The sequence below is a fragment of the Panthera onca genome, chromosome D2 (assembly GCF_046562875.1).
Source record: "Panthera onca isolate mPanOnc1 chromosome D2, mPanOnc1 haplotype 2, whole genome shotgun sequence".
In the NCBI taxonomy this organism is placed as follows: Eukaryota; Metazoa; Chordata; class Mammalia; order Carnivora; family Felidae; genus Panthera; species Panthera onca.
This window is the reverse complement of record NC_138349.1, coordinates 25,797,278-26,903,395: the sequence shown is the minus strand read 5'-3', so window position 1 is coordinate 26,903,395 and position 1,106,118 is coordinate 25,797,278. Positions and strand designations below refer to the sequence as shown.

Sequence of the window (1,106,118 nt, the reverse complement as noted above, 5' to 3'; positions counted from 1 at the left end):
GTGTGGGGTGGGTGGACCCTTCCTTCATTGCTTCCCCTTCCTCACTTTGGCAGGGAGCCAGAGCCAGGACAGGATGACAACAGCTGGCCTGCCCCCTTCTCTTCCCCTGCAGCCCAGGGGTGGAAGGATGCCTGGGGGCAGGTGCTGGTGGCCAGATAGACATTTAACTCCACTCACATCTGCTCCTGTCTCACTCTCCCTTTCTATAGTTGTCAGGGACCCTAGGACGCCCTCTGTGCCAAGGGTTAGGAGCCAAGGCAGAAAGCTGCCCAATTTCTTTCCCACTTGGCCTAGTTTCGTTTTAGCTGTTGGGAGGGGTCCTTCCTCTCTCCAGATACTTGGGTCAGACTGGGATATGGAGGGAAACTCTGGTGGGGGTGGGACGGCTTGAGCCCCACCAGGTCCCACCCCCCAACAATTACACACTTAAGCACACAGGCTGCAGGCAAAGCAGCCAGCTGCCAGTAGTCCAGCCTGGGGGTGCCTGGGCAGCCAGGGAAGCAGGGAGACACTAACCCCATCCAGCTGTCCCCAGCCACCCAGCTGTCCCCGGCTTTGTAGGAGCAGCTGTCACCCTCCTCCCAAAAGGGTCAGGGGCAGGGGAGGCCCAGAAAAGGCTGGAGCTGCCCCAAGACACAAGGCCTGCAGGGGAAGGTGTGAAGGGGGCCTTCCCCACCCTGCCCTGGCGTGCATACTCCCACACCTCTGGGCACCCACAGGCACACCCTGCGCCTCACACCGCGAACGACTCAGAGATACTGGCTCTCACACCCCAGGCGCTGCCCTCCCGCCTTCCCCTAGAGGCGGTCACTCCTCCCCTTTCCGGGAAGGGCTGGGTATCGGGAGCGCCTCTCCTCCACCCCACCGGTGGGGGGCGGCGGCTGCTGTGGCCCAGATGTGCGCAGCCAGCGGGGAGGCGACCGCCGGGGGCTTTCCTCCGCCCGCCACCCGCGCCGCCCGAGCCCTTTCAAGTCTCTGCCCTCCCGGTCCGAGCCCGGGCCAGCAGCTGTGCCCCGCTCCCCGCCCCCAGCCTCTCTCCCAGCTGTCTTTGGGGTGGGGCCGCGCAGCTGGGGAACAGCTGCAAAGCGTGGGGGGGGGAGGGTCGGGTGCCCCCGCAACAGCCGGAAACAGTCCTGGGGCCCGGGGCGGGGGGGGCGGGGAGCGGTGAAGCGGGGATGCAGGGGGGCGGGGAAGGCGTGGCGGGGGGTGGTCGGCTCCTCCGCCCCTCCCCCCAGCGCATCTGGCCGGGCCAGCTGAGAGAGGGGCAGACCCCAGATCAAAGCCCCCTCCGGGCTTCAAAGGGCACCCTGCGGGCGGGGCGGGCGGGGCGGCAGCCGGGAACACCCTGCAGGCGTCGCCGCTGAGTCAGCGCCTCAGGCCCCTCTCCTGAGCGAGACCCCACCTTCTAAGCTCACTTGCGGGTTCTTCCAGCCCTGTTCACACCCACCCACTCGGGCCCTGTCGTTGTCACCATGCCACTTCCTCAGCCACCGTCAGTTTCTCCCATCTGAGGGTGGGGGAGAACCGATGAACACTTTCAGGACCAAACCTGGCCCCTGGGGGATTCCCTACCCTACCTCTGTGTCCTGTAAATTCCGGGTGGGTGGATGGAGAGTCTAGGATATGTCCTTACCCAGCCTAGTGATCTAGGCCTAAAATGAAAGGGGAGGTGGGATGTGGATCCTCCTGGGGCTGCAAAGTAAAGGGAGGTAGAAAAAAAAAAAAAAATGATTCCTGGGTATCCCTGGACAGAACCCATCACATTTTAGCCCCTCTTCTACGGTGAGTGTCTCCCTGTGTGATTTTGGAAAACTCTCCCTTGGAGGAGCCTTAGAAGCAGTGGTCTCTAGAACCTGGGATCCTTATACTGGTTCTAGAACCCTGTGAGTTCTGTTTCTTTGAATTAAGGGGCAGGGAAGGAAATTAAGGACACTATTGGTTTGCCCCTTCCCTATATTCTGTGCAGAAGTGCCTGGCAAGGCCCTGGGATTCAGGGCTAAGATCTCATAAACGTCCATGGAGGCTGAAGGAAATGAGAGACAGACCGGGTGTGGGGCAGAGGCAGCCAGGACAGGCGGGTCATCAGGGGAGAGGTTCTAGACTGGGACCAGAAGGTGGGCTGGCCTCAAGAATATCATGATCTTCCTTCAGCCTCTCTCCTTCTTCCTCCCAACACTCTACCCTTTCCAAAAAACTTTCCTCCCTTCCCGAGCAAGCTGTAGTCACTCTGTGCTTGAATTCCTCAAGAAACTCCTTCTGCAGGGAAAGCTCTCACAGATAGAAATAGAAATCTGGTGGATAGAGCTTTGGTCTCTACCATATTCTCCATGGTATATGGGAATTACACCCACTGAGTGAGGGAAGCCTTCAAGAGCCCAGGGCTTCTTCTCTAAAATCCTCTGTCCTTGGCATTTATGACGCAGGGCCTTGACAATGGGCTTCCCCCTGAGTTCTGCACTGGAAGTCTGCATGTTTCCTCCATGGGCAACCCGCTTTCTTTAATTGCTGTGTCGTTAATTCCTCTCCACTGCAGCAAACCAGGATATTTATGACTCCCCCTTGCATTAGATCTTCAATAATTGGGTCTTTCTTAAGAAAGAACCCATCTGCTCAGTGCCATAGATTATTTTTCATTATTTACATGGAGGCAAGAAGAGGGTGGTGCACGGGGTGGTGTGTGGCATAGTTTTCAACAGCTTGTAGAATAGGGTGTTATTAGCGGCATTGGCAACATTGCAGAATTGCAGGTAAAAAGTGAAATGCAGGAGCAGGTGTCCAAGACCTAAGCACGAAGGATGGTGTGGACTCCTGGTCGACCTGGAAAAAAAATGGCCGTGCGTCATTTGACGTATGGATGTCCTGGCTGCCTGGTTGTGAATTGGATGTTGTCATCAGACGCTCTCCATGTCTGTGTCTGCTGCGGAGCACTGAGTAGGGAGGGGGTTCGGATGGAAATGGGCAGCAAGGCCTAACAGATAGGGACTCTCCAGCCACACTAAATGCCATCTCCAGGAGCTGCAGCTCCCCAAACTCCACCTGTCACATCCCAGGCTTAGAGTCAGTCCTCCAGCAGCCCGGGTGGTTCTGTGCCCCGGTGGTTCTGCTGAGGCTTCTGCCTGGATTGTATACCTAGACTCAGAGTTTTGCTTCCTCTGTGTACCCCTCCCTACCGTCTCCAGGAGGGTGTGAGGAAAACGTGAACTGATGCATGCTAAGTGCCCGGTCTGCTGCTGGCACCGTCCACTTTTGGGGCATCGATAGCTATCACAATGGTTACGTTCCTGTGGGCCAAACACACACCCATGCACTTAGGGCTCTCACATGGTATTCTAACTATTGTGGTTTACATGTCAGCTTACCAGCTGCATAGCTTACATGTCCATCTAGCCTGTGTGTCCCCGGAGGACATGAAATATTAGTCTTCTGTGATTTTTCAGAGCCTAGGACAGTGCCTGTTTCATTCATTCACTCGTTTATTTATTCAACAAATAATTATCGAGGTGCCTTCAGTTCTGGGCCCTGGTCCAGCGTTGAGGATATATCAGTTAACAGAATAGACAAATTCTCTGCCCTCTTGGAGCTGAGAATTTAGTGGGGAAGGGACAGATGACAAACCATAAATCAATACAGTGAGTTGGTGATACGCACTGTGAAGGTGAGTAAAGCAAGGTGAGGGGAGAGGACATGTCAGTAGGGGCAAGGGGGCATGGGAGTTTTTGTATAGGGAGATGGTTGAGGATGGCTTTACTGAGAAGGTGACACTGAGCACATATTTTGGAATGTGAGGAGGCAAAGTCTCAGGGTATCTGAAGCAACAGTATTCCAGGCAGAGGGAACAAGCACAAAGACCAGAGGCAGATGATGCTCGTTTCAGCAACAGCAAGGGGGAGTGTGAGTGGCTGGAAAGAGTGAGGGGCAGAGCAGTGAGCAGTGAAGTCAGAAAGGCATGAGGGAACAGAGCCAGGACATGAGACGTTATAAGTGCTTTGCCTCCGCTCAAGTGATAATTTGTTGAATGAATGAACCAATGAATGGATGGATAAACGGATGGATGGATGGATGGATGGTTGGATGAATGCATGCCAAATGCCTAGGCTTTCAGAGCTCATAGGGGAGCCTTGTGGACTAGAGGGTACTGAGCCATCTTCCTGGGCATATGGGAATTTAATCATGCCCTAAAAGAGGAGGAAGAAAAGCACAAAAGAGGGGGCAGACACTCCAGGGAGAAGGTGGGGACATAAAACTGGGGGGGATAGGTTGGGGGACAGCGAGGATCCTCATGTGAAGGTCAGGATATGTGTGAGAGTCCATGATTGACGGGCCTATAAAAAAGGTTTGGGGTCAGATCAGAGGGGTCTTGAATGACAGGATAAACAGTTTGGCCTCAAGTCCCAGTGCCGCAGGGCTCCTGAAGACATCTGAGCAGGGGAACTGTGTTTTAGGACAATGGCTCTGAGCCCTAAGGGGGTGAGGGCCAGGTAGCAGGGTAGAAGATGGCGAGCAAGGAGGCAGAGGGAGGCCCAAGTGAGAGAGGAGGTTGGGCTGCAGGGTGCAGGTTGGCCCCAGCCCAAGGACGGGAAGGGCCTCCAGGTCCTACTGCTCAGCCAAGGAATGGAAGGCCAGATCAGGCCTTCTCCTTCCCTGCCAGCGAGCCATGGGCCCTGGAGTCAGCAGAAAACCCCGGGCCCTGGGGAGGAGGCGGTGCAGAGCCAGAAGCTGCTGAGGGAGCACTGGCAGCAAGATGCCATTGTACGTCTGCAATCAAGATACTTCAGAGGAAATCAAAAGCACCAACTGGGGAAATGATGTGTGCACTCTCTCTCCCCCTCTCTCTCTTTCTCAAACACACACACAAACTTCTGCCTCCAAAATGGGTCAAGTGAAGGCTGTGGGCGTGGGCTGGGGAGGGAGGGCTGGAAGGAGAGGAGGCCCTGGTCCCTGGAGCAGCCTGGGTGCTCATGCCCACTCACCCTCCTGGCACAGGGGGCGGCAGCAGCTGCAGGGTGGGGTGGGACGTGAGGATAAATAAACACCTCCCCATGCATATGGATAATGCTCACAGCTGCCCTGCCTGCTTTGCGTTCATTAGGACCAACTGTTCCAGGAGTGGTGGCAGGCGGGCAGGAGGGGGCGATGTGCCCATTCACAGACTGGGGGCAGGGGGGGCCCTGCCTGCAGCTGTGCAGACGCCTCCCCCAGCCTGGAGCAGCAGCCCAGCCCCTGCATTCCCCTTCCTCCCTCTTTCTTCCTCCCAACCCACTGCTCTGGGAGATCTGGAGGTCTCAGGGTGGGAAAGGGGCCCAGGGAGTCAGGGTGAACCCCCAGGAGCTGGGGGAATGGAGGGGGAGAGCTGGGCTGGGCTCTGTCCCCACCCCCTGGCCGCAGGATGGGCCGTCGCTTACAAACCAAAGCTCCTTATCCTTTTCTCTCCCAAAGCCATCTGTAGCATCCAGGCAGGAAATGTGCTTTGGCCCTCTCATCTGGAGGCCTCAGAGGAGCCTTATTCATACCGAAAGCCCTAGATCAGGCTGCTGCGTGTGCCCCCAGACAGAATCCAAGGGGCGTGGGGGTGGCGTGCCAGCAGGATTTTGCAAGATTCCTCACTGTTGGCATCGAGGAAGGCTGAAGAAGGGGGGCTGCTGGGCTCCAACTCCCCAGAGCAGGTCAAGCAGGTGGGACCAGGTATCGGGTTAGGGGGCGAGAGCTAAAAGCCAGACCCAGGGAGGGGTCTGGCTGGTGTCATGGGCAGGGCCACTGAGTATGGCTGAGCAGCCTGTGCCCGAGGGACTGTCAGCTAGCTAGCGCCAAGCCTCACACCCTGATGTGGGGCATCCGCTCCCATATGAGTCAGCAGTGGCCCAGGTGATGGGCCTGTCCAGTCTCAGGAATATGCATTCTGCTAACAAGGCAAAGAAAGACCGTAGGCAGACAATGTCCCCGTGCATCTGTTTGCAGCCTGCCCTTCCCCCTTCCCTCTGGTGGTCTGAGGAGGGAGGGAGCGCTCCCTCTCTTCCATTTTGGGCCAGGACATAGGTTTGGACTAAGCCCCAGGTAAGAATGGAGGTGGCTGATGCCTGGGTGGGGCCCAAAGGGCTACAGCTCTCCCAGCCTCTTCCTTTGTTGTCGGGGTGGGGCCAGGCCCCCTTGCCCCCCCTGCCGGCGGTCTCCAGAGCAGCAGCCACCTCTGGGACTCCAGGAAGGGTCTCGTGCGTCCCGAAGGGGGGTGTGACAAAGAGGGAGGTAGGCCTCTCACCCACCTCCCTGTTTCCCGGAGCCTCACCCCCACCACGACCCTGTGTCAGCAGGTCACGGCCCTGTGTCTAGTCGAGAAGGCATCCTGGAGAAAAACGGGCTTTGCAGTCAGCCGGAAGCCCAGACAAGCCATTTCCTAGCCTTGTGATTGCAGGCAAGTGACTTACCTTTGAGAGCCTTGGTTTCCCCAGTGAGGGAACAGGAATGGGGATACTTATCTCGCAGGGCCACTCCACGGATCCAGTCAGCGACTGACTGACAGGGCTAGCAGTTTGCTTAGCGAAGCTGCCCCCAGCCCTTGCAGCTTTCAGCTTCAGGTATTCGAGTAAGTTCTCCCATAACCCTTGCCCCTCCTTGACTTAGCGTGATCTCTTCAATTCTGTCATGAATGTTTTATTTCTTAAGCAAAGGCTTTTTGTCCCTTGGACACTGTTATTCACCGTAGGGAAAAAAATCTCCCCGTGTTCCTTTGTGCAGGAGGCTTCCTTAGCTCCCTTTCGGAGCTTAGAAGCCAAAAGGTGAGAAGGGGCAGACTCCCCACCCACCCCCCCCCCCCACCCCCCCGCCGCTCCCCTGCCATCTGAAAGTAGAGCTTTCACACGAAACTTTTCACAAGCCGAAATGGTGTAGAGTACGCCCTGCTTTCCAAAAGCGCATGTTGCGCCACTTTGCTTTTATGCAAGACCTACATTAGTATCGTAGTGGCTTTTTTCGTTAAAGCGAAAATCCTCTGCAGATTTCTTTTGGTTAGTGAAAACAGGTACTAATGCAGGTCTTTCGCAAAAGTGAAGTGGCGAAACGTGGACTTTCGGAAAGCGACGAATACCTGTGTCATGGTACGCACTTGGGGCCCAGCAAACAGGCCCAGGTGCAAATCCGGATTCTGCCCCGCTGGTATGATCTTGAGCAAGCGATTCAAATTATGTGAGCCCCATCCCCAAACTGTGACAATACCTACAGTTAATAATGTTGCAAGGATTAAAGGATTAAATAAGATCGTAACTGTGAAGTCCCCAGTGTAAGGGGGTGTCCCCCTGACAGTTTGCCCTGGTCTGGCAGTAGGGGCCTGGCTGTTGGTCACATCTCCACACGTGCGTGTGTGTGGCTGGTCCTGGACACACACACACACGTGCACGCACATGCACGGGCGCGCGCGCACACACTGTCACAGTGCTGGACCAGCAGATTTCACTGCAGGGAGCAGGAACTCTCTTTCCCTCCTCCCTGCCCAACTCCTGGTGCTGCAGCTTCCCTGTGTTCTGCAGTGTTGGAAAAGGAAATTACTGAACAGATTGCAATTAAGAGGGGAGAGGGGGGAGAGAGAGACAGGGGCCCTAAAATGCAGCTTGACTGAGCGCTAAACTGTGTTTTTGCCTGGAGCCAATGAGGAGCCTCTGACAAGAGCCTGTTCCCACTTACAAATCTAATCGCAAGACGTGTGGCTGGGGTGGCCCTGGGAGCCCTGGAGAGGAGGGGGCTGCCGGCACCTTCAGGAGACTGTTGGCCGCTTGCTTGTCGCCTTGAGAGTTCCGGAAAGACATGGGAGGGGAGCTGGGGCGGCAGAGGTCTTGGGGGCCTGGGAAGGTCTGGACTCCAGAATTTCTGCCAGTTATTATAATAGCTGCCAATGATTTAGCACCTGCTATACACTGGACATGCATAGCTTCGTCCAGTCGTCTGGAGAACTAGCTGATGTTACCTCATTTTACACATAAGAAACCAAGGCACAGAGCGTCCCTGCTTTGTGCTAGCTGTTGCCCCAGGTCTAGGTACTTTATTTACATTATATCTTTTTTAAACCTCCCTACCATTTTAGTCCCATTTCATAGATGAAGAGGCAAGACTCCAAGAGAGTAACTTGCCCAAGATCACAGAGCTGATTTATGATGGGCAAGGATTAAACTCCGGGCCTCTCTGACTCCAGAGAACAGACTTTTTAATTGTACCTCACTGTCTCTTTATTGAGCAGGGTGTTCTGGATGGAGTTGCCAGATTTAGCAAAACAACACAAACAAAAAACCGAGAAGGCCAGTTAAATTTGAATTTCAGATAAACAATGAATATTTTTGAGTATTAGAAGTATGTCCCCGATATTGCACGGGATATACTTGTATTAAAAACAATTTCTTTGTTTATGTGAAATTCAAGTTAAACTGAATGTCCTGTCATGTATCTGGCAACCCTAGACCTCTCTCCTTCTGCCTCGAGCACCCCTCTTTTCTGCCAACAGCTTGCCTTTAAAGGCGGGCCCTTGGGACTAGCCATTCTGGTGAGTCGCTAGGCTGCCGAAGTGAGGCTGCCCAAGGGGAATAAATAGACGCTTTTCTGCTCTAGGGGCAGAACCCTGGACGGGTGCCTGCTCTGTCACCTACTGTGTGACTTTGGGCAAGTCTATTTCCCTCTCTGAACCCTCTCTTAAAGGAAGACACAGTTTTAGGCACTAGGTAATCGCAAGTGTTCTCGCCAGGCCGTTCCTGACACCTTTCCTGATACTTGATGTCTTCTCTTTCTCCCTGCCCGTGCAAAAAGATGGTACAAACTCTATGGTTGCCCTGGGGTGAGGACAGAGAGCACCCAGGGAGCACCGCTGGTGTGGACTTGGAAGGCCACAGCTTTGGGAACCAGGCTCCAGCCCTTTTCTGCCCTGAAGGTTCCGTGAAGTGGAGCCAACTCCTCAACCCAGGCCAGTACCTCAGTCTTCTCAACTGAAAAGTGGGACTACTGTTGCCCCTTACGGTATGTAAGGCTCACGCTGTGTAGGAGGGGCTCCGGAAAGCGTTGCTTTTATTGGTGGTGGTGCTGTTAGTATTTCACCCTTCTGAAAGAAGCACCTTGAGGAATGCTAACCTCTGAAAGGACAAACACATTCGAGGCCCTTTCCGAGCTTTGGCAAAGAACACAACACATTCCAGGCTGCCTTCCTTTCAGCTAAATTTCATTTGTCAGATTTTTGACAGACGTCTAAATTATACATTGAATTTTCCACATGACCAAATACCACGTCCCTTCCTTTGATTATCATTTTCAAAAGGGACTATAAAAAAAAAACCTTTCGATGGATCAGACTGAACCCTGAAACCACATGGAGTGCAGAGCTAAAAATAAAAGGAAGTAAGAACTGGCCCCTGAGAAGGAAAGAGAAATCAAAGCAAACTCTGACGGGAATCAAGGGACGAGTCCTGGCGAGGGTGACACGGTGTCACCCTCCAGGCCAGGCCGGATAAGGAGCGGCCGACAGTGAGGGTGGGGCACCGAGTGGCACAAAAATAGCCGCCCGCTTTAGCCCAGAGGGGAATAAAGAAATTTGTCAAAAGCTCGGAGAGAGAGAAGTGGAGTTGGAGGGAGGGAGGGGGCAGGACCGCGTCCTTCCAGCAGTTTCGGGAGCTGCGGACTTCTTCCGCCCCGGCACATTTCTACCCGCCGGCATAATCGCTGACTTTCAGCTGTGCGCCGACATGTTCCCCAGCTCAGCCCACATCAATGACACCCTTGTTTCCATAGTAACCGAGGGAGAGTGAAGGGGAAAGGGTGTGCGGCGCCGGGCGCGGGCGCCGGCCGGCGGGAGGCGCACCGGGGCGGCCGCAGGAGGGGAGGGGAGCCTGTCCCGCAGCTGCGCGAGCACGCGGCCCGCCCGCCGGTTCCCGCACGTCCCGAGGCCGCCCGCCGGGCGCGAGGCGTGCGGAGCACCCCCCACGGCGGGCGGGAGGGCGCGAGACCCGGTGTCCCCTTTTCGGCTTCAAATTCCGCCTTCTGGTCCTGGCCGCAGGGGTGGGGTGGGGCCCGGAGAGGAGAGAGGACTTTCAGGAGCGTTTTGTTTTTACAATGGGAGCTTTCAAGCTGCATTTTTCAGGCTCCGCTCCTCCAGCCCAGGAGCCCCCGGAGGGTTCAGTAGGGCTCAAAGGGAAGATGAAAGCTTGTGACATCCGCAATGGCTCTGTCTTTAGCTGCAAAGCAAATCTGAGTATTCACAGAGGCTGTTATCAGAGGACGGCCGGTGGCTTCTGCGGGCTGGCCAAGGCCTTGGGAGGGCTCTTTCAAACAGTTCCCTAAGTTGATGGTAAAAGAACAAAAATACTTCACAGGCGGTCCACTGCCAGAGTCAAAAGTTTCACGTCACAGTGTTCCAAATGGCAGAGCTCAAAGCAGGCATTTTGCCCCTCAGTTAACATCCCTGGTGCCCTATTTGGAGGGAAAAGCCATTTTCAAGTGCTAGACCCACGTTGCCAGCCTGACAGAAGAGGGATTGCTGGTTCCTTCTCATTCTGTTTTGCCTCTGTTCAAAGCCGAGAGAGGCACCTGGGTGAGACTGCGAAGCCAGAGGAGGAGGCTGCAGAGAGCAAGGAGCTCAGGGGTTTAAAAAAACCTCACCCGCTTTTGTTTTGCAAGTCCTTACTGGTCTGTCCACAGCCACCCCAGGGTACATTTTCATGTCTGGCGTTGTTAATGACTTTCACCCCAGACCATCTTGGAAGCTGATCCTGCTGCAGCCTCACCTGTACAACTTGGTCCAAAAAAAAAAAAGGCTGGGTACTGAGGCCCCGGGGCTGGAGTGGCCCCTTCGGTCTGCTCCCATGCCTCCGCGGGTTTGGGAAGGGCCACCTCCCAGGATGAGAAGGCAGCTGGCCTCCCGGGACCCACCAGCCACTGAACAGTCTCTTATTCACTCTCTGAAAACCCCCGAGCTCAGGCACCAGAACAGAGTTCAATTCAGGAGCCGAGTGTCGCCCTGGCCTGCTTTCCCGTGTCTGAAGCTGGGGATTTCTTAGGGCTCAGGGAAACAAGCTCTTTTTGCAACACAGGGCGGGAGAAGTCTCCTGCCCTCCTTCTCCACTCGACCCCCTCAGAGGCACATTTTGCTGAAGAGAGGCAGAGGACACCAGCGGCTGGGGTGACTCTGGCTCCCCTGGGCATGGCCTTGGCAATCACACACACCGTGTTCTTCCCAGCAGCAAACCCTCTCCACCCATGAGCATCCCACACCAAGTTGCCAGCACTGTAAAAATTGATCTTTTCTAAAAATCGATCTGCCAGCCTTTTCTCAGTGGAGCAGGTTCATGGTAAAGCTGCATTTATTTTTGAAATCTGATAGCAGCGGCCTATTGTGATCATTTAAACGGAATTCTTTGAGCTTTAGAAATCCCTTCTATAGGACGGCCACGGAGAAGCCGGCTAATCTCAGAGTCGGAGGCTCACTGCTTCACTGAGCTGGAGAAAGCCTGTTTACGCTAGCCTGAGCCCTCGATGTGAGGGCTTTTTAAGGACCTTGTAATTTTTCTGGAATTAAACCTCCCACCTCTCCTTACATTCCAGATGTCATTACAGTCAAAAGTCATAAGAATTTGCTTCCCTGTGTGGCTGGCTGGCGGGGAGGAGGTATGTTTCTGTGGTGACTTGTTTGCAAGAAAGGTTTTTTTTTCCCCTCTCTCTCCAAAGGGTGAGGATTACACACGCAGTCTCCTACCTGCAGGACGAGATGGTTTAATCATCTGCTATCCCTCCCCTCCCCCCCCAGCTCCTTCCCACCCCAGCTCAGTTAGTGATGGTAAAACTCACCGCCCAGCACCAGCAAACACCGTCTGTGGCTTCAGAACCATGGGGGGAGGGGGGAATGTAAGGGACAGGTCAGGAAATAAATGAATGCAGCATAAGCTGCTTCTTCCTCTTTTCCTTTCTTTCTTTTTTGAAAGAAAAAAAAAAAGCCCACTGGAATTGTCTAAACTGCAATGTAATCTCTTGCTCATTTAAAAGATCTCATTTTCTAATCATGTGCTTTGAGACATTTAATACTATTTCAATTATGCAGAGGAAATAATATAATTCCTTTATTTGAAAAATGATACTGAACCTCAGAGATCAGTTAAATCTACTGCTGGAATGGGGATTCTTTTTAAACTGTGTTGTTCCCTCTCTTCAAACAGCTGTAGCTGTACACAGATGGAAAAACATTTGGTCAGAAAGCAGCAAATTAGTGTTTTTCAGGACAGAATTCAGCTCCCGCAGCTCCCGCGTCTCCATTCGTCTAGATTTTATTTCTTCTTTGCATTGACATTTTTGCAGACCCAGTTCATGCCGTCCTTGAGGGAAATGGGCAGAGAAAGACAGTGTTAGTTGTAAGAAAGGCACAACACGCTCAAACCCCGGAAGGGAGTGGGGGGCGGGGGTGGGTGTCCTGGGTCCTCCCTCCCCTCCCCCTGAGCTCCAGGGAGTTTGGTGGTCCCAGGGGCCCACCTGGGTGACCGACCAGGCACAGTGGCCTCCTGGGGAGGAGAAGGGGGGGGGGGGGGCTCTGAGAGCCCAGGGGGAAGATGGGAGGGGGAGTGCCCAGTGTCTGAACTTGAGATGGATCCTCAGGAACTCCCTCTGAAAAAATAAACACATCTGCCTGGATCCAAGGCCTGATTGAAGAGCTATCAGAGATTCCAGCCATTTTTGGCTTTTTCTAAAAGCTGACCTTTGCTAGGGCATTTAATTCAATAAGTCACCCTTCTGGTGCCCCGGTGTGTTTACAGTGTGACAGTGTACACTTGGCTTAAATTAAATTTTTTTGGAAAAACAAGCCAACTGCAGTGTGTGTGTTACTAGACGCACACTGGGGCAATGTGCATTTCTCTCTCTTAGGGCAGCGCTACACAGAGGTTTAAAAGCACTGGCCTGATTCTTGCAGCTTTAAGCACTACCAAGCTGAGGGACTGGGGAGAAGGTTCCCTTAAAGGCACAGTGACCTTGAACGTGTCCTCTCTTAGAAGGCTGGAGAGGGACAGGGGTAAAAACCACACAATGCCTACAGCCACCTGGCAGGCAGCATGATTTCTCATGGATGCCAGGTCTGCCAGAGCTGACCTCCTTTTCAGCCCCCTCTGGAGCCATCCCTGAATGCTCTCCCTTTCCCCAGAGTCCCTCCGACCTTCAGGGGTGTATGGAGTTCCCTCAGAAGCCTCGCACAAAATCAAAGGAAGCTCCTGCAATGAGTCCCTTTCCTCTGCATCTGTAACACATACTCACTATGCTCCCAGTCACATTTGCACATCTCAGGGCACACATGACATGCAGAGCCCCGCATTTCCTGTGACCATGGAGCTAGTACTTGAACCTGAACAGCTGAGGCAGCTTAAAGTAATAAATATCAGCTGACACCCTTGGCCATTCGGAGCATTAATCCCATAAACAATACATCACTGCAAAACAACCAGCAGGCATCCTATCTCCTGGCTAATCTGACCATAACCTGAATTTACAGTGATTAAAACTCTGCCAGTTGCCATCAGAGCACTTGGGCAGGAGAACCAGATAATCCGTTGGCTGTCCCAGGGCAGACCTTAGGGTGTTTGCCAAGATGTGGCTGGCCATGGCCCAAAGCCCAAAGGTGGACAGCACCTGGCAACGGTGGGGGCAGGGGTGGGGGGATGCGGGGTGGGAGGAAGGTGGCTCCAAATGCATCTCCAGTTACAACTGGGTCAGCTACTTACTCTGAAAAGCTGATGCCAATTTTAAGACCATTTTATGAAAAGGATTAATTTAAAGAGAAGCATGTTTAATTTTAGTAGCTAATTGGTTTCCAGGAAAAAAAAAAAAAGATCACCTGCCAGGAGACAAAAAAGATTTTACAAATAAAAGAGCGATGAATAAGATAACCATCTTCTCTTTGCCTTCGAAGCTGAATAGCTCAGCACTTACGTAGCACTTTCCACCTTCAGGAACCCGTACGAACACTATCAAAAGGTGTGTACCTCAATATTTTCTCCTCTAGAGAGACTTGCAGATTTTATCAAATCTTCTCAGAGAAATCAAGAACCGTGTTCCCACACTACATGAATGGCACTTCCCCCCACCTCGTTTTATGGCTGATTACGGGGAGGGGAGGGTTCTTTTTATTATATGTAACAGAACATGAATGCAGTCAAAGAGATAGGAAAAATATTTACTCAGCTGCAGGAACGCAAAGCAGAATGTGGAGGGTGAGGGGCAGCTTTCCCCCAGTTATCTGTTATGGAGGCAGACGGGATTTAAACCAGGGAGCCCTGGGGGGGGGGGGGGGCAGTGTCTTCCAGATGTCTATGTGGGCCAGGGGTGGCAAAGCCCTTCCAACCACAGTCCTGCCAACAGAGGGCGCTCAGAGGTCAGCACCCACCGGCTGACCTGCTGGCCCCTAGGCCCGCACAGCTGCCGCCTGCAACCTGAAGGAGTGTGGGAAGCACGGGGAGAACGAATAAGGGCAAAGCCCTGTGGCTGCTCTCTCGGAGGAGGTTGTCCCGGTCTGAAAGCGGCTGGAGGTTGGGGAACTGTACCTTTCCTGTTCGTATCCAGTGGAGAACCTGAGCTGGAGGTAAGAGGTATTGGGGAGGCCACGGTTAACGGGTTAATAATGCCTCTTCAATCAAATCAGGGCAGGCTGTGCCAAGCTGCCCACGGGAAAGGAAAGACAGTGGTGTTGTCCAGGATCCCTGAGACAAGGGTCCATGTCAGACTGGCCCGAGGCGGTGTTCGCAGAACCTAGCGTGGTATCATGGTATCTGATCTACAGTAGACAATTAATTAGTTTTTTAAAAGTTTATTTACTTTTGGGGGGGAGGGGCAGGGAGGGAGAGAGAGAATCCCAAGCAGGCTCTGCATCCGGTCAGCAGGGAGCCGGATGTGGGGCTCGAACCATGAGACCGTGACCTGAGCTGAAACCAAGAGTCGGAGGCCTAACCGACTGAGCTACCCAGGTGCCCCAGTAGACGCTTAATTTATATCTTTTAAATTAATCCTTGTGACAACGCCCGAAGTAAGCACTATTATAATTTCCACAGGACGGTAAGGAAATGGGGGCACAGAATCACGTGAGGCAGAGGCGGGCTGTGAACCCAGGCAAGAGCTCCAGCACCCTCGCTCTTTAGCCAGTTACCATTTCTCAGTGAATGCCTCAAGCTTAGAGAGAAGGTGGGAATCGCCCTGAAGTTGGGAAAGAGGGCGATCCAGGGTCTTCTTTGTTATGACTTCCAGCTGATACAGGGTCATGAGACCGGAAGAGCCCCCAGCCAGGCACCCTGCTCGGTTTTGCTGCAGCTCAGGTGCCAGAGGCTGTTTTTGGCCACTTAACTCTCAGGATTCCCGGCTGCTGCTGCTGCGTGTGGAAGCCTGCATATTTACCTTGCGATTGTTAGCATATTAACTATGTGCCAGACCACTGCCTCCGGTGGCAAGTCCACGTTTAGAGGAAACTAAGAGGAAGGACCCTCTCTGCTCCTCGTGTTACCACACTGCTCGCGCCTCAGCGCCTCAACTCGGCAAGGCTTTGTTTTTTAAAAACCGATGACTGGGTAAAGGTGATCATCTACTTGAAGCAGGTTACTGCTTTGCCTCTAAAGAAGGAAATGAACTCATAGGTTTGTTTAATGGTTGAACTTTTATTGTTTAAAAACTGGTTTGACCAAATTTTTGCACATTTGATCTTCGTCACAGGACGACAATCTTATGGCACGGGTAGCCCTCCCCTCTCTTCCTCCACCACAACCTCCCTCTGACCAGCTTTGCTGAAACTGGATCTGAATTGATTAGCTTCAGTGCAATAATAGAGACTAAAGAGAGACCTCGACCCTCAAATACTGGGCTTTGTTTAGCATCATGGAAAGGAAAGGCATTTTACTATGTCATGATGTTACTCCCTATGATAAATGCTGGGAAACATACAAGGCTCCCCCTAACCACATGGGTGGAGGCCAAGGAGTCACACACAGATCCCTGCGTTCCAAGATTGGAGGTGCGATGCCCCTTTCTAGGGAAGAGTGGCCTCTGACTGCGCTGCTCCTTTGAGCTTGCTCTCTCTACAGTGCATCCATCACTGCCTGATGGTTGGAAGAGAGCAGTAGTAGCCGTGGTTGGGTGGGCCTGGCTTGTAATGCCATGAGGACTAGGCAGTCACATCAGTAATTGCTTTAAGACGACAAGGAGCTCAGAGCACTGCTGTCTATCCTGTTGTGCCACTGGGCCCCCAGGGTCAAGGAGCAGCTGGGTGCAGCGTACATAAAATATTGCTTGCTATTAATATTTTTTCTGGAGACAAAGGGTACTGTACCAGAGAGGTAGCAAAATCGCATGTCCCAAGTTTGTTTTCTTGGTCTACGGAGAGGTTTGAAAATTTAAAAATAAACCTGAGGTCTGACTTGTAGATAAGCAGTTCCACATACACTTGGAGTCAAAAATAACTGATGTCAGGCCTTAGAAAGAAGTGTTTTGTTTTTTTTTTAATACTGAAATTCTGTTGGCTGATTAAGGGAAAAATCCCCTAGATCAAGGAAAAAAGCAACAAAAACAAGAAACTTGGCCAGTGAATGTTTAACAGCCATCTGCAAAGCACTCTGAAGTGCAGCTCACACATCGGGGCTCAGACTGCTAGTGGTCTTTTCTACGTAGGTTAGATGGTTGTGAGCCAGATCGTTACTCCTGTTTGGAGAAGGAAGACAGGGAATGTGGGAGAGATGTGGGAAAGAAGGTGAGCACAAGGTGGAGGGCCCCGGAAAGCAATCCCCAGGGAAACCTTCTGCTAGCTCCAAACTACTGGTGTAGACAGACCTCGGTTATGACTGATGCTAGAGGCCAGGTTGAAACTGCTGATCTCTGTGCTGAAATGAAATGATAATCTGGTGTAATTTTAGTTAAATACACATTGGTGTTTTAGAGAGGGAGTATCTTCAAACAGCTGGAACTGTACAAGAGCAGAGGAGAGCTGTGGTTTGGGGTTCCAATTCAGGTTTGCAGGTGGAAGAGGGACGGACTTCACTACCTTCCTCTGGCTCTAAGCCAGATCCTTTGTTCACTATTTTCTAGGCGCCCAGGAACAGACGAGAGTCCTGGAGCCAGATGTCATGCACTGGGACAGGGCCGAGCCCCAAGGGCACAGAGGGAGGCTGCCCCCATGTCTGCAAGGCAGTCTGGCTGAGGGGGCTGCAGGTCTCCCATCCCAGACATTTTTCAGTTTCTCCTCTCTCTGCATTCAACTACTTGACATAACTGGGTCTTTTCTGTTCACTCCTCGGGATTATGCGCCTCTCAGCAGGACAGAGTTTCTAAGATTGATGTTCTCCTTCAGTTTCTAGTGCCCTTTACCTATGCTCTGCTTTTGACAGTTTCCCATGAAAACCTGCTTTAATCACATGATGGCCTGGCCTCCTCATCACCATCAATCAGGCAAAGAAAGACTTGTTCTGAACTCTCCCAAAGCCCTCAAAAGTCAATTTCCACACCCAGAGCAGGAGTTATTGAACAACACGTGGACCGCCTGTCCTTGTAAAGACCGCACATGTTTGCCTCCAGAATATCAGGTAGAAGAAGAACCTGAAATCCATCCCAGGAATCACTAACTTTCATAATCTCAAATTACGTGTCTAAACTACTCAGCTAAGGAGAAATGATACACCTGCCCCATCAGTCCGGAGGGTTTAGCTCAGATCTGTGGCTGCTCCTCCGTTCACCCACCTGAGGGTGTCACTTTTCTGGGAGGAGGCAGGTCTCACAAATGAATTTAGATTAAACATATACACTCAAGCACAATGTAAATAGGGACATTATCTTTGAACACCTGAAACTGTCACAGAAATTCCAGGTCTTTTTTAAAACCTTTGTACAATTTCTTTCAGGGTCATTAGAGCTGGGGTGCCAGATGTTACTTGACCCATTTAACGCCTGATCAAGCTTTGCCCATTACTGACCAGTTTTCAGGGGGCAGTGAGTGGAAAAGTGGGAGGGTAGAGTGGGAGGAGGAAACAGGAGTTTAGGGAATTTTAGTAATTATTACACAGCATCAATGCCTGAAAGTGATCTTATGGACATTTTTCTAGTGACGCCTTTCATTTTGAGGAATACTTAAAGCCTTAATGAATTAAGAATCATTAAAGTCTTGCACTTGAACTAAGCAATGCAGGAAAAGAATTCCATGTAAGTGACTCTTTTTAAAGTGAAAACCAAGATGGGGCGCCTGGGTGGCGCAGTCGGTTAAGCGTCCGACTTCAGCTCAGGTCACGATCTCACGGTCCGTGAGTTCGAGCCCCGCGTCGGGCTCTGGGCTGATGGCTCGGAGCCTGGAGCCTGCTTCCAATTCTGTGTCTCCTTCTCTCTCTGCCCCTCCCCCCTTCATGCTCTGTCTCTCTCTGTCTCAAAAATAAATAAAAACGTTAAAAAAAAAAAAAAATTTAAAGTGAAAACCAAGAAACTGGCTGAGTGGGCAAGAGAGGGAGTCAGAAGTATTACCTGAGGGAGGGACATGGTCAATCAGTGCCTCACAATGAAAAGCGACTCCACAGAAAACTCCCCGACCTTTCTCCAGTCCCGAAAGGTTACCATTAAAGGACAATAGACAGCAGATTCCCTTCTTAATTAACATTTTTATTAAATAACCCATTTCAAATAATGGTTAAATTCTCTAAATTTATATCATTCTATTAACCATAATCTAATCTCATTAACCTTGAAATCCCAGTCTTAACTACCCAATTCTATACACCATGGTACTATCTACTAAACTAATTAAGTGACCTTCAAACTATTTCTCCTCCATATAAAATCATTATTTTTTTGGTTCACAGTTCTTTGTTGTATCTCTCTTGATATCATTTCTTTTGAACCTGGTTGCTGAAGGTCCTGATCTGAGAAGAACTTTCTGAACAAAATCAAACCACACATGACTATTTCACTCGATTCAAACTGGTTGATTTTAAGGCCCTCCCCTTCCACCCCCACCCTCTGTCTAATAGCTCACTGCGTCTTTTTTGGCATAAAGATCCTGTGACTTAAAGGGAACTCCATTTCTAGAGTGGTGATGACACAGCCAGGAACACAGAGCTCTCTACCCTTGTAATCTCCACCTGACTGGAGAGGGGGAGCAGAGGCCAGGCAGACAATGACAAGGGCTCCCTCCCAACCTCCAGGCCCCTCTGAAGAAGCACCCTTGACTTGAATGCCACTACTCTAAATACTGATTCTAGATAACTCTAGGCCTCCTTCTGACATCCCTAAGGCTGGTTGAAGAAACAAGAGACTCACTGTTAATTCCAGCTTTGCTTTTTCTTCCTTTTGGCACTCTGGCCCAGTGAGGATTACAGTCAGTTCCCACTTTCTCAGGCGTATGCACACAAAATGTATTTATTTCCTCCAGTCCCACCTTTAGAGTCCCCATCTCAAGATATTCTTTTTTTTTTTTTTTTTCAAATCTATACCCAAAGTGGGGCTCGAACTCACAGTCCCAAGATCAAGAGTCCCATGCTCTACCAACTGAGCCAGCCAGGCATCCTTGTTCTCTACTTTCTATATTTGCATTCTAAACCATTTAGAGGCAGAATCCTCTTCCTGAAGTAGTTTGTGCAAACACAAGAAAGCTACTGTCTTTTCCTGGGCCTCCTCCTCCCCAAAATAACCTCAGGCTTCCTGAATAGCATTTTATGCACAATCCAGGTAACTGCCTTAGGCAAAACTTGGGTTTCTTTTTTTAAGTGAGAAGCTAAATAAAATGATTAAAGTTTACCTATCAAAACCATCCTGGGTTGTAGCATACTTGTTGGACCAGCTTGTAAATTAAGCTGAAAAATGCAGTTAATTTGAAACCTGATAGACCTATAATCACATAGGTGACTGCCATTTTATGGAGGAGACTCGAGAAGAAAAAACTATTAGTGGGATTAGTTCCTTTGTTGAGCAGGATTAGGGGAGAGTAAAGAACTTTTCAGTTTTTGGTTTTATATACTTGTATATGATTAACAATTACTTTTAATATATTACTTTTATAATCAGAGTCTAGAAAGGAAGGACAGAAATAAGAGTCCACACCTGCCCCCTCCCCAAACCTAAAACTCACAGAGACCCACAGAGCTCTGCCATCCATTCTGGGGACGCGGCGAAGGTAATGTCTGGCTACTTGAGAGCCCTGTAACGCGCACGCGCACGGAGCGTTTCCGAGGGTGCAGGTATTGAGGAGTGTGGAGGAGGAGGCGCCTGCCCTGTGCTGGCTGGTCTGCCCTCAGATCTGGAGGCCAAGCACGGGAGCAGGCTCTGGCTGTTTGTGTAACAAAAAGAAAAAATCCAAGGCAGCAAACAGATGGAACAACTGAGCTAATTCTTGGAAGTGATTATTTGCTTGAGATAAAAGCAGTCAGGCAGTTTTAAGACAAATCAATGTCAAATGTCTTAGGAGAGAGGGAGAAAGGGTATTAGAAGGGAAATGGAGAGAGGCTGCAGGACAAAAATTGAGAATCAAATCCCAACAAACCAAGCTGAGAGAAGAGCAAACCGGCCATGCTATTATGACACACGCCATATGGCAATGAGGGGAGATACCATTTCTTCAGATGTTGTTAAGCCCCCACAGCATCCTAGAGCAGTACTGCCTGGTTCTCACAGCACTGTGTCACTTCCCTGGCAGGTACACCAGATGTTTAAAATGAGGCATGGGGAACATGCTGGGGCTCCAGCATAAAGAAGTAGCCCTGAGTGTCAACTGGTTTGAGGCTGCCTGGTGGGAAGCATCAGAGCTGAAATGGTTTATCATTCTTTGAGGATACAGGCTCTCAGGTATCTGGGATACAACCATTTTCTGCCCTAAATTAATAACAAATGAGGGGGAGACTGCTCTTCTGGTATACGGTTCCTCAGTATAAAGCATGGGGCTTTCTGTCAGCAGAAGCCTCCCGGCGGGAAACCAACCTGAAGTAACAGGAAAGAGACACCAACCCCGCGGGCAGTGGAGATAGCCAACAGAAAAATCAAAACACTTCTAGGATAACTGGTGTGTGTATTGTTGATGGCTGTTACCGCGGGAACACAACTATTTAGCATCCATAATATTAGACACAACATAAACCCCCAACCCAATCATCAAAGAATCCTAGAGTTAGCATCTCCGAAGGTCTTCAGTTCTGACCTCCTACCCAGTGGGGTAGTTTGTCCTGTGTGTGGGTGGTTTATCTGTGGCTTTCCTGGAACAGTTAATGATTATCAGATTGGTTGCTAAGTAAAAAGAACCAAACTCCTCCATGCCCTTCACATCCTGGAGCGGTTCATCTACTAATCGAAAGCTATTTGTTTCAGATCTTTTTCTATCTAGATCAGCCCAACCAGTGAGACAGACCACGCTGGTTGGGTGCCACGTTGCCAGGTAACCAAGCCTTCTGGTAATCTCACCTGAACGCCCTCGCCTGTGAGAGCTGAGCAGGACTGGATCTGCCAGACTCGGTCTCGGATGGTGTGCAGATTCAGTCCTTCTGCAATTTCAGAGGCAGGGGCTGCCGTGAGCAAATCCTGCTTGTTAGCAAAGATGAGCACTGGCACACAACTTAGTTTTTCTTCCTCCAGTAATTCAGCTAGTTCCTGGATCATTTTGGGAATGGATGGGAAGGGAAGGATGAAAACGATGATATTTAACCATGTACTTCTAATTAGAAAAAAAATAAAAGTATTAAGCTGATCAACTAGCAACTTCCAAGGGCAGTGGTTCTCAAACTCGAGGCTGTGGAAAAATTCCCTGGTAGATTCCTGGGCCCAGCCCAGAGTAGGTGACTGTGGGATGTTTGAGGTAGGGCCTAGGAATATGCATTTCAATACACTCCCCAGGTGGCTCTGCTATAGGGGATTCAGAGATCATACTTTAAGAAATGCTGTTAAAAAGAAAACACAGGTTGTGGACGGAGATTTAAAATTTACTCAAGCCTATTTTCTGCAAATGACTTTCAATGCACACACACACACACATTTTAAACTGAAAATGACAATGACTTTATAGACTAATTCTGTTTCCTCAATCTCTACCTTCAAAACATGCGTGCATGTGCACCGCACTTCATCAAACCCACATCCTAAAATCCATTTGGCAACATCTCTGATGTTTTGGTTACTGGTTGGGGTCTACACGTATGTTGATTCTGTCTGCAATATGCATAGGAGAGGGTATGTATTTACCTAAGAGGACTCCCCTCTTCCCTATGAAACTCACATTTTAGCTACTTAAGATACTTAGGCTGTCAAAGGGAACTGGAGGGTTCAAGAGGCAGATCATTCTATAACACCCTTTACCCCTAAGCTCATGTTTAGCATTGCTTCACATGAGTGATGACAGAGAAACCATCAAGGTATGGAAAGGAGAGGGGTTGTCTCCAGGAGTCTGGAAAGTTCTCAAACTAATTTTCAGGAAAAAGGAACATAAACATGGGGAGTACTACCTTTGGAAGGCCACCTGTGGTAGTTGAGGACACAGGCCAAGGACTCTGCACAATTCTCTAAAGAGGTCATTCTTCTTCTTGCTCCTTATCAGTATATTCAGTCTCGGTAAAATGGTCTATGCCCGCTGCTTCTCCATTTAAAATTGTGTACACAAATTGCACCGTGTAATCATGTTGACATGTACTTTGCATTTGAAGCCATATTTGGGTTCAAAGCATATCTACTCTTGGCTTGGAAGCAAGGGCAGCTTAGTCTTGGCTTGCATATTTCCTAAGATCCCCTCAAATTTGTCAAAGGTACCCTTGGATCAATTAGGTTGGTATTGAAAACTGTACCCAGAAATGACAAATGAACTGTTCCTCGGGGTTCATTTCTCAGTGGCCTGGGAAGACACTGGAAGAGCTTTTGGGCATGGTGGTAAGGTCCATTTGCTTATATCTTGGTTTATTTAATTTGACTAAAACTCAAAGGCTGTAACCAAAAAATAGTTTAAAGGATTCTCAAGTAATTTCCTTATAGGAAACCTTTTTTTCCTGTTTTTTTTTGTTTTTTTTTTTTTTTTTTTTTTTTGCAACTGGTATTTTTGCCTGCTTGCCAGAAAGACTGCCTTGTTTAAACCTCAAAGGTTAAACAACAATACCTTCCTCACTCTCATATATTTACAAGGTAGATTAATGAATACCCAGTTATTTTAAAAATATCTCAACAGAAGAATTATTTACCTGACCCGTCTCTTCAAATCTTTTTCTGTCTGCGCTGTCAATTACATATATCTGTAAAGTAAAAGGAGAACGTTACTTTAATAAGGAGATATGGAAAAAGACGGGGCACTTTCTGCGGAAGGAGCAAAGAATCCCCAGTCAGTAGATTTCTCATTAGCACAGCATACAGAAACTGAACTGAAAACTCTTACCTCATCTATGCATGCAAAGTAAACTAACAAATTGATTGATTAAATGGGGGTATCCAAAAAATATGTCCAGCTAAGAGATGTCAGGAGAACCAAGCAGGACAAAAACAGCTATGTGTGTTGTGCACTCACTAAACATTCTTGCTTAGATTTACCCTGTTAATTCTTGTTATGACCCTATGAGATCAGTTTCATTATTCTCCCATTTTATACAAAGACAAACATGAGCCCAAAGAAGTTAAGTTCGTTGTTCAAGTTCTATCTGGTACTCAACAAGAGTGGGATTCAAACCCGGACCTACCCGACAGTGAAGTCCACAGGTGCTCTTAAGCACTCTGCTGTTCTGCTTCCCAAAATGTCAGAAAGGGATGGTGTTTTGAGGCATTTACAAGTGCTATAGTCCTGGAACATCATGGCTCTGAAAGGACATCCTGTTGCTGAGGTAGGAGACCCTCTGATCTCCATTCCATCCCCACCTTCTTAGGCTTGCCGGGAGGTTAAGATCAAGTACTGGAAATAGCAAGGGCTTTGTTGGAAGTAAGAGAAGTCTCAAGATTCTCTGTTAAAATGATAAATCCCAAGCTTTTTCTCCCATCACTGAATTTTATTAATTGCATAAATAACATCCTATAATAACAAGGGAAATGAAGACCAAAAAAGAAAAATCATCTATAGTTTTAGAACCCAAACACGTTAATTATTTTAATTTCTTATGAAAGTTCCCTTCTAATTCTTCTTTATCATTAAAAAAAATTAGAGATATAATTTTGTAGGCCTTTTTTTCATTAAATGACAAATGTTTTCCCAGTTGCTAATCTTAAAAATTATCAAATTTGCAAATCTTTTTATTTAAAAAGATGTTTATCTATTTATTTTTGAGGGAGGGAGAGAGGGAGGGGCAGAGAGAGAACCCCAAGCAGGCTCCACACTGTCAGCAGAGTCTGATGTGGGGCTTGAACTCATGAACCGGGAGATTATGACCTGAGCCAGAATCAAGAGTCAGGTGCTTAACTAACTAAGCCACCCAGGTGCCCCTGCAAAAGAATTGTTATTGGGAGCGCCTGGGTGGCTCAGTCAGTTAAACGCCCAACTCTTGGTTTCAGCTCAGGTCATGATCTCATGGTTTGTGAGTTTGAGCCCCATGTCTGGCTCTGTGCTGACAGCACGGAGCCTGCTTGGGGTTCTCTCTCTTCCTCTCTCTCTGCCGCTCCCTGGCTTGCTCTCTCTCTCTCTCTCTCTCTCTCTCTCCCTCTCTCTCTCCCCAAAAAAAATAGACATTTAAAAACATTAAAAAAGAATTGTTATTAAACTAATGGTATTAATGGAAACACTCTTTTAAAAGAGAATATTCACCAAAAAGCAACAATAAAAAAACCAATCTGCAAGTCTCACCTTTACCTCCCTTCAGTTACATAAACTGGTACACCGTGATGCACACAGGCGTTTCTGTATGCATGTCCGATTCTGTGCTATTCTAAAAATTCACTCTTTTGAAAGAAAAATTAAAATTCCTTTGCTTAATGCTCTCTCATTTAGAGTAACTAGTGCCAAATATTATAGTGGGAACCAAGTTTCAGCCTTTCCTCTGAAGAATACCCTATTTTTCTACCTATGTGTCTTTCATGGAGAATCACAGGAGAATGAAAGATGGATGTGTTTGGCCTTGGTATTTTTTTTTTTTTTTTTTGCAGCCTTATTGTTGTTGTTAATATTACTCTGACTCAATGTCAATATATGCATTAATGGGTTCCGCACACCACAGATACCCCAGATTTGATACTGACTGATAAGTAAGCATGTAGAACATGGTGGTAGCTTTGTTTTTCTCCTGGAGGGGTGGGCATTTTTAAAGTAGCAGGCGTTGAAGGGGCGCCTGGGTGGCTCAGTCAGTTAAGCGTCCGACTTTGGCTCAGGTCATGATCTTATGGCTCACTGAGTTCGAGCCTGCTTTGGATTCTGTGTCTCCCCATCTCTCTGCCCCTTCCCCCACCCCCACCCCCCAAATCACACTCTGTCTCTCCCTCTCTCAAAAATAAACATTTAAAAAATGTTTTTGAAAAGGAGGCATTGTATAAACATAGATGTGGAAAGAAGGAATGCAGTAGGAGAGTAAACCTCAATATAGAGTTGATTGGAGTTAGTTGGGGGTCTACAGGCGATTAGGATGGTCTTCACTCAGGCAACAGTGCCAGGGAGGGAAGAGGGGTCAGGTGATCGCTGGGAGGGGGTTTTGGGCTCAGAGGGCTGCCCAAAGGCAGGAAGCAGGTCATTGGGCAAGAAAGAAATTATAAAGTAGGAAAAACTCTGCTTGGGAGCAAAGGGTGTAAGAAGGTAAGAGTGGAAAGAGGAGGCTGAGACAAGGCTGAGAAGACAAAGACACAGTTAGGAAATTGATGTCTGACATGATGAAAAACAGGCAGTTGGAGAGAAGTGAGGACGGGAAAGGTGGTTTAAATCACACACAAGAAAGATTACCAAATACCAGAGTCTGAAGGTGAATGAGAAGGCATTTTTAACTTAAAATTGCTAAATTACTTGCTATTTATTGCTTTGACGTGAAATTTCACAGGAAACATTTTCATTAAACGATACAAAAGGAGGAGGCTCCTGGTGGGCTCAGTTGGTGGAGTCTGTGACTCCTGATCTCTCTCTGGGTCATGAGTTTGAGGCCTACGTTAGGGGTAGAGATTACTTAAAAAAAAATTCCAAAGGAAAATTTTACTCAACTACTCATAAATTCTATCATTTAGCATGTTTCCCACATAACTTACAAAATTTGAAAATTACTACACAGTAATTCCTGGAGTCTATAAAATAACTGCCGAATTTATTAAAAGGGCCAAGTAAAAAGTCATTAGCACAAGCCAGTTTTTGGTGATCCCACAAATCTGTTTTTCTGCAGTTCTCCCTGTCACCTCCCTTCCCCAGTGCTGTCCAGTTTCTTCATGCGAGTATCTGTTTTCTTCTGGTCAATAGCTAAGGATAAGGGTAGCCTTCTATCTTTTTTTTTTTTTTTTAAGTAGCTGTTAATCTAGTCATGTAAAAAAAAAGGTTTTAGAAACTTTTTAATCCAAAGGGTGCCTGGATGGCTCAGTCGGTTAAGTGTATGACTCTTGGTTTCACTTCAGGTCATGATCTCAGGGTTTGGGAGATTGAGCCCTGCATCGGGCTCAGTGCTGACAGCTCAGAGTCTGGGACTCTTTCTCTCTCTCTCTGCTCCTCCCCTGCTCACTCTCTCTCTCTCAAAATAAATAAATAGGGGCGCCTGGGTGGCTCAGTTGGTTAAGCGTCAAACTTTAGCTCCGGTCATGATCTCATAGTTTGTGGATTGGAGCCCGGCGTCCGGCTCTGTGCTGACAGCTCACAGCCTGGAGCCTGCTTTGGATTCTGTCTCCCTCTCTCTCTGTCCCTCCCCCACTCATGCTCTCTCTCTCTCTCTCTCAAAAATAAATAAACATTAATAAATAAATAAACCTTAAAAAAAAAGAAAGTTTTTAATCCCAAAACAAACTACTACTAAAAAAAAAAAATACTCTGAAAGTATCAGGGAAAGTTAAATGTTTATAGTGCTCCTGACTGATCTTAAAACCTTCAAAAGTCAAGTTTCATAAAGCTATTCTAAAATCAAGTTACTGGTATCATGGTACTCAGAATGATGCTTTAGGTAAAGCAAGGCCAATTCATATCTTCTTTGGCAATTGTTTTGAATTTTTTATTTGGTTGTGGGAGGAAGAGCTAGAGAAAAAGATTTTTTCTTTCTTTCTTTATTTTATTTATTTATTTATTTATTTTTTTAACGTTTATTTATTTTTGGGACAGAGAGAGACAGAGCATGAACGGGGGAGGGGCAGAGAGAGAGGGAGACACAGACCTGGAAGCAGGCTCCAGGCTCTGAGCCATCAGCCCAGAGCCCGACGCGGGGCTCCAACTCACGGACCGTGAGATCGTGACCTGAGCTGAAGTCGGACGCTCAACCGACTGAGCCACCCAGGCGCCCCGAAAAAGATTTTTTCTTGATGGAAGGTCAACCAACTCTATCCAGAGACTAGTTAGTTATCTAGCATGGGAAGGGAGAAGCTCTTTGTTTCTCCTCTTGCTTCTGGTCCTCCTCCCTCCTGCTGCCACCTCTTGGCCATTTTACTGGTCCTAAGTATTTCTCAAGAGGGGTAAGCAGAGATGAAGAGAGAGGACATTAACGAGTGGGATTTTTACGTTAGCTCCAGCAAAAGTCTAAGAGGAAGCTGAAATTGACAAGTAAGGTTTTTGGGTAATGCGGTTTTTGATTATTTGTGCTCTAGTAGTATGATTGATGCTCAGGTATGAGTGATATCATGGAAATAATGCAAGAGACCATTTGAGATCCATCTCACTTAATGCCTCTACTCTGGATATGGAAATGACGACACTTGCTTTGTTTATATTGTTACATTTGAACAAAAAACCGGTAATAAAGTAAATGGAGTTTAGTAGTAATAGTACCATATCTGAAAAAATTTGTGTATTTTCTAATCTGTCAAAAAGCTGTTATTTTCTGGCCCAAGAGAAATGGAAGACTTTCTATCCCCTCCCTTTTATGATCCCTCAAGTTTTTTTTCCTAGTCACTCTCCCTAAATTATTAAAGCTGAAGTCAGCTGTTGTCAATATCATTTTCCCTGAGAATAACTGGCATTTTTAGGAGTTTCCCTGACTCTTTCAAACCTCTAGAGAACCAATGAATGTTTAAAAGTGGGGTTTGTCAATCTTTTCCTACAAGAAGTCAGGTGGTAAATATTTTAGGCTTTGTGGCCTATACAATCTCTTTCATAAGTACTGAACTTTGTTATTGTAGTGTAGAAGCAACCATAAAAAAATCTAAACAAGTGGACGTGGTTGTGTCCCAATAGTACTTTATTTATGGACACTGAACTTGAAATTTCATATTATTTTCACGTGTTGTGAAATCTTCTTTTTTCAATTTTTTCCCCCAACCATTTAAAAATGTAAAAACCGGGGCGCCTGGGTGGCTCAGTTGGTTGAGCATCCGACTTCGGCTCAGGTCATGGTCTCACAGTTTGTGAGTTTGAGCCCTGCGTCGGGCTCTGTGCTGAGCATGGCTCAGAAGCCTGGAGCCTGCTTCAGATTCTGTGTCTCCCTCTCTCTCTGCCCCTTCCCCGCTCATGCTCTGTCTCTGTCTCTCAAAAATGAATAAACGTTAGAAAAAAAAATAAAAAATAAAATAAAAATAAAAAATAAAAATGTAAAAACTATTCTTTGCTCACAGGCTACATAACAATAGGAGGTAGTCTGGATCAGTTTGTCAGACACCTGCTCCAAAGTAAGAATTTCTTATTGCACTCTAGAGATAAAAGAATTAACCAGGCAACTAAATGTGTCAAGCTTCAACCCTGCTCTTCTAGGCAGTATGGAGGCTAGGGTAATAGGTCTTTTCAACTAACAATGAATAACTATTAAATACAGACAAACTAATATAACCCATCAACCACTGCCACTCCAAACTGCTTATGAAACTGGCAGACAGGGCTGAGTCACCGGCCTTAGACTCTAACCCTGGGGACTCAGCTGCTCCCCCAGACTTGTTTAATCTCAAACAGCACTGGAAAATAATGAAAGGTTAACTCGGAATCCAAAACACTGTCTGGAATTGGCAGTCTAAGGTGGCTGGAGAAAGCTCCTCTGGGGCAGCTCTGAACTGACTTTTACTGGATTGTACGATAATTCCTGGGCACTCTCAGCTAATAAGAAGTGTGGAATCCTGGGTCATGTTACAAATACCTTGCAGTCTACCCTCAAGGTGTTAGAGCTTGTGATTTAAAATTACCCTGATCTGTGGAGCAGAAAGTTTTAGGGGCCTCCTTATGGAGCCTCACGGTCATTAATGTCCTTATATATTGCTCTTATTTGGGTATTTCTTTCAAAGTACCTAATCTAGCAGATGAACAAACTGAACTGCTATTTTTCTCAGCCATCTGCTTTTTCCTAATAGCTCCCCCCACCACCAATTTTATTGAGGTATAACTGGCATAGAGCACTGTACAAGTTGAAGGTGTACAGCATAGTGATTTGACTTGAGGGGCGCCTGGGTGGCTCGGTTAAGCGTCCAACTTCAGCTCAGGTCACGATATAACGGTCCATGGATTCAAGCCCCACATCCGGCTCTGTGCTGACAGCTCACAGCCTGGAGCCTGCTTCGGATTTGTGTCTCCCTCTCTCTCTGCCCCTCCCCTGCTCATGCTCTGTCTCTCTCAAAAATAAATAAACATAAAAAAAATGATTCGACTTGAATCTACAGTTTCACTGATTCACTTTAATTTTTAAGCAGTTTTTATTTATAGTATTGGATACATGGCACGTACAGTTCCATGTACCCCACCTCACCTCAACTCCCTCCTCCAGCCTCCCCTAGTAACATCTTGCATTAGTGTGGCGGCACATTTGTCACAGTTCATGAACCAATATTGATATATCAGGTTCATTCTCTGTTTTAAAGTTCTATGGGTTTCAACTGACCCATAATAACATGTAAACACCTTACAGTTTCATAGAGAATAGTTATTCTAAAAACCCTCTGTATGTTGCCTACTCATCCATCCCTCCGCTCCCCCCTCCCCCCCCAGGGAGTTGGCAACCACTAATCTTTTACTTGTAGAGATTTTTACTAATTTCTATAGTTTGCCTTTTAAAAAATGTCATATCGTTGAAAACAGTATGTATCTTTTTCAGATTGACTTTCACTTAGCAGTATGCATTTAAGTTTCCTCCATGTCTTTTTGTGGCTTGATACGTTATCAAAATTTTTTTTTAAATAAATATTTTTTTCATTTCTTTTTATCAAGAAATAGCATCCTATTATATAGATGTACCACAGTTTGTTTATTCATTCACCTACCGCAGGACATCTCAGTTGCTTCCAATTTTTGGTAATTATGAATGAAGTAATAAATAAGTATTCATGTGCCAGATTTTGTGTGGATATAAGTTTTCATCTAATTAGTTAGATTCCTTGAAGAGTGACTGCTGGATCACAGAGTTTGGTAAGACTATATTTAGCTTTGTAAGAAACTGCAAACTGGCTTCCAAAGTGGTTATACCATTTTGCATTCCTACCAGCAATGAATAGGACTTCCTTCATCCTTGTCAGCATTTGGTATTGTCAGTTTTTTGGATTTTAGCCTTTCTAGTAGATATGTAGTGGCATTTCAACGTTTTAATTTTCAGGTCCCTAAGATGTTGAACATCTTTTCGTATGCTTATCTGTGTATCTTCCATGGTGAGGTGTCTGTTCAGATCTTTTGCCCATTTTTAATTCGGTTGTTTGTTTTCTTATTGTTGAGTTTTAAGAGTTCTTTTTGTATTTTAGATATAAGTACTTTATCAGATATGTGCTTTACAAATATTTTCCCTTAGCCTGTGGCTTGTCTCTTCATTTTCTTAACAGTGTCTTTCTTTTTTCTTTTATTTTCTTCTCTTTCTTTTCTTTTTTTAGAGAGAGAGAGAAAGAGGGCACAAGTGAGCAAGGGGCAGAGAGAGGATCTCAGGAAGGGGTGAGAGAGAAAGAAGCGGGGCTCACCCAAAGTTGGGCTCATATTCACCCGAAGCAGGGCTCGAGCTCACCCCACGTGGGACTCAAACTCACGAACTGTGAGATCATGACCTGAGCTGAAGTCAGATGTTTAATGAAAGAACCACCCAGGTACCCACAGTGTCTTTCTCAGAGCAGAAGTTTTAAATTCTAATAAAGTACATCTTACAAATTTTTGCTTCACGGATTGTGCTTTTGGTACTATACCTAAAACCTTATTACCAAACCCAGGCTATCTAGATTTTTCTCCTGTATTATCTTCTAGAAATATTTTAGATTTAGGTTTTATATTTAGGTCTAAGATCCATTTTGAGTTAATTTTTTAAAAAAATTTTTAACGTTTATTTATTTTTGAGAGACAGAGAGAGACAGTGTGAGCAGGGGAGGGGCAGAGAAAGAGGGACACAGAATCTGAAGCAGGCTCCAGGCTCTGAGCTGTCAGCACAGAGCCCGACATGGGGCTCGAACTCACGAACCATGAGATCATGCCCTGAGCCAAAGCCAGACGTTTAACTGACTGAGCCACCCAGGCGCCCCAATTTTTTTTAAGTTTATTTTTTGAGAGAGAGTGCGCGCGCACACACACACACACACACACACACACACGCGCGCGCGCGCGCAAGTGAGGGAGGGACAGAGAGAGAAGGAGACCAAGGATCTGAATTGGGCTCCATGCTGACAGCAGAGATAGTTTGTCATTCTAAAAATCCTTGAACCCGTGAACTGCGAGATCATGACCTGAGCCAAAATTAGATGCCTAAATGATTGAGCCACCCAAGCGCCCCTTGAGTTAATGGATGTCCCACTGTTCTAGTATCATTTGCTAAAAAGACTGTCCTTCCTTTGATGAATTGTCTTGCTCCTTTGCCAAAGATCAGTTGACAGTATTCCCGTGGGTTTATTTCTGAGCTCTCTATCCTGTTCTGTTGATCAATTTATTCTTTCTCTAATACATGCTGTCTTGATTACTGTAGCTTTATAGTAAGTCTTGAAACCAGGTAGTCAGTCCTCCAACTTCGTTCTTCTTTAGTATTGTATTCTTTTGCCTTTGCATATACACGTAATCAATTTGCCAAATCCACAAAATAGCTCACGTGGATTTTGCCTGAGATTGTGCTGAATCTATAGCTGATCTATCTAATCTATATAACAAATTGGGTGGATTTGACATTTTAGCAATATTGAGTCTTCCAGTCCATGAGCATGAAATATCTCCTTATTTGTTTATATCTTCCTTTTTTTTTTTTTAATATTTATTTTGAGAGAGAGAAAGAGACTGGCATGTGTGTGCACACATGAGTGCAACCAGGGGAGAGAGAGAGAGGGAGGGAGAGAGAGACAGAGAGAGAAAATCCCAAGTAGACTTCACACTTTCACACTATCAGTGCAGAGCCTGCTGCAGGACTCAATCTCATGAACCCTAAGATTTTTAAAAAAAAATTTTAATGTTTATTTATTTTAGAGAGAGACAGCGAGCATGACAGGAGGGGCAGAGAGAGAGGGAGACACAGAATTGGAAGCAGGCTCCAGGTTCTAAGCTGTCAGCACAGAGTCCAATGTGGGACTCAAACTCACTAACTGAGAGATCATGACCCAAGCCGAAGCTGGACGCCCAACCCACTGAGCCACCCAGGCACTCCTTTAACTTTTTTTTTTTTTTAACATTTATTTATTTTTGAGAGACAGAGGGACAGAGCACGAGTGGGGGAGGGGCAGAGAGAGAGAAAAACACATAATCCAAAGCAGACTCCAGGCTATAAGCTGTCAGCATGGAGCCTGATGTGGGCCTTGAACCCACAAACTGTGAGATCATGAACTGAGCCGAGGTTGGATGCTTAACCAACTGAGCCACTTCGGCACCCCCGAACCCTGGGATCTTGACCTGAGCCAAAATCAAGAGTCGGACACTAAACCGACTGAGCCACCCAGGTGCCCCTAGATCTTCTTTGATTTGTTAGTTTTGTAGTCTTCTTCATACAGATTCTGTATATATTTTGTTATATATAAGCCTAAGCATTTCTTTTTTGGGGGTGCTAATATAAATGGCATTTTTCTTTTCATTTCAAATGCCAATTGTTCAATGCTGGTATAAAGGAAAGCAATGGACTTTTGTGTATTAACCTTATATCCTGCAAACTGCAACTTATTTCAGGAGTTTCCTTGTTGATTTTGGGATTTGAAATACTTTCAATGATCAGTTTTTCTAACATGTAGCTGCATATCACAATTTAGAGACTGATCTTTTAAATTTATATTTCAAGTATTTGTGAGTAATATATGATGGCTTGGATTTGTTTTAAAACACTTAAAAAAGTAGGGGGAATTGGTGGAGGGGGAGATGAAACAAGATTGCCAAAAATGAAAGTAAGGAAGCTAGGTAATGGGTAGGCATACGATGGTTTGTTATACTATTTTCTTGACATTTGCATAAATTTGGAAATTTCTAAAATTAAAAAATTACATGTTAAGAATGGACACAGGGGACCTGGGTGGCTCAGTCAGTTAGGCGTCTGACTCTTTTTTTCTTCCTAAATGTTCATTTTTGAGAAAGAGAGCACGCAAGAGTGGGGGTGGGGTGGGCACAGAAAGAGAGGGGAACAGAGGATCTGAAGCAGGCCCTGTGCTGACAGCAGCAAGCCCGATGCGGGGCTTGAACTCGTGAGATCATGACCTGAGCCAAAGCCGGATGCTTAAATGACTGAGCCACCCAAGTGCCCCAAACTTCCGACTCTTGATTTCAGCTCACTTCAGAACAGAATCTCACAGTTCAGGGGACTGAGCCCCGAGTCGGGCTCTGAGCTGACAGTGCGGAGCTTGCTTGGGATTCTCTCTGCCCCTCCCCTGCGTGTTCTCTTTCTCTCTCTCAAAACAAATAAATAAACTTAAAAAAAAAAAAAAGAATGGGCACATTATTTGAGATTACAGGTTTCTTTCTATAATAAATGGAAATTTTTCCTTTTCTCACAATTCTCTTCTATTCTCCTAGAAGGTATATAATATATTTTGGAGGAATAACTGGATAGATGGATAAACAGATAGATGCATATATCTCATCTTTTTCTTCTCATCCATTTATTATTTTTTTATTTTTTAAAGGAATGAACAGTTGTTTTTTTAATTAAAAATTATTTTTTATTTATTAAAAAATATTTAAAAAATTTTAAAATATTTATTTTTGAGAGACACTGAGAGACACAGCACAAGTGGGGGAGGGGAAGAGAGAGAGCGGGAGACACAGAATCTGGAGCAGACTCCAGGCTCTGAGCTGTCAGCACAGCACAAACCATGAGATCATGACCTGAGCTGAAGGTGGACGCTTAACCAACTGAGCCACCAAAGCGCCCCTATTAAAAAATTTTAACTTTATATATTTTGAGAGAGACAGAGACAACATGAGTGGGGGGAGGGGCAGAGAGAGAAAGAGAGAGAATCCCAAGCAGGCTCCCTGCTGCCAGTGCAGAGCCTGATGTGGGGCTTGAACTCACAAAACTATGAGATCATGACCTGAGCCGAAATCAAGAGTCAGGTGCTTAACTGACAGAGCCACCCAGCCAACCCCCCCATTTTTTTTTTTTTTTTTAATTTTAGAGAGAGTGAGTGCGAGAGGGGGAGAGGGGCAAAGGGAAACAGAAAGAATCTTAAGCAAGCTCTATGCTCAGTGCAGAGCCGATGCAGGTTGGATCCCATGACCCTGGGATCACAACAACCTGAGCCAAAATTAAGAGTCAGACAGTCAACTGACTAAGCCACCCAGGCACCCCTTATTTATTTAATTTTTAAATATTTATTTTGAGAGAGCATGCATGGGCGTGGGAGGGGCAGAGAGAGAGGGAGAGATAGAATCCCAAGCAGGCTTCAAACTGTCAGTGCAGAGCCCGATAAGAAGCTCAATCTCATGACCCGTGAGATCGTGATCTGAGCTGAAATCGAGAGTCAGACACTTAACCGACTGAGCCACCCATGCACCCCTCTCCTCATCCATTTAAACCTCTAACCTGGCACTAGGTATATACTTGAACTTACCTTCCCTGAGGGCCAGAAATAAGAGAAGGCTGTGGGATGCCTATGTCAGTACCTCATGTGTTTATTGATTTGATGATAGCACAATTTTATATTTTGGTATTATTCTCCATTTAAGAATTGTGGGGAGTAAATGAATTCACTACTTCTCATAAACCCCTCCTGAAGTAAATGTTCTACCTATTTTATAGAAGGAATTAACAAGCCCTTGAACTTAACCACAATGATGCAGAATCAGAGAACCTCAGAGTTGGAAGTGAATTTAGAAGTTATATAATTCTATATTATACCTAATGTCAGAATCCATCTGTAACAGTTGTCCATTTCATTTGGCACTTTTCTAAGCACTTGGGATACAACAGTTTGGGAGGAAAAGCAAGGTCCCTGTCTTTGTGGACATTACGTTCCAGGAGGGAGAAGGGTAATAAATAAAAACATGTCTGATACTGATAGGTCTAATCGAAGAGAAAAAAAAAAAAGAGAAAAATTATAGTGCCAGAAGGGTAGGGATAGGAGTCATAATTTTAAATATAGTAATCAGAGAAAGTCTCAGTGGTAAAAGTGACATGTGAGCAGAGACTTGAAGGAGGTAAGGGAAGAAGCCATGAGGATATCTAAGGGGAAAGAATCCTAGCACTGCAAATAGCAATGATCAAGGCCCTGAGGTGGGAGTATGCCAGTGTTCCAGGAACAGCAAGCAGGCCTGTGTGGCTGGCACCAAGCTAGAGAGGGGAAAGATGAGACAGGTAAGACAAACCAGAAGGTAGGGGGCCTTGAAGGCCATTGTAAGGCCACTGGCTTTATTGTGACATTGGGAAGCTTATGTTTGAATGGGATCACTATAGATACAGCATTGAGAAGAGACTTGAGGGAGGAAAGGCAGAAGCAAGGAGACTAGTGGGGATGACACTGCAGTAATCAATGCATGGTAGCAGGGGGATGGAAAGGAGTGGCTGGATTCTAGAAATATTCTGAAGTAGAACTGACAGGACTGGCTGATAGGTCAGAGGTGGGGGGTGAGAAGAAAAGGAGCCAAGGATGACTCCAATGATTTTGGATGAACGGAATTGTCATTTACTGAGAAGACTGTAGAAGAAGCAGGTTTGGGGAGGGGTGGATGGAGATTGGAATTTGGTTTCGGACCTATTCAGGTTGAAGAGGCTTACTGGCCACTGAAGTGGAAATACCAAACAGGCAGCTGGCTACATATGAAACTGAGGTTCAAGCGAGAGTTTCCAGCTGGAGATAATACATTGGGATTCACCAGCTTGTCGGTGGTAACTAATACCTTAAATTGGATGAGATCACTTAAGCCACAACTTAGAGAAGAAAAGCAAAGGCTGAATTCTAGAGCCCTCCAACATTTGCAGGTTGGGAAACAAGGGGAAAAAAAGCAATGGAGACTGAGGAAGAGTAGCCAGTGAGACAGGAGGAAAATCCAAGATAGAATGGTTTTCTGGAAAACAGGGGAAGATAAAGTTTCAAGGACAGCATGACCGACTTCATTAACTGTGCAGATACATCAAGTAAGAGGAGGATGGAAAACCTTAGCAACGTGGATTCTTGGTGAGCTTGAATGGAGGGTTCAAGAGAGAATGGGAGGAGGAAGTGAGGACAGAGAACTCAAAAAACTCTTTTTTTTTTTTTTAAATTTTTTAAAAATGTTTATTTATTCTTGAGACAGAGAGAGACAGAGCATGAACGGGGGAGGGGCAGAGAGAGAGGGAGACACAGAATCGGAAGCAGGCTCCAGGCTCTGAGCCGTCAGCCCAGAGCCCGACGCGGGGCTCGAACTCACGGACCGCGAGATCGTGACCTGAGCTGAAGTCGGATGCTCGACCGACTGCACCACCCAGGCGCCCCTCAAAAAACTCTTTAACAGAGTTTTGTTTTAAAAAGAGGCTGAGGGGCACACCTGGGTGACTCAGACAGTTAAGTGTACAACTCTTGATCTCAGTTCAGGTCTTTTTTTTTTTTTAATGTGTTTTATGTATTTATTTCTGTTTGTTTATTTGGAGAGTGTGTGTGTGCAAGTGGGGGAGGGGAAGAGAGAGGGAGAGAGAGAATTCCAAGCTGGCTCTGCACTGTCAGCATGGAGCCTGATGTGGGGCTTGAGCTCATGAGCCAAGAGATCATGACCTGAGCCAAAGTTGGACGCTTAAGTGACTGAGCCACCCAGGTGCCCCAACTCAGGTCTTGATCTCAGGCTCATGAGTTCAAGCCTCACACTGGGCTCCACCCTGGGTGTGAAGCCTACTTGAAAAAGTAAATAAAAATAGAGGCTGAGGACTAGGACTAGGACTAGATGGGATACACGGTCAGGACAAGAGTTTTTGTTTCTAAACAAGAGAAACCACAGGCTGCGTGCATGCCAAAAGAATGATCCAGTAGAAAGGCACTTAGGAAGCAGAAGCAGAGAGTGAAGTTATTTGAGATGTGGGATGACGTCTATTGGTAATGAATGAACACACCAGCATGGCTGTTCCTTGTCTATAGGCAGAATTGTAGTAAATTCAAACTTTTCATTAGAGTTTAATGAAAAGAATGTGCAATTTATTTTCCTATGCAAGTTCACAAGACCCCGTTGTTTTAGGTTATGATCGTGACAGCGAGTAGCTGAGGTCGGGTGGGTGAGAAAATCCCTGAAGGGGAGGTGAAGGAACGGAGAAGCTGAGGTGTTGGAGAAATCAAGTATGTGGATAGTGAAATCTCCAGGATTCTGAAATGGTAGTCCTGTGGAACGTGACAGTGAGCTGGGAGCTAAAATCTCAGCCCCTTCCTGAATGCTGCCTGAGCCAGGAATCTCCAATGCATGAGTCAACTGCTTCTACTTCTGGACGGTTAGAATGATAGACTTTTTCCTTATTCTGAGTTAAACTCTACCACCTAATACTTCCCAAATTGCTCCTTACCCAGTCCTCTAGAACTATTCATGATGAAGCTAATCTCTCTGACTTGATAGCTCTTAAAGCAACTGAAAAAACAGTTCCAAGTTTCTTTTCTAGAAAGAACATCTGTCTTTCAACCATTCCGTATGCATCATTATTTCCAGGACTTCCACCATCTTGGTTGCCTCTTTGGGATACTCTTACTTGTTGATTTCTTTGGGATAGTGGAGTCAGTGGCACGATCTTCTGATTTCCCTTCTGCTCTTCAAATCACTATGGTAATTAACAAATATTTTGCCAAGGTGAATGTGGGTACAACGTTGTCACTGAGCAAAAACAAAACTCTTCTACAAGTTATACAAAGATGTTTCTTTTGGGATGCCTGGGTGACTCAGTCAGTTGAGCGTCTGACTTCAGCTCAGGTCATGATCTTGCAGATGGTGAGTTTGAGCCCCATGTCAGGCTATGTGCTGACGGCTCAGAGCCTGGAGCCTGCTTTGGATTCTGTGTCTCCCTCTCTCTCTGCCCCTCCCCTATTTGTGCTCTGTCTCTCTCTCTCAAAAATAAATAAACATTAAAACAACAACAACAAAAAAGATGTTTCTCTCTCACAATTTGCAGCCTCCTGCTAGTCCTAAATTCATAGTGACTAATGTTATGGCAATGGAAGTACTAACAAGAAAGAACATTAATATTATGTTAATATTAGCAATGTTAATATTCCTAACACACTGCAGAAAAGACTATGAATTAATGCCTCAGAAGGAGTACTTACAAGAATATCAGTATTTTCAAAATAATTCCTCCAGTATGGTCTGATTTTTCGCTGTCCACCAATGTCCCATACATTCAGTTTAAAACCTTGTGATTGTACACTTTTGATGTTAAAACCCTGAAACAGGCAAAAACACCAAGCTTTATTAAGCTTTGAGGTCATAATTCCAACAAAGTTACATTTAACAGCTATGTTATTTATTAATTATTATGTACTCTGGCAGATATGATACTGGTAATATTGAAAATAGTCTGTTATGATAAGGAAAAAAGAAATGTGTTTTTACATGCTTACTTCATTCAGGTTTTGGAGTCAGTATTAATGTCATGGCTAACGTGGCGCTTTCTCTAGTAAGTGCCCATAAATGTGCACACGCGCACAACACACACACCTGTGAGGACACCTGGGAATGAGAATAGCTTTGGTAATCAACACAGCCACACTTCCTGATGGATCCTCAAGATGGTAACATTTAATAGAACATTACATTTAACTACCAAAAAACAGAAGCTGAGTCTGAACACAGAACAGAACAGATTCTTAAAGTTTCAAAAAAGGCAAGAGTTGGGGCGCCTGGGTGGCTCAGTCGGCTGAACGTCTGACTTCAGCTCAGGCCATCACCTCGCGGTCCGTGAGTTCGAGTCCCACGTTGGGCTCTGTATTGACAGCTCAGAGTCTGGAGCCTGCTTCCGATTCTGTGTCTCCCTCGCTCTCTGTCCCTCCCCCACTCACACTCGGTCTCTCAAAAATGAATGTTAAAGAAAAAAAAAAGCAAGAGCTACAATCTGCAATTCAGGATTCTTTCAAAAATTTCCTCATATGGATTAATCAGAAAAAGGAAGGAACTGAAGTCAGAACACTATGGGAGAAGCTGGTTTGTGACTGGAGTATTAACTCAGCGAGGCAGGGATGGCCTGCTGGAACAGCATGTTCAGACTCTGAAGTGGAGCCCTCAGTTACAGGCAGTGATGAAAATAAACAAGCAGGCATTTGAAACTATTCTTTAATAAGCATCTCTGATGAACTCAAAAAGAAAGTATTCATTTTCAGGACAGTGACTCAAGGTGGAACTTTGAGGAAGGTGAGCAAATCAGAGGCAGGTGGAACTGTGAGCTGGGAGTTAGCGTGCGGAGAAACAAATTAACAAGACCTTTGGGGTTCGGAGAGAAGGCATTTCATGAGCAATAATTAAAAAATAAATCTTTGAGAATGATATAGTGAAATCAGGACTTAAAAAATCCAATCAACAGCTTGCTACCACAGAAGTGCCATTTCATCCAGGATAACTGGAGTCAAGTGGGCCTGGGGATGCCTCCATAAACATTTGCCTCATCTGGCAGCTTGCCAACACTACTGCCTAGCACAGAAGGACAAGGCACAGTGTGACAGCACAGGAACACTGCCACCCAGTTTCCACCGAGGATAAACAGTCACTAGAGGATACCTGGGAGGAGGCGGACTACAGCTCCTGTAAGAAGCCAAGGACCGAATAAATTAGAAGTTTAAGAACTCCAAAGGGAAGTGGCTTAAGCTTATTGTAAAAGGCAGCTTCATTCTCAACTCATTGATAAAGCCACTTTTGTGTACTTAAAAATTGGACACTTAACTACAATAGTAAGTGTCAAAGCCAGTAACGTGAAATCTTTCTGGAATGAAGCAGGCGATAAATAAGAGAAATTCCTGGAATCTGACCATATATATCAACTACCTTAACATTCTATAAGTTATCAAAAGAAAAAAAATTCTGTAAGTTGTCAGACCCAACAAGTCTACCAAGAAATTATTCTAAGGAAATAATAATGAATGGGTACAAACCTTTAGAGATGGGTATTACTAAGTATTTACATATATATCAACGTAGAAAGATGTTCAAGATGCATTATTCAGTGAAAATGATATGGTATATTCTCTATGAGTCATTTTATTTTTTATTCTGAGAATTTATTTTATTTTTTAAAGTTTATTTACTGTGAGAGGGAGAGAGAGAGAATCCCAAGCAGGCTCCACACTATCAGCCCAGAGCCTGATGTGGGGCTTGAACTCACCAACTGCAAGATCATGACCTGAGCCAAAGCTGGATGCTTAACTGACTAAGCCACCCAGGCGCCCCAAGATTTTATTCTTAAGTAATCTTTACACCCAACACGGGGCTCAAACCTGCAACCTTGAACTCAAGAGTCGTACACTCTACCGACCGAGCCAGTCAGGCACCCTATTTTTTATTTTAAATATACCCATCATAGGGGGCCTGGCTAGCTCAGTCAGTACACAGTGTAACTCTTGATCTCAGAGTTGTAAGTTCAAGCCCCATGTTGGGTGTAGAGATTACTTAGAAATAAAATCTTTATTTTTTATATTTTTTTTAATGTTTATTTTTGAGAGAGAGAGTGTATGTGTGTGTGAGCACAGGAGGGACAGAGAGAGAGAGGGAGACAGAGGATCCAAAGCTAACAGCAGGGAGCCCAGTGTGGGGCTTGACTCACAAACCATGAGATCATGACCTGAGCCACAGTCTGATACTTAACAAACTGAGCCACCCAGGTGCCCCCAAAATAAAATCTTTAAATACACCCATCACCTACATGCACAGAAAAAAAACCTGAATGGATACATTCCTAAATGTTAACAGTGGTTATGTCTGGGCATTGTAGATGATTTCTAGTTTCACAATTTTATTTACTTATCGTTTGTAAACTTACTATAATGAGCAGCTATTGCTTTTTCTGATATTAAACAAAAACACAACAAAAGCTTGTTTTTAAAGAATAAATATGAAACCTCGACATCATATAATAACAAAATCACCTATAACGCATCAAATAAAGCCTGAAAGTTAGAATTGGAACTTTTGAGGCCAATTCTAACTTAAGAGTTCATTTCCATGTTCACAGTGTGGACGTTCTCATTTTAGTGGTACTCTTAGGAGATACAGCCTACTTCTAATACTCAATTAAAAAGAAAAAACCCTAGACTTTTCTTTTTCTGGCAGAAATCCTGACACACTAATATGTGTTTTCAGCCCTTCTAGGCTAGACTACTGTAATTTGCTCCTCCTTAGGCTATACATTAAATTTGTTCAGAAGCTGTAAAATTGCTCATTTGGTAGCAATTGAAGTGACTTTTCTGCAAAAAGTTGCAGATCAGTAAGCCTCACAAGCTGTGAAGTACACACATTGGCACAGCCATTCAAAGCTGACACCAAACTCGTATCACAGTACAGTGATGGAAAATGCTAAAAAAAACCCTCTGGTTTTCCTAAAACCTCTAAGGCTCATGCACTTTAAAGTGACTAAGACCAACGGGGCTGTCCTCTAGTTAGGAAGCCCAAGGAGTTGGCCAAAGGTCAAGCTTTCTCATGATTTCCTACAGGGAAGGAGGTCTAAAGAAACAGCTCTAAAGAAGGAGGGCTGTTACACTTAGCATTTGTCTTTCAACTTCCACACTGGAAGCACCACTGTTGTATTTTGCTTGCTCAGCCTTAGGAAACAGGCTGGATTAAAAAATACAGGTAATTAAAAAAAATTTTTTTTTAATGTTTATTTTTGAGAGAGAAAGAGAGACAGAATGTGAATGGGGGAGGAGCATAGGGAGAGAGGGAGACACAGAATCTAAAATAGGCTCCAGGCTCTGAGCTGTCAGCACAGAGACCGACATGGGGCTTGAACTCAGGACCTAGATCATGACCTAGGCCAAAGTCGAACACTTAACCAACTGAGCCACCCAGGCATCCCCAGGTAATTTTTAAATTTATTTTCTTTTATACTCTCTCTGTATTTTCTACATGTATTAATTTCATAATCAGAAGATTAAGCTACTTTTTTTTAAAGTAATCACTTAGAGGGCTCCTGGACAGCTGAGTCAGTTAAGCATCCAACTTTGACTCAGGTCTTGATCTCATGGCTCCTGAGTTCAAGCCCTGCATCAGGCTCTATGCTGACAGCTCAGAGCCTGAAGCCTGTTTCAGATTCGGTGTCTCCCGTCTCCCTCCCTCTCTGCTCCTCCCCTACTTGCACCCTGTCTCTCTTTCAAAAAATAAGATAAACATTAAAAAAAATTAAATAAATAAATAACAGTAATCATTTAGAGCTGAGGGAATTGTGTCTTGATATATTTATGCTTATTTGAATGATTTATATAAAACTTGGTAAAGTATAAAATTTATCATTTTAACAATTGAAATTTTTTTTAATGTTTATTTATTTTTGAGAGGGGGGGAGGGGCAGAGAGAGAGAGGGAAACACAGAATCCAAAGCAGGGTCCAGGCTCTGAGCTGTTAGCATAGAGCCCTACACGAGGCTCAAACCCACAAACCACGAGATCATGACCTGAGCTAAAGTCGGATGCTTAACCGACTGAGCCACCCAGGTGCCCCTCATTTTAACCATTTTTAAATGCACAGTTCAGTGGCACCAAGTATCTTTACACCATCACCACCAACCATCCATAGAACCTTTTTCATCCTGCAACACTGACTCTCTGTGCCCATTAAACAATGACTCCCTCCATTCTTCCCTGTCTCTAGCCTCTGGTAACCACTATCCTACTTTCTGTCTTTAGGATTTTGACTACTCTAAGTACCTTATATCTATGGAACCTCTTGATAGATTTTTCAAATATTAGATTATTTTTAAATTGCACAGACTTTCTTCAGTAACAAAACTTGGGAGTGGACAAAATTCTATTTCCCATTTTGTCTTCCATATTGCTATGATCACCTTCCTTGTGTCACACAAGCACCCTGGGGCCAGGGCAGTGCTCACCTGTGTAGGTGTAATGTGGCTGATGTCTTCAGATGCAAGCTGCTTCAGAAGAGTGGTCTTGCCAGCATTATCCAAGCCCAGGAGAAGGATTCTCACCTCCTGGTCTGGTGCACTTTTCAATTTGCGCAAAATTGAGAGCAAGCCCTTAAACAACCATGAAGAAGACAGATTACTTATGGGGCACTGGCTTTGATATTACTGGATATCAGAATGTCTTCTCCTCCTTGAAAAACGTTCTTGGTTGTGGAGAGCTCATCGTATTATTTTCCAGTTGAAAGTGATTTATTCCATTTGCCGCCTCCTTCTAAGTTTTGGCAGAAATCTTTCAGTAAATTTTGCAATTTAGTAAGTACCATGGCTTATTCCTGCTCCTCCTATTAATCCATCTTAGCAATCACCCCAAATCTTCTGGGATTGTGAACTACTAATCTCATACTCCTAAAGCCCTTCCTGTGCACTCAGTAGAGCACACATCATATCAGACTACAGGGCATTGACTGCTGTATTTTTCTCCTTTACCAGAGTGAAGTTTCTTGTAGGTAAGGGCTATAGCTTCAGTCTCCCCAAATGCTTGGCACTTATAGATAGACACTAGATAATAGTTGTTGAATTAAATAAAATTATCCACCCAGTAAGTGAAAGATTTTAAGATGCTATACAAAAACAAAAACAAAGTTGTATAAAATTGTATCTGAGCTGTTTAAAACTTTATTTCAGTTTACATTTAAGACTTCATCATTCAAAATGCTCTACCATCAAAAAATATATATATCCTCATCTAAAAAAAACCCCACACAACCTCTATTATCTAATTTTCACAAGATCCTTATAGGTGCATGGTATAAATTATGTTTTTCAGATGAAAAATCTGATACAGCAGAGAAGTTAGAAAATTGTCAAAGTCAGTCACGAATAAAAAAAGTCAAAATTTAACCAGAGTATTTTTGACTAGTAATCTGATATCTGTTCCTTGTTTTTGTTATTTTTTTTAATGGCTGGAAATAAATCATGTTGGTTTTTAGCTACGAACATAAGAAAAATCATGTAAGATGGTTATTTGTTCTGTCCTGCAGCTGACAATCTTGTTCCAGTAAGGCATGAGTTACAACAAGAATCAAAGAATTCCAGAGTTTAAAGGGCATATAATCTAATCTCCCAGCCCAAACAGAAATTCCTTCAAGCTGAGTCTTAGAATTATATAAAAATGGTTATATACTTTTATCCCTATTGCACCAGGCAATAATTCAAACCAGTCTGTTCACTAAGAGCAAATAATAATTCTGTGAAATAATTCTCAACAATTGAGTCTTTGGACAATGATATACAAATATGCATAATTATTAAGAATTCCTTTCTGCCTCAGAGACTCGTTTACCACTTCCAGTATTCTGTATCTGCACTGACTTGCTAAGGATTACATTAACCTCTCTGTGCCTCAATTTTTTTCCAGCAATAAAATGGAAGATTTAGTTTAAAACAGAAAGACAAAATCTATGCCAAAAGATTTGGGAAAGAGTGATTGAACAGATTTCAAACAAACAGATAGGCAGGACTCTTTTTTTTTTTTTTTTTTCTTAAGGGCATGACGTTTTTCTTTTGTTTTTATCTTATCTGGCCTTGAATACTTTGACACCATTCCTTTTTTAAACTATATTTATGAGACGTCTCCCCGGCTTCTATTAGCTACATTGCAATCACTCATTTATAATACCACCTTTCAGAACAGTTAAAATTAGAATTCTGAGATCCTCAGGGGACTGGTAATATAAAAAGGCTAGAACAGGGAAAACACATTGTACTACTCATCCTGAGTTCTTGATTAGATGTCCTCATTACTTCTTCCAATAAAATTCTAAAATAACCAGAATTTATTACGTCAGTACATGAAATGACAGTACAGGTAAAAGTCTTCTCATGCATTATCTACGAGTGTAGAAATTATGAAAGATGTTTCCATGGACTATTTGCAAGGTTCAAAATGAACGTTTTAGGTTTTTTCTCATGTGTCTTTTAAAACAAATCAGTAAATAAAAACCCTGCTTTCTAAAAAAACCAAAAAACAAAAAACATGGCTTTCTGCAGGCTGAGACTTGTTACACATTGATTATATTTGAAATTGAAAAATGAAGAGAAAATAATTTCTTTTTGAAAAGGGAGAAGCAAAGCACAGAAGAGAAAACCATTCTAACTATACCTAAACTTTGTTAACTTAATGTATAAAAAAAATGATACTTCTATATTTCTAATGAGTAATTTTCCTTGAGAAACAATAACTTCATATGCTTTACCTTTAAGTGACATGACAGAGAAATGGAAAATTCAGCTACTATTTTCTTCTATCAAAGTGATAAATGGCATCTGAAGCATGGTCTAGGGAAGACAAATGCAAATAGGGTACCACATCGTATTAACCCAACTACTGAGGACAGGGGATCACAGGATTATCAGGGTTTGCTAAATAGGGAAGAGGATATTTATAGATATCAGAGTTCTGCCTGAAAGGTACAAAGTAAGCTGATTTAAGAGGCTGGAGGAAAGACAGAAGAATAAGTCTACCCTAGGTTTCTAAACACAAGGACCACACTTTATTTTAAATGTCGAATGAAGGGAGACAGCTATTGGAAGTTAATTTTATTGTGGGCCTGAGTTTTGCATACAAACATAAGGAAATGAATTTTTAAAGTGATTTTTGGTTAAAATATTCATTCATTCCTTCGTTCACATTAAACACCCACAATGTGCCCCAAGTGCAACGGGAGCAAAGCAGACATGATCTCCGTGTAGGATATGTCCTCCTCTGACACTGAATAAAGGCAATTTAAGAAATCAGAACTGTAGTTAATTGTATAAGGTCTGCTATCAGCATGTGTGCATACAAGTTATCTGCACCCTGGTGGACAGAAGTGGTCTGACTCAGCCACAAAACATTTAAACTTTCTACAGGCAAATTATGAATAGATGTGCTATTGACTACAGATATTTTATCTGCCTCAGAATCAGCTTCAACTCCACTACTGGCAGAGGCATGGTGCGCTGACCTAAAATGATGCAAACTAGGTCATTCAGAGAAACTGGAGTGGCGGAGGGGGAGAGAGGTGTGTGATGGTAGTGTGATGGAAAGTGTATGTGGCTGTGAGGAGCAGTTAAAATTTAAATATTAAAATTAGTAACCCAACTGTCAGGTATCTGCACTCCCCATAACTAGCTTTTTCTTTTTTTTTAATGTTTATTTTTGAGAGAGACAGTATAAGGAGGGGAGGGGCGGGGACAGAGGATTTGAAGCTGGCTCTGTGCTGACAGCGGAAGAGCCCGATGTGGGTCTCAAACCCACGAACCAGAAGATCGTGACCTGAGTCGAAGTCGGTTGCTCATCCCAGCACCCAGGTGCCCCTCCCCGCTCATAACTAGCCTGAATGAAACTGACTTCAATTTATTTTTACCTCTTTAACAACAACAACAAAAAAATACGCCGTTCACTGAGACCTTATTAACTTCCAGGAACTCCTATAGCTTTCATAGGGAGAAACTCACCCAAACTTGTCTACTTTCTCATTGCTCTACTAAATAAATACACTGTTTCCTGAGGAACAAAGTAGGGGCATTTCTCCAGGAGCAGTGGGTTCCCACCTCACCATAGTCCCAATCAAAACTTTATCGGTGAGGGGGGCACCTGGCTGGCTCAGTCAGTAGAGCATGTGATTCTTGATCTTGGGGTCATGAGTTCAAGCCCCACATGTGGGTAGAGATTACTAAAAATATATAAACTTCAACAACAACAACAACAACAACATTATTATGGGCTTTGGGATTTCATAGACTTGAATTCAACTTCCTTATATATATAATCCTGGGCATTTAGAAAACTGGAACAATACTCTTAAGAAAAATGCTATTAAGATGAAATGTGGTAATGTGTGTAAAGTATGGCGCATAGTAGGTATTCAAAGCAGTAGTTGTGGGTGTTTTTCTTTCATTTTTTTTTTCTACGTTTCACTGACCATTTTCTGGCCAGAAAATACAATCTTGGGAACGAACGTCAAATGTTGAAAATGCTTGATAGCTACCACTAGGTTCCTGTATGTAGAACGGACCCCATAAATAATTTCTGCGTGAAGAAGTCATCTATTAAATAACGATCACTCATGCGCTAAAATTGCTGCCGTCTTAGCATTTCACCAAAGACTCGATATCATAATGTGGGGATAAAATAGCTGACTAAATGTTCAGAGAAAACATTTGGGCTTTTAAATAAAAAATAAAATTTATTAGTCATAGCTGAAGGTTTAGAAAGCAAAAACAAAAACCTGGGGCTCAGTCTTCCGCTGTGCAGTTATTACAGGGATTCATGGGATACCAGATGTGACACATTTAATCACACCACTGATGGTTTAAGTTCTATGTTCCACTTTCGGTTCTAAGAATAGCTCACACTTTTGGAGATTAGAATCCAGAATGATTTGCCCTAATTTCATATTGTTCAATTTAGGAAAAAAGAAAAAGAAAAACAAAGTCTGTCTTGATCAATGAATGCAACAGTTGTACACAATAGTGTTGTCACACTGTCAATTTGCACCTGGAAACATGAGCAGTGGTTAATTTATGGTGTCCTGTAATTATAAATTAAACAATCATGAAATTACACAGTCCACTTAATTGATAAACAAACTGGGAAAAGTTAGCCAACTCTCATGCATTTCTCATGATGACATCTCATTCTCTGTTGGTTTGGCCTGACTTGTTCATTCCAATTCTAGTTATTTTCTGTGTAAATATTTATATTTGTATTCATTTGTTGAGAAAAACTTAGCCTTTAAAGGGACAACTCATGTATAAACGATTAATAATAAGAAAACATGTAAAAATCTGTTTAGCCTGGGGTTAATAAAACTGCAGTGTAGCAAGTGTGAAATGTGATTGGCAACTTCAGATCAAATAATTCTACTTTTTTAAAACAATCTGACAATGTAAAATCAATTTTTTTCCTATAAGAATTTACTCATTGGATAATCTGACCAAAGGTGCATGCATTTTTTTCCTTGCAGACATCTAGTTTTTTCTTCATAAATTAATGAACGTGGATCAATATTTTTAAAAGTCAAAAAGACAAGTAACTAAGTTTGAGTGCCCAGGTCTGTTCAGTTGGTAAGCCAACGAGCCTATTCTAAGTGCTTCAAAGTCAATTTTGCTTTGACTTGCTCTAAAACTACTCAGTTCCATTTTAATACCCTCCATCTAACCACACAGAAATAAAAAAGGAACAACGAGCGTGTCAACGGTCCAATCTGTCACACATCATAATTCACAATTAGAGAAAACTTTAATTAGGTCTGACAGGGAAAAGCCAATTGACACCCACTCCAGTTTTAATTTCCCATTCTTTTTAGTTTGGAGATCCCAAGATGAGACTAAGATCTTTGGTTCTGGTGTGGTCATATGCAAAACGTTGCAACAGGTTTGAAATGAAATACTAAGGACCGGGCAGCAAATTTGCCTGCATCAATATGGATTAAGAATTCACAGGAAAATCGGTCATCACCAACAAATAGCCTTTACTGAACCCTCAGCAAGTAAATAACTCGTTCCTGCAGAAGTGCGCCCGCCACGCAGCCACCAGGACCACGTAAAATCCACCAGGCATCCCTACCAAGCGGTACCTCTTTGTGTCCTGGGATTTACACCCCTCCCCCCAGAGGCCCGCACATCTCGAGGAAGAGGAGAGCTAGGCTACCATCTCTCCTGGTACCGCCAGGGCGACCTCAAAGGCAGTAGCTCTGGCCCTTCTCCCGGCTTCTGGCTGGGCCCCGGCGGACCCAGAGGCGCGGGCAAGTAGAATCCCTAGGAATATCGAAGCCTGCTTGCGGAGGCTGCTATCCGCAGTTACTCGGATCCGCCCTCATCTCCTTAGTAATGATGGAAACCCGGCTCTGTACCGGGATAGCCACACACCCTTCCAGCCCCGTCCCTTAGCTTCAGACCGGCTGCAAACCTCGCCTTCCTCCCCAGGCCCAGGTCTCCTTCTAAGGGCCCACCGTCGGGGCTCCCCGCTGCCCCCCGAAACCAATCCAGGACCCAGAAAGCAGGCTGAGCGCCGTCCCGTTCCCTCCTTGGCTTTAAACGTAGTGCCCCGACCTGGGCCTGAGGACAGGAGAGGGGTGACCGGTCAGCTCTGGAGGGGCCCGGGCCCCCACACTCACCATCCTCCCGCCGAATCCCTCCTCCTCCTCCTCCTCCTCCTCTGGCCTCCCCCGTTACCAGGGGCAACTGCTGCGGCACCGCCCCCGACGTCCCTCGCACGCACAGCGGAGGAGCAAAGCAGTCATACGGGGCGGGGTCCAGCTCCGCTTTCCCTAAAGTGCGCAAGCGTGCCAAAGTGCCCGCCCACTGCGCAGGCGGGCTGCTGGGTCCACGGGAGGCAGCGGCCCGCTGATGGAGACCCGGGGAATGGTTAAAGCTTGCCCACGTGGCTAGTGGGCGCTGCCCGGCCTGTGATTGGTCGGGAAGGAGGGGGGCGGGGGCGGGATGAGGGGCGGTTCCGGGCCTGGGCAGCAGGTTAGTACTGGCCAGGCTTCTAACGCAGGGTTCTTCTGTTGGCAGTTGTCTCAGTGCATTCTTTTCGGGGCCAGGTAAGGGGTCTTGGGAGGAGGCCGCCTACCACACCTTCCTTTAGACCCAACATCCCGGGAGGGAGCTTGGATTTCTGTCCTGACTGCTCGGGAGGGGCTGCTGCCGAAGCTGGGATTCCACCTGCGAAGCCACGTGGCGCGAATAGTAGCCTGGGGCTGCTCAGGGGCCTCTCCCTGTGGACCCCAGCTCCATAGCTGAGGGGTGGGGACATTATGAGATATGCATCTTTCTCCACACCTGTGTTAGGGTCCAGGATGGAGGAGTCCCGGTGGTGGGAGGCTGCCTGTCGGAGGGCAAGAGACAGCCTGGGAATTGGCCCTGAACGCTGAGGTGAGCCGATGGCAGCAGGGGTGAAAGAAAGGCGTTTTGGAATGGCCAGGTTTTGCTAAGAAGCGTTGGACCAGGCGGTGCACCGTTTGCAGTCCTGGAGGAGGCAAAAAACGGGCCTGCACTTACAGGCAAGCAAGAGCGAAAGGGATTCTGGGTGGGTTGAGAGGTGCTACCTCCCACCCCTTCCCCATGCTGACGTCAGAAAGAGGAATTAATCTCATATGTACCAGGTCCTGTTCTAGACTCTCGCGACACAGCAGGGGGACGAAATCTGCCTTCATGGAAATTACATCCTTCCTAGTGGAATGCTTTTCACATAAGATTTCATTTCATTTTCACGGCCCTAGAAATTGGTTGTTTTAAGCTATATAGAGTCGGGACTTGAACTCAGTTCTGACTCTTGAGGAAATGACTTTAACACTATTGTATTGTACAGGCAGGTGGAAAAGAACGACTTATATTTGTGATGTGAACTCAGAACTTTTTTTGAGTTGATAAAGTGTTGCGACTAATGACAAACCTGGACGTTTGCAGTCGTGTGTGTACCTCTTGCCTCCCTCACTGGTTTCTTGTGAGGATTATGTGAATTATTATGTGTCAAGTACATAAAATACTACCTGGCACATAGGAAGTGCTACATAGGTCTTAGCTATTATTGTTCCATCTAGGTTTTTGGGCTTTGCCCCTCTTCCTATAAGCAGGCTTTCCATTCTAGTTAAGATCACTGGAATGAAGGCAGATTTCCCCTGAATGGTCCTTAGCTGTTTATGCATTCAACTAAAGTGTGTTTTTATTTATTTATTTATTATTTTTTTTTTTCCAATGTTTTTTATTTATTTTTGGGACAGAGAGAGACAGAGCATGAACGGGGGAGGGGCAGAGAGAGAGAGGGAGACACAGAATCGGAAACAGGCCCCAGGCTCTGAGCCATCAGCCCAGAGCCTGACGCGGGGCTCGAACTCACGGACCTCACGGACCGCGAGATCGTGACCTGGCTGAAGTCGGACGCTTAACCGACTGCGCCACCCAGGCGCCCCTAAAGTGTGTTTTTAAACGTCTGCTGGCTGCATACTTGCTTCAGATCCTTGGAGAGAAAACTCAGTTCAGAACCTTGATTAAATAGGTGCAAGATGAATGGCTAATTCAGAGCCTGCACTCCTACCATCTACCCATCTCTAGCCTGTTGTTTCTTTTGTGAAAAAGTCGGGGCAGACTTCTCTTTCTGAATTGTCTGGTGTCTAACATCATGGTCTCCTTGGGGTCACAGCAGTGTACCTGGGCTTGCTTGTGTAATTATTAGCCTCATTCTTCCCACTTTCTCTAGGCAGCCTTGGCACCATCCCTCCCCCATCTCAAGTGGTCTTAGTGTTTGATCTTGAGTCTTTGGCTGCCTTGATCTTCCACTGATGCAAGTACCAGTGATGATGTTTTGTTTTTCTTCCTACGTGGGATACAAACAGGCAATCTTGAGTCCTTTCTCCACTTGCAAGAAGATACCTAGAGGGAGTTTGGAAGCCTGTTCCCTGAGCTGTGATACTGTTTGCCAGAGAAAATCAACTTTTTTTTTTTTTTTTTTTTTTTTTTTTTTTAACGTAAGCTGTATCTGTAACGTGGGGCTTGAACTCAGGAACCCAACATCAAGAGTCGCATGCTCTACCAACTGAGCCAGACAGGCACCCTGAAAATCAAATCTCTATAAGAAGGATGAGCATTACTTCAGGAGAGGTAATAAGTTGTTTCATTTTTCCCCTTTTCTCTCTTTTTTTCTCTCTCTCCTTCCTTCTTTCTCCTTTCCTTCCTCTCTCTCTCTCCCTCTCCCTCTCCCTGTAGTATGGAGAGGACCAATCTAACTGACCCTAAGCCTTGTGACCTTGGGAAAGTAGGCCCTAGCTATTGTCAGATAGTTGGATGAATGAACAGGATGGAAGCTGTTGACCACTATTGCTGTGGTTAGTGTAGGCTGTGTGTACCACGGATGTTCATCCTGCTGGTTCAATTGATGGGAACCTTTCTAAGCATCAGTTTCCTCTTCTGTAATTTGAGACCTTGGATCCCTTACGTATTTGAGCTGTGACATTCTCCAATCCTCAAAGGAAAGGGAATTATCAGTCAGTCACCTGTTTGATTTCCAGTTCTCCCCTTGTTCCCAGTAATAGAACCATATTCCTTCAGAATTGGGGCCACCCTGGACATGATTACGACTTCTTTAGGGAATACTAGATGCAGCTCATGTAGGAAGAGGGAGAATAACCGTTAGAGCAAACCTAGGGACCATGTACCCCCTCCATGTAGGAGGGGTAGGCCATCAGCAGCTTTGTGACAGAAAGCCTGCTCTTAATTCTGTAACCAAGACAGGTTCTGAGTTTGACTTGAAAGGGTGATGTCCTTGATGCCTAGAGAGCCCGGGAATAAGCTGAAATGCATTTCAGGCAGGCAGTAAATATTTTTAGAGGTCCCACGAGAGCTACATATGAACCTTGTAATCTGCCAGGGGAGGCTAACTTTACACAAATTACTGTACATGATAAGAAAGTGATGATTACAAAGCCAAGCATATTGCAAATGAAGATAGGATGCTGTGAGAGTATATGACAGAAGGGTTTGAGTATGCCCTGAAGGAGTCCTGGACCTGTGCCCATTGGGGGGCAGGCAGCAGATATTTGGGAAATGTTTTATTTATTATTATTTTTTAATGTTTATTCTTTTTTGAGAGGGAGAGAGAATCCCAAGCAGGCTCCATGCTATCATTGCAGAGCCTGATGCAGGGCTTGATCCCATGAACTGTGAGATCATGACCTGAGCTGAAATCAAGAGTCGGATGCTTAACTGACTGAGCCACCCACGTGCCCCGGGGGAAGTGTTTTAGACATAGAATTTAGGTGTGTGTGTGTGTGTGTTTTTTCCTTACGTTTTGTGTAATACAGGGGCTGAGCAACTCCTATTCTGACCTCAGTAATGAGGGCAAATTTTCTTGAATAATAGCACATGATTACCCCTTCATGATAGAAGTACTTCCGTTATGAAAGGCAGAGGACTTTCTAGTGTTGGGTTGAGGATGGAGAGAGATGTCCAAGGACAGGCTGTGTGTGTGTGTGTGTGTGTGTGTGTGTGTGTGTGGTGTGAAGAAGGAAGCGTAGCATGTTCTTTTGGGCTGTCTCCAGCAGGGGAGTGGGGCTGCAGCACGGGGCTCTATAAGCCAAGGCAGTGTGTGATCTGTTGGCCACTCCTTTTAGCCCCCTGTAGGGTCAGGGAAAGTAAACTCTTGCCTCTCTAGCATTCCTGGGTTCAGTTCTGACTGCATGAAATACCTTTGGTCTTTGAACCAACCTGCAGGAGGCCAAGTCAGCCTTTCCACAGAGGGCAAAGCCCAGAACTTTCCCTTGGGCTTTGTGGCGGAGTGAGAGAGGTAGGAGTCTGGCAGTGGACACTGGCTGGCTGGCTTCTCACTTCTCCAGAGGTGAGTGGTGGCCTCAGGGCCAGGTGAGGATACCATGGAAACTCCATGTTAGGTCTCCCCTTCTCTTCTGGCTCCTTTCTCCCAGGAAACGACTCACCCCCAGCATGTCAACTTGGTGAAGTCTCTCCCACCCCAACAAAAAAATCTAAACATTGGCCATCTCTCCCTTTATTGCATTTGTTGGCTACTCAGGCCTCCTACCTCTCTGGATGTTCTTTCTCATCTATTTGGGCTTCCTTTTTTTGGCTTGCCTCTTAAATGTAGTGGTTTTCAGGGCATGTCCTCAGCACTTTATCCTTCCCGTTCTGTGCATTCTTACTGGAAAACTTTATCTTTTTAAAAAAAATTTTTTTTTTTAATGTTTATTTATTTTTGAGACAGAGAGAGACAGAGCATGAATGGGGAAGGGGCAGAGAGAGAGGGAGACACAGAATCGGAAGCAGGCTCCAGACTCTGAGCCATCAGCCCAGAGCCTGACGCGGGGCTCGAACTCACTAACCGTGAGATCGTGACCTGAGCTGAAGTCGGACGCTCAACCGACTGAGCCACCCAGGCGCCCCTGGAAAACTTTATCTTAAACTGCCTCGATGCTGCTAACTCATCACTTTACTTTTTTTTTTTAATGTTTATTTATTTTTGAGACAGAGAGAGAGAGACAGACAGACAGACGGAGAGACAGAGCATGAGCAGGGGAGGGGCAAAGAGAGAGGGAGATGCAGAATCTAGAGCAGGCCCCAGGCCCTGAGCTGTCAGCACAGAGCCCAACTCGGGGCTTGAACTCACGAGCTGTGAGATCATGACCTGAGCTGGAGTTGGACACTTAACTGACTGAGCCATCCAGGCGCCTCTCATTGTTTTACTGCTAATTCAGACCTCCGTACTTTCTTTTAAGCCTTAATACCCAGTTGCTGAGAAACTTGACCTTTTATTCAGCATTTACTTGAATTCTTGAACTAGGTGCTAGGGTAGCAGAGTGAGCAAAATGGACATAATCCCTGGCTCCAAGGAGCTTATGGCCTAGAGGGGAAGGTAGGCATTAATAACACAGAGGGTCACCTGGGTGGCTCATTTGGTTGAGTGTCTGACTCTTGATTTTGGCTCAGGTCATGGTCTCATGGTTAGAGAGTTGGAGCCCCATGCCCCGAGTCCGGCTCTGCACTGATAGCCTGGAGCCTGCTTGGGATTCTCTCTCTCTCTCTCTCTCTCTCTCTCTCTCTCTCTCTCTCCCTCTCTCCCTCTCCCTCTCCCTCTTCCTCTCTCTCTCCCCTCCTTCTCCCTCTCTCTCTCCCTCTCCTTCTCCCTCTCCCTCTCCCTCTCCTCTCTTTCTGCCCCCCCCCCCCCATAAATAAACTTAAAAAAAATTTAAAAACTGAAACCACAGAGTGTTAAGGCAAACTGGTATGGCTCTGAAGAAAGAGCACAGAGCCAAGAGGGCTTACACAGAGCGCCTCATCTAGTTGCCAGGATAGAAGTGGTAAGGGTCCTTCAAAGGATTCCCTGAGGAAAGGTTTAAGCCAAGATCTAAAGGATGAGTAGGTGCTTCCTTGCAAGTAACTCTGGACTGTCCTGGAGAGCAAAAGGCTACTTTTTGAGGGAGAGGGTGGACCCTTGAAGTTATGTGCTAATACATCTGCTTTTCAGGCTGCTATTTATTCTGAGCTGGCTCTGCTGTGCCTTCCCTGGAAGCTATAGGGGTGCATGGGTCTTTAATGGGGTGGGAGTCTTGGGTAGAATTCTTCTTTTGTTTTACCTCTACTTAATATAAAACATTTATTTTTAACTAGTCCTATGGCTTCCACCAGCAATATGTTTCCTTTCCCTAATACTGTCAATACTGGCTTTGTTTGCTTAATTTTGTGAGTGCTTTTGGAGTTTGGTGAATGTATAACTCGAGATGACTTTAAATCTTGCTCAAACTGTGCCAATGAACTTGTTATGTAACGTATATAGAAAATCCTCAGTTAAGGTGATGGTTTTCTTTTTTTTCCCTAAGTTTATTTTGAGAGAGAGGGAGGGAGGGACAGGGGCAGAGGCAGAGAGAGGGAGAGAGAGAATCCCAAGCAGGCTCTGCACTGTCAGCGTAGAGCCCAATGTGGGGCTCGAACTCACAAACTGTGAGATCATGACCTGAGCTTAAGTCAGACACTTAACTGACTGAGCCACCCAGGCGCCCCAAGGTGTGTTTTTCAAGGAAAAATAAAAGACCTAGTCGTAGAAGATAGAGAGTTAAATCTGAAAATTATTCCTTAAAAAAAAAAAAAAAAAAAAAAAAAGGATGGGTAGGTGTTAGTGAAGAGGGGAAGGAAGAATATTCTGGGCAGGGAATGGCATTTGTAAAGGACCTGAGACAGGTGGCAGCCTACTGCATTTAAGAAAGTCTCATGGTACTTGGAACTCAACACATGGAAAATCCAACTACCTGTTTTGTCTTTTTAAAAAAAAATTTTTTTTAATGTTTTTATTTATTTTTGAGACAGAGCATGAGCAGGGGAGGGGCAGAGAGAGAGGGAGACGTGGAATCCAAAGCAGGCTCCAGGCTCCAAGCTGTCAGCACAGAGCCTGATGCAGGGTCGAACCCACGAGCTGTGAGATCATGACCTGAGCTGACGTCGGTTGCTTAACGGACTGAGCCACCCAGGCGCCTCTCCCTGTTTTCTCTTAAAGACTGTTTTTCTATATTCTTTGTCTCGTCACATTATGGTCCAAGTCAGAAATCCTGTATATCACTCTGGATACTTGTGATGTGTCAATTTATCTAGGTCAAACACCCTCCCCACCCCCCACCCCCCAGTCCCCCTCTCTGGTATGCTTCCAGTTTAGAGTGAGCTGGGAGGGAGAAACAGCTATTTTGTAGCGCACACACCTCCCAGTAATTCGATCAAACATGAATTTGGGTGCTGTGGTGAAGGGATTTTGCAAATGTAATTAAAGTCCTAATTGGTTAGCTTTGAGTTAATCTAAAGGGAGATTATCCTGGGTGGCCTGATTTAATCAGATGGAATCCCTTTAAAAGAGGGCTAGGCATCCCCTGGGGTCACAAACTGCAGCCATAGCTGGGCCTCCATTGCTCTCCTTCCCTCCCAGGATCATCCCTTGGTAACTGCTTGCAGCTGCTGGCTTCAGGCTTGCCTAGCAGAATTCCCACAATTACATAAGCCAGTTTGCTAATTCCTCATACTAAACCCATCTTTATATATTTATCAATATTAGGTGAGTATATATAAAGGATATATGTATCCTATTGATTCTGCACCTGTGCTCGAACCCTGACTAATAGACTATTTCTCCTGTAGCCAGTCATTCAGCAAATCCCAAGCTTCTGCTGCTTTAAAAGTTTCTGTCCTTTGGGTCCCTCCTCTCTGTTCCTGTGCATCTGGTTTCATATGAGCTCCACGTCTTCTTGCCTGGATCATTGAAGTTCCCTTTCAGCTGGTCTCTTTGTATCCTGTGAAGTCCTACCGCACTGAGTTTATTTTCATGTCATTGCCCAGAGTTTTCTTTCTTTTAACATTTATTTTTGAGAGCGCACAAGCGGGGGAGGGGCAGAGAGAGAAGGAGACACAGAATCCAAAGCAGGGTCCAGGCTCCGAGCTGTCAGTGCAGAACCTGATGCGGGGCTTGAGCCCGTGAACCGTGAGATCATGACCTGAGCTAAAGTTGGATGCTTAACCGACTGAGCCACGCAGGCACCCCTAATTTTTTTTAACATTTATTTATTTTTGAGAGACAGAGAGAGACAGAACACAGGTGGGGAACAGGGTTATCTTTCTAAATGACACATCTGATCTTGTCACTCTGCTTAAAATCTTGTAATGGCTTCCTGAAATTTCTCAGGCAAAAATTCAAAAGCTGTTTTTAAAAAAAGAAAAAAAGATTTTTGGGATGCCTGGATGGCTCAGCAGGTTAAGCATCCTACTCTTGATCTCGGCTCAGGTCATGATCTCAACAATTCATGGGTTGGAGCCCTGCATTGGGCTCCGTGCTGATGGTGTGGAGCCTGCTTGGGATTCTGTCTTTCCCTCTCTCTCTGCCTCTCCCTCGCTCATGCTCTCTCTCCCTTTCTTTATCTCTCTCTCTTAAAATAAATAAATAAACTTTAAAAAGATATTTTATTTTTAGGTCATCTCTACACCCAATGTGGGGCTTGAACTCACAACCTTGAGATCAAGAGTCACACATTCTACCAACTGAGCCAGCCAGGTGCCCTACAAGCCTTAGCTTTTTTCTATAACGTCATTTTCTTTCCTTAGCGTATCAATTTTACTTCCTTTGAAAAAAAAATGTTAGTGGTTCCCTAGAGTTTGCCATGTACATTTACAGCTAATCCAAGTCCACTTTCATTTTTTTTTTTTAAATTTTTTTTTTTTTAACGTTTATTTATTTTTGAGACAGAGAGAGACAGAGCATGAACGGGGGAGGGTCAGAGAGAGGGAGACACAGAATCCGAAGCAGGCTCCAGGCTCCGAGCTGTCAGCACAGAGCCTGACTCGGGGCTGGAACTCACGGACCGTGAGATCATGACCTGAGCCGAAGTCGGACGCTTAACCAACTGAGCCACCCAGGCCCCCCCCCCAAGTCCACTTTCAAATAACACTAAACCGCCTCGACCGTAGTGCCAGTAACTTATGCAAGTGTTCCTAGCTACTCCCTTCTGTTACAGCACTGCTGCTATTCATGTGGAGTATCCATAAGCTGTAATCATCGAATACATTGTTGCTGCTCTTATTTTGAACAAACTGTTATCTGTTAACTGTTAACAAGTAGAATAAGAAAAATAAAGGGGTGCCTGGCTGGCTTAGCTGGTAGAGCATGTGACTCTGGATCGCAGGGTTGTAAGTTTGAGCCCCACATCGGGTGTAGCTATTACTTAAACAAAACAAAAAAAAAAAGAAAAAGAATTTATTTTGCCTTCATTTATTCCTTCTGACACTCCTTTATGTAGGTCTGAATTTATGACCTGTATCATTTTTTTTTTTTCTCTCTGAAGAACTTCTCATATCTTGCAAGGCAGGTCTATTGGTGATAAATTCCCTCAATTTTGTTTTCTGGGAAAGCCCATATTTCTCCTTCACTTTAAAGGATAATTTTGGTGGTGTAGAATTCCAGGTTGGTGGGGTTTTTTTTTCTTTCAGTGCTTTAAATATTTCACTCTACTTTCCTTGCTTGCATGGTACCTGAGGAGAAATCCAATATAGTTCTTTGTTCTTCTGTAGGTAAGGTGTTTTCTTTTCCCTACCTCAGACTTCTTCCTTGACTTTCTTTGTCTTGATTTTCTGCAATTTGAAATATAATGTGACTAGGTGTAGTTTTTTTTTTTTTTAATTTTAATCCGAGTATAGTTAACATACAGTGTTATATTAGTTTCAGGTGTACAATGTATTACTCAGTACTCATCATAAGTGTACTTTTTTTAATGTTTATTTTTGGGAGAGAGAGAGTGAGTGAGCATGAGCAGGGTAGAGGCAGAAAGAGGGAGACAGAGGATCTGAAGCAGGCTCCACACTGTGAGTGCAAAGCCCAATTAGGGGCTTGAACTCATGACTGTGAGATCATGACCTAAGCCGAAATCAAGAGTCGGCCACTTAACCAACTGAGCCATGCAGGTGCCCCATGGTAAGTGTACTCTTAATCCACTTACCTGTTCCATCCATTCTTCTACCCACCTCTGCTCTGGTAACCATCAGTTTGTTCTCTATAGTTAAGAGTCTGTTTTTTTGTTATCTTTTTTCTTTGTTCATTTGTTTTGTTTTTAAATTCCACATATAAGTGGAGACGTATGGTATTGTTTTTCTCCGACTTATTTCACTTAGCATAATACTCTGTAGGTCCATCCATGTTGTTGCAAATGTCAAGATTTCATTTTTTTTTTTTATGGCTGAGTAATATTCCATTGTACACATATACCACATCTTTTTTTTTTTTATCCATTCATCTATCCATGGATACTTGGGCTGCTTCCGTAATTTGGCTATTGTAAATAATGCTGTAATAAACATAGGGGTGCACATATCTTCTCAAATTAGTGTTTCTATATTCTCTGAGTAAATACCCAGTAGTGGAATTTCTGGGTCATATGGTAATTCTATTTTTAATTTTTTGAGGAACTTCCATACTGTTTTTCATAGTGGCTATAACAGTTTGTATTCCTATCTAGGTGTAGTTTTGTTTTTTTTTCTTCAAAGTTTATTTATTTTTGAGAGGGAGGGAGAGAGAGAGAAGGGGGAAGGACAGAGAGAGAGAGAGAGAGAGAGAGAGAGTCCCAAGTATGCTCTGTGCTTTCAGTGCAGGGGCTGATGTAGGGCTCAAACTCCGCGAACTTCGAGTTCATGACCTAAGCTGAAATCCAGAGTCAGACGCCTAAGTGACTGAGCCACCCAGGCTCACCTAGATTTTTTTTTTTAAGATGTTTTTTAATCTTATTTTTTTTTAACGTTTATTTATTATTGAGAGACAGACAGACAGTTAGAGCATGAGCATGAGCAGGGGAGGGGCAGAGAGACGGGGATGCACAGAATCTGAAGCAGGCTCCAGGCTCTGAGCTGTCAGCACAGAGCCCAACGCGGGCTCGAACTCATGAACTGTGAGATCATGATCTGAGCTGAAGTCAGACACTCAACTGACTGAGCTACCCAGGTGTCCCTCTTTTTTTTTTTTTTAAAGTTTATTTATTTATTTTGAGAGAGACAGAGCATGCAAGTGGGGGAGGGGCAGAGAAAGGAGAGAGAGGAGAGAGAGAGAGAGAGAGAGAGAGAGTCCCAAGCAGGTTCTGCACTGTCAGCACAGAGCCCAACACAGGGCTTTAACTCAGAAACCTCAAGATCATGACCAGAGCGGAAACTAAGAGTCAGATGTTTAACTGACTGAGCCACCCAGGTGCCCCTAGATTTTTAAAAAATATTTATTTCTAAGTAATCTACACCCAATGTGGGGCTTGAACCCACCACCCCGAAATCAAGAGTCATATGCTCCATTGACTGAGCCAGCCAAGCACCCTTAGGTGTAGATTTTTTGGTAGTTATCCTTCTTGGTGTTTTCTGAGCCTCTTGGACTTGTGGTTTGATGTCTGTAATTCATTTTGGAAAATTCTCAGTCATTATTGCTGCAAATATTTCTTCTGTTCCCTCTCCTCTTCATCTTCTGCATTCCCATTACATGTATGTTACACCTTATGTAATTGCCCCAGCGTTCTTGGATTTTCTGTTCTGGTTTTTTCATTTTACTTTTTCTCTACTTTTCAGTTGGGGAGTTTTCTACTGACACATATTTAAGCTCACTGATTCTTTCCTTGGCCATGTCCAAGGTACCAATGAGCTTATGAAAGGAATTCTCAGGGGTGCCTGGCTAGTACAGTCAGTAGAGCATGTGACTCTCAGTCTCCCAGTCATGAGTTCAAACCCCACATTGGGCATGGAGCCTACTTTTTAAAACAAAAAGAGGGGCGGGGGACCCTTCGCTCAGTTGGTTAAGCATCCAATTCTTGATTTTGGTTCAGGTCATGATCTCATGGTTCGTGAGTTTGAGCCCTGCGTCAGGCTCCGCACTGACAGCACAGAGCATGCTTGGGGTTCTTTTTCTCTCTTCCCCTCCCATATGCTCTCCTTCTCAAAATAAATACATAAATTAAAAAGTATATATTAAAAATAAAAGGAGTTTGACACTCACCATATTAAATGGGGTGCTTGGCTTGCTTCGTTGGTAGACCATGCAACTCTTGATCTCAGGGTTGTGAGTTTGAGCCCCACGTTGGGTGTGGAGATCACTTAAAATCTTTTAAAAATAAAAAGGTGGGGCGCCTGGGTGGCTCAATCAATTAAGCATCTGACTTTGGTTCAGATCATGATCTTGTGATTCGTGAGTTCAAGCCCTGCTTTGGACCCTGTGGTGACAGTTTGGAGCCTGGAGCCCGCTTTGGATTCTGATTTGTAACATTTCCTTTTGATTCTTTCTTAGAGTTTCCATTCCTTTGCTTACATTGTCCATCTGTTCTTTGCATGTTGTCCACTTTCCCATTGGAGCCCTTAGCATATCAGTCATAGTTATTTAAATTCCTTTTTTTTTTTTTAATTTTAATGTTTTTTAAATTTTTATTTTTGAGAAAGAGAGAGAGGGCGTATGCGTGCGCGCAAGTCAGGGAGGGGCAGGGAGAGGGGGAGACACAGAATCCGAAGCAGAGTTCTAAAGTAAATCAGGCTGAGTTAAAATCCTGGCTCTGCCACTGGCTAATACTTGTGTGACTTGGCAAAGTTGCTTATCTGTGCCCTAGTTTTCTCATCCTTAACATGGGGTTAGATTAAAGGGTATTTATTTTATAGGGTTATTGTGAAGATAAATTCAGAAAATGCATGTCAAGCACCAAGCAAAGTGTCTAGCGTAGAGTCAAAGTTCAGTAAGTGTTAGCTGTGATAAATATCATCTGGTCCCCACATGCCCTGTGTGCGGTCAACGCTGGCTATTCTTTTTGCCTGGGACACCTCTCCTCTATCTTCTACCCATCCTTCAAAACATTATTTCTTGTTTTCACAAAGCATGTTCAGAATCCCTCATCTGTTTTATTTGTTTTTTAAAGTTTATTTATTCATTTTGAGAGAGAGAGAGTGCAAGTGGGGGAGAGGCAGAGAGAGGGAAAGAGAGAGAATCCCAAGCAGGCTCTGAAATGTCAGTGCAGAGCCTGATGTGGAGCTTGAACTCAAGAACCACGAGATCGTGACCTGAGTGGAAACCCAAGAGTTGGACCTTAACCGACTGAGCCACACAGACGCCGTATCCCTCGTCCATTTTAGATAAAGTGATCATATAATTTACTACCCCAAACAGGACACTTTTGAGAGTGGAAGGGGATGCTATTAACAATTGCCCCAGGACAATAATCCCAGGAAAACTGGGAGATAAGGTCGTCTCAATTTTAGATGCCTCTTCTCTGGTTTTCCATTGCCCTCAGTGTCCACAGCATTGTTCACACTGCTGTCCTTGTGGCTTTACTTGTCTTTTACCTCCCATTCTGTAACTCCTTGAGGGCAGGTGCATTACCTCAGTCAGAGCCATGGCCTGAGACCTCTTACAGGACCAGCATGCACCACACACGTACACAGAAGTGATGAGAGTGATCATGCCACATGTTCATTTTCCCCTTTGTAATTGTTTCTACCTTGAATGTGATCCATGCTTTAGGCCTCTTTCAGATCAATCTCTCTTCTTCTTCTTCTTCTTCTTCTTCTTCTTCTTCTTCTTCTTCTTCTTTAAAATTTTAATACTCTTATTTATTTTTGAGAGAGAGAAAGAGACAGAGCGCCAGCGGGTGAGGGCAGAGAGAGAGGGAGACACAGAATCCAAAGCAGTCTCCAGGCTCTGAGCCGTCAGCACAGAGCCCTATGCGGAGCTCAAACTCACGAACCACAAGATCATCACCTGAGCCAAAGTCGGATGCTTAACCAACTGAGCCATCCAGGCACCCCAGATCAATCTGTCTTCTGGGGTGCACATTCCAGCTCTTCTGGGAAGCCCCCTTTACTTACTTTGCTCCCCCATCTCTGCTTTTTCTCATCTCCTGTACGTACTGTTGCATATATATTATATCCTGTTCCTTGGGTGGGCTCTTGTTCCCCAGTAACACTCAGCTCCCCAAGGATAGGCACGGTGTTGCCCTTTTTTCCAGTGTCTCCCACAGTATGGTCAAGCACAGGGCTGGCTACCAGCAGGCACTCAGGAAACACATATTAGTGTCGGTTTCTCAGTCTGGGACCATTCACTGGGGCCTGCCCAAACTTAGTCAAACGATGCTAGTGGTGGGTGAAAGCAGGCATTCTACAACTGCGGGAGGGTTCAGGGCCTCCGGGGCAGACTGTAGTTTGGGGGACAATCCTCATTTCCCCTCTCTGTTCCTTAAGTCCCCAGTTTTGTGTGTGAACAAGATGGAGGCTGATCTGTCTGGCTTTAACATTGATGCTCCCCGTTGGGACCAGTGCACTTTCCTGGGGCGGGTGAAGCACTTCTTCAATATCACAGACCCTCGCACTGTCCTGGTACCGGAGAGGGAGCTGGACTGGGCCAAGGTGATGGTGGAGAAGAGCAGGTGAGCAGCTAGTGGGGAGGGGGCTGGAGGCACTGGGGCAACACTGATGGATCCCTGTGGAGAAGGTGGAAACTAAAGATATGGGAATAGGCAGAGCTCTCAGGAAGGGGGGAGCAGGATGACCTGGGGCAAGGGGCCTGAGAAGTAACTGTGTCCATTATCCTTGGGTGGCAGGATGGGTGTTGTGCCCCCAGGCACCCAAGTGGAGCAGCTGCTGTATGCCAAGAAGCTGTACGACTCAGCCTTCCATCCTGACACCGGGGACAAGATGAATGTCATCGGGCGGATGTCCTTCCAGGTCCCTGGTGGCATGATCATCACGGGCTTCATGCTCCAGTTCTACAGGTGGACCCTGGGAGCAAGGTGGTGGGCAGTGTGGCCACTTGGATCTGCTAGGCAGGGAGCCATATTATGATGACAATCACAGCCATCTTTATTGACCCCTTACCAAATACCAGGCACTGTGTGAAATTCTTTACGTATGTTACCTCACTTAATCTTCTCATCAGCCCTACAGAGAGGTGCTGTATAGATGAAGAACGGAGGTTCTAGAGAGGTGACGTAACTTGTGCAAGTCCACACACAGCCAGGAAATACGGGTGCCTCTCTAGAACTCTCGACGAATCAGCCATCCTACTTCCCTCTTTAGAAAGTACTTATTCAACAATGAAATATTAACGTATCTTTATAACGTAATGTCCCAGCAAAAAATATAGGAAGGTGACCCCCCCCCCGCCCCTCCTCCCCACCCCCAAAATTAGGAAGACCTATAGGAGAGAATAAACTTTCTCTGTAGCTGCTGGATATTTCACTCCTCTCCTTTCCCCTCTTCTTTCTGCCCCTTCTCCCCCATGTATCCATTTGTCCAGTTACTGAGCCAGGCCTTGGGCCAGGTGTTAGGCATATAAAAACTTTAGCCCCTGTCCTTAAAGAGCTTCTCCAGTTTTGTTGAGGAAGCCAACAAGTAAACAGTTATAGGTCAGCTTGCTAATAGGTTGTGGGGAGAACATGGGGTTGTGAGAACGGGGAGCATAGAATGACTCATTGTTCCAGGAAGGGCCGGGGAAGGGTCAGGAAGGTTTTGAAGAAGTGATGTCTCAACAAAGCAAGATTTAGCCATGTATGAAAGGGGTGTGTATGTGTGTGTGTGTGTGTGTGTGTGTGTGTGTGTGTGTGTGTGTGTTCCAGGCAGAGGAACTAGCCTGTGCAAAAGCCCAGGTGCATGAAACAGCATGGGAAGTTTGGGGAACAGCAGGTAATCTGGGGTATACACCAAGCCTTGCATTGACTCCCCTCTGCGTCTCTGGGCCTTCCTTATGGTAGGACGATGCCGGCTGTGATCTTCTGGCAGTGGGTGAACCAGTCCTTCAATGCCTTAGTCAACTATACCAACAGGAATGCAGCTTCCCCTACATCGGTCAGGTAGGAGACTTGAACCCCAGGCTGTCCACGTGGGTCAGGAGCAGGTAGCTGTCCTCGTGAGGGGAACAGCCCTTCTAAAGGGTTCTCGGGCTATCTTCTCCAGGCGGGGCTTATTCTGGGCAGGTGACCAAGTCCCTCTTTTTACGGTTTGCAAGTATTTTCTGAGGCTGATTAGGAGAGTATCTTCCTAGACTAGTTCAAAGTTCATTCATTCATTCATTCTCAAATATTTCTTGGGTAGGTGTTAAGTGCCAGGCATGGTTCTAAGGTCCCTGCTCTTATGGAATTTAAGGACTTGTAAGGAAGCAAGCACGATAATCTTAGATTGTAACTGCTGCCATTAAGGAAATAAACAGGTGACAAGATAACAAACAGCAGAGGGGCATCTGTGTAGATGGGCTGGTTGGGGGAAGTCTTTTCTGTGGAGCCCGTATTTCTGCGGATTTCTGAAGGATAAGGATTTAGCAACGTGGAGCCGACAGAAGAATTCCCCATATAGGGAGCGACAGCATGCAAGGGTTCTGAAGCAGAAATGAGTTTGCTCTTTGCTTAAAGTACTGAAGGTGGCCCAGGGGGCTGGAGCGTTGTGTGTGTTTAGGGGGGCATGTCATAAGACAGGATGGGGGATAGTTCACATGAGCTTCTCAGGCATGAAGCCTTGTGTCCAGACTTTCTCAATGAAGTCTTGGTCTTGCCCTCAGCCGGCAGGGCTTCCCACTCCCAAGCGTGTCTTTCCTCCACTAGGCAGATGGCCCTTTCCTACATCACAGCCACAACCACCGCGGTGGCCACTGCTGTGGGCATGAACATGTTGACAAAGGTATGGTCTGGGGCGGCTGTGGGCATGGTGGCCACTAGGGGGCAGCAAAGTCCTAGGGAAAACTTTGCCCAGGCCTGGCAGTACCCTTGTCTGGGTGAGTGGGGTATGGCCCAGAGCAAAGCCAACCAGTGGGAGAGGTAACCGAGCTAACCCCAGGTTGGTCTTTCTTGGGTCTTTGAGGGAATTTGGGTTCCTAGACCAAATGTCTGGATGAGTGGCAGAAGCAAGGTCTCATTTCTTGGTTTATAGTCCTTATTGTTCCTTTCCCCCAACAGAGAGCTCCACCCCTGGTGGGCCGCTGGGTGCCTTTTGCCGCTGTGGCTGCTGCTAACTGTGTCAACATCCCAATGATGCGACAGCAGTGAGTATGGGGCTCCCTTTGCCTCCCTGCAAACCCTAAGGTTAGTGGGGCCAGGGCAGGAAACCAAGGCAGTGGGTGGCTTTGGGGGCTGAGGTGGGTGTGGGGAGGGCTGCCGGGCTGCTCCAACAGTGATGGCCACAGGAGTGGCAGGTGACTTAGGTTTAGTCTGTGTTGAATGTTGTGGGAGTCATTTTTTGGATCGTGTGGGATGAGGGTGGGGGTAGGGTGGACTCTGGAGGTTTGTACGAGATCGTGTCCTTTCAACTGCAACTGCAATTTAAGTTGTGATCTCTGCCTACTTCCAAAGCCCTGGGCATGGCTTACAGAACGAAATGTAGCAAAGCGAGGCGTCCAAAGATAGAACAGAGCCAAGAAGCTTTGAAAGAAGCCAGAGGAGTAGACAGATGTTTTCCAGGCACCCGGCTCTAAGCTTCGCAGCAGGCAAGGTTAAAGGAGAAATCCGTGTGTCTTGTAGTTGTTTTCTGACTCGAGAAAGCATAGATGTTCCTCTGTTGTAAAACTTAATGACGTAATATACATAAAGCACTCACAGTAGCTCTTGGAAGGGATCAAGTGCTACCTAAGCATTAGCGATTATTGCTGCCGTTACCGTCACGGCCTTCATCACCATCACCGGTCTCTACTAGCCCTGTTTTCTTGGGACTGCTAGCAAGCGGGAATTCAGCACGATAGCGCTTGTGGAAAGAGTCCACGACGGGAAGAGTCACGCGTACACATTGTTCCTCTCTTTCCCTCCTCTATCCAGGTGCTCCTTCCCAACAAATGAATGAGCCCCAGCCACCTATCTGGTCTGGGGTCGAGTGCTGTCGAGAACTGGCCAGAGAATAATAGCCAGTGCAGCCACTATTTATGGAGCAGTCACTCTGTCAGGTGCCGGATTAAGTACTTTGCAGGCATTGGTCCCATTTAATCCTCACCATTCCTATGAAGCGAGTGCCAGGATTATCCCCATTTTGCAGATGAGGATAACTGAGTCTTTAGAAGGATTTGGGAACCTGCTCAAGATCAAAGACTTACTCAGCATTTTCAGGATCCAACCTAGGCAGTCTGAGCCCCAGCCTAGCTCTCTTAGCCACCGCCCTAGATCACTTCCAAGATGTCACTCACTGGAATACAGAAGGAAGATCAAAGGGCCAGACTGTAGGAGGTGGCTTCCTGGAGCTTGAGTGTGCTGGCCTTGGTTACCTGCTGTGTCACATTGCTGGCGAGCTTCCAGCACACCCTTCCCACGTTCAGCAGCTCCTGTCTGTGTTTAGGGAACTCATCCAGGGCATCTGCGTGAAGGACGGAAATCACAGTGAGATTGGTCATTCCCGGGTGAGCAGAGGCATCCCTTTGGAGTGGGAGGAGGGAATTCTCTTATACCCTGTTTTGTTGTTCGTGGTCAGAGCCGGCCCGGGTTCTGTTGCAGGGTCCCCCTGACTCCGTCCTCCTTCCCCTTGATTTCCATACATTTCTTGTTCAGAACAAGCTTGTCATGTCCTTTCTCCATCATTTCTGGTCCTGAAGCCATAAAAGTCTAGCTAGGTGAGAGAGGGCTGGGTGAGGATACAGCCCCTGACAGACCCATCCCTTCCCCTTTACCAACTCAGACCTGATCCTGACCCTTGACCCAGCCTGCTGGTGCAGTCCACGGATACTGGATGAGGTCATGCCTAACAACTTGCTCTTTTCTGCCCTCAGAGAGCTGCGGCCATAGGCATCACCCAAGTGGTCATTTCTCGGATCACCATGGCAGCCCCTGGCATGAGTAAGATAAAGAAGTCCTCCTGTCCTGGGGGACCCTGGAACACGTGATGGAGGCCTCAACCACACTCAGCTTTTGGGTGGGAGGTGGGGCCCCAGCTTCTATAGCCATGCTTCTCAAAAAACAAGTGATAGTTCTGGGATGTGGTAGAAATTGCAACTAAGGCTATGCTGGTGACCGTATTACATTGTATAAATCTATCAGATCCACGTGCTGTATACCTTACTCCTACATAGTGCTGGAGTGCAGAAGCCCACGGGAGACCACACTGTAGTTCCCAGAACATCAGTCAGAGATGTGGGGAAGAAAGTTCTTTTCATTCCACAGATACTCCTCAAGTACCTTCAATGTGCTGGGCACGGTGTGGGGTGCCAGGAAGACAGTGGTAAAGAAAATAAATCCCTTCCCCTGGTTTTGCTTTTAGCAGAGGCATGTTACAGAGTAGGATAGGAGATTTGTTTGCGTGAGCCTTCAAAGATTTAAGTTTTGAGAAGGATGCTTGGGGCCTGCGGTACATGTCCTGTCACAGGTGTGCAAGTGGAGAAGTTTGGGAAGCACCCTTCTCCTAGGACTTAGGGGACAGCTTGGGGGTGGCTGCACCTACACAGTCTTCAAGTATTTTCAGGAACGTCAGGGGAGGTGGAGGGAATCACCTGACTTTGGGAAGGGGTCTTGGAGAGAGTCTTATGGCCTTCCCCCGAGATTCTCCCTGGTCTCTTGCAGTCTTGCTGCCAGTCATCATGGAAAGGCTGGAGAAGCTGCGTTTCATGAAGGTGAGTGGGGTTCCCTTTTGCATCTTCTCTGCCCAGAGCCCCCCAGCCATACTTAGGAGCACCTGATCCTCGTCCTTCCCTCTAGCTGCTGGCCTTACCTCCTTCAGGGAGGGCCCATACCAGTCCCCGCTGGCTGCCCGCTTTAGATGCCATAGCTGGTTGCTTGACCTTGTCCGCAGAGAGCAAGAGGAACCCTGTTCTCCCTCCTTCATGGCTAGGCGTTTCATTCCTGTAGGTTTCTGGCTGACTGAGCAGGGGTAGGGCAGGCGTGGGTTTCACATTAAGATCCGTGAATCTTACGTGGATCTTTCTCTTTGTTTATTTTTTTTTTGTCCAGAAAGTCAAGGTCCTGCATGCCCCGTTGCAAGTTCTGCTGTCGGGGTGCTTGTGAGTAACGCGTTTTCTCGTTGTGGGTTCTGTGGCAGCTGGGTCACCCAAGCACTGTCTTCTTGTGTCGCCCATGTTGGAGAACGTGCTCTCTTTTACCTGACTTCCATAGTGCCTGAGCTCTGTATGTGGGCCACACCGAGAGCTCTCGCCCCATGTTTCTTGAAGGCATCAGGCTGGCTAGGCTCTATGCACACATCCGCATGGAGAGCGGAGTGCTTGGGTGCCCTCCTGTCCGGGGCCTCCTCTGACCTTCGGACTGGAGAAGAGAGGAAGACCACAATCCAGTCCCACTACAAAAAAGAAATGATAATTCTGTGACAGTGATAGAGGTGTCCGCTAATGCTGAGGTGGTAAGCGTATTGCAATGTCTCACCGTATCAAGTCAACATGCTCTACACCTTACATGGACACCGTGTTCTATGGCAACTATATCTCCGTATAAATCAATTAAGTAAATACACAGACCTGCTGAGACATAACAGTGATGGGACAGCCTGTGGCCGTCACGTGTCCCAACCTCGCACAAAATGAAAACACCATAGGCGCCTGGGTGGCTCTGTCGGTTAAGCGTCTGTCTCTTGATTTTGACTCAGCTCATGATTTCCTGGTTCGTGAGATCGAGCCCTGTGTTGTGCTCTGTGATTACGGCACAGCCTGCTTGGGATTCTTTCTTAATCCCTCTCTCTCTGGTCCTAGCCCGCTCACACTCTCTCCCCCCCCGCCCCCCAAATACACAAACATTTGAAAAGTAAGTAAATGGACTGCCTGGGTGGCTCAGTGGGTTAAGTGTCTTGGCTTTGGCTCAGGTTATGATCTCACAGTTCCTGAGTTCAAGCCCAGCGCTGGTCTCTGCACTGACAGCTCGGATTCTGTGTGTGTCCCTCTTTCTCTGCCCCTCCCCTGCTTGCGCACATGCGCACGCTCTCGCGCGCTCTCTCTCTCTCTCTCTCAAAAATAAATAAATAAGTAAGTAAGTAAGTAAGTAAGTAAATAAAACACAAGCCATGGCGGCATGCTTCGGTGCCTGCCCTTGACTGGCTGTGTCCTAGTGTCAGTTACACTTTACAAGGCCATGGGGCTAATGACAATAACAGGAATAACCAACACGTATTGAGTGTTTCCTGTGTGTCCCTGCTGTGCTCATGGTTCACATCTATAATTTCGCTGAATCTCCTCCGCCCTAGAAGTATAGATAGGGCCGTCATCTCCTTTTACAAATGAAGAAACCGGGGCTCAGAGAGATGGAGACACTCACCCAAGGCTCTGTAGCCCATAATTGCCGGAGTTGTGGTCGGATCCTCGGTAGTCTCCGAGGTGACTCTGCTTACTGAGTCACCAATGAGTGAGTGGTTCCCACGAGCTGAGTGCCACATGTGCACTTTTCATTTAATCCCCACGGAGGCCCTGCAGAGTAGGTATCCTTGTCTTCCCCCTGCTGGCTCAGGGGTAACTCGCCCAATATGACACAGCGAGGAAGTAGCAAAGCTGGAATATGAACCTTGGTCTGTTAGATTCCCAAGTCCTGTAAGACAAGACCCTGGAGCTGAAACATCTGAGAACCTTAGAAATGCTCTTAAGCCCTTCCCCAGACCTCCTGAGTCAGCATCGCTTTTTAACAAGCCCCATGAGTTACTTGCACGCACAGTGAAGTTTGAGAAGCTGCCCTGTTCTGGTCTCCACCAGCCCAGGTGTTCATGGCTGTGGGGGCAGGACCTCAGGTGTCATAACCCTCACTGCTCAGTGCTTGTGGTCTTTAGGGCTGCTAGTTATACTCCCAGTGCCTTCGTTATCTTCATCTGCTTGGACAACAGGTGGATGTGGGAGGTGGAGGGAGGCTGATTCCATCCCATCCCAGAATGAATATCCTGGCACTGAGAGACCAAGAGAAGAGTTGCAGGGAGAGGAGCCATGGGGTGGCGGGGAGGGCAGGCTGGGTGAGTGGGCATCTCCTCCTTCCTTTGGGGGACTCAGAGATAGGATGTGAGTAGGCCTGTGGGGAGATGCCCCTGACACTTTGTTTCTCCTTTCTTCCAGCCTCATCTTCATGGTGCCAGTGGCCTGTGGGCTCTTTCCACAGAAATGGTAACAGCTGTTCGTTCCTCACTTTGTTTTACTGAATGCCCTGTCCCTGCTCTCCCTGACCTGCCTGCTGTCCTGAGGGAGACAAGGAGGGGCAGGAAGGGCAGCATTTTTGTCTAAGGACAAGTGCCTATCAGCCTAAACTCTGGGCCTCTTAGCCCCGGGGGGAATGGTAAACCAAAACAGAGCTCCACGGGGTGGAGGCATGAGTGGCTTCCTCCCAGTGGAGCAAGGACTGCCTTGGAGGGAAGTGGGGGAACAACAAGAAACTTTCTGTCCCTGCTGGTTAGGTTATTAGATACATCCTCCCTGGCTAGATCTGGTCCTTGAAATTGAACAAAGGTACAGATACTTATTCTGGCTTGTGTTTGCTAGGGGGTGGATGACTTGGGCCTCTCTATTTCTCTTGCATGTCCTGGCAGGGAAGGGATGTGAAAAGGGATGATGGAAAGGGGAAACAAAGCATCAGATTGTGGGAGGGGAGAGGATTAGCTCCAGGAGACGAAGTGCAGCTTGGATGTATACCGAGAAGATACCAGGTTCCCCTGCTGTAGTATTCATATTTCAGTGTCGTGTGCTAGACTTCTGTGTTCCAAGCACACAGGAGACGTGCTTGTGCTTGTAATCTTGCAGAGAAGATGGAAGTTTGGCACCAAGGAGAATGAAGTCAGGCCCGAGTAGAAGTAAAAGCAATATATTATGTTGTATAGAGGCCATTCATTCTGATGGAAAAATCAGGGAGGGCTTCTTAGAGATGGCATTTGAGTTGGACTTTATCTGACGATAATTTGTTGCTTGTCCAGTTGGCACGCTCATAATCCCCTTCTGTCTTCTCAGTGAATTGCCAGTTTCTTATCTGGAACCAGAGCTCCAAGACGCCATTAGAGCCAAGTATGGAGAACTTGTGCCTTATGTCTACTTCAATAAGGGCCTCTAAATGCCCCACCCCAGTAAGGACCAGTCTGTGCCCATATTCACCAGCTCCTCAGCTGCTCTGTATACCTGTCCCCTCATTCCTCTGCCCACAGGGCCTGAAGGCCAGGGTGGATTTGGTAGGTGGGGAGCCTCGTGTTTTCACCCAGGCTTATTGGACTCCAGAGGATAAAAGTGAACAAGGGGAGCAAAAGCCAAGTCTTCTATCTGTTCCTCCCTTAACCACCATCCCCTGGAGACCAGGAGCTGAGACCCCCTGAGGGAGATACTCAGACCGTTTGGAAAAATTAGGAAACTTTGGGGATTCTAGTTCCAGCCAGGACTGGGGAAGAGCCCCTGGGACAAAAAGATGCTCTTACTCCTCTTCTCTTCCTCCTCGTCTTGTCTCATGCTATGAAACTTTTTACCCTTGCAATTCTAGCTAACTCAGGAAGGGAGGGGAAGAAGCCTTTGCCAACGTGGGGCTCTTCTCTGTTCTTTCTCATTCTCGTCCCCAGTGTCCCCTGGTCAGAAAGCATCTTTGGGAGTGCTGCTAAACTTGAGATAGGCCGTTTCATGAGGCAGCAAAGTTTCATGGTGCTTTAAGCCCTGTCTATTGACACTGACTTTGATCTCCTATGCTAAAATCATGTCTGATTTTGCTTCTCTGTGTTTGAAAAATAAGTCCACTAACTGTGAGTAAAAAGAATATATGTAGGCATTAACAGCACATTTTAATGGGTATATTTTCCTAGCTGCCTCCCTTCTCAGCCCATTGGGTTAAACACCAAAGACTAGTGTGTTCTGAATAGGAAAGAGAAGTTTTATTTGGATACCTCTGAGAAGTAACCAACCAGGACCAAAGAGCCTTAAAGGACACACAGCAAAGTGCAGCCATTTGCCCGTCCCATCTTGGCTGCTGTAGGTGACTTTTCAGGCTCGGGGTGGGGTGGGGGTGGAAGGAGACCATTGTGGCTTACGAGGGATCAATGTCTGTCTGAGTTTCATCTGGTAGAATTTCCTGACTGTTCAAAGGATATCACTGTGAATCAAATAAATTTCTTGAAAGAGTGTAATGAACTGTATGCAGACTGAATTAGTAAAGCCTGGATGGAAAGCAGGATCTGGTCTCACTTTGACCTTGGCATGCAAGAGGTTATCACAACTATAAGGGAACCTGTCTGATGCCTGGAGGTGATTGTTTATTTCCCTTATTACAGAGGAAAAATATGCTGGACGCTGCAGAATGGGAGCTTTGTTGTTCTAGAGCAGCAAACCGTGGCTCAAGGGCCTAAATCCACCTGCTACTTGTTTTTGTGTGCCTGGGAATTATATTTTAAAAGGCAAAAAAAGAAAAAGCCAAGAATATATGACAGAGATCCCCATGTATGTGGCATGCAAAGCATAAAATATTTGCTCTCTGGCCCTGTACACAAAATGTTTCCCCTACTCTGGAGCAATGGTTCTTAATATATTTCAGAGTCACCTGGATGGGTTGTTAAAATAGAAAGTGTGGGTCCAGATATATCTCTTGAGGCAAGGAAAACAAAAGCAAAAATAAACTATTGTTATTACATCAAAATAAAAAGCTACACAGCCGAAGAAACAGTCAACAAAACTAAAAGACAAGCTACTGAATGGGAGAAGATATTTGCAAATGACATAGCTGATACAGGGTTCTTATCCAAAATACATAAAGAACTTATACAACTCAACACACACAAAAACAAATAATCCAGTAAAAAAAAAAAAAAAATGGGCAGGAAAAGGCACCTGGCTGGCTCAGCTGGAAAAGCATGGACTCTTGATCTTGGGATTGTGGGTTCAAACCCCACGATGGGTGGAGAGTATTTAAATAAAATTAGTTTTGTAAAAAAAAATAGGCAGAAGACATGAACAGACATTTCTCTGAAGAAGACATACAGGGGTGTGTGGGTGGCTCTGTCGTTTAAAGTGTCCCGACTCTTGATTTCGTCTCAGGTCATGATCTCATGGTTCTTGGGTTTGAGCCCTGTGTTGGGCTCTGTGTTGGCAATGTGGAGCCTGCTTGGGATTCTCTCTGTTTATCCCCTGTGGCGCTCTCTCTCTCTCTCTCTCTCTCTCTCTCTCTCTCTCTCTCTCAAAATAAGTAAACATTAAAAAAATTTTAGGGGTGCCTGGGTGGCTCAGTCGCTTAAGCATCTGACTTGTTTTCAGCTTAGGTCATGAGTTCCCGGTTTTGTGGGTTCAAGCCCTATGTTGGGAGCCTGCTTGGGATTGATTGTCTTCTCTTTCTGCCCCTCCCCTGCTCACACTCTCTGTCTCTCTCAAAATAAGTAAAATTAAAACAAAACAGAACTCATAAATTCATCCTTTTAAAGTGTACAATTCTATGGGTTTTAGTACATCCAGAGTTGTAATCATTATCACTAATTTCAGAATATTTTTATTACTCCCCAAAGAAACTCTGTACCATTTGGCAGTCTCTGGATTCCCTTCATCCCGCACCCCCTTGGAACTCCTTATCTACTTTCTGCCTTTATGGATTGGCCTATTCTGGACTTCATATAAAGGAAATCATACAGTTCATGGCCTTCTGTGTCTGACCTCTTTCATTTAGCATGATATTTTCAAAGTTCATCCATTCCATAACATGTGCAATTTGACTTTAGCTAATTTCTGAGCAGAAAAGTCTGCGTCTCTGAGCCAGCTTCCTTAGGATAGGAGATCTGGCCTCCACTTTGCCCATTTCCAAAGGCAAATAGGAAAAACATTACCAGAGCAAGCCAGAGCTTGGAAGCAGTCCCACACTGATGTTCTTTCAAGAATTGACAACCTTCTCCTTTCCTTCCCAGCTCTTTAAACTTCCTAGCATTCCTCCTCCTTTTATAGACAATCTCTCTTTTGGAAAAGTCTGAAGTTTGTAGTGGCTACAGTTTAGAGGACTTTAGAGAGTGCTCCCTCAAACTGCACCTCAGCTCCATTTTGCAAGACCTCTCTGCTTCTCTTTGAGTTGGCACCTGTGGGATGTCAGAAGCGAGGTGATTAGGGTGATTCAAACACCTTCGTGTGAGAAGTGTTAATCCAGACAGGTAGGGTTTAGTGTTTGTCCCATGCAGCGGCTCAATTTAAGCTTTCAGGTAAAGAAAGGGAAGTTAGGACAAAAACCTCCTGTGTTTGCTAAATTGAAATTAGCATCCTGATGATGATACCTGGCTTTTACATAGGAAGGCTTCTAAAACCTTGAAGCCAGGACTGAGACCCTGTGCTGTGAAAATAATTTGGCCTGTGCCTAGTACTGAATCTTTATTTCTCCCCTAGGGAGCTTGATTGTAGTATGGATGAATTTCTAAGACATTTGAGATTGGCAAAAACACTTGTTACCTTTTGTAACACTTGGGAAAGTAGGATCAAGATAGAGGCAGAACCAATCTTTTCACTCTTATCTGTTTCCCACTTTGCCACCATTTAAGCCAAGAACAAACTCCCTGTGGGCTCAGCCATGGGCTAGACTAGGCCAGGCTACAAAATGCTTTGGCAGGATTTTGAGAGGAAATTGGCTGCTACAGGAATCTGGCCTCTCTGGCATGGTTCTTCACTTGTTCATTTATTTTACGAACATTGTTGGACTCATGGTTGGGCTTTGTACAAGATGTTGCAGGGATATCTTAAAAAAAAAAAAAAGAATAACACCCGGTGTGCCATACAAAAAGCTGTGAATTTAGTGGTAGGGGCCAGCCAGGCAGATACTACAATCAGATACAGTGTGTTTTAGTGTAATGGGAATCCAGAAGAAGAAACAAGGGAGGGGGTGGGAACTAGAAGTTCCCCAGCACACTGGGGCATCTCTTAAGAGTTTGGTGTAAGTGGAATGTGTGGGGAAATGTAGGGGCAGATGAGATAAAAAGAAGTAGGCAGGCATCAGGATACAAGAGAGAACCCTATTGAGTAGTTTGGACTATATATTCCGTAGGTAGTTGAAGTATTTCAAGAGGGAAAGCCGTAAGACAGTATGTCAAGAGCGCACTTGCTGTGGCGTGCGGCAGGCATTCGAGAGGGAAGAATTGGCAACTAGGGCCAGCAGGGAGAGCATTTGTGTTTAGCCGGAAGATGAGAACACGGACGGAAACAATGGGAGTGGATTTCAGAGCGATTTCTGAGGTAGAGTCAATAGAATGTTGTCCCTGGAACTTGGGGTGACACAGCACCGTGCCTCAGGTAAAGGTATTATTTCACAGAGAATTCACACGGACCTAACCTACCACTGGGCGATTTGAGCCAAGGTACCAGGGCTGTGCTTCAAAACAAAAGACGTCAAAAGATTTTTAGGCTGCAATTGTTTTCTTCGTTAGGAGTACCACAACTTATTTTCCAATACTCTTCAGAATTACCATACCCCTCTTCGCTGTCTTTGCAGAAGTGTAGAAATCTAGTACTTCCGCCACGCTTAAGATGGCTGCATCCGAATTAGACTTGCCGATGTTCGTGCCAGAGGGCCCCGCCCCCGGATCGGAGCTCCTTCCGCCACTCTCTGTGGCGTGGGGCGCGTTTACACCGCCATGCAGCACTCAAGATGGCCCGGCTTCCTCCTACTTTTCATTGGCTGGATCTCTCAGGTCTTCCGTCTCCATTGGGAGGGTGAAGGGGCGGAACTGCTACTTGATCGACAGCTATTTTGGTCAATGGACGAAGGGCAAGAGCCCGTGAACCGCTGGAACTGGAGAGCCTGCCCAGTGTGTGGGAGGGTGTTTGGGCTGGGGCGGGGTGGAGCAGAGCCGGAAGCGGGAGGGGAGAGTGAAACAGGAAAAGAAGGGAAGAAGGAAGAAGAGGGAAGAGGAGGAGAGGGAGGAGGAGGAGGGAGGTGGCGGCGCCGTGGCGGAGGAGCAGGAGCAGGAGGGGGATGGAGAGGAGAAGGCTCCTGGGTGGCATGGCGCTCCTGCTCCTCCAGGCGCTGCCCAGCCCCCTGTCAGCCAGGGCTGAACCCCCGCAGGTAAGGGGGAGGGGGCGTCCGGGCCAGCCTGGGGGCCTGGGGGTCGTCGAGGCCTGGCTGGAGGGGGCTGAAGACGGCGTCGCTGCCTGGCTGGAGGGGGCTGAAAGAGTGTCGTCGTCAAGAGTTGAGGGGGTCCCGAGAGTGGCTCCCGTGCCTGGAGTGGACAGGCTCTAAGGGGGCGTCGGTGTTTAGCTGAGGGACACCTGTTTTGGTGTCAGGGAAGTGGCACAGGCATGGTGCCCAGTGAGTGAGGGACCTTTGCGAGAGCTGTTAGGTCAGATGGGCTGGGATGACCGTGACTGGGTAGTGGGGCCCGGCTGAGGCGTGGGGGGCGCATTCGTGCCCCCGCGTGGAGCCGGTCTTCAAGGCAGTAATGCAGTGTGTACGTGTGTGCGGGTAGGGGTAAGTGGGTTATTGAGCTGGCCTGTGAGGGAAGAGGGGCTGAGAGGGTATTTATTTCATACTGGACAGGGAAAAGTTCTGAGCGTATCTTGGCTCCATTTTTAATGTGTTGGAGGCAAAGGGTTGGAGGCCGGGCTCTTGGAAGGCCTGTGGGATGGAGTAGATCAGGACCCTTCAGGAGGAGGGCACACTTGAGCTGTAACAAGCTCTTGCTGTTAGGCTGGCTGGCTTGGGAGAGCCAGCCACTGATGCTGATCTAGGCCAGTTCGGGGCTTTTGAGCAAAGGGTGGTGCTGATGCCAACATGGGCAGCGAATGGAGCACCCCAGCTTTTCTTGCTGGGTGGCTTGCTTTTTATCCAGGCAGAGAAGCTTGCTTGTGCCGATTCCAGCTCCGGCTGGCATTTCGAAACCCTAATGGGAGTGTTACTCCTGGTGCCAAGTTGGGTGGGGTGCAGTAGGGGGAATCACCCCTCCTTCCTTTGCATTTGGCAAGGCTTTACCATTCTATTTTCTTCACTTTCTGTTCTCTTCCCTGTCTTTTCAGAAGAGAATAGACACGCGCTCACTCTCACACATGGCATGATGGCAGAGTCTATCCAGCTTAGCACTTGAACTTTGCGTTGTGATCAAGAGTAGAAGCCGAGTGCCAGCAAAAATACTATCTTTGCCCTAGGAGTTTATGGGCTTCCTTTTTACATGTACATCTTGTTTTGCCCATTAGTGTCCCTTATTTTATTTTTTTATTAGTTTTTTTAAGTTTGTTTATTGAGAGAGAGAGAGAGAGAGAGCGAGTGAGCATGAGTGGGGGTAGGTGCAGAGAGAGAGGGGGAGAGAGAATTCCAGTCACACAGCGCAGAGCCCGACGTGGAGCTCAAACTCAGGAACCACTAGATCATGACCTGAGCTGAAATCAAAAGTCGGACTTAACCGACTTAACTACCCAGGCACCCCAGTATCCTTTATTTAAAAAATTAATTAGTTTTTAAAGTGAGGTGAAATTCACCTAACATAAACCATTTAAAACCATTTTACCATTTTAAAGTGAACAATTCAGTGGTGTTTAGTACATTCACAATGTTGTGCAACCACTACATCTAGTTCCAAAACATTTTCATCACTTGAAAAGAAAACCATCTACCCATTAAGCAGTTCCTCCCTGATTTCCCTTTCTCCCAGCTCCTGGCAACCACCAATCAGTTTCCTGTCTCCATGGATTTACCCTTTCGGGATATTGCAGAGAAACAGTTTGTGATATTTTGTGTCTGCTTTCCTTTAACATCATGTTTGTGAGGTTCATCATGTCACATGATTACATGTTACACATGGGTTACGTGTTATACATCGTAACATGTACCAGTACCTCAATCCTTTTTGTGGCTGAATGATACTCCATTGTATGGCTATACCACAATTTGTTATTCATTTATCTGTTCAAGTGTCTTCTGTCCCCGCCCTCCCCCCCCCCCCCCAGTCTATTTATGTACATTTGAAATAACATGTGAAAGGAATAGAGCTCCTTTTCTTGCCCAGTATATTCCCTTTTCTAGGGCTGGGACCTTTCCATTTTAGGGTTTGTTGCAGTTCTTCCTTGTCCTAGTTAAAATCATAAACTGGCAGGAGAGATATTTTCTTTGTTTACTGGAAAAGTTAGAACCCTCAGGACTGGTGAAGTTAAGAAGTATAGAAGTTGACACAACAAAATATACAGGAAACTGTTGCTTTGCCTTTGCGTCTATTTCTGTAAGTAAAGAAAGGTCATTCTCAATATCCAGTAAATAACATTGCTGGTGGAGGGTTGATTTAAGAACATTGCAGCCTTAGATGGGTGCCCTAGGCCTGTGGATGCTTCACCCGGCTGGAAGAGCAGTGGTGGGCCTCCTGAGTTGATGGTGGGAACCGGATGGATCCACTTCCTTGGCAGAGGATGGAAAGTGGAGGTTCCCACCAGGTCATGGAGGCCTGGGAGCTGGCGAGATGTGGGAGGGGAACTTCAGTATCATGCCAGTTTATCGATCACAGGCCGTTTTCTTGCCATTTCTCTGCCACTTCCAATACTTATTTTGGGGACAGGGTGGCTTTTGTACTTTGTTCCATTTGGGTGGATCTCGTGCTGACCAGCAGCTATTATGTGGTTACAGTTCCTGCAGAGAAGAGAAAGTTTTTTGTAATGAGTGGGCTCCCTCTTCCTGACCCTCCCCCCACCCAATACTCCCATCCCCACCTCATACCCTTGTCTCTTTCTGTCCATGAGTGCTAGATATCTATAGTGAGATTTGTGTTTTGAATTTTAACCTTTGGAATGGAAGTTACTATATAATTATTAACTCTGAATCCAGCACTGTTTAGTCAATTGGGTTTTTGTTTTGAGGTTTTTGTTGATTTTTGGCTTGTAGAAATCAGTAAAAAAAAAAAAAAAAAAAATCCGAGACCATTTTGGCATAGGACATACTTCAGGTACTCACTGTCCTTATTTCAACAAGTGGCTTCCAGCTAACTCTGAGTCAAGGAGGACTCAGCTGTACTCATTCCGTATTGAACATGGTGTGGGTATCTTATTACATTATTTTTCCCTTGAAATGCCACTATCAAATACAATCTTTTTTTTTTTTTTTTTTTTTACATATGTATCTAATATCAGAAATATAAAGGGGCGTCTGGGTGGCTCAGTCGGTTAAGCGGCCGACTTCGGCTCAGGTCATGATCTCGCGGTCCGTGAGTTCGAGCCCTGTGTCGGGCTCTGTGCTGACAGCTCAGAGCCTGGAGCCTGTTTCAGATTCTGTGTCTCCCTTTCTCTGACCCTCCCCTGTTCATGCTCTGTCTCTCCCTGTCTCAAAAATAAATAAAAAAACGTTAAAAAAAAAATTAAAAAAAAATATATGGCATTAAGGCAGCTTACTTTCCCTGTTACCAGCTCTCCACTGGAATTGTCATTTCTTGTCATCCTGGCCCAGGAAAGTTAACAGCCTAGCTTACTTCTGAGATTGGGAACTTGGACTTGACTCTCCTATAGGTTACTGTGACTCAGATGTCACTCCTTAAATCCGTAAAGAGTTAGGAAAAAAAAAAAAAAAAAAGCCGTGGAGTTGCCAGACTGAGACCTTGGCATTTGTCTCTTCTAGTTAAATAATGGTTGAGATACATAGAGTTCATTTCTTTCTATTGTTGGTTAGATTCAACTAGAACAATCTGACTATTACTTAAAATAAAGTTTGTGGTGCCTGGGTGGCTCAGTCTGTTGAGCGTCCGACTTTGGCTCAGGTCGTGATCTCATGGTTTGTGGGTTCGAGCCCCACGTCGGGCTCTGTGCTGACAGCTCAGATCCTGGAGCCTGCTTCGGATTCTGTGTCTCCCTCTCTCTCTGCCACCGCCCCCCCACCCCCCCGGCTCTGTCTCTCTCTCCTTCAAAAATAAACATTAAAAATTTTTTTAAATAAAGTTTTAGTAGAAATGTCTTTTTCCATAAAGCCCCCCAGCTAAGGGTCTGGGCACAAATCTCCAGAGACAATTCTTACCTTTCCTCTGCCATTTTTAAAACTTTGAGTTGGGGGTCCTAATTCCTGATTTTTTTTCTTACCTCACCTCTCCCCTGCCTCACCAACTTGGCCCCAGTTTTCAGTTCAGAAGGCTTAGTTCACTTTCTTTCTTAAAAACAGCATTTCAGTGTGATTACCATCATTTCTTCTTAGAGAATAATGGGAGATGGAACGTCCAGACCCTAATTCCCTGTCCCTCATTTTCTTAGTCTGTTTTATATACCAAAGTGAGCATTTGTCTCAAATCAACACCTTGAGTTTCTGTAATTCTACTTTCAGTAGAATTCAGCAACCATTTATTGAAATGTCTGCTCTGGGGGTGGGAACCCTTAGATGAGTAACTGAATACCAGTCCTCAAGGAGCTGGTAATCTTTTGGGAAAGACAGGTAACACACACAATGATTTGTAACCCGGAGGCATCAGTGCCCTAAAGGATGTGCACACAAAGGACGGTGGGAACAGTTGGTTCTGCTCCTGACAGGGGAAGGTGGGATTTAGGAAAATCTTCACAGAAGAGGCATTTGGACCAGGCCATAAAGGTTGATAAAGATACTTAGGATCTGAATGGACCAGGAAGGGGGAAAAGTCTATTCCAGCATGGAAAAGTGACAATGGAGAATGCGTCTGGAGGTGGCACATAGTCTGCGGTAGAAGCTTCCTTTATGTGGGTGTAGAGGAGGGTGACACTTGAAAGGTAGGCTGTGGTCATGTGGTAAGGAGGCCTTTTATCCATTCATCCAAGCAGTGTGGTCTAGAGAACTTTCTGTGATGGTAGAAATGATCTATATCTGTGCTGTCCATTTTGGTAGCCACTTAGCCACATGTGACTATTGGGTACTTGGAATGTGGCTAGGATAAATGAGCAACTGAATTTTTAATGACATTTAGTCTCTTATAACAACTGTATTGAGACATAATTAATATGCCACTAGATTTGCCCTTTTAAAGGCTTTTTAGTAAGTCATAGAATCGTGTGCCCATGTACTATCTAATTTAGAACATTTTCATTACTCCAAAAAGAAGCCCCATAAGCCATTAGCAGTCCCTCCCCATTCCATCCCTACCTCCCACAGTCCCTGGCAACCACTAATGTATTTTCTGTCTCTATGGACTTGCCTGTTCTGGACATTCCTTATAAATGGAATCATACACTATGTGGTCCATACACTGTTTGGCTTCTTTCACTTAGCATCATGTTTTCAAGATTTGCCTGTGTTAATATATCAGTATATCATTGCATGTATCAGTATTTCTTTCCTTTTTATAGCCAATTAATATTTAGCTATGTGAACGGGCCACATTTAATTTATCCATTCGTCAACTGATGGACATTTGGGCTGTTTCCACTTGTGGACTGCTTTGAATGATGTTGCTGTGAACATGCATGTGCAAGTTTTGGTGTGTGTGTAGACCTAAGTTTTCATTTCTCTTGGGTTTATACCTAACAGTGGAATTGCTGGGTCATATAGTAACTATATGTGTAACCTGTTGAAGAACTGCCAGCCTGTTTTCCAAGACTGGTATGATATTTAATTTTAAGTAATTTAAACTAAATAGCTACATGTGGCTACTGACTGCTTAATAGTCCAGATAGAACAGCTTTCCAGTGTGGGAGTGGTGAGGTATAGTCCAACACAGTGGTGAGATCATAGGCTCTGGGGGCAGACCACCTGAGATCCAAACCTGACTCTTACACTTACTATCCTTGAGCTAGTTCTTTAACTTCTCTGTGCCTCAGTGTCTTCACCTATAAAGTGGGACCAGTAATAGCACATACCTTATAGATTTGCTGTGAGGTGGACATAATGTATCAATACCAAGAATAATGATCACTACTATTATCATTTGTAGTCCCCAGGGTGCATTTGGTTGTTGGTAGGTTAGTATCAGCTCTCAAATTAAGTTCAGAAGCTGAGATTTGGGGAGTTTGAAAGTGACTTCCTTGATTCTGTTCTATATCTGAATTTAGTTTTGTCCCTATAGGAAACGTTCATGGTGAACCTGTATGTTTAGGGTAGTAGTTCTCAATTGGGGATAATTCTGCCCCTTCCTGAGAACATTTGCCAGTGTCTGGAAACATGTTTGGTTGTCAAAGCTTGGGAGTGCTGCTGGCAGCTAGTGGGTGAAGGCCAGGGATACTGCTTAACCTCCTGTAACAAAGGATAGCACCCCCCCCCCCCCGCCCCCCGCCCCTGCAACAGAATTGTCTGGTCCAAAATGTCAGTAGTGCCAAGGTGGCCAGGCGCCGGTTTTGTGGTACCTGCTATCCCCATATCAGCTCGTGCTCATTATCACAGGGTTTGAGGTCAGCCTTCCTATGAAAGAGAACACAGCTTTGTAAAGTGTATGAAATAACCTTGACAACAAATTTTAGGTGGGACAGTTGACAACTTTAATATCCTGAATCTTGATACTCTCAGATTTGTTAGCATGTTGCCAGTCGGCCCTGCTTTGTCAGAGAAGATCAAACATTTGGAGAAAAAAGATTTTTTTTTAGTTTGTGGTTCAGTAAGTGGGTGAGCCTCCCTTATTCACCCAGTCTTAAACTTTCTTTCCTCTTGCTTTGGTTTACCCTTGTGGTTTCATTTTAAGAACATGTTTGTTTTCACCCCAGTGATAGCCTGATGGCCAGTTCCTTTCTATTCTCAGTGTCCTCCATGGTTCCATAACCAATCTGGACGGAGTCATGTTCTTAGAACTTTTTCCTTTTCCCATTCCATGTATTGGTTTTACTCTCATTTCCGGCCCCATGAACACTGGTTTGTTGTCACACATTCAGCCTGCAGAAACCATTAGGTATTCTCAGGGTTGCCACATGCTGACAGTCCTGGACCTGAGGGTGACTGTGTGGCCTCAGGAGAAGCCTTCTCTTTCAAGCCCCCAGGATGCAGTTCGTCTGTGGGTTTGGGGCACTAGTTGGCAACACTGTATGCATACTGTGGGTGTCTCAGATAGCTTTGGATTAACAATTCCAACTAGCTTCCCTGCCTTAAGTTGTTGGAGCTTGAGAGACCATCAGGATCCAGGTGCAGTGGTGTGGGTTCATTCTTTGCCCTATAACCCCAGGTGTGGGCACCAATCCCATTATAACTGCACAGACACTAAGATTCCACTGAGTGACAGGGAGCAGTGACGGTGGGTCTTTGTGACCTGTCTGCTTGGTGGCATACAACAGACAGGTTGAGGTCTGACTTACGGGCACCTCCCTTTTGGACCATCCTTTCTATTTCCACCAGGTGGAGCAAAGTCTGGCCAAAAAACTGCATGCAATGTGGAAACCACAAACAAAGAAATATCAATAAATCCAGAACATTGCAACCTGGGAGGGAGGAAAGGGGAAACAAATTTCATCCTATTGAATTCTGTGGCTTGTTGATACAAATTTGGACTTTCCCAGTGTGGGAATTAAAGTAGGTCATGGTCTCAGACTTGTAGATCGCCAATCTTGCATGGACTGGGTTTTTGGGATACTCTCGCTTACTCAGCTACATTCCCATAGCTTAGATTTATTTACTTTTGGTTTTTTTCTTTCCATACTTTGTTTTGTGGGAAAATAGATGAGCTATGTATCGTCTGTTCCTGGTGCCATCATCGCCCTCAGAGTGCCTTGGCTAACTTTTGATTCATGATCTTAGGTGTTTTAAAGAATTTAATTTAAACTTGTTTTGGAAGAGGTAGAAGTGAATGTAAGACGTTGCAAGGATACTTGTGGCTTGGAAGGGTGGATCCTAGAGTAAAGCTATAAAAACATGTCTGTTTTGATTTTTAAATATCAAGCAAGACAGATCTTATGTTGTAACACTGTGTTATTACACATTCTTGTAGATCAGAGGCATGTGTTCATGGAGAAAGTATTCATGTTTTTCAAAATCCTACAGGCTGCTTTTTTGTTCACCATTTCCAAAATTATCTTCCTCATCTAAAATTCTACCTGGCCATTCACTCCAGTTATATTAAAATCCAACCAAACACAGAAACAACAGAAAAGCCACAATTTAGTTTATTGATCAGATCTAAATTATTTTTCCCTCTTAGTGATTTATTTGGGAGAGAAGGTTAATATTTGGCTTTCTACACTGAGATGGTGGAGCATTGTAGCTCTTTGGGATTTGACTATAGAATTGAACAGTGTGAGAAATTCTTCCTGTGTACTTCTTTCTTTTTATTTGGGTCCTTTGTCTTTAAATATGCAAATCTCCTTGCTGTGTTTGCAGGGATTTGGGGGAAAGCAGAAAACCTGTACCAGTCTGATTTGGCATAAGGACCACTATGGCTTTCTTTCCATTTTCCTTCTTTAGACCTGATTGCTGCTTTTCTTTGAGCTTTAGGGTGCCTTTTACGTTTTCACATCAGTTTTTAATTACACAAAAATAACACATACTCGTAACAATGGTATACTTACAGACAAAAATGCTTAGAGTAAAAAGTGAAAGTTTATGGTTTGGTGTGTGTTTTGGGTGGGTTTTATGCTTATGCTGAATGTTTATAGATATAGTAATAGTTCATATATATATGTAAATAACTTCTATATATAAACAAAATTATTAACGGTTGGTGTTCCTTATTTTTTCATTTGTTTTTATTTTTTTGTTTTATATATATATATTCTAATGTTTATTTTTGAGAGAGAGAGAGAGAGAGCGCAGCGCATGCATGCGTGTGTGCGCGTGAGAGTGGGGGAGGGACAGAGAGAGGGGGGCATAGAGGATCCAAAGCTGTCTCAGCGCTGACAGCAAAGAGCCCAATGCGGGGCTCAAACCCATGAACTCTTGAGATCATGATCTGAGCCGAAGTCGGATGCTTAACCGACTAAGCCACCCAGGCGCTCCTTCATTTGTTTTTAAAACAAAAATGGCATACTTTATGTGTGGTACTTTACAACATGCATTTTTTTTCATCCTTCATGGACTTCTTTCTATATTGCATATATACCTCTGACTTTTAAAAAAATACCTATATGTTAATTGCTTTAGACCATGATTTAGTTAATTACTCCTTCATAGATGAACATACATTGTATCCATTTTTATGATTTCACACAGTGTTATAGTGAACATCGTTATATATATATTTCTTCCTGCAGTTGTGCTAGATTCCTAGAAGTGGAATTGAGGATTGTGGGGTTGTAAGGTATGTACATTTGAAGTTTTGGGTCGATAGTGCCACATTGCTCTCCAGGGTGGTTGTATGAGTTTATAGCCCCATCAGTAGGGCTCATTTCCCCACACGTGTGTAAGCAGCATTTCTTCATCTGTGCCCTCTGCATATTCTAGAAGATGTGCCTTCTGACAACACAGGCACGTGGGGTACATTTCAGTTTTCTTTCTCGAAAGCCTTATATATAGGTCTCTGATTTGCTAAGCTTCCAGTCTCCTCCCTGTGTGCTGTGGAACAGAATTCACTCTAGAGCAGTGTACCTGGAGCTGGAGAAGCATAGCTATGCCTGCTCAGGTGCTGAAGGAAGTGGTTTATAGTCCCCTGGAAGATGTCAGGCAGGTGGCTTGGAACCGTTGGCCAGTTGCTGTGTGGCACACAAGTCTAACCAACCACCCTTTCGTGGTGGTCATCCTAGGAGAAGGGATACTTGGAAGTATCTTCACTGAGAGTGCAGACTCTGGAGCCACACTGCCTCCATATACCCTTAGGCTAGTTAATTGACTCAGTTTCCTCATCTGTAAAATGGGATAATAACACCTAGCTTATAGGGTTACTGTGCGGGTTAATTGAGTTATTGTACTTATAAATTGGGTTAGTACTTATAGAGCACTTAGAATAGTGCCTGTACATAGTAATTACTCGGTAAATATTAGCCTATATAATAATAATAATATTTAATTATTAGTATTATATATAATATATAATTTAATTTTTATTATTTAATAACTTAATTATTAAATTATTTAATTATTAAATTAATAATTTTATTATTATTATTATTATTATTATTTTTTTTTTTTTTTTTAAAGCTTTGGGAGGCGTTAAGGCTTCTTATCCCCTGACTGACCCAAGATCTGTTTCCAGTGGAGGAATTTAAGAGTATATTTTAGTAAGCCCCTAGTCCAAAAGGCATGTGACTTCCATATCACCAGCCTTGGCAGTCTGATGAGAGGTGTTTTTCCACCAATTGTTTTCTTTTTTTTTTTTTAATTTTTTTTTTTTTTAACGTTTATTTATTTTTGAGACAGAGAGAGACAGAGCATGAACGGGGGAGGGTCAGAGAGAGGGAGACACAGAATCTGAAACAGGCTCCAGGCTCTGAGCTGTCAGCACAGAGCCTGACACGGGGCTCGAACTCACGAACTGTGAGATCGTGACCTGAGCCGAAGTCGGACGCTTAACCAACTGAGCCACCCAGGCGCCCCCACCAATTGTTTTCTAATAATAAGTATGAAGTTGTTTATTCTTAGAGCAGGTAAGTTGGAATATACACTATTATCCTGTTTTGTACATCACTGTGCCCTCCTGAATGAGGAAGCGTGGGGTCACCACCAGCAAAGAAGTGTGCCTTGCCTTGGGTGTGGGAGTTGCAGTTGGACACCCGCTCTGACCGCAGTGCTAGACCACATGCAGGTCTGTATGCTCTCTGCACACAGCGTCCTGTCCTGAGGTGTACTGTACTTCCTGTTCTGAGGTGAGGATGGTTTCTGAGGCTTTAAAAAAAAATAATAACAGCTTTATTGAGCTACAATTCACATACTGTAAGGTTCACCCTCTTAGAGTGTATAATGCAGTGTTTTTTAGCATGTTCACAAGATTGGGCTGCTGTCACCACTATCTATTTCCGAACGTTTTCGGGGAGCCCGAGTGGCTCAGTCGGGTGAGTGTCAGACTCCTGATTTTGGCTCAGGTCATGATCCCAGAGTCATGGAATTGAGCCCTGTGTTGGGCCCGTGCTGAGCATAGAGCCTGCTTAGGAATCTCTCTCTCTCCTTCTGCCCCTTCTCTGCTCGTGTGCATGTGTGCACTCTCCCCCGCCAAAAACAAAACAAAACAAAACAAAACCCAAAAACAACCCAACAGAACATTTTCATCATCCCAAAAAGAAACCCTATATCAGTTAGTTCCCTTCCAAAGACCCCCCGAACCCCAGTCTACTACCCACTAATCTACTTTCTACCCCTGTGGATTGTCCCACTTTGGACATTTCTTGCAAATAGAATCTTAACACCAGGTAGTGTTTTGTGAATGGCTTCTTTCACTTGGCATAATGTTTTCAGGGTTCATCCATGTTGTACCATGGGTTAGTACTTTCTTCCTTACCATTAATATCCTGTTGTATGGGTGCAACACATTTTATTCATCCATTGGTCAACTCATAGACATTTGGGCTTTTTCCACTTTTGGGCTTTTATGAATAATGCTATGAACATTGGTATACAAGTTTTTGTGTTGACATATGTTTTCACTTTTCTTAGGATATACCTAGGAGTAGAATTGCTGGTCATGTGAGAACTCTGTGTCAGTTTTTTTCAAGAACTGCCAGACTATTTTCCAAAGTGGCTGTACCATGTTACATTCCCCACTAGCACTTATGAGGGTTCCAATTTTTCTACATTGTCTCCAACGCTTGTTATTGTCTGCCTTTTCTCATCATAACCATCCTAATGGGTGTGAAGCAGTATCTCATTTTGGTTTTGATTTGCATTTCCCTAATGACTAGTGATGTGGAACATCTTTTCATGTTCTTATTGACCATTTGTGCATTTTCTTTGGAGAAATGTCTGATTCATTCTTTGCCCATTTTAGAGTCCCTTTTCAGACTAAAGGGAAACAAGTCTTCGTATGGAATCCCAGTGAGTGACTGTTGAGGGGATTTTCCTTTAAATTAGCCTTTCCTGGGGCTCTGGCATTCTACCATGCTGTCACCTATTCTCATGACCCTGGACCAGTTGCTTAACTTCTCTGAGTTGGCTGCTTCCTCCTATCAGCATTGCCCAGAGAAGGCTTTGAGGCAGCCATTTGTGTGATAAGGGGCCCATGTGGCCAAAGAAGTCTGCCTTCTCTCTTGGAGAGTCACAATGAGTGTGCTTTTACAGTTAAGCCTCTGAGGAGTCTCACAGTTAAGAATCTATATGAGTCCCTTATCAGATAAATGATTAGCAAATATTTTTCCCATTCAGTAGTTTTTGTTTTGTTTTGTTTTGTTTTTCACTTTCTTGATTGTGTCCTTTGAAGCACAATTGTTTTTCATTTGGGGAAAGTCCAGTTTATCTATTTTTTTTCTTTCATCACTTGACCTTTTGGTATTCCTTAGTTCTTTCAATTGCTCTGTAAAGCTTAATGTTACTTTGGGTCAAGAGCAGACACTGTTTAGAATAGAATCCATTAGATACCTTTTTTATGGAAAGTGTTGAGCATGTACGAAAATAAAGAGAACGGTGTAATGAACCCCCATGTTCCCATCACCCAACTTCAGCCATTTCTTGTCGTGGCCTGTCTTGTTTTGTCTATATCTATTTTCACTTCCATTCATGCCCAGCGAAGTTATTTTGAAGAAGACTGCCGACTTCATATCATTTTGGCCATGAAGAGTTCCATTTGATTCTCTAAAAGATAAAAGAATTTTGTTGCTCAACATAACCGCCATACCATTTTACACCCTAAAAAATTGACAATAATTGCTTGGTGTTATAGGATGGACTCTTGCACGTGAGAATTTAAATTAGATCTGGGGGTAAAAATGCCACTTAGAAAATTCAGCTGATGTATGACAGTTCTTCAGTTTTCGTAAGTAACCAGTCCTCACAAAGCATTCCACTGCTTTAAAAAAAGTTGTTCCCCAAGAACACCCTTCAGTCCTGTGGGTGTCAGAGGTGTTCTTCCAGCTACAGCTTTCACTTGACCAGGTCTTGTGGTGGAGTTACGGTCATGGCAAACCCTTTCCCCCCCCCTTCAAAACTTCTTTGTCATCTTGTCACGGTGGATATCCGTTTCTAACCTCTCCCCAGTGTGTAAAGTGAAAGATTAACTTAGGACTTTTGCCCTCAATTTCTAGTGTAGGGAGAATTGGGGGAAAATCCTCCTCTTATCTGAGATTGCACAAATGTTCAGAGAAACTTGGGAAAATGAGGAGACCTGTCAGCTCATTTTCTCCTCTTTCACCTCTCCAGGGGCCTAAGCCGCATGTCCCTGCATGGCCTGGCTGACTATGCCTGCCCTCAAGGTACAGTACTGGGGGGTTCATAGCAGATGAGCAAAGCTGCTGAGGGAGAAATGGAACATAGGATTTGGAGGCTGACAGATACCATAGCGATAATGATGCTATGAACAGATGCTCAGTAAGAAAGAAAGGCTGTGCTGTTTGAAATGTAGGAGATTTCAGGTTGAACAATCTTCTTAACTGTGAGACTCCTCACAGGCTTAACTGTAAAGCCCATGCATCGTGAGTCTCCAAGAGAGATGGCAGCCTTCTTTGACCACATGGGCCCCTTATCGCAGAAATGGCTGCCTTGGAACCGTCTCTGGACAGTGCTGATCAAGGTAAGCAGCCATCTCAGAGAAGTTAAGCAATTGATCTAGGGTCAGGAGAATAGCTGGTAGCACAGGAGAATGCCAGAGCCCCAACAGAGTCTAGTTTAGAGGAAAATCTCCCCTTGGGTAGTGTTACTCACTGAGGTTCCATGGGAAGACCTCTGTCCCTTCAGTCAGAAACCCTAAGTCCGGGGGCGCCTGGGTGGCTCAGTCAGTTAAGTGTCTGACTCAATCTCAGCTCAGGTCATGATCTCAGGGTTGTGAGTTCAAGTCCACATTGGACTCCGCACTGGGTGTGGAGCTTGCTTTAAAAAAAAAAGAGAGGGGCGCCTGGGTGGCTCAGTCGGTTAAGTACCGGACTTCAGTTCAGGTCATGATCTCACAGTTCGTGGGTTCGAGTTCCATCTTGGGCTCTGTGCTGACAGCTCATTGCCTGGAGCCTGCTTTCGATTCTATGTCTCCCTCTCTCTCTGCCCCTCCCCTGATTGCACTCTGTCTCTCTGTCTCTCAAAAACAAGTAAATGTTAAAAAGAAAGAAAAAGAAAGAAAGAAGGAAGGAAGGAAACTTGAAGGCTGGTCTTAGGTCAGTGCACGTTTTCAGACATTCCCTGTATTGTCTGGCAAGTGGGGATAGTAAAAACTGTCTAGCCCTATTTTTTTTTTTTAATTTTTTTTTTATGTTTATTTTTGAGACAGAGAGAGACAGAGCATGAACGAGGGAGGGTGAGAGAGAGAGGGAGACACAGAATCTGAAGCAGGATCCAGGCTCTGAGCTGTCAGCACAGAGCCCGACGCGGGGCTCAAACTCACGGACCATGAGATCATGACCTGAGCCGAAGTTGGCCGCTTAACCGACTGAGCCACCCAGGCGCCCCTGTCTAGCCCTATTAACAACTGATGTAAGGAACAACTAAAATGGATGTGAAAGTAGTTTATAAACCTTGAATTCTACAAGGATGATGATTTATTGTGTCTTTCAGCGCTTAGCGCCACCTTTTCTTCAGTATTGAGAACACCTTGTCCGTAATGTGCATCTTGAATAAAGTGAAAGACTTTGGAACAATGGATATAAGTACAAAGATACAGGTGCCTGCTAATTTTTTTCAGGAAGGGCCTGTGGCTTGCACTGACTTTCCTTCTTGCCATGATGGGGGATGCTTTCTCAAAGGCACTTGTAGCTTTTCTCTTCCTAAGCTTTAGGGCTATATTGTAGCGTATCTCTGCCTACTTCCGCTTTGCTCTAGTGCTCCATGGTTTGGACCCTTGGGTCAAGGTGGTTTTGAAGTAGAGTCACTTACTGTTGTCATCCATGTTGCCTTACTCTCTGTGGCCTGGGAGTACCGGGTTCAGGTGTGGCCTGTGGTCAGGCATCATATGACGAAAGGACCAGCGGATTTATCTGCTGTGATACCCTCTCCAGTTTCACCACCCTTAGTCATCATTTTACTTGGGGCGTGGATATGTATGTTCCAGAAGCTTTTCCACCCCCCTGCAACTTATGGGAGGGATAAATTGTCTCAATGTTTTCTTCTGGTGCTTTTGACCATGAACTCTTAGACCTGGAGTAGATTGGTTATCAAATAGCCTAAGGAGAGAGGAGGTGATATGTAATTTACGTAAGATCCAGGAAATGAAGGAAGACATGTTGCCAGGAGCTGTGTTTCCAGCTAGACCTTAAGTTTCACAATCCTTTATGCAAAAAAAGGGCATCTTTTAGGTGTTGCTTAATGGAATTATCCGGTGAACCGGTGACAGAACCAGTGACAGAACCAGAAGCCGCTTCAGCCCAGTCCCCCTAATCGAAAAACTAATGGGGTTAGATCACGCCCCAGTTCTATCTTGAGTAAGGGAATTTTGCTTTTGAGATGGCTTAAATGCTTTGAATTCCTCAGCAGAGAAATTATAGATGTACAGATAATGAGACGAAGGGTTTCCCAATCCCCGTGTCCAACCTCATGAGTTTGCAGTCACATCCACATGCTCTCCCGATCTCTTAGCTGTTTATTGGGTTTCTGTGACCAGGAAAATGTCACCCGCGCTACTGTCTGGGGATTCAGCTGTATTAGCTTCATTGTTACAATCTTCTCTTTAGTCATATGTCTATTTATCCATGTACCAGTCTTTTTTGAGGGCCTACTTAGTGCAAGGCATCGCTTGGTATTCTGAGGGACACAGAAGTGAAAGACCTCTTGCCTTTAAGTTGCTTCTACTTTAGAGGAGGAGTTAGGCCTGAGAATAAATCATTTTGCTGAGCTTATGAGCACATAAAAGAGTGGGCAGATTTTCCACAACCAAGATGGTCTCTGTTTGGACAGTGCGAATAATCACTCTTACGACCTTGCATCTAGAGGGTCCGATGAGCTACTTCCAGGACTCAGAGTTGAGGTGCCTTTAATAAAAGGACTTTGCTGTTAGCCCTTTCTGTGGACCTGCCACCATTGCAGCCGTGTTCCTGCCTGAAGTGGATCCCATCTCTTTTTGTCTTGCTCAAAGTTGCAACAAAAGGGAAAGATGAAATCAGATTTAGTGGAGACCTTGATGACTAATTTTCCTAATGGAGTTACATCTGAGTGTGATCAGGTACTGGATGTGACCCTTGTCCCTCATTTTGTTCTTATTCCAATCTTCAGTTTAGAGAGCGGTTTGGGAAGAGACATGAAACGTGTTGGGGGGGGGGCGGTGGGGAGACAGCAGCGAGCCAGAGCGTGCTGATTTGCATGTAATTCTTGGTTCCTTGCTGGTTTAGTTTGGGTTGAACTGTTTTCAGGGCAGGAAAAACGAATCTGGCATTTCGGTACAAAAACAAACAAGGCTGCTGTTGTACTTGATAAAGCTGGAGTTGCAGATCCAGTGGCAGCCCATTAACTCAGTGACAGCGGTGAGTTTCAGAGACCCCTGCACTCTCCGGAGAAGGCAGTAAATGTCCATTTAGGAAGGCAATAAATATTTGTGGAGTGATTGATTGTCAACACAGTAGGATTTGCTTGTTGGGGGGGAGGAAAGCCAGAAACCTTAGGACGCTGTTGTTAAACTGGTTCAGCTTCTGCTACTTTCTCTCTTTCTTTTTTTTTCTCAGACAAGATAGCTGGGTCAGAACTTAACTACCTAGAGGAATTTTCCTGAGATTCCATCATCCCCTTCTGCTTCTTTTATTTCTCTCTCTCTATTTAATAGACCTTTGAAATAGGTATATTCCCTCCACCTCCTCCACCCCCAGAGGGAACAAGAGCAACTCCAAGATGTAAACAAGCAAAAAGAGAGCCTAAGATACTATGTAAACTAGAAATTCCTGTCCTTGCTATTCATGGCGCTACAGTAGTCATCAGAAAGAACAAATGTGCTGGTCAGAGGTACTCTGTGAAGACACAGCGTGTGTGGGGCCTCTACCTGCTCCCTCCAGCCACTCTCTGCCCCATCTTGTGCCTTTCTCAGATGCCCCATGTGTCCTTGTTTCCATGTTTTGGGCTATACTTGGCTCTGCTTACCATGCTCCTCTTCCTACCCCTACCGTACATGTTATTTTAGTACCCGAATCTCTGTCTCTCTCTTCTTTTTTCATGTTTATGTTTGAGAGAAAAAGAGCGTGAGCTGGGGAGGGGCGGAGAGCCCCTCTAGGGCCAGACGAGTTCAGCCAAGAGTGCATCCTCCTCATCCCGCTGCGACAGCCAGGGTGGCTGGATGTGACTGTGACTTTCTGGGTCACAAATGAGGTGCAGGTGATGACTACAATATCCAAATACCGTCACCATGCATGTTTAAGCCATTTTCGAGTAAAAAAGTCCTGGTCGAAGTGCTAGCTCCACTGCCTACGAGCTGTGTGTCCTTGAATGAGTTACCTAACTTCACTGAAGTTCCCGGTTTTCACCTGTAAGGAATGAGATAGCAACATACATTAGAGTACTCCCTCTCGGAAATGTATCATTTGATGTTTAGCAAGTGATTGGGTACTATAGTTAAGAGCTGTTTGCCCAGCTGTCTTCCTGGGAAGGCTCAATAGTGGGAAAGCAGCCATAGGTTTGTTTTGTTTTGTTTTGTTTTTTAATTTTTTTTTTTAAGTAGTGTTTATGGCCAGTGTGGGGCTCAAACTCAAGACCCTGAGATCAAGAGTCGCATGCTCTTCTGACTGAACCAGCCAGCCACCCCTACATCCATAGACACCCTACAAGGCACCCCTACAAGCCCTGTGACTTGTAGAACTCCTTGTCCTAGTCAGAAACCAGGAAAGGTGTGTTTTCTTGTCTCAGCAGGCCTGCTACACGTCGGCCTTTGTCCAGCCCCAGGACACAGATAAGCTAATGTTCTTGGTTTCTGGCAGCTAAGCAGTCCTTAGCATTTCTATTTGGCAAAGTTCTGCAAATCTTTGTTTTGGGTTTGGAATGCTTCCCATGGCATTCCCCAAAATAATTACTTCAGGATCCTTTTACTGATGCCCAGCCTCACATCCATGACATGCCTTGGTTGGACTTTTCTTGTGGCACTCACATTGGTTTAGGCTTGGAGCTTGTATCTGCTTCTGGGGGTTTTGTTGGTTTTGTGCTTTGTTTTGTTTTTTGTTGTTGTTGGGTTTTTGTTGTTGTTGTTGTTTTTGAGTCCAAACTGGAAGGCATTTAAACGTGCCTATGCCCAGCCTGAGAAAGATAAGAATGATCTCTCATCTTAGATGTTCTGTGTCTGCCTAGCAGCCTCTGCTCCAAAGCTCCTGGAAGTAAAAACGGCCTTAGGTCTGGAGATTATCTCCTATCCTAGAAACCTGGCAGTTGCTGTCCTGTTCTGACAAAACCCTTTCTTCACATTCCTTGATTGTGAAATTAGAAACCCCGCACTCTCAGCCCTAGTCTCCTTCAGCCTCATCCGGCCATGACACGGTGTGGGAACAGTTCCCCAGGCTACCTGAGATCCAAGGCACGAAAGGTCTTCTGTTCCAGCTTGCTCCTTGCGTGGAGCCCATTTGTGTCCTGGGAATGGAGGAGAACTTTAGGGCTTTCCCAGTCATTCACCTCCTAGAACTCTGGCTCCAAAGAGGGCCAGAATGGGTGACTGGGGCCTAAGGGCATTGTCCATGTTCCAGAATACTGAACTGGTGTGTCAGTCTTCTAAAACAAGGTTCTGGGGGTGGGAGGGGGCGGCGCTTGGGTGGCTCAACTTTGGCGTCCTGACTTTGCCTCAGGTCATGATCTGGCAGTTTGTGAGTTCAAGCCCCTTCCTGACAGCTGAGTGCCTGGAGCCTGCTGCGGATTCTGTGTCTCCCTCTTTCTCTGCCCCTCCCTCTCTCACCCTCGCCTTCTCTCTCTCTCTCACTCTCTCTCTCTGTCTCTCAAAAAAACAAATAAACATTAAAAAATTAAAAATAAAATAAAACAAGGTTCTGGGGCACTGACCAGGATCTGCATGTCTGCTCAGTGTTCAGCTGACCCTCAGTTCTGGTGTTTGCCCCATTGGTAACTTTTGGTCTAGTATCATGACTCCTTTATTATTGTCAAGGAAAGAGCCTTTGGAGCTAGAGACTTAATTCAAATCCTTACTCTCCCATGGCCAGCTGTGTGACCTGGGGCAAGGTGTCCATATGTCTCGGCTTCTGCAACGGAACAGGGGTAATACCTACATCATAAGTTTATTGTGGTTGTTAAGTGAGATGTGGGTTAAATGGAGTTCTTAGTACAGAGTCTGGCTCATTGTCAGTACTGAAAAAATAACTCTCCCCACCTCCATCCCAGAATTTAAAGATTATAAATGTATAGGCTGCCTAGAAAAACATTGCCGAAAGACTCCTAAATCAGCTGCAGTGAAAGGATGAATTCCATTAGCCATGCGTATATCCACTGTTGTAGTATGTCTTCTTAAATAATAAATTAATCAGAATCCAAAGGGTTTCAGCATTACTATCTTTGGGGGGGTTTCTAAATTGAGGAGGAGAATGTTGGTCAGTGGAAGGATGGCGGATGGCTCAGACATTGATTGCTTGGAGCCATAAACAGTTGTTAAACTGCAACATTTTGACAACATAATCCTGCTTAATTCTGGTTAGTGTGACTTCCTTTTTTTTTTTTTTTTTTTAAGCTGTTGAATTCAGCATTGAATTAGATTCTTCATTGTCAGGCAGATGACTAAAATTGTAGAAGGATTTGATTTACCTTTAGTCTATAATGTATGAGCCTGGGTCACTTACATAACAAAAGAACTCCTTTTGGGGCACCTGGGTGGTTCAGTCGTTTGAGTGGTTTGAGCGTCCGTTTGAGTGTCCGACTTCAGCTCAGGGCATGATCTCGCGGTTTGTGAGTTCGAGCCCCGCGTCCGGCTCTGTGCTGACAGCTCGGAGCCTGGAGCCTGCTTCGGATTCTGTGTCTCCTTTCTGTGCCCCTTCCCCGCTTGTGCGCGCATGCATGCGCACTCTCTCTCTCTCAAAAATAAATAAATGTAAAAAAAAAAAAGAACCCCTTTTTTCCCAGACTAGTAGAAATTGCTGATGATCATCTGGCTTCTGAAATCCAAAGGCTGACTACTTTGTCACTGAGTTGTGGTAACTTGGCAAAAGGTGAACTTGCCTTCCTGGGGATGCCCACATTTGTCAGTTCAATCTCTTTTTCTTCTCACCTCCCCCAAATCTCAGTGCTCAATGAGGATTAGTCAGCAAAGGGCAGGAGGCAAGGATTAGGAGATTAGTGAGAAAGAAGTCATGATCAGCAATCACTTTGTTGGAGTATGTGATACTGTGCTAGGTGTAATGCATTGAGTTTAATACTGCCTTATACACAGGATTTTATAATCTTACAAGAAGATAAAAGTAGACAGCTCCTGATTAGAAACACTGCTTTGGGTTACATCCATAAAAGGAAGATGATTCATTAGGGGAAAATCGGGAAGCCTATGATGCAATTTTGATAATTTAGATTGAACTTTTACAAAATTATTTTTGGATTTCTAGTAATTTTGCTGCAATTGCACTTATCCAGAGATCACTGCTGCTGAATATTATTTAGAAATGTGGAATGTTTCCATAGCCCATCAGACCAAGGGCCCTTGAGTATTTTGCTCCTGGTGGTGTCCCCAGCACCTAGAACAGTGCCTGGCACACTTGTGGGTGTTCAGTAGGCATGGGATGAATGAATAAGTACACTAACGCCATGGTACTCTTTCCAGAGAATTGAGGTGCCACACTATCTTACTAGGTTAAGTTCAGACCAGCATTACCCACGAAGGGCTGCGGATGCCCTTTCCTCCAGTTTGGCTAACAAAAGTCATAATGCTGCATGCGTTTTGTGGTGGTCAGTGGTTGCCAGGGAACTGAGGAAACGAAAGGAGGGTGTTGAAAGCTGTGCCTTGATACCCAGACCTGCCTGTCTCTTGTTCTCCTGTCTGCTGATTTGGCCTGTGTGTGAGGGTGGGAGCCAGGCACATGTGATAGCCTCTGTGGCTGTGTCTTGACAATACACGTTTGCTGAAGAATGGCTTCCTAGTCCCGAAACACCTGCAGCAGCAGAAGCCGCTTCTCTCCACACATCACTCCTCTTCTCTTGTCCGTAGCAACGAGGCTGCGATTCATTCTTTTTCCTGAGCCTCCAGGAAATGGCTCAGCTTGCCTGGCTCATTCATTTCCTTGTCAGGAAAGTCAGTGCAACCTTGACCATCAGTGGGAGACCTGCAGCAAGCACATCGTGTGTCCGGCTGGACTCACTAACGATCGAAAAGTACTTTTGGCAACACACCATGCTGTAAGTGTTGTGTACTGCCAATTTATTGTCCGAGGTGGGGGTGAGAGATGCTAATTTGTAAAGAGTCATTTCTGATGTACCTGGGTCGTGCCCAGCACAGTGCCACTCCTGTGGAGGCGTTCGGTGAATAGCACTGGAAGAAAACTGTTGCAGAAAATAAAAAGAAAGGTGAGATATACATGGTTTGAGTGATGGGAAATATAATTAATTTGCAGCCTAAGAAGTTATTAGAGAGTAACTTTGGATTTATAAAGTCCTCCAAAAGGAGTCATTTCTGCAAGTACAGATCCAAACATGAACCTTTTGTTCTTTGTTAGTGTTGTCTTTGCTAGAGGATTCAGGGCCAGAGAGAGCGGCTGTGACCTGCTGTGTAGGGAAGGTTGGCCAGATGAGAGCTGGCCTACACCACCGACTAGGAAAAGTCAGATCAGGACACCAGCCCCAGGGCCTTTGCTCCTTGTGCAAAGCTTGCTGTTAGCCATTTTCTCCATAAACTGAGCTTAGAGAAGAAAGCATGACAAACCTAGGGTGGTGAACTTTTCAGAAGCAAGAGTTGGTTTAAATATAGATGATCTGCTTTACTGGCAACTTGGAGGCTGCCGTGGGACTTGTTGTACCTTTTGTAAGACAAGTGAGGAAAGATGTTGGCACCTGTACATGCGCAGTTTGTTTATGAAATATAAACTCTCCTGTAGAAGTGAGGGCTCAAGAGGTCAGCGTCCGAGGTAGCATGTCCTACCTTAGTGGGGGGGAAAGTGCCTCACCAAGCCCTCCCTGACGATTGCCTCAATCTCTAGAGAAAGTCGGGACAGCCAGACCTAATGCACTGTTATTTATTGAGCACTGACTCTGGCGGGCGTGGCGGCAGGAAAGTTTCTGTGAAACTGAAAATCACTGGGCTTGATTTTCTTTCTCAAGGAGAGGAAACAATAGCTCAAGAGTTCTAGAGTCCAGTCCTTATTCAGTTTATTGGATTCAGATTGGATTTATATGCACCCTGGCCGAGGGGAGCTGATGGGAGCAGCCCCGTCCTCCTCTGGTCTCAGGCTCCAGTGCTAGGTGGGTCCAGGGCTGGCCATCGTGGGTTTGCAGCACATCCTTCTCAGTATTCCACAGCAGCTGTCTGGAGTTTTTTCTGCTGTGCCTGAACTGATGTCATTTCCCCCTTGGCAGACAGCTTGGGTTTTGCTGCGTCTGAGATATGTCACGAGAAGGTGGGGGTGGGTCGGAGCCAGGCAGGGGGAGTAGCGAGGACAGCAGGAGGGAGAGCGCCTGCCTGGTCCCAGGACTCTGTTTACTTTCTCTTCTTTGCTAAGGAAGGCCGGTTCACTGGGACCGCGGAGCACGCAGGCCCACCAGGGGAAATGCTCAGTCCAAGACCTTAACTTTTAAAAGCCCTTTGTTCCAAACGTTAGTGTGGACGATGCTCTTGCAGGATGCCTTTCCTTTTGGGTCTTAGACAGGTAACTGAACTGGTTATCCGTGGATCGGGTTTGGGCAGGGAAGAAGGGTGGGAGCTGGTTTGTTGTACTGCTGTTTGGGCGGAGGGAACCTTTGAGAAAATGTCTCGCAGCTAGAGCAGGCCAGCTCCCATGCAGAAATTTCTAGTCCTCCCTGCTTGTGTGCTAGTTGCTCCTTACTTCCAGAGCCACCGTATTCTTAACCCCCTGCATCCCTGAGGTCTCTCTGGGGCCAGCCATTCTGATTTTCCATTAGATACCGGAAAGCCGTTTCCAAAGCCTTCTAGAGGAAACAGCTGAGGGGAGAGGCTGGGGAGGAGGAGAGGCAGAGTAGATTCTTGATCCAAACTGCTTTTATCCCTTCTCCATTTTGATTTGGCTAGTTAGCAGAGATTTCTTCACAGTTTTGTCGTTCTAAAGGGATTCTGAGTGAGGGGAGGGGAATCTTCTGAAGGGAAGGGCTCGCAGAGGCTTTCTCCTTATAGGCATGTGGTCAGGGCTGTGTGGCTGAGGGACCTCCTGGATATCTCTGAGGGCTGGGGATGGGATTGGCCACATTTTGGCCCTCTTGACAGACTTTTTAAAGTCAACAGACCCCTGTGGCAGAGTCTTGATTGCTTTGTGAACTGCTGTTTGAAGGAGGGGCACTAAATTATAGCCCATAACCTAGTGTGGAATGAGAAAACAGTAGCAAGCGACCAACTGCTGTCTGCTGAGAACACAGCTGTTGCCAACTATTTGTTCCAGGGCTTCTGAGAGTTGGCCACCCCATCCCCCTTTGGTCAGAGAGGCTTGTCTGTATCGGAATGTGTAACTGTAACCATTGGCGGCTGTAAGAGGGGGTGGGGACAGACACACACCCTCTGCTGCCTGTTCCTGGGTGAGGAAAAGCCACAGATGAGATCAAACCAGAAGCCTTAGAGAGTCGCTGCTAGGGACTGCCTCATTAGTCTCACTGTTAGAAAAGTGCTGGGTGAGCAAATCTCCCTTGGGTTGCCCAAAATTCTTTAAGTGTCTCCGAAAAGCTCACTCCGTATATACCATCAGTGCTCTGTTCAGTGTCCCTTTGGTGCAGCTGGTGCAGAGGGGGCATTTGAGCACCCCCCTCTGCCCCCCAAGAAAGGCTGTCCTTTTAACCTATGGGCCCTGGTAGGGATTTTGAGCAGCATTGGAAATAGGATGGATGAAGCATCCCATGCACGCATGTCAGGTGTCAGGGGCAGAGGGGTGTTTCCACCCCTCATGATAGGGTAGAAGGAGCAGGACTGGGGAGCCAGAAAGGCCTGTGTCCATATCCTGGCTCCCCCAGGGTCTTGAGAAGGCCACTTAATAACTTTGAACCTCATCTTGGAAATTGTCGTCGTAAAACCTGCTGGAAGAGTTATTGAGAGGGTTTCACAAAATAGTATATTAAAAACATGAACACCTGGGCTGGCAGTGAGTAGGCATGCAGTAAAAATGTAACCATTATTTTTATGTTACTCATCCTGAGGAATGTGAGAGTGAGAGCGAGAGTGCAGGAGTACAGAAAACTAGAAGCCGGAGGACCAGAGGTGAAGGGTGTAGTGGACAGGCCTCCCAGCATGAGCGGACTGAGGGGTGGGAGGCCGTCACTTCCTATACCCGTGTGCGGTTAATCTTGGATGGATATTGAGGAGACAAGAAGAGGAGGGCCCCTGTCCCATCACCTCCACTCAGCTGAGTGAGAGGGTACAGTGGTAGGTCAAGTGAGGGGCTGGCTTGGTGGTCCTGGGGAGCATCTCAGAGGATCAGCAGCAGGTGAATCTTCAGCTCTTGTTTCTGAACAGATCCCTGGTGGAAGGCTGAACTAGAAGACCTCTTAAAGACCTTTTCTGCCCTTCTGTGACTCAAACCTTGCCTGTAAAAACTTTGACTGTTTTTGATTACATAATTTTGTATATTTCTAGCATTTCTGTGTCTGTCAGTGTAACTACATTCTTTATTGGAGCTGTGGAAAAGCTAGCTTTCTAAATATTACTTGGTGATAATTCTGTTTTTGAGAAATGACACAGGGGGTACCTGGGTAGCTCATTCGGTTAAGCATCCGACTTCGGCTCAGGTCACAATTTCACGGTTTGTGGGTTCAAGCCCCATGTCAAGCTCTGTGCTGACAGCCTGGAACCTGCTTCAAATTCTGCGTCTCCTTCTGTCTCTGCCCTTCCCCCCCCCCCCCCCCCAAAATAAAATAAATATAAAAAAATGTTTTTAAAATGAACAGAAGAATACATATGCTACTGGTCTTCATCATATATAGTATGTATGTACTTTCATACTTTTTTTTTTTCCTCAATCCACATAACAACCCTGTCTTATGTGGTAGTGTTCTTCTGTTTTTTCAGAAGTGCATACTAGGGCTTACAGAAGGTAAGCCATTTGCCTAGAGTTGCTCAGCTAGCTAGGGATATGGTAATTTAAGTTTTCTTTCTTCTTTTTAAACCCCGGTCTTCTGATTCCAAAGCCTGGAGTTTTTCTCACTACCTAGACTGCTTTGCCCAATGCCTGTGTGAGTAGAGTAGGATTATTGTATTGTTTTAGTTGAGGCATATTTTCTGAAGGTTGTTTCTGGGAGGCCCAGGTACTAGATAAGACACTGCTTGTGCCTATTTGCATCTTTCTCTATGGAATACTCTCCTGCACGCAACATCTGCTGAATAATGCCATTGCAAGTAGATTTGCACACTTAATGAATGCGGACCTGACACAAAGGATGCAAAGATAAATAAAGCACAACCCTTACTTCCTAGGAGCTCACACTCTAATGCAGTGGTTCTCAAAATGCATAGAAATCACCTGGGAGTGGGGCTTATTACAATGTAGATTTTGTAGGTCTGGGGCCAACCAGGAATATGCATTTCTATGAAGTTCCCCAGGTGGTTTTGACTCTGCTAGTTTCTGGCAATTTGAGAACGACCTCGCCGCCCGCCTCCGCGCCCCCCCCCCCCCCCCCTTAGGTTTAGTAGCATGGAAATAACCCCATGATAATGTGCTGAGACTATAACAGGAATGCCCAGGACCTAGGACAGCAGAGGGTGGGAAAGCATCTCATTCAAATGGCTGGAGGAGAGGGGTGTGCATGAAAGGCTTTCCTGAGAAGGTGATATCTGATCTGAGTCTTGAAGGGTGAGTAGGAGTCTACCAGACATGTGATCTGGGGAAAGAGCATTCCAGACAGATCAGGTTAGGAGTGTCGTTTTTGTTTTCTCCTGCAGATGAGAAGGGAAACTGTTGTCTATGAGTCTTAGTATTAAGTATGCCTGAGGCAAGACAAGGACTTTGGCTCACCAACTATTGGCATCCTTTGTGACTCAGAGAAGGAGGAAAGCATTCGGGCCCTTCAGTCTAATAATGAGAGTGGCATGAATTCAGTGTCTGTAAGGGGCAGAGAAGCTGTAGGCTGTATTAGTTCTTCCATGCAAGGGACAGTTAGGACAGTTCATTGGAAGCTAGCATCGACTAAAGAACAGTCTTTTTGTGCTTAGAGGAGCTCAAGTTCAGAAAAGAGTTACCTGTTGAACTTTCTGGATTTGGTACGACGTACCAGAGGGTAGATACACCACACAATTGAGCATGTTATCCCTTTATTAACCAGTGAGATCAGAAAATGAGTTTTCTGGTTAAGAGAGAATCCATCATGTAAACCTAACAGATGGATTACTGAATTTCAGAGAATAAGATTGTAACAGAACATTCTTAGTCTGCTAATTTGAATGAATGCTAGTTCATGTTTGATTCAGAAGGCATTGATTTCATAACGTGGGAGGATTCTTAGGACCGACATGCTCTATCTGAAAAGGACGGTGCATGTATTCCATTCAAAGCATGTTGTAGATTCAGAGAGACATGCACTCTATCCCTGCCCTCAACGGGCCTACGGTCAGGTAGGGGAAGTCGAGGCGCAGGTAATTGGAACACTTGGCGGGTGGTGGTGAGCGCCATTAGGGACAGCATACGGCAAGTTCACAGGTGTGTGGGGGGGTGGCTTTCTGTTGGTGGCCCTGTCTACAGTCCAGTAAGTAGTCTCAGTGGTTGTACTGCAGGTGTGTGGGAGGACCAGTTGATGGCAACTGCTGGCCGATGGAGTCCAGGCTAGATCTGTCAAGACGATAATTTGGGTTTTTTGTTTGGTTTTGTTTTTAAAGTTTATTTATTTTGAGAGAGAGGGTGCATGCGCAAGCTGGGCCGTGGGGGAAGAGGGACAGAGAGAATCCCAAGCAGGCTCCGTGCTGTCAGCGCAGAGCCGGACACGGGGCTCCATCTCAGGATCCGTGAGATCATGACCTGAGCTGAGATCAAGAATTGGATGCTTAACTGCTTCACCAACTGAGCCACCCAGGAGCCCCTCAAGATGATGATTTGTATCTTGCCCCACAGAGTGTTGCTTTCTCTGTGGGAGGGGCCCACTGTCCTCCAAATTGTCCTCACCGAAATGAGATGATCGCTGATACTGGAAATGAGTAGTCTGCAACCAGACTGGAGTGCTCTTGCCGGTGTTGGAACATGTCACGGACAAGAGGCTCCTGGCCCAAGGGGCTGTTTGTATTCCGGAAACTGGGAGCTGGTACCAGAGGCCCTCGATTGGTCTGATGCTGAATGTAACAGGGCAACCAAAATGTCGAAGCCCAGTTACTCCCTGGGCATAATATGAGATCTTAGGGTCTCATAAGGGCAACACTGAAAACCCCACGGTATACACCAGCCTAAAGCTGCAGGCTGGGAGCCATGACTCGGGAGAGGGAGGAGGGAATTTGCCAACTTCTAGTTTAACCCCCAAACTGCTGAATATTAGCCAACATTATGTCACACCTTTGTTATTTCATCATGACAGCCACCATGAGGTGGGAGGCTCCTTTCTGTTGCGAGGAAACTGAAACTTGAGGTTTTTATCTATTTAGTATCACACAGCTAGCTAATGTGTGGCCACGGTGGCACCGGCGGCCCGGTCTGAGAGAACAGTGTTGCCTCCCTCTTGCGTACTGCTCTGTATGGTACCTGTACCAAAATCTGCCAGACCTTCTCGCTGTGTGCCCTGTGCTCTGCAAAAGACTAAGTATTGAGTCCTGGTCACCATCAGCCTCTCGTGTGTGCTTTAGCCTCTCTCTACCAGGTTCAGGGCAAATTAAGCAAGACCCTGCTTGGAAAGGAACTGTCTGTATATAATGCAGGAGACACCAAGGTGAGGCTTGTCGTTTGTACTGCCAGAGGCTGAAGCCAAAATCCTTATTGGCACTGATGTGTAAAAATCTTGTGACAGCTCCATAGAGCACTTCAGTTCCCCCACTGTCGCTAAAGGTAAGAAAGGGTGATTCTCCTCTTGGCCCTTTCAGATGGATTTTTAAACCCCCAACCATCTCTGTTGCAAGAAGCTGCATTTGGAGAGCAGTGTGGCTTGTTTTTCATCACACTCCTGTTATCAAAGCAAAGAGAAACCAGTGGACTGGACAGTAACTTAGTGGAAAAGAAGAATGGATCTGCTGATTTTGAAACTTTTATCCGGGGTGGAGCCAAAGAAAACATTCACTTCCTCCAGTGATATCCCACGAGTTGGATCCACCCCCTCCCGCCCCTCTTCCTTGAAGAGGTAAATTTTAGTCCAGGAGAACAAGAATTTGGGGCTACTTAAAAAAACTGCTAGAAAATTCCTTTTTCTGCCCCAGTTCCCTAGCAGCCAGGTACCAAGTTTCTTAACTCTCCCTCCCTGGCCCTTCCTGACTCTGTTTGTTGCTAATTTATAGCAGCAGTGATTTGAAACAGCTCTTCACGTTGACTTGCTTTAGCCATTTCTGTGTTCCTTTGTAGCCATCGCTTCTCTGGGCAGGGGCTCAACTGGACTTGAATCCTGGACCTCGTAAGGGGCATCGGATGCTGGTTGCTGGAAATGGTGATTCAGTCCTAGGAGGCTACTTGCTTGACCTATCTTGCTCTTTTAACTGAGAGGGGAAGGGGTAGGGGAAAGCTGTATGCATTTCAGGAGAAAGAGACATGCTTTGAGAATGGCTGGAGTATAACGTGGTGACTTCTTTTCCTAAAAGTGGCTTCGGGTTTGCTGAGACTATGTTGTACATAAGGCATTGGTTCCCTTGGATCAAGGAGGCCAGAAAATTTTTATTGTTTGGTTCTCTTGCTTACCATACATATTCTCAAGTTCTTCCACTGAACCGTGACACATGGTTTCGTTCTTGGTTTCAGATACTGCCCATCTGCTCATGTGGCTTTCATCAAGGGTTTGGAAATTCCTGGTTGTGTACCAGGCAGTGGCGTGAATACCTGTGAACTCCCACTCCTCCGGGTGTGGCTCTGGCGTGTGGTGGGGAGGCCCAGGATAGGCCAGGGCAGGCTGCCAACAAAAATAGAAAGTGTTATCAATTCCCTGTCTCCAGGTGAGGTTCTGGATTTATGGGCCAAGCTCAGATTGTGCTGGGTTACTGTAAACCTGTCATAGCCAGAGAGCCAATGGGTAGGTCTCTCAGCAGTCATGCAAAAGCACATCACCACAGCCTTGGCCTTACCCCCGGAGAATCCCTTCATGCCACTGCTTGTACCGTTGTAGCTAAGAGGCACAGGGAGCACGGGGGAGGACTAGCCCCTGGGGTTCCTTGACTCTTAGCAGGATCAGCACTTTCTGAAGATTTTTGCATGTCTGATCCTTTGCTAAGGCAGGTGCACTTGTGAGATTGACATCACTCTTGCTCCTGGGGAATTTACAGGGTGGTTGGGGAGCCCATGAGGCAATCAGGCAAGAAGACCGGATAGAACACGATTCTGCCCTAAATGGTATGGTGCAGTTTGGCTGGAACAGTGGTTCTAAACTAGGGGCAATTTTCCACCTCTACCTAGGGGACATTTGGCAGTGTCTGGGTGTTGTTAGTTGTCACAACTGGGAGGTAGGGTGTTGCTACCAGCTTCTAGTGAATAGAGGCCAGGGTTGCTGTTAAACATCCTACAATGCGTGGGATGGTCTCTGCACAAAGAATTATCTGGCTCCAAGTGCCAGTACTGCCAAGGCAGAGAAACTCTGGGCTAGACATTACTGATGCGTAGTGCATCCACTTTGCTTAGGGAGCAGTCACAGAAGTCACAGGCCTTAGAGAAAATGGACTGAAATGTTTTAATACAGGGAAAATGTGTGTACTTCTCACTGCATTGCAAGCAATCTGTGTTAACTACCTGCCCAGAGATTAAGAATCTTGACATCTTGGTTGCCCCTAATCAGCAGGTGCTATGTCTTGTGAAGGACAGAAATAGAGTTAATTTTTTATGGTGAGTAGCTAAGATTAAGCCCTTCTGGCACTGGCATTTTATCTCTTACTCTGAATAATCTGGATAACCACTTTCAGAAGGATGGGATCTCAGTAGTGCCCAAATAATAACTTTATACAGTTTAAAGAATAATTAGGCTACCGTTATTTCAATAACAGGCCATATGTCAAACCAGGTGCCTGTTGCTGTGGCTTAGGCTTATTGTAATCTATCTCTGATAATGCAGTAAATTCCCCCTTTTCTAAGTCATCTGGCATCTCCTTTAATCTTTAAGTGTAAGGTCTTAGAGTTCAGCAAGTTCTTTAAAGTTATTCAGAGCCCTTTGGAGACATAGCCTCTGGATCCTAAAGATTGTTTTGTTTTGTTTTTTTAAATCTTGTATCTGCTTCCAGAGAGACCATTTTAATGTGACACTTTGTCCCAGGTAGAAGTCAATAGTTTCCTTGAACAATGTCAAATGTTTTTTATTGCCAGTAAATCTCTGGAACTGGTCTCGAGACAGACAGCAGACAAGACAGTCGCGTTATTATTTCTTTTGCTCCCAACAAAAGCCACTTTTGGGATGGAACTGCTGAGAAAAAAAATGGGATTAAATTTAGAATTTTGCTTAAAGTAAGGAATACCTCTGAGACACCACATGTGCTTCTCTGTCAAATGAAACTGTGATGAGTCTCTTTTAAAGCACACCAGTGATAAGTCAACTCGTACTTTCAATATTTCAAATACCTTTGAAAATGATACCTCTTTCTGGGCAAAGAAGTGAGTATTTTATTTGATCAAGAGCCATTTTTGGGGTGCCTGGGTGGCTCAGTCAGTTAAGCGTCCAACTTCGGCTCAGGTCATTACCTCGCAGCTTGCTAGTTCGAGCCCCGTGTCAGGCTCTGTGCTGACAGCTCAGAGCCTGCAGCCTGCTTTGGATTCTGTGTCTCCCTCTCTCACTACTTCTACCCCCCCACTCTCTCTCTCTCTCTCGCTCTCTCTTTCAAAAATAAATAAACATTAAAAAATTAAAAAAAAAAAGAGCCATTTTCAAGATTTAGCAAAGACTTTCATGAGCTGGAAGTTAGTCATAGAAAGAACACTGACCCAAAAGTAAGAAGACCAGGGTTTCCACAGCCCCGATTCTGTCATCTGTAGTCTTATTAGGCTAAGTGGCAGTTCCTTATCTCTGAGATAGGGTAGTAGCACTTCTGACCTCTTGCAGGGTGCTGGATGTTAATTTCAAATGGGAGGCTGGCTGTTAAAGAAGCTTGAAAACCTTGAAAGTCCTATATAAATGTGTATTTTGTATATATTAATTTTATATGTGTGTCTTGTGTATATATCATCCTTGCTCCAAATTAGGACCTGGAGGCTTTGCCACCTTATAAATCATTAAAAAAAGAATGAATCCTGCTGATTAGGTTGTACTTAATTAAGGTACACAATAAACCTGAATATTTCAGTAAGATTTTCAGCAATAAGAACTGAAATATCAACTTTTAATAAAAGAAAAAATTTTTTAATGATTATTTTTGAGAGAGACAGTGCACGAGCGGGGGAGGGGCAAAGAGAGAGAGAGACACAGAATCTGAAGCAGGCTGCAAGCTCCAGGCTGTCAGCACAGAGCCTGATGCAGAGCTTGAACTCACAAACTGCGAGATCATAACCTGAGCCGAAGTCAGAGGCTTAACTAACTGAGCCACCCAGGTGCCCCTCAACTGTTTTTTGTTTTTGTTTTTTTTTTTTAAACCTAGCAGTTTGGTTATTACAAAGTTCCTCAAAGGCAAAGTCCATATCTTATCTGTCGTTTTTGTACCTGTCAGCATCTAGCATGAAAGTTTGGGATAACCCCTAAGCATTAAAATTCTTTCCACTAAAATTTGGGCTTTAGATCCAGAAAACTTGTTCTAGCTGTGTGACTTTTCTCAGTTCCTATATGTAAAACATAGCATAGGTAACAATGCCCAGCTGAATACTTGATAAACAACACAGTCACTGGGAAGAATTTGGTTGAGTGTCCAACCTGTTGAGTGTCAGGAAGTTTTCCTGATTGTCCAGAGACACTTCCCTCGTACAGTGATGAGCGCCCTCCTCTTTGTCTAGGTCCCTGTTTTACATGTTGTGTGTAAGGTGTTGCTTGAGCCTCAGTGTGGAAAATTAATATGTCTGCTGTTTATGTTTGAGTCTCTGCGGCATGCCTTAACCTCAAGGTGAGGAGATGAACATCTATTACTGAACTTGAGAGCAGGAGGAGCTAATCAGATGCCCACACGGGCCAGGCAGTGACAGCTTGAGTTAAGCAGATGGGCTTCGTGGACAGCAGGGATTGTGGGGGAGGCTGAGGTGGAGCCAGAGCCCATGTACATCTGTGAGCCAACCTAATATGCTGCTAAGGGATTGTGGGCCCGGAATTTGCAAGAGAAGCTGGAAATCTGATTTCTGTATGACTCCTTTTCATTTGAAAATGTTGACAATTAGGGACTTGCCTATGGTTCCTGCCATAGCTTGCTTGTCTCAGATTGCAGTTCTCTCCTATTCTTGAGTAACCCTGTTTTTGCTGGTAAAAAAAAAAAAAAAAAAAATTGTCTGTTAATTCCATTTTTTAAAAAGTTGAAAAACAAAGTTACCATGTGGGCCTAGAACTCCTTAGTGGGCCCATTGTGGTCTGAGGGCCACCACTGGCAATCCTTGCTTTCAAGCAGGAAGCAGCCACACAGTATGGGAAGGAAAGAATCTGCCCTCATGGGATCAACTGTGGACACATACATGATAGGTGGCTGCATCGTCCTCCTGCCTGAGTGCCACCTGCTCCGTTGAGTGCTACCTGCCCCTCGCCCCTTAGCTCTGCATCAGCCCTTGCTAAAGATGCCACACTTCTCAGTGCATTTGTTCCGTGGTAGAAGAGGCCAGTGATGAGGGATTGCTGGGGATACCTCAAGGCAAGACTGCCTTTCCTTCTAAGTGTCCAGGGGTGAAAGAATTGCACAGTAACCCAATGTCCTGAGCTGATGCAGCCAGCAGACCCCCATGGGCTTGCATGTGCTGGGACATCGGCAAGTAGCCTTTAATAAAACCATGGAATATGTTGCAACTTCCGATCTGTGCTCTGGGATTTTCCTACCAGGGTCAAGTGGCTTTTTCTGAGTTTGTTATTCAGGTTCCTAATAGCAACACAGGAAATGGATTTTAATTTCTTTGTTGGCTGCTCTGTTTGGGGGCTATTTAATGAGGATCCACTTTGCAATGCAGCAGGACTGGTGTGGATACGAGTGTACCTGTTACTCTTGTAAAAAAATTTATGATCTATTATATATATATATTTATGGAGTGAGGCAAAACATGTGAATAATTTTATATGTCTTGATTCTGTATGTTGATTCATATACATTTATATGTCTTGGCTACCCTTGGGGGTAACTTTTGGGATGTGTTTGGGATTGTAGGAAAAGAATATTAGACCATTCCACTTTTAGAGGGCAAGAACCACGTATATTGTACTTTTTTATAAATCTAGAGCAATGGTTCTCAAACTTGAATATATATGAGGTGAGCCCTTAGAAGTTCTTAATCTCTGTTCTGAAATACCCCAGGCAGTTTTTGGGCCTGCAGACCACACTTTAGGAAATACGTCTCTGTTTTGTTGCGTGTTTTTATCTAAGTGTCTTCATTGCTACTTTGAGACAAATTCATTATTTGTGAGATGCCATGATTTGTTCTGATTCACTGTGTTGTCTTTCCTCAGATTCTTGGTGGTCCCCAGACAGAATTGTTCCAGGAGGCCCTCACAGGTTAAAGTAAATGCCTCCTTGTCCCTGCGACAGCAAGGGTTCCCCAGCACTGCCCTTCAACAGTATACACTTCAGCCGCATCTTGAAGCAGCAGCTGCCCACATTGGTTCTAGGCTTTTCTTAAGTGTTACGAGCTCCAGTCTTTGGCTTTACCCTTTATGGTACTTTGTAGCTAGAGGGTGGGGAGACTGGGTGCTCTCAAGCCTAGGGAACTGAAGGCTAGAGGCCTTAGGGGTGAAGCATACTATCAAATGTGAGGAATGAGGCTGAGTCTTACCAGATTAGATTTATTGGCTTGTTTAGGGGAACCTGCCCGGGCTATTTGTCCTTTTGGAAAATTACTGAACTCAACCAAATAGCCTAAAAATTCATTCCTAATACCTTAGTGCATACAAAGCAGAGCATTGGTTCTTGGCAATGGCTTACCCTTTTATCAGAAAGGATGAGACTGAGTTCTTTTAGGTAGTAAAGCTCAAAAGAGTAATTGTCATGTATAGTTTATATTGTGAAGGATACAAAAGTAGTATGTGACAAGGGAGCCTGGGTAGCTCAGTCGGTTAAGTGTCCAACTTCAGCTCAGGTCATGTTCTCACGGTTCATGAGTTCGAGCCCCACGTCGGGCTCTGTGGTGACAGCTCAGAGCCTGGGACCTTCTTCAGATTCTGTGTCTCCCTCTCTCTCTGCCCCTCCATGTCTCATTCTCTCTCTCTTTCTCTCAAAAAACCCCCAAAACATTAAAAAGTAGTCCGTGACAATCCCCGCCATCAAAAGGAGGTTAGACTAATATGTGGGAAACAGTGGGTCAGGACTCCTACTGGATCATTCCTCTGCCTGAGCTTCCTTTCCTTCATCCCCAACTCTTCTACAGCCTTCTTACATCCAATTCAAAATGTGTGTTCTTGGACGATTCTATTTCCCTCAGCTTTTCAAGCAGCCTTAAAACCATTGGTATTAGAGAAAAACTGATATTAACTTTCTTACTGTAAAAATAAAGGTGTAAATCCACAAAACTTTGTGGGTAGAGTGCTTTTTACGATCACCTACAAATCTTTTTTTAAGGACCTGGGCCTAAAAGTGCTGCATTTTCAGAATTTGAAAGTTCTATCTAAGGTAGAATAAAAATAACTGATTCTGTGTTAAAGTTGCTTGCTGTCTTTTCTCATTTAGCCATTTCAAATCTGTCTTATTTATGAAGACTTTGTTGTCCTTTGGTTACAGAGCATTACCAAAATCAGGTAGAACTTCAGTCTAGTAGATGTATAGTGCTAGAATTTGGTCTGTTCTCTGGAAAGCTATTTCTGGTTCAGGACTGGAAGGAAAGTTGATTTTGTTACTAATTATGTAGTAGCAGCCACAAGGCAGGGAGACCAAAAAAGGGGGAAAGGGCCCCCAGTTGGAAAGTAATTGTAAGAGTTGCAAAAATAGGGGTGCCTGGGTGGCACAGTTGGTGGAGTGCCTGACTTTAGCTCAGGTCACGATCTCACGGTTTTTGGGTTCAAGTCCGAGTCAGTCTCTGTCCTTACAGCTCAGAACCTGGAGCCTGTTTCTGATTCTGTGTTTCCCTTTCTCTCTGCCTCTCAAAAATAAATAAATGTTTAAAAATTTTTTAAAAAAAACTGTTGCAAAAATAGGGGTGCCTGTGTGGTGCAGTTGGTTAAGCATCTGAGTCTTGGTCTCTGCTCAGGTCATGATCTCACAGTTTGTCAGTTCGAGCCCTGCATCGGGCTCTGTGTTGATGGCTCTGAGCCTGCTTGGGATTCTGTCTCTCCTCTCTGCTTCTCCCCTGCTTGTGCGTGTGCATGCTCTCTCTCAAAATAAATAAACTTAAAAGCGTTGAAAAATATTTTGATATTGTTCAAATATCCCGCAACATTATAGCCAACAACGAATTTACCAGCTATGGTATTTTGGCTGTTATTTTAACTGTTGTGCAAGTCATATGAGGCATGGCCTCTTCCTGCATTCTCAGCTCTTCTTTTCACTCTATTCTGCCTGAGATTCACTGTACTCAGCCACACTAGCCTTCTTCCTTTTCCTTGAGTGCACCAAACTCATTCCTCCATTGGTGTCTTTGCCTGTACTTGACATTGCCTTTGCCTGGAACACTGTTCCCACAGGTCTCCTTACTCTGGACTCCTCATCATTCAAAGCTCATTCAACTCCTATGTTACCTGACTGCCCCATCAAAAACCTTTTGTCCTAGGGGTGCCTGGGTGGCTCAGTTGGTTAAGCATCCAACTCTTGATTTCAGCTCAGGTCATGATCTCATGGTTTCATGAGATCGAGCCCCATGTCAGTCTCTGTGCTAACAGAGAGGAGCCTGCTTGGGATTCTCTCTCTCTCTCTCTCTCTCTCTCTCTCTCTCTCTCTCTCTTCTTCTTCTCTCTGTGCCCCCTCCCACTCATGCTTTCTCTGTCTCTCTCAAAATAAATAAATAAAACTTTGAAAAAGCATCAGCAACATAAAAAACCCTTTTGTCCTATTCTGTTTTATATTCTCCTGGAGATTATTACTCTTTTAAATTGTAATTTCACTTGTTAATTTTCATTCTTCTCTGCTTGAACATATTTAGGATTTTTTTGTCTTTGTTGCTCTATAGTTTCAAACAGTGTGCCCAGGTATGAGTGTATTATTGTCTGAAAATTCCATTATCTTTTTCTTTAATTTTGTTTTTAACTTTAAATCCAAGTTAGATAACATATAGTATAATAGTGATTTCAGGAATTGAATTTATTGATACCTTTATCACTTACATATAACACCCAGTGCTCATCCCAGCAAGTGTCCTCTTTAATTGCCTTTTGCCCATTTAGCCCAACCCCCCACCCAAAACCCCTCCAGCAACCCTCAGTTTGTTCTCTGTATTTAAGAGTCTCTTATGGTTTGTCTTCCTCTCTGTTTTTATATTATTTTTGCTTCCATTCCCTTATGTTCATCTGTTTTGTGTCTTAAATTCCACATATGAGTGAAATCATGATATTTGTTTTTCTCTGATTTATTTCACTTAGCATCATATATTCTGGTTCTATCCACATTGTTACAAATGGCAAGATTTCATTCTTTTTGATCGCTGAGTAATACTCCATTGTGTATATATATCACATCTTCTTTATCCATTCATCAGTCGATGGACATTTGGGCACTTTCCATACTTTGACTATTGTCAATAGTGTTGCTATAAGCATTGGGGTGTATGTGCCCCTTTGAAATAGCACACCTATATCCTTTGGATAAATACTTAGTAGTGTAATTGCTGGGTCATAGGGTAGTTCTATTTTTAATTTTTTGAGGAATCTCCATACTGTTTTCCAGAGTGGCTGCACCAGTTTGCATTCCCACCAGCCGTGCAAAAGGGTTCCTCTTTCTCTGCATCCTTGCCAACATCTATTGTTACCTGAGTTGTTAATGTTAGCCATTCTCACAGGTGTGAGGTGCTATCTCATTGTGGTTTGGGTTTGTATTTCCCTGATGATGAGTGATGTTGAGCACTTTTTCATATGTCTGTTAGCCATCTGGATGTCTTCTTTGGAAAAGTGTCTATTCATGCCTTTTGCTCATTTCTTCACTAGATTATTTGTTTTTTGGGTGTTGATTTTGATAAGTTCCTTATAGATTTTGGATACTAACCTCTTGTCTGATGTCATATGCAAATATCTTCTCCCATTTCATCGGTTGCCTTTTAGTTTTGCTGATTGTTGAAAATTCCATTATTAGCACTGGGAATTTTTCAGTTCTTTCTTTCTTTCTTCCTTTCTCCCTTCCTTCCTTTCTTTCTTTCAAAAAATTTTTTTCACATTTATTTTATTTTCGAGACAGAGACAGAGCACAAATGGGGAATGAGCAGAGAGAGAGGGAGATACAGATTCCAAAGCAGGCTCCAGGCTCGGAGTTGTCAGCACAGAGCCTGACATGGGCCTCAAACTCACAGACCACGAGATCATGACCTGAGCTGAAGTCAGACCCTCAACCAACTGAGCCACCCAGGCACCCCCAGTTCTGTCTTTGAATATCACATCTCTGGAGCACCTGGGTGGCTTGGTTGAGCGTCTGACTCTTGATTTCGGCTTGGGTCATGATCTCATGGTTCGAGGGATTGAGTCCTGTGATGGGCTCTGCACTGGCAGTGCAAAACCTGCTTGGGATTCTCTCTCTCCTTCTCGCTGTCTGCCCCTTCCCTTCTCACACGTGCATGTGTGTGTATACTCTCTCTCAAAATAAATGAATAAACGTTAAAAAAAAAAAATCACACCTCCTTCACTTTCTTAATTTCCTTCTCATGCTTCTTATTCTCATTTTCATTTTTTATGGTATCTTTTAATTGGTATAAACCCTTTGCTGGGTAATTTTCTCAGATTTGTGTTCCAGCTAATTGATTCTCTCTTTAACTTGGTCTGATCTCTGTGCAAACTATTTGTTAAGGTTTTAAATTTCAGTAATGATTTTTCTGTGTTTCCCCCTCCCCCGTCCCCCACCCAAATTGGTTTGGTCACTGTCTGTTTTTTTCTCATGTTTTTCATTGTTTCCTTTTGACTTTAATAATTGGATATATGCTTATATATTATTGCTTCTCTGATCATTCCGTTAAGTTTTTTCAGAGTCTTATTCTACTATTTGGTGGATTTTCCAAGTCTTGTTTGTGATGGTTTCTTTGTGCATAAGCTTTTGTATTTTCTGTTGTGAGCTCATCTTCAACAGAGCTTTATTTGTGGGAATCATACTCTGATTAAGGGTAGGTCTCTTCAGAGTTTTGTATTTTTTCTGCCAAATGTTACACAGTTATTGCAAGCCTGACCACTTTTTGTGTGAAAGTTTTGCCATGGGGATTTTCAGACCATGTAGTAGTACAATTTAAGTCTAAAATTAGCTTATGGAAAGACCTATGGTTACAGATGATCATTTTTCCTCTTAATTCAGAGCTTTCGTATTGTTACTATGTGCCAACAGGCTAATTTTTTCCTAGTCTGCTCTGTCTTTTTGAGGGTCCTCACTTTAAATGGGGGCTCACTTTCAATTTCCTGTTTTCAGGTGGGCCCAGGGGGAATAAACAGCCCCCTTTTCCAGGGCAACTGAAAAGGCCTGACCTCATTTGCCACTGGACTTTCTAGTTCCCCCCAACATTTTTGGCCCTGGTGGATCTTCCTTGCTTTCTTGCAAGCTCAGCTGTGTAATTAAAAGGATATTGTTATATAGCCAATACTTCTAGGAGTTTTGGCATTAAAGTTACCTACCCGGCTCTGTCGCCATGAAAGCAGGATCTCTTCCCCCAGAATCTCTCACTCATGGCTGTAGCTGCAGCATCCAGCACAGCACCTGGCACATGGGGAAAGGCTGTCAATACAGACTTGTTATTTGACTTGTGGAATTGGACGTTTCAATTAGAAACTGTTCGTTCTCCCTGTAGGGAAAGCCAGAAGTGGTGCTCCAAATCCATTCATATCCAGCAGCCAAGGTGGTGTTCTGTGTTTTAACACCTGTGAACGATTTCAATTTTCCTGTTTTTTTTACTTTTAAATGTTAAAACTTCGGTGCTTTCCTAAGGACACGAAGATGCCATTGCCAGTTACCAGCAGAGTTTTCCAACCCCATAAATTGGCGAATTAAAACCATCCCTGGGGAACCATTATTGCCCAGTGTCTCTTTATGCTGGCACTTAGAAAGTTCTTATGCTGATTAAATTGACCTTTATAGTGGCTTAGCTGAGAATAGCAACTATAAGAGATGGAAATTGTTGAGGAAAGTGTTGTTAGTCCCACAGTTTCTGCTGCCACAGAAGAGGAGATGATTTTTTGCATATGTGCAAAACATACACTATTCATCCTTTTCCGTTGTAAAAATGTTCTTTCCAGTTCGGTGCTGTTCTTGCTTGCTTCTTCCCGGTGTCTGTGCTTTTTGTTTGCAGTGACCCTTTGTGCCCTGTATCAGAGCCAGTCCCTGTGATATCTGGGCTGAAGACACATACCAGTAACAGACGAAGATGCTAATGGTCATCTCCACAGTCATTCCAGAGATGAGAGGCCTCCAACATAAGGGCACATGTTATTCAGTTTCTTTGTGACAAGTTCTACATTTCTAGCATTTTTTGGCCGGGCAGTTTTGTGCAAATGAAAATATTGCTGGGAAGGAGCTGTCTTTAAAATGTAAATCTGAATTTGTCACTTCTGTGCACAGTCTGGTCCCCACTTACCTAACTTCCCTGCCTACTTCCTTAACCATCTCCTTCTAGTTAAAGGGCTTTGCTTGTACTGCCTCTTTTGCCTAGAATGTTCTCCCCATCCCTCTTCCCTCGGTTACTAACTTTCTAACCATCTTGGTGATCTCAGTTCAAGCTTACCTTCCTCACAGAAGCTGTCTGGACCTTCCCTACCAGCTCCTAGCTCTAATCTTTTGTAAGCTCTCACTATATCATGTATTTTTCTCTTTCTGGTTGCAGTTTAATCTGTGTGGTTACTTTATCATCTTTCATTAGACTGCAAGCTCCATGAAGACAGAGATCATGACCATTTTGGCCATTTGCCCATTGTGTTCCCCACCCTAGTTCAGTGCTGGTGCAGGGCAGGTACTCAATGTCGAAGGAAGGAATGAAGATCCTTACTGCACGCTGGGATGAAACACTGCTTTTCAGAAAGTCAGTGTGTGAAAGTACAACCTTTCAAGCAGGAAAGGGAGGAGCCCTGAGCAGGCTGTCCCTCCTCACTGCCAAGTAGAAGATGAAAGATCTGTACCCAAAGTCAAAGAGCTCTACAAGGGCAGGGTCCTTACCTTTTCCTCCAGAGACAAAATGTTGACTTTGTTTGGTTTGGGGCTTTCATTGGATTTTTTTAAGCCACTGAAGTATAAGAAGCAACTGGAGAAGTATCACCTCAACCAAGGAAACTAAAGGTCAATAGTAAGAGCTCAGGCTCTGGGGTCGGATGAAAGAGGTTTGAACGACTTTCTAGTCGTATGACCTTAGGTGAGTTGCGCAGCCTCTCACAGCCTCAATTGCCTGATACTACCTACTTCATAGGTTGCTTTCAAGTTGAGATGGAGGAATACGTGTAAGGCATTTAGAACAGTGCCTGGCACATGGCAAGTGCTCAGTATACATTAGCTATATTATTCACCCCAGGTTGCGTAGCTGTTGTTTCATTAAGCAAACCAAGTGCTGTGTTCATACTGGGGATGGGGGAGGGGGGATGAGGAGACAGAGCTCCTGCCTATAGGGCGAGCACAATTCATTCTTTGGTTCATTCCCTGGAGAAAGGGGGTGGGAGGGATATTTACTGCCCACTCTTCAAGACTTGGCCTGAGCAACATAATATGTATATAAAGTGCTTGGAGATGCTTAGAAGCAAGGCAAAGAGGAATCATAAAAGGTGCTGAGAACTTTTCATATTTGAACCTTATCCATTGCATTCTCTCTAGTTTCTTTTTCCATTCTTCCTGTGTCTGGAACAATCCACATTGCCAGTGAACTTCACTCTTCTGAAATCGTTTTGATTGAATGCAAAGCGCTATTTAGATGGGCTTTCCTGCCCAGCAATAATGGTTCGTTCACAGACTAATATTGATACTAAGAGGTCAGAGAAGTTAAGTCACTTACCCAAGGTCACATAGTTAATTAATAAGCGCAGTATAAGAGCTGGGCTTCAGACCCAGATCAACCTCTTAACCACTTCTGCCTCGCAGTGGATCTCGAGCCACCTGGAGGTGTTTGAGAGCTCTCCAGGTAATGCACGATTAGTCTCCTCGTACAGGGAAGGCTGGGAGAGTACCAGGCAGCATCCGTGCACTTCTGTTCTTTGCTGTCTCTTTGAATGAGAGGAGACAGATTTTAGCAGCTCTTGGGTTGACTCAAGGCTGCTGTGTGAGGGGATGGGAGGTGGGTAGGCTAATAAAGACTTCGGGTTGAAGGAGACACGAGAGAGCATCTTTGACTTCTCCTAGGGCTACTGAGTAACTTGTCCAGGTCCTGGTCCTCTGTGTTGAGGACCAAACCCAAGAAACCTAGAAACCCAGGGCTTTCCTTTCGCACCAGCAGGGTTCTGGAGGAGCTTACCTTTGGGACTCACATCTCAACTTACCCGCCTGGTCCTCCATTTCTTCCTTGCTAAAGGCCCATGAGCCCACTTCTTGTCTTCCTTAACTGTCCACCTGCTTTCCTTCATCCTGTAGCAGAAAGTGACAGTTTCCATCACCAGGGCCACCTCAGGCAGCCTGGGAGCTCTGTTGCGGGGCAGGGGAAGGAGAACAGGGATTGAGATTTACTGGGTAAAAAGCATTTGAGGAACCCTGGATTAGATGCTGCTGCTCCAGTTCTGCTCTCCCTGGAAAAGTGGAGGCAGAGCAGGAAAAAAGATCGAGGTCCTGTTTATACCGGGCTTCCTGTGGGGTGGGTGGGTGGGGAAGCCGAGAGAAAAGCTGACATCAGTAGGTCGTGAAGATTACCACTTGTTTAGATGTCAGATGCGTTCCACTCCATGCCTCACTTAGGAGCAGTTGACCGTCCAGTGTTCAGAGCCTGGACCTCGTCTGGTGAATTTTCCTGAGGCAGAAGTGTCACTGGATTCTTTCATGTGTTGGAGTGTAGGCAGCACGGCCTGTTTTAGAAACTACGCGGACACTTTGAACTGTGTGAGCCCGTGCCAGAAGAATGGCATTTCAGGGCCCGGTAAACTTGGGAGAAACTTTTTGATGTCCTTCTGAAAGCAATGTTTTCCTCTGAAGTCAAGGAGGGTGTGTTCTAGCAAAAGCAGCGAGGGAGCCCAGATCTGCTTTCTCCATGTGCACCAGGCCTCAGGGGAGACTCGTGACCAGACAGCCCCCGTCCAGGTGTTCCATTTTGCTTATGGTGGACGTGGGGAGGTGGGCCTGTTGACAGTGCTGTGAAACCCTCACTGTCAGAACTTACAAATGCCTTTCCCGTGTTTCCTTCTTCCCCCACCCCTTTACACAAGGCTGTGAGGCTCTTAGAGACCAGGAAACGCCTGAGCGTATGTGGTAGAGCCCTGCACCGAGCCTGGGATCTGGTCTTCAGCTGTGCCCTCTCCCACATCCTCGCCTGTGACACCAGGCACTTGCATGGTCCCGCCCGGCCTTAGTCCTGTAGACGGTTGCTGGAGTGCCTTGTTTATACCCCTGGCCAAGAAGACAGTGGAGTGTAAAGTGAGGCCCAGAGAGGAGGAACTGACCGTGTGACTTAAGTTTCCACTGGCAGGCGTCCGCCCGGATGTACACTGTGGGCAGGGTCAGCCTGAGTAGCAGCAAATACAATACTGTGGTTTTAGTTTCTTTGCCGAGCAGAGTTTTTTTCCAACCTCGAGTTTCTTGAGGATGAGGACAATGTCTTATTTATCTTTGTATCCCATGTACCCAACATGGTGCTTGGCACAAAGACAGTGTCCAGTAAGTGGACATGTTACTTCTTTAAAATAAAGAAACGTTGAAAGCCAGATGGAGTACATGACTTATGTGCTCCTGTGTCTCCCCATATGTGTTGGGGGTCCACAGTACATTTGGGGCTGAAGTTCAGGTTGGCTGGTCGGGTATCTCATACCTTAAATGTGAAATGTCAAAAAAACATTTTCACCTCCATCCTCTTCCAGAGCTGTGAATAGAACTTGGCACCCTGCGAGGTGGTTACTCAGCAGTGCCCATTCTGGAGCCGTCCCTGACAAGGCACAGTGTGAATCCTAGGTCCAGTCAAGATTATTAAGAGATCATTTGATAAGCAAAAAATTATCTAGCAAGTTGAAATTGGACAAGGTTACCTGAGCAGGTTACCCCTTTTCTTAAGGGCGAAAATTTTAGTGGCAAGTTATTTTAGCTCTCTTTGGAATCACACTGTATTTGACCTTGAACAGTGTGTTGTTTTGAAGGACGGAATGACTGACTAGATGCTAATTCTAGAATATGTACCGCGTTAATTGTTCCAGGAACTTTCACAGAAAAGCTGGTTTTATTTAAAACATACTGCTCATTACACGAGAACCATCATCCTTTTACTGGCTGAGTTCAGCCCTGGAACGTGAAGGTGAAGTGTTTCTGTTCGGACATAAAGAAAGTGAGGCATCCATTTCCTGTCTGAGGAGAACTTCGCTGTTTACCAGTCAGCTTTGTGTGCTGAATCCTCTTCCCCCTTTAATAAACCTTGGTTGTTTTTTCGTCAATCTGCTGCTGTTGTGTGGTTCTTTCTAATTTTTTTTTCCTTTGTGGAATGAACATTGGTATAGACCATCTTGATGGAAGGTGGGCAGACAACCAGGAGGAGGGTGATGAGAAGAAAAGTGACATTTGAAAACTATAATTTAATATGCCAAAATGTTTTTTCGATTTTTTTTTTTTCTTTAGGATAAGGAAACCTGTGTGGGTACCAACAATCAAAGCTACATCTGTGACACAGGACACTGCTGTGGACAGTCTCAGTGCTGCAACTACTACTATGAACTCTGGTGTAAGTCCTTGCCCCCTGGGGCATCTGTGGCACTCCAGGGTGCTCCTGGTCACGGTCTCTGCTCATTGGGAAATGGACTGGGCCATGTTTCTTACTCTCTTGGAGGAGGTGTTGCAAGTAGAAACTGTTGCTGGGTTCTAGATGCGATTCCTCTGTAGAGGACTGGTCCAGTGCCCTTTGGACACCATGGGCTAAAGACTAGAAAATGTGGTCAGAGTCTTCTGAAGAGGCCATGGGTACGAGGTCTGCTGCAGGAACTCCTGCCTGGGGTTCTCTCTGACGCCACCTCCAGTGTGTCCTGAGCAGTGGTAACAATACACCCTTCCACGAGCCAGCCCAGACGCCCAGGCTTTGCCATTTGCGAAGAGAGGTTGCAGCAGCCAACCTGTGAATGCCAGGCGAGGCTTTGTGGAGAGCTGTAGTGTTGTTTTCTTATCACAGCCTTAAGGACTTCCAGGATTCCTCATAGAGCATCAAGGAGCTGCCTCTGTTTCTGAGGGTCCCTGTCAAAGGGATCACCTTCTCCTAGGTCCCTGCCCATGGAGCCCTCTCAGGGTGAGGGAGTCTAGAGGTTTAGCCCCTTTGTTTCTTTCCCATTTCTCAAGCTGAAGTGTCTGGAGGCTTGCTTCTCCAGTGCACCTCCCCTGTTAACTCTCAGCTAATTGCCACGTGCAGACAGTCCTCTTCTTGCCACTGGTTTGTTTGAGGCCATGAACTTGCACCTTTCAGGCTTGCCCAAGGGTGGCGACATCACCGTGATCTTCAGGGAGCGAGCCAGGTTCGAGGAGTTCACTAACACACTTTGGATTCCAATCTTCTCAAAGCTTGGATGAGACCCTACAGGATGCTGGACAACGAATCGGGAGGACAGGAGAGTCCTTAGGGCAGGGTCCCCAGGTGACCGGCACTGCACCGGTTCTCACAACTGTCTGTAGAGAGGAGAAACAGTAGACTGTTTCCCCAGATAGTTCTAAGCTCCTGTCACTCCTTCTGTTTGGAAACAAACTGGGCTGGTTTGTCAAACTATGCCTTTGCTGCCAGTGTCACCCTGTCCTTTCTCCCCTTCCTCTGTCTGATCTCCCCACTCCCTCCACATCAGTGATGTGGTCGGAAAGCTACAAGTGCTATTGTTTAGTATGGAAAGGAAATTAGATTCTTGGCTGGTCAGTCTCTCCCTCTAAATGTAAACGTATTTTGTAGCCTGTGGGAGTGGTTCCTTCAAACAGGACCTCTCCTCACCCTTATACTTCCCTTTCAAGGACTGAGGACTGGCTTGTCCTTTCTGAGGAATCCCAGGGGCGGTCAAATGCATACTTCCTTCCCAAGGAGACGACAGGGCTCAGGATGTCCCCACCATTCCTCCGTGAATATAAGCGACAGCAAAGGAGGGCCCAGAACTGTTGCTATTTTAGAAGGGGTGGGGCCAAGGGACTTAGTAGAGGACACAAAGTGCCAAGCAGGTGAACAGACTGTGTTTAAATGTTTTAAAATGTAGATAACCACAGGGTTCAAATTCTCCCTCCCACCCCTTGTTAAAACAAAAGTCGAAGCTGGGCTGCCAAAAAGCCACAGAGCTGCAGTTTGTTTTTCCGGGGCCTGGCCCAGGCAGCATCGGTTGTGGAGAGGCATGGGCTTGCTGATGGCCTCGTCTCAGACTGACAGAGCCTCCTGGGACCTTGGCGGAGCAGGCTCCGTAGCCACCAGAATTGGGTCACTGTCGTCAGGGTTGCGGGGGGGTGGGCAGCGGGGACAGGGAGACCCAGATGGCAGGGAGGCAGCCTGGGAACCAGGCACCTCATCCCAAGGGCTTAAAGAAAGCCAGAGGAGGAGCTGCTAAGTGGCTGATTATCTCCAGTTATGGTCAGCGGGGGAAAGGAGGAGGCTAGAGACCAGAGTCCGGACAGGGAGAAAAGACTCGCCACTATATGAGTTGGTCCACGCTTTCTGAGTTCTGGAGGGATGGAGGTTATAAAAGCAAAACTGTCCTCATCAGTGCCCAAAAGTGACTTCTTAGTCAGGAGATGCCCAGTGAGTATTTGGCCTCCCTCAGAATTCTTTGGTTTTCTTCCTTATCGGGTCCTGGCCTCTGCCTGATGTGTGTATAGAGGGAAGTTGAGTGTTGGAATGAGCCCCTTCAATTCTTACCAAAGCTGCATTTTTGGGGTGCCTGGGTTGCTCGGTTGAACATCCGACTCTTGGTTTTGGCTCAGGTCATGATCCCAGGGTCTTGGGATCGAGCCTCGAGTTGGGCTCTGTGTTGTGTGGAGCCTGCTTAAGATTCTCCCCCTTCCCATTCTCCCTCTGCCCCTCTCACCTGCTCGTGCGCTGTCTCTCTCTCTAAAAAAAAAAAAAACAAAAAAAAACCACCACCACCAACAAAAAAAACCCCCTGCTTTTTGGTCGTTTTGAACCCCTTTCCTTCTGATTGCCTCTAAACTTTGTCCGAAATGCAAAAAGAACGGGCTTTGGGTTATTCTTTTTGTCTCTTTCCTTTGGAAGGAAAAAAAGTCTCAGCCAGGAAATCCTTGGCTGAATTTCTGTCAGACCGAGTACCTCTTTAACCACGGTTGCCTACAGGGAAGGCCTCAGGGAAAAAAGGGAAAAATGCCATTTCCACCAACCCTTTCATCTCTACTGAGCTGAATTTTCCTGTGTGCCGAAGTGTCATGCGTGTGTGCGCGCGCACACACACACACACACACACACACACGCACATACAGACCTTAGGCTTCATCAGCACCCTTTCTCCCTTTCAGTTGTAACCTAAGCCAGTAGTTATTACTGGGCCTGCATCAAATGGGAAGCGAAGGTCCTGTTTTAGCACTAAGGCTATAAGGGCTGGTCATCATCATTATTGTTACCCCATGCATTTTTATGGCACTTGTACTTTAATTCATTATTCAGTCATTTATTCATTCAGTAAACCCTTACTCCAATGGTTCTCAAAATTTGGCAAGCATCCAAATTTCCTGGAGGGCTTATTAAAACACAGAGCTCTCGGCCCTGCTCCCAGTTTTTTATTCAGTAGGTCTGAGGTGGACTTGAGAATTTGTGGTCCTAACAAACTCCTACTTGATGCTCTGACCTCTTCTGTGTTAGAAACTGTGGGGAGTCATACATAATCTTTGCTGTCAACAGGGAATCTCCTAGCAGAGAGAGGAGATAAGACACAGCCCCCCACTAGTAACACTGAGAGTGGAATGTATGTGGCAGGACCACTGTGAATGTTCAGGAGAGTTTGCTTTGGCTAGCCAAGATTCAGGCAGCCTTCGTGGAAGAGGTGGGATTTGAAGTGCACCCTAAAGGGTGGATAGGATTTAAACTCATGAAGAACATAGGGGCCCCTGGGTGGCTTAGTCGGTTAAGCATCTGACTTCAGCTCAGGTCATGATGTCTCACAGTTCATGGGTTTGAGCCCTGCATCGGGCTCTGTGCTGACAGCTCAAAGCCTAGAGGCGAAACAGCCTCTAGGAATCTGAAACAAGATTCTGTGTCTCCATCTCTCTCTCTGCCCCTCCCTCCTCACGCTCTCTCTCTCTCTCTCTCTCAAAAATAAAATAAACGTTAAAAATTAAACACATGAACATGAAGAAGGGTACAGTGGCTTTGCAGGCAGAGGAACAGCATAGGCCAGGACCCCATGGGAAAGAACATTGTACGCGTGATGTTGTTCACCCTTCCCCTGGGCCTGTGGGGCTTGTCTGGGAAGGAGCAGGAAGTGAGCTAATGTGCACAGAGCTCTGCTACATATGAGGCACCGGTAAGGTCTTCAATCACATCGTCTCCTTTCACCCTGAGAGCAACCCTGCTAGGTACGCATATCATCCCCATGTGTCCTGACCCAGGGGCGTTAAGTAACTGTTCATTTGGATGCAGATGACTGGTAGCGTCAGTGTGCCTCACTCCAAAGCCACCCCCTTCCAGAACTATGAGCCAGACTAGAAGGTGATGGGCCCAGGTCGTGGAAGGTCCGGAATGTGCGTGTTTAATTTCCACCTGAGGATGCCCTTCATGGCACAAGTAGAGCAAAGAGGAAAACCAAAGGTGAGAGAGGCCACCAACATGCTCAAGGCTAAAGATCCTGAACCTGGATCTCCCGATTCTCATCCTAGGGCTCTTTCCACTCACCAAGCTACATTGTCCAGGGAGAGGTCAGAGCTGGGAATTTCTGCTCCTGAGATAATTTGAGGGACCTTCACCCGGGTATCGTTTTCCCTTGTCTGGGCCTTAGTTAGGGAGAGGGGAGTGTTTCTGGGCAGTGGAATCCCTCTGAGGTGACATGAAATTCTGTTTAAGACTGCCCCGCTTGTTTTCCACCTGTTAAATTTTCCTTTTTAGTTATCTTAAGATGTCCATTGTTGGGCTGCTTGTAAGGAAGGCCCATGGCATTTGCCACCCTTAGCAGGGTGGAGAGTGGGAAGCTGGGGCCTTCTTCTAAGCCCCGATTGGACCCCTGCTCCTAGAGGTCCAGGCTTCTGGACAAAAGTAGGTTCATCAGTAGTACTTGGGCTAGCTTTCCAATGAATGTAGCCAAGAACAGAACCTAGAAGCAGACTTTGGGTTTGTTCCACTGTCGCTTTTTTATGGAGTATTTTTTGGGGGGAATAAAAGAGGAATGGAAAGAAAACCCTTCCCATAGGTGGTCATACCTGTGACAAGAATAGTAGTAACAATCTAAAGAACTTATTATATGCCAAGCATGGTTCTGAGGACTCTCCATATATCAACTTGTTTATTCCTCACAGTGACCGGTAAGGTAGAAACTGTTATTCTCCCATTTTACAGGTGAGGGAAGTGAAAACAAAATTACCAAGGTCACAAAGCTAGGAAGTAGTTTTGTGAGCTGTGATTTGAATCCAGGTCACTGCCTCTTCCCTTCTATAACTGCAGTCATGCTTATAGGAAGCTTGTCCAGTCTTTCAGATGAACTTGTAAGTCTTCTGAGGTCTTCTGTTCCCTAATTCAGGCCTTTTCCACAGAGGCAGTGGCAGGAGCTCCTGCTGAGAGCTTTAAGGGGCCAGGGAGGTCACCCACCATCCTATGGCGTAGAAGGAGAGCTAATTTACAGTATCCTTTGGCTTCCTAATGAGGAATTTCCTGCCCCGTTGGGGAGTGGTGTTTTCCCAAGTTTATAGTGAACTCTGGGGCACATGACTCAGTTCCTACATTGAACTGTGATTGTTTTTCAAAACTTGTTTTCTGTTTTGCTTAGCATGACAAATGCTCCCCACCATGAGATCACAGCTTTCAAAGTTGTCATTGGGGAATGTAGTCTCTGGGTAGATGTGTGTTTGGAAAGGAGGGCATGCTTCTGTCTTTCTCTGTGTGTCTCTTTCATTAGGTTTTTCTTTTGTAAACTTTCTTCCTTGTTTGTGAAATCTAGCAAAAAGATCAAAAGTTTGTACAACTCCGGAGGGACCAGTCTGGATATTCTCCCTTTTAAACTTGGTGGGACATTACTTTGACTCCAGTGACTCCCAAGAGAGTCCATTTTGTGAGGGCCAGACGAGAATGCCTTTTGCCTTCCCACATTAACCCCACCATTGGGACCAGCTCATTAAGGGTCTTTTCTGGACCTGTGCTAACACACCATCTTGCCACTAGTCGCAGTCTGCTTCCAAGTTAGATTTCCCTCCGGTTTGACCCACACACATAATCTTTTGTCATACTGTAGTAGAACTGAAGAGGGGTGTCTGGCTGGCTCAGTTGAAAGAGTATGCAACTCTTGATCTTGGGGTGGTGAGTTCAACCTCCATGTTGGGTGTAGAGATTACCTAAATAAATAAAAACTTAAAAAAAAGAAATGAACAAATTGGAACTCATTTTGAGACTCGTAACATAAATATAACATCACACAACTGGTACCTGGTAGGGAGACTTTTTCTACCTGTTATTCTACATGAAAAGAAGTAGGGTGGTGGAATTTCAATGGACGCATGAGTTGTCTGGTGCTGTCTTAGATATGACTAAGGCAGTTTTGCTAAGGGTGTGTGTTCTAGTTGTCTCATTTCTTCCCCCAGTCTCCTGCCCTGCCTAATTTTTCCTTTAAAAAAAAAAATCTGTTTTTCTGTTATACTCCTAGTTTGGTGGATCTCAGTCTTTTTTCTGGATGAAGGATTCCCTTAAGAATCTGATGAACATTGGGGCGCCTGGGTGACTCAGTTGGTTAAGCATCTGGCTCTTGGTTTTGGCTCAGGTCGTGATCTTGGTGGTTCGTGAGATCAAGCCCGGAGTGGGGCTCTGTGCTGACAGCGTGGGGCCTGCTTGGGATTCTCTCTCTCTCCCTCTCCCTCTTGCCCTCTCTCTCTCAAAATAAAAATACATAAGTATTTTTAAAAAAGAAAAACAAAAAACAAAACATTAAAAAATAAAATCATGTTTCTTATATAGTCTATAAAATGAGAAATACTGTCCCTGGATCATTTATATTGCAGCATAAAGGTTAAAAGTTGGTTTACCTTTTAGGTAAGAAACTACTGAAAAAAATGCCTTGGGAGGTAAAAACTAGTTGAGTTAGATGCTAATTATCTAATGAGAGAATGTACGTTAAGGGTATACCAAGAAATATAAAGGATTGTGAGACTATGCTGGGCAGGTGAGAGAAATATAGGTAATATGGATGAGTGGTTAGCCCAGAAACTCTTAGACTGGACTCTAAAATGCATTTGGAAACCAGACTCTTCAGCAGAATGCACTGTACTTTTTTGTGCCACCAACCCCCAGCCCTGAAAAGGGTCACAGATCCAGATGGCAGGGGCTGAGGATGTTACGGGACAGCATCAGGGAACCACTTCCCTCCCAGAGCTCTTCTCTGGCCTCAGCACCATTTCTGAGGGCTCTTGTGATGGTGTTTATCCAGTCCTCAGTCAACCAGCAGCAGGAGAGAAAAATATAAGTGAAATTAAGCAAAGGTCATTAGCGAGTCTGGGAAAGACCACAAGGGAGACTTCTTGACTTCAACTTATGTGTATGTTCTCTGCTTAGGAATGGGGTTTTTCAGGGCGCCTGGGTGGCTCTGTTGAGTGTCCAACTTCGGCTCAGGTCATGATCGTATGGTTTGTGAGTTTGAGCCCCACATTGGGCTCCGTGCTCATAGCTCAGAGCCTCGAGCCTGCTTTAGATTCTGTGTCTCCCTCTCTCTCTGCCCCAACCCACTCGCATTCTGTCTCTGTCTCTCTCAAAAATAAATAAACATTAAAAAAAAAATGGTAGGGGTGCCTGGGTGGCTCAGTTGGTTAAGCGTCCAACTTTAGCTCAGGTCATGATCTCATGGTTAGTGGGTTCCAGCCCCGCATCAGGCTCTGTGCTGACAGCTCAGAGCCTGGAGCCTGCTTCAGATTCTGTGTCTCCCTCTCTCTGCCCCTCCCCAGCTCATGCTCTGTCTTTCTCTGTCTCTCTCTGTCTCTAAAAAATAAATAAATGTTTAAAAAAAAAAAAAAAAAAGAAATGGGGTTTTTCTGTTTGCCGATGGGATAAAGGGAAAAAATCCTCAGCCCATTGTCCTCCACCTGTTCTCTGGTTGGGAGGCCTCAGGAGAAGGTTCCATTGAACACTGACATGTGCTGAAAGCAATTAGGTGTCATACATACAATGGTGTTGCCTGCCTGCCAGGGCCAGGCTGCTGTACCACTGTCCCGTTTCACTGTGGTGGCTTTGTGAGAAGATTCAGCAGGGACACCCCTGGGGGACAGAAAGAGCCATTGCCAGAAGCCACACCCTAAATGTCAGTGAGATCTTTTGGAATATTGTATTCTGGTACAAATGGGGAATAAAAGCAGGTTTATTCACATACAAGTTTGTTTGGGGGAAAGGAGGGCTTTTTTTTTTTTTTTAAGTAAGCTCTGTATCCAGCACAGGGCTCAAACTCACAACCCTGAGATCACACAGTCTACCGAATGAGCCAGCCAGGAATCCCAGGGCTTTTTTTTAGAATTTATTTTAAGTTATTTTTATTCTTAAAAAATTTTTTTCTTAGATGTTTATTTATTTTTGAGAGAGAGAGAGACAGAGCATGAGTGGTGGAGGGGTAGAGAGAGAGGGAGACACAGAATCCGAAGCAGGGTCCAGGTTCTGAGCTGTCAGCACAGAGCCTGATGTGGGGTCTGAAACTCACAAACCATGAGATCATAACCTGAGCTGAAGTCAGACACTTAACCGACTGAACCACCCGGGCGCACCCCCCCACTGCCCCACCTTTTTTTTCTTAATAATCTTAACTCATTCTGATAAGAGATTCATGTGAAAATACTTAAGTTCTAAACACAAATTTATCATCACAAAGCAGGTAATCAAAAATACAGGTAGCATTTGTAATAGAAAAAATTGAAATTAATCAGGTGTAGAGAACAAATGAACAGTAATCTGTTCTTAGTAACAACTCACCTTACAATTGTTCCTCAGATAAATTTTTTATTGAGAACTATATATATCCTTTTTATTTTTAAGAACTACATGTTCACCTTAGAGAAATTTGAAATGCAGATAAGCAAAAAACAGCAGATCTAATACCAGAAAATCTACTGTCCTGTCATCCAGGTCAAAGGTGGCTTCGCTTTTTTTTTTTTAATGTTTATTCATTTATTATTATTATTTTTTAATTTTTTTTTAACGTTTATTTATTTTTGAGACAGAGAGAGACAGAGCATGAACAGGGGAGGGTCAGAGAGAGAGGGAGACACAGAATCTGAAACAGGCTCCAGGCTCTGAGCGGTCAGCACAGAGCCCGACGTGGGGCTCGAACCCATGGACCGCGAGATCATGACCTGAGCCGAAGTCGGATGCTTAACCGACTGAGCCACCCAGGCGCCCCTATTTATTTATTTTTTGAGAGAGGGAGAGAGAGAATACCAAGCAGGCTCTGTGCTGAACATCACAGAGGGGCTCAAATTCACTAACCATGAGATCGTGACCTGAGCTGAGATCAAGGGTTGTATGCCTAACTGACTGAGCCACCCAGGTGCCCCAGGATCATATTTTATGCTGTTTTGTATTTTGCTTTTCTTTTCTTTTTTTTTTTTAATGTTTACTTACTTATTTTGAGAGAGAGCACACACGCGTACAAGTGGGGGAGGAACAGAGAGAGAATGAGGGAGAGAATCCCATGCAGGCTCTGCACTGCCAGCACAGATCCTGCTGTGGGACCCAAACCCACAAACTGAGATCACGACCAGAGCTGAAATCAAGAGGCACTTAACCGACTGAGCCACCCAGGTGCCCTGGTTTTTTCACTTAATGTTAGAAACATCTCTATATGTCAAAAGTACGATTCTATGAATATTTTTAAATGATTTATGTCATTTCATTGTGTGAATACATTACCAGAAGAACTTAAAAACCTATCTAGAAATTTATTATTATTATTTTTTAAGTAATTTCTCCTCCGAATGTGAGGCTTGAATTCACGACCCAAAAGAGGTCTATGCTCCACTTACTGAACCAGCCAGGCATCTTCCCCTCTTAATTTTTTAAAGAAAGGACAGCAAAAATATAAAATTGGTCACAGACATTTTTAAGTTTAATTTACTTTGTTTCCAGGTTTATAATTTTAAGGGCAAAATTGAAATTTCTTCTAATCCTACCACTTAAAAATAAGTCACTATTTTTGTGTTTTTCTTTCCAGTCTCTTCCCCTCCGTGTGTGTGTGTGTGTGTGTGTGTGTGTGTGTGTATTTTTTTCTTTTTTTTTTTTTAACAAAATTGCTCAAGGATTTTCTGCATACATTTGAAGATTGGAGAGGGGTCTTATATTGGGGTTTGCAAAGATTCTCTGAGTCTGACCCAAGAGAACACAGTGGGAAACAAGAAGAAATAATCGGCCTGGAGAAGGGGAGGCTGCTAATGGCCCTGAGTCTAATGTAATCACAGGCCAAAGGGAGGTGGGGGTGTTATTTGCAACTGTAGGGGATGGAATTGTACTGGATTATATCAAGAGCAGAGGAAGTCATTTACACTCTCTAGGGAAGAGATGGACCTGAGGCGATTAGAATTTTTCCAAGTATAACTTTAGTGACTTGTATTACACCAGTGTGCGTGGAAGAGAAAAAGCCCGTGATCTTTTTGGTGATATCAAGAGAATCCTAAGAATTCTCTTATCAGGCAGCCCCTCCAAGGCCCTTTGCAGTTGCTAATCCACTGGGATTTTGAGGGGCTCTTTGCTTTAGGTGAGTAGCCTCATATAGCAGCAGGAAGTGAGGCTGTGGACTGGCCATACGGTACTGAGCAGGGCTTGGAGGTGGGGGTGGGAGATGCGTAATAAGAAGGGCCGAAGCATTTGTGCCTGGGACAAAAAGAGGAGGAGTGTGCTGTCCTAAAAGGTGAGCATATTTCATGCCCACCAAACCTAACACGTAGGCCCAGTGGTGCCAGACAGGTGCCTGTCACCCTCTCCCACCCCATCTTTCACTCTGGCACAAGCACGTGTGAAAATTGAACACAGGTTCCAAATACGACTTCACTCGGTGAGGCCCGACAGTGCCAGCCTCGACCAGGTGGGCACTGTCTGGCCCCCCACCCCGGCTCAGAAAGCTGCCCCTCTGGCTGCTGTTCACCCGCTGCGTGTGCCTCTCTGCCTTCTCCCCCGCCCCCAGGGTTCTGGCTGGTGTGGACCATCATCATCATCCTGAGCTGCTGCTGTGTGTGCCACCACCGCCGAGCCAAGCATCGCCTTCAGGCCCAGCAGCGGCAGCATGAAATCAACCTGATCGCCTACCGAGAGGCCCACAATTACTCAGCGCTGCCATTTTATTTCAGTACGTACACGAAAAGCCGCCAACTCCCCCCCCCCCCCCCCCCCCCCCGCCGTCCCCAGGGAGGACACACACACACAGACTGTGGGCCCCAGTGGGCCCTCTTACCCAGCACAGCACAGAGTCTTGCAGCTGTGGGAATGAGGGGCACTCCCCTTCGGCACAGAGAAGCATGTGAAGCCGCTGGTCCGGTCCAAATCCACACCGGCCATGTTCTGACCAGGTTTCGGATCCTTTAGCAAATTATTTTTTTAAGGCAGATGGTCAGAGGATGTATGATGTGAGTAAATCAAGGTTTAGATTCCTGTGGCCTGAAATCCTTCCATTTTGCTAACTGCCCTGTGATATGCCTGAGCCAAGGCTGCCATAAAAGAGGCAGATGGTGGCTGTGGGGGGGGGGGGGTGGTGACACTGGGACTTCCTGAGAACCAAGAAACGTGGTGACTCACTGAAGGACACTCACGTGACTTCCCTGGGGGGGTTCTTCACACATGACCTCTCAAAAGGTCATTGGAGGCCCAGCTTGTCCAGAGCCATTCTACAGTGTGTTCTATAAAAGAAAGTGGCCACAGGTGTGGAATTACACATCCGGAAGCATTAAGTGCTTAGCACAGTGCCCGGCATATAGTAAGTGCTCAGTAAATGCTAGCAGTTATTGTTATAACCAGACCATCTGTGCCTTGAGACATTCAGCACATTCGAAAGATAATAAGCCTTGGTTGGCAGGACCCTCACCCTTCGCTGGTAACCCACCCGCTCCTGATCTGAGTCAGGATGAGGCTTGGTTTGTCTCTCTAGACCACCTCTAGCCACACTAGATTGAGGGACAACACAGATTTCTACCCTCCCAGAAAAAAGGACCCTTTACATCTGGAAAGGTGGTGGGGTGGGGAGGGGGGAAAAAAACGTTGTCAGGAAGTCTTAAATTAGGGCCCCTGACCCTGAGGCCTTATGGGACATAGATGGAGGACACAGTCTGAGCAAGAAACATGAGACTTGGGGGCATGTGGAAACAGATCCGTTCCTGGCAGGAACGATCTCTTGGCCATCCACCACACTTGCCTAACCTCTGCCTTAACTGCAGACAGGCAGAAGTCTTGCCTATGAAGCAGCTTTAGGGGCTCTCAGATTTCAAGAAGCTAGATTAGGTCACTCCCAGTCTGTCCCTCCTCCTCTGCACAGTTGTCCCATCCCCCTGCCCTGCCCACAAGCAGGAGCTGTAGCTGTCACTTCGCGGGTATGGGGGGTGGGGATGGGGAAGAGGCATATGTTTAGTGCAAGCTTTGCAGTCTGTCCTACAACAATTGCCAGTGCGGTAATTTCTCCTCCCTGCCTCCCCATTTTAGGGTTTTTGCCAAACTATTTACTACCTCCTTATGAGGAAGTGGTGAACCGACCTCCGACTCCTCCCCCACCGTATAGTGCCTTCCAGCTACAGCAGCAGCAGCAGCTGCCTGCGCAGTGTGGCCCCACAGGCGGCAGCCCCCCGGGCGCCGATCCCACCAGGGGCCCCCAGGGGGCGCAGAGCAGCCCCTTGTCGGGGCCCAGCAGAAGCAGCACGAGACCCCCGAGCATCGCTGACCCTGAGCCCTCCGACGTGCCAGCCAGCACAGCAGCCACCAAAGCCCCTGGGATGGAGCCCAGTGGCTCTGTGGCCGGCCTGGGAGAGCTGGACCCTGGGGCCTTCCTGGACAAAGATTCCGACTGTAAGGAGGAGCTGCTGAGAGATCACAGCTCCGAGCAAGGCAACGCCCTCCCCGATAGCAAAGACAAGACTCCTGGCCGACATCGCCGCTTCACGGGTGACTCGGGCATCGAGGTGTGTGTGTGCAACCGGGGCCACCATGACGACGACCTCAAAGAGTTCAACACGCTCATTGATGACGCTCTGGATGGGCCCCTGGACTTCTGTGACAGCTGCCACGTGCGGCCCCCCGGCAACGAGGAGGAAGGGCTCTGCCAGCCCTCCGAGGAGCAGGCCCGAGAGCCCGGGCACCCGCACCTGCCACGGCCGCCCGCGTGCCTGCTGCTGAACACCATCAATGAGCAGGACTCCCCAAACTCGCAGAGCAGCAGCTCCCCCAGCTAGAGCAGGCCCTGTCTGTGGCCTGAGAACTTGGCACAGCAACCAGGGTAGGGGGGAGCACCATGACAGAAGCATTAAGTGACTTTCAGAAAAAGTGGTACAGCCACTTCCGTTCTTTGCCCCCCGCCCCTTGCTCCTGCATTTTCCTACGTCTCCAGCTACAGCTGGGGGTGTGGATGCCTCTCTGCCCACAGGAGCACAGCGTTGTGGAGGGCTGAGAGGTTGGTTCGTTCTGTGACTCATTCCTCATATCCCACCCTGTCCCCCCTTTTCTCTTTTCAAGTCATATCTCAGTACCTGCTTGGGTCAGAGAGATGTGTGTTTCAGAAGCCCCAAGGAGGGGGCTGAGACTGTGCCCTGAGGTGACTTTGGTGGTGGAGTGGATTTATGCTCTGGTGTTCATTTAAGAGAACTTTGCTGTGTCTCAGCCTGGGAGAGGTGGCAGGTCTCAGTCCTGGGTGAATAAGGAAGGCCGCAGAGGCCCAGGGATTGTCACCCCTTGCTGCCAATGTCTGCAGAGCCAGAACTGGGCTCGTCCTGGGGGAAGAGGAGAGCTGATAGGCAGTTGTGTGGTAGGTTGGTGGCGGGCTTGCTGCTCTCAGATTCCAGGTGATCAGGTCAATGTACCACTGGGCATCCTTGAGGGGCCCTTCCCAGCAGGTTTTGGCTGGCCACAGGACTGGTTCAGTGTGGAACATCACATCACCTTCTTTTTGGTTTCTCTTTAAACAACAACAGAGCTGAAAACAAGAACTTTATCAGTGGGGGCAGGCCAGAAAAGGGAAGTCTGTGGCTCTATCCCAAGTTGACCTTTCAAGAGCCTGGCTGCCTTTGAGCCAGGAGGAGATGCTTCCTGGGCAGGCTTGGGGCTATCTTGAACTTCTGTGGAACCGTAGGAGGCCCTAAGCCGTGGCAGTGGATCTGGGTGCAACTCTCCGCATCTCTGTCCTTTGCTCTGTGCCTACGGGTGACCAGGGTCCTCCCCCACCCAAACACATAGTCTGCAGGCCTTCATGTCTCGCTGTTCTCTATGAACAAATGAGGAGGCTGTGGGTCCTCAGAAAGAGTGGTCCCATAGCCTGGCTTTTACACAGTATTTTCTCTTGATTCTGAATACGTTCTTCTGGGGTTTTTTTTGTTTTTATTTTTTTTAAACTGACCACTCGGAAAAAAAAAATGCCTTGGTTATCTGTGGTTTTCATGCCCTTTCCCAGTCCTTCCCCAGCCCCCTTTTTGAGTGGGGTAACTATTTTTGTAGCCTATGTAAAGAGCCTAAGTGGCCCCGGTAGGAGGGTGAAGGCAGTGGTCCAGAAGGCCTGCAGGATCCTTATTACTGTAGTTGAGCTTTGATAGGAATAACCTGAATGGAGAAAGCAAACAGCTAAAACTAACATTCCCTGTCCAGTGCTGTTCATATGAAGAGTTTGGTTCTTTCCCCCTCTCTTGAACGATGATATTCACATTAGGCATTGACGTTGCAGTAAGAAAGGAAATATATATATATATATATATATATATATATATATATATATATATATATTTGTACAAATATATATATATATTTGTACAAAAATAGACAAATCCAAGGCTGTGAGGTGAACGAGTGTCTGTGTTTGGAGTCCACAAAACCAAAATCCATGTTGAACAAAGTGAAGTCTGTGTACAATGACTTTTTGGATAACCTTTGTGTGTCTGTCCATTGTGTGTGAGCCCCCAGCCCTGTTTTCCTGTGAATATACTTTGAATGGCAGCCATTGTGCTCACGTCGACCACACGTTCGGAGCAGAAATGGCGCTCTCAAGGTAATTTATTTTACACATTTACTGTTTACTGAACAAACGTCTGACTGTGTACTCGGGTGTATCCAGCAGCATTGTCAATGGCAGGCCTCCCCCCACCCCCCCAGCCCCGCGTCTGCCAGAGACAACTGTGCTCGAAGTAGAGGCTTTCCTCTACCCATCACTGCAATTTGCACATCGCTCCGTGGACACTCGGAGGCCTGTGTTCTGTTCCCTGTAAATGGAAACGTGCTCTGAACCTGTCTGCCCCCCTTGGCGCCTCCTGGCCCTAGGTGTCAGCCCCCAGGAGGTGTTCAAAACCACTCAGCACAGAAGGCGAAGGCGGAACTTCAGACAGAAGCTTGATTGGATCTTCAGTGACAAGCTTGGACTAGCTGTGGCCCAGACGTCAGCCCTGTGCCCGGAATTGCCAGGAGAGTTTGGGAGACACCGCAGAGCCAAAGGGCTTACCTCTCTCTGCCGAGGTCCAGTGTCGTGCAAGCAAGCCCGTGTGTGGCAGGAGTGGGTGGGAGTGTGTCAGCAGCCCTCAGATGCCTTTCCTTCCACCGTTGTTGTTGTTGTTGTTGTTTTTTAAATAAAATCCCAAACAACTCACTGAAGGATTCACCAGAATGAATCCTTCTTCAGTTAACTGATCAAATGGATGAAGCCTGGCCCTCTCAAGTTTCCTTCCCCAGTTGGGAGTGGGGAACTGGCCTGCGTGTTAACTGTTGGGGTCACTGCAGCGTCCTGCCCTAAAGGCATGAGAAGAAGAAAATGGAGCTGCCGGAGCCGGGCTTGATTCCAGGGGTCACAGTCCGGCCCCTGCCAAGGGGGGGGCTCCCCTGCCAGGAGAGAGGTGGAAATAGGGAGCTGAAGGACTAGTCAGGGGGCCAGGGAGATTTGACTGAATCTGGTTTTCCAGGTGAACAAGAAGGAAGGGGTTGGTCTGGTCGAGGGTTTGGTGCTACAGTCAGAAGATTTGCAAATGCTAACACATTCCTGTGTGAGGCACATCACCATTTGTCAGTTCTTGTGAATATGTGTATTTTAAGCAATAAGATTCAGCTGGTCAGACTTTTCTGGGCAGTCTCGGTGACGCATTTCCTGTGCTGTGATTGTTCTGAAGACAGAGTGGCTCTAACCACTGTGAGAAGCCCAAATAAAATCGATCCCAAAAACGCGACTGTTCTTTTTTTCTTGCAGCACTTTGGGTTTTTGTTGTTGTTGTTGTTCCCCTTCCTCATACTTCAAGGCTCATCCTGCGAGATTCCTAGCTGCATTTTTCCCTGGTCCACACAGGGACCGAGAGAAGTCACAGAGCGGTTGAGGACAGGCCCCTGGCCCGAGCAGAGACCACGGGACCAAGGGCAGGCTGGGTAATGCTTCTGCTGAGGCCGCACTTTGTCCTAAGGAGTTTTCCCTAAACCCTCTCTCTGCCAAGGGTATATTTCTGATGTTTGGAATACTTTGTAAAGTTCCACAAGCAGGTTAGAATCAGACACAAAAAAAAGCAGAAACAAGTTTTCTCACATACTCGGAAGCTGAAATGACATTTGAAAGAGAGCAAGCACTCCATGAGATCTTTTAATGATGTGATAGGGGGATGCCTGGTGGGCTCAGCCGGTGGAGCGTGACTTGATCTCAGGTTTGTGTGTTCGAACCCCGCATTGGATTTAGAGATCACTTAAAAATAATAAAAATCTTGGGGGCACCTGGGTGGCTCAGTCGGTTGAGTGTCCGACTTCAGCTCAGGTTATGATCGTGCTGTGCTGTTTGTGGGTGTGAGCCACGTTTGACCTCTGTGCTGACAGCTCAGAGCCTGGAACCTGCTTCAGATTCTGTGTCTCCCTCTCTCTCGGCCCCACCCCCCGCTCATGCTCTGTCTCTCTCTCTGTGTCTCTCTCAAAAATAAATAAACCATTAAAAAAATTGTTTTAAGGGGCGCCTGGGTGGCTCAGTCAGTTGGGCGGCCAACTTCGGCTCAGGTCATGATCTCGCGGTCTGTGAGTTCGAGCCCCGCATCAGGCTTTGTGCTGACAGCTCAGAGCCCGGAGCCTGTTTCAGATTCTGTGTCTCCCTCTCTCTGACCCTCCCCCGTTCATGCTCTGCCTCTCTCTGTCTCAAAAATAAATAAACGTTAAAAAAAATTTTTTTTAAAACTTAAAAAAAAATTGTTTTAAATCTTTAGGAAAAAGGTGATATGATAGAAATGTGGACAGGCCCTGGAATTTGATAACACAAAGCATGTATTACTGAGTCTCCCACTTTGTGCCCAACACTGTGCTGGATGTGGAGGAGAATGCAAAAGAAATACATAAGACAAAACCTCTGCCCTCTAGAAGTTAAGTTCCAGTCAGGAAGATAAAACACCCGTGTAAAATAGTTAACAACAGGAGGTAGACTGAGATGAAGTCAACAGTACAGATTGAGGAAATCTTGAGGAATCGTGGGGGCTTGTTTGAAGTCTTGCCTACCAGGCAGGGACTTAAGAACTGATTTCTAGGCCATGGGAGAGCCACTGGTGTGCCAGCATCTGCCATCCTGGGCCAGTGATTCTTTCCTAAGAAAAGAATCACTTGTCATTTTCACTTGTCATTTTACCTCCTCCTTAGGACTATCCACCTAGAACTTAGAGTCACATGTAAGGAAGTCCCTGCCTTAAGGGAAGGACCAGGCTTCTGTCTCTGCCCAGGGAGGGGAACGCTACCGCCCAGCAGAACTTCTCCTTGTGTGGCCCGTAGGTGGGCGAAGCAATATGGTGTGCATCTTGGAACCCTCCTGGAGGGAGTTCCTGCCTCCCCAAGTGGAACGCTCCCTAACGGGCCCGCAGAGGATGCTGACAGCATGTGTCTTCCCCAGCCCCTGGGTTTACCTGCAGTTAGCACTATTGTCTAAGAGTCCAGTATAAGCTAGACAGGCCCCCGTGCCCATCTTTGACCCTGGGCCAGAGGTCGCTGTTCTGGCCCCTCAGTGACTCTAGTGGGATGGTTGTTGCCTAGTTCCTTTTAAACTGTTGGGCTCCTCCAAGTAAGCCCAGGGGAGCCATATTAGCATCTAGAGACAGTTCTGTTCTAGAAAGGATGGGGGGAGGACATCATTCCTGCCTTCATTAAACTAATGTCTGAGTGGCAAAAGAGGAGTACCACTCTCGCGGGCTGCGTGCTGGAGGCTGTGCGTGAACCCTTGATACCTAGGTCCGTGGAGGCCCCCTCACTGCACCCCGGGGTTCCTGGGTCACTGAGTTCCTCATTTCTCTAATGAGGTATAGCGTCGTCTGTCTCTATTGCCGCAGGTGACCAAGTTCAGGTGGAGACAATACCAATTCTCTGAAGCACGAAACAGAGGAGCTTTGATGAGCAAGAATTTCAAGAAACTCCCTGTTCTCCAGTTTCCTCTGTTTTCAGCCAGGGAGGAAAAACGGGGTTTGACCCAGGAGAAGTGGGGAGTGGGTTTGACTGTTGCCCGAACCTCCTGGAAACCTGCTTCTGCCTGAACCTAGTGGTAAGGGCAGTGGGTCCTAGGAGGTGTTTGGGTTGGGGTTCCCAGCCTGGCACTTACCATGTGCTGGGCATCGGGAATGCAAATATGCCTTAGACCAGGCTCCTGATCTTCAGAAGAGCTAAGGATCCCAAGGGGGAGAAAAGGCACGTAAACAGTTTTGGTAGCACATGGTAAGTACCATGAAGCATGTGTGCACAGCATGCTTTGGAAGAGAATGTCACCCACCTGGGGGTATACGGTGGCCTACCTGGAGCAGGGACCACTAAACTGAGTTTGCCAGGTAAAGAATGGTGTGAAGAGAATTCTAGGTAAATGTTTGTTTTGCAGATTTTTGAATGCCTACTATGTGCCAGGTGCCGAAAAGCACACAAAAGCATGGGAGGCTGAAATGTCTAAAGCTGCTAGCAATTTAATCTCTGTAGATAAATGCATTCTGGGAAGTGACAGGAGATGAATCTGGAGAGGTAAGCTGGTAATAAAGTAATTTGTCTTTATTATTCTGTTTATTGACTGCGCATTATCGGGTCTTGTGTAAGCATTTTACGTACTTTTTTTTTTTTTTTTTTTTTTTTCCATTTTAGCCTCCAAACAGCCATCTGAGGTATGGACTGCTTTCTTAACAGTGTTGAAGCATTCAGAGAAGTTGACTGACTTGTCCAAGACCACAAGCTAGTAAGCAGTAGAGCCGGGATTTGAACCCTGAAGAATTGGTTCTCACAAGGCACACGAAGAACTTTTGATTTCTTTTCAAAGGTCAGAGGGAGTCAGAGAAAGGTGGTGAGCAGGCAAGAAGCGTAGTGAAAGGTGAGCCAGACACTGTTTCCTCAGGAGCTACTTTATCCCCCTTGCTTGTCCCCCTGGCCTCATCAGAAGCCTCCAGAGGCCCCCACACCACGCCAGGCATCCCTGCCAGAGGCCCTCTGTGCTGAAATGGCCTCACACCTGGGATAGGTGGTACACATTAATAGTAACTTCCCCGGGGAGGGTGAAACATTGCAAAAATCTCAGGAGTTAGAGCCTTTGGGTGGCTTGGAGGGGAGAAGAGGATTTGTTTGATCCAAAGTTTCTCCTTGCTCTCAGCCTGCTCCCCACCAGTTTAACCTTCCATTGCATGCCTTCTCACCAAGAAGTGTCGAGAAACCCAATCCCACTAGAAAATGTTATAAAGCACCCTCTGTGTTGGGACCACGAGAAGTTGGTCTCTCGGTTCTCCATCTACTTCCCAGCTGCCAGCCTGCCCCTGGCTGGAGAGGGAGGGAGGAGCGGCAGGCAGGATCATCAAGGCCTGTGAGGGAGGGTTCCTTGAGGTCCTGTCCTAAAGATGGACCTGTCCGGACAACACCTACTTCATCATTAGAGAAGGACTCATTTCATGGATCTGGCTGTAGGCAGTGGCAGTAAAGCCAGTATTTATCGAAGGACTAAACGCATTGTGTAGGTCCATATTTGACCTTCAGCAACATTCTGAGGCGGGTGGTACTGTTTCTATGCACACCTCAGACCTCCATATTACAGTTGAGAAAACTGCCATTTAAAAGGCCGAGTAAGGTGCCCGTGGTCACTGAGTCTGTAAATGACAACACTGGGAGAACTTGCCTGCACAGCCTGACCTCTCAGTCTTCTGTAGCTTCCCTGCTTCCCTGGCCCTTTCTGCTCTTCACCCGCCCCAGAGCCTCAGATAATGGGCGACACAGGTGGTAAGTTACCCCACTCTCTAAATGAGGAAATGGGTTCAAGAACCTAGCAATGGGCCTAAGATCCAGGGCAAGGCACCTGGGGAGTCTGGGGACGAGAACCTGTGTCCTTCTCATCCAGTCCTTCCCGACCCTCTCACCTCCATGATTGGATTCCTTTCCTCCAGAGGTGGCTGTTTACACCAAGGCGTGTGACCAGAGAAAGGGCTTCTCATTTGTTTCAGGTTTTATGGCCACCAGAGGCACCAGAACACTCACACACTCACCCACCCCCCACTCCACACCAAGGGTGCCAAAGAAGGGGTTTTGTCCCCCTCAGAATGGAGACTCTGGGAGCTGCCCTTCTGAAAGACAAGGGCAGCCCATTTCTCCTGGGACAGCCAGCTGTTTTGGCTCACAAGAGCTGATTGTTAAATTTTCAGGAATTTTATGAGCTGTTTATTAAATAACCATTAAAAAATCAAACTATTTAAACCTACCAATGAGTACATTATAATAAAAACCAAGGTAGTAAATACTCAAAACTAACCATTTGCTGATTATTTTACCACATGTTACTTTCATCTATGCCCTTGAGGTTATTTACATGTGGTGGGAATACTATGTAATGGTATTTACTACATACATAGCATATAGCACTACCATGTATCTCTTCCCAACTCGGTGTTCAGTGACATCACATTGGTGGCTCGAAATTATTACTCATAGTGGGGAGTGTTTACATCATGGCAATTGGCAAACACTACAAATCAGGGCTATTCTCTTCCACTAGCATCAGGAAACTGTTTAGTGTTTACTTACCATCATACCACTGGATAAGGGCATTCTGAGGCTTAAAATGTGACTGTGGGGTCTTGGCAAAGCCCTTCTAGCTTTGCCAAAGATCTGGGCTTCCTTATGCATAAGGAGATAGTCTGTTTATCACTGGACCAATTAGCCAAGGGATTTAGAGCATTGGATTCAGTCCTGTTGTGTGTCTAACCTACTTGCCAGGTGTTGATGTGCAGGGTAAGGAACATGAGAAGATTCAGACTTCAGTCTTGAACTCTGGAGATACAGGGGCAGATAGTGGTCCCCGGGGGACGCTACACCCCTTTTGAACCCAAGCGGATGCTTAGGCGGGTGTGGGATTCAGTACAAGGAACAGAGCTGAAAAGGGGACAAGCCCTGGGGCTGGGAGTCATGAGATATGTCCTGGAATAAGGCTTGCCCTCTGAGACTCAGGATGGGACAAGTTAGGTCAGTAGGAAAAGACCTTCTTGGCAGGGGAAGGGCAGTTTGGGCAGGAGTCAGAGTTCATGAGGCCATTTTCTGAAAGGACCTTCAGGTTTGTACTCTCCCTGGCCAGACACCCTGAGCCCTTCTGCACGGACACCCAACAGGTGAGAAGGAAAACGTGTCTGGCTCTTCCTCCTGCATGATTGAAATCTTGGGTTCTAGTCCCAGCCCTCATGCTAAGCAGCCGTGTGACTTAGGGCAAGGCACCTCCCCTGCTCTTGCCCCCACTGGCCCTCAGTTTTGTCCTCTTCAAAATGAACGGTTAGTCTCTCATTTCCCTTCTGCTCAGTGATCTGATTCAATAGTTGGAGAGTAGAATACTTAACTCACCTCCAGCCCATCTACTCCCCTTTGCTTTAAGCCAAGGGTAGCTTGGCTCTAGACCAGCCACAAGCTGATGGGGGGAGAGGACCCTGGGAGAGGGAGAGGGCCACCTCCAGTTAAACCCTTTCCCATCAGCCCACTGTGGTGTCAGCATTTTTCCAGGCTGCTTATGATGGGAGCTGGTCAGCCACGGGTGCCCACAAATTCTTCTGTGCACTCTTTAGCAAGACCCTGAGGTTACTGGCCAGTAAAGGCCGGGACTGAGTTGGGGGAACAGTAAGGAATGGTCTCTTACCACCAGACTAACAAAGCTCTTTGAAGGAAGAAGGTGCTGCTGTAATGGAAAACTGTCCCTCCTCCTTGCAGGGGCTCCATTGATTTCTTCTTCTGAAAACATAGCCAGACAGGGTCTCAGCCTTGCCCCACTGGCCCTTCCAGAGCCCTCCTCCAGTCAGAAAAGAAGGAATGGGTTGATGATCTGACCCTGGCCCGGCTGGCGCCAGGGAGCTGGCGCTGGAGCCTCTCTTCTAGGCTAAAAGGCAAGGGTCAGTGTCTCCCGGGGCATCTCAGGACATCTCTCACTTGCAAACTGGCCAGTGGCCAAGGTTTGGATGCTGGTTTCAAGGTTTGAAGAAGTCTAGGAGTCATTTTCTAGTGAGGCCTTTACAGACTTCCTGGGGTTGTGGCGTGGGGAGCAGGGCATGGCCTGGGTGAGCAGAAGTCTGCTGCAGAACGCTTTCCTGGCAGTTTTTGCCCCAGGACAGGGTGAGGGAAAGGAGACCTGCTGGTCTTTGGGGACCGAGACAAGAGGGATGGGTAGTGGTGGCTTGAGTTTGTGGATTGCACATACTCCCCCAAAGCCAAACTTTGAGGTACACACAGTAATTCCTATCTGCATCAAACAAGATCTGCTCTACTTCCTAAATGTAAGCAATCCCACCATCTCTCACCATCTCCACTGCTGTGGCCAGGGACTAAGCCACCATTACCTCGTTCTCCTGGACCAGTACAACCATCTCCTCCTCCCTGCCCTTGCTCTCACCCTCTCAGACCAATCTCCACTCAGCAACTAGGGTGGTCTTAAAAATACAAACCAGGGGCGCCTGGGTTGCTCGGTTGAGCATCCAACTCTTGGTTTCAGCTCAGGTCATGATCTCATGGTTTGTGGGTTCGAGCCTCATGTTGGGCTCTGTGCAAAGCCTGCTTGGGATCCTCTCTGTCTGCTCCTCCCTTACTCGTGCACACTCTTTCTCTCTCTCAAAATAAATAAACTTTAAAAAAACAAACCAGACCTTCCCACTTACAGTATAACCCCCCCCTGCCCCCGCCCAACAGCAACTTCCTATCATACTTGGGGTAAACACCTAAATTCCTCCCTGCTACTTACAAAGGCTCCATGGGACCTAGCTCCTGCCTCTAATCTGACCCCATCATCAGGAACCGTTCTCCCCTTTCATTTGCTCTATCTCACCATGCTGACCTCTCCCACCTCGAGAACTTTCCACCTGCTGCTCCCTCAGCATGGGATGCTTTCCCCAGGTCTTTACATCTTCCCAGCTACTGGCTTGCAGTGGCCACCCTCCACTCTGCCATTCTCTTCTCACATCGCCAGCATCCAGTATAATTGACTTCAAAGAACTTAGGAGTCTCTGCAGTGCTTATTTGTCAGCCCTCACTGGAGTGTAAGCTTCACGAAACCAGGGAGCTTGAGTGTCCAGGGACAGTGAGTGGCACATAGTAGGCGCTCAATAAATATTTGTCGAAAGAATGAGTGAACAAATGAACAAATAAATGAACTGCTCAGGGACCGGGAAGAAAAACTGTTTTGTTTATGCATACAACTAGCAGGGATTGCAGACTGGAACAAAAGGCAGTGTGGGCCCCGGGGAGGGAGGAAAGGCAGGGGAAGGTGGAGTTGCACCTCTAATTCTGTGCTGTGGAGCCACACAGGGTGGAATCAGGGGATGCTAGGTCAGCCTCTAGGTGCTACCCTCATCCTGGGCTTCCCTCCAGGCCTGGCGTACCTTCACCTTCACTTTGAAAGGCTCAATCAAAAAGACCATCGTGGGGTTGCCTTCCAGGTGGGGTAGCTGCCCATCATCCGGGACCTCCAGGTCGAACCTCTGCAGCAACCAGGCCATGAAGAGGAAGACCTCCTGGCGGGCCAGGCTCTCACCTAGGCAGGAGCGGGGTCCTGCTCCAAAGGGCAAGTAACTTAATGATGGCGAGATGAGCTGACTCCTCGTGGGGTCCAAGAAGCGCTCTGTGGAATGGGGAGGTGTCAGCCAGGGTCAGTGTAGTAATGGCTCTGGCCTGACTGAGGGGGAGACGCGGCCTTCAGGGAGCCCCAGTCTGAGGAGGTGGATAGCCTGGCATGGGGGAACCCCATCCTGAGGAGAGACACGACCCAGCTCTCAGGTAGCCCTGAGAAATGCACAAAAGAAATGCAATATTCAGGAAGGGTGGAAAGGAGGCAGTATTAACAAATGAAAATGCCACCATCCAAGGGGAGAGGGGCTGACCTGTTGGGAGCCATATACCTAGAGAGCTTCCTAGAGGACATTTACAGCTGGTAGAAGGAGAAAATGAGAAACCTAGCTGTGAAGAGTTTGGGTAAGTCCAAGGTAGAATGGGGGCTGTCAACAGGTTCATGTAGCTGGAGCCAGGAGTTTTCTAGTAGCAAGCTGGGCAGAGGGAATGGCATGCTGGAATGATGGAGCTCGGAGGCTAGGTTGGCTGTGTGGCCCGGGAGCAAGACAGAAGGGGGACTCACCGGGCATGAACTGGTCGGGCCGGTACCACTCCTTCTCATTGTGATGCAGTGCCCACAAATTGATGATAACATTTGTGCCCTTGTCAACGGCAAACTCGCCGATGCTGTCCCAAAGAGGGAGAGGAAAGAGGAGTCTAAAATATTGTCCTTCCCAAACTGCTCAGCCCCCAGCTTCCACAGTCCCCCAGCCTGGGGGAAAAAGCCCTATACGTCCTTGTGCCCACTCCCTCATCTTTTCCCCAGCTTCTTCCAGATTCGGTATGAATCTAGCCTTTCTTTAGCCCTCTTCCTGACTAGCTCTTACGTGTTAATACTTGTATATGTGGACATTTATGTCTGTCAGGGCATGTGGGTGTGCATTTTGAGCTGATGCATGTGTGTGCATCTGTTGTGGCTACTGGATTGAGTAGGAGTAGAGAGCACCTGGTCTTTAATCCCAGACCACATGTCTCCAGGGCAGCAGGCAGCTTCTGAGGGAGGTTGGTTAGATCTGTGGATTAGTCACGGGTGTTAGGAGGTGGCCAATCAACCCTATATTGATCAGTAGGGTCATGGGTAGGATGATTGATGGCCAATGGTTGAGTATAGGTTGACTAGCAAGCTGAGGGGTGGGGTGGTGGAGGAGGGACCAAGTGGGCTGGCAAGCAGTATTGTGTTATTAGGAGGAAAGGCATACCTGGAATCCATGATAGCCTTGTGGGGGATGAGCGTAGGGGCCACAGGCCGGATGCGAAGCACCTCTCGGATGGTGGCCTCTAGCAAGATGAGTTGATTCCGGTCACTCATAGTTGGTGTGCGGCTGAAACCTATATTCTGGTCAATCTCCTCCTGGAGCTTCTTATACAACTGAGGGCCAGAGCAGGGTAGATGTGACCGACATGCCTAAGCCCAGGGGAAGCATGGGCTTAGAAGAATCCTATTGTCACATTCAGAAGAGCTGGCTCAGACTCTTCCCAGTGATGGCTTTGCAGCCTGGGCTTTGCTTCCAGAAGATGAGGAGCTCCACCCTAGGACCAAAGCCAACAACTGCTTGTGTAAGGAGTGGGGCAGCCCAGTCTTCTTGCATGGAAGGGCAGAGGGTATTACTTCTCCCTCCTTCTGGGGCCATAGGTGGATCTGGCTGGGGTGAAGAGTGGCTGGGAAGGCCAGAGTAGGGAGAAGCCCACCTGAGGATGGTGTAACAGGAAGGCCACAGTCCACCTCACCACGGATGTGGTGGTCTCCACACCAGCCCCAAAGATGTCCCCTATGGTGGTAAGGATGTGTTTATCCGAAAGCAGCTTCGAATCCTGGTCTGAGGCAGCACTGTTATTGTCTGAGTTCATCCTGGCTTGGATCAGTACATCCAGCATGTTGGTGATGGAGTCATTGCTGAAGTTCTCCTGGTTGGGTGGGGTTGGGAGACAGTGATAAGGAAGGAGCCCCATCTACAATACCCTGCCATACTTCCGTGCCACACTGGAGATACAAAGGCTCCTTCCACTTGGAAGTGAGGGAGGGGGGGTGAGGCCAGGCAGGACCTATGAGGTTGTGGGGTGGGAGGAAGCACTGGGCTCTCTTTAAATTTTGGGAGTGAGTGGGTCCCTTCTAAGATCCTCTGCAATTACTTACTTCCTCACCCCTATTCATTAGTTAAGTCATTTTTATTGAGGGCCTACTATATTCCCTACTCTCTGCTAGGTGCTAGAGATCCTACAGTGTCCAAAATGGACCTCAGCCCTGTTTTCATGACACTTCAACCTATCTCATGTCTCTTCTGCTTCATCTCCTACCTTATGTTTTTCAAGGATTTCACTCAGCAACTCATCTCGCTTTTTAACATAATTCTTCATTTTTTCCAAGGTTTTGTTGGGGAAAATCTGGAAAGTAGAAATAAAGGTCAGATCCATCCCTCTTCTATTTTGCTTCTCCAGCTACCAGAATCCCTCCTTGAGGCAGATCTTAGCTTTCTGTCTCTGGAGAGTGGGGGAGAAGGGAGAGAGAAAGAATCTTAAGCAGACTCCATGCTGAGTGTGGATGCAGGGCTCGATTCCATGGCCCTGGCATCATGACCTGAGCCAAAATTAAGAGTTGGACGCTCAACCAACTAAGCCACCCAGGCACTCCGTTGTTTTTTTTTTTTTTTTTTTTTTTTCCAGAATGGGATTATTAATGACAACTAGAACAACTCCAAACAAGGGAAAAGGGAGCATCTCCATTTCTCCCTCCCCATTCAATCAAACATCAGGCACTGATTGAGGGTCTACTAAGTAGACTCCACTGTGTGCCCAGCCCTTCGGAGTAAGAAAGACTTGAGTCTGAAGGCTGGGGCAAATTCTTTAACTTTTGAAGACCTCTGTTCTAATCTCTATGGAAACTGACCTTCCAGAGGAAGTACATGATTAACGCAAGTGGGGTGCTTAACACTGAGCACATAGCAATTGGTAAATAAATGAGAGCCATTATCATGAGTATTACAATGCATAGTTAAAAGCTAAACCTATTTCTGTAGAGAAGTGGCAAGGTCTTAAAGGGAGTCACAAGAAGTAGAGGTCACTGTAGCTGAGGCGGTCAGGAGAAAATTGGGTCTGGAGCTAGGCAGTAAGAAATGCAGACTGCAATCAGGGATTGCTGGGATCTGAAAGTGTGGCCTGGCCTCATCCTCACCTTCAACATGGGGAATATGTCTACCAAATTGTCCTTTCCCAAAGTATTCAAGATGCCTTCATTGTAATTCTGTATGATCTTCAGAGCAGGATCTCCGTTCTTGAAGGAGGAGTTGAAGCAGATCAAGCAGATGATGTTGGTCACCGCCAGGAAGAGAGACAAGTACAAATCTACGGACTGTCCATCCTGCGTGGCCAGGTCATCACACAATAAACTGATTTCCCGACAAACTGAGAGGAGAGAGGGGCATGATGGTGGGGAATTAAGCAGCAGCCTTTATCCCTCCCAGGTCCATCTTAGGCAGGGACATAGACCAGAAGGCCACTAGATGGCAGCAGCAGCCAAGAAAGCACTAGATTGAGCCGGCCCTTGCCCCCTTCCCAGCCCCTTTCCCCCCCTCCACCAGCCCCCAGCAGTCCCAGGGGCCAGCCGGCACTCACTGATCTTCTCTAGCCTTTGGTCGCCATCCTTGAACAGGGCAAAGGTGGCCAGTGCCAGCTTCCTGTGCGTCTGCCAGCTGGCACCATGGTCGGCAAAGGCAATGCCCTTTTGGTTGTCAGACAAGATATCCAGAGTCACCTTTGGAGAGCAGGAAAGGCTGTAGGAATCGGACAAGCCTGATGCTTTTTGAGGTCCCTCTGGGAAGAGGTGGCTTGGACTGCCCAGATCTCTGCCTTTCCCTGGGCCCCCTGGGGGGTGCTGAAGACACAGCAGCAGCTCATCTACTTTTTCTGCCCTCCCATTGCAAGGGTGTGTGCCCACCATAAGGCCCCAGCTGGAGAATGCAGTCTGGACTGAGCCAAGCCACCTCTTCCCAGAGGGACCTCAAAAAGCATCAGGCTTCAAAGCCCCTCCTCTTAAATCCTATGACCCCACAAGCCCCATCTGGCTAGCCTCCTCCTTCCTCTTTGCTCAGGAGAGTTGGGAGTGAGGCCGTTGGCCAGCAGACCTGGCTGACTGATCCAAGGAAAAATGAGTAAACCCTTGGCCTGATCAGAGATAAGTGGCTGTGAGGCAAGGGTGGAGGGGGCAGTGGGGGCTGCCTGGGCTGTTCAGGAGGGTACACAGCAGCAGGGTGTGAGGATGGGGCACTGGCAGTATTCCCAGATGGTCAGCTTCTCTCCTCCCCCAGGAGCATTTCAGAAGGTTCAGTAAGATAGATCATCAGCATCCTTGAAATGCTACCAGGTGTCAGCCTTATGTGAGCCAGAACAGCTGGGGACAGCCCCAAAGACACAGCAATCCCAGCCCTGCAAAAACCAGGCTACTTCTCCCTCACACTTTCCCATATAAGACAGTAATCATTTAAACCCCATTTTCCACGCGAAGAGTAGCATTCCTAAAGGGCTATTTATTGAGCACTTATTGCTCTGGGCACTGGGCTAAGTGCTTTGCATAAACGATCTCAGTTGATTAGGGAAATTGAGAGTCAGAGAGAACATCATCCAGTTCCAGGCGAGATGCCAGGAGTGGGGCTTCCGCCCCAACCCACCTCTTAGAAGTCCAGAAAAGGAGATATTCCTTTGATTCTCCCTGCCTGGTTTAGAGGCTGGGTGGAGTCTGAGGGGTTGATTCTCACCCACAGTCCTGCTAGTCTGTTTTGGGAAGAATTACAGAAGTCGGGAGGGTCATTCCAGGCTTGGTCTTGGCCAAAGAACTGCAGAACCCCAGGGACTGGTGAGAGAGGAGGGTTGGTGGGAACTGCTTACCACATGGGGCCGCCCAGAGAATTCCTTGCCCTTCTTGACAAGCACCTCCTTGGCCAGCTGGTGGTCGCCGACCATCACTGTAGTCTTGGTCCCCAGACGAAAGGAATAGATGGGGCCGTATTTTTTCTGCAGCTTGAAGAAGTTCATGTGCGGATGGCCACTTCTGGGGAGGAATAGCAGGCTGCCCACCAAGGGCAGGGATGGGAGGCTCTTGGGATACTTGGCACCAGGGCACTTTGCCTTGGGCCACAAGAAATAGGCTAGGGTGAACAGCAAGAAAACCAAGAGCTCCCACATGGTGGCCGGGTGCCTGCAAGCAAGACAGGCAGCTATGGAGTGGAAGAGCCGCAGCCAAATCTTGGGTGCGAGGAGGCCCTTTTAAGGCCTGCCCTGTTCTTCACCTTGGCTTTGTGTTATCTCTTGCCTTGTGGAAATTTATCCTGGAGCACAGCCAGGCCGGAGCCCTCTCCCAGAAAAGACAGAGGAAGGAGGAGTGGAGGCCTCCTCAAGGGCTGGCTCAACTCCAGGGCAAACCCCTAGGGGAGGAGCTAGGGAAGGGGGAAGACTATTGGGCCTCCCCCCCACCCGCCCCCACCCCGAGCTCCCCATTCATTAACGTCCACAGAGTGCACCAGAACCAAATGGTATCTGGGTCAGGAATCAAGGTGTGGGGCTTTCCATGTTGTAAGATCAAAATCAGTGGACAGATGTCAGGAGGCTGACAACCTGCAGGGACTGTCAAAGATATTTTATTCAGTCTTAGTTAACAGCCAAAGAATGTGATGCCTTCGAAGGTCAGGTTTGTAGAACGTCACACACGACAATGACGGCAAGAACCCAGATGTCCTAACTCCCGGTTTGCTGTTCTTTCCAGAGGTAGCCATACTCTCAGGTTGAGAGCATGGGCTTTAGAGTCAGATAGGTTTGGGTTCAAATTCTAGCTGGGCCGCCTTCTAGCTATATGACATGTTTTAGAAAGTTATTTTCATTATATCAAAATATACACAACATAAAAGTTACCATTTCAACCACGTGTGCAATTCAGTGTCATTAAGTATACTCACAGTGTTCTATGGCCATCATCACTCTCTACTCCCAAAACTTTGTCATCACTCAAAACAGAAACTGCCTACTAAGGAATAACTCCCCACTGGATACCCTCTCTCCTATTCGTTGCAACTTCTAATCTACTGTGTCTCTATGAATAAGCCTATTTCACATGAGTGACACCTTGCAACATTGTTTCCTGTGCATCTGGCTTATTTTACCTAGCATAATGTTTCTGAGATTCATCCACATTGTATCAGAACCCAATTGCTTTTTAGGACTGAATAATATTCCTTTATATGGATATACCTCATCTTGTTTATCCATTCAGCAGGTGAGGGATATTTAAGTTGTGTTTACCTTTTGGTTATTGTAAATAATGCTGCTATGAACGTGTGTGTGAGTCCCTGTTTTCAACTCTTTGGGGTATATATCTTGGAGTGGAATTACTAGGTCGTACGATAATTTTATGTTAAGTATATGTTAATGTATCAAGTTTCAATTTCCTCCCCTGTAAAACTGAAATAATAATGGAACCTACTTATCAGGGTAGTTGTGACTCAATGAGATTATGCACGTAAAAGTGCTGCCTGGCATGAAGTAAGTATGCATTCGATATTTGTTCTTTTCATCATTATACCAAAATGGGCTTCCTAGTTTTTCTGAGCTCTCATTAGTAGATCTTCCTGACAGACCAACTTCTCATCCTTTGCTGGAAACCTTCAGTGGCTCAACCAGTATTTATCAATGATTTGACATTTGCAGATGTCAAATCTGGGAATTTCCAGCCCCAGGGAGGTGAACATTCCTGGTGTCAATCATCATAGAAGACGTGGGTCCTCAGACAGGCAACCAGGCTCCACTGAGTGAGACTCACAACGGTGGGGGATGGAATTTCTGCCCATCTCTGGGGGTGGCCTGCCAGCATCTGCACTTTGAGGGGTACAGACTGGTGTGTGGGATGCTGGAATGAAGCAGGAAGGCAGCAGGTAGGGGACCTCATAGTGAAGGTGAACCTGCAAGGCCTTGAAGGCCAGACTGCCTGGTTGCTCATCACCCCAAATTTTCAAATGATGTCAGGAGGCTCACAACCCACCGGGACTGTCAAAGATATTTTATTCAGACTTTCAGGGCCGTTTGTGGTTGGAGGTATGAGCCAGGGTGGTCGGAGAAGGCTTCGTGAAAGAAAGGGGATTTGAGCTAGGCCTTGAAGGAGAGTTAGGACTACTGGTAGAGGCATGGGGAGTGGGGGAGGAAGGATACTGCTGGAAGGGAGAGCAGCAGAGGCTGGAAGGGATAGAATGTGTGGTGGGATGGTGATGATCCTACCTACAGACACGTAGGCGAGATGCTGGTCGGGCGCATCAAATCAGCCCTGAAACAAAAGGCTAGGGAGGACGAGGAATGACTGAAAGTTCTGCAGCAGGGGAGTGACAGGAGACACTGGCATTGTTGGAGAATGAATCTGGTATCTGCACCAGGGTAGGCTGGACCGAGGAGCTCTTGTGTGAAGCTTGACAGCCAGGCAAGAAGAGGCCTGAGTCCTGTGATCCAGGCCGGGGCCAAGTAGGATCATCTGGTCGGTAAAGAAATATGAATGGGTACTTTCTATTCCTAAAGTGAATGCCAAGGTGATTCTCTGATGTTTCACCCCAATCACAAACAAGAAATGGCAATTTTTTTAAAAGCGCTGCTTCGATGGCACCCAGGCACTAAACGTGGAACCTGCTTGGGATTCTCTCTCTCTCTGTCTCTCTCTCTCTCTCTCTCTCTCTCTCTGTCTCTCTCTCTCCCCCTCCCTCTGCCCCTTTCCCCTGATCCCTATAAAATAAGAAAGAAAGAAAGAAAGAAAGAAAGAAAGAAAGAAAGTATTGCTTCCTATCCTCATTACCATGTTATTAGAGTTACAAGTGATCATTGCAAAAAATCTGGATAATGCAGGTAGCTAAAAATAAATTTTGAAAAAAATTTTTTAAAGTTTATGTATTTTGAGAAAGAGAGAACACAACCAGGGTAGAGGCAGAGAGTGGGGAGAGAGAGAGTCCCAAGCAGGCTCCATGCTGTTGGTGCAGAGCCCAATGCAGAGCTCGAACCCACCAACCATGAGATCATGATCTGAGCTGATCAAGAGTCGGACACTTAACCTACTGAGACATGCAGGTGCACATGAAATGTGTTTTTAATCTAAATGAGACCATACTGCATTTTTTAGCATAGATATTTTTCTATTATTAAGGACTTTTCTATGACATTATTTTTAAAAGTTTATTTATTTTGAGGGAGGGAGGGGAGAGGAGGTGGGGAGAGAGAGAGAGGAGAGAGAGAATCCTAAGCAGACTCCACAGTCAGCACAGAGACCAACATGGACCTTGAACACACGAACTGTGAGATCATGACCTGAGCCAAAGTTGGATGCTTAACTGACTGAGCCATCCAGGTGTCCCCACTACAACATTATTTTTCATGACTGCATATCATTCCATTTTGTATATATCATACATATAGCATAGCTTATTTAACTGATCCCGTATTATAGTATTGGACATTCAGGTTGTTTCTGTTTTTGTCTTTGTTTTTCATACAAACAACACTAAGTAATAGCCTTGTAGTGAAACCTTTGTGCATAACAATTCATGTTTTCTTAGAGTAGAATACTCAGAGTGGCATTATTGTTTAAGGGACATGCATGCATATTTTCAAGACTTGTAACAAATACTTAATTATCAGATGCATTTTATAAATAGATTTCTTGGTGTCCAACCATTCCTAGATTAGTAATAACTTATTCAGAGCATCTTCTTTTAATACAGAATTGAATTCTCTTTGTATTACTTAGGATTTTATTCTTTTGCATCTCCACTCATGTGAAAAATTGGGTTGTGGTTTTCTTACTTATCACTGTCAAGTTTTGGTATTATGATTTTACTAGTTTTATAAAGTTATTGGAGAAACTTTTAATCTTTTTCTATATCCTTAAGCGGATTAAATGGCATGGGAATGATCTATCTATTCTTTGAACTTCTAAAGGAAGGTAATATGAGAGTGTCAGGTCTTAGTGCCTTTTTTGGAGAGATAACTCTTTAAAAAAACTTTTTTAACGTTTATTTATTATTGAGAGATAGAAAGAGACAGAGCATGAACATGGGAGGGGCAGAGAGAGGAGGAGACACAGAATTCGAATGAGGCTCCAGGCTCTGAGCTGTTAGCACAGAGCCTGATGCGGGGTTCGAACTCATAAACCTCAAGATCATGTCCTGAGCTGAAGTTGGACGCTCAACCAACTGAGCTACCCAGGCGCCCCTGGAGAGATAACTCTTTAACATAATTTTCCAATTTCTTCCATAGTTGTTGGTCTCCTCAACTCTTCTGAGTCTTCTTTTTTTTTTTTTTTTTTAATTTTTTTAATGTTTATTTATTATTGAGAGAGAGACAGACAGACAGACAGATAGAGCACGAGCAGGGAAAGGGCAGAGAGAGGAGGAGACACAGAATCTGAAACAGGCTCCAGGCTCCGGGCTGTCAGCACAGAGCCCGACGCGGGGCTCAAACTCACAAACCGCGAGATCATGACTTGAGCAGAAGTCGGGTGCTTAACCGACTGAGCCACCCAGGCGCCGCATCTTCCAAGTCTTCTTGCGTCAATTTTGGCAATTGATATTTCTTAAATTTTGCACTTTCTACTTTTCCTTAATTTGCCAGAAGTTTCATTAATCTTTTCAAAGAATCTCCCTTTGGATTTATTCATCAAGTCTTTGATGGTTGTCATTTTAATTCGGTTTCAGTGTTGATAAATGATCAGTGCAAAACGTCCTTTGTAACTTTATTCCAGAATTCAGACTGAAGGTTCGTGTGGCTTCCACTTCCTTACAATCCCTGTTTTCTTTGTTCCTCTTCTAAAACATAAGCCCCGGAGCGCCTGGGTGGCTCACTCAGGTCATGATCTTGCGGTTTGTGAGCTCAAACCCCATGTCGAGCTCTGTGCTCACAGCTCAGAGCCTGGAGCCTGCTTTGGATTCTGTGTCTCCCCCTCTCTCTGCCCCTCCCATGCTCATGCTCTGTCTCTCTGTCTCTTAATAATAAATAAACATTAAAAAATTAAAATAAAATAAAACATAAGCCCCATTATCTAGTACAACTGAGCTGATGACCTGGGAACTCCATTATTAGGTATTTAACCAACAGCATTTGTACATATGCGCACTAAAGGTACACTCAAAAGTATTCATAGCAGCACTAGGAAAAACCCAAGTATTTATCGGTTATTGGATAGATTGTCATGCATCACACGGTGGAATACTATGCAGAGATGAGAATGAACAAACTGCAGCTCCGTGAGCCAACATGGATGAAATGCACAAGCATAATACTGAGTGAAGAAACCAGACTCATAAGAATGCAGTGTATTATCTTATTTATACAGATTTCAGAAACAGATAAAACTAATCTAGGGTTCTAGAAGTCAGGTAATGATTACCCTGGCAGGTGGTTAGTGACTCAAAGAGGACTCAGGGCGGGGCTTCTGGGGAGCAGGTCATGTTCTCCTTTCTTGATCTGATGATTGGTAACACGGGTATATTCACTTTGAGCTGGACACCAATTATTTTCAATCAAAAGTTTACTTTTAAAAATTGGGTGGCTATGGAGTTTGGGACCTTGGGACCTTACTGAGATTGCACGCAAATTTTGCATGTATGTATAAATATATATTTTTGTGGAGAAAGGATCCGTAGCTTTCACCAGCTTCTCATAATAGTGGGTTCATCACTGGCTCAAGGTTCCCTCTATCGTCATGCTCACCCCCATCTTGCTTGATGATTCTTCTACTCTACCCTCCTCCAATCACATTCTTCCTCTTCTCCAAAACCTTTTCCCTGAGCTCTCTGGTATTGCCCCTTTATAAAATAAGCATACTTTTTTGTCTTCCTTATCTAGCTGTAGAATATTTTCTCTACCTCCTGCCTTTCTTAAGCTGGAGCCTTCTCTGAGGACAGCCCTCCCCCTGCTATTCTTTCGAATGAAGACACTAATGTTCAGGTAAGACAATGGAACTGATGTTTTCTTCACTCCCCACAGCCTCCAGACCACCATTTCTCCACCTTTAGGTACACGTTCTTACTCCTTTGCAGGTTCAGACCTTGGTTATTGCCATTACTTACAGACCTCATGTTGCTATTTTTTCATTTAAGATTTATTTTAAGATATGAGAATGAACAAACTGCAGCTCCGTGAGCCAACATGGATGAAATGCACAAGCATAATACTGAGTGAAGAAACCAGACTCATAAGAATGCAGTGTATTATCTTATTTATACAGATTTCAGAAACAGATAAAACTAATCTAGGGTTCTAGAAGTCAGGTAATGATTACCCTGGCAGGTGGTTAGTGACTCAAACCATGAGAATGAACAAACTGCAGCTCCGTGAGCCAACATGGATGAAATGCACAAGCATAATACATCCTTTCTCTCCAATCCTGTCATCATCCTGCATGACTTTAAAGTCCGTGGGAGGGGCGCCTGGGTGGCTCAGTCGGTTAAGCGTCCGACTTCGGCTCAGGTCATGATCTCACAGTCTGTGAGTTCAAGCCCCGCGTCAGGCTCTGTGCTGACAGCTCAGAGCCTGGAGCCTGTTTCAGATTCTGTGTCTCCCTCTCTCTCTGCCCCTCCCCTGTTCACGCTCTGTCTCTCTCTGTCTCGAAAATAAATAAACATTAAAGTCCGTGGGGGATCATCAGCCAACATCTCAACTTCATAGTCCCTTTATCTCCTCAAATCCAAAGACTTACTTCCACTTCAGTTACTCTTCCAGACTTCAAGCCCCATTCTCAACCCCACCCCTTTCATGCTTAGCAGATGACCTTAACTTTACTTAAGAAATCTGAGACCATAGGGACACCTGGCTGGCTCCGTTGGCAAAGCACGTGACACTTGATCTTGAGGTTGTAAATTTGAGCCCAATGTGGGGTATAGAGATTACTTTTAAAACATCTTAAAAAAATAAGTCTGAGGCCATTAAGCTCAATCTCCCTTGATTTCTACTTTATTGTTAGACGGTTAGAGGTAAAGAATCGCTATTCCTGTGTCTAATCAACCCTTCCAACAATTTGGCAAAATAATAACTTAATTGAACATTTGCCATGTATTACATGTACTATTTAACTTAATCCTTATAACAGCTCTATAAGATGCTATTACCGTCATCATCCCTATTTTACAGACGAGGAGACAGACACAAGGGCTTGCCTAAGGCCATCCAAGTAGTCAATGGCAAAGCTGGGATTTAAGCAGTCTAAAGTTGTCACACAGTTGAAATGTCACACAGTTCAATGCACAAAATGAATCATTTCAGCAGTGTTTATAATTGCCAGTAATACCCCCCCCCCCCCCCCCCCCCCATCAAGAGGAGATGAGAATACAGTGCAGTCAGGGAAAGGAGGAAACACTTTATGTGCTTATTATGGAAAGACTTCAAAAATATATTGTTAGGTAAAAGGAGCAGAAATAAGAATAGCATGTATTGAATGCTTCCATTTGTGTAAAAAAAGGAAGACTATATGACTGTTTTGCTTTATATGCATAAAGTATCTCTGGAAGTATACACTAGAATGTAAAATCAATAATATAAGTTTCCACCTTAGGACTAGGAAGGAAAAGCAGCATAAACCTAAAGCAAACAGAGGAAAATAAATAACAAAAATTACAACAGAAATAAATGAAATTTAAAACAGGAAAAGAATAGAGGAAAATAACAAAACCTAAAGCTGGTTCTTTTTTTTTTTTAATTTTTTTTTCAACGTTTTTTATTTATTTTTGGGACAGAGAGAGACAGAGCATGAACGGGGGAGGGGCAGAGAGAGAGGGAGACACAGAATCAGAAACAGGCTCCAGGCTCCGAGCCATCAGCCCAGAGCCTGACGCGGGGCTCGAACTCACAGACCGCGAGATCGTGACCTGGCTGAAGTCGGACGCTTAACCGACTGCGCCACCCAGGCGCCCCCAAGGCTGGTTCTTTAAAAGATCAATAAATTGATGAACCTCAAGCCAGGAACCTGGCTTTTTTTTTTTTTTTTTTAAGAGAGAAGATACAAATAGCTAATATCAGAAATGAAAGAGGGGCCATCACTACTGATCCCATGGACATTAAAAGAAGAGTAAGGAATACCATAGGCAACTCTATGTCCACAAATTTGATAGCCTAGATGAAATGGACCAATTCCTTGAAAACATAATCTGCCAAAACTCACACAAGATACTCTGAATCAGTCTATATCTTTTAAAGTACTTGAATTAATAATTAAAAATGCTTTAAAACAGTCCAGACAGCTTCATTGTTGAATTCTACCAAACATGTAAGGAAAAAAATTTTACCAATTCTCAACAATCTCTTAAAAAAATAGAAAAGCAGAGGGAACACTTCTTAACTGATTCTATGTGGCCAGCATTTCCCTATTACCAAAACCAGATAAAGACAATACAAGAAAGTAAGGTCACAGACCAGTATCTTTCATGAACATACATGCAAAAATCCTCCACAAAATATTAGCAACTTGAATCTGACGATATATAAAAAGAATTATGCATTAAGACCAAGTGGGATTTATCTCAGTTATTCAGGCTAGTTCAACATTAGAAAATTTGTTACTGTAATATATCACATCTACAGACTAAAAAAGAAAACTCATATCATATGTAGAAAAGTATTTCATAAAAGCCAACATCTATTCATGATAAAAACTCTCAGCAAACTAGGAATAGAGGGTAATTTACCCAAATTGATAAAGAACAACTACATGGGAATGCAAGCTGGTGCAGCCACTCTGGAAAGCAGTATGGAGGTTCCTCAAAAAACTAAAAATAGAACTACCCTACGACCCAGCAATTGTACTACTAGGCATTTATCCATGGGATACAGGTGTGCTGTTTCGAAGAGACACATACACCCCCGTGTTTATAGCAGCACTATCAACAATAGCCAAAGTATGGAAACAACCCAAATGTCCATCGATGGATGAATGGATAAAGAAGATGTGTTATATATATATATATATATATATATATATATATATATACACACACACACACACACACACACACACACACATACAATGGAGTATTACTCAGCGATCAAAAAGAATGAAATCTTGCCATTTGCAACTATGTGGATGGAACTGGATGGTATTATGCTAAGTGAAATTAGTCTGTCAGAGAAAGACAAAAGTCATATGACTTCACTCATATGAAGGCTTCAAGAGACAAACAGATGAACATATGGGAAGGGAAACAAAAATAATATAAAAACAGGAAGGGGGACAAAACAGAAGAGACTCATAAATATGGAGAACAAGCTGAGGGTTACTGGAGGGGTTGTGGGAAAGGGGATGGGCTAAATGGGTAAGGGGCACTAAGGAATCTACTCCTGAAATCATTGTTGCACTATATGCTAACTAATTTGGATGTAAATTTTAAAAAATAAAAAATAAAATTAAAAAAAAATCTTTAAAAGAAAGAACTAAAAAAGCTGTGTAGTTAATATCATATTTAATGATTGATTGATTTCCCCCTGAGGTTGGGAAGAAGGCAAGAATGTCCCTTCTCATCACTCCTTTTCAACATAGTACTGAAAGTCCTAGCTATGCAATAAAACAAAGAAAGTAAAAGGGATACAGATTGGGAAGGAAGAAATAAAACTGTCTTTGTTAGCAGATGACATGATTATGTAGAAAATCCCAAAGAATCAACAGTAACAACAACAAAAAACCCCAACAATTAACAAGGAATTATAACAAGGCTGCAGGATACAAGGTTAATATACAAAAGTCTATTGCTTTTCTATATATCAGCAGTGAAGAATTGGAATTTGAAATGTAAAACACAATGCAATTTATATTAACAAAAAATAAAGTAGTAATAAAATGTGGTATATACATGTAATAAAATATTATATTTTGTTGAGAAAAACTACAAAACTCTGATGAAAGAAATTTTAAAATATCAAAATAAATGGAAAGATATGCCATGTTTGTGTATAGAAACACTCAGTTTGTAAGATGTCAGTTTTTTCTAATTTGATTTATAGATTCTATGCAATCCTAATAAAAAATCCCAGCAAGTTATTTTGTGGATACTGAAAAACTAATCATCAAGTTTATACAGAAAGGCAAAAGTCCCAGAATTGCCAACACAATACAGAAGGACTGACACTACCTAATTCAAGACTTACTGTAAAGCTACAGTAATCAAGATTGTGTTACTGGTGAAAGAACAGACAAATAGATGAATGGAAAAGAATAGAGAGCCCAGAAATAGACACAAATAAAAATAATTAACTGATCTTTGACAAAGAAGCAAAGGCAATTGAATGGAGAAAGGGTAGTTTTCTCAATATATGATGCTGGAACAATGACATTCTTACATAAAAAAAAAAAAAAGGAAATAAAGAAAGAGAAAAAAAAATTAGACAGTAGACCTTATACCTTTCACAAAAGCTATTATCAAAAAATGGATCAGAGACCTAAATGAAAAACATAAAACTATAAAACTCCTAGAAGATAACATAAGAGAAAATTCAGGGACCTTCAGTTTGGTGATGACTTTTTAGGTACATACCATAAGTATAATCCATGAAAGAAATACATTGATAAGTTGGACTCCATTAAAATTTAAAAGTGCACTGTGAAGAAAATGAAGAAACAGGGGTGCCTGGGTGGCTCAGTCAGTTAAGCATCTGACTTTGGCTCAGGTCATGATCTTGTGGTTTGTGAGTTTGAGCTCCGTGTAGGGCTTTGTGCTGACAGCTCAGAGCCTGGAGACTGCTTTGGATTCTGTGTCTCCCTCTCTCTCTGCCTGTCCCCTGCTTTCTCTCTCTCTCAAAAATAAAATAAACATTAAAAAATAAATAAAAAGAGAAAGAAAATGAATAAACAAGCCACAGACTGGAAGACAATATTTGCAAAACACATATTTGGTAAAATATTAGTATCCAAAATATACAAAGAACTTTTAAACCCAAAATAAGAAAATAATCCAACTTAAAAATGGGCAACAGATCTGAACAGACATCTCACCATAGATGATATATAGATGACAAATAAGCATATGAAAAGACAATGTCATATGTTGTTAGGGAATTGCAAATTAAAACCATGAGATACCCACTACACATCTATTAGAATGGCTAAAATCCAAAAACCTGAAAAAATCAGATGCTGACCAATGTGGAGCAACAGGAACTCTTATTTGTTGCTGGTGAGAATGCAACCATTTTTTTTTTAATGTTTATTTATTTTGAGAGAGAGAGGAAGGAGCAGAGAGAGAGGGAGAGAGAGCATCCCAAGCAGGCTCCACACCAACAGCACAGAGCCTGATGTGGGGCTCAAACTCACAAGCCATGAGATCATGACCTGAGCCGAAATCAAGAATCATACTCAACCAATGGAGCCACCCAGGCACCCTGAGAATGCAACCACTTTGGAAGACAGTTTGGCAGTTTCTTACAAAACTACACATTCTTACCATTTTACACCCATTAGGATAGATATTATATAAAAACTAAACTAAAATAACAAATGTTGGTGAAAGTATGGAGAAATTGGAAACCTCATGCATTATGGTGGTTATGTAAAATGGTGCAGCTTCTGTGGAAACTTATGGTTGTTCCTCAAAATGTTAAACATAGAATTACCATCTATACCGTCTAGCAATTCTATAACTAAGTATGTGTCCAGAAGAATTGATAAGAGGACTCAAATAGATACTTGTACACCAATGTCCACAGCAGCATTATTCATAATAGCCCAAAAGTGGAATCAACCCAAGTGTCCATGAACAGATGAATGGATGAACAAAAGGTGTTATATACATACGATGAAATATTACTCAGCCATAAAAAGAATAAAGTTCTAATACATGCTATGACTTGAATTAACTTTGAATACCTTTTGCTAAATGAGACAAGCTAGACACAAAAGGACAAATATTGTATGATTCCATTTGCCACGATTATCTAGACTATGTAAATTCATAGTGACATAAATTAGAGTAGAGGTTACCAAGGGCCGGAAGTAATAGGAAGTAATTATTTAATGGGTACAGGGTTTTCTGTATGGCACAATGAAAAATTTGTGAAATAGATAGTGGCAGTGTTTGTATCAGTGCACTGTTAATGTACCTAATACCACTGAATTATACACTAAAATGGTTAAAATGGTAAATGTTATGTTATTTCTATTTTATCACCATAAAAAATGATGACCCAGCAATTGTGCTCCTAGGTATTTAAGAAAATCAGTAGAAAATTTATGTTCACACAAAACCTGCACACAAATGTCTATAGCCACTTTATTCATAATTGCAAAAAGCTGGAAGAAACCATTCGTTACTAGGTGAGTGGATAAGCATCTGTACTACGTGCATACAAAGGAATATTATTCAGGGGCTCCTGGTTGGCTCAGTGGGTTGCACATCCAACTTGATTTTGGCTTAGGTCATGATCTCATAGTTCATGAATTCAAGGCCCATGTCAGGGGCTCTGTCAGCACAGAGCCTGCTTGGGATTCTCTGTCTCCCTCCCTCTCTGCCTGCCCCCACCTCTCTCTCAAATATAAATAAATAAACACTAAGAAAAGGAATATTATCCAGTGATAAAAAGAAATGAACTATCAAACCACAGAAAGACATGGGGAAATTTAAATACATATTGTTTATTGAAAGAAGCCAGTCTGAAAAGGTTACATATGGTATGATTCCAATTAACTGACATTTTCAGAAAGACAAACTAGAGAGACAGTAAAATATCAGTGGTTGCTAGGGGCACAAGGGAAGGGGATGAAGGATAAAAAGGTGGAGTACAGGGGATTTTTAGGGCAGTAAAACTATTCTGTATGATACTGTAATGGTGGATATATGACATTTTGCATCTATCAAAACCCATAAAACCCAAACAACCCAGTAAGTCAAACCTAATGCAAACTATGAGCTTTCTTTAATAATAATGCATCAATATCGGTATATCAATGGTAACAAATATTCCACAGGAATGCAAAACGCTATTAACAGAGCAAATTGTGAGCCAAGGAGAAAGAAGAACCTCTTCCCAGAAATGGCTTTATTCTTTTGGATTCTGTAGAGATACAGTCTATGGAGGGTGCTGGGGAGTTATATCCTTGGAATAGCCCTGTGGAAGACTTAGCCTTGTGTCTGGGTTGGTACTAAAGAATCTAATTGCAACATATGAAACAGAACTCATAAGCTATACAAGAGATGTATCAACCTTGATGGAGCTGAAGTATAGTGTCTCCAGGTGTTGTGACAAATATTTATTGTATCTTGCACTTTTTCAAGTGTAAGGACTTTATGAAGGGTACCATTATTGGTATATTGGTTTTCAAATTGACTGTACGAGCAACAGCTTGGGAAAACTAAATTGTAATGTTAGTGTGATGGTCGTCTCTAGTAAAGCCTAGACTCAGGCAAGTTACTATTTTTTTAATGTTTATTTTTGAGAGAGAGAGACAGTGTGTGAGTGGGGGAGGGGCAGAGAGAGAGGGAGACACAGAATCTAAAGCAGGCTCCAGGCTCTGAGCTGTCAGCACAGAGCCCAGCATGGGGCTCGAACTCTGGAACTGCGAGATCATGACCTGAGCTGAACTCACAAACTGCGACATCATGACCTGAGCCAAAGTTGGACGCTCAAATGACTGAGCCACCCAGGCACCCCTCAGGCAAGTTATTGTTATTAGAAAGAGGAACATGATAAGTCATAAATATAGAACCTTACCTGAGTTTCTTTAAAGTATGAATAAACAAGAATATGAAGAGAGTGGCAGATGGTGGGGCCGTGTTCCAAGGGTTTGGGGTGGTAGCTACCTAGTTCATGTGGTTTTCAGCATCTTCTGAGGTCTTTGAACTACTTGCTTCAAAAGTTATGTGATGACTCAATTTAGGATCTCTGTTGGATGTCAACTTTACAGTTCTACTAAAATATCTTGTGTTTTTCCAGAGGATGGGGGAGTGATGAAGACAGAAAGACTTTTGAGTAAAGGCCAAGTCTTGCACAATTTAACTTTATAATTGTTTCAGTTAAATGTGCCACCTTATTACTGGATCAATCTGTTGGAATGTAGAAAACATAGGTAGAAATTCGGTACAATATATAAAGTATAATAGTATTTTAGCCTTTGTACTTGTGGCTTTTCACCATGGAAATGCTGCGATTCATTCAGAAAATAAATGGACTCCTATCAGTACATATAGAGGAAGTTAATTTACAAAATCCAGTTGGAGGTGTTAAGAATATCCTTTAGTCATGGTTTCAGTCCTTTACAATTTTTCAGTTTTTTACAATTTTACATTTACAATTTTTAAAATTAAGACTTTATTTTATTAAGGTTTACTTATTTATTCTGTATGTGAGAGACACACACACACACAGAGAGAGAGAGAGAGCACACTTGAACAGGGGAGAGACAGAGAGAGAGGGAGAGAGAGAATCCCAAGCAGGCTCTGCTTTGACACCGTGGGGCTTGGTCTCACAAAGTGTGAGATCATGATCTGAGCCGACATCCAGAGTCGAGCACTTAACGGACTGAGCCACCCAAGAATCCTAAGGCTATTTTTTAGAGCAGTTCAAAGTTGAGGGGAAGGTACAGAGAGTTCCCATGTACTCCCTGCCCCACACATGCATAGCCTTTCCTCACCAAAGTGGTACCTTTGTTACAAGTGATGAACCTACATTGACACATCACTATCACCACAAGTCCACAGTTAACATCAGGGTTCACTCTTGGTGTTGTGTACTCTATGGGTTTGGACAAATGTATAATGACATTTATCCATCATTATCATATCATTAGAACAGTTTCACTGCCCTACAAACCCTCTGTGCTCCACCTAGTAATCTCACTCCCCCTGACCTCTGGCAACCTCTGGTATAATCTTTTTCGTGCCTCTGTAGTTTTGACTTTTCCAGAATGTCATAGGGTTGGAATCATACCCTTACAAACTTTTGCAGATTAACTTAGTTATATATGAGTCATGGAAAGACCATATCCTGTGTCAGCCTAAACATTTTTTTCTTCTTTAAAAAACAATTTTTTTTTAACGTTTACTTATTTTTGAGAGACAGAGGGAGACAGAGCATGAATGGGTGAGGAGCAGAGAGAGAGTGAGACACAGAATCCAGAGCAGGCTCCAGGCTCTGAGCGGTCAGCACAGAGCCCCATTGCGGGGCTCAAACCCATGAACCAAGAGATCGTGACCTGAACCGAAGGTGAAGTCGGACACTTAACCAAATTAATCATTCAGGTGCCCCACTTCTTTTTTTTAATGTTTATTTATTTTTGAGAGAGAGAGTGTGAGCGGGGGAGGGGCAAAGAGAGAGGGGGACAGAGGATCCAAAGTGGGCTTTGGGCTGACAGCAGACAGCCTGATTTGGGGCTCAAACTCAGGAACCATGAGATCATGACCTGAGCCAGAGTTGGATGCTCGACCTACTGAGCCACCCAGGTGCCCCAGCCTAGAAAAAAATTTTCTCTTCCTTTTTTTTTTTTTAAGTTTGTTTATTTATTTTTGAGGGAGAGAGAGAGAGAGAGCGCAAGCTGGAGAGGGATAGAGAGAGAAAGAGAGAGGGAGACACAGAATCCAAAGCAGGCTCCAGGCTCTGAGCTATCAGTTCAGAGCCCGACTGGAGGCTTGAACCCATGAACTGTGTGAGATCATGACCTGAGCCAAAATCAAGAGTTGGACACTTAACGACTGAGCCACCCAGGCACCCCTAGCAAAAAAATTTCAATCAGTGCTCCATATTGTGGCCAATTTGTACCTACTGACATGAGGTGTTTCATGGGGAATTTAATCTAGTGTCCATTTGAGGTTTTATCTAGTGCTGTCAGGTGACGATGCTGGTTTTGAAAGATCTTACCTTTGTAGGTCTTAAACTCAATCGTTCCTTGTTTTGTTTTTCAGAATTTGGTAGGTCAGATTTTGTGTATTTATGATTGAATCCTTAACTTCTCCATGAATTTGTCATTATTTTTATTGTCTTATATGAGGCTCTTGGGTACAAACTTTTAATCACATCAACCTGTTTAACATGATTATCTTTAAAGTGTGTTTGGAATAGCCAAATTATGGAAAGAGCCTAAATGTCCATCAACCGACGAATGGATAAAGAAATTGTGTTTTATATACACAATGGAGTACTACGTGGCAATGAGAAAGAATGAAATCTGACCCTTTGCAGCAACGTGGATGGAACTGGAGAGTGTGATGCTAAGTGAAATAAGCCATACAGAGAAAGACAGATACCATATGGTTTCACTCTTATGTGGATCCTGAGAAACTTAACAGAAACCCATGGGGGAGGGGAAGGAAAAAAAATAAAAAGAGGTTAGAGTGGGAGAGAGCCAAAGCATAAGAGACTCTTAAAAACTGAGAACAAACTGAGGGCTGATGGGGGGTGGGAGGGAAGGGAGGGTGGGTGATGGGTATTGAGGAGGGCACCTTTTGGGATGAGCACTGGGTGTTGTATGGAAACCAATTTGACAATAAACTTCATATATTGAAAAAAAAATAAAAGTGAAGATAGCAAAAAAAAAAAAAAATAAAGTGTGTTTGGAGGTTTATCTCTTCTATAGTACTATCTTTAAGACCAATTATTTTAGGTAGTATCCAGTCATCAAGTAATTCACAGTTGTTGTTTACTTTAAAAAAGTTTATGAGAAAGTTAAAAAAAAACTAAAATAAAACTTTAGAAATAACATTTAAAGAAGTTAATTATTTTAACTTATTTTTATTAAATTTTTTTAATGTTTATTTATTCTTGAGAGAGGGGGAGGGGCAGAGAGAGAGGAGGAGACACAGAATCCAAAGCAGGCAGCAGGCTCCAGGCTCTGAGCTGGCAGCACAGAGCCCAATGTGGGGCTTGAACTCACAACTGTGAGATCATGACCTGAGCCGCAGTCGGACGGTTAACCAACTGAGCCATCCAGGCACCCTAACCTATTTTATTTTTATTTTTATTTGAAGTGTGCTCCTTGGGGCTTGAACTCATGACCCTGAGACCAAGAGTCACACGCTCTACCAACTGAGCTAGCCAGGCACCCCAAGAAGCTAATTATTTTAAAGGAATATCAGCTATTAGGTTACATTATCTACCCTTTTATTTGGGTAAGTTAATATGCCCTAGAAAGAGCCACAGTTTAGCTGTTTAGACAATTTGACTTCCAGTAAGGAATTGGATTTTACAAGAATAACTAGACTACTTAGATCAAACCTGGTGCTGTCACTTTTTATATTTGCTAAGAAGTCAATCAACAACCAACCTTGGGTCAAGATTTAGTATTAGCATGTCCAAAAGTTCTCTTCTGGTCATGGATGCTTCTTGAATTATAGAAACACAATCTAGGATTCTCCTTCATTGGGTAAAGGTTATAGTGTTTCTGGATTAAGAAAGTCCCATCAGAAGATGATAATATGAGAAAGAGAAAGTAACAATAATTCATAATTAGTTAGTGGAAAAGGACTGGGTGATTTCAGTTAGCAAAAGGGATGTAATAGCAGCTAGTCTCCAGTCTTAATAGACCTCAACCATTAAACCTCAAAGGCCAGCTTTGGGGCATCTGGGTGGCTCAGGTGGTTAAGCGTCCGACTTCAGCTCAGGTCATGATCTCGCAGTCCGTGAGTTCAAGCCCTGCGTCGGGCTCTGTGCTGACCACTCAGAGCTTGGAGCCTGTTTCAGATTCTGTGTCTCCCTCTCTCTCTGCCCCTCCCCTGTTGATGCTCTGTCTTTCTCTGTCTCAAAAATAAATAAACGTTAAAAAAAAATTTTTAAAACAAAACAAAACAAAACAAAAACCTCAAAGGCCAGCTTGAATTGGGTTGGAGACTATTGTGCCTATGATTCCATCGATTCTGTATGGAACACTCCCTTATACATTCAAAAGAAACCAGATAATCCTGGAAAAAAGCAAATTTCCTTGTGACATGGCTTTGTATATAGAGATAAATAATACCAAAAGCAAGGCAGGCAACAGAATTATCATGTTAATGGCAAAAATATTTATCAAACAATATACCACCAAACAAAAGGTCTAATAAACTTATATAAAGACGTAGATTTCATAACTAGATGGTACATCTCCAGACCCAAAGGCCTGATTACTTAATACAGAGATCCAGTCCTAGTAACCTTATGCAGGTCCAATAAGTGCACCTGTTGCTCTGAGGGTCTGGAATGCTGTAAAATGAGGGTCTTCAAAATGGTCTTTGTGGAATCTCTAGAATTGTCAAAAGATGGTAAGACTAGAGCTCAATAAAAATAGACAAAACTGAATTTGGTGTTTATTATAATAAAGGAGAGTAGGCAGTCTCTCTAAGCAGGATAGACTGCTGATCATAAGAGAGTTTTGGGGAAGCACAGACTTCAGCAACTGATGGACATCAGAAGGTTGATATTATCCTTTGTAGAAGTAACTTGGGTGAGACTATTGTCGATTGACTGGCACTCTGAGGGGTAATTGTTGGCATGGATCAGTTCCTGGATGACTGACTTTCAGAAGTGACCCTGATTGCTTGATTTGCAAAAGGGATCCACTCAGGTGAGTTGTCATGAACTGACTGAACAGATTTCAACCAAGTTCTGGTGGCATAATAGTTTTCTATTTCCGTATAAAAATATTACCAAAAACAGTGGCTTAAAACAATACACATTTATTATCTTATAGTTCCTGTGGGTGGGTCAGGAATCCGAGTACAACTTTTCTGGGCCATCTACTTAGGGTCTCACAAGGCTGCAATCAAGGTGTGAGACAGGGCTAGGTTCTTACCTGGAGGCTCAACTGGGTAAGGATCTATTCCCCATTTGTCTGATTCTTAGTACCATTCAGTTCTTTTAGGTTGTTTGACTGAGTGCTTCTTTTTCTTTCTTTCTTTTTTTTTCTGGTTCCCAGCTGGAGGCTCATTTCTCAGTGACTAGATGATGCTTGCAGTTTCTTGCCATGTGGAGTTCCCCAACATCCCATTTGCTTCCTCACAGCTGGCAAGGGGTAAAGAGATTTCAGCAAGATGGGTCTTATGGTCTTTGTAATCACATAATCATGTATGCACAATCATGTATCTCTCATCACCTGTGCATATTCTATTGGTTAGAAGCAAGCCACAGGTCCTGCCCCCATGTAAGAGAAGGGGATCACCAGGAGGTGGAGAGCATGGAAGCTACGTGTCAGTGGCCAGTCTGTCTGTCACAGGTGACTACTTGTTACCATGGCTACTTAACAGTCTTTTCCTAAATTTGTGGGTGTGGAGCAACTGGAATCCCCTACGCTGCTATTGGGAATGTAAAAGGGTAAAAACAAAAACAAAAACCCCAAAGCTTTGGGAAGTGGTTTGGCAGTTTCTTGAAAAGTTAAACACTTATATGACCCAGCCATTCTACTCCTAGACATTTTCCAAGATAAATGAAAACAACCTACATAAGGACTTGTATGTGACTGCCATAGCAGCTTTATTTATAATAGCCCCCAAATGGTAACAACCCACATGGCCATTAGCAGGTGAATGGATAAACAAAATGAGATAGATTCAAATGATGGAATATTTCTCAGCAATAAAAAGGAACAGACTAGTGATACACACCAATGTGGATGACTCTCAAAATCATTATGCTGAAAGAAGCCAGACAAAAAGAATACTTTCTGGATTACTCCAATTATATAACATTCTAGAAATGCAAATTAGTTTACAGCGCTGGAAGGCAGATCAGTTGTTGCCTAGAGTAAGGGATAAATGGACTGCAAAGAGAGACTTGTAAACTTTTGGGAGTGATAAAAATGTTCTGTATCTTGATAGTGGTGGTGGTTCATAGGTGTGTGCATCTGTCACACTAATCAAATTGTACAGTTTATTTTTTATTGTTTTAAATGTTTATTTCTGAGAGAGAGGGTGTGTGTGTTTGTAAGTAGGGGAAGGACAGAGAGAGAGGGAGACAGAGGATCTAAAGTAGGCTCTGTGCTGCCAGCACACCTGGGTCGACTGAGCCACCCAGGCACCCATAAATTGTACACTTTATTTTTTTTCAGCCACAGAATGGATTTTATTACCATATTTGCCTTGAGAACTTTTAATTACCAAGTCAGAAATCTCTCTTTCTTTTTTACCATTTTAATTATTTTTTTTTAATTTTTAATTAAAAAAAAAATTCAAATCCAAGTTAGTTAACATATAGTGTAGTAATGACTTCAGGACTAGAATGTAGTGATTCATTACTTACATATAACACCCAGTGCTCATCCCAACAAGTGTCCTCCTCAATGCCCATTGCCCATTTAGCTTATTCTCCACCCAACACCCTGCCAGCAACCCTCAGTTTGTTTTCTGTATTTAAGAGACTCTTATGGTTTGCCTCCCTCTCTGTTTTTATATTATTTTTGATTCCGTTCCCTTCCCTAATGTTCATCTGTTTTGTTTCTTAAATTTCACATATGAGTGAAATAATGATATGTGATTTCACATATGACATGATATTTGTCTTTCTCTGACTTATTTCGCTTAGCATAATACACTCTAGTTCCATCCATGTTGTTGCAAATGGTAAGGTTTCATTCTTTTTGGTCAGTGAATAATATTCCATTGTATATATATGCCATATCTTTTTTATTCTTTCATCGGTAAGTGGACATTTGGGCTCTTTCCATACTTTGGCTATTGTCAATAGTGCTGCTATAAACATGGGGGTGCATGTGCCCCTTTGCAAAAGCACTCCTGTATCCTTTGGATAAATACTTAGTAGTGTAATTGCTGGGTCATAGGGTAGCTTTATTTTTAATTTTTTGAGGAAGCTCCATACTCTTTTCCAGAGTGGCTGTACCAGTTTGCATTCCCACCAACAGTACAAAAGGGTTCCTCTCTCCCACATCCTCGCCAACATCTGTTGTTGTCTGAGCCATTAATTTTAGCCATTCTGACAGGCACAGGCATGAGGTGGTATCTCATTGTGTCTTTGATTTGTATTTCCCTGATGATGAGTGATATTGAGCATTTTTTCATATGTCTGGTAGTCATCTGGATGTCTTCTTTGAAAATTGTCTATTCATGTCTTTTGCCCATTTCTTCACAGGATTATTTGTTTTTGGGGTGTTGGGTTTGATAAGTTCTTTATAGATATTTATCTGATGTGTCATGTATAAAGATCTTCTCCCATTGCATTGTTTGCCTTTTAGTTTTGCTGACTGTTTCCTTCGCTGTTTTTATCTTGATGAGGTCACAACACTTCATTTTTGCTTTTGTTTCCCTTGCCTCCATAGACATGTCAAGTAAGAAGTTGCTGTGGCTGAGGTCAAAGAAGTTGTTGCCTGTTTTCTCTTCTAGGATTTTGATGACTTGTTGTCTTACGTTTAGGTCTGTCATCCATTTTGAGTTTATTTTTGTGTCTGTGGTAAGAAAGTGGTACAGGTTCATTCTTCTGCATGTCGCTATCCAGTTTTCCCAACACCATTTGCTGAAGAGACTGTCTTTTTTTCCCATTGGATATTCTTTCCTGCTTTGTCAAAGATTAGTTTACCATATGTTTGTGAGTCCATTTCTGGGTTCTCTGTTCTGTTCCATTGATCTATGTGTCTGTTCTTGTGCCAGTACCATGCTGGTCTTGATGATTACAACTTTGTAATACAGCTTGAAGTCTGGAATTGTGATGCCTCTAGGTTTGGTTTTCGTTTTCAGGATTGCTTTGGCTATTTGGCATCTTTTGTGGTTCCACACAAATTTTAGGATTGTTTGTTCTAACTCTGTGAAGAATACTGGTGTTATTTTGATAGGGGTTGCAAATTGTACACTTTAAAAAACATAGTTCTTGCACATAAATTAAACCTCAGTAAAATTAAGAACAAGAATTAAATGAAAGAGTCAACAGAGACATGAATCTAGACACTTGGAGGAGAAAGTAATGTTGATACTGAGTACAGGTTATTTTGAACGAAATTTGCAGTATAACACCATTTTCATCTTTCCTGCATTAGCTAATAAAGAAATAGAGCTACATGAAACATTTCAGTTATTCATTTCCAAGGTGATGATCAGTTTGCTTTTAATAGAACAAAGAGGTCATTTGTCATCAAAAATTACTAGTGATTTTGAGCACTTCCTTCATTTCTAAGCTGTTTACATGGCTCATCCCACAGCCTGGGAGCTCCTCAGAGACAAGGACTGGATCTTTTTTCTCTACCCTCAGCCTAGCACCCAATTTGATATTTAGTTCATGAAATTTTACTAAAGTTGAACTAAATGATCTTAATTCATTCTCATAACCCTTTGGAGACTTGAACATTGTTACTTTTTTCTTATTGATAAACACAAGACGCAAAGATTGAGTAATCTGCAGTCACACAGCTAAATGGCAGAAGTAGGCCTGTAATCCAGGGCTCCTGATTCTAACCTATGGATTTACTGAGATTGTCTTCCATCCCCTCCAGAGAGGTGCACCTGGGCCTTGTCTTCCTCAGGTTATCAACTGAGTAGTTTAAATGGATTTAAAGTTAGCTAAGGTCAACCTCCGCTAGGCGCATGCGTTCCTTCCTTTTCCCACGGGGTAAGAGACACCACCTCGCTTCCTTCCGCTTTGCGTTTCTTTTGGCCCCAGCGACTCGCCGTCGCTCGGGAGGAGGCGTTCACTAGATGAAGTGATGGCGACTGGGACGCCAGATTCTCAAGCGCGATTCGGTCAGTCTGTGAAGGGGCTCCTCACAGAGAAGGTGAACACCTGTGGTACGGACGTCATCGCGCTCACTAAGCAGGTGCTGAAGGGCTCCCGGAGCTCCGAGGTGAGCTGAGAGTGGACTTTCCGGCCCGATACCCCGGGGGCCCCGAGTCTTCCATAGCTGTGGGAAGAGGCGGGGGGGGGGGGGGGGGGGAGAGAGAGAGAGAGAGAGAGATCGCGTTTCCTCCTGGGAATTGTAGGCTGTGAACTGCTCTGCCGAGGAGTAGAGCTCGTTCGCGAAGGGCGCGTGTTGCATTCTGGGGTGTGTAGTCTCAGTGGGATTAGCGTTGTAGGGAGGGCAAGAAATGGGCCGGTGGGAATCCGCTGTAAAGTGGAGATTGCCACAGGGCAGCGGAAAAGGTAGTGGTCCCAGCCAGTTCCTAATTTGTTTCATGGGGTTGTTTCTAGGGAAGGAAGATCTTTCTCTTTCTGCCTGCCAAATTCAGCATGGTTTTGCCCTCAACATCTCACATTCTTTCCACACTTTTGTGCATCGTCTATGGATTTGTTCTTTTCTGATTTGTCTTTCTGGCCATATTCTTGGTTTTCTGTCTCTTAGATTAGCTTTCTCCTTTGCCCCGATTTCCCCTTCATCCTCTAGCTGTTTCCATGAATGGAGTCATATGATGACTTTTCACACCAGAAAGTTTTATGTATGTTCACTTTGTATCAAAAAAAAAAAAAAAAAAAAAAAAAAAAAAAAAAAAGACCTATTTATTGTACTCTTAGATATTCACCCATGAGAAATGAAAATATATGTCCACACAAAGACTTGTACATGTGCATAGTACCATTATACGTGATAGCTCCAAACTGGAAACAACCCAAATGTCCATTGATAAGTAAATGGACAAACAAAATGGTTCTGATGGCTCAGCCATTCCACTCCTAGGTTTTTATCCAAGAGAAATGATTACATGTTTCTCATTTTGTTATGCACATAACGTCTTATCTAAGTTCCTGTTTTGGTTTCTTTAAACTGGAACAACATCTTGAATACATCTGTGAAACAATCTGAGTACAAAGTCTTTAGATATTTGTGAATTTCTTCTATAGACCTTTACCATTGTCTTGCTCATAATTAACTCAATAGCAGTGTCTTAACTGCTCATCTTCAAGTATTGCTTATTTTCAACTTAGTTTTCATAATAATAGTAACTCTGTCTCTTTTAACTCCTATTTCATCAGTTTCTATATTGTTTTATTAAGTTATGTAATTGTAGTAACAAGCGTAATATGGCCAGAAGCTTTTGGACTTGCATATGAATATTCATAGCAGCTTTATTCGTATTAGTTTAGGGTCCAGTAGAACTGTCTTTACAGAATTACCTTTCATTTTATGTCCTTAGCTTTGATTGATAGAGACTACAAGAAACAACTGTATGAAGAAGCATTTACTAGAATACTATTATTGAAGTCACTGATTTGGTGATCCCGAGTATGTTTTGTGTGAGGTTACACGTTATATACTCATTTTAGGATTCAGTATCAGAGGAAAGTCTATACACACACACACACACACACACACACACACACAATTAGGTATAAATTGCCTTGAATCTTTTTGGAGGAGAAACAAGGTATAAATATATAAGTTTAAAAAATAGTGTTCATAGTTTTTTTTTTAATGTTTATTTTTGAGAGAGAGAGTGTGAGTGGGGGAGGGGCAGAGAGAGGGAGACAAAGAATCTGAAGCAGGCTCCAGGCTTGAGCTGTCAGCACAGAGCCTGACGCGGGACTCGAACCCACCAACTGTGACATCATGACCTGAGCTGAAGTTGGACGCTTAACTGACTGAGCCACCCAGGCGTCCCAATCGTGTTCATAGCTAGCCACCAGTATGTATTTGATGGCTTGAGCAAATGGCCAAGAAAGAATTCTTGAGATGTCTTTGGTGCAAAAAAAAAGTGATTTTATTAAAGCACGGGGTTAAAGCACGGGGACAGGATGCGTGGGCAGAAAGAGCTGCACTGGGGTTGTGAGGAGATGACTGATAATATACTTTTAAGTTAGTGGGGGTTGGGGATAGCATAAGTCTCCAAGGAATTTGAAAGCAAGGCTTTCAGGACCTTGAGGGGACAGCTGCTGTTAAGATAAGGTTACTTTTAGTCTTTAATAAAACAAAAACATTAAGCAAGTAAGGTAGCCATGAGTTCTTTGAGCAAGGTCATGCTCTGCATGTTTCAGGTGTCTTATCAGTGGGCTGCAAGCCGAAAGGAGATTTAATTTATGTTACTTTTCTCTTGGCTTGCCAACCACCAGTATGTATTGAACATCCATATTCATCATAATAAACTTAACCATGTGCTGGACATTGCTGTGTTTTATGTAGCTTAATTCATTAAATCTTTATTTACATAGAGGAGGTACTTTTCTTACATAGAGGATACAAAGAGGAATTTAATTTGACCAAGGTTACAGAGTAGCTAGGAAGGGGCAGAACTAGGCTGAAACCTAGGCAGACTGGTTCTAGGCCCGCAACGTTGGGCACCACTTCTCATGTGGTAGGAGGTGGTTAAGTGGCCAAAAAGCCATGGTGTCACCACTGACTACCCTAATGTCACTTGCTCCTTTCTGTTCCTCCTTGTGCGTTTTTCACATGAGATTCTTCCATAGTAGATTTAGAGTGGGTGCTTAGTGAGTGGTGTGAATTGAATTAAACTGAAATCAGTCCCTCTTTCTGTGAGGATTGACTCATCATCTGTCAATTCTCTGACTTTTGCCTTTTATTGGATCTCTTACATGGTACTTATCACATACCATATTGACTTTTCATATAGTTACTTACGTATTTTTGCCATTTCCTTTACTAGACTATAGATAATTTGGAGTATCTTATTGATTTTCTTTTTTTGTCTTTGGGTTTTTTTTTTTTTTTTTTTGTAGTATATATCAGTACTGTACTTTATTCCTTTTTAAGACTGAATAATATTGCATTGCATGTATATACCACATTTTGTTTATCCATTCATTTGGTGATGGAGATTTGTGTTATGTCTACCTTTTGACTTTGTGACTATGCTTCAGTAGACATGTGCATATAAATATCTATTTGAGACCCTGCTTCCAATTATCCAGGGTATTTACCTAGAATTATAATTGCTGGATCATATTCACATGGTAATTTTATGTTTAACTTTTTGAGGAACCACCATGCTGTTCAGCACAGTGTACCATTTTTATCTATCTATCTGTTTATTTTTAGAGAAAGAGAGATAGCACGAGCAGGGGAGAGGAGGGGCAGAGGGAGAGAGAGAGAGAGAGAGAGAAAGAGAGAGAGAATCTTAAGCAGGCTCCATGCTCAGTGTGGAGCTTGACGTGGGGCTCCATCCCATCACCCTGGGATCGAGGGTTAGAGGCTCAACTGACTGAGCCACCCAGGCACCCCTCATTTTTTATCATAGCCATCCTGATGGGTATAAAGTGGTGTTGATTTGCATTTCCCCAGGCTAGTGATGTTGAGCATGGTTCTTGTTCTTATTGGCCGTTTGTATGTCTTCTTTGGAGAAACGTCTATGAAGGTCCATTGTCCATTTCAACATTGGATTTTTTATTTGAGCTGTAGGAGTTCTTCATGTATTCTGAATGTTAATCCCTTATCAGATATTATTTGCATATGTTTTCTCCTATTCTGTGAGCTTCCTTTTCATTTTCTTGATAGTGTCTTGAGCTCAGTGAACTGAATCTCCTAGAGAAGCAATGTCTTAAGTGTTTACAGTTTATTTTCACAGAACAACCTCTGCCTCTGATTTTTTGGGGTCTAGTGGCAACTGCCTTCTCCAGGAGGGTACTCCTTTCTGTTCCTTAGACTTTCTTCTCCATCTCTTTGATTTGATATCATGTGGCCCAAATTGTTTCAAAACCACAGGGCACCTCCTTGGGGTCAGTCCTGAGGGAAAGGAAGCTCTTAGTCTCATTGTAGATATGCAGCTTGATTTTCAGTTTCAATCCTTCTTGGCCCTTAGGGCATTGCTTCTCTTTTCAACAGTCTCCATGTGGCTGTTTTGTTTGATTCGCTGACAATTTCCACGTGTAAAGCTCTCCTTCCACAGCATTCATGTAATCAATATTTATTGTCTGCTATGTGCCAGGAACTATTCTAGGCGTAAGGGAGAGAGTGGTACACAAAAGGAGCAGACCCTGTACTTAGGAAGCTTACATTTTAGTGAAGAGACAGATAAACAAATGAACCAAAAAATCAGGTGGTGGTAAATATTACGAAGGAAAACTAAACTGGGAGTAGAGGGTGATGAAAGGGTTTTCCTTAAATCGGGTGATCAGGGAAGGGCTCTCTGAGGAGGGGACATTTGAGCAGACACTGGAGTGAAGTCAGGGAGCAAGCCACGTGGACGGCTGGAGGCAGAGCGTTCCAAGTAGAATAAGTGGCAAATGCAAAGGTCTTGAGATGGGAATGTGTGCAGGGTGTGCAAGGAGGCCAGTGTGGCCGGAGCACCAAGTGGGGAAGAACGTGCCAGCCTGTGCCCTCAGCACAATGAATGCATATGACTCTGACGCTCCTTCTGTGTGTGCCTGCATGTGTCCTCCAGTCCAGTGGTGTGCTGAGTAAAGGGTCCGGTGTATTTATCCTAAACCTGTGTAAGGTGTATGCCTACTATTGTAACCACGTTATTTAATGCAATAATATGGAAAATGATTAACTAGAATGAAAAAAAAAGAGGGATGGTATTGCTATGAAAACTAAGCTGAAAAATCTTGTTGAAGACGAGGAGCTAACAAATAACTCAGTAACAATACTTGCTGAAGGTGAATAGCTAAGATTGCTGTTGAGTTACTTATGAACAAAACAATGGTAACAGCCTAGGGGGAAATACTCAGGACGTTGTTCCACTTTAAAGAAGCCCAAACCGGACATCTTCGATGGTGGGTTATGATGTGTTATGTGCGTGGTTGGTTTATGCAAGAAAATGATGCAGAATGCCCGTGGATGCATCTGTCATCAGAGAAGGGGCCTTGGCCCTGCATTGCAACAGCTCCTGCATTCCACAAATCGTGAGTCTCCTCAAGTCTATCTTCTAAATGATCGCTCCTCCCACCCCCTTTAACTGCCTCTTCCGTGGCTCAGGCTGCTTTCCTTGCTTGCCTAGACTATGGCAGCGTTCTTCCAACCAGTCTCTCTGCCTTCAGTCCCCACTCCACTCCATCCTGCTAGCAACACTTCAAACACAGTAAATCCGATGAGGCTGGACCTTTAGTCTCAGCTTAGAAGTCACTTCTTTTAGGAAGTCCTCCCTGAACTTCTGCCCCTGTAATGGGTCAGACACCCCACCCCCCCATGCTCTCAGGTCATCTGGTGTTTCCCCATAAGCAGTTACCACAAGGTATTGTAGTGCCTGTGTCTTCTTTGTAACACCACATTGTGAGCCCTGTGAGGACAGGGGCTGTGTCTCTCCCTGGTGGATCTGAGCACTTAATAAACATGCGGTGACTGAGTGAATGAATGAGGAAGATTCTGTTCGAACCTTGTCTTTCTGCCATCAGTTTGTCAGTCACTGTCTCCCATCTGTAGGACTTTGGAATTTGCCACTTAAAAGTGGTCATAGGGAGGGAACAGGCACTCTGATACATTGTAGATGGGGATGCAAAACGGTATAACCCTAATGGAGGGGAATTTGGCAGTGTGTAGCAAAACTAAAACCCTCTGATCCAGCAATCACAGTCATGATTCTGTGAGTCTGTCCCAAAGATACTATAGCAAAAAGACACCAAGATATATAAGATATTTTTTGTAACGCTGCTTATAATAGCAAAGACTGGAAATAGCTCCAAAGTCTACCCCAGACGACTAGTTGAATAATCTTACAGTGACATTTCTGTATTTCTTTCTTTATTTACTCACTCACTCACTGACATTTTAGAGAGAGAGCACACGAGCAGGGGAGAGGGGCAGGGGGGGAGAGGGAGAGAATCTCAAACAGGCTCCACGCTCAGTGCAGAGACTGACACTGGACTTGGTCCCATGATGCTGGGATCATGACCTGAGCCGAGATCAAGAGTTAGATGCTCAACTGACTGAGCCACCCAGGCTCCCGGCTTACAGGGACATCTGCGGAGTGGAGTACTCTGCAGCCGTAGAAGAACAATGCGCAGATGCGGTATATGTTGCTGCAGATCTGTCTCAACATATATTTTCAAGTGAAAATAGCAGGGCAGAGAAGAGTGCATGTAGAAGGTTACATTCTAAGTAAGGAGAGGAGATTATATACATATGTCCACTTTTAAAAAGAAACAATGGGAAGATAAACCCAAAACTAAAACACACACACACACACACACACACACACACATTTTTAAAAAATTGAGTAGGCTCCTTGCCCAGCATGGAACTTGAACTCACAACCCTGAGATCAAGAGTCACATGTTCCACCAACTGAGCCAGCCAGGTGTCCCTAAAAAAAATATTGATGCGTAGGGGAGAGAGAATGGAGAGGGGAAGGGACAGGGATGGAAGGTCTTACTTTACTGCTTTGACTTTAGAAGCACATAAAGGTTTATTAATTTTAAAACAAAAATGGAGATAAATAACAGTTGCTGTGGGGGAAATTATCTGGGAGCTGTAGCAGGGCTGGTGCTCCTGGTGAATTTGAGGTCATTGGTCCACTTTTCATCAGAATCTCTCTGACCCAAGGGAACAGGGACAGTCGGTAGGACACATAGTAGTAGCTCTTCTTATGTGGTTGGACTTAATGTCTTCCAGGAACAGGGTGCGACAATAGGCCAGAAAGTTCTGTCGATCTCCTCTTGGCTCTCAGTGCCCACTGAGTCACATCTTTGTAGCCACAGGCCACCCACCCAAATCAGAGCTCAGCTTTTGTGCTGTCAGGGCCCAGCTATCAGCTATGGGAACTCATCAAAATCTGCATCCACATTTATTTCCTTCCTTCCTTCCTTCCTTCCTTCCTTCCTTCCTTCCTCCCTCCCTCCCTCCCTCCCTCCTTCCCTTCCCTTCCCTTCCCTTCCCTTCCCTTCCCTTCCCTTCCCTTCCCTTCCCTTCCCTTCCCTTCCCTTCCCTTCCCCTCCCCTTCCCCTTCCTTTCTTCCCCTACCCTTCTTCTTCCTCCCTCCTTCCTTCCCTTCCTTCCTTCCTTCTTTCCTTCCTTCCTTCCTTCCTTCCGCTTTCTCTCTCTCCCTTCTAATTGAAATGTAGTTGACATACAATGTTACATTAGTTTCAAGTTTACAACACAGTGATTTGCAACTATGCCTATAGTTGTGCCCACCGTAAGTGTAGTTACATTTCTCCTTGTCTCTGCCTGGCCTGTCAGCCATCCTTCGTGGGATGCTTTCCCGTTTCAGCCCTGAGCTTCTTGTAAGGCCTTTTTTGTTCTGTCTCTCTCATTGCATTTCTAAACAGCTGTATTCTTACTATCCTTTTTAGCTCTACCCTAGTTGCTGCCCCCTCACTCCACCCCACATCTCAGATTTGTCTTTAAGAAACCAAAAGGTTAAGTTCTCACTGGGCCCGTGGAGCCAAAGTTTTCTTTGCAGATTTCTTTCGGCACTTGGCTAAGAAGGTACGTGAGGAGCTCTGCAGTTCTGGAGCTCTTGATCTCAGAGGTGGAAAAGAGGTGGAGCCCATGCCACAATGGCCAGAGTGACCGTGAAGTTGGATTTTCAACGCGAACAAATGGAAAATTATCCTCTGTTACATTTGGAGTTTTTGTAATTGTGGGGGGCGGGGAGGGGAGGAGAGAGGGCGGCGGTGTAACAGCTGCAGAAAGAAGATGACAGGAAGTTCGGAGATTTTGATTACCACTTTATTTTTGTCTTCCAGCTGCTAGGTCAGGCAGCTCGAAACATGGTACTACAGGAAGATGCCATCTTGCACTCAGAAGATGTAAGAAACACTTCCTTTTATGATTTGGGTTTGATATACATAATTTGTGTGGCTACAGGAAATGGAATGTATATATTTCTCTTTTTTGTGTGTGTTGTTGTTTTTTAATGCAGAGTTTAAGGAAAATGGCAATAATAACAACACATCTCCAATACCAGTGAGTATGCCCTCTCCAGTGACTACTTGCTACAAAATCATTATCCTCAGGCTGCCCCCTGTGGCCTTTGTTCTTCAGCACATTTTCCTGTGAAGGCAGGAGTAAAAGTGGGGTTAGTCAAGGATGAGCTCCTTCTGGAAAAGATGGCTGAGACTGCAGAAGAGGTTGGGGTGTGGGGTGAGATCAAGAACAGGAACTACATCTGGTGAGCCTCTCTGTATCTCTTTGAGGGCTCCTCAGAGGGAGAGACTGTAAGCCCCCTGAGGGCAGGGCCCACACCAGGACCACGTTAGCACAGTGCCTGGCACCCAATAGGCACCGAGTCGGTATTTGTTGATTCCCTGTGCCCAAGGTCTCTCCTGGGGAGTCTGCTCTTGCACTAGGGGATCAAGTGTAACTCTGACCTGTATCCCATAGTCTCACGTATGACCCAGCCCCGGCTACATATAAATGATCCCGGAGACTTTGAAATATAGAGAACCCCTTCTCTGTTGTAATTTTGGATAAAATTATAGTTAGCTTTTCGTCATATTTAATTTTGCTTTATATTTTATATAGTTGATATTATACTTATGTACCTACTGTACGGTTAAGAGTTCAACCCTTGATATTTAGGCAGCTAAATGTTCGTTCTTGGGGTGTGCGCATATCAGGTGTGTGACCACTAGGTTGTACATTGCGGACTGAACGTGAGCCATGCACGTGCATGGTTTTTGCACCACCTCCCTTGATCTGATAGGGTATCGTTACCTGTTTAGGTTTAGAATCCTTCTTTTTAGCAACCCTGCACTCAGATGTTGAACAGAGCTTCAAGAACACAGTCTTAGGCTAGAATGAACAGAAATCCAGAATGTGACAGAAGCTGGAGATTTATTCTGCCTGTGTATATCTAGCCAGAAGTTGCACTAGTCTTCTGAGATTTTTTATGTTTATTTTCCTCTTTCCTTTTCTGATTTAGGCAAGAAGCTATTCAGAAGAAGTAAGTAACCCCAAAGATAGGGGATTTGGGAGCAGGGAGCAGCAACTAAAGCAGGCTGCAGGGAATTCTACTTGCAGGCTGAGGATCATTGTGAAACTCTGGTTGACATATGCCCTTAAATTGACATATGCTCTGGGATAGCTTATTCGGGGTATAAAGAAGACAGTACAGTTGACCTTTGAACAATATAGGTTTGAATTACACAGTTCCACTTACACACAGATTTTTTTTTTTATAAATACAATATAGTATTGTAAATGTATTTTCTCTTATGATTTTCTTTTTTTTTTAAATATTATTTTTATTTTGTGTGTGAGAGAGAGAGAGCAAGTGTGCCAGCGGGGGGAAGTGCAGAGGGAGAGGGAGGGAGAGAATCTTAAGCAGGCTCTCCATGAACACAGAGCCTGACTCAGGGCTCGATCTCTGTCATGAGATCATGACCTGAGCTGAAACCAAGAGTCAGATGCTTAACCGACTGAGCCACCCAGGTGCCCTGTCTTCCTTATGATTTCCTTCCATTCCTTCCTTCCTTCCTTCCTTCCTTCCTTCCTTCCTTCCTTCCTTTTTCTCTTTCTTTCTTTCTTTCTTTCTTTCTTTCTTATTCTTCCTTCCTCTTCCTTCCGTCCTTTTCATTCATTCATTCATTCATTCATTCATTCATTCATTTTTGAGGGAGAGGCAGAGAGAGAAAAGAGAGAGTCCCAAGCAGGCTCTGCACTGTCAGCTCAGAACTCACGAGATGTGAGATCATGACCTGAGCTGAAATCAAGAGTCGGATGCTTAACTAACTGAGCCACCTACACATCCCCTTATGATTGTCTTAATAACATTTTTTCTCTAGCTTACTTTATTATAACAGTGTAGTATATAATACATATACAACATATGTGTTAATTGACTGTTTCTGTTACCAGTATGGCTTCTGGTCCACAATAGGCTATTAGTAGTTAAGTTTTGGGGGAGTCGGGTTATATACTGATTTTGACTGTGCAGGATATCAGCGCCTGTATATCCCCTATGTTGTTCAAGGGTCGACTGTATATTTCAAAGGTATACAGTAGGTCAATGCACTGCTAGTAAAGGCTTTCTAAAAATTACAACGTGTAGAAGCCACCATTAATGAATAGAAAACCTTCTACATTGATAATATTCATTAAGTAAATTAAATGTGCTGAAGTCAGTAAACAGTCTTGTTTTTTTGAGTGGATTAAATCTGTCCCTTATAACATCGGTTATCTCTAACTGGTTTTACAAACCCTTTTTTTTTTCTTTTCTTTTCTTTTTTTTTTTTTTTTTACAAACCTTTTTTTCATAGTTTAAATTTCTGGGACCCTAGAGGACCAATATAAATTTTGATTTAGCTTCGGGAGTACTTCTGTGTTAAAGTACAAACTGAAAAAGAGAGGTCTTTATTGCTCATTCCAGATAAACCTTTTTTCTCTTTTCTAATTTCTAGTGTTGAGCAGTCTTCTGATCTACAGGACCAGCTGAATCATCTGCTGAAATAGTGCAGCTTGTAAGAGGGCAAAAGCACTTCTGTGCCGACACTGAGAAGGAAATCTTTTACTTAACCACTGTGCTATGGGTTTGACTTTCCATTTTCTTCTCCAAAAGTTAAGTTAGAACAGATTTGTGATGGTGTATAATTCCTCCTGAAAGAAGCTAGGTGGTTGAATTTTGGAAGTACTTCTTGAAGCAGAGTAACCCATGGTCTTATTGAATTTTTTAATTGCTCTGTTTAGTTTGATGTTAAAGTAAAATTAAAAGAGGTCTTAGTTTTTCCCCTAGAACTTTTATATGTCAAAAGCCACATCAACTAAATATGATCCTTAAGCAAATACTGAATAATGTTTTAAATTCAGAATTAGGGATTCTATTGTGAAAACATAGGACTAATTAATATTCTTTTTTAAAGACTTTTTTTCTTTTAATCATACATTCAGAAATGGTAATAGGTAATACCTGTTCTTTCCCTTCCCTTCCCTTCCCTTCCCTTCCCTTCCCTTCCCTTCCCTTCCCACTCAGAGGAAATACTTATTTTATTCATTGTAGCAAATTCCTGAATGAAAGGTAGGCAAATGGTATCATATCTGGCCAGCTGCAGTCTCCTCCCTTGACTTGTATTCCTTAGAATTTCTTTGTTATTACTTTTGATTAATTGGCCTTGGGTTCATTTAAAAATTTTGCTAGTCATCAGCAAATTCACTTGTAGAACATTACTGCCAAATGCAAAGGCAGTTGAATTACTGGGAATGATTGCAGCATAGGGTTGTGCCATGGTGAAAACCTTATGTTTTCAGATACTTACCCATGTTTATTTAACTCATCTTACTAAAAGGTATTGCCTTTGAATGTCTTTGCTTTGTTTGAATTTTAAATGGGACTCTATCATGTTCTAGTTAGTTCTTCACTAAGGAATTGGGAGAAAGCTGACAGGAAACTGGTGTCTTCACTGAAAGAAAAAAAAAGCAAATAAGAGTCCAATTTAATTCATATTGTATATCGAGCCAGCTAATCATATTGGATTGTATTTATTTCTCATTTTACCTATACACATTAATTTAAAGTAAAAGAAAAAAACTAGATATGAAGGAATTCAGTTATGCTATTCATTCAGTAAACACTCATTACAATTATTAAATGTAAATGGGCTCAGTTCACCTTCAAAAAGAAGGGTCACAAATTTCCAGCAAATGTCATGTTAAGAGTAAAACATTTGAGGGGTGCCTGGGTGGCTCAGTTGGCTGAGCATCTGACTCTTGATTTTGGCCCAGGTTTAATCTCATGGTTCATGGAATAGAGCCAACACTGTGAGCCTGCTTGGAATTATCTGTCTCCCTCTCTCTCTGTCCCTGCCCTGTTCCCTCTCTCTTCCTCAAAAATAAATACATTTAAAAAAAAGAGTAAGACATTTGAAGCATTATTGGAGGATGTTACCAACACTGTTTCTATTCAACATTTTGCTGGAGGCCGTATCTAGTGCAGAAATTAAAAATAAATATGGGGCACCTGGGTGGCTCAGTTGGTTAAGCGTCAGACTTCGGCTCAGGCCATGATCTTGCGGTGAGTTTGAGCCCCGTGTCGGGCTCTGTGCTGACAGCTCAGAGCCTGGAGCCTGCTTCGGATTCTGTGTCTTCCTTCCTCTGTCCCTCGCCTGCTCACACACTGTCTCTCTCTGTCTCAAAAATAAACATTAAAAATTTATTTTATTTTATTTTATTAATTAATTTATTTTTCAATATATGAAATTTATTGTCAAATTGGTTTCCATACAACCAGTGCTCATCCCAAAAGGTGGCCTCCTCAATACCCATCACCCACCCTCGCCTCCCTCCCACCTCCCATCAACCCTCAGTTTGTTCTCAGTTTTTAAGAGTCTCTTATGCTTTGGCTCTCTCCCACTCTAACCTCTTTTTTTTTTTTTCCTTCCTCTCCCCCATGGGTTTCTGTTAAGTTTCTCAGGATCCACATAAGAATGAAACCATATGGTATCTGTCTTTCTCTGTATGGCTTATTTCACTTAGCATCACACTCTCCAGTTCCATCCACGTTGCTGCAAAGGGCCAGATTTCATTCTTTCTCATTGCCACGTAGTACTCCATTGTGTATATAAACCACAATTTCTTTATCCATTCATCAGTTGATGGACATTTAGGCTCTTTCCATCATTTGGCTATTGTTGAGAGTGCTGCTATAAACATTGGGGTACAAGTGCCCCTATGCATCAGTACTCCTGTATCCCTTGGGTAAAATCCTATATTTTTTTTATTTTTTAAGGTTTATTCATTTTTCAGAGACAGAGAGACAGAACGTGAGTGGGGGGAGGGACAGAGAGAGAGGGAGACACAGAATCCGAAACAGGCTCCAGGCACTGAGCTGTCAGCAGAGTCCGACCTGGCGCCCGAACTCACGGACGGCGAGATCATGACCTGAGCTGAAGTCAGATGCTTGACCGACTGAGCCACCCAGGCGCCCCCCACCCCCCGCCAAAATTTTTTTAAATCTCGGGTATAGAGAATATGTTGGAGGATAATATTTTTTAAATAGTGAAAACTCAAATTCTATGCAAGAAAATTTATGTGACGATACCTAAGCTGTGCTGTAAAGTAAAAAAATCATGCTTTATAGCTCTATTTTAGGGATAAGGGTGGAAATTTTTTTTTTTTTAAGAGGTTTGTGGTTAGAACTTAGGAAATCAAAATAGAATAAGAAAACCAAGCATGCATGATAAAAAATTTGAGAAATATATGTCATTAATTGATGCTTATAGATTAAATTGGTAAAGTATCAGGGCACCTGGCTGGCTCAGTGACTGGAGCATGCAACTCTTGATCTCGGGGTTGAAAGGTTGAGCCTTGGGTGTGGAGACTACTTAAAAATAAAATCTTAAAAAAAATTAAATTGGTAAAGTATCAGCTCAATCATAAAAGTACAAATTAGTAAATTTTTTATTGGATGGGAGGTACATAGAATACATCAATTAGATTGTAAACGCATGATTTATCAGCTTGATGCTAAAAATTTGAGTACTGGTATCAAAATGTCTGGTTCCTTATAAAGCTGTAATATTATAAAACTGACATTTAAAAGAGAATATGTCCGGGGGCACCTGGCTGGGTCAGTTGGCAGAGCATGCGACTCTTGATCTTGGGGTTGTGAGTCCGAGCCCCACACTGGGACCAGAGCTTACTTAAAACATTTTTAAAAAGAAAAAAAAGTCATTTGCTAGTGATAGCTTTCCTGAGACTTTTCCAAACTATCAAAGAACTTCCATATACTGCCAAAGTATAGAAAATGATAGTAAGATACTCAGTTCATTGGCTGAAGTAAATATGACTTTCATTTTTATGTTAATTTATTTTTAAAGGTTCTATTTTTAAGTAGTCTCTACACCCAGCATAAGGTTCCAACCTACAATCCTGAGATCAAGAGTCACATGCTCTATCAACTGAGGCAGCCAGGTGCCACTATGACTTTCAATTTTAAAAATTTAAGTAAAATAGGGGTGCCTGGGTGGCTCAGTCGGTTGAGCGTCCGACTTCGGCTCAGGTCACGATCTCTTGGTTTGTGAGTTTGAGCCCCGTGTTGGGCTCTGTGCTGACAGCTCAGAGCCTGGAGCCTGCTTCGGATTCTGTGTCTCCCTCTCTCTCTGCCCCTAACCCACTTGCATTCTGTCTCTGCCTCTCTCAAAAATAAATAAACATTAAGAAATTTAAAAAAAATAAAGTAAAATAAGAAAATTTGGGAGATTCTTATTCATGAACATTGATGCAAAAATCCTAATAATATCTCAGAAAAATTGAACAGAGAAATATTTTTGAAGAATTGCTAAGATAATTCCAGAATTATGAAGTTGATGTAACAGCTGCAAAACACATTACGTTAATAAGAAACATTAAATCGTATATCACTGTAATATACACCAGAAGGCATTGGAAAAAATTAACTTCTATTTCTAATTAAAACTATATACAATTTTTTTTCTCTCCAAAGAGTTCTTTCTAATGAACCAACATGTAATATTTGGTGAGAAGAATCATAGAACCCCAGAATCTTAGAGCTGTATAGGTCCTCAAAAGTGATTGAACTCAGCCCCAGGTTTTACAAACGAAAAACATGACCGGGGACAGGAAATGATTCACCCAAAGTCACTGAGTTTGGTGATAGGCCTTTTGAGTACTAGTCTAGCTCTATTATCTGCTACTTTCCTTATAAATAGAAACAAGGGTGCTACTTGTCATTTCTAGTATTTAACATAATACAAAGGAAAGCATGTTGGAAGTAATTTACCATTTACCTCTGCAGTTGCATTTCTAGCAAGTAAACATCCAATTTGGGGGAAGCCTTTACTGAGGGATGCTGGCCATTTTGAAAATCTGCCTCTCTGGACCATTCTGTAATTGTCAGACGAGTAACTTCCAAGGTGGGGTATGTGGACGTATGTGCAAGGCCGTCCTTGGAGGCAAGGGAAGAAAATACAAAAATGTCTATGTATGTTTACTTTTCATCTTAAGAAACTTAGCTTTTGCTAATATTTAAAATACGGCTTGATATGAGAGGTCTGATTTCATCTCCATAACATACTGATCTACACTAGGCCTGTTACTTAGCAGGGGTGATATTAAAAAACAAACAAAAAAGAACTGTGGCTGATGCCCTGACCAATCAGAATGAACTAGGGCTGCAAGCACTCTGGTCCCAAATCAGTGCTGCACTCTAGATACCTGAGGGGAAATTGGGAATAACCCAATTTAAGTTGATGGCGGTTTGCTTTCTTGTGATTTATCTGTGTGTGGTGAAGTGGATTAAGGTTTATCAGATGATTCTTGTAAATAACCATAAGTTGAAGATAATACATTAAAGTACCGTGAGTGAACAAGTGGAAAATGGTAAAGCCTTTCCTCAACTCCCATTAATCTGTTCCTTCAAGATAAAGATAGCATTTTAACAATGAGTGAGAAAGTGACCGCTTTCCCTAAAGGGGCTCATTTTATGGAGACCGTATATTGAAAACTATTATTTGAGTGTTTTTACCATTACATGATTGCCAAGAAACTGACACCTATAGAAACACTCATTTTTACACACTTAATAGTTGGAAATATTCTAAGCTATAAAAATATTCCAACAAGGATCGTTTTCACGGGTTTAATTTGTTAAAATGTCAAAATACAACACTTTCCTATTAATATTTAACAACAACTAATTGACATCAGGGAGACTGTTATTAGCAGATGAGATTGAAAAATGAGTATAACATGGTAAATGTTCAATTTAGATCTCCGTATCTCCTTACTATCCTAATGAATAGAAATGCTTGTTACAACCACAAAAGGAGGTAAGATAGATGAATACCTTGCACAACATGATGGTTGGGGTGCCGAGACCTGCACAGTAGAAAATCTGCATGTAACTTTTGACTCCCCAAAAACTTAACTACTAATAGCCTACTATTGACCAGAAGCCTTATCAATAATGTCAACAATTACCACGTATTTTATATGTTATATGTATTATATACTGTATTTACAATGAAGTAAGCTAGAGAAAAAAGAAAATGTTATTAAGAAAGTTACAAGAGAGTGGTGCCTGGGTGGCTTAATCAGTTAAGTGTCTGACTTCGGCTCAAGTCATGATCTCATGGTTCTTGACTTTGAGCCCTGCATCGGGCTCTCTGCTGTCGGCACAGAGCCTGCTTCGGATCCTTTGTCCCACTCTCTCTCTGCCCCTCCACCTGCTCTCAAAAATAAACATTAAAAAAAAAATTGCAAGAGAGAAAATACGTTTACATACTGTACTTACCAAGAAAATCTACATAGAGGTGGACCACGCAGTTCAAACTCATTGTTGTTCAATATAGGGGAGGAAGAAAAAACTTTCTTCAGGATGGAATAACAATACTGGGGAAACACAAGTGCATTGACTAAAAATGACTAGAGGTTAAAATGCACTTAGAAAAGTTGTTTTCCTAAATATAATACAAAACAGAACTGCTACGTACATGATGATTCCATGGCATTCTGGAAAAGGAGGGAGAAAACAATTGTGGTTGTTTAGGAGCTGGTGGGGAGAGGAGGGGATTTACTACAAAGGGGCACAAAGATATTTTGGGGGTGAGGGGTGCCTGGGTGTCTGTCTCGGTTAAGCATCTGACTCTTGTTTTCAGCTCAGGTCATGATCTCACAGCTCATGAGATCAAGCCCCTCGTCGGGCTCTGCGCTGAGAGCATGCAGCCTGCTCGGGATCCTCCCTCTTTGCCGCTCCCACACTTGCATATTCACACACACTCTCTCTCTCTCTCAAAATAAGTATTTTAAAAAAGTCTTTTGGGTGTGAGAGTCTTGATTGTCATGTGTATGTCAGAACTCACAGAACTGTATGCTAGAGAAAGTTGAATTTTACTGAATGTAAATTATATCTCAATAAACCTGACTTTCAAAATAGATTGAGAATAATCTGTGTAAAAAATGGGTAGAGTACCTGAACAGACGTTTCTCCAAAGAAAACATACAGATGGCCAACAGACACATGAAAAGGTGCTCATCCTGACGCATCATTAGGGAAATGCAAATCAAAACCAAAATGAGGGGCACCTGGGTGGCTCAGTCAGTTAAGCATCTGACTTCGACTCAGGTCGTGATCTCGTGGCTTGTGGGTTCAAGCCCCGCATCAGGCTCTGTGCTGACAGCTCAGAGCCTGGAACCTGCTTTGGATTCTGTGTCTCCCTCTCTCTCTGTCCCTCCCCTGCTCACACCATCTCTATCGCTCAAGAACAAATAAACATTAAAAAATATATACATAAAAAAACCAACACAAGGAGACACTATCTCACACCAGTCAGAATGACTAATATCAAAAGAACAAGAAATGACGAGTGCTGGCAAGGATGTGGAGAGAAGGAAACCCTCATGCAATGTTGATGGGAATGTAAATTGGTGCAGCCACTGTGGAAAATAGTATGGGAGTTCCTCAAAAAATTAAAAATAGAAATACCATGTAATCTAGTAATGCCACTGCTGGGTATTTACCCAAAGGAAATGAAAACTAATTTGAGAAGACGCGTGTACCCCTATGTTTACTGAAGCATTATGTATAATAGCCAAAGTATGGAAGCAATCTAAGGTCCATCAATGAATGGATGAAGAAAAGATAGACACATATGTATATGTGTATATATACATATATACGTGTGTATGTGTATATAATGAAATATGCAACCATAAAACGGATTGAGATCTTGCTATTTGCAACAACATGATGGGGACCCAGGGGGTATTATGCCAAGTGAAATAAGTCAGGCAGAGTAAGATAAATACCATATAATCCTTTTATATGGGGGATCTAAAAAAAAAATGGGCAAAATAGGTGAAGGGGATTAAGAGGTACAAACATTTTACAGCTGTAGAATGAGTAAGCCATGGGGATGAAAAGTACAGGATAGGGCAAACAGTCAATAGTATTTTAATAATTGGTGACAGATGTTGGCTACGCTTGTGGTGAGTAGTGTGTAACTTGGGGAATTGTGGGATCACTAAGTTGTACACTTGAAACTTACATAACATTGTACGTCAACTAGACTTAAGTTAAAAAAAAAAAAAAAGATTGAGAATAGGTGATTTCCATTCCCCACAGGGGCAAAAATCATGTGGGTGTTCATTTAAGTCTGCATAGGAGGTTTACAACACGAAAATCACAGCGGAGCAATAAAGGAAGATACTAGTTAACAGCAATCTCCTCTTTCCGGTTGGAAAGACTAACTGGGCCCAGAAGGGCCAGAACGCGAGGTGAGGTAGGGCGGTCAGCCTGTGCTGGAAGCTGCTGGAAGCGGCGGCAGGTTCCTGCCTCACGGGGTGGGCGGGCTGGTACCACCTACCTGCTCAAGCTCGGGAAGCCCGCCCCGCGGGAGGTCAGGCCTGCCTGTCGCGGGGGCGGGGCCTCAGGAGCCTGGGGCCCGGGGAGCTAGTTGCGGGAACGCAAGTCCCGGAGTCCAGAAGCCGAGGAGACAGTGAGTGTGCTGCCCTTCGCCTCCCCGTGCCCCCGTCCTCTGAATCACTACCCCCCGCCAATCACCACCGCCAGCGTGCCCCTTAACCACCCCTCTATCTTAGCGTGCCCCTTTCCCCTTGCAGGTGCTCAGCACCTTCGCCTTTCAGCTTCCTTCCCTCCCCCCCCCCCCCCCCCCCCCGCCCCGTTTCTGTCAGTGGCCGCCCCTCGAGACGCTGAGATCCGGAAGGATGTGCAGGTGCCAGCAAGAAGGACCTGTAATGGCCAAGAAGGAGCCTCGGCTGAGTGGGAGCGCTAGGCCTTTGGAAGCCCAGCCCGGCCTGTGCCCTTGCCGCCCCCCCCCCCCCCCCCCAACCCCAGGATCAGGGAGGGGCGAGGGGAGGGTGCAGGGCAGAGTCTGAGCTTAGAGCTTTGCAGGGAGCAAGCCTAGCCAGGCCTGAATGTGTGGAGATGGGGGTGGTGGGCATGGGAGCCGTTACCCTGCGCTCTCCAGCGCCGGCTTTTCTCTCTCCTCACCCCCACCCGCTCTTGCCCCCTGGTCAGACCTACTATGGGCAGGTGCTGAAGAAATCAGCGGACCTCCAGACTAATGCCTGTGTCACGGCAGCCAGGCCGGTCCCCAAGCACATCCGGGAAGCCTTGAATAATGTACATGAAGAAGTAGCCCTGAGGTAGAGTGCCCTGGGCTGCCCCCGCCCGCTAAAGACTTTAGACAGCAGCTTTTTCAAGAGAGTTGATACGGTCCCTAGGGAATTGATCCGTTTCCTCCAATCCATCCAGTTTGCCTTGTCTATCATAAAACTGGTAAAGTACAGCACTGATCATCTTACCAGCTCTAAGAAATTCCAATGACCCGCCCCCTTCACTCCCACCCACCTTTACTCAGGATACATTTATATTACATTTATATTATATTGGACCTGACATTCAAGGCTGTCAGGTTTGGCCCTCCCTTCCTAACCAACCCCATCCCTCTGATGCACGACACTGCTGTAGCCAGACCTTTCCCTTCCTCCTGCCCCACATGCCGTTGTTGATCTGGAATGCCTTCCTTCCCCTTTCTCCTTTCCGAATCCTGCCCTTCCAACACTTCACTGATGTCCTACCTACTTTGTGAAGCCTTCTCCAATCCTTGAGCCCCGTCTTCCCTAAACCACTAGAGCGCTTACTGCCTGTGCCACTCCATTTGTCAATAAATCATGGGAAATGTTTTCTGTGCTCATGTTTTACCTCCCCAGTTAAATACCCCTAGGGGACAGAAATCTTGTGTTACATTTCTTCTCCGTGCCTAGCCCAGTTCTGGACCTGTAGTAAATGTTCAGCGAATGCCTAACTAAATGTTTTTATTCCACAGTTACTGTAAATGGCTTATTTGTCTTGCCAGGTATCTGGTACATGCCTTGTCTTGTCTTGTACCTGGTACGGTGCCCGACAATATAATGGTAAACAAAGCAGAGAGAGTCCCAGTGTCCATGGAGCTTCCGGTTTAATGGGGGAAACTAAACACCTAAATAGAAATCCAGTGAATGATGAAGGAGGGACAGAAAGGAAGGACGGAGGTCAGAAGGATGTGGGGGGGATCTGTATGTAGTTTCTGTTTCCCAGGTATTATGGCTGTGGTCTGGTCATCCCCGAGCATCTGGAAAACTGCTGGATTTTGGACCTGGGCAGTGGAAGTGGCCGAGATTGCTATGCGCTTAGTCAGCTGGTTGGTGAGATGGGACATGTCACTGGAATAGACATGACAGAGAGTCAGGTGAGGCAGTGGTTTGGAGGACAAGGAGGAAAAACTTCTCACAGGCATTCTTTTAGAGATAGAGCTGTTTCCGTTGCGGCTCTTCAAGGATAATCTAAGAAGGCTGCTAAATGCGATGCTCATTTGTGCCAGTATGCCTCCTGCCCCGAAAGCTGAGAACTTTGACAATTAGGGGCTCTTCTGGGAGAACAGAGTCAGGGGTTTGACCTGATCTATGTATTTCCTGATGACCCAACAGAGTCCGATTTTTCCCTTCCTTCTACTATCTATCTTGAAAGATTTTGTTATTGAGTGAAGAGTTCGTTCAGTGCCTGGCTGGCTCAGTTGGTGAAGCATGTGACTCTTGATCTCAGGGTCATGAGTTCAAGCCCCATGTTGGGTGTGGAGCCTACTGAATTAAAGAAAAATCCATGTATTGAGCAGGGAGTTTGTGCTCTCTTGAGTTATCCCAGGCTGTAATATATACTACATGCCCAGAGAAGTATTGAACATTTCCCCAAAATAGTCTCGGGTAAGTATATTCCATGAGTAGCAGGAAACTTATAACAAAAAAGTAGTATATTTAAAAAAAATGATTATCAAATTCACATATGCTTTTTTGGGTTTTGTTTTATTAGGTAGAAGTGGCTAAAAAGTATATTGAATATCACATGGAAAAATATGGCTTCCAGACCCCCAACGTGACTTTTCATCGTGGCTACATAGAGAAGTTGGAGGAGACTGGAATCAAGAATGAGAGTTATGATATTGTTATGTGGGTCTCTACATAACTATAGCTTTTGTGACTATAGCTTATTTCCTACTGAACACAGATGTCATCACCTTTTGCTGAACTTCTCTCATTTAAGATGTTAAACTAAACGTAGCCTGACTTCACAAAGGGAGGGAGCTGCCCTCAGGCGTTTGTGGTCCACTGGCCTCAGAAGGCACTAGCCCAGGAGAGAACTGATTTTAAACTTAACCATGAACCCAATGAGTCCAAAAGACCAGCAGGACCACTGAGTCTGCTCATACAATACACATTGACCGGTTACCTTTAGCATTATCGTCACACCAAGGTGTAGGGATCTGCATTTCCCCTTTTCCTTTGAGGTTTTGTCAAATCATGCCCACGTGACACGCCTGGCCAAGCTGCTTTTGAGGAATTTCGCCTATTTCCACGTGGCATAAGGAACACATTGTGCAGCAGGCATCTGGTCCCAGGTTTCGTGCTGTTGCAAGGTGACCACGAGGGCAGAAACAAATCAGCGCGCCTGCCTTCTTTTCCTGCACACTCAAGTTTGCTAACAATTTACTGTGCTTTTAAACACTGCCTATCTCCTTTAACTTGGGGGGCAAAGTTGAGTGTGGGGAAGAGAGGAGGGAGGCAGGAAGAATGAGGTAGCTTTGAGAAAACAATGAAGGACATCTTCAGGGACTGAAGGATTTGAAGAGCTCTGGGTAGTGTGCAAATTTGCCTGACAGTCCATCTGTTCTTTTTTAGATCAAATTGTGTCATTAACCTTGTGCCTGATAAGCAGCAAGTGCTACAGGAGGTTCACCGAGTGCTGAAGGTGAGGGAAGGTCGGGACAAGTGGGCTTTACGTGCCAGTAAGAGCAGTGGGGCCTGTCCTATTCCTGCTCCCTTGAGCTGAGAGCTCAAACTCTTGTAATTTATTCCCTAAATCAAAAAGGGGGGGGGGGCGCCTGGGGTGGGTCAGTCAGTTAAGCGTCCGACTTCGGCTCAGGTCATGATCTCACGGTTCGTGAGTTCGAGCCCCGCATTGGGCTCTGTGCTGACAGCTCAGAGCCTGGAGCCTGCTTCAGATTCTGGGTCTCCCTCTGTCTCTGCCTCTCTCTTTCTCTTTCTCAAAAATAAATAAAATGTTAAAAAATTTTGCAAAAAGGGATGGCCAAAGGGGTGTGGCAAGAATACCCTAGACATGGATTCTTTTTCCTCTCACATTGTAAATGGTCATAAATCTGAGAGTCGTGGTAGTCATTGAACATGTTAAAATATTTGCCTTATTGCTGTCTCTCCTCCTGTTCTCTGCTGTACATGCTCCTGGGATGGCATCTGTAGAACCTGCAGGAACTTTGGGACTGACTACTAGAGGCTGCTATGAATATATTCTTCTAGCTTGTATAGTGTTTCTCACGACTGCTTATTTTGTCTCTGTCAGGATTCTAGATCTTCAGGAAGTTAAAGAAGGTAGAACTTTTAAATTAACTATTTCCTAAAAGGGGAACTTGCTGGAGCTCCGTACCTTCCGTATATATCATGAGACGTGTATCTTCATGATAGAAGATACGAGATTCTGAGATTTGGGGGTTCTAGGGCTGTCGGAGAGATCAAACAAGAATATCTATGTAAAAATGATTTAATAATGTCTTAATTGACATACCACCTTATAGACCAGCTTACTATCTTCAGCAAGATGTACTTCTAAAAGGTGGAGACATTACTGTTCAATCTAGACTCTAAGCCCTTGAGATTAGCTAAATACAATCTTAAAATTCCTGATCACTCATACGTCTGAGATTTTAAGGACAATATTTTAAAAATATAGTGTATTATTGGGGCACCTGGGTGGCTCAGTCAGTTAAGCATCCGACTTCAGCTCAGGTCATGACCTCGCGGTTCATGGGTTCCAGCCCCGCGTCGGGCTCTGTGCTGACAGTTCAGAGCCTGAAGCCTGCTTCGGATTCTGTGTCTCCCTCTCTCTCTGTTCCTCCCCCACTCACGCGCTCTCTCTCTCTCTCTCTCAAAAATCAACAAACATTTAAAAACATGAAAGAAATTTAAAAAAATATAGTGTATTATTACATCACAAAAGTTGTATAATTTTTAGAAGAATTTAGGAATACCATTTATTTCCACTAGTTATATACCTACTTGGGACTGCGTTTGGTTCAGACTGGCAAAGATTCTTAGTAACTTGAGTCTCTTTATTTAGGAGAGAAACACTCTTGGAAAGTCATTTTATTACCTGATGGGTAGGGCGCTGGAAAAAAATCTTGGCATGCGGTTACTGCTTGTGACTAGGGAGGCAGCTGTGATTTGTTAGTTCTGCTGGTTTTTAAAATTGATTTTATCTCCTCATTCCTTTCTTTGCTATCTGGGACTAATGTCATCTTTAACCTTGTTTGGACTAATACTGCTGTTTCAGCATGGAGGGGAGCTGTATTTCAGTGACGTCTATGCTAGCCTTGAATTGCCAGAAGAAATCAGGACACGCCGAGTTTTGTGGGGTAGGTGTTGCTTTGTTTTGTTTTACGGCAGATACTTGTTCAGGTACAGAGCTCCGGTCTGCTAATATCCAGGATGAGGCTTTGTGACATGGGGACACGTGGGATTAGGCTTATGTTATCTTCCACTTCTGCCATTCCAGAGTGGTATGGACACTCTGGACAATTTAATTAGTCTCTTGGAGTCATTGTTTTCCAAATTGTAAAATGTAGATAATAATATAATCTGCCTTATTGGGCTGTTATGAAGATTAAATGAGATAGTGGATATGAAAAGTACTTTCTTTTTAAAAAAAAATTTTTTTTTTAACGTTTATTTTTTTGAGACAGAGAGAGACAGAGCATGAATGGGGAAGGGTCAGAGAGAGAGGGAGACACAGAATCTGAAACAGGCTCCAGGCTCTGAGCGGTCAGCACAGAGCCCGACGCAGGGCTCGAACTCACGGACCGCGAGATCATGACCTGAGCTGAAGTCGGCTGCTTAACCGCTTAACCGACTGAGCCACCCATGCGCCCCTGAAAAGTACTTTCAAAACTGTAGCACGGAAATGAGGGCAACTGTTCTGGAACCGAAGCCCCCTCAATCGCCTTCTGTCCGCATCGTTATTGTGTTTTTTATTTCCTCACTGTCATTTTAACAGAGTCTCTGGAAGTTGAAGGAGATGAAGGCATGCGTGTGGTCAATCTGACTATGAAATCAAAAGTTCTTGCTTTTAGGGGAGCCTGGCTGGCTCAGTCGGTAGAGCCTTAGACTCTTGAGCTCCGGGGTTGTGAGTTCAAGCCCCACATCGGGCTCGCTGCTGTCAGCACAGAGCCCACTTTGGATCCTCTGTCCCCTTCTCTCTCTCTGCCCCTCCCCTCGACTCTCTCTCTCTTGAAACAGATAAACTTAAAACGATAAATTACGTTAACTTTTTTCTTGTCATAAAGTAATAAATGAATCTTGTTAAAACTTTGGAAAACACAAAAAGAAAAAGGAAAAAATACTACTTATGTAACTTAGTAATAACCTCTTTAACATTTTAGTATACATCCTTTTAGGACGTGTGTTTGTGTGTGTGTGTGTGTGTGTGTGTGTGTGTGTAATAAAATAAAATTGGGAACATGCTGTATATAGAATTTAGTATTATAATTTTATTTAGCATGTGTCCTAAGCCTAAGATTTTTAAAAATGTATTTTAAATGTTTGTATTATACAACTGTAGTATATAGCTGTACCGTACTTCATTTGACCATTTCTCTATGGGTAATCACTTGGGTTGTTTCTGATTTGTTGATGTAACAAATTTAAAAATTAGTATGAATATTAGTAGTAGTTATTGTTCTAGTAGCAGATCATTATGATAATCTGGAGCTAAAAGGCAATTTTGTAAATTATCTCTTATATGTTTTTTACTCACATAGATAGTGCTTTTCAGATTGTGACCTACTCAATCCCAAAATAGGATTGCAGCTGGGTGGAACTAGCCCATTAGTGACCGTCTTGAAGAATGGTTCCCAGAGGCCATTAGCTAGTATATTCCATTTTGATTGTGACTTTAAGATCTTGGGGGAACACTCAGGACCTTCTTCTATTTCTAGGCCCTATGTTTTTTTTTTTTTAAAATTTTTTTTTAACGTTTATTTATTTTTGAGACAGAGAGAGACAGAGCATGAACAGGGGAGGGTCAGAGAGAGAGGGAGACACAGAATCTGAAACAGGCTCCAGGCTCTGAGCTGTCAGCACAGAGCCCGACGCGGGGCTCGAACCCACGGACTGTGAGATCGTGACCTGAGCCGAAGTCGGCCACCCAACCGACTGAGCCACCCAGGCGCCCCTAGGCCCTATATTTTAACAAGCACCATATCCTCATCAGTTTGACAGAAGAGTAATTTCCTGAACACCTAGTCGTTTGGGTTGGTATGTGATTTTTCTTTGTTTTTAGGTGAGTGCCTGGGTGGTGCTTTGTACTGGAAGGACCTTGCCATCCTTGCCCAGAAAATTGGTTTCTGCCGCCCACGTTTGGTCAGTGCCAACCTCATTACAGTTCAAAACAAGGAACTAGAAAGAGTGATCGGTAAGAAAGAGCGGGGTGGGGGGGGGGTGGGGTGGGGTGGGAGGGGACGTTAAAACTGCTCCCTAAATGGTTCAGATGTGGTGATTAGAAGTGTGTAGTGAGTGAGCCCCATTGAGATAGACTTTGGATCATCCGGAAACCCCCATCTTGTCTTCTGCTTAACAGCAACCTCCAAAGTTTGGTATAAAGCACTTCGAAGTTATTCAGTAAATAAAGTGAACTCGCCAGAAAGATAACTCATGGCATGCAAAGAAGAAAATCGCCTTGATAATATATATGCTCTTCATCTGCTAAGCAAACCAATAGCCATTTGGGTGCTGGAGCTGAATCATGGGTAAATTCTGTTTCAGGTGACTGTCGTTTTGTTTCTGCAACATTTCGCCTCTTCAAACTCCGTAAGACAGGACCAGCCGAAAGATGCCAAGTTATTTACAATGGAGGAATCACAGGACACGAAAAAGAACTAATATTTGATGCAAATTTCACATTTAAGGTAAATAAAATTTTCTGTACTTTGGGTATTCTTTCTATTCTTACCCTTGATCCAGGTTCTTTTTCTTTCTTTTTTTTTATTAAAAAAATTTTTTTTTAGTTTATTTATTTATTTTGAGAAAGACAGAGACAGTACATTGGGGGAAGGGCAGCTAGGGAGGGAGAGAGAGAATCCCAAGCAGGCTCTGTGCTGGCAGCACAGAGCCCAATGTGGGGCTCGAACCCAAGAAGCTGTGAGATCATGACCTGAGCCAAAGTCAAGAATCGGACGCTGAACCCAGGTGCCTTGGGAATCCAGGTACTTTTCTTAACTTTGCATTGCTTCTCAGTTTTCTGGTATTGGGGTGTGTGTGTGTGTGTGTGTGTGTGTGTGTGTGTGTGTGTATGCTTTCACTGAACCATTAAAAGTAAGTTGCAGAGGCGCCTGGGTGGTTTGTCAGTTAAGCATCTAACTCATAATTTCAGCTCAGGTCATGGTCTCACTGTGGTGGGTCAAGCCCTGCATCGGGCTCCACGCTGACAGCCAGAACCTGCTTGGAATTTTCTCTCTCTCTCTCTCTCTCTCCAAATAAATAAACTTTAAAAAACAAAGTAAGCTGCAGACATTGTGACATTTTACCCTAAAATATTTCAGCATGCATCTCCCAAGAATAAAATATTCTCCTATATAACCACAGTATCGCTATCACACCTAAGAAAAGTCTTTTCTTAAATGGGAAAGGGATGGGAAGGATGGGAAGCATCCTTCAGACATCAGATTAATGGAATTATAGAGAAACAATGGAAAAGGATGGACAATTACAGAGAGAAGGATGGAAAAGAATAGGAGTTGCACAATAGTGCAACAATATTTCAGTTGTTCACTTGTCTCATAGAATCAAGGAACTGTTAGTATTTAATGACAACATGTTGATATTAATACTACTCTTTGGGGGCGCCTGGGTGGCTCAGTTGGTTGAGCGTCTGACTTCGGCTCAGGTCATGATCTCTCGGTCCGTGGGTTCGAGCCCTGCGTCAGGCTCTGTGCTGACAACTCGGAGCCTGGAGCCTGTTTCGGGTTCTGTGTCTCCCTCTCTCTGACCCTCCCCTGTTCATGCTCTGTCTCTCCCTGTCTCAAAAATAAATAAAACATTAAAAAAAAATTTAAAAAAACATTAAAAAAATACCACTCTTTGCAGAATAGGCTTTATTTCCTCAAAATGGAAAAGTATAGGCTTTGGAATCAGATACCTGGGTTCAAATTCTGGCTCTATTATTTATTACTTGGGTAAACTTGAATAAGTCCTTCTTTGAGATATAGTTGGCTCCACTGCAAGAGTGGTGGTAATAATACCTACTGTGTAGAATTTCTGTGAGAGTAACAATGATATAGGTGTGCCTGGCTGGCTCAGTCAGTAGAGCGTGCGATTCTTGATCTCGGGGTTGTAAGTTGATCCCCATGTTAGGTGTAGAGATTACTTAAAAAAAATAGAATCTTAAAACTCAGTAAAGACAAGATAGTTATTATTCATTCCAAAGGTAGAAGGGTTTACTGTTTTCCACCTCTATTTTTTTTTTTTTTTTTTTGGTCCAAAAAGATTTCTTAATTACCCGCTGGTACTTTGTCACCAATGCTTTCTCACCGATCCACTGCGCCTTAATGTACTGCCTGCTCCTTAGAGCCACAGAATCAAAGTGGGAAGGACCTTTGAACTCATCACTCTGATACAGTGCCTCTCAAAAAAAAAAAAAAAAGTTTTAATAGCAGAATTATTTTTTAAAGCTAAATCTTCTTTAAAACACCAATAGTTAACCATGCGTCAGACATTGCTTTATATAACCCCAGTATATGAAGGGGTAAAAGCAGAGTTTATCTGAAGGGAAGGGTTAGGTAACCCAGAATCTCCTGGTTCCCAAGGCATGAGCCCTTTATACACCTCCCGGGCGCCCTCAGACGCACAGAAAAACACATTAAGAACTATTTTTTAATTTAAAACTTTATTTTAATGATGAATAAGGTGAAGCTCAGATAAGAGTGGTTTTCTACATCTGTCTCTGGAGAGACTGGCAACTGGAGCAATGAGTGTCTTTTTTGTTTTTTGTTTTTGCTTTGCCACCAAACAAAAACTGGTTATGACACTGGTCAGTTCCATTTTGAAATAAGCATGAAACTCGCAGCAGGGTCTGAACATAAGAGAAAATCATATTATAAGGTATAGTATTTCATCCTAAAAGGCCACTCCTTAGTAAAACGTTTGCGTATTTTTTCTTTTATTGAGATTAAAGTGGCATATCTTAAAATGCGTTTTTTGAGGCACCTGGGTGGCTCAGTCGGTTGAGCGTACGACTTCGGCTCAGGTCATGATCTCGCAGTCCGTGAGTCCGAGCACCGCGTTGGGCTCTGTGCTGACCGCTCAGAGCCTGGAGCCTGTTTCAGATTCTGTGTCTCCCTCTCTCTTGGACCCTCCCCCGTTCATGCTCTGTCTCTCTCTGTCTCAAAAATAAATAAATGTTAAAAAAAAATGTGTTTTTTTTTCTGCTACCCTTCAGGAGGGTGAAATTGTTGAAGTGGATGAAGAAACAGCAGCTATCCTGAAGAATTCGCGATTTGCCCAAGATTTTCTGATCAGACCAATTGGAGAGAAGCTGTCAACATGTAGAGGGTGTTCTGCATTAGAATCAAAGGTTTGTTTGACTTGCAATCCCTACCCTCAAACGGAACAATTAAAAAAAACCATTATGCTTGCCACAGGCTACTGAAACAAGAAACAAATCATTATTCTTTTAGTTGGCCACTATAATGTTTATTTATTTTTGAGAGAGAGAGAGAGAGAGAGAGAGAGAGTGAGAGGGACAAAGCACGAGTGGGGGAGGGGCAGAGAGAGCAGGGAGACACAGAATCCCAAGCAGGCTTCAGGCTCTGAGCTGTCAGCACAGAGCCTGATGTGGGGCTCGAAACCACGAACGGTGAGATCGTGACCTGAGCCAAAGTCGGATGCTTAACCGACTAGCCACGCAGGTGCCCCTTAGTTGGCCACTATAAATCATTTCTAGCATATTTGTATCTACAAAATGATTTGAATTAATTTCATAACTTTATTTTTCCAATCCAGACAGTAAGTCAGAGACTCTTAACCCGGTGCCCCCATGAATGGACTTGAGGGCATCCATGAACCCCTTAAAATTATAGGCATGTATGTGTATTTTTCTCAGGAAAGGGTCTATTACTTTCATCAGATTCTCAAAGGAGTCCAGATACAAAAAAAGATTAAGAGCTACCTTGGAAAATATTATTCAAATATTCAAATATTTGTAAGTCTTCATGAGATAGTCAACATGCCCTACAGAAAGACTGTACCCGTCTACATGCCTACCTCCAATGCACGAGAATACCTTTTCCCTGCCCTCTTACTAATGTTAGGTATTTTTTTTTTAATCTTTGCTTGTCTGATGGGCAAAAAATAATTTGTTTTATTTTGCATATATTGAACCTTCTGGTATAGTTACTGGCCATTTATGTTTCATCCGTTGTGAACTTCCTCTGTAATTCCTTGAACCATCTGCTATTAGAGTGGTATTTTGCCTTTTCTTACTGTTCTGTAACAGACCATCTATTATATGCTGGAAATACTTTTTCTCAGCATGCCATTTATCTTTTTATTTGCTTATTTTTCCTGAACAGAGATTTTCAATTTTTTAAAAGTTTTATTTATTTTGAGAATAGAGCATGAGCAGGGAAAGAGCAGAGAGAGAGGGAGAGAGAGACAATCCCAAGCAGGGTTCACGCTGTCAGTACAGAGCCCGATGTGAGGCTCAAACTCATGAATGGTGAGATCATGACCTGAGCCTAAGTCAGATGTTGAACCAACTGAGCCACCCAGGCACCCGGCATTTTCAATTTTTATGTACTCATTTCCCTTATGATTTCTGTCTCTTATGTTATGCTTATAAAGACCTCCATGTGAATATTATAAATTTACCTATATTGTCTTTTATTTTTTTTAAAGTTTATTTATTTTGAGAGAGACAGAGACTGCGTGAATGGAGAAGGGGCAAAGAGAGAGGGACAGAGACAGGATCTCAAGCAGTCTCCCCACTGCCAGTGCAGAGCCTGATGCGGGGCTTAAACTCATCAAACTGCAAAATCATGACCTGAGCCGAAACCGATTTGGACGCTCAACCGACTGAGCCACCCAGACACCCCATTCTTTTCATTTTCATTTTAATGTTTAATTTTTAAAAATTTTATGTTTTTCAAGATTTTCTTTTTCAGTAATCTCCATACTTAATGTGGGGCTCGAACTTACAACCTCAAGATCAAGAGTCTCGTGCTCTACCAACTAAGACAGCCGGGACCCCACCTATATTTTCTTTTAGTACTGGAGAAATTTTGAGGAAAAATTCATATAACATAAAATTCACTATTTTGACCACTCTAACGGGTACAATTTAGTAACTTTTAGTACACTTACAAGGTTGTGCAGCCATGACAACTATCTAGTTCCGGAAAACTTTCATCACCCCAGAAAGAAATCCTATACCCATTAAGCAGTCATTCTGCAGTCTCCCCTCTTCCCAGCCTTCTGCAATAACTCGTCTGCTCTCTCTCTCTGGATTTGCCTATTGTAGACATCTTCTATTCATGGGATCATACTGTACGTGGCCTTTTGTGTCTAGATTCTTTAACATAACATAATTTTAAGGTTTCCTTCTTGCAAGGTTTGTCCATGTATCAGTACTTCATTCCTTTTTGTATCTGGATCATGTTTCATTGCATGGATATAACATATTTTATGTATCTATTCAGTTGATAGATGACTAGGTTGTCTCTGCTTTTGGCTATTATGAGTAGCGTTGCTGTGAACACGAATGGACATGTGCTTTGTGTACTTGTTGAAGTACTTGTTTTTGGGTCTATACCTAGTAGTGGGATTGTTGGGTTGTATGGTAGTTCCGCATTGAACGTTTTCAAGCCCCATGAAACTGTTTTCCACAGTGGCTACATCATTTTAAATTCCTACCAGCAACGTACAGGATCCCAGTTTCTCTACATCCTTGCCAGCACTTTGTTATTTTCTGTTTAGTTGGTTTTTTTTGTTTTTTTGTTTTTGAAGTAGGCTGCACACTCAGTATGGAGTCCAATGTGGGGCTTGAACTCTACAACCTTACGATCAAGACTCCAGCTGAGATAAAGAGAGAGACGCCTAAATGACTGAGCCACCCAGGCACCCTTGTTTAGTTTTGGTTGTAGTTGTCCTAGTCAATGTGAAATGGTAGTTCATTGTGGTTTGGATTTTCATTTCCCTAAGGACTAGTGGGGCTAAGCATCCTCTCTGGTTGTAGTTGTCCTAGTCAATGTGAAATGGTAGTTCATTGTGGTTTGGATTTTCATTTCCCTAAGGACTAGTGGGGCTAAGCATCCTCTCATGTGTTTGTTGACTATTTGTGCATTTTCTCGGGGGACATGTCTATTCAAATCCTTTTCCCATTTTTATTATTAAAATTTTTTTTTAAATTTAACTCCAAGTTAACATATAGTGTAATAATTATTTCAGGAGTCGAATTTAGTGATTCATCACTTACCTGTAACACCCAGTGCTTATGCCAACAAGTGTCCTCTTTAATGCCCATCACCCATTTAGCCCATCCCCCCTCCAACACCCTGCCAGCAACCCTCAGTTTGTTCTCTGTATTTAAGAGTCTCTCATAGTTTGCCTCCCTCTCAGTTTTTATCTTATTTTTACTGCCCTTCCCTTATGTTCATCTGTTTTGTTTCTTAAATTCCACATATGAGTGAAATGATATATTTGTCCTCCTCTGACTGACTTATTTCACTCAGCATAATACACTCTAGTTCCATCCACATTGTTGCAAATCCTTTGCCCATTTTTAAATTGGGTTGTTTTTTTATTGTAGAGTTGTAGGAGTTCTTTATCTCTTCTGGATACTAGACTCTTATCAGATATATTTTTGCAAAACTTTCTCACATTCTGTGTGTGTCCTTTCACTCTCTTGATAGTGTCCTTTGATGCACAAAAGTTTTTAATTTTGGTGAAGTCCAACTTTTCTTTTTTTTCTTTTTTGATTGCTTGTGCTTTGGGTGTCAGTGCTAAGAAGAATCCACTGCTTAATCCAAAGTCGTGAAGATTCTTCTAGTATTTTCATGGCTTTGCTTTTCACATTAAAAATTTTAAGCCACTGGAGATTATTTCAGCCTAAATATTGAGGTACAGTGTGGCTATTTTCCCAAATATTGACTAGTTCAAAATTTCCTATCCATTTCTTAAATCAATTCTCCTCTGTTTTGAAAAGCTAATTTTTATCATATCTCAATTTCTTGAATGTATATTTGAGCCAATATACCACTATTTTCTAAAATGACATTTTCTAAAATACTTTAGATTCATTTTTGGAATTATTCTAGTATCTGAAATATTGGTATAGTATTTTCTTTTTTTTAAATGTTTTTATTTATTTTTGAGAGAGAAAGTGACAGAGCAAGTGGGGGTGGGACAAAGAGAGAGGGGGACAGAGGATCTGAAGCAGGCTCTGAGTTGCCAGCACAGAGCTCAAACTCAAGAGTGGTGAGATCATGACCTGAGCCAAAGTCGGACGCTCAACCGACTAAGCCAACCAGGCACCCCTGATACAGCATTTTCTCAAGCATTTTATCAGTATTTATCTCATGTCATTTCTACAACTACCCTATGAAGAAGACACATAGGTAGTTATGATAGACAATAGCATCCCTTTTTGCCTTTCTCTTATATATTTAATCCTTTCCCCCATTCATGCTATCACAATTATTTTTAATATCAATTATTAATTTATAATATTGTATTGTTTAGAACAGGCTTTGTGATGGATTCCAAGTCTCTTTTTTTTTTTTATTGTTTATTTATTTTTGAGAGAGAGAGAGCCAGAATGTGAACCGGCGAGGGGCAGAGAGAGAGGGAGACACAGAATCCAAAGCAAGCTCCAGGCTCCGAGCTGTCAGCACAGAGCCCAACGCGGGGCTCAAACCCACAGACTGCGAGCTAAAGTTGGACGCTTAACCAACTGAACCACCCCAAGCCCCCTCAAGTCTCTTTTGGCTGATAGAACTTCTAACATTCACCAGAGTATTATCAGTGATGCATCTCAAGGCACTGAATGTTGGAATCCCAAAGAAATAAGATACTGATATTTATGCAAGGATAGTGGCAGAGCGCGGGGTGTAAGGACACAGGCCTTGGAGTCAGATAGATTAGGTTCAGACCTTGGCTCTGCCATGCATGTGTGATCTTGGGCATGTTACCAAACTTCCCTACACCTTCAGTTTTGTGTGTAATAGGAAGGCAATAATCACTTCTTTCCCTCAGGATGTGAGGCTCAATTGGAATGATATATGTAGAATGTTAGCCCGATGCCTGGCACATAATAAATACTCAAGAAATAGTTACAGATTTGTGCTAATTAAGATTCTCGGTCACTTCGAACTGTGTTCTAGGATTTATCATTCTCCCACAGACCCTTTCTCCCCTGGCCCAGAAATTTTTGAATCTTTTGCCATGAAATTTTACTCTCTTGCTTGTATTTTGTAGTAATTTTGGATACATTGAGCATACATTGATGCACGAGTAACTCATGTCTTTTTCTCCTCTTTTTGTTACACTGTAAGCAGTCTTTTAAAAAAATTTTTATTAAAATTTTTTTTTTCAATGTTTTATTTTATTTTATGAGAGACAGAGAATGAGTGGGGGAGGGGCAGAAGGAGAGGGAGACCCAGAATCCGAAGCAGGTTCCAGGCCCTAAGCTATCAGCACAGAGCCCAGGTGGGGATCGAACCCATGAACATGAGATCATGACCTGGGCTGAAGGCGGATGCTCAACCGACGGAGCCACCCAGGCGCCCCACATTATAAGCTGCCTTTAAGAGCAAAGCTTATTTAGAGATCACTCTCCAAAATGGTAAATTTGTCGTTGGGAAAGTTTAACTGAACCCAAGAGGCAGGAACCCGTGAGCCAAAAACCCTAATCTGTTCTCGTTTGGCCACAATTAGCAGCATGAATCAAGCCCCAGCTAAGTATAGAAGCCACCTCTAGAGCTGGAGAGTGATTTATAGTGTTTGCTTTATTGAATTCTTGAGTACTCTGCTATTGTTACTCTTCTGTTTTTCTAAGAAGATGCCTTTTTGGAAAGTAGAGAAATTTGACTTTGGACTTTTCAGTCCACGTAACCTTTCACAAATGTGTCATTGGTATCTTGAAATGCTTGGGAGCTCACCAATAACAAAACCTTGCTGGTGAGAATCAATATGTATTTTGAAATGTTTTCATCATTCTAATTCTCCTGGAACTTGGCTTCCTGAGTTCTAGCTGTAAAAGCTGTCAGAAGGTTACAGTTACAAGTAAAGGGAACGTTTCCTCCAACCACAGCATTTCCAGTGGACTCGGGCTGTAAAAAAACAAAAACCGAAAAGCAAACATGTAGTTAAGCAGGATGGTTTCCATAGAGACCCCTTTCTTCCAGCCTGGCTCTCCTTGACCCTCCTCCTCGTGGTGCACACAGGGCGGACAGGAGGCCTCCTGACCTCGGATACCAACCGGAAGGTGCCACGTACTTAAACTGGTTTATCCCAGCTGTCTCCTCTCTCATCTGCCTTATTTCTTTCAGCCTGCTGATGCGCCAAAGTCTTTAGATCACTGCCAAGGTTTTGAAATGGCAATAATTGACAGTGAGGGAAGATTTAAAGAATGAAACAGCTGTGCGTCCTAGAAATATAACCTTGTGCTCTTGGAGGAGGACGTTCATATCTTTTTTATGGAAGACCTTTCTGATAAAACCAGGAGCACAGCACAGGCAGGCCGTGCGTGGGCTGGTGGTACATGCATCTTCCCACCAGCTGCCTCCGTGGGGTAATGGAAGGCACGGCTCCCTACCGAGGATTGACTCAGTGATGACTGTTTCTGAGGGCCATTCTTCTTTTTCCTTCGTCCTCTTCCTCCTCTTCTCCTCTTTCCTCCTGCCCTTCCTCCCCCTCCCCCTCCCCCTTCTCTTCTCCTCCTCCTTCTCTTTCTTCTTCTTCTTCTTCTTCTTCTTCTCCTTCTCCTTCTCCTTCTCCTTCTCCTTCTCCTTCTCCTTCTCCTTCTCCTTCTCCTTCTTCGTTTTCAATCCCGGCAAGGAAAGTGTGTTTTGCTATGAACAGAATTACATTCGGCACACACACCGCAGTGTCTCAAATGATGCACGTAGGGTCTGTGCTCTGGACTGTCTCGTGGCAGTTAATGGCAGTGGTGGTAACAGCGCGGACAATGTAGGAATAACACAGAGGAGCTAGTCTTTATTGAACAGGTAACGTGTTCAGGGCACCGTGTCATTTTGTCCTCGCAACAACCCTTGGCATCCCCATTTTACAGACGAAGAAACAGACTCAGACAGATTAATGTACTAATCCAAGGTCTCATAGCTAGAAAGCGGTGAAGTTGAACCCACGCCCGATTCTAGAGCTGACGTTCTTACCCAGTATGCTGTCCTACCTCTCTCTATTTAGACTTTTCACAGAATCACAGGATGCTGGTTCTGGAAAGGACTGCTTAGCAAGGTGTCTCACCTTTTACTTCCTTTGAGTCTTGAGATCGTTTAGGGCTAGGAGCATGCATTAGGAAGTGATATGGATATCACTGTCTCTTATTAGTAGACAGGCTATAGGGTGGGAAGAAGAAGAGTGGAAACTCATTTCCCTGGGGGGAAAAGGAGGAGAGGTAACTCTTCCGACCAAGAATTCCAGTGCAGCAAGTGGACGTGAGGGACATAGCTTGCCTTCTCCCAGGGTTAGGGATCCCCTGCTGGATGCTGGCTTCCCTGGTAGGGAGCCCAGATCCAGGCAGGCCTCTTCATTCTAGAAAGGTGGAAACTGAGGGCCAGGGAGGCCGAGGCCCTTAGCAAGTTACTTCAGTAAAGGGAATGGCCCATAAGTCTGTCCTTCATGGATGTAGGGTCTGTGCCTCTCTTGTCCTGTCTCCTATTCACAGTGACCACCGAACAATAGTAAGAGTGTACATTTATGTTTTGTGAATGCATTCTTGTTATTTGAGGTGGCTTGTTCATGCTCTGGATTTCCTACCTTTGTGCCTGGTTTTTCTCTGGCCACACTGGTGCTGCTGTTGGAGGCATCTCATTTGGAGGTAAACAGAGCAGAAATAAAGACTTCCATCTTGTCTCCTGAAAATTCCACTCACTCTGCCCTGAGATCTTGCTGGCCGTTGTCGGGCAATCTCAACATCTGAACATCAACAATTGCTAACGGTGACCCTGGCATCTAGGACTTGCCTTCTTGTCTTGCACACGTTTCTGGAAATTACAGTGAGGGAAGGGAAGAAGTTTCAGCATTTCAGGATTCAGTTCCAGAAGGGTGAAAGGCACATACAAATGGGACTCCCATAAAACAAAATTAAGCAAGCGCGACTTTCCTGGTCCCGTAGGGACCACCTTTAAGAAGCTTGCGATGAAGCTTACCCTGAAAGGAGTAATAACTTGATCAGAAGCTTCAGGCCGAGACAGCCACCTTTATAGCTGAATGACTGTTGCTACCCCAAGGATCCCACGGAAGTATAAAATTTTATCTATCTTCTAGCTAAATCAACCTAAGTCAAACTGAAATATTAGTGTTTGGGTACCTCAAAACACCTTTAACTTGTCCTTTTGTTTTGGTTTGCCTTTTGACAGGATATAATCACAGATCCATTCAAGCTTGCAGAAGAGTCTGACTGTACGAAGTCCAGATGTCCCCCTGATGTTGCTGGAAGTTGCTGTGGTGCAATTTACAGCTGACCAGAAGACGAGGGCAGGAGGCTAAGGAATGAGTTACATATGTCTTTTAATCTCCTCTTTTCCATAGCACAGACCACAAGAAAGAATAAATGGCAAAAAGCCACTATATTCTAGATCACTGGTAAAAAATAACGGATTATTTTTAGAAGGTATTAATTGAAGGTTCGTAGCAAATGGCCTATAGGCTGGTTAAAGAGTTTTTCCTCTATCTTAGCTAATTCAAAGTTCTGGTGCCACTTAGTGGTCAGATATGGAACTGAGAAGCAGCCTGTAGTCCTGGCCAATGAGCAAGAAAGGCTTCAGAAATAACAGTTGGCAGAGGGTCTCAGGAAGAACATCTTCCTTCTGACCTGCATAGCACCTTTTGGACTTTTACCGTGTTTGCTCATAAAACAAAGCTCCTACTGACATCATGCTAATCACGCCAAAAAATTTGCCAAATCAAATTTGGTAGGAGCGCTCTTGAGATAATTGGTGTTTTGAATCAAACACTTTTTTTTTTTTTTTTTTTTTTGGCGCAATGGAATGAAGAAAATAAATGAATAATAAATCTCTTTGACCTCAGTTCATTCTTAAGAATACAAGATAGTGGTGACTATTGGTAATAAATCCTAACCAGATCAGGGAAAGAGTGATAATTAAACAAAAAAAAAGTTTATTTTGAGAGAGAGAGAGAGCACAAGCAGGGGAGGGACAAAGAGAGAGAAGGAGACACAGAATCTGAAGCAGGCTTCAGGCTCTGAGCTGTCAGCACGGAGCCCGACTCGGGGCTCGAACCCACAAACCATGAGTTCATGAGCTGAGCTGAAATCAGACACTCAACCAACTGAGCCACCCAGGCGCCCCAAGAGTGATAATTTTTATTTATTTATTAAAAAAAATTTTTTTTAACGTTTATTTATTTTTGAGACAGAGAGAGACACAGCATGAACGGGGGAGGGGCAGAGAGAGAGGGAAATACAGAATCGGAAGCAGGCTCCAGGCTCTGAGCCATCAGCCCAGAGCCCGACGCGGGGCTCGAACTCGCAGACCGCGAGATCGTGACCTGAGCTGAAGTCGGACGCTTAACCGACTGAGCCACCCAGTCGCCCCAAGAGTGATAATTTTTAAAAAGGGAGGTAGGAGATGTAAAAATGGTTGCTTTTTTCCCCTTTATAACTGTGCCCTGGTTAAATTCTTAGGAAAGTATAAGATTTAGATCTAGCTTCCATAGTTAAAGAATGAGATTGAGGAGTATTTCAGGATGATTTTATCATTAGAAATGAAGAACATTATTTAATTGAAGTGCAGTTGCACTTGAAGACTTTGTCAGGGGACACAGAAAGGTGTAAGTCATATATAAGCCATGGTCCTTGTCATCAGGAACTGATCAGTTTTTTAATAACAGCCTTCAAGCAATGAAGAATTTTAATGAGAAAATTTCAACCAGTTTCTCTGACCTCAGTGCAAAACAACCCCAAGGAGGTGGGGGGAGCTGGCATGACCCAAGAGGTTTTCTATTAAGGGTATGAGAATATTTAGGCCTTGTAAAACATTGGAATGGATTCTAGCATCCAGACCCCTCTTTCAATAAAGCTGTTAAAAATGGAGAAATTCTCAGATTTCTGAATGGGTTCGGCTGTAGGTCCTGATATACTACTACAGACTAAGGAGAGGACTGGATGGTATCTTTTAAGCTCCGTTCCTCTCTGTGACCTTGATTCTAAACAGTGCTTTCGTGGTTCTAGAGTTCAGCATTTACCCAGTCACCATACCACCTGCGTTAGTGACCGCATTAGTGAGAAAGGTATAGCTAGGATTAAGCATACTTCACCATCCATGAGCATGAGATGGTCCTACTAGAGGGGAAAAGGATGAAAAGAAAGGGTTTTCTGGTTATTTGGTTTATTAGACTTTTCCAAATTTAGAGGGAGGAGGTTTTAGTCTGTCATTTGTCATTCTGAATTCTCAGTTCTCTCAAAAGATGTTGAGGGAATGACTTTGAACTGGAACGGGGACATTCGCATTGTGTTTTCCTAAGAATAACATATTTTATACGTTACTCTCTAACAAAAATATACGTCGTAAGAATTGTATTTGTCCTAGAGTCTAGAAAAAATATTTATTAGATAATATCAAATTAAACACATTTTGTTCAGAAAAATGCCAGACACGGTTGTTTAAATATTCAAGATAGGTGAAATAGACAACTAGGAATGTATGGCCCTCGTCATAGAGGATACATCTCATTTAAGAGTGAGAGGCAGTGTGGAATGATGATTAGGAGCAAAAGCCTGACGCTGAGGTGCCTGGGTGGCTCCGTTGGTTGAGCATTTGACTCTTGATCTCGGCTCAGGTCATGATCCCAGGGTTGTGGGATCAAGCCCCATGTCAGGCTCCATGCCGGTATGAAGCCTGCTTAAGTTTCTCTCTCTCTTTCTTTCTTCTCTTTTTCCCTTTACCCCCCTTCCCTGCTCATACATACTCTTTCTCTCTCCCTAAAAAATAAAAAATAAATAAAGAAGCCGTAAAAAGAAAAAAAAGCTGGATGCCAAACTTGATAGTTTTTTTCCTTTCAACTCTGCCACTTGGCATTTTGGCCTTGAGAAAGTTATTTAACATCTCTGTGCCTTTGTTTCCTCATCTGCCTGTTTTTTTAAAGATCGGGTGGCACATAGTTTAGATTATTATTAGTTTATTTATTTTATTTATTTATTTTAAGTAGGCTCCATGTCCAACGTGGGGCTTGAACTCATGACCCCAAGATCAAGAGTTGCATGCTCTGGGACACCTGGGTGGCTTAGTCGGAGGAGTGTTCAACTCTTGATCTCGGGATGGTGAGTTCGAGCCCCACGCTGGGTGTAGACATTACTTAAATTAAAAAAAAAGAGTCACATGCTCTACTGACTGAGCCAGCCAGGCACCCCTAAATTATTACTGGTTTAGAGCTAGCAGCATATGAAGTCAGGACCAGCAGAAGACCAGCCCTTCTTTTGCTGCCAGAGGATGGTTTAGGAAGCTGTCCGTGGCTCTTTTGACAGCAGGCAACTTTCCCCCCAACATTGTATTATGACTGTTTTCAAATATAACAAAATGTTTAAATAATTGTAGTGACTACCTACCACCTAGGTAGTAATCACCTAGGTTACTTGTTAACCTTTGGAAATCATTTCATGCATTTTAACATTATGCTTACTAACAGCAAGGCCACCGAAACAGGTGCCTAATTCTTCTGTAGCTACAAACACTTGTCAAAAGGTATTGGACTGGGGCACCTGGGTGCATCAGTCAGTTAAGCATCCAACTCTTAGTTTCAGCTTAGGTCATGATCTCACAGTTCGTGAGTCTGAGCCCCACATGGGGATTTTCACTGAGGGTGCGGGGCCTGCTTGGGATTCTCTCTCCCTGCTGTGTGTGCGTGCGCGCACACACTCTCTCTCTCAATATAAATAAATAAAAACTTAAAATAAAAAGATATGGGACTAATGGGACACCTGGCTGGCTTAGTTGGTAGAGCATGCAACTCTTGATCTTGGGATTGTGAGTTCAAGCCCCACGTTGGGTCAGAGCTTACATTAAAAAAAAATAGTGGACTTCAAGGGTTTAAGGAGCAGATTTTCTCTTAATTGATTATTGTATCAAATACAGTATTTTCAGTCCTTCATCATCACAGGGAGAGGATTCATATTTAAGCCTCCAGAGGCTTTTCAGCTTACCTACTGGAGGAAACCCAGCAGTTTAAACAGGATCCCCACCCCACCCACCCCCTCCAGCCATACACTGCTGAAAAGGGCATGTCTCTGTGCCAAGACAGCAAGCAGAGCCTGCTTCTCTTACTGATTCTCAGCCTTTCCTTGGATGACACCTAGGAAGCAGCAAAGGAGTGCCTAATTTTTCCTTATTAGATTGGGAGGTCTGCTAAATGAGTCTGGAGAGGAATGTGAACCTATCCATCCAGTCTTTCATTTATTCAATATTATTAAGTACCTACTGTGTACCAAGCACCGTCCTACGCACAGATGGCTAACAATCCAATGTGATGAACTCAATGAGCCAGCCGGACAAAACCAGCTAAGCATATTTTCTAAACTTCGCTGCCACCTGTCCTAACTTGTGTGATTTGCCAAGTTTCTTCAACTGCACACACACAGCACGGTTTGGGTCTAAACAAGGGTTCTTTTGAAGACCCTGCCCAAAGAGTCAGTGGAGGAAGATCTCACTAGATAACAAAAACAAACTCTTTTGCAAATATGGAGCTGGAATTACACAGCCCTACTCATAACCTATGGCTTGAGCTTTACTGCCTCATTCCAGTCTCTCTTCAACTGCTGACCCTGTCATTCCTGCAAGCACAGCTCCCTGAGGTTAATGGGAGTGTTATGTGAATGTAAGTTCTGTACTTAATCTTCTCCTGCCGAGCGAGCCTTGCTTGTCTTGGACTGATGACCGCACCAATCCCCTCCCCCAATGGGAACATGCGGGCCCCTCCTTTCCTGGAGCAGAGCCATGCTCCAGGTGAGGGGAAAATCAACTTGGGACGCAAATGTTCTGCCCTGATGCCTCTCCGTTAATGCTTCAGATAATGGCACACTGCCTCACACACGCTGTCCAGAAGCCAGAGAGAGTAAAATAGTAGAACGGTAAATCGATACCGTGCCGGGCGCACTGTAAGCCAGACTTGGGCCTGCTAACTTTTACCCAGGCTTCGGCCATTAACTTTCTTCTCATTTGTGGAATGAGAAGTGAGGCAGGAGACAGGGAGTGGGCATTCTTTCTCCATCTGCCTCTGCACTGGCCCATAGGAAAATCACGTGTCCACTCTGGGGGTCACGTTCCCCGTCTGTAAACTAAGGGGGTGCTGAACTTGGTACACTCCATGTTCCCTTCCAGGCTTGGAAACCGATGTATGGATCTAGATTCTGGAGAGGTCACAGTGCTTTTAAAATCGTTTGAATTAGTTGCCCCACTTATGAACCAGAGGATTTTACATAAAATACGAATTTCTGGCTTCTCTTGAAAAATCGGAAGTGTTGGCATCATGACTCGTGCATTTGTGCACAGTTGCCGTGGCCAGAGTAACGGCTTCTCTTTCAGACAGAGTGTGTCCCATTACCCTGTTGGCCATCCCTGTCCAGTCAACCTTACTGACCCCTGTAGGCTTCTGACTTTGTGGGCTGTTTTAGGACTGGAATTAGCAGTTACAACAAAGTTACAAGTGAGGGGGTTTTCCCCCTATGATAGTTCAAGCGATGGCAGATTTATGGCCTAATCTAGGAATCTGACTTAGATATTTAATTCATTACAAGCCGAAGCCAAGAAGGGCATGTGCAGCTTTGCAGAGATGCTCGCAGGAGGGGACCAGAGCGTTGCAGCCGCTTATGGTAATTTGACATATAACTTAGGGCCTAATTGTGTCAGGTGAGGTGGCCTGGACTGTTTATTCTCTGTTCCCAGAGTTAACAAGCTTCCATCACATCACTTTCTTTGTGAATATTAAACGAACATCCTCTAGAAAGCAAAGCCTCAAAAATGTCAAGTTGCTAGGGAGGAAAGGTTTGCACAGCAAGTGCAGAAGGACTTGTGGGGCTTCTAGGCTTAGTGGTTAATCTTTTATTAACTGTCCTTATTCTCTTTTTCTTATTAACCTTATTATTGCTTTCAATTGGATCTAACCAGGGAAATGTTGTGAAGGAGGTCTTTTTATTTTTGCTTCTAAATAATGTAACAGGATGAACATAAGGGAAGGGAAGCAAAAATAATATAAAAACAGGGAGGGAGACAAAACATAAGAGACTCTTAAATATGGAGAATAACAGAGGGTTGCTGGGGGGGTGATGGGCTACATGGGTAAGGGGCATTAAGGAATCTACTCCTGAAATCATTGTTGCACTATATGCTAACTAACTTGGATGTAAATTAAACAATAAATTAATTAATTTTTAAAAAACAACAACAACAAAAATAACGTAACTGGAGCCCATAAAGCTGATGCAACCCTTTAAAAATGGTGATTTTTTTTCAAGATAGTGAGGAAGATTCATTGTGGATATACACGGTGCCAAATACCCCAAGTTGTTTCTTTACTGAAGATAACTCTCTTTTACCTCCTTCACAATGCTGATTTTTCTCATTTTACACAAGGGAAAACCGAGGCTGAGGGTATTTAAATGACTTGCACGATGGGAGTTCAGCCTAGAAAGTATTGTGACTGCCACTAGAACTAGGTCTAATGTAATACTGTTTTGTTATAGGGTTTGTCCTTGCTCTCCTTTTGGGAATTCCCAAATTAAAAAAAAAAGCAATTAAAAAGGGAAATGATTGCTCTAAAAGTAAGGGTAGGGTGGAAGAGAGGGGTGTGATCTAGAGGGACATATAGGGTCTTTCTCAACGAGGGGATGGTTGCTTTACCATTATAAATTCTTACAAGGTGAACACAATCTTTGTCTGGGACTGTCCCAGTTTAAGCCTTAAACTAGGTTGATTATTAATAGTACCCTTTTTTTCAGTCTCAGACGGGTTCTGTTTTGGATGATAAAGGATATGGTCAACTATTTTACATTTGTGTCTTAGACGCTTTTATGTATGTTTATTGTATGTCGAAACTTTTTTAGAAGTTTGAAAAATGTATCAGGAAGTCTCAGCTGCGATCAAGAATGTTGGCCAACCTGGGAAAACTTAATGTTTGCTCTAAGACTCGCAATTACCACCCAAACCACGGTGGCAGTAGCTGTGATTCAGGCGTGGACACAGGGTGTGGTGTCCCATTTTTCTGGGGACTCCCGTGGCACGCGATAGCTATATCTGTTTCTTTGTCCTACATGTGGCTGGAGAAATGGTGTGCCCTTTAGTTCTAATTGTGAAGGTCAGTCAAGATAACAGATGGGAAAGTGCTTTGTAAATCATGAAGGTTTTTTTCTACTTTGAGTGGCAGGAGTTTCTTAAATTCCTAAGTTGGCAGGGCCCCAGCATCACGACAGTGGCGAGGTCAGTTAATCTCCCTATAACACAGCTCTTCTACGTGTCACTTTTTATAGCTCCTGAGTGCTACAGAATGAAATCCAAATTTCAAAACACTGTGGCATTCAATTCACCACAAACTGGCCCAATCAATCTTCCAAAATTGTTCTTGCTGTTCCTCCTTATGAGCTATAGAACCCAAATCAACCACATGATTTTCCAAAAAGGCTGCTCCCTTGGCAATCTACTGCATACTTTTCTCTCATTTCGAATGCCTTTTCCCTCTTTCTTCTCTCTCAGTCCCTTTGTCATGGACGGAATAGTTGTGTCTCCCCCCCCCACCCCCCCAACAACCCCAGTTCATATGTTGATGCCCTAACCCTCATATGTGGCTCTATTCAGAGAATGGGCCTCTAAAGAAGTAATTAAGGTTAAATGAGTTCATAAAGATGGGGCTCTGATCCAATAGGATTAGTGTCCCTATAACAAGAGACACCTGGGAGCTCATTCTCTCCCTCCCCATTCAAATTCAGAGACAAATCCATGTGAAGACAGGGAGGCCATCTGGAAGCCAAGAAGAGAGCTCTCACTAGAAACCAACCCTACAGGACCTTGATCTAGGGCTTCTAGCTCCCAGAACTGTGAGAAAATACCCATTTTCTTCCTCTGTCGAAGCTACCCAGTCTATGATATTTTGTTACAGCAGGCTGAGCCCACCGAGACACCTTTCCTGGACTAGCTGTTATATTGGCCATATCTAAAACCTATCTGTTCTTTAAGGACCAACTCAAAGGCTGTGAAGTCTCAATTCCTCCACTTTATTTGTACTTCTTTTTAAGATATTTGATATTGTATTCTGCATATGTCCTTATTTAGCACACATTTCCTAACGTCTTTACTGATAAGATTTTTGAGGTAACCTCTGATTCAATATTAGAGCTCTACAACACCTAACACAATGTCTGGAACTTATTAGAGACACAATATATACTAGATGAATGAATGAATGAGTAAAAGAGAAAAAAGGAATTGGGGTAAGAAGATACAATATTTTATTTAAAAATTTAAAGAGGACACAGAATTGAGATGTGGTATTAATAAATGGGGAGAAATAAGTTAAGTCTTTGGTGATATTTAAAATAAAACAAATAGGTATCTCAGAGGAACTAAAAATAGAATTTTTTTCCACTGAGGTCTGACATATTATTTGTCTATACACAGGGGGTCTGACTTATTGGAATAGATTTCTTGCTCCAGTTTCAGAGGATATGGGAAAAAAAGACCATGGGAATGAGCTCAGCTGGTATGGGAAGACTGGCATTTTATGTCTGGAGTCATAATCATAAATTCCAGCTCTAGAATCAGACTCATGCTGGTCTCAGTCTCATGGGAGGGCTCAGAACTGGATATTCAGGATCCATTCTTTCCCCTGGGCTTCCATTCCTACTTACCAGCCTCCTGTCAGTCTATCTTATCAACTGCCTCTTCTCACTCCCCAAATGTGTTTTTTTTTTATGTTTATTTTTTGAGAAAGCATGAGTGGGGGAGCAGGCAGAGCAAGGGGGACAGAGGATCTGAAGCGGGCTCTGTGAACTCATGAACCGTGACAGCTGTGACCTGAGCTGAAGTCGGAGGCTCAACCAACTGAGCCACCTAGGTGCTTCCCTGCACCCCTCTCCCCCCACCGCCAGCCCCAATGTGGTTTTAAAATTTAGATCTTTGAATAGGTGCTACTCATATGGCTCAACATTTAAAAATTATGGAAGTGAAAAGTTTCCCCCAAACCATGACCCGGGTTGAGTGTTTTAGCCACGATGATGAGGATAACCGAGCTTAGAACGTATCTTACACTTTTGTCCAAGTCTGAGCTGGAGGCTGGAACCAGGATGGAACAGCAGTGAGAAAGAACATGCTAGAAGATTTTAGAAAATCCTGCAGTTGTGGGCCTGACAGTCAGGAGGATGGGGGTCCTGGAGCAGGGCAAACAGTGGGCTTCTAGCCCAGAAACATGTTTCTCTGAGTAGCCTAGTTCAAGGGAACAGTGGAGGAAGGAAGCAGGTGACATGGCAGAACACAGGAGACCTCCTGGGGTTGCCTCGTGGAAGGGTCAGGAGGGGCCAGCTCCCTGGGAAAAGGGCAGTGGTGGTGTAGGGTGCTGTCCAGTGCCTAAGGTGGCTGGGGGGAGGGGTGGGAAGGGCAGGAGGGGGCTCCCTTCCACCTACCAGAGTGCCTGACTAGAGACTCAGGATTCCCAGGAAGGCTGCATCCAAGGAGCTGGGGCCCATATCAAGGGAGGAAGCTTTTCTCAAAACTCCATCAAAAAGCTGCTTTTTTTCTTCCTCTTCCTACCCCACTGACTGCATCCAAGAAAATATCTAGAAAAGGTGAGGAAATAGGAAAGCCTGAAACAGAAAGTTTGAAAGGTCCTCTAGAAAAGGCAAATGGCATTGCTGATTTGATTTGATTCTTGATTCCGGCTTTTTTGTTTGTTTGTCTGTTTTTGTTTTTGTTTTTTTTTTGGCCCCTGATGTGAAGAGTCCTCATTTGGGCTACAAGAGTACTATGTATTTAAACAAGTGAACAACGTTGCTTCGGGGGAGCAGATTTCATTCTAGGGAAAGTCTGCGTAACTCCAGTATTTGCATAGTTCCTATTTTTCCTCAGACGACCTGGTGCTTTGGTGTGAGCTTGACTAATTTTGAATACTTTTCTAAAACAAGTGGCAATTTTCTGGGGGCAAAGATAAGGCTTCTCTGTAAAATTTGAGATTTATGTTGAAAAACAAAATGTATAGAGAGCCTTTTGGTGTTCTACTTGTGATCTGTAAGAAAGTCAAACTCAAAGAGACTTTTAGGTCTGGACGGAGTAATTTCTCAAATTTCTCAAATCCTGGAATCCGCACAGGAGAGTTTATCCTTTGCAGATGAAAGAATTGAATAATCGCTCTTCACCTTTAGGAGCAGGTGAAGGATTCTGGCAAGAGAGGGTTAGTTAGGGAAGGTATTTGCTACCAAGTTCTGGCTTTACCTGAATGGCTTGCTTAAGGTCAAAGTCAGAACCTATTTGGGATTAGACACCTGAGGCACCCCCCCCAGCAATCTTGGGCCTTGTGTAGCCCTTTTTGGAAGTGAGATATTATCAGGATTCAAAGTTTTATTGTATTTTTTCCCCTCTAGATTTAAAAAGAGATCCCTAGGAGCAAGTGTTGCCCTTGCCCTCCATTCATACAGATGGACAGATCCAGAAGCCCCTGGAAGTCATGATAAATCTGCACCAACAGCCCCTCGCTAAAGAGAGAGTGACTCCCTTGAGCTAAAAAGCCTCCAAACTTGAAGTAAGATCCTTCTTTCTGAGGCAAATTAACTTGTTTTTTTGCTCTGTGTCTTGGGTGCACATGAAGAAGATGACCTCCTTGACCTTGGCACCACTCAGGATAAGCATCACTCGGTGATCCCCGTGTGAATCTGAGCTTGGCTTATCTTACATTTTAAGTTGTCCTGGTGGGTCCTTTCTTACATATTTGCGATGAAGTCCTGAATGTCTAACTTGTTTCTAAATTGCTGAATGCCACACTTTCCTGACCGTTGTAGTTTTCTCTGCAATGCACCGGAAATATCTGTAGGTTTGGCAAACTCTCCCCCGCCCCCTTCTCCACATTTATTTCAAAAGCGTACATTCAGCATTTGTGAGCTGTTAATGGTCTCCTTCTTAGCTCCCTTAAACACACTTGAACTCATGCTATTTAAGAAGTGAAAACAGTTTTGTTTTCAATCAGCTGATTTAGAAGGACCATATCTATCTTTAACCTTTGTCAGATAGCCCTGAAAATCTCAACTTTTCCCCCCAAAACTTTGATAATGCTGTTTTTATAAATGCATGCCAAGTGTGTGAATCAGATTCTTTTCATCTGAACTTATTTTTCAAATATAGCAATGAGAGGGTTGGGGGTGGAGGAAAGATCGCCAGAAACTGAAGTGCTGGAAAATAGAGTCAGGGACACTATTCGGAATGATCAGAATAAAAATTCTTCCATTTCTTTAACCTTCTACAAGTGTGGTTTGCAACATCTACTGTTATTCTAGGCCCTGGTGATACAGCAGTGAACAAAACACACAAAGTCTTTGCCCTGGGGAAGCTTAAGCTCTGGTGGAAGGAGACAGATCATAAAACAAAATTAAGGGAAATAAAGCAGAAGTGGAGTATAGGGAGTGTTCGCTTGTGAGTTTATAAAAAGGTGGCCTTTAAAGGGCACCTGGGTGGTTCAGTTGGTTGAGTGCCTGACTCTTGATTTTGGCTCAGGTCATGATCTTGTGGTTGGTGAGTTTGAGCCCTGCATCAGGCTCTGCGCTGATGGTGTGGAGCCTGCTTGGGATTCTCTCTCTGCCCCTCCCTGGCTCATGTTTTCTCTCTCTCTCCCTCTCTTGAAATAAATAAACTTAAAAGTGGCTTTTGAGCAGTCTTGGAGGGGGACTGATGGGCTACGCTGTGACCTGGGGGAAGAGAGTCCCAGGCACGGGAAACAAACAGCGAGTGCACAGACTCACAGAGGAGCATCCCTGGAGTGAATGAAAAACAGCCAGGAGAAGCCTGCTGGAGCAGCAGTTGATAGGGTCAGAGAAATAAGGGGAGGCGGTACACCCTTTCAAGCCTTGCAGGATATTGTAGGTATTGTGGCTTTTACTGTGATGGCATGAGAAGCCAGATGGGGATTTCGAACAAAGGAGCAACAGGATCTGATGTAACAAGACCACTCTGGCTGCTGGGCTGAGAAGGGAAAGGGGCAGATATGGAAGAAGAAAGAGCAGTTAGGAGGCCGTTGCTATTACCCGACCAGAAATTAATCAGGAACATCTGACTGGTTTACAAAAGGGAAGAAAATGTGCTTGCAGAATACAAAAAAAAAAAAAAAAAAAAAGGAAATAGTAATTATATTTTGGGTGCTTAAGTTGCAAGAAAAAGACCAATTTGGCAGTTACTTTGCTACAGTGCCTCCTCCAGACAAAGTGGTTTGGGAGTCCTGGGGAACTAGATCTTCGGGATTTTTTTCTCCTCCAGGGACCCATGGACCTAGCAGGGTTTGGTCAGTGTGATTAAGAAGCAGCCTTTATGTGTGTCTTTCCCATTTCCCAAACTTTCCTGGGTGTGTGTTAGAAATGCAGATTCCTAGGTCCTACCCCTTTAGCAAGTATGGAATGGGGCCCAGGAATATATATACTTTCAGCAAGAATATGAGAGAAATCTTAAAAAAAAATTTTTTTTTGATGTTTTTTTTTGAAGGAGAGAGAGGGTGTGAGCGGCGGAGGGGCAGAGAAAGCGGGAGACACAGAATCCAAAATGGGCTTCAGGCCCTGAGCTGTCAGCACAGAGCCTAACGCGGGGCTTGAACTCATGAACTGTGAGATCATGACCTGGGCCGAAGTCAGACACTTAACTGACTGAGCCACCCAGGCCCCCTTGAGAGAAATCTTTTTTGATTATTGAGGTAAAATTGGTATCATAACATATACGTTTCAGGTGTACAGTCTTATAATTTGATATTTGTATATCAAAGTGATCACCACCATAAATCTAGTTACCATTCAGCACCATATACTTGAGATCTTTACCTCATTTTACCCAACCCCTAACCCCTCCCACCTTTGGTAACCATCAGTCTGTTCTCTGTATGAGTTTGTTTTTATTTATTTTGTTTTTTAGATTTCACATATAAGTGAAATCTTACTGTATTTGTCTTTCCCTGTGATTTATTTCACTTAGTATAATACCCTCAATGTATGTTATCGCAAATAGCAAGATTTCCTCTTTTTTTTTTTTTTTTTTTTTTTAATGACTGAAGACTATTCTATTGTGTTTCCATATCTTGGCTATTGTAAATAACACTTTTGCAAATATAGGAATGCATATATCTTTTCAAATTAGTGTTTTTGTGTTCTTTGGCTAAATACCCAGAAATGGAATAGTTGGGTTTACAGTGGTTCTATTTTTGATTTTTTGAGGAATCTCCATACTGTTTTCCATGGTGTCTGCACCAAGTTGCCTTCCCACCAACAGTGTAGGAGGGTTCTTTCCTCCACATCTTCTCCAATACTTGTTATTTCTTGTCTTTTTGGGAATAGCCGTTGTAACAGGTGTGAGCTGATATTTCATTGTGATTTTGATTTGCATTGCTCTGATAATTAGTGATGTTGAACATCTTTTCATGTGCCTGTTGGCCCTCTGTATGCCTTCTTTGGAAAAACGTCTATTCAGATTCTCTTGCCCATTTTTTAATTGGGTTGTCTGGCTTTTTGTTGTTGTTATTGAATAGTGTGAGTTCTTTATATATTTTGGATATGTGGATATTAAAGCCTAATCAGATAAGTGCTTTGCAGGGGCCCCAGGTGGCTCAGGTGGTTAAGTGTCAGACTTGATTTCAGCTCAGGTCTTGATCTTAGGGTCATGAGTTCAAGCCCTGCCTTGGGCTCCATGTTGGGAGTGGAGTCTACTTAAAAAAAAAAAAGAAAAACAAAAAAAGTAAGTGATTTGCAAATATCCTCTTTCACTGAATAGGTTGCCTTTTTGTTTTGTTGGTTTCCTTCACACTGCTGAAGCTTTTTCGTTTGTTGTAGTCCCATTTGTTTATTTTTGCTTTTGTTTACCTTGCCTTTGGGGTCAGATCCAAAATTAAAAACAAATCACTAAAACCAATGTCAAAGAGCTTGTCACCTTTTCTTCTCGGAATTTCATTCAAGTCTTTAATCCATTTTTAGTTAATTTTTGTGTATGGTGTAAGATGGTGGCTTAGTTTCATTCATTTGTATGTAGCTGTCCAGTTTTCCCAACACCATTCATTGAAGAGACTGTCCTTTCCACATTGTATAATCTTGGTTCCTTTGTCCTAAATTAATTAACCATATATGTGTGGGTTCATTTCTGGGTTCTCTATTCCATTCCTTTGATCGATGTGCCTTTTTCACGCGATTACCTATTGTTTTGATTACTATAGCTTTGTGGCACAGGGAGGAGATTCTTACAACTCGGAAAGGTGGGGAAAACTGCTTCCCTATAACCCTCCCCACCTCTGGCACAGCCTTTGGGGTTTGCAGACCTGGAAGCCTTGCAGGGTACCCATGTGGCCGGCAGGTGGTGCCACCTTACCATAAGCGGCAGAGTGAGAGCATTTTCCCCCCTAGGGAGAAGTGAGGCTCCAGAAAAAGCTGGTCGATAGGTACTGGGGCCACCGAGCCACCGCTTATCCTGGGCCGAGCGGCGCGCACAAGTAGAAGAGAGTGGCGCGGCCGCTGTCCCGGCTTTTCAGGCAAATGTGCAGCTTAAGCCCTTCCTAGTCGGTTTTTCGCGCTCCGGGGGCAGCCCTCTCCGCACGAGCTTTGGGCACTGCGGGAGCTTGCAATGCAGAGCAGCGAAAACGGACCGCCTAGCGCCCCAGGATATTAGCCCAACACTGCCTACCCAGGTGCGGGCATCTACTACCGAGGCCCCTCAGGGAGTACCAGACCCACAGACGGCCCCTTTTCATTGGCAGCCAGTCTGAGGGCCCCGCCCCCTTTCGTACAGCTCTCATCTGTGACTGGCTCTCGGGCTCTAGCTGGCCACACCTCCTCCCCTCGCACATACACAAGAGTCACGCGCCTTTCAGTTGGAAACTTGGCGTGCTGAGGGGGACGGTGGCCTTCACTGCCCCACCCACTTACCTTGTCATTGGTCCGCGGCTCCCCTCATGGCCACGCCCCCATTCCTGCCCCCTGGCTGGGAGGGCAGGCACACGTTCGTGATTGGCTGCCCTGCCTGCCTCTCGCGGGAGCCGCTGGCGCTTCCCCCTCCCTTCTCCCCCTCCCTCGAGTGTCCAGGTTCCTCAGCTAGCCCAGGCCGAGTCAGTGTCAGTCAGGGAGCCGGACTGCCGAACGGTGTGTGCGGACGCTCCGCTGCAATCTCGCCCAGGGACCGGTGCCTGCGCTCGCGCCGCCGGGTGGGAAGGATGAAGCCGCAGCTGGAGCAGCCACCCTATGATTGGCTGTGGCGCTTGTGAACCCGAAGTAAAGATGGCGGGCGGGCAGGCAGCCGCCGCACTGCCCACTTGGAAGATGGCGGCGCGCCGCAGCCTCAGCGCCCGCGGCCGGGGGGTCCTGCAGGCGGCGGCCGGGCGGCTGCTGCCGCTGCTACTGCTGAGCTGCTGCTGCGGCGCGGGCGGCTGCGCAGCAGCGGGCGAGAACGAGGAGACGGTGATCATCGGCTTGCGGCTGGAGGACACGAACGACGTGTCGTTCATGGAAGGGGGGGCGCTGCGAGTGAGCGAGCGGACCCGGGTCAAGCTGCGGGTGTACGGGCAGAACATCAACAACGAGACGTGGTCCCGCATCGCCTTCACCGAGCACGAGCGGCGGCGCCACAGCCCGGGCGAGCGCGGGCTGGGGGGTCCCGCGCCGCCAGAGCCGGACAGCGGCCCCCAGCGCTGCGGCATCCGCACCTCAGATATCATCATCTTGCCCCACATCATTCTCAACCGCCGTACATCGGGCATCATTGAGATCGAGATCAAACCGCTGCGCAAGATGGAGAAGAGCAAGTCCTATTACCTGTGCACATCGCTCTCCACGCCAGCCCTGGGCGCCGGCGGCCCGGGGTCCGCAAGTGGCGCCGTCGGGGCCAAGGGCGGCTCCGGTGTGGCCGGGCTCCCGCCGCCCCCGTGGGCCGAGACCACCTGGATTTATCACGACGGCGAGGACACCAAGATGATAGTGGGCGAGGAGAAGAAGTTTCTGCTGCCCTTCTGGCTGCAGGTGATCTTCATTTCGCTGCTCCTGTGCTTGTCGGGCATGTTTAGCGGCCTCAACCTGGGGCTGATGGCCCTGGACCCGATGGAGCTGCGCATCGTGCAGAACTGCGGCACCGAGAAGGAGAAGAATTACGCCAAGCGCATCGAGCCCGTGCGCAGGCAGGGCAACTACCTGCTGTGCTCACTGCTGCTGGGCAACGTGCTGGTCAACACCACGCTCACGATCCTGCTCGACGACATCGCCGGCTCCGGCCTCGTGGCGGTGGTGGTCTCCACCATCGGCATCGTCATCTTCGGGGAAATCGTGCCCCAGGCCATCTGCTCCCGGCACGGCCTGGCTGTAGGGGCCAACACCATCTTCCTCACCAAGTTTTTCATGATGATGACCTTCCCCGCTTCTTATCCGGTTAGCAAGCTGCTGGACTGCGTCCTGGGCCAGGAGATAGGTACTGTCTATAACCGGGAAAAACTGCTGGAGATGCTCCGGGTCACCGACCCCTACAACGACCTCGTTAAGGAGGAGCTGAACATCATCCAAGGGGCGCTGGAGCTCCGCACCAAGACAGTGGAGGACGTGATGACTCCGCTCCGGGACTGCTTCATGATCACCGGCGAAGCCATTCTGGACTTCAACACCATGTCGGAGATCATGGAGAGCGGCTACACTCGTATTCCAGTGTTTGAGGGGGAGCGCTCCAACATCGTGGACCTCCTCTTTGTCAAAGACTTGGCCTTCGTGGATCCAGATGACTGTACTCCCCTGAAAACCATCACTAAATTTTATAACCACCCCTTGCACTTTGTTTTCAATGACACCAAGTTGGACGCTATGCTGGAAGAATTTAAGAAAGGTGGGAAATTTTGGTATCTTTCATTGGCTTGCTCTTTCTCTCTCCATCCTCCTCCCTACTTGAGCCCTCTACCCTCAGACCAACCCCCCCCCAAGGCGAGTTGACCGGAATTTCTCCTCTCTCTTAATTGCAAAGTTGAAAGGGTGGCATGGATTTGGGGATGGATTGAACTAGGAAGCGCTTGTAGGTTTTTTAAAAGCCCAAGACTACCGTCATTCTCTTGTTCACATTTCAAAACGCAGGCTTTCGATTTTCTGTGCATGATACTGCCGTCCCTCTGGGCTTGAGGGGTTTGCGACATTCATCACCGGGGTTCTAAATGGGTAGATGCAAGTAAGGGCCAGCTAATGCCATGCTGTGCCATCTGGTTGACATGTACTTATCTCAGGCATTTGGAAAACATTTGAATAGCCTTTCTAAACTCAACACAATCTTTTTCCTCCTCCTTAAACATTCACCGATGTTTCAGAGATTGGAAGTGCATTTTCAGTTTTTGTTCCCGGTTGTCTGGCCAGCTGTGGGGCAGATTGAGGTCTGCCTTTGAGGATAGGGGATGGGGTCAGCCAGGTATCACCAAAAAGATTCAGTCATTTGGATGCAACTTACTTAGCTAGGAAAGAGGTTTTTTAAAAAGTAAAGTTAGTTACTAATATGTAACTTGGAAAGACTAGAGGTAAGTTAAACTTTTATGAGGCTATCTTGCCTGGCTTTCTTCACTGTTTGTTTATATTCATCTGACGAATAAAATTTCCCAAACCACATGTGGTTTGGGCGGAAATCTTGAACCTTTAACAATGGGATGACTCCCTCTATTGTGGTTTATTTATTTCTCCAGTTTTTCTGGTTTAAAAGTGTTCTTTTTAACCTTGATCTCTTGATATTTTAAGTTGAAGTGTTTCTTCCCAGTCAGTGTTTACTATTCTAGAGGGAGTTTTAACATGGAAGAGAAGCGCACAGTCTGATGTGCTCACCTTTCTTGCGTGATGGTATTTTTTGTTTGTTTGACCATTGTAATGAACCGGCAAATAGCACCTTATACTGTTGTTACCGACATTCTGTCTTTAAAGAGAGTTTCCAGTAAATAACATGGTTTTTTGAAGACCAAGGGCTGCCGAACTGTTTCATTGCTATGGTGCTAGTGCAGGTATGAAAATGTGTATGTAACCTTTAATGACCTGATAGTCCTCAAAACTAAGTTTTCCTTCTGCAGATAGAATTTTGAGCCCTCATAGCGGTCTCTCCACTGAAAAAGGCCATGTGTAGGTGGTGACAGCTCACTGGACGTGGTGATCTGAACATCCCCAGAGCGCGTGTGGTTGCCCTAATTCCATTTTCCGGGCTGAATGGTGTCCTCTCTGGAACGGGATCACATTGCAGTAATTTTCAGATAAAGGAATAGAGCAGAATGTGCCTCAGAGATGGGTAATTTGCATTTAAAAGCAGAGGGAGATTCTTCTGGATTCTTAAACAGTAAAAAGAAAATGTCCATTATCTCTAGGTGACAGAGCTTCTTTTCGGGGGTGTCATTATCCCTTCACTGCTGAGTTGTTAATTAGAGCATCTGACCAATCTCTTCTTTCATTTTGCGGTAACATCTCTAGTACAGAAAGATACCTTGCAGTGCTTGAAAATGCCTCTGAAATACTTAATTTTCTTCCTATGGCTAAATTTTGCAACATTGAGACTTAATAATTTATTCTGTGGGGTTTTTTTTTTATTTGAAATTTTTGCACATCTGCTGATGGATTGAAACACCAGTGTGTCCTCCCTGCTGAAGCCTTTCTTCACTTCTGTATCTTTTTTTTTTTCCCTTGGAGGCTTTAGCGCTTCACCTTACAACTCATTGATCTTGCTCCTACCCCAAAATTTCAAAATTTGCATTATTTTGAAACCTGTTTTTGGTTGTCCTTGAGCAATATTCCTACTTATTCCCTGTGGTTTATTGTTTCAGGAGGAACCTTTTCTCCCCAACGTTACCTCTCACAGTACCTTTAGATAACAGAATTCCTAGTATTTTCCCATGCGTTTTTGAAAAATAGTGCACAGGACTTTATTTTTGTCCTTAACCAGAGTGATGTATTTGGTTAAGAAGAGAGTACAGGTTAAAGGTATGCCTAAGTCAGTGGCATATTTGGAAGAGCAGGCTAAGACAGTTGGTTGCCAATGGGAAATTTCGGCCATAGTCTTAAAAGGATAGAGTGGGTGTTTGTTACTTACACGGTAGGAACAACTTACTTTTCGCCTTCCCTTTCTTGATCTTTTTTTTTGAGGAGTTTGGCCGCTTTCACCTTACTAACAGCTGTGTTAGTTCTTTCTTCCCTCTGAGTTAAAATATTTCACCAGATACTGTTTTCTTTATTTTCTAATTCAGTTTGAAATAACGTGAACAGTTAACCTTTATTGTTTTTTTTCTCCATTGAATAATGGTGTGTGGGATGGTCTGAAGCCTTTTTCTTCCTCTTTTTCCCTCTTTCTCCTAACAATACCAACCGCAACTCCCAAACTGTTAGGTCATTAGTCCAGATCTCATTGAAAATTGCCCTTCCCAACTAAGAACGTCTGCACTGAAGTCTTTCCTTACTAGGGCTGTACATCATTGGTGGGAGTTATGCTTTACTGAGGAGAAGTAAGGTTCTCAATGTGAAAAGAAATGAAAAGCTACCTTTATAGAAGTGTATGTGAATGTCTTCTTTCTACTGATTAGAACTTTTTGCCTGGCCACCTAGAAACTCTTAGCTTTCCTTGAGGTTGGAAGACAGTAATTACATTAATTTTAGAGTTAGCTTATTATTTATTTACTGTGCCAGGTACAGGGCTGAATGGTTTACCTGAATTACCTTGTTTAAATCTCATAATGGCCGAGCAGAGCATTTTCTCCATTTTGCAAATGAAGAAATTGAGGCTTAGGTTACAAGATTTGTTCAAGGTCACACAGCAATTTGTTGATTTGGGTTTTAACTCAGGTCTGTGTGACAGCCAGACTCGGGCTCTTAGCCACCCTATGCTTAACCATTACGCTGGTCCCCTTGATTCTGATCTTACATTTCTGTTTTGAGTGTGAAGTTTGCTTTTTTGTCAAAACACTTTGCTTCAGAGCTTGTTGGGCAACAGACACAGAAATGTATTTAAACATATACGTGGCTTTTAATCTCTTGCTTCTGTGATGTTGTACATAACAGTTGGCTTCCCCACTTGCCATTAAAACAAAATCAGTTTTTTGGCCCGTGTGACCCTAAATCTAAAGAATTCTATTTCCATGCAAAGCATCGAGTTTCATTTTGAAAATGTTTTATACTGCAATAATATGCTAGTTATACATTATAATGGACTTAATGGAATACTCTACAGCTGTTTCTCTAATAGCTGAACTATATAGTCATGTTTCATTCTTGTTTCTTATCTGCTTCTGTTGCAAGAATGACTCAAACTCAGTTTCGTGGTTTAATCTTGATTTTATTTGCAGTTTTGTAAATGCCACCTGTATAATAATTAATTGCTAATGTGCGTCGTTTACAACCCTGCCCCTCTGTGCTCCTTGCAGTCTTTCCCTTTCTGTTTTGTTACTTTCATAGTTACTTATAAGCCTAAATAAGAGAATAAAAGTGAACCTTATGAGGAGATTATGAGAATTCCAGAAAAACTGAAGCAAAGTAGTTCAGAGGGAAGAAAAGCTAAATTGAAGGTTGCTACCTTTGTATGCCGAAAGGACATAAGGGGTTCTCCATTGACCTGACCAAACCTTCCTTATAAGACATCGTGAACTCTTGGCCACTCAGTTGACTGTACTGGGGTTGAATATGAAGAATTAGTAACCGGTTATTGTTGTTTTGTTTTGTTTTTTCCTTTTGCTTTGTCACCTTTGCATTCCAGTACTGCAGAGAATGCAGTTTAATAGCTCCTAGGGACTTAGCCAGGCTTCCGTGTAGCTTTTTCTTAGCTGGGAGCAGGTAGCATCACCAGGTAATGCTCTTGCAGGGCAAGAGTAGAGTGTAACGTGTAGTTTTCACTTAAAACTTTAGCTTAAGCAATTCTCTCTTCCTCTAACACAAGTCTTGCCATATCGGTGTGCTGAGAGTTTAATGTTGAAAACGTTTTCTTCACCCAAGAAAGTGTTCTGCTTGCCTAGAATGGAGGAGGATGTTTTTATTCGTGTTTAAGGGTATGAATGATGTCAGGGATGGGTGGGTGGATATGTTTGCTTCTTTGATCTTGTATGTTTATTAATTTTGTACAGTAACAATGTTAAACTATTATAATTTTGTGTGTTTTTAGATCATCAGTCTGAAATATCCAGATAGCATAGAATCGGAGGTGGAAGGCAGGCAGCTTGAGGATTGTCTCCTCCAGTGTTTGTGAAACTTACCAAATGATAAGAACTACTTGAGTCACTTTTTTTTTGTTTATTTATTTATTTTGAGAGCGAGAGAGAGCGAGAGAGAGCGAGAGAGAGAGAGCGAGCGCATGAGCAGGGGAGGGTCAGAGAGAGAGGGAGAAAGAGTCCCAAGCAGGTTCCGCACTGAAGCGTGGAGCCCAACGTGGGGCTTGAACTGAACCATGAGATCATGACCTGAGCCGCAACCACGAGTTGGATACTTAACTGACTGAGCCACTCAGGCACCCCTGGATCACTTATTAAGAATAAGGTCCTAGGCCTCACTCAGAGATATCCTGAACCAAAATCTAGGGAAGGAGCTTTGGAATGCATATTGTTAACAGTTACCCTGTGATTAGGTGAATTTCTAAAACGTTGGTCTAGTCAACCTTGTAAATAGGGAAAGTAAACCCTGAGAAGGAAAGAAAGTTAAGTGACTTGCTTAGGGCTACCCACCTAGTCAGTAGCATCAACATGACCAGAATCCACGTTCCTGTTTCTAGACTGGAGTGCTTCCCACTCCATCTGGCAGGCCTTCTGGTCCCAAGTTAAAGGTATTCTGGTCAGAGTTAAAGGTGGCTGCATCCTTGAAAAAGCAAATATTCAGGTTTGCCATTGGTTTTTGCCCTGTGATGTTGATGTCAATATTTTTTGACATCCTGGATTCAAGCCATCTTTGGTAGGCATTTTGTTACACAGAAAATAAATCTGAACGTGTGAGCTCATTTTATGTTAATTTATTGCTTTGTTTGATTTTTTTTTATGTTTATTTTTTGAGAGAGAAAGAGAGACAGAGACAAAGTGCAAGTGGCGGAGGGGCAGAGAGAGAGGGAGACACAGAATCCGAGGCAGGCTCCAGGCTCTGAGCTGCCAGCACAGAGTCAGATGCAAGGCTCGAACCCACGAACCGTGAGATCATGACCTGAGCCAAACTCAGATGCTTAACCAACTGAGCCACCCAGGTGCCCCACTTTGATTGAGTTTTTAACTCTGCTGAGGTCAGACTAGGAGAGTACTTTAAGAAATGGGTATTGGAGCACCTCGGTGGCTCATTCAGTTGAGTGTCCAAATCTTGATTTCTGCTCAGGTTGCGATCTCACAGTTGGTGGGATCATGACCTGCAATGGGCTTCGTGCTGATGGCGTGGAGCCTGCTTGGGATTAGTGCGCGCTCTCTCTCTCTCTCTCTCTCTCTCTGCCCCTCCCCCACTTGCACCTGTGCTCTCTCCTTCTCTCAAAATAAATAAAAACTTAAATAAAAAAAAAGAAATGGGTATTGAGATTGCTTCAAGTCTCACTAGTTAAATATAAGGTGTTTCTTTTGAGTTAACTCATTTTGGATATCCATGAATGATGTGTTTTCTTCTATGAGAGTAATGAAGATTGGATTTGGGACTTTAGGGTGAAACTTTTTTGGCTCTTTTAACTTTTGTTCACAGTATAGGTCTGTAAATTTCCCATTGAAATATTCATCAAGGCACTTGAGGTATGCGTCGCATTCATGCATCTATCTGTCCTCTGTGTCCTTTTTTAATTTTTTTTTTAAATAATATAAGTTAAGTTCTTACAGAAAATCATGCCTGTTTTGAGAAGGTTATTTGTGATAATAGGACCATGGAACTTTTTAGGCCAGGAGACACTGTAAGTGAATACTAGCTCTCATTTAGTATGGTTTGGACAAAACATGGAAGGACCTCATTCTGCTTTTTCTCTTGGTTTTTGTGGGGATCACACACTACCTGCCTCTCCTCACAAAAGGCCCAGAATTATTTACATTTTGAAACATTCCAAACTACTGGGAGGGACCAGTTAATATTAATTATTAGCAAATCTAAACATAGTTTAAAATATCATTAACCAGGAAAACCCACAAAATAGACTGAGCCAACCTAATATTTATGGTTTTATTTGTTCTTTAAATACTTAGACTTTAAAAAACAAACCTCTGGAATCCAATTAGATATTTACTTTAGTTCTGTGTAAAGTAGTATATTTCTTTCTAAGGGGCCCTATCTTCTAAACGCATATATGTAACTGGTAGTAAACTTCCATTCCAGTAAGTTTTGCTTGGAATATGAAGAATGTTTATTAAACTCAATACATGGAAATGGATGACTAGGATTGAATACGATTTATTTTAGTATTATCTGTTCACCTGTTTTTTCTCCAAACACAAACCAGAAATCCTGATCCTACCAACATTGAAAAAGAGAGACACCAGGGGTGCTGGCTGGATCTCTGGATTGTGAGTTTGAGCCCCACGTTGGGGTGTAGAGATTACGTAAAAAAAATATATATAAAATATATATAACTTAAAACAAGAAAAAGAGAGACACTAAGAAGTATTCTTTCTTTCAACAGCACATACGCTAGCAACTCTGGAATGCTTATGCAGAGGGAATTTAGGGGTAGCACACTTTGGAAGGGGGAACTGGGGGACTAATAACAAGCACCCACTGTACATGATATGCTTATTAGGTTGGCTTAGGGGTTGATGGGGATAATGGGGGTGCTGAGTCTTCCCCTGTTTTATATTAGTGCTACCACTGATTGTAAACACTGCTGTAATGATGGGGAACTCCTCATTTCTTCATACTTAACCACCTCCCGCCCCTTGCTGGCAGACCTAGGTGGGAATATTTCTGTCTCTGAATTTACATCCTGCGGGGAAGATACCACTTGCTAATGCAAAGGTTAAGAAAAATGTTCTCTTCCTGGATCTACTTTGGACAAGTAACTTACTCTCTTTAAGCCTCTGTTTTTTCCACAGTAAAATGGGATATTTTCTGACTCATAAGGTGCTTAGTAAGAATTAATGTGGTAATGAATGTAAAAATGCTTCTAGTGGCACCTGGCACTTAGTGCTCAGTTAACCATTATTTTTGTCATGATGATTCTGTAGACTCTTCATCGTTCTTGGTCTTTCTCTCGACTGGGTAGTGCCAGTCAGGAGACACCTTGAGCCATCTGTGCTCATAGTTGTTATGGATGACCAAATCTTGAAAGGAGCTCATCATCGTAGGTTTGTTTGTTTGTGTGTTAGTTTTTTTATTGTGATTGAATTCCAGGCTCTGTCTCTTTTCTAACAGTTGCTGTTACTGGGCAAGATAGCCACGTGTGTACATATTTTGAAGGAAAACAGAACAATCAATTACACGTTCTACCCTCCGTAGAGTAAGCACACTGAATTAAAAAATGTCTCCATCCTGGCTAGTATCAAAAAGACAGGAAATAACAAGTGTTGGTGAGGATGTGGAGAAAAACGAACCTGTGTGCACTCTTGGTGGGAATGCAAATTGATGTGGCCTCTGTGAAAAACAGTATGGAAGGTCCTCAAAAAATTAACAAGGGAATTTCCATATAATCCAGTAATTCCACGACGGAGTAGTTACCCAAAGAAAATGAAAACACTGATTTGAAAGATATAAGCACTCCTATGTTTATTGCAACATTATTTACAGTAGCTAATATGGAAGTAGCCCGTGTGTCCATCGATAGATGAATAGATAAAGGAGACATACATACAATGGACTGTTACTTAGCCATAAAAAATAATGAAATTTTGCCATTTGCAACAACCTGGATGGATTTGCTAAGTGAAATAAGTCAGTCAGGGAAAGACGAATACCATATGGTTTCACTTACATGTTGAATCTAAAAAAGAAAACAAATGAACAAACAAACAAACAAACAAAAAAGCAGGAATAGAGCCATAAATACAGAGAAGAAACTGGTGGTTGCCAGAGGGGAGGGGGCTGAAGGGGGAAGGCAAAATGGGCGGAGGGGAGTGGGAGGTATAGGCTTCCAGTTATGGAATGAATGAGTCACAGAGATAATAGGTACAGTTCAGGGAACGTAGTCAGTGGTATTGTGATGGCATTGTATAGTGACAGATGGTAGCTACACTTGTGGGGAGCGTAGCGTTATGTATAGTTGTCAAATCACTGTGTTGTACACCTGAAACTAATGTAATGCGTGTCAACTATAATAATAATAATAATAATAATAAAAATCTTCATTCTCTTTGACTAAGTGACCAAAAAAGACAGCAAAGTTTATGAGATAGAACAAGTGCTCGTGGATTTTAGAAACCCTTGAATGACTGAAGTTTGAGGACTTTAAGGAAGATCTCAAATTAGTTTGATAAAATCTTTTCATATTGATTGTATCAAAAGCATTAAAAAATGGTAATGTCTAGCATAGCAAATTTTTGTTGCTTAGTGCAGTGCAAATTTGTAGTACTTTTTGGAAGGCAACCAGAAGTCATTACAATGTCCTACCTTATGGTTCAGTAATTAGCCCCCTCCCCCCGAAACCTTAAATTCAGTAGTATAATTCAAGAGAAGAAAAAAGCTATGTTGGCTTTTCATGTTGCTCGTGTATTGCAATGTTATCTACAAAGAGTGAAAAATTGAAAATAAATGTCTAACACTTCAAGGCAGAGCTTGGAGGGAAGGAGTTAAGAAATTTTTAGATGTAAACTAATTATAACCATTTAATGATAATGGTGAAGGCCACACAGCAATATGGGAAAATTTACATTGATTATTTTGCATGGATTATAGGCATACAAAAATATTCAGGTGTACGGACTGAAACAGAACATGGAAAAAGGGAAAATAGTTGATGTTTTAGGATAGGGTGATAATAGCCAGTCTTTGCAAAAAATCTCATTGTTAGCTTTGTACAATAACAGTAGCTGGAAAAATTCAATTCTACTGAACATTATGAATCTTGATACTGGGAAAACTAACCTTTGCTCATATTAGGGAAATCATATTATTCCATTTCTCCTGAGGGGCATTTTACTGCTGAAGCAATGGTTAAAGGTTGTTTTTTTTTTTTTTTAAATTGCGATATAATTCATATATCGTATAACTTGGTGGTTTTTCGTGCATTCACAAGGTTGTGCAGCCATTACCACTGTCTACTTCCAGAACATTTTCATTACTCCAGAAAGAAACCCTGTACCTGTTAGCAGTCACTCTCCATTCCCCATTCCTTACATTCCCTGGAAACCATTACTCTATTTTCTGTCTCTAGGGCTTCGCCTGTTCTATATATTTCACTTAATTGAAATCATACACAGTGTGGCCTTTTGTGTCTAAGCTTCTTTCACTTAGCATAATGTTTTCAACGTTTCATCCATGTTGTAGCATGTATCAGTATTTAATTCCTTTTGTAGTCAAATAGTATTCCATTTTATGGATGTACACTGTATTTTGTTCATCCATTTATCACTTGATGGACATTTAGGCTATTTCTACCTTTTGACTATTATAAATAATTTGCTGTGAATATTGGTATACATGTTTTTGTGTCAACGTATGTTTTCATTTCTCTTGTGTAGATACATAGGAGCAGGATTGATGGGTCAAATGGTAACTCTATTTTCAACTGTTTGAGAAACTGCCAAATTGTTTTCCAGAGTGGATGTACCATTTTACATTCCCACCAACAATGTATTAGGGTTCCAGTTTCTCCATATCTTTGCCAACCCTTGTTACTATATTGAATAATTTTTTAAAATTATTATAGTCACCCAAGTAGGTGTGAAATAGTATCTCATTGTGGTTTTGATTTGCATTTCCCTAATGTCTAATGGTGTTGAGCATCTCTTCGTATGTTTATTGGCCCTTTGCATATCTTCAGGTCCTTTGCCCATTTTTAAGTTGGATTATTTGTCTTTATTATTGACTTGTAAGAATTCTTTATTCTGAATACTGTATCATATATACTTATCAGATATATGATTTGCCAATATTTTTTTTCTCATTCTGTGAGGTGTCTTTTCATTTTCTTGGTAGTAACCTTTAAAGCAGAAAAATTTCTAATTTTGATGTCCAGTTTATCCCTTTTTTCTCTTGTTGTTTTGTTTTTATTGTCATATCTAAGAAACCATTGTCTAATCCAAGGTCATGAGGATTTATGCCTCTATTTTTGTCTAAGATTTTAATAGTTTTAGCTCTCATATTTGGGTTTTTAATCCATTTTGAGTTAATTTTTGTATATGGTCTGAGGTAGGGGTCTAACTTCCTCTTTTTGTATGTTGATATCAAGTAGTTCCAGTACCATTTGTTGAAAAGACTGTTTTTTCTTCATTGAATTGTCTTAGCATCCCTGTCACAAGTCATTTAACCATAAACATGAGATTTATTTCTGGACTCTAATGTCTGTTCCACTGATCCATACAGATCATAAGGAAGACATATGTCAGTGGCACACTGTTTTGGTTCTTGTAGCTTTGTAGTAAGTTTGGATATTGGGAAGTAGGAATTTCTTCAACTTTGTTCTTTTCCATGATAGTTTTGGTTGTCGGGATACCTTACATTTCTTTCTTTCTTTCTTTTTTTAAGTTTAGTTGTCGATTTTGAGAGATAGCGAGAGTGAGGGAGGGGCAGAGAGAGAGAGAGAGAGGGAGAGGGAGAATCTTAAGCAGGCTCTCTGCTCACAGCAGATCATCTGAGATCAAGAGTCAGATGCTTAACCAACTGAGCCACCCATACACCCCAGATCCCTTACATTTCCATACGAATTTTTCATAGATCGTGTCTGTTTCTGCATAAAGGCAGCTGGAATTTTGATAGAGATTGCATTGAATCAGTAGATCAATTTTGGGAGTATTGCTGTGTATTAAATCTTCCACCCATGAATATGTGACGTCTTTCCATTTATTTAGGTCTTTAATTTCCTTCAACAATCTTTTGTGTATTTACAATCTTTTTATTAAAACACTTAGGGGGCACCTGGGTGGCTTAGTCGGTTAAATGTCCAACTTCAGCTCAGGTCATGATCTCAGCGTTCATGAGTTTGAGTCCCATGTCGGGCTCTGTGCTGACAGCTCAGAGCCTGGAGCCTGCTTCAGATTCTGTGTCTCCCTCTCTTTCTGTGCCTCCCCTGCTCACGCTCTCTCTCTCTCTCTCTCTCTCAAAAATAAATAAACATTAAAAAAATTTAAAACACTTAGGAATAAATTTAACTTTTTGATGCTATTGTAAATAGAATTGTTTTATTTATTTAATTTTTAAGATTATTCATTGCTAAAAATAGAAATATGGTTCGTTTTTGATCTTGTGTCCTGCAACTTTGCTGAACTCATTTATGAGGTGACAAATTGCTCTTAAAATATATAAAAGTGCTTTTTAAAAAACATGTGAGTGTTTTGGGGTTATTTTATGTTTGTTTCATTTGATTGTAGTGAATTTTATATTTTCTTTTAAAATTTTAGGCATATTGATTAATTTATTCTTTCTATAATTTATTTATTTTTTTATAATTTACATCCAAGTTAGTTAGCACAGGGTACAACAGTGATTTCAGGAGTAAATTCCTTAAGCTCCTTACCCATTTAGCCCATCCCCCCTCCCACAACCCTTCCAGCAACCTCTGTTTGTTCTCTATATTTAAGAGTCTCTTATGTTTTGTCCCCCTCCCTGTTTTTATATTATTTTTGCTTCCCTTCCCTTACATTCCCTTCCCTTTTGTATCTTAAAGTCCTCATATGAGTGAAGTCATATGGTATGTCTTTCTCTGACTGACTAATTTCACCTAGCATAATACCTTCTAGTTCCATCCACGTAGTTGCAAATGGCAAGATTTCATTCTTTTTGATTGCCGAGTAATACTCCATTGCATATATATATATATACCACATTTTATTTATCCATTCATTCATCAATGTACATTTGGGCTCTTTCCATACTTTGGCTACTGTCGATAGTACTGCTATAAACATTGGGGTGCATGTGTCCCTTCGAAACAGCACATCTTTATCCCTTGGATAAATACCTAGTAGTGCAATTGCTCGGTTGTAGGGTAGTTCTATTTTTAATTTTTTGAGGAACCTCCATACTGTTTTTCAGAGTGGCTGTGCCAGTTTGCATTCCCAAAAGTTTTAGGCATTTTTATTTGCCACTTTCATATATATAGAGTGAAGAATCCACTATCGGTTATTGACAATGTCATTCTCTAGAAAATTTGGTAAGAGAGGAACTTTTCTATTTCAGATTAGATATAGGAAATAAAAAGGCTGTACGAGATGTGTCAAAGAGACCAAAATACAGCTGGCTGGAGTTTTGGAGTTTAAAAGTTAATCTGCCTGATATTTAGAGTAGCTTTGTATCAGATTTGGGATTTGGGCTAGGAGGTGAGTACAGAAAAGACTGTGTTTGCTTAATATCTAAAGGGCTTTGTAGTGCCTTTCTTTTCCAGGCCATTTTACCAAGGGTTTCCTTTGGGTCATTTTTAAAGACTAGAGAGAACCTTGGCATATGGTCACTCTGCATTTCATATTGCCATCATTAGTATAAACCTTGAGGTTTTTGGGTACCAGGTAACCAGAAAAAAGAAAATGAAACTCTCTCTCTCTCTCTTTCTTTCTTTTTTTTTTTTTTTTTTTTTTTTTGGTGTTGGGGGTGGGGTGAGGGGCTGGTAATCTGAGAGGGAGAATGTTTTCCCATGCTAGCAAAGACAGACTGAGGGCATCATCTGATCTTTATGGGAGTGTGCAAAGCCTCAGTTTTTCCATTTGCCCATCTGCAATCGTAAAAACAATGTGCTGACTCAACTTGGAGCCTCTGCAGACTGGCATTTGGGGCTTAGGCGGCCCTGAGAATCATGCAAGAGATGGAAATATTTGAGCAGGTTCGGAGAGGTAATATTGAAAACAGCTAGAACAAGATAGCATGCTTGCTCATCTCCTTCAGGATTTGCTTCCTTTCGCCACGAGTATAACTCCTTGATTTAAGGCGTGGCAGGAATAATTTGGTCTCTGCAGAGCTGATTTCTGAGCAGAGAGATTTTTCTTGCTCCAGGGATTATTAAACTTCAGGGGCATGGGATTGGTTGGGGGTGGGGGGTGAGTTTCTGCTGCGAGCAAGTCAGTAAAATATTTTTATGATCCTAGTGTGTGGGCCACTTAGGTTTTTTTCTTTAAAATTTTTATTTCCTTGCTCCTGTATATATACATTTACCTGCCAAGAATAGAAGAACATTTGTCAAAATGTTAACTAGCAATGACTGCCTCTTGATGGTGAGTTTTAGGGGAGGAAGTATATTTTTCGGTGTTGCATCCTGTTTTTTTTTTAAGCATGTATTTTGTAATGTCTTGGAGGGAGATAAAATCCATTAAAATGTTACTAAAAGTAAGCTTCGTAACTTGAACCACTGATGTAGTTATTTTTTAAAACATTTTTAAAGTTCATTTATTTTGAGAGAGAGAAAGAGAATGAGTGGGGGAGGGGCAGAGAGAGGGAGAGAGTATCCCAAGCAGGCCCTACACTGTCAGTGCAGAGCCCAACATGGGCTCGAACCCATGAACCGTGAAATCATGACCTGAGCTGAAACCAAGAGTTGGACACTTAACTGACCGAGCCACCCAGGTGCCCCAAACTGATGTAGTTATTAAGTGATATTCAGTATATTTGGGTGAAATTCATACTTTTTTTTCTAATGTTTGTTTACTTTTGAGAGAGAGGGTGCACACAAGTGGAGGAGGGGTAGAGAGAGAGGGGGCAGGGGATCAGAGAGCTGGATGCAGAGCTCGAACTCATGAACTGTGAGATCATGACCTGAGCCAAAATCAAGAGTCAGATGCTCTATGGACTGAGCCCCCAGGTGCCCCAGAAATGCAGAGTGTTTTGTCATAACGCAATCCTGCTGTCAGTGTTGCCATTTTCCCCCTTCATCAAAATCCTTAGCATTTGGGGTGAAAGATGAATAGCATTTTAAAGCTCACAAGATGTGTGTGTGTGTGTGTGTGTGTGTGTGTGTGTGTGTGTGTGTGTTGTGCTCGCACACATGTGCGTGTACAACAGCTTAGTAAAATTAACTTTGTGTGTGAAAAAACAATTTAAGTGTTTGAGTCACATTTGTTTTCAAAACATGTTATGAGGTGACGAAATACATTTTGCCTATTTGTATGTGGACTGCCCGGAATGATACTTCCTTGGTTGCCCTTATGAAATCAGAGATTGGTGAAGGAGTTGAGTTTCAGCAAGATTTGTGCTTTTAGCATAAATCTGGAATCTCAAAACACTTCTCATCTGGAGATTGATTCTGGAAACTGATGCTTCCTTTTATATGTAGAAATCATCACTGTGGATCCAGCAATGCTTGTTAAAAGGAGACAAAAGAATAAAAGGAATGTTTTGGAATCACTCATGCTTGAAGCTCAGTCATTTCCAATCTGACACATTTTGCTAAAATAAAATAAAAAGACATTTTAACTTCGATGAGGATCAGGTTTTTTTGTTTGTTTGCTTGTTCGATTATACTATAAAATAGAACACCTATTATACATCATTTATCTCAGACAGATAAAAAGATGTGATTTTCTTTCTTTTTCTGAATGTATACTGAAACTTTATAGAGTAAGTTAGCTGTCATTTAGGTGTCTTTCCTAAACCTGTTTTTATGGTATTTTATTTTTTATTTTTAAAGACTTTATTTTTTTGTATGTTTATTTTTATATTTGAGGAGGGTGCAGAGAGAGAGGGAGAAAGAGAGAGAGAATCCCAAGCAGGCTCCATGCTGTCAGTGCAGAGCCCGATGTGGGGCTCAAACCCACAAACCTTGAAATCAAGAGTCAGCCGCTTAACCACTTAACCCACTGAGTCACTCAGGTACCTGTTGAAGACTTTATTTTCAAGTAATCTCTATACCCAGCATGGGACTTGAACTCCCAACCCTGAGATAAGGGTCACATGCTGTTCCGACTGAGCCAGCCAGGCACTCCCTAAAGTCTGACATAAAATAATGATGGGTTTTGCCCCTACTCCTTTTACCGAACACTGCCCAAGAAAATGAAGTATTTTAGGAAGGGAGATTGATGTTTGCTTTACTTGCAAAGAGTATTGCTCTTAAATAGTACCATGCATAGTAGACAAATTTATTATTTACTCAGTTCCTTGATATTTAAAAAAACATAAAAGTTTTGGCAGAGTTACTCTGCAGAGAAGCTTATCACTTGACAGAAAACTTCCAGCCAGCATTTAAGCACAAGCCTCTCAAATATGAATGGACAGCCAGACATCTCTGGATGTTTGAGAAGAGCCTCCAATCGTTTCATAGAGAGACTAAACAAACAGAAAAAAGAACCTTAATTGACTTAAGCTGGTTTAGCTCACATTACCTAAAATCCAACAAACCGGCAGTTATTACTATGGGTATTAGTTTCTTTGTGACCTCTTAAGGCCATTTACCAAACCAGCAATTAGTAGCAAACGTGAAGATCTATGGCAGATAGTATTTTCTTATTTTAATTTTAGGGCTTTTTGATAAACTGGTAAGATGAAAGTTACATTTAAGGAAGATCAGCTTGGCAGAGGTATGCTTGATAAAATAGACAAAGTAAGGAAACCCATCTTGGAAGTTTCACAATAATCAAGATGGACAGATTGATGTGATTTATTCATTCAAAGTGCAGGGGCACATGGCTGGCTCAGTCAGTGGAACATGCGACTCTTGATCTTAGGGTCATGAGTTTGAGCCCCACATTGGGCGTGGAGCCTACTTAAAAAAAATAAATGAAATATTTTAAAAATGCATTTATGGAACATCTAAAACATAACAGGCACTGAACAAGCCATAAATAAAAGGAACCAAGGGCAGGAGTAGTAGCAGTAGAAATAGAAAAAAAATAAGAGGAATTTTCAAATTATGTCAATTAAATTTGGTAACAAGATACGGGGGGTAAAGAGAAGAAAGTGATATGTATTGCGAGTCAAGAGCAGGAAATACATCTAATTCATCTTCACATTCCACATAGTCATTTTAGATGTTGCTCAAAAAATGCTTCTGGATTAAAGAGGAGTCATGTTTTCTAAAGATGGAAAAAGACCACAGAAGGCAGAGATAAAGACAAAATCTTGGGGAATGCTCAATTAGAAATGGAAGGAAGATTGGGGCGCCTGGGGGCTCAGTCGGTTAAGTGTCCAACTTTGGCTCAGGTCATGATCTTGCAGTTTGTGGGTTTGAGCCCTGCGTCGGGCTCTGTGTTGATAGCTCAGAGCCTGGAGCCTGCTTCAGATTCTGTGTCTCCCTCTCTCTCTGCCCTTCCCCTGCTCACTCTCTCTCTCTCTCTCTCTCTCTCTCTCAAAAATGAATGAACATTTAAAAAAAAGAAGAAGAAGAAGAAATGGAAGAAAAAAATCAGGAACCTTCCTTCCTTTGGATGTCAGAGAGGCTGTCTGCGGTCTTTCTATCTGAAGTTTCAGTCCATCCCCTGCAATACTTATCTGCTTTCCCTTTATTTTTTTCTTCCTTTGCCCTGTACTGTATCCTTTGCTTCCTTATTACATTAAAAAAATGTGTTTTTTTGGCCTGCCTCTCTCACCAGAACATATGCTCCATGAAGGCAGAGACTTGTGTCTGTCTTGTCCCCTGCTGTATTCCAGGGCCCACAGAAGGGCCTGGCACATAGGTGCTCAATAAATATTGTTGAATGATTGAAAGGAATATTATTGATGGTGGGGTGTGAGGCACGTACTCTTCTATAATATTGATGGTGGTGTTGATTGATATAATCTTCCTAGGCAGTGCTGAAGCATCGGGTGCTTCTCATGTGTCCTTTCCTCTCCTAGCTCCCCTTTCAGTAATCTCGCGGGAACTAATCACGCAAAACTTAAAACACAGAGGTGCTGGTGTAAATGTATTTAATTTTTTAAACTTTTATTAATTTTTATTTTTTTATTTTTATTTATTTATTTATTTTTTAAACATTTATTTATTTTTGAGACAGAGAGAGACAGAGCATGAACGGGGGAGGGTCAGAGAGAGAGGGAGACACAGAATCTGAAACAGGCTCCAGGCTCTGAGCTGTCAGCACAGAGCCTGACGCGGGGCTCGAACTCACAGACCGCAAGATCATGACCTGAGCTGAAGTCGGCCGCTTAACCGACTGAGCCACCCAGGCGCCCCAAACTTTTATTAATTTTTAAAAATTGTGGTAAATACACATGACATAAAATTTACCATTTTAACCATTTTTATGTGTACAGTTCATTAATGGTCAGTATATTCACATTGTTGTATAAACCAATCTCCACAAGTCTTTTCATCTTGCAGAACTGTAGCTCTGTACCCGTTGAGCAAGCAACGTCTCCCCACTCCCCCTCCTCCCTGGCCCTGGCAACCACCGTTCATTCTATTTTGTCTCAGAATTTGACTACACTAGATACATCATATGAGTGGAATCATACAGTATTTGTCTTTTGTGACGAGCTTATTTCACTTAGCATAATGTTCTCAAGGTTCAACCACGTTGTAGCGTGTGTGAGACTATTCTTCCCCTTTAAGACTAAACAATAGTGCATTTATATATATACTATCTTTTTATTTAAAAATTTTTAAAATGTTTATTTATTTTGAGAGAGAGAGGGACAGAGCGTGAGCAGGGGAGGGGCAGAGAGAGAGGGAGACACAGGATCCGAAGCAGGCTCCAGGCTCCAAGCTGTCAGCACAGAGCTGGACGCGGGGCTCGAACTCATGGACCGTGAAATCATCACCTGAGCCAAAGTCGGATGCTTAACTGACAGAGCCACCCAGGCGGCCCCTACTATCTTTTAAAATCCATTCATCCATCAGCGGACACTTGGGTTCCTTCCACCTTTTGATGGTTGTGAATAATGCAGCTAAGCATGTGGGCATGCAAATGTCTGTTCAGATCCCTGCTGTCAGTTCTTTGGGGCATATACCCAGATGCGCACTGGAGGAATCTTAGGGTTTTTCTAGTTTTAATTTTTTGAGGAACTGAATTTTTTTAATAGCAAAAAATGATAAACAATCTAGTAATCCAGTATTGAGGAATGGTTAAGCAAATCTAGATATGCACATAGGATGTAACCATTTGGAGTAACATGTGTTTTTTAGATTTGTGGTTTGTTTGTTTTTTTCAGGCATCTCTACATCCAACGTAGGGCTCGAACTCATGATCAAGAGTTGCATCCTCTTCCAGCTGAGCCAGCCAGGCGCTCCTAGAGTAACTTCTATAAAGTTTTTGTAATAACATGGGAAAATGGTCATTTTTTTTAATTTTATTTTTTTTAAGTTTACATCCAGATTAGTTAGCATATAGTGCAACAATGATTTCAGGAGTAGATTCCTTAATGCCCCTTACCCATTTAGCCCATCCCCTTTCCCACAACCCCTCCCGTAACCCTCTGTTTGTTCTCCATATTTAAGAGTCTCTTCTGTTTTGTCCCCCTCCCTGTTTTTATATTATTTTTGTTTCCCTTCCCTTATGTTCATCTGTTTTGTCTTTTAAAGTCCTCATATGATACAAGTCATATGATTTTTGTCTTTCTCTGACTAATTTCACTTAGCATAATACCCTCCAGTTCCATCCACGTAGTTGCAAATGGCAAGATTTCATTCTTTTTGATTGCCGAGTAATACTCCATTGTATATATATTTTTACCACATCTTCCTTATCCATTCATCCATTGATGGTCATTTGGGCTCTTTCCATACTTTGACTATTGTTGATAGTGCTGCTATAAACATTGGGGTGCATGTGTCCCTTCGAAACAGCACACCTGTATCCCTTGGATAAATACCTAGTAGTGCAATTGCAGGGTGGTAGGGTAGTTCTATTTTTAGTTTTTTGAGGAACTCCATACTGTTTTCAGGAGTGGCTGCACCAGCTTGCATTCCCACCAACAATGCAAAAGAGATCCTCTTTCTTCTCATCCTCGCCAACATCTGTTGTTGCCTGAGTTGTTAATGTTAGCCATTCTGACAGGTGTGAGATGGCATCTCATTGTGGTTTTGATTTGTATTTCCCTGATGATGAGTGATGTTGAGCATTTTTTCATGTGTCATTTGGCCATCTGGATGTCTTCTTTGGAGAAGTGTCTATTCATGTCTTTTGCCCATTTCTTCACCGGATTATTTATTTTTTGGGTGTTGAGTTTGTTAAGTTCTTTATAGATTTTGGACACTAACCCTTTATCTGTTATGTCATTTGTAAATATCTTCTCCCGTTCTGTCAGTTGCCTTTTCGTTTTGCTGATTGTTTCCTTCACTGTGCAGAAGCTTTTTATTTTGATGAGGTCCCAGTAGTTCATTTGGGGAAATGGTCATTTTAAGTGAAAAAAGCAACAGGGTCTCAATGATATTTTGAAAGCTACAGAAAAGAATGGTAGGAAATACACCAAAATGTTAATGATAAAGATGAGATGATTTTTATATTTACCTTTTAAAAAATTCTTATATTTTGCTGTTTTTGTATTTTCTAAATTACGCAGGCATCACTTTTATTATTTAGAGGAAAAATATGGAAAGCCCCCAAGAGTCCCCATTGCCTACAGTATAGGACCCAGGCCTTTCAGAGTCTGGCTGTAGCCCATATGTGTACCTTCTGTCAAAAAGGGCTAATCTCATAACTGCATATGTGTAACATATGAATATATAGGTACATGTGTATGTCTATGTCACCATACTTGTGTTTATGTGTACACGTGCCGTGGCCAGTACTTCTGCTCACGTTCCTGTCCTAAGGGACACTTAGTTCTCTGCCCATCTAACACTCTGCTCTGCCTGTAATACCTAGTTAAAATTTCATTTTTTTTCCCCGAAAACTCTGCTGATCTCTGAACTCTTACACCATTTATGATTGTGTGCTATAATTAATATCTCCTATTTCTTAAATCTTTTCAGTCTCTAACTTGCTACCTCTCTATTTCTCATCTGCCTATATGGAAGATTCACCTTGCTTTTCTCTGCCTGTGTCATTGTCACTCCTCTTTTGCCCTTGATGCAGTTTTCTTTGAAAAGAGTTCTAACACAGAAAAAGTTTAAATAATGGTGCAACGAGTTCACGTTTATCCCTCCCCTAGATTCACCAGATGTTAATATTTTGCCCCCTGTGTTTCTTTTTCCATGTATACATATGTACACAGGTGCGTATATGTGAATGTGTGTATACATATATACGTATCTTTTTTTTCCTGAACCACTAGTCATTTGATGGTAGGTTGCGGGTAACCATACTACTTTCACTCCTAAATACGTCAGCATGTGTCTCTTCAGTATAAGGATAGTCTCGTAAATCACGACACTGTTATCACACTCAAGAAACTTCCTATCAATACAGACATGTTGTTTAGTATTCAGTCCATAGTCATTTCATTGTCACATCTTTTTGGTGTTCTTTAATCTAGAATAGCAGCCTTTCCTTCTTTTTCTTTCATGACAACATTTTTGGAGTCCAGACTAGTTGTTTCGTAGAATGTTCCACAATCTGGATTTGTCTGGGTTTTTTTTTCCCCCTTCAAAGTAAGAATCAAGGTTAAATCTTTTTTTCCCCCTAAGAATACGATGGTGTAAAGTGCTTTCCTCCTTTAATAATTAATGAGTAATCTGTGGGGTGATATTTTGAGATTGTATCCATATCCTGGACCCCCACAAACTTTCAGCCATTGGTTTTGGCTTCTCCTTTTAAAGAGTATCATTTTACACAGTCTCCCTTGTCCATCTTTGTCTATAGTAGTTTTTTCCTTCTTCCATTATAGCATGAAAATAGGTGTTTGAGGTAGGAAGAGATTGTAGTGAATCTAGTTCAAACATCTTATTTTTCTAGATGAACATTAAGAGTTTTTCCCAAGAGCAATTGTGAAGGAACAAAGTTAGGACTCGAACCTGGGTTTCCTGGCTCTTAATCCAATGCAATTTCTACCTGCCTCTTATTGACCCTTACCAATAATACAAAACATTAAAGCAAATATGTACTACCTCAAATAAAGTAGAAGTTTTCTGCAAGTAGAAAGCATATATTGATTTTTCTTTTGCATGCATTCTTTTATTCATTTATTCAAAAGAGAAAAATCAGCCTCTTTTTTCCAGCCTGTCCCTCCCATATCCTTCAAACTCCAGCCATATTAAAGTAGACCTCCGTGCTCTCTTGCGTCTGTCTTCCTGTGTGCTGTGCCTTTGGCTGGTAACAGGCTTCCTTCCCTTCTCTTTTTTATGTATTTTATTTTTTATTTATTGACAAATTTTATTTTTGACAGATCAACATTGCAGATTTTTTTTAATTTTAAAATATTCTTCTTTTTTTCCCCAAAGTTTACTTATTTAGAGGGTGGAGAGAAGCAGAGAGAGAGAGGGAGAGAGAATCCCAAGCAGGCTCCACGCTCACAGCACAGAGCTCAATCTCATGAACCATGAGATCATGACCTGAGCCCAAACCAAGACTTGGACGCTTAACCCACTGAGCTACCCAGGCGTGCCACATTGTATGTTTTAGGTGTATAGTGTGATGTTTTGACATATGTATGCATTGTGAAATGGTTACCATAATCAGATTAATTAACTTATCTATCACCTCCCATAGTTAACATTTGTGTGTGTGTGTAGTGAGAACACTTGAGGTTTACTCTCTTAGCAAATTTCAGTATAGAATCTATAATATAGTCATTATGCTATCCGTTAGGTCTCCAGAACTTATTTATCTTGTAACTGAAAGTTTGTACCCTTTGATTAACATGTCCCCTTCCCTCTCACCACCTCCAGCTTCTGCTAAGTACCATTTTACTTCCTTTATAAGGAAGTAAAATCTTATATTCTTATAAGATAAGAATCCTTATATTTGGGAATATAAGGAGTATTATCAAGTGCTTTAGCAGTAAGAGAATGGAAGTGTTCTTAGGGCAGTGTTGAAGGAGGCTAAAGGCTGAGGTAGGGGTCAGAGCATTTCAGTTGGAAGGAACAATATTGAGAAAGGTAAAGAATCAGAAAAATTGTGTTGGGGAGAATTTGACATGTTGATTGGCCTGGCTTTTAGGATTTTTTGCCCTATATATAGTATACATATAGATTGTTCTTTGAACATATTGATTGCTCTCCTTAGTGTTTTCCAGTTTGCTTTTAGGGATACCTAGGGTACATTTATTGATACTAATTGAACATATTATTGCCAGAAAAGTCTCTTGTTGGAGCAGTTTCTACCAGGAGTTTTAAACCAGCTGTTTCCAACCAAAGTGCTGTTTTTAAAGGTCTGTTCTCCGCTGCTTGTGCAATTCCTGTGAGCCCAAATTCTTTACTCCTAGATTAGATAGGTTAAGCCTCAGGGGAAGTACATTAATAATTGAAAACGTTTGAGGCATTACTGCTTCAGTTTTGACTTTCCAGTGTTTTCTGCAGCTGGAGAGTGTGATTTAACTACTCTGGTTTACATCTGGGATAGGACTTTAAATGCCATAGAGAAAGGGCCAAGGATCTCAACATGGGTTTTATTTTCCAGCTATTTATTTTTCAGGTAAGGAGAAAACCGTGCAACATACTAATACAAGGGGACAATAATATTGTGTTCTGGGAAAGAACTAAACACATGCATTTTTTCTTTTACTTTTTTTTTTTAAATGGAAGTGTATTTGACCCAGAATATTATATTAGCTTTGAGAGTCCAACATAGTGATTTAGCATTTATATACATTACAGAGTGATCAGGGCGCCTGGGTGGCTCCCTCGGTCCATCGGTTAAGCGTCCGACTTCGGCTCAGGTCATGATCTGCCGGTTTGTGAGCTTGAGGCCCGTGTCGGTTCTGTGCTGACAGCTCAGAGCCTGGAGCCTGCTTCGGATTCTGTGTCTGCCTGGCTCTCTGCCCCTCCCCCGCTCGCACTCTGTCTCTGTCTCTCTCTCAAAAATAAATAAACGTTTACAAAAATAAAACAACAACAACAACAGAGTGATCACCCCCATACATCTAGCTGCCATCTGTCATCTTACAAAGCTGTTACCTATTATTAACTACATTCCCTATGCTGTGCATTGTGTTCCCAGATCTTGTTTTATAACTGGAACTGTGTACCTCTTCATTCCCTTCCCTCTTCCACCCATCCCCCACGCAGCTCCCCTCTGACAACCACCAGATTGTTCTCTGTGTCTGTGAGTCTGTTTCTGTTTTTAAACACATGCATTTTTAATGTATTGGTGTCCATTTTTTCTTTAAAATCTACTCCTGCTTGCATTTTGAATAACCCTTAATCAAATGCCAGAACTGTTTGCTCACAGTAAGTGTTGTTAAGACCGGAAATGTGAGCCATTAAAGAACTGATTTTTTCTTCTTATAAATACTGGCTTACACTGAACAAGTTTGTAGTTACTAACCTCATTGCCATAAATTCCCCAGTCATATGTTTTGTAATCCCTTCTCTGGCATACATTTTAATCGTTTTCTTACTGCTTCATAGGTACTATAATCCTTTTATAGTTTCCTGGGTTTTCAAATAAACCTATAAAAGGTTCAGTTTTATACTTAATAGCCATGCTTCACAGTGTTCTGAAGCTGTGACTAAGTTCAGGCAGGCAAAAGCTTTTGATGTGGAATGCCTTTGTTTCTGTGTTTTAGAAAAATGTGTTAGTTTTCCAGCGTTTCGCATCTTGATGATTTTACATACTGGCTAGGATTTTAGAGATGTTTGGAAATACTTATAAAGAAGAAATGTTGGAAAACACTGAAAATACACAGAAACACTGGTCTCATAATTTTCTATTATCAAGTTTTGAAAGATCACTTCTATTTTGAAACACATACTGTATTTCTTATTGGTGAGGGAGACTGTCACAGTCCTGAAGCTTACGGTTTCATGGAGGAGACAGACATGACTCAAATAGTCAGACAGATCAACTCACCAGCACGGGATGTGCTCTGGAGCAAAAGTGCTTGGTGCCATGAGAGAACATCGACAGGTGGGAGGTGAGGGAAGGAAGTGACTTGAGACCTGACGGGTAAGTGGGAGTTCGTAGGGGAAATTTGGGTGTGGAAAAGAGAATATCACAGGGAGATGTGATAATGTGGGAGGTAATACTGTATATTCCAGGAAACAAAAGAAGATTAGCATGGCTGGGACATAGAGAATTTGTGTGTGTTGGTGAGTAGGGTGTCGCATAAAATGAAGCCAGAGAAGCAAGCGGGCACTGTACCAGCCAAGCCATTGGATGCCATACTAAGGGTTCTAGCTTTTTTTTTTTTTTCCTAAGAGCAGTCATTTGCTTTTGAAGCATTGAGGATACGTGAATAGGACATAATTAGAGTCGCATTTTGAAAAAAATCACCGTCTTCCATGTGGAACGTCTGTTAGAGGGCAGTGAGAAAGGATACAGAGAGGCTGGCATTTGGGGGCTGTTGCAGAAGTCTGGTGAGAGCTGGTGCTCTGGGCCTAAGGAGGTGGCGGCTGGGATGGAAAGAGGTAGACTGATTCTGGAGATGCTCAAGAAGACAGGACTCTACCAAACCCCTTTTAACGGATACTGACAGACAGGCAAAGTAAGGGTACGATCTCTGAAACTGAGGCCCAAAGAGTCAGAGACCGTGTGATCGATGAACAGAAGCATACCTGGGACCTGAAGGGTAGGTGTTTGAGCAGAAACCCGCTGCTCTCACTTTCTGATACTCCACCTTTCTAGGAGCAGAAGCTTCTGTTTGGCTCTCCTCTGACTGACCCCACACAGACTGAAATGTTCAGCTCTTATGCGTGAAATCTAACTGTAGGCAACAAACTCCCATCTGATAGTGAGCTTTGTCCCATCTGACAGTGGGTGGTGCTTTGTCCACTCTTGCTAGATATCACTTTAATTACTTATACTTTCTGATGAAGGAACACACCCCCTTCTATTTGGTGATCAGTAGTAGGTACTATCAATCTAGGTACAGTGTGCCCATGTGCTGGATAATATTTATTTACTGAGCCCATACTAATTTAGTTTCAGTTGTAGAAAGATGTATGCCCGCTGTAGAACTCCGTAGCAGGAGAGAAAGGACTCAAATATGCAATTCCGGTGTGATAACTTCTGTTGTGGACATGTATGCAGTTTCTGTGGGAGCCCAGAGGAGGGACTTTGGGCCAAGAGTCAGTCTGAGGTCAGTACTGTTATTTCATTCATTGTATGGTCCTATTTCCTGAACCAGAAGAGACTATAGGTGTGGTCAGGCAAATGTGCCCAGAAGGTAGGCAGTTGATTAATTTGGTAGGGGAAAATACAGTTAAGGTAACAATGAAAAGTTTTTAAGTTATAAAGGTTCAAGTTTCAGTTAGGTAAAGAACTTAGCTAGATTGCCTTAAGGATTACCTTGTGGAAATAATATGAAAACCAGGGTTTTACCATATTTTTTACTGTGCATACAGTAATTAAGTTAATACTTAACGCAGTTTTAAAAGTTAACACCATATAATTATTTTGCATGGTATTAATATTTTATCAGGAAATTACTATTTTCCTTTTGAAACTGATTTGGGAAAACTAATTTTAAGGTGATGCTTTTCTTTTTCTCAATAAAATGATTATAACACAAGAGTTATAAAAGTCACTTAGTATTTTGTTTCGTAGAAATTTTATTAGAACATGGCTGGTTTTTTTTTTCTAAAATTTTTAATGTTTATTTATTTTTGAGAGAGAGAGAGAGAGAGAGTGTGAGCAGGAGAGGGGCCGAGAGAGAGGGAAACAGAATCTGAAGCAGGCTCCTCCAGGCTCTGAGCTATTGGCACAGAGCCCAACACGGGGCTTGAACCCACAAACTGTGAGATCATGACCTAAGCTAAAGTCAGATGCTTAACTGATTGAGCCACCCAGGTGCCCCAGAACACATCTCTTTCTTTAAGCAAGATACACTGGCACCTTTCTTTACCATCTGTGATATTAGTTGCTCCTGGGAACAATGGGAAATTCTTTCTTTTCTTTTTTTTTTTTAGTGTTTATTTATTTTGAGAGAGCACAAGCAGGGGAGGGGCAGAGAGAGAGAGAGGGAGAGAGAGAATCCCAAGCAGGCTCTGCACTGTCAGCGCAGAGCCGGATGCAGAGCTCGATCCCATGAATCGTGAGATCATAACCTGAGCCAAAATCAAGAATAGGATGCTTAACGAGCTGAGCCACCCAGGCGCCCCAGGAAATTATTTCTTTTAAGCCCATATCATTCTGTGGGTGTAGAGCATGTCTACATGCTTTTAATTACTTGCCACACCGAATCTGCCTCTGTTTTGCTGTGCGTTTTGTGATTATTTGTCTAAAGTTTTTAGATGCTAATGCTAACACTCTTAAAAAATTTTTTTTAAAATGTTTATCTATTTTTGAGAGAGAGAGAGAGACAGAACGCGAGCACGAGGGGGACAGAGAGAGAGAGGGAGACACAGAATCCGAAGCAGGCTCCAGGCTCTGAGCTGTCAGGACAGAGCCCGACTCAGGGCTCAAACTCACAAACCGCGAGATCATGACCTGAGCCAAAGTCGGACGCTTAAACTGACTGAGCCACCCAGGCACTCCACTAATACTGCTTTTAGAAAATGTTAAAAAAGTATTGTTTCAGATAAGCTTGTTGGGACTTATTAGTGTGGCACTGGGGAACACTGGGCTTATTTCCTGAGGCACCTCAGTGTTGGGGCAGCGTAGTATTCCATGCCCTCTGGTAGAAGCCCTGTGGGACATGTTTTATAACTCTCTCAAGTGCATCAGTGCTGGCTCAGTCAGTAGAGCATGTGACTCTTGATCTCAGGGTCATGAGTTGGAGCCCTATGCTGGGGGTAGAGTTTACTTGAAAAAAAATATATGCATATATATATATATATATAGTAGTGCTGTCACTGAAAAGTACTTCTGCTTCTATAGTTGAACAAAAAGCCTTGATGTTTCTGTTTCTGTGTTGGAAACATATAGGGTATGCTGACAGGGCCAGAAATAGATCCATACGTTGTGACGTCATTGTAAAGTCCACAGGTATATTACATGGAAACTTGGAATTATTTCCTATTGAGGACTGTAAAGAAGAAGAAAATATGACTTTGGTATGCATTGAATTAACTATTCTCTTGAATCAGTTTACTGAGCTTTAAAATGTCAATATCCCATCAGTTATATTATAGAACTTTATGGACAGTGACTTGAGAGTTCTCAGGGAAGACGTATGGGAAATAAAAGTTCCAAAACTAAAGGATGATGGCTTCAGATTTTATTTAGGTCGTGACTTCAAACTTGTCTAGCAAAGGAAGAGTTCTCATGTAACAGTAACCATAGCTCCATTTCTTGAGTATTAACTAAATACTTGAGTATTACTGTTTAATGTTAGCAGCCCAGTGAAATAGGTTTGATGATTCCTAATTTACAAGCCAGAAAACTGAAGTTTAGAAAGGTCAAGTAACTGCTCAAGATTACTCTGTATGGGGTCCCTGGGTGGCTCAGTCAGTTAAGCATCCAGCTCTTGATTTTGGCTCAGGTCATGACCTCATAGTTCATGAGATCGAGCCCTGCATCAGGCTCTGCGTTGACAGCGTGGAGCCTGCTTGGGATTTTCTCTCTCTTTCTCTGTCTCTGCCCCTCACCCCCCTCCCACAGCGTGTGCACACACGTGCACACGATCTCATGCATGTTCTCTCTCTTTCTCTCTTAAAACAAATACATTAAAGAAAAAGATCACTCTGTAAGTGGGAGTGGGAATGGAATCTCCAACTGCTCAAAGACACTTAATTAACCCCTCTGCTATTTTGTATGTAAATTTTTTTTTAACAATTTGGGTTTTATGAGTTTATAAATCAATGAATATTTATAAGGCATTGAGGGACCTGGTAGAACTCAGTCTTTAGTGTCTCCCATTATACTCATTGAAAATTATTTATGGAGCTGACTGTATGCAGGGCACACAGGTGCTAGCTTATGTGGACAGTGCAGAGATGTGGGCATCTTGGCCCCCTGTTCGGTTCAGGGATTTGCCACGATTTCTTAGCCACAGAGAAAGACATTACCAGTCGTTATTGGATAAGCTGGTGTTTTGAGGTAGATAAAAGAATGTTGTTTAAAACCACTTGGGGGATGGGGAGACTTCAAGGAGAATTTGGCTTTTTGAGGAGGGCCTTGAAAGATGAGTAGGATATCCGCTGGTAGAGATAGGGGTGGGAGAGGCCATTTCCTCTTGGGAGAGGAGTGTGAAAAAGGCCAGGGAGAGAGTGTGGGGGATGGGACTGGAAAGGTAAAGTGGTTTAGAAGTGAAAGTTTTTGAGTGCTAGGATGAATGATACGAACTTTGTGCACTAGGTGATTAGATTTTCATTAACATTTATCATCAGTTATGCTCTGTCACTGTTTTTAGGAAATCAGAAAACTGTCATTTTTAGGGCCTTATGGCTTTTCTTCTCACTAAAGATGGCTCTTTTGATAACCTTTATTTGGGTCAGGATTTCTTACAGGTCTAAGGTCTTGACTTGTCCTTGGAATTAAGCACTAACGGAAGAAAACCATCTTTTTAAGGCATTGACTGATTCCTCTGTTTAGTTTTGATACAACTTAAGATGTCATTTGTGATTAATCTGGCACTTTGAACTATGTTAGACTGGTTGACTGCTCACTTTGGCATCACTTTTTGCTTTTCTGTAATAAATCCTCAGCCTACCAAGGTCTAGAATACAATACTCCCAGTTGCTCCGGGAGAGAAAGTTGCAAGTATGTTCCAAAGGTATCTAGATAGGAGGTAGAAAGTCTGCTTTTCGATTTTTCTTTCTACACTGAATTTGGGATTCTTCTCTTCACTTAGTTTCAAAAAGCAATATTAAAAGGAAAGCAAAGGAATTCAAGTGCATATAGTGTGAAGTTGGATGGTTTTTGGCATGGCCTCATCTTAAAACTATTCCCTTTTCCTATATAGACTATCAAGTCTGAATAGACTTGTTCTGAATTCCAGCAAATTGTGCATTTCATTTTATTTGCATTTTATTTAAAACTTGGTGGATGCCTTGCATATGGAGAGATTCAGTAGCACTTTCTAGTCTTAATGTGAACACTGTTGGGACTGGTGCACACTGTGCAAACCGTGACTGAGAGGTAGGGGAGGGGAAGTAAGTACACTATTTTGAAATCTTTCTTTGTTGTCACATTAATGCATACCGTTATCACAATAAAACCACCAATATGTAATTATTAAAAGCAATGTCATTTTTCTTCATCTGTGTTTTCACCCAGTAAAATTGCCTTAGCCTTTTGACATATCTTTTTCTGCGGTGTATATTTATTACTTACTTATTTTTAACATAGGAGATGATAGTGTATCTTTTTCTCCCCTTTTAATGTTATGTCTTAGACTCAACATAATTTTAAATAGCTCTACAGAAACATCCCAGCAAATAAATCAGACCAGATCTCACCTTCTTACTGTCCTTTCTCCGTCAAATAATGTAACCCCAAAACAGGCAACACCATGCTCTGGTAATACAACATCGAATAATTTGTTACATAATTACATGTTCGTGATGAGCCAGGTAATCCCTCTCATTTGTAATATAAGAAGCTGGTAATATAAAAACTGAAAAAAAGATACTCAAGGATTAACTTCAAGGATTAACTGTTTTTTTTTTGTAATGCTGAAGCTATTTATCTAGTAACTCACTTTGAGAATGTCTTATAAAACATATTTATGTTTTTACAAAGGAAACATTAATGAAATGTTTTTCTTCATGTAAAATGGGGAATTTTACATCATCTTTAGCTCCTGGATTTAATGCAGTATAACATACTAGTATTTTAATTGTAAAATTGAGTGGTAAAATTTAGAAATTAAATTAACTTTGATTATATGAAACTGCTGGTTGTTTTAAATGTTTATTTATTTATTTTTGAGAGAGAGAGAGCCAGAGAGTGCACGAGGTGGGGAGGGGGACGGAGAGAGAGAGGAAGAGAGAGAATCCCAAGCAGGTTCCACGCTGTCAGCACGGAGCCCAGTGTGGAGCTTGATTCCACGAACCATGGGATCATGACCTGAGCTGAAATCAAGAGTTGGACACTTAACCGACTGAGCCGCCTGGGTACCCTTGTGAAACTTTCTTTGCAATGTTAATCTCTCTAAGAATAGCCAAATCTCTTGTTGAATAGAATAAAGTCTTTGAGAGCCAGTTGAAAATTTTACAAGGTTTAAAAGAGGGCTGTCTAATTATAGTAATGAAAAACAGACTTCTGAATTGAAGTAAGCCACTTATGTTTTAATGATTTTATTTTTAAGTAATCTCTACACCCAACATGGGGCTCGAACTTACAGCCTTCAGATCAAGAGTTGCACGCTCTACTGACTGAGCCAGACAGGTGCCCAAGCCACTTAAGTTTTAAAGAGTGAAGAAAAATTCCATGTTGGTAATAAATGAAATGCAAATTAAAACAGCAAGATACCAATCTTTGCCTACTAATTAGGAAAAAAAAATTTTTCTTTTTATTTATTTTAGAGAGAGAGAGAGCGTGTAAATGGGGGAGGGGGCAGAGGGAGAGAGAGAGAGAGAGAATCTTTTTCTTTTTTAATGTTTACTTATTTTGAGAGAGAGACAAGGAGAGAATACACGTGGTGGAGAAAGAGGGAGAGAGAATCTCAAGCAGGCTCCACATCCAACACAGAGCCTGACTTGGGGCTTGATCCCATGACCTTGAGATCACGACCTGAGCCGAAACCAAGAGTTGGGCACTTAACCAACTGAGCCACCCAGGTACAGGAAAAAAATTTATAATGGTAAAATTCAGTGTTGAGCTGGGTATGAGGTGGGCCCGCTCACTGCTAGGGGAAGTGATACACCTTTTCTGATGAACATTTTTATTTGGGATTCTTGTGATTCTTCTAGTCATCTTTCCTGAGGACATGGTCTAACTCAGACATAGAAGTATATCTAGAGACATTTATCAAAGTTTTATTCATACCAGAAAAATATTGGAAATTCAAATGTCCCACAAGATATATCCAAGTGATGAAATATTGTATAGCTATTAAAATGATCTTCCAAAGCATAATTAGCAACAGGGGGAAATTCCCACAACATAATGTACAGTATATTTTATAGTGCTATCCCAATTTTGAAATCATATATTTGCATAGAAAAACATTTTTTAATGTTTATTTATTTATTTTGAGAGAGAGAGAGACTGTGAGAAGGGGAGAGGGGCAGAGAGAGAGGGAGAGAAAGAATCCCAAGTGGATTCCACGCTTTCAGCAAGGAGCCTGATGAGGGGCTTGATCCTATGACTGTGAGATCATACCTGAGCTGAATTCAAAGAGTCTGATGCTTAACCGACTGAGCCACCCCAACGCCCCTAGAAACACTTTTTTTTTAAAGACTGGAGAAAAGCAAAAAAAGTGTTTTGAGATTTTCCCTGCATTTCTTTTCTGGAGAATGTTCCATGTGCCCTGGAAAAGAATGTATATTCCGCTGCTTTAGGATGAAATGTTCTGAATATATCTGTTAAGTCCATCTGGTCTAGTGTGTCATTCAAAGCCATTGTTTCCTTGTTCCCTGAATCTCTTAATGCACTTTTTATTCTGTAATCAGAAAGAAGTGAATAAACTTTAGTATAAAATAATGATTTTGAACAAATGGCCTAAGTGGTTCATTTCAGATAGAGTTTTACTGTATGGATCACAAGACATTATACTTAAAGGAGAAATTCTTTGGTAGCATTCAGTAATTAATATTTATTGTTAACGTTGAAGCCATTCATAAAACACTCAAAATATTTCAAGCAGGTAAATTCCCACATTTAGATGGGCAAAAGGAAGTCCTAAGAGTTTGCACCAGAAATTAAATGGCAAATCAGCTTAAGTGAACTCTAAACTTCTTTGATGAGACCTTTGGCACAATTCCATAATCTCTATGGAAATACTTCTACATTATTTGGTAAATGACATAAGTAAGTAAAATGGGAAGAGGACTAAGTAAGTAGTTCCAAAAGGGAAACATTTTTTTTTTAACATTTATTCATTTTTTGAGAGACAGAGAGAGACGGAGTGTGAGTGGGGGGAGGGGCAGAGAGAGAGGGAGACAGAATACAAAGCAGGCTCCAGGCTCCGAACTGACAGCACAGAGCCCCACAAGGGGCTCGAACCCACAAACTGTGAAATCATGACCTGAGCCGATGTCGGACCCCCAACTGACTGGGCCACCTAGGTGCCCCAGGGGAAACCTTTTTAAAATGGAAAAAAAAAATCCTCTGTTTGATTCCCACCCCCATTACCACCACCCCCTTTCCTTGGCTTAGCAGGAATGCACAGTAACGTTAAGTGATCCTTTCCCTTTGACTAACTCTCTTGGTAAAAAATTCAGATAGCCATCTAGTGGAAAGAAGACTCTTTAAGAATGACTTTCCTCTAGACATCCAATATCATGTTTGTTCAGTTGGCTTGTCCAAACAATTTTTCTGTGTTTTCACCAGAGTAGGATCAACTTAGCATGAAGATTAAAGCTGTTCTCCATCTGCTTTATCTGCCGTTCTTAATTAGAACCTGATGACAGAAATCAACTTTGATTCAAGGCTGATTGTTCCCTGAGAATCTCATTATTATTGTAGAAATCTTTTCTTTTATTAACCAGATTGATTCTGAGCATCTATGTGACAGACTTATAGAAGAAAATAAAATTTTTCTTCATTTAAACATTTATTCAGCATCTGCTGTGCTAGATGCTGTGGGCATATTAAAGTTGTTTAGTCTCTTGGGGAAGATAAAGCATGCACAGAAATCATTTTAACACACATATAAGGGCTCAAAGAGAGGGACACAAAGTTTGTGGACACTCAAAGGAAGCAATTGTTTCTGGTCATGGAATCATGTTTATATGCTTTATTTTACTTTAGGATAAATGGAGGAAAGAGGCAAACGTTTGGATAGCAAGTAATGAACTTCAGAGTGAGTGGTTTCACGGTTTTTAAAGAGGATTCTACAAATATTTATCGAGCCTGTCCTCAAGGAGACTGCAGTTTGCCAAGTGTAATGAAATGCAATTTATGCATAAGATAAAGTAATATTAGAAGTTACTTGCAAAAAATGCTCACTTAATTGGGCTATTTAAATGTTCTTAATGGAGAAATCGAGAGAGTAGCGTTGGTGTCAGATAGCCTGTAATTAAAATGAGCTGCCAGTCAGAGCTAGTTAACTAGACAGACTACTCAGCCCAGGGAGGTGGTCTGACCGGGGAGGAAAACGTGAACTTGGGCTCTGCTGCCTGCTAGCTCTGAGCCTTGAAGTTGTACGTTGCTTTTCTGTTCTTCGATCTTCTCATCTTTAAAACACCTCAGAGGGTTCTGGCAAGGAGTAAATGAGGTCTTGTATGTAAAGCACCTGACGCATAGGCAGCCCTGGACAAATGAGGTGCCCCCTCTCCCTACCCCCCCCTACAGTCTGGGCTTGTGTGGAGGATGATCAGCCATTAGAGGGTGAAAAGTTACAAATGCTCTCAGTTTTTTCTTTTTTTTTTTTTTTTCCCACTTGAAGGTGAACCTCTTACTCTCAAATTGGGATAGTTTATATTTCTTTACTAAAACCCTAGATGTTGAATACTAGAGGGTTTATACTTAATAAAATCATTGATGTTTAATATAAATAGATGTCTCATTATTTACAGGTCTGAATCAAAAGACAAGCGGCAAATACGTTTTTCCCTAGCTGCAGATGCCTCTGTCCCAAGGGTGTGTTCTCAGTTCAGGCAGTTTTCATAGTTAATACTTGGTGTTTCACTCAGAATTGAATTTATTAAAATCTCAGTGATTTCTTCATTGAAGATCACCAGTAGGTAGATGGCTTTTAATTCCCCATAGCGTCAGCTTCCGTGTTTTAAAGCTTGTTTTTCTAAAGTCTTGAGTCAGCTTTTTTTATCCTTATCAGTGTTTGGCCTTTATGTACTCTATCTCTGTGAATCATTTTGGGGAGAGTTAAATTCCAGCTGACGCAAATTGTGATTTCAAAAAGAAATTGCATTGTTATACCTTCTTTGAAAATAAGAGCGAATGATTTTCAGACGTCACTTGTTTAAGAAATAAAAAAAGCAAACAAACCCCAAGTCCAGCATTTGAGAAGTTTGGGAGTTGCTAGAACTTTGTAAGCATCAAGGTTCTCTGTGTTATCTGTGACCAGCGCTAACGCATCTTAAAAGGTAGCCTTTCTCACAGCTGAGGATCTTCATCTCAACTAGGATTTTACCAGAGGGGCTTTTAGAGATAGTATTCCCTCTGGTTTGGGAACTTCATGCTCGTTGAAATTTGGCTTTGGTTGAGGGAGACGGAGCCATGTTTCCCGCCTCGTTAAGTTCCACTGTCTTTCTGACTTGCAGATTTCATACTCAGTTGTCAAAAGTTTGCTTGTGCCCAGCACTGATAATGTAGTTTGTGACGTCTGTATCTGCTCGATTAAATTGGAGAAATCTGGAATGAATAAACTAGGAATATTTTCTGAAAATTGGAAGGGATTTAGATCCTGATTTGTGGGAGCAGGGAGTAGGAGGTGGGGTGGTATCAGTTTTACGGATTTAGGATTTTGCTGCTACTCGTGCCAGTGTCCAAGAGGGTTTTGTTTAGACGGGACCTAACTAACCCTGCAGATTCTGTCACTCAGCATGACGAATAGTGCCTGCCATATGGAGGGTGGAATAAAGAATACTTCTTTCCTGAAGGAATTATCACAATTAGGAGGTTAGGACTGAAGAAGACCAGAATCAAAAGTGCTGAGCACAAAGTGCCGGAGAGATTCAGAGGAAGGAGCAGGCTCCCTGGGAGTGAGACGGGATGGAGAAGTTTCCAGCAGGAGTACCCGGAACAAAGGCACAGAATGGGGAGACATTTGGGCAGATGGAGTTGGGAGCAGAGTGATAGGTCCAGTGAGCTGTCTGGGGTCTCCTTACCCCGGCTTTAAAATAGTTTATGAGGGGCACCTGGGTGGCTCAACCAGTTTAGCACCTGACTCTTGGTTTCGACTCAGGTCATGATCTCTCGGTTCTTGAGTTCAAGCCCCGCATCGGGATTCTCTCCTCTCTCTCTCTCTCTCTGTCTCTCTCTGTCTCTCTCTGTCTCTCTGTCTCTCTCTCTCGTTGACCCTCCCCTGCTCATTCTCTCACTCTCTCTCAAAACAAATAAACTTAAAAAAATTTAAAAAATAGTTTATGGTATAGTTTACATACCATAAAATCTGCCCATTGTAAGTGTACAAGTCAATGATTTTTAAAGTGAACTCATAGAGTTGTGCAACCACCACCCCAATCTAGTTTTAGAACATTTGCTTTCTTCACCAAAGTTCCCACCTGCTGATTTACAGTCAGTCCCTGCTTTTGCCTCCACCCTCAGGCAACCACTGATCTGCTTTCTGTCTCTGTGATTTGAATTTCATGCAAGTGGAATCACATAATGTGATATGGTATTGTATAATAAGAAATGCATATTTGGTCTTTGTTCCTGTTTCTGGCATGGAGCTCTTAAAACCCTTGGAATCTCCTAAGTGATGAGAGCAACAAAGGTGCCTTGATAGTCACAACAAACAGCTTTCAGCCAACACTTGAGTTTATATTAATGAGTGACTTCTGGAAATCGCTTAAGGATGGGGTTTTGTTGCTAGGGAGACCAACCTTGTGATTGGAGAGTTGAAATTTCAGCCCCACCCCTCGACCTTCCTCTGGGAACGGGAGGGGGGTTGGAGATTGAGTTTACTCACTGGCTGCCAATGATTTAATCAATCATGCCTGTGTAATGAAGCCTCCATAAAAACCCCAAAGGACGGGTGTGGGAGAGCTTCCAGGTTGGTGAACCTGAATGCGTCTATGTGCCGCTGTGCTGGGCCCCAAACTCCGTGGGGACAGAAACTTCTTTGCGTGGGACTTCACCCTATGTGCCTCTTCATCTGGCTGTGGATTTCGTATCCTTTAATATCCTTGATGTAAACTGGTAATCTGGTGAGGACACTGCTCTCCTGAGTTCTGTGAGCCGCTTTAGCAAATTAATCAAACCCGAGGAGGTGGGGTGTTATCCTCTAATTCATAGCCACTTGGTCATAAACACAGGTAACAAACTGGACTAGTGACTGACATCTGAAATGGCGGGGGGGGGGGGGCAATCCTGTGGGACTGAGCTCTTAACCTGAGAAATCTTATGCTCTCTCTGGAGAGATAATGGCAGAATTGAGTTGAATTGTAAGACACCCAGCTGGTGTCTGAGAATTGGTTAGGGGGGCAGGGGACCCACACATTAGAGGTGAGTGTAGAATATTGCATAATACACAGTCTTGGATGTCTGACTTCGTTAGCACAATGTTTTTGAGGCTCAGCCATGTTGCATGTATCAGTAGTTTGTTCCATTTTGTTTTGTTTTAAAGATTTTATTAAGTTTTCTCCACACCCAACGTGGAGCTCGATTGGACAACCCTGAGATCCAGAGGCGTATGTTCTACCAACTGAGCCAACCAGGTGCCGTGTTCCTTTTTTGTTTGTTTGTTTAATTGTATTCTATTGTATGGATACACCACATTGCTCATCTGTTTGCTAGTTACTGGATATTGGTGTTGCTTCCAGCTTTGGGGCTATTGTGAATAATACTTTTATGAACATTTGCACAAACGTCGTCATTTGGACTTCTCACTTCTCTTGGGTAGACACCTGGCAGTGAAATTGCTGGGTCATACGGTAGGATATATTAAAAACTTTTTTTTAAATCTGTTTCACTCATCCCTCACCTTGTCCACCTCCCTTGTGGCAACCACCAGTTCTCTGTATTTAAGAGTCTGTTTTTTGCATATATTAACTTTTTAAGACCCAGCCAAGCTCTTCAAAGTGGCTATACCAGCTTATACACCAGTAGTTTTTGACCGGTCTGGTTTTTCCCACATGGAAGAGTGGAAGCTGCTAGCATCCCAACCATTCTAGTGGGAGTGTAGGGACATCTTATTGTGGTTTTAACTGGCATTTTTCTGATGACTGGGAATCCCTTTTAATATTGTAAATTTGATCAGTTGAGAGAAAGCTGTTCTTATAATAGTGACCATTTGTGCTGTGGTTCACTAAATACATATTGTTAAAGCTCCTGAAGGATTTTTTGTAGGTTAAGAATCCAGACATTATTGGGGTGCCTGGGTTGCTCAGTTGTCAGTTAAGCGTCAGACTTTTGATTTCAGCTCAGGTCGTGATCTCACGGTTCATGGGAGCGAGGGCCTCCTAGAGCTCCATGCTGTCAGCTTGAGATTCTGTCTCTGCCTCTGCCCCGCTCATGTGCGCTTTCTTTATCAAAATAAATATTAAAAAACAAAATAAAACTCCAGGCATTATTTTATGAATGCTTCTGTGTTTTCTACTGAGACCTGTAAAATTATTAATGCAAATGGTTGCCTGTGCCCTGCCCCCTGCTTCTGTATGCCTGTAGACTGAAGACTTTTTTCATTTTTAAATAGCTGAAAATCAAAAGAACACTATTTTGTGACTTGTGAAAATTACCTGGAATTCAAATTGCAGTGTCCTAAATGAATTTTGATTGGCACATAGGCACGTTTAGTTATTTACATATTTACATATTCAGCAAAGCCTGAAATAGGGACTCTGGTCCTTGACAGCAAAGTGCGGACTCCTCGAATTCCTCGCTCACCTGTTCCAGGTGTTGCCTAGTCTGAGAAAAGATGGTGCTACAGTTACTGCATTGGTTCTCCAGTTTGTTGTTATGGAAAAGCCAAGTCCATATCTAGACCGTTTCCTGGGAAGGGCAGAGGCTGAAATGCAGAACCACTGTCTCCTGGCTGAAGGCTCTACTGAGTTCAGTTAGTCTCTGGGACCTTCCAGGAAAGGCTTTCCCAGGAAACAAAGGGGGAAGGAAATGGACCTTCTGGAGATGAAGGTGTCCTGCTAATCGTTGATCCTGAGTTTGGAAAGTGGCAGTGTGCAAGTGATAACTTCACGTAAATTTATTGAGAAATCTTAAAGAATTGGCTCATTGTAAAAATAGTAGAGAGGCATATAAAGGAAAAGTTAAGTTTTACTATCACTCACCCCTCACCATGCTCTTACTGGCCATCACTAGTAAGAATCTGGTCTTTTTACTTTTAGACCCTTTTCTGCATAGATCTAAATAAACCCAGTTGGGGCGTGTGTGTGTGCATGCACGCACATGTGTGTTAACAAAAATAATACTACAGTACGCATTCTAAAAATCAAAATTTAAAATTTGGGTGCAGTATAGGGAGGACCTCTTCCACATTGGATACATCTAGATTTGTCTGATTTTAGCAGCTGCATAGCATTTGTTACTTACGATTCTACTGTGACTTAATATTGGTGAGTTTTCAGGTTCTTGCTTCTATAAATCATGTTCATATGCTTCAGTTAGCCTTATTGACACTGGTTATTCATCTTTTAGTATTTTAACCTATTTGATAAGTGAAAATTGTTACAGTTCGTACTTCGGTGAAACAACTTTTTTTTTTTTTTTTTTTTTTTTTTTTAAAACAACTTGGACTTTTACTGCTTTGCTTAGATTTTTCTTCTGGGTTGTTTGTATCTTCCAATAGAGGTCTTTATGTATTACAGATGTTAACTCATCTGTAAGTATTTTCTCACAATTGTTGCCTTAAAAAAAAAAAGTATTCATTTTAAGAACTTTTTATACCCACTGTGGGGCTCAAACTCATGACCCCGTGATAAAGAGCCACATCCTCTACTGCCTGACCAACCTGGAAGCTCTCACAATGTATCATTTTTTAAAAATTTGTTTTTAATGTTTCTTGATTTTTGAGAGACCGAATCACAGCACGAGTGGGGGAGGAGCAGAGAGCGAGAGAGGGAGACACCGAGTCGGAAGCAGGCTCCAAGCTCTGAGCTGTCAGCACAGAGCTTGATACAGGGCTTGAACTCATGAACTGCAAGGTCATGACCCGAGCTCACATCAGACGCTTAACCGACTGAGCCACCTAGGAGCCCCACAATTTATCTTTCCTTACATTTATGGTGGAGTTTTTCCTTAGAGAAGTTTTATATTTTCATCTTGTCAAATCTGCCAAGCATTTCTAGCTTTTTGGTTCAGAGTTATCCTTAGAACAAGTTTGAACGCCTTAATACTTCAAGTGTAACTATCTTTGAGTGATTCCCACTCAGGGGTGCATCAGAATAATGTAGGGAATATTTTTTTCAGTCCCTATGCTATGGTTTCCGACTAAGCTATTCTTAGTTGGTAGATGAGGTGTGGGGTCCAATTCTGTGTTTTGTTTTCCCGGGAGAAGCAGCAGCTCCTGATGAAATCCTGGTTAAAAATGAGTTGATTAAACAGACTTTTTAAAAAATTTTTAATTGTTTTTAAGAGAATGAAGGGAGCAGTGCTAGTTGGCTACTTTGACCTGCATTCATTGAATTCCTATGACCGGTCTGGAGAATCCGTAAGAAGAGATTTCATGCACTTGATAAGGAGAAAAACGGCTGTATATATAATACCCTGAAAATAACCAGATGGCTCGCTCTTGAGCCAATTGTGTTCAAACAAGTAAAACTATAGGCTGTATTTCATTGATTATAAAACCCACATTTGTCACATTTTAACATCTATGGAATTGGGATGATAGCATGTCCTAGTTTATTGGGCAGCATTTTTTTTGTTTCTTATACATAAAGTAATGGTGCATCTTAAAATCCTCTTAGATTCCGTGGAACCTAGGTAACAATCCATTGTCACTGGTATCTTCCAGCACATCAGTACAATGTTGTCTGGGTTGGTCTCCGTTTCCTGAGTGGTCCCTTCTCCTCTAGTTAGTGTTTCTTCTCTCATTAGTCTCCTACACTGTTGTGAGATTAATCATTTCAAACTAGGATTCTGATTAAATCACTACTTTATGCAATGACTTGATGGCAAACAGCTGTAACCAAGTTCAGACATTTGAGCATGGCACTTCAGACCTTTTGAATGCAATACTATTTACCTCTCTAACCTTGTTTTAGGTACATATTGCAGTTTTTAGTCCCTAAGCTAACAGTATCTTTCATGTATACTGTTCTGTCATCCTCTGTATATTCGCTTTTTGAATCTTCGCCTGGAATTGCTTCTAAACCTCTCCCCCCATCTCTGCCTGTTTAAATCCCACAGTCGTTCATAGCTCAACCTGTCATCCATTTCCTTGATGCAATTGCTGCTGATGGCATGGGAGGTGACAGATAAGTATTGAAAAGAAACAGGGAAGTTTTGCAGGAACTCTGGGGTTTTAAGAAAGACCAGGTAATGTTTCCTCGCCTTTTCCTATTGCTGACTGTGGCTTTTGAGGCCAGCTAAATTACAGGTGAAGATTTGTTTGAAAGGATTCTTTTTGGCTTGAGATGGAGGGGTTGGAAGGGGTGTGGGGGTTAGCACGTGTGAGCCCGAAGCTGGGCAACCTGATCAGGCTTTTACTTTGAGTGGAGAGGGAGAGGAAAAAAAAAAAAAAAAACACAAGTAAAAAAGATCTAAGATCTAGAGGATGTGTACAAGTCCACATTGGACTTGTCATCTTCTCATCAAACTAACCTCCTAGAGTGGTTACAATAAGGTGAAATTTAATGGTCTCTGTCCGTAAAACCAATTGCATAAGGAAGCACTGGATGATGATGAGGGATGTGTGGTGTGGAGCAGTGCTGTGGGTCATTGATAGCTGAATTTGAGTCAGAGGTGGTAGTAAAAAGTCAACTCTCAGGTGCAAACTTTATCTTAAAGTTTGTTTTCAAGAGCCAGCACGAGTGGGGAAGGGGCAGAGAGAGAGAGAGAGAGAGAGAGAGAGAGAGAGAGAGAGAAGGAATCCTAAGCAGTCCATGCTGTCAGTGCAGAGCCCAACACGGAGCTCGAACTCACGAACCATGAGCTCATGACCTGAGCCGAAATCAAGAGTCGGATGCTTAACCAACTAAGCCACCCAGGTGTCCCGTCAGGTGCATTATTTTAAAGCCATATCTAGAATTGGGGAAGATGAGGATCCTATTCTGTACTGGGGTGGATACAAACATAATGTAGATCAGTTCTGGAATGCAAATTCTGAAAAAAGGTCTGTGGTAGTATACAGGATGTTGAAGGGGCTGGAATCCACATGTGGAAGAATAATTGAAAGAATATTTGGTTTGGAGATGATGGAACTTGGGGTATGGGGGAGGCTACAATCAAATATTAGTGAAGGAAAAGGAATTGTGACTTAGGATTCTCGGACTAGAACTAAGGCCAATGGATGGAAGCCCCAGGAAGAAAGGACTAGCTCAACATAAGGAATAAAACTGACACTGAAACCTGACTAATGATGGGCGATAGCAAATGTCCTGTTGCTAAAGGAGTATGGGGATTAGTTGACCACCAGTTGTTTGGTGGCTGTGTTTTAGGGGATTTAAGTTGAGTCACTTCCCACTGCTCACTTTTCCTCCTTACACGTTGAAAAGGCACTACATCTCCAAAGTTCAAGTTGGCACTCCAGTTTTAACATAATATCACGACATCACATGTTACTAAGTTCACTGATTATTCTGCAACTGACGGTAATGCTTTGAGAGAGCACGAGCCAGCAGATGCCCTTCAGCCTCCCTTGGTATTGAACTGAGCAGAGTGGGGACAGTGAACTGGAGAGTTGCCTTACTTGAGTGAATTGTGGAGGTTGGGATTTAAAAAACCCTCCATCACTTACAGCCTCCTCTCATTGACATGATTTAAACAACCTGTGAATATACGTGCACTGAAAGGGCAGGAGGGAGCTTTATATGCTAAGGTCTTCATAAAACCAAATTACTGAAATCTTTATTGTGTTAAAATTTGAGTGTCCATGTTGGCAGGGCCTGTGAAGCACTTGTCTGGGACACTTGGCAAACCACTGCACTAAATGGTCTCTCAGGTTCCTTTCCAAACGTAAAATTTTTTGGTATATGGTCTTTCTTAATTTTATAAAATTTTTTTAAATTATTTTTGAGAAACAGAGAGCAGGACCAGGGGAAGGGCAGAGAGAGAGGGAGACACAGAATCCGAAGCAGGCTCCAGGCTCCGAGCTGTCAGCACAGAGCCAGACGCAGGGCTCGAACCCACTGACTGTGAGATCATGACCTGAGCTGAAGTCAGAAGCCTAACCGACTGAGCCACCCAGGCGCCTCTAGTATATGGTCTTGTAATAAACGTTAGGTGGCAGTTTAGGGTTGCAAAGTAATGAAAGTATAGCCAATTAAAATGAGAAAATTTAGGTGGATTATAATTGGTCCCTCTGGAATTTGGTGACCGCTTTGGGGATTGTAATTACAATGAAGTCAGCAGTTAGAAGTTAGAAGAAGCAGTTAGCAGTTCTCACCATAGGGGAGGGGAGCATCTTCCTGTGCTAAACCTCTCTGGTGGCTCCATGGGCCACTTTTTGTTTGAAGTGAAATTCTTTCTTTTGAAGGAACCTCACTAGATTCTCTCAGTTGAGAAGCCTCACCATTGTTGAGAGGAGAGAGATTTGGAAAAGCATGATTAATGAAAATATGTGGCAGGTATAAGGTCAGTGAGCAGACTGACAGGTTTAGAAATGAAGAGAAAGGGGCACCTGGATGGCTCAGTCGGTTAAGCGTCCGACTTTGGCTCAGGTCATGATCTCATGGTCCGTGAGTTTGAGCCCTGCGTCAGTCTCTGTGCTGGCAGCACGGAGCCTGGAGCCTGCTTCAGATTCTGTGTCTCCCTCTCTCTCTGACCCTCCCCCATTCATGCTCGGTCTCCCTCTGTCTCAAAAATACATAAACATTAAAAAAAATGAAGAGAAAAATCTAGAAGCATTTTGAGCCCAAAATAAACTAAAAATTCATGGTTGTATTGATTTTCTTCCAAGTTTGCAAAGTCTTTGTGGAGGGAGAGTAGATGGATGAATTTTGAGATTAGTGACAGGAGTTGAGGGAAGAGTAATGCAGAATTGTCACCCTTGGCAACTTGCTACTCATCGTTTGTGTTTCAGCCTTACCCCCACCTTTGTCTGCATTAGGTGCTTACCTTGATACTTGAACTTGCTTGTTGCGTAGTGAGTTACACTGTGTTGTAATTCATGGTTTTCAGCCCCCCTAGACTAAGCTTCAAGAACCCAAGACCATGTCCTGGCCTCTCAGGCTTGGCTGTATGGTAAGAGTTTAATAAACGTTTGTTGGCTGAGGGACGCCTGGATGGCTCATTTGGTTAAGTGTCCGACTCTTGGTTTTGGCTCGGGTCATGATCACGGTTTGTGGAATTGAGCCCCAAGTTGGGCTCTGTGCTGACAGTGCAGAGCCTGCTTGGGATTCTCTCTCCTCTCTCTGCCCCTCCCCCTTCTTTCTCTCTCTCTCTCTCTCTCTCTGTCTCTCTGTCTCTCTGTCTCTCTGTCTCAAAAAATAAGTATTGAAAAAATGTCTGTCGGCTGAATAACGGAGAGTCCCTTTAACTTCTCTTTGCACTATTGCCTTGTCTTGGTACTTCTCTGAGATGTTGCTATTAATCTCATTATGCAACTTGTCTTGCCTATTAAAGCTTGATCAGTTATTGGCCTGCAAAGGTTAAGGCCAGTATTAGGTGCAGGGAGGCTCATTAAAGAATGGGCTCTCTCGCCAAAGCATAAGAGACTGTTAAAAACTGAGAACAAACTGAGGGTTGATGGGGGGTGGGAGGGAGGGCAGGGTGGGTGATGGGTATTGAGGAGGGCACCTTTTGGGATGAGCACTGGGTGTTGTATGGAAACCAATTTGACAGTAAATTTCATATATTAAAAAATAAAAAAAAATAAAAAAATTAAAAAATCAAAAATAAAAAAAAAAACCCAATTTGGTGGGGATGGAGGAGAAATGGGTGAAGGGAGTCAAAAGGTACAAACTTCCAAGTTATAAAATAAATAAATCATGGGGATATGATAATGTACATCGTGGCAACTATAATTAATAATATTGTATTGCATATTTGAAAGTTGGCTAGGAGAGTAACTCTTACAAGTTCTCATCACAAGAAAGAGAAATTTTTGTAACTATGTACGGTGTTTAGATTAATTGTGGTAGTCATTCCACTGTATATACAAATATTAAATCATTGTGCTATACCCTGAAACAAACAAACAAAAAAAAAAGAATGGGCTCTCTCATAAAAAGATTTTTTTTTTTTTTTTTTTTTTAAAAGACCTTAACCTCTGTAAAAGTAATCTTGTGGAGAAGAGCTGGTCTCCTGTGACCGCTGGGTGGAAAGCCTCTGCTAGTTAACTTAGGAGAAGCTCTTAGTAGTAACTCTCTGGATGTTTGTAGTTCAACTGAAAGTAGCTTGTTTCTCAAAGTGGAGTTCTCTGATGATTTGGGGACTTGATCTCTGGGTCCTTGAGTTCCCTGTGGATTTTTTAAAAAATGGTTCCAGTCATCTTTGAATAATAGAAGTGTACTCTGGATCTTTGAGATGATCACATTAAAGCCCTGCCACTTAATTTTGGCGGCAATAGCAGACGATCCTACCACGATCGATGGATGGGTGCTAATGAGAAAACTTAATTGAATGCTGTCTGTCTTTACAGCCGGTAGGCAGGAACACTGTACAAATGGAGATTTTGTAAGTGCTTGAATTGAAGAAAGCGGTAGGACTGTGTGCTTTGAGTTACTACTACGTTGACCTCGTGAACAGTGGTTTAGTTTAAGAAGAATGACCTGATCTAATTCAGTCCTTAATTTGAATATTTTCATAGTTTTGTATTTGTAAATTAAAAAAAATTTTTTTTAAACGTTTTATTTTTGAGACAGAGAGACAGAGCATGAACCGGGGAGGGTCAGAGAGAGGGAGACACAGAATCTGAAACAGGCTCCAGGCTCTGAGCTGTCAGCACAGAGCCCGACGCGGGGCTTGAACTCAAAGACTGCGAGATCATGACCTGAGCCGAAGTCGGCCGCTTAACCGACTGAGCCACCCAGGTGCCCCTGTATTGGTAAATTTTTAATATGTAATAATAAACACGGGGGATCTTTTCCCCCCAGCCCATGTTTTTTTTTCTTTTTTTTTAATTCCCACTCGAGGGGCGCCTGGGTGGCTCAGTTGGTTAAGTGTCCAGCTTCAGCTCCAGTCATGATCTTACGGTTCGTGAGTTTGAGTCCTGCATCAGGCTCTGTGCTGTCAGCACAGCCCCTCCGTCTCCCTCTTTTCTCTGCCTCTCCTTTGCTCATGTGCATGGGCGCATGCTCTCAAAAATAAATACTTAAAAAAAAAAATTCATATTTGAGAAACCTTATCCTTAAGTTCACAGGAGTCGTGACCTTTAAGGCCTCCATTACAGGCAGATTACTGAGGATGGTCATTTGGACTGGGCAGCTTCTATCCTTTTAGAGGCCTACTGTGCAGGTGTAGAACAATGGACTGAGTGAAGTCTGGCTTCGGACGTTTGAAGGTGTTCTGGAGCCAAGATAATCAAGTGTGCAGAGTCAGAAATACGATGGCTTGTAAAAGGGTGGGGAGAGGGGTGTGGAGGGAAGGACCAAACAAGAGATACGGAACTCTAGAGTTCTCTTGTCCTAATAGTAACAGTAAGTGGCTATTTAAAGTTCCATAAAATGAAAAATTTAGTTCCTCAGTCACAATAGATGCTTTGTAAGTGCTTAGTAGGCACTTGTGTCTAGTGGCTACTGTGTTTGGACAGCCCAGATACAGACCATTTGCTTCCATTGTCCCATAAGGTCCTCTTGGACAGCGTCGATCTAGAAGGAGCGACGGTAGAAATACGGTCTCTGTTGAGAGGCAGTACGATAAGAGAAGTGGGAGAAATAGGGTGAATTGGAGGAATGATGCTAACAGTCTCCAGAATACCCCTTGGTCTTGGGTTCCTCCTGATCTCTTCTTTGCCTACACTCACTCTCTAGGTGATCTCCTCCAGGACCATTTTGCTTTTTCAATAAAATATTAGAGTTTTAGGTTTATAAAAAAATGGCCAAGATAATCCAGAGTTCTCCTATCCTGGCACCACCCGTGACTGCACGTGGTTTCCCCTGTTAACATCTGTTCGTATGGTCCACTTGCCACACTGATGAATGAATACTGCTACTTTATCATCAACTGAAGTCCCTATTGTATTCAGATTTCATTAGCTTTTACATAGTGTCATCAACTGTTCCAGGATCTAGTCAGGGTACTGCATCCTATATGGTAGACTTGCCTTCTTAGGCTTTTATTGGCTGTGACACATTCTCAGACTTTTAGTTTTCGTTTTTAAAGCTTGTTTGAGAGGTGGGGGACGAAGGGGCAGAGCGAGAAAGAGAGACAGAGACGGAGAATCCTAAGCAGGCTCCACACTCTGCAGAGTGTGGTGCTGGGCTTGATCCCACGACCATGAGATCATGAGCTGAACCGAAATCAAGAGCCGGATGCTTAACTGACAGAGCACCCTTGTTTTTGATGGTCTTGACAATTTTAAGGAGAGCTGGTCAGATAATTTGTAGAGTGATTTGTCAGGAGTTCAGGGTTTTGGGAGGAAGACCACAAAGTAAAATGCCATTCTCCTCCCTGTATAACAAGGGCACATCCTGTCATTGTGACTTAATCGCTGTTGTTAACTTTGATCACTGGACTGAGGTAGTCAGTCCTGGGTTTTAAAGCCATCTGTGTACAAGGAGTGCTTGGGCCCTCTTCTGAGCCACACTACACATGTGCTTCCCTAAGGGGCCAGATGTCATGGGGCCAAACGAAAGGCCTGGGAGATACTGTGGGGGTAAAAATGGGAAAATGTACGTTCTCCTTATAGTTCAGACACGCAGGGAACATTGCGACACTGCTTCTTTGTTGGTATTTTTTCCCCAAAACTACTATGATCTCCCTTTACAAGTCCCTATTCACTGGGTTGAAGGGGAAAACATGTTTTAGTCTGGTTCCATCCAAAACCTAGTTCCATCCATAACCCAGTGCTTCTCAAACCACTTGTCCTAAGAGAACCCTTTGTTGTTGGTAATTTCCAACTAGTTGCAGATACTTATATAAAATCCAATAGAAAAGAATTACTAAAAAAATTCAATAAGATCCACACACACAAACAAGCAAACTGTAGTTTTGCTGATGCCACCCACATTGATTTTTTTTTTTTTTTTTTTTTTTTTTTTTTGTACCCCTAACTTTCTTGAACTCCAGATTCATATACCCAGTTCTGTGTTCAATGGCTCTACTTGGAGCCATCTTGAATGGAAAGTGTTGAGAACTAGGCTCTGGGGTTCCCCATGTCCTCCAAATCTGAACTTGATGCAGTCTTCCCCATTTCCATTAGGGTACTTTGACTTTTCCAGTTGTCAGGGTAAAAAGCTGTGTTTTTTATTCCTTTGTTTCCCTTACCCTTAATATATAATCTGTCAAGAAATCCTACTGACTCCAGCTGCAAAATATTTCCAGAGGATGGTTGCTCCACACCACCTCTGCCTCTACCACCTAAATCCCTTTCATGTTTTCTTTTTTAAAATGTTTATTTTGGGGGTGGGGGCGTGGGTAGGGGCAGAGAGAGAGAGAGAGAGAGAGAGAGAGACAGACAGACAGACAGACAGAGGACCTCAAGCAGGCTCTGTGCTGACAGCAGAGAGCCCAACGTGGGGCTCAAACTCACAAACCGTGAGATCACGACCTGATCCGAAGTCCTTCGCTTAACCGATTGAGCCACCCAGGTGTCCCTAAGTCACTGGCATCTTAAACTGGATGATTACATTAGCTTTCTAACCGGTCTCCCTGCTGTTCATACCCCCTTAGGACCCATTGTCCACACAGCAGTCATATTCATTTTTAACAAAAAAAAAAGTTACGTTTTAAACACACAGGAAAGTGCACATGTTAGGAATTTGTGGTGAATTTTCACAAACTGATCACACCTGTTGAACCAGCACCCAGAACAAGAAACGAACATCACCAGCAACTCCTACTCCCTTCCAGTCACTATCCCTGAGGGATAACCACTGTCTTGACTTAAAGAGCACAGGTTAGTTTGGTGTGAGGTTGCACCGTATGTAAATGGAATCACACGATATGTAACTTAAGTCGGGCTTTCACGCCACCTGATGCACGTGAGAATCATCCCTGATGTTCCGTGAAATTGTGAATGGTTTCTTTGCATTGTTATATACTGTGCCATTGTGTTCATACACAACAGTTTATTTATTCGTTCTGTTAATGGGCGTTCAGGTAGTTCCTGGCTTTTGGCTATTAGGAGTCCTGCTGTGAAGGTACTGGTATTTGTCTTTTGGAAAATGTGTATATGTGTTTATGTTCTCTGTCTACAAGTGATTTCATGGAACTTCTGTCTCCTCTGTGTCAGCAAACAGTTTTCCAAAGTGGTTGTACGCCAGCAAGTGAACTTTCTAAATACGTAAGTTAGCTCCCCTTATTCCTTGTTGGAGAACCTGTCAGTAGTTCATCAATTCACTCAGAATAATAGCTGAAGTTCTTAATAGTGGCATGGAAAGTTTCACAGAGCTTGGTCTCCCTACTTTGCTTTGAAAATACTAAGCACACCTATGTCTTAGGCCGTTGTAGTGAATGCTCCCTCCACCTCATTGGCTCTGCCACATAGCTGCATGGCCTGCTCCCTTATTGCAGTGCCTGCTTAAATGTCACCAACATAAGTAAAATCGCCTTTCCTGTCTGTCCCTTTATTTAGCATTTTTTCCTCTTATCACTTACTACTGGACATACCTGTATGTTCAGTACATCTAAAATACATCATACAAATTATACCTAATATGTAGTAATTTGTCTCCCCTACTGCACCGGGGACTTTGATTGTTTTTAATTGTTGTGTTGATCATCAAAAACAGTAGACCTTAGTAGTTGCCCAATAATAGCTGAATGAACAAATGAATGGGTAAAATGAGTAGTTATAATAGAAGGGCTGAAAATAGAAATCTGGAGAGAATAGAAATGAGGCTAATGAGGTTAAAATGTGATAAAAACTTTAGTTTTTATCCAAATTAATACAGCTTAAAATGGTACAGTGCTTATGATGAAAAATAGTGCCCCCCTCTCCCGTCCTAGTTTCCACTCCCCAAAGTTAACTACTTCTAACTCTGTTAGCGGTTTCTTATGCCATGAAAGTGATATTTCTAAAATTTGGTGTTAAACTGTGATTTATTTCCGTTTCAGATGTTATTTAATGGCTTCTTGCACTTTCCTGTAATTCCTCCCGCTACCACATGCACACACACGCGTGCACACACACACACACACACACTTCCGTTGTCCTTCCAGCGTAATTCTAAAAATTTAAGGAAGGACCTGCTTTCCAGTGTCTTTAGATGGCACTTTGTCAGAAGTGTTCCCTAACTTCTCATATCAAACTAATGTGTTGAGCGTTTACATTATTGTGAACATGTCAAGATTGTTCACTGTGTGCCAAATAACGTGTGAAAAGACCTGTGATCATAATAAAACTTGTTTCCCCCCCCCCCTGGAATTTTCCATAGATCTTTTTGTTGGTTCACTAACTCATCTTCATGAGCTTAATTATATTCTTCACTAGAATTCTAAAACACATTAGGTTAGGGGCGCTTGGGTGGCTCAGTCGATTAAGAATCTGACTCCTGTTCTTGGCCCAGGTTATGACCTCACAGTCCTGAGTTTGAGTCCTGCATCGGGCTCTGTGCTGACCACATGGAGCCTGCTTGGGATTCGGTCTCTGTCTGCTTCTCTCTCTGCCCCTCTTCCTCTTGTGGTCTCTCTCTCTCTCTCTCTCAAAATAAATAAACTTAAAAAAAAATACTTAAAAAGCCCACATCAGATTATATATCGATTCTTTAGGTGACTTTGGAGGCATTTCTCCTAGAATGGCTCTGGCCTATTGCCCTGAATCTTTACAAATGAACCAAAAGAATTTTCTTCATTTTCTTTCCTGTGCTAAAGCCTTCCCTTCTGGGTCCCATTTCAGAGTCCTATTTGGTTTATTCACCTATCTTGGGAGAACAGATCCTTCAGTGGTCTCCAGAGAAAAGATGGAGAAATGGTTAAAAAAACAAAAACAAAAAAAACCCTTGGGTATCAGTTCTCTATTGCCATAATACTGTTGCATAACAGATGACCCAGAAGCATCATTTGCATACAGTCTGTGTTTTTGGTCACGTGGTGGTTGGGTGGTTGGCTGGGGCTTTGCCGACCTTGGTTGGGAGCTGGCTATTGGCTGGTCTAGGATGGTCTTGGTTGGGATGACCAAGGCTACCTAAGCTGTGTCATGTGATTTCTCATTCAGGGACTAGCAATCTAGCCAGTAAGTATTGTTGACATGATGATGGCAGAGGACAAACATGGTTAAATGCTTTTCTTATGTTTTAAATATGGCAGCTGCGTAGTTCACAACATCCTATACCGAAACTATGGCCAAACTAATTTGGTACCCAAAACAACTGATCTGTGCAAATGTGCAGAAGAAAATCTAAGCTGTTTAACATTCTTCAGAGGTCTGTTGACCATCTGTTGAGATGCCCCTTTGTCAGGAAGGTCTTCCTTGCCTTCTCAGATTAAATTTTCCTCTAAGTCTGTCTTATCACTCTGTTATTTTCTTTGACAGTATTGCTCACACTGGTTATTTTGTATTGGTCTAGCCCATTCTGCCTTAATCTTCATCGAAGACCGGGACCAGCCTATACTAGGGCTAGCCTAGGGCCTGCAAGATGGATGTTGGATAAATGAAAATGGTTAAATCTCAGGAATATGAAGTATTTTCGGGGTTATTTTACTGAATCTTTGAGAAGTGTGTTCTTTCAAGGATTTGGCAGAGAAGAGAGGAAAAACATTACCAATTTGCAGGGGAGATTAACTGGCTCCCCTTTGGGTTATTTGCTAGGCCTAACTGCATTCCCCTGTGCAATCAGGACTGTAAAGCTTTGATTAGAGTTAGTTCTTTGTGGCTTTAGGGCTTTCGATATAAGTAATTGTTTTCATCACTGTATTAATTATGACTCTGGAACTTGTAAGCAGCTGTAAACAAGAGTGTTCCTACTGGTATATATGAATGTTTGTTTTTGAGTTCTAAGTTAGATGACACCACTTTCATTGTTGCTTCAGACCAGTGTTTGGAGAATGTTTTTAAGGTGATCAGTGACTGAGTTGCAGTACAGTTTTGTGGTTGGTATTGCATTCAGTAAACGTACACTACAGTATAAACTTCTGAATGTATGGAAAATTAACATTAATTAAACTTCAGTTATAGAAAGCCTTCTACAAATACACTCAATAGAATATAAAAAAAATTGTTACTACAAGCCTACTTAAGTTTAACTGTCCAATCTGTGTTGTCTAGTTCTATTGATTGATTTCAGCCTTGTCATAATCTGTAAAGAGATTAATGGTTTTGTGTCCCTTTGTCCAACACAGATACTGACTTTGATCATTAGGTTGGGAACTTGTGATAGAGCTAGGAATTTGGTCTTCACATTGAAACAGATCTTGGTCAGGTGTGATAGATTTATATTTCTATATAAATATATTTCATAAGCTCTATGCCCAACATGGGGCTTGAACTCACAACCTCCAGATGAAGAGTCTCCTGGTCTACCAACAGAGCCAGCCAGGTACCCCTTATATTTCTCATTAATGGCAGACTTGTTTTTAGTTTCCCTTGATGTTGCAGCTAAGTAGTAACTGTACATTCTATATTACACAGTTAAGGTATTGTAGACCTTAAAGGGACAACACCTTTGTTTAATCTTGTCATTTTAGACAACATTTAGGTTATAAATTTTCAGTCTGCTGTTGACTGGCATTAGTTGCTCAGTAGATACTTGTTGAATGAATGAATAAAAGAATGAACCTTACAGATAACTTTTTAACCTCTCTGCCTTCACTCCTTACGTGTTAATAGCCACAGCTAAATAGACCAATTTAAGAAAGCTGAAGAGTAAGATGACTTTAGAAAGTGTTTATAAATTAATAGAATCAGGATCGGAGAAACACGGATGTAATTTTTATTATAGTTTCCAGTAGCCATTAAGTAGGGGAATTATAATCTTTTAAGCTATAGCAATGGCTCTAAGGCTACAGGTTTTTGCAAGAAAAAAAAATTTTAATGTTTACTCATTTTTGAGAGAGAGAGAGAGAGAGAGAGAGAGAGAAAGGAGAGAGAAGAGAGAGAACAAGCTGGGTAGGAGCAGAGAGAGAAGGAGACAAACTCCAAAGCAAGTTTGTTGTTGTAACCTCTGAGAGGTTAGCACAGAGCCTGATGCAGGGCTCGAACCCACAAACTGTGAGATCATGACCTGAGCTGAAGTCAGCTGCTTGACCAACTGAGTCACCCAGGGGCCCCAGGAAAAAAATCTTTTTCGATGTTATTAGTGATTAGCCTGCATTACCAGGTTTAGGAAATCTCTAGAATGAGATTTTTGACAGTCCAAGCCCAGAGTATAACTTAAATATAATTGTGTGATAATCCTAACACTACTCTCTTGAATTACAGTCCTTGTGAAGAACATAAAAAGACTGAATTTTGCTAACATTTTCTATCATGAAAGGGAATCTTTTCTTTCTTTAGCAATTGGATAGAATTCCTGCTTTATGTAGGAAAAGTTGGTAGACCTTGAATTCTAAATCGCTCTAGATTGTTCTGTCTTTTTTTTTCCCAAAAGAATTTGAATAGTTGTTTGTTTCTTTCTAAAACATATTTTTTTCCTTCTCACCCTCATATTTAACTCAGTTATTACTCTTCCTTTAAATCTTTTAATTTTGTCTGATGAAGCCAAAATTCTTCTCAAAACATCATTGAGAACTCTCAAAACTTCTTTACTTACCAAGATCCTCATCGTCAGTGGTAGATCCAGGAGTCTTTGCGGTCCCTTGCTTCCAAAGCAAATGGCCCTCAACAGTCCGGAATACCAGTCTCTTTGTGTTATCTTTGGGATTTTCTGGGTATATTCTTGGCTGACACTGTCCACCTGTGCTGAGATGTACCCCCCGCCGCCCCTTGGGTTCTTACTGGCTGCTTAGTCCTATCCCTTCTAGCCATCAACTCCTCTAACATGGTGACAGAATTTGGTGAGTCCCTACAAGCTCCTAGTGGTTAGGTAAGCAATTGTGGCTGAATCTACAATAGAGTATGTGTTTGCTTTTCAAATTACCAGACCAGGCTGATGGAATAGCTTTCGAGCTACAATGTAATCGCTTAACAACAGTTCAAGAGACATTACTAAAGGCGGGACTGGGAGCATGGAGTACTTTCCTGCTTCTCTAAACAGAGGGTGAACATGCCCTGCCAATGGAGGAAAAACCTCTGAAGTGGTGATGGTTGACATGCTCAGACTTTAGTATATTTTCCATCAATTTGGAGACCCACAATTATGTATATCTGTGGTAGTATCACGTTATCTCATGTGCCTTGCATCCTGGACATTGTTGTATGCTTGCCTTAATTTACTTGTAGTGTTCAATGCCTGCCTTGGTTTATAAGACAAGAACTATTTTACTTGGCTTATTGTAGTTGGAGAAAACCTCATCATGCCTTTTGAGTGGTTGTGTGCCATTTGGTGAGACCTGAGGAGCCAAAAGTAGAACCCATATGGAAGTTAAAGAGAAGTCATTATAGCTTAATAAAAGTAGATTAAGGAGAGCTGTTGAAAAATGTTCGGTAATACCCTCACATGTGTGGAGTTATGTTACTATGATGTGTATCCAGCAGAAGCTGGATAAGCGATTACAGGGATTTTGTGAAAGCACTGAAGAATGGGTTTTGTGGGCTAGCTGATAGACTAATGGTGAGATTTGATTGATGCATACATGTCCAGTAGTTGTAGACAGATTCACAGAAAGAGAACAAGCTGAAAAGATTTCTGTTGATTGTAGTCAGTGAGCAAGAGGAGATTGCCAAGTGAGAGTGTACCCAGGAAAGTCTTTGGCTTTGGTGTCAAGATATTGCTGGCCTTGTGAAAGGAGTTTGGAAGTATTCCCTCCTCTTCAAAGTTTTGGAAAAGTTTGAGAAGGATTGGTGTTCTTTCTTCTTTAAATGTTTGATAGAATTGGGATGGCTGGGTGGCCCAGTTGGCTAGGCGTCTGACTTCGGCTCAGGTCATGATCTCACTGTTCTGAGTTCGAGACCCGCATCAGGCTCTGTGCTGACAGCTCAGAGCCTGAAGCCTGTTTTGGATTTAGTGTTTCCCTCTTTGTCTCTGTCCCTCCCACGTTCAGGCTCTGTCACTCTCTCTCAAAAATAAGCAAACATTAAATGTTTGATAGAATTCACTAGTGAAGCCATCACGTACAGAGCTTTTTTGTTTTGGAAAATTGTTGACTAAAGCCTATCCAGGTAACTTCCTTCTTCGTGATTTAGCAGGTTTTATGTTTCTAGGAATTCACCCATTTCATCTAGGTTATCCCGTTTGTTGACATATAATTGCTTATAATACTTTTTTTTTTTTTAAACGTTTATTTTGAGAGAGGGAGAGAGAGGGAGAGAGAGAGAGAGAAGACAGACTCTGAAGCAGACCCTGCACTGCCAGCTCAGAGCCTGATGGGATGCTCTCACCTACTGTGAGATCATGACCTCAGCCGAAATCCAGAGTCAGACGCTTAACCAACTGAGCCACCCTAGTGCCTCCATAGTTCTCTTTTGATCTTTTTTTATTTCTGTGGAAACCTTAGTAATGTCCCCACTTTGATTTCTGATTTCAGTAATTTGAGTCTTTTTTGCTGTTTTCTTAATCCATCTAGCTAAAGGTTTGTCAAATTTTATTATCTTTTTTTCAGGGAACGAACTGTTTTTCCTCTTTATTTCATTTATCTTCTAATCTTTATTTCCTTCTGCTAGCTTTGGACTTTAGACTCTTCTTAGTTCCTTAAGTTGTAAAACTAGGTTTGGGATGCTTTTTATTTTTAAAATTATTATTTTTTGAGAGTGTGAGTGGGGGCGGGGCGCCTGGGTGGCGCAGTCGGTTAAGTGTCCGACTTCAGCCAGGTCACGATCTCGCGGTCTGTGAGTTCGAGCCCCGCGTCAGGCTCTGGGCTGATGGCTCGGAGCCTGGAGCCTGTTTCCGATTCTGTGTCTCCCTCTCTCTCTGCCCCTCCCCTGTTCATGCTCTGTCTCTCTCTGTCCCAAAAATAAATAAAAAACGTTGAGAGTGTGAGTGGGGGAAAGGAGCAGAGGGGCAGAGTGGAAGAATCTTAAGCAGGCTCTGTGCTCAGCATAGAGCCTGTTGCAGGGCTTGATCCTACAACCTTAGGATCATGACCTGAGCTGAAATCAAGAGTCCACTGCTTAACCAACTGATCCACCTAGGTGTCCCCCACCTTTTTTTTTTTTTTTTTTTTGAGAGTGTGTGCATGCATGTGTACAAATTGGAGAGGAGCAGAAGAAGGAGAGGGGGGAGAGAATCTTTTTTTTTTTTTTTTTTTTTTAAAGTTTTAAAAACATTTGGGGTGGAGGGGCAAACAGGGAGGGAGGGGGAGAGAGAGAGATGGGGGATCCCAAGCAGGCTTTGCCATCAGCTCGAGCCCTGTGTGGGACTCAAACTCATGAATTGTGAGAATGCGACCAGAGCCAAACCAAGAGTTAGGCACTTAGGTGATTGAGCCACCCAGGTGTCCTAGATTATTGTAACCTCCTCTGCCATCTTCCTAGAATCTTCTCTAGTTAATTACACAAATATTTACCAAATATTCATTCGATGTTGACTTTTTGTCTAACCACAACAGACCTAATGAAAGGTCATAAAAATATAGGCGCTAGTGTTGACTGTGGCTAAGAGCATAGTCTTATTAAGGCAGTGTCTTCATTATTGCCGCCTAACAAACCACCTCAAAATTTAGAAGCTTAAAACAACTATTGGGTTGGTCATGATGTATGTGGTAGTTAAGGAATTTATCAGAGATGACTTAGCTCTGCTCCACATGGTTTTATTAAAATTTCTTTTTTGAGAGTAAGAGTGTGAAAGAGCATGTTGGGGCAGAGAGAGAGGGGGAGAGAGAATCTACAGCAGGCTCCATGCTCCACATAGAGACCAATACGGGGCTCGATCTCATGACTCTGGAATCATGAGCTGAAGTGAACTCACTAGTCGGTTGCTCAACCGACTGAGCCACCCAGACGCCCCTCTGCTCCACATAGCTTTAATTGGACTCATTTGTGTGGCTGCGTTCACCTGGTGACTAGACAGGGCTAGAAGATAGGAGGGCTTTGTGCTGGTAGGCAGCTGGTGTGCCGTGGTTCTTCTCTGTGTCCTCTCTTGCCACGTGGTCACTTAGCCTCAGGCCCTTTCTTTCCAGCTGTATAGCCTGGGCTTCTGACTTGGTGTAGGGTTTCCAAGTTTATATATCCTTCTGAGGATTCTATAAAACATGTGGACCTTTTCCCCAGAAGAATGTTCCTATGCGTGCCCATGATTGTAGGGAGTGTCTGGGTTCTGCGGCCTCCCTAGAGCAACCGGTGAATTCAGTGCATTAGTTGCTAATTTCACCAAGATGGTCTGAGTTGAAATTCTCTTCCGTGTAAAAGTCTCACTGTTTTGTTTTGTTTTTTTTTTTTCCATTTGTAACTACACCTAAAAATAGCGTTAAAGGAAGCAATTGTTCCCCCCCGTAATTAGAGACCTGATTCTTGAATCCAGCATCAAAACCATCATGGAATTTTGATCCATGAGACCACACTTTAGAAAGCAAGGCTTTTATGACTTTTATGACTGATGTGCTCTTTTTCCTTCATTGCTTCAGGAGTCACCTGAGAAGGAGCCCTTTCAAAGGGGATGGTCTTGATGCCTAAAAATTTAAACAGATTAGGGGGTCTTGGGTATAGGAGTTAGAATAAGAAATACCCTATAGTAACCCTGGTTGTCAAATTACACTGGTTTTTATACAAAGGTACTGTTCATTTTGTATAGTGCGACTTTTTTCTTTTGCCTTTTTTTTTTATACACTAGATAGGGCCAATTTTAATTCTGAAAGTTGAGTTCTATTAGGTAAACAGGAGTACTTTTAACGGTCCCCCTTCACTTCTGTCTGTATAGGTCAGTGAACTACTTATGCTAAAGCCGTGGCAAGGTGTCAGGATGAGCAGGGGAACCTTCCATTATCTTTTCAGCCATTCTGGACAGTTCCTGAAGAAAAGTACTCATTCAGTGAGTAACTTTGGTCTCTTCTAAACACTTAGCTGTGACCTTCCTTCTTTTCATCACTCCCCACCCACTCCTTTTTAAATTTATTTATTTATTTATTTATTTATTTATTTATTTATTTAGTGAGACTTGAGCAAATAAAACATGATTTTTATTTAGGCTTACCTGGTATGTTAGGGAAGAAAAAAAATACCTTATAAGGGTTGTTAAAATTGAAGTCAGTCATGACTCATTACACTAAGAAAAAGAAACACTTAACACTTAGAGATCCTTTTGGGGCTTGTTAAGGTCCTCTTTCATTTAATTAAACTACAGGGCCCCTGGTTCATGAAAGGTAATTGGGACTGTATGAACAGTGTCCTGTAAGAATCACAATCGTCACTGCCCCTTGTCTCGTGTCCACTAAGCTTTCAAGTAGACAGCACACGAGGCCAGTGAAAGAAGTGAGGCTGGAAAGAGCCTACTTCCTCATCTAGAACACTCCTCACTGACCCTGTAACGGGGTAAGGCTGTCTTTAGTGTGATCTTGATCTTCTTTCATTGTCTTTCCTCTTTTTGATTGGTGAGGTGTGAAGGGACATTTTTGTCTTTGTTTGATCAGATGCCTCACGTTATTACTTGAAGGTGTGGAACCTTCAAGATCTTTGTGTAAATCCACTTCATCGTTTCTTGTACCTTGTCTTCCAATCTGTGTGAACTGGAGAACCTTCTTGACCGTTGAGGAGTAAGAGGAGATCTGTCCAGGATTGACACCCAATTTTTATATTTTCCATTGTCATTCTAGGAAATTTTTATAAAAGTGTTCCCTTTTCTTCCTTTGACCCCACTCTTGAAATACTTGCTAACTAAAACAAGATAGAAAGAATTCATGGAAGAAAATAAGACTGATTAAAATGGTATTGATTAATATTTCTTTTGGATTACTTCCTCAGTTTTTAAATGGTGTCTGATGTCAAGATTTGAACTGCACTGTCAAATTTTCTCCATTACATTGATTTCCCACTTTTTAAGTTTATATGTTTTGAGAGAGAGACTGTGCAAGCAAGGGAGGGGCAGAGAGAAGGGAAGAATCCTAAGAAGGCTCTACACTGTCCACAAGGAGCCTAATGTGGGGTTCAAACCCATGAAGCTGAGATCATGACCTGAGCCAAAATCAAGTCTGACACTTAATTGACTGAGCCTCCCAGGTGCCCCTCCCACTTTTTTTATATTTGGCTTGAACTTTATTTTATTTTATTTTTTTTCTTAATTTACATCCAAATTAGTTAGCATATAGTGCAACAATGATTTCAGGAGTAGATTACTTAGTGCCCCTACCCATTTAGCCCATCCTCCCTCCCACAACCCCTCCAGTAACCCTCAGTTTGTTCTCCATATTTATGAGTCTCTTACGTTTTGTCCCCCTCCCTGTTTTTATATTTTTGCTTCCCTTCCCTTTTGTTCATCTATTATGTCTCTTAAAGTCCTCATATGAGTGAAGTCATAGGATATTTGTCTTTGACTAATTTCACTTAACAGAATGCCCTCCAGTTCCATCCACGTAGTTGCACATGGCAAGATTTCATTCTTTTTGATTGCCAATTAATACTCCATTTTGTGTGTGTGTGTATACACACACACACACACACACACACACACACACACACCTTCTTTATCCATTCATCCATCGATGGACATTTGGCTATTGTTGATAGTGCTGTTATAAACATTGGGGTGCATGTGTCCCTTTGAAACAGCACACCTGATCCCTTGGATAAATACCTAGTAGTACAATTGCTGGGTCGTAAGGTAGTTCTATTTTTAACTTTTTGAGGAACCTGCATACTGTTTTCCAGAGTGGCTGCACCAGTTTGCATTCCCACCAGCAGTGCAAAAGAGGTCCTCTTTCTCCGCATCCTCACCAACATCTGTTGTTGCCTGAGTTGTTAATGTTAGCCATTCTGACAGGTGTGAGGTGGCATCTCATTGTGGTTTTGATTTGTATTTCCCTAATGATGAGTGATGTGGAGCATTTTTTCATGTGTCGGTTGGCCATCTGGATGTCTTCTTTGGAGAAGTGTCTATTTATGTCTTTTGCCCATTTCTTCACTGGATTATTTATTCTTTGGGTGTTGAGTTTGAGAAGTTCTTTATAGATTTTGGATACTAACCCTTTATCTGATAAGTCATTTGCAAATATCTTCTCCCATTCTGTCGGTTGCCTTTTAGTTTTGCTGATTGTTTCCTTTACTGTGCAGAAGCTTTTTATTTTAATGAGGTCCCAATAGTTCCTTTTTCCTTTTGTTTCCCTTGCCTCTGGAAATGTGTTGAGTAAGAAGTTGCTGCGGGCAAGATCAAAGAGGTTTTTGTCTGCTTTCTCCTCGAGAATTTTGATGGCTTCCTGTCTTACATTTAGGTCTCTCATCCATTTTGAGTTTATTTTTGTGTCTGATGTAAGAAAGTGGTCCAGGCTCATTCTTCTGCATGTCATTGTCCAGTTTCCCCGGCACCACTTGCTGAAGAGACTCTTGATTCCATTGGATATTATTTCCTTCTTTGTCAAAGATGAGTTGGCCATACATTTGTGGGTCCATTTCTGGGTTCTCTATTCTGTTCCATTGATCTGAGTATCTGTTCTTTTTGGCTTGAACTTTTAGAATTTTGACTGTTTTATTTCTTAAATTCTGTTATGTATAATAAAGCCATATTAATCTGGAATATTTGAGGGAGTCAGGGAATCCCAATATAAATAGTATGAGCTTAGAATCTTAAATACAGAGTATTTTTTCAAGGTTTATTATTTGCATGCATGTGTGTGTATATATGTGTGTGTACACACACACACACACACACACACACACGTTAAAAACTTGAACCACAATTTGCAATTACCTGAGCCTTGGTTTTACGTGTAAATGGATACTTGTAAGTGCTTGAGGCTACAAGTTCTTAATAGTTAAGCAATGACCCTTGAAGTCTTGGTTATTACAGGTACTGTGTTTGTGTTTAGTAAACCTTTTATTTTTTTCCTCGTAGATCAGGTAAAGGTACATCTAGCTCAGCTATATGCACTATTACGTTATTAATAAACAGAGTGGAACTACTAAGACTTTTTGAGAAATTCTACAGCTTCTCTGTGTATGTGCATTTACATGGCTATTGTATCTACTACACACACATTGATATGTGGGTGCATATGTGTTAAAATCTCCAAACATGCCACATATTTGGGGACAATTTGAGTAAGTCATCTTTGGATATAAGCTAGACTTAAGCTTTCTGAGGGGAAGAATCCCATACCCTGGCATTCTTGATCCCAGAGTAAACCTACTTGTCAAAAGATTTTGCTCAAATACCCACCTCAAAGTGGATAGGAGGACCCAAGCTCCATTTCCTTTATTTTCAGAATACTAATGAATGGGAGGGAGAATGTGTTGAGGCGGGGCCTGGGGGGGTGAGGCGGGGCCTGGGGGGGTGAGGCGGGGCCTGGGGGGGTGAGGCGGGGCCTGGGGGGGTGAGGCGGGGCCTGGGGGGGTGAGGCGGGGTACTGTTGATGTACTGGTGAGCCTGAGTGTGATTCCTTGCCTGTCCCTGATTCTTAGGCCTGCTGTGTGGGTACTACTAATTAAAAACAGGGTTTGGTGTCAGTCCTGGATGTGAACGTCCATGCTATCATTATCTGGCTGTGGGATCTATCTTGAGCAGATGAAGTTAACCTCACCAAGCTTCAGTTTCCTGGTCTAGAAAATGGGGATTGTAATTATAATCTCACCAGGTTTATGTGTTCCAGGAGGGATGTTAGATAGTGGAAAACAGGTGGTTCCTGCCTTACAGATGGGTGGATCAGTTTGTACAAGATAGATGATAATCAACCTTTATGAAAAAGGCCTTTTTGACAATGTATATCCTACATAACTGTATCTTCTCAATAGATGATAGCTTCTTATAGGACGTAGTCCTTGTCTTACTCATTTTTGTAACTAGCTTCTAGAACTTGATACTCAGGAAATGATCACTGAACGGATGATGCATACTCCCTTTCAACCTACCATATCATTGGAATTTCTCATCATTACATTTCTTTCTTGCATGTGTTGAGAAACTCATGTGGTCTAAGGTTTGCCGGGAGGGTGGCATGTCTTACACGTTTGCATTGGCCAAAACGGATTATTGATCTGGTTTGGCTGGACATGTGTTCCCTAACTTCCTCAGGATTGCTGTTTGACTTCCTAAGGCTGATCTTTTTTTAGGGAGAAGGTTAAGACTTTTGTCACTTAGGCAGAGATCAGGTTTTTATACACCAGTAGGGGCTAGTTTATCTGATTTTTACCCTTTCATTGGTCAAAAGTTTGTACTGCTGCAGCTTTTGTTTCTTTCCTTTTGTAAAAATTTTAATGTTTATTTTTGAGAGAGAAAGAGCACGCGTGCAAGTGAGTGGGATAGGGGCACGCAAGTGAGTGGGATAGGGGCAGAGAGGAAGCCCCAGAATCTGAAGCAGGCTCCAGGCTCTGAGCTGTCAGCACTGAGTCCGACCGTGAGATAATCACCTGAGTCGAAGTCAGATGCTAAACTAAGCCACCCAAGTATCCCTGTGTTTCTTTTTTGAAGGGAATTCTATAATTTGAATTTTGGAATTCTTTGTTCTCTATTATTTTAATTTTATTTTTTTAATTTACATCCAAATTAGTTAGCATATAGTGCAATAATTTCAGGAGTAGATCCCTTAATGCCCCTTAGCCCGTCTCCCCACCCACAGCCCCTCCAGCAACCTCTAGTTTCTCTGTATTTAAGAGTCTCTTGGGGCGCCTGGGTGGCGCAGTCGGTTAAGCGTCCGACTTCAGCCAGGTCACGATCTCGCGGTCCGTGAGTTCGAGCCCCGCGTCAGGCTCTGGGCTGATGGCTTGGAGCCTGTTTCCGATTCTGTGTCTCCCTCTCTCTCTGCCCCTCCCCCGTTCATGCTCTGTCTCTCTCTGTCCCAAAAATAAATAAAAAACGTTGAAAAAAAAATTTAAAAAAAAAAAAAAGTCTCTTATGTTTTGTCCCCCTCCCTGTTTTTATATTTTTGCTTCCCTTCCCTTATATTCATCTGTTCTGTATCTTAAAGTCCTCATATGAATGAAGTCCTATATTTGTCTTTCTCTGACTAATTTCACTTAGTATAATACCCTCCAGTTCCATCCACGTAGTTGCAAATGGCAAGATTTCATTCTTTTTGATTGCCGAGTAATACTCCATTGTACATGTATACCACATCTTCTTTATCCATTCATCCATCGATGGACATTTGGGCTCTTTCCATACTTTGGCTACTGTTGATAGTGCTGCTATAAACATTGGGGTGCATATGTTCCTTCGAAACAGAGCACTTGTGTCCCTTGGATAAATACCTAGTAGTGCAATTGCTGGGTCGTAGGGTAGTTCTATTTTTAATTTTTTGAGGAACCTGCATACTGTTTTCCAGAGTGGCTGCACCAGTTTGCATTCCCACCAGCAGTGCAAAAGGGTTCCTCTTTCTCCGCATCCTCACCAACATCTGTTGTTGCCTGAGTTGTTAATGTTAGCCATTCTGACAGGTGTGAGGTGGTATCTCACTGTGGTTTTGATTTGTATTTCTTGGATGATGAGTGATGTTGAGCATTTTTCTATCGTATCATTTGGCCATCTGGAGGTCTTCTTTGGCGAAGTGTCTATTCATGTCTTAGGCCCATTTCTTCACTGGATTGTTTTTTGGGTGTTGAGTTTGAGAAGTTCTTGATAGATTTGGGATACTAACCCTTTATCTGATATGTCGTTTGCAAATATGTTCTCCCATTATGTCAGTTGGCTTTTCGTTTGCTGATTGTTTCCTTTGCTGTGCAGAAGATAATTATTTTGATGAGGTCCCAGTAGTTAATTTTTGCTTCTGTTTCCCTTGCCTCTGGAGATGTGTTGAGTAAGAAGTTGCTGTGGGCAAGATCAAAGAGGTTTTTGCCTGCTTTCTCCTCGAGGATTTTGATGGCTTCCTGTCTTACATTTAGGTCTTTCATCCATTTTGAGTTTTTTTTGTGTGTCTGATGCAAGAAAGTGGTCCAGGTTCATTCTTCTGCATGTTGTTGTCCAGTTTCCCCAGCACCACTTGTTGAAGAGACTGTCTTTATTTGGAATTCTATGTTTTCTTTATTGTCTATTGAGTGTAAGTAGATTGTTTCTGTCTATTGTTATCATGGTTTTCTAAGATTTTATTGTTATTTGCAGGAGAGCTTTATGGAAATCCTGGGTAGCTTTGGTTGGGGATGTATCTTTTGTTAATTGTTTGACTTAGAGGTTCTATGACCACTCAGGCAATAAAAACTTATATTTCAAACCTGCATGAAGTACAGGTCTGTAAGTAAGTATGAAGTACTTAAAAATGTTCAGGGTGGACCTTCTTTCTCCTACGTAGAGCCTAGAGACAGACACGTGTCCTTAGCCTGCTTGGTGGGCAGATTTTTTGCATTTGACTCTTCTAAAGGTATGTGTCTCTTTGAAGGTTTGGGCTTCATGTGGATATCAGCTGCTACTCCTCTCTTTATGTGACTTACGAAGTTGCAGATGCAGAATTTAAGCACTTTAAGCAGGAGAGGATTTACTGTAAAACAGTAAATGCCTGCACAATAGTTGGAAGAGTTGAAGAAATAGATTCTAGCTGTATCCCTTCAATAAGCAAATATTTATTGAGCAGCTGCTATGTGCTAACACTGTTCTGGGATCATTAATGAACAAAACAGACAAAGGTTCCCCACGCTTCTGGAGCTCACATTCCAGCAGGGTTGAGTCTTGAACAATTCCCAAAGCCATACCACAACACTAGGCCAACAAAAGTGCTGCTCAGTTGGGATTGTAAAGCCCACAGAGATCACCACCACATTGCTATGGCAGAGAAACCACCACGAACAGGAAGCCTCATCTGATGAGAATCAGCTCCAGAATTATGCCTCTTGCTCTGATTTGCACCAAGGCCCATATCTTGCCTCTTGATACTCATGAAGCTATTTATTAGACACTATAAACTCTGCTAATGATGCTGCAGAAAAATCAAATGCCTTGACTGTGTCCATTGGCCAAAGTAGCAGAAGCAGCAGAATCTGGCTTTCACTTTGGTTTTACTTTTTCAATTCTGTATCGGTGAGTATGGTCAGTGGAAACTAAGTAGTATCAGGAACCTCTAGCTGTTAGGGGTTGTGGGAAATGTAATTTTGAGTCTTCTGATCTCTATAGTGCAGAGGTGACCCCCTACAGGGGAAGTAGAATGGGTATTGAATGCCAGTCCACCATGTCCAGCATACTTTTCTTGTTCCCACTTGGTTTTTTAGAACCCTATCCCATCCATACCCATCATCCCAGCTGAGGAGAGGAGCAGCTCACGTGCACCTGGCATTTAGTTCCCTCTGCTTTTCTGGCTCCTTTTCTCCTTTTTGCTAACAGTTATGCCTTTAAAGTAATGATTGTTGTATGCAGAAAATTTTAAGCAAATCTGCAGGTTGTGTATACCATATGTTGTCAGAATTAGATGTGCCTAGATTTCAATGACTAACTTACCATAATTTTCTTGAGTAATTTGTTAGAAATGTGTTACATCTGATAGGGATGAAGGTTGGGGGGAAATGGTAGGCATTACATTGTTTTTTTTGTTTTTTGTTTTTTTGTTTTTTTTTTTTTAAGTTTTTGGAACACAGTTCACTCTTTAGGACACAGTGTGGTTGAATAATAACTTGCAAGAAGGAACAGAATTGTTTTCTACAAGAACATACGTAAAATTGACTTCATTGGGTGTGCTGTGAATGTATAGATTTGGTTAACCACTATGATCAAGATACAGAACCGCTTCATCACCCTGAAAAACTCCCTTGTGCTGTCCCTTCACAGTCCTACCCTACATCTATCCTAACCCCTGGCAACCAGTGATCTGTTCTGGTTTTTTGTTTATTTAATGGGGGTTTTCTACCTAGATAACCATGTTGTCATAAATAGGGACAATTTCATTTTTTCCCCCCGATGTGTATGGTTTTTTTTCTTATAGCATTGAGTGGATAGGGCTTGTAATATGGTGTCCAATAGGATTATCATCCTTGCCCTGTTCCTCATCTTGGAAAGCATTCAGTCACCATTAAGTATGTTAATTGTGAGTGTTTTGTAGATGCCCTTCATGGAGTTAAGTTTGCAACTACATTCAGTTTGAGTGTTACTAATCAAGAATACTTACTGGATTTTGTCAAAGGCTTTTTCTGCATCTACTATGAGCATGTGGTTTTTCTTTTGGGGGGAAAGTACTCTATTATATTCACAAATAGTGAACAAATCTTGAATTCTTGGAATAAATTCGACTTGATCATAGTGTGTTATCAATTGCTGGATTTGATTTGCTAATATTTTGAAGAATTTTACATATAGGTTTTACTGGTCTATAGTTTTCTTGTAGTATTTTTCTCTGGCTATGGTGTCAGGTTAATACTGGTTTCATAATATGAATTGAGAAGTACCCCTTCCTCTTTTATTTTCTGTAGAGATTGTATATAATTGACATTACTTTTTTAAACATTTGGTAGACTGCACTAGTGAAACCATCTGGGCCTGGAGATTTTTCTCCCCAGAATGTCTTTAACTACAATTAAATTTTGTTATTAGTTATAGGACTGTTAAGGTTATGTATTTTACCTTGGTTGAGTTTTGATAGCTTAGAGATTTTTCTTTCTTTCTTTCTTTTCTTTTTTTTTAGGTTTATTTTTGAGAGGGAATGTGTGCACATGAGTGGGGTAGGAACAGAGACCGAGGGGGACAGAGGATCCCAAGTGGGCTTCCTGCTACAGCAGAGAGCCCAATGTGAGACTCAAACTCCAAAACTGTGAGATGACCTGAGCCAAAGTTGGATGCTCAGCCAACAGAGCTACCCAGATGCCCCCTTAGCTTGGAGTTTTTAATGACCTCTAAGTTGTTGAAGTTGTGGAATTTTTGTTACTATTCTCTTATCCTTGTCACGTCTTACCCTTGTCAGGTTCTGTAATGAAATTCCTCTTCATTCTTGTTATTATAATTTGTTATGTCTCTTTTTTTCTTTGTGAGTCTTGCTCGAGATTTATCAGTTTTATTGACCTTTCCAAAGAGCCAAAGTTTGGTTTCACTGATTTGTTGTTGTTGTTGTTGTTGTTGTTTCTGTTTTCAGTAGTTAGAACAGTAGTACCTTTTTTATTTCATCTCCCTTCTTGGACTCCAAAGTTCTGACATTTTTTTTTTGTTTTATTATAAAAAGTAAAGGACTTGTATATGATCAAAACTGGTGATATTTCATTCTGTAATGTAACTGTAATTAATACTTTAATTTGTATATAGGTTGAGCCTAAAAGTTGAACAGGAGGTGCCTAGCTGGCTCAGTTGGTAGAGCCAGTTGATCTTGGGGTTGTAAGTTCAAGCCCCGTGTTGGGTGTAGAGAACACTTAAAAAGTAAAACCTTAAAAAAAGTTAATTCACATTATAGCTATATAAATATTTTTCATGCCCTAATACTATACCTTGATTTACATTTCGTTTCTTACATAACGCTTTTTTCTCCCTAAATTTATTCTTTGAAGTTTTTGCCTTTTATTATATCCTCAATTATTTTCAGATTCCCCATTATATAATCTATTGAGTTCTGTTTTCCCTCCCCTCCCTGAAATCTCTCTGGAGCCCATTTTTGTTCCAAACTGCACTAACTACTCTCTAAGCCTTGTTCATAGCTATCATCCTGTGAATTCCCATGATTGTTTTCCTACATTAGATTGTTTCCTAAATCCCATGTCTACTCCATTCTTGGCATGTTCCCAGATTCTGATGGAATATATACTGAAGGACTATGCTATGGAAGGATGTGAAGAAAAGTTATTTCCTGGTCATTTTGTTAAGTTTGCATATGTGACGGTTTGTTGGGTTGGGCATGGAATGCTAGGATGAAAAGAATTTTCCCTGAGAATTAAAAAAAATTTTTTTAATCTTTATTTTTGAGAGAGAGAGAGAGAGAGAGAGCGAGCGAGAGAGAGAAAGAGTATGAGTAGGAGAGGGGCAAAGAGAGAAGGAGACACAAAATCTGAGGTAGGCTCCAGGCTCTGAGCTGTCAGCACAGAGCCTGACACGGGGCTTGAACTCAAACTGTGACATCATGACCTGAGCCGAAGTCAGACGCTCAACTGACTGAGCCACCCAGGTGCCCCGTTCCCTGAGAATTTTTATGGATTGTTTTACTGTCAGCTACCATCCAGCCCTACTGATGAGGAGGCCAGTCTTACCTTAATTCTTCATCCATTGTAGGGGACTGATTTTTGTTGTTGATATTTTGGAAGATTGCTTGTAGTGATACATCCTGACAAGGAGCTTTTGAAATTCATTGTATTGCTCATTGGTGGGCCATGTTAGTTTGAAGACCCATGTTAGTTAGTTTCCAATATTGCTTTGATAGTATTCTCCTTTCTGTTTTGTTTTCCTGGAACTCAAAATTAACTATGGGAACTCTGTTATGGTTCTTGATTGCTGTGTAATAAACTACCCCAAAAGTTAGTGGTTTAAAAACCTCCATCATCTGCCCACAGATCCTGTGGACTTCAAACAGGGCATACATAGCATGGATGGCTTGTTCTGTACCCTCAAATCTAAGGCCTCTGCTCAGAACACGTGAAAGGCTGGTGATGACTCAAACAACTGGGGGCTAGAGTCATCTGGAGACTTGTTTATATGTCTGGTGATTGGGCTGGGATGATTTGAAGGCTGGCCTCAGCTGAGACTTGACCAGAGCACCTGCACGTGGCCTTTGTATATAACTTAAATCGTCAACAGTAGTGGCTCCATTCTGAGAGGGATAATCTGGACAGGGAGCCTTTGGAGATGGAGTGGCCAGAGCTAGAGCATCCCAAGAGAGCAAGGTGAGGGGCACCTGGGTGGCTCAGTTGGTTGAGCGTCTGACTTTGGCTCAGGTCATGATCTCCCGGTCTGTGAGTTCGAGCCCTGCGTCGGGCTCTGTGCTGACAGCTCAGAGCCTGGAGCCTGCTTCGCATTCTGTGTCTCCCTCTCTCTCTGCCCCTTCCCTGCTCACTCACACACACTCTTTATCTCTCTCAAAAATAAATATTAAAAATTTTAAAAATTAGATCACTTCTCCATTCTATTGGTTATTAGTGCACTTAGTAGGGTCAGTCCAGACCCAAGGGGAAAAGTTGTAGACTCCATATTATTCCCTTACAAAAGAGGTGAACAGCACAGTGCTGAATTTCCCTTGTAACCATATGAAAAGTAACACTTGATGTAGTATTGAAACGTTGAAATTTTGATGATACCTCTAAGTGAGTCCTTGTGTCTGAAGAGTATTTTCTAGTTCTAGAGCCCACTTATGAAAACAACTGGTAGTAAAGTATAAACTAAGAATGATGAAATGTTCATTTAGAACCAGCAGTAAAAGAGTTGGAGGGCTACATATGGGGAGGAGTGAGAAAGTAAAAGTGAGTTTGAGCATTCAGTAAGAGGTTGTCAGAGAAGAGAGTTGGAGGGCTGTGGTAGCAATGGGTCCCTTCATAGGTCAAGGGGCACAGAGTATGCCAACAAGCCGTGTAAGGAACCATCTGCCTCTGGCCTGGAGATGGGATCTTTGATTTAAGGTACATGCACCATGTTCCCTCAGTAGCCTATTATTACCAAGGCAAATTTAAGTTCCTTAATGCCAGTGGTGGTCGTGCTATGGATTTCATGTTCTGTTGACTATGATTGCCTTTCTTTGAAGCCTAATGTTTCTTCAAGAACAAAGATGAGTGAAAGTCTTGTCACCTGAATGAAAACCTCACTGAACACTTGGAAATGCAGATTATTAGGCAAATAATTGTCTTCAAAGTAGGGAGGATGAATGTATTCATGATAGTGAACATAGTTTATCGGACTATATACAATTAATTCATTGGTGTTTTCTATCTCCTCAGAAGATAAAGATTCTTTTATATTTGAATTGAAAATACCATTTGAAAAACTACCATATGGGCACTCTGGAACCTGAAAAGCACAGTGAAGGAAAAACAAAAACAAAACAAGTGACTATGGCTTCTGAAAATCTTGTGTGAACATTACCATAATGTGCTTAAGGGCATTTTTTAGTTTTAGTAATTGCCTGCCCTGGTCATAGCCATAGCCAAAGGGATAAGAAAAGTTGTGCTCCTCAAGTTTCAACTTGATTTGCTTTTTCCCATAGTAAATACTAAAAATATTTTGTTAACACAATTCTTAGGTTACTAGGATAGCCCACAGAAGTATATTGACTCGATATATTCCTGTTGAGTCAATACTACATTTTAAATGTCCTATTTTAGCAACTCTAATAAATAGCTTTTTATGAACTCTTATCATGGCTTTGTTCCTGTGGGAAATTTCTTCTGGTTTAGAAACCTTTTTTTTTTTTTTTTTTTTTTTTTTTTAGTGCTACAACCTGCTTATTACTTAGATATTGAGGGTGTGTAATAAAAGTTTTTCTAATGCTGATGAATAATTTATAATGGGAACACAGATGTGAAATCAAGGTTTTGGGTTTAATGTTCAGGATCTATCTAAAACATAAATTTTATATTCTATAGGCCAGCTATATTGAAGTCTGTTAAATATTTGTAAGGTGTAATCTATATGAAAAAGTAATTCAGGAGAGCGACCCAAATAGTAATGATGAGAAGTACCATTGTGTGGTCCTATATGAAGTTTATCTGCACTTAGAAACAAGGTTAAATCAATGTAGTGTATTTCATCTTTAGATAAAACTACAGTATTAAGCAGTAAGGACACTCCCCCCCCTCCCCCCCAACCTTGGCAGCCCCATTAGATTTCGAAACCTGGTTTTATAGTTATTTCCTCCCCCTTTAAGAATGACTGAATCCTGTATCATAATGTGGAGTAACCTAAAGGATAAGACACAGAAAGAATAACCTCTAGTATGAAAGTATTACCTCTAGACATCATGAAGGTTTAGAACCATTACCTTCTTGAGAATAAAAAATGTTTAACATGGCTTGTGCTAGATAGGCTATATCTCCTATTGATAGTTCTATGTCTCCTTTCAAGTCCCCTGCCCCAACTCCATTTCTGGTTATCTAATTTAGAGTATATAAAATCTATTGTGTCTTAAACTTTCATAACTTGTTGAGGGAATAATTAACAAATATACTTGCATATATTGAAAGCATACGACATGATATGATAGACCTATTTACTGTCAAGTGGTAATTAACATCATCCATCACCTCATAGTTAACTCACTTTTGTTTTTTTTTTGACAGTATTGTACTTAGGATCTACTCAGCAACTCTCAAGTTTCAAATAGTGTATTAACTATAGTCCCCTTGCTGTACATCACGTAGGTTGATGCCGTATTAAATTGTACCCACTTAAGTGGCTGTTACGCAAACATTTTCATGGGCACTTAGGTCCTGCTTTATAAAGGCTGGGTTAATCCCTTATCGATACCAGAAGCCATACTTCTGGCTTTTGTCATACTTAATGGCTTTCGTCATAATGCAAATGTGACTTAAAGTAATGGGGTAGGTGCTCAGTGAATGCATACTTCTATTTGGAGGGTAGTTTGACCTGCATCTAGAGCAAGGAAGCCCCTCACGGTTTTATTTAGTGTTGTGACAAAGGAAATGAGAATGGCCTGGCTGACCACATCAATATGCATAATTGACAAGCTACTCAATACTTAGAAAGATAAGTACTTTCCACTCTTTGGCTATCAAATGTAACTCCGTGTAAGTATTGTACTACAATGTATTGTTCTCTGGCTCTTGTTTGGTCATAAAAAAAAAAAAAAAGGCACGTTATGTCGTTACACAGAAAATGACTTGTATCCCTCATGTTTATTTGCTAACTCAAAGTGAACAAATTCGAGGAGCTTGAAAAACACTAGTTTGCCTCTAGGCAGGATGGTCCTTAAAACATGAGTGTGATTATGACAGAATGTATAATTGATGGCCCCTAAGGGATGAGGTAGGCACTGAGATTGGAAAGGAAGAAGTACAACTTGATGTGCAAGATGTCATGATCTCGTATGTTGAAAATATTGAAGATTCCACTATAAAACTGTTGCAAGTCACAAACAAGTCAGCAGGATGGCAGGGAGAGAACATGAGCAATGTATTAAAGCCACTTGTATTTCTATACATTTGCAATGAACAATCGGACAATGAAATTTAGAAAACTGTTCAACTTGCAGTACACCAAAATACTTAGGAATAAACTTAAAAGAATTGTCAACTTGTTTTGTAAACTACAAAAAATTATGGAATGTCCAGAAGAGGCAAATCTGGAGAGACAAAGTAGATTAGTGCTTGGCTAACAGTGGGGGTAAATGGCTGGGAGACGTGGAGAGACTGCTCATGGGTACGGGTTTCTTTTTGGGGTGATACAGTTCTGGAATTACATAATGGTAATGGTTGGACAACTCTGAACATCCTAAAAGCCATTCAATTTTATACTTAAAGTGGACATGTATGTACAGTACGTGAATTATATTTGAGCAGCAAAAAAGAAGGTAAGGTAGTCAAAAAATAATTTCATATTGTTAAGCTGTAGATATCTTTTCATGTCAGTAACATATATTTCTGGTTAAATTTTTCTCCCAAACACTACAGAGCTCAACTTGAGGCACTGCAAACATGTTTGCATTTTCTCTAGGCTAGGTGGGCTCATACTCTGCTTAGGAACTCTTTGAAATCTAGAAAACATTATGGTAATTTACAGAAGAAATTTTGTTTTAATTTGCCTGGTATGTAGGTGCCATAAATTAGCTTTGAGAATAAAAATGTTTTTATTGAGTTACAGTAAGAATTTAGTTTTAGAGGGGTGCCTGGGTGGCTCAATCAGTTAAGTGTTGGATACTTGATTTTTGGCTCAGGTCATGATCTCATGGTCATGAGATTGGGCTCTGTTGGGACTCTGCACTGATGGTATGGAGCCTGCTTGGGATATTTTTTGTCTCTTTCTCTCTGCTCCTCCCCCTCTGAAAAAAAAATTTTTTTTTTAAATGAACCATTTCAGAGTACCTGGGTGACTCAGTCAGTTAAGTGTCCAACTTTGGCTCAGGTCATGATCTTCTGGTTCATGAGTTCGAGCCCCACGTCGGGCTCCCTGTGGTCAGCACAGAGCCTGCTTCAGATCCTCTGTCCCTCTATCTCTGCCTCTCCCCACCTCACGCTGTCTCCCTTTCAAAAATAAATAGTAAAATTGAAAATGAACCATTTCAAGACAGCAAAAGAAGAGTATTAAATGGAGCTTGGGGATGCCATGCAGCTCCATAGGTCACATACTCAGGAGGACAGTTCTACCGGTCACCACCATGTATACATTAGTTTTAAATTAAGAATGCTAAATAGAAATTCTTTTTTTTTTTTTTACTTAGAAATCCTTAAAAGATTAAAAAACTTTGGGGCGCCTGGGTGGCTCAGTCGGTTGAGCATCTGATTTTAGCTCAGGTCTTGATCTTAGAGTTTGTGAGTTTGAGCCCCATGTCTGGCTCTGTGCTGACAGACTGGAGCCTGAAGCCTGCTTCGGATTCTATGTCTCCCTCTCTCTCTGCCCCTCCCCTGCTTATGTCCCTCCCCCTCCCCTCTCTCTCTCTCAAAATAAACATTAAAAAATTAAAAAAAACTTTTTTTAAAATTTATTTTTAGAGCATGAGCTGAGGGGAGAGAGGCAGGGAAAGACTGTGTGCATCTTAGGCAGGCTCCAGGCTCAGCATGGAGCCTGACATGGGGCTCGATTCCATAAGCCTGGGATCATGAGCTGAAATCAAGAGTCAGATGCTCAACTGACTGACCCGTCCAGGTGCCCCTTAAAGGGATTTCTCAAGTGCCCACATTACACTTTCCTAAGTGTAGGCTCTGAAATCCATATTCCTAACTTACAATACAGTTGATGATATTAGATAAACGCCAGTTTAGACAACCTGATACGCTCAACTATGGAAACATTTTTGAGTGTTCGTAAAAATCTGACCAACTTCTAAAAATCTTAAGGACAATTTCATGTTGGCTTATGATATTTGAGTAGACTTTTAAAGATTGGGATTGAACCAGAAAAGAGCATTGCTCAGTAACTGGATTTGAGGGACAATATTTAAAGAAAAAAATTCCTTAGGGGAAAATCTGTATATTAAGCTCAAAAAAGGTGCATGCTCTCGTTAGGGATGTGTGTCTATGTGTGTTTTACTTAATTTGTCAACTTTGAAATTCAGAAAAATGTACGATTCATTTAGTTTCCTATAGAGACTAATTTTAGGCATTAATAATGTTATACCTTCAATCAGAAATATAATTGATTGATGTTAAAAAGCAGAGTTTAATGGTTTTTCTATATAAACTGTCAAGTTGCACCATTCTATGAATATGTAGATCTACTCAAATATTTGTTTCTAGAATAATTATTCAAATACACATATCTATAAATAATTTTGTGATGTGACACTTCATGAGAATCAGACCTTCTAATGAAACTTAATTTTGGGAAAAAGTATGAAAGTTCAGGGATGATTATTTTTCTGATCAATTTTAAAAACTAGTCTTGAAAAGTAATCCATATATTACCACACTGGTAAATTTTTAACTTTTTAATGTTTATTTTTGAGAGACAGAGACAGAGCATGAGCTGGGGAGGGCAGAGAGAGGGGGAGACACAGAATCTGAAGCAGGCTCCAGGCTCTGAGCTGTCAGCACAGAGCCCGACAGGGGGCTCAAACTCACAAACTGTGAGATCATGACCTGAGCCAAAGTCAGATGCTTAACCGACTGAGCCACCCAGGAACCCTCACACTAGTAAATTTTTTTTGCAACATACGTTGGCCTTAATAAGGTACTTTAACCCAGAAAGTTCTGTTTCTAAGAATTTATCATAAAGAAGAAATGGGACAAGTTTACAAGGTAGATTATAAAAATGTTTATTGCATTATTGCTTTTAAGAGTGTGAAATTGGGATCCATACCATAGAGTTTTAATCAAGTCAATTACAATGTATTCATAAAATGGAAATGGGTACACCATTAGAATGTTGTTGACTCTCCTGTACCAAAGAGTGGATTTAGACTATAGAAATTGAGAGAGGAAAAGAGGGGAAGAGAGCTAAATGTAAAAGGACTGGCAGGATCCAAACCTGAAAGTGGTAAGCTAAAGGATACTGTCTGTAATTAGTAGAAAATGAAAGCATAATTACATTACTCAAGGTTTTGAAGGTAACCCATAAAGAATTTACAAGTACCGATAAAAAGTTCACTGGGAGAAATAAAAAACATAGTATATTAGAAGAAAGGACTGGAGGGGTACCTGGGTGGTTCAGTCAGTTAAACATCCGACTTGGGCTCAGGTCATTATCTTGCGGTTCGTGGGTTTGGACTCTGTGTCAGGCTCTGTGCTGACAGCTCAGAGCCTGCTTTGGATTCTGTGTCTCCCTCTCTCCCTGCCCCTCCCAAGTCTCTTGCTCTCTTGCTCGCGCGCTCTCTCTCTCTCTCTCTCTCTCTCCCTTAAAAAAAGAAAAAAAAAAAAAAAAAAAAGACTGGAGGTGGGAGGTGATGAAAATGGTCCAGAGTCCATTGAAGTCTACAGACTGTCTAAACGGGCTAGGTCAAGAAACTGTGACTAGAGCTGTTCACCTTTTTTGGAAGCTTACACTGTTTATGGCCATTCATCTCAAGGTATTTTGTTGTATCATCCATACAGCACACCTGTGTCAAGCTTTCTTGTTGTCATATGCAAACAGAAGAGATTGGAGTTTTTTTTTTTTTTTTTTAATGTTTTCTAATGTTTATTTTTGAGAGAGAGAGAGAGAGAGAGAGAGTGAGCTGGGGAGGGGCAGAGAGAGAGAGAGAGAGGGAGACACAGAATCTGAAGCAGGCTCCAGACTCTGAGCTGTCAACACGGAGCCCGACACAGGGCTCCAACTCACAGGACTGCAAAATCCTGACCTGAGCCGACATCGGACACTTAACCACCTGAGCCACCCAGGTGCCCCTGGAGTCTGTATTTTTAACAACTAGAGACACGTGAAATGTAAGGATCTTTTTGAACTTCACTCAGAAAGATTATTTTATTTTTTTTTTCAACGTTTTTAAATTTTATTTTTGGGACAGAGAGAGACAGAGCATGAACGGGGGAGGGGCAGAGAGAGAGGGAGACACAGAATCGGAAGCAGGCTCCAGGCTCCGAGCCATCAGCCCAGAGCCTGACGCGGGGCTCGAACTCACGGACCGCGAGATCGTGACCTGGCTGAAGTCGGACGCTTAACCGACTGCGCCACCCAGGCGCCCCGATAAAGGTTATTTTAAAATCTTACAAATTTCCGAAAGAAATAATTGGTGGAACCATTAGATATAGAAATAACTACAAAAGAAACTAAAAAGTGTTGGAACATTTTGGAAGAGACAAGAAGTTGTATAATCATACGTATTTCTTTGATTTAAAACAAAATTTAGGGGTGCCTGGGTGGCTCAGTTGGTCAAGTGTCTGACTTTGGCTCAGGTCATGATCTCATGGTCCGTGGGTTCAAGCTCCGCATCGGGCTCTGTGCTGACAGCTCAGAGCCTGGAGCCTGCTTCAGATGCTGTGTCTCCCTCTCTCTCTGCCCCAACCTCCATCAAACTCTGTCTCTATCTCTGAAAAATGAATAAACCTTAAATTTTAAAACAAAATTTAAAACTTTAATACTGTGTTGAAATAGGAAAAACTTTAATACTGTTGAAATAAGAAAATGTTCATATATATTCAAGTGGAAAATCTGTATTGCTAAATAATATATCTTCACTTTTTTAAAAGTTTGTTTTGAGAGTAAGCATGAGAGCGTGAGTGGAGGAGGGGCAGAGAGCGAGAGGGAGAGCGAGAATCCCAAGCAGGCTCTGAGCTGTCAGCGCAGAGCCCATTGTGGGGCTGGATTTCACAAACCAGACTGAGATCAGGACCTGAGCCAAAATCAAGAGTCGGATCCTTAACCGACTGACCCACCCAGGTGACCGAGTGCTATGAATTCTTGTAAGTTCTTTGTTGCTGTAATTTTTTTTAAACGTTTATTCATCTTTGATAGAGAGTGCAAGTAGGGGAGGGACAGAGAGAGAAGGAGACACAGAATCTGAAGCAGGCTTCAGGCTCTGAGCTATCAGCACAGAGCCCAACATGGGGCTCGAACCCACAAACTGAGATTGTGACCTAAGCTGAAGTCGGATGCTTACGTGACTGAGCCACCCAGGTGCCCCTAAATTCTTCTATAAATATACAAATGTGTGCTTTGCCCCTTTTTATCACATATGATGTCATATTGCATGCACATTGCTATGTCTTTTTTTCTCTCACACTGTCTTAGTTTTTTGTTGGTACATAAAAGAACATCCTCATTCTTTTTTTTTTTTTTTTTTTTTTTAACTGGTAGCACAGTATTTATTGCATGGATGTATCCTAGTTGGTTTAACTTTCTATTAATGGATATTTAAGTTTTCAGACTTCTTCAAAAAATTTTTTTAATGTTCATTTTTGAGAGTGAGAGACAGAGCATGAGCAAGGGTGGGGCAGAGAGAGAGTGGGAGACACAGAATCAGAAGCAGGCTCCAGACTTTGAGCTGTCAGCATGGAGCCCGACGCACAGCTTGAACTCACGGACCGTGAGAGCATGACCTCAGCTGAAGTCGGACACTCAACCAACTGAGCCACCCAGGTACCCCAAGTTTTCAGACAGACTTTTGAATATTAATAATGATACAAAGAACTCCCTTGTTTACACCATCTTACATTTGCATAAGGTTACATGTAGGATAAGTTCCTGTAAGTACAATTCTTGAATCAAGGCATATCTGTGTTGGCAGTTCGGGTAGATTTGGCCAAATTGTCCTCCAATGAAGTTAAAATAGTTGACCCTTTAGCAATGCATGAGCGATTTTATGTTGTAATTTCTTAGATAACATTGACAATGTTTAAGAATTTCTGTGTGTGTCTACATGAGTGATCAACCTTGACAAGTGACCTTCATGTGGACAAGGATAAAGTATGTACTTCTTATCAGGAATAAGAGGTGAGATTTATTATAAACCATATTCTAGAAATAATAGTTGAGTGCAGTTAGGATAAAGTACTTGGCCTTGTGAGGAGGGAATGTGAAACCTAGCAGGGGAAGCATCCTAGTCATATATTAAAATCTTACATTGTTAAATCTGAAGTTTCAATTTTGGATGCAATAATCTAGGAAAACCATGACTGAGTTGGCAGAAGATAACTAGAATAGTTACAAGGATACTTGGGCTAAAAAAAAATATTCTTGTTTGGAAAAACAAATGACAACTAATGAGGGTGGAATGTGTTAACTAAATATGATAAACTAAAAATAGGAATTTTTGATCATTCGGTCTCAGATACTTAGAATTTAGAGGCATATAAAACATTGGCTTCATTTAAAAGAAGCCAATTCTACTTCTTGTGCTGAATCAAATTCCAGATGGATCAACTATAGGAAAATATACTTTTTTCAAAATTCTTTTTTTTTTTTTTTAAGATTTTTATTTTTTATTTTTTAAGTAATCTCTACACACAACAGGGGGCTCAAACTCACAACTCCAAGACCAACTTTTGCATGTGCCACTGACTGAGCCAGCCAGGTGCCCCTCTCTGCATATTCTTGATTGGAGAGGGCCTTTCTGAGATTCTGTAAAATCCAGAATTCATGACGATGGACAGACTAGGCTACAATCATAAAAGGCAACCAGATTAGAATAAATGTTCGCAAAGCAAATGATACATAAAATACTTAGAAAGAGCTCTTAGGGGCACCTGGGTGGCTCAGTCGGTTAAGCGTCCGAGACCCTTGATTTTGCCTCAGGTCGTGATCTTATGGTTTCGTGAGATCCAGCCCTGCGTTGGGTTCTGTGCTGACAGCTCGGAGCCTGCTTGGCATTCTCTTTCTTTTCTCTCTCTGCCCCTCCCTCATTTGCATGCTCTCTTGGTCTCACAAAAATAAATAAAAGCTTTTTTTTAAGTTTAATTTTTTTTACAAAAGATAAGTGCAGGGTGCCTAGGTGGCTCAGTCAGTTGAGAGTCGGACTCTTTGGCTTAGGTCATGGTCCCAGGATTGTGTGATCGAACCCCATAAGAGATTGTTTCCAGGCCCAACCCCTGCCCTGTCTCCTGTGTGCTTATGCTCTCTCTCAAATACATAGAAGCACACCAGTAGAAAACTAGAGGAGATGAACAAAAGAAATAAACCTACTGACCAAAGTCAATAAACCCGAAACTGTTAAATCTAACCTAGTAATGAAAACAAGACCTGTTTTATCCATTTCATTAAATGAAATGCAAAAATTGGCAAAATGTGATGTTCTGGGTATAGAAAAATAGACCTTGTCTTGTATTCTTTTTTTTTTTTTTTAACATAGCATTTGCTTTATTGCTTTAATTCACAACCTGGCTGAGTCACACTTGCTCTGGGAACCATAATTTTGAATTTCTGGACTTGAATGCATCTTAACTATTCTCTTCACGAATGGAAAGTGGGGAAAAGAAAAGTGTCAGATGTAAAAGCCAGATACACAAATAGCTGTAAGAGAGAGTATGACTTAGTGTCACTGAGGGAACTATACTCAATTCTCAATTCTCAAAATCGTTGAAAATATCAGCTGGGACACAATGTTAGGCTTATCCAGAAGAAAAAGTACTGGGTTCTTTTGCTGCCTAGGGCATACGTATACCCAAAGTGTCTTTTTTTTTTTGCACTGCAATTCTTGATTGGGACTTATTCTTAGAGGTAAGAATAAACTACCTAGGAATGGAAAACTGGAATACATTTTTTTAAAAAAAACACCTAAAGCAATTATACTTTATAAATAAAAACTAAATTTGGGGGCGCCTGGGTGGCTCAGTCAGTTAAGCGTCCGACTTCAGCTCAGGTCACTATCTCGCGGTCCATGAGTTCGAGCCCCGCGTCGGGCTCTGTGCTAACAGCTCAGAGCCTGGAGCCTGCTTCCGATTCTGTGTCTCCCTCTCTCTCTGACCCACCCCCGTTCATGCTCTGTCTCTGTTTCAAAAATAAATAAACTTAAAAGAAAAATAAAAAATAAATAAAAAAATAAAAACTAAATTTGGACTAGCCGAAGTGAAAGGTAAATGGTTGGAGAGGAAGCTTTCATAATGACATTTGATTTTATATGAAATTCAAATGATAAATCAACTGAGTCATTCAAATAAAAGTTTAGCTCATAATAATTTACCTTTAATAAACTGTCTGAAGAATTGTCATGGTACCATATCTAGGGAATACATTTAGTCCTTGTCTTGTATTCTTAAAAGCAGTTTGGTGCAATATATATTAAACTCTAAAATCATCTATTTTAAACGTTCTCTAATTTAGATTTATTTATACTATTAATACATAGTATCTGAATTATTTGCTTTGTAAAGTAAATTCCATCCAAATTCTTTCCTGAGGTAAGATGTTAATTTGTATGATAAAGACATTATGGGTGGGGCGGCGCCTGGGTGGCTCAGTCGGTTAAGCATCCAACTTCAGCTCCGGTCACGATCTTGTGGTTGTTGAGTTCGAGCTCCACATCGGGCTCTGTACTGACAGCTCAGAGCCTGGAGCCTGCTTCGGATTCTGTGTCTCCTTCTCTGTCTCTCTGCCCTTCCCCTGCTTGTACTCTGTCTCTTTCTCTATTACTCTCAAGAATAAATAAACGTTAAAAAAATCCTTAAAAATTAAAAAAAGACATTATTAGGGATCAATTTTATACACATTTTTAAGATGTAAATGTGAGGATACTTTTGCACTTTTTTGTGTAAGTTTAGATTGAAATGTATAGTTGTAGGTTTCAGATCCAAGGGTATTTTCATAAGTTTTCTGTGTTGGAGATGTTACATTTTTGAACTCAGAAATTTTCGTAGTTTCCAAATACTACATGAATCCTCCTTGAAGTTCCCGTTTTAAATTCTAGTCTCATTAAAAAAAACTAAACAAAACCATAAAATCTTGCTCCTAGAGATACCATTATTAAATAATCTGGTATAAATGAACATATTCAAAGTGAGTTAAATTGAGCTTTGAATACTAGGTTGAATCTTGAAAGTATTTTCTACCAGTAAGAATTATAGAATGAGAACCTCTGAAAATGAGTGCAAGTTCATTAATCCAAACTGAGCTGAGTAGACCACTGTGTGATACAGGTTATAGAATAATTTGTTATAATTGGGTTTTAGGAGAAAAAGACAGATGGCTTGAAACCTCTCTTTTTTTAAAATAAGTCTTCAATTGCAAAAAAAGTTTGTATTAATTTACCTACAAGTCTAACAGTTTACTGAAGTTTTGGAAACATTGAAGAATGTTCTAGAAAGGGCTCAGTATTTAATAACCTTTCACTGTGGGTCTTGCCAGTGTGGTATTATCTGTTGTAAATAAGAGTTTTAGGACCCTTTGGAGGGAAGAATTTCCATAGCCTTTCTGTTTTTCCTTCCCATTCTTTCTTCAAACATGAGAAGTACAATACAAAACAGTCTTTTCAGGCAGACTTCTCTACTGTTAGCTTGGAATGGAAGGGAGTTCTATGAAAGACTTCACTAAATTATATAGATAGCATAGCAAAATAACAGGGATTTTGGAATCACAACTAGAGTTCAGGTCTCTCTACTACTTACATATATATAACCTACATATATATTTATATATATACTGCCTACACACACATATACACATACTATATATATAACCTACATATATGCTTATATATATATACTGCCTACACACACACATACACATACTATATGTGTGCTATATAATCTGCTATATAATCTTTGGCCTTTAATTTCTTAGAAAATGAGGATGGTCCTATTCGTAAGGAGAAACTATTTGGGGTAAACTAGAGTCTTTGGAAGGGAGGACAGAAGCCCGCGGAATGTTCATTAGCCTTTTTAAGTCTGTTTTGTGACTTATAAAATGGAGTTAATCTCTTCTTCATGGGGTTCTCAGATAATGAAATCTGATACACGTAGTGCTTGGTATGCACAGGCACTCAATAATTGTGAATTATTGTTACTATTATTGCAGTCATGTGGTGTCTATTTATGGAATTACAGCCTCTTTGGCCTTATTCAGTATTCTAATGAAAGATGAATCTGCTAACCTGGTGGGTAGATAAAGCCTTTTGCTTTGAAAGGCTATTACTAGAAGCAAGCACAGGGTGTATGCAATGAAGTGTGACTATTGGACAGCAAGAAAAATAGGGGTCTGAAGTAACAGCCCCTTATCCAAGCAGAAAACAGAGTCTGACGCAAGCAGTGCTTTCTAAATGGCTGTGAATGGAACAACCTGGCAGGAAATTTTTCCATCAAGACTACTAGTAATTACCCTGAGACTAAACTGGAAAATGTAAGAGCAATGGAAAATAAAAGAGTACCTGTATTGAATGGGTTAAGACTCTATTGTACTTTAATTCAGAAACAAACTTTGGTGGTTGGAAAAAGTTGAAGTAATTAATTCTACAGTAAATTGTGCTAGATTAAATTTATTGGGGAGAAATCTCAAATCCCACCCCCCCCCCTTTTTTTAATGTTTGTGAGAGAGTGAACGAGGGAGGTGCAGACAGAGAAGGGAACAGAGGATCTGAAGCGGGCTCTGCATTGACAGGAGGCAGCCCGACCCGGGCCTCAAACTCACAGAACTGTGAGATCGTGACCTGAGCCGAAGTCGGACGCTCAAACAGCTGAACCACCCAGGCACCCTGGAATCTCAAATTCTGTATGCAGTCTCTAAATATAGATCTAGGGTCCACATTGAATCAGCTGCCACGAGCCAATTCCAACTGGACTTCTCATCATATATTTTTGACCTTGAGAAATTCATAGAATAAGTTTTTAAAAATTCCAAGAAAATATTTTTTGATGGGATAAAAATTTTGGAGTTTTGTTTTTATGGGCCCTTTGATCTTTTCTCCCGCCATTTATCATGTTGGTTCTCTTTACGTATTACAGTGTGCAACCCACAGACCAACAGCTAGAATTTTAGATGAGTCCATTAAATTCAGGCAATATTTGGGTACTTACTGAGTACCTGACAATGTACTAAATGCCAAGAATATAGAGAGACAAATAGGACATGGTCTTGTCCTCAGGGCATTCATAGTCTTGTCAGGTGATAACAGCCAGTGATGAATATGATAGGCAGCATAGCTAACGTTTATAGAGCAACTTAAAATCTGCGTGACCATTGAAATGCTTTATATATGTTAACTCAATCCTCCCAAGGGCTTTGATGTAAGTACTATTACTTTGTTTTACCAATAAAGACCTTGAGGCCTAAAGCTTCTAGTAAGTTGCCCAAAGTGAGCTGGCAGGGCAGGAATTTCATTGTAAGCTCTCTGGTCCTGTTCTGCCAGGCAGTCCCGTGAGTTACTTCTGTTTTGGTCAGAGTTTAGCTTATTACAATTATGACTTCAAAAGCCTATTATTCTTTAAGCCTTTAAGACATACCCTACAGGGTGCCTGGGTGGCTCCATAGGTTAAGTGTCCAATTCTTGATTTCGGTTCAAGTCCTAATGATCTCGTGGTTGTGAGATAGAGCCCATTGGGTTCTGAGCCTGCTTGGGATGCTCTCTCTCCATCTCTGCCCCTACCCTGTATGTGTGTACGCACAGGCTCTCTCTTAAAAACAAAAAACAAACAAACAAAAAAAAAAAACCCTACAAATATTTCGTGGATTTATATTTTGTTAATATTAAAAACATTTGCTAGTACTTAAATTAATCCTATTAATACCATTTATGAATTTGATGAGAGTTCCTTAAACATTTCAAACCATACTTAGATATTTAATATATCTGATTTCTTCAAGTATTGCAAACTTCTAATAAATTTTTGGGGTATGGTTTTAATAAAGTCACAATCTCAAGAATTTTGAATAGTTTAAGAGCATACACTAGTGAGCATAATGGTTATAAAAGTTATTACTACTATAAATACAACTTAAACAAAAATGTTAGTTCTCTCTCTTCATCCAAGGGTTACAGCTTTATTTACCCAACCAAAATAGTTACTGTAGGGTTGTAGGTTGTAAATATAGGTCTTGGGGGATCAATAATTATAGGCTTGGTGGGTTTTTTTAACACATTTTTTAATGTTTATTTTTGAAGTCGAGAGAGAGCGTGAGCAGGCGAGGGGCAGAGAGAGAGGGAGACACAGAAGCTGAAGCAGGCTCCAAGCTCTGCTGTCAGCACAGAGCCTGGCATGGGGCTCTAACTCATGAACCTCGAGATCATGATGCAAGCCAAAGTTGGACGCTTAACCGACTGAGCCACCCAGGTGCCCCAATAATTCCAGGCTGGTTTTATTGGCATAAACCCCTTTAATAGTAATGGGATTGTTCATGCTTGCACTTCTTTCTGTATGTTGTACTTACCCAATTTTTGACCACTGTGGCTTACCTACTTGAGAAGTGACAGGATTCTGCAGTCCTCATCCAGACCTTGCCTGGGCACCTTTCCTGTTTGATTTGCACGGGTGGAAGTTTGTCCTTTAGTCCTATGTCATAATTTGGGTTGATTGATATAAATTTAAATAAATATTTAGGAGAGTGAGGGAGAGAGTGCCCACAGGAGTAGGGGAGGGGCAGAGAGAGGAGGAGAGAGAGAATCCCAAGCAAGATCCACACTCAGCCCAGAGCTTGTCGCGGGGCTCCATGTCATGACTGGGAGATCATGACCTGAGCTGAAATCAAGAGTCTGATGCTTAACCAACTGAGCTACCCAGTCGCCCCTTGATGTAACATTTTAAATTAATATTGTTAGAAATTCAGGTGCATGGTAATCTTTTACCACAGGTCATCTCTAGCGCAAAAAATATCTTTTATGTGAATTAAGAGAAAGATGCCCCTGTAGGCAGATGACATAATGACAGAAAGGCTCCAGGTCAGCTAGGTAAGCCTGACTGGTGTTGAACCTCCACGTGCCCTCTTCACCACAGGTGTCATACAGTTCAGAAGATTTGTCCCCCTTTTGAATATCATTAAGACTTCTGAATTCTCATGGAAACAATGGTTGGGTTGCCATTTGGCCCTTTAACTGGCTCCTTTCTAGACTTTCTGGCAGAAACCAGCTATTGCAGTCCCATCTTGATTTCCACCCTCCCCCACCCCCATCCCCACCCCCATCCCCACCCCCTCCAGACTAGAGTCAGATATTCTCTTTGGGGCCAGTATCTTTTGTGGCAGAGCAGTATTGGATACTATGGATATGGCAGAGATGTGATGGCACGTGACATTGTTCTGTTGCATTACTGATACCGCCCTTCAGAGACAAAGCTCTCAAAGATCTGTTTTTCTTGGGCCATGGTGTTTCCAGTTTAACTCAGACTTCATTAAATCTTGTATGATTCTAATTGAAAAGATTTTGTCTCCTATTTATCTTTCTTTGAATCTCCCTCTTACTCTTGAGCCAACAGCTGTTGCCCCTCTGTCCTATACATACAACATTTCCTTATCAACTTCGATATTTGCAGGCAGGCCAAACTCGGTAGTTATGTTAGGGCTGTCGAAACTTCGTCTGATGTCATTGGATGTGTCCCTTCTTAGAACCTGCTGCCTCAGCCAGGCTTTGTTTGTAATCCTCCTGCAGTGCCCACCCAACCAGCTGTCTCCTTTGTGCCCATGTCCCTAGTCTTTGCTTCTTCCTTTCTTTGGTTTTCTCTATCCCAAAACCCAAATCTCACTGCACCATGGATTTTTTGTTTAGTAGAATACTTTGTCAAATAATTGTATTTTCCGGTTCGGAAAGACGGGTGAAAAATAATGGGTGAATCTTCAAAATGCTTTTCTGTCCTTGAGGTTTTCTGTTAAACCTGATACTAAGTTGCCTTGGTGGAGTTGGGTGTTCAGGTGGCTCAGCTATATTTATAATGTTTGATTCCTTAAAATGCCTAGTAGGTACACAGATGGATGTTTTGTTTTCTTTTAGACTGTCACTTAGGCCTGAAATTTTTTTTTTTTTTTTACACCATTCTTGTCTGAATATCTTGATTATTGGAGGGGTGGGAAAAAATGGATCATTAGTCTGTAGTAGACAGATGTATAATGATGTATGGATGTTCAGTCAGTATTACTCAAGGATTAGGCCCCTACTGTGTGCCAGACAGTGTTCTAGGCATGGAGGCTATGGTGTCCCTAAGATAATGTCCCTGCACTTGTGCGTTCTGTATCTAGGTGGGGAACAGACTAAGCGAATACACGTGAAATAAAATATCCTGATAAGTGTTGCATACAGCACAGAAAATGTGCATATGGACCATGGTACAGAGGAACTATTTTGGATAGGATGGGGCAGGACAGGTAACATTTGAGCAGAGACCTGAAAGAAATAGGGGAGTAAGTAACCTGAAGATCTAGGGTAGAATGGTCCACAAGTAGAAACAGGGATCCTTAGACAGGAATATATTTGCATACTTAAGGACCAGCCTTTCTAGAGAAAAGGAAGCCAGGGGAGGGATGGTGGGGGTTAAAGTCCCAAAGATCAGCAGGGGTTTGTAAGGCCTTGCAGATTGTGGTAAGGGGTTTGTTTTTAACTCTAGGTATGATAGGGGAGTGTTTTGGAGGGTTTCAAGCAGAGAAGTGACAGAATCTTAGTGACCTTTCTGAAAGATTACTTTGGTCATTCTGCAAGGGATTGATCATAGAAAGCAGGTGTAAGGCAGGAAGGCCAGTTAACCATTGTAGCAGTTCAGGTGAGCGAGAATGGTGACTGGCACCAAGGAGGTAGACGTGGTGAGAAGAGGTCAAATTCGGGATATTTTTCAGAGGAGTGGAAGTGAAAAGTTGAGGAGGAGGCCTAGGCTTTTGGTTTGAACAATTGGATGAATGTTGATACATCTCTTACCCCCCAATAAAGGAGGAACATAATTTGAGAATTTAATATAAAGCTTGATACACTTGGTATGTAGCCTGGGGAGGGATGTTAAGTAGGCAGTTGGATATGTAAATCTAGAATGCAGAGGAGTGACTGGGATGGGCATAAATAGGGGTCATCAGTGTATAGATGATATTTAAAACTTGGAGACTAAATGGGATCAGTACTCAAAACGAGTTAGTGACCAGGGAGAGGGGAGGAGTTCCAAGAATGAAGGTCCAGAGCTCTCTGACTTCAAGAGGTCACTGAAATGAGAGCAATTTGCAAAGGAGATTGAGGTAGTGTGGCCATTAAGGAGAAGAGCCAGGGAATTGTGGCGGAAGCCAAGTGAAGAGATTGTTTCAAGAAAGAAGTTATCAAAATAAGATGAGGGCTAAGAATCGATCATTGGGTTTAGCCAAATGAGAGGTCATGGGAGGTCTTCATAAGTGGTTTCATTGGACAAGACTGATATGGAGCATGTTGAGGAAGAAATGGAGACCGTGGATGGAAACCATTCTTTCAGGGGTTTTTGCTACGAAGAGAAGTAAAGAAATGGAGTGATCACAGAAAAGAGAGAGGGGATCTGGAGAAGTATTTTGGTTTTAAAGGTGGGAAGTATTTCAGGCTTTTAATGTGGTAATGGGAGTTGTCCACTAGAGGAGGAGAACACAGTGGCGGAGGGGACAGCCTTACCACAGCCTTACCTTTGTGGGCCCCCTCTAAACTGTGTGGAGCTGGCAGTCAGGGAAGGGTAGTTTTACCAGAAGGAATTATCCAACATTACATGAAAGATGAAACATTGGGAAGAACATGAAATATCTAACAGATAAATAACAATTATGTGTAATAGATACGTAACAATTAGGGCTACACAACATAGAACTACTATTTAGCCACTAAAAATCATTATGTTTGTGTATCAATATGTGGACATTTTTTGAGTTTAATTCCAGTATAGTTAACAGACAGTGTAATTTCAGGTATACAGTATAGTGATTCAGCACTTCCATACATCACCCACTGCTCATCACAGCAAGTACACTCCTTAATTCCCATCACCTGTTTCCCCATCCCTCCCCCCCCCCCCCCCCACACACACACGCACCTCCCCTCTGGTAACCATCAGTTTGTTCTCTCTAGTTAAGAGTCTATGGGGCGCCCGGGAGGCTCACTCAGTTAAGTGTCTGACTCTTGCTTTGGACTCAGGTCATGATCTTAGGGTTGTGAGATTGAGCTGAGCATTGAGCCTGCTTGGGATTCTCTGTCTCCTTTCTCTCTGACCTTCCCCTGCTCATGCATGTGCACGGTCTCAAAAAACAAAACAAAACAAAACAAAAAACTGTTTCTTGGTTTGTCTCTTTCCCCCGCCCCCCTTTGCTTGTTTCTTAAAGTCCACATGTGAGTGAAATCACAGGGTATGAGATCACGACCTGAGCTGACATTAAGAGTCAGATGCTTAACCGAGTGAGCCACCAAGGTACCCCTAAAATGGGTCTATATTTTGGCTTTTTAATCCATTTTATTTCAAGTTTTCGGTTTATTTTTGCTTTTATTTCCCCATTATTGGATAAATCCAGTATTTCCTTGGTTTGAAAGTTGTACATTCTACTTTTATTCTTTTGATAGCTGTCCTTAACTCCTAATTTGATTAATACACATACTTGTGTTTGTTTTTCCTATTGAAAACCTTTTTCCTATTTTAAACCATTAAATGTATGTATTGCCCCCAACATACTTCAGAAAAGACAGGTATCTTAGATGTATCTAAGATGTTTCCCCTTTCTTTCTACAACCCTCTCCCCACTGTGCCCCATCACCCAATAAAAGTGCTTTGATTTCTAAGTAATTTTAGTTCTAGAATTGCTATGGATTTACTTTTTTTGTTTTGTACCTTACACAGTGGTAAACTGGTATTCCAGAATAGGTATTTCTTCTTTTTAGAATACTTCTAAGAAAGTCTTTGTGTGATAAATCTTCTGAGGCCTTGTATGCTTGAAACAGATTTATTTTACCCTTGTGTTTAAATGGTAATTTAAGTATAAATTTTCAGTTTCGACGTTCTTCCCCCTCACACCAGCCCCCACCCTCATACCTTTGAAAATACCCCTCAGTTTCTTAGAACCAGCGTTGCTTTTGAGCAATCTGGAGTCGGTCTGATTCTTGGTTCGCCTTTATACATGATTGACTTTTTCTCTATATATAAACTCTTGGAGTTTTTCTTTCTTTTTTGTTACTTTTCATCTCATTACACTGTAACTAGTTGTAAAACCCACCTTCCGCCCGCCCCTGCTTTTCTGTTTCCTTTTTGAATCCTTTCAATCCAAAGCCCTGCATCTCTTTCTAAATCTGGGAGTTCTCAATTATTAGGTCGTTAGATATATCTCTCTTCATGTCCCCCACACCCGGGCCTCCTATTACACAGAGATGGTAATGCTTCCCCTTCAGTCCTCTACCGGTTAATGTTTCTTGAGTGCTCCCTCTTTTTTTCCCTTTGTGGTGTCTTCTAGGAGAGTTTCTTAACCGAGTCTTGTGCTGTGTAGCCTAGCTGTTGGGTTCTTGAATCTCAGCTCTTAGAATTCACATGCTGTTAACTCTCCTTGGCTCTTACTGTCATACTACTTGTTCGTGCTACGTGTTTCCAGGTACGGAGTCCATCTTTGAAGCTCTTTGCTAATCTACTCTTTTCCATACTGATCCATCAACTTGAGTTTGGGCTGATATGGATGGTTTGATTTTGTTTTTCTCTATAGCAGTTGTGCCCCCGGGGCAGATTCATCTATTTGCCTAGGAGTTCTTTTTTTTCTGGGGCATTAGCCATCTGCTCTGTTGACACATCCCTGGACATCCCTGGCTTGTTGCCTCTGAGAAGTTTCTCTGACAATAGCCGTCACCCCACCTTGGCTGTGAAAGTGCGTAGGGAGTGGAAGGTGCACTTGGGGCTTTGCAGTTTTTTGTACCTATTATTTAACTGCTCCCCAGCCCGGCCCACTCGAGCGTACCACTGTAGTACTGAGCAGTGGTGAGCAGTGAGCAGTGGGGGCAATCTAGAGAAAGCAACACCCCTAAAGAAACTGCTCCCCTACCCGGGCTTCTCCGTGGCACCTGCTCTGGGCAAGCAAGGGCCTCTCCTCCCAGCTGAAATCTGGCAGCCCTCTGTTGCCTAATGTTTTCTCACTGCTTCTATGTTTCGATAACCTGTCTCTGGAATCTCTACAATTGAGTTGGAAGCTCATCCTAGTTTGCCATCTTGTGGAAACTGTGTATAACACTTGAAAACATTAAAGGGAGGTTAAAAAGATAAGGATGGAAGTATATACATATTCCAGGGCTCTTTTTTTAAGTGTGTTTACTTGGGGAGAGAGTGAGAGCAGGGAAAGCAAGCATGTGAGAGGGGTTGGGGGGGGTGGGGGGGAGAGAATCTCAAGCAGGCTCCACGCCCAGCACAGAGCCTGACGCAGGGCTTGGACCCACCAACTGTGAGATCATGACCTGAGCCAAAGTCAGATGCTTAACCGACTGAGCCACCCAGGCGCCCCTCCAGGTCTCTGTTTTAATGATTACCTCTTCCACAACAACAAGTAATTTGGTTTTTTAGGTAAGATGATACATTTCACTTTAGTATTCTCATTTGAGTACTTATTTTTTGTTACAGTTTTTTTTAATGTTTATTTTGAGAGAGAGAGAGCAGGGGAGGAGCAGAGAGGGGTCCAGAGGATCCAAAGTGGGCTCTGTACTGACAGCAGAGAGCCCGATGCACAGCTCGAACTCACGAACTGTGTGATCCTAACCTGAGCTGAAGTCAGCTGCTTAACCAACTGAGCCACCCAGGTGCCCTTGAATGCTTATTTTGAGCATTGGATTCTATTTAAACCAATCAAATATTTAATATGTATCTTCTATGTCTTGGGAACTGTTTTTCAGCTGTGAGAACACAGCAATAAACAAAGTGGACAAGAGTTCCTGCCTTTATGGAACTTATAGAAGACAATAAACAAGATAAAAATATAAAATAAAAACTATTTCTTAGTGAGTTGAATTTAACATGGGTTGTGGGCTAGCCAAGTAAATGAGGGGGAGTGAGAGGGACCTGGGAGTTTAGGGTCTAATTAAAATGACTGACAATAGAATGAACTAAAGCTAGATCGGGTGGGGAAAGTGGGCATGAGGGTGGTAGGCACAAGGGATTAGAAGTGAGGCAAAGGATTTTTGGAATTGGGGATGCTAACAGCAATGATCTAAAAAGATAGGAGGTGGTGGTTGGACAGTAGATGTTTGGAATTGAGATAATGGCAGGGTTGTAGTAATTGTGAATGTTAGAGTTCAAGGGAGTAGCCGTGGAAGAAAGTGACTATAAGAACAGTGTACAATAAGAATGTTGGAAGAGAGACTTCCATTTGTGCCTGTGAAATTGAGTAGTGGGGATGAGATATACCCTCCATCCCTAAACAAGCAGAAATCTGTAGCAGGTATATTGAAGTAACCATTTTCAGATGTTGGACAATGGGCAATGAAGGAAAATGATCCCTGAGAGAAGGTGAGCCCTGTGATTGCCCCGGCTTATTACCTGGAGGTCCTAGTACAAGGAGGGGCAACCTAAACAGAGCCTGGCAGTCTCCTTGAGTTGGAGACAGAGTTGAGAGTTTAGGGAGATCAAAGAGATAGGAATTTATAGAATATTGGAGAAGAGAGAGAGCTCCAGAGATCTGCCAGTGTTTCTTCCGAGTCTTCGGTAGAGTATGAGATGTATCTGTGTGAGGAAGCCACTCAGGGCTGGTGAAAAATGAGGGATGGCCTTGGAGTCCTGGGCTTCCTGTGGTGACTGGCATAAAGGACATGATGGAATTAGTCCTGCTGGTTTCCAGGCAGACAGTGGTGGAGAAGCTGTGAATATTGTGTGCAGAAAGGGCACAGGGGCAAAAAGGGGCAGAAAGAGGGAGCATCTTGCCAAAACACTCAGAGTTCTGGAGTTCCCACTTGACCTTGATGATGGAGGAGGTCTGCAGGGGGATTGTCCCACTGTAAGGGTTACCGTTCTCCCTTAACTCCTGCTAAGGGAGGCGTGGAGTCCTGTGAGGGGTTGGACTTAACAGCGTTGAACCTCCAAGAATCATGTTAATGTTCTCCTTTTCCTAGACACTTTTTTCCCCCAGAAGAATACACCCCTAATTGATGGCTTCAAAACAGGATTCATTTAACAAAATGTGTTTTCCAGCAAATTTACAGAAGACATCGGTTCCTTTAAGAATCACTTCCATTGTTTATATGTACATATGTGTTAGTGTGTTTGTGTGTGTGTGTGTGTGTGTGTGTGTGTGTGTATAAAACACATCCATATTCTAGTAGTAATTTCAGCCTAAAGATCGTTGCCTAAGGTAAATTCCCAGTAAAGGAGACTTTCCAAGGCCCAATTAGAACTTCTCGAGGTTGGAATGATCCACTCATCTCTGTGTTCCTTGGCCCACATTATATGGGCATTCGGTAAAGATTTGTTCAGTAAATGTATTTCAAGTGAAATGTGGCATTGTGGGTGATTGAAGCCTTCCTGTGAGTTTTGTCGTGGGTACTGAGGCCGCCAAGCTTGTGACTTCTGCACATACGGGCTTGTGAGACCGAGCTAGGTTGCCAGCCAGGCGGGCGGGCTGAGTTGGAACCTTTCTTACTGGGTTTGTGGGAGGGGCTGGGAAATTTTTCTGTGAGGAGTGACAGGGAAGAATGCCTGACTGTGCACATGTCCAGGTAGTGGCTTAAAGTAAGAAAAGCAGAGTACTTTCTGAGACTCGTGTCCTAAAATTGAGACCTTTTAATTTTATTTATATTTTGAATAAGTAATATGTTCACATTCTTAAAAACTTAAAAGGCTCAAAACTGAAGTGGTCCCCTCCCACCCCTGTCTGCAAGTTGCCTAGCCATTCAGTTCCCCCTTCCTAGAGGCAATCATGGTGTGACTTCTTTTTTTTTTTTTTTTCTTCTTACAGTTTATTATGTATTTTGGGAGAGCGAGAAAGAGAGGCCAGGGAAGGAGAGAGAAGGGGGGGGGGGGGAGAGAGAGAGAGAGAGAGAGAGAGAGAGAGAATGAATGAATGAATGAATATCCCAAGCAGGCTCCACACTGTCAATGCAGAGCCCGATGTGGGGCTCGAACTCACAAACTGGGAGATCATGACCTGAGCTGAAACCAAAAGTTGGACGCTTTAACCCACTGAGCCACCCAGGCGCCCCCATGGTATGATTTCTTAAAAGAGGAGATGACCTTTTAGATGATGGATCAGGTTAGGAAATAATGACAGGAGGTTCTTAGTAAGTCACTATTGTATGCCAAGCATTGTGCTGAATATTTTATATAGAATTTGTTTCATCTTCATACCAGTCCTTTGAGGAAGGTGCTGTCGTACTTTGTCTTCTGTGCTCAAACCTCTTCCTGCCCCATCCTTGTCAGCCGATTTAAACTTTGCTTCTTTGTTTTTTGCAGACCATCTTTTTCTCTCCCGTTACAGCTGAAACATCCCTCTGTTATGATCTGGATCCAGTGATGTGTTGGAACTGGCTCCTATCAGCTTGAAAGACTGATTGTATTCTCTTTCCAACTCTGTGTTCAGTTCATTCTGGTGTAACTTGGACTGAGTCATAGTAGGAATATTTACACCATGGTAACTGGCAAATGCTACAAATCAGAGCTGGTTTTTCCAGAGAACTAGTTGTTAAACATTTATCAACACACCACCGGATCCCCTCCCCCTCTTAACTCTGTTGTTTAATGAGCCAACTAAAGGTAACTGAAGGATGGAATCTTTAAAAACCACATAGACATACCTTAAATACACGATTTCAAAAACACTTGCAGTCATGTGACAAACTGTTTAAAACTTTCGATTATGAAGATGTTCAAAAATGCAAAAAAGTCAAAAAGCTAGTATAATGAATATTCATATACCTAATTCCTAGATTTGATAGTTCTTAATGTTTTTTTTTTTTTCCTGAACCATTTCAAGGTAAATTGCAGACATCACGGCACTTCCCTCTGAAACGTTCAGCGTACTTGTCCTGCATGATCCTAATTCCATCATCACTAAGAAGTTTGTAGTTCTCCAAAGTCATTTTTCTATCTAGTCCATATTCGTAGTTTTCCAATGGTCAGTTTTCAAAAAACTGACAACTTACGGTTTTTTCTGACAAGAATTCAATCAAGATTTGTGTATTGGATTTGGTGGTTCTTTTTTCTCTTCTAAGCTAGAAAAACCTTCTCCCTCTGACTAGTTTTCTCATGATATTGACTGCCTTTTTGTGTGAGTTACAAATATACACAAAAGTAGAGAAAATAGGCAATGAACCACAGCATAGCCAACACCAGTTTGGTAACTGTCAAGATTTTGCCACATAAGCTTCATTAATCTTTTTCCTTTGCTATAGTATTTTAAAAACAAATTCAAGACATCCTGTTGTTTGACCCCCTGGTAACTCTAAAAGAGATGTTTTCCTACGTCACCAAATTGTTTATTCAAATAACACCAAACAAAATGAATGATGACATTGACTTTTTGAAGAAAGCAGTCTAGTTTCTTGGTCGTGTCCTACATTTTGGGTTTCTATGATTGTTTCCTCATGAGAGCATTTCATCTGTCTATCCTGTATTTCCTCTACACCGGAAATGGGATTCGAATTTTTGATTAAGTACTTTTGGCAGGAATACTTCATAGAGGATGAAATGTACTTCAGAGCGTATCACATCAGGTAGCACATGAAGTCTGATTTTCCACTATTAATGATGTTAAATTTGATCACTGCCCGTGGTCTCCATTGTAAACCTAGGTTCTCCCCTTTGGGATTAGCAGTAATCCTCAGAGCAGTGCTTTGGCACCACATGAATCTTCTGTTCTCCATCAACCTTTCCCTTAATGGTTTGAGCAGCCATTACTGTTTGCCTGAGTTAATTTATTGCAGCAGGCATTGGAAAATAGTATTGCTGTTTTTCTGATACAGATCCAGGGCATTTTCTTTTGAGCGTGGGTTCACTGATTGGTGTTTCCTGTGATAACGTATGAAGCTCCTCTATAATTTATCTTCCCTAACTTCTTTAAATCTTCTCTAAACTTCAGTTTTCTTTTTTTCAGTAGACAAACGGTAAAAAGCATTTTTGCAGCCATCCTAGTGCAGAATCTTCGTAGAGTATTCCTCATGTTCACAGTTGATCATAGTTGCCATAGAAACAACAACTCTTTATTGTCATCAGTTTCTATAATTTTTAAGTTACATAGGTGTGGCATCAAGTACAGATATTATAAATAGGTTTGGGAACAAAAATACCCAATTCTTAGTAGACCTTCTTCTTAATCTATGGGAGCAAAGGAGGTAGAGTACTCGATGGTAACCTATGAGCCCAAAGCATTCAGTGTGCTGGAGTCCTCGGTCCGTGTGTTTCACAGGGAGAATGGAGTGTGTCCATTCATCAGCAAGTTGTTACACAGAGGTCAGCTTAAGGGAGAGTCTACCATATTGGAATTGTACTTGCCTTGTCTTCCCCACCTGACTTCCGGTTCCTTGACCATAACGTCTTATTTATATGTGTTTTTTTGTTTTAATCCCTAGTGTTCAGTACGGTGCCTAGCATATAATGAGTGCTCAGTAAAAATATTTGATGAACGAATCCATGACCTGCACCAGAGGGGACCGCAAGTGAATTCAGATCTTAAACATCGTAATCTTGGCATTATCTTTGCAAATGTCAGGGTTGGTGTGGTCGTTGCATATAACTTGGTCTTTCGTTGGTGTTTCTGCTTCTCATTCCCTCAGTCTCTGAGCCTTTCTCTGCTCTGTGCCAGCTTCTTTGACTTTATTGTGTATTGCAAGCCACCTGTGTTTATTATCATTCCAGTTTCCTGACAAAGATGCAAAAAGCGCGCGACGGTCTTGCTGCAGTGGTCCTATGCACAAAGCGAGAGGAGACTCCGAGTAAAATACAAAGTAGTTCCTTAGTTCTCTAACCTAGAGTTTAACCAATCCCAGGAACTGAAGTCTTCTGTTTCTTCACAGAGGAAATATGACAAAGGCAGTGGCTGTACAAGCTTCCTTCATGGGCCGCCCTCCCCACTGCCTCATCCAGTAAGCGGGAGCAACTACTTCTAGAGGTGAGAGGGGAGGGAGGACAACCTCCGTAACCCATGTGATCCACCTAGCTGCACAATCTCGGTTTCGAGAAACAGATTGAACAATGGGTAGAGTCACTACATTGAAGAACTTTAAGACAAAACAAACCTGCGTAGGATTGAATGCTCAGGTAATATAAGTTACTTTCTTTGATAGAAGCCTATAACCTGTATTTTAAAAGCCACTTGTAGCTGAGTAATCCCAGTGATCCCCGGGTCCTGTTTCTACATATATTAAAAGGTATTAAACATGTACATTTGAGATAATTTTTAACTTTCAGAACCAGGAGAAAATTCATTAGTAACACAGTCATCATCATTTTTTGAGTACTTACTATGTGCCAGGTATGGTGTTAAATTCTAAATTTTTACCATTCAGTTTTCATAGTAAACTTAAGATTTATCTCTATCTTACAGGGGATTAGTTACACCAGAACCAAAGGATCCAAACCCAGATCTAGTTGTAATTTTAAGCCCCTTAAACACTGACCATATTCTCTGGGGTCCCCTCGTGCATACTTGAACTATAAAACCTGTGACTCTTACTGTGAGGATCGGTGACCAAGGGTGACCTAGATATTCTGAATGTTATGTTAGGAACCAAGGTGATGTTCTTACTAGGTGGTTGTAGCATCTTCTCCCAGAAAGCTTAAGGCATGTATGTTAACATTTTTATCGAGGGGCAGATCCCTTAGAAGGATGTTCTCTTTTTAAAGATCTTTACATGAAAAATTGAATGTTGAGATCTTTTGAACATTCATTCAGTAAGCTAAATGCATATATATTTTTTTTAACCTGATGAGCTATCCTATTTGAATGAGTCTTGGTTTCCAGGCTGAATTCATGTTGTATGTTTAAGAAGACAATGAAAATTCTTTGAAGATATTCTCAGACTCAACAGGAAAAGGAGAATAGGGTTTGATTACTACTTGCTTTTCAAGCTGGCTTCATCTGGGGATAAACTGTGTTGTAACTTTTCTAGGACTTGGTGCCAATAGGAGTTAAAATAATAAAATCAGTTCAATTAAATTAAATGGGAAATGAGAGTCTTTTATGTACAAGGCCTTAGATTAGGTAACAACAATTGGTCACTCTGCTGGGAAATGGTTGCTAAAATTACAGTCGACCAGCAGTCACTGGCCTCATTTACTTCATTGTGCCCTAGGAAGAAAAACAATCTATGACAAGAGCTTGCAAAGGCAATACCATTTTTTCCTGGTCTTCATCTGCTTTCCCACTTTCTTATGATTAATTTGAGCTATTTTTTTTTTTTTTTTAGCATTTATTGAAAGTATTGTATACCAGACACTGTGCTTAGCTAGTTTCTGAGGCTTTCGATATAAAAGAGAACTCTTGCCTTCAAGAATCTCACGGTGTCACAGAGGAGAATTATGAGACAGGATAATCGATGCGTTGATGGAGCTAGCGAAGGCTCTATGGAAACAGATACAGGACAACCAAACCCAGCTGGCATAGGCAAGGCTAGGAAGACTTCCAGGATGAGAAGATACTTGAATTGTGTCTCAGAGGAAGAGTAATAGGCAAGGAGCCAAGGGAAGAAGAAGGTGTTCTTGGCAGAGGAAACTGTGAAACTGCACATCTGGTTTGGAACATGGCAGATGCTGTGCTGTGGTGAGGAATGAGAAAAGATGTAGGAGATGGGGCTGGAGAAAGGGCTGGGAATCCTGTCACGAAGGGTGTTGCAGGCCATTCTGAAGCATTTAAACTGTCCTAAATGTAATGGGCAGCCGCTTAAGAATCGTAAGCAGGAAAATAACCTGTTGAGATTTGCTTTTTACGATGAGCTGTTGGAAGGTTGTTGCAGTTCAGAAGAGAAATAGTGAGGGCCTGTAATTAGTGAGGTGGTGATGGGGTTGGAGATTATTGGAGAGATTCAGTAGATATTTAGGAGACAGTCTTAAATTTAGAATTTAGCACAGTGTTTGGCAACCAATCTGTCCTAGCAGGGTAGACCTAGAGGAAAAGGAGGAATCTAAGATGACTGCCTCGATTTCACATTTGATAGATACTGGTGCCGTTCATCGGCAAGAGAAATGGAAGTGGAGGAACAGATTGGATGTTTTGGATGTGTTGAACTTGAGATGCTCGTAGGACAAGTGAAGAGAATGAAGTAGGCTGTTGGGACCTCTTTTAAAGTTTTCATTTATTTATTTATTTTTTTTTTTTTGAGAGAGAGACAGACAACACGAGTGGGGGAGGGGCAGAGAGAGAGAGGGAGAGAGAGAATCCCAAGCAGGCTCCGTGCTGCCAGCCTTGGAGCCCCACATGGGGCTCAAACTCACAATCCACAAGATCATGACCTGAGCCGAAACTAGGAGTCGGACCCTTAGCCAACTGAGCCACCCAGGCACCCCCAGTTGGGATATTTTTTATATCTGAAGTTGAGGAGAGAAGACTGGACTGGAGGGTGGTGGTGGTATATAGATTTGAGAGTTTTCAGTCTGTGTGTTATCTACTTGGGTTACCATTACCTGATTACTACGTAGTAGAAAGCAGACTTACCATAAAGCTAATGAAGTTTAGGGTTAAGTGCTTTTCACATGCATAGGTGCTGCAAAGGGTTCTAGCAAATGTCTTTACATGATCATATGTTTTAGTAAAATTTGCAAAGTCCAGATGTTTTAACTACAATTGGTCAGGATTGTTCTCTTGCCTCTTTGATTTACCCTCTCTCACACTCTTGTCTGGTGATGTCAGAGTGGTCCCAGGCATTTTTTGGAGTCCAGCTGTGGGGAAGTTGAGCTGGGCATACATCTGGTTAGGGTCTGCAGTCCCTTCTATGTGTTAAGTTACTGCTAGCCAACCCAGTGTAGAAAAGGCAGGGAGAAATACTCCTGCCCGTTGTGACCCAAACGTGCAGGCCCAGCATTCGTCGTGTCAGGACACAAATGTGTCCCAACACACCTGGCACCAGACTCGTGGAAATAAAAGACAATGAGATGTATGAAGCCAGAAACTGGTTGGTAGAAAAACTTTCCCACTCATCTGATGATGTTTTAGCCAGAACTTTGGCCTCATACAAAGGCTTGAGTACAGGGAAGGTTATTTGGAATGGGATCCCAGGGAACAGGTGTTCAGGACAAAGGAAGTGAAATGGGAAGGAGGGAAAGAAATTCAAGGATATGATAGTGTTTTGGCTGTGGCTACAGGCAACAGGTGTCGCCTACCTAGGACATTTTGAAAAGCCATATGAAATGCTCCTAGAACTGTGCTCTGGGACAAGAGGAGGAAGTTTCCTCCTAGGGGCATGGGTTCTTCGCTGTTCCGGATTGCACGCGCCTAACTGCAGAGATTTCGGAAGTCCCCTGGCAGAAGCCAGCAGCACTTTGAGCCGCATCATGAGTCCTGTCACAACGTGGTATCTGCTTACGCTGATGGCACGAGCAGAAAGCCAGTCCACATCTGTGTGGAGCTGGGTGGCGAGGAAGGAGTAAGCAGTAGAGCCCAGAGGATTGTCAGGTGATGTTTAAGAGGATTCTGTTGACAGAGGATTCTGTGCTCATTCATTCCTAGTCAAACATCCTCTCATTAGGATTATATACAATAATGTACTATATGCAGGTATAAATCTTTTTTTCCTTTTTTGAGGAATAGGACAAGATTTTGCCTCCCTTTGTACAAAAAAATAGATTTTGTCAGAATTATTATCTGTAAGACACAAACTTGTAATGTTACTACATATTTCAGTGAACATGGTTATCTATTTTTTTGCCAGAATTTTTCTATATGTATACAGTTTATGCAAATGGGATTATACTGTGGACAACATTCCAGGCTTTTTTCCCTTAATGTATTTTGGATAACTTTTCATAATAATTTATGTAGACCTACTTTGTGTGTGTTTTTTTTTTTTTTTTTTTTTTTTTTAATAGCTTCATCGTGTTCCATTGTATGGATGTACTAGAATTTCTTTAACCAGGCTTCTATTGGTGAAATTTGGGTGGTGATTTTTTTTTTCCTCATTGAAAACAATCTCTATCTCCAGCATAGTTTTCAGAGACACTGGGGGAGAGACAGATAATGGAGAAGGTGTGAAGAAGCAATTGTGAAAGAATTTATAATAGAAAATGTTTCTTGTTAAAGTCATCTGATTACATCTTTTTTTCTTCTCTCAAATGACAACGACGTGCTGGAGTTTGCCACGGATAGGAAATGAAGACTAAAATGCTAGGACTTGTTTTCTGCCAGGACAATAAGGAAAACGTCAGGATATTTTTGCCTGCCTAATTTTTTTCAAGTTTGTTATTTGTATAAAATTTGCATGCAGGATTAATACATTGGATAAGAAATTGAACCACATGATGTCGTTTTCCCTCAACTTTAGGACTCAGTGACTTTTGATGATCTTGTAGCTTTTTCCCTCCTATCACATGGTGATTAACTACATAATATGTAATTATTAGCTTATATTAATTGTGCAGTACAATAGCAGTTTTACTTCCTCACTCCAACTTGAGGTCCTCAGGAAGAACTTTGTGAGAAGGAGACTTGAGTAAGAAAGGAGATAGGTCTAACAAAATCAGCCCTTAGCTTGCCCTTTAAGCATGCTTAAAAAAAAAAAAGAAAAAGAAAAAAAAAATGGATGCCTACTCATCCCTTTCCTTAAAATGCCTGCTCCTAGGGGTTCCTGGGTAGCTCAATCGTTGAAGCATCCGACTTTGGCTCAGGTCATGATCTCGTGGTTCGGGGTTTCGAGCCCCACATCGGGCTCTGTGCTGACAGCTAAAGATACTGGGGCCTGCTTCAGATTCTGTGTCTCCCTCTCTCTCTGTCCCTCCCCCACTCACACTCTATCCCTCTCTCTGTTTCAAAAGTAAAGGTTAAAAAAAATTTTTTTTTTAAATAATACAATAAAATGCCTGCCCCTAAAGCAAATGTATGGTGCGGTTTGATCTGCAGTGTTTTTGGCGCTTGTCTAGACTTAGATAATTTTTGTTCACTACGAGTATCACAAGAGGATCATATTTTTATGTATGGCTTGGTATTGTTACTGATCTTGTCTAGTTGTGTGTAGAAATCATCCAGGAAATCCAGTTGAATTGGCATCAAGAGTTTTGGACTACAAAACAGAGTTCTAAATGATTATTGGTCCAAAAAGGTAAGACGCAAGGAAGGAGCAGAAGAGAAAACCATAAAATTAAAACCCTGATATTTGGCCTTAGCAGCAGGAATATCTTTGTCTTTTTGAAATCTCCTGTTGGTTTTGATGGACTATTCTGAATCTGTTGGACTGTTCTCTCACTAGTATAGTCAGTCCTCATCAGCCAAAGGCCACAAGTCAGAAATAGGCTCATTAGTTCTAAAATAAACACCACAGTTGTATAGAAGAACTACCTGTCTCTTGGGAAAGATGAGAAGGTTCCCATCATCTCCGCCTGAAAGCCATCTTTTGTCTTAGCCATGTTTTCCACTGCTGATCATTTACTAGGAAAACATTCCAGTGAGAGTACAGTGAGTGTTACCACCAAAAAAGATGAAATGGAGATGCCCGGCATGCCTCACTATTTATAAGAAAATATTTCCTCAAAAGATGGGAAAATCCAAGTCTTTAAATACTCTGGGAGAGAGGAATAATGGAAAAAACTCTTCAGTTTCTATTCTGTTGGTTCACGAGAGTTTCTCACAAATCATTTGGATGGGCCGTTAAGCAAGTCACAGAATGGCTGGAATCTTCTATTAATTGCCTTACTTTGGGTTTCTGGCTAAAGCATCTGGCAGCAAAACTGAAGACCAGCAAAAGAGCGAGAACCAAGTGGGAGGTGGTATGGGAATACAAGCCCATCCATTGTTCTCGGCCTGGAATCCTAACTTAGGTGGGAGGACCAGATGGCTGTCTTTAATAGGAGAGTCCATTTGGATGGATTGAAAGAAATGATTTGGCTCCTTGTAGATACAACTACAGTTTAGTCTAGGTTAATTTTTTGTTGTTGTTCCAAAAGGTTACTTGACTTGCTGTTTCTGTCAGGAAGTTCACTGAGCATGCCTCACTGGCACAGCATACATATTAGTTTGTCTTCGTAGACAATCATCCATTGTCTCAGGTTTGGGAAAAGAAAACTTCATCTAATCCGAATTTTGTTTTGGTATCTGCTTTCTAAATCCCTTTGCGGTGTGGATCCTGAGTCTGTCCAACAAGCAGAACAAGTAGAGGACAGATACACACTCAAAATATTCGTTAAGGGATTTGTTAGAAGGAACAGGCTTCTGTAATTGTGGAGGCTAAGAGAGTCCACAGTCAGTAGGGAAGGTCACACCCAGGCATGGTTTGCAGCTGTTGTCAACAGGTAGCACTTCTTCTCGCCCTCAGAAAGTCTTCACCCCTCCCCCTTTAAGGCCTTCTAGCGAATCAAGTCAAGCCCACCCAGGATAATCGCTCTGAAAGTTAACCCACTGGGGCCTTTAATTATAGCTGCAAAATCCCTTCTCAGCAGCACCTACGTTAGTGTTTAATTGAATTACTGGGGACTGTTATGCTCCAAGGTGACACATCAAAAATCTATCCCATTGAGAGAAACCAACGGGGAGCTGCCTGGAAAAGGATACTGCTGTAGAGGTGGCTCTACAGACACTTATTAAATCCAGGCTGGTGTCCCTGCTGCTCTTGGAAAACGATCCTATCTGAGCCTTCATAGTTCATAACTGCCTCCTTTTGTGCCTCAACCAGGAAAGCCTCGCTTAGCTAATCTTGTCGGGATTAGGGCCCCCTCCAGCTCTTAAATTTCCAAAAGTTGTGTGTAAAACAAGCTTTTGTTGGCTGAAAAATGTTTTCTTATTAATTACTCACTTTGTGAGTTGATAGTTGTGTAAACTTCTAAAACTAAAGCTTAAGTATCACTGCCAGTAGAAAACTAAGCACTTCTTGCACCAGAGAAGCTATTAAAATGCTCTCTTTAGGGGAGTGCGAGGGAAAGTCTGTGTGGTTGGAAAGGGGCAACATGAGACATCCTTGTGAGGATGGAAATGTTCTGTACTATGACTCGGTCAGTGTCGATATCCTGGTTGTGATGTGTTCTAGTTTTGCAAGACGTTACCATTGGCGAAAGCTGGGTGAAAATACACGGGATCTTTCTGTTCTTATAACTTCACATGAATATACGATCTCACAATAAAATTCTAATGTAACAATGATCCATCTTATGAAACAAATAACCCTTTTCTAATAGGAAGGATCATTTTCTAATCTTTTTTAAAAAATAGTTTCCTTAAGGAGGTAGACACCTAAATATACTTAATCCTGTCTGGGAATAAAACATATACTCAACATAGGTTTGATGAGTGGTACAACATACGCCTCATGGGAAAATGGTAGGTGACAGTTGAGTGTAGTGTTGAATATAAAAACGTTTTTTGGGGGCACCCCAGTGGCTCAGTCAGGTAAGCATCTGACTCTTGATTTTGTCTCAGGTCATGATCTCATGGTTTGTGAGCTCAAGCCCCACGTCGGGCTCTGCACTGACAGTGTGGCACCTGCTTGGGATTCCGTCTCTCCTTCTCTCTCTGCCCCTCCCATGTGTGTTCTTTCTCTCAAAAGAAATAAGTAAACTTTTAAAAAATTTGCCAAATATCAAGGTTAAATTCTTAGATGAAATATCATTGGGCATATTGTAAAAAAATGCAATCTCTCCAGTGATGATGAGAAGATATGTTTACAACTTCAAAACGACTGCCTGGGTGGCTCAGCAAGTTAGGTATCCTACTCTTGGTCTTGGCCAGGTCAAGATCTCATAGTCTGTGAGTTAGAGCCCGGTGTTGGACTCCGTGCTGCCGGTGCAGAGCCTGCTCGGGATTTCTCTCTCTCTCAAAATAAACTTAAATGCCAGACAAAATCTGAGTCCAGAAGATACCTCTAAAAATGTGCAGGTGGTAGTTTGAGAATGAATGAAACACCATTTTTTTAACCCAGAAAGTCGTATGTATAGATTGAACATAGAAAATCTGTTCAAAGGACCTAAATTCGTGGATTTACTCATTCAGTGAATATTTGTATGCCTGCATTTCACCAGACTGGTGTCTGTGGTTTCAGTGTATTTCAGGATTTTTATAACGTGTAAATAAATGTTCATGTCCTTCACAGCAACCATAGCTTCCCCACATCTCTACCGATACGGCTGTCAAAATCTGAGAACCACGTGGATTGGATTTTCTTAATGTATGTTATTTCTGATCTTACTGCATGAGAGATTTTTGTGGAGAGGTGACATTTAGTGATAATACTGTAGGAATGGCTACAAGCACAATACCTTCAAAATTGTCTTAAAAGCTATTTTCAACTTAAGTTTTTCAGACACTGATGTTTTAGGGACTTAGAACAAAACTGTACAGTTAAGAATGGGAAGGTGAAGGGGTGCCTGGTGGCCCAGCCAGCTAAGCGTCTGACTCTTGTTCTCAGCTCAGGTCTCTGTCTCAGGGTCGTGAGTTCAAGCCCCACTTTGGGCTCTATGCTGGGTGCAGAGCCTACTTAAAACACACACACACACACACACACACACACACACACACACACACACACACACGGAAGGTGGAACCAAACTCTGAATGTCAAGAAGCAGATATTGACAGCACATAGAGAGCTGTAGGCACAGCATCAGAGCTGTGCCCTGGTACATCGGGCCCATGTGCTCTGACTCCTGGGGGCTCTCTGCACAGCACCCAGGGCTCTGCAGTCCTCGTCTGGGAAGGTTCTTGCTTTGCTTCTGCTTAAAAAAAAAAAAAAAAAAAAAAAAAAAGTTCTTGGGAGGTTGAAGACCTCAGTGAGTAGCAACCTCTTTACTGAGTTGGCTGATGAATGGGCCATTCCCTGAAAGCTCTGTAAGCTACTGAGTTAGTAGATAAATTCAGAGCTCTCTCCAGGAAATGGTCCTATTAGGAAATGTTATCTGTGTCCAATACAACCCTACCCCCAGCCCCCCAAATTAGATATTTTAGGAAACCATGATTCTGTGTTCGGCCCCAGTAGATGCCCCCCCCCCCCACCCTGCCCCCGACAGACATGGGCTAACTGGGGGTGAGGTTGTTGGTGACTGAGATGACCCCACATGTCTGGAGTGGAGGAGCTGTCCCACCAGAGAGACTTCGGCCAGCCACTTACTGGTCGGCCACAGGAATTTTTGGAAGTAGTAAAACTTTTGGTAAAAGGGGGCTTTTGTCTCCCAGAATAGCAAAAGTTATCATCACTTAAAAGCAGTGATTTCTATATACAGCAAGTGCTGCTATATATATACTCATGTATTGTTTATGTAGGGCTATTTTAAGATGTGTGTCACATTTTTCTGGTGTATTTTATGGTGGGAAAATTCACTTGGAAAAAATGCATTTAGCTCTGGTGGGGATGGTAAGGTAAAATAAGTACTTAAAAAAAAAACGCGCACATGAATTTGTTGTTTCCGAGATAGTTTTAAATAGTACAGAAATAGCTAGGTGATAGCTCCCTAAATGAAACTGTATTGGCTCTCCTTAAGCAAGTGTAGCCATTGGTCTCCTGTTCTATGCTGTCTGTCCCTGCATTAGTCAGTGGAAGACCTAGGAGACGCGTATAAGAAGTCACCCACATTTTAATAAAAAAAATATGAGAAAATGGCTTTATGTTTGTGTAATGTGGCTTATAATTCACGCTACTTATTATTTTTTTGGAGTTGTTGAATTGAGTGGGAAATGAATGGGGGGATAGGACCTATCTACTGTTAAGAGTAATGTGGGTTAGAGATGCAGGCACATGAGCTCAGGGATGATGGGGACTGTGGCATGGCTCTGGGGGGACGGTAGCCCCAGAGAGTTGTGTTATGGCAGTGAGTGCAAGGGCTGGGGTACCGTGATTGCCGACCCCTTCTGAGAGAGGCTCCTTCCTACCTGCTGGGTGGAGTGGGGTGTGAGCATTTGGAGCTAGCAGGAGAGAAGATCACATCCCTTACGATGAGGCAGCAAGTGACTGCCCCTTAGGAGAAATGCAGATGATGGTACAGGGGTTGAGAAATGGAAAAGACAGTTTCTGCTTTTGGGTACCAGGGAGGGCTTCCTGGGAAGGGTGACGTTTGGAGACGAGTTGAAGCTGGGGCTGCGTTGACAGGGACAGCAAGGATCCAGGACCGTGAGGAGAGCCTCTGAGCAGAGGAAGAGCTGGAGTGAGGCCTTGGGGCTTTGGTTTAATCCGGTCGTCTGCTGGCTGGTGAGAGCGTAGGAGGAGTATGGAGACAGAGGCGGAAGGAGGGCGCTGTGGGGCCAGGTTCTGAGGGCCTTTGAACCCTACTCTACCTCTTTTTCTCCTTCACTCAGCAGGAGATGGGAAATGAATACCCAGGAGCTGGATGACAGGAGTTTGTTGAGGCCCAGTGAGGCTTAGATTTGCAGGAGCAGGAAGAGGCAGTTGTCAGGGGGTGTGCTAGACTTGGCAGGTGGGAGGAGGGAAATCCAAAGACAAGTAAAGCCAAGGTCCCTGCCGTCAAGCAGGTTAAGATCTTGGGGCACCTGGGTGACTCAGTCCATTAAACATCTGACTCTAGATCTTGGCTTAGGTCGTGATCTCACAGTCTGGGAGTTTGAGCCCCACATCCTCAGGAGACATTTAACTTTGGGGTAGATCAAGGTAGAAGTGCAGGAAACAAGCTGTTGGGTGGGGGGCACAGGCACCGGTGATGGCTTTCCTTTTCAGGGACTTGAAGGCTTTGTCAAGTCTCATCCCTGCTCACGGTTTCTTTTCTAGCTAAATGCCTCTGGTCGCTTCATCTCCTCCTCAGGCGGCATAGTTCTAACACCTTACGGGACCTTGGTAGTTCTGTTCTCAGTTGACCTCTTGTGTGTATTTTACCGTGTTCCAGATGTGGCTGACGAAAGCAGGAGCATCGCTTCACTTGTTCTGGGGTGATCGTGAGGTGGCATGTTGCTGGATCACAGCGATTTCTATTTTGGGATCTGCTGGCAACAAAGAGAAGGGGTTGGGGAAAGGAGGTCCTACCAGGGGGGCCACAGGCAGGCCTGCATCTGCCTTGGAACCGGAAGTCTGCTTATCCTATGGGGGCACTTCTGTCCCCTTCTGTTCCTGATTCCTTGCTCAGGGCTCCTCTCCCCCACCTCCTGCCTCATTCACCCCCTCGGTCCATTGTTCTGCCTTGACCCTGCTAGTCCTCCTGGGTAGTGGTTCTGCGCATGTACTTACCTGTAAAGACTTAATGATCTGTGTGTCTTGGGCACTTGATACATTGATTCTTCCCTGAAAAGTAAGAGGAAAAGGCTGGGGAGAAATGAGGGGAGAGGAGAGGCACAGCGGTTTGAGAGTTTGAAGCCTGGGTGATCGGAGATCCGATGGTAATCCTTTCCAGAAGCGGGTACTTGGAGAGGACAAGCCCAGTTCTGTCTCAGTGATGTAGGTCTTTCTGCGAGGCCACCTGGCAGAGGCAGGCCAGTTTGTGTCTCCCTGTTAGCAAGAAGGGCCCGAGTGGAAGTCACACTGGACAGGGACTTGGGCCTGGTACTTATGTAACAGTCCTTAGGTTCTTCTTTCTTGAGCATCTTTGGTCACTGTGATCGCCTTTCATGACCTTTTTGGCTGCATTTGATACTTTTGACTCCTCTCTGCTTCTTTAAAAACATTTTTTTTTATTATTTTAGAGAGAGAGCACGAGCACGGGCACAAGCTAGGGGGAGGTACAGAGGGAAAGGAAGAGAGAATCCTAAGCAAGGCTCCACACGGCGCAGAGCCCGATGTGGGGCTTGGGATCATGACCTGAGCCAAAATCAAGAGTCGGATGTTCAACCGACTGAGCCACCCAGGCACCCCTCCTCTCTGCTTCTTGAAATGGTTTTTCATATTTGGCTTCCAAAACCCCATTCTTTTTATCCTCGGTCCACCCACTGGCATCTCTCACCTACCCTGTCTAAAATGGAACTGATTTCGTCCTTTCAACCGTGGGCCTTCCCCAGCCCTCCTCAGTCAATGGCAACTCTATTCCTTCCTGTTGCTCAGGCTGAGAAACTTTAAGAGCTGGCCTTGACTCTTCTCTCTTCTGCCCTACATTCAGTCCATCAGCAAAACCTGTTAGCTGTATCTAACATTTATATTCAGAATCTAAGTACTTGTCATCACCTCCACTGTTACCACCTGCTCCAAGCCGCCATCCCCTCTCACTTGGATTCCTGAAATAACTTCTTAAGTGGCTCTCCCTTTTTCCTGCCTCAGCCCTTCTCCACTGCCATGTTCGTCCTACCAGCTGCCAAGTCTCTTCTCACCGCAGCAGCCAGGGAGTTGCTTTTAAAATCATACGGATCGCATCACTCACGGTCAGAACCTTCCAGTGACCTGCCTCAGAGTAAAAGCTGACATCTTCATAATAGTTATATGACCTGCACCTCCTCTTTACCCGTTTCTCGCTTGCCCACTCTGTTCCAGTTACACTCACCTCCTGGCTTTTTCCTCAAGCCTCTCCCTCTTGAGGGCCTCCATCATTCCTTCTACCTGTCACACCCGGCCTAGCCCTTTTCTGCTTCATCTGGCTCCTTCATGCCCTTAGCTTTGTTCAGATGTCACCTTATTCATGAGGCCTTTCCCTGGCCATCCTGTACTATCTAATTCTGCCTCTCCTCTATGAGCTCCACAGCTCATTTTACACAATCTGGGATGCTTTTTTATTGTCTGTTCCTCTTCGTGTCTCTCTCCCCCACCTGGAGTGTTCCTTCGGAGCCAGTGCTTTGTTTTGCTCCCTGACATAGGAGTCTGGCACATCATACACAATCAGTAAATATTTGAATGAATGAATGTGTGTGGACTGTAGTTCATTGATACTTACATAGTAAGTATTGATTGACTTTTTTTTTTTTAATTTTTTTTAATGTTTATTTTTGACAGAGAGAGAGACAGAGCATGAGCAGGGGAGGGGCAGAGAGAGAGGGGGGACACAGAATCGAAAGCAGGCTCCAGGCTCTGAGCTGCCAGCACAGAGCCCGATGCGGGGCTCGAACTCAGACCGCGAGATCATGACCCGAGCCGAAGTCGGACGCTCAACCGACTGAGCCACCCAGGTGCCCCTTGATAGACTTTTTGACTGCTAATATGAAACTGGTGTCCTTGGGAGAACTTCTGTATGGCCATTCAGATATCCTCCGTCCCATTTTGCTTTGGTTTTATGGACCTGAATTCCAGCTTCTAGAGTATGTATTTCTGTTGTCACAAGTTTCAGAGAACTCACTCTTAGGAACTTTATTGATTCCTGCTTCATCAGCAGTTGTTACAACTTTTATGTTTGAAAACTGAGAAGCTTTTATTTTTTTTAAGTTTATTTATTTTGAGTGGGGGGAGCAGAGAGAGACGGACAGACAGAGACAGAATCCCAAGCAGGCTCTGCACTATCACACCCGATGCAGGGCTGGAACTCACGGACCCTTGAGACCATGACCTGGGCCGAAATCAAGAGTTGGACGCTTAACTGGCTGAGCCACCCAGGCACCCCAAACTGAGAAACCTTTAAAAACAAAGGCATATCAAATGCTTCCTGGACCCTCCCTTCGGTTAGCATGGGCTACAGCACTGTGTAGCTCCCGGGGACCCATTGGGCCTCACACTCTGTGCTGGCTGTGCCCCTGCAGTTGTCCAACATCGCAGTAATGATGATTAGACAATGTTTGGCTTGAGTTCCTCCTTATTGAATCTTCCTGTTTGTTTTCCTCCTGCTGTTTGAGTGGCATTTTCAGACCCCACGGACTCTGTTTGCCTTGTGCTTGCTTTAGTGGATCTGTTCGACTACTCTCTGTCACTTTCTATTAGCACAGCTGTGTCGGGTGGTTCCTAATTCCATTCTCCTTCATCCACTCTCTTGGCTTTCTTCCTTAGCTACTTCAATTAGTCTGTCTACCGCTCCATTTCGCCTTGTTGACATCTAACTTGTAGGATGGCAGATGAGTCTCTATTTCCATCAGGTACCCTTTATCTGCCTACTCACTGTCCCGCTGATTATTTCCATCAACATACAAGTGGTCATTCAAAATGTGAGCCTAGAACAGTGGTAAGGTTAAAAGATGCACAGGTGGTAACCTGCTACCATGCTGGGCTGCTTTACGGATTCAGGGAGAATATGCAAATAATGCACTGGGGAGGGGTGGAGGCAGGAAGAGGCAGAAATTTGACTGCAGTTATACCGTGTCTATAGACTGTTAGTTACCCAGTCCATCTCCTAATGGAGACATGTTCTTGTAAGTTCATCTTTGCAAGTGCCCTGCCTTGAGCACACAGCAGTGAAAGATGAACCGTCTAGGTTATTACTGTATAACAACTTGCTTATGATTCTGGACTTGAGATGGGTTCATAGAACCCTATCCTCTGAAAACAGGTCTGCTTAGGTTCTCTTAAGCCTGACTTAGTGATCCCTTTTTCCTCCGTTTCTAAGACCAGACCAGGAATAAGAGAGGCGAGGGGTTTAAATTTCAGGACACTTTGAGGTGACTGGAATACCATAAGACCTCTTACAGCTCACCAGAAAGTGTTCTCTCCAAGCCCTAATCGTGACAGCCACGTATGCTTTATTCTATATACAGCTTATCAAGTTTATTTAATCTCTCTGTATTAAAAAGTTCTAGTGGTTATTTAATGCCCATAATTCCATATTTTGCTGACTGCTATATTTTCATCTCTTTGGAAGCTAAGTATCCATTAGTTGATAATCTTTTTTAGTTTTTGATTTAGTCTTTTCATTAGTTTCCCCAAAGTTGCTTTTCGGCTTTTAATCCTGACTTAATTCCTCCCACACTCAGGTTAAAAAAGATGTTACTTGAGCTCAGTTTTTAAAATTTCCCTATTTACAAGTTTACATTTTCCTTTGGATTGCTCCGTGGATGAGGGGGAAGACTGAAATCCCTGCAGCGCATGATTAAAGCAAGGGGGCGGTGGGGGGCGAGGGGGTGGTGGTTACGTGCACTGTATTGTTGTTGTCCCGAAGCATGATTGGATAGGAGGGGTGTCTGTGTGTGTGGGTGTGTGTTGCTTACCTGGAAGAAGGTTCAGAAAACAGGACTTCTCACCAGGAATGGCAAAATTAAAAGAATGTGGCTCTGGGGCAGATGCAGGAGGTGGGGTGGCAGGGGTGGAGGGGGGGAGTGGATGAAAGTCTACAGCAAGCTTGGAAGAAAACTTACTAATTTTCAGTCTAAGAAACCTAACTCACATGAATAGTTTCTTCGTAGAGTATGGCCCTTTCCAGTCAGATCTGTCGGTGCCATCGAGCTGGTATTTCAAGTATGTCCATCTGCATTTAAACGAACTGCTCCAAGACAATCTGATTATGCGGTAGTTACTTTGGTGAGAATAGCGCCTCAGCCGAATGGAAACTTCATTTTGAGTCTAATATTAGACCTTGCTTTGGAAAATTCCTTTTAAATGATCACAAGCTGGGAATAGCAAAAGAATTTAACTTTCGACAGACAGCATTCACCAAGAATTTTTAACTGCTTATGTTTGGGGCCTTGGGAAAGCAGATGTGAGAAACTGACCGGACGGAATGGACTAGGGTAGCACTGACGTGACCTGATGCGTGTTTATATCTATTGCTGATAAGTTTCCCTCCTAGTCTCATTTGCTCAAAATATTTTCATTCTTTGAGCATGAGCACGCTAAGGATAAAAATTGTTAGGATGCCTAATTGTCTAACAATCTAAACTTCTACGCTTCCAGACGTTGTTGCCCGTAAAGGGGTCTGAGGCAGAGCAAGAAAGGGCCAACAAACCCATACAACCAAAGCCAGTTTCTGAGTAAGTGCTGGGAACTTGATCAGACCTGGCCTCCAGAGAATATTTTTAGTTTGTCTAGCTGGTTGTGTCTGGGTGAACTCACCCAATTTGAAGTTTTAAGTAAACTTTATTTAAAGGACCCCGCCCCCCCCCAAAAAAAATCCTTACCCTGTCATTAAAAACAACTAATATACATGTTAACTGATCATGAAATCTCCAGATCATGTTTACTTGGCTTAACTCAAAGATATGTTTCAGATGCCTCACATGCTTTGGATTTAGGGAAACCAATAATGGCATTTGAGAGATGCGTCGTTATTTTAAAAGATTTTTCCGAAATGGAAATGTATCGTTGTTTCATGGTATACTTTGAATATCGTGGGTTTTCTGGTCTCCAGATAAGCTGGTAATAAGTTGATGGTGCTTTAGAACTGAGGAAGATTAAAAAGAGTACGAGTTGCCATTTATTGATGGCTCAGTGACTCCCAGCCACTGTCTTTGCCAGATCCCAACACTACCGCTGATATTTACAGCGATGGTGTGGGGCAGAAATTACTATGAGCCTGGTTTTAAGAGATGAGGAAACTGAGGCTCAGGAAAGTTCTGTCATTTGCTGGTGATCACACAGCTGGTAATGGCTAAGAAGTGGCAGTGCTGGGGTTCAAAGCCAGGGCTGTTCAACTCCAGAGAACATGTTCTCCCCTTGCCATTCTGGGTGTCTCCTGTGGTAGTTCTTAAACTTTTTTTGTCTTCGGATCCCTTGAAGCTCTTAAAAATTGAGGACCCCTGAACTCTTGTTTATGTAGGTTACATCTTTTGATATTTACCGTATTTGAAATTAAAACTGAGTCAGGTAAAACATATGGACTTACTAATTCATTTTTTTTTTTTTTTAATGTTTTTTTTTTTTTTTTTGAGACAGAGAGAGACAGAGCATGAATGGGGGAGGGTCAGAGAGAGGGAGACACAGAATCCGAAACAGGCTCCAGGCTCTGAGCCGTCAGCACAGAGCCCGACGCGGGGCTTGAACTCACAGACCGCGAGATCATGACCTGAGCCGAAGTCGGCCGCTCAACCGACTGAGCCACCCAGGCGCCCCTCATTTTTAAAAGATAAGAGTAGGGGCGCCTGGGTGGCTCAGTCGGTTAAGCGTCCGACTTCGGCTCAGGTCATGATCTCACGGTCTGTGGGTTCGAGCCCCGCGTCGGGCTCTGTGCTGACAGCTCAGAGCCTGGAGCCTGTTTCGGATTCTGTGTCTCCCTCTTTCTCTGACCCTCCCCGTTCATGCTCTCTCTCTGTCTCAAAAATAAATAAATGTTAAAAAAAAAAAAAAAGATGAGTAAATCTGCTATGTAAATAACATTTTTTTAAAAAGTAACTTGTCCAAAACAAAAAATAAGGGTCATTGTTTTACCTCTTTACATATCTTTATTACCTAAGTTGGATTCTCCTACTTTGTTCTGCATTCAGTCTGTGCAGTATATGTTTTAGTGAAATATATGAAGAAAATTTGACTCCACAAAGATCATTTATTTGGAAAAAGGAGCCTTTTTGCCTATTTTGACAGCCTTTGTGGGAAATTGTGAATTTTCTTCTTTGATACTATACCAGAACTCCACAAGTGGTAGTTTTTTAAAGAGTAGTTGCAATGTAGAATCTGAAACTATACCAGTGGGCTTTGGGTGACTGTTCAATTAAAATCCTTTCATCTGAAATCTTCCTTATATAGGAGTATGTGGGTGGCTCAGTTGGTTAAGCATCCAACTCTGGATCTCAGCTCAGGTCTTGATCTCCGGGTTGTGAGTCTGAGCCCTATGTTGGGCTCCATGCTGGGCTTGGAGCCTACTTAAGAAAAAAAGAAATCTTCCTTATAGAAAAAATTCTGAATAACATACGTAGGGACTCCCCCACTCCAGGAAGTAGAGCTTAATTTCTATTCCTCACCCCTCCCTGAGGGTGGGCTAGACTTTGTGCCTTGCTTCCAAAGAATAGAATTAGGGAAAGAAGAAAAATTAGTAACTTTAAAGTGGAGAAACTCAAGAATGTCATGTGGCTGTCATGTAAGCCCTGATATGATGTAACTAGAAAACCCATAAACCCCAGTCTAATCATGAGGAAACATCAGACAAACCAAATCAAAGGACATTCTACAGGATTCCTGACTAGTAATCCTTGATTGTCAAGGTCATGAAAAACAAGAAAAGACTAAGAAACTCTCAGATACCAGAGGAGACATGACAAGTAAATGCAGTGTGGTACTCTGGATTGGATACGGAAAGAGAACATTAATAGAAATACTGGTGAAATCCAGATAAGTCTAGAATTTACTTACTAGTACTGTATCAATGTCAATGTCTTAGTTTTACAAATATTTTGTGGCAATGCGCAATGTTAACGAGGGGAGCAACTGAGCGAAGGCTACACAGGAATTCTGTACTGTCTTTACAACCTTCCTTTAAAATTATTCCAAAATAAAAAGGTTATTTAAAAAAGCAACCAGTGTTCTAACCAAGAAACAGAGCCTTAACTATAGATGACAAACTGATGGTTCCCAGAAGGAAGGTGGGCAGGGGAATGGGCTAAATGGGTGATGGGGATTAAGGAGGGCATTCGTGATGAGTACTGTGTGATGTATGGAACTGTTGAATCACTACATTGTACACCTGAAGCTAATACAGCACTCTATGTTAACTAACCGGAATTTAAATGGGAACTTAAAAAAAAAATGCTTATTTTGAGACCAGAGGAGAACGTGAGCAGGGGAGGGTCAGAAGGAGAAAGAGGGAACCTCGGGCAGGCTCCTCGCCTGTCAGTGCAGAGCCCCACACAAGGCTTGATCCTACAAACCTTGAGCTCAAGGTCTGAGCTGAAATCACGAGTCAGATGCATAAGTGATTGAGCCACCCAGGCGCCCCTTAGATGAAAATTTGTTTTAAAAGGTTTTGTGTCTTAAAAAAAAAAAAAAGTTTATTTATTTATTTTTGAGAGAGAGGGAGAGAGGGAGACAGAGAATCCCAAACAGGCTCCATGCTGTCAGCCCAGAGACTGATGTGGGGGTTGAATTCATGAACCATGAGATTATGACCTGAGCTGAAATCAAGAGTCAGGTGCTTAACTGACTGAGCCACCCCAGTGCCCTTTAAATGAAAACTTGAAAAAAAATTTTTTTTAATAGGTTATGAGAGGGGGGAAAAAACCAATTGTATGTCTTGTGCTCTGAATAGATGACCTGTGCATGATTTGGTAACATCATTACCACAGTCATTTGGAAAATATTGGTTCACTGAGTTATACAGATCTTTGAAATGTGGATCCATTTTATTATAAAGTATTTTGTTTTTATTTACTTTTAAATTTTAGAGAGCATGTGCATGAGCAGGGGAAGAGGGGCAGAGAGAAAAAGGGAGAATCCTAAGCGGCTCCATTCTCATCATGGAGCTGGATGTGGGCCTGGATCCCATGACCCTGGCATCATGACCTGAGCCAAAATCAACAGTCAGATGCTCAACCGACTGAGCCATCCAGTGCCCCATCAGTATTCAGTATTTTAAAAATCGCTCTTGTTTGGTGCTTGGGTGGCTCAGTCGGTTAAGTGTCTGACTGTTGATCTCGGCTCAAGTCATGATCTCAGGGTTCACGGGATCGAGTCTCGTGTGGGGCTCTGTGCTGGCAGTACAGAGACTGTTTGAGATTCTCCCTCTCTGCCCCTCCCCTGCTCATGCTCTATCTCTCAAATAAAAAAGGGGTGCATGGGTGGCTCAGTCAGTTAAGCATCCGATTTCAGCTTCATTCATGATCTCCTGGTTCGTGAGTTCGAGCCCTGCATTGGGCTCGCTGCTGTCAGCACAGACCCCACTTTGGATCCTCTGTCCCCCTCTCATTCTGCCCCTCCCCTGCTTGCATGCTCTCTCTCACAAAAATAAATATAACATTAAAAATAAAGAAAAACATTGAAAAAAAATAGACATCATACTTGTTATCAGAAAGGTCTTTTGTTGAGACGTTCTCAAGCCTTTGGTGGATATGGGTTTCCCAAAATTCTGATTTTCCCTTAAAAGCCCGCAGTTGATCATTAGCAAACACTGCTGTTGTTTTCCTTGACATAGCAGGCTCATTTTGTTATTTTCAAGAAAATATTTTCCAAATATCCAAGTCTGGATACCCTCAGTTTGGTAGTTATCCTTCAGGTAAAAATGATGTCCAGTGAAAAACGTGGCTAGCACAACCTAAAACTCAAACAGTTGAGTGCCTTTCTTCAAGACAACTATTGTACTTCAGGAAGCGACAAGTCTTCTATGGTATGTCTCATTTTGCCACACAGAGTATGAAAGGACAAGTAACGCAATTAATTGTTACGTCTTCATCAGGGACATTCTGAGGAGAAATGGACTTTTTTGCCCTTTCCTGTGCATGTGTGGTGGCGGAAGACCGTCTGCTGCCACCACCTTGGCTTGTGCTCAGGCGCCTTTGCATCATTGGTTCGAATACCAGCACAGTGAAAAAAGGCCAGGAACATGTCAGTGTTCTGCTGCACGTACTTTGACGTCACCACCTTCCTGAGAGGGTCTTGGGCATCCCTAAGGTTCCACGGACCACACTTTGACAGCCGTCCTCCTAAAGTAACGTAACAGTTGCTAAAAAGTCACAAAGGGAGAGCGGACATGATCGAAGACCAAATCCATTAGGAAGCAAACGGTAATGTGGTGTGGGCCAGTGTGCACACAAGGTGAGGCTCTTCTGATCGGATGGTCTTGCTTTCCGTGGCTCAGGAAGCTTTTCCCTTTGTTGGTATTTCTTAATACCATCAAGAAATGGTTGGTACCATCTTGAAATGCCCAAATGCAGACTCTGATAATCTGGTGTCTGCGTTTGCTGCTATCCTTAACAAAATCACATAAAAGACTTGGTTCAGAAAATTCCGAAAATTCCTTCTTAAAGTTTGTTTTCTTTTCTTTAAAGGTAAATCTCACCTGGCTATTGTGCAGCGAGTAAACAATGAGGGAGAAGGGGACCCATTTTATGAAGTTCTGGGAATTGTCACATTAGAAGATGTGATTGAAGAAATCATCAAATCTGAGATTCTAGATGAAACAGATTTATACAGTGAGTAGTCTGAGTGTAATTTTTCAAAACTTTGCCTTTTTTTTCTGTCATGTACTTCGTGAGTCCTCTCCTGTCTCCTGTTGTAATCTGCCTCTGTTTCTAACTACATGCTGTATGTGTGGGACAACTTATCGATATGTTCTAGGCCCTTCATCAGAGGGGGGAAAGAATGGGCAGGTCCTGTGATGTCAAGTGGCAGTGTTTTTTGTTTTTGAAAAGCCAGCTGCTTCTAACCATTGATCTGGGCCTTACTTGCCCTGAACAGAAAACTCCTTTCATGTTTTTATACTTATTCTACATGTGAATAAGTATAAGAATTAGAAATTCTTATACTTACATGTGAATAAGAAAAAGAATTGTTCTTTACTAAGTTTTTATTTTCCAAACTAGGCAATTGTTTTCAGATAAATTTCTTTTGCTGCTTGTGAGGGGGATTTGCTACATTGATGGATAGCAGCTGTTTAAATGTCCTTGTTCCAGAACCCATGGGCCAGGGTAGAGGTGAGATTTGCAAATGTAAGTTTGCTGTGACAGCAGTGGTAAGGTGTGGGTATAGGAAGCAGGGCAGGGTAGGGTACACAATAAGAAGTTTTTCCCTTTCTCTGCTCTTCTGTCTTCTTTTGGGGGCAGGTGGAAATGGGTGAAGTGGGTAGGAGTGGCTTGGCTTGGGGCAGGGGGAGGGGAGGATTCACTGGTGTTTGTCCAGGAGTAAACTTGAACCTGGGCTGAGTATTGAACCTGCATGCTGTCTCATTAAAGTCCACAACTGGATTATTGGACTGTGGAATTTGAACCTTCTTTTTCAGCCTCACTTCTTAGTAAAGCAGGGCTCTTTCAAGAGATTAATAATCCCAAAGATAGCCCAATGCCTGAAGATGTTTGGGGCTCGCAGAGATGAATATCTGGGCTCTGTTTGGTTTTTAAAACATGACTTAGAGAGGAAATGGAATCTTCAAATGGCCTGGGGCACCTGGGACAAGGCCTGTCTTCCTTAAAGCAGAGTGATTTTTATTCAGTCATACTGGAAGGGCCATGCCCTGCACTTTAAAAATGAGAGCCTTCCATGTGGCCTTAGAAGGATAAACTTTATATTTAGGTAGTGACTCGCTTCTGAAAACATCTTATTTTTTTTATCACGTGTGTGTGTGTGTGTGTGTGTGTGTGTGTGTGTGTATACACACAAATTGTGTTCTTTAAAAACACCAGTTCCTATGTGTTTTATCCTTTTGACACTTGGAGAGTGCACGGAGGTCACATAATAAAGAATATTGTTATTTGTGTGTTTACATTCTTTTCAGCCTTCCTCACAGTGACTATTTAATACCCAGTGTGTCTCTTTCTATTTATTTTGTTTCCTCAAGGGTAGTACTCGTCATAAGAAACATAATTAAGACGTGTATGAGATCTTACATTTGCATTTCAGTTAACTTTTTATTTAAAACTTTTAATTTATTTTTGAGAGAGAGAGAATGTGAGCAGGGGAGGGGCAGAAAGAGAGGGAGACACAGAATCTGAAGCAGGCTCCAGCCTCTGAGCTGTCAGCACAGAGCCCGACGCGGGGCTCGAACTCATGAGCTTTGAGATCATGACCTGAGCCGAAGTCGGACATCGAACTGACTGAGCCACCCAAGTGCCCCTTCAGTTAACTTCTTTTAAACCTCAATTAGACTGATTTCATGCAGAAGCGTTGCCTAATTAATGTGCCTTGTGAGATGGATTGGTGAGCCCGTGGTTTCAGGTGTATTCTTGAGGTAAACAGGCCATCAGGGAGGATGAGTGCATTTGCCATTAGAAACTTATTTTGAAATTTGGTGTTGATGTATGCTCTCTGGTTTGCAAAAGAATCAGAGCCGAAAGAGAAAGAAAACGAGAGGTTAGGATTGCCCTTTCCCCAGGACGAGCCTGGTAATTAGTCTGTTTGGCCCTCGGCATGAAATGGTAATGCACAGACTCAGGATTCTTGGGAAAGGAGCAAGTGATTGAGGTCTTGTCTTTAACCTAGTTTTTTCTTGATCGCTTCTTTGTCAACAAAAAATACTTGTGGAAAGGCTTTGTATTAGACACCTTCTGGATTCAGGGTTTGCAAACTGCAGCCGACAAGTACTTGCCACCAGTTTTTGTACAGGCCACAAGCTGAGAACAAATTTTTTTTTTTTTTACATTTGGTAATTGTTGAAAAACATCAAAAGTATAATTACTTTGTGACTTGTGAAAATAATATGAAATTCAAATTTCACGTCTGTGATAAAGTTTTATTTGGCACAATGGCCACGGTAAGGCATTTACATATGGGTGCTTTGGCTCACCAGCAGAACTGAGCAGTTACTCAGTACTGCATGACCCACAGAGCCTCACATACTGACTACCTGGCCCTTGATGAGAGAAGTGCGCTGACCTCTCTTCTGGATGACCTTCTTCGTATTTGCTTGACCTTGAGGACCTCCTGGTCTGGAGTAGAAACGAAGCTAACAGATACCATTGTTAAAATGTTGTTCCACGAAAGTGTTCTTGTTCGTCTGTTTCCTAAGAGGTTTTGTCCGTATGTTTGTTTTCCCTGTCTCAGCAGAGGCTAGGAGCCTCTGAAAGGCAGGGGCACGCTTCACCGTGTCATCTGTCACACGGTGATTGTTCTTTCCTGCAGCGTGGTGACATCGAGTAGCGGGAGACAGTGCATGCTCCAAACTGCTGCTGTGGTTACGTGGGTTCTGGGAGGGTTGTGTCCGTGACCGCCCGTTAGTGTACTTGCGAGGGCTCCAGCGATCTTCACGAAGAATGTTCACGGTCGCTCCTAGTCAGCATGCCTTGACTGCTTGCTTCGGGATGGGTCCTGACCGTGCTGCACAGATTTGATGAGGATTCGGTCTCCTCTTGCCGTGTGGTGTTTGTACGTAGAGTGCCCGCAATCTAGAGATAGTTGAGCCTTTGCAAAATAGTCTGTCGTTTTCATTCAAAAAGAGCCCTGATCTAATAGTATGCATTTCCTTTTATCTTTTCTTGCCCTTCTGTCAGCTGATAACAGAACGAAAAAGAAAGTGGCCCATCGTGAAAGAAAGCAAGATTTTTCTGCCTTCAAGCAGACAGACAGCGAGATGAAGGTTAAAATATCACCACAGCTTCTCTTGGCCATGCACCGTTTCCTAGCAACAGGCAAGTGCAGCTTATCACAGTTTGAAATCTCTACAAACCCTGGAGCGTGTTTCTCACCCACCACTGACTGGGGTGGGCTGGGGGTGGAGACTGGGAAATGGGGTGATAAGTAATGCCACTTTTGTGTTTTGTTTTTTGTTTTTTTTTTGTTTTGTTTGTTTTGTTTTGTTTTGTTTTGTTCTTTTTAAATTCTCTCCTCTCCTGTGTTCAGTGTCGGCATGAACCCTCTGAGACATTTACCAGGGGTGGACCAGTAACTTAAAATTGGTCTGAAAGGTAAGGATGAATGTTAGTGCCACACTGCATGTGAACGGTAGGCCAGGTCATCTGCTTCCGGCTAAGTCCGGGGGAGAGCCCCGCTGGTGGAGTAGGCTGACAGTGCGAGCCACCAGCTCGGTTGTGTGTGTCAGACGGTTGAGTAATTCTCTCTTCAGCTTGCCTTGGAAGAACAGTTGGACCTCAGTGGTAACACAGGTGCTATAATTTGCAAAGAAGAACAACAGATTTTCAGAATTAAATCCTAACGTTCTATGATTTTAATGGAATCGGAAATTCTCAGGGCTTTGACATGGATGTCTTGATGGCCTCTGCAAGTCAGATTAACTTGGGCCCATTCCAGGAGGCAAGCGGAATGATTATTAAAACCACCAATCCGGCCGGCACTTGACTGCTCCAGAAAGGTCAAGGTTGAATGGACTTGAGACTGACTAACCCTTCTCACATCCCCACATGGCTCTCTAGGTGAAGGGTGAGCTCTGTTGGCCAGGGGATACATGAAGGTACCCAGTGGCCTGTAGAAGACGTCTGTGTCCAGGATGGGCACCCGGTGCCTTTCAGCTGCATGCAGCGTGTACTTAAAACATTTTGAACAGAAGGCTCAAGTAGCCACTTGATGGACTGTCACGTGCCCTTTAAGATCGTGTTTTCAGATATGTAGAAATGCTCACCGTATAACATCTATGACCTGGGTAAATACTCCTAATTTAATGTGAAGTGAGAAAAAAACAATATAAAACTGTAAAGGTTATCGTTGTGTTTTTACGTGCGCGCGCGCACACACACGCACGCACAGGGGCACAGGCCTAGGGAAGGTACTGGAAAAAAAAATGCTCGCCAATTGCTCAGAGTGATTGAGTGGTTGGTTCCTAGATCATTTTATTTTCCTCTTTACCTTTTTCTGTATTTTCCAAAATTTCTACAACGTTCTATCTTATTTTGTTACGACCAGAAAGTCACCGAAGCTAATAGAGAATTTATGGTTTCATGTAATGAAAAAAATTTTAAACATGGAAGCAGTGTCTTTCACTTACTCCTTCTCTAATCCTGGTAATATTGTTCATTGTTTAAAGACCGTGATTCAAAACTGAATGTTCTCCTGCTCTGCCTCTGAGATACCATGATGTCCAGGTCCAGTAGAGCAAGCCTGAGTTAGTAATTTTGAGTTTTGTCATCTGAAATAAAACGGATAACTCTGTAAAGACAGATCCACACTACTTTTTACTTTTATTTTTTTAGTTAGCAAGTTGGAGTGCATGTTGATGTGTGCACGTGCCTTGCTTTTTTTTTTTCTGAATTTCTGCCTTCCTTTGTTCCCAGACCTTCTCAGGGTAGTGGAGTGGGAGAATGAGAGACGAAGCACTTCGTCTGTGCACCTGGTACTAACCCACGCTAGATGCTTCCTGACCTTTGCTTCTTCCTTTGGCTGTTGTTGGACAGTCAGACTATTGTGGCCTGTTCGAAGGGTGGCCTGGCAGTCAGGAGCCTGCTTCTGGTTGACTTTGATTTGTATCAGAAAATTAGGATAATTTTGACAGAACTGAAACCAATGACAAGTTGAAAAGGAAAAATTCAAAAGACACAAATACGCAAATTCAGTATTTTCTGATTCCTCCCAGGTAATCTGCCCCCAGTGGATCACCAAACGGAAGTGTCATTAATCCATATTGTTTCGCTTTGACTCCAAGTATTCTTACATATTCTAAACACCTTAATCACTAGTATAATTTTTTTCCATCCATTTGAAGTGTAATATCAAGTTGTGTTTATATCTATAGAAGTAGAAGCATTTAGCCCATCCCAGATGTCAGAGAAGATCCTCCTAAGGCTGCTAAAGCACCCCAATGTCATCCAGGAACTGAAGTATGATGAGAAGAACAAGAAAGCCCCAGAATACTACCTCTACCAGCGAAACAAACCTGTAGACTACTTCGTTCTCATTTTGCAGGTCAGAAGAATTATTCACTAGTTGTTTGATCTCACTGAGTACCCACCCTTCCAGTCCCCAGGAGACTTTTCTGTACATGAATGGGTGTCGAGGTTTACATACTTAACTACTTAACTTCCGGGGTAGCCTTATCCATGGGAGGCTTTCATCCCCTCCCCCCCCACCCCTGCCGTTTTCCTAGCTGTGAAGTAATTTCAATCTAAAGTAATGCCCTTAGTTAACTTCCGTTTCCCATACTGAAGGGCACTTACCGATTGCTGAGGCGATGAGGCGTTCATTTGAAGAGTGGTGAATTCAGTGGTTTGTGTTTTTTGGAGAGTGTGGGGCCATATACATCTAAGTCCTGGTGTGGGGCATTTGAAATTTAAGTGTACTGAGTTCCTTGCGTCCTTTTTTTTTTTTTTTTTTTTTTTTTTTTTTTTTTAATCATCTTTTCTTTTTTCCACCCCTCATTAGGACTTGGTCTTACACCACTTCCTAGAGGTAACTTACTGTCTCCCCTGAACAATATCAAAATAATCCATTTATTATTGTTTTTATTCCTGGTTACTAACCAGACTGTTCTACAGGGGAACTGATGTGAGAATCACAGCCTCTCATGGCAATGGAAACTTAATTCCTTCTCACTAATAACATAAGCCACTCTATGAGGCGAGAAGGTTCGTCCATTCTGAACCCTCCCTGAGGGGATTTAGTGTGTAGGTTGATAGGAGGCCCTTATTATATCACAGTTGCACCTAATAGAACTCTGACCTTGGCATGGAAGCCAAGATAAACAGTACAATGAAGAAAGTGCTGGTTTTATTGACGTCTTGTACCTCTTTATTGAAGAGTTACTTTTACAGGAAATCTGAGTTGATTTAGCACAAGAATCCTAGCCCCTGAGGCAGTCTCCTGTTTTTGGTTATTTCCTAGATGTGAATTGGAGGTAGCATTGTAAGAGTGTCATGAGTACTTGGTAGGTCCTGCAATTTACATGAGTCCAGCAAGGTCCCAATTATCTAAGGGACAATTAAAGAGGTTTTGTTTTTTTTTAATGCGAAAACAACTCTTATCAGATGTCTGGATGTCAAACTCTGCAAAGTGTTGTGTCCGTGTCTCAGGTTGGGTTGCTATCCCGATGTCTAGATGAAGCAATAAGGAACTGGAGAAAAATCCATGGATAAACTGGTTTCATACCACTTTCATACATTCTTTCTTAGAAACTTTGCAGGTTTTCTAATTCAGTACCTTGATTTTTCTAGTAACCTTAGTCTCATTCAACCCTGATTTGTGTTTTTCTCTGGAGACGTACATGCTTGACACGGAGGGGGCTGTAGGGAAGTTATTTACTGCAGTGAGGGAATAAAGCATTTGTGTTTCTCATAAAAGCTAGATGTGATTACTCCTCAAACCTAGAGAAACTTTGAATTACACTAACGATGGTTGTTTGAAGACTGACAGGGTGAATTTCAGGAGCAATGTTAGAACTTATGTGGCTTCCAGTTGTTGATTTTTATGTGGTTAGCATTTACAAAGTTGTGATTCAGGAGTGTTCTTTAGGTGTATAAGAAAGCCATTTCCTGGCTGAAGGATCTAGAAATAGATTTTATGGAGGAGGGACTTCATACTCATCGTTCCTTTATAAGTAAATCTTTAAAGATATTTTTGAGAAGGCATGTGTGTGTATGTACCTGTATCGAATACCTATGGCATGCTAAATATTAATGTGACAATTGTTTGAATTGTTGAACTGATGATGTCATGGGGGTTTAGAAATAGTGTATGTGCTGGATTAAGAGGATTTACAGAGGTGTTTAAACTATGGGGTTTAGTGAAAATCATGTTCTTGCAGGCTGGCCAATTACCTGAGGTACTCAGAGTATAACAAAAGGAAATACCATAATCCCTGTCAACGTAGTACAGCTGTCACCTTTTACAGAGTCCATTCCACTCTAAAATGTCACTAACCCAACCTTGCAAATTCGTGCCAGGTGGATGACCATGCTCTGCTGTGTTCAAGAGCATTAAATCAGAAGAAAGCTTCAGTATCTGCCTTCCATTCCTGGCCCCAGAGCCAATGAGCTTCCCTCTTCTGCAGACACTAGGAAAAAAACTCTTTGATTAAGTAATTGATGTTTGGAATGTAATAAGAAATAGAAACACATCCGTTTGAGTTTAAATTCTAATGAAGTAAAGTCTAATTTATTCAAAGTAAACCATTTAAGTAGGTTTAATTAAAAGAATGTAAGTTACCAGGCACATACCTCCCACTGCCTAAGTATAAAAAGGCTACAATGTCAAGTTTTCTCTAAAAAAAAGTAGATTTTTCAACTCAAATGTATTGGAGGGATCAGTAAGGACAGTGATAAAAGCGTAATAAACAGTGAAATAAAAGCTTATTGACTCTACAGGTCTTAAATAACACAATACATACATAAAAGTAGAAATGGATAAGATCTTAATTCTGGTGGAAATTATTTTCTACCATGATAGAGTAAGCCTACCAAGAAAAAAATGTCTTAACTTGACTAATAAAATTAATGGGAATTTGGAGAAAATTAACTATAAAACCAGGGAAATAGACTTTTTAAAAACTTTCATGTGACTTCCATAAAATTGATCATTTGCTATGTCATGTGTAAGTTCTAAACTCAGAAAGGTAGAAATTTCTGGAACCACCTGTATAGGTCATAATGAAATAGATTTAAAAATACATAATTGAAGAGTAGTACTAAGCCATTTTTTAAGTAGCGATCAATTCTCTTCCAAAGGTGTATTATGTAAGACTCCGAACAGAGTGTAGAATGTGTCCTGATGTGTTTCAGTTTTGTGTCTGTATATACATGAACTCTGTCTGGAAGGTTACTCAAGAGTCTGGTAACAGGTGGTTGCCTCTAAAGAGGAGACTTGGAGGACTGGGAATAGGATGGAGGGGAGACTTCTCCCAATGAATTTGAATTTCTTTATCTTTTATTTTTTTTAACGTTTATTGATTTTTGAGAGAGAGAGAGCGTGAGTAGGGGAGGGGCCGAGAGAGAGGAAGACAGAGATTCCGAAGCAGGCTCCAGGCTTTGAGCTGTCAGCACAGAACCCGACGTGGGGCTCAAACTCATGAACCGTGAGATCATGGCCTAAACTGAAGTTGGGCACCCCTGAATTTGAATTTCTTACTATGTGCATGTACTACCTACTTAAATAATGGTTGAAAAGGGGTACCTGGGTGGCTCAGTTAGTTAGCTAAGTTACTAACTAAGTTAGCTAACTCAGCGCTCAGGTCATGATCCTGCAGTTTGTGAGTTTGAGCCCTGCATCAGGTTCTGTGCTGACAGTGCAGAGCCTACTTGGGATTGATTCTCTCTCTCTCTCTCTCTCTCTCTCTCTCTCTCTCTCTGCCCCTCCCCAGCTCTCTCTCTCTCTCTCAAAATAAACACATATTCTAAATAAATAAAATAATTGTTGAAAATATTAGCAAACTGAAAACCTTAAGTAACAACTGAATTAGAAAATATATGGAAAATGATAAAATACATGTTATTTTGTGTCTTGAATGTTCTTTTTTTTTTTAATTACATCTTTTTTTTTTAATGTTATTTTTGGGAGTGGGATAGACAGAGCATGAGCAGGGGCAGAGAAAGAGAAACAGAATCCGAAGCAGGCTCCAGGCTCTGAGCCATCAGCACAGAGCCTGACACAGGGCTTGAACTCACGAACCGTGAGATCATGAACTGAGCCGAAGTCAGTTGCTTAACTGACTGAGCCACCCGGGCACCCCGTCTTGAATGTTATTCTTACATGTAGTAGGTCAGTTTTACAAAATACTATTCTTCTAAATATTTAAATAAGAAAAAAATCTGTCATTATCTAGAAAAAGGAAACAAACTGAAAAGAACAAATTAAGAAGGAAGGCAAATTCTAATGAGAAAGACTTACAGCCCATAAATGAAATCAACATTTGGTTCTTTTAAAAGATGAACAGGGACACCTGGGTGGCTCAGTTGGTTAAGCGTCTGACTTTGGCTCAGGTCATGATCTCACGGTCTGTGAGTTAAAGCCCTATGTCAGGCTCTGTGCTGACAGCTCAGAGCCTGGAACCTGCTTCAGATTCTGTGTCTCCCTCTCTCTCTGCCCCTCCCTCACTCACACTCTGTCTCTGTCTCTCTTTCTTAAACATAAATGTTAAAAATTAAAAAATAAAAGATGAACAAAATCTTTAATCTTATCCTACTGATGTAATTAATGTGATATAAGAGAAAACAACAAAATGAGAAGTTCTCTCCTCTCCTTGAAAAAACTAGATTCAAGGAAATCACATGGGAAAAAAAAAAAGGAAACTCTGAGAGCTCAATTTCTATACAATAAAGATGGGACAAGATGGTATGATCATCACATTTCCTAACTAGAAAGGTAGCAGTTAGAGATGGACAACATACCCAAAGAGTTACTCAGTGTGACTGACTAAATTAGATTTATTTAGGAATTCAGCACTAGCTTAAGGGCAACAAAACCAAAATATGCCGTTGTTAATTCAGAAAGTGGTAAAGAAACAAATCCTCAGGCTCACATCAATAGGTATCAGAAAGGCAACTGACTAACTTAAACATCCGTATTTTTTTTTATTGGAGAAAACAAAAAACAAAAAAATCTTAGTAAAAATCCATGATGAATATTCAATGAACAAGAAAGAAAAAGTACCATAGAATCAATCATATCTTTAAACTGGCATCCTGCTTTTGGGAATACACCCATACAATCTGTCATATACATGCATCTAAAGAAATTGTTTTATAAAGCTATCTGTGCAAACATATTTACAGCAAATCTGTTCATTAGAAAGTAGCAGTACATATGTCTCAGCCAATTATATTGTGATATGATGAGACTACTATATAGTCATGAAAGAAGTGGAAAGCATATACAAAAATATGTCAAGAGTGTGTACACAATAATTGTACTATAAGCCATTTTTCTAATTCATAGACTTGGTGTTTTACAGTGAGGGATTTGTTGGTCCTTTGGGGAGTAAAATATCCAATCAAAAAAAAATTAGCGTTCTTCCACAGCCCATAACCACATTATGATTTTAGTAAATACAAAGAATATTAAGAAAACATAGCTCTTTTCTTTGCCAATTATAAAATCAATAAAAGGAACAGGTTTTTTTTTTTTTTTTTCCTGGTGTTAATTTTTCTGGTTGATTTCATGTCTCAGCTTTTTTTGTTGTTGTTGAACTCCCCATCAACTCTGGCTTTTTAGAGCCTCTGACATGGATTCAGAAGGGATTTTTCCCTGTAGAGTGAAATCCATTCTTTCGTGGAGGTGGCATCTTAGAGCTTATATAGCCCTCGACAGTACCTAATACCGTTTCACCTGTTACCAGAAGAGGAATTTAAACTTTCAATACCAAACCCTTCTCGAAGATTTTTGAGTTGCAGGGTGTGTGTATCCCAGTGAATGATAGATCCTCAATCTTGAGGCAAGTACAGATAGCACCCATTTTAAAGGAAAAAAAAAAATACTTGGATGCCCAGAGTTGACCCTGTTTTTTGAAAAAAAGTTTGAGAGAGAGAGAGAGAGAGAGAGAGACAGAATCCAAAGTAGTCTCCAGCCTCTGAGCTGTCAGCAGAGAGCCCAACTTGGGGGCTCCAACTCACGAACCGTGAGATCATGACTTGAGCCAATATCAAGAGTCAGATGCTTGCTTAACCGACTGAGGCACCCGGGTGCCCCGAGTTGACCCTGTTTTTAACAAATTATACTTACATATGCATAAGTACAAAACTAGGTATAAGCTCCTTTTGGGCTCTTTGAGTTCGGACGTGTATAAACCAAAAACAAAGTTGTAATTAACATTCTAAACGTGTCTGTAACATTGTCTGGCTGATAGGAAAGTGCCACCGGCCCCAGTACTGAGGCAGGGGCTCTGGGGCAGGCTCTTGTGCATTTAGCACGCTTGGGTCTCCGTGCGCCAGCGATGACTGACCCTTCAGCCCTTTGTTCCATTCCTTTGAATGTTTGTGCAGTATGCTGTGCTGTTATTGGCCTCCACTGGGTGTGACTGGATTATTTATGTTTGGTCCCCCTCTGTCCCTTTCTCTCTAGTTCAGTGCTCCTTACACTTTCATGTGCAGAGGGCTCACTTTGGGGATTCGGTGTAGCTAGGGTGGAGTCTGAAATGCTATGTATTTCTAGCAAGCTCCCAGTTGATTGAGTAGCAAGGCTTAGCTGTCAAGATTCGCGCTGTGAGGACACCCTCTTCATAACGCAACTGTGAATCATACGGGCACTGACATCCGGTGGTGGCATTTGGTTAGGAGATGGTCAACCAGATGGTCCAAAATACGTGTAAATTAATTTTTGACCATCAAGTAACTTTTTTTTTTTTTTAATGTTGATTAAACATTCATGAAGAGAACTTTCTGTCTTAAGACTACATCTCTGGATTCCAGATGGAAAAGTAATTGCTAGGGCACGTTTGAGTGCCAGAACAGACCTCTCTCTTTGGGTTTGCTTCCCCTCTTACTGGGCGGTGCTGGTGAATTCAAACTGGTGTTCACGCCCCTGGGATTCAGTTACCTCCTTTCAGATATCAAGCTCTGCTGAATAATTTGTGATGGTGATTTAAGGGGAAAAAAAAAAAAAAAACTCAATGCAAAGGTGAGCGGGAGATTGAGAAGATGCTCAGCATATGGTGTCTGAGGAAGTCTCTGATCTCCCTGAGTCCATGGCATCCGCTGACCAGTTGATCTTGCTTGTGCCAACTAGGTTAGCACAGGCTTCCACCTTGTGGCCAGGTGTGGCACAGACTGCTTTGTCAGTGTGGCTTCTGGACGCTAAAGGCTTTGAGGAGAGTTACCTAATGACCTTCTTCCAAAGAAAGGTGGGATTCTGTGATGGTACCTTTACTTGGGAAACCAGCTTTGTTTGAGACGGTGAGGCCTTTCCTTCCTATCTGTTGATAAATGTTGATTCATTTTTGAGAGAGAGAGGGGAGGGGGAGAGAATGAGAGAATGAGTGGGGGGCGGGGCAGAGAGAGAGACAGAGGGGGACAGAGGATCTAAAGCAGGCTCCACGCTGACAATGACGAGCCTGATGCAGGGTTCAAACTCATGAATGGTGAGATCATGACCTGAGCCAAGGTTGGACGCTCAACTGACTGAGGAGGCGCCCCCCCTCCTCTCGTCAGTTTAAATATGAAGCCTAGCTCCCTTTGGGAGCCTTTTCATGTCCTGTGCTGATTTTTTTTATGTGTGTGTGATAGAGTAAATTTGTGGATGTTTCAAAAGTAAAATTGAGGGGTGCCTGGGTGGCTCAGTCGGTTAACCGTCTGACTTCAGCTCAGGTCATGATCTCCAGGTTCATAGGTTCGAGCTCCGGGTCGTGCTCCACGCTGACGGCTCAGAGCCTGGAGCCTGCTTCAGATTCTGTGTCTGCCTCTCTGTCTTCCCCTCCCCTGCTTGCACTCTATCTCTCAATAATAAACATCAAAAAGAACTTCAAAAAAGTATAACTGATATGTAGCCCCTTCCTTACGTGGAAAAGCTGTTATCTAAGGACACCTGACTGGTTGTGAGGCAGGCAAGCCATTTCTTCATGCGAGTGGCCCCAGTTTGTATATGGTAGGTTTATTTGGAAATGGTCACTTCTGGGAGCCATCGACACACATACATGAGTGACGACTGTTTACTGGATGTTTCTAAAACTTGCCTCCCAGAAAAGCTGCACTTCTGTAGTGAGGAATACAGGGATGGGCAGTTATTAAAACTTGGAATTGTAGAATCATACGAAGTTTGACTCAAAAGAACCCCAGGGATCCTTTATTGCAATTTTACAAATGATGTAAGATTAGCTTTGCGCAGTGGTTCCTTAAGGCTGATGCTTGACAAAGGTTTCATCGGTTTGAGACAAAAATGAGAAAAATAAAGACCGCTGCAGCAAGTTACATGTAAAATTACATGTATTCAGTTTAAAGACCTGTTAGTCTACGATGGTATGTTATCTATATTTGGGGGATAAAATGGCTGGTCCTGAGTGCAATGATGGTTCGAGTAGATGGCTGTGTTGTGTAAAATCTCTGTAGGAAATAAAGATTTGTCAACCCTCTCTCCGAGGCTGGAGGAATATTTTACTGGTTGTGGGAATCGAGACAGCAGGAACCACTGACCAGGTGTCACCGCCTGCAGCCTGGTCGGTGTCGGCTGGGTGGGCTGTGGAAGACGACGACCCATCCTCCCTCACCTGTAGGCCGGTCCTCAAGGACAGAGGAGGAGGTGAACGTGATCCAGAGCTTTGAGTCTTGGGTGCGGCTGCCCTTGTTTAATTCGTGGGCTCAACAGCCACCGCGGCTATGGGGGAGTTTCCTGAGAGGCCACGGTACATAGAGGCTCTGGAGCTGGGGCCGCTGTTCACACAGCCTTGCAGCAATGATTCCCAAGCTTGCTGCATGCTAGAATCCCCTGGAGAGCTTTATTAAAATCCTGATGCCCAGGTTGCACCCATACGAGTTAAATCAGAATGCCTGGGAGTGGGAGCCAGACATCAGGTTTGTTTTTTCAAATCCCCAGGTATTTCCGGGGTACAGCAAGGGCTGGGAGTCACTGCCTTTGAGTTGCCTTGGCAGAGGTTCCACCAGCGTGGCTCCTTTCCTAGAGGCAGACCCGGTATTGTTATTTGCGGTCTTTGGGGGACCGGCTGTCACCCTGCTGGTTCTGACAGTAATTATAAGGAATTGTAAGTGGACACCCATTTGCGGGGACCCAGAATACAGAGGGCCTTGTAACTTGTAAGACAAACGATCCAGATCAGCTGGAGACCCGTAAAGATGGAAGTCATGAGGAGGCTCTGTTAGATTTCATTCTTCCTCTGGATTTTCTGCATAGAAATTTGGCTTATGTGGGGCGCCTGGGTGGCTCAGTCAGTTGGGCTTCTGACTTGGGCTTGGGTCATGATCTGGCGTTTCTGAGTTCGAGCCCTGCATCCAGCTCTGTGCTGACAGCTCAGAGCCTGCTTCGGATCGGATTGTTTCTCCCACGCTCTCTGCCCCTCCCCTGCTCATGCTGTCTCAAAAATGACTAAATGTTAAAAAAGATTTTTTTAGCTAAAAAAAAAATTAAAAAAAAGAAATTTGGCTTACAAGATGGTCGTGAAACCACTGTTAAGCTTCCAACTAGAGAGACAGATGTTTTCAAATAGCACATACATACATATTAACTGATAGAAGCTTGAGCATTAGCCCAGGAAGAAAGGGATAAGTAATTAAGAAGATCCATACGATCAGGCACTCCCAGTAAAACTGGGTCCCTGCCTCTGAAGTCCCTCACTCTCCCCGCACCTGTTCCTTCAAGATGCCAGCTCAGTTATCACCTCTTCTCTCTCTTTCCCTCTCTACCTCCCTCCCTCTCCCCCCTCCCTAATCTCCCTCTCCAGTCCTGACCTTTCTCCTAACTTTTGTTCTTCCTCTTCAGCCTTTTTTGATGGACTCTTCCCCCGAGACCTCCTTCTGGAAGGGAGGGTGTCCTCTCCTCCCTGCCCCCAGCACAGATGCAACCCCTTCCCCACTTTCCTATCTGCGCTCACAGGCTCACGGCGCCCCTTCTTCTGGTCACTCACTCAGAGCAAACTTCTGTCAAGATTGGTGACTCCCCCTCCCTCCTTTACGCTTCTTTCTCCCTCTGCTTTCTCCAAACTGTGTCGATCCCTTAACTGTAGCTCCTCTCCTAGCAATCTTTTTCTGGTCCTGTGGTTCCCAGCCCGGCGTGAGCCTTGACTTTGTCTCCCTGAAGCCGAGCCCCAGAGCCCCTGTGCGCAAGAACCTGGCCTCATTAGTCTAGCCCTTCGTCGTCCAAGGCGCTCTGCGGTGTAACCCGCTCTCCAGGCTGCTTTTCTGCCCCATCTCCCCGCTCTTCCCTGTGCAAACTCAGTGAGCCTGGCGGGCTTCTGTCTCCCACCTCTGACCTGCCCTCTCTTCTCTCGGCTCAAATCCTCCTTAGATTTTCCTTCCTGTACAAAATTTGCCTTGTATAAGAGCAGGGAGTAATTTTTTCTCTCCGAATTCCTTATGTTCTTACTGTCTTGTTCCTCGTGGAGAATTTTTGTTGACTGCCTTGTCCCATCGATTTTCACATGCTCCCCTCTGTCTCCTGCACTGGAAATGCGTGGGTGGCAAGGCCTGTCTTCTCGCAGGACCCCAGGGCACCTGTTTGTTTGCAGGTTGATTGTATATTATGGGTGGAGTCTTCAGTTCCTCTCTTATGGCAGAGAGTTGGTTGGGGGCGGATAAAACTACTATTTTGAGTGAAGAACTCAAAATCTAAAGGAGGGACAATAAATAGTTTTCTGAAGAACTGATTTAAGGAAAGTCTTTCGTAATTGGGAATGTAGTACATGATAATAGGGGTGATCAAAATCATAGTTTGTGTTAGTGGATAGCATAGTGTAGCCTATCGGTCAAGAGCTTGTTCTTTGGTTATTGAATCCTTCTGTGCCTCTCTCTCCTGATTTGTAAGGGGGGGGGCGGTAATTGTGTCTGCTTCATGGAGTTACAAGCCTTAAGTGAGTTAATAAAGCACTGACTTGTTAGCCCAGCTGCCCCTTCAATAAATCGTACCATAATTTTTATTTACCTGTCATAGAGGACGTACCGTAAAGGTAGCCTCTCACTGGAGAGGTGGTTATAGGCACCATGAACAAGAGCCACTGTGACCTTTGTATGGAAACCCACAAGTGCCACTCCCTCAGTGGGGTATTGCAGTCGCCCAGAAAACGCATATTAAACGCCTACAGTGAGGGGGGTCATGGTGGAGCCTAAAGCTACCAGGATGAATCGGGCAGCCTCAGTCGGTCCCAGAGGAACTGATGAGGGAAGTTGTGGACTAAGAAGCTAGAGGAAGAGAAGGCAAAGGAGAACTTCAGGGAGAGGTTTTGTCCTGGTGGAAGGAGACTGGCCTCAGGAACTTTTCCAAGACTGTGAGGAGGGAGTTCCGAGGTGTCGCAGGGCCCGTGGGGAGTCTGGATGACAAGGGGTTGGCCTGCACATGTGGGATGCTGGGCTGGCAAGACCAGAGTGAGTTCTGCCCCTAGAACTCTTCTGGGGTAGTCCTCTCTCTTCCACGGCCACGGACCGTGTTCGTTAACCCTTGACCCTGATGCTGCCCCAGCTCACGCTCCCGCAAGACTGCGTCTTCCCAGCATTGGTTCCACAAATGGGGCGAGAGCACCGTCTTCTTATTACTGGGCGGGTTCCTGGGGCATCCAGGCACAAAAATAAGGATGCTGGGGAAATACCAAGGGGACTCACAGAAATTAAACATCACACTTTTACTGTCTTCTCTGCATCTCCAGCCAAATCCAGTCTTTGTATTTGAGATGAATTAACCCTCTCTGCTGAGTTGGGAAAGATCATCTGAGGCTCTACTTCCCCGGGGTTGGTTGGGAAAGGAATTTAGATGGAAGGACAAATCTTGCCGAGAGTCTGCAGATAGAGTCAGGGAACTGGACTGAAAACACTCCCCTTTTCTTCTCACAGGGGAAGGTGGAAGTAGAAGCTGGGAAAGAAGGTATGAAATTCGAAGCCAGTGCTTTCTCCTACTATGGTGTGATGGCCCTCACAGCCTCTCCAGGTGAGTTTTCCTGCCCGGCCTCTTGGGGCAGGGCTGTGTTTTAGGGACAGAATGCCCTTCTACTCTCACCTTCCTATACCTGCCAGCCAGCCCTGTTTATCTACTTTTTTGCCCTTTTTATTGAAGTATAGCGTGTAAGCCCAAAAACGCCCTCGTAAATCCTAAGTCTATGCCCCTGTGAATCTTCACACACTGACCACTCCTGTGTCGACAGGAGGTGGGCAGGCCCCGCCCCCACCCCCACACTCCCTCTTAGTCACCGTTGCCCAGGCCACTGCCTTGACTTCTAAGCATAGCCTAGTTTTGCCCGCTTTTGGACTTTGCGTAAGCGGACTTAGGCAGTAGGTGTCGTATTGAGCCTGGCTTCTCTCACCCGGTGTCGTCCGTGTCACATTCGTCATCGTTGCTGCGTGTGCTCCTACTTATTCTCACGGTGCTGCACCGCGTGAATATACAACAGCGTATCTATTTCATGGCTGCTGGGCGCGGGGGTAGTGTCCTATTGGAGGCCACCGTGGATTGTGTGGCTGTGGGTACCGCTGTGCACGTCTTCTGGTGGGCGTGTGTGGAGGGGCGGAACTGCGGGCTCATGGCCATGGCCTCAGCTTGAGTAGCTCCTGCCTTGCAGTTTGCCACGGTGGCAGCAGCGGTTCAAGCTCCCGCCTGGACTGACGAGGGTCCCAGCTGCCCCACATCCGTCGCTAGATATTAAAACATTAACTATGCTGGAGGTTTTTGAATTGGCATTTTCCCGAGGAGGAATGAGGTTAATGTGTATGTATTGCCTACAGCCAGCTCTTATCTAGACAGCTGGTCAGTTGAGTCAGCCAGCTAATGGGTGTGCCATGGGGTGTCGACTAAGTGCTCTGAGCACAAGAGGCCAGCAAGCCGTGTCCGTGCTGGTAAGAACATGGACCACAGATCCCTCTGGGTCAGGACTTGATGGGTCCCTGTGCACCGCTTGCTTTTTTGCAAGCATGCGCATGCTTGCTGCCTGACCCCAGCCGCAACCAGACAGGTAAACAGAGGTGCTGGGGTGCCATCTTGTGGCCAGAATACCAAATGACATGCTATGCTAGGAGACAGAAACCTCAAATTTAAAACTAGCCCATCCTAAAACAACCTGGGTCACTTCTGAAAACCAGTCTCAGAAGGTAGGGGGTATACCTCCAGACAGACCTATGTGGGTGACATTAGTCTTCATCTGCTGCGCCACACAGCGTCCCGGCAAAGATGTCTTTACAGTGGGGAAGCCAGTGAAATGTTAAGAATTCTCTCAAACCTCTCAGCCCCCCCTGCCCCAGATGCATCTTCTCACTGCCCTGCCAGGGGGTTTCCAGCCACATCAGGCAGTCTCCCCGTTGTCAACTGTTGGCTAACACCAGTGTGAATGTAGGCCTGTCTGATCCCACTTAATTGTGTCTGCTGTAAACTTGAAGGTGATCTTCTGTTCTCACTGCTAGTGAGGAGGCAGGGAGATTCCAAAGTGGGCCGGGAAGACCTGGGTCACAGCTGCAGTTTCATATTATATGGTTGCCTGCCCTTGAGGACAGCCCTGGCTTCCTCCTCCTTAAAAGGACTTACTAAGGTTACCTCGTGTGATTGTTAGAAGAATAGAACGTGATGATACTTATCCACACGAGTGCTTTGTAAGCTTGAAAGCACAGAGGAATGTGGGTATGACAGGTGTCAAGCTTGTGACTGTTTGGCCACCAACCTCAGATTAGTCCCAGGTGAGCAGAGTCAGAGTTGTTTAGAAGGTTGTTTTGAAAAGAAAGTTAGAAGAGTTAAGTGCACAATGTTACTGATGACTGGTTCTTGAAACCTAAATATTAGCCCAATTTATACTGAACTGTGGATTCACGTAAGGGCAGATCCCATTCAGAAAAGGAATTGAAGAGCAGACCTCCCTGAAAGAAAGCCTGGGGGACTGTAACAAGCTTGCCTTTTCTGGAAATGCCAGGAAGGAAGGGGATCTCATTAATAACATCCTATTACAAAGCCCAGTATTTGATTTGACAAGTAGGATTTGGGATTTTGTGCATTTCATTGAGAGATACAATTAGTACAGTAATCTCAAGATAATAATTCTATTTATTAGTGCTGATTGCCTAGAAAAATCCTGCCGTCATTAGTTATCACAGCCTGTCCCTTTGCATGTCAATTATACTTTAATTTAAAAACAAAAACAGAAACAAAAAATCCTGCCCAGAAAATAGGACTCCTGCCAGGTAGGGCATTGCTGATTGGACTTTTCAATCAGATGGACCTGTAGCTCTCTGAGTAAGCAGTGCTGAGGATGCCCTTGGTCCGCCATTCCCAGCAGACCTGTGTATAACAGCCTTTATTTACTTTCCTCTAATGCCTTGAAACTTCAGAGTATGCCGAGCCAATGCAAAATATCATATCAAAATTACAACCAGGCTAATTAAGGATGTCCATGAATTGAATAACTAATTGCTTGCCGCAGACAGGGACGCTGTTGGCTGTGCTGGTGCAGGTGGCTTGGGTCCTGCTTGGGGCCGTTGATTAATTGAGCCCCCCTTTTGTGTGGCTAGTTGTGATTTAAACCCTTAAGAGCATGTTTTGAGCTATAAACCCCAATAGGGTATTAATGGCTTAAGAGATTTCTGGGTTAGTAAAGAAGCATTTGAATAGGATTTCTTCTGATTTCTGCCTCCCCATTCCTCTTCCTGGAAAGCAATGTGTGCTCTTTTTTTTTTTTTTTTTTTATTTACATAATAACTTACAGGCTTTTGCACTTCTGGAATGGAACGCTGATGTTAGTAGAGCGGGTGTCTGCTCCTGTCCCCTGAGTGCAGAGATCGCCTTTCTTGCCTTTTGATATGGTCTCACCCTGTTTTTCTCCATTTTTCAGTTCCTTTGTCCCTGTCTCGTACCTTTGTTGTCAGCAGAACAGAGTTGTTAGCAGCAGGTTCTCCAGGTAACTCTGCATGTTTCCTTTTCATAATTCTTCCGGTTGCCTCCCTTGACCCCACAAAAGCCTAGATCTGCTCCCTTTATTTGGTCCAGGCCGTTGGCAGTTTTTCTTTGAGGTTGCAAACTCCATGCTTATAGACGCAGTAGTGAGCTTTCCAGGGAAGTATAAGCCCACAGCCGTTGTGCGAAGGCTTCGGGAGACTGGCGGGGAATCCGCGAGCGTGAGCAGCGCTGACCCCACAGAAAGTGAGAGTGACTCTGACCTGGATCCGGATCCTCACTGCTCCCTGCCTGGCCCACCCACACTGCCGACCTTGGGTTTTCAGGGCGGTACAGGGGGGCTGCTTGGGGTGGTTTGACCTCAGCAAAGGCACTTGCAGAGGCCCCGAGGACCTCAGAACCTGAGGATGCTTCTACCAAAAGCACATTGAGCCCAAAGTCTCAAGGACTATGAATTTTCCTCAGTGGACAAGTGCCCTGTGTGCAGAGGCCCTGGCGTTCTTGGTTCTGTTCCTTTGGTCCTTTCTCTGACATCCCTGTGAACGGGGCACGTGCATTACCCCCCCTTCCCCCATCAGGCAGGTGGCCCTGCTTGTCCTGTCTCCTTCTCTCTCTTTTGAAATTAGTACTGTGCACATTCCCCACCAGCTGCTGGTTCCTGCCCTGCAGGAGAGTTTGGTCGTGCCTGGCTAACACATCCAGCGGCTAAAAAGAAAGGCAAAGGTTTAATCTTTCTTTAATTAAAATTGCTGAGCTTTTGGTAGTACAATTTTTCTCTTTATTTTGTTCCCCACAGCTTATATTTTAAAATCTGATGAAATTTGCGATCCATAATCCAGTTTGAGCAAAACGGTCAAATGCTGATATTTAGTAAAGGAGGCAATACTTGTCCTAGAAAGAAGCTAATGTTCCTTTAAGTCTTTGCTCTGAAAGAATTGGGGGTAGATCTTATTTATAGGACTGTTTGAATCAAATGAGCTGGAAGATTATACATACGTACACATATATACGCACATAAATAGGTATTTGTGTATATGTATATATGTTTGTGTTTTTTCTCCCCATTTTATTCGCTGGCATGTGCTACCTCTTTAAAATGTCACAGATGCTGAACTAGAGTGACTTTTGGATGAAGTTCATGAAATATCATTTGTATTTTACTTTTCCTGTAGAACTTAGAGATTTCTTAGCTGTGTCCCCTCTATCTGATCCAGTAATAAAAAAATCCATTTGTGGGCCCAAGCCTTCAGGATGCTGGCATTACAATAATAGACCTAAACCAGTGATTTCTAGCCTATTCCAAAAGGTGCTTTGTGGTTCCCAGGGAGGAGGCTGGGACTGTTAACTTCATAGTATCTTTCTAGCTGACTTCTAAAAAGAATTCCTAGGCAAGATGAAGAAAAAGAAAAAAAAAAAAAATCCGAGAAGGCATAGAGGAATTAAGATTGAAAGGTTTTTTATCATAATTATTATGATAATTTAGTACATAAATTTGGCAACAAAACATGACCTGAACTGGGGAGTGGCCACTTAAAGTCTTTATTCTCTTTGGTGTGAATATTCATCTCTCTCACTGCACTTTTTTTTTTTTAAATATATGAAATTTATTGTCAAATTGGGATTCCATACAACACCCAGTGCTCATCCCAAAAGATGCCCTCTTCAATACCCATCACCCACCCTCCCCTCCCTCCCACCCCCCATCAGCCCTCAGTTTGTTCTCGGTTTTTAAGAGTCTCTTACGCTTTGGCTCTCTCCCACTCTAACCTCTCTTCCCCCCCCCCCCTTCCCCTCCCCCATGGGTTCCTGTTAAGTTTCTCAGGATCCACATAAGAGTGAAAACATATGGTATCTGTCTTTCTCTGTATGGCTTATTTCACTTAGCATCACACTCTCCAGTTCCATCCACGTTGCTACAAAAGGCCATATTTCATTCTTCCTCATTGCCACGTAGTACTCCATTGTGTATATAAACCACAATTTCTTTACCCATTCATCAGTTGATGGACATTTAGGCTCTTTCCATAATTTCTCTCACTGCATGTTGATGAAAGGCCAATCACACTCTGTCCTTGCCAAGCTACCGGAGAAGGGGTCCCACTGCTTCTCCAGACTGTGGCCAGGACGCCAGGCAGTGGGTTGCTGCAAAGGAGGGGGTTCATCTCACAAAAACAGAGGGTGGTGGGTTGAGAGGAAACTGACTAGAAATATAGAAACCTTGGAGAAGCCAGAGTTTGCCTGTAATCCTCCTCAGGAGAAAAGGAGACTCAGAAGTACCGCGCAGGGCCCTTGACATCTACCTACCGACACAGTCTGATCAATAAGCAAAGCGCCCCTTAAATGTTTTGGTTTTTGGACCTTTAAACTGTAACACACAAAAGCTAGCACTATCTATAGCAATGGTGATGTGGGGCTAAAGCCTAAGGATTCAGTGGGATCCTTTGTTTCAAAGAATGGTTGGATCTTTCAGCCTGGGTGATGCCCTCACTAATACAGGAAGGCTTGGCCATCAGGGTAGGTACGTAGTGGAGAGGTCTGGGAAGCAAACAGAAAATATAACAATGTTAACTAGGCTTATGGATCGGTTGTTAGGTGTCAGATGCTGTGCTAAGCATGTTACATATTATCTCATTTTTTAAAAAGCTTTTTATTTATTTTTGAGATGGAGAGAGTGGGGAAGGGAGGAGGTGTAGAGAGGGAAGGAGACAGAGGATCCGGAGCGGGCTCTGTGCTGGCAGCAGAGAGCCCGATGCAGGGCTTGAACTCCTGATCAAGGAGCTGAAGTCAGACACTTAACTGACTAAGCCACCCAGGCGCCCCTATTATTTCATTCTGAATCCCCATCAGACTTTAGGAAGTGGAGACTATTATTACCTGCCTTTTACATATAGGTAGGGAATCTGAGGCTTAGCAAAGTTGGGTCATCCCTTCTGCTAAATAGAAAACATCTGATAAATTATTAATTTGCCTTGTTCTCTTAGAAGATAAGTGGAACCAACCAGATGAGTGGCCACTCTGAGTTTAGTTTTGACTGACGATGGAAAATCGTTCTGCCAAGAAAATTGTAGGGAAAGTCATGCTGTGAAAATTTGGGGAGAAAGTGAACTTGCCATTTGAGGTTCATCGAGTACTTACCGTGTTTTGTTGTGGTTGTCCAATTAAAAAAAATTTCTTTAATACTTATTTATTTTTGAGAGACAGCATGAGCAGAGGAGGGGTAGAGAGAGAGGGAGACACAGAATCTGAAGCAGACCAGACACCGAGCTGTCAGCACAGAGCCCTACGCGGGGCTTGAACTCACAGACTGTGAGATCATGATCTGAGCCGAAGTCAGATGCTCAACCAACTGAGCCACCCAGGCGCCCCTGTGGTTGTTCTATTTTAAGAGGGATGTTTACTGAGTGGAATCTCAGATGGTGGTCAGGATGGGGTTGAGGGGTCATAAAACACATCAAAGTATTTAGCCTGGACAGGAAGAGGCTTAAGGGGAACATAACTATGTTCAGGCTTTTAAGGCTCATTCAAGTGAGCCAAGTATCCCTCCAAGTAGTGGAGGGATAATGGGGAATCTCTACAGCACGGAGGGAGAGACTGCCGCTTGAGTCTGAGGAGGTGGACATTATGCAGGTCAGGACCTGTCCTCTGTGAACACCCACTTAATATTTGTGGACTAGACTTGATTAGAATAGCAAAAACGGAAGAAGCTTTGACAAGGTGGGAGGTGGGTTTTATTTTTAATGAAATTTACGTTAGAAGCTACGGTCAACTTGCCTTTACGAACAGCAACACTTAGACTCACTGAATTTCCTTTCACTTTGTTTTAATGAATGAGTAATGTGCATGTCATTGAAGAATCCCACAGCACCTACGCTGCCTTTAATCTTTTAAGGGTTTGGTGTCTTCTGGTATTCCTGAAACCCTGAGACATCCTTGGACTGCCTGGTGGGAATTTTATTGAGGTCAGAGACCAGGATAACAGGTTTGGTGGAGGGGTAGGAGCAGACGGAACTGTCCTGATCCCTTGCGAGCACATACTGATTTTACAAACGTTCTCAAGAGTCCTTTGCTTTTGCTTCTGGCACGGTCTGTGTTTTACATCCGGGAGCTTCTGTGCCTTGGGCCTCATCGGCACACAGCCTGCACGGTTCAGGGTCACTCCTGACACAGGTGTGTAGCCACAGGGTCTTCACGGTCAGAGCCTCGGGAAGGACTGTGTGTGTGTGTGTGTGTGTGTGTGTGTGTGTGTGTGTGTGTGTGTGCGCGCGCGCGCGCGCGCACGGGGCTGAGCAGCTGACCCGCGCGATCCCCTTGTTGCCGGGAGGCCAGGAGCGTGTTGTAGGAGGGCCCTACATGCTGAGCGGTATGGCTCAGGCGTCTGGGAGAAGTTCATTGAGCTGGTCTGTTAGTTGCTACTTTTTTTATTTGGAAAATAAAGAGCTGACTTTATTGCTTATATCTACCTCGCTTAAAAGGTTATGGTTTCTTTCCCCTCCTTTTCCAGGTGAAAACAAGTCGCCGCCTCGCCCATGTGGCTTGAATCACTCAGACTCTCTCAGCCGAAGTGACCGGATTGATGCGATAACGCCGACACTGGGGAGCAGCAATAATCAGCTCAATTCTTCGTTCCTTCAAGTCTACATCCCCGACTACTCCGTGCGAGCCCTTTCTGACCTTCAGTTTGTTAAGGTAAGAGAAGGGAGAGTGGCTGGGCTGGAGCCGGGGCCCGGCCACTGGAGGCCAACTTCCTCAGCGAGTTGTTTGGCTTCCCAGGCCCCGCCACTGAGCTCTCCCTTTGTCATTTGGACTCCCTACACCTCCATCTACTGTGCCCAGGGGTTAGGCCGGGGAAACAGGTACCTCCCCGGCTCTGTCACAAAAGCTGCCAAGTCAGATGTGCCTTTTTCAGGGAGTGAGAGCTGGAGATGGTGAGAAACAGAATCCACATTTTTCAGTGAGTCCTCATGAGCTCCTGACTCCAGTGACTCTGGATGGCCCTGGAAGGGCTGAGATCAGAGACTCTGAAGTCTTAACGGGATGGGGCAGGAAGAACCCTCTGCTTCTCTTCTGCCCCGAGACAGGGTTCTTTTCTTAGTCCGGAATAAAGACGTCTTGTGAAGAACAAGCCAGCTTTAGCTGTTGGAAGCCTATCTCCATTTTCCAGTCGCTGTGAAACTTTGAGACAAAGATCTGGAAATAGCTTCTATCAGTAAAAAACTGACTTGTTCACCAGCGTCAACTTGAGCTATTAAAAGTGGCTCAGTTTATACTCAAGGATGGTATTTCCCTAGAAAAACTATGAGGGGCCTTTTGGGGGATTTTAACGTGTCATACCATGTCGAGACAAGAGCGCCTGAAAATAAGCATTATCTTGGTTTGTTTTTGTGCCATCTTCTGGCCCCCAGATCTCAAGACAGCAATACCAAAATGCCTTGATGGCATCCCGGATGGACAAAACTCCTCAGTCTTCAGACAGTGAAAACACTAAAATTGAATTGACTCTTACGGAGCTGCACGACGGGTTGCCAGACGAGACAGCCAACCTGCTCAATGAACAGAACTGTGTGACACACAACAAGGCCAATCACAGCCTGCACAGCGAAGGTGCCATCTAGGGCGCCCCCCCCACCAACCCTCGCCCCCACTCCCGAGGCCTCAGGCCAGCTGACCGTGAATCCCATTAGCGTGAGCTTGTGTGCCGTGCTGCGTCCTGCAACATCCTGAGACCAAAGACTTTGTTCCCTTCCTGGAAGCAGCAGAGGAGGACGGTGAGGGTGGACTGGAGACCAGAGGTGTGAGATCGACAGCTAGGGCATGGCATCCGAGATGGTGGAGACGAGCCTCTTCCACCCAAATAGAATCATGTTTATTTTTTCAGTTGTACCTTTTATTCCTTATTCACTCTCCTCCTTCCTCAATTTGCATGAAGTTGAAAATTGTTGCGGTTTATTATTTTTTTGTCCCCCAAGAGATCATGTTTTTAAAAAGTGTCTTTTGCAGAGTTTTACGTTGTTGTGTCTGAACTCTGCTGTGACTCCATGATGTGACCCGCACAGAATGGACTTGCTCCTCGGCCCTCGTAGGGAGGGGTGCGCTTCCTCTGCGCCCAGCGGGTGTCGCTGTGGAACTTGAAGGATGAATGAAGAAAGCGGTCGATGCCAACCTGCCACGTCTGTCCCACTGTGGGGTGGAGCCTGCACGGGGGGGGGGGGGGGGGGGGGGCGCCTGCAGCCGCCTCTGTGAGCTCAGTGTTGTTTTAAGTTAATGTTTAACCGTGTCCCTTCCCCTCAGAAAGGTTTAACATTTGCTTGGAATGTGATTTTGCTCCTACTCTAAGGAATTTTTATCACCAAAATGAATGTTAATGAATTTTAAACCCATGGTTTATCATTGGCAAGAGGCAAGGTGGCTTCACCCTGACATTCCTACAGCCTGGATTCTCCGGCCCAGCCAGGCCTTCTCCCCAGCTTACCGAGCGCCGTCACCCACCTCCCCATCCTCGCTCTTGTTAACCCAGGATGCTGCTACACAGATGCCAAATGGAAATCTTCCATAGGGCTTTTGAGTAATCACGTGGTGTGGAGTTCAAGCTCCTCCCCTTCCCACCGGGACCTCTGTCATGGTCAGAAAAGGAGTCGGCTTCCAGCCATGCCTTGAGGGCACTTCTAGACCCGTGGGTTTAAAGGAGGGAACTTCGGGGTCTGCCAGCCCCCACCCCTGCTCCCAGGGAGCCAGCTGCCCCTCTTCCCCCTCTGTCCCTGGGCCCCCGGGGGGCCCGGCAGTGGCCGTGTCCCTGCCTGAGGACCTCGGTGCCTCCCGCCTCAGATGCGGCCCACAACAGAGAGGCTGCCTGTACGGCCAGGGTCGGCGTGGCCCCGAACAGGGATTCAGAAACCAAATGTGTGTTGCGGCCGTTTCATGTGTGGGTCGGCCGCCTTTTAATGCCAAATTCATCACGTGTAGTGAAATTAATGTCAGGAGGTATTTCTTGAGTGACTGAATTCTTACCTATCTTATCTGTTTTAAGTGTTACCCGAGGGATGAGTGCATTTTGGTGGCAACGCTCGTACACTGAGTTGAATCCATACTGACGGCAGTGCTCGTGTAGAGCTGCCACTCCGTGCTGCCTCTAGTCACTAGCCAAGAAGATAGCGTTTTGTCCGCGGGGTCTCACTGAACGAAGGGAAGCCCCGGGCCAAGCGGTGGTTTCCTTCTCCCTCCTCAAGGTAGGAGCGCGCCCCCCAGGTTGGGCTCTGGGGAGGGTGGGAGCTGTGGTTGTGCAATAACCAGCCACCTGCTGGGCTTGCCTCCTGGTGAGTGGTTTGGGGCTCTAGTGTCATATGCGCATTTCCCGCAGTATTTCCTCTGGGACGTGGGTCCTGCAGTGTCTTCCTCATCAGGTGCCATGCCCCTCAGTGAGGCAAGTACTGGCCTCAACTGGCAGAGGTCACGGCGGCGGGGGGGGGCCTGCGAAGGGGCTAAGTGGCCCGCTGCTGGCACCAACCCTACTACCACGGGATGGAGCCCCCACTTTGTCTTAATGTGAGTGGGGCCCTGCAGTGTCAGTGTCCCCTTTTATAAACAGACCCATCCAAGTTAAAAGGTCTCCGTTTCTTAAGACGCATGTGGCTAAACACAACCCCAGTGTGGTGTGGAAACGGGGACTGTCCATGGGGTGCGCGGAAATGAGAGTTCCCTCTAAGGAAGTAAAACCTGGGTCTTGCACGGGGGGGTGGGGGTGACCCCCCAACAACCACGCCGTCCATCCTCTGGGCCCGGACTGCGCTTGCCTTCCTGGTAGTTTGGTGGAGCCTGGCCTGCCACGCCATGGCTCCTCTGGCTTTCAGGATCTCTGCCCCCTCAGTCTCTGCCGACTGATCTGCTTTGCCACACGTGGCCCGTCTCAGGGTGCCTTGCTACTGGAAGGAGCTCCTGGAATCTGAGTTAATGTGTTGGATCTTTTTCAGAGCCCCACTGTTCCTCTGTGAACCCGAAAGCTCCGTGAGAGTCCGGGGAACAGAGAAGGGATTCCAGCTGCCAGCTCCTTGACTTCAGAGAGAAACAGAACTTCTCAATACCGTCATACCTGCTCAGTGTGGTGGCTGTTTGAAAAGTCCTCTGTAAAGTGCTGGCAGGGGTGGCTTTGCAGTGGGGGCTTCTAGAGGATGAAATTTTAGCCTCCCAAGTTTGCACTTATTTTCTGTAAGCCACTCTTTACCTTTGATTATTCCCATTATTCTGTAACAACAGGGAATCCAAAATAATTCCTGGCTCTAGTTCCATCTGCTTTGGGGAAAAGCTCAAGACCCTTCCAGTAACACTCAGTGTCATGAGCGATCAGATTCCTCTTCCAGGCCCCACTTTGCCTCTGGAAACTAACTTTAGGCTGTTGAAGGAGAAATGCTGGCTCATTGCTTCTCTGGGCAGTGGAATGATTTTAGCTTAGAAGTTCTATGCAGTTACATCTATAAAGTCAACGAGTCTGGCAGAGAAAGCGAATCAAATATTTGAGATCCCCACGTGCAGTAGTCAGTTCTTAGCACCACCAGTAGACCATCTTTTACTGGGGCTGCTGGCTTTGTAAGCGTGGAAGAGAGTGGGCTGTGGAGCAGACACAGGTCCTGGTGTCCTCAATGCTGCTGGAGCTCTTGTTGTCAGACCCAGGGCCTCTCCCTAGTGGCTTCCGTGGCCCTTGCTTTGGGCCCTGGCTCTGTGGGACCAGATAGGGCCTCCTCCTGCTCTGAGCCACTGTAGCATCTCAAATGTTCCATCTGAAACTGGATCCCTAGTATCCAGATGTTCCCAAGACCGTCTGCTTTGGCTTTATACATGAGAGGGGTGTGTGTGTGTGTGTGTGTGTGTGTGTGTGTGTGTATGCATTTCCTACTGCCTTACACGTTCTTTCCCTTTATTTCTCTCTGTTCCACATTCATCAGGCGAGTCTAAAATTATATATTTAAATTTTCAGGAAAACATAATGTTAAGATTCGCACATGGATACTGGGATGCTAGTCAACTAGTTTAAGCCTTGGTTCTTACATAATTTACATTTCAAAGGGCATTCTACTTTGTCCTTCCCTCCTTCCTCACCTCACTTAACAGGATAGAGCTCAGTGCCCATGCTGACATGATTGGCTTCTCCAAGTGGGAGGAAATAAGGCATCTTGCTATTACCTGACGTTACTTTAAGGAACGTCTGTGCAAAGGCTGAATGCAGAACTTCACGCTAGTATGGAACATTAACTGTGAATATATTTACCTGTGCTATCCCCAGTACCGTACGACTAAAGGACCAGCTTTTCCAAGTCGAGGAAAATAGTGGTAGATACAAGTAGGATTGCATTTTATCTAGGAATTGAAGTAACAGGAATTGGGGCTATGCGGGGACTGTGAACTTCTGCTCTCAAATTCTCTCGGGTTGTGGAGCAGACCTAAGTAAGGCCCTGGCTGATTGAGCCTTTGTCCTGGCTGGTCAGAAATAAGAACAAACCCCAATCCTGAAAACCAGCCAGGGATCTGTGGCCCTTTTCATCTTTCCTGGCCCAGGAGCCCAAGATTCCTGCAGTGTTTCCCAGGGGTGCTCCCCAACAAAAGACCCCTGGGCTGGCAAAGGAAGGGTGCTTACCAAACAAGAAGCTTCCAGGGAGGATTGGCTTGGTGCACATCACACGACCCAAGTTCTCTGGTGGCATGGGCAGCGGGAACAACTTCCCCGTCAACTTTTGACCCCAGGACAGTTTTCTTGCGGGGGGGGGGGGGGGCGGGGGGGGGTTGACTGAGCTGGCAGTTCAAGGTGCAGAGGCTTCTGGGGTACAAGTGCTCCATTTCTCAGGATGCAGTTCCTGGGTCAGGTTTGGTTCTACTCTAGGCTCCGGGCTGGTGGTGCTTCTGTCCAGCAAGGAAGGACATCTGGGTGAGTTACAGGTTAATCCAGATGTAGGAGAGATTTGGGGAACTCAGTAGGAACGTGGTTTAGGGTGATTCAGAAACTTTCCGATGTAAATTTATCAAGGAGCAACGTACTCAGTGGATTTTTATTATCTCAGGGCCATTTACAAATCTTTATCTTTTCGTATTTCTTTTGTATTCAAGTGGGCTGATAAGAGAGATGAGTTCAGAGAACTCTAAAATGAGGTTCCTTTGCCTCATTTGAGGGTGAGTGGTGCACCTTTGCCAAGCCTGCTGATGTCACTGTCCCTCAAGGCTGCAGCAGTGGGCCTTTTTCCTCTACCACCTGCAGACATTCTCCCTGCAGTGAATGCTTACTTGCTGGTTTTCCTTCTGCCCTGTCTGAAGGCTCCAGGGCCCCTGGTCAGCCCTAGGGACGGAAGGAGATAATGGGAATTCACAGCAACTGCAGAGCTTGGAACTTTTCTCGTGCCATCTTGGGCCAGGGACTTTCTTGGCTTCTTAGACCTTTGTGGTTGGCTCAGCTTTCTGTCTGCATATGCTAGAGCCACCGACGTAATTTCACTAGAACCATTGTAAATATCCTTTGATGGGAAATACCAGGCTGTACTTGAAGCAACACAGGAACAAAGGTTCTAGTAGCAAGAGAGTAAAGTTCTAGGAATCTGTATACCAAGGTTTTTATGTACACAGCTCCAACACATACTATCAGAAAGACTTGAATGAGTACATGTCTTTGAGTTTGAATACCCGCTGGGGTATTAAACATACACTGGAAGAATGACTTGCCTCACTTGGCAGGGGATCTTCTGGCATTTACCCCCATCTGACCAATATGGAGTCACTTGGGAAGTGATTCTTTTGGGGCCAGATTCTTCTTCAGGTTCACCCTGGAGAGAATTATTACATGGACCTGGTGGGGCTTGGCTGCCTTCCCTTTGTGTTGGGAGGCCCAGGCCCCTTGGTATACACAGCTGGTCTCAGGCTCCCAGAGCAGAAGGGAGTGGGAAAGAATAAGGCATCAGGACTTTGATTCCCCAGAGAGCCCCATCCTAGCTTCTGATTCATGATTCCATGTCTGGAGTCTACTGTGAAGGTGGAGTATATCAGTCCATTGACTTCTCTTGTTTCTGGAGTCCTTTAAATCTACAAATGTATATGCTTTATTTTATATTATTATTTATTATGTACATATGCCTCTACTGTTAGTACATTGTCTGTGACTAAGACATTTCCTAGAGCCCCTCATCCATGGAGCCTAGGGTTCTGTTGTCCCTTAAAGTGGGTGAGAAGGCAGTGGTTTTGTTTGTTTTTGTCATAAAGAGGTTGCTGCTCTTAACGTTGACCCTAGCATTCTGGCCCCTTTCATCTGGCCCACCACTACTCCTGATGGACTAATGTTTGGGATGATGATGGAGGCAGGGCTCCCAAGTATCTCCATGAAATACTTGAGGTTCTGGTGACTGGGTCTATTCTGTATGCAATTGATGGTATGTAGCATGGCTGTGAGACCAGAGTGTCCTTCCTCACTCCCACCCTCCCAAGCCAGGTTGGCAAACTGGCCATTTCCCACATTGGATTGCAGAATCCATCTCTCTGGACCATGGAAGCTGCCTGCCCATCTGGGCTTCTAATATGCCTTTTCTTGGTTTTGAGGCCCAATGCCAGTATTGCCTTGGCCCTCAAATAAGACCCTGCTTTGTGTCTGATTTTCACCCTCCTCAACCTTTACTGTGTCATAGTGTACATTTCATGCTTTTCAGCAGTGAAGTTTTCCAAGCACAGTATTGAGAGCTGTGTACATAAACCTAAAGAAGCACAAATGACATGTATAGGTTTCATGAGCTGATTGTCATAATGAATGCATTTTATAATTCAAATGATGTTGTAGATTTACAATCTCTCCTATTTATTTTGTACCAATTTATTTGTAAATTTTGTGATTGTTTTAAAAGGTTTTTGTTCATTTCTATTATTCTATTTAGATAAATGATGATTTTCTGTTCACCCTTCCAGCGGATGTGTGTTCCCTCTTTCCCCTTTCATCTATGCAACACCAACCTCGGTCCCCTGCCCAATAGCATTGCTGTCCTGGTGGGAAAGCTGGGATTGGTTGTCGGCATGGCAACACAGCAGGGCATTTCCGCTGGACACATACCACGAAGTCTTATGTTAAAAGAGAGAGATACCAGAAGTGGGCCTCCACCTCTACCACAGTCTGGTCCCACCGGTTCTGGGGTGGGGGTGGGGAGGGCGGGGAGGGAAGGTTCTCCTTTGCAAAGATTGTAGTCTGTCCCCTGTCGATTCACTCAAGTTGCCCGACATTTGCTGCTCGAACAACACACAGTTCAGCTGGGCAAGTGTCCAAGCTGTTTTTTCCTAGGAAAGACCAGAGGCCTCCTTCAAGCCTCTCCGCTGGCTCTTGAAGATGAAAACGGCTCTGTAGGTCCTCTGCTCTGCAAAGGCTAGGAGAAAGGTGGTAGCCTGCACAGATGGTTCACTCTCAAGTTAAAGAGGTCAGGCCTGAGTGCAGGAGTCTCGTTCAGATGCTCTTCAGGATGCTGTAGGCATCCACCTTCCCTAATAACCCAGTGTTGGGGCCCACATTCCTCTTCCACCACCACTGCTTTTCAAGTCTTCTTTCTTCTTAATCCTCCTCCTCACTCATACGTGACCAGACCCTGCAACTCTTCTGGTCGAGGCTCACTGCCCCTCTGTGGTTTATTCTTGGATCACATCTTTCTGGAATCCATTTTTCCTCCACTCCTAGCTTTTATTTATTTTACAATCCAAAGAGGATCATGCTCTGAGAATTGAGCCACTTGGTGACTGGCCCCTTACTTACACTTGCCCTGTGGATGGAGACTTTTCAGTGAAGGGCTGCTGGCAAGACTGGCTTTGGAACATGCCTGACCTAATCACCATGTTCCCTTCCAGAGTCATCACCCCCAACTTCTGGAAAGTAGAACAGAGTAGACCTATATTCTAGCAAAGTGTTACCTTCTTGGGAGTCTGTTTTCTTTCCTTAGAAGCAGAGAAGAAAGCACTAAGGGAGGCTGGGGAAGGAATTCTCTCTCCAAAATAGCAACTCCCACTTGGCTGTTTTGCTTAGTTTTTCCTGCTTTACTCACTTTGTCTAGATGAGTCCTGAGCTCAAATCAGGAAATTCTCCAATAAAAGTAGAGGTGATTTTCCTAAGCTTTCCCTCGGCATCCATGGGGTACCGGTCAGTTCATTACTAAGCTTTACCATGAAGAAAGCTCTGGGGTTTCTAGTTCATAAAACAAATTGTGCTGCCCAGCTCTTTTTCTCAACTTAGTACTTCTGAGGCAGAGATAGTGACCAGAGGGGCTTGCAGAGAAAGTGGTACAAACTGAATGACTTTTTCATAACCTGGAGTTGATTTCTGAAAACTTTTGTACTTTTTAGAAGTATTTCGATAGCGATGATTCTTTAAAGCCAAAAGGTTGAATCCTACTAGATGCCTAATAAGCTCTTGCTTTCTAAGACTGTTCCATCCTTTTCCGTCCAACATCCTCCCATTTCTGCTCATACTGACATGTCCCAGAGCAAAGGAATGGTTCATAGGGCCCTTTCTCTGGGATATTCTGTTAGCATGCCATCTCCCTTGGTGGATGACTGCGAGGCCTAAGGGTGCAAGGGGGAATCAGCTGCTGGAGTTCTTCATCGAACTGCTTTTCCTGCTGGGGTGCTCATGACTGTGGAGTGCTCACACACTAGGCCAGCACAGGATGGGAATATTTAGATTGAGCCAGCTTCCCTGCTACAATTCTGCTACATCATTGACTTGAGGGCAGTGGGTCCAATAATGAAATTACTTGCTTCAAAATAGCCCTACCCACAAGTCAAAGATCACCTCTGGTGAGAACCCTCTCAAAAAATTGGACAATAAGCATCTTTTTTTAGTGTTGAAAGGTTTGCTTGGCAAATCTTTCCAACTATCTCAGGAACTTCTGAGACTCAGGACTAGTGCTGCCTTTCCTGGAGAGAAAGTGCGCTCAGTTGCTTGGGCTCCAGTGCACGTGGTGAGGTTTATCTTGGCCTGGCCTCCTCAGGCCTTGTCTACAGCACTAACCAGACATGGCTTTGGGAAGAGCTTAATGGGAGAGCAGACCATTTGGGTACCTATTTGTACCTGATAGGACTCATGAGGAAATCTAATCCACCTTTTTTCTAATAATAAAATGAAGCAAAGGTATCTCTGTAGGAAGAAATAGACTAGACCAAAAACTGGTTTAAATTAGAAAATACAAATTACCGGGGCACCTGGGTGGCTCAGCTGGTTAAGCGTCTGACTTTGGCTCAGCATGGTTCGTGGGTCCAAGCCCCACGCTGGGATCTCTGCTGTCAGCACAGAGCCCACTTCAGTTTCTGTTCCCCTCTGTGCCCCCCTCTCTCTTCCCCTGCCCTGCTCTGGCGTGCACACTCTCAAAAATAAACATTAAAAAAAAAAAGAGAAAATATAAACTACTTAGAGTAACAGCAAGCTTGAGATATGTGTTCAATTGGGAGTACTTTTTGCGTTAAACCTCTTCAGTGGAACTTTAAAACACTGTAGGTATTTTATTTTTGAAATTGTGTTATCCTTGTTGGAATAAGATTGCTGTGGCTTTGGGATGAAGATACTGTGTCTGACAGTAGGGAAAAATGGGTGAGATTGCTAGGAAAAGCTGCCTTGTTCATTCTGTAAGTGAATGCTGTTTTTTTTTTTTTTTTTTTTTTAAGAGGATTTGCTTTCTGCTATTTGCACATACTCAGCGGTAGGAACAGTGTGAAATGCCGGTTCATGTTAGTGGAGGTGCAGGATGGACGATGTGGGTTACAAGTCACCTGGCTCTGCTTCCCAGGTGCTGTACATGGCCTCTCTGCTGTTGGATGGTAGTGTATCGTTTTTCTTTTACTTTTAGGGCTGCTCAGGTACCTCCATGGTAGAAATTTCATTCTAAGGTCCTTTCCAAGTTGCGTATCATTTGAAATGTTCCATTTGAGGAAAGATTTTAAGCGCCCTATGCTCTAGTCACAAAAAAAAAAAAAAAAAAAAAAAGTCATGAGAAACCTAAATATTGAGGTATAAGCTTCAAAACCAAGCGAGGAATTGGGCCATGGACTGACTGTATGGCAATAGCTGGGCCACAGTTACCGTTTTTCCCACCATCAAGGAAAGGTTAAATAGTTTCCATCACACGGAATGTGTACAAAGCTCCCACCCTTAATGCAGACTTAGATATGCACTTGTTTGTCTCAGGCTATTTGTGGTGAGTAAGAGTATTTTTAAATGCTCTGTCAGCCTTGGAAAAATTGCAGGGCTTTAAAGTTGTTGACAAAATATTTCTTAAATAAATAAATCTGACTTAGAAGTATCTAAACATGAACAAAGTACTTTTAAGTCTGACATGTCACTGCAAGTGGCTTTTTAAAGTAGTTGCTTAAAAACAGTAACGGGACTAAGGATTTGTGGCTCCAATCATAACTTGGGAAGGGTGGCTTGAAGGGCTTGCTTTCTTATTTTAGGTCTCAGCAGAACTATGCTTATGGGAGGAGAAAATCTAAGGTTGAAACACTATAGAGATGAATGTAGGGGGCAAGTCCTCTTAAAAGGGAACCCAGCAGGGCTGGGGGTCTGCTGCACCCGCACCTAGCTGCTGGGTGTGCCAGGGGCCCTGTCAACCCTGAACAAGTTCAGTCTAGCACCCAATAAAGGGTGTCTGGTGCTTTTCAAATACCCAGGGAAGAGATTTTGAAGAGTTGGGAGAACTGTGTTCTCACCGTGTAACACGCCTCAGGTTTAAAAAACAACAAAAACATTAAGTTCAGCCTCCTTAACTATTGGCCACAGCGAAACTCACATTCATGTTTTAGCAAGCTCAATTCTATCTACTCTGCCCATGGACCACCTAAACACTCTGTTCTGCGTCTTCTATGCTTATGGAATCCTGGCTCTTCAAGATAGGTTTTGCTGGTCCTGAAAAAAGCTCTGATCAGCAGTGGAATTCTTCTTCCAATTGTGTTTCTTCCTTTTTGATCTTTGGACCCACTGTCAGATATCTGACTTTTAGAAACTCTTACACAGGTAAGATCTTATGTGAATAACACAATACCAAAAGTGTGGTAAATTAAAGCAAAGTGATCATAATGGTCCTTGCTTTAAAAGGGAAAATATGTAAATGTTCCATTATAAGTTAGCTCTGCAGCTGTAGCCACTTAAATATTATTTGGCTTTGAGCAAATATAAGACTGTGCCAAACTGGGCACTAGCTCCACTTGAATGAGAATAATAGCTGGGGTGACCACAAACACACTCTCTAAAATTTTAAATGGGGACAGCATTTAACTGCTATTTGCAACAGCATTTGTAACCTGATCACTGTTAAAGTAGCGTATATTCCTAGTAGATACCAGTTAGAAAGTTTCTTGGCATGACTTCATATATAGACCATGTATCCTGAAAGTGGTGATATAACATGGTCTTGGCTATGTTATTACTGAACTGTGTTCCCTGCCTATCAAATAATTTTTAGAAAGCCTCACCTCATAGTCCTGTATTAAAAAACTTGACATGAAAAAGTTTTGAGGACTATTTAAGTGCTATAAATTTAGCCATCAATCATGCTATACTATACCTTCCTGTAGAAGAATGTCAAATTGATGGCACTAGCCAAACCTACACCCACCTAAAGACCAACGGTTATTAAAGTTGTGCTACAGGAAGGGGTCAAAGTCAGTATTAGAAATATACTTTATTGAATTCTAGAGCAACTAATCTACCTTCTGTGTTCACCAGGAAGAATGGAAGGAATATATAAAGGTTAAAGGGAAAGTCTGCACTATTCAAATTGCTATAGCCACTCTGCCGACGGCGAGGCAGCCCGGTACCCTCTAGGACACAGTAACAATCCCTTCTTGTTCAAAATAACAAGTGATTTCTCTTGGGATTCTGAAGTGCATTTATTCACATGATTGTGCCCTCTGCTTTAGTAAGGTTCTGACTGATAGAACCCTCTTCCCATCCTCTCATGCTTGACTGTGGAATACAGTCCACTCTAGAGGACAGGGAAGGCCGGAAGTCTGGGCGGCACGAGCCACACTGGCCCACGCTAATGACTTTACTCAGTTATGCTCTTTCACGGGGCTTGCTCCTTTGTCCTCTTTCAGCTGAATTCTTTCTCTAGATTTACTCCAGATGAGAAAAAGACCGCTTTTGGATAACAAGCATTTCTACTATCAAAAAAATGTAAGATTAGATGAAGACTTTTACCTCAAGACAGAATCACTGCAGTGCATTCCAGGCAAGCCCTATAGCAAACCAAACACTTGTGCAAGACCACTGAAGCCTGCAGTCTGCCCCCAGGCACTGAGGACACTTCAAAGCTTGTAAACGGAACCTTGACCTTAAGAGAAGACCACATTTGGTAATGGAAACAATATATTTCTCCACTGACATACAATACTGTGTAATGCACTGAAAATTTCAGGATGGACTTTGGAGTAAGAGCACAATTTGTAACATATCATTTTCAGATCACCTCTTCGTTCCACTTGGATACTCTTCACTAGCCCTGGTATATCCAATATATACTGAGGATGAAACCAGACAAGGAAATGGTGTCACAAGCCACAATGGAGCCTTCTGCATGCAGTTCAGCCCAGCTTCACCCTTGCTTTCTTCCAATACAGACTCCATTACAATTGTGAACCATCTGCAGAGTGCAAACAAAACTACTAAAAAGTATCTCTCTAGGATTAGAATATTTTAAGGTCTTCAGAAACTTCGCACATGTACCTTTGATGGAGCTCCCCCACCCACCACTAGAACGCAAACAGGGATATCCTTTGCTCCTGGAAGTCCTGCCAAAACGTGTTTAATGGATGCTCAGTTTTGGTTTTCCTCCTTATTCTTCCTCTTCTTCCTCCTCTTCATCATCATCTTCATCATGGCAGTGTGTAATTTCCTGGGGGGCCAGTGGGAAGAGGTTGGGGGGTTTAATTTCACTAATCGACCGGGTCAACTGGTGCCGCTTGTAATCAGTATCTTTGAAATCAACTGATGTGCGGTTCCGGGTAGCAAGAGGGGACTCCATCTCATTAATATCTACATGTGTATGTTCCACCGTTGATTCATGAGGCATCTAGAACAAAGTCAGAAGGTCAGAAAGCAGGTGGAGTGAAACAGTTTCCCAAATCCTAACTCCTTCTCCCTCGGTTAGGTGGTTGTGCACAGACAGGTCTATAATGGATCAAAGGCCAAGCCAAATTAGATACTTCAGCATCTTCCAGGAACTACCTTCCTCTCATCCTCAACTCTTAAAACAGCCCAGATCTCAATTATTAGAGCCCGAAACTGGAAAAGATGGGGGGAGAAAGATTCCTATTTCACAGCAAAAAAACAGTCCTGCTATAGATCAGTATCTGAACACAGCACTATAAAAACTGCAGTGCTCACAAAAGAGGAAAGTCTTCACTATTCAACTTTTTTTTTTTTTTTTTTTAATTTTTTTTTCAACGTTTATTTATTTTTGGGACAGAGAGAGACAGAGCATGAACGGGGGAGGGACAGAGAGAGAGGGAGACACAGAATCGGAAACAGGCTCCAGGCTCTGAGCCATCAGCCCAGAGCCTGACGCGGGGCTCGAACTCACGGACCGTGAGATCGTGACCTGGCTGAAGTCGGACGCTTAACCGACTGCGCCACCCAGGCGCCCCTTCACTATTCAACTTTTAATATGACAAATTTCAGAGTACACTTATACCCTATGCCATTACCTATACCTTCTCAAAGATCCTTTTTGGTGCAAGCATGGAACTTGGTTACGGGCTTTTGCACATTAGGAAAAAAAATGCAAATTAGGAAAAAATGCCTGGGTGGCCCAGATGGTTAAATGGCCAACTCTTGATTTTGGCCCAGGACATGATCTCACCATCCAGAGGATCGAGCCCCGTGTTGTGCTCTGTGCTGACAGCATGGACAGTGCTTGAGATTCTGTCTCTCCCTCTCTCTCTGCCCCTCCCCAGCTCTCAAAATAAACATTAAAAAAAAAAAAAAAGACCCAAACTCTCCTGTGCCATCCCACAAAGCTGGCTGCAGCTCTCAGCCGTAAGTGTCTATCTTTATTGTAAAGAGCAGCCTAAGACTATGTCAACTCACCAAGACGTGGGCAGCTCTGAAGAGGTAGCTGAAGGGGTAATAGAGCAGGTTGATGAAGGAGGCTGCATAGAGGTCAGCGTACCGCATCACCTGGCTGGCGAAGAGGGTCTGTCGGGAGCCACTGCGGAACAGGCTCCCCATCATCCCATAGCACATGTCCATGTCATGTGTTACTTTCTACAACAGACAAGAGACTGAATTCTAGTAGTTGTTGGGTACTGGCTATGTGCCTATCCTTGTATCACAGGATGAAGACAAAAATCACAACTTTATTTTCCAAGATCTCTCCCAAATCCCATTTGGATACCTTAATACGTCTCTGGATGGAACTAATGTCAGGGCGCTCATTGCTGCTGCTATCAAGGTGCCTGGAGGCGAAAAAAGAAAACTCCACTGAAAATCTCTGGGAAAGAGGTCTCTTAGACCTAGCTGATTCTCAAAGAGGTAGATGGTTTTAGGAAAGAAATGTTTATCTTTAGAATCTGGAAACTTACTTGTAGAGTTCAGCCAAGAAAATATCCAAGCTCTGAAGCTCTTCGAAAAGTGCTAAAGTTTGGAAGGAAAAGAAAAATGTTTTCAACAAAAAGCACTCAGGTTTAAACTCTTCCTGAAACTAACAGGCTGCAGCTATGACTGAAAGGTAAAGCTATGGTGAGTGTACAAAATGACTTTATTCTCCTGCTTCAGGAAAACCCACTCCTGCCCTGCTTGGGATCTGGCAGCAAGTGAAAGCCACGATTCCTCCTTCTACTTCAACACAGCTAGCTACAACTCTTCTTTCCCAATGGATGCTGAGTGCTAATTTGTATCCCATTGGAGGTGTGTTGCAGCAAAACAAGTGTTAACAGTTCTATTTTCAGATCAAAGAATGAGGATTAGGGGATGTGTCCTGAGTCACAAATCCAGGAAACAGAGCCAAATCAACTAGACTGACAGAATTTCAGAGGTATAAAGTTGAAAACGGGCAGGAAGGACCAGCCAGAAAATCCCACCAAGGACAAGCAACAGCCAGCAGCTGTTGCCTGTTTTGTTGGGGTTCTGGCCTTTCTCAACCTGGGTTCCCCAGAGAGAAGCCCTAATGTATATACTGTTTTAACAAATTTTCTTTACCTATCGAGAGTCACCTAATCAATTTCTCTGTTCTGTGGATCAGATGAGGAGCCTAGGTTGAGAAAGGTTGTTACTTGTATCTTTATATACACATTATTCCAGTTAAGTCTCAACTTTATAAAGTAGGTATTATCCTCATTTTCATATTTGAGGAAACTAACAGTAACTTGACTAAGGGCATGAAGGTATTAGGTAGTAGAGCTGGGGTAACTACCTGACGCAGTACCTCTCCCCACACTGTGGGTGATGCTAGCTAGGACTGGCTGGAGAATTTACGGGTCAAACGGGTTTACATAACTAGACCTACAGCTCAATTGCATGTACAGTTCAGAGGATACAATTTGGCCTCATTCTCTACTTCTCAGAAGAGCAGGAAAAAAAAAAGGGATGTAATTACTACTCAAAGTCATCAATGCCCCCAACATCACAGAGGCTGGTGGCAGAGAGACAGGGAACTAGTATGTGTGGTTGGAAAATATGGGACTACAAAAGGAAGTGGAATTCACAGTTTAGTTGCTATAGTAATAGAATTCAGGATAGCAATATTCTGTCCTTAACCCTGAAAGAATGCAAGAGAAAGGCTGAACACCCGAACCTCTCCTATTTCCTCAAATTCTGGAGTTCTGTAAAATATCTGGCTGGAGGGAAGTATCTTTGACTACCTCTGCCTCCCCTCTCTTTCTCCCCACATATGAAGTAATGAGTTCATCCAAGAGGACTGATTCATACAGCTGGATATAAAATAAGAGTAATGGCTCCTTACAGCTCTTATCAGTCCAGACGTGCAGCTCCTGTGCAAGTTCAGGAATCACCAAGAAAGTTCGCCACCCTTGTCGTTTCTTTGATTTTAAAATGTCCCCAAAAATGTGATCTCCGATATACAAAATGTCCTTGCCCTTAGCTCCCAAGAGATCACAGACTGTATCAGATGAACCTGAAACAAGGGAATGAACAATGGGAAAACAAAAATGTCTCCATATTAAAAATGAGAATTCTAAGTACCATAACCATTAGATACTGTACTGATTAACTTTATTCTTATGCAAGGAACAGACTAGAAAAAGGGCTCACCTTAAAGACCCACCATTGTTTTTCTTTCATCATTCCTTTTATTGCCTCTAACGCAAGGCCTTCAGCTCCACTGTGCTAACCAGAGCTCTTGATAACCAAATCCAAGAGCAACAAAACTACATGTCTCAGCTTTAGTAAATATAATTCTCCCAAAGCACAGCCATTTCTCATCACAGAAGATCTGACATTAATTTTGTTTTGTTCAACAATTTCTCACTGCAACGAAATATGCATCAGTGTCCACAGGGGCTCCTAGAGGACCCCTTTGAGAACCACCTCAAATCATTCCAGGACACTGAGAAAAAGTCTCAAATACGTAAAAGGATGAGGAAACCCTGATCCTTTTAGTGAAAATCAAAGATTCGTTAGGACATACTAACAACTTCTCAAACCTGTTCTCTCTGACTCCTACTGCATTAGCAGGTGACTAAAGCAGTTACCTTCAGGAGACAGTATCTTCAGAATACTAAAGTATAACTGGCACTCTGCCAGGAGGACACCAAAGCTTTCACGATGAAATCTGAACAAAGACTTAAACTAAATAAAGGGAAATCTGTGACTCACCTCCTGAGTAGACGATGCCATGTTGTAAGGGGCCTGTGTAGGTACCAATTTTCAGCTTGCCAGTTTTCTGTGAGAAGAGAAGACTTTCTAATAATTTACTGTTCTATCACAATCTCCACCCAAAATGCAATCTGGATAGGCATCTAAATGATTGGCACTTTTGAATTATATTCTTTTGAAACTATTGGGCTATCTCAATTAAGATTAAAACTCTGAAATTCAAAAGAAAGATATGGATAATAAATTAAAAATACCTGTTTCCTTAGGAAGAATAAGAGTGGGAAAAGGAGAAATACGAAGGACAATGTGCCAGCAGACAGATCATCCTCTTGACTTACTGTGTCCACCTGACGCAGTACTGTGCCTTCTCCAAAAAAGAGTGGCTTCCGTGCATCCACCAAGATCAGGTCAAAGTAGGACTGCCATGGTCGATGGGAGCTCCCAGGCTGATGAGGTTGAGAAACAGCAAAAGCCAAAACATCACTCCTAACCCTTGAGGCACTAATATTTAATCTCACTCAAATGTAAGGAATGTAGACATATTAAGTATACACAGAAGATCCCACTATTGTATTAAAAACACAGTGTGTTAGCGGCCATATTCTTTTGGAAGCAGGCAAGGTGAAAATATAAATTAACACATTTTAAATCATTTCCTCTACTAACATTTCACAGCAATTTAACATATGAAGGAAAGTATCCTCACACTCTGAAATAGGCAAAAAAGGCTCAAAGGGTTGTGAAGGAAAGATGCAAACTGATATTCAAGAAGACAATTTAAGAAAGAGGCAGATCAGCATCAGAACTTAAGTATACAAACTAACATGGAAATGTTACTAGCAAATTTTATTGGTTATGTTCTCAGAATAATGGCTCTAGGTACACATTAGCCTTTGGCTCATACTGGAGGCTCGTCACGGCACTAATAGAGAAGTTATGCCCATTAACATGCTTTCTATCCTGAAGTGGGACCAGGGTATTAAACTTGTAAGGTCAAGCTGTGCTTTTGGGTGACCTTTTCAAAACAGAGATTTACTGATATTTAACCAAAGAAGGACTAAATCCCACAAGGATGTGACTAGGCTGCAATGAGTATTCCTTAAATTTAAGTGTAGCCACACTGTGGGAATGAAGACTTCTCTGCTAAATATCAAGGTTAACTGTTCTTGAACAAAACTCAGCAATAACTAAGAGTAGTATCTAGAAGTTGCCAAGAATATACATATCTTCTGTTTCTTTTAATCATCTATCTTCCTCAATGTGAAAATTCCTTACTTTGCCATACGAACTTAGTAACTCCACACAGAACTTCTTGGCCGTAATTATTCTGATCCCATCCTACTAAATAACACAAATATCTCCCCTTTATTTCTATCTACTATGTTTTCAAATCTCTAGCAATGTTAAACTACACTAGCTCCTGCATTGCTTCTAAGGTTAATGAAGATTTCTAGAGGAGTTCTGACAATTCCTGACTCTTAATATTCCAGGATCACTAAATGCATTCATTATTACTAAAAGCAATGGTCTGTTAAGTTACATATAGTACCTTGGGGCCATGTGGGAAATCGAACAGGTAAGTCATAATTTTCTGGAAAAAAAAAATCCAACATCAGGTCCATATACTACTTTTGCAAACAATATGCAGCACCTAAAAAAAACTTCAAACCCAACCTTTTCATATGACGTGTCTTTTTCAATACAGGATTTATCACATTCTTTTTTCCCCTAAGTTTATGAAATCATGGCAGCTGAAGCCAGAAATTAATGCTTCAACATAACAAACTACAGCTGACATTCTCAGTAGGACATAGGCTTCTAGGATGTAATTTTGTACACTTCATCCATATATCCCTACCAAATCCTCTTAACGGACTGGAATACATATTTGGAATTGGTATCTGAGGTCAGGGCATCGACAAAACTAATGACTCACATGGAAATAATATACGTTGGCCTCCTTACTGTTTATTGTTTCTAGACTAACCAAGCCAATGAACCATTAGATTTGTTGGCTTTGTAAGACTGCTTACTCCAACAAATCACCAGATTTCTAAATCAAGATTTTGCATGAAGAGAATTGCAGAGCATTGGGCTTCTTGCTAGTACTATAAGCCTGTAACTGTCTTAGCAAAATAAGATGAGGCTAAGGAGTTAAACTCGCTTTTCAACATGCTTTAGTCCTGGCAAAGAAATGTCTAAGTTAAAAGGTAGTAAATTTTGATGGCGAAGAGTCCAAACATCTTTGCACCATCTTCTGCTATCTGGCTCCCAGCAGCAGGGAGGGCATTTACACATATGCAGTAAATAAATGTGTGACTTCTCAAGTTGATATAAATGATGCACCAAAGAGACACAGAAGCCTTTTTAAAATCAGCACAAATATTTTAAACAACCTCCAAATTAAAACCTTCAAGTAACCAACTGTAATCAGGGAAAAGTCAAAAGAAATATTTAGAAAAATTTGAGAACCACTCCAATGTGGCCCTTAAGCTATATATTCTTTTTCCACTCTGCTCTCAAAATGATATGGCAAAAAAATACCCTCACTTAACGAGTGTCCTCATGATCTTCATTCCCAGTTCCTTAGGCCAAAGTAACTCCTCTGTGTAAATAAACAAGTATGAACATTAGGCACTTACATCTGTGTATTTATAGTCACTGTTGGTGGCAAGAAACACTTTCCCTACTTCCTTCATTCGACTCAGAAGCAAAGGCAGTTTTCCCTGAAATGTAATATGATGATGAGTGAAACACTAAACCACAAATACACAGTCACTTCAACTTTTGTCTACCTGAGTGAGCATAGGGGATGCGCTTTGAGGGTTGGTTGATTTCAGAGTTTTACATTTAAAAGACCACATTATCACTACGCGTGAAGTATTAAGCAGTATACATGGTGTATGTAACATATAGGTGTATATATAAAATGACACATACAGATGATATGCTTATTAGATATATTATTAAATATGCTTATTAAAAACACCTTGGGGCACCTGGCTGGCTCAGTCGGAAGAGCATGCAACTCTTGACCTCAGGGTTGTGAGTTTGAGCCCCACACTGGGTGTAGAGATTACAAAAAATAATAATAAAATTAAATTAAATTGAAAAATAAAACCATCTCTACCTTCCTCACGTTTGCCTCAGGAAGGAGTTTAAATTACTTTGTAATCTCTTAAAGTATATGAATCAGGTATGTTAAAGGTGAAGAGAAGCTGATTTAAAACATCACCAGCAAAATACAAGGAGAGCATGAGATATGGCTTCCCTGTGTAGGCTTTTGTCTTGTATACCTTGTAGAATGAAATGCCATGTGCAGGATGGAACCTAGAAATGCTCAGACCCATCTGCAGACACATGAGGAAATTCTAACTCCTGATGAGACTGGAAAGAAAAGCAGCTTTTCCTTCTCTCACACTAAATAGGTTCCTTCACTCAAATTCTCCTGGACCTCTTGTGAACCCCTCAGTGTTCTCTCTTGAAAGAAGAGTGGAATTAGGAGTGGAGGGGAAAAAGGAAGTACAAAGACTGAAAACACTAAGAAATCTGTATCAAAGTACTTTGAAAAAAATACTGCATTCCACTACTCATAGTCTGTGAGAAAAGGAAGTATCTCATCTTGGAGCTGTGTTTCCTTCTTACATTAAAGTAATTCCAAATTTTTGCACCACTGGTTGGAATGCAAATTGGTACAGTCACTCTGGGAAACAGCACAAAGATCTCTCAAAAAGTTAAAAATAGAACTACCCTATGATCCAGCAATTGCACTACTATCCAAGGGATACAAAAATGCTAATTCAAAGGGGCACATGCACCCCAATGTTCATAGCAGCACTATCGACAATAGCCAAATTATGGAAAAGGCCCAAATGTCCACTGATGAATGGATAAAGAAAATGTGATTGATTTGTGTGTACATACGTGTGTACACACACACACACACACACACACACACACACACACACACACACAAAATGGAATATTACTTGGCAATCAAAAAGAATGAAATCTTGCCAAATATTTGCAACAACATGGATGGAACTAGAGTGTATCATGCTAAGCAAAGTAAGTCAGAGAAAGACAAATATCATATGATTTCACTCATGTGGAATTTAAGAAACAAAACAGATAGACATAGGGGAAAGGAAGGAAAAATAGGATAAAAACAGAGAGGGAGGCAAACCATAAGAGACTCTTAAATATAGAAAACTGAGGGTTGCTGGGGGTGGAGGGAAGGGGCATTAAGGAGGGCAGTTGTTGCGATGAGCACTGGATGTTGTATGTTAAGTGATGAATCACTAAATTCTGCTCTTGAAACCAATACGACACTATATGTTAATTAAACTAGCCTGATTTTTTCCCCATATTCTTCATCTAGCTTCCCTTAATATTAAAGATCTTACTTATACATAGTACAATGATCAAAACTAAGAAATTAACATTGGCACAATTCCATAATCTACAGATTTAAAAAATTTACTGTATAAACTTGGACAAGTTATATATAACCTGTGTTCCTCAGGTTTTTAAAAATTTTTTTGTTTTTGTTTTTGAGAGAGTGCAAGTGGGGGAGGGGCAGAGAGAGAGAGAATCTTTTTTTTTTTTTTTTAATGCATTTCTTTTAGAGAGAGAGAAAGAGTGCAAGTGTAAGCAGGGGAGAGGCAGAGAGAGGGAGAGAGAGAATCCCAAGCAGGCTCCATGCTATCAGCACAGAGCCCAATGTGGAGCTCAATCTCATTAACCGCAAGATCATGACCTGAGCCAAAATCAGGAGTCAGATGCTTAACCAACTGAGCCACCGAGGCACCCCAGAGGGAGAGAATTCTTAAGCAGGATCCACACTCAGCACAAAGCCCAATGCCGGGCTTGATCTCACGACCATGAGATAATGACCTGAAGTCAAGAATCAGACGCTTAACCAACTAAGCCACCCAGGAGCCCCCTTCAGCTTATCTACAAAGCAGAGGTAACAATACCTCACTCAGGGTTATATGGAAGATTAAAGGGCATGTAATCACTTAGTACAGTGATGTACACACAGTAACTACTCTAGCTGCTATTATCATTAGAGCTAAAAAGACAAATGATATACTGGATCTTCTTGCCAAGGAACAAACAGGGAAAACTACTAAGACCTATGTTCTGGCTGAAAATTCCTGGTGATTGTACTTGACATATATTATATCAAGACAAATTAGTATCTTCCTTTATCCATTTCATTATAAATAGGTTTGTTATTGATTTCCCTGATTTGCAGATCTATTTTCCCCTTTATTACTTACATCTTTGACTACATACTTCTCAAGATTTTCAACTGTCTTTTCCTTAAGGGAGCCCTACAGGAAGAAAAAAAGGAAAATAAGAACAAGATCAGTTTTTAATAGTTTATACTACTATCAACCCAAATGCATTTTTTAAGTATTTACCAAAATGGAAAGTACATAGAGATGGCCATGATAAAGCAGATGTGATTTGCTGCAACTCTGCCTCCAAAAGGTATTTAAAATATAAAACTATGTTTATTTTAAACAAGAAATCAAAAGGTATTTCATATTTTATTCAGTATAATTTATAGTAAGTATAATTTTAATTAACGTATTAGTCAAACAGGAGGTATTTGGAAAAAAACAAACAATAATCATCCTCAAAGGTAGGGGGAAGTATAATCTTAATACTAAAATCTCTTCTAAGTTTGGGAAATGAAAACTGAAGTAAGAGCTGGAAGCCAAGCAGGATCACGGGAGGAAAGATCAGCATAACTTCCGAAAGTAGGACAAAGACAAGAAGAAAAGTATTCTAGAGAGCTGTCACTAGTGGGCAAATCCTTTTTTTTTTTTTTTTTTTTTAATGGAAGAAAAATTCTGCTCTATTTGCACTTGTAAAGTTAATGTCAGACCACAAGACACAAGCCACACAAGCCACAGAGTGAACAGGTGATGCAGCAGCTCCCAGGTACCTTGTAATGAACCCAGTCAACAGCATCTCTTACATCCTGGAACATACTCCGGTAAGACATGAAGAGGTCCCCATCTTTAAATCCTGTTTCACAGCTATACAAAGATGAAAAAAACATGACAGGGAATCCAAAAGAGGGTAAGTAAAATGAATACCAAACATTGCCCAGGGGACCCAAGGATTCCATGATCACATGGAAAGACTAGGCTAATTAGGAAAATAATTACTCCCTAACAAAAATCCATTTTGACAACCAGAAAGGACTACAGTGTTCAATGGAATACAATAATTGTGAACAAATACAAAGTGATAGAACAATATATTGAATGAAACCTAAAAGGTCAGTTCCAAAAATATCATGTTCTTTTACTCATCACTTTTAAGAAACAGGTTCCCATCAAAGAAACATTTAAAACTTAAAATTGGTCATTTAGGTGCTCTTCATCCTGACTCTTCTGATGTTTTCTCTAGGTACAAAGGTATTGCCTTTTTTCTATTTAGCTTAGTGACTTGGTGCCCCACCAGATTTAGTGCCTTGAAGCGGATAAGGCCTAGACAGGATAAGTTAGCCAACTCTGACACATACGGCTGAGCTTTCAGCAGTGGTTATACAATTTGCCCTAAAAAGGATAGGATACCTTGTTCAAGACTTAAACAAAATTTTACTTTGAGGAGGATAAACCATATTTACTCCTCAATCAAATCTTGCTGGGCCTGGGAATGAAACTAAACTGTCATCACTGAATGGCTCCCGGGTAGCTGCTGTGAAATGAGTTGGGGGGTTTTAGTGTAATTCTGCTTGGACAGATAATCATCACACAAACCTCCCACTCAGTTGTCACAATTAGCACCTCTGCTGGCCGTCTTCATTCCCAGGAGAAGCCAATCAGAAGTGGTCCCTTCCAAACATGGCTGCAGCACACTGGCAAGGAGAGGGGGCCGTGTGGGAGGTGAGAGCCTGCATGGAGCTGCTGGTGCTGTCCCATCTCTCAGGCTGGCAATGTGGCATCTCTCACTAGCACTAAATTCACTTCAGAAAAGCAGAAAAGACCTACAATGGCCAGTTCTCTAAAACCCTGTACATTAATTTAAAAAAATCAATTGGAAAAAGAAAATTACACTATATACATACCTGGTATATCTAGGACAATTAGTAAAAAAATCTACTAGGCAAGCCAACAGGTAGGTCTCTGAAAAATGAAGAACAGATATTCATAAACATAAATGAAATAATTCAAACTTATTTCATTATCTCCCTTGAGCAAAGACAAATGATCATGAAAAGAAGGGAAAGCATCCATATATAAGCACAGAATGAGTCTACCTGGTAGGTTGAACAGTGTGTTCAGAATGTAAAATCTTTCAGTGTCATCCCGCTGGATAAATTTATTTGGATACTGCTCTCTAGTTTCTGGTCTGAAAGAAAAAATTTAAATTAAATGACATTCAAAAAATGAACATTACAACCATGAGAAATATTCATCATTCAAAAATTCATTCAAATATTTTGGTGGCTACATGCAAGGCAGGGTCTAAATATTACATGTGAGTAGCTATGAAGATAAACAAGCTCGGGTTCCAGCCCTTAAACAGCCCTCGGTCGGCTAAGGGAGGTGAGTCACATACACAAACAGTTATCACAAAGTAAAAAATCACAACTGTCACAAGAAAGTGCAGAGAGCTATGAGAAAACTGAGGAAGAGGAGACCATTTCAACTTAAGGGGTAGAAAAAAGTGAATGTGGGTGTGAGAAGAAGGAAATCTAGGAGGGATTCATGAAAAAGGTGGCACAGAAGCTGGTCCTTAAAGGCTCAGAAGATCCAATTCAGAAACTAGTCCAAACTGGGTACAGACAGGGGAGCAGAGGAAAATAAAGCTAGAAGGATGAATTGAGGCAGATCATGCTGATATCTTTCACTCAGAGGCACTCAGAGTGCCATCGACAGGTTTTTGGTGCCACTGACAGTCTTTACACAAAAGGATAAATCCATCAGAGCTAAACTGTAATAATACTCCATTAGTAACAGTTTTAGGATAAAAAGGAGAAAGAAATGTGATCTGTGGCACAAATGGCTACAAATTCTTTCCATGCCTTTGTAATGTGTGACTTTGCAGTTACTCCAGCTAAGAGGCTCACTCTCTCTCTCCACCCTCAAATAAACATTTGAACAGCAGCAACTAGGGATCCAGGCAGAAACTCTGAAAACACCTGCATATTGGGGCGTGCTTACTCTTGCTGCATTTGGACCTCAGACTGCTGTGTGAGTGAGAGAGACAACCTGCTGGAGCATAAAGGCTACATACAGAAATGAGGAACGCCCACCACCGGCTGCCAATTGCCAGACATGTGAGTCAGGCCATTCCAGATCAGCTGAGCAACCCCAGAATTGCCCAGCTGACTCTCAGAATTTTAAGCTAAATAAAACAGTCGTTGTTTGAAGCCAACAGGCTTTCAAGTACTTCATTACGCAGAAAAACTAACTGACACAAAAGACTGGGAAATCAGTTAAGTGGTTATTGCAGTAGCCTAGATGAGAGCAGGAAGGGTCTCTCCTAGAGTGATGGGACAGGAAATTAAAGGGAAGCATTAATCATGAGAGACTACCAAGGTAAAATGAATTAAGACCAGGGGACTGATTGGCTGTGGCAGATGAGGACATGAGAATCAAAGATGATGCTCACATAAGGATGTCTCTGAGAGGGTAGGGTGGTGGTACCATTTACAGAAATATGAAAACTGAATAACAGGTGTAAGAGGAGTTTTATTTTGGAAAGTAAACAGATTTTTATAGGTGATTAATTAGAAACAAGGTCAAAAACTTAAAACAGAGATTCAGACTTAAGAGAGAACTGGGATCATCTACACATAGGTAAAAGGTGAAGCCACGAAGACTGTTATAGTGGAAAATAAGGTCACTTACGGTGCAGAGGAAAAACAGAAGACTGAAATAGACCCAAGGGGAACATTTAGGGTTAAAAGGAAAAAAGCCAGCAAAACAGACAGAAGTTGTTAGAGATGCCCAGGAACCTTGGAGAGTGAAATGAAACACTCCAAGAAGTTGAAGGGGACAGCATTAATTTAAAAAAAAATGTAGAGAGAAACCAAAAGGGAGAAAAACTAAAACATAAAAATGCACAATCCTCAGGGCACCTAGCTGGCTCAGATGGTAGAGCATGCAACTCTAGATCTTGGGGTTGTCAGTTTGTGCCCCATGATGGGCGTAGAGATTGCTTAAAAATAAAATATTTATTTAAAAACTGCACAGTTCTCACAATGAATATATAAAGATAACTAATCTAAATAAAGGACATCAAATTTAAAGTTTGTACTCAGTTTGTAACCTGGTAAATTCCTGCTTGGGTCTGTTAACTACCAATGGCATAAATTCTAGTTAGGAAAAGAAAATCACATTAGCTCCCTGTCTTAGTCACCCTTCTGAAATAAGAGTGCCCAGTAAGGAATAACTTTGTAGAATATCTCATTTTCTAGCCTTCTAAGATTTTCTGTATTAAAAATTAAGGTGGAAGGGAATAGTAATGATATGCTTTCCTCAGTCGGGTTTAGTAAGATGCCACTGTCTCCTTAGATACACTTTCCTATTCTCTCCATCATTAAAAAGTAATTCCTTTACATAAGGATAGTTAACAGTTATTTATTAGGCAATAAGAACCCAAATGACTTATAGAGTTAGCAATTACATTCTGTTTAAGTTAAGTGTTGGGCACCTGGTTGGCTCAGTCAGTTAAGCATCTGACTTCAGCTTAGGTCACGATCTCATGGTTTCTGAGTTCAAACCCCACTCAGAGTGAGCATGAACCCTGCATTGGGTGAGCACGAGCCCCACTTCAGGTAAAACATTAGCCCTGCTTTGAGTGAGCCCCACTTATTTATCTCTCTCTCTCTCCCTCCCTCTCTTTCCCCCCGCTCTCTGCCCTTTGCTCACTTCTGCCCTCTTAATTGTCAAATCAAGCTAGCATGTATTTAAAATAAATATTAACTGGGGGCAGATAATGTATCCCAGAAGAAGGAATGCTAGACTTGGGAGCTGGGAGGAAAACTGTTATGGACTACTGTACTGCTAACTTTCTGTGACTCGTAGAAATAAATATGTGATCTCAACATTATCCCATCCTAGAACTTTAAAGGCCTTTGCCCCTGTCCAAAAAAAGAGGCCCCAACTCATTGGCAAGGTGTGTAAAGCAATTCCTGATGGAGCCCTAACCTCCCTGCCAGCCTCATCCACCAGTATGCTTCAATAGCTTGTTCTTTCCCTCTCTCTCCATCCTCAGCCTCTCTTTCTCCACAGGCTTTTCCTCTGGATTCTAAAGACTGTAGAGTGTTAAGTGCTGTTTGAATGATTCTGCATTACTCATAAATGGCTTATTTTTGAGGCACCTGGGTGGCTCAGTTGGTTGGGTGTCCGACTTCAGCTCAGGTCATGATCTCACAGCTCATGAGTTTGAGCCCTGCGTCGGGCTCTGTGCCAACAACTCAGAGCCTGGAACCTGCTTCAGATTCTGTGTCTCCCTCTCTCTCTGCCCCTCCCCTGCTCATGCTCTGTCTCTGTCTCAGAAATAAATAAAAACATCAAAAAAAATTTTTTTTAATAAAAAAAATAAATGGCTTATTTTTGAAACACTACTAAAAATACTTCCAAAGGAGCTATTTGGAAACTTTATTAGTTTATTTGGGGAAAGAAAGAAGATCTGTGGATCCTGAGTTAGTAACACTAATTGCAGTACTCATTTATAGAACAACTTCCTTTCCTTTTCCTCTCTGACTACCCTTCTCCATAACACAAAAATCCCTTTTCAGACATTAAAAAATAGAACCTTGGTTCATCTTCATTGAGATTTTGAATTATGGTACAATATCCATTTATAAAATAGCTTAGGCTGCTAACACTATTTGCAGTCACTTCACATTCTAAATCCTGCCTCCTGATATTCATGGATCTTGAACAAACCCCTCATGAGAGGAGCAGTGAAAGAGAGGGAGATATAATCACTGGCCTGCCCAGATGTGTCAAGGTGGGGTGTTTACTTCACACTGTTTGCACTATGTCTATGTGGAAACCTTTGAGCCTATGTAATTCCAGCTGAAAAATCTTATATCAGATGCTTCAATTCCAAACAGGGCACTGCTGTGATCTCAGATTTAAATGATATTCTGGTACACTTCCAGTTAGCTTGTGCCTCTTATCACAAAAAGTAAGTACCAAAAACACACTCTCTCTTTAAAAACTTCAATCCAGACTGTGTGGTTTTTACTATTTTGCCTTTGAAAATAATATATAGGAAAGTTATACAAGAGACTGACAGATAATCTATTTTGGTTTTAAGTGTTGCTCTGTGCCTAATGCAGTATCAGTAGTAAATTAAGTAGTATAATAGTGGAGAAAATATATAATTGCAAAGTTATGAGGACAAAAAATGTCAAACTGTGGTATTGTGATTTTTAAAGAAAAAATTGGGATGTTTCACCAAAAAATAGTAGACCAAAACATTGTAGACAGTAAATTTTATCTACTATTTACTAAGGCAGAAAGTCCGAGTTAGGGAGAATGGAAATATTCTGATTATGAAAATAAAGCTTACTCTAGTTTTAAATATTATCACCCTATTTTCATTTTTAGCCTGTTTTTAAAAAATTTAACCACATGATCAAGTATCTGAAGCTATTCATTAGAATATAAAAAAATCATATATTAGCTGTTAAAAATCTTAGTCATTTACACTGTTGTAATTTTACATTTTTCAAAGCGCTTTTATATACATACCTCTTCTGAGCAGCTACCTGAGAACTGTATTAAAAAGGAGAAAATAAAAATCTTAGAATTGCAAATAAGTCAAAGCCACTATAATTCTTTTTGGGCAAGTTTCAGGATTAGCTTTGTTGGATGCTATATAATTAGAAACCACTTAATTTACACAAAATGTAACTGCTAACTATATAAGTCCATTTGAGTCCTAACTGCCTAATAAATAATTGTTAAATATCCTTATGTAAAGAAATTGTTCTTTAATGATGAGGGAACAGGAAAGTATATTACATCTGGGGAGACCCATGATCTTCATTATTTTTTCACTATAAAAACACTAGACAGAGGCTAAAAGTTCTATGTACTCACCCTCTTATGAAGTTAAATCCATGTGCACAGACCAAGAGGTTTCCATAGGCATCAACTTTCAAAAGATTTCCATATAGTGTATCAAAGACAAGTCCCCTATATGCAAATAAGGACATCATCAATAATACAGGCAACAATCTTATGTAGTATTACTCAATCATCATAAACCAATGCCATCTTATTCAATCTTTATGAAGACTCAAGCATGTCCCAAACAATATAATCCTGGAGGATGAAGTGAATAAAATCTTAAAAACTAAACCCAGAGGGGCTCCTGGGTGGCTCAGTTGGTTGGGCGACCGACTTCGGCTCAGGTCATGATCTCACAGTCCGTGAGTTCGAGCCCCGCGTCAGGCACTGTGCTGACAGCTTGGAGCCTGGAGCCTGCTTCACATTCTGTGTCTCCCCCTCTCTCTGCCCCTCCCATGCTCATGCTCTGCCTCTGTCTCTCAATAATAAATAAACGTTAAAAAAAAACTTTTTTTAATAAAAAAAAAAACTCAACCCAGAGTAACTAAAAAATATTTACTCTGTTCAGATAAATAATCACAACTGTTTTCTATAAGGAATAAGAGCTTAAACAAGGTATGAACCATAATTCCTCTTAATACACTGGTTCCATTCTAAAAGAGTCTTAATTTCCTTGGAGAAAGGAGCTGGCTTATATTTCCTTCTAATAGATGCTATATATGGGACATTCATGATGGCATCTCAAACACCATCTTTCTTAATCTTAAATCTTCCCTATCAAATCCAAAAATGCAAACTGCCAAGAGGCTCCCACTGACCAATTGAAGTATGTCAGTAAAACATGTAACTGATCTCCAACAGTGAAAGCAAGGAGTATCTGTGATTACTGCCCATCAGTTTTAATAATTTTTCTTTCCCATAAATAGATCTTCAGTAACAATAAACTAAGCTCAATTCAAAAACACAAAAGATATGGGGCGCCTGGGTGGCTCAGCTGGTTAAGCATCTGACTTTGGCTCAGGTCATGATCTCATGGTTTGTTAGTTCAAACCCTGTGTCAGGCTCTGTGCTGACAGCTCAGAACCTGGACCCTGTTTCGGATTCTGTGTCTCCCTCTCTCTCTGCCCCTCCCCCATTTGTGCTCTCTCTGTCAAGAATAAATGTAAAAAAAAAAAAAAAGAAAAAATTAAAACCCACAAGAGATATAATGTACATGAAAAGTCCATAATATTAGAATCCACACCAACCAAAATAACAAAACCAGAAACAAACCAAACCATCTTTTCTGGTTCTTTTCTTTGACCGTGGTCAGGGTCAGAGATGCATTTGGAATTATTAATTTGGGGGATAGAGGGAAAGGTCTTAATCCAAAGAAATCTTGAAAAATTACCTGGTAGGGAATGTAGAATCATAAGCAAAGCTGAGCAGCTCCTGAGGATAGCCAATAGAAACTAATCTCTCCACAGTAAGCTCAAAGCCAAGAGACTCATACTCCGGGGACTTGTACACTGCACAGAGAGGAGGTTCTCGTTATAATAATAGTCAATGAAAATAAAGGGCAAATGAGTGAATTTCTACTTTTTCCCAACTCCCTCCTCCTCCTAAATAGGCCATTTTCTTCTTTTCCCTCAAACTCCATGTTCTGTACTGTCCCAAGTAATCACAGAACTCCATTGTTAGTCTGTGGAAATAGGTCATATTTTTGTAGGAGCAAGAGTGACAAGATGAATTATCAAACATTTCAGAATAATTCTTTCATTCTTAGGAAACTTTTTTTCCTTTATCTGTTCTTTCATGCCCATAATCTAAAGGCAGTTTTAAAAGAAACTAATATGCACAACAGCTGTGATATAAACCATGAGAATGTACGTAAATAGAAAACCAGGTAGAGAGGTCTAGATATGTTGAAGGTTTCGCTGATGTGTATAGTTCGTGTAGGAATCCTTCAAAATGAGCTTTTTTTTAAAAAAAAATTATTTTTACAATTACTATTTGGCTTGGTAGTTGCTTTATATGCTTTTTCCGATCAGCATAATTCTATTTGTCAGGATTAACTTGCTTTCTTATCAGCCCTAAAAATATTGTAAAGCCATCAAAATTGCATTTTACAGGGGTGCCTGGGTGGCTCGGTCAGTTGGTCCGACTTCGGCTCAGGTCATGATCTCGCAGTTCATGAGTTTGAGCCCCACGTCAGGCTCTGTACTGACAGCTCAGAGCCTGGAGCCTGCTTCAGATTCTGTGTCTCCCTCTCTCTCTGCACCTCCCTTGCTCATACACTCTCTCTCTCTCTCAAAAATAAACATTAAAAAAAATTTTTAGTTGCATTTTACAACTTATTGCTGCAATATCAACCATAAAAAGACATGTCTGAGACAATTACGGAAATCTGAATGTGGACTGGAAATCAGATATTAAAGAATTATGACTAGGGATCAGGGGGGAGAATTGGAGGAAAGTGGTCAAAAGGTACAAACTTCCAGTTATATGATAAATAAGTAGTAGAGATATAATGGACAACATTGAGGACTTCAGCTAATACCACTGTATGATATATAAGAAATCTGTTAAGATAGCAAATCCTAAGAGTTCTCACCACAAGGAGAAACAAATTTTTTCCTTTATTCTTTCTTTTCTTTTTATTCTATCTATATGAGAAGATGAGTATTAGCTGAACCTATTTTGGTAGTCATTTCACAATATATATAAATCAAACCACTGTGCTGTATGCCTTAAGTTTGTACAGTGATGTATGTCTATTTCTCAGTAAGATTGGAAATATACATTAAAAAAAGAATTAGGACTCATTTTATGAAATTTATGGAAGGATGGGTATGTGCAAGTATATGTATAGGATATATATCCTTATCTGCCAAAGAAGCCTACTGAGTTTGTTACAGGCGAAATAAGATGGATTTCAGAATATGGGAGTTTCTCCCTACTATTACCTATCTCTGAAATCTTATTCTATAATGAAAAAACTTTTTAGAATCATCAATGCAGTTCAGTATAAAGAAAACATTGCCCCTTTAAATAGGTTTCCTCCAAATGCAATATTTAGGTAAGGATCCTCCCACCAGTCTCTAGGAGAGGGTAATAAGCTATATTAAAGATAAAAATTAATAGACCTGCAATCTTGCTAAATGCCAAATGAGGCAAAAAAAATCCATTTTTATCTCATAATAATGCTATTATTATTATTATTATTCTACCCACAATTAATACACAGCCTATGGCTCAAACTGATTTTTCACTGCAATTAGTCTACCAATCCAAATTAGTGCTAATATCTTAATGAGTACTATTTAACTTTTCCTTGCCAAAATCAATCTTTTAGAATATTTCTGGAACTACGTAAAAGAAATCAGTAATACTTGTCACTTCCACAGAAGGGAACTGAGTGGCTAAGAGATGGGGAAGAAAGTATACTTTCATGTATGTACCTTTCTGTACTTTTTAAAAACTTGTAAATATTAATGTATATATATATTATTTTTAAATTAAGTTGAAATATAAAAAAAAAAGCAGGTGAGCTTTCAAACTCCTTTAATAAACATTTATCATATTTAAAAAGCCTAAATGTTTTAAGGCCCTTAGGAGAAGGAGGCCCTTGAGTCTCATCAGAACAATGCCAAAAGAAGCTGTCGTTTCTTCTGTTGTGTCAGGGGTAAAAATAATGCTAATACTAATATTCTCAAGACTGGCTATGTACTTTTCTCTGTTCAACTCCAGCCCCATCATCACCTTCCCCCACCAAAAAAACCAAAAAAAAACAAACAAAACAAACAAACAAAAAACCCCACAAAACAAAAACAAAAACCCAAAAAACAAAAACCAAACCCTTTTGGAATCCTTGAGGGTGGAATTCTTAAATCTAGATGATGTACACTGTGGTAAAAGAAGTGCTTATATATTCATTACACACTAAAAGGGTAAGAGCTGGTGTGCTATAATAAAACTAGAAAAGAAGTATTGACTGATGTCAATTTGAATTATTTTGAGAATATAATATCTCTCATCCAACACCGTGCTTCCACCCCAACTGAGAGTAAATCTCATTTTAACAAAATTTCCATAAAACAAAAACTGTTTCTCAATCCTAACAAAGTCCTACTTATTTCAAACAATATTTAATGAAACAAAATTCCAGTATAGCTAAGTAATGTGGATAATCCACTGACATTCATTCTTACAGGATTTGGCCCATATAAAATATTTTCAATTATTAATTTTTTCAGAAGGATAATTTGCTAGCTATGCCATAAGAATGGGAGGGGGGAAACCTTAATCACCTCCACTCATGCTCAGCCCTAAATGAGACATTTTCCCTAGTTAGACATCAGGTAATTATAGAGGGAGGGAGTAATGGTGATTAAAACCTGTGTTTAGGAGACACTTTGGATCAAAACCGAAATCCATTTTTTCAGAACTTTTAGTGAAGGAAAAAAGACCCAGGGATGGGTGAGGAGTGGAGGGAGGAGGGAGATACCTCAAATCCCCATTTTGTCAGCACAAACCCTAGAACAGCAGATAATAAAACACTACACACTTGCCACACTTCTGTTTATTCCAGGGCAGAACCTCCCAAGTGTTCAACTGAGGTAACTTTCTAGTAATTCCACCTACAGAAACAAATACTTTAAATTTCCTTTTACTCAATGAGTTTAGGGTACTTTCCAAAAATACAATGTATTTTCCCCATTTGCTGACCTGAAGTTACATACATAGCAAGCACAAATATAAGCTTAAGGCAGAACTTAAGTCTCCCTCACTCTCATCCAAAGCTCTTTGTGGCGAGGCATTATACCACTGTTAAACATGAATTTCTAGATTACATAGGCCATCAAAACTTAAGCCTAGGTGTTGAAACACACTGTCCTCCCTCCAATTTCTTTCACCTAGTCCAAAACAAACTGCTCCTCTAATCAGGTGGGAATGGATTTAGCAAAGAGAGTTCAAGTTCCACTTTGACAACACTATCTATTTCACTGAGCTCTATATTAATCAGGAAGACCTACAAGCTATTGACATTTTCTCATAAGCTTCCCGGATAATCATTTCAGTAACACAAATTCCCAGGTCATTAAATCATCTGCTAGAGCACTATACAGTACAACCAGGGTTGGAAAAGCAGACTGTAGCTGCACAGAGCAGAAGGTTAGATGTTTTGTTCTAAGTGTCCCTTGGGAATAATCACAATTTGTTCTGACCTGGTAGCAAAAATGACTAGTCCTAAAGCCTGCAAAGTATCACCATTCCTTGAAAAATAAATAAATAGAAGCAAAACTCCCTTTTTAAATGACCATGCCCTTTAAAGTCAGCCTTGATATATGTGGGGAACCATATATATGGCCTCACACTGTGCAGCTCTATGCCTCTCCACAGCTGCAAACGCTCTAACTTCAATTTCTCTCCCCAAACTGGCGAGTAAGTGATGCATAGCTTCAAACTCAATTCTTACGACTTTCAAAATGCAGCCAACAGATTCAGAGTAAACATAACCTCACACATTCACTGCTTATTTCTTCTTCGAGAAAGTCCTCAGGCCTATCCTAATTTACCCAATGTTCAAAGACAAAGAAGAAGTTCTTTCAAGGGCCAGAGTCCAAAAAAGAGGACTGCCTGAGCCACACTAGGGCAGCACACGGTGTTCTCAGGTTACGTAACTAGACTATAAAGAGAACAACCAAAGCTTTGAAAGCCGAAGCTACTGAGTGCATTTAAAGATATTCTTTACTCCATAGTCTGTAAGGAAAAAAACAGTTCTCCAAAAAATATCAACTGTATGTTGTGGGGATCAAAGTTATGGGCTCTGTTTTGAGGAAATGTTGTTCATACAAGATAGAACCTATGTTAGAGGAGACCATTTCTTTGAAATGAGCCAAAATCTTTCTGCAAGGAAGTCTAAAATTCTCATGCACTTTTTACCTTTGCCACCAAGACACACTGTGTATAGTTTACAGATTTTAGGAAAAGGAAGGGCAAACCTCTAGAGAGGTTCCAGCCTAGCAGAGTGCTGCTGCCAAAATGAGAACTCACACGAGGCAGATGCAGATGTAGAGTGTCACTCCAGTCTTGAAGGAGTTACACTGGCTCTCCTGTTAAAAAACAAAACAAAGCAACAAAACAAAACAAAAACAAAAACAAAAACTGGTTTTAAAACTGTTGCGATGGGCTGGAACAGAGAGACACCATTTGGATATTGGTATTTACAGGAGTTACTGTCCTCCTATTTAGAAGCCTCTGACCATCACTAGAATTTGTCTAAATGGCCGTAACAAAAGAAGGGTACTGAAGATCAGCCTAAGTACTGTCCATTATTTACCTTTTCTGACACCCTGAGCCTGGAGTACCAAGTCTGATCCTGAAATGTTAAGTTAAAAGATAAACAGAAAAATAAATCTATTTTGTTTTAGTTTATTTTCTCTAGCACATTTCAGGTTTACATGATAGAAACTAAATTCAGCTGGTAAACTGTTTAAAACTGAACTACAGTAAGTAAAACAAGCTAAATGAGGAAACAAGAATAAACCAGAGCAGTTTCACCTTGCTGTTAAGTACCCAAAATAAGTCTACTTGTACCTAACTACCGACTTTTCTACCCTTCCAACACCTACATTTGCCATCTTGATACAGACAAGAACCAACGTCACGCTGCTAAAAATCTAACTAGATGTCTAAATGTGGGATAGAAGGAAAACTTTATTTTGATTCTTTCAGTGGATATTTGCCTTCAGTAAGCACAGTCATATTGCTCTACTTTCATAAAGTTAGAGAAACTACCTAGTTTAGTCAAAGAAATGACTTGAAGATACATACAAAATATTGACACTTTTAAGATATTCATTATGTTTAACTTTATAGGGAGTCATTTTCCCTAGAGACATTTACATATGGTTTGACTCCTCCCAACTTTTTTGGGAAAGGAAGATGGTACTAAATAGAACAGCAAAAATGACCAAATAGAATGTCTAAAAGTCTTACAAACATTAAAACTAACAGAAACCACCACCACCAATCACTATGAAAAACAAATATCCAACCCAACCACCCAAGAATAGTTACTTGCTTTTATGCCGTAAATGTGATTAATATCAACATTCTCTATTTAGGCTATGCAATGTTGGTTCTCTGAGACCAAAACTAGAAAAGGCAAATTAATTCACGTTTTCATCAGGCAACTTTAGATAAAACCTTTCCAAATCTCATATAAACATCAGAGGACTTTTTCCACTTTTCAAAACTATTTGAAAACCCTAAGGTAATAACATAGAGTAGAAATTTCTATCTCTAATCCAAGAGATCACAAATGATCTTTAAAAGATATTGAAAATTTCTAAAAATGACCTCAATTTTAATTGACTTAGAATACAAAAGCTAGGCACCATCCAACACTTTTAGTAATATAAAATGAACCCAACTCCCAAATAGCTAAAAACGTAGATAAACACACAAGGGGAGTTTGGAAGCCTGCCAATTTCAAGTCACTGCAAAAGTAAAATTAAATGGTAAGCAAAAGATTCGTTTAAAAAATTATTAAGAGTATTAGAAGAATGTTTATTTTAAAACAAAATGAAAAAATTCCCTAATTCCATTTTTTTCCCCTCTAAGAGCTTGTTCACTTAGCAGGCATGTGTACTTAGAGTATTCTTTACTCTAATTTTTATTATTGAAGTATAATTGACATACAGTGTTATGTCAGTGTCCGGTGCACAACATCTACACATTATGCAGTGCTCACCATGATAAATGTAGTTACCATGTGGAAAGAAGGGTTTTCAATTTAAAACAGAAAAACTGAAATTTTGAGATAATAACCTGAAAAACCCTGCTTAACCAAAGGAGCTGCTTATAATTTTAAAACTGAAACAGTTTTTACATAATTTTTCCCCAAAATAAGAACAGTTCATCCCACTCAAACCCCTTTACTAACACAAAACAAAAACACCTGTACTAAAGTTACAGTAATGTAACAAACATTTGGATGCCTACTGCTTACCAGGTACTAGATACTAAGAACAAAAAACAACTCGTGGTCCTTGGCCTAAAGGAGCTCAAAGTGAACTACAGGGATATATAATTAGGTATTTATAATCAATTTCAGAAGATCAATACCATGGTGTGGCTAGGGAGGTAAAAAGGGACAGAGAAGGGGCCAATTAACCCAACCCAGGAAGTCTTCTTAAAAACTATGTGTGACTTATTCAGGCTTAAACAGACACTTCATTTTTATAACCAGTATCTCCAGGTACTATAAAGTTCACCAAACTTTCCAAGACTCAGATCCAGGTAATTTATCTATATCAGTCTGTATCATCGTCAGATATATATCACTTATATCAGTGTTCAACTGTTGTGAAAATGGGCTAAGTGTTGGTGCATGTCTTGCCTAAAGGGCAAAGCAGCTACTTAGCTACTCATACTCAGCCAAATGTTGCCAATTCTATGATAACAGCCAGCCTGAATTTTTACTTCTCCATTTTTAACTACTGACTCAATTTAAAAAAACAACAAACTAGTTGAGCCAACTATGGTCTGAGGTCTCAACTGGGTCCATGGGCAAAAAGTGCACAAAGTCTAGCATATACTTTAGGTCAGATACTTCCAAATAAGTTCTCCCACCTAACTGAAATGTTTTGAGTATCCTCTTAAGAGTCTTGAAGTAAAGAGAATTTAGGTACTTACTGAATTGTAAATCCAGACGGAAATAAATTCATTCTTCAATAACCACAGGGTATCCTAAATAATCCTGTTATTCTATTCATCTCAAAGAAAAATTGAGAGGGTGGATAAAAACCTTAGGAAACAAAAACTTTAGGCACAATTTGGTCTCTACCACAGTGCCGTAACAATTATGCCAGAAGGACTGTAATTACCTGAATTTGATTCCTTCCCATGGCTGTCAAACCAAACAAATGTTCCCAATGACTGAAAGAATTACAATCACCTCATGATCTGCCTGGCCTAGGTAACCCCCACTATTAAGAGTTCTCTGACCCAGTAGGTTTTTATCCACAAGGCTTAACCTTAAATTTTCATTACATAGCATGCCTCCATTATCATCTGGTCCTTTTCTCAGTGACCATTAACCCAATGATAAAGCAAACATTCAGAGACTGTATAAGCAGAAAAGAGATGAATCAAAAGTTAACTATTATGTTAAGACTCCTTTTAAATTAAAAAATAAATTTTCTTTTAATGTTTTTTTATTTTGAGGGAGAGGGAGGGGAAGGGGGAGGGAGAGGGAGACACAGAATCCGAAGCAAGCTCCAGGCTCTGAGCTGTCAGCACAGAGCCCAACACGGGGCTCAAACCTACAGATCTTGACCTAAGCCAAAGTCGGAAGCTTAACCGACTGAGCCACCAGGCACCCCTCCTTTTAAATGTTTTTAAAATTCTAATTCCAATGTAGTTAATGTTAAGACTCTTGAAACAAGTTTATACTTGTTGAAAACAGCAGGCAATATTTAAGATTTTAGTAATTTTACTGATGCAACTAACATAAGACACTATTCCAAAAAATAACCTGATTTACATTTGAATACTTTTATGACTGACAATGAAAAGATCATAAACACTGATAAGTGATTATTTCTATCACTCACCTTGTAATGGAGAAGATGGAACTGGATTTTATTAAACAATCTTTTAAATCTCCTAATGACCTAGGAACCAACCACACATTATTGCAATTCAGAAAGATTAATTTAAAATTAGTGAAAACATGGGGCGCCTGGGTGGCTCAGTTGGTTAAACATCCAACTTCATCTCAGGTCATGATCTCACATTTTGTGAGTTCGAGCCCCATGTTGGGCTCCGTGCTGACAGCTCAGAGCCTGGAGCCTGCTTCAGATTCTGTGTCTCCCTCTCTCTCTGCCCCTCCCCTGCTTGCACTCTGTCTCTCTCTCTCAAAAATAAATAAATGTTAAAAAAATAAAAATTAAAAAATTTAATGGAAACACCAACTGGGATAGTGAAATGACATAAAGGGAATCAAAATTTGGAAATTAAGTGTAGACTCATATATGTAAAATAGATATGCTTAAAAGTAATATATAAATCTAAAACAGGTAACATAAGTATGTATCTAAAAATAATAGTCTTGAGGGTATTTAATCTCAATACAAAGAGCTTTTATCTACAACTAAGATTATGCACTGGAGTTTTCTTTTTTCTTTTCTTTCTTTCTCTGTCTCGGTCTTCTTTCTTTTAAAGAATGTTTATTTATTTTGAGAGACAGCAAGCATGTGCATGGTGGAGGGGCAGAGAGGGAGAGAGAGAATCCCAAGCAGGCTCCTGGCAGCGCAGAGATTGATGTGGGGCCTATCACAAACCATAAGATCATGACCTGACCTGAAACCAGGAGCGGGATGCTTAACCGACTGAGCCACCCAGGTGTCCCTGGAGTATTATTTCTTTTAAAATTCTTTCCTAACATACACCACTTCAAAAGCATACTTGGTTGCAGAAATAGTCCTTTGTTTTCTGAGGTAGTTAGTATAAGAAATCCTTAAGTTGAAGAAAAAGCAGTCATGAGGCACCTGGGTGGCTCAGTTGGTTAAGTGTCTGACTCTTGGTTTCACCTCAGGTCATGATCTCAAGATTCAATGAGTTCAAGCCTCGCGTCTGGCATAATTGTTACGGCACTGTGGTAGAGACCAAATTAAGTGCATGGAGCCTACTTGGGATTCTCTGTCTCCCTCTATCTCTGCCCCTCCCCTGCTTGTTCATGCTCACTCTCTCTCTCTCTCTCTCTCTCTCAAAATAAATAAACTTAAAAAAAAAAAGAAAAAGTAAGAAAGAAAAAGCAGTAAGATGGGACACCTGGTTCAGTCAGTTAAACATTTGAGTCAGTTAAACATTTGAGTCAGTTAAACATTTGAGTCTTGATTTTCACTCAGGTCATGATCTCACAATTGTGAGATTGAGACCAGCATCGGACTCCATGCTGGGTGTGGGGCCTGCTTGGGATTCTCTCTCCCTCTCTTCCTTCCCGGCTCACACTTGCACACACACGCACTCTCTCACACTCTCGAGAAGAGAAGAGAAGAGAAGAGAAGAGAAGAGAAGAGAAGAGAAGAGAAGAGAAGAGGAGAGGAGAGGAGAAGGGAAGAGAAAAAAAAGAAAGGAAAAGAAAAAAGCAGTAATACCTAAAATAAAAAGTATATATCAAATGGAAATAAAAAACCTTTACATTCTAATACCTTTAAAAAAATCACCTTATTGGCATTTTGTCAGTTTCCTCTACTTAGTCTTTTAATTTAACTTTATTAAGAATATTTTTTAGGGGCACCTAGGTGGCTCAGTCAGTTAAGCATCCGACTTTGGCTCAGGTCATAATCTCAGGTTCTTGAGTTTGAGCCCTATGTAGTAGGGCTCTGTGCTGACAGCTCAGAGCCTGGAGGAGCCTGCTTTGGATTCTGTGTCTCCCTTTCTCTCTGCCCCTCCCCTGCTCACGTTCTGTCTCTCTCTCTCTCAAAAATAAACATTTAAAAAAATAATAAAGTGACATATTTTAAAAAAAGAATATTTTTAAATCATACACAAAAAAATAGAGAATATTAAATGATCTGCTTTAAAATCATCATCCAAGCTTTAACAGTTATCAGTATTTTGGATTCTTGTTTCATCCTCCCTAATGTTTTCTCTTCCTATTTAATAACTTCTATCAGATCAAAAGTTTTTAAACTAATTTTTCAAAGAATACTGAAATTGCACAAGTATACAAAAGTTATACACATGCACATACAGAATTATTAACTAGTTTGGGTGATCTTTTAACTACTGCTTGAATATCCTTCCCACTTACAGGCCAGTATGATACTAGAACAGTCTTCTACCAGCAGTAAGTTATAGTAAGAGCCTTCCAAATTAAGGATTGCTCAGAAATATTTTAACTATATTAAGGCTGTCCAATCTTATAGTCTTGATGAGAAAACCTACTGTAACAAAGGCACTGCTCTTTTGGTATGAAAGTACTGGCTTAGTATTATCATATATTAACACTCTTAGCAAATCAGAGTTAACACATAGGGTGAGACATTGGACCAAACAAAACAGAAATGTAAACATGTGAAAAAAATTCGAAAGTGGGGATGCCATCAACAATAGCTTTTAAAAAATAACTTAGTTCAGTTAAAGAAACAAACTAATAAAGAAAACAAGTATTTTTACCTAAGGATCAGTAGACTTATTCCAAAATAAGTTCTAAGTTCTCTCTCTCTAGAAGACAACTATACCAAAACAGAAACAAACAAAAACCAACTATGAAATGAAAACAAACTACGGTATGAGATGGGACATAAAATAATGCCTTTTGTTTTTCCCAACCCCTCCCCAAATAATGCCTTTTAATAACAAACATAATAGAACTTTTTCATCCAAACTAGCCTTCTCCCATTCAAAATAATCACTCCTCAAGTCAATATATACTTATTCCAATAATGCAATCATTACTCAGAACATGTCTGAAATTCTTTCAAAACTACTTTCAGAGTCTATAGCATGTTGTTCTAGATATCCTCCCTAGTAGCACATTTTTCATCAACAGATGACGAAGTGAATTTAAAGTGGTGGGGGGGGGGGGGGTGGCAGTTATTCAGAGCAACCAGTGAATAAAACGGTAGATCAAACTGGGTTAAAAAACAGGGGACTACTTAATGAAGCAATGAAGCAGGTTTTCTTGTGTTTATAAACTGGCTATGAAAACAAATTTCTAAAGAATTCCTAAAATGTCTAAGAAATGACAGTGAAGGGGTGCCTGCCTAGCTCAGTCAGTTGAGCGTGCAACTCTTGATCTCAGGGTTGTAAGTTCGAGCCTCACACTCAGATTTTTAAGAGATTACTTAAAAATTAAATCTTAAAAAAAAAAAAAATGATAGCAATATTGGAATAAGTTTTTCTAATAAGGTGATTATATGAAGGATATTTGGAAGCATATCTTATTACAGTCTTTTATAAAAAGTAGTCTTTTAAAAAAATGTTTATTTAGTTTTGAGAAAGACAGAGTGAGGAGGGGAGGGGCAGAGAGAGAGGGAGACACAGAATCTGAAACAGGATCCAGGCTCTGAGCTGTCAGCACAGAGCCCGACGCGGGGCTCAAACCCACAAACTGCAAGATCATGACCTGAACCAAAGTTGGACACTTAAGCCACCCAGGCACCCCTATAAAAAGTAGTCTTTTGGGGCGCCTTAGTGGCTCAGTGGGTTGAGTGTCTGACTTTTGATCTCAGCATCATGAGTTCAAGCCATGTGCTAGGCTCTGCACTGGGAGTGAAGCCTACTTAAAAAAAAAAAAAAAGTAGTCTTTTGACCCATTTTATATGTGTTTCATTTTGCAAGTCACCTCAAATCACTTCTGGAGATTTACAGAGAAGTATATTTTATTGCTTTACAGTCAATACTGTACATAAGGAACCCTCCAGTTATGCAAACCCATTCAACCATAGATACCATCAAGTTCAGCTTATTCTGAATGGATCCTTGATACTAATCACTGATTGGACTCTAGTACTAAAGTATCACTTTTCATCTTCACAATTCTTTTTGAGTTGAGTACAAACATAATAGAACTTACTCATCCAAATGAGCCTTATCACTCCCTCAGGCAACAGGGAGGCAAGATGTCCTGCATGATATATACATATACTGATTAGATTTTTGTTTTGTTTGTGAGTGTTTTCCAATTTATTTTTATTAATAATTTTACGAAGCACAATCCTAGTTTTTTTTTGGAAAGGGATCATTTGTTTTTGGAAGTTTTTCTTCTTTTTATCTATTACCCTAGTTTCTCTGTTCAAACACTCAAGCCCTTATTCTGTTGTTTCAGAAAAAACAAACAAAACCCTATTTAAAAGTTCTTTTAGAAAAAAAAAATCACACCTACTTTTATATTCCTTAAACCTTCAACTGTATACATCTGATCCATTCACAAAGTGATAAATCCCTCAAGAATAAGTCAGAGGATATGAATAGGTTAATAACTTTCAATGACTTAAGAGCTGTTCATTCATTAACATAAAACTCTCTTGCATGGAGACAATCTGTTTGAGAGAATGTGGAATAAGGTAATATGTAAGTTCTACATTTTCAAGTTGTAAGAAGGATGCCCTGAGTCCTCTCTCATGACTTTGGACAATGACAATTTCTCTGGCTTTTCTAAGATAGGTTATCTTCCTTAGCTTGTACCAAAAACTTTTTAAGAAACTTTGACAGTGCTGTCACACTAAGAACTTCAAAAGGTGCATCCAGTTTACACACTAGCCACAGTAGGTTCTACTCAGCTGATGTTCCATTATTAACTTAATTCAGTACCATTACAAGGAGCCTCATCTTTCTTTAAGAAATGCTGAAACACCACACAAACGCTCACATTGTCATGTATCTTTTTTTTTTTTTAATGCTGCCTGGTGCATATATGGTCAAATGATGTTTATAAGGATGCCCAGACCATTCAGGAAGGGAAGGGTCAGTCTTTTCAATAGTGTTGAGAAAAACGGGATATCCACATGAGAAACAATGAAGTTGGATCCTTACTTTATTCCACATACAAAAATTAACTCAAAATGGATCAGAGACCTAAACATAGGGCTAAAACTATAAAACTCTTAAAAGAAAACAGAGGAGAAAATCTTTGTTATACTGATTTTGGCAACAATTTCTTGACATGACAGCAAAATCACAGGCAACAAGAGAAAAAATAGATGGACTGGACTTCATCAAAATTAAAAACTTTTCTGCATCAAAAGACACTATTCAAGACAGTGAAAAGGCACCCCACAGAATGAGAAACAATATTTGCAAATTATATACCTGGTAAGAGATTAATGTCCAAAATATCTAAAGACATTTCATCTACAACTCAACAACAAACCAAACAACCCAGTTAAGAAATGGACAAAGGACTAAGACAAGACATTTCTCCAAATAAGATATACCATATAGATGGCTAATAAACATATGAAAGGTGCTCAACATCACCAGCCATTACGGAAATGTAAATCAAAACCACAATGAGAGGAATGTCTGAGCGGCTCAGTTGGTTGAGCATTGGACTTAAGTGGCTGACTCTGGCTCAGGTTATGATCTCAGGGTCTGTGGGTTTGAGCCCTGCATGGGGATCCCTGCTGTCAGCACAGATACCACTTCAGATCCTCTGACGCTCTCTTTCTCTGCCCCTCCCCACCTCGCACTCTATCAAAAATAAATATTAAAAATATATATTTTTAAGCCATAATGAGATACAACCTCCTACCCATTAAAATGATCATTATCAAAATAACAACAAAAATCTTAAAATAACAAGTGTTGCCAAGGATGTGGACAAACTAGAACCCTCATGCATTGCTGGTGGAATGTAAAATGGTGCAGCCACTGTGGAAAACAATCAGGACTTTCTCAAAAAGTTAAACATGTAATTACTATAGGATTCACCAGTTCCATTCCAGGGTATCTACCCAGAAGAACTGAGAGCAAAGACTAAAATACATACTTGTATATCAATGCTCCTAGCAGCACTACTCACAAAAGTCAAAAAGGTGGAAGCAACCCAAGTGTCCACTGATAGACGATGGATAAACAAAATGTGGTCTGTACATATAATGGAATATTATTCAGCCTTAACAAGGAATGAAATCTGATATATGCCACAACATAAAAGAAACGTGAAAACATGCTAAGAGACATAAGCAAGACCCATGGAATCATATGATTCCACTTATATGAAACATCTAGAACAGTAACTTCACAAAAAGTAGATTAGGAGTTACAGGGGCTGAAGTGAAAAGATGATGGGAAGTTACTGCTTAATGAGTTTCTGTTTAGGATAATGAAAAAGTTGTGGAAATTGATAATGGGTTGCACGATATTGTAGATTTACTGAATGCCGCTAATTATACATTTAAAATAGATAAAATAGTAAGTTTTATGTGGATTTCACCACAATAAAAAAAAAGGGAGGGAAAAAGGTGCTCTACCTTGTTTGAGATGTCTTTGGTAACAGCATACCAATAATATATAATATATAATATATAATATATAATATATAATATATAATACTTCTTACTTTAGATTGTTTCTTCTCCTTTAAATGCAACTAATGCCAGGGGCACCTAGGTGGCTCAGTCAGTTAAGCGTCCGACTTCAGCTCAAGTCATGATCTCATGGCTTATGAGTTTGAGCCCCACATCAGGCTCTGTGCTGACAGTTCAGAGCCTGGAGCCTGCTTCAGATTCTGTGTCTCCCTCTCTCTCTGCCCCTTCCCTGTTCACGTTTTGTCCCTCTGTCAAAAACAAATAAGCATTAAAAAAAATTTAAATGCCACTAATGCCAGTAAGTTTTGTGAGGATATACAATAGCTGACAGAAACATGACCTGAGTGGCCTGGACTTAAGTCCAAGTAAATATACCATGCAAAAAAAATGTTCATTTAAATGTCAAGTAAGTTGAGTCAATTCCAAAAACAATAAAACAAGATCATTGAGGGCATCTACTATGCATGACAGGATAAGATGACAGATCAAAAGTCCAGGAATAGTTCTGCTAGTAAGAGGATAATCCTCTAATTTAGCAAAAACTAGTTTCTCTTAATTTCTTCTCTGGTACTTTTAATAGCTTTATTCTATCTTCTCTCTCTGCTTTGGGCTTGTAACTGCAAAACACTTAGTTTGAGATAATTGGATTTCATCCCTAGTGGCTAATAACATAGCCTAGAAAGGAGAGGAGGGCAGAAAAATTCAAAAGGAGAGTCTAACATATTTTCAATTCCTCCCAAGATTTAAAAAATGCACAATTTTAGAATTTTAACAATATCTAGAACGAAGTATTTACACAGTACTCTGTGTAAATTTCCTTACGTTTACTCCTAAAAATTAAAAGAAAAACCGTGTAAAATTATCTGTATTCTAAGGATGAGGATTATATTCAAATGCAAGACAATGACTTCTCATTGAGAGATTAGTAAATAATTTCTGTTCCTGTGATAGCTCGGAGCAGCATTAAGAAACAGAACTGACCTAGGTTTACATTCTAGCTATGAATCTTAAGCCAATTTCCACGTACAATTTCTTTTACCTCTTGACTTGGTGAACTATTTGCAAAACAGAGGCAATAATCCCCACTTCAGTGGGCTGTTGTGAAGAGCCCTACACTGTGCAGGGGCGCCAACTATGGATTTCAGCTCAGGTCATGGGCTCAGGGTTCAGAGTTTGAGCCCCGCATCAGACGCTGCGTTCAGCGGGGAGCCTGTTTGGGATTCTCTCTTTCTCTCCCTCCCTCCCTCCCTCCCTCCCTCTCTCTCTCTCTCTCTCTCTGTCTCTCTCTCTCTCTGTCTCTCTCTCTCTCTCTCTCTCTCTCTCTCTCTCTCCGCCCTTCCTGCATGTGTGCTCTCTCAAAATAAATGAACTTAAAAAAAAAAAGGTACACTGTACATAAAATATATTTTATAGCACATATAGTACATGCTTAATAAATATTCTCTTCCTCCTGACAATTTCTCAGAAAAATGGGAAGGACTGGACAGTGACCAACATCCATTAGTACTGAAATGGTAACAAAAAATAAGGAACTTACTGTTGGACTTACCAAAATGGCTCAGAACCCTAAAGGTGTTGGAGCTGGAAAAAAATTGTAATGTGCCTCTTTTTGGATCTTTGGGCTCAACAGGGGCAATAAAAAGAAAGGAAAAATAAGAAAAAAAAAAAAGCAGACTTCTTGACTGAAAAAGGAAAAATCAAAATGATTTAAATGAACCATAGAGGGGTGCCTGGCTGGCTCAGTTGGCAGAGCATGCTACTCTTGGTCTCTGGGTTGTGAATTTGAGTCCACATTGGGTGTGAAGCCCAAACAAAACAAAACAAAACAAAACAAAACATGAACCAATCTAGAAATAATACATCTTCATAATTGTAAACCAAGAGTCATTCTATATTTGTGAAGGTCATTAAGTAAATATTAAATCCTCCGTGGACACATACACTCTCCCTTGGGGTAAAGACTTCTGAAAATTATACATATATAATTTTGATGTTAATTCCATGAAACTTGTTGCATATTAAGTCTTTCTTGCAACTGCAAAGGTCAATTACTTCCTTTCATTAAAAGAGTTTTTATTGTTTCTAAAAAGCAAATAATTTCCATGGTACTTATTAGAAGCATATCAGTGATACCTTTGTCATAAAGGAAAAAATTTAAATTTAAATAAAAACCTTTCTCAGAATCCATTCCTTCACCATGATCCTGCTAAATAACCCTTCACTAAAAACAGTGCTTAATTTCTTTTTTCTGTAAACATAATCTGATGCCAAATACTTTGACATTTTAAATCTATTCAGAAAAAGAACTTCAACTTTCTATTAAGTTCATGATCATCTGTAATACTCACAAAGAAAATTCAAAAACGAAGGAGTGATTAAATATTCCACTGCTATCTGTCCAACATTTCAGGTTTTTCCACAATATATAGGAATATAAATGAGTTTAAGGTTGATATTCTTCTCCTTATTCCTTAGAGTTTCCTGTATAGCTTGAGACTGGTATATCAATACTTTGGTATCACTGCATTCATCATTTTACATACATCATTATTTCCTTTAAGGCTTATACCAACAGTTTACCCTCCTTCCCCCCCACCCTGCCCCCCGCAAACACACACACACCTTCTTTTTCTTAAATGACTAACATCAATCACACTGCTTTTTCTACAACCTCATAGTCTCTAAGGTTAAGATAAAAATAAGACTAGGCCTAAACTCTGAATGTGTGGGACTTAGCCTTCAAAACAGAAATAGGATTATTCTGACTCGTTTACTCTTCGATCACTTCTTACATCCAAATTATTCTAATTTAATAGCTATTGGCTAACATTTGCTTGTAAAAGAAACCACATTTTGCAGATTAGCAGTCTGTCAGATAGTGAACTACAATCATGAGGACGTAATAGCAGTTACTTTAAGTTACTCACTGAATCAGAAAATAATTTCTCATTTGAAACCTCAGCAATAAATTTCTGGATATAATATTATAAAACTAAGTAATTAGAATACTAAAAGCAATAGAAACCACAGGTCCATTTATGTCTGTTTGCCACTTGAAAAATGAACAAGCAATAAACAACCTAAAAAAAAGTCAATTCTCCCTTTGCTTTCCATTTTTACTATTCTGTCCACTATTAACAAAAATAAATTCAGCAATATAACATTTTTAGCAGTCCTCTATACAAACAAAAACAAGGAAACAGAATTCACAAATAGTATAACTTTACTCCCTTCATTCTATGGAGGGGAAACAGCTAGGTTAAAAACAACTTTCTTGCTCTTTCATATGTCCAAAGACCTAAATCTTTTTTGGCTTGATTTGTCCTGGGAAATGCAATCATCATTCTGATCCATCTGTCTGAAACATTTCAGCAGAAAAAGGCTAAAAGATTGCTCTCAGATAAAGACCACAAACACAAAATCTGTTGTCTAGAAAGCACCTACATTAGAGCAACTTAATAAAATAGAAAACAAAAGCACCCAGCAGGTCTAATTGAGGGAAAAAAAACCTTAAGAGAAGGGAAAAGAAAAACATATATCTGCAGAGGAAGACAAAAATATGCAAAGGACCAGTTTCTGATACACATCATGTGTATTTTTTTTCATGTGCATTTTTTATAAAAAACATAGTCCACCGCTGGTGAATGGCAAAGCTAATATAAAAGACTCAGTATTATCTAGAATCTAAACAATGACTTTCATATATATAACTTTTCTGTACTTGGTATACAAACTGGTTAAAGCATAATTAACGTACATACTCCCAGTAAGAGAAAATGTTAATCTACAGTATTAGATAAAGAGCTAAATACCAATACTGGCATTAATTTTATAGGCAGATCTCAAGATTAAAATTAATTTAGGTCCAAGACAATCAGGAAAAATCAGCTTATGTCAACAGGTTAAGTTCTTCATTTTGGGAGTTTTAAAAATTTTATATAAAAATGTCGATCTTACATAGAAATTCTATAAATAAACTAATAAAAACATTAAAAATGTATAGCTTGTGGGGTGCCTGGGTGGCTCAGTCGGTTAAGTGTCCGACTTCGGCTCAGGTCATGATCTCACTGTTCGTGAGTTCGAGCCCACGTCAGGCTCTGTGCTGACAGTTCAGAGCCTGGAGCCTGCTTCGGATTCTGTGTCTCCCTCTCTCTCGGCCCCACCCCTACTCATGCTCTGTCTCTCTCTCTGTCTCTCTCAAAAATAAATAAACCATTAAAAAAATTGTTGCCCCTGTTGAGCTCCTTTCCCTGCTCATACTGTCTCTGTCTCTCAAAAAAAAAAAAAAAAAAAAAAAAAAAAAAAAAAAAAAATGCTAAAAAAAAAAAAATTAAAAAAATGTATAGCTTGCTTTAATTACAAGGACAGCTGATGATAAACAAGATCTACGAAAGCTTGCATTCAGATGAGATGAAGATAATGAGGTTCCCATCAGAATGGATTATGCTACTGAACACTCTATGACACATTTCTTTCAGGGAAATAAATGTACCAAACTACAAGCAAAATCATAAAATTTTCTAAAAGTAACAAAAGTCAGGCAATTATTTCTATTTAAACAACCAACCAACCAACCAACCCGGGGCGCCTGGGTGGTTCAGTCAGCTAAGCATCCCACTTCGGCTCAGGTCATGCATGATCTTGTGGTCTGTGAGTTCAAGCCCAGAGTCAGGCTCTATGCTGACAGCTCAGAGCCTGGAGTCTGCTTCGACTCTGTATCTCCCTCTCTCTCTGCCCCTCCCCTTCTCGCTCTCTTGCTCTCTCTCAAAATAAATAAATAAACTTAGAAAAATTTTTAAATAGTAACAATTCCTTTAAAAATCACCTTAAAATTAAATCTCCCTCATTCTCATGCATTCACTAAAACTGAAAGCTGGTAAGTTCTTAGCAGGAGAAAAAAGAAATCAGTAAAACTGATAAACCTCTTGCTAGACTGAAGAAAAAAAAAAAAAGACACAAATTACCAGTATCAGGAATGAAAAATACAACAGTACTACAGATCTTACAGATATCAAAAGAATAATAAAAATATAATGAATATTATGCCAATAAATTTAAAACTCAGTGAAATGGACACAAACTATCAAAACTGATTTAAGAAGAAACAGAAACTCTGACTAGCCCTATGTTTAAAAGTTGAATGCATAATTTAAAAACATTCCCACAAAAATAACTCCTGGCCCAGACAGTTTTACTATTAATTCTATCAAATACTTAAGGAAAAAATAATGTCAATTCTACCCAAACTTTGAGAAATAGTAAAGGGGAACAATTCCCAAACTCATTTTATGAGGCCAGAATTATACCAAAACCAAAATTCAAGAGACATTACAAGACAACTATAAACCAATGCTCCTCATGGACAAAACGCAAAAATCCTCAACAAAATAGCAGCAAATCAAATTTGCCAATACATAGAATAGTACTTAACCAAGTGGTATTTACTCCAGGAATGCAAAGTTGGTTTAACATTCAGAAATCATTCAGTGTAATTCATCCTTGGATCTTCTCAACAGAGGCAGAAAAACATTTGATGAAATTTATCACTCATGTTAAAACTCCCAGAAAACTAAGAATAAAAAGAAACTTTCCAACCGATAAAAAGCATTTACAAAAAACCTACAACTAATATTATACTTAATGGTGAAAAACTGAACATTCTCTCTCCCTAAGATCAAGAATACAGTAAAGAGGTCCATTCTCAACACCTCTATTCAACATAGTACTAAGGTTTTAGTGCAAGAAGGCAAAAAAAAATTTTTAGTAAGATATAAAGATTAGAAATAAAAGTGATTTGCAGATAATCTGATTATATATGTAGATAACTCTAAGAAGTGTATAAAAGAACTACTAGAATAAGTGAATTTAGAAAGTTACAGGATTCAAAGACAATATACAAAAATGAGCTGTTATTTCTAAATGCCAGCAACAAACTAATAGAAAATGAAATTTCAAACACCATTTACAACTACATAAAAAATAGGAAATACTTAACAGATAAAAATGTATAAGACCTTTATACCAAAAAAGATGAAATATTGCTAAGAGATACTAAAGAAGATTAGGTAAATGGCACAATGTATCATGTTCCTGGACTCGAAGACTCAATGCAGTTAAGATGTCAATTCTCTACAAACTGGTCAAGAAATCCTCTTGGGGTGCTGGGTGGCTCAGTTGATTCTGGCTCAGGTCATGATCTCATGATTTGTGAGTTTGGACCTGACATCAGGCTCTGCACTGAGTGTAGAGTCGGCTTAAGATTCTCTCTTTACCTCTCTCTTCTCTCTGCCCTTCCCCTGCTGCACGGTTTCACTCTCTCAAAAATAAATGCATAAACTTAAAAAAAAAAAAAAAAAAAAAGAACTTCTACAACTCAACAAAAAAACAACCTGGGGCACCTGGGTGACTCAGTTGGTTAAGTGTCCGACTCCTGACTTCAGCTCAGGTCATGATCTCACGGTTCATGGGTTCAAGCCCCACAACAAGCTCTGCACTGACAGTGTGGAGCCTGCTTGGGATTCTCCTCCCCCACCCGCCCCTCCCTTGCTGGCGTGCACGCTCTCTCTCTCAAAATAAACTTAAAAAAAAAAAAAAAAAAAAAGACTGCCTTTTTAAAAAAATTTAAAAATAAAAATAAAAGGACAAACAACCCAATTAAAAGATAGGCATCTGAATAGGCACTTCACAAAAGAAATTAAGTAGCCAATAACCACATGAAGATTTTCAACATCACTATTTATCAGGAAATACAAAGTAAAATCACAGTGATAACACTACACGTTCATCTGAATGGCTAAAATTCAAAGGACAGACAATATCAAACATAAAAAAAGCTTGGAGCAAGCAGAATTCTCATGTTTCCTGGGTGAGACTTTAAAATGGCACGACTACTTTGAAAAACCATTTGTTTGTTTCCTATAAGGTAAACATATAATCTGGCAATTGTACTCCTAGGTATTTACCCAGAGGAAATAAGAATATACACCCACAAAAAGACTTGTAGTATACTACTGTTCGTAGCAGTTTTATTCACAGTAGCCCAAAATGAAACGACTCAAACGTCCATCAACACATAAATGAATAAACAAATTGCATACAGGTATCCCCTACTTTTTGAAAGTTCAAGTTATGCCACTTAACCTTGACAAAGGACCTATATTTGTACCTGTTTTTGCTAACTGAAATAAATCTGAAGAGGATTTTTGCTTTTATGAAAAAAGCGAAAAGCAAAACTGGCATTCAGCATTTGTTTTGCAGCCAGCCCTTGCAGAGGCAGTTCATACCACAAGCACCAAGAGTGGCTCCGTGACACTCCTTCCCTGTGACTTAATATCTTAGCATCAAGCCACCATGACTTTCAATTGTGTCTGTAAGCTACTGTGCTTTAGCTCAATTTATTTTGTGTATTCATTAGCAACATGTGTTTTACAGTATCAGAAAAGCCTAAGAACAGTTACTTTGAGGATCTGGAAATGCCCCCAATTTTCTTCCATATAAGTTAAGGGTAACTGTTTCTTCGCTTTACGACATTTCAGCTTACAAATAGTTTCAGAGAACACTCTACTTCCGATAGCAGGGAAAACCTATGCACATGCAATGGACTACTACTTGGCTTCCTCCTCCAAAAAAAGTAAAGTTTAAAGAGAAACAGGATAATTTTATAATGCTGACGGGTTAAAATCACTAGTAATAAGACTTACTGGTATTATGGTCTGAAAAGAATACACCATTTCTGTAGTATTCTTCACAAATGTGCATAATACATCATGTGAAAAAACATCAGACAAACCCAAATTGTAGAAGATTCTACAAAAGTATCTAACCAAAAGTGTCACAATAATGAAAGACGGGACTGTCACAGAAGACACTAAGGAAAAATGAGAACCAAATGCAATGTGGGATCTTAGACTGGGTTAAAGAATATTAGTGGGAAATTTTGCAAAAACTGAATAAAGGCTATATTTCAATTAGTAGTATTGTACTAATGTTAATTTCTTAGTTCTTATAATTGTACTGTGGTCAACTATATTAAATAAGAGGTCACCATCAGAAGAGAATAGAGGCTGGGGCATCTGGGTGGCTCAGTCAGTTGAACATCCAACTTCAGCCTACATCATGATCTCACAGTTCATGGGTTTGAGCCTGATGTTGGGCTTTGTGGTGGCAGTGAAGAGCCTGCCTGCTTTGGATTCTCTGTCTCCCTCTCTCTCTGCCCCTCCCTGCTCGCTTGCTCTCTCAAAACAAAACAAAACAAAACAAAACATTAACAAAAAAAAAAAGAGAAGGGGTGCCTGGGTGTCTCAGTTGGTTGAGCATCTAACTTTGGCTCAGGTCATGATCTCACAGTTCATGGCTTCGAGACTCACATCAGGCTCTGTGCTGACCGCTCAGAGCCTGGAGCCAGCTTCGTTCGGTTTCTGTGTCTCCTTCTCTCTCTCTGGCCCTCTCCTGCTTGCGCTTGCGCTCTCTCTCTCTCGGTCTCTCTCTCAAAAATAAATAAACTTTAGAAAATCTTTTTTACAAGAAGAGAATAGAAGCCAACTATTATTTTTGCAGCTCTTTCATAAGTCTAAAATTATTTCAAAATAAAGTTTTAAAATGTTGAGGGTAAGAAAAAAGGAAGAATGAACTGCTTACTGACAGACAAAAAACATCATCAATGCATCACAAAAACATTATGTTGAGCAAAAGAGGCCAGACACAAGAGTATATACTGTATGACTCCATTTATATGAAATTCTGAAAAGGGCAAAATTAATCTACAATGATGAAAAGCCCTGAGGCAAATGGCAGGGTAGAAGGGAGAACTGACTTCAAAGAGGCAATGAGGGAACTTTTTGGAGTGATGGAAATATCCTTTATCCTAATTGTGGTAGTAGTTACACATGTATACATTTTGTCGAACTAAATCTATATACCTAAAATGCATGTGTTTTATCATATGTAACTTACTATTATTTTAAAATTAAAAACATAAGTTCATATTTAAAAGTATTCCACTTGGTCTTTCCTTTCAGCAGTGTGCAGCAGCAAGATGGTGCAAATTTCCAAGAAGAGGAAGTCTATTGCTGATGGCATCTTCAAAGCTGAACTGAATGAATTTCTCACTTGGGAGCTGGCTGAAGATGGCTACTCTGGGGTTGAGGTCCAAGTTACATCAACCAGGACAAAAAATCATTATCCTGGCCACCAGGACACAGAATGTTCTGGGTGAGAAGGGCTGGCGGATCCGAGAATCGGCTGCTGTGGTTCAGAAAAGATTTGGTTTCCCTGAGGGCAATGTAGAGCATTATGCTGAAAAAGTGGCCACAAGAGGTCTATGTGCCATTGCCCAGGCAGTCTCTGTATTACAAACTCCTAGGAGGCCTCCTTGTGTGGAGGGACTGCTATGGTGTGCTGCGATTCATCATGGTGAGTGGAACCAAAGGCTGTGAGGTCATGGTGTCTGGGAAGCTCCAAGGACAGTGGGCTAATCCATGAAGTTTGTGGATGGCCTGATGATTCAAAGTGGGGACCCTGTTAACTACTACCTTGACACTGCTGTGTGCCCTGTGCTGCTCAGACAAGGTGTGCTGGGCATCAAAGTGAAGATCATGCTTCCCTGGGACCCAAGTGGTAAGAATGGCCGGCCCTAAGAAGCCCCTGCCAGATCATGTGAGCACTGTGGAACCCAAAGATGAGATCCATCCCACCACCCCCATCTCGGAACAGAAGGGTGGGAAGCCAGAGCTGCCTGCTGTGCTGCAGCTGGCACCCACAACATAACAGGGTCTCCTCTCCTGGGCAGCTGAACCTGGAGTTTGGATTTTGCCCTGTAAAGACCTGTAATAAAATCTTTGAAAAAGAAAAAAAAGTATTCCACTTGAATAGTGCATATTTTTATACTGGGTAAACAAATACTGTGATTTTTTTTTTTTTAGTTTTTAATTAATTAATTTTAAGTTTTTATTTTAATCACCCAGTGCTCATAACAAGTGCAGTCCCTAATCTCCATCCCCTATTTTACCCGTCCCTTCCTTTATCCTCCTCTCCTCTGGCAACCATCAGTTTGTTCTCTAAAGGTAAAAGTCTGTTTCTTGGTTTGTTTGTTTTTCCTTTGCTCATTTGTTTCTTAAATTCCACATGAGTGAAATCCTATGGTATTTGTCTTTCTCTGACTTATTTCACTTAGCATTATATGCTCTAGCTCCATCCATGTCATTGCAAATGGCAATATTTCATTCTTTATGATGACTGAATAATATTCCATTGTGTGTGTATGTGTGTGTGTGTGTGTGTGTGTGTGTGTATACACACACATATACACATACCACATCTTCTTTTTCCATTCATCAGTCGATGGACACTTGGGCTGCTTTTCATAATTTGGCTATTATAAATAATGCTGCTATAAACATAGAGGTGCATGTATCCTTTGAATTAGTGTTTTTGTATTCTTTGGGTAAATATCTAGTAGTGTAATTCCTGGATTTTAAGTTTGAGGAACCTTCATACTATTTTCCACATTGGCTGCACAGGTTTGCATTACACCAATGCACAGGGGGGATCCTTTTTCTCCACATCCTCGCCAACACCTGTTGTTTCTGTGTTTTTTGTTTTAGCCATTTTGACAGGTGTGAGGTAATATGTCACTGTAGTTTTGATTTCCATATCCTTGGTGATGAGTATGTTAAGCATCTTTTCATGGGTCTGTTGGTTACCTGTATGCCTTTGGAGAAATGGTTGTTCATGTCTTCTGCCCATTTTAAATTAGATTATTTGTGTTTTTATCGCTTCTCGGCCTTTTGGCTAAAATCAAGTGTAGATTATTTGTGTTTTAGATGTTGGGTTTTATAAGTTCTTTATATATTTTGGATACTAACCCTTTATCAGATGTCATTTGGAAATATCTTCTCCCATCTAGTAGGTGCCTTTTAGTTTTGTTGACTGTTTTCTTCGCTGTGCAGAAGCTTTTTATTTTGACGTAATCCTCATAGTGTATTTTTCCTTTTGTTTCCCTTGCCTCAGGGGACCTATCTAGAAAAATGTTGCTAAGGCCAATGTCAGAGAAATTACTGCCTGTGCTCTCTTCTAGGATTTTTATGGTTTCAGATCTCAAATTTAGGTCTTTTTTTTTTTTAAGTTTTTTAATTTATTTAAGTTTTTATTTTAATAAAGTACAGTGATTCTTAAACTGACATATTAAAACCTACGTACCCAAATTGTTCATTCAATATATATTTTTACTGGGCACCTACTACATGCCAAGTTTGGCAACACATCGGATATAAACGTGAAAAAGAAAGCCCTTGCCCTTGAAGAACTCACAAGCCAATGGGGAGACAGGCAAGCAAACAAGAGCTGCAAATGATATATAAATTGCTCTCAGGAAATGATGTACTAAGGTGTCAGGACTACAGAGAAGACAATGTCTCAGATGAGGTTTCAGAAAGAATACAGATCCTTTCCAAGAACTTATCCTGTGAGGCTATTACACTTATTCCAATGATGTTTATCCCAAAATACTCAAAGCTTTCAAAAAACACTTCTTTTAATCTTGTCTCCATACTTCATGGCACGTTGTTCTGGTGAAAAGTCCTTAGCACTTCAAGGGTGTGAGGTTTTTTTAAATAACAAGTTATTCTCAGATAAATTTAATGTATACCATTCTGGAAAACAGGTGACAGTATAAAGCCAATAAACTTGTTTCCCTATGTGCTTTATGAAGGCAGCACCATAAGACTAACAATGTTTTTCATCCAACATTGAACTACTGAAATGATGTACAGTCTCTCAAGGGGGACTACTTAAAGTAGTCCTTTTGAGGGCTTAATTCCTGGTTTGTTTGTTTAAGGTGAGGAGCTCATTAGCACTTTGAAATTATACCTCACTATAAACTGTCATTATTCAAAATGATTAATTTAAACTTATCATATACATAAACAGGTGTGTGTGTACACGCACTCACACATATAAATGTATGCTTAGGTTTGAATCTCAGTTCAGGTATATCACAGCTAAACTTCCTTGGACAAAGTCCTTAATGTCTTATCATCTGTAAAATGAAGACAATAGCAGTATCTGCCTCGTAGGGTTTTTGTAATATTAAGTAAATTATGTGAATGAGATAATCCATGTATTAAATGAGATAATCTATATAGAACATTTAGAATAGGGCTCAGCACATAATAAGCACTTAATAATTGTTAATAATTCATATTATCTTTATATATAAATATATTAGTGTCTACAGTAAGAGTAAGCATTAAAATATGAAGTCGGATTACAAAAAAAAACAAAAAAGCAAATAAAAAGAAGAAATTATAAGGTATCTTTAAAGTTTAGAGACTAAGATTCAGTAACTTCTTCATTAAACAAGAAAATTTGTTTTTTCAATATTCTGTGGGAATAACTATATTATCTCAAAGCTCAGTAACAAAACGTGTCTGGAACCTACAGGTTTTCAATAAATCAAATTGAAATCAAAACTATTTCAATACATTGAGACTGTCTTAATAACCAAGGGGGAAAAAAATCTGTCACTTTTGATCCCATTAACTTCTATCTCTGTTTTAGGTAATATCTCGCCATTCCTTTCCCTTGAAAGGTAAAATTCTAGAAAGGGGAGAGATTGTAGGATTTTCTCCCAATTTGGACAGAAAGATCTACCCTTAGAAAGTACAGTATTTCCACCTGCTTTCTGACAAGTGCTCCTAAAAATGTCTGTGTCTAATTAAAAAATATAAAAGAATAAAAATGCTGTAAAAACAACTGTAAGGCAATAGAAAATCAAATAAATAACAAAGAGTATAAAGGAAAGAAAGGAAAATTCAAACCAAGTCAGTGTATATTTTTAATATATAAGTTGTCTGGTAGATGTCATGGCCACATCTATGTGTCAATTACCTATAAACTGCATGTGTTCATTTTTGCATTATTATAGTATTATAACATGTATTTATTATTATTCATTTACTAGCCTAAACTGAACATCAAATTGAGATATGAGATGGAACTCAGTTTTCTAATACTGTTATATGAAAGGTTTCTGAAGATAAGTGAATTTATATATTTTAAGATTTTTGCATAAAGACAGTATTTTTTAGAGAAAATTTCTGAAAGATTCTTTTCCAGGTGTCATCATGGCAGTACACACATGCATGCACATACATATATGAATATGCACTCAACTCAGTCCTCCACCCCTACTACTTCTTAAATTAAATGACATTTTCACCAGATGCAAATATTTCAATAAAAACATCCTAAGTTCTGAAAAGATCTTGCAACTAATGACTAATACATTGATTATTTTAAATATATATCAGAGACAGGAAGGGAGAAACAGCACAGTGCTGTGTTTAAAGTCTATCTGATAATGAACAAAGCGAACAGCTCTAATTTTTAAAAAAGTCTTTACATAGCATATTTGCAATCCATTTGTCTTAAGAATAACATTAAACATTTTAGCTGATAAAAGTTTTCCTTAGGTAGAGCAAAAGATACAAAATTCCATCCGTGAAGAATAGTTCAATAAAGTAAAAGCCAAAAGTGCCCTAATATACACATTAATGTATAATGTCACTGCATTATTTCTTACCAGGGTATCTAAAGTAATTTAGCTCTACTTATCTTTACCATCTAAATCTCAAGGATAACTGGTAATTTCAATAGTCATAAATATCAATGGAAAGAGCTTTGATAACAAGAGCTTCTGGTAGCTAAATATATGATTAAATCAAGGAGTGTTTATTAATTGCCTGCTGTAGACCCACTGTGTTATGTCTAAACCAGAAGTTCTTAAGCAATCAAAAAGTGCTACTCACCAGCAAGTGTGTAATCCATATCAAAACCAAAACACTTTATTTTTTCCATGGCTAAACTTCGGTTCACAAACACCCTAAAACAAGGAACAAAAAATAATATCTCAATTAATACTGAGACAAACCAAAAAAAAATTCCTAATTTAATGAAATTATTTGGCTATCTTTCTAGATTTTTTCTTCACTTAAACACCAATACTTAGATTCATAAAAAAAATTATTCAAGTCTTTCTTATACCATAAGTGAAATCAGGTAGTATATGGAAAAACATGTATTTTCTTATTGTGTCTTGGTGTTAACAATGCCACGTGAAGATTTCAGAGAAGATTTCTCCTTTTCTAAGTCTGACCCACCAAGATAAGTTTATGCCTGAGATTTTATAATACATTCACTCATTCATTTGTAATTTATTTAATAAGCAGAGGCTCATTTAAAGCCTACCATGTGCCAGATACTAAAGATATAAATATATATAGATTCATTCCAATATTGAATGCCTACTTTATCCCCAACAAGGTACATGATACACAGTGAACAAAAGAGTACCTGCCCTCATGGAACCTCTATTTTAATTTGCAATCTCTATCCTTGAGGAAATTCAGCCTAGCAGGAGAAAGACTTATACACAAATAATTTTAGCAATTCAATAATTGCTATACAATAAGACAGAGGAGAGACAGCACCAGTTCTTTGGGGACCAGAAGAGATGTCTGAGCTGAATCTTAAGCAATCAGTAGAAGTTTTCCATTTGGACAAAGCAAGAAAGGCAATCCAGGCAGATTAATCAGGCCAGGACAAGGTTTATAGTGAACTATAAAAACATTTACAGTGGCTGGAGTTGAGGGAGTTTGCTTTGGTTTTGCTTTTCCGTTTGTTTTTGCAAAAGGAGGTTTTCCAGAAGGTCAGGGGTAGGAGGGAAAGGGCAATAAAAGCTATGAAACTAGAGGTACCTAGGTGGAGCAGCAGGTTAAGCATCAGATTCTTGATTTAGGCTCAGGTCAAGATCTCATGGTTGATGAGACTGAGCCACGCATTGGGCTCTAGGCTGACCCTGTGGAACCAGCTTGGGATTCTCCCTCTCCCTTTGCCCTTCCCCCGCTCTTGCTCTCTACCTCAAAATAACTAAATAAATATTAAAAAAAAAAAAAAAGCTAAAAGGTTAGGAATCAAAATCACGAAGATTCTGTATGCCACGTTAAAGTATGGACTTTATTGGGCAGACAAGGACAAATTACAGATTTTGAGGAAATGAAATAATCAGTTTCAAATTTCAGAAATCATTTTTGAAGACACAGGGAAAAAACTGTAATAGCATGGTAAATCATCAATCACCATGATGATATTCTGGGGTAAGTTCTAATCATTTCTGAAAATAAAAAAATCCTTTCCATCTGATCCCCAGCTTGATAGCCTCTTATTATCAAACCTTTTCTTTGCCTTCATTTTATAAGTAACTGTGAGAAATAAGAATGCTACAAATCACCTAGAAAAATTGATAAAAATAAAGATGCCTGGTCTGGGCTCCCCTATTAATGACGTATAGGTCAATAATCTCCCAAGAGGAGAGACTGTACCAGGGGATACAAAAGACTCCACTGGGCACAAAAAGAAGATACTAGATCTTCTACTGATACTTCATCACTTAAAAATGTTGAATTTACGTATGTTTTCTACTACATATAAGTAAGGACAAGAGTACAGGAAGGGATGAATGTTCTGCATTTTAACTGATGGGATACTGAAGAGTTTGGGAACCAATTTTAGGCAGTGATATTTTGAATTAAAAAAATTTTTTAAGTTTATTTATTTTGAGAGAGACAGAGGCAGCGTGAGTGGGAGAGGGACAGAAAGAGAGGGAGAGAGAGAGAATCCCAAGCAGACTCCATACTGCCAGCACAGAGCCCGATGCAGGGCTTAAACCCACGAAACTGTGAGATCATGACCTGAGCCGAAACCAAGAGTCATACACTTAACAAACTGAGCCACCCATGTACCCCATGATTTTTTTTTTACTCTTCAGCAACTCATATATTACTATTTTAAATTTTAACAGAGAACTTTTCCTCTCATCTCAGAACGTATATATATGAATTCTAAATGCAGCTCTATAAAACCCTTAGTTCCTGAGAACTAAATCCTGAGAATTAATGCCAGTATTGGTATTTAGCTCCTTATCTCTGTAACACTGTAGATTAACACTCTATTTCTCTAATGGGATTATGTACATCAATTATGCTTTAACTACTTTATCTACTAAGTACAGATGAGTTGTATATGAAAGTCATTGTTTAGAATCTAGGTAATACTGAGTGCTGTATATTAGTTTTGCCACTGACCAATGGTGAACCATGTTTTATATAAAAAGTACCTATCAGGGCTATTAATAATTCATCTCTTACCCTAAATTATTGTAAAAATGTTCTTTGCACATGATGTATATCTAAAACTAGTCCTTTGCATTTTTGGCTTTTATATAAAAAGTTTTTATGGTGAACCATGTTTTATATAAAAAGTACCTATCAGGCCTATTAATAATTCATCTCTTACCCTAAATTATTGTAAAAATGTTCTTTGCACATGATGTATATCTAAAACTAGTCCTTTGCATTTTTGGCTTCCTCTGCAGATACGTATTTTTTTTTTTCCCTTTTCTTGGGGCTTCTTTTCCCTTAATTAGACCTGTTTGGTGCTCTGGCTTCCTATTTTAAGTTGCCTTAATATAGGTCCTTTCTTATGGATAGGAGGGGGACAGACGACTAGTGGGTAGCTGAAAGATACAAGGAACTACAAGATAAATGACACCCATCCAAATTTTTTTTTTAATTTTTTTTTTTTAACGTTTATTTATTTTTGAGACAGAGAGAGACAGAGCATGAACGGGGGAGGGTCACAGAGAGAGGGAGACGCAGAATCTGAAACAGGCTCCAGGCTCTGAGCTGTCAGCACAGAGCCCGACGCGGGGCTCGAACCCACGGACCGTGAGATCATGACCTGAGCCTTAGTCGGACGCTTAACCGACCGAGCCACCCAGGCGCCCCCCATCCAAATTTTTTAAACACCCCCATAACCACAAATATATCACCAAGACCCTTCCACCACTTCATCAAATGTCACCCTGCTTTTACTAATAAAAGCATCTACTTTATCATCACCTTTTCCCAGTTACATAAATCCTTCTGAAGGCAGCACAAGAGGGAGAAGACACAAAGTAATGATTCTAACTCTGGAAACCAAATGTTGCCACTGAAGCTTAAGCTTTTCAAACACACTCTCCGTTCAGGCCAGAGGCCAACTGCATCAAATCCTTGATCAGAGCCCAAACAGCTGACATGCCTAAAATATTCTATGGGAATTCAGGCAGGAACGGACTGGGAAGATTATTCTTCCTTGTGATACAACCCAGGAGGGATATACGTTGGGACACATAATAAAAGAAACAGCTTTGTTTCTGATAGAAGAATGATGTGAGCCGGTTTCAGACAGAGCTAAAATCACAGGGAAAAACCCAGACTTTGCTAATATCGTTCAATCAGTGCTAAACGTAGAAAGAAACTACCAACAGACCCAGCAAAATAGCTTACCACAGTTTCTTTCTTGGTCAGAAGAAAAATTAAGCCTGTACTCCTCATCACATTTTTTTAAGGATACGAAGATCATAATGCCCATTAAGGATTATCCATACAAACTCTTGGAATCACATATATTGGGAATATTAAAATCTATTGTTTTGCCAAAATAATCACTGCTAAATATCCATCAAATTGCACTCTTTCCTCTTTGATTAACTTGTCACTTTATTCAATCAGCACATTTGTTGAAAGCCTGGTACAAGGCTGGTACCACTATGTGACATATTCCCAAAGCTGTTCTTGAGGGAGTAGCCTGAGTGAGAAAAGACTTTTTAGATGCCTAATCTTAGGAAATAAGATGTCCTATGAAGATCTTCCACCAAATACCCCTTTTATCTTTCCTTTTTCATTCAAAATAAGTAACCTCATTCACAGAAACAATTCCTGAATTTAAGAAAGAAACCATCACTTCTGTCTCCCCTTCTCATTTCTATTATGAAACAAAAGAAAAACTTCACATAGATTTTCATCTCTTCTTTCCCTAACTTATGCTATAAAAACATGGGAGGAAAAGGCAATAGGGAATTAAATCTAATTCATGTGCAAATATCTAAAGTGTATTAAGTAAAGTTATAATGACAAAAGGGAACAGGTGGATCAAAGAAAACTATAATAATATATATGCTAAGATTTACAAAGATCATAAACAACCAAATGCTCAAAGTATGCACTGACTTCAGAAGAGAGACAGCCTACAGCCAGAAATATCATGTCTCCAGGATACAGTCTTCAAGAGAAACAATCTCTTGGCCTCAAACTAATCACTATTCTTTATTACTGTAACCAAACAAAGTATTAGGTATTGTATCAGTTAAAAGACTGGGTCACTGTCCCACCATATATTTATAACAAAAAGATAATACCTGCTTAGAGAACTCAAAAATTTCTATTGGTCCCAGGACCTTGACTCTATCTTTGCCAATGTCAATTTACTTGTGTCACTTTTCTAAATTATTAACCAGTGGAACACACTCCACTGTAGAGCTCCACTTCAAGAATGTGAATACAGTTGTGAAATTAACTTTCCAAAGCTTGCTTTAAATAAAACACAAACTCTCCATTCTAGAAAGTGTGACTGACCTAAGCATCCAACCTTACAATGCAATTATGAGGCAGAAATTCCTACATAGTAAGGCATTTGCAAGATACAGATTTGAGCATTAACAAGAGAAATGATCTTTAGGAAAGAACACATAGGAGCACTACAAAACCAGGCACAGATTTCAACAGAAACACAAATAACAGCTTTTATCATCATATTCCACTACAATAAGGCATAAAACTTAAAGAAATTCTATCCAAGTAAATATAGATATTAACCATAAGAAATAAGACTAATTGCTTTAAGAACAGAGATCTAATATCCTCATGGTTAAGGAACGTGAACATGCAATTTACTAAATTTGGAATTTTGTAAATAGCAAACTCTTAGTGGTTTTGAGATTTAACTCATAATTCAAAGCAGCATTACCTCATCTGTCACTGGTTGCCGTTCTGCAATGTGTGAAACTATGAGTCAATTAGTTCTTGAAGTCACATAACAAAATTCTTCTTCAAGTCCCTAGTACAATTTATTTTTGTGTAACTTGAACCTAACTTCAAAAAGACTGTTCTGGTCTGAATCAAGTCCCTCTAACAACACGTATCTTCTGAGACAGTGTTGGAGAAAACTCTTCTGTGTCTAATTTAACTTGTCATTGGATATCACTGTTGCCCCGCACAAATCCATTTGGAATAGAGTTTCTTTGGCGATGGTGAACTTTATCCCTAGCTCCTCCCCCCACCTACGAGTCACAATTTCCTGGCCAAGGGCCCAACAACAGTTACTGCAACAACAAATGAGACTAAAGATACGAGTACAAAACCTTGGGTATATTTTGGTTATGGGTTTGTGTAATCATATACTCAAAGTCTGTTGCAATCAAAGAAAAGAAGTTACAAGTGCTTTTTTGAGAGTGCAAATTTAGATTATGAACCAATGTCTCTCTGTGAGTGACTATGTGTGTATGTTTACTTAATAAAAATATGCTACAGTGTGGATTTCTGCTGAAAATCTAATTTAGTGTCTTTCTTCCCAAATTAGTTTCTATTTCTGCTTTTGGCATTCTCATTTTACCACTCAAGCCTAAAATCTAGTTAATATCTTTTTACTCTTTCCTCTCCCTCAAATCCATATTATCTCATGTGCCTTAATTTAAATTTTCAAATGTCTATGGAATCCAGATCATCCATTTCATACTGCTAACAATTTGTCCAGGTCCTTATTAACTCATTAACTCTTAGCAATCACCTATGAATTGCTCTGCCTGCACAGTAATGGCCAGATTGACTGCTTTCAAGTAGTGTTACCCAAAGAGTGGTATGTAATCTACAGACGAATGCTGGCCTGTGAATAGTCGTTACTAACCCATGACATGACACATACAGAAATCGCAAGTATTTAGAAACTTTTATAGCAAATGTGAAAATTTTACATTTGTTGAATGTAATAATAAAAAATGTAGGGGTGGGTGCCTGGGTGGCTCAGTCGGTTAGAAATCTCACGCTCTCTCTCAAAAAACATACATTAAAAAAAAAAAAGTAAACTTACACATCTCCTCATTTTCCTAGTAATTCATTTTTATTATATTTTATAAACGTATACTTTGACAAGATTGGAATTAAAACAAAAAAAAAAACCTGGTCCCTCATCACTGATAATTTAAGAAGCACTGTCCTAAAGCTCAAACTCCTAAAGCCCATGTTGCTTTCCTACTTAATATTAATAACCTTTAGACATTCCTCCCTACCTACCCAAACTAACACATGTTTCTGTATGTTCCAGGAGTTCAAAGCTTTTTACCATCTTTCCAAAATCACTTTTATCTCACGTTGATCCACATCATGCAGCTTTTGCTCTAATAATCAAAATGAACTACTTGCTATTTCCTAAAGGTGCCCTGAGGCTTTGTTTATGCTGTTCCCTATACCTGAAATGTCCTCCTCAGTTATCTCTAATTTTTCAAGATGCAACAATCTCAAGTGATTTCTTCAAGAAACTATTCCGGCTATGCCACAGAACTATCTGACAGTGATGTTTCTGGGTCTCAGATTACTTTTGTACTTAGTGAAAGAGATTATAAAGTTGTAATCCATGTAAGAGGTTTGAATATTCAAATATTATTTTGGCATGTAGTATATTTTGTCACATATATAAAATATATGGGTAGTTCTCTTATTCACTAGATTATAACCTTTGTGGCCAGGATTTACTAACTTCCCAAAACCTAGCACAGGGCCCTGTAAAGAATAGAGACAATATTTAACTGAGAACTGGGTTTCTTTTGGGGGTAATAAAAGTGTTCTAAAATTAGACAGTGGTATTGGTCGCACAACTCTGACTATCCTAAAACCACTGAATTGTACACTTTAAAAGGGTGAATTGAATGGTATGTGAACTATATTTCTATAAAGCTGTTATTTAAAAAACATAATGCCAAGACCTGTCTTTGTCTCTATCCTTCAATAAAAAGTATGCCTGGTGATATAATATATACATATAGGTAAGAACTTTCTAATTTATGAAATGGAGTCCTAAAAACTGATATTCAAATACCACTCCTATACAGACACAACAGAAAAATTGGGGACTAGATTTTAAAAAAGCAAAGATCATTTAAGTAATATTAGTTTTTGTTTTCATAAACTTCAGCCATTAATCTACTAATTTATCTGAATATTTTCTCTAAGGAACACCCTAAGGAGGGATACACTTTATTTATCACTTTATGCCAGAAGAACAGCACCCTGTGATTTAAAAGTATGAACAACAAGGACGCCTGGGTGGCTCAGTCGGTTAAGCAACCGACTTCAGCTCAGGTCATGATCCTGCAGTTCATGAGTTTGAGCCCCGCATCGGTCTGTGTGCTGACAGCTCAGGGCCTGGAGCCTGCTTCAGATCTGTCTCCCCCTCTCTCTCTGCCCTCCCCAGCTGACACACGGTCTCTCAAGAATAAATAAACATTTAAAAAAATTAAAAAAAAAAAAAAGTATTAACAACAAGGGGCGCCTGGGTGGCTCAGTCGGTTAAGCGTCCGACTCTGGCTCAGGTCATGATCTCACAGTTCAAGAGTTCAAGCCCCACATAGGGCTCTGTGCTGACAGCTCATAACCTGGAGCCTGCTCTGGATTCTGTGTTTCCCTATCCCTCTGCCCTTCCCTTGCTAGTACTCTGTCTCTCTCTCTCTCTCTCAAAAATAAATAGAACATTTTAAAAAGTCTTTTTAAATATTCACTTTTCTTATTCAAATACTCAATAAAAAAATGTTCCAGGGAAAAGAAGTGACTATGGTGGCATGCACAGAGCAAAATTAAAGATGATTAAAATTTAAGAGGCCATCAGTTGTAAAACTCACCCATATTATATGCCACTAAAAGCAGGGTGTGGGGGTGGGTGGAAGGGATGCCCAAGAAAAGTTAGAGCCTCATAAAGCTACAATACCACAGAGCTATACCCATAATATGAAGAAAAAGAAGAAATAAATCTACAGCACTGAAGAAACACACAAGAAAATTTGTACATCTCAGCCCTGACACAGTCTAAAGGCAGGGGGGAAAACCTCCCTTTGAGAATTTGAACAGTCATGTAGTAAGTTTGTGGTACACATTTACATTGCTAGGATGGTTAATATTGCCCTTAGGTGACTGAAAGAAATGAAATCATCTGGAAGAACTCAACTTAATTCTAGGTGGTATATTGCTAGATGCAGCCCAATTTCAGAGATGTTTAGATGTGAAAAAAATGTGTATAAAATACTAGGAGTACTTACTGGTCATACTATGACCAGTAAAGCTTTCAAAGCACACTTTAAGGAGATTCTCTTTAAGGAAGAGACATTAAAATTCCTTTCACCTTCTTTCCGAAATGAAGGAACTGCAGTAATGAGAGCAGATGGCGGGGAATAAAAGAGAAGACTAGCAAATGAAGAATATACAAATTAAGAGAGACACCAGAGAAAATATCAGTACTTCTGAATATAAATTTACTGTTCTAGAACCTCAGTCTAAATAAATACAAATTTTTCCAATCCTTTTTTTCATATTTTCCTCTAAATTCTTTTTCATTTTTTTCTCCACAAATTTTTAAAGCAAAGACCAATGTATGGAGGATAATTTATAAAATGGAGCAAAATACAAAGGTTAAATTTTGCAGAATAAAAGTAAGAAGAAAGTATGATTATCCAATGTTATTAGGCAAACTTAACAACTGTACTCACTGTGCTATAATGGAAAAGAGAGGTCAAAATCTAGAAGTTAAAATAAAAGCAAATGATAAAACTCATTTTGACCTCTTACCTAATAGAAAGCAGCACTAGTAACTCTAGTTACTCTAGAGGATCCAACAACTCTAAAGGATCAGGAAGCAATCATGACACTAGGAGAGTGCATTTTTCCTGCATAACACATCCTAAATCATCTGTATTCCCCCAAGTACATTCCCGTAAAGAAGAATAAATAATAACCTTTTTATTCACAAAATTTTAAATAAGCAAGCTGAGGAGCTTCTCAAGTCTCATCCCCCACCAACTTTATTGAGGTATCATTTACTCAACATAAAATTCACCCATTTTAAAGTTTGGTGCATTCTGGCAATCATACACACTTATGTAACAACTACCATAATCAACCCCAAATGGTCTTTCAAGTCTCCCTTTTTTAAAAGATTTTATTTTTAAAGTAATCTCTATACCCAACGTGGGGCTTGAACTCAAAACCCCAAGATCAAGACTTGCATGCTTGACCAACAAGCCAGCGAGACACCCCTCCCTCATGTCTTTTTGCAATATCACCCCGACTTCTGCCCCAAGCTACCACTGATCTATACTTTCTGTCACTACAGTTTTCATATAAATGGAATCAAATAAGCTATAGTTTGTGCCTGGCCTCTTCTTTCTTAGCACATTTCTGATACTCATTCATGTTGTTACATGTATCAAAATTAGTTATTCTATTCCTGAGCAATATTCCATATTATGGATATACCACAATTTGTCTATCCATTAAGTTACTAGATACTTTGGGCAGTTCCCAGTTTTTTACTATTATAAATAATGTTGCTATAAACACTCACATACAAATCTGTGTGGGAGATATGCTTTCATTTCTCTTGGGTAAATACCTATAAGTGGAATTACTAGGTATGTTTAACATAATAGTTGTGGGTTGGTTTTTTTTTTTTTATTTAATGTTTATTCATTTTTGAGAGAGAAAGGATGAATGGAGGCAGAGAGAGAGGGAGGCAGAGGATTTAAAGTGGTCTCTGCACTGACAGCAGTGAGCCCCTTGTGGGGCTCAAACTCACAAACTGTGAGATCATGATCTGAGTTGAAGTCAGACACTCAACCAACTGAGCCACCCAGGCACCCCGGTCATGTTTAACTTTAAAAGGCATTGCCCAAACGTTTTTCTCTTTTGTATTCTCATCAGCAAGGCATAAGAGTTCCAGGTGCTCCATATTGTCAGTATTTGGGTTTTGTTTTTTTTTTTTTTAATGATTATTTATTTTAAGACCGAGAGAGAGACAGAGCATGAGCAGGGGAGGGGCAGAGAAAGGAGACACAGAATACGAAGCAGGCTCCAATCTCTGAGCTGTCAGCACAGAGCCCCATGCGGGGCTCAAACTCCCAAACAGTGAGATCATGACCTGAGGACACTTAACCGACTGAGTCACCCAGACGCCCCTACAGTGTTTTTAATTTTAGTCATTCTAGTGGGTCTGCAATGGTATCCCATTGTGTTTTTTTAATTCATATTTCCCTAATGACTAATGCTGTAGAGCATCTTTTCAAGTGCCTATTGGCCATTTCTTTTTCTGTGTGGAACATCTATTCAAATCTTTTGCCCATTTTTAAACTGGGTTTGTCTTAATTGTTGTGTTGTGAGAATTCTTCATATATTTTGGTCATAAGTCCTTTATTAGATATATATGTATTGAGAATATCTTCTCCCAGTCTGTGGCTTGCCTTTTCATGTTTTTTTTTTTAAAATTTTAATGTTTATTTATTATTGAGAGACAGAGAGACAGAACATGAGCATGGGAGGGGCAGGCAGAGAGAAGAGGAGACACAAAATACAAAGCAGGCTCCAGGCTCCGAGCTGTCAGCACAGAGCCCAATGCGGGGCTCAAACTCACAAACCACGAGATCATGACCTGAGTTGAAGTCGGACGCTTAACCAATTGAGCCACCCAGGCGCCCTGCCTTTTCATTTTCTTAATGGTGTCTTTTAAATAGCAGAGTTTTGTGGTTTTTTTTTTTTAATTTTCACGAAACCCAATTGAACAATTTTGATTTTCATGTTTTTATGTATTTTCTCCAAGAAATTTTTAGCTAATTCAAGATCACGAAGATTTTCACCTACACTTTACTTTTTTACTTCTATATTTAGGTCTAGATCCATTTTGTGTTATTTTTTATATATGGTTTGAGGTAAAGGTCAAGACTCTTTTTTTCTGAATGAATGTTCAGTTATTCCAATCATTGAATTATCTTTGCCTCACTGTTAAAAATCAATTGACTATGTATGTGAGGGTCTATGAAGTCCCTATTAGGTTTCATGATCTATATATGACTATTCTTACACTAATACCACAGTGTCTCCAATATCACAGGTTTACATAAGGCTCAAGTATAATTTTTGGTGATTTAACTTAATAACAATCTTTTCCTATTACCATTAGGAAAATATTTCACAGATATCAAATGATATCTATGTCTAAATATTACACATATACAAACTGTGAATATTAGAATTCTTTTCATACCAAAATACAAAATTTATCTATTTATTTCTAAAAACAGCAAAGGAGAATAAACTCTGATTTCATTTATATTATCCATACATTTCAAATGAACTTGCTCAGGGGAGCCTAGCTAGCTTAGTCGGTAGAGTATGGTTCAGCATCATGAGTTCAAGCCCCACATTGGGGGTAGAGCTTACTTTTAATTAATTAATTAACAAATAAATAAATAAATAAATAAGCAAGCAACTATAAAAGCTAATCTTCAAAAAAAAAAAAAAAAGTGAGGGGTGCCTGGGTAGCTCAGTCGGTTAAGCGCCCAGCTTCGGCTCAGGTCATGATCTCACAGTTCATGTGTTCGAGCCCTGTGTCGGGCTCTGTGCTCACAGCTCAGAGCCTGGAGGCTGCTTCAGATTCTGTCTGTCTCTCTCTCTCTCTCTCTCTCTCTCTCTCTCTGCCCCTCCCCAACTAGTACTCTGTCTTTAAAAAATAAATGTTAAAAAAATAATTTAAAAAAATGAACTTGCTCATTACCTATTCATACAGCATGGAAATTGCCCCAGGGGCTCCTAGAAAATAAACCTAAAAGAATATCTCAACCCTTATGGTGTCATTTGGTTTATATAGATTTCTTTCTAACTAATTCTAACACACACTTTAGGGAGAAAATTAATACTAATTACTTTCTAAGAATTTTGACTGCACCTAGAAATATAGTTCTTTTTTTAACTGATTTTTTAATGTTTATCTGTTTAGAGAAAGAGAGTGGGGGAGGGGCAGAGACAGGTAGGGAAAAGACAGAATCCCAAGCAAGCTCCATGCTGTCAGTGCAGAGCTCGCTGTGCGGCTTGAACTCATGAACTGTAAGATCATGACCCGAGCTGAAATCAAGAGCTGGATGCTTAACTGACTGAGCAACCTAGGTGCCCCTAAAAATACTGTTTTTAAATCTACAAACCAGCTTTATAAACAATCATGTGTACAAGACGGGCCAATATTACCAGCATCTGTGATCATCTTTATCATAAAAATTGTTTAACAACTGCAGGTATAGTTGATACTAGAAAGAAAACATACTAACCCTAAAGAGGCAGTTCTTTCTAATTTTCACATTTAAAGAAACTTCAAATCTAGTGATGTCATGAGAGTTCTAAAAATAATACAGAATTATTATGCCCATGGTTGTTCTCTAATGAGATTTCAAATTACAGTAAAGTGGGCCAATTTTAGTTTGCTCAAAATCAACACGACTAGATTTTTTAAAAACTGTAAACATGGAGCCCTGAAAGTATTCAAAATTTCTAATAGAACAAAGAACTAGAAAAAGAATTAAGAGCTTCCAGAAAATCAAAATTAAAATTTACTGTATTAAAAAAATTTTTTTTGTGATCTGCGTCCTACTTAACCAGAGAATGTCTCTGAAATTAACTAGGTCTAGTTACGCTTGAAGGTTAGGAGTAAAATAATTAGTATGCAATCATTAACTTACATGTCACCTATTATAGTAGTGACAAAAAGAATAGCAGTAGCAATTCAAACTCTGAGGCTTAAGAAACAATAATATAAAAACAGTGAAAACCCTAACATGGAACTATTTTATATTGCAAAGTAAAAAGGCATAGGGGATTCTACTCAAAATTACTTTTTGTCTACACTTCCCAGAAAGAAACAAAATCACAAGCCGCCTTTCACTGAATCTTTCACAACATTTTCCACAGGCACAAATTATTTGAAAATGCCTTTGAGCTTTTAAACTTCACTCATGTCTATATAAAATTCTTTGGAAAGACACCCCTATTTATTTCCAGTTTTCATAAACACTTGCCGCAGAAAAACAAAATCAGTTTACCACAGAGTAAACAGCGTGCTTAAAGCTCACTAAATTCCTATGGAGAGTATCCATCCTCAATGCTGTCTTTCAAAATAGCAATAGTAAAACTTTATAGTAGAGTATATGTGAAGCATTAACAACGTAAGCTTTCAGCTAAATTTCTTTCAATCTCTCCCTCTACCTTCTCTGTCCGGCTGGTAACACTGCTTATTAATCTTCCAATTCACAGATGACTAGAACATTTTTTTCACTGAGAAAAATGAAGGAGAAAGAATAATAAACTCACTTACCCTTCCTTAGACATTCTCAAAGATCTACTTCCTCTGGATGAGAATACAGGATCAACAAACAAGCTTCAATGATCTTTTGAGAACTGTAGCTCATTTGTTAAAGCACAGAGAACTCTGGCCCTGAGAGGCCCAACAAATTCGGGCACAATGCCGAACCCTAACCAGGCAATATCTCAGCGACCAATAGCCTCAGCTTTAAATACTTGAAAACCTAAGAATAATAGGAAAAAATTGGAGGGCAGAAAAAATAACTAATAGTCTGAATTGTTTAAGACTGGCCAGGTTAGGAAAATGACAAGTTCCCCTAAGAGACAGGAATCATTAGAGGCAAACACACAGAAAAAGCAAATTTACCCCCTAATGAGGCCTGCCAATAGTAAGCAAACAATGAGTTTCACAGAATGGAGTGGCCTTAGTCAGTCCAAATCATTTTTAGTTTTCTCTGGGAGAAAAAAAAAAAAAATCAATAGGATAAATAATACTATGTCTTAATTCTCAATTTAGTTATTTCCTCCCTTAGAAAATGAACAATGTGAACTACAGAGGAAGGAAGTATTTATATGCCAATCATATTACAGAAGGAATATAAAGTATTTCCACTGAGGTCTTTTTTTCCTGATCATTAACCGCTTTTAAGGAAAACATCTGTGTTCACAAATATTTTACTCCATCACCTGAAAATTTCAGCTCATGTGGAAAGAAATTTACAGATCTTTGGCATATGGGGGATAAATTCAGAACATTCTAGAGGTTAATTACAAATTTCAGAGCAAGTCGAAGTTTAAAAGACAAACATCTGCAAATTTCCTTCCTCCTGACCAAATATAATGCATGGGGATTATGCAACAAGGGGAGAAATAAACAAGTGTGTGAAAGTCTAAGAAAACTGAGATGTCAAGTAAATCCTTCTACTGGTGATTCAAATTGAAAATAAAATATACATACCTTCAAGAAATACTACATGAATTACAACTTAAAAAAAATTATCTCTTTAAATATTACCTAAATATCTTACTATAAAGGTTTCTATTAGTCATTAAAATGTTTAGTCACCAGTAACTAAAAGCACTATACCTGAAACTAAAATAACACTGTATGTTAAGTATACTTGAATAAATTTTTTTAATAAAAGCACTATTAAATGCTATAAATTCAAACAAATTGTTTTCAGTTTATTTAGAAAAGCAGTATGGTGTAATGGAAGAAGAATGAGCACTGGAGCAACTAGGTTTAAATTCTAGTTTCTCCACTTTCCTGCTCTGGAACCTTGAGTAAGTTATATATGCTAAGCCTCAGATTTTTTACCTATAGAAGACAGATAACATCTGGTAGGGTTATCGTCATTTGTAAGCACTCAAAAAACTTCGAGTGTTGGGGTACAGTAAAGCAACTGGGTAGCTTGTCAAGCATTATCTCACCAAAATATCTCTTGAGAAATATTTTTTTAGTCCAATTTTCAAATTGTACATGAATATAAAGAACTTTCACCGACCATCCTCAAACCAAATTCCATAAATACAGGAACACAAACTGAATAGGGAAAAATGATCTAATCCTTAAGACTGCCAATTTCCCCTGGCTTCCCTGGATTTTCAGTTTGTGGCATCACAGCTCAGTGTGGTGGAAATAAATGTAATTACTAAGTTTAAGCCTTTACTACTTGCAGAGAAAGGGAAAACAAAAATTCTCACTTGGACAAAGGGTATACACACTTACATGTGCTTCCTGTGCAAATGATACTGCACTGTTTGAAGAGGATTAGCTCTTTCAAACTTCATATGGATAGTCAAGAAATATTATTGAATCTCTATGTGCCTGGTACCCATAATACAAAGATAAACATGGCAGCCCTTGATTTTAAGGAGTTCAAAGTCTAACTGGGAGGAGACCCACTCACAAAGCTTAAAAGCAGTGTGTAACTACAGTGTTAGAGATATGCACAACAGAGAGATGCATCTATAGTCTCTTGCCTGAGTCTTTCTGAAAAGACAAAATGCCCAAGTTCTTGTTTTTTAAACAGATATTGTGCTAAGCACTTTATATTATCTCATTTAATCTCAAATAACTCTGAGGTATATATTATTCCAATTTCACAGATGACAAAACAAGACTATAGAAGTTAAATACTGTGGGGGCGCCTGGGGGGCTCAGTCGGTTGAGCGTCTGACTTCGGCTCAGGTCAGGATCTCATGGTCCGTGAGTTCGAGCCCTGCATCGGGCTCTGTGCTGACAGCTCAGAGCCTGGACCCTGCTTCAGATTCTGTGTCTCCCTCTCTCTCTGCCCCTCCCCGTTCATGCTCTCTCGGTCTCAAAAATAAATAAACGTTTAAAAAAAAAAAAGGAGTTAAATACTGCGATTCTAAAGAAATTAAACGGAATAATGCAAAATGCTAACCTAAGGTCCAGCCTCTTAATCACCATGATAAAAGGATTAGATTAGCAGGTGTTAATCAGGCTAAAAGAGTAAGTGGAGAACATTTCAAAAGAAGAGGAACTAAGAATGAAAAGCAACTTAACAGACATTAGGATGTGTAGAAAAAAAAAAAACAACCCTAGACTCAACTCAGAATTAATGGAATAAAGTTTGAGGCAGGGAACTGCTCAAAATGAAAGTGAAAAGAAAAGAGTCAGTCTTACAGGACCTCAAATGTTATGTTAAGGGGCTTAGAATTTATCCCATTGCACAGAGAATGTGATGCCACTGAAGGTTTTAATCAGAGTGATAATTTGATTTTAAAAATAGATTTTCAGCTATGAAAAAAGATTGAAATCTTGCTGTATACAACGACATGGAGCTAGACAGTATAGTGTATAGAGAGTATAGAGCTAGAGAGTATAATGCTAAGCAAAGTAAGCAAGTCTTAGAAAGACAAATACCGTATGACTTCACTCTTATGTGGAATTTAGGAAACAAACAAAACAACCAAAAAAAAAAAAAATGGATTTGAAGAGAACAAGGCAAAGAGATCTACTGGGGTTACTGTAGTAATCCAGGACAATGAGGACCAGAGCCTGGACTAGTATTATCAGGAATGAAAAGGCCAGAATCTATAAATGACTAGGTTCACATTAAAACACACATATGCAGGGGCACCTGGGTGGCTCAGTCAGTTTAAGCGTCGGACTTTGGCTCAGGTCATGATCCCACGGTTTGTGAGTTTGAGCCCTGAGTCAGGCTCTGTCCTGACAGCTCAGAGCCTGGAGCCTGTTTCAGATTCTGTGTCTCCCCCTCTCTCTGCCCCTCCCATGCTTGTGCTCTCTCTGTCTCTCAATAATGAATAAATGTTAAAAAAAAAAAAAAAAATTTAATGCACACATATGCATGTATTCTAAACGTATTGAAAAGGGACTACAAAGATGATCTCCAAACTACTAATGGTGTTCACCTGTGAGAAAGAGGTGTGAGGATGAAAGGGAAAGTGAAGGGGAACTTTCATATTCCACACTGCATTTCTGTACTCCTGAATATTGTACAATAAGAATTTACTTGTGCTGACAGCACAGAGACTGGAGCCTGCTTTGGATACTGTTTTTCTCTCTGCCCTCCCCCACTTCCACTCTTTCTCTCTCTCAAAAATAAACAAACATTAAAAAAAAAAAAAAAGGAATTTACTTAGGGGCATCTGGGTTGCCAAGTAGGTTAAGTGTCTGACTTTGGTTCAAGTCATGATCTCACGGTTCATGAGTTCGAGCCCCCAACTGGGCTCTGAGCTGACAGCTCAGAGCCTACTTGGATCCTCTGTCTCCCTCTCTCTCTCTGCCCCTTCCCTGTGCTCTCTCTCTCCTCAAAAATAAGCAAACATTAAAAACAAAAAAGAATTTACTTGTCTATCACCTAAATAATTTTAAACACTGTTAAAAAAATAATTAAGAGATTAAAATTTGGGGGGCACTTGGGTGGCTCAGTCAGTTAAGCATCCGACTTCAGCTCAGGTCATGATCTCACGGTTTGTGGGTTCAAGCCCGCATTGGGCTCTGTGTTGACAGCTCAGAGCCTGGAGCCTGCTTCAGATTCTGTGTCTCCCTCTCTCTCTGCCCCTCCCTCTCTGGCACTCTCTCTTTCTCTCTCTTTCAAAAATAAAAGTTTAAAAATAAATGAATAGGGGCGCCTGGGTGGCTCAGTCAGTTGAGCTTCCGACTTCGGCTCAGGTCATGATCTCACCGTCTGTGAGTTCGAGCCCCACGTCGGGCTCTGTGCTGACAGCTCAGAGCCTGGAGCCTGCTTCGGATTCTGTGTCTCCCTCTCTCCCTAACCCTCCCCCGCTCATGCTCTGTCTCTCTCTGTCTCAAAAATAAAATAAAACATTAAAAAAATTAAAAAATAAAAATAAATAAAAATAAATGAATAAATAAATAAAGAGATTAAAATTTGGGATTATTGTGTTTAACTTCTGAAATAATTTAATTTCTGAATGGATGTATTAACAATTAAAATTTTCTTTTTTTTTTTTTTTATTTTAGAGAGAGAGTGAGAGCACAAGTAGGGAAAGGGCGGGGGGGGGGGGGGTGGTGGCTGAGGGAGAAGGATGGGGGGGAAGAGAGAGAGAATCCCAAATAGGCTCCACACTTAGTACAGAGCCAGACATGGGGCTCTATCCCACAACCCAGGATCATGACATGAGCCAATATCAACAGTTGGATGCTCATCCAACTGGGCCACCCAGGTGCCCCTAAAATTCTCTTTTAAAAAGCCTTGAGGGGCGCCTGGGTGGCTCAGTCAGTTAAGCATCTGACTTCGGCTCAGGTCATGATCTCGCAGGTCGTGAGTTTGAGCCCTGCATCAGGCTCTGTGCTGACAGCTCAGAGCCTGGAGCCTGTTTCAGATTCTGTGTCTCCCTCTCTCTCTGCCCCTCCCCTGCTCATGCTGTCTCTCTCTCTGTCAAAAATAAATATTTTTAAAAAAAGAAAGAAAATATATCCAAAGTTATTGAGGAGGAATATATATAAGACTGACACTTCTGATATGCCTTTTGTGTAACTTTAACTTAAGCTCAGTACTAGTATATTGAATAACATATGATGTTATGAAACAGGATGCATTATGTAACGTTATATATTAAATGATAAATAATACAATTAAATCAGTAAGAATGGAAAGAAGAAAAAAATACAAGTAAAAAGTAAACAAATGAACCTAATTTCACTGCATACAACTACCCTAACCATAGTGTATAGAAAAAGAGCAAAAAAGAACTAATCCAAATAACTTAAAAAAAACAGGCATCTGATTACATACTATTAGTCACTGGCAGGGTAGAGTAAGAAAGCAAAAGTAATGCAACAAATTCTGAACTTTTTATTTTTTTTATTTAAAAAAATTTTTTTAAGTTTATTTATTTATTTTGAGACAGTGTGAGAGAGAGCAAGCAGGAGGGGTAGAGAGAGAGGGAGACAGAGCAAATCACAAGCAGGCTCCACACTGACAGTGCAGAGCCCAATGTGGGGCTCAAACTCACAAACTGTGAGCTGAAATCAAGAGTCAGACACTTAACTGACTAAGCCACCGAGGCGCCCCAAATTCTGAACTTTTTAAAAGTTTGTTTGTTATGGTATGAGCAAATCAATTATGAAACTATTCTAGATGTATTATTAGAATGAGCAAATGAGTAAAGATGTTGATGTTGTGAAGATTCAGGGTTCTCTTTACAGAACAACAGATATTTTCATGAAATCAAAGTAAACAAGGGGGCACCTGGGTGGCTCAGTCAGTAGAGCGTCTAACTCCTGATCTCACGGTTGCAGGCCCAAGCCCTCTGCTGGGTGTAGAGATTACTTAAAACTAAAATTAAAAAAAAAAAAAAAAAAAAAAGAAAGTAAACAAGAAAGAACCTTATTGGGAAAAACTGGAATTAGAATAGTGCAAACTCATGATTTCAAAAATATATGTAAGAATGTGTGTACTCAGTGAAAATAATTTTGACAAATAAAGGTAGACATCTCTAGAATACTCCACCCAAAACAAGCAGAACATACTTTCTTGTCAAGTACATATAGAAGATTATATAAGAATGAGGTGCAAATCAATAGCAAAAAGTTTGTGGGACATTCACAAATACGTGGAAATTCAACAACACATTCCTGAATAACTGATGTGTCAAAAAGAAATCATAAGAGAACATAGAAAATACTTCAGAGATCACTCAAAAACACACAACATATCAAAATTTAGGGGATACAGTGAAAGCTGTACTGAGAGGTAAATTTATAGCTTTACAACGCATTTATTAAAAGAGAGAAAACATTTCAAAGCAATGACCCAAGCTTCTACCTTAAGAAATTCAAAAAGGAAGAGCAAATTATACTCAAAAAACAAGCAGAAGGAAGCAAACGATAAAGATCAGAGCAGAAATAAAACAAAACAGAAAAACACTGGAGAAAAGTAAATGAAACCAAAGGTTGGTTTCAACAATATAACAACATTTAGCTAGAATGAAGAAAAAAAGAATCAAATTACTAAAGTCATAAATGAAAGCAGACACATTACTACTGACCTTAAAGAAATAAAAACAAATAGAAGAGAATACTATAAACAATTGTATGCCAACATAACAGGTAAAAGAGATGAAATGGACAAATACCTAGAAACACACAAACTACCAACACTGACTCAAGAAGAAATAGAAAATCTGAATAAACCAATAATAAGTAAAGAAATTAAGTCAGTAATAAAAAAAAAAAATCTTCCAACAGCACAGGCAACCTCAGTCCTGGGCTAAACAGTGTACAGACACAAGTAGCCCTGGCTACTTCAGATAGATGGAAGCCTTTTGTATTTAAGCAAGTTGGAGGGGAGGGGTGACAGAGGAAGTATGAGAGAAGAAGGAGATGTGAACATTAAGTTATTCACATTGTCCTGATGCTGAATATGGATGCTGGTATATCCAAATATTGACATAGTTCTTGTGTTTTTCAATTTAAGAAAGAGAATTTGCAAAATCTTTTTTGGTTGTATAAACCGGTTATATTCATGACCTTGTATGTATTTCATAAAGTGAATATCAATAAATACTGTTTAAAGTAAAAATAAAAAATCGTCCAACAAAGCTGAAAATTTATAGCTTCCCTGGTGAACTCTATCAAATGTTCAAATAAAAATTAACACCAATCTTTCTCAAATTTTTCCATCAGAGTTGAGCCAGTAGTACATCTCAATACCTAAGCCAGGAAAAAGAAAATATAGAACAATATCCCTATGTAGATTAAAAAAAAAAAAATCCTCAACAAAATACCAGCAAACCAAATCCAACTAAGTACAAAAACCACATGATCATTTCAATAGACACAAAAAAGCATGTGACAAAATCCAACACCCTTTCATGATAAATACATTCAACAAACTAGAACTAGAAAGGAATTTCAAACTAGGAATAAAAAGGAATTTTCATAACCTGATTAAAGGACAGCTATGATAAACCTGCAGCTAACATCATACTAAATGATGAAAGATTGCAAGATTTCTTCCTAAGGTGAGGCAAAAGAAAAGGGATGTTTACTTTTACTAGTCCTGTACAGCGCTGTACTGGACATGATAGCCAAAATTAGGCAAGAAAAAAGGCCTCCAAATTGGAAAAGAAGTAAATCTATCCTTATTTGCAGATGACATGATCTTATATGTAGAATCACTAAAAAATCCACAAAACAAACAAACTGTTAGAGCTAATGGCTATTTTGTTTTTATGCCATCCATATATCCTCGGTAGTGAAGAATCAGTCTTTTGCCCATTTCCTCATTGGGTTGAATTTTTAAGTTCTTTATATATTCTGGAAAGAAATCTTTAACAGATGCGTGATTTACAAATATTTTCTCAGTCCGCAGCAGCCTTATACTTAATAGCTAAAAACCAAAAAGCTCTAAGGTCCATAAACAGAAAATAGATGAACAAACTGTGGTATACTGATAACAATGGAAGGCAGAATAATAATAAAAAAGAACAAATTACTGATACACACAAAAATATAGATGAATCTATCTCTCAAACATTACTTTGAATAAAAGAAGTCATACACAAGAGTCCTTGAAGGTGAAATATGCTATCTAAATATGAGTAACATGTCTTCAAACGGAGTTTCTTTCTATGGATTTCATTAAATCAAAGATCTGCTATCTCTTTTTTCTTTTTAATTTTTTTTTTAATGTTTATTTATTTTTGAGACAGAGAGAGACAGAGCATGAACGGGAGAGGGTCACAGAGAGAGGGAGACACAGAATCTGAAACAGGCTCCAGGCTCTGAGCTGTCAGCACAGAGCCCGACGCGGGGCTCGAACCCACGGACCGTGAGATCGTGACCTGAGCCGAAGTCGGACGCTTAACCAATCGAGCCACCCAGGTGCCCCTTAGATCTGCTATCTCTTATTCTCTCTCTTCCTTGCCACTGCCACCAAACCACTTTTCTATTTTACTTTTAGGTAGGTTTTTGGAAGAAGCATAAAGGGAATGGAAGCAGAGAAACAAACTGAAAATGTTTTAGGATCCAGTATCTTTTTTTGAACAATAAAGTTTAGAGAATCTGTATTCCATAAAGTAGGATCACCACACATTACGAAGAGAACTTATATTTAGAAGAGACCAGGAATACCTATGATGTAAGAAAAAAAAGGTAAGTCACTGAAATTTTTTAAACTTTTCACGCTGAGATAATTCTAGATTCATATGCAGTAGCAAGAAATAACACGGAAAGATTCCTCTATATCGTTCACCTAGTTTCCATCAAGGAGAAGATCCTGTATAAATACAGTACAATATCACAACCAGGGAACTGATATCGATACAATTCACCAACTTTATCCAGATTTCACCAGATTTACATGCATTCATGTGTATGTAGCTTCATGTAATCATCACTGAAGTCAAGACACAAAACAGTTCCAATCATAAGGATTCCCTGTGTTATTTTTTTACAGCTATGCTCACCTCCCTTCACTTACCCCAATCCCTAACTCCTTGCAACACTACTGTTCTTAATCTCCATAATTTTGTCATTTCACGAATGTTATAGAGATGGAATCATGTACTAGGCAAACTTTTGAGATTGGCTTTATTAACTCAGCATAATTTTCTTGATACAGCAAAGTTGTGTGTATTGATAGTTCATTCTTTTTTATTGTTGAATGGGATTCTTCAGAGCTAATATTTTAGGCAAAAAAATAGGGTGAAAAAAAACCCTTCCCAGCTCCTGAATCCTTATCTGCCATTCCCTAGGAATATGAAACACTATTCAAAGCATTAGAATGATATACTAACAAAAAAAGTTTAACACAGTTCTGATAACTCGACCTCACTCTTCTTATTCTGACAAGATATATGCCATCTGTATATTATTTAAGGAACACAGCTGCTTGACATTTCTGAGGACCTATCTCTTCCATGTGATTTTCAATTCATAAGATGGCTATTGAAATCTTATCAACTTGTCCATTTGACTATTAAAACCTATACTAAAATGACAGGTTAATTCAGCTTAATCAACGATACAACTAAAACGCTGAATGACATTCATGTGATATGTACTAAGTGGTTAACTGAGAAAGAAATTAAAATTTATCAACATGGCAGTCTCCCTCTGTATAAAACCTGATACTTGTTTTTAACTTGCAGTTAAAAAAAATCATAAACACTTCTAATTCTACCAGTGTGCCAAGCTACAAATACTACAAAATAATTTTATATAGGTACACAAATACCTTTTTACTCCTTAAACATATATAATAATTTAACTCTGAGTAGAGAAGAAATTAGAGAGGTTTAAATAAGCACTGGAATGGCTTTGGAGGCCTAAATTTCAATTTAAAAAATCATTTTGGAAAAATATAAAGAACTTAAAGACAAAGTGATTACAAGGTCTTTTAAAATAAGGCAAAAGACTGCTTAACCAAAAATTCACAGGCCCAATTGTTTATCAGACCTCAGTTCAACATGATAAAACCACTGCTGAATTCATAAGCTATATTCATAAAGAACCAACTTACTTACAGAAATTCTTCTGTACTATAATCATCAAAATTTAAAAGGAAAGAAACAAATACCTGATTTCAGCACCCTGGGCACAGTCAACGTCGAGAGAAGATGCAAAATCTAATTGTTCCATTCTTGGATTTGATAGATACAAACTGTGATCTATACTGATCACTATCAGATTCTCAGTGTTAAACAAGGAACTACCTAAGAGGTAGTTGTCTAACTTGCCTCCTTCAAGCCACTGTAACATCTGAGCAACTCAGCCTATCTTCTGACCATAGAGCAAAACTATTCCAATGAAGGGTTTGGCTTGATAATTATCTTCAGCCTAGAAGACTCAATAACCATAATAAGGAAATGAAAGACGTACAATAGTCATACATTCTGAAGGCCAGTTTCTTAAAAATGACTCATGACCATCATTTTTAAGACTAATATTAGCAAGAAAAAAGCCAGAAGTTAGATGTCTATTTACTTAACTAAAAATATTTAGCTTCTTCTAAAAAGGGAATTCTAAAGCATCACACAGTGTATAGTTTATGATAAATGATCATCAGAGTCTACCTAATTCAACCAGTGATAAATTACCAACTCCAATAAATGTCTTTAATAAAAAACCCTAGAAACAGAATATTCTACAAACTTATTTAACTAGAAAACTAAAATAAATTCCTTTTAAATGATTTCTATTAAAAATTTTTAATTAACAAAAGCAAATACTTGCAAAAATTCAAGAACCCAAATTCTACATTAAAAGGAAAATCTGCAATATACGACAAGATGGATAAACCTTGAGAACACTACGCTAACTGAAATAAGTCTGTCACAAAAAGACATACTGTATGATTGTACTTATATGAATACTTGGAGTTATCAAAATTATAAAGACAGACAGTATAATGGTGATTGCCAGGGGCTGGAGGAGGAAAGGGGAGTTACTGTTTAATAAGTATAGTATCAATTTTACAAAATGAAGTTAGAGGGATGGATACTGGTGATGGCTGCACAACAGTATGAATGTACTTAAAACCACCGAACCATATGCTTAAAACAGTGAAGACGTAAACTATATGATGTGTACACTTTACCACAATAAAAAGGAAAAAAATGTTTTAAGTGATCTAAAAATTCAAATCCTTGAAGATGTTTTTCTCCTGTTTCTATTATTTCAGATTGTACTCTACTATATGAAGACTATAGGGTGCAGAGCCAATCTACAATCTTACAGGAAATACCATTCTAAATGAGTCAGAAGCACTCAGGCTATATATGACATACTACATACAATTAGGACATGTGAGGTTTACTCGATGATCTCTCTTCATTGCACAATTCTAGCCCCTGTTTCTACTGACAAACATGTTACATCATAACCAAATGTATGCAGCATAAACACTAAACAAATAACTGAACAAGTATAAAACACCTGTATATTTCCTCTTTCCTCCAACCTAGAAACAAATGAGTAATTATGAGTTGTTGTCGGTTCCTGGAGTTCCCATACAACTTTTTAGCACTACCAGTACACCAGCATTTCTTTCTACTTATACCTTGCTTACCCAAGATGGGAAGCCAGATAGTTCTAGTAGGGACCAGGACTTTGTATCCTATTAATTTATGGAAAATGTAAACTTCTAATTTCTGTCTAAAAACAAACGATCTCTAAACGCAGTACTTCTACGTATTTTGGCTACTGAAGGTTTGGGGAGAGACAGCCACTTAATTGACTCCATTAAAAGTGGCATATAAAAATATTTACATTTTAAACTTTTAAAGGATTTTTAAAAGGATTTAGAGAAAATATTAGTCTTAAGATAATAAATGTTGCTAATACTCAGCATTACCACATTCAATCGAATACACAGTAGCCAGGAGAGACAATTTCAAACAATCTATTTAAAAACTATAATCAGTTTGTAGCAAATGTCAAATAAGAATTTCATTCTTATTTTTAAATGTTTTTACTTACTTTTGAGACAGAGAGAGCATGCACACAAGCAGAAAAGGGGCAGAGAGGGGGACAGAGAATCCAAAGTGGGCTCCACACTGAAAGCAGAGAGCCCAATGCAGGGCTCGAACTCACTGTGAGATCATGATCTGAGCCAAAGTCGGAGGCTCTTAGTTGGTTACTAAGCCACCCAGGCACCCCAAGAATTTCACTCTTATTAACTAAGGTACAGAGCGCCTGGGTGGCTCAGGCAGTCAGTTGAGCATCAGAGTTCAGCTCAGGTCATGATCTCACGGTTCATGGGTTTTAGCCCTGCGTCCTGCTCTGTGCTGACAGCTTGGAGCCTGGAGCCTGCTTCAGATTCTGTGTCTCCCTTTCTTGCCCTCTCCTGCATGTTCCCTCCTGCGTGTTCCCTCTCTCTCCCTCTCTCTCTCTCTCTCTCTCTCTCTCTCTCTCTTAAAGAAATTAAAAAAATGTTAACTAAGGTACAATTCTCCAGCAGCTGAAGACTTTCTTCAGTTAAGGACTTTTATTAGTAGATATATTAAAACACAGCAGCAGCAGTATGGTGTACTAGCGCTTAAAAATCTAGACTCTAGACTAGGTTTGAACCATAAACTGGCCTTATAATCTATGTAAATTGCCTAACTTCTCTACACATTAATTTCATCATCTGTAAAATGAGGACAATATGTGCCCACTTTACAGAGCTGTTTTGAGGATTAAACAGACAAAATACTTACCGATGATAGGCTTCTCGCCGATACTTTTTCAGGGCATGCTTATCCATGTTAGCAGGCATATCCGCTGCATTCTGTAACCGATCACTCCAGGAGGTTGACATTTTATTTCAATTGTATGCTGAATTCTAGAAAAGAAAATCAGTAGTTTAGTAGCTTAATGCTGGTATCTATTTACTGTTATCTGATTTTTTTAAAAATCAGAAAAACTCTAGATTGCAAATTTACTGATATAATTATCTATTTAAATATACTGAATATGGTAAATATACTGAAAAATTATACTTACCCTTCTAAACTATGTCAATTTACAAAAATAATTTCATATGGTAATTTCTATCCAGACAGATCATATTCCAAATAATTAAGCATGACTGCCAATAAAAACTAACTTCAATCCTAGATTCTAGAAGAGACCTAGACAACAGATTTGTGAAAATATATTAATTTTCAGTTAATATAGGTTTCAAAATATGTAAAGTAAGCAACTCTTTAATTCTCTTTTTTTTAATGTTTATTTTTTTTTTTTTTTTTTTTTTCTTTTTTTTAAACGTTTATTTATTTTTGAGACAGAGAGAGACAGATCATGAACAGGGGAGGGGCAGAGAGAGAGGGAGTCACAGAATCTGAAACAGGCTCCAGGCTCTGAGCTGTCAGCACAGAGCCCAACACGGGGCTCGAACTCACGAACCATGAGATCATGACCTGAGCCGAAGTCGGACGCTTAACCGACCAAGCCACCCAGGCGCCCCTTAATGTTTATTTTTGAGAGAGAGTGCAAGTGGTAGCACTCTTGTGTGCACAAGAGCACAGGAGGGGCCGAGAGACAGAGACAGAAAGGCAGAGACAGAGACAGAGAGAGAGGAAGAGAATCCTAAGTAGGCTCCTTGCTGTCAGGGTGGAGCCCAACATGGGGCTCAAACCTAAACTGTGAGATCATGACCTATGCTGAGATCAAGAGCCAGACACTCAGCCCACTGAGCCACTCACGCACCCCAGCAACTCTTTAATTCTAATCAACACACTAAGCTCAATCAATGGGGGTAGAATTGCAAGTAATGAATGTCTGATTTCTAATTATATCATGCTTTTAAATTTTTCTACAATTATCTTTCAGCTGGTATTAAAGACTATGGACTAGAAAAAAAAAAAAAAAGCTAAAGCATTTTACCTATTAGAATAAACATCTAAAATAAGGTGAGCATGGGGAGCCTGGCTGGCTCAGTGCAACATACAAGTTTTATTTTAATTTTTTTAATGTTTATTTTTTTGAAAGAGAGAGAGCGTGAGTACAAGCAGGGGACGGGCAGAGAGGGAGACACAAAATCAGAAGCAGGCTCCAGGCTCTGAGCTGTCAACAAAGAGCCTGATGCAGGATCTCGAACTCTCTCGAACTGGGAGCCACCCAGGCACCCTGGAACATGCAACTTTTGATCTCAGGGCTGTAAATTTGAACCCAAGGTAGGGTGTAGAGATTAAATCTTTTTTTTTTTTTTTTTTTTTTTTTTTTTTTTTTTTGAGAGAGAGAGAGAGAGAGTGTGGGGAAGAGGGACTGAGGGAGAGGGAGAGAGAGAATCTCAAGAGGGCACCACACTCAATGTGGAGCCCGACACAGGGCTCAATCCCACAACCCTGGGATCATGACCTGAACTGAAATCTAGAGTCAGTCAACCGACTGAGTCACCAAGGTGCCCTCAAAATAAAATATTTAGGGGAAAAAAAAAAAAAAAAAAAAAAAAAAGGAGTGCCACAGAAGTGCCTGGGTGGTTCAGTCAGTTCAGTTCAGCGCCCAACTCTTGATGTCACTTACGACATTAAGTCAATTTTTAAATTTTGTAGGTTTGTTTTTTTTTAAAAATGATTCATTGAGGTGAAATTCAAAAAAGTTAAACCATTTTAAAGTAAATAAGTCAGGGGCACCTGGCAGGCTCAATTGGAAGAGCATGTGACTCTTGATATCAGGATTGTGAGTTCAAACACCACTTTGGGGGGCGCCTGGGTGGCTCAGTCGGTTAAGCATCCGACTTTGGCTCAGGTCATGATCTCACGGTCCGTGAGTTCGAGCCCCGTGTCGGGCTCTGTGCTGACAGTTCAGAGCCTGGAGCCTGCTTCCAATTCTGTGTCTCCCTCTCTCTCTGACACTCCCCCGTTCATGCTCTCTCTCAAAAATAAATAAACATTTAAAAAAAAAAATTCAAACACCACTTTGGGTGTAGAGATTACTTAAAAATAAAATCTTTTATTTTTTTATTTTATTTTTTTTTAAATAAAATCTTTTAAATAAATAAAGTCAAAAAATAAAAAATAAGTCAATGGCATATTCATAACATTGTGCAATTTCTACCTCTATCTAGTTCCAAAATATTTCCATCACTCCAAAGTAAAACCCCTTACACTTTAAGCAGTTTCTCCCTCATCCCCCTTAGCCCTCAACATGGCAACCACCAATCTGGGTTCTGTCTCGACAGATTTATCTATTCTGGATATTTCATATAAATGGAATCATGTAACATGTAACCTATTGTGTCTGACTTCTGTCATTTAACATAATATTTCTCATTTCATCCATATTGTACCAAGTTTCCATTGTACGTATTTATCACAATTCATCACAATTGATGGATGTCTGGACTATGTCCACCTTTTGGCTACTGTGAATAGTGCTGCTATGAACAGGTACAATGTATTTACATAGCAGTCTCCAATTCTTTTGAATATATACTTAGGTCTGTAAGTTTTTAAAGTAACCATGATTTCCAAACACTGTTTACAGAACAACAGTACTGGTATTTATAAAAGATTCTAGTTAAAATCTTTTTCTTTATTTATTATGAGAGAGCAAGAGAGAGAGGGCATGAACATGGGGGGGGGGGGGGGGAGGTGCAGAGAGAGGAGAAAGAATCCCAAGCAGACTCTGTACTGTCAGTGCAGAGCCTGACGTAGGCCTTGAATGAACGAACCATGAGACCATGACCTGAGACGAAATCAAGAGTCAGATATTTAACCGACTGAGCCACCCAGGTGCCCCTCTAGTTAAAACCTTATTAAAGTTTAAAATTAACTTGAGAGGAAGTTATTTGTTAGACTATTATAATTAAATATAGACATACTATAAGGATTTTTTTCTTATAATAAAAAAAGATTCATGTAACAAATCTGGACCATTTTGTGGACCAAAAAGGGAGAAATTTAGAAGTGAGAATTATGATGGAACATCAATGATTTCTGGAATAGAGATTGGGAAGAGGACCAGAAATATAACTTACATGTATTTAACACTCAGATATGAAATTTGTATTCTATGGTAAATTAAGAGAAATCAGAATAGTCATGCATTAAAACAAGACTTCAACTGTAATTATGGTCCATCCAATAAAGCAAGGGAAATAAAATTTGTTTATTGTTGAGGTTTTTTTAAATTGTTGAGGTCTTAAGGAAATTCCAATTTTTAAAAATCTCAATATTCACAAAAGGCTACTTCTTAACATTTTTTCTTTTTAAATTAGGGAGATGTGCAGAAGGTGAGCTCTCTAATCTTCATTTGTATAATGATTAGTACACACGGGTGAGGAAACCCATTTGAAGCCTGAAAAAGAACCAACCAGAGTTAAAAGGAAACAATCTCTGAAGCTCATGCAGGTTGGGAAGAGTTCCCATCCCAAGTAGCCAGAATGAAAAACCTCATCACTAACACAGTATTGAGTAGAGTACAGTTGGAAGGGTTTGTGTGGGGCAAAATCATCAAGACTAAACATTGCTTTCATCCTGCCTAGCAAAAGTTAAAAGACCTGAAAGGACCAAACTGCTTCCAAGTACCTCAACCATGCCAAAAAACAAAGTTTAAACATATTCATAAGAATACAAAAATATCCAGCAACCAACAAGGTAAAATTTATACTGTCTGACATTCAATCAAAAATTATTAGCATTCAAAGAAATAGGACAATATGACCTATAATGAGGAGAGAAATCCATCAATTGCATAAATGACACAGATGATAAAATTTGTACAAACATTTAAAAATGACAACTACAATTATCTGAGATGAAAAACATGCTGGAGGGGTGGCTGGCTGGCTTAGTTGGAGAAGCATGGGACTCTTGATCTTGGGGTTGTGTTTATTTAAAAATAAAATCTTAAAAAAAAATTTTTTTTAATCATGCTGCAATGGTATTGGCACAAAAACAGACACATAGACCAATGGAATAGAATAGAAACCCCAGAACTAGACCCACAAACGTATGGCCAACTCATCTTTGACAAAGCAGGAAAGAACATCCAATGGAAAAAAGACAGTGTCTTTAACAAATGGTGCTGGGAGAACTGGACAGCAACATGCAGAAGATTGAAACTAGACCACTTTCTCACACCATTCACAAAAATAAACTCAAAATGGATAAAGGACCTGAATGTGAGACAGGAAACCATCAAAACCCTAGAGGAGAAAGCAGGAAAAGACCTCTCTGACCTCAGTCGTAGCAATTTCTTACTTGACACATCCCCAAAGGCAAGGGAATTAAAAGCAAAAATGAACTACTAGGACCTTATGAAGATAAAAAGCTTCTGCACAGCAAAGGAAACAACCAACAAAACTAAAAGGCAACCAACGGAATGGGAAAAGATATTTGCAAATGACATATCGGACAAAGGGCTAGTATCCAAAATCTATAAAGAGCTCACCAAACTCCACACCCAAAAAACAAATAACCCAGTGAAGAAATGGGCAGAAAACAGGAATAGATACTTCTCTAAAGAAGACATCCGGATGGCCAACAGGCACATGAAAAGATGCTCAACATCGCTCCTCATCAGGGAAATACAAATCAAAACCACACTCAGATATCACCTCACGCCAGTCAGAGTGGCCAAAATGAACAAATCAGGAGACTATAGATGCTGGAGAGGATGTGGAGAAACGGGAACCCTCTTGCACTGCTGGTGGGAATGCAAATTGGTGCAGCCGCTCTGGAAAACAGTGTGGAGGTTCCTCAAAAAATTAAAAATAGACCTACCCTATGACCCAGCAATAGCACTGCTAGGAATTTACCCAAGGGATACAGGAGTACTGATGCATAGGGGCACTTGTACTCCAATGTTTATAGCAGCACTCTCAACAATAGCCAAATTGTGGAAAGAGCCTAAATGTCCATCAACTGATGAATGGTTAAGAAATTGTGGTTTATATACACAATGGAGTACTACATGGCAATGAGAAAGAATGAAATCTGGCCCTTTGTAGCAACGTGGATGGAACTGGAGAGTGTTATACTAAGTGAAATAAGACAGAGAAAGACAGATACCATATGTTTTCACTCTTATGTGGATCCTGAGGAACTTAACAGAAACCCATGGGGGAGCGGAAGGGGGAAAAAAAAAAGAGGTTAGAGTGGGAGAGAGCCAAAGCATAAGAGACTCTTAAAAACTGAGACCAAACTGAGGGTTGATGGGGGGTGGGAGGGAGGGGAGGGTGGGTGATGGGTATTGAGGAGGGCACCTTTTGGGATGAGCACTGGGTGTTGTATGGAAACCAATTTGACAATAAATTTCATATATTGAAAAATAAATAAATAAATATGTAAATAAAAATCATGCTGCATAGGATGAATAGGTTATACATGAAAGAAAACATTAATGAAGTTGAAGAAAAAGCAATAGAACCTATTCAAACTAAAAGAGAGAAAAGGACCAAAAAAAAAAAAAAAAACAATTAAGAGCACCAGTGAGCTGTGCAAGTTCCAAGCACCTTGACATATGTGTAATTGGAGTCCACAAAGGAAAAGAGAAAGGACGAAAAGAGAAAAAAAAAAAAATTAAAGAAACAGAGAAAAAATTTCCAAATTTGATATAAACCATAAATCCATACATTCAAGAAAACTCAGCAAACCCCAAGCACAAGAAACATTAAAATTACATCAAAGCACATCAAAACCAAATTCCTTAAAAAGTGGTAAAGAGAAAATATTAAAAAGGAGCTAGGGAGAAAATAAACACATTATTATTATTATTTTTTAATAAATGTTTATTCGTTTTTGAGAAAGAGAACGTGAGCAGGGAGGGGTGGGGGGGTAGAGGATCCAAAGAGGGCTCTGCACTGACAGCAGCAATCCCAATATGGGGTTCAAACTCATGAACCGTGAGATCAGGACCTGAGCCGAAGTTGGATGCTCAACTAACAGAGCCACCCAAGCACCCCAAAAACACATTCGTAAAGAAGAAAAAAGGAGATTTCTCATCTGAAACAGTGAAGCCAGAGGAAAGTGAAGAAATACCTTTAAAGCATTGAAAGAAGTGTCAACCTAGAATTCTATACCTGGCAAAAATATCTTTCTGAAATAAACTTTTTCAGACACATGAAAGCTGAAAGAATTCATCACCAGCCAACTAAAAAAATAAATAAATAAATAAATAATTTAAAGAAGTCCAGGCAAGAGGAAAACAATACCAGATGGAAATCAATCTACACAGAATAATTATAAAAGATTTTTTTTCTATGTTAAATTTTTTTTTAAGTTTATTTATTTATTTATTTATTGAGAGAGAGAGAGAGAGAGAGAGAGAGAGAGAGAGAGGAAGACAGGGTAAGCACAAGCAGGGGAGGGGCAGAGAGAAGGAGAGACAGAATCCCAAGCAGGCTCTACGCCATCAGCACAGAGCCCAATGTGGGGCTCAAACTCACAAACTGTGAGATCATGACCTGAGCCAAGATCAAGAGTCAGATGCTTAACCAACTGTGCCACCCAGGCACCCCACTCCTATGTTAAATCTGTTTAAAAGACACCTGTTTAAAGCAACAGTAGTAACAAAGTATTGTGAAGTTTATTATATAACTAGAAGTAAAATGTAGGACATCAATAGCCCAAAGGTGGGTAGGGGGAAAATAAAAATATACTATTGTAAGATTCTTATAGTGTACAAGAAGTAGTACAGTAACACTTGAAAGCAGACTGTGACAAAGTAAACATGCATACTATACACCCTAAAGCAATCACCAAAATTACACAGAGTTATGGCCAGTAAGGCAACAAAAGACATAAAATAGAAACAAAAAAATAATCAACTTAAAATAAGAGTTAAAAAGAACAAAAGGAAACAAAAAAAAACAGGACAAACAGGACAAAATAGCAAGGTAGTAGAATTTTACTTAACTATATTTTTAAAAATTGCACTACATTCAAAATGCCTAAAAACTCCAATTAAAAAGAAGCTCTAGTGGGTATATTAACATTAAACAAAGTATACTTCAGATCAAAGAATCACTATGTATAATTGATAAAAAGGTCAATTTGCCAAAAAGATACAGCAATTACAAACATATGCACCCAACAATAGAGCTCCAAAATACATGGAACAAACATTGATAAAAGTGAAGGAGGAAACAGATAGTGCTACAATAACTGTTGAAGACTTAACTACTGATAAGGATATTCAGGTCTACAACAACACTATAGACTAACTACACCTAACACGCGTATAGGCCACTCCGCCTAACAACAGAGTACACATTCTTCTCAAGTGCTCAATCACAAAGCTCAATCACAAAGCTAGTATCAATACATGTTTAAAAACTGACAAAAAATGCAATCATACAAAATATCTTCTACTACCACAATGGAATGAAGCTGGAAATCAGCAACAGGATGAAAAACCTTATGACTCACAAATACACAGAAATTAAACAACACTCTTTCCAACAACCAATGGATCAGAGAAGAAATCACAAGGAAAATGTGTGTGTGTGCACTCGTGCGCACTCTCTCTCTCTCTCAAATAAAAAATAAAGAGGCACCTGGGTGGCTCAGTCAGTTAAGCATCTGGCTCCAGATTTCAGCTTAGGACATGATCTCATGGTTTGTGAGTTCAAACCCTGCAACTGGCTCTGTGCTGACAACTCAGAGCCTGCTTGGGATTCTCTCTCTCCCTTTCTCTGCGTCTTCCCCACTTATGATAAAAATAAATAAATAAACTTAAAAAAAAAAAAAAACAAAAAAGAGGGGAAAAAATCGCAAATCAATAACCTATGTCTTCAGGAATTAGAAGAGAGAGACAAAAAAAAAAAAAAAAAGGTAAATTAACTAAACCCAAGCCCAGCAGAAAGATCAATGAGAACAAAAGTTGGTTCTTTGAAATGACCAACAAAATTGACAAACCTTTACCTACAATGACTAGGAAATAAAGAGATAAGATTCAAATAACTAGAATCAGATGAAAGTGGGGACATTATTACTGACATATGTACACAGAAATAAAAATCAAATCCATCAACATATTAAAATAATTCATCACAACCAAGTGGTGTTGGGTCCAAGAACACAGGATGACTTATCTTTCTTTTCTTTTTTTACTTAGTTTGAGAGAGAGAGAAAGCATGAGTGGGGTAGGGTCAGAGAGAGAGGAGACAGAGAGAACCCAAGCAGACTCTGTACTGCCAGATCAGAACCCAATGTGGGAGAGATCATGACCCCAGCCTAAGTCAGATATTTAACCAACTGAGCTACCCAGTCACCCTGGGATCATTTATCATTCTAAAATCAGTCAATGAGAGGTGCCTGGGTGGCTCAGTCAGTTAAGCACCAGACTTTGGCTCACGCATCATCTCATGGTTGGTGACTTTGAGCCCAACGTCGGGCTCTGGGCTGACAGCTCAGAGCCTGGAGCCTATTTCAGATTCTGTGTGTCCCTCTCTCTCTGACCCTCCCCCACTTGCTTGTGCGCGTGTGCGCGCGCGTGCTCTCTCTCAAAAAACAAAAAAATTAAAGAAAAATTTAAATCAATGTAACAGAAAAACAATATATCATCTCAATACAGAGCAAACAAGTACAAGACGAAATCCAACATGCTTTCCTGATTTAAAAAAAAATAAATCTCAGCAAATTAGGTATAAAAGGGAACTTCTTTAGTATGATAAAGTGCATTTACCAAAAACCTACGGCTAATATAATATTAATGGCAAAAGACTGAATGTTTTCTCCCTAAGATCAGACAAAAGAGATGTATGCTGTCACCACTCAACATTGTACTGAAGGTTCTATTCTAGCCAGTATAATCAGGCACCTGGCAGGATATATAAAAATTAATATAAAAATTAATGCAAGGGGTGCTTGGCTGGCTCAGTCAGTAGAGCATGAACTCTTGATCTTAGGGTCATGACTTCGAGCCCCATTTTTGGCACAGAGTTTGCTTTTAAAAAAAGTAATTCATAATGAATGATAGACCTAAATGTAAAACCTGAAACTCTTAAACTTTTAGAAGAAAACATAAGGGAAAATCTTTTTTTTAATGTTTTTATTTATTTTTGAGACAGAGACAGAGCATGAGCAGGGGATTTTTTATATTAAAAAAATGTTAATGTTTATTTTTGAGAGAGACAGAGACAGAGTGCAAGCAGGGGAGGAACAGAGAGAGAGGGAGACACAGAATCCGAAGCAGGCTCCAGGCTCTGAGCTGTCAGCACAGAGCCCGATGCGAGGCTCAAACTCACACACTGTGAGATCATGACATGAGCTGAAGTCAGATGCTTAACCGACTGAGCCACCCAGGCACCCCTAAGGGAAAATCTTTGAGAGCTCTTGAGTTAGTAAAAATCTCCTGGTTTCCACACCTAAAACACAATTGATTAAATAGGTTGATAAATTAGATCCCATCAAAGTTTATGGTTTCTGCTCTTCAAAAGACACTGTCTGGCACAAAAACAGACACTCAGATCAATGGAACAGAATAGAGAACCCAGAAATGGACCCACAAATGTATGGCCAACTAATATTTGACAAAGCAGGAAAGAACATCCAATGGAATAAAGACAGTCTCTTCAGCAAGTGGTGCTGGGAAAACTGGACAGTGACAAGCAGAAAAATGAACCTGGACCACTTTCTTACACCAGACACAAAAATAAGCTCCAAATGGATGAAAGACCTCAATGTAAGACAGGAAGCCATCAAAATCCTCGAGGAGAAAGCAGGCAACAACCTCTTTGACCTTGGCCACAGCAACTTCTTACTCAACACATCTCCAAAGGCAAGGGAAACAAAAGCAAAAATGAGCTACTGGGACCTCATCAAAATAAAAAGCTTCTGCACAGCGAAGGAAACAATCAGCAAAATTAAAGGCAACCAACAGAATGGGAGAAGATATCTGCAAATGACATATCAGATAAAGGGTTAGTATCCAAAATCTATAAAGAACTTATCAAACTCAACACCCAAAAAAACCCAAATAATCCAGTGAAGAAATGGGCAAAAGACATGAATGGACACTTCTCCAAAGAAGACATCCAGATGGCCAACCGACACATGAAAAAATGCTCAACCTCACTCATCATCAGGGAAATACAAATCAAAACCACAGTGAGATACCACCTCACACCTGTCAGAATGACTAACATTAACAACTCAGGCAAGAATGCAGAGAAAGGGGAACTCTTTTGCACTGCTGGTGAGAATGCAAACTGGTACAGCGACTCTGGAAAACATATGGAGGCTCCTCAAAAAATGAAAAATGGAACTACCCTAAAACCCAGCAACTGCACTACTAGTTATCTATCCAAGGGATACAGGTGTACTGTTTCAAAGGGGCACATGCACCCCAAGGTTTACAGCACCACTATCAACAATAGCAAAAGTATGGAAGGAGCCCAAATGTCCATTGACCAATGAACGAATAAAGATGCGGTATGTATGTACATACATGTACATATACACGATGGAGTACTACTCGGCAATCAAAAAGAATGAAATCTTACCATTTGCAACTACATGGATGGAATTGGAGGGTATTATGCTAAGCGAAATTAGAGAAAGACAAATATATGAGTTCACTCATATGAGGACTTTAAAAGACAAAACAGATGAACATAAGGGGAGGGAAACAAAAATAATATAAAAACAGGAAGGGGGACAAAACATAAGAGACTCTTAAATATGGAGAATAAACAGAGGATTACTGGAGGGGTTGTGGGAGGAGGGATGGGCTAAATGGGTAAGGGGCATCAAGGAATCTACTCCTGAAATCATTATTGCACTATATGCTAACTAATTTGGATGTAAATTATAAAAAAAAATTAAAATTAAAGAAAAAACTAATTAATTAAAATAATAAACATAAAAAATAAAATAAAAATCAGTGTATGTAAAAATAAATAAACACCAAAAATTTTTTTTAAAAAGGATTCTGTATTTTGTCAAATGAAAAAAAAAAATACACTATTAAGGAAAAGACAAGCTACAACAACAAATTCCCAGGCTCATGGAGCTTACATTTTAGTGGAGTCGGATAATAATCAAATATATAATATTGTGCCAGATGATCGTAAGTGGTATATGGTAGAAGTCAAATAAATAAAATGAAGAAATAAACAGTGACAATGGTTACACTACAGATAGAAAAACCTTCCAAGACCTCTATGAAGAGGTGACATTTGTTCAGAGACCTGAGTAAAGTGAGGGAATAATATATAAAATAAAACAAACAATAAATCAACTTACCACAGGTTCACATTATAAGCTATGTTAATATGTTTTGTACCTTAGGGTTTACATGTATGAGTGATGCAAAATATTTAAAATATTTTATTCCCTTAGAAAGTTTTTTAATTTTTTTAATGTTTATTTATGTTTTGAGAGAGAGACAGAATGTGAGCAGGGGAGGGGCAGAGAGACAGGGAGCCACAGAACTCGAAGCAGGCTCCAGGATCTATGCTGTCAGCACAGAGCCCGACATGGGGCTCGAACTCACAAACTGAGATCATGACCTGAGTCCAACCAAGTCAGATGCTTAACCAACTGAGCCACCCAGGCACCCCCCCCTTAGAAAGTTTAAATATTGTCTCTTCAATCTGGTTGGTATATTCAACTTATTATGCAGGTCCCTTTCATTGCTAACAGAGGGCTAAAAACAAAACAAAATTGTATTTTCATATTGCATTTCCATTAATATATTTTCTATCTCTGGGCACCTGGGTGGCTCAGTCAGTTAAGGGTCCAATTCTTGGTATCAGCTCAGGTCATGATCTCACAGTTCATGGGATCAATCCCAAACAAAGCCTGTTTGGGATTCTCTTTCTCTCCTTCTTTCTCTGCCCTTCCCCCAAGAACTGGCATACAGATGTGCCCGCCTGCTCTCTCTCTCTCTCAAAATAAATAAAATAAACATTAAAAAATATTTTTTTCGGGGCACCTGGGTGGCTCAGTCGATTAAATGTCCAACTCTTGGTTTGGGCTCAGGTCACGATCTCATGGTTTCACGAGTTCAAGCCCTATGTTAGTCTCTGTGCCAGCAGCGCAGAGCTTGCTTGAGATTCTCTTTCTCTCCCTCTCTATGCCCCTCCCCTACTTATGCTGTTTCTCTCAAATAAATAAACTTAAAAAAATTTTTTTTAAATATATTTTCTATCTCTCCAGTAAGGGAGAGGGGAGATAAGTTACAGTACGGGAGAAAATATTTGCAAATTACACATCTGAAAAAGGATTATATCCAGAATACACAAAGAGCTCTCAAAATACAGCAATAAGACAAACAATTATAAAAATACAGGCAAAAGATTTGAACTGATGTTTCTTTTTTTTTTTTTTAACGTTTATTTATTTTTGAGACAGAGAGAGACAGAGCATGAACAGGGGAGGGGCAGAGAGAGAGGGAGACACAGAATCTGAAGCAGGCTCCAGGCTCTGAGCCGTCAGCACAGAGCCCGACGTGGGGCTCGAACTCACGGACCGCAAGATTGTGACCTGAGCCGAAGTCGGCCGCTTAACCGACTGAGCCACCCAGGCACCCCGATGTTTCATCAATCAAGATAGATGGCAATTAAGTACATGAAATGATGCTCAAGGTCATTTATCATCAGGGAAATGCAAATTACTACAGTAATATTCCACTACATTACTATTAGAAAGCTTAAAATTTTTAGAAGACTGACCATGCCAAATTTAGTGATGAAATAGAGCAACTAGAACTCTAATACACTGCTGATTGAAAATATAAAAATGATACAAGCATTTTGGAAAAGTTTTCCATTTCCTTAAAAGTTAAACACGTATCTACTATGTGGCCCAACCTTTCTACTCCTAATTATCCAAGAGAAATGAAAGCAAATGGGGTACCTGGGTGGCTCAATCAGTTGAGCGTCCAACTTTGGCTCAGGTCATGATCTCACACAGTTTGTGGGTTCGAGCCCCGCTTCGGGCTCTGTGCTGACAGCTCAGAGCCTGGAGCCTGCTTTGGATTCTTTGTCTCCTTCTCTCTTTGACCCTCCCCCACTCATGCTCTGTCTCTCAAAAATAAATAAATGTGAAAAAAAAATTTAAAAAAGAAGTGAAAGCAAATATAAAGACTTTTACACAAATATTCATAGCAACTTTGTTTGTAATAACCATAAAGTAAAACAAGCCAAGCATCTATGAGCAGGTGAATGGATAAACTGTAGTACATCCATACAATGGAATAATACTATGCAATTTAAAAAAAAATGAACTACTGGGGCTCCTGGGTGGCTCAGCTGGTTAAGCATCTACTTCAGCTCAGGTCACAATCTGAGGGTTGGTGGGTTTCTGTCCCACATGGGGCTCCATACTAGTCTGAAGCCTGCTTGGGATTCTCATGCTCTCCTCTCTCTGCCCCTCCCTTCCTGGTGCTTTCTCTCTCAAAATAAACAAACTTAAAAAAAAATGAACTACTGATATACAACATGAATAAATTTCAGAATTATGCTAAGTGAAAGCAGACAAACAAGACTGCATACTACATGATCCTGTTTACATAAAATTCCAGAAAATGCAAACTAATCTGCAGTAACAGAAATAAGATTAGTGGCTGACTGAGGTGAAGGAGTAAGGCAAAGAGGGACTCAAAGAAACTTTTGGGAGGGATATGTTCATTATCTTAATTATGGTGATTGTTTCACATGTGTACACATACATAAAAACTTAGTGTATACTCTAAATATGTGCAGTTTATTGCATATATTTATACCTCAATGAAACGGTTTTTTAAAGTCAGGCTTTTTCTTTCCTCAAAAATTAGAGGTAGAGGAGCGCCTGAGTGGTGGCACAGTTGAGTGTCCAACTCTTAATTTCGGCTCAGGTCATGATCTCCCAGTTCCTGGGATTAGTCCATGGGCTCCTTGCTGAGTGCTGAGCCTGCTTGGGATTCTCTCTCTGCCCTTCCCCCACTCTTGCTCTCTCTCAAAATAAACACACAAAAAAATGAGAGGTAGTAACTACACTAAGAAAAGATTTTCCCCACAGATTTTAATTCCTTTATTCAAATTATTATAGGGAAAATTCAAAGCACTTTCCTGGGTCATTCATGGACGTCAACAAAATACCTTTTCTTTGGGGCACCTGGGTGGCTCAGTTGGTTGAGCATCCAACTTTGGCCCAAGTCATGATCTCACAGTTTGTGGGTTTGAGCCTCGCATCGGGCTCTGTGCGGACAGCTCAGAGCCTGGAGCCTGGTTCAGATTCTGTGTCTCCTTCTCTCCCTGCCCCTCCTCCACTCGCACTCTGTCTCTCAAAAATAAATAAATGTTAAAAAAAAATGAAAAAAAACAATTAAAAAAATACCTTTTCTTTTGTTGTTGTTGTTTTTTGAGAGCTGAGGGTGAGGGGCAGAGAGAGAGAGAGAAAGAGAATCTTAAGCAGGCTCCACATTGAGCACAGAGCCCAATGTGGGGTTCTATCCCACAACCCTGGGATCATGACCTGAGCAAAAATCAAGAGTGGGATGAGCAGGGCACCTGGGTGGCTCAGTCTCTTAAGGATCCAACTCTTGATTTTGGCTCACATCATGATTTCATGGTTCATGAGATCAAGCCCTGTGTTGGGCTCCACACTGACAGTACACAGCCTGCTTAGGATTCTCTCTCCCTCTCTGCTCTTCCCTTGCCTGCATGCACTCTCTCTCTCTCAAAATAAACAAAAAATATATATTTAAGAGTGGGACGTTCAACTGACTGAGCCATCCAGGTGCTCCAAAATGTATTTTCTTTTAAAAATTCAGGTTACAGACTCTCACAAAGAGAACATAAAACTTTAACTAAAATGTAAACATAAATTATTAAGTAATCACATTATCACTAATATGGAATAAAATCTGCCATGAAGTCTATACAGTTATGTGAAGATAAGGGGTAAGATTTTTTAAATAATCATCTTCAAATAATTCCTCATATGACAATTTTACTATGATCTTATCTAACACATCTTAACACTATATGACAGACTTTTGAACACTATCCAGAGTCAATCTATCTAATGCTTAACTATTTTCTTTAGTAATATTAGAATTAAAGATGATGATACTTTATCAATTGGCCAAAAAAACCAAAAGAGACAACAGTTCTAATAAGTAGGTAAATATTTCATTTGTCACTTGTTTACAGTATCAAGCTTAAGAGGAGTTTTATTCAGTAAGGTACAGTAGTGACTAATACGGAATAAAAAGCTCAAATTATAATTCCTTTCAAACAATAGTGGTACAGTTAGAAAATTCTTTGTTTCAACATAAAATACACAGCCTACAAAATACTTGTCCCTGAAGAGTAACAACTGAAACGAACTTTCAAGCATTTGAAATATTGTTGTTTCACGTAAAAATATTTCAACATACCCACTCCTTTCACCACTAATGATGTCACCACCCCCCTATCCCTGCCCCACCCCTTAAAAGGAAAAACAGCTGCCCCAACGGCTCCAGGCAACTAATGAAAACAGGAAGCAAAGAGTAACTGAATCTAGGGTAAACCTGGTTAGTAAAACCATTTTAAATGTTTCAGCTCACATCAGTAATTTACTTGGAAAGAAGTGAGTAGCAAGTAAACACATTATGTAGCACAAGTCTATCTGGCAAAGTGCTTAATATATATGATATACTGAATCAAACATTCATTGTTCACCAGAATAAGTAGGTCAATCTAGATAACAGAGTAATGATAACAGCAAGTAAGTATGAACACTCAGGGTTTTACTAAACTTCACTGGAATTTATTTTGTGTTTAAATATAAAACTTGAAATTTCTAAGTTTTATAATCAACCATTCTAAGAACACTGAACACCGCTCTGAAACTTGGGTGGAAAGAATAAGAATAATTTTGAATGGTCTCTTCAAATTTTCTCACCAGCTTGAAATTTATTTTAATCTTCATAAATACAACTTTAACTGCATATTACATATATTAAACTAGTTTATGGAAAAAGAAGAGTTAAAGATAATCCTCCATCTGTAAGGCCTGGTATTGAACTAAATAAGGAGGCACATTGTATCTGTGTAAATGTGCACCTGAGTGTGTGTAAAGTAGTAAAATTACTTTATTACAGTTGACTTTTTAAAAACATTTCCTTTGTTATGATACTAAGGATACTTACAAAATATTTCATATGACCTTGTTTTCCTTATGTTCTGACAACTTGCTAACAGCTTTAAATACACAATCTATATAATTAATACAAGTTATGTATGAACTGTAAGGTATGTTGAACCAGAAGAATACTGACAATACTGCTGTGGGCCATTTCTACTGAAAGGAAAATGCACATCTGTAGAATCACTTTTACTGGCTGGTCTAACAGTAAGGAACAGGCTTCTTGCCTACTGCAAACCCTTGATAAGTCTCCACTCAGCATCTGTTTGATAAGTAGGCATACTTTACACATGGCCCTTGATAACGCTATTCCTTGACCAATGAGCAAGTAAACCAAGAAAGTATAGTGGTAAGTCAGTTTTAACATTACGTATGGCTTAGGGTCCCCTCTGTAACATGACCACAAACAAGCCAACAAACTTACAAATGTATTCCCTAGAAAACAAGGGGAGTCAGATACAGGTATAGATTAATTTATCTAACAGTACTGATGAAAATCTAAATTATAAAATCTATAGTTAATAGCACAGGAGCCAATGGCAGGCTGCCCCAGGATGGGCCACCATTTTTAGTTAAAAGCAAACAAAACCTAGCAGATTCAGAAGCTCTTTACCTGTCCCTCAATTGCCTGCTTCTATCAAGAAGAGAGCTAATAATAGAAACTCCTCTAAGAAACTTATCTTCATAACAAGGCAATCTTTGTCTTCCAACCATCTCCTCTCACCTTCCTGCTCAAGTTCTCTCTCCCCTTTGTATCTCCTCAAGCCCCTACCCCTCTCCTCAGCACATATAAGCATCATGTTGTCCATCTCTGGAATTTCCACGTCTGTGTGGAGTCCCCCTATGTATGCTATTAAATTTGACTTTTTCCTGTTAATCTGTCCCATGTTAATTTACTTCTTAGTCCAGCTAGGACTCTGAAGGGCAGAGAAAATTCTTCCCTCCCGACAATTGTGTCACCTCTAACTCAAAGAACAGCACTTTCAAACAAACCACAGCTTTGAAAGTATTTTTGTAACTCCTTCTAATCATAAAATATGTGAAGAAAATAATCACATAAAATATTTTGAGATATTTTCCCCAAAAGGGAGACTCCTTAAAACTGTTGTATTAAAATAAAACTGTGTTAAATGTTTCATTACCTCTTATCTTCTGAACACTTCGTAACAGCTTTTTGTTCATTTTCATTTCATTAGTTTCATTCAGAGTTCTATCATTTACCCTGCAAATGTACTATACAGTCCTGTAAAAGGCCAGCATTCATAGTTTGCACACCAAGTGAAAGCTAACAAATTGCAACTAACAAACTTGCGCACATATTATTTGCTATTCTCATACCCTTTTTCTTTTTTTGCACATTAACACTTCCAGACATGATACATTTTGATAGTAAGAGTCAGTCTCTTTCTCTAAAATAGAAGACCATAAGGTGAGATTTGTTTTGTTTTGCTGCTGTTTCCCAGTTCTTTTAACGGCGACTTGATACACACAGGCAGAAAAAAATGGAGCTCCTAGACCTATACACTTGGCAGCTCTTTGCTCTTTAAAAGCTAATTCTTGTGTAAGCCTGAAAACGCAAGAATTGCACAAGTTCCTTTTAACGCTCTAAAACAGTCTTTGTGAAATCTTACTTTTGGTTCAGAAACGCATAAGAATCTTGGCTTGATTAACGTAATATTTTGCTAACATTTCGACATCAGGCCTTGGAACAAAAGCTTCTTTGTTCTCTGATGGAAAATAACAAAACTGAGAAGAGATCTTGTCAAGTGAGAAATGCAGTACCTGTTGCCTTGACAATCTGTTCTTCTTCAAGCAATAATATGTTCCAATTTCTAGTCTGAAACGAACTGGAAAATACAAATTTACTTCACATGTTCCTAAAGTTCCTAAATATACAAGGGAGACCTGAATTTTATTATGTTCTCCTAAACATTCTACCACTGCTACTCCTGGAATTCTGTTACTTGAGCCATATCATACACAATACAGTATTTTTGTTCTATATCAACATATGAAAGTTTCTTCTAACAATGTTTTGAGTAACACCAGACCTTCAACAATAACATGGTTATTGACACAAAGAAAAAGAAAGCATGTAAAGAAGACATTTTATTTTTTTTTTTATTTTTTTTTTTTAACGTTTATTTATTTTTGAGACAGAGAGAGACAGAGGATGAACGGGGGAGGGGCAGACAGAGAGGGAGACACAGAATCAGAAGCAGGCTCCAGGCTCCGAGCCATCAGCCCAGAGCCGGACGTGGGGCTCGAACTCACCGACCGTGAGATCGTGACCTGAGCCGAAGTCGGACGCTTAACCGACTGAGCCACCCAGGCATCCCAAGAAGACATTTTAAATGAATGCGCTTGAGGATATGTAGTATGCCATCTATTTCTTTAAAATATTGCTATAATTAACTAAGGTCTTTCAAAAGCATAAAGGTAACTAAGCCTGACATTTTTTACATTGAGCCAATATACAATTCTTTGCACCTTTAATAATAATTCTTGAACATTCTTTTAAAAAGGAGGCAAAAATTGTTTGATTTCGAAAAGAACGAATTATTTTACCCATGAGTTCCTGGCTCATCGTTCAACTTTGTTCTAGCTGTAATCTTAACTCTCACCACAAAAAAAAAAAAAAAAAAAAAAAAAGATAAAAATCAGAAAGGCAGAAATAATCATCACAGTATTTTCACTTTTTGGTTTATAAATTCATTTATGGATTAGTCTGCTTATTTGGTAAAAATTCAGAGATACATAAGTTCAATGCCTTAATAATGCTAACATAACAGCTAACATTTACTAAGCATTCACATTTTTTCATGTATTATTCTAAGCACTATACATATTTCATCTGACTTCTCACAACCACCATATGAGTTAGGTGCTATTATCTTCATTATACAAAGAAGAAAACAGCATTGGGAAGTTAAATAATTTCACCAACATCACAGAATTCTACTTATGATGAAGAGCATACATTCTAGAGCCACAATGCCTGGATTCAAAATCTGCCTCCAACACTAATTTAACTAGCTCTATGACTGAGCAAATTACACAATCACTTCAGTTTCTTTCCTCCAATCCAAAATGGCCAGATTTGGAACCAGGATTCAATACATTAATAAGTGCAAGGTGCTAAGAACACCAGCTGACACATAGTGCTTAATAATTCTTTATAATGCTAGAGCCCATGATGTTTAATATTTGCAGCCTCTGCACAATGTAGTACAGTGGTCTCTCTTTCTTAGTGGTTTTCCTTTCCATGGTTTCAGTTATCTGGTGTCAACTGCAGCCTCCAGAAGCAGATGATCCTCCTTGTGTTATAGTCAGAAGATCAATAGTAGCTTAAGGTTACTTCACAATGCCTATGCCATTCACTTCATCTCATCTTGTGGGCACTTTATCATCTCATGTCATCACAAGAAGGGTGAGTACAGTATAAGAAGATACTCTGAGAGAACACATTCACCTAACTTTTATTACAGCTTTGTTCTACAAAACAACTGGCCTGGACTCTTCAAATACATCCATGTTTAGAAAACAAACAAAAAGCTGGGAACCTGCGGTGGATTAAAAATAATTAAAGGGACATGGCAACTAAATGCAATTAACTCGTGATCTCAGACTAGATCCAGGCACCAATGAATTAGGTTGAAGAATACTATACAGGTCATTATTGGAACCGCTCTGAAACTATTTTCCCTGTGAAATTTTTAACATCCGCCATATATTAGATAATAATGTTACCTCCATGTTAAATGTGTAGTTTTACGGGACATCTTTGTTTTTAGGGTATTCAGGTAGATCATTTGAGGAATGAAGTGTCATGATGTCTGCGACTTACTTTTAAATGGTTCAGGGAGCACCTGACTGTCTCACTTAGTTAAGTGTCATAATCTCACAGTTCACGAGATCAAGCCCCGCATTGGGTCCCACATCCGGCCCCACATCGGGCTCTGCGCTGACAGAGTCTGCTTGGATTCTCTCCCTCTCTGCCCCTCCCCTGCTCTCTCTCTCTCTCAAAATAAGTAAACATTAAAAAACAAAACGTTCAGGAAAAAATGTATAAATGAAAAAACGTGGCATAATGTTAACTGGTGAATCCAAATGAAAGACAAATTCATTGAACATTATTGCACTTTTCTATATTGAAATTTATTGCAAATAAAAAGTTGGAATAAAAATTTAAAGTTTCTGCACAGGAAAAGAGATTAAACACTGAGAAGGTATTTGCAACACCACAAATGAGAAAGGATTAGTAAATAAAGAGAGCTAGGAACTAATGATGGAAAAGTAAACAAGCCAAGAGAAATCTATAAACAGCAATTCACAGAAAAGGAAACCCTATAATAAATGGATGTAAAGAAGCTCAATCTCACTTATAATCAGGGAAAGCAAATTAAAATGAAATTTTATTTGTTTTAAAATTTAAACGTCTAAACAGTATCAGTGTAAGCATATTGCAAACTGGGAACTCCCACAATCTGCTGATTTTGGATTTAGTATTCTAGAAAATAATTTGGCATCATCTAACAAAGTTGAAGATCTTCATACTCTACCACCTAAGATTTCCCTAAGCTTAGAATTCTCACATATGTAAATAAGATGACAATCCAAGAATGTTTATGCTTCATTAATAACAGCAAAAAAATCTTAAATACAGAGAACAAACTAGAGGTTGCTGGGGGGCGTTCTGGGTGGGAAGATGGCTAAATGGGCAAGGGGCATTAAAGAGGACATTTGTTGGGATGAATGAACACTGGGTGTTAACATGTAAGTGATGAAGCACTAAATTCTACTCCTGAAATCATTATTACATTATGCGTTAACTAACTTGGATGTAAATTTAAAAAAATAATAAAAATAAATAAAATAAATAAAGATAATATTTTATTGTTTTGCTAAAAACTTTAGGTCCCATAGCTAGGTTCTTGCTTTATTCTAAATAGGAATCGAGATTTATTGTTTTAAAGTGATACTGTGTAGAAATTACGGATTTATTCCCTTGAAGAAACACCAAAGGTGACAGGTTCATGGTGGAATTCTCATTATACTTTATGATTAAAAAGCTGTATTATATACTATTCAATAAAATTAAACTTTACTTCAAAAAAAATCAGAAATACCTAAAAATCCATAAACTGGTTTATTCATATAATGCAATACTATAGGGCAACTAAAATGAACTAATAAAGACTTATGTATCCACATGCACACATACCAAAAACAATGCTGAACAAAAAAACCATGCTGCAGAATCGTATGTATAACATAAGAGTATATGTACTTTTATGGATATATACATATTAGTAAAAGTAAAAAAAAAACATAACGGGAATGATAATTACTGAATTCATGACCATCTTTACCTCTAGAAGTGGGCAAGAGAAGGCAAGAGAAGGCAAGAGAGGGAAACAGGATCAACAAGGATACATACAGGCAGGCCTCAGCTGTATCTGTAGTTTTATCCCTTTGAAAAATTTATATTGAAAAAAGAAAACACACAATTAGAAAATAGAAAAAATATATACAGGGGTGTCTGGGTGGCTCAATCAGTTAGGTGTCAGATTCTTGGTTTTGGCTCAGGTCATGATCTCATGGCTCAGGAATTCAAGCCCCACATCGGGCTCCGTGCTGACAGCTCAGAGCTTGCTTGGGATTCTCTCTCCCTCTCTCTCTGTCCCTCCCCTGCTCTCTCACACCTGCTCTCTCTCTAAATATATAAACTAAAAAAAGAGAGAAAACTACACAAAGTAAATACGATGGCCTACAAGGTGATCATTACATGCTTTTCTGTATGTTTAAAAACATTTGAAATATAAAAGTATTTCATATTTTAAAATAAATTTTAACATTAAAGAAACCCCATTAAACTGAACCAAGGAGCTTTTAAAACATATATGCCACTGGACGTCTGAAATGGAAACATACTAATTCCCAACAAACCATATATTTTTGTTTTTGTTTGTTTTATCCATTAAGTTTCAGGCTTCAGACTTCAGTTTTCTCTTTCCAAGCAGATCCTGACATAGCCAGGCTTTTCCATCTTACACTCTTGATATTGCTTCCCAGTCAAGATACACACAAAAGATAGGAACAAATAATTCAGCGCTCTCCAAGTCAATTTAAACCTTCTGGTTCTGTACTCTACCCAAAAAGAGGGCAGTTTTTCTGCTCTGCTGGCAATTTTGCCATTTTTACTGGGTTTTTTTTGGGGGGGGGGGGCTTGCTAATAAGTTGTTTTCCATTTAAGAGAGAAAGAAGGAGGGGGCACGTGGGTAGCTCAGTGAGTTAAGCATCCGACTCTTGACTTCAGCTCAGGTCATGATATCACAGTCGTGGGTTCTAGCCCCATGTCAGGCTCTGCACTGGCAGTATAGAGCCTGCTTGATATTCGCTCTCTCCCCCTCTCTCTGCCCCTCACCCATTCACATGCTGTGTCTCTCTCTCTCTCTCAAAATAAATAGATAAACTTTAAAAAAGAAAAAAGAGGGAAAGAGGAAGAAAGGAAGGAACAAATGAAGGACAGCCACCATAAGCTCTGGTAACCAATCACAAAACGCAACCAAATTTCAAAAGTCATATATAAGATATGCTGTTTCAAATGACAAGGAATTTGGCAATCTGTAACAATCTGTAATCAACTTCCTTAAAGCAAAGAACTTTTTTTGGTCTGAACCTAAAAAACAAAGTGAACACCAACCACTCATTAAAAAAGGTTAGCTTATTTCATTAATTCTGCTCTATTGCAAGAAACCCATGTAGCATTATCTTATAAAACAGCTTACCAGAAATTCTCTCTCCAGCCTTATCTCATACTATTACTCTACCACTTTGTTTTAGTGAGAGCAACCTATTCATTAAACCCTCACTACATCCACTTTTGCATCTTCTTACTCTTGTGTCACCATCTTTATCTATTCCCTGATCCCACAAACATGCAGTAATCTTCCCACTTTCAACAATAAACAGTAACAGCTAACATTTATAGAGAATTTAATGTATGCTAGTATTGCTTCAATGGAATTATCCCATTTAACCCACACAACCCTGTGAAATTTGTTCTATTTTCTCCTTTTTGGTGGTGAGAGAAACTGAGTGAGGCTGTTTTCCAAAGTTGCAGAGATGGTAAGTTGCAAGCCAGGTCTCAAACCCAGACTCCAAAAACTAGGCCCTCAAACATATGTGATGCTGTTTACTGGCTCAAAGCACTGACTGCCTTTATTGCTCAAATGTCACTTCACATATGCTCTGTGATATTTAACATTTTGTTTTCATTGATGTTAAGTGGTTCAAAATACTACATTCCTTCAACAAAAATTTACTGAGAGACTGTATGCCGGGCAGTGTTGACTACTTGCTATAAAAGCATGTTATAGAGCCTCTACAAATGAAAAGTAGATGAATTCTTCAGATACACGGCCATCTCAGAAATATGGGTAAATGCAAAATTAAAAGCAGTATGTACAGGGACGTGTGGGTGGCTCACTCAGTTAAGCAACTGACTCTTGGTTTCAGCTCAGATCATGATCTCAGTTTCATGGGTTCAAGCCCTGTATCAGGCTCTGCACTGGCAGTGTAGAGCCTGCTTGGGATTCTTTCTCTCCCTCTCTCTGTCTACCCCTCCCCCATTCTCAGGGTCTCTGCCTCTCTCAAAATAAATAAGCTTTAAAAAAATACATACATAGTAATTTAAACTACATAAAAACAGGGGGCGCCTGGGTGGCTCAGCCAGTTAAGCACGGGACTTCAGCTCAGGTCATGATCTCATGGTTGGTGAGTTTGAGCACCAAGTCAGGCTCTGTGCTGACAGCTCAGAGCCTGGAACCTGCTTCGGATTCCGTGTCTCCCTTTCTCTCTTCCCCTCCCCTGCTCACACTCTGTCTCTGTCTCTCAAAAATAAATAAAACGTTAAAAAACTAAAAAAATAATAAACTACATAAAAACAATGCTTAGATGAGGAACTGGAAAAGAACAACAGTCATAAATAGTATGAAAAGGTTGGGGTTTGTTTTTTGTTCCTCAGTATTTCACTGAATTAAGCTTTTTGTTAAGAGCAATGAAAAGATGTATTAAAACAAACATGTTATGAGTGCTTTCTTTCCCCCATGAAACAGCAGAAACAGCCTAGAGAGACAGATGAATGAACATCCCTCCTCCTAACATCCCACTGTCAACTGGTTTCCTTTAGGAAGATACACCTGATGTCAGTAGTAAGGCTTGCAGATACATAATACCTCTCTACATAAATCTCCCCACAATTACAAACTTTTGGAAACTTGTAGCTAATTACAAATTTTCATACATGGAATCAAATCGTGGAACTGACCAAAACCCTGCAGAACATCTCCTTCGGCCCTCTCATTTTACAGACTGATTACTAAATTCTAGGTTAATGACAGTAAATGCAGCAACCTATAAGAGCCGAAATTGTAGTGGCTTATATTGCAAAAGAAATGAATTTCAGAAACAAAGTCTATGTGTGCTAGCATTGGCCTATGGAGTTCTCATTTTAATTACTGACTAGCTGTGTCCTTTGGAACTTAACCTCTACAGGCCTGGACGTCTTCATCTAGATAAATTCTAACCATTGCTGAAAAGTGTCTCAGTAGGGGAGCCTAGCTGGCTCAGTGGGAGAGCAAGTGACTCTTGATCTCAGGGTTTTGAGTACAAACCCCACTTTGGGCGTGAAGCCTACTTTAAAAAACTTAAATTAGGAAAGAAAAATGTCCTAGTAAATTTCAAGAAGACATAAATCACATTAAGTTTCCATGGTAAATGGTACTGTTTCAACATTCCTCCCTTCAAGTTAGTTAGCAGAAATTGCACCTGCTCTCTGAAGAGGCAAAATGAACAGTGTCCAGCCATTATGAAACAAATAGAGTTCAACCAAGAACCTCTCTGCACCCGGACACAAACAACCCTATAAAGTGACTAGTCACTGCAGAGCACTGTGCTTTGCAATACATCCCTCAAACCTAACGGGACCGACCGCACTGGAAAAAACCAAATCTGACACCAAGCTCTACCGACTGCTTTTAAAAGCTGAGGCCTACTGACGTCAAACCCCCCAAACGTTATGCTTAACGACTAATGGTTCAGGCCTCTGATGTGCATCTCCCCTCTCGACTATCACCAGCTTCAGGGATCCCCAGAAAAGGAAAGGAACGGACCGCCACCGGACGGCTGACCCCGGACCTCAAGTCCTTTGGAAAGAACGAGCATGGTTTTTGCGGCGGTTTGCGATTCGCGGTGAGCTTTCCAAGAAGCACTGCAAGGACAGAACTGGCATGTGGGCTATCAAGCTGGCAATTTCCAGCGGGTCTTGCTAAAACGCTGTCAACCTCGCCTCCTTCCACAGCTGTCCGCTAGTTCCCTGGGGTCCACCGCGAAAGCGCAGGGGTTGAGGCCCATCAAGAGGGCGGAACCGCTGGCCTCTGGCGAGGACGGCGAAAGCCGGCGTCGGCCGGAAAAATAAGCAGAACTGAGTAAAGAGGTATCCGCCTGAGGCGGGGTGGGGGCTGCCACCAGCGTGAGGAAAGCGGGGGAACAGGACGTGACACGACGAGGCTGGCTCTGAGGAGACGAAGGGCCGCGCTCCGAGGGTAAGGCGAGTCCCGACGAGCCGAAGGCATGGAAACAATGGCGCGGGCGTGACGTGAGGCTGGGGGCGTCGCCGCGACGCGGAGGTAGGGGCCAATCTGAGGCAGGGGCGAGCTGCGGGGGGAGGGGGTGGGAACGCCGTGCGGGGACGCGGGCGCCGAGCCCTCAGACACGCAGGCGAGCGCTGGGAGGGGCGCAGCGGCCCGGGTGGGGCAGGGGCAGGCGCTGGCCCCCGGTCCCCGGTCCCCGGTCCCAAGTCGCGCGCTCGGACACGCACCCTCCCTCGCGTGCTTGCTGGCTCGCTCGCCCGCTCCCTCCCCGCCCTCCCGCGGGTCCAGCCGCACTCACCAGCCCCGCCGCACGGCAGCAATCCCAGCGCGCAACTGCCGCAGCCGCCTCGGCGCGCGCCTTCCCCGCCCCCGCCGCCCTGGCACCGCCCCCAGCTCGCGCCCTGCCAGGGACCGGCGCGCTGTTCTTTCCCCAGCTCCGCCGCATAACCCGGTCGCCACGACGCTCCCTAGCTGGTCTGGCAGAGAGGAGCCGCGATGCTGGCGTGCGCGCCTCGGGCTCTAGCGCTCAGGTTTGCTAGATCCACAAACAACAGAACATCAGTTGTTGCCGAGCTGTGGGGTAACGCGTGTTGACAATCCTTACATGTCTTTTAGGTCTGCATCCCTTGGCCTTGTGCCCCGCCCCTCAGCAAGGCCCGGGGCTACCTAGCCTTGGCCAACGCTCCAACGCTTTTCCTTAGAGGGATGGGGCACCCTTTTTCCCAGTCACAGAATCTTCTGGTCGAATGGACCTCAAAGCCACTCTGGTCCAGACCCCCAGAGCACCCTTGAATCCCATTGACAATTAAAAGCACTAGCTTTGGAGTTTGTCAGAACAGGCTGGAATTCCAGTTCCACCACTTACAAATTGTGTGACCTTGGGCAAATTACCTGACCTCACTACCTAGTTCCCTCATCTATAATACAGGAACAGATAACAATAGTACGTACAGGTGTTACAGGATGAAACAGTAGAGGGAAGGTGCTTATTAGCACAGTCCTGGCACACAGCACTCAATAAATGTTTGTATTGACCCACCACCAATTCTAAAGAAGACCCCAAGTGACAGAAAGCCCACTATTTCCAGAGCAATGCATTCCTCAGCAGCGCTGACAACGGTAATAAAGTGTTTCTGAAGCCTCTACTTTCTGGCCCAAGTCCTATCCCTTGGGAGCCTCAGAGAACAAACCGGTCTAATCTCTCTTTGACTTCTACTTTTCAGATACTTGAAGATTTCTGCCCAAGGTCTTCTTTTGTTCTGGACCAGTATCTCCCTTTACTGGGGGAGGGAAGGTCTTTGTCCTCATTCTCCTCATGAACCTAGTAGGTTTGAATGTGGCTCCTGTAGAGTATATCACCCAAAACGGAATCAAATGTTTGTAGTACCATCAGAGCAAAGCAGTCCCCTAACTTCCTCCTTATAGGACTTACTGCCTTCCATTCACACAGTGAAGTTCTTGGCTTCCGCACTATTGACTCATTGCGCTTGCCATCAACTAAAACCTTCAAGACTTTTAAATAACTGCTCTGCTGGAGCATTTTTTTTAACTCTCTGGTGGTTTTTGAGCCAACTTCAATTCAGGTCAGCTGAGGACAGGCCTTGGACCTCTCACCTACTAGATTTTTCAGGATTATGTGAGAAAAAGGAATAGGAGTTGGAAGTTCATCTAATACCATCTTTAAACCAAGTGTTTTTGGGAAAAGGTCAGGATTTCTGTCTAAAGACCATCCCACTGAGCAAATAAAATGCATGCATATATATATATGCGTGTGTGTGTGTGTGTGTATGCATATATACGTATATATATACGTATACACACACACACACACACGCATATATATATATGTATATAAAATCCAACAGCAAGAAAAAGTGCACACACACAAACACACACAAACTAAAAGGAAATATATAAGTATGTTACTCAGGGTGGTTTCTTCTTTATACTTTTCCATAAATTTCCCAGGTTTTCTACATTGTTTATACTACTTTTATAATCAAGGACTGTGTTTCCAAAAAAAACCAGAACAAGTAATTTTAAAAATCAGAGACATGTAATAACTTTAAAAATTGGGAAACAAACTTAAGACATAACCGACTAAGAAAAAATTTGTAATATATAAAACAAAGGATTTGTATCTGGAACATACAAAGGATTCTTAACAAATCAATAAGAAGAAAAATCTACTAGAAAAATGGGCAAATAATATAAATAGGCAGTTCACAGAAAATACAAATTGCTAACAAATACACAAAAAAGTACTATCTCACTGGTAACCAAGGAAATGGAAATTAAAACTGAGATTGGCAACAATTTTCAATCTTCATAATATCAAAAGAATATAAATTGGCATCTCCACTTTAGAGGGCAACTGAACAACATCTATTAAATCCATGTCTCAGCAATACCACTTCTACTTATCTAACTGTATGTAATATGGAGGTGTGTATAAGGATAATTACTATGATATTGTTAAAAAATAAAATGTGAGGGTGCTGGGGTGGCTCAGTCAGTTGAGCGTCCAACTTTTGATTTCAGCTCAGGTCATGATTTTACTGTTCATGAGATCCAGCCCTACATCAGGCTCTGTGCTAACAGAAAAAAGTTAAATAAACTTAAAAAATAAAAAATATTTAAAGTTAAATAAATAAAGTTAAATAAACTTTAAAACAGTAAAAAATATTTAAAGTTAAATAAACTTTTAAAATTTTTTAAAAATTAAATTTAAAGAAAGAAAATGTGGAATCAGCCTTAATGCCCATCACTAGGGGAGTGGCTAAATAAAATTTAGAATGCTCATAATGGAATTCTGTAGAGGATTTAAAAGAAGTGACCTTGATCTATATGTTAATATAGATTTATCTCAAAATCATATAGCTGAATGTAAGCAGCAAGTTGCAGCATGATATATAATATGTATATTATATTGATATTTTAAAAAAATCTTCCTCAAAATGGATAACTTCAGTCTAATTATGAAAAATCATCAGACAAACCCAAATCAAGGGATATTCTACAAAATACCTGACCTGGACTATTCAAAAGGATTAAGGTTGGGGTGCCTGGCTGGCTCAGTTGGGAGAGCATGAGAACTTAATCTCGGAGTTCGAGCCCCATGTTGGGTGCAGAGATTACTTAAAAGTAAATAAATAAATGAACTTAAAAAAAATGGAAGCCTTTAAAAAAAAAAGCGTTAGGGTCATGGAAGTCAAGGAAAGACTGAGAACTGTCACAGGCTGGAGGAAGCTAAAGAGAAAACTAAATGCAATGTTGGATCCTGGAACCATAAAAACACATTAGTGGAAAAACTGGTAAAGTTTTAACAAAGTTTATAATTTAATAGTATATTGTACCAGTGTTAATTTCTTAGTTTTGACCATTAAACCAGAGTTATGGAACCTGTTAATATTAGGAGAGGCTGAGTGAAGGTATACTGGAACTTTCTGTTAAGATCTTTGCAACTCTTCTGTATATCTAAAATTATTTCAAAATAAAATGTTAAAACACTTTGCAACTCTCCTGTAAACTAAAATTACTTTCAAAATAAAATGTTAAAATAGACATAAATACCATTATCTCTTATCAACACTGCTATAGACAATGTTTGTATCCCCTTCTAAATTCAGATGATGAAACCTAATGCCTAATGTGATGGTGTGTAAAGGTGGGGCCATTGAAAGGTAATTAGGTCATGAGGGCAGAGTCCTCATAAATGGAATGAGTGCCCTTATAAAAGAGACCCCAGAAAACTTCCTACCTTCTCTGCTCTGTAAGGACAAAGTAAGAAGACAGCTGTCTCTGAACCAGGAAACAAGCCTTCACCAAATCTGCTGGTGCCTTGCTCTTGGACTTCCCAGCCTCTAGAACTGTGAGGAATTTTATAGGCTACTAAGTGACTGGTATACTATTATAGCACCCCAAACTAAGACAATCACACATTAAATTTGTAAAAGATTTTTAAAACAGGTTATAAGGCTACATGCCAAACTCATCAGAAGTTATCTCTAGGGGTGCCTGGGTGGCTGTCAGTTAAGCATCAGACTCTTGAGTTCCGTTCAGGTCATGATCACACAGTTCATGAGGTAGAGCCCCACATTGAGTTCTGTGCTGACAGCGCAGAGCCTGCTTGGGATTCTCTCCCTCTTAGGATTCTGCTCCTCCCCCACTTGTGTGTGTGTGTGTGTGTGTGTGTGTGTGTGTGTGTCTCAAAATAAATAAATAAACTTAAAAAAAATTCTCTCTTAAAAAAAAAAAGCTATCTCTATCTCTAAAGATGGGGTAAGGGGCCAAGATTGGGGGTAAGTTCAAGGGGAGTTTAATTTAGTTTTACTGTTTCTGAAGATAAGTGTATTCATGTATTGTTTTTGTAACCAGAAATTATTTTTTTTTTTAATTGCAGAAGAAAGGAAAAGGACAGGGCATTTGGCCTTATGACTCCTTCTGGAGTAAGACAAGCCATACCAAGTATGAAAGAACTGAACCTTCTAACAGAAGAGTGGGGAGCCTGAGGAAGCAAAGGAGCCTTAAGTGGCTTGCTTGTGATCTCTAACTTGGCATGGGCTGAAGGGCCTGGGCAGTGAGTGCTTAAAAAGAGAGGCCATTCTACTGTGGCCTTGGATGGCCTCTCACCAAACTTCCTGCCCAGCACCCACATGGCTGTCCCACCCCTCTGATTAATACTATTTTCCCCAGAATACCATAAAAGTCTGAGTCAACCAGAACGTAAGCAGCATTCACAGGTTACTCATCAGTTTTCTGCTCCTTGGTAGAAACTCTCAGAGAAACGCAAACATTGCTTAACACCCTGGCCTGGGGCCTAGAAACAACCTCCTGCTGCCCAAAACTCTTTGTCCCAGGAAGTGTTCAATCTTAGATCCAATCAGCCACCTCATTTGTCTCCTCTGTTTTTCATCCTTCTTTATCTAATAGCATAGGATCAGCACTTACCATGATAAGTGCCAGTACAGGCATTATGGAAGAAGCCAACCATAAAATGTTTAGTCTAGCTAGAAATGTCTATTTCTAGTCCAATTTGAGAGATGGGACATCCATGTAAGACTTAGAAGGACCTACATTTATTCAAAAACATGCAGTGAGCTTCTACTCTGTGCCTAATACTGATCAATAGAGACGTGGGTTTCTGCAGGAGGTTTCTGACTGCTTGGAAAGATGAGCTTTAAATGAATAATTATTTTATCACAATTTTAGGGAAGTGATATTCAGGAAAAGTAAAAGATACAATGAGGGAAAACAAAATAGGGGCTAGGTTTTGGGATAGGGAGAAGGTCAGGAAGGGAACTTTCCCTAAGGAAATAACATCTCACCTGAGACCTGAAGGATGAGTAGGACTTCAACTAAAAAGAGAGAGGGGCTTGCTTGGAAGAGTGAGGATTCCTGAAAGAGGGACCAGTAGATACAAAGGCCTGAAAGTAGGGATGAACCTGTGTATGTATAAAATGATCTGAAGCCTAGAGAGAAAAGGCAGAGAGAAAAGGAGAAAGTGGCAAAAAAAAAAAAAAAAAAAAAAAAAAAAAAAGGACCTGGAAAGAGGCAGGATCAGACCTTGCAGGGCACCGTAGACCAGATAAATGATTATCTTACCCTAAGTGTGTCGAAGAGTAATTGAGGCCATAAAGTGAAGGAGTTGCACGGATCAGCTCTGCAGTTTAAATGAATGGAATGTAATCAACCAATCGTCTCAGGCATTTATGAAAATTATTTCATTCCGGGGCACCTGGGTGGTTCAGTTGGTTGAGCGTTGGACTTCGGCTCAAGTCATGATCTCTCAGTTCATGAGTTTGAGCCCCGCATGGGGCTTGCTGCTGTCAGCACCCAGCCTGCTTCGGATCCTCTGTTCCTCTCTCCCTCTGCCCCTCCCCCACTTATGCTCGTTCTCTCTCTCTCTCTCTTTCTCTCTCTCAAATAAATAAATAAAACTATTTCTAAAAAAGAAATAATTTTCTTTTTATTATTGAGAAAGACAAGATCTGCAAGTTCTATGACAATCATTTCATTTACTGAACATCTACCAGGTGGTAAATACTGGAGATCCCCTATCCACACTTTACCCCAGAGTTGCTGAACATCTATTTAGGTAATTAGACACTTGGGTAAAACATAAAGGCAGGTCATTATATTCCAGATGCCTAAGAGCTTCAGAGTTTCAGGAGAGATGGATTCCAGAGCAGACAGAAGAGTCAGAATCAAATACATAGATGTGCTACTTCATACCTATGAGGATAGCTAAAGTTAAAAGGGAAAAAAAAGCAACATAACAAGTGTTGACAAGGATGTACAGAAACTAGAACACTCTTGCATTTCTGGTAGAAATGTAAAATGGTACAGCCTCTATGGAAAACAGCTTGGTGGTTCCTCAGAAAGCTAAACATAGAATTACCTTACGATCCAACAATTCCACTTCTGGGTATATATCCAAAAAGATTGAAAATAGGGACTCAAACAGACACCTTTATACTGATGTTCATAGTAGCATAATTTACAGTAGCTAAAAAGTGGAAGCAACCCAAGAGTCCATTAATACATGAATGGATAAACAAAATGTGGTACATACATACAAAGGAATGTTATTCAGCCATAAGAATGAATGAAGTTCTGGTACCTGCTACAACCTGGATGAACCTTGAAAACATTATGCCAAGTAAAATAAGCCAAACACAAAAGGACAAATACTATGTGATTTCACTTATGCGAAATATCTAGAACAGGCAAATTCATACAGACAGAAAGTAGATTAGAGATTACTGGGGGCTGGCAGGGGAGTTATTACTTAATGGGGACAGAGTTTCCATTTGGATCATGGAAAAAAAGAGTTTTGCAAATAGACAGTGGTACCTTTTTCAGGCAGTCAGGAAGACGGCAGACATTCAGACAGAGTGTGCCTACCAAAAGCAGCCAATCATCTTTCAAAATAACAAAAGGGTTCTGCTTAGAGAAACTGGCAAGGAGATGCTCCCTCAATACTACAAAAACACTGGTCTGGGCTTCAGGATGTCCAAGGAGACCAGTGAGGGCACCTAGATCATTAAGAAAAGCCTCTTTACCAGTAATGTCTCCATCAGAGGGCAGGTTCTGTTTGGCATGGTGACCAAGATGAAGACGCAGAGGACCACTGTCATCTTCCAAGACTACCTCCACTACATATCAAAGTACAACCACTTTGAGAAACCCACAAGAACATGTCTGTGCACCTGTCCCCCTGCTTCAGAGATGTCCAAATTGATGACATAGTCACAGTGGGTAAGTGCAGGTCCTTGAGCAAGACTGTGCGATTCAATGTGTTCAAAGTCATGAAGGCCGCTGGTACCAAAAAGCAATTCCAGAAGTTCTGAGACTAGACATCTGCCCACGCTCCTGATGAAAATAAAGTTATTTTCCCTGTCGAAAGGAAGGAAGGAAGAAGAAAAGGCAGTGCTGATGGTTGCACAACACTATAAATGTACCTAATGCCATTAAAATGTTTAAATGTTTATTTATTTCTTTTGAGAGAGAGTGAGCACAAGCAGAGTAGGGAAAGAGAGAGAGGGAGAAAGAGAATCCCAAGAAGGCTCCACTATGTCAGCACAGAGCCTGATGTGGGGCTGCATCTCAGGAACCTTGAAATCATGACCTGAGCCAAAATCAAGAGTCAGGATGCTTAACCAATTGAGCCACCCAGGGGTCATTTTTAAGTGTTTTAAAAGTTTAAAATGGCAAATTCTGTTATATATATTTTACCACAGTGAAAATTAAAAAAAAAATTTTTTAATTTATTTTTTAATTGATTTTGAGACAGAGATAGAGAGCAAGCAGGGGAGGGGCAGAGCAAGAGGGAAACAGAATCCCAAGCAGGCTCCACACCACCAGCACAGAGGCCCATGCAGGGCTGGAACCCCCCAACCACAAGATCTTGAGCCAAAAGCAAGAGTTGGATGCCTAACCGACGAGCCACCCAGGCGACCCCAAAAAAATTTTAAAGGAATTGAACACGTATTTATATAGGACCATTTCCTCCGTGTCCACTGGGCTCCTTCCATATGGCCACTTTTCAGTTCCCGGTCCACATGTCCTTGCTTATACTGTTTCCTCTGCATGAAAAGCTCTTTTCACCTTTTGAACCCTATTCATCTTTTAGGTGTTAGCTCAAATGTTACTTGGAGAGGTCTTACCACTCTCTTTACCCTGGTATTTTCTTTCATGCTGTCCTTTACTTCCCCATCTCTCCAGTTCCCTTCCCTTCCCACAATCACAATTAAAGAAGTTTTTGTGTGAATATGTCTTTAATATCTGCCTGCTCATTAGGCTGTAAGCTCCAGGAGGGCATGGACAGTATCCATCTTGTCCACTGAGAAGGGATACAATGCCTACCTAGCCCAGGTAGGTGCTGGTACAGTGGGGATTGGGGATTCCATATATTTTTTTAAATAAGTTAATTAATAACTAAATGAATGTGTGGTAGGATTGTGAGTGGATTTTATTTTAATGCCTTCTACAAGGTTGTGTCTTGATTAAATTATTTTTAAAAACGGGGGGTGGGGGGAGCGGGGGGAGCACACCAGAGCTCTCATTCTTTCATCCCTGTGCTCTACCTTGTGAAGTCCTAAGCATCTCTTGGAGCAGGAACCTGAGCCAGACACTAGTACAATCTGTTTCCAGATAGATCTGATATGTTGCCAACTGTTCCAACCTTGGAGTCTAAATGTCCACCTAAATAAGTGATAAGTTGTTGGACTTAAAATGGAACACCTCTGGGGCACCTGAGTGGCTCAGTCAGTTAAGTGTCTGACTCTTGATTTCAGCTCAGGTCATGATCTCACAGTTTGTGAGTTCAAGCCCCTAGTCAGGCTCTGTGCTGACAGCAAGGAGCTTACTTGGGATTCTCTATCTCCCTCTCTCTCTGCCCCTCCCCCACTCGAGCTCTGTCTCTGTCTCTCAAAAATGAATAAACGTTAAAAAAAAATTTTTTTTAAATGTGTTTGAAAACTACCAGTCCAGGCTCTGGAGGACCTCTCAGAAGGACTTTGCATGGACTCAGGTTCCAAGCTACAAGGTCTTACTGATCTTATCCAAAGTTCATTGACTTTGCCGCTGTTGTCTTGTGCTCCGTAAAAGGACATTTGCCCATTCTGATTCTTCCAGTGGTGTTGTGGAAAGGCCTCAAAAGAGATCACTGACAGCAGCTCAATACAGACCAGGCAGCTTAGTCCACAGGCAGCTTCTGTCTATGGAATCAGAGGCTAAAAATAGATCATTACAAGCCACAAAAGTCTTAAATTGCTTCTAACTAGGCAGCATGGTGTAGGGATTAAGAAAATGGATTCCCGAGCCAGACACTCTGGCTTGAACTTCTGGCTCTGCAGCTAACTAGCTGTGACCCTGGACAGGTTTCTTCATACTCTCATATCTTAGTTTTCTCCTCTTCATAATGGAGGTGGAGATAATAATAGTGTCTACCTCATAGGCTTGATGAGGATTAAATGAGATCATATTTGTACAGCATTTGAGACAGGGCCAGGCATCCAGTAAGTACTATATAAATAAATAAGTAGCAATGGTACTTTTCTTTCTGTATGAATTTATGAATGGCAAAGCCCAAATCCTGGCATTTTAAGTCTTCTACTGTTTGATGTTTTACCACTACTGTCGAGGTGAGGCTCTTTCTGCAGCCTCCCACACCTCTGAGGAATTGGGGTCACATGGCCCTCTGAAATGGTAAGTGGTTACCAGATCCTGGATTCCTTCACTCAGTAATATTTCAAAAGCAATTTTGGGGGTTCCCATAGGGTGGTCATCTTTGGATTATGCCATTCAGGACATTAAAATAAACTGCCATCTACTATCATTACTATTTCATGAAAGGCAATTTTAACACCAAAAAAGTAGGAAATAGGAAAAACATAATCTCAGAATAAAAGGCAGGGCTTCTTCAACTGTCCATTGATGGATGAACGGATAAAGAAGATGTGGTATATCTATACAATGGAGTATTAACTCGGCAATCAAATAGGATGAAATCTTGCCATTTGCAACTACGTGGATAGAACTCAGATGGTATTATGCTAAGGGAAATTAGTCAGTCACAAAGACAAATACCATATGACTTCACTCATATGAGGAATTTAAGATATAAAACAGATGAACATAAGGGAAGGGAAGAAAAATAATATAAAAACAGGGAAGGGGACAAAACATAGGAGACTCTTAAATATAGAGAACAAACAGGGTTGCTGGAGGGGTTGTGGGAGGGTGGATGGACTAAATGGGTAAGGGGCATTAAGGAATCTACTCTTGAAATCATTGTTGCACTATATGCTAACTAACTTGGATGTAAACTCTTTTTTAAAAAGGCAGGTATTCTTTTTGTTTTAAGTTTATTTACTTATTTTGAAAGAATGAGAAAGAGAAAATGAGCTGGGGAAGGGCAGAGAGAGAGAGACAGAGGGAGGAAAGAGAATCCCAAGCAGGCTCCATGCTGTCAGCACGGAGCCTGACTTGAGGCTTGATCTTATTAACCATGAGATCATGACCTGAACTGAGATCAAGAGTTGTATGCTTAACTGACTGAGCCACCCAGGCACCCCAAAAGGCATGGATTTAAAGTAAACTGAGCTTAGTAAAAAATCAATACCCTTTTTTGTTCCTTTGTTGTTTAATCTTGAACCAGCAGCCAAGAGCCAACTCTTGTCTAAGACCCAGCATTTGGTTAACACTGCTCTACACAGCCCTTCTGAGTGTTCTTGAACATCCTGGACACTGTAACTAAATATACCTTAAAGCTAGTCCTGAACACCCCAACTTTATAAAACTGAAGTTGTTTGCTAATAATCCTGGAGAACACTGCTATGCTCAGAGTAGATGGGCCACAACTGGAAGGGGTTATTTTAGTTGTTCCCTGTAACACAAATTGGGTCATTTAGAACCTTGGCTCTAATTCCAAGGAGTCAGGAAGGCCTCTGAGCTACCCAAGTGTTTTAGAAAGTCCCTCCCAGTTCTGCATCCCCTTTACTCTCATACCACTACCATACACACGAGGCTTCTGAAACCAGATGTGTGAGCAATTCTCTGTAACAACTGAGTATCAACAATTTAACTCAATTCTGACACTTTGCCTTGAGAGTGTCCAGATCCCACAGGGTAAGGGCTCAGTCTCATGAGACGGCTCCCCACTTTGAATGCCAGTCACAAGCAATAGGTGCCCAGCTTATTATAACTTCTGTCTGACTTAGCTACAGATCAAAGGTTCTCATGACCTCTTCCCCCTTGGATTCAATTATTTGTTAAAAGAGCCACTCACAGGGGTGCCTGGTTACCTCAGTCACTGGAGCCTGCAACTCTTGATCTCAGGGTTGTGGGTTTGAGCCCTAAGTTGGGTGTAGAGATTACTTAAAAATAAAATCTTTTTTTTTTTCAAGTTTATTTATTCATTTGGTGTGTGTGTGGTGGGGGGAGGTGCAGAGAGAAGGGGAGAGAATCCTAAGCAGGTTCTTCACTATCAGCCTAGAGCCAGACGTGGGGCTCAAACTCACAAACCATAGGATCATGACCAGAGCTGAAATCAATAGTCAGTGCTCAACCCACTGAACCACTCAGGCACCCCCAAAAATAAAAATTTTTCTAAGTTTATTTATTTCTTTTGAGAAAGAGAGAGAGAGAGCATGAGCAGGGAAGGGGTAGAGAGAGGGAGAAAGAGGATCCCAACCAGGCTCCACATTGTCAGCTCAGAGCCTGACACAGGGCTCGAACCCACAAACTGTGAGATCATGACCTGAGCCAAAACCAAGAGTCAGACGCTTAACCAACTGAGACACCCAAGTGCCCTGCAAAAATAAAATCTTTAAAAAACAAATGAAATGAAATAAAATAAAATAAAATAAAATAAATAAAATCTTAAAAAAAAAGAGCCACTCCCAGAACAAACACCTACTTGTGTTTATTAGTTTATTAAATGACATGATAAAGGGTACAGATGAACAGCTGGATGAAGAGGTTTGGGGAGGTTCCCACACACAGGAGCTTTTATTTCCATGGAGTTGTCTCCCAGTATATTGATGTGTTGTATTCACCAACCTGGAGATTCTCTGAACCCCACACTGTGGGGATTTTTATGGAGGCTTAATCATGTAGGCATGATTGACCAATTCTATTTTTAGCTCCTTGCCCTTTGTAAGAGAATGAAGGGAAGGGCTGAAAATTCTAAGCTTCTAATCATGGATTGGTCTTTCCAGTGATCAGCCCTCATCCAGGAGCCATTTATGACTCTATGAGAGTCACCCTCATTAGAACAAAAGACAGTCCTATCACCCAGGGATTACAAGGGTTTCCGGAGCTCTGTACCAGGAATCAGGAAAAGGGAACAACATGTATTTTCTTCTCTCTCACAGTGAGTGTGCAGGTTTTCTTCCTAGACACAGTAAGAGAGTCCAGGAAGGAGAGTCAGGGTTCAGGGACTGTCATGCTGATTCTGCTGCTAATCTACTGTGTAATTTTGGTGAGGCCCTTAACCATTCAGAGACCTGTTCTACTCCTCTACAAAATGGAGGCAATAATACCTGCTCTGCATTCCTCAAGGTTGCTATGGGAATCAAACAAATAATGGCTATGAATATGGTGTTAAAGCACTGTAAAGGAATGAGTATTTGTTAACTCTCAGCCCCTACCCCCTTCTAGTCAGGGCCTCAAGTTTCCCTACTAACTTAATGCCAACGATCCTTTCCTCCACCCTCTTCTTTAGCCTGACTAGGACTCCATAGCACGACACTCCAGGGGAGACTTCTAGGCCTTGGTTTAGAGCAGTGTGGTAAGGAAGAGCTGATTTTTTTTTTCTCCTTCTCAGAGCCTTGGTCTCCAAAGTCTCTCCAGATGGAGGGAGCTGAGCTCCTAAGTATTAAACACTCAGGAACCCACAAACACTCTTGGAGTTCCAGCTAAGTGAGCCTGTCCAATAATACTTCCTGCTAAACTAACAAAGGGTGATAGCAGGAGAATGCTGGGAGACATTCCATTCTCCTGCCTCCAAGGAATCTTGGCAGCTCAACTTTCTAGTGCGTTATATCTGGAAGAAACTTTAGATCAGTGGTTCTCAATGCTGGCTGAACATTAGAATCACCAGGGGAGCTTTTAAAAAATATCCATGCCAGATTGTATCTCACACCAATTAAATCAGAATCTTGGGGGGAGGGACCTAGACATCAGTATTTTTAAAGCTCCCCAGATGATTGCAATGTGCAGCCTAGTTTGAGAACCACTGTCATAGATAATCCAGGTCAAACACCTCATTTTAATGAAGTAAAAATAGGTCCTGGGAGTTTATGAGTTTTGTGCAAAGTCATACAACTGGTTAGAATTTGAAATATCAATTCAATAAGTTGATGATAATAACAGCTAATTTTTGTTGAGCATTTACTGGTAAGCAACCTGCACTTTATAAACATAATCTCACTTAATCATCACAATAATCTTAGAAACCTGAGAAACCTCAGAAAACTGAGGCCCAAAGGTTTTAGTTCACTCAAGGCCAAAGCAACTAAAGTGGTGGAGATCCCCATTCAACAGTTTAACCAAATTTGAGCAGCATGCAGTTGACAAGATAGGGATAGGGCCAATGCCATTGAGGAATTTACAGTCTATCTGGAGAAGGGTTGCCTCCAGTTGAGCGTCAGTTGAGCATCTGACTCTTGGTTTTGGTTCAGGTCATGATCACAGGGTCATGGGATAGAGCCCTGCGTGGGGCTCTGCACTAAGTATGGAGCCTGCTTAAGATTCTCTTTCTCTCTCTGCCTCTGCCTCTGCCTCTCTCTCCTGCTCTCTCTAAAAATAAAAATTTAAATACACACACACACACACACACACACACACACACACACACACACACACATTATAGTCTACCTGGAGAGACAGGAAACAGGTGAGCCAAAAATTAAACCAGTTTGATAAGTGTGATAGTAAAAGTAAACAATGGGGGGCACTCAGGTCATGATTCCACGGTTCAGTCTGTGAGTGAGCCCCGCATCGGGCTCTCTGCTGTCAGCACAGAGCCTGCTTCAGATCCTCTGTCCCCCTCCTTCTGCTTCTCCCCTGCTCATGCTATCTTTCAAAAATAAACATTTTTTAAAAAATGGGCAGAAGACATGAGCAGACATTTCTCCAAAGAAGACATACAGATAGCCAACAGACACATGAAAAGATGCTCAACATCACTCATCATCAAGGAAATGCAAATCAAAACTACAATGAACTATCACCTCACACCTGTCAGAACGGCTAAAATCAAAAACACACGAAGCAACAAGTGCTGGTGAGGATGTGGGAAAAAAAGGATCTCTCATGTGCTGCTGGTGGCAATGCAAACCTGTTCAGTCAGTGTGGAAAAAACAATATGGTGTTTCCTCAAAAAGTTAAAAATAAAACTACACTATGATCCAGAAATTGCACTACTAGATATTTACCCAAAGAATACAAAAACACTCATTCAAAGGGATATATGCACCTCTATGTTTATAGCAGCATTATTTACAATAGTCACATTATGGAAGCAGCCCAAGTGTCCATTGACTAATGAATGTATAAAGAAGATATGGTATATGTACACAATAGAATATCATTCAGCCATAACAAAGAATGAAAGTTTGCCATTTGCAATGACATGGATGGAGCTAGACAGCATAATGCTAAGTAAAATAAGCCAGTCAGAGAAAGATAAATAGCACATGATTTCTCTCATATATGGAATTTAAGAAACAAAACAAACAAGCAACGAAAAAAAGAGAGAGAGAGACAAAACAAGAAACAGACTCTTAACCATAGACAAATTGATGGTTACCAGAAGGAAGCTGGGTGGGGGAATGGGTGAAATTGGTGATGGGGGTTAAAGAATACACTTATCATGACAAGAACCGAGTAATGTCTAGAATTGTTGAATCCCTATAGTGTACAACTGAAACTAATATAACAACTGGAATTAAAATAAAAAACAATAAAAAATATTTGTGCATTGAGGTACACTATTAACAGAGTAAAAAGGCAACCCATGGAACAGGAGAAAATATTTGCAAATCATATACCTGATAAAGCATTACTATCCAGAATATATAAAGAAGTGCTAGCACTCAACAACAAAAAACAAACAACCTGATTCAAAAATGGTCAAAGGACTTGAATAGACATCTCTCCAAAGAAGATGAAGAAATGACTTACAAGTACATGAAAAGATGTTAAGCAAATCATTGGGGAAATGCAAATCAAAAACACAATAAGAAACATATGGGCAACTAATCTTTGACAAAGCAGGAAAGAATATCCAATGGAAAAAAGACAGTGTCTTTAACAAATGGTGCTGGGAGAACTGGACAGCAACATGCAGAAGATTGAAACTAGACCACTTTCTCACACCATTCACAAAAATAAACTCAAAATGGATAAAGGACCTGAATGTGAGACAGGAAACCATCAAAACCCTAGAGGAGAAAGCAGGAAAAGACCTCTCTGACCTCAGTCATAGCAATTTCTTACTTGACACATCCCCAAAGGCAAGGGAATTAAAAGCAAAAATGAGCTACTGGGACCTTATGAAGATAAAAAGCTTCTGCACAGCAAAGGAAACAACCAACAAAACTAAAAGGCAACCAACAGAATGGGAAAAGATATTTGCAAATGACATATCGGACAAAGGGCTGGTATCCAAAATCTATAAAGAGCTCACCAAACTCCACACCCGAAAAACAAATAACCCAGTGAAGAAATGGGCAGAAAACATGAATAGACACTTCTCTAAAGAAAACATCCGGATGGCCAACAGGCACATGAAAAGATGCTCAACATCGCTCCTCATCAGGGAAATACAAATCAAAACCACACTCAGATATCACCTCACGCCAGTCAGAGTGGCCAAAATGAACAAATCAGGAGACTATAGATGCTGGAGAGGATGTGGAGAAACGGGAACCCTCTTGCACTGCTGGTGGGAATGCAAATTGGTGCAGCCGCTCTGGAAAACAGTGTGGAGGTTCCTCAAAAAATTAAAAATAGACCTACCCTATGACCCAGCAATAGCACTGCTAGGAATTTACCCAAGGGATACAGGAGTACTGATGCATAGGGGCACTTGTACCCCAATGTTTATAGCAGCACTCTCAACAATAGCCAAATTGTGGAAAGAGCCTAAATGTCCATCAACTGATGAATGGATAAAGAAATTGTGGTTTATATACACAATGGAGTACTACGTGGCAATGAGAAAGAACAAAATATGGCCCTTTGTAGCAACGTGGATGGAACTGGAGAGTGTGATGCTAAGTGAAATAAGCCATACAGAGAAAGACAGATAACATATGGTTTCACTCTTATGTGGATCCTGAGGAACTTAACAGAAACCCATGGGGGAGGGGAAGGAAAAAAAAAAGAGGTTAAGTGGGAGAGAGCCAAAGCAGAAGAGACTCTTAAAAACTGAGACCAAACTGAGGGTTGATGGGGGGTGGGAGGGAGGAGAGGATGGGTGATGGGTATTGAGGAGGGCACCTTTTGGGATGAGCACTGGGTGTTGTATGGAAACCAATTTGACAATAAACTTCATATATTGAAAAAAAACACAATAAGATATCACCTCACAGCTGTAATTAAAATAAAAACACAAGAGTAAGATGGCCATTATTAAAATAAAAACACAACAGTAGGATGGCCATTATTAAAATAAAAACACAACAGTAGGATGGCTGTAATTAAAATAAAAACAACAGAACAAAACAAAAAAACAGAAAGTAAGTGTTGGCAAGGACTAGAAAAATTGTAATCTTTGTGTATTGCTAGAAGGAATGTAAAAAGGAATACTATGGAAAATGGAAGTTCCTCAAAAAATTAAAAATAGAGGGGCGCCTGGGTAGCTTAGTTAAGCCTCAGGTCATGATGTCATAGTTCGTGGGAGCTTCATGACAAACTCTGTGCTGACAGCTTGGAGCCTGAAGACTGCTTTGGATTCTGTGTCTCCTTCTCTCTCTTCCCCTCCCCCATTTGTTCACACGTGCTCTCTCTCTCTCTCTCAAAAATAAATAAGCATTAAAAAATTTTTAATTAAAAATAGAATTACTGTATGATCTAGCAGTTCCACTTCTGGGTATGTACCCCCAAAAAAACTGAAAGCAGGGGCACCTGGGTGGCTCAGTCAGTTAAGCATCCGACTTCAGCTCAGGTCATGATCTCGTGGTCTGTGAGTTTGAGCCCCACATCAGGCTCTGTGCTGACAGCTCAGCACAGAAAGGGAGGTGATGATGGTGCAGATGGTGTTGAGCGTGTCTTCCCTCTGACACGAGGAGGGGCACCACTCTGTGAAAGGGAAAGAAGGGAAGCCACTTGTGGGCTGGGGCTTAGAACAGAGATCTGGGAAACCACGATCATGAGAGCAGGTGAACCAGGAGTGGGGAAGTGAGCAAACTGAAAGGCAAGGAGTTCTGGCCAGAGACCTGTACATTGGCACTTCTGAGCTGGAGCAGTCATGACAACGTCCAGGGTGTGCCTGGCTGAGGTGGCAGTTATGTCACTAGAGTTAAAAGGTCAAGAATTATGAGATGGATTACCTTACAGGAACAGATCTAAGATGAAAAAAAAAAAAAAAGCCTGGTGGGTTCTATTCTCAAAAAGATCAAGAGGAAGCAATTCCCTGGCTTAATACAGAATCACATTAGATTTTTAAAAAATAATTCCAAGACCTAAATTGTGACTAATCTAACTACCTCTTGCCAAAATGTAAATCTATAGCTTCCTCAAAGGTAGACCAAACATTTAGACCAAGTAACAGACTGAAACCGTGAAGCAGGAAACCTGCACGATAAATCCTGGCCCTAATAGCTACAAAATGGGTTAGATCTATCCTTCTGAGTTAGACTACGGCCTGGCTTCCATTCATTCATTCATTCATTCATTCATTCAACAAACATGCCCTATTTTTGCCAGGGTTTTTACTAAGCCTTAGGGATGCAAAAATGAGTCATCTGTTGTTTTTATGGAGCTCACAAACATGTACAGTGCCACCCCTGACCCAATATGAAAATTCTAGAGCAAAGGTAGGTAGAAAGTGCAGTGGGATTATGTAAACATAAAGAAAGGAGGCTAGATGTGGGAGAAGCAACACAGAAGAGCTGATATGTGAGATGAGCCTTAAAGAAGGAGCAGAGTGTCCCAGGCTAGGAAGTATAAGAAGGGCATTCTAGAAGAGGAACAGCATGAGAAAGGACAGTAAGGGCCCAAAGAGTCAAGAAACTTAATCTGGTTTGGCAGAGCAGTAGTTCTTAAAGGGCAATCTGCACAAAAATCAGCCTTGGTATAATTCAGTGTAGGTTCTCAGGACCCATGAACAACTGATTTTGTGGGCTTAGGCATCTGGATTTTATTTTTATTTTATTTTTAAAATTTTTTTATGTTTTTATTTATTTTTGAGACAGAGAGAGACAGAGCATGAGCAGGGGAGGGGCAGAGAGAGAGGGAGACACAGAATCTGAAGCAGGATCCAGGCTCTGAGCTGTCAGCACAGAAGCTGACGCGGGGCTCGAGCTCACAGACTGTGAGATCATGACCTGAGCTGAAGTCGGACGTTTAACCGACTGAGCCACCCAGGCAACCCTAGGCATCTGAATTTTAAAACCAGCATCCTCGATGATTCTGAAGAAGGTGGTCCATAGACCACACTGAGAAACCCTGGGCTAGAGTATAGAGTGCATGGTAGGAGGAAGGAGAAGGGCTTGGGATGAGGCAGAAACTTTGGTCAGGACCATATTGTGCTAAGGAGTTTGGAGCTCAATTTTACAGGCAGTGAGGCACCCTCTGGGAGCGTCCTGATGACATTAGTTTTAGAAAGCCCAATGTGGAGGCAGTGCTGGGCAAGAACCTGGAGAGGAGGGTCAGTACATCTAGGCAAGACATGAGGAGTTTCTTCAAGAGAAAGTGCATTATTCAGAAATCAAACCACAACAAGGACCCTGAAACTACCACTCTCTTATCAGCTGGGGGCTGCCAGGACATCCGCATACTTCTAGGGGACAGAATCTCCCCTAAGCAGAGAGCAGTAGTAACCACAGTGGCCCACATTACTGCACATGGGCCTATGCCGCAGCCAGGCTGGGGGACACTCCCTGTGGTTGTCAGGCTTGTGCTGAGTCATCTCTCGTAAGAACGAGTTTCTCAGAGCTCCTGGGATCTTGCTTCACAAGCTGCTGGTTGGCTTTCCTGTGGTTTCCAAGCCAAGCAAGGAGAAAAAAAGTATATATATATATATATATATATATATATATATATATATATATATATATATATATATATGTATGTATTAACCAAAGGTACTTCTAGGGCACAGGTCTCACAAATCATGGTGCCCAGGACCCCTCCCCTTGCCTCTCCCCTCGTATTCTTTGCTCTAGAAGCTAGGATAAGCTGCCGATTGCCCAGTTTCATAATCTTCTTGGCCACTCTGCAGCTAAAGGGCAAAAGTGAACAGCTACCTGTACAGATCTGAGGCTAGAAGGGACTTGAAGATAGATAACCTGTGTTCCTGGGAGGGGCTGGCTGACCTGAAGCTTACTTCACCACCCAAGCCTGGCTCCTGGGGAAGGGCTCTCACTGGGCCACACTGCTTCTTAGGGTAACTTCCTGCTTGATTGGCATGAAGGGGTGACCTTACACAAAACGACTCCCTTTCCTGAGCTTCAGATTCTTCTGTAAAATGATGGAGCTGGACTCAAAGAACTTTATCCAGTCCTATATCATTCCTTGAGTTGAGATGACCAAGCTGAATACCTCTGCTTCTTGACTCCTCCCTCCAGTGCCCCCAGGAGAGCCAGGAGCTATTTCAGGTCCACTCAGGAGGAACCCAGCCATTTAACTTATTACTTTCTGAGTGTTCTACTATGTGCAGATAATAAGAACAGCCATCAAGGGTGCCTGGGTGGCTCAGTCAGTTATGCAACTCTTGATTTCAGCTCAGGTCATGATCTCCTGGTTTGTGAGTCCAAGCCCGCATCCAGCTCCATGCTGCAGGGCTCTGTGCTGTGGGGATCCGTGCTTCGGGGACCTATGCTGACAGCACAGAGCCTGCTTGGGATTCTCTCTCTCTCTCTCTCTCTCTCTCTCTCTCTCTTTCTCTCTCCCTCTCTCTACCCCTCCCCCATTTTCTTTATAAAAAATAAACATGCATTTAATTTATTTTTTTAAACACACATTAAAAAAAATAAGAACAGCCATTATTTCCAAGTGCTTACTATGTACCAGCACTATGTTAAGCATTATACATTTATATTATTTGCTCATCACAACATCCGTAAGATGTAGGTATTGTTATTATCTTTATCGCACAAATGAAAAAATTGAGGCTCAGAGAGATTAAGTAACTTGCCTAAGAACATTCAGCTGGTAAAGCACCAGAGCCCCTATCAGCTCCAAAGACCATGGTCCTTCCACGCCATCACACTTCATAGTACTGGTCAACCAAGGATCAGTTAAGTATAGATCACAGACAGTAGTGGAGTTGTTGGCGCTAGGGAGTGGGGTGTAAGGACAGACCAAATGATGAAATGACTTGTTAAATGGGAATAATAATAGTACCTACCTCAACTGGTGGTTGGCAGAATTCAACTAAATAATTAGTAAATTCATAAATGCTTTAAAAAATAGCTACTAATATACAATACGTATTAATGAATGTTATATAGTAATTGCCGTTTTTAGTTATTGTTTTTTCTTTTTATGTCCCTATAATAAAACCCTGGTTTCTCTTGGATTAGATCATAATTTAACATTGTCTTGGTTTTTTTTTTTAATGTGTATTTGAGAGAGAGAGGGAGGGAGAGCGAGAGCATGTGCAAGCAGGCGGAGGGAGGGAGAGAGAGAGAGAGAGAGAGAGAGAGAGAATTCCAAGCTCGATGGCTTGATCTCATGAACTGTGAAATCATGACCTGAGAGGAAATCAAGAGTCAGACACTTAACCAAATGAGCCACCCAGGCACCCTGTCTTGGTTCTTTAGTTGTTTGTTTTTGTTAGCAGTTGCCATTTGAGAAAAATTTTTAAATGTTTTTATTTATTTTTGAAGGAGAGAGAGAGACAGAGCATGAGTGGGGGAGGAACAGAGAGAGAGGGAGACACAGAATTCGAAGCAGGCTCCAGGCTCCAAGCTGTCAGCACAGAACCCGATGCAGGGCTCGAACCCACAAACTGTGAGATCATGACCTGAGCCAAAGTCAGACGCTTAACTGAGCCACCCAGGTGCCCCTAGTAGTTGCCATCTGAAAATTGTGGTAACATATACATAAAGTTTACCAGTATAATAATTTTTAAGTGTACAGCTCAGTGGCATTAAGCATGTTCACACCATTGTGCGACCATCACTACCATCCCTCTCAAGAACTTTTTCACCTTCTCAAACTTAAATTCTGCCGTTGGTTTTCAATAATTACTCACTTAACTCTTACATTAAATATTTTTATGCTCCTATCTTCTTAACAAAAGGCTGTGGGCTGTAGTGGAGAACATGGGATGGAGATTACAACCCTGGGTTCAAATTCAGATTCCCTCGCAGTATTTGAACTTGAATAATTCACATAAAACTCTGAACACCAGTTCCTCCTTGGAGATGAGACTAATACATGGAAACCCCACAGCGTTACGGTTAGCATTAGAAGAGATCACCAAGGGAAAGTATGTTGCAACCTCCATGCAACGCGCTCCAGAAATATATGACCTCTAGATTGGTGGATAGATAGTACTTTTAAGCTCCTAGCTCAGCTCCAGGCATAAAATTGGAACTCAGAAAAAGTTCTAAATGAATCACAAAGAGAGGTTTCAAGCCGCTGGGTCATACTGCCCCCTGGTGGTAGCCAAGAAACGTGCAGCGTCTCTGGCCTCTTGGGTACTCTTGGGGCTGATTGGGTAAGATCAGGGTGGGCTGGGAACTCAGGGAAACCCAAGGTTCCCTCCCCAAGGGGCTTTTCCTTCTCACCTAAACACACATATTATCCCCAGATATTCCTCAGCTTCAATTCTTCGTTCCAAAAGGGCTGCTCTCCTTTCCATATGCCTTTCTCTTACCGCTTCTGCTGATGCTGTTCTACTTCCCCACCGGTGGCTCATCCAAACTCTAAATCTCCTTCAGACCCGCGCAAATCTCACCTCCTCCAGGAGGCCTCCCTGCAACCCACCAGCCAGGCTCTCCCTCAGCCTTTTTTAAAACCTCTACAGAACTCACAGCCTGTATTTAATTATATGTTGTGTGCAGTTCTCTCCAAACTTTGATTCCTTGAATCAAATTTCCTGGTTTTCTTACCTTAGAGGAGAAAGCAGGAAAAGACCTCTCTGACCTCAGCCGTAGCAATCTCTTACTCGGCACATCCCCAAAGGCAAGGGAATTAAAAGCAAAAGTGAATTACTGGGACCTTATGAAGATAAAAAGCTTCTGCACAGCAAAGGAAACAACCAACAAAACTAAAAGGCAACCAACGGAATGGGAAAAGATATTTGCAAATGACACATCGGACAAAGGGCTAGTATCCAAAATCTATAAAGAGCTCATCAAACTCCACACCCGAAAAACAAATAACCCAGTGAAGAAATGGGCAGAAAACATGAATAGACACTTCTCTAAAGAAGACATCCGGATGGCCAACAGGCACATGAAAAGATGTTCAACGTCGCTCCTTATCAGGGAAATACAAATCAAAACCACACTCAGATACCACCTCACGCCAGTCAGAGTGGCCAAAATGAAGAAATCAGGAGACTATAGATGCTGGAGAGGATGTGGAGAAACAGGAACCCTCTTGCACTGTTGGTGGGAATGCAAATTGGTGCAGCCGCTCTGGAAAGCAGTGTGGAGGTTCCTCAGAAAATTAAAAATAGACCTACCCTATGACCCAGCAATAGCACTGCTAGGAATTTATCCAAGGGATACAGGAGTACTGATGCATAGGGGCACCTGTACCCCAATGTTTATAGCAGCACTCTCAACAATAGCCAAATTATGGAAAGAGCCTAAATGTCCATCAACTGATGAATGGATAAAGAAATTGTGGTTTATATACACAATGGAATACTACGTGGCAATGAGAAAAAATGAAATATGGCCTTTTGTAGCAACATGGATGGAACTGGAGAGTGTGATGCTAAGTGAAATAAGCCATACAGAGAAAGACAGATACCATATGGTTTCACTCTTATGTGGATCCTGAGAAACGTAACAGAAACCCATGGGGGAGGGGAAGGAAAAAAAAAAAAAAAAAAAAAAGAGGTTAGAGTGGGAGAGAGCCAAAGCATAAGAGACTGTTAAAAACTGAGAACAAACTGAGGGTTGATGGGGGGTGGGAGGGAGGGCAGGGTGGGTGATGGGTATTGAGGAGGGCACCTTTTGGGATGAGCACTGGGTGTTGTATGGAAACCAATTTGACAGTAAATTTCATATATTAAAAAAAAAAAAAAAAATTTCCTGGTTTTCTTAATGTTTCCCTCAGTCTTCAGAGCATGAACTGAAGAGATGGTCCCGGTTCCTTAAAAGCTATATACGTTTCTGAGTGCCTAGGTACAGCATGCTTAGATATATGGGCCAGGTGCAGCACTGGGTACTTGTACAAACATGCCTTCAATCCTCATGATAATTCTTTTTTTTTTTTTAATTTTTTTTTTAACGTTTATTTATTTTTGAGACAGAGAGAGACAGAGCATGAACGGAGGAGGGGCAGAGAGAGAGGGAGACACAGAATCGGAAGTAGGCTCCAGGCTCTGAGCCATCAGCCCAGAGCCCGACGCGGGGCTCGAACTCACGGACCGCGAGATTGTGACCTGAGCCGAAGTCGGACACTCAACCGACTGAGCCACCCAGGCGCCCCAAGCCTCATGATAATTCTAATGCAACTCTACGGCCAATTACATATTTCAATTTGTAGAGAAAAAAACTGAGCCTCAGAAAGGTTAACTAACTTGGTTAAAGTCACATGGCTACTAAGTGGTAGAGTATGGGTTTGAGCCCATGTGTGACTAATTACAAATCCACAGAATAAATTCCGTCTCCCGTGCCAACTCTTCTCAATGATCAGCACCTGCCTGGCATTGTAACTTGGGAAGGAATTCAGAACACCGGGGCTTAGAGGGTTAAGTGGTGAATTTGATTAGTAATGTCTGTCATGTGTAAGGAATGGAGAATGGTGACACACAAGCTTTGTATTTGCCATCCATTCTCTACCCCATGCTGGATGGGTCTATAGGAGGATACTCCATCTCATTCTGGACATAGATTTAAGAAAGCATGGTATGTGGAATAAACATGAGATTTAAATTAAGACTAACCTGTATTAAACTTCAGCTCCACCAGTTTCTGGAACTTTAAGTTGTTAATTGGCCTCATTAAGCCTTAGAGTCTTTAAGTGTGAAACGTAGATAATAACACCTGGGTTATAACAAACAATTAGGAGGAAAAACAAACCTTTGTTCTTTTCACAAGGTTGAATGGAAGCTCTGAGACTTATTTCTCTAATTATCACAAGAGCCTTAATTTTGAGAGAATCTCTGAAGGTGTTGCTATAATCTACCTATTATTTTAAATCTATGTTTATGAGACAGAGAAAGAGAGAGAAAGAGCGAACACATTCCCCTAAATGAGGAAACAGAGGGGAAAAAAAGCCTTCTGTAAACACCTTTGGCAAACTCCCTGGAATAGAGTAAGTGCTCAACTGGTGTTTCTTCCTTCTCCCCTTCCTTTAGAAACAGCCTGATTCCTGTCAGGCAGTAGTTTGGAAGGTGTTGTCCTTCCTAGGAAATAATAATTGTATGTCAAAACTGTCACAAAAATAAAACTTTAACATGACAAGACCATCTAATAACCACTAGTCTCCAAATGTGATGCACTAGGAAGGACATAATATTGGCTACATCATGTTACTGCCCAAGGTGTCTAACTTGAAACTAAACATGAAAAAAGAGTTAGACAAAAATAAAACAACTGGGCTGAAAAAACAAACAAACAAAACACAACTGGCCTGGATGCTTCAAAGTATCAATGTAAAAAATACCAAAGAAAGGGACACCTGGGTGGCTCAGTTTGTTATTTACCCAACTCTTGATCCCAGCACAGGTCTTGATCTTAGGGTCGTGAGTTCAAGCTTTATGCCCAGCATGGCCCTACTTAAAAACAAAAACCCGCACACGCACACACACACACACACACACACACACACAAAGACTGGAAAACTGTTATGGATTAAGAGAGATCAAAGAGATAGATCAAATGCAGTGTATGATCCAAAAACAAAAAACAAAAACCGCTAAAAAGACAATTGGGAAATTTGAACATGAACACATATGTGTATATATATATACACATATATATAATTTATATATGTGTATATATATATAATGTGTGTGTGTGTGTGTGTGTGTGTGTGTGTGTATATATATATGTATGTATTAGAACATGTATCCATGTTAAATTTTCCAAGAATGATAATTATGTTGTGGCTACGTATGAGAACATGCATGTTCTTAGGAGATACTTGCTAAAGTATTTAGGAGTGAAGTGTCATGATGCCCACAACTAATTCAAATGGTTTAGGAAAAGCTTTATGTATGCACATATTATCTGTATGGAGAGTGAAAGCAATTATGGCAAAATGTTAACAATTCAATCTAAGGAAAGGGCATCTAGTATTCATTGTATTACTCAAAGTTGCCTAAAGATTTGAAATACTTCAAAATAAAAAGTCAGGAAATATATGTATATATTAAACTAGAATGAATATATATATATATATATATATATATATATATATACACACACATATATACATATACATATATACTTTTTTTACTAATATATATATACTTTTTAGTTAACAAAGTTTTAAAATTGTAATGCTCCATGTTGGTGAGTGTATAGTAAAATAAATATACTAAGAAATTTCCAAGTAATACATTGGCACAACCATTTTAAAAAATAGTTTTGCAAAATATGTTTGTGTATCTTAACATAATGATCCTGCTTCTGGGAATCTGCCTTAATAAATGTAAAGAAGAAAAAAATTGAAAAAAATACTCATTGCAATGTTTTTACAATGGTAAAATGGGGAACAAAAAACTTAAATGTCTAGCTATTGAGTAATGACTAAGTAAATTATGTCAATTTGGTGGGCTATAATACAGCTATTAAAAGTAAAACATTTTTATGGCGCACCTGGCAGGCTCAGTCAGAAAAGCATGTGACTCTTGATCTCGGGTTCATGCGAGCCCCATGGGTATAGAGATTCCTAAAAAAAGTAAAAATTGTGAATAATAATTTTAAAAATATTTGAAGACTGTTTATCAACATGAAAAATATGAGATGGGATGCCTGGGTGGTTCAGTTAAGTGTCTGACTATTGATTTCAGCTCAGGTCATGATCTCATGGTTTGTGAGACTGAGCCCAGCATTGGGCTCTGTGCTGGCTGTGCAAAGCCTGCTTGAGATTCTCCATCTCCTTCTCCCTCTGCCCCTCCCCTGTCACAATCTCTTGCTCTCTCTCTCTCTCTCTAAAAAATAAATAAATAAACATAAAAAAAGAAAAGTATGAGATAAAAGTTAAATTTTTAAAAAGAATACAGAATTATAACAAAAAATTGGGAGAAAAAACAAACCTTTGTTCTTTTCACAAGGTTGAATGGAAGCTCTGAGACTTCTTTCTCTAATTATCACAAGAGCCTTAATTTTGAGAGAATCTCTGAAGGAGTTGCTATAATCTACCTATTACTTTAAATCTATTTTTTATGAGAGAGAGAGAGAATACATTCCCCTACATGAGGACACAGAGGGGGTAAAAAAGCCTTCAAATTAGGTCCTGACACTGCCTACATGTCTAGGAAACATTTTAAAAGCACCAAGTCATTAATCACAAGCTCCTAGAGCAGGAATAATTTATCCTAATTAATTTCTTTTTTAATTTTTAAATGTTTATTTATTTATTTATTTATTTATTATTTTAATGTTTATTTATTTTTGAGAGAAAGAGAGAGACAGAGCGTGAGCAGGGTAGGGGCAGAGAGAGGGAGACACAGAATCTGAAGCAGACTCCAGGCTCTGAGCTGTCAGCACAGAGCCCAACATGGGGCTTGAGCTCACAGACCGTGAGATCATGACCTGAGCTGAAGTCAGACACTTAACTGACTGAGTCACCCAGGTGCCCCGATGTTTATTTATTTTTGAAAGAGAGACAAACAGACAGACAGACAGACAGACAGACAGAATGTGAGCAGGGGAGGGGCAGAGAAAGAGGGAGACACAGAATCTGAAGCAGGCTCCAGGCTCTGAGCTGTCAGCACAGAGCCCGACCGAACTCACAGACCATGAGATCATGACCTGAGCCTAAGTCGGATGCTTAACTGACTGAACCACCCATGCGCCCTGTATCCTAATGAATTTCTTAAAAATGAATTTACTTGAGCAATAAAAATGATAGATCACTAAATATCCATTACAGAACACTCAGCATGTGTCTGCCTGTGGGGACTGAGAAGCAGTAACAATACTGGAAAGGCTGAGAAACAAATTGTCTCAAATGATGAAGAAAGTCACATTATCTGTGATGAGCAGGAATAGGGTGTGGTCCTGTTTTACAAAATACTAAGATACATGGTGTGGGTGTAGGTGTGTGCAGAGACAGCCTTCTCTGAAGGATAGGGGTCCTTCTAGTCACTTTAGGATTCCTGTTTTCCACTATCCTAGTCCTGCTCTCCAAAGAAAGTCGGATGCTTAATTGACTGAGCCACCCAGGTGCCCCATGGCTTTTCTGATACCTTAAGACACATCTTAAAAAAAAAAAAAAAAAAAAAAAAAAAAAAAAAAAGACACATCGTGCCAACAGATGCACAAAACAAACTGCAGTAAAGCACAGATGCTCGCAGACATAGCTGTATGCTGAGACGCTGAGTGTAGCTGCCGGGGAAGGAGTGTGGTGGGGCCACTCTTGCTGCTCAGTGTGCACATTGCCTCTCTAAGGGCTCACTGCAAAACAAACCCAGAACAGTATTTTCACTTTTCGCATAAATCCTCTTTGGATTCCTTTTGGTTAGAGAAAACAGGTATTAATGCAGGTCTTTCATAAAAGCAAGTGGTATGATGCGAACTTTGGAAAAGTAGGGGGTGCCTGTCATGACAAGATATGAAACAACTGTTCCTCAGAGGCCCAGTTTTAATTTATCTGACCAGCACGACCTGAAACAACCAGAACCGCCAGTCTAGGGGTCAAATACAGCCACATGTCTTCTACTTTTCAAAAGAAAATCAGCTTGGTCACCTAATATGCTAGATTAGCAGAAAGCCCAATATCCATTTCTCCCCTTAAGTTGTCCAACATGCCCAGTTTTATGCAAACCAAAGCAGCCAATATTGTTTCTGAGTACTTTAAGAACAGAGAACTGAAACACATTTCCATTCACCAGAGAACCTGTTTCAGGAGCTGCTGCCTCTCTCACTGCCATGTGTGCAGCTGATGAAAACCCTCCACGCACAACCTGAAACATCCTGCCTCTCCCTGCGGAGAGCTTGCTCCTCTGATTCTCTGTAATGCTCTGAGCTGGACTCCCAAGGTCACTGTCGCAGGCTGAAGTGTGTGCTCCAAAATTCATGTGTTGGAGTCCTACTGTCCAGTACCTGAGAATGTGACTGTATTTGGAGATACGGTCTTCAAGAGGTAATGAAGGTGAAATGTGGTCTTTGCTGGGGGTCCTAATCCAGTATGACTGGTCTCCTTGTAAGAAGAGGAGACAAGGACACAGGCAGGCACAGAGGAAAGACCACATGAAAACATTGCCATCTACAACCAAAGGAGAGAGGCTTCTGAAGAAATTGACTCTGCCAACACCTTGATCTTAGACTTTTAACCTCCAGAAGTGTGAGAAAATTAATTTCTGTCATGTAAGCCATCCGGTGCATAGTACTATGGCAACCCTAGCAGATTAATACAGGGTCAACTTCATTCTTTTGCATGCATCTATCCACATGTCCCAAAATCATTTGTTGAAAAGACCATTCTTTCCCCATTGAATGCTCTTGGCATCCTTGTCAAAAATCAAGTGAGCTAAAATGTACAGGATTATTTCTGTACCCTTAAATCCCATTGATTTATAAGTCTATCCTATGCCAGCCCAACACTATTTGAATTAGTATAACTTTGTAATTAAGTTTTGAAATCAAGAACTGTGGGTCCTCCAACTTTGTTCTTCTTTTTTTTAGGATCAGTTTGGCTATTCAGGGTCCCTTGCAATGCCATATGATTTTAGAATCAGTTGGTCCATGTCCAGCCATAAAGAGGCAGCTGAGATTTTAAAATTTCTTTTGTTAAATTTATTTCTAAGTATTTATTCTTTTTAATACATTATAAGTGGAATTTTTGTTTTGCTTATTTTTAAAATCTTTATCTTTAAGTAGGCTCCATGCCTAACATGGGGCTTGAACTCACAACCCTCAGATCAAGGGTCACACTCTCTACTGACTGAGCCAGCCAGGCACCCCATGAGTAGAATGTTTAAATTTTAATTTTCAGCTTTTTAATTGCTAGTTTTTAGAAATACAACGGATTTGGGTATACACTGATCTTGTATCCTGCAACCTTGCTGAATTTGTTTAACTTGAATATGTTTTTGTGGATTCTTTAGGTTTTTCTCTATATAAAATCATGTCATCTGTGAATAGGAATAGTTTTACTTCTTCTTTCTAATCTGAAGAAGTTTTAACTTTTGTTTCTTGCCTAATTCCTTGGCTAGAACTTCCAGTACAATGTTAGGTACATGTGGAAAGAGTGGGTATCTTTGTCTTTTCCTGATCTTAGGAAGAAAGCTTTCCACCTTTCACCATATGATGCTAACTATGTTTTTTTTAAGTTTTTGTTTATTTACCGAGAGAGAGAGAGAGAGAGAGAGAGAGAGAGAGAGAATGAGCAGGGGAGGCACAAAGCGCGGGATGGCGGGGGGCTTGAGGAGGGTTGAGGGGACAGATGATCCAAAGCAGGCTCCGTGCTGACAGCAGAGAGCCCAAAGTGGGGCTCAAACTCACCAACCATGAGATCATGACCTGAACCGAAGTCGGATGCTTAACCAACTGAGCCACCCAGGCACCCCAACTATGGGTTTTTTTGTACATGCTTTTTATCAGGTTGAGAAAGTTCCTTTGTATTTCTAGTTTGTTGGGTGTTTTACCATGAAAGGGTGTTGGATTTTGTCAAACAATTTTTCTGCATCTATTGAAATGATCATGTGTAGTTTTTGTCCTTTATTCTATTAATAGGGTATATTATATTGATTTTCACATGTTGAGCCACCATTGCATTGCTGGGGTAAATCTCACTTGGTCATGAGGTGTGATCCTCTCATCATACTTGCTTGGATCAGTTTGCTAGTATTTTACTGAGGATTTTTTTGCAGCTGTATCCATAAAGGATATTAGTCTGTAGTTTTCTTTTAATTTGTTATCTTTGTTTGGCTTTGGTATCAGGACAATACTGGCCTCATATAATGAGTTAAGAAGTGTTCTTGAATTTTTTGAAAAAGTTTGAGAAGAATTAGTGCTGATTCTTCTTTAAACATCTGATAGAATTTACCAGTGGAAGCATCTGGTCCTGGGGTTCTGTTGTTTTTGTTAAGAGTTTTTTCATTATTGACTTAATCTCCTTCCTTATTATAGGTTATTAGTGTCCAGTGTTCTGAAAAAGTCGACTCTGACAGTTTTTGCCACATTTTTTTGTTGCTATTATGAAGGGTTGAACTTTTGGAGTTTCTTACTCTGCTGTTTTGTTGACATCATTTCAATATGACTTAATACTAGTAATGTTAACCTGATCGCTTGGTTAAGGTAGTATCTGCAATGTTTCTCTACTGCAGAATTATGATTTTTTTCCTTTCCATATACTATTCCAGAGGTCAGCAAACTAATGGCTGGAAAACCAAATCCAGCTCAGTGCCTGTTTTTATAAACAAAGTTTTATTGGTCTGTTAGGTAAATAAAGTTTTATTGGTACACAGCCACATTCATTTGTTTATATATTTTCTGTGGCTGTAGCTTTCATGCTACAATAGCAGAGATGAACTGTTGCAAAATAGACTGTATGGCTCACAGAGACTAATTTAGTTCCTATTTGGCTCTTTCCTGATTCCAGCTATATTCATTAGAAACATACCACTAAATCTAGCCTACATGTAAGGGGAGGGAAATTAAGCTTTACATTGTGGAGAAAGGAAGATCAAAGGATTTTTGGACATATGTTTAAAAAAAGATAATTAATAAATATTTTGGAGCCTATACTTTGAAGCTATGGCAATATCCTGTTTCTCCTTAAAGTTTTGCCCACTGACATTAGCTTCATCAGTAGATCTTGCTTGTAGCAATTATTACTGTGGTGTTCTAATAATGATTTTCTGCTTCTCTCCTTTGGGTCTTAACCTATCACTATCATAATTTACTTCATGGTATAGGAGTTGCGGTACTTTCTCTTGCTGGAGAGACAACTGAGAACACAGTACAAGGTTTTAAGTTAGAAGCCTCAATTTGTGACCCTGAGCAAGTCTCTTGACATTTCGCTCTTTCTTCTCATCAGCAGAATAAAAATATCAATAGCCACCTTGCAGGATTCTTGTGAAAATGCTATCTGAACTAAGAAGTAGGATGTAGATGTTAAATTCTTGGGTAATGAACTTCCTTTAATCTTATTTTCTCCTTTGCTTTCCTTCTCTTCCTCTTTCTTTCTTTTCTCTATTCTGATTCCACCTTTTTTCTCCTCTGCCTGTGTCTTGGGCCTACCAGAGGTCCCTCATGGCACTATAGGGATGAAACCAGTGGGGTCTGAATCACAGCACTTTGAAGAAGGGCTGTTTCCAGGTCCAGCCCAAAGAACCAGTTATGCTATCTTTAGGAAGCCACTTTAAGGACTCCTTTGCTGTTCTAAGCAGACTGCTTCCAGCATACATTCCCCCACCTCTCATTCCCTGGAGGGCAGGGACCTTGCCTTGTAACTCCTTTACCTCCCTTACTGCACAATGCCTTTCAGATAGTCTTCAATCAACTTTGGATATGGATTTTAGCACACATATTCTGCATTTTAAAATACACATGTTCTGCATGTTACCACTATGCAGAACATAGGTATGCTCCTGGCAAACAACACCAATGAAATTCATTTGATGGTTTCTATCATTTTATTAGGGCCTCATTCCTAGCTTGGAGATATATAACTTTATACTTCAACAGGCATTAGCTGTGTAAGAGGCTATAAAGTGAATCAGATATGCATGGCACTGGACCTCAAGGAATCTACAGTACAGTTGAGGGAAGAGCAGTCTGCACAAATAACTAACCACAGATCATCAAGGACTTCAAATATCAGACATCACATAGTCTTTGTTCAGCAGATGGTGGGTAACTAGTGAAGGCTTTTGAGGCAGAAGGTGACATAATCCATACTGAGGAAGTGGGAGGCATGAACTGCATAAGCCTGGACACAGGGGGTGTAGTTAGAAGACTTTTAGAATGACCAAGTGAAAAAGAATATACATCAATGGCAGTAAGAATATGAAGAAGTAGACAGAAAACCTTGCAACAGGACATGGTCAATTAGGAATCTGGGAATCTTAGGGGCACCTGGGTGGCTCAGTCGGTCAAGTGTCCGACTTCAACTCAGGTCATGATCATGCTGTCCATGGGTTCAAGCCCCACATCAGGCTGTGTGCGGACAGCTCAGAGCCTGAAGTCTGCTTCAAATTCGGTGTGTGTCTCTCTCTCTAAACCTCCCCTGTTCGCATTCTGTCTCTCTCTCTCTCTCTCAAAAATAAATAAACATTAAAAAAAAAAAAGAATCAGAGAATCTTAGAAGGTGACCTTTGAGATTATCAGGGGCAACTCTTGTATTTCAGAAGAGGAAGATGAAAACTGAGGACACTAACTTGCCCAAGCTCACACTGTTAGTGACTGTACTAGTCAAGGTGACTCTAGGGTATGCTACAGTAATAGTCAAACCCCAGTCTCTAGGGTGTAACCCATAGAAGTTTATTTCCTACTCACAAAATGTCCTCTTTAAGTCCAGAGACTTCCCAGAGCAGCACCATTCCAAACAATGATTCAGGGATCCAGTCTGCTGTTGTGGGTTCTGCCAACTCAACTCATACCTTCCAGGAAGAGAAAGTATAGAGAACATGTATCACTTCTTCTCATAACCCTTCAGCCAGAATTAGACACATGCCCTACCCTAACTACAAGAGAGGTTGGGAAATGTAGTGGGAAGAAAGTGGACATGAGATATTTATGTGCTATTTATGAGCACTAGATTCTCTGTCATAGTCCCAGAACTAGGAATATACTGATCCCCATAATCCAGTCTTTTTTATTACAGTTTATGGGAAGTGGAACCCACTTCATGGATTTGCTAACACCTGTGTTCTATCTTACTGTTACTGTGGACTTGGCAAGAGAACTGAAAACAGACTTTCAGTCTTGAAAGAAACAACCCCATTCAGAAACTGTAAGTAGGCAGCTTGAAATAAGATGAGGATATTTCAAGCAACTCCAAACTACATATCACCATATGATAATTATTTGTATAATTTTAACAATATGTGCAGAAGTATCTGTAGAGTACACATCAACTCAGAATATACACCTCTGCTCCATGACTTGTGAAGTCACAGAAGAAGATGCAGGCCATAGAATGTGCAATGGACAGCCTCATAGTAGAGCATAGCAGAGCTGACATAGAAGGATGAAGTCAATGACTCCCTGGGCACCTGCCTGCTATGCTCCCAAACTCCTGCTGAGAGAGGCAGGCCTTTACCATTAAAACCCATATTCAAGGAATGCCTGGATGGCTCAGTCAGGTAAGTGTCCGACTTGAGCTCAGATCATGATTTCATGGTTCATGGGTTTGAGCCCCATGTCAGGCTCTGCATTGACAGTGCAGAGCCTGCTTGGGATTCTCTCTCCTCTCTCTCTGCCCCTCCCCTGCTTGCACACACATGTGCACATGCTCTCTCCTTCTCTCAAAATAGATTAAATAAACTTAAAAAAAACTCAAGGGGCGCCTGGGTGGCTCAGTCAGTTAAGTATCCGACTTCAGCTCAGGTCATGATCTCATAGCTTATGAGTTTGAGCCCCATGTCAGGCTCTGTGCTGACAGCTCAGAGCCTGGAGCCTGCTTTGCATTCTGTATCTCTCTCTCTCTCTCTCTCTCTCTCTCTCTGTGCCCCTCCTGAACTCATGCTCTGTTCCATTTCTCTCTCTCTCTCTCAAAAATAAACATTAAAAAAAAACATTCAATAGCTTGTGACTTATCACCCTGGCCATAACTGATCAGAGAAGGGAAAGATGCTTGACTCAAGGGCAGCTAATTTGTAGGTGGGCAAGTGGCTTATAAGTGGTATGAGATGATTGGAGATTAACCAGGCCAAATCAGAAAATAGAGATTTTTGAAAACAGTTTATCAGTTGATAGTAGGCACAGGAAGGGAAGGGCACAGAAAAAAGACAGCATGTCATTAAACTAGTAGAAATCTGGAGTCAACAAAAGCCTGAATGTTGCTTCTCAAAGAGTAAGAAGTAGGTGGTTGGTAGTGCCAGACCATACAGAAGCTGTGGAAGCAGAATATCACTGAGTTGGCAAAGTAGCTGAGTATCAGAAAATAGCAAATTCCTGCCACTAAGGGGGCAATGAGATATTTTGGTCCCTAGAGTTGTGCTGATCAGATTCCAAACTGTATTTAAGTCCACAATAAGCCCAGCCATATGGCTATTCCTAAACTTCTAGCCTTTTTGCTGAGATTTCTGTCTTCCTTAATTCTCCAAGGTTGCTTACAATAACCCCTCATTACTTCTGATGGCCTGAGTGAATCTGTCCTTTGCAACCATAAGACTCTATTAGGCCATAAAGAGAAATTAATTTTTTTAAGTTTATTTATTTATTTATTTTGAGAGAGAGAGAGAGAGAGAGAGAGAGAGAGAGAGAGAGAACATGAGCAGGGGAGCAGAGAGAGAAGGGAGAGAGGATATTAAGCAGGTTCTGCCCTGTCAGCATAGAACCTGACTTGGGGCTTGATCTCATGACCATGAGATCATGACCTAAGCTGAAATCAAGAGTCAGATACTTAACTGACTGAGCCACCCAGCAGCCCCAGAAATGAAGTTCTTTTTAAAAAACATTTTATTTATTTATTTTGAGAGAGAGAGAGAGAGAGAGAGAGAGAGACCGAGCAGGGGAGAGCAGAAAGAGAGGGAAAGAGAGAGAATCCCAAGCAGGCTCCACACTGCCAACACAGAGACCAAAACAGGGCTCATACTCACAAACTGAGATCATGACCTGAACTGAAATCAAGAGTCGGACATTCAATCAACTGAGCCACCCAGGCACCCCCAGAAATGAAGTTCTAATACATGCATGCTACAACATGGTTGAATCTTGAAGACACTATCCTGAATAAAATAATTCAGACACAAAATAAATATTGTATCATTCCACTTACATGAGGTATCTAGAATAGTCAAAATCAAAGAGAAAGAATGTAGTATAGGAGTTACCAAGGGCTGGGGTCTGGGCAAATTGGAGAGTTATTACTTAATGGTTAGAAAATTTCTATTTGGAATGATGAAAAAGTTTTAGAAATAGTGGCCAGTATCTAGTGGTGATGCTAATACAACATTATGAATGTACTTAACACCACTGAAATGTACATTTTAAAATCACTGAAATAGTAAAATTCAGGGTGCCTGGATGGCTCAGTTGGTTAAGTGTCCAACTTCAGCTCAGATCATGATCTCATGGCTCATGATTTCGAGTCCTGCATCAGCTGTGTGCTGACAGCTCAGAGCCTGGAGCCTGCTTCAGATTTTGTTTCCCTCTCTCTCTGCCCCTCCCCCACTCGTGCTCTGTCTCTCAAAAACAGATAAACATAAAAAAATTTTTTTCTTAAATGGGGCACCTGGGTGGCTCAGTTGGTTAAGTGTCTGACTTCGGCTCAGGTCATGATCTCACTGTTCATGAGTTCGAGCCCCACATCAGGCTCTATGCTGACAGCTCAGAGCCTGAAGCCTGCTTTGGATTCTGTGTCTCCCTCTCTCTCTCTCTGTCCTTCTCCCACTCATACTGTCTCTCTCTGCCTCTCAAAAAATGAATGCTAAAAAAATTTTTTTAATAAAAAAATTTAAAAAAGAAATAGTAAAATCCATGTTACGTATATTTTACCATACACACAAAAAGACTCCATTAGGGGCGCCTGGGTGGCTCAGTCGGTTAAGCGGCCGACTTCGGCTCGGGTCATGATCTCACGGTCCGTGAGTTCGAGCCCCGCGTCGGGCTCTGTGCTGACAGCTCAGAGCCTGGAGCCTGTTTCAGATTCTGTGTCTCCCTCTCTCTGACCCTCCCCCGTTCATGCTCTGTCTCTCTCTGTCTCAAAAATAAATAAACGTTAAAAAAAATTAAATTACAAAGACTCCATTAGGGATGCAGTATGATGGAAAAACCACCAGCTTGGAGTCAAAGAAACTGGGTTCAAGACTCAGCTCTGCCATTTTCTACCTGTGTCACTTGAGGCAAGTTACCCAACTTCTCAGTATATTCATTTGAAAAGCAGAGATAATAAAACCCTAAGTTTGTTGTGAGGAACAATGAAGAAAAATATATTAAATAATTACATAAACAGCTTCTGAAAATGGTCTAGTGACTCTTGCTATGCGTATTTGGAAGAGAAAACAACAGGTCTCTGTATTCTCATCTTAGGAAATTGTGAGGCTTCTCCTTTGTGTGCTCAGGGCACACTGGTGTGAACAATGTGAAGCTCCCCACATCTGCTTTCAGAGTGCAGACTTCACCGAATGGCCTTCTTCTCCACATCATTCTGCCCTTCCCTCCCTAGCCCCTTTTGGGTCTCCAATGCTCTGCTGTTCTCTCTTCCTCTAGTCCCTGTGGAGACCAGCCCTTAGGAGGGATTATTTTTCTCATTCAGACTGATGTCCCTTTGTTCCCCTTCCCAGAGTATATCTGTATTTAGGCTGTATCTCTTTGCAGGGAGGGAAAAGCTTGATACACTTAAGTTTGCTGAGTTGAACTGAAGGATTTTTTTAGGCATCAGCAGACATGTAGGTACAGGTAATGCTGGAGGAAAGAAAGCCCTCTAAGACTTTTGTATCTCTCACAACCAGGATGTTAATAATCCTGAAATATTTGCTGACTGGGATCCTTTCTCTGGGCATCAGCAAAAGGGAAGGGGGTGGATGAAATGGTTTTCTCAAATTCGATTCCATTCTGACATCCTACAAAATCTAGTAAGTAGGCACGCACACCGGACAGGATAGAAGCTGTCCAAGGTCCTGAAGTATAACTAAGCAGGCAAGTCTCCCTGTTTCTCTTAATTGTGTAGCCCTGTCAACTCTGGCTCAGCTTACACTCTGGTTCAGCAGGGGAGGGGTAGAGAGAGAGGGAGACACAGAATCCAAAGCAGGCTCCAGGCTCTGAGCTGTCAGCGCAGAACCCGATGCAACCCAACAAGGGGCTCAAACCCATGACCTGCGAGATCATGACCTGAGCCAAAGTTGAACCCTCAACTGAATGAGTCACTCAGGCACTCCCAGCCTACACTCAGATTTAGAAGAGGTAGATGAACAGATAATTTTGGAAAGGGGAAAGATTGAGAGAGAGAGAGCGAGAGGGAGAGAGAGAGAATTACCCAAGTACACAGAACCTTCTGGATAGGCTTAAGCACAGAGAGATTGCTAAGTCCAAAACACAGATTTGTTTTCCAGAAACTTGTTTTGATTTTATTTTTATTTTTCTAAATATTTACTTATTTTTGAAAGAGAGAGAGTGCACAAGTGGGAGAAGGACAGAGAGAGAGAGGGAGACAGATTATATGAAGCAGCTTCCATGCTGACAGCAGAAAGCCCAATGTGGGGCTCAAACTCACAAACCACGAGATCATGACCTGAGCCAAAGTTGGATGCTTAACCGACTGAACCACCCAGGGGCCCCTGATTTTATTTTTAAATAATAATGGTTACTCAGATACTCCAAATGCCTTAAGCAAAAATATGGAACAAGTGCAAGAAAAAAAAAAACTGTGTGTCAAACAATGCAATGCAAAACCATGTAAACACAAATTTGTAAGCAGAACTATAACCACATAGATTGATGTGTCATCACCAATTGAGCCATACCAATGGATGTATAGTTCTTTATTTTTATCTTCTATGTAGATAAAAATAGTTTAATTTTTATGAACAGAAGACAAATGGGAGTATGACTTAGCCTGATGTCAGGTTATTTCATGTGTCTTTGCTAAAAACATCTCCCCCTCTCCAGAAAGTCTGGGGCATGATCCTCCTTATCTGTTTTAATTATGTGCTCATGCAAGCATTTTTTTTGTGGAGGCTAAAGATACTTAGCTGAAAAAATAACTAGTCTAAAACCAGACACAGAGAGGGATTGGGCTTCCCTCTGAGTTCTTAGCACATATGGTCTGCAGTCAAATACATACTGCCTTATGGTAGTCCCTAGATTAGGACCTCACATTAGCCATAACTCTCCAACTAAGTGCAAGCTCCTTAGGAGTAGTGACCATGTCTCATGTCTTCTCCTGCACGGACACAAACAGCACCAAACATGCAGCTGGACACACAGTAGGCGTTCAATAAATGTTGGTTGACGGCTTAAGGCAAAGCAGAGATGGAAGCTGGATTTCATTCAGGTGATGTATTTTATTTCTCTTTCTTTTTACAAAACTGGGGGGGGGGGCACCTGGGTGGCTCCGTCGTTGCGTGTCCGACTTCAGCTCAGGTCATGGTCTCACGGTTCATGAGTTTGAGGCCTGCGTCAGGCTCTGTGCTGACAGCTCAGAGCCTGGAGTCTGCTTCGGATTCTGTGTGTGTGTCTCTCTCTCTGCTCCTCCCCTGCTCACACTGTTTCTCTCTCAAAAATAAATAAAACATTTTTTTTATTTATTTTTTATTTTTTTTTAACATTTATTTATTTTTGAGACAGAGAGAGGCAGAGCATGAACGGGGGAGGGTCAGAGAGAGGGAGACACAGAATCTGAAACAGGCTCCAGGCTCTGAGCAGTCAGCACAGAGCCTGACGCGGGGCTCGAACTCACATACCGCGAGATCGTGACCTGAGCCGAAGTCGGCCGCTTAACCGACTGAGTCACCCAGGCGCCCCAAAAAATTTTTAAAAAGTTTTAAAAAGTGTGTTAAAAAAGGGTGTTTTTAATGGTTTTTTTAAATTTATTCTTGAGAGACAGAGAGAGAGAGAGACAGAGCATGAGTGAGGGAGGGGCGGAGTGACAGAGTGACAGAGAATCCGAAGCAGGCTCCAGGCTCTGAGCTGTCAGCACAGAGCCCAAAGCGGGGCTCAAACTCACAAGCCATGAGATCATGACCTGAGCCGAAGTCGGACACCCAACCGACTGAGCCACCAGGTGCCCCAAAACTTAGGGTGTTTTTAATAGGGAAAAACTAAAAACAATATAAAAGTCCAACAAGAAACTGATTAAATAAATTATGGCACATCCATGCACTACACTGAATTGTAAATAGAAGTAAATAGATCTACATAGCTGCTATGGGAAAATAGCCACAATGAATGTCATAAAAAAAAAAAAAGCTGCAGAACAGTATACAAAATGTATATGATTGTATATTTATAAAAAATTTAATCTGAGAATAGTGACACTTTTTATCACTTCTATATTCATTGTTGTAATTCTAGCAGCCGGCATACAGTCAAGATTCAGTAAATATTTGTTAAATGATTAGGATAACACCAAGGATTCAGAGTAGCACTTACAGTACTCCCAACAAGAGTATGAATTCTGACCTTTTTCTGTTACTCCAGAACAAGCAGGATTTTCTTATTGTTAGGCATAAAGGAAGGAGGATAAGATTTTATTTTATTTATTTATTTATTTATTTATTTTTTTTAAGATTTTAAATTAGATGAAGTTGGGAAAGCATTAGATAGAAGGTCATTGTTTCAATCCTAGATTTGGGTGACACTTTCTTTTTTGCTTATTTTGTCTACCTATCCATGTATATATTAACCAATTTTCCTAACTTTTTATTTTGAAATTTTTCAAACTTAGTGAAAAGTTGCAAGACTAATACAATAAATATCTGTATTCACCAACTATTAACTCTTTGCCACATTTGTTTTATCTCCCATTTGTGTGTGTGTGTGTGTGTGTGTGTGTGTGTGTGTTTGCTAAACCATTTGAGAGTAAGTTATATAAATCATGACACTGCAACCCAAAATACTTCAGCATGTATCTCCAAAGAACATTTGCCTATTTATATATATATTTTTTCCAAAGAACTATTTCTTACTTTGAAATAGTTTAAGACTCACAAGAAGTTGCAAAAATAGTACAGAAAGTTCCCAGGTACCATTTACCCAGCTTGCTCTCCATGATAACATCTTACATAACCATAGTACATTATCAAAACCAGGAAAATGACATTGACACAGCAAATTAATTCAACTACAGATCCTATTTGGATTTTACTAGGTTTCTCAGTTTCTCTCTCATTCTATGATTTTTTCACATGTATAGATTTGAGTAACAGAACTGTTCCATCAACACACACACACACAAAAACCCTTCATATTAACATTTTTTAGTCACATCCTCCCCAAACCCAAACCCATCAACCACTAATTTGTTCTCCATCACTATAATTTTGTCACTTTGAGAATGTTACACAAATGGAGTCACATATTATGTAACATTTTAGATCCACATAATACCCTTGTGATTCATCCAAGTTGTTGAGAACTATTCATCAAGGGTTGATTCTTTTTATTTTTAAAATTGATTCTTAAATTTTTTTTTTAATATTTACTCATTTTTGAGAGAGAGAGAGAGCATGAGCAGGGGATGAGGAGAGAGAGAACAGAGGATGCGAAGCAGGCTCAGTGCTGACAGCAGGGAGCCTGATGCAGGACTCGAACTCACAAACCATAAACCATGAGATCATGACCTGAGCTGAAGTCAGATGCTTAAATGACTGAGCCAGTTAGGTGCCCCAATAGTTGATTCCTTTCAATACTGACTAGTATCATATTGGACGGTTTGTTTATCTACTCACCCGTTAAAGGACATTTGGGTTGTCTTCTGTTTTTGTCTATTACCAAGAAAGCTGCTATGACCATTCATGTACAGATTTTTTTTTTTGTAGATTTTCATTTTTCTAGGCTAAATACTTAAGAGTGAGATTGCTGGGTCATATGGCAAATGTATGTTTAACTTTATAAGAAATTGCCAAAGTGTTTTCCAGAATGGGTGTACCATTTTACAATCCTACCAGTAACAGATAAGAGATCCAGCTACTTTAAATCCTTGCAAGCAGTTGGTATTGTCAGTATTATGTTTCAGCCACTCTAGTAGGTAGACAGTATATATCATTAGGGTTTTAATTTGCATTTTTCTAATGGCTAGTGATGTTGAACATATTTTCATATGCTTATTTGCCATCTGTATATTCCTTCGGTAAAATATCTGTTCAAATCTTTTGCCTATTTTCTAACTGGAATGTTTGTTTTCTTACTGTTGTGTTTAGAGTTCTGTATATATTATGGATACAAATCCTTTGTGGGATGTATGATTTGCACACATTTTCTCCCAGTCTATGGTTTGTCTTTTCTTCTCCTCCTTCTCCTTCCCCTCCCCCTCCTCCTCCTTCTTCTTCTTGTCTTTTCAACTTCTTAACAGGTCTTTTGCAGACAATTTTTTTTTTAATTTTGATGAAGTCAAATTTATTTATTTCTTTTATGGGTTGCACCCTTGGTGTCATGCCAAAGACTCTTCCCAAGTGGTTGTACAGGAAAGAATTTTCAACCATTTTTTTTCACCTCACATGTGTTTAGTACTGTGATAGATGCTGAGAGAGATTCATAAATACAGAAGGGCTTCCAGTTAAGTTTAGACAAGCACACAAATAATTAACAGCAGAAGATGGTAGGTAATTATAAGTCATGTGAATATTGTAAAGGCTATGGGGAGGAGGAGGAGAGTTTATGGGAGGGAAGGATCACTTTACATTCGAAATACCAGGGGAGGTGGCATTTGAGCCTTAAGGATATCAACAGTTGAAGCAGGGCCAGAGGAGGAAATACCAGGAAGAGAGAGGTACACAAGTGAAGGAACAGGGGTAAGACAGAAAAGTCAACATTACGGGTGCCTGGGTGGCTCAGTTGGTTAAGTGTCTGACTCTTGATTTCAGCTCAGGTTGTGATCTCACGGTTCGTGAGTTCAAGCCCTGCATCAGGCTCTACATTGACAGTGTAGAGCCTGCTTGAGATTCCTTCTCTCCCTCTCTCTCTGCCCCTCACCTGCTCTCTCTCCAAATAAATAAATAAACAAAAAAGAAAGAAAGAAAAGTCAACATTAACAAGTGGGCTGGGGTGGAGAGGCTAGAGGCCACTTTTAGATATACAGTACTTGAAAACCAGCAAGCATTCATGAGGGGATGTCCAACAGGCAGTTGGAGATGTGAGTTTAAATTTGGAAATTGGACGAGTGCCTGGGTGGCTCAGTTGGTTAAGCCTCTGACTTCTACTCAGGTCATGATCTCACGGTTCATGGGTTCAAGCCCCTCATCGAACTCTGTTGACAGCTCAGAGCCTGGAGCCTGCTTCAGATTCTGTGTCTCCCTCTCTCTCTGCCCTTCCCCTGCTTGCACACACTCTCTCTCTCTCTCTCTCAAAAATAAATAAACATTAAAAAAATAAAATTTTTAAAAAGTTGGAAATTGTAAATAAGAATTTGATAACCATCAGCATAGGTCAGGCCTTTTGTTATATGCCCCACAGCAACTTGTACTCTTCCTTCAGAGCACTTGTCACAATTATAACTAATAACTGTGTAATTAGTTGTTTAATCTCTATCTCTCTTGCTATATTTCCAGTCCCATGGAATAGAGTCCACATCTGCCCTATTCCTAGCACCTAGTCTAGTGCCTTGCACTCAGAAATATTTGCTGAATGAATAAAGAAGTTGATACTTCTAACAGCCATGATTTATTGAGCATGCACGTGGCAGTCATCGTATACCCACTTTGTGTATATAATCTCATTTAAACCTTGCAGAAGTCTCATGAGAGGCAGGTCAAGGCTTCTCAGAACCTCTTCTCTGGGGTAAGGCCCGAGAATCTGAATTTAAGTTCCCAGGGACTTCTAATGAGCAGTCAGGTTTGGAGACTACTCAGATAGTCTATATTCAGGTAGTCTTTATCTATATGACAGATAAAGAGGGGTGGCTGGGTGGCTCAGTCGGTTAAGCATCCGACTTTGGCTCAGATCATGATCTCACGGTTCGTGAGTTTGAGCCCTAGATTGGACTGTCTGCTGTCTGCACGTAGCCTGGTTTGGATCCTGTCTCCCTCTCCTCTCCCTCTACCCCTCCCCCACTTGTGTGCATTCTCTCTCTCTCTCTCTCTCTCTCTCAAAAATAAACATTAAACAAATTTTACAGATAAAGAAACTAAGTTCAGCAAATGACAGTGATTTATTCAAAGTCCGATGGCTAGAAAGAGCCATGATGCAAAGCTAGATCCCTTAGGGAGAGATTCTACCACAAGCCTCCCTTCCTCTACTAAAAAAGAGTTTATGAGGGAAAAGCAGAAAAGCAAAAACTGGGTCTTTGAAACCAAGGAGGGTAGTGAGCACTGCCAAATGCCACAGAGAGGCCACAGAGGATGTGGCATGAGGGAAAACCTGGGGATGACTAACCAATGTATCCACAGTGCCTGAGTCTGACATTATAGGAAGATGAAGACACAACCTCTACCTAGGGCAGGGCACTCCCTCAAGAAACCTGGCCAGCTGGAAGGAATTGTGGTTTGAGGCTCAGCCAAGAACACTTCTTGGTAATAGAGCTTTGTGCTAAAAATATTAAAGCCAAACATCTGGGCCTGTAGGGTGGTATGCCAAGAAAGGGGAGGTACTAGTCCCATGGGAGAATCTCAGTTTGGAATCTTAAGATAAGCTATTCAGAAATTACAAAACGCAGTCCACTCTATATTTTCCAGGCCACTACCCCTTTGTTGGATTATTAAGGCCTTTTGCCTTACTTCTGCATTGTGTGTGTTTTACCTTGGGAGTACTGTTTCCTTTGGAGGATGGAAAGAGAAAGAAAAATAAAACTCCAACCAGGACATTGCTGATTTTTAGTTATTCAGTCCCGAATAACATGGTTGAAATGAGATTGGAACTAGAACCCAGAAAGAAGTAAGATCTAATTATCTGTCGCATTTCTACTCAGTGACACTCATGCTGGCCCCCGGTACCACAATCAAGATTGGCTATTTTCTTTTTGCCAAGGAGCAGCCTAAAGGTCTGTGACAGGAAATGACAGTTTCCTGCAATCCCATTACTAGCCCCAATTCATATCCTGTTGATGGTAGATGCAAAGCAATGTCCCCTATTTGAAAGAGGACAATAATGACAAGAACCCCTTATACGCATACAGCTTACCAAGCACCTTCACATACATCAACTCAATCTTTCACAACCTTGGGGAGGTAGGTGTTGTTATCCCTACAGGCTTGGTAAGTGGCAGAAGCCACAATTCAAATCCATCACCTCGGATTCTTTGAATTACAACCCAGTCTGCTACTTTGTTACTGGTCAAAACTCTTCAGTAGCCCACTTAGCCTTATGCTGGCAGCAGGGAAATTAATGAGACTTCAAGAGCCTCATTGCTCTAAGAAGGAGAATTAGGTAGTGAGGAAAGAATGTATGTTTGCTTGCTAGTGACCTTGTGCAGAGTGCTGCAGCTGAGCCCGAAAATGGGGGTAAAAGCTACCCTGAAGAGTGGCCAGAAAGGAAGTAACCTATGCAAAAGTCCTGGCACAATGGTTAACAGAGAGTAATCATTCAGTTGTGTTAGCTAGCATTCTTCCATCCTTCCCCTCATCAGGCATTTCTGAACCCAATGAACACAGAATTCAGTGCAGGTCTCAGTCTGCGATGAGGAACCAGGGAGACAGGCTGTGGCAGAGCCTGACCATTTTCCATGACATCAAGCATAAAGCCAAGAAATATGTTTCAAAGTCCCAATGGACTCCCCTTCTCCCTTCCTTTAGTGGTCTGTCTCAGGTGATATTTCCACCCACAAAGTTAAAACTTATCCTAGAACTACATTCTTGAGATTCCAAACCAAGAAAGGCCTGCAGTCTGGAATTCTGGAGTTTACTAAAAAGTTCTTCTTACTTCCTCTCCTAAGCCATAACCACATCCTGAGACATACAATAAGCTAGAAGGTGAGTGCATACTACAGATCCTACACTGACTCCTCCCAGCCTTCATCTCTCCAGGTCCCATTCCTTGACTACCCCTCCTCCCATCCCACACCCTGTGCGATAAAGGAGGCCAGCCATGTGGCCAGCACCCTTCCCCACTCCTGGAGTTTAATGCTTGCAGAGACCTCTTTTGTCCAAGGAGAGATCCACACAGGAAAGGTCGCGGCTAAACCAGATGAGGATTTACATAGCCTGAAATCTCTAGCACCTACAGGGCTGGATAAGTAAAGTAAATGAATTAAGAAGTTGGGTGTTATTCAATGGAGAGTGGTGGGGACTGTGCTGAATCCATCTCCATCCAGAGATCCAGAGTGGGGATGGGCATACAGGATTCCCCCTAAAAACAAACAAACAAACAAACAAACAAACCCAATTCCGGGTGTAGGCAAGGAGGACAGGGTCAAGGGAAGCGACAGAGCTGTGTGGTCTGCGGGTGGAAAACCCGTTCATTTATACAAATGTCAGGGGCATTTCAGTTTTGCCCATTGCAGCCATCCCAGCTCTTTGACCTCCACTTCTTTCCGCTTCTATCCGCTTCTCGGGCCCATGTTCTTTATCTATCCGCCCCCCCCCCTCCCCGCCCTTCTCCGGGGGCGTCACAGGCATTCCGCCCAGCCACCTGCCCTGGGCGCTTCCGCGAGAGCTGCAGAGGAACGGCTGATGAGATGCTCTCTGACGTAGACCCACTCTACCCCTTGGGAACCCCGAGCTGGCTGAGGGAAGGGACAAAGCCTGAGGGAAGGGACAAAGTCCCCACTCTTAACTGGAAAAACAGTGCCTCACCCTCAGGAGCTCCTGGGTAGGGATGGGCTGGCGTCCGGGACACCTCCCAGAAAACCCTAACTCCGGGTGGGTTAAAGGGGGCAAGGAGAACAGGGTCAAGGGAAACGACAGAGCCGGGTGGTGTCCGGATGGGAAACCCCAGTCGTTTAGGCACCCCTCCGCTCAAGTCACTTCCAAACCACACAATTCTTGGGGAGGGGCGCTGCGGACAGGGAGCGGCTCCTACGCAAATCGCTTTGTCTCCGCGCCCTGGGTCCGCCTCGCGCGCAGCTGCAGTTGTCACTGCGCTTCCCCGCCCCCGCTCCTGAAGGCCCCCCTTCCTTCTCTCCGCCAGACCCGGAGCAGGAGCTCCGCCCACAACGCACCGCCCCAGCCCCGGCGCCTTAAAACCCGGTGCACACCGCCCAGCCGCGCCCCGTCTGGCGCACCTCTTCTCTCCTCTGGACCTTCAGCCGCAGCCGCTCTCCCGGCCCTGGTCCCAGCACCATGAGCTTCGGCTCGGAGCACTACCTGTGCGCCTCCTCCTACCGCAAGGTGTTTGGAGATGGCTCTCGCCTATCCTCGCGCCTCTCCAGCGCCGGTGGCGCGGGTAGCTTCCGCTCGCAGTCGCTGTCCCGCTGCAATGTCGCCTCCTCGGCCGCCTGCTCCTCGGCCTCGTCGCTCGGCCTGGGCCTAGCCTACCGCCGGGCCCCGGCATCCGACGGGCTGGACCTGAGTCAGGCGGCGGCGCGCACCAATGAGTACAAGATTATCCGCACCAACGAGAAGGAGCAGCTGCAGGGCCTCAACGACCGCTTCGCTGTGTTCATCGAGAAGGTGCACCAGCTGGAGACGCAGAACCGCGCGCTCGAGGCCGAACTGGCCGCGCTGCGACAGCGCCACGCCGAGCCGTCGCGCGTCGGCGAGCTCTTCCAGCGCGAGCTGCGCGACCTGCGCGCGCAGCTGGAGGAGGCGAGCTCGGCGCGCGCGCAGGCCCTGCTGGAGCGCGACGGGCTGGCCGAGGAGGTGCAGCGGCTTCGGGCGCGCTGCGAGGAGGAGAGCCGAGGGCGCGAAGGCGCGGAGCGCGCCCTGAAGGCGCAGCAGCGCGACGTGGACGGCGCCACGCTGGCCCGCCTGGACCTGGAGAAGAAGGTGGAGTCGCTGCTGGACGAGCTGGCCTTCGTGCGCCAGGTGCACGACGAGGAGGTGGCCGAGCTGCTGGCCACGCTGCAGGCGTCGTCGCAGGCCGCGGCCGAGGTGGACGTGGCTGTGGCCAAACCAGACCTGAGTTCGGCGCTGAGGGAGATCCGCGCCCAGTATGAGTCCCTGGCTGCAAAGAACCTCCAGTCAGCCGAGGAGTGGTACAAGTCCAAGTTTGCCAACCTGAACGAGCAGGCAGCGCGCAGCACCGAGGCCATCCGGGCAAGCCGTGAGGAGATTCACGAGTACCGGCGCCAGCTGCAGGCCCGCACCATCGAGATTGAAGGGCTGCGTGGGGCCAATGAGTCCCTGGAGAGGCAGATCCTGGAGCTGGAGGAGCGGCACAGTGCAGAGGTGGCTAGCTACCAGGTAAGAGCTGGAACGCTGCAAGGGGAGGGGGCGCCCTGTCCTCTCCCCCACCTACCTGCGCTTTCCCACACAACTGGAGCTCTAGGAACCGAGAGGAGGGGAGGGAAGGGAAGAGGAAGAGCTCCAACTGGAGGCAAACAAAGAGCCCTGGAGTCTATACCATTAATTCTAGAGTCCTGGCCACCCTCTGTCCCTGCCCGTCACGTCCCTGTCAGAGACCTTTTAGAAAAATCCCTTAAGTTTAAGTTTTTCAGAGTCCAAAAATCTAATTCATGCCTCCCTGTCCGCAAGTGGACATAAACACCCTGGCGATCTGAAGAACAGTCCCCCACCAAAAGTAGGAGTGAACCCAATGCAGGTGGGTTACAGCCTCTCATGGTTGACAGTGCTGTCTCAGCTGTCTGACTTGTTTGGTTGACTTTGAAAGGCTTTCTTTCTGTGCGCCCCGGGATTGATATTTATGGATTATGGTCTGCCCTAGAGAGAATGCTGGACTGAACTGGGAAGGGTTCTATCCCATTTTCTTGACTTTTGCCTTCAAAAGAGTCTAGAGATTGGGAGCCAAGGAGCTGGGTGATTGGGCTAGTCACAACTGCTCTGCTCTGCCCCCTGTTCCCCTTCCCCCCACCGCACACAGGCGCACACACACGCGCACACACACAGTTTCCTTGTGGACCTACGGATATTTCTGCTAAAGAAAGCTTTAAACCGCTTAGCAAATGGGAATGGTCAGGGGCGCTGTCCTCGGTGCTGATCTAGAGTTCTTTCCATCTCAGAAATGATGTCTCTCTCGTCTCATGTCCCAGTTATGACTCTCTAGGCAATTAAGTGCTTTGGGCTTTTTTTTTTTTTTTTTTTCCTATCTGCAACACCATCACATCAGTCCTAGCTACCTGCAATCAAAGGTCACCTCGTGGACAGCATCAATTTTCACTGTCATGGATGGCTTAGCACTTAACAAAAAACGCTTAATGTGCTCAGCAGCAGTGAGGTCTCACTTGAAAATTCACATCTCCTTAATAATTTTCCAACCTAAATGCATGTGGTAAATCACAGAGATGGATGGTCCTATCTTTGTTATAGGCCGCTTATTTTTTCCATCTTTGCGTGTCCTCTAAGCTCCTGTGAAGGTATTGACTGGATCTTTCTTCCTTTTTGTCTCCAAACAAAGGCGACTGCATCTTCGGTTCTACTATATAGGACATTCTGGGCTTATAACCACAGAGGGTACAGAGGCAAGGGAAATAAAGGAATCTAAATAGTGTGATTCAATTTCAAGGTACAATAAAAGCTCCATTGGGTAGAATGGTAATAATTCAGAAATTTTCAATAATTCATTCTAGCAAAGATTGAAGCTTACATTTGATGAAATTAACAGGGTTTGGGAACATTAATAAAATAGAACCAAGAAAGGAGGGAAATCTTGAAAGTACTATGTTAGTCTACAGCTAAAGAATTATTATCGGTGTGCAAGTATATGTTTGTTGTTCATTATAAACTACCCCCGTTACTTAAGGAAGAAAGCTTGCTTGGACCATTTGTTTTGGTTCATTTGGAATTATAGCACAATTCAAGTAAATACTTCTGTTCTGCTTCAAAAGCTGTAACTTGAATGTTTCAGTATATGGCCTAGCCCCTGCATGGCCTGAATTAATTACATTTAGTTAATTGAGACTTCATGTGTTCTAGAAGCGTCAAAAGATGAGGTAGGTGGTCTTCTGAAGGGCTAGCCCGGTATTTCTACAAAAAGAATAACTTATCTACAACTGCAACTGTCATCTAAATTGGGCTTTGCCATGCCCTCTGTTTGTTTGGTATAGCCCTACATTCTAAGCGGTAGTGACAGTACTGTCTGACTTGTTTTGTTTGCTTTAAAAGGCTTTCAGTGTTAGACAATAGTAGGGTCATCCAGATACAGTCTACAGGAAACAAGCAAACTAACAAAACAACAGAAACTGCGGCATCTGCAGCTCTGCAGTGCTGCCCCCATCAGCTTGAGCCATCAAAGCTTCAGTGGACCTGCTGGTGGAGTGGAAGAGGAGATGAGACAACGGAAAGCTATTTCCTACCCCTTGGGACTTCAGGCTGAAGTCCTGTGAGGGGCTCACATCCTCACCTGCTGATCCTGAAGGCCTGAAGTCACAGGGGTGTCCTCTGGCTGTTTTCTCAACAATTCTGGCAGTGCTAAGATGAAAAGCCTCCTTCTCCACAATGAGATTCAGCCATTGTTTTCTTGCCCTCTCACCCCTCCCTACTCCCTTTTCACTGCAGTAATGGGAGGCGGTTCTCTTTCTTCTGCTTCAAAGATGAGTGATAGACCCATTTTCCCTTGCAAGATTGCCACCCTCTTAAGAGGCAGAGGAAGGCCCCATTAAAGTCACATTTTCCATGCCTGGAATGCTGACAGCCTATTCAAGGAGGAAAAGCTTATTACACTTTTGAAAGGGTAAAGAATGATTCAAGGTGACATGGTAAGTACACAATGACATATGAGAGTCCAAATCAGGTGACAGGAGAAATTATGAAGAGCTAGGACCGTTGTCTTCAAAATCCAAATGTAGCCACCCTCCAGCTGAACCCTTTTCCATCTCTGACCCAGGGCGAAGCTGGTTCCTGCACAGCTGCTTCATCACCATTAGAGGCCCTGTTCTGCCAAAGACATCTAAGGATATTTTTTCAGGATACCGGTGGCCTTGGCCCTGTATTATGGTCTTGGAAAGCCAAAGCTTTCCTTGAAAGACCTTGCTGAACAATCAAGCTCACCATTAGTTAATGCTCCCCAGGGAGATGAGCCAAGTCTGCCCTCTTCTCTCCAGTATGAGATTGGAATATAACCTAATGAAATAGCAAGAAGGGGCTGGCCCCTTAGAGATTGGGGTAACAGTGGCTGATAGATAAGTCTATGGCTCAATAGATTTATCTCTGAAATTAGAATTCAAAAGAAACTACATTTGGTCCTTTTTTTTTTTTTAGTTCTTCCATGTGTTTTTGGTTTGGTTTGGTTTTTGCCCCTCTCTGCCTTACTGTATTGTTGTCACCAGGGCCACCTTGATTGCTCCCTCACAGAAATAAATTTAAACTAGTAGTTCCTAAACCCATTGATCCACCAAGGTCACTTGGGGGCTTAACAAAAAGATTCTGAGGCCTACCCCTACTCCCAACTGGATTCAGTTGTTCACAGGTGGGGTCCAGGAAAATATGCAATTTCAGTAAAAGCGCTGCATTCTATTGTTCCTCAGACTGATTTGGAGGTGTGCTGACCTAAACCGCATTTCACAATATACACTAGCTCATAATATGCAAGATTTTAAAGTATGGTGGGGTGGGGGGTGGGGGGAGAAAGCAAAGACAGGAAGGAGAATAAGGCATATGGGTGGTCCACATATAAAAATCCCCTCTCCCCACCCAGTAATTCTTAATGAACTCTTTTATTCAAACTGTGCTATGTTCACTACTGCTCACCTTGCTGAGGGCTGCTAAAAGTGATGAAACCCATAGCACTGTTTGTGGTTCCTTTTCTCCCGTGCAGATGCTTGTGTGGCCATTTCTTTCTCTTACTCCTGATCTGCATCCTTCCAGGCCTTGGGAAGATGCTCAGCACTTGTCTTAGCTATTACTCCAGGAGAGACCCCAGCTGGAACTGGGAGTGCCTCTCTGCCATTCCCTCAGGCTAAGCCAGCAGCAGCTGCGTGGTTGGGGGAGGGGGCAGACTGCAGCGCTCTGCTCAGTTTTCCAGCTGGAGGCCATCTTTGGCAGGGCTTTTGAAGGGCAATGCAAGACAGCCTGGTGTGGGGGAAGAGAGCACAAACAAAGGGACTAGACATTGAAGAGCAATGGTCAGCAGTCAGCCCAATTCCTTCTGAAAGGAGCCAAGTTGTGCTTTTTGTCTACTCTGATCCATAAAATAAATGTATGAAATGTATAACATAAAAATTCAAGGAAATCTCCTCTATCTAGAACTCAACTCCCAACAACCTCTTATTCAGCAAACACAGCTCTGAAGCAAACAAACAAAAACAGGACCACATTGGGGCACCTGTGTGGCTCAGTCAGTTGAGCATCTGACTCTTGGGGTTTTGGCTCGGGTCATGATCTCACGGTTCGAGGGTTTGAGGCCTGCGTTGGGCTCCGCGCTGACAGTGTGGAGCCTGCTTGGGATTCTCTCTCTTTCCCTCTCTCTCTGCCCCTCTCCCCCTCTCTCCCACTCTCTCAAAATAAATAAATAAACTTAGAAAAAGAAAAAAGAAAAGAAAAAGGACCTTACTAACCCCCTGATGAGACAAAACATCTAACCTCAAATCACATATTGGTAAGCTGATCCCCTCTGGTGCCCCTCACTTACTCATTCTTACTTTACATGGTTCTAAAGCACTTTGTCATTTGAATTTCAAGCCTGCTGCAAGATAGAGAAGAGGGACCAATGGAGTCAGTCATCATCAAGGACAAGTAGCATTAGTTTCACTTTCAGAGCAAAGAAAACCAATAAGTAACAAGCACTAATGCAAACACTGGTCTTTGGGGCCATTTAGGATACAAATAACCTGATATACCTCAGCTGACCTAGAAGATAAAAGACATCATAGAACTATAGAAAAATAATTGATCATTATCACAACCCATGGTTGCTAAGAAAGGTTGCATTATGTTTATGTCCTAATTAAGAATGGTACAAGTGGGGTGCTTGGCTGGCTTGGTTGGTAGAGAGTGGAGCTCTTTTAATTTATTTATGTATTCATTCATTCATTCATTCATTTATTCATTTATTTATTTTTGGGAGAGTGCAAGACGGGGACAGAAGATCCCAAGCGGGTCCATGCTGAAAGGCAAACTGGCAAGATCATCACCTGAGCTCAACTGACTGAGCCACCCAGGTACCCCAGAGTGTGCAGCTCTTGATCTTGGGGTTGTGAGTTTGAGCCCTGTATTGGAGGTAGAGATTACTTTAAAAAATAAAATCTTTAGGGGTTCCCCGGGTGGCTTAGTCGGTTGAGTATCTGACTTCGGCTCAGGTCATGATCTCGCGGTTCGTGGGTTCCAGCCTCAAGTTGGGCTCTGTGCTGACAGCTGAGAGCCTGCACCTGCTTCAGATTCTGTGTCTCCCTTTCTTTCTTCCCCTCCCCCACTCATGCTCTGTCTCTCCCTGTCTCTCAAAAATGAATAAACGTTAAAAAAGAAATTTAAAAAATAAATAAAATAAAAACTTTTAAAAAATGGTAGAAGCCACTTTAGAAAGGTCTTTGTTCAAAATTTTTTTTTTTTAAATCTGGTGCTTTAAGGAATATGCCTTCAACTATCTAATATTAAAGTTTTATTATATATTGCTTTCCTTAGTGATCCAAGGGGTTGTAGGGAGGACACATGATTAATCTGTCCATTTGATTAAAAAGGGTATAGAGTCACATGGTATGATATTAACAGTAATAAAAATCATTAGCAATTACTGAGCAATTTCTATGTGACAAGTGCTGTTCTAATGCCTGTTATCTAATTTAACAGATAATAGACTCATATAGTAACGTGAGGTCCCTTAAGCTGGAATCCTAACTTGAGGATCTCAGTATATCTCAGGAAAGAATAAACATTATAATTTTCCATATGTAGAAATGAAAGTTTTGAAGAAACTAAAATATAGAAAACTGACTGAGGTATGTTGGGTATTTGTGGCAGGGCAAGAAATACAACCCAAATATCCTGATGAAATCCTCCACTTTTCCTCAAATTTCATTTCTCCTGCTACTTCGCGTGATGAAAAGCCTCCTCCCCTTTCCCCTTTTCCCCTTTACCATGGTAGTGTTGCCTCTCTTACCCCCAATGCTTCACTAGCAGACTTGTTTGTAGATTAGTTTAAACTCTGGTAACAGCCATCAAGTAAAATTTTTGGTAAAAACCATTTTAAGCCCTTATGATATCTTAACACACTTTGGAATATTCCCATCGCTGTCCGTGTAATATGTATTTTCCCTACTGCTTGTCATTCCCTGCTCTGTACCCCTCAGTTAATTGAGTCTCTCTTTCGCGGTATTCCTGTCAATATTTATAGAACAGGTAGGTGGTATGAGTTTTCATTCTTTCTGCAGTCTCCTGATTTGGAAGTCTGCACCCCCTGATGTTATCAGCACTGCCTTCACCACCACTTTATCCTTCCCACACGGGAAGTTATGAGGGCCCCTCACCACTTACTTCTTGAGACTTCTGATGTTTATTTGCATCACTCATTCACAAAAGTTACTCTAAATTGCTGTGTTCTTTACGTTGACAAAGCTGCAACTGAATTATATGGGTTATTAGCTCACATCTTTTCAGGTCATAGGAAAAGTGCTTGTGTAGCACCGTTCATTCATTTAACAGTTATTCATTGAGCGTCTCAGTGTGCATTGTGCTAGGATCTGGGCTGCCGGGGGTGAACTAAACAGAAACAGCCCCTGTTTCCATGTAAATTACATTTGATTTGAGTGATCTGCCTTCTAGGGGACATTTAGCAATGTCTAGAGACATTGTTGGTTATCCCCACTGGGAGGGAGGGGGTGTGCTACTAGTGGAGGTCAGGGATGCTGCCAAACACCCTACAATGCACAGGACAACCTCCCACAGCAAAGAATTATCCAGCCCAAAGTGTCAATAGTTCCCAGGTTGAAAAACCATGAGATAAAGGAAGGTGACAGAAAATAAATGAACAAGAAAATTTCAGATAATGACAAGAGCCAAGAGCAGAGTGGCCACTTTCAAGTATGTGCTTTCTTGTAATTTGTCCTCTCACTGGAGTTGCCTTTTTCTCATTTGCACAAAGCCCCTGCCCAGGCTAGCTACTGGCCTGGCTTGAGGTAAAATACCGTGCTAGATCAGTGTGGAAAGGGTACCTCCATTAGACACAAAGGAAGACCTATCTGAGCAGAGGGCGTTTGAACTGAAGCTTTGATGACACAGAGTTGGCCACGGAAGACCCACTACAGAGCATTCCAAATAGAGGAAATAGCTAGCCTACAGGGCCTGGGACAGCAATGAACTTAGTAAGTTCATTGGTAAGTTTAAGGAGCAAAAAAGGCCAAGGTAGCTGAAACACTTTGAGCAAGGGGAATAGTATAGACCATGCCGAGGAGTTTGGACTTTATTCTAAAGCTCTTAGAAGGTTTCAAGAAAGTAAGCAACAAAATCTGCTGTGTTTTGAAAAGATCCTCTGGGGGCACCTGGGTGGCTCAGTCGGTTAAGCATCCAACTTTGTTTGGCTCATGTCATGATCTCATGGTTTGTGAGTTCAAGCCCCGTGTCGGGTTCTGCACTGACAGTGTGGAGCCTGCTTGAGATTTTCTCTGTCCCCCCTCTCTCTGCCCCTCCCCCACTCACTCTTGCTCACTCTTCAAAATAAACAAAGGAAAAAACTTAAATAAAAATAAATAAATTGTTGGGGCGCCTGGGTGGCTCAGTCGGGTTAAGTATCTGACTTTGGCTCAGGTCATTATCTCCCATCGTGAGTTTGAGCCCTGAGTCGAGCTCTGTGCTGACAGCTCAGAGCCTGGAGATTGCTTCAGATTCTGGGTCTCCCTCTCTCAATCCCCTCCCCCACTTGTGCTCTGTCTGTCTCTCTCAAAAGTGAATAAATGTTAAAAAAAAATTTTTTGGAATAAATAAATCATTAAAAAAAAAATCCTCTGGCTGCTCAAGAATCAAAACTTTAAAGCTAGTTTTCTTCCGTGCCTGGGTTTGCACCTGAGAGAATTTGGAGCAAAGCTATTACATGAACCTAGTTAGTTTTGTTTTAAATATATAATTTAAATCTGTCATTTGTATTAAAACAATTCTATGGAGTCTTTCTGCTTCCTCCTTATGTATTGTGTAAAATGCTTTCAGTAAGATGATTGAGTAGCAGACTTCCAGGAAACTATCAAAATGAATGGAGGCAGAGAAGACTTGCCATCCTCTGTGCTTTTCACAGTTGGAATTTTCTGAGTCTAAGCTTCTAACCTGAGGCTTTGGGTTTTGGAAAAGACATGCAACGATGGAGTTATTCAGCAGCAATACAACAAACAAAGGAGGGATGATAAGTAAGTTAGAGAGAGGGGGCCACCTGGGTGGCTCAGTTGGTTAAGTGTTCGACTTCAGCTAGGGTCATGATCTCATGGCTTGTGAGTTTGAGCCCTGCATCAGGCTCTCCGCTGTCAGCACAGAGCCTGCTTCGGATCCTCTGTCCCCCTCTCTCTTTGCCCTTCCCCCACTAGCATTCTTTCTCTCTCTCAAAAATAAATAAACATTTAAAAAAGAGAAAATATCTCTCCGATGTTCAATCAAGAACCATATGCTCTGCAGTAGAAGTGCCCAACCCTGACCATGCACCCAAATCATCCAACCTTTATGAAAAAATGCAGTTCCTGGAACCCCACCCCAGAACAAATGAGTCAGAATCTGGGCCGGGGGACAGGCCTAGATTTTTAATGTGGAGTCAGGATTGAGAATCCTTGCTTTGTGTAAATCTTACTGAATTTCAGCTGGCTCAAATATGTTGGATATATCACTTTTCAGGATAGCATCGGGCAGCTGGAGAATGATCTGAGGAACACCAAGAGTGAGATGGCTCGCCACCTTCGGGAATACCAGGACTTGCTCAATGTCAAAATGGCTCTTGATATTGAGATTGCCGCTTACAGGTATTTCAGAGGGGATGCTCACCCAACCAGGCCCAGTCATCTGGGGCAACACTACCCCAATAAGTGGATAAAGTGGTTTCAGTCTCTCTGATTTCTGATGGGTGAGGGGGGATGAGGAAAGAAAGACATCACTGGCCCTGTGCAGGTGAGCTGACCCCTCTGTCCTTCAACTTGTTTATATCTCAGCTCCACCTTACTAGTCCTGGAGTAGTCTACCTACCTCTGCTAGGATTTAAGGAAATAACGTGAGTATCCAGAGGTTGACATAAAATCCACCAGACTGTGGGACACCTGGGTGGCTCAGTCGGTTAAGCGTCCAACTTCGGCTCAGGTCATGATCTTGTGGTTTATGAGTTCAAGCCCCACGTTGGGATCCTTGCTGACAGCTCGGAGTCTGGAGCCTACTTAGGATTCTGTGTCTCCCTCTCTCTCTGCCCCTCCCCTGCTTGTGCTCTGTCTCTGTCTCTGTCTCTGTCTCTCTCTCAAAAATAAAATAAACATTAAAAAAAAGATTAAAAGAAAAAATCCACCAGACTCTAACTTTTAAAAATAGGGTTTATACGATATAGAACATCCTAATATGTGAGGTATCCCCCTGGATTTCTACTCAAACAACGTTTGAGTGAACCTTTAAAAAAAAGTAGTAACAGCAGCTACTATTTTTGGAATGACTACTATGTGCCAGGCACTATATTAGATACTATATTTAAATTATCTAGTCATATTATTTCCATTTTGCAGATGAGGAAACTTGAACCACAGACTGACGGTGTAACTTATTCTAAGTCATAGTGCTGGTAAATGAAAGAGTTCAGCTTCAACCCAGATCTGAGAGATTTTTTTTTTCTTTTACACTATGTATACTACTCCAAAACAAAACTCCAAGAGTATTTGATAGTGTCTTGAGTTTCTTTTTTTTTTAAGTTTATTTATTTATTTTGAGAGAGACAGAGTGCAAGTGTGGGAGGAGCAGAGAGAGAGAGAGAGAGAGGGAGAGAGAGAGAAAGAATCCCAAGCAGGCTCTGCATGGTCAGCGTGAAGCCCCACGTGGGGCTTGAACCCATGAAGCCGTGAGATCATGACCGGAGCCAAAACCAAGAGTCAGATGCTTAACTGACTGAGCCACCCAGGTGCTCTTGAGTTTCTGATTTTAAAGAAAAGGTCATAAAAATTATTAGAGTTATGAGAAACAAAGTATTGGGGCCACACTTATGATGCTGGTTAGGCGAGGCTGAGAAAAAGTCTGGTATCTGAAACAGTTTCATTTACTGGTTTTTGTGTTGTTGGTCCCATTCCCTTTGTACGTTGAAAAAAGTACAAATCTCAAGTTCAGGCTGAATTAGGCAGTTCTTTCCTCCTTTGTGGACTTCGCACCTCCTTATCCCTATTGCATTTAAGGTTTTAAATAGTAACATTACTTCTAGCTTTGTAGACTCTTAAATGCCAAAAGTGGGTGTGATGAGGCCAAGGAGAATTGTACAAAAATTCCTTTTTGAACATATTTGTGAATAGGATAGGTTTCCCTTTGACAGTGCCTTAAACACAGCTGGTGCTGAAGATGTGAGAGTGTGCATGTGTGCGTGTACCTGGATAACTCCAAGTTAAACTTGGATAAACTCCAAGTCTTTGAGCCTTGGCATTCAATATTTATTGGTCTCAATCTCATGAAGAAACTGAAGAGTCTTATGGAATCTTTCTAAAATGAATAGCAGCTGGAGGGTTAAGTTCTTCTCAAAAAAAGTTGCAAGTTGACTTCCTAAGAATGTTTCTCTGTTGGATTTACAGGAAACTGCTGGAAGGCGAAGAGACACGTTTTAGCACCAGTGGATTAAGCATTTCAGGGCTGAATCCACCTCCCAATCCGGGTTATCTGCTCCCACCTAGAATCCTCAGTTCTACAACCTCCAAAGTCTCATCCACTGGGCTGTCTCTTAAGAAAGAGGAGGAGGAGGAGGAAGAGGTTTCTAAGGTGGCCTCTAAGAAAACCTCCCAGATAGGAGAAAGTTTTGAAGAAATACTGGAGGAGACGGTCATATCTACTAAGAAAACCGAGAAATCGAATATAGAAGAAAGTACCACTTCAAGCCAAAAAATTTAATTCTGTTGCTTTAATAAGGTTAATGCTTAAGAGGGGATAATATGCATTTGACTTGTTAAAGAGCCTATTCCTGAACCAAAACACCTGTCACCACTATAAAATGTCTTCAAGGCTTCAGTCTCCTATTTAGCATTGAATCTTTACTTTCTCTAATAAGAAAAGCACCCCTTAGGTTGGAGCAAGCTGCAGTCCTAGCACAACCACAGAGGAGTTATCTAAGAATTCCGCTTTCTCACCTAAAGCTCAGGCTTCACAGCATTAGATGATTCAGGTACAGAGGAAGTACAAATCAAGGTGCTAAATCTGTGATCATCGTCATTTGCTGTGAATTGAAATTAAAACCTGTATTTGCTCGCTATACCCAGACATTATCCCGCTATATAGTCTCACTCTAGGTACATAAAACATAAGATCACTGCCAAAGGTAAACCAATGGTCCACATCCAACACCATTCTGACAAAACTGCTTCACAAGTGATAGGTGTTTGTTTAACGGACACTTCCTCCCACCTCTCATAATTCCTTGTATCCTTTCTTCCATTCAGGAAAAAAAAAAGAGGCTAGTGTAGTATTCTTCCCCCTTAAACACATTTAGGTTCTTCTCAAAAGAACTTACCCCCTTTAGCTCTCTCTGTTCAATGGGTAAAATTAGATGCATGTTGACCATTTCTGTGATTCGTGGAATGACTTCTCCCTACCCATTTCATGTCCTTCCAATTCTGTAAGGAAAAAAGAAAAAAGAAAAAAAAAGCAGTGATAAGTTTTAAGGGTCACCCCAACAAATACAATAATGAAAGGAGTCCCTAGATTTTAGGCTTTCAGCTTATTCAAATCCATTTAATTAGGGGGAAAAAAAGTACTTTATTCTGAATGTAGCTGTTCACTTTAACTTTAGAAACACACTAATAGTGTCCCAAGCTGTGATTAAGCTGACCTTAGATTTAGTAGTATAGGCTAGAAGAGGTGAGTATTTGTGTGGATGGGAAAAGCCAAGGTCTCATTGCTCTGTGTCAGTTCGTTTGTGGTGATCTAGAATTAGCTCTTTCGTACCCTGACCCTTAGAACCCACTTATCCCCTTTTCCACAGTCTAGGTCCTAACAAGGCCTTGCTTTTACTCTCCTATGCCTTTTAAGAGTGCTAAGTGTAATTATATTATCCCCAGAAACAATGCTACTGCCCAAAAGTAAAAGAAGTCACCTCTGGTCAATCAACACCACCGGCAAACATGAAAAAGAAATCTTTCTCTTGTCTTAATAAAAGAGTCCTGCCCAACAGTTTTCCCATTGCTGCATGGTTGGTGGGGTCTCCCTTCCCTACTGGAGAGGCAGCGACGCCCAGACTGGAGAAGGGGTACATATGCTCCTACTCACGTGCTAGGAAGTACATTCTGGAGAGTCAGCTTTTCATCTGCCCAACTGTGTAGCAGCCGCATTGCCCAGTCTTCCACGTACATGTGCCAAGTTTGACGTCAGGTTAATTCTCTGTCTGCATTCACTTCCACCAGACCTAAAGAGTTGCCAGGTCTCTGTCACACATCTCCATTCACAACAGGGCGTGATGCTTTTACTAAACTTTCTTATCCTAGGACCTGCTGCAATGGTTCAAGGAACCGGAAAGATGCTTTCTCTTCTTCCTTTCCCTCACTCCATCCCTGTCTTTACTCCTCAGACTTCCTGTAAAACATTAGTAAGATAAGAATTAAAAGTCACACGAATCCCACCAACATAACTTGTGTTCTGTGGTTTTTGCTATTTCAGTTGAGAGAAGCACTGTTTTGGTTCAATGAGACAACTGTACCCCCAAATAATTTGGAAATTATTTATGCTTTGTTCCTCGCATCTACATTTAGGGCTGTTTTTCCCCCTGCCCAAGCCTTGGGGCTATATAGTCTGCATGTGTTTCACACTGGCTGAAACACGTAATGCGCTAAATGGACAGTTTATGGCAGGGAGTGGAGGAATCAAATCAAACAAATGATGCAAGACAATAGACTCTGTGCCTGGATATGCACAGAACGCATATGATAAAAGGTAGCTCAAAACAATAAGAATCTTTTCCTTTTTTGAAAATGAGGTTATACTTCTGCAGATATGTTTAGGTAGAACATAGGCAGCAGTAGAAGTTTCCTCCACTGTAATGATTGCTAACCTTTGATGGATTGCAGACTCCTTGGAGGAAGCTATGGACCCTTTTTCCAGAAAAATACACAAAACTTTGTCCATATCAAGGGGCTTGGGGTTCCTCGTTGGACTGTTTACTTCTGGTATCCAGAAGTCCATGGAGTTGAGATTCCCTAATGCCATGTCACATTCCAGGATGGAGACTGAAATGAGGGGATGTGGATGCCACCCCCACCGACAGTGGTGGTGAAGCTGGAGCTTGCTGAATCTTGAACAATCTTGTCCTTCTCAGTCCATCTGGCTGAGAGTACTTGCATGCCACGCAAGGATACATCGACGGAACCGCTTGGGAAAAGAGATGTTCATCCTGCACTAACAGTGAGAGCTTTATAGTAATCAAACATCTTTCAGGGCCTATTAGGGATGAAAATAATAGTCTCATCAACACATGGGTTTTCAATATAGATACTGGTTGCCACTTCTAAAGATTCTACGTATTTGGTTAATGGATCTGTCTCTGGAAAACCAACATCTTTTGATTACAGTTATATAATCTCTAGCTCTAATTTACATCTATTTTCAGTGAGTTGCCACTGGTTGCCATGAGCTCAGTTATAAAGACATTAAAAGCCTGGAGTTGACAAATTAGTAAAGCAGGACCATTACAGTAACAAGGAAACAGTGTTCAGAATCATAAGGCAGGGGGGAGGAGAAGAGGAACCAACTTCTAGAACAGGACAACAAAGAGAGTCTGTGAGACTGTGGGGAAGCCTGCCCACAAAGCGCATTAGCGATAACCAATATGACTTTCAGATTCATTAGACAATGAGATCCCCTGCCTCCTGAGACTAATAACAGCTTTAATTTATTCAATACCTACTTACTATGTGTCTGACACTGTTCTAGGCAGCAAACAGAATTATCTCACTTAAACCTCACAACCACTCTTTAGATAGTATTTGTATACCCATTTTACAAATGAAGAAATAGAGCCTTGGAATGTCAAGGTTAAAACCCATGTCTATTGTCACAGAGTTAGGGAGCTGGGATTTAAGCCTTGATCTTCTGACCGCAGTGCTTGTCTTTCCGATATTGCTTCTCTACAGAAGAGCAAGTCCCCTCACTTGAGGGAGTGGGAATCCTTATTTCTATCACCTTTTTCACCCCTTCTTCACCAGGTTTTACTTCAGGTTTTTCTGCCCCAGAAACCATGGGCAACACCAAGTCCCATAGGCAAACTGCTTTCCAGACTTCCTGAACCTGTTACCGTCCTGCATTGCAGTAAGGTCGTGGGAGCTCAAAACTGGGTTCTGAGCCCATCTAACTGAGTCACCTCCTACTAAAAATGAAACAGAATTAGATGCGATTACCTAATTCTTAAAAAGGAGTTTTAAAACGTAATTTTGCAAAGGAACTCTGTAGCTCAGTATCAAAGGGCCTGGAAATGAAGGAATATTACAGCAGGGACAATTCCTCAAGAGGTAATAAATCAAGGATACTTAGAATTCATTTTACTGCACTAGCTAAAGAAGACGGCAAGATTTGAGCTGTTGTCTGGAAACTAGAGTCCAAGTTTTAGCTCCAGACACAACACAAATCACCTATAGTCCTGCAGATAAACTTCTAAAACTTGAGAACAAAAGCAGGGAGTCCAGAACCACCCTTGATGACTCTAAAGGCAAATATGAAATCGTTTTTGAAATGTATTAAGAAATTCATTGCGGGGGTGCCTGGGTGGCTCAGTCGGTTGGGTGTCCGACTTCCGCTCAGGTCATGATCTCGCAGTCCGTGAGTTCGAGCCCCGCGTCGGGCTCTGTGCTGACAGCTCAGAGCCTGGAGCCTGTTTCAGATTCTGTGTCTCCCTCTCTCTCTGCCCCTCCTCCATTCATGCTCTGTCTCTCTCTGTCTCAAAAATAAATAAACGTGAAAAAAAATTAATAAAAAAAAAGAAATTCATTGCAGCGGCGGTGGGGACAGGGCGGAGGAGGTGCCTGGATGGCTCAGTTGGTTGAGCGTCCAACTTTGGCTCAGGTCATGGTCTCCCAACTCACGAGTTCAAGCCCTTCATCAGGCTCTGTGCTGACATCTCATAGACTGGAGCCTACTTCAGATTCTCTGTCTCCCTCTCTCTCTGCCCCTCCTCTGTTGGTGCTCTGTCTCTCCCTCTCTCAAAAATAAATAAACATTAAGGCACCTAGGTGCTTAGTCACTTAAGTGTTCAACTTCAGCTCAGGTCATTATCTCCCTATTCACAAGTTCAAGCCCTGCGTCAGGCTCTGTGCTGACAGCTCAGAGCCTGGAGCCTACCTTGGATTCTGTGTCTCCATCTCTCTTCTGTCCCTCCCCTGCTTGCACTCCGTCTCTCTCAAAATTAAGTAAATATTCTAAAAACATTTTAAAGGGGTGCCTGGGTGGCTCAGTCGATTAAGCATCCGACTTTGCCTCAGGTCATGATCTCACAGTTTGTGAGTCTGAGCCCCGCCTCGGGCTCTGTGCTCACAGCTCAGAGCCCGGAGCCTGTTTCAGATTCTGTGTCGCCCTCTCTCTCTGCTAGCACTCTCCCTCTCTCTCTCTCTCTCTCTCTCTCTAAAAAATAAATAAACATTAAAAAATTTTTAAAAATACATTTTAAAAAATAAACCTTTAAAAATTAAAAAAAAATTCATTGGAACAGAAAGTAGATTGGTAGTTGTCAGGGCTAAAGAGAGGGGGCATAAGGGGTAACTCTTCAGTGGATACAGGGTTTTATTTTGGACTTATGGAAATGTTTTAGAACTAAAATGGAGGTGGTAGTTGCACAACATTGTGAACATACTAAATGCCATTGAATTGTTCACTTTAAAATGATTAATTTTATATCATGTAAATCTCACCTCAATCTAAAAAAATCCACTGATAGAGTATTTATGGAACTATCAGAAAAATATAATTACAAAGTCTACTATACCTTCTGCTCCAGCTGAGACCATTACGTACAGCCACCTGGGTCAATCAATCTCAGTTGGAAGGAATTCCGTTAGGACAACATAAGCCAGATCTAATAAGAGTATTGATTTTGAAACAGAACCTAGAGAAAAAGCCAGAAATACCCCTGGATGTAAACAAAAGAAAGAATAGCTAGAAATATTGGTTGCTAATGAGCACCCATCACTGATTTCCAACTGATACTATTTTTATTATTCTATCATCAGAAATCTTCAAAGTCCTGAAAAGCATCTAAATCCTAAGAGTACGTTTTCCCCCTTAGAACCAAATAAGCTGGTGTGCCTGAAAGCAAGCCCAGTACTTAAAATGGAAATAACTGAGGGGGGGCTTTATAGGATCTTAAAATAGAGCTCGTAAGTGAAATTTTATTTTTCTTTATAGAACATACACTACTAGCTTTGCTGCATGTTCAAACTTCATGTACATTTTAGATTTAAGCCAATCATGACTTTGCTATTTTCAAATATCTCATATGGTCTATGCCATTTGCAAAAGGGGCAAATGCTCCTGAATCCAGCCAAACAAAGGATTGTTATCATTAAATTACCATCCCCTGCTGCAAATCCTCAAAAGATGAGAAGAATGGTTACTATGTAGATCCAATGGCTTCTCTCTTCCTCTATTGATCTCTTAGATTATTTGATTGCACTCATGTTTTATGCTGATATTTGATAAGCTTACTCAGTGGGGGTGGTGACTAGCTAAAATTTATAAATTCTTGCTTACAATCCCTTGAAACACACAGAAATACAGACACATAGCCCAGGATTATAATAAGATACGGTGAATCACACTGCAGATATTTAAAGATTTGTTTCTACAGTTCTTTAGTGATTCCGAATAAAATAAAACAGAGAAAGTTCAGGCTACAAAGAAAAATGAAGATTGATCTTGGAGGGGTCTCCAGGCTCCCTTCCTCATCGATTAATTACCATATATCACCACATGGCCACTCCCTCCCCTGGTGAGGCAATTGGTCTCTGTGTGTAAGTCTGAGACATTTCATTCTAGCTCTATTGTATGCTCTTATTAATAGGGGCTATAGAATGTTAGCAGCGGGTAGCCAAAATCATTAATATAAGGGCTGGAGTTTTAGAATACGATCAGCAGCAGGTCTAGTTAGTTGCTGCATACTGTGCAGGGCAAAAAAGGTATTTTTCCTTAGAAGTATTTATTATACATTTTTCGTAAGTAATTTCTATGCCCGACGTGGTGCTCAAACCCAAGACTCCAAGATCAAGAGTTGAACACTCTACTAACCTAGCAAGCCAGGTGCCCCTAGAGGTGCTTACTAAAACAAATAAGGGGTTCTTGGCTGGCTCAGTCGGGAGAGCACGTGACTCCCAGTCTCAGGATCGTGAGTTCAAGCTCCACGTTGGGCATGGAGCCTACTTAAAAAAAAAATTAACTCACTTAGGTTTACTTATTATGCCATAAATATGAATAAATGAGAAGTGTAACTTCCATTTCCCATGATTTCCTGGCATAAAGATTCATAAATGACATATGGAGTTCCTGATGTCCTTCAGGGCTAGACAAATCTATTATCTTTACCTCAAGCCAGACTGAGCTCAGTAAAAGGAACTCCTGGCAACTGAAATTGTCTAAGGACTAATCTAGTCTGCAAAGTATAAGCAGCAGAGCTAAGACTAGAATTAGAGTGAAAGCAGAATCCAGGTCTGACGTTAGAGGCTGTGTCCCAGTCCCTCGCCTGGTTATCCATAGAAGGAGGTGAGTAGAAAAAATATATCAGAAAGAAGACAGGAAAAATAACAAACGTTTCAACATCAGTCTTTTAATATTAGCGGACCCCACCACTCATTAGAAAGGAACTAATGCAGCAAAGTAATCTAAGAAGTGACTACATAGGGACCATATTTGAATTTGATAGTAGACTGTATGCCAGCTAAGGTTCTGAATACTTCCCATATTCATTAACTCTCATAACATCTCTTTGAGTTAGGTTCCTTTGTCCCTATTTACAGATCAGAGAAGTCATATAACATGTCCAAGACCATATGCCTTGCAGGAAGCAAATCTGGGAATCAAAGCTATGCAGTCTGGCTTGAAAATTCATGTCCTTAACCATTATGCAATACTGCCTCTATGTCTTTTTTTAGATAAAAAAATCTGTCCTGGAAACTTTTGCCATCTTCAATCTCTAATTTAAAATATTTTTCACCCAGCTTTTCTCTTGGGAAAACATTTTCTTAGAAACATTCAAAGAAAAAAAAAATCTGTTCTCATTTATATGAAAATATTATCACAATTAGAACCTCTGTAAAACTACAGACATCATCAGAACAGAATCAAAATGTAGTAAAGATCAAACCATAATATCCATTCCATGTAAGTAAATATTTGGCATGCTTTCAGGAGATCGATATGGCATTTCATCTGTGAAATGACCATTAAGCTCAATAGGTGATAAAATTTAGATTTCATCAGTGCAGTTTTGAAGAGATGCCAATAATCAAACTCATTTGCAGAACAACATACTGAAAAGGGATAGAAACGAGGACCTACTCTTTGGTCAGAATCTACTGAAGAAAACAGAGACAAACATTCAGAATCAGCATCTGCTAGAAACTTTTCTATTACTAGGGGTTTCCAAGATGAGAAAACACACTACAGAGGTTGCAACTCTTAGAATTTTAAAGAAAAAAAAAACTTATAAGTTTAGTCACACATACATGTGATAAACCAATTACAACTCGGTGATCCTATGAGAATACTCATCTAGGATCGAATCACAGAGGATACACTTAGAGCTGTCGGCACAGAGGCTGACCTGGGGCTTGAACTTACAAACCATGAGATCATGACCTGAGCCCAAGTCAGATGCTGAACCGACTGAGCTACTCAGGCACCCCGGTAGAGGTATTACTTTCAAGAATTCAAAGTCACTGTAGGAGACTCATTGTGTACATGTATAGAACTGTGTTAGCTTGGGGACCAGAGAAGGAACTGTCAGAGACAAGAATGTCACTGAATCAACAGGCAAGGGCAATGCAGTAGAAGCAGAGGGGAAGCTCAGTGAAGCCCAAGGTCAGAGAAAATGACTTTGGCCCATACGAGAGAGAAAAGATTGGGACGGATGTAAGGGAGGAACTGAGAAATCTCCAAGCACACCTTCTGCCAAACTACAACTACCACAAACTATCCCTCTGGGCATCTTTGCTTAGTGTCACCTCCGAGAGGGCTTAGGTAAAAACAAAGTGTGCCAAACAGCTATGCCAAACAAATTTACTCTTATAAGGCCGCTGAAGCTGGATTCTGAAATCCGCACTTCATATACTCTTATTTGTTTAATTTTGTTTACAGTAAAAATTCTTTTTGAAAACTCTTTGATCTTATCTCATCATCACTGAAGGCGTGCTGTTGCTGGGGGCGGCCAGGCTAACCCAAGACAAGTCGGCATTTGTCTGTTCTTGCTTGTGCTTCTCCCACATCCGAGTCCTTGACCCTCTGGTTATTTGAAGACAGCTACCATGTATTGTCCCCCCCGTAAGTTTTTGCCTCTCCAAGTTAACCGTAAGCAACTGCTCAACCTTTGCTCGTTTTTGTTCTGGGTCTTATACCCTATCCCATTACCCTCCCATCTCTCAGTAGTTAGGTATGTTACCCAGAACTGGTACAACATGCATCAGACATTGGAAGTATTAACTCCCTTGATCTGAAACTGTATTTCTGTTGACAAAGCCAAAGATCACACTGATTTTAGGGGTAGAGATTTGAAAGACAATCAATCAACTTTTTTTTTTTTTTAACATTGATTTATCTTTGAGAGACAGAGAGATAGAGCACAAGTGGGGGAGGGGCAGAAAGAGAGTAAGACACAGAATCCGAAGCAGGCTCCAGGCTCTGAGCTGTCAGCACAGGGCCCGATGCGGGGCTCGAACTCACAAACTGAGTTCATGACTGAAGTCAGATGCTTAACTGACTGAGCCACTCAGGCACCCCCAGCGTTCTTCATTACTTGGTTTACTGCCTGGTGGGAACAATAGGCCAAATAGATATAACCAGATATAACCTAGTTCTTTGGAATTCTTTTATTTATTTATTTATTTTATTTTTGAGAGAGAGAGATGGAGTGCGAGTGGGGAAGAGACAAGAGAGAGAGGGAGACAGAATCCAAAGCAGGCTCCAGGCTCTGAGCCGTCAGCACAGAGCCTGATGTGGGGCTCAAACCCACAAACCGTGAGATCATGACCTGAACTGAAGTCGGACGCTCAACCTACTGAGCCACCCGGGTGCCCCTTTGGGAGTCTTCGAGGTCAAGTCCAGGAGGAAGCAAAAATACAAAGGATAGATCTCTTTGTGACTCTTATTTACCAGTGTCTGCTTTTTATTAAGATTCTGAGAGATGTATGTTAGGCTGTGAGTTCTTTGAAGGAGATCACTCTTTCATTTTAATCTTGTCCACACAACATCTAAAAAGCGATAACCTTTTGACTTGCTTATCGCAGAAGTGTTTATCAAGTAATTACATTTAATATTCTGCTTTAAAGTAAGTGTTTTCCTATGTTACTGAGCCCTTGGAATATCCTGTCCTTGTATGCCTAAGACCTTGGGCCACAGGGGGAGAGTTTAGCCTAACAACGTGACTTCTGGTGAATGTCTCTTTTTGTATACTTGGGGCCCTGGGACATGCTGTATCAGTTTGAGCAGCGGGTGGGTGCTGAACTCTTGATGGCTGAGTCAATCATATGGGCACTGGCTGCCTGCATGACTCATTCCCATTAAATCCCCTGGACACGAAGGTTCAGGTGAGTTTCCCTGGCTGGCAACAGTTTTCATAGGTCACGTATCATTGCTGAAAGAATTAAACACTGTCCCGTATTCTCTGTGGGAAGACAACCAAAAGCTTATGCCTGGTTTCTCCTGGACTCGGCAATATACATCTTTCCCTTTGCAGATTTTAATCTGTATCCTTTTACTGTAATAAACTACAAGCATAAGTATAATGAGTCCTTCTAGTGAACCGCTAAACCTGAAGGCAGTCTTGGGGTGCCTGGCTGGCTCAGTCAGGAGAGCATGCAACTCTTAATCTCAGGGTCGTGAGTTCAAGCCCCAAATTGGGCATAGAGCCTACTTAAAACAAAACCTGAAGGTAGTCTTGGGAATCCCTGACAAAGATATGTTAACATGGGACAAGAATAAAAATAGCATGTAATTTGGGTAAGAAACATTTAAGAGGCAATGAATTCCATAGTTGCTATTCTGTCCACTGTCAAATAACAGCATCTAGTAAAATCAGTGAAGATGTTTATAAAATAACTATTTGATGGTATTTTAACTAATTTGGATACCTTATCTCGTAAGGAATTTTGGTTATTTTTGTTTCAATCCACAATAAATATGAACACTTCAAAATAGGTTAAAATAAATTTTTATTAAAAATTTTTATTAAATGTTAGAAGAGATTTATACACAATTCACAAATTCTTTACAAAACAATCGCCAAACCTCATTCATTTGTAATTGTTTCTATACGCAGACTTGGAAATTTTGCAGTGAAATAGGGTTTACAAAATATTGTTTTAGAAAGTATCACAATGCTAATTTTAGGCAAAATAACATTTAAAACTGAAATCTTTGCACGTGAGCGAACTCTTAAACACCCGTATTCTTTATCCCAGTGACAAAGTAATGGGACAATGAACATTAAACTGACTTACTGAGGAACAGTAAGTATTCTGTAAACTTGCAAATTCACTCGTTTATTTATTACTTTGAGAAGCAGTGGTGTTCTAAGGTACTGACAACCAAACTACATACTCAAAGTGAATGCTAATCAAACTAACATTCAAATAATAAAGATAATGTTTCAAAGAGGCATCCCTTGTTGTTAAGATCTGTTAAAGGAGTCTTTATTACACTGAAGGCTTACAGTACAGGCCATAAACCCTGCAGGAGACAGTCTCTTCACAAAGAATGATAATTCATCCCTTTTAGAAGTACATATCATCTCTGTGGTAGTATTGCTGGGAAAAGAAAGATACGTGTTCCAAATATGATGGCAGCATACAAAAGTGGCCAGTAGTTTTGGTCTTTGTCCAAGAGGTACACTCTGTAGTTTAACAAAGCCTGGCTTTGAATCTTCAGTTCAAAAGCATCCTTCTTTTCCAAAAGCATGACTGCCCAACGGATGCCATTCCAGAGAGCAGAATCCTAACCGCCAACGGGAAAGGGATATGGCTCAACAAAGAAGAAAATAGTAACCGATTTACCTCAAAGATTAGGAAGCAAAATCAATGTCAAAGTATTTGAGATCACAAGGAATTTAAAAATTTAATGCTCTGAAAATTTCCCCCTGAGCTATGGATGCTTTTTATATATAGTTTCTAGTAAAACAGATGCATTCCATCATTCCAAGTTGTACTTATAAATGTTATGAATCTACGTGCTGAAAATAGATAAGTTATGTCTCCAGCAGCACAAAATGGTAGCTATTACATGTTGTGTGGAAATCTTTGGTGAAATGCAATCCTGCAGAAGCCTCATTATTTCGTTTCCCTCCTCCTAATGCTGCTAGAATCTTCAAGTAATTTTCAGAGGAGAAACCACAAGACCATAATGGAGGACCAGCAGACCATCCTGAAAAGAAAAAAAGTGTTTTGCAGTTATTTGAAAACCGGTTATGCAAACAATCAAGTCAAGTCAGATACGGTTTATTTTTCATAGCCCAACACTAATGTGAAATTCTTTGATTTAAAGAAAATAAAGGGTCCAAGTAAATAGACTTACTTATTCATTCACCTTATCACCAAATATTCCCTGTCACTGTGCCTTTTTAAATGACTCTCAAAGGTAATTCTGAAACTCCACAATTAGCCAGGGATGTTTGTGGCTAAACAGTTCTCTGAAAAGAACTCAAAGAGACACACCTTTCCTTCTGCGTGGACTACTTTCCCGAAAAAAGACTCAATTATCATAAAACACCATGGATCTGCTAAGAAATTAAACATTCATTTCCACATAAATGCAGCTCACTACCATTCACTGTTAAGAAAACTGTGGAACTCTTACCCATTTAATACATTATACATTTTAACTGTGCCTAAAAGACTGTTCACAACACAGTTTAACCTTTCTTTGATGTCTAGAGTCATCATCATGAACACTGAATACACTCTTCTGTAACACAGTGATGTCTTCGGTCTCTGGGCAACTTAACCCTACACTAAATGACTCCAGGTACTGTGTTTCTGAATCTTTTCATCTGCTCTTTTGGGTTTCTGTCTCCTCTTTTGATAACCAGGTCTTAATCCTTTGTGTTCTCACCAAGTCTGCATCCAGCAAGCAATCCACCTTTTAAAGGTGCTATTTCTTTCTTTCTTTAATGTTAATTTATTTTTGAGAGAGAGAGAGAGAGAGAGAGAGAGAGCGAGAGAGAGCGAGAGCAAGCGCACGAGCAGGGAAGGGGGCAGAGAGGAAGACAGAGGATCCCAGGCGGGCTCTGCGCTGACAGCAGAGAGATCATGACCTGCGATAGTGACCTGAGCTAGAAGTCAGGACACTTAACCAATTGAGCCACCCAGGAGCCCCTAAAGTGCTATTTCTAACCTACTATGAACTGGAAAATTAGCTAAAAAGTAAGTTGTTGGGGAGTATGCCATGAGCAATGGGCTGACCCTGAGCAACACAGAGGGGGAATGGTGAAATGCAGGCCTTGCATTTCCAATCACATTCTAGCTATTTCTCTCTTTGTTAAGCTTTTCCACGGCTCTACTTCCTCATCTCTCATTTATTACACAATTCACTGCAATCTGGATTCTGTTCCTGGCAACTCTAGTGAAAGCTCTCCAGAATTCTAGGAAAGGGTTCACAAATTCAAAGGCCTACCTACAAGGGCCAGGAAAGTAACATAGATGAATATGTGAGTTAAGCATGTGAGTCTATAGGGAAAGTGGAGACCACTGGTAAACCAGAGAGCAGATGTGTAGCTACAGGAATTTAAACTCAAAAATATTTACAACACAGTGAGCCATGTAAAACACAATTTCATACTATGTTTGGCCCATGGACCATCAGATCTATTCTAATTAGCCTAATCTAAGTAAATGAATTTATATTATAACACAAACAGATTCTATCAATGTTCTTACAAGAATACAAATTACATTTTACATGTTAATTTTTTGCATGTAGTTATTCATGTTTCAGAAATGAAAGCATCATTTGCAAAATATGACATGCTGAGATGTCAAACTGAAAATAGCTTACAAGTGGTTTTAAAACCTCAAAACAACTTCAATGTATGTATAAAATCACATTTTACGAAATGAAATAACTATAATTCAAGTCTCTATGTCTATTATATTTATATTCTATATACATAGATATAAATATTATTTGTATTTTGTAGTTAGAGATGTCTCTATCCATGGTCTTCTTGAACTATCCAAACAGAATGAGTCTTCTAAAATTTAAGTCAGAGTAGGTCACTTCTGTCCTTGGCTTAAATCTCTCCAAAAATAATTTCCCATATTAATTTCCCAATTAAAATCCAAAGTTCATACTATGGCCTATAAAGTCCTGCACATGGTTTTATTCTGACTGCCCAGATCTCAGCTCCCACCATTCTCCTCCCCTTTCCCGCAGAAGGTGTATTATTCATTTAGCTGAGAGGTCCTGAGAGTCCATGAATCTTACATTGTTGTCAATGAGGACTTTAATTGTATTATAGGTTAAGTTCAGGGACTTGCTCATCTCTGAATCTCCCTACATGTCTAGAATAGTGCTCTGTAAATATAATAAAACCTTGGGTTGTGAGTAACTTGTTTTGTGAGTGTTCTGCAAGATGAGCAAACATTTCTAATAAATTTTAACTTGATAAACGAGCGGTATCTTGCAATATGAGTAGTACATGATGCTGAACATCACAAGATCACAACTGAGCCAATGGTTCTACTCTCTCTCTCTCTCTCTCTCTCTCTGGGGGATTGTGGGTGATCATCTCCCATGCTCGGATCTTAGGCCACAGTGTTTGGCAGAAATCAGTGATTTTTCAGAACACTGGAAGGTACCCACACAACTGGCACTAGTGTATTTTTTGTCACTTCAAAGCACCTATGGACAGTCCTTTGCTTGTCCATACAAGAGTAAGCTTAGGAATGCTTTGCTTCATTCTAGGTCAGGCTGACTGCAGATATAGACCCTTTCGTCTGCTGCCTTATTGCCAGTTACATTAAATGCAGTATATGACAAAAGTTCATTAATACTGTACTATAGGCAACATCTGTGTGAGTATATACAACGGCCCCCATGCAGAAAAAGATTCCATTGAGCCAAAAGATAGCAGTGGTTCCATTAGTGATAGTGAAAGTCTTCCTACATAATAACCCTCCTCTCTCATCTCCCTCACACCAGCCACAAAGGTTTTCAAAGGTAAGTACAGGTTAATTTATTTTTCTTTATATTTTATGTTTTCCTTATTATTTTATATTATATTACAGTATTGTAATCATTCTGTATGAATATTTTGGGGTTGTGGAATGAATCATCTGAGTTTCCATTATTTCTTATGGGGAAATTCGCTTTTTTTATACAAGTGCTTTGGATTACAAAGATGTTTCCGAAATGAACTATGCTCGCAAACTAAGGCTTTACTGTATGTTTTTAAAAATATTTCTTTAAGAGACAGTACCCACAAGTAGGGGAGGGGCAGAGAGAGAAGGAGAGAGAATCCCAAGCAGGCTCCATGCTGTCAGTGCAGAGCCTTAACCAGGGCTTGATCCCATGACCTGTGAGATCATGATCTGAGCTGAGATCAAGAGTTGGCCACTTAACCAACTGAGGCAGCCAGGTTCTCCAGTAAATATTTTTTGAAGTAATATTTTCTACCTACTCCACTGGGATTTTACTCCTAGTTTCTTGCATTTCTAATCAAGTAAGCTTAATTTTTTAAAAGATAATCATTTTCTAAGATTTTTGAAGTTTAACATTAGAAAATTTTTAGGAAATGGCTTTGTTTATACCTCTAAGTATGCTTTAGTTATCAAAGAAATAATTTTGTTTCTATATTTTAGGAAGATTCTTTTAAACTGTTACTAAAATGTAGACAGTTGGCAAGGTACTATATTTCTAAAAATGTGTTAATAATAAATTGAATGATCACCTGAAAAAGTATTTGGTTACCCTTCTGTTAAGAGCCTGAGCTTTAAGTTCAAATTTTCAACAGTTGACTGTTGATTCTATGACTAACTAGCCAAGTGATCCTGGACAAGGTATGCAACCTCTGTACATCAATTTTCTAAATTATAAGATCCACCAATGGATGTTAGAATAGAGGGCCAAATTTGAAGAGAAACAGGATAACTGCATAGTTTCAAAGTATCTCCCCCCACATTATCAATTCCAAAGAGAAAAACCTACCAGTATTAAATATCTCCTGATGATACTCTGAGAATGGCACATCACTTGTATGTGATGTGCCAAAAACGCATAACCTCAATCTAGTCACGAGAAAACATCTGACAAACCCAAATGAAGGATAGTTTATAAAATAACTGACCAATACTCTTCAAAAGTATCAAAGTCATGAAAATAAGGAAGAACTGGAGAACTGGGAGAAGACAAGGAGACATGATGACTAAATACAATGTGGATCCTAGGACAGAGAAAGGACAACCATGGGAAAAGTAGCAAAATCCAATGTCTGCAGTTTTGTTAACAGTATTGTAACAATGTCAATATCTTAGTTTTGATGATTGTACTGTGGTCATGGAAGACGTTAACACTAAAGGATGCTGGGTGAGATCTACATAGGAACTTTCATACTATTTTGTAACTTTTCTCTAGGTCTTAAAGTATCTCAAAATAACATTTTAAAAAAGATAAAAGGAGATAGTAATTGTTACCTTTTTTAAAGTTTACTTATTTATTTTGAGAGAGTGAGAGAGAGAGAGAAAAGAGAGAGACAGAGAGAGAGATGAAGAGTAAGCATGAGCAGGGGAGGGGCACAGAGAGGAGAGAATCCCAAGCAGGCTCTGCTATCAGCACAGAAGCCTACGCCAGGCTTGATCCCATGGAACTGTGAGATCACGACCTAAGCTAAAATCAAGAGTTGGACATCTAACTAACTGAGCCACCCAAGCACCCCATTAATTGTTATCTTTTAAGGTTGTTGTGAGGCTTACACAAGATAACACATGTTCTGGGGCACCTGGTTGGCTCAGTCAGTGGAGTGTGACTCTTGATCCCAGGGTTGTGGGTTTGAGCCCCATGTTGGGTATAGAGATTACTTAGCTCAAGAAATGTTAATTATTAGTGGTATTGTCTTTTTCTGAGCTCTAAGCAATTTCACATCATATATGTGTTTTTCCTTAATTAGTCTGGCAGGCTTATCAATGGATTTCCCTTTTTCTTTTCACTTTTCAACCCAAATAACTTCAAGACTAAGTCCTAACACCATTTCATTCTATCACTAAGCTGGCTATGTTGCAAAAATAATTACATTCCATGCAACTTCATGTCCTTTTTCTTGCTCAAGGAAAAGCCAGCTATGTTTTTCAAAGAAACAGAAAGGTGACAAAGTCCTCTTTCTTCTTTGTAAATCACATATAAAATTCAAGTTAATAATGACAGCCATTAAAAAAAAGTAATGGTCCCCAATCATGGTATGCTAATTACTTTTGTTACTCTGACAAACTGTTATCACAACTAAAGTATACCTATAAAACTAAAAGATAATTACAACCTATAATATTGCAGTAAAGAACAGTTAACCTTGGAGCATCTTTCTAATACTCAATTACATGTAAGTTTCATTAGCAAAATTACAAAATTTGTAATTTCTTTAAAAAATCCAAATACTGGGGCACCTGGGTGGCTCAGTCAGTTGAGTGTCTGACTCTTGATTTCAGCTTAGAGTCGTGATCCTATGGTTGTGGGATCGAGCCCTACATCAGGGTTTGCGCTGAGTGTGGGGCCTGCTTGGGATTCTCTTTATCCCTCTCTCTCTCTCTCTCTGCCTGCCCTCTGCTCAAGCATGCTTTCTCTCTCTCTCTCTCTCAAAAAAAAAAAAAAAAAAAAAAAAAAAGAAATCCAAATGCCATTTAAAAAGTTATGAAAAGGGGGCGCCTGGGTGGCGCAGTCGGTTAAGCGTCCAACTTCAGCCAGGTCACGATCTCGCGGTCCGTGAGTTCGAGCCCCGCGTCAGGCTCTGGGCTGATGGCTCAGAGCCTGGAGCCTGATTCCGATTCTGTGTCTCCCTCTCTCTCTGCCCCTCCCCCGTTCATGCTCTGTCTCTCTCTGTCCCAAAAATAAATAAAAACCGTTGAAAAAAAAATTAAAAATAAAAAGTTATGAAAAACTGTGAATGACCATGAAATGGCAATTAGTATTAATTTGGAGGTTACAATAAAATATTAATGAGTAAGCAAATCTGCACTGATCAGCTGTATATTCTTTTGGGCCCTACTTAGTTCGCTCACTATCATGTCTGTGAGATTCATCCATGTTGATGTATATGGTAGTTGTATTAAATTGTATGTATATGTCACAATTTTTTACTCATTTTTTGTTGGGCATATGGGTTGCTTCCGGTTTGTGGCTATCATGATCAAACTATTATCAACTACCTTGTACATGTCTTGTGGTAGACATAACACTCATTTCTATTGAGTCTATACTCGGGAATGGAATTGCTGGGGAATAGGGTGTACATCCACGGCTTTAGTAGGTACCACCAAAAGAACCCCCACGTGGCCGAACCAGTTCACACCCCCACTAACCACGCACATACATTCTAGTTGCTCCACACCCACACCAACACTTAGATTGTGAGGCTTTTGCATTTTGCTAGGTCAACTTGGCCAAACTGGAACTATGTTTCCCCAAATCCCTTCCCTGTTAGGTTAGCCAAGAGAGATTTGTGTAAGATAAGATGTGCCAAGTGGAAGGAGGCAGAAGCCATTATGCTCAGGTCATCATAGAGCACCCGATGCTCGTTCAGCTTATACACACTGTTGCTGGTATGCTGGCTCACGTTGTAGGGACAGGAAGGCAGCCAGGCCTGCCACTAATTCCTCTTGCTCCCACAAGAGCTCCACCTTCAGCTTCTCTGAGTTCTGGGCCAAAGACCACCAGCTTTGTCTACAGATCACCCATGTCACTGAAGATGGAACTGATGAGACACACATTCCAGTTTCTCCTTACAGGTTCCAATTTATTCTCACTATTCCCCACTCATGACGGTCTTTTCTTCCAATTGCTGCCCTGTTGATTTACAATGACTACTGACTGGTCCATAGGCACTATCTTTCAATACACTTCTTCACCGGCCCCTGCAGTTGTTTAAGGTATAATTCTGTAATATTCATTTGGGTTCTATTTCTCCAATGGAATCCTAACTGTTAAAACTGATGAATCCAGGGGTGCCTGGGTGGCTCAGTCAGTTAAGTGTCCGACTCTTGATTTTAGCTCAGGTCATGATCTCAGGGTTCGGGAGATTGAGCCCCTTTTTGGGCTCTGCGCTGACAGTGCAGAGCCTGTGTGCAATTCTCTCTCTCTCTGCCCCTCCCCTGCTCACTTGCTCTCAAAATAAATAAACTTAAGGGGCACCTGGGGCTCATGTGGTTAAGCATCCAACCCCGGCTCAGGTCATGATCTCACAGTTCCTGAATTTGAGCCCCATGTTAGGCTCTGTGCTGACAGCTCAGAGCCCGGAGCCTGCTTCAGATTCTGTGTCTCCCTCTCTCTCTGCCCTGCCCCTGCTCACACTCTCTCTGTCTCTCAAAAATAAATAATAAACGTTAAAAAAATAAAATAAGAATCGGGGCGCCTGGGTGGCTTGGTTGGTTAAGCGTCCGACTTCGGCTCAGGTCACGATCTCACGGTCCGTGGGTTTGAGCCCCGCATCAGGCTCTGTGCTGACAGCTCAGAGCCTGGAGCCTGTTTCAGATTCTGTGTCTTCCTCTCTCTCTGCCCCTCCCCTGTTCATGCTCTGTCTCTCTCTGTCTCAAAAATAAATAAACGTTAAAAAAAATTTTTTTTTAAATAAAAAATAAAATAAAAATAAATAAACTTAAAAAAAATAAAACAAAAAACTGGTGAATCCAGGTAAAGCATAGATGAATGTTCACTGTGCTATTTCTATGACTTTCCTAAAGGTTTAAAAAATTTTCAAAGTATAGAGGTGGCTGGGTGGCTCAGTTGGCTGAGCATCCACTTCAGCTCTGATCATGATCTCAGTTTATGAGTATGAGCCCCACATTGGGCTCACTCCTGTTGGCATGGAGCCTGCTTTGGATCTTCTGACCCCCTCTCTCTCTACCCCTCTCCTGCTTGTGTTCTCTGTCTCTCTCTCTCTCAAATAAATAAACATTAAAAAAAATTTTTTTCAGAGTACAAAGATTAATATAACACCTTTGTAACCAGTACTCAGTTTTATTGAGTATTAACACTTTCCTTTGTTTCAAATTTCTTTTTAAAGTGATGTGAATTTTACATCTTCCTATCTGAAAGAATAAAGTGTTACCAACCCTCATTAAATCTGAGTGGTGGGTGCAAGGAAATCTGTAGCAAATTGGTAAAAAGAAAACCATGCAAAAAATAAATAAAATTCTCCATAATAGACCAGTCATTAGGCTGCAGAAATTTCGGCCATATTTCTTTACAGGTTGGTGGTAAAGTACAGCCACAAAAATCATATCAAAATATATCAATTCTTTGTTTCCTATCGAAGAAAACATACACCTTCCCTATGATCCAACAATTCCACTGCTAGTTAGTTGTCCAAAGTAAGTGAAAGCAAAACTGATTTAAAAAGATGAGGAGGAAGAAAATGTATACTTGTGTTCATAGCTACTTTATTTGTATTTTTTTATTAAAATGTTTTATTTATTTTTGAGAGAGTACAAGCAGGGGAAAGGAAGAGACAGGGGGACACAACATCCAAAGCAGGCTCTGCATTGACAGCAGTGAGCCAGATGTGGAGCTCGAACTCACAAACTGCGAGATCATAACCTGAGCTCAAGTTGGACGCTCAACCGACTGAGCTACCAGATGCCCTGCTACTTTATTTGCATTAGCCAAAAAGGGGAAATAACCCAAGTGTCCATGAATAGGAAAATGGATAAAATATGGCATGTTATACAATGAAATACTATGCAGCAATGAAAAGAAACAAACTATTGCTACATGTAACCACATGGATAAATTTCAATATGAGGGATGAAAGATGCCAGACACAAAAGAGTACTTGATTCCACTTACATGACATTCCAGAATAAACAAAATTAATCTATGGTAAACATAGGTATAAATATTTATGATTCTGGATTAGGAAATGGTTTCTCAGATATGACACCAAATACAGAAGGAACAAGGGGTGCCTGGGTGGCTCAGTTGGTTAAACGACCGACTCTTGATCTGAGCTCAGGTCATGATCTCGTGGTTCCTGAGTTCAAGCCCTGTGTCAGGCTCTGTGCTGACAGGGCAGAGCATGCTTGGGATTCTCTCTCTCCTCTCTCTCTGCTCCTCCCTTGTTCACATATACTTGTGCGTGCGCGCGCTCTCTCTCAAAATAAATAAATAAATAAATACATACATAAATAAACTAAAAAAAAAACAAAAACCAAAAACCAAAAACCAAAAAACAAAAAAAAAAAAAAAAAAAAAAAGACCAAAACCAGAAGGAGCAAAAGGAAAACCAGATAAAATGCACTTCATTATAAACACTTTGTGTTTCAAAGGTCATCACAAAGAAAATGAAAAGACAACCCACTGAATGGGAGAAAATTTTTACAAATCAGATATCTGATAGTGGACGAGTATACAGAAGATATGAAAAACTCTTATAACTCAATAATAAAAATCCCCAATTTTTAAAAATGGGCAAAGGTTCTAAATAGAAATTTCTCCAACGATATACAAATGGCCAGTAAACACACGAAAAGATCCTCAACATGATTAGTCATCAGGGAAATAAAATCAAAACCACTACGAGATGCCACTGCACACCCAATAGGATGGCTATAATCAAACAAACCGAGGGGTGTCTGAGTGGCTCAGTCGGTCAAGCGTCCGACTCTTGATTTTGGCTCAGGTCTGTCTCTCGCTCTCTCTCTCTGCCCCTTCCCCTCTTGCACTCTCTCTCTCAAAATACATAAACTTAAAAAAAAAAAAAAAAAAAGAAAATTATGGAACCTTTATTAAAACCGTTGATAACATTTCTTTCATTAAACAACGTGCCTGTCAGGCAGAAGTACGATAAAGTCTAGGACCCACCTGCATTGCTGCATCACCAATCGCACGTCGGATCTCCCTTAGGGTCTGATACTGCTCCAACAAGTGATCGCCACAGATGATATCTACCTGTGGGCAAATAAGAGTATCAGATTGCTTTCCTGCTTCAAAAAACCATGTGAAAAAAATTAAGAAAAACCTACATAGTTATTTCCAAACTAGACTTTGCTATTTTATTTTAGACAGATTAAACACTCTCAAGACATATTTTAAAAACTTGCTATAAAAATAAAGTAAAATGGAAGGGGTATTAGAAGACATAGCAGGATAATAGTATAGTACAGCAGGCACTCAAAATGTTCCCTTGAATCTCTGAGAATAAATAAAATCACATTTGATATATTCAGCATAAGGCAGCACGGGAAGGTACATTTTTTTAAGTTCCACGCTAAAATTGTTAAAAGGGTATATGATACTTAAAAAGGCTTTTAGTTACTTGAATAATTCTCTTATAAGGACTATCTCACTTTCCAACAATGAAGAGTCTAACAGTGACATCAAGTGCACACTAAGGGAGCTGTTTTATGAATGGAACATCGTAAGATTTTTTAGTTCTTTGGGAAGTCAAAGTTCTAAGATAAATCTTTTATGGTGAATGCTCTAGTAAGAATGATATTCAGTGACATACTACAAGGGAGTAAGATTCCAGTATACTTACTTGCTAAGACAGAAATGCAAATCTTCAATCTTTCTTTGTCTTTCAAGGAGTGCTCCTTTCCCATTGCCTTAAAATGGGGTCAGGTTCTTGATGTCTTATTCATATAGATCCCTTCATTGACTACATCTCCTAACGTCACTGTTTAGTTTATGGTGTGACAGTTCTTCTTGTCCTCTAACCCAGAATAGAATATCACCTCTGACTCTTAGTTCTCCTTTCCCTTTCTTCTCATACGCAATCAGTTAAAAAGTCCTGCGGCTTCTTTCTTCATAATACCTCTCAGTGTTCCTAGCATCCTTTCAGCGGCTACCCCTGGGCTTAAAGCTGAAATCCCCTTCTAACCAGATCTTCCTACTTTCAAATTCTGTTTACTCTAAAATTCCTGTCCAATGCCAACGTTATTAATCTCCTTGAAAGCTTCAGCATAGGTGGGGAAGAATCATAAAAGCAGTTGAATTTCACTGAGAAGCCACTATGTATACCATATGTTATACTATGTATATAATCTTCACATTCTTGTGAGCTAGGCATTATAATGCCCAATTTACAGATAAAAATACTAAGAGGTAAAGACATTTAACTTTCCTAAAGTCGCAAAGCTAGTAACTAGTAAAGTCCAGATCTAAACCCAGGTCTGTCCCCAGGTCTATCTTTCTCCAAAGCCTAAGTGCACATCAGGGGTTAGCAAACTTGTTCTATAAAGGGGTAGACACTAAATATATTAGGCTTTGTAGGCCCTAGGATCTCTGTCATAGCTTCTCAAATCTGCCACAATAGCATGAAAACAGCCTTAGTATGGCTGCGTTCCAATGAAATTTTATTTATAAAAACAGATGGCAGGCTAGATCTAGCCTATGGGCCAGTTTGTCAGCGCACATGCTAGATCTTAAGGCATAAACTCCAATTAGTACCAACTTTAAAAAAAAAAAAAAGATTTTTAAAAAGTAATCTCTACACCCAATGTGGGGCTCGAACCCACAACCCCGAGATCAAGGGTCACATGCTCCACTGACTGAGCCAGCAAGGTGCCCCCAATTAGTACCAGCTTTTGTGTCTCACACCTACTAGTTTCAACATTGGCAGAGCAAGCCTTGTTTGCAAGATGATTTGAAAGCTATGATAGACTATTTTGTGCACAGACCTCAGATCCATGAAAAACTAAAGAATTTGGAAACTATCATCATGTTTTGATTAAGTATTCAGCAATCCAGAGACCATCACTCTTCATGGGCTTCTCCCCATGGTATACATTTATGGTCTGGTTACTGTATTTTTCTTTTCAACTTAATCTTAACCCCCAGAAGTTGGCAGTTACTAACAGTTTGATGTGGATGGCCCTAGATGCTATGTGCCCATGTGGGATTTTTGTTTTGTTTTTTAAACATGGGATCATGAGAGAGCCCGCGTAGCTCAGTCGGTTAAGTGTCCAACTTTGGCTCAGGTCATGATCTCACAGCTCATGGGTTCGAGCCCTGTATCAGGCTCTGTGCAGACAGCTTGGAGCCTAGAACCTACTTTGGATTCTGTCTCCCTCTCCCCCTGCCCCTCCCTTGCTTGCGTTCTGTCTCTCTCAAAAACAAACATTAAAAAAATTAACAAAAAATAAAAAATGGGATCAAGCCACGTAAACTGTTCTACAACTTATTTAAAAACCAAAAAGCCTTAGGGATGCCTGGGTGGCTCAGTCGGTTGAGCGTCCGTCTTCGACTCAGGTCATGATCTCACAGTCCGTGAGTTCGAGCCCTGTGTCAGGCTCTGTGCTGACAGCTCAGAGCCTGGAGCCTGCTTCCTATTCTGTGTCTCCTTCTCTCTCTGCCCCTCCCCCGCTCATGCTTTGTCTCTCTCCCTGTCAAAAATAAATAAATATTAAAAAAATTTTTTTAAAACCCCAAAAAACCTTAATATAGCATAGACATCTCTGAAGTACAAGGTTACCTCTAATAGCTACATTGTGTTCCACTGTATAAATATGTCATAACTTTTTATATTTATTTTTTATTTTAGAAAGAGCACAAGTAGGGGAAAGAGAGAATCTTAAACAGGCTCCATGCTCAGCATGGAGCCCAAGGCGGACCTCGATCCCATGACCCTGGGATCATGACCTGTACTGGAATCAAGAGTTGGACAATCAACTGAGCCATCCAGGTGCCCCTGAACATGTCATAATCTATAAACCCATTTCCCTGATAAACATTTAAATTGCTTCTGATTTTACAATATTGATTTTTAAAAGTTACCTGACTGTAAATATTTCATAAATTACTTCATTCAGAGTCACATCTCTGGGTTCCCACAAACATGACCCACATATTTGGTAGTTTGTAGATGGACTCACGGACTCAGCAACACAGCAAGGATATGTGGCCAGATCAGCAAGGGAAAAAGATGTAGGTGGAGTCTGGACAAATCCACACACAGGCTTCCTATGGTCCCCCCTCTCGGTTCAGGAGAAGATACACCCAGAGTACTCCTTTTCCTAGCACTGGAAATGCAGCCCACTTGTGCAATGTTTCTGCCCAGGGAAGCCCATTTGAAGTTCAGAGTACAGGGTTTTTACTGAGGGCTGTTCATGTTGGCATTCTCTGCCTGTAACAAGTACTAAGCTCCAGACTCCCAGAAGGAAAGCAGGTATTCATCACAGATCCATTGTATGGTGTAGGCATGGTGAAACACCCTTACTGGGAACTTTCTGCAAGCCAAAATGCTAGGTAGGCAAGGGCCAACTGTAGAAGCAGTCCCTTCTAAAGAGAGCAGCCTCAGGTTTGCTTATTAACTCTTTTCCTGTATAATCTTTCTACCTCTGGAGTAGCTAAGTCTCAGGCAGAAAGGTTAACTGTAATATTTCTAACCTCAGAGCAGAAATCAGACTGTGAGGGTAGTCTAAGAAGGCAGGAAAAACCTGTATCTTTTTTTTTTTTTAAACCCATATAAAAAAAATTTTCAACGTTTATTTTTGAGACAGAGAGAGAGAGACAGTGTGCAAGCAGGGGAGGGGTGGAGAGAGACAGAGACACAGAATCGAAAGCAGGCTCCAGGCTCTGAGCTGTCAGCACAGAGACCAACGTGGGGCTTGAATTCATGAACCCTAAGATCATGACCTGAGCTGAAGTTGGACGCTTAACCGACTGAGCCACCGAGGGGCCCCAAACCACCCCCCCCCCTTTTTTTTTTACAAGCAAGATCACACTACAGATTCCAAGATAGGATTTTTCACTGAATGAGCTAGTAGCATACTTGTTCACACATGCTCTTCTTTGACAGAAAGTCTTTTTTCTTCATCTGGCAAATTCCTATACATTCTTCAAGTCCATTCTTTGACTCCTCCAGAGTTAAATCATTCACTCTTGCACTCTTGTCACACTCACCATATCCTATTATCATTCAGTTGTTTTCTTGTATATCTTCCCTACAAGCAAGTCCCTTGGTGGCATAAATTTTCTCTCTCATCTTTGTACTCTTAAGGCCAAGTACATAGATGCTCAATTTAGCATCAATAGGTAATAAATAAATGGTAGGGACATACCATATGATGCATTAGAGTCTGTTTAAAAATTGATTTGGAAACAATTTAATAGTAAGGTTAAGTTCATATCCTAAATAAATAATAACCTATCTTTTAGGATGGAATTAATTATGGTAGGATTAACAATAAAATCTAACATCACTTATTCTACATAAAGAATTTTTAGTGATCAATGTGATGTTTATTTTCTAAGTCTCGTTTCATAAAACAAAAATAAGATCTGACGATCAAACAATGTATGCAGGAACACAAGAGTAGCTATAAGACAAAATAAAATAAGACATGAGTTCAATATACCATTGACTCAACCACAGTAATCCAGAGGCACTCGGATTTCTATGTGATGGAATCTATCCAGACAATTACTGATTTCTGATTTTGAAGTAACTTAAATCTCTTGTAAGAATACATGATCTGTATTTTTTTAATCAGAATTGTCTTCCTTTTTTATTTTGGTATGCCACAAATAACTTTTAAGGTAGTTTATTACTTAACAGTCCTGTAGTAATCATTCATTCCTGCTAGAAATAACCCTAAGTGAAGGCCACATACCTATAAACAGAGCACACATTTCCTACTTGGGAATAACTGGTTTAAAGAAGATCAGCACAGCAGGCTCAAGTGACTGGGTTCACCAAGCATTTTGTTTTGATTAATGGTTAACTAGCTCAATGTTCTGTTCGTATTAGAAGTAACTCTTGTTTACTCTCTCTTGGATTTAGAAGGTCTAAACAATTTTAGTCACAATCTGCATATTTGATAGTTCTCTGTTCCATCATTTCAACATTTTGGTGAAATAGTAATTTATAAGTGTTGCCACCTATATAGTCCCTGAATAGGAAAGAAATATTTACCGAGAAAGCCAAGAACTGACAGAAAGTTAAATGTTGAAGACAAATTTTATATAATTTTATTTCAGGGGTGCCGGGGTGGCTCAGTTGGTTGAGCATCTGACTTCAGCTCAGATCATGATCTTGCAGTTCATGAGTTCGAGCTCCACATCAGGCTCACTGCTGTCAACACAAAGCCTGCTTTGGATCCTCTGTCCCCCTCTCTCTGACCCTCCCCCACTTGCAGTCTCTCTCTCTCAAAAATAAACACGTATATACACACACACATATATATATATATTATATATGTGTGTATATATGTATATATACGTATATATATAAAATTTTATTTCAAAATGCTGAAAGCCTTGAATTCTATGATATGCAAGAAAAAACCTACATTTTTACACAGCCAAACCAATTTGGCAACCACATTTCTTAAAACACCACATGTGAAACTTATAAATGGTAATTCTGTTCTGATCAGTATCTAGCCACAGAGGAAGTAATCTATACCCTACAGAAAGCCCTCTTGGGTGGCATTTCTTACTTTATATAATCAGGTGCCACTCTTCTGAATTCTGCTTTTAGAAATAATAGACTGTTATGGGATCACTTACAATTCTTTGTCCAGGGGTCTCTAATAAGTTACCTTTTTTTTTTTTTTTAATATTTATTTTTGAGACAAAGAGAGAGACAGAGACAGAATGTGAGCGGGGGAGGGGCAGAGAAAGAGGGAGACACAGAATCTGAAATAGGCTCCAGGCTCGGAGCTGCCAGCACACAGCCCAACTCTAGGCTCGAACTCACGAACTGCGAGATCACGACCTGAGCCGAAGTTGGACACTTAACCGAATGAGCCACCCAGGCGCCCCATCTAGTTAGTTACCAGAAGACTAGCAATAACCTCAGGTAAGCTGTGGCTACAAGGTGGCCAGGTAAGTTATTTCCAGTTTTCAGTTGCCATGAGAAATATCTGTTAACTTAATAGCAAATAGTGTTTTAAATAAAAATTATTTCTTCAAATTTTACACATGATGGAGAACAAAATCCTCTTTAAAATTTAAGTAATGAAAGAGCAAAACTATATAGATGTGCGTTGTCAGTGACCCACATTCTATTTAGACTTTATGTTCAACAATACACGAGGTTCGAGTTTCTACCTTATAACAAGAACATACTACATGGCTAGAATGGGAGATCTTTCCTAATGCTCAAAAAACAAATAGGGTCTCTATTAGACAGCTATCTCACTTTTCTAGGTGTCTTGGACCTAGCTTGTCACAAACGCAAGGATGTCCTCTGAAGAGAAGAGGATGGGTGATAAACAACCTTCTGCACTGTCAAAGAGACAGCCTTGGGGAACCGAGGCTCGTATCCTCAGCTCTTCTCTGACACTGACAGGTAGTCAGTCACCAATGCCAGTGAGAAGCAGACAGTTGGTCAAATGTGATTCAAGTGGGGCTGGAATCACTGTGTCCCAATATTTAATTAGCATTTACATTATCTACATATCATAAAAGCCACAGCATGCAATCCTTTTTAGCATTTCTTCAGTATACTAAAGGTAATCTCACAGCTTCATCTGTCCTTTTACACACATATACTCTACCTGACAAGCTGGATCAAGACCCATTTTTCTTCTGAGGAATTTTTCTACATGCCCAATAGTTGCTTCTCCAGAAACTCGGACAAACTTCTTTTCCAAGGGCTACAAAAATAAACATAAATAAATATTTTCAGAATAAATACATATAATGTATAAATCATAAAGCAAATTTTATAATAAAGATGTTCAACAGATTTATGAAAAAAATTACTATGAAATTTGAGCTCATTTACCTACCAAAGAAGAAAAAAGGAATTTTTGCTTAGCTTCCCCTCTGAAAAGTATGTCAATAATTTTTTTTAATAGAAAAGCTTACTGGTTTAATACCTCATCAAAAATAAAACTTAAGAGTAAAATGTATTGACAGAGAGAGAATATCTAAGACTAAATTATGTCTAAAACAATCTAGCATCCTCAACAAAAAAACTGCAAGGGAAAAAAAGAACAAGATGGAGAAGGAACGTCTAGACTGAAAAAAGATGTGAAGAATATAAATAAGAGATATGTCAACCAATTACAATGTATGGATCGCATTTGGGTCCTGATTTAAACAAACCTATACAATAATTTTCATGAGATAATTTTGGAAATTTAAGTAGCATGTGGATATTTGATTAAGGAATTACTATTAGTTTTCAAAACTGTAGTATCCCTATTCTGTTTGTAAAAAGTCCTTATCTCTTAGAAACAAATCTGATTATTTACTGATAAAAATGTCTCAGATTTGCTTTAAAATTGTGAGAAGTGGTGAAGACATAGATGAAACGAGATTGGCCGTGAGTTTATAATTACTGAAGCTGAGCGTGTACATGGGCATTCATTTTACCATTCTGTCTATTTCTGTGTAAGTGTGAAATTTCCAAAATAAACGGTTTTCTTTTTTAAGAGGAAAATAAAAAGACTGACATCTAGACATATGTGGCTGGAATCTGATCCGATGGTCTAAGGTGATAGGGGAGACGCCACAGGGTCTTAAAGGAAAAGCTAACACTTAGCCAGGCTTTCCATCTCCAAGGCAGTTTTAAGGATGTTACTCTCTAACACAAAGGAAAAGCTGAGGTCATCAGAACTAAAAGGGTACCTTTTAGGAATACATGAACAATAGAGTAGGTGCACGTTTGTCTCAAATGACAGCACTCAAGCTTTCTTATCTGTAGTTTGGTTCCTTAAGATATTCCCTTATAGTAACGCTACCACTTATTACCACAGTGCAGCAGACAGCATAGGTGTTAAGCACAGATACTCCAGAAACAGACCCCCTGGGTTTAAACCCTGGTTCTGCCATTGTCTAGCCGTAAGTCTTTGGGCAAGATGATGAACCTTTCTGTCCCCATTTGTGAAAGAGATAATAATAGCACCTACCAGATCTCACAGATTTTATCAAGAGGAAGGTGAGTTAATGTATGTAAATAACTATTAACAATTCCTGGCACATATTTACTACTGGTGTGTTGTGATCATTTCACTCTTTATGTAAAAGAACTTGACTCTTACATAAGAAAGTCTATATAAGAGACCCTCATCCCATGGTTATGGGATACTGATACAATCTAGACAAAAATGGCAAAGTTTCACGCTCTTTTATTGTAAGTACAGGAATCATCTCACAAAGCTAAAGCAGTCTAAGGAGGTACAGCCGTGCCCCAGGTGGAGTCCCCAAGAAAATATCTCATTGTAGGTGGCACTGGTTAGCATAAGAATCCTATCAAGGACCTTGAGAAGCTGCTATTCTGAATTATCTAGCTATGCCTGTCTGGCAACCAGTGGTTTTTTTTTTTTTTGTTTTGTTTTTTAGAGAAAGAGCAAATGAGTGGGGTAGATGGACAGAGGGAGAGAGAATCTTCAGCATGCTCCACAATTCAGCATGGAGCTGGGCACAGGGCTTGATCCCACAACCCTGGGATCATGACCTGAGCGGAAATCAAAAGTCAGACGCTCAGCTGAACTAGAGAGCATTTCTGAAGGTTAATTCCCTGGGCTTACCTCAGGTATACCAGCAGAGGACAGTCCAATTTCTCTCATTTCTAAATTCTTAGTGAACACCTCACCGCAGGAGTTTGTTAAAATTAATCCAACTTAGCTAAAGTTATAAATACTATTACTTTTTACCTTTTTAAAAAATGTTTATTTTTGAGAGAGTGCGCGAGCATCAGAGGGACAGAGAGAGAGAAAGAGAGAGAGAGACAGAGAATTGAAAGCAGGCTCTGTGATAATAGCAGAGAGCCTGATGTGGGGCTTGAACTCACCAACTGTGAGATCATGACCAAGCTGAAGTCAGACGGCTTAACTGCCTGAGCCACCCACCCAGATGCCCCAATACTGTACTTTTTAGATCACCTAGAACAGAATTATGAGATCTGCCAACACCTGAAAGAGAAAAAAAAAACGTGTCTTGGCTTTCAAAGCCAGGGTTCTCATGTGGCTGACTTAGTCCTCATGCCCCAGGTTCACAAGTTAACTGGATTTTTCCTCCATATAATTCACATTCAGTTTTTTAGAAGACAATTTGGGTTTTTTGTTTTTGTTGTTTTGCTTAAAGCTCTAGAACAGTTCTCACCTACATAGTCAACTCTTATCTTTTCTGCTACACCTCATAGTCTCCTACCATCTGTAAATAGGAAAAAAAAATCCAGATTTATACCTCTTTGAAATTAAGCACAGACAGCAATCTTTCCTACCATCTATAACACAAAAGGCCAATTTTATAAGAAAGTTGAATAAGCTAGTTTAGATCTGTAGGGAGATTTAGGAAAGTTATTTTCTTGCTTTAGATAATGCATACCACTAAACAGATCTTTTAAAGAGATGATACCAACTCATAATTACACTTTACCTTGAAAAAATTCCTATTTCTGTCAACTGAAAAGGCCTAGAAACTGTTATGTACCCAATAGGTAGGTGAACCCCCAGTAGCCAGATTGATTTTTAAAAACCACCAAAAGGGGTGACACCTGGGTGGCTCAGTTGGTTAAGCGTCTGACTTCAGCTCAGGTCATGATCTTGCAATTTGTGGGTTTGAGCCCCACATTGGGCTCTCTGCTGTCAGCACAGAGCCTGCTTTGGATATTCAGTCTCCCTCTCCTTCTCTCAAAAATAAACAAACATTAAGGAAAAAAAAAAAAAAAACACCAAAAGGAACTAGGACACCTTGGAGAAAGGACTAATTCCATGTCTGGGGGACAAGAGATGTACAAGTTGAACATAGAACATCTTGTCATATCAGATAGCAAGAAAGTATTACAGACTATGATACCTATGATAGGACAATTTGAACACCAATAAAGGTAATAAATAAAATAGGTTTAAATCACAAATATGTTTAAATTTAGGAGTTCACACTAAAGTAAAAACAAAAACAAGAAAACCTATTTGATTTGGTCAAGACTGGAGTACGCTCATGAACCAACTCATTACTCTGAGCTTGGTAAGTAAAGGGAAAGAATCAAGCATTTATCTTGCCTTTCCTATAAAAACGATTCCACTGGCTAACCAAATAGAGGAAAGAAAGTTTCTCTTTATAAAGGTATTTTAACTAGTAAAAGAAGTGGGGGCGGGGGGGGGGGCCTCACTGGCTTAGTCAGTGGAGCACGCGACTCTGGATCTTGAGGTTGTGAGTTTGAGTCCCACATTGGATGCAGAGATTATTTTAAATTAAAATCTTAAAAAAACAGGAATGATAGCATCATTTTCCAAACCCTATCAAGCTAATGGGCTTAGACACTGAGCACCAATGGTTGCTAACATAAAGAGATCCAGACAACCAGATATTATATGCCTCTAGATAGACAGAAACACCACCTATGATGTATTCTTGATCCCTTCAAACCTGTATGATCAACACTCTGAACTTAACTATCAGTTTATGGGAAAGATAGAAGACAGAAGAACATGCCAAATTATACCACAGTGATACAACATCAAAACCCAATCTATAGAAAACTACAGGACAAATGACTCCTTGTCATCAACAACTGCAAGAAAAAAAGAAATGGAAAACCTAAAGATTTGAAGACATTCATATCCAATCACAATGTGTGAACTTCATCTGGATCCTGACTTAAAGTGTTTAAAAAAAAAAAAAAAAAGTGGGGTGCCTAGGTGGCTCAGTTGGTTAAGCGACCAGCTCTTGGTTTCAGCTCAGGTCATGATCCCACATGTGGGGTTCTAGCCCCACAATGGGCTCTGTGCTGACAGTGCAGAGCCTGCTTGGGATTCTCTCTCCATCTCTCTCTGCCTCTTCCCCACTCACACACACTCTCTCTTAAAATATACCAACTTAAAAAAAAAGAGAGAGAGAGAAACACCCACTGTAATTGACGCAATGAAAAATTTGAACAATGAATAGGTACTTCACAGTAAGAAACTGTTATTTGGAGGCACCTGGGGAGCTCAGTCAGTTAAGCATCTGACATGATTTCGGTTCAAGTCAGGATCTCACAGATCGTGAAATCAAGCACTGCATCAGGCTCTGTGCTGACAGAGTGGAGCCTGCTTGGGATTCTCTCTCTCTCTTCTTCTTTCTCTGCCCCTCCGCTGTTTTTTCTCTGTCTCAAAATAAATAAGCTTAAAAATATTGTTAATTTATCTCATTCACCACCCCCAACCTTTTGTAAAATGACTAACATACAAAGTTTTAAGATAGTACCATGAAGACCCAGATAGCTTTCACCTAATTTACAAACTGTTGATATATTGCGGTATTTGCTTTATCTCTTCTAATCTACATGCATGTATGTATATGTGCATGTTAATTTTTTATTGGACCACATGATTTATGTGCATACACTGAGATATTTTACTCCTAAACATATTAGCAATTATTTTCTCAGAATAAAGGGACTCTCCTGTATAACTACAATATAATTATCATGAAACATATATAATATTCAGGAATTTAACATTAATACAACACAATTATCTAAATAGTCCAAATTCTTTTATAAATTGTCTAATACCCATTGTAAATTGTTCTTATATCAGTGAAGGATCACACATTGCATTTTGTTATGTTTCTGTAATCTTTAATAAAGAATAGCTCTGCCACTTTATTTTTATCTTTCATGACAATGACGTTTTTGTAACTTTTTTTTTTGGTATGATACATGGTCATTAAAAAAAAGAGACTCTTGGGGCGCCTGGGTGGCTCAGTCAGTTAAACATCCGACTTTAGCTCAGGTCATGATCTCACGGTCCGTGAGTTCGAGCCCCGCATCGGGCTCTGGGCTGATGGCTCAGAGCCTGGAGCCTGCTTTGGATTCTGTGTCTCCCTCTCTCTCTGCCCCTCCCCCATTCATGCTCTGTCTCTGTCTCAAAAATAAATAAACGTTAAAAAAAAAAAAAGAGACTCTTCTTTCAAGAATACTGAAATATGTTAAGTGTCCAACTTCGATTCAGGTCATGATCTCACAGCTCATGGGTTCAGGCCCCGCATTGGGCTCTGTGCTGACAGCTCAGAGCCTGGAGGCTGCTTGGATTTTGTGTCTCCCTCTCTCTCTCTCTCTGCCCCTTTCCCTGCTCGGGCTCGGTCTCTCTCTCTCTCTCAAAAATAAGTAATAAAAAAAATTTTGTTTTAAATACTAAAATATTTACAGATGAAGTGGCAAAATGCTGGGGATTTGTTTCAGTATAATAGGGAAGTGGACAGAGGTACAGATTAAATTGGCCATTAGTTAACTGGTAAAGCTGGGTGACAGGGAGGTTCTACTTTTCACTATGTTTAAAATTTTTCATAATTAAAAGTTAAAAAAAAATGACTCCTGGGAAAAATTATCTGGACTGTATTACTGCCTTGTGAAACACTTTGAAATTGAATATAGCAAACAGGTTTTATGACTTTCATGCTACAGGTCTACATGGTAAAGAGTTTAACAACCTGCTCAGACATATTTATTTAAACTCAAAGATATGAACCAACAGATTCATCATCACTTCTCATAGGCATAAAACCTATAAATTAACATCTGTATCATCAATTAAAACTGAAAATTTAATGCCTCAAAACTATAAGAGAATAGTATCATCAAACTCCTATATACCATCACTTAGCTTTACCAACTCAAGGCCAATTTTGTTTTAAATATACCCCACTCATTTCCTACTGCAACTACTTCCTGCCCCCATTAGTTTTGAAGCAAACCCCAGATGTATTATTTCATTTGTAAATACTTCAGTATGTATCCCTAAAAGGTAAGAGCTCTTTAAAAACACATAATACCATTATCATACTGTAAAATCCCTCGATATCAAAAAATATCTAGTATATGTTCAAATTTCACCCATTGTCTCAATTTTCTCACCCAGCAGGAAATGATTTTACTCTTTTTATGGCTACCATTAAAGAGAAAACAAAAATAAAACACAGATTTCATGAAAAAAATTTAAACCAAATACGGACTCAAACTAAAATTCCAATTTATGCATATATTTTTATCGATACATTTTTTATACTCTCAAAATACATACCCTAAATATATTATGAACAATAATTCTATTCAAAGTTTCCATCAGATCTTGGCTTACTTTTTAAAAGTTTTACAGCTTTATTGATATATAATTCATATATCATTAAATTCACCATTTTAAAGTATACAATTCCATGGTTTTTAGTTTATTGGTAGAATTGTGCAACTCATCACCACTATCTAATTTCAGAACATCTTCATCATCCAAAAAGAAACCCCACACCAATTAGAAATCACTCCCAGTTTCTCCCTTTGCCCTGAGACTACGGCGACCACCAATCTATAATACTTTGTTACTATGAATTTCTCTGCTCTAGACATTTCACACAAATGGAATCATGCATATGTGCCTGGCTTCTTTCATTTAACATATTTTAAAACTTCATCCATGTTGTAGCATGTATCAGTACTCGATTCCTTTTTATTGCCAAATAATACTCTGTTGTATGGATATATCATACTGTGTTTATTCATTCATCAATTGATGGATATTTGGGGTGTTTCCAATTTGGGGCTATTTTTTCATAAATTTTTTACAGTTCATTTTTCAAATCAAATCCAAATAAACTCCATACATTGTAGTTAGTTACATCCCTTGAGTCTCTTTTAATTAATCATCCTATCTATATGTTCCCTCTTCACCTCTCCCTTTTATTCTGAACAAACAGAATTGTTTCCATTGTCTAGATTTGGCTTATTATATTCTTACAGTGTCATTTAACATCCCTGGATTTCTTGTAAATTAGTAATTAAATCTAGGAGTGTGATCAGCATAACATTTGTTTGTTTTGGCAAGAATACTTTCCAGGTGGTATTGTCATGTTTTTCTAATGTGTTAGGATTGGAACTACTTAAATATTCTAGGTCCATATGCTTTTGTGGAAGCAACAGGCTAATTAATTTCTAGCTCTTTCTTCATGAAGTTTTTACACTCTCTTGGGTGTCTGGCTACTACAGATGATTGGACAAATATCTTTAGCAAACTCTAGGAGCATAGGACACTATACTTGACCCATACAGAAACTTATATGCCACTTTCCCACCCACCACACTACTATGAAAGAACTTCCTAAAGTTAATTGCCATAAATTTGATTTTTTACAACTTAGAATAAATTCAAAGTTACCAAACTTAACACTGCATCCCCTCCATCACTCTGATCTCTAGGAAACATCTATAATATACTTCATCCACAGAAGTAGCCACCTACTCCTGTGCTGTAGTTCATGTCTCTCAGCAACTGTATTCACAAAACAGTATACCGAACCAGATATAATCCACCCAAGTGTTAGTACAGACTTTGACAAAGTCACTAAAAATCCAAACAGATCAAAGCTATTTCCTTATATATTTACAATCCCAAGTAAGTATAAGGCCTGATTTAACCCTTTTTAAAAAGTTACCTTTTCAAAAAAAAAAAAAAAAGTTAGCTTTTCCTGAATGACTCATCCTATAGGAGCAACACTGTGTACAATGGGACCTGTGATAATAGAGCCTTTGAGACAACTCTGAACTTACGTATGTTACAAAGGAGTTCATTCTTCTAAAAATTCAGTAAATGAAGTTACAAGTTAGGGCAGGTTACCTTGAGCCCAAAATGTTATGTGCAAATAAAAATTTAAGCTCATATTTAACCGAATGCCAACCATGCAAAAAATGCTTTGAAACATTTTTTTAAATCACCAAATTATCCTAGTATTTGGTTTTAGAGTTTTAGAAATATCTCACTTCTATTTCCTTAGACCACTGTCCTGTATTAATAACAAATCCCTACGTATTAACTCTTTTCTCATAAACTTATTATGACAGCATTACTGAACGTACTTCGTATTTCTACCACTTTTATTCACAAAACACTACTGGAATTGAAAGCAATCTCCATGATTGCTAATCTGACTACCAAATTGTGTACTACAGGGTCTTCCTGTGAAGTAAATGAAAATAAAATACCTTAAAATGTCCCGTGCCTTCATTAGCACTGAAAAATGAAAGCAAAATTAATCAACATTTTAAACTATACGTTAAATCATAAAACACAGAAAAATAACATGGATATAAATGCTCGAGGAACATCAATTTAATCTTAAAACGCCACCACCTACCCTTTTATGAAATAAAGAAAAGTGGTTGTCAGGTCTGCCACCTACTGGAAGGTAAAGGCAGTTTTCTCCGCTATTTTACACTACTTTGTATACTTCCAGGAGTGAAGAGTATATCCTTAATATTTAGGTTTCCCCCGCATGTTACATTCTAACATTTTCCAATTTATTTTTTTTTTAACATTTTCCAATTTAAAGTAAGACTTCTTTTTTTCCTATCATAATTAATGTGTTTTCTCTTTACAGTAACCTTTACAAGATAGATTTCTTACAAGAAGGCTACTAGATTTCGTTAGTTTGCTTATAGCATAATGGGCATGATTTGCTGTTTGCTCTTCACCTAGAAGTGCAAAGGGACTTCTTAAGTCCATTACATTTATGTCATGAGGAGACAATAGGCTCTAACTTTTGTTGATCATCTACTATGCACAGCCATTGTATTAGGTCTTCATAGAAGATGCATGCTTTTCATTTAGTCCTCATAATAGCCCTGCATATCGGGTATTAGTATCTCCCTTCTACAGATAAGGAAAATTAGCCTCAGAGAGGTTTAGTAACTTAAGGTCACAGAGCTACTAAGTGATAAAGCTTCCAACTCATGTGTACCTAGCATCAGAACCCACATTCTTTCCTATAGTGTTGTGAAGAGTAGGCCAGACCACAATTGCATCATCTACAAAATATTCTTATAATACAAATATAATAAAGAAATATATTAAAAGATAACATAAAAGCTACATTATAAGCACACAGTATGTTAATATAAATGTTATATATATATACGTATGAATGTAATATAAACCTAAAATATATAATATAAACTTAGCGTTGTAAAATAAAATATCCTACTTGTTACAAGAATTATTTCTATAGAATCCATGATGTACAGTCATCTGGCTTCTGCTTAAGCACCTAAAGAGAGAACTTCTCAACTGACAAGTTAGTTCATTCCATTTGTGGGCAACTTGGTTAGAAATGGCTTGCTCGCACTGAATCAAACATGTTTCTCCCTGTAACTTACACCTACTAGTTCTAATTTTGTCTTTTGGTACTCTTGTGAACTAGATCCAACTTTTCTTTTTATATGATAACCCTCTAAAGATCTGAAATTAATTTAAGGGGCTTAGGATTGTTCTTTTTCAGACTATTTTTGTTCCTTCCCTTACCACATATGACATGGTTTTCCAACTTTTTGCTATTCTGGTTACACCTCATTTTACCAACCTCTCTCTTAAAATGTAGTGCCCAGAGCTCAACATAATACACTAGTTGGATTAATACAGCGTACAGTTGGATAGCAACTCCCTGGTCGACTAAGTGTTACTGAGCTGAAGATTGCATTAAATTTTGGCTGTATCATACTGATCTCATGTGAGTCCATTTTATTCACTAGGCAGATGTACATATTACAGGACCACAGAGTACTTTAACCTTTATTTTTGAATGACCCTGCATTATTTCAATATTCATACATTGCTAATAGTTTAGACATGGTAGGAATACCATAAATTGATACTTAAAACACTCCTGTTAGATGCTATTATGATCCCCAGTTTAGAAAAACAGAAATTGATGAGAATTCAGCTACATCCCAAAGGTTGTATACCGTTAGTTACTGAGACTTTTCAAAGTCTATGGTTTCTATATACACTATACTGCCTGCCTGAGGTTATTTCTTTTTATAATCTTCTACTTTACACACAAACTGAAGAACAAAAACAAGAAGTACAAGACTATCTAAATATCACAAGACACGCATACCCAATTTAGGGGGGGACCTAGCTTCATATTCCAGTGGTTGAAAAGTCACTGCCCATGAGATGAACCTACCTCGGTTTTTTTTGCTCCTCCAACTCAAGTGGGGTCAACAGATGGACCAAATTTGCTTTTGTACTTGCATCAGGTTAAAACTCATCTGCACTTGTCCTGCCATGAGAGAGCTGCCTATGCGTTACCCTCAGTAGCCTGACTTATGTGAGAACATAAAAGCTTTTCCATGTAGTGAACTCTGGGGACTGGTGACTTCAAAAGGACTCTCTGCTTCTGGAAGCTTTCTTTCAAAAAGACTCCTTGCCACTCTGAAAGCTTTTTTCCCCTCAACCAGTTGAAAATGGATAAAGGGCTATATTATGAGTCAGACTACTCATCATAATCATCAACACAAAAGGCTCAATTCTTTCTTTTCACAGATAGAGAAGCTGAAGCTCTGAGACTAGAAGTTCTGTGAGGGCAAAGGCCATGGCTGACTTCTTCAAACCCATATTCTCAACCACTAGCAGAGTGCTGTGCTGGTATGCAGCTGGACCTTAACATCTTGTGAATAAACAAAAAGCAATTTGTTAATGTTTACAAAACTAGATAACAGAAAAGCTAGGATTTAAACCTAGATCCTCCCTTATTCCAAGCAAGGGCTCTTTTTTTCTTCTTCTTCTTCTTCTTTTAGAACAAGAACCAAGTCTTTTATTTGTTCATTTCTTGCGTTTGAAGTATTTCTCAATGACATCCTTGGCCTGAGACTCTTTGCCACAGTCCTTAACCACCAAACAGTTGCAACCAACCACTTGATGGGGTTTTCCCTCTCTGTCAGTTTTACATAGGCCCACCCATTCCCCTAGTTTCTTGTTGTCATCAACCTTAATTAGGTTGACTTGGTATTCAGCACAAGGGGCATCCATCAACTTGACGTATACAGGTTCATCACACTTGGATGCAAGCACACAAAGATGGGCTTGGCGCTTGGCGAATTCCACACGCCAGCCCATCGCGGGAGAGGGCAGTCTTCAGCACCTCTCGTAAAGCAGTATTAACATCCGTTGCACCTCCAGCAGCAATGCCTTCCTCAGCCATGGTGGTGGGTTACCGGTGGAGCGAAGCTTGAGTGCAACAGAGCCTCTGCCTCCCTGGGACTCCCCATGGCAGGGAAAGAGCATGAGGGCTCTTTATTCTACAGCAGGGAAAATTTGCTAATGAAACAAATTTGGTAAGTGTTAATGACTGCCCTGAGTACTGTGGTCAATCCTCACTCATCAGGAAAGCCTGCCATGATTTATTATTGATTTCTGCTGCGGGCAAAGACAGAGGTAATGGTGGCATACCCATCACTTATTTGCCATCTTTACATCCCTGCCACTTTTCAAAAAATGTATAAAAAATTGATCATCAGTTCTTACTGTGTACCAGTAGAAAACCTTACATTTCCCCAAAATATTTTTTAGAAATATAAACTCCTTTCAGTTTTCAAATTTTAATTAAACAGACTTACAAAAAATCAGGTTACATAGTAAAAATTCAAACACAACGAAAAGACTTTTTCCCTACTGTAGACTCACAGACTTCAGTTGCCCTTTTCTAGAGGCAACTGCCATTAACACATTAACATTTCTTTTATATGTCCTTTCAGGAATGATCTGTGCATGTAAAAAAGAAATGTATATACATTTCCCACCATGCTCTTTAAAAAAAAACCATACATGGGCACATGTGATGTATTCTCTTATTTTGTTGATTGTTCCATTTAAGCATATATGCTGTTACATTAGCACATACTCATGTGCTATATACCATTATTTAACCAGGTCCTTTTTAGATTGGAACACATTCTTTATTATCAGAAATTGCTTGTTTAAAGTTTGGTATTACATAGTTTCTGTTCATTCCTCCAAAGGGATTATTTTGTTATCAACCACTACTACATGGGCTTTGTGTTCTCGCCCCTTAGGTGTCCTTAATATCAGCCGAGAACATAGGGTGACTGACCACATAAAGAGGTAAACACAACATAGCACAAGCTAGATACTAAATAGATGATACAGGCAATCTAGAATTATAAGGAGAAAGTTACTGAAAAGTAAAATAGTCATCAGCGACACAAAATGGAAAATCTAGATTTTCTAAAAAAAGCATGTTAGTTTATTCTGCAAACTATGTAAGAATTTTGAAAACTGCAGTTTGATACATGCCAACTCTATGATGATACTGTATTTAACAATGTTGCAATATAATAGAATATACCATATGCTACATATAAAGTTTGAAAGAAGCAATTTATATCAATTGGAAAGATATCCAACCACTTCAGAAAACAATTTGGCAAAACCAAGTAAAGTTGAAAACAAATATATCCTAAAACTCAGCAAATCTATACTCTTAGAGAACGATCTCACATATACACAAAGAGATACGTACAAAAATGTTTAAAGCAACATTATTTATAACAGCAAAAAAAAAAAACAAAAAACTGGAAACAAGCTATAAGTTCAACTGTACAAGAAAGGATAAATTACGGTATATTTATTTTAAGGGAATACCAGGCAATGGTGAAAATGAATCAACTAGAATTACACATTTCCTCATGGATGAATCACACAATGCTGAGTGAATAAAACAAGTTGGAAAACACAGCGATACCATTTAAAGTTTTTAAATGGGCAAAAGCAATTCTACATCATTGCTTAAGGATAAATACGTGTGATAAACATATTTTAAGAAACCATGGGAATCGCAATCATTACTTTTAGGAGCCTGGTTATTAACCTCTAAGAACAGAGGGATGAGCAGGAAGGGGTGGCCGAAGGGTTTGTGCCATACGAGCGTGCGGTATTTCTTAAGCCTGATGATGGTGACAGAAGTGGTATAGTGCTATTCTTTAGACCTTTTTCTAAGTCTTAAATATTTCATGATTAATTTTTAAAAGGATATCACAAAAATTTGATTTTACCTACGTTAAGGATGATTTCATAACTGTTGGACTTAACAAATTCTTTATTTTAAGGTTAAGAGGTAGAGAGATTAAGGGTACTCACCCAATGAACTCTAGTAGTAAAGACATATCAAGTTCAGGTGGGATACGAAACACTGATTCTAAGACTTTCTTAGATCTTCCTTTGCTCGAAGGGACTGGCTGTGGAACAGCTATTTAAAAGCCAAACAAAAAAGTTGGGTTAGAATAAAAGTTTCATGAATTGAGATCTTTGAAAAATATTACACAGATATTATAACTATGTTGACTATTTAAAAGATGATAATGCACTCAATCTCCCTTTAATAACATTAAATAATCTGTCAAAGCCAGTGAAATTGCACGTGGGGACCACTCCACAATGGAAGGCAGGTATACAGGGCTGGTTTATCAGGGCCACAGAGAGGGCTCATAACACAACGGTTGTAGATAATCCTTAACAAGCACTATTGTGTGCAAGGGCTCAGGGGTCATGTTGAGCACTGCACGTGCAGATTCTCATTTAACCCTAATCATGATCCCATGACATAGGTATACTGCCTTTTTTTTTTTTTTTTTACTTAAAACTGTAAAAAAACGGAGATTACTATTCAAGTGAGATTAGGCAATATATAGTACGTGGAAGAACCAGGACTTAAACACAAATTTATCTAATTTCTAAGCTATCACATCACCATCATCACAAAAACTGAACAGTTACTATGTTCCAGGCACTGTTTTAAGTGCTTTGTATTACTCAATGCATCCTCACAACAATATTAGGAAGTACTATGATTATCCCTACTTTATAGATGAGGAGTCTGAGACATTGAAGTAATTTGTCAGAGTCACACAGAAAGTGGCAGGGCTAGGATCAATCTCAGACCATCTAGCTCCAGAGCCTGTACTCCTTAATTTTTATAATTAATTAAATTGAATTACACATCATTAATTTCATCATCTTTCTCGCTCTTTGAGCATAAGAAAACAAGCTATCACCAAAAATAATTTCATAGGGAATAAATTTCGTTAAGTTAGTGGTCTTTAATCTATAAATACATTATGGTATACACCCAAACTTACCAGGTTTAGGTACTTCTAGACCTCTTTCTTTATAGAAATCATGCATTTGCTTTTTTTCTCCTAAAAAATGATAAAACACAGACTAAATTACACTTAAAATGTAACTAGTAGAGTCAGCAGAGATTCTGGGGTTCACAACCATGTAATAAAATAAACTTACTTTCCTCTAGATTGATCACTAATTTGTACACTATGTCTTGTAACTGTCGGTCCAACCTAATAAAAGGAAAGGATGGAGAATACCTCAGAATTCAGCAAAATGCATTTTGGTACAGAGTGAGAATAACTGATGCTCTTTGTAAATAACTGCTTTCTCTTGGGAGTGGATATCTCCTTTTTCAGAGGTGAGTTACTTTTTTTTTTTTTTTTAATTTTTTTTTCAACGTTTTTTATTTATTTTTGGGACAGAGAGAGACAGAGCATGAACGGGGGGGAGGGGCAGAGAGAAAGGGAGACACAGAATCGGAAACAGGCTCCAGGCTCCGAGCCATCAGCCTGGAGCCCGACGCGGGGCTCGAACTCACGGACCGCGAGATCGTGACCTGGCTGAAGTCGGACGCTTAACCGACTGCGCCACTCAGGCACCCCCGAGGTGAGTTACTTTTATAGGTAGCACCAGTTCTCAACCGTGAGAACCTCAAGTCATTAATTATATGTAATCATAAGTAATCACAGACTATTGAATGGTTTGCTAAATTGTTCCATGTGGACTCTCTTATTCTCCTGATAAGAATATGAGCTTGAGTGCGGAAACTGGATTTTGAACTTCTGTGCATCATCTGCAAACCATTCTTCTAGAAAGATAGTAAAAACGTAATAGTATTTGCTGAACAAATGAAAACCAATCCACTTTTAATATTTTTCTTCACTTAGGAAACATAGTATGAACTGAAAATCTGAAAAAGCCACAATGACCTAGGACACACCGGTTTTTCTAAAGAGGCCAGTTGTTTCAGGCATCATTTTTAAAAAGCAGAATTCTAACTATCCCCAAATGACAAACCTAAACTAGCCACAGGAACTTGACTGATGGAATTAAAACCCTCAAAAAGAGAGGCCTGTGCTTATTTATTTATTTATTTATTTTTGGTCCCAGAAGGTATCACAGTGCCTGGCACACAGTAAGTGTGTTAGATATATTTCTTCAGAGAATATGTAGTTGCCTTTTTGAAACAGGTCAAGAATTCATTCCCAACTACACAACTAGAAGTTTTCATTAAACAAAGTATATTTAAAATATAAATTTTACTTATATATTTTTCTTACCTTATGTTATAAAGAGGTTGTGTCTGATGTACTACTATGTTGCATTTTGGACATCTGTTGCTATAGTAAAAATGTCTTACAATGCAGCTTTTACAAACTGTTGAAAAATAAAATGGTTAAATTAGGATGCTTTGGAGACATTTCAAAAATTGAATGTATCATTTCAGAATGTGAACTATATGCTTACATGTATGAAGACATTCTGTAATGGTAGTTGCATCTATTAAGTAACCTTTGCAAATGGAACACAAGATGTACGGGGTCAGTTCTGAGAGATTAATCAGGCGCTGCAAATGCAATGGAAGTAGTTTTAAAATACAAGCCCTTGCCTTCTCAAATTCTTAAGCCATAATCCCCACATATCATTATGAACAATGTAACTTACTTTGCAACACCACAATATTACAGTACCTCCAACCCTTCAAAATACTTCTGAAAGTTACAATAACACAATATAAACCAGTGTTTCAAAAGGACTTTATTCTCCTGGATATACTGCATACTGCCAGATGAGGAGCATCTTACTTTATGAAATACTTACAAAACGGTCAAACTTTCCATATACAGGTGTTTACGTTTAATAGGTCAATTCTGACTAGCTAGGTGTATTACCCAACTTGATGAAGTATGCCCTACCACATTAAACAAACAAAACAAAAAACAAAACAAAAACAACCATCCTTTTCAATTAGAGATTGACTGGATAGGGAAGAGTGTGCCATCCTCTCAACACCCTGCAGAAGAAATGGACTGTTTCTCGTCCGACTTGCAAGTTCCTGGAAAGAGAAGCACTGCACCCTACGCGCCCACCCGCCTGGCATAATTTAATAATGATTTACAGAAAGATCGAGTCGGACCCCGAGAGCCTAAGTGAGCGGCAGGAACCTCACAAAGAGTCGACAGGGGGTCGGGCGGGGAAACAAGCCCAGTCCGCGCCACATGCCTGGGCAGGTAGAGCAGGGAAGGGTGGAGGTCGACGCGAGTGCCAAGGGCTACAACCGCGAGCCGGGGACGCGCGGCCCGGCCCTCGATGGGGAGGGCGGGCTTCGTCCCGGAGGCCCCTCTGCCCCGGCGTGGTCAGGCAGGGGCTATAAATACCTCCTCCTCGTCCTCCGAGTCCGGCCGGCCTCCCTCCAGCCTCAGCGAGAAGTGGCTCATCTCTTCCTCCTCCTCCTCTTCTTCTTCCTCCAGCTCCTCATCCTCTTCCAACTCGTCGTCCTCGTCCTCGAAGCGGCCCCTCATGCGGCCCAGGCTGCGCTCCGGCTCCAACTCTGGGGGCCGGGCGCCCGAGCAGCCGGGAGCCCCCGCCTCGGGCAAAGGCGGCGGGCCCTCCTCCCCCGCTGCGGGTGCCGGGGTGAGGGCAGGAGGGGACACGGCTGGCGGGGGCGGCATGGCCGCAGCTCCCTCGGCCCTGGCGGCTCCCGCGCTGCCCGTCGCCAACGAAACCCTCTCCATGCCGGGGCTAGAGGCCGGTCGAGACGAGACCCAGGGGCTGGCTAGCGCGGGAGTACTGCCGACCTGCCTACGTTGCCAGTGCGCAGGCGCGAGAGACCTGCAGGGCCGCTGGGAAATGTGGTTCGCTGCCCTCACCTAAACCTGGGCGTGCACTGAGCCGTTCTGCATATAGGGTGGGGCCCATGGCCACATTTAGAAGAATCAAGTTTTCACTTTGGAAGGCTGATGCTCTCTTCACTCCTTTTTAATTTAATTTAATTTTTAAGCAGTTTGCTTTTTTAAACTTATCTCTACACCAAATGGGATTTGCACTTACAACCCTGAGATCAAGAGTCCCGTGCTCTACAGACTGAGTCACTCGGTTGTCCCTCTTCACTCCCTTTTTTAAAACGATTAAATTGTTAAGCATATGACTTCCGCTCAGATCATGATCACATGGTTCATGGGTTCAAGCCCCAGGTCAGGCTCAGTGCTGACCGTTCAGAGCCTGGAGCCTGCTTGGGATTCTGTGTCTCCCTCTCTGCTGCCCCTCCCCCACTTGTGCTCTGTATCTCAAAAATAAATTTAAAAATGTTAAAAAAAATTAAAATGACAAAATTGGTACCATTCCAGACAGCAGTATTCTGTCTGTATGGATTGATGCGCAGAGCGCTGAAATAGGTGCCATCATGATGTCGTATTATGAACCATAATGACCTAAGTTTGAGTGGCGATTGCGCGTTTCTTTCATCCAAGATTATTTCCATGAGGAAGTATGACATGTCTATTTTGAAATATGTAAGTTTATTTGGAGGAATTAAATCTTTTATTGCCATAGGATGGACATTTAATCACCATTTAAAGACCATCCTCGAGTCCCTATCACATAGAAGAAAGTCATTATATTTACTTCAACAAATATTTACCAAAGGTCTATTGTAGCAGGAACTGAGACCTATTCATGCACTCCTACCCCCGACCCCCCATTTTTTTTATGAAAGAGATATGGCATTGGCGTAGTTTATCCTTGTTAACATAGTGCCAGCTAATGTCATGATGCTTGTAAGCTGGATTCAGAAAGGAGTTAAAAGCTCCTTAACAAAATAATGCTGGGGGTGGGGGGATCACGCTTGAGAGAGAATGTGTTGTCACTGAGTAAAATCAATGTTAATTTGGGAGTGGTGTACATACTTCTTAGGGAACTGGTGAGGAAATCAAGTCATTATGCTTATTTGGGGAAAATTGAACCTGATTTGATGAGCACCCATTGCCCCTGGACTAGACTCTCCCTCTCCCTCTGTAGTCGCCAAAATCTGGTCAAGCCTAAGATACTGAAGTATGCAAGATTCAAAAAGTGGAAGAAAGGAAATGTCTCCTCCTATATGGAAGAGTATAAAGCCTCGAGGAAGGGGGATGGGAACTGGACTAGGATATTGAAAGAGGATGGTTAAAGAGAGATTGAAAGGGACATAGACACCTGAGATAGTCTCCTTACATGACCCTAAAACTGTAAGAGCTTCCACCTGATTACATTAGATAAAGGCATAGCTTTTCACCTTTCAACATTGTAAGACAAAATAATTACTTGTACTATGCGTTTTAATCATAAAATTTTGTAGTGTGGGGTGCCTGGGTGGCTCAGTTAGTTAAGCCTCCAACTCTTGATATCAGATATAGGTCTTGCTCTCAGTGTGGTGAGTTGAAGCACCACAATGGAGTCTGCACTAGGCGCAGAGCCTACTTTATTAATATTATATTTTATGTAGAGTGTGAAATATTGAGAATCCTCAAAATTGTAAAGATGTAATCAAGAATTGCACATTTTCAAATCTGGCAAGCTAACTGAATTATGAACTTGCATTACTGCCACGGGGGGTAGCAGTTTAGTTAGTAAACAGAAATATCTGCAGGCTTTGTGGGTCCTAGGGTGTGAAAGGTAGTTTTACATGTCATCTTGGCAAAGCTATAGTACCCAGTGATTCAAATACTTATCTAGGTATTGCTGTGAAGGCATTTATAGATGTAATTAACATCTACAATCAGTTGACTTTAAGTAAAAGATATTATCCCATATAATCTGAACAGATCTTATCCAATCAGTTGAAACCCTTAGGGGTAAAACTGAGATTCACCTGAGGAAGAGAAATTCTTCCTGAGGACTGCAGTATTAATCCTTCCCAGGAGTTTCCAGCATGTTGGCCTGCCCTACAGATTTCAGATCTGCCTAGCAAGCCTCCAGGATTGTTTAAAGCAATTCCTTGTAATAAATCTCTTAATAAATATGTGTCCTAGTACTTATGTTTCTCTGGTAGAACGACTAATCCATATGGTAAATGGCTTAACTATGTGATATTTATAATATGTGAGGCCTTCCAAAATGTATCTATTTCATAAAATGAGGATTTTTTGTATCTCCATTATGATCTAAGTGTGTTTCCACATCAAAGTTATATTTGGGGCACTTACCTGGGACCTTTACATTTTGACAAGGCACCAGAATTGAATCATGTCCCAGATTGAGCCAGAACTCACCCCGAATGTTAACTTGTTAAAATGGTGTAAATACAAAACAGCAGAAGTGGACCTATACAACGAGTAATTGCTCTCCTTACATGATAATTAATTAGACTGACAGAGATGCTGTAGAAAAGATGAAACATCAGTACTAGAGGGTTTTTTTTTGGGGGGGGGTGCTTTGATATTCAAACAGAAGAGCATATCTAGAGGTGCCTGCCTGGCTCAGTCAGTGGAGCATACGACTCTGGATCTCGGGGTTGTGAATTCAAACCCCACACTGGGTGTGGAGCCTACTTAAAAAACAAGAGGGGCACCTGGGTGGCTCAGTGGGTTAAGCATCTGACTCTTGATTTGGGTGCAGGTAGTAATCTGGCAGTTTGTAAGTTCGAGCCCCATGTTGGGCTCTGTGCTGACAGCGTGGAGCCTGCTTGGGATTCTGTCTCCCTCTCTCTTTCTGTCCCTCCTCTGCTCGTGCTCTCCCTCTCAAACATAAATAAACATTAAAAAAAAAAAGAAAATCATATCTAAAAACCGTTATGAAGGGCTCACACATTAATTAACTAGGAGATGGCAGTTGTTGCTTGATTATAAATGTTGATTGTGAAGGATAGTGGGTCTCTGGGTACAAAATTGTTATTTTTATTTATTTATGTATTTTAAAAGCTTATTTATTTTGAGAGAGAGAGAGACAGCATGCAACCAGGGGAGGGGCAGAGAGAGGGGGAGAGAGAATCCCAAGCAGGTTCCTGCGATGTTGGCACAGAGCTAACTGAAAGCTCAATCTCACAAACCATGAGATCATGGCCTGAGCTGAGATCAAGAGTCAGACTCTTAACTGACTAAACCACCCAGGTCCCCTTGGGTGCAAACTTTTTAAAGCAGATCCATGACCAATATTGTGGGACTGGTTGGGGAATCAAGAAACCCCTAAATGTTCCTTGGGACTTGCAGTGATTTCCTGATACTCTTTGTAAATAAACAATTCACCAAAGTCTTTAATTTTTAAAAGCAGATTTAAAAAAATCAGGGGCACCAGGGTGGTTCAGTTAGTTAAGCATCTGACTTCATCATGATCTTGTAGTTCTTGAGTTGAGCCCATGTCAGGCTCTGTGCTGACAGCTCAGAGCCCGGAGCCTGCTTCAGATTCTGTGTCTCCCTCTCTCTCTGCCTTTCCCCTGCTTGCACTGTGTCTCTCAAAAACAAATAAATAAACATTAAAAATTTTTGTTTTAGTAAAGGACTGGGGCGTCTCGCTGGCTCAGTTGGAAGGGCATGTGATGCTTGATCTTGGGGTCGAGCCCCATGTTGTATGTAGAGATTACTTAAATTTAAAAAAAAATACAAAGGATTTTATGGTATCAATATTCATTTCAAAAAAAGTATTATTAAAACAGTTTCAAATCATCAGATGAATATGTTATATAAATAATTACTGATATAACTCTGACCCAAAATATAGACTCTAATCTAGGTCTAGACTTGATTTGTAAATATTATTATTTACCCTACTTCTTGTGCTGATTTGCTAACATGGTGAGGGTTCCTGAAACTCATAGCTTTGTCTTAATTTCAAGGATCACATGGCTAATGATCTAAAATTCTGCACTGCTGCTCAAGTCCTACAGATCATGTCTTCTGATGTTATACAACAAATTGTATTTGTGAAAGAAAATCAAACTTTAGATTCCTCTGAAAAGTCAGATTCCAAAGGTATTTAGCATCATGGTACCTTACCAAATTAAAACGTGTTTTTTGTTTGTTTTTCCAAATACCCCATCTAAAACAGACTCCTTAGAATTCCATTATAAAGGTTTGTAAGAACTATACTAAATCTAATTAAAGGCAGTGGATGAATATACTCATTTGTTGTTGTTACAAAATGTTGACTAGGTCTAGGCAAAATAATCTTTAAAGAGAAGAACATTGTTGAAGGACACACACATCCCAATTTTGAAACCTACTACAAAGCTACAATAATAAAAAACACTGTGGTACTAGCGTAATGATAGATGCGCAAATCAAATGGAATAGAACTGAGAAGGCAGAAATAAACCCTCACATTTGTAGTCAATTGGTTTTTGAGAAAGTTCCCAAAACAGCCAAAGGGGAAAGAATTTCAACAAATGGTGCTGGGATAACTGGATAGTCACATGCAAAAGAATGAGGTTGGACCCTCACCTCTTACCATATACAAAAGTTAGCTGAGGGGCGCCTGGGTGGCTCAGTCGGTTAAGTGGCCGACTTCGGCTCAGGTCATGATCTCACGGTCCGTGAGTTCAAGCCCCGCGTCGGGCTCTGTGCTGACAGCTCGGAGCCTGGAGCCCGTTTCAGATTCTGTGTCTCCCTCTCTCTGACCCTCCCCCGTTCATGCTCTGTCTCTCTCTGTCTCAAAAATAAATAAACGTTAAAAAAAAAAAAATTTAAAATAAAAAAAAAAAAGTTAGCTGAAATGGATGATCGACTTGGAGCACCTGGGTGGCTCAGTTGGTTAAGCATCCAACTTTTGATCTCAGCTTAAAAATTTTTTTTTAATGTTTATTTATTTTTGAGAGACAGAGAGAGCCAGAGCATGAGCAGGGAGGGAGCAGAGAGAGAGGAAGACACAGAATCTGAAGCAGGCTCCAGGCTTTGATCTGTCAGCACAGACCTCCATACGGGGCTCAAACTCATGGACCACGAGATCATGACCTGAGCCAAAGTCGGATGCTTAACTGACTGAGCCACCCAGGTGCCCCTTGATCTCAGCTTTTTAAAGTTTATTTATTTATTTAAAAATTTTTAATGTTTACTTTTGAGAGAGAGAGCCAGCGGGGGAGAGGCAGAGAGAGAGGGAGACAGAGGATCCAAAGTGCGCTCTGTGCTGAGAGCAGAGAGTCTGATGAGGGCTTGAACTCACGAACTGCAAGATAATGACCTAAGCCAAAGTTGGATGTCCAACTGACTGAGCCACCCAGGTGCCCCTATTTATTTATTTGAGAGAGAGAGAGAGAGAGAGAGAGAGAGAGAGAATGAGCTCTGTGCTCAGACGTGGGGCTTGAACTCACAAAAAGTGAGATCATGACCTGAGCCAAATTCCAGATCGGGCCACTTAACCAACTGAGCCACCCAGGTGCTCCATCAGCTCAGGTCCTGATTTCAGGATTGTGAGTTCAAGCCCTGTGTTGGGCTCTGTGCTGGATGTGAAGCCTACTTAAAACACATACACACAAATGGATCATGGACTTAAGTGTAAAAGCTAAAAACAGTGAGGGTACAGTAGCAAATATGAAAATGATACATTCTTTTTTTCTTTTCAAAATTATGTTTAAAGACTTGGAAGACAAAAAAAGAGGTCATAAAAATTGTACAATAGAAATAATTCCTGAATAATAATAATAATAATAATAAGCCTTCATGTAAAATGACACTGAACCCAAGAAAGAAAGACTAAGTAAGATTAAGCAGTTTTTTTCTGACATGCTTTCATGAACCCACAGATACATGTCTGGTGCACATCATTATCATGTATTAAAGAATGTTAGATAGCCCTTTTCTACCCTTAAAAAATAAAATAATAATTAAAGAGTTTTTGTGTGTGTGTGTGCTAATGAAATGTCTCCAATGATAGTTCTGAGAACCAAATCTTTTAAAGTATATAAGGCAAAATTTTGTCACTTGGGGTAGGGGTATGGATATATGGATAGGTCCTAAATGTTGGTTTAGCTTAATTTAGACCAATAGACCAATTTAGACCAATTTAGACCTGCACAATAGGGCAACCCATTCTTCTTGGCTGAGACTATTATCAGGAGGGCCACTGAGGAAAGAAAAGGACTCAGCCTATGGAAAACTACTGGAAGATACTGAAACAGAGCAACAATCTCCTTAAGATCAGTTTGGGTCCACAGAGGTAGAGAGTCCTTTAGCCAACAGTTGAAAATGAACACTTTTACATATCTTGTATAAGTCTTCCAAGCAACCGAGTGGGAGAGGAGCAGAGAGAGAGGGAGACATAGGATCCGAAGCAGGTTCCAGGCTCTGAACTGTCAGCACAGAGTCCAACCCAGGGCTCCAACTCAAGAACTGAGAGATCATGACCTGAGCTGAAGTTGGCACTCAACCAACGGAGCCACCCAGGCACCCTTTAAGTTCTTTAAATTTATTTTTAATTTATTTAATTATTTAACTTTGTTTGTTTGTTTTAGAGAGAGAGCAAAAGTAGGGGAAAGGGACAGAGGGAGAGAGAGAATCTCAGGCAGGCTCCATGCTCAGCATGGAGCCCGATGTGGGGCTTGATCCCACAACCCTGGGATCATGACCTAAGCACAAATCAAGAGTCAGACACTTAAACAACTGAGCCACCCAGGCTCCGCAACTGTAAAGTTCTATATAGTAAATATGTTTGGCTTTATGGGCCAGTTGAGTAGCCTCTGTTGTAGCTACTCAACTCCGTTGCTGTAGCACAGAAACAGCCATAGATAATATATAAACAAATAACTCTGATTTTGTGCCAATAAAAGTTTATTTCTAAAGAAAGACAGTGGGCTATAGTTTGCTGACCCCAACCGTAGAACAATTAATATCCTAGCATTAAGTGTGAACTACCACACCAGTCGATAGACCTGTGGAGAAGGTATAATAGGAGTCAACCGTAAGAAAATGGAGGTGGAGGGGAAGAGTTGCCTAAGCAAAGTGTGCGGCAAATGAATGGGAGATAAGTTGGAGACATAGGCTTCAAGTAAGCAGGAGATTTGAACCAAGGGAAACTATTTGCATATTATTATAAATGAGGTGAGAAATCACTGAGGGGTTATAGGCATGTGAAAAATTTTAAAAGTCTTTTTTTACATTTCTTTATGTTTTGAGAGACAGAGAAAGGCAGAGCATGAAGGGGGGAGGGGCAGAGAGAGAGGGAGTCACAGATTCTGAAGGAGGCTCCAGGCTCTGAACTGTCAGCACAGAGCCCAATGCGGGGGCTCGAAGTCACAAACCACAAGATCATGACCTGAGCCAAAGTTGGACTGAGCCATCCAGGTGCCCCATATTTGTCTCTGTAATTTGATGGTAGAGAGAAAGCATGTCTGTGTGGGCCTAGATGGGAAAGATGCAAAATCCTGTGTTTGGCCTCTCTGGACTCTGCCAATGAACAGCTTCCTGCTGCTTTTGCTCTGCATCCTTAGCTATAATATGCTTTAGCCTTGAGAATAACCTGCAATTGAGTCTTATGAATACTTTTAGTGAATTGCCAAACTTGAGAAGATTGTGGGATTTTTTAGAAAGGTTTTCTTATTTTTAAGTAATCTCTACACCCAACATGGGCTCAAACTCTCAACCCCGAGATCAAGAGTCACATGCTCTGCTGACTGAGGCAGCCAGGTGCTCCAGTTGTGGGATTTCTCGAACACTTTTGAAAAAGACTTATACCTCACATCATATTCAAGGTTCAGTCCCAAACCAATGAGAGAGCTCATTGGAAAATGTATAAGCTCTAGGGGAAAACATGGGTGAATCTTTCTTTAACTTAGGTGAAAGTCTATTTATGATTCAAAATCCAGATGCAATTAAATAAGTTGACATGTTTGACATAAAAAATACTTCTGCATGGTCCCCAAAATATAAACAGTATCAAAGACAATGGCCAAACTGGGAGAAAGTATTTGCAACACATATCTCAGATAAGGACCTAATATGCTAAACAGATGAAAAAAACTTAAAAATTAGGGGACAAAGATAAAACTTAATCCCCCAAGTAATATAAAAACAGTGCCAAAATATGAAAAGATGTTCAAACTGTCTAATGATAAGACAAGATATAAACTAAAATACATATCAACCAATGTAGCTAAGATTACTGGGTTGTGATAATTAAGTGCTTCACTCTGTATTTCTCACTGAATACAGGTAAAAGCTTTGGACAGAATGCATGGAACAGCTATCTATTGACTCTAGAATGCAATTCGTAAGAGGCAGATCGGGGAAGGCAACCAGAACTCTAACTACAACTGAACCATCACTGCATTTCCCATTTTGTTTTTCCTCTATTATCTCCTGGCCTGGACTCAAACACAAGCTGAAATTCAGAACTGTGCACCAGGTGTGTAAGACAGAACTCTGAGAGAAATCCTCTATCATGGTTTCAGGGCCAGGAAAGGGGACCACTGTAGGTCACAAAGAATGAGGGAAATCCAAACTTCCCTTTGTTTTTGTTTTTCTATTCTCTCTCACACCAGTCCATAGGCAGGTCCATCGTGGCAATGGATGTGGGATGACAGTAGAGGCCAGGCAGGCACCTAAAACTCTGAGAGGAGAACTCTGGTCCCAAGAGCAAGGGGGCGTCCCCACTACTGTTTTCACTGCATATCCTCTTGCTTCTTGGCTCCACACTAGTTGCATTTTCAGGGAGTACACAGCAGAGCAGAAAATTAAAGCCCACTCCCTTTCCAGCTAGAGGACCAGAAAGAGAAGTGTTGGGGAGATTAAGGAGATCAACAAAATGGTTGCAAGTCCTATTGCAAGTCCTAGCTACTGCAATAAGACAAGAAAAATAAAAGGCACACAGTAAAGGACATTGGAAAGGACATAGTAAAACTATTTGTGACATAATGAGAAATATCCATTCGGCCTCTGTGGGCCCCCACCCCCACCCCCAGCATATAAGGCACAAAATCTATGGAATCTCTTAAGTAATAAGTGTCTTTTTGTATGCTGAAGAGATGACTGGAGGTTGAAGACACCTGGATAGCCTCAGGATGAGGTCTGAAAAAAACCATGTGATTAGAGGGTTGGAACTTTCAGCCTGATCCCCCTGGTATGAGTTTAAACTTAGGAACCAAACAAGATGAAAATTCACACTGGTGGCTGGTCTCCCCATCATACCCAACCTGAGGTGGCACCCAAATTGACACATCTGTAAAAACTGTGAAAATCCTGAGGATGTGTGTGTGTGCACATGTGTGCGTGCGAGTTGGCAAATGGGGTGATGGAGCCCAGACAGTGACACTATAGACTTTCCTCCTTTTGGTGCATCTCTCACCTTTTTCCAATGCTGGGCTTCTGCCTCTCCCTCTGGGTATACATATTAGCCAAGGTAGCTTATAGCTCCACTGAAATACAAATTAATCAAGAAAAGTAATGAGATATAGCAGGTGCAACTTGCATTGAAGTGAGAAACTGAAGAGTTTAGACTAGTTAAAACAGATTAAGTGCATCAGATGAAAATTTAAATAAATAATATCCCCCAAAAGAAAGGAGTTCATATTGGTTACATCACGGGTTGTCTATTTGGGCACTATTGACATTTTGGGCCAGATAATTCTTTGCTGTGGTGGGATGGGGCTGTCTTGTGAATTGTGGGAAGTTTAGCAGCATCCCTGGCTTCTACAGGCTAGATGCCAGCAGCACCACTGTGAGCTGTGACGACCAAAAACGTCTCTATATATTGCCAAATGTCCCCAGGAGGGACAAAATCTCCCAAATGGGTTAAAGCAGGATAATAAATCATGAATAACCAATTCAAAATACTATGAAAAATATACTGGTTGAAGTAAATAATTCAATAAATGGGTTATGTAGTAATATGGATCTCAGCCGAGAATGATTACACTGAAACTTCAGGTAGAGGAACTTTTCTAGAAGGTATAGGAAGGGGTAAATATGAAAATGTGAAAGCAGACCTAGAAGATAGAAATAAAAGCATTGGGGTGCCTGGGTGGCTCAGTCAGTTAAGTGTCCGACTCTTGGTTTCAGCTCAGGTCATGATTTCATGGTTTGTGAGTTTGAACCCCACATTGCACTCCGTGCTGACAGCCTGGAGCCTGCTTGACATTCTCTCTCCCTCTCTCTCTGCCCCTCACCTGCTCACTCTCTTGGTCTTTCTCTCAAAAATAAATAAATAAACTTTAAAGAAAGTAAAAAAAAAAGAAATAAAAGTATCAATATCTGTACTATAAGAATACAAGAAGGAGAAAAATAGAAAGGAGAAAATATTTGTAGATATAATGTTTCCAAATCCCCAGAATTAAAAAAGAAAATCTCAGATTGAACGAGCGCATAAAGGTCCAATCAGAATAGACATGAAAAGTCCAACCCTTGACACATGAAGAGTAAAAGAAAGAACATGGAAGAGAAAGAGAAACAACCAGAGAGAGAGTAGCTCTTCTGTAAAGGAACAAGATACAGATTGACACTTGACTTCTTAATACACCCCAAGAAGAGAGCAGAAGGAGAAGGAGAGTAGGGATTAGAAAGGAAGGGGAGGGGTACCTGGGTGGCCCAGTTGGTTAAGCACCCAACTCTTGATTTTGGCTCTTGTCATGATCTCATGGTTCAGGAGTTCGAGCCCCGCATTGGGCTTTCCCTGTTCTGGATTCTCTCCCCCTCTCTCTCTGTCCCTCCCCCACTCACTCTCTCTAAAAATAGGTGAACAAACTTTTAAAAATTTTAAAAAAAATTAATTATTTAATTATTTAATTTTTAATAATTTTTAATAATTATTTATTTAATTATTTAATTTTTAAATTATTTTTGAGAGCAAGTGTGAGCAGAAGAGGGGCAGAGAGAGAGAGAGAGAGAGAGGGATAGAGGATCCAAAGCAGGATCTGTGCTGACAGCAACAAGCCTGATGTGGGGCTTGAACTTCCAAACTGAGATCGTGACCTGAACCAAAGTCAGATGCTCAACCAACTGAGCCACCCAGGCACCTCTAGGTAAATAAAGTAAAAAAAAAAAAAAAAAAAAAAAAAAAGGGAAAAGAGAAACAAAAATTAAAAGTGGGCCTTGCAGTTATTCAATATACTTTACTGTGGTATAAAGTTCCAACCGAGACTTTTTGGAACTTAAGGGACAAAGCTAGGTGAAAGGTAGACCCTACAGAGGGAAAAGGGGTGGCTGTACCTTTGTGAGTCCCACTATCTGGGTTTCAGCTGTACAGATGGATCCAGTTTCCAGGATCTGATTCTCAGGACTAATGTCTGCACCAGAATGCTAATTTACTATTAGTAAGGGGGTAAAGTAACTTCCCAGGGAACAATAAACATGCCTGGGCTTGTTATTCATGGCATCCCTCAGCTAAGTGCTCAATAATTTACCAATTATCAAGTTAATTAGTGAATACTGAATCAGAAAAATTAGTTGAATGATCCTAAGGAAAAGGACAAATTCTCCCCACCTCATAAGAGATTCAGGTTCTCTCTCTGTTGGTAAGTGCTGGGTAAATGCTAACCAACTCCTGCTCATCTTCCCCTCCACCGTCTCTTCCCCCATGTTCCATAATCTTACTTTAGATACGCAATTAGTTAAGCTTCATATTTCAGTCTTAATATCACCCTGAACATCATAATTGGACTTTATCAAACATTTACAGGACACCTTTTAAGGTGAAGGAAAAGTAACCAACAGCTATTTATTACATGTTAGGTATTATATATACATTATCTCATTTAATCTTAGCACAACTCTGTGAGGTAGGTACAATTATTATCCCTATTTTAGAAATTGGGCAACTTGAGTTAAGTAACTTGCTCCAGGTCATTCAGCTACTGAATATTGTTGAAGGAAGCCAGTAAGACCTAAAAACCAACAACTTGAATAATTGTGCTAGATTTTCCCAACTCCTTGGCTCACTTGTCTGCATCTAGCCCCCGAGTTGTGAGATTCAAATGAGATAAAATATGCAGCAGCGTTTTATAACCTGTGAAGCATTACAAAACGGCACATAATATTTTAAATACACGGTTAAAATACAGTTTATTTGTAACAAAAGATAACATAGCATGAATACAGATCGTACACATTTCTCAATGACAAAATTTAGGTACTCAACTTTTTATTGAAATATATAGGGGCGCCTGGGTGGCTCTGTCGGTTAAACTTCTGACTTTGGCTCAGGTCATGATCTCATCAGGTTCATGGGCTCAAGCCTTTGTTGGGTCTGTGCTGACAGCTCAGAGCCTGGAGCGGGCTTGGAATTCTCTGTCTGTCTTTCAAAAATAAACGTTAAGAAAATTGTTTTTAGGGGCACCTCGGTGGCTCAGTCCACTAAGCATCAACTCTTGATTTCAGCTTAGGTCATGATCTCACAGTTCGTGAATCTGAGCCCGGCGTCAGGCTCTGCGCTGACAGTGCAGACAGCTTGCTTGGGATTCTTTCTCTCCCTCACTCTCTACACCTCTCCTGCTTGCTGTCTCTCTCTCGCTCTTTCCCTCAAAATAAATAAATAAACTAAACCAAAATTTAAAATAACAACTATATATAACATACATGCTGTAAAGTTCACAAAACTTAAAGCGTGTAGCTTAATTTTTACAAAAGTAAAAGTTGAAAAAAAAAAGTCACCACCACCCAGATCAAAAAACATTACCAGTATCTCAGAAGCTTCCTTCTGGCTACGTTTATGAGACCTGGATTGGAATCTTGACACTCACTTTCTTCTTGCCTGACTTTGGCAAGTTATTTTAACCTCTTTGGGTCTCGGTTCAGTCACCTGTAAAGTGAGGCTAACACTCCCTTATAAGATTGTTGAATTAAAGGAGGTCATAAAATGTAAAATATCTCTCACAGTGCCTAAAAATAGCAGGTCTGAAATAAACGGTAATTATTACACGCAAATGCTATAGGCGGTCGCCACCTCCCACTTCCTGCCTTTCTGTCACTTACTTTTGAAAGTGCTCTTGTTCCCATTCTTTTTCGCCTTCTTTCTCGCCCCTCCTACTGCCGTATATTGCCTTCCCAAGCTGTCGTAAAACGCTCCTCCCCGCCCTCCATGTGGCGAAAACGCAATCACGCTTGACGGCGCGAGGTGGCTCAGCCGCAAGATGGCGGCGCTGGCGGAGGAGCAGACGGAGGTGGCGGTCAAGTTAGAGCCTGAGGGACCGCCGACGCTGCTACCTCCGCAGGCGGGGGACGGCGCTGGCGAGGGTGGCGGCGGCACTACCAACAACGGCCCTAACGGCGGCGGCGGGAACGTTGCGGCGGCGTCGTCGTCGGCCGGCGGGGATGGTGGGACCCCCAAACCCTCGGTGGCTGTCTCCGCCGTTGCTCCGGCGGGGGCGGCCACGGTGCCCGCCGCTGCTCCGGAGGCCGGAGCTCCCCACGACCGACAGACTCTGCTGGCCGTGCTGCAGTTCCTGCGGCAGAGCAATCTCCGCGAGGCTGAAGAGGCGCTGCGCCGTGAGGCCCGGCTGCTGGAGGAGGCAGTGGCGGGCACCGGAGTCCCGGGAGAGGCGGACGGCGCCGGTGCTGAGGCGGCTAGCGCGCTTCTCAGCCGGGTCACAGCCTCGGCCCCCGGCCCCGCTGCCACTGACCCTCCGGGCACCGGTGCTTCGGGGGCCGCCGCCGTCTCGGGCTTAGCGACAGGTCCTGCGGCTCCGGGGAAAGGTGAGCCGCGGAGTCCCGGGGAGGTAGGGCACGAAGGGGAGCAAGCCGGGAAGGCAGAGGCAGGCAGGCCTGCACCTCTGCGGGCTTGTTTTGAATTTCCTGGGCCCGCCTCTAGGACCACATGCCCGCCCCTTTCTCTAGTGCGCCGGCTGCGCAGTCAAACCCTCTTCCGAGCTGTCAGTTCCAGAGAGAGGCTGAGGAGAGCTGTTGAGCAGAGGGATGTCTAGGGAAGGTGGGCGCCAAGAGGCGAGGACCTTCGGGCTTTTGGCCCCTTTCCTCTTTTTTGGGCTCTTGAGCCTTGGCAGGTCTGCATTAACAATAATAATATTTGTACCTTTCTGTACTAGCTTCTTTAAGTAATTACTTAAAATATTTGATCTATCCTAATTCTCACAATTCCACTGTGAGCTAGACATTACCTCTATTTTGGAGATCAGAAAACGAACTGGGAGAGGCCAGCGGACCTTTGCTTTGGACCAAACAGCCAGTATTTCTCAAAATATAGGTTGTTACTAGTGGTAAACCTATAGGGGGATGCAGATTTCTGGGCATCACTTCAGACTTAGTGAATCAGATCGTGTAGAGGTGGAGTTTAAGAATCTCCATTTTTGAAAATATGTTTCCAAGGGGTATTAATGTATGGCAAAGTTTGAGAACCATTCATTTAGGAATAGGTTCAGACCGGGGTTCGGATTCTGTCTCTGTTGTTTTTACTTGCGTGATGTGATGCTGATTCTTCCTGAGTTTGAATTTTTTTTCTCTATTAAATGGGTTATACATATATACACATGGGTATATACACATACATACATATCTATACATACATATCTACATACATACCTATAATATGTATATATTATATATATACGGATATTATATGTATATAAAATGCCTGGTACTGATAAGTTTATGTCTAGCACCTATCACCTGAGACCTCCCTCCCAGCCTTTACCTAGCAGCTGTTGTTGCAAAGTCCATGCAGTAAAATTCATACACAATATAAGGTCTCAAAGGTGATCCTGAGCTGATAATAAATGTTTGTTTAATTAAGTTGCCCAGGGTAGAGCCTATAGCCAAATTAACCTGTATTTATGAAACCCAATCTTTGCGGCATTGCCAGACACGAAGTATGAATATATAGCATTGTATCCTGTAAATAGAAATGTGCAAAACTGTGATTGAGAGTAATCTTTTCTGAGTGCTAAATTTTGTGGATTAACTATAAGATGGATAAATTATGTTGATTATTTTTCTGTAATATCTCATCTTTTTGGAAACTTGATCTGTCAAAATTCAGGAACCAATAAGGAGGAAAAAAAGCCATTACAGTAACCAAAAGAACTTATAACATTTGTGCATTTAAGAACACAGCAGTAGTATAATTTCCAACGATCAAACGCTGATTAGATTGACAGGTGTATCATTGTTTGGTGTTGCTACGTTACAAACAAATACTAATGTTTTCTTCCCTGGAATGTTTATGGGAATTATTTTAAGCATATAAAATTGAATTATCTGTTGGAAACATAAATAAGGCTAGTCCTTCCCATCCTTAAAATGCTTGCATTTTGTAAGGAGTGATTGATGTACACATATTCTACAGGACGGGATGTGTTACAGGAAAGTTACAAAATATGTAGATAGGTCAGAGAGCTGGGAATGTTATTTCAGGGCATGGCTTCGTGGTGGTGGGTGCCATTTACACTAAGCCTTGAGAGAAGATTAATATACTTGTTTGATTTGCACATGTCATGTTTTATGAAATTTGTCTTTAGAAAAAGGTAGCTGCAGGAAAAATATTGACCTGTTTTGTTATTGATTTGGAATTTTTATTTTAAGATATGGACAAGCTGAGGGGCACCTGGGTGGCTAAGTCGGTTGAGCATCTGACTGTTGATTTTGGCTCAGGTCATAGATCGAGCCCCACATTGGGCTCTGCACTGACAGTGTGAAACCTGCTTGGTATTTTCTCTCTTCCTCCCTCTCTGCCCCTCCTGTGCTTGTGCATGCACGTATTTTCCTGTGTGTGCGCATGCTCTCTCAAAATAAATAAATAAAAACATTTAAAAAAGAATCATTAACATTAAAACAAGAAGATATGGACAAGCCGAAGGAGTTTTGGATGGGTGACTGAAACAAGGTGAAAATTTCATTGAAAGATCATGTGATTGTGTTGGAGAAGAGTTTGGTGAGAGACAAACATTTGAGAAACCATTTACCTCTGGACCTTAGCAAAACAGTCTTAGTCATTTGGTGCTTATCAGGCCATTTTCTTGAAAGTTGTTTTTTGTGTTTTAAACAGTTGGAAGTGTAGCTGTAGAAGACCAGCCGGATGTCAGTGCTGTGCTATCAGCTTACAACCAACAAGGAGACCCCACAATGTATGAAGAATACTATAGTGGACTGAAACACTTCATTGAATGTTCTTTGGACTGCCATCGGGCAGAATTATCCCAACTCTTTTATCCTCTGTTTGTACACATGTACTTGGAACTAGTCTACAATCAACATGAGAATGAAGCAAAATCATTTTTTGAGAAGTATGTGAATTTTATATATATTATATATATAGCATATATATATATATATAATGTATATACACATCTGTAACCACACTAATGTAAGATTGTAACTCCAAAAGTATTTCATAAAGGAGAGGTACCTGGTGCTCTGAGAACCTAAACAAGGGGTTTGATCTAGTTGGAGAAGTCAGGGAAGGCTCCCAGAGGAAGTGATGCTTGAGGTAAGATCTGAAGATTGGGTAGGAGTTACCAGATGAAGAGAAGAGGGAAAAGCATATGTGACAGCTCTTGCAGGAGGGATCATGGTAGGTATAGAGATAAAAGAAGGCCAGCGTGGCTGGCGCAGAATATGGGGTTGGGTATAGTATAACATTAAGCTGGGCTGGAACAGGCAGGTTTTTGGGCCACGTTGAGGGTCTTTATTTATCCTGAGAGCAGTAGTGGGTTGCATTGGGTAGGATTAGATTTGGTTGTGATACACTGAAAACTCAAAACAATAATGGCATAAATAAACTAAAAGTTTATTTTTTGCTTTTATCCTAAGAACAATAGAAAGTGGTGTTAGGATTAGATTAGACCAAGAATGGCTGAAAACCCAAACAGCAGAGGCTTAAATATGATAAGTTTATTTCTCTCTCATAGAGGTAGGGCAGTCCAGGACTGGCATGGAGTCCTTGATCACCAGGGACTTAGGCTCTCTTGATCTCGTTGTTCTACCACCCTTGTCATGCAGCTTCCACCTGTGGCACAAGATGGCTCTTTGGTTCTAAGCCATCACATCAGTGTTACAGTGAGCAGGGAGGGCACACATCCTTCCTGGAAGTTGCACGCACTTTTTTTTTTACGTCATTAGTCAACGGCCACACTTACCTACAAGGGAGGTAGGAAATGTGGCCTTTGCCTAGGTGTTTATATGCTCAGCTAATATTCAGGTATTCTGTTGTGGAGGAATAAAGAAAAAAAAAAAGGATATTTGGGGACAGTGAGGTGTCTGTGCTACAAAGGTCATTGAAGGACTATGTCATTATTAGACTTGCTTTTTTTTTTTTTTTTAAATTTTATTTTTTCTTAAAGTAATCTCTTCGCCTAAAGTGGGGCTCGAACTCACAACCCTGAGAAAAAGAGTTACATGGTCTACCAACTGAGCTAGCCAGACACCCCAATTTGCATTAAAAAAAATTTTTTTTAATATTTATTTATTTTTGAGACAATACGAGAGACGGAGTGCGAGCAGTGGAGGGGCAGACAGAGGGAGACACAGAATCTGGAGCAGGTTCCAGGCTCTGAGCTGTCAGCCCAGAGCCCGACGCAGGGCTCAAATTCACCAACCATGAGATCATGACCTGAGCCGAAGTCAGACACTTAACCGACTGAGCCACTCAAGCGCCCCCCAATTTGCATTTTGAAAGGACCTTTATGCAGTTGGGAAAATAGATAGTGGTAGAGAAACAGAGTGACTCTAGAGTGACCAGTTTTGGAGGTTATTTTAGTGGTTCTCAACTTGGGGTAATATTATTCCTTCTTTCTCCGGGCTATTTGAAAATGTGTGGAGGTGTTTTGGTTGTCATAATGACTAGGGTGGGGAGGAGCAGGTGGCTTAGGGATACGAAATATTCTAATATGTGTGTGTAATCCCACTAAGCAAAGAATTATTTGCCCCAAATTGTTCTGTTGAGAAACACTAGGCCAGGATGCAGTAGTGTTTGTGAAGGGAAGCAGACATATTGGTAAGGCAGTTGGTGATGGATTGGATATGGAGGTGAGGGAGATGAAGGCATTATTGCTAACCCCTAGGTTTCTGGCTCCCCCACCTGGATGGGGTGCTCTTTGCTAAGATAGAAAACCCTTGAAGAGGACCTGGTTTGTCAGGTTGTGGAGTAATCTTGAGTTCAGATCTGAATATGCCTTTGACTCATTTAAGAGATGTCAAGTTGATAGGTGGATGATATATGAGGCTCTGGAGCTCAGAGGAGATGTAGGGACTGGAGCTATAAATTGCAGTTGTGTATAATATTGATGGATATGGATGAGATCATCTGGGGTGGGGGTAGGAGTATGAAGTAAATCAATAAAAGGGCTGTACTGAGCCTTAGGGAACTCCAGCATTTGGAGTGGAAGAGATAGAAAAAGAGTGTAAGAGATGGCCAAGTAGAAGAGGTATGCAAGGAGAGGTCAGAGAAGTAGAAGGAAAAGCAGGGGGGTATTGAGTTTTTGTATATGTGCTGCCTAAGCAAGCGCAGAGGGTTTTGAGTTTTAGAAGCCAAAGAAAGGAGGGGTGCCTGGGTGGCTTAGTTGGTGAAGTGGCTCAGGTCAGGATCTCGTGGTTCGAGATCTCTTCCCCTCCCCTGCTTGTGCTGTCTCTCTCTCTCAAAAAAATGAATGAACATTTAAAAACTTAAAAAAAAAAAAAAAAGAAGCCAAAGAAAGGAGTGTTTAAAAAGGAGGTGGTACTTAACAGTTTGAATGAGAGCACTTTAGTACAAGCAATAGATTCAAAAGCCAGGACTTGTCAGATAACACAAGTAATAGCAATAGATGAGTAATAGAACTTGGGACCCCTAGCTTCTATGCCATTCGTTATTGTATAAATGCCTAATAGAAGGTTATAAAGTAAACGTTCTATAGCTCAGTGTTGTTGAAAAAAGAACAGAGGCTGATGATGACAACTTCTACTGTAAGCTAATTTTTCTTACAGTGTTGTCATCAAAAAACCTCTTCCTCTCCCAGTCTAATGGGGTAGCCATCTCCTCACGTGGGAAGCTGGAATATCACAGAGGACTCTGTCTCCTTGTTATGGACGGTCTCAACCCTTGCCCAGACACCATGCTCAGATGAGGTTACAGGCAGTGACCGATGTGAACACCAAGAGGCTGAGATTCCTAATTTCACTCAAATCTTGACAGAAACCTTAGTTCATGTCTTGACGAGTCATAGCAGGGTAACACAGGTAACAGTTTAGGAATGTATTGACTGTTTATCAGAGCTAGATTATATTATTATGTTTAGTCATTGTTCTCTAATTGTTTTTGCATTGTTTGCTGCTCTTAGTGAGTGCCAAATATATAATCTTTAATTTTACTTTATCAGGAAAATTGAGATTTGTAGAAACAAAAGTACATTTAAATTTACTAATTGTCACCAAGGCTGAAAGCTTTACTTAATTACCTTTGGTAATGGTGAGTAAATGGAAGTGTTCATTCTTTGGCATCCACATTTGTTTGTCCTTTAGTTATATTATTATACTGATGTTTAATAAATATGTCTGGTATTAAGAATATAAGAAATCATTGAAAATGGGTGAGTTTTATGAGGATGACATGTATTGATTATTGTTAAGAAGCTGAGTGATAGGTTCATTGAGTTAATTATACTAGTTTCTATTGTGTATGTTCAAAACTTTCCATAATAAAAAGTTTTTAAAAGTGGGTTTTGAGAGGACATAAAATTTAGTAAAGCAAGAATTCTAATTCATATGTTTACCAGTGGTAGATATGTTTCATTCACTTAAGGTATTTATTTCAGATTCTCTTAAAATGTTAATGATACATTTCATTAGAGAATTAAAATTTTTAAATTTCAGGATGAATTCAGAAACTGAATTGTAATCATTTTGAAATGAGTTACTTCTGATCCTGTAGCTTAGTCCAGGATTATTCAGACTGCTACATTGAAAATATTCTGGGATGTTTATAAATATATGGGGGAGAAAAGATCCCTTAATGATTACATTGAAAAATGACTTTTTAAAATCACTGAAACAGGTTCCATGGAGATCAGGAATGTTATTACCAGGATGACCTACGAGTATTATCTAGTCTTACCAAAAAGGAACACATGAAAGGGAATGAGACCATGTTGGATTTTCGAACAAGTAAATTTGTTCTGCGTATTTCCCGTGACTCGTACCAACTCTTGAAGAGGCATCTTCAGGAGAAACAGAACAATCAGATATGGAACATAGTTCAGGAGCACCTCTACATTGACATCTTTGATGGGATGCCGCGTAGTAAGCAACAGATAGATGCGATGGTGGGAAGTTTGGCAGGAGAGGCTAAACGAGAGGCAAACAAGTCAAAGGTATGGGAATAAACCTAAGAACTATGTAATGCAGATTATGAAAAACTGTAGCATTTCCATCTCCATAATTTACACATTTTTCTTATAGCTAGTTTGGGAATAATTGTACACTATATACTAAGTTTCATGATCTAAGGATGCTGTATAGATGAGAATTTGGGAATGGTTGCATTGAACAGAACCCTGACTACAGTGGCTGAAACAAGTGAGGGATTTTGCATACATATAATGAATTGCAGAGAAAAGCCCTCTTGGACTCGCATGAGGGCTCCACAGTGCCATCAAGGAGCCTGGCTCCTTCTAGTTTCTGCTCCACCATCTTTAGAATGTGGCTTGCTTCTTTGTGCTCACAGATGGCTGTTGCAGCTCCAGCACTGCACCTACATTCCAGGAAGCCTGAAGGGGGAGGACAGAAGGCATATCCCTGCTAAATCTCTTTTGTTATCAGGAAAACAATATTTTCTTCCTAAAATCTTACCCAGTATATTTGTGGGTTCATCTATTGGCCAGAATGACATTATATGGCTATTCCTAGCTGCAAAGGATTCTGGGAACAGAAATTATGTCACTGAGCATATTGCTGTTCCAGCAAAATCAGGGTTCTGTTAGTAAGGAAGAGGGATTGGCTATTGGGTAGAAAACTACAGAATCTGCTTCAGGATATAAATTACTGTATTGTAATTGTGATTCATCCTATCAAGATATGAAAAGGATATATCAATGAGTGAAATACTCATTTCAAAAATGTTGGCATTTTTGACTTCTAGGTATTTTTTGGCTTATTAAAAGAACCAGAAATTGAGGTACCTTTGGATGATGAAGATGAAGAAGGAGAAAATGAAGAAGGAAAACCTAAAAAGAAGAAACCTAAAAAAGATAGTATTGGGTCCAAAAGCAAAAAACAAGATCCCAATGCTCCACCTCAAAACAGGTGAGGAAAAAACTTCAGGAACATGTGTAGAGGTATAAGGTGATATATTGTTGTAGAGAATTCAGTAATTCAGAGTACTTTTCAGTCTGTTTTTCTTTTACAGAATCCCTCTTCCCGAGTTGAAAGATTCAGATAAGTTGGATAAGATAATGAATATGAAAGAAACCACCAAACGAGTACGCCTTGGTCCAGACTGTTTACCCTCCATTTGTTTCTATACATTCCTCAATGCTTACCAGGTTGGTGAGATCGTTGCGCAATTTCTGCCTGGAGAGGCATGTAGAATGGTGACTTACCATTAAAAGAAACCTAGATGTGTTAACTTAAATGGAGTTTTCTTTTTTAAACTCTTGATGTAAATATAGCTTAAAGACAGAAGTTAGACAAGGATAATTGGACGCTGCTTGGAATAGCTAGAAGGCAATGTTGAAAAGACCTTTAGCAACTTGTAGATGCCAGAATCTTGGTTATGCGTGTGTTGTTTCACTGATTATAATTCTGCTTGTCTTTGAGGAGGGAACTGTGTGGTTAATCTCTATTTAACTTGGCTTACCTACTTAATAAACTTAATACTTTTTATTAAGGATTCTGTCTTTATAGATTGTTTATAATCTTTTGAGGATATAATTAGCAAAGTACAAAAATGACTAACGTTTTCTTTGTATCATGTGCTCCTAATTTGGAGGGCATAAAGGGGTGAATGATGACGTGTTCTCAAAGTAAATACTTTCAAACAGTGGGTTTCCTTGGAGAATGAAATCTCTAATGGTATTTTATATGAGAAAAAGAGCTATCATTATGTATTCTCTAACATGTAATTGTAATTTTTTCCCCCTAAGACATTATTGTTTAGTACAAAGTTTTTATTTTTTCCTTGGCAGGGCCTCACTGCAGTGGATGTCACTGATGATTCTAGTTTGATTGCTGGAGGTTTTGCAGATTCAACTGTTAGAGTGTGGTCTGTGACACCCAAAAAGCTTCGTAGTGTTAAACAGGCAGCAGGTAACTGAGATGACCTGTTAGGATGTGAACTTGTCCTTAGTTTACACCAATCTGGAATTCAGGGAATATACACAAGAGATTGTGATCTTAGCAGAATTTCACTTTAACTCAAAATGTTAACATTCCCAGGGTGCCTGGCTGGCTCAGTCGGTGGAGCTTGTGACACTTGATCTCAGGGTTGTGAGTTCAAGCTCCATGTTGGGCATGGAGCTTACTTTAAAAAAAAAAAAAAAAAAAAAAAAAATGCTAATGTTCCCAACAGTGAAAAGTGCATTGGAGTGGCAATTAGGAGACAGGGGTACTAGACCGGTTTAACTTCTCTAGGCCTCAGTTTTCTCATCTGTAGGATGAGAGGATTGGGTTGGAAAACTCCTTAAGGTTAAAAATCTACTTTCATGACTGCCTGTTAATTTAAAACATGCCTTTAAAGTAAATACTGGGATTGTACTTTCTGTTTTAAACATAAAAATGGCTAAAAAAGAAATAGGGTTAGGATTTCACTTTAAAGAAAGTTTCTTGCTAAATGTATTGTTTAAACAAGAGAATACATTTTCAAAAAATTTTTAGTATTTCCATAGTTTTCATTTGTGTAGAACATTATGATAGAGTGGTTACTTTGAGTTTCAATCATAGTTCCCACATGGAGTAGCTCTGTGCACTCTGGCAAATTTTTAACTATCCTGAACCTCAGTTTCCTCTTCTATACACTGGGCTGATACCACCTAATTTAGAGGTATTAGCAGTGGTTGGTATGTAAGAGGAGCTGTTCAAATGTTAGTTCTTCTCCTAAACAATGATTTGATTGCCTTAACATGTTCTAATGAATATACTTTTTAAGTGAATGTGGTTTTAAAAATCAGTATTTCTGCACCATTTTAGATCTTAGCCTCATAGACAAGGAATCAGATGATGTCTTAGAAAGAATAATGGATGAGAAAACAGCAAGTGAGTTGAAGATTTTGTATGGTCACAGCGGACCTGTCTATGGAGCCAGCTTCAGTCCAGATAGGTAAAATACAAACAAAAAATGAAATACTGCTGCATTATAAAATTTGAGATTATAAAAGTTAAGTACTGGAAACGGGAAAAATTCTTTTAGAAAAATCTCATGGTTGCCTCTCACGCATTATCTGTTAGACTCTTGCCATTTGCTAATTCATCTTGGGGTATTGGTATACAAAGTAGCAACTTTATACCTAAATTTATAGACTCGAGATGCACGGCTTCCAGGTTTGTTGGCCTTAAAAATTTGCTCTAGTTTTTGTATAACCCCGATAGGAGGTGAATTGCTTCTTTGGGTTCTTGTCTTGGGTTTGTAGCCGTATTCCATCATCTCCAAATTCTGAACAAATTCCTGATATTAAAGGTTATTAGATGTCAGTTGAAGAATTTGTATAACCAAAAGAACTAAGGATACTGAAAAGGGAATTTGAAACCCACAAATAGGTATTTACTTTTCATGATCTCTGACATTCTGTAGAAATGGAAGGGAATTTTATATTTATAATACCATTTGTATCTTACTTGGATAATAGCTTTCAGTCCACTAAGATTTTCATCTTTATGAAACGTTGAGAATGAAACTTTGATAGGGTTTAGACAGATGAAACATTTTTACCGAGGGAAACCTCTGATTTCAGTGAAAACCATAACTTTCTGAGTTGTTCAGCTTTTGTGTTTATCTCTGAGAAGGGTAAACTATTATTTACAGGGCTATAGTGTTTTCGTTTTTGTTTTTTTTTTGTTGAAAAGACACTTCCTTTTGGGGCATCTGGGTGGCTCAGTCAGTTTAAGCGTCCTGACTCTTGAGCTCAGTTCAGGTCTTGCTCTCAGGGTCGTGAGTTCAAGCCCTGCATTGGGTTCTGTGCTGGGTGTGAAGCCTACTTAAAAAAATTTTTTTTAACGTTTATTTATTTTTGAGACAGAGAGAGACAGCATGAACGGGGGAGGGTCAGAGAGAGAAGGAGACACAGAATCTGAAACAGGCTCCAGGCTCTGAGCCATCAGCACAGAGCCTGACATGGGGCTTGAACTCACGAACCGCGAGATCATGACCTGAGCCGAAGTCGGACGCTTAACTGACTGAGCCACCCAGGCGCCCCAAGACGCTTCTTTTAAATGCTTATATTAAGTCATACAGGATAGGAAAATAGCATCTTCATTTTAAAGTAAAAAATTGTTGAATTTTAAGTAACATCTCGTATCACATTTCTTAGTTTTTCTCAATTGAACTTCTTGACCGTGTTTTTTGTTGGTACTCTTTGGTATAATTTTTTATAAGAACTGTGACTTTTCCAATATACTTTTAAAAATAACGTAACCTCATTCAGTAGGTGCCTAGATGTATAGTGTCACAGCTAATGTTAGTTTGGTTAGTACTTTCAACTTTTGTTATCTACTGTGAATTCCATGTATGAAGTAAAAGTGAGATGTCTCAGCTGTTATTTAACATACTCAAATGTACAGAGAAACTGGACAGGTAACTAAGTTATGCTGGGAGTCAAATGTATTACCTTCTCTTCTTGCAGGAACTACTTGCTTTCTTCTTCAGAGGATGGGACTGTTAGATTGTGGAGTCTTCAAACATTTACTTGCTTGGTGGGATATAAAGGACACAACTACCCAGTATGGGACACACAGTTTTCCCCATATGGCTATTATTTTGTGTCAGGGGGCCATGATCGAGTAGCTCGGTAAGAACATTGTGATCTTATGACTGGCAGAATGGTTACTTTTTGGGAATTACAAACTCCAGCCAAACTCATTTTCACTCCTATTATTTGGGATCAACTTTTCAAGAGTGTCAATGTTTATAGCTCCTTATTTGAAAATGAATTTGGGAGAAGTATTACTATGACTGCAGTTATGTCTATACCAAGATTAAGAGTCCTGCTTTTTTTCCTCAAGCTAGCTTATTAACATGCTTCCAGCCCCTCCCTTAGCTAGATGCTAAACCTTGTCTTTCACAACCATTATGTGTGCCCCTGTTTTCTTGTGATCTCTTGTTCAGGATGAGGTAACTCAGATTAGAAACTAATTTTGTGGAAGCCAAAACTAGGGAAAAATACTTTTCTATAGGTTAGACTAGGAATTGGGATAAAGAAAGGGGGGTACAGAGAACTACAGAATTAAAAAAAATATATTGTTCTAGATCAACTTAGTTTTCCTTAAGAATGTTATTTCGTCTCAGTCATTCCATTTTCTTTACCTCAGTCAGGTAGCTAGTGAAGGGTCCCCCATTTGGAGCTAACATTTCACATGGTGTTTCTATTATTTATGTTTGAATTTTGGTAGTTAACTATTAACTATCATTTGTTGCGTTCAATGTATTTTTTAAAAGGCTCTGGGCTACTGACCACTATCAGCCTTTAAGGATATTTGCTGGCCATCTTGCTGATGTGAATTGTACTAGATTCCATCCAAATTCTAATTATGTTGCTACGGGCTCTGCAGACAGAACTGTGCGACTCTGGGATGTCCTGAATGGGAACTGTGTAAGGATATTCACTGGACACAAGGTATTTTACACATACAAGTTTGCTTCTGAGAGAATATTTTAAAAATTAACCAGTGACACATTTTAAAGAAACTACTCATTCCACTAAGCTTTAAAATTCTAGCTTTGTCTTATTTTCTCATTTTTAACCTTTTGGTTATTTCTATGGACTTCTTTTCTAGGGACCAATTCATTCCTTGACATTTTCTCCCAATGGGAGATTCCTGGCTACAGGAGCAACGGATGGCAGAGTACTCCTTTGGGATATTGGACATGGTTTGATGGTTGGAGAATTAAAAGGCCACACTGATACAGTTTGTTCACTTAGGTTTAGTAGAGATGGTGAAATTTTGGCATCAGGTAAATGACTAGAAATGACTTTGTGGTAAAGGGATGGTATGTTGAAATGAAACAGGAGTGTTGACTATGTTAGGTTTTGCTTCTCTTAGCCATGATTCCAGTCAACATGTGTGTTGACTTCTCAGGTTAAACTGCTTGAATGGTCCTTTAGAAGGAAGAGTTATTAATCAAGTAGATTTTTTTCACCAGAAATATACAGTAAATATAGGAAGTATATTTGACAAAATGTCAGAATCTAAATATGGTAGATGCTACTAAATGGTTTCCTTTGATTTCCCTGTAGGTTCGATGGATAATACAGTCCGGTTATGGGATGCTGTCAAAGCATTTGAAGATTTAGAGACCGATGACTTTACTACAGCCACTGGGCATATAAATTTACCTGAGAATTCACAGGAGTTATTGCTGGGAACATATATGACCAAATCAACGCCAGTTGTACACCTCCATTTTACTCGAAGAAACTTGGTTCTAGCTGCAGGAGCTTATAGTCCGCAATAAACCATCGGTATTAAAGACCTTTTGGAAGCTACGGTTTGAAAAAGGGAGACTAAAAGCAAATACCTCAGTGATTAATATTTAAGCTACAAAGAATGTTTTGTCTATATGGATCTGGAAGGATGCTGCTTGAAAAATCTGAACAGGACAGTTCCACGTTTCTATAGCAACCACATTTAACTAATTTCCGTTAGTTGAATAAGAGGTATTATGTTCGTGGAGGGGACATTTATGGTGCTTTGGATTGTGTGGAAACTATGCATTTTCTGTTCAAATGCTATTTTAATTTATTATGTTTAGAAAAAAATCAATTACAATAATTCATCCTGCTTCAAGATTCAAATCAAGTAATATAATACCATCTTGAATTTTAGCTGAAGAATTCTATGAGCATGTATGTTTCTGCTGTAAAAATGTAGTTACTGTATGGCACTCAAGTACTATGTTAAATGATCCACTAACCTTTTTGCTTGGCCCATGACTAGTGGAATGTACGTTACTGGGTAGGGTGAACTACAGTTCCTTTCTAAGTACTAGATGAAGTACAACCATCCAATGCCATCTGAATTTGTAACTGTTGGATTATGAGTGCACCCACTCTATAAACCAGGTGAAGAAATTTAGCTTCCATGTTCTACTTCAGCTAAAACAGCTACATACAACCTAGTACACTTGAAGTCAGACAGACATTTCAGTTGCTTACCTCCAGTACTGAGCCTTGCTTTGGGAAACTAAAAGATTTAGACCAAGTCACTGCCAGTTTTTTGCCTTCGTTGCATTTTGTACAGTTTTTATATTTTTGATATCTTGTAAATAAAGACAACCAGCTTTTCCAGGTTCATAATTTATTGTACAAATTGAGTATCACATGATGAGTTGACATTAGCTTCTCCAGGCATGGGAACTTAACAGATGAGGTACACTTTAAAATCCTATAAACAAAGCAAAAATAGTTTAGACACAATTGTGTTCAACCCTACTTTTAAGACAGTCAGTAATTATAAGGACTATCCATGAAGCCCCTGAAATTGAATGCAAATTCATGAGATTCTCAGAGTCAGTAACCACCCCAAAATGAAGATGTCTCTCAGCTTAATACAATTTAACCTAACATTTCACCTTTAACAAAAGAGCTGCTACGAATTCACTATGATACTGAACGTATGCTATTGGAAAAGTCTAGGTGCAAAGTAACATTTTAAATAGTGGAAAGTAATCTGTTACTTAGTATCAGAGATAAAATTTCTCCATATTTATAATGAGAATACTACCACCCTCCCAAAGTTGGGAGGTACCTAATGGAAAACTGGGCAAATACTATCTGTTTGTCAGGAATAAGCCATGGGCCACTGTATTCTGGAATAATAGTCAACAGTTTTGACCTGGAAAAACCCTTATGATCAGAGGAAAAACTTTCTGTGGAGAGTTACATTAAAGATCTGGGTTTTGGGTTTTGTGCACATTATCTACTACCAAAACAAATATTCATTCACTTAAGCATGGGCAAATGGAGATTGTGGGGCACCATAAGAAGAAAATAAAATCTATGGGAATTTAAGGAAAAAATAAAATTGCTTATATAAAAATTAGAACCAGCAAAAGATAGATTTGTAATGTATTTAAAAGGTTAGCTAATAATTATTACAGATTATATAAGAGAAAGTCTTCACAAAGACTTCACAATTGTTAAATGAGAAAAACACATGAAGAGGATGTTAAGAAAAATACAAATGCCAAACAAATGGAAAAAATGTAGTTTCATTAAAGAGACAAATTAGAGGTGCCTGGGTGGCTCAGTCGGTTAAGTGACTGATCCCTGGTTTTGGCTCAGGTCATGATCTGACAGTTTTAGGGTTCCAGCCCCACATGGGGTCCATGCTGGCAGCGTGGGGTCTGCTTGGGATTCTCTCTCTCTGTCCCTCCCCTGCTCGTTGGATTAGGAGTGCAAAATAAATCAACTTAAAAGAGACAAAGTATTTTCACTCATCAAATGAGCAAAAATCAGAAACTGATTATTATTCAACATTGGCTAGTCCAAAAGAGATACTCTCATACTAAGCTGGGTGCCCCACAACCTTTGGAAAAGCACTTAAGCCTAAAACAATCATACAACATTTCACGCTCAAAAGTGTTCAATGTAATGTTATTTATATTTGAAAAATTCTAACAGGAAACACATAAATCATATATCACAGGGCGCCTGGGTGGCCCAGTCAAGCATCTGACTTTGGCTCCGGTCATGATTTCATGGTTTGTGAGTTTCAGTCCCACATCAGGCGAGTCCCACCTGCTTCAGGTGAGTCCCACTTCTGTCTCTGCCCTTCCTGGGATTCTCTCTCTGATCCTCTCTCACTTGTGCCCTCTTTCTCTCTCTCTCAAAAATCATATATCCATAAACACTCATGCATTCAAATAATAGGTAACATATTTGCTATAAGACAGTATTACAGACATGATTCATAGCCACTGGAAACCAAATAAAAAAAAACAAAAAGCCAAACCAAAATGTTAACAAAAATCGTCATGGTAATGGGATATGAACAATACTTTCCTCTTTTTCTTGTATATAATTTTGCACAACGACAACTATTTACTTTCATAGTGAGGGAAAAATGCTAACAACAAAATGTCTAACTTACAAACTTAAATGTAAACTCCTTACTGTTTATGTTGCTTTCACAGCTGGTGTTTTTTTAGACCTTAACTTGAAGTACAAGACCATCAAAGCGATGCCTCCATATGTGGCCAGTACACACTAAAAAAGAAAGGACAAAGTAAACAAGAGCCATTGCCATCTCTATTATTCTAAAACATAATTGCTGAAAGGTATCATTAATACTCACATTCATTCTACCTGTGAGAGTGTAAGAGTTGAAATATTTTTTGATACCAGTGAATTGGAATTGGGCATCAGTTTCTGGTCCTGCCATGATTTCAATCTTTTTTTAAAAAAAAAGAAAAAAAGAAAAAAGCAACAATAAATGGGTTGGATCCAATTTAAAAGAAAAAATATTTTTTTTAATTTAAAGATTTTATTTTTTTAAAGTAATCTCTACACCCAACATGGGACTCTAGCTCACAACCGAGATCAAGAGTTGCATGCTCCACTGACTGAGCCAGTCAGGCGCCTCCACTCCCCACTTTTTTTTTTCTAGTTTAAAAACCTGAAAAGTCATTGCACAGAAGTATTATAAATTTTTACATATGTCTTGCCCAACACAGTAGCAGTAAAGATGGTGGAAAAAGCCTTACTGATAAGACTACATTTCAGAAAGAAGACTTTGCCTTGGTTGCTACTATACAACATTCCAGAAGATACATCAAATCACCCAGCACAGGAAGAAAATACAGTATTCTCTAAGTCCACCCTCTAACCCAATGCTGCTCGATATTTTCATTCCTGGCTCTAGCTATACCATGTTACATCGTGCATGGAATCAATCAGTTTTAAGAGTCAAGTTGGAGCTTGTGATACATTTCAAAGTTTCTCAGAAGGGTAACCATCAACAAAACAGCTCAATTCACAACCCCTTTCACAATTTGTCCCGTATGGGAAGGAAGAGGAGGGATCAGAGGCCTATTCAATCAGAAATTCTGGGGCCCAGCAATCTGTTTTAATATGCCCTCTAGGCATTTCTGATGTAAGCTAAAGTTTGAAAGACACTGCAGGAATAGAAAACCAAGTACTTGTTAGTAATTATGTAGGAAAAAAACTCTGGAAAAATATGCAAGCTTTTAGGAAGACTTATATCTATAGTACCTATATTTTACACAGGCATATATTTGTTATAATAAAAAATAACAAAGGCACATTCAAAGGTCACCAAAACACTTGAAAATTCGTATGTGTGACCGCCTATCTACCACGACCGACGCCACGCCGAGTCGATTGGCAACATAGACGAGCCGGTCGAGGTCCGGTCGAGATTGGTAGGCAGTGGCAGTGACTCAGCTGGCTCTTGATGAAATGAAGAGGGAGAGAACTGCGAGGAAGTCGTTGCTATGGAAACTGGCACTCACCAGTTTACCATTCAAAGGCCTTCAGAGGCTTTCATGTGCATAGAATTGGCAATGAAAATTTGGACAAATGACCGTAATTCTGAACACTGTTTCAATAAGGTTCTTGGAACAATGAAGGAAATCCAAACTTCCGTGAGCCCCCTCTGGGGCCTTGGCCTTTCCAGCTCAAGTAGGAAAATCTCCATTAAAGTAAATCTTTATAATGTAGCTCTTATATTAACTGTTTCCTTTTACTAGACTTATTAAAGGCATATTTTTCCCCCGCATTCATCTTCATGATACACTTTTGGATTCTTTTTTTATTTAAAAAAAAAATATATATATTTTTTTAACATTTATTTTTGAGACAGAGAGAGACAGAGCATGAATGGGGGAGGGTCAGAAAGAGGGAGACATAGAATCCGAAACAGGCTCCAGGCTCTGTCTGAGCTGTCAGCACAGAGCCCGACGCGGGGCTCGAGCTCACGGACCGTGAGATCATGACCTGAGCCGAAGTCGGCCGCTTAACCGACTGAGCCACCCAGGCGCCCCTACACTTTTGGATTCTTACGGTATTAAGTAGGTTTCTAGGAGAAACCCTACATAAAACAGAAGCTTAACTTTATCAAATTATTAACTGATAACCCCATGACCTTGTGCCTAACAAAAAGTTTTAAGAGGGTGTGGTGTCCAAATGAAACAATACTAAAGTAGTTTAAATTTCTCTTTACACTTTATAGGAGGAAGGCTGGGATGTTCCACAGAAGACTAATTTTGACTGCAAGGAAGGGCATGGCATAGGAACTGAAATTTAGTCTGGGTCTTAAGACTCTTGTGAAGCTCACGTGAGAGGGAAGCAGGAGTGGAGAGTAAAAGGTTGCTGGTGAAATAAACAATTGGAGAAAAGCCTACAAGCACTTGGGTCTGCACCCTTCAGCAAACCGCAGGTTACTTTTGGACAAATATCAGGAACCCTTGTGCTAGAGCACCCTTTACGGAATAACTGACACTGAAACCTTATTCCTTTTTAAATCCTACAAAGTTTAGGAAGCCATAATAATAATGGAGGAAATTACTTAAGACTAATAATTTACTAATTGTTAAATGGTAGCCCGTGGAGAAACCTAAGCAAGGGGTCTTGCTCTTGTTTCTAATTAACCGGCCCACCTTTGTTAAACATTAAGCCTTCCACGTCTTTTTTCACCTGTGAAAATGGGCATTTCAGAAAAGGCCCGAAGTGACCAACTGCCCTCCCTACTTTCTCTGTTTCTTGAAACTGCAATTTTCCTGTCTGACTGGACACCTACCTGGAATGGTGAGATCACGAGGTAAAAGGAGGCAAGGTCGAGAGCCACTCGGGGACCAGAAGCAGCCTCTTGCACTTCAAGGAGTTTACAGCTCTCTCTGTTCTGGCTACCTCCTAGGAAAGGCCTTCCGGCTGATCGGACATAAACTGAAATCTAACCCGGTTACTGCGGGCCTGGTGAACTGCAGGGGCCGGGCCACACACACTCTCGCTTTGACAAAGGCTGCAGCGCAGCTAAAGGAGACCTTGCTCGTCAGCTCCCTAAGCACCGCACAGTGGAAGCAAACTGCTATGGGCACACAGAGGAAGAGGTTAATTGGGCCACAGGCCCGAGTTCCATTCAATATTACTTCGCTGGTGACCTTGGGGGACTCCCTTCGCTGCGGGCCTCGTTGTCCTCCATTGTAAGATACAATTTAAGGGCCTTCGGGGACCCTGGGAGCCTCTGGGATTTCCTATCCGTCTCGCCCCGAGGCTTTCCAGGCGAGTCCGACCCTTCGCGCCCCGGCCCTCGTTATGTCTAATTTCTTTTCCATTCTCCACCCTTCTCGCACCCCAAAGTGAAAACCTAGCGGTGTTCCCGGATCAGGAACGGTGGGATTTTTATGCCGGCCCCGCAAAGCGGAGGTTTAAGGCCTGAGCCCGGGTTCCCCTCCACACACCGACCTTGCAAAAGACACCAATTCCGCTGGCTGTGTCCTTCGACCTACGCAGCTACCCCGCCACCGGCCGGAAGAAGCCACCTCCCCCCGCCCGCGTTCAACGGGCCACAGAAACTCAGCCTTCAGTGACGATTGGCTACGGCTCGGAGTCCCGCCCTTCCGCTTCCTGTCTCTAAATCTCTCTCCCCCTTCCCGCACAACCCCGTTCTGAAGAACCGAGCATGGTAACGGAAGTAGGGCGTTAGGCCCGCCCTCGCTTCCGGGGGGAGCTGTGGTGGCATGTGGGTGTGCTGGTCTCCGCGTGTGTCTCCAGTGATACCGGCTCGGAAGTACAGAGGTGCTGGCGTCGCGGGGCTGGTAAGCGAGGACAAGGGCGAGAAAGGAGGAAACCTCGTGGCTTCCAGGACTGTCCCAGGGCTAGGTCTTCTGGGTCCCTCCCATGGACCTACAGGGTTGGGTGAGTGGTTCGGCCACCCCAGCCCAGCTCAGAAGCTGGCTCTACTCGAGTGGTCCCTGTAACATCAGGCTTTGTCCCTGGCAAATTGCTTAAGTTCCTTCTATGCCGCTGCATCGCCTCTTTGAAGCTTCAGTTTCCCGTTGTCTGAAGTGAGATTAAGGTCAAATTGCCTGCAAACTAGACTCCTCGGTTCTTTCCTATTTCTAGGAAACATTGACCCACCTATTCCTGATTCCAAATCCAAGCCTCCCAGTGGGTCTTCACCTCTTCTACAGTTTAAAGCCTTTTTAGATCCTTATACTAAGTGTCTCTCACAACTAATCTCTCCTATCTTCCGTTCTCTCTTATACCTGGTTCTCATTCGCATGGTGTCTCTCTGTACTGCAATTGACTTGCACTGTTTACTTTCCTTCAGTCCTGTCTCTCTTCCTGTCCAATTTATAGCCTGCAGTATATTTTTGATTGCTGTTCTCTTTCTTCCCTTAATTAAGACTCTGACTTAATCGAAGTAGACATTAAACTATTCCTGTCTAATTCAAAATCTTTCACAAAAAAAGCCCATCTGTGTTCTACAATTTAACTGGGATTATTATGATTTATTCTCCCTGTGGTTTAGTGGAACAGTTCTTCAAAGAAAGGAAACAGCAACTTTTTGAGCAATTTTTTGACAAATTGCTGGTGATTATTGAAAATATTTGGCTCTAAGTGAATGCCTTTTCTCACATTCCTTCTGCTTTTCCTTTTCCATTTGTCAAAATCTTTTTCATCTTTTAACAGCTCAAAGGCATCTTCTTTAGGAAGCTTGCCTTCTTTACTGAAGCCTTATCATTTCCTATTTCTTTGCTTATAATTTGATTTGCATTTTTTTTTTTTTTTTAAGTAGGCTTCATACCCAGCTCAGAGCCCAACGCGGGGCTTGAACCCACAAGATCAAGAGTTGTACACTTAACTGAGTCACCCAGGTGCCCCTGATTTGTATTTTATTTATTTTTTATAGGTTTTTTGTTTTTTGTTTTTGTTTTTTTTTGTAATCTCCACACCCAACATGGGGCTCAAATTTAACACCCCAAGATCAGGAGTTGCATGCTTTTCTGACTGAGCCAGCCAGTGGCCCCAATTTGTACTTTAAATTGTTTGCATAATTGCTTTATTTTCTTAAAATTGTGCATGTTCTTTGAATAGGGATTTATATATTCATTTGTCTCTTTCTATAGCTATTCTCTGTAGCTATTCTATAACATTTACTACACTGGATCTAGAACTTCTTTTTCTGGAGGAAGTGTATGAACTTGTGGTTTTGAAGCAGATACCACTGAAAAGATGAATTATAGGTTATTTGAGGCTTAGCATCAAACCATCTATTTGTTAGGCCTCAATGTTGTTTAGCACCTTGGTGCTAGAAAGTTCTGCCTCTTGACCACTGATCACAGCCTTTAGGAAATCTGACACCAACGCAACATCTCACTGATACTCTTTGCATTGTTTTTAGGAGACTCAAACACAGCAACCATGGAAGAAAGCTTCCCCCGAGGGGGTACAAGAAAGACCCACAAATCAGAGAAAGCTTTCCAGCAGTCGGTTGAACAAGACAACTTATTTGATGTAAGTGGTGTGCTTGTTTGGTAAGACTCACTGAACACTTTCTAGTGTCCTTGTGAAGAATAACCTTGTTTGAGAATGTGGTATTTTCCATATTTGTTTCTTTTGGAAGTCTGCTTTTGTAAAGTGAACGAACTTGTTGGAGAGTCCATACCACCGTGAGACTATATTTTTTGAAACATGGCATTTAGTACTTGAGTTTGCAGTGCTGTTGTTCCTTATTCTTAGGAATTTTTGCCATGTTGGTTAAGGATGGAGAGAAAAATTATGGAATAAGTCATGAAAGGTACAACATGGGGAATATAGTCAGTGGTATTGTAATAGCATTTTATAGTGATAGTAGCTACACTTGTGAGCATAGCATAATGTGTAGAGTTGTCAAATCACTATGTTGTACACCTGAAATTAATGTAACATTGTGTGTTAACTATACTTCAATTGATTAAAGTATGGTGAGAAAGGAGCTGGTGATTGCACTTTTAAATGGGATTCTTGCCATGTATAATGGTCAGAATTTGCATTAAAATTCACCATCTTCCCCGAGAGTAGGCATTGCTCCAAATGCTAGAGGGAAGGGAACTAACATTTGATTGTGTGGTCTTATATGGATTTTATGTAATCTGTCCAACTACAGTGGAGTAGAGAACATCATTCCATGATGAGAAACTGAGGCTGAGAGAGGTTATGTGGTTGAGCAGAAACCACATAGCTTGTTATGGTGGTGTTGGGAGTTTAACTCTGGTCTCCGTGTTTCCACCTTCCATTTTCACACACTGTTCCAAATTGCTTCTCATCCTGGGGATGCCAGTGTCCATCCCAGTCAAGGGAGGAAGAACACAGAAGAGAAGGGGCTTTTGAAAATGCGAAGGTTCCCACCTTTGGCTTGAACAAAGGTGGCAGAATGGAAGAGATGACATTGGAGTGGGAATTACAGGAACACTGGAAGGGGGTGCAGTGAAGGAGTAACGAAGCAAGGTGACAGGTGACCTGAAATTGGAAGGAAAGTCCAGGATTGTTTCTCTTCATTCCTTGAGATCTTTCTTCCCCTCTGTAGATTTCTACTGAAGAGGAATCTACCAAAAGGAAAAAGAGCCAGAAAGGGCCAGCAAAAACAAAAAAGTTGAAAATCGAAAAGAGAGAAAACAGCAAGTCTATAAGAGAGAAGTTTGAAATCCTTAGTATTGAGGTTTGTTACAATTTGATCTTGTTCTAAAACTACCTTGGTTGCTTAAGTTTGTGTATGTTTCCCTTCCCTCTTTCCTTTTGTTTTTCCTTCATTCCTTTTGTACACACATGTGTGCGTGTATGTGAGTGTGCATGCCCCCCTGTAGAGACTTTTTGGAGTTTGTGCTCAGAATTGAGCATTATTGCCTTTGACTGTTAACCAGTGCCTGGGATCATGTGTTGTTTTTTTAGCCACTGCTGAGCCCCTTGTTGTGCTTATGTCCTCATTGAACTTGTGAATTAGTAGATTCATAGGTTAGAACTGGCAATAACTTTAACAACCATTCTACTTCTATTTCATTTTGTAGCTGTGGAGATTCTCTTGGAAAAGTCGTCTTTTAATTTACTTTAGATTTTTAGATTATAATTGGGGATATATGTTGTAAAAAAGAAAAAAAAAAGTGAAATAAGTCTTAAGGAAAAGATTCAAATTCAGCCTGCAGAGGTATTTTGTTTGTTCTTTATGACGCTCAGAAAAATAATTTCTTTTTATTTTTATTAAAAAACTTTTTAAATGTTTATTTATTTTTGAGAGAGAGAGAGTGCAAGAAGGGCAGAGAAAGAGGGCGACAGAATCTGAAGCAGGCTCCAGGCACAGAGCCTGACATGGGGCTTGAACTCACGAGCTGTGAGATCATGACCTGAGCTGAAGTCGGATGCTTAACTGATTGAGCCACCTAGGTGTCCCCCAGAAGAAGAATTTCTTAACTTTTTGTTAACATTAGAGAAAATTTCACATAAAAATGTGATTTCTGGGGGTGCCAGGGTGGCTTAGTTGTTTAAATGTCCAACTCTTGGTTTTGGCTCATGTCCTGATCTTGCGGCTCATGAGTTTGAGCCCTGCATCAGGCTCTGTGCTGACGGCACGGAGCCCACTTGGGATTCCCTCTCTCTGCTGCTTCCCTGCTTATGCTCTCTTTCTCTCAAAATAAATAAACTTTTTAAAAAATGTGCTTTCTAGGGGCGCCTGGGTGGCTCAGTCGGTTAGGCGTCCGACTTCGGCTCAGGTCACGGTCTCGTGGTCCGTGGGTTCGAGCCCCGCGTCGGGCTCTGGGCACATGGCTCGGAGCCTGGAGCCTGTTTCCGATTCTGTGTCTCCCTCTCTCTCTGCCCCTCTCCCGTTCATGCTCTGTCTCTCTCTGTCTCAAAAATAAATAAACGTTAAAAAAAAAAAATGTGCTTTCTAGCTTCTTGTAAGAATTTGAGAGTGCTGACAGCACAAGCTCGTGTTTCCTCGTTTGTAATCACATGGAACTGAGTAGTGGTTTAACCCTTTAGGTCTGACATCCACACCCCACCCTGCCGTTGTCTCCACTGACCTGCTTCCTTCATTTTGTTGCCCCCCCACGCATTTGAGTGTGGGATGTTTGTAGTAAAGCAAGAGTCCTCGAGTATCCTAGTTCTGTTTTACGGTGCTCAGCCAGCAATGATAAGTGTTCTGACGTGTATTTGACACATGTCATGTGACACATGAACATGTATTTCCTGTAGCTTTTAGAAGTCAGAGTTGTGGGGTGCTTGGGTGGCTCAGTTGGTTAAGCATCAGACTTTGGCTCAGGTCATGATCTTGCAGTTTATGAGTTCGAGCCCCACGTCGGGCTCTGTGCTGACAGCTCAGAGCCTGGAGCCTGCTTGGGATTCTGTGTCTCCCTCTCTCTCTCTGCCCCTCTCCTCTTCACTCTCTTTCTCTCTGTCTCTCAAAAATGAATAAACTTAAAAAATTATAAGTCAGAGTTGAGACTAGAAGCCACAACCCCTGATCTCATTCATTGGTCTTTTCCCTATTGTACACATTTCACTTTTTCTCTTCTAGTCCCTGTGTGAGGGGATGCGGATTTTGGGTTGTGTGAAAGAGGTAAATGAACTGGAACTGGTGGTGAGTCTCCCCAATGGCCTCAAGGGCTTTGTGCAAGTGACTGAAATCTGTGATGCTTACACCAAAAAGCTGAATGAGCAGGTGGCTCAAGAAGAACCTCTGAAGGTAAGGGAGACCTGAATGTACTCAATAACTGGAACTAAATGGTGCTTAGGTAGATGTTAAATTACAACTTTGTTAAATGCTGAGAAGCCCAGGTGCAAGGTGCCATGAGAGTTTATAATAGGGGATTTTAATTTTAATTTTTTTTTTTTTTTTAATAAGGAGATTTTGACTTAGCCTAGGGAGCCTGGGAGACTTCCCTGGGGAAGGAATGCTTGAGCTGAGATCTGAAGGATGAGGGTATACCAGGTAAATAAAGAAAGGAGTTCAGGCAGAAGGAGCTGAGAGAAGGCTAGTGTGGCTACAGCATAGAAAGCAAGGGAAAGTGGCGTGGGATGGGGCAGGAGAGCTAGCTGGAGGCTAAGTCATGTTAAGGATTAGTTTTTAATTCTAGAACCAGCGGGAAGCCCTTGAAACATTCGTACGTAGACAACACAGAGAATAGATTGAAGAGGCATGTGTAGTTGCCCAGAGACCAGGTAGGAGGTTACTGTAGTAGTCCACCTGATGGCAGGTTGCATTCAGGGTTTCCTGCGGCCTGAGGAGGAAAAGTCCATGGGCACTGATGGGTTTGATATGGGGGATGAGTCCTGGGTTTCTGTTGTACCTGACTTGATGGTCAGCCTTGCCATCCTGAGATAGAAACCCTGAAAGAGGACCTGGATTGGGAGAGATGATGATGATTTTATTTTTTTTGCTGTGTTGAGTTTGAGGAATGGTGGAGACATCCAGTAGACAGGTGATTCCAGAGCTCTGACAGGTCTGGGCTAGAAATGTGCATGTGTGACTGCTCTGTGTACGTGGTGACTGAAGCTAAGAAGAGGGAAGGGGGTGCCTAGAAGGAGTGAATAGAGTGAGAAGAGACCGAAAAACTGACCCTCGAGTAAATACTGATCGTCGAGGAAGATTGACCCTGAAGTATTTTAACGTCTTGAGTAGGAGAGTCGCTGTTGGAAGAAGGAGGGGCCAGAGGGATAGTAAAGAAAACCAGCACATGAAGGGCTTGGAAGCCAGGGAGGAAATGTTCAAAAAAGGAAGGAGAGGCGCTAGTGTTAAATGCTTTTTAAAGGTCACATATAAGAAGGACTGGAGAACAGATTTGGATTTAGTGACATGGAGGTCACTGGTGATTTTATTGGGAGATAAAGTGGTGTGTGAGGGGTGGAACATAGAGGCAGTGACCTGAAGGGAGCAGGAGGTGAAGAAACGGAGATGGTGAATACAGACAACTCTTGACAAGTCATTTACATCTGCCTGTTCTGGGGAGATACGGAGGCTTCATACTGAAAGTGAAGACTGACTTGGCCATAGATCCCTTTTCCTTTATGGGCAAGTGGTTACCCTCTTCATCCGCCTTTTGGGCTCTTTGGGGTCTGAGGATGAGAAACCACCGAGCCAAGGTTGGGCAGTGGTATATTGGTCCAGGGGAGGGGTATGTATCAGAATTTTCTCATTTGTATTGTGCAGGACCTGGCCCACTTGCCTGAACTCTTCTCACCTGGGATGCTGGTGAGGTGTGTGGTGAGCAGTGTGGGCTTCACAGAAAGGGGCAAAAAGAGTGTCAAGCTATCTCTGAACCCCAAAAATGTCAACGAAGTGTTATCTGCTGAGGCCCTGAAGCCTGGCATGGTATGTATCAGGTCAAGGAAGAGGAGCAGACCATGTGCCTTTTTCCTGGCCTGCCTCCTGGGGAGTATCTAGGTGACCTTTGACTTTCAGCTTACACACAGGGGTGGGTTTTTTCCTGAGAAGGACAGTCTCTAGGGTGCTTGGGTACTTAGTGGAAATTGAAGGCTTGAACGTAATCACACTACCTTGGAGGGGAGAAAGGGAAGGTTCATTGGTGGCCAAATTAAAAAAAAAAAAAAGTCTTCAAGGAGGCTTAGCAGGAGTGAGGAGTTCCACAAAGTGCCTTGCTTACCAAGACTTGTTCTTTACAGATTTTTTTTTTTTTCAGAGGCTATCTGGCATCTGTAGGGAACGCTTGAGGACTGCTCTCCGAGAGCAGGAGACAGGTAGTCAGGGCAATTAGTCTGTCAGCTGTACTAATGAGGAGCTCACTATTGAGTCTCCCAGTCCTGTGGAGATTCAGGAGAAATTAGCTCCAAGTGTCAATGTCCAATAGGTGTAAAACATGCTCGAATAAACTACACTCATCTAAGTGCTCTTGTAATTGAAAGGAAGGAGATCAATATGATCTTTTAACCTTTAGGTAGAAGCAGTCAGTTTGGGACAGACCTGAAAGCTGGGTAGGAAGGGAAATGAAAATAACCCAAGGTGCAGGAAATTGACAAGCATCAAGAGCCTGCTGTTTGGCAGGCGCTGTTTTAGACATTTTATCTTAAATTCTCATAGCAGCCCTGTGAGGCAGATAGGTATACCTTTGTGCATTTGAGAAATGGACTCGGGTTTGTGACTTGCCAAAGACAAAATGGCTAGTAAGAGCCAGATTGGAACTTCACACTGCTCCTGATGAAATGTACAGGAGGTTGGCAAGATTTTTCTCTTTTTTCGAAGTCTTGGAGGCACTTAGAAAAGACATGATGACTGCTAGAAGAGTAGTTCTGGATTAGTCATGGCTCTGGGAGTGACCTTGCAAGGCCATCTGGTTTATTCCTCTTTGTGTAACATAATAGTCTTTCTTATCTTTTGGAAATTCTTCGGGGGAGAAACCCCTCTTTGTCATTCCCCACCTGTTTATAACACTCTTCACTGACTGGAAACCATAAGATCCCTCAAGGCAATGGAGAATTAAAGTTGATGTCTTTCCCTTCTCTATCCTCTAGTGGGATTGAAATTTACAGTTACAAGTTATTGGGAGGGGGAGTGGGAGAGGATTACGGATGATATGTCAAGATCGATGATGGGAACATTCATGTTTGGTAGGAGATGTTTGCTGTGTATCCCATTACCTTTGACTTTTGAACTCTGGGGAATGCTTTCTCTTCCAGCTGCTCACAGGCACTGTGTCCAGCCTGGAAGACCACGGCTACCTAGTGGACATTGGTGTTGGTGGGGCCAGAGCTTTCCTGCCACTGCAGAAAGCCAAGGAATATATCCGACAGAAGAACAAAGGTGAGGGGAAAAAGAGGGGCAGGTACATGGTAGTGAGGTGGTACGTGTAGGGATTATGTTTAAATGCTGTTTGGTGAGTAAAATGACAGAATGGTGACCCCAAAAGCTGTTTGGCTTTGCTAAAATCAGTGTTAATCCCAGCTGATAGAAAAGGGAAGATGTGTGAAGAGTCAGGGAGTGACAGGGTTTAGATCCAATGGACCAGTTTTGCTTTTTCTCACCTAGAAGGTTTCCCTGAAATTTGAGCCCCCAGGGCCTCTGAGCCAGCACTCTTCCTGCCTTGTTGAGATTTTCATATTTTTAAGTGGTGTTGATTCCAGATCAGTCAGGGTCACTTTATTCCCCTCTTGTAGTTGGTCACTGAGAGATTGGGAACATGGGTATTACATGGTAACTAGGCAGGTAAACCATGGATCTTTTCAGGTATTACTTGAACCCAAATTAAGAGCCCTTCTCATGGAGGTATTTTGCCTTTTGGGGCGCTGGGGCTTGCAGGTGGTGAACTGAAGGTGGGTCATTATCTGAACTGCGTTATTGAAGAGGTGAAAGGTAACGGAGGAGTTGTTGGTCTATCTATTGGTCATTCTGAAGTTTCTACCGCCATTGCTACTGAGGAGCAAAACTGGACCCTTAATAACTTGCTACCAGGACTGGTGGTCAAAGCCCAGGTACAGAAGGTAAGCCATTCATTGTCATTACTATTTTCTAAAATAAAGATAATTTTTACTGAAGTAGTGCTATGCACACAACCTGAAATTGTTCTGTCCAGTAGGGTAGCCATTGGTCATATGTGGCTTTACACAGTAGAAATGTAGCCAGTGCCACATGTGGAAATGACAGTATTTTACATCTATTAGGTTAAAGTGTTATTAAGATAAATTTCACTTATTTCTTTGTAGTTTTTATTTTTTTTTTTTAATTTTTTTTTTTTCAACGTTTTTTATTTATTTTTGGGACAGAGAGAGACAGAGCATGAACGGGGGAGGGGCAGAGAGAGAGGGAGACACAGAATCGGAAACAGGCTCCAGGCTCCGAGCCATCAGCCCAGAGCCTGACGCGGGGCTCGAACTCACGGACCGCGAGATCGTGACCTGGCTGAAGTCGGACGCTTAACCGACTGCGCCACCCAGGCGCCCCTCTTTGTAGTTTTTAAAATGTGATTGTTAGAGAACTTAAAGGTATAGACTTACATATGGACCATGTTTGTTTTGAACAGTGCTGATTGGAAAGGTCAAATAGTATTAAAATACTTCTATTTATCTTTTTTTTTTTAAAGCGCTACACTTTTTTAAAAAAATTTTTTTTTTCACATTTATTTATTTTTGAGACAGAGAGAGACAGAGCATGGATGGGGGAGGGGCAGAGAGAGAGGGAGACACAGAATTGGAAGCAGGCTCCAGGCTCTGAGCCGTCAGCCCAGAGCCCGACGCGGGGCTCGAACTCACGGACCGTGAGATCGTGACCTGAGCCGAAGTCGGACGCTTAACCGACTGAGCCACCCAGGCGCCCCAAGCGCTACACTCTTTTAATTTTATTTTTGTAATGTTTTTATTTGTTTTTGAGAGAGCACGAGTCAGGGAGGGGCAGAGAGAGAGGGAGACACAGAATCTGAAGCAGGTTCCAGGCTCTGAGCTGTCAGTACAGAATCCGACGCGGGGCTCAAACTCAGGAATTGTGAGATCATGACCTGAGCTCAAGTCAGACGCTTAACTGACTGAGCCACCCAGGCACCCCATAAAATACTTTTTTTTTTTTTTTACATGTTTACTTATTTTTGAGAGAGAGCAAGAGAGAGAGTATGCATGAACAGGGGAGAGGCAGAGAGAGGAGGGGGGAGAGAGAATCCTAAGTAGGCTCCATGCTCTCAGTGCAGAGCCCAATGCAGGGCTTGATCTCATGAACCGTGAGATCATAGTTGGAGCCAAAATCAATAGTCAAACACTTAACTGACTGAGCCACCAAGGTGCCCCTAGGCATTGAGTTTTAAGTTCTTACTGTGGTAGATGATGATTTGGCTCTCTCAATTTTTCCCTTCCCTTCCTCCAACCCCCTAATAGTATTTTAAATTTTGGTTAAATCATTAATCAGTGTTTGATGTACATATTATTTAGTGCTGAGCCAGGTAACATACTATGACTATTTCTTGAACAGCTTTTTTCCTGGGAGCTGATTATCAGCTTTGTTTTTGTCATTTGCCAAATTCTCTTCCCACCTATCACTGTTTCATAATACTGTATTTCCTGCATTTTCCTTATATTACAATTTTCCATAAAGATTTTTCCTTTAGATAATCTCTTAGTTGCTGTTGTTGTTGTTGTTGTTGTTTTTAAACCTAGGGCCCTTTTTCCTGTTATCCTCCTCCAGGCTAGACTGGTTGCCCTGGTAGGAACCCTGCAGAACCGATATCCTAAGACTTACCTTCTTGGTCATCCTGCTCCTTCCCCTCTTTCTCCTATATTGGAGTCTTTGATTCAATATATTCTTCTTTTTTGGTTTACTTGCTCATTTTAGCATGACACATTCTCCAGAAGCATCATTGGAAAGGTACATGGGAGGTTGATTTCCTGACCTAGTGTGTTGGATCCCCAGGACCACTCCCAGGTTCACTGATGCACTGGAAACACTTACGGGACTCTGCATATGGTGATACTCATCACTATGATTTATTATGATGAAAGGAGGCAAAGCAAAATCAGCAAAGGGAAAAGGCACTGGAAGCCAAGCTCCTCTCCCAGTGGAGTCACAGAGTAGAAAAATGTCCTTATTCTACACTCACATGTGATTGGTAGTAAAGCTGAGATTAGCATCCTTTTGTCAAAAATAACTTGAGGAATTTGAAGACCTTGTTCCCATTGTCATCTGGCCTCTGTTGCTCTTAAAAAGTCTGATGTTACTTTGATTTCTTTTCCTTGTATGTATTTTTTATTTTTGGAAGAATTTAAAGATTTTATCTTTATCCCTTTTATTTTAAAATGTCATGGTGATTTGTTTTTGTGTGGATCTGTCTCCATTTATTTGTCCTACAATTCAGAAATGCAGATCTTTAAATTCTGAGAAAATTTCTTGTATTTACTGGGTTTTTTTTCTATATTCATATTGACATGTAATTCACATATAGGAAGAGCCATCCTTCAAAAAATGTATAATTTAGTGACTTTTTTTAGTGTATGCACAAAGATGTGCAGCTATCACCACTATTTATTTTTTAATTTTTTTTATATATAATGTCACATTGGTTTCCATACAATACTCAATGCTCATCCTATCACCACTGTTAAATTCCAGAACATTTGCATCACCACTGTAAAGAAACCCTGTACCCATTAGTGGTCAATCTCCATCCCTGTCTCTCTCAAGCCTCTGGCTCTGCTTTTTGTCTCTAGATTTGTCTCTTGGGGGTATTTCATATAAATGGAATCCTATAATATGTGACCTTCTGTGTCTGGTTTCTTTCACTTGGCATGATGTTTTCATGGTTTCAGGGTTCATGTGTGTTGTAGCAAGTATCAGTGATTCATCCCTTTCTGTGGCTAAATAATATTCTACACTATGGATATGACAGATTGTGTTTTTCCATTCATTAGTCGGTGGCCATTTGGGTTGTTTCCACTTTGGGATGTTTTGAGTAATACTGCTGTGAAATTCATGTTTAAGTTTTTGTGTGGATGTCAATTTTCATTTCTCTTAGGCCTATGGTTGGGAATAGAATTGCTGGGTCATATGGTAACTGACTTTTTAGAGGAACAGCCAAAGGGATGGCACCGGTTTACACTCCTACCTGCAGTGAAAGGTTTCAGTTTCTCCAAATTTTCACAAACATTTGTTTTTTATTTTTATTATACCTGTCCTCATGGGTGGGAAGTGGCATCTCCTTATGATTGGGGTTTACATTTCTCTAATGATTAGTAACGTTGAGCATCTTTTCATGCACTGGTTGTATTCTGGCCATTTATATATCTTCTTTGGAGAAATATCTGTTCAAAAGTCTTTTGCCTATTTTAAAATTAGGTTGTCTTCTTATTTATTAAGTTGTAAGGTTTCTTTGTATATTCTGGATACTAGCCCCTTATCAGACTTTTTAAAAAAGATTTAATTTTTTTAATTTTTTAATGTTTGTTTATTTTTGAGAGAGAGTGAGCCGAGGAGGGGCAGAGAGAGAAGGAGAGAGAGAATCCTAAGCAGGCTCCATGCAGTCAGTGCAGAGTCCAGGTTCGGTCTTAGTCCCACGAACCATGAGGTCATGACCCAAGCCAAATCAAGATTCGGATGCTTAACCAGCTGAGCCACCCAGGCATCCCCCACTTCCCCACTTTTTTTTTAAGTATAATTTCCTCTTCTTTCTCTTAAACTCCTGATAGAATGGTGTTGGACTTAATTATCAGTTTTCTAATTTTCTTATGTTTTTTCTCTCCTTTGTTTTGACATGTGCATGTATTTATCTAGATCCTACCTTCTGGGAGAGTCCCTCAACTTTAATTTTATCTCCTCTACTGAATTTGTGTTTTGACTGCCATCTTATCATTGAGGTGGTATAAAATGTGTTGTGCCTGGTTGGGTGGGACTTGTTGACTGGCTGAATTCAGTGTCAGGAGGATCAGGAGCTAGCAGACTTTGAGCAAGCTCCAGATGTCACGGTTACAAGTCTTCTCTGGCATGTCAGATTTTTCTGGAAAGGATCTATTAATCTCTCCTCAGGAGGGTAATATCTTGGCTGCCTGAGAGATAGGTGGGAGAGGGGCTGGATGTCTCCATGTCTATATCTGTATGATGTTCAGAATTTTTCTTAATCTGCATTTTCAGAGTTTGCACTCCTCTGTCTTTTCAGTCTCATACAGGTTTCCTGTGGAGGCGGGAGAGGCGCAGGCCCTATGGTGTGAGGAGAGGACCTGGAGATCTAACTTAGTTTCCCTGGTTTCAGTCATCTGCCTCACTGCTTTCTTTTGAGGTGCTTGTCACCTCTAACTACTTAGCTTTTGGGGGGCTCTGTAGGATGAATCAGAGTGGTCAGTATCTCCCTTTTGCATGCATTTGGGTTTTGCCTTCTGAGTCTGGGCAAATCACCAAGTTAGCAACGATTTGTCCACGTTGTCAGGCTGACGGTTCCCTGAGGGTCTTTGTGCAAATTGTCCTCCGTTCCATATGGAAATCCCGAGGACTGGAGGATTGATGTCCCCTCAGGTTTGAGGGGAGGTGAGCTTACTGAATAAAGAAACAGCCAGAGCCAGGAGTTGCCCTGCCACTTAATTTTATAAGAAGAAAGATTGTCAAGGGTTAGCTGGGGGAGGAGAAATACACAGTGGTCATGGAAAATGTAGCATTGAGTGTTTCATCTGCACAACGTCTCTTACATTCTTGGCTTCTTCTGTTTGTTTTCAGGTGACTCCACATGGCCTTATATTGAACTTCCTCTCATACTTCACTGGCCTGGTTGACTTTATGCACTTGGATCCCAAGAAAGCTGGAACATACTTCTCAAACCAAGCAGTAAGAAATGTTTTCTTGATTCCATTTGTGTCCCAAACAGCTGTCCAGTGTTGCAGTTAGCTATGGGCCGGTCCTAGGGCTGCGTGTGTATGGGTATTAGAGGCGGCGAGGGGAAGGAAAGGTGTTTTGGAAGGACCACAGGAAGCCACCGTAGTTATTTCTGTGGACTGAGATGAGAAATGGAGTCTGTGAAAAAGAAGGCAACTTGTAGTTTGCATTTATTACTCTTTTAGGTAGTTTGATTTTAGGGGGTGAGTAGTGGATCTTTTGCTCTTACCATTTAAAGTGTTTAAGAAGAATATTTAATGTAAAAGAACAAAATCTATATTTAAATAGAAAAATGTGTTTAAAAGTGCTGTGAAGAGAATAGAGCAGAACCAACTTTGAAAAGCAATTTTTTTTTTTTTTTTTTTTTTTTTTTTTTTGAGAGAGAGTGCTCGAGCGGGGGGAGACAGACAGACAGACAGAGAGTGAGAGGGAGGGGGCCAAAAGAGAGAGAGCACTCTTGAGCAGGCTCCACACTCAGGGCAGAGCTGATGTGGGGCTTGATTCCACGACCCTGGAATCATGACCTGAGCTGAAATCAAGAGTCAGATGCTCAACTGACTGGGCCATTCAGGTGCCCCTGAAAATATTTTTTAATAGTACACTTACTTAAAATATTGGAAGATTTACAGTCAGGTGTTAATGATTAACTCTGGGCGGTTTTTTTCTACCCTTATCTAAATATCTAAATTTTTTACAATGAACATGGATATTTGGGAAGAAAATCCCAATATATGTTATTCAGAGTTTTAAAAAGAATTCTGAAATGATTCTTTCCTTTTTTGTTTTTAACAGTAACATTGCTATTGGGTTCTGTAGAGACACATTTTTTTTGAATCTTTTTTTTGTTAATGTTTAATTTTTGATAGAGTGTGTGTGCTAGCTGGGGAGGAGTAGGGAAAGAGGGGGACAGAGGATCTGAAGTGGGCTCTGCGCTGACAGCAGAGAGCCTAACGTGGGGCCTGAACTCACAAACTGTGAGATCATGACTTGAGCCAAAGTTGGATGCTTAACCGACTGAGCCACCCAGGTGCCCCTATATAGACGTATTTTTTAACTAAACTGGTTTTCCCACCACATATTGGTAAACGTTTTTCTAATAATTTTTTCTCTTTATAATCGTATTTGTAAACAAAGTGCAGGCGTTTTGTGTGCTATAGCCTTGTGCTCAGAGCAGGCTGTTTCTGGTATATTTCAGATGAGCCTCTGATACAGTGATGCCAGTACATGGCTTCTGCTGCATATGTATTATTAGCCTCATGGTATTGAGGGGACCCTAATATGTTTTGCTGACCTTGAGTAAGCATTGATTTAGTTGGATATAGTCCTTCTGGGACATTTTGTTGGATGTTTCCACATGCTGCTTGATCGCACAAGCTGATAGGAGTACTTATATCCATAACCTGGTCAGCACATGTTGAGTCTTGGCCTTTGAAGGTCTGCTTTGGGTGTGTTATATTCTGTGTGCCTCCTGCTCATTATGCTCTTTCCCTTGTGTAGGTAAGGGCCTGTGTTCTCTGTGTCCATCCTCGGACCAGGGCTGTGAGGCTGAGCCTGCGCCCCATCTTCCTGCAGCCTGGGCGCTCACTCACCCGGCTCTCCTGCCAGCACCTGGGAGCGGTGCTGGAGGACGTTCCTGTCCAGAGCTTTTCCAGCAAGGCTGGGGCCACCTTCAGGCTGAAGGATGGGGCTCTGGCCTATGCCCGGGTGAGGAGGCTCTTTGTTTCACCAGGATTTATCCCTAGAAGGACTTTGGGGATATGTGGGTCCTTGTTTGTTTCCTTCATCCTTTGTATTAGTTTCCTGTTTTTGAATATTCCCAAGTGTGGTGGACTCTATATAGGGATTAGAACAATGTTTGTTCTGTTAGAATTCTTCAGGATTAATTTGACTTCTTTTGATACCGGGTTGATGGTAGGTACAAGAGTGTGTTAAGATCTATACCAGAGCTTGGCAAAGTTTTTTTAAAGGGCTAGATAGTAAATATTTCAGGTTTGTGGGCCATATGATCTCTGTCCTCACTACTCAACTCTGTTGTTAAAGCCAAAAGCAGCCATAGACAGTATGTAAATGAAAGGGCATGGCTGTGGTCAATAAAATTTTTATTTACAAAAATAGGCACTGACTTGTGAACTACAGTATACTGATCCATGATCTAGACTGTTCTCTGACCTTATAGAGAGTCTATGATAGTAAAGAACAGTGTTTTAGTTAGAAGAATTATTTTAACAGGCAATCAGACTACTGTTTTTATGGTATGTGATAAATGTGTTGAGTTATGTCACGTGCTTCCATACCTCATTGCCTCAGATCTACAGTCTCTGGCTTGTCCTTAATCACTTGGTACTTTGTAGCTCAGCCATCTCTCCGATTCTAAGAACATCTTCAATGCCGAGGCCTTCAAGCCAGGGAACACCCACAAGTGCAGAATCATCGATTACAGCCAAATGGATGAACTGGCTTTGCTCTCTCTGAGGACGTAAGTCTGTCATCAGTGCATGTGGGGCTGTGGAGATGGGCCCCTCTGTGCGTGCACGTTCACACTTTCTCCTGGCCTGGCTTGGTGAGGGTTCTCTTTCTTGCCAGCATGATTCTGGTAGCCCTGAATTTTAGGTAGCCTCTGCCCTGGTTTATGTGATCTTGTATTTTCTTTTTGTTCTAGATCTGTTATTGAAGCTCAGTACCTTAGGTACCATGACATCAAACCTGGGGCATTGGTAAAGGTAAGACTCAAGCACATAATTAGATACCCTTCCACCTTCAGACATTCTTTAGTTCACAGGTTAACTGTTAGCTTATTAATTGTCATGTGAACACATTTAAAGTCACCTTCCTTCTCTCTACCTGTTAACTGGCATTTCTTTTTCTTCCCTGGAGTAACTTGTAATTAATTTCAAGGTAAGGTCTTAATAGCATCACCCAGCTACACAGAGGCAGTAGATCATAAATCCTGGGGTTTGATGGTGTTTATTAGACCAGGTCAAAAGTTAATTTTGTGATAGTTGAGCTCCTGTGATGTTAGTAAGTCACTTGCAGTTGCCTCTCCTGTCTAACCATTTAGCCCCAGTTGAGCAGATCTCCTTTATATGTAGAGTTCATTCCTTAGGAGACATAGATCTCTCCTTCAGACAATGTGCTTGTGAGGTAGGCCGAAAGAACACGCTCCCACAAAAAGATGTGAAGATTCCCATGAATCAACCATACTGCCTTCAGATCAGTGTGGGGTACATGCTTTACCCCATGACATCTGGAAAAACGGGCACAGTTAGTCTGAAAAGGTGGGCTTTGAAAGAGATGTGACATGCTTTGTTGTAAGAGGTGGAAGAAAAACCATTCTTGAGGCATGATGACTTCTTTTCTTTGGACTCCCTAGGGCACGGTGCTGACCATAAAGCCATACGGGATGCTGGTGAAAGTGGGCGAACAAATCAGGGGCCTGGTACCTCCCATACACCTGGCCGACATCCTGATAAAGAATCCAGAGAAGAAATACCACATTGGGGATGAGGTCAAGTGCCGGGTGAGCTTCTTAAAGGGTCTCCTTGGGGTTTTGGCCAGATGGGAAGAGAGCATTGCTTTTCAGCTGAAGTTTCTGCCTTTTTCCACAAAGTGACCATCTAACATCTGTGGTGCTGTGCCTGGCATTGGGAAGAGAAAAGTGTGTCTCTGCCCTTGAGAATTGTGTAATATAATTGAGAGTTAAAATATTCATACATGAAAAGAGCAGGCTGTTGTGCGACCTTTTGTCACATGGTTTGGTACAAGCTGTGTCCTATGATCGTATCTCAAAGGGGAGGTGACAGTGGGCTGGGCCAGCAAGAATCATTGATGATGTCAATAGCAACTACAGTGTAACATGTATTTTGTATCAGTTGCTATGCTAGGCTCATGACATGCTTTATGTCATTGAATCCTGAAAACAACCGTATAAAGTAAGTACTGTTATCCTCATTTTGCGGGTGTGGAAGTGAAAGCTTAGGAAAGTGAAATTTCTTGCCCGAAGTCACAGAGTTAATAAATGGCAGAACCAGTTTTCAAATTCAGGTCTCTATGACAATAATGTCTTCTAGATTTCTGGCAGAGGTGGTACTTGAACTGGAAAGGATTTGAGGAGGAGCAAGCGATGTGTGTCAGGCCCAGAAATAGACAAGCTAAGTTGCCGAAATATGAGTGGTTTATAACAAAGTCTTGAATCCCAAGAGAAGCTTTGCAGAGTTGTGAAGGTTACATGTGGTTAGCAGTGGCTAGCATAGGGCCTGGTTTGTGCAGCCAGTCACAATGTTAGATGTTCTTCCTCTCATTTTGTTTCATTATTGAGTCAAAATAGGTATTGATCACCCATTGGTGCAAGATTGTACAATAGTGGAGTCAGGAGGTTAGAAGTAGAGGAATTTCTCTGCCCTTTAGGAGATAACCTGAGGGATGAGAGATGGTTGGATCTCTCGGCCTTAATTTATAACACAGTACTGAGCTGGTAAATTGGTTTGATGGTTCATTCTGTTATGTGGGAGGAAGTACATTTGAAATAGGTGAATCCTCCCTAGATTGTTGTCCCAGCAGGGAGCAGGGAGGATTTGCCTCTGACAATACTCAGAGGCAAAGAGATAGCAGGTTCTCAGGCACTGACCATGGCCTTTGGGTTCAGAGGTTGCAGAGACTAGTCCAGTGACTCTCTTGATAATGGGTAACTTGATGACGACTAGTATCCTTCCCTAGGTTTTGCTTTGTGATCCTGAAGCCAAGAAGTTGATGATGACCCTGAAGAAAACCCTGATTGAGTCCAAACTGCCTGCCATTACCTGCTATGCCGATGCCAAGCCTGGTCTGCAGACACACGGCTTCATCCTCAGAGTCAAGGACTATGGCTGCATTGTGAAGTTCTACAATGATGTGCAGGGTCTAGTGCCCAAGCATGAGCTCAGTGCCGAGTATGTCCCTGACCCAGAGAGGGTCTTTTACACCGGCCAGGTAACCTTTCCTTCAATAGGCCCTTATCCTTGGTGACCCCATGAACACAGATTTGAAGGAGTGTAGGAGGACTGCTTTTTAAGGGATAAGGAATGAGCATGTGGGGCAGTGGGCTTGAGCCAGCTGAGTGGAGGAGCTGTAGAACAGAGCTGACAGAACCCTTCAAGGGGGTTCTGCAGAAGCTAGCAAACTAATGGACCTCAAGCCCACAACCTGATAGAAAATAGTCTTTACCTACAACATACCAGTGTCCCTCACATCAGAAGTTGCTCTGAGGCCACTGTCACCACAAGGTGGCAGTGCCAAGAAACTTGTGAGTCAGGGTTTATCTAGGAAAAATAATTGTTTAAAGCTCAGGGTTGTACCAGAAATTTATTCATGTCTTCCTTTCACCCAAAAGGCTGATTTGAGATTCTGTGTAGCTTTCAGTACATTTCTTTCCACTGCCTCTGATCTAATCCAAAGTCTTGGTGTATCTCACTCTGCAGTGCTCACTGAGGGCAGCTCTCTCTAGGGCTTCATAGGCTTGCTGGGAAGAGTTCACCAGGCAAGTGTGGTTTCTCACCAGGTGGTGAAGGTTGCGGTGCTGAACTGTGAGCCATCTAAAGAGAGGATGCTCTTGTCCTTCAAGCTGCTGGGTGATCCAAAGAGAGAGCATACGGGACACAGTCAGAAGAAAAGAAGAGCTGTTAGTGTTGGACAGGTACCTGGACTTCTCCAGACAAGCTATTTTAGTTTACACTGGCAGAAAGCAGCGTGCCACTGACACGTGGGGCACTGGGATCCATGGAGGGAAAGATAAAGGCAGCTAGATAAGATTCTGGGGCTAGAGGGGAGCCTGGGTAGCTCAGTCAAGCATCTGACTCTTTATTTTGGCTCAGATCGTGATCTTACAGTTCATGGGATCGAGCCCCACGTTGGGCTCTGCTCTGACAGCATGGAGCCTGCTTGGGATTCTTTCTCTCCCTCTCTCTATTCTCCTCCCTCTCTTACTCTCTCTCTCCCTGAAAATAAAAATAAACAAACATTAAAAAAAAAAAAAGATTCTGGGGGAAGAGAGAACTGAAGATCTCGAGACAGGGTTCTTTCTGTGTGTCAGAGCAAATGGAAGCTGTCCAGGAAAGTGCCATTGTGGTCTGGCTTTTCAGCAGTGTACTGCTGTCCTCTTTCCTTTTTCCTCTCTGGTCTCTAGGACCAGCCTGTGAGACTGTCTTTCCCCTTGGGAGAAAAGTGACATGAGTGTGCAAGTGGGTCCTGGGGTGTATGGGTGTATGTGCGTGTGCGTACCTGCAGGGTCTTTGGGGGCAGCGGTGTGGAAGAAAGCTGCTTCTCTGATCTTGACCTCTCCATATCCCTGGTGCTGGAACTTGATACCTCTGATGTCTGCCTGAGCCAGGTGTGGTTGCTGTCTGCTCAAGATAAGTACTATTTTTTGTCTTTCTTTTCCTGAGTAGTTGGTGGATGTAAAGGTTTTAGAGAAGACCAAGGATGGGCTGGAGGTGGCTGTTCTGCCCCACAACGTCCCTGCTTTCCTCCCCATACCTCATCTGTCGGACCACGTCGCCAACGGCCCTCTGTTGTATCACTGGCTCCAGGCTGGCGACATCCTTCACAGAGTCTTGTGTCTGAGCCAGAGTGAGGGACATGTTGTATCCTTTACTGGTATCTGGTGAGCCATGGGCCCTTGGGGGAAGATTCTGGGTCAGGCTCTGCTCTTCATTGGAAACCCCATGGGGAAATGTCAGCCATTTGACTTAAGAAGTACCTCCACAAAACCAGACCAGTGACCAGACCTGGTGGAAAGTAAGAGGATTGAAGTCCTATCAGCAGATGCTGGTCAGTCCAGTCCAGAGGGGGCGGTGTGGCCTGCCAGTCCCAGTGGGATATTTCCAGTAGCACACCTTGCCTTCTCAGACACTCAGCGCCTGCCCCTTGAGCTGAAACAATTCATAAGGTAGGTGCTATCTTCCTCCTCCTGTCCCCCCCCATATAGGATTCAGCATATTCCCCTTGGTCTTGGTGTGTGCACCTCGAAGGAGGACACTGCCAGAAAAGAGGCAGTAGGATGTTATTTACACAGAATGTAAAATAAAATCTCCTTAGAGTGCAGATAGGCAGAGGAGGTGAGGTAGGGTTGTGTGAAGACTGTGGAGGATCCTGTCATGGTCCGGCTGCCAAACCACAGGGCTGAGCCGGTCCCTTTTTTTGTCCCTTCCGGTAATCTGGAGATGAATTCATAGGGAGAGGGAGAAAACTGGTTCTGAAACGTGAGTGTGTATCAGAGTCACCTGGAGGGCTTGTTCAGCCAGCTTGCTGGGCTCGCCCCAGAGTTTGTAGGTCTGGGGCAGTGCTTGGGAGTTTGCATTTCTGACAAGTTCTAGGTGATGCTAATGCTGCTGGTCTGCATGCTTAGACCATTGTAGCAACAGAGGATGTAGGGTGGAAAAAGGAAATGGATGGATAAGTTCATCTGCCTCTTCTGGAATGTTCCTTGATGAAGTGCTACCAGCTCCTTTGCAGGAAGCCAGCTTTGGTTTCTACCGTGGAGGGCGGCCAGGATCCTAAGAGCTTCTCAGAAATCCATCCTGGGATGCTGCTCATTGGTTTTGTGAAGAGCATCAAGGACTACGGTGTGTTCGTCCAGTTCCCATCAGGCCTTAGTGGACTGGCCCCCAAAGCTGTGAGTTCAGTTCCATGCCCAAGAGTGTTGGAGGAAAGACATTAGGGTCATGGAACCTGAGGGTGGAAAGGAGCAGGATACCCGAATGCCTTGAAAGATTTTCAGGGGCAAGGCAAAAGGCACCTGCGGGGAATGGGGCTGAGATCTTGCCCAGCCATGTGTGTCCTGGTGCAGGGCTGTGTCCTAGAGGAAAAGGCACCTTCGTTTCTATACTCTGGGTATGTATAGACATGGAAGTTGATTTTCCTGAGCAGCTGAGTACAGGTTTTACAACCTTCTGAGGTTTTTGAGGTGTTATGTTACCAGAACACCCTTGAAATGATCCCCTCCACCATAGTGTCATCAAATTCATAGACTTTTCAGACTGGGAAAAATCTTAGTGACCCATAGTTGAACCCCCTCATGCCTGCTGAATGAACTGAGACCCAGAGTTGGGAGGAATCTTGCCAACGTCACTGCAAGCAAATGGTGTGTTGTTACTCCTGCCACAGATAATTCATAAATACTTCTTCCTTCCCAGAAGTTTGTCTCCCTGATTTTTTTTCCCTGGGCAAATCTTATTTGCAATCCTTGCCAGAGCAATTTTAACAATGGGAGCAGAGGGGAAGCCCCCAGACGCATGTATAGCATGGGGCAGAGGGTTACTATGAGTGTTAGAGACATGGGCAGCTCGTGTTCCTCTGGCTTGCCAGTGATGTGCCTCCTTGGCTGGGTGCCCTCTAGGAGGTTGGGTTGGACAGCCAGGGCCTCATATGGTTTTCTGGAAGAGGGGTAGAGTTGTGCTTAGAGAGGGCTTGGAGGGGGCAGGCGTCCTGGGTCCCATCTCTCCCTCCCACCCCACCCCACATTCTTTTCGGGGGGGGGGGGGGCATTAAATGGGTTGTCTTGATAGATACTTGTTTCTTAATTTCTGCCCACTCTTCCCTTTAGATTATGAGTGACAAGTTTGTGACCTCCACAAGTGACCACTTTGTCGAGGGGCAGACGGTGGTTGCAAAGGTGACCAATGTGGACGAGGAGAAGCAGCGCATGCTGTTGTCTCTGCGGCTGTCGGACTGCGGTCTAGGGGACCTGGCTACCACCAGCCTCCTCCTCCTGAGCCAGTGCCTGGAAGAGTGGCAGGGTGTGCGCAGCCTCATGAGCAGCCGAGGTGGGGGCGCGGGGCCTGGGGATGAGGGGTGGGTGAGGGTGTGTGTCACACGTCATGCCCATCTGTTCCAATGAGTTGTTGGGCTTCCCAGATACTACATACAATTTGGATAAACTTTTTTTTTTCTTTTAGTGGGAGTATAACCTGTATAAAGGGCATAAATCATTTAGGGTACAGTTCAGTGAATGTTTATAAAATGAACATTCCTATTTACCACCCAGATTCAGATAAAGATTCCAGGTCCCCCTTGTGCTCCCTGCCAGACCAAAACCAAAATTTCCCTTAGTTCTGTGGCCTCAGGTTTGCGTTTGTTGTGAATCCATTCACCTTTTCCCTTGTTCTTTTATTCAACAAATATCTGGTGAATGATAGAATAGAACAGGGACCTTCTAGAAGACTTTATGAGGAATTATTATGCTGATCTTCCTGTTTTGAACCGTGGGTAGGATTGTTGGCACCCTGATGGGATTTGGGAATAAGAAGCTTGAGAGGGTAGATTCTAAACAGAAGCAATGAAAATCCAGAAGTCAAAGGAAAGGGTGTGTGTGTGGTATTTGTTGGCTACTTTCGTGAACTGTGGCCAGGTAGGATTGGTAAGAGGCATAGTTCTCTCTGCCTGCGATAGGAGTGTTCATGGGTGTCACATATTTCTACCCAAAGTGACTTTACCTTCACAGTGCTTGCAGTGCTCTGCCGTCCCCAGCATGGCGGCACATTTCCAAAGGAAAAGAATGGTGAGCATTTCTGCTTGTTAATCCCTGTTTCCTTTGGGTCTCTGGCAGACTCTGTGTTGATCCAGACACTGGCTGAGATGATTCCAGGGATGGTCCTTGACCTAGAGGTGCAGGAGGTGTTGGAGGATGGCTCTGTGGTGTTTAGTGAGGGCCCAGTGCCTGGCCTGGTCCTGAGAGCGAGCAGATATCATCGGGCAGGTGAGCACTTCTGTCTCGCCCCTCGTGGTTCTTGGGGGAAATCCTTTGCTCATTGTTCCCTCTCCTGGATACAGAATTTCCAAATACATAGTGTAGATGAGCTGATTCAGTAGAAAATTTTGTCATTCCTATCGTTTATGAATGAAAATCAGTGCAGTTGACAGCATGTTAAAGGATGTTTAGGTGTGAATCCTTTTATTGTTATAATTGGGTAAGTCTAGATTTTTGTCTGTCAGGGTGCATAAATTAAGGCACACCTGATCCTGAATTATGGGAGCCAGACTTTTGGTTTTCCTAGGCCCTATAGACCCAGAACAGATGCTGTCTTTTCTTTTTCGTGCCTAAGGGCTTGCAAGACTCTTGGGCAGATGCTTCCTTCCCTGCTCCAAGAGGGTGATCACGTTGTATTTGATTCTTTCTGCACTGCAGGGCAAGAGGTGGAACCTGGGCAGAAAAAGAAGGCTGTAATCTTAAATGTTGATATGTTGAAGTTGGAGGTACATGTTTCCCTTTGCCACGATTTGGTGAATCGAAAAGCTAAAAAGGTAAGCTTGCGGATGACTTCCGTTCCCCTGGTTTCGAAGGCATTGCGGACCTCTTTAGCCCCACACATTTTGCTCAAGGGTTCTAATGCAAATGGCTGTAGATAAGAAGATCATTATGTCTGGCTTTGTCCGGGTCATGGTTATACCTCTTGGTGTGGTTATTAATAGCACTGACTTGCCCTCTGGTTCCAGTGATAAATTATGTGGTCACCCAGTCTTCAGGGCCAGGTAGATCACATAAACGAGTTGAAGTGGGCATGAGAAGCCCATAGAGGGGCAGAGATGACTTAGACTCGTGGCTAAGCAGGAACATCTGCATCTAGGGTTGCTGCATCTGATTTTTAAGAGAAGGCAGAATTTGATTTTTATTTGAAATAAATGTGGGAAACATTGGAAACTGTGTTTTTTAAAACATATGAACCAAACAGAACATGTCTGTGGATGCTTCTGACCTCCAGGCTGTTCATCTACACCCTCTCCTGTACACTTTTGTGTGAGAGAAGAATGGGTTTGAGGGAAATCTCAACATTTGTAGTATTTTCCTCTGGATGATATGTATATCTGGTCATCATTTAAAGTACTTCTTAAGCATCTAATTGTGTAGGGTATGGTAGAGAGAATTACATGCATAATGATTGTTAATGTCTGGTTGCCTATAATTAAGACTTGGGAAAACAGAAATAGAAACAAAGTTAATCCCTCACTAAGTTTTCTAGCAGGTCCCTAATTTATCTAAGTGAAGCTGGTGCATATAAGGGCGTGAGCACAGGTTGGATTTTGGGGAAAGGTAGGCTAAATGCCTTGCACACAATAAGCTCTCAGGAATGCCTCTGGTGAATGGTTGAAAAGGTGAACAAATTGGATGGGATGCTGTGGAATAATGAAAGTCAGGAACACAGCATCTTCAAGCTGGAGAACCATTAGGGGGCACCCAGCTATGCTTAGAATCACCTCAGTAACTTCTAAAATTCTGATTTCACTAGTTCTAGGATAGGCCCTAGGAATCTGAATTCAAAACAAAAGCTAAGTCCCTAGGATTCTGATTTAGTGCCTTGAGTTTAGTCAGGCCACCTCAGTAACAGGAGGGGAGGCTAGGTCAAGGAAGTGAAAGCTAGTTTGTTACAACTTGCACTAGGCCTGGCTCCCCTGGGATCAAGAGGGCTTCCCCAGCCCTGCGCTGCCCAGTGAGTGTTGACTGAGCACTTGTGCCCTGTAAGAAGCAGGGATGGTGGTTTTTTTCTGTTTTCCAGCTGAAGAAAGGCAGTGAGCACCAGGCGATCGTGCAGCACTTGGAGGAGTCCTTTGCTGTCGCCTCCTTGGTAGAGACTGGCCACCTGGCAGCCTTCTCCCTGACCTCTCACCTCAATGACACCTTCCGCTTTGACTCAGAGAAGTTGCAGGTGGGACAGGGTGTCTCCCTAACCCTCAAGACAACAGAACCAGGAGTGACTGGTTTTCTTTTGGCTGTTGAGGGGCCAGCTACTAAGAGGACTGTGAGACAGACCCGGAAGGACTCTGAGACAGTCGATGAAGACGAGGAAGCAGATCCAGCTCTGGTGGTGGGTGCTGTGAAGAAGCACACCTTGTCCATTGGGGACATGGTCACAGGGACTGTCAAGTCCATTAAACCCACTCATGTGGTTGTGACCCTGGAAGACGGCATCATTGGCTGTATTCATGCCTCCCACATTCTAGATGATGTTCCAGTGGGCACATCTCCTACTGCCAAGCTGAAAGTTGGGAAGACGGTCACTGCCCGAGTGATTGGTGGGCGAGACATGAAAACATTCAAGTATGGAGGCTTTGGGGGATGGGCTGTCTTTGAGGGGAGACTGTTGTAATTGTGGGCACTGAGCAGGTTCCAAAAAGTTGTGCATGGATCAGACTTTCTTCTAATTAACAGAAATGTTCACCAAAAGAATCTTTTTGTCTCCCCTCCCCTCCTTTTTTTTTTTTTTTTAAAAAAGGCATATGGTGTAATGGTTAGAGCATTGGTTTAAAGTGAGACCTGGGTTTGCATTTCACATCTGCCGCTTAAAATTGTGTGACGATGACTTAAGTTGTTACTTAACTTTTATTTTCCTAATTTGTAAAATGAGAGTATAAGCGGTTAGTACCTTTTTTGCAGAGCTAAAAGAACATCTAGGATGCAGTATGCCAAGCAGGTTGCCTGACACAGCTATTGCTCAGTATACATCAGAGGTTATTATCATTCATTCTCCACTGCGTGCCTTAATTACACTCATTTTCTTTAAATCTACATGTGATATTGTTACTGCAGTAGAAATCCTTGTTATAATAAGAAAAGAAGAATAATTCAAAGTCTGGTCTATAATTTGCCTATTAATTTCAATAACTATTCTTTCTAGACCTCAATTTCCTTACCTTCAGAGTGAAAGAGTTGGAATATGTAGTCTGTAAGGAAATAAGGGTTTAATAAGACAATAATAAAAGATTAGATGAGCCAGCTCCTTAACATTTACTGCAGAGGATAAGAATGGAAACCCAGGCCTGACACGACCCCAGGAGGTGATATGGCAGTGGAACCAGGTGGTTTTTAAGCTCAGTTTCGTGGGAGTAGAGAAATTCTGATGTGCAGATTATGGTGGTACAGAGCATAAGAGAAATGATTTGACCTTATTTCTTCCTCCAGGTTTCTCCCAATAAGTCATCCCAGATTTATTCGAACCATTCCGGAGCTGAGTGTCCGGCCAAGGTGAGGGAACCCCTGCAGCATGGGCTCGTGGAAAGAGTGTGGGGCTTTGGAGTTAGGAACCTGAGTTCTAGTCTAGATTCTGCCAGTGTTGTGGCTTTTTTTGCCTCTCTCTGTCCATGTTGTCTTACTTCTCTAGTAGGGATATTTGGCTCTCATAGGGCTAGAAGAATTATATGAAACTTAATGTAAAAGCTATACTTAGTGTTTAAAAGACTGGTTGCAGTTCTGTTTGTCAGCATGTAACAAAAAGAAGCATTTTTACTCTAAACCCAACTTTCTAAAACTCCGTAATTCCCAGAATAAAAAACATGTAACCAAGAATACCTGTTCTTTGAGTGTAGAGACTACTGCTTGGTGACTGGCATTTTAAGTCATGTTCTAGTGGATTTTGTAGAGGGCTGTTCAATGAGGGATTCTGTGTGGAGGAATACTAGTTCCATTTAGTGTTGGATCCAGTTTGGGATCATTTTTTCCTGAGGATCTTAAGCATTTGGACCCATGGATCTATCTGCTTCTGCTTCCTCCATTAAAAACTCAGCCTCCTAAAATTAATAGGTCATCAATGAATGAAGCTAGATACACATGACTGAGAGAATGGCTCTTCAAAGTCAGCCCTGGGATCCACACAGGTTGTAAATCTTAAGTGCCTGGGGATATTATAGAAGAGCCTCTTTAGTAACTTTTAGGGGGTAAGGTTTTGTTTTTTTGTTTTTAATTATAGCTGACACACAATGTTACATTAGTTCCAGGTGTACAACATAGTGATTGGATAAATCTATATTTAATGCTATGCTCACCAGTGTAGCTACCGTAAAATGCTGTTACAATACCATTGATTACATTTCCTATGCTGTACCTTTCATCACTGTGACTTACTAATTCTATAGTTGGAAGCTTATATCTCCCACTCCCCTTCACCCATTTTGCCCATCTTGCCACCCACTTCCCCTCTGGCATCCATCAGTTCCCTGCATTTATGGGTCTATTTCTGTTTTTTTGTTTATTCATTTGTTTTTTAGATTCCACGTAGAAGTTAAACCATGAGTTATTTGTCTATTATTTAGTGTAATACTCTCTAGGTCTTTCCATGTTGTCACAAATGGCAAGATGTCATTCTTTTTTATGGCTGAGTAGTATTCTGTTGTCAGGGAGTAATGTTTGGTCAGTGTCCTGAAGGTATCAGAATAGAAGTGGAATATTTCTGGGAAGGCTTGCCTGAGATAGGCAGATATTCCTGGAACATTGAGTTCGAGGTGCTAACAACATTCTTGGAACTTCAAAGTAAAGCCCCTTAGTTCCAGAATAATGAGAGTTGTTGGATGCACACATTCCTATTTGTTTACTCTGTGGTTACTTTAGTTTTGTAGATTTTGATTGTGTCCTTTTCTAGTCTTTGTTGTGAGAACAGAGACTTCACCATATTGGTCGTTTCAGTCTGCCAGATCTTCACCTGTGGTGTATACCTTGTTTAATGAAAAGTTGAGGTCAAGTAATGTATTCAAGCTAAGGGTAGATATGTTTAATTAACAAGGGTTGGTTCTTCTGAGTCTTCCCTCCTTGGCTTGCAGATGGCTGTCTTCTTCCAGTGTCTTTATGTGGTATTCTTTTTGTAGATATCTGTGTTCTAATCTCTTCCCTTTTTCTTTTTTCTTTCTTTTTTTTTTTTTATTGTGCTAAAAACACAAAACATAAATTTACCCTCCTAACAGTTCTTAAGTGTGCATCACAGTTTTGTTAACTATGTGCACATTATTGTGGAACAGATCTCCAGAACTTTTTCATCTTGCATGGCCGAAACTCTATACCCATTGAACCACTCTCCATTTATCCCTACCCTCCCCCACCCCCCACCTCTGGCAGCCAACATTCTACTTTCTGTTTCTTTGAGTTTGATTACTTAGATAACTCATGTAAGTGGAGTCATGGCCAGTCCTTCTGACTGGCATAACGTTCTAAAAGTTCATTCGTGTTGTTGCATATAGCAGATTGTCCTTTTCTAAGGCTGATTAATAATGCACGTATGTGTAGGCCACATTTTCTTCATACATCTGTAAACAGGCATTTAGGCTCCTTCCACATCTTGGCTAACACTGCAGTCAGCATGGGTGTACAAGTATCTGTTTTGAGATCCTGTTTTGGATATATACCCAGAAGTGGGAATGGTGGATCATATGGTGGTTTTTAATTTTTTGAGGAACTTCCATGCCGTTTTCCATAGCAGCTGTATCATTCTGTAGTTCTGGCAGCTGTGTGCAGGGAAGGATTCCCTTTTTTCCACATCCCCTGCCAACACTTGTGTTCCGTGTATTTGATAATGGCCATCCTTACAGGTGCGAGGTGATAATCTCACTGTGGTGATTATTTCCCAGATGGTTAGTGATGTGAAGTGCCTTGGCCTATGCTTGTTGGTCATTTTTTTTTTTTTTTAATATGTTCTTTGGAGAAATGTCTATTCAAGTCCAGTTTTTAATGAGGTTTTATTGTTGTTGCATTGTAGGCTAATCCTCCTATAAGGACTCCAGTCAGACTGGATTATGGCCCATCCTGACATTCATATTTACCTTAATCACCCCTTTAAGTTCCTGATCTCCAAATGCATTCATGTTCTGAGATACTGAGGGTTAGCATGTCAACATATGAACTTGGAGGTGGGAGTGACACAATTTAGCCAATAACAGAGACATTCCAGTGGCATCTGTTCAGGGAATAAGCTTTTTCATTCTACCATATAAGCATTATGATAACGTATATAAATTGTCTATTACAGTGCCAGGCACACAGATTTTCTGTATGTGTGCGTGTGTGTGTGTGTGTGTGTGTGTGTTTTAAGAAGTAACATTCTACAGATGTTCCCTTCCTGAGGCTTCTCTCTGCACCCTCAGAAGATGGATTCCCCATTATTAATTTGATACATATCCAACTTCTTTGTATTTCAATTATATGTACACATATACATACATATATTTATAAAATTGTTTTGTGTGGTTTTCACATTTTACATAAATGTCATGCTGTACTTAATATTTTACAACTTGTTTTTTCCTCTCCAAATTTTGTCTTTGAGATCTGCTCTTGTGCGTGTAGTGAAAATAGCGGCCCATCGTATGAATGGGCTCAACTCTGTATGTTCGCCATCTGATGGGGAACATTTAAGGTTGTTCCCAGTTTTTCTCTTTTATAAATAATGCCACAGTGGACATCTTTGAACTCATTCTACTGGGCATCTGTACCAGGATTTCTGTAGGGTAGAATTAATGGATCATAAAGTATATGCATTTGTAATTTTTATTGGTATATGAAGGTTTCCATTTTTCTGTAGTCACCAGTGCCTGTTATGTGTTACAGTTTTACCAGTATTATTTGTACCGTCTTATTGATAAGTTTGGTTTTGTTTTAGAAATTACTTGAGTTGGGAGTTCTGTGATATCTTTGAAGTGATTTGTGGGCTGATAGCCACTTCCCCTTATTGCTTTCCTGAGAAGAAAAAGAATCAAGACAATGATAATGGCAAAGTAGCATAGGGGACGGAGCCCTGGACTTTTGAGTCAGAGCCCTGACTTCAACTCCTGGTTCAAGAGCATAAAATGAGTTCAAGAATATCTACCCTGCCTAATTCACACATAAGATTGTTGTCACAATTCAGTGAGAGATTATTTGACAGAGCAGTTCTGCAAACTATAAAGCAATAGCTAAAGTATTGTGAAAGAAGTAAAACAATTTTGTTTCCTAAATTTGTAAAGGTTATTGTAGGCTACTACTTTATAGCTTGTTCGTACCTAGGTGAGCGAAATGGAAAAGATTATCTCTCGTGCAGGTATTATGAACATTCTCCTTGGAGGAGGGAAGTGGGAGTGTGGGAGGTGGGCATGAATGAGGGGGTACAGTCAATCCATGGCCATTTGGGGGAGCTGGTTTCAAGCTAGAAGCCTTATCCAGAGGTTGGCCCACTGTTTCCATTGCTTTTCTACAAACAGTGAGCTGGAGAAGGATGGCTGCACTGCTCTCAACACTCACACTGTCAGCCCCTTGGAGAAGATTAAACAGTACCAGGCTGGACAGACCGTGATTTGCTTCTTGAAGAAGGTGAGTAGTGCACACCTTGCAGTGTGATGCTTCCTTCTTTCAGAAGAAAGTGGGGGAGGAGCTGGAGACAAAGGCCATTAGCACTAGACATTTGAGTCTGTTTGCTACCATGCCGGTTTGTGGAAGACCAGAAGCCCTAATGGAGGAGCTAAACATGAAACAATTAGCAAGCAACTCACAATTCAGCATGTTTATAGATTAATTGTACAAAAGGGAAAGAGCAATATAGAGCAAGATTTAAAGTGAATGTGCCGTTGGATTCTAGATGCTTGCCTTTGATAAAGTTCAAGTGCAATGCAAAATAATGCATTATGTGCCAGATTATAATCTGGGTGCCAGATTATGTGTTCTAATCCCAAGTGGAACAGGAGTTTAAGAAAGGAAGAGATAGTGAAAACTGTACCGGTTGGGATGTATCAGAAAAAAAGTTGGGTGGGGCTTGACCTTGAGGGATAGCTCCTCTTCATTGCTGCCAGATTCTTCTTTCATAAGCATTCTAGCTGGGCATGTCACTGATGCTTGATCCCTATAGTTACCTATTGTCTGTAGGTGGGGTTCATCAACCCCCAAGCCTTAGAGCTGTACTTAAGGCTCTTCATAATCTGACCTCATATACCTTGTGTTCCAGTCACCCTGGAAACCTTCTCTTTTTCCCTTCTTGTCTTTACCCAGAGTACCCTCTCTTCCTACAACCCTTTATGGCCCAGCACAGATAATCTCCCCATATTACTCGTTCTTCTATTTATTCCTATAGCATATTTCTGTTGCTCTGGTTCTTTGCATATTTATTTGACTTACTCTTTGTAGACTCTAATCTTGAAGGTGGGGTTTGGTTTTTATTTATCACTGTGATGCCATGTATATAGTGGTTGCTTGATAAATGTCTTGTTGAATTGACTTAGAAAATTGGGGGTCTGTGTTTAGGGCAGGACCCTATAAACAGCGAAGGATCAAAATTTAAATTGATTTAGGGGCACTTGGTGGCTTAGTTGGTTGACTGTCTGGCTCTTGATTTTGGCTCAGGTTATGATCTTGTGGTCTGTGGGGTCAGGGCCCGTGTTGGGCTCTGTGCTGGCAGCATGGAGGCTACTTGGGATTCTGTGTCTCCTTCTCTCTGTCCCTCCTCCCGCTGGTACTCGCTCTCTCTCTCTCTCTCAAAAATAAATAAATGTTAAAAATTAAAAAATAAAAAGAAATCAGATGTTGAGCCCTGGAGAGGATTAACCGTTATTGGGCACAGCTGAGCTTGGAGAAGGCTGCAGCGGTCACTGGAATTGTTCCTGCTGCTTAAAGCCATCTCTGAGGTCATTTTAGCCTTCTTATCAACTGAGGCACCAGGAGGGATGCATGGTCGGCTAGCCTAGCAAAGGCTCAGAGCTAGACTCTGAGTGAAGCCTGAGAAGTGAGAGAATGGCAGAGGCAGTGGGGTGTAGAGGGTGGATTCCTGTCCCTTGGGAACAGGGCCCCTTCAACCCTGTGATTTTAGGAGAGTCTGTGTTTTAATGAAGGGAAAAGAGATGTTTATATCCATCCCATCCCATCCCATTCCATTTCCCTTCCTGTTTTTTTTCTCTAGTACAACGTGGTTAAGAAATGGCTTGAGGTGGAGATTGCTCCAGACATCCGGGGGAGGATTCCCTTGTTGCTCACTTCTCTCAGCTTCAAGGTCAGTGTGCTTGAGATCCCTGGAGAGGAAACCCAGGCTCCCTAAGCTTGACTCAGAGTCTGGTATATGTTTGCAGTGGGTATAGAAACCATGTACTTATTCAGGGAATGGTTTGGGAGATACTTGATATAGAGACTTAAGTGCTGTAGTTTTGGATAACTGACAGTAGTTTTGGATAAATGACAGACCTCTCTTTAAACATGAAAGGACTTTTCTTGTCCTTCCAGGTTCTGAAACATCCAGATAAGAAGTTCCGGATTGGCCAGGCCCTGAAGGCTACAGTGGTTGGCCCAGATTCTTCCAAGGCCTTCTTGTGTCTCTCCCTTATAGGTGTGGTGATGAATGCCTGGTCAGGGAAGGGAGGGGGTAGAAAGGAGTGGGAAAGAGTCGTCAGGTAGTGTCCGGGTTTAAGGATGTCTCAGGTATTGGGCTCCTCAGAAAGCCCAGTGTAGTATGTGCCTTCTGGGAACACTTTTTCTCTTGAGGCTTTGTTCTTTGGCCTGTGTCACTCTGCTACTGTCTGAGTCACCTTTACCAACAGAGTTGGTTTTCTCAAGTGTCTCAGGAAGGGTTGTCTACCACATGGCCCTGGGATTCCTGACTACATGGCATGGTAATGTGGGTCTTCGTGATCATTCTGGTCCACCCAGCCTGTGGTTGGCCAGCATTCCACCTTCTTTCTTGGCTCACTTTCTCTTCCCTGAATCTGGTTCGTTCTCCTACCAGGTCCTCACAAGCTTGAGAAAGGGGAAGTGGCCATGGGCCGAGTGGTGAAGGTGACTCCCAAGGAGGGGCTGACTGTCTCCTTCCCCTTTGGGAAGATGGGAACTGTTAGTATATTTCACGTGAGTGACTCCTACTCAGAGATGCCCCTGGAAGACTTCATCCCCCAGAAGGTTGTCAGGTAGGCCAAATTTTTTGTGTTTTTTCCCTTTACAGCTCTATGCGGGATTATAGATTTCTTTTTTTAATTTTTACGTTTATATTTACTTATTTTTAACGTTTATTTATTTTTGAGAGAGGAAGAGAGAGTGTGACTGGAGGAGGGGGACAGGGAGAGGGAGACACAGAATCTGAAGTAGGCTCCAGGCTCTGAGCTATAGCACAGAGCCCAATGTAGGGCTTGAACTCACGAACCACAAGATCATGACCTGAGCCAAAGTTGGACGCTTACCCAACTGAGCCATCTGGGCACCCCTAAATTTCTCTTTTTTAAAAATATAGATGTGAGGGGTATCTAGGTGGCTTAGTTGGTTAACTGTCTGAACTCTTGATTTTGGCTCAGGGGCTGTGTCGGGCTCCGAGCCCAGTGCAGAGGCTACTTAAGATTCTTCCTCTCTCTCTCTCTCTCTCTCTCACTCTGCCACCGCCCCCCCCCCCCCACCGCCCCTCTCCCCAGTTTGCCCACTCACTTGCTTTCTCTCTTTAAAAAAAAAAAAGAAAGAAAGTATAGATGTGATAGGTGATTTTGTACCAGAAAAAATAGTATGAAAAAAAAGACAAGTTTTGTTTTGAGAGAGTGCAAGTGGGGCAGGAACAGAGTGAGAGGGACAGAGGATCGAAGCAGGCCCTGTGCTCACAGCGGAGAGCCTGATGTGGGGCTCGAACTCATGAAATGTGAGATCATGACCTGAGCCAAAGTCAGACGCTCAACCGAGGTGCCCCAAAGAAGAAAAGTTCTGATGCTCCCCTCTTTTTCCACCACTTTTCACCATTATACACCTTGGTCTCTATTCTTCAGGACTTTGTAGGTATAATTTTCTTCTATGTAATAATAGAATTTCATTTGATATATAGTCTGCAACTTGCTTGTTCTCTCATAGCAGTTTATCATGGACTTTTTTCTTTTCCTGTGCTAGTATATCTAAATTTACTTTGTTCTTTTACCTTATTTTTAACATTTCTTGGTCTTTCTTTCTTTCTTTAGTCATTATCTAAACCTCTGTTGATGGATGTAATGTTGAAGTGAATATCTTTGTGCATATGTTTGGACACGAACACAAGTATATCTGTGAAGTAAATTCCCAAAAGTAAAATTAATGGGCCAAACAATGTTATACATTTTGCCAAAATGCTCTCTGAAAAGACTGTGCTCATTGACATTCCTGTTAACAATAAGTATGACTATTTCTTACATCCCTGTCAAAACTGGCTATTCTTGATATTTAGTCTCAGCCATTGACTAGGCAAAAATTGATCTCTCATTTTGGTGTGCAGTTCTCCTACTGTCATTTTCCCTCTTGGTTGGCTTTCTTTGCTTGTCCAAGTGGCTTGCTTGTTTTCCTATTGAAGCATTCATCTTTTTAATGAGAAAAAAATTGATCTATAGGTGTTCTCTGCAGAAAGATAGTAACCTTTTGCAGTTGGGAGCTGCTTTATGGGGTATTTTTTGTGCACTAAAATGAGCCTGGTTCAGAGTTTTAAAGTCATTTGATAGGGCGAATAAATTAGCATTGAAGAGGCAGACTTTGGCCTGACATAGTACAGACTTCTGAGACTCCAAGTTGACTAACAGTGGAGCAGAGGCCTTGAGGAGACGGGCTGGAAAGTCATAATGCTCTTTCCCACCTCAGGTGTGCCAGCCCCTAGCACCTGCATAATAAATTCACAACCACTTATCTGAGCTAAACAGCACAGAGATAGCCAGGGCCTAGGAAAAGAAAAGGAATGAGAAATCCAGGGTCATCTCTGCTTTGCCTCTTGGGCTTACAAATGCAGGTGTGGCAGTGCCTGGGTGGTTCAGGTGGTTAAGTGTCCGACTTCAGCTCGGGTCACGATCTCACCGTTCATGGGCTTGAGTCCCACATCGGGCTCTGTGCAGACAGCTCAGAGCCTGGAGCCTGCTTTGGATTCTGTGTCTCCCTCTTTCTCTGCACCCCCTCAAATAAATAAACATTTTAAAAAAATGCAGATGTGACTTTTAGCAAAGTATTTAATTTTAATACATTTTATTGTAGCCAAACCTGTGAATCACGTTCAGTTGTGATTTATCTGTCCCATGTGGATAATAAATTAATTGCCTAAATGTAGATGATCCCTCAAGGTCCCCCCAGCTTTGGGAATGAGGATGCTGTGGGCTAGGAGGCAGATGTGTGTCATGGGAAAACTTTGGACTGTTGCTGAGATCCTTTCTACTGCTAAGATTCTATATTTTGAAATTGCAACTTTGGGTTGCTAAGTGCTGTTTTCAATGAACGAAGTTTGGAAACCTTAACCAAGGAGTAAACTCTGCTTTCCCTCCTGGAAGCCTCCCCTGCTTAGGACTCACTGATCTGTTATCCTCTGATCTGCTGCCGTGATCCTGCCCTAACACCTAGGTCGTCACTGGTCATGGTTTCTGGTGGTTAGTGGCTGAGATTGCACACTGCCAGGACCCAGTGTCAGGCTGGTGACACCTCCTGAGTACCCACCACATGGCTCTGTGTCTCTTCCTGAGGGCTCCATGCCCCCTCTCATTTTCTACTCCCAGCACCTTTGTTGAGCAAGAAGAGTAGGTAGTGATTGACTAGTAAACTGAGGCTCAGGGAGGTGACTTGTGCAGAGTCCCTCAGTACGTTCTTGACAGAATGAAGAACAGAGCCCAGGTGTCATGTCCCCTCACTCTTGCTTGTTGGTCAGCCTTGTGGAGAGGAGGCTGAGTCCCTCTCCTGTTTCCTGGGATGCTGAAAAGTCAACATCTCTTTTTGCTCTCATTCCAGGTGTTACGTCCTGTCTGCTACAGACCATGTATTGACTCTGTCGCTGCGATCGTCTAGGTGAGTGTCTGTGGTGGAGACAAGGAAGGCACTGAGGAAAGGCTGCACAGAACTTTGAGCTTCCCCCCTTTCTTCTCTGCTTGTGCACTTTCTACCTTGCCCCATCTTTATCCAGAAAAGCTGTGGCCATTCACATTGCCACAAGAACGTGTCTGCTCAGACTCTTGCCGCCCAGGGCAAGGTTCAGACATCTGAATGTGGTATTCAAGGTGGCCACACAGTGGCCCTGGAAAGGGAAGATGATCTGGTTCCCAGGGTTCCGTAGTTAGTGGTATGTCATGAAGTGGATTGGCCTGAAGTCAGCTCGTTCCATGGTTAGAAATGGATGTTTCAGAGGCCAAGGCTGACAGGACTTCAGGAGAGAGTGGGGCTGGGCTCTGAGGTTGTCATATCCTACAGTCAGGTCCAGAGTTATATTCTTGGATGTAGAGTTTGATTATCACAAGTGAGTTGGGAGTGGATGGGGAAGGGAGGGTTGAGGTATGTGTACATAATAAGCCTTTCATTCTTAGGACAAACCCGGAGACGAAGAGCAAAATAACTGATGCTGAGATTAACTCCATCCAGGATATTCAGGAAGGGCAGCTCCTGAGGGGCTATGTGAAGTCTGTCCAGCCGCACGGTGTGCTCTTTGGGTGAGTGAGGTGGAGCGTGGGGGCGTGGGCCAAACGCGACGCCCTCCCCGGCTTGTGCTGGTCCGTGGTCTGTGGTGGTCCTTGGTCACCTCCTCTGGAGACAATATGAAGGAAGGGGAGTCAATGAGTTCCCACCAGTTTGTAAATTCTGAGATGTTTTATACTTTTAAAAGCGTTTTGAATTATTCTTACTGGTGTTTTGGACACCAAAGAGCATGGCATGTCCAATTTCAGTTTTCAGTTCATTTGGTTTTTCTTTGGTTTGGTGTTTGATGGTGATTTGTAACTGTTCAGTGAAATCACATGACGTTCACAACCAGCAGATAGCAAAGCGTTCTCTGCTACGATTTCCCCATTTTCATCTCCTCTGGCCATTCGTGATAGATGCATTGTGGTGCTCTGGTGTGGGATGGAAAATGCCCTTCGGTCCCATCTTCATTTATGCCTGATAGTTTTTTCTAGTTTACAGAGCTCTTTTTATCCTTGTGAATGCCAGGAACTTGTGTGTGTCATAAATCCTTGTCACAACTTGGGTCCCTAGGAAAGTGGAGGCACTAGGCTAGGCTGGGACTCTCTTGTATTTATGACCACAGGACTCTTTTTTTTCTTTTTTAATTTATTTTTAATGTTTTAAAAATGCTTATTTATATTTGAGAGAGAGTGTGTGAGCAGGGAGGGGCAGAGAGAGAGGGAGACAGAATCCCAAGCAGGCTCCATGCTTGTCAGCACAGAGCCCAGTGCAGGCCATGATCTCACAAACTGTGAGATCATGACCTGAGCCGAAATCAAGAGCCGGATGCTTAACTGACTGAGCCACCCAGGCACCCCTGTGACCACACAACTCTTGTCTCTCTCCTGTCAGCCTCGGCCCCTCTGTTGTGGGTTTGGCCCAATACCCACATATCTCCCAGTACAGCCCGTCCAAGAAAGCCCTTTATAACAGATACCTCCCGGAAGGGAAGCTGCTTACAGCCAAGGTCCTGAGGTAGGTGTCTTCCCCACCCCCGTACGCCCTCTTTTCCGAGGAGCCCTGGGAAGAGATTCAAGAGGTAAACTAGACTTAACGCCTTAGGTAGTGTTGGTGCAATGTTCAGCTGAACAAAATCCCATTGTTTGGAGCCTTCTACTTCCGTCCCAGCCTCAGCTCCTAGAAGTTGACGTGGAGACTTTTCTCTGCATCGGCACTTGTTGGGGACATCAGAGCTGCCCCCTGTATTTTACTATTCAGCATGGTAAAATGCACAGGTCATTCCAAAGAATACTGAACGGATTGCAAGTAGGTAGGACAGGGCCCGGAAAACTGGACTGATCAGGCCTGGGCTGTTTGCCGAGCCCGCTGTCCTCTGTTGTCCTCATTGTCCTCCCTCCTTGTTGTAGCCTGAACCGCCAAAAGAACCTGGTAGAGCTTTCATTCCTCCCCAGTGACACTGGGAAGCCGGACGTGTTTCCCGCCTCCCTAGGACTGCCACTTCTAAAGCAAGAGGAGAGGAAAATGGAGGCAGAGGAGCAAGAGCACAAAGGAGAAGAAGAGCAGAAGAAGAAGAATCAGAAAAGGAAAGGGAAGAAGAACGAGGAAGGGCAGGAGGCAGTGCGGCCGCCTGGCAAGGAGAAGAGCGAGTCCCAGAAACCGCAGGCCAAGAAGCAGGGCAAGCGGCCGCTCCGGGAGCCTGCAAGTGAACAGGTACGTCCCTCAGGGAGGATGGCCTCCCTCACGGGCACAGGAGAGCATTTCAGAGCCAGCCAGACACCACGTGGCCTTCTCTTAGACCGAGAGCAGCGTGAGTTTGGAGCCAGGCGCTAGATGGTGCCAGCAGGGGCAGAGGAGGGGGCGTTGCCCCAGGCCGCCAGCGGGTTCCCCTGGGCGGGAAGGGTGACTCGCCATCTTTCCCTCTTGTCATCTCAGGAAGGAGTGAAGAAGAAGCAGAAGAAAGCTGCTCCGTCAGAGGAAGACGACAGTGGTGTTGAAGTGTATTATCGGGAGGGGGAAGAGGAGGTGGAAGAGAGGAGTGTGCTGCCCAAGGTGAGGGTCAGCATTGATGGAGAGAGGAGGCAGCCCTGGGGAGGGAAGCCCTTGGTCTCCTGCCTCCGAGCTGGGCAGTTTCTGGCCCACCCTCTTCTCTCACTTCTTGTAAAATATGACCAGGTGGGGCCACTGCTTTATCCAAGGAGTGGGCTGCATAAAAGAAATTCTCATCAGTATTTATTGAGTGGAGCTGAATTAAATTAGTGGGATGGGCAGATAAAGGGGAGGCTTAACCTTTCCTGAACCTGCATCCCCTTCTGAAAGATGGGGACAGTACCATTAGGACTGAGGAAGGGCTGCCCAGACTGTAGGTACTAACATCCCTACACCCCGGAACGCTTCTCACATCTCTGTCTTGGCTCTACTATCTCCTTACACGTGTATGGCACTTTATACACAGATGTGTATATATGTATCCATATGTATGCTGCTGGTGGTGGTGGATTGTTTTCTTGTTTTTTGGTTTTTTGCATACATATGTCTTAAAAGCTCATTGCCTAAATAAATCTATTTACAAGAAAAGCTTTCACATCACTACTATGGTTTCTCCAGTGGAGCGGGCCTAGCCTGGCCCTGGGAGGGAGCAAGGGTCTCTGGGCCTGGTGGGAGCCCCTGCTCCTCCAGGTGGGATGGGGTCAGAACAGGGTGCAGCCCGAGCTGAGTGCTTTCCTCACACACCTCTTGTGCTCCTTCAGGGGAAGCCAACCAGGCCAGCAGAAGTGCCCCGGCTACAGCTGTCCTCCGGTTTCATTTGGGATGTGGGGCTAGACTCTCTGACCCCGGCCTTACCACCTCGAAGAGAGAGCTCAGACAGTGAGGAGGACGACAAGCCACAGCAGTCTACGGTGTCGTATTTTGCAGGGGACCCCTTGGTGCTAGTCTCTCTTTGCTCTCTCCTGGCCTGGGTGTCCCTCCTGGCAGGGTGGGGCAATCTCAGGCCGGGGAGTATTTACAGAGCTCACTGACTGCCCTGCCAACTCTTGGCTTCAACTGCAGACCTCTGCCAGGGTCTGAGGAGCAGATTACTCACTAACTTTTGTGCCTTCTGTAGCAGAAGAGGAGCAAGAAGGAAAGGATGTTGGAGAAGCAGAAGGCAGAGAAAGAGCTGTCCCGCATTGAGGAGGCACTGATGGATCCCGGGCGACAGCCAGAGTCCGCAGATGATTTTGACCGACTCTTGCTGAGCTCCCCCAACAGCTCCATCCTGTGGCTGCAGTACATGGCCTTCCACCTGCAGGCCACAGAGATCGAGAAGGCCCGGGCCGTGGCTGAGAGGGCTCTCAAGACCATTTCCTTCAGGTCTTGGCCTTGTCCTCCTGCTTTGGTGGGGGGGTGGCTCTTGAAAGGGAGGGCTGTGTCTCCGCCGGCCGCAGAGCTTGCCGCCTGTGGGTCATTTCCTCTTCGGCAGGCCGACAGCAGTTTGGGTGCCCGCCACCCGCACCCATGGGTTCCCAGGCTTTGTCTCATTGCTGCGCCATCTGTGAAACAGATCTGCTCATTAATATTTTATAGTCTCCTTCACTGAAGTGGCTAAGGGTTTACAGGAGTCCCTACACTGAAATAAGAGACCTAACTTGGAGCAGAAGTAGAACAGGGGAAATAACTCCACATACCTGGGTGTGGACACTCTCGGTGGCCATTTCCAGGCACAGGGTAGAGTGAGTTTTCTGACAGCTAAGAGGAGGGATGGTGATCCTTTGCTTCATTCTCTTAGTTTGGAGAGAGAGACCAGAAGATTCTGTTCCTTCCTGCCCAAACATCTAGCCAGTTTAAGATTTAGTGGGCTTCCTTTCTAGGAATGGAGGCAGATGCCAGGGGAACCCCCATAGTCAGGGGCTGGCGTTCTGCTTCTGTGTGAGCTGCAGTGGGGACTGGGCCTCTCAGGGTTCTCACTAGGGGCTGGAAACTGAGGATGTGGATAGAGCCAGGGAACGAAGAAATAGTTCCAGTCTGCATCCCTGGGCAGTAGTGGGGGCTTTCTTGGGCTGAGGTGATGGAGCTCATGTGCTGACTTTCTCTCCAGAGAGGAGCAGGAGAAGCTGAATGTATGGGTGGCTCTGCTGAATCTAGAGAACATGTACGGCTCTCCGGAGTCACTGACCAAGGTCTTTGAGCGGGCTGTGCAGTACAATGAGCCTCTCAAGGTCTTTCTCCATCTGGCTGACATCTACACCAAGTCAGAGAAATTCCAGGTAGGAGTCTGATCTGGGTGGCCCTGCTGCCAGAGGGTCCTTAGCTGCTCAGAAACTAACTCCTAGGAGTCACAGAGGCAGCAGGGAAGTCACAGGGATGAATTCCCCCATTCTGGATACAGCCCTGCCACAGGCTTGCTATGTGTCATCTGGGCCCTAACTTGTTTGGCTTCTAAGTGGGCGGAGTCATTTCCTCCCCCCTCCACTTTAGGACTGCAGCCGGCAGTGGAAGGAAGTGAAGGGACAGCTGACCCCTGGTGTATATCCCTTGGGTTTACAGCCACGAGGCAGCAGCTCGGCGGAGTGTCCCTTTTCTGTCTCTCCTGTGCCCCCATGTTGTTCTCACCTCTCTTCTGTTTGGATTTCCATGCAGCACAGGATTGATAGGGAGACTCCCCACCTGTAAGGCTCCTTCATGTGTTCTGTGAGCCTCTCTGCTTCCCTCAGGCACCTAGAATTGGGCCTGCACAGTGACTGGAGTTTGAGGCTACATCTAGCCTCTCATGAGCATAGCTGCTGCCTGTCTTTGTTGTATAACACTCTGTAGCTTACCTTTTCTTTCCCACAGGAAGCTGGTGAGCTCTACAACCGGATGCTGAAGCGATTCAGGCAGGAGAAATCTGTCTGGATCAAATATGGTGCCTTTCTTCTGCGGAGGGGCCAGGCTGGGGCCAGTCACCGTGTGATGCAGCGAGCCCTGGAGTGTCTGCCCAATAAAGAGCGTGAGTGTTCGTCCCCACCTTCCAGCCTGATTCCGGATCACATTAGGCTCTCTGATATCTGGACGTAGGGATTGGGGGTTTTCTCTGAGGGGGGTGTGGTGTTGGGAAAGCCTAGTGGAGGGCATATAACTATTTTTCTATTGATTACATGCTCATGGACGTAACCGTGTGTTGCATTTCAGATGCTAAACTTCAAAGATGAAGGAACAAAAAACAATTAGTGCTAACTTCGTTGCCCCTGCCCCCTCTCCCTACTGGGCCCAGAGAGACTCTCCAGTGGAAGTCATAGATCAGTACCCATCTGTGTATTTGGCCCTAAACTGCCCCACTGTCCCAACTGTCATCTTGGAACCTGGGAGCAGGGAGTCAGGGGTCAGACGGTGTCTGACATGTAGCACATTGTGCTGTGGTGAGGGGTCTGTCTGCTTTGTGTATCTGAGCTGTCCTCTCCCTGCAGATGTGGATGTGATTGCCAAGTTTGCCCAGCTGGAGTTCCAGCTAGGGGATGCGGAACGGGCCAAAGCCATTTTTGAGAACACACTGAGCACCTACCCAAAGCGCACTGATGTCTGGTCGGTTTACATCGACATGACCATTAAGCATGGCAGCCAGAAGGAAGTCCGGTGAGAGGGGAAGACAGATCGGGGCTGATTTAACTGTGGGGATTGGGGGACATTGGCCAAGTGGATAAGTTTTAGCCCCACAGTCAGCTTCCAGGATCCCCGGTTCTCTTACACTCTCTGAAGAACATCTTTGACATGACATACCAGGTCCTGTGGCATTCACTTTGCAACCTCTTTTTCTGTATCTGGAACCTGGGGTGGGTGGTAGGCTGGTCCTGGTGTGGGAGTCAGGAAATTTGGGTTTCCTGCGTAATTCATTGTACCTGCTTCTGGTGATAGAGAATGTTCATGGGCTTGCTGTTGTCGCCTGTGTCTCCACAAGGCAGAGAGGATTAGGGATGGATGGATTGAGGTCAGAAAGAACTAGTGCCTTGCCCAAGCCTGTGGGTGTTTGATCTAGAAAGAGGGTGGCAGTCTATCTTCGCATGGACACCTTAGGACTTTAAAATGGTAATGAATGTAAAGACAGATGTGAGAGTGCTGGAAAACAGACAGCCTGGGTCCAGGGCCAGAGGGCGAGTGGGTGACAGCTAGCCAGCAGTCGAGTGGCCGGGGCCAACAGGCAAATGCTGCCTTGCTCTTCCTCACAGGGACATCTTTGAGCGGGTCATTCATCTCAGCCTGGCTCCCAAGCGAATGAAATTCTTCTTCAAGCGCTACCTGGACTATGAGAAACAACACGGCACTGAGAAGGATGTGCAGGCCGTGAAGGCGAAGGCCCTGGAATACGTGGAAGCCAAGAGCTCCGTGTTGGAGGACTAGTGGCCCGCGGGCCTCAGGTGGCCACTGTCGGCAGGGGGCCAGCCCTGGCGAATCTCAGGCGCGTGGGCAGCGGAAAAGCTGTGTTGTCTGAGGACTCTTATTTAAGTGTTGCTTTTTCTGCGGCACCTTTTAGGGTAATCCTGTCAGGATGGAAAAGAACTTGAGCTTTCTTAGACTGCCTTTTTGCTTGTTTTATTTTAAGTACTAGTTTACTTCATTTGTACCCTTTTCTGAGGCTGCTCAGTGGTTGTAGGCAGCAGACTCTTGGACCCCTAGAAAAGTTGAGGCGCTCTCTTTCCTGGGAGTTTGCTGGGGACAGGAATGGAGGGGCTGACTTCTGATGACCTGGTGGTCAGGATCTCACTCTGGCCCAGCAGGCTCTTGGTCCAACTAGAGGGGGTCAGCAAGATCCAGGGAGTGGGCCTCCTCCCCTAGGCTGAGTCCAGCAGCCTGCGCTCAGCTAGCACTTGTGCCCTTTTGTGGACTCAGTGAGGCTGGGACAGGAGGATGAAGGCAGACCCCAGAAAGGGCAGTTGGGGAACCCGGGTACCTGAGAGGAAAGCCACAGGTATTGACATGAACCACCTGGGAGGTTTCCTCCCAGGCCCACCAGGCCCAGATTATCCAGACTCTCCTAAGTTAGGTGCCTCATTTGTGAAATGGGGTCAAAAAGTCCTACTTGGAATGGTGGTGGGGCCAGGTAGTTAGGAGGCTCGGTGAGGACATAGATTGCTGTGCTGTGTGAGTTGGGGAGACCACAGTTTTTCTGTGTCTCCCTATAGCCCCGATGGGGAGAGATCCTTGGATGGAGGGCATTGATTGGCTGGATGATTTTCCTTGAGACCTGAGGGAAAGGGGACATGTTGGGTCCACCACACCCACGCCTCCCTGGGACCCTTGTAAATTTCCCAGAAAGGTGGTCTCCACCTCCTTTGGTAATAATCCTGTATGTTCCAGAATTCTTGGAGGCCAGCACAGACTCAGTTGTAGAGGCCAGTTCTTTTCTGGCTGGTCTTAAGGGGATTAAACGTTTTCTTTGGCAGCGCTTTAAATGTGCTGAGAACTGGAGAGCTTTCCTATGGGAAGTGACTGGGTTGAATGCTGGGAAGCAGGACAGGGACAAGGAGAGCATCAAAGGTTTTAGAGATGGTGGAGGCAATCAGACAAGGGTGGGCATGTGTGGGTGGTGGGGAGAGGCAGAGCTGGGGCTATCCTGGTTTTTGGTCATTAGCACTAAGTTATAGGAGCTAGTCTACCCTCCTGAGTGAGTGTTGGGTCTTTTGACTCATGGAATTTAAGGTGATCTTTCATCTGAGACAGGCCAGGCTTCACCTGTTCCCCAGATCAAATCAGATAACTGAATCTAACTATCAAGACGTCATCAGCCGTAGGGCCTTCCCACATGTGGGAACATTTGGCTTTCCCTGCACCCCTGCCCTCCCTTCCATCCATTTTAATTTTGCTCAGAGTCTCTCTATCCCCCCCCCGCCAATCCCAAGGGGATGGGATTTGGGCCTGTCTCCATGACCACCAGCCTGCTGTGGCATAGCCCATCCAATAATGCAGACACCAAGCTACTCGTTTATACTAGGAACAACTTTATCAAAAATTTTAAGTATATAAAATAAAGCCAGAGGCTTACATTGGAGGGCAGCTTCCTGGCTGAGCACTGCTGAGCCAGGTATCCGCGTGCAATCACACATACGGTAAGTGCACGATCCTGCACAAGGATATCATGCTCACCTGGCTCTGCTGGCCGGGGCTTCCCAGCTTGGGAGTCCCACCGGTAAGCAGTTGTCCACATCATAGTTAATTAAGGCTCGGTTCTGGGAAAGGGCCTTTTTCCCAAAGCGGTTGACCAAGTGTTTGGTGGCAGCAGGACAGGGCGTTTCTTCAGGTCTGAGAGCCTTGCTGTCGGAGCAGACCACGTTGTCCACTAGCTCTCCACACCCCAGGGTGCTTTGTGTTCCTTGCTTCTGACCTGTTTCCCCAAAAAGTTAAAAAAAAAATCATCCCCTTCTGATGCTGTGAGCAGGCGGTGGAGTTGAGTTTGAGTCCAGGCACCGTCACGGGCAAAGAGTGCGGGAACCGGTCCCTCAGGAGGCGACCAGGGCCATCTCCACGGTTTCTGGTGCCGTGCCGTTGCCCGCCAGACCCTGGGCCCACTTGTGCAGGCGGCTGTAGAGCGGGAGGCCCTGGTTCTCGCGGTACAGATAGACGCCCGTGATGGCGTTCCACTGTGGCCGAGGCTGGGTGCCTTCCACGGGGAACCTGGCCACCAGCTCCTCGTCGTCCTTGTCGAGCGCCACAAAGCCGAAGAAGCGGCGCACGTTGTTGGCGGCCAGCACCCGCGAGTGCACCTCGGCCGTGCGCTGGAAGAGCTGGTCCTCGTTGGCGCGGTACTGCGCCCAGTAGGCCTCCTGGCGGTAACTGAGTGGTGAGCAGTAATGCTTGAGGCACTTGGTCAGGAACACCAGGATGGCCACCATGCCGATAAGCAGCCACCCGAAGAGCTGGCCAGAGAAGGGGCAGGGTTGAGGAGGGGCAAGGAGCTGCCTAGACCCTCACCCGCCCCAGGAGGAAGTGGGAGGAGCTGGTCAGAGGGCTCCGGCTGGGCTGGGCTGGGCCGAACCGAACCTCAGCCACAACCCCCCTGAGGGCAGATCCTACTTCTAGAAGGGAAACCGGCCCTTATGGCTGTGATTCCACTTCTTTGTCCTCACTCCCTTGAACTCACTTTCTCTGTTGTGTTTTATTTGTTTGTTTAGAAAATCCTGTGCTCTCCTTGTGTCCCTCATCCCTTGCTGCTCTGAGTTAATACTCCTAGCTGTGTTTTCTGCCCCCGTCTCTGCCCTTGTTCTCTCTCCCCAGGCTGACCTCTGCTCCTTCAGAATTGAGCCACAGCTAAGGCTAGGATCAGGGCAGCAGCCACTGCGTCCTGAGTCAACACCCCTTCCTGGCTCGGGGGACTCCCCTATGACAGCAGCACTTGAAGGCTGACTTCGTGCTGGGCCGGGGTCCTTCCCGGAATAGGAACGTGTCACCTCCTAGCTGACAGCAACCGTTTCATAAGCTTGCAAGGGTTTGTGCTCAATCTGGGTGAAGTAGAGGTTTTTTGGTTTTTTTTTTTATTTTTTTTTTTTTAAACGTTTATTTTTGAGACAGAGAGAGACAGAGCATGAACGGGGGAGGGTCAGGGAGAGGGAGACACAGAATCTGAAACAGGCTCCAGGCTCTGAGCTGTCAGCACAGAGCCCGACACGGGGCTCGAACTCACGGACCACGAGATCATGACCTGAGCCGAAGTCGGCCGCTTAACCAACTGAGCCACCCAGGCGCCCCGAAGTAGAGGTTTAATCTGTGACTGGGATCGAGGCTTAGTCTAAGCCAGAACATTCCTTTAATGTTTAAAAGTTGTTTCACCAAGTCCTAACTCAAAGGTTACCTGGCTCAGACACCTGACGCTGACAATCTAGTGCTTTCCTGGAGACCTCAGCCCCTGAGGACAACTCTGCCTTTAAGGCTGGACCATCCCAGCACCTCCCCACCAGCCGTCGCCTAGGGAAGAAAGAGGAACAACTTCCCATTGCACAGCCTTACCTGGGACTCGTACTTCAGCCTGCGGGTGACCTCCTCCCGGAAGCCTGACAGGTTGGCAGGGCCCTCCCCACAAGGGAACCTGGCCAGGATTTCCGTGGCATGGTCTGGTGGGAATCCCTTTTCCCCAGCTGTGAGTGAGGAGGGGTCCACAAACTCGCTGAGAGCACAGACGTAGGCCTCACCGCGCAGCAGGGAGATGACAGACCAGGTCACGGGGGCCACGGCCGCACGGCCCAGGATGGAGCTTAGGAGGAGGAAGTTGGGGGCGGCTGAGCAGTTCTTGGTCCTCCGGTACTGGCACTCGGTAACTAGGTTCCAGGTGTGGTTGTTGAGGATGACACCGATGAGGAAGAGTGCTAGGGCGGGCACACCGATGGCTGTCAGCCCATATAGGTAGTTCCGGGCAGGTGAGCAAGGGCAGTGGAAAGCCACCACAGAGAACAGCTCCTGGCTGCCCACTGTGCCCAGTGCCACCAGCCCATTGAAAATCATCACGTCCTTGCTCTTGAAGAAGAGCGATAGGAAGCGGAAGTTCTCTGCAATCAGGGCTGCCATGGTGATGAGTCGGCTGGGGGACCGACTGCAAGGGGAGGTGCAGGCGGAGCCTGGGGTCGATGGTTCCTGGTGGGACTAAGAAGGCGTGCAGGCTGGTAGGCATCTGAAGGCAGGGCGAGGTCTTGCCATCTTAGCCCCTCTAGTGGCTGGCTGAGCGCTCCCTGTGGGACAGTAAGTGACTGATAAATGTGTGCCTCTGAAAACTGAAAGGGTTTGAGGGGATCTTGTGTGGCCAGGCTGGTGAGATGGGAAGGAGACTTGGGGAGCCCCAGGGCCTGGTGGACAGGGTGGTGGCAGCCACTGCTCACTGAGACCCTGCTAGGTGCCAGGTGCTTTCCATCCCTCATTGCCCATGGTCAGGATCTCACTGTGTTGTCATATCCCCAGTGTATGCAGAGAGGGTGGAGGCTTCCTGAGGGGGAGGGGCTTGCCAGGGTCACATGTAAGTAAGTGGCAGAGATGAAATTCATGCTCAGGTCTGTCTGCCTCAGGCACTCAGGTTCTTGTTACTCCCACAAGCTTCCCTTGAAGGAGGGATTAAGAATGGCCTTGTGGCCCTGGGGAATATGGGGTTCCAAGTAGTTCTGATGTGTTAAGGGACCTAGGACTACTTGGAGGGTTTTGTCCTCAAGGACTGTAGCCCATGGGTATAACAGCTGAGTGGGTGTCCTGGTAAAGGACTTGGGCCTGACTCAGTGAGGTGGGGTGGGGTGGGGTGGAGGAAGGGGACTCGGTCAGTGGTAAGCCTGGTGCAGCGTTCCTAGAATTCATGAGAACTTTTCATTTTGGAGACCTCAGCATCTGGACTGGTTTAGGAGATCCTGGCTTTCAACGTACTTCATGACTTTTCTTTGGGTCTCGGTGTCCTCATCTGTGAAAAGAGGCCAAATCATTCTGGCCCTTGCTCTCTCCTTAGCGGTGCTGGGGGGAAAAGAAAGGGGGAAAAGTGATGCCTAATAACTGTTCTGTGTCAGAAACCCCCTACCTCACCCTGTCAAGTCTTTAGGGTGGCTCCCAGAGGTGAGGCAGCTGGCATGTTTCTCCTTCCTGCAAATATCAGGAAACTAAGGTCTAAAGAGGAGTAAGTGCCTTGCTCGAGGCCATTAAAGTATGGAGGTGCCCGGGCAGGACTTTCGAGCCTGATGTAAGGAGGCTTGGGAAGTGGACAGGGGTGGGTCTAGCGAAGTCAGTCCTCTGTTTTCTTGGCCTCCTGACCTTGCTCTGTGCTCATCCATGAGAGAGCCCTGGTGAACCTTCCATTCCCCACCCATTACCCCTCCCTTTCTAAGCAGCCTCCCGGGGGGCTGCCCAGCCTGCCGGGGACAGGCAGCCTTGATAGGCTAAGGCTTGACCATCCCCACCAGCCCATACCCAGCCTGCTCCGCCATGTGGTACTGGCAGCCTGCCAGGAAATGGCTGAGGCTCCAGCCATGTTCTGTCCCGACTCCCTTCCTAGGCTCCACCCACACAAGCAGACATTCCAGGGTGTGGCCCTATGTCCTCCCAATCTAGGGGATGAAGAAAAGCCCACAGCCAGAAGCAGCCTGGGAGTGGTGGGATGGAGTGGGCAGCAAACAAAGCGGGGGAGACCTGCCCATATTTCCTTCTCTACCTCCTCTGTACCCGCCACCCTTCCTGGTCTCTGCCCAGGTTGCCAGATGGGCCCCGGCAGTGACCACGTGGGGAGCCAGGAGCAGGAGGAGGGACCTGACTCCCTCCCACTCAGCCCAGGGCCTCCGGTTGCACTCTCTGGGAAAAAGTTTATAATGTTGCCAGGGATGAATGGGTTAAAGGCAGGCTCCTCTCCCTCTTGCTCTTCCCCTCTTGGCTTCAAGTTTCCTTATGAGCCTTCATGGGGGCCCTGGGTTCAGAAGCTGCCCAAAGTGGGGTACAAGATACCTGAATCCTTGGGGTAGTGAACAGAGAAGAAACAAGGCCATCGGCTGAGACTACCGGCCCTGTCTCGCAGGCCAGGAAGGGGTCACATCTAGGCGTGGGTGGGACCTCTGACAACAGCAGTCGGGACAGAAAGTGGGACAGGCTGGGAAGGGCACAACTGGCGGGGCCCAGAGTGAGGAGCCTCGGAGGGGCCTTTCTTCCCAGGACAATCCCTCCGGGTGGCCTTGAGCAGCTCGCCCATCCTCCCCATCCTCCCCGTCACCTGGCACACCCCAGAGAAGGGCCCTTCCTCTTACCTGGGGCCAGTTGCGGGCGACAACCAGTGGCTTCAGCCTCCGCGGGGCGTGGGCCTGCAGGGCGGCCCTGACCCGAAGTGCTTTTGGGCTGTCTTGTGCTTTCTTCTGTACTGGAGCAGGGAGCTGGAGACCAGCAGGGCCTGGGCCGGCCTGGCGCTGTTTTCTAAGAAGTTTTAACTCCAGGAAGAGAAGGAAACAGCAGGATGGAACTCGGGCAGTAGCAGTGAGTGGAAAAACAGCCTCCCTCGGGCGCCAGGCAGGGGAGGGCGGGTGGTGAGGGCGGTGCAAAAGGAGAGGAAGTTGGGCTGCCTGTTTAGCAGCGCCTGGCCCGCGCCTGCCCTCCTGAGCCAGCTGCACACCAGGGGGACCAGTTCAGGGGCCAGGCGGGGGGGCCCTCCGGGAGATCCTGCCTGGGCCTGTCCTCCCTGCCAGTGTCAGGAGTGCGCTGTCCGTGCTTGACCCCCACTGGACAGGAGCTGCCACGGAGGCCCCAGGAGGGTTGGAGGAGAGGCGCCACCAGACTGATGCTGACTGCTAGCAGGATGCACAGGCCACGGCCTCCCTACCTTATTCTGGCTCCTCTCCCTCAGAGCCGCCCTGCACCTGTCGGTCCTCCTCCCCACCACTGGGTCTTCTGTCCATACTTCAGCTAACTCCCCCGGCACTGCTTCACATCTCAGGAGGGCTGGCACCGTGATTCTCTGAGGCCCTGTGCGCAGACCACCAGATGGTGGGTAGAAATCACAAGAAGGCGAGTTGCCGCAAGAACCCCTTTGTAACCATCAGAGCTGCCCAGCCTGTCCCAGAAAGCAGTCATGAGCTCCCCATCTGTGGGAGTGTGCAAGCTGAGGCTGGAAAGTCACGGGTCAAGAATTCTAAAGGGGAGAGCCCTGTCCAAGGAGAGGCGAGATGAGCCCTATGATTAAGGGAAAGACCTCCCTCAAGATCCCCCCTGTGTCATCTCTGCAACGTTTGTGGTTCTGTGACGGTGGGACTGCCGAGTGCCACGCTGGCCTCCCTGAGTTGTGCTTGTCCCTGTGCAGAAATGAACGGAAAGGACCAGTGGTTATTATTCAGATCCTACCAGGTGCCAAACACCATTCCAGATTCTTCCTCAAAAGTTCTCCTCCTTTATCCTCAGCATAATTCTGAAAAGCAGGTCTTTTTAAGATCTGTTTTTCACATAGACACACTGAAGTTTGGAGGGATTTGGTGAGGTCCTACAGCTCTAGTTCTTGAACCCCAATCTGCCTGACCCAAAATCTTGCTCTTTCCTTGGCGTTTGTACCTCCTGATGTGCTGGGCGTGTCCTCCTCCCAAATAATGAAAGGAGCTCAGGCTGAGTCTTAGAAGTGGGAACTGAGGGAAGAGTAGTTGGGAAGAAGGGAAATTATTAAAGCGATGTTGTAGGGATCAAGATCAAAATGAATTCCTAGATGAGTGGGCCTTACATCTTCCTGGCCCTCAATTCCCTCCTTGACAAGGTGTCTCCAGTTCCTTATGTCGCCCTCCCCGTTCTGTCCAGGGTCGGATAAGCTGTCAGGTTCAGAAATCTACAAACACATTAGCCACTGCATACTGAGTACCTATTCTGTGCTTTACACCCTTCACCTGTTTCATGATTATAACAACCCCATCAGGTAGGTGCCCCATTATACAGATGAGGAAACTGAGGCACAGAAAAGGAAGCAGTTGGCCCGAGGGACACAGTTTGTAACTGGTAGAGTCAGCATGTGACCCAGTTTTCTCTGGCTCTGGAGCCTGAGCTGTTTCCACTGCAGGCAGCTCCCCTTCCACTCCTCCACCCTCCTCCCCATCTCAGGGCAGAGCCTCTTAGCACTCTAGAGACCCCTTCCCAGGGAGTAGGGTTTCTGAGAAAATGGGAAAAATTCAGCTTTTTTTCTAAATGCCTGAGCTCAGGGGAGGTCTGATTTTCCACAAGACCTGGATGTGAAGGAGGTGTTCAGGTGGTCTCCAAGGACCCCTCCAAGAGAGGGTGGTATGGTCTGAATGTGCCTCCCCCCCCATTCATGTGCTCAATCTTAACCCCCTAGGGTGATGGTACTAGGGGGAGGGACCTCTGGGAGGCGCTTAAGTCATGAGGGCAGAGCCTCATGAATGGGATTAGTGCCTTGACCAGAGGCTCCAGAGAGCTCCCTTGAGAAGGTGCCGGCTTTGAACAAAGAAGATGGCCTCCATCAGAACGTGACCGTGCCGGTGCCGTGATGTTGGACTTCCAGCCTCCAGAAGTGTGAGAAGTAAATTTCTGTTGTTTATAAGCTACTCAGTCTGTGGTATTTTGTTACAGCAGCTCAAATGGCTAAGGCAGGAAGACTTGTGCTCAGCACTAAATAAATATACTCAAGTTGTTGGGTGGCCTCTGTGGTGACCACGCACTCTGGCTTCCCCTAAGTAGACAGAACTTCTGGCATCTTGTGTCATCACCTAGCACTGCAGGTGTGTGACATCGGGTGAGGCTGTGGGCCATGTCCTCACGGCCCACTCTCAGCCTCGTTCAGGATACTGACCCAAATCAGGATTCCTGCTTTGTGAGATGACTGGACGTCCCCCTCCCCCCAACTCCCTGAGACTTGCGCATAAGGGAGCAGAGACGGTAGCAATTCAGAGCAAGGATGGCTGTAGAACCTGAGAGGAGATAGCGAAGCAGGGGTGAAGTGGCTTGGGAGGGGCTGGTCAGGTGGGAGTTTGCCCCCCCCCCCCCACGAGCCAGTTCTGAGCCCTTCTGACTCATATTGCTGTGTCACAGCTGGAGGACTAAGGTCCCCGTCCAGCTCCAAATTTCCTGCCTCAGTGGCAGGTAAATGCCCAGGCATGTGGGTCTGCTCCGGGGGCCTACCGCCCAGAACCTGCAGACTTCATCTTCCCATATGGTTTGGGGGTCTGAGAAGCCATGGGCTCAGACCCCCTCTCTCGCCTCTCCGCTTGGCCACAGCTCACACTCTGCTGAAGTAGGCGGCCACCTCCTTGCGTGGAGGCCGGGGCCCGCCGCCCGCCCAGCCGTTGCCCACCGGCGGCTCCTCCTGGCCCAGCCTCAGGGGCGGCTTGCATTTGTGCCAGCTCGTGAGCAGCCTGTTCACGGCGCCTTGATCCGTGATGCCACGGAGCTTCTCCCTCTCCTCCTCAGCACTCTCGGGGGGCGCTGGGGCAGCCGAGCCGGCGGGGGCCGTGGCCAGTGCCCCGTGGGCGTGACCCAATTCCAGGTCGTGGTTCATGGCCTCGAAGAACTGCTGGATGCAGACCTTGGCGAAGGCCTTGGCGTGTTCCGTGCACGTCTCGTCGAAGAGCTTGCGCTCGATGTCGATATAGTGGGACCAGTACTTGCTTTTGAGGAAGGCGGCCTGTGTGAAGCAGGGCCGCACAGAGCGCACCACGAATGCCAGCAGTGTGGTCAGCAGCACGAAGGACCAGCCCAGTGCCTGCAGGGGAGAGAGGAGGGAGTCGGCTGGCCTTGCTCTCCAGCCTCCCAAGCCTGCCTAAACCCCCCAAAGCACTCTGTATGTCAGGGCCTTTAGGGAAAAGAGGACTGACGGGGCGAATGATCTTACCTCTTGGCCTCCATTTCCTTTTCCGTCAAATGGGCACGGAAATGGGATCATGTGAGTAAAATGCCCCACGTGTGGGCCTGGCACTCAGTGCACAGGAGTTAACCAGGCACACCTTGGAATTAGGCTGCCTGGCTTTGGACCCTGTCTCCAGTCCTTACCAGTTGACCAGGAGCAAGGTGTCTGGCTTCTCTGTGCCTCAGTTTCCCCACGTATGAAACGGGGTTGTTGACGGTACATATCTCATAGGTTTTCTGCGAGGACTAAATGTAATAATACACGGCACACAGCCTGGTACGTGCTTAGCGCTCAGGAACTATTAGCCACTATTATTATGTCCTCCTTCACCTCCCAGGGCCAGAGTGACCCTTCGTCCTCTTAGTCTGGTACCTGTCCTCTGGCTCCCGGCATTGTCTGCCTTTCAGTAGCTAGCACTACACGAGGCTTCTCTGTGTGGGCTCTGAGTTGGGCCCTCAAGGGTCACGAAGACAAATAAGACAGTTGCTCAGACTCTGTGCTGAAGAGCCCTAGATGCTTGGGTGCCAGATCCGCTCTGCTGATAGTTCAGTCAGGCCCGGGGCAGGACGCTCTCCTAACCTGGGCTTCTGGATCAGCCCCCAGCTGCACAGAGAAGTGTCTGGCCGGTTCAGGATGCGAGGTAAGCGCCTGTAATTGGAGCTGGTGTTGTGGCAGAGCACACACGGGCTGGGGAGCTGCAGAGCACGTGCTTGGTGGGGGGGTGGGGGGGGTGGGGGGAGGGAGAGCAGGCATCCCCTGTGCTGCTCCAAGAGGAAATGCGCACCCCGTGGGGCTGGAGATCTTCATGCGTTTTTTTTTTTTTAATTTTTTTTAATGTTTATTTATTTTTGACAGAGAGAGAGAGAGAGAGACAGAGCATGAGTGGGGGAGGGGCAGAGAGAGAGAGAGAGAGAGGGAGACACAGAATCCTCAGCAGGCTCCAGGCTCCAAGCTGTCAGCACAGAGCCCAATGGGGGGCTCGAATTCACAAACCGTGAGATCGTGACCTGAGCCGAGGTCGGTCGCTCAACCGACTGAGCCACCCAGGCGCCCCAAGATATCTTCACGTTTTATGTAAAGCCAGAAATCTGAATTTTATGGGAAAATTTCTGGTTTTCAGAGGAGGTTGACCAATTCCAAAATTGAATTTTGAATTCACTTGGAAGGCCAGATGAAACATGTCTATAGGCCAGGCAGCGTGTCCCCTGGGGGACCTTTTAGTTTATGATGCAGTGGTTTAAAGGTCGGGTGGAGGGACAGTTGCCCCAGGCCCTGAGGCCTGGCACGATGGCACAAGTGTCCACAAGGGAGGGCGTGGTTTGGGAGGGAAGCAGAGCTCGTACACTCGGAGTGCGACATCCATGTGGTGGTGGTGACACGGGCCCCACGGGAGGGCCGGAGAGGGGGAGCCAGGGGTCTGGACTTGCCAGAGCAGAGTGTTTCTCTAGCCCTGGCAGGGCAGGCCCGGCCCCCTGCCCCTCCCCTGACAGCCCCTGGTCCATCTGCTGCCAGGGCCTGCTGCCGCTTCCTCCCCGTGCTGCAGCGACTGCAGGGGAGGCCTGGGGGCTTAGGTCGGGGAGGTCCAGGGGGCAGAGGATGAGGGAGTGGGGCTGGGGAGGACCAAGCTCTGGCCCATCAGTGGGCCCTCCACCCCTGCCTTTAGGGTGCATCCCAACAGTACATCCCCTCACCCAAACCCTCCCTTCCAGGGGACCCAGGACCCTCGGATCCCACTCCCTGAGCAGAGGGGCACCTGCTGGGGGCATTTGTCAGGGAAATGTACCCAAATGGTCCAGCCACCCACCTGCCTCGCCACCGCCCCGGCCTGGAAGAAGAAAAGGATGCAAATACACCAGGCTTCTAAGCCGGAGCTCAGGACGGAAAAGGTGGGGCTGCCTGAGCTGTTGGGTCCACTCTAGGGGTCTCGAGACAGGACGGACCTCTGGGCTGAGGTAGCCACATCACTTTTCCCAGGTGGTGCTGATCCAGGGAAGACACACGGCTCTGCCTTCAGAAGTCCTGGCCTCAGTTGGGAAAATACGTCCCTGTCCCAAAGAGCTCCGTCTGAGGGGGAGACCCAGCCCAGTCTGGGGAGCTCCAATCCATTGAGAAACACGACTGTACCCTGAGAAAGCCCCGTTTCAAGAAGCGAGGGATTGGGCCTTGCCAGAGGGACCCCAGGCTGTGAGGGGAGACCCATGCCAAGGCCGTGGCACCCCCTCACCTGGGAGATGCAGCGCAGGTAACGCACGGCCACCTCGCGGGCCAGCAGCCAGTCGCCGTCATAGATGTCGGGGCAGGGCACCCGGGCTAGCAGGCGGGCGAGCTCGGGTGGGGGCAGGCCGGGTGCCAGGCTGCCGTTGCCCAGCACGGTCACGGGCACGGCAGTGCAGAAGGCACAGAGGAAGCACTTGCCATCCAACAGTGTGACGGCCACCCAGACGACGGGAGCAATGAGGGCCCGCTGGGCCATGGAGCAGAACATGTAGCGCAGCACGGCAGGGTCTTTGGCCCGGCGGCCCGGGGGCCGCTTCCACTCTTCGGCCAGCATGGACACGTTGTTGTTCATGACCAGGCCGAGCAGGAAGAGCACCAGCGGGGGCGCCAGCAGGATGCCCGCGCTGTAGGCTGCGTTGTAGCCGGGCAAGCAGGGGCAGTTGAAATCGAAGGCAGAGTACATCTGGGCGCTGGCCAGTGCCATGATGCCGCAGATGCCGTTCATGAAGGACTCCTGGTTGGACTGCAGGAACTGGAAAATCATCCGGAACTTGTCCATGGCGCCTCCCCCTCAAGGGGCCTGACGGCCTCCTCCCGCCTCACTGCTGCTTCAGGATGGCCCCCATGGCCCACTCTGCCCAGGAGGTGCCCGCCTCATGGCAGAGATGGGCAGAGCTCAGGGCAGTGGCCGAGGTCACCGTGTCTTTGAGAAACCTTCTAGTCAGGGGCTGGCTGAGAGGGCACAAGCCATCCAATCCTGTGCGTGCAGCCAGGGCTCTGCCCCTCCTTCCCTTCCTGCCCCTCCCGGGCTTCTCTCTCCACAGCTGCCTCCGGCACTGGGAAACCAAGAGGGCCACACCTGACGGAGACCAGTTCTCTGTGGGTGTGGGAGGAGCGAGGGGAAGGAGGCTCAGACGCAGGCTGGGAAGATACCGTCTCCAATAAGGTTGGAGTTTGGGAGAATGCAGGGCTGTGGCAGGGCCTCAGCTTCTTGACCTTTTCCCCTGGGCTCCTGGGAAGCGTGTCGCCCTCCTTCTGCCCTTCCCGTTGGGTCTTTCCTCTGTGCTGTATCAGGGTTCGAGAGGGCTCCTTGGTCGGTTAGGACAGTGATGGTGTGTATGATAAGGTAGTGATGGCAGTGATGGTGGATGGTGGTGGGGATGGTGGGGATGGTGGTGGGGATGGTGGGGATGAAGGTGATGGTGGTGGGGACGGTGGTGGGGATGAAGGTGATGGTGGTGGGGATGGTGGGGTTGGTGGTGGGGATGGTGGGGATGATGGGGACGGTGGTGGGGATGGTGGGGATGGCGGTGGGGATGGTGGGGTTGGTGGTGGGGATGGTGGGGTTGATGGGGATGGTGGTGGGGATGGTGGGGACGGTGGTGGGGATGAAGGTGATGGTGGTGGGGATGGTGGGGATGGCGGTGGGATGATGGTGATGGTGGTGGGGATGATGGTGATGGAGGTGGGGATGGTGGGGATGGCAGTGGGGATGGTGGGGATGGTGGTGGGGATGGTGGGGATGGTGGGGTTGGCAGTGGGGATGGTGGGGATGGTGGGGATGGTGGGGTTGGCGGTGGGGATGGTGGGGATGATGGTGGGGATGGTGGGGATGATGGGGATGGTGGTGGGGATGATGGTGATGGTGGTGGGGATGGTGGGGATGGCGGTGGGGATGGTGGGGATGGCGGTGGGGATGGTGGGGATGGCGGTGGGGATGGTGGGGATGGCGGTGGGGATGATGGGGATGGTGGTGGGGATGGTGGGGATGGCGGTGAGGATGATGGGGATGGTGGTGGGGATGGTGGGGATGATGGGGATGGTGGTGAGGATGGTGGGGATGATGGGGATGGTGGTGGGGATGGCGGGGATGATGGGGATGGTGGTGGTGACAGTGGTGGTGGGGATGGTAGGGATGGCGGTGGGGATGATGGTTGTGGTGGTGATGCTGTTGGTGCTGATGGTGGCTATGGTAATGGTGATGATGGTGACAGTGGTGGTGGTGACAGTGGAGATAGGGCTAATGCAGCCTCTCACAGTGCAAAAAGCCTTGAATCTGGAGTCAGAGGATTTGGATCTGCAAGGTTGCTGGGTCCCCTCCCTGCTTGGCAGGGCGCTATGCCTGTGAGCATAAAACAGGTGCTTTTATGTCCAGTCCGCTTGTGTCGCTGTGAGTGTGCCCGTGTGTTTATGGACTGTGGATGAGAAATCCTTTCCCAGCTGCACCTCCTGCCTCTACTCCCCCAGATCAAAAATTAAAGGGGTGGGGCTGTGGGGTTTTATGCCTGGAGCTGTGGCATGGAAGTCTGAGTATGTGGGGAGCCAGGCCAGGGCCCCTCCATCAGCATATCAAAGTGGGGCAGAGCTGAAAGGGCTCCCTTTGATGCTGCCAGTTCTCCCAGAAAAACAGGTCTGGTCCAGCTCCAACCAAATGGGGCTGAGGCAGAGCAAGGGCCTGGATGGAGTGGCTCCTGTGTGTCCCTGTGTGTGCCCGTGTGCGAGTTCCCTGTGGCTTTGGGCCTCTGTGTATCTGCATGTGTGCAAGTGACCATAGGAGAGGTCTCTGTGTCTGTGTGTCTCTGCATGACTGACAAGAACTGGCACCGCCTGGGGCTTCCTCCGTGTCTGGCCACATGCATCACCTTGTGTAATGCTCCCACAATCCTATGGGAAAGGTACCACTGTCCCTATTTTACAGAACCGGGGACCAAGGTTAAGGCTTAGGTGAAGTTACTAGCTAAAGGTTACCCAGCTTGTAGGTGGAGGAGTTGAATTCAGACTAGGTGGGAGTTGGGTGTGAAGGGGAGGGCAGGGGAGTATTATTTTTGCTTTTTTCCTCCGGCTGTATCAGGTTCTCCTGTTCTACTAGTCTGGATGGAAATGCTAGGTATCACAAGTAGGGTACAGGTAGGGAAGGATATTGTTCCCCTCAGTCCTCAAGCTGGAGCATCTAGGCTGGTGGCACCTGCAGGACCTTTTAGGGGGCCCTCCAGAGGTGCACCCACAGGTGCAGAGCAGGATGAGGGAGATACAGCCAAGGAGGTGTGTGTCCCCAGACATCTGCTGCAGCATCAATGTGCGTGGTAGACAAGGGTTCTGAGCTGCCGGCAGAGCCTAAAACACAGCCCCAGGTGTAGAGGGGTGAGGCTGGGGCGGGGGGGTGCGGTGTAGGAGCCCAGGAGCCCGGAAGGGCTGCCTTGAATCTCTGTTTTCTACTGTGGGCACGGCTCCCTGTTTGTAGCTGATGTGCCCCTTTAGTGGCACCCAAGCTGGCTACCAGCTTGAACCTCTTTTTTACTCCATGCCATGCTGTATCCATTCTTTGCAAGTTCTAACTTGCACATTAATTTAAAATACTTGACATAAAACAGTTTGATTGGATTCGAAACCTATTATTCTCGTTATCATCACCAGAATTTTGTTTACAGTTATTGAAAGCAAATATTAAATATTAGACATCAGTTTGGAATTTATCACTCCCCCTTGGGTCAGGGCTTTCATGGGCGGTAATGGTCAAACATTTGAAAAGGTCATCATTAAAGAGCTTTGGGGTGGGGGGTGGAATAAAATGGGTGAAGGAGGTCACTTTGCCCTGGTGTCATGTGCCGATGTTATCAGTGAGTTGATCCAGTGGGGTGGGAGGAAGATTAGGAATCTCTCAGCCTCGAAAAGAGGGTGGGGAAGAGCAGGTGCTCTCTAGGGAGAAGGTAGAGGTGGCATCTTGAGCACCAGGTGAGGCCAGAACTGTGTCAGAGACCACAGCAGGGACACAAGGCTGCATGGGCGGGGGGGGGCAATTCCTTAGCCATCACCCCTTGACTTGTGCTGTCCCCCTCTTGGAATACCATCTGCCCTCACTCTTGCCCACTCACGTCCACTTCAACGCCCTGCCCATTCACTCATTGTTTCTTTTGCTGAACAGTCAAGAAACCATGTTACAGGGTGGTTAAGAAGCAACCTATCCAATGGCCTGGGTTCAAGTCTCAACCCTGCCATGTACCAGCCAGGAACCTCGGGCAGGTAATTTAACCTCTGGGTGCCACAATGTTCTTGTCTGTGGAATGGGGACAAGTAAAGAGCCTACTGCTCAGGCAGTTGTGGGGATTCCGGGAGATACTGCAGGTGGGAGTGGAGTGGCAAATGACCCTTATAATAACCTTGGAATGGTAATAATTATTAGCTCTGTACTTGAGCTTCAGTAGCGCATTTTCTCTATTTGTTTCCTATTACCGCTGTAGAAAATGACCACAAGTTTATTGGCATAAAACAGCACAAGTTTTATTTTCTCACAGTTCTGGGAGGTCAGGAGTCTGAAATGGGTCACGACAGGCTAAAAATCAAGGGGTTGGCAGTTGTGTTCCCGGGGAGAATCCATTTCCTGGCCTTTCCCAGCTTGGAGAAGATAACCACATTCCCCCGCTCACAACCCCATGTCCCTCCAGCCTCTGCTTCTGTCGTCACTTCTCCTCTGCCTCTGACCGTCCCACCTCCCTCTTCTAAGAACACTGAGTGCATGGGTAATCCTGACTAATCCAGGATAGTCTCCCCATCTCAAAATTGTTAGCACAATCACATCTGCAAAGTCCCATTTGCAGGTAACCCGCTCACAAGTTCCAGAGATCAGGAGGTAGACTCTGGGGGTCCATTACTCTTATCTGCTGCGGTTGGGGTCTTTGGTAGTGCATTCAGCAGTGTTTTGTGTCTTCTGCACCTCTTCCCTGTAGCCCCCCAGAGTGTGACTGGGTGTAAATGGAAAGCAGGATATCATGACCCTGCTCAAACTTTTTGATACCTTGGGCGGCAAACTCACCCACGGCCACCACTGTGGGATGTGCACTGGCCCCTTCGCCTCCAGCCTTCAGGAGTGGTCCTGGCACCCACCAGTGCCGGTGGGTCCCCTCCAGCTTGGAAGAGTTAAGCCTGTCATGAAAAGCAGCATGCAAAGGGGGCCTGTGGGGAGCGGGTGCTGTACCTCTAGGGAAATGCCCAATTTGCGTAGGAGAGCACGAGCGTGTGGTGTTCAAGCGGGCATTGCCCTCAACCAGCAGCCATGGGAGTACCCAGAGAACAGGGCCGTGTAGGAGGCAGGGACCATCAGCGACATGTGGCTGCCGAAGCAGCTCAAGGACTGTCAGCTGTGTTATCAGAGGTATAACGCCTTTACCTAAGGATATAATGCCACTCTCTTCTGCATCAGCTAAACTGTATCGAAGGTTGTATATTGTGGCAGAAACCAGTAGCGCTCATCAGACAGTCTATGTGCTTCCTCACAATCCCCAGCCCATGTTCCAGGCAGGTTGGAGCCACATGGTTGAGTTCTGGCATAGAACCCCCCCAACCCCCACCTCTTACCACTCTTCCTGCTCTTTTTCTTTCTGTCTCTTGGACCCTGGACAAGGTGTAACACGCACCTCTGGGCCCCACCCGGCCTTGTCAGCATTCGCTTCCACATTCTGAAGGCTGCTCATAGCACACCCGGGACGCTGGCCCAAGGCCAGCTGGAGGTACCTGAGTTAGTGTCCCAGTGAATGACTGTTGGAAATTGGTAATAAACACTCCACTCCTTCCCGCCTGGGTTGGGATGTCTCCTGCACGTGGCTCCCAGAGTTGTTCACAGCAGTGACTGGCTGGCTCCCCACCTTTTGCTGGATTTCTTCCCTTTTGTAAAACTTTCTGTAATGTTTATTTATTTTTGAGAGAGAGACAGAGACAGAGCGCGAGTAGGGGAGGGCCAGAGAGAGAGGGAGACACAGAATCCAAAGCAGGTCCAGGCTCCAAGCTGTCAGCACAGAGCCTGACACGGGGGTCGAACTCCCGAACCGCGAGATCATGATCTGAGCCGAAGTCAGACGCTTAACCGACTGAGCCACCCGGGCGCCCCTACGCATTGCGTTTTAAGCAGGACGCTGACAAACAAGAACACCCAGAGTTCTAAATACTTCCAACCTATTTCTGCCCATCTCCACCCTAGTCCAGGTTCCGCTAGCTCTTGCCTCCTTCTGAAGTGCACGCTGGCCCCTATCAAGCTATTCTCAGGCTGCAGACAGTGTGATTTTTAAAGAGTGGACATCTGATTATATGGCCACATTCTTAACTCCCTTCAATGACTGAAGTAAACAAATCCTTAACAGGCTCTGCATGCCCATGTGGGAGCTGGGCCCGGGGCCACTCTGCTCCCAATACCTACTCTCCAGCTCACTTGCCTGCTTTCAGTTCCTCAGACAGGATAAATCCCTCCTCATCTCACAACCTTTGCATGTGCGGTGTGCCTTCCCCCAATGCTTCTCCTACCCTTCACCTGAGAAATTTCTGTTTATCCTTAAGACCGCAGCTTAGGGGTGCCTGGGTGGCATCCGACTCTTTTGACTTTGGCTCAGGTCATGATCTCATGGTTTGTGGGTTCGAGCCCTGCATTGGGCTCCGTGCTGACAGTGGGGAGCCTGCTTGGGATTTTCTCTCTCTCTCTCTGCCCCTCCCTAGCTCCCACATGCGTGCTGTCCTCTATCAAAATAAATAAACTTAAAAAAAAAAAAAAAAGACCTCAGCTTAATGGTCCGTCTTCAGAGAAGTTCCTGAACCTTTAGCTTAGACAGTTCTGCTGATATAGGCTTTCCAGCCTCCTGGATGTACTGCCCTTTCCCTTTCCCAGCACTGATTACAATTTGAGTTCCTTGTTTTGGAGGGGCAGGTTTATTTAATATCTGGGGCTCCCACTGGACCATAAATGTCCAAGGCCCACACCTCTTTTGTTCACGTCTGTGCTCCCAATGCTTGACACAGTGTGCCTGGTTTAGTAGATGCTCAGTTAATAAGTGCTGGATGAATAAATACATAAACAAATGAATAAGGGAAAGAAGTGAGCCCTGGACCCAGGTAACTTTGAGAGGAGGCAGGAATTCAGACCCAAATAGGAGACAGTCCTGCCACTCTGGCTCTGGGCTTGCTGCCAGGGTTGGGTTCTGTGAGCAGAGTGGGGAGGGCTAAAGAGTAGTTCCTCCTTTATGTGAAGGGTGGCTGGCTGGGTGGGAGCGGTGGGCAGGAGGGGCTGGGCCCATTCAAAACTCACTACCATGGTAACAACCAGCGTCACTTCCGCTCTGCTACCATCTGCCGTTTCGGACCATCTCCCATTGCTTTTCTCTAGATCCTTAGGGACACTGTCCCCACCCTGCAGCCCTCTCTGCCCTTCTCCTGCAGAGCAGATCAAGCAGAGGCAAGGGGCGGTCATTTCATTTGGCCTCAAAGGCCTGGGCAGAGCTGGCCTCTCAGCAGAAAACTCCCTTACCTTCTGTGAGACCCTGGAAAGTGGCAGCATGTTAGTGTGGACATGCTTTACTCTCCTTGTACTTTGGGGTCCTGGTGCCCTTCCCTACACATGGGTGCTGAACCTCCCTCCTGTATCAGTATCCTAAAACAGGCAGGCCCCAAACCTCCCACCTGTTCTTTATAACCCTGGGGGCGTGGGGGGCACATGCCCAGGGATTTACAGGAATCTTACAGAAACCCACCCATCTCTTCACCAGGACACCTCCCTGGGTGAGAAGCCTTCTGTCCTGAACAGTTACCAAGACCCAATGATTTTCCCTCAGTCCTCCCACTCCTGGGTCTGTCTGAAGCTCAGAATTTATTGCTTCTCCTCCCCCCGTCTTGGAATTCATGCCTCCCTGGCATCCTTCTGGACTCTTCGCCCATGATTGTTCCTCTTTCTCCTCCAAAGCTCTACAGGTCTTGGTCCTTCCTCTTCTCACTTAAGCCTCTCTCTTGCTGGGCCTCCCCATTCCTGCAGCTTCAAACATCACTGCCATGTCCTTCCTCCTGACCTTGCTTTTGTACACACTTGCCTTTCATGTCCAGTTACCTGCAGGGTCAAGCCAAAGTCCTGGCCTAAACCTCCTGCCATCTTCCCCTTCTCGCGCAGAACTGCAGCTGTCCAGGCCCAGTGCACACTTCTAGTACATTTCTGCCTTGCCCCGCTGGCCACTGTGTCTCCCAGAAGAGAGGCCCTATGTATAGGGTGTGGTCAGGAGGGCTATCACCAAGAGTTGGCTGGGGCTTGGGGAATGAGCTTGGGCGCCCATGACGGCTGCTGTCCTGGGAGGCGAGGGTCTTCAGGAGCAGGCGGGAGGCTTCCAGCCGTGTCCTTCACTCCCTGGTGGGGTGGCACACACTGCTCCAGGCATCTCCCTCTCAGGGGATGTGAGCAAATGGTGGACGGACAACGACAAAGAGGTTTGGGCTGGAAAGCACAGCATTTGGGGACCTCAGAGGGCAGGGACACATTTGAGGACTGTCCAGCGCTGATCCAGAGATTCTGTCACTGGATGCAGGGCTCAGGGAGCAACTCTTGGTGGGGCTCACTGGAAGCGGGCTCCTCAGCCCCCCGCCCAGTCCTTCATTTTTGCCAGGTTGGACTGCACACTGCTCCATTTGCTTGTTTGCTCCCTAGCTTGTGTCATAGCTCCTTTCCAGACTGGAAGCGCCATTAAGATAGAACCCTGCCTCTCCGTGCGTCCTGCTCTCTGGCACTCTAGGTATTCCATCAATGTTTGTTGAATGAATAAATGAAACATATGCTGCCCCTTTCCCAGTTCTTTGCCTTTGTTCTTGCTGTTTCCTCCCTGTAGGTGCCCTGCGGCCCCACTCCCGTCTCTGGCTCCACTTGTCAGAACCCTCCCTCTCCTTCCAGACCCATTCAAATGAAGCCTTCCCTGATCCCCCAGCTTGGAGCCATTCTTCTCCATGCTAAATCTCTGTGGCACATGGCTTGCCTCTGTCATATCACTTATGTCTTTTGCTTTGGATTATAATTATTCCTGTACCCGTTTCTGTCCCCCTATTAGACAGTGAGCTCCTTGAGGGCAGGGCATATCATCTGTGTATTTTCTCTTCCCTATTCCCTGACACAATGCTATCTAGGCAGTAGGTGTTCTGTAAGTGCATAGTGTAAGAAGGCAGGGGTATTGATTACAGTCAGTGGCTTTTTACTGTGCCAAATGCTGCTTCCTTGCAGCCCAAAGTGGGGTCCCTGAGCCCGCTTACCCGAGCTGAGAGCTCACTGTACTGACTGGGCCATCTCTAAGATCTCCCACCTTTCCTCCCCACCCAATCCCTGCTAACACTTTTGCTGAATCATGCTCCATTTCAAACATTTGCATGGCCTGACCACAGCATGGTAGATGGGGGTAGGCTGAGCTGCAGGGATTGTCTGGTCATACGAGTCTCTTGGCAAGAGCCCAGGAAAACAGAGATTGCCTGATACGGAGGGGGCTGGGCTCCAGGGAGCATCCAGGGGCCCCTGCACGGCCCCCCAGGCCCTGAGACCAGAAAAGCATGGGGTGAACCCAGGTTTGCATGTCTGTGGTCACCATCTGTGCTGATGGAGGCATTAGCAGGATGTGTATGTATGTGTGAATGAGTGAGTGAGTGCGTGCATGTGCTTGTGTGTGAGTGTGTGTGTGTGTGTGTGTGTGTGTGCGCGAGCGCGCAATGAATGAGTCATCAGGGAGGGGCAGAAGCCCAGAGGAGCTCACAGGCTAGATCTTCCCCAATCTTTCCTGTTTGGGCCGCCAGAGACTGAGTGGCACTTCTAGCAAGATTTAACCCTGGTGTTTCAAGGGTTTTCCTTCCCAGCCAGACTCCATACTCAAACTTAGGGCAGAAGTTCTTAAACATTGCAACTTAATCGAATCACCTGGGGTGCATGTTCAGCGTGGGGGTGTCTGGGTCCACCCCCGCCCTGATTTTCAGATCTGGTCCATATACCACACATCTGGAGCTTGCTAGTGCTTACTCAGACAAACTTGGTGGAAGCTGCAGGAAACCCAGCCAGAGCGCTGAAAACAAACACACAAACTATTTAGAGGGTCGAGGAATACAGCAGCTTAGACTCTATGTAGCAGCCAGACTTCTGGGATAAAATTCCAGCCCCTACATGGATGGCCTCAGGCAACTCAACCTCTTTAGGCCTCAGTTTTCTCCTCTAAAATGGGGCTAATAATCTTCCTACTTCATTAGGTTATCATGAGTATTAAATGAGCTGTAGATGTAAGAACAACGCCTGCCATGTAGTACCATTTAAGCATGTTAGATGTTATTATATTATTATTATTATTATTATTATCTTTTAATGCTTGTTCATTTTTGAGAGAGAGATAGAGAACAAGCAGGGGAGGGGCAGAGAGAGAGGGAGACACAGAATCTGAAGCAGGGTCTGATGCAGGGCTCGAACTCACTAACCGTGAGATCATGACCTGAGCTAAAGTCGGACGCTTAACTGACTGAGCCACCCAGGCGCCCCAATGTTATTATTATTTTTAAATTTAGGATCTGGACATCTAGGACCCAGAATTCATGGCAGATCTATTTAGACTCTTGCTACTTAGCTCTATTAGGCTCTTGCTAGTTCACACGTGTCGGTGTGGCCTGGCAGCAAGATAGAAATGCAATCTCAGACCCAGCTCTGGATGCACTGAATCAGAATCTGCATTTAACAAGAGCCCAGGTGAACAGTGAGCTCACTGAAGTTTGTGAACACTGCTTTGGAGCACATGGGAGGCCACACCCTGAAACTAGGCTAGAGATTGGGCTATTTGGGGGAAGGAGGCCAGCAAGGGTTAGGTTGCCCTGCTTGGGGTCAGCACCGCCTGGAAATCCCCCAGACCGTTTTCAGTGCGGGCATTTCACGAGGGGACACTGCTGGGGTCCCTACACGCCGGTGTGCTGGGACAGCCTGGTGCCTGGGGCCACCGTGAGGGCGCGGTGGTTGAGCCCTCCCCTCCCCCCCCAGATCCCAGGGGATGCCAGGAGGTCGAGTGGCGGTTTGCTGGAGTACCAGGTGCTCAGGAGGCGGTCCACCTGCTCCCGGCTGCAAACGGCACGCAGGTGGGCCTTCCCGCTTCCGCCGCCGTCCAGGCCATCGCGGGGCCCGGGCGTCTCGGGGGGCTCGGGGTCCCTGTCCGCGGTGTCCCGGCGCAGCCCCCGTGCCCGCATCTCGCTCTGCATGTTGGCAAAGAAGTGCAGCACGCAGCGGTGCGCGAAGTCCCGCGCATGCTCACAGCACGTCTCGTCGAAGAGCTTCTGCTCCAGGTCCACGTAGTTGCTCCAGTATCTGCGCTGCAGGAAGACCGTCTGATCGAAGCAGGGCCTCAGGCAGCGGCCCAGGAAAGCCAGGATGATCAGCAGCAGGGTGATACTCCAGCCGATGGCCTGGAGGGGAGGGGCGAGGGGAGGGGCACCAGGTTGGGCGAAGAGAGGCCAGGTGCTATACAGTGTGGCAAGGGTGTTCCAAAGTCTCTCCCTTTACTTACCCCCCATCTCTCCCCAAATCTGTCCGTGTTCCCATTTAGTCATCCGTCCTTCCAACCACCTCCACCCGTCCTCGCTTTCATTCGATCTCATTCTTGTGTCCATCCGTCTGTCCAACTATTTCTCTACCCATCCATCCAGTCATCGATCTCTTACTTGGCTATGTACCTGTCAGCTTCCCATCCAGCCATCCTTGCGACTGTCCTTCCATCTGTGCGTCATACGTCCTCCTGCCCATCCATTCATGTTCCCGTACTCTCATCCTTTCTTCTGTTTGTCTATCCACCCTCCCACCGTTCATCCTCCAAACGTTCCTCTGGAAGGAAGCCAGAATACGTCACCCCAACATATGCCTCTTTGACACAAAAAGTATCTTGAACGAAGACAATTAAGAAGCAGCAACATAGGAACAGTTCTCTAGACCCTTCTCTTTTCTGCCTAAAGGCAGGAAATACATTCTCCTTTTACTGGGAGACAACTCTTATCAGCCCGGAGACAGCACCAGAGGAATCTGCCAACAAACCTTACTCCATTAGTTTCCTCATGTGTTTACTTTCCCACAGTTTCCGCCCTTGGAGACTAACGTGGCTCTCCTTTGTCCTGCCATTGCTCTGCAAAGGTATTGCTCTTTGTTGAAGATGCTAGATAAGTTGAAGTTCTAAGCCACCACTTTGAGTTACTCTTTCTTTGTTTTAGGTTTCTTCCACGTGATGTGCACTGCACAGATTAATAAATTGTGTTTTCCTTCTGTTAATTTGTCTTTTGATAGAGTGTCAGTTGAAAACCTAAGATGGGTGGAGGCAAAATTTTGCCTCCCTTACATTCCCATCAATCCATCCATCCACCCACCCACCATCCATCCATCCATCCACCCACCCACCATCCATCCATCCATCCACCCACCCACCCACCATCCATCCATCAACCCACCATCCTTCCATCCACCATCCATCCATCCATCCACCCACCCACCCACCATCCATCCATCAACCCACCATCCTTCCATCCACCATCCATCCATCCATCCATCCATCATCCTTTTGTTTTTTGATCCAGTCCTTCATCAGTCCTCACACATGCTTATCCATCGCATCTATGCAGCCATCCATCCTATATTTTGGGAGAGGCACTGGGGACCCAGTCTTTGCTCTCATAGAATGCACACTTGTGGAGGAAACAATGAAATTGGTGATAGATTGGCTGAATGCCATGTTCTGGGATGTATAGGAGGTCATGGGAATACAGAGGAGGGAAACCCAACCTGAACTTGAGGGCTTAGGGAATAGTGAGATTGAGGCTGAGATGTGAAGGATGAGTAAATTTATATAGGATATGAACAGGGAGCAGTGTTCTAGGACAAGTGTGAGGAAAATTTGAAGAGTTCCTTGAGTCTGGATCCCACACTGGCCTGGCACCTCTCCCTCCTCTCTGCCTGCCGAAAGCTTTAGTCTCTCCAAGGCCTCACTTAAGACACACAGAGAAACTGTGTGCTCCTGGGACAGGCAGAGAAATCACTCCTCTAAGCCACAAAGACATATTTGAGTCCTTATCATTTGTGGATGTGGTTTACACAGCTCTCTTATTTGACCTCTCTCAGGATCCTCCCTTCCACCTACCAGTTTAAAATAGTCGTGTGAGTGTTTTACACACAAGGAACATTTAATGTGCCTGATAGCCTACATCTGAGTCAGGACTCAAACCCTGGTCTGATTGCAAGTTCTACACTCTTTCCTGTGAACTAGCAAGAGCCCAGAGAATTTAAGCCTGCAGGGCCCATCCACGTGGAGGGGACTGAATCAACTATAGGGGAGACTATAGTTTAGTACTCCCGGAGGGGGAGTAATGTGGCTAAGGTAGAGTCTGACCCTGGATCAAATGTGTCCTGAGTACTGGTCCCCTCTCCATCATGCATTGACCTGCATTTGCCATGAGTCTGCCTTGGTTCTCACAAAGGGCTTGTTTGTGTTTTTATTCCCTGTAGCCCCAGTGATGCATTGTATGTCGTGGGTTCGTGTAAACGCTTTTGGGGGGAACACAGCCCAACTGGGGCTCTGGGAGAGGTGGTGGTGGAATCTGGAGTCTGGGCTAGGGGTGGGACTGGGGTCTGCCTCCAGGGTGAAGGAGTGGGTGCCAGTGTGGGGAACCAGGCATCTGGGGGAGGGCCTGCATTGCAGGGAGGTGGTTCAGAGGTGTGACGACACTTCAGATCCCTGCCCTGCCTCTTAGGAGCCGTGCGGCTTGGACCTGTGAACTAAACTCCCAGAAGCTTAGTTTCCTCATCTGTGAAACGGGATGATAAGGATTGCACCCGCCTCATAGGGTTGTTCTGAGAATTAAGTGAACTAATGCACATGACATACTTAACACGGTGCCTGACACATAAGTGCTCAATAAATGGTGATTAGTATTATTTCTGAGGGGTGGGAAGAATGTGTGTATGGGGTGGGAAGAACGTGTGTAAAAGGGTGGGGGTGGGGCAGGGCAGAGCAGTGTATCTCCAGTGCTTTCCTGTCATCTAGACTCCTGGGGATGGAACTAGCTGACTCCTGGAGGGTATGGGAACCTGGTGTCTGCCCTGGGGTGAGTTGGCATTGAAGGCAAAGTGCCCACTTCTTAAGGCCCAACAGTGTCCTGTATGTGGATCACGCTCCTAATCCTTCTGGGGACCACCTGCTCCTTAGTTGTGTTTCTAGCAGTGGGGAGGGGCCACAGGAAACCATTTGTACCTCCTCACCCCACAGCCCTCCGAACCAATGCGGGATATTTTCTGGGGCTGGGAGAGAACCACCCGAATTACCTGTGACAGGCATCGTAGGTAGCGAGACACTGCCTTTCTCGCGGGGCTGTCCCTGACCAGCTCATCCTCCTTGCAGGGCACCTTGGCCAGGAAAAGCTGCACCTGGCTGGGGGTCATGTTGGCAAAGTCCAGAAACTTTTCGGGGTCCACGGAGCTGCTGAAGGCACACACGAAGCACTTCCCGTCGAGGAGGGCCAGGAGGATCCAGACAAGGGGGGCAGCCAGCGCTCGCTGCAGCACAGAGGAGCACATATACCTAGGGACAGAGGAAGGGAGGGGTCGCAGAGGCAGCTGGAACTCAGCTGCAGCAGGAAGGCTACAGGAGAGATGCCAGGATGGACTTCCCAGGAGGGCTGGGAAATGCCAGCTGAGGTTACATCAAAGAAATGGCTGCAGCTCCCCCTGCAGAGGTCCCAGCAGCAGAGGGCAGGGAGGAAGGAGGGCTGGGGCCCCGGGAGGTCAGGAAAGTCCCGACCAGCAGTCCTGGGACTGGAACGCTGGGAAGCTCTTATGCCTCCTACTCTAGGCCTTGTAGCAGGCTCTGTTGGTGCCCTGCCCTTGCCGGAGGCACTAACATCTTTAGTGAGTAGTTCCTTTCCTCTGGTGTCTGATCTCGACTACCTTCCAGGCTCTGCCGAAGGGCTTCGGAGGAGTCTCTGCTTCCAGAGCGGAAAGCTGAAAGCCAGGAGAGTTAACAACCCCAACCAACCTTCAAGCCACAGGGACAGGCCTGGTGGGTAAAGACCTAGACTCTCAGCGGGACAATTCTGAGGTGTGTTCTACCTGTGTTCTCAGAAGCTCCCCAGAAGGAATGACCCCAGTTGCCCACTCATTACCACACTCTCCCCAGAGCTGCTTTTGTGGGGGAGTCTAAAGTAAGACAGCCCTACCCAATAACGCTTCCAGAGGCAGCGCCTCGCACACCTCCCTCCAGGTCCAGAAGCCCACCCTCTCACTGTCCCCAAAGGGTCTCTTCTGCCCTTCCGCCCTTCGGGAGGTTGCGTGTGGGTCACAGGACAAGAGCCCAGTAGAGCTGTATTCACTGGGTCCTGGAGGAAAAGGCAAAGGGCACAGCTATGCGTATGACCCTCCCCGCGTGGCAGAATCACCGGGAGCACGGATCCCCGGGCACCCCGAAGCAGGGGCCCCTGTGCACAGCAGGCAGGTGCTGTCTCTGACTTGGACTGTATACAAAGCATGAAATGACATGTGCTGGGCTGTGTATATGTGGGCATGGCCTACCCAGCAGGGAATTATAAATACATCGTAGATAAGGGTGGCTCTGGCGTTTTCTGGGGGCGGTGTGGTCAGAAGGTAGAACTGAGTACTTGTTACGGACTTCCATTGACGGGTTTCGATATACGGCACCAAGCAGGTGTGAGGCTTTGAGGACACCGCGGTATAACAGGTGAGGTCCTTGCCCCCAGAGGACTTACAGGAGACGGAATGCAGCCTTGCAGCCGGTCACGCCTCCTACCACATGTGAGCACTGGCTGTGCGTGTCACGAGATGGCCCTTCACGTATGTGCGGAGTTGTAACTCGTGGCCAGAGAACAGACGTGACCTGGGCAATTCTTAGGAATCCTGCACTGGCCGTAGAAGGGCGACAAATGACAGGAACGGAAACATCCGTTTCCACACCGGAAACTGGCTAGTGAGTCTCTGTGGGTTGATGTTTCCCTGCTTGGGGGTGGGTTGGGGAGCCAGGAGGATCATCAGGCTTGGGGAGTCACCGGTAGCGTCTGAGTGGGGAGACCCCTGACCGTGCCCAGGGGTAGCTGGGTGGTGTGGGACCGTACCTGATGATGCCAGGGTCCTTCCTCCGGTGCCCCACAGGCCGGCACCACTCCTCAACCATCACCACGGACTGCCGGTTGGCAAGGAGGCCACAGAAGAAAAGGGCAAGTGGGGGTGTCAGCAGCAGGCCCAGGCCATAGAGGGCATTGTAGCGTGCCAGGCAGGGGCAATTGAAGTCGAAGGAGGAGTACAGCTTGACGGTGACCGCGGCCAGCAGCAGGCAGATGCCATTCATCACTGACTCTGAGCTGGACTGGAAGTGCTGGAAGAGCACACGGAACTTTTCCATGGCTCTGGCCTGGGGATGGTGGGCAGCCGTGGGTCGGGGGGTAGCAGCGAGGCTTCGGCCACCTTCCTGGCCAAACCCAGGCCACTCTAGGGGCAAGCCTGAGGTGCAGAGGAGGGTCTTCTCTTCCAAAGGCCTGAGGGGACAAGGAGGGGGTGACGTTCAGCCCCCAGCCCAGCCTCTGGTGTCCCTCCAAAGACGCCAAAGATGTGAGGCAGTCGCAGGCTCTCTCCGCAAAGCGCCACCCCCCCCAGCTCCAGTCCCGGCTGTGCCCCAGTGCCACTCCCCTCCACTCTGGAGGGAAGTCACTGCCAGCTCAAAGCACCCTTAGGCAAATGTTCCCCGCCTGTCACTCCACCCTCCCCTGCCCATTCCTTCCTCTCTTCAGGGTTTGGATACTAAGCCTGACAGCTGGTGGGGCTTTGTGTGGGGGACAGGCAAATTCTGGGCGTGGTAAGGCAACAGTGCCGATGAGGCCAATTATATTTTCCAGACTTAGTCAAAAACACGATTGGGCTCCGCTGAGTCCAGGTAGATTTCATGTTGGCTTTCACTCTGGGAGGAGCCAGGGGGCACCTCACCCTGCCTGAAGACTGACTGGAAGAGAAGACCCTTGAGAAGAGCCCAAACCGTGTTTTAACGTTTGCTGGGTTAGGGCTTGTGGAAGGGGAAGGCCTTCCTGGCAGAGGGTCCCGTATGGGCAAAGGCATGGAGGTGAGAAGCAGCCTGGTGTGGGCCAGCAGTGTGGGGTTGCTGGACTGTGGCATCAGACAGGAGGTGTCATGAGAGGGGATTGGAGGAGTCAGTGGATGCCTGCCACCTTCTTTTCCATTTTATTCCACTGTCCCCAGGTCTGGCACCCGACCGGCCCAGGTATCTCTAAAGCACAGCTTCTCCTACATCACTCACCTGCTCAAGTGTGACCAGGGGCTCCCTCAGCTTCCTTAGCTTGGCATTCAAGGCCCTCCTAATTGTACCCAGATGTGCCTTCCTACCTCCACATCCTCCCCACCCAACACCCTTGCCCCTTCCTCCCACCTGCTCTTCAAGAGGCAGCTCAAACGCAGCCTGGTCACCAAGCCCCGCCCCTGGTGACCTCAGCCCTGTGGGAGCCTCTACCTCCCCTCTGGCCCCTGAACGGCTGCCTCGGCCTGTTATTGATCTTCCTCAGGGGTGGGGTGTGGATCTCCCAATCAGGGCAGGGATCTGGACTACAGCTGGTTCTCTGCAGCGTCTAGCACGGTGCTGTGTGCATAGCCAGTGACAGCAAGTGTTTGTTCTCTGGGATAGTGATTCCCAGAAGCTCTCATTTCATCTCAGGCTCTGTCATCTCTGCTGGCCACTTGGCCTGCACCTGCCTCCCTGTTTGCTCCTAGGAAGCCAGTGAGTAGAATGTGGGTCCTGCCCTAATCTCTGTCTCTCTCCCTTTCTTTCTCTGTCTCTCATTCTGTCTCTGTCTCTCTCTGATTCTACCATAGTGTATGTGTGTGTGTGTGTGTGTGTGACTCTTTGTGTCCCTCTGTGTCTTTCTGGGGGTCTTTCTGTCTCTGTCTCTCACTGTTGCTGCCTCTTCTTTCTATCTTTCCCTTCTCCTTGCCTGCTGTCCACCCTGTAGCTGTCCTACTGACCCCCACTTCTGACATTGGCAGCCCAGCTTGGGGAGAGGAGCGAGGCTGTCAGAGGAGCCCATGGGTCTGTTCCTGGGGTCCCAGATCAGTGGTCCTTGGGCATGGAGCCTGGGCCAGGGTGGGTGAGGTGGCCAGACCCCAGCTACTCAGGCTTCTCCTCAATCTTCGTCTCTCTGGCTTCCTCACTCAGCCCAGGGTGACTTCTGAGATAAAGAAAAACCTTAGGGACTGGTTGGTCCTGATCCCACTGTGCCCTGCTCTGTCCAGCCTGGACCAGTTGTTCCCCCTGGGCTCCAAGTGATGGCCTTAGTCAAGTTCATACATCAGCTTTGTTGTCCTTTCCTCAGATCCAGGGTCCTCATGGTCATGAATGCAACTTTACGCCAACCTCGTAGGGCACGTGAGGTTAGTGTCCTTCTGTATCCTTCCTCAGAGACCCAGCCTAACCCTCCCGTCTCCATGGCGCTCACCCCAAGTACTGCAGCCGCACTCACCACCCTTGTTTCTTTTTCTTTTATTTTTTTTAAGTTTATTTATTTGAGAGAGAGGGACAGCGCAAGTGGGGAAGGGACAGAGAGAGGGAGGAAGAAAGAGAATCCCCAGCAAGCTCCACACTCAGTGCAGAGCCCGATGCAGGGCTCGAACTCATGCACCATGAGATTGTGACCTGAGCTAAAGTCAGCCATTTAACTGACTGAGCCACCCAGGCACCCCACCACCCTTGTTTCTATAGTCTCTAATAACTTCGAGAAAAAACTCCTTTTTTTTTCCTGATTAATCACAGCGTTCTGAAGCATTTAAAATTACGGAACATGAACGTGTCCCCATCACGGCAACCCCCAGAGAGACTCCTTGTCCCTGCGTTGGCGCATGTCCTTCCAGACTTGTTGCAGGGCCCACACGGACACGTGACAGCTGGGCTGCCTGGAATTCCTTGGGACAACCAGCGACCACTGTGAATCCACTACCGGGGGCCGCTCCTCCCTTGGGAGTGCCAGTACGGGCAGCTCAGGCCTCCGCCCGCTCGCTCGCTCGGAGGCACATCTCTCTCTGTCTCTTCTCTTGACACTCGTCCCATGGGTCTGCCGCTGTGTCTTGCCTTCAGTTCCCTGAAGGATAAGGGCCCGACTGTTTGAGGGACCCCCGGACCTGCAAAATAAATTTTGTGGGGGTCACTTAGCCTGTATTTTAAGCCAGACCGTCCCAAATGTGTCCTGCAAGTTTCATAACCATCTGTGCGGTCTGTATCTCTGATGAGGTAGCAACAGACAGAAAGCTGGGTCTCATTTATTATTTGTATTTTACATAATGAGTGTGTTAGTCTGGGTCCTATGAGACAGGATTACCTGTGGGAGGGAAAATGGGGAGGGAGCTGGAGGAGGTGGGAGGGCCATCACGGGCATGCAAGTGTGACCCTGAGTGCGAAACTTCTTTTTTTATATTAAATATAATTTAATTGGTTTGTCAGATTGGTTTCCACACGACACCCAGTGCTCATCCCAGCAGGTGCCCTCCTCAATGCCCATCACCCGCTTTCCCCTCTCCCCCACCTCCCATCAACCCTCAGTTTGTTCTCAGTATTTAAGAGTCTCTTATGGTTTGCCACCCTCCCTCTCTGTAACTTTTTCCCCCCTCCCTCCCCCATGGTCTTCTGTTAAGTTTCTCAAGAGCCACATATGAGTGAAAACATATGGTATCTGCTTTCTCTGCCTGACATTTCACTTAGCGTAATACCCTCCAGTTCCATCCACGTAGCTGCAAATGGCCAGATTTCATTCTTTCTCATTGCCACGTATTCCATTGTATATATAAACCACATCTTCTTTAACCATTTGTCAGCTGATGGACATTTAGGCTCTTTCCGTAATTTGGCTATTGTTGAGAGTGCTGCTATAAACATTGGGGTACAAGTGCCCCTATGCATCAGCACTCCTGTATCCCTTGGGTAAATTCCTAGCAGTGCTATTGCTGGGTCATAGGGTAGGTCTATTTCTAATTTTTTGAGGAAACTCCACACTGTTTTCCAGAGCGGCTGCACCAGTTTGCATTCCCCCAACAGTGCAAGAGGGTTCCCGTTTCTCCACATCCTCGCCAGTATCTATAGTCTCCTGATTTGTTCATTTTTGCCACTCTGACCGGCGTGAGGTGGTATCTCAGTGTGGTTTTGATTTGTATTTCCCTGATGAGGAGTGACGTTGAGCATCTTTTCATGTGTCTGTTGGCCATCTGGATGTCTTCTTTAGAGAAGTGTCTATTTGTGTCTTATGCCCACTTCTTCACTGGATTATTTGGGTTTTTTGGATGTGGAATTTGGAGAGTTCTTTATAGATTTTGGATACTAGCCCTTTGTCTGATATGTCATTTGCAAATATCTTTTCCCATTCCGTTGGTTGCCTGTTAGTTTTGTTGACTGTTTTCTTTGCAGCGCAGAAGATTTTTATCTTCATGAGGTCCCAATAGTTCATTTTTGCTTTTAATTCCCTTGCCTTTGGAGATATGTCAAGCAAGAAATTGCTGCAGCTGAGGTCAGATGTTTTTTTCCTGCTTTCTCCTCTAGGGTTTTGATGGCTTCCTGTCTCACATTCAGGTCCTTCATCCATTTTGAGTTAATTTTTGTGAATGGTGTAAGAAAGTGGTCTAGTTTCATTCTTCTGCATGTCGCTGTCCAGTTCTCCCAGCACCATGTGTTAAAGAGACTGTCTTTTTTCCATTGGATACTCATTCCTGCTTTGTCAAAGATTAGTTGGCCATACGTTTGTGAGTCCAATTCTGGGGTCTCCATCCTATTCCATTGGTCTAGACTGGTTCATTCTCCCGGGCTCCTAATGTAGCTGAGAACCATCCCCGCCACATTCTTCAGGTGGGTGCGGGTCCTGGAGAGGCTGGTTTTCTGTCAGAGGTCACACAGCCTGGTGGGGACAGAGCCAAGAAGGAAGCAGGGATCTCCTTCTGTACCTTCCAACTCTAATCACCTGCTGGGCTGCTCACCCTGAGGGCCCCCAGCCCCCTGTAACCTAGGGGCTCTCCGGAAAAGATCAAACAATCCTTCTGGGAGAACACCGCAAGAAACCGGGACAAGGTCTCCCCCAGGCCAACCTGTTCACAGATCCAACCTGAGAGGGGAGACAGAGCTCCCGAGTCAGCTCACCACAACTTAAAGAGATATTATCTCCCCGGGTATGAGTGTGACTTTGAGTTTTAAAAATTCTGCATTTTCTAAATATCTACTTTCATAATAATGATTTTAGAAATTTCCCAATAAAAATCATGAACTGTTTTCGTTGGAAATACTCAAAGGGTATTCAGAACAAGGGAAAAGGGTGAGAGAATCCCATTTTGTGGCTGGGAGCCCGGGTCTGCTGAAACAGGAGAGGCAGAAATATAGGGAAGAATTGGAGAGAGACTTACTTTACTCCATAGGGGCCCCTTGGTGGCTCAGTTGGTTAAGTGACTGACTCTTGATTTCAGCTCAGGTCACGATCTCACAGTTTGTGAGTTCGAGCCCCGCATCAGGCTCTGTGCTGACAGTGCAGAGCCTACTTGGGATTCTCTCTCCTCCTTCTCTCTCTGCCTCTCTCTGCCCCTCCTTAGCCCTTGCTCGCTCTTTCCGTCTCTAAATAAATAAATAAACAAAACATTTTGAAAAAAACCTGTAGACCTGCATGATAATGCCTTCACTCAGCTTTTCCTCCTTTTTTCTTTTTAAAAATATTTTTGGTATTTTTACTTTAGAGGGAGAGCACGAGCAGGGGAGAGGGGCAGAGGGAGACAGACAGACAGACAGACAGAATCTCAAGCAGACTCCACATTCAGCACAGAGCCTGACGTGCGGCTTGATCCCACAGCTCTGGGATCATGAGCTGAGCCAAAACCAAGAGTCGGATGCTCAATGTACTGAGCCACCCAGGTGCCCCAACCCAGCCTTTCTTTTATTTTTTAATTTTTTAATTTATTTTAATTTATTTTTTTATTTTTTCTTTTTTTTCAATATATGAAGTTTATTGTCAAATTGGTTTCCATACAACACCCAGTGCTCATCCCAAAAGGTGCCCTCCTCAATACCCATCACCCACCCTCCCTTCCCTCCCACCCCCCATCAGCCCTCAGTTTGTTCTCAGTTTTTAAGAGTCTCTTATGCTTTGGCTCTCTCCCACTCTAACCTCTTTTTTTTTTCTTCCTTCCTCTCCCCCATGGGTTTCTGTTAAGTTTCTCAGGATCCACATAAGAGTGAAACCATATGGTATCTGTCTTTCTCTGTATGGCTTATTTCACTTAGCATAACACTCTCCAGTTCCATCTATGTTGCTACAAAGGGCCATATTTCATTCTTTCTCATTGCCACATAGTACTCCATTGTGTATATAAACCACAATTTTTTTTATCCATTCATCAGTTGATGGACATTTAGGCTCTTTCCATAATTTGGCTATTGTTGAGAGTGCTGCTATAAACATTGGGGTACAAGTGCCCCTATGCATCAGTACTCCTGTATCCCTTGGGTAAATTCCTAGCAGTGCTATTGCTGGGTCATAGGGCAGGTCTATTTTTAATTTTTTGAGGAAACTCCACACTGTTTTCCAGAGCGCCAGCCTTTCTTTTAAACCCCTACACCACTCCAGGGGTCTATGACTCTGTTCTTCTGGGTCTTTTAATTCTGGGAAAATTTTTTCAATTCACATTTTCATTTTAATGATGGCTTAGGTCTTTTTAGCAGTTTTAATTTTTTTTTAACGTTTATTTATTTTTGAGACAGAGAGAGACAGAGCATGAATGGGGGAGGGTCAGAGAGAGAGGGAGACACAGAATCTGAAACAGGCTCCAGCCTCTGAGCAGTCAGCACAGAGCCCGACGCAGGGCTCGAACTCACCGACCGCGAGATCATGACCTGAGCTGAAGTCAGAAGTTCAACCGACTGAGCCACCCAGCTGCCCCTAGCAGTTTTAAACATGTGTTACTTTGCAATTGGGAGATCTTTATAGAACAAGTCTTGGTCTCTTTCTTGCCTGCTTTTTCTTGTATTAAGATCTTACAGATACATCTTGGGGGGGGGGTTCCCAGATTTTTTTGTCCTTTAACAGGAATCTGGATATCATTTGAGAAACATTGACTTTACCACTCTTGTAGTTCCTGTGACTGAGAGGGTTCTTGAAGTCTGGGTGCCCTTATCAGAGACACTGGGCGTATCTGGAGTGTGAGTGTGTGCGCACGTGCATACGAATGTGTCAGGGTGCACGTGTGCTTGTGGGTGCGTGTGTATACACACGTGTGCGTGGCATGCATGGGCAGCATGTGTGGATCAATGTGTGTCTTCAGAAATACAGGCGCCCCTCTGTTTCTTCTTTCTATAGTGAGTACACTCTCCCCTGAGGTTTCTCTTTCTCTTTCTCCTTCATGAGGAAGACACTGGATGCGTGTCCACTTATCTCTCAGGACAGGAGACCATTGTTCCCTCATGTCTAGCACAGCAGCGGTGTCCTTTCCATCTCCGGGAGCCCGGCTGCTCCCCCACCCTGGTGACAGAGGCCTCTGCGGGATCCTGCTGACGGGACCTTCTGGTGTGTCTCTGGCGGACCTGGGGGAAAGCCACGTGGCACTGACATGGGCTCCACTCTGGGGACCACATGGAGCCATGTGGCTCTTCAAGGGTCGGAAGGGCGGGGGGGGGGTGGGCATCTGACAAAAGACATTGGAAGAGCTGGCCGACCATTTGAGAAAATCTCAAACCGAATTCCCATCTCATTCTTTATACCAAAATCAGTTCCACATGGCTCAAAAACGTCAACATAAAAACTAAAATCGTAACAATTCTACAAGAAAATGTAGGCAAATGTATTCATTAGTAGAGGCCGGGCGCACCCTTTGCGAACAGAGCACAGAATTTAGTAGCTACGAGGAAAAGAGTGTTAATGGAGGCCTCAACTCCTGTGGGCAAAATACCAACAAACACAGGAAAAATATCAAACTGAAAAAAGGCATTTGCCAAACACAAGCCACACAAAGGCCTATGCTCCTTAATTTGCAGAGGGATCATATAAATCAGAAAAAGAGATGAACAATCCTATGGGAAAATGAGCAAACGATGTCAATGGGTTATTCACAGAAAAAGGAAAACAAGTGGCCACAATCCTGCAAAGATTCTCATTCTCACATATAAGTAAATGCAATCTAAACAACCAGGTACCTTTTTAAACTGGCCACGTAGTTGGAAACCAAAAGGTTGATACTATCTGATGTCAGTGAGGACTTCGGAAAATGGCTGCTTTCATACACTGATGATTAGAGTACAAGTTTTTAGGGGTTTTCTATGACAATTTGGCAATGTAGTTAAAGCAAAATTTAAATATACATGCCCTTGGACCTAACAATTACACTGGTCTGAATTTGCCCTATGGATAGATTTGCCAAGGTAAAGTAGAAATAGCCAAGATAAACGAACAGGATATTCATTGTAACTTTGTTTTGAATGGCAATAAAACTGGAAGCAACCAAAATTGCATCAACAGGGGACTGTTTTAGTAAATTATGTCACAGCCATAAAATGGTATTTATGCAGCTATTAGAAGAATGAAGCAAATCTACGTGTGTTCATATGAAAAGACCTTTCATAGATCGTAGGGTAGGTTAAAAAACCACAGTTTAGTATATTGTCCATAGTATAACCTCTTCTAAGTAAAAATAATATAAATATGTAAAAGTTTTGGTATTGTGTACACTTTTCTTTTTTAAAAAAGTTTTTAATGTTTATTTTTTTGAGAGAGAGACAGAGTACAAGTGGGGGAGGGTCAGAGAGAGAGACACACACAGAATCTGAAGCAGGCTCCGGGCTCTGAGCTGTTAGCACAGAGCCTGATGTGGGCCTTGAACTCACCAGCTGTGAGATCATGGCCTGAGCTGAAGTTGGGCACTTACCCGACTGAGCCACCCAGGTGTGTCTGGTATTGTGTACCTTTTTTGCTGGAAGGATACATGAGATATGGACAGTTATTGGGTGGTCGGGGAAAGGGGATTTTTTTTCCCCATTTTATACCTCTCTGTGCTGTTGATTTTCAATGCATACATATGAATTTTATTTTTAAAAGATCAGGGGCTCCTGGGTGGCTCAGTCCAGTAAACATCCGACTTCAGCTCTGATCATGATCTTGCAGTCTGCGAGTTTGAGCCCCGCATCGGGCTCTGTGCCGACAGCCCAGAGCCTGGAGCCTGCTTTGGAGTCTGTGTCTCCCTCTCTCTGCCCCATCCCCGCTCATGCGTGGTGTCATGTGCACACTCACGGCATGCACGTGCACTCTCTCTAAATAAACATTAAAAAAAATTTGTTTTAAGATCAATAAGAGGCTGTTTTGTGCCCTCAGTGGGGGGCTTACCTCTCATATTTATGATCTTAATTTATATAGTGCCTACGTGGAAGCAAATGTCTCCTGTATTGCTAGGTACATATCCACACCTGGAGTTGTAAATAGGTTTTTCTGTGTGTAAATAAAATAAGCCTGCTTTTGATCTAACAAAAAAAGAAAAAAAAAAAAAAAGAGGCTATCCAGACGGTGGATTTATGGAATTAAAAAATATGTTTCCATATATAAATTGAGAAATGTTATTTAAAAAAATAGGATTAAAATATATGACTTACACAGAATAAAATATTCTAGTTCAAACATTAGCATTCTTCTACACTCAAATTTTTGGTCTTCACCCCGCTGGTTGCAGAATGTGGAACAATTTCCTTGGTTCACAAAACATCTCTTTCTTTCTTTTTTTTTAAATCTACATTTGTTCTTATTTATCTGAAAGAGAGAGAGAGTGTGTGTGTGTGTGCACGTGCATGCATAGGCGCACAATCAGGGGAGAGGGGCAAAGAGGGAGAGGGAGAGAGAGAGAGAGAGAGAGCGAGAGAGAGAGAGAAACTTAAGCAGGCTCCATGCTCAACATGGAGCCCAACACGAGGCTCAGTCCTATGACCCGATCATGACCTGAGCCGAAATCAAGAGTCGGAACTCAACCGACTGAGCCACTCAGGAGCCCCTCATAATACATTTCTAATTCCTTTTTTCAGAAGAAGAAAGAGAGAAGCCTGGTTCCGTAGTATTATTTTCACCTCTTTTTTCGCATGACTAACAAGCTGTGAACATGGATTTTTCTAACCAAACTGACATGAAGTTGTTTCTAGCTTCTGCTGAGGGGGGCTGGTTTCCTGGCATGGAAATCCTGCCAGGGGGAGCATCCGACACGAGATGACGCTAGACGTTGGGCCAAAGGCAGAGACTTGGGGACAAACACAGGTCGTTTGATCTGAGGCCAGGGGAACCCATCCGGGTGGATCTTCTGAATTCCACTTCTATGCAATAAATACCAAAGCCAGAGTGGCTCCAGGGCCCCTTTCCCCCGTTGCCTGCCTGCACAAGCTCCTGGGATTTCTGAGATTGCCCATCGTGGTTGAGTAGATGTAGAGGTGTTTGTGGGAAGATGGCTGGGCTGGGGGAGTGGCAAATCCCAGCTGAGAGGGTGATCAGGTGCTCAGAGAACCAAGCTAGGAAGCCCCCGTTATTATAGGCCACACACCCTCAAGCTTCAGCCACATGGCGGCAGCTGTTCACTGGGCATGATGGTGCTGTGCTGGTGCTGGGCACACACAGGTGCCCACATCAGGTACCAGATGCCAGGGCGGCATCTCAGTGTGAACTGGAGCACTCTGAAGAGGACCTCCACTTGGCTTGAGTTTGGGGAGATTGTTCCTCGGTCCCGGAAGAGAATCTTTTTTGGTAGGTTTGACCTTCTTTGGTCCAGCTAACTGCGATGGGGAGGTCTCCTCTGGAGGTCCAGTCACAAGACGAAAGATAAGAAAGTGGCCTTCATGAAGCGAATACACCCAGAGGGTAGAACGTCAGTGGCTAAAGAGTAGGGCTAATTTCCTCACTGATATATTTTCTTCACAATGAAGCAGGTCATGGAAGCGATAAGGACATGTATTCCTCCCCACCAAAAGAAAAATCCCTTTTTGTTTTGAGAGAGAAAAAGAGCAACCTGTAAATATTTAAACCATTTTGGATTGACTTGAGGGTTACCCCCCGCCTGGAAATATTTGCCAGTGAGAACGGGGATTCCAATGGAGTTCTGGCGCCACCTAGTGGTGGCTGTTGAGAGATTGAGAGGGGCAGGGAGAAATGGGGACACGGTCACTGTTCACTCTGCTGAGAGAAAACTTTCCTCATTGTGCAGAGAGCCCCCCCCCCCCACCCACCCATGCGTCTTTGGGGGAGGGTGGGAACAAGTTAGTGCCTCCACACCTCCCTTGGGACAGGTGGACAGGACAGAGATGTTACACCGCCAACCATAGTGGAGAGACGTGTGTTTCCTATTCCTGGTCCAGGGGTGAAGGACATTTGAAGTGAAGACTATTGGCTTATTGGACACGTGCCTCCTGACTATTTTTTTGTTTTAGCCATAAAGGAGTTTTAAGGGTTTACATAGTCATATTTATCATACTTTGCCTTTATGATTCTCTGGTCTTTGTAACATTCTTAGAAGGGCTTTCCTGGCAAGAAATCGTCATTTAAAACATCTATGAGAGAAAAGGGATGCTCTGGGGTAGTATCACTACTTTGAACATTAAAAACATTTTTTTCAGTTTAATTATTTTCAATCTATTTCATGTTCATTAGTGGCTGAGCGCTCCCTGGCTAACTTCCAGAGAGCTGAGTCAGAGCGCCTGGGAGACTTCTGGGTCCCTCAGGAGTTTTGAGGCTCAGGAACTCAGTGAGGACACCTTCTCTGCAACAGGTGTTTTTCTGAGGCTGGGCACTTGGGGGAATCCCGTTCTGGGGCAGGCACAATATCGCAGAGATTTGGATTCAGACCACTGGAGGGCTGTACCTCAGCGTTTCATTTATCAGCTCCTAGGCAAGTGTCTCAGTTTCCTTACGCCTGGGGGTTTTCGTTTATAAAATGGAAATGGTGAAAATAAAATAATAATAATAATAGTCCCTACCTTACAGGAGTGGGCCCAGGCTTAAATAATTGATACAGATGAATTGCTTAGACCATGACCTGGTACATATTGACTGAGTGCTCCATAAACACCACCTGTCACTATTAGTGAGCCAGTAGTCCTGGGATGGTTCAAGAGGGGTGCTGGACTCCTTTGAAGTCACTACACAAGTTTCCTAGACAGGGATACTTGTGGTCTTCTTTCTGGTGTTGGGTATTTTTCCTTCCTGTGCGTAGCAGGGGCCTCCACTGTCCTTTTATTTAACTTTAATTTAATTTTATTTTAATGTTTATTTATTTGAGAGAGAGAGAGAGAGAGAGAGAGAACACATGTGCACGCAGGTGCATGCAAGCAGGAGAGGGGCAGAGAGAGAGAGGGAAAGAGAGAATTCCAAGGAGGCTCCACGCTGTCAGCACACAGCCCAATGTGGGGCTCAATCTCACGAACTGTGAGATCATGACCTGAGCCGAAATCAAGAGTTGGGTGCTCAACTGACTGAGCCACCCAGGATTCCCTCCACTCTCCTTTTAGATGCAACCTTAGGAGTGCTTGACCTCAGTCCTGGATTTTATCCATGGGCATGATAGTCTCAATACTTGGGCCTATGAGCTTTCTAAGGGTCTGCTTAAGACTGGGGGGAAAACAAAACATTATTGGCTCCAAATTATGATCAAAAAATTTCAAAATCAAAATTAATAAATATTTACTTACCTGTCTACAAAATTTAATGTTGTGTCAACTTCATTAATCACTAAATGAGTACTCATAAAGATTTCATTATGTTTAAAGACAATTGTAGGTTTTTCTCGCTTGGCAAGAAATCCAACACATGCATGATTGCTTAGAAATAAAACCAATTGTAAATTCAATGAGTTCCTTGTAGCCCAATGATTCCAAAAACCAAATTTACATAAATCCTCTCAAAATGTTTAAGGTAAGAAAATTATGTTTAATGTGGGATGTAGTATATTTTAGTATGTTTGACCTGATACGCTTGAGCTCCAAGGATAAAAGTTTGGGGGTTTATGAAGATCTTACAATTGACCATGGACCTAGGGGCTATCTCCCAGATGGCAAGTCTGTCTGTGGAGCAGAGAAAGGGGCTGGGGCTCCCCCTCGCTGCCCAGCCACCTCCTACCCTGCTTTCCCATAATCTCTTGAGGCAAGGCCTGGGAATATGCATTTTGTCAGCCATGTTCTCCTCCCTCCCTGCCCCTCTGCCTGTATATGATTCTGATGCATGCTAAGTTTGAGAATCATTAGTCTAATGTGTGTGCGCCATAGGAGGAAGTTAGATGATCCTTTTAAAAAATGGACTTTAGGAGTTCCTGGGTGGCTCAGGTGGTTAAGCGGCAGACTTCGGCCCAGGTCAGGATCTCCTGGTTCACGAGTTCAAGCCCTACGTCAGACTCTGTGCTGACAGTTCAGAGCCTGGAACCTGCTTCAGTTTCTGTGTCTCCCTCTCTCTCTGCCCTTCCCCAGCTCATGCTCTGTCTCTCTCTCAAAAATAAATATTTAAAAAAAGTGTTTTAATAGAAAGTCGACTTTATTTTTTAGAGCAGTTTTAGGTTCACAGCAAACTTGAATGGAAAATACAAAGATTTCCCATATATACCCACACATGGGTAGCCTCCCTCATCATCAATATCCCCCACCAAGGTGGTACATTTGTTATAATCAATGAACCTGCACTGACATATTGTAACCCAGAGTCTGGTTTATATGAGGGTTCACTGTTGGTGTTGTACATTCTACGGGGTTTAGACAAGTGTGTGATGACATGTATCCACCACTACATTATCATACAGAGTAGTTTCATGGTTTCTTTTGTGCTCTGTTCATCCTTCCCTCCCCCTAACCTTTGGCAACCACTAATCTCTTTACTGTCTTCAGCGTTTTTCCTTTTCCAGAATTCCATATAGTTAGAATCATACAGTAAGTAGCCTTTTCATATTTTTTTCACTTAGTAATATACATTTAAGTTTCCCCCGTGTCTTTCATGGCTTGATAGCTCATTCCTTTTTAGCACCAAGTAATATTCTGTTGTCTGGATGTACCACAGTTTTTGTTTATCCACTCACCTGCCCAAGGACATCTTGGTTGCTTCCAAGTTTCGGCATTATGAATAAAGCTGCTATAAACATCTTTGGGCAGGTTTTGGTGTGGACGTACGTTTTCCACTCCTTTGGGTAAGTGTCAGGGAGTGTAATTGCTGGGTTGGATGGTAAGAGAACATTTAGTTTTTTTAAGAAATCACTAAATTGTCTTCCAAAGTGTCTGTACCATTTTGTATTCCCACTAGCAATGAATGAGCATTCCTACGGCTCCGTATCCTCACCAACATTTGGTGCAGCCAGGGTTCTGGATTTGGGCCATTATAATAAGTGTGTGCAATCTCTTTGTTGTTTTGATTTGCATTTACCTGATGACATACATATGGAGTATCTTTTCATATGCTTATTTGCTATTTGTATATCTTCTTTGGTGAGGGATCTGTTAACATCTTTGGCACTTTTTCCTTTATTTAAAAATTTTTTTCAATGTTTATTTTTGAAGGAGAGAGAGAGAGAGAGAGAGAGAGAGAGCATGAGCAGGAGAGGGGCAGAGAGAGAGGGAGACACAGAATCCGAAGCAGGCTCCAGAATCCGAAGCTCGATGTAGGGCTCGAACTCATGTGCTGTGAGATCATGACCTGAGCCAGAGTCGGCCACTTAACTGACTGAGCCACCCAGGTGCTCCTATTTTGTTTTATTTTTAATGTTTATTTATTTGTTTGTTTGAGAGAGAGAGACAGAGACAGACAGAGCACGAGCCAGGAGGGGCAGAGAGAGACACACACACAGAATCTGAAGCAGACTCCAGGCTCTGAGATGTCAGCACAGGGCCCGATGTAGGGCTTGAACTCCTGATCTGCGAGATCATTGCATGAGCCAAAGTTGGCCACTTAACCGACTGAGCCAACCAGGTGCCCCTATCTTTGGCTCATTTTAAAAACCAGGTTGTTTGTTTTCTTATTGTTGAGTTTTAAGAGTTTTTCATATATTTTGGGTAACGTTCTTTTATCAGATATGTCTTTTGCAGCGGGCACCTGACTGGCCCAGTCAAAAGAGCATGTGACTCTTAATCTCAGGGTCATGAGTTCAAACCCCACACTGGGTGTAGAGATGACTTAAACAAATAAAACTTAAAAACTTTTGCAAATATTTTCTCCCAGTCTTTGTGGTTTGTCTTTTTATTCTTTTGAAAGTGTCTTTTGCAGAACAGAAAAACCTAATTCTAATGAATTCTAGCTTACGAATTCTCTTTCATAACTCATGTATCTAACAAGTCACAACCCAACCCAAGGCCATCTAGATCTTCTCCTATATCATCCTCTAGGAGTTTTATAATTTTGCATTTTCTGTGTAGGTCTCTGGTCCATTTTGAGTCAATTTTTGTGAAGGGTGCGAAGTCTGTGTCTAGATTCATTTCTTTTTATGCATGTGGATGTCCAGTTGTTCATGTGTCATTTGTTGAAAAGACTACCTTTGCTCCATTATATTGCCCTTGCTTCTTGTCAAAGGTCAGTTGACTATCTCTCCGTGGGTTTATTTCTGGGCTCTCTATTCTGTTGCATTGACCCATCTGTTTATTCTTTCACCAGTCGCACACTGTCTTGATGACTGTGGCTTTATATAAATCTTGAAATTGGGTAGCATCAGTCCTTCAACCTTGTTCTTCATTATTGTGTTGGTTATGTCAGGTCTTCTGCCTCTTGACACACACTTTAGAATCAGCTTGTCGATATCCACAAAATAAATTGCTGGGATTTTGATTGGGATGCATTGACTCTATAGATCAAGTCAGGAAAAACTGGTATCTTGACAATGTTGAGACCTACTGTGTGCTCGGCCCTAGCCTTAGCCCTGGGAGGTAGGAAACCGGAATACACAAAAGCACGGGAGAGGCTCCCCCGTGGGGCTGGCAGGGAAACTGCACCTCACACAGTGCCAGGTATACAGGTAGTGCTCAATAAATGGTCACTGGGGCAATGAGAGGCGCTGAATTCCAAAGCACCTGGACCTTATGGTACTCATTCCATGGGGCAGAACAGACTCTCATCCCTCGGAGGGAAGGCGCGGCCTCAGGGAAAACTTTGTGCGAAAGGTACTGCTGACAAGGGAACGGGCCAGGTGGGCTGGTCGGAGCAGGTGTCTTTGGTTGACTAAGTAGCTCTGCTGATAGGTGAATTCACTGATTTATTTATTCACAGATTCACTGAATAAACATTTATTGGGTATCTATTATGTGTCAGGCAGTCAGGGATCTCCCCCTCTAACATGTCTAGCCACCTCCTGCAGTCCAGGCGGGACAACCCTGTACAGGTTTTCTGATCGCCCGATAACTAGGGACTGGGCCTTGGGGGATGACAGGGGGGCCCTCTCCCCCAGCCTAGGGATGGTTGTGGCTTTTTCTTTTTTTAACACTTATTTATTTTTGAGAGACAGAGCGTGAGCGGGGGGGAGGGGCAGAGAGAAAAGAGGGAGACACAGAATCCAAAGCAGGCTCCAGGCTCTGAGCTGTCAGCACAGAGCCCGACGCGGGGCTCGAACTCACGAACCGGGAGACCATGACCTGAGCCGCAGTCGGACGCTTAACCGACTGAGCCACCCAGGCGCCCCGACTTTTTCTAATTTTAAGGTTAGTTTCTTGACAGGGAGAGAGGTATCATGTATTGGCTTGGGTGGTCTCAAGTTTCGTGGAGCCCAGCTTGGCCTAGATGAACCCCACTCTTGCTTGCCGGGTGGGGACCCTCCCTGTGGCTGGTTGTGCGCTTAGCTTACAGGTTCTCAGGGAAGGAATTTATTCTTCTCGGTCAAATATTTTATTATTTATCAGTGTGGAGAGCCACATATGCACACACAAGCACACACAGGCAAACACGTATGTCTAACACCCATCCCCCCCGGGCACCGCCTTCAGAGTCTACACTACCGGGGAGATGGGGTTGCCACGGTGACTGGTTCTGGATCCCCACCTCATGGGTATTAATAGCTTCCATTGAAACCATCAAGACAGTGATTTCATCCAGCCTTGTCTCCCTGGCGGGATCCTTCTTCTTCCTCTCTTCCAGGACGGGGCTAGGAAGGACCCTTGGGGCCACACAGGCTACCTCCCTGCCTCCTGGCAGCTGCCTTGGTGAAGAATGGCCTGGAGGCCTCAGGGATTCTGCCCAATGTCCAGTGGGCGGGAGGCTGCTGGACTTTTTTGATCCTCTGAGCTGCGTCTAAACACAGCCCTTACCAGAAAAGGGTTTCTGAGACACAGGACCCCTCAGAGGGGTCACTCTCAGCTTCTCTGGGTCCCACGGGGTCCCACCTGCTTTCTCTAGGTCCCTGCCTGGCCAGACACTTGCACCCAGTTGGCACTTGACCGTGGTGTCCCTTCCCACAGTACAGAGCTCCCTGGAAGGGCTAGGGCTACGCTAGGGAGGTGGCTTAGGATGCAAGATTTCAGAGGCACTCACTCTCAGGCTGGAGCAAGTGCAGGGCTGGCACTGCACGACCCTGACAGCCGCGAGCGCCTCCTTGCCTTTTATGCCAGGGACGCCTCGCTTGCCTCATCCTCTCCTGGCTCTGCTGATATTCCATTATCTCCTCAGCCTTCTTGGGTCAGGGGGGATTTCCATCCTGCTCTCAGTCCCCTGCGTTGGTCCCTGATCCCTCTCACCTTCCTGTGGGGCTCCCTGGGATCCCTGCAGAGCCTGTTGCTGCCCCTGGGCTCTGATGGGCACCAGTCTCTGGCCCTCATTTCCTCTTCCCTTTGATCTTCTCTGTCTCTCCCCTGCTTTGCCCACAGCCCCAGGTTCAGACCGTGTGGGGTCTTGGCATCCCTGCTGTCCTCTACCTTTGGGGCCTCCATGCCCCACCCCCACCCCCGGGCCCAGGCATCAGCTCCTCCTCCCTGGGAAAGGGAGGGGTGGGACTCTAGGACAGGCCTAGCCTCCCTGCAGCCACCCTCTGCAAATCCTACCAAGAGCCTTGCACTTCACACACACTCCAGAAGAATTAGTCTGGTCTATACGGAGCCTTCAGATTTATTCCGCGGCCAGTAGCGGTTCACAGTGACCTCATTGCAGCAGACTTCAGGGGGTATATGAATATGTGTGAGACTATGTGTGCACTTGTGTAGAAATGAGCGTGCGGGAGAGTGCAGAGGTGTGTACGCAAATGTGTGAGTGTGCTGCCATTCAGGGCGCATGGATTTCTGATGCATGAGTCATTGGTTGGGAGTGAGCCTTGGGAAGATATGTCCATAAATAAGACAGCACCCCTGACCTCCATGTCTATTCTGCAGCTGGCTTGGGCACGTGATCCTGGGCATCTCAGAAGCTGGAGGCGGGGGTGGGGGCTGTCTTTCCCTCCAGACCCCAGAGAGCAGCTGTCACGGATATTTCTAGCTCGCCTGGAGTCCCAGACATTTATGGATGTGATGGCTGCAGTGGGGTGGGGGGCAGGGGGCAGGGGAGGGGCATAAAGAGCTTCACTCCAGGGATCTTAGTGGAGTTCTGCTGGCAGGCAGGCCGATTCACCCATTCCACGAGTAGTTTTTGATAGTCTGTCATGTGCCAGGCACTCTCCTAGGGGCTGGGGTATGGTATGGTCAGGAGGTGACACATGAACTGTGCCTGAATAATAAGGAGCCGTCACATGAGACCTGAGGGAAGAACCTTCTGTGAGAGGATGGATGAGATGCCTGTTGCCAGCCTACACCCTCACTGGATTCTGGATCAAAGTTGCTGAAGCCAGGCAGAGAGCTAGAGGTGACCTAGAGGAGCAGGAAGGCAGATTCTCTGTCTGAGGGACCTTGGCTCATCTTCTACGCCCATCGACTGGGGTCAGGTGAACAGACAACTTGCTGAAGCCCCTTCCCCCAGGGAGCCTTCTTTGCTAAGGGCCACAGAGGCTGGCTCCCCCCACCTCTTAGAGCTGACAGAACCACTCAGTTCAGAGTTGGTGGTTTGTCTGATGGTTTGTCCCTGAGATCTGTTTTCCCAGCTTGGCCAGCAACCCCGCCTCCTAGGTTGGCTCTGTATTCGTCCAACGGCCCCCACTGCGATGTGTGTAGGGGCTTTTTGTTCTGAGCCCTTGCCCGTGCACCTCGGATGTAACTGAGGGCGGAGGGTCAAGTGCAGGGGTTTCTCATCTCACCTCATTTATTCCATCATCCATTCACTCATCAAAAAACCCCATTTTTTTTGGTTTGTTTTCTTGAGCTTTTACTGTGCGCCGGGCCCTGTTCCTGGCTCCAGGGAGACTGTAGAGCTAACTCGCCCCGCGCCTGGCCTCCAGGGAGCTCAACCTTCTTGCTGCACTGTTTCTCTGTTTTCAAGACCTGGTTCCACTGCCCGTGCGGGGAATGAGTCCGTCTCCCGGCGCCCCACCCCCGCCCATCCGCCTGCTAGCTCACCCGGACCCGGGCCGGGCCCCGGCGCCGCGGACAACTTGTGGCAGCGGGAACGCGGCGCGCCCCGGGGCCACATCTGGCTGCGCGGGCGCGCGCGTGTCACTAAGACGCTCATTCACCGGCGCAGCTGTCACCATAACAACCGGAGCCAGGGAATCCTGGCGACAGCTGCGGGCGAGGGGCGGGGGCGGCGGTCGCGGGAGGGAGCCGGCGGGGGCGGGAGCGCCCAGCACGCCCCGCGCTCCACAGAGCCCCGCTCCATGCGGACCCGCGGGCGGGAGGGCGCCACGCACGTCGCCGCAGCGGCCGTCCCCGCGGGCGGGGACCGAGCCTGCCACCGAGCCGCCGACCTCCCTCGCCGGGAGCCCTGACTCTATGGCCCCGGGGGAGCGCGCCGGAGCCTCCGCGCCGCCCACCACCAGCCGGAACCCGAGCGCCAGCCGGAGGAAGAGGGGAGCCCCGGGCGCCGCCGGCCCCGGCCCAGGGGCCCGCCCGCGGTCCCCGTCCCCGCCGCGGGGAATGGCGGGCAGGTAGCCGGCTGGCGCGAGGACCCCCGCGGCGGGCAGGACCAGCCGAGGACGCCGCGGCCCCGAGAGAGGGAGGAGAGCGGCGGCCCGCCCGCCCCCGGCCGCAGCCCCAGCAGGGCCCTCCCCCGGCGGCGCGCGCCCGCGCGCACACACACTCGCACACCGTGCCTCCGCTCCTGCCCAACCTCGCCTGCCCCCCGCGAGTGCCGAACCCCCTGGGGCCGGATGCCATGGGTAACAACTTCTCCAGTATCCCCTCTCTGCCCCGAGGAAACCCGAGCCGGGCGCCGCGGGGCCACCCCCAGACCCTTAAAGGTAAGGGAGGCTCCGCCGGGCCCGGCGCAGCCCGGAGGACTGGGGCGCAGGTGGAAGGGCAGGGAGAGGTGGAGAGGTGTGATTGGGGAGGAAGGGCAGGTGCCACCTGTTGTGTGTGTTTGGAGACGCGAGGTGCGCATCTGGCCCTGGTGGGGGGCCGGGAGTGGGGGGCCAGGGGTGGTGATGTTGAAAACCCGGAAGGATGGCGTTATGTGGGGTCTGCGCAGTTTCCCCCACCGGCACTGGGAACGTCACTGGAGTTAACTCAGGCCACGATGCTAGCGTGCTGGAGTGAGGAAGGGCATTTGCCCAGTGGGTAGGGGAGTGTGGCAGGAGGCTCAGACCGGCCAGCTGTGCTTCTCAAGGGAAGCATCACAGTCTCCTCCTTCATCTGCCCAGGGCTGGAGAGGTCACGCTGGAAGCACTAGTTGCATCTTCCATGGCAGGATCTTAAAGATCCAGGACTGACTTATAGCAGCCTGGAAGAAGGGGCCAGAGCTCTGTTGACTTTTTGCGTCCACTGACTCAGCTTGGTTTCTGGTTCCTCCAAAGGCCAGATGTCCGTTCGGAACCCTAGACAGGAGATGCTTGGGAGCCTTGAAATGGAGGAACATTTACCAGGAAGGTCTTTGCGATCTCAATCCCCAGACCTACCCAGCACCGCCAAGGAAGCCCTGGCCCAGCCCTCGGCCCTGCAGCTTCCACTGTTTTCTCTGACCCTTGCAAGACACAGCTGTGTCCTCCCAAGCCCTCAGACCCCACTGATTCTCTTCCGGAAGCTGCTTGTCTATCACCTTCAGAACCAGCCAGCACTTGTCCTGGGCATTCTGATGGCTAAGAGCCAAGAAGGGAAGCCCTTGGTCTTCTCCAAAGAACAACCCACTTCCTCAGCCCCTTGGGTGACGAGAAGGATATGGTAATACCCCTTGACAAAACATTAGAGTTGAAAAGAACTTTTGCAAACACCTTTTCACGTGAGCGAGGAAACTGCTCTGGGTAGTCAGCAAAGCTAATCATACCCATTTCACAGTTGAGGAGAACCAATGCTTGTTTTTGGTTTCCGAAGCCAGCAAGAAGTGGAGCTAGGCTGCACATCTGTATCTCCTGACTAGATTCTGTCCTCTCTTTTGCTGGACAGTTAACCTTCCAGACTAGGGGAGAGGAGGAGGGATGGGACCACCATCCTGTGTTCTAGCTCCAACCATTTCAGAACTTCCGCTCTCGGTTTGGGAAAATCGGTAGGTTTGTTGTGTCTTTCTGGAAATTAATATGGTGGTACATGTCAAGACCTTTTAAAATAACATATTCATTGGCCTTGTGATTACTCTTAGAGGAGCTGATCCTAGCAAAATGGAGATCCAGGCAAATACTTATACGTTAGGTTAGGATGTTCACAGCAGTTGTGTTTATACTAGGAAAATAACCTAAATGCCCCGTAATCGTGGTATGTCCTCTTGGTGGAGTATTACGCAATCTTTAAAATTGTATTTTTGAAGAATATTTGATGATTTGGGAAAATGCTCAGTACAGCACCATAATGACAGTTGAAAAAGGCAGGACAAAAAAATATGTAGACTGTGAGATCCCAATTTTGTTTAAAAATATATGAATACAAAAAAAAAAAATATCAAACAATCCTGGAAAGAAAGTTTCCAAAAGGATAACATTGGTTTTTCTCTGGGTAATGGGATCACATAAGATTTTTTCTTTTTTCTTTCTTTTTATATTTTGCTCTTTTAAAAAATTTCTGCAATAAGCAATACTGTTTTTTTATCATCAGGAATAAGCTGTAAGTATTAACCTGTATAACAACTACTTATGAACATTGAAAACAGATTCTTAATGATGGAGGAAACTGTGGACATCTTCTCATTCAGTGTCCTCCCTCACAAATGAGAAGAATGGAGGGAAGGGAGGGTGTTTGCCTAGTTACTCAGTGCATCAGTCAAGAGAACATGGCAAAGTCAGGCTGAACCCTTCAAGGGCAGAGTAGCTGAGCTAGTGAGTTGACTTGGGTTTAATGGCTCACAAACTGCCCCAAAAAGGCTGGCTTGCTCCATCCTTGACCCTAGGGAAGTTCAGAGAAGGCTTCGGTAATTATACCTCTTTTTACCTAAAGTTTGGGATTGTGGGGATGTGAGGTCTCTGTGACTGGAGTCTTTGGCAAGGGAGGGAATGGGCAGGAGAGGGTCTAGGATCCTCCCACCTCCCTGCCCCCACTCTAACCTTCTCCTCTGCATGACTCCCCACTTATGTGGCCTCCACTTAAGTGGAAACTCCACTTATGCTGCCTCCCTGGTTTGTAGGGATCAGTTCTTTTTCCACGGGACTAAATGGTGGTGAACTTCTCTCTCTAGCCGTCTCCCTCTCTCTGCCCATCCCCTTTCAGGCTTGATTTACCAGATTCCACTCCCCTGTCCCTACCCACACACCTACTGGAGGTGGCCGTGAGAATTTTGATTCTGCTCCTTCCAAGCCTGAGATCAAAGATTAGGGTGTGCCCATGATGGCCACCTATGGGTGTCCTTTGTCCAGGGTCCACTGATCCTGACTTCTCCTACCCTAATAAAGCCATCTTTACTCTGTTTTTGTGTCTACTCAAAATTCTCTTCAAGCTAAAACAGCATTGGCCTAGTAGTCTTCTCTGATACATCAGTGGTCATCCAGAATTCCATTCCAACTGTATTGGTGTTGACCTCAGTACTGGCTCTGACTTTAAGCCTGTCCACCTGGACTTGTGCTCGGATTGCTTCGGTACCCACCCTGTGTTCGGCTCTAATTCATTATCAGTGAATTAGATTATCGGTGTCCGTACAGAAGTTTGCTGGGGGTGGGGAACTCTCCTTTGTTTTGTTTTTTTCTCTCTCTCCTTCTATAATTGAAATCTCTATTGATTTCTCCCCATTTTAATTAAAACAGCTGGAAGGGGTCTGACATAATAGGGACCCTGGGACACATTGGAGATCTAAGATTAGTCTGGCTGTCAGGCTGACATATGAGGCTCGTCCTTCACCTGTCAGGTGGTAGACTTTGGTGTTCTCCCTGGAGACACGCTAACTTCACCTCACTGCCAGTGATTCCCACTGGGGTCTGAACAGTGTTGGTCTAGGAGTGTCCAGGGGAGAGATCCAAGGCATAGCTCTGGGCTTAGGACCAAGAGACAGTTACGAGGATGCCTGACCGAGAGGTGAGGGCTCCTGACATCCTGGTACATTCACAAGCTGAAGATCTACTTGAAGAGGCAAGGCTGAGGGAGGGAATGGGGCCAAGTGCTTGGCTGGACCACTGAAATCCCAGATGTGTGTGGGCATAGGTCAGAAATGGGGAACCAGGGAGGAATGTGAGCCAGACATGGAGGGAACGGCAGAAATTGGACAGATGATAAGGAATGAAGCAGGAGTGCTAGGGTGTGGGGAGGAGGGTTGGGGAAGGGACATACAGCAAAGGCTTGGAGGTGGGAGTCAGTAAGTGTGTGTGTATATTCTCAGTTACAGGCACAGGGTCACTGGGGCAGGGGACTCCAGCTTCCTGGAGACAAGTACAGAGAATAAAGATCTTCCTCCTTTGCCAGCTCCTTCTGAGTGCCTGCCTGCTTAGTGCTAAGTGCTGACGGGATGGTAACTAGGAAAACCTTCGGGGAGGGCTACCCAGCCCAGTGGTCACCCATAGATGAGGATTGGATGGGCCACTTCCCATCTTCTTTTAAATTGTGGTAGGATTTACATAAAATTCACCATTTTAACAGTTTTGGACCGTGCAGTCCAGTGACACTTAGTACATTCACGATGTTGTGCAACCACCACCTCTGTCTAGTTCCAGAACATTTTCATCACCTCAAAAGCAAAGCCTGTACCCAGTAAGCAGTCACTCCCCATTACCTCCTCCCCTGAATCCTTGGCTAAGAATGCTGCCCAGAAACATCGACCTCGGAAGTGGTGGGGCTGGGATTTCTACCCAGAACACCAGAGCTCGCGAGGGAGCAAATCGGTCTTGGAGGAAGTTTTGTATATTGGGGCCTTCTTTTCCCTGACCCTCTGGGATGGCATGTGCTCACTTCCAAGATGTGTGCATTGAGGGTCAGGTTTTGGTTCTCAATCACAGAGGCCAAGATGGCGGCTGGATAGGCAAGAGCAAGAGGGAGGAGGAGGGGGGAGGAAGGAGGGCAGGAGCTGGGCACTGCCCAGGGGAATGCCAGGGATGCCTCTATCCTGGTGTGCCAGCTGCCCAGGCCTATTTCCTTTTGGTCTGTGACTCTCCCAAGGGCTAGAGGCTTAGGGGCTGCTTCTCACTGAACTGGTTGCTTTGGCAACCCTGGGCTGGATGCAAGTGGTCTCCTTGGTAACGCCTGAGAAACCTGCCTATGGGGATGGAGGGAGGTGGACGGGCCAGCGGTCAGGCAGGGTGGCACAGGCAGAGCTGGGCCAGGCTGCTGAGATCAGAGGCCTCTGGGGAGGGTCAAGCTTATGGAATAGGCTGGGCTGCCTGTTGGCCATTCCCCAGCGAGCCAGAGTCCAGAAGCCCAGGAGATCTGGGGGCCTCCCTGGAGACACCAAAGGCACTATGGGCCAGCCCAGGAAGTGGGAGGAGATGGGGGTGAGGGTGAGAAGGGGAGAGAATATAGCTTCTGGATGACAGAGCCAGCTACAGGGTTTATTAAAAGATGCTTATCAGAGGTCATTACCCGGATCCTGCTGCTTTGGGAAATGAGCAGGTGCTGATGCCTGTGGGGGGGCCGGGCAGAGAGAAAAGAAGGTCTAGGAGAGGAGGAGAAGGAAATAGATGGAATCACTGGCAGGCAGGTGGGAGGCCTTGGCTTTCTCTCTGCTCTGGCTGCCCTGGGGCGGGGGGCAGGGGGCTAGTTAGGTCTGGCTCTGGAACTGAAGTTCTAGGGTGAGAGTTGGGGTTCCAGGGATGCTCTGATGGGAGGGGCTCATTCTGTTGTTTAGCAAATGCATACTAAGCATTGAAGACAGGCCAGACACTCTCCTAGGCATGAGGATACAAAATAGATGTGTACAAAATAGATGAGGGCTCGTTGCCATGAAGCTGTCCCTCCAGTGGGGAGGCAGATGGGAAGAAAAATGACACATGGACAAAAATGAATTGGAAGATGATAATAACCACTAACATGCTATGTGCTGGAGCCCATGCTAAAGTCTTTACACCTATTATCTCATTTAATTTTTAAAACAACCTTGTGAAGTAAGTATGATTATTAACCCCATTTATGGATGGATAAACTGAAACGTAAAGAGGTGAAGTAACTTGCCCAAGGTCAAATGGCTGATATGAGGTGGAGCCTGGATTCTGGCCAGAGTCTTTCTGATTTTGGAGCTACTGCTCTCGCTTTCTCTCTCTCTCTCTAATACAGGCATACTTAGGAAATATTACGGGTTCTGTTCCAGATCTCTGCAATAAAGTGAATATTGCAATAAAGCGAGTCAAATGAGTTTTTTTGTTTCCTAGTGCATATAAAAGTTATGTTTATACTACACTGTAGTCTATTAAATGTGCAGTAGCATGACGTCTAAAAAAACCAGTCTATTCCTTAACTAAAAATGCTTTATTGCTAAAAAAGTGCCAACCATTATCTGAGCTTTCAGTGAGTTGTGTTGTTGTTGCTGGTGGCTGTTCTTGCCTGGATGTTGATGACTACGGACTGATCAGGGCGGCGGGTGCTGAAGGTTGGGGTGGCTGTGGCAGTTTCTTCAAATAAGACAGTGATGAAGTTTGCCGTATCAATTGACTCTTCCTTTCGCGAACGAATTCTCTGCAGCCTGTGATGCTATTTGATAGCATTTTACCCACAGGAGAAATTTTTTCAAACTTGGAGTCAGTCCTCTCGAACCCTGCTGCTGCTGTGTCAACTAAGTTTATGTAATACTCCAAATCCTTTGTTGTCGTCTCTACAATCTTCACAGCATCTCAAGAAACCACTTTGCTCATCCATAAGAAGCAGCCCCTCATCTGCTAAGGTTTTATCACAAGATTGCGGCAACTCAGTCCCATGTTGACGGTCCACTTCCAGTCTACTTTTCTTGCTGTTTCCAGCACATCTGCAGAGACATCCTCCACTGAAGTCTTGAAGCCCTCACAGCCATTCACGAGGGTTGGAATCTGCTTCTTCCAAACTCCTGTTAATGTTGACATTTTGACCTCTTTCCACGATTGACGAATGTTCTTAATGGCATCTAGAATGGTGAATCCTTTCCAGACGGTTTTCAGTGGACTTTGCCAGAGGAATCACGATCTGTGGCAGCTGTACCCTTATGGAATGTATTTCTTAAATGATAAGACTTGAAAGTGGAAAGGACTCCTTAGATCCACGGGCTGCAGAGCGGGTGTTGTGTTAGCAGGCATGAAAACAACATTAATCTCCTTGTACATCTCCATCAGAGCTCTTCAGTGACCAGGTGCCTTGTCAACGAGCAGTAATATTTTGAAAGGAATATTTTTTTCTGAGGAGTAGTTCTCAACAGTGGACTTAAAGTATTCGGCAAACCATGTGGTAAACAGATGTGCTGTCATCTAGGCTTTGTTGTTCCATTTATAGTGCACTGGCAGAATAGATTCAGTGTAATTCTTAAGGGTCCTAAGATTTTCAGAATGGCAGGTGGACCATGTCTTCCACTTAAAGTCACCAGTTGCATTAGTCCCTAACAGAGTGAGCCTGTCCTTCGAAGCTTTGAAACCAGGCACTGACTTCTCCTCTCTAGCTATGGAAGCCCTAGATGGTATCTTCCAATAGAAGCCTATTTCATCTACACTGGAAATCTGTTAAGTGTAGCCACCTTCATGAATTATCTTAGCTCGATCTTCTGGATAATTTGCTGCAGCTTCTACATCAGCACTTGCGTCTTTACCTTGCATTTTTATATTGCGGGGACGGCTTCTTTTCTCTAAACCTCATGAACCAACCTCTGCTAGCTTTAATCATTCTCCTGCAGCTTCCTCACCTCTCTCAGCCTTCACAGACTTGTAGAGAGTTCGGGTCTTGCTCGGGATGAGCCTTTGGCTTAAGGAAATGTGGCTGTTTTGATTTTCTGTCTTTTTTAAAAATGTTTATTCTTGAGAGAGTGAGACAGAATGTGAGCAGGGGAAGGGCAGAGAGAGAGGGAGACGCAGAATCCGAAGCAGGCTCCAGGCTCTGAGCTGTCAGCACAGAGCCCGACGCGGGGCTCGAACCCACGAACTGCGAGATCGTGACCTGAGCGGAAGCCGGACGCTTAACTGACTGAGCCACCCAGACACCCCTGGGGTGTTTTGATTTTCTATTCAGACCGCCAAAACTTTCTCCATCTCAGCAATAAGGCTGTTTTGCTTTCCTATCATTCATGTGTTCACTGGAGTAGCACCTTTAACGTCCTTCAAGACCTTTTCTTTTGCATTCACAGCTTGGCTAACTGTTTGGAGCAAGAGGCCTATGTTTCCCCGATCTCCCTCCTTCCTCACTGAGCGTAATCACTTCTAGTTTTTCATTTAAAGTGAGAGATGCGAGACCCCTCCTTGCCTGATGCAGGATTACCACAGATCTCCAATTTGTTAAAAAACAAAAACAAAAAAAACCACAACTCATTGTCTGCAAAGTACAGTGAAGTGAAGCACCATAAAATGAGGTTTGCCTGTAACCGTTTTATTTAGAACAGCTTTAGATCTACAGAATTATTGCAAAGTGATGGAGTTTCCAGATACTCCCCTGGCTGGTGTACCCCACAGTTAACATCTTAACCTTAGTATGGAAAATTCATGACCAGTAATGAGCCAATATTTATACATTGTTATTAACTAATGCCTTTACTTTATTCAGATTTCCTTAAGTTTTCCCAGTGTTCTATTTCTGTACCCGGATCCCGTCCAGGATGTCACATTGTATTTTTAGGTACCATGTTATATATTTAGTGGTCATGTTTTCTTTGGCTCCTCTCAGTTTTGACAGTTTTCCATGCTTTCCTTGTTTTTGATGACCTTGACAGTTTTGAGGATTACTGGTTAAGTTTCTTGTAGACTGTCCCATTCTTGGGATGTGTCTGATGTTCTCGCGATTAGATTGCTGTATAGGTTTTGGAAAGATAGACCGTAGAGGTGAGGTGCTGTTTCCATCACGTATCAAGTGTGCGTGCAAGCCACATGACCTATCGCTGGTGATGTTGACCTTGATCACTCAGCTGAGATAGTGCTTGTCTGGTTTCTTCATTGTAAAGTTAAAGTTATACTTTCCTCCCCTTTCCATATTGCACTCTTTGGAAGCTACTCTCCATGCGCAGCCCTCACTTAAGGAGTGGGAGTTATGCTCCCCTTCCTTGAGGCCAGAGCATTACTTTAATTACTCTGTCAACTATTTCTTTAGTTACCTGGTCAGTTAGATCAGATACTTTTGGATAAGGGCTGTAAAAGAGAGAAGACTGGGGAGCTATCCTCAGGGAACTTGACCTGGTCCTGCAGGTCTGGGAAGGTTTCTCTAGGGAAGTGGCCAGAAGATGAGTAGGGCTTGGCTTTATGTTCCTAGAAGGGTACTACTGGAATGTTGGGTGTGGAACTACTCATTTAACATCCCTGACCCCTGCCTATTCAATGCTACTGGCCACCTTCAAGGTCATTGTGACTTAAGAAAAAAAAAAACACTCTCCCATGTTTTTCTTTTCTTTTAATTACAGTGTAGCTAATATGCATGCAGTGTTATATTAGTTTCAGGTGTACAATATAGTGATTCAACAATTCTATAATTACTCAGCGCTCATCAGGATAAGCGTACTCTTAATCCCCTTCACCTATTCTACCCACTCCTCCACCCGCCTCCCCTCTGGTAACCATCTGCTCTCTAAAGTTAAGATCGCCTGTATTTTTAAAAGCACCCCAAAGCCTATTACTGCCCCTGATTGAGAGCATTGAGCTGGGTGTGGAGAGCAGCAGTGAAGGGTGTTCCTGGCAGGGGGCCTAGGACAGAGGCCTAGGCCTGTGCTTGAGGACAGAGTTTAGAGTTGGTTCCTGCTAAGTATGGAGGAGGGGATGATCCCAGGCCGATGTCATCCCAACCCCCTGGGCCAAGGAACTTTCTCAGCAGAAAATCATTAAGAGATCACTGCCTTGCCTCTCTTCCGTGGTCACAAAGGAGGTCTGTGCAGGGCTGGGGCAGGAGGAGGAGGGTTTTTCCTGGGATGAAGGAAGAGGGAGAGGAAAGTATGACTGCTGGCTTATTTGTGTGGCCTTCTTTGCCTCTGTTGCCCCAGAACGCCATTCCTGCTGCTCCAAAGGTCGGGGAGGGGACAACAAAAATGGAGAACATTGCCAGGAGGAGGTACTGTCTTGTGATAAGGGTGGTGGCCCTTCCACATGCTCCTGGCTTTCACCTTCATCTCCCCCCCCCCCGCCCCCACCACCCATGGCTTGCCCTGGCCTCTCCCCCACATCTGCGGAAAGGCTGATCTTCTCCAGAGGATGGGCCAGTCTAGAGAGTGTGTGCATCCCAGTGGAGGTATCCATCCATGTGCGTCTGAGAACAGGGGAGGAAGCGCTTTGCCTTGATCAGAGTAAGTAAAACTTCAGGGGTGCTCCAGCTCCTCGATTTCATGTGTTGGTGCCCTCTTGGCAATGGACATGGTGCTGGGTATGGAGACTGAGAGGTGAATACTGGCATCGTGTCTGTCCTTGAGGTGCCCATGGTCCACCTTTATTTAATTCATACATCAGTCCGTATTGACAGGAGGAGCCCTTTTCTCCTCCATGTCTGCTTTCTGTTCCTTTTCTTTCCCTGCTCTTCCCAGCAAATGCTCCTTTGAACACATTTTCCCCGAGGAGAGAGGACTGGCAGGTGGTCAGGTGTGTATGTGAGGTTGGTGGAAGGACCAGTGCCCCCTGACTTTGAACATCAGAACCCAAATATACTGTAGAAATTGTTTTGTCCTACCTCCTTTGTCAGCCCAGGTCTGGGGTTCTCAGTCCCAGAGAGGGCAAGTGACTTGCCCAAGGTCCTACAGCGGGATTGGACCAGGTGGTACTGTGGTCTCAAGGCTCTGACCTTGCAGGGTGCTGATGGTCTCCAGAGTTGACAGAATTAAACTCCAGAGGGACAGCTGAGGGGGATGGATGCTTGACCCAGCTATGCTATGTGCTGTCCGTAGGGAGATTGTTGAAGGGCTTTAAATGGAAGAGTGACAGAGTCACTTAGACATCTTAGAAAATTCTAAGCAAGGGGCAAGTGAGGGGCAGGACAGGAGACTGCTGCAGACCTCCAGGGGAGGAGACAGGTGTGGCTTCTGCCAGAGTGGGGCAGTGAGCAGTGGGGCAAATAGATTGACGTCAGCTTGAAGATTTAGAGGTGGAGAGGGAGATACAGAGGAGCTGCTTGTGTGGACACCTCTCTGGGATTTCTGACTTCTGGGGGTATGGGGGCCTGGCTTGGAAGAGCTTGAATATACAGGGAGGCGGGCCTCTTGGGAGTTCAGGGGTGGGTGTTCCCTTGAGTGCTGTGTCCCACCCAATCCCTGAGGTCTTAGAGCCAGGAGAAGAAACAGGTGAGGGGGTATGGCTGGCCCTGGGCTCTTAACTCCATCTCTACCACCTGGGACACGATCAATAATTAATACACCTTCTGCCTGTCACAGGTGGCTCCCGGGTGGGCAGAGGCAGGGCCCTGGCACCTGTGGTGTGATATGCATCTGGCTTCTGCTGGCCCCAGGCCGGGGCCCTTCAGTCCTGATCTAGCCAGGCTTTCTCAGGTGGCTCTTTGCTCCCAGCATACACACACAAACCATGAAAGGTGGCCATAAATCAGCTGGGACAGGCCAAGGCTTCTCTGGTTTTCCCAGAGTTGAGATCAAAGCCCCAGACCCTCACCCTGGGGCTCAATACTTATTAAATTATTAAACTGTCAAGGGAGGGGAAAGCAGGAGGGACTGGATGGATGGCCATACAGTAAAACAATGCGGAAGAATACGGGCCGAGAAATGAAATAGCAGGTAGTGCAGATATCTCTTCAAGATAGAGATTTCATTTCCTTTGGATACATTCCCAGAAGTGAGAATCATAGGCAGTTCTATTTTTAATTGTTTGAGGAACCTCCATATTGTTTTCCAAAACTGCTGTACCAATGTACATTCTCACCAACAGTGTACAAAAGTTCCCTTTTCTTTACATCCTCATCAATATTTGTTATCTTTTTGATAAGAAACATCCTGATAAGTGTGAGGTGATCTCTCATTGTGGTTTTGATTTGTATTTCCTTGATGACTAGTGATGTTGAACACCTTTAATGTACCTGTTGGCCATTTGTGTGTCTTTGGAAAAATGACTCCTCATTAAAAGAAAAAATTTTTTTAATGTTTACTTATTTTTGAGAGAGACAGAGACAGAATTTGAGTGGGGAAGGGGCAGAGAGAGAGGGAGACACAGAATCCGAAGCAGGCTCTAGGATCTGAGCTGTCAGCACAGAGCCCGACATGGGGCTCGAACTCATGAGCTGTGAGATCATGACCTGAGCCGAAGTCAGATGCTCAACCAACTGAGCCACCCAGATGCCCCGAATCTTCATTTTTAAATTGAGTTACTATTATTATTTTCTTGCTATTGAGTTGTAAGAGTTCCTTATATATTTTGGATGTTAACCCCTTATCAGATAGATGGTTTGCAAATATTTCCTCCCATTCTTTAGGTTGCCTTTTTATTTTGTTGTTTCCTTTGCTTTGCAGAAACTTTTTTTGATTAATGTAGTTCCACTTTTTAATTTTTTTTTTTGTTGCCTGTGCTTTTGGGATCATATCCAAAAAAATCAAGTCAAGACCAGTCAATTGTCAATACCAATGTCAAGCTTTTTTCCTGTTTTATTCCAGGGGTTTTATAGTTTCAGGTCTTATATTTAAGTCTTTAATCCATTTTGAGTTGATTTTTTAATATGGTGTGAGATAAAGGTTCAGTTTAATTCTTTTGTTTGTGGATAGCCAGTTTTCCCAACACCATTTATCTTTTCCCCATTGTGTATTCTTGGCATTTTTGTTGAAAATTGGTTGACCATATGTGCATAGGTTTATTTCTGCAATATTTTATTCTGTTGAGCTCTATATATGTCTTTATGCCAATACCATACTGTTTTGATTACTATAGCTTTGTAATATAGTTTGGAATCAGGAAGTGTGATGCCTCCAGCTTTGTTCTTCTCCCTCACGATTTAGCTATTCAGGGTCTTTTGTGGTTCTATACAAATTCTGAGATTATGTTTTCCATTTTTATGAAAAATGCCATTGGAATTATGGTAGGGATTACATTGAATCTGTAGATTGCTTTGAGTAGCATGGACATTTTAACAATATTAATTGTTTCAGTTAATGAATATGGGATATCTTTGCACTTATTTGTATCTTCTTCAATTTCTTTCATCAATGTTTTATAGTTTGCAGTATGGAGATCTTTCATCTCCTTGGTTAAATTTATCCCTAAGTATTTTATTCTTGTTGATATTTTGTAAATAGGTTTGTTTCCTTACTTTTTGGGTACTTTATTGTTAGTATAGAAACACAACTGACTTTTGTATATTGATTCCGTATCCTGCAACTTTACTGAATCTACTTATCAATATGACAGTTTTTTGGTGGAGTCTTTAGATTTTTCAACATATAAGATCTTGTCATCTGCAAATAGAGATAATTTTACTTCTTCCTTTCTGATTTGGATCCCTTTTATTTCTTTTTTCTTGCTTAAGTGCCCTGGCTGGGACTTCTGGCACTGTTTTTGACTACAAGTGGCAAGAGTGGGCACCCTTGTCTTGTTTCTGATCTTAGAGGAAAAGCTTTCAGCTTTTTACCATTGAGTATGATGTTAGCTGTGAACCTGTCGTATGTGGCCTTTATTATGTTGAGGTACATTCCATATATACTTAATTTGTTGAGTGTTTATCATGGAAAGATGCTGATGTTGTCAAATGCTTTTTATCCATCTATTGAGATGATCATATGATTTTTTTAAATCATTTATTTTATTAATATGGTATATCATGTTTATTGATTTGCATATATTGTACTATTCTCACATCCCAGGGATAAACCCACTTGATCATGGTGTAAGATCCTTTTTACTGTGCTGTTGAGTTTGGTTTGCTAATATTTTGTTAAAGATTTTTACATCCATGTTCATCAGGATATTGGTCTATGCTTTCTTTTCTTGTAGCATTTTTGTCTGGCCTTGGTATTAGGGTAGTGCTGGCCTCATAAAATGGGTTTGGAACAGTTCCTTCCTCCTCATTTTTTTGGAGAGAGCTTGAGAAGGATTGGTATTAATTCTTTTGTAAATGTTTGGTAGAATTCACCAGTGAAGCCATCTGGTCTTGGACTTCTTTGGAGATTTAAGAATGCTTTACCCAGCAAAGCTATCTTTCAAAATCAAATGAGAGATACAGACATTCCCAGACAAAAAAAGCTGACGTAGTTCACAACCACTAAACCTGCCTTACAGGAAATGCTAAAGGAGTTCTTCAAGCTGAAAAGAAAAGACACTAACTAGTAACATAAAAGCATATCAAAATATAAAACTCCCTGGTAAATGTAAATATGTGGTCAGATTCAGGATACTCGAATATTCTGATGATGGTATATAAATCACTTACAACTCTAATATAAAGGTTAAAAGACAAAAAGAATTTCAAAAAGCTATAATTACAGTAGTCTGCTAGTGGATATATAATATGAAAATATGTAAACTGTGATGTCAAAAACATAAAGGGGGGGAGTAAAAGTGTGGAGCCTTTGTATGTGAACAAAGTTGAGTAGCTATCAGCTTCAAACAGACTATGATAAGATGTTTTATGTAAACCTCATGGTAACTACAAAGCAAAAACCAATAGTAGATACACAAAAGATAAAGAGAAAGGGATGAAAACATACCACTATAGAAAATTGTCAAATCACAAAGGAAGGCAGTAAAGAGGAAGAAAGGAGCAAAGGATCTATGAAATACCCAGAAAACAGTGAACAAAATGGCAATAGTAAGTCCTTGTCTATCAATAATTACTTTAAATATAAATAGTCTGAATTCTCCAATCAGAAGACAAAGAGTGGCTGAATAGTTAGCAAAACAAGACTCAATGAACTACCCAAGTATAAGAGACTCATTGTAGCTTCAAGGATACACTTAAGCAGAAAGTTAAGAGATGGAAAAAGATATTCCAGGCAAATGGAAATGAAAGAGAGCAGGGATAGTATCAGACAAAATAGACTTTAAATAAACAATTGTAATAAGTGGGGTGCCTGGGTGGCTCAGTCAGTTAAGTGTCCAACTCTTGATTTTGGCTCAGGTCATGGTCTCACAGTTCATGGGATCCAGCCCCATATCGGGCTCTGCGCTGACAGCACAGAACCTGCTAGGAATTTTCTCTCTCCCTCTCTCTCTGCCCCTCCCCCACTTGCACGCACACCAGTGCTCTTTCTCTCTCAAGGTAAATAAATAAACTTAAAAAAAAAGACTAGTAAGAGATAAGGTGATTATAAAATGATAAAGGAATTGATTTATCAAGAGAAAATAACTATAGTAAATATATATGCACCTAACATCAGAGCACATAAGTAGATAAAGCAAATATTAACAGATCTGAAAGGATAAATAGACAGCAATCCCATAATAATAGGGGACCTCAGTTCTCCCTTTCAACAATAGATAGATCATCCATACAGAAAATCAATAAGGAAATATTGGACTTGAACTACACTTTAGACCAAATGGACCTAAGAGACATACAGAACATCCCATCAAACAGTAGCAAAATGCACATTCTTCCCAAGTACACACAGAACATTCTTCAGGGTAGATCATATGTTAGCCACAAAACGAGTCTTAACATATTGAAGATTTAAATCATTTCAAGTATCTTTTCCAACCACAGTGTTATGAAACTAGAAGTCAATGACAGGAGGAAAACTGGAAAGTTTACAAAATGTGTAGATTGAACAACATAGTCCTGCACAACCAATGGGTCAAAGAAGAAATCCAAAGGGAAATTAAAAAAAAAAAAATCTTGAGACAAACAAAAATGGAAACACAGTACACCAAAATTGCAGGATGTAGCAAAAGCCGTTCTAAGAGGGAAGTTTATGCTGATCAATGCTTACGTTAAGAAAAAAGACAGATATCAAATAAACAGCCTAATTTTACACCTCAAGGAACTAGAAAAAGAAGAAGAAACTAAGCCCAAAGTTAGTAGGAGGAAGGAAATAACGAAGATCAGAGTAGAAATAAATGCAATAAAGACTAGAATGATTATAGAAAAGATCAACAAAAGTAAAAGTTGGTTTTTTGAAAAGATAAAATTAACGAACTGTTAGCTAGACTAGGAAAAAAAGAGAGAAGACTCAAATATATACTAGAGAAATACAAAGGATCGTAAGAGACTACTATGAGCAATAATATGCCAACAAGTTGGATAACCTAGAAAAAACGGATAAATTCCTAGCAACATACAACCTACCAAGACTAAATCATGAAGAAATAGAAAATCTGACTGGACCAATAATGAGAAAGGAAATCTCCTTTCTTCAGAGCAGAGAGAGCCTAGCCAGGCCTGAGAGGTGCAGAGGGGGTTTTCCATCTCCTGGGGCAGGCTGGCAGATCCTCTGGGTCTGAGGAAACCAGCCCAGACACCCCGACCCTGGTGTGGAACCAAGATGATGGAGGAAGTGGTGGGGTGAGGCTATGAGTGGCCAGAATGCCGCTCACATGGACGGTTCTGCAGCAGAGTGCAGCCCTCCTACAAATTGGGGCTCTGATTGCATGAGATTCCTCCAGTTCCTTCACTGCAAAATGTGAAGGAAACTGTTTTAGGGAGTTAGGGTTTCCTCAGCCAGTGCCCGAGTTGAGGGTGTGTTAAAAGAAACAAAATACCAGAAGAGTCTGGATCAGTTGTTGAGAAGAGAGTTTCCCAAGATTTAGGGCTTGTTCTGAAAGAGGAAGTTTACTGTCTAGTGCAAAGTTTCAGTTCCTAGAGCACAGGCTCTATTTTGGGGGTTGAAGGTGCCATTTTTGCAGGGAAGATTCTGGCTGGGTATTGAGGTGCCCGTTGTGAGGTCTCATGTCCATGCTGGGGTGAGAGTTCCATTCCTGGAGGGGAGTTTTCACTGCAGGGTGCCAGATTCATGCCTGCAGTTGAGCTTTGAGTCTTGGGGCCCAGAATCCACTGTGGTGCTCCATATTCTATGATTGGGTTAAGGTTCCCTTCTTGGGCTTTGGGGTTTGATTATCAGGCTGGAGGTCTTGTGCCCTGGGAGGAAAGGAAGAGCTAGAACCCCTTTTCACTTCTGGAGAAGACTTTCTGGGACCAGCAGCAGAGGAATGGGCCAATAGACTCGTGAGCTGATGTTCAGGAGGCCCAGGTCCCAGCCCCTGCCGAGGATAAATCACTTGCAAGCTTTAGGTCTCCGCTGGAAGCAGGGCCAGGCAGTGGTGTTGACTCACAAAGTACCATCCAAGCTTGCTTGATCCTCCCAAAATGACACTAATGGTGGGCTCCGTAGGTACCGATGGCCATTGCCTGGTGAGTCAGATCCATGATGACAGCACTCAAGCTGCCCTGGGCACTGTCAGCTTGGTCCAATTAGTGACAATCGGATCTTAACTTGTGCTGAGGGGCCCCTGGGGAGAGGGAGCACACACTGAGTGGGATATGTTAAATCTGGGTCCCTGGGGCTTGGTGTGTGGCTCCGGAGGGAGGGAGCTCAGCTGAGTTGGGCCAACAGCTTCCTTCCTACTGGGCCGGTTCTCACGTAGCCCCGTTGGTAGGTACAGACATACCATAAACCGTGATGTGAAGGGGACTGAGTCTCTCCCTCGTGCTCTGGGGAGCAGCTGAGATGCACGGAGAGTGTTGTGTGCTCAGAAACATCTGCTTCTATATAGGGCCACTGCCCTAACTCCCCCATCATTTCTTTCTCTTATTACTCCAGTGTGGCTCCCCGTCTCGCACAGCCGAAGTTGCTGGGAAGAGAAAAGCCCATTACGTTTGTCTGGGGCTTTCAGCTTTGTAAAGGCCTCCTGCCTCTTCCCTCCCGGATCTTGTTCCACATGTAGAGATTGCTGAGGCAGGTGGTCTTGGCCCTACTTCCTGGAGGAGCAGCTTGAGGTCCAGTTGGGTGGACCAGGGTATCTTCACTGGTGCCTGTACCCGCTTGCCCAGGGTCGCAGAGCTGGCCTGTGGGCCTTGAATGGGGGGTCCCTGCCACGTGGCTTCCTAGCCCCCATACGCCTCTGTTGCAGGTGGACCTTCTTGTCTCAGAGGTCCTCCTCTGTTCTACCCAAATGTGAGACAGCAGTGAGTGATGCCGTGCTGTCAGGTGAGGCTGTGTAGGGAGTTTCCAGCTCGGGAAATTTCTCCAGTGTTCCGGAAGAACTTCCCCTTTAGGACAGAACCCCTTCCCTATGGCACCTCAGAAGATGGGGGAGTTTTCTCCACCACCAGGTCTGTCCCACGAATGTAGGGAGTGCTCTGTCTAGGTCTGCAGGGACTACCCCCCGCACCCCCCCCCCCCCCCCCAGCTCCTTCTGTGTGGTCCTGGCCAAGGTACATGGCAGGCTGAGAGGCCTGGGGATCCCGCTGGGTAAAGGAAACCCAACCCAGACATTGGACTCTGGTGTGGTCCAGCAGGCCTCTAGAGTTCCCCAAGGGCATCTGAGGGAATCTAGGGTGTGAGGAGGGAGGAGGAAAGGCAGGCAGAGTAGAGGCCCTGTGGTTGAGGAACAGTCTCTGGAGTCAGATTTTGTCTTTGCTGCCTGTGCCACCTGGAGCCAGAGGCTTAACTTCTCCGTATTCCTTATTGGAGATAATGCTTGACTCGTAATAAATGCATAATAAATACTAGTTATTGTTACCATCATTAGACTCGACCTTCAGGCCCCAGCTTCGACCTCACTTCCACCAGGAAGCCTTCCCTGACCACCCGGGCTGGGTTAGATGGCTGCTGTTCTCTTTCACTGCAGCCCTGTGCTCCTCTGTGAGCACTGATCACCCTAGGTGTCAGGACCTGTTTGCCTGTCAGTGTCTCTCACCCCCTGTGTGCTCACCATTGTGTTGCTGCCGCTGGGCCTGGCATACACAGTTGGCCTCAACAAATATTTTGAAATGAATGCAAGAGTGGGCTGATTCTGGGGAAGTCAGACTTCTTTCCGGGCCCTCCGGGCCGCCAACAGTCCATTTTCTTTTCTTTGTTGAAATGACCTTTCTTGAACACCAGGCTCAGGGGCCAAGATGGGAAAAGGTAAGAGTAATATGGAGCTGTTGGCTCATTTATTCATTCCCCCATAGCACAGATATTCTCTGGGTGCCTTGCAGGTGCCAGGCCTTGTGCCAGGATTTGGGGACAGACGTGCCTTCATCCTTAAAGCACTTGTGGTGCTGATCACTGGGGCCGAGAAAGGTCAGAGGAGAGGAGGGTGGTCAGCGAGGCCGAGGGGAGTCAGGAAATGCTTCCAGGAGGAGAGATTTGTTTTGAAGAATGATGGGGAAGTTTGGATAGATCATAGATGGGCCTTCTCTCGGGGGTGGGCAGGGAGCAGATAGAGAAGACAGAGCTGCCCGTGAATGGCAATAAGGCAAAGCTGGCCAATGACATTGTGGCCTGAGGGGGTGGGGGCCCTGACTGTCTTGCTAAAGATGGGTTCCCAAGCTGTGGGTGCCGCTGATCCTGGCTCTGCCATCCACAGACAAGTGACCCTGGGCAGGTCATGTCACTCCCCGAGTGCTAGTTGATTCACCTCCAGGATGGGAGTGGTGATGCCTGCCACTCAGGGTTGTTGGACCACTTTGTGAAAGGAGAAGGCCCAGGTGATGTGGGGGGGGGGGGGGCAGGTGGGGCCCTCAGGCAGGCTGGGAGGCAGGTTGGGGTGGGGTGCTATGTGGGAAAACAGGAAGGCTGTCCTGCTTCAGGCTTCTCTGTTTTGTAAATAATTAAATTCTTATCTTGGGTTTGTGGTGCCCACACTGCAGGAGGCAGGTGATAGCTGGGGGAACAAGGTGCTGTATTGTTCAGGAAGTAGTGGGGTCCCTTTCCTCCCCTTTTCCCTCCCTCCCAGCCTCCTGGTCATGGCAGGCAGGTCGGTTGGGGTAAGGAGTCATCTAGGGTCTTCTTGCGTTGTCCCTCCTTCCTGCGTTTTTCTTTCTCCCTGTCTCTATGTTGTCATTGCCTGGTTCCCCTTCACAGTCTCACCTCTGCAGACCCGAAGCACTGCTTGCCCCCTCTCCCCGCAGGCCCCACGCCCCTTGGCACCGTTACCCTGTCCCCATCCCACACTGCTGCCTGCTGAAACCTTCTCCCTCCCCAGTGGCCCTTCCCAAACACCCCCACCTCCTTGAGTCCAGCAGTACCCCCCAGGTCTGCCCAAGGGGCCTCAAGGGAGCACTGACCTCTCCCTCGCCCCATGCTCCAGAGACAAATAGTCGTTTTTTTCATTTTTAGTGCTTAATACTGAGAATGTGAAGGTCTGTTTAGTCTTGTGCAGCTAACATAAACCAGCCGGAACTGGGGCATGGCGGGGACTTTGCTGTAAGTTCCCTTATTTGGAATGAAATTCATTGTTTTCCACTGGGAGGCAGTGGGGGCTTCAGGGAAGCCCTGCTGGGCCCCCCTCCTCAGGGTGTGGCCTGCAAGACCTCTCTGAAGGTCACCAAGGTGTCTGTGACATAGAGGCTGGCCCTAGGACATCAGTCACCCCTAATACCTCAGGGATGGAGAGGGCTTGGGATCATGTTGTTCAGGACTGCCCTTTTCCAGGGGAGAAACTGAGGATCAGAGAGGAGAAGGGACCTGCCCAGAGTCCCAGGGCATGTTGGAGCAGATGGAGGTCTAGAAGGCAGGGGTTCTGGCTCTCTGGCTCTCAGATCTCTGTGCTGTGCCAGGACGCCTCTGGCCTGGGAGCTGTGCGGGTGGGGCCGAGGGGTGGGTGGGAGGGCTGATGAATCTGGCTGGAAGTGGCCTTTCAGTCTGGGGATCTTCCAAGGCTTCTGGCTTAGCAGCTAAACACAGAGGCCTGGGGCAGTAAGCTGGGGGGTGGGGCATGAGAGAGGAGGAAGGGCAAGAAGGCAGAGGGTGATTCGAGGGAAGGGAGAGGTGGTTGAGGGTCCAGGAGAACTGGTTCTGGTCCTGACTCTGCTGCTATTGCTGTGACTCTCAGATGCCTTCTTTGACCTTCTTCTTCCCCGCTTGTCTGAGAGGCTCAGCCTTTTTTGTGCATGCCCCAGGGTGTGCCTTGGATGAACCAAGGTCAGGGAGTTTTTCTTACCTGTGATGGGCTGTGTGAACCAGCTCACCTAGCAGGTCCTCTCTGGCCCAGGTTTCCCTTCCTTGTAAGGAGGGGTGTGGACCTTTCATGAGTTCTCTGCAAGAGAACTCTGCAAGAGCATGAGTTTTAGGGGCAGACCTTGGATTTCGATCTTGACTCTGATACTTTATTAGCTGGGCTGCTAATTAAGCACACAGGCTTCAAAACCTGGGGCTCTACAGGGAGCAGTGAGGGTCTTTGCAAGGATGATATGAACTCATATACCCAAAATGTCTATACCCCATGCCCAGTAAGTAGAGTGGGGAGTGGGGCAGGAAGCCTGCAGGCTTGGTGGCCACTGACTTTGAGCTGCACAGCTTACGAAGACTGGCCTTGGGGTTCCCTGTGGCTTTGCTTTCTTTGCTCTGTCCCGGGCCCCTAGTGGAAAAACTGCAAGCGCTTGTTTAGATATTCTTTCTAGAGGGAGTTCCCCATTTAACATCCTTTAAAAAGAACTTCTCATTTATTCACTTACTCTTTTCACAAAGATCACACAGCTGGGACGTAGGAAGCTGTAACTGACCAGTGTAGGAATTCCTGGGACTGAAAAAGGAAAGAAAGATGTTAGAAAGCACAGGCCTGAGCAATCCAAGAAGGCCCTGGTGCTGGGGAAATCAGGGCAGGAGACGCTGCGTTGTTTACTATGAACATTCCATTCACTGCTCTTTTAGCACTAACGTACTAGCATCTAGGGCTGTTTACAAAGGTACCTTAAACGTCCGCGTCTAGACGGTTGGTAAGGCACTCAGTTTTACAAAAGATCATCTCATTGCCAAGAGCAAACCACACCCTAGCAAAACATTAAATTGAGCATTGAAGTGAATGGAGATGATGTAAGGAACAATGTCCCCATGGGCCCAGTGAATCTCTGGGCAGTGGGAGCCACTGAAGGTTTTACATGTGCTTTTTAGGTAGATCAGTCCAGCTGCCCTGTGGAGGATGGATTTAAAAGGGACAAGGTGGGAGCAGGGAGACTAGTTACAATAGGAGTGTAGCTGGCTGGGGGAAGGATGCGTAGGCCTGCACTGTCGGTTTGGTGAAAGAGAGGAAGGGACACATTTGGAGACACGTTTAGCAGGTGTGCTTGGTGGCACTGATAAACAAATGATGGGGCTGCTAAAGGAGAGGGAGGAATCCAAGATGGTGCCTGGGTTTTCAGGTGGCTGGGAGGATGGTGAGTCCATCAGGACCCTAGGCAGGAGAGGAGGATTGGGTGGGGCAGGGAAGCTGCTGGATTGAGTTTTGGGATGCCAGAGGAGCACTGAGGCATTCTCGGGGAGACTGGTGGGTCAGCAGCTCCATGTGTGAGCTCAAAGTGCATGGGGGAGGTCATGGCTGCAACCTGTTGTCAGCAGTAGGTGCCACTTAAACCTTGAAGGCGAATGAAGGATCCCAGGGTGGACAGAACAAAACTGTGAAGGAGTTGGATGAGGAGTAAGGGAGAACCAAGAAAAGGCAGCAGGCCAGAGAAGCTGATGGAGGTCATGAGGGTAGAGTTTAGAGGTTGCAATATGGCATAGCAAAGTGGTTTTCAGACCTTACTGACCCTATGGATTGCCTGTAGATTGTATAAATGCAGGTTCCCGGGGCCTACCTCCAGATAATCTGGCTTAGTCAGTCTGGGGGCGGGCTTCTGGGATCTGCTTTTTTAAACAAGAAGCTCAGGGGCGCCTGGGTGGTGCAGTCGGTTAAGCGTCCGACTTCAGCCAGGTCACGATCTCGCGGTCCGTGAGTTCGAGCCCCGCGTCAGGCTCTGGGCTGATGGTTCGGAGCCTGGAGCCTGCTTCCGATTCTGTGTCTCCCTCTCTCTCTCTGCCCCTCCCCCGTTCATGCTCTGTCTCTCTCTGTCCCAAAAATAAATAAAAAACGTTGAAAAAAAAAATTTTTTTTTTTTAAACAAGAAGCTCAGGTGATACTGATATGAGGGATCTGTGGACCATCCATTGTGAAACACTTCCCTGAGAGTGAGTCAGGTCTGGGCTCAAATCTTGGCACTTGGGTCTTGATCTTGAGCAAGCCCCTTCACCTTCCAAACCTTGATTTCTTTATTGGTAAGCAGGCATACTAGTTCCCACTTCACAGGGTCATTGTGTGGATTAATTTGGGTGGCTCAGGACCTGGTCCATAGTAAAACGTCAGTAAATAGTAGGCACTTCTTGTTCATAACCAGAAGTTTGAAGATAGTGAGCAATGGGACAGGGCAGGCTGCTGCTCATACAGGAGCACTCCCCTGCTTAATGTGTGGTCCTTGGCTGAGCTGGCCCCAAATTCCATCTCCAAGGTGTCTTGTCTGAGTTGATAGGACCGGGAGCTACTGGCTCATCTAATTAAGTCTGCAAAAACTCAAGAATCAAATCAGAAGTCAATTTATTACTTCTCAGTGAGAAATTTACTGTCAGATGGACTGGACAGTGTGTCAACTGCTTGCCATTTTCTCCCCCTGCAGGAAGCTACTTGTGTGCTGGGTGAACCTGGCATCTGGCTGGGGGGCGGTGGGGAGGGGAGCTGAGGCCACAGTCTGAGGATTTTTTTAAAATTTTTTTTTAATGTTTTATTTATTTTTTGAGACAGAGACAGAGCATGAACGGAGAAAGGTCAGAGAGAGAGGGAGACACAGAATCTGAAGCGGGCTCTAGGCTCTGAGCGGTCAGCACAGAGCCCGACGCGGGGCTCGAACTCACAGACCGTGAGATCATGACCTAAGCCGAAGTCGGACGCTTAACCGACTGAGCCACCCAGACGCCCCCACAGTCTGAGGATTTAATATGCTTGGGCTCTGAACTCTGTCCAGACCACTTCATCAACAGGTGGACCCAACACCTAGGCCAGCCTAGGGCATCATTTCCCTATGGGCCCCACTACAGTTTGCCTCAGGGACACCCCCTTTTCCGTAATACCTTGGCATCCAATTAATGCATCTTAAGGTTTGTTAATACCTCCAGTCAAGTCTCTTTTACTGGGGCTGTTTTGCCTCTTGAGGGTAACTTTGCATGCTCTGACTCATGACCAGTTGATTTCTTGGACTGACAGACAAGGAAAGCCAAGTGCACTGGGGAGGCACCTCATTGTGGTCCTTTCCCCACTTACTGTCCATGCAGTCTTTCAAGAAGGAGGGAGTGGGTTAAGTCCATGATGGCACCTCTATACACAGGATGACTCTGCAACTTTTAATATTATGAGGTACTGTTGCTAAAAGTGTCCATCACATTGTTTAGAGAAAAAAGCAAATTACGTGGTATGCCTAGTGTGCAAGTATGATCCTATATGTGTTTAGAGTATTAGATTTTTCCTTTCTCTTCCTTTCCTTGCATCCTTCTTTCCTTCCTTCCAACTATTTATTCAGTGCCTACTATGTGCTAAGCACTGTTGTCGGTGTATAGGGTATAGCAGTGAACAAATTCTCTATCTCATGGAGTTACATTCTTAAGAGGAGAGACAGGCTAAAAAAAAAAGATGACATATGGGATGTCAGATGGTGATAAGTGCTATGGAGAGAAATAAATCATGGGGTGTGGCAAGGATTATGGGTGGGGAGTCTGGGGATGTCTACATTTTTTTTTTTTTTTTGGTGCAAAAAAGGTGATTTGATTAAAGCACGGGGACAGGACCCATGGGCAGGAAGAGCTGCGGGGATGTCTACATTTTAAAAATAAATCGTCCAGAAAAAGCCTGATGGCTTTTGAGAATGACCAGAAGGAGATGCAGGAGTGAGCAATGCAGATGTTTGGAAGAACATCTGTGGTTTGATATGTTGGTATCTATCTATCTGGGCACCTATTTGTCACTCATCCATATTTACTTTGTACAAACACAGACCAAGGTTGAATGGATGCCCACCCAGCTGTTACCAGTGACTATCTCTGGCAAATAAGCTGGGGATAGAGTCGTGTGGGAGAATGGGATATTTTATTGTATTTTTTTAAGTAGGCTTCACACCCAGCGTGGAATCCCACTCAGGGCTTGAACTCACGACCCTGATCAAGACCTGAGCTGAGATCAAGAGTCAGATGCTTAACTGACTGAGCCAGCCAAGCATGCTCCTGAGCTGCTTTTATTTTTACTCCATACTAATTGGTATGGTTTTATTTATTTTTAAATAATAAGCATGTATTGCTTTTATACTTTAAACTTTTTTTAGAAATGAACTTTTATCTCCCTGTCCCCTCCCAAAAGAGGGTTTGTCAAGCTGTATTGAGTAATGAATGAGATACTTGGTATATAATAACCAGCGGTTGTGTCTGGTGCTGAATCAAAGTTAAATTCCTTTTCCCTCTCTTAATTTTTCCCCTCAGTGCCCAGGATAGGGCTAGGTATCCAAAAGTGTACAATGACCGTGGGTGAAATTCAAATAAATCCTGAATGCACTGCCCTTACTGGGAGCCCCTGGGAGTCAGTGCCAGGGCTCCAACTCTCATGCGTCTGGAGGCTGGGTAGGTCTTGATCCCCTCTACTGAGATCAGAGAACTCTGTCTTCACAGGTCCTCATCTAGAGACCTTCACCTCTCCTTGAGCATGTGTGTGGTTTTGGACCTCCTGTCTAGACATCGCACTGCATTCTTCTCATCATTTTGGTCATTCATTCATTCATTCATTCATTTACTTTTAAAGATTTTATTTTTAAGTAATCTCTACACCTAATATGGGGCTCAAACTCACAACCCTGAGGTCAAGAGTCGCACACTGTACCCACTAAGCCAGCTAGATGCCCCTTGATCACCATTTTAAATTCTACAACTACCACCAGCAACAGATGCTTTAAAAACGGTTTGTTACTGGGGTGCCTGGGTGGTTCAGTCAGTTAAATGTCCGACTTAACCAGTCAGACTTAACCGGTGAGGTCATGATCTAACATCTGTGAGTTTGAGCCCTGCATTAGGCTACATGCTGACAGCTCAGAGCCTGGAGCCTGCTTCATATTCTGTGTCTCCCCACTCCTGTCTCTCTCTCTCTCTCAAAAATAAATAAGCATTAAATTTAAAAAACCAGTTTGTTACTTAAATTATTATGAGTAATATACCCTTTGGCTAACATCTCTCCATTTCCCCCACCCCTCAGCCCCTGGCAACTACCACTCCACTTTCTGCTTTTATGAATTTGACTTATTTAGCGTATATGTGTGTGTGTGTTTGTGTGTGTGTGTGTATATATATATACGTATATATATATATATATATACGTATATATATCTCCACACAGAGAAAGACAAATTTACATATATATAACTAAATTTATGTAAATTTAGTTATATATATGTAAATTTGATTATATATATATATATATATATATATATATATATATATATGCACACATATATAAGATTTGTCTTTGTCTGGTCTGTTATAGTGAGCATAATGTCCTCCAGGTTCATCCACGTTGTCCAAAATGGCAGAATTTTCTTCCTTTTTTTTTTTTTTTTTTTTTTTTTTAACGTTTATTTATTTTTGAGACAGAGAGAGACAGAGCTTGAACAGGGGAGGGTCAGAGAGAGAGGGAGACACAGAATCTGAAACAGGCTCCAGGCTCTGCGCGGTCAGCACAGAGCCCGACGCGGGGCTCGAACTCACGGACAGCGAGATCATGACCTGAGCCGAAGTCAGCTGCCCAACCAACTGAGCCACCCAGGCGCCCCTAGAATTTTCTTCCTTTTTAAGGCTGAATAATATTTCATTTGGGCATATACCACATTTTCTTGATCCATTCATCTGTAGATGGAAACTCAGGTTGTTTCCATATCTTGGCTTTTGTGAATAGTGCTACAGTGAATATGGGAGAGCAGATATCTCTTTGGGATAGTGATTTTATTTCCTTTGGATATATACTCAGAAGTGGGATTGCTGGATCATGTGGTACTTCTATTTTTAATTTTTTGAGAAACGTCCATACTTGAAAAATAACGGATATACATTCCCGCCAGCATTGTTCAAGTGTTCCCTTTTTTCCCACATTCTGGCTAGCACTTGTTATCTCTTGTCTTTGTGACACTAGCCATCTGACAGGGGTGGGGTGATATCTCATTTTGGTTTTGATTTGCATTTCCCTGATGATGAGTGATGTTGAACACTTTTTCATATTCTTGTTGGTCATTTAGATGTCTTCTTTGGGAAAGTGATGATGATTCAGGTCCATTGCTCATTTTTTTTTTTTTAATCCAGTTGTTTTGTTTGGTTGGTTTTTTTGCTATTGAGTTGTTTGAGTTTCTTATATATTTTGGATGTAAACCCCTTATCAGATGAATAGTTTGCAAAGATTTCCTCCCATTCTGTAGGTTGTCCCTTCACTCTGTTGATTGCTTCCTTGGCTGGGCAGCAGCTTTTAGTTTGATGCAATCCCCCTTGTCTATTTTTGTTTTTGTTGCCTGTGCTTCTGGGATCGTATCCAAGAAATCATTGTCAAGACCGATGTCAATCTTTTCCCTTATGTTTTCTTCCAGCACGTTTATAGTTTCAAGTTTTATGTTTAAGTCTTTAACCCATTTTGAGTTTTGTATCTGGTGTGATACAGTGGTCCAACTTCCTAATTCTGCATGTAGACGTCCAGTTTTCTCAATACCACTTAAGAAGAGGCTCTCTTTTTCCCATTGTGTGTTCTTGGCATCCTTGTCAAAGATCAGTTGACCATCAATGCTTAGATTTATTTGTGGGCTCTCTTTTCTGTTCCATTGGTCTCTATGTCTGTTTTTATCCCAGCACCAGATTTCACTGAATCTGTAGATTACTTTGGGTAGTATGGACATCTTAACAGTATTAATTCTTCCGATCCATGAACATGAGATATCTTTCCATTTATTTGTGTCTTCAGTTCCTCTCATCAATGTTTTGTAGTTTTCACTGTACTGATCTTTCACCTCCTTGTTTAAATCCTGCAGTGTTTTGTTCTTTTTGATGTCATTATAAATGGGATTGTTTTCTTAATTTCCTTATTAGAGAGTATTATGCAGTTGTCTTGCCTGCATGTGATTTGACAGCATTTTTTGGGGGACTAGCTTTTAATGCACCCTTTCAAAGCATTCAATTTACTTTGTTTTTGTTTTGTTAGCCATTTTTAGGTGTAGAGTATATTGGCATTGAGTACATTCACATTGTGTTGCAACCATCACCATGGTCCATCTCCAGAACTTTTTTCATTTTTCCAAACTGAAACTCTGTACTCATTAAACAATACCTCCTCATTCCCCCTGCCTCCAGCCACTGGCACCACCATTCTGTTTCCTGTCCTTATGAATTTGACTGCTCTAGGTACCTCGTATAAGGGGATTCACACAGTATTTGTCCTTTCATGACTGGCTTATTTCACTTAGCACAATGTCCTCAAGGCTCATCCATGTTGTAGCACGAAACAGAATTTCCTTATTTAAGGCCGAATAATATTCCATTTTGTGTCTATCTATATATCACATTTTGTTTATCCATTCTTCTGTGGATGGGCACTCAACATTGTTTCTGTCTTTCAGCTCTTGTAAATAATGCAGCTGTGAACGTAGGTGCACAAATATCTCTTTCAGACTTTGCTTTCAATTCTTCTGGGTATGTACCCAGAAATGGGACTGTTGGATGAAATGGTAATTCTGTTTTTAATTTTTTGAGGAATTGACTCAACTTGGTTTTTACCAAAAAACCTATAATTTTCTTTCCTCATCCCCTCCTCTCACACTCATATTTAATGGCTTTTAAAAGTAGCTTTATTGAAGTATAATTGACATGCAGTGTACTGTACATGTTTATAATGTACAATTTTGATGTTTTTTGACTGACATATATATCTGAAACCATCAGCACCATCCTGTTAATGAATGCTTCCATCACCCTCAAAACCTCCCTTGTGCCTTTTGTAAACCCTCTCTCCTGTTCCTTCCTGCCCCCTCCCTGTACTGAGGTAACCACTCATCTGCTCTCTGTTTCTGTAGCTTAGTTTGCCTTTTTAAAGAGTTCTGTATGAATGGAATCCTACAGCCCGTACGCTCTTGTCCTCTGGCTTCTTCTACTCACTTATTTTGAGATTCATTCGCATTGTGGTATGTGTTAACACTCTTTTTTTTTCCTCAGTGGTATTCCATGGTATAGATGTACAATTTGTTTATCTGTTCACCTGCTGATGGACGTTTGGGTTGTTTTCAATTTTATATTTTACAAATACCGTTGTTAAGAACATTTGTATATAATATTTCCTTTTCTCTAAATATCTAGAAGTGGAATGGCTGGGTCACATAGTAGGTATGTGCTTAACATAAAAGAGTCTGACAAAACAAATAGTTGTACCATTTATATTTTTCACCAGCAGAGTATGAAGGTTCCCATTTCTCCACATTCTCACCAGCACTTGGTATGGTCATTCATTTTAATTTTGGCCATTCGAATAGATGTGTAGTGGTATCTCATCAAGGTTTTAATTGGCATGTCCCTATATGATGAACAATTCTGAACATTTCTTTTTTCATGTGCTTATTCTCCCTCTGTATATCTACTTGGGTGAAGTGCCTGCTGAAATTTGTTCCCAGCTTTATTGAAATATAATTGACATGTAACATTGTGTAAGGTTAAGGTGTACAGTGTGTTGATTTGATACATTTATAATCTGTAAAGTGATCACCACCCTGGCTTAAGCTCGCACCTCCACCCCATCACATAGTTACCATTTCTGTTTTTGTGGTGAGAACACTTAAGATTTATTCTCTTAGCAACATTCAGGTATATAATACAGTATTTTTCGCTGTAAGCACCCTGTTATACACTAGATCCCCAAACTTGTTAATCTTATACGTGGAAGTTTGTACTCTTTGACCAATATCTCCCCATTTCCCCCACCCCCTGGTAATCACTACTCTACTCTCTGTTTCTTTGAGTTAACTATTTTAGATTCCACATATAATATACAGTACTATATATATATATATATATTTTTTTTTCTGTCTTATTTCCCTTAGCATAATGCATTCAAGGTTCATCCAACTTAGCATAAACACAGCAGGGTTCCCTCCTTTCTCATTGGCCCATTATTTCTCATTGGGTTGTTTGTTTTCTTATTTTAGTGTTTTGAGACTTACGTATTTTGGGTTCTCTATTAGATATGTACTTTGCGGTCCTTTTCGCCTGGTCTGTGACTTGTCTTTTCATTCTCTTAAAAGAGACTTTTCATACTTTTTATGTAATATTTAAATAAATTACATAGTTTCCTGGCATACCGACCTGTCATAAACAAACTCAGGGACAACACAACTTCTCTTATTGAGCATACAGTTCAATTGGAGGGAGCAGAAAGGCATCCAGGGACACCAGGAAAGACCGCCACCAGTTTTGAAGACTCTATGTGCTGTGGGCATCACTCATAATGTTTGCCAGAGGGAATGGAGCTCATCATTAGGGCTGAGGACCCTGTTTTTATTTGCGATGGCGATGTGTCCAATGAAAAGACTACATATCCCAGCTTCCCTTGAAGCATGGGGTAGCCATGTGACTACATTCTGGTCAGTAAGTATAAATTTGAATTGTTGGGTAGACTTTGAATAAGGTTCCTTTAAGCAGGGGCAGATAGCTGGTGTAGGTCCTTTGATTTTAGTTTTCTATGAACCTCCTTCTTCCTGCTTGGAGTGTGGACAAGGTGGCTGGAGCTTCAGCAGCTATCCTGAATCATGAAGCAAACTTGAAGTGGCATGTGGAATGGAAGGTAGAAAGATAAAAGAAGCCTGGGTCCCTGATGACTTACAGAACTGATACACTGGGCTTGGACTACGTACTTACAGACTTGTTCTATGTGAGAGAAGACACCTTAAGTGTTTAAAAAATCCATGTCATTTCTGGTTTTTGTAACTAGCTATCAAAGGCAATTCTTAAAGGAATTTGGTTAATAAGGCAGCGGGTCAGGGGGAAGTCATTTCTACTGCATACATATTTATGTCATTGAGATCATAATGTTAGAAAAGTTTTTGTTTATGCGTTTCTGCTTTTCATGCTTACCTTTGTCACTACTGTTTCCTCCACCACTACAACCATCTTCACCTTTATTACCCTCCTTTTCATACTGTGTGAATAATTTTCGTTATTGTAACAGTCTTTGAGAGGATTCACTTCTCGCTGATGGAGGGTTGTTTCTATGTAAAATGTATTTCTCTTGGTAAATATTCCACTGAGGGAAGCTTTATCACTGGGGAGCCTCTGTGGAAATGGGTAGAGTTAGCGATCAGATTTAGGGTAGTTTCAGTGTTCATTGGGCATGGACAATGCCAGTCATTTCTGCCCTGCAAATAGCCAGCATTGTCCCTTATGGGGAAGCTCTACAGGGATGTACATGAAGCAACAGGGATGCATTTCAGTCTTAAGCCAGGATTGGCTTGTGGGGCAGGTCAGAGTCAGCAATGCCTGTAAAGAAAGGCTGCGGAAATTAAACTTGACGGCGTAAGAAATAAGTGAAGGTTCTTGAGTAGGGAAGTAGCATGGTTTGTGTAGGAAGGGTTGGGATGGGGTGGAGGGAACTCACAGGTGGACAGGCCATTTAGGAGGCCTTCATGGTGATCCAGGCAGGAAGTGGTGAAGGTCAAGTTTTAGGTGGGTCATGTATTAAACAGTTAAGCAGACATCAGGAGAGGATTAAACATGCAAACTTATTTTAAAAATTATCTCAGGAAATACCTGTGTGAGGAAAAATAGGGAAGAAGTGGGGAGAATCTGGGTGGGTCAGCAGACCTCAGTGCAAGTGTCCCTGAGTAAGAAGAAAGATAAAGAAGAAAGCTTGATGGAAATATTTTAGACCGCAATGCATTTCTTTTTTTTTTTTAATATATGAAGTTTATTGTCAAATTGGTTTCCATACAACACCCAGTGCTCATCCCAAAAGGTGCCCTCCTCAATACCCATCACCCACCCTCCCCTCCCTCCCACCCCCCATCAACCCTCAGTTTGTTCTCAGTTTTTTTTTTTATTTTTAATTTTTTTTAACATTTATTTATTTTTATTTTTGAGACAGAGAGAGACAAAGCATGAATGGGGGAGGGTCAGAGAGAGGGAGACACAGAATCTGAAACAGGCTCCAGGCTCTGAGCTGTCAGCACAGAGCCTGACGCGGGGCTCGAACCCACGGACCGCGAGATCATGACCTGAGCTGAAGTCGGCCGCCCAACCGACTGAGCCACCCAGGCGCCCCTGTTCTCAGTTTTTAAGTCTCTTATGCTTTGGCTCTCTCCCACTCTAACCTCTTTTTTTTTTTTTTTCTTCCCCTCCCCCATGGGTTTCTGTTAAGTTTCTCAGGATCCACATAAGAGTGAAACCATATGGTATCTGTCTTTCTCTGTATGGCTTATTTCACTTAGCATCACACTCTCCAGTTCCATCCACGTTGCTACAAAGGGCCATATTTCATTCTTCCTCATTGCCACGTAGTACTCCATTGTGTATATAAACCACAATTTCTTTATCCATTCATCAGTTGATGGACATTTAGGCTCTTTCCATCATTTGGCTATTGTTGAGAGTGCTGCTATAAACATTGGGGTACAAGTGCCCCTATGCATCAGCACTCCTGTATCCCTTGGGTAAATTCCTAGTAGTGCTATTGCTGGTAGACCGCAATGCATTTCTAAGGAAAGTTTTGCAAGACCCTTGGGGAGTCCTCAAGGCCAAGTCATGGTCGCTGATCAGAGGGCTTATATCCCTGCCCCACTCAGTCATTGGCTGGGAGCAGCCGTGGGAAGCCTGGTCTTGGAGCAAACACTGGGATGGATTTCAGAGTTCCAGAGCTGGGGCCCTCAGTCAAGTGTGCTTCCTGTGCTGGAACACCTGAGGGGGTTGACTGGGGTGGAGGATGAGGAAGGCGAGTGCTCTCTCTTAGGGCTGTCATTGCAAGTAACAGTGCTGACCTGGGTTGGCTTAAACAGTGAGGAGCCATACTATCCCAGATCACAGGCAGTCCAGGGGTGGGTAGATTTCAGGGTTGGTGGGCAAGGATGTAGTCAAGGGGGAGGTACTTGCCATCTCTGTGCTCTTCCATCCATGGGTTGGCTTCCTTCTGGACTAGTAGTGACATGGCCATGACAGTGCCAGGAATCACAATTGGACACAGCAGCATCTAGAGGAAGAAGAACACTGTCTCGTGCCTCTTTCTCAGAGGGGTCTGGCTGGTTTTCCACTAAACTTCACTGGCCAAAAGTGAGCCACATGGCCGTTCTTGATCCGATCACTGGCAAAGGGAATGAAACCATTGTGATCAGTTTATACCAGTGGATTAGAACCCTGGCTGCACATTAGAAACCACCTGGTTTTAGAAACCATGCTTTTAGAAACATCCATGCCTGGGCCCTGTCTTCAGAGTTTCTGTGTTAACTGGTCTGGAATGGGAACTAAGCATCGGTAATTTGGTAATGTCCTTAGGTGATGCTAATGTGCAGCCAGGGTGGAGAACTCTCACCTTGGAGTAGAATGGATGCTGGGGAGGCAGCCACCATGTTCCTTATGGTCACTCACCAGTTTTGTGTGGCCAGCACAAGTCACAACCTCTGAGCCTGTTTCATTTGTGAGGTGGGGGCTGGCAGTAGCCACCTCCTGCCGTTCCTGGGAAGATTGAATGAGCTCACGGATGCCCCTAGACTTTGCGAACTCTAAGTCGCTGACACCTGAAGGATGGTTGCTCATCCTCCTCCTTCAGTTTGGAGGGAAAATGTAGCTTCTGTGCTGCCACGAACAGGGTAGTGATTTCTCCTGAGCACAGCTTCCTGCCGTTAAAATAAAAAACGAAAGAGAAGGAAAAAACGACAGACCAGGAAGCCAGAGGCAAAGGCAGTGGGCTCTTTTCTTCTTGGAAGGCGTGGGTTTGAATGTGCTGCTATAAACGGTTTATGCAAACGAGTTGGAGGGGCTCATCCCCCTGCTGCCTGGATCCGGGACTGGCTGGGAGACAGCCAGGCACACGGCTTCCGGCGTCTCCTCCTTGCAGTCTCCTCCTTGTAGACCTGCAGTGGGCGGCTGGGGGCTGGTGGACACTCCCCTGCTGCCTCCAGGGAAGATGGTCAGATAAGGCTCTGGTTCCTCGGTGTTCCGGACACACCTGGCTGCCTGGCTCCTTGGCTGTTTCTGAGTGAGCACTGCCTGGTGCTGCCAGGAGTACTGAGGGAGCAGGGAGGGGCACCCCCAGGGCTGTGAGGTCTTAGGCCAGGCAGTCTCTTACTCTCAGGTACCACTGTGTCCACAGGGACCTGGGGCACCGTGGCTGGAAGGGTGATCTTGTAGCTGCCCTCTGGAGCTTGGATAAGGGACCGATGGGGCCAAGTAAAGGCCACCCGCCAGCAGCCCTGGCCTCCCTTCCTCCCTCCTCCTCTTCCTCTCCTTCTTTTCTTCCTTTCTTCATAAAATACACTTTGAGTGCTACCCAGTGCCCACCATGCTAGGTGCTGGGGATCTAGAGCTAAAAGGTCTGCCGTTGGGTTGCTCCAAGTATGAGATGGGGACCCTCCCCATCACTGTAGGGCTGGGGCTGCACAAAAGGCTGGACAAGTCTTGGAGAAGGAGGGTCCTGTCTGCTCTGGGGCATTGGGGTGATCTCAGGGGAAAGGGCCCTCTGAGCTAAGAGATGACGGTGAGACAGGAGTTTCTGAATGCCTAGTGTGGTAAGGGGCACTCCAGGTAGGGGAACAGTGTTCAAGGAGCCATGGGCATGTGAGGTGCAGCCATGTTCGAGTATATATGTGGTTCTTGTGCATGGAGTGTAGATACTTGGTCTGGGGGATGTCACAGGACGTGAGGCCAGACCCGTGGGCTGGGGCCAGTTCACAGAGAACCTTGAAGGTGGTCAAGTTTATCCACTGTCGGCTCTTTGCTGGTCAGTGACCAGTTGGATTAGTCAGGCAGAAAGGTCAGCCTGGCAGCCCTGAGGAAGAGGGATGGGAGGTCAAAGGCTATAGGAAGAATTGTCCAGATGATGCTGGTGGCCTGAAATTTGGGAGTAGCCAGAGGATGGATTATAGAAGGACACAATGACTATTGAGATGGAGGAATCCAGGATGATACCAGACTTCTGGCCTGGCTAGTAGAACTCTAGGGGTAAACCAGGCCACAGAACCTTGGAGATGTACCCATGTCTGGTGGGGTCAGGAAGAGGACTGACTGGGAAGCAGTGGGCAGCGGAGGAGTACCCAACCAAGAGCATCCTGGCCCATCCTTGGCTCTCCACCAGACCTTGGTGGAAAGTGGCGGAGAGGGAGGGGCTATTGCAGACAGTGCAGGAATTCTTAATTGCCTTCCCCCAAATGATTCCCTCCCATAGCTCTGATTCAGGAAAATCCTGGTTCAGAGCTAAAATGCATGTGTCCGGTGCCTCCATTTTACAGATGTGAGAGCTGTGGCTCAGAATGGAGATTGACTAGCCCAAGGTCATAGAGCAAAATATGGAGGTGGCAGCATGACTAGTAAAAATAGACCCCCCAACAAAGACTAAGGTGGTCACCTCCCTTCTTTGGCCCTGAGAACAAAGAGCTCCCCTCTGGGTAGGAACAGTGGGTTTGGCTAAGCAGGGTGGAAGGTGTGAGGGCTGGGACATTGTTTTAGAGAAGAGAGGGACGCCCTGGGGGAGAGATCCCTGCTCCCATTTGCCTAGCAATGGGGCCCAACACAGGAGCTGCATTAACCCACCTCTTGGAGCCCTTATCCCTGCCAGGAGGGAGGAACCTCTATAGACTTTGAAAGGGGCCACCCTCCCTGAGTCTCCCCAAATGCAAGCAGGCCTCTGCAGACCTTCCTGAGCCTTGTGAAGTTTTACCTGACTCCCAGGGAAGGCTCTTTCCTCTAAAAGTTGGTGTTGGAGAGGCCACCTTGTGCATTGCTGGGGTCTCTCGCGGCCCGCCTGACCCTTGGCTCCAGCAGCTGGAGGGAAGGAGGGAGGAAGTAGCCCCGAAGGGTATGGAATCTTGGGGAATGAGGCTGAGATACTGGAGAGAGAGGAAAGGAAGGTGGGGGCAAAGGATGAACGTGCAGATTGGGAGATGGGGCAGCTACAGGGAGGAAAATGGGTTTCCTGTCACCGCCTTCACCCTGTGGTTATTTCTGCCCTTCTTGGGCTGTTCTTGAGGCAGGAAGACCACAGTCCCCACAGCTGCCTTTGGTCCAGCCACACCTTGAGCTCTGGCTCCAGAGGGAAGGGTTGCCAGCACTGAGCCAGCCACATTGTCATGGTCCCCAGGCCTCTAGGTCCCCAGTCACATTGTCATGGTCCCCTGTTTGTGGGGCTTCTTGCCGATGTGATGTGAGGCTGTCAGGGGTTGGGATCAGGGACTCAGTCTGGGCTTTGGGCTGTTGGTGCACTTGGGGGCGGTAGAATTCCTTCAGAGGCTCGGTGGGCTCAAAAGCCGTCAGCCTTTCCGGAGAGGTCCTTGGTAAACGTCAGCACTCACAGGTTCCTGTGTGCCTCGGGGTGCTGCCCTCCACTCTGCAGCTGGCATAGCCGATGTCTGCCGTGCTCCGGGTCATGGCCTCTGGGAAGTGGGCACAGGGCTGGCATAGGTCAGTGGCTGGAGGGACCTTAGGTCTGTCACTCACTTTTGTTCTGTGAGAACAGAAACTCCTGTTTCAGAGCCAAGCTGAGCCCTCTCCCCGCTTCTGGCGAGCACCTGCCATTCCCTTTCTCTTTTCAGAGTGTTTGTGTCTCAGGGCCTGAAAGACCCGATACCTTCTTGCATTAATCTGCACTTCCCCTTTGGACACGTGTATGCTATAAAGCTCTGGCTCCCAGAACTCAGAGCCCTCTCTGACACCCCCCCCCCCCCCCAATATGGGAGTAGGCCCAGACCCTGGTGGGGGTGAAGTGCTTAGATGTACAGCAGGGACCCACACAGGGCAGGGCAACGACAGTGGGAACGCCACAACCAAAGTCCAGAGGCGGCTGACATTGGGATCAGCAATATTTACATTCGTGCCTGCACCCACCCTGGGACCCTCTGATGGATGCTGTGTTTACTTAATGGAAGGGGGCTTTTCTCAGGGCAGCACTGTGTTGTAGACAGAGTCCTGGAGCCCAGACTCCTGAGTCTGAGGTCTGGGTTCTGGGTGGCTTTGGTGCTTTCTGGCTTTGGCAATTCTTTTCCATCTCCTTGAGCCCGTTTTTCTCATCTGTTAAAAAGGGATGAGCATCTGCCCTGTCGTACCAAATGCTTTTGCAAATCCAGTAAGATTTTGGTGAAAGTTTTGTTTTGTAACTTTTATGAGCTGGGTCATTGTTCCAAGAGGCCACGTGTCAGAGAGGCCAGCGCTCGGACGCCCGTGTCTGGTGGATGTGCATGCAAATCCCAGACTTGCTGCATATTAGCTGTGTGACTGCGCTACAGTAGCTAACCTGTCTGAGCCCCCATTTCCCCACCGAGGGTGCTGAGTTCCAGCGCTGCCTTTTCCTCCTGTGGGCCCACAGCAGGTGTTTCAAGATGCCCGCAGCAATTTTCTTAATTGATTTGAGTACTCGTTTGTCTTAATTCCTTCCTAAGTTTTGTAGGTGGAAGAGGCGCTGGGACCCTTGCTAAAGGGGTACAGGTTCTTTAGGGGAGCCAGGTCAGAGATCACGGTGGGTGGGGCGAGGCAGCTAGTCCTGGTGGGACTAAGGAGCTCTGAGGGGTGGAGGCCCTGGGCAGCTGGTAAAGCGCGTCTGGTGGAGGCCTCTCTCCTGGGCGGGGAATCTGAGACCTCGGGCCCCAGCAGCCCTCTGACAGCTCCCGAGACAGCCCAGCTTCTCCGCTCTGCTGAACGGCTTCCCAGATCCTGTACCCTGATCTGGCCTGGGCCCTGTTTGGTCACGAGCCCAGGCCTCACCAAGGCCGTACCCATTATCGTTGGCCTGGCCAGTATCCGCTGCCCACCCTCCCAGGAGGTACACCGTCCAGTGCTCATGAGTGCAGGCCCTGGAGGCCAGCTGACCTGAGGGCAAATGCTAGCTCTGCCATTTCCACATTCTGTGCCCCAGTTTCTCATCTGTCAGGTGAGTGTTCCTCTGCCTCCCACACTGTTCTGAGCACACGGCATGTGTGAACTCATCCCCCACCCACTCCCCCTGTAGCCCTGTGAGGCAGGCATTATTATCATCAACCTCATTTTCAGAAGAGTAGGTGTTAGAACCAGGATTTGAACACAGGCAGTCTGACTCTAGAGCCTGCTCTTTAAAAACAATTTTTTTAATGTTTATTTATTTATTTATTGAAGTTTATTTGTTTATTTACTTATTTATTTATTTAGAGTGAGGGAGGGGCAGAGAGAGAGAGGGGAGAGAGAGAATCCCAAGCAGGCTCTAGGCTACCAGTGCAGAGCCTGACGTGGGGCTTGATCTCATGAACTGCGAGATCATGACCTGAGCTGAAATCAAGAGCTGGACGCTTAACTGACTGAGCCTCCCAGGTGCCCCCAGAACCTGCCCTTAGCCACCATCTGTGAAGCCACCTAATGTAGACAGACACACACTCTTAAATGGTGGCAGTGAGTAGCACTTAGTGTTGTCAGATCATTGGGATCTGGCTGCCGGTGGCCCTGCTGGCAGGGCTTGGCCTCTGGGGGTCCTACACCATCACACTCCTATCCCGGCTAATGCCCAATGTCTGACTGTTGGGGTGGGTGGCCCCAGCAGGGGGCAGGGCCAGGGCACAGGAGTAGAGGTGGGGGCTGAGCCAGCTGGTCCTGGGCTCTGCCCTTCCTCAGTAAGCTGGACCTGGGAGGGGCAGGAAGCAGAAGAGAGCCTGAGAGCAGACTCCTCAGAGGCAGGAGGAGGGGCTGAAGGAGGCCCAGGGGGCCCTCCCAGCCCGGGGATGGTTTCATCTGACTGGGGGGGGGGGGGGTGTGTGTGTGTGTGTGTGTGTGTGTGTGTGTGTGTGTGTGTGCGTGCGCGCGCGCGCGCGCGAGCGTGGGGTGGGGGAGGGTGGTCTCTGCCTGCAGAGGAAGGATTTAACCTCCTGCTATCAGCTGCCAGCTTTTCTCATAATCCGGACAGGCCTGCGGGATCAGTCGGGTGTGTTTACCAATCTCGGATGGATGAGGCTCATGTCTTGCTCCAGCACATGTGTCTTGTCTCCCGCGTTGCCTTGGGTCTCCTCTCTCTGCCTCACCTCCCCCGTAAACGTTTCATTGTCTGCCCTTCCTCACCCTCCTCGGCAAGGTCATAATTCAGGGAGCACCTTACCAATTCAGGCCCTGGTAATTTATCACTTGTGATTGATCGCTGGGACAAGGACTGGCTTCAAGTTGAAAGTTCACTTTGCCCCTGAACAAAAACAGAGCACTAACCAGGTGATAAGGGATGACGTTTAATCTGCTTGCTTAGAAGGTCCTACTGTTACTCAGCACTCTGAAATGGTATTTGCATTTCAGGCATGCGGTGCAGTAACACACGTAAAACACCAGTGAGTGGTGCACGGTGAGCGGTGCTGAGTAAATGGTGCTCACGGGATGGCGTAGATGGTCATTGTCTATTAAGGCCCTCCTCCCTTTCTTTTCCTCGGTGTAACATGCTGGGTGTGCTGTGTTCATATCCTGCCTCCTACCTCTCTCCTTGCTGAGACCGGGGCAGCAATCTTAGACCCTCTATGTAGTACATAGATTCCTGAGCTCTCTGGGTCTCTGAACAACATCATCGACAGCAATAGTTGCTATTACTTGTTGAGCCAAGCACAGGGCCTCAGAGAAGCTCAGGGGGTTGGCCAGTCACGAGGAGGTAGAGCTTGCCTATCTGACCATAAGATCAGCGCTCCCAACCCATGCAAGGGTGGGGTGGGCACATCTCTCCACCCTCCCTGGCCAATGACCTAAATCTTACCATAGGCAAATGTTTGCTTCCCGGTAGGGGCTCTGTGGGTGTGGGCTCCGTCTGGCACACTCTGTCCTGGGAATTAAAACCTGGTTTCTTCCTTGTTGTGTTCTTTCTGCCTAGCATGGACGGTGAACCCTCCGTCTGGTCCAGGCTGGCCGGGCTGGCCCTGGGAAGCAGGCGTAGGTGTGTTTGTGTCTTGGAGGGGCTGAGAAAGGGCTGCCTGGCACTGGGCCCAGGGGCTGGGAGGGGCGGCCAACTCCAGGCCGTTTTCTCAGATTCTCTTTCAGTTTCCGCCCCCGCCTCTGCACCTGTTGTGTTCCCATCATCCTGGGCGGCTGGCAGCTGTCACTGCTGGGGCACCTGTCCCAGCTCCAGAGGACGTCCCATAGACTCCCTGGCTCTAGTTTCTCTGTAGCACATAGCTCATGCTCTCAGCCTGTGTCCCTGTGTGTCTTTATCCTCCTCTCCATGCACACTGCTCTCTTTGTGCACTCTTGTCCTGGTTCTGGGCACGGGAAGAAGCTTTGGGATGGAGGTCCCTGCTTCCCATTCTCCGGCACCAGGCCCGGTCTAACGATGGCCCAGGAACGATGGCCCTGGCAGGTTGGCCTCAAGCCTCAAATGCCAGGTGACTCATCAGTTCAATCGAATTATCACTTGTTCTTGACGAAAAAGATACTATAGCAACCAGGAACTGCCTCCCAGCTCCTCCCCAGCAGGGCTGCTTCCCCTCTCTGACCTCTCTTTATGGACCTCTGCAGATAGGAATCCCGTCTGCCCCCACACCATAAAGAAAAGTTACCCCCTCTCCTTGTCCAGGAGACATGGACATGGCTTTATCTTCCATGGCTTTGGATGCCCTGACCCAAATGTCAACGTCAGGTTAAGCACCAGAAGACATTAAACCTAAGTTTATGTCCTTATTCTGTATCCATTGTGTGACCCCTGGAAAGTCCACAGCTGAGTAGGCCTCATGTGCTACACCTGTAAAATGAGCATGTTACTTCATGGCCTTCTTGAAGGCAGTGATACTGGACCAGAGCTTTCTTGAGGCTCCTTCCCTTCAGGGATCTTGGAATGTGCGATTCTGATGGTTGCTGTTGTTCAGTGAACTTGTTCCATGTTTTGTTCTTCATCTGCTAGGTCTGCCCTGGACTTTTGAGTTCTGAGAGGGCAGGTTTAGCTGGGGATGTGGGCGATGGGACTTGGGGGACGTGGATGAGGAAGGGCTTGGTGAGGAGAGATGTGGGCTGAGTAGCCTGCCATGGAGACGAAGATGGCACCCAAGAGGGAAGAGGAGCAGGCAGAAAGAAATCAGAAGGCAGGGGAGAGGGCTCTCTGGAGCTGAGTGGGTTCAGAGAGCCAAGGGGGCGGAAGTTCTCTGCAGCCAGAGATCAGATGCAGCAGGGGGCTAGCCAGAAAGGGAGGGGTTCTTTCTGAAGATTGGCAACGTTTCTCCCAGACCAAATCGTTTCCCCAGGACACATGCAGCCCTGCCTTCTGCCTTGTGGGCTCTGAGGCATTGCAGCCCCCATGCAGGTCATGGACAGGTCTACTTTCTGCAAGATTTCCAGGATGGGCTCTCCTGCTAACAGACTGGAAGTCCAGTCTTCCTCCAGTCCTCAGTCTCCCCACCTTCATTAAAGCTCCATCCTGGGGTATCACCCTCCGTCCATTGGAAAACTCCTAGGCTCTGCCTCCAAATAGAATCCCTCTGATTCCTTAAGGAAAAGGCACACTGTTCCCTTGTCTGCTCTTTCCCAAGCAAGAAGAATCCCTGCCCTTTGGCCTTTTCTGGATAGAACATGAGTTTTGATGCAGACAGATCTGGGTTTGAGTCCCAGCTTGTCTTGCCTTCAGTGTAGCCTCTCCGAACCTCAGTTTAGTTGCCTGCAAGATGGGTAGGTCTCTGTCCTACAGGGACGTTGTGGGGATTCGGTGGGATTATGCCCTTGAAATACTTATCACGGTGCGTGGCACATAGTAAGTGCTCAATAAACGGTAGTGTTTATAGCCTCTCCTGTAGATTTACTTATAGATTCTCCATCCCTGTTCATACCCTTTCCATGCCTTCACGTTCCCTTTCACGTCCTTTCTAGAGAACAGGATGCTAAAATAATTCAGCCGGAGGAGAGGAACTCCATTCCTTGATCCCAGCATGGCTTCTGCTTGGCTTCTGTAGGGAAGCAGTTGGGCCTTGCTTACCACTGGGTTCATAGTTGACACTCTGTGAACACTTGATGAGTGAATGAATGATGTAGGTCAGTGGTTTTCTCGCCCCATTTAGAAACAGAATCCTTTGGCTGAATGAAATTTTTTGTGATGCCCCAATGAATGAAACAGAGAGGGCATGCACTGCTGGCTGCTGCTTCATCTGTAGAGGGCTGGACACTGCTCTTGGGAGGTGGTAGGGGGGACCCTCAGGCACAGGATGTCGCCATTTCCTATTTAAATTGGGGAGTGGATTGTAGGAAACAGGGCCCAGGCCTGCCGGGGAACCCCTTTAGACAGTGGTGTTATGAAAGCCCGGGGTCCAAGCGCCCCCAGTCCACTCTCCGGTGGCCAGAGTGAGGGCCACCACCTACCTGAAGGACTTCTGGTTTGCTGAACTTTCGCTCTGTCCCCATTCCTGCTTGGTTACTGACCCCCAGTCCTGCTTGCAGAAAATTACGTGGATTCTCTTCCATTCCTGAGATCTTTCCTGAGCACTTGCTCTGTGCAGGCATAATGCTAGGCTGGAGGGGAGAGAGGGCAAGTCAGGTCCAGGCCCAACCCTGCTCACACTCCTGCTTTTTTCCCTTGCGCCTTTTCCTCCTCCGTGCATTCTCCACACCAGATGGCTGGATGACCTTTTAGAAATGCAGGTCTGGTCTTGTTGCTTCTCTGCTGAACCCTCTCAGGGGTTCCCTACTGCTCTCAGAGGGAAGGCCAGATTCTTCACCCTGCTCTTCAAGGCCCTCCTGGTGTGTCCTTTGACCACCTTGGCCTGCCAGCGGAAACTTTCCCCCGGCTCCTGCTGCTGCCTTTGCCCCAGCTGTACCAATCTTGCTTCTAGAATGTGTGGGGCTTCCTCCAGCCACAGTGCCTTTGTACATGTCATGGTTACTCTCTGGAGTGCTCTCTCTCTCTCTTTTTTAAAATGTTTATTTATTTTGAGAGAGAGAGAGAGAGAGAGAGAGAGGCAGGCAGAGGCAGAGGGATAGAGAACCCCGAAGCAGGCTCTATGCTCAGTGCAGAGCCTGACATGGGGATTGATCTCATAACTGTGAGATCATGACCTGAGCCAAAATTAAGGGTTAGCTGTGTAACCCATGAGCCATCAAGGTCTCCCTGGAGCTCTCTCCCTTCAAATCTACCTCCATAGCACATAGACCTACTTATCCTTCACCTTTGCTTTTCGGGAAAGCCAGCCCCAAGCCCCCTGAGAACGCTACTCCTTTGGAACACTTTTCTAGGATTGTGATTCTGTGTTCTTTAGTGAGACTACTTGAGAGATACGTTTCCCTCTGGACTGTAAGTCCTCGAGAGCCAGGGCTTATTACTGATCACCTCTGCACCCCCAACTTAGTGTCTGCCCCACAGTCGTAGGTGCTCATCAGTGTTGGTCAAGTTGAATTGTTCTGATGCACCCAGGGCAAGCAGACAAGGCCACAGCTAGGCATGACCATCTCTGTGTAGGGCAGAGTAAGACAAGGGCTTGGGAGAGGCATAGCTTGAGGAGAGGAGAGACAAGCTCCAAGAAGGGGGGACTCACTCTGCCCCTGGGGTCCCAGGGAGGCTTCCCAGAAGAGGTGTTCCTAGTGATCAGGGAGTGGGAAGACTAGGCTGGCCATGTGAAAGGGGCTGGTAGGGAAGGGCCCAGGAAGGCACATTAAAAGGCAGGCAGGATGAGGGGAGTTGACTCTGCTGCTCTAAGAACAGCCTCCAGGGCAGCCTCTTTTTGCCTTGGTTTCCTCATCTGTAAAATGGGCATAAAAATGCAACTTATCCCTTAGGGTTGTCATGAGGATTGAACAAATTAACGTGTGTAGTGTGCTTAGAACTTCTTGGCACATAGTCAGTCCTGTGTTTGCTATTATTATGATTATTTATCCCACAAAAGGAGTTTGGGTTGTTTCCCCCTCTGTTAGACTTTAAATGAGCCTCCTTCCCCCAGAAGAACGGGGTGTGTATGCCACGGAGCATGTGCATGTGCGCGTGGCTGTGCACAGCCAACAGCAAGATGTGCCTGTACAAAGGGGCAGCCTTGTGTGGAATTGGGTGTCACAGCTCATTCCAGAGAGGAGACTCAGGCATGCCTCTGGTCTGGGAGGAGGATCAGCATACTGGGCTTGTGGACACTTTCACCCAGGGCCTGCCTAGCCCTCTGGCCGGTGACACTAGGTCAGGCCTGAGTGCCCCTCCCCCAGACCAACTCACGGGCGGCAACAGCAGGGTCTTGAGGTGAAGGCTCAGAGCCCAGCACAGCCCCTCGTAGTGTCCAGGCCTCTGAGTCCCTTATGATATGGGGCAGCCCCTGCCTTTCCCGTAGCTCTTTCCCCAACTCCCATGTCTCCGCCCACTGGCCTTCCCTCCCCACCCAGATCTTTCCCTGGGAACCCAGATCCCTGACCCTGAGGACAGGGGCTGGGCCGGGGCCCGGGAGGGGCCCTTGTCCTGCAGAGAGCTGCAATGCGTGATGGACTGGGAGATTGTCTCACAGACCCAGGCTTGAGTCGTGACTCTGCGTCTGACATGGTGGGTCGCCTCAGTCAATTTCCTGAGCCTTTCAGAGCCTCCATTTACTTTTCTGTAAAATGGACGTACCTGCCAGTAGTGCCTCCCACCTGGAATACAAATGAGATAGCGCATGCAGTGCCTGACACACTGTGAGTGCTCGTTGCACAGAACGGCGTCGTTCTGGTGATTCCCTTGCGCTCCCAGCACTCACGCCTGCCTAGGACTCGAGGGGCCCGCCTTCCTCCCGCCCTCTGCCCTCTCTGCCTGCAACTCTGCCTGCAACCTCTCCCCTAAGTGTGGGGTGCCAGGTTTTTCACACTCAGGATTTCTCTAGAGACTGCATGAGTCTGTGGGAGCGTGCGTGTGTTGAGTAGGTACACTGCAAGGTGTGTGTGTAACGGTGCGAGTGTGTGTCTGGTGGGCAGGAGGTAGGTAAGCGTGCATGGTGGTGAATGCTTATGCGAGCCTGGGTTTGTGCATATACATGGGGCGTGGCGCAGACAGGTAGTTAGGTTGCTGACACACATTACCATTAAAGGGACCGTTGGCGTGGAGGTGAAAGCATGGATCCCTGGGCTTCCATCCCAGCCCTGCCACTTTCTGGGTTGGTAACCTGCCTCTGCCTCACTTTTCTCATCTGTAAGATAATAATAATAATAATGGTACCTATTGATGACAGTACTGACCTCTTCACTCAGCCAGTGAGGACTGAAGGAGTTAATACTCCTAAAGCATTTGCAGTCAAGCCTGGAAGAAGATAGAAGCCATGTTAGCTGTTTGTTATTAAGCTCCACTAGCCCGACTGTAAGCCCCTTGAGGATAGGACAATGTGTGTTTTGCTCACCATGGAACCCTCATTGCCTTGCCCGTTGTCTGCAAGTAGGAGGTGCATAATGACACGTGAATGGCTGTAAGCCTGGGTGAATGGGGAGGTTGTGTGCATGTGTGTGTATCTGTGATGAAGTGGGGAATGAGCATATGTGTGTGCACACACGTGCGTGTGCGTGTGTTTGTGTGTGTGTGTGTGTGTGTGTGTGTGTGTGTGTGTGTCTGCTCTGGTTGGGGCATCTCCAGTGCTTTCTGGAGCTTGGCTATTTCAGGAAGCCTCTAGTCTCCTCCTCCTTATGTAAATAAACATGACAGATCCCATTGCCTGTACCAGTGCGGGGAGGTGGGGGAGGCTCCGGGAGTGGGTGGGAGCCTGGAGGCGGCAAGCTGGGCCAGAGGGGTGTGCTTGTGTGTGCGTGAGTGTGTGTGTGTGTGTGTGTGTGTGTGTGTGTGTGTAGCTGGCCTCGCAGGCAGGAGCTGTGTGCGGGAGGGAGTTTGTGGGGACATGGGAGGGGCGGGCTCTGCCCTGCCATGCCGGCTGCTGGCCGCGGGGGGAGGAGGAGGGGCAGGAGGAGGGGAGCTGGCGGCTAGGGTGGCTCGGTGACGAGGCCAGCCGGCCAAACGAAGGTGGCCTTGCTGCCCGCTGCCTGCGATGGGGGGACAGATCACCCGGAGCACTCTCCACGGTAAGGCCCCAGCTGATGCTAGGGGGTCTGCCCGGTCCCAGCCTGGGGCCCACCTGGGGAGGCTGGAGCCTGGGACACTCGGGTGAGGGCATGATCATTCCCCTGCCTCTTTATTCCTTGGTGGGCTCTGGGGCCGTGGGAGGGGGTGCTTTTGGGTGGTTGGCACTGGGGAAAGCAAGGGAGCCTGGAGAAAGCAGGAAGAGGTGGGCTTTCTCTGGTAGTCGGCAGAGGTCAGGCAGCTAAGTCTCCCCACAAAGTCTTGCTGTTCTCTTACCTTCTTGGGGTGCTGACCAGCCCCGACATGGGATGTGAGGCCCTGGGTCTCCATATCCCCCTCTCCTAAAACTGAGGCAAACCATAGTTAGACAGCTGGGGGGACGCGTTTGTAGTCCTGGGATGCACGCCATGGAGGTCAGTGCTGTGTTCCATGATGGAGACGTGGAGAGATGTGTGGGCACACACGTGTGTGCGTATGTGTGTGTGTGTGCCTGTGCTCACAAGGGTGCATTGGAGGTGTCTGTGGGTGTGTACCTGTGCCCGCTTGTGCCTAACACACGGATGTGCAAGTGACAGCCCCCCACATTGCCTGACCTCAGTTCTCAAAGCGTATGCTCTTCTGGGGAGGCCAGTGAACTTCTGACCCCTGGGGTGTATGTCCACGGTCAGACAGACAGACAGGCGGGCAGGTAAAGGGGTGGAAGGGAGGAGCACTGGTTGGCTCCCTACTTGCAGAGCTGCTTTGTGACCCGGCTCCTGTCCCCTCAATCTGCCTGGCTCAAGCGCTGTGGTCTTGGGAGTAACATGGCCGATGTGGCACCAGACCCAGAAGGGAAAGACTTCCCAGGGACTTGTTTTGTCATTGCTGGGCCCCAGGAGCTTGGGTTTCTGTACAAACTGGCTGGTGCCAGAACAGTGTGGGCTGACCTTGGGCAGTCCCTGCCACACTGCCCTGTGTCCCCTGCTCCCCCCTCGGATGGGGTGTTAGGAGATGGGGCAGCCTCCATCTGCTGAGTCCAGTGGGCACGAAGGAACCTGGGTGGGGCCCAGGAAGGAGAGAGGGTGGTGGCAGGAGTGATCGGGAAGCTGTGGCTGGGGACCGGTGACCAGGTGGCTTCTCTCCCTTCCAGGCTCTGGACTTTGAGAGAGTAATTTCTAATTAAAAAAGAAAAAGGCAGGAAAGGAGACATGGGAAAAGCAAATCATTGGCTCTCTTAAAAGGAAATAAATTTTGTCCTGGGCCTGGAGGGCTAAGTGACAGATGGAAGGTCCTGGAAGACACATAATCCGGAGCCGGCCAGTGGCCTGGGCCTTGGCCTGAGACTCAGACTAGGCTGACCTGGGCCCGGCTCTGCGTGTCTGTGGCACGGGGGCTCTTCTCAGAGCTCACTGGCCCCAGCATGGCCTGTTGGCAGAGGGTCTGGAGCGGACTGGCATTTTCCACTGGAATCAGACTTGGGCAAGCCTGTGGCCTGGGAAGGACAGAGAGGCCCTCCAAACAGGCCCAGGATGCAGCACACCGTCCTTCAGCTGCCTTGGAGCACAGGCAAGACCGCCCGAGCCAGGATACGGCCTTCAAGAGCTCATGCTGTGGAGTAGATAGGTACATGTCATAGTGAGGCCAGGTGTCTTCTGGACCCTCGGTTTTCTCACCTGTTAATGGGGCTCATAGTAGTACCCTCTTCATAGGATTGTTGTGAGGGTTACGTGGGAGAGTATGAATAAAGACCGAACATGGGGAAAACCAAAAGGGCTTGGAAAAGCATTCTGAGGCCAGGGTCATATCCGGGACAGGAGGATACCTGGGATATGCGGAGAATTCTAGGAGTGGGGGCATCCAGGCCGGGTGGACGTGGGCGAGTGCTAATCAAGTGTCTCATCTGCTTTACCCTCCTTCCCTCCCCCACCCTCAGCCAATACCACCCCCCTTAGGATGGGCCTCCCACCAAGCCGGCCCAGACCCTTGCCTCAACTGACCATCAACACGAGTAGGAGAGGGGAGTTGGGGGTTGTGGAGAGGGCGTCTTTGCCTGTGTCCCATTGTCCCTTAGCCGGAACCTCTGCACGTCCTCACATGTCCTTGCCTGCATCCACAGCTGCTCAGGCCCACACCTATGCACCGGCTGTCCCGGCCACTGTGGCTTTAAAACTCTTCCCGGGAGGCGTGTTGGGGGAAGTGGGAGATTCAGGGGTATCGCTCCTTGCTCGGGGCCCCCTCAGCCCACACCCGATTCCCTAAGAATAGTTACGTACTTCTCGGTTGTATTTTCACCATGGGCCTTGGGATTTGGGTGTGGTGTGAACCCAGGTTTTGGATCGCTGGGTGATAGAGGTGAGGGGGCTGTGACAGTGGTATGTTTGTGGACGTGTTTGGCTGTCTGTGTTTCTGGTGTCTGCAGATCGTGTATGTGTGTTTTGGGCCTCTGTGTGTGTACTGAGGGATGTGTACATATCTGTCTAATATTTAAGGGATTTCATGCTTTGCCTTCGCTTCCACATGTGAGCAGCCACATTTATGTTGCCCTGTGCCTGGGACGTGTCCTTGTTATTCTGTAGATAGATGTCCGGGTTTCTGCACAAGGTGTGTGCGTGTGTGTGTGTGTGTGTATGTGTGTGTGTGCGCACTCGCGCGCGGGCTGGTGGTGAGGAGTTGGGTTCCTCTGGGACCGGCCTGGCAGGAGACCCATGGGAAAAATTAATTCCCATTTGGAAAATGGTTTCGGCAGTTACATGCTTGATGTCTTTCATCAGGCAGATTTCCAGAGCGGCTCCTAGTCTTGAGGGCAGGAACCGGGGGCGGGCGAGCACCGAGGGAGGCAGCAGTGATACTGAGAGGCCTCTCCTCCCCTCCCTCCCACCCCTGCCCTTCCTTCTTCTTTCTTTGCCTTCCTCCTTCACCTCCTTCAGTGCTCCCCCACCAGCAAGGATAGGCCCAGTGCTGAGGGGCTGATGGATGGATGACACACACATATTCACCCAGATGTATGTGTCACCCTCACGTTGATCTCTGGACCAACAAGCCCTAGATGCTGGGGTGCAGGGACTTGAGAGATGGTTCCCACTCTGTCCTTTCACAGAGGGGGATGCTGTGCCCAGAAGGGGAATATGGTTGGCTGAGGTCATGGAGCTGGTGGCATCAGGGGAAGCCAGGCCTTGTCCCTTCTCAGTTGGCTTCCCACTTGTCCTCTTTGGGTTCCTTAGTTCTCAAATGGGCAGCAGGGGAAAGGGCATCCTCTGGCCTTATAAGACCCTGGGATTAGCACAGAGGGAGTTGCCTGACTCCTGGAAGGGGCTCTGGAGGCTTAGGCCAAGGTGAGCTCACAGGTGTGGTGGCTCAGCTTGATATGACTTATTCTCTTAATCCAGCTCCTCTGTGTCTGGCACCCAGTGAGCACCAAGCAGATCCTTGGTCATTGAGTAAGAGGGAAGAGTGAGGGGTACAGGCCCTGGGTGGCTGGACCATATGGCAGTTGGAGCTGCGGGTGGCTGGGAGGCAGGTGGGATGGAGCTGTCAGGGACAGCTTCAGGGATGTGAGTCCTGAGCTGGGCAGTGAGGCCAGGCAAGGCTAGACAGGAAGAGGACGGTGGGGCAGGTGTTCTTGGTGAGAGTTTGAATCCCGGTCCACTGGCCATGTGACTTTGGGTCAGTCCCTTCATCTGAGTCTGAGTCTCATTGTCCTCTTCTGTACATTGGGGATGTTAAGGTTTACCCTGAAGGTTGGTGGAAAGATTAGGTAAGCTAATGAGCACTAAGTATACCCTGTGCATAGTAAGCACCCTATAAATGGATGTGTCTCTATGAAGGTTTCCGTGGAGGCTCCTCCAGGCCTCTGTATGTTCGTGAGCGTATACACACACATGTACCTGGTGCCTCTAAGGACCAAGAATATCTCTGCGCCCTCCAGCCCTGATGAGTCCCTGGGACAGAATGTTCCTAGATGCTTGTGTCCACCATCAGGCATGCCCACTGGTTGTGTGTGTACATGCATGCACACATGAGTGAGTACGGATCTGTGTAAGGGGAGGGTGATGGTCTAGGTAGTGTGTGGATTTATGTGACTGAGCCATGCTTCCACCCAGAAACCCACATTCTCTCAGGCTTGGCCTGGGGACTTTGGGGAGATGCTGGGAAGATAAGGACCCGGAGCTGAACCCAGAATAGTTAGCATCTGGAATCCCCTTCTGGAATCTTGGGGTAGGATGGGGGTGGGGGAAAAAGAGGGCTGGTCCCCTCCCAGCAGTGAGGATATGGGGAGGCACAGCTGTATGCACATCTGGCTGCTGGAAAATGTCGGACTGGGATGTCTCACAGAAAGAGTGAGAACGGGAGGCTCAGTGTGGGGATTAACTTGGTGACAAAGGTGCCAATCTTGCCCACTCCCCGCTACCCTCCTTCACCCAGCTTGTCGTCATGGATTCATTCAGACTTCCAGGGAGAAGCAGGGCCTGCTGTAGGCTTAACCGGGGCTCTAGGGGAGATGGTAGGCCTACATGGCCCCTAACCCTGAGTCACAAAGGTGTGTGTACATGGAGGCTGCAGAGGTCATGGAGAAACCAACTAGAGTGGACTGGAGGGTTCGTGTAGTAGAGAGAGGACGCTGGCCAGCTAGCTGGGGCTCGCCGAAGGTGGCTTTGCAGTGTGTTATCTGCATTCAGAACTTAGTTCTGTCACTTACCAGCTACGTGATCTCAGGCCAGTTATGACCTCTCAGAGCCTCTGTTTCCTTATCTATAAAGTGGGACTAATTGACACTGCATTGCTGCATAACGCACCTATTGTTGTATAGCAAATTACCCCAAAAGTTAGTGGTTTAAAACAGCAAACATTTCATTATCTCAGTTTCTGTGGGTCAGGAATCTTGACACAGTTTAGCTAGATACCTCCAGCTTAATGTATTTTGGGAGATTACAGTCAAGTTATTGGCTGGGGCTGTGGTCTCATCTGAAGGCTTGCCTGGAGGGGATCCATATCCACGCTTACGTGGTGATGGGCAGTTCTTGGTCCCTTGCCACACAGGCTTCTGCACAGGGTTATCTCAAGACATAGGATCTGGGTTTCCCCCAAGGGAGAAACCCAAGAGAGGCAAGAGAGAGTAACCAGGATGAAAGCTGAAGACTTTTTATACCCAGTCTTGGGCATGACCTCCTATTACTTCAGCAGTATTTCATTCATTAGGAGCAGTATTCCATTCCACTCTACACCCAAGGGGCAGGGACTGCAAAAGGGGATGACTTCCAGGAGGCAGATGTGTGGATCATAGGGGCCACCTTAGAAGCTGCTTCTTCCAGACACCTGCCTTGCAGGAACTGAGACAGTGAGGTGAGCTTGTATGTGAAGGGCATCTGAAACCAAAGAAAGAACTAACTTTCATGACTTTCCCTTTCTTCTTTTTCCTGCAGGCAAGGGGGGGAGCTGTTGAAGGTTCTTAGGCACGTAGTGTGGGATCTTGGTGCTGGGCAGTGAAGGAAGCTGTCCTTTTAGCACCCCTTCCTCTGATTTCTCCACAGGACACCAGAAAGGACAGGGCACAGAGTAGGTACTCCCTGGACACTTGCCAATTGGTCAGTGGATTGAAGAATCAAACAGTGGCAGTTCATTCAACAATTTGCATTGAGCCCCCACACCGTGCTCTGAGCTAGGCACTGGGGAAACAGTGGTTTCTGCCCTCGGGAGGCTCAGAGTCCATCAGGGAGACAGACACAAAAACCCTGCAGCCTTTTCTTGCCGGAAAGCTGCACTGCAGAGCACGGAAAATGATCTCAACTCCCAAGGATGGCATGCACCCAGAACCATTCTGGATGTGGAGAAGACAGATCAGTGCATTGCCTACAGTGGGTGCCTCTGGGCATTTGCGGTTAATTCTGTGGAGGAGCCAGAATTGAAAGAGGCTACTTGGGTGCTGGATGCTGTTAGGGGTTTGTGGGTGGAGTCCCTGGGGGTCCATAGCAGGGCCCTCAGCCTAGTCTAGGGGAATGTGGGCTTTAAAATCAAGGTCTAAAGATGTTTTGTTTGTTTGTTTGTTTGTTTTTTTAATTTTTTTTAATGTTTATTTATTTTTGAGACAGAGAGAGACACAGCATGAACAGGGGAGGGGCAGAGAGAGAGGGAAACACAGAATCGGAAGCAGGCTCCAGGCTCTGAGCCATCAGCCCAGAGCCCGACGCGGGGCTCGAACTCGCGGACCACGAGATCGTGACCTGAGCCGAAGTCGGACGTTTAACCGACTGAGCCACCCAGGCGCCCCTAAAATCAAGGTCTAAAGGGGCACCTGGGTGGCTCAGTCGGTTAAGCGTCTGGCTCAGGTCATGATCTCGCAGTTCATTTGTTTGAGCCCTGCATTGGGCTCTGTGCTGACAGCCTGGAGCCTGCTTCGGATTCTGTGTCTTTCTCTCTCTCTGCCCCTGCCCCACTTGTGTTTTCTCTCTCTCTCTCTCTCTCTCTCTCTCTCTCTCTCTCTCTCCTTCTCTCAAAAATAAATAAATATTTAAAAATCAATAAATGAAAAAAAAATCAATGTCTAAAGAATGAGTGAGAGAAAGGCAGGTACATGGGTGGGAAGGAGGACGGAAAGGTTCCCAGCAGAGAAATGGGGTTGGACCAAGCCTGGAAGCAAGAGGCAAGTGAGGGAAGTGGGCCCCTTTAAGGACCCCAGAGAAGTTCACATCTGCCCCGTTCTACCATCATCTCTTCCACCCAGGCTCCCTCTCTACCTTCAAACAGGCTTCCACCCTTCAAACTGGCTTCCACAGTCTTTACCCAAGAGAGAGTCCTATACAGTACATGCAGTCCAGGGTTAGGGCATTTGGGAGGAGAGAAAACAGGAGTGTCTGGGATGAAAAGAACGGGTCATTTCCTACAGGGGTGTTTGCTGCTTTTATAGGAAAAATATAAGACCTTATGCTGGGACCGGGTGTTCAAGTGCACAACATTTTTCCGCATCTAGGAACTCACTGGGTCCTCACAACAATTTGGAGAGATGGGCAGGGCAGCTATGATGACCCTGTGTTTTACAGAGAAAGAAATCAAGGTCCAGAGAGGCGAAGTGACTTGCCCAAAGTCACAGAGCGTGTCTGTGGCATGGCCAGGGATCTGAACCCAGGGCCTCCTGACTCTAGGGTTCATGTTCTTTGTCCTCTGACCTTTATTATCCAGGAAGTGAGACGGCCCCCCTTCACAGGAGGTGCAAACAAGTGTGCCAGCCCTGGTATTCAGGCCCACAGGTTCAGAACAAGGCGATCCTGAACATGGTGAGATTCCGTCTTGAAAGATGGTTAGGAAGTAGAGAGGTGAAGGTGGGAGAGGGAAAGAAGATGTGTGTGTGTGTGTGGGGGGGGGGGGGATAGCTTGAGCAAAGGTGTGGAGGTATGAGAGCACAGATTGATGTCAGTAGCAATAATAATCATTATTGTTATATAATAAGTATTAATTTTCTTCATTATTAATACAACTAATAGCTGCTAAATAATAATAAATGATAATTAATATTATTTTAGCAACCACTTCCTGGGTTAGTTTTAAGATCCCATGAAGAAGATCTGCCATGATCCTCATTTTACAGATGAGAAAAGCGAGGCTCCAGAGGTCTTACAGTTAGTGACAGAGCTGCTGGGTTTGGAGGCAGCAGACCTGGGTTCAGATCTGGGCTCTTTACTCTGGCTGGGTGACTCCACTTCTGAGGACCTGTGTAATAGCGGCACTGGGGGCGTAATGAAGACCCTGCCTGTTAAGTCACATAGAGGTTGGTCGTTGTCATTAGCATTGCTCTCTCCCTGTCTCTCCTTGGCAGCCCACCTCAGCCTGGCCTGGGCCTCTGGGGCTCTGCCAGGATAGCTCTGGAGCAGAGCTTGGCCGGGGCAGTGGGGAGGAGGTCACTCTGGAGGCTGCATTGTATCCAGACCTCTCTCCCTGGGACCCCACCGAGAGGCAGGAATGTGGTCCAGAGCTAGCTGAGGGTCACCTGGAAGGCAGGCTAGGCTTGTGTCTGGCACCTCATAAATGCCCAGGAGGAATGGCTGGGGGGGGGGGGTAGTTTCCATTGTGTCAGCAGCAGCCTCGCCTGAGGGGGGAGAGTGCTCCCACTGTGGCTCCTGGGAAGCTTGTAAACCTGTCACTAAAGGGGGCCTCCCTGAGAGCTCTGTCGGGAGCCAGATGGTGAGACTGGGGCTCCACCAGGACCATTGGCTGCTGGGGGAGTAGTGTCCCAGCATCTTGAGGTCCTTTTGTTGTGGCTGCTCCCCCAGCTGGGACTGGCCCAGTGCCTTCTCCACACAGCCTTTCCCCACTACTCCTGCCATCTTGGATTCATGGGGAAAATGGGCTGCAGTATTAGATGCTGAGTAGGGTAAAGGACCCCTAAATAGCACCGGAAGACCAAGGTTCAAGACCCAGGTCTGTTTCTTAATTGCTGTGTGAGCTCGAGCAAGCTGATTAACCAGTCTGAATCATAACTCATCTGTAGAATGGAGACCTTAAGGGTCATAGTGTCTGTCAAAGTGCAGAGAGGGAGCCCTTTTGGATGGTGTAGGGAAGAAGCCTTGCCCCAGCCACCCCTCTGGCCCTTAATATCAGAGCTGTGCTCAGGGTTAATTCTCATTCTGCTTTCTCTCCTTCCTCCTCACTGGACCATAATGCCAGCTGAGGTGGAGGAGGGAGATAGCAGGGGTTGGGGAGGCGGCGAACACCCTGGTCTGGACCACCATGTTGGACACCTTGGAGGGCACAATTCGTCTTATTTTCTGTGCAAACAGCACCCCCTGGAGGCATGCAGGACAGAACCTTGGTGGCTGTATATGGAGGCCCTGGCCCTTGTTCAAAGAGAGTGATGAGGCCCCGCTAAGGCCCTGGTGGCAGGGAGGACAGGAGTGGGCGGAGCCCAGGGATGCTTCTTTCTCAGGTGGGATCAGCAGGTCGGATGTGCGATGCTCAAAGACTCCACTGGGGCCTGGGAGCATGGAGGGCTGGTGGGTTAGGGTCAGGAGTTCAGCTGGGGTCTGCCAGGTGGCAGGTGACCGTGGTCACTTGGAGATACCCAGCAGGCCAGAGAGGGTTTTCACATCATCTCCACAGAGGTGGCACGGTGGCTTTGATTACTCAGAGCTGAGTGCAGAGAGAAGGGGCAGAGGATAGCCCCGGAAGCTACACTGTGGGCAGGAGGAGGCAGGCACAGTCCAGGAATCAGTGAAGGTGCTTTGCAGCTGCCAAAATGCTCCCCTCATACCCACTTGAGAGGTTTAAGGCTGAGAGCGGCCGGCCTGAGCAGGCTTTCGGGTTTCCGGTTTCATGGTCCCAATCCTAGGCACTGCCTGCAGTGGGGTGATGGGGGCTGTGGCGGTCAAGGATTGCAGCCTCCCTTTCCTCCATCTCAGTGAAGACCTGATTTGTTAGTTGTTGTTGTAAGTGTTGCTTTTGAGGTATTCTTTATAGACAATAGCAGTCATTCTCCCTTTGTGCCCCTGTGTCTTCCTCTTGCCCAAACTCCAGTACCCACTGGTCTCTCTAGCCCCATAGTTTTGCCTGTTCCAGAGCATTCTACAAATGGAATGAGCACCTGTGCAGCCTTGGAGGCTGGCTTTTCTCAGCACAGTTTTGAGGCTCCTCTTTGTCATACCATTATCATTCACTGTTCTTGCAGAGTGGGGTTCGCTGTGTTCCTGCACCGCATTTTACATCCAGCCATGTGTGAGGGCAATGTATGAAACGCGGTTTGCATTTCTGTTTTGGTGGCATATACATGTGTATCATGACAACGTAATAGAATGCCAGGTATCCCCTCAGTGTACTACTTGAAATGATTTTACGTGGTACATGGATGAACAGTTTTTTCCATATTTTACCAGATTGTGAGCTTATTTTATTTTATTTTATTTTTTAAGTTTCTTTTTGAGAGAGAGAGAGAGAGAGGGTGGGTGGGAGGGAGGGAGGGAGGGAGGAAGGGGCAGGGAGAAAGGGAGAGAGAATCCCAAGCAGGTTCCGCACTGTCAGCACAGAGCTTAATACAGGGTTCAAACTCACGAACCCAAGATCAAGACCTCATCCGAAATCAAGAGTCGTATGCTTAACTGACTGAGCCACCCAGGTGCCCCAGTTGTGAGCATATTTTAATGTGCATTAAAAAAAAAATGGGTCCAGCACACCAAACCCATGCTTTCTTGGCTGATTTAATGCTTCATGGCTAAGACTCAGGCCTTGCTGGTGCATTGCCCGCATTTGACGGCTAGAGCCTCTTTCTGCCAGCTGTGTGACCTTGGGTAAGCTGCTCAATGTCTCTGAGGCTTTAGATTCTTCATCAGTAACATGGGCTAGTAATGTCCCTCCATCCCTGTTAAATTTGCTGTGAGGATGAAACCAGTAAGTGTAGGTAAAACTCCCCGTTCAGAGCCTGGCACCTATCAGCACTTGGCTGCTGTTATTATTAGATGCATATGGCCCATGGGCGCTGGGTGTATGATTTATGTGTACTGTTTTGTACATCTCTGTGTACATGAATGTGTGTGTGTGCACGGTACATGTGTAAATGTGGGATTCCTGGCCTAAGGGATAAGTCTCGTAGGGTCTGGATTACCTTCATGTGCTCACAGGTGTATGTGTGTGCCCATGAATGTGCCTTTCTGAGGCCACATGTCTGGGTGTACATTGTGTCCCCGGGCTCCAGGGTTTCCTTATCCTTACTTCTCCATCTTTCTGCTGTCAGCCAGGATGGTGGGCCTGTGCTACCCTTCTCCACCCAAAACTCTGCCTGTGGAAGGGAGGCCCCGGGGAATGGTCCTCCCAGGGCCTACGTCTCTGGTCCCTGGGTGTCTCCACCATATTTGCCCAGAGCTAGTATTTTCTAGCTCTTTATGCAGGACGGTAGGACCCCACCCAGGATGGTGGGAAGGAGAGGAAGTGTTTTAAAGGAAGCTGAGGTCCTGCAGTTGGTCCCTGGATTCTGAGCAGAGGCTGGGAAAGAGTCCCATGGGAGAGGCTCCAAGCTGCTGGGCTCAGCATGTTTAAAAAACTGCTTTATTGAGTTATATTGACATATGTTTAACCACATGTGTTTAGAGTGTATAATTGGGTGGGTTTTTACATACGTATACACCCACGAAACCATCACTGTAAGCCAGATGGTGAACATATCCGTCATCCCAAACACTCCCTTGTGCCCCTTGGTAATCTCTCCCCCTCCCCCCAACCCTTCCCAGGTAACCTCCAATCTGCTTGTTATCACTAGAGCTTAGTGTGCATTTCTTAAATTAGGATAAATGGGACAGGGTGTGGGCAGGGCGGGGGGCAGTGGCTGAAAGGAACAGAGGCCCTGTGGTTACTCCGTGGATTGTGTTTGCTTATCTTTAAGAACCGGCTTATTTCACTCAGCATAATTATTTTGAAATTCATGTTCCTGCTCGTATCAGTAGTTCATTCCTTGCTTACCACTGAGTGGTATTCCACTGTATAGACCTACCACAATCTTTAATCCATTTACTATGGTTTTTGAAACCGAGAGTCAAGCTGTGTCTGAAGCCGGCCTGATCCCAATGTGTACCTCTCCCAGGCAGGGCACCTGTAGGTCACCTGTAGCCACGCTGTGCCCTTCACCCCAAGGGTCTCCTTCCCTGGAATGACCTCCCCTGCTCTGCGCCATCCAGGGCCCACTCAGCCTCTTCCAGGTAGCCTTCTCAGACTGACTGGGTCTCCTCTGGGCAATTCTCGCGTTTATTGCATAGTGGTCTTCAAAGGCCTTGAGCACTGTTCTGTGATTCTAGTCTTTTCTCCTTAGTGAAAGCAAGGGGAACTCCTCTTTGTTCCAGCCCTACCTCCCACACACAGGATGTCTGACCAGCCATGGACTGTGGACACTCGGGTCTGGGCCCTCTGGGAAGAAGGAAGCAAAGATGCAAAGTGATGCAAAGTGATGCAAACATGGCCTGGACTGAAGGCTGCGTCTTCCTAGCTCAGGACATTCCTCTCTCCATCGCCCTTTCCTCCCAATCTTCCTCTCCTTCCTGGAAACCCTTCCTCCCCTTTAGGGAGCAGAAGGCGTCGGGGACAGGCCGATGGGGACTGAGCTTTCTGCATTATTAAATCACTGCCATGGAGGAACCCAACTCTGAAACATCCCAGAAGGCCTCTGTCACATTCTGTGGTTTCCTACTTCCCCAACCCCATCTTCCCCATCCTCCTTGTGTCTCTCTCCTCAAGTTGATGGCATGGGCAGGGGCTGCCCTTCCTGATGGATGGGACACAGATCTTGGGGAAGAAATGAACATCCCCCACTTCCTTGCCCCCAACTGCCAGGACTGCATTAACACTCCCAGCGCTGCTGACACACGTCTTAGAGCCACAGGGTAGAGGCCGCCTATGCTGGAGCAGGGAAGTGACTTCCCTAAGGTCACACAGCCAGTCAGTGACAGACCCAGGCCACGCGATACCTCGTCCATGTTGCTTCCTCTCTCTGCCCCGTCTCCTGGACACCACCCTTATGTGCTTGTAACGTGCCTTCTCCTGGACCAAGCCCTGCCCTGTACTCTATCCCATTGTGGGGTGAGGTAGAACTGTGTGTAGGAGAAAGCAGCGTGCCTCCCTGGCCAGAGGCTCTTGAGGCAGATCCGGGTTCCATTAGGAAGCCTGGGTGCAGAGGCCTACCTGTGTGCAAGATGTTGTGGGCATGGGGGTGGTATAAAGCAGGAAGGCGGCCCCGAAGGAGGGAAGTGACGGGCGTGGTCCTGGGGCTGCTGCTGCGGAGGCTGCCGCACCCACCTTGCTGGTCTCCCAGGGCAGCTCCGCGGTCACGTGTTGACTGCGGCTCAGCCTTGTCGTCAGCCCAGCCCCCATGCCCTCTCTTCCTCCTCCCCTCCTCCAGGAAGCCTTCCTGAGAAGTGACCTGCCCCCCAATCCTTATCACTCATCACTATCTGCCATTTTTATTGTGATTCCTGTCTGTGTCGTATCTCCTCTCCTGCACTGGTGTCTTCTCGAGAACAGGATCCGTGTTTGTTTCATGCCTGGATGTCCAGTGCCTAGGACAGGGCTCGGTACTCAGTCGGGAGATAATGAATATTTGCTGAATAAAATGAGTGACGGTGGTAGTGAGTGGCAGTGTGCGGGGGTGGGTGTTGGTAGTAAATGCTGATTGATCACAAGGGTGGATGGTGGAAGACAGATGGTGGTAAATACTAGTGAGTAGCAGGAGATGGACTAGAATCCAGGAGATGGTGGGTGGGAGGTGACGGGTGAAGGACCAGGGAAGGTGGTGAAAGATACTCAATGGTGGTAGATGGCGAAGCGGGACACAGCAAGAGATGGCAGCAGGTGGCCCAAGGTGGCAGCGGATGAGTTGCAGTGACGGTGGACATCCTGGGCGGCGGGCATCTCCTGCTGTGCCCAGCCCTCCGCCCCTCCGGGGGCCTCTGCCACCCGCTCTGACGTTGCGGCCTGTTCCTTTGCAGACTCCATCGGGGGCCCCTTCCCTGTCCCATCTCACCGATGCCACCACAGGCAGAAGCACTGCCCTCCGGTGCTGCCCGGCGGGGGGCTCCCGGCCACGCCACTGCTCTTCCACCCGCACACCAAGGGCTCCCAGATCCTCATGGACCTCAGCCACAAGGCCGTCAAGAGGCAGGCCAGTTTCTGCAATGCCATCACCTTCAGTAACCGCCCGGTCCTCATCTATGAGCAAGTCAGACTGAAGGTGGGCCCTCCCACTCCCTGCCCTCTGTGCCTCCCTGGACCTCGACCCTTCCCTCTCAGCACTGTCTTCTGTCCCGGCCACGACGACACCCTGCCCTTCTCTTGCCTCCGGGCCGTCCCTTCTGCTCTTCCTCATCCCTCCTCATGCTCTTCCCTCTTCCTCCTCCTTTCTCAACCTTCCCCGTGTGACAAAGAAGGACCCGGGGACGGGAGTGGCCATGGGGGCCACAAGCTGTCACTGGACAGTGGGAAGGCTCCTAGAGGAGGGGAAGGAGGACAGCTGGGCGGTGTGGCTCCCCGCAGGGGTCTGCCGACAGGGGCACACTCCCTCCCCTGGGGCCCTTGGCAGTGGCCGGGAGGCCGGCGGGCCGGGGTGCTGTCTGAGGCCATCTCCTCTGCCCAGATCACCAAGAAGCAGTGCTGCTGGAGCGGGGCGCTGCGCCTGGGCTTCACAAGCAAGGACCCGTCCCGCATCCACCCTGACTCGCTGCCCAAGTACGCCTGCCCCGACCTGGTGTCCCAGAGCGGCTTCTGGGCCAAGGCGCTGCCCGAGGAGTTTGCCAACGAGGGCAACATCATCGCTTTCTGGGTGGACAAGAAGGGCCGCGTGTTCTACCGCATCAACGACTCAGCTGCCATGCTCTTCTTCAACGGGGTCCGCACGGCCGACCCACTCTGGGCCCTGGTGGACGTCTACGGCCTCACGCGGGGCGTCCAGCTGCTGGGTGAGTGCCCGCTCCCCGTGCCCCTTCGGTGCGGGACACGCCTCCGGGGGCCGAGGTGTGACGCTGCTCCATCCCATCAGGCACGAGGACCCCTCTCCCGCTGGCAGGGCCCCGGGGCCTAGAGGGCACCGGGAGAGCTCAGGGAGCCTTCGTGTGCCCTGCAGAGTGCGCCCGTCCTTTGGACTCACAGCTGGGGTGAGGGGCGCCTGGGTGGGATTTCTGCCCTCCAGGGCCCCTCAGGTTGTGCCTTTGAGCAGCACACAACCTTCATCATAAACGGCAGCCTCAAAGACCCCCGCTCCCAGGAAGTAATGAATATTAACCTCCGTGACCATAGTGTAGTGAGCACTTACCTTGAGCCGGGCACTTCATTATTGCCGTTCTCACAGCATCCCTGGGAGGCAGATTCTGTTAGTGGGCCCCCTGGAGGCAAGACTCAAGCTCAGGGGAGGTTGAGTCATTGGCCCCAGGAGACGCGGCAGGTGAGGTGTGGAGCCAGCACTAAGTCCCAAGTGAGCCCCTGGCCCCTGGGCTCTGCAGCCCCCCAGGAAGTCCAACCCCACCCTAGTGCTTCTTGCAGGGATGTGGGTGAAAGGGATAAGGGGGGAGGGCCGAAGGCACTAGGGTGGCTAAGACTTTTCTGGCTGCCCCTGGGTGCCCGGGGTGAGTGAGGCTGCTTCAGGGGGGTGAGAGGGCACACATCCCGTGGGAGGTAAGGAGGAGCCAGGCTTTCTCAGGAGGGCACACATGGATCCTCAAATGCCAGCGCTGGAAGGGGCCTTGGAGAGTCTCAGGCTTCCTGAGTTGGTGGCTGAGTTGGGACTAGAATCCAGGTCACCTGACTCCCAGTCCAGGATGGCTCTCACCTTGCTCACTCGTGCACGTGCTGGCAAGTGCACGTGCGTGTGCGTACGTAGACTCTGGGTACAAATCAGTTCACGGGCAAAGTGGCTGTGTTGCCAGGCAGAGCCTGCATTAGCCTCAGGTTTCCCATCTATAAAATGGGCTGTTGGGAAGAGGAAGTTAAGTTAAAGAGGCTGTGAGCAGAGTGCCCAGCACAGTCCTGGGTATCCAGTCAGTGCTCAGCCTGTGCTTGCTCTTTCCATTTCCCGTCCCTGCCCCCGTCTCCCTGCAGAGAAAAATGCCATGGAGGTGGTTGGAAACCTTTTTTTTTTGTTTTTTCCCCACTTTTTTTCCTTTCTGGCTTCAGAGCCTAGAAAGAGTGAAGCTCTTTTCAAAACACCTTTATTTCAGTAAAAAAGACAGTGAAAGTAAAAACAAGTGGGTAATTGTCAGAAGCCTTTCTGTGGAGTTCCAAACATCAGGAGGCTGTTTTTATTAATTAATAGTTTGGGAACTTTCTGTTTTTTCAACTCAGTAAAGTGTTTCTACATTCACATGGACAAGTTAAGAGCCCGAAAGCAGGCTCTTCTAAGTCTTCGTTAGTGGAGAAGGGAGCCGAGGCTGTCCAAGGATAATTCCCTTTGTGAAATGGGTGCACTTGCAGGGAAGGGCCTCGACCTCCCAGCAAAGGAAGGGCAGTGGTTATGCCCCTGGGCTACAGAGTCAGAGTGACCCAGGTGGGATTCCTGGCCTCACCCTATACTAGCTGTGGGACTTCAGTTTCCTCATCTGTAAAATAGGGGTAGGTAATAATAAACAACTGTTCTCAGGGTTCTTTTAGAAGAACTCTGCTTAAAGAGCAGAGTTACGTGAAGCAGTTACGTGACTAATGACTGTCAGTCATCCACACCCATCCTGGAGAGGGTAAAGCTTAACCCCAGGTTCAAGTGAATACCTGCCTGCTGCTCTGATATCCTTAGGGCCTCACACTTCAAGGCCCTGAAGTCCCAAAGCCTGAGGTTGCACTCCAGCCTGGGCACTTCTGTCTGGGCCTCAGTCTTCTCGTCTGAAAGAGTGTGGGACTACTATGGCTTGGCCCAGGGCTGGGCCAATGGTGGGAGACAGAAGTGTCTCCACTCTTGAAAAAGGTTATAGTCTTATTGGGAGGGGGCTGGGTAAAGGCAGTGGGGGCAGCATTCTTGCTTTCCCCTCTCCTAGCAACGAATGCCTTTTCCTGCAGTCCCCCCGAAATCCCATTCTGGTATTAAGGCCCAGCTCGCAAGCCACCTCCTCCTGGAGGTGAAGCCTTCTGGAGCTGAGTTCTTTTCTCTGTTTCTTGGGTTCCACCACATGGTGTCTGTGCTTCTCTCCGCCCTGAGGCATTGGCTGAGCCTTGGCCCATCCATATGTCTTGCACAAGACAGGGAAGGCTTTGAGGGTGAATCCGTTCTTACCCCCCCTGGATTTCTCTCCAGAGTGGAATCTTGTGTCTGGCGTGGGGAGGACACCAAGCATTATTTGGGGGGTTGGGAAGGGAGAGTGGTGGGAAGGTTAACTTGTTAGATGAAGGATAGACCCAGCTTTGCTCTCATAGACAGCGCCAGCCTCACTGAGAAATTAGACAAAGCAAACCCTCCAGACACAATCAGGGCATAACCCAAGAGAAGACAGTAAATTGTTTAATGCTGTAGTCAGAGGATCCTTTCCATCTGCCGAGATGGTTTCCATCCAGCTATCTCATTTAATCGCTCAGCAGCTGGCCTCGGACAGAATGTTTTTCTTTCATCCCCATTTGTCAGGGAGAAAATTGAGACCCACAGAAGGCTTGGCTTGCCCGCGTAGGGCTGTGGCAGAGCTGGGATTTGAACAGGGTGTTCTGCTGCCTAAAGCAGTACCTTCCCCAATAAACCTCCAGCAGGTTTAAGTATGGAGGGAGGCAGGAAATTGAGAGGAGGCTGAGGTCAGTGAGGGAGGATGGAGTCCAGGAGTATTTCTTGGAAAAGAGGGCTTAGGCTGGGCCTACAAATTCTAGGAGGGTCCGGGGAGGAGGTGGTGACGGGGACATGCGAGGTGAGATGGGGTTTCCAAACCTCAGGGGCCTAGGGAAGGCCCCACCCTCGGGCACAGCCCAGATGGCCCTGTTACCCCTCTTGGACCATAAATGGGTTTTCCCGCAGTATTTTCACTTGCATCCGGATTTCCCAGCAGGCTCCTCTCTGTACATTGGACAAGGCCGAGGGCCCAGCAGATTCCTGTCCTAGCTATAAATCACCATAATCCCTGGGTGTTTTCAAACACTGATTATAGCCCCTGAATTCAATTAGCAGATGAAAATATCTCTTTGTTTTGTTCTTCCTAAAGCGATTTCTTTTTTGTGTAAAAACAAAAGAAATCCATCCAAGATGTCTTCAGAGGTAGGCACACTGCTCTACACCGTCATTCTGTGGCGTCCCCTCTGGGATCGCCCATTGCCTCATATAGTCCCAGGGTCAGCCTCCTTCCCTTTCCTCCCCTCTTCCCACCCCAGCAACCCCCCCCCCCCCACCTCCCACCCTGATCCCTTCACTGCCTGTGGCTTTCCCTGCTCTCCCTCCTAAGCCATCTTGGCTTTGAGTTTCTCCTTCCCCTGAAGAAGTCCCTCTCTGCCTTGGTAGCTCTGAGGACGGGCTTGTCTTTCTCGAGGTGGTTGCCTCCCAGACCAGTGTCTCATCTGCAGGGACTTCCTGCTAGGTCTGCCCCCTCCCTTTCTGCCTCTCTCTGGGACCTGTGGCCAAAACCCTCCAAACCCCACCTGGCCCATATCTGCTCTTCGGATCACAGATATCCTGGGGTACTTGGCACCTAGCAGATATGCAAGTCAGGCCACGGACACGTTGGCTGTCTCTCCGGACAGAGTGGAGGTAGGGGGTGGCGTCTCTTCCTGAAGTGACACCACCAAGGGGGTGCCCCATCCCAACCCCCACTGCCCTAACATAACGAGGCCCGCTGGTGCCCCCACCATGACCCCTGCAGGCCTGCTTCAAGCCTTCGAGGCACCCCCGACATGCTGGAGTTCAGGAGATTGCCTCTTTCCTCAGGGTGTCCCGGCCAAGCCTGGGCTGGTATTTCCAAGAATAACAGCTTCCTACCTCCAGAAAGAAGGACCTGTGGGCAAGCAAATAAACACAAGTTTTATGGGGTGATTAATGCTTGGCGAGATAAGCTCCTATCCCAATTCTTCAGGGTCTCCCTGCTCCTCTCAGAAACGTTGGCTCACAAAGAGCAGCTGTGGGTCCTGGCAGAAAGCTGGTGAGCCAAGACCCCACTTGTAGGGTGCTCCTGATAACCCTCTGTGCCCACCGCAGCCCAGGTATGATGAGGGGGCAGAGGGAGACACATGAATTGAAAACCCAGTGCCTCTCTTTGAAGAGTGTTTATTTTGGGGGACACACCATATAACTGCTCTGAGATCCAATTCTGCAATGAAATGTGGCTGAAGAGTAGAGCCGTGTGTTGGGGGCGGTACAGCTGGGGAGCGATCCAGGATTTCCTATAGGAGAGGTTTCAAGTCAGGAACCAGAGAAGCTGAAATGCACAGACTGGTTGGGGAGGAACAGTTTAGGCTGGACAGGAGGGGTATGCATGGTCACAGAGGTGGGGAATTAGATTAGCATCATCAGTCAGGGAACAGAACCTTCAGGGGAGCGAGTGAAGAGAAGAGGTGTAGGTGACCTGTGGAGAAGGGGTGTGCACAGGTGAGGCTGTGTGCATGCATCGCAGGGGAGAGAGCCGTGAAAGCAGAAAGTTTCTGGCAGCTATCTTGCTGTCAATGTCTTTCAAAAGGAGAAAAGGTGGCCGAGAGATAGAAGAGGGCCTGTCCAAATTCTCCCAGCTAGTCAGAAGCCAGGCTGGCCCTGGAATTCGGCTCTCCCAGGAGGAACTGGGCATAAGGTCACTGTGAGAAGACATTGCCACATCAAAATGGTAGTGGCTGAACTCAGGAGGGCATTAAGGGGGCACTCAGGGTGGGGTCCCAAGGGCTCACGGCATTCTGCTTCACCCAACCTGTGCACATGTGCCCCAGTCCTGGTAAGAGACCTGCCTTCTGAGGACAGAGATCTCTAGAGACTCTCAGGGAGGGTAGCTTTCTGAGGGCCAGGCTGCTCCTGGACCACTTGCTAGGCTGGTGAGTCAGCCTGGCTTCCCTGCAATGAGAAGCCTGGGCCTCTCTGAAGATAAGGCCCTGGGGTAGGTCTCCCATACAGGGTGTGCCTCAGCTTGGCGGCACAAAGGGTGTGAGCCGTCCTGGCTAGCGGAGGACCACGCTGCCATCTGGGGCTTCCGTTTCCTAGGCTAAACCAATATTTACCTTCAGCTATGGCTGCCAGGGGCTGAGAGGCAAATATTAGTCTAAGGAACCTGAGCGAAGCTCTGGGGATGGGGGAAAGAGCTAAGGATGCTGATGGCGATTTCTTCTTCTCTGACAGTTTTCTTTTCTTTTTGATTTAAACAAAATTTTGTTGTTTCTCCTGCTTCAGAGACTCTTCCTGGCGCTTCCTTTCTGCTCATCCCAAATTCTGCTAATCGTAATCACAGTCCAACTCCAAACCCTCCCCTCCACCAGGAAACCTTCCCTGACCTCCCCTGTTCCTATGACCCTTCCTCTTCCTGACCACCTGAAGGCACATGAAGGTCTAAATGGTCTCAGCAGTTCTGCATCATGTATTGTCCTGGTCTTTAAGAAGACAGCATAAGTCCTTTATATATGTTATAAAGAAAGTTTTTTTTTAAATTTTTTTAACATTTATTTATTATTGAGAGACAGAGCATGAGCAGGGGCGGGGGTGGGTACAGAGAGAGGAGGAGACACAGAATCCAAAGCAGGCTCCAGGCTCTGAGCTGTCAGCACAGAGCCTGACGCAGGGCTCGAACTCACAAACTGCAAGATCATGACCTGAGCCGAAGTCGGATGTTCAACCAACTGAGCCACCCAGGCGCCCCAAAGAAAGTTATTATTGTACTCGTTTTGCAGATAAGGAAACAGTCTCAGAGAGGTCTGATAACTTGCTTACAGTCACATAGCTTGGAAGAAGTGGGACTTGGGCCCAGGAGCATGCGCTGCATTACTTTCTAGCTTCTCTAACTATGAGTTCACCTGGTCCCCTGTGAAGTCTGGATACCTCCCAAAGGTGGGGTGTTGGTCCTCCCATGTCTTCCAGGATAGTGTAGGAGAGCTCAGGGGGTTAGGGATCAGCTGTACATGTTGGGTATAGATAGTTCACGAGAGCCCCAGCAGGGTTGGCTGGGGAAGTGGGGGTGCCCGGCATCCTGATTCAGCAGTGTCTGCCTCATAGTTCCGCGAAGGCTCCTGACGGCTTCATCTGGTTCTGTTGTTTACAGAGCACTCTGGTGGTTTTGGGTTTTTTTGTTTTTGTTTTTTGTTTTTGTTTTCACCAGAATGAATATATATAAAGTGCAACCTTATACGATGGGCAATATTAGATTGTAATATCCAGAAATGGCAGTTTCATATTTTCTGCCTAGTATCTCTTTGGTCCAAAATATAGTTTTGGGGAGCTTGAAGAGACCTAGGGGTCCGGGGTGGGGTGTGTGGAGTAGAGGAGCTGGGGCCTTGCAGTACTGGGGACAAAGCCCTCATTTCAGAAGCAGGAGACCTGACTGAATCAAGACTTGACGTGGCCACTCACTAGCTTTGAGCAAGCCTTCCAGCTTCTCTGTGCCACAACTGTCCCATCTGTTATTTGGACATAATTATATATGTGCCATTTACCTCAGAGAGTCTGAGGCTGATGAATATGTAAAAGTGTTTACATATATAGTAAGGGCTATTGTTTTTAGGTTGAAAAGGAATACTTAATTTAAAAATACCACCAAAGAGACAACCCCCAAGTCCTCTCATTAGAAGAGGAGGCCTTAAAATCAAGTCCCTGTATCTGGGTGAAATTCAAACCATTCTACCTAAATTGTTTCTTGGAATAAGACCTTTGGTTCTCTAGCTGGGTTCCTTGGAACGCTGGGGTTCTACAGAGGCATCTTTGAGGCGGCTGAGTTGGCAGGCTCTATGGCTTTTTCTTAGACTTCAACCAGAAATTTTGGTTTTGTTGGACAAAAGGATTCCACTGCTTAAAGAAAAAAAAAGTTTGAGAACCGTTAGACCAGATGAGTCTGAAAATCTATGTGTCTAAGATCCTCTGGGCTGAAGATTCTATAAAGCTTAGAATCCGTGACTCCAAGTGTTTCTGGGACATCCTACCCTTCCCTCCATGGGCCTCAAAAAGTACTTGTTCTTCTAGCTTTCGTGTGGTTGGGTTTATATGGAAAGGGTGGAGGCGGGTGTGGGTTTCGGGGCATTGTCCAGAGGGGCGGAGAAACCCCTTACCCGTCCAACCCATGTACCCGCCCTCCGGGCTCCTTCCCCTGCCCCATGCCAGATGCTGACCAGCAAGAGGATGTTTATGGAGACAGTAAATGGGCTGGCAGCACCTTCTAAACAGGGGCCGGCAGATACCCACCAGCCGGCCGGCTGCGGCAGGCCGACCCATGGTTAAAGATTATCCAGTGCTCCGGATGTGCGAATCTAAACAAACAAGACTCTGGGGCTGATGGCAGGCCCTGCTTCAAAGGAGCCCCTTGCCTGCCCCGGAGGGCCCCTGCACCAGTGCCCAGGCCCTGCTTTGGTTGCCCTGCACTGGCTGGCAACATGTGGGAGGGCCCGGTGGGTCTCTGGCCAGAGCTGGCCCCGGAATCCTCAGCCTGGCCCCTCCTCTCCTCCTCTCCCTTCCTTTCTCCCCGCTGGCCCTGCTCAGACTCTTCTCCAGGCATTTACTAGAACAGTTTTCCCACTGAGTGCCTCTCACTTCTGTCAGTCCAAACTCTCTTGTCCCTTCAGGGTCCAGGTCAAATCTTGTTTCTTCTGAGATGCTGTCTCTGGCTCACTGTGAGACAGGAAGGGGACCTCAGCCTCGGCTAGAGAGCATTATCCTAAAAGGAATATGTATCCTAAAGAAGAGAAGGCTCAGAGAGGGTGCAAGGAGTGGCTATAGGACATATAGGGATCCATGCAAGGAGAGCTTTTCTAACAGTTATGGTTGTTCAGAGACAGGGGACAGATAGCCTTGGGATGTGGTGAGCTTCTTGTCCCCGGGGCCATTCTAGTCAAGGCTGGGTGAGAACTTGGCAGAGAGAGGTGGATTTCCTCTGGAGACACTGAGAATTTTGTAACAAAATTATACTCACATATTTTCATGCCTCCAAGCTTTGATCCTCCCACAGCCTACTGGCTCCTTGGGGCCCATGTCCTGGCTTCTCCTTCTGTCTCCACCACTGCCTGGGGCTGGGCACACAGTGTGTCAGTGAGTGGGTGACCTGAGTGCCACCTTGACGGGGAGGAAACCCCCTGTCCTGGCCTCACTGCCCTTGCAGGGCCGGTGATTTCTGCTCTGGCCCAAAGTATTTGCAGGACCACCGCTAGGCACCAGATTAGGCAGGAGCTGAAGACAGACAAGCTCCTTCCTGAAAGACGGGATGCGGAGAGGGGAGCCAGCTTAACAGCTTCTCCGGTGGCCTGGAGCCTCCCCTCCTCCTGTCATAAATACCTCCAAAGTGGGCAGCCATGTGTCCCGTGTGTGGATTACATAACTTGTTGCTTCCAAATGGGCCACGCTGCTGCTTGGGGTTACAGGTAGCCCATCTGGTTTTTCCAAGCTGTAACCCTGGGCAGAGGCTTGTCCCAGGGTGCTCTCCCCTGGCTTTCGTGGCCAGGACCCTCCCTTGGCCTCTGACTCGATGTCAGTCCAGTCAGCTCTGACCTTTGCCGTCCCTTGTGCAGAGGGTGCCTGATCAGCTCCTCTATTTCCAGTGTCATCTATTTCAGGGTCCGGCACAGCTGGGGACACTGAGGGGATGGCTATTTTGGAGCTTGCTGGCAGCCTGCAGCCACTCCTGACCCCGAGGGGCAGCTGAGCCGGGAGAGGAGACATACTTGGGCTGGGCACTGGCCCCGGGGATTCCATTTTTAGCTGTTTCCCAGCATCTCTGATACCTTTTCTCCCTGCTCCTCCAAGATCTCAGGCAAAGCCATAGGGGTCATTTCCTGTCCCTTCTCCTCTCCCTCACCCCCCCCCCCCCAAATGTTTCTCCTTCCTTCTCTTCTTTCTCCTCTAATGTCCACTTTGTACCTTCTCCTTTCTGGGCTTTAGTCAGTGATGTCATTCATGACCTTATATATAGTCTATCTATCTATCTATCTATCTATCTATCTATCTATCTATCTATCTATCGTCCTACCTTAAGGTTCAGAAAGTTAATTGCCTAAGTGCAGGTGGACCTAACTTTGGTTGACAAAACTCAACCTGAGTAAAGTACTAGTACCTGAGGTTGTCAAGTACGGGGGCTTCCCGCTCTACCTCTGATCCCTGCAACAACATCACAAGGCAGGTATTATTACCCTTGTTCTCTAGGTGAGTGATCTGAGGCTGGGAAGAAAGTTGCTTCCTTACTGGCCACCGTTCAAGTGCTGGATTGGACCGTTAAACCCAGGCCTGTGTCACCCCAAAGCCCGTGCACTTTCTTCTGAGCCTTGGGGCATGGAAATGATAATAACAGTGGTTCGTGTTTACCTAGTGATTATTATGTGCCAGGTACTCTACTAGGTAGAGTAGGGTACTACTTACCTCCTGCATTTCAACTTCACAGCATCCCTTCTGAGCGGAGTATTAGAATACAGATTTTATACACGTCAGTACATGCTGATTTTATGCATGGAGAGGCCCAGAGAGGTTAAGCTTTTGGTCTATGGCCAGAAACTGGCAGAGCCAGGATTTGAACCCAGGCTGATGACTTCAAAATCCTTACACTTAACTATGCTCCTATCCTGCCTACCAGTTCATGGATTTTGGCTGCTAAAGCATCTGAGATACTGTCAGGTTGCACGATTAGACATATAGTGTAAATATCAAGGGAGGTGATGGCCACACTGTGCCTTGAGCTGGTCAGGGAACATCTGGAGGCTGGTTCTGTTCATCGTCTAAGAGGTGGGAAGGTGAGCAGTGTGTCTGAGTATTCCCAGAGGAGAGTCCTTTTCTCTATGGGACTGCCCCAGAGATAGCATTGGCACAGAAGCTGAGAGAAGTTAAGTAAATTAATGCAGGATCCTTGGATACAGGAGGGTAGATGTCAGTTTAAGAGAAGGAAACGCTTTCTTAGAGTAGCTCAACAATGGCATAGGTTGCCTGGGAGGCCCAGGAGTGGGCATGTTCAAGTACAGAAGGACTCCTGAAGGGGCAGAGCTCAGGATAGCTCGCATCCAGCCCCATTCAGAAATCTGTACTGAGAGTCTGCCCAGCTCCATGGCTCTGGGCTGAGTGTTCTGAGTGTGTGTGGGTTGGGGTAGGGAGAGGAGTGTCGGGGCGCATATGTGTGTGGGCTCCTGTGACAGTCTTATTCCTGTAGGCTCTGGCTGAGAATCTGAGCCTTTTGTTGTTTAGTCACCCTGCTGTCCCCGTCCCTTCCTCTCCATCTCCAACCCTGGAGTCCTCTAGGGCCAGTGCTGGAATCCCTGAGGGGTCGGAAGCAGGGGCTGTTCCCAGGGGTCCAGGTCAGCCCACAGCCTGTCCCAGGTCCACACTACTGTCTCTCAGGCCTCCCCCTCCTGTTTGAGCCTCCTTGCCTCTGCCTCTCTGCAGCCCCCAGCCTCTCTGCACCATCGCTGTCACAGAGTCAATTCCCTGGAATAATCACATTTTCCGGTCGGCTCCCTCCTTCTTGCCAGGCACGATGCTGGGAAATCCCAACCAGCCAGGCCCCAAGAGGCTACTCCAGAGAGGCAGGGGACTTGAGGCGGGAGGGCCCAGCAGCGTCTCCTTGCCCAGGCCCAAACGAGGCTGTTTCTGGAAAGGGTGGTGGGGGTTGGGGGAGAACAAAAACAAGGAGGCTTTGGAGACTGTTTCTAGATTCAGCTGGAGCTGAATCCTGACCTCAGCTGCCCACACCGTCCCTCAAGCTTTGCTCCCACACCGAGCACCCCAGCCATCCTTACCCAGGTCCTGGAGAGAAAGCACAGATTCTCGCTTTGGGAGGTTCAGAGGAAAGGCTCTCAGGGAGGGATTGGCCCATGCTGTGGTCTACAGTGGCACTAGCCAAATTTGGGGACTTTGACTCCCACAGAAGGGGTTCAATAAACAAGGAGGGGTCCTGAAAGCAAAGAATGTGGTATCAGGAGTTGGACAGACCTTGCTTCAATTTCAGATCTGCCACCTGGTGGCTGTCACATCACATCTCTGAGTTTTATCTCCATAATGGGAACACTTCCACGGGATGTTTTAAGGATGAAATGCAGGGGTAATTCATCGTGCATGATGACTTTTATTATAAATGATGGGACTCCATAAAGCAGGACATAATACAGCCATTAAAAAAATATGGTGTTGGAAACATGGTTATTGGCATGGAAAGGTGTTTAGGACACAGTAAGTGGAAAAGCTAGTTTTGAAAAGGAAATCTGTATATAGCAGGGTTCTTAGCCTGGAGTCCATGCCCATGGATGGCTTTATGGGATTCACAGATGCCCTGGAATTATCCACAGACTTTAGGAAGAATGTGCATTTTTCTGAGGCGATAGGTGAAAATTATCACATTTTCAAAGGGATTTGTTACCCATAAAAGGTTAAAAACTACTAGAGTTGATATAGCGTGATTCAATTTTTGTATTAAAGAAGTAACTGAAGAATATATTGGGGGAAAAAAGCTGGAAGGTCCTCATCCAAATGTTAAGAGTATTTTTCTCTGGATGGTGGGCTGAGAGGTGGTAATTTTTTCTTTTTGCTGAACTGTCTTTTCTACAAAAGACAGTGTGTCTTACTTGTATGATTAAAAAGAGAAAGGGGTTGATTTCCCCTTTGAAAGTAAGTCCCTTTCAAAAGAAAACCTGGATACATTTACTTAAGTTCTCTCAGTCTGTGTCCTTCTGCGGCAATGCTAAGCTCAAAAGGTAATTGTTAGGATAAGCTGAGACAATTTATGCAAAGAGGGGTTCTGGGGAAGGGGGAATCCCCCTGACCTTCCAGAAGGGTAGGACGTCAGCAGTGCATTCAACAGACATTTACTGCTTGTCATCTGAAGTGCTCAGCGCAGTTCTAAATGCTGGGGATCCAAAGGGAGGGCCTGGGAGTTAATAGTAAAAACTTTTATAAGCGCGCCATTTAGAATGTTTTTCTTCCTTCTAGCCTTGATCCTTTGCTTAAACAAACAGATGTCCTGCAGGACTTTGTCTCCCGATTCCTTAGCCTAGGTCCGAAGCCGTTCCCGTGCCGCTGACAACGCGGTCGGTATTTCGCGGTGCATGCTGGAAAGGCTGGCGGGAGGAGGCGCGCAGGTGACGGGGGCTGGCCCCGAGCGGCCCGCCTGACGGTCACCCTGTCTCTCCCCCTCCCCGGCCGCAGACAGCGAGCTGGTGCTCCCGGACTGCCTGCGGCCCCGCTCCTTCACCGCCCTGCGGCGGCCGTCGCTGCGGCGCGACGCAGACGAGGCGCGCCTCTCCGTGAGCCTGTGCGACCTCAACGTGCCGGGCGCCGAGGGCGACGAGGCCGCGCCGGCCGCCGGCTGCCCCATCCCGCAGAACTCGCTCAACTCGCAGCACAGTCGCGCGCTGCCCGCGCAGCTCGACGGCGACCTTCGCTTCCACGCGCTGCGCGCCGGCGCGCACGTCCGGATCCTAGACGAGCAGACGGTGGCGCGCCTGGAGCACGGGCGCGACGAGCGCGCGCTCGTCTTCACCAGCCGGCCTGTGCGCGTGGCCGAGACCATCTTCGTCAAGGTCACGCGCTCGGGCGGCGCGCGGCCCGGCGCGCTCTCCTTCGGCGTCACCACGTGCGACCCCGGCACGCTGCGGCCCGCGGACCTGCCCTTCAGCCCCGAGGCCCTGGTGGACCGCAAGGAATTCTGGGCCGTGTGCCGCGTGCCCGGGCCCCTGCACAGCGGCGACATCCTGGGCCTGGTGGTCAACGCCGACGGGGAGCTGCACCTCAGCCACAACGGCGCCGCGGCGGGCATGCAGCTGTGCGTGGATGCCTCGCAGCCGCTCTGGATGCTCTTCGGCCTGCACGGGGCCGTCACGCAGATCCGCATCCTCGGTGAGTGCCTCCCCTGACGGCCCCTCCAACACACCCGGCACCGTGCCTTTCCTGGAGGACGGGCCCATCCGGGTAGGGGGAGAGAACAGAGGGCCAGTCCGCCCCGCCCCACCGCCTCCCAGACACAGAAATGAGTCCTGGGCGGGACTCCATCTGCTAGGCCCTTGTCCTCAAATCTCACCAGAGGCATCCTCGGGGCGGGGAGAAAAGTGTGGATCATTGAGTCTCTCAGAATCTGATTAACCTGTGTCCCCATAGATGCATAAACGGCCCGGAAACACACGTCTCAGTGGCCACTTAAAGATGACAAAAAAGTTTTCCACCAGCAATTAACTTATTGAGGCTGTTTCCATTTCTCCAAAATGGGAATAAAAGTCTCTGCCTCTTAAGGATGGTTGTGTGTCTAGGTAAGAAGGAGAGTGATGTGTTGGTAGCCAGGTGTCTGTGCAGGGTGGTGCCTGGATTGGGAGCCTATGGGGAATCTGAGAATAGGGCCTCGGAAGAAATGGGGTTGCAGAGGTCTGGGCGTTTCATTCCTGGCTTTGAATGGACAGAGTCTAAATGGACTGGTGGATGTGGACTCGTGAGAGTCCTGTTTCTCAGAGTGTTCTGTGGGATAGGCGTCTGTTGAAAATGGGTCCTTGGGTGAAAAAATTAGGAAAACACTGATATGAGAAAAAGTGGAGGATTCTTTATTGCAGAACTTCTCAGAGCCTTTATTTATTTTTTTTAAGTTTACTTAGAGAATGGGGGTGGGGCGCAGAGAGAGGGAGAGAGAATCCTAAGCAGGCACTTAGCTGCCAGTGCAGAGCCGGATAAGGGGCTCGATTCCACAAACTGTGACATCATGACCTGAGCCCAAATCAAGAGTCAGACACCTGACTGAGCCACCCAGGCACTCCTCTCAGAGCCTTTCATAGGCAATATGAATCCTTAATGAGGAGGAAGAGGTAGTTATAGGGTACAGCTTTATCTAAACTAATTTGACCAGAAATCTTACATCTTACCCTCCCACCTCCCCCCCACCCCCCCCACCCCTGCCTCCAAACCATCTCCAGGGACCTCTGTTTCCCCCAAGTGGGCAGGTATTTCATACTTTGCAAGAGCTGGCCTGCTAATCAGTTGCGGTTGACTGGACTGGTTCCATTAGATTCACTAGCAGGACCTACTAAAGTGCAGATTTTGGAATCCCACCTGCAGAGATTTGATTGTGTACATCCTAGGCATCTGAATTCTTTTTTTAAGCAAGTTTGCTTAGATATATTTGGAGACCTCTGGGCTTCATAGCCCCAGCCTAGACCTCACCGCAGGAGGCTTTGTAGACAAGATAACATGTGTATACGAGTGAAGGTGTATTATGCTCTAAAACTGCTATGTCTGTGTATAGACACACATGAGTAACTGAGTACATGCGTATTTGTATGTATAATGCTGTTGGTGACTGTGAATGTGTTAGAGTTTGTGAAATCAGATAAAATAAGTGGGGATTTCCTACTCTGGAAAGAGGCCAAATGAAGATGGAGTGAAAAATTGAAAAGGAATGAAAATAATGAGGTTGAAGTGCTAAGAAGTTATGATTAAGGGAAGATAAATCAGGAAAGAATGAAAAGACATCAGGCTGGATGAAAATACGTGAGGATGGAAGGAAGTTGGGGTAAAAACTCAGGATGGAATAAAAAGAAATCAGACTGGGGTACAGAAAAAAATCAGGCTGAGGTAAAAAGGTACTTGGCTACACTCACTGGGAGATACTGCTCCTCAGACGAAGGAAATTCCATAAGGGCAGGGTACTCTCTTACCTCAGCACCATCTAATAATAGATAAGTAGCTTTCCGATGAGACTTCTGTTCCCCAAAGAGGCTTACTAGACACAGGAGAAGCTTAAAAAAAAAAATCAGGACTTAAATATCTCGAGAGGTAAGTGGGCCACGGTGGGGGTTTAAGAATAATCTTCCAGATATTTGCTAAACAATATATGCTAAAGATAGTGCTTCTGGGTGGTAGGAGAACTGGGCATCTCAGTCAGCAAATTGGTGTTTGGGGATCCTGATGGAACTGCAAGGAAAACCCAGTGACAATACGTGAAGGGTAACTATTTACCTTACAGAGGTGTGCTCTGCTTTGTGAAAGGCTTCAGTGCACTAAGAATGGAGGAATATTTCCTTTATTTCAGAACTACAGGCGGTTTCATACTTAATGATGGAACGTGAGAAACATTCTCATTAAAGTCAGGAATATGATAGGGATGCCTTAGAGTATTGTTCTGAAAATGATAGCCAGTGCAATAAGGCAAGAAAAGCAAATAGGAGGTGTGACTTTATGAAAGAAGATGATAATTGACTAAAAGACTATTAACACTAAGAGAAACCCAGTAAATGGATTGGGACATAAGAGACCAGGGGGCTCTCTTCCCATGAACGTGGGGCCAGACTGGGCCACGTTCCCACTGACTTGGTGTCCCCTTGTCCCCAGGGACAGCCCCCAACTCTCCAGTGAGCCTGCCTGAGTCACCAGTGACCCCGGGCACAGGACAGTGGAGCGATGAGTGCACCATTTGCTATGAGCATGCAGTGGACACGGTCATCTACACACGTGGCCACATGTGCCTCTGCTATGCCTGTGGCCTGCGCCTCAAGAAGGCTTTGCACGCCTGCTGCCCCATCTGCCGTCGCAGATATCTAGTGAATATTCTTAGAAACGGTGACTGTTAAATAAATTAGAACACATAATAATAGAGAAGATCTCACTGAACATTTATGTGTAGGGCAATATGTTAGAGCCTGTGGGAGAGTCACAGGTAAATACGATTTCCTGCTCTCAGGAAGCTCATAGTTCAACTGGGAAAACAAAGCTGCATTCCTGGGCAAAGAACAAATATTACCCCAGGCTGTGTGGTTGTTTGGTCCCGTGTATGTGGTGTGTGTGGCGGGTCAGTGGTAAATAAAGTAATGTGGTTGGGGGAGGGGTGGTCAAAGCTCCCCAGAGGAGGAGATTTGAGGACAGCCCCAAGGGGCTCCCTGGACAGTTAGCTCTTTGGGGGCAGTGGCCCTCTCCATCTTGTTCTCAGTGTTATGTTTACACAGCTGATGGTGCCTGGTAGGACTTGTTGAAGGGACGAGCAAGGGAGGGCAGGAAGAGAAGAGGAAGGTGAGGAGAGGTGTTGAAGAGGAAGAGAAAGGAGGGAGGGAAGGAAGGAGAGCGAGTGTAGCACAGAACAAGCTTGGGAGATGGTGAAGGGCATTTCAAAGGTGCTTATGCAGAGGAGAGGGTGGGTGATATCTAGGGACAGTGACCGAGAGAACACAGGGCTTAGAAAGGGAGGGTCAGGCTATGACTGGAAGGGCCACACTAGGTGGGAGGAGGGGGGACATCGTTGTCTGGGAAACCTTGAAGGTGAGGATGCGTGGGAAGGGTGGAGGTGGGATTCTCAGCAGAGCTCTTGTTTCGAGACTGCTGATGTAGTAACCTCAGAACAAGAAAGGGCCCCCAGATTTGTAGGTGGAACAGAGAGCTGGGGCAGGGTGCTGGGCTGGCTTGTGGAATCCTGCCCTGGACCCGCCCAGTGGCTGGGCTGTGTGGTCAGGCCGTGTCACCACTTTCTCTCCTGGGAACCCCCTGGAGGAGCGGAGACTTGAGCTTTCTCCCGGTAGGCCTCTCAGCGGCTAGTGAGCCCCTCTCTCCCCTTCCGCAGGCTCCACCATCCTGGCAGAGCGGAGCATCCCGTCACTCTCCTGCTCCCCTGCCTCCACGCCAACCTCGCCCAGCGCCCTGGGCAGCCGCCTCTCCGACCCCTTGCTCAGCACGTGCAGCTCTGGACCTCTGGGCAGCTCTGCTGGCGGTAAGTAGGCTGGCTACTCCGGTTCCGTGGTGTCCGTGCCAGACTCCCTGCCCCGAGACCCCTGGCCGAGGCGGGCATGCAGCCTCTGTGACAGAGTTGGGCCCTGGAGGAGCTGGAGATAGATAGGTCAGTGAACCCTCGTGGGGTGGTGATTTCTGGGGTGAATCCCTTCCTGTCCCCCAGCTGGACACCTTTCTCCAAAGCACTTTTGAGCACACATGGAAGACCGAAGGTTAGCTCAGGAGGGGCCTGCCTTAAAAGATTCTGGGCCCCCTACCTTCCTCTATCCCTTCTTCTCTCACCACCTTATGGGCACCCTGGCGCTTGTCTAGTGCCCCCTAGTGCTCAGGAAGTGGGTTGTCAGGGTAAACAGGCAGATGCCTGTTGGGAGGTAAGAGACCAGGGGGCTCTCTTCCCATGAACGTGGGGCCAGACTGGGCCATGTTCCCACTGACTTGGTGTCCCCTTGTCCCCAGGGACAGCCCCCAACTCTCCAGTGAGCCTGCCTGAGTCACCAGTGACCCCGGGCACAGGACAGTGGAGCGATGAGTGCACCATTTGCTATGAGCATGCAGTGGACACGGTCATCTACACATGTGGCCACATGTGCCTCTGCTATGCCTGTGGCCTGCGCCTCAAGAAGGCTTTGCACGCCTGCTGCCCCATCTGCCGTCGCCCCATCAAGGACATTATCAAGACCTACCGCAGCTCCTAGCCCGTCATGGCGCCCCACCCTGCACGCCTGCCTCTCAGACTCCGGCCCCACTCCAGCCGAGGGGCAAGCCAACAGGGCCCCTTCTCTTCGTACTTGTTTTGGAAACTCTTTCCTCTTCTCCATTAAACATGGGAAACTGAGGCCCTTAAAGGTTTGGGAAGAAAGAAGGTATGAGGCAGGGAGGTGAGGGGCAGGAGCAGATTCCCCAGCAGAGGGGAGGGGAGGAGTCCACTCTCTGTCTTCCCCTTCTCTGTAGCCAGCTCTTCCCTGCATGCTGAGGGGCTAAGTGGGGACTTGGCCTGTCCTAATCCTTTCCCGTCTGGGGCAGATTGGTAGGAAGTCCTCTAGCCCATGTAAGAGTTAGAAAACGTATCCCTGCCTCCGGGCAGATGTGTCCCTGAGCTAGGGCATTCGGAGTATGGCCTGGACTTCAGTGTCCATTTGTTCTCTCTGCCAACTGCCCTTGGGCAGTGTATAACCTGCTCAACGGCAGCCCTAGGCAGGCAGCCCCTGAGCTGCTGCCTTCCTCTCGGAGCTGTACCCACCTTCTCCTTCCTGTCTTCCCTGCCCCTCAGGCCTGGCAACCAGGGGTAAGAAGGCCAGTGGATACCTCTCATCCTGGGCAGGCTGCAGCCTCCATGCTATGTCCCTTTCCCACTCACTCAGGATGGGTGGATGGACAGGCCACAGAAGGCTCCAGGTTCTGGGTCCCTGACCCTGTGCCCTGGCTGAGATGCAGAGGGCCCCTTCCTGGCCATAACCTTTCTGCCCCAGTCATCTCACCAGATGCTGCTGCCCAGGAACAGCCTCTCGGTGTGAGCGAGAGAGCAGAGGCTGTCCTCTGTCAGGCTAAGAACAGGTTTGCATCTGCTGTGACTTGTCCTCCCAGATGTCAGTACTGTCCTGAGCCTGGCTGATACTCAAAGAGGCTGGAGCATCCCTAGGAGAGGCCAGGGCCCTGGATTAGGGGTGGGGGTGGGATCCCCTGGGGTAAAACCAGCCATTTTACTTATTTATTTATTTATTTGGTTTGTAGGTTGTTTTTTTTTTATGGGGGGGTGGGGGAGTGAGTTGCTGTCCCCCGAGCCCTTCGAACTCCTAGAAATGCCCTGGTGTGTGGAGTGCCTGGTGAGAGCTCGCTGCAGAGGTAGTTATCATAGTTTTCCCCAGGCTCCAGCCCAAAGTCCATAGACAGCTCTGCTCACCATGAATTAAAACTCCAGAAAAAGGGGCTGAATTGGGAGGCCTCCTTTCAAATTGTGTCAAATTGTGTCCATTTTACAGAGACACAGACTGAGCTTAATGTCCTAGGGCTGGTGGATCACCCAGAGCCACAAAGTGCCCTTCCTCTCTGGGCTGCAACAGGGTTATCAAAGTTGTCTCGAATCCAGCAGGAGGCCAGGAGCTCCCGCTTCCATGAGGACGTCAAAAGTTCTGGGGAGGCTGAAGGAGGGGAGCCCAGCTTGGGCCAGGGAACAGGAGGCCTACTCATAGCAAGGGCAGGGAGGCCGTTCTTAGGCCCTTAAGCCCCAGGAAAGAGGAGAGAAGGGGCCAGGTCCTAGCACCTCTGGTTATTCTGATTCTGGAGTGAAGAAGGGTCCCCTACCCCTGCTCTTAGGCTGTAGTTCTCTCAGCCTTGCCCGCCCTACTCTGAGAGGTGATGGGCCGGGGCCCACTCTGAGGGCCTAGTCTCCCCCCCAGCCTCCCAACCCTCTGTCCCCCTCCGATGGCTTTTTACATCCATCAGAGACTGCTGTTTCCCGTGAATGGTGGAGTATGGGGTTCTAGACCTGACCACTGGGCAGCTGTGTGGCCCTGTCCAGGTTATAGCCCCTCAGCCTCAGCTGCCACCTCTGTAAAATGATTGAGGGGAGGGGGGAGAAGACTTTGTGTGTGACTCTTGGGAGTTCTCTGGTGAGGGGCTGCTATAGGGTGGTGGGTGGGACAGCACTGGGGGGTCAGAACCCCAGGCTGGGACTTTGCACCTCCCTTGCAGTGGGCCTCTAGGAAGTCATGGTTCCACTGGGTCTCTACTCCCCAGTCACTGACCCCGGAGACCCTTTCTGTGGGAGGAGGGTAGGGTGGGCCAGATGGTGGCCCCATCCAGTCTGGAGTCTCATCTCCAAGGCAAGGAAAGGTCTTAAGTGCAGGGGCTGTGTGGCCCGAGGTTTGGGGAGAGGAAGCCATCTGTACCACTGTCTCTGTTAGTGTTGGGATAGTTGCTGCCTCCTTTGTGAACTTGGGTCGCTGTGATTGTGAATAAAGGTGATTTCGTACCAGCCCGAGGGCTGTGCTGTGTGGAGGGCTGGGGAGGGAGGGAGAGTGGGGGTGGGGGTGAAGGGTCCGGTGTCCTGGATATGGAGGGGAGTCAAGAACCAGGGAAGACTCCCTGGAAACGGGGGACTGGAGCATGACTTGGAGTTGGACAGCAGGGGCCCAGCATGCCAGGTGAGCCTTGTAAGTTGAAAGGGAGAAGCCACTGCCCTTCGGTGGCCTCAAGTCCCTGGGCCTGTGAGGAGCAGTGTTTATTGGGGCAGGAGTAGTGGGAGTCCATGAGGCCTGCTCAGCTTCCTGGTAAGGCTGAGGTGGGCCCAAACCTGGCCCAAAACCCTTGTGGGGTGGCACTGCCACCTAGGGGCCGATGGGAAGATGACAGGTTCTTCATGTAGGTCAGGAGGGGGTTGATGATATTAAATGGGTGACAGCTAGATAGAAAGGGAGGGCCAGGGACCTTTAGAGAAAGCTTCTGGATGGGCCGAGAAGATCTGCCTGGCTGCAGAAGCTGGGAGTGGTGGAGTGTATCTAGCAAACCGTGGCAGTCCTCATCTGGTGGGGCTGAGATTCAAGCACATAGCAGGCCTGCCTTCCTGCCCTCTGCTGCTTCCTACACCAGCACGGCCCAGCACTGTTTCGTGGGGTCCAGCAAAAGTAGGGTAGGGTCAGGGGGGCTCTAAGCTGAGAGGCCAGCTCGGCCCGTTGGATGTGGATCTTTTGCCCCAAGATGTGCATTTCTCGCTCTCAAAGCCTTGGCTGCTTCCCAGAAAGCCTCCTGGTGGTGGGGGAGGGAGGAAAAGCTTGAGTCTGATTCTCACCAACAAAGGTGGCAACTTACCTGCCTCACCCCGCCCCTCCAGTGTCCTCAGAGGGCCCTGGATCCTGCAGTTCATGCTGTATTCTGGGTAATGTGGCTTTTGCCATTCAGCTGGATGGCTTTTCTGATGACAGGGAGAATTAAGAGGTGATTCTGTTCAGTTAAAAAGGCCAAAAACTTTATTTAGTTTTCAGGGAAATACAAGATGCATGTAAACATAAACAAAATACAAAACAAAACAACCCAAATCTTACAGTCTAGAAGCATGCCAAGACAGAGTATTTTCTGCAGACCAAAGAGTCCCGTCAACAATGATAAAGGACACCCGGAAAGTGGCAGGCCAAGGGGCTGGATCCCTTCCCCAAGGACACTGCATTTTTGTGATGAGAACAATTAAAAAAAAATCCCACTATTAAAAATATTAGAAACATGGAGATAGTTTAGCACCACCATTGATCCTGGAAATTTTTTAGCACTCAAATTGACTGCACTGAATTCAATGTCCTTTTCTTCAGTTTCTCTGCTGAGGGCAGAAGAGGGCACAACCTTCTCCTGACCCCACAGAGCCCACTAGGAGCTGGGAGGGGCTAAGTGGAGACCATGAAGAATCTCCCAAAGTTCTGGAGCCCCAGAGACACCCAGCAGTTCACATGCAACCATGCAGTCCACAAACCACCCTCCAAGGACCTGCCACTCACATCTTCACTCAGAAGTCACCTTCCCGCAGACCTCTCAGTACTACTGTTCGTGAAACCCTGTTCTCATCTTGTGTCCTGGATTTAAAGAAAACTTGTTGCAGAGAACAAGCTGCAGATCCAAGAATGGTGGCTGTTTACTCTTCTCTCTCTGAAGTAAGCGCTTATGGAAATGTGCCTTGGTCACAGGCCACTGAGAATGAAAGGGCATATCCACGTTTGAGTGCGCACTGCACCCTGTCTTCTAAGTCACACCTGCAAGGCAGGCTCAGCAGACCGAGTAGCCACAGGTAACATCAGAGACACTCCAAAATGACTGGTGTTAACCAAAGAAATGAGGCTGCCTTCCTTCCAGACATGCTCGATAGTGTCTGGACCCTGAGGTTCCAGTTTGGTGGGGTGGTGGGTCCTTACTGTACAACCCATTACGGTCACTGGTCTCTAACCAATTTGAGCAGTTTGAGAGACCACCTCTGGATTGGACAAAGGGATGTGGGCAAAACCAGCTGGGAACCTGGGAGATGGATGAATGTTCTCGAGCCAGAGCCTCCAAACTCAAAGACTGACTTGTTGCTAGCGACTTCCTGTCTCCACTACGTAAATCAGTGACTGTTCATTAAGAACGTGCTGGGGACCCAGTTTGTGTCCCAGCAGGTAGCGGTTTCCTCGGGCTAGCTGCTTCTGTGGCCAAATCTTAGGGCTTTTCCAACCTACTCTGACTGGACCCTTGGGTATTGAATCAGTAAATTCCCTCTGTACCTGCTCTCTTCCTCCTGAAACACTCAGAATTGACTTCTTCCTTCTTTTGAATGAAGACTAAACTCCAGACTCCAAACTCTCTCAGCATTCTCACACTTTTCCCTTTCTGCCTAGAAGACATCCTCTTCTGGAAGCCGCCTTCCCGGGAAGGGACGGTAAGCCCCAGCCATTCCAAACACGCACACATTCATCTCACCAACGTGCCTCTCGCTTGCCTCCAACATGCTCGAGCCATCCTTCTGCTTTAAAACCATTTTCTCGCATGCTCTCTCCCTGCCCCTCGCCCCCTGAGGTCCAGCCCATTAGCCAGGGTGGAACTGGGAACAAAGGAGGGACCTTCAGCTCAGAAACCATTCTCTAAGGCCACTGAGTTCTAGGACTGGGATGGGAGAGGGGACTGATTGTCAAGGTCAAGTGCAAACCCAAGATTAAAAAGACAGGATTGGGGAAGGGAGATTGCATGGTAACCCCAACCTTATAGGCAGGTTGGGATCAAGGTCTTAGAAGGTAGAGCCCTCCACCCAGTCTGTAAGCACCAATGAACCCAACTTCTGGCTGCAGACCTAGATGCACAGAACAAAACAGGAGGGAAGCTAAAATTACTGGGGCTGATTTCCTGAAACCAAGGCTGTAGGTCAGTAACCTCATCTTGTCACTGTCTTTGGCCATAGAACTGAGAACCACTGAGGGTGGTTCATGATCTAGGCAAAAAGCTCAGTAAGGTCGAGGAGGAGCCGTCACACTGTTCCTGTGATGTGTTCAGTTGGGGCCTGCAGTCTGGTGCAAGTGCATATGCAGGTCTGCTGACTACCACGAGCATGCTCTGGCCCCAGCAGCCTGACCACCCTCAGAAACACGAGAACTGAGGGCCAGAAGCTCTTACCATCGAGAACTCCCTCCCACGGTGATGATATGCATGCAGTGGGTGGGTTCGGCCTGCTAGACCACCCATCCGCAGGTGGCGGGGTGACCCAGTTCAACCATCTCAGTGCTTCCACACCCAGTGACTTCTCGCGTCCACATCTTCATTTTGGAGCCCGGGATGATGGCCTAGGCTGCTTCTGCTAGATCTGTTAATGCCAGTGTGAAGTTTCCAACAAAATAATAAAATAATTACCAAAAAAAAAAAAAAAAAAAAAGACACATTGCACTCTCCAGCCAGAATTACGTGTGTGAGTAACACACACTTGCTGCCAGAAGCTGTGAGTCCCGTGGGTCCTGCCCAATGCCAAGGACTTGTAAAATGGAGACAGCTTGCCCGGTATTTGTTCTCTAACCCCTTGTTATTTAGTTCAAGTGGGAAATTACCAACACTCACACGTGTGTGCTCATGGACACACACACATACGCACATGCACACACACAACACACAGCCCTCAAAAAAGTGAGGGAATCTTAATTCTTTAAGATTAAGCAATGTGGGTGGTTCTCTTTCCAGAGAGCTCTGCATCGAGATTCTCAAAGATTGGACATATAAATGTGTATACTCCAAGGAGAGACACCCACACACAGGGGCATGGTCCCACTCTGGGCACACAGATCCATGTTTGTACAGGAATTCACCCAACAGAGGGGTTGGAGCAGCAAGCATACAGTACTGGAGACGGAGAGGACAAGCCAGTGAGGATGTCCCTGGAGCCCTGAAGGGCAGAGCTCCAAGGGCTTGGACCCAGAGACTTCCCATCCTGCTGCTTTCTCTACCAGTGCCAAGTAAGGAGGAGGCCCGCTTGGTACCTGTTGTGGGGAGCTGTCTACAAAGACCTGAGTAGGCCCCTCAGACACTTCTCTGAGGCCCTCTGGGAACTGTCGGGGTGTTGAGCAAGAGGCCGGGCTCACTCCTCGGGCTGAAGTCATTGAGATGAATGGGTGGCCCAAGCTCAGCACCAGGCCTAGCTGTAGGCTTGTGGGAATTGGTGTCTCACTGGGGCACATAGGGCTCAAGGCACCCACATCCCCAAAAAAGGATTTGGTTACATCTAGGGTTCCTGCCCATAAACTGAACTGAGGTTACATAGTTTTAGAAAGACTCAGACATACATCAGGAAGATCACGGCCCAAACATCAGGAGACTGGGGTGAGAGAGGGCTGCTGGGAGTGATTTTTAGGACAGGTCTTTCTGGGCAGCTGGCTGAAAAACAATGGAAATGAAAACAAGGGACTGTTCCCGGATGTCCTTGCTCTGCTCCGAGGGCTGGGGCCCTGAGCGGCCTGTCCCTGAATCCCTTCTGGGTGGATAACACCCAACAGAAAAAGGGGCTGCCCTCCGGTAGGGACCCCTGCCATCCTGCCAGGAAGGGGGGGGGGGGCGGGTATACAAGATCAATATCCAGAAGGTCACCTGTCTGCTCCACAGCTTAACTCCTTCCAGCAGCCCTGCCGCTTCCTATGGACGAACGGGCCACCGGGTCTCCCGCCACTGTCCCGACAAGCCCTGGCGTCCCTCTTGATAATATTGCACTTTTCCTGTCTCTCAGATTGTTTTCATTTTCGATTGAGAATGCAAAGTATTTGGAGGGGTAGGGGAAGTGAGTAACCTTAAAGAAATAATATATTAGTTAAATACAAAAAAAAAAAAAAAAAAAAAACCCAAAACAACAAAACAAAACAAACACAGGAAAAGTAGGGGCTACTTTCATTTTTTTTTCCCTTAAAACAAACTACCAAACCGAGGGCTAGACTTAAATAGTTCTACATCTACTCTGCAAATACTAGTAATATGAAAATAATGTTCAACCGAAATTCCCTTGTCTTTCTTCCTTAGACGATAAAAGTAGTAACATGCCTTGCTGAGGAAAGCGATGGATATAAATGCCAGTAAAATATGCTGCTCTAACATCTGAAAGTGATTAAAACGATTCTATATAATGCCTTCGTCAAGATGGAGACTCGAGAGTAAGAAAGAGAAGCCTCTGGGGCCAGGCAAGGGGTGGAGGGCCACGGCTGGCAAGGCAGAACCTGGGTTCAGCCAGGGGCAGATGGCTCACTCGCCCTTCAGAGTCACCCCTTCCGGCCCCCTCCTGCTGCCCCCCAGGGGGCCCCTGGCCTAGTGGCAACAGCGTAGCAGGGCTAGGGAGCCCAGCCAGGCCACTGTTTCAAAGTGGGAGAGAGATGAAGACATTTTTTCCCCTTGTAACGAAAGAAAAAAGGTCTTTAAACGGAAAGAAAAAGCACCAAATGATGCATCTTCGGGCATTATACAAACCTCAATAATGACCTCAGAAGGGCTCATTAGGATTAAAGGTGCAGTATACAGCAATACAACGCCATTTCACATTTTCAATCGCAATTAATGGAAAACTGGGTTTGGACACTGCTGAGATTTCATTTTCCTTTTTCCTTTTTTAGTCCGATCTGGTTTTCCTCCAGATGGGTCAGAGCCACAGGCCCCTCCCTCCTCCACCTGCTGCAGTACCCTCCAACATCACAAAGCAGCTCAGTAGCTCTAGGGAAAAGCCCCCTTGCCCTAGGTGGGGCTCAGGAGTCCAGGGGCACGAGCCCTGGCATCCCCCGGCCATGTCTGAGAGGGACTGGCATGCACCCTTCGTGCTTCAAGTATTAATATTCTCTTTGGGTTTGCAGGGTTTGTGCTGTGTTGAGTCAGGGGGTGATGGTGAGGGGTGAGGTGCGAAGATGGGGCATGGCAATCCCTGTTCACTGCCCAAATCTACATGCTGTCACCAGGTGGCAGCATTCCCCATGTTTCCTAGATGCCTGAGCAACTCCCAGCCATCCTTAGGGGGCTGGATGTCACAATGTAAACATGATGACCACACAATAAACTCCAATGGGGGTGGGAGGGAGCGCAAGGATTAATGCAGTGGGGTGGTCTGCCATTAACTAGCTACATGATTTCAGGAAAAGTAATTTCCTGCCCTTGGGCTGCAGTAACAGAAGGGGATGGGATGGAGTGACTTCCAAGGCCACTTTTAATGACTATCACTTAGAGCACTGGGGATCGAGGAGAGAGGGTCCTGGGGGGAGGGTGGAGAATGTGGGCCCCGCGGGTGCTGGAGAGCCCCACGGGGCAGTGCAGACCGTGAGGAAGGGCAGGGAAAGGCAGGCTCTGGGGAACACTGTGGTCCAGTCCAACTGAGATGCTCTGTGTTCGGCAGATGCGTCCTGCACTCCTTCCTGGCCTGGCTGGCACGTTACTGACTGAACTGGCTCAGTGCAGACATTGGAGGAGCGAGGCCGCTGGGGCCCCCCCCTTGGAAGACAGCTACATGGAAGGTCCTTTCACCCAATAGTCACTCTACTTTTAAATTTTATTTTAAATAATCATAAATTACTTTTTTTTTTTCTTTTAATAAATATGTGCTGCTTAAAAATGAGAAAAGTATATACTGCATCTTTAAGTAATGCACTTTGCTCTCTGGGTTTCTTCCCATTCCACCTTATTAAAGTGCATTAATTAAAAAATAATGAACCACTTCTTTATCATTATTGTTCAAATAAGTCCAAATAATATTAATCTGAAGACACTAAACCACTACCATTAGTACTGCAACCTAGCAGATTAACTCAATATCCTACTCTATTTAATACTGTCCAGCAGAAGAAAAGAACGAATTTCAATTTTAAACTCACAAACAAAACAAAAGGAAACAAAATCTCACCGCGGCCCTTCCACAAAGAACACGAGCAGTTGGCTGTAGCTGCCAGGCATGAGTGCACGGCCAGCGAGGAGGCTGGGGGGATCCCCAGGCGAGGCCTCAAGGGTCTAGGGGGCGGGTGGGGTGCTGAAGGCACGAGACACAGCGTCCCGTGCTGATCTTCGGGCAACATACACTGCCTGGGTGGGGAGCAGGGGTAGAGGGAGGCCTTTCCTCCTCTGTAGAAACCGCCAACCCTTAGTCCAGGCCTCTGGCAGCTGAGCTGGTGGCCGTGGAGCCCAGTCCGTCCGCAATCAAAGGCACGTGTGGGATTCCACTCCCAGCAAAGGGGGGGGAGTCCTTGGGGAAGCCAAGGCTTCCGGAGGGTCCCCTCGGAAACGTCAACGACTGAAAGACACAACCCAAGGTTGACAGGGACTTTATTCTCTCCTCTCTTCGTGGGGGGCGCCGCCCCTTGGGAAGACCAGGTCGGCTCCCGGCCCGGGGTCCTCCGGTACCTGTGGCATCGCACGTAGGCGGGGGAACGGCCGGTGGTGGCTGCCCATCCGGGGTCCCCTCAGCCCTCAGCGGGGGCGATGGGTGCTTCTCCACAGTTCACACGTAAGGGTTCTGGTCCTGCCCAGACGGGAGAACACGTGCAGAATGGTGGCCACCCGGCAGCCTGAGAGCTGCCTTTTCTCCTGGACAACCTGCTCCTCCCTCCTGGGGAGGGTCCTGCCCCACTGAGACGTCTCTGCTTTGCCGTGTCTGGGACTGGGGCTTCAGCCCCCGGACCCTCAGGCAGGTGCCGCGCTAGGGTGCCGTCCGCAACAGTGGAAACCAAACGAAAGGACTTTGGCTTGTGGAGGGAAAGGAAGTGAAAGCCCAAAACCACCAACCTCCCCGCAAAAGTTACGACAGAAAAGCCCCATCCGCTACTCATTCTGTCCCCTGTGAGGCCAACTGCCCTTGGGCCCCCAAACAACCCCTAAAATAAGACCAAAACCCAAGGCCTGACATTGAAGCCCCAAATCAATAAACCTCTCCCAAAACATGCAAAAGAGCTGCCCACCCAGCAATACCCAAAATAAAGTCTGTGCAGATGGTGAAGAGACTGACGGCTGCACCCACCCTCTCTGTAAACTCTGGGGTTGGCGGTCCTCCGTGGGGCGCCCAGGGCAGGGCGCACTCTTCTCAAGGCCAGGGAACAGCGACAGGTAAGAAAGGTGGTCCTTGCTGGCACCTGGGGAACTGCTTTTTCTTCAACGAACAGACGGTGGCCTGGCCCAGGGACAGGCTGGGCCCCCAAGAGATGCCTCCAAGCCCCAGAGCCGGTGGGGTCTTCTAGCACACGCGCCCGTGGCAGGTGGTGGCAATCCCCGGGAGACCAGCACAATTGGCAAACACAAGGACCGCCTCTGATGGCAAGGTGCCAGCGGCAGAAACCAAGCTGGGCAGGGGCAGGGCACAGGAGGTCCCTGCGACCACATCTTTTCCGGATTTGCAGCCAAGGCACAATGGAATTTCCCTCATGGCCTGTCCCAAATGGTGCCAGGTCCGTCAGCCAAATCACCAAGGTGCCCACGTAGGGCTCAGCTTTCTTGCCTCTGGTCCCAGGCCCGCCACTCCCCTGCCTGTTCCCTTCCCTGCTCAACGTGGGCCCCCGCCGGACCTTACCTGCCAGCTGGGGGACAGCCTGGAGGGGAGCATCTCTGAGGTCACGCCTTCTGCAGGGTTTAACGTTGTCCCCCCCACCCCACCCCTCCCATTTTCCCTTTCCCCTTTGTCTTCATCTCACTGCTCACCCGCACCAGGCTGGAAGGACCCACGCCCCATGTTAGTTCTTTTTCTCCAGGTAGTTGGAGGGCACCCAGCCTTTGAAGGGCTTTGCGCCATCCAGGATCTGGCAGTACCACCAGCCGTTGGGGTTCCTCTCCAGGACCTCCATGGACACACCCTCCTGGAAGCCTGCTGTCTCCTCATCCCCCTCATAGTCCGCGATGGAGACATAGACGTCTTTGAGGTTGTTGTGGATGAACTGGGACTTCTCAATGGGCTTGGGGCGCACGGGGGACACGGGAATGCCGTTGCGCTGGGCGGGCAGCAGAGGCGCGTCTGAGCCCTGGCTGGCGGCCCGTTCGGCCAGGCGGCCCTTGGCGTCTGCGGCAGCCGAGCGGGCGGTGCTGAAGGAGGAGTTCCGGCGGACACCCCGGAGGCCGTCGGTGGCAGTAAGCGACTCGTTCCTACGCAGGGCGCAGGACAGGTTGTTGTCCTTGGGTGGCGGGGACACAAACACCGACTGAGGCCTCACTGCCACCTGCCGCACCCCGTTCCTCATCTTTACTGCCCCGGTGGCCGAGGTCTTGGCGAAGCCCCCGGGAGGCTTGGAGGGGATGGGCGGCGTGGCCCTCTTGTTCTGGTTGACGGTGTTCAGTGCTTGGACCCGCTTCTCGATCTTCTCCAGGCTGTCCGACTTGCCCTCGTTCTGCTTGCTTTTGGCGCTCACTGTGTCTGGCTCTTTGCCGGAGGGGTCGGATTGCTCGTTCTCGCCGAGCACCAGATAGTGGGAAGGGGCCCAGCCCTCTAGCTCCCCAAACCTCACGTACCACCAGCCGCTTTCCAGCTTCTCGAGCACCTGTACCTCCACGCCTGCGGGGAAGCTGATCTCTGAGTCCTGGACCTTCTGGTAGGCACTACATGTCATGTAGGAGGCGACCTGCCCTTCTCGTCCCTTCTTGGTGGGACACGGGGGTGTGGTGGCTGGGGGGGTAATGAGGTCAGCGGAGCCTCTCCTGGACCCCTCACTGGGACTTTCAAAGGCCGTCTGAGGGGGAAGCTCTGAATCCTCGCTCTTTGAGCCCTTGAGACCACCCCGGAGCTGGCCTGTGGGTCTCAGCTGGCGCCGTAAAGTGCTGATGTCCATCTTCTCTTGACTCTGGGACTCTGCTCGGCTCAGGAACGGCTTGGGCCGGACCGACGGCTTAGCCCGGGTGCACGAGGTCAGCCCAGCCTTTAGGTCGGCGTCCCTCTTTGCCCCAACCGTGGGGGTGCCACGGATGCCTGCGTCCGAGGCAGAACGGGGCTTCAGGTCACCACTGTTCTTGGACAGGGAGGAGGAGGAAGAGGAGGAAGAGCAGGTGGTGTTGATGGTGATGGATGAAGAAAAGGAGGCAGAGGAGTGGTTTTTCCCCAGTTCTGCCTGGGCGTTCTTCTCTGCCTTGAGCTTTAGGAGCGATGACGATTTGGGGGAATCTGATTTGGGGGAGTTTTTTCTAGCAAGGGACAGAGGGGAGCCCCCCGGGGAGTCACTGTCTCGGGAGGAGCGTCTGGCTGACAGGGCATCCTCGACACACGGCCGGAAGCCCTCGTTCTCATAGATGGTCTCCTCCTCCAGGGCCACGTCCTCTGAAGAGCCACCGACCCTGAAGCGGGCCCGCTGCAGTGAGGAGGCCGGTGAGGGCCTACGGGGCTGGGCAGGCCGCCGCTCCCCCGAGCCACTGTCCTCCGTGGGTTCCTCGCTCAGCTCTGGCTCTGAGTCGAAGCCGAAGGCAGGGATGTCATATTCAGGCTCCTCATACTTGAGCTTCAGCGGGGAGTCCTGGCTCTCCCCAGAGCCCACTGGACCCTCCTCGGCCTCCTTGGGCTTGCTGGGGGGAGCGGGGGGCGGTACCTTGGGCCGGGTCAGTGTGCTCGTGCGGCGGCTGAGGTTGGGCTTCTTGCGCTTATCGATGTACGACGCGGGGGCCCAGCCCTCCTTCTCACCGATCTGGACGTACCACCAGCCACCCGAGTTCTTATCGATGACCTAGGGGAAAGGGTGGGCAGGCCAGTGAGCTGGGAGGATCGCCGGACCCTACGATGTGCCAGGCTAGGAGCTTCGCACTTCACGCGACGCACCAGGCTACGACGCGTCATGTCTCTGTTTTACAGATGAGCAAAGTGAGCTACTGAGGAGGTGGCCCCAGGACCCCGGGGAGTAAGTGCTGGGCTGGAATTGAAAGCCAGGTCTCCACCATCTCCCACTCTCCAAGACCCTCTCCCCTGGTCCTCCAAGTCTCCATTAGCACCCCAGGTCGAGCTGGCCTTGTCTACAGACTCCTGCTTCTCCCCCTAAGCTGTGCACTTAGACCTACTCCTCCTAGTCCCTATGGAACCCAACTCGCCAAGGACCCGTATGTCTAAGAACATGCCATTCATTCCGCTGCTCCTTGTCCTGCCCCTGGGATTGCTAGGTCCTCCGCCGGCGACCCTGGAAAGGGTCTCTCATGTCAGAAGAGAATGGGAAGATGCAGGTAAGGTGAACTGGGAGGTACAGCCTGAGACCAGAGCCACCCTGCTGGACGCCTCCCTGGTGTTCCTACTGCCTGTGGTCATTTCACTGCATGTGGGATCCCAGTGAAATTCTGCCAGCCGAACGGACTTTGGCTTAAATGGTTAACTGTGGGAAGGATGAGGGGCTTTTAGTCATTTCCATGTTAGTATAAACTAGTTCAAGGAGCTTCTTTCTTAACTACTATTTGAGATTGGCTAAAGACCAGGAGTGTGGTGCTGCCTCTGCTGCAGTTCATCTGGGCTGGAGCACATAAAGGGAAGATAATTTTGGATTGTGGGACACTCCTGGAGAAAGGTACCGGGGTGGGCGGGGAGGGGACATGAAAAAATTGATACCAGGGGAAGAGGGGCAGTGAAGGAAGAGAGATAGAGACCAGCCCTCTGCAGTCCACACCAAAAGGGAGAGTTTCTGTCCTTCCTTTGGTTCTCTATTCCTTCCTTCACCCTTCCCACCCCATACTCCACCCCACACTCAAGATTAAGCCTGGGTAGCTCCTAAGTATGACAGTTCAGTTACATGGTGAGCTTTGGAGGCTCTTCTGGAAACCTAAGCACCACCGACGGAATGATTTTTCTTGGAAATTCAGTTCCAAATTGAATACGTAGGATTTAAAACATTCACACGGGGGACACCCTCTCTCCCACAGGCAGAGACCGCCTGAGGGCTCTTCCGACAGTTCTACAGGTGTTAACTGGATTTAACCTCATTACTCAAGAGCGATGACCGCGTGCCCTGCAGTGGCCACAAAGCAGAGTTTCATAAATGCTAGGCCGGGAGGGAGCCTCACAGGGTCTGTTACCTCATGTGGCAGAGACACATGATCAAAGCCAGGGCAGAGGAGTGACCGTATTGAGGGTGAGAGGTGCTGGCGGTGTGCACGTGGCCAGAACCCAGGCCCCTATTACCGTGGCTACGTGGACCACATTCTCCCCATGGCAGCACTCGCTAACATGGGTTCTTCAGAATCCTGGCCCCCAGGGTGCTCCTAGGAGACAAACCGTCCTGGGGCCAAATGGGTCTGGGCAATGCTGCTATTCTGGTGCCCTCTTAGAGATGCACGGTGACATCCCTACAGCACAGGCTCTGAGAAGTTCTGCGATTAAAAGCACACAACTGCATGGATTTTGTTTAACCCAATGTCCTTCAAACCTATTCGACCAAAGAAGCCCCTTGTTTCGGGACGCTTCCATCACAAGTTCCCACTACACGCTCTGGGAAACGCTGCTGTGAGGGAAGGACTGTGTGGAGACAGGAGTCCTGCATTCTGGTCCTCACCGTGGCACTTACTGGCTTCAGGCAAATTTTTATCCCCGTGGGTCTTCTGCCCGCCCCCGTGGAATGTTGCCAGCAAGGCATAAATGGGAAACATGGCAGGTCTTTGACTAGCATGAGTTCAGACCCTCAGCTTCATGGCCCAAGGCTCACCTCTGCCTTCTGTCCACCCCGAAAGCTGATGCCGTCAGAGATGCAGGACTGGAATTCAGCAATGGTGTAATACTCCACCTCAACAGAAGGGGGCTCTGGTGGCTTCGGCAGCTGGAACCCCTAAGGCAGAGAAGGGCTCAGTGAGCAAAACCTACCTGATCAGAACTGTAACAGAGGCAGAGTGTGGCGGTTACACCAGCTGGAGGGCAGCTGACCTGAGAAGTATCCATCACCTGAGGCTCAGGGTGTCTCCCCAGGGGACTGTTCTCCTGAGCAGGCTTTCTATTACCCATGATCCACTTGAAACTCCTCTGAGCTGTCAAAATGATCATTTAGTAATAGTAACTTCACCCCTACATCTCTGGAGGTCCAGTTTATAGATACTTCAACAGCTAGGTCCCAAAAATGAAAATGAAAAAGTAGAGAAGTGGTTTTAACAAAGCCTGTGCAAACTGCCCCATGGGAGGAGAGCCTCGTCCTTAAGTCTAGCTGACAGGTCACAGCGGTGACATCTGGTTGCAGAGGCAGGGCCAGGGGACACAGCCATCTCTTTGGGGAAGAGGGCAGGAGTGTAAGGGGGCGCGGAGATGGCTGAAAAGAGCCCTTGGTGGGTCATTGCAGAGATGCCAAATGGTCAGGCAAAACAGGCTGGAGTGGTTATACCAATACCCAAGCAAGACATTCAAGGACATTTAGGATTTGGCTGCAGCCATGACTTCTGAGTCTTATTCATTCACTTTCCAAACATCAACTGTGCATCTTCTGGGTGCCAGGCCCAGGTCTGAGGCACTGGGCACTTAACAGTGAACCAAAAGGACAACCCCCTTGCCCTCATGGGGAGGACATTCTAGTTTCACTCGGTCTCTACTCTGGTCAAAATGGATTTTGTGCTGCCCTGTTACTTCCAGTATGTCCCAGTATCACACAAAGGGGTTAAAGCAAAACAAACAAAGAAGTATGTGTGTTTGGGGGGGGGGGGGCAGCGGTGGCGGGAAGGGAGAGGGAAGCAGCTGTGGTGTAACAGGAAGACCTCAAAAGACCTCTGCCTTACAGCTGGACACATGTGGGCTCCAATCCCAGCTCAGCAACTAACCAGCTGTATGGCCTTGGGTAAAGCCTATGACCTCTCTGAGGCTCAATTTCCTCATCTGTAAAATGGGTCATGAGGAGAATTACTGATAGGTACCTAACTTCTGCCCCAGCCAAGGACACAGGGGGAGCTCCACCAATGGCAGCCAAAGCTGACCCCTCCTTCTGAAATGCCATCCTATTCCCTGGAATCTTCTCCATTCTCCACAGCTCAGCATGTCCTAATCTGGCCACTCACAGCCCAGCTGTCTTGGGTCACAGGGAGTGAAGGGCAGGAGGAAGCTGGTCTTGAGGGACCAGGTATGATTCAGCCCACTTTCTCCGCCCGGGGCCCTGGCCCTGCAGGCATGTGTGTGAGTAGATGGGGTCCAGGCCCTGGCACCCCCCCTCTCCCCCTCCCCCAGCCACCAGGTGGGATGCAGCCACATCTGGCTGGGACAAGCCCTGCCGCAGTAAGTCCTGCACTTGTTAAGTGTGGAAGGAATGAGCCCATTGTTCCCAAAACCGAGTCTGCCTGAAAATAATCAGCTGGGGCTGAGAGAACTGGAAGGACGGGAGAACTCATTGTTTTGTCACGGAAAACTCGAGGGTAAAATGACATAGAAACTCCCCTGGGGCCGATGGCCAAGGCAGGGATGGTCTCCTCTCCACACGCCTGACTCAAGGACCCGTTTACTGAAGGCCCGCTCTTCCAGGCCAGGGCAGATGTCACGGATCCCAGTGACCCTTGCTACTAGGCCCAGTGAGACTTCAGAAATCTTTCCCCACACGGTGCGGCAGGCAGCCCGTCCGTCAGCCACAGCTGACATAGGAAAGGGAAACCTGGCGGCCAGCCCTGCATACACCATCCCATTTCATCCTTCCAGCAGCCCCAGGAGGTGGCTGGCACTGTCCCCATCTTACAGATCAGGAAATGAAGGCTTGGGGAGGGTAACAGACTTGCCCTGGGTCTCGCCGTTCCCAAGCGTCAAAGGTGCAACATAAACGCACGTCTGGCAGGCTTGAAGCCCTCTGTTTCCACGGCACCCACTGCCCCTGAGGACAGTCCCCTGAACTAGGGCTCTAGGTCCGCTGCCAGCATCACTGCCACCCTAAGCCTAGTATCCCGAGGGTATATGCTCTTCCCTGATGGTCTGGACACCAGGACCCCCACCTACAGGAGCCAGGGACGCCAGCAAGTTGAGCCTCTGACTTTCAGCGCAAGCCAGTCCTGGCCATTCACTCCTCCTTGCAGGGGTGCTCGCCGGCCTGCCCTCTGCCCTCCCAGGCTCTGGCATCCACCGAAGCCACTGGACATTCCTGAGCCAGGAAGGCGAAGCTGAAAGGCTTCCAGGCACACATGGACAGCAGCCCCATTCCCAGCCCCTGGCAATGCCCTGGCTGGACACTCCCGCTGGCCAGTCTAAATGTTTATGTCTGCCAGTGTAGCGGCTGGGATGGATTTATTTAGCTTTGGAGTGCAGTGTGTTTTTGAACATCAACTGTCCAGCTAGGCCCCCAGAATGGCTGGGATGCCCAGGCTTTCCTCTCTGCCCCTGGCCCCACAAAGCTGGAAGCCCAGCAGGGCCCTGGAAAACCCCTGGACTGACAGGCATTGAAATGAGACAACCAATTAACTGGGGAATGTTACAGGGCGTCCCCAGATACAGGAAGAAAAAAAGGAGAAGAAATTCAGCATACATACCAGGCTGGATTCTCTGCGAGGTGGAGGCCTTGTCCTTAGGTTCGGGGAGCCTAGAAGAAGAAACATGGCTTCAGAAATCCCAGCCAGACAATGGGTAACAGCGCTGGACCCTGTCTTCCCTATGTGTGGCTGCCTCCTGATCCTGGGAAGCTCCTGGCTCTGTCCCACACTCAGGAGGGGCCCATGTGCTCAGTCACTATCAGCACTATAGTTTCTTCATGGAACCAGAGACCTTTAAGCTTTCTTGGCTGTGTTTCGGGGGATCCATGAGCCCCCTAAAATGATGTGCACATTTCAAAATGTATAGACATAGAGGCATTTTTCAGAAGAAAGGGTATATAGCTCTATCAGATTTTCAAATTTAGGAGCAGAGGCCAAGTTCAGAACTAAACTAAAACCACAGCTTTCCTCAAGATTTTAAGGCTGGGTGGACATCACCAGAAGCGGCTCTCTCATCATATAGGGCAGTTTAACCTCCATCTGAAGATGCTGTTGAGCCAGAGATGCATAGATTAGGAGGGGGCCAGTTAGCTGGGTTTCTCCTATACAGAGGCCTTTAAAACTGCTCGTGGAGAGGCAAAGCCGTTCCTTCCAAGTCTTTTAGGTTTCCAGTAACTGGTGGGAGGCGAGAGGGAAGGAGGGGTAAGGCCAGGAAAGATGTTCTACTGGCTGTCACTCTGTAAAGCAGCCTTGCACAAGGGAGCCACGTGTCACAGCCTGGGGGATACACTGATCTGCAAAGCAACCATTCCTGGCTTTCTTCTAGGGAATGCCACCAGCTTAAACACTCGTGTATTTTATCTTCAGCGCAAGAGTTGTGAGGAAGTGCCTTGCCTACTCGTGATTAGCATGAAACAAGTTCAGGGTTAGGGGTCAGCCTAGATGTCAGGGTAAAAATGATATAGGGGTCTTATACACCCCTCTGGCTTTCCTTGCACCCTGTGACCGCTTTCTAAAGAGCTGTGCCGTAAGGATGCAGGGGTCAGGAAGGCTCTTACTGATCTGGGCCCTCTGAGGGGCAATCCTGGCCACGGCTGGCGAGCCCTGGGCCAGCTTGGAGACACTCCTCTCAGGGACGCCCAGAGCGCTGCCATTGGAGGCATTGCACAGGATGGGCAGGCTGATCTCCTTCTTGGCGATGGGGACCTCAGGGCCCTCTCCTTCGGCCGGTGGCGTCTCCTTATCCCCCGACGCCTTCTTGTTCAGCAGGTTGCTGATCTCCATGATGTTCCCGATGATCTCCACTGGGCCTGCCAGATTCTTCTTGCGTGCTGGCAGGTCGTCCTTGGCTTTCTTCAGGTAGGATGCTGGCGCCCAGCCCTCTTTGCCCAGGTACCTGGGGGAAGGGGTGGACATGATGTCACTTGAGCGCTGCTACCTGACCTCACACCCCAGGCTCCATCTGGCCTGGCCCAGCTGCGCCTTCTCCACTGTGTTCTGTGAGGCACCCGCCAATCCCACCACTCTGGAGAGAAGTGGGATGGAGGGCAGGTGGAAAAGACACCTAGGACACCAGTTCTTCCTCTCTCCTTGCTCTCTGCCTGATCCCTCCTTGTGTGGGCTCTCGTTCTCTACAGTCAGGCAAATGTGGGACATCAGGATGAGAAGATTCCTCAGATTGAGTTGCCCACCAAGTAGACTTGACAACGGCCTGCTACCTCCCAACAGAGAGGGCGATTCTAGAGATAAGAGCAAGTGTGAACGTGGTGTGTTAGGTAGAGGCCCTCTGACAAAGGGAAGGGAGATCAGAGAGGTGAACAGGTAGCACAGGTAAGAGGAGTTAGGAACCCCGAGTTCTGCTCTTGAGTCCCTTGGTAAGTCCCTACCCTGGAGCTCAATTTTTTCTCTCTTCTGCAAACTTCAGGAAAAGAGTAGCTACAAAAATTTATCCAGAAAGATAGACCTTTTGAGACTAACTAGGAAGATGTCTATAAAGAATGGCCAAGTGGGGGAGGTATGGATGCTAACTGTGGGGGTAGCGGACAGATCAAGTTCACAGAACAAGTCCCCAAACAGACTGATGTTAAGGGTAACACTTCAAATTACTGGGGGTAAGGGGCGCCTGGGTGGCTCAGTTAAGCGTCTGACTCTTGGTTTTAGTTCAGGTCATGATCTCATGGTTTCGTGAGTTTGAGCCCTGCCTTGGGCTCTGTGCTGACAGCACAGAGCCTACTTGGGATTCTCTTTCTCCCCCATTCTCTCTGCCCCTCCCCGGCTCATGCTGTCTCTGTCTCTCTCAAAATAAATAAACTTAAAAAAAATTAAATCAAATTAGTGGGGGTAAGGATGAGCTTTCAATTACCAATTTGGAGATGACTGATTACCCAGTTAGGAAAAGTAAGTGAGACCTTGGCCTCACACCACAGGGGAAAAAAAAAAAAAAAAAATTGTGAATATTTGGTTAATCTTGAGGATTGAGAAAATCTTTCTAAATAGGGCTCCAAAAGCCAAAACCATGAATGGAAAGACTGAAAGCACATGACTGGATAAAATGAAAACCTTTGGTATGACACAACAAAACCAAAATGAAACAAAACAAAATGAAAACAAAATCAAAACCCATAAACAAGGACAAAAGGCAAATGACAGGGCTGACTTAATTTGAGGTGACTTGATGACTTCTGAAAACAAGCTTTTCCCTTTTCTCCCCATGGTGCTCAGAACTTCTACCCAAGCCCACCAAGAGCTCACCTCCCAGTCCACCAGTTGCACTGTCCCCGTCTGCTCCCCGGGGCACATCTGGCTCTTTGCAACGGCTCCTCTGTGCCAGATGTCGGACACTCGCCCTTCCCACCTGCCCGATCTGACCTTGTTCTTGGGTGCTCATGAGGTGGGAGAAGCAGGAACGTGAAAGCGAAAGTTTCTATCAACATGTCTGAGCTTTGCTGGAAAGCCTAGGCAGGAGGTGGCTTCTTATGTTCACACCACTGGAAAGCACAGGCAGGCTGTCCCAAGGTCACCTGTCTGGCCCCCTGTGTGGGGCTTGCAAGGCAGATATCAGTTAACACGTGAATGGAAGTCAAGGGGCTGGCCTGCCTTCCCAAGGTAAGGGGTGCAGAGAGAAGCACAGAAATTTCAGGGGTGGATGGCAGCAACTAGTAAGGATGCCTAATCGTATGTATGAGCCACGAGCCAAGGCTCAGCAAAGCAAAGCAAGTAGCAGAGGGCCACACAGCTAGCTGTTGGCAGCATCTGGCCTGGAACCTGGTGCTCCTGCATCTCAAGATAAAGAGCTTGCTGGCTATGGCAGAGGTGTTCTTCTATGAGAACAGTGGGGAGATGGGGAGTGGGGTCTCATGGGAGTGATGGTCAGGCCTGCTCACTGCCCTGAGTGCTCCCACGTCCAACCCTGTTGTGTTCATCGGGTGTTACATGGATACAATTAGATTCCAGGCAGAGAGATGCAGGGGAATCAGGAGCGGCTGTGTGTGTCTGGGTCCAACTCGGCTCACATCTGCTTTCCAGCTCTGGAGCGCAGAATGACTCCAGAGGGAAGCAAACTGGAAAAGAAGGGAGAGAGAGAGAGGGAGGGTATGTGTGTGTGAGGGGAGAGGGGAAAAGAAAGACAGGAAATGAGGATCAACACAGAGCCTGGAATGTTGGGAAATGGCATATTTAAGGGGGTGTCTGGCAGCCTTCTTAAGGTGGAATCTTTGTAGGGTTTTTTCAGTTGAAGCTCCCACTAGCTAAAGGGGTAGGCCATGGGGACAAGAGTTGACTAAAAGTGATGGCTCAGAGTAACCTTGATCATTTTAAGAAACTGGAGGGGCACCTGGGTGGCTCAGTCGGTTAAGCATCCGACTTCGGCTCAGGTCATGATCTCGCAGTCCGTGAGTTCGAGCCCCACGTCGGGCTCTGTGCTGACAGCTCAGAGCCTGGAGCCTGTTTCAGATTCTGTGTCTCCCTCTCTCTCTGACCCTCCCCTGTTCATGCTGTCTCTCCCTGTCTCAAAAATAAAATAAACGTTAAAAAAAAAATTAACAAAAAAAAAAAAGAAACTGGAAAAAAACCCGCAGCCTTGTAGATAACCTCCGGGAGGGTGGTTTCGGTTACCAGCCTGCCTTAGAATGTTTGCTGGCCCTCCCATGTAGATTTGTGGTTGCTGGATTTTGGGGTTGGGTCTAGTTTTTTAGTGAGTGTGAAAGTCTAGGGGCAGTGACTTTGGGAGACACACATCCAGGCACACAGTCCTGTCCCACCTCACAGAGCAGAAAGGAACACCTCAGCCCTACTGACTGGTATGCATGGGGCCAAGGGCAGGAGCAGCTATGTCTTGTCAGGTCACATTAAGGCTGAATCCCATGCAGCCAATGACCTTCATCCTACCCATCAGCATAGCCCAATCTTAACACCACCACGGTCCAAGATACTGTCTCCTGAGTGCCCACATCACTTGGGTCAATCCTGTCCCCACTGTGGGAGACAGAGCGGAGCACCCTTCCTGCCCAGGGTGGGTACGGGGTTCCCAGGTGTGATGGGCTGGGGAAGTGGTCCCCAGAGCTCACAGATACAAGACTATCTTGGTCATTTGGGCTACGGGCAGGGAAGAGAGAAACTGGGTGAAATCACCACAGCAGAGTCAATTCTAAAGGACCCAAAAACATTTCCTGTGAGCCCTAACCCCACCCCCCACCCAGAAGGTGCTGGCTGGCCTCAGAGCCCCAGGACAGAGGGGACTGGAGAGCAGGACTTGGTAGGGGAAAGGTGAGTGAAGCCCACAGGGTTTAGTTGGCTTCTAGGATTGCCAGGGAAGCCCTCCCTCCCCTCCCCATGCTCCCAAATGGGTTTCTCAGTTGGGAAACATGATTGGGCCCTGCAAGAGGGAGGGGCAGAAGGAAGAGGCCTTTAAGCTAGGCTTGGGCTCAGGCCTTACTTCTACCCTGGCTCTTGCAACCATATAAGCCAGCCCTGCAGAGTGGAAAGGCCGCCAGTGTTGAGCTATGGGCAGCAGGGACTGCCTGTTGGGACCTCAGCAAGGCCTGTGGACGCCAGCCCTTCAGGCGGCCTGAGCTACAGAGCGCACCAGGCAGCCAAGGCCGGACACAGAAAACCAAATTCAGATGTGCTGGACCCTCCTGGCAGATGCATGGGAAGGGATTGCACCACTGCCTGCAAGCTGAGCCGGGGCCCCCTGTGCCCCACTGGCCACAACTCTGGCTCTGCTTGACGTGCCCCAGGAGAGAAGCTGCGAGATGAGCACTCTGTTCGAGCTGTTCAACCGTGCAGGGTTGAAGCAGCCAAGCCTGGGCTGTGGGCGCAAAGCCGCCTCAGTATCGACCTGCCAGCTGGTGCCCACGGCCACTGTGCAGTCTGCTGCCCAGGGCCGGAGTGGTAGAGGGATCTCTCTCTTCTGCTGAGGCTCCTACCTGATGTACCACCAGCCCTCCAAGTTCTTCCGGATCACTTCCACAGTGACGCCCTTCTCAAAGCCAATCTCGTCCTTGCTCTGGCTGGTGTAAGGCTGTACAGTGACGTACTTCTCCTCTGTGGGGGGTGGATGAAGCAATAAGGCATAGTTATTTGAGGTTGGAGCTCAGGTCCTCCTTCCTGTCTTTTCCTCCTCGGGCTTGGCCCGGCTTAGCTGGTTGCCTCACTGTGGCTCCCAGTGTGTGCAGAAGCTGGCCGGGGCCCCAGGTGGCCTGGCTAAGCCCTGGCAGCAGACAGTTGGCTCTCCCAGCCCAGTAACAGCAGTGAGGGTGCTGGGGCCTAGTGTCCTCAGGGGTCCAAAAGCTCCCTGGACTGAGGGCACAGTTAGGGGGAACCTGCCCTGTGTGGCACCTGAGTCAGGAATCCCCTGGGATGTCTGGAGGCGCCGTGGCATGCCCCCCTTCCCTGAACGTGCCAGACCCCCATCCATGCCCCAGACTTGCTCTCTGAGCCCTTCTCCCACCTCTACCCCTTAAATCCTGCCTCTGTCTGATCTTCCGGCAGCCCCAGGGCCACCTCCTTGGTGAAGCCTTCCCTGACCACTAATGTGATCACCTGATTGTGTGATTTCCCCAAGAGGATTGTGGGGAACACATGTTCTATGGGAGTGATTACATGGGTTTTAAGATGAGGGTCCGGCGGCCAAATGATCAGTGGTGATGCTGACTGCAGCCATCAGCAGGGCCTCCCGGAGCCCAGGGTGGGCCAGCATGCTGAGCTGACCACACAGCTTGGGAGCACCCCTTTGGGGAGCTGCCTGCTCTACCGTCACATTTGCCTGCGAGCCTTGTTCAGGGCCTCCCCAGGTACCGGGAAGGAGGTGCCTTATGGGAAGACAGGAAAAGCCTGGGAGGGCAGGTGTGGGGAGGCTGGGCAGTGCTTGTCCTCCTGGATCTCTTCAGCCTCTCTCCTGGCAGGGGCCCTGCTGCCTCTGCACGGGTCCTTGCTCAGGCTTCCAGGGAGGTGTTCCTCCTGCGTCTGCTGGGGCCAGGTGGACTCATGGCTGGCTGGCTGGCTGCCCTGTCTCCTGGGTGGAGAGCCTCCCCAGAGAAACGTTCAGGTCTCAGGAAGGATCACACATCCCCATACTCACCCTCTGGGAGGAGGAGCAGACCTAGACAGAACTGGCCACACCCTCTTGGAAGGTTACCCTGAACTCATGCTGTCTCTTCTAGCCTGTGCCTGTCACACAATTGGGGCTCCGAAGGCACTAGGCAGCGCATCAATGAAGGGCAAGGCTGTCTGAGCAGGGGCAAGAGGCTGTGTTCTAAGATACCTGCCCCACTCCTCCTTGCTCCCATCTATGACAGTAACTCCTAGATTCCTTGGTGGACCCTGATGGGCAGCCTGCCTGAGCCTTAGGCAGCAGTAGGGGAGGGGGACGGAGGACAACTGCCACCTCCTCCCTCCCCTCCCGCCCCCCCACTGCCCCACGACAGGAGGGCCATCTGTTTACTTAGGAGGATCAGGGCCCTCTCTGCAGCCCTATGCCGGGCCCGGATAGCAAGTCCCTCCAGGATGGAGGCGGCAAGGACAGAGCTGATGGGCCCTGGCCAAATCTGAGAGGCTGCCAAAGGCGAAAGGTAGGTGATGACCCGCTGGAGCCTCCACCATTCTTCGGCATGCGCCTCTCAATGGCAAGCTTTTCCCAGACGCAGAGGCCTTTCTCACCATCGACTAACTCCTGGAAGCTTTCAAATTCCCATCCAGCCACGCTGAGGAGAGCTGCCAAGATCGCCTGAGAACCTGGGCCAGCCAGATTCTGACTCGGGCCTTTGAGAAGTTCAGTGTGCTACACTCCAGCCCTCCACTCTCCTGCCTGCTCCTGGTCCCACTCCATTTTCCAGTGGGGCACGGTAAATCCTGGCCCGGGCCGTGGCCAGAGGGGCAGCGCCAGGCCCCGGGGATGTAGGGTTCTGAGGTTAGGGTGAGGCGAGGCCTGGGCTCCACATTTTGCCTATGTTCAGCTGGGCTATTTTTAAAAGCCTGTGGTTCCAGCAGGAAGCCATCATTAAAGTTTTCCTAGGCAAAGTTGCCTCTGCAGGGAAAAATTATAGTCCTTCTCCTAGGACGGTCAGAGGAGTGCTGTCCTGCCGCATGGCAGAGAACAGGGCCTGGACCGTGACATGCGGGCCCAGGCTCTGGAGCTGTCAGGCCCAAGCAGCAGCCTCTGCAGCCCCCAGTGTGTATGCAGAGGACATAGCACTGAGGGCCATGTAAGTGCCCTGCCTCCCCTTGACCCTCTCGGAGAAGGCAGAACCAAGCACATCAGTTTTCCCTAGTGAAGCTGAGCTGCTCCTGCACAAGGCCCCGTTCTTGGTGGCCCTCGGACTGACGTGAACACAGAGGTCTGGGAGTTTATGCTCCCGGGAAGAGATCTGGCTGGCCTAGAGGCTTGTCTTGCCCCGTCACTGTGTAGGTCCCAGGTGATGAGCATTCAGAGTGCAACTCTTCCAACTGGTCTGTGTGGGGGTTTACTTTCCTGCCATGGCCAGCTCAGGCGGCGGAGGCATGGCTTACCTCCGTGTAGACATGTGGCTGGCTGTCAGGTTCCCAGCTTCCACGTTTCCCTGAGGGAGAGGCAGAGCCAGCCCCTCTACTGGACGAGGGCAGAGCCCCGTCTGGGGGTGGGGATGGGGAACCAAGTCAGGATGCCCAGACAGACTGAAATGGTCTCAGGGGCTTGGGGAGGGGGGTTGGGCAGCTAAGTCATTCAGGTTGCCCGGGTCTCTAGAAGAGACTTTTAGGAATCAAAGTTTAGGAATCAAAAGGGAGAGGGAGCTGTAAGCTCAGGGGTGGGGGGTCACCTCAGGGCTTCTGGGAAGCACTGAGGCTGTGGTCACTCTGATGTGCCGTCAAAGGTGGGTGGCAACTTTGCCCTAGGGAGGGCTGACCAGGCCGCCCACCGGGTGGGTGGGTGGCTGGCTGGGGGAGGTGGACAGGCCTGTTTTGGTTTTGGAGGCGGGGTCTGGAGAACCCTGCAGTTTCCAAACCACAGACGCCTCCTCTTTCAAATGCTTTCCCCTCCGTCAGCAGTCTTCCTGGCTTCCCTCCCGGCCCCCACAACCTACCCAACCCCACTACAAGAGGCCTTCTGATTCCAAAGGCCTGGTTGGCGGAGGGGCTGGGGAGTGGAGGCCCTGGGGAAGCACTGCTTCTCTCTTGTCTAGTTATATATGACCCACTGCCTGTTTCCCCCCATTGGCTCCACTGCTTTCTCCCAGCCAGCTTTCTGCAAGTTTTTCTTGGCTGCCTGATTTAACTTAGTCCTGACTTAACTTAGGGCTGAGACTGGGAAATAATGCTGTTTAGGTCTCTTAGAGAGAGAGAGAGAGAGAGAGAGAGAGAGAGAGAGGGAAAAGTGGGCTTGTCCTCATTTACATATTTGTATACGTATGGATGTCCACAGAGTTGTGCATCTGGCTGGGAATGCATGTCCACATATACCACTGCATGCGTGTAACTCCGAGTCCGCTGCCTGTGCCCATGCAGTGTGAGGGGCTACGTATGAGACCGTATAGGAAGCTATGTGTGTCCTTGGTGGTCAGAAGCAGATGTACGATGTGTCCAGAGCAGCTGAAGCATCTGCGACTGTAAATGCATATGTGGAATGTTCTACGTTGGCTGCACGAGCGGTAGTACGTGTGTAGTGGCTGTGTGCCAGAGGCCACGGATGCGCAGCTGCGTGGGGGCCAGAGGGGACAGCGTACCGCTGGGCACGGGCAGTAGTGCTTCGTCACTTGTAAGTGTCCGTGTGCTTATGGAGACGCAGTTGCGTTTGGGGTTCGGTGTAGGATGGCGTTGGGAGCAGATGCTGGAGGGGATGGGGGAAGGCCAAGCTTTTGTCTCTGCGGTTTTTCCAGGCCAGCGTCCCCCTCTCCTCTGCTGCCAAGGCTCAGGGCAGTGTCCCAGGCTGGCCCCCCGGCAAAGCTGCTCCACCCCTCCTAGTTCTAGGGTGCCCCTGCTTTACACTCGAGCTCATTCTCGCCGTTTCCATGACTTGGCCTCCTGCCCTGCACCTTGGAGTCCAACCCTTGTTCCACCCTCAGGATGAGTTGGGCTCCCACAGCCAGTGCTCTGAGTGTGGTGCTGCACCAGCCACAGGCGGCGGCCACCTCAGCGTCCGGGCTTGCTGCTGCCTGGGGCTTGGGGCTGGTGCCAAAACATGGTCTCAGATTGTTGAGGAACAAGCTGTGGGGGTGGGCCGATATTCACGGGGCATCCCTGCTATCGGAGAGAGGCCAGTGCTCATCACAGGCCCTTCTAGCCTTGTTCTCAGTGAGACAGGAGAAACGGACCTCTGCTGGCCTGTGGGCCCTGGAGATGTTGAGGGGTTTGTTCAGAGGCTCGCCCCTAAGCTCCCTACTCCCAAGCTCCTGGATGCTGGAAAGGCCCTGAACCCGCAAATGTCTTAGTTCCCAATCAGCCTGGATGGCTGGCCAGGGGCCTCCCTAGAATCTTGACCAGGCCCCCTCACAAAGTGCTGATGCCAGTGCTGAAGATGCTGGAAGCTCCTGGCTGGACCTGTCACTGCCTTCAGAGCCGGCTGGGGCCGAATCCCGGGACCAGGCTGGGACTGGCTTTTGTTCCCTTTCTAGTTTCCCTGGAGCTAGCTGAAGAAGGAGGGTTGTGGGCTGGCCCTTCTTCCTACTCTGTCCCTAAGTAGTTGCTGGAACAGCTTTGGCCGATGGAGCACCTTCTCAGAGGAAGCAGGCACCGAAGAGTGGGGGCAAGTAGGACAGCCTGTGCAGAGACTTACACCCCGCCCCCCTCATCTGCAGCTTCTAGGGCCAATGTGGCCTTTCTTAGTCCAGCCGCCCCCACATCACATCCTGAATCCCATGACCCCCATCCCCAGGATGGTGGCAGAAGCCAGAGCCACCCCCCAACTCCCAATCATCCCAATTCCCAGGTAGCCCCCTGTGCCCTCCTCCCCAACACCCCACAGCTGCAGAAGGTGAGAGAAAGTCTAGCTGTTGAATCTGGGTGAGGAGGCCGAGTGGCAGACAGGAGCAGAGCTCAGAGAGGAAGGGAGGTGTTAGCGAGAGAGCGAAGGGCGGCAGCTGCGGGTCAGGAGAAGCCGGCTCCCACAGTCACCTCGGCTGTGCTGCCTGTTGACCATCCCGCCCAGGGTCCACCGGCGATCCAGACGCCGCAGATGGGCCTTGCGTCTCTTGGACACTGGTGTGGGAGATGGCAATGGAACACGCGGCCGACGGAACCGGCGGAGAGAATGGAGATGAGGATGAGATGGGATGGGATGGGGCAGGGAGGGGGATGGCGGGAGGGAAGGTTCACGCTCCCGGGGCATCATCGCCAGGACCAAGCACCAGCAGCATGCACCTGCTGGACGGGGGCAGATCTGCCCACTGACACGGGGGAAACTCCACCAAAGCCAAACCATGTGGGTTGTATCCCTAAGACCGAGAGGGGCTAAGAACTCACAATGCTAGCACCTGAGAGGTGAAGAGGGTCCTGGGACCCAACCTGGCACAAAGATGGCCCTCCCAGGCAGCCCCAGGGAAAGACTGCTGCTTCCACCATGGCTGGGCAGTCACGGTTCCCAGGAGGCCATGGGGCCCACGGCACCACCCATCTGTCGGCCACTCACTCACTCACCACGTCCTGCTTGTGAGCCTACCGCCACGAGCCAGGCACTGTGTCAGGAGAGACGTGGGGGTCCTCTGCCATGGGGCTCCCTGTCCCTACCACCCTGGGGGTACCTGTCTTTGCTCTCTCAGCCCTCTCCGGGGCCTAGCACAGGGCCTGGCCAGAGGCTGAGCACTAGGAAATGTCGCTGAGTGAAGTGCACATGGGGACGGATGCTGCAGGCCTTGGTTCTGCTCCTTTGCTGCACGCTGCCCATCGGATTTCTGACAGCGGGGGACCTGCTGCCCAGTTCTCTGTGCTGCAGCCCCTCTCATCCAGCCCATGCCCTCTGGTTGCCGTGGCCCAGCCCCAGAAACCCTCGGCCTTCCTATAGGATGCCCAGGTGTAAAGACACCATGTCAGGGCTGCAGGGCACCAAGCGGCCCCCTGCAGAAGCTGGGGGTCAGACTGCTCAAGTATGGGGGAGACAGGTCAGCAGAGTCAAAGGAAGACTGTCCAGATGCACCTGAGCCAAACCCCACCAAAGCCTCCTAGGAAGTACTTGCTTTTCTCGAGGGAGTGGTGGTGACCTATTTGACCTGCTTCTTGGCAGGAGGAGGCCTGGACCAAAGGTTGGAGATATGGATTCAGCTGAGGCCTCGCTGCCGGATGCCTGTGTCACCTGGGGGCAGGCAGGCTTCTGTTCTTCTCTAAGCCTGTTTCCTCATCTGTCACTGGGGCTGACATCTGCCCTGGCACGAGCAGAGACAAGGGACTGAACGGGCCACGTGGAAAAGAAACGATCTCCTGTGTGAGGCCAGACTGGGAAGGACCCTGACAGCAGGTTGTTCGGTGGCTTCCCTGTGGGCAGAGGAAGCCTCAGCTGATGCTCAGGCCAGGGGCCACCACAGCAGTAAGTGTTATTTCCCCAGCTGAAACCATGCACATGGACCATCTCACTGAAGCCTCACAGAAGCCCTGTGCAGTCAGCACAATCTCCATGTTAGAAATGGGAAAACAGAGGCACGAGGGGGTTAAGAAACCCTCTGAGTCACACACCTAAGTGTCAGGGCAGCACATGAATCTAGGTGGTCTGGCTCTGGAGCCCAGATTCTAGGCCCTACGATGTTCCTCCCCCTTGACCCTGCACCCTTGGCCTGCCAACAACAGGGAAAGCCCAGATAAGAGGCTGGTGCCAATGCGGACCCAGCAGGGAGAGAGGCAGATCATTGCCAGCGGCTATAGGGCACAAGGGCACAGGCAGAGACCCAGATTCTGGTTTTGGCTCTGCCACAAACTGAACTGGGGGCTCCATGGAGGTGACATCCCTATGGGCCTCCATTTTCCTACTACCTCTGAGAGGCAACGGACCCAATGGTTCATGAAAGCACTTTGCCAGTGTTGGGCTTGGCCCTTATTGTCATCAGGGGGTAAGAGGATCTTCAACCTCCACCCCAGCCCTCCTACCTCCTACCGCTAACATTTCAGAACTGGAGCATATGCCAGAATGCCTGGTAATAGAAATAAACCCAAACAGCCAATTGTCTTTTTGGGATCAGGGATCAGAGACCTATGATGGGATGGCAATAGGCCTGGAGTAGAGGGGACCAATGTGGGATAGTCTCTCGGACACACCACAGATGCCAGGGCCCTGGGCTGGGGTGGTGAGCCCTGAGCTCTCCTGTTGAGTTGGGCAGAGACGCCCAAGATGTGATGATGAAGTTCACAGCTGCCCAAATGTTGCCAGGGGTACTGGCACACAGGTCCTATCAAAAGGATGCTGAGGAACCTATTTTAAAGATGGTCTCCCTGAAGGCACATGCACGCACACACGAACACTTCTGAATGCAGAGCCTGCACTGGTTGCCTTACTGATTCTTACTCTGTCAAGGTAAAAATCCTCTACAACCTGCCACTGCTTGTGCTTGCACTGCAAAAGCACCTCCTCTCTCCTCAAACCAGGCTGCCATCTGTGTGCACACACCTCCCTGGCTCCTTCCTGCCCGGGACTTCCCTGCCTACTCAGTGTCCTGTCCTGCATCTCCCGACATCTCTGCTCTGACATTCTTGGCAAAGCCTTTTAAGGCGGGACTCAAATTCCACACACACACACACACACACACCCTCTCAGAAGTGCTTACAAGCAAAATGCTTCATGGGTGGGCAGAGGGCACAGTGGTAAAGACCACCAGGCAAAGGAGGCTGACCAAGGCTCAAGCCTTACAAGGACAATCACGTAGCTAAATGTCTTAAAGCCTCAGTTCCTGCATGTGGAAAAGGGGGATTATAACAGTGCCTCCCAGAGTGGTGGCGAAGGCTTTTAAAGTCCCAGGGCCACACACCTGGCAGGGAATAATACCTCACTAGACACTCTAGGGATTGTTGTTTCTGAAAGGCCCAGGGATGACCACAGAACATGGAACTGGGTAGGAGGCAAGGCCTGATGACTGCAGATAAACTAGACCAGAGCCAGCTCAGGGGCTAAAATCCTCCACCATTGCAGAGGTGCAATGGAACCAGAGATGAGGCTGGGTGCAGGCTCAGCCCCAGGGCTCAGGGAGCAGCCAGGAGGGATCGGGCACCCAGTCTGAACCTGCAAACTCTTCCCGACGGAGCCTCATCCCTGGAAACCTGTCACAAGGTAGATGTGCATTGCAGGGGCTGCAGCCCTGGTCAAGGGACTGAAATAAAGCATTTACATGGGAGGAAGGGTGGGGCTCCAACCGCCTGCCGAGTAACTGACATTTAGGGCAAGAATGAATAAGGAGCTGGCACTCGCTTGGCGGACTGCTTATTTTGGCCTGAGCAGCATGGAATGGAGGGTGTGTATGTGGGGGGCAGGCCTGGAGGTGGCCTGAGCCCCGGGTGGCAGGCCTCTGTCCCCCTGGCTCTCAGTCATGCCCATTTGGACCATCCCCACTGACCATTAGGGCAAGCATTCCCGTTGCTGGGACACAGAGGGTTTAGAAGTTCTTAGGAGCAGGCAGACAGGAACTGGGGGTGGCTCAGACTCCCTGGGCTCAGGCGGCCTGCTCTGGAGAATACCTGAGTCCACAGACAGTGCTGGCCTGGGGGGGTGGGGAAAGGGGAAAGGAAGTGAGAAAATCCCAGGAAAACATCACGAGGCCAGAGCTAATCAGAGGGGCCAGGGGTGCAATGGCCACCTTGCGGTTCTTGCTACAATGAGAAATGACTTGCAGGCTTGTTCTCTGCGTCTGAACTGTTGGCCAGGATAACAGATATCCAGAACAGAGACTTCTGAGTAGACATGCACAGCACAAGTTGTGTGCACAAAGCCCATTGCGTTCATCCCTGCAGCAGAGAGCACACTGTGGGGTCAGGGAGGCAAAGGTGGGTCTGTGTGGGGTCCCCAGGGGAACCAAGGGCTTCTATGGGGAAAGGGTGCTGTGGCATTTAGTCCTAAGACTATTCTTTCCAGTCTCTGCCCCAAAGTTGCCAAAGCCTGAGATCCACACTCCAGGGAAATTTCCCCTCTAATTTGAGCCCCATGCAGGGCAGGTAGGGCCAGACCTGGGAAAGGAGGTGAGCTTGTGGGCTGGCTTCAGTGAGATGGGGTCCCAAGGGAAGGGTCTGGCACATGGCCCAACTCACCTTAGGGATTTTGATGGCTTTAGGGAGGAGAGTGGGAAATGGGTTCACTCCAAGGGCCAGGAATGGGGTGGGTACCCATCCCTGAGGATCTCGAAGCAGCCCACACCCTGCAAATGCCTCATTATTTCCCTTCCGCATTGAACCTGCAGGTCCTTACCTTCCCCCGTCTTGGAGGTGTTGATGTCTGAGTCATCCCGAGTACCATTCTGGGCCTCCAGGTAGGTGGCAGGGACCCAGCCCTGCTCCTCAGAGGTGCTCACAAACCACCAGCCTGCAGAGGGGACAAGAGAGAACGCAGTCATGAGAGCCCAGCAGGATTGGGCGGGGGGGGGGGGGGGGGGGGCAGGGCATGGAGCCAGGCAGCCTGGGCACCTGGCAAACACCTGGCTTGAGTCCAGCCTTGAGAAGCCTGTGCCTCACTAAGAAGCAGCCAACACGCTCCCTGAGAGGAGGGCCCGATGGACGGTGATCCACACTTACACAAATGCTTGATGAAAAAATTTAACAGTAAAACTGAAACAAGGATGTGTCAAATGTGTGAAATCACCCTGTGGGAGAGGCCAAGGAAGCTCTGGCTAAACAGTGACCACTGAGGGTCTCTGAAACCCATTAGGACTACTGGTGTGCCTGGGAGTTTAGCTGCCTTCTCTCCTTTCAAAGGTATCCAGAGATAAATGCCTCACAGACAACTTCTGACAGTCACTGTGCCCCTGGCTCCATCACAGGTCCATGGCATTTGCACATCAGTGCTACTCACGGCCGCCCTGAAGTATGTTGACGTGTCAATCATACTAAGTGGGCACCGCACCCTTGAGTGACCCTTGGCGGTCACGGCCAAATGAGAAGAGTCTTTCTCGTTCCTTGGTTCATTCATTTATCATTTAAACAAATGTTGACTGAGCCAAGTACTCTGAGCACCTGGGTCTTGGGACTCCACTAACTGCCATCAATCCCATCTTAGAAAGAATTCTTCACAGGACCTTGTCTTTGCCCCCATCCCATTCCGATCCCTCTCTACCCCCAAAACAATCTGGCACTGGTTCTCTTTTCTGTCTGTGACAGAGCTCACCATTTCCAAATATGGACTGTTCCCTGTCAAGAGACCCAGGGCTTTTCCCTGGGCAGCACGGAGGCCCCGTCACTGCCCACAGCAGGGAACAGCTGCCCGAGAAGGGGGGACACTGGGAGCCTCCGAGGTGCTCCTTGTTGGGAAGTGGAAGGGGCTGCCTGAGAGCCGCTCTGATCACGGAGAGGGACAGGGGAAAACCGTGCCACCATTGCACAGGACATCGGCACCCAGAGCCACCTCCTAGGTCTTCCACAAGGTGTGACGGGCCTGGGATAGCACACAGCCTATGATCTAGTCTCGAATGTCCACTGCACCCCACCTTCTCCAGAGTTCCACAACGCTCTACCTGCTGCTCTGGAAAGACCATGACACCCGGTGACATCTGCACAGTACCATAATGACAGATGCATGTCATTACACGCTCATCTACACGGCACCAAGAGTGAACCCTACTGTCAACTATGGATCAGAGTGATTTGGATGTGTCCGTGCAGGTTCATCAGTAATGACAAGTATACACTCTGATGGGGGAGGCTGTGCATGTGTGAGGGAAGCATGTGGGAAACCTCTGTATCTTCAGTTCAATTTTGCTGTAGGTCTAAAACTGCTCTTAAAAAAAAAAATAAAAAAAATAAAAAAAACACAACCAGTTGTAACAAACAGGAAAAAGCCTTGGATGAGGAATCTGGAATCTCAAGGCCCAGAGCTATTTGGCTCAAGGGCCTTCCTCAGTTGGGTCACTGTTGTCCCTCCGGAACCCAGGGTGGATGCGTTCCTCCCTCCTTCCCTCCCTCTCCCAGAGTGGGATGGCATGAGCCATCACACCCACAGCCACTTGCACATTCTGGGCCACTGAGCAGACTCCCTGGAGCAGCACTACTGTCCTCCCTGAAGCCCCGGCCACAATGGTGTGGCTGCTTACAAGGCTGTGGCCAATGGAGGCCCCAAGGAAACCAGAAGACATGATCATGCAGGGGTCTTTTCCCCTTCTCTCGGCTTCGGGGGGAGCACTCTCTGGATCCCCAGCAGTCTCGGCCAAGAAGCACCATCCCCAGGTGCTCTTCCACAGAGGCTGGCCGGAGGTCACGGAACAGGACTCCCCATCTCATAGGGATTTCCACCATGAAGATGGTTCTGCCTCCTTGACCACAGGAGTGGGCACACCTGGTCAATCATCTTTGGACTGATCTGTTATCCCCCCGGACACTGTAATGGTTCTGGGGCTTTCTCAAGAACTGACAGGGGTACTTGGGCAATCTGAACACTAAGTACCACATAGACCAGGGATCACAGGGGTACGTGGGAAGAGCTGGCCTGAGGGTTAAATCACTAAATCAGCAGCAAAGTCTAGAGATGGAGAAAGTCAGACTTCATACCATTGGAGTTCTGGGTTCCAGGTATGCTAAAGCTAGGCCACCTGTTGGACTAATTACAGTGAGCCAGTGACTGTCTATGCTGTTTAACTGAGCTGGAGTGGGTTTCAGTCACTGAGTATCCTCACTAATCCCATACCTACCCAGAAACCACCAAAGTTCATGACTAAAGGTCCACCATCGTGAGTCAAGTCTGGAGTTGCAACTCAAGTCCACTGGCCACCTGCCACCACAGACCTCAGCAGGTGAGGACAGAGCCCTCCAAGCCACTCTGGGTAAGAAGTACCACCCCCAAATTTCCGCGCACCAGGATAAACTCCAAGAGCCCCAAAGAACAGTCACCATACTTCTCAATTTGGAGTCACTTCTGGGAGGGTCTTGAAGGCTGAGGCTCTCACATGATCCCCAGGTCCAAGCCCCAATGCCAAAAACACACAGGTTTTGGCTCCCATACCTCAAGACCCTCATCAACCTGACTGCCCCCAAAGCCATGCCAAATCCCAGCAGGCCAAGGAAGTACCCTGAAGGCTTGCCCTCAAAAGGGAGCTCTGCTTCCCAGGAAAGGGTTTCTCAGGATGGGCCTGGGATGGGACCAGGGATCTTACTGTCATTGGGAATACATGGGGATGTGTCCAGAGGAACAGTGGAGTTTGGAAGCATGTGTCTTGGCGAGGATTTGCTAAGACCCCTCCATGTCCAGCCCCTCCCAGCCTCTTTTTCTATACCAAGGTGTGCCACTGACAACTCCAGCCTCTGAAACAATCACTTCTGTCCCCACTGGGAGAATATTCCCTCCTTCCTTTGTGTGAGTCCATGCCTTCCTAGAAAAGCAGGCAAGTTGATGGTCTCCTGGATGGCCAGGGTCACTGTCTTTTAAGCCTTCTATGTCTGGAATTTGGGCTCAAAAGTCATCCTCAGGAGAGGCAAAGGAGGCAAGCCCCTCTGTGGATGCTGGGAGGGTTAGGGTTGGGGGAGATTTTCTCCATCAGTCTCATCCAAGCTTGTCTGTGTCATCATCTGGTGTAAAGTGAGTCCAGCAGCCTACAGATCTCTTGTTCTCTCCCTCTCCCCCTATGGCCATAGTGGAGACCAGCCCTTGAATGGGCCTTTCCCCTTGGATCCAGGGGCCTCATAATCCCAGGGCTCAGGTCCCTTTTTTGCTGGTGGTATTGTCTCCCCTACCCTTATTTCACCCTTTGGGAATCCTGTGTACATCCTGCTCTCTCCTTTTCCCCAGGAGCCAGGGTCCCTGCCAATTTCGCTGGGAACACTGGCCCGGGTTCCACTCCAGCCCAGAAATGTGCAGAGCTAGGCTGAGTGGCCCAGATTCTCATGTCCCTCCTGCCTCAGGCCCTGCAGAGAAGAGTTTGTCGCTGGCGTGGCTGTGGGCACCTCCACTGAGCAAAGGACAGGCTCAGACACTGCCCAGGTGGGCATGGATGCCCAGCTCAGCTCCACGCAGACCTCCCAGGAGCCCTGGCACACAGCTGGGTCTCTGGGGGAGGCTGCCTGGACCTGCGCCCACCCAGAGCTGCTGACAAGCCTCTCCTGAATGCCAGCACCTCAGACGTCAGTTGCTGTAACCGGGGCTCCCGACCAAAGTCCCTGCTGCTCTACCAAGGAGCAATTAGAGCCTGAACCCCTGGGGGTGGCCCGGCTTGCCAAGAGAGCTCAGTCATCAGCCGGCCCTGTGGGGCTCCCAGGCTCACCTCCAGTGCCCGGGGCATTCTCTTTTCTGCAGAGGCTGAGTGTGTGGGCTGCATGTGGGGGTAGGTGTGGACAAGGCTTTGTATTTTTCAGTGCATGGGAGGTGGGGTATGCTCATGTACACATCTATGTGGGTGCATGTGCGCACAGAACAAAGGTGTGTGTACATTTGTTACACGTGATGATGATTATGGTCAGGCCCTACCTTTACATACGTATTTAATCTTCAAGAATCTTGGGAAGTGTGTCATCATCATCCCCACTTTACAGATGAGGAAACTGAGGCAAATATAGATCACAATTAGACACAGAGCTGACCTCAAACCCAGGCTCCAGGAACCATATTCTTAACTACCACAGAAGTGGATAAAGGAATTTATCTGCTGTATGCACAAGGGGAGAGGTGACTCCTTGAGAATGTGTACCTGCAAATGCCACTACGTTACACATGTTCCTGTACATACGTATTGCTGAGTGTGTGCTCTGCATACGGACACTATGAGCAGAGGTGCAGGGCTGCGTGCACTTAAATGTCTATGTGGACCACTGAGGGTCCCCTGGAAGTAGAGGGTGATGATTAGGGATATAGGGTCAGAAAGACACAAATTCAGGTCCTGGTTTGCTACTTCCTAGCTGTGTGATCTTTGCCAAATTAGTAAACCTTTCTGAGCCTCAGTCTCCCCTTCCTGATAAGGGAGTAATTAATCGAGATTACCTCTGTAACTGAAGTGTTCTTGTTGAAGTGCATAAATGAGGTATATGTAGCTTAGCTTAAGGCCCAGCACAGAAAAGGAGGGTCAAAAACCTTGAGCTGTTATTGACCTGGTGGTGGTTGTTTGGCATTCCCCCCGGCTAACACAGTCACCACCCATGGGTGGCCAGGTGGTATCTTTGCCCGCAGAGTATATCAGGAGATCCTCAGTCCAGCTTGGTAAATGGACTTGGATGTGTACGGTTTTGTGTGTGTGTGTGTGTGTGTGTCTATGCAATCTGTGGAGTTTGGGGACTGCCTTCAGGGGTTCCAGGAGAAGGCAAGGAGCTATCTTTCCTTAGCTGATGCAATTTATGATAGCAAGCATGATGGGAAATGGGGTCAGAGGGGAGGCATCTCTGGGGAAAGTTCCCCTCCTTGCCCCACATGTATTGGGGCTATCTTCAGCCTGGCTCCTGTCCTTCAGCTCACACGGTCTCCCAGGACAGAGTCCTACAGCTTCCTCTCTGCTGTCCTAATGCCTCGGCAAGCCCTCCCCAACTGATCTCCAAACCCCAGTAGCATCCAGAGCATCGACCCCACAATTCACAGCTGCTGGTGCACTTGGGAGAATTAGTCTTGTTGAGACTGTAGGTACCACATTTAGCTGTTCTCTAGGGCAGAACCGAAATTGCAGCAAGCAGCCAGGCAGATGGGGAAACTCAGGCAGAGAGCCTAAGTGCCAGAGCCCAAGATCTGAGTCTGAATCCCACCTTGGCCACTTCTGCGCTCTGTGACCTCAGGAAAGGGACTTAACCTGTAAAATCTGCCTTGCAGGCTAGCATGAGGATGTGTAAGATAAGGAGCAACAAATAGGCTCTGGCACAGTAGGTGCCCACTAAGCGGAAGCTACGAGCTTTACTGAGGGACTAAAGCCACAGGATGTGGGAGGTTAGGTGGCCAGCACTCACGGATGCCCAGGGACCAGTCTGAGACACCTCTACATTTTTCATGTCCCCAGGAAGATGGGTCCAACCTCCAAGGTGGCCTCTGTTAGCCTTCCTCTCAGCCTTAGTTCTCGGGAGAGAAAATGTAGTGAGGTTTTATTAAAGGACTTCTCACTGCACTGACCAAGTGGCCACAGCTGTGCTCAGACAGGGACGGCTGTCCCGACCGGCTGCCAGACCTGGCCTTTTCCTGAGAAGTCAGCCCTGTTTCTAGGCAGAAGGGGAGCAGTTTCTTATTTAGGAGGTGGGTGGGGAACAGAGAACTTGGAACAGGAAATGGTGGGGAAAACCCGAGGGGCCTGGGCTGGCTGGGAGAGCGCTGAGCACACCCCTGCAGTGCAGCCCGGCAGGCACGCTCCAGCCCATCTTCCTACTCGACATGCCTTCAAGCTGAGATTGCCCCCTGGCAGGGGCAGGACAGCAGCCACCATGCCCACTGTTTGGAGTGGGAAGCCACAAACTGTTGCAGAGGGGCCCTGAGAAAGGAGCCCCCGCACACTGGACGTGCAGGAGAAACCTTCATTCTGGGGGCTCGGGGTGTGATCTTTGGAGCTAAGCACCCCCATGGAGGAGATGTCTGGGAGCATCCCTAGGTGGCCAGTCCATCGAATGCTGCCTGAGCCTGGTTGCTCATTCTGTGAGGACATCTCCACAGCGCCAGAAGAATATAATTCGGCCAGGCTGACCAAAAGCCCTCTCCAGGAGGCAAAGGCCCAGAAAGAACAGCGATGTCACTTGTCACAGCAGCCAACCCTGCTTGTGGGCCTCACTAAGAACCCGCTTCACAATGGTCCAGGGGCTGAGTGGGGGCAACCTGGCTAGCACCTCCAGCTCAGGGCAGGAAGGGAGACCATCCATCCTAGGTGGGGAAGGGGCTCCCCAGCCCCAAGAGGGAAAAGCTCAAGCCCAGAAGTCAGACCCTCCCTCTTTTCAGGCCAAGTGTAATCTTTGGCTGTTGAGCCAGTTTCAAAGCCCTCTAAAAGGCACTCTAACTGGGGCTTGGCAATGCTGGCATTGGGGGGGAAGGATGGAAAGGGTAGAGAGGAAACAGAGACACAGAGTGAAGGAGACAGAGTGGGGGACAGACAGAAGGTGGGGATGGGGCCTTAGCGTCTCCAGGAGGGGGCTGAGCCTGGTCAAAGGCAGCAGGAAGTGACGGGCACTCCCAGGCCACTGCTGTCCCCGGGGTGACCAGGCCACAATGGCCTCCTTAATGAGAGAGGATAATGAGCTCATTAGGGCCAGAGGAGGCCAGCTGCACACAATTAGGATGTTAATAAAAAGTCTTCTGAGGTCACAGCTCAGCCTAGGACAAAACAGCTGGTGGGGGTGGGGGAGGAGGACCCTGCTCCTTCCTCTCCCTCTGAAGTCCCCCCCACTCCGTTCTTCAAGGTATAGTCTTCCATGAGGCCTTCCCTGACTCGCCCCACCCTCATGACCCTGCCCATCCCAGGATTCTGCACACAGACACTTCTTAGTCCCTCTTCCAAGACCTCGGTTTGGATCCTGGCTTCACCATATCCTTGCTGGTGACCTGGAACAGGTTGCTGGGCTCCGTAGAGCCTCATCATACCAGGATAATATGATCTGCCTATAGGGCTGCCTGACATCACTACGGTGTCCTCCATAACCAAATGCCTTCTGAGCACCTGATATGTGCGGGGCATTCCAGGCATGGGGACGCTATAGAGGACACAGTCAGGCTTCAGCCTCTCTTCCCCACCTCCCCCTGCACTGCACACAAGATGGGCTCAAGTACAGCCCCGGTGCTGTAGGAGGGGCCGGGCTCCCACTCAGCAGTCCTGGGCAGTACCCAGGGGGTAACAGGCAGGAAGAGATTCAGAGTTTGGAGTCTGGGAGAGCCGAGCAGCCTTTAGGTTACTTCCAGGGCTTGCCTTTTTCTTCCCCTCTCGTCCAGGTCCTTCGCGGGGTCTGAGACCAGTTAAGGCAGAGCTGAGCACCTGTGGAGTGCTAATGTACGCCTAGACCTAAGTGAAGGGTGTGGGTGTCGAGACAGAGAAGCATGGGGGATGGAGCTAGGAATAGCAGAGGCACAGTCCCAGGCCTCAGACACCTGCCTCAGACTCTGGACCCTTTGTCCAGGCATTTCTGCATTCTTCCCTTGCAGTGGTTTGGAGAAGGGGTGGGGGTGAGGATCTGTGAGCCCTGAAGGGGGCGGGGGGCTGCTGAGAAGGGGAAGGGGGCTGAAGGGAGCCTGGCCAGGCACTGGTGACCACGCTGCCCACCTGGCTGCACCACACCTGGCATAGGGCTGGGCCCTAAGGGACTGCTTCTGCCCTGGATCCCTTTCCCGTGACCTTGGGGCAGATGTGAGGATTCTACCTGAGAGGGACCAGAGACACTGGAAAGGCTGGCTGCCCCTAATTATGCTGTGCCTTTAAGAACAACGAAAGGAGGCCCACCCTCAGCCAGGCCTCCCCTGGTCAGAAGGCTCTGTCACTGAGGCCTCTTGCCAAGACACACTCTAGCTCACAGCATGCGGCCTCCACCGTCCAAAGCAAACAGGAGCAGGCAAGGGCTCCCCCAGTCTTTCCCAGTGCACCCCCTGCCTTCCTGCCCGACCCATTCTTCTTATTCCACCTCTGGCACCTATCCCTGCTCTGTTGTCCATGGCCTCACCTTCCCCCAGATGGGGCTTTCAGGCCACCAGGGCCCCAGAACCTTCCCTGGGCGCCTGAGGCCTGGATTCCAGGACCATTAGCACAGGCTGCTACGTCAGTTTGGAAGGCTCCGTGGAGTCCACAGCAAGAAGACAGCGAGAACCGGGCGCTGCCGCCCCTCCCCCAGCCCGGTTCCAGCCTGCTCACCTCACTGGATGGGCCCAGGAGGCTGAGGCACCCAGGAGAAACCCTGACCACCGAACATTCGCTGGCACAGAGGGGGCACATGATAAAAATGACAGACGAGAATCACAGTTTTCAGCAAGGGCTCTAGAGCCAGGTTACCTGGGTTTCAATCTCAGCTCTGCTACTAACCAGCTGTTCGGATTTGGGCAATTGCCTCAATTTCCTCATCTGTAAAATGGACCTAAGGTAGTACTTCTATCTCCCCGTGTTATAGGGAGTAGAGGAGTTAACCTACAAGAAGTGTTCAGGATAGTGCCTGGTTCCTAGCAAGGCTTACCAAAGAGCTATTGTTAAAGCTGAAGTATAAGACACAGGGATTTTTAAGGAAGGAACCACGACCTCAGTGCCCCTCAATAGCTAGTGCTAGGGGTGCGCAGGGAGGCAGGTGGGTCTCCGGGGTCTGGAGTCTCAGGGAGAGAGTCTCGTGATGTCACTGTCACTTGGCCCTGACCTCGGCAGGTCTTTTTTTTTTTTTTTTAGTTTGTTTATGAATGTATGTATGTATTTATTTAGAGAAATTGTGCACGTGCACAAGAGCAGGGGAGGGGCAGAGAGAGTAGGAGGGAGAGAATCCCAAGCAGGCTCCAGGCTGTCAGCACAGAACCTGACACCGGGCTTGATCTCACAACTGTGAGATCATGTCAGCAGGTCTCTATTGAAAGCTGAATCTGGTTCCGTGCCTGGCATGAGTGTGGGTTGGGGGGGGGGGGGGCAGGGTGAAGTAGAGAATACAAGATGGCACAAGGCCCTTCCAGGAACAGCGGAGCAGGGTAGGGTGACCCAGACAGCCCTGTGGTTGCTACAATGTTTGGTGAAGGAACCACAAACATCAGAGATGAAACTGAGTAGCCAGGGAAGAAGCGAATCTTGGATCGAATCTGGAGGGGCGGGGGAGGGAAGACAACAAACTGGTTGGGGGAACAGGACACAGTGATGGGAGTACTTGTGGCCCAAGCCAGTAATGCACGTGATGCTTCGGATGGGAGCCTTGCCAGGTGAACTTGAGAGGGGTACTCCCCTTCAACATCACAGGCGAGGTGTGGGTTTCTAAGAGTCACACCAGGAAGGTTAAAGCCTCACAAGGGAATGCCTGAGATAATGCAAAGGATAAGGGGCATTCCCCCGATGCTCCAGGAAGAGCAAAAGAGGTAAGTGGAGAGAGACTGAGAGGGTGCGGTACCGGGAGGCCAACACAAGTCGGGTGGGAGGGTCTGCTGGACTCCTGTCCCCTGCTCAGCATTTTCTTAGGAAGGGCGCCCACCCTGAAAAGTGTTCACCGAGAGGGTGGTGGGCAAATGGACCCAGGTGGGGACAGGGGTAGAGCATTGAGAGGCTGCCCGCCACAAGCTCTCATTACCTGGCGGTGGGAAAAGGTCGGGAGAGCACTTGACACAGAGTCTGCCGGGCCCCCATCCGTAGTCCTGGAAGACGCAGGAAGACAGGCCGACCTGGGAGCAAGGCCAGAGGACACAGCACGGGCAGAAGTGCCAACTTCCAAGGAAGAGAGTGAATTCCAGAGTAAATGGGCAACCTCAAGGCGGGTCCTGATTGGACTCCTTGAGGAGAGCCTGCAAGGAGGTTCCGAGCATTCCCAAGGCAGCGCGGAGAAGACACAACAGGAAGGAAGGGGGCCAGACCACACTGGATTCTGATAACGAGTGAACCACTGGCCCGGCGGGTCTGGGATGTGTCATAGCTGAGCCATCCAGGCCTTGGGGCTCTCACGACCCCCCTGGGGGCTGCGTTTCTGCCCTGAGTGATTTGAAGCCGAGAGCTGACCACTTTCAAAGAGAGTGTGATGATTTGCTGGATACAACCCAGAGGTGTTTCTGCCGGGAGCCCGTCCCACCGAATGTTTTAATCAGTCCTGAGACGAAGACAGAGGGGCTGAGCAGGTGGCACCATTTCATTTACTGAAAGCTGTGCCAGGATCAGGAGCTATCCCCTTCACCCCTCCCACCCACACACAAAGGTCTGAACAGATGGTAATGACAGGTCCACTGTGACAAGAAGAAAAGGGATGAAAATATGAAATAAGAAAAAATATGAAAATGTGAAAATAGACCAGAGGACACAGCTTACTACAGTGATCTTATAATGTACTGTGCACACTTTCTGGAGTGAGTGTAGGGTGCTATTCATAACTATACTAAAATATTAGGTGCCAACTGGGAGTGTTCTGGGCAACTGGGCTGGGCGGGATATCCCTACTTGACAGCGAGGATGAGAAACGTCCTGGAGTCTGGGGGCTGTACGTTCAGAAGTCATTTGCCTCCAGGTCTGTGAAATCTTAGGCTGCATTAGGAAACCCCTGCGCTGGGTGACTTACCCAAGGTGCCAGGCTTAGCACCCAGGTCTGACAGCAACCAAACAGCTCCCTTTAAAAATGACTCCAGCTGTCCGCTCCTTTGCAGAAGAAGACCAACACCCCCTGCTGTATTAGTTCCCCAAATTTCCATGTGACAGATGAGCCAGGGAAACCGGTCCCCTTTATCTACTTCATTCCATCAGTGTCTACAAATCAGACTCCATTCTTAGGAGTCACAGGCGTGGCTCACTCTCCCTGCTTCTTGCCTTGCGCGCTCCACTCCCACCCCAGAAGGGGGCTACAGGTGGTTTCAGGCCCCATCTCTGGGTTGCCCCTCTCTCACCCTCTCTCTGGGCCCACATGGCAGGGCGAGGCAGGACACTCAGGCTGATAGAGTTTTCTGGCGCAAGATCTTACCCAAGGGCTTTGCCAGGAGAGAGTGACTTTGGATCAGCATTTCTCAACCTCAGATGTTTCCACACTAGGCAGGGCTTTTGCCATATCCTTGTACTTATGTATGCTGTGGTTCACTGAGTAAATACGCATTTAAAGCAACTGTCTTTTGACTTCGAGAAAATAATTTGTTTAGGAAACTTCAGATCGCCACCATGAACAAAGAGGACCACCGGCCCCAACCATAAAATTACAGAGAACAAAGCAACATAGTAAATTTGAGCTGTGCTGGGTCTGCAGAGGCTGTGCCTACGCCTGTTCCCTCCCTCTTGGTTACAAAAAGAGATTTACTGGAGAGGAGTCAAAGACAGTGGACCATCAAGCTGAGGCAAATCAGAAGGCTTGGAAGAGGATGGGAACAGGACAAACACTGTTCACCGCGCGTTGCCGCAGTATTTAACACTGCCTCTCCGTACCGCCCGAAGTCAGGCCGTGCACCACGCAGTGGCATGGACACTCATCAACTTAGGGCTACGTTGATATTTGACCATTCAAAGTGGCTGAAGGAGGAGGCCGAAGTGTCCTTATTAGTGAGAAGAGAATATTAAACAGCAATCTACTAACCAGGGTTCTAGTGAGAAGGCAAAGAGAAAAGAATGGAAAGCAGCCTAAGCAATGTGTCTGTGCCTTATACGTGTGTTTCCAGCCTGGAGAAAAGGGCGGAGGGGATCCTCTGTAACTGCTACCAGTCCCTTGAAACATAAGGAGTTATCTGTGTTTTTTGAACTAGCTTACTTCAGTGCCTCAGAAGTATACATGCAGGAGTTTGTATATTTTTCCCCCTTTTCTCTCTTTGCCAAAAAAGGAGGCTTCTTGGCCCCAGAGCGGAGTTGCTTTTCGCTAAAAGCCTTAGGCTGACAACCATCCCCTCCCTTCCAGCTGAGTTCAGCCCCTCGTCAATTGGGGCAAAAATAAAACGGGGGCAATTTCAACTTTAAAGACCATCTCCATAAACAAAACAAACCCACTCCACAATTTGTCTAGGGCATTCCTCCCTCCAAACCCTCCTTATTTAATTTTTGGGGAATTTTAAATAGAGGCCTTGCAAAATTCTGTACCGCCTGACGTCAACAGCTCTCTGACAACGTGGATTCTTCTACGCTGTGTGGGGAGCAGACACCACCGATACTGATGCTTTTCCAGGCTCCTTTCCCGGCGGGAATGTGGGAGCCTCTGGTGTCACTCTAGGAGACCGTGGGGAAGGAAAGTACCCAGGAGTGTCCCACTGGGGTCCTGTAACTGCATTTCCCAAACCTCAGTCATTAAGACAGCACCAGACATCCAGTGAAGCACTCTAGGTGGTACCTCTACTAGTGTTTGCTTTACAAGAAGCACGTAAATACTTTTGTATTTTAAAAAGACATTTTCCTATGCTACACTAAATGGAAAGCCAATACTCCTTGGTGCAAACAGAAGATAACTGGAGAAACCTATACACTGAAACAACAATGCTATAGACTGCTAGTCAGATATTAAGGCAAGCTCTACCGAGACACTAAGGCTGGGGCCAGATTTTTCTAACAAACAAACAGGCCAGCAACATCAGCACGTGCTAACACCGAAGCGCCAAACAGAGACTGTGCCCTTGACCCAGCGTGCGGTGGAAGAGAAGTCAAATAACTGTCTCGTGACAGGATTCCATGCCACTTAATCCTGTGTCCACCACACATTTTTACAACCCACTCCTTGGGAAACACTGATGTTGCAAAAGGAACGTTGGGTTAAGAATATGCACCCCCTTGATTCAAATCCAAGTTTGGCCATTAGTAGGCTTTGAGGTCTTGCGCAAACCATTTACCCTTCTGAAACTCAGTTTCTTCTTTTGAAAAAATGGAAACAAAGCCACCTGGCCTACTTAGCCCTAGAGAGCTACTCTGAAATAACAGATGGGAAAATGCTTTGAAAAGTCTGTGGGCTGTAGGTAGATGGGGGCGGATGGGTTATTCTTCCAAGCAATTTCAGGAGCCTGATGGACTCCCACCCCTGCTCCCCCAGTACAACTCACTGCCCAGACTGGACGGCGGCCCGCCCATGTCTATCGGGGAAGAGAAGAGAAAACGAATACAGCACTCCACAACTTTTTCAGTCAACCTTCTCAATGGCCACATGGATTTCAAAATATTACCCCCATTTTATAGATACGGAAACTGAGGATCAAAATGGCCCCAGACTGGCTACCCAGTGGCAGAGTGGGATCTGAACACAAGCCTTCCATGCAGCCTGGCAGGAAGTGCCCTCTATGTTGTTTTCGTGCACACCCGGCAGACCCCAAAATTGCTCTCCCAGATCCATCAGTCGCTAAGCCCAGGCCTCATCTTTCAAAGCCACCACTTTTGCCATGTTCCTACAAATCCCTGCCAGTTGTGATTCTGCTCTTCTGCCCCTGTGCTCCCCCGGCACCCCCGACCTCAGGTTTGGGTTGGCCATCTCCCCCAGCGAGACCAAGAGCTCTCTACGGACAAAGGCCAAGGCTTGCTCATCCTGGCATCCTCTCAAGCCCCTGTCTAGCTCAGTGTTTCAGACAAAGAAGGGACTCAGTAAATAGTTGTTGAAAGTGAAATGCCATGACAAATGAGCTCAAGACTTCCTCCTCTTTCCCTGGCTTCCCCACCCACACACCGAAGTCTCTCCTGCTTCCTTATCCTCAAGTATCTCTCAAAGTCTAGCTCCTGGGGTCAGTGTAGGGTCAGCTGTGGGCTTCTTTCTAGCGCTCATCCCTCTGGCCCGGGGCCTTCTGCCCTGCTGGAGCCCAGGACAGTTACACAGCCCCTAGGTGGCATCCCTCTTCCAGTCCCCCCAAATTCACGAGGTGCTTCTGACTCATGGCTCACCTAGGAGGATTTGCCCACAGGGACCTGAGACCAGGAGATTTTGGTTGCTTGTTGCATATCTTGCCCAAGATCACCCAGTAAGCTGACCCTCCCACTGGAAGGGCTCCCGTGTAATCAGCGTGTACACCTGAATGGGCCATTTTCCTTTGGTCCTCTCCCTTCTCTGGAATGGAAAGGCAAAGCCCAGGGAGGTCCTACAGGACTGGCACCAGGGACAAGCCGACGGCCTGGGTGAGGCTCCAGGAGGAATGCAGAGGCCTTGAGCGGCCCCTCCTCAAACCCATTCAAAGCAGCCCCACTGGCTGGTGCAGGACTCCACTGGGACTCTTGGAGTCATGGCTTCTCATACAGGAAACACAAACAAAGCCCTCCTCCTTGGTGGGCACAATTTGGAGCTTGGGAATGGGCAGCCCCAGAGACCTGCTGTCCCCAACACCCAGAGGGTGAGTGGGGAGAAGGCTATACCAAAAATAGCTTCTCCCCACCATGGTGCCCTACTCAGGGCCCAAAGAACCACAGAGAATTAACCAGAATTCAGCAGAGTGTGCCGGGAAGAAGCTGGCAAATCACCTGAGCTCCCAGGGCCTCAGCCTTCTCATAAATGAAAGTCATGGTACCTGTGCTTTATAGGGCAGTGGCGGGAATTACAAGAAGAAAGGTGTTTGGCTCACTGTCTGATATACAGGAGGTGCTTCGGTGATCCTTTTCTCACCCTTCTTATAGCTTCTGATATTAATAGTCTCTAGAAAGCAGCAAATAGGTTAACTTGAGTCCCAAACACTCTGATCCTGGGATAACCATACCGAAGGCCCAACCAGGTTTATGGTGATTTAGGAACAGGCTCCTTCTTTCCCTAACTTTTCTCGCCCCATTTCCCTTTCTGTCTCTCCTGTCCCTGGGTACCCTCTTGTCTTGCTAGTTCCTAAGAGCTGGTCTGGTAGAGACCCTATTCAAATCCAAGGAGAAGAGGCTACACTCCAAACTGATATACCATTAGTCTGGATGCCCCAGAGACTACCCAGGTCCAAGTGTCTCATTGTAGACTCACCACGGTTAGTGATCGATCAGATGGTGTGACTGACACTCTGGTCACCAACCAGTGATGGGCCCCTTCCTACCTTTACCCTGTCAATCTCTGGTGCCTCCTGCTCCAACACCCAAAGACAGTCACCACTATGCCTCATGACACGCCAACGACCACGGTCCCCTCAGCTGTGTCAGAAGCAGGAACTGTCTGCTTCCTCCATTAGACCATCAGCTCCAGGACATGGGGATCAAGTCTTCCTTGTTCAGCTCTGTTGGTTTGCTTGGTTTGATTTTTCCAATCTGCATGAGGGTCAGTCTTTGATCAATATGCCACCATGGTCAGCAGGAATATCCTGGCACCTTGATGGCAGAGAGGGTCGGAAGCTGGGAAGTCACCGACCTAGCTTGCCCTCCATACCACCTTCTCCCAGTCTCCATGGGGTCACCCGACCAACTTTAGGGTGTCTGGATGGTCCTAAGGTGGGGAGGCCTACTCCAAGTTTAAGTTTGGGGGTTGAGGTGGACTATGAAGATTTCCTTCCTTTAAATAGGTGTTGGCAGTGACAGGCCCAAGACACCTCAGCTGAGTCTCAACCCTCAGCCATGACAGGCTATAACTTCACTCCCCAGTAAGTGAGCAATATTGTCACCGGGTCCAGCTCCCCAGCTCTGACCTGGCCCTTAGACTAGAATGTGAGTGTCCCACCAAACTGGGCTGTGACTCCATTCAGGCTCCCCAACCCCGAATCCACTTCTAGAATGAAGTTTCCCATCCAAGGGCCCTGAGATGGTGGGACGGCCCCAAGGAGACTGAGAGACAGGGGTACGGAAGGCAGGCTAGGCCCCTGGGGTACAGAATCTTCCTGTCCGCTGCCACAACAGCGCTGACAAGATGTTCTGGCCTCACCCAAAGTGGGGGCCCTTGAAGTCCAAGGAGGTGAGTTTGTGTCTGGCTGTGCGGTGAGGCAAAAGAGTGGGGTTACACACTCATAAGGGAGGTACTGAGGCAGGAGGCCTGGATGCTCACTCCCTCTGTGCAAAGCCTGAGGATGAGGTCAACTTCCTTCCTCTCCTCTAAGGAGCAGTCAGTTAAAATCCTGCTCTGTTGGCAAGGAGGTCTACATGTTGGCCAACCCTGGTTCTGCTCCAGGCACCAGTGACGGGGGAAGCACGCCCCTGACGGTGCCAACACTCCAGGGGGTAGTATTATTTATCCCCAAGTGTGAAGGAGTAGATAGGAGGTGCTGGCCGAGGCAGGAGAGGGGGGTTGAGAAGCAGATCCCCCCAGGGCCGGGTCATGGCTACAAGGGGTGAGGGCCTCATTAGTTTGTTGTCTGCACAGGCTGATCAGGGAAGAAGCTGGCGAATCACCTGCTCCAGTGTGCTAAGCTATTTTCATTACATTCCCACCTGCCCCCTCCTCCTCCCCACGGTGCTCAGGTACATTGCAAACACGAAGAAAATGCCAGCTTGCATATGCAGAAGAGTCAAGTGGGCAAGATAGAGGTGAGGATGCCCTAGGTAGACAAGAAAGACTCAGAAAACGTGCTTCTCCGGTTCACCCAAGAAGGGATGGGGGGGGGGGCAGTGAACAGGCCAGGCAAACCCCTGTTCCAGTATCGGCAGGGGCTGGGGGAACCCTCCCATGCTGGGCTTTTGAGACCCCTTGCTGCTTTGGATTTTGGCCTCTCTTTATATCCCAGAGCTATTGCTTTCACAGATCTTGTTTAACTTGAGAAGGATGGGGGAGGAGGGGTGAGGAAAACTGCATTCTTCCCCATCAAAGCCAAGAGTCTAAAGTAATACTTCTGGTTGTAACTGATCCCAGCCTGTTTGTGATTACGGCCCCTTGCTCGCTTTCTGGCAGGATGGCCCTGGAACCCTGCAGCCCCGCTGAAGGGGAGAGACACCCCTGCTCACTTGGATAATCCTGTCCTCGTCTGACATGACCAAAAATGTCCGTCAGCCTCTGCTTTCAGCAGCTCTCCAGGGCAACTCTTCAAAACATTTATTTTAAAAAGGGGGGAAAAGCCACCCCCAACCCCAACCATGAAATTCCATAACACTAATCATATTCCTTCTGTTACCAGCACCATCCTGGAAAACACAGCAGCACCAGCGGTACCCATTGGCTGATGCAAATTAAAGAAGAGAGGGAGGCTCGGGATTGGACCTTCTTCCTCTCTTGCCTACACCTCTCCCTTTTATTAGGGAACAGAACGAACAAACGAACACACACACACACACACACACACACACACACACGCCCCTTTTGCTGCCATAGCATAGAAATGGCTTAGCAAAGCTCAGGACTATTTCTCAGCTGTTCTTTGTCCAGAAATTTAATCTGCAAAGCATTTGGCCTCACAAAGCCCATTCCAAAGGTGTCCAGGAGCCCACGAGCCCTGTGATCATCATTACAAACCCAGGGATGTTTGCAGCCAGTGACCCATTTGGCTGCTTAGGGAGCTGGCTGAAGGCTTACCAACATGGTCAAATTCCCCTCACCTGCTCCCTCTAAGCTGAAACCGGTTTTCTCTTGGAGCCCCAGGGGTTAGAAGGGACCTTAGGAACTCTGGAAGTACAGAGATGAAAGGCCTGCTTCTTGCCCAGTTTTGGTAAAAGCAGGATGGTCACTGGAGTGGGGTGCTTGGTATCTGGAACAGAACCGTGGCCACTGTCTTTACTCCCGATCACATTTCCATTCTATGAGGGAAGGTGATGCTCAGAGAGGCCACCTGGTTAGTGGGTAACTGAGCTTGGAACCTAGATTGACCTGAGATCCTTTTATAGAAAGCCTGGCATTCCTTCCATGAGGGCATAGCACCACCCTGCCCGTTGAGATGACACCCTAAGCACTGTGCCAAGTGGCAATCCCTTGAGCCAGTGGCTCGAGTGGGTGGCTGGAACTGGCAGAAAGTCCCCGAGAGCACAGGGAGGTCACATGGCCAGGCCAGGACTGGGAGAAGCCTGTAAGACCCGAGATCCAGGCCTTGCTGCGCGTGCATCCCGACCACAGCAGCTCAAACTCCTGTGGTAATCAAAAGACGGTGAGCACGCTGAGCAGAGAGAAGGCTGGGGCCTTGCAAAGGCGCCAGTTAGAAGTACAGAAAACAAACAAAAGAAGACAGAGTGTCCAGAAACACGGGACTGGATGCCTGGCCAACCTCAACAGTGACCTCAACACCTTCCTAGGGAGGTACAAGAGGGGCCGAGGAGGCACAGCCTCTGGTCTGGGGGGAGACCACAGCCAGCCAGTGGAACTGTCCAGAGAAGTGGGGTCGCTAAACGGCGGGGAGTCCATATTTTCAAGGTGAGGCATCTGAAGATGATCTTGCAGGAAGGAAGTCACCATGTTTGAAAAATCAGTCTGTTTGAACATACAGTGTTAAGAGCATGTAGGAAGCACCTCTGAGTCTGGGGCCTGCCTCTAGGCTCCAGCTTTAGCACCAGGCTGAGGGCCCAGGGTCAGGGAGCCTCAGTCAGTCAGCCAGGGGCAAGATGGGGTGTGGCCAGCCTAGAGAGGGTGGCAAGACCTCAGTGATGCTGGGAGATGCCAGCGGGCCTCGGAGACAGCCACCTCTACACCAGTGGTCCACAGCTGTGCCACAGCAGTGCCACAGCACAGCCATGAACTCGCCACATGACACTGGCGAGGAGCTTCAATTTTCCAGGCTCTGTTCTTCCTCTGACAAAGGAGAGGTTTGGGCAGATCGTCAGAAAGGTCTCCCTCAGCTTGGTGGGAAAGAAAGGGGGAAATCTCTCCTTCACCTGACATTTGGGGCCCTTTGAGGCCCCTGACACACACCCCCAGCCTGTTCCCTGCTGGGTGAAAACTTTCCCATAGGCAGCCTCAGACACAGCGGCCAGATTATGCTTGTTTGTGTCCACCCTCTGCGCCCTGGAAGGTGTCATTCTGACTCAACTCGGCTTGGAGCCCCCTCTTCCTTCAGCAACTTGCTCAAGGCCCATCTTCTCCAGAAGACTGCCCTGACCAGGCACTGTCCCATCTCTGAACCCAACAGTATTCATGAAAACCCACAGCCTTCTGGTCCTGCCCTCCCTGTCCTCTCCATGACACCACAGAACCCCAGCTACACTGTGCTTTCTGCCTCGCATTTAGCAGGTACACTGTGAAAATGACTGACTCACTGCATCTGGGCCTTTATCTTGCAGGCAAGAGGGATCCCTAGAACGCCATCCCCTCAGTGACAGGAAGATAGGGACAGCTGCTTCTTGTCAAATGCTACACCCCAGTGCTGGGCACATAGTAGGTACGTTATTTGGTGACTGAATAAGCAAACCACAGCGTATGGAAGCATTTCCTGCATGTAGGATGTCACTCAAATAGGGCTGAGATTAAAGATGTCGTGGGAGGGGGAGAAGGAGGCAGAGGCAGCTCTTCTTTGGGTCTGGTGAGGTTAAGGCGAGGGGGCAGGACATTGTTTATTTGGACAAAGAAGAACGCAGAGAGGGCTGGGGTCCTGCCCAGCACTGCCTGCACACCCTCAGCCCCGCCCACCATGGCCCTGGTGAGCAGATCTCTGGGGAAATCACAAATGCCCCTAACTCATCTACCCATCCAGTTCAGCCCTGGCCCATGGACCTGGCTGAGCCAAACACTGGAGCATGCACATGACTCTTCTGCAAGAAACTTCCCTTTGGACTACTTTTCTCTTATCCCAGACAGGGCTTCAGCAGGACTGATTTCTGTTCCCCTGCTCTCTGTGGCCTGGGGAACTCACATAGCAGAGCACTCAGGGGCATGGCTCTCTAAAGAAGTAAAATCTACAAGGAAGAGAAATGCAAACATCCAGATTTCCAAACAGTGGATAAATGGCATGTGTTGGAAGTCCACACCCCCACCTTCCAGCTGTGCAACCTTGGGGCGAGTCACTTAACCTCTCTGGGCTTCAATTTCCACCTCTGAGAAGCACAATGCCAGCATTTGCCCTTTGTCTTACTAATATGTTTTATAAACTGCATGGTTTATGGGGCACCTGGGTGGTTCAGTTGGTTAAGTGTCCGACTTCGGCTCAGGTCACGATCTCGCGCTTCAGGAGTTTGAGCCCCGCGTTTGGCCCTGTGCTGACAGCTGGGAGCCTGGAGCCTGCTTCGGATTCTGTGTCTCCCTCTCTCTCTGCCCCTTTCCCACCCATGCTCTCTCAAAAATAAGTAAACATTAAAAAAATAAAATAAAATAAACCCACAAGGTTCTGGGGCATGGTGATTCAAGGGCCACTCATGGCAATGTTGATGGGCCAGGTGTAACAGAAGAGAGAGATCTGCACACCAATCTCAAAAACCTACTCGTGGCTTGCTCACTTTATGGCCAGTCCTTGGCAGACGCTTTCTCTTAGTTTGGCTTTCGCTCACCTCCCATGGAGCCTGGGCCACTTCCCCACAATTCAGTCCAATAAAAGCTTAAGGGAGGCAAATATATTTTAGCATGAGCCTAAAAAGCACATGCCTAAGAAGGGAAATGTGAAGTGGAGGCTGAGACGATTAAATGAAACAAACAAGCAAAAATCCCCCCAAAATTCCATAAAGCACATTTTAAACATAGGTAGAAGTGAAGCTGGGGCTTCCATGAGCCACGAGCTGCTCTCCACTTAGTCCCAGGGGACACTGGCTCCCACCAAGCATCACAGGGTGACTAGCTAAACTGGGTCACCCTGGCTTTCCTGTGAGGAGACCAGGGAGTGCAGGCCAGCACTGGGAGCCCAGAGGGTGAGGTTACGGAATCTGAAAAGATGCTGATAGAGAGGAGGGCGGTAAACCCCACTACCACGAGTGATTAGTGAAAACCCAACTGCTGAGAATGTAGTATCACACAGCCACGGGTTCATCTGGGGGGAAGAAACAAGGGGCAATTACTCAGCCCAAATTCCCTGAGGTCCTGACAAATTATACTCCCCAGAAAGTGCCACAATGGCAGGGTGGAAATCTGTTATGTAAGAGCGGAGGGAATGCTGTGTGGGGAACTCTCTCCCTGTGCTTCAGCCGTGCGGTGAGACCTGTCGCTCGTACTGGCGAAAGGTCCTGCATGAGTGTGCGCGTTGGGAACGGGCAGGGGGTGTCCAGTGGTGCCTGCTCCCTGGGCACCTGGGCCAGGGTATATCCGGGGAGGGGAGTGGGGTCGCCTGGTGGCTACACTGCAAGACTCCTACCAGGTACGCGGTGGCTGTTGTATGTAGAATGCGCCCTGCCGTGGTACCACCTGGCCTCTCCCCTTCTCTGCCCTCACTCGCCACCGTGCTCCCCAAACCGATCTGGTTTTTTCTCTGCCCACCGAGCTCCACGCATTCTCAGCACAGAAGGCCTTCAGGGGGGCCTTCCCTGGCCACATGATTACCCACTCTCGCTGTTTATTCACGTGAGGGTCACAGTGCCCTATTTCCTGTGTTGCACTTTTCAAAATCTCCAGTTATTTTCCTGGTTTACTTGTGACCGTCTCACCACTACATGGGAGCCCCGTGAGGGTGGGACCATGTGGGCCTCCTTCACCTCTGGGCCGCAGCCTGGCACCTGGTCAAATAATAGGGGTTTAGTGACGACGGCTCGCGTGAAGATGGGCCTTGCTGGGGTCTGGGCAGTGTGTGGTTTAAGTAGTCCCTTGGTGTTCAAACCCAGAAAAGCAGCATTTTTGGAGATGCCCGTGCAAACTCAGTGCAAACCTGTGTGCCCCCCAAAAGGGAAGGCAGGCAGCCAAGCTGTGCTGCCCCGGGGCTGAGAGGAGCAGCTGGTGTCACACTGGCACGTCAGCTGGATTTCCAAGGTCACCACCAAAACACATCTTTTGCTCAGAAATGACTATTCCAGGGTGATGGCCTCAGAGGAGTTTGGGACACGACAGGTCCACAGAGCCAATGTGAGGTGGGAGTGACCAGCCACCCTACTCGTCCTGCCTGAACAGGCGGAGGCAAGACAAGAGAGTACCCTGGTGGCTACTGTTCCACCCAGCCGTCTGGCAGCTGGCTCCAGCCGGGTGGCTGGCAGTGCTCAGTGCTGACAAGCCCTGGGACGCCTCCCGGACAACAGCTCACTCGAGGGAAGAGTGACTTCCGGTTCCCGGACACACCTTCCCCTGCCACCTTCCTCCCCACAGCTGGGACTGCTTGCCTCAAGTGCCACATCCTCACGTCCCTCTCCTGTTCATCTGTTCCCATGGCCCCATCCTTCCTCCCCCTCCACTGCCGCCCAGCTTCCACTTTCTTCATCAGGACGCACCCGCCGGAGGTGGCCCCACCAGGCGCACCCCTCCACCCCTTCATGTGGACCTAGAGTTCCTTTGCATCTCTGCCTACCTAACCTCCTTCTAAGGCCCAGCGCGATGCCTCCAATTCCTCCAGGCAGCCTTCCTTGACTCTGCTAGTCTCCTACCACCCCCAGTGCTTCAGCTCTGCACCATGCAACAGGGTCACTGCGGGACAGCCAGCATGAGGATGTCATGGGTGAGCCACTCCTCTTCCCTCAGCCTTGCTCGAAGCTTGTGGCCCTGTGAGGGTATGGTCTCTGGGTCACCAATGGGAACTTACTTTTTTCTCCAACTCCTTTCCTTTCCAGTCACAGACTGGGGCAAGGACAGCTACCCAAGCCAGGGCTCCAAAGTTGCGACTCTGGTCTCCAACATGGTTTCTGTCCTTTGCTACCATGCAGCAAGCTCCCTGCTTGCCCTACCCACCTTGCAAACCATCAGGGCTGAGGGAATCCTTAACACTACTGAGTGCAATCCATTCTCTGGCCAGGCAGAGAAATGGAGGCCATAGAGGAAAACTGGCCTGCTGTGGGTGCCAAGATCAATCTGTGGCATAGCTGCCCTAGTCCAGCAGTCTTCCTGGCGACCAGCACGTCCTGAGCACTTCCTGGGTGCCAGGCCCTGTACTAAGCACAGAATTCCTTTCAAATCAGCATACATTGACCCTATAGCTGTGGGTACAATTATGCCCATTTTAAAGGCAAGGAAACTGATGCTCAGGAGACCCAAGTAACTTTCCCAGACTCATCACCAGCAAGTACCAAGTGAAAATGAAAACCAGGCTTGTCTAAGTTGAAGCCATATCTTACGTTGCTAGGCTGTCCTGCAATCCCATTCTCAAAACAATCTCTAGTCTGCAGTATATAAAGCTGTGTTGAGGGGGCCCAAGGAAGAATTAGGATGCTAGCTTTTGCTCCTGGATCTATGCTCTGTGGCCCTTTCCCTCACAGGCAAAGCGGACGACACCTGCCTGCCAGAGATAGTCTGCAATGCAGACTGTGATTAACCTGCCTTTCTAGAAACAGCCTATCGTATCTTTATTGGGTTATCTCTTTTGTAGGGTAGCATGGCAATCTGAATTAGCAGTCAGGTGGTTTCTTAGTAAGCACATAATCTAAGCAGAAGACATAGAAGATACATAAGAGAAGTCCACTGAAGACACCGTAAACTCTGTGAAGCCACCCCAGCCTGACAATACAGTCCACCCCTTAAGTACCCAGAATGCTCACATCGATTAGAGTCTAAGCTTCATAAAGGCAGGAACCTTATGGGTACGCACCAAACTAGCATGGGGCCTGGGATAAAGGAGGTATTCAAGAATTGTGAAATAAACGAATGAGTGAATAAATGAACACTATGTAGATTCTCCCTTATAAGAAGTTCACTTAGAACCAGTTATAACAATGTTCAAGAAGAAACAGCTAAATAACAGAAGAGATACAACCTCAGTGTTAGAAAGAAATTCTAACTCACAAAATATATGGCTGAAGAATGCAGTATCTCTCTCGATACAAAACCATCATATGACACAAAAATCTGAAAGCTTATCAGTCTTATTAATAAATATATTTAGCAAATAATAAATGGTTATACTTTATTAACCCCCTCCCCCAAAAGCCCACGCAGTGTTTATCACTGCCCCCTTCTACTCATGAGGAAACAAAGTGATTCCTATTTACATCACAAAGTTAGGGTAATATTCGATCTTCAACCTACTATTCAGATTCCTGATTCTTTGTTTCTCCACCACACACACAGCTGCTGAACAAGTAAATAGTTTGCAGCCCAACATGTTTTAGGGTACTTTACCCCTCTGCATGTCCTTTCTTTAAAAGCTGCTCTCCACCAGCCACTGCTGAGGAGGCTGGTGAGGTAGCCAGGTTTATACCCCATGACACTTCTGGACACAGCTGATTGGCCTGGGGCTGGCCACCTCATGGAAGGTCTGCTGATTGGCTGGCCAGTAACCAATCAGATTCAGATTCAAACTTGAAATTTTGAACTCCGAGAACCAGGAGCCACAGTCCATTGGTGGCAGTTGTCTCAACTGAAAAGCCATGCAGTCTGGTCCTGACAGAGCAATAGCCGGTGAACGGGCTGCTGTTATGAGTGAACAGGAAGGGAATGGAGGTTGGTCTGCAGTGAGAAGACTGCAGGGGGGCTTTAAATCTATATGGTACACCCAAGAGAGAGACAGAGAGATGATCTGGCTTGTGCCGACTTTCTGGTTCCCAGCTCCTGTGAGGCTGGGATGCCCCTCACATCCTTGGGTTCAGGGACATTTCCCTGCATCCTTTCAGTAGTCTCTTGAGCAAGTCTGAGTGGATTTCTGTCCTCTGCTCACTACTCAGTTGGTACCAAAGCATTGATTTTGGAGGAGACTGAGATGTGCAGACTCCCCAAGGCTCAGTTTTGTCACCTGTACAATTTCTCACCTGGGTGGACCAGCAGAGCTCAAAATTCCTTGCCAGCATGATTTGATGCTAGTCCTATAGCTATGTGCCCCTGAGGAAGTGTGAGAACTCCCAGGGTTATCATGCTGATACCAGGAAAGAAACGAAGACTCAGAGAAGAAAAGGTGAGGCAGGAAAACAATGAGCCATCTATTGACTCATATCCTCACATCCTCCCCCGACCTTTATTCCTAAGAAGGAGGAAGCAATCCTGGCAAGTTGGAGATCAGCAACCAGAGCAACGGAGACCTTGCCATCACCACTCTACAAGATATCCCACCAGATTATAGCTGCATGAAGGTGAAGCCAGTGTGGTCTTTGGGGCACAAGAATGTCCTACAAAGGAGGCATCTCAGGGGATGCTGTGTATGTGAAGGGTAGAGGGTGGAGGGGTTCCCAAGGACAAGACAACAGCAGCTGTTGCACACCTTGCTTGTTGTCAAAGCAAGCAAAGCTGTTGAATCTTTCTGAGAGATTTGTCCCTGTTTATCAAAGGAGAAAAAGAGTCCTTTCTGGCTGGGCCCCAGGCCCACTGCTTGATCAAAAAGGCTTTCCCTGAAGCCACCCACTTTGGGTGTTCTTGACTTCTGCCCACCTACGTTCCCTGGAATAGGCTTGTCCTCGGTGCAGTGGGCACCCTCCTCAGATCCTCTCAGCTGGCGCTTGCCCCCAAGTTCAAATGAACAATTAACAACACGAGTTCCCACTACCTATGATCACCATGTTGGAAGGTGGGACACAGAGTCCTCCTCCTTCAAAGATGTTACAGGGAGACCTGTGGTCATCTCAACCAGCCCCTGTCTCTCCCCCAACATGCAACGCCACCAGCTCCTGGTGATCCTACCCGGGATGGGACAGTTCTCACCCTCCTCCTATGTCCTCTGTAGAGGGCAGAGATCCCAGCTGTTGGACTCGAAGAAAATGACTTAACCTCTTAGCCTGTTACTCCAGCCACAAAATTGTTAAAGGGCCTTCTACCGCATAGGGTCATTCCCTGATTCTGGTAAAATGATACTCATGAAATGGCCCCTGGTGTTTACTTTTTACTGACTCTGAATTGCCTTCCAGACACATCTCTCTCTAGACCAAGGAGATTACATCCCCCAAAGCTGGGGGCTGGCACAACGATACCCCAAATCACTTGGTGGCTATGGTCCCAGCCAGAGGGCTTGGATGAACAGGCAGAGCCAAAGGCTGGTGGACCCCGCTACGAACACTCTACTCGAGGAACTTCCAGCCAAGAGAGAAGGGGACACAGGCAGAGTCCTGGTTCTTGGTGGGCAAAGCAAGGCCCTGGGCAGGGGGGCAGGGGGGAATGGTGCTAACTGGGGCTGCTGCCCCAACCACTGGAGTGGAAATGCCTCAACACGCCCACTGTGTCCCAAGGTCAGAGGCATAACAATTGGGTCTTTGTTACAGAGTTCAAAAGCCTCACTCACCACTCCTCCCAAAGCCAGCTTACAGGATGTACAACACGCCTTCCCTCCCCCACCTCAGCCACCCAGCTTCCTTGAAGTGGGACACCACTGTCCCAAGGATCTGCAGTTTGGTCCTTCTGCTTTCTCCTCTCCACCCACTTAGATTCTCTAGTTAAACTGGTTGTACACTCCAGGCCTCCTGGTTTCTGACAGCAATGGACAGTGTGGGTTTGCATGGTGGACAGAGCACTCCAAGGTCCCTGTGCAGACATCTGCTGCTAAGCAGTGATCTCCACCAAGAATAAAGACACAAAAGTCCTAGAGAAGTCAAAAAGCCACCTCAAGGGAGGCTCTCTACCAGACACCTAGGGCCCTACAGAGTCTCCCAGCCACAGAGTTCAGACCTGGGAGAGGGCTCAGGGAGGTCATTACTCCAGTTCCTGTTTCCAAACAGCCACCAAATTATCTCCATTTTACGGAAGGGATAACTGAGGCCCAGAGGAATTAAGGGATCTGAAGCTACCCAGCCTCAGCCACTGGTGGGGCAGAATCCTGCTTCTAGGGCCAGCAGCTCCCTCAGAGGGGGTATGTGTCAGATTGGACTGCTCTGGGGAGTCAGGCTGCTGGAGCCCCCCTCACACAGCCATCGGGGACTCCTCAGAAGAGGAGGTGCCTCTACACTTTTTCCAGGTGTGCTCTCCCCCATGGCTAGGCAGGGCTTCTAAGCATTCCTAGGGTCCTGAGTGTGGGATGGGAAGGTAGAGGGAGGATGTCTGCCCCTGGGAATCAGTCTCGAGCGTGTGGACTTCCTTTTGGGTGGGGGTCTTCCCCATCCTGGCCAGTGGCTGGTGTGCAGAAACGTGGGGGCTCACTCCTCCTGCTGGGCTATATAGCCGTACTGGTGACACAGGCAGGTGAAATGGCACAAGGCTCCCTAAGCCAGAACTCTATTTCTGAGCAGCCCTGACCCTATGTAGAGAAGTGGGCCCATTTTTCCCCTTGGAGCAAGATCCAGAAACATCTGTCTCAGCTGCTGCCTCCAATTCTACCATCAGAGATCCCTTCCTTTGGCTCTTGAGGTACTCAGGGTTTCCAGAGCCAGGCCCCTGTGACAATGCCTGCTTCCCTGGGGCAGGCATGGGAAGTGGGGCTGGGGAGGTAGGCCTGGTACTGTGACAAAGGCTGAAGACAAAACCTATGCAGGAAAGAGACCAGTGTGGGCACCTGGGGGTGAAAGGCTCACGCCTTAAGCTAGGGGTGTAGCTCCACGGGGTGGGGAATGCCACTGCCAACCACCTTGCCAATGACACCAGGTACAATGACAAAGACTGACCTCTCTGAAGGGTCTGTGAAGACCCCAGACCCAGGAGGGCCAGGAGTCAGACCTGTGCTAGTATCACAGGTCTGTTCTCAAGGGAGCACAGTTCCTGAGCCTCCTGCAGCAGGAAGCTGAGCTCACCTCCCCCAGGAGGCCTGCTGGGATTTCCTCAGCATCTCTACAGCTACTTGCTGCCCATAGGCATAGGAATCGGGGGCCTGGGAATGCCCCCATTCTGTTCTGCTTTTGCCCTGAGGTTACTCACTAACTCACTTCCCCACAGTCCATCTGTGCCTCAGTTACTCTGTCTACAGAGTGAGTACAGTCACCTTTTGGTCGACCTTCCTTTCAGGGTTTAAAATATTGGAAGGGAAGGGAGTAGGACAGGAAAAGGAAAACAGGCCCCTCCCCTCTGGGAGTGTCCAAATACAGCCCAAAGAGGATCCTGTGCAAGGGACCTTCCCTGGCAGCTAACTGAAACCAAAACAAAACACCCTAGGAACCAACTGGAGCCCCAGCAGGATATGGGGAAACCGCTAATGGATGTCCCGGCCCTGCCCCTCAGACAGACCCAGGCCCTCTCTTTTTCCACCTGCAAAGATGTCTGCTGCCAAGGGCACCAAGGCACTTGTGTTCACCTGGTGAGAACCGTGCAACCAGGGGCCCCAGATAGCCATTGGCAGGGCCTGGACGAGACAAAGCCTCAGCTTGCAAGGACAGGGCGACTGCTGTGGGGCCCTCCCTGGCTCCCTTATCCCCTTGCCTGGGCCCTCTTCCCAGGTCCTGGCAGCCTTCAGCTCTGCACGGGCAGTCAGCTCCCCACCCGGACACTAGCCAACCCCCACAGGCCTGGCCTTTCCTCAGACAAGGCGCCAGGGGCCCAAGAACCCTGGCCCCTACAGTGACGTCGTGGCCTGCCTTCCCCACCAGAGAGTCAGCGGCCACAGAGCCCAGTCTTTTTGCCTGGACCCTGGCTTGGACGATGGTGCCAACAGGGGACGCTGCCCTAAGGTGCCCCCGAGCTGGGAGCTACCTTCCCTGTGGCCTCAGTGGGCACGGGGACCCTGAACAGAGGCTGGGAACCTTGCACCGGCGGCTGCCACCCTGCCCTTGCATGCACACAAGCCGGTTAATTTCCCCGAGCTGGAGAGACATTCTTCCACCACCAGGCAAAGTGCTGGCCTGCAGCCCAAACCAACAGGGGAAACTTCAGCCTCCTCGGCCCTCTCCCCACCAGATGGAAATAACGTACAGCTGCAGAGGTGGGGGAGGAGGTAGGAAACAAAACCAGCCAACCGTCAGTCCGTCTGTCTGTCTGTCTGTCCGTCTGTCCGTCCGTCCGTCCCGGGAGCCAGCGCGGCCGTCTGGGCACTCACCGCTCTCGTTCTTCTCGATGACATCCACCACCTCCCCGGCCTGCAGGCTCAGCTCCGAGTTCTCCTGCTTCTTATAGTTGGACACCACCACGTACTGTTCCAGGATCATGGGCTCGGCGTTGGTGTCGGCACCTGGCGAGGGCAGAAAGCACGCGGTGAGCCAGCGGCCGGCCATGGCCCCGCGGCCGGGGCACCCCCTGTCCATCGGCCTCGGGGGAGGCTGTTCCGTCGCCAGCGCCGCTGCCGCTCCGAGGGGCCGCCCGCAGCCAGGGCTCGCAGCTCTCCGGGCCCCAAGGACAGGCCATATAGCAAGGCCCCACACCGGCCCGCTGCGCCGCGGGGACCGGGGGACATGGGGAGCCGGGCCGGAGTGGGGGGGAGGGACAGCCGGGGACGAGCGGAGGCCCTGGAAACTCAGAGGAAGAGCCTGCCGCTGCGATGAGTCAGTCACAGCCCGGCACGAGCAAGCAGCAGGAGAGGCCTGGTGCGGACGTGGTCTCCCCAGACCCCTTGGCCGGCAGGGGCGGGACGGGAGGGCCGCCCATGAGGGCTGAGGCCGAGCCGAGCAGAGCGAGAAAGGCAAGGCAAGGCAAGGCAAGGCAAGGAGGAGGGCTCGTGCCTCTCCCCCAGCCCCTGTGAACCCAGAGAAAAAGAGAGGCAGCGGTCCTCCCCTCGGGAGGGAGAGGGAGCGAGCAGGAGAGAAGTCTCCACAGCCCGGGCCCAGGCGAGAAGTCAAGAGGGTTTGAGGCCGCCAATCACTGGGGTTTACTCGCAACCCTTAAATAGAAACACATGAGACCCATCGAATGAGGAGCCAGGGGTGGAGGCAGGGGAGGGGGAGGAGGGCCGAGACTGTTTACTTGAAACCCAAGAAGAAAGTCCCAGCGCCAGCAGCCGGTGAGCCCAGCCCGCCCCCTGCCAGCTTTTCCTCAAGTTCGGCTCCGTCTGCCCCTCGGCTCACCAAGGCGCTGCCACAGAGCCCAAGGGCCTGGTGCAGACAGACCGGTCTTAGGCCTGCTTCACTCCGGCCACATGCAGACTGATTCAGTCTCCCTCTGTCTTTTAGGGCTGGGCCTTGTGGTCAGGCTCCAGGAAGCCTCCAGCCACCCTTTCTGGCAGTTGAGGGGGTCAAAAGGTGGGGCTCTGCAAAAGGAGGGCAGGCGGGCTGGAGCTCCCAGGAGCAAGCAACTTCTCTGTCCCTCTCAGCCAGCGGACCAGTGCAATATTCATTAAGCAAGCACCAGGCTGAAAGGTGGACAGACTGGGTGCCCGTCTTGGCTTCCTGGCTGTGTGGCAGTGGACATGCTGCTTAAACCTCTCCATGTCTATTTCCATCACCACCACTAGGGGTGGAGGTGCAGATGAAACGCCTAAAACAGGACCTGCCCTGCCAGGAGCTGAGAGGATCCACAAACCAGAGACCTATTGGTTACCTCCTACAGGAAGCCTTCCCAGACCACCCCCAGCCCAAAGGGAATGTCTAGCACACTTTAACTATGTGTCTACCATCCTATATACCTGCCAATCTCCTGGAAGGCTGGGGAATTCACACCACCTGCAAGGCTACAGTAATGGCTGAGCGTCCCTGGGTTCCATATGGTTCCCTGATGCTTTAGCCTACAGCCACATTCGTTACACACCTGAGTCTAACTTGGCAAACGTTCTGTCTCAGGCATGGACACTGTCCCATTTTATCCTTTTCACCTTCCCATTTCACAAAAGACAACCCAGTGGCCCAGAGAGGACAAGACACTTGCCTTAGCTCACACAGCTGCCATGGAGAGAACCAAACAGTGTTTCAGGTTCAAGCCCATCTCTCTTTCCATTACAGAATGGCCGCTGATTTCCATTTCTAGACACCCATTCTTCTAACACAATGATCCTCAACTTGGCCCCACAAAATCGCCCGGGGAGCTTTTAAAGAATACTGATGCCTGGGTCTCACTTCCAGAGGTCCAGCTTTAATTGGTCTGGGGTATTTTTTAGAACCCCCTCCTCTCCCATGGTTCCCGTGCACGGCCAGGGGAGAGAAGCACTGCTTAGACCTTTGGGTCTTTCTATGCAGAAGGCTCCATCCAACCCAGGGCGGGGAGCAATGGAAGGAAAGAAACCCACTACCCCTGGTGGTTTCCTCCCATAGGGTGTGGGCCCTACGGCCCCAGCTCGGCCCTTTGGAGACCAGGAAGGGACCCTGTCCTGCCACATGGATGTGCACATGCACAGCTCCACTAAAGCCAGGATTGTATTTCAGGCAGAAATGCGACCAACAGCTGGGCAGCAGGGCCAACCCATTCTGCACTCAGATGGGGCCAGCCTTTGAGCCTGTCCCTGCCCACCAGGCATGGTGCTGACAGAGGCTCCCTCCCACTGTGCCCCTGGGGGGACACCAGTGCCCCTGTGGCCAAGAGCACTTCTTCAGTGCACCCAACACAAAAAGGGCCAGCCCCTGCCCTGTGAGACACAGGGGCTCCCCTTCCAGTTTCTGGGAAAGAAAAACTCCGATACAAACAGAAAAGAGGAGCTCCCAGAGGCTTAGAGAGCTTCCAAATCCCAAGAGCCCAGATTATACTGACAATTAACAGCAGGCCCTCAGTGCTCACTCACGGTCAGCACTATGCCAAGCACCTGACTGCATCATTTTGCCCTCTCACTGGATCCTCACAACAACCCTATGTGGTAGGATCTGTCAAAGACCCATTTTACACATAGGCAGACTGAGGCTCATGAAGGTAAGCAATTTTCCTGAGGTCACACAGTTGGGACTTGAACCCAAGCTCACCAGACACGGTCTCTTGTGTTCTGAACTTCTCTACCATTTGCCACCTACAGACAGCCACTGATCCTCGGTTTCCAAAGGGACCCTGCCTCACCCTATCTTCACACACCTGGCACAAGGTTGGTGTTTAATGGAGACTGGAGTGTGGGTTCCTCGTTGACTGCTGCTACATCTGTTGGGCAGACCACAGGGTCCATTAGGTAGCAGGCATTCAGCAAGTGTTTGCAAAATGAATGAATGAAACGAACAAATGGGCGGAGATAGGAACAGAGTGATTTAGTGGTTTGTTTTGAGCCAATACAGATAAACCAGGCAAGGCCTCACCTCTGAAATTCAGGGAAGCTAGACAACTATGTAAAGGAAAAAGGGGAGATGGGGAAACAGAGGACAGAGGAGCAAGGAGTGACGAGCTTGTGGCCAGAAGCTGCTAGAGAGGACAAGCAGGGGTGATGGGGAATGGAGAGACTTCAGCTTATTTTAATCCAAGCCAAGGAAATCTGAGGCAAGATTTCAAAGAGGGGAAAAATTCCGCCCCCCTCCCCCCAACCCCTTGGAAAATTGGCCTAAGCTTTCTGAAGACTGACATTTTGGGACACAGGTAGAAAAGTTAAGAGAATGTTCTCCAGGGTTTCCAGAGCACAAGAAGACAGGCGATGGCACTTCCTGGAAGATAGTCCAAAGGCTGTGGGATGGACAGATGGACACAGACACTCTGTGCTCCTGGCTGCTCTCCCCTCCCCCAGCACATGCAGGCTCCCAGCTCACTCTGGCATCTGCCTCTTAGGGTGTTGCCTGCCCAGGGCTGCCTGGGCAGGCATGAGCTGGGAGCAGGTATCCAGATGAGAAACCACTCGGCAGGCGGGCCGGTGGGTGATGTCATCTCACAAAGGCTGCTTTGGATCCCCTCCCAGCCAAGGCCTGGAAAATTGGGGGCTGGAGAAGTCGGCCCAAAGGAGGAGGAAGGGCAGGGGCAGTGGATGGAGGCTCTGGTCTTTAGATGGGAAGGGTTTGACAGAAGCATGGTGAAGGGGTGTACTTCTTCTTCTAGAGAGAGACCCTTTCCCAGGTTGGAAGGGGACTTTGCAACAGTCTCATCCAGGGATGGGCCCCTTGTTATTCAGAGCCCCTAGCTGGATCTGCTAGGGCTCTGGCAGTTCCCTGGAGCCCTGCCCCACACCTGCATTCCTCCTACTACCACCTGGATGGACCCCCCGGCTCTTGCCTGATCCTCGCTGCCAACTTAAACTTCTAAATGAGGCTTTTGCCAAGTCAGTCCTCTGCTCCAACACCTTCAATGGGTCCCTGTTGCCTCCAGAATAAAGGCCAAATTCAAGCTCAGTCTTTCTGACAATTTGAGTCCCCCAAGTTCCCTGACACATAGCTGCCCCCCCGCCCCGGGCCATCCCAGGCAACATTCATGATTCAATACACATGTACTGAGGGCACTGTGTGCCCACCACACTGTTTTATGTAGGGTTTTACTTCCAAGCCTTTGCCTTAGCTGTTCTCCCTGCCTGGAATGCCTTCCCTTCTTCTACCAATTCCAATTCTACCTAACCATCTCTGACCCTCCAGGAGTCACCTGATTTTTCCAGCCGCAGGGTTCACTCCTGTCCTCTGCTGGATTTCTTGTGGGGCACTGTGCCCCAATCAGACTGTGTGCTTTAGACCAGAGTCTCCCTGATGAGAGTACATGCCCAGGACTGGCACTGGCCTCAACTGCCTGAAATTCATGATGTGAAAGCATAAAATTCGAGTCTGAGATCCAGTCCTGCTTTGCCCTTACTAGCTCTGTGACCCTGGGGAAGACACTTAACCTCTCTGAGCTTTAGCTTCCTCATTTGTAAACAGGTACAGTACAAGTACCTACCTCAATGGGCTGTTCTGCGCATGGAATGAGGTGACAAGATTAATGTCCTAAGTAAACTACAGACAGTGTTTATAAAACAAACAGGAAATGGGATATTTGGGGGGAAGCGGGAGGGTTTCAGATTCCCCTGCAGCCTCAGAACCAGCAGGCAGCTCAGGGCAAGGGCCACACGTGCCAGGAAAAGGGTGGCTGCGGTTGTGTCCCTGAAACATGCCTCTGTCCAACCCCACCTCCAGGCAAGCACTGTTTACTTGCCAGCTAGAGACCAGGTCTGAGCCCCCTGGGCCCACTCGGGGGGAGATGCCAGGCTATGCAGCTCGAGGACTCTTACCTACAAGGATCCCCCACATCTGCCCCTTACTGTCTCATGCACTCTCTGACGTTCCAGATGGGGAAACCAAGGCCCAGAGAAAGCTGGCAACTTGCCCAAGACTCCAGCCCTGAACTCCCAGTCTGGCTGGTTTTTCCCAGCCCACACTGCTTCCCCTCAGCTTCTCACTCCAAACAGCTGGGCTCATCCTGAGAAGCCAAGCCCTGTGATAGCCCCCACCCCAGGCTTCCCATGTTGTCCTTGACCCGCTCCCCACCCCCCACCCCCGACGAAACCCTGGCATTCGACCAAAGGTCTCTCTAGCCCCTCACAACGGGTTCCTCCCAGGCTGGACTCAGCCTGCCGGCTCCTCCATAGGCCCCTGGGCGGCCAGGCTATACGTTTCATGAATAAAATGTATAGTTGTGGGCCAAGTGGGTTCTGGCTCACTGGCTCGTGGAGAGGGGAAAAAGGGACAGAAGCCCAGTGATTAGTCAGGCCCAGGCCCTCGTCACAGACAACACTAGAAGGATGGCTGCGAGGAGCGTGGGTCAGGGAAGGGGTCCTCCTGCCTGTTGCCTTTCTCCTCTGGGCCCCTCCCAAAACGTCGACCCCCCCATGTTCTTACCCACAGCTGTGGTGGGGTGGGGCCAAGCCTCTGGCTGACTGACAGTGGGGGCTGGCCCAGCCCCTGTGACCTCTGACCCTTCTGCCTTGTTCCCCAGCTCCCAAGCTTCAATCTCTGCTACATGTTTGGGCAGAATGGGTGTGTGTGTGTGTGTGTGTGTGCGCGTGCACGTGCGTGTGTGTGAGGTAGCACTCTCAGAAATGGAGGGGCTCCTAGAAGACCTTCTGGAATTTCCATCCCTCTGCCCGCCACCATCTTCCTCTAGCAGCTGAGAACCCTGCTGTCTAGGTTTCTCTCCCACTGGCCAGTAAGACCAGGGAAGCCCCTGATCCCCAGCCCAGCTCTGCCTAGGCACAAGGCACAGGCCCAAGTCCCTGAGGCCCAATCCTGGGCCACGAAGCCCAAAGCCTGGCAAGGCCACTGAGGCAGAGGCAGCTCTAAGCTCTGGGGCTCAGAGGCTGCGACAGCAGTCACAGGATTCCCTAACCTGCTGCAGCTCCCCAGTGAGGGCCCCTGGAAACCAGGCTGGGTTGGGGCGGGGAGGGGTTGCTGAGACTTCAGCTCTCTGCCTCAAGGTAACTGCCTGAAGTGGGACTGACCATCTTTGGCTGGCCCACCTCACAGGGATGACCAGCTGAGTTCACGTACAGGATGATGGTAGCCTCACCATCACCTGAGCACCTTCTGTGTGCCAGGCTCCCTGGGAGGGGGCAGTGCATTGCTGAGGGAGGTTAAGTTTACACAGCCAGGACATGGCAGAGCTGGGAACAAACCCGTACCTCTGGGTCCGAAATGCATCTGTTTACACACTGTGCTATGTGGTCATCACCCATCTAAGCCTCCAAGGTTGGACTTGGGGCCTAGAGAGGGTTGTAAGGAAGGCAGCGAGTACGGCTAGCGGAAGAGCAAGAGGGGGCCCAGGGGACGGCCGGCATGCCGACAAAGGGCTGCTACGCATCACAGGGAAGCATGCGGACCGCGGCCGGCGGGCACCGGCTCCCACACGTGCGTGCCCCCGGACACACATGCTCACACACATGCACTCAGGGCAGTACCTGTCACGTCCTTCTTGGGAGACTCAGCCCAGCTGGAGAGCCACACTTCCGAGTCCCCCGAGAGCAAGCAGCAGCAGGAGAGAGAGGAGAATCAGAGGAGGAGAGAGAACCGTTAGGCAGGCAGGAGGTCCACCGGGCAAGTGGCTGCAGGCGCCGCTTTGGGCTGGCGGCGGAAGGCGGGGGAGGGGAGGGGAGTGATTTCCTGGCCCTGGGCTGGCTGCTGGGCGTGGGCCTGAGTGATTACAGAGGCGCTGGGACACAGCCGGCTGGGACGGACGGGGATAATGAGGTGTCTGCCGAAACGCAGGAATCCTCTGGAGCACAGAGAATCCTACACAATCCCCGCCTGGAACTGGGCCCACGGGTTATCACTGCCCTGGAGAAAGCAGCCTGGACCTTTCTCTCTGGCCATGTGGGTGGGTGGCTGGCCGCACAGGGCCTGGTGGCTCCAAGGATCCTCACCAGGCCAGCAGGCTCAGCAGCCTGGACCTGGACCCTCAGACATCAGGGTTGGAGAGTCCAAGGCCAGTCTCCAGTCTTGAGGCCCCACACCACTGAGCTCTGATGTCTTGTCCAGCTCTTGACCCAGCCCTACCCAATGAGGAAGACAGGCCCTGGCAGAATGGAAGGAAGAAGACTCATTTAGAGTCTCACGCCCCAATTCCAACCCAGAAGGCCCGGGACCTTTAGTGACCATCAGAGATGGGGTCTCTATCTCAGGCTCAGACAGTCATGTCTGATCTGGACCTCAGTTTCCTTATCTGTGAAATGAGGTTAGAAGTTATCCTTCTGCCAAGACAGAGGAGTAAAGTCAAAGCGCCTAAAAGGACATATGTAATACGATAACATTATAATGAGGCAGATAGCTCTTAGCCTGATCAACGGTGTGAACCACTCCAGAGTATCAGAGAGTCAACATGTTAAAAGCACTGACAGTCTACCCAGAGTATATAGTGCTTCATTCACTTGACAGTCCCTTGAGGTGGGTATGCATTTTTTGCCCCATTTTACAGGGGAGGAGACTGGCCCAGGTTCCCACAAGCACAGAGTAGCAGAGCCGGAAATGGAACCAGGTCTGGGATCACCCCGGGCTGCTGCTTTCTCTGCTGAACTTCTCGTCGCCTCCGAAAGAGCACAGCGTTGGCTGCAGTGGGGCCAGTAAGAAGCAAACACTGAGATGCGAGTCTGAGAGGCACCCAGTGCTGGCCCGGAGAGCCGCCTGACCCAGTGACAGATAGTAAAGATAATCATAACAGCAGCAAAGGTTCGTGTAGCATTTATTGTATACCAAGAGTCACGCTGAGCCCTGAAATATAGTAACTCCTTTGCTTTCCAGAATAATCCTACAATGGTTAGGTACTCCCTCCAGTTTGCAGATGAAGAAAATTAACCAGAGAGGTTAAGTAACTTGCCCAAGGTCGCACAGCTAGTACGGTGTCCACCTGGTGTGGGGCTACAGACTCCAGGTGATCAGTTGATGCTAGTCATAAATTAAAGCACCTAATTCCCCCTTACTCAGCAAGTCACTTCCTGCTCTCATTGTAAACCAGCAGTGAGGGGCTCTGGTAGAGGGGTTTAGTGACTCCGGAGTCTGACTGTGCAGATTCTCCCCTTGGAGAGACTTACTTAACCTCCTTGAACCTGTTCCCTCCCTTGTAAAAACTGACACAGATGATATATTTACTTTCTAGGTTGCTACCAGGGTTAAATGACGTAATACGCAAAAAGTGCTCAGCGTAGTGCCTACTACAGTCAGTGCTCAACGACGGTTAGCTACCATCGGCAACATCTCCCAGAAGCTTCGTTCAAACCAACCTTAGGGCACCAGGAAAACCCTACTGGAGTCACAAGGACGAGAACCAGACGGTGTTCGATACTGGATGTGCCAAGAAGACGCTAGCACCCAGTCAGAGATGCCTTCCCATTGACACCCCCAAACACGAGGTCAGCTGGAATCGGGGGTGGAAGGCTCTGGAAGACTGCACCCCAAAGACAAACATTCCACGGCCAGAGTCTCTCACCTGGACTCGCAGCCAGAAGCTTCCTGGGTGGCAGGAGCTATGCGGGCCCGACTTTCATGCCCGGGTAGGGCTGACACAAGGTAGGCACACCTCTGAGGCTTGAAGCTGGTGTGGCCTGAACTCCAAATGGGGAGGGCCTCATTACCTGGTGCCACGCCTTGCTGGGGCTCTAACTCCCTTTTGCTGTACCCCAAATGCGGCCCAGTGGTCTGCCACCCAGCAAGGCCATCCTCACCACCCCGCAGGCCCAGCACCAGGCCCACTCCAGCCCCATCTGGCCCCACTCAGCCCTGTGCCAACCCAGCTAAGAGGGTCCACATCTCTACCCATCTCTGCTGCACTTGTTACTTGTACACCTTCCATTCTGGCTTCTTTTGGGCTGTCAGAAGGAAAACTTTCGGGAAATGTTAACCTCTTTCAGTGAGCCAAGGGCAATTATTTGGCTCAGGCCTTGAGAACCCAGGAAGGCTCGTTTTGCTAGAACGGGGGTTAACACTCTTCCTGTAAAGGGCCAGAGTCAATATTTTAGGCTTTGTGGGCCATGTGGTCTCTGTCAAGATTACTCACCTTTGCTGTTACAGCACAAAAGCAGCCCCTGACAGTCTGTAGAAGACTGAATGGGCTGTGTGCCAATAAAACTTTACTTAAAAACGACATGGCGGGCTGGGCTTGGCCTGTGAGCAGTGATGTGCCAACACACATGCTAGAAGATGAGGGGAGCTGCTGCTGTCCTCGTCAATGGCAGGGGGCACCCCCAAACCCTGGGCGGGAGAAGTGGGGGCTCTTGGCCCACCTAAACTACATGCACATAAGGTCTCTGCTGCTTGGGTAATTTTTTCAGTAATCGTCTTGAAGGGTCTGATGCCCTTCCAGGCCCTTGGGGTTTGGGCATTTGGGCAGGGAGTGGGGAGCAGACAGGAAAAGATCCCTCAGCCTCTGGAAACTGAGCCCCACTGCTAAGTGTGGAACAACCCAAGCTCATGCCCACCCCCAGCACCCCCCAGAAGCAGGCCTTCCCTTTGCTCTCCAAAGGAAAATGGGAAATGGACCAGAAACAAGCCTGTCTTTTTAAAAACATGATTTATTTCCCAGTCCCCTGGATCTGCAAAATTAATCCAGTTCCGCTGCTCCCACCCCAAATCTCTCCCCACTTTGGAGTGCCTTGTCTCCAGCCCACCCGAGCAAGCCCTCTCCCAGGGTGGGAAGGACACCCCCCCCCCACCCCACCCCCGCCTCCTTACAATGAACAGAGGAGACTCCAGCCAGGAGGCAGACAAGGCTGCTGGCTCAGGGCTGGGAAAGCAGAGACAGAGGGATGGGATGAGGGAGCAAGGGGCAGGCACAGCCAAGTGAGCAGCTGTGACCGACACAAACCAACCGCTTCCTGCCCTCCCACTGTCTCTCCCTCCCTCTCCCCTGGTGACAGAACCAAGGGCCTTACAGGGCAGGGTCAGGGGCGGTGGAAAGTGAGTGGCGCCAGACTGGGAATCTGCACAACTGGTTTTGCTGAGAATCAGCTCTGTGACCTTGAGCAAGTGGCTTGACTTCTCTGGGCCTCAACGCTTACAGCTGTAAAATCAAGCATTTGGGCCTGGCGATATCCAAGGCACTTGTGTGATGTTCTAGACTCTTCTAGCAGAAACCTGTTAGTCTCCATGATGCAACTGCTCCACAGCTGAAACGAATCTTTCTAGAGAAACCGACCACCTTTCCAGGGAAAACCACTTAAACACTCAATATATGGAAACTCAAGGGAAAAAAGCAACTAATTCAAGAAACAAAAAGGCAGAGAACAGAAACAAGAATTCTTTTAAGATCTTGGTTCTTGCTTACCCTGCCACTCAGCTCACTGATCCTGGGGCAGTGGGCCTATCTCTGGGCCTCTTTTCCTCATCTTCTTTGTAGGGTTGTTTTGAGAGTGAAATGACCTAATGCCTGTGAAAGGTTTTGGAGGGGTAGGAACAAGGCCCTTGGGGCAGAGCAGGAGTGGGTGATGGGGACAAGCTGGTGACTAAAGCAGTGTGAGCCTGGGAGGCAGGAGGTGGGGAGACAGGGTCGCTCCCTCGGCCATCCCATAATGCTCCCAGATCAGCAAGAATCCAGGCCCTGAGAAAACCAGGTGCCTGCAGGTCCTGGCCAAATGCGGTGACCCAAGGACACTTCTTAGATACTGAACCTACTTCTTGTCAGGTCCAGGTGATTGTGAGAAACCAAAGAACAACAGCACAGGTGCCCCTGACTTGAAGGAAGCTCTCCCCCCATCCCCCGCCCCAAACACACACGGGCCCAAGTACTGCATAAACACACACCTGGATAGAGTGAAGTTAGGAAAGTGACGGGTTCCTAGCACGGTTAACCTTGAGTAACTCCAGAGCAGTGAGAAGTGGGTTCAATTTGCCCAAATTGAGTCTCAAACCATTGTTTCCAGGAATCCTTCCCTGGTGTAAAGCGAGTCCCACCCATCCAAGCTAATTAATCCAGAGTGGGCTGTGAGCCCAGGTGGGAGAGACAGGAGAGCAGCCAGCAACCCAAACTCCTCAGGGAGGGAGAGCCAGCCAAGGGCAGGGTCACCCACTGCATCAGCATCCACAGCCCTCCACTGAGAGGGGAGGAGAAGCAGGGACCCCACCAGGGGCCTCGAATGGAATGAGCATCCCTGTCCTTTTTTTATTTTTTTTTTAATGTTTATTTATTTTTGAGAGAGACAGAGCATGAGCAGGGGAGGGGCAGAGAGAGGGAGACACAGAATTCGAAGCAAGCTCCAGGCTCTAAGCTGTCAGCATAGAGCACGACGCAGGGCTTGAACCCACAAACCGTGAGATCATGACCTGAGCCGAAGCCGGCTGCTCAACCGACTGAGCCACCCAGGTGCGCCCCCGTCCTTTTATTCTTCGGCAGTCAGTGCGCTTGAGCCCTCCAGACCCCTCCCTCTTCTGGAGTTCTGCTGCTGTTCTTCCCTCACTGCAGCCTTCAACTGGGTTCTAACATCAGCTGCAGCCCAGTCTTTCCTCCCCTTTTATACAACCAAACTTTGCACAGAGCTGGATTTCTTGGGTTTCCTAGAGGCTCCGTGTTTCTTTTCCTTTTTGACTAAGCCACCGGGAAGCTCAACCACTGCTTTCAGGCCATCAGCTAACCAGGGCCCAAGAGCGGCTCACTCTGCCACCGAACAGTAGTAGTGGGAGATGCTACCTTTCCAGGAGCGAACCCACCCCTTTGTTGGAGGCCAGGCGCTGTCTGCTCACAGGCATGGAAGAGCTCAGATCTTTACAACCGCCCTCCAGGGCTAACAGTCCTTCACAAAAAAGGCTTCCTTTACAAAATGAAGTCGTTTTGGCCTCTGTGATATCTCCACTTTAGGGGGCCTGAAATAGGTTGCTGTGCTCCAAGCAGCAGAAACCAAGGCACTACGGTGAAAGCGATAGGAATGCCGTCTGGAAACAAGCACGGCATGAATTAAGACGGCTAAGAAAGAAAACGGCAATAGTTCAAATGTGAATAGCAATCCAAAGCTACGTGGGTGTGAGTTTGGAAGTGTACAGTTGTAAGGTGTGTGAGCTCCTGCTCACATGGTCAGCTCCAGGACTGGATCCTGGGTGAGCGGCAGCATAAAAAAAAATCATGCCCCTGGACTGGAGCAGTGAGGGGTCATGCGACAGACAGCTCAGACCCCTGGCCCTGCCTCCTACTCTCCCAGCCTCCAAACTGGGGCTAGCTTCAGGTGCATGTGATCCAGGGTGTCCCACAGGGCCCCATGCTTAGAAGGGACCCTAAGAACTCTGAGCTGAACAAACAGAAATACTCAAGAATAAATTTAGTAGGGCTGGATTTCTGACGCGTATCATCTTGAAGACAGAAGGCAAATGCTAAATGGGAAGACTGGCCATTGTCTGTCTCCAGGTCCCTTCCCCACCAACATCTCTAGCTTCCTGGTGGTATTCCAAAGGCTAGAAGAAGCATGTGGGGACTTAGGACCAGAGAGGGAAAGAAATTTGTCTAAGAACACACAGCAAGTGAGTGGCAGGGCTGGGGGCTAGAGAAATCTTACCAGTTCCCACTCTCTAACACTCATGCTAGGCACTGGCTAGACATTTTCTGAGCACTAATTTAATCCTCACAGCAATCTGTAACTTACAGATGCAAAATGTGAGGTTCTTCCCAAGGGCCCACAGCAAGACTTGAGCCAGACTCGAGCCCAGGCAGGCTGGCTGGGAACTGGGAACAAAGCGGCCTAAAACAGGGGACTTCATTCTCTGGATTCTCCCCAGCCATTGGCCAATGGCTCATTATTTCTGTTGGGCTTTCCTTTGCACATGCAGCCATTATTCCTATTCATTTTGGTCTCAATCAGAAGGGGTCTGCCTCCTTCTCCAGGAGTTGTCTTTCCCAGAATCCAGAGTCTGCGTGGGGGCAGCCCAACCCAGGGCAGGAATGTACTACTGGCCCACAGGCCGCTGAACTATGCAGTCAGAGAACAGTCAGTTTCCCTCCTCAGGTGGGGAACGGGGTAGGGTGGGGGCCAGGCTGGACCTGGAGCCATTCCACAGTCCCTCAGGGACTAAGTCCAAGGGCGCCCGCCTAGGCCACGTCTGGGGCCAGCAGAGACAGCCCAGCCCTAGTGTGTGTGGGCAGAGGGGCCACAGATGCCTCTGGGAGGTGGTGGCGGTGGGGAGGGCTGCCCCTCCATCCTGTTGAAAAGACCCAAAGCGTCCTGGTGAAAGACAGGTGCCGTGGTTAGTCAGAAGAGCCGTGGGTGGACAGAGGGGTGCTGGGGTGGGGGGGAGGCTGGCGGGGTTCTGAGCCCCACTCCCAGCAGCTGCTGCTTGACCCCACGGCATCCCCTTGGGTTGCGGTCTCCCCCTCAGTTCTCAGGTTCTCACCTCTCCCCATGCTGGGGTGGTGGTGTGCAGAAAAGAGACAAACTTAACACTGTTCAGAGTTCCAGGATCCCAGCCACCTCCCCACTCCCTGGGGTGGTCTGCCTTGGTGGTCCTCTCCCACCTACTGGGATATCCCCCTCCCGTTGCCCCACCCACCGGCTCCCCCAGCCAAAGCCAGGATCTGTGAGGATGAGGCGGGAGCAGAGACAAGGGCCAGCAGTGCAGGATGAGGTGAGCAGCTGCTGGTTCCCAGCCCCCCAGCCCTGGAGCCCGTCTGTCTCCCTGGCTCAGTCTCCATAAGAGCCATGAGTGAGTAATGGAGATCAGCAGCAAGGGACTCAGGACCAATATTCCCAGGGCTACAAAAAGTGCAATGTCTTGTTTCCTCCAGACTGGACTCTTGCTTTCAGATGATCAGGTTATTAGGTTTTTTTTTAACGTTTATTCATTTTTGAGAGAGAGAGAGAGCAGGGGAGGGGCAGAGAGAGAGAAGGAGACACAGAATCCGAAGCAGGCTCCAGGCTCCAGGCTCCGAGCTGTCGGCACAGAGCCCAACGCGGGACTCAAACTCACAGACTGCAAGATCGTGACCTGAGCTGAAGTTGGACGCTTAACTGACTGAACCACCCAGGTGCCCCAACTGCTGACTATTTAATGAGCATCTGTCACGCGCACAGTAGGGCGCCCTTGGCTATGACAAACCGACTCTCCACCATCTGTCTCCAAGCTTGGGGGGGCACAGGGGCACGAATATTTACCCAGGCATTCCTGTCTGCATCAGGAGTCATGTGGGTTGGGGAGGGAGGCAGTGTAGCTGCCTGGCACTGCCAGGGCTGCCCTTCAAGTGTCTCCTCATTCCCTGAGGCTGCAGAGAGCCAAGTGCAGGGCAGGCGGAGGCCAGACACAGCAGGGTGCACCCCAGGTGGAGGTCTGTGGGGGGTGATGCAGCAGGAAAGAGTCCTGAAGGCCTCACATCTATAATGAGAACCCCCTCTGGGGTAAGACTCACAAGGCTGCAGCTGACATGTGGCTGGACACTGCCATCGACTGCAGCGGGACATGGGTGGGGATGAGGGGCTGGGGGCCAAGGCAGAGTTGACGCCTGAACTGAGACTGAGGATAACCCACTTTCCAAGGGGTGCCAGCCTCCCTCATCTTGCCCTGGGAAGGATCTCTGTAATGTTCACTGACCGTGTCAGCTGGCTCCAGAATATCTGCCCAGTGCTACGGTCCTAGCAAGTATCTGGCACACAGTAGGTGCTTAACCACAATTTGTTATGAGTCTCTCCAATCACATCTGAAGTTCCTTCAGGCTCTTATCCTGGTCAGCATCCTTGCAGCACCCTGAACACTGTAGGTAGTGCCAGTAAGTCTTGAGTGGCTGATGGAAGGGTGCACACTCACTGCACTCAGTCCCAAGGGCTTTGTGGGGAAACGGAGGCCCAGCTTACCTCACTGATCTGCGGTCTTCTTGGCACCCAGGGCCCTGCATATTCTCTAGTCCAGGTTTTGCCTTCTGAGCCACAAATAGGCCTTCTCAAGACCCTGAGCCTAGCTCGTGCTAGGCAGAGAGGCTCATGGAAAGGCGTCCCCTCACTCCACCTCCCCCAGGCCCGGCAGAACATCCCTAAAAGGCTCTGGTCCAGCATCTGCTGTAAAGCCCTTCAAAGAGATTATTTTAAAAATGTATCCATAACCAATATGGTCTATGGCAAGATGGATGTTGCAGGAAACAGGCGTCTGAGCAAGAATTGGCTTATCTATAATGTCTGCTGGGAGCAGGCTCAGCAGGGCTTGGAGCAGCCCCCCACGGTATGTGCCAGGAACCCCTGGGCCTCTCCTCACCCCCATCTGTCTCGTGCTCTGCATGGGTCTGGACCAATCCCCCGAGCTCTCAGATGCCACGTCAACAGAGCAATGTGTGCATACGCGCGTGCGTGGATGTGTGTGCCTGTGTGCCTGCGCACACATCACTGCTTGGGAAATCCCCACATCTGGCTCACACGTGACCAGGCTATTCCCAGAAGGCACAACTGGGAGGGCCAAGAGGACAGCGGTCAGGAGTGTGTGAGCTCTCCGGGGAGCACAGAGTTAACCCTTTGGCATCAGAGCTCAGGATCTGTGCTGAACGCTGACCTTCTACCCCCAGGGAAAGTCAGGAAGGAGATCGGTGCTCAGAGGGCCCTGTCCTGGCTCATTATGGAAGTGTGGGAAAACGGGACCATCCTCTGGGTCCCCCTGGTCTTCACTTGTGGTATGAAAGGGCTGCTCTTTCTCTGTCCTGTCAGTCATGGGCAATCACCAAACCGCCAGGGGGACTCGCTGGCTGGATATTCCTTCCCCAGTGGAGATGTCAGTCGGATATTTGGTGCCGGGCACCCGGCTAGGGCAGGCATGGCCCTGGAACTGTATGGAATCCAGATTCATGCTCCTTTCACAGGCAAGGACATGTGTCCCCCAGGGGGCAGCTGGAAGCTAGAGTCCTCCTGATAAGGAAAGGGTCAGAGGAGGCTCTTAGGGCAAATTCTCCCCAGCCCAGGGAAAAGGACTAATTTTATAACTGGAACTTTTTAAGCTTCAACAACTTTAGCAAGTGAGCGGCCATTTGCAACAGCATCTCTGAAGTAGCACCACCCAGTAGGCACTGCGGGCACGTGGATGACAGAAGACGTGGCTCTGCTGATGCCGAGGCTGGCCAGATGTCCTCTGTGCGGCCTCTCTCCCTCTTTTCCAGGCTGACTCATTTACAAACCTCAGAGAACCCGGGGTGGAAAGCCTTGCTCGGCACCCCCAGGCAGGGCTGTGTGCCTCCCAAGGGGAGGCTCCCTCTCACTCTGTCCCACCTCTATCACAGCGCTTGGATGTTGTATCAGAACTGCTCTTTACTCTCCTACCTCCTGCACCCAACTGACAGTCCTGAGGACAAGGACCTCATCCTATCCATCTTGCTATCCCCTGACTTCTACTGCAGGGCCTGGGAGAGAGGTGCTCAGGTGTTCGTGGGAGAAATCTACAAGGCAGCCGTGGCAGAGCCAGTGAGGTCTGCTATGGGTATGGCAGGAACCATCTCATCCTAGCTGGGAAGTCTAGGACCAGCATCCACTCAGAAACCTACTTCCTATCAATTTAGCCTTTAAGGGCTCTCCCCCTACCCAGGGGAGAGCTGCCACTGGTGACTAAGCTGTGCACTTAGAGCAGAGAGCAACCGAGGTCATGGAAGCAGCTTAGGAAAGAGCCCTCCTTCATCACAACCCTGTGATCAAATGCAAGTGCGAACGGATGAAGGGCTCTTGGCATTAAAAGGCTCCAGGGAGGGATGGTGCAGGGCAGGGGAGCTGACAGACCAGAAGAACTTGTCCCATTCTGAAAGATCTGCCGCAAGGGGTGTGAAAATCTGCATGTTTGCAAGCTTTCCCCAGGGGGCCACCACCAATGCACAAAAGACAGTCTTAGTTTGGTCTCTTGTCATTGGTCTGTTATCACAGCTTTGTAAGGACCTCACCCTCCTGCCGGAAACAGTTAGGCACCCAATCCTGACCCGGATCCAACACTCCAGCCCCCAGACACCAATGGGGTCTCCTACAATGCTGCACCCATTAGCGAGAAGCAGTGTCAGGGGGAAGGATCGCCAGGAGGTGACCACTCTTCCTTCTGAGCACAAGGAAGTTAAGGGGAGGGGAGGGGAGGGGAGGGGAGGGGAGGGGAGGGGAGGGGAGGGAAGAGAAGAGACTTTGACACCACCTGGTTTCCTCCCTCAGTGCACAACTCCAGTTCTAACATTAGCAAATACATCTTCATACCTTCATATGATGTTCATACATCAACATACCAGGGCATGTTGTGGCAATGACTAGATCCAGGGGCAAAGCAGAGAGAGTCAGGGAAAAACACTTTGTTCCCCCCTGCAAACGTCTAATTTTTACTGAAACTTTGGAAAATTTTCCTTTGTCTTCACATTTCAGAACTGACCAATTATAAAAATGCCACGAGCCAACAAAGTTACACATGCCACATTTCTGTTTCTAAACAAAGTAACTTTAGATCAGAAAAAGGTGCTAAAACAATAAGTAATGCACATTTCCCCCAAATCTTTGTTTTTCCACTGGCTTCATCATTACTGGAAATGCTGCCTCTTTTGTCACATGTCTATAAACCAAAAGCCGAAGCGAGGAGCACATTATTTTCTGGCTGACGGCTATGGTGGGAAGCATTTCTCTGCTGGACCACAACGTGGGTGTTTCCTACCCCCAAGAAGACAACCTTGTGGAAATAAAAGGCAGACGGAGTCTCGTCACTGCCTCCTGATGAGGCCAGGAGGGAATTCAGGGCTTGGGCAGGCCCCTTAGCCATTCTCCCAGCCCTGACTGCTGGGCCACGGTTCTCTGTCCTCGGACGGGTCCCCCTTTCCCTTGGTGGCCCACCCTCTGCCCCAACTTGGTAGACAACTGAGTGCATCTTCCAGGCGCAGCCCCGTCCAGTCACAGTGCACCACGAGGACACCAATGCTTGTGCAGACTCAATGCCTGTCTACCCCCAACACTGCCATCAACCCACGAGGATGACCCATCTCAAATTCAACTCTGGCTCGATCTCAGAATCCCCGGAGAGCCCATCAAACCTGCACATTCCCAGGCACCACCCCTGGAGATGCTGACTCAGCAGATCTGGACAGGGCCTGGGGACTGGTACTTCAATGAGCAGGCCAAGGACTCTGAGGCACACCTCCGGCCTTTGTACGTGCTGTTCGTTTGCAGACCGTCTTCCTGCTTTCCTGGTAGAGGAAGCTGGGAGACAAGAGCGAGGGGCAGAGAGAACAGCAGGGCAGAGGGAATCAAAGCTAGCAGGGGGGTGAGGCAGGTGACGCCAGGAGCCCTCCACGTGTGCCCGCCTAACTATGCTTCATGTCCGGGCCAGTGGGGCAGCAGGGCCACGCTGACTCTGGATGGGGGAGTGGCGGCACAGACACACGTGAGCAGCGTGTTCACTTTCTCCATCCCATCACTGCCACATGGGTTGGCTGTGGGGCTGCCAGATCAATCAGCCTCCTTTCATTTACAATTAGTTGGCTTTGAACTCCAGGGTTGACATCAGGCGGAGGACCCGGAGCCATGAAAATAAGAATTGTTTAAAAACACCAGCCCGGGTGAGATGTGCCAGAAGGCGATGCCTTCAGGAGACACGTTCACTTTTGGAACAGTCCACTGGAGGGTGCCAGGAATATCTTGGCCGTGTTCTCCGAGCAGCCTGGGCCTTTCTCACTGAGGATGGGTGGCTCGGGCAGACCAGAAAGCCTTGGAAATTGCTTTCAAAAGTCTTGCTGATGTAGCCTCCAAGGCTTCCTTTCCAGACTCCTCTCCTGTTCTCTCCTTCCCCAGCCCTCTTTCCACTCCTGTCAGGCTCGACACCTCTCCTTCCCTCAAATTCTTCACCCTGATTCCAGCCTCTTAAGGCCTTGCTCATGCCCAGCCCTCCCACCAGAGGCACCTGCCCACCCCTCTGCTCATCTCTGGCCTCTCTTATCTTGTCTAGCCCTGCCCCCTTCTAGTTGACTCCCACAGCTTGTGGATCACAACCTATGCTGTCTTGCATTCACTGATGAGTCCCTGACAATATCCGCCTTCCTCAGCTGAACCGTGAGCTCCCATGGGGCCTGGGGCCAGGGACCAGCAATCGCTTAAGAGAAATGAAAGCCTCAAGGAAAGCTGCTGCTGTCTGCTGTGACTCTGTCCCTCTTCCTGAGCGGCTGGTGAGCAGATCAGGCCCCAGCCTTGCTCTTTGCCCTACGGGGATCTTCCTCTGGGGGGAGGACAGCCCCAGAGGCCTCACAGACCCACTTTCTCTGCTTTATAATGTCCCTGCTCACACCTCTGCCTAGTTCCAGGGCTTGGTGGCAGTGTGAGACCAGCAGACCAGTTCTGCCCACTCCCACCTTGGACAGACAGCAGCCCCTCTTAGATGCTTCCTCTACAGGAGGCGGGTAGATAAACTTTTCATAGTAGCCAATATTATGCTTTAAGCAAATCTACTTCATTAAAAACCAAATTCATACAAAAACAAATGAGGAGTATATTAGTCACACCCTGTAAAAAAAACCCCTTTCCCCTTGTGGCCAGTAAGTTCCCTCTAGATACCTCAGGCATATTCTCTTGGGGCAGCCCCCATCCCAGTCTGCTAGAGGCCTTCAGAGCCCAAGTCCTGGTCACCTGTGGATCCCTTGGGTCTTTGTTCAAGATGGAACAGACTTCAGTGGAAGAGGTTTGGATCAGGAGGGCCCGATTCAAATCCTGTGTCTACCTGGCTAGGTGACCGTGGGCAAGGTCCTTAACCTACCTCTGCTGGTCTATAAAATGAGGACAAGACCACCTGTCCAGGCTGTTACAAGATTTACCAGCAATTATGAGATGGTGCACACCCCACCTTCTCCCATATGACGGGGAGGGGTTCCTTCTGGAGGAGGGAAAACAGCAAGGCCAGTGGTCCCTCCTGTTTGACAGCTGGATACCAGTGGTGCTGCTTCCTATTCACAATAAAAATGGCTTGGGCGCCTGGGTGGCTCAGTCTATTAAGCCGACTTTGGCTCAGGTCATGGTCTCACAGTTTGTGAGTTTGGGACCAGCATTGGGCTCTGCGCTGACAGCTGGAGCCTGGAGTCTGCTTTGGATTCTGTGTCTCCTTCTTTCTCTGCCCTCCCCCGCTCATGCTCTGTCTGTCTGTCTCTCTCTCTCTCCTTCAAAAATAAACATTAAAAATTTTTTTCTTTAAATGGCTTAACCCTCAGTGAGTGTTGACTGCGAGAAGCACGGTCTGTGGAGTTAACATTTCATATGTAGTAGTTGTATTCAAGCCACAGACAATTGGATGAAGTGCTATCATCATTCCCATTTCACAGACTAGGAAACTGAGGCACAGGGAAGTTAAGGACTTGCTTAAGACCACACAGCTGACAGAGTTGGGACATGAAGCTACACATTCTGGTTCCAGAATCCATGTTCTTAACTGTACAGAATACTCAGCAATGGCGGGGTCTAGGTTCTGTCTCCTCTGAGGCCAGGCCTAGGGCTTGGAAAAGGAAAATACATGTTTCAAGTGGGTCTTTTAACTCGTGGATCAAAGGTAAGACCAACTTCTCACCTCCTTTCAGGATCTATCAAAACTCAAAACAATAACAGTGGCAGCCGCTCTCTTTGGGAGTTTGCTTCGGGCCAGGACCTCTGCTACGATGATCCTTACATTTAATGAGAAAGACGCTATTTTATCCCCCATATTCACTATAGGGCATGAGGATCTGAGGTTAAGCAACTTGCTAGCCACAGAGCAAACACATGGCATGGCTGGGGTTCAAACCCCATACGTCTGACCCCCAAACCTAAACTCTTAACTTCAAGCAACATGCTTCTATGCAATGACCCCAGAGTAACACTGACATCATTAACTTTGCCCAATAATGCAGATTTTATATCAGTAAAATGGAAGTCGGACTGAACTTGCCACATTTCCAAGGAAAAGTATAAAGTAAACAGGATTTCAGGAGGAATATCAACACGTGCCCAAAAGAACAAACTTGAAACACTCTTGAGTAACCTCGTTTGCGTTTAAAGTAGCTGCAGGCCCTCTGCCTAGCAAGCATCCCCAATGCCGGGCCAAGAGGAAACCACAGGATCCATGGCCGCCTGCCCCCCCTGGTGGTGAAACTCAGATCACCGCAGCCGGGCTGTGGAGAAATGCAGCTTCCAGAAATGGGAGGGGAGCATTGGATCTTTTTCAGGTCTGAGAGGACCCTCTGCTCTGGGGAGCCTGCTCCAGCCCCCTCTCAGCTCCTGCAGGAAGCCAAGCACGACCACGAGCCACAGGCCCTCCCTACCCACCAGGCACAAAGCCCTTCACTGCACCACCTCCTTGACCTCTGCACAAAGCCCTTCACTGCACCACCTCCTCTGCACTCTGGGACAGGAGACTGCTCTGACAACCCCTTCACTTTACAGGTGTGACAGCCAGTTTTATGTGTCAACCTGGCTAGGCTACAGTTCCCAGTTATCCCACCACACAGGACTCTAGGTGTTTCTGGGGAAGGTGTTTTGCAGATGTGACAAAGTTCATCTAGGTGGCTCAGTCGGTTGAGCGTCCGACTTTGGCTCTCAGGTCATGATCTCAGGGTTCATGAATTTGAGCCCCACATCGGGCTCTGTGCTGACAGCTCAGAGCCTGGAGCCTGCTTCAGATTCTGTGTCTTCCCCTCTCTCTGCCCCTCCCCTGCTCACACTTGGTCTCTCTCTCTCTCTCAAAAATAAATATTAAAAAACAAAACCAAAACCACGGCAAGTGTTGTCGTGCTAGCCAATCCCTATACCTCCTTCAAAACGCATAGCAACATCACCTCCTCTGAAATGCTCCCTGACCACTCCAGCCTCGGGCATACACCCCACTTCCCTTCTGTGTATTTATTTATAAGTCTTGCCTCCACCGGACTGAGGCTCCTGAAGTCCAAGAATTATCTGAAACCATCCTGTACTGTAGTTCAGGCCCGCGTGCTCAGTCAACATCCCTGGATTGAATGCGTACAAGGGAGGACCTCGTAGCCACGGGAAGAACTCTAAACACGGTTTCTTTTGAGGGACATTGTCCTAAAACTTGGGGTGGGGGGGTAGTGCTCAGTCAATCAGGCCTTGCAGGCAGAGCTGAGGCTTCACTGAGGAGGAAATTTCACCTGTGCACCGTGGCGCCAGGCTGGCCTTGGGTCTCAGACTTGCAAAGCGAGCCCCGACTACTGTGTGACCAATTCCTTGCAAGAAATCTCCTGGTACATAGCTCCCCCTGGGTTTGTTTCTCTAGTTGAACCCCGACCAACACAACAGAACAGTGAGGCCGCTGAGCTCAGTGTTGGGAGGGACCTGCCCAAGGCCACAGGATTGGCAAGTGGGACTGACCGGTGCTCCCCAGCACCCACAGGAACCCCTCGTGCCCCACACCCAATCATCAAAATCCAGCCACGGTGAGGGCATCTCCCCCTGCATTGCTGCTGGAATTCTCATGACCTCTCACCCATCTCCTCTCCTTGTCCACCTCCACTCGCCAGGCAGAAGAATCCTTCTGAGATCTAAGTCAGATCATGCCCCACCCCTCCACCCCCTCCTCAGAATCCCTTAATGGCTCTTCATCTCACTTACAGCAGAAGTCAAAACCCTTGAAAAGGCCTGCAAAGGCCTATCTGCACTGGGCTGCTTCCCCCAGCCCCAGCCACCTCTCTGTTCTCACCTCCTACCACCTCGTCCTCCACTATCTTCCACCCTAGCCACAGACCTCCCTACCATGCCTGGAGCAGGCCAGCGTACTCCTACCCCAGGGCCTTTGTACTGGCTGTACCCTTGGCCTGGACGACTCTTCCTCAGGAAACCATGTCACTTCCTTGTTTCCCTCTAACAGGATGTTTTTTTTTCCCCTCCTTAATATTTATTTATATTTATTATTATTTTTTAAAATTTACATCCAAGTTAGTTAACATATAGCATAATACTGATTTCAGGAATAGAATTTAGTGATTCATCACTTACAAATAATACCCAGTGCTCGTCCCAAATGTCCTCCTTAATGCCCCTTGCCCATTTAGCCCATCCCCCCACCCAACACCCCGCCAGCAACCCTTAGTTTGTTTTCTGTATTTAAGAGTCTCTTATGGTTTGTCTCCCTCCCTGTTTTTATCTTTTTTGCTTCCCTTCCTTTATGTTCATCTTTTTTGTATCTTAAATTCCACATGTGAGTGAAGTCATATATTTGTCTTTTTCTGCCTTATTTCACTTTGCAAACTCCTCAAGGGCAGAAAGACACATCCCTGTAACCTCAACACCTTACACAGCACTTGGCATACAGCTGGTGCTCAATAAGATCTCCAAACAAGCCATGCTTGGTCCTGCTGTTCCTCCTTTGCACAAGTGCTGTCTCTTGATTACCAAAGTTTCCTGTTCTCTGCCCCCAACCAGAAAAAACACTCCTCTTCCCAGATAATGTCCCCTGATGAGGCTGCAATGAGCTCTCTTTCCTGACCGACAATGTTCGTTCATGCACGTATGAACTCCTTGGCCCATTCAACAAGCATCAGGGGACCTGCTATTAATGCAAGCCCTGCAGCGATGGCTTCCCTCTCAAGGGGGTGGGACACAAATAATAAACAAGAAAACCCACAAAGAATTAGAATGTGGTCAGTGATGCGCCAGGTGATTTGAGGGGGCAGCTAAACACCGGAAAACTGGGGTTTCTCTGAGGTGACAATTAAGCAGAAATTTTAAGAACGGGCAGCTATGTGAAAGATCAGGGAACAGCATTCCAGGCAGAGGGAAGAGCAAGCGTGTAGGTTGTGTGGAGAGAACGAGCTTGTTGTATTTAAGGAATGGAAAGTGACTGGTACGGCTGAGCAGAGACTGTTGGGGGTGGGTGAGCAAAGGAGGGTACCAGCCTAGGGTGGGACAGCAGGCAAGGAGCTAAGCACACAGGGCTTTGTCAGCTGGGATAAAGAGTTTATTCTGGGTGGGATGGAAAGTCCTTGGGGCAATTTAAGCAGAAAAGCACATGATTTGATACTTGCTTTGAAGAGCTCACTCTAGCTGTGGTGTAGAGAACGCAGAGGGCAAGGGTGCAAGCAGACAGGCTGAAGAGGAAACTGGGGTCTTCCTGAAGAGAAGTGAGCTTCGAACAGGGTGTGATGGTGGAGGATGGGTTGGCAGGGGAGACAAAGGCGGGGGTGCAAGAACCACTTCTTGATGCTGGGCTCGAGCATCAGTGTGGATGGTGGGATGGGGAAGATGTGGGCAGGAGCAGGTTCAGTGGAGGGAAGAAAAGCAGAGAGAAGTCTGGGCTACACTGCCAGTTTGGAGGTCATTGGCCCTGCCTCCTCCAAGAGGCTATAAGCTGCCTGAAAACTTTCGTCCTGTTGCCTCCACCTTCCTCAGGCCTGGCTTCAAGTCTTGGCTCTGCACTCAAGAAGAGATCCCTCCAAGGAGGAGCTAGGGCTTTGGTTACTAAAACGTGAACTGTGATGGCCAGGGAACAGCAACCACGTTCTCTATGCAAGTGCTGCTGGCTGGAGTGACTCTGCGAAGCTTCGTGAGCTTCAATGCAGAGTAGGGCGGAGCCCCGAACAGGGACTCAGATCCTTACTTTGCCACAGACTGTGGGCGGCCACCCTCTCAGAGCCTGTTTCTCACCAGTAAAACGTGAATCCCACCACCCACATGCAATGAGCCTCTGGGCAGCAAATGAGAAAACATACGCAAGGTTGCCAGCCCATAGGAGATGCTCATGGAATAATCGTAGCTAGCACGCTGGGAGAGCTTTCTAGGTTGCAGGCCATGTTCTAAGCATGCTTACATATGTTAGTGTGCACAACGTTCATTATAACCATATGAGGTGTGTATTAGTGTTCTCCAGAGAAACAGAACAGGATGTGTATATAGAGAGAGAAAAATAGATTTATTTTAAGGAATTGGCACAAGTGATCATGAAGGCTTGGTGAGCCCAAAATCTGATGGGGTGGGCTGGTAGGCTGGAGACTCAGGAAAGAATCACAGTTCAAGTCCAAAGGCAGTCTGGTCGCAGAGTTCCTTCTTTATGGGAGAAGTCAGCTTTTGTTCTATTAAGGTCTTTCTTCAACTAAGTGGATGAGGCCAACCCCTATTATGGATGGTGATCTGCTTTACTCAAACTCCAGTGATTTCATCTCATCCAAAACAAACACCTTGACAGAAACGTCCAGAATAATGCTTCACCAAATATCTAAACACCGTGGCCTGCCGTTGACACGTAAAATTAACTGCTATAAGGTGGGTATGAATATTGTACCCAATGTACAGAAGAGCAAACAGGCACAGAGAGGGTAAGAAATCTGCCCAAAGTCTCAGAGGAGAAAAGTCAGACTTGACATTCCTCCTGTCTGGCTCCAGAACTTTTAACCATGACACTAAGTGGCCATTATCATAAGCAAGCCAACGTAAATTAAATTTCTCTCATCCTTTTCCTGGCTTGAGAGTGGATGGCAGAGAAACCGGGGGAGGCTCTCCCTGGGTGAAGCAGCTTGGGTGGGGCCCTGTCTTATTTAGGAAGCAGCACAGAACCTGAGCTTTGGCGATGGAGGTTGGGGGCACCTGAGAGGTTATCCAGTCCAGCCCTTGACTTTATAGCAGGAAGCTGAGGCCCAGAGAAGGGATTTGCCCAACGTCCCAGCGCTTCAAAAATGATGATGATGATGATAAACTTACACTTGCATAGCAGTTATTATGTTCTAGAAACTATTCCACGTGAACTTGTTTAATCTTTTACGTGTGAGGTAGATTCTACTGTCATCTTCGTTCAAAGAAAATGAGGAAACTGAGGCAGAGAGTTTTTGAAACTTGCCTAAGGTCACACAGAGCCGAAATCGGAGCCCAGGCTCAACCAGTACGCTACAGCTCTAAGGCCCAGGGCAAGTTTCCCGGGTAGCAGGCTATGACAGAACACAATCCTAGGTGTGCCTCTCCTTCCCAGTTCTCCCTCCTGGGGCTCTGACTGCAAGTGACAGCGGAGGCCATATACAATTCCTCCGGTTCATAATGCGGCCTCAGCCTCCTATTCACGCAGGAAATACCCTCCTGCACTAGGGGGTGGGCATACCCGAGGCACCCCCTGCCCAGCTGACAGGTACATGCACACACACATCTCGTCCCACACCAGACACCTCCCAAACAGGTACACACACATGGACGCAGACTCTAACCAGATACACCCCCAAACACTGGCACACACACCTAAGCACCCTACCAGCCAACACACCCTAATAGCACACAACTATGAAGACCCACACACGTACACACAACCCCACATACACATGTGCCCCCCAATACATAAACCAGGACACAACCTTTCTGGTTCCAATACACATAGAAGCAAACACTTGCATACACAAAACATGCTAAACCATACTCAGAGGCACACACACCACACAATTACACCTACCCCTATTCACATTCTATCCATCACACATGGGCACACACACCTCTACTGTGTGTAAGACATCTACTGGCCAACGCATTTCAATACAGGTATCTCTCCATGGGAGCCAATAATGTCAGCCACGAGTTTATACATACTCCCACATCCCAGAGGGCCAGAACCCCCAGATGGCTGCCCATCCCCATAACTCACCACCCCCATACCGGCAACACATATGCCAACACAGATAGCTCAAGTCTGCCGCCCCCACCCCCTCACGCCCAGCCGCCAAACACAGCCCTAACACCTAGGGACCACCCTCCCCCAATTAACTAGGCGCCACCCCCACCTAGGCAGGTGCAGAATCCGCCTCCTCCATCCAGGGAGAATCCTTCTCTGACCCCAGTGGTCAGCGTCCAGCACAGTGTCCGAGGACCTGCCCCTATTTTCTTATTCCCACCCCCTTCACAAACTCTCTGTGGGCCCTGGCACGCGTCAGCCCAATGCCAGGGCCGGTCCGCTCCCTCCCATCCCGGCCTCTGCTGCGACCACCCAGAGCCCCCACCCCTGCAGCAAGGAGAACAAGCTCAGAGCTGGGGGAAGAAGGGAAGGTTTGCGTTGCAGGCGTTAAAAACTCGTAGTCACTCAAGTACGACCCCCTTTTCAGTCCAGGACCCCACCTTCCCACGGGGAAAACCCTGCGTCTCCGTTAACCCTCTCATCACCACCGCACCACGGGAAGCACCCAGGGAGAAGTCAAAGCAGTGCTCAGCAATAGGCACTGCAGCCCGGGGGGAGAGCGGGTAGGATCCGGCTGCCTGGATTGCGGGGGCCCTTCACGAGACACCCCCACATCCCCCATGCACCTATCCCCACTCCCACAAGGAGAACCCGGGAGAACCTGAGGCATTCGGAGGGAGGAGAATGTGCGAGTACCGGAGAGCTTAGGGGCCACGGTTTGGGGAGGGGGACAGGTGAAGGGAGCCCATGCCCCGCAGGACCAGGGCGGGCGGCAAGGACAAGCCCCCAGAAAGTCAGCTGCAGGATCGGAGACGCGCGAGCGCAAAGCAGGAGGGGAGGTTGGAGAGAAAAACGCCCGGAGGCTCCCTTACCTGATTTCCTCTTGGAACTGCCATAGTCCCTGAAAAAGAAGCAACAACAGATAGACATGGTTAGGGCCGGGCAGAGACGCGGGACTGCGCCGCTGCGGCTGCAGGGCACCCACGGGCCGGCTGCTGTCGGTCCCCGGCGCCACTGCTCATGTGATCCTGGCGGCCCGCGAGCCGCGCGCTCCGCAGCCGCACGCACTGCGCGCCGCGCCTGCCCGCAGGTCCCGCGCCTGCCCACAGGTCCCGCGCCAGCCCGGCCCCGGGCGCGAGCCGCCTGCCCCGCCCCGCCCCGCCCCACCCCGCCTCCGGCACCCTTGACCCCGCCCCGCCCCGCCCCGCCCCCGGCCGGCCCGACAGGAGGGGCTGGGTGGGCACCTTCCCGCTTCTCAGAGGGTGGGGGAGGGCGGGCCAGGTTCTCACTTCGTAAATAGGGAAAGTGAGGCCCTGGACGGTGGTCACTGGAAGCCAGGCCCTGCGGGCGCTGGGAGCCTGCTCCTCTCTCCTGGAGACAGGACCGCTTCCCCTCCCAATTCTTTGCACAGCTTGCTCATCCCCACTCAGACTTCAAGTCACGACTGAAATGTCACCTCCTCAGCGTGTCTTCCTCAACATCCTCCCCATCTCATCTCCTATTGGCCTCTGCGTAACCACAGATTTGTATGGCCCTTTGATTAAAGTCTGCCCCTGCCCTAGACCCAAGGCTCCCTGAGGTCACACTGTGCCTTGCTTCCTCCCATTACATCCCATGGGCCTGGTGTAGGTGTGGATATATATTGGCTGTAGGCTGAATATTGAACAGATAGGTCTTTCTCCTTAAGGGCTCAGGCTGGGAAACTGGAGATTCAGCAGGGGTGAGGGCACAGCACAATGCAGGGGTAACTGCCAGGTCAGAAATAATAGGTATAGAAGTTGAGCTTCTGAGTACTGGGTTCAAATCTTGTCAATGGCAATAACTCAACACCTCCCAACCTTTGATAATCTGCTCTGGACTAACCCCAGGCTGGGGCGTGCCCCACCCTCCAGCAAGGAATTAACCCAGACTCAGGATGGGGCAGTCTCCCAAATCCGGCCCCTGCTCTAGCCTTTGGCCCCTCCCACAACCGCTTCCATTCACCAATCCTCAGGGGAGCTTCTCAGGCCTCTGAGATGCTGGAGGTTCTGTTCAGTGTTCAGGCAAGGCTGGCTGTGGATCTATCTGGAGACTAGAGGAAATGCCTTTATTTCCCCTGGGGGGATCAAAGAAAATGCCAATTGCTGGACTTTGGTCTAAGTGAACTGGCCAGCTAGGTTTGCCAGCTGGAAGGAGGTGATTTCGTAGAGAAAGGGACAGCAGGTTCACAAGAAAGACAGTCAGCCTCAAGGAGACTCCCTGAGATTCTGATTCTGGAGGTCTAGGCGGGGAGCTTGAACTTCTGGGGAGTTTGTTAAGCACCAAAGTGATTTGCCCACACAGCCAAGGATAAGTAAGGGGTCCTGCCTCTCCTAGGCTCCTAAGTTTTCTAAAGTTTGAGCTCAGACCTCAGTGAATCAGAATGCTGGCTGGGGCTGAGGCCAAGGAACCTGCATTTCTGATACATTCCCCCTACCCGCCCATCTTGCTTGAGAATTTCCTTAGCATTCCATGCTTTTAGTCCTCACATCCACACTAAGAGAAGGTCCTATCACACCCATTTTACAGATGAAGAAACAGAGGTTCAGACACTGCCAAAGACTGCCCAACTTAGGGAAGAGCGATGGTATATACACCTATCTGCAAGAATGAAAACTACAGGGTGGGTGGGGTGGAGGAGGATGTGTGCATCTGTTGCCTCTAAAAGGAGTTAGGAAGGTGGGGGAGTTCCCATTTGCTCTCCAATCCCTACCTGGCAGTCTGGGCATGCTCATTTCCCTAGGGCAGAAGGGAAGACCAGGAGAGACCGTGTCCCAGAGTGCCTGCCTGGGCCCCTTGAAGCTCAACTGTGGGGAGAATTCTCAGGGAGGGTCAGGAGAGCATTATATGGTGGCTATGTTCTGCTTAGTAGACTTGCCACTCCCAAGGAGGAATTCATTTCTCAGGCTTTTTTACAGAGTGCGGGAGGCCTGAAGAAGGGCAGCAACCAGATGGCACTCAGAAGCTGTCCCTCCCTGCCCCACTATTTTCCTGCTGGTCCTGCAGGAGAAGACCTCTGGCCCTGGGACCACAATGGCTCACTGACCATCCACTGGCTGCCAGCAGTCCGGACAGGGGGTGACTTCCTCACAGTGATAGCCACCTACTTCCTCTCTTGTTTGTGCAGCTGCCCACTGCCCAGGATTCTCTTAGAGCCTGTCAACAGCACCAAGAGGGGAGACAGGCAGGTCATGATCAGGGACAGGGGAGCATACTGAGGCTTGGGAGTGGAAGGGGGACATAACTCATAGGTGCTAAGTGCCTCTTCTGCACCATATGCCCAGGTCAGCAATACTTAGCTTGGTCATTCAACAGGATCATCGGGGAGCTGGTTATAAATTCAGACGTGGAGTCCCATCCCAATCAACCACACAGTTTGCACCTCTGACAAGCGTTGGCCCAAGAGCTCTACTCCTTCACCACAACCTGACAGGCAGGAGTGGCATCAGGGGCACTGTAGTTCCTGTACCCTTGTCTCACAACCCCGGCCACCACTAAGAAACACTTCTGCTTAGTAAGGACAATGGGCTTGCAGGGCCAAAGAAGCTTCCAGACAGATCCCCGGCCTGCCTGTCCTTTAACCAAAGTATAAGCCCTTCCCATGTGGACCCCCCCCCCCCATAGGAGGTGTGGCTTCCCGGTTTGCAGGTAAGGAGAGTAAAGCTTAGAGAGGCTAGACAACTTGTTCAAGGTCACAGGGTGGGTAGGTGAGGCTGGGATTGGGCACTGAGAACACAGGCCTTGCTCTGGGGCTCAAGTCCTTAAACGCTGCCATCCCTGGAGCAGTGCGTGCAAGGAAGGAAGGGGAGCGCCAGGTCCTAGGGGCCTGAGAAGCACATGGGTCAACGGGTGGCAGGGCTGTGACTGAACGGTGGGAATGGCAGGTACTGGAATCCTTCACACAGCATCTGGCTTCCAGCCCGAGCAGGCACGGCCCTAATATGGAACCTCTTGCAGGTGTCTGGTTGGGCAAAGCTGTTTCATATTTTTAGCTGCTGAATATGCTGAGAAGCAGCATAGGTATCCAATGGCTGGGACTCCCCCATCCCTCACATACCGGGGCATGGTGGGGGAAGGCAGGGCACGCCCACCTCCGGCTGCCCTGGGCAGGGCCTCAGGGCCTTCTGCTGGGGTCCAGCCCCCTAACAACTCAAGATCCCCTCCTACGCTGGCCCTCCTAGCTCCAATTCTTGCCCTGAGCTGGCACTGACAGCCCCCACCCTGCCGGTGATTCCTCTCTGGCAGGTCACAGTCTAGCCTCCTTCCTGCTTGCTGCTGAATCACTATATCCCAGGGAGCCACAGGAAGCAGAAGGGGAGGGGAAGGCCAGTCTCCCTCAAGCATCGCCAGAAGCTAATGTAATTGCAAAGGCCTCCCTGGCTGTGCCCTGACAAGGTTCCACCGAGCCACTCAGCCTCCTCTGCAGCTGGTCTGGAGGATGATTAAAGACCACAGGTACGGCGACCAGCCATCCCAGGCAAACCGGGGCATGGGAATTTCAGGGGTCAAACTGGGAAAATCTCAAACTGGGACAGTGGGCCACCCTCTGGTCCATGGGTCTGGCCCTGGCTCAGGGAGAGGGGTGGAGTTCTTCCAAACCAGCACCACGCCCTTCTTTCCTTTCAACTGGGACTCCTTGAGGCCTCCCACTTCCCCTCCCCCACAATCTCAGGGTATAAACAGTTCGGCTCCTGGCCCTGCCTCTGGGATGCCCAGTGAGGTTCTGGAAGCAGACAGAGCCCAGTTCAGCCCTCCACTACTTGCTAGCTGGGTGGTCATCTTGAGCCTCTGTTTCTCTATCTGTAGAATGAGGGTAATAATAGTTCCAACTCCTTAAGATTTAGGGAAGATGAAAAGTACAGCGTGCATAAAAGGACGAGCATAGTGCCCGGCACAGAAAATGCCACATAAATTGTCTTTGCTATTAGTCTTTCATACCTGCAACCGACCCAGGCTGCTACCCAAATGGCCAAGGCCTGCTTAAACGTACATCTGCAAGAGTCCTTCAGAAGCAAAAGGAAGGGGCTTCTTGTTAAGGACCTCACCATGATGATGGCAGCACGGTACCAGGTAGGGGCGACTCCAGCCTCGTTTTCAGAGGCTGGGGCTTTTACAGACACAAAACAAGCACTGCTCTCTGCCTACCACGGTCCACCCACGAAAAGCCCGTTTCTACACACTGAACATTTGAACAGAGCTCATCCGGCAACAACAATCATATTTTCAGGGAGACATTGGCCCCTAGGGATTGGCATGCCTAGACTCACTGATGGGATGCCTTTAACCTCCCAGAGTGGCCTAGTCTCTAAGCCCCAAACCATAAGACGTAAAGGTCCTGCATTTTCACGCCAATGGCACCCAGGTAGGTCACTTTTTTTTTTTCTTCCTTTGTTTCCACTTTCAGTTCTCTTGGTGAGATGCTGCACTCCTTCTGTGGACCTGCTAGTGAGAGCGCTGGGCTGGAGAAAGTCAAGACCAAGAGGCTGGACGCAGGAAAGGCAGTTAACAACGCCTGCCTGCTGGACACTATGTTTGCACAAGCTTCTCCACCCTCTACCCTCCCTTGAAAATTCCCGGCAGGCATTTGACCTTTAGTGCTCTCAAACAGGCCGAGGTGGTGGTAATCCATTTTACGAAGGAAAAGACTGAGGTCCTGAGGGCTTAAGTGGTTTGCCCAGTGCCCTGAAGCTCAAGTGACATTCTGATGCCGTGCCCCCCCTCACCCCCCACTGATGCCCACCAGGGAACGGGCTGCAAGAATCGGATGCACAAGTGGCGGGGGCAGGCTCTCGCGGGGGAATCCTGCCAGTCAGGGATCCCGGAGTGAGAGGCAAAGCCAGGAAGCGCCGCTGAGGCAAGGGAGAGAATAGGAGAAAATGCCAGTGTGGTCGGGCCAGCTCTGTGGAAGGATGCTGAGTCCCTGCCAGGCAGAACTCTGCGTGCTGCAGGGGCCGTACCCTCCGCTGCCTGCCACCCCCTCTCCCTCCCACTCTCCATTAGAGAGTGCCCTGGCAGAGAAGGACACGCACGCCCGAACCTCCAGCCTGATGTTCTCACCCTCCTGTCTGCTGGCTGACATTGGCTGCTCGGCCCAGGATGCCCATCTGCAGGGCCTGCTGCCGCAGGGAAGTGCTTGAGAGGCCTGCTGGCTTGCCAGAGGGCTGGCCGTGGGTGACCTTGAGAGCCCAGTGGTCTCAGGGGACACGGGTTGGACCTAGAACACGGAGGCTGGAGTGAGGGTATGCAGCTGTGACCAGGGGAGTGACATGGAGCCCTTGAGATATGTAACAACGATCTTTTGACTGCCGTTATCCACCAGTAAGCACATTTTCAGCTCCTGCACAGGCAGGAGAAACCTGACATTGTGAGACCTTCCAAGAAGCACAGGCGTGGTTCTACTTCAAGTGCAGAGAAAAGGGAGATCTGGGCAGAACATCTAAGACAGGCTTCCAGGAGCAGTGAACTTTGAGCTGAGCCTTGAAGGCCTGGGGAGTATTTGGATCCATGGAGAGGGTAGAGAGTAGAAAGCTCTAGAACCAGGAACAAGCATCTCCAAACAGGAAGGTGATGGAGAGCAGATGGAGGGGTGGGTGAGCAGATGGAGGGGCAGGGAAAGGCTAGGTTGGGGGGTGGGTGTAGGGGTGGGAAGCTGATGTCCCTCTGTGAAATCCAGAAGATTTCAGAGCCAGGGAGGGATGTGATCAGAGTGTGACTAGAGGAAGATTTTTGTTAAGAGATGAGGCAGACGGTGAGGGGGCAGGATGGGAGAGAGCTAGCGACCAGTCTGGCACTGGTCTGGGCCAATGCCCTGGTTCTGGGCCCGGCTCTGCCCCCGTGGACCCGGACAAGCCACTTCAAAGTAATGCTTTTCAAATGACACGTTGCAACCTATTATATTAGTGAGTTCTGAAACCAACTTAGTATGTCCCAATAAGCATTTTAAGAAGACAGACAAGACGATGGAGTCAGTTACAGTGAGGTAATTATTGGAACTTCTGTCTCAGATGTCTACCTACTTAATTGTCTACCTGTACTTGTGATGGGAAATTTGTTACCATGGCAGAAAAAGTTTTAAAGACACTAACAAATGCTCAGGACCTGTTTCCCCATTGCTAGCCGAAGGTACTCCAGGCGCCCTCACAGCCTGTTAATTGTCTGTGAAACCAGTGCAGTGGGACAGAGCATATGTCGGTCCAGGAGCCGATCGAGGAGAGTCTGAGTGAAGGGACCTCAGGTCAGCTGAGGTCTGGAGAATGCTGGGGGATTTTCCCACCCCACTTAACCCCTAGCTGGGTTTCTGTTCTGGCTTTTGAGAGCCTTTGCACGGAATGGTCCCGAGGGGCAGCGACCTCTGGGGAAGACAGACAGAAGGGGCATGAATGCTGTTCTTTGCCCCCATTTGTGCCCTGATCTAAACTGTGGCACTGAGGGCCCTTGTGTCCAACAAGAATCCGTCCTTTCTCCACATGATCAGTGTTTTCCAGGGTCCTGAGAATGGGCCCCATTGTGGCCGTGTGGACAGTCGAGAGAGGCCGGAATTCCTGCCCTGGGTGAAAAAGCTGAATTCCTGGGGAGGGAAGGGGTCTCGGGCACCCCCCAGGCTGAGTCCCAGAGAGGCCCGTACCAGGGCTATCCCATACCCCAGAAACCTCCCAGGCCTTGTGCTAATCTCCTGAACACCCCAGAGCCTCTCTGCCCCTGCTCCATCCACAGCAGAAAAACAAAGCGCTCGCTGTCTGTCTGTCTCCTCTGAATGGACTCACCATTCTGGGCAAAGGCCCTAGCGTCTTGCCAGCCTGGGGATGGCTCCACTGTATCCAGGCCTCAGAGTACAGGGTTAAAAGTATGGGTGGGGTGGAGCCCAGTTCAGCCATTTGCTGCTTTGTGACACTGGCAAGTTCCGTAACCTTCCTACACCTTCCCGTGTCAAAGGGGGGATACAAGTATCCTACCTTTGTTGTGGGGATGACCCGAGATAATGTGCAGAGCTCTTACACCAGTACCTGGCAAGTGGAGAGGACCCCTGGCCAAGAGCCTGGTTTCACAGCAGGGGCTAGATTGAGTGTGGATGGTGGCCAGGATAAAGGAATTGCTGACTGGCCCATTCACGGGTATGGACTTCATAAGAATCTGGCTCCATTGCCCCAGGAGGGGGGCCAGCTCAGGACCATGAGAACAACAGGCCTGGGTTCCCGTTTGTGTGCATCCCAAGAAGTCCCACCCAGGTGTTGACGGACAAGCAGTCTGTGGAGGAGGGGGCAGGGCGGGGATGCAGGCACAAAGCTGGTTTCCTAGAGGGGAAGCCAGGTTGTTCAGCCCTCTGGCCACAAGGTGTGTGAGCCCCCACAGGCTACCAGAGCTCCTGTGCTCTCTGCTGCCTAGCTGCGAGTCTCCCTGGACTTCTGGGGACTTCATGCCAGACCTGGGGAACCGCGGAAGGGGCAGTGAAAAACGCAGTGCTGGGGTTCAATTGCAAAGTTCCTAGAGAGAAGGGCAGAGAGGGTGTTCTACGTGTGCAGGCCCTCCCGGTCTCTCGGAGAGCAGTGCTCTGTCGGTCCACCCACCCGTCCATGTCTGAACTGAAGGGTGGCTGAAACCCAGTCTTGTGTCTGAACAGAAGGGTGGTGAGAAACACAGTTCTGCCCTCACAGAGTATACCGTCTGGTTGGAGTGACAAGACCAACACCCAGGAAAAGAGAACATACAGTCACTTTGTGATGAAATGTCCCAAAGCCTAGTCCAAAGGATTTGTTGTATAGGAATTCCCGAGGAAGGGGAGGTCAGAGTGGTCCGGGGCAGCTGGGAATGGCTGTCTAGAAGAGGGGGCTCTGGAGCTACCCTGGAAAGATGAATATTTAAAAAGAACAGAGGCAGGAAGGAAGTTTGGGGTGGAAGGGACGATGTGCCTTAAAAAGGCAGGGGCAGGGGGCGCCTGGGTGGCTCAGTCGGTTAAGTGGCCGATTTCGGCTCAGGTCATGATCTCACGGTCCGTGAGTTCGAGCCCCGCGTAGGGCTCTGTACTGACGGCTCAGAGCCTGGAGCCTGTTTCAGATTCTGTGTCTCCCTCTCTCTGACCCTCCCCTGTTCATGCTCTGTCTCTCCCTGTCTGAAAAATAAATAAAAATGTTAAAAAAAAATTTTTTTTTAGGAAAAAAAAAAAAGGCAGGGGCAGGAATGGATATGGGATCGTGCATGGGTGCATGTGTCTGTGTGCTGGGAGTGGAGGGTGAGAAGACCCCTGGGAGGCTATCTGCTTTTTGCGGTGGGGGGGGGGGCAGGGAGGGCGGTGGGCAGGACATCCAGCTGGGGCTGGACTCAAATGAAGGCAAATGGCTTAGATTTTAGAAGAAACTTGTTGGGAGAAACCCAGGGATGACACTTGTAATGGAAGATTTTCCCCACGAGGTGGCAGCGCTAGCTCTGCGGCTGAGAATCCAGTTTCCATGCGGTTCTGCTCTTCCCTGTTCAGGTGCTGGGATGGCTACTTGTTTCAGGGCAGACAGAGGACCGCTTTGCTCCCCAGGCTACAGTAGCCCCTTCTGCAGGAGTGCGCCTAATCTGTGGGTGTGCCACACACTGGGGCCCCACTGCTGAGCAGAACTCTGGTTTGCTCCTTGGCGGTAATGATGCACGCTCTCCAGCCCTAGCCTAATTTTGAGCTGGGTTAAGGACTCTGCTTCTTACAGATGCCCAGGAGCCTGTCCAAGGCCCAGCTGTGCCTGTTCCTGCCTCAGCCTCCATGGGAAAGAATGCTCTAAGCAAGGCCCCAAGCTTCTCCTAGGCACGCAGCTCACCTGCACCACTGGGGAGGGCCTGGGCTCTTGGGACCCATTTGGTGGCCTCTTACAGCGAGAGAACCCTGCATCTCCCAGACTTTCTCAAACTCCATCCACATCACAAATGCACAAGCACTGAGCACCCAGACAGGCCAGGCCCCCCCTTGACATCTACTTGATGTTGTCTCCAAGGCAGGTGCTTTGGGCCCATTTTACAGATGAGGCTCAGACAAGTTAAGTAACCTGCCTGGAGCCACACAGCTAGCAGTGGGGAAGCAAGGCTGAGAACTCAGGATTATTTGTGCTTCTAGCCTCTTCATGCACAGCCCTCCCCACCCCCCCACCCCCCGCCCTCTCTGGTGTTTCACAACCTTCCAGCCCAGAAAGCCCATTCTGATTTTGACTCCAAATGGCACCGAATGTCCCAATTTTGTCCCCAACACCTAGAGGTGCCCCACCTTGAGCTGTCCAATAGAGTTCTGTGATCAGTGATGGAAATGGCCTCTATCTACACTGTGCAATCTGGCGGCCACAGCCATTAGGTCTGTCGAACACTTGGGATGTGGCTAGTATGACCCAAAAACTCAACTTCTCATCTTATTTAATTAAAATTTTAATTTAAATGGCCACAGTGTATTACCTGATACATTGGACAGTGTGGCCTGGCTCAATGCACCGAATGTGGCTCTGGCAGGAAGGTTTGTTTTGGCTCATGTGGGGGGATGTATATGTGTGCAGCTGCCTGGATTCAAATCCCAGCTCTGCCAGATTCTCTTGAGTGTCTCTGTCTTTACTTCCACTCTGTAAAATGAAGAGGCCAACAGGACCCACCTAACTGGATGGCTGGACGATAAAACAAGTTAACGCCTATGAAGAACTCCATGCACAGTAGGCTCGGTAAAGGTGAGAGAATGCCTGAGCCTTCAGCCCATCCTGCTGTCCCTACACCCTAGTCACAGAGCCCTGCACAGGCCCAGTGATTGGGGGTGGGGGAGGGGAGGGGCTGCTGGAGAAGGAGCTTGGTAAGGACGTGGGGAGACTGGCCTGGCTGGCCCTAGTGGGGTGGGCCAAGGCTGGAGGTGCCTGTTTAGAAACAAGAAACCCAGGTTCAGAGGGGTGAAGCCACTTTGCTAAGACCCCGTGGCTGCTGGGTGGCAGAGCTGAGTGGTCTGAGACCCCTCACCACGTGCATGACTGTTACACTTCCTTTTCCCCGGGAATCCCAGGCTGCCAGGCCGCCCAGGCCCCTTGGCCTCACTGCTGCACCAAGTGGTGGTGCTCCACGAAGGGGCGGGCGGCTGCCACACACTGAGCACCAGGCACTGGGGACGCAGGACAGAAGCGCTCTGTGCCCAGGAGACCTGGGATGCTCCAGGCCAGCCTGGGCCCAGGGCAGGCTGGGGGCTTCCTGAGGGCACTTCCTAAACTACTGCCTCCTTGGGCAGCATGTGAGAGAGAGGGTCTACCCAGGAGTCTCGAAAGACATCAAACCGGGCCGCCCAGTGGCCGCGGGGGGGTGGGGGTGGGGTGGGGTGGGGAGTGGTCACAAGACTTGGGTTTCAGGCTCAGTATCTGAACCAGCAGCATGATCTGGGGGGATGGCAGCTCTCTCTGTGCCATGGTTTCCTTGACTGAAAAAGTCAAGGCATTGGACTGGGCTGTTCCTTTTTTTTTTTTTTTTAATGTTTGTTTATTTTTGAAAGAGACAGAGTGTGAGCAGAGGAGGGACAGAGAGAGAGAGAGAGAGACATACACACACACACACACACACACACACACACACACACACACACACACACACAGAATCCGAAGCAGACTCCTGGCTCTGAGCTGTCAGCACAGGGCCTGACATGGGACTTGAATCCACACACTGTGAGATCATGACCTGAGCCAAAGTCGGACGCTTAACTGCCTCAGCCACCCAGGCACCCCTGAACTGGGCTGTTCTTAACTTCTGCAAAGAGACCTCCAGCTCCAGGCCACAGACAGGCCGCAGGAGGGGCAAGCCCGGAGGCCTGGATGCCAGCTTCCTTCCCCAGCTTTCCTTCTAGTATTGAACCTCCTCTCTCCTCCGAGTCAACCCAGCTCCAACCAGTGAATTCACTGCTCTCCAGAACACCCATTACAGGTTCCAGTGGGCCAGCCCTGGGCCACCGCCTTCATCCTTTGCTGGATAATAGCCTGAGCCTCTGCTGCCGGAAGTCCTCTGTGGTCCTAGAGCAGGCATAAGTCCTGGGTTACCCCAAAGCATGGCGGGAAACGGGGCGAATGAGGGAGGGGGCTGGTCAGGCCTTGGTAGGAGTCACCACTGAAGAGCCCTCCCACCCTGAGTGAGTCCTTCTTTCCCAAAGATGAGTGTGTGTGTAGCGGGCTTGGGGGGGAGGGGATGGGATACTGCTATTATTGCCATTATTATTATTATACTATAATTGATAAGAATAGTACTTTTTCAAGCATTACCCTATACCAGGTACGAAACTAAGCCCTTGATGCATAACAGCTCATTTTATCCTCAGAACATTCCTATGTGTAGGTTCTCTTATTTTCTCCATGTTACAGAAGAGAACTAGAGGACCAGAGAGGGCATGTAACCTGCCCAAAGTCACACAGCCAGTGACCCCAAGCTGTCTTAGGTAGTGCTCAAATCATTTGCCACCTTGTGGCTGATAAGGACACCTGTAAAATCCAGACGAGCTAAATTAGGAGTAGGCGGGAAAGAGAAAGGTAAGGTGAAGGCAAAGCCTCAGGGCCAGAAATACCAAAATGACACCATCGACTTGTGGACACTTCCTTGGGAAGGTCACAACTTCAGCTCTGGTATGAGCACAGCCTTGAGGAAGAGGAAACTTGGCTGCGACACGTGGTGCTGTGTCCCCGATCACCCGCTCAGAGAGGCACGGTGGCTCCTGACTGTAGCGGCCTGTGCAGAGAGCCCCGGGCTGCTTCCTGGAGGCTGTGCAGCTAAGTGAGCGGGCCCATGGCCAGGTGTGCGGCCCGAGAACAGCCTGGCCTCACGCACGGGCAGGTTTTACAGTCTCCAGAGGGGCTGTTTCTCTCAGCAGAGTGGCCATGAATTCTGGGAGCAGTGACGAGGCCTCGTGGCTGTCCTGGGCTCTGCCTCCCTCTGACTTTCTCTCCTTCCCGTCCCCACCTCCCAGCCTAATGCCACTTCTGACACCCCCAGAACCTGGTGTGGCACCCTCTTTTCCTCTGCAGCTCTCGCATTACTATGATGTCTTTCCTGTTTCCTCCCCTCCACTCTGAGCCCGGGACGGGGGCCACATCTCCCCAGGCCTCACGCAGGGCGAGGCACAGCAGGTGTTTGCCGAACCAATGCACGAACGTCCTGACCGCTGGCCACCAGGCTCGGGGCTGCTTCCGAGGGGCTGGCGAGAGCTGCAGCATTATCCTGAGCTGTCTTCCTGGGGCCCTCTATCCCCTCCCGTAAAGCCCGGAGGAAGTGCTGCTTCCTTTAGAGGGTCTTCCTTCATGATGACGGGTGGGTCAGCGTGTGTGCATGTTAGTTTGTATAAAATGCCAATGTCTTGAACAGTCTCCATGTGGGGAGTTCACCCTGATGACTCAGTGCGTTTCTCCTCAGTTTGTGAGGATGGCCTCGGAGTCCTGTGCTCCATCCCATGGCTGTGACATCACCCAGAGTTGCCATGGAAACTACTGGGCCCTCACAGTGAGAATGCATGCTCTTCCTGACACCCTGCATTATGCTGCAGGACGCATTATTGCCTCAGATGTGTCTCTCCCTTGCCCAGCTGAACCGCAGTGCCTTACTGCCTCCTTTGCCTGTCTCTCTGAGGGCCCGAGTCTGAGAACAAGGGCAGATGTATTGCTCAGGGAGTGCTAGCTATTTAAGGCGCTAGCTCAGTAGCGAGCTGAGATCTGAACCCAGTGCTGGCTGACTCCTAAGCCAGCGCCTGGAACTGTCAGGATCTTGATCTTTGCATCCTTCCTGTCGGCCTTCCCACCTTTCTGCTCCAAAGCCTCCAAGCTTGTACTCAGAGGCCTCCATCAGCCCAGGCCTTCTCCCTCCCCATCTGTCTGAGGCACCCCCAGGTGGAGGTCAGGCTCCCCATCCTTCCCTGCACAACCCCCCCCCCCACCCCCCGCAAGGGTCTCACTCCCTCTCCAAGCTCCCCCTGCACTCTCGGCCCGAGCATCTCCATTGGGCTTGCTTGACCACCTCGCACTCACTGACAGTCAGGGCGCACCTGACAGCCTGCCCTCCTGGACCAGAGGGCGCTGCCCCCCCCCCCCCCCCCCCGCAGGCCTTCCTGAGAGCTCGGGCCGGCGCAACCTCAGTCCAGTGTCCACATTCTTGTTGCAGAAACTCAGGGCCTCAGCCCCGGACCCCCCCAGGGCTGCTCCTCTGTCAGTCAGCAGGCATATGCTGAGCACCCATTACATGCCAGGCCCTGGGGTCTCAGCATTGAATAAAACAGACTCATCCCCTGCCTCGGGGGAGGGCAGTAGACAATTAAATAAAACAAACTGGTAAACTGGGTTAAAAGCTCTGAAGAAGGAGCACCTGGGTGATCAGTAGGTTAAGCATCCGACTCTTGGTTTCAGTTCATGTCATGATCTCGTGGTTTGTGAGTTTGAGCCCCATGTCGGGCTCTGCACTAACAGTGTAGGGCCTGCGTGGGATTCTTTCTCCCTTTCTCTCTGCCCCTCCCCCATCTCGAAATAAATAAACTTGAAAAAAAAAAGCTGTGAGGGAAAAGGAAAGGTTGCTGAGATGGAGAGAAAGGGAGGTCTGAGGAGGTGAGGATTCTAGGGGACTCTGAGGAGCAGATGGAATGAGGGGGGCGGGGGCTAGGGCCTTAAGTATGGGGATGGGGAGGGAACCAGGCCTGCCCAGGCCCAGGCCACCGGGAACCTTCTTGGAAGTCATCCTAAGCACAGTGGAAAGCCACGTCAGCGCTAGCTTACACAGGCTCTCTGGAAAGCCCCCTCTGGCTGCTCTTTGGAGGTGGACTGGAAGGGGCGAGGCAGAAGCAGGAGAGCTGGAAGGAAGAAACCACAGTGGGTGCATAAAAGCCCAGCACCCCTGCCCTTGGGTAGGACCACCAGTTCTTGGTCAGCTCCCAGAGCTCCTGTGGGATGAAGCCCCAGTGGCCCATGGGCATCTGGTTGATCATGAACTACTTTTGGCTGCTTTCCCTCCCCTGCCTTACTTCACTCCTTCACTGGTGTCTCTTGGTGTCACCTCCCAAATAAACTGCGTGGGCTCAAATCATCCCCAGATCTGCTTCTGTAGGATCCTAAACTGAGACACCTGCCTTTCCCCGTCTCTGGTATAAAGTTTCCCCCTACTTGCCTCCCAAGATCCTCACAGCCTGCTGGAACTAGCACATGACCAACACATAGTGGGGTCTTTACCCAGAGATATGACTGGTGTCCTCTGTCCTCTGGCTCTCAAGGTGGCTGCCTGTGGCACTGCAGGTCTCTGTGAGGCTCTGACCAGTAAGACAGGCTCACAGGTGCCCTCTCCTGCATGGGATGGGGGCCAGAGCACTCCCTGCTATTAACCTTGACTTCTCTGGCTTGGCAGGCATACCTTTCTGTAGTCAGGAGCCTGCTCCTGCATAATTATATCAGGCCCAACCACGGCCCAGCCCCTCCTCCCGGTCCATCAGGCTGGCTTTGATCTGAGTCTCCATAAAGGTTCAGCTCAGGCCTCCAGGTGCCCTTCTATGCACCAGCATTCAGAATGCTCTGGAAATCAGCTGGGAAAGTTTCTGAGAGCCAGAAGGAACACGTCAAAAAACGTGGTATGAATCCAGTTTCTCTGGGTGACCTTAGGGAAATCAACACCCCACCCCCCAGCAGAACCCGTCAGTGCAATGTGAGGGCGGAGCCGGGGCTGGAGGATGTCTGGGCAATGTTGAGCTCTGAAGGCTGGGACCGGGTGAGAGGGGGCAGCCCTCCCCTCCTGCCTCTCAATGAGATGCAGCCAGGGCGGTAGGGGCTGCTTTGATGGCCCCAGAAACTGCCAACTCACGTAGCTGTAAGCTGAGCGGTGAGTGCTCTGTGGGCACTGGTTCTCCAGGCCTCTGGCTTCTCCTTCAGCACATATCAGCCCCTCAACAAAGGCGATAGGCAATAATAGGTCCCATTTATTATGAGCATGCGCCATGTAACATGCTAAACACTTAGTGAGCTTTACTGAGGGTAAGAGGCAGGTCCCCCACTGGACTACCCGGATTCTGGCCATCTCTGCCACTTACCGGCTTTGCAAGTCGCATGACCTTGCTTTGCCTTAGTGGGTTTAACTGTAAATTGGAGAAAATAACTGTACCCGTCTCATGGATAGGCACAAAAATTAAATGAGCTAAAACGTGTCAATTGCTTTCTGCCAAACACCTGGGCTGCCTAGTACTCGCCCTGGCAGGAAGGTGGGCATCTTGTAGTTAGCCCCTAGGTCTGTTGCCTGTGCCCACTGGCCTTCCGACATGCCCTGGGGAAAGTAAGCACTGCAGTCACGGTGTAGCTGACCTGCAGGGCCAGACTGTGTGTGTACTTCCTGGGGATGGGAATAAAGTGCAAGGTGGGCACCCTCACCCCTCCACCCTCGGCCCCTACTCAAGGGCCAGCCCACCCGCTTGCTGCACCGAGAAGATGAAGTAGGCCTTGCCCGCTTGCCCGTGGGCTATGGGACAATTTGTGCAAGGGCCAAAGCAGTTGGAAGTACCAGAAGGTCTAGAAATCAGAGCAGCGCATGATTGAGGAAAGAAGTCAGTCTCCAGACTGGAGAAGACAGAAAGGATGCTAACGGGTCTCCTAAGCCTTAGAGTTTGGGAAGAAATAAAAACCTCCCTCTGGGATCTTTCTAGGGCTCTGCAAAAGCTCTAAAACTGGACTGTGGTGATGGCTGCACCACTCTGTAAATTTACTAATAATTGCTGGATTCATTGTACACTTAAAAAGAATTTTGCTTTATGTAAATTATAGTTCAGTAGGGCTATTTGAAAATAAAATCTCCTGCCTAGCCTCAGGTAGTGAGCACCTCAGGCTGTGTGTCCTGGGGGTGGGGCAAGGGGAAGGGGGTTCACATTAATTCAGGGTTCCTCCTGTAACAAATGGGCCACCTGTTACAGAGGGGGTAAGAGGCTGAAGGCTTGGTCTGGTGCTAGGGTCGCAGCTAGACCCAAGACCAAAGTCAGGTGTCAGTCTGGACAGTACCTGGCTTCCCTTTCAGAAGACATAGTGAGTGGGTCTGGTTCTGGAAGCAACTCAGAGGTCTGATCCCACAGCAGGAAGGCCCTCCTGGGAACCCTTGAGCTAGGGGAGGGGTCTCAGTGAAGGCACCCTGAACTGGCCCAGGGGCTCCTGAGCCTTGCACCTTCTCAAAGATATGGGCTGACAAGAAGCCTGGATTCCCCTTAAAGAGTTCCCAGATATGGAAAGTGCCCCTCAGCTGTTCCTTCAACTGCTCCCATCTGTGACCACAGCAACCAGGGGGTCCTGATTCAACTATTCAGCCCTATGGTCAGATAAAGTGTCCCATCTTGCAGTTTGGAGCTAGTCACCCTGGCCATGGCCCCTGTGCTTGTGCGTCTCCATCATACACCCCCTGTGATGCAGATCTGAATTTGGAAGGGTTTGAATCCAGCCTCCGACAATTACTAGCCGAGAGGTAACTTAACCAATATGAGCCTAAGCTTCCTCATCTGCAAAAAGGAAGCATGAGTCTCACAGGACTATACTGGTGGTTAAATAAGACAGGCCATGCTGAAGGGTCTGGCAGTTTTGGGCAGTATCCACCGAGTTTACAGACCTCTGCCATGATGCTGGCAACTGTAATGCCCAATGTTGCCACAAGGTGGAGCCAGATACACACAGATCCCGTGAACTAAGACACCCAAAGTCAAGTGGTGCCTGAACCCCAATCTACAGGGCTTGTGAAAGGGAAGGGTCACATGACCTGTAGAATGCTTGTCTCTTCCACATCTGACTGTGTCTGTGACTTTCATTGCCACGGCCACTAGCCACCACTCCAGATCCAGGTGGCTACAAGCTTGGACTATTGTAATAGCCAGCTGGTCCTGGTAAGATCACGGAATGTCAGAGCCAGAAGGGATCCCAGAGAACCAAATTTTCCCCCTCACCTGATGCTGAAGTGTAGAACGGGTTCATGACTGTTCAAGGTCACTCACTGGACCAGGCCCAACTCCTCTGGCCCAGCTCTGGTCAACACTGTCAGTCTCCAGGAAGACGATTCCTCTCAATTCCTTATAACTGCCCCAGTCTCAGGGAATCTCTCTGACCTGACCGCCCTGGTCTCTCACTGCCTTTCAGTGGCTGGCTCCTGCCTCACTCTCTGCTTGAATGCCACCTCTCCAGAGAGCCTTCCTTCCCTGACCACCTCACAGGAATAGCCCACGGGTGTGGATGGCCCAGCACCCATACAATCACTTGTTTCATTTCTGCCATCTCCACTGGATTGGCAGCTGTTATGAGCCCCGTTTTACAGGTGAAGAAACTGAGGTCTTGGTGTTTAATTTCCAGGCCACAGAGCAGGTCGGGGAGGAGCCAGGGTGCTAGCCAGAGCCTGGGCTCCTCCGTATCACACTCTGCTGCCTCCCACAGCAGCGAGCCAGGCCCCATCCGTGCTGTCTCCCCCTCGGACCACGACCTCTCCACAGGGAGGGCCGAGCTGTGTCCATTTCCATGGCCCCGCGCCTCATACTACAAAGATGATCAAAAACACTTGAATGATAAATGCCTCCTGCCTGTTGCCAACAGAGGAAGCCCTAGTCTAGGAGGCCAAAGACCTGGGTTTGAGGGTCAGCTCTGCCACGGACTCCCTGTGGAAGGGTAGCTAACCAGCAGACTGGTTACAATGGAAGGGTAATAATTACAAGGAGGGGGAACCGCGACACCCTTGAACATGACATAACTGCAAAGCAGGACTCCAGGGCTCTGTGGGGGGCTCATCCTGTGGCCTTGGGAGCAAGGGAATGGGCCCTCGGGGGCCTTAGGCATACCAGGACCGTCCTTCTGGGGCTGAGGTTTCAGGGAAACACACACACCCCTGCACCCCTCTATCTTCCCTATCCCACCACCTCTTTTCCGTTCCTGCTTGAGCTTGAGAGCTGAAACCCTGTAACAGACCTGAACACAGAGTAACCTTCTCTCCCTAGACGTGGCCCGCACAGGCCTTTGCTCTGAGCTGGGCAGTGTGGGTTGGCCTCCCTCCTCCTCCCACCCAGCACGATAGCCAGGCCCTCGGCAATCCTCGTTCCCCAGAGCTGACGCCCCTTTCAAGTGGGTTGGAACCAGCGTCCTGTGGGCACCTTTCTGCCACCTGCCTAGGTTAAAGGGGGCTATGGCAGGGGGTGGACAGAGTCTGTTTGCAGGAAGTTCTCTGTGTTCCCGCCCCCAGTTGCCAGTGGACCCACAGTCCCTATGTCCAGCTGGCCCTGTTGCTGGTCAGTATAAAGAAGCTATTTGTGCAGCTGCCAGCGACAGAGGAGCTGGAGGGACAGCGTGGGCCACGTCCCTGGCCAGATAGGTGCTGGCAGGGCCTGATGGCAAGGGCCTAACTGGGACCGCAAGGCACAGGGCAGGTGGGTGGGCTTTCCACTCTGATCCCCAGGCCGCCATTCCCCTGGGAAAGGCCAGCAACACGGACGCCTTGGAATTCCCGATAGCCAGCGAGTGGCCGGGGCAGCTGCCCCCCACCATCGGCACCGACCCTGGCGAGAACTCCCAGAGCTGACCATTTCCATTCCTGGAGCCTTTTCTGAGTGGCCACTCTGCACCCAGGCCTGGGCTTGTGGAAGAAAGGGAAGAACAGGAAGTCCCCAGGAATGAGCTGTATTGGGTCAGGCGCTCTCGGGGCACTTGCACGCATTAGCGCCCTGGAACCTCCCCACCGCCACGTGGGTACTGTTGGCCACTTTCACAGGCTTAAAGATGTGACGTGACTCATTCAAGGCCAAACGAGAGCTGGGTGTTCTGATGGTTTGTCTCTGGATTTCATTTAACTCCATTCAAAATTTTGATCTAGTGGCAACCTTGAGCCTTAAGCCTTAAGCCTTAACTCATCAGCCCATGAGTTCCTGGCACATAGTAGGTGCTCAGTGGGTACATGCTGAGGAGGGAAAGCACAGCAGGGACTCTCTCTCCAGTGCTCCTCCCTGTGCCTCCCAGGGAAGAGGAAGAGAGAGGGTGAGCACCTACTGTGTGCTCTACACACATCTCATTTCATTCTCAGCTCCTGGCCAGGTAGGTGTGACTTACAGAGAAGGCTCTGCCATCAACCTGAGGTCACCCTGCCATCAGCAAGGGAGCCTGGATTCTAACTCAAGACATCAGGAGTCAGACACAAGGAAAGCAGTGATACTACCTCCCGAGCAGGCCTGACCTTGGGTTCAACCAGGACCAAGAATGGCAGGGGGAGGGGAACCCTGGAGGAGCCTCCCCAAATTCTCAGGGGCATCCTGCCTGCACCACCCCCACACTCTCTGTCTTCTTCCTGGCTCCCTGAGGCAGGGCTGGCTAAGTCCCTTCTGTCCCCCTGGACTGTTTTCTCCAGGGGAGGGCAGCCACCATGGCCTCTGTCCCTTCCAAAATAGAAATGGGAAGGGAGGCCAGGAGACTCTACAGAGGAGTGCCTTTTCGTGGGTCTGCCCTCCTGCCCACCCCAGCCCCAAAGCATCTGCCTGCCTCTGCCCTGTCCTCCATTCCTGGAACCCTTGCTCAGCGCCCTCTGGGTCAGCTCGCACTCCAGACCCAATCTCTGTACTCTGCCTGGGTCAGACCTCCTCGTGGGACAGCCTCCCTTTCTCACTGGTCTGCCGGGCTGTCCCATGACAGGTGGCAGCCATGCAGGGGTGGACTCCCAGGCCAGATGGAGGTTGATGCTCTGGGCAAGCTGGGGCAGGGACAGTTCTGACCTGATCTGGCCATGGGCCCATCGGCCTCTTACCCCAGGTCCCTCTGAACATTGGGCCATTGTTCCAGGCCACAACAGAGGGTAGCTCTGTGGCCCTGGGGCTGAAGAACAAAAACCTGTTTAGCAAGGCTCTGCTCCTCCCATGCAAGTTCAAGAATTTGACCAGGATCCTGGCTGGTTTCATGGGAAGAAATGAGCTAAAGGGACAGGTCTGGGCCTAGAGCTGAGAGGGGGCAGTGGGGAGCGGGAGACCCTCAGCCTGCTTTGCGGGCCCACCCCGTGTTCCGGGTGCTGCTATGTAGGAGGGGAGCCCTGCTGACCACATGCTGCGGGCTGGCAGCAGATGGACGAGTAGGAAGCCCAGCAACCCAGTCTGGCCTCTGTTTCCCCCGCTGTGACACGGGGGAGCCACCCTGTGGCATGAGGTATGCTCACCCTGCCCGTGGGCTCGGGTGGAGAGCAGAGGGCCAACCACAGCTGGGCGGCACGAGGAGGTTGCATCACTGTCCTGTGGCCGTGAGTGACAGACCAGCTTCCCGCTGCTGTGCCCTCCCTACGTGGGTGATAGTGACAGCAAGCTCTGGCTGACTGTGTGCCAGCCTGTCCAGGCGCTTTGTGAGCAAAGGCATTGCCCTCCCAGCAACCCTTGGGGCTAGGCACCATTGTGATACCCACTTGACAGACAAGGAAACTGAGGCACAGAGAAGCAACAGGCAGAGCTGGCCTCTGAACCCAGACCAGTAATTCCAGAGGGGTCAAGAGCACTCTTCACTCGCTTCTGTGACAGTGGGCAGTTCTATTTATAATTTTGTTAAATGGCCTCAACTTTGTTTTGGCTCAATTAGCATTTACCAGGTGCCAGGCCGTGCAGATGGGAGGCCCCTGTGGTAGGAGAGACCCATGAACGTACTCCTGTGGTATGGTCAGTGCCACTCCCGTGGCAGCCACATGTGAGCTACAGGTAGGGCTTTCTGGAAAGCGTGAAGGCTGAGTAGGACTCAGTCCTGTGGTGGGGGTGGGGTGGGGCAGGAAATGTTCCCTGTGGCGGGGGCGTAGGTTCAGAGGCTGGTGACACCTAGCTGCTCTCTGGTGACGGGAACCTAAGAATGAGGGCAGGGCTGGTTGGCCAGGTGGCTGGAGAGATGGAAAGGCAGATCACAGGCCTCTGCAGGGGCCTCACGGGGCTGGACCTCTTCCTGCCAGCTAGACCCTTTCCAACAGGCATGCGCTTCAACCCAGGGGTCTGCGGACAGGCCTTGCAGAGGTCCCTTTGAGAACCTTTGGGTTCACTCTTTCAACTGGATAAAAATTTAAACTTGTAAAAAGAGACATTTGTTGGGTCATGTGGTTGCCTTGGCCTGAGTCCCGCCAAGCCATCTAGGCCTGCCTTAGCTGCCCTTTGCCATCGCTGACACCACATGGGAATCAGAGCACGGGGACCCCACTGCTTGGGGGCCTCCTGTGCCTGTGGAAGCCAGGCCAGGCGACACCTGGCCCCCCAGCCCAGCAGGGCGTCAGTCCTCACACAGCAGGGCTGTGAAGAGCATGTGTGGCTCCAGGCCTGCCTGGGCAGGCCACGTGCACAGCCAGGGGTCACCTCAGGCACTGCAGGGGTGCCAGACACAGCTTCCAGGAGGCCAGGCTCAACTGGTTGTCAGAGTTAAGGCTCAGGACCACCCGGAATTGGAATTCGAATTCGTCCTGCATTGAATGCCCTCGAGCTCCAGGGGTGTGTCTTTCTCTGCCTCCTTTAGTATTTGGTGACTAAGGCTGTCCCTACCCCAAGCCGGCCACACAGCTCTAGAATCCACAGAGAAGAGCCTAAGAAACATCATCACTAGCTTCTCTCGCCCACTCCTGCCCACTCCTACCCTGGGGCCATGGGCTGGGGGGAGATATGCTCAGCTCCTTCCACTGGTGGCGCGGGGGTGACAGGACAGTGCCTCCCATTCCCAGGCACACCTGTTTGAGGCCTGCCTCCCCTGCCTCTCAGCTATGTGGCCTGGGACATGCCATGTACAGCTAGGGCCTTTGTTTCCGTATCTGCTAAATAGGGATAATGGTACTGACTTCAGGGGTGGCCTGAGATTTAAATGAGACAATATGCAGAGTACAGACCAATCAGTGACCAATCAGGCTAACGTCTTCCTTTTCCTTTTGGCCCCACCATCAAGACACACATGCATACACATGTCTATGTGCACATGTATACACACACACATCCACACCCCCCCCCCACACACACACGTGTGTGTGCTTCTGTCCTTGCTCAGACACGTGTGTGTGCGTGTGTGTGTGTGTGTGTGTGTGTGTGTGTGTGCACGTTCCTATTCAACTGCTGGCTTTCCAAGAACACATCATCCTTGGAAAGAAAATAATTGTTCAAGGGGCCAAGGCCCGTCTCCACCTGCCCTGGCTGGGCAGGGACCAGGAGGGGGCGCTGCTGAGGAGGTGGCAAACCTTAGGAGCCATGAGCTGAGTGACGGGTTAGGGCCATGGTTAAACGTGTCAGCCTGGAGCCAGCCTGCCTGGGGTTTGAATCCTGGCCCTGCTGCTTGCCAGCTGGGTGACCCTCGGTAAGCTACTTCACCTCTCTGAGCCTTGATCTCTGTAAAATCACGTCGCAGTCGATCTCCCGTGTAAGACTACATAATGAAGTCTGGATGATGGGTCTTGCCTTTGGCAGGTGTTTTCTGAGCACCTGCTCTGGGCGCTGGGGATGCGGCATGAAGAGAACAGGTACAAGTTCCGAGTCTCCCAGAACTGACATCCCCGTGAGAGGGAGCAACCATAACTGCAGTGAGGGAACAGAATGTGGAGCAGAGGAGCAGCATGGTCTGATGCATCACTCCTTCTGCGATGTTGAATAGGGACCATCAAGAGCAAGGACAGAAGCAGGGAGGCTGGGCACGAGGCAGAATCCGTGTGAGGAACGGCGACAGTGTGGTTCCGGGTGGCAGCAGGAAGACGGGGAGATGTAGTCAGAGTCTGGAAACACTCCAAAGGCAGTGCCCGCCTGATGTGCTACGTGGATGGAGGGGTGTGACGGGAAGAGATGACTCTAGAATAACGCTGGGGTTTGGGGCCGACAAGGCAGTAGTGCATGTCAGTGTTCACAGGAGGAGGAAGGACAAGAGCTGCCCTCCTGGAGTGGCCGCATGAAGACATGACACCGCTTTGGCCACTCTGTGTCGGGCTCACCTAAAGTGTCTAGAGGGAACATCCTTTCTGTGCGGGACTGGTGGTCTAGCGGTTTGGGGAAGGACCCTTCTCTCGCCCAGAGAAGCCAGTGAGCGGCTGGGGATCAGAGCCCAGGGGCTCAGGCCTCTGCTCCACTTCCCCCATCAAGGCTGGGTTGCCGCAGCCTTGCCTTTCCAGCAAGATGGAAAAGGGACACAGTCGCCCCACTCCAGGCCCTGTGAACGCTCGAGGGCCCCTGCGGCAGCACACTTGAAAGAGGCAGGGGGTTATCTGCAAAATTCCAATTAAATCCACAGGCTTTGATAATTTGATAAGCCACTCTACAGTCGCCCCTGAGTCAAAATACACTGTTACTTGATCCTGTGTTTATGTTTCAGGACGGAGGGGGAGGTGGACTGCGGTCTGGGAAGGTGCAGGCAGCTCTCAGAGAGGGGGGTGCAGGCACTTGGCTGATAAATCGTCAGCCTGTCAGGCCAGGGTCACCTATAGGTCTGGGCTCTTATGGTGAGCACAGAGTGGACTGGAACACGAGTCTCTTGGCAGGTCCTGGAGGCCGAGCGGGACCGGGGAGGAGAAGCCCTTCAGAACTGTCTGTCCATAGCTGACCCTGCTTCCTGAGCCTCAGGTCTGTCTCGCATGGGACGGCTTCCAGGCCGTCTCTTGCCAGACCAGCTGTGAACCAGCCCAGGTGACTAGCACCACCTGGAGAAAGAGGCCGATAACCCCACTGCCATAGTGACTCAGAGGCAAATGCTTTATGACCCCTTCCTGCAAAAGCCAGGCTGTGATCTGTAGGGTGGAGTGTGCACTGAACCACATTCCATTCTGTTCTACAACCTTCCATGGATAAAACTGTTGAATACTTCCTACGAGCCAATAGCACTGACCAGGTTATCTTCCTACACTTGGTATCCCTCTAAGCCCTCTTCACCATCCCGTGAATTCTATGTCGTGCTTTGGAGATGGGAAAACAGAAATACCGAGAGGTCGAGCAAATGGCCAGAGATCATAGAACCCTGAGTAGCAGGCTCTGACCCCAGAGCCTGGCTCTGCAAAGCCGTGCCCACTGCCCCCCCAATGCACAACTGTCTCCCCAAGCCCAGTTTCCTTGAGGGCTTTCTGGAGATGGGCACTATTGCCATGGAGAGGTGAAACAGGACCAATTTATTTAGCTGACTGGCAGAGAATGGGCTTAGGAGTACGAACGAAAGGCAGGCTCAGTGATTTTGTGGTGATGCAACTGCTACTTCACCCACCAGCAACGATCCCTCTGCCCTCCTGTGGGCACACAATCACATGTGTCTCCAATGACAACCACCTAGGGAGGGGCATCTCTTCTCTCCCCATGGAAGGACAGAGAACAGAAAAGGAAGGAGAGACTCTGTGAGACCATCACAGCAGGGGAGCAGCAGGGCCAGATAGACCAGGGACACTGCTGGCGCCTCAGGAGACTTCCTGTCCTGGGAGAGTGAGGAGGGCTGGGGCAGGAGCACAGAGAGGGGAGGACAGAGAGGAGCACTGAGAGGCGTCAGGACCATGGTCCCCCTGACCCCTTCTAAACCAAGGAGGCAGGTGGGAAGGGTGGAAAGAGTACAGGCCTCTGTTTGAACCAGAAAAACCTGGGTTCAAGTTCAGGCTCCTGCTGTGAGTCTGTTTCCTTATCTGTAATGTGGGGATGAGAATATATAAACCCTTATGAGCCTGACATATGGTAGGTATGGTGAGAGCGATGCTTCTCCCTCTGGTGAGAACACACATTTCTGTCTCATTTTGTCATTTACAAAGCTCTTGCCCAGCCCTCATGTCATCTGAATTTTACTGATGAGAAAAATGGGGCTCGGGGAAGCCATATGAGTGAGCTGCCTTGCAGTTGTGTGGCTAGGAAGCAGCAGAGTTGGGGTGTGAACTCAACACTGTACATCATATTCCCTTTGGCTTTCAACCAGTCTACCCTGTGAACAAGTCACCGATGAGTTTCTGATGGATTGTAGCATTTGCTTGTTTCTTAAGCCCACGGCAGCCATCAGGAAGGTGGCTTTTGTTGGGCCAAGGCTCTGGGCTGGGTGGCTTTTTCACCCCCAAAAGGGCCTAGGCCATTTTAGGCTCTTCGTCTTATAGTATGACTGAAAAGAGAAGGGCCCCTTTAGGCAAGACTGCCATGTGTGGGTGTGCAGGCTGTGCACTTTACAACCTCCATGGGTGCCACTCACAGAAAATGCAGTAAGTGGTGCCCCTGGAGCCATGTGACACACACCCTTGTCTTCAGGCTTCCCCTCCCCATCACCAGATGGCCTCCTGCCTCTTCCCACCTGTCCCAGATCATTCCTCCATACCTTTCTTTCCTTTCTCTCTGTTGTACCCACCCCATCTGCCTCTCTGCCACTCATCCTGGTACTTTAAGATTTTAGGGGAAAAAAGCTATTGAACGAAGGGATCTCTCAGCACCCCCTTTGGTCCTCTCCCCACCCTCTCCCCTGGCCAATATTTTCCCTGCTTGTCCTCTTCTGCTCATCTGCTCCTGGGCGGAAACCAGATTTCTCTCTCTACTGAGAACCTACTCTGGTGAGGATCTGTTCTGAGCAAGAGAGCGTGGCCGTCACAATGGAGTCTGGTCATGTATGTGAGAAGCTAGCATGACTGGGTGGGTCATCTTAAACACCAGACCCAGAGCAACCTGATTCCAGAGAGAAGAGAGGGAGATCTGCTTGGTTCCCCATTCCTCTCTAAATATGGAAATACCAGCCAGCACTGGGCCACTAGGAATCCAAGAGTTGGGTTCAAGCCTCCTGCCTGTCACATCCGCAACCAGCTGTGTGACTTTGGGAAAATCACCTAACCTCACTGGGCCTCAGTTTCCTTCTCTGTAAACGTGACTACTAATGTCTATCACAAACTAACCCAAGAGTTATTCAGCAGGTGAGTTTTCAGCCTGGGCAGCACATGCCTCCCCCCGCCCCCTCTGAAGGCCTACATTTCATTTGGGAGCTTGGGAGCATCAATAATTAAGAGCAATGACTGTTAACCCTGGGCATCTGAACAGAGGGTCCATTATATTTTCTTTGATCTCATCTGTTCCTTACAGTAACCTGTGAGCTAGAGTTTGCAGGAAAACCTGCTCCCCAAATGCAGAGACAGCCCCACTTGTCAGCTCTGGGGTAAAGGGAAATGAGGAGCAAGCTTGGGCAACAGGGAACAATGGTCTTCATACCTTTGGCCCACCTCTCCCCGGCCTGGTTGGCCTTGCCAGCTCCCCCTTTCCTTGTGTGCCCACATCCTGAGCCTCTCCAGCCTGCCCTCAGCTTTAGCCCACACCTCAAAGCACACAGGAGACGACTGAGCTACCACTTACTCTTTTGGGGGGTTGACATCCTCTGGTCGGGCCTCAAAGAACCGAAAGACTTCATCACACTGTGAAATGTGGGGAGGCAGTCGGACAAGTGCCTGTGGAAATATAGGAAGAAAGGGCATTAGGCCTGATGAAAGTCAAAAGCAGGGTCAATTCAGTCTGACGGTGATGGCACAGGCTCCAGGCCTGTGCTGTGGAAGACACCGTCATGCAGCCAGCCACCCAACCAGACGACTCATCAGCGACTGAACTAATCAGCTAACATGAAACAACTCTTCATCCACCCCATCAACTAGCCAACCAGCCAGTTAATCCACTAACCAACTAGTCAACTAATAAAAATAATCAGCCAACCCCAATTAATCTATCAACCATCCAGTCAACAATTCGACCAACCAACCATTCAACTAGCCAGTTCACCAACTAAACAACCAGCCAACCAAGCAAATCACAATGACCATTGAGCCCTAGGTCTCGGAGCCCTCGGGAGCCAGTCATTCGGCACAAACCCTGGAAGGATTCCCTCCTGCCCAGAGAGTCAGTCCAAGATCCTTAGCCTGCCAACCCAAGGGCTTATTCTACCAGCCTCATCTCCCACCAGTCACATTCTGGACACAGCTGCTAGTCACAGCCCCTAAATACTGACTGCACAATTAATTATTTCATGACAAGCAGATAATTCTACCAAGCACAACAGGGTGCTATGACAGAATCTGATAGGACCCAGGAAGATTAGCAGAGAGGAGGGGGGGCGGTTTCAGGAAAGACTCTGAAGCTGAGTTCTGAAGGATGGGTAAGAATTAATTGGTCAAGTGAGGGTGGTGAGACCAAGCATAGTGGCTCCGTGGGGCCTGAGCGCACTAAACGAGGGGAGAGGGACCACCAGTCTGGTCCAGCAGGGCTTTGTTTAGGATGCCTGGCAGAGTGGTAAGAGCTGAAGGGGTTGGAAAGGCTTCTTAGAAGAGTGGCCATGAGCTAGCGAAGAGGTATGTGCAGTATTTGGACAGGCAGAGAGGAGAAGGCAGCCACCGTACAGGGGTAAGTGTCCAGGTAGGGGCATGCACCAGCTATGAGCCTGTCACCCCGACAGGGCTGAGAGTCTGCTGCTGGAAAGTGAGGAGTCACAGTCAGAGGTGATCAGAGTTCCTGTTGCACACCAGACCAGCACATACTGCGTACCTTGCAGCCTGGGGCACCCGGGACCCCTGACCTGCCCCAGTCCAACGTGGAGGCCGCGGGGGAGCATGAGACCAGGTGAAGCCCTGCTCCTGGCTGCTCGATTCAGTATGCAGAGAAGACACTGGAACGATTCTTTAGCACAAACATATGGGAGAGGTTGCTCCCAAGGCAGGGCTGAGGGACAGGGCCAAGGGAACTCTGGGATAGAGCCAGGAGAAGGGAGAAGAAAACTTGGGATGGTGTTATTGCAAAGCATTCAAGTGTGGCATCGAGCAGTAGGCATCCCAGCATGACGGCCCTTTTTGATATCATATCCACACCTGGGCAAGATGAGACAAGACCTGACTGCAACACTCTGCAACTCACAGCTGTTCTTTTTAGAGGCCAGGGCTTTCCAAGGGTCTCTAACAGATCACACACCCATGAGCAGTCAGGAAATAGGAAAGAAGGGAAATTAACATGTAATGGGCAACTGCAATGCTTCAGGCACCGTCCTAAGTCCCTTGACTCCAATTATCCAACAAACAGGGAGGGCCTTTCAGTGCGTGCCTGACATGGGGCTGTGTCCGGTGTCACAGGGATGAGCCAGACACAGCTTCTGCCCTTGCAAGAGCATGTCTGACGAGGTGTCACTCCGTTTTGTTCCGGAGGTGGACATCACTGCCTTTGTTTATGACGGGGACACTGAGACTATTCTGCGTAAGTGCAGAATGAAGCCCTGTGCTCAGGAGGTAGAATCAGTGCAAGTTGCCCCAAAATGTTCAGGTTTTCATTTCAAATACGTGGCATGTGCTGTTTCCTCCCCCAGGAAGGGTAGAGGGAAAGGGAAAAGATAAACTGAGGAAGGCGAGAGAAAGAAAAAGAGAGACAGAGACAGAGAGATGCAGGGAGAGAGACAAAGAGATAGAGACAGATGGAGAGACAGACAGACAGAGAGATAGGGAGACTGATACGGAGAGACAGAGACAGAAAGAGACGGGGGTGGGGGTGGGGAGGAAATCAGGCCTGTGCACAGCAAGGGCTCCTGGCAGGAGAACTTAAGGGCTGGGCTGGGCTGGGCAGGGGGGAAATCATTACCAGGGACCCAGGCTGTGTGCACGCTCGCTGCCAGGGTGACCTCCCTGAAAGGAAGAGGGAAGGGAGCCAGGGCTGGCTTCCAGCGGGCCCGGAGCGCCAGCACCCTCCCAGCTCAGCACGCTGCCACCCGCCCCCGGCGCAGCCCCTGGCCAGCCACGGCTCGCGCCGCCCCAGCAGCGAACACAGGGGCTCTTCATGCCGACAGAGACCGGCATTCCGGGGCCAGAGGACGTGTGGGCCGTGAGGGCTTCAGACAAAGAGGCCTTTTGGTCGAACCCCCGTGGCATCTTGACTGAACAGAGAGCCCCGAAGGGAGCCGCATGGAGGGCTCATCCTGATTGCAGGCAGACAAGAGGCTCCCAGCTCAGCACAGCTTCCATCAGCCCTGCCGCCAAGCCCAGATCTGCCAAAATTATCTGGCAGGAGAGCTAGGTGCTGAGCAGTGTGGCCCCCGAGGCCTGGGCTGCCAATCACTGCCAGAGCCGGGAAACCCCCAAATCCAGCCATTCTGAGAGGAGCAGGTGGGGGCCATACATGGGTATTTTCAAGGGCACCACCCAGGCCATTGAAATGCCAATGCCATTGGGCATCCAGGATTTATGCTATGGGTGGTTAAGTCAGGGCCTCAGGGCCACCCAGACATGGGTTTGAGTCCTGGCTCTACCATTCATGGGCTGTGTGGTGCTGAATGCGTTACTGGCCTCTCTGAGCTCAGTACAATGGGTATGACGTGGCACCTATTTGTTAGGAGGCTAGGTGAGATTGTAACTAGGAGGAGCCTAGCACAGTGCCTGGCACTGAGTAAGCACTCCGTAAATTTTAGTTGTTGTACTGTTGTCTTTGCTGCTATGTTCTCTAGATGAATGGAGTGATGCATACTAGAAACAACACTGGCATGGGAGTCAGGAGACCTCAATTCTAATTCCAGTCCTGCCCTTATATACTTGCCCATGACCTTGGGCAGCTCACCTCACCTCTCTGGTTGTCATTTCTTCTAGGATAAAGCAGACTAACTCTGGAATCTCAAACTATCTCAAGGAAAACCTGTTTGGTGAGGTAGAGTGATTCTGTGGGTACAAGTGAAATCGTGCCTTGTAGATGGCCCACCTTGGTCTTAGAGATCACCATGTTCATTAGTATAGCAAAGGCTCTGAGAAGTCCTGCAGGGAAGAAACCTGTAGAGCTTTGTTCAGATCAGCATTTATTGATAATCATGGCATGCTGAAGGATTGGCTCATGTAATCATCACATGAACTCTAAGAGATGGATATGACTATGATTTCAATTTTAAGGAGAAGCAACTATAAAGCACAGAGGTTAAGTGATTTCTCAAGGCTGCACAGCCAGTAAGTAGCAGAATCTTCAATTGGGCCATCTGAGTCCAGAGCCTGTGCTCCATCCGGGTCTAGTACTGCCTCCAGCGCTACCCACAGGTCTCTGACCGTCGAGCAGGTCCTCCAACGATTCCTACTGACAGCCCATCAAACACAGCTGGGACAAATGCAGGCTACAGACATTCTGAAGTTTCTTCCATCTCTAACAGTCTGTGGCTCCAGCACTACAAACAGCACCATTATTAGTGAATTCGGTGTCTGACCTATCATTCTATGTGACTGAGCCTTTCTTTTTTTTTTAAATTTTTTGTAAATTTTTAAAAAGTTTTTTAATGTATATTTTTGAGAGAGAGAGAGAAGAGAGAGAGAGAGAGAGAGAGAGAGAGAGAGAGAGAGGGCAAGCAAGTGGAGGAGGGGCAGAGAGAGAGAGAGAGGGAGACAGAATCTGAAGCAGGCTCTAGGCTCCAAGCTGTCAGCACAGAGCCTGATGAGGGGCTCGAACCCATGAACTGTGAGATCGTGACCTGAGCTGAGGTCAGATGCTTAACTGACTGAGCCACCCAGGTGCATCTGAAGTTTTTTTTTAATGTTTATTTATTTATTTTGTGTGTGTGTGTGTGTGTGTGTGTGTGTGTGTGTGAGAGAGAGAGAGAGAGAGAGAGAGAGAGAGAGAGAGAGAGATGTGAGAGAGAGAGACAGAGACAGAGAGACAGAGACAGAGAAAGAGCACACGCATGAGCGGGAGTAGGGACAGAGAGAGAGGGAGACAGAATTTGAAGTAGGCTCCAGGCTCTGAGCTGTCAGCACAGAGCCTGACACGGGGCTCGAACTCACAAACTGCGAGATTGTGATCTGAGCCAGAGTTGGACGCTTAACCGACTGAGCCTTTCTAATAGGACTCTGATTCAGATTAGGTGGGAAGAGCTGGAATGAGTATGACCTCACAGCCCTCGGCACCCAGGGAGGGGGCAGTGCCCTGTGGGGCTGCTTAGAGTATGCAGGCCCCTGTCCAATGTCGGTTGAGCTGAAATCAGTCCCTTTTTGACCTTGCCATCCTGTGGTCCAGGGGGTCTGTGAACTAGCTGAGAGCAGATATGGAGAAACAGGGCAATGGAAGGAGTCAAGGGCAGGGGGTGCCTAGGAATGGGGGAGACTAGTGAAGACGTGCTGAAGAGCCACCCAGGTGTGCCACCAGCCCGTCCCTCCAGTGCCTCCCTTCCCCAGTCCTAAACTGCCCTGAGGTCTCCAGCTCCTGGCCTGTCCCGACCATTTTCTGGGAGCCAGTGACCTGGGCCACCATTTGGTACCATGTCATCATTCTAGAAGACACAGATTCAGATAAGGGAGAGGGTGGCTGCACTGTGTGCCTCTGAGACCTCCACCCAGATGCTGCGGCCACAAGCCTGGTTTTTCAAGTGCAGTGGCATGGGAGGGGGCCCCAGGCAGACTGAGCTCAGACCCGCTTTGAAATGACCCAATGACCCCCTTCCATGAAGCTTGCCACTCTGGGTAATGTCTGCCCAAGGACAAAAAACAAACTTCCGCATTTGGCAAAACAACTGTGGATGCCCTGCTATTTCCATGGGATCAAACATTTTCCTCTTTTTAGGAGCATCATTTTGATTTCTTTTTTTAATTTCAGAGAGAGAGTGTATGAGCAGGGGAGAGGGGTAGAGGGAGAGAAGGAGAGCATCTTAAGCTCAGCGTGGAGCCTGCCGCCTGAGAGTGGAGCCTGATGCAGGGATCAATCTCATAACCGTGAGATCATGACCTGAGTCAAAATCAAGAGTTGGACACTTAACTGACTGAGCCACCCAGGTGCCCCAGGGGCATCATTTGATTTCTTATCAATGTAAATCTTCTGGGTAAAAGCCCAGGGACTTAGGGTCGGGTGGGGTGTGACACAGGGGGCTGGAGTCCTGCCCATCTGGCCACACGCCCACTCTCTGCCCCCATCCCCACCCCTGGGCTGCCTCTAGCCTGCCTGGAATGTTCCTCCCGGATCCCTATCTAGGAAGCTGGGAGCTCACAGAACTTCTCTGAATCAAACGCAGGAGTTCTCTTTTTGAAGGGTGTAGCCGCAAATCCTTCTGAAAGGGAAACAGCATCTAATTCGTAGCATTTAAGCCATTTCACAAGGGATCCTAGTACATTGGGGCTTCGGGGACATGTCACCGTCCTCAGAGGTTTCCTCTGCTTGTGTGTGATCCTTGCATTTTATCATCAGATACTGGCTGGACACCCACATGAAGCCAGGCTTCCTGCTTGTTACTGAAGACACAAAGATAACAGATGTGGCCCTCCGGTTGCTCCCAGTCCAGAGAAGGTGGACACACAGAAGTCACCCTCCTACAGAGGATAGGTGTGCTGCATGGAAGCAGGCACAGAGTTTTCTGGGGAATGGAACAGCAAGGGTGGTTGGCTTTCCCTGGGGAGTCAGGAGGCTTCTAGGAGGGGCATCATGGGAGCTGAATGCATCTGCAGGAAAAGGACTAGCAAGGCCTGGGCGTGGCAGCCTAAGGGACTCTGGCTAGCTGGGAATGGCTGCACCTCTGGCGGACTGGACTGCAGAGCCTTGAGGAGAGGCAGGTGCTGAGGCCTGAGCAGCACTTAGAACGAGCCCACAGAGGGCCCAGCCAAGCGCCCAGAGGTTCTTATGGGCAATGGGGCTCCCCTGAGGGTCTTCAAGGAGAAAGGGACATAATCATCTTTATCCCAGGCTGGAAATGCTTTGCCTGGGTCTATCTGGGCCTGTGGAGATGGAGATATTCTACCAGTTGGGTTCCTCCAGAGTACCAGCCCACGTGGGAGGCAGGAACAGATCAATCTTCACTCTCTGCCTCCGTGTCCCCATCAGCAACACTCCTGATCCAGGCTAGCCCTTAGAATGGGGCCCATAAGAACAAAGTCTCCCTGTATCTAGGACTGAGTATACCAGGAAGTCTCGGTGCTTCTTAAAGGCATGTGTTTTGGTTGGGACATGAACCTTCCTCTTTATTAAGGTGAGAGCCAATGATGGGCCAGGCATGGTGGGAGGCAGATGCCTGGGACTAAGAACCACGTCCCAGAAATAGCCTCAGTTTTCAAATCTGGGAAGTGGGAATAAAAATGAATGAGTCTGATAGATGTGGAGGATCACGTGGGGAGATCTTTACCTCTTCAGGGGAGATCCTGCCTTGTCCCCCTCCCCCAGCCTGACTACAACCAACCCTTCATCCCTCCCACAAAGAAAACCATTGATCCTGAAAACAAGTCTATCTTGGACGGCGGAATAATAGAAGCAATCTCAGCTTTTTGGGCAGCAAAAAAAAATTCTAGTTGCACCCACCAGGAAATGGAGACTTGTATAAACGTCATTACCATGGCAAAGGGTGAGTTGATCATTCTCAAACACTCTCTCTCCCTGCCCCCCACCCCACCCCCTGCCCTGGGATATTTATTTTATCCCCTAGACAAACACTGCAAACATGTATTTCACACGCAGGAATGGGGTAAATGGAGTCACTTATAAAACTGTTAGTCGGAGCCCCTAAAGTATAGCTCTCGCTTGTTAGTGAGATGAAAGTCTTCGACGTTTTGAGGCCACAGAATCATTAAATATTAACCGCATAACCATGTTGCCCATTAAATTAATTTATGGAGCTAAAGAAATGCCTTTGGAACCCCTCTTGATAGACACCCAGCCCTCAAGTGCCACATAAAACAATCACCCGACTGGTGCTCGGTCAATTTTCCGTGACGCTCATCTAATCTGCCCCATATATGTTTAAAATTAACACTGAGATTTGGGCTGTGAAACCACCATTGGGCAGAGGGACTGGCTGGCCGGCGAGGGCAGGGAGCCCGAAGTCTGGGGAGGTCTACTGCGCGGTCAGACTTTCCGCGTCTGAGTCCTGGCACAGGAGCTGGCTGCTCTGTGCACAGAGCCAGCTTCACAGTTTTGGGTGCATCTGAATGCCCAGCAAATCCCAGACTGGGAGCCCGCGTTGGCCAGCAGTCCAAGGAAGATGCTGCCCAGCCAAGCAAAGCTGCATATGGAAACTGGAAACAAAAATCCCAGAGGTTCCCAGCAGTGTGTCCAGGGACAGACATGAATGAGGGAACGGCTGGCCATGCAGCAGACTGCACATGGCACTGACCATGGAATTCATGGTGGGGGCCAGTGATGATGAGTGACACTCGGATCCTGAGTGGCCACAGATTGGACAATCGGGAGGCAGAGCTGTGAAGCACGATGCTGGGTGGCAGTGGCCATGGACCGTTGCTGGCTTATCAATCCCTAATGATGATTCCAAGGTCATTCCAAGGTCTCAGACAATCATACCACAGGCCCCAGCTTTCTAGTTCCGAAGAATTAAAGGCCACTTCTGCACTGCCCTCCCCCTCCCTCCTCCACCACCCCCTCACTGCCCCCCCCACCCCCGCCATTCTCAGAGTAAATTACAGCCTGTGAGATGGCTGGCTGCTTGGTGAACCCATGACATTCCTCCTTGCTGCCTGGCTCTGTGCTAATCAGGTTAGGAGGCCCCTCCTCTTGCAGACTCCACTTAAATGGCTCCCCCGGCCACCAACTGGGCACCACTGGGGCCCCAGAGCCCCCCTGAATCTCATCCTGATTCAGGAGTCCTGTTCAAAGCCTGATCCCAGGAGATAAGATGTTATCAGTTTCCTCCTCCGGATGGCCTAGGATACGGCATTTCCACTGCAGATGCCTCGGGCTCCACCAGCTCCAGGAGGCTGAGGCTGATGTGAGCCATAAATCCCCAGCTGGGAGAGGCCTCCCTCCCTCTGCCCCCTCCTCCATTAGCTTTGCCCATTTATTTAACTTCTTGGGAGAGGAATAAAGAGAAATAAAAGCTCGGGCGTCAGCCATCAATTGAACTGGAAATGGCAAATGCTCTTTAAAGAGAAAAATGAATATTGATCCGAAGAAGAGGAGCTTCTCGTGTCAGACAATTCATCAGCGGGAATTCTCTTTAGGTTAAGGCAGACAATGTGACCAAGTATAATTGGCACAGTCACAAAATGGAAACTTGGGTTGATGGAGACTATATGGGAGTGTTCGTCTTCCTACGGGCTTGGGGACACCAGCTAATACCTTTAGCAACTTGATTCTTATTTAAACATTTTTATTGCCAAACGTAGTGTTTCCGAATCGTAACACACTAGTGCATCAAGGGACTGTGCAGCAACAATTCCGTGCAGGGACAGAGCATTTCAGAAGTGACAAACACTATGATACATATTCTCTGGTGCAGCACCTTTCATGAACTCTGCAAGAGTTGCCTTTACCCTGGTTTCCAGAGGAGGCACCCGGGACTCAGAGAAGTAAAGTAACTCGCCCAGAGTCACAGAGCTAGTGGGGGGTAGTGGGATTTGATCCCAGCTCTTCCCGTCCTAATGCCAGCATTGCAACCATCCCATACTTGCTTCTCCTCAAGGGTCTTGAGTCAGACTCCACAAGTTTCACTGAACTAAGAAGTCCCATTTCCATCAAAGCCAGTGGTAACAGTGTATTGTTTACGCCTTTTAATAATAATCATCAAAAGCCAGCGTCTCCTGAATGCCTCCTCTCTCCCAGACACTGTGCTGGTGCCTGGCTTGTGCCTGCTCCTTTCATCCCCACGACTAGCATCTGTGGAGCCACTGTCCTCCTCCCTATTGCACAGGTGTGAAAATTGAGGCTCTGGAAAGTTAAGTGACTTGTCCAAGTTCATGTAGCTAGTGAGGGTTTTGAACCCAGGCAGCCTCGCTGTTCAGAGGTCTGGTGCCCAGGCCATTTTCGCTGCCGGGATCCTAGGCTCTAATCAAAGTGGAAAGAGGAAGGGACTCTGTTTCATGACCCCATGGTCACTCTCTCATCTGTTCTTTGGCATTGGCTGTTGTTTTTTTTTTTTAAGTTTATTTATTTATTTATTTTGAGAGAGACAGAGACAGCAGGAGCAGAGTAGGGACAGAGGGGGGGGGGGGAGAATCCCAAGGAGGCTCCACACTGTCAGCACAGAGCCCAATGTGGGGGCTTGAACTCACAAAACCGTGAGATCATGACCTGAGGTGAAACCAAGAGTCAGACGCTCAACCGAATGACACCCAGGCGCCCCTGGCAGTGGCTGTTTTGAAGCACCTGCGCACGCGCACCTGTGTGTCTGTGAGAGTGAGCACTTGCATCGATAAAAACATGTGCACAAACATCCGTGACCATCAACACTTCTATGAATAAACAAATATGCATTTCCGATATTTCAGATACTATTGAACTCAGAATTGGTTCCAACAACGTCCTGAAAGGAATTCACAGAAACAGTTCTCCTGTGTCAAGCAAAAAGTCCCATACAGAATCCCTTCAGCAGGAGACCCCTTAACTGAGCTCCCGAGCGGGTGGAAGTGATTTAAAATAGTGTTTTGTAAACATGGACATGTCCCAAAAGAAGTCTCAGCTGTGATCCCAAGGCCCATGTGCTCCAGGGGGTGGCCCAGTCACGAGCGACCCCTCCCTGAGGGACAGTCATACCCACCCCTCTGGCCAAGAAATGCCAGGTGTCAGGATGCATCTGCTAAACCACAGCCAAGAGTTTTATACAGATGGCTCTCCTTCACAGATGGACAGACTCTCTGGCAGACGGACCGGCCCCTCCCCCACCTGCAGACGCACCCTTACCCGGCAGTACTCGTCGATGGGCTTCAGCCTCTTCACAGCTACGTCCCGGATGTGGCTTCTCCGGAAGAGGATTTTGCCTGGAAGAGACACACGCTCATGAGCCGGTTGATTCTGGGGAAGGCTGCCATGGGACCTGGGCCACCTACACTCATTCCCCTCTCCCTCAGCTTCTCAGCATCTTAGCTGGCTACCAAGTGCCACCACCTCTGCCCATTGTCAAGAAAACAAGAGAGGAGCAGTCACCTCTCCCAGGGGGTAGGAGGCGCCCGAGGCTGAGGGCCCAGGACCTCTGGGGCCCAGGAGCAGCCCCAGAGGCTGCCATCTTGGCCAAATCACCTTGTCTGGGTCTAATGGCAGAATCGATGCCCTGACATGGGTGTGGCTCCCAAGTGACCTCACAAATAAATACAAAGGACGGCCCAACCCACACGCCATGTTTGGTTTTCAGGCCCATCCCTCCTTGAGAAATCAGCATTCCTTCCTGCCAGTCAGGCAGGAATTCCTATTCTTAGTTTAGGTGGGTGGCTATTTCCAGGGCGGGCACAGGCCAATGCCAAGGGAGCACGGCTGCCCCAGCCTGACTTTTCTCCAGCCTCTCTGTACACACAGCCTCCAACAGTGCAGGCCACTGTGCAGATGGGCTGGTACACCCCTCTGCAGGTATGGGCAAGGCTTACAGGAAAGGCCAGCCCCTCAGACTTTCCCAGCAGGCTCTTCTGAGCTTGCTGAATTCAATTTTAACAACCAGATCAATGTATAGTCCTTTTCAGCCGGTTCAATTCAGAGTTTGATCTCCTTGGTCTGACTTTCAAGTCCTGACACAGTTAACATTTCTATGCCCCATGGCCATCGATGTTGAGTCAATGCCCCTTTCATTGTTTTTAAAGTTTATTTATTTTGAGACACACACAGAGAGAGAGAGAGAGAGAGAAGACAGCATGAGCTGAGGAGGGACAGAGAGGGAGGGACAGAGAGAATCCAAGCAGGCTACACTGTCAGCATGAAGCCCGATGTGGGGCTTGAACTCACGAACCATGAGATCATGACCTGAGCTGAAACCAAGAGTCTGACGCTTAACCGACTGAGCCACGCAGGCACCCCCAATGTCCCCTTTTTAGAAGGCCTTCCTTGATTAGCTGAGCTAGGAGCAACTTCCTCTTTCCAGAACATCCACATACTTTGTCCATTCCTAAGTTACTCACCTCATTCTGCTGTGTGTTACAGATATGTGTGAGCCCCCTTCCATGAGGGGCCTGACACATCCTAGGACACACACAACCCAGCCCATAGCTGTAACAAACATCTGTTGTTCAAGTCTGCCCAGTTTCCCTCTGGAGAGCCTCCCTCCTCCATTCCCAGTCCCTGGGGTTTTCTAGCCACACCCCCTGGCAACAAGAGTAGGCCCAGCCTACTGGGCTGTGACCCAGCCCAGCCAACCAGAATCACAGTGATTGGCTCAGAGATGGGCAGGGGACCCCATCTGGGCCAATGAGGGTCAGCCCTGAGACTTCTGCTGGAGGCTTTTTTTCTCCCACAGTTGCTAAGCTGGCAGGATGAAAGCCTGAAGCTTCTAGTGGCCATATTTATTACTGTCCGAGAAGGAAACCTACTGAGAGAAAGGATCTGTGCCTGGAACGAAATAGGGGCTCAGTAAATGCTTCCCGAATGGTTCAAAAGCAGAGCAAAGAGATGAACAGCAGATTCCTTTGACATCATTTGAAAGCTGGATATAGCTGTTTGGAACCCAAGGTCTACCTGGTACTTTTCACATGTATGAAGCAATAAAATAATTTTTTAAACTAATTGGAGATGGAGTTTTACGCTTGCGTTCAAGGAGTTCTAATTAAGATAATTGCCATTTCATGTGAACAGATACACAGACTGCATGTCAAACCACTTGAGTTTCTTCTATCCAGGCCCCAGGGAAGCATGAAGCATTGCCTTGGTTTAAGTTGTTTCCTCGGTGGCACCCAGAGATGAGGCATGTAAGTGGTTTATTTGGGAGCAGATCCCAGAAGATAGCAGGAGGGGAGTGAAAGGGAAGACAGGGAAGGGAAGGAAGTATTGTCGGGCCAGGTCACCCCTATGGTCTGTTGGGGATAATATGGACTACACCTCAGAGGTATCCCAACTGAGGGTGAGGGGTATTTGTCACCAGCTTCCTGCTTGTGAACATCTGAGAGTGCCAGGACATCTCTGGCACTTCCCGCCGAGTACGCTCCTGTGGCTACAGCAAAGCTCCCAGTCCTTCCCATAAGCAGCCTCCGGAGACAGAGGTGAAGGGCAGTGGACCTCGGAAGGCTAGAGCCTGAGTTCCTGGCCACCAGAAGTACTGGTCACCAGCCCTGCTCCAGTCGGACCGGGGAGCATCTAACTCATCTTATCACGTGTGACTTGCTTCCCATTTGGGCCCCTCATCCCCCCACATCAGATGTGACCACCTCCTTCCTCCCCTTGGCACCCACACCCCACTCAGCACGAGGCTTTGCGTACAGCAGGCGCCCCATAGGTACTTGCTGGCCCATTCACTTCCCTCTCCTGGACTGTCCCTCAAGCTCTCTTTCCTCCCTTCCTCTCCGAAGCCAGGCAGACAGGCCATCTCCCCGTCAGAGGGACGATGCTGTGCAGACTGGACAATGTCATCAAGATAAATCGGCTTTGCCACGTGTTCCTTTTGAAAGGAGATAAAACATGATTTATCAAGACACTGGAGACGGCTTCTTTTCCTTGGAGGAAGATGTCACAGATCTGGTATTCCTGGCCTCTGTGCCTCCTACCCTTTTTTGGTTGCCTGTCGCTTTATTGCCTGCGTGCCGCGGGAGCATATGCACACAGCCATGGGGACGACATGTGCAAATAAACGCATAGCGTGAGGAGGCCTGCTCTCGGGACTGACAAAACGACAGGACTCCCTGGGTCAAGGTTTCTGAGCCTTCTACCTGAGCCTCATACGTCAAGAGCTGGAGATCGCGCAGTCCCAGTGACGCCAGTGGTCAAATGGTAGCTTGCAGGAACCTGGAGGACTCGTCTATGCAGCACAGGAAACCAAAGGAGAGACCACAGTAGGGACCCGGGCCCACAGACCTGGCTCTGCCACATGCTCCTTTGAAAGGAGATGAAACATGACTTATCCATCCTCCAAAAATAGCACTCCTGCCCTTTCTCATCCTGGCAAGGGACAGAAAGGAAAGGGAAAAGATGGCAGACAAAATCCCTCCGTCTCCAAACAGGCCCCTCTCAAGGCTGGCCAAACCCCTGAGATACACGGATACATAAGATACGCAGATCACGTAAGATCACCTGCAGAGATCACCTGATCCAGCTGCAGACAGAACCGCCGAAAAGCAAACAGTTGAGGAACAGTTAAGGCCTCCACATGGTGCAGAAGCCCGGCAGAGGGGGGATGAGGTGGGGAGATAGGTGGGCTCCCACTCACATGAGTACAGGACCCCCACCTCGCCCCTCATGCCCACTCCCTGCAAACGAGGCCACCGTGCCTCTGGGACCCTTCACAAAGATTGTGGGTCTGTTGCTCAGGTGCAGAGTCAGAGGAGAGTTTCTGTACAAGCCATTTCCCGGCTGATTTTTTGGAATCCCAACAGGGCTTCTCTCCTTCCCGCTGAAATCCTGACAGGAGCAACGTTTTCTTTTCTTGGGGCTTTGGCACAAGCGGCAGAGGGTAGGAGGGGGAAAGAGGGAGGGAAGATCTGGAAGGGATTCTATGGTCTTGACTTCTCTGTTAGGAATCCAAACCGCACTCGGAAAGCCAAACCGGTGACTGTATTAAAAGGGAGAGAGAAAAAAAGGAGGAGGAAAATCCCCATTAAGGAAGCAGAGACCACAGGGCATTGAAGGCCTCTTGTAAATGTAATTCAGCCCGTTTATAACTCCTGCCAGAGTCTTCAAAGCCATGCAGATGCTGCCCCAGAAATATGATAAGCATCGTAAGGAAGATTACACACAGGGCATAAAATAGACCTCGGGACATAACTCACTCCTGAAAGTGGAGAAGAAAGTTGTTGAGCCTGACAGGGTCCAAGCACATAAGTGTAGGTCCCTGTTGCTGCTGCTGCTCTGGGCTGGGCTGAGGAGGTGGGACCAGCAGAAGGAGCAGGGGCCTTAGCAGGAGTCCTGGGTTCAAGTTCTGCCTGGGCCACAGGCTGGCTGCATGACCCTGAAGCAGGTTCCTCTGGATTCTCATCTGGAGACCAAAGGGCTGTGGCTCCATGGCTGCTCCCTCTAGAAGTCCTAAGATTTGCACAGCGGGCATGGTGGAATTGAGAGGGGCAGAGGAGGGGCGAGACAAGCGGTAATAGTAGCCAAGTGCTTACTACGTGCTGAGCACAGGCTAAGAGCTTTTCATTGGGTTCTCACTTAATCCCCACAATGACTTTGAAGCAAGTAATTTTATTAGCCCTACCTTGCACAGGGGATGGTGGCTCAGAGAGGACTGTCCAAAGTCACACAGCCACTAAGTGGCTAAGTTGAGATTTCAGCCTGGGATTTTACAGCTCATATAGTAAGAGGGAGACAGAAGGCAATGAATCCAGAGAGGTCTTTGGGGTCCAATCAAGTGAGGCCTTGAGAGCCATGGTGAGGACTTAGGATTTTACTCTGCGTGTGATGGGAGCATTACTAACATTTCCTCCATGCTAGGTGCTCTGCTATGGTCTAGGGATCAGCCGCCTTGGGGGATGACTGAGAACTACGTAAGCCATAACCACGGACGGTGGGACACGCCATGGTACTCCACATACAAGCGGTCCTCCCAAGGTCTCTGCCTACCAGATACAAATGACCCAGTGAATGAACCAGCAAAGTGGGAAGGAGCGGGAACCAGTGTCTCGTGGACTTTGGAAAGAAAGAGCTCCCTGAAACAGCAAACCTCCCTGTCCTTCCTATCCCCCCACCCCTGCTCTGGTTGGGCGGGTATCCGCCACAAGTCAGTGGGCATCACCCGAGGGAGATCAATCTTTGCCCCAATCCCCCGTGTCGCCTGACCTTCTCATCGGCAGTGTCCACTCTGAGCCAGGACACACAGCTGGGGCCTTGACTCAGGAAGGTCCCCATGCTTGGGTGGCAGAGGAATTTCTTCCTCCCGCCCAGGACACTATGCATGTGATGAGGCATCTCAGTGGTACTTGATGGGTCTTAGTAATTGGCACTTGCTTCTGCAGAATGAACTGTTTCAAGAAGTTGAGAGATGAGGACGTGGCTCAGCCATGAAGAGTCTGGCAATTTCCATGAACCAGGTATGTGTTCCTACAGATGGGCAAGCACCCATTGTATGGGGGGTGATTTGAGAGCGTAGGCTCCAGAAGTAATAGGAAAGGACTAGTCTCAGGGCCTCTTTTGGTCTGTCCAAACTGATGTAATCTTGGCAGCCTCTCCTCGTCAAGATTCACAGGGTGTATGTGAGCACGTATACTTCCTCAAACGACCCCCTCTTCCTTGCTTTTTCTGCCACCTGGAGTGCCACCCATCCCTCCATCACCATCTTGATGCTCCAGGTGCTAAGACCGCAGTGAACAAGACAGACAGGGTCCTGCTCTCAAGGTGTTTACATTTAGATTGGGGACAGGATGTGCATGGACGGGACACAGTATACAATTTTCATATCTAGTAAGTAGTTTGGTTACACATATGTGTCTCCTCCCATCTCTAAAAAAGAATAAAAAGGGTAATGGGAAGGGGCCTGCCTAGGGGGCAGGAGAATTCAGCTAGTGGTCAGGGAAGTTCGGTGGAGACTTTGAGGAGAGGGAGCCAGTCATGTAAGGTTCTGGGGCAAGAGTGCTCAGCCAGAGGCAACTACAGAGCAAAGTTGAAAGACAGAAGAGAGGCCGTGTAGCTGTGTTGTAAGCCACAGAAAGGAGTCTGGTGTTCTTTGGCCTCCTCTATGAAGACTTCCTTGAATGTCTGTCTTGCCCTCCTTGGTCAGCCTCTAGGACCCTCTGGCAGTCACCCCACTCTTGCCCCTGATCTCTGCTGTCCTGGAGAATTTGTCAGGGAGTCACCATCCCAGGGCCCCCTCTCACCTTCCCTAGGGGTTCCCAGATACATAGGCCACCCTGGCCTCCCAGGGTGCAGATGCTCTCAACCCTCTCCCTTCCGGGCCATCCAGAGAACCTGGACCATCACAGGGGACTGGCCTTAGAAACAGGAGAGGCCACAGCAGGCCCAGAGGCCCCAGAGCGCAGGGTGCAGAGGCCTCATTCTCCATGAACAACGCTCCCACCCGTCTAATTGGATCTAAGGACAAAGAGGGAAGGGGTGCATTAGTCTCCCAGGGCGGCTGTAACAAATTATCATAGTTGGTGGCTTAAAACAACAGAATATATTCTCCCCCAGGTCTGAGGCCAGAGGTCTGAAAGTGCCAGCAAGGCTATGTTCCCCCTAAGGCTTTAGGGGACAATCCACACTTGGCTCTTCCAGCTTTTGGGGGCTCCAGGCATTCTTTGGCTTGTGGCCACCTCACTCTGGTCTCTGCCTCTGTCTTCACACGGCCTCCCCTCCTCCATCTGTGTCTCAAACCTGCCTGTGCCTTTCTTCAATAAGGACACCTGCCTTTGGGTTCATGCACACCCTAAAGTCAGGATGATCTCATCTCCAGATCCTCAACTTGACATCTGCAAAGACCCTTTTTCCAAGTGAAGTCATACTCACAGGTTGGGGGTTAGGATGTGGACATAGGGGCCGCTCTTCAACCCGCTACAGGGGGTTATGGCAACGTCTACAGAGTTGTCCTGACTCATTACAGTCTTGTATCCCTAAACGGGCCACAGTCACCCTGAGGGCAGGGATAACTTTCTATACTCCCTCTGTCCCTGGCAATCCCTGGCACTGAGCGAGTGCCATGCATGTGGGTGTTGTCTGATACCCTCAGGAAGGTCAGAGGATTGTCTGGAGAGAGTGGGTAGAGAGTCTCTGGAGCTGTCAGCTGGCAGGCAAGCTCTGTGGGTCAGAGAGCCGACTGAGTGGAAAGGGGGTCCTCTCTGGCTCTGCTGGCTGATGCGGCACCCAAGAGAGCCTCTTCTTTGCCAAACCAATTCGGGGAGAGAAGATGAAAAGGTTATTGGAGGAATCCCCACCCCTGCAAAAAGTGACATGTATGTACGCTCATGGGGTGTGCTATGGTCTGAATGTTTGAGCCCTTCAAAATTCATGTTGAAATCCTAATGCCCAATGTGATGATATTGGACATGGGGCCTTTGGGGAGTGAGATGGTATTGGAGGAAGAGCCCTCACAAATGGGATTAGTTCTTTTATAAAAGACACCCCCACAGACTCCCTGTGGTCTCCATCATGTGAGGACGCAGTGAGAAATCTGCAACCAGACCCCCACCCGAACACCCTGGTCTCAGACTTCCAGCTTCCAGAAGTGTCGGAAATAAGTTTCTGTGGTTTATCAGCCACCCAGTCTGTGTGTTGTTTGTTACAGCAGCCAGACCAGACTAAGCCAGAGTGATAAGACGCAGGCAATGCCTGTAGGGAAGAAAAGGAATAATTAGCTTCCACCCCACAGCTCTGGCTTAGAGTCTCGCATGGCAGGCATCTGTGGCTTTGTCTGCGAGCGTCTGTACTGCAGTGTCCTGAGCTTCTTCTGAGGAACAATCCCTCCTTCATTCTCAGGCTGTGTGAGTTCAGTGGGGCTCACTTCACCCCAAACACCTGGAGTTACCAATCTGTATAGTCCAGCCATGGGCGTGTGACCCAAACTGGTCCAAGGAGAATCGGCCTGGGACTTTTGCTGGAACTACCAGAAAGAGAAGTACTTTTTCCTCAGGAGCTGCTAACTCACACACTGTGAACCCCAAGTTGCTAGGAAGTATCTTTGCAAATCGCCACCACCATTTGGGACAGCTTGTCTGGGAATGAAATTGCCAAAGAAAGCAAAGCTGAGAGCTAGAGAGATACACGATTTGGTCACCTACATCCAGCCATGCCTGAAACCACTACCCTTGAAGTTTTCAATTACATGAGCCAATAAATTTCCCCATTTTTCTTACACCAGATTGAGATGGATCTAGTCCTTGTCACCAAGAGGTTCCTGATAGTACATCTGGCCCTGCCATTTACTGTTGTGTGATATGGGACAAGTCCCAACCTATTTGAATCTCAGTTTCCTCAAAATGCAAAATGGGCACAGTAATGCCTAACTCAGAAGATTATTGGGAGGAGTCTATGAAGTGATGTACAAAATCGTTTAACACGGAGCCCAGCCCATCACAAACGTCGAGCAAATGGGATCTCGTATGAGCTGACAATCCAAGGTCACGTAGGTGGGGTAGCATGGGGGTGGGCGTACAGCCTGGTCCCGCCCACCTCCTCACTGGCTGCTTGGGATCTGAGCAGTATAGTGTTTCCCTGGCACCCTCTGCCACTTATCTTCCCCACCCGAGGCCAGACACTAGCTCCCTTCAGCCTGTAGCAACCTTTCCTGATTCAAACCCCCGCCCCCTAAAAACACTGTGTCTCCCACGCAGCTCCCATTTCTCTCCTTCGGGACGCTCTTCCATTAGTCCAATGCAGAGAGCAGAGAGCAGAGAGCAGAGAACAGAACACACAACAGAGGCAGCGATTACTTACTTGACCCGGCCACCTGGGGGCGCTAGGATGACTCCCACAGGCGAGCCTCCCACACGGCACTCTCCGCCCCCTCTCCCACAGGCTCAGGGAAACACTCTTGAAAAAACCCGGTGGGCTTTCGCCACAGATGGAAACCTTAACTCCTCTTGCAGCCACAGCATGCTTACAGTAAGAACCATCACATCCAGGAGAGAAAAATGATTTTCCAAATTCTGATTTGGAGGTTCCCATTCCCCAGTACAGAGCCAGTCTTAAAGGAACAGAATCTTTTATTCCCCCATCCTCAATGGGGCCCCATGGGATTTATGGGTGTCTGCTAGAAAGAAAACACCTAGTCCTGGCACATCAGAAGTTTTAATACATCTTTACTGAATCAAACAGAATTGAAGGCTTTTCAAGCAGCCTTACAGAGCTATGACCAGAACGATTTTTTCTTTCCTTTAAAAAAAATTTTTTTTAATTAATTAATTTTTTTGAGAGAGATTGAGAGTGAGAACAGGGGAGGGGCAGAGAGAGAGGGAAAGAGAGAATCCCAAGCAGGCTCTGCACTGTCAGCACAAAGCCTGGTATGGAGCTCGAATTCACAAACTGTGGGATCATGACCTGAGCCGAAATCAAGAGGCGAATGCTTAACCAACTGAGTCATCCAAGAGTGCTCCTACTTGCCTGGGTGGTATGTGTCACAGAGAAGGGGGCACTGACACATTCATTGTTTTAGTGGCATTTACTTTTATTTTCTCCAGACTTACTTAAAAATATATGCTTTATGATTTGATTCAAGTTGCAGCAAATTGAAGGGCACAGTGAGTCTCGACCCCTGGAACGAAGTCCCTTTTCTGTGAAGTGTGAATACACTTGTATGAATTGTTGTCAACAAGGGTAAATGCTTACCTACAGCATTAGCTTTGGGAAGAGCCGTGTTCACAGAAACAAACCCTCTGAATTTGTCAGCTTGTTCTCCCTTGTTTGGAGAATGCCCAGGGTTGGTCTTCGGCCCTGATATAGACTGGAGATACCTCATTAGCTATACGTTCTCACTTTGGAGAGAACGTATAGTGAGCTATACGTTCTCACCACACGCTGCCAGACAAGGGCAGCTCAGGTCTTATGAATCACCTAGAAGGTAGCCGGCATCTAGGGATTCCCAGTAGATATCAAATTAGGGAAGGATGTTGGCCACGAGAGCACCATGGGTTGGCAGGAAATATAGGCTGGCCCAGCCCAACCCTGGGAGGTAGATAGAGCATTGTAGTTGACCTCAGACATGCCAGATAGCTCCAGGGAAGGGAGAGGATTTGGGATTAACTATAACAGTGCTTAAAGTGGCCACACTTGAGGACAATTGCCACTTGGATGCCACTGGGGTTCCTTAAGGCAAAGACTGTGGTCTCATTCAGAGCTCAGCTTGGACACGGCTGAGCACAGCCTAGAAAGTGCTTGGTAGACCGGTGTAATATGTATACTAATGGTGGGCCAGGTGGCAAAGGCAAAAGGCACTGACCTTCTCAGCCACAGTCATACTGGTCTGATTTCACCTTCCAGCTGTGTTTTCCTATTCTTGGTCCAGTGAGAAGGTTAAAAAAAAAAAATCAAAATCTAGGACCATTCATCTGCCAGCAGTAGGATCAGAGGGTGGGTCGCCTTTTGAACCTGTGTCCTGGGGACATTAACAGGCCCCGGCATCAGCCTTCTCATCTGCCATGTGGGATTACAGGGCTGAGACACCAAGTGGAAGCAGCACGCGGGACAAGCACAGCACACAGAGCGGGGCACGCAGGAAGGGTCCAACACAAAGTGCCTGTTGTTACAGAGAAGGGAAAGGCCAGATCACTCCATGTCTGGCTAACAGCCCATGAATCGTACGGTGACCTTTCGTCTGTCTGACTCCCAGTCCATTTTCCACCCAGTAGCCCAAATAACATTCTCAAAATGAAACCTTGCTTAAACCTTTCAGTGACTTCCCAGCGTGTGGAGAATAAAATCTAAACTCCTTTCCATGGCCCGAGAGGCCCCGCAGGGTCTGGCTCATGCCTCCTTCTGCAATCAGGTCTCATCATGCCAGCCATGCTGGGCATCAGTTAATGCCACAGACATGCCCAGGTCTCTCCCACCACGGGGCCTGTGTGCATACGTCCCCTCTCCCAGGACACAGTCCCCACGGCCCTTTGCACAGATATCGCCTTCCATACTTCAGATGAACGCATGGGGAGGCCTCGGCAGTACTGGGTCTCTCTGCCTCTCTCCCAGCCCTCCACTGTCTCCTCCCTAGAATTCACTGCGATGTGTAACGGTCTCACCTCTTTGTATGATGTCTCATTTACTATTGTATCCTCAGGGCCCAGCACAAGGACTGGCACACAGTAGCCCCCAGTTGACATTTGCTGAATGGATGTGTGTGTGTGTGTGTGTGTGTGTGTGTTGATGCCCTCTCGCTCTAGACTGTCTCTCTTATTTACACAGTCACATACACACAGACACACACCCCTGAGGGGACTAGCACATGTAGCTCACCCTGCCCATGCTGGGGGCCACAGGCGGGATGGGCTCGCCCTCCAGGACCCAGACAGAGTGGGGCCAGAGAGTGTGGTTAACTCAGAGCCCAGCATCAGGGCCAAGCTGTCCCCACCGTGTGGATGTGGGTGTGGAGGGCGTGGTGGGCCGTGGCTCAGCACCCTCCCTGTGAGAGCCAGAGAATAAAAGGCCCTATTCAGCCCCAGCAGCCCCAGCTCCTCCCTGCCAGGGGAGGCTGCCCTCAGGAAAGGGGACGGTGGGACGCTGGGCAGAGCTTTCTGGCAGCCTCTCCCTGTGGCCTGGCCCACAGCAGGGGCCAGTGGTGGGGGGCAGCCCAGGGGTACTGGGCCTCCAAGGCACAGTGACACAACAGAAAGGCCCAGCCAGCCCAGAAGGCTGTGGACAGGCAGGGGCAGCCCTGGTCCCAAGGGTGATGCTGAAAGACACAGTTTACTTCTGATGGTCTGTAGCAGAGGAAAATCCCCAGGATGTAGAGGCCCATTGGAAAACAGCCGCACAACCACAGGCCTGGCCGTGCCAGCCAGAGGGAAGTTTGCCTGGCTCCCTCTGGGTGGACACAGTCCCCCAAAGACTGCCTTTCTTGAGCTTTGGCTCTGTTGGCAGAACTGAGCCCAGTCAACTCTCTTCAGCACCCTCCCACCCACACAGTTGCTGTGGTTCCCCGCCCTCCGGCGAGGGTAGTGAGGGTCATAAAAGTAATAGGTAACATTCACCAAGTATTTGGTGTGAGATAAACACTGTGCTATGTATTTTATATTTATTCTTTTATTTGATCTGATGACAATCTATGACCTAGGTACTGGGTACTGTTGCCATTCCCATTTTATGGATGGGTGAACTGATTTTTGGAAAAGCGACCTGAGTTACCTGCCCAAGGTCACAAAATGAGTAAGCGGCAGAGCTGAAATTTAATGTGCCATGGCCTCTTTCTTTAGGCCGTCTGGAAGCGCCTAGGCTCTTAATGAGTTTGCTCTATTCCTTCTTTTCTCTGTACCTTTTCTCTGTGTATCCTCTTGGTCTGCCTTCCCCAAGAGCTGCGTCTTTTTTTATTTATTAAAAAAATTTTTTTTAATGTTTATTTATTCTTGAGACAGAGACAGAGCATGAACAGGGGAGGGGCAGAGAGAGAGGGAGACACAGAATCTGAAACAGGCTCCAGACTCTGAGCTGTCAGCACAGAGCCCCACGCGGGGCTCAAGCCCACGAACTGTGAGATCATGACCTGAGCTAAGTCGGACGCTTAACTGACTGAGCCACCCAGGCGTTCCCCTAAGAGCTACGTCTTAACCCCAGCCCAACCCCATGAGCACGGTCACCCAGCACCACTTACGCACTCACCGACAATCCAGCCTTCCTGAATGTAGGTGCTGTGCTGGGGGCCGGGGTGTGATGAGGCACCACGCAGACACAGTCCCTGCTTCTCAGGGGATGCAGTCTGTGTGGGCATTGCGTTGCAGTGTCATCTGTTACAACGGGGATACACAGGAGGCAGGACAGGCCTGAAACGCGGTGGGAATGAGCCAGGGCAAGGGAAGGGGAAAGAATGTTCCAGAAGGAGGGAAGAGCCTGAGCAAAGGTCCAGAGATAACAGGATCCAGCTAAAGTAAAGTGAATGCGTTGGGAGGTTGCGGGTGCAGGTTACGAGTGGTACTAGAAGAGACCGAATGGGTGACTGGAGTTTGATCACATGGACCACACAGAGCGAAGCAGAGCCATTCAAGTTGTACTGTTTGAGAAACACCGGCGCTCCTGCACCGTCAAGGCCAAGGACCACAGTGTCTACCTGGGGGAGTGGGGGGAACACAGGCACCATCAGCCCATTCTAAAGCACTTCTCCCTCAAACCTTAACGCTGAGGGTCGGGGACGGCACGGCAGGGGACGGGCGGCACACTTGGGCCTAGTCGCTGGTGGGACACTCACAGCACAAGCTCAAGCCCGTGTTCTCACCAGTGTGGACAGCTACCACAGTCCAAATGGATCCTGGGGTTAAAACCAGGAGATCAGGTCACCATGTCCAGACCCCTTACTCTCTGGGGTCAAGGCTGAGCTCAGGGAGGGCCATGGCTTGCCCAACTTCACACAGTGAGTTAGCAGCCAGGCTGGGACTCGGCAGGGCAGCTGGTCCAGCGGCCCGGTTCTGGGGTGGATTGTGTAGCTCTTGCACCGACAGGTTATGTTCCCCTGGGCCCCGTACTCAGCTGTCTTTCCTACTTCTAATTTCTACCCCAATCCTAACCCCACAACAAGAGCTGCCACCATTGACACAATTTCAGAGGAGCCTGTGGTAGTCGGCCTCCAACGTGGCCCCTGGTGACGCATACCTCAGGGTCACTTACTTCACATGGTCCCCTCTCACACTGTATAGGGCTGATCTGTGAAGCAGCAGGACCCTGGGTGTCCTCCCCGTGGACAGGGTGACTTCCATGACTAGGTTATAAAGGACATCACAGCCCCCTTCTTGTCTTGCTCTGAGATCATTCATATTGCAGGAAGCTGGCCACCATGTTGTAAGGACACTCAAGCATCTTATGGAGAGGTCCATATGGCAAGGACCTGAGGCCTCCTGCCGGCAGCCAGCACCAGTCTGCCGGTCAAGGGAGTGAGCTGTCTTGCCCAGTGAGTCCCCGGTCACGCTTTGTGCTGACATCTGGACCGTCACTTCCCAAGAGATGTGGTATGAAAACTGTGCAGTTAAGCCGTTCCTGAATTCCTGACCTACAGAAACTCTGAGATAAGAAATGTTGGCTATTGTTTTAAGCTGCTAAATTGGGGGCGGGAGGATGTAATTTGTTCCACAGCATGAGGTCACTGACCCAGGCCCAGCACTGCTCATGAGAGAGCCCCTGGGTTACCTGAATCAGACATATTTGGAGCATTCAGGCTGCTTTCCGAGAGGAGGGAGCTTTGTTTTTTCTCTTATGTTTACGGCACGCACATAGCAAAAGGCTACACCATCGTTGGTCTGTGTAAGAGCTAGCTTTGCTAGCAAAGAACTTCGCCGGCACTAAGCAAAATGCGGGTGTCATGCTAAAAAGGGTATGGGGGATGAGGCTACGCAGAGAGGCTGGTGCTACTGTAGAGCAATGCATCAGAGCGAGCAGTTCTCTACCTGCCAAGATGCACGAGCTCCAGGCATTTCTCCCAGGCAAACAAAATGCAGCGTGTACAAGGCAGAAATAATGGATGAGGACAAGGAGGGAGTGTACCTAGCTCCTGCCAGACTGCCACACCAGCAGGTAAGAATAAAAACCCCACTTACATTTTAAAGCATCCTGGGCTTAGAAAGAACTGACACACAATCTTATTACATTACCCTTGTTGACTCAAGATAGGCAGTTCTGGTCCCATTCAGTCATTCACTTGACAAATTTGTTAAGCAGCTACTACTGTGTACCAGGTAACAGTTTCTTTCTTTCTTTCCTTCCTTCCTTCCTTCCTTCCTTTCTTATTATTACCATTATTTTTTAATGTTTATTCATTTTTTGAGAGAGACAGAGTGTGAATGGGGGAGGGGCAGAGAGAGAGGGAGACACAGAATCCGAAGCAGGCTCCAGGCTCTGAGCTGTCAGCACAGAGCCAGACGCGGGGCTTGAACTCACAAACCACAAGATCATGACCTGAACTGAAGTCGGATGTTTAACCGACTGAGCCATTCAGGTGCCCCTATTTCTTTATTTAATAAACATTTACATATGTTTACTATGTGTTAGGCACTGGTGTAAACCCTTTGAAAATATTAACTCACTCCTTACAATAGTTCAACAAAGCAGATACCATTATCCTGCTGATTTAACAAGGAGATTGAAGTATACAGGTTAAGTCACTTGCCCAAGGCCAAACAGCTAGAGGCGGCAATACAGGGATTGGCACTAGACTCCACCCTCCTAACCAAGATAAAATCAGGCGCAGTTCCTGTTCTTCCAAACTCCAGTTTTGAAAATCCCCATGATCACAGAGGAAGAAAGCCCAGAGATACGTTCTGAATTTCCCCAGGTCACACAGTACTGAGACTAAAAGCTAGGGTCCGATTCCAGGTGGCTTTACTTTGCTCCACTACATGTATCTGCTCACAAAGCAGGTTTAGGAGAAGATGGGTGTGAGGGCAGTGAACAAGGAAGGCGTTTCTAGAGCCCAGAAAGAGACAGGGTTTCTCTAGGACCCACTGGCAAGTCTGGAGTATCCCGAGAGACCCCAAAGCTAATGAACAAAGCTCACTCACTGTCCAGGCCGTCATGATTTGTGACTGTCCGCTGTCTGCCGGTATTCATGTCTCCAGATATTTTGGGGGCAGTGTTATTTATAGACCATGTTTCTATTTATATTTTCATTGAATTCCTGCTAACCCTAGCTAGATTCTCCCCACCCCCACCAAAACCTAGAGAGAGAAGGATAAAAACTCATTCTCACCAAGTAAGTCAGGGGTTCAAAGGTGAAGGTCAAAGTCTTGGCTGTGTGTGCAGTCTTTCAGCAGGAGCCCTTTGCAGGGAAGCATTCAAGACAAGGGGGCTTTCTGCGCTTTCCAAAGGAAACGGGGGGTGGGGGGAAGGGCACAAAGCTGGCCTTATACAGAGGAAGCCATATTCTGTCAATGCAGTGGGATGTGAGGTGGGCCTACGAGACCTCTGTTTCCCTAAATGTTTTCTCTTTTGTATGATGTTTCATCATTGGACATTTATCCCTTTGGTCTTAAAAGCTATTAGATTGCAAAATATTGGGACTATGAGAAAACCCAGACAGTATCAAGTCCAATCCTAGTATTTCCCAGATGCAGAAACTCAGGCTCAGAAAGGTCTAGGACTTGTTCTTATGCCCCCATGAGAACATATCTGAATGAATACACTGCAATCTACTACAATGCACAGGAGACCATCCTAATTTTGGAGGAAGAGCTGTCAGGAACAGCAAAGTAGGCTCAGAATTCCTCTCACACCAAGTTTTAGGAATGAGCAAGTAAAACCATGTGATGTTTCCTAAGGTTCTATTTGGTGCCCCAAATGAAAACTCTCTGGTTTAGGGCCACAGAGAGAAACAAAGGTAAAGTAGGATTTCTTTCTTCCTCAATTTTAGTTCCTTGTTGAACCGTGGTTTACTAAACTGTGATGACTGTTGCTGCATGGTTACTTTATGGGGGTATGTGTTTACAAAACCTGCAATTATTCCCTTCTGGTAACTATGCCTGCAATTCCAGATTTGGCCACTAGGTGGCCGGCTAAACTTGGGTAGGTTAAGTGAAAAGTAGCCGAAAATAATCTAATCTAGGCAAGACCTTTACTGTAGGAATGTGACACTTTATTAAGTGCCCAAAAAAGGACAAAGCTGATCAATGTCTAATTGATAAAACCATACAAAACTTGAAATATAGTTTAAAGAAATGCAAACACTCTACTATAGGTAGTATTCCCACATTTAATATAGCAAACCTCCAGGCAGTACATCTTTGGTCAAGCTCACTCTGCAGCAAGCACAGCCAGGACATAGAGAATAGTGAGTGGTCAAGAGCTTGGAAGTGGAAGGACCTGGGTTTGAATCCCAGCCCTGCATCTTACTAGTTGAGTGGCCATGGGCAAGTCATATACCCCTTCCAGCCCATGACTCTTCATATGTAAAGCGAGTAGCTGTCATTAAATGAGGCAATATAAGCACAGAAACACTTTGCACGATATCTGGCACAAGTATGTAGTTAAATGGTAGCTATAATGCTCAGGGAGGAATCTTTCCTTTATAACCAACTGTTTAATTTGCTAAACGTTCCAAGCGGCACACCATTTCTCAGGAAGCTGTTTGCAACTTTTCCCCTATAGCCAATTCCACAAAAAGTGATCTCTGGGCCACCTGCTAGTAAGAGAGAACAGCTTTGCCAGCCACATAGGCCTTACTAGCCATCTTCACCAATTACCAACTATTAAAGCTGCAAATTCATTTTTCAGATCAGAAAGAAGCAGCTGGGAGTACAAACCTTGCCAAGCAGAGAAGGCACCAAGTTAACAGTTACTCATTCATCTCAGTCCTCCTCCTTTGGCTCCCTTATTGTGGAGCTTAGGTTTGCAATAATCGTTTTATAGAGAAGAGCAAAACATTCTCCTTTTAAAAACCAGGGCCTGTTTGTCTGTTTGTTTTTGTCTTAACCCTTTTGCCAGAGACTTCTTCAGAGAGACCCAAGCACTTTTCCTGCTCCTAACCCTGCAGTATAACTGGACAGACAGACTTTAGACATACTTGTGCCGTGCCATCTTCAAAACCACAAGGGATTCACAGGACAGTCTCGCCCACTCCCAATCCAGACAGACTTCTGAAATAAAAACCTTAGCATCTTCTTGGCCCCAAACTTCACCCTGTCTTGGAAGAGAGGGGACTTACAGAGTCCTGACATAGAGCTGATGAGGGAGTGTGGCTGGGGCCAAGTGTCCTGCAAGTTAGACTGGTGGTGGGGGACAGAGGCTTACGCCCCCATCCCACAGGGTGCCAGAAACGGGTGGGGAACTCAGGTCTGCATAGCTCTTACCAAGTTACCTGTGTGAAGCTTGGGTCAGAAATTAATTCACCGAAGCAGGTTCAGTGGTTTGTATTACACGGATGGACTAAACACAGCCATACACCAGGGAAGTCCTGAGGACAGAGTCAGCCTATGGAAGGGCTTCACTGGACCTGAAAACAGTGCTTCTCAAACTTTCCTGTGCATGCCAGCACACAGCAGACTGTGATTTGGTGTGTCTGGGGTGGGGCTAAGACTCTGCATTTCTAACAAGCTCTCAGGTGATGTTCGTGCTATTCAACTGTGAACCAAATTCTGAGCGGCAGACCTTGAAACGCACAAGACTGCGTGCACAACCTCACTCCTGGAAAGGCTCCAAAAGACAGCTCACCCTTTTTTGTCAAGCTCCATTCACCAAATCATCACCACGTATTAAGTGCTTACTGTGTGCTTAACAGGTAACATTTCATTCAATGCTCTCAACAGCCCCGGGGGAATCTCATAGATGAGGATTCTGAGGAGGTGCAGAGATGCTGAGTAAAGCTGGCTCAGGGTCAGGCAGCTCCTGGGAGGCTGAGCAGGGATCTGACTCAGGTTCATCTAGCTCTGAGGCCTCCAGTGCTGAAAGGTGACGCCTACCTGCCTCCACCGTGAAAAAAGCAGTTTCAAGTTCAGACAACCAGTGCCACGTAGAAAGCCCCGGTGTGAGTTGTGAATCTCGATCTGTCTGAACCCAAGGCCAGGTTCAGGTCTGTCAGAACCACCATGCTGCTCTAGGGCTGGCCGAGCTGCGGAGTCACACGCCTTCTTTTGGCAACGCAGCTTTGGAAATTTTCCCTGAGATGTGCCCCGATTCATTCTCGCTAAGGTGAAATCTGGCCCTTCTGCTCTGGCCCAGGGAGAAGCAGACGTGTCGTCCCTCTCCCTCAGACCCTGCCCCTGACAGGTAGAGGAGACCTAGAGCTGCCAGACAAGCCCCACCCACCCCATGCACTTCCTTCTCTGCCTTGTGAAGGTGCGTTCAGGGGAACAGACTCCACCTTCAGGCCATGCCAGTCCCTCTGGCCCACTGTGGTCTGGAGGCCAGGCGGCCTGGGATCTGGGGGCCCCTCAGTGGACATCAGTCCTTGGAACAGTGCAGGTGAAGGAGAGGAGGTGTTTTCAGGGCCCAGAGCTACTGTACTGCTCGAAGCCAGGCCGCCTCTGGATGAATGGTGTGTCAGTTCATAAGCGCCTGGGGAGGCTCCAAGGGTCAGCTCAGTTCCTGCCAGGGGAGAGCTCTGGCTTGAGGCTCCATCCCTGGGCCGGGGTCCAGTTGGGGTGACCTTGGCGAACGGTGGAAGGGTCAGGCCAGGGACACTGTGGAGATCTGCCACCAGCGCCCCTCACCTCTGAAGGAGGGGCCTTGAGCTCCCTGTCAATGGGCCTCAGTGTTCTGCCTCCTCCACTACCACCCACTGACCCCCCTCGCACTCCCCACTGAATCCAAGACCCAGAAAACAGAGTGTCTAGTGCCCAGAGGCTCCTGGGAGGGAGGCTGGTGGCAGGCACTCCCCACCACAAAACATCCTTCACATGCGCCGGAGGCTTCAGCTATCTCAGAATGGAGGGAGGACATCATCCCCTTTCACTCCCAGGGGCGAAGTCCAAGGCGGGGATGTGGGGAGGGTGCTGGGAAGCCCCGGTTGGCCGTCTTGGCCAGGGTTGCCCTCAGCAGAACCATGCGCATCATCATTCTCTACTTCCCCCCTCACCCCCGGCCCTCAGCAAGGCCTCTCGGATGTTCCTCTAAAATAGGTCTCAGACTGACTTCTCTCCACAGCATCGTCCAGCCTAGGCCCCTCAGCTTAAAACCTTTCAGACACTTCCCACCACACGTGACAAATCCTCACCCCTCAGCGCAGCCCGTGACAACGGCACAGCCTGGGCCTGTGTGGCAGCCACACTGAAAAGTTCACGCGGCCTCGTTGGTCAGGCTTCTCACGGCACCACCAGGGGCCCAGAACCTTCTTCCTTCTCCCGCCTCAGTTGCCCTCCTGTTCTCACCTCTGTCACACCTGGGCTCAGGGAACTGGCCCCTCGGTCATCCAGACGTGAGTATGTGTTTACTGACAGTGCCCCCCCCCCCCCACCCAGGGCACAGCAGTCCTCTCTAAGCACAGAGTGAGGGCATCTGACCATCATAAAAGAATACTTAGGCATCAACTAAGGAGATGATTTATTTTCACAGGGAAAGATCAGGAATGTCGCAGCCACCTGAAATCACCAGCATCTGGTGATTCCGCCAACACGCAAGGCGATCCCCGGTTGCTCTGGTTTAACTTCCTCAATCCTGTGCCTCACTGACTGGCAAGAGAGGCACCCGAACCCAGCGTGTGGACTCCCGGGTCTGGGCACATCTTACTGCACGTGAAATTAAATGGACCGACAGGCCCGTGGAAAGACACACATTTCTACTTAGATCAGAGGCCTCCTGAGGGAGGTGCCAGTCCATTCAGGGCTGAGGGTGTGGGTGGGTATTCAGCAGGTTGATTCCCTTCTGGAGTTATCTCTGGACGAGGAAGACAAGTTGTAACGAAGCGGCCTGACCCTTTCCCTGGTCTCGAAGTGTGGGGATGACACAGGGGAACAGCTGAGGGACCTGATCCATGTGTACCTTTGAAAGCCATCTTCCAGTGGTGGCCTGCTCTGCAAAGCCCCTTATTCCTGGTGAGAGCTGGCAGCCCTAGAGCTGAGAGCCTGTGAAGCTGGTGGCCCTGCCGTGGGATCACGGTGAAGGGGCCAGGGCTGCTCAGGCCCCTCCCCGCCTTTCATCCCAGATCAGCCAGCCGGGTTGTCAGCTCCTCAGAAACCAGCTCCTTATGACCTCAAGTTACCATGGGCAAGAAGCAGCAAGAGGTGCCACCGGGGTTGAGATGCGATGCGTAGGGCTGAATCAGCACAGGGAGGGAGGGTAGGCGGGGCGGGGGGGGGGGGGTGTGGTGTAGAGCAGAGGCAACCCCACAGCTGTGTCCTGCTGCAAAGCCGTCTGGAGGAATGGCAGGTGCACAGCACCAGAACTTCTCCCTTTGAGCCACACAGCACTTGCTCTGCACTAACTGCTCGGAACGTCACGCCAAAGCATCGTTAACCCATTTGACAGATGAGGAAACTGACTCGGGAGGCCGTGTGCCTGGGCCAGGGTCGCACAGTTTATGCAAGCTTATGGAGCTGTCTCTTTCCTGGGTAGCTCTGCCATGAGAGACACGCTTTGGAGCTTCTGGTTTCCACAGCTCCTGTCTGCCCAGCTCTCTGTGGTGACTCCGTTCCCCCACATCCCCCACATCCCCCACGTGCCTCATACGCTTCTTGCTAATCTTTAAACACACGCCTTCAGTTGCACTCGGGTCATTGACCTTGCTGTCCCCTTAGCCTGGCGCCCGAAGCCCTCATTGCCCCTGTCACCTCTGCAAAGAGGCCCTTTTGACCACTAACCTCAGATGCCCCAGATCACAAGACCTCGTTATTTTTCTCCCTGGCACTTATCACTACTGGGAATTGCTCATTTATTTGTTTGCTTTCTGACTCCCCCACTGGAAGGTGAACTTCCTGAGAGCAGGGACTGGTCTACCTTGTTCTCAGCTGCATCACCAGTGCCTCCAGCTAGGCCTTGGAACACAGTAGGTGCTCAAGAAATACCTATGGCAGGAACGAACAATGCAGCTCTTTCTCGTAGCGTTCAGAACCAGCTGCCAACAGCAGGCCCTGAGAACCACCCACTCCAGATTACAGAGTGAGAGAATAACTTTGGGGGTGGGGGCAATAATTACAGCAAGAGAGGACTCAGCACTCCCAGGGGAGGTTAGAGGAAAGCCACGTTGAAAACAGTACACAGTGCCTCTTAGGCCTGTAATCTTGTCCATCTTCTTAAAACCCTGGCATTACCAGCAGACCCTATTTTTCCTACTCTATCACGTAGAAGGTTTGTCTTTTCCTGCCACCCAGGTCATCAGTGAGGCTTAGAAGCCTCTTGGGCACTCTCCCCCAGGGGCTGCCATGTCTGCCAGTGTGTGTGACACGCTGCCTCCCTCCTGGTTTCCAAGGCCCTGTGGGGAGGGCTTTCTCAGGCTGGTGCCTGGTGTGGACACACAGAAATGCCTACAGCCCAGGGAGAGAGCCAGCTCTCCCCTACGCCACAGCCACGGACCAGCTCTAGCCAAAGACATCCCTTCCCCCTGCTTCCTTCTGTGCTTGAACAAACACCGGATCTGCAGCGCAGGGCCCTGGGGGGCAGGGAGAGGAAGGCCCCAGAGACTGAGCCTGCAATTCACCCAGCACCCTCCTGCACTGTGGCTCCAAACTGCCTCTTCATTAAGGGGCCGGTATGTAAACTGGTGAGCCAGTACAAAAGAGCGGAGCATGCCTGCTGTCTAAAAATACACCCCTCTAAGCTCAGAAGATAATAAGGCTGGTGGCGCCTACTTTGATTATGGCTCACTTTTATTCCTAAGCTACCCAGCTTCTCCAGGACCCATCAGCTCAGAAGCACTGATGGCTATAGGTGGGACTAACTCAGCTATTAGGAGGAAGGGGCTTTCTAGAAGCTCAGAGGCCCAGTCCCAGCCAGCACAGAGACACAGATGGCTTGGGAGTGGGAGGAAACCTGCAGAGTGAGCTCACCTCTTTCTGCTCCACTGCATGGCTTCTGAAGCCCCTTGATCCCTGGTCACAGTTGTTTGCTTTTTACATCAGCAGCTACACTGTCTACTTCACTCTGTAATGACCATTTCCTCCCAGGGAGCCTCCTTGGACTGACAAACTCAGGATACACAGGAAATCTACTCCAAACCCAGGATGGGCAACAGGAGATGGATTTTCCACAACAGTCTTTTAAAACAAGGCAGAAAGTTCCATGTAAACAGTAGGCTGCCCTGAGAGGCTGCTGAGCCCACCATGCTTGGCCCAATGTCCTAAAGATCATCATTTCTGTCCACCCCTCCAAAAAGCAGGAGACCCCAGAAAGCAACTAATACACTTGTGAGATCATCTCCCTGGCACTCCTGCATTTCTGCGTGTCTTAACAACAGAGCACTAACTGCTTTTGTTCTGGATTACCTTTTCAAAGGTGTTTGTAAAGAAACAGATTAGAGGACAGAGGTAGTGTCTTGCTCCAGAGTAAACAGCAGGTTTGCATATAGCCTTGGGACACAGAGATAGGGCGTGTCTCCAAGGAAAACAGGGTAGGTTTGCTTACTGCCTGCTATAAGAGATGTGGGCTCCCTGAGATCTGGCTTCCTCTCCTATCGTGTAACCCACAGGCATTCGTCTGGGCACACAATTCACCCCCACAGGGCCTGGAGGCAATGGGATCTGACACAAATGTGCCATAATAAAGCCTTTTGTCTGACTTGGGAGCCTCATATTTTCTGCTGGCCTCCACGAAAGTAGGGAAAGCTAACTGTTTGGCTTGCAAATGTGATCACATCTCAGATCTTTCGCCATTCTTGAGCAGAGTTCTTCTGCTCCTCCTGGGGGTCAATGCTGCTGCCCCAATCCCCATGCTCCAGGTCTGCTCTGTGTCCAACAACCTCAGAAGGAGCCCAAAGTTATCCCAGTATATGGAAACCATAGAAAGAAGAATTTATTTCCAAAGAAGGGGTGCTCTGCTTTGCAAAAGGATTGATCCCATGATTCTTTTAAATAGAATAGTATTTAGGACAACTGAAAGATGATGTGATTTGTCCCACAGAACTAAATTTGCAGAGATTCTCAGGAATATGCCTTAATGTAAAACAAGATTCACCTCTGCTTTCCACTTGGAGATAGGAATGCCAAGAAGTCAGGCCTGGGAGTGGAGCTTCTCAGGGACTATTGTCAACCATTGCCTCCTTCTGAAAGACCAGCCAGCATGCCTACCCACTAGCACTCACCAACCCCTTACAATAAAAATTCTTTGCTCACGTCTTTAGCTTTGGGAACTGACTCCTGCCAATATCAATTTCCTGGCTTTGATAATGCACTGTATTTACACAAGACATTACCACTGGAGGAAGCTGGGCACTTGGTACACCCCTTGGTGGCTGTGTGATGGTAGAAGGTGACTTGACTTCTCCTTAAACTGGGAATAGAGTCACCTACCCTGCAGTGTGGTGGTGGAATTGGAGGGGAGGAATGTGGAGTGCCTAGTAGTTTTGCAACATCTTGTGAGTCTGTTTCAAAATACAAAGTTTTAAAAATGCTGTGACTTAGGAAAACCAAATAGGTAATCTTGGGAGACTCATAATTAAATGAAGACCGTGCTCTGAAAGCCTGGGGCTATCCTGTTTGTAATTGTATTAAAATAATAATAAACTAAGCTGTTTAAGTGTGGAAAAAAAATCAATTACTCAGCTGCAGTGACCTCAGGACACTCAATAGAATGAGAGCACTTACAGGTCACCTGAGTCCCCATGAGATTCAGGTCACTCTCTGCCCCATGTAGTGCACTCCTGAAGCATAAGATAGTGATGGAAGCTGGAGGGACCGCTGCGGTGCTGGGTCCTTGGGCAGAAACTCCCAGGTCCCTAGTCTGGAGGATATGGAACCAACCAAGTGGGTGGGGGAAAGTTTCCAGCTGAGGCTGGCTGGGGCAATTCCTCCCTGCCCAAAAAAGGTACAGGGCAGGGCAGGAAGGACAGCACTACTACTTAATGGCTAAATAGTGGGGGAAACTGAGTTGACTTCTTTCTAAAATGGGATAATGCCCCCATACCATGCCATAAGGACTGGAGAAAAGGGTTGTAAGAGGGCCCAGCACAAGGCCAGACACACAGAAGGAGCTCAATAAAAGGTATCCGTACATAAGGGAGAATGTCCAATTTGTGATCAACCAATGAGTCTTAAATGTTTTATTTTTTTAAGTTTACTTATTTGGGGAGCCAGAGCACAAGCAGGGGACAGGCAGAGAGAGGGAGAGAGAATTCCAAGCAGGTTCCCCACTGTCAGCACACAGTCCAATGTGGGGCTCAATCTCACCAACCGTGAAATCATGACCTGAGAGGAAATCAAGAGTCGGACGCTCAACCGACTGAGCCACCCAGGGGCCCCCAACCAATAAGTCTTAATAAAGCACACACTATGTGTCTGGCCCATGATAGAAATGTGAGAGAACTAGATAGGGGCCTTGTCTCAAAGGGAGGCCACAAAGGTCAGTGAAAACAGCTAGGGGTATCTCCCTCTCTCTCACCTAATGTGGGGTTTGGAGGCCCAGGCATGACTGGAGGGATTCCTTCCCCTTCACCCCTTCACTCACTCCCAGGGCATCAGGCCCAGGCATAATTCTCTGCCTCTTCCTGCCTGAAAAACCACCTGGCTTTTTCCCAGAGATGCCTTTCCCAGAGATGCTGGAGAACCACCTGTCCCGCATGAAGGTCATAACTTCTCCATGCCCCTCCTGCGGGCTCTGCAGGCCTCACAAACACACAGATGGGCCAGGGCATAGTGGATCTTCACTTCTAGGCCCAGAAAGCAGGTTCTAGAGCCAGTGGAACAAGTGGGTTGTGGACAGTTCCCCTACAAAGCCTTATCCAGGATTTGATCGATATGCAAATGTGAGACCACTGGTCTGGCAATTGCACCGGCTGTCTGTCATCACCTTGTTGGCCCTGCTCCCAGCCACCCTCCCCCTAACCCGACTCTAGCAGTGGTGCAGGACAGTCTCCTGGGATGGAGCCTCTGCCTCTGGCCACGGAAACCCCAGACCCTCGCCACTTTTCAAACCCACAGGCTGACCCTGAACGCAGGCCATACACTACTCAGACACACCACAAACTTGTGTCCTAGATCCTGAGATTTATGGCTCATGTGTGGGATTTTTTATTTTTTTTATTTATTTATTTTTGCTAGGATTTGACTGGCAGATGAGGGCTTGTTAACCATGGGAAGCCACAGATTCCCTCTCTTCTCTCAATTCCTTTGCTTTCTCTGTCACTTCCACCAGCCAGTCAAGCTTCCACAAGCCCCCTGGGCCAGGCACGACAAAGCAAAGCAGCTAGCTAATGCTCCAAACACATCCCCTGACCCCAGGCCCCAGAAATGCCCATCACATCTTGGCACCTGGGAAGCTAAAATCGAGACTGTTCTGGAGATAATGGGTGTTCTCTGCTTTCTCCCCTTGGGTGTTCCTTGCTCTGAAAAAGGGCTGGCAGAGCTGCTCCCAAGACTGGCTGCTAAGCCTCCTGAGGGTTGGAAGAGTGAAGGCAGCTGGTGTGTGTGTGACTCAGGTTCTGCTGAGTCACGCTGTCAGGGCTGAGCCTGCGGGAGTCAGCAGGTGACCTTGGCTGCCTCCCCAAAGGCAGGACGTAGAAACAGAGACTTAACTGGTGTTAGATAATACAGTAGATGTTGGCCCCTGCCCACAACCGCCTTACTAGCACATGTTCTCATCCCTCACTGCTGTAGGTGTTCGCCGCTGGGGGCTCACAGCTGCCCCTTCTCCAAAGGCATGTCCCCTGCCCTCAGCCCTCGGGGGCTATTTGCCCACACTCCACGACCTCTGGGGGAGAGGAGGCCTCCAGAAAATGGATGACCTATGGGGAGTATAGAAGGTGTCTCCGACACTGGGATAACTCTGGTGCCATCCACCTTGGGCTTCTTCCCCTGCCCTGCCCTGCTTCTCTCACTGCCTTGGGATGTGCACCCGAGAGCAGCCCTCCAAGTCACCCGGGGAAGAATCCTCATCTCAGTCTCTACTTTTAAGGAACCTGACCTAAGACAGGAAACATTCCACATTGCGCTTCTCTCTTCCCCTCTCCTCTTGGGTTTGGGGCAGGTTGGGAACCCTTGTGCCCACGCGGCTCTCCCTAGTTTGGTTCCAACTGCGTTGGCTTCTTTTTCCTTGCTGTCCAAGTGAGGGAGTGGAGCATGAAAGGGTTAGGTAGTTTCTCATGGGCAGGGGGGAGCGAGGCAAAGGCCTGGGAGCCCCAGGATGGGATTCCGCACGGCCAGCAATGCCCATGCCAAAGTCCTGGAAAGTGAGTGAATAAGAGAGAAGCATCGGAGAGGAAACCCCACTGTAGGCAGAGGAGAAAAGCAGCAAAACAAGGGAAAGACAAGTTGCCTTGGATGGGATGGGGGCCAGTCAACCTCATTCCTCTCTACAATGTCACCCACTGCACACAGGTCCCATCATGTGGGGGCCAGAAGGGATCCTCTGTTGGCCTTTTCCAGGAGATGGGGGTGGCCATGGGGGCAGCAGACTTTCTTTATTCACAGCTGCCATTTATTGAGCAGCTGCTATGGGACAGGCTCTGTGCAAAGTGCTGCCCATGAATTCTTTTACCCTCACCACAATCCTTTTAAGAGGAAATTGGGGGCGCCTGGGTGGCGCATTCGGTTAAGCGTCAGACTTCAGCCAGGTCACGATCTCGCAGTCCGTGAGTTCGAGCCCCGTGTCAGGCTCTGGGCTGATGGCTCGGAGCCTGGAGCCTGTTTCCGATTCTGTGTCTCCCTCTCTCTCTGCCCCTCCCCCGTTCATGCTCTGTCTCTCTCTGTCCCAAAAATAAATAAAAAACGTTGAAAAAAAAATTTAAAAAAATAAATAAATAAATAAATAAATAAATAAATAAAAAAGAGGAAATTGAAGTTCAGAGAGAGCCCCAGTGCCATAGCAGTTGTGGGTTATCCTCCTGGGGTGGCTGATGGGGCCTGAGGTCAGAGATAAGGTTCTGGTGCTGGTTACACCTCCTGCTGTGTGGCCTGTGTGAGTCTGTTAGCCTCCCTTAGCCTCAGTTCCCTAGTCAGTAAAATGGGGATAATAACTCACTGGGAGGAGCAAATGAGACTACACGTGTGAGTGTGCTGTGTGAAACACTAGGCGCATTTCAGGAATTGGCAATAATTGGGTCCTGCTAGAGGCTAGCCACAGTTCTGAGCCCCTGAAACGTATGAATTCATTCTATCCCGCCAACAGCCCCATGAAGTAGACGCTAGTATCCTCCCTATTCTCCAAATGACAAAGCTGAGGCATATACAGAAGTTAACACATTTGGCAACTGACAGAGCCAAACTCTGGAGGGGAAGGTCAGGCAGGCCGTGTGACCCCCCAGACGTTGGACTCTGGTAGCAGCAGGACAGAAGACTTGCACTTCCCCCACCCCTCCAAGCCACCGTCCTTGGAGGTCAACTCCAGGGCCCCCTCCATTGCTTTGCTGCCGTCCTCAGCTCACAATGACACACTCCAGACACTCAGAACAGCACCGTGCTAGAGAGGGTCACTTCCTGCCTGCACTGGTTCCCTGATTAGGGAGTAGACTCTGCCTCTCTCATCTCTCTTAGTAGCTTGAAGGCTCCTTAGATGAAGGCAACACAGCTACATCTTCCCTTGACTCGCCAGGCCATCCCAGCCCCTAGCCCCAGGTAACTTATCCCAGGGCCTGTCATAGGCTGAGCCCCTCACTGCAGACAAATGATGACGAGGTGATATTTCCCTGGAGAACTGGCCACCAGTGGGAGAAAAAGCCCATCCCTCTCGAGGAAATAAGCAGCTTTCATGCCCCGAGGCCAAGCCCACCTCTGATACCAGGGTGCCGCCCTGGCCTCATGTTGGCTCTGGGACACTTGTGTCCACAGCATCCCAGCTGGGCTCCCAGGTCCTTGGGGGGGCAGAGCATCTGGAGTGTACTGGAGCAGCATCTAAGGTCATACAAACCTAGGTGTTGAACATTCCAAATTTCCTCAGGACTCAGTGCAAAGCCAGGTAGAACATGGAAGTCCCCTCCGTTCACTCCTCGGCCAGTGACGGAGAAGCAGTCCTCTGCCTCCATAGAAGAAGCCTAGGGGTGAGATTCTCTATACCCCCACTGACTGGTTCCAATCTTGCCCAAACCGTGGGATGTGGAAGGGCAGTTCTTCCCCATAGCTAAAGTGATTGTCTGCAATTTTAGCACGAGACTCACAGGACTGCCAGCAATGCGTGTTCTTGTCTTCCGCTGCTTTAGCAGATGTGGGTGTATGAGGACCACCTTTCAGAGAGGACCAACTCACTGAGGGCGGTGCCCCTGCATGTGTTTTCAAGTCACCAAGTAGGTGCTGACCACAGGCTGACGGGGTGTCAGAGAGTAATGAGACAGAGACCCCGCTCCTTGCGAAAGTCCCACTGACTTTGCCATTGCTGGGCCCAACAGCAACGAGGGCGAGGCCCACTGTAACCCAGCCCTGCTCACTGGCCTGGGGAAAGGCAGAGGATCTGGGGTCAGGTTTAGGGCAAAGAGCCCAGACTGGAGAAGACTTAGCTCTGCCACATTTATGAGGAGTTACTTAACATCTCTGAACCCTAACATCTTTATCCCTCAAGCAGAAATCAGAATATATACCTCAGTATGGACATTTGTATACAATAACAAAAAAAGCACTTTGTAAGCTATAAATTGTGCACCAATTTAAGACATCATAGCAACAGTAGATTATGACACATCTGGGAAGTTTTCCTCTAAATTATACATAATCAATTACCTTGAACATGTTCCAAAATGGTGTAGTGGTTAATGGCCTTTATGACCAGAAAGACCCAGGTTCAAATCCTGACTCTGCCAACTCACAGGTTGTATTATGTAAGCTCTCAGAGCCTCGGCTGGATAATGTGCCAGGAGGACCCAAGATCAGACATGGGGAGCGTGCTTAGATTAAGGGTCTCTATGATTACAATGGGATTAGTAGAAAGAGTTCAGCCTGGAGTTCTTCATCTTCTCATAGAAGACTTGATCTGTCTGTGCTTTCTGGAAAGAGGAAGCCAAAGTCCCAGAGCCTAAGAAATTGCTTAGAAGTTGCATGGCCCGGACGCAATAGAGGTGGCCTGGGACGGTGGGAGAGGTCCCTGTGGTGGCAGTGGCCTTCATAATCAGGGGCTTCCCATCTTCTGGGAAGTTATTAGTATGAAGATTCCTAGGCCCACCCTGCCTAGAATTTCTGGCTTAGTAGCCAGCCTTTTCTTCTTCTTCTTTTTTTTTAATGTTTATTTATTTATTTTGAGAGAGAGACAGAGAGACAGAGAGAGAGAGCAGGGGAGGGGTAGCGAGAGAAGGAGAGAGAGAATCCCAAGCCTTGACTCGGGGCTCAGTCTCACAAACCATGAGATCATGACCTGAGCCCAAGAGTTGGATGCCACCGACTGAGCCTCCCAAGTGCCGTGTAGCCAGCCTTTTCTCAGCCTAAGAAATACTTCTCCCCAGGTTGCCTCCCATCCCAACAGTGGGGCCATCCAAAACTTACCTGGAAGGAAGGGGATGATTCTCTGCTTGGGGTCCTTCTGGCCACCTTCAATGGGAAACTTATCCAAAAGCTGCATCTGAGAAGCCAGACAGACAGAGGTACAAGATTCAGAAGACTGGAAGAGCCCTCAGAGTCCCTTCCCCATTCCACTCCACTGCTCCAGGGCCCCACTGCCCTCACACAGATGAGTGACACCTCAATCTCTTATTTCACAGACGATTAATAAACCACATGGGGCATGAGAGAGAGGAGGCCAGAGCTCTCTATGCATCAAAGGGGTGTCTGAACAACCTCAAGGAGGCGTGGGGGCATAGAGAGAAGTATCTGAAGATGCCCCCTCTTGAGACCAGGGTAGAGACCAGCAGGCTTTCCAGGCCAGGCTACAGGTGGGGTTTCCAGAACCTTCCTTGGGCTCAGCTTCTTTCATATGTTATCTGCTAGGTGAGCCCTTTAGCCACTGGCCATCTCAAACCATCCTGGGCCAGCACAGGGGAAGGCCCCACCTGATACTTCAGACAGACCACCCACCTTCCAGAACTGCTCTGCGGAAACAGACTCAGATGTTATTTTAATTATAAAACCAAACCCAGCCCGTTGCCCCCACGCGGTAAGACCCCCTCCTCCATTTCCTACCTTCCCACCCTGAGATTGCTGCTGTTTTTCCAGGGACAGACCCACCGGAAGAGTTTCCAGGGTTCTGGAGGAACAACTATTTTTTTCTTCTGCTATTCTGGGCTGAAATTCTGCATAAACTGGAAAAACACACAGGAGACAGGATGGACGAGGCCACAGCCCCTGTGTGTGTGGTTAATCTTCCTTCCAAGGCACAGGCTGAAGCAGAATGACCAGGGCAGGATCTAGCCCTGCTGCCCCAGCTGTGTGACCCTGGGCAAGGCATGGAAGCTTGCTCAGTAGGGCTTCAGGCCCCTCCTTGGTCAAATGAGGAAGATCAGTCACATGATATCCGAAGTCCATTCCTTCCTTCAGATATTTATTGAGTACCTACTTAGAGCACTGAACACCAAAAACATGGCCAGAAAGAAAAGCAACAAAGTCCCGGCTTTCAGGAAGTTTACATTCTAGTGGAGGGGGACAAACAGTAAACAAACAAATATGTATTGATAAATGTTATAAAGAACAATGAAGCAGGGTAAGGTGTTGGAGCACAACAGAAGTTGTTCCTTGGTATGGCGTGCTGAGAAAGGTCTTAGGAATCAGATGGCAATCTGGTAGAGACCGCAGGAGGTGGGGAAGCAAGCCACAAGGAAGGGAGAGAATGCTCCAGCAGGGGGAACGGGAAGTGCAAAAAGAGCCTGAAAAGGCCAGTGTGGCTGCTGTGGAGTAGAGCGAGCAGGGGCTGAGGTACAGGCAATGAGATCTGAGAGGTGGGCCGTATCACGGGGAGGAGAGCTTAACTTCACGGTGGTGAATGAGCCATAGGGTGGAAGCAGGATACCAGGCAGGAGCCTAATGATGGAGGCTTGGACCAAAGTGCCAGTATGAAGGTGGCGAAAGTAGTCCTGTGCTAGATTTCACACGTGTGCATGCACCTGCGCTCTTTCCCATCCACCCCACCCCTCACCCTCACCCAGTGCTAACACATGATTTCAGGATGCTCTCTTGCACAATCATCATCCAACACACACAGGCACGCAGGCTATTTAGAGCCCACACGTGAAGGGCGGGTCATGGTCGGATTCGATTCAAAACAAGACAGAGACTGCACCATTATTAACTTTCACTTCCTGAGTACAGACTGAAATTTAACAAAAGCTGGCTCATGAGTTTTCAAACCTTAATGTTGTAAGTCTATCTCTCAAACATCTAATAAGTGCCTACTTCATGGAAATATACCCACCGGGACACAACACTATAAACCTGTACTTAGGATTTTTTTCCTTAATTGATACATTTTCAAACAAATTCAATACCCAGTAGAATTCCCATTTTCTCCTTTTCCCATTTTTCTCACCCATATTCTGTTCAGTACATTTTATTTCAGTATCACATAAAAATTCATGTTCACTGAAGGGAAAAACCAGAAATTACAGAAGCAGTGGGTGATCAAAAGGAGAATGAGAATCACTCATAATTCCTCCCCTGGAAAAAGTGACATTAATGTTTTAAGGTATATATCCTTTCCAGACATTCTTCCATGCATGTAAATAAAATAAGCTCAACACTCTGACATTCTATAGTGAACACTTTTCCACGTCAATGAATACTTCCATATCAGCACCACCATAACTAACTGCAACCTAGAATTTCGGTCTTTGCATGTGCCATAGTTTATTTATCTACCCTCCTACTGTGAATATGTAGGTTGTTTCAGACTTTACCATAGGTAATCGTGCTAGAGGAAACCTCCTTGTCCATGTGCCTATGCACACTTCCTTACTACTATTTCTATTTTTTGTTTCATTTTGTTGGAATCTGTGCATATTTAGAGGTGCCTTAAATCTTTTCTGGAAGAAGACTGAGAATAAATTGATGGATAACTAATATGTAGAGGCCAGGCCTACGGTCTCTCCGAGCAATGGCTCTATAGAATTTCGGAGGAAGAGTACAGAGATGTCTGAGAAGGAAGGCAGGCCCAGCAACGCGCCCTGGTGTGGCATGGTCTGCCCTCACTGAACCGCTCTTGTCCTGAAAGACGGTGGCCCGTGCCCAACAAACTGTGGGATTAACCCAAGTTGGGGCTCGAAGAAGTTAGGCTCTAAAAACTTTAGTGTCCTGTCAGCTCTGACATAGACTTGTTCTCTGATTCCTAAGATTCTGAGACTCTCACTCACAGTGCACGGGGAATATGGGGCCAACGGGAGTGAGTAGGGGGCAGGCAGGGTTCATGCATTCATTCCTTTCCTCCAAAAACATTTGCTGTGCGCTTCCTAGATGCCAGGCCCTCTGTTAGATGCTAGAGATAAGTTAAATTATAGTCTTTACACTACGAAGCTCACAATCTAGGTGTAGAGCAGGGCATCACACCTTCAACATGCGTATGATGTACTCACCAACCCGTGAAAAGGTAGGCTCTGATCCAATAGGTCCAGGCAGGGGCCTGAGAACCTGCATTTCTACCAAGCTCCTAGGTAATGCTGGACCTGCTGGCCCGTGGACCGTACTCACTGCACAGCTCTAGAGGTGTTCTGCCTATGTGACAGTCACTAGCCACGTGTGGCTGCTGAGCGCTTGAAATTCGGCCCATCCAAACTGAGATGTGTAGTAAATGTAGAATATACACCAGGTTTCAAAGACTTAGTGCAAAAGAAACATGAAACGTCTTATTAACAATTTTTGTGTTGATTGTATATTGAAATGATAGTATTTTGGATATATCATGTTAAATAAAAATACTTTTAAAATAATTTCACCTGTTTTATTTTATGTTTTTAAGTGGCTACTAGATAATTTAAAATCACACATGTGGTTCATATTATATTTTTACTGGAGAGGCTCTACTGAGGCAAGATGGTTCTCAAAGTGTAGTCTAAAGTCTGCAGATGCCAGAACCATCTTTGGAAGGGGGGGGTGCGTGGTGTTAGTTAAAAATGCAGTTTCCTGGGCCCCATTCGGAAGTTTGTGAGGTTTTGCTGTGGTGCTAGAAATAGACAAGCAATTTCTGGAGTGACAGGGAACAGTGAGGATGTATGAAAAGGATCCTGTAGGCTCTGAAGGGGGAGGTCAGGGAAGGCTTCCTGTAGGAGACGAAGCCAGCTTTGTCCTGGCAGAGTCACATTCCCTGGGCCTTCCCTGCCAAAGAGCAGTGAATTGCCTCAGTGGGTTCATGTGTCTCCTGGAAGGCAGGGGTCATCTAACAGCCCCGCAGATTTGAATTTCCCCTCAAAAGGCCTGTTGGAGGATGCTTTGCAGCTGGCCTCTCTCCACCTCCTCCTTCTCTAACACATTTTCTACTTTCCCCTCTCTGGCTTAGTCTGGGCCCTCCAGAGGCCAAGACAAACCCATCTGCCCAGAGTACTGGGTCAACGGGTCCTCTCCAGAGCCATGAGTGCCCAGCAGGCCTACACCACGCCTCCCCAGCCCCCAGGAGCTGAGTCCAGCCACACCTGGCACCAAACCCCACCAACAGGGCCGAGCCACAGAGCCTCAGCATCTGCCCTCCCTGTCATCCCCAAGGCCCAGCGGCCAGGCAAAAAGGAAACACCAGCTGAAGGTGACATTTTCTCTGCCTACAGGTCACCTTTCAAAGAAAGCAGATCCCCTGGTTCAGACTCCAGAGCAAACCAAGCAAAGGCGGCCCAGCTGAGTTTACTCGGTATTGAGGGCTTGCAAAGCTGCGCGGTTCGTCGTCTCTGTGCAGGCACAGTATGGCAGAGTGGTGGGCAATGGAATAAACATCTGGGCCATGTGTGATATACAATCTGAATGTCACCCCCCCCCCCCCCATGCCCTCCCCCCAGGAAGCCAGGCAAAGTGGGTCTGTAGCCTGGTCAGCACCCAGGTTTCAGGGCTGGCTTTGACAGATTAAAACACTCACATGGAAGGCTGAGGGGGCTGCCTCGTGTGAAGAGGCCTGCCCAGGACTGAGTGCGTGGGCAGTGAGGCAGGAAGGCCCCGCCCAGCCTGGAGTTCGCTGCGGCCACCTTTTCAGGCAGGAAGTGGATTCCCCTGTCACTCCAGCAAGGGCTTGACTCAGCTGGAAGAAAAGCAGGGCCCACTGCCAGGGTCCTTCTTAGAGAGAGAGGTGTCTGGCCAATGCAGCTCTTTGCAGCCACATCAGAACCTCGCGGCGTGTGGAGGATGCTGGGCTGTTTATCTAAGGGGTGGATAGTGTGAGAGATACAGAGCAGCTCAAATCCAAGAGCTGGCCCAGCCAGGGAAGCTGACTCGGCAGCTCTTCTTGGGCAGGGTTGAGCAGCAATAAACACTGAGGAGAGAGAAGGGTGGGCCCGAGCCCAGCTGGGGCACACGTGTAACCCAAGAGGCCGACTCCTCACCCTTCCGCGAGGGTGGGGTTCCCGGCCACTCCCGCTCTGGGGCTCCAACCCTCAAGCCTTAATCCTGTCACCATTTCCAGTTCAGGAACAAAGGGGACATTACCACAAGAGGTGGTGGGTTTCTTAACCTCCCCTCAAAAAGAGGCAAGGCTACCCAGTATCACCGGGGACCATGAAGGATCAAGGGAAACCTTAGAACTGGTTTGTCCATTCTACTAACTGAGGGCTTACCAGTCCCTGGGTTAGATGCTGGGGACACAGCAGATGGATCACAGAGACAGAGAGGGACAATAAATAACAATACGTGTGGCTTTTCTTAAATTTCCCATCCTCTGTGGCCTGAAATGTACTTTCCCCTTCCCTTCCTTCACTGATGGCCTTATCAAGAGGCATCTGCTCTGGGAACCCTTCCTTGACCATCCCAGACGCAGGTCACCACCACCTTTCTTTGAACTCTAACAGCATTCCTGGTTTGCATTCCCTATTAGAGTACTTCACCCAGACTTTTGTGATTTTTTTGGTACAAGTTCATCACATTGCCCCAGAGGAAGCATACTTCCCCTTGAATGGTTTTGGTACCCTGTAGAAAATCAGCTCATCATAAGCATTTAGGTTTATTCCTGGACTCTCAACTCAATTCCTTTGATCTATACATCTACCCTTCTTGCCGTCCCATACCATGTTGATTACTATAGCTTTGCATTAAGTTGTTTTCTTTTTTGATTTTTTTAAATGTTTATTTATTTTTTGAGAGAGAGACATCATGAATGGGGGAGGGGCACAGAGAGAGGGAGACACAGAATCTGAACTGAACTCCAGACTCTCAGCTGTCAGCACAGAGCCCGATGCAGGGCTCAAACTCACAAACCACGAGATCATGACCTGAGCCGAAGTTGGATGCTTAACTGACTGAGCCACCCAGGCACCCCCTCTTTTTTCTTTTTAAGTTTATTTATTTTGAGAGAGAGAAAGCATACACATGAGTGGGGGAGGAACAGAGAGAGAGAAAGAGACAGAATCCCAAGCAGGATCCACACTGTCAAGGCAGAGGCTGATGCAGGGCTCAAACTCAAGAACTGCGAGATCATGACCTGAGCCAAAGTCAAGAGTCAGGCACTTAACTGACTGAGCCACCCAGGTGCCCCAAGTTGTTTTCTTTCTAAAGGACTTCATTCTTCAGAACAGTTTTAGGTTTTTAGCAAAACCGAACAGAAAGTACATACAGTTCTCCTATATCCCTTGACCCCACACACTCCTGGTCTCCCTCACCATCAAAATCCCAGTCCAGAGTGGTCTATTTGTTACAACTAATGAAACTATATTGACACATTACTCTCACCCCAAGTACATAATGTAAAGTAGGGTTGCTCTTGGTGTTGTACATCCAATGGGTTTGGACACATGTATAATGACATGTATCCATTATAATCTATCATATAGAATAGTCTCACTGCCCTAAAAATCCTCTGTGCTCTTCCTATTCACCCCCTTCCTCCTAACCTCTGGAAATCACTCATCTTTGTACTGTCTCCATAGTTCCACTTTTTCCAGAATGTCATATAGTTGGGATCATATAGTATGTAGTCTTTTCAGGTTGGCTTCTTCTACTTCTTCGACATGCATATAAGGTCCTTCCATGTCTTTTCATGCCTTGATAGTTTGTTTTGGTTTTTAGTACTGAATAATATTCTACTGTCTGACTACTACAATTTATTTATCTGTTCACCTACAGAAGGACACCTTCATTCCTTCCAAGTTTTCATGACTATGAACAATGCTGCTATAAAAATCCCTGTGCACGTTTTTGTGTGGACCAAAGTTTTCAACTTATTTGGGTAAATACCAAAGAGGGTGATTGCTGAATTGTATAGTGAGAATATGTTTAATTTTGTAAAAAATTGCCAACTCTCTTCAAAGTGGCTGTACCATTTTGTATTTCCTCCAGCAATGAACAAAGGTTTCCATTGCTACACATCCTCACCAGCATTTGGTATTGTCAATGTTTTGGACTTTCACCATCCTAACAGGTATCTAGTAGTATCTCATTATTATCTTAATTTGCAATTCCCTAATGACATATAATGTTGAGCACCTTTTCATATGCTTATTTGTCACCCAAATACCTTCTTTGCTGAGGTGTCTGTTCAGAACTTTGCCTATCCATTAATCAGGCACTTCATTCTTATCGTTGAGTTTTAAGAATTCTTTGTATATTTTGCATAACAGTCACGTCAAATTTTTGAAATATCTTTTCCCAGTCTGTGGCTTGTCTTGTTATTCTCTTGCTATGTTAAGTTTTGAAATCAGGAAATGTGAGTCCTCTCCTCCAACTTTCTTTTTCTTTTTCAGAAGTGTTTTGGCTATGTGTAGTCCCTTGAATTTCCATGTGAATTCTGGGATCAGCTTGTCAATTTCTGTAAAGAAGCCAACTGGGATGTGACAGGAATACATGGGCAGAATCTGCAGATGGATTTGCGGAGTGCTGCCATCTTAGCAATATTAAGTCTTCTAGTCCATGGACATGGGATGTCTCTCTCATTTATGCAGTGACATTTTTGTCTTAAAGTCCATTTTGTCTGATATCAGTATAACCATTACAGCTCTTCTGTCTTCTAGTATAACATTTTAATTCCTTTAATGATTTTTTTCACTATATTTTTTAGTTATTTCTTCATAGTTCCCTAGGGCTTATGGTATACACCTTACCTTATCAGGATCTACTTTAGGTTTATAACTTAGTTCCAGTGAGATAAAGAAACATTAATCCTATATAACTACAGTCTGTTTCTTTTTTTTGTACTAGTATTATTATATATATTACATTTATATATGTTATAAGTCCAATAATTGTTATAATTACTAGTTACAATTACTATAGTAGCCCTAGACTGGGACCTGGGGGGAGAGGGAGCCCTGTGTTGACGGCTACATACATCAGCTGAGATTGGGTGGGGGTTGGGGGCGGTTGGGGGTCAAATGCCACAGACACTTGCCATTTTTACTGAAATTTAGTTTCTTAAATAAATGTTTCTCCATTTGCCATTTCAATTGTCTGTTTAGGATAATCTCCAGAGACTTAGATTAAAAAAAAAAAAAAAAAGAAAGAAAGAAAAGATTTTCATCATTTTTGGTTGTTTCACTAGGGAGAGAGCTCATCATACAGCCATCCTAGAAGTAATCTCCTTTCATGTTTTCTTTCTGTTCCTCCACCCCAAAGTACCAGGCCCAAGTGCTGGCTACCCATCTGGGGCAGGGGTCATCACACTAGTGTCTCATGGCTCTCAAAATTGTGGCACAACCTTGAACTTACACATGAAGATATAAAAACCATGGATTTGAGACTGGAGAGCACCTCTAAAACAATTACTAGCGAATCCTTTTGGGGGGAGGTTCAGCAGGGTCCTCTGTTCAAATGAAATATCAAACTTCAATACATAATTCTTAGGGTGAAGAGAGCCTATCATTCCAGAAAAACTTGTTGAAAAGACTATCTTTCCACCCATTAAATTCTATTGACTCCTTTGTCAAAAACCAATTAACAATATATGTGTGGGTCTACTACTGCTGGATTCTCTTTGCTGTTCCAGTGACAGATTTATATATCCTGACACCAACACCATACTTTCTTGATTACTATAGGTTTTTAGCTAAGTCTTGACATCAAACTTTTTCTTCTTCTTCAAAATTGTTTTGGTCATTCTAGATTCTTTGCATTTTCAAACACATTTCAGAATAAATTGGTTAATTTCTACAAAATAAAACACGTAAATCCCCCCTGAAATTTTTAAAATTAGAATTGCATGGACTCTGTAGAGCAACTTAGGGAGAGTAGCTATTTAACAATATTGAGATTTCTAATCTATGAACATGGTAAATCTTTCCATTTATTTAGATCTTACCATTCATTCAGCAATGTATTGTAGTTTTCAATGCAGAGGTCTTGCACATCTTTCATTAAATTCATTTCTAAGTTTTAAAATTTCCTTTGTGATTTCCTTTTTAAAATTTTTTTTAAATGTTTATTTACTTTTGAGAGGGAGAGAGGATGAACGGGCTAGGGGCAGAGAGAAAGGGACACAGAATCCGAAGCAGGTTCCAGGCTCTGAGCTGTCAGCACAGAGCCCAAGGCGGGGCTCAAATTCATTAACTGTGAGATCATGACCTGAGCTGAAGTGGGACACTTAACAGAGTGAGCCACCCAGGCAGCCCCTCCTTTGTGAGTTCTCATTTGAACGTAGAGACCCAAGAAACTCAACCAACTTCAAACACAAGAAACAAAAGAAACTACACCAATTCACATCATAAACACATGACTCAAAATCAGTAATAAAGAGAGAAATCTTAAAAAACTGCCATAGGAAAAATATACATTACATTCAGAGGAACAAAGCTAATAATGATGGCAGCAGATTTCTTGTGGGCAAAAACACAAACAGGAAGACACGGAAAAGACTTGTGACATCTACGGGGCTCTGAGAACGTCTACCTTGACGACAACCATAATTCTGCTACACGTTTGGGAAGCTCAGTTGTGAATGAGGCCCAGCAGGTCCTCCACATCCACAATGCATAGATCTCTTCATCTGTAAGTTGGTGAACAAATAATTGACCATCCAAACCTGGAAATTTTGAGAGCGGAAGAGAATGCTAGGAATAATTATGTCAGGATAACAGGTGTAAAACAGGACTTCCAGGACTGTACTGGTTAATGGGGTCATGTGATTTTACCCTACCTCTGAGGTTCCAGCACCTAGCATAGGTCCTGGTAGAAAGCACGTGCTCAATAAATGCTTGATAGTAAAAATAACATTTATTGAGAACTCTGTGTTAGTCACTGTGCTAAGAATTTTCACATGGCTTATCTCATTTAATTCGCATATCAACTCTTTAAGGTAAGTGTTATTATTTTCCAGAGAAAGAAACCAACACACAGAGAGATTAAATAACTTGCCCAAACTAGCAAGGTATGGAACTGGGATTCAAAGCCAGGTATTCTGCCTTCAAACCCAGTCTCTTGACTACCACGGTCTGAATGAATAAATTCAGTGCAAGGAAGGAAGGAAGGAAGGAAGGAAGGAAGGAAGGAAGGAAGGAAAAGAATAAAAACTAAATGATTATTCTCATATAGGTAGATGAAGTATTTGATAAAACTCAACATCCATTTATGATTTTTTTTTTAGCAAGTAAGAAATAGGAGTAAACTTCCTTAATCTGAAAATGTTTATCTACCAAAATAATCCCTAGGGAAGAAACTCTGGGACAAACAAGAACATTGCCACTATCTCTACGTCTCTCCATTATTGTACTAATGATCCTTGCCAAGGCATTAACACAAGAGAAATAAATGAGAGACTCAGAAGGAAGAAGTAAAACCATTAGTATCCACAAGCAATATGATGATATATACAAGATCAATGAGAACCTTCAAGAGATCCACACCTTGGGACTTTGAAAGGTTCTAACACCCTCACTAAAAAGAAATTAACCCCCAGAAGGTATAAAAAAACTAAGCCCCTTTAATACAATTTTTTTTATTTAAAAAAAAATTTTTTTAACGTTTATTTATTTTTGAGACAGAGAGAGACAGAGCATGAACGGGGGAGGGGCAGAGAGAGAGGGAGACACAGAATCCGAAGCAGGCTCCAGGCTCCGAGCCATCAGCCCAGAGCCCGACGCGGGGCTCGAACTCACGGACCGCGAGATCGTGACCTGAGTCGAAGTCGGACGCTTAACTGACTGAGCCACCCAGGTGCCCCAACTAAGCCCCTTTAAAGGAGAAAAAAGGATGAAAAAGCTCTGGAGAAGGATGGTGGCAAGGGTTGCACCCCAATGTGGTTTGTACTTAATGCCAATAAACTGTACACTTAAAAAGGTTAAAATGGGGGGGCACCTGGGTGGCTCCGTCAGTTAAGCATCTGACTCTGGGTTTCAGCTTAGGTCATGATCTCACACAGTTCATGGGTTCGACCCCGAGTTGGGCTCCGCTCTGGCAGTGCAGAGCCAGCTTGGAAGTCTCTGAATCCCTCTCTGCCCATCCCCTACTCTCTCGCTCAAAATAAATAAACTTTTTAAAAAATCTTTAAAAAAGAAGTTAAAATGGTAAATTTCATGTTATGTATATTTTACCACAATTTAGAAAATTGTAAGTTTTATATTATGGATTTCTTACAATAAAAAAAAAGAGAGAGAGAGCGAAGATCTCCTGGCTTTATGGCATGGAAAACCAGCAGGGCATGGACATGAACTAGAGAGGAATCACTGAAATTCTCTCGTTATCAACCCAGGAGCAGCCACGCAAAGAGCACTGAGCACAGCACTTGAATCTGGAGTCTGGGCTCCAAACTTAACCAGCTGACCGAGTGACCTTTTGCAAGGCATTTATCCTCGTCTATGCAATGGGGAAGATGATGTAACTCAGGAGGCAGATATGAGAGCCCAGACGAGATGCTGGGGCAGGCGTGTTCTATAAACAGAAAGGGGCTGTGCAGGCATGAGGCTACATGGCAGTTGCTCAGAATGTTCCCAGGATGAGGTCAGATTGAGGGTGGGTAGACAGGAGGGATCAAAACCACTCTTATCAAAACCACTACAGCCTTTAGGGAACAGACCTCACATATCCCAGAAGCAGCATCCAGGGAGAGAGACAGGATGCAGAGCAGAAACATCCATCCTGGTAAGGAGCTGCCTGGCATTGGAGCATTTGGTTGCTGAGGATGGGCCCAGGCCATGCTGAAGCCAAAACACAGGACACTGGAGCACACCCCAACTTTGAGAGTAGGCCCAACCCTGCTTCCAAAGTCCTTAACGAGTCAAAGAAATCTTCCTTGACCATTTTTGGGAAAATATGCAAACCTTCGCTATCTCAAATCCTCCCTTCCCAGTCAAGCCTTTACCTTATAACATCCTATGCACTGATGAGTGTATTTCAGAAAGAGTGACTTACACTCATGGTCCCTGATCTGTTTGCCTGCTGGGAGAGCCACATGGACACAGGAGATTTACTTAGTACCATTAGATAGATGAGTGTCACCTTGCTGAGATGAATAAAGCCACAAAATGGAAGTTCAGGGCAGGATGAGATCGGTATAGCTGGGTGAGCAAAGCAGACCTTTCAGAGGAGGACACGGTATAGCTAGGCCTTGCAGAAAGGAGAGAAAGGCCTTCAAAAGGCAGGAATGGCAAATACAAAGGGTTGGCATTGGGAGTGTCAGGATTGCTAGATGAAGCAGTCAGATTGGAGTGAACTGCCTTGTTCATGAATCCCGGGGAATGCTGCCATGAAATCTCAGAGAAAGTGGTGGGATCCAGGGTGGAGGCCCCTGATCATTTATTCCAGTGATTTGGGGATGACCACACAGTTGGCAGTGGAGCAGGATAAGGGCAGATGCCTGGAGTGCTACTCCACAGGGCAATTAGGGCATCCTCAAGTGTCATTGGAAATGGGACATGATGGAGAGATGGTGTCATTTCTAGAACTCAGGGATGGTGCCACATGTAGTGGGAGACTCTGGGGTGGGGATGGCAGGTGAGATGCTCCAGATGCCTGCTCAAGAAATAATACTAAACTGCTATCTATAGAAGCTGGGTCTGGTAACTTCTTGGTTTGGCATGAGTTTGAGATGAAAAATCCAGGACAGGGGAGGAGGCTGGGGGAGGGGGACTTCACTCTCTCCAGCCAGCTTCCCACAGATGCTGAAGACATTCTGAACACGTATTAAAGACCACCAGTCTGAAGGCAACAGCAAATCATCAGTCTCTCCAGGGAGCCCACAAATGTCAATGTGGCCTTGCCTAATCCAAGGTAGCCTCTCGAGAAGCCACCGGCATCCTGTGTACAAAGACCATTGGAGCATACTGTTGAGAAAAGTTTCCTTGACTCCAAGTCTGACTCTGCAAACCCTGCACTAGGAGCATTCCTGCCCTCCCAGAGCTGAGATCTCAAGACTAAGGAGCCCCGGGAGTTTCACAAGTGCCCTGGCCTCCACACCCACTGTGACCAACCACACAGGGCAAGTGACCAGCAGGAACTGTCCGCTCAGAAAAGCCCAGTGAATTGATCCTCCCCTGCCTGCCTCTCCAGGCTGTTGTGAGAGTCAAAAAGAATTCAAATATTGAGCAATTATTATGTGCCACCCACAGGGTAGGTATTATTAGCCCTGTGTTTTATAGATGAGGAGACAGGTGCACAGACAAGTTAGGTAACTTGCTCAACAACACACAGCAAAGGAGCGACTGAGGCAAAAGTGAGGCCCAGGTCATGGGGCTTCCCAAAGCCATGCATTTCCCCCTTGGAGGCTGGACAGCACAGAAAGGGTTGCCCAACTGTGTGTACAAGCCCCTTGTCTACATAGGATCCATACCTAAGTGTTTTTCTTTGGGATCCTTTCTGGAAAAACTTGAATGCTTATTTAAAATGGATATTAGTTTCCTATCACTGCCAGAACAAATTACCACAATTTAGTGGCTTAAAACAACACACATTTGGGGCAACTGGGTGGCTCAGTCGGTTAAGTGTCCGACTCTTGATTTCAGCTCGGGTCACGATCTCACAGTTTGTGGGATTGAGCCCCACATCGGGCTCAGTGCTGACAGTACAGAGCCTGCTTGGGTTTCTCTCCCTCTCCCTTTCTCCGTCCCTACCCTGCTCATGCTCTGTCCTTCTCAAAATAAATAAATAAACAACAACAACAAGAACAAACAGCACAAATTTATTTTCTTAGTGTTCTGGAGGTCAGAAGGTCTGAAATGGGTCTTCAGGGGCTAAAATCAAAGTGTCAGCAGCACTGTTTCCCTCCCAAAGTCTCAGGGGAGAATCTGTTTCCTTGCCTTTTGTAGCTTCTAGAGGCCACCTATATTCCTCAGCTGGCAGCCTCTTTGTCTTCAAAGCACATCACTCCAAATTCTGCTTCTGTAGTCCCAGCTCCTTCTCAGACTCTCCTGCCTCCTATTCTCTGTTTCTGAAGATCCTTACTCACATCTGCAAAGTCCCTTTCACCATTTAAGGTAACATCCACAGATTCTGGGGATTCGGATATGGCTATCTTTGGGGGCCATTATTCAGCTATCATAAGCCCCACCCAAAGCAAGAGTAGCTATAAAATCACAAGCATATAATGTGTGCGTGCGTGTGTGTGTGTGTGTGTGAATTCTAATGTATTAGCTTAGGGCTGCTGTGACAAAGTACCAGAGACAAGTGGCTTAAATAACAAAAATGTCCTATCTCAGTTCTGGAGGCTGGAAGTCTGAGATCAAGATGTCGGCAGGATTGGCTCCTTCTAAAGGCCGTGTCCAGGCTTCTCTTCTAGTTTCTGATGGCAATTTGTTGGCAATGCTTGGTGTTCCTGGGTTGGCAGAAGTATCAGCTCGATCTCTGTCTTCATCTTGACATGGTAGCCTCCTTGTGTGCATGTCTAGATCCAAATTTTTTTTTTTACAAGGACACCAGTCATTGGATTAGGGGCCCACCCTACCATACTATGACCTCATCCTAACTAATTACATTTGCAACAACCCTATTTTCAAATAAGGCCACATTTGAGGCACTGGGGTTTAGGACTACAACATCCGAATTGGGGGGGGACACGAAAGACTTCAACCCCTAACACCTACACACACTGAAACAATATATAACCGTTGAAAGATAAAAGCATTTGCCCACACACCACCAAAGGTCTCTTCCTGAATTCACAGTGGGACCTACACACCATTTTGAAAAATGTGAATAAGAGTAACCAGTGGTGCATAGCCAGTCAGATCTGGATTCAAATCGATTTCCTCATCTGTAAAATGAGGACAGTAACAGAACCTGCCTGATGTGATGGGCAAGAAGAAACAACGTGTGTAAAGTGCTTAGTACAGAGTCTGGCACAGACTAAGAGCTCCAAACACATTATCATTACTGTTTTCATCATCCCTCTTGTCATGGCACCAGCCTGGGTCCCTAGTGCCTGGCAAAGCTCGCTCCAGCCCTGAGGTCAAGGAGGCAGCAGGGAGAGTATGGGGACAGACAGGCCTGGCTATGAGCATCTAGGGGCCCTAGGGGAGCTGTCCAGCTGGTGTGCGTGGGCTGGGCTTGGGGAGGAGGCCTCCAGCTTTTCCAGCAGCTCATCAGGTGCGTGGGCGCTGCCTAGGACATGTTTGACATTAATGTGGTGGGGTCTGGGCAGATAGCCCAACACCCGTGGCAGGATGCACACAGAGCAAAGAAAGCAAAGGCATACGGGACGGAGCTATCCCAGGGAAACCTCCTCAAGTCTAGAAGGTGACCAAACTGGTGGCTATATCTGTCTCCCCCTGAAACTACCCTGTGGGCTCATCCCATGCACCACCCCCCGCAACGCTGACCCACAGCCTTGGGAGAAAGAGCAGGGGATGGGAGTCAAGAGAGGAGGGTTCTAGTTCCAGCCTGCTGAGGCTTGTGGGTGACTATGGAAGTGAAGTAGAAATACCTGTCCCGTCCCCATACGTGTTGTGAAGATCCAAACAGAAGACACATGAGAAAGTGCTGTGAAATGCCAAACACAATTATTCCTACTTAACTTTTCCGAGTCTTAGTCTACTCATCTATGAAATGGGGTCAAGCCTATTTTTCTCCTCCCCATTGGCCGAAGCAAAGTTGAACAGAGAAAATATATCTGCAAAGCGCTTTAACAGGCACAGAAGAAACCAGAAGCAGTCGCCTCTCTCAGTACTGTTTTACCATTACTAATACTCTAGCTACTGATGGAATGCTTGAGCTCTGAAAGGTCAGAATTCCAAATTATTCCTTCCTAACTAGGTGACCTTGGCCAAGCCGCTTAACCCCTCTGGGACCCACCCCACCCTCTAGGGGTGAGTAAAAACAGGCGCCCATGGTCATGTGTGGATTCAATGTGGTAACACGGGTGAGTGTGGTACTTGGCTTGCTGTAGGTACCTGATAAATGGGGTCACGTTTTTTCCAGGTGAAGAGACTCCAGTGCTACCTTCCTATCTCTTTATTTTTTAAATACACTTTTTAAAAGTTTATTTATTTCTTTTCTGAGAGAGAGAGTGAGAGCGAGCGCAGGAACAGGGGAGAAAGAGGGAGAGGGAGAGAGCGAATCCCAAGCAAGCTCTGTGCTATCAGTGTGCAGCCCAATTCAGGACTCGATCTTGTGAACGCATGAGATCATAACCTGAGCCAAAACCAAGAGTCAGACATTTAGCCGACTGAGGCACCCAGGCGCCCCTACCCTTACAGCCCTTTCTGCTTCTGGGAAGCTGCTCAGGGCCATCAACCAGGCTACTCCACCCTGACAATGGCTGAAAGGACTTCAGAGTCTTTCACCTGTAACTTCATAGGCCTCACTTCTTAAAGCTCTTGTGCTTTGTCCCAATGTGAGATCGCTCACGTTCCCCTTGGCCAAGAGGGAAGAGCATGATGGTAGGGCAGCTGACCACCTGGCAGGCTGGTGGCAGACGGGGCAGGGTCAGAGGGCGGGATGCAGTCAGCTCTGAGCCTGGCTTCAGGTAGGAGGGGTAGAGCTGCCCTGGGGATAGAGCCTGAGGCGTGGTTTCCTCTGTGGAACTGGAGCTTACCCCAGCCCCTCCCAACACCCCAGTGTGTCAGTCCTCCTCTACTTGTGACCTTGCTTTCCTCTTGTCTCCAGGAAAGTGTGCAGCTGGAGGGGCAGGGTGCTAGGCCCGAGACAGGGAGCACTGGACAGTGTGAGGGGCAGGGCTGGAGGGGTCATCTGAGACCGAGAGGAAGAACCTGGAGTTCCTCTTCCAGGCAAAAGGGAGCCCTGGAAGATGCTGAGCAGGAGTAACCCTGTGGAAGTGGGAATCTAGAAAGATAAATCTGGCCAGTACATGGGATGGAACTGTGGTCAAAGACACATCTGTGTGTGGGACAGACTGCCAAAGAAATCCACCTCCCCACAGAGGATGAGGCCAGCCTAAGATGAGCCTGCCCACACCGGGGGGGTGTGTGTGTGTGTGTGTGTGTGTGTGTGTGTGTGTGTGTGTGTGCGCGCGCACTGCGATGTGTGTGTTTTCCAGCAGGGTACTGGCTGAGATTACCCTGTTCCCTCTGGGGGTCGGGTCCCTATCTATCCCTTGGCCTCACCAGAGACCCTCTCAAGATTTCTAACCCCTCATGTACCCTCAAGCTGCCTGACACTCCCCCCTCCCACACCTACCTCCGAGGACCATCAACAAAGAGTGAGAGGACCTGAAGAAGGTGAAGAGGGAAGGAAAAAGAGTGGACTTCCTCCTTCTGACTGACCTTTTTCTGGCTGAACCACATGCTCAATTTTTTTCATCCTGATCATCCCTCTAAATGGCCCAGAACTGTGGTCCCCAAAGCATCCTAGCCACCATAGGATCAAAATCTGGCCAAAGTTTGGAACAAAGATAACATGTTCTTGGCAGAGATGAGACCAAGGCAGATCTTTGGTGCTCCCAGACCCCGGCTGCTGTTCAAGGCAGTGAGAGTCCAGAGCTAGTCCCCAACACACTCCCTTGACATGGCTCTCTCTTGGACAGAAGCCAAGTGGGATGCTTCTAATAAAAAATCCAATGTCCTTCCCTTCTTCCATCCCTTTCTCTGAGCTTCTCCTTCCCATTTTGTTAGAATACAAATGGGTCAGGGTACTTCCAGGTGTACCTTCATCTTTCTCCACCCCCACAAAGTCTTGTGCAAGTGGAAAAAACAAAAGAATAGGCTGAAGAAGAATGCTGGAGTCACCGGGCAGAGTCCAGCTCTTTCCTGTGGCCTTTCCCTGGTCAGTACGGAACCCCGGCTTCCTAAGAGCCCGCCTCTCCTGTGCTTGGGAGTGTTTTTGGTCAGCACCAATATTGCCTGGGCCATCCTAAAACTCAGGGAGAGTGTGAAAGCTTCTTCAAAGATGCTGGAAGCCCCAGCAAGACCCTGGGCTGTCAGGTGGACCCAGAAAAAGCCAGGCAGACCCAAGGAGTTCTGGCCAGGTGCACCACTATACCTGGTGACTTGGGTAGGTCACCTGCCCATACCCCCCAACTTCCTCCTCTATTAGAAACTTGACAGCTTAAGAGACCAAAACACATGAAGCCTCTTTGAGGTTCCAGTAAAAAGAGTGCTAAGTTGCACCATCTCCCAACACTGCTATCATCTCCCTTCCCATGGTTTTATCTCTGGCTTCAGGCCATTTGTTGGCTCTCTGCCTCCCAGGAACACACACCTATTCATAACCTCTGCTCGAACTGACCTCTCAAATTATATGCCCTGCTACCACTGTACATCCCCACACGCTGCATACACTGCATGGCCTGCTTGCAATCTTCCCTGGACATAAGATGCTGTTCTGCACCCATGCTGTTCTGGGCCTTTGCACAGAATGCCTCACCCCATGTGATCTCCTGCTGTCAACATCTCTGAGGCCTTTGCACAGGCTTATCCTTCATTTACCCCCTCCTCTAGATTGCCTCTGTAGTTTAGTCATACTTCTAGAGCTGTACTTACCACTATATTGTGATTATTTGTTGATATACCTGCCTCCTTTCAAAAGCTTGTATGCTTCTTGTAAAGAACTGTTCCTTGAAATGCTCGCTTTCCATCACAGTATCTGACTAATAGCTGGGCACACATTTCCCAGCCTCCCTTGCTGAGAGGTAGTCATGTGACTGAATTCTGACCAATGGAATATGGGCAGGGATGATGTGCATCCTCTCCATACAGCACATAAAATATCCCTATAATTCTCCACATTCTCTTTTCCCTCCCGTGCTGACTGGATACAGAGATCCATGGTGGGTGGAGTCCCCAGATGCAAGAGTCTGGGTCCCTGAATGACTACCTGGAACACAGCCATCCAGGAACCTGTTTGGGTCTATGACATGAGCAGGAAAAAACCCTCTATTTTAACGAGTCACTGAGAGCTTGTTACACAGCATTAGCCTGTCCTAACTAATACAAAGGAGTTCAGTCACGGTCCAGTGAACCAGACTGAAAGAGGGAAGACTTAATATGAAATGCAGAACCGCCCCCCTGCCACCCAATCAAGTCAAGCCTCACATCCCCTATATGAATGAACTACTCCCAAAGCCAAGTTGTCACCCCTGCTTCCCCCTACCTTATCCACCAAATCACACACACAGTATTTAGAATGCCAAGCACTAAGGAAGGGTGGCCTAACAAGGGTGGGGATTGAGGGCTCGCTAGATGACCTATAAAAGTCACCACAGGTGAATGAGCCCCAACTTGAGATCCTAGTTCCACAAGTTTGTAGAAGGCACACAGAGACACAAAGCTGAATTGCAGGGAGGGGCCTTCTCCTCCCCACACAGGCATCTATACCCCTGACACGTGACCTTTAAGCTCACAGGAACATTTCCAAGGATGCGAATACACCACCTCTGTGGCAGCCCACACCACCCTTGGCAGCTTCTGGCAAGTGCTGGAACAGTGTTCCTCATACAGAGACCCAATGCCCCAGGCCAAATTCCCACGTGGTCACAAAGGCTGAGACCAAATGGGAGAAAGATCACATTTGGACACAAAGGAAGAAAAAGAAAGAGAAGGACTTCAAATGTATCCTTCCAACACTCTGTGCCCTCACTACTCAAGGTGTGATCTAGAAACCAACCCTACTGTCGCCTGAGAGCTTGGTGCAAACGCAAAATCTCAAGCCCCAGGCAGGCCTACTGAATCAGAATCTGCATTGCAACAATATCTAAGTAGTCTGTGTGCACGTTAACATTGGAAAGCCCTCGCTGTTCTTCGCTATAAGCATTCCAGCCAAACTTGAGCAGTGTTCCCACAGCAAGCCCAGCCTATATGCAAAGATAGACACACAGGAGAAGGAATGGGAGCTAAACCATAGAGCTGGCCTTTAGAAGGGAGGTGCAGGCCTGGCACCCCATTCCCAAAACTCAGCACCAGCTTGCCATGCATTCATGTATTTATTCAACAACAATTTCCTGAATACCTGCTATGTGTCAGGCACTGTCCTGGGCCCAAGGAAAACAAGCTAACAAGCTGGCAAGGTCCTGCTCTCTCAAAGCTCACACTCTAGTGGGGAAGAGACAGTAAATGAGTAGACAGAGAGTCAAACACGATAATGACACCTTGTGATACGTGTCCTGAAGACAAGAGAATGTGACAATGTGACAGGACTGGCAGGCTCTCTGAGGAAGTGGTCAAGGAAGGCCTTTCTAGAGGTGTCATGTGAGTTGAGGCCAGAGTACCCAGGAGTCAGCTGCCTGAAGATCTGGGGGAAGAGTTTCCAGGCAGAGGCAATGGCAAAGGCAAAGGCCCCAAGGCAACACTGTGCTTGGTGTCCCAGGAGCAAGTGGGTGAGTAGTGAGCTAGAGCCAGCAAAGCAGGGTGCAGGGGACAAGTCTGGAAGAACAGACGGGGGCCCACGACCCACGGCCTGGGGGCAGGGGTAAGGAGTTGGGAGTTAATTCCCAAAAGAAAGGGAGACTTTCAGAAGGTTATAAACAGAGGTGTGATGTGATCTAATTTATGTTTTAAAAGGATCACTCTATTGGTAGGAAGACAAGAGTGAGAGTGGGAAGACCCCTGAGGAAGCCAGCTTAGTTGTCCACGTGTCCTGGGCAGGGGTGACAGGGCTGGACCCAGATGGGGACAGAACAGACAGAGAGGAAGGGGGCAGAGCCCAGCTGCACTTTGAGAGAGGTCACACAGGATGCACCAACTTACTCTTGGGTTAGATATGGGACATGTCTGGCCAGGTTTGGGGTGACCCCAACTGGGTTTGAATCCCTTTGGTAGCTCAGGCATTACTAACAGCTGACCTGAGCAGTCCAAGTTCCCCACCCAGCCTGATGGCCTCAAGGGCTGACGCGGCATCCCCTGCCCTGACGGCTTCCTCTCCGGTCACTGAGGTTGGCCATTCAGCCCATAGGAGCCTTTTCTTGTAACTTCTCCTTACGCCAAGGGCTTCCTGATGTCCCTTCACATTGCGGAAGGGGAGGACAAGGTGGAGCCCAGATGGGAAAAGAGAAAAATCCCCAGAGCAAAAATGAAAACGGGGGCACAGTTGCTAGGGGGAGCCCGGTAAAGCAGCCCATGCAGCGAAGCAAGCAAGCAGGGACGGCCTCGGGTTCCCCAGGCTCTGCAGCCAGCTCTGGTTAATGAGGCTTTCCTGCAGGGAGAGCTCCACTCCGTCAGGGAACCAGGAAACGCAGGAGGAAAAGTCCCCACAGAGCGGGGTGTCCTCCAGCTCACCCTGGCTCCCAGCTGTAGGTTCCTTGTCCAGGCGGCAGCCCCGGCTGCTGCCCCCGGGGATGACTTCCTCCCGGAGACCTCATAAACGTGGCAGGTGCCCACCTAACACAAGGTGCAGAGAGAAGTGCAAGGACAGAAGGGGCTGGCTGCTTGAGGACGGCCAGGCCCCTGTGCGCACGCCCTGCCTCCCTGCTGGGCTCTCCCTCCACAGAAGCGGGAATCTCCCTGACCTTCACCCGAGCCCGAGGCAGTCCTGCCTCTCCACACCTTTGCTCATGCCTATCTCCCTGCCTGGACCACCTTCTCAGTCTGCGGAAAGCCAGCCTGTCTCCTGGACCTACTTCAGCAGAACCCAAGACAGGATGAAGGGAAGCTAGCATTTATCAGGCACCTCCTCTATCCACACCATTATCTTTCTTTTTGAAAGTATCTGATGTCAATTATACCGCAATTAAAAAAAAAAAAGTATCAAGCAAATGTAAAACTCAAACATTTGTTAAATCTGGGGGGTAGGTCCTCTGCTATGTTATCTTATTTTCTGTAGGATTAAACAATTTCATAACTAAAAATAAACAACAGAACAGAAAAGCTGACTGGCTACAGTGCACTGGCTTCCAGAAGCAGCTGGAAGGACCAGACTGGAGCGCTGGGAGTCCTGGTAAGAACACCATGGATGTAGGTGAGGAATCAAGAGGGCTTGGCTGAGGGCCAAGAAGATGGCATGGGGGGGGGGGGGGAAGGTGAGGCAGAGAAAGAGAGGAGGAAGAAGGAAGGAGAGGGGTGCAGGGGTAGAATGTGGGGAGAGGTCTAGATAGGAGCCGGGCTCGGTATATGCTGAGGGCCGAGCATACGTGTGACTTATAATTGGAGACACCGGCCTATGGGCCGGCTCGTAGACAGCCCCACCCTTTATCAGTGACTTGTCCGTAACAGGTGCTCACCTCTCACCTACCCCTAGGTGATGACAGAGACTTGGACCACAGGACAGCCCCTCACAGACAGAAGATGCTCAAGGGAGAGCAGAGCCCTGGCCCAGGCCTATGTCAAGGCTCTACCTTACCCAGATCACTGACAGCTGGTGAGGTATCTGGGGACCAACTTGACTGTATAAGGGCTGCTCCCTGTTCTGCCCAGCTATTTCTAGAGGGGACAGCATCAGGGCAGGTGTGGCCTTAGAGGAACAGCTAGCATGGGGTGGGGAGGGATTAGGTGATGGAACAGACAGATGAGACCCAGGGGGCCCTCCATCCAGCCAGAGAAGGGGAAGAGCCAGCCTGAGGCTCCTTCCTCCACATCCCCAGCCCTATCCACAGAACCCTGGGCTCCACTCTCTAGGGAAGCTTGGTGAGGGCTGAGACACTGCTGGCCCCCTGCGGCCATGGGGTCTGGGCACAGCAGGTCCAGGGAAGGGAGACTGCAGTCACACCTCTTCTGGGAGTGGGGAGTGCCAATGGATGGCATGAAGGGTGTCCTCCGGAGGCAGAGGTACCTCTGGTACCAAGGGTACCAAGACTGTCACCTGATTCCAAAAGGAATGCCAGGGAAAAGGTCAATTATGAGGCCCCACACTCCCTTGGAAAGGGGAAGGAGCCTCCCTCCCCCAGTGGGCTTTTGCCTTCGAGGGTACAGACTTGTCAAGCCCCTGGCTCCTTGCAGTCAGTGACCCCCATACAGACCAGGGTCAGGTCCCGCCCTGCCCTTCTCCCAGACTCCTGCTCAGGATGCGACGACAACGTGGAGGGGGAGATACTGATCAGAGAGACCCCGAGCCTGACAAAGACATACCGGAGTAAGAGAAAATGCCTCCAGAAAAGATTCTTGGGAAAGGCCACAGGGATGAACGGAGCCATGCCAAGACATAGGCACAGACTCAGAGACCCTTGGAGGGATACAGATAAATAGAGAAACTGGGGAAAGAGAGAGATGAAGAGAACACCACAGGGAGAATCCAGGACTCAAGAGCAGAGAGAAGGAAATGAACATCTGCACAGAAACTGACAATTTCTCTCTCTCTCTCTCTCTGTCTGCTCAGCCTAAACCCTCCCTCCCCAGGCAGGGCAGAGGGTCAGGGCAGCACTCCCTCCAGCGGCCAGCCCAAGCTCACCTGATTGGTAGCCGAAGCCTTCTTGACAAGGTGGGAAAGGACCCCTCTCCTCTCCAAGGTGCCAGGGCCTCCTAGGCCGGCTCTGCGGTGCTCTGGCCCATGTAGGGGCCGCATCAAAGTCACAAGTGGCAATGAACAGAAGGGGTTCAGCATGTGGATTCCGGCCAGACTGCCCAGTCTGCATCCTGGCTCCCTCACCTGCAGAGACGGTGGTTCTACGGCTCTACCTCCATCCACCTTAGCTCTCAACTACACATCCAAGAAACCCAGGTATTCCAAACTGGCCTGAAGTGTCCCAGCTGCACCAGAAAGATATACATTGATGGACAGAATCTCAGTTTTGAGTCCTTCTACATTGGGTAGATCTCGTGATCTGTCTCCCTGTCTTGGCCCCAGTCACTGCAGGATGGAAGCAGGAGCGTGCATGGCCCAGCACCCCAAGGGGCACACGCAGAGGAGTTTCCCCCCACCCTCCTACTGGGGCTCCTCCTCATAAGGTTCCACGACGAAGAATGGAGCCCATCCCCTTGAGGAGCCAGAGAGGCTGGCCTTCACCAGAGATGCCCTCAGGAGACCAGCCAGCACTGTCTCAGTAGGAAGAATGGCCGCTTGTCGCATGCCAGAACCACCCTGTCTGCGCACATCTTAACTCCAGCCCATACGCAACCTCCTGCTTCCTGTTCTTTTTTTTTTTTTCCCCTTAAGGTATACCCGAATGTGGTCCATTTAGCCCTAGGGACACCCGCCCCACCGCACCCACCCTATTCCTAGCCTCCGCCTCAGCCCACCACCAGCACTGAGCTCAGACTCCAGCGTGGCTGAACTGGCCACCGTGTTCTGCTGGGCACCAGATAAATGCTCCCCAATTAGCAGATGGAGCCAAACGCAGGCTGGCATTTAGGGCCGTCAACTGGCCAGCCCTACAGCATTCATTTGCCGCAGCTTAGAGGTGCCCAAGACCCTTCTGTGGCTGAGAGGATGTTCCCCTAGTCCAGGTTGGACAGACATGGGTCCATGGAGCTCCTGCCCTCCTCCACAGGGGCCAGGGGCAACATCAGGAATGACCACCATCCCAGCAATTCTCTGTAGTTGCTCCAGACTCCGTGGGGAAGGCTTCCTGGGCCTCATCTCCTGGAAACCTCATTTCTCTGAGGTAGCTTCTGCACTGAGAGCCATTCTGCAGATGAGAAGGTGGAGTCTCGGAGGCTAGGTTATTGTTTGGGATCACCAGGCTGGTAAGACGTGGGGCCGGTGTGCACACCCACGTTAAATCTGTCTGATAGCAAAGCTTGAGCTTTCCATCACCATGAGAAACTGCCCCACTGGGAGAGCGAGGAATTTGGCATCAAGAATCCCTCAAGTGCGGGGCACCTGAGTGGTTCAGTTGGTTGAGCATCCGACTTTGACTGAGGTCATAATCTCATGGTTCTGTGAGTTTGAGTCCTGCGTCGGCTTGCTTCTGTCAGCACAGCCTGTCCTCTCTCTCTCTCTGCCCCTCCCCTGCTTGTGCATTCTCTCTCAAAAATAAATAAACATTAAAAAAAAAAGAAAAGAATCCCACAGGCTCTTTTGGAGAGCCTGATGTCACCCAACTGTGGAGGTCTCTGAAGAATCTAAAACCCTTTTTTCCTTAGCTCCAGCTAAATTGAGGATACAAAGGAAACAGTGTTGATTCTCCAGCAACTCCTACAATGACCTGGTCTGAGGGAACATCCCTGAGATGCAGGAATCACAGCCCCTAAAATCACTTGGGGGGCTGAGGTCCAGCCAGGGCGGCAGGGAGCTGATGGGGGGGGGGGTCACTGCAGCTGGCACCCCTGGGTCACCCAGCTGAAGGAGAAAAACAGTCTTCCCTCAAACAAGCCCATAACCCAGGCTCCGACAGCTCCCCCTGGCTGTCCTACATGCCTAGTTCCAAACCAGTCAAGAGCAAAACCAACTGTTGCCATGGGGCGAAGGGGCGTGAGTATGCCAAGGCCTCCAGCCCAGCTCCGGGAGGCACTTTGACCAGCCTGCCAGGGTGCCTAAGTGTGTGCAGGCCTGATGGCAGTGCTCTATACTCTGGGTTGCTCGCTCATTCCGTGCCTTCTGCCCTACCCCGATTATTCCACCAGCTGGCGGCTCCCGGTTAGGCCAAAGCTGTGGGCCTGGGTTTTCTGCCCAGGATGAAGCTGACTTTTCCCCGTGGGGGTCCCCTGTACCAAGCCCAGTGCCGGGAATGTAGCTGGCACTCCGCCAAAGGTGCCAGGATTAACTTGAAATTCTCTCCTGAGGGAAGGGAGAGACTTGGTCACAGCTGAAGGCTCCAGGCACACACATCCACACTCACAGGACACTCACCTGGCCACCACCAAAGACCTTCCTTCCCTTCATTCTCCAGTTTGGAGGGGGACACTGTCCCCCACCCACTCTCCAGCCAGCTTTCCTGCTGCTTATCCGAAGGGGATACAGGGGGTCCCAGTGGGGGCAGAGCCGAGTTTTCTAGGTCAGACCTTCAGGCCTGAGGCCAGAGGAGAAGGAGGTGACATAGGCAGCATCTACACTCAGGGCCTTCCTGAAGTACCACCCGAACACACCCTGACGTGACACCTTCTGCTAGGAAAACAGGGTGCGCAGCTCAAGCGTTCATGTAGACGGTGTAGCCTGACTCAGACGCTGCCTCTGGCAGAACCGGGGTGTGTTATCCGACAGAGGTAGGAGGAGGTGGGCGGGACGTGTGGGCTGAGCTCCACCAGGACGCAGCAGACCCTGTGAAGGCAGGTCTGCCGTCTGACTGTTCTGGGAGTTCAAGAGAAGTCTTCGGCTCTCTGCACACGCATCTTGTCCCCGGGGAGGGTGAATGACCCCTCTTCCCTCCGGGCGATTTCTTGGTGATGCAACAGGGCGTTCCTGCCCCCCTCAGCCAAAAACTGAAAGAGGACTTCTGGATAGAGGCTAGAATGACCTAGAAGCTAGGGTACCTGAGTTCTAGTCCTGCTGTCACTTAATGCCCTTATAATTTGGGTAAGTCACTTCCCCTGCTGGGGTCTCTTTCCTCATCTGTTTAGGAAAAGGACTACATCAGAGGGTAGCCAATAATTTTCACTCAAGGTGCCTTTGCCAATGGACAGGTAGTCTCTTCCTGAAGGTATCTGGTTTTGGTTTATTTTTAGAAGGACTCTGAGACCATGTCTGGGCTCATGGTCGATGAGCAATGACTGCCATGGGCAAAGGATGGGAACATGCCATGACCAATCAATGATGTCTGCTGTGGGCATGAGGCTGGAAAGTGGCAGCGTGAGTGCCAGACATGTATCATCCTGGTAGGTGATCTCCAAGGGCCTTCTAGTTATAAACCACAATTCTACCCCTAATTCCCCAGCAGACATGGTTAACGCTGGTTGCCAAGCGTGTACCTCCCATATTCTGATATTTGCACACAGCTGATTTCTCTCCTTGAAAGAGACATTCTCATCAGTCCTGCAGGACAGTTACTGGGGGAGCAGGCCGCCTCCTAAACTCTCCATCCACCCATAGTCACAAGACTTCGCCCAGAAAGTGAGAGACAAGGAAACAATGCCTAGATTTAACACCCAGAAGACATTCCAGCTTTTCTTACAATTTTCCCCATGTCTACAAAGGAGCTTCCCCACTGTGTGAAAATCCCACCAGGGCACAGCGGGAGTATGAATGATCAGCAAAGGGCAGACTGAGGTGGCTCCTGGCTTCGTGGTGCACTCACAAGAGAGGGTCTCATCTGAGAGGGTCTATGTCCACTGAGCACCCTAGGAGGCATGTGCCTGGATCACTTATACATCATTTGCTAGGAGCACCTTTGCAAGTGTATGCAGATACCAAACACGGTGCTCGCAGATGCAGTACTCATCAGTACAAGAAGAGATTAGTTTTCCAAGCATACCTACAGCATGATGAGTATCCTGCAACTCTGGGCTGTTGCAGAGAGTCAGATAAACTCCCCTCCTCTATTTGTATCCAGCTGGAAAGTTCTCCTGATGGCAGGTTCCAGCAGAGCCCAAGCTCTCTCTTCTTATTTCCCTTTACACATAGAAGATGTGTGAGGCTGTCTCCCACCATCCCCCACCCACCATGACTCTGCCCCAAGGCCACCACCTCTCCCCTCCACCTCTCTTCGTCTGCTCTAGACCTGTGAGGCCTCCGTGCACATGATTATTCCTAAAACCACAGGGTTAGGGAAACTGCACAAGAAGGGGGCACTGGCAGGGTACCAAGTAACCCCAGGGCTCCAACCCAGTGGTAGGTAAACAGCTTTCTATCCTGAGCTGGCCTCCAGGTAACATTTCCCCAGGCCCTCCTCTCCCAACATTCCCCAGGGAACAGATACCCCCAGCACTCCCCTAACCCCACCCCTGCAAACAGCACAGCCTGCCAGAAGAGAAATCAAGAGAGAGAGGAAGCTGGAGTTCACCCTCAGGCCACAGGGGCAAGATGAAAGGCAGTAGTTAAGGCAGGAGCCAACTCCCGGAGGGGAGGGAAGCCAGCCATAGAATTCCCAAAGGCTACTGGAATCCCCACAGGGTTCCCCTGGAATCCCCCGGTGCTCCATCAGGGATCCAAAAGATGCGTCTTTCCAAGAGCAAGGAAAAACAGTGACCAATAATTACTTGTTTTCCTAATAGTGTTGCTGGGAGAGAAAGAGCGTTGGTAATCACTCTTTGGAGGTGAAAAGCTTTATCTAGGAAATGCTTAACACTGCCACCTGACTCTCCTGTCTGGAGGCAGGCTGCACCACGTGGTGAGAGTGGAGCCTGTATCGGTGGGGCACAGGAAGAGACATCTGCCTGCAGATGGGATGGGCATCTCTACCTATTCTCTCTCAGAGTTATGTTTCTGAGGGTCTAACTAGTGAGCTTTCAGCTTCCCCATCCAGAGTCTCAATGCTCGTGGCTAGTGTATGGGTGTTCTTTACACGGATTACCTCATTTCATTCTTAGTATTACCCCATGAGGCAGGTATTTTTGTTATCCCCATTATACAGATGAGAAAACCGGGGTGCAGAGAGGTTAAAGAACTCACCAAAGGTTATATACTAACAGTATATCGCTAACAATGAGGGCTGGAGCTGGTCTTGGACCCCAGTCAGCCTGGCCCTGGAGTACCTGCCCATAATCCTTGCACCCACAACCATGCAGCCCTTAGTGTGTTTGGTGGTGACAAGGACCACCACCCAGTACTTCTTGCCCCAATACACAGTTTGTGTGTTTTGAGCAATGTTTGAATACAAGATTCCGGTTTGATAAGATAATTTGGACATGTCCCTGGGGTTTGATGTAATGGGTTCTAACCAGTTCCATTCCATAGGGATGATTTAGAAGGATGGTTCAGGAAATATGACATAATGTGATTTTAATAATTATTGTCATTTTCCTTCTCTTGGTAGATAAGCTCTTAGTGTCTATTTTTTTTTAACTTGTGTGTTTTCTATCACGTTATAGTATAATGACCACGAGAGACATATTTTATTTTAGACTTCCCACTTTTCCCAATCCTCCCATAGGTATCCTTTTAATTATTAAATATTAACGTCGTAAATAATACATGAATACATTCTTTTTTTATATAAAGTAAAACATTACAAATAAGGCTAAGTTTCCCCTTTGACCAAGATCCTCTTCTCATTGATGCCCCAACCCTCTTCCAGAGATAACTTTATTATCAATTTGGAGTGCATCCTTCCAGATCTTTAAAAAATATTTATATACTTAGGCTGTATATGTACTTGCAAAAGTTATGTCTTGCTGTTGCTTTTGCATAATTGCTATCATACTGTACTGTTTGAAATCTGCAGTGGTCATTCATTAACATTTCTTGGTTATTCATCCATAGAACTGAGATCAATCTCATTTGTTTTGACTGTTGTACAACATGGTATGAGAATACCACAGTTTACTTAGCAGCCCTCTGCGCCATGTTTCCCACTGTCACCACGGCAAACAACGTGAGGCTCTCTGAGCCTTCCTGGGACTGGGGACTGACATCAGTCATGGCCGATGTTCTCCTCTGTCCAGGGTGTGTGAGCAATCACAATGACCCACAGCTCACCGCACAGCTGGGACTTGTACTGCCATGCCAGGCAATGGAAGTCTGTAATCCTTGGAATGAAACTGTTCTTAGAACTTGGTGTGTTATCTCCCCAGGCTTGGGCCGCCTTGCCTTTAGTGTAGGGTCAATGATCTCAAACAACACAGAGCTTGCCTTGATGATTAAAAGACAGAGCCCGCAGGAGAGACACTTCCTCCCTCCCCTTTCCTATCCTCAGCTTGGTTCCTGGCACACATCAGGACCACCTTACTTTGACCTCGGCAGAGGCCTGCTCTGAACATCAAACCAAACTAAAGCAAAACTATAAGCTACACTAAACTAAGCTGAACTAAACAAAACCTAAACCAAACTATAAATCTAATAAATAGAAAGATGAACACAGATGTTTACCTGCAAAGTGAGGGACCTGGAATAGAATTCTCATTCTAAAAATGCAGTGATCCAATAATGCACCACAAATGACCTCAGAACAAGCCCCCCCCCCCCCCCGCCCCCAACACACGTTCCAAGTCCAGTAATGAATGATTTGGGGATTATAGTTTTGTTTGCTCAACATTAGCCTGGCTATTTGAAAGCTAGAAAGTGAGTGTGACCCTGGGTGGGGTAAGTGGGTGGAAAGTCTAGAGAGATGAATAAGGAAGAGAGATTAAAGCTCTTCAAAACACGTTAAATCCACTAGAGCAAATGAGCATACCTAAAGAACCTTCTTACCTCCATCTTCCAAGCAGTGTGGGGGAAGCCTAAGGGCCTCTCCGGTCTCTCATCAAATATTGACCCTCTGCACTCACTGGCCGGAGTTCAGACTAAAGGACCAGCAGCAGCACGGAGCCAATGTTTGCAGAGCAATTACTGTTGCCCACCGTCTTGTAGGTCAGATTGTGAAACAACCTTCGGTGGAGCCGGGGCTTCAGAGAGTCTTCCGGTCCTTCCTCGGTGGGGGGGATACTTAACAGTGAAGGAGTTGTGCAAGGAACTTTACAGAGGCTGGAAGTGTGATCCAGTGCCAATGAGAAGGCAACTTAAGAGCATCTGTGGCCCTTTACTGTCCTCCTTCTCCCCTTAGCTGCACCTCCAAGTAATCCAAGCCCTTTAGAGCCAAACAGGCCTCAACATCAGGCCTTGTCCCAGACAGCTCCCTCTGGGACAGGTCCCTTTTCCTGGGCAGATAGGCTGAGTGGCAGATTATTTTTAGAAGAAATCAATTTCTACTTGGAGACCAAGAGCCTCTCTTCTCCCTACTCCCAACTTAACATCTGAAATGCCCTTAGAAGCCCTCTCTAGCAACTGACGTGGTTTCCAGAAGTGTTTGGAATAGCTGTTGAATTGAATTGCTCTATTGATCGAGCAAATCATGGTAGAACATAGTCTCCTTCTTCCTGCCGGGGCCCTAAAGATTTTAGAAGGCAGCTGAGGAGGGGCTGGGAGGGTGGCAGAGCCCTCTGGGGTAGGCAGAAAACCCAGTCAAGCCTGTTGTGTGCCCCAGATGGTCTAAAACAGCACATTCCAAAAGACACTTCTGTCACGATAGAAATTCTCTGTATCTGCTCAATATGTAGCCACTAGCCACTGTGACTATTGAACACTTAGAATATAAGCAAGTATGGGGCACCTGGTGGCTCAGTTGGTTAAGCATGAGACTCTTGATTTTGGCTCAGGTCATGATTTCAAAGGGTGGGCTCTGTGCTCACCAGGGAGCCTGCTTGAGATTCATTTTCATTCCCTCTCTCTGTCTCTCTTTCTCACTCTCTCTGCCCCTTGCCCTCTCACACATGCATGCATGCTTGCTTTCTCTCTCTCTCAAAATTAAATAAACTTTATATAAAAGAAGAATATAGCAAGTATGACCAATAAAGTAAATCTAATTTGATTCTTAAAAATGAATTAAACAAAAGGCGTCTGGGTGGCTCAGTTGGTTGACTATCCGACTTCGGCTCAGGTCATGATCTCATGGTTCATGAGCTGGAGCCCCACGTCTGGCTCTGTGCTGACAGAACCTGCTTCGGCTTCTGTGTCTCCCTCTCTCTCTGCCCCTCCCCTACTTGTGCCCTTTCTCTCTCTCTCTCTCTCTCAAAAATAAATGTTAAAAAAAATGTAAAAATTAATTAAATTTAATTTCAAACTTTTTAATTAATTTAAATGTAAATGTAAATAGCCATGTGTGGCTAGTGGCTACCACAGTGAACAGCACAGGTGAAGGGCTCCATACCCGGTGCTTCCCGGGGGCAGGAAGAGGGGCCACATTCAGTGCACAGCCCCTGGTGGGTGGAGGCAGAACCACTGGGGCTGAAGGCTGAAGGCAGAAGATATGAGGAGAGGAGAGGGTTTGGGGCAGAGTAGAGGGTCTTATCCTGATACCCTTGGAAGGATATCAGGGGGGTATGAATGACCAAAAAAGGTCATTAGAATTATATATGTACATTCATGCCTTTGTCTGGGGAGAAGGTCTTTGTCTTTCATTAGAAGCAGAAAAAATCTCTGATCTCCAAAATAAGATAAAATAACTCCTTGATCTGTCAGTTTCCACTTACTTCTTCAGGGATGCCTGCTTTGATCCCAGAGTATGTTTCCCTGTAGTATCTCTATGGTACTTCTCTTTGTAGCATTTGAAATAGTATGAAATTATATATATATATAATATATATATACACATTTATATATATATTTATAAAATATATATATTTATTTTGCTTTTGCTCATCAATAAATCCCCAGAGCCCAGCATACTTCCTGGGACATAGAAGATAGGCACTTAGATTGGATAGATTAGATGGATGGATGATGGATGGATGGATGGATGATGGACAGATGGATAGGAGGCAGGCATGTTTAATGAATAAACAAATTAACAAAGAAATTAGAGACATACTTTACCCCGATAACTATAATTTTCAAAAAACAACCAAATACCCCCAAATTGTTGTGGGGGTATGGGGCTATATCACTTGAGGCTGCCGTCCCAATCAAACCACACAGGTTTTGTTCCCTCCTCCCAAGAGGAGTGCTCTTTCCTTTCTCTCCATCCATAACATGCTGCTTGTCCCTCAATCAAGTGTTTATTTCATTTCCAGTAGACTTCACTGCCTAAAAGTCTACTTTCCCCACCAGACTTCTGGAAGGAAGGGACCTTGTCCTTCTCAACTTAGCATTCCTCAGCTTGTGCCACTTCCATCCTAAAGAAGTGCAAATATGTAGGAGGGCGTAGCACAGGCCCATCCACTCTTACCCTGAGCCAGCCTGGCTTATTCACCTTTATTCTTCCTTCCTCACCATTTACAGTCAGGGTAAGGCTGCTAGATTAAGCAAGTGAAAACATAGGACACACAACAACATGTGAATTTCAGATAAACAATGAATTGCTTTTTTAGTATAAGTATATCCCATGCAATATTTGGGACACACTTACAGTGAAAAAAAAGTATTGTTCCTCTGAAATTCAAAATTAACTGGAGGAGTGCCTGGGTGGCTCAGTTGGTTGAGCGTCTGACTTCAGCTCAGGTCATGATCTCGCGGTCTGTAAGTTTGAGCCCCGTGTCGCATTGGGCTCTGTGCTGACAGCTCAGAGCCTGGAGCCTGCTTCAGATTCTGTGTCTCCCTCTCTCTCTGCTCCCTACCCCACTCATGCTCTGTCTCTCTCTTCCTGTCAAAAGTAAATAAACATTAAAGGGGCGCCTGGGTGGCTCAGTCGGTTGAGCATCTGACTTCGGCTCAGGTCATGATCTCGCAGTCTGTGAGTTCGAGACCCACATCAGGCTCTGTGCCAACAGCTCAGAGCCTGGAGCCTGCTTTGGATTCTGTGTCTCCCTCTCTCTCTGCCCCTCCTCCACTCATGCTCTGTCTTTCTCTCTCTGTTAAAAATAAATAAACATTAAAACATTAAAAAAAAAAACATTAAAAAAAATTAACTGGACATCTCATATTTTATCTGGTGACCCTACTCCAGGGCCTCAAGGGTAGCAGACAGCCTGTAAGTAAGGCATATGGGTGGTGTGGGGGACAGAGGTGAATGTGGATGGAGATAAATGACCAGCCCAGTATAGTCCTATAGTCCTAAGGCTTCAGGTAAGTGTAGAATGGGCAGTTACCAGGTTATCTGTAGACTCTCGTCCACAATGCCACGAATGAGCCAGCTCCCCCATGCTCCACCAGAGGACTCCTCATTAATGCCACGGGTCACATGAAAGAGACACTGTCTCTCTCCAAGCACAAGTCGTTTGGCTCCTGTGTCCCCCCGCCTGCCTCCTGCTCAGGGCTGCTTGTCCCGGTGTGTGCCTGAGATAGTCTATTCCCAAGGATAGATTTGCTCATTTAAGCCTCACAACAACCCTACTGGGTGGGTACTATTCAAATCTACATTCCACAGATGGGAAAGAGAACCTAGAAAAGTTGAGGAATGTTTCCAGAGCTACAAGGTGGTGGAGCCAGTAAACAGTCCTAGGCAATGTGTCCCCAGTGCCTAAGCTTGAAGCCACTCTCACTAGAAAGCCCAATTGCGAGGGCACCAGTGACTAGAGATGGAGTTAGCATTACCATTTTTCTTCCTCTACAGGAGTCGCCATATTAAAATCAGCGACCCTGATAAATAAGAAAGGCTTTCCAAAATGAATGCCACTAAAAGTCATGTTATGAGTTCTGTAAAATGGGCTCATAAAGATGTTATGCTTGGCTCAAAGGTTAAATTCCGAAGGACCCTTTCCAAACTGTATCTCCAAGGCAGTGATGACCCACATGGACAGGCCTGGCCATGCTCACGTCTAGAGCCAGTGCATCACACAAGCTGACCCATGCTGTGCGTCCCCTCCCAACACACAGGAAATAAGCCCTCCAGGCAAGGAAGAAGTAGGGGGAGTAGCATTCCTTTCTTGTGAGGTTCTGTAACTGGGAGGGGATGGGGGCACAGAACAGAAGGGTGGGGGAAGAAAAGCTCTGATTTGAGAGTTTCCGTTGGCTCTGAGACTCCCTCTGGCTCATCAATGAGTCCTTTCAGGGTTCCCTCTCCCCAACTAACTTATCATTTCCTGTCCCGCACACTACATCCATTGATGGGGTATCAGCAAATCCCACCAATTTATACCAGAAGGACCCAAGGAGACTGGACAGCAATGGGGGAGGTGAGGAGAAGAAGAGGCAGGAAAGTAAGGAGTGGTTTTCCATCCCATATTATCGGATTAAGACAGGATTTACTGTAATACAGGAAGCTGGCTCACCTTTGACTCATCTCATTGGTAGAGTGATAAGGACAATGGGATAAAGTCAGGTACTTAAGAGCAAACATGCAGGCCTGGCCTCTCCAAGGTGACTCACCACCAAAGCCTGCAAATGAACGAGTAGAGCCTGGTTGTGAGGACCAGAAGTAGGTGTCTCTTCTTTGTGTTTTTATTGGCCTACACCAGGCTTATAGCCCTAAGGAAGAATCTAGAAACTCTCAGTTTTCCCTTCCTGGTATTGGAAGGGTTGCTGTTCAACTCACACTAATTCTGCCTTGTCTGGTGCCTGACTCTGTTACAGAGGCATAGGCCCCCTAGTGGTCACATCTGTGCTACGTGACCTTCTACTCCGGGCCACTCTGATTGGTCCAGAGAGGGCACGTGACCAAAATCAGGCCAATCCGAGTCTTCCCTGGGATTTTTCAACTTGAAATAGTCAGAGACAGTCTCTCAGGTGTTGGGAACTACAAGATATGAAATTCGGGAGTTGTTGACAGCCAAGTTCCTCAGAAATCTGAGGGCAGTGCCCAGAGAGAAGCAGAGAGCAGACAGACAGAAAGCAGCTGTAGTTTTGGGTGTTCTTGGAGCCCACTGCCTCACTCCCCTCTTTACCACCTGGCCAACTACACAACCTTCTGTGCTATGGTATACCCTTCCAAACAAATCTCCTTTTAGTGTGAGCCAGTAGGAGTGTAAAACTACCACTTGTAATTCAAAAAGGCCTCACCAAATTAGGTAGCATCAAGGGAGGTGTCTGCAGTGGAGCTGTGGGATCCTTAGTACCATCCCCCTGTGCAGACATCCCTGTGTATATTAGAGAGTCACACACATCATACACATGTACAAACATGGCAGCAAGAGCCTTATTCGGCTAGCCAGACACAGTGGTATGCCCAGTTTGTGTCTGTAGTTCAAGAAACTGCTTATTTTCTGTTTCTGTCTCTCCCGTGTGTTTGCTTTTCTCTGCCTGCAAAGATGTGGTGGCTTGTGTCTCACCCTGGATGTTTATAGACACATGTCTGCTCATGCACAGAGCACCCACGGCCATCCTCCTGCCTCTCCACCCTGGTTTCCTAACCCCCAGGCAAAGGAGGGTGACAAAGCTTGACTGTTAAGACCATCAGATGAAGCCAACAAATACCTGTGTCTGCCTGTGACATTCAAGACTGAGCCAAGCTCAGCTAGACAGGTGAGGTTCCCTCATTTGTCCCTCTGTTCTGACCTGGATGCTGACCCTGAGAGTTCTGACAGGGGTTCTCCGGCTGAGTAAGGACATGACAGAGGCCAGCCCAGCAGAGACTTAGGCCACGGTGGGTGGAACTGGGTACCATCCGAACTCAGACCAACTCACCTGCAGGTCAAAGAACTTGCTGTACCTCCGGTAGATGGTCTGGGATGTGGAGTCGGACCAGGTCACGTTGATGATGTACACCTGTAGAGAAAAGGTAAGCACAAATGAGCCAGTGACTAAGGCTGAGCTTCAAGCTGTACCAGGCATCATTTAACATGACTGTGGGTGCACCATGGCCAGGACCATTCTTCTCATCTCTGTCCCCAAGGCCTAGCGCAGTGTCAGGTACCACACAGATGTCACACATGTTTATTTAAATACACACACACACACACACGCACACACACACCTAGAAAGATATCCAATAAACTGCTAAGGATGATTATCTTAGGAGAGTAGGATTACAAGTGGTTTTAATTTCCTTCATTTCATTTGTATGTATTTTATAAAACAAACACAAAATTGGAGTTGTCAAAAATGTCCACTGGTTCTCAAACTTTACAGTGAATCAGATTCTGTAAGAGGCCTTTCTAAATTGCAGATGCTGGGGCCCCACTCTCTGAAATTCTGCATAAGTAGACCAGGGGTTTCAGGACTCAAGCAACTACATTTTAATTTTTTTAAGGCTTTATTTTTATAGAGCAGTTTTAGGTTCATAGCAAAATTGAGCAGAAAGTACACAGAGTTCCCATATACTCCCTGCTCTCTCCCACCACTTGAGTGGTACATTTGTTAAAATTGGACATCTATACTTTTTTTCCCCCAAGATTGTATTTAAATTCAAGTTAGTTAACATATAGGGTAATATTTCAGGAGTAGACTTTAGTGATTCATCACTTACATATAACACCCAGTGCTCATCCCAACAAATGCCATCCTTAATGCCCATCACGCATTTAGCTCATCCCCCCCACCAACTCCCCTCCAGCAACCCTGTTTGTTCTCTATCATTAAGAGTGTTTATGGTTTGCCTCTCTCTCTTTTTTTTATCTTACTTTATTTTTCTGTCCCTTTCCCTACACATTTTTTCTGTTTCTTAAATTCCACATATGAATGAAATCATATGATATTTTCTCTGACTGGCTTATTTGGCTTAGCATGATACACTCTAGTTCCATCCATGCTGCAAATGGCAAGATTTCATTCTTTTTCATCACTGAGTAATATTCCATTGTATAATCTTCTTTATCCGTTCATCAGTCAATGGACATTTTGGCTCTTTCCATAATTTGGCTATTATTGATAGTGTTGCTATAAACACTGGGGTGCATATGCCCCTTTGAATCAGCATTCCTGTCTCCTTCAGATAAATACCTAGTAGTGCAATTGCCGGGTCATAGGGTAGTTCTCTTTTTAACTTTTTGAGGAACCTCCACACCATTTTCCGGAGTGGCTGCACCAGTTTGCATTCCTATCAGCAGTGCAAAAGGGTTCCCCTTTCTCCACATCCTCGCCAACATCTATTGTGTCCCGAGTTGTTAATTTTAGCCATTCTGACAGGTGTGAGGTGATATCTCATTGTGGTTTTGATTTGTATTTCCCTGATGATGAGTGAGGTTGAGCATTTTTTCATGTGTCTGCTGGCCATTTGTATGTCTTCTTTGGAGAAATGTCTGTTCATGACTTCTGTCCATTTCTTAACTGGATTATTTATTTTTGGGGTGTTGAGTTTGATAAGTTCTTTATAGATTTTGGACATTAGCCCTTAATCCAATATGTCATTTGCAAATACCTTCTCCCATTCTGTACGTTGCCCTTTAGTTTTGTTGACTGTTTCCTTCGCTGTGCAGAAGTTTTTTTATATTGATGAGGTCCCAATAGTTCATTTTTGCTTTTGTCTCCTGGCACCTGTACTTTTAACAAACCACTTCTGCTGTAGTTGATTCTCAAAACCCACCCTGAAAAGCACTTCAGGTGACCATAAGCAATTCAGAGATGTGCAATTCATCCCAGTATTCCTACGCCTTAACTCAGGGCCAGGCACAGACCAGAGTGGGTGCTCAGAAAACGTTTTGCTGCATTGGAGCACCTGAATGGCTCAGTCGGTTGAGCGTCTGACTTCAGCTCAGGTCATGTTCTCACGGTTAGTGAGTTTGAGCCCCACGTCAGGCTTTGTGCAGACACCTCAGAGCCTGGAACCTGCTTTGGATTCTGTGTCTCCCTCTCTCTCTGTCTCTCCCCCATTCACACTCTGTCTCTGTCTCTCTCAAAAATAAACATTAAAAAAAAATAAGAAAATATTTTGCTGCACTGAACAATCAAACCGCCCTCTGGATGAGAGGCAGATTTGCAGGAGAAATGTCAGTGCACGTAAGATTTTTAAACTTGTCGGAAATGAAGGCGTTTCAGGACCCTATTCCTAATGTCTTCCCCACTTCCCAATGCTCAGTTAGGCTCTCCAAGGCTGCTGCCCCAGGCCACTCTAGAAGGCCTACTGGCCCAAGAGATGGGCAGGCCTCCTGGCTGGAGAAAGAGAAAGTCCCCTGCCACATAATCTGGCCTACTGTCCCTACCATTTCTGTCCCTTTTACTGAACCCACACCAAAGACACACCCTCCTGAGGGAGGCCTCAGTGAGAGGCAGAGTCCCTTCACCCCCTCAGGACTAGTCTGCTGAACTTCCCCTCTAGTGCCTGCTATGACCTCTCTTGGGTTAAGGGCCAGCACGGACACAGTGAGCAAAGGACACAGTGAGACATCTACACAGCACGGACACAGTGAGCAAAGGACACAGTGAGACATCTACCTTGCTTCCTCCCTCAGAGGAGACTGAGCAGCTGTGTCCACAGCTGTGGGTCCCTTGCCAGAGCGCCCATCAGAATCTCCTGGCAAGCTTCATAAAAATTCAGATTCTGGGTACCTGCCTAGTGATTCTGATTCAGTAGGTCTGAGGAGACTCCATCAGTGACAACAAAATGGGCAGAGAAGCCAGGGGTCTCAGCCACTATGAGAAGGAAAGAATGTTAGCAAAGAGAAGTAAAATTTAGATCCCTTGGCATCAGGGTAGATGAATTCACCAGAGGCCTGGAGCAGAGCTGTCTTAGTTTGTTTGGGCTACTATAAGAAAATACCATGGACTGAATGGCTTACACAACAAACACTTATTTCTCACAGTTCTGGAGGCTGGAAGTCCAAGATCAAGGTTCCTGGTGAGACCCACTTCCTGACTTGCACATGGTCAATTTGTTGCCGTATCCTTACACGGTGGAGAGAAGGGGCTCTAGTCTCTTTCTCTTCTTACAAAGGCCCTAATCCCACCCCTGGGACTTCATCTTCACATCCTCATCTAAACCTTATCACCTCCCAAAGGCCCCACGTCAAATATCACACTGGGGATTAGGGCTTCGATGTACAAATTTGGGAAAACACAAATGTTTGGTCCACAGCAAGGGTTTTGCACACAGGGATATGGGGCTTTATGTCTGGTACTCAGTTAACATCCAAGCAAATGAGTCCTGAATCCTCAGTCCCTTCTCCCCCGTACTGAGCTGTTACAGAGGTAGCCTTGTTCAGAGCAGGGTTCGTTCCAAAATGCACCTAAGGAGAGGGCCATAAAGTAAAGCAAATAGTGAGTGTTGCCCCTGTGACATGGAGTATTTACGACATGTTTTGTGTGATCCTGATAAGAACGAACATAAAGTGAAAGGCCATTCCTATCTTCACAAACCCAAAATAAACTATCATTTATTATTATAATAGATAGGGTTATGCTTTGCTTTATATCATATATAAACACATATCTCATATAATAAATGGTAGAAACCATTTTTAGGGAATGGTTACTTCATGCCAGCATAGCAAAACCATTGATATGCATTAGCTCATTTAATCTATGAGGTAGCTACCATTGTTATCTCCAGTTTGTACAGGAGGAAGCCAAGGTTCAGAGAAGCTACATAACTTGCCCAAGGTCACACAGCTAGTACAATACAGAGCAAAGGACTTGACTCAGGTCCAGTTGAGTCCAATCACCATGCTGTTTACCACACTGGACTATCTTCCTATATGTAAATTTAGGAGTGGTTTTTTTTTTTTTTTTAATGTTTATTTTTGAGAGAGAAGGAGTGGGGAGAGGGGCAGAGAGGGGCAGAGAGAGAGGGAAACAGAGAATCCGAAGCAGGCTCCGTGCTGTCAGCACAAAGCCCAACATGGGGCTCAAACCCATGAACTGTGAGACCATGACCTAAGCTGAAGTCAAACACTCAATCGACTGAGCCACTGAGTCTCCCCAGGAGTGTGGATATTTAAATCAAACTACTTAATCAGGACTGAATGATATCTTTCTTAATAAATTTCTGAGTGGCCTGAAAAGTCTCTGTACCCCTTGCACAGTGGATGAGCCTAGAGGATCATGGGGGACTCATGTCAGTCCTGAGAGCCTGAGAGAAAGAAGAACTTGGGGCCCAGACAGAAGTCAGTGGTTAGGAATGCTACAAAACCAGACGAATGCAGAGGAAACCCTCATAACACAACTGGCTTCATTGACTGTGGCCGGATGCTCTGAAGTTTTCACTGGGGTTATAACCCACCCCATCCCCCCGGTTGACTCCCAGCTCCTTGCCCCCCAAGTCCTACCAGCTACATCTTCCCTCCCGCAGGTCCCAGGCAGGGAGCAGATGCTGTATGTGGCCAGGTGCTGCCTTCCTGACCTCTGCCTGGGCAGAGGCACTGTAAGGAGGCCCCAAGGGGCAGTGCCCTCTCAGGAGAGAGCCTACAGACCATTAGACAGCAGCCTTTCTCCCCGGCCAGTCAAGCGGGGCCCGGAGGAAGGGCTTATCTGGGGCTTAACATGACCCATGCTCCATCCTCCCCAGTAATTAGGGGCTTCCCTTCACCTCCCAGGAAGAATTAATTATAGGCTCACAGCCTCTGGCGGCTGGGAGGTCTCTCCTTCTGCAGAGGAAGAAACTCAGACCCGGGATGGTGATTTGCCAAGGAAGAGGCACACGTTCTGGAGTCAGCCACACATGGGTTTCACTCTCAGGACCTTCCTTACTGGCTGTGAGACCTCAGCCCAGCCTCTCAGGCCCTCAGGTTCCTCTTCTACTCAATGGGCACTGGCTTTGGGGCTCTGGGCCTGACCCACTAGGCTGGTTACCGTGGCAGATGTGCTCAACCTGTTAGTGCCAGAGCTGGGACTAGAGCCCAGACCTCCCAGTTCCCAGGCCAGGGCTAACCAGCACATGGGAGCATACTCCCCACAATCTCTTCCACCCTGTGGAAAAGTCCTTTCCCTTCACAGGGAGCCATCTCTCTCTAACCCTTGACCTGAATCCACACCAAAGACAAGCCCCCTGGAGAAAAAGCAAGAAGGCAGGGTGAAAGAGGTTGTCCACGTGACCCGTGCCAGCCACAGCCACCAGGCTGCAACCCAGCCGTGCTTCCCCTCAAAACACATTTCTTTCCTTGTTGGGCAAAGGATTGCTCCTGCTAACGTCTTGCCTCCCACTTCCCGTGCTCGGAGCCAGCATGAGGTGACTTGGGTGCAGGGGTACAGAAATGAGCCCCCATCCCAGGTCCTCCCAAACTTTTAGGATTTACCAGGCGCCCCCAGCCTCCTTTCTGGACAAATGCTCTAAATCCTGAGTAAGAGAAATGGTCAGAGACTTCCCTGGAAATAGAAATCCAGATATCCAAGGACAGTCTCCAGACCACTTTCTTTTATCTGGGCAGCCTATTTCAAAGGCTTGTCTGCTTTCTTCCAAACCTTGAACCTCTTAGATTATCATTCCAGATGAGCAATGGATATGCAAAATTCCAGCCCAACCCATACACCCCCCACCCCCACGCCCACATTAGAATTTCTTAAGCCTCCCTGAGCTGGCTCTAGTGGCACTAGAAACCCTAGAGATAAACCCCAGAGAAAGAGCAGGTGGAGGGGAAGGGGGACAGGGCAGAGGTCATCAGGGAAAGCCAGCTCTGTTTACCGGGCCTGCGTCAGGGGCCCAGATAAACTCTCCTCTGCTGCAGGAGCAGACGAGATAACATTACCTAGCAGCTGGTTCTCAAGAAAGGTTTGCAATTAAACATCCTGCTTCCACACACTTTGCTTGGGGTTGTGTTTCCCGGGTGGAGTTTCCCTTTCTTCTGGATTTAAAAAAAAACATGGATTCTGTTTCCCCCATTACTGGCTGTTTCAGGCAGATGGTAGGCATCTTGGAAGCCTTGCTGTCGACCAGCAACTGCATCCAGCTTTTCTCGGAGAGGAAGCTCCTGAGTCTCATGTTCACCTGCCTCCCTTACCCTCTACAAGGAGGATCTCTACCCCAGACACAACGACAGAAACTCTCAGCAGACACCTGGCATGATGCCTTGGTCCAACCGGAGTGCCCACCCACTCTGGACCACCTTCCGTCTGCTCAGCTCATCAGGCCCAGAAATGTCTGAGACTGCCACGGCTTCCAAGTCTTGCTTGTTTCAACAAGAAAACAGTCATGATGCAAATTAGACCCACAGCTCAACTCCAGAGCACCGAGAATGAAACCCAGCCCAGTTCCTCTGGAGGACCATAGGCTGCGACCAATGAATGACCCAAATATATGGCCCAACTGTTCTTAGAAGGCCTAGGACCTGCCCCATGTTTAATTAGAAAGTGCCAGTAAGGGGTGCCTAGGTGGCTCCATCGGTTAAACGTCTGACTTCTGCTCAGGTCATGATCTCGCAGTTCATGGGTTTGACCCCCATGTCGGGTGGGCTCTGTGCTGACAGCTCAGAGCCTGGAGCCTGCTTCGAATTCTGTGTCTCCCTCTCATTCTGTCCCTCCCCACTCACACTCCATCTCTCTCTCTCTCTCTCTCTCTCTCTCCCTCTTTCTCTCAAAAACAAACATTAAACAAAAAATTTTTAAATGCCAGTAAATACCAATTGTTCCCTGTGCTGACAAAAAGTACAGTTGTTTTTTTTTTTTATTTGTCTTACTATTTATTTATTTTTGAGAGAGAAGGAGAGAGAGAGAGACAGACCACGAGTGAGCAAGGGGCAGAGAGAGAAGGAGACAAAATCTGAAGCAGGCTCCAGGCTCCAGGCTCTGAGCTGTCAGCACAGAGCCCGATGAGGGGCTCTAACCCACAAACCACGAGATCATGACTTGAGCTGAAGCTGGACCCTTAACCGACTGAGCCACCCAGGTGCCCCCAAAAAGTACAGTTAGAGGCAAGGAGTTAGGAACTATGGAAGAACTCATATATCTTTGTGGCACTGTGGCTCAGTTTACTAAGGAAGACCTTATTTTCCCTGGACCCTTGCCAGCTGCCCCTGCCCCAAGGCCAAATGGAAACTCAGTGACAATCTTCCTTCACCTGCTCACACTATAGTCCATCAGTTAGCTAAGACTAGGGCCAGTGAATACTGCTATACACGGTGTTCACCGTCCAAAGATGTCCAGCCAAGGGGACAAGTAGGGGCTGAAATCTAACCCATACCCTGTACCTCAAACTGTGTATGTTGGCTGGAAGCTGTGGGGAAAGGGGTGCTTTTTCTAATGAACAACACAGTGGTTCCGGTCAGGACACAGCACCCTGTTCCCCTGGGTGGGTTGTCACTGCTCTTTAGGGCCCCTGAGGTCACAATATCTCCTCAGGACCCAGTTCTTCAACCTCCTCCAAGTCTTCTAGATGGAGGGATGCTTAACGTTTGGAACTGAATGCTAAATGATTTGGCCCCAAAAGTCTGAAAGAACAGAGCCAGTAAAGGGGGGTTTACATCTGGGGACATGATGGTTGCTCTGGCTCCTGGCTGGAATGGTTTCATCATGCCAAATTCTCCGAGAAGGTGGCGCCAGCCTGTCTAAGGTACCAATCAGATCTAACCTTCTATTCAAAGGGCCCCATGTACCCCAGGGAGGGGAGGAGTGGAACATAAGTTCCAAATTAGGCCAGACTGACCTCTGAGGTCCAGACCACCTGGCAAGGCAGAAGACCCCAGGGCTTTGCCCCCAATGCAAGTGGCTACACCAAACACTGGGACGATGACCCCTTTCCTCCCTGCTGGGGCCCATAGAAACTCATAGTAAACAGTGGAGGCCGTGATGTCAAAGGTGTCACCTTGATGGCACCCAGAATCCACCATCTGACCTGGATCCACTGTCCTAGAAAGTCTGTGTCCATCTCTTGTGGTGCCCATAGTCTTTTTTTCACAATTAACCAGTTCTTATATCTCCCTTTGTTTGGTAATTGTTGGCTCAGAACAACCCAGCAATGGACACATGCTGTGTCCCCGTCTATTTAACACGCTCAGTATGTCCCTCCCGGCAGCAAGGGTAGCAAACATCTTCCCCAGCAACCCTGGAGTTCTCTCAGTCCTCAGGGCACACTGAAATAAAGACTGACTGGTAGATCTACTGGGTGAAAATCTGGGGGGTTTGAAGCACCAAAGAGGTCACTAGCAGCAATTTTTGCCCCAACCCCAGAAGCAAATTCCCAGTGGCCAAGGGTAGAACACAAACATAACTGGCTCAGTGCAAGCATCTTTGCCAACCTAAAACCCAGTCGGCAAAATCAAGTTCAATAGCCTGTGGCCACTTGGCTAAAGTTTCTGAGCACTCTCAGGGTCTGGTCCTATTAAAATTCCAACCCCTCCTCTAGGGTGGGTGCTTGTTCTTGGAGTGGGGAGGATGGTGATGCTGCAGATTTGGGGAAACGACCACAACCTGGAAGCCCGGACTCGGAGGGTGACCCCCGCCCCAGCATGCACATGTACACACTGACCACTGGGTTAATGACCAGGTGGTAGAACCTTTCCAGTCCTCAGACCACCCTACTCCAAGCTCCCTCTGGACCTCATGTTTATGGACCGGTCACAGTAAATGCAGCTGCAACCACCCCAGGAAGGCTCCAGGAGGGGTGGGGCATGTGCTAGGAGGGGCATGTGCTCCTCCCAGAACTACCCATCCACCAGCCACCAAAACACAGACACTGCCACTGCAGGTGTGCACTAAATGGCCCTCATCTTGGATAAAGGGCTTTTCAAAGGGGTTTGGAGAGAAAACAGTCAGCAGGCTCCTGTACCATATAAAACAACTTCAAGAGTGTTTTGTGGGTATCCATCACACTCAGTGTGGGTGCCTGCTATTGTCAGCACGGATCATGGGCCTTGACTGTATTTAGCTTGGAGGGCAGTGGGTAGGCAAGAAGGTCTGGAAAAAGCCTCCATATTGCTTGTGCCTCCACTTACTACTCTGCAAGAAGGGGATAGCAGTAGTTACCTCACCTTTGGGCAGTTGTGAGGATTCAGTGAGCTAATCCTGTATCTCCCCATAAGAATGGAAGCTCCCGAAGGCTGATTATGGTATACTAATGCTCAGCATGGTATTTTATGCCAAAGAGGTGCTCACTTAGTGTCCCTTAAGTAAGTCAAGGGACAAAACAATCAGCAAATGTTGACTGAGTGCTTACCTAGTACGTGGTTTTGTGCCAAGCTAAAAATGAGGCAAAGTCCCTGACCTCCAGGCTCTTACAGCTCAGCCAGACAAATCAAGTAGGGAAACAGTGCACAATGGAGTCATGGGGTACCAAAAAGTGAGGCTCAGAAAGGACCAAAAGTTGGCACCACGGAGGAGGAAGACAGCCTTGAAAGCATTTGAAGGACTTAAATGTTAGCGCCAACATCGCTCTGTTGTGTGGGCTTGGGCAAGTGCCGTAGCTTCTCTGAGTCAGGTAAGTGTGGTTTATAATGGGAACTTCTCATCAAATGTGATGATGGACATGAGGTGCTCAGCACAGGGCCTGGCACATGGCAATCACCCAACCAACATTAGCTATTTAGACCCAACCAACATTAGCCAGGAAGAGAGAGAGAGAGCACGAACCAACTTCTTTCCCTTTGCCATGAGACATGGATCAGGACACCAGGAATTGGAAAAGGAAGTGGGAAACAGGGATGCAAATGGACAAGGGTGAATGCACGCGTGCGCGCGCGCACACACACACACACACACACACACACGGCAGTGGTGGAACCAGCACTGGCCTGGGAAAGCAGAAAGCGCCAACATTAACTGCTGTCTGGAGCCAGGAAAACAATGGCCATCCTCAGGAGCACCCGCTGAAAGGATGGGCGAGCTGTGGCAGGCCTCTCTGGGTCGGAGGCTTTTTTTCTTCTTTATTTCATATTTCCTGCAGGGAAAATGAGTGTCTAAAGCAGGAGCTCCCAGGATTTACAAACCCTACACGGACCTTAAAAAAAGGGTTCAGCTGTCCAAGCTCTGTCTATATAATTCTGTTTTTATGACCCTTTTTCTTAGATTGGTTTCACTGGGAAGAACGCTAATCGCCACGCTCACTTTATAGAGCACTTACTGCTCTATAGGCATTCTAGGCCTAGCATTCTAGCCTTGCTGAGCACTTTAGTCAGATTATCTCACTGAATCCTTACGATCAGGGAGGCGAGTGTTGTTAACATCTTCAGCCCACAAATGAAGACACCTAGAGAGGTAACTGGTCTACCTAGCTTATACTGGCAGCAGGCCATGAAGCTCAGCTTCCAATGTGCCACTGACGACACAGTCAGATGTCATCCTCTTCAATAACTACAGAAGACTTGCTGGAACAAGCCAGAGTCCCTGTCGCAGGGGTTCGTCCTCATGGTTCAATGCTCTGTCAAGGGGTTACTTCATGTGTGGGTGATCTATCAGTCAGCACTGAGGTCACCCATGCACCAGGCTGGTAAGGAGGCCTGCGTGGGGACCAGCACTCTATCTTGCATGATCTGAGTTACTCTAAGTAACTCAGATGAAAAGTTCTTACTCTCTCTGAGCTTCACTCTCCATCCATAAAACAGGGGTGCTAATAACTGCTTCCCTGTGAAGATTAATGAGAACAGAAGAACCACCACCAACCAGTGCTTGGGATCCCATAGCTGCTCAGTAAATGTGATCTCCCTTTTCCATCTCCTCCTTCATAGTGCCTGGCATGGTCTTTTGCGCTTAGAATTTTAGCCTCTTCCCTAGAAGTTTCTGGAGGCACCAGTTAGCCCGGGTCTTGAAAGGAACCCACTTTGGGTTTCTAGAGCCCTGAGCGTGGTCCCTACTACATGCTTTCCAGAGTCCCTGAGGGCCCATGGTCGAACCTTTGTACCTTCCTCCCTCCAACTGTGCCACCACCCTCTGGTCCCAAGCCAGCTCTGATCAGAGCAGACAGGTCTGACCACCTTGCAACAGCAGGTGCTCCAATGGAGAGGCAGCAATAGGCAGTGAACATCTTGGCTCATGCCCAGGAGCCCAGAAAGGGTGGCAGTACGCCCAGACCAGGGGGAGAAGGCGCACCCTACTATGAAAACTGAGAAAAACTCTAGATGCATGTTGTCATTCGGGAGCTAGAGTCCTGGAAACCTTAACCAAAAGTTTCCTCTCCTGATCCAAAAAAGGGTCATCCTCCTGGGCTTTCACGGGGTTTGGATGTAGCCCAGTGGGTCCAGAAAAGGATGAGAAATGAAGATTCTCACTCCACACACTCTCAAGTCAATGACTGACCTGGGCCCGCTGACCTGGACACACACATCCTGCGAGCGTGCCCCACTCCCTCGTCACACCCTGGAGAACAAGGCAAAGGTTAACACACACAGCTTGGTTTCCTCTTCCTGGGAAACAGAGCAGCTGGGCAAGGCCAGAGGCCAGTGGCCTCCTCCACACACAGTGCGCAGGGGAAATGACCCCAGTGTTTCCTCCCCACCATCTGACACACTCACACCTTCCTTTCTGCTGTGCTCAGCAAAGCTCAACTTTTGACACAGGGCACATAGCTGTTATTAGGAATTTTGTTAAAAGGGACAGAGGGGAACATAGTGGAACAATTGTTTTGGAAAGCATTTTGGCAGTCTCTATCCCAAACTTACATTGCCCTTGACTGAGTAATTTCACCTCTAATAATTTATCCACACAAGTGTGTGTATGCATGGGTGTGCACATGTGTGTGTGTGGTATGTGTGTTGTGTTTATATATATAAAGATGCTTATGGCAGCACTGGTTGCAAAAATAAAGAAAAAATAAGGAATACTGAATGTCTAGTGATTGTATAAGTGGTCAAATAAATTACGATTCACACGCCATTCAAGAGAAGGTGGATCTTTCTGGGTCATTTTGGTAAAAATGTCCACAGTACACTGAGAAAAGAAAACAAAAGAGATTACAAAACAGTATGTATGCAATATGATTAGATTTATTTGGGGAGATGGGTGTATGGGGGGGTTTGTGTGAGTGCACATACAGGTACATTTGAAAAGTCTGGAAAAAAAATACAACAAACTGATAAGTAGTTATTTGGGTTAAGAAAAGGAGAAATGGAATAATTTCACTTTATACATTTCTATCTTGTTTTATTTCTTCTGGACATGTATGCCTTTCATAATTTAAAGCAAAATTTCCATCTTATAAAATAATTGTGTCTTAGCTAATGTCGGCTCCTAAATATTCTGCTAACATCCAACATTTGCTCCTTCTTGGGGGGGCAGCAGGGGACTTCAGTTCAATGTTGAGCCCTTGAAGCCAAGGTCTGCACCCTGTGCACACATACAATCCCCTCCAAGTGCTTTAAAAACACTGCCTCCCAGGCCTTATCCCACATCATTTAAATCAGAATCTTAGAAGGTGGGATGGACACTGGTAGTTTTTGGAGTTCCCCAGGTGACTCTACTGGTTGTTACAGGTTGACAACCACTAAGGGGAAGCAGTACCAAAAATACCAACGAGCTAGCTGAAAGAAATACTCATTAAACAGAAAGCAACATGATGGTATAATCTGTACTATGAACAGTGAGCTCTGCCTTCAAGAGCACTAGTGAGAGAGTTTGTAGTCAGTGATTTTTCTGAAAGTTCCACCGACAATTTTGGAATTCACCAGCTCAAATGGGGAAAAGAAAACAAGGGGCTCATTTGTTCTGAGCTATGGCTGTGTTTCGCTTTCTTTGGCAGCCAGTGACCATCCTCCCCTCCGCAGAACCTACAGCAGTGTCTGAGGGGTCAGAGCCCAGCCCTTCTCGGCTCTAGGAGAAACAGCTGACAGAATTAGAGGTGCTGAACCCAGAAAAAGTATTTAAGGGACATACGACAGCTGGTTTCATATATTTAAACAACTACGAATATGGGAGGTCCAACTCCATTTGTACCCAAAGGAAGATGGTGGGTGATGAGTGCAAATTATAGGAAAGCAGGTCCTTCCTAATGTCAGGAAGAACCTTCCAGCCAGAGTGGCCCCAGGATGGAAGGGGCTGTCTTAGGAAGGAATGGGATGATTCCTTCTGTGTCAGGAGATGACTAAACTCCTATCTGTGACGTTGCTGGAAAATCCCTTCCCACTCAGCCCTCGAACCTTCCACCGTATGAGGCCAGAAACTCAAATTTTTAGCAAAATACACTAGGAATGCAGCTCCTTTAATAAAAAATTTTCCGCTCTCAACAAATTCGGCCTGAACACCAGCTGAGTGCCAGGCTCTGCCCGAGGTGCTGGACGTACAAGCAGTGAGCCAGTCTGTCTTCATGGAGCTTGCATGGGGAAGATCAGGTACACATATAATCATTTCTGATGGTCCAATAAAATGGAGTATAGTCACAAGAGGGGAGGTGGCTACTTTAGACACATGGTCAGGGAAGGCCTTTCTCAGGAGTGGATGTTTGTGTTGAGACCAGAATGCAAAGAGCAAAGCACTGCCCACCAACTGGTGAGGTGGGTGGGACCTCAGTGTGACGCAATCCAAAATTGGAAGGGAACCCACCCTCCCCTCATATACAAAAGTTAACTCAAAATGAATCAAATACGTCCATGTGAGCAGTAAAACTGTAAAAGTCTTAAAATATAGGTGCAAATTTTCATGACCTCGGACTAGCCAACGGTTTCTAATATATGACACCAAAACAGCAATCAAATAAATTGGACTTCATCAAGATTTAAAAGTTTTGTCCTTCAAAGGACAGCAGCAACAAAGTGAAAAGACAATCTACAGAACAGGATAAAATATTTGCAAACCATATATCTGCTAAGGGCCTTGTATCTGGAGCATATAAAGAACGCTTTTTTTTTAAATTTTTTTCTTTATTTTTTATTTTACTTATTTATTTTTTAATGTTTATTCATTTTTGAGACAAAGAGAGACAGAGCATGAACAGGGGAAGGTCAGAGAGAGAGGGAGACACAGAATCTGAAACAGGCTCCAGGCTCTGAGCTGTCAGCACAGAGCCTGACGCAGGGCTCGAACTCATGGACTACGAGATCATGACCTGAGCCGAAGTCGGACACCCAACCGACTGAGCCACCCAGGCGCCCCTAATTTTTTTTAATGTTTATTCATTTTTGAGAGATAGAGACAGAGTGCGAGTGGGGGAGGGGCAGAGAGAGAGGAGGAGACACAGAATCCAAAGCAGGCTCCAGGCTCTGAGCTGCCAGCACAGGGCCCAATGCAGGGCTCAAACCCACGAACTGTGAGATCATGACCTGAGCCAAAGTCGGACGCTCAACCGACTGACCCACCCAGGTGCCCCAAAGAACTCTTACAACTCAATAACCCAACTTAAAAATGGGCAAAGGATCTGAGCAGAGTTTTCTCCAAAGAAGATATACAAATGGCCAATAAGCACAAGAAGAGATGTTCAACATCATCAGCCATCAGGAAAATGTAAATCAAAACCACGGTGAATTACCAATTCATATCTACTTAGGATGGCTATACTCAGACAGACAAGAGAATAATAAGTGTTGACGAGGATGTAGAGAAATTGTAACTGCCACACACCGCTGGTGGGAATATCAAATAGTGTCATTACTGTGGAAAACAGTCTGGCAGTTCCTCGAACGGTTAAACACAGAGTCACCATATGGCCCAGCAATTCTACTCCAGGGTATCTGCTTAGGGGAAATGAAACTCATATCCACATAAAAACTTGTATGCAGATGTTCACAGCGACATTGTATTATAAAATATTATATATTAGGGGCACTCCTGGGTGGCTCAGTCAGTTAAACATCTGACTTCAGCTCAGGTCATGATCTCCCGGTCTGTGAGTTCAAGCCCCGCGTCGGGCTCTGTGCTGACAGCTCAGAGCCCGGAGCCTGCTTCAAAGATTCTGTGTCTCCCTCTCTCTCTCTGCCTCTCCCCCACTCATGCTCTGTCTCTTCAAAAATAAACATAAAATATATATATATTATATAATAACCAGAAAGTGAAAACAACCCAAATGTCTGCGAACTGACGAACAGGTAAATAAAATGATGTGGTACATTGTATGACTATACAAGGGAACATTACTCAGTTATAAAAAGGAAAGTACTGACACAGGCTACAACACGGCCGAACCTTGAAAACATTATGCTAAGTGAAAGAAGCAGACATAAAAGGCCACATTCTATGTGATCCCATTCCTATGAAATGCCCAGAAGAGGCAAATCTATAGAGACAGTAAGAGATTAGTGGTTGCCAAGGCTGTGAGCGGTGGCATTAGGGGAAATAGGAAGTGACTGCTAATAAATAGGGTTACTTTTTAAGAGGATGAAAATGTTCTAAAATCGACAGTGGTGATGACTGCACATTATTTGTGGATATACTAAAAACCATTGAATGGTATGCTTTAAATTGGTGAATTGCATGGTATATGAATTATATCTCAATAAAGCTGTTTTTAAAAACAGGAGAGGGGCACCTGGGTGGCTCAGTCGGTTAAGCCTCCGACTCTTGATTTCAGCTCGGGTCACGATCTCACAGTCATGAGATCTAGCCCCGTGTCAGGTTCCGCTAGGGGTGTGGAGCCTGCTTGAGATTCTCTCTCTCCCTCTCTCTGTGCCCTTCCCCCACTGTCACACACTCCCTCTCAAAAAAAATTAAAAACAAAATAATAAAACACACACACAAAAACACCACAACGCTGTTTAAAAAAAAAAAAATTAGAAAGGAAAAGATGTCGCTCTTGGTTAAGAAGTTCTTGCCAGACAGGCTCCATCTCTCCACTCTCTCAGTGTGTCTAATTCCTTCAAGGACTAGTTGGGACCCGCTGCCTCCTAGAAGCCTCCCTGGACTGCCTCAGCCCTGATGTTCCCTCTGCCTCTTCATCTGGTACGCAGCAAGCTTGTGTAGGTAGGGGTCATGTCACATCCTTTAGTCTTGAAGAAAACTAATCCTGGGCCTCTGATCTCCACATTACAGATCACCAACACTGGAAAATAGTAGGTGTGCCTGGCTTAAAATGTACCTCGTTTCCCAGGCTCGGCAAGAAGAAACCAGGTTCTCTTTCGCAGATGACTGGAAAGAACTGATGCCAGAAACATCTTGCTCTCTTTGCCTAGAGAGTTCGCTGGCCCCGGCAGAGCCTGGCATGTGGTAAAACTTTCCCAATCAAGCAGCAAAACTGGGAATACCATCAGCTCCTGTTCAGCTTCCAGGGTAGAGAAACTGCTCTTAAAATCTGCTAACCCCACTCTGATGTTGAAAGCGTCCACAGGAGAGTAATTGCAGAACTCGGTGAGATCTGCTCCCTTTCTCTAGAAACATGTTTCTCTGTCTATTCACAGTCCTGACCTTGGAGTTTGGTCCAACCTCCTTCCATCTGGTCCCACCCACCCCTTGCCCCCCAATCCAGGCCTATTAGCCTCTCTGCCCAGGCAGGGTCTTTTCCCCTTTTCCCCAAACCCTTAGGAGTACATAATAGCTACGGCACCCACTTCAGTACCAAAGACCCAGGTTGCCAATTGCACATGTATCCATTCCTCCAAGCCATTCCCAGAACTGTCCTCAACTAGGTCATAATCCCCTTGAAAGTAAGTATTTTATCCTGACTTCCCTCGTTTTCCCTAAATATCTAAGGATACTGGGCACATGGTAGATCCTCAATAGAGACTTGTCACTTTCATCTGATAAACTTCAGTTCTGTCCAGTAAAGAAGTTGAGAGCGGACCATGTGCTGAGCTCTGCACTGGATCAAATACAATGCAGTCCCGGCCTCAGGGGAGCTCCCAGACTCGTGAGAAAAAGCGGTACTGGTGGGTAATTTGCTGTAGAAGCTAGATTGAGAGATGTGCACGATCACGGGGGCACTCAGAGCAGGGGCGCCAAGCTGAGATGGTTTCCTGAAGGTGGTGGTGCTGGAGGTGAGGCGAAGGGTGAAAGATGTGGAAGGTAAGCTGGGTGACAAGGTGAGGATGGCCGAGGTGGAGGGTGTGGTAAAGCAGAACAGGCATAGACGAAGGCTGGTGGGGGAGGGGGGCAGGCAACAGCCTGACCTCGGTGTAGAGGCAGGAGTAACTGGGGTGGCCGGTGCCTGAAGCCTAAGGCAGTGAGCACCAGGAGGTGAGCCTGTGGCTCTGAGACTCGAGGGAATGACGAAGGCGGAGGAGAGCAGGAAGGGAGGGGGGCAGAGAAGCAGAGGTCACAGCCAAAGTGTTTCTCAGGTGGGCAACCTGGAGTGGTTTGGGGCCGGAGAGGGAGGGAAGAAGGGGCCTGGAGAAGATCTAAGAAGGAAGAGATGAGAGTGAAGAAGCCCGGAAGGAGCAGAAGGGGGCCTGGGAGAGGAGGGGCATGAAGGTGAGGTCAGGCTGATCATGAGAAAACGAGGGTAGGGAAAGTCATGGGGTCCAGTAAGGGGAGAGGGGACATTTGGAGGCTGAGAAATCTCCAGACATCTCCAGGGGACGCCAGATGGGCCACAGTCAGGATGCAGTGGAATGACTGAAACAGATCTCAGGGCTGAGAGCGGGGGGACCCCGGTTCCTGGCAGCGCACGGGGTGCTGTGCTGCTCGCTGCCGGGCAGAGCAAAGAACGGCTGACACATAGAGACATTCATTGCAGACGAGGTGTAAGCAACTTTTGGAAAAGGAGAGGGACCAACCACTAGAAGTCCGAGGCTTTGTTTTATGCTCAAATCACTCCCCCGGTCCGGATCTGAGAGCAAACCTTATAAACCTCCCCTCCCTCCCCCAAACTTGGCTCAGAATCCAGAGCCATTTGAAACGAGGGAGGGGAGTACAGGTCACATCTTCTGGGCCCCTAACCCGATTCTCCCTGCCCCTTCCTGCTGCAAGGCCAGAGGAGACCCTCTTCCCTGCCACAGCCAACTCCAGGATGTCATTTGCTCCTAGGTCCCCTCAGGGAGGAGGAGGAGGGACCTGCCAAGCTGGCTGGAGAAGAGCCGTGCACAGCGCCCAGGGAAGCCTGCCAGAGGCTGCATCTGGCGCGGCTTCCCGCACCGATTCCCCATCTGGCCCAGGCTTGGAGGTGAGACGAGAAACACACAGCCGGCCTCCTCCCCCAGCGCCCCCCAAAGTCACGTCATCCAGGCATTCCCTGGGGGAGGGTGGCCCCCTCCCTCTGACCTCAGCCTGTTTCACTTGGCCAGAGCCCACCTCCAGGGAGCAGGCCCCCTCCCCACATCTTCACTCACACCCAGGCCCATGCAGGGAGAGGCGTGAGCTATAGATTCCAGCCCTCCCAGGCCACACACCAGAGCCCCAAATCAGGGCCCGCCCCTCTTAGCCCTGTCTTCTGAGATGCCAGCTGGGCTGCAGAGGGGGGCTGGGAGGTTGGGGCGTTCAGCCAGACACCGCAGCCCCCATCTTCCACCCTATGCGTGGACTCTCCCTCCAGCTTTAACCAAGGGGTCAGGGCCCGGGGAGAAAAGACAGGGAAGCCCAATGTGTGGTGTCCAACGGCTGCCGGTATCAGATGCTAGCTTTGCCTCTTATTTGGTGTAAGATTTTGCACAAATTATCTAATTCCTCTGAGCCTCCATTTCCTCGCCTATAAACTGAGCAAACTGCTTTGGACGGTCTGAGTGAGGATTAAATGGGAAGATGCCTGCAAAGTGCTCAGCACGGGCCTGGCCGGCAGCAAACACCCAACGTGCGGCAATTCGTTCCTTTAATTTGCTGGCTTCCCTCTGTGGTATTGCCAAAGGGCGCAGTCCTGCCTCCACAACCGCCCTTGGCCGGCTCTGAGTACGAGTGGTAAATCCATTATTATTTTATTACTGATTTCATCCTCCTTATTTATTTTTATAGTTATTTACTCTGGGTAGGAGACAAGTGAACTTTTCTGTTGACTATATCTATATGCACAAAAGCAACTTCAGTGAATTTATTTTGAATATACTCTCTAATGGGGTGCTTCCCATGCAGATATAACCCCCAGTGGCCCAAGCCCCACCCCAGAAATTCTGGAGCTCTCATACATCTGCATACACACACGTATTATTCCCTGGCATCCTGCCATGCACCCCACTCCCCCGAACACAGAAGCAGCGGGTCCAACACCAAGCCCCCTGCCCAGCCATTCAATCACATGCTCTCTGCCCTGATGTACTGCCCAGCATTGGGATGGAGTGGAGAGCCTCACTACCACACCTGTTAACAGTGAGCACACCAGGAAGCTCAGAGCAAACCCAGGGCAGCCCCTTGGTGGGGGGCAAAGAGACTCACTCCCAACTCACAACCCTGGTGAAAACTGATCTAAATGCCAAGCCCTGTTAGAGACCGTCCCACCTCCGCAGGGAACAACCTTCTAAACCCAGAGTCATGAGTTGAACCACCCAACAGAAAAATTTTAAATGGGCATTTACCAAAAAAGAAAGACAAATGGCCAATCCATCCATGAACATATACCCAACCCCATCTGTAAATGAAAAAAGAAATTAGAGCTTTAAGACATTATTTTTTTTAGCTGAATGGCAAAACATTCAAGTGTGGGGAGTCCCAGTGCTGATGAGGCTATGAGGAGCAGATATGACTCATATGCTGTAGGAGGAGCCTGAATTCTTCTAGGAGGGCCATTTGCCAATGTATATTGAAATGAGAAATGCAACCTCTGTGACCCACCAACTCCCCTGCCAGAAATGTATCCTGGGGATAAACTCACAAAAGTGTGTTAAGTTGTACGTTCAGGGCAGTATCCATCAAACTGTTCCAGGATATCCTCGGAATTAAATTCTTTGCAACTACCCCAAGAGCAAGAGCATCTAGGTTGGCCCATAGGAACTTGGTTGAATCAAGGGAGAAGAACAAGGTGCAGAAGAATCCATCCTTTTTTGCATAGATACTCTTAAGGCAGTGCTGGCTTTGTCTAGGAAGGTGCCATTCCTGTACCCTGGCTTTTATCCATCTGGTTTTAACCCCTTCCCTCAAAGGGCTGGGATCCTGGTGCTGGTTGCCCAACTCACAGAGCACCACAAGTTTCATGGCACCTGAGGAAGGGACAGAAGCCATCCTAGCAAACTCCAAGCAGGCTCTATGCTGGAGGCGGCCACACATACACGAGCTCGGGGAAAAACACAGACACAAACCCTGTGCACAGGTGCGAGGAGTGCCTCCATTTTATAGAAGATGATGCTAAGGTTCTGAGAGGCTAAGGGACTCACCTAAGGTCACACAGCCAGGATGTGGTAGCCTTGGATTCCAACCTCTGTGTTCTTTCCAGCTTGTGGCACAGCCTTGGGCCTTATATTATACCTCTCTGACTCCTGGAAAGCTGAGGGAGCCTGGGAAGCCCAGGGGAAAGGGAGGCAGGGAGGAGCCCGCAGGGGAGGCTGAGCTGAGGGAAGGAGGCAGTGGAGGCAGGTCTCCGCTGGGACAGCCAAGCAAGGCCAGTCAGCTTGCCAAGGCCTCACTCACTGCCGAAGTGATGAGAAAAGACATGTCACTACCTACACCCCAATGCCCCCATCCAAGAGTGCTCCCTCATGCTGTCCTCTGCCAGCTGGTGGCCACTGCCCAGCCTCTGTGAAGAAACTCACAGGCTTGTCAGGCTATTCTGAAAGCTTGAAACCTTGTGGAATATGCCCGATATGGCACTCTCCTTGGCGACCTCTCACCCGTTGACCCTCCAGGACCACACGCCCTCGTCCTTCTGCTGAATCCTGAAGAGGACAGAGGAAACGTCCAGTTTCTCTGAGTGCTGAGGGGAGAGAGGGCAGGCATGGAGTTTGGTTCTGTCAGTGGCTGTGACCAACTTCTCTCACCCCTTTGGGCCTCAGTTTCCTCATCTTTAAAATGTGAAGACAAGTTAAAGGGCAGGGTGGGGACATGGCCACAGGCATCTCCCTCCACTTTTAACATTCTCTGTTTTCTGGGCTTTCCCATGGCTGGGGGAGGTTTAATGGAGGAACGCTGTGGCAGGCCAGAGCTCAGCCCTGGCTGCCGGCAACGCTAGCTTCCCACATACAGGCTGGTCAGCTGGGAGGGGGAGGTGATTTAAAGTCAGAGGCTGGGCTTTGTGTCTAGCTTGGTCACCGTGAGCTCTGTGACTTTGGGCCTACAAGCGCTCAGGTTCTGGAGGAGGTCTGGGGTATCAAGCAAACATTCAGCAAGGCTGAGAACAGACTGCTAGTAGGGGGACCGCCACTCTGTCCCCACCCCCAGGCCCTGACAATATCCCCTTGACGTGAATGGAAGTCTCAACAGAGGAACTGAGGGAACAAGAGCAATGTTCTCTGAATTTCAACCACAATTGGAAAGGACCAGTATTGGCCGATCAGAGAACAAGAGAACCAGACTTTCAGAACCAAAAAGGAACCTAAAAGGTCACTGAGCTCTGCCCCATGCTTGCATATATCCAGTGGTGATGGGGAGGTCACAGGAAAGGCAATTCATTCAATCTCTGGGCATCTGACCATCAGAACATTCTTCCTTATGTTGATCTGAATCTACTTGCTGCGCACCCCTGCCCATACCCACTAGCTCTGCCCCTGAGCCACAGAGAACAGAGCAAACTCTCCTAAAGGAGGGCATTTCACACCCGCTCTCCCAGTGCTTCCTCTGCTCCAGGCTAGCCTTCCTACTTCCCCCTGCTGCTACCTGTGACCAGTCCTGGGTCTCCCACCATCCAGGCTGCCTTCCTGGTACCCTGCTCGGACACAGTGTGCACCGGAGCCTGCCCCACCCTTCCAGGTGCAGATGGGGCCGCCGGACAGCATAGAGGGAAGTAGGCTCCGCCCACCTCCCCTCCCTCTAAACTTCCTACACCCTGCACATCTGTGAGTGTGTTCTAAGAAATGTGAACTCTGTGGATGCATGCCCACGGTGTGTGGAGAGTGCCTCATACTGCTGACTTCCACTGAGCTGCCCCACAACCCAAACCCAGACACCTCACACTCCTGCTTCCATGAAAACCGACCTCCTGCTGCCTGAACTTGAACCGCTGATTTCTTGGATAAAAACCCATTACACTGATGCCTACTCAAGTCCAGTCTTCAAGGTAGTTTTGGAAGCTGGCTTGTTGTCTGAAGCACCCTCTCTCCTTCCTTCTGTGTCACCTATAAATGTGAGCAGGATGACATCAAAAATTCCAAGTCATTGACAAACATTTTTGGTCAGAGTCAGAGAACAGAGCCCTGTGGCACACGCCTAGAGACTTTTCTTCGGGTCAACACTGACATGCTTAGCTTATTTCTGTATGGAGAACAGCAGTGCTCCTGGGTAAATCACAGTGGCATATAACACTTCTATTTTTCAAAGTATAAGAGGAGCTCTCGATAGAAGAGAATCATTAAGTTTTTTCACAAAACAAGAAATCCTCTTGTAGATTAAACAAATCATAAACTGACCTGTTTTGCACACCTAGAGTTTCATGAAATCGAGCTAATAAAGAGGCCTACATTTGCTCGGGGCTCACCACGTGCTGGACTCCTGGCTGGGCATTTCAGGCATAAAGGCACATCAGTGATATTGTCATTCCCATTTGGCAAGTAAGGGCACCTTGGGTCCCAGGGGTCACATGACTTGCCTACGGTCACAGATAGAAACCCAGATGCAAGGCCAGGTATGTTGAACTCCAACCATGCTGCCTCTCAGGTGTTCTTAAAGAAGGCTCTACTTGGTGATGTACTTTCTGGGGGCTGAGCCCAGAGCTCAATCCCAGGCTGCCGGTGGGCTCCCAAGATCCTCCCTGTAATTAGACCAGGAACACAGCTGGCCTTGGGAAACAGGTAGGAGACCAGGATTTTGGTGGAATTGGCCCCCAGTGCCAGGATCTCTTCCTCTAGTGAGCACAATTCCTGCCGGGGCCCCGGCCGCTTTTTGGAAACTGGCAGCAGCTCAGGCCCACTTCTGTTCAGAGTCTACCCACAAAGCAGGCCCTGCCCCGAAGTTCAGGAGACAGGGGCGTACCTACGTCCCACCCTAACTACCTATCAAATGATATCACAATAAGAATAGGGAGCTGCCTCCATGGGGTTGTGGCAAAGATCCCAAAACACCTGGCTCCCTCCCACCGCTGAGCCTTTGCCAAATGCTGCTCCTTCTGACTGGAATACCCTTCTCTCTCCTTCCAAATCTGCTGAGCTGCCTCCTGTTCATGCTTCAGAGCATCCTGTTCCTTTCCAGGCGGTTCCTGATTTCAGGCAGATAGCTACAGGCCACCCTTGTTAATGCCGGTTGTCCCAGCCAGTCTGTAAGTATCTCCTCTCCAGGAATAGAATTGTTTTGATTCACTCAGGAACCTGCAGCACCTGACATGGAGCTTGGCACCCAGTGGGTCCTTTTCATTGCATGAATGAAAGAAGATCACTTGAGAAAGTGGACATTGGCAGTCTTTTCACAAAGCCAGCACAGCTGATCCAGTGCAAGGGGCTTGCATGGTCACCATTGGGTAACCAGGAGATGCTGCTCAGAGGAGGCTGGGGGGCAGGAGGTAGGGAGAAGCAGAGAGTGCAGAAGTGACCAAGGGATGAATCCTGTTCCTTCCAAAGATGTCCTGTGGCTAATCTGTCATCCTGACAGGTCCACACCCATTGCAGATGACCACATCTAATGAATTACCCAGGGGGCTGCGGGTGGAGGAGGGGCAGGAAGGGGGCATCACCTCCCTAGAACCAAGGAAACTTGGCCCTCAGCAGCTACTATATGTCATCAGCTGTATCATGAAAGTGATGGATTTGGGGCGGTGGCAAATGAAGCCTGGGCCACTCACTCACTTACTCAGGGGAGGGGCGGACAGAATGCCTGCAGTTCCTTGGGCCCTCATCTTCTGCTCCCCCCAGCCCAGAATGCTCACTGCTTCCTATCTCCCTTCTCACCTCTTACCCCCCTTCAAGGCCCTTCCCTCCTGACCACTCTACTAAAATGGAGCCTCTATGGTGGGAGTGGGCAAAGAGAATGTGCTTTGGAATTAGACATGTGAGTTCAAGCCCAGCTTCACCACCTGTACATAAGCTGCATGGTGCTGGGCAAGCAACATAACCAATCTGAGCCTCGGTCCTGTATTTGTAAAATGAACCTCACAGAGTCGCTATGAAAACTGAAAGGGGTCATGGATACAAAGCCTGTAGCATAGAGCCTGGCACACGGATTTTCTGGTACCTAATTCTGCGGGACCTGAGAACTATCTTTCCACACGAGGAAGTGTTGTTCTCTTTAACCCTAAACTGTGAGGTTTTTGAGGGTCACCTCTGCATAGTCCTTGGAGAGAGAGGGCAGTGTGGAAAAGCATGGGCCCAGGACTGAATTCTAGGTCTAGGTCTGTCACACACTGTCTCATGTGACCGTGGGCAAATATTCCTGTGCCCGCTGGAGCCTCTGTTTTCTCGTCTGTAAAATGCAGATAACAAGAGTGGATGGTAACAGTCCTGTGTTGTAGAGGGTCTGGTGTGAGGCTTAAGTGAAGGCTTATGCGTACAGAGTTTTTGCACAGTCCCTGGCAAAGAATTCAACACATGCTAGAGACCGTGGTCACCACCCTGGCTGGGTCCCGCAGAGTGCACAAGGGCACTGGCAATTCTTTGGGGAGTGAGGGAAGGCAGTCTTCCTAACAAGTTGCTACAGACCTCTGTTTCTCCATTTGGAGTAAGACGGGAGCAGCCGGGCTGATACCTCCTCACCTAGGTAGTCACAGTCAGTAGCGAGGGGAAGCTAGTGCTAAGGACAGAGAGCTAGCGAGGTAGGGGCAGCACCAGGTCCCAAGTCAGCTGAAGGAACAAGAGGCCATTCTCCACACCTGGGAGTTCTTCCTGATGATTCATGGACAACATTCTCAGGTCTAAGAACAACATTCTCACGTTGCAAGTCCGGTGAGCGATTTTACTGCCACTCCTCAAACGAGCTTCCCCCAGCTCATTAAAGCCGGCAGGCCAGCAGCTCAGAACTTGGTCAGCTTTGAAGCATCGCCCTCCCTGGGGGCGGCCCTGAGATAACCCAGCCTAACATTTTAATAAAAGCAAGATGATTCCTGGTCTCCAATTAAAGTCAGGCTGCCTGGCCTTCCAGCTTTCCCAGCTTCGAGAGCTCAACCTGGCCAAGAGAGGTAGGTTGGAGAAGCCAGAATGCATCTCATCACTCAGATATTCTGCTTCAGGGGCAGGGGGCCCCTCCTGGGCTGAGAGGCTGCCTGGAGCCCAAGGGCAGGGCCACTGCTGCAGCCACTGGGCTATTCAATGCAAGTGTCTATCTTCACTTAAGGCAGAGGATGAAGTGTCTCTTCCTGCGACTCTGCCTGTTGGGTCTTGTGAGAACAAAGAGTGTTTCTGCCCTGCACTTCCTCGCCCGTCCCCAGCTCCCCACCAGCCCAAGTCACAGTTGGACCGTTGCTTGGGTCAGCCATGCATATGCCCGTGCATTAATTTACTTCCCAGGTGAAGGGTGCCGTCACAGCATCTGCCGCCGCATATGGAATACACACGCACTTTCTTTCCTCAGTGGTGCAGTCACCCGTTACAGCTCATGCTGTCTAGATAGTTCTTCCCCCTTTTGAAGTCTCCACCACATCTTTTGCCCACTGAGTGGGAAGTTCCATGCTGCTGGGTTCTTATTTTCTTAACACAGTGGAAATATTTGGCCTTTTCCATAATATTTAGCTCTCTTGATACAATACGTAGACAGTACTTTTTTTCTTATGCTGTGTTTTCAAGGAACTGTTTATTTAATGGCGATCTGTAGGATACCACACATGGCTATGGGCAGCCAGCCCTGTAGGTGGGGGTAGGGGGAGAGCAGAGGAACCATCTAGAATGTTGTGCTCCCAACCCACTTCTGGGACACACACAGGCAACCAGTCTTCTCTAAAGGGCATAATTTATTATGTCTCTTTTAAGTTAAAGAGGCTCTCCGGGTTACTCTCCCAAGAACCCCCATCCCGAAAAGCAATAAATGAGACTAAAATGAACACATGTGAGGGTAAGAAGGTAATGCCACTTTTAAAAGGAAGGATTGTTTGTTTTTTTAAATAGGTCTGGTTCTAGCCTTTGAAGATGATGGATTAACATGTAATCCTGTGTCAGCCCCCCAACAAGTATTTACTGAGCACCTGCTAAGTGCAAAGCTCCGTGGAGGAAGGCAGGGGAGGGTGGAGAGGGGGGGACAGACCCCACCAAGAAGAAAGACAAGGAAGGCCCTCATTGCTGCCCTCCCAGAGCTCACAGTGGAATTGGAGAAGTCAAGCAAACAGGTAACATGAATCTAACATAGGACCTCAAGCCACGTTTATGCCGTGCTGGAACGAGGCAAGGTGTAAGACTTCAGTAACAGTCCATCCCACAGCATAGGTGTCATGGAATAGTTATGATTCATTAGCAGTTGAACAGTTCAAGCCAAAATTTGGATAGTATTACATTGGATGCTTTTTCCTATAATTATCCCCAGCAAACAAGCCCAACTTATTTCCGTTTGCCAACAAGGCTACAGGCCACAATTTAAACAGAGCTAAATCCCAAACCTGGCTTCTGTGATGGGCGTAACATCCGGGGAAGGTCTGCAGCCCCAGCCCCAACTGCAGATGCAGGTGAAGTAATGCCTTTCAAGGGCCATTCCTGGAGTAAAACACAAGAATGGCCAGTGAGGGTTCGAGGCTTGAGCAAAGGGGGGAAAACAAGATAAGAGGGGCTTACTTCAGATTAAGTTGAAAAACAAAGGAGGTCTAGTTTTGAAAAGCTAGCTGAGTTCTTAAGATAATGAAGGAAGGTTTTAGGTTTCCAGTCCCATTAGTGAGAACTGGGTAGGGAATTATAAAAAGAACTTTCATTCCAGTCAAGGAAGCCAGGCCAGGAAGGAATAATACAAAGACATTAATATTCATTGTCTTCCAACTTAGGTTGGACTGGTCCTTGGAGAGAAGCGTCAACAGCCTCGAAGGTCCTCTCCGGAAGGGATAAAGGGAAATGACTAAGACTTCTGGATAATACCAAGTGTTGATGAGGGTGGTAGAAGGATGAGAACCCTGGTTCATTGCTGGTAGGTGTATAAACGGTATAGATGTTCTGGAAGCAATATGGTAGTATTTGCTTAAACTCAGTCTGTGTATGCCTACCCTGTGCTCTAGCAATCCCACTCCTGGGTACACACGCTGGGGAAGTGTCTGTCATTTGTAAGGGCTGCAGCAATGCCTGCACTGGGGAGTGTTGGAGGCAACCTCAGTGTCCATTAAGAGGGGAAGCAAATAAGTAACATGTGGTAGAGGCAAGCACGGAACACTAGGCAGCAGTCAGAAGCAATACAGCAGAGGCATACAACAATATAAACAGATCTCATAATCATAGTATGGAGTAAAAAAGGAATTTATCAAATAAAATCAACGGCACAATACGCATGTAGATTACAAACCACAGACACAACCAACACAACCTATTTTCTAAGGATACACGGGTTTATATTAAACAGGCTGGATGGATGTATAAGGGGGAAAAAGATAGGAGTGGGGTTTAGGGATGAAGGAGAAAAACAAAAATAAAACAGGAGATGGGCTTTGCAATAGTGATAATATGTCACAAATTGAAAAATATGATGAAATTAACTTGCTACACCTGGAATCTGAAAAACTAGCATAGGATGTACTCTTTGGGGAGGGAAAGGACACAGACAGGGCAAGATCAGCAAACACTGATGGAGTGTTACACTCAAGGTCCACCACAGCCCTGGTCTTAAGGAGCTTGTCATCTAGTAAGTTGCCTGGGACTCAAGAAGAGGACCCTGGCTATCCTCTCCTCATCCCGCATGTCTGGGACGGTGCCTCACACATGCCTGCTCAATTAACCTTGCCAAGGAAACAAACACATACACCAATAATTATTACAAGGTAGGAGTGGAGGAAGCCTGTCTGCCTCGGATGGGTCTGGAAGGCCCTTTATAAGACACATCTGAGATGAGCCGTGAGGGGTTTTAACACATGAGGAACATGTCCCAGGCAGTAAAAACTGCCAGGGAAAAGGTGCAGAGAGATGCTGAGTGACCCAAAGGTGATTGCTCTGGTCCAGGCTGTCTGTGGTGCCCTGCAGAAGCCCGTCTAGGCTGCCACGTGGCCTGGGATTGTTGTGATGGGGAGAGGGGTGCAAAGTGGAGATGACAACCTAATGGACCCATGAGACCGGGCGGAAGTAGGCGCTGGGCACTCACCCCCCAGCACTGGGCTCATCTTCAGAAGCTCTTGGAAAGCTTTGAAAAAGGCATGAACTTTGGGTCCCACTCCCATGCCAAGCTCACTGAATATGGAATCAGCCTCCAGGCTTAGGGCAGGCGAGCCCTAAGGAGGGATTTCATCGCCAGCTTCCCAGCAGATGTGGAAACCACCCATCAACAGAACACACAATACAAATGAACATCAGGGGGAGGAGAAGTCAAAAGTCACTCCTGGGTTTTGACTCTAGGGACTCGAAAAAATGGTAGTGCTGTTAATTTAAATACCAGGGAGTCAGGGAGTAGAGGAAAGTGGGGAGGGAGGGAGGAACTGCCCTTAGTGAGAAGATGCTGGCTGGCTGGGGACAGAAGTTCCTGCTAGAGACACAAGTCTGCCCAGTGGTCAGAGATTAAGTGGAAAAGAAGGTCCAGAACCAGAGCTCAGAGAGAAGAAATGGAAGCACAAAGATGGGTTATTGGACAGAGCTTGGGAAAACATCTTTGGGAAGTAGGAAAGGGTTGTCAAAGGAGGTAAGAGAGATGATGAGAAGTAGCGGAAAACCAGCACAGACAAGCGCCAGGGAGCCAAATTTCCCCTTGTAGCTGCAGTGGAATCTCATCCTTCTGGTGCTAACTTCACTCTCTGGGTCCATCCTCCTGACTACAAATCCCCTAGTGAGGCTGCAGGTTACAGAGGCTTAATCTTGGAGCATAACGGAGTAGGTCTTGAAAGCAGCCGCACAGCTAGCACCCCATCCTCCCCTGTTACACTGCAGGTGGACTGGTCTGGACGCCGGACACCGACACTGACTTGTCTTTTATTTCTCTTTTATGCCAGTTTGGTGGTTCTCATGCTGCACAGATTCACATACAAAGCGCCCTCGACACTAAACTGGATGGGCAATTTAAGAGACGTTCCAAGGTAATTTTGACCCTCCTTGCTGAGTTGAGAACCTGAGCCACACGTCAGACGAGGCTGCACCACACTGCCATCGCCTCCCGACTGGTCTTCCAGGTTTCTCCCGTCTCTGGAGTCTAATCGATCCATTGCACCTCGTGTGGGGCTGCATCTTTAAACACACCCTGGGTCGTGTCAAGCAACACCTCCAGGGCCTCCACGTGCTTGCAGGGAAGTCTGAACTCGCAGCAGGACATTCCAGCCCTGTACCTCAGCCCAGCTTTACTCATACCCCAGTCTCTCCCCATGCCCCAAGTTCCCACACTGGGGCTCCTCTCTGCTCCCCATCAGCTGTCGCCTGCTCTATCGCTGCCTCCCCAGGGAGACCTTGTCTATCCCTCCTTCCTCCTTTAGTAACCCAAGGATTAAGAGCACAAGCCCGGAAGACAAGGGTGCCTGGCTCTGACTCCCAGCCCCACCAATCGCGGGCTCTAACACCCTGGCTAAGACTCTTTCTTCTTTGGTTTGATGGGGATGAGTTAATATCTACTTCACACAGTGGTTGTAGGGACTAAATGAGACCATTTTCAAAAAGCACTCAACAGGGGCGCCTGGGTGGCTCGGTCGGTTACGTGTCCGACTTCGGCTCAGGTCATGATCTCACGGTCCGTGAGTTCGAGCCCCGCGTCAGGCTCTGGGCTGATGGCTCGGAGCCTGGAGCCTGCTTCCAATTCTGTGTCCTCCTCTCTCTCTGCCCCTCCCTCGTTCATGCTCTGTCTCTCTCTGTCTCAAAAATAAATAAATGTTAAAAAAAAAAAAAATTAAAAAAAAAAAAAAGCATTCAACAGTGCCAGGCACATAGTAAGCCATCCATTAAAACAGACAAACACACGCTCACGGGTGCATACACATGCACATTCACTCATGCACACATCTGCTTTTGTATCTCCACAGAGAATTCACATCATACTATTTAGCCACCCATGTGGGGGCCTCTCTCTTACCCTGTGGTTCTACAAGGACAAGGACTCAGTCTTGATGTTAATCCCCACTACCCCATCTAGTCCTTCCATCCCACTGAAGCCCTAATTTCCTAGCAGAGGCTAATTTGTCAAGCAATATGGAGCCACTGAGGGTTTTTTTTTTTTAATAATTTTTTTAATGTTTATTTTTGACACACAGAGAGAGAGGCAGCATGAGCAGGGCAGGGGCAGAGAGAGGGGGAGACACAGAATCTGAAGCAGGCTCCAGGCTCTGAGCTATCAGCGCAGAGCCTGATGTGGGGCTCAAACCCACGAACCGTGAGATCACGATCTGAGCCTAAGTTGGACTGAGCCACCCAGACACCCCGCCACTGAGGGTTTTTAAACAAGAAAGTGACCCAACCAAAGCAATACCAAGAGATGTTAACTGTGGCACAGGTCTGCCAGGATGATTAGGAGTTGGGACTATAAGCCATTTGGGAGCTCCTAGGGTCCAGGGCTGAAGGCCTGGGCTGGAATGGTGGCTGAAGTAGTGTGAAGAAAGCCAGGCACAGCAGCAGTGAGGTCCACTCCAAAGGAAGCAACCAGAACCCTCTTGATGCTACAGTCTTCCTAATGTACAATAAACTCCACCAAGGCATTGAACAGGTAAGCTCCATTCCCAGTTGGGGCTCACTCAAAGGGTGAATTTGTATCTAATTACCACCTCTGCTATTTCAAGGGTCAATCAAATTCTGTGCTGTAATCAAACCTATGCTCAGATGCTCCTGCCTTTTTTGAAACCTTTCCAAATTCAGAATTAGGCCAGACTTCTGTACCAAAGAACCAAGACACGGGGTCCTGAGCTTTCTTTTTATATTTTTAATTTTTATTAACTTACTTTTTAAATTTTGAAATTGTATTATTGTGTTTTTACTTGGAAAATTTTTAGGGGGTGCCTGGGTGACTTAGTCGGCTAAGCGTCTGACTTCAGTTCAGGTCATATCATGGTTCATGAGTTTGAGACCCACGTCGGGCTCTGTGCTGACAGCTCAGGGCCTGGAGCCTTCCAATAGCATTTGCTCACTTCGTGTCTCTGTGTCACATTTTGGTAATTCTCACAATATTTTAAACTTTTCATTATTATTATTATTATTATTATTATTATTATTAAATTTGTTATGTGATATTATCTGTGATCAGTGATTATACTCGCTAAAACTTGGATGATGTTTAGCATTTTTTAGCAATATTTTTAAATTAAGGTATATACATTGGTTTTTTTTTTTAGACATAATGCTATTGCACACTTAATAGACTACAATATAATGTCAATGTAACTTTTACACGCACTGGAAAACCCAAACATTCATTTGACTCACTTTATTGAGATCTTTGCTTATTGCTGTGGTCTGGAACCAAACCTGCAATATCTCCAAGGTTCGCCTGTAAAAGTTATGTGAATGTGGTCTGTCTCTCTCTGAAAATATCTTATTGTACTGTACTCACCCTTCTTCTCATGACGATGTGAGATGAGAAAATGCCTACATGGTAAGATGAAGTGAGGTGAATGAGGTACTCATTGTGACGTGATGTTACAATACTTACTGACCTTCTGATCTTATGTCGGAAGGAGGATCATCTCCATCTCCTACAGTTAACTTCAAGTAACTGAATCCACAGCAAGAGAAACTCCAGGTAAGGAAAGACTCCTGCACACCATACTTCTTTATCTATCCTCTTCTCCTGTATTTGTGTTATTCCAAATTTCCAGTTGAAATTCACAGAATATTCCAGGTCTCTGGAATATCTCATCCCAGGCACATAGTAGGATCGTGTTTCCTCTCGACAACTTGAAGCTGGGTGTGACCAGATTCTTTGGCTAGTAAAATGTGTTGCTTGCAGATGTATTTTTTTTTTAAACTGAAGTATATAATTCATATACCATTAAATTCACCATTTGAAAGTGTATAATTCGGTATTTTTAGTACATTCGCAGAGTTATGTGACTATCGCCACTACCTACTTGCCAAATACCTTCATCATCCCAAAAAGAAACTGCATAACCATTAGCAGTCACATCTCATTCCCCTTTACCCCCAACCTCTGAAAACTACTGATCTACTTTCTGTTTCTCTGGATTTGTCTATTCTGGGCATTTCATATTAGTGGAATCACACACTACGTGGTCCCTTGTGTCTGGCTTCTTTCAATTAGCATACTGTTTTCCAGGTTCATCCACACTGAAGTACGAATTAGTGCTCCATTCCTTTTTATGGCTTAATAATGTTCCATGGAGAGAAGTATTCAATTGCCACTGGGATGTCTGGGTGGCTCAGTTGGTTAAGCATCCACCTCTTGATTTCGGCTTGGGTCATGATCTCATGGCTCATGGGTTCAAGCCCTGCCTTGGGGTCTGCACTGATGATGCGGAGCCTGCTTGGGATTCTCTCTCCCTCTCTCTCTGCCCCTCCGCTGCATTCACTCTCTCGCTCTCAAAATAAAAATATACTTAAATAATAATAATGATAATAATAATAGCCACTGCCAGACACTGCTGCACTCCCTTTCCCTGTGTGCAAACACTCTGAAGCCTTTGTCAGCCTCAGACCCGAATTGCCTACAATGAGCAGAGATCCCTATTCCTTCCAAAGGACAGGGAGTATAAGCAAGAAATAAAACTTCAGGGATGTTTGTTCTGGTAGCGTAACCCATCCCGTCCTGACCGATATGCCAATTTTCACTCTTATAAATACACAGCAATAAAAATCCTCGTACATGTCTTTCTGTGTGCATTTGGGAGAGTTTCTTTAGACCCTGAGTCTAGGGTATCCACCTAGCAGTGGAACTACTAGGTCACAGGATATGCACATTTTCAACTTTATTAAATTACTAAACTTAGTAATTTAAATATTGCTAAATTCTTTTCCCAAGTGGTTGAACCAAGTAACAATTCCACCAGCAGCATAACCGCGTTCCCACTTCCCCATAGTCTAACCAACACTTGGTATTGTTAAGACTTTTCATCCCGTACTTTCCAACGGGGAAGCACATAATCTCTTGAACAAAACCACTAACTACACTCAAGGGTATAGAATATACCAAATATTATGCTTAGAAAGTCCTTTATGTTGCATCTTTTGTTTTTAAATATTATTTTAGCCTGATACCCAACCACAGGTTGGAAAAAAATGCAAGATAATAACAATATTCTTGAATTGATTCCACAAACATCAGGAATCCACGAGGGCCTTCATTGTAAACATCACTTCTCATTGTAAGGATTTAGATACAGATGGAATAGGAGAATGGATTAAATGTGGACTGACCTACCTGACATAAACCCCAGATTCTCTTACCCATCAATGTCTCTTCAATAATTATCCTCCAAAAATAGTAGCCGCAATTCCCAAAAAAATATATATGCATGTTTAGGGCAGCACTGTTTACAATAGCAAAAAAGAAAAAAAAAAGTTGGACACAACCCAAATGTTCATTAACGGGGATAGGTTTTAGAAATTATAATTTCTTGCTATCTGCATGGGAACTGCATTGAAGGTAAGATGATACATTTCCATATGGTTTAGGAGAGTTTCAGGTGTGAATTAATTACTTGCAGCTCAACACCCCCTCACAGACTCACCAGTTGTGCAGTAGTCCAGCTCTAGCTAGAGGAGACAAACACAGTCTGGCTGCACATGCAGAGCCCTCCTCCAGAGCACTCTGGCAACTTCCCCGTCAGCTGTCCCCAAGAGAGAAGTCCCATGACCCTGCTTCTCGAGGGAAGAAGCTGACCAGGAACCCGGCAACTTTCACCAGAACTTGGTAAGGGGGCTGGGGAGTTAGTCAACATTAAAAACAAATAAAGATTCTTTTATCCTCTCTCCCCATCCCCTCCCGGAAAGAGAGTCTCTGGGGGACTCTGGGATCAGTAAAGGCTTTGCACAGTTTCCACCCTTCCCCCAAGTCACTGACAAGGCCAGAGGAAGTAACGGGAATAAACCACAAGCAAGTTCAACATTTTCCTACAAGACCCAGCCTCAGCCAGTTTCAAGGTGCTATGGCGGGGAGAAAATCCACATGCTACACAGGGTAGGGAGAGGAAATGCTCCAGTGGAAGCTGCACTCAGGACCATGGGTCAGCCCTGCCAAGGCCACTATGAGGGTTTATGCCCAGGGCTCCTCAGCCACCACGGGGAATGAACCAAGCTTGCCCTACAAGCCATCCAAAGGGCTGACAGTGGATGAACCTTGAAACCATTATGCCACTGAAAGATGCCCATCACCAAAGACCACACGGAACAGGCAAATCCACAAGGAGAGAAAATAAATTTGTGGTTTCTGAGGGCTGGGGACCAACTGGAGGAGGGGGGTTTGTAGGTGATGGCTAAAGAATTCTTGCTTTTGGCAGTAACGAAAATGTTCTGAAATTGACTGTGGTGGTGGTTGCACAACCCTATGAATATGCTGAAAGCCACTAAATTATACGCTTTAAATGGGTCAGTTGTGGGGCGCCTGGGTGGCTCAGTCGGTTAAGCGTCCGACTTCAGCTCAGGTCACGATCTCGCGGTCCGTGAGTTCGAGCCCCGCGTCGGGCTCTGGGATGATGGCTCAGAGCCTGGAGCCTGCTTCCGATTCTGTGTCTCCCTCTCTCTCTGCCCCTCCCCCGTTCATGCTCTGTCTCTGTCTCAAAAATAAATAAAAGTTAAAAAATTTAAAAAAAAAATGGGTCAGTTGTATGGTATGAGAATTTTATCTCAATAAAGCTGTTCCCAAAAGGGAGGGGGGCTAACAGCACCAATGGGGTGCTGTCTGTCACCATCACCCAGGGAGCTCAGCCAGGACGCCAAGCTCCCACTGTTGCCTGTGATGTTGCCATTAATACCGCTTCTATAACTGCCACCAACTCTAGGAATGTGTGCTACTTTTATTATCCTCATTTTACAGACGAGTCAACTGAGGCCTGGGAGATTAAATAATTTCCCCAAAGTCACATGGCTTGTAGGGGCTCTGACTCACCTGTAACTACTGTAGTATTCCACATCCTAATCCAAGTCAGCAGAGAGCCAAACACATCCACAAGGGTTAACACCGTATTAGATAACACCTCATACCAACAGCGTTGGGGCTGGGAAGTTATCAGATAATGCCTTTTGAAAGTTTGTGCTGCTCAGGCTGCCTTGCATGAGTCCACCTGCTTCCCGGGGTCCACCCTGGCTGATGTTGGGGATATGTGGGTGGGGCAGAGGTGGCCCTTTAAGGTTCTCTGCTGGCCGGAACTATCTGCTTCCCAAGAGCTGATTGGAGTCATGCAGCTGGCTGGGTACAAGGGGGCCCTCTCTCACGCACTCAGGGACCAAAGAATATTGAGCCCTGTGAGTAAATCCCAAATGCCCCCCACACAGACTCACATCTGGGACTTCAGATTCCGTGGGATTTCCCACTGTACTGACGTGAGCTCTCGTGGATGAGAACGGCCAGGCAATCCCAGTGGCCCCACTGCCTCTGTCTGCCAAGAACTCGCACTGACGAAATCTCGATCTTCTATTCCTTCCAGGAATCCAGCCCCTGCCCATCCCTGTTAGAGGGTAAATCACGTAACAGATAACACTGACAGGTTTGCAATGCCCCATATGTCCACACATCTGGATGTGTAACCTCCTTACTGCAAACAGGAGGGAGATTGGCTCTTGAGGGATTAAATGTAGGTGTAAGTTTCCTTATCTGAGTACACTTTCCACAGCACCCCGTCTCTGAGGCCCAGGGGAGTGACCTCAGGGACTTCTCTCAATTCCTCCCTCCTTCCCTGGTTTTTTGCAGGACCTCCTCCATCTCCACCCTGCTGCGGCCACAACAACTTGTTCCCAGAGCTGGGTCCCCCGGCACGCCTCCACCAGCCATGCAGCCCCGCGGCCAGCCTTCCTGCCCCCCATGCTTCTTCCTCACGGCCTCCACAGAAGCTGGAAGGGAGGTTTCCAGAGCAAGTTTCCCAGAGGGATAGGAAGGCCCCTCCTGCACAGCCAGAGCCACAGCAGAATCCCAGCTCCCAGGTCACCCTTCTCAGGTCAAAGAGGCAGGAGAAGGTGGGAGTTAAGAAGCTGGTCAGATCCCAGCTCTGCCACTAACCTGTATCACCTTTGAGTAAGTGACTTACCCTGATTCCCCGTCTCCTCAACTATAAAATGGGAGTAACCCGATCCTTCTTTTGTGAGAAGGAGGGGAGGTCTGTGGGAACCTGTCTGACAGAAGAGGCACTGGAGAAAGGATGAAAGGTAGCTACTGGAAGGTATATGTGATGATCTATGGGACGATTTTATGCCATCTAAGTATTCTTGGATCCCCTAACCTGACCATAAGGACCTCTCAAGGATAAAAGATGGCCCAGGAATATGCCCGATGAACAATGATCCAACAGCCTGTACAACGCACAAAACATACCATGCCCAAACACACTCGTAAACACACACACACATACACCTATATACACAAACATCTGCCAACACACACACACACACACACACACACACACACACACACTACACATCTCCAAATACACATGCACTCCACACTCAAACACACACACATGCGCACACACACACTCCTTATCTCCCTTTATTCTTCTGAACCAGTCTTGCCAAAATTTTGAATACTGTCACAAGAGGTTTTAATGTTCATAATGTCCAAATCCCTGCCAAGTAGCCAGATTACAACAGATCCAACCAGCCAGATACAAACAGGAATTTGACAACAAACCCGAGTGTCCTGCTCACACGTGTCCCGTGGCACCTGGCACAAAGGCCCCCAACCTTGTTTCCTCAGACGCTTACACTGCCCCTCCCAGCCTCACCTTTATGGATAAAGATATTTGATTTCTATTTATCCCTAAGTCCCTTGTTTGTTTCTTTCTTTCCTGGGGCAAGTCCATATAAGGTCAGATTCCCACGTTTCCAAGGCCAAGCTTCTCTCCCCGGTGTTTGCACTGAGCTCCCTCTCTGATGAAGCTGTTGTACTGGTAAGTATTCTTCAGCCCTGTCCATTCTGACTCACTCCAGAAACTGCCCTTTTTAAAAAAATTTTTTTAATGTTTATTTATTTTTGAGAAAGAGAAACAGAGTGCGAGTGGGGGAGGGGCAGAGAGAGAGGGAGACACACAGAAACCGAAGCAGGCTCCAGGCTCTGAGCTGGCAGCACAGAGCCTGACGCGGGGCTCAAACCCACAAACCGTAAGATCATGACCTGAGCTGAAGTCGAAGGCTTAACTGACTGAGCCACCCAGGCGCCTCAAAACTGCCCTCTTATTAGCTAAAAAGACCTGCATCAAACAAGGACCTTTTCTGACTCCTCTATAAAAGAGGCCCAGAAATCTCCAGAAACACAGCATGGCTTGGGGGACTGAGTCACAGACAGAGGTGTCCAGTCCTAGCTCCACCACGTGCTATAGCAGAAGTTTGCTATCCTAGTTTCGGTTCAAAGCAGACTCTAAGACAAGGCCATGAGTGCAGCCTGCCTGTTAGGGAGAGGTTTCCAGAAGCCCCAGGTGAGGAGGAACAGAAAGCGAGACCAGGAAAGGACAAAGGCCAATAAAGGTTGTGCTAATGAGTAGGTTACTGCTGTGGGCATCTGAGGCTTCGTACTGCTGGGGATCTCCTGATGTTCTGGCTGGAACTCACCTCAGAATCCTCCCAGGGAAGGGCAGGCAGTGGAGACATCAACTCCTGCCCCCACAGCTTGAGGGCAACCCCCTGGGATGATAACTCACCCCCACCCCTTCCCCTGCCCTTCCTCAAGTGTACCTGCTGGGGTCGAGCAAGCTTCCGTGGTACCGCAGGCTGGAGAAAGCCCTCATACAAAGAGGTTAGGTGGGGAACTGTCAGGGTCCTCGAAACTACAGGAATCAGCGGCAGGTGAACTCAGGTGAGCCCAGGGGGTACAGGGTGGGGTGCCCACAGAAGCCATGTGCCTTTCTGAGCCTTTCCTCATCTGTGGAACAGGCAGGAGATCCATACTGCTTCCTCGAGGGTCCCTCAGCGGCGGCGATTAAGGTTGTGAGCTCAGCAACCTGGTACCAGCAGAAAGTACTCTGCAAGGGCAGCCGTGTGGCCATCAACACCCAGAGCTGCTCATCACGGAGGAGATGCAGTGAAGAGTGCAATATAAGGTTCCCAGCCAGAAAACTCAGCCTGGACTGACCATCCTCCCGGTCTCCTTGCTAAGCCTTGAGACAGTACAAGCGGCCACCATGGGGAGTGACCACTGGATACCTTATGCTGTGTCGGGTTCTCATTAGTGACCCTACAGGGAGGGCATGGACACCGTTGGCTGAGGAAACTGAGCTGAGGGGTGGAGCTACTCATTCACAGACACTCAGCTAGGAAACGTGGGAGTCAGCATTCAATCACCTGCTGATGTGAATCTTCACACTCCCTTTTCTCTAGAACACACCACAAGCTCCAGCCAAGATGCCTCTGTCACAAACACCATGAGCCTCTCACAGGTTCTAAATATATATCCAGCAGGTCCCAGAGGTTCTGGGCTGATGGGACACAGACTCCACCTGCTGTGCCCTCTCAGATGACAACAGTGACACTCGGGGTAGCACTAACTCTCTCCAGGGCATGGTTCTAAGTGCTTTCATCATCATGATCTCATGGAATCCTCCCAGCAATGAGGAAGGCACTGTTACTATCCCCATATCACAGAACAGGAAACTGAAGCAGAGGAGTTAAGTGACTTGCCCAAGGCAGAGCTTGGCAGAGCTAAAATAAATGGCAGAGCTAAAATTTGAACTTAGGCGATCTGGTTCTGAAGCTCTTGCTCTCAATGACTTTCTACTTTCCTCTACTTTCCTTTCCTCCTACCCATTCTCTTCACTGTCTATTAGAAGGTGACATCCCCAGATGTTGGCAATGAAACTACAGCTGACCTCTCTCCTTAGACAAGAATTGACAAAGGCAGCATGGAGAAGATGGGACCCCACGCCCAGGCAGGGCACCTCTCTTAAAGGATCAGGCTCCTGGGGAGACAGTGCAAATGCTCCATCCTGGGTGGGGGTCTCTTTACTGGGGAGTTGGTGTCTCCACTATGACTTCTGGCACTGTAGCCCAGCACAACTGGGATCGAGTGCTTTTGTTTTTTCTTTTGCAGAATGATGACTTTGTGGTCTAGATTCTCTAATGGGGGTTCCCAGCATAATCTTTCCAAAAGGAAGGACAAATTCAAGAGAAAGCCAAAGATAACAAGAGTTTCCCAGAGTATGGAGCCAGGGGGAAGCCAAAGCAAGCTGGCCCATGGGGAGGTTGCAGAGATCATATGGAAGAACATCTTGGGGCTTGCACATGAGCAGAGATAACTAGTCAACCCCAGAGAGGGATCTGCCCACAGCTGAAGGCAGTCCTTGGCCACAGACATGATCTTTCCATTTCTTACATTACATCAGCAGAACCACTGCCAAAGAGAATAGAAATCCCAGCTCTCTGTTTTCATGCCTCCATCCTGCTTTATAACCAGTTCTACCACCACTCCCAGCCCCTCAAGTGCAAGTTCTGAATGCGGGCTAGAAAAAAAGCCAAGCAAATTAACATAGCCACATAGAAGTCAGGTTAGGAGGAGAGTCATTCTGTCAGCTCTTGGGTATGTACACGTGAATGATTCTTTTAGGAGATGTCCTGCTTTATCTGCCAATGGGAGCACACGCTATTCCATTCATCAAGCTCTTCCTCTGTGCCTGGCACCCTTTTGAAGGCTTTATATGTATTAACCTACTTAATCCTCACTACCAGCCCGAAAGATGCTTTTATTACCCACGCTGTACAGATGAGAAAACTGAGGCGTGGAGAGCTTCAGCACCTCCCCCAAAGTCACAGAGCTCTTGATTGGCAAAGGTGGGATTCAAACGTGGCAGACTGGCTTCAGTGACTTCACTCTAGCTGCCTGTGTAGCACTGGTCATAATCCTCTACTGTGACAGACATACTATTACCTGATTTACAGAGAAGGAAATAGAGGCTCAGAGTTATCCAAGGTCACCAGCTGAGTGGCCGAGCCAGGAGCTGAACTGATGTCAGACTCAAGCTTGAGTCTATGGCCACCATGAGGACCTACCTCACTGCAGGGCAGGAGGGGACAGTGCCAGTGGGTGGCCAAGAGGCCAGTGCTGGGCAAGAGGCCACACCAGCTGGCTAGCAAGGCAGGCTCTGTAGGGCAAAGCCAATGGTCCCCCAATGTCCTGTGCCATTATACCCAGAAGGGGCAGGGCCAAGAGAGAGCCAGCCACTGTTGACAGACTGGTAGCTGACAGAGGTGATGTAGCCAACAGCTGCTGTTTATTTTGAGGCCCAGAAGGAGGGAGCAGACTGGTTAGGACCCACCTCCTTCCAACAATAAACTCAACGGGGCAGGGTGGGGAGGTGCCCCTCCTCCTAGCTAAAGTACCAACCCAGCCACCTGCTGGGCTTTGCAGAGAGCAGAATGGTCTAGGTGTCAGAAACATCTTACCAGACACTCTAATCTGGCCTCCACCAACACACAGTGTTCCCCACCCCCCATGTGCTGGACTTGTAAATGGCCCAGGAAGATAACCACACCCCCTGCAAACCCACTCCCTGCAGTGTCAGGTTCCAGGGACAAATGGTTTTTCCTGTCTTGGGAACAAAGAGGGGCCACTCCTGCTGGCCACCCCCGACTTTGCTTCCCTGACTCTGACACTTGTTAACTCCATTCTTACACCTAATGACAAAGTCCTCCATATAAGGTCTTCTACAAATGGCCAACCAGGGCTGGCTGTGGCAAGGCTGGCTGGCAGGATTCCCTGAAAGGCCAGGAAGTAAGGTTTCCCAAAGGACTCTGGGGCCCTGCTCTGCTTCTCCCTAGCCTATGATCTTTGGTCTCCATTTTCTTATCAATAGTGTAAGAAATATAATAGTGCTCTTCTCCTCGGATTGCTATAAGGATTAAATGAGTAAAATGCCTAGAAGATAGGCTGGCACACAATCAGTGCCACCATTATCATCATCATTATCATCGTCACCACTGTCATTGTCATCATCATCATCATCAACCCCATTTAGCCTGTGAACTGTGAACACTGGAAGACAGTTTTCCCGGACATGACACATAGAGTTTAGCTTCCCAGGCTAGCTCACATGTAGGTGAACCGGAGACATCTTCCATCGACTTCATGGATGCGAAAGGTTTTGGTGGACTAGCCTGAGAATTTTGACACCATTTACAAAATTACATCGATAGGAATATATACTTTGAACTTCAAAAAAGCCATTTCTATAATTGTAAGTTAAAAGCTATGGTTCTTTAAAAAAAAAAAAAAAAAAAAAGGAGTGGGGTAGGAGGAAGGGACTTTAACAGAATGAAGTGTTTGTCCATGTATTTATCCCACTGATCAAAGACCTGCTGTGACCCAGACCTTCTGCTAGCATGGGGAGGAGGTGTTAAAGAGGAAAGGACTGTGCTGCTTGCTGCCTTAGCAGGAGCCCCCACCCCCTGGCTTCCAGCTGAAGGAACTGCTTTCAGCTCGGTGCCTTGTGCACAGTAGGTACAAAACTAATGTTCAGTCAGTGAAACGCCCTAACAAGTGCGCTGCCTTTGGGGTGTTGGAGCTCCTATCCATGACACTGCTGCGCTTCCCCAGAGAGTCTTTCTTAGAAGGTCAGGGTCCAACTCAAACACAGTCCCCAGAGCAACCTCTCTGCAGTTTGGGGGCCAGTTTCAGTCTTCAACAAGTCCTGAGCAAGCACCATGCTCATTTCCAAGAGGGATGCAAGGCCCTCCTTGGCCCCTTTACCTGTCTGACCTCACTGCCCACTGCTCTCCCCCTCACCTCTTCCATGTGGCCTGCCCAGCCTTTTCTCTGGAAAGGCCAAGTAGAGTCCCACCTCAGGGCCTTAGCACTGGCTATTGCCTCACCCTCAACAACTCTCCCCCAAGTATCTGTACACCTTACTGCCTCACCTCCCACAGACCTTACTCAAAAGTCACTGTGCAGTGGGCATGTCCCCAGCCACCCTCTATGAAATAACAAAACTACCACCACCATCTCTGGTCCCCCTCCCCCGACCCCAGGTTTCTGTACCACATTTATTCCCCATCTAACACACTGTGTATTTTACCTAAAATAGGTTTGTTCATTGTCTTCCTTCCCCTGTCAGAATGTCAACTCAAAAAGGGCAGCGATTTTTATCTGCCCTCCTGTGTTCCCAGCGGTAGGGACACAATCAACGCTGAAATGTTGACGAATGGCTAATTGAATGACCGAGTCGGTAGCACATCGAGGTCCATCCCCGGAGGAGCTTTTCCATCAATCAGGCACACCAGACATGGGCCTGCCAAAAGCTGACCAACCAAGGCCATTCTTGGTAAGTGCCATACAAGTGGTAAAAACGATAAACATCATAAAAATTTATAGGCAGGAAATGTTATAACAGGTGGCATCAGGGAAGCTTCTGGGAGGTGGCAGAAACAGAGTAAAACCATGAAGGAAGACCATGATAATAATGGTAACAATAACTGCCATTTACTGAACAGCTACCTTATGTCAGGCACAGTAGAGAGTAACAATCATATGGGCTAGGTAGCATTGTCATTCCCATTTTACAGATTAGAAAAATGAGGTCTACAGACATGAAGAAACTTGACAAAGTGAGAAAAGCTAGTAAGAGGCTTCCGAGCTGGAGCTCATGTAGCCAAGGCCATCGGTGCCCTTGCCCCCACCCTCTTGTTCTCAAATTCCAACTACTGGCCTCTGAGGCCTTCTCAGGGCTGCCAGAGCCCCATCTAGCCTGAGTAAGCAGCAGGTGGCAAGTGTCCAGAATTAAATGTCCCCCTACTCCAAAACACAGTGCTGTGGCCACAAAGCCACCATCCGCAAAGACAGGATGCAGAGCCCCCATCATCTCGAGCATCTGAAAGGCCAGGCCTTCAAAAGTGGCTCTGGACAAGAGCTCAAGGGGAATAAAAATTTAGATCCCAAAATAGAAGCCAGACCCTGCCAGGGGTTCAAACTCAGTAGTGAGAGGTTTGTTATCTTATCCCAACCATATCATGTGTTGATGGAGGGGCTCAGTGGGAGGTCAGAGTGGGCAGAGGACCCAAGGGTTTCATCCTGACCCTTTAAGTTTCATCCCACGTGATACACTCCCTAGACCCCCAGCCTCAAAATCCTCAGGAGACAAAGCCATGTACAAAGCCACAGGTCCTCAGCCTCCCAAGGGAACCCACACTGTGCACACTCCCTCTGGGTCTGCTCCCCTTCTTAAGCCTCAGGGCCAGGCTGCAGCGTTCCGTACCCCAGCAGAGCTCAAATCATGGCCATGACCTTTATGGATGCACATGGCAGAGGGCGAAATACAGACACAGAGAAGGCAGGGAAAGACCAAATGCACCTAGTTTTGGCATGTATGGATGCTTCCAGCTGCGGGCTGGAATAAAATGAGAACTCCTAATTAGACACCCAACCACTGGGGGCAATCCATCCAATCTCCAGGGAGCACACTGGAACCATCATAGGCTTTGTTGCTGGAGAGACCTGGGTTCAAACCCCACGTGTGCCATTTGCTGCCATGCGATAGAGGGCAAGGTGGGGCATCTCTCCGAGCCTTGGTTTCCTCGTCTACAAAACAGAGTCAGTGCTCAGGGTTTGTGGGGATTAAAGGACACAGTGGATGGAGGGGAAGCCCCAGCCCAGTGCCTGTACCTAGAAGGGGCTCCACTCACACTCTTACTCAACTCCCCTACTTCCCCTGCCTGGGAGCTGCTACATCCAGAAATCATGGAGAAATGAAGCTGCCCTTCTCCAGCTGCCCATGAGCGATGACTAAAGTAAATAATTAATCCTGGCTTGAACCAAAGTTCGGACATTGTCCTATTATAGACCTGAACTCTGAGAGAAGGACCAGTTCGCCAACCCACCAGGGCTCAGAGCAGCAGAAACCTCTGGGTAGTCGCCTCCAGAAGCCCTGCCCCCACTGACAAGTGACTGTGTGTCCCTTCCAGGTGCCAGGCACCTAGCTGAGAGCTCGATGAATCAATTCCAGCCCAGGGGCCGAATTCAGGGGAGAGTTTCACTCTGTCAGAGCCCTGCTGCCAGCACCATGCCAGGCCAGCTAGGCTGCCTCCGATGTTGTTACAAAGAGAAATTCTCCCACACAGGCGAGTCCCTTAAAATAGCCCTTTGGGTCTGGGCCATCAGGAAACAGAACAAAGCTGGGTCAGAACGGGGCCTACCGTGAAAGACTTTGCAAAGCAGCCACTTCAAGCAGGGACAATCCCTTCACACTCAGAACCCTTAGGTGGGCAAAAGCGGCAAGGCAGGCTTTCTCAACAAAGAACCCTTCCACAGGAGGACAGCATGCTCGGTGGGCAGAAGGCCCCGCTACCCCTGGGGCCAGCCCTGGAGAGGGACCAAGTGTGTAAAGCACGGTGACAGTGTGAAACAGGCACAGGCTGGGGGCAAGGGGTCAAACACGCCTGGCTTTGTGCAAGGCTAATAATGATGCAACCTATGCTTTCTGCACGGTAGTTTCCACAGGAGTAATATGGGGTTAAAAATGCATGCCTTCAGGGCTGGGTGGGGACCAGAGATTATAAACAAAAGGCCTGGCAGTGCCTGGCATAAACCAGGAATTCAATGCATGGTAGCTGGATGATGATGATGTCTACGTAATACAGGCCAAGGTCTCCTTTATTACCAAGAGAAAATATTCCCAGAATAAAGGGAAACAGCAAGGGCTCTCTGCCCGGGACCACTAGCAACAGGCCAAAGTACAGACTGGCCCACACCCACTCAATCCCTTACCCCACCCGGTAGACCCTGCTAGCTCGTGATTCCCTACTCCTCACTCCCCAAAGTTAGCAGTGATCCATTTCCACCAGGCTCCAGGGATCCCAGAGACAGACTGGGGGCCCCTGCATAATTTATGCTGCACTGACACACACAGAGGAAGGGACTCTGTCCCCATCCCACATGTCCCTCCACCCTGGCTTGGGGAGGGTGGCTTCCTCACCCGGCCAAAGGGAAATGACAGCAAACGGCCAGAGAAAGAGCCAAGCGGAGGGGCAGGACGGCCAGCTGTTTCCCCTTTGCTAACTCAGCGCCTGACGTCACTTCCTCCCCTCAGGTAATAGCAGAGAGATGTGACTGGAAATAGCTCTGTCTCTTCCCATTCACAAAAATGACAGGCATGGAAAGAAGCAAAGTGTAGTTCCCAGAGGCACTTTTCTAGAAGATGTCTTCAATGAGGGCCTAAGGTGATCCTCAGTCCACCCTGGCTACGAGGCTTCTCAGGGGACAGAGCAGGGCCAGGAAACCTTGTATGAAAAATTCCCTGGAGGTCAGGAACAGCTCCCCTTTATAAAACATCCCTAGCCCCACACACATGAGAAGCTCGATTGAGGGACTCAGGAACCCTTCACAGAGTCTCTGGGCTCAGCACTTCCCCAAGCAGCTTTCACACCCACCCTCCCCTCTGCAAGGCAGGCCAGCAAGGAAGCAATCACCCCATTTACTAGAAGGGCAATTGGAGATCAAGAAGGGGATGGTGACCTGTGGAAGGTCTCACATGTGGAGAAGCCAAGCAGCCAGGCCTCAGGTGGAATCTCCTCAGGGCCTGGTCTCCCCAGGTGGAACGTGTGACTGAGGGGCTGTGAGGCTGTGGGGACAGGGCAGATCTGGAGCCAGCAGGCTCCTCTCCATATGTAGCCTATTAGCCGCATGGTGTTTGGCAATTTATTTAAGCTCTCTGGGCCTCAGTGTCCTCACCTGCACGATGTGGAGGCCAGAGGTAACTACACGCTTTGGGGGGCTGTTTGGAGAGTTTCCGTGTAAAACTCGTAGCACGTAGAAAGCACTCAGAAATGTTAGCTGTTATTGTTATTATTCCATTTTCCCTAAGAATCAGGCTTACTGGAATATCTGACAGTGTGGCAGGGGTTTAAATAAATGAAGAGGTAATCTGAAGCATTGTATTTAAAACTAAAACCAGTTCAGAGACATGTTGAAGCAGAAGGCAACATTAGTGTGAATGTTTGGGGTGACAACCTAGGCTCCCAGCAAGCTGTTTAAAGCTAGCCCCCAGGCCCTATAGAGATAGGGGTTTCCTGGGGTGCTGGCTGGCTCAGTTGATACAGCAAGAGACGCTTGATCTCGGGATTTTGAGTTCGAGCCCCACATTAGGGGTAGAGTTTACTTAAAAAAGAATAAGTAAAAATATGGGGCACCTGGGTGGCTCAGTCATTAAGCGTCCCACTTCGGCTCAGGTCATGATCTCACTGCTCGTGGGTTCGAGCCCTATGTTGGGCTCTGTGCTGACAGCTCAGAGCCTGGAGCCAGCTTTCAATTCTGTGTCTCCCTCTCTCTCTCTCTGCCCCCCTCCCCCACATGCACACCTCCACGTGGGTGCACGCACTCTCTCTCTCAAACATAAAAAAATCTTTACAAAAAAAATAAGTAAAAAAAAAGCTAAATATTATTTTTTGATTTTTTTAATGTTTATTTATTTTTGAGAGAGAGAGAGAGACAGAGAGAGAGAACGAGAATGCGAGCAGGGGAGGGGCAGAGAGAGAGGGGAATACAGAATCCCAAGCAGGCTCCACGCTCTGAGCTGTCAGCACAGAGGCCGACGCAGGGCTTGAATTCATGAGCTGTGAGATCATGACCTGAGCCAAAGTCGGCCGCCCAACCGACTGAGCCACCCAACAGCCCCAATATTATTTTAAAAACCAAAAGGATAGGAGTTTCCTTTCTCTTGCTACTGGGGTACTGGGGAGTGTGGATGGAAATCACCCCACCGAGCACACTGCTGCGGCACCAGGCCCAGCCCGCCGGGGCCCTCCACCGATGAGGCCCGAAGCAGCCCCTGCCTCACTCCCAGCTGCATCCTCTCTCCTCCACCTCCTACCCCACCCAAGACCTCTGGGGTGCAATCAACTTTTATGAGGCAGCCTGACCCCTCCGAGTAAGAGCTATAAACAGAGAGGGCTGGGCTCTGGCCCGTCAACTAAAGAACCAATGCAGAACCAGAAAAAGGGCTCCGGTTCTCACCTCCGTCCCAGCCGTGGCTGCCAGAACAACCCAGCTCTGGGGCCCACCCTAAGGACCCCACAGTGACAGTCGGCTCCAGTCCTAAGAAGCAGAGGAATGATTCTCCCAAGGAATACTGTGAGGAGGTGTCTACACAACAAACTGAGTTCCCTCAACTGGCATTTGAGGCTCTCAGAAGCTACCCCCGACCTTTCTCCTTATCCTCCTCCCCCACATGGGTTTTGCCCTTGTTTTCCTGGCAGATTCCACCTCCAGGACCTTTGCCTTTCCCTTCCTTGGAATGCCCTTCCCCGCTTTTCCCACCTAAACCCTACTCCTTCCCATCCAAATCCTAATTACTCCTCAAAGCCCAGGATGAGCCTGCCTGTCCCAGCCCGGCTTCCCTGAAAACTCCAGTTCACAGAGAGCACTCCCCACTCCTGAAAAGCTTTAGGATTTCCTCGTTATTAAAGCTATGACCTATGTTGTGCTTAACACGTGCCGGGGACTGTTCTAAGCTCTTCACATTTATGAACCCATTGAATCTTCACCACCACCCAACGAGCTAGGTCCTATTTCCCCCACATTTTATGTTTTTTTACAGATGAGGAAACAGGTTCAGAGAAAGAAGTAGCTTGCACTGGGTCTCATGGTAGCCAGTGGTGGAGACAGGCTTCCAGCCTGGGGCCTGCAGAGCCCAGGTGCTCTCCCACAACGCAGCCTTCCAGATGCACATGACCTGAACCCCTTGGTTATTTTCATAGCCCTCCCTCACTGACCCAGCTCTGAAGGGGAAGACAGCGACAACCTCACAGACTTCAGTGTCAGAGACCAGGGTAGAATCCCAGCCTTGCCACTCAATTACTCTGAGAGTCACAAAAACACCGCGAGCCTCAAATTCTACATCTGCAAAGTCGGGATAAGAAACACCTCCCTACCTCATATGGTTGTCACATAGTTCAAACAAAAGGCCCTCTAAAAAGTACCTTCTACACTGCCTGGCACATAGTCAGTACTCGCCTTCTGAGTCTTCCCCTTCTCTCCTCACTGTGCATCTTGACACCCTCACTGGACTCAGCTCAGCACTTGTTGCCAAAGTGGTGCCTTGTCTAGAGGTTACTCGCGGGCACGAAAGGGGCCTTCCTGTGGTTTGCCCTCAGGCCCTCCTGTGCACACGTCCAGACCCCTGACCTCTCCGTTCACCTGCTTTCCTGTGGCTGACTCCACTCCAGGCGGCGGCAGCCTGGCCCAGGCGAGAAGTCACATGCAGCTCTGGGAATCACCTCTTGAAATGCTGATAGCCCTACTGGACACTTCCATTATTTTTGGCAATTGTCATGGCAGAGAACAGCCCTGGCCCTGGCTCAGAACCTGTTTCCAAAGCCAGAGCTCCACCTCATTTCCCACACACACCCCTTGTCCTTCCTGTTCCCTGGATCCCTGTCCTAATCCATTATGATTTTTCCTGGATTCTCAGAACTCAAGAGGAGTAAGTGTAACTACCATATGCATAACTCTATTATTTGTTTGATTTTGTTTAATTAAGAGGCAAAAGGGAACAGGGTTGCCTGTTAGACTTTTTCTGGCCAAGAACTAGTCTGGTCAGTGACTCAGGCTGAGGAAATTAGAAGGCAATTTCCAGGGGACTGCCATGCAATCCCAAAGTCCTAGGTCCTAACACTCCTCTAATTCATGGCCTCCACTGGCCATTAACTCATGCTGGCCCTGGAATATCTCTTTGGGAAATGCAGCAGCTGGCACTTACGTTTCTGGAGCTGGAATAAGTCTCCTCTAACATCAAATAGGTTTATTTTTCCCTTCCCTTCACTTCCCCTCTGCCTGCCACCACACACGGTGATTCCAATCCTGATCTGTCCTCACCCCCTCCAAACCCGCACTCAGGTCCCAAAAGGGCCATGATAAATGGCTGGTTGTGCTCCATGTTCCAAAGGCCAGTAGGATGTGGTTGGTTGTTCCATGAGCAGGAAGCTTTGTCAGACCCGTGAATCACCCCTGGATCACTCACTCGCCTCCTTGGAAAAGGAGAAAAAACTGTTCTTGTGTGTATGTGTATGTGTATGTGTATGTGTTTGTGTTTGTGTAAGAGGGAAAGACAGAGACAAAAAGAGAAAAAGAAAGCAGGCAAGAGTAACCCATGTGTAGTACTGACCTTGGGGCTAGGGTCCTATTTGACCTTGCCCTTACTTGATGACCTCTCTACTCCTCTTCCTTAACCCATGTCCCTTCCCTTCCCCTTCCCAGCTTATAGCAGCCATTACTAGATCTGCTCCAGGAAGCCCTCCAGGTCTGAACAGCTGCTCCTTGTTTATCTGTTTCTGTTGTGTGTTGGGTGTTTTCCATGGGGCATGTAGCCCAATTTCCCATCACACTATGAGCAGCTGGTCTTTCCATTTTTGCCTCAGCCTTTCCTTTTCTCTCAGCTTCACCTACCAGGTCTTACATGTACTCTAGTGTTTTGGTGATCATCAAACGGAAGGAACACCAGATGGAAACTAGAATATGTTGAATGAGCATGGTAGGGACCAGGTACTAAGTAGAATGCTTTACCCAGAATTATCTCAAATCAATTCTCCAAAAGTCCTGTGAGGTTACAAACGAGGAAACTGAAGCCCAGAGTGGCACAGCTAGGAAGGGCCAGAGGTGGGATTCAAACCCCGATCTACCCAACAACACTCATTTGGTAATGGAACTGGCCTTCAGAAGACCCTTTCTACAGCTGCACATCCTTCCTCCTATAACACTGGATCCACACTCTAAGGGCTTAGAGAAAAAATGAAGGGCAGAGAAATGAATGGGTCTAGAGCCAATTCCTAAAAATGTACTCCCAGGACCAAGACCAAATTCTGTGACGATCTAAACATACAAGAGGATGTACTATTTCCACAGTGTTGATCCTTAATTCATCACCTCCTGCATCAGTGGGGACCAGATATCATCCTGGATCCACTCCATTCTCCCTGCCTCACCATGCTCGCCCTCCGTTGCTTTCACAAACTCACCTCCACTGCTTTCACGAACTCTGTGGCATGAGGTGAATGTCCCACGGGACATACAGTGAAGCAGTCCTCAAGACCACCATGCACTGCTCTCTCAGTGACATGCAAGCCCGAGCCTGGTCTCCCCACCCTGACTTTAGTTGATGAAAGGGCCCCATTTTAGGTTCATATCCTCCTTAGCAGGTAAGCTAACCTGTTTACCCAGATCTGCCTTATATTAACTGGGAGACTCTGGGCAATCTCTAACCTTTGCAAGTTAACCCACCTCTCGAAAGAAATCAAAGAACATACCCAGGTTAGGGTGCATTAGGGTACATCTGATGAACTGTAGGAATCACACGAAATCATGAATGTTAAGTGTTTGGCACCGCTGATGGTAACTGCTAACAATGGCTATTATTCACATTCCCTAAAGAGTCCTGTAGAGGATCAAAACATTCATGACTGATATTTGTCTGAAATAAACAATCAGGAAAGGAAACCACTGTAAAAGCACAATGCCTCCCAAATCCAAACAAATACTTTGTTCTAGATAAACGAGCTTCTCTCCAGTGCCATATGACTTGACACACACCTACACGTGCATGTGAGTGCAAAGAATTATGGTAAACCTGAACTAGAATTCTTATGGAAAATGTTTATATGAAGGTATCTGCAGGTTGCATCCAGCATCATCAGGACCATTTGAAAGACAAGCGGTCTGAGGCCAAAGTCACTTGACCTAAGATCTCCCCAGGGGCAACTCATAAACGTCAAGCGAGGAGCCCAACTCCACGGCAGGGAGCCTGGTCTAAGTGGCAGGTGCCCACTTTCCCTGAACCCCACCCAAGCAGGGGCTTGGCAGAGAGGAAGGAAGCAAGGGCTGACAGCACCATCCAAACAATAGAAGCCACTTGCCTGTCTTTTCATAAACAGACTAAAAGCACAAGACCCTCGGTGTTTAGGCAGCTCCCCCTTGTCCTGGAGACAAGCACACCCTTTGCTGGATGTCCTGAGAAAAACTTTCCACTGTGTTCCCAGTGTTCTGCAGCCAGCAGAGCCCCTCCTGCTTGGGCCCCAGGCTTCTCATCAGCCAGCTCCAGCTAACGTGCACATCCCATAAAAACTCTCTGCTCTGCAATGTGCCAAGCCACAGAATAAGAATTCACCATCAGTGGAGGAGAGGCGGGAAGGGGGTATGCTTCTCCAGTGCAGAGGGCTTCCAGAACATCTGCGACTTGGGCTCAGCGCATCCTGCCAGCTACCCACACCAGAGTACCTTACCCAGGACACTTGACCTTCTGGTGTGTGGTATCCACCGTAGAAGCACCATGAGGGGAGGAGATCCTAAGCTTCAGAGGCACAAGCTCCCCCAACCTGCTCCTCCTGCCGCTATGAGCCCAGCTGACACTTTCTATTATTGGGTCCCCTCTGCTTATATTATGCCCCATTAATGCCCCAAATACGTAGGAACCTCTTACTATCACCAGATACTTGATTTCCTAGTCAACTCCAACCAGACTTAAGGGTACTTAGATGAACAAAACCCACGCCATGTTCAAAATGCCAGTTAAACCCAGGTGTTGTGAATGGTTGTGTTGCAAGTGACTTTATCCCGTCTCCATTTCCCTCTATTTCCTCTTCTGTAAAATGTGGGGGGGGGGGGGGGGTGAGCCTGATGAGTCCTGCCAGCTCCACAATTCGACAACATATAACACTTTCTCCTTTAATTGTTTTCTACAACCTTATTTTAGAGCCCTGTATGGCCCCAGCTGTTCAGTGACATCACTCCCTGTCCCAAACATAATGTCGATTCTTACATGGGAAGCAGAGATGTCCTGGGAAACGCTGTCTACAAAAAGAGAGGAAATGATCATTTCAAGGGAATCAGACAGGACTTCTTTTGTGTTTTTCACATACAACAAGTTATTATCAATCTGAAAACCCGAACTCTTTCCCTCTTTTTTGCCAGACCATTAATAGCTACTTTTCAAAAGTGCTTTCTTAGTCAGAATCTCACCAATAGTAAGCTATCATTTAGTGAGGGCTTGTTACCTGCCAGGAACTGTGCTAAGTGCTTTTCATGGATGATCTCATTTAATTCTCCAGACCACTCTATGAAATAGTACTATTATTATCCTCACTTTAAAAATGAGGAACGCTGAGTCCCACAGAAGTTAAATAACTTGCTCAAAGTCACATAGCTAGTTAGTGGCCAAGCCAGGCTTTGAACAGGACCCTCCCCCAGCCCCAGCACTAACCACCTTTCAGTGCCGTCTGCAGTGGGTACCCAGTTGTTTTAGCAACCTTTCTGGCTTGTTGCCAGTACATTCAACATCTGTAATCTTGGACATCACTGGTCAGAGCTAAGATCAGATGTTTCACGTAAAATCGAGAGCACCACGAAAAAGCACCACGTGGGTCTCAGAGCAGAGAGTGCCATCTGTTGAATGCAGGGCCTGCCTTAACTGACGACTAGAAAAGAGAACCCCTAAAACTTAGCCTGCCACGTCTGAAAAAAATGGTTAGGAAGGCCAACTTGATACTAAGTGCTGGGATGTGCAAATGGACATCTGTACCTGGAGCAGGGTGACCACATAGTAACCCAAGTCCTCTAAAAGGAGCTTTCTTGAAATGAAGATGCTTGCTGAGTCAAGCAAGGAACAACTCCCCCCCCCCCCCCCCCCCCATGGGCACCCACCTCTCTGTCTGGTCAGGAACCAGACTCCTTAGTTTATTTACCTCCTCTCCAATCTGAGCCCAGGCCCATTTATTCGATTCTTAAAAAAAAAAAAAAAAAAAAAAAAGCCCCAAAGTTCAGAGCTATTGGTGATACAGACAGAAAGAGCAGCCTGAGGCTGACGTTGACGTTGGCACAAACCTTAGTCCTCTTCCAAGAGAGAAATAAAAGCCATTTCTCAGAGAGCAATGTGCAGTCTAGGGCAGCAACCTACAGCCTGTTTTAATTGTTAAAATTAATGCTTTGAGCATTCTAAATCCTCCTTTAAGTGCCTAATTTGCAAATAAGATGCAGCCCTTCTGCTTTGCGTGCCTGGCTGTCTCTTCTTTCTCAAGTACAGAAGCAAAGCGGTTCAGACAGGCGTCCTCAGCCATCAAGGACACCATGTTTACTTCCTAAGGTGCGAAGGATGGCAAGACAGGACCGGCTGAGATGAAAGGGGGACGTGTCACACAGACCCGGGGCTCAGCTCGGCTCAATCAACCTTAGCCCCTTCTCATTAATTGTGGGGAAGGAAGGGGGAGGGGCAGCCGGCCGTTCCTTGGAGACCACAGCAAACATTTGCCTCCTCGTGTCTGGAGACGGAGCATCACTTAAGAGGAAATGAACCCGGTTAAGGGTCACGTCCAGAGAAGGGATAAAAGGAAAAGCCACAATTCTCCTCACACCGACGGACACAATGACTTTAAGAAGGAAATCAAAGCTCAGGGCTGAGGGTGGAGGTGGGGCAGGGTGCGCGGCGGCTTCCCTCTGCCCCCAGACCCAGGCCTAGGGAGGCAAGGACCAGAGCAAACGTGGGAGGACAGCACGAGGCTTCCTTCCCCAGGACAAGCCTCAGAAAGACTCACGGGGCGGCGCGAGAGTGAGCGACCCAAAAGCCCCCAGGGAGGGCCAGGAGATGCTCTTTCCCAACGGAGCTACTCAGCTAGGGCTTGACGAAAGCTCCCCCCACAATCCATCAAAGCTCAGGCGGACAGATGACTTCACCGTTGTAACAGACAAGGGCAGCCACTTGCCAATTCCAATGCCAAAAAAAGAAAACGGGGGGCGGAGGGAGTGGAGAAAGGACAGAGAAGGCTTCCCTGGAGATCACAGCCCTGCGAAGAAACTCCACAGCCGAGGGCTGCCCTGTGGGCACTTAGCTCCGGGACTGAGCGGGTGAGGGCGAGGGGGCCCCCCGGGGGTCCTCGGGAGGGGGGGGTGTCTCCGGCCAACCCCCCGCAGGGGTCGGTAGGGGCAGTACTCACGTAGTGCTTGGAGGGGTTCCTCCGCTTCTCCACATCCACCACCGTGGCGTCCTGCACGCAGTAGGCCAGCATCTTCCCCCCCACAAAGAGAGTGGCGCCCTCCAGCGGCGTCACCTTCTCATCCCGGTCCGGCTCCCGCTTCTTGCCCCGCTTCTCGGGTCCCGGGGCCACCCAACACTCTGGCCCCCGCGTCGCCGCCGGGGCTCCTGGCGCCCACAGGTACGGCCCCGGGACAGGGACGGTCCGGGAGGGCACGCGGGCTCCTTGCGCCCCGGGCGGCTCCCCGTGGGCCTGCCGCGCGCCCCTTCCCTCCCGCGCCGCCGCCGCCGCCGCCGCCGCTCTCCGCCTCGCCCGCCCGCTCTCTCCGCCGTCCGCCGCCCGGTGGGTCCGGCGGGAACTGGCGGAGCGGAGGAGGGGCGGGGGTGTGTCCCGCCGGCGAGGGGACGGGGCGGGGGCCCCGGAGCCTGCTGTCAGCGCGCTGGGGAGGGGCTGGCGGCGCCCCTTCGCCGCGCTCGGGCTCCGGGGGGCTCGGCGCTGGCTGAGGCTGTGGGCGCAGGAGGCGGAGGCAGGGCCGGGCCGGCAGGGAAGGGAAGGGAGGGGAGGGGAGAGAGGGGAAGAGCGCGGGGAGGGGCTCCGGGCCCGGGGGAGGGGCTCGGGGCGACTAGGAGGGGGCTGCAGCCCGGCCCCAGAGGCCTGGGAGCGCCGGCGCGCCCCCACCGAGCGTGAGCGCAGCCAGCGGCCTGACCCCGCCACCGGGCTACTTCGCCGGGCGCAGAAACTCGAGGTGTCTTTGGAGGGAGGAGGGGCGGGGGAAGTGAACCCAGCGCGCCCCCATCCTGGCTTTCCGTCTTGGAGCGGATTTGTGCCTTTTTGTCCCCACCTTTACGTCCCCCTCCCACTCATATCCCCAGAACCTTGTAATGAAAAGTAGTTTATTACCCCGCTGTTACTGCCCAGGCTCCCCGAGGAGGGGACCGGAATAGGGAAAGGGCCGGCATTAAATCCTTCAAGCCAGAGCCTCTTTTGATAAATCACCTGACCCCCCCCCCCCCACCCTTGCGGGTCACAAAGGGTGAATTCTCCCCGGAAATGTGATCGATCCAATGCCTGAGTCGTCCATCGATCTGGGCCCGCGTAACTAACCCGTGACATCATTTACCAGTGAGCTTACAAGACTGCATAACACCCCGGCCTTAAGCCCGGGGCTCCCCCTGGAACCCTCCCCAGGCGGGCCAGGAGGGAAGGGAGCACACAGGAGGGAAAATGCACCAGATTGGCCCCCCCACCCTTCACCCCTGCTCATCACTGGCCCCTTTCTCACCACTTCTCTGACTTGCGCACTTGTCCATCCGTGGACAATTTACTCCCCTCCCCCCATCGATTTCAATATTCTTTTTCATTCTAGTTTCAAATATTTAAAGAGGTGGTGTTTTCACAATTAATTCTATTGTTTCACAAACACAATAAAGCTTTGTGAGCATAGACCAATGTGAAACGTCTGAAATGAGGGCCAAGAGTTTTATGACCTTATTGTATTAACAGTTTCTTCCCTGCACTGTCAGGACCCATGCACCAATCTAAGATTATTCACACATTTGCGTGGTACAGAGTACCCCACATTCCTTCATCCTTCTCGCTGAAGGATGCTAGAACACCAAGGGATGACACTATCTAAATACTTAACCTTGAGCAAATCACTTCATGCAGGTATTAGACTCACCTTAATGTTCTCATTGGTTGAACGTGGGTGCCAAACTAAATGGTCTTTTAAGATTCCTGCCTGCATATACTCCAAACTCTAAGCAGTAGTTACTCCTGTGAACTGTTTTGGGTTCTTTGTTTTTCATAATTAACTGGTATGGATTTTTGATATTTAAAAAATGAATAATAAATTGACTATGCACCTATTCTATGCTCATTTATAAGACATTAAGAGATGGAAGAGAGTGTGAAAGAATTCAATTAATATCTGTGGAACTGAAAACTGAATCTAATTGAAATATGCTTATCCTTTCCCTCAAAGAGTTGAGAAACAGGGATATCATTAAGCCTGTATATAATAAAATGTACATTAGGACATCAGAAAATGGAGGCGTAGAGCAGTCAAGGGGAGCTTCATGGAGGAGGCTGTCTCTGTGTTGAGCCCTGGAGGATGGGCAGAGTTCAGAACACCACAGAACACCATTGGAACATCATAGCAGAGTTTGGAACACCTCCTCTGAACTCCTCTAGGCCAGCAGCGCTTGCCCTGAGCTGTCTTGACATGTGTGTTTGTCCACAATATGCTTTTTTTTTTTCCCTCTGAAAGCACCCTGTGCACAGGGACTGGCTGTAAGCCATCTTATACTCCTGTGCATTCCTCAGATAGCCAAGCATGGTGCCATGTACGTAGTACTAGTCACTGTACAAGAATCTGTGGAGCGAGGGGCGCCTGGGTGGCTCAGTTGGTTAAGCATCCGACTTCAGCTCAGGTCATGATCTCGCAGTTTGTGGGTTCGAGCCCCACATCGGGCTTTGTGCTGACAGCTCAGAGCCTGGAGCCTGTTTCGGATTCTGTGTCTCCTCCTCTCTCCCTGCCCCACCCCGCCATGCTCATGCTCTGTCTCTGTCTCTCAATAATAAATAATTTTTTTTTAACTCTTAAAAAAAAAAAAAAGAATCTGTGGAACGAATGATCAGGGGAAGAAGAAAAGATGGAGTGAGGAGAAGTAACATGTGTAACCTGAAGCCTGAACCAGCTGAGACAGGCAGAAGACCAGAAGGACAGTGTCCACCAGGTGCAAGGGTAAGGGAAGGGGGTGAGGCACTGGAGAAGGAGATCGAGAAAAGGATGGGTGTGGGACATCCAGACTGTGACTAGTCTTGACACTAGGCCCAGGGCTTCTCTATCAGAGATGTTGAAAGGCTTGTGGATGCTAGAGCAGGTGTCCTAGGAGAAGGTGATCTGGCAGTGATGCTCAGTGATAGGAAAGCCAGGAGGCAAGGTGCCACTGTTCTGAGCAAGACTCGTTCCCCATGGGGATGGAAGGTACACCTGGATAGGCCCTCAGCCCTGAGCTCCCCTCAAAGGAAGGACTGGGATCTGGGAACCCAGGAGGGCCTGTGATGATGAAGCAAGACAGCCTGTGGGTTCACCGTAAAAGGATTCATAATGGCACCCAGCCACTCTTCCTCTGTGGACCTCAAGGCATTCTGGAAGTGCTAATTAAGCCTGAGAAGCCCCTGGTGAGGAGAGCTGGTGTTCAACTGTTGGAGGGAAAGAAGAGAAAGGCAGTTGGCTTGTCCTGGGTCCCCTTTTGAATCAGAGCAGTCAGCTCACCAAAGAGGCACTAATGGCTTCCCACTCACCATCTTTTTCCTGCACTAAGATCCACACTGAACAAAACTCTAAACACAAGGGATCTGGAGGACAGAGGGAAGGCTCCATGCTTCTCCACTGTCCTAATGACTTTGTGTTCGCCTACAAGGCATTGGCCTTTTGCCAGTCTCAGAAACCCCGTACAACCTGACATTTCTTAAATTCAAGGTCCTTTTTTTTTTTTAACGTTTATTTATTTTTGAGACAGGGAGAGACAGAGCATGAACAGGGGAGGGTCAGAGAGAGGGAGACACAGAATCCAAAACAGGCTCCAGGCTCTGAGCTGTCAGCACAGAGCCCGACGCGGGGCTCGAACTCACGGACCGTGAGGTCATGACCTGAGCTGAAGTCGGCCGCTTAACCGACTGAGCCACCCAGGCGCCCCTTAAATTCAAGGTCTTTACACACAACGTGAGTACTCCCAACTTCCCCTTGCGCTCCCGAATTACCTCAATTAAAGGGAGCAACTGAGTGGCGGTACCCACCCCAACCCCATGGTGCCGAGATCTCTGGGAATTATTAGTTGGGCAGAAGTAATTTACATCTGCAGGGGGCAGGGGGGGAATCTTTTTTCCCTCCTGGGGCTGTATGTTCAAGAGGCTGTGAGTGTAAAATGGTACAACTCTCTCTTCTTGCCAGGGTAATTTCAAACTCACACAGATCTGTTTCCCAACAATGAAGGAGCCCCAAAATGCTTTAGGCGTTTTTCTTCAGCACGCTTTTACTGAGTGCCTGGAACTCCCCAGAAATGACTGAGACTGGACAAAGGCCGCTTGGAGAAGGGACTGTGTCCCACCTGTTCAATACCCCAGCATGCCTGGCACATAGAAGGTACATTGGCTGGTCTGTGTTGACAGCATCTGCTTGAGGAGCTAGCAGCACCGGAGAAGATTCGGTAAACCCGTATTTTGCCACTTCCACCCATGAACTGGGGATGACTTCAATCCAAGGACATTGTGTGAGTTCACCATAAAATTATAAAAATACCAAATAAAAGTTTAGGATAAGTAAGGATAAAAGAGGACCCAAAATAAAGATGCAAACTGATACCTAAACATCTGATTTTTCAAAAAAAACAGATCATTGTACGTATTTGAGAACAAAGAATCTTCCACTTGGGAGGAATCCAAGAAGCTCCTTATCCCTCTAATTTTACAGAAGAGCAAGCTAAGGCAGAGAAAAACTAAGCAAGTCGCCCCTTGCCACAAAGCTAGGTAGTCCCAGGCCAGCAATCTTTCTCCTCCCCCGCGCTTAGGAGCCTGTTCACAGGCAAGAACAGTTTGTTGAAGGAGCACGCTCAGTGCACTGACAAATCCATGCAGATCCAGAATGGCGCTCTCCCTTAAACCCCGAGTCCCTTATTCCGATGCTCCATTCACACAAGCATCACACTGGCTGCCTCGACTCCCATGGAGGCAGCATGCCGCTCAAGGGCAGGGAACATGTGTGTCTTCCTGGAAATCCCACCCCAGAGCCCACCCTGCTTCCTCTGCCATGTAGTCTTCATGACCACCCCAAGGGAGACAACCACAGGAAGCCACTGAAAACAGCTCAGTGCTAAACAAAGGCCCAGTACCGCTCCCTCTCCTTTTCAGAAAGTTTATGGCAGTTGCTAACCACGCATTTGGTTACTAATCATACATTGCCCTATGACAGCTCCACTGCTACTGTATTGAGCACCGATCAACACCTTTTATTGCTCGTTAACTTAGGCTGTGCTTAGGCTGTGCCTCCCAAACCGGCAAGAAGCCTGTGAGGGTCTGGAGGACTTCTCCAGACTCTGGCACCACCTTTCCCTCCCTGCCCCCACCATTGCACCCTGGCCACCTGCCATACACACCCCATCCAACGCAAGGCTATGTACATTCCAGGCACTCAAGAAATAGTTGTCTTTTGACATTTCTGAGCTCTTAACAGTTAACTGCAGGTGCTGATGATAAAAGTGATGTCTAAGAAGAGCTGAACAGAGTTCTGGAGCAAGGCTTATACAACCTGGTTTCTAGTCCGGCTCAACCACAACCCATCCAGCCTTGTGACACTGACATCACTTCCCACCTCTGGGTCTCTGATGATCTTTCTGGTCCCTTCCATGCCATCCGATGGTGTAAAACTACTACAGTAAAGTGAGGTAGAAGTGGACTCTTACCCAGAGATGTGTAAATTTGAGTGAAATTTGGGGCCCCCTCCTGGCCAAAGTGGTTTTAGCACCTTTAACTCCAGCAGCTAGCTGGCCCTAAGGGATCCCTTACAGTCAGTCCTCAGCCGACCTCTGGCCAGGTATCAATGACCTGCCAATATATGGACTATACACATCCAGGGCATTCCTGCTTCTCTATTTCTTTTCTTCCTTCCTTCCTTTCTCTCTCTCTCTCTCTCTCTCTCTCTCTCTCTCTCTCTCTCTATCTCTTTCAGATCAGCCCTAATATTCTTATGTTTAGGGAGTATCTTAAGGATGGTCTCTCCTGAATTTGAAGTAGACACTGAGGCCAACTTCTGTATTCTCCAGAGAAAGGTAAATTGCTGGCCAGACTTCTCCTTTCTTTGGTTGCTGTGAAATGGGAGCGGGATGAGGTGCCAGAATTGCCCTATCGGTTCAGCCCCACTGTTCAATAATAACAGGCCCCTCCTGCTTGCCAAACCAGCAGGTAGGGGAAGCCACCTCTCTCTGTCACCCAACACAGTAAGTATATCAGTGAAATCTCAACAGGCTTATTTACATGGTGTCATTGAGAGTCTCAGCATCCTGTCTTAGCCTTGACTCTGGTGAGGGTTCTTACGCAGCAGAATTTTTTCATAGAACCACTTTCAAGTTCCAAACTTAGCAAATGATCATGCCCCTGGAATACCAGAGGGAAATCCAATAATTTGCACGGCCAAAGAGGACAAGGACATAATTTGATTCACAGAGGGGGAAAAAGTATCATTCTATAACCCCAGATATCTGGTCCCCAGACCAGGGCATTTTGTTTTAAGAGCCTCAGCTTGAGAGTATGGATGGTTTCATATATCTATCTCAACTAGTGAGCATGCCTTCAAGTGTATTCCTGCCTGGTTGGGGTCACTAGCATCATCTTGTATAAAAGATCAGTCTGCGTAGTTCCATTTGACCATAAACCACCAAAGATTTTCTTTTTCAAAATCCCCTGAATTTTCCAGAAGCTGACAAACCCTAAGTTGGCCACTGGATGACCAAAAGAACAGAAAAAAAAGTCACTTTGGAAATTCAAAGGCAATTTCTTTAAATAGTCCAAAGCCACAAAAAAAAAAAAACCAAAAAATAGGAGTCTGGTTTTGTTTGGCCCCCAATTTTTTTTTTCAGTTTTGTATTCAGAAATGTCATAAAACACTGTTCTTCATCCTTTTTGAACTCATGTCTATTTCAAGTGAAAGATTCAAGACTCAAACTCAGGTCTGGCTCCAGCTTATGTCCTGCCTTCTCTGTCTGAAGCAGAAGATAACCCCATTGTTGATTCATTGCTTACCCAATAGGCTAGAGCAGGCAGAGTAGACTTTATTTAGTAGACTGGATTTTCGCACCTAGGTGAATCTGGCTGGGATTTGGACTGTCAACAAGGTGTTGCCCTAGGCAGATTACTATGATCACTTTGATTAATGTTACTGCCTAATATATGAATAGTGCATATCCTAGTTAAGACTCTGGTTTACAAATACTAGAAATTGAACTAGTTCAGCTAAAAAAAGAAAAGGGTTCTTTATTTCCCATATACAGTGGTTGCTCCTATCCACAGACATCAGGGCTTCTCAGAACCAGGAAGTAGCAAATCTTTGAGAACATGCTCATTTTCTCCATCTCTTATCTCTGCTTAGTACTGTGTGTTCTATTTTATTCTTCTCTATCTGCAGACCATGTTTCTCTGCTTCTTCACCCACATAGCAAGGGCCCCCCAGTGCCCAAGTATCTACCACTCCCTCAATTCCAGACACACCTGAGACTCACTGGCTGCCTCTGGAGTCCAGATCCCAGTTCCCAGGAAAAACAATCTCATTGGCTTAGCTTGAGTCACATGTCCACCACATGTCCACAATTATCATGGGGTGGAGTTATCTATTACAAACACGACTCTGGAGAGCTAACCCACTAAGAAACATGGCTGATATGAGTGGCCCATACACCCCAGAATATGCCTACTAAGTTATTGTTTACTTTTAAAGGGACTTCATTTGTTTATTTATTCACTCAATGAATATTTAAGTTACCAGCATGTTCCCCCACTCCACTAGGAACTGGGGCTGTATACATGTGGGGCAAACCAGACCAAAGTCCTTGTCCTCAGAAAATCTTACCACCTTTAGGGAAGATAGACATTGTTTTAAAAATCTTACAGGCGTTCCTGGGTAGCTTAGTCGGTTAAGCGTCTGACTCTTGATCTCGGCCCAGGTCATGATCTCACGGTTTATGAGATTGAGGCCCACGTTGGGCTCCTCGCTGACAGCGGGAGCCCACCTGGGAATGTCTCTCTCCCTCTCTCTCTGTCCCTCCTCTGCTTGCTGTCTCTCTCAAAATGAATAAACACTTGTTAAAAGCATACAAATAAATGTAAAATTATAATTCTGACAAATGTTATCAAGGTGAGACAAACATACACCAAAGTATGAATGGTGGTAATCTCTGGGGATGGAAATTTAAAGTCTTAAATTTTGAAAATTAATTTATTTAAAAATTTAAAAATTTTATAGCACACACGTCCTTCTGTAATAATAATTTTTAAAATTTTTAAAAGGATCACTATCCTGGTGAAGGGCCCAGTGGGTGAAGGGGACAGCTAGAAATTCTGCAGTGGTATACAGGAGGCGACAAGAGCTTGGACTAGGATGATGGTCTTGGGGTGAAGTGAAGGGAACTGGAGGAGACAGAGTGGCCTCTGTTTGGTGATGTTGGGCAGGGATGAGGGAAGTAGAGGTGCTAAGGACAGTTGTAGTTTCTTGGCCTGTGGAACTGGGGGGATGGACAGTGGTGCTACTCAGTTTTCTGCCTTTCTTCTAGTCTATAATATATGGGGGCTGGTCTAGTCAATATCAATAGTTCCCTTTAGCTATCATCACAATAACCATAGTAATATCAGCAATTGTTTAGTAAGGCCCTACTGTGTGCTGTGCCAGGAATTCTGCTGAGTGAGCACCATACTCATGTATCAATTCCACAAATGGGAATTTAGTCAAAAAGAATAGCCTCCCTCGTGGAGTTGAACTAGGTAGAGGAAACAATGGATCAGGCAAGGGAAAACCAAGACTTTGGGGCCCCCTCCAATCTCTATTTTTAAAAAAAATGTTCACTTTTTTATTTTTGAGAGAGAGCACAAGCTGGGGAGGGGTAGAGAGAGAGGGGGAGACACAGAATTCAAACCACTTTCCCAGGCTCTGAGCTGTCAGCACAGAGCCCAACATGGGGCTCGAACTCACGAACTGTGGGATCATGACCCGAGCCAAAATCAGATGCTTAACCGACAGAGCCATCCAGGTGCCCCTCAAATCTCTATGTTTTTTTTTTAATGTTTGTTCAGCATTTATTTAATGAGGGCAGGGAGAAAGAAATTTTCTACTAAATGTGCACTTCTTTCTCCACATTCAGAGTAAGGCATTTATTACGAGGATTGAAAGCAATGTTTTCTTTCTCTTTTTTTTTAAATTATTTTTTTAATGTTTATTTTTGAGAGAGACAAACAGAGCACAAGAGGGGGAGGGGCAGAGAGAGAGGGAGACACAGAATCTGAAGCAGGCTCCAGGCTCTGAGCTGTCAGCACAGACCCCGATGCATGGGGTTCAAACTCTGGAACTGTGAGATCATGACCTGAGTGGAAGTCGGACATTTGACAGACTGAGCCACCCAGGTGCCCTGAAAACAATGTTTTCTGAATCATCTTTTATTTCCCGGTTCTCCATACTTGGATAATGTCACTCACACACTTCCTATGAGTAAAAGTAACTTACATGGATATAGCTTCAAAATCTTAAAAGATATTTTAAAAGATATTTTAAGAGTTTCTTTTTATTCTTCCTTTAACTTTCATGGAGGTCAGATGTTTGCTATTTTTTGAAGTTCTCTTTTTTTGATTTTGGGGGAGGGGAGAGGAGGAGGATGTTTTCTGAATAGTTAACTTCTTGGGAGGCATATTAAAAGTTTGAACTTACTTAAAACCAATCATTCCTTCCAAGGAAATAGCTCTAGGCTGTGGATTACTGCACATTGACCTTGCAGCTGGGAGTGACCACTGCTGACTTGCAAAGCTGAGCTGGCTGGGGTCAGAGCTGGTCCAGCCCAGTCTACAAGTGCAAAGCATCCTGTACAGGCACCCTGCAAGAAATACTCCACAGAGATGGGAGGCGGTGGTGAGAAGGGATTTGTAATTTCCACTTGAGGATGCTGTTTAATGTGGCAGGAACTGGACCTTTTGTGCCAGGAGATCCTTGGAAAATCCCACCCTTTCAGGCCAAAACTTAGTTATTTGTCTACCCTGCTTACCACATGACAGGTTACCGCTGCTCAGATTTTCCGAAAGAAAATAGAAAACTCTCACCAATGGATAGCCAAGAGACCCTATAGATAATGTCTGATTATTAATTCATGATATTATTAAAACAGAAGAATGCCAGCTCCACAAGCACAGGATGTTGGTCTGTTTTCTTACCCACAACACACCCCCATTGCTGAGAACAATGTCTGACACATGACAAGTTTTCATTAACTAAATGATACTGAATATTTTTTTTACTTTTTTGGGGCCATATGATCTCTGCTACAACTACTCAACTCTGAATAGTATGCCTATGCTATCACCCTGTAATTTCACTCCTAGTACACATCCAAGAGAAATTAGTGAATATGTCCAACTAAAAAAGAAATGTACAAAAGTATTTATAGAAGCACTATTCATAATTACTCAAAACTGAAAGCCACCCTGATGCCCACTAAAGCTGAGTAGACCAATAAATGGTGTTATATTCATACAATAAAATACTATATACCAGTGATAAGAACAAACAACTGTTATATACAACAAACTGGATGACTGCAGACATAATGTTGAGCAAAAAAGACTCCAAGGGCACCTACTATATGATTTCATTTATATAAAGTTCAAAACAGTCAAAATTAATTTATGGTGGTAGAGATCATATTAGTGGCTGCCTCTAAGAAGTATAAACTGGGAGGGGCACAAAGAACAGTGGCTGCTCCATCTTGATCTGGGTGGAAGTGTTAAGCCACCTGCTAGAGTTTAGCATGTCAGTGTTATGTAATATCTTGCTATGGACTGAATGTTTGTGTAACCCCTTCCCCCCACCCCCCCCCCCCCGACAAAAAAAGTCCTTATGATGAAACCCTAATCCCCAGTGTGATGGTATTTGGAGCCAGGGACTTTGGGAGGAAATGAGGTCATGAGGGTGGAGCCCTCATGATGCGATTAGTGCCCTTATAAATAGAGACACAAGATGGCTTGTTTCTTCTCTCTCTCTCTCTCTCTCTCTCTCTCTCTCTCTCTCTCTCTCTCCCCTGCCCCACCCCCCACCTGTGTGAAGAAACCAAGAGGAGGGTCCTCAGCAGAACCCACCCATGTGGGCATTCTGATCTCAGACTTACCAGACTCCAGAACTATGAGAAATAAATGTCTGTTGTTTAAGCCACTCAGTTTATGAAATTCTTGTCATGGTAGCCAGAACTGATGAAGACAGACCTCAATTTTTCAAACTTGTTTTTTTTTTTTTTTAAGTAGACTCCATGCACAGGCTCGAACCCATGACCCTGAGATCAAGACCTGAGATGAGATCAAGAGTCAGACACTTAACCAACTGAGCCACCCAGAGGTACCCCAGACCTCAATTTTTTTTTTTAAAAAAGAATGAAATAAAACTAAATAAGTAAAGATTCTGGTGAGTAAAAACAATGCATGTTGTAGAAGGATGTGTATAGTATACCATTTATGTAAATGTTAAAAATAAAAATCAATATTACACATAATATATGTTTAGGGATATATACATCTGTGGTTAAAATATTCAAACAGACAGGAGGGATACATACCAACTTCAGGATAGTGGTTACCTCTGGTGAGAGAGGGGACCCAGAAGATTCTGTAATTGTAGTAATATATGTAATTTAAAAAAGAATTGAATGTGGTGAAATGCTAATATTTGCTAAACTTGCGTGGTGAGAACTTATTTTTCATATTGCGCTCTGTACTGTGAGCTGTGCTTGAAATATTCATAATTTTTAAATTATTAAAAATGAAAATATAAAATCAATCCATAGGGACAATGAATGCGCCTTGACAGGTGCATTCAGAATTCAGAGGTTGGTGGTTAGGGATGTCCGTTCCAGGTTTCTGTTAGCTTCAGCAACCTGTTTCTGGATTTTGTAATTGTTGCACAGCATCAGGTGGCCTCCATTCACACAGAGACATTCCTTGCAAATAGTAACAGTCTTTAAGCAACTTGTCTGGCAGTCTTCTGACACTTCAGTGAAACCGTTCCAGAAGCTTGCAAGAAAAGTAACAAGAATTTTCTGTTTCAGTTATGTGACTAATAATAACTAACAACTGCTCACATTCTTCAACTGATTCCATTTCAAGGGGGTCAGTGAGGAGTTCCTCTGCTAGATTTTACCTTCAATGCTCAGCAAAAAAAAAAAAAAAAAAAAAACCACACACACACACACACACACACACAAAACAAAACAAAACAAAAAAACCCTTTTCAGATATACTTTGTAACTCTATAAAGTGTTCAATGGTACTATTTAAAAAATCTGATCTCTTAGAATCTTAATGTGTCACATATCTTGCAAAGTTTCAAATAAGAAGTATTACGTTTTAACATAGAGCTGTGACTTAAGTTGGATGTCATTTGCTAACATTTTATCTTGTTGTTATTGTTAACACTTTACCTTAAGATAAAGCACTCAATACTTTAAATTCTCAATATAGGGGCGCCTGGGTGGCTCAGTCAGGTAGGCCTCCAACTCTTGATTTTGACTCAGGTCATGATCTTACTGTTCGTGAGATGGAGCCCTGAGTAGGATTCTGTGTTGACAGTGTGGAGCCTGCTTTGGATTCTCTCTCTCCCCCTCTCCTGCTTGTGCTCTCTCTCGCTCTCAAAATAAATAAATAAACATTTAAATAAATAAATTCTCAATATGAAACATAATCTCAATATTGCAATGCAGCTTCGGCCTGCTCGGGTTTGCAAAAGTACCAGTTAAAGGATTAAATTTAAATTTAATTCATTTAAATAAAAGAAGTATTTACATAATAATAGGTTTTCTTTAACCGGATAGAGAGTAGTTTATTATCTCACTTGAAATGGTCACATTAGCATCTTGCTCTGTCCTGAAAAGGAAAAAGTAAATTCTAGATCTCACTGCCCATATTATTGCAATAATCCAAAAAAGTCTAATGAGGGTTCCATGTGAGGTCTGCACCTCAGCATCATTGAGATGGTATATACATACAGTGCATTTTAAGATGCTGTCTTCTTGATAATGGCTAATGCTTGATGTGTGTATCATATTGTAACCAAACTGAATTTGCTCCTTGGTGAGTCACAACTAGAAACTACACCAGGTGGAGTTGTCACACAAAGGAAACTTTATTTGCAGCAAATGAGATCACAGGGAGTAACTTCCAAAGTTGTGACTCCCTGAGCAGGAGTGAACGGCTTCCTTTAATTTAGGGTTAGGATAAATATTTAGAAAGGGGAATTTTGTCATCATATGTAGAGGCGGGCCTAAGTTGCTCATGTGCTTTAAACGTGCCTATACATACATTGTATGTTATGTAAATGAGCCTTACGCTCTTCTGGGAGGGGGTGCAGAGATTTTAGTATAACAATGAGGTAAAGGCAACTGTTGGTCTCTCAGACTCCATGGGTCACTCCATGGTCCATCTGTGCAGGTGTGAATTGGGGGTTAAGTTCAAATTGGCCTGAGCCTGCCGGAGCTCCTCATCCAAGCAGTTGTTACTGCTTGAGGGGTAGTTTTGGTTTCTATCATGGGATGCTATACCCGTCGGTCTTTTGCCTGGGTTCAGAGATAAGCTGTAAAGAAGAGCTTAAGGAAAAATGTGGGACAAAGGTTGATGGGCACAAGCAAGTGAGCAGTAAATGCCAGGTCTTGGGGATCTAGCTGGTGACAATGTGACACCGGACCCTGGCCCAGAAACAACTTGATGGAACCCACTACTTCCTCACTGCCCCCACCCCAATCATTATTTTCTTACCATTTGAATGTCACTACTATATTTTTGCCAATATTTCATGGTGTGTGTGTGTGTATGTGTGTTTTAATCTTCCTTATAATAGCTACTCTGACTGCATATATTGTCAGAGGAAGCATGGTACAGAAAGTGTGGGTCTGGGTTTGGATTCCTGCTCTGTCATTATTCTTTGTGCAAACTTTTAACCTTTTTAAGCTTTGTGTGAGTCATTTAACGTCTCTAAGCTTCAGTTTCTTGCCTATAAAATGGAGATAATAAAACTTATTTAGGGGGTCACCGTCAGATGAACATGAAACAATTCATAGGAAATGGTCAGCCCAGTGTCGGCACATGGTAAATCTTCGGCAAGTGTTAGCCACCTCCACCACCATCATCATTATTTACTATAAAATGAGCACGTCTGTTCTCTGGTCCTGCTGGTTTGTAAAGATCCTACATAACCTTAATCTTCAAAACAGTAAGCAACTTGGATTCGTTCATTCATTCAATAACAATTGAGGACTTACTCTGTGATAAGCTAGACCAGGGCTCTGCCCTTAAGGAGCTTGCATTTTTAGTGTGATTTGCACATTTGCAAATTTCTCTCTGGGTGGGGTGATCAGGCAGTGGTGTCTGTTGCTCTTTCAAAGTGCCCACTGCTTGCTGCTCCATTACTGATAGGTCATACTAATAATGGCTTGAGGCTTTCTAAGCTTTTCCTTAATAGTATGTCTTTCTCCTTGGTGTGCGATGTGTTATTTGTGGGCAGCACTGGGAGCGCATTTTCATCACCAGACTTCTTTGCATATGTTTTTACAAAAACATTAAGCTGTTCATTTTCCGTGGAATGAAACGGAAAGCCTTGTTTTCATGCTCCACTGTGTTTAGTCTCAAAATGGCATTGTAGCTTGGCAGGGTCTATAAAACTAATTTGCAAAATTTACTACACAAAACGTATTTAGGACTCAGGTAATTTTTATTGCCATGAAAGGTGGCTTCTCAAAACAACTAAATATCCTCCTCCTCTCTTTTTATTCTTTTCTTTTTTTTTTTTTTTTTTTTAGCGTTTATTTTTGAGCGATAGAGACAAAGCATGAATTGGGAGGGGCAGAGAGAGAGAGGGAGACACAATCTGAAACAGGCTCCAAGCTCTGAGCTCTCAGCACAGAGCCCGATTCAAGGCTCGAAATTGGGAACGGTGAGATCATGAGCTAGGCTGAAGTCGGACACTTAACTGCCTGAGCCTCCCAGAAGCCCCTCATCCTCCTCTCTTGCCTTGGAGTGTCTTTGCATGAGCATTTGTAGTATATTGCTTTTGTCAGTCAGTGAGGCTGATGCTTTGAAGAATTGGTCTAAGATGGGATATTTGATATCTTGGCCCTGATCAAACTCATCCCACTCCGATTTTCTTTTTAAATATTTTGTTTTTAGCCAATGAAATCCATTTTTAATTTTAAGGGTGATTAAAAAACTTTTTTTAATGTTTATTTATTTTTGAGAGAGAGAGAGAGACAGAGACAGAGCACAAGTGGGGGAAGGACAGAGAGACAGGGAGGCACAGAATCCGAAGCAGGCTCCAGGCTCCGAGCTGTTAGCACAGAGCCTAATGCAGGGATTCAAACTCACAAACTGTGAGATCATGACCTGAGCCGAAGTCTGATGCTTCCGAAGTCTGACTGAGCCACCCAGTCTGATGAGTGTCTGATGAGTGTCTGATGAGCCACCGAAGTCTGATGAGCCGAAGTCTGACTGAGCCACCCAGGCGCCCCTAGTTTTAAGGGTAATTTTTAAAGCCTACTTGAAGACAATATTACATGAATATACATTAGCTATTCAGGCACTCGTGTCTAATAACTATAGTAGGACAGTGCCTTGATGGGAAATATAACATAGAAACTAGTTATGGCCGGACTGACTAGTGAACTATAATGAAGGCAGTAGCCCTGTGGTCACCAGTGTGTTCCTGTTTGGAATTATAGCACATTTGGATGTGGACATTGTTGTCTGAGTTTTTTAATGTTTATGTATTTTTGACAGAGAGAGAGACAGAGCATGAGCAGGGGAGGGGCAGAGAGAGAGGGAGACACAGAATCTGAAACAGGCTCCAGGCTCTGAGCTGCCAGCACAGAGCCCGATGCGGGGCTCTAACTCACAGACCGTGAGATCATGACCTGAGCCGAAGTCAGACGCTCAGCTGACTGAGCCACCCAGGTGCCCCTGTTGTCTGAGTTTTAAACATAGTTAAAACATAGTTTTGAATTTTTAATTTTTGTAGGGTAATGTGTCGCCAAATTCTGTTTACATAGAGACTTATAGATGTGTATCAGGCACTGGCAGTGTCCTGCCCATTCTCTCCTCAGCCCCTTCCAGAGATCTGCAGTTTCAGTGGACTTTCCTTACACGATGGCAGCGTCTCCTCTCAAGCACCTGTGTTTCTCTATTTGACAACTTTCTTTGACTGTACTCTATAGAAGCGATAGCCCCCATGAGTAACACAGAACCAGTGAGGAGCTAGAGGTGGTGAATAAATCCCCCAACTTGTTCCTTGGACAATTCTGAGGTGTGTCCACACAGTCTCTCGAGGGGCACAGTGGGATTGATCACCGATCACCAAAAGGGCTAACCCGTGCATTAACACACCTTCATTGAGTTTCTCCCTCTCCCGTGTCACTTCTCCACACCCCCACCATGCTTCTTTGGATTACGTTCCTTCAAAATTACCTGCACCCAAATCATTGACGTGGGACTGCTTTGAGGGGAGCCCATAGCTGGACACTGCATAATGCATATTAAATGATGTAGAAGGATTCACACCTAACTGATAAGGATGTGGAGGCACAAAATGAAGTGGCTGTCCAGCTCACAGTAGTTCTCCCACTCACTGCACCTATGCTACCTCTTTCCTTCGGAAGAACTCTTCTCCTCCCAAAAAGAACTGCCTCCCTGGCCATACTGATGAGTTGAAATTGAGGACTGAGCCACGAAGAACACCCCACACCATTGCAAGTGTGATCGTCCATAGAGAGAATGTGACCCATATTGGAAGAACCAGAAATCTTGCTGGGATTTTTCTAACTGATGCTACGGGAAGAGCATAGCTCCCATCAGAGCTATGAAGTCATGAAGCCAGAGCTGACCTCTGGTCAGAGCTCTCTCACCACACAGAGAAGCCTGCACACAATGTGAGAGAATACAGCGAGTTCTCAGGGAGAGGCAAGAGATGGGCTTCAGGAGTATCTTCATGGCATTTGAGTCCCTAGGACAGTTGATCCTAAATCAGCTCCACTCCATCCCTCCCCACAGTTTGGTTATGTGGACTTTGCCGCACATCACTACGCTGGCATAAGCTAATTGAAGACTTATCATTTACAACCAAAGAACCTGACTACAGATGTTTACCTCTGGGGCAGAACGTTGGGTTGGGAGTGAGAATGTAGACCAGGAGGAGCACTTTTTAGATACTGTTTTTCTGTCCGACAGTGTCCATGTGATTTGTTGTTGTTGTTGTTTCCAGCTCTCTGATGAATTTCTCCTCTCTTCACCCAGTATATGCGTCTTCTACTGTAGACTCTTTGACATATTTATCAAAGTTATTTTAAAGTCCTTGTCTGCTAAGTCTAGCATCTGGGTTATTTGAGCCTGTTTCTATTGACTGATTTATGTCTTGATTATAGGTTAGTCACATTTTTTTCTTCACATATCTAGTAATTTTTGTATAGTGAATATTGTGAATATGTTCTAGAGACTGGACTGTGTTATCTTCCTCTGATGAACATTTTCTTGCAGTGGGCAGGGAAATTACTGGTTGGATTAGGACTCTTAAAACTTGCTTTTAGGTTTTGTTAGGGTGGGTCTATTTTTGTTTTAGCCTTAGTGCTAGGGTGAATGCCATAGTCAGAGAGATGGTCTTTAATCAAAGTGTGGCCTTCCATGGTTGCAGTTGAAAGTTTGAGCTGTTTACCAAACTGCTATAGCTTGGTAAGACTTTCAATTCCAAATTCTGTCTTCCCTGTGATGGACAATTGCCTAAATCTCTGCCCAGTCTCTCTCAGTCATCAGCTGTTGTTTTCCCCGTGGAATCCTTAGAGTCTCACCTGGACATGTACAGTTCGAGGGTCAGCCAAGGATTGAGAATAATTTTTACACATATCTGGGGGCTTCGCACTCTGTCGACTCCTTCCCAGAATTTTCTCAATTTTCAGCCACTTTTATTGCAAACTCCTTCTCAGAATCATTAGTCCCTCAAGGACCCCTACCCTGTGCCAGCTGACTGTGGTTCTCCAAGGGTAGTCCTGAGACTAGTAGGATTAACATCCCATGGGAACTGGTTAGAAATACAAATTTTAGGGCTCCACCCCAGGCCTGGTGAATCAGAAACTCTGGGGGCTGGAGTCCAGCAATCCAAATTCTAACAAGCTCTCCCGAGATACTAATACACACTAAAGTTTTAGAATGATTGCCTTAGGGGAAAGGCCATATAAATGTGGATCTCACCCAGAGTGTTTCCCTTCCTTTACTGTCTGGATGCTCTCCAGTGCCATTAAATAGGTTGGTGGGCTTTTCTTGGGGGGGGGGGGGGGGAAGGGGAGGCATTCCAGAATTCATAATCATCATTTGTAGAAGGGATTATCCTTAAACAACCTACTCTGTCAGATGGGAATTTTGACATTCACTTTTCAGTATATATTCTATACTATATACTGCTTTTATTTTTTCTTCTAAGAACATATATTCTTTGTCATTTGAAAGACGAATCTAAAATACTTAAAAAGTTGTTTTAATGTTTATTTTTTAGAGAGAGAGAGCACGTGCATGCACACACACGTGAGCACACACACGCGCGCGTGCACACACACACACACACACACATATGTGTGAGTGGGGGAGGGGCAGAGAGGGAATCCCACGCAGGCTCCCTGCTGTCAGTGCAGAGTCTGACTTGGGGCTCCCTCTCATGAACTGTGAGATCATGACCTGAGCCAAAAATCAAGAGTGGTATGCTCAACCGACTGAGCCACACAGCTGCCCTTAAAATACCCTTAATTGAGATTTGAATAAAATGTTTGTAAAACCCTAGAAGGACCTTATAGTTTTATGGAACACACTCTGAAAATCTCTAGTTTAAACCACATGATTGACAGTATGGGTCATGATTAGCTTCAACCATGCATGGGAGTATCTCCATGGCAACTGTCACCATAGCATCAGGCCTATGACAAAGGTGGTAAATGAACGTGTACAGAGTGGGGAGGAATTCCTGGTCCCAGGAGATTCCAGGAAATCTCAGACACATGCCTTGCACCTTGATAGAGGAAGCGTCTAGGTAGTAACCAAATGAAAATGAAGTCTTTGCTAAGAGCAGCCATATGACTAGCATTCCAGCCTGTTTTCGGAAGGAGGCTCTTTCCCACTCCCGTGGGTCATATTCACATCAGCTTTGGTTCACCAGGCCTCACGTGTTAACCTCACCTGCTCATATTCCCCAAAGTGCAGAGGGTTGTTGCTCCTCAATGAAAACAGGGACTCCCCTTCGAGAAGGGGAGTATTCTCAGAATTCCCACCCTACCAGACCTACGGGATGGTTCATCTAAAAAATCACCCCCACCTTTTCCTCTGCCCCCATCCCCAGACAGACCCACTGGTGTTTTATCCACTAGGGAGCAGGCAGTGGGCAGTGTTTCTTCAACTTTAATGTGTAACATGAGTCCCCTGTGGCTCTTGACAAAATGTAAATCTTGATTTAGTAGGTGTTATGGGCTGAACAGTGTTCCTTCAAAATTCATATGTTGAAGTCCTAACCCCCACTACCTTAGAATGTGACTGCATTTGGAGATAGGGTCTTTAAAGAAGTAATTAAGGCTAAATTAGGTTCTGGAGATGGGCTCTAATCCATCTAATGTGACCGGTCTCTTTATAAGAGGGAAACACAGACACAGAGGGAAGACCATGTGAAGACATGGGGGGAAGATGGCCATCCCCAAGCCAAGTAGAGAGGTTCTGGAGGTAATCAACCCTGCAGACACCTTGACCTTGAACTTTAAGACTCCAGAACTGTAAAAAAATGAATGTCTGTTGTTTAAGTCCCCCAGTGTGTGCTACTTTGTTGTAGCAGCCCTACAGACTAATACAGTAGGTCTGGGGAGGGAACTGAGAGTTTGCATGTCTAACAAGCTCCTGGATGATGCTGATGCTGCCAGTCCGAGGAACACACCTTGAGTAGCCAAGACCTGGAAAATCGGGTCCCCCTTTTTTTTATGGCATTGTCAGCAGCTTCCCAAATCACTGAGTGGGTGGGAGAGAAGAGCACTTTTCCCCAAACTCTGCCTTCCTAAGATGGCTAAGGCAATTGTTTGCAGCCTTTTTATATTTGCATTACTTTTGAAATATTATAAATGTGAGGCAACTTTCAGGGGATGAGGTTAGATTACATATACAAATAAAATGGGCTGTAGATAAACTGGGGAACTCATGCCTCGTCTGATGTGAGCAGCTGCCACTCTGTCTCTGAGCCAGAATGTGAGCTTAGTGTGGTCATAGTTTCCAGTTTCGAGAGAAGCTAGAAATTTGGATCTTTACATTAAGTCTCTAAATTTTTAAACTTTTAAATGTTGGCAACTCCTTTTGAAATGTGAGGCAAAGGAGCCCCCCTGAGGTCATGGACATATTCTTGATCTATATCCTGTTTTGAAACATATGTATGTAAAAATTCATTAAGCTATATGATTAAGATTTGTACAATTTACTACTTGTAATTTATGCCACAATAAAAAATCCGCATGGGAATGATGCATATCAACCTCAAGGTCACCTATGGGGGTAGAGGCAGGGGAGGAATGGGGTTGTTTTTACCTGTGTCTCTAACATTATGTTTCGTTAAAGAGATGTGGGGCGCCTGAGGGGCTCAGTCAGTTAAGCGTCCAACTTTGTTTGGGTCATTATCTCGCGGTTCTTAGGTTCGAGCCGCGCATCAGGCTCTGTGCTGACAGCTCAGAGCCTGGAGCCTGCTTCGGGTTCTGTGTCTCCTTCTCTTTCTGCCCCTCCCCTGCTCACGCTCTGTCTCTCTCTGTCTCAAAAATAAATAAACACTAAAAGAAAAACTTAAAAAAAAAGAGAACTGAAGCACATATGGGTAATTATGAAGAACTGTCTCATCTCAGTGTTGTCTAGGTTTTCTGCTTTATTCTTTTCTGTATGAAATACTTCACAATTAAACATTTTAAATATTAAAAAAAAAAAAAGCCTGAGAATACCAATACTGTATGGGCCAAACCCAACTCTTTGGAGGTTACTGAATCATTCTTTGGGTCTCCCTCTGGGACTGTATTGCTGTTTAGATAAGAATGTTGGCTGGCCTGACCCAGCTCTCCTACGTGTGTCAGTAAATACCCGCTCTGCCCATGCCATAACGTGTGACACGATGTCATCCAACCCACTCAGCCCAGCATCCTGTATAACTATCACCAGAAGTGGTGTTCTCGGTGAGCCTCGGATGTAATGAAAACACAGTTTGTACATCAACTCAAATGCAAAGGCACTGTGTTGTGTTCACAGGTGAGAGCCACCAGAGAAGAGGCTTCTCAGATCTTGAAAACGATACAGCCTAGTGGTTAAGCTCACTGGGTACAAACCTGGCTCTTCCACTTACTAGCTGCACACCCTTAGGCCAGTTAGTCTGGGCCTCGGTGTCCTCATCTGTAACATGGGAATGACAATAGTTACCTACCTATTCATCTTCAACGTGAAGATTTAAGTTTGCTGAGTGATGGGTGCCTAACTTTCAATCGTCATTAGCTATTATTAAGTACTTAACATTAGTGTGATTTAATGTGCTTTAAACATCTTTGTTACATCATGGATTAAATCTGAGGTCACAGCATTAAAGAATTGATATGTGACCACCAAGCCCCAGAGGGGAAGTATTTTCAGCTCTGATTCAAGTAGTAAATGTGATCAAACATTGTCATGGATGCCGCTGCAGAGGCAGGGGAGGGGGACACTCACTTCCTGCCTTTAAGGAACTGACCTGTGTGCATCCTTTGTGCACACAGACCCCAAAGTGCTAAGTCGTAACTCCAGGGAAAAGAGAATCATGGAAGCTCCAGGCTGGTGCATTTCCTGGCTGCCTCGAGCCTCAGGGCTAGGGCACCTGCCCCTCCCTTTGGGTGGTGGTGTTGCCCGGGCAGCCTGGTGTGTTGACACGCACACAGGGTTGCTGTTTGGAGCCTGTTGCTCAAGGTAATTATATCCCTCCTAGCACCCTGCTGGCAGCTTTGCGACCCAAAAAGGGCTTTAGCAATGACTAATAAAGCTGTAAAGGATGCACCCAGATCCAAGAAAATCCATTCCCTGAAGGAATATGATTTCAGTGACTTCTCAGTTGGTGCTTCTTTGCCTTTTAAGCCACAAGCATTAAGTTTGTCTGAAATTCCAGTTATCCCATGCTGTGTTCTCCAGAGGCCGTAAATCACTGAGTAAATCACTGAGACACTCTTGGTCCCTGGAACAGAGAAATTACCCGTGAGGGTGCATTTCTTTCCTGTGTGGGCCTTGCATCTTAGGAGATACATTCTTTGAGCATTTCTGCTGTCTCCAGTTCAAAAGGCCCACAGATCTGCTGGGCTGCCTTTCCCTTCCCTTGGTCTCAAACTCTTGTGGCACATACCGTGGTCTGTCTGGCAGAACCTGGGAGTTGCCCTGCTCATTTCCACTTTCCTTCACCCCTGAACTGGTTACCCATCTCAGTTCTACTTCATTAATGTCTCTGACATCTGTCCGCCTACCACTGTCCCAGTCGGGTCCTCACTATCCTTCCTCTGAGGCCTGCTGCACACTTGCTCTCTGGTCTACCTGTCCTTGAGCTTGCCCTCATGCAATGCTCCCCACTCTGCTACCAAAATATTCTTTCCAAAATGTAAATCTGATGCCAGCTTGCAGCTTAAAATCCTTTAGTGCTGCCCCTTCCCTCTACCCACACACTGTTTTCAGACTGTTCCCAGTATTGGCAGAAATTGAGTTGTCAAGAAAAGCCAGAAATCTAAGGCATTCCCCCATCCATTTTGTTTATTTTTAGAGTTATTACATTTTCATATTAAAAAATTTATAAAACATTGCAGTCAGTCTCCTGCCCTCTCCTGGCCCCAATTCCCTAACTGAAGAGCCACCTCTGTTACCCAGTTGCTTCTGTAGCCTTTCAGACATACACACAAACACACACACACACACACACACAACCTTTTTTTTTAATACAGATGGCAGCCAATTTTTTTGTGTGTTTGTAAAAATATTAAAACTCTGAAGGTCAAACAAAACACGTTTGCATCCATGGTTATAAGTAATGTAGGCATGTGCTTATGACCCACTTGATTGAAAGTTCTCTAAAGACAGGGGTGGAGTTTTGTCTTGGCATACCCATCTATACCTGGCACGATGCCTTGCATACAGCTGGCACTCAATAAGTGCCCACCCATTTATGCATTTATTAAGCACCACTCTGAGCCTACTGCTGGGTCTGCTCCATGTATCTGTGATATGGACACCCTCTGAGGAAACACATGACAACAATTAAGTCTAGGAAAGTCTCTGGCCCTATGGAAACATAACCAGAACTCAGCAGGCTGTAGGTTCATAAGCTGCCCACCTCCCATTTTCCCCGGTTGCCTGAGTCTACAGCAAATGGACAGAAAAAGCAGATCCCATCCTGCTCTCGGGCTTGCCCTGACGAGGTTTCAGCTTGTGCTGACACCAGCATTCCCAAGCCAGCTGTCATTTCCAGGAGGGTGATTCCATGTGTTGCCCTCCGCTGGGTCAAGGCAAGCCAGGACGGGACGGAAACCACAGGCACAGGCAGTCTGCTGACTCCTCCTGGGGCGCTGGGCTGGGCTGGGCTGGCTGTTCGAATGAGTAAGGCCTTTGCAAGCTTCTTCATGTTGGGAGAAGGTTCACTGCTCTGGTGGTTGGGGCCCTTCTCCCAAGTTAGATTCTGCTTGCTCACTTGCCTGTGGGCCGGGCCATCTCTGGCCAGTTGGCATGTATGGTGGCTGCAGGATAGGGTGATATTTTCCATTCACGATAAGCTGACCCCACTGAGGAAAGGTTAACAAACTCTTTCCACAAGTTCTCTCCCCCGTCCTTGGAGAAGGTGATTTCCAATGGTTTCTGCAGGACGCAGGACAGGCGGTTTTCATAGGCAGCATGCTTCTGTGGAGGGCTCCTGAGCCATTTCCCTGCAACTGTACTGTGACATCCTCTCTTTCCCACTCAAGAGGCCATTCTGGACTATAAGTGGGTGGGAACATGAACTTGTTCTAAGATTTGCCTTGAATATATTATCCTTGTAGTGGCTATATGAATCTTACTCCCAAAACTCATGTAAGTGAGACTCATCCTACTCCTTTCTTTATTTCAAGTTACCTTGGGCTTGGAGACCACATCCTCCCAGCTGGCAGGAAAACAATACTGGTGGCAGCACGTGCAGCAGGCTCTCTCCTTCCCTGGGGATGGGTCCAAGTCCAGGAGGTTAGGAAGGCCTGGAAAATGGAGATGAGTCCACTCTTCTCCTGAGAACAAGTCTTCTGCCGGTATCCCTGGGCTGTCTCTGCAGAGAAGGAGGCTTGCACAGCTTCCGTTCCAAGCTTGGGAATCTTGGCTAAAGCTGGGAACCCTAGGCCAAGGCTCTAAGTCTCAGAGAGACACTGCAAAGCCTCTCCATAGAAGTCCTGCCATCCTGCCCACCTGCCTCAGGCACTGTAGGGGACACATTTCGGCCTGCAATGCCTGGAGTCCACTAATGTCCAATCCCTCCCAGGCTCCAAGCTTCCAGAAAACCTAAGCCAGTTGTCTGCACAAACAACTTCTGCATTTGGCCCTCAAACCAAACCTGCCTGAGGCAAGGCTGGCTTCCTGCACCAAAAGAAGAACTAAAATACAGGAAAAACAAACTCCCGTGCTAACAGCTCAATATATTATCCTGCCACCTAATTTATATTAGAATAAACTAATCACTCACAAATTTCTGTACATCACGAAATTCAGTATTTATCACAAGTCAATTGTGCCACACATCACAGCTTAGGAGATGCCACCATTGCTCTGCTCTAAAGTAGAGAGAGAGAAAAAAAGGAAGGATAGTCTGTCCTCACCCCTAATTTATTTCCCCCATTCACTGACTGTCCTCAGAACAACAACAAAAAAAAAAACAAAAAAAACCCCTTCCCCCTGAGGAAGCACTTTCTAGGCAACAAGATTATCAAAAGGGTTGTTACCCAGTGCCCCAATTAATTGTAGCAAACCCCAAGATGAAAATGCAAGCATCACCTTATCACAATAATGATGCAATGTCGATTAAAGCAGAAGTGGCATTAAAACCATTCCTATTCCTAAAGCTGTCTTCTCCACTTAATTAGCACTTTCTTAAAAGAAACCTTAATTTTCAAATTAATCTGAGGACAGTGTCAGTGAACTAGAGCTGAATGGCATCTGGTCTATGAGAGATCTGCATCAATAATATGGGACTGGTTTCAGAAAGATTGCTGCCTTTACGTATTAGTATATATTTTATTTGGGCAGGCATCTGACCAAGCACTTGAACTAGCAAAATGGCAATGTTGAGGTTTGAGTTCTTCTGGATGTTTATTCCAGCTTTGCATTAACTAGGACCTCGGCAGCAGACCTCGAGGCTGGTTCTGTAGCTGATACCACTGCAGGACATAGGACCAGGGCCATTCTGAGCCATCGCTACTGTCCAGGGCAGAACTGCATCTGTCGTTAGGTTGCCCATAGTGACAAATGCTCAACACCATTCATGCCTAAGAAAATATAAACTCAAACACAACCCAGAAATTATTTTAACCTATTGGTTGGTGGTTAAAACCATGGATAGTACTGGGGCACCTGGGTGGCTTAGTCAGTTAAGCGTCCAACTCTTGATTTCAGCTCAGATCATGATCTCATGGTTTGTGAGTTCGAGCCCCACATTGGACTCTGTGTGCTGACAGTGCGGAGCCTGTTTGGGATTCTTTCTTCCTTTCTCTCAAAACTAAATAAATAAACTTAAAAAGAAAAAAAAAAAAACATGGATAGTACAAATTATGGGTGAGCTGGCATGCAAACAGTAGACTCTGAAATCTTGATAGGAGTATTAATAGATTTCAGTGGGTAATTTGTCATTGCCTATTCAAATTCTTAAATGCTCATGCCCTATTTCCTAGCACTTGCATTACTAAAAATTTGCCAAACAAATACACTTACAAATGTTTGGCAAGAAAGGAAAAATATAAAAGGATGTCTCCTGCAGAAATGGTGGCAATAGACACAAACTGGAAATCGGTTAAATGTTCCTCAATAGAAGTATGGTTAAATACATTAAGGGACAGCTACACAATGGAATTTTGTGACCATTTAAAAGTGTGGTCTGGGGCACCTCGGTGACTCAGTCAGTTGAGCGTCTGACTTCAGCTCAGGCCATGATCTCACGGTTCGTGAGTTCAAGTCCCGCATCGGGCTCTGTGCTGGCAGCTTGGAGCCTGGAGCCTGCTTCAGATTCTGTCTCCCTTTCTCTCTGCCCCTCCCCTCCTCACGCTCTGTCTCCCTCTCTGTCTCAAAAATAAATAAACATTAAAAAAAATTTTTTTTATTGCTACCATAAAATTTTTTTCTGGAAGAAAAGGCAAAATATTAACATCATTATTTTTCTAACAATATACATATAATCTCAAAAAGAAAATAAAGTACCTGGGTAGTGGTAGATCATTTTCCCCCATTCTTTGTACTTACTGCTATAAAAAAAATTTTTTTTTCCTAAAGAATGAGGCTGTATGCACATAAAAGCTTGGAAACATGTCTGTGAGAGATTGTGCTTTCCAAAAATGGCCAGAGCAATATTCCTTGCTCTACATGCCCTTCCAGAACCTTGTAACTCCCCGCCAGGAGGTGGTTTATTCACCTTCTCTGGAACCTGGGTAGGACTCTGACAGCTTTGACAATAAGAACACTATGGAAGTGACACCGAGTGGCTTCTCAAATGGCCATACAGCTTCTGTGAGGGTTGTGCTTGCTCTCTTGGGAGGCCTGCCTCTGGAACTCAGTCACCATGCTGTGAGGAATCCCAACCTAACCCACAGTTCAGTGGTTTGGAGTATATTCACAGGGTTGTGCAAATATCACCACTATCTTAATTCCAGAACACTTCTATCACCCCAAAAGGAAATCCTGTACTATCCAATCCTCTCCTTCCCCCATGCCCTAGCAACCACTACCTATTTTTTTCTCTATGGGTTTACCTATTCTAGACACTCCATATCAGTGGAATCATACAACAAGTGGTCTCTTGTATCTGGCGTCTTTCACTTAGCATACTGTTGTCAAGGCTCATCCATGTAGTGTATGTGTCAGAACTTCATTCCTTTGTGTGGCTGAATAACACTCCATCGTATGCATATACATTTGTTTATCCATTCATCACTTGATGGACATTTGGGTTGCTTTTCACTTCTTGGTTATTAGGAATAATAATAGTTTTGTCAACATTGACATCGACATTTTTGAGTGGACATGCATTCAAATCTCTTAAGTTCAAGTACTTTAAAATCACCTAATAGTATTAAACAATACGTGACACATGATAATTTAAATGATACATAATTAAAGCGATTTATTCATTAAGTCAGGTTTTCTAAGAGCAGCCAACCGATTCCCTCACAGTAATTCAGATGTCATTCAGAACACTGAATGATTTAAATAGATTTAAGTAGAATAGCACTATTTCCCGATTTTTCACTAATTTACATAAACTCTTCACCAAAGCAGTGTGAATGACACATCACTTTACTATTTAAAAAAACTATGATGTGGTCCTCAGCATTCCTCTCTTCATTTTCCAAGATGAAAGCCTATCACTTTAATTTGGCATACAGGGAAAGACTTTGGTCTCTTCAGGAATTTGGGGTCTGATTTAGAATTCTTGTGGGCACAGCCTTGTGTGCTGCGACTTACCTGTTTGGGTTTACTTAATAAAACTTCAATAAAAATAGGCTGTATTTAAAAAAAATTCTGTACCATATAAAAACTCACTTCTGTGGGAGTTTGGGCTTGCCTTTAGAGTAGACTGTCACGCAAATAAGAATCTGACTACTAGTTTCTTCATCCGTGGGCACCATTTCCCTTTGGGACGGTCCCCCTCTCCTCCCAGCACCTGCTGCCAGCTTCGTCTCCGTCTTTCTGAGTCTGCCCGAATGCATCACATTGATCTAGTAAGGAAACAATGAGGTGCTTCTTTGGGGAACTGCTGTCGAGGCCACTTGTAGAGAAGAAACCACACAAATAAGAAGTGTGGATGCTTTCTCCAGTGGAAAATTACAAGTTTGCTTGGTTTCAATCCTTGGCACACAGTCTCGGTCGGGTTCCCCATCACTGAATAGACTTCTTTCCACTTGGCTTTCTCTCGGCCAGTGTCCTGGCACACTATCAGAGGGGAAAATAATTAGAAAGAAGTGTCTTTTAAGGATGAGAAGCACTGGTAGCTTACCAGATGGAGAGAATCATGGAGTTTCAAACAAACCCTTAACCAGACAGTAGCACTATTTGTCTTCTTGCTTATATAAACTATATGCAGCGTTTGTGCCTCCTGGATCGTGCACAGTGTGAGAGCCAGGATGTTTGCTGGGTTTCCCTCTTCTTCCAGGGAACCCTCTGGTGCCTCTTCAGTGCAGGAGCAGTGACCCAACTGTAGTTAGCCCCAGAGAACTTTCCAAGGGCTTCCCTCATCTTCTCCGAGTTCTTATGTTGCTGTGGGATATAAGGTCTATCTGATTCCAGGTTCACTTGTGATTCAGGTTGAGTGTGGGGTGGGGAGTGAGAAAGAGCTTTATTATTTTTGTAGAAATGACACTTGCTAATTGTAAAAATATCAAATGTAGATATGTGGTTAAAAAGCATCTATCTCACCCTTTTGGAGGTTAACAATGGGTCACTTTGGTTTTTCCAGGAATCTCTGCTTGATATGTATGACTATTCATGCAGCAGTTCTCAAATAGACTTGAGAACATGATGTTAATTTGTGCTCCACGAGAAGCTGACTGTGAGACAAGGACTGGAGAGGAAGCAGTTCATTTGGGAGGTGCAGCAAATAGTAAGGGGTGGGGGGGGGGAAGACAGGGAGGGTAAGGCAGGCAATCAAGGGTGGCTATCAAGTTAGCTGCTTCTGTGGGTGGATGGAGATTAATCCCACAGAGAAACTCTAGAAAATGGTGTAGAACACGTGCCTCAGAGATCTCATTTGAAGAGCAAGGGAGCTGGATGAGGCTGCTCCCAGTGGGTTTAATTCTGAACACTTCCAGCCTGAACAGCCTTCCAAGACATTGGAGAAAGCCCCCCTCCCCCCGCCCCGCCCTGCCCCGCCCCAGGAAAGAAAGGAAGATATTTGCAGGTAGAGGGCAGCCAGACACGTACACAGGAGTGGTATTGCCAGGCACTGCTCCAGGTGCAGAGGACAGAGCAGTTAACAAAATAGAGAAAGAGTCCGGCCTTCAGGGAGCATTTCTGCTGTTAGGGAGACAGATCATAAACAAAGCAAGTGAGAAACATGGCACGTGTTACGTGGTGACAAGTACCATGGAGAAGAAGTACTGAAGAGTCCTGGGAAGGAGGGAGAAGGGGCTGGTTGTGATTAGCAAAAGAGGGATCAAGGACAGGCCCAAGGGAGAAGGGGACACCCAAGCAAAGACCTAAAGGAGGGGAGGGGGGAAGGCCATCACATGGTTATCTGGGTGAGGAACATTCCAGGCAGAAGAAACAAGCACGATGGCCCTAAGGCAGGAATGTCCCTGGGGTGTGAGGAACAGTGAGGCAGGCCTATGAAGCTGAGCAGGGTGGGTGCAGGGGGGAGGGGGAGGGAGGAATTCGGAGAGGAGGCCAGGCAGAGCAGCTCCTTGTTGATACTGGGATGCCCTGAGGTCCTACCTGGAGTGAGACCAACAGAGTCATGGAGAGCTGGAGCAGAGGAGGACAGAATCTGGCTTCAGTTTTAACAGATGGCTCTGGCTGCTGTGTGCTACGTGAACTAAAGGGGGGCCGGGGCGGAAGCAGGGAGTCGAGTCAGGAGGCACCTGCAATGCTCCAAGTGGTAGCAGTGGAGCCGTGAGGAGCAGTTAGATTCTAGAAATACCTTGAAGGTAGTGCCAATGTAACTGGTAGGCAGGTTGGAGGTGGAATGTGAGAGAAAGAGAAAAAGTCAACGGGTTTGGCCTAGGCAACTGGAAAGATGGGGCTGCCGTTTTCTGAATCAGGCAAAACTTCAGAAGGAGCAAGACTTCAGTCAGGGGTGATCAGGTGCCTGGCTTTGGGCAGGGGTTCGTGACAGCTGTTAGACACCTCAGTGGGGATGTCAACAGGAAACTGAATGCAGGGGTCTGGAGTTCAGAAGAGGTCTTAACTGGATGTAAATTGGAGAGCCTGTCAGCATATGGATGTTCTGAGCCACACGACTGCTTCACATCTCCAAGGGGGCAAGCTGTACAGGAATGAGCTCTGGGACTGAACCCTGAGCCCCTGGGGACATGGAAGACCATGAAAAGGAGACTGAGAAAGAGCACCCAGAGTGTGGTGTCCTGAAATCCAAGTGCAGAAAGTATTTTGGGCGGCGGGGGGGGGGGGGGGGGGGGGGTGATCAACTGTATGTACGTGCATACATATGCCACATTTATGCAGATGTACAGACATACACATACGGGTCAATTGTAATATACTCTGTAAACAGACCTGTACCTCAGTTTTCTTGGGAAGAGTGCTCCACGGCAAAAGGATCTGTCTACTCCATCATTTAATGGCTGCACAGTGTTTCACTGTGTACACATATCATAATTCACTTTTTCCTATGGATATTTTTCCCAGTTGTAGAACTCTGAATTACACAGCAATGGGAATCTTGTGTGTTCATCCTTTCACACCTATGCGATCATCTCCTTGGGATAAATCCTGAAAATGCGCTGCTGGTTCAGACTCCTTCCTGGGCAGCCCTGATAATCTGAGATGTATTCAATACGGAACATCCGCTGCTATCAGGAAGAACCACTGGGATGTTATTCCAGGCAGACCCCGTTCTATGGGAAGCTTCTGAATGCACAGAGGACACAGGGCAGCCATCTGGGTAAACGGCTGTTAGAAATATGGCAGATGTTTGGGTCAAGTCAGAAAGTCCACAACAGGAAGCAATCTGTTGGTCCTAGCCCTCAGCCTGACATATGAAACTGCAGCCGACTTGTGAGTATTAAAACCACTGCATTTCCACATACAGCAGAACGACTCTGGAGGCCTGCGGGCTCTGCAGCAGAGCCACTAAGAGCTTGTTACGTCAAGAGCAAAGGCAGCAGACGAAGGCAGATGTGCCTCTTTGAAACGACTGTAATTAACTCCAAATCTTTCCTGACACTTCATTTTTTTTTTTTGCTGGCTGCGTTTGTCGATTTGTCATTTAGCTGTTAGAACAAGCCTGCTACATACCTCAGATTCCACCACCTGTCTGGGCACAAACAGAGTGTTCGTCTGGATGGTGTCGGGACGCCCTGTGCGTTCAACAGTAACCTTGAGAGTAACATCTACCAGCCAGGCATTTGGCTGAGAGCCTCTAAGGACTTCAGGGTGTTAAAGGACAATGTATTTAGTCACGTATGTCCTCAAAGTGTTAAGGAAATGTACTGAGACATCTTTTGATTCAGAAGGAAAGTAAGGAAAATGACCAACACAGAGCCATGCCTTAGATCCATTTATTCCCGTCTCTGGGTGGGTCTGTAAACACCATTCATCCGAGGGCTCAGGACCCACCACTGGTACTTGACCCTTGGCAATCATAGGTGAGTGATACCCATCCAAGAATAAGTCCCCTACATTAGGTTCTTAACCACTGGGAGAGGCCTACAAGAATGTAGCTGATGGTCTGAAGTTCGAAAAGGTTTTAGATCTGTGTGCTCTGGCTATATGCTCTTCAGTTCACTTTACCACGTGACATTCCTTTACCCTGATAGGGCCTCAAGCCACATGTACCCCGATTCAGCCGCCAACACCGTTTCCTCCCCTTCTGCTCCAAGAGCAACGCCCGGTCCAGTCAGGAGGTCGACAGGACAGGTTTCCGTCTATGTCACGGCGGAGACAGAAGTGACTTTATCCCAAGGATACAGCAGCGAGAGGGCAGCCTACAGAATTTATGCCCAATTGCATTCCTTAAATGACTATATTTCATAGTTTCTTAGGAGGTAACTGCCACCAGACCTATCAGCCTCTGCGTGATGTTTAAAATCAGAGCCTGGGAGTGATTGCCGCCCGGTCTTCCTCTTCCTCGGCCCGGCTCCGCCCACGCCATCTGCCGGCGGCTCCTCAGAACGCTGTGTAGTAGTGCTCCATGGTGCTGATGATGTCACTCTGGTCCTCCAGGAGCTCCAGCACTTGCTGCAGCACAGCTTCGCTCAGGCGCGGGCTGACGCTCAGGCGAGCACAGGCCAAGATGTGCTGGAAGTGGCAGCCCTTCTCTATGTCTGCAGGAAAAAGGCAGTTGGCTAAGCTTGGCACACCTGTCAGACCCTCCTCCCGCTCCTCCGTCCTCCCCCTCTGAGTTGAAGTCCTTTTCCACAGATCCTGAGTCCGAACCTGCATTTTAACAAGATCCGCACGCACATTAGGGTTGGAGATGTACTGGTTTAGATTACCAGCAAAAACAAAACAAAAGCCCTGTTCTTGGGCCCCTAACTTCACGACGGTGACGTGGACCCATTGCTCAGCTCAGGCCTTCAACCTTCAACGATTCCTAATCAATCACTTGTTATCCAGAACCTAATGGATTTTTAGTGTTTGCTCATCTTTTTTCTCTAGTGCAATTTTTTGCCGACCCCCCCCCCCCACCAGCTTCCCAGGTGGGAGCCCTCTGGAGACTGACAGGAGAGCTGGCTTACAGCAGCCTCTGTATTCTTTCCCTGCCTGCTGGAGATCACAGGTAAGCAATACTCATCCCGACTGATGCTACACCATGGAGAAGAACACCATGGTCTGTTCTCTTTCTTCTTTGCCTAGGCTTCCAAAGTCCTGTCTATCATGGTTGTGTTCTAGTAATCCCTTACCCTCCACCCCCAAAAAATCCAAGACCATTTTGTACACCAGGAAAAAAGTTCAGGGTTAGGAGCCTCTTTCCTATTTGAAACCAATGATTTAGAGTAGTGGAATGCACGGTGAAGTTGTGACCATTAGAGGATCCCGAAATCAACTTAATGGGTTGCGATTAAGAGAGACGGGTATAGGAAATTATAAAATGTACTGCATTATAGCATATGTATTATTTTGTGAAACTTTATACTAAATATATAATATGTATATTATATATATATATATATATATACACACATATTATATATAGCTTTGTGTGTGTGTGTGTGTGTGTGTGTGTGTGTGTAATGTACTAGGTCATGATGTAAAATGCATTTGTAATTCTGAGTCAAAGTCAAACCCCATTATCGAAAACAAACTTTCCCCAGATTCACTTAATGCCCCGTGTGGGGCCAGGCTTGGCCTCTCACTGTTGTGTCCCCAGCATCTGGCACACAAGCTGCTCCATATGGTCACTGAATGTTGTTTTCAGAGAACAAAATGCTTTAGGCTCCAGGAAGGTGATTAAAGAGGTATCATAGTGTTGGGCAAAGGCATGGTTTGGGAGTTGGCACACCTCTATGGCCTTGGGCAACTCATAGCATCTGAACCCATTTTCTCACCAACAGGGAGGGGAACTAAGAAGGGGGTGAGGGAACCTCTGAGATCCTTTGTAGCTCTGCAAGAATTTCACAAGCGGTGCCCCTGAGCTAACAAAGACTTGCTAAATTCTGACCTCTAGTGGCTCTGTCAACTCATTACTTCTCCCAGGTGGGGTTACTGTTGAAAAATTTGCCATCTTCCACTGCTTTCCAGGCTGTTTCTTCAACATTCATTTGCTAAAGATTTCTGGAACATCTAGTATGTGTGTAGTGCTAAGCAAGGAAGAGCAAGTGGTAGATGGAGAGCTGACTCTGGAGTCCAGCAGACCCGAACTCAAGTCCTGGCTCTGTCTGGGGCAGAGTGGTTCATTATTCTGGGTCTGTCTCCTCACCTGTAAGATGGGAAGAAAAATCACCTACTTCCTCAGTGGTTGTGGGAATGAAAGGAGACCTGTGGCAGGTGCTTCCTACACAGGAATTACTAGGACTCAGTCATCATCTCCAAGACCTATGAAGATGCACATAACCTAGTCCCTGCTCTAAACCTGATGCTTCAGCTCTTCCTGAGAATGGTGATGATGGAGGGTGGAAAGTGGGCCTGTACACAGCAGAGAGGAAGCACTAGGAACTTCACCACTTCTTGGATTTTAATCTATCTTTGCAGGGCCTGGATGCCCAAGCTCAGGGCTCAAGAGGACTTATAGAGACACGTGGGGCCATAAGCAGTGATGTTGACTGCCCTGAAGGCCTTAAACTAGAAGGGCCATGCTGCTGTCTGGGTGTTGTCTGGGAAGGCTGCTCACAAAGTGACCTTCAAGTCACATGGGGAGAAGGACTGGTATTAGTTTTTCTTTAAGTGTCTGGCAGAATTCACCAGTAAAGCCATCCGGTCCAGACCTTTACTTTGTTGGTAGACTTTTAGTTACTGATTCAATCTCCTTACTAGTCATAGGTCCACTCCAATTTCCTATTTCTGTGTGATTTAGTCTTGGTAGGTTTTGTTTCCAGGAACCTGTCCATTTCATCTGGTTATCCAGTTTGTTAGCGTGCAACTATTCACGGTACTCTCTTACAATCCTTTTTATTTCTGTAGAACCAATACTAATGTCATTTTCATTTTCTGATTTTACCAATTTGAGTCTTTTCTCTTTCTTCTTAGTCCCTCCAGCTAAAGGTTTGGTAATTTTGTTGTTCTTTTTAAACAACCAACTTTTGGTTTCACTATTTCTCTATTTATCTTTGCTCTAATTATCATTATTTCCTTTCTTCTGCTAGCTTTCAGTTTAGTCTGTTCTTTTTCTAGTTCCTTAGTCAAAAGTTGGGTTTTGATTTGAGATCCCTCTTGTTTTTTAAGTGTTTGTAGCTATAAGGTTCCCCTTAGCAATGCATCTCCTAAATTTGGTGTGTTTTCATTTTCATTCATCACTAGCAATTTTCTAATTTCCCTTGTGATTTCTTCTTTGATCTACTAGTAAGAGTGCTGTTTAGTTTCCACAAATTTGTTAAATTTTCCAGTTTGGTCATTGACTTCTAAGTTCATCACACTGTGCTCAGAGAAGATACTTTGTATGGTAACTTTTTAAAATCTACTGAGACTTGGGGTGCCTGGGTGGCTCAGTCGGTTGAGCGGCCGACTTCAGCTCAGGTCATGATCTCACAGTCCGTGAGTTCGAGCCCCGCGTCGGGCTCTGTGCTGACAGCCTGGAGCCTGTTTCGGATTCTGTGTCTCCCTCTCTCTGACCCTCCCCCGTTCATGCGCTGTCTCTCTCTGTCTCAAAAATAAATAAACGTTAAAAAAAAATTTAAAAAAATAAAATAAAATAAAATAAAATAAAATAAAATAAAATAAAATCTACTGAGACTTAACTAGTGGCCTAACATATGGTCTATTGTGGAAAATGTCCCATGTACACTTGAGAAGAATGTCTACTCTATTGTTGGATAGGGTGCTTTGTGTATGTCTATTAGATATATTTGATTTCTTGTGGTGTTTAGGTCCTCTTTTTCCTTACTTATCCTGCTTGTTCTATCCATTATTAAGAGGAGGGTACTGAAGTCTCCAACTATTATTGTAGAACTGTTTATTTCTCCTTTCAATTTAATCAACTTTGCTCAATATATTTTGATGGCCTGTCATTAGATACATAAATGTTTATAATTGCTGTATCTTCTTGCTGTACTGAACCTTTTAATAATATATAATGTCCTTCTTTGCCTCTTGTAAACTTCTTGGCTTTGATGTTAGTACAGCCATCCCTGCTCTCTGTTGATTACTTTTATTTGCATAGGATATCTTTTTCCAGCCTTTCATTTTTTTTTTCAACATTAATTTTTGAAAGACAGAGACAGACAAAGCATGAGTAGGGGAGGGGGAGAGAGAGAAAGAGAGGGAGACACGGAATCAAAAGCAGGCTCCAGGCTCTGAGTTGTTAGCACAGAGCCTGATACAGGACTCAAACCCCCAAACTGTGAGATCATGACCTGAGCCAAAATCGGATGCTTAACCCACTGAGCCACCCAGGTGCCCCACAGCCTTTTCAATCCATTTGTGTTTTTGGATCTAAAATGAGTCTCTTGTAGACAGCATACAGTTGGATCATGGTTTTGTTTTTAAATCCATTCTGCCAATCTGTCTTTTGAGTGGAAAGTTAAATCCATTTAGGTTTAAACTACTGTCTTGCTGGTGGGTGGGGGGAGGACTTACTTTTGTCATTTTGCTATTTGTTTTCTAAATGCCTTATAGCTTTTTGTCCTTCATTTCCTGCATTACTGAATTCTTTTGTATTTAGCTGATTTTTAAAAATTTTTAATGTTTATTTATTTATTTGGAGAGAGAGAGAGCATGAGCAGGATAGGGATAGAGAGAGAGGGAGAGTCACAATCCCAAGCAGGCTCTGTACCATCAGCGCAGAGTTCAATGTGGGTCTTGAACTCATGAACCGCAAGATCATGACTTGAGCCTAAACCAAGAGTTGGATGCTTAACCAGCTGAGCCACCCAGGCGTCCCGAGGTGACTTTTTTGAACAAAAAGTTTGGTGATTTTTTTGAACAAAAAGTTTAATAAATTCCTTTCTCATTTCCTTTTGTCCATATTCTATAGCTATTTTCTTCACGGTTACCATGGGGATTACATTTTGCATCCTAATTTGAATTTATTCCAATTTAACTTCAACACAGAAAAATTCTGCTCCTTTGCAGCTCTATCCCTGCCTTTGTTTTAGTTTTTGTCACAAAATCACATCTCTATGTACTATGTGCCCAAAAACATAAACTAAGTATTCTTCTAAATTCATTAGTCTCTTAAATTGTATAGAAAACAAAATGAGGAATTAAAAACCAAAGTTACAAGAAGGTAAGTAGACTAATCATTGTTTTTAACAATGTATTAGCCTCTTAAATCATACAGAAATCAAAAAGTGAAGTTATAAACCACTGTTACAATAATACTAATAAGCTTTTATAACTGCCCACGTATTTACCTTTATTGAGATACTTCTCCATATGGCTTTGAGTTACTGTCTAGTGTCCTTTCATTTCACCCTGTCAGATGCCCTTGAGCATTTCTTGTAGAGCAGGTCTAGTGGTAACAAAGACTTTTGTTTATCTTAGAATGTCTTAATTTCTCCCTCACTTTTGAAGGACAGTTTTGCTTGACTGACCTTTCTTTTTTTTTTTACTTTCCATTTAGAACTTTGAATGTATCAACCCACTACCTTCTGGCCTCCAAAGTTTCTGATAAGAAATCTGAAAATATTACTGATGAGCCCCTGTGACAAGCTGCTTCTCTCTTGCTGCTTTCAAGATTCTCTATTTGTCTTTGCCTTTCAAAAGTTTGATTATGATATGTTTTGGTGTGGGTCTCTCTGAGTTCATCTTACTTGGGAGTTCACTGAGCTTCTTGGATGTTTGTATGTATGTCTTTCATCAAATTAAGGATGTTTTCAGCCACTATTTCTTCAAATATTCTCTCTCTTCTCCTTCTGGGACTCCCACAATACATGTTGGCCTACTCGATGGTGTCCCGAAAGTCTCTCAAGCTCTGCTCTCTTTTCTTTAACTCCAAGTTTGTTGACTCTTCCTTCTGCTTTTGAATCTCTATAGTGAAGTCTTCATTTCAGTTATTGTACTTTCTAGCTCCAGAATTTCTTTCTGGTTTCTTCCTAGGTTTTCTATTTCCTTACTTAGATTTCCATCTTGTTTATCAACCATTTTCTTGACCTTCTCCATCTCTCTCTTTAGTTCCTTGAACATCTTTAGGCCAGTTGTTTTAAATTTTTCTCTAGCATATCTGCCATCATGGCTTTTTCAGGGACAGTTTCTGTTGATTATTTTTTTCTTTTGAATGGGCTATATTTTCCTATTTTTTTGTGTATGCCTTGTGATTTTTAGTTGAAAACTGGACATCTGAATTCAATAATGTGGTAACTCTGGAGGGCAGATTCTCCCCCTTCTCCTAGGATTTGCTGGGTCTTGCTATTTATTTATTTTTAATTTTAAGTTTTTAAAAGATTTTATTTAAAAAAATTTTTTTAATGTTTATTTATTTTTGAGACAGAGAGAGACAGAGCATGAACAGGGGAGGGGCAGAGAGAGAGGGAGACACAGAATCTGAAACAGGCTCCCGGCTCTGAGCTGTCAGCACAGAGCCCGACGCGGGGCTCAAACTCATGGACTGTGAGATCATGACCTGAGCCGAAGTCGGCCGCTTAACTGACTGAGCCACCCAGGTGCCCCAAAAGATTTTATTTTTAAATAATCTCTACACGCAGTGTGGAGTGCAAACACCCAACCCTGGGATCAAGAGTCACACTCTCCTCTGACTGAGCCAGCCAGGCACCCCCGTTTTTCGTTATTTTTTAAAATTATAGGCTGTCTCTATGCCAAGGATCAGCCTCAGGTATAAACTTAAGGTCGTCTCAGGTCTTTTTCTGAGCCTGTATCTTTCCCTGGGCATGTATAATCACTTTCTGATTTTTCCCATATATGCAGTTGCTTTTTAATGCCCTAGTCTTTCTTTTCTGGCTCCCAAAAGGGGAAAAAAGAAAAGTGAAGAGGGGGAGGGGAAGGCACCAGCCCTTTAAGTGCTTCGGAAGTCACTTCAGCTTTTGGGGGAAGGGCTTGCGACAATGGGAGGAAGAGGAAGTGCAACAATGCAACAAATTGCATTTGTCTGCAACTCTGTGATCAGAAGCAACAATCAGCAAACAGCACAGATCCCTGATATTTGGAGGACCTGTTCCTTTTTGCCCACCTAGGCTCCTGCAAACTCTGTGCAAGCTATTCCAAGATCATGTACACAGGTGCCTGCCATATGGCTGGGGGAAATGGTACTGACTAAGAGCTGAAAATTGACTGATGTTATCCCCAATTTATTCTCCAAGCCTTCTCCTGGAAGTTGTAAGCCTTCAATAGACTCCAGAGTTCCAAAACAGTTACATCAGACAGGTGCAATTGTTGTCTAAGTGAAGAGATAGACTGCTGGTGCTTCCTATTCCACCACCTTCCTAACAGTTTCATAAAACAGTAATTTACTTAATCTTCAAAACAACCCATCATGAGGATACTTATTATTATCCCTATTTTGCATAGAAAGAAAGTGAGGCAAAGTTTTGTCAACATAGCACTGGAAGTCCAAGCCACAGTAATCAGAAAAGAAAATGACATAAAAGACATCGAAAATGGCAAGAAAGAAATAAAACTGTCATGATTTGCAGATGACATGATACTATATATAGAAAACCCTAAAGACTCACCCCAAAACCATTAGAACTAATAAATGAATTCAGTAAAGTTGCAAGACACAAAATTAATACACAGAAATTGGATGCATTTCTACACACTGGAAATGAACTATCAGAAAGAGAAATCAAGAAAACAATCCCATTTATAACTGCATCAAAAAGAATTAAATACCTAAGAATAAACTTAACCAAAGAGTGTAAAAGATCTGTACTCTAAAAACTATAAGACACTGATGAAACAAACTGAAGATAACACAAATAGATGGAAAGATATTCTATGCTCATGGATTTGAAGAATTAATATTGCTAAAATGTCTATAGTATCCAAAGCAAAATACAGATTCAATGCAATCCTTATCAAAATATCAATAGCGTTTTTTAAAGAACTAGAACAAGTAATACTAAAATCTATACAGAACCACAAAAGACCCCCAAAACAGCCAAAGCAATCTTGAGAAAGAACAAAGCTGGAGGGATCATGCCCTCAGATTTCAAACTATACTACAAGGCTGTAGTAATCAAAACAGTATGGTAGTAGTACGAAACCAGGTACATATTAACGGAACAGAATAGACTGCCCAGAGATAAGCCCATTTGTAGACAGTACCTTTTAATCTATGATAAAAAAGGCAAGAATATACAGTGGGGAAAAGACCATCTCTCCAACAAATGGTGCTGGGAAAACCGGACAGCTACGTGCAAAAGAATGAAACTGGGCTACTTTCTTACACTACACACAAAAATAAACTCATAATGGATTAAAGACCCAAATGTAAGCCCTGAAACCATAAAACTTCTAAAAGAAAACACAGGCTGTAAACTTTTGGATATCAGCCTTAGCAATATTTTTTTTGGATGTGTCTCCTCAAGCAAGGGAAACAAAAGCAAAAATAAACAGTTGGGACTACACTGAACTTTTAAAAAGCCTTTGCACAGAGAGGGGACCATCAAAAAACAAAAAGGCAACCTGCTGAATGGGAAATATATCACTGATATACATATATATCATCAGTGATATATATATATATATATCATTTCCAAATGATATATCTATAAACGGTTAACATTAAAAATACATAAAGAATTCATACAACTCAACATCAGAAAGTAAATATGATTTAAAAAGAAGACCTGAATATACATTTTTACAAAGAAGACACGTGGATGGCCAAAAGACCAGGAAAAGATGCTCAAGTCACTAATCATCAGGAAAGGCAAATCAAACCCACAATGAGCTATCGTTAGAATGGCCAGAATCAAAAAGCCAGGAAATAACAAGTACTGGCGAGGATGTGGAGAAAAGGGAACCCTCATGCACTGTTTGTGGGAATGTAAATTGGTGCAACCACTGTGGAAAACAGTATGGGGGTCAAAATATTAAACACAGAAATACCATATGATCCAGCAATTCCATTTCTGGGTATTTATCCGAGGAAAATGAAAATACGATATATGCAGCACCATATTCATTCCAGCATTGTTTTTTTTTATTTCATTAATTTTTTAAAATGTTTATTTATTTTTGAGAGAGAGAGACACACACACAGCACGAGCCAGGGAAGGCAGAGGCAGAGGGAGACACAGAATCTGAAGTAGGCTCCAGGCTCTGAGCTGTCAGCACAGAGTCCAATGCACGGCTTGAACTCACAAACCATGAGAACATGACCTGAGCTGAATTCGGACACAACCACCTGAGCCACCCAGGCACCCCTGCAGCATTATTTACAATAGCCAAGATATGGAAGCAACCTGAGTGTCCACTGATGGATGAATGGATAAGGAAGACGTGGTGTATATATACAATGGAACATGACTCAGCTATAAAAAAGAATGAGATCTTGCCATTTGCGACAACATGAATAGACTTAGGGGGTATTATGCTAAGTGAAGTAAGTCAAATAGAGAAAGACAAATACCATATGGTTTCACTTACATGTGGAATCTAAAAACCAAAACAAAGGGACAAACAAAACAAAACAGAAACAGACTCGTAAATATGGTGAACAACTGGTGATTGCCAGAGTGGAGGCGAGTGAGGGGATGGATGAAATAGGTGAAGGGGGTTAAGAGGTACAAACTTACAGTTATAAAATATAGAGTAAGTTAGGACTATATTTTAATATTTTAATATTAAATTTTAATATTTTAATATTAATATTAAATTTTAATATTTTAATATTAAATGATATTTTAATAACTTTATATTTTAATATTTCAATAACTTCATATGGTGTCAGATGGTAACCAGACATCGTGGTGATCATTTCGTAATGTGTATAAATGTCAAATCACTAGGTCATATACCTGAAACTAATATAATATTAGTGTTGTAGCTCAACCGTATTTAATTTAAAAAAAAAAAAAGGAAACTGAGGCACAGATTTACCGAAGGTTACACAGCTACAAAGTGGTAGAGCTGGGATTCAAACTCTGGGCAAGCTCCAGAGCCCAGCTTTTCACAACTTTGCCATGCTGCCTGTCTTTAGACAAGCCCAGTATCAGTGCTTTAGGGACCAAAACCAGGCTTCATGTTTATAGCCCCTTTCTTATTGTAAGTTTATCCATTACTGAAATACTCATAAATGACTAAAGATTTTATATCCTACCAACCATCGTGATAAGGAACAAATGCTGTAGTTTGTACAAAAGGTAAGAAACACTTTTAAAGGCCCAGTAGGAATGATTAAGTGTTTGAAGATCTATCTATATGTATAATGGGATACTGTGCAACTATTTAAAAGACTGAGGCACTGTTAAATGTGCTGTTGCTGAATGAACTCTAGAAGCCAAGGTTAGATTTAAGATACAGGGTGCGGAACACACAGCATCATATGCTAACTTTTGTGTTGTTTTTGTTTTTTTTTAAAGAAACTGTACAAATGTGTCCGTCAGTGTTTGCAACATCTCTAGAACAATATGCCTGAAACTAGTAACAACCACTGCATTTGGACTTGGGAACGTAAATCTTGGGGCTCAGTGTTTGGAGGGAGTCTGACTTTCCTGTGTGTACTTTGCACTGTTTGACTTCTTACCATGTCCATACATTATTATTCAGAATCTATATATATTTTCTATGTAAAGGGGTAATCATAGCAGGCTGCAAGATAGTCCCCACGAGGTATTTTTGCTGGCATTCTCAGTTACTCCTGGGAGTAACTCCCAGGAGTTCAGCTCCTGGGAGTTTCCTAGTTCTGGGGACTGGCTTATAGCTTCGAGGCTCCCATACACAGACTGAGTGTCACAGGATTTCCACCTTGATGCACACACTCACCAAGGCAGTAGCTGGTCTGTGGGTGAGAAGGGAACGTAAAACCTGCCACTTTTACAGAGTCTCAGGTCACTAGGCAGTTTGGTTCTCCTAAGAAATGAAGTGTGAATTCCTGTCATTTGCTTCACCAGGCACGGGGATTATTTCAATCCATCCTGTTCCTAGTGCAGACCAAAACAGGAATCTGGCCAGGTAGCTTAGGATGAGGATCAGTGCAGGAAGGTTATCTGGGGAGGGGCCTCTCATCTCTTCATGGTTGAGGAACTCCACATTTCACTGCTCTTCAAAGCTCCCTAAAGTGTGGACAGATAGGTTTTCCCCCAACTCAAGGATACTCGTCCTTGTTGCTCTGAATGATGTAAACATCGGCCAGAAACCTTGCATTAAAATAATAGACTGCTTTCAGTTTATTTTAAGATCTGTTGTCACACCATTCTGGGATCTGACATCATAGGTTCTTAAAGGCTAAACAGGGCTGCATACCACAAACACCAGGACTGGAGACCTGGTCCAGCTCCACCCGCTGACTCAGCCTGGAGTAGGGCCAGGCCCCGGGGATTTAGGGGCTGAAAGGGCTGGGGGTGGGTTTCTCTGGACAGAAAGAGGGCAGGCTGAGGAGACCTGCGGTCATTAACAAGTCTTTCCCCCTTCTCTGCCAGCCTCATTTGTTCACAGATGCCAATATTCGTTATTAGTATATGTTTGCAAAAGACAGACTTTGAAAAGTCATCTTGAAGTCTGATCAGTTTATACAGGATTTAAAGATAGGACTAGTGCTTTCTTCTCTAACTAGTGTGAAAGTGGTAATATCTGTTGTCAGACTATCTACAGTTTGAGTTTCTAACCACTAGGGGTTGACCTAACTCCACTAAAACCAACTTTATTCTAAGCCATTTTCTTCTGCAAATTATCAGGTTCCAAGATGACTGAATTAGTGTTCATAAACTATAATGTCTCGAATCATGCTCCTAAAACTGAAAGTCTTTGTGTTAGAAGAGAAGAAACGGTCTCACTCCGAAGACAAGGTAGGATAAGAAATAAGACAAATTAGAGAGAATAAGACATAGAAGGTCAAAAACTCCTAGCCCAGTGGCTTACCTCACTGTACTGGAGTCACCGGAGATGCTCACCTGTCCAGCTCCTGTCCCACCCCCTAATGAATCAGAATCCCAGAGCTGGGACCCAAGCACTTTCTGTTTAAAAAAGTTCCATGGTTGGGGCGCCTGGCTGGCTCAGCCGGTTAAGCGTCCAACTCTTGATTTTGGCTCAGGTCATCATCTTGAGGTTCGTGGGATGGAGCTCCGAGTCGGGCTCTGTGCTGACAGAGCAGAGCCTGCTTGGGATTCTCTCCCTCCCTCTCTCTCTGCCCCTCTCCCACTTGTGTGCATGCTCCCCGTCTCTCTCTCAAAATAAAGAAAGAAACTTGAAAAAAAAAGTATAAATGGAATCTTTTAAATATAATAATAAAAATAAAAATGACAATAAAAAACTCTATGGTTGAGTCTTATGAGCAGCAAAGGTCAGAACAACTGTGCGAGTCTAACACTCACTTTATAAAAGAAGAGACTGAGGCTCAGAGAGGGCAAGTGTCTTGACCAGTCATACTTCGAAGTCACTACTGGGGAAAGCCCCAGGTTTCCTGACTCTCTATCCCAGGTGCTCTCTGGGAGGGAACAACCCCCTCCAGGACATCAGGGCACCACATACATGTATATTACCCCACTTACGATTTGGTTTCTGACAGTCTTCTTGAATGATATGGTGTATTTTTCTGTGCAGTTCTTTGTCCTCTCTGGTTACCTAAACAGGAAAACCAGGAGAGAAAGCATTCTTAAGCAATAAAGCAGCTGTGTCATCTCGATTACCAGATTAGTTTTTAGGATAGTTTCTAAAAATTTCCTAATAATCACAAAATAATCCCATCCCTACACCAAAAACCAACAATGTGGTTTTTGATAATTGGCCTATTATGAAACCAGCTCTGTCCCTAAGCAGCTCACGGCTCTGTAGTTGGTGCAGAGGCATACTCCCTTGGAAGGTAGTTTACTGGGGCCATGATGTCAAGAAAACCTGAAATTCTACACTTTTTTTTAATGTTTATTTTTGAGAGAGACTCAGAGAGAGAGAGAGAGAGCGCGCGCGCGAGGATGAGTGGGGGAGGGGCAGAGAGAGAGGGAGACACAGAATCCAAAGCTGGCTCCAGGCCCTGAGCTGTCAGCACAGAGCCTGACGTAGGGCTCAAACCCACAAACAGTGAGATCATGACCTGAGCCGAAGTCGGACACTCAACCGACTGAGCCACCCAGGCGCCCCTGAAATTCTACACTTTTAAGGAGCAATTTTCTTCCCAAATATTTGTTAACACATTCTTGATGTTTCTCACTTGTTTTTATATTGAAAGAGAGACACAAGTGATCAAAGTCTGATCTCCAACCCGGACTCCTTTCTGCGGGCATGACACAAGTCTCCTGTCTCATTAATTTTCTTCTTACTCCCAACCACAAAGGAAAACAGATGAAATTAAAACCGTAAGGAAAGGCTAGCAAGAGAGTAAATCTAGCCCATCCCTTGAAACACTCTGTCTTAAAGGCAAAAATAACGACGCTCCTTTCTCAACCAGCTCAAGTAAGAGGGAAGCAGTAACCAAATGGGTTTCATCTTCCTTCCATAGTAAATCTAAAAACCAAAAAGAAAAAAAAAAAAAAAAGAGAGAGAAAGAGGAAGGAAGGAAAAGAGGAAGAAAGGAATAAACAAAAAAATCATGCAAATACATACATGTATGAGGAATTGTCGAACTAGACTTACAAAATGATCAGATTTTAGAACGACCAGATTTTAGAATGAATGGGGATACTGACAACGCCTGCCTTCCCTTGACTCACAAGGTTATTGTGAAGAGCAAATAAGGTAATGGGGGTGAGAGCTGTTGAAAGCAGGAAACTACCAAACAAACAGAAATATCTACATCACAGTGATAACTATTTCCCTGAGGCAAGGCCCTCAGGAAAACAGAAACCTCTAGGACAGGCGAGGAGGTGGAAGGGGAGGAGTGAAGTCAGAGAAGGCGGATGGTTCTGCTGAGGAAAAGAGCCATTATTGCTTGATCACCCCATTCCAGTTCACACTGATTCACAGGAGGAAGTGCCCTAGCCCTGCCACACCTCTGTCCTGGCCTGCTGCCTGTAGTCCTGTAGCTGCTTTCTACAGACACAGAAGGCCAACTGTGGAGCCTCCCGGGGGAGGGGGAGGAGGGGATGGGATGTGGGGGGAGGCATGTTGAGGTGAGCTGCCTAGCATGGGATTCTCCAACCCTACTAGGCCTTTCCATGCCAGGAGGAGGTGGTCTGCACCCACCTTACAAAGATCAGAATACCCTTTTCAAAGGTTACTCAGGGGCACCTGTCTGGCTCAGTTGATAGAGCATACGACTCTTGATCTCAGGGTTGTGAGTTCAAGCCTTACCCTGGATGGTAGAAATTACTTACAAAAAAAATTTTTTTTAAGTTGCTCAAATAGTATTTAAATATATCTTAACTGGGGCGCCTGGGTGGCTCAGTCGGTTAAGCGTCCGACTCTTGATTTCGGCTCAGGTTATAATCTCACAGTTTGTGAGATCGAGCCCCTCAGGGGGCTCTGCGTTGACAGTGCAAACCTCATTGGGATTCTCTCTCTCCCTCTCTCTGCCCTTCCCCCTTGCTTGCATTCTCTCTCTCTTTCCCTCTGGAAATAAATGAATAAACTTTAAAAAAAATTTTTTTTAAATAAAACGTATCTTAATTGAAAAAAAAAAAAAGCTCTCTAAAGTAGGGAAATAACTAGAGTAAATCAACATCATGAAAATGTCCTATTAAGGAAAGCTTCCCCTCAAGAATCACATCTGTAAATACAGACATCTAGGAGTCCTCACAATTTTGAACTGCCTCTAGAATTGCTCATGACTGAAGCCACATCTACACTACGAGCAACAGTCATGAGAAAGCCTGTTTTTACTGAAAGCTTGGCTCCTTCAATTATTAAAGGCAGGCAGTGAGAGGTGAACCTTTAACTCTGGAGGTTATGAGGCAAGCAAGCGCTTGTACCCCTGGTGGGAATGTCAATTAGTAGAGCCTTCTAGCAGGCCAATCAGACTGTGTTGACCAAATGCTTAAGGTACTTGCCCTTTGCTCCAGCAATTCCTCTTTAAGAGCGAATCTTACCAAAATGCTTACATGAATTCACAAAGAGAGTTATGCAAAAATAGCAACAGCAACACTATCTGTGAGAACAAAAGTTAGAATCAACATAAATGTCCATCAGAAAGAAGTGGCTAAAAGTGTATGGCAAGTACCCAGAATATGGAATACCACGCAAGGTCAAAAAAATTGAGAAGTACTAACATGGAAAGATACCTGTGGTGTGCTATTTTGGTACCCCCAAAACTTGCCAGGAAATACTTATTCATTTATTTAAAGTTTTTATTTATTTATTTTGAGAGAGACAGTGCAAGTGGTGAAGGGGCAGAGAGAGAGGGAGAGAGAATCCCCAGCAGGCTCCATGCTGCCAGCGCAGAGCTTGATGTGGGGCTTGAACTCATGAAACTGTGAGATCATGACCTGAGCTGAAACCAAGAGTCAGATGCTTAACAGAGTGAGCCACCCAGGCTCCCTGCCAGGCATTATTTAGAGCAGTGGTTCTCAACTGTTCCAGGGGACCCCTGGTGATGTCCTGTGATGTTTTAAGTTGTCATACCTGGTGGGGGGAGTGGGCTGCTACTGCTCTCTAGGGAATGAAGGCCAGGATGCTGTCAAACATCCTACAGTGCAAAGGAAAGCCACCTACAGCAAAGAACCATCTGGCCCAAACAGTGTTAATGCTGAGGAGTCTGATCCATAGGATAATCACAAAAAAAGGCACAGAAGCATCTATAGATGTACATGTGTAAATGCACAGACAAGTGTCTACAAGGACAAATGGCACCTTAGATGAGGCTGACCTTTGCTCCTCATTTTACATACCTCCTTAATGATTTTTAAAAACAGTAAATAGGAATTCTAGGTATTCTTAAGGAATGAATACAGTTGTGATTGAAGGTAGGAAGGAAAAAAAGTTGCAAGTCTCTTACATAGTATAGGTTATCAAAACCATCATCTTTCTGGAAAACAAATCCTTTTTCCTGCAGCAGCTGTATAGCATTCTTAAATATACTATGAATTGCCTTGGAAGTGGTTTCATTCTTAACATCCACCTGTAGGAAGAAGAAAAAGAAAAAGAAGAAAAGAGGTAAGTCCCATCTTACAGCATCTAAGAGTAACTCCCTGGACCAGCTGGTTTATGGATTCACCCAACAGGCTTTTAATCTGCTGAGTCAAAAAGATCCAGGTATGTGGCCTAGCAGGATGGTGACATTTAAGGAGGCCTGGGAAGTTTGCTCAGGCAGGATCATGCTTGATAACTGTTCCATACTTTGGTTGTGGGTTTGTTTTTTTTTTAATTTAATTCTACAATATGAAATGGAAAATCAAAAAGATAATACTTAAATTTAAGTATGTGGTTTATATGTCTTGAACATTTAAAATTACTTCTATTCCCATGTGGGTTTTGATAGAACTGTTTCCTAAACAAAAAGATAATCTCTGATTTTATTTTTTTAATTCAGATCCAAAGCATTATATACATATTAGGTCAGTTTTTTCATTAAAATTATGGCTATATGTAATCTCTTCCTAAGGACTTCAGGGAATTTTACACATATTAAAATAAGTTGGGGATTCCAGGATATAAAAAGTATTAAGTAGTCTATTTAATGTTTATTTTTTTTAATTTTTATTTTATTTTTGAGAGAGTGCAAGCAGGGCAGGGGCAGAGAGAGGAGACAGAGGATCCAAAGCAGGTTCTGTGCTGACAGCAGCGAGCTCGATGTGAGGCCTGAACTCAGGAATCCTGAGATCATGACCTGAGCCAAAATTGGGTGCTCAACCAAGCCACCCAGGTGCCCCTCCAACTTAATTTTAAAGAGAGGCAAATAGCTATGTGGAGACCTGTCTGTCAAAGGCGGGTCCATGGGGCTGAAGGCAGAGGGGGTTCTAGACCACATGGAAGGAACCTCGGCTGTTGTCAGTTTTCTATCTCCTCAATTTCAACATTTCTCCTCTTCTCTAAGATACGGGTTTACCCAGACAAATTACCAGGTTCATCCTATGTCTTATTTCCAAGGAAGCTAGGCCTTCAACTGTGTCCCACCATGCCTAACTAGACTGCAAGCTTACCGAGTCAGGGACTTTATTTCAACTTGGCCACCTCCTCCCTGGCACACAACAGATAACTAATAAGATATCTGTGTAATGAATGGGAAATAAATACCCCATTATAGAGGCTGTATCCCTTTTACTATTCCACTGGGGATCTTCAGTCCATTCCTAAAACAAAGTTAAGTGGTGAACAATTGTTCTTCAAGGTACAGATCTATTTTTAACGTGACAGAAATTTGCCAAGATATTTAAAAGATGAGACCACCAAAGACACAAGGCAAAGCTTCTACAAAAGTGTTTAAAGGCAAAGCCCTACCTCTTAAGAAGAATGCTCGTGAAGGCTATCTGGGGCAGTTCCCACAGATGCTAAAGAGAGAACGTGCTTGTGATTTGCTGATGACATTTCCTCCAAGTGACTGGAAAGGAAAGAAACCCCCAACGGCCTCGAGCATTCATAACTGCATCCCTAAAGAAACACTCTCTTTCTAGAAGAGGCCTTCTAAAGAGGCACTGTTTTAATCTAAAGGATCCTAGTGATGGTACACAGATATGCTCCCCTGGGCTGAAGAGGACAGTCTAACATTCTTAATTAATATTCAACAAGCTAGAGCACCTGATCATTAGAATATTAGGGCCTAAAAAGTTAACAAACATTCCAGGTTACAACAGCACCCATTCTCTGAAGGCAGAATAAGGCCAACAGCTATGTGATGACTCCCACGGGCAGAAAATCAATCTGTTAGAATAAACATCTTACCTAGCAATTCTCAGCCATACATCTTTTAATTCAGGGGCGGTGGGGGTTGGGGGGGGGGCTTCAGGCAAAGCTGAGTGCCCTTACTTAGGGGAAGCACCGTCAACCCAAAACAGACTCTCCCACAAAACTTCTACAACTGCTCAATCTTCATAATTCTAAGGAAATTCATCTTCTTCAGTCAATTTACTATAAGGACCCTAAGGGTCGAGTTTATTACGTCTCTTATCAAGATAGAAATAAACTGGAAACTAAAAATGATTGTTACATGGTTACTGCCATCATTAAAAAGGACTCCTGGTTATCCCCAGCCCACACAGAAAGCTCGGTTCCTCCTCCCAGATTTCAGTAAGCTCAGGCAGCAGGAAGACATGTGCTAGCACCGTGAGATTAAAAGCACAGTTTCAGCTGTGAAGGAGGAGGACCCAACAGAAAAGACTCTCTGTAAATATAAACAATATGCGAAGCTTCCTTTCCAAAAACATTTGCCTCGGCTGACCTCAAGACATATCTCCCTACTGGTTATAAAGTCACAGTCTCAAGGGTAAGGCCTCCAATCATCTCTTCTGGCCAGCAGCTTTGCCTGGCCTGGGATTTGTGTCTTTCTTGTCTTTTTCCAAAGAGCAATGACAGGGCTCATCTGATTCAGGAAACCGAAACTGCACAGAGACAAAAACAGTGACTGGTTGACCGTGCTGAGACTTAGCAGGCTTCTCCTAGCCCCAGGTCAGGAACTGGGTGGATCTCTGAAATATATATAGAGTCCTCATTCCCAAACAAACCACATTTATCCAGCTGTCAGAGAAACAATGGTTTTGCAAGGTCTGCTTATCATGTTTCTAGATTTGCTACGAAGGGCCACTATGGAAAAAAAGAAAGGGGGAAAACATTGAAACCCACTCTTCCCTTGCCTCTAAGCTATAACACTATCACAATGATTTTTTTGTGAAGCTTTCATCTGTATGACAAGAGAAAAGTGCTGAAGGATCTAGGGTTTCACCATCACTGTAAAGCATCCTTAGTCTCCCAGGCTCTCTTAAACAGAATTCAATTTAATGACACTGACCTCCCCAGAGTCATGTGAAGGAATAATTCATAATTGATGGAAAAATAGTTTGCAAAGACAAAACAAAGTGCCACATTCATTTCTTTTTCAACATACATGACTGGGCAGACACAAGTTTCTGCTCTAAGCATTTTCAAAAAGATATCATGCCAAAAGTTCCCCACGGTTGTTTTGAATGGAGGAGCCCTCAGAGAATCCTCAAGTCTCTCTACAGAAGAGTGGGTTCATGGGAAGAATGTGGTCTTTGCTCGGCTTCAAAGTTTCCTTCAGAACATGCCAACAGAGTGGTCAAAAGTGCTAGGAGGCTGACTTGGCAGGGAGCCTCCTCTAAATGACCAAATGGGAAGAAGGTTAATCTTGCTGTCTGCAGACAGCTGGACAGCCCCAACTGCTTAGAAGCAACAGTGACACAGAACAAAGTGGCCAGTCACGACCCTCTCCACCTGGGTGTTTCCTGAAACACAATACCTCATCTCTGCGAATGAAATTGTGGGTCACCGGGCACACAGCCTGGTGCCAGGAAGAGATAATTAGGTTCACGAACGAAACTGAGAAGCAGTGGTCATGCCTCGGAGGTCAAGATGAGGACCTGTTATCTGTTCCACCAGAATCACGAGGAATAACTTATGTTACCTATCAGAGCTATTCAAGGCAGCCCTGTTGGGATGGCAAAAGATCGGAAAACTTCCATGCCAGAAATGGAGAGAATGGTTAAATGAATTATGGTACATGTAACAAAAGATTATTATAGCGGCAAATCTATATATATGGCTAGGAAAGGATCTGTAAGACATGCTAGACATGGAAAGCTAGGTACAGATTAGTGTTTAGCATGCCACCAGTTGTGTACAAAAAAGGGGATATAACTACTTCTAGTTAACAAATACACAGACTGTCACTGGAAGAATATTCATGAAACTAGTAATGATACTTATCCCTGGAGAAAGGGGGTAGGAGGGAGGATGGGAAGGAAACTTACTTTTAACTAGATACTTTCAGGGACTATTTAAATTTTTTTAAAAATTTATTTGAGAGAGAGAGAGAGCGCCTGAGCAGGGGAGAGAGGGGCAGAAGGAGAGCGAGAAAGAATCTTAAGCAGGCTCCACACTCAGCACGGAGCCCAACATGGGGCTTGATCCTATGACCCTGGGATCATGACCTGAGCCCAAATCATGAGTCAGACGCTCAACTAACTGAGACACCAGGCGCTCCAGGGACCATTTAAATTTTTAAAAAACTATTCTTTCCTTCAACCAACACATGATTATTAAGAACTTACTTTATAGGACACCTGGGTGGCTCAGTCTAGGTAAAGCATCCAGCTCTTGATTTTGGCTCAGGTCTCATGGTTTGTGAGTTTGAGTCCCACATCAGGCTCTGCGCTGACAGTGTGGAGCCTGCTTAGGTTTCTTTCTCTCCTCTCTCTCTCTCTCTCTCTCTCTCTCTCTCTCTCTGCCCCTACCCTGCTCGTGCTCTCTCAAAATAAATAAACTTTAAAAAAATTAAATAAAAACAAAGAACTTACTTTATGGCAGCCCTATTCTAGGCTATGGTTCTAGAGAGCAAAGAACAAGACAGGCAAGACCTCCACACTTACAGAATTTAAATTCTGGCCGAGGAATAGGCAGGTGCACAAATAAATACCAGTGAGATCCTGAGATATGAAAACAGGGTGATAACATAGTAAGGAAGTAGGTGGCTATCAGAACAAATAGGGAAGACAAGAAGGTGACATTTCCTGGTAAAATCAATAAAATAAGTAAATATAAATTGTGTTACAACAATAAAAAACCTAAGAATTCCAATGAAAGGGAGCCTAAAACAAAAGTTTCAAGTAATAGCAATTCCAAGTGAATAAGTAAACACCAAACAACTTAAGTTCACCTGAAAAAAAAGGGACAGCTCTTTCCTGGAGGAGTAGGAAATTTCTGGCATGTTCCTAGAAATTTTTACTTATAAACTAGACTGAATACAACTTGGGTCTTTATTCAAACTCTCAAAACATGACAGGTTAACCTTGTTTTGATGAAGAGAGAACAAGCCATTAAAAACCTTTGTTCAGTTCGAGAATCATCCTGCTGATCAATAAATAATCTTGGAAAGATAATTACCTCTTCTCATTTATTTCCCCCTCATTTGCCTCCTGCTTAGATTAAATCCATCTCAGTGAATACAAAGATCTAAGTACTATGAACCTTAGACTTTTTGTTTTTTCCTACCTAAAGATTAAGTTGACTGAGATTAAGTGAGGAGGGTAAAAGGGCAGGTGCATATTCTCATTTCAAGTTCTGTTCTGTTCCAGAACAGAAACACTGAATAGGGGCGCCTGGGTGGGTCAGTCAGTTGAGCGTCTGACTTCGGCTCAGGTCACGATATCACAGCTCGTGAGTTCAAGCCCCGCGTCGGGCTCTGTGCTGACAGCTCAGAGCCTGGAACCTGCTTCTGTGTCTCCCTCTCTCTCTGCCCCTAACCCACTCAAATTCTGTCTCTGTCTCTCTCAAAAACAAATAAAAATTTTTAAAAAATTAAAAAAAAAAGAAACATTGAATAGAACCATAACCTCTGTTCTCTGCATTTACCCCATGAATCTTTTTTTTTTTAACTTTATTTATTTTGAGAAAGAGCAAGAGAGAGAGAGAGAGAGAGAGAGAGCACATGCACACATGTGAGTAGGGGAGGGGCAGAGAGAGAGTGGGAGAGAGAATCCCAAGCAGGCCCCACATTGTCAGTGCAGAGCCAACCTGGGGCTCAAACCCATGAACCTTGAGATCATGCCGTGAGCTGAAATCAAGAGTTGGACGCTTAACTGACTGAGCCACCCAGACGGTAAGTGCTCCCCTACCCTCTGAGTCTTAATGCCTCAGTCATGTTCCCCCACACCCTTCAGCTGCAGACATGGGACAGGGGACTTGAATTCTCACATGGGCATGCTGCACTTACCTGCTCAGAGCAAGAGCTGTGAGTCACAGGCTGCCTGGCCAGGGACAGCAGAGATTCCACAGTTTCCAATTCCTGCTGGTAAAAGGTTTGTACTTTGTTCTCCACGAGGAATTCTTTGGCTTTTTCACTCAGCAAACATGTGAGATTGGCAAGGTCCAGACCACCTGGATTGCTGCTAGGGGAAAATTTTTAAAAGCCTTGCAGAGAACTATCACCTTTGTTTCTTTTTGGTGTGCATAAAATAGAAACCCAGCGAGGAAATGCAACGTTATACAGATGTCTGTTTTAGTGGTTGATTGAAGTATAGCTGACCAAGATGCTATATGAATTTAAGGTGTACAACATAGCAATGACCAAGTCTATACTATGCTACATTCACAAGTGTGGCTACCATCTGTCCCCATAAATGCTATTACAATACCACTGACTATATTCCCTATGCTGTATCTTTTATCTTCGTGACTTCTTCCATAACCCAAAGCCTGTATCTCCTACTTTTCTTCACCCATTTTGTCCATCCCCCCTGTGAAGGACACTTAGGTTGCTTTCATATCTTGGCTAATATAAATAATGCTGCCATAAACACAGGAGTGCTTATGTCTTTTTTAATTAGTGTTTTTCTTTTCTTTGGGTAAATAGCCAATAGTGGAATTACTGGCTCATATGGTATGTCTATTTTTAATTTTTTTATTTTTAAACTCTTCCCCATTGTATATTCTTGCCTCCTTTGTTATAGATTAATTGAGGATATAAACATGGATTTATTCCTGGGCTCTTTATTCTGTTTCATTGATCTATGTGTCTATTTTTGTGTCAGTATCATACTCTTTTGATTACTACAGCTTTGTAGTGTAACTGGGAATCTGGGATTGCGTTACCTTAAGCTTTGCTCTTTTTTTCTCAATGTTGCTTTGGCTACTTGGGGTCTTTTGTGGTTCAGTACAAATTCTAAGATTATGTGTTCTTTGAAAAATGCTGTTAGCATTTTTATAGGGAATGTGTTGAATCTGTAGATTGCTTTGGGTAGTAGAGACATTATTAACAATATTAATTCTTCCAATCCATGAGCATGGAATATCTTTTCATTTGTTTCATCTTCAATTTCTTTCATCAAAGTTTTATAGTTTCCAGAGTACAGGTCTTTCACCTCCTTGGTTAAGTTTATTCCTAGGTATTTTATTCTTTTTGGTGCAATTGAAAATGGAATTGTTTTCTTAATTTTTCTTTCTGCTACTTGGTTATTAGTGTATAAAAATACAACCAATTTCTGTGTATTAACTGTGCATACTGCAACTTTACTGAATTCATTTATCAGTTCTAATAATTTGTTTTGGTGGAATCTTTAAAATTTTCTATGTATAGTATCATGTCATCTGCAAATAGTGACAGTTTAACTTTTTCCTTACCATACCAATTTGGATGCCTTTTTTTTTTTTCTTGTTTGACTGCTGTGGCTAGAACTTTTCATACTATGTTGAATAAATGTGGCAACAGTGGACTTCTTTGTTCCTGTTCCTGATGTTAGAGGAGAAACTCTATTTTCCACCAATAAGCATGATGTTAGCTGTGGGTTTTTTACTTTACTATACTTTACTATGCTATGTTCCCTCTCAAAGTGTTGTTGAGAGTTTTTATCATGAATGGATGTTGAATTTTGCCAAATGCTTTTTCTACCTCTAATGAGATGATTATGTGATTTTTATCCTTTGTTGATGTGGTCATGTTGATTGACTTGTGAATATTAAACTATCCTTGCATTCCCAGAATAAATCCCACATGATCATGGTCGAATGATCCTTTTAATGTACTGTTAAGTGCAGTTTGTTAGTTTTTTTTAAGTTCATTTATTTATTTTTGAGAGAGAGAGCAAGCAAGCAGGTGAGGGGCAGAGAGAGAGGGAGAGAGAGAATCTCAAGAAGGCTCTGCACTGTCAGTGTGGAACCCAATGTGGGGCTTGAACTCATAAACCATGAGATCATGACCTGAGCCAAAATCAAGAATCAGATGCTTGCTTAAGTGACTGAACCATTCAAGCGCCCTGAGTTTGCTAATATTTTGTTGAGGATTGTTGTATGTATGTTCATCACAGATATAGGCCAGTAGTTTTTTGTAGTGTGTCTGGTTTTGGTGTCAGAGTAATGCTGGCCTCATAGGATATATTTGGAAGCTTTCCTTCCTCTTCTGTTCTCTGGCATAGTTTGAGGAGAACAGGTATTAACGCTTTCTTAAATGTTTGGTAGAATTCACCTGTGAATCCATCTGGTCATATACTTCTGTTTGTTGGGAGTTTTTGATTATTGATTCAAATTTGTTACTGGTAATTGGTCTATTCAATAATAATGCTTGTTTTTGACATAAAGGGCAATTCATGCAGTGAGCACTGTGTGGTTGTTTAAAAGGATCAGGCAGGACTACAGGAACTATGATATTCATGAGATTTTGAAAAAAAAATGTCAATCTGCCAAATAGCATACATAATACAGGTACAATCCCATTTTTATAAAAAAGCAAATGAGAACCCATAAAATATATGAGTGAATATTCATGCTTGTATATGCACATAAGAAGAAAGTTTAAAAGGATACACATCAACCTATGCACAGCGGTAACCTCTGGACAATGGTACTGCGGCAGACAGGAAAATGAGGAAACTTTCACTTTTTACGGGTCTGCAGTTTGGGTTGTTTTTTTTTTAAAGTTTTATTTATTTATTTTGAGAGAGATCACAAGTGAGGGTGGGGCAAGAGAGAGGAAGGGGGGAGGGGGAGGGAGGGAGGGAAGGAGAGAGGGAGAGGGAAAGAGAGAGAGAGAGAGAGAGAGAGAGAGAATGAATCCCAAGCAGGCTCCATGCTGCCAATGCAGAGCCTGACACGAGACTCGAATTCATGAACCGTCAGATCACAACCAGAGCTGAAACCAAGAGTCAGATGGACATTTAACCAACTGAGCCACTAAGGTGCCCAGTTTTGTTTTTTTTTTTTTTTATGTAAGGGTTTTTTAAATGTAATATATACGCATGAAAAAAATTAAAGGGTACACAGTGAAAGTCTCCTTTTTATCCTGTTTCAGTTCCCACCCTTAGGCGGCCACTGTTCCTAGTTTTCTGGCTCCCCTCAGGGTTCTTGGATGCACACACTAATGGGTATGAATATATCCTTGCTCCTCCTGGCTCTTTTTCACCCCTGCACAAAAGAGTAAAATCATCCCTGGTTGGAATGATGGGTTTCATTTTTTTATAGTTTTTTGTTATAATGTGCCACAGTATTCTTTTTAAAAATTTTTTTTTAATGTTTATTTATTTTTGAGAGAGAGACAGAATGTGAGTGGGGGAGGGGCAGAGCGAGGGGGAGACAGAGAATCTGAAGCATGCTCCAGGCTCCGAGCTGTCAGCATAGAGCCTGACACGGGGCTCGAACTCACGAACCGTGAGATCATGACCGGAGCTGAAGTCGGACGCTCAACCGACTGAGCCACCCAGGCGTCCCCACAGTGTAGTGTTCGGATTGTGATGTTTCATTGCAGCTTTCTTTAGGTTTCCTACCTTGGCGCTCATTGAGCTTTATAGTTTTCTGCATACTTGGAAAAACCTCATCAATTATTTCTTCAAATACATTTTCTCTGCTCCCTGTCCTCCTTCTGGGACTCTGATTACACATACATTTTCTCACAACCACCTTAGAATATGTGTACTATTATTATCTTCACTTTGCAGATACGAAAATTAAGGCATATGGCGAGTAAGCAGACTTGCCCAGAGACCCTCAGTGAGTAAGCAGATGGTTCAGGATTTGAACCCAGACCCACCCCAGCATCTGGGGTCCCACTGCTTGGCCTTATTGCCATTGTCACATCTCTAGCAGTGAAAGGCCACAGCTTACCTTTCTTGCTCTAGGGCTGGGCTCTGGAAAGGCTGGTCATAAACTTTCCTGTAGATACTGGGCAGCTCAAGCATCCTTGCAATTTGTATGTTGCACACTGGATCATCCACTTTATCTAACAAGCCATGGGGGAAAATATGCCAGAGAAATTATAATGAGATCAGGTCTTTCCCAAGTCCAAATTGTTGCTAGGTGCCCAGGGGATCTCCTTCCCTATGTGTGCCCAGGGAGCATACATTCTAGATGCACTAAACGATTCCCCCTTATCCTTCGAGAGGGTATGCAATGCACTAAGCATCCCAGGCTTGGCCAGGCTCCTGGCCCAGGCTTGGCCAGGAGCAGACTAGAACCAGGGAAAGTATGTTTGCTTTTTCACTCATCTGTTTCAATGGCAGACAACAGGGGCTAGCCTTGGGATTTCCAAACCAAAATCAACCAGAGCACTGCAAAGGGTATCTCTTAGAGGACGTGGGACGATCATATTTCTCATCAGCTGTTTTCCTTCAAAGTTAATGGACTCAATGGTGTTTCAGAAATCTCCATCATTTTAAGGAATATGAACACTCTGCCCTAAATGGATTGACACTTAGAACTTCAAAGTACTTTATTATGTTACCCAAATAAATTTGCCAGATATATATAATAAATCATTTATTTTCTTCCCCAATTTGTAGTTACCTCTCTTCAAAATAAAGTTAAGAAATGCTGCTTTTGTAAAGAAAGCATGTTATGAAATATAATTTCCCAGAGTTACATTTTTTAATCTGAACTTTTTAGGAGTTTGACTTTTAGCTAATCCAGAGTTTAGTAGCTAACCCACAGTTTACTGGACACACACCCAGAATAACAACCAATGTGGCAGAAATTACTTGAGCTTACAATAAGTAGTGACACGAATTTCTCGTTCTTCTCTGTATGTGTGGATATAACCTCTGATTTGGATAATGTCCCCAATTTCTATCTTTGTTCTCTGCTCAATGGTCTCTTGCAGCTTCTTAAGCTGTGAGGTTAAGTTCAGCTCCCCTATAGTTGGACCACCTGTCGTTAATAGGGCTAGAAGAAAACAGACAAATGCATTACACAATCACTCCACCACATTTGTGAGGTAGTTTTGGGGAAAGACCGACATATCTATTCATTCTATTTCTGATTAGTTGCTCTACCGCACAAAATCTATGTAACCTTCTGAAGTCCTCTGCTGAATAGAAGGCATAAGTTGTAATTATTCAGAAGTAGGGTGGAAGGAAGGGAGTCTAGAAGGCCTGATAAATCCAAGTGGGTGAGTTCTGGCGTGGCTCCGTTCTCACTCCTACCCCCGCATCGCCAGTGCAGTCAAAGGGCTCTACATGGTCCTGAGCTGAATTCTGTATGAGTTCAGCCGGGCTTGGTGGCAACAGCTCTAAACTCCTTAAAGCATGCTTGCAGACTGGGGTGCCTCAGCCGAAGCATCTGACTTCGGCTCAGGTCATGATCTTGCCATTTGTGAATTTGAGCCATGTGTCGGGCTCTGTGCTGACAGTTTGGAGCTTGGAGTCTTCTTTGGATTCTGTCTCTCTTTCTTCTCTCTGCCCCTACCCCCCCCTCAAAAATAAATATCAAAAAAAAATTTAAAGTGTGCGTGCAGGAAGACAAGTCTGGCATAGAAGGAAGGAAGAAGGCCCAAGAGTCTTCATTTGCAGTTCTGTTTATGGGGAAGGCAAATGTGCCTCAGGCTGATTTCCCACCTAGGTGCTCAACACCCCAATCTCTCACTCTTACCTCTCATCTTTGTTGGGTAACTGGGGTAATCTCTCTCTCTCTCTCTGTCTCTCTCTCTCATACAACTGCATGGTGAAAAGAACCCAATGCACATTCAATTCTAAATACTTTCTATCACTTAAGTTTAATTTCAAATTGTAAGAGTTAAATAATAAGCATAGCCTGAATATTTGGGTACTGTAGGTGCTATTCTAAGGACTTTACAATGGATTAGCACATCTAATCCTCACGACTATACCTATTTACTATTAGCCCCATTTTATAGATGAGGAAACAGAGCCACAGAGGTCAAGCAACTTGCCCAAAGTAAAACAACTAGTTAGCAACCAAGCTGGAGTTTTAACTCCAGGAGTCTCTGACTCTAGTGCCTTCCTGCTATTCTTTATTCTCTGCTGCCTTCTCCTAAGTATACTCACATTTCCCAGTTACAGCTAGTGTGTGTGAACAATTCTGTGTTCTCATTTTCTGCCTGGCATAAGTTTAAATTCACACATATCCACAGAATCCACACAACTCTAGCATTTTAAATTATAATCAAGCATTCTGTCATGTTAATATGCCACAGTTCGTTTAGTCTCATTAAATATTTCATTCTCCCCTCCCTTGTATAATTTTTTATTTTGTTTTTTTTATCGCTAGCACTGGATGGGACCTAGAGGTCAACACTTGGGTAATGGAGTCAGACAGACCTGGCTGAAATCTCAGTTCATTTCTTAACTAGCTGTGGGACCTTGGGCAGGCTGCTTAACCTCACTGTGCCTCAGTTTCCTCAACTATGAAATGGGGATAACAATGGAGTCCACCTCATATACAGAGTTGTTATACATGATCTAAGTTAACCCTTCCATCAGGAGCTTAGCACAATTTCAGATCCACAGGAAATATTCTATAAATGTCAACTATTTGTAAAAATGAACAATTAAGCCCTCTAGACAAAATTATATTGTTTTCTTCGGCGTCTTATTGGGAATCACTGGATAGGAAAGTCAAAACAAGGTTAAGTTCGTTACATATTGTCAGAATGTTTGCCAGAAAAAAACAAACCATTCTCTTTTTACAAGGTGTCACCAGCACGCAAGCACATTTGTAGCTCCTATTCTGGCTTCACTTGTTTGGACGTTTAGTACCTTAAAAAAATACATGGTTCCATGATATTTCATTTTGCTTTTAAACTGCCAGACTTTTTGGGACGAGCACTGGGTGTTGTATGGAAACCAATTTGGCAATAAATTTCATATATTTAAAAATAAATAAATAAATAAATAAATAAATAAAATTTTAAAAATAAAAAATAAACTGCCAGACAGGCTATTTTATATATATATATATATATATATATATATATATATATATATATATATATGATGATCTACTCTCTGTATTTCTTTATGTACAGAAATCATCTTATACATTCAATGTATTATTCATGTCTTTTGTATACTTTATGTTAACTTCTGAAAAACTGGGGGGGAAGCTTTATCAGTGTGCTGATTATATCCACCCCTCCCCATTCCACTGCTTTTCTATGCTTATTTGACTTTATTTTCCTACATAAAGGCGTGAAAAGATCTTTAGCCTATCCCATTGTCACTGATGATAGTGTTTGGTGCTTTAACAGCTAGGGACTTAGGAGAGCTTAACATATACACCCCCATGTTCACGCAATAAATATATAACTTCATCTCCTTATGCCACGTAAGCTGAAAGACAGGGGTTGCAGTTACCTCTTTCGAAAATATTTTCCTCTATCTGAACCAATAACATTTGCTAAATGCTGATGTCTTTCCTGCTGTTGTCTTATTTTAGCTCTGTCATATATTAGCGGTCCTATAATGAGTGAACAAATCTCTCTTTTAGCCTGGTGATCACATTTTCTGCTTTTTAATCTAATACAACTTACAGAACTGTGGCTTTGTAAAGAGCAAAGGCATTACTTTTCTTGTAACACATCGACTCTACCAAGGGAAACGGCAACCTCTAGAGCACAGAGCACTTTGTGTATCCAGTAACCAATACCTAGGAATCTAGACGCAATCAGCATTAATGTTACTTAGCTTACTGGGTTTCTTCAGAAAATACCCCAAGTATTACTTTTTAAAAGGTTATTCCATCTGTGTTCCCATTTCTCAAGCCCTCTTCTACTTGGACTGAATTTAAAACACTTGATAACAAATGCTTCATGCAGCACTGCTGAAATAACCAGACTAACGGCTGGTCTGAGAATGAGGCCCAGCGTTCATTTCAATGGTGAGCCGAATTTCTGAAAGGGCTCACGCTCTGTAATTTAGTGAATGTAATGAGACGGCTGGAGCCTGACAGAATTTCATTTTAAAAAGCCTATTCCATCCTGGAAGATAAACGCCCTCTAAAATTCTAGTATCAAGGCCAAGCTTTCTTAACTTATCTCCAAAGTTAAGTCCAAATGGTGCACTCAACAGGACATTTATAGGAGTTAATATCATATTCTTATATACCTTAACGGGCTGGAACACGATTTTGACTCAGGCTAAATTTTGTTTAAGAAAATTAGTCTTCATTGGCCACTTTCCAGGGGAAAGCTTTTAAACTGAGGGCAATTAAATGAAAAGGAGAGAAGGGGCTAGTCCAGAACAATTGAAAAATATCTCTTCATATATAACGCGACGAGAATAATTTCCAGGTTTTTTTCCTTGTACTCATACCCTCTTGTTTTTATCCTCAAAGAAATTTCCAATAAAGGCTACCTGCTGTGACTGTTCTTCTATTCATCTACTTAGAAATATTTTAAAAATCTCACTCAGTAGCCATTCTATCTTAAAAAATTACTATATAGGAGTTATATAATATTCCTGTATCATTCTTTAAAAAAAGAGTTGATTTTGAAAATTAAAACAATGTCCAAAACAGGAGTCTACAAGCTATAGGCCATGGGCAAAATCCACCCACAACTTGTTTCTGTAAATAAACTTTTATTGGAACCCAACCATGCCCATTCACCTATGTACTGTGTATGGCTGCTTCTGAGTTACAATGGCAGTATTGAATACTTGAGGTCCAAAGCACATGGCCCACAAAGCAGAAAACATTTACTAGCTGACCCTGTACAGAAAAAGTCTGCCGCTCCATAGTCTGAAACAAGATTCTGACAACACAAAAACCATAAATCCGCAAGTGATTTTAATACCCTAGACATATATGCAAATTCAAATATCTGATTGTCTTATAGGTTTACTTCTTGCCTGTGAGGCAGCTGCATAAAAACCTGTTGTCTCTTTTAACTTTTATCTACAAAGCTTCCTCTTTTTTTTTTTTTTTGGAATGTTCTTATTTATCTTTGAGAGATAGAGAGCACAAGCAGGGGAGGGGCAGAGAGGGGGGTGGACAGAGGATCCAAAGTGGGCTCTGCACTGACAGCAGGGAGTCTGATGTGGGGCTTGAACCCACAAACCGTGAGATCATGACTTGAGCCAAAGCCGGACATTCAACCAACTGAGCCACCCAGGCGCCCCATATCTACAAAGCTTCCTAAGCCAATTAGTGCCAATGGTTAAGATGTTCCCAAATTAGGAAATGGAATACTGAAGTTATATGAAACTGATGGCCATATTCCAAACATAAATATGTCAGAAAGTTAAGCAAAGGAGCATTCCACTGGTCGGGACAGTCAAACTAGGAAGCTGAGATTCGGACAGGTGACGGCAAAGAGGAAAGGCACCACGCATCACTGAAGGAGACAGATGCCAGAAGTTAGATGTTATAGCAGGCAATATTTAGTGATAACCCCACTGTATACGGCACCATGCCGCGTATGTTATAAAACAGAAAAACAAGGTCCCAGTTTCTGTAGCTCCTCTAGAACCAAAAATGATCATCAGTTCTGCCTACCATTTTTTGATGTTATAAACTTAACTTAAAAAACAAGTAAGAACTATTAAAATATACTCAAGGAATTCCAAATGGTATTTCAGTTATAGTCAATGTGTTCAATATACGATTTTAAAGTTTCTTTTCAGTTTATATAATTGAGCTAACTTCAAAGGAATTCTATCTTACCTTCTCATCAACATTAGAATTCCTGGTATATTTGAGATTTCAGAAAATCTGGATCATGGCAGCACAGAGTTAGTGGCAATCATGTACGAGGAAAAGTCTTCAAAATCTTCTTTGGTTAAGGGATATGCCTGGAGCAAGGGGGTTCTGACCTGACTGGCAAATAAGCTAAAATATCTCGACTGACGTAATAGCTGCCACGCTAAAAATGAAACGCTGGAATTCCCAGCAGCCACGTCACACTCCTACAGGCTCAGGAGGAAGTGAGCACTAAAGAGAAGGGAGAAACAAACACAACTAGCTCTTCTAGGATATTAGTCTGCACAGTAGCCAGAGCTCCGGGCACAGTGCTTTGAGCTGATCAACAGAATTCACCAGCGGATAAATGTGAAAATTTAACCCTACAGCTGTTGTGATGAACCACCTTGAGTAAAAACCATTGGTTAGCTGAAAAGTAAAACAGTGTGTCAAATAAAAGTACCTGAGGAAGACTCGGTATTGTTCGACTTTTTCCAGCAGATGCAGTTTATAACTCCAGTGCTGTCATCCACTGCAAGAGAAGCATAAAAGGGTAGAAGAGAGATCTGGGCACTGCTAGTGAATCAGTACACCGACACTGGATTTTGCCATACCAAAAAATGACATTTTTCAATAGCCTGCTTGGTCAAACCCTTATAAAACTCTCCTACTTAAAAAAAAACCTTTTTTAATATTTATTTATTTTTGAGAGACAGAGAGAGACAGAGCATGAGCAGGGGAGGGGCAGAGTGAGAGGGAGACACAGATTCTGACGCAGGCTCCAGGCTCTGAGCTGTCAGCACAGAGCCCAATGTGGGGCTCGAGCCCACGAACAGCGAGATCATCACCTGAGCCGAAGTCGGACGCTTAACCGACTGAACCACCCAGGCGCCCCTCCTTCTATTTTTAGAAGTAACCTCTCACAGTATGCCAGGAGTTAAGTATAAGGAGTTAAAACTGCTTATCTGCACATGCTGATGTAAAACACGATCCTAACAGTATGTAGTCAACATTTCACTTACCCTGCCTCAAGGGTACTGATGATTAATGATTTTAAGTTTATTTATTTTGAGAGAGAGGGAGAGAGAAAGAGAGAGAGAGAGAGAAAGAGAACACGTGCACATAAGCGGTGGGAGGGGCAGAGAGAAGGAGACACAGAATCCCAAGCAGGCTCTGTGCCAACAGTGTAGGGCTTGAACCCAGGAACAGTGAGATCATGAGCTGAGCCGTAGTTGGATGCTTAACCAACTGAGCCACTCAGGTGTTCCAAGGGTACTGATGATTCTTGACCACACCTCTCCTAAAAATGGGGTCCTCGGGAAGTTAAGTACAAAAATCTCAATGAATGCAACATGCAAAAGCGGCCTTGCTCTCCCACGGTGAAACAAGGCAGCGCTGACACGGTCTGTGGTGAGAGGCACTTAGAGGGTAGCCTTCTCTCACCATTTGCTCTCTCATGAGCTCTATGATTTACCAAGACAGAGCACCCCAAATATTCTGACATGGACTTCTCTTTGTGAACAAACTTCTGCCCAGTCCTTAACACTGCAGGGGATGTAAGGAAAGCCAAGTATATTGCAGAAGGGCAAAGTTTTATTTTCATAATGGCAAATAATTCTATCTTGTTCACATAAATAATTTTGGCTTATTTTATCCTTAATGAAACACACACACACACACAGAATTCCCACTGCACTTGAATTTATAACTGCAGAGAAACTGGAAATGCTTGCTATGGGATGACAGGTGTTTCCTCTTTGTCTAATTTCTGAAAAACTCAGAAAAGAGATCAGTGGGCTTAATGATTTTCTAGAAAATCACCAGCAAGGCTGTTATAAAAGCCCATGTAATATAGAACATAATGCAAATTTTTTTATTGCTGGTTTAAATCTGTGTTGAAAGCAGAAGCCAAGAATACTTCTTATATGAAAATAAATTCTGGATGGATTTTATTAAATGTAAAACAGGTGAACTTAAAATGATGAGAAGAAAATATGGGTAAATACTTTTGAACTTTGTGCTTATAGTTGGTGGGGGGATTCTTTAAGCAAACCTGAAAATCAGAACTCATTTTTAAAGGTCTGATTGGGGCGCCTGGGTGGCGCAGTCGGTTAAGCGTCCGACTTCAGCCAGGTCACGATCTCGCGGTCCGTGAGTTCGAGCCCCGCGTCAGGCTCTGGGCTGATGGCTCGGAGCCTGGAGCCTGTTTCCGATTCTGTGTCTCCCTCTCTCTCTGCCCCTCCCCCGTTCATGCTCTGTCTCTCTCTGTCCCAAAAATAAATAAAAAACGTTGAAAAAAAAAAAAAAAAAAAAAAAAAAAAAGGTCTGATATATATGACCAACTAATAATTAATACTGTACAGCAATTTTCCAAATGATAGGGCTAGTGTCTTAATATATAAGGAGCTCATACAAATGAATAAAGAACAAGACCACCAGAGAAAAAATGGCAAAAAAAAAGAATATGCAACTCACAGAAGATATAAAAATGGCCAATAAACGTGTCAGTACACTAAATTCATTAGTTACCAGAAAAAGAACAAACATAATGTCTCAATTACTAGAATAACAAATATTAAAAAATACTGATACCCTTGCTGTTTCAAAGAGACACATGCACCCCAATGTTTATAGCAGCACTATCAACAATAGCCAAAGTATGGAAAGAACCCAAATGTCCATCGATGGATGAGTGGATAAAGAAGATGTGGTGTATATATATACTATGGAGTATTACTCGGCAATCAAAAAGAATGAAATCTTGCCATTTGCAACTACGTGGATGGAACTAGAAGGTATTATGCTGCTAAGCGAAATTAGTAAGTCAGAGAAAGACAAACATCATATGACTTCGCTCATATGAGGACTTTAAGACACTGAATGGATGAACATAAGGGAAGGGAAGCAAAAATAATATAAAAACAGGGAGGGGAACAAAACATAAGAGACTCTTAAATATGGAGAACAAACAGAGGGTTACTGGAGGGGTTGTAGGAGGGGGGATGGGCTAAATGGGTAAGGGGCATTAAGGAATCTACTCCTGAAATCATTGTTGCACTATATGCTAACTAATTTGGATGTAAATTAAAAAAAATTGTTTTTAAATACTGATATACCCTCACATGCTGTTAGTGGAAGTGTAAATTCGTATCAAATTTCTAAAGAGCAAGTTAGGACACCAGTTGAATTTTTAAATGTATATATCCTCTGACTTCGTGATTACTTCTAGAAATTTATCCTGGGGAGAAAAACAAAGTACCCAGATTTATACATCTTGTATAAGGCCGTTTGTTGCAACATTATTTATAATACTGGAAGTTGGGTGGCTCAGTCAGTTGAGCGACCAACTTCGCTCAGGTCATGATCTCACAGTTTGTGGGTTTGGGCCCCTCATTGGGTTCTGTACTGGCAGCTCAGGTCGGGTTCTGTACTGGGAGCTCAGAGCCTGGAGCCTGCTTCGGAATCTGTGTCTCCTTCTCTCTCTCTGCCTCTCCCCGGCTTGCACTCTCTCTCTCAAAAATGAATAAACATTAAAAAAAATTTTTTTTAATGAATTACAATGGCATAGCATATGGAAGTAAAAAGTTATTATGAAGATTTATGTTCACTGCTGTTAAAAGATATCCATGCCTCATTTTAGCAAAGAAATCTTATATAATATTTTTTAAAGTTTATTTATTATTTTGTGAGAGACAGAACACAATAGGGGGAGGGGCAGAGAGGGAGAGAGAATCCCAAGCAGGTTCTGTGCAGCCAGCATGAGCCTGATGTGGGGCTCAAACGCATAAAACCCTGAGATCAGGACATAAGCTGAAATCAAAAGTCGTGGACGCACAACTAACTGAGCCACCCAAGAGCCCCAAGAAATCTCATATATAATCTAATTCACATAAAATGTTAAATAGTGTACTTTGACAGAAATTATTTTAAGACTTTAAAATGATAATAGCAGTTTCTTTTGGAGCATAGGAAAGGGACTCCACGTTGAACGTACATGCTCACTGTAAGCCTCATTTCAGAAATATTGAGAGAGAAATATGCATAACAGCTCAAGGAAATAAGACATATATATATTTCTCCAATATTAGGAACATGTAAAACTATTAGGAAGGATGTTCACCCAAACGTTGACATTGTTTTTATCTTATTTATAGGGTTTTACATGACTTTAACATACTTCAGTAAAATTTAGTCTAATTTGAAATTTTATTTTATAATGAATATCATCTTAAAATAAATCAATAAGGAAATTCTGAATTAAAAAATTGTTGGACACCTCTAGACACACTACTTCTGTGGCCAGTAACAAATCTTGGTTTATCATGTAGTGTAAAAAATATTAGCACATGAACACTTGTTCTAGGATGTGTGAGGACACTGACTACAGCCTCTCCAGGACTCTTGGTCTGAGCTTAAACTGCTGCCAAGTGCTCTGGGCACTGCCACCAAACCCTCTGACCTTCTGGTTTGTAACCTCTCCTGGAGGGTGCTGCTCCCCGGCAGTGTAAGGTCTGGCTGCTGGAATGCCCTGGTAGGGGAGCCCCCTTGCAGTGCTGCACAACGTGCTCCGCCATTCGCCTGGGTCGCTGGCCTTTTGTTTCAGCAGTGGAATGAGTCAGCGACAGCAGGAAACACCCCCAGCACAGGCCTGTAGTGAGTCAGGTGGAGCAGGACCCAGTACAGCAGGGAGTGGCTGCCTGGCAGGTGGCCCGAAAGCCAAGATGGCCCTAGGATAGCAGGGAGGGTGCAGCTCTCCCTTGAACAGGCCTCACAAGAGTTAAAGTCACAAAAGCATTTCTACTCTCAGTTACCTCAACCCTCAGATGCTTTTCATTTTCCCATAGCCCACAGATGGGTCCTGTTCTTGTAACATTCATTCTAAACAAACTGTTTATTGGGGAAGAGTCCAACATATCACCTTCATCTTGTTTTAAACTCCCGACCTCTACATAGTTTCCATCCCAGACCCCATGAGAAGGGGAGGAGCTTGGGAAGTCCAACCTATCCTAACAATAAAGCATGTTGTACCCAGCAAAAACAAAAACAAAAACAAAAAAAAGCAGATGAAGTTGATTTTGGGGGGAGGGTGAGCTGATGGGGGGAGAGAAAAATCAAATTGAGTTATATGGAGATATACGGCTCACTAGAGTCAGTAAATAGATTGGATCTATAAATCTCCATCAGTGGAACCTTGAGCAAATGAATGGACCTTATTTTTCTCATCTCCAAAACGGAAAGAACGTCTGTCCTTACTATTTCAAATGATTAGGGGGAGAATAACACCATGTACGTGAAAGTGCTTTGTAAACTGAAACTACCATTTCATCACTGATATTTGGAGAGGTAGTACTTTATTATACTACAGAAAATGTGCTTGCCCACAGCTGAGCATGCTGTAGGAAATTGGTGGATATTTGTTGAATTGTCTGGAGAAAAACAGAACGAATACCTTTGGTAAAATAAAGCAGAGAAGAGATCCAATATGGGGATGCCTGACAAGAAGATCTATTTTAAAGTTTAAAAAAATATATATATGCTCGGCAAAAGCAGAGGGCATGAGGAAACTCATCTCTCACATGTTATTTTATAAGCAGGAGACCGTCACATTCAGGGAAATGAATACCTGTTGAAGAAAGGCAATGATATTGTATCTATACATTAGCTATCATACACAGACTTCCAGTGAAATGGTTGCAGTCATCTTGTTCAACTGCCTTCTGTCTCTCCACAAGGAGAGCAGGAACACAAATCCAAGGCAGCACACCAGAAAGCAACAACGTCAATTACAGCAAAGATTTGGAATCCGAAGTTAAGCTTCCCACTAAATATCTAGGTTGGCCTCCCAGCTGCAGAGACTCTGAGAGTTGCACAAGGCAACAGATGAAAATGCTTACATTAAACTCAATGAAAAAAAAATCAAGACCCACGACACTAATTGCTGCTATCCAAACTATAGAAATCCTTCATTTGGTTTCCATCATCATGAGGGGAGGGAAATTTTATGATAACAGATCTTCACCCCTGAGTACCAAAAGGCTTTTATTAAGAAAAGATTTATTTTTTTTTTTTAATTTTTTTTTTTTTTAATTTTTTTTTTAATGTTTATTTATTTTTGAGACAGAGAGAGACACAGCATGAGCAGGGAAGGGGCAGAGAGAGCGAGGGAGACACAGAATGTGAAGCAGGCTCCAGGCTCTGAGCTGTCGGCACAGAGCCCGACGCGGGGCTCGAACTCACGAACCGTGAGATCATGACCTGAGCCGAAGTCGGCCGCTTAACCGACGGAGCCACCCAGGCGCCCCAAGAAAAGATTTATTTTCAAGTAATTTCCATGCCCAACATGGGGCTTGAACCCACAACCCCGAGATCAAGAGTCACATGCTCCATCGACTGAGCCAGCCAGGCACCTCCCCAAGAGACTTTTTAAAAATACTGTTCTGGGGGCACCTGGGTAGCTCAGTCAGTTGAGCATCCAACTTCAGCCCAGGTCATGATCTCAAGGTTCATGAATTTGAGCCCCACATCGGGCTTGCTGCTGTCAGCCTGTCAGCACAGGGCCTGCTTCGGATCATTTGACCCCCCACTCTCCCTCTGCCCCTCCCCTGCTTACGATCTCTCTTTCAAAAAATAAATAAAACATTAAAAAAAATACTGTTCTGGATACAAATCTTATTATTTTTATACTTATCTTCTTAAAGAGTCTATTTTAACATTAATCTGGCCTTTTTTATTTTTAAAGGTACCAATATAAACATTTGTTACCATCCTTTGCCATTTATAGCTATGCTGTCAGGTATCAGGTATCTAACCTTGATCATCCAGAGATCCTAGACTGTCATATTTTAATTCTTCCACCTCCAAACTCCCCATCAGCTGTCATGTGAAAGTAGGCATCAGTGCCATTCTTACTTTTTGTGTCACTTTACACTTGGTCCATGTCAGTGGCCCCAAGGGGCTCCTAATAAAGGACAAGTGCGTGGGCTCTGTGAGAGTCCCCAGCTGCTCTGAAAGGCTAGGGTTGCTTGATATTCAGTGTTCCGCTAAGTGGGGTCCTTTCACATAAACTCAGTGTTGGGCACAATTGTTCTTACCTCCATAGCTGTAGAAAGTATCCTTTTCTCTTTTTCCAATTACAGTTCCCAAGATCTCCACCTGTTTTATTGGATGCCCATTGTAAAAAAATACTCCTGAAATTAAAAAAAAAAAAAAATCAGCCCTTGACAAATGGCAAGCCCCAAGAAATTCAAATGTCTTTTCCTTAAGGGTTCTAAGTAGAAAGTTTGGCTTTACTGAAGCCTGTACTAATGTAGAAAAGAGAAAACAAATGTTGCCCAACTAGATCTAGCTAATCTTCTTTCCACTTGTGAAAATGAAATGTGCATCCTTGTGGATCTCTCACAAGGGGCCTGAAAACAGTATATTATGAGACCAAATCTATTTGGAGAGGCTATAAAAGAAAAGAGAGGAAATCACAAGAAAGGCTTCTTTGGCTTTTTTACTTGAGCTCTTCTAGGCAGCCAGTCATCATTTATATGAATTAGCAGCAGCTTTTTATTTTTTTAAATATTTTTAATGTTTATTTATATTTGAGACGGGGGGGGGGGGGGGGGGGAGGGGCAGAGAAAGAGGGAGACACAGAATCCAAAGCAGGCTCCAGACTCTGAGCTGTCAGCACAGAGCCCAAGTGGGGCTCGAACGAACCGTGAGATCATGACCTGAGCCAAAGTCTGACATTTAACTGACTGAGCCACCCGGGTGTTCACCCCCACTTTCTTTTTTAAAGAGAAGATGATTAGGTTACAAGATGCTGCCTTTGGGGCCAGATTATAATTCAAAAACTTCTCTTCTTAAAACTGTTTTCAAAACTCAGAGAACAGATGCCAACGGGCAGCTTCCTGCCAGAGGAGAGACCTGAGAAGACAAATCATACGCTAACACCTGGAGGCCTTTTGTGGACCCTGGAAGGGTTGTGGAGGGACTCCTGGCTGCAGTGAGTCCCTGATTCCCACCCAAGGTCCCAGAGCTGTCCTGGCTCCTGCAGAGCTTCCTGTCTGCGCACCCCCAACATCCTAACCTAACTCCCTATTCTGGCTTAAGCTACTGGCATGTGCATGTGTCTCCTACAGCTAACGAAATCCAAACTAAAACCTCCAGCTTGTCCTTTTTCCCACCATGATGGCTGAATTCTTTAGTTTTAGAAAGAGGCTATAAACATTTAAATGGCTATTTCCTTTTAAAATAAAGATATGAGGGGTGCCTGGGTGGCTCAGTCAGTTAGATGTCCGACTTCGGCTCAGGTCATGATCTCGCAGTTCATGGGTTCAAGCCCCACATCGGGCTCTGTGCGGACAGCTCAGAGCCTGGAGCCTGCTTCAGATTATGTGTCTCCCTCTCTCTCTCAAAAATAAAGATTAAAAAACAAATTTTTAAAAATAAATAAATAAATAAAATAAAGATATTAATTGTAAACAAAGAAACATTCACCAATGTAGGCATCTGACCACCTCCTCCCTCCCCACCAAGCCTGGACAGAGCCTCTCTTCTCCACACCTATAGGGCTGGGCAGCAGGATGGCCCGAACCCTGAAGCCCTTCAAAACCTCCAGACTGGCCTCCACTGACGGCTCTCGTTTCCCATGTGGATAAAGGGGCTGGGGATGAGACACTCATGGAGAGTCCCAGAGGATGGACAAGGAGGCTCTAAGCCTCAATCAGCTAGAGATCCTAGAAGGGTGAGATGTGGTTGGAAGGAAAACATGGTGGCAAATTTAGCCAAAAGAAGGCCCTCCCCCTGGCAGAGCATCCTTCTCAAGATGACTTAGTGGATTAGAGACCATGCCCAGGGCAACAAATGGGGGCCATGAGCTGAAATGGCAAGGCTGCACAAGGGAAGGAGCCTGAGTCACTGTGTCATTCCCAAGGAGAGTCACCCCCTTCCAGCGACACTTGGGTTGAATGGGGACAAACTGGTTCCACAGAAAATCCACGACATTTCAAGTGCAGGATACTTCCAATCAACTTCTCCTGAGTTCTTACGATTGATATCCAGGCCCCTTAGTTACCACCTTTGGTGAGACCTTTGGGGCCTCTGCCCCTGCCTGCCTGCACTGACCAAACACAAAGGGCAAGTTCAGAGGAGGGAGAGCCCTGCAGGACCTCCGCAGGCAAGCTCAGACTTCCTGTGGCAGAAGAAAGTTTAAATCAGGAGAATGAGCCTCACCTATGGATATGGGCATGGAGTCCTGTCCTGGAGCGTACCCCAACACCCTGCCCTGACATGCTTGTATGCAGAGAAGAGCTATGGCATGGCCCTCCTTTGGTTTGCTGCAGGGCCAGGTGGGGCGTAGAGTGGCCTGAACTCCAGGCTGCTCTCTGGCTGCAGCCAGCACTTTCTGCTTCCCCAAATGCATTGTACAGGTAATAACACTTTCTATCTGTGTCCTGAGCAGAGCCAGGTTGGAACCGTTCTCTGAATGTGACTGGCCTTCCCCTATCCCAGCTCAAAGATGGTCTGTCCTGGGATTGGTTTGCATTAGAGACAGCACACTCCACAGGATTCCATGTGTCAGTTGTGGCCCCAGGACCATAAAATAGGAGGAGGCAGAACTGTGGAGACCTCTGGACCCATTGGAGGATCCACTGTCTGCCCCTGAAATATCTTTCCAGCTGGTCCTAGAGCCACTATGGGGTGCTTCACTGGTGATGTCTGAAAGCCTGAGACAGTCCCAGGCCTCTGTGGGTTTCCCTGGACACCCTGGTATGTGCTGCTATGGTGGTTTTTATAGTAAAGAGCTGACACACTTTAAGAGTGGGAAAAGAGCTAACCAAAATGTATTCTGCCTACGTTGAAACATACAAAAAAGGTGGTAACAAGACTGGACTAATGACACAAGCCAGGGAAGTCTTCAAGTCACCTGTGATGGAGGCTAATCCTCCAGTGTTGCAAACTATGCTGCGCCACTCAATAAAAATCTGAACAGGTCTTCACTTGAGAACACAACAGACTTTCTCAAGAAAGCACAGGAAAGAGTGACCCCTAAACTTTTATCTCCTAGACTGACAATGGTCACCTTCAAGGACAGACCTAGTCACTCCAAGGTGCAAACAATCCTTCCAATCTTAAGTGACTGATGCAATAAACGTCTTAAAAGCATCACAGAACAACGGAGAACCAATTTAAAAGAAAATAACACATGGGTTGAATCAAAACAGAGAAAATCAACTGAGGAGGAAACACGCTGCTTGGAAACAGAGAAGACACTTCCCAGAGTGTATGGAATCATGAACGCCACATACCAGAAGCACAACCTACAAGAAGATGGCGGAAGACATGGAAAAGAATTGGGAGAGAACTTCCTTCTATCAAAACAAGATTCTCTTCTAGGACAAAAGGGCTCAATAAAAGTTGGATGGCAGCTCTGCTGACCGAAAGAAAGCTCAGTAAGCCAAGAAAAGAAAATAACCAAGACGACGGATACTGGCTTATGTGGAGTTTAGGCTGCAACCCCAAGTGTTTCTGCTCGTGCTGCCTTTGTTCCACCTGAAGCCCAAGGAGGCGCAAACATATCAGGGGGAATCATCTGGATCATCAGGGCTGCAGGAAGGAGGAGGGTCAGGCCAGGAGAGTTCAGGGATCTGGAATCACAGAGGCAGGCTTGATTCAGCTTTCACAGTAGCCAACCCCCAAACAGCCACCACTCCAGCAAGACATTTGTCTGTTTTCTCTCTTTTAAAAATATTTTTGATTTACCTCTTTTTAGTCTAACTGCTGTTATTTAATTGATGTATGAATGCATTCAAATACCTAAGATACTATTTGTTATTAATTTTTTATTTTATTTTAGAAAGGGGGGGGCGGGGGCACAAGGAGAGAGCGAGACAATCTTAAGCTCAGCAGGGCTCAATCCCATGACCCTGGGATCCTGACCTGAGCTAAAATCAAGATCAGATGTTCAACTGACTGAGCCATCCAGGTGCCCGATAAGATGCTATTTTTAGTATAATTCTTATGAATACACTATTTCCACTTCATTGGACCCTCAAGAATTAGATAATATAAGTACTGTATTTTGATTTAAACAACATTCAATATATCCCATTATTAAAGTCTGACATGGATATTTAGAATAATAAAGACAATTTCTTTATGCTATAAACAAAAAGATGCAGCAAAAAAGACCCCAAAACCTATAAACACCACCACCACCACCACAGTCAAACTTTGTAACATTTTTTTTCTTAACATTTTGTATTAGTTTAACCCTAAATTCACTGAGTTGACATTTTGCAACCATTTTGCAAGGCAATTCTGATGGCAAATAAGCAGAATAAGATCAAATTTCAAGTCAAGGTCACAGTCTCCCACAAGACTGCTCTTTCTTCAGTCACTGACCCTAAATTTGGGGGTTCTCAGGCCACCCACACTTCTGACCAAAGCACTACAAATTAGGGGTTCCTGTAACTCACTCAGCTTTGATAATCTGCTAGAATGGCACACAACTCAGGAAGGTGTTAGACCTATGACTGTAGTTTCTTAGTACAGGGTACAAATCAGTACTATCTAAATAAAGAGAGGCATAGGACAAGGTCTGGGAAGGTCCAAGCACAAAGCTTCCATATCCACAGAACACATCACCCTCCCGATAAATCAATGTATGATTACCAACCAAGAAAATTCACCTGAGCCTCAGTGTCCAGAGTTTTTACTCGAGTTTCAGTATGCAGGCAAGACTCAATCCTTGGCCACATAACAACTCAATCTTCAGCCCCTCTCCCTTCCCAAGGGGTTGGGCTGATGTCACCCAGCTGGAAATCCCAGCCCTCTCCGATCACACGGTTGTTCTTTCAGGCATGGACAACCCCCATCCTCAAACCAAACCAAAAACAACACAGAAGTAAAAACCTAGACTAGACTAGGGGAATTTCCCACCCTTAGGGCCCTACAGTATAATCTAGAGAGTACTACTCTTGTGAAATTATGGTTGGTGTCTGCTTGAACCATGAAGTTTCATTTTAAAAACAAGAGTAGGCAGTTAGTTCGGTTTTTAACAGGATGCCTGGAGGCCAGCTATCAGGAAATTTAGATACCGGTCCGCAGCAACCCTCCAAAACCAAAGCCACCAGAAGCTGGATCAAAACAGACAGACCCCAGACAAAGAAGGCCAGAAACCCTGATCGAGTAAGGGAGAAAAGGCATGAAACCCTGCTCACAAAAATATCCCTCCCAAAGTAATAAATTTTCCATCCCCTAACAACTGTCAATACAAGACACAAACCCAAAACCCCAGGCACAGCTCTCCACTGAGTTAGCCTGTTTTCACATCTCACTTTAATAAACTTTCCCATTTGCACTGCTCAACCATGTGTCTGGTCTCTCCTTGAATTCTTCCTTGCTAGGAGACAAAGAGCCTCTGGCAACATCCCTGGGAAGGACTGGGTGGAGGCACAGGGCCCGGGGGGGTGGCGAGGGGGGGTCTCCCCAGTCCACCTGGCAACAAAATCACATCTGGAACAGTATTACCAGTGACATAGCAAAGACCATCAGGATCAGTTTTCCTTGGTTTGTTGTTAATACATCGTAAAGTCCTTCAGCCACAAGAAGCATTAAGCCCCTAGCATGCCCTGATATTTCCTCGAGCATCTACAGAAGACCTTCCTTTCAAATGCAAGGCTGGCATTTGGTGTGAAATTGCTTTCTTCCTGAGTTGAGCTATGAAGAATACCGGCCTGTTCTGGAAAATGGACAACTGTGGGGGAGGACGGCTGCCTTCCAAGGAAAAACAAAAAACAAAGAACAGACAATCTCCAACAATAATAGGAAACCAAGGTGTGGTGAAAAATATGCACAAAAGGCTTTAAAATAAGGCCATCCAAATATACTTGTACATAGAACTGGAAACACACAAAACATCCTCTCATTAGAACTGTACATACTTGAGATTCTTGACTACTTCTGACTCACAGCTTGCTATTTGTTCAAAACAGCAAAGAGTTTAACCAAACTTCTCATATAACACAGTAAACATGTGAAGACCCATGCACAACTAAGTGCATTATTTAAATCTACCTCAAATTATATTTGTTATGTTTTAGGTATGAAGAACCTATCTTTATTCTACCACTTTAAAAAAAAGTGATTTCTTTAACTTTACATTTTTAATACTTTTTTTGCCCCAATTACTATTTCTTTGAGGGACCATTACACGCCTGGCACTGTTTTAAGCACTGTAATTACATAGGTGTATAAAGCAGATCACATCTTTCCTCTCAAGGAGTTTATACAACTTGGTTCTGATTAAGTGAAAACAAAACAAAACCCCACAAGAAAGTCAGGCCTGGTTAATCCTTATTTTTACAAAGAAGACACCTAACCTTTACAGGTGAGTCACATGCCCAGGCCAGTTAGGAGGCACAGTTGAGAAAGAGAACAAAGCCTAGAGATGCCTGGTCCAGTGAGCTTTCCACCAAGAGCTGTCCCAAAGAAAAACTACTGAGCCTGTTATAATATGAGAGATCTCAACTGCAGACAAAAACGTTCCTCAGTACAAAGGTTACTTCCCCAAGCATTTATTTTAAGAAATAAAATTGAGATTTAGACTTTTTAACTTGCATAGAAATGAACTAATTTGAGAGTCCACGCTAGGTCATTTTCCGAGTCTGCAGGAGGCAAGGCTCTCCTGAAAGCCGCTAAGCCCCGAGCATTCCGCAGCTTTGAAGAAGGCTGGGGTGCAGGTGCAGCACAGGGCATCCTCCAGGCCCACCAGCCACATACCTGGTACCTGGCAGGACTCCTTCAAGTCCAGGATATCCCTGATGTAGAGTTTTGCAAAGGCTAGAAACACAGGATCCAAACCCCACAAGAGGGAAGGGGTCTCCTCTTCAGATCGGCTGGATTCAGACTCCATCGGGAGGCTGGGCTTTGGCTTCCAGCCAACCCTGAAAGGCTCTGCGTCACTGAATCGATCTAGATAGGAGACAGAAAAAATCAGGATGCAAAGCGTTTAAAGTGGGTGAAATTGGCATGGCCCCGAAGCTGCTCCCGGGCGGGCATCCAGAACTCCGGTAGGGATAAATAAACCCAGGGGTCCGGGGCCTGTCCAAGCCAGGGGCCTAGAGGAAAGAGGCGCTCCTTGGGTGAGGGCCTGTACGTTCATTATGGTTCTCTCTCTGGAATCTCCTCTGCCCCACGGGAGTATTTCTCCTTCCCCCGAAGTACCGACTTAAAAACGGCTAAACGCTAACTTTTCACTTCGGGGAGATACCCATACAGGCGTACCCTGAAACCGCTTTAATGGGCGGGGTCCAAGAGGAATGGGCGCCCACGTGGCCAAACACCAGGGGGGTCAGAAGGGGTGGATCTGTGCGTCGCCCTGCCCCTACACCTTCCGGTTCGGGGATACACTGAGGAAGGGAGGAAAACGGAAACGAAAAGCAGACCCGCTCCAAGCCCCTCCCGCCGTGTCGCGACGCTGGCCCCCGGCCCCCTGCCCTGAGGAGCGCGCAGGCCCGGCCCTTCCGGGCGCTCAAAGGCCTCGGGCGCCAAAGCCCCGCCCAGCGCAGAAGCGCCGGGCCCAGGTTTTCTTAGCAGGCGCGAGGGCAGGACACATCTCCCGACTTTCCACCCACCCACCTCTCCCCACCTGAGCCTTCCCTCCCGACTGCCAGAGTTTCGCCACGGCTCCGCCCCGCCCCGACCGCGGCCCCGCCTCATTCCAACGGGGCCCCGCCCCAATCTCTCTGCAGGTGGCGAGCCTGCCTAGCGTGTCTGGCGCAGGCAGTGCTCTGGTCCCTCCATCCGCGCTGTCTCCATGGGCTTCCGCTGGAGCGCGCAGCCCAAATCTCTGAGGCCTGGGAGCTGGCTCTGCAATTCCTGCTGTCCGAACCCCATCCTCCAAGTCTCCCTTTCAAGCCGTCTCCCGCTAGTGGTAGGACGATGAGTCAGGACCACCAAGACGTTGGGACTGGTTTGGGGGGCACGGGTTTTTTTCCTGATCTATTAAATG

At 45.3% G+C, this 1,106,118-nt stretch overlaps 19 protein-coding genes, 3 long non-coding RNA genes, 1 other non-coding gene and 3 pseudogenes across 66 annotated transcripts; 13 read left to right on the top strand and 13 right to left on the bottom strand.

Moving 5' to 3' along the window:
* Positions 1 to 12,047: 12,047 nt before the first annotated feature.
* On the bottom strand, positions 12,048 to 49,730 carry ARL3 (ARF like GTPase 3). 2 transcript variants are annotated; one of them, XM_060641635.3, is made up of 6 exons: positions 49,562 to 49,730; positions 43,368 to 43,511; positions 38,608 to 38,724; positions 23,157 to 23,207; positions 21,400 to 21,585; positions 12,048 to 12,326 (listed from the first exon to the last, which is right to left on the bottom strand). In XM_060641635.3, exons 1-6 carry the CDS (start codon positions 49,562 to 49,564, stop codon positions 12,279 to 12,281), a joined length of 549 nt encoding a protein of 182 aa, XP_060497618.1. In that variant the 5' UTR covers positions 49,565 to 49,730; the 3' UTR covers positions 12,048 to 12,278. The 2 variants fall into 2 exon arrangements, with proteins under 2 accessions (XP_060497618.1, XP_060497617.1); XM_060641634.1 differs by lacking the exon at positions 49,562 to 49,730 and adding an exon at positions 46,103 to 46,153.
* On the top strand, positions 14,465 to 76,041 carry SFXN2 (sideroflexin 2). 9 transcript variants are annotated; one of them, XM_078434780.2, is made up of 14 exons: positions 49,880 to 49,990; positions 50,238 to 50,321; positions 51,919 to 52,046; positions 63,663 to 63,847; positions 64,022 to 64,192; positions 65,171 to 65,269; positions 66,014 to 66,089; positions 66,365 to 66,450; positions 67,728 to 67,788; positions 68,155 to 68,221; positions 68,942 to 68,991; positions 69,329 to 69,378; positions 71,416 to 71,463; positions 72,298 to 76,041. In XM_078434780.2, the coding sequence occupies exons 3-14, from the start codon at positions 52,026 to 52,028 to the stop codon at positions 72,395 to 72,397; spliced, it is 1,014 nt and encodes a 337-aa protein (XP_078290906.1). In that variant the 5' UTR covers positions 49,880 to 49,990; positions 50,238 to 50,321; positions 51,919 to 52,025; the 3' UTR covers positions 72,398 to 76,041. The 9 variants fall into 9 exon arrangements, with proteins under 9 accessions (XP_078290910.1, XP_078290912.1, XP_078290906.1 ...); XM_078434781.2 differs by having other exon boundaries at positions 50,238 to 50,449; XM_078434783.2 differs by having other exon boundaries at positions 49,899 to 49,916; positions 50,238 to 50,449.
* A 1,095-nt stretch (positions 76,042 to 77,136) lies between these two features.
* On the top strand, positions 77,137 to 137,188 carry WBP1L (WW domain binding protein 1 like). Of its 2 annotated transcripts, none has more exons than XM_078434778.2 (4): positions 77,137 to 77,341; positions 121,296 to 121,398; positions 131,984 to 132,145; positions 133,489 to 137,188. In XM_078434778.2, exons 1-4 carry the CDS (start codon positions 77,252 to 77,254, stop codon positions 134,229 to 134,231), a joined length of 1,098 nt encoding a protein of 365 aa, XP_078290904.2. In that variant the 5' UTR covers positions 77,137 to 77,251; the 3' UTR covers positions 134,232 to 137,188. The 2 variants fall into 2 exon arrangements, with proteins under 2 accessions (XP_078290904.2, XP_078290905.2); XM_078434779.2 differs by lacking the exon at positions 77,137 to 77,341 and adding an exon at positions 98,548 to 99,921.
* Positions 93,835 to 93,915, bottom strand: LOC132685679 (small nucleolar RNA SNORD20). The gene has a single exon (XR_009613264.1). It is a non-coding gene; the product is annotated as a small nucleolar RNA SNORD20 (small nucleolar RNA).
* Positions 137,189 to 144,611: 7,423 nt separating the features above from the next.
* On the bottom strand, positions 144,612 to 150,304 carry CYP17A1 (cytochrome P450 family 17 subfamily A member 1). The gene is made up of 8 exons (XM_060641617.3): positions 149,935 to 150,304; positions 148,666 to 148,804; positions 148,226 to 148,455; positions 147,352 to 147,438; positions 146,746 to 146,961; positions 146,256 to 146,425; positions 145,580 to 145,683; positions 144,612 to 145,069 (listed from the first exon to the last, which is right to left on the bottom strand). Exons 1-8 carry the CDS (start codon positions 150,229 to 150,231, stop codon positions 144,786 to 144,788), a joined length of 1,527 nt encoding a protein of 508 aa, XP_060497600.1. The 5' UTR covers positions 150,232 to 150,304; the 3' UTR covers positions 144,612 to 144,785.
* Positions 150,305 to 172,430: 22,126 nt separating this feature from the next.
* On the top strand, positions 172,431 to 189,682 carry BORCS7 (BLOC-1 related complex subunit 7). Of its 3 annotated transcripts, none has more exons than XM_078434788.2 (5): positions 172,433 to 172,789; positions 180,517 to 180,579; positions 180,693 to 180,736; positions 181,695 to 181,715; positions 189,382 to 189,682. In XM_078434788.2, the coding sequence occupies exons 1-5, from the start codon at positions 172,652 to 172,654 to the stop codon at positions 189,521 to 189,523; spliced, it is 408 nt and encodes a 135-aa protein (XP_078290914.1). In that variant the 5' UTR covers positions 172,433 to 172,651; the 3' UTR covers positions 189,524 to 189,682. The 3 variants fall into 3 exon arrangements, with proteins under 3 accessions (XP_081646595.1, XP_078290914.1, XP_060497599.1); XM_060641616.3 differs by lacking the exon at positions 189,382 to 189,682 and adding an exon at positions 183,172 to 184,926 and having other exon boundaries at positions 172,590 to 172,789; XM_081790469.1 differs by lacking the exons at positions 180,693 to 180,736; positions 189,382 to 189,682 and adding an exon at positions 183,172 to 184,926 and having other exon boundaries at positions 172,431 to 172,789; positions 181,695 to 181,731.
* A 1,317-nt stretch (positions 189,683 to 190,999) lies between these two features.
* On the top strand, positions 191,000 to 210,103 carry AS3MT (arsenite methyltransferase). 2 transcript variants are annotated; one of them, XM_078434791.2, is made up of 11 exons: positions 191,001 to 191,220; positions 191,417 to 191,457; positions 191,763 to 191,890; positions 192,825 to 192,975; positions 193,593 to 193,729; positions 194,459 to 194,528; positions 196,125 to 196,206; positions 198,129 to 198,260; positions 198,611 to 198,753; positions 201,282 to 201,416; positions 209,440 to 210,103. In XM_078434791.2, coding segments are annotated over exons 1-11 (1,125 nt in total). In that variant the 5' UTR covers positions 191,001 to 191,219; the 3' UTR covers positions 209,545 to 210,103. The 2 variants fall into 2 exon arrangements, with proteins under 2 accessions (XP_078290916.2, XP_078290917.1); XM_078434790.2 differs by having other exon boundaries at positions 191,000 to 191,220; positions 191,417 to 191,890.
* Positions 210,104 to 224,356: 14,253 nt separating this feature from the next.
* Positions 224,357 to 367,819, top strand: CNNM2 (cyclin and CBS domain divalent metal cation transport mediator 2). Of its 4 annotated transcripts, XM_078434792.1 has the most exons (8): positions 224,357 to 226,104; positions 341,893 to 342,036; positions 345,046 to 345,183; positions 347,238 to 347,407; positions 358,912 to 359,005; positions 361,884 to 361,949; positions 366,447 to 366,631; positions 367,348 to 367,819. In XM_078434792.1, exons 1-8 carry the CDS (start codon positions 224,484 to 224,486, stop codon positions 367,555 to 367,557), a joined length of 2,628 nt encoding a protein of 875 aa, XP_078290918.1. In that variant the 5' UTR covers positions 224,357 to 224,483; the 3' UTR covers positions 367,558 to 367,819. The 4 variants fall into 4 exon arrangements, 2 of the variants coding, with proteins under 2 accessions (XP_078290918.1, XP_078290919.1); XM_078434793.1 differs by lacking the exon at positions 361,884 to 361,949; XR_009612887.2 differs by lacking the exons at positions 358,912 to 359,005; positions 361,884 to 361,949; positions 366,447 to 366,631; positions 367,348 to 367,819 and adding an exon at positions 345,395 to 345,459 and having other exon boundaries at positions 347,238 to 347,291.
* A 7,638-nt stretch (positions 367,820 to 375,457) lies between these two features.
* NT5C2 (5'-nucleotidase, cytosolic II) lies at positions 375,458 to 524,430 on the bottom strand. Of its 9 annotated transcripts, none has more exons than XM_078434796.2 (19): positions 524,342 to 524,430; positions 451,824 to 451,948; positions 425,652 to 425,725; positions 397,209 to 397,326; positions 395,849 to 395,944; positions 395,498 to 395,521; positions 391,042 to 391,133; positions 390,850 to 390,907; positions 389,719 to 389,812; positions 389,045 to 389,098; positions 386,402 to 386,485; positions 385,309 to 385,350; positions 384,098 to 384,205; positions 383,760 to 383,826; positions 382,888 to 383,058; positions 381,509 to 381,560; positions 381,322 to 381,382; positions 381,015 to 381,191; positions 375,458 to 379,998 (listed from the first exon to the last, which is right to left on the bottom strand). In XM_078434796.2, the coding sequence occupies exons 2-19, from the start codon at positions 451,922 to 451,924 to the stop codon at positions 379,762 to 379,764; spliced, it is 1,710 nt and encodes a 569-aa protein (XP_078290922.1). In that variant the 5' UTR covers positions 451,925 to 451,948; positions 524,342 to 524,430; the 3' UTR covers positions 375,458 to 379,761. The 9 variants fall into 9 exon arrangements, with proteins under 9 accessions (XP_078290922.1, XP_078290920.1, XP_060497592.1 ...); XM_078434794.2 differs by lacking the exon at positions 524,342 to 524,430 and adding an exon at positions 478,125 to 478,197; XM_060641609.3 differs by lacking the exon at positions 524,342 to 524,430 and adding an exon at positions 469,953 to 470,787.
* LOC132684959 (small ribosomal subunit protein uS3 pseudogene) lies at positions 420,859 to 421,611 on the top strand (annotated as a pseudogene).
* On the top strand, positions 480,938 to 493,773 carry LOC144613194 (small ribosomal subunit protein uS17 pseudogene; annotated as a pseudogene).
* INA (internexin neuronal intermediate filament protein alpha) lies at positions 524,400 to 537,150 on the top strand. The gene is made up of 3 exons (XM_060641612.3): positions 524,400 to 525,461; positions 533,976 to 534,100; positions 535,886 to 537,150. The coding sequence occupies exons 1-3, from the start codon at positions 524,400 to 524,402 to the stop codon at positions 536,196 to 536,198; spliced, it is 1,500 nt and encodes a 499-aa protein (XP_060497595.1). The 3' UTR covers positions 536,199 to 537,150.
* A 9,530-nt stretch (positions 537,151 to 546,680) lies between these two features.
* On the bottom strand, positions 546,681 to 584,797 carry PCGF6 (polycomb group ring finger 6). Its single transcript, XM_060641603.3, has 10 exons — positions 580,903 to 584,797; positions 579,992 to 580,091; positions 579,805 to 579,901; positions 578,699 to 578,754; positions 578,539 to 578,598; positions 577,541 to 577,649; positions 572,590 to 572,617; positions 564,182 to 564,280; positions 557,541 to 557,627; positions 546,681 to 547,904 (listed from the first exon to the last, which is right to left on the bottom strand). Exons 1-10 carry the CDS (start codon positions 581,257 to 581,259, stop codon positions 547,848 to 547,850), a joined length of 1,050 nt encoding a protein of 349 aa, XP_060497586.1. The 5' UTR covers positions 581,260 to 584,797; the 3' UTR covers positions 546,681 to 547,847.
* Positions 573,494 to 577,530, bottom strand: LOC132684954 (small ribosomal subunit protein eS12 pseudogene; annotated as a pseudogene).
* A 2,546-nt stretch (positions 584,798 to 587,343) lies between the features above and the next one.
* On the bottom strand, positions 587,344 to 594,476 carry LOC144613195 (uncharacterized). Its single transcript, XR_013550559.2, has 3 exons — positions 594,388 to 594,476; positions 590,768 to 590,837; positions 587,344 to 590,490 (listed from the first exon to the last, which is right to left on the bottom strand). It is a non-coding gene; the product is annotated as an uncharacterized LOC144613195 (long non-coding RNA).
* Positions 594,477 to 594,545: 69 nt separating this feature from the next.
* Positions 594,546 to 608,837, top strand: TAF5 (TATA-box binding protein associated factor 5). The gene is made up of 11 exons (XM_060641602.2): positions 594,546 to 595,107; positions 597,410 to 597,647; positions 601,391 to 601,706; positions 602,474 to 602,637; positions 602,741 to 602,876; positions 603,519 to 603,639; positions 604,519 to 604,648; positions 606,168 to 606,332; positions 606,980 to 607,157; positions 607,318 to 607,495; positions 607,779 to 608,837. Exons 1-11 carry the CDS (start codon positions 594,546 to 594,548, stop codon positions 607,994 to 607,996), a joined length of 2,406 nt encoding a protein of 801 aa, XP_060497585.1. The 3' UTR covers positions 607,997 to 608,837.
* ATP5MK (ATP synthase membrane subunit k) lies at positions 608,822 to 614,087 on the bottom strand. 3 transcript variants are annotated; one of them, XM_078434802.2, is made up of 5 exons: positions 613,965 to 614,055; positions 613,300 to 613,430; positions 610,837 to 610,932; positions 610,656 to 610,748; positions 608,822 to 608,925 (listed from the first exon to the last, which is right to left on the bottom strand). In XM_078434802.2, the coding sequence occupies exons 3-4, from the start codon at positions 610,921 to 610,923 to the stop codon at positions 610,659 to 610,661; spliced, it is 177 nt and encodes a 58-aa protein (XP_078290928.1). In that variant the 5' UTR covers positions 610,924 to 610,932; positions 613,300 to 613,430; positions 613,965 to 614,055; the 3' UTR covers positions 608,822 to 608,925; positions 610,656 to 610,658. The 3 variants fall into 3 exon arrangements, with proteins under 3 accessions (XP_078290928.1, XP_060497590.1, XP_060497591.1); XM_060641607.3 differs by lacking the exon at positions 613,300 to 613,430 and having other exon boundaries at positions 610,633 to 610,748; positions 613,965 to 614,087; XM_060641608.3 differs by lacking the exon at positions 613,300 to 613,430 and having other exon boundaries at positions 613,965 to 614,086.
* An 86-nt stretch (positions 614,088 to 614,173) lies between these two features.
* On the top strand, positions 614,174 to 657,454 carry PDCD11 (programmed cell death 11). 2 transcript variants are annotated; one of them, XM_060641601.3, is made up of 36 exons: positions 614,174 to 614,317; positions 615,907 to 616,019; positions 617,071 to 617,202; positions 619,054 to 619,221; positions 620,686 to 620,847; positions 622,170 to 622,293; positions 622,789 to 622,970; positions 627,670 to 627,777; positions 629,323 to 629,529; positions 630,177 to 630,301; positions 630,485 to 630,545; positions 631,196 to 631,342; positions 632,539 to 632,790; positions 633,359 to 633,493; positions 634,245 to 634,439; positions 635,300 to 635,470; positions 636,401 to 636,620; positions 637,403 to 637,552; positions 637,982 to 638,097; positions 639,348 to 639,889; positions 640,751 to 640,813; positions 644,788 to 644,896; positions 646,473 to 646,562; positions 646,790 to 646,892; positions 647,289 to 647,466; positions 650,261 to 650,317; positions 650,830 to 650,952; positions 651,815 to 651,937; positions 652,330 to 652,633; positions 652,856 to 652,972; positions 653,671 to 653,820; positions 654,030 to 654,274; positions 654,999 to 655,167; positions 655,736 to 655,889; positions 656,347 to 656,512; positions 657,103 to 657,454. In XM_060641601.3, the coding sequence occupies exons 2-36, from the start codon at positions 615,927 to 615,929 to the stop codon at positions 657,272 to 657,274; spliced, it is 5,613 nt and encodes a 1,870-aa protein (XP_060497584.3). In that variant the 5' UTR covers positions 614,174 to 614,317; positions 615,907 to 615,926; the 3' UTR covers positions 657,275 to 657,454. The 2 variants fall into 2 exon arrangements, with proteins under 2 accessions (XP_060497584.3, XP_060497583.3); XM_060641600.3 differs by having other exon boundaries at positions 654,027 to 654,274.
* Positions 657,455 to 658,849: 1,395 nt separating this feature from the next.
* On the bottom strand, positions 658,850 to 665,803 carry CALHM2 (calcium homeostasis modulator family member 2). Of its 2 annotated transcripts, XM_060641605.3 has the most exons (4): positions 663,625 to 665,803; positions 662,267 to 662,350; positions 660,875 to 661,590; positions 658,850 to 659,787 (listed from the first exon to the last, which is right to left on the bottom strand). In XM_060641605.3, the coding sequence occupies exons 3-4, from the start codon at positions 661,427 to 661,429 to the stop codon at positions 659,371 to 659,373; spliced, it is 972 nt and encodes a 323-aa protein (XP_060497588.1). In that variant the 5' UTR covers positions 661,430 to 661,590; positions 662,267 to 662,350; positions 663,625 to 665,803; the 3' UTR covers positions 658,850 to 659,370. The 2 variants fall into 2 exon arrangements, with proteins under 2 accessions (XP_060497588.1, XP_060497589.1); XM_060641606.3 differs by lacking the exon at positions 662,267 to 662,350.
* Positions 665,804 to 666,578: 775 nt separating this feature from the next.
* Positions 666,579 to 669,981, bottom strand: CALHM1 (calcium homeostasis modulator 1). Its single transcript, XM_060641047.2, has 2 exons — positions 669,430 to 669,981; positions 666,579 to 667,061 (listed from the first exon to the last, which is right to left on the bottom strand). The coding sequence occupies exons 1-2, from the start codon at positions 669,979 to 669,981 to the stop codon at positions 666,579 to 666,581; spliced, it is 1,035 nt and encodes a 344-aa protein (XP_060497030.1).
* A 9,591-nt stretch (positions 669,982 to 679,572) lies between these two features.
* On the bottom strand, positions 679,573 to 686,748 carry CALHM3 (calcium homeostasis modulator 3). 2 transcript variants are annotated; one of them, XM_060641046.3, is made up of 4 exons: positions 686,645 to 686,748; positions 685,323 to 685,742; positions 683,524 to 683,779; positions 679,573 to 680,627 (listed from the first exon to the last, which is right to left on the bottom strand). In XM_060641046.3, the coding sequence occupies exons 2-4, from the start codon at positions 685,607 to 685,609 to the stop codon at positions 680,127 to 680,129; spliced, it is 1,044 nt and encodes a 347-aa protein (XP_060497029.2). In that variant the 5' UTR covers positions 685,610 to 685,742; positions 686,645 to 686,748; the 3' UTR covers positions 679,573 to 680,126. The 2 variants fall into 2 exon arrangements, with proteins under 2 accessions (XP_060497029.2, XP_081646594.1); XM_081790468.1 differs by lacking the exon at positions 686,645 to 686,748 and having other exon boundaries at positions 685,323 to 685,853.
* Positions 686,749 to 704,768: 18,020 nt separating this feature from the next.
* Positions 704,769 to 784,967, top strand: NEURL1 (neuralized E3 ubiquitin protein ligase 1). 3 transcript variants are annotated; one of them, XM_060641599.3, is made up of 7 exons: positions 704,769 to 705,504; positions 757,924 to 758,018; positions 764,199 to 764,440; positions 764,843 to 765,164; positions 777,446 to 778,135; positions 781,827 to 781,973; positions 782,450 to 784,967. In XM_060641599.3, exons 3-7 carry the CDS (start codon positions 764,339 to 764,341, stop codon positions 782,686 to 782,688), a joined length of 1,500 nt encoding a protein of 499 aa, XP_060497582.1. In that variant the 5' UTR covers positions 704,769 to 705,504; positions 757,924 to 758,018; positions 764,199 to 764,338; the 3' UTR covers positions 782,689 to 784,967. The 3 variants fall into 3 exon arrangements, with proteins under 3 accessions (XP_060497582.1, XP_060497580.2, XP_060497581.2); XM_060641597.3 differs by lacking the exon at positions 757,924 to 758,018; XM_060641598.3 differs by lacking the exons at positions 704,769 to 705,504; positions 757,924 to 758,018 and adding an exon at positions 750,585 to 750,773.
* Positions 707,300 to 708,089, top strand: LOC132684948 (uncharacterized). Its single transcript, XR_009612883.3, has 2 exons — positions 707,300 to 707,597; positions 707,894 to 708,089. It is a non-coding gene; the product is annotated as an uncharacterized LOC132684948 (long non-coding RNA).
* Positions 784,968 to 785,940: 973 nt separating the features above from the next.
* SH3PXD2A (SH3 and PX domains 2A) lies at positions 785,941 to 1,028,958 on the bottom strand. 6 transcript variants are annotated; one of them, XM_060641590.3, is made up of 15 exons: positions 1,028,151 to 1,028,955; positions 974,062 to 974,142; positions 938,197 to 938,272; positions 908,381 to 908,457; positions 898,136 to 898,227; positions 871,746 to 871,774; positions 850,779 to 850,823; positions 844,140 to 844,271; positions 815,142 to 815,255; positions 810,881 to 810,964; positions 805,723 to 805,840; positions 801,355 to 801,692; positions 800,357 to 800,406; positions 797,584 to 797,703; positions 785,941 to 795,630 (listed from the first exon to the last, which is right to left on the bottom strand). In XM_060641590.3, the coding sequence occupies exons 1-15, from the start codon at positions 1,028,220 to 1,028,222 to the stop codon at positions 793,663 to 793,665; spliced, it is 3,396 nt and encodes a 1,131-aa protein (XP_060497573.3). In that variant the 5' UTR covers positions 1,028,223 to 1,028,955; the 3' UTR covers positions 785,941 to 793,662. The 6 variants fall into 6 exon arrangements, with proteins under 6 accessions (XP_060497573.3, XP_060497575.3, XP_060497574.3 ...); XM_060641592.3 differs by lacking the exon at positions 810,881 to 810,964 and having other exon boundaries at positions 1,028,151 to 1,028,958; XM_060641591.3 differs by lacking the exon at positions 850,779 to 850,823 and having other exon boundaries at positions 1,028,151 to 1,028,954.
* Positions 1,028,257 to 1,033,396, top strand: LOC132684947 (uncharacterized). The gene is made up of 3 exons (XR_009612882.2): positions 1,028,257 to 1,028,369; positions 1,030,808 to 1,030,935; positions 1,032,148 to 1,033,396. It is a non-coding gene; the product is annotated as an uncharacterized LOC132684947 (long non-coding RNA).
* Positions 1,033,397 to 1,059,453: 26,057 nt separating this feature from the next.
* On the bottom strand, positions 1,059,454 to 1,105,816 carry STN1 (STN1 subunit of CST complex). Of its 8 annotated transcripts, none has more exons than XM_060641581.3 (10): positions 1,105,756 to 1,105,816; positions 1,104,888 to 1,105,079; positions 1,098,209 to 1,098,304; positions 1,091,581 to 1,091,649; positions 1,086,192 to 1,086,365; positions 1,085,313 to 1,085,427; positions 1,081,435 to 1,081,609; positions 1,075,549 to 1,075,671; positions 1,072,175 to 1,072,247; positions 1,059,454 to 1,060,234 (listed from the first exon to the last, which is right to left on the bottom strand). In XM_060641581.3, the coding sequence occupies exons 2-10, from the start codon at positions 1,105,018 to 1,105,020 to the stop codon at positions 1,060,077 to 1,060,079; spliced, it is 1,116 nt and encodes a 371-aa protein (XP_060497564.1). In that variant the 5' UTR covers positions 1,105,021 to 1,105,079; positions 1,105,756 to 1,105,816; the 3' UTR covers positions 1,059,454 to 1,060,076. The 8 variants fall into 8 exon arrangements, with proteins under 8 accessions (XP_060497564.1, XP_060497567.1, XP_060497565.1 ...); XM_060641584.3 differs by having other exon boundaries at positions 1,105,746 to 1,105,769; XM_060641582.3 differs by lacking the exon at positions 1,105,756 to 1,105,816 and adding an exon at positions 1,105,553 to 1,105,730.
* Between the last annotated feature and the right edge of the window lie 302 nt (positions 1,105,817 to 1,106,118).

Coding starts and splice junctions, on each gene's coding strand:
- ARL3 (XM_060641634.1), bottom strand. CDS start 46,138: ATGTCTGCTTTGCTCCCGTTGCACTTGGGGCACATT. Junction 38,725..43,367: donor GCCACATTACACCTACACAG/GTGAGCACTGCC, acceptor TGCCTGTTTCAG/GGTTTTAACATCAAAAGTGT. Junction 23,208..38,607: donor TTGAAAATACTGATATTCTT/GTAAGTACTCCT, acceptor TTTACTTTACAG/ATATATGTAATTGACAGCGC.
- SFXN2 (XM_078434784.2), top strand. CDS start 52,026: ATGAGCATTACTTCAGGAGAG. Junction 66,090..66,364: donor GCATGAACATGTTGACAAAG/GTATGGTCTGGG, acceptor TTCCCCCAACAG/AGAGCTCCACCCCTGGTGGG. Junction 68,222..68,941: donor CATGGCAGCCCCTGGCATGA/GTAAGATAAAGA, acceptor GGTCTCTTGCAG/TCTTGCTGCCAGTCATCATG.
- WBP1L (XM_078434778.2), top strand. CDS start 77,252: ATGGAGAGGAGAAGGCTCCTGGGTGGCATGGCGCTCCTGCTCCTCCAG. Junction 121,399..131,983: donor CTACTACTATGAACTCTGGT/GTAAGTCCTTGC, acceptor CCCCGCCCCCAG/GGTTCTGGCTGGTGTGGACC. Junction 132,146..133,488: donor AGCGCTGCCATTTTATTTCA/GTACGTACACGA, acceptor TCCCCATTTTAG/GGTTTTTGCCAAACTATTTA.
- CYP17A1 (XM_060641617.3), bottom strand. CDS start 150,231: ATGTGGGAGCTCTTGGTTTTCTTGCTGTTCACCCTAGCCTATTTCTTG. Junction 145,684..146,255: donor AAGGCTATCATGGATTCCAG/GTATGCCTTTCC, acceptor TCTTTGGGACAG/CATCGGCGAGTTTGCCGTTG. Junction 145,070..145,579: donor GCCCGACCAGTTCATGCCCG/GTGAGTCCCCCT, acceptor CCCATTCCACAG/AGCGCTTCTTGGACCCCACG.
- BORCS7 (XM_078434788.2), top strand. CDS start 172,652: ATGGCGACTGGGACGCCAGATTCTCAAGCGCGATTCGGTCAGTCTGTG. Junction 180,580..180,692: donor CCATCTTGCACTCAGAAGAT/GTAAGAAACACT, acceptor TTTTTAATGCAG/AGTTTAAGGAAAATGGCAAT. Junction 181,716..189,381: donor CAAGAAGCTATTCAGAAGAA/GTAAGTAACCCC, acceptor TCTTGTTTTCAG/CTCAGGTCATGATCTCACAG.
- AS3MT (XM_078434790.2), top strand. CDS start 191,670: ATGGGGGTGGTGGGCATGGGAGCCGTTACCCTGCGCTCTCCAGCGCCG. Junction 196,207..198,128: donor GACACGCCGAGTTTTGTGGG/GTAGGTGTTGCT, acceptor CTTTGTTTTTAG/GTGAGTGCCTGGGTGGTGCT. Junction 198,754..201,281: donor ATGCAAATTTCACATTTAAG/GTAAATAAAATT, acceptor GCTACCCTTCAG/GAGGGTGAAATTGTTGAAGT.
- CNNM2 (XM_078434792.1), top strand. CDS start 224,484: ATGATTGGCTGTGGCGCTTGTGAACCCGAAGTAAAGATGGCGGGCGGG. Junction 345,184..347,237: donor GCACCGTTTCCTAGCAACAG/GCAAGTGCAGCT, acceptor TTATATCTATAG/AAGTAGAAGCATTTAGCCCA. Junction 361,950..366,446: donor GTTAGCAGCAGGTTCTCCAG/GTAACTCTGCAT, acceptor CTCCTTTTCCAG/GTGAAAACAAGTCGCCGCCT.
- NT5C2 (XM_078434796.2), bottom strand. CDS start 451,924: ATGTCAACCTCCTGGAGTGATCGGTTACAGAATGCAGCGGATATGCCT. Junction 395,522..395,848: donor GGATTTAACTTCATAAGAGG/GTGAGTACATAG, acceptor TTTTTAATACAG/TTCTCAGGTAGCTGCTCAGA. Junction 385,351..386,401: donor GTGACTATAAATACACAGAT/GTAAGTGCCTAA, acceptor TTTTTTTTCCAG/AAAATTATGACTTACCTGTT.
- INA (XM_060641612.3), top strand. CDS start 524,400: ATGAGCTTCGGCTCGGAGCACTACCTGTGCGCCTCCTCCTACCGCAAG. Junction 525,462..533,975: donor CAGAGGTGGCTAGCTACCAG/GTAAGAGCTGGA, acceptor ATCACTTTTCAG/GATAGCATCGGGCAGCTGGA. Junction 534,101..535,885: donor ATTGAGATTGCCGCTTACAG/GTATTTCAGAGG, acceptor TTGGATTTACAG/GAAACTGCTGGAAGGCGAAG.
- PCGF6 (XM_060641603.3), bottom strand. CDS start 581,259: ATGGAGAGGGTTTCGTTGGCGACGGGCAGCGCGGGAGCCGCCAGGGCC. Junction 578,599..578,698: donor AGTGATCAATCTAGAGGAAA/GTAAGTTTATTT, acceptor ATCATTTTTTAG/GAGAAAAAAAGCAAATGCAT. Junction 564,281..572,589: donor AAGGCACGGGACATTTTAAG/GTATTTTATTTT, acceptor TTATTTTTGTAG/CCCTTGGAAAAGAAGTTTGT.
- TAF5 (XM_060641602.2), top strand. CDS start 594,546: ATGGCGGCGCTGGCGGAGGAGCAGACGGAGGTGGCGGTCAAGTTAGAG. Junction 604,649..606,167: donor GCCAGCTTCAGTCCAGATAG/GTAAAATACAAA, acceptor CTCTTCTTGCAG/GAACTACTTGCTTTCTTCTT. Junction 607,496..607,778: donor TGGTGAAATTTTGGCATCAG/GTAAATGACTAG, acceptor ATTTCCCTGTAG/GTTCGATGGATAATACAGTC.
- ATP5MK (XM_060641607.3), bottom strand. CDS start 610,923: ATGGCAGGACCAGAAACTGATGCCCAATTCCAATTCACTGGTATCAAA. Junction 610,749..610,836: donor CTCTCACAGGTAGAATGAAT/GTGAGTATTAAT, acceptor TTTCTTTTTTAG/TGTGTACTGGCCACATATGG.
- PDCD11 (XM_060641600.3), top strand. CDS start 615,927: ATGGAAGAAAGCTTCCCCCGAGGGGGTACAAGAAAGACCCACAAATCA. Junction 619,222..620,685: donor CTCAAGAAGAACCTCTGAAG/GTAAGGGAGACC, acceptor TGTATTGTGCAG/GACCTGGCCCACTTGCCTGA. Junction 650,318..650,829: donor CTGTCGCTGCGATCGTCTAG/GTGAGTGTCTGT, acceptor TTTCATTCTTAG/GACAAACCCGGAGACGAAGA.
- CALHM2 (XM_060641605.3), bottom strand. CDS start 661,429: ATGGCAGCCCTGATTGCAGAGAACTTCCGCTTCCTATCGCTCTTCTTC. Junction 659,788..660,874: donor GGCTGAAGTACGAGTCCCAG/GTAAGGCTGTGC, acceptor TTCTCTGGCCAG/CTCTTCGGGTGGCTGCTTAT.
- CALHM1 (XM_060641047.2), bottom strand. CDS start 669,981: ATGGACAAGTTCCGGATGATTTTCCAGTTCCTGCAGTCCAACCAGGAG. Junction 667,062..669,429: donor ACCTGCGCTGCATCTCCCAG/GTGAGGGGGTGC, acceptor TCTCCCCTGCAG/GCACTGGGCTGGTCCTTCGT.
- CALHM3 (XM_060641046.3), bottom strand. CDS start 685,609: ATGGAAAAGTTCCGTGTGCTCTTCCAGCACTTCCAGTCCAGCTCAGAG. Junction 683,780..685,322: donor AAGGACCCTGGCATCATCAG/GTACGGTCCCAC, acceptor CTCTGTCCCTAG/GTATATGTGCTCCTCTGTGC. Junction 680,628..683,523: donor ACCTACGATGCCTGTCACAG/GTAATTCGGGTG, acceptor CCTCCCCTCCAG/GCCATCGGCTGGAGTATCAC.
- NEURL1 (XM_060641597.3), top strand. CDS start 705,420: ATGGGTAACAACTTCTCCAGTATCCCCTCTCTGCCCCGAGGAAACCCG. Junction 705,505..764,198: donor CCACCCCCAGACCCTTAAAG/GTAAGGGAGGCT, acceptor GTTCCTTTGCAG/ACTCCATCGGGGGCCCCTTC. Junction 765,165..777,445: donor GCGGGGCGTCCAGCTGCTGG/GTGAGTGCCCGC, acceptor CCCCGGCCGCAG/ACAGCGAGCTGGTGCTCCCG.
- SH3PXD2A (XM_060641590.3), bottom strand. CDS start 1,028,222: ATGCTGGCCTACTGCGTGCAGGACGCCACGGTGGTGGATGTGGAGAAG. Junction 908,458..938,196: donor AATCATCCCCTTCCTTCCAG/GTAAGTTTTGGA, acceptor TGTCTCTTCCAG/GCAAAATCCTCTTCCGGAGA. Junction 815,256..844,139: donor CATCGAGAAGAACGAGAGCG/GTGAGTGCCCAG, acceptor TCCCCTCTGCAG/GCTGGTGGTTTGTGAGCACC.
- STN1 (XM_060641581.3), bottom strand. CDS start 1,105,020: ATGGAGTCTGAATCCAGCCGATCTGAAGAGGAGACCCCTTCCCTCTTG. Junction 1,098,305..1,104,887: donor GGAGTCCTGCCAGGTACCAG/GTATGTGGCTGG, acceptor TTTTAATTTCAG/GAGTATTTTTTTACAATGGG. Junction 1,075,672..1,081,434: donor ACAGCTCTTGCTCTGAGCAG/GTAAGTGCAGCA, acceptor TTCTTCCTACAG/GTGGATGTTAAGAATGAAAC.